General features: G+C 36.0%; 5 protein-coding genes, 1 long non-coding RNA gene and 1 other non-coding gene across 45 annotated transcripts; 4 read left to right on the forward strand and 3 right to left on the reverse strand.

Moving 5' to 3' along the window:
• Positions 1–60,595: 60,595 nt before the first annotated feature.
• Positions 60,596–73,915, reverse strand: UCHL1 (ubiquitin C-terminal hydrolase L1). 2 transcript variants are annotated; one of them, XM_074229544.1, is made up of 9 exons: positions 73,763–73,908; positions 73,609–73,620; positions 72,901–73,029; positions 68,985–69,135; positions 66,086–66,171; positions 65,949–65,996; positions 65,249–65,315; positions 64,849–64,907; positions 60,596–61,077 (listed from the first exon to the last, which is right to left on the reverse strand). In XM_074229544.1, the coding sequence occupies exons 1-9, from the start codon at positions 73,793–73,795 to the stop codon at positions 60,991–60,993; spliced, it is 672 nt and encodes a 223-aa protein (XP_074085645.1). In that variant the 5' UTR covers positions 73,796–73,908; the 3' UTR covers positions 60,596–60,990. The 2 variants fall into 2 exon arrangements, with proteins under 2 accessions (XP_074085645.1, XP_074085644.1); XM_074229543.1 differs by having other exon boundaries at positions 72,901–73,620; positions 73,763–73,915.
• Positions 73,916–74,058: 143 nt separating this feature from the next.
• On the forward strand, positions 74,059–136,376 carry LOC141517980 (uncharacterized). Of its 2 annotated transcripts, none has more exons than XR_012477039.1 (4): positions 74,059–74,236; positions 111,179–111,323; positions 117,087–117,239; positions 133,442–136,376. It is a non-coding gene; the product is annotated as an uncharacterized LOC141517980 (long non-coding RNA). The 2 variants fall into 2 exon arrangements; XR_012477040.1 differs by lacking the exon at positions 74,059–74,236 and adding an exon at positions 85,868–85,960.
• A 9,371-nt stretch (positions 136,377–145,747) lies between these two features.
• On the forward strand, positions 145,748–565,426 carry APBB2 (amyloid beta precursor protein binding family B member 2). 16 transcript variants are annotated; one of them, XM_074229546.1, is made up of 18 exons: positions 145,748–145,995; positions 174,795–174,979; positions 221,940–222,059; positions 260,075–260,188; positions 303,258–303,375; positions 349,056–349,874; positions 415,912–416,120; positions 420,962–421,024; positions 421,446–421,531; positions 421,632–421,692; positions 462,636–462,782; positions 473,345–473,472; positions 547,085–547,199; positions 550,594–550,681; positions 552,022–552,105; positions 552,949–553,064; positions 556,378–556,557; positions 559,697–565,400. In XM_074229546.1, exons 5-18 carry the CDS (start codon positions 303,330–303,332, stop codon positions 559,862–559,864), a joined length of 2,310 nt encoding a protein of 769 aa, XP_074085647.1. In that variant the 5' UTR covers positions 145,748–145,995; positions 174,795–174,979; positions 221,940–222,059; positions 260,075–260,188; positions 303,258–303,329; the 3' UTR covers positions 559,865–565,400. The 16 variants fall into 16 exon arrangements, with proteins under 16 accessions (XP_074085647.1, XP_074085648.1, XP_074085646.1 ...); XM_074229547.1 differs by lacking the exon at positions 174,795–174,979 and having other exon boundaries at positions 221,940–222,063; XM_074229545.1 differs by lacking the exon at positions 174,795–174,979.
• On the reverse strand, positions 530,049–789,030 carry NSUN7 (NOP2/Sun RNA methyltransferase family member 7). 7 transcript variants are annotated; one of them, XM_074229565.1, is made up of 16 exons: positions 788,834–789,030; positions 676,786–676,958; positions 675,420–675,825; positions 652,885–652,943; positions 652,307–652,437; positions 638,607–638,759; positions 637,880–638,063; positions 636,261–636,471; positions 613,800–613,943; positions 610,702–610,803; positions 602,280–602,400; positions 571,381–571,504; positions 566,894–568,566; positions 559,670–561,638; positions 558,118–558,271; positions 555,805–556,513 (listed from the first exon to the last, which is right to left on the reverse strand). In XM_074229565.1, the coding sequence occupies exons 3-13, from the start codon at positions 675,736–675,738 to the stop codon at positions 567,946–567,948; spliced, it is 2,169 nt and encodes a 722-aa protein (XP_074085666.1). In that variant the 5' UTR covers positions 675,739–675,825; positions 676,786–676,958; positions 788,834–789,030; the 3' UTR covers positions 555,805–556,513; positions 558,118–558,271; positions 559,670–561,638; positions 566,894–567,945. The 7 variants fall into 7 exon arrangements, with proteins under 7 accessions (XP_074085669.1, XP_074085666.1, XP_074085664.1 ...); XM_074229563.1 differs by having other exon boundaries at positions 676,786–676,978; XM_074229566.1 differs by lacking the exons at positions 676,786–676,958; positions 788,834–789,030 and adding an exon at positions 676,501–676,622.
• Positions 789,031–844,193: 55,163 nt separating this feature from the next.
• On the forward strand, positions 844,194–1,000,721 carry RBM47 (RNA binding motif protein 47). Of its 16 annotated transcripts, none has more exons than XM_074229570.1 (7): positions 845,941–846,035; positions 901,989–902,105; positions 911,775–911,867; positions 986,029–987,185; positions 988,249–988,455; positions 992,679–992,878; positions 996,471–1,000,721. In XM_074229570.1, exons 4-7 carry the CDS (start codon positions 986,060–986,062, stop codon positions 996,708–996,710), a joined length of 1,773 nt encoding a protein of 590 aa, XP_074085671.1. In that variant the 5' UTR covers positions 845,941–846,035; positions 901,989–902,105; positions 911,775–911,867; positions 986,029–986,059; the 3' UTR covers positions 996,711–1,000,721. The 16 variants fall into 16 exon arrangements, with proteins under 16 accessions (XP_074085675.1, XP_074085671.1, XP_074085678.1 ...); XM_074229577.1 differs by lacking the exon at positions 901,989–902,105 and adding an exon at positions 942,647–942,770; XM_074229576.1 differs by lacking the exon at positions 901,989–902,105 and adding an exon at positions 957,173–957,361.
• LOC141519734 (U6 spliceosomal RNA) lies at positions 935,418–935,523 on the forward strand. Its single transcript, XR_012477385.1, has one exon. It is a non-coding gene; the product is annotated as a U6 spliceosomal RNA (small nuclear RNA).
• A 71,252-nt stretch (positions 1,000,722–1,071,973) lies between the features above and the next one.
• CHRNA9 (cholinergic receptor nicotinic alpha 9 subunit) lies at positions 1,071,974–1,078,298 on the reverse strand. The gene is made up of 5 exons (XM_074227478.1): positions 1,078,184–1,078,298; positions 1,077,679–1,077,824; positions 1,076,330–1,076,484; positions 1,073,825–1,074,357; positions 1,071,974–1,073,278 (listed from the first exon to the last, which is right to left on the reverse strand). The coding sequence occupies exons 1-5, from the start codon at positions 1,078,245–1,078,247 to the stop codon at positions 1,072,734–1,072,736; spliced, it is 1,443 nt and encodes a 480-aa protein (XP_074083579.1). The 5' UTR covers positions 1,078,248–1,078,298; the 3' UTR covers positions 1,071,974–1,072,733.
• Positions 1,078,299–1,084,922: the final 6,624 nt, after the last annotated feature.

The raw sequence follows: 1,084,922 nt of genomic DNA on the forward strand, positions 1-1,084,922 counted from the left end.
AGATGCAGAGGGCCATGAACTAAGGCAAAGGTCTCAAGTAGGAGGGAAGTTATGAACAATATTGTGGATGGATGCTCAGGATGATCTGGCAACTGAGTGGGCTTGGAAAGGGAAGGAAAAGGGAAGAAATGAGATCAAGATTTTAAACTTGATTGATTGGAAGGCCAGTAGTGCCCCTGACAGAAACAGAGAAGGTAGGAAGAGGGGAGGAAAGAAAATTTAGTTCTGTTTTAGAACAGTTGAGTCTGAAATGCATGTGGGTCAACCAAGTAGATGGCCAGCAGGTACTCAGTGATCTGAAATAGAACTCAGGAGACAGACCTGGAGTAGATGTGTAGATGTGGGAGTCATTTATAAAGAGATAATCATTTAATCCATGTGAACTGGTAAAAATAGAGAAAAGTAAAGAGAAAGAAGCCTGAAAAACAGATCCCCAGGGTACAGGAAAATCCAAGGAGGAAAGAAAGTTAAGCCACCTGTCTTCACTAGTCAACAACATTAAATACTTAAGTGAGATCTAAAGTAAAGGTCTATGAATTTAACAATTAAGAATAATGAAAACCTTGCAATTTTGGCTGTGAAAAGGAGATGTGATACAGGACAAAGGTTTGAAAGAATGGAAAATCAAATAAAGGAAGATTTTTCTTGGATTTTTTTTCCTAAAGATGGGCTGGGGAGCTGAACATGTTTGTAGGCCCTTGGGAAAGAGACAGTAACTAATGTCAAGTTAAAGATTAGAAAAGGAGAAAAAAATGGAGATAGACAGGAGAGGATCAAAGATGGTTCAGACAAAAAGAAGGGTTACTTTTTTCCTTAGAGACTAGAATAAGTGAGGTATGAATGAAAGAGAGATGGTGTTGCAGATTTGAGAATTATGTAGAATGACCTCATGACAGCTAACCACCATTTTCTTGGAGAAGTACAAGACTAAGTCTTCCCCTGAGAGAAAGGAGAAAGTTGGTATATAGGCTGATTTAAAGAAAAAAAGATTGATAGGTATAGTTGTGCAGAATGCTAGTCATGAAATAAAAGAATGGACATGTAGGAGTGAAGGTCCATTTAAGCAAGGTTTTTTTTTTTTAATGAGGCCTTTGATTTCATCATTGTAAGTAAAACAGATCATTAGTTTCCATGCAAATTATAGTATTAGAGAACTGCTTGGGGCACTGATGTATTATGTAATTTGCCCTGCTCATGAAGCCAGTATGTGTCAGACATAAAGCTTGAACCCAAAGCTTTCTGCTTCTCTGTGCCCTTCTCAGCCCTTACTCTCAGTGAGATAGAATATTGATTGGTTCTTGTCCTTCCTTACCAAAGAAGATCAAATGGCATCAGTATGTTAGAGGCAAGTTACCATGTATCCAATAGTGGCTGATCAGACCAATTTGAGCTTGGAATCCTCTATCACAGGTTGGGCAAATAGTCCATGTAAAAACATGTAAACACCCCAGGTGAAAGTGAGACTGGAGACTTAGCACACTTCCTCAGTCAAATCCAAATTCAAGTGCTTGTCATGATATCACCTCCCTGATGTTGTGGTCTTCTTTGAAAATGAAGGACAAACATTATTGAAATGGTGGAGGCCAGAGATGCAGAGGGCCATGAACTAAGGCAAAGGTCTCAAGTAGATAGGAGGGAAGTTATGAACAATATTGTGGATAGATGCTCAGGATGTTCTGGCAACTGAGTGGGCTTGGAAAGAGAAGGAAAAGGGAAGAAATGAGATCAAGATTTTAAACTTGAGTGATTGGAGGTATTCTAAACTTACACATTTCACATTTCCTTTAGTTGCTTTCACTCTGCCTTACTCATAGAGCAGCCTGGTGGGGGTGGGGGGGCATGTTATGCTGGGTGATCCTCTGCAAGTGTTTCCCATGCTGCATAATCATTTTCAAAGTTCTGAAGAGAAACCTTCAGAGTATCCCTGTATCACTTCTTCTGACTCGCCCTGTGAGTGCTTGCCCTATGTGAATTCTCCATAAAATAATCTTTTGGACAATTGTATGTTTGCATTCCAACAGCATGGAAGCTCATTGTAGTTGTGCTCTCTGTAGTAACATTTGAATCTTGGCAGAGAAAGGACCTCAGGGTCTGGTATCTTCTCCTGCCAGCTGATCTTTAGAATCTTCCTAAGACAATTTAAATGGAAGCAATTCAGTTTCCTGGCATGACCCTGGTAGACTGATGAAGATGTCATTAAGGTCAGCTACTGCACTGCCAGTAAATTCTTCCACTTAAAAAAAGCTACAAGCCAAGATCAAAGTGGAGGAAGTGTTGGTGCATGATTGTCTGTTTGCAGATGATTGTGCATTCGGTACAGCCTCTGAAGCTGAGAAACAAAGTATGGATTGGTTCTCTACTGCTTGTTCTAATTTTGGTCTAACAACATAAAGAAAACACAGGTACTCTATCTATGGGCAGCACACCCTCAGTATTGGTTATAGTGAGTGGAGAAGTTTTGAATACTATGAAGAAGATCACTTATATTGACAGTTTTCTTTCCAGGGAGGTACACTGATAATGAGGTTGACACATACATTGCCAGAGCTAGCTCAGTATTTGGGAGGCTCCCAAGGAAAATGTAGAAGAGAAGTGTTAGACTGACTTCCAAAATGAAAGTCTATAGAGTTCTGCTGACTTCATTACAGTATAGAAAATATATATATATATATATATATATTTGTATAATTGGAATACTTCCCTTTTGCAGAATTCAGTAGTATATTAATAAAGCAAGAAACAGAAATAGTGGGGGGTAATCTGGGGCCAGGAATAGGAATTGTAAAACTCTAGCCAGATCTAGCCTCCTGTTTGACTTTTCCATTTTTTTTTCCTTTTGAAGGCAATCAAGGTTCAATGATTTGTCCAGGGTCCTACTGACTCCAGGTCATTGCACTAGCTGTCCTTTGACATTTCTTTAATGAAATGTAGCCTAGAAAGTTTCCTTGTGTTAATCCTGCAAAAGACTATTTGTCTACTGTCTGAGGACCAGCCCAGCTTAGATGCCAGAAGGTCATCAGGAGGTTAGTCAAGGACATGCCAAGTGGAACAAGTCACAAACAGCATCTCTTAAGTTATGCTAATACTATCACCTGGAGCAGTAGGGCTATCCTTGAAGTAGATAACTAGTTCATATTTGGAAATTTAGAACCACAAGACTTTTTAACCAACAACTTTAGAAAACTACCTAGATGAGCAATAAGTTAGGCTCCCAAAGAGTCACTTTCCAAAATCTGTAATGATAATACTGGGGTAGACTGCAAGCTTAGCATCATTATTATCACCTTCAGGAGGTATTTATTGTCTATGGAGATAACATGGATAGACCCAGACACTTACTGGGTGACTCTAGTTGAAGCACTTAATCTCTCAGGCTCAGTTTCCTCATCTGTAAAAAGGGAACCATAATAATAAACCCTGCCTCATAGGAGGAGCAAATAAGTTAATATATCAAGTACTTAGTAATTCTTAAAGTGTGAACATATTAACTCTTGTTTTTCTATTATTATTAAAGAATTAAAAATTTAAATTTTAAAAATAATTTTAAAAAGAACCTACCTTATTGAATACCCCACTCTGTTGGGAAAGTGAAAAATACAAAATATGACATGTGGTCTTTAAATTCCATGAACTTAACATTTAATTAAGGCAATAAAACAAGGACAAATAACTCTTAATTGGCCATATGCTAAGTGCAAAATGAATGGTCCATAATGATAATGGCTCTTCCTATTTAAGTTTGACAAACTCTTTCCTCAGAATGGCCTTGAGGCAGTTCATGCTTGTATTAATGTTTCCATTTCACAGCCTTAGGAGCTAGATAGATCAACTAATTTCCTCAAGGTTGAACAGAGCTGAACACCCACATCTCCTATTTTCAAGTTTTATATACATATATATATATATGAAACACCTGACCCATTTCAAACGTAACAGCAAGTGATGCAAGGTAATGAGATCCCCCTGGACAATGTCTTATGATAGTTCTTGGCATGTATAGGTATCTATATAATATGAATATATGTGTGTTATATATAAGTATATGTATGTAAATATAGATGTTTATATATATATATATACATATATTAGTCAGGCTGGATAGATGTTATGCCATTGACATTAGGAGATCAGTCATTTTCAGCTATTGAAAATGTAAACTTAGAGTCCCGAGGACCTGGGTCAGATCTTGACTTTAAATTTTCTAGTGGTATGGTAGTGAACAAGTCTCTAAGCCTATCTATAAATGAAGGTAGTTATAGCTATAGAACTTACTTCATAGAGTTTCCAGAAAATTTTTGAATGCCATGTAATAATTTAGTAGATGATTTAATGTAAGCAAACTTCTTATTTCAAATTTCATTATTTCATTATTTATTTATTTAGACTCTGCTATTTTTGTTGGAAGAGGTAGTCAATTAAGAAGGTTTGAGATTCAATTTTGACTCCCATGGAAATGCTGCTTACCCAGGAGACTAAAAATTACTTTAATTTTAATTCAGACCTTAATAAATACCAAATAGAATGATTATTTGTGTGTACATAATAAAACAAAAAAAAAAAGAAGATTATATAGGAAACTGCAGGTCTCTATTACAAGGTATAATAAGATTATCTTATAGTTTTTAAAACTCTTTCTTTCTTTTTCTTTCTTTTTTTGGTTTTTGCAAGGCAATAGGATTAAGTGACTTGCCCAAGGTCACACAGCTAGGTGATTATTAAATGTCTATGATTGAATTTGAACTCAGATCCCCCTGCTTCCAGGACCAGTGCTCTATCCACTGTGCCATCTAGTTACCTTACCCTTTCCTTTCTCCTTTTCTTTTTCAGTTTTATACATTTTATTCAGAGGTAAGTTGGTACTATTAGAGTTATAGTCAGCCATAATGTCAAGAAGTCCCGATTCAAGTCCAGATTGACATATTCCTGCTGTGAGACCATGAAGAAGACCTCTGATTCTCAGTGCCCCAATGTGAGAAGGGGTGGGAGGAGGTGGGGAAATCTCTATCTGAGGAGTTCTCTAACTGCTATAATCACAGATTCAGACCAATAACAATAATTCAGAGATTTAAAAATATTATTTTAGAATGAGGATTACCATTCAACCTGCTTAAACTAAAATTAATGAAAACTTAAACAGATCTGGAAGAAAAGATGGGATTGTGCAAGTACTTTCTTGTTCATCTTTGCTGATAAAGGACTAGACATTATCTCTGCTTCCCTGTTCCCATGGAAACATTGCTAATTTTTTACTGCCATCTGCCTGTTGAGCTACTAGAGTTTCTTTAAGCAAAGCCATGTAGTGATCTATTGGGAGAATAAGGTTTATTTAGAGTCTCAATAAGATCTCAAGAGGGAGAGATTGAAAACAGATTTAATTGGAGCTCTTTGTTTTGAATTTCTTGAACTATAGGAAGCTTTGTTAAATATTGCATTTGCTTTGTTATTAATTTTTTTTAAATTTTATTTAGTATTTTATTTTTCCTGGTGATATTACAAACTGTTAAAACTAAAAGACTCAAAATGTTATTTATAACAGTTCATATTACATGACTCTCAAATTCGCAAAGTTTTATCATAACTTTAAAATCATAAAATTGTCCAAATTTCTATGAACTACTTGAAATGCTTAATATTTTAAATTAGAATTTTTCTCCTGAAGAATAATACAAATATTCAAGGAGGGGAAAGTCTGCCTTGTAATAATATTTTATGTTAGTAAATTCTTCCATACATATTATTAATAGTATTAATATTAATACTATTCTTTTGTATTCTCTAACATAAATTATTACATGCCCAAAGCAAGTAGTTATTTTCAAGGCTAGAATACAGGGATGGTTGGTTTTTTCTTCTGAACCCGATAATGTGTGTATTTGATTGTCCTCATTAATTTAATGTTATTCAGTTCAGTTCAACAATTTGCCCTACTTGTGGTGATTTCAAATTCTTGCTCAATAACTTTGCATTCTAATAGAAAAATACATTTGAAACAATTAGAGAATAAAACAAGACAATATATGTTTATGTACTCCATGGCCAAATACCCCAAATTATGAACTTAGTCACATGGGGTTCAATCTTAGTGTACCCCCAAAATTCAATTTTCTCCCTTCTAGTTTTTTCTCTGAGAAACTTGGAATATAACTCATGTTTAAGTCTCTTCATATATAAGGGGGAAAGTGTTCAATTCTAGCATATTCCCTTAAATAAGAAAGCATATCTCATATATATATTTAGGTTTTTGCTAAACAGTGGGGTTAAGTGGCTTGCCCAAGGCCACACAGCTAGGTAATTCTTAAGTGTCTGAGATCGGATTTGAACCCAGGTACTCCTGACTCCAGGGCCAGTGCTCTATCCATTGTGCCACCTAGCTGCCCCAACTATATTAGCAAATAAATAAGACAATCTTTGTTCGATCCCACAAGGCAACAAACCTGATTCATAGTAATCAATTCTCCTCCTCTTTCCCTTCCAAAAAGTCCTATCTTTTTCTCAGGGACCTATATAGACTTACAGCTTCAGATTATTATTATTATTATTATTACCTTGAGGTCTGGACACTTTCTGGAAGGAAACTAACATGGGATTAGCAGACAGAAACTTTCTCACATTCCAGTGAGTCCTGCTTTTCCCCCTGAGACCTATACAAGTTTCCAGCCTTATAGTACTACCATAAGGAAACTCTCGGAAGGGAAATAAGCTTCAGTTTGCTAAAGAAGTATCCCCCTTCCCTGACTTCCATCATCAAAATAACTCATTCTTATAGAGGAGGGCAATATGTAGGTTTTTATTTCTGCATGTCATGACTCTCTTCCTTGTTACTCTTACGTCTTGAAGGCTAGACCCTCAATCCTCAATCTAGGAACATTTGACTCTTCATGGACTTCAGGAATACCTTTAGTCATCTAATTCTTTTATCTACTTCTATCATATTTCAAGCTGAGAAGTTACCCCATTGTCTTTCCACATCTAGGCTCAGGAATTAAGGATTTAGGAATTAGTTCCTGTCCTCTATCCAAAAAACTGAATCTTGTTACTCATCTTCTCTAGAGCCTTGTAGCTGGTAAATCCTATCACTGCCCCTTGCTTCCCACCTTCCTGGTTCTCTATGTGTGAGCACATCAATCTTAATATTCCTCTGGCTATGCTACTCCAAGATAATGGTGATTAGTGGTTTCCAGGTTATAGCAGAAGCAAGAGGAGCCTCTCATAGGTTTAAAAGTCTCCTCTCAGTTATGCCATGTTATTTTTAACGTCCTTGACTTTCAACTGAAGACTCACTTATCCCTATTAAGCAATTCAAAGTAGTGGTTCTAATCAATCAATCAATAAAAAATAATCACAATATAATGTAATATTATAATAAAATCAATAACAATCCACAATAGTTTGAGTCAATCAAATCAGCCCTCTTTTACAATGAAAGTCAATAACTATTTTTCCATGAAATATGAATAAACAGACAAATACTCAAAACTGAAGAGAAGTCCTCAGCCTTCTCAAAGAATTATCAATGGATTTGTCTGTACTTTCCCTGCAAAAATACAAAATCTCAAAGGCTTACTTCCTGTGTAATCTTTTAAATCTCTCTCCTTCCCAAAAAACTCCAGTGTGATATAGAGTTATATATTTATCTCTCTGCCTTGTGATATATGGAGAACTGCTCTGGAAGACAAAAAGACCTGAGTTCAAGAACTCTCTCTCTGTCTGTATGATCTTGGGGAAGTACTATTGGCCTACATAAAAGAAGTCCACCTGCATTAGGATTTTCATCCTATATCATTGAACTAGCAGGTTTTTAATCCTATCGCAGTCCTCAGTTAAAAAAAAAATCTCTCTAAGGTGCTTTCAGGCAAAATATAGAGAACTTTCTAAGGACCTGGAAGACTTCTTAGAGTTCAGTATTTCATTCTTTCCTAAAGATTTTGCCAGGGCCTTACAGTCCCTCAAAGAGTCTGTATAATAATGTCCATAGTACAGTTCTCAGAGGCTCCCAAAAATAAGCAATCTTTCTGAGGGTCCAGACTTCTTATGAATGGGTAGCCCTAGCAATTACACTCATTTCCATTAAATGACAACTGTATAAAGGTTTCTCTAGGCTCTCACCTGTCTGAACTCACTTTCCTGAAATCATTTTACATTGATCAAGATACCCTTGTCAAGAAAGAACCAGTCTTTTGGCATAGGCAATAAACGCATTAGAAATTCATGAAAGACCAAGCCATGTCAGGGGAGTCAAAGATTTGATGGAGGAGATGAAACTTGTTTGTGGGTGTTGTTGTTACTATCCTTCATTCTTAAAGAAGATCATGATATCAGGGAGGTGAAGTCATGACAAACCCATGAATAGGATTTAAGTGAGGAGTACTAGTGTACTAAGTCACTAATCTAACTTTCTCTACCACAGTCAAATGGGTCTAGTGGCCAAATATGATGGCCAGGATGACTGGAAATAGCCCTGGATGTTGAGCATTTAGGGTTAAGTGACTTACTCAAGTCACACAGCTAGTAAGTGTCAAGTGTGTGAGGTCAAATTTGAACTCAGGTCTATCTCCAGGGCTAGTGTTCTATCCACTTCACCACTTAAATGCCCCAAACATATACAACATACAAAAAAATACGCATGCATACACACACACACACACACACACACACACAAATAAAAGGTACTTTAGGGAAAGAAACTTGTCATGTACATTTTTTTGTCCTTTTATTTTGAATATTTTAATGAATCTGGAATCTCATCATTGTGAGAATTACAATTGTTTAGCTCAGTGTCTAATGCATAGTATATGCTTAATAAATGGGGGTCCTCATTGGGCAGTCCTTCCTTCTCAATATTGCTGCTTTTGGGTTATGCCTTGCTCTTGCTATTTCACCATCATCACTGATAACATTATGTTCCAGATATTAAGCATTGATGATACAAAAAGAGAAAAAAAATAGGAACTTACAGTCTAATGGGGAGACAATGCACAAATATATACTAAGCAAGCTATATGCAATATAAATAGGAAAAATTAAGAGAAGGAAGGCACTAGAACAAAGAGGAATTCCAGAAGTCTTCCAGTAAAAGATGTGATTTTAGTTGGAACATAATTTGTTCCTTGTTACTGGTTCCATACTATATCTGTGTGTGTGTGTGTTTTCCTTTTTTTAAAAAAAATTGTTTTCCAATTATATACAACAATAGTTTCTACCTATCATTTTTGTAAGGTTTTGAATTTTACAATTCTCCCCCCACCCTCCCTTCCCTCTCCCCATCCCCCCACAGAAGGCAGTCTGATAATCTTTACATTGTTTGCATGCTATACACATACTATATCTTTTTGAAGGAACTCTTTAAGATACTTCAATGCAATTCCTACATGATAATAAGCTGTACCTATTCATAATCATCTTGTTCTGTAGGTGATGCACAATTTTATCTCTTTGGGCACGGGCATTCTATTATTTGAAACTACTCAGGAAATAAATTGAACATGATTTTTTTTATTTAACATGAATTGCTTTCTCTGGATAAATATAAGATTTCATTTCCTTACAATTATATAATAATCTATGGTATGGAATTTACTGTCAATACTACCAGATTTTATATATTTCCTTGAACTAATATGAACTGATACAAAGTGAAATGAGCAAAATCAGTAGAACAGTGGACACAGTAACAACAATATTGTAACAATAACTGTAAAAGACTCAGATACTCTGGTCAATTCAAAGATCCATGACAATTCCAAAATACTTATGATGAAAAATGCTATCCACCTCCAGACAGAGAATCGATGGTCTAAGAGGGCAGATTGAAGCATGTATTTTTCACTTTTAAAAGTTTTTCTTGCTTTTTTTTGCAACATGACTAACATGGAAGCATGTTGTGCATGACTTCACATGTATAATTGATATTATATTGCTTTCCTGCTCAAAGAGTAAGGGGAGAAGCAAAAAGGAGAGAGTATTTAGAACTCAAAACTTTCAAAGATAAATATGTATTGCTATTTGGATCAACTAGGTTGCAAGCACTCTTCTCAGTAGCTCAGTCCTGAAAGAACTATTCAGAAAAAAAAAATAACAAAACTATGGCATCTCAATACAAAGGAAAGCATACTGTGCTCACCTTTTTAAATTTCTTTTATGTTTTTTATTTCTTATGTGTTTTTCCCCATTAATTTCCAGTTCCTTTCACACCATGAAATATGGAAATATGTCGAACACGATTATACATGTATTATTTATGCCAGACTATTGGCTGCCATGGGGAAAGGGAAGGGAAGGGGTAAAAATTGTGGAACTCATAAGCTTGCAAATGGATGAATGTTGAAAACTACCTTTGCACGTAATTGGGAAAAATATATAAAATAAAAAACATTTTATACAAAATGTGTGAAAACAAAAATTAAATTAAATGTATAAAAACAAAATTGGAAAAAATATACAAAATAAAAATATATTTGTAAAAACAAACAAATGTGTAAAAACAAATATACTTCCTTGACATCCCTTTGTATTGGTAACTTTTTGAGACTTCTCTCTCCAACTAAATTTTAAGTTCCTTTAGGGAAGCTTAAATTATCCCACTTCTTGGTTGTCCTCTAGTCCTCAAAGTACTTAGTATAGTGCTTGCACATAGTAGGTTTTCAATAAATATTGAAATATCATTTAATGTTAACCCTTATCACCATCCTCTAATCATTATGATTTTTCATGAAATTAAACCTTTCCATTCATGGTCCTCAGTTTTCTCATCTGTGAAATAGAATTATATGATGAAGTTGAACATGCTCTGAGACCAATCAACAATTCATCAGCAGTCATTCAATAGACAATGACTCATATGAGGATAATGGTCCTAGGAAAATGGAAAAAACAAAGGAAGATGAGCCAAGATGTTTGTCATACTCATAGAGATAAAAGTTTTGATGATTTTGGTTAGACTATAAATGACTTCTAAGGTCCTTTATTACTTAAAACTTGATCACATGTGCATATATAGGGATAGGGAGATATATACAGATATATATCCTCCAAAATAATTCCTTTGTTCACATACTACTACTATTGCACACATATCAGAAAACAAACCAAAAAAACCTCTTTATATAGACAACTTTCATATTTCATAAGTTTGAGTGATATTATGGGCAAAAATAGAGAAAAGAAGTACATTTGTGTATCTGACAAGTCTTAAATGACTACAATTTAATAGTTTTTCCAAGGACAGTAATGAAAATCTTGAATATTTAAGTTTTTGTTGAATAAAATAGTAATTTTACCTTGAACTATCACTTTTGGTTTAAAAAAAGGGGGGGAACTAATGGAGAAGAAAATGGCAAACTACAGTATCTTTGCCAAGAAAACCACAAATGGTGCAATGAGTCAATATGATTGAAACAACTAAACAGTAATGATGGTGCAAAATGTATATACTATTAGATGCAATTGTTTTGCCATGAAATCATAGATTCAGAGATGAAAGGGACATCAAAAGTCAACTGGTCTTACTCCTTTATTATATAGATGAGAAAACTGAAGACTACAGAGTTGAAATGACCTGTCTCTTGTCACACAATTTAAAAAAGATAGGATTTGGACTCCTATGGATCCTTTGACTTCAACTTCAGTATTCTATCCATTAACAGTTGGTTTTACTCAACTATCTTGCCCAAATAAGCTCCAAGGACCCTTGATCACAAGTTCCACTCTATCGGAGAGCTAGATATCTGAACAAGTCAACATCTCCTAAGGTTCTAAGGATGCCCCTAAGGGATCACAGGTGTCTTTCTCTAAGGTTACAAGGTTTAAACCCCCCATCCAAGTGTGTTCTCCCCATATCATCTCCAATTATAGTTGGTATCTCCTTCATAATTGTCCCTCATTATTTAGCATCTAAATATCATTTAATCAATTGGTAGCCATTAGCTTATAAAAAAAGGATATTTGCTAAGAAAATGTTTAAAAAACCAATAGAGGGGCGGCTAGGTGATGCAGTGGATAAAGCACCGGCCCTGGAGTCAGGAGTACCTGGGTTCAAGTCCGGTCTCAGACACTTAGTGATTACCTAGCTGTGTGGCCTTGGGCAAGCCACTTAACCCCATTTGCCTTGCAAAAACCTAAAAAAAATAAAAAAACAAAAAACCAATAGAACAAACATTAAGCAGCAATGCCTGGTCGGGTATTCTATGTCTATCTACCTTGGTCCCTGAGGAAAGTGGGATCAAGCGTAACATAGTTGCTACAAAGCATTTGTCCCATCGAGTTTACTTGTAAATGACACATAGTTGATTGAGAAAGTTAGTCCATAAAATGGAATCCCAATTACCAGTGAAATTCATTTATAGACTAGGTGTCTTAGGTCACTCCTAGGGTGTGTTCCAGCTGCAAGTTCTAATATGGACTCTCATTCCTGGACTTTTTGAGATTTCATAAGATCATAGCCTAGTCTGTTCAATCTTCAAAACTCTTTCACCTAAGACAAAAAAAAAAACAAAAACAACAGGGACAGAAGTAATGGTGTTGTTTCATGTCAACCTGAATGGGAAAGAAGGCTAATGGTATTAAGTATCCTCACCTGGTGGTTTTCAGCAGTCTCTGCCACTTCACTTAAATGCAGATAGGAAAACAGGCCAAGTCATCTGAATAGGACTTTTTTAGGATATTCACAATTCCTGCTCAGAAGTCAATCAAAAAAGCTCCTCTTCTTCACTTGGTAAAACTACTTGAACTAATGCTTGCTCAGCTCAAAGTCTATGCAAGAATTGCATCACTGAGAAGACACTGTATTTGCTCACAAGGGCTAGGGTTTCCTGGCTGTTCCCCTCTCTTAAAACTGTTTTTTGCTATAAGGAAATGCTTACTTATAAGGGGTAATAGATGGGGTAAGGAGGGAAAAGGAATAGGTTCAGAGATATCAGTGATTTGAAAGCTAAAGGTAATAATAAAACTTCAAAATTGTTTAAAATGTATGTTAAAATGCCTGTAGAATATGGCATAAAGCAGAGAATAAACTGTGTTCAACCTCTGTAATCCTTCTTTACTATGGTTATTTAAAAGTGTTGCCATTGTTCATCTGATTCATTCAAGAATATAACCCAGGTTGTATTCAGGTATGTATTATTTGACTACAAAATCTACATTATTTGATTTGGTCATTCAATAAGACTTTAGAAATTAAACTAATATTATAATTTAAAGTTAACCAAACATTAACACATCCCTAAGCAAGGAAAAATGAAAGATAACCTTATTCTTGAAAATTGTACCCCACAAGGCTTGGGCCAGCAGCCAAATAGAGATAACACAAAGACTGCATCTGTAGACTTAAAAATCATCTCTAGCTTATCAAAATCAATACAGCTCAACCCATGTAGTTAAAGTCAGATCAAAATCAAACAAGATCTATTTTAAAAGTAGCAAGTTAATTTTGTGCAGTTGCTTATAACACAAAATTGTTAGTTTTTTTTATCATTGACCTGAGAATATTTATTATTATTAATTTTTTTCGATTAACCAACATCTATTTTTTCCTTCTCACCCTTCCAAAAGAAAAAAAATCTAAACAAAATTCATGTAACATTGTATGTAGTCAAACACAATGAATTTCCACATGTTCAAAAGGTACATCTATTTCATTATGCATCCTAAGTCATGGGAAGCAGACTTCATAATCAGTCATCTTAAGTTCTTTCATATCCTGATTCCTTTTCCTCAATCAAATGGAAATTGGGTGAAGACATCCTTCCCAAATCTCCCCTTTTCCAAATTTAATCAGGACCTGGATGTTAAACTTATCAAATAATCCCAGTATGACAGCACTTTAAAAAAGTATTCCATGGATAGTAAACATACATGGTACTTTATACATTTAAGATTTGAACTTAAAACAAGAATTTTGGCACCATAACTAAAAAACTACAATAGAAAAATTGATCCACAGCATAGTTATGAGATGACCATAATTTCAAACTTTCCAAAACCTCAGTACTAACAGAGACACATGACTGGTACTATGGGAAATCCTGCCTATTAGCTGAAACAGCTGGGTGGAGTTAGAGGTCTATACCACCCTAGATGCCCTTGGGGGAAAAGATAGTTGAATTAGACTGTTGAAATAGAACAGGAAAGCAACTTCTGTGGATTCCTGTGCCAGGAAACAGAGCTCCATGCCAAGACTCATATTACAGTGCCAAGACACTAGTCATATGAAGTTCCAATTTTGTGTCTGATTCACTGCTATTAAAGGAACAATAGGGTAGCTAGTATGTTGTTCTGGATAATTTTAACATCTAAAATATATAATGTTTTTACAGAAATCCTTGAGTAAGGACCTTTGTCTACTTTTCATATCAAATGACAGATCCAAAGTTTCCACTAAGAAATCCCTATAACTCAGTTATTCCAAGTCTCAAAGGCCATTCAGAAAATTCCCAAGAACTTAAGAGGTGCCACATTGGATTAGATCAATTATATGGAACCTGCTATTTTGTCTCTGAAGTTGGCACCAAGAAATAATTTGTAGAGAGGCATAATTGTTCTTGAAAATACCAACATGGAAAGGTTAGGAATACAACCCTAAGTTTTTCTAATTTCCATTAATAACTGGATCAATCACTCACAAATCAATCAATTAATTAATTAATTTTTAATAAAAAGAAAGATTTTATTTATTTTGAATTTTACAATTTTCCTCTTAATCTTGCTCCCCCACCCCCACCCCCCACAGAAGGCAGTCTGTTAGTCTTTACATTGTTTCCATGGTATACATTGATTTAAGTTGAATGTGATGAGAGAGAAATCATATCCTTAAAGAAGAAAAATAAAGTATAAGAGCAAAATTACATAATAAGATAATGTTGTTGTTGTTGTTTTAAATTAAAGGTAACAGTCTTTAGTCTTTGTTCAAACTCCACAATTCTTTCTCTGGATACAGATGGTATTCTCCATTGCAGATATCTCAAAATTGTGCCTGATTGTTGCACTGATGGAATGAGCAAGTCTATTAAGGTTGATCATCACCCCCATGTTGCTGTTAGGGTATAGTGTTCTTCTGATTCTGCTCATCTCACTCAGCATCAGTTCATGCAAATCCTTCCAGGCTTCCCTTAATTCCCATTCCTCCTGGTCTATAATAGAACAATAGTCACAAATTAATATAAACCATTTTTGAGTTTATTTGTATTTGTGGCCCATTTCCTTTTTTCATACAATGTTTCATATTTTTGCTAGTCACTCTATAATTATCCTGCATCACTGAATCAACCACTTAGTCCTGATAGTGTCCCAAATGAACAACAGAGAAATTGGGCAGTTTTAATCCTTTCTTTCACTACCCTACTTGCTCAATTAAAATACAATAATGCTATCAGTGCAGGATATATATATCCTGACACTTTGCTCATATCTAGAAAGTGTGTAGCTGGAGGTAAAAATCACACAGAAGCTACTGGGATGTGAGACAGGGCAAGGGTTGGCTTCAGGAAGACCCATAAAGTAGGTGGAATCTGAGGGAAGGGTTTTGGGCTTTGTCTCAGTTATATTTCAAGTGTACTGATAGAAACAAATGCATTTAACACTTTGTTAGCAAGAATAATTAGTTAAATAGCTCAGAAACTTTTTCACCCCAGGTCACAGACTCTATGAGCTTCTTCCCAGCCCTTCCTACAGGCAATATCCCTCCATCTTCATGTGGTTTACTTTATGCTTTTTTTACAGCTTTGACTTCAGACAAAGCAGACTGCAGTTCCCAGGCCCTTTTATTGATTTCCAGGGTGCTTCCACTTCTTTGGAACACAATAATGTGGACGAGGTCATATATGGCCCCAACCTAGAAAGCACCTTCTTTTGTTGTTGTTCAGTCATTTCAGTCTGATTCTTTGTGACCTTATTTAGGGTTTTCTTGGCCAAGATATTAGAGTGGTGTGCCATTCCCTTCTCCAGCACATGAGGAACCTGAAGTGAACAGGGCTTAAGGATCTTGCTGGGATCGTACAACTAGTAAGTATCTGAGGTCAAATTTGAACTCAGGTCTTTTTTACTCTCCACTGTGTCACCTAGCTGCCCCTGCACCTTCTTCGTCCCCAGGTGATAACTGAATTATAGCATCCCCAGAAATGTGGGTCTCTCCTCAACCAAACCAGGATCACCACCAAGAAACCTCTATTTGAGCCACTGTGGCTACCTCCTTTTCTTTCTCCTTTTGCTAAACCAGTGCTTGAGAAACATAACTCTCTTCACAGTCAGGACAACCCTGCTAAAAGAAGTTCATGGGTTTCCACCCTCCCAGAAGATTCATTAAGTAAAGTATCTCTACAGCCAACTGAGTCAGGCAAGCTAATAACTGGATTTCTAGAAGATGATTAATGTACAGACTCTTTTGTCATTAATCTATATGTTTGCAAATCTAATATCTGTATTAAATATGTTATGGATTTTTTTGAGAAAAAAACTAGCTTCTGTGTATACTCATAACTGCTAACAGGTAATCGATCCATCCACAGTCAGATATCTATTGTCCTCATTCCCAAAGCTTTTTTTAGTTGCTTTGTTCAAAGTCCTTTCCTTCGGTTGCTTTGAAGACTAGGACTGTATTGAGGGAATTATTCATCATGTCTTCAGCTTTCATCTCAGCAGGATACACTTCTACCTCAAGCTCTGTGTGTATGTGTGTGTGTGTGTGTGTGTGTGTGTGTGTGTGTGTGTGTTCCTGAAACTCTTGATTCACTGAAATCAATATCTAAGCCTTACATTAAAAATGATGATGTCCCCAAGGTTTGAAAGCCTGTTTTCTTCACATTTTTAAAAAGGCTGTTTTACATGGTAAAGGAGGTCACAAGATAAAGAATACTATTCACCAAAGACAGAATTTTCAGGGGGTGATGTTGAGATGTTTAATGCTAAAGGGAGGTCAAATGGTTTGCAGATTTTTTTTCTAGACATAATTTAAATAGCTTCCAAAAAGAAAGTAGATGTCCCCAGAGTAACTCATATGGATTTAACCTACTATAAAATTTGAACTAGAGATATTGTCTCTGGAACTACTAGTCTCTCCTTTCTGTGCTTTTCCTACCTTTCAGTAATATTTATTTCTCTTCCTTTCAGTGGATTCCTATGCTCTCCTTTACCCTCAACCCATTCTGGATCTAATTGATCCATTCACAATTGAAATTGCAGATCTATGCCAAATTCACAGATACATAATACACATATATATTCATAGCAATGTGTAAGTATATATGTTTATGCTTTTATATATATATATATATATATACATGCATGCATAAATATATTTTACTGATCAGGTAAGGCTGGTCACTAACAGAAAGGCAGCTGTGGGACACAGAGACATTGCCAGGATAAGTTCAAGATGAAAGCATTCTTCTAATTATTTTCCTTAGTTCTCAGCCCATCACTCTGTCATTTTTTTCACACTAACCTTTAAGGCTAAATAGAAAAAGAAAAGGGCAGATATAATGCCTGCTCATATCATCGGTTTTCTCAGACTCAGGCAGGGATGCCAGATTTGTAGATAGCATTTGAGTATGGAAGTGCCAGATTGGGCATCAGGCTTGCTATGACTAATGTTTTCAATGCCATAGCAACAAGCATCCTTATCTCCAATGATAAACTGAAACTATTTCCTAAGGAATGGAAGAATATATGTGTATGTGGTGGAGGCTGGCAGCTGAAGCTGTTCCCAGGATTTCTGTTTTCCTTGGTCAAAACTCCATAAATGCTTTCTTCTTTCATCTTTTTGCTGTTGTTTTTGTTAAAATGTGTCATATATGATGGGAAAGAGTCAGTGCTTGCACTAGAGATCCCTCTGCCTGAGTCTTATTCCTCAAGAAGTTTGGGGGTACCTCTAAAAGAAAATACTAATGAAAGAGAATGCATCAAGTAGAGGGGTGACCTCAATCCATAACTATCCAAATGTCTTTTGAATATCAGTGAGCTGGCTTTTATTCCCTCTTCAATTTGCTGTCACTAGGTCATTAACTGTTCCCAAGATTTACCTTGATTGAAATTGAGAAGAAAGACAGCATTGGTTGATCACTACAGATCAAGACATCCAGAAGTAATATCTTAATCTCCCCCATTTTTTACTTCTTTCCTTTTATTTGACTTTGTGCTATGAGAAAAACTTAACACATCTTTTCATTTCCCTTACTACCTTCTTCTAAATTCCCCCTCACCACTACTTTTTTGATAACATACCCTAATCATGGCTACCATTCCTATTTGCTTGGCTATCAACATGTCTGGTAAGATGGCTTAGTGGAGTAGTGAGGAAAGAGAAGGCAGGGTCTTCAGAGAAAATTGAGTCTAACACTTTTATTTTACAGTTGAGGGAACTGAGGTCCAGAGGAATTAAGTTATTTATTCAAAGTCACATATGTAGTAAATGTAAGAGTCAGGGTTTGAATTCAGACTTTTTGATTTCAGAACCAATGCTCTTTACATAATATTAAAACTGATAGTGAATGGTTGGAGAAGCTGCAAGACATGGTGGATATGGAGTTGGCCTTAAAACCAGGAAGATCTCTGTTCAAATTCCTCCTCTGATGTGTTCTGGCTATAGGATCCTATGCAAATTGCTTGAACTCAATATTCTAGGAAACTTTCTAAAACTTTTAAATTTCATTGATAGGGGATGGCTAGCTGGCACAGTGGATAGAGCACCAGTCCTGGAGTCAGGAGTACCTGAGTTCAAATTTAGCCTCAGACACTTTCAAATTACCTAGCTGTGTGGCCTTGGGCAAGAACTTAACCCCACTGCCTTGCAAAAACAAAAAAAAAATTGCATTGATAGGAGTTTTCTTATGCAAGAGTTCTCTATGCCAATGAAATCCAAAATCTAATCCTTTTAGATTGTTCCATTTAATAATCCAGAGGGGGGAACTGGAAAATAATTGTCTCCAAAATGATTTCTTTCTAGTAGGACAGAGTCCATGGTCTTACTAATTGGGAAAGGACAAAGTGGACTCAGCCATGGCAATTCCAACACATTCATACAAGACAGGGTTAGGGAAGGCAAGTATCTTCCATTAAAGACTAAAGCTTTGGAAAGACAATTTAATTCATACAAATGGCCAGCGCCTTTAACACATTCATTTTAGCTTGATCAAATATTGACAATTCAATATGAATTTCTTCCTTTCCTGAAACACTTCCCTATTCTGTCTCAGACTCTTGAATTTTGGTACTGCATAACTCAGTGCCAGAACCATCTGCCCTTATAGTTTATGATCACTCAGATCCAATTCAAATTCTGCTTCTTTCCCCAGAAAGAAAATAGCCTTTGCCTACCTGAGCTTTACCTAATCAATGGTATATTCTAGTCTTTCCAAGATCACAATTGGATTCAATGAATAAGCACTTCAGTCAACTTCATTATTTTCCTCATTCCTCTCCCACTGAAGCCTGGACTTTGCCTAGAACCTTGGATCCTCATAGGTGAACTTTTCACGTTGTCTTGTGTTGGAAACCATTGTGTATGGGAGAATTGTGAATTATCTTCATCTGGTGTCCTTGAACACCAGAGTCTTGCCTTGCTACGCGCCGAGGGAGTGGGAATGGATTCGAGAATGGAAAGGTATTTAGGCACTGGTGTTTGAGTGAATAAATGGAGCACTTGGAGATCTTGATGGAGTACTTGTCTCCTGCTCCTTCCAATGCTCACCTGGGGAAGATTGAGGGATTCCAGAACTGGGACTCAACATATGACATCCAACAGAGACTAAACATATGGCACCCGTAAAGGGACATAAAGGCTGTGTTATCTGAGTAAAGTCCAGAATAAGGACATAGCAGATACAAGCAAGAGAACCAGGCCACATCCCAGGGCAGAGGACTCTGGAAAAAGTAACAGGTTGATTTGTTACCTAGGGGGGCTGATTTTAAACAAAGAGGAACCAGCAATAGTGAGAAAACAATTAAGTATTTAACACTGAGGAGTCAGCAGGAAATAGAGTCTCTGAGGCAGTGCCATAGGGGATGAAGCCTCTAGTGCCATGAATGGGATGCAGAGGACCTGCTTTGATGCTCCTTTTGGCCCTGGTTGCCAACCTGATTGAGCCATGTGAGTTCCAAACCCCTAAACCTTCTCTTCATTACTGAAGACCTTGACGCAGAGCCTGACCCCCAAGACAAATACTGAGAGTTTTTTCACTTTTCAGCTTACGGTCCAGCACAGCTTGTTACTCAGGCAGCAGAAGGCTGTGAATGGAACGCTAGCTGTGCTTCCTCTGTGGAAAGCGAAGGTGTCACCTGCTGTTGGACAGTTTGTAATGGTGTCCACTACTGTTTACAAAATGCAACAACTCCAGATTGTACTGTCAACATTTTAAGTAATTTCAAATGTTTTCTCTCATTCTCTGCTGTTCCCACCCTCTGCAGAGGGAGGGGGGAGGGGGAAGGGAAGTCTTCCTTGCTGGAACTTTGAAACTCAAGCCAATGTCTTAAAAAACTTATTTTAGAAATCAAGGGACCCCCATGCCTTCTTCCTGGTTTGGGGAGGGGGGGGTTGGGCAATGACTATATTTTCAATAGGTTATTGATTGGGATAGCTTGGTGGTTCAATTAGTTAAGAAAAAGATGATTTTCTTCTGGGATTGGGAAATTTGGATTTTGTCTTATGAAGTCTGTGCCTATGGCTTATATTTCTATTGACTGGTCTTGATTGGTTATGTGTGTATGTGTGTATTTGATCATCAATAGGGCATTTTTACATCTCTCCAACTGACCTGGAGACATGGGAAAATGTTTCTGTATTTTGAGATTTTGGTACTGGCCAGGGTATCCAACAATCTCACTTTGATAAGTTTGAAATATAAAAGAGTTGTTTTCACTTTCTAATTTATCTAATTGTATGACCTTGTCAAGTCACTTAACCTCATTGCCTTGCAAAAAAATTGAGACAAAAGTAGAATTTGATATTTGTTGACTGATTTAATTTATATGAATAATTTCTTCTATTCTTCACTTTATGTTGCTTGAGTTTTTAATAAGATTAGAGTTATTTAGAAACATGACTCTTAATCGAATTAAATAATTTAGTAAGTTAAAAAAAAGAGTTGTTTTCAGTGTTAAGAGTATGTTAGTGTCTAAACTGAAATAGTTGAGTAAAGTTGAATGTGACTTCTTTTGGTTTGAATTTTGAATTTGATTGCTTTGAAAGGGTTTTTTTTTGTTGGCAAAAGAAAAGACTTTGTAATCTTTGTAAGTTGGGGATAAAATGTATTTCAAGGAATTTGGGAATATTGGTTTTTACTATTGTTTAATTGACCTTTGTTTGTACTATTTTTGAACTTTTGTTTACCACTTATGTGGCATTCATTATGTAATTTTGTTTCAAAAACAAGAAAGGGTATATGTTAGGGACTGTTGTGTGTGGGAGCGCTATAAACTATCTTTACCTGGTGTCCTTGAGCACCAGAGTCTTATCTTGCTAAGTGCCACTGGAGTGGGGTGGATTAGGGTCTGTGAAGGATATTTAAGTACTTGTATTCTGGTGAATAAATGGAGCACTTGGAGATCTTGATGGAGACTTGTCTCCTTTGTCATCCTTTGTCATCCTTGTCTCCTGCCCCTCCAATGTTTGCCTGGGGAAGATTGAGGGAGTCCAGAAGTGGGACTCTACAGTCTTGTCTGAAACCAGGACTCTGGGTCACAATTCAAGTCATATTGTTATTGATGTACAATTCACCTGTCCCTTCCCTTCTTTCTGGCTTCTCTTTAGAAGTTTTCATCTCCTATTAGAATGTTAGTATATTGAGAGCAAAGACTGACATCACCAACACTTGGCTTTTTCTTTTATCCATTCATTCTTGCATTCATTCATTTAGTGAGCACATATCATTGTGGTGCACCACTCTTACCCATATGATTTGTACAGTTTTATGGTGGGGAAGTATGAAATATGACAGAAGAGAACAGTTAAAGTTTATACTGTGAACTGCTAACTATAAATACAATAGTTCAGAAGAGGGGACAAGAGAAATAAAAGCCTCTAAGAGCGTGGTCCCTCTCATACTTTGTTACATGATTCTACCCTAACATGATTTGAGATAACACAAATCTTGAACAATTAACAAAATGTTTTAATATAAAGTTTGGAAATAATAACTACTCAATTCTTCCTGGACCACTCCTCTTAAGAACTAAAAAGGCTTGCTTCCCACACATCCCCATCAATCCCATCAATATCTTAACCTTCAATGAAAAAAAGAATACTTAAGCCCTCAGGTGGGTCCTGGTGCCAATTACTTCAGGCAATGACCTCATAAACACAAGAATTAATCATATTTATTCCCAAGTTTGGTTAGTATTCTTAATCCATTTACCTAAGAAAGATCTTAGGTTTTATTCTACCTATTTTCCTAAAGTGAAAAAGCTCAGAAAGGTTTCTAGGTTGAGGAAATATTATTTCTTAATATTTCTTGTAGAACTAAAAAATTTAATTTTTAAATGGGTTTTGACACTCATTGATCAATGAAAGCAAGGAAATAGCCAGAGAAACTATACCTTCTGGTGTCACATAAATAAAAAGTTGTATAGAATTAATTAAAAATCAGGAATAATCCCAGAAAACAGATAAGAAATTATGCCAGAAGGGGCGACTAGGTGCACAGTGGATAGGGCACTGGCCTTGGAGGCAGGAGTACCTGAGTTCAAATCCGGCCTCAGACACTTAATAATTACCCAGCTATGTGGCCTTGGGCAAGTCACTTAACCCTATTGCCTTGGGGAAAAAAAAGAAATTATGCCAGAAAAGTGGGGGTCTACTATGGCAGAATATTGACTATATTATCATATGTATTTATTTCATTCGATGTTAATCTTTAACTTTTTTTGTTTTTTATAAGAGTATTCAAATCTAAAGGAGAGGGAAGAATTATATTTATAAAAGTGATCAAGATGTGTAAACAAAAAGCTAAACAAGCAAACCAAACCTTGATTATTTGGTCCTTGTGATCTTTTAGTTTCTTTTGTTAGAAAAGAGAGGGGACTGGGGTTTAAATGCAAACCAAAACTTACTATCTTTAATTTTTAAAAGTTTCATGTCTTCTGTTCTTTTTTTCTAATTGTTTTTCTTCCATTTGATTTTGCTTCTTTCACAACATGATTAATATGGACCTATATTTAGCATAATTTATAAATGTACAGCTTATATTAGATTACTGTCTGTCAAGGGGAGGGGGTGGGAAGGGAGGGAGGAAAATGTAAAACTCAAAACCTTGCAAAAAAAATGATTGGTGAGAAAATAGTGAAAATGAAACCATGATCATGAATTGAATCTTTATGAGAATTTGTTCCAGAACATGGCCAGAAACTAAATGCCTTGATTAATCTGATTTGTCATAAATTTTGCCATTAGCAAGCAGGAGAAAGTATGGATGAGTCTGTACAGCCAATATCACAATAAGAAAAAAAGCTCTGACAGCATCTTCATGGCCTGAGTCAAATTCCTTTGTTTCCTCAATTGTAAAATGAGAAAATTGGACTCTCAACTATATGGACAACTCAACTATAATACATCAAAGAAGCATCAAAATCATCATGTCTATACATGATAATGAAGATAGCAAATCAAATAATTCACCTGAACCCATTCAATGAATATTTATTGAGGTCTTCTAAAACAAAGCTCTGTACTGCATACTGGGGATATTAAAACAACAACTGCCCCTTCTAGGCAGCTAGGTGATTTGGTGGATAGAGCACCAGTTCTGGAATTAGGAGGATCTGAGTTCAAATTTGAACTCATACTAGCTGTATGACCCTGTGAAAGTCATGAACTCAATTGCCTCCAAAAGGAAAAAAAAGAAAAAAGAAAGTAGTTCCTGGTCACAAGAAATTTAAACAAACTCTCCTGAGAAATACAACAGGTGAACTAAATAAAAATAAAATCAGAAAAGGTTACATCCCTTGAAAGAAGTTGAAGATTCGATAAGTTGAGGGAATGCTTTGGAGATATGGAAAAAGGTAGGCACTAATGTCAGGAGGGGAGATGGCATTCCCCTTTAATTCAAATGATATTAACTAAGCATCTACTACGTCAGGGGCTATGAACTTTGGAGAACAGCTGCTACAATTTGGTTGAAATTGTATGTGAAGGGAAATAATTAGAAATAAGACTGAAAAGATGGGCTATAGCCAACTTGTGGTGGGTTTCAAATGCCAGGTAAAGAATTTAGATTTTACTCTACAGACAAAAAGGAACCATTTCAGTTTACTAGCAACAATAGGAAATATAGAGACGTAAACTATTTGAGTATTTTCAGGACAGTGGAAGTCCTTCTACAAATGTACTTTTATGCAAGATTACCATTTTTGATTAATAAGCTGCCCCTTTTCAACTATACAATGGGGAAAAATAGAGAAAACCAAGGAAAAACTGCATCCAATATTGATAAATTTTAATAACAGCACTCAAATATGTATAGGATTTTAAGGGTTGCCAGGTATTTTCCTCATAATACCCCTATATCTATTTATTTAGTCCAAACCTTGGAATAGAGAGAGCTCAGGAAGAAGAAACTCCCTTGTCCAAGGAAAACCAGCAGTTTAGGGTTTTAGAAGGTAGCCTGTGGTAGCATTAAACTGTTAAAGGACTCACCCACACTCTAGATCACTTTAAGTGAATGGTGGAACTTAAAGCCAAGACCTCTTAACACCAGATATCATACTTTAGCTATTAAGGGGCTCATCTATTCATTAGGAGTGTCATTCTAAAGTTCTGCCTTCCTGATTTCCTGGTCCTCATCAAGAATGAAGGATAAACAACAAGGGCAGTTGGATGATGCAGGGGATAGAGTCCTGGCCTAGGAGTTAGGAGGACTGGGGTTCAAATCCAGCCTCAGATACTTGATGCTTACTAGCTGTGTGACCTTGGGCAAGTCATTCAGCCCTGATTGCCTCTCCTCCAGGGTCATCTCCAGGTGACCTGATTCATATCTGTCCACTGCACCCAGATGGCTCTGGGAGAGAAAGTCAGGCTGATGATTTAGAGTAGCACCCCCTCACTCAAATCCAATTCATCTACTTGTGGCATCACTGCCCTGATGTCATGGTCTTCTTTGAGAAAAGGACAAACATCATATAGAAAAACCAACATTTTACAGATGGAGAAATGAGTTTCATAGATCTAAAACTTATCCCTAGCAGATGAAAATGAATTGCTCTCCTCTATCAAAGTTGTAGAAGTAACTGATACTTAGATGCTAAAAGACTCTAGGACTGAATCTATGCCTTTTAGGGAATGATTGATGTTTGTCCTTCATTTTTGAAGAAGACTATGACATTAGAGAAGTGATGCCAAGGCAAGTAAGTAATTTGGATTTGAGTGAGGGGTTCTATGTTAAGTCACCAACCTCACTTTCTCCTCCAGAGTCATCTAGGTCCAGTGGCCAGATATGAAATCAGGAAGACTTAAGATGTTTTTTAGGTAGAAGTGTGATGGGAACCTAGGATGTCTTTAAATTACAAAACAAGCCACTGGGGAGCGCTGCTCAAAGTATGTCATGCCCTTCCACGTATATTTAAGTTTAGATAGCTTAAAGACCTCAGACAAGGGGGGCTGATTCTCTGGCACTCTAACTGCCTATTGGTATTCTAAGAATTTGAGGGTCTCTAATCTTTGAGTCTCTTAAATGATTTAAATGATGTTTCCAGGATTTTTTCCTTTTCAAATCAAACTGAGATGAAATTTGATTTGATGGAGAAGTTATTATATATATATATATATATATATATATATATATATATATATATATATATATACATATTCTTTTCTATCAAAAAGATGACAAATTCACAATCGTAAACTTTTCTGGGCTATTCTCTCCAAAGCTTTTCACTTGTGACAAAGAAAATCCAAGGTGAGGCAGCCGTGGTGATTTCAGTGAAAAATCAGACCTAGATCTCCTTATGCCCTGGCATTTTTGGAAGTGATGGGTGTTTTAAGTATTATATAGCAGATACATGAACTTGCTTGTTTAGTTATGTTGTAGACCTAGGGCTTCAACATTCTCCCCTCCCCCACAATCAAAATTAAATTGCTGCAGACCCTGGGGATGGGGAGGGAAGGGCAGTCAAGATGGAACTGGTGAAACAGAAGTGACCCCAGCACAAGCTTGCTTTGAAAATGAGCATTTCTGTAGAATGCTGACTCAGGTGCTCTGTCAGAAACATGCAGGCAGGCACACAATGGCCTGCCTCTGCATTAACTAGGTCACAGACTGTAATTCTAGTGGGCACTAACATTTTCAACTGATTTTTTTCTTCCTGTGAACAAAGAACTGTGTTCCATTCAACCTGATCATATTATGGGGTTGTGAAATTTTCTTCAGGGTATAGCTGTAGTTTTAGGTCCAAAGGGATGCTAAATGATAGAAGTTCACTTGAAAGAGCCACACAAGGACATAATCTATTCAAATTTGAAGAATAAGGCAGAAACTACATTTTGGATCTATAGATGGGAGGAGAGTTTATAATTCAGCTAGGAAAGGAGAGAATAGCAGAAGATAAAATGAACAATTCTGATTATATACAATTTTCAAAGTTTTTGTTCCAAGAAGTATATGCAGATTTTTTGGTATGAATAAATCATAATGCTATAAAATGGCTCTTTCCTTTGCAAAAAAGAGAAATTCACAGAATCTAGGAGTTCAAAATCAGCATAAAGATTATAATGCCATGCTTAATGAATATTTGTTATAAAGTAAGATATTTGTAATTTTCATTTCTTTCTCTCTCTCTCTCTCTCTCCCTCTCTCACGCACACACACACAGACACTACTATTCTTTGTGTTGGCTCACTCACTCCAACTTACCTTTACCCTAGTAGGTCTAAATTCCCAGAAACAGACAATATTATTTCAGGGCAGCTAGGTGGCTCTATAATTCATAGAATGTCAGACCCAGAATCAGGAAGATTCCTAAGTGCAAAAACTAGCTTCAGACTTTACTAGCTATGTGACCTTGGACAAGTCATTTAACTATGTTTGCCTCAGTTTTCTCATCTGTAAAATGAGTTGGAGAAGGAAATGGCAAACCACTCTAGTACCTTTGCCAAGAAAATCTCAATTAGGGTTGGGAAAAGTCAGGCACCATTGAAAACAACTGAACAGCAATATCATTATTACTTTCCTTTAGCTTCTCTCTTAGAAGATATGAAGAGACAGTTTTCAGAGGAATAAAAATAATATACCCATCATTTGTTCAGTATTTTCCCAAAGGATGGATACTTGTTAGTTTCATTTTTTTGCCGTTATCAAAAGAATTGCTATTGATATTTTTGTCCACATAAATCCTTTTTTTTTCTTTAATTGATCTCTTTGGGATATAAGCCTAGTAGTATCACTATGCCAATAACCTAACACAATATAATAACTTCTCCGTCAAAGTTCCTGGGTTTTCCAGAATGACCAGATTAATTCATAGTTCCACCAACAGTGTAGTAATTTGCCTATTTTCCCTCAGGGTCAATATTTATTATTTTGCTTTTTTTTTTTTGTAAACTTTGTCAATCTGATGATTATGAGGTAAAACTTCAGGGTTATTTCAGTTTGAATTTTTCTAATTATTAGTGACTTGAGTATTTTTCATATGACTAATGATAGCTTAGATTTCTGCTGTTGAAAACTGTTCCAGTTCTTTGACTATTTGTTAGTTACAAAATTACTCTCATTCTTATAAATTTGAATCAGTTTCTTATATATCTTACAGACAAGATTTTTTTCGGAGGAACTTGTAAAATTGATTTTTTTTAGTTAGGCTAGATGGACTGTGAGATGCCTTCCTTAGAGATCCTATAACTTTGTAAGAAATGATGTTTAATTGGTAGATACTTTGAAAAATCAATGAATTCCAGATTTCTTTCCTCAATTCATATAGAATGTAATTTCCTAGGAGCTTCCATGAACGAAACATTCACTACCTAACAACCAACACTTTAGTGAGAAACATTTTCATATCTATCAAGAACATTTTAGATGATATTCATAATTCATCATCAAGGTCATTCTTGAAGTTTTTTCTAGATTAGCACGTCCTCTCAGCATCTTCACTTAGTAAGCAGAGCTTCTAACAACCCAGAGTCATCTCCATGCCAAAATAAGGTATGAGAGAAGAACTTCTGGTGGAGGAATCTGTCAATTTATTTATTTAATTTTGTTTTTATGACCTATCATCTGTGTAGGGAGAGTCTGGAGATAGGGGTAAATAAGCCTCACAACATAATATAGCTTCAAATCTTCCATAGCACAGTCTAAATGTTTTCAGGATTTTGGTCCCATGGGTCTATTATGTTATAGGATGGGAACATGTGTGGTGGTAAAGGAATCAAAATCAAGAGGCCTGTCTGGAGACCAGGTAAGTATAATTGCTGATAAAGAGTCAGTGAAACCTAAAGAGTAAGCAGAATTGAGGTTCTAAGGTAAAACTGAAGGCCAACAAAAACTGGATTCTAGAAACATCAAAGGAACAGAACTCAGTTTGAGTGATGAATTTATACAATTGCCTTGCTCAATGATAGAAGGGCACCTGGGAAATTTTAAACTAGTCCCTTCCTCTTCTCTACTTTTCAGACCTTGTTCTGCCAGATGAATTGCAGCTGTGAATAACTCCTGCATACTATTACCATATCCTGAATGGGTGGCAGTTATGTTAGGGTGGTGGTGGACTTCAAATAAATTGTAAATTCCTCAAAGACAGGGACCACACCAAAGATTTCCATATGCCTAATGCAATCTTCATAAAAATGATAATTCCTTTTGTATGAAGAATTGATTTAGGATAAATTAGGAGCATTTGTAATAATAATAACTTATGTTTGTATAGTCTTGTACATAGTTGTCACATTTTAAATTTGTTTTGATTATAGTACTTAATTTTTGTGAAGCAATTTTATATAAATTATCTAATTTTCTCTTCACAGAAGCTTATGAAGTAGGTAGAAAAGACTTTACAATGAGGAAATTGAGGTCTAGATTAAATGACTTGCTTAAAATCACAAAATTAGTACCAGCTATACAAATTCATTGCTGTGAACCACAGGGAAATGCTCTGGGGCTCTGAGACACAAGTACTTGCAGGAGGTTAACTGACAGGCAGACTCAGGTAATAGAACTATTATCCTGCAGAACCAACACAAATCAGAAATACAGTCACATGGCAAGATAAAAGTGGCCAGGGAGTTGGTACAACTCAAATTATGTTCTATTTAGCTGCTGGTTTTGTTCAAGGTGGGTAGCTTGAGCTCATATTTACCTGCATTTAGGATCCCTCTACTGCTGCTGAACTGCAGTAACCAAACGTGCTGAGAGTAGCTATTGAAGAGCAAGGATTCTATGTCATAGGTGCTCAAACAGGTCAAAAGACCTTTTGTGGAAATTGAATTCCCTTCTGATCAACTCACTTAATACTATAACTAGGAAGACATATCCTATCCTTGTAAGGCAATAGGAAATTTGTGGAAGTGGATATAGAGATTCAGGAACAAAAGAAGGGAGTAAAAAAAATAGGTTTTACACTTAAGGAATGGATGATTTAATTTTGGTATATTAGTGTTATACAGTATGATAAATGATAAATATTAAGGATACAAAAATATGGAAAGACTTCCAGGAGCTGATATAGAGTGAAAAAAGTAGACTCAGAATAACATATTAAATAATTGACTATGATTATGTGGGGGGGGGAATAACCAAAACTGGAAAAAATAAAGGAAAAAAGAGAATTTAGAAATAAATAATACATCTTTATTATAATTATGTGCAAGTATTACATATGTATATGCTATACATATATACATGTATATACATACATGCACACATAAACACATACATGGATACATAATTGGAAAGGGTCTTGCTATACTTTCTCCTGCCTAATCTCTGGTCTTTGGATGGAAGAGGAGTACTGCAATGAGGTTTCCCATTTGAACATCCTACCATGTGCCTTTCATCTCGTACTTCATTTGTCTCTAACTCAAATGTTAGCCTTCTTTGGGAATGATGAAAATTCTCAGACTTGGTCATATCCTACACATCCTGGTGTTTCAGAACACCTGTAGGTCATCATTCAAATCCTATTTTCCACCTTCCACCAACCAATTCCTTATTCTCAACTCCCTTAAACTTTCTCTCCCTTCCCTTCCAAAGTCCCAACTAAACAATATTCACCCCTTTCACTATGCCTCTTGGAACCTCAGCAACAATCTTCCCTTCATCTCAAACTTTTCCCTTTCCCACTCTTTCTGTCTACTAGCTACTACTGAAACCTGACTCCCCCTGATGACATAGCTTTCCTGGCAACTCTTTCCAGTACTGGCTGCATCTTCATTCATTCCCTTCAGCTTCCTGGTTGAGGTAAAAGAATTGTAATATTCCTTGCTTCCCATTACTACTTTCAGATTCTCCCCCTACTTCCCTCATTCAATAACCTTTCCTCCTTAGAGATTCATACAACCCATATCAACCACCCAATCAAAATCTTGGTAGCTGTTGTTTATATACTTCCAAGTCACTTTTATTCCTTTCTCAATGAATTCAGAATATAGCTCACAATTTTTCTCTCCTCTTCTATATTGTTCTTCTCTTTTAAATCCTGATTCCCTCTTATATGACCAATAATTGCTCTTTGCTGAGCCTCAATCTTAGATCACCATTTGAGGCCTTCACCCCAATACTCATTCTGCTGAATGAAGTTGGAGAAAATCATGCAACTGTTATAATTAGGTCTACTATAAATTTATGTTGCACAACCTCAAATGAGCCCTCACTACTGCTAGGTAATACTTCTATATCTATCCCACTCTCCACAGCAGCTATTTCAAACCTTTTCATCCCCTTCCAAACCTTTCATAGATTTCCTTACCTGACCATTTCTGTTGAGAACCTTGGCCGTTAAAGAAAAAAAATCAAGGCTCTTCACCATGAGCTCCCTCTTCTCCCAAATTCCTCATCTTATATCACCCAATTTTCTTCTGCCACGTTCTCCTCCATCAGCCCTGTCTCACATGAAAAAGTGACATTGTTCCTGTGTATTGACTGCTGACTACAATTGCTCTCAGAGCAATCCATTTTAATCAATCCATTTTATTCCTACAGCCTCATTTTTCTAATTGACTGCTTTTAGATGTTCTGTGAGACAGTGCTTTTCCTAGTCTTTTGTTATTTTCATTCGTTCTTTCATAGAACAAACAATAGTTAAGCATCTAATGTGTGCAGAGCATGTTATACATTGGGGGAAATGCAAAGTTTAAATAATATATGGTCACTATCTTTTTGGAAACACTGTGGTGTTTTGTAAGTAAGCTTGAATCCTGAATGAAGTTGTATGAATTTTTTTTTTTGGTTCTGTGTTGATCAAAGTACTAGAGAGGAGCATGTAGAACATATATGAACAATAATGGTCATTAACATTGCAGATAATTAATAATAAAATCTTTCTTGAGTTGAGGCCTATTCCATGTGTTATCTGTTATTCTTTAACAATTTTCTTAAAATAATGATGAAAGTAAAATGCTTTAAGTGTGATTTTCTCATTTAGAAAAACAAGGGGTTCGGGGGCGGAGCCAAGATGGCGACAAGAAGGGATCGAGTCTTAGGAGCTCTCTGATAAAAACTCATAAACTAAGGACTCTAACTAAACTTTCGAGAGACAGAACCCACCAAGGGACCCAGTGAGGCAGTTCTCCTACTCAAGGTAACCTGGAAAAGAGCAGAAAGGCTCTGCTCCCCGGGGCCGGAGGGGCGGCCTGCAAGAGGGGTTGGCCCGCCAGAGCCAAGGAACTTCAGCCTCCGGGAGGCAGCCCCAGGGCGCTGGGGGCCACAGCTCACAGCAGCAGGGGAGTCTCCTGGGCTGCACCCCGGGGAGCACCTGCGCGGAGTGGGGGAGCAGCGGGGGACCCCTGCTGGGGCGAGCACTTGGAGCCCAGCCCTCAGGGCACACAGCCAGCAGCCTGGTCTTTCAGCAGCCTAGACCTGGAAACAGAAGCAGGTGGAGCCGGTAAGCAGGAGCCCCCAGGGCATGAGCCCATTGAGCTGAGGGAGGGGAGTGAAGAGAGACTGCAGAGCTCTGTCCTCTGCCTCTGGAAAAGGACTCTGGAGCTCTGACCACATTCAGATCCTGATTGCAGTCTAGGCCCCCCCCCCCACCTCAGCCCCATGGCAGAGGGGTATGCATATGGTCATTCACAGAGCAGGAGGGAGGACAGAGCCTCACACACTGAGACCCTCGTGGGAGTGTCCCAAAAGCTCAGGAACTTAGGCTGGGAAAATGAACAAACAAAGAAACAAGAGGAAGACCATAGAGAAATATTTTGCAAAAGAGCCCAAGAAGGATCAAAATACTCAGTCTGAATATGAGGAAGCACAAGCTCCTGCATCTAAAGACTCCAAGAAAAAAACAGAAATTGAGCTCAGGCTATGACAGAGCTCAAAAAAGACTGTGAAAATCAAATGAGGGAGTTGGAAGAAAAACTGGGAAAAGAAAGGAGAGAGATGCAGGAAAGACGTGAAAATGAAGTCAGCAGCTTAGTCAAGGAAATCCAAAAAAATGCTGAAGAAAATAGCATGCTAAAAACCAGCTTAGGTCAAATGGATAAAACAGTTCAAAAAGTTATTGAGGAGAACAATGCTTTAAAAAGCAAAATTGGCCAGATGGAAAAAGAGATAAGAAAACTCTCTGAGGAGAATAAATCCTTCAGACAAAGAATAGAATTCAGGGAGATTGATGAATTTACTAGAAATCAGGAATCAATACTTCAAAACCAAAAAAATGAAAAATAAGAAGAAAATGTGAAATATCTCATTGAAAAAAACAACTGATATGGAAAACAGACTTAGGAAGGATAATTTGAAAATTATTGGAATACCTGAAAGTCATGATCAGGAAAAGAGCCTTGACATCATTTTCAAAGAATTACTACAGGAAAATTGCCCTGATATTCTAGAAGCAGAGGGCAAAATAGAAATGGAGAGAATCTACCAATCCCCTAGAGAAAGAGATCCCAAAAAGGCAACCTCCAGGAGTATTATAAGCCAAGTTCCAGAACTCCCAAGTCAAAGAGAAAATATTACAAGCAGCCAGAAGGACACAGTTCAAATATCGTGGAGCGGCAGTCAGGATCACTCAGGACTTAGCAGCAGCTACATTGGAAGCTCGTAGGGCTTGGAATACAATATACCGGAAGGCAAAAGAGCTTAGAATGCAGCCAAGAATGAACTACCCAGCAAGGCTGAATGTCCTCTTCCAGGGAAAAAGATGGACTTTCAATGAACCAGGGGAATTTCAAAAGGTTCCTTATGGAATGGCCAGAGCTGAACAGAAGGTTTGATCTTCAGATACAGGACTCAGGTGAAGCATGGAGATTGGAGGAGAGGGGGGAAATATGAGGGACTTAATGAGGATGAACTGCATGGATAGAAAAATGATACTGATAATATTCATATGAACCATCTCAGATAATAGAGCAGGTAGAGGGAACTTTTATAGTTGAAGCACAGGAGAAAGCTGAATTCGAAGAAAAAATATGGTGTAAAAATGGAGTCAATAAGAAAAAAAAAGGGTAATGGATTGGGAGAAAGAAAAAGGAGAGGGGGAATAGTCCAAAATATTTCACATAATAAGATTTGTTTTATTACAATGAGCTATTGCAATGATATGGAAGGGGGGAGGCAAGGGGGAATGAGGGAAGCTTTGCTCTCATCAGAGATGGCTAGGAGAGGAAACAGCAAATATACTCAATGGGGTATAGACATCTGGAGTAAGAAGGAGGGGAGAGCAGGGGGGAAGGGGTAGGGATGTGAATAAAGGAGGAGAGGATGGACCATGGGGGGACAGTGGTCAGATATAACACATTTTCTTTTTTTACTTCTTGCAAGGGGCTGGGATTGGATGGCCTGCCCAGGACCATAGGGCCAGGTGGATGCTGGGCCTAAGGGGTGGTATGGGGGCTCAGGGCTTCTTGGCCCCAGGACCAGGGATCTGTCTGCTGCACCACTCAGGGACCCTACAGCAGAGTCAGAGTGAAAGGAGAGAGAAAATATAGTACATGGTAGTGGAGAAATAAGAAAGGAGGGAGTTGTGATCAGCAATGGCAACGGTGGAAAAAATATGGAAGTAACTTTTGCGATGGACTTATCACAAGGAATGTGATCCACCCGCGACAGAGTTGATGGTGTTGGAACAAAGACTGAAACACATTTTTTGTTATTATTATTTGGGGGAGGGTGCAGTGCAAGTGGGGCTGGGTGGTCTGCTTGGGGCCACATAGCAGGGTGATCATTGGGTGTCTGGGGCCGGATTCGGACCCAGGTGCTCCTGGCTCAAGGGCCAATGCTCTGTCTGCCACCCAGCCACCCCTACTATTATTACTATTTTATTTTATTTTGGGTCTTTTTTTCCCCTTCTTTTTGGTTTTTGCAGGGCAGTGGGGATCAGGTGGCTTGCATGTCACATGGCTGGGTGATTATTGGGTTTACGAGGCTGGATAGAGACTCGGGTGCTCATGGCTCCAGGGCTGTTGCTTCGTCCATTGCGCCACCTGGCCATACCTACAATTATTACTATTATTTTTTAATTTTAATTTCCCCCCCCTCTACTTTTTTGCCCAAGCAAATCTATCTATATTCATGGGGGGAGGGGTATTTAGTTTACTTGTAAACAAGTATATTTTATTAATGTAAAGAAAAACATTTGTACAAAATGAGAATAAAAAATAAATTAAAAAAAAAAGAAAAGAAAAACAAGGGCAGTTTCCAGAGGGAAATTGCTCAGTTGATAGCATTTCTGGGCAGGATGGAGGTCTAAGACATTCAAAAGGCAACAGGTCGTGTGCAGATGTCTGGGCTCTTCAGCATACATACAAATGTGAAGCCAAAGCCAGTTACAAATGTTATTTTGCAAGTTCCACTCACACAGAAATTATTTCTATCACCTACTGTAATGCTGAGTAAAATATTCTTCATTTCAATCTCAGAAACTGCTGAACTTTGGCAGATATTTAAGTCAGAGTTAAATAAATTTTTGTGATTTCATGCCTGCTTCCTGTTTATGTTTCCATAAGCAATAGAGATTAATAACAAAAAGTTCGAGCTAAGCTTACATTGTTACTCGTACCAACTGCAGGCTGATGAATGAGGACATTTTAGTAGAATATAAAGTTTCCTGAGGGCAGGAACTATTTAATTTTTGAGTATCTCAATGTCATACACAGAATAGAAACTTAATAAGTACTTGGTGATTAGTTGATGAACCTTGTGTGAAAGAGATTTACCATTTATTTAATCATTTAAATTCTGTTAAGACAATCTAACCATCCCCTGTCTGTCTCCTATTTGTAGTTCCTATGAAAAGGGAGAATAAAGAATCACTTATCCATGACTATAAAAGCATTTAGGTTGATTTATGACTTTGGGAGTAGAAACCAGACTCGGGACTATGGAAACTTATAATGGGATTTGAAAGGCACCAGAAAAGTCCTATAGACTTTTCTATAAACTCTTCATACATATTTCTATAAAATGAAGACCTTGGTTAAAATGTAAATATCTAACCTTGGAGAACATAAACCATTATCATGGTTTATTATTATTATTATTATTATTATTATTATTATTATTATGGGCAGGTACGTAGGAGAGTGGATAGAGTACCACACTTGGAGTCAGTAAGATTCTTCTTCCAGAGTTCAAAACTGGTCTTGAGATACTTAGTGGTTGTGTGACCAAGAGCAAGTCACTTAACTCTGTTTGCCTTAGCTTCCTCATCAGTCAAATGAGCTGGAGAAGGAAATAATCAACCACTCCAATTTTCCCCAGAAAAGTCCAAATGGGGTCACGAAGAATCAACAAACTAAAAAAAAATTGAACAATATTAATTTCTCAGTTTTAGAAAAGAACATAGAGCCCTGAGAGAATGGGACACAGAAAAGGCATGTTTTTTGAGGGGTTTGTGGGATCTGGGATGCCCAGAGAATGGAACATAAATGTGGTTGAATGGAAGGGGGCACTCTTTGGGAGGAATTAGAATGAATTGACATCACTCATGAAGGTGGAGGGGCTAGCTTTGGTAATGAGTAATGCTACCTCTTCACATGAGAAAAGAATTAAGAAGGAGATAATGACAAAAGCATTTGGGTGATATGAGATGAGGAAATAGTGAAAGACTTTGATAATTTTCTGTAAAATAAGAGACAAGGTTCTGAGCTGAGAGAGAGAGAGGGAAAGCCCAGGGTGGGGTCTGAGGAGAGATGAATTGTATAAATTGCTTTTCTGCTTGTTGACTTAAGCTCATATAAGTTTTTGAGGTCTCTCTGAAATCCTTTTTCTTCATTTCTTATAGCACACTAGTATTATATTCCATGCAATGTAATTTTTTTCACCCATTATCAAATTGATGACAACCCCTTAGTTTCTAGTTTTTTGAAGCTCTTTGTGTGGCAAAAAATCGAAATTGAGGAAATGTTTATCAATTGGGAAATGACTGAGCAAGATGTGGTAAATGAATGTAATGGAGCACTATGGGTACTATAAGAAATGACAAGCAGGTAGACTTCACAAAAGCCTGGACTTACATGAACTGATACTGAGGAAAGTGAGCAGAATTTAGAGTAACTCTAACTGTAATTGTGCAATGATCAACTAGAATACTCTGGTCTTCTCAGCTATGCAATGATCTGAAGCAATTCTAAAAGATTCATTATAGAAAATGCTATCCACATCCAGAGGAAAAACCTAGAGTTTGAATGCAGATCTGAAGCATAATTTTTTCACTTTTTAAAATTTTTTTTCTATTTTCTCCTTTTGATCTGTTTCTTCTTTCACAACATTTCTAATGTGGAAATTTGTTTTACATGATTGTACATATATAACATATCAGACTGCATGCAATCTTAGGGAAAGGGGAGGGAAGGGTGAAGGGAGAAAAATTTGGAACTAAAATATTTCCAAAAATGAACATTAGAATTGTATTTTCATGAAATTGGAAAAAATAAAATGATATTTAATAAATAAATGAAAATAAAGGTTACTATAAAACAATCCAGGGGAGAAAATGAGGAAAACAGTGAATTTACTTTCAAATCCTTGTTTCCTTTGGGCAAATCTGTTAACCTTGCTAGGTTTTAGTATCTTCGTTCAAAAAAAATGAAATGTTGTATTCACATAATTTCCAAGACCATTCTTGCTCTAATAACTCAGGTTTCAATTATTTCTTTAAAATGACTATTTCCTATTGGAATGAACTATTGCATGTAAAAAAGTGACTTTTTTTAACAGTGGGATCAGAACCATTTTTTTTCTAGTTTTAAGAGCTACAAGTAATTTGGAGCTATTTTTCCTTTCTTCTATTTATAATGGCAATTTTATGATATACAGAAATATTGCAGAAAATCTGTATTTTCTGATGAAAAAATATCATCAGAATTGGATACTCCCTCTACTGGTAGAGAGCATTATCTAGCCAAGTCTTCCCTTTCAAAGGATTCAACTAAGTTTTTCATCTGGTTTAATTTTTTTTAAATGTTTATCTTTTTTATATCTTGAGAATACCAGTACAAAATTATACAATGATATTACTGAAATTTTTTTTCAAGACCTAATATAACTCTGGCAATTAAGTTCAAAGAAAATGAATTTGCCTTTATTTTATGTGAACAAGAATTTGAAAGCAGGATTTACTTGAACAGTATCTGGATATCTTAATCATTTTATCTCTATTGTTATTTTATATATACATATATGTATATATAATTACATACCAGAAGAGGGGACATGTGTTTGCTTTAATTCTGATGTATGACTTGTATTTATTGATACTGATTTTTTTCCCATTTCTGACAGGATATAAATCAGTCATTTTTAATTCTGGTTTCTAAAATTAGTTATAAAAAATGAGTTGTTTTCATAAGGTGAATAAAACTAATAAAATCAATCTAATCTCTGAAAATCTATTACCAATATAAAACTAATATTAAAGTCTACTTGTTCTTAGTAATTACCAAAAGTTTCCCAATGCTGCCACCTACAGACTATCATAAGTATAGATTTTTTAAGTAAATTCTAGTAAGAAATTTTAGGTAAGTTGTTAAAAAACATTTCAATCCGAACTTTGACGACACCTATCCAACTGTAGTAAGCAATTCGATTATTTGGATATCTAAATATTAAAAAAAAACAAATAGCAGACCACAGTCTCCTGGATATAAGCTCAGCATTCTCAGCTTTCAAAGAAAGGATAGCCTAAAATTGTAAACTTGAAATAGATCCTGGAAGGAAGGAATACTCTAAAGAACAAAATTCTGCAAAAACAATTACCCAAAGCAATAAATTATATCAATATCATTTTTTTACTCTTTTCATTTTATTTTTCTCCAATTACATGTAAATGCAGTTTTTAGCTTTTTGTTTTTTACTTTTGAGTTCTAAATTCTCTTTTATCCTCCCTAACAGGTGAAGTAAATTGATATAGACTATACATATGCACCTATGCAAAACATATTTCCATATCAGTCATGTTATTAAAGAAAGCATAAACCAAAAAAAACCCCAACAAAAAAATAAAACAAAAAATAGTATGCCTTGATCTGCATTCAGACTTAAATTCTTTCTCGGGAAGTGGATAGCATTTTTCATCCTAATGTCCTTCAGAATTTTCTGGGATTGGGGATGGCTAGGTGGCGCAGTGGATAGAGCACCAGCCCTGGAGTCAGGAGTACCTGAGTTCAAATCTGGCCTCAGACACATAATAATGACCTAGCTGTGTGGCCTTGAGCAAGCCACTTAACCCCATTGCCTTGCAAAAACTGAGGAAAAAAATAGCTAAGTCATTCATAGCTGATCATGGTACTATATTGCTGTTACTGTGTACAATGTTCTTATGGTTCTTCTCACTTCTCACTTCACTTGGCATCAGTTGCTATAAGTTTTTCCATATTTTTCTGAAAGTATCCTTTCTTGTCATTTCTTATAACTCAGTAATATTCCATTACAATCATATATCACAACTTCTTCAGTCATTCCCCAGTTGATAGGCATCCATTCCCTCAATTTCCAATTTTAGCCACAACAAAAAGAACTGCTAGAAATATTTTGTGTACAGTGAAAGAGTATACACAGTTTTATAGCCTTTTGAGCATAGTTACAAATTGCCCACCAGAATGATTGGATCAGTTCATAACTCCACAAGAGTGCTTTAGTATTCTATTTTTTCTTTTGTATTTTTTCCTAGTATTTTATTTTATTAGACAATCTGAGGTATGAGGTAATACATTTTACATTTCTCTAATCAATAGAGATTTTAGAGATTTGTTTCCTATGATTATAGATAGCTTTCATTTCTTAGATGAAAACTACTTATTCATCTACTTTGACTATTTATCAATTGGGGAATGACTTGTATTCTTTCATTTTTTTCAGTTTTTGTAAGGCCAGAGGGTTAAGTGACTTGCCCAAGGTCACACAACTAGGTCATTATTAAGTGTATGAGGTCAAATTTGAACTCAGGTCCTTCTGACTCTAGGGGCAGTGCTCTATTCACTGTGCCACCTAGCTGCCCTGATAATGACTTGTATTCTTACAAATCTGACTCAGTTCTCAGTATATTTGAGAACTTTATCAGAGAAACTTGCTGTAATTTTTTTTTACAGTCATGATTACTCTCCATCCTATTTTCCTATTTATTTCTTTCCATCCCATTTTCCCATTTATTGTATCTCAATCTCTCTTGGTTTCTATTTCTGTCTCTCTTCTTAAAAGTTTTATTTCTAACTATCTATGTTCCCTTCTATCAACACCCCCCCCCCCATTCTTTTATTCCCTTCCCCTTCTACTTTCCTGTAGGGCAAGAAAGATTTGTGCTATTGTTATTATCTTAACATTTTAATTTTTTTCCAATTACATATAGAGATAGTTTACAACATTCAATTTTATAAAATTTTCTGCTTGCCTTTCTTCACCTCCCCCAGTTCTTTCCCAAGACAACAAGCAATCTAATACAGATTATATATGCATACTCCTGTTAAACATATTTACATATTAGTCATGCTGTGAAAGAAGAATCAGAACAAAAAGGAAAACCATGAGAAAGAAAAAACAAAAAAAAAATTTTTTAAGTGAAAATAGTATGCTTTGATCTGCATTCAGATTTCATAGTTCTTTCTCTGGATGGGGTTTGGCATTTTCTAACATGAGACTTTTAGAATTGTCTTGGCTCTCTGTATTGCTGAGAAGAGTTAAGTCCATCATACTTGATTATCATACAATGTTGCTGTTGGTATGTACTCTCCTGGTTATATTGACTTCTGGACCAGTTTATATAAGTTGATAAGATAGATTTTTTAAAATACCCAAATGTTATTCTTTCTTTGAATCAAGTCCTATGAGAATAAGGTTCAATTGCTCCTTACCTTCTCCTTTATCTTCCCCTCTACTGTAAGTATTCTGAGCCAGTATAAATGTATAGTGAATGGAGATGGAATGTCATCTTTAAGGAATAGCAAGAAGGCTAGTTTGACTCAATTGTGGAATGTATGAAGGGAAGTAATACATAATAAGTGAAATATGTATTTCAGTCAGTTTGGGAAGGAGCTAGATTTCATTAATCAGGGAATGATATGATCAGATCTATGTTTTAGTAATAAATTTGTCAGTAGTGTGAAGTGATTGAAAATACTTGAAGAAGGGAGATCATTTTGCAATAGTTTAGGGAAGAGGGGAAAAATATAAACTAGAGTGGTGACCTTATGAGAAGAGATAGGGAATAGATGCTAAAAATGTCATGAAGGTAGAATAAGCAAGACTTGGCAACTGATTATATGTAGAGTGAGGAAGAATGAGGAGTCAAGAATGATTATAAGATTATGAACCTGAATGAATGGAAGGATGGTATTGCTCTGGATAGAAATAAAGGAGTTTGGAAGAGGAATATGCTTTTGGAAAAAGATAATGAATTTTGCTTTGGACTTGTAAAGTTTGAGAAGCCCACCAAATATCTCATTTAAAATTATAATAAGAAATTGTTTATATGGGAGCTCAGGAGAGACATCAGTCCGAAATGTGTTTAGTGAAGAGAATGAAACATTAGATGAAGAACATGTTAAAACTATCAATAAGAAATCAAAATAGGATTTAACATTTAGTACCATTAATGGAAAGGAGGATGGCAAAAAAAAAGTTGAAAATGATGGCTGAGGATTAAGAAAGAAAACAAAAGTTTATATAATACAAAGCATATATGTATATATCATTAATATTACTTCAAGAAGATAGTTGGGAAGTACAATGTAATATTACATGATATGAAACAGAATAGCTCTTAATAGAAAGGAAATTACTGAATACCAATGTGGAAGTCATTTCCAAATCATCTGTCTACTATTTACATTAAAAAAAATCAATTTGTAAGAGTGAAGATGAAAATCAACACGTAATGAATTAGGAGAAAGGAAAAAATGAGGAAAAACAAATGATATAGAATTAAAATAACTATATAACAAATTTAAATATAATGGGAACTAGGGGTGGCTAGGTGGCACAGTGGATAGGGCAATAGTCCTGGAGTCAGGAGTATCTGAGTTCAAATCCGGCCTCAGACATTTAATAATTACCTAGCTGTGTGGCCTTGGGCAAGCCACTTAACCTCATTTGCCTTGCAAAAACCTAAAAATAAAATATAATGGGAACTGGATAAAGGAACAAAGACAATCACCTTTCACTAAGGAAATTTAACTAATGTAAATCATTACCTTACAATAAGAAAACAAAAAATAAATAAAAATAAGAATCTAGAAACCAACATCCAGCAAAAACTTGATCTCCTTACTAGATTTATGGAGATAACAGACAAGGACAAACTGTAATTTGGCATGTAAACTAATTTGTAAAATCTTATGAAGGAGAATGATAGATTATAAACAGTATAACCTCATAAAACCATAGAAAGTTTGTCAAGAATCTCAATTAAAGGCCAAGATGGAGACAAGAGCGATCGTGTCTTGGGTGCTCTCTCATAAATCTTCAAAACCAAGGACTTTAACTAAATTTTCAAGAGACAGAACCCACAGAGGGACCCAGTGAGGCAGTTCTCCTACTCAAGGTAACCTGGAAAAGAGAAGAAAGGCTCTGCTCCCTGGGTCGGAGGGGTGGCCCGCCAGAGGGGTGGCCCACCAGAGCAAAAGAAATGCAGCCTCCCGGAGGCAGCCCCAGGGCACTGGGAGCCTTGCTCACAGCAGTAGGGGAGTTTCCTGAGTTATGCCCTGGGGAGCACTGGGCACCAATTGGGGGAACAGCAGGGGGACCTCTGCCAGAGAGAGCACGTGAAGTCCAGCCCTCAGAGCACACGCCGAGCAGCATGGCCACTACATTCCAGATCCAAGAAACAGAAGTCAGCAGAGCTGGTAAGCAGGAGTCCCCCAGGGCATGAGCCCATTGAACCTAGGGAGGGGAGTGAAGAGAGAGACTGTCAAGCTCTGTCCTCTGTCCCTGGAACAGGACTCTGGAGCTCTGACCACATTCAGATCCTGATTGCAGTCTAGTCCATAGAACAGCAGGGGCCCCCTCCACCTCAGCCCTGTAGCAGAGTGGGGCGCATATGGTCATTCACAGACCAGGAGGGAGGACAGAGCCTGACACACTGAGACCCTTGTGGGAGTGTCCCAAAAGCTCAGGAAGCACCCCCAAAACGGGCTTAGGCTGGGAAAATGAGCAAGCAGAGAAACAAGAGGAACACCATTGAGAAATACATTATCTATGATCCCAAGAAGGATCAATATACTCAATCTGAAGATGAGGAAACACAAGCTCCTGCATCTAAAGACTCCAAGAAAAACAGAAACTGGGCTCAGGCTATGATAGAGCTCAAAAAAGACTTTGAAAATCAAATGAGGGAGTTGGAAGAAAAACTGGGAAAAGAAAGGAGAGAGATGCAGGAAAAACATGAAAATGAAGTCATCAGCTTAGTCAAGGAAATCCAAAAAAATGCTGAAGAAAATAGAATGCTAAAAACCAGCTTAGGTCAAATGGATAAAACAGTTCAAAATGTTATTGAGGAGAAGAATGCTTTATAAAGCAAAACTGGCCAGATGGAAAAAGAGATAAGAAAACCCTCTGAGGAAAACAAGTCCTTCAGACAAATAGAACTCAGGGAGACTGATGAATTTACAAGAAATCAGGACTCAATACTTCAAAACCAAAAAAATGAAAAATTAGAAGAAAATGTGAAATATCTCATTGAAAAAACAACTGATATGGAAAACAGACTTAGGAAGGATAATTTAAAAATTATTGGAATACCTGAAAGTCATGATCAGGAAAAGAGCCTTGACATCATTTTCAAAGAATTACTACAGGAAAATTGCCCTGATATTCTAGAAGCAGAGGGCAAAATAGAAATGGAGAGAATCTACCGGTCCCTCAGAGAAAGAGATCCCAAAAAACCAACCCCTAGGAATATTATAGCCAAGTTCCAGAACTCCCAAATCAAAGAGAAAATATTACAAGCAGCCAGAAGGACACAATTCAAATATCATGGAGCTGCAGTCAGGATCACACAGGACTTAGCAGCAACTACATTAAAAGCTCATAGGGCTTGGAATATAATATACTGGAAGGCAAAAGAGCTTAGAATGCAACCGAGAATCAACTACCCAGCAAAACTGAATGTCCTCTTCCAGGGAAAAAGATGGACTTTCAATGGACCAGGGGAATTTCAAATGTTCCTGTTGGAATGGCCAGAGCTGAACAGAAGGTTTGATCTTCAGATACAGGACTCAGATGAAGCATAGAGATCAGAGGAGAAGGGGAAAATATGAGGGACTTAATGATGATGAACTGCATGTATTCCTGCATAGAAAAATGACACTGATAGTATTCATATGAACCTTCTCAATTAACAGAGCAGGTAGAAGGAGCTTTTATAGTTGAAGCACAGGAGAAAGCTGAATTTGAAAATGAAATATGGTGTAAAAATGGAGTCAATAGGAAAAGGGGAAATGTAATGGGAGAAAGAAAAAGGAGAGGGGCAATAGGCCAAGATATTTCATGTAATAAGATTTTTCTTTATTACAATGAGCTATTGCAGTGATATGGAAGGGGGGGAGGCAAGGGGGAATGAGGGAATCTTCGCTCTCAGTAGAGGTGCCTAGGAGAGGAAACAGCATATATACTCAATGGGGTATAGGCATCTGGAATAAGAAGGAGGTGGGAACAGGGGGTATGGGGGGGATGTGAGTGATCGAGGAGAGAATGGACCATGTGGGGTGAGTGGTAAGATATAACACATTGTTTTTTTACTTCTTGCAAGGGTCTGGGATTGAATGGCCTGTCCTGGACCATAGGGCCAGGTGGATGCTGGGCCTAAGGGGTGGAAGGGGGACTCCGGGCCTCTTGGACCCAGGACCAGGGATCTGTCTGCTGCTCCACTCAGCGACCCTACAGCAGAGTCAGAGTGAAAGGAGAGAGAAAATATAGTACATGGTAGTGGAGAAATACAAAAGGAGGGAGTTGCGATCAGCAATGGCAATGGTGGAAAAATATGAAAGTAACTTTTGTGATGGACTTATCATAAGGAATGTGATCCACCTGTGACAGAGTTGTTGGTGTTGGAACAAAGACTCAAGCACATTTTTTATTATTATTATTTTTTGGGGGGTGCAGGGCAAATGGGGCTGGGTGGCCTACCTGGGGCCACATAGCAGGGTGATCATTGGGTGTCTGAGGCTGGATTGGGACCTGGGTGCTCCTGGCTCAAGGGCCAATACTCTGCCACCCAGCCACCCCTATTTTATTTTATTTTAGGTCTTTTTTTCTCTTTTTTTTTTGGTTTTTGCAGGGCAGTGGGGTTGGGGTGGCTTGCATGTCACACGGCTGGATGATTGTTGGGTATGTGGGGCCGGATATGGGCTCAGGTGCTCCTGGCTCCAGGGCTGGTACTCCATCCATTGCACCACCTGGCCATACCTACAATTATTACTATTATTTTTTTTAATTTTAATTTTTCTCTCTCCACTTTATTGCTCAAGTGAGTCTATATTTTTTGGGGGGAGGGGGTATTTTGTTTACTCTTAAACAAGAATATTTTATTAATGTATAAAAAACATTATTTGTACAAATGAGAATAAATAAATATTAAACATTAAAAAAAAGAAAAGAAAGAAAAGAAAAAATCTCAATCCATATCATCCTGGAAACATTTAAGAATAAAAAATGAATGATAATGATCTGTCAAGGTGGCTTTAGCAAATTTTTTTAAAATCAATTTTATTTGTTAAATTCTCTCCTTTCTTCCACCCCTCCTCTAACACTGAGAAGATAAGAAATATAATAGACATTATACAGATCATGTTTTTGAATTAACTATGTCCTGAAAAACAAAAATATACACAAGAAATAGAGATAAAATATGCTTCAATTTGCACTGAGTCCAAGCAATTTTTTTTATATTAATGAAAATGAAATCACTACATTTGAACTCTAGCATCACAACCCCCCAGCATGTTGCATGAATAATTAGGAATGATATTTTAAGAAAACCCAAAGTTAGAATAGCAGCTATATTAACCTGTTAAGTTCCTTTTAGACTAGCTTCTCACGAAGTGTTAGGTTCCTGCCGGCTAGCTTATCCTTACCCAGGCCAGTGTTGGAGGGGTGGGAGACAAGGGAAACAAGGATGACAAGTTCTCCAGGATCTCCAAGATCTCCAAGATCTCCCTTTATTAAACCAAATAGAAGTGGTTAAATATCCTCCTCAGTCCCTGGTCCACTCCCACTCCCATGGCACTCTACAGTCAACCAGTAAAACAAGGCTCTGGTACTAGAGGACATCAGGTGATGAAGCTTTACACACAGCAGTCCCTTACATATCCCCTTTTTCTTTTGTTTTTGAAGCAAAATTCCTTAATTCAATTACATAATGGATACCACATAAGTTGTAAACAAAAGTTCAAAAATAGTATAAACAAATGTCAATTAAACAATAGTAAAAACAACTAAGCATAAAAGTCAATTAACATGAACTATTAAATTTTACAAAATAATATTTCCATCATTATATGATGCATGAATACACAGATTTATCCCAGAAAGGGGTCATAATTTGCAATATTTCCCTTACCATTACTGTGTTATTATAGATGAGACAGATTACAAACTTTGTTCTTTTGCCAACCAAAAAAAACCCTTTAAAAGCAATCAAATTCAAAACCTAAACTAAAAGGAGTAACATTTAACTCAGGTAACTGTAACTAGATCTGAATCACACACAGACACAGACACACACACACACACACACACACACACACACACACACACATACACACGAGTTAGGCACTAACACAAACACAGAAACAACTCTCTTGTATCACATTTACCAAGCTGAGATTGATACCCTGGCCAGTATCAGATCTCAGAATATAGAAATGTTTTCCTACCTCTCCAGGCCAGTAGAGAGATGTAAAATGTCCTATTGATGTTTAAATACATATGTACATATAACATACCAAAATATTAGCCATAAGAACAGGCTTCATTCAAAAGATGAAATCTGAATTTCCCAGTCCCAGAAAAAAAATCTTCTTCCCCTTTTTTCTTAATTAATTGACCATGAAGCTTCCCAATCAATAGCCTATTACCCACCCCCCCCAAACCAGGAAGAAGGCATGAGGGTCCCTTGATTTCTAAGATAAGTTTTTGGGGGAGTCTTGCCCTTCTGAGACATAGGTTTGGGTTTCAAAGTTCTAAAAAGGAAGATTTCCCTTCTCCCTTCCCCATTCCCTCTGCAGAGGGTGGTAGTGGCAGAGAATGAGAGAGAGAGAGAGAGCATTTGAAATTACTTGAGTTGTTAACAACAATACAGTTTGAAGTTGTTGCGTTTTCTGAACAGTAGCCAACACCATTACAAACTGTCCAATAGCATGTGACATTTTTGCTCTCAACACAGAAAGTGCAGTTAATGTGTGTTTCACAGCTTTCTGGTGCTGGAGCAAGAGTTATGGTGTTCTTGGTTTTATGCTGGAGAGTGAAATTTGTTGTGGCTTCTGGAGTGGAATTTGTCATAGGTGTCAGGGTCGGCCATCAGGGTCTGCGGCACTGCAGAGAAGTCCTCTAAAGTTGATCATAGGTTTAGGGGTTTGGGTCGTGCTTAGCACAGCCAGGCACAGAGCAGCGGCCAAAAGGAACATTAAGCAGGTCCTCCGCATCCTGTTCATGGCACTGGTATGGACTGCTACTGAGGGAAAAAGCTCCATCCCCAGCACTGCCTCAGAGATTCCACTTCCCACTGACTCCTCAAAGTTACTTTTGCTGGCTTCCTTAATGCTGTATACTTATTTGTTTCTTCTTACTTTCCTTTTCCTTCACACCTCCTTGTTCCAACTTAAAATAAGACCCTGGTAACAATCAATCTATTACTTCTTCCAAAGTCTTCTGCTGGGATGTTGCTTGTAACTGTTGATCCTTATCCAGGACTTCACTCAGATAGCTCTGCCTTTGTGTCCCTGTTAGGGCACCATTTGTTATGTTCCTGTTAGACTAGCTGCTCAGGATGTGTTAGGTTCCTGCCGGCTAGTCTATCCTTACCCAGGCAAACATTGAGGGGGCAGGAGACAAGGATGACAAGTTCTCCAGGATTTCCAAGATCTCCATTTATTAAACCAAATATAAGTGCTTAAATATCCTCCCCAGTCTTTGGTCCACTCTTACTCCCATAGCATTCTACAGTCAACCAGTAAAATAAGTCTCTGGTGCTCAAGGACACCAGGTGATGAAAGTTTACAGTACTCACACACACAACAATCCTTTACATTAGCCCAAGGATGAACAGTTTTGAGGGTTCAGAGGAATCAAGAATGCAATGCAAGAAAACTGAAAGAAAGGAATAATATCAAAAACTTGGAAAAGACTTAAACAGTTGGAAAAATGTCCTGAGCATTATTTTTGTATCCCTCCCCTCCAAATCAACTAAGGAACTCATATAGCTACTTTCATTTTTCTTTTTTTTTCTTTAATTTGATTTATTTACAGCAATGGGGTTAAGTGACTTGCCTAAGGTCACACAGCTATACTTTCCTTTTTCAATACAATCATTTTTTTAGTTTTTTTTGCAAGGCAAATGGGGTTAAATGGCTTGCCCAAGGTCACACAGCTAGGTAATTATTAAGTGTCTGAGACCGGATTTGAACCCAGGTACTCCTGACTCCAGGGCTGGTGCTTTATCTACTATGCCACCTAGAGGCCCTACAATCATTTTTTAGAAAGATTTTATTTATTTTGAGTTTTACAATTTTTCCCCCATTCTTGCTTTCCTCCCCCCACCCCCCACAGAAGGCATTCTGTTAGTCTTTACATTGTTTCCATGGTATACATTGATGTCAGTTGAATGTGATGAGAGAGAAATCATATCCTTAAGGAAGAAAAATAAAGTATAAGAGATAGCAAAATTACATAATAAGATAACAGGTTTTTTTCCCCTAAATTGAAGAAATAGTCTTTGGTTTTTGTTCAAACTCCACAATATTTTTCTCTGGATACAGATGGTATTCTCCATTGCAGATAGTCCAAAATTGTCCCTGGTTGTTGTACTGATGGCATAAGCAAGTGTATCAAGGCTGATCATCAACCCCATGTTGCTGTTAGCGTATAGAATGTTTTTCTGCTCATCTCACTCAGCATCAGTTCATGCAAATCCTTCTAGGCTACCCTGAATTCCCATGCCTCCTGGTTTCTAACAGAACAATAGTGTTCCATGATATACATATACCACAGTTTGTTAAGCCATTCCCCAATTGAAGGACATTCATTTAATTTCCAATTCTTTGCCACCACAAACTGGGCTGCTATGAATATTTTGGTACAAGTAATGTATTTATTTACCATTTTTCATAATCTCTTCAGGGTATAGACCCAGTAGTGGTATTGTTGGGTCAAAGGGTATGCACATTTTTGTTGCCCTTTGGGTGTAATTCCAAATTGTTCTCCAGAAGATAAAATCTTTCAGAAAACAGTCTTACATGCTCATTAAAACCATGATTGATGAAAGGATGAGGAAACAAACAACCTTTCTTTTTTTTTTCATAAGGGTGAGAAAGAGTGATTCTAACATTATTGAGAGATGATGATAGCATACGTCCCTCTTCTTTTTCTTTTTCCTGAAATTTGATGGCTATGATTTTCTCTTTAGCTGAGTAACATGTCTCAATCTTGTTGAAGTGTTTCTTCATGAGAATGGTAGCCAACACATCACACAAGGGCCTGTTTATGTAGAAATTACTGTCCAAGGAGGTATAATAATTTTGATAATAACTTTCACCCTAATCTTGACCTGGATATGATTCATGTTGGCTCCAGGACAGAAAATCAGGAAACCTTTCACAAATTCTAAAGCTAAACTATGTTTTTGCAGTTACACAATTGAGAGAAAGGTACAAAATTACACTCTTGTTTTTGATAATTAAAGACTGAAAATGTGTAATTGATAATTATTTTTATTCTCTCCTGGGAAATTGAGACTTAAATCAGGAAAAATATAAAATCAGTCAGTAAGCATTTATTTTGTTCATTATGTCTAAGGCATTGTGTTAAACACTGGGAGTTACATAGAAAGGCAAAAAACATTGTCTCAGCCCTCAAGAAGTTCATATTCTAATGATGGAGAAAGTACTCAAACTATTTATCTACAAGATAGATACAAAATAAATGGAAAGCCATCTCATTAGCAATGAGCAATTAGTATCTTATTAGTAATAAAGCATCCCTCCTAGTTTCTAATAGAACAATAGTGTTCCATGACATACATATACCACAGTTTGCTAAGCCATTCCCCAATTGAAGGGCATTTACTTGATTTCCAATTCTTATTTATTTGTTTATTTATTTTTGCAAGGCAAATGGGGTTAAATGGCTTGTCCAAGACCACACAGCTAGGTTATTATTAAGTGTCTGAGGCCGGATTTGAACTCAGGTACTCCTGACTCCAGGGCCAGTGCTCTATCCACTGCACCACCTACCCATTCCTTGATTTCCAATTCTTTACCACCACAAACAGGGCTGCTATGAATATTTTGGAACTTTATTTAAGGAACTCCAAAATCAGCATTTCATATTTCTTCTTGGCTCTGCAAAGTCCAAATTATTTCTTCCAGTTGCATATCTTTTGGTAAGTCAAACCAGGTATTGAACTCCTCTGGTTACCAGTAAAGGAATGCAGGTATCAACTGCAAACAAGGACCCAGGATTTGCCAGTTTCCTCAGATTGATAAAGAGGCCCCTAGGCTGGAAAATCCATTTCAGGATCAATGCTCTCTCATTTAGGGCAAGCTGCTAAGGTTCTGAAATACAGTCACAGGTTCATGCAAATAGAATGTGTTCTTTAGCTCCCATGTTCTCATAGTGTGGAGCCAGGGTCGGAAGAAGGGCAACCCCTTCCTTCAAACCCAATGGAACAGGTTCAAATAGTCATTTATTCAATCAATAAACATTTAGTTCCTACTATGTGTCACTGTGCTAAGAACTGGAGAGACAAAGAAAGGTTCTCAATGGTAGAAACAAGCTATAACGAAATATGTATAGATGAGATACATAACGGATAAAATGAAAATAATAAATAGAAGGACAGACTGTAATTAGGAAGGATCAGGAAAAGATTTCCCATAAAAGGTGGAACTTCAACTCATGATGGAAAATGCTAGCTTCATCCAGAGAAAGAGATAGAGTCTGAATGCAGATCCAAACATACTAGTTTCACTTTCTTTGAGTATGTACAGGTTTTCCTTTTGTTCAGATTCTTCTTTCACAAGACTAATGTATTGGGAACTATGCCCAAAGAGCAATAAAACTGATCATACCCTTTGACCTAGCAATACCAATATGAGGTCTATAACCAAAAGAAATCATAAAAAATGGGAAAATAGGAAAGTCTCACATGTTCAAAAATATTTATAGCAGCCCTTTCTCTGGTGGCAAAGATTTGGAGAGAATATCCACCAAATGGGGCATGACTGAACAAGTTATGGTATATGAATGTTATGGAGTATTATTGTTCTATAAGAAACCATGAATGGTCAGACTTTAATAATAATGTTTGTCCTTCCTTTTAGAGGAAGACCACAACATCAGGGAGATGATGTCATGCCAAGCACATGTATTGGATTTAAGTGAGGGGTTGCTGTGCTAAGTCACCAGTCTCACTTTCTTCTCCAGAACCATCTGGATCCAGTGGCAGAAAGGCAATCAGGGTTAAGTGACTTGCCCAAAGTCACAACTAGTTTGAGTCAAATAGCTGAGGTGGGTTTTGAATTCCTGTCCTTCTGATTCCAAGTCCAGTGCATTATCTACTGCATCACCTTAACTGCCCTAACTTTGGAGAAAAATGGAATTACATGAATTGAAGCTAAGGGAAGGGAGCAGAACCAAGAGAACACTGTACACATTAATAACAATGTTGTGAGTTGATCAACTATGATGGAGGCAGCACCTCTCAGTAGTTCAGAGATCAAGACAATCTTGAGAGACCTGTTATGGACAGTACCATCCATATCTAGGGTGGGGGGGAGCACAAAAAAACCACACACAATCTGAATAGATACTATGCTCACTTTTTAAAAAACTTCTCATGTTTTCCCTTCATATCCCATGGTTTTCTTTCTTTTCCCTTAGTTCTAATTCCTCTTACCAAAAAAAATGACTAATATGTAAATGTGCTAAACACCAAAGTACATATTCTACTTTTACTAGACTGCTTGCCTTGGAAGGGAGGGAGATGAGAAGGGAGGGTGGTAGAAAAAAATGTGTAATTTATAAATATGCAAGTGGATGAATGTTTAAAAACTTCTTTAACAGTAACTGGAAAAATAAAATAAAATATCAATTAAATAAAAAACAAAAAACCATGACTAATATAGGAAAATATTTTACATAATTCCATATATATATATATGTATATATATATATAACTCTGCTTACTGTTTTGGGAAGGAAGGATGCTGAAAAGGGAAAGGGGGGGCAAAATTTAGAACTAAAAATCTTATATAAATGAATATTGAAAATTGTCTTTACATCTAATTGGAGAAAATAAAATTACTTACTTTAACAAAAGGTAGAACTTTAGCTGAAATTTTAAGGAAGCCAGGAAAACCAGGGTAGTGATGAAGAAGGAGAAATTCCAGACAAAGCAGACCATCAGTGAAAATGCCTGGAATTGGAAGATGGAGTATCTTGTTTGAACACCAAGGGGCCAATGTCTCTGGATTAGGGAAAAAAGACTGGAATCAAAAGGGTGGGGTAGGCTATAAATTGCTTTGAATTCTGAAAAGAGGATTTTTATCTGATCCTAGAGGTGATAAAGAGCCACTGGAATTTATTGAATAGGAGAGTGATATGGTAAGATCTGCACTTTAACTTTGACAGCTGAGTGGAGGAAGGATTGGCATATAGAAAGACTTGTGACTGGCAAACCAATCAACAGGTGATTGCAATAGCCTAAGCCTAAGGGGATAAGGATCTGCACCAGGATGTTGGTATTGTTGAAGCAGAGAAGGGAGCAATATAGGAAAGGTATTATAAAAGGTAATATCAACAGGACTTGGAAAAAGAGGGTGAGGAGTCAAGAATGATACTTAGATTGTAACCACCTGGGGGTTGGGTGTATTATGTTCAGTAGTTATAAATTATAGAGGGAGTAGTTTCAAGTCTGAAAGAAGAAGAAAATGATTTCAGCTTTGAACATGTTGAGTTTGAGACACCCAAAGGAAAAACAGTTCAAGATATCTAATAGGCAGATGGAGATGCAAAACTGAATGTCTACAAAAAAGTAAGGACTGTATAATTAGACGAGTTATTAGCATAGAGATGATAACTGAATCCATGGGAGTTTCAGAGATCAACAGTCTTAAATGGTTAACAGGGAGAAGAGAACTCCGAAGAGAGCCCTCTGGGACACCCTTGGTTAGCAGAAATGACCTGAATGAGGAGACAGCAAAGGAGACAGAGAACAAGTGGTCAGATAGGGAGAATCAGGAGGGAGAGAGAGAGAGAGAAGGGTCATGCAAATCTAAAGAGTAGTAGGGAGAGGAAGGTAATTGTCAACTGCTAAAGAGTGATTTAAAAATGAGGATTAAGACCATCTCCTTATGAGAGGACATAAGATTTGGTAATTAAGAGATCATTAGTAATTTTCATCAGTTGCATGATGATGTTGGTAACCAGGTTGTAGAGAGTTAAGAAAGTGAGAGCAAAGGAAATGGAGGAATTGTAAATAGCTTTTCTGTCATGATCTGTAGCCTGGAAGAGAAGAGATTGGCCAAAGATCAATCCACTGAGTTAGTTGATCTGTGATCATCCCCAAAGGACCTGAGGATATTTAGTGCTGGTTAGAAATAGGCAAGGTCATTCTATATTTGCTTCATAACCTGTTATACCATTTTAAAAGTTTTCCTTCAACAAAGTAACAAAGTACCCTAGCTAAGTTAAAACCTAAGATTCCTTGAAGGATAACTTTGTTCAATTATCTTTTTTATAGTTATATCAAATAAGGCATGAATCAAGAAGGTATATGTTTCCTTAAAAGTATTTGTCATTGTCACTGAACTTATCCAGTGGTAAGAGGAATTCCTTATAAATTGAGGGCCTGGATCTCCAGTTTGTAGATGACATTTTTTGATTGTTGAGTGCATCAAGCATCAGAACATAATAGAGCCTTCTCAATGAGATCTACAGTCATTTAAAAGATATTAACCTAATTGTCAACAAAAAAAGATGAGCAAGTAGTTATATAACTCAGACTTTGTAGTTAGATATATAAATCATGGAGTTGATTCATCACTATGTATACACATATTCATATACATCATCAATACATATAAACATATACACGTTTATATACACACACATGCACACACACACGTGTGTGTGTGTGTCTGTGTGTGTTTTCTAGGGAACACATGGGACCAAAGTTCAACAGGAGGTATAGCACACTAATACACTAGTTTTTAATAATTACATTGGGGGCAGAGTCAAGTTGGCAGTGTGAAGGCAGCATTTCCTGAGAACTCCTTCCCCCCAAACTCCAAAAGCTGTCAAATTATGACTCTAGCTAAAATTTAGAGGGGCAGAACCCACAGAAAGACTGAGTAATACATTTTCCCAGTCCAAGATAACTTAGAAGTTGTGTGGGAAAGGTGTGTTTCACCAGGACCAGGAGTTTAAAAAAGTCCCAGTTGCAGCACAGCCCAGGAACAGCTTGAAGGGGTGTTGAGAGAATTCAGCTACATCAGAATGAGTGTGGAGTGAGGACCACTGGCCACAGAACCTGCAGTGAGAATTGGGAGAAAGCAGCCTGCACCTCCAGAGCACAGCTCACAGATAGTAAGGGGGTCTGAGGAGACTGCAGAAATTTCTCTGCTCTCCCTGGGGGCAGGACTCTACTGTTTGCCCACATTCAGATCCAGGTTGCAGTTTGGGCTTCCATACAAAGATAGCTGAGCAGGGTACCTCCCTATAGCTCCAGGGCAGAGGGGAGTGCTGTGGTCATCTACATATCAAAGCATAGGCAAGAAAGCATAATACCTTGGAGGAAAAAGGTCCCAGTGGGGTGTCCCCCCCCCCCCCCCCGAAAAAAAACAAAACCCAAAGCCTTGGAAGTGCTGTAAATTAGTCTTGGGCTGAGGAAATGAGTAAACAACAGAAAAATAAAAATCTGACCATAGTAAATTACTTTAGTCCCATGGAAGATCAAAACACATACTCAGATGGAGCTTCCATATCCAAAGCCTCCAAGAGAAATAGAAAATGGGCTCAGACTATGGATGAGCTCAAAAATGACTTTGAAAAGCAATTAAGGGAGGTGGAGGAAAAATTGGGAGGAGAAATTAAAGTGATGCAGAAAAATCATGAAAATCAAATCAAAAGCTTGGTGAAAGATATACAAAAAAACACTGAAGAAAATAATATGTTAAAAACCAGTTTAGGCCTAATGCAGAAAGCAAAACAAAAGGCAAATGAGGAGAAGAATGCCTTAAAAAGCAGAATTGGTCTGCTGGAAAAGGAGATAAAAAAGCTCTCTGAAGAAAATAACTCCTTCAAATGCAAAATGAAACTAAAGGAAGCTGATGACTTTGCAAGAAATCAGGAAGAAATAAAACTCTTCCAAAAAAGCCAAAAATTAGAAGAAAATGTGAAATAGCTCAATGAAAAAACAATCAACCTTGAAAACAGATTCAGAAGAAATAATTTAAAAATTATGGGGCTAGCTGAAAGTCATGACCAGGAAAAGAGCCTAGAATTCATTTTTCAAGAAATAATACAGCAAAATTTCCCTGAGATTCTAAAAGCAGAGGGTAAAATAGAAATTGAGGCAATTCACCCATCACCTCCTAAAAGAGATCCCAAAAGGAAAAACTTACAGGAATATTATAACCAAATTCCCAAACTCCCAAATCAAAGAGGACATTCTAAAAGCTGCCAAAAACAAATAATTCAATTACAGAGGCTCCATAGTCAGGATTACATAGGATCTGGCAGCATCTACATTAAAGGCTCGTAGGGATTGGAATATGATATTCTGGAAGGCAAAAGATCTTGGTTTAAAACTAAGAATCAACTACCCAGCAAAACTGAACATCCTATTTCAGGGAAAAGATGGACTTTCAATGAAACAGGGGACTTTCAAACTTTCCTTTTGAAATAACCAGAGCTGAACAGAAAGTTTGATCTCCAAGTACAGGACTCTGATGAACCATAGAGGGGGTGGAAGAGAAGGACTAACTATGAAGAACTTAATGATATTGAACTGTTTGTATTCCTGCATGGGAAGAAGATATTGATAACTCATATGAACCTTCTCATTTATAAGAGCTGTTAGAAGGAACACATATAGACAGGGCACAGGAAGGAGCAGAATATAATGGCATAATATAATAAAAAGATGGAGTCAGTGGGTAATAAAGAAAAGTACTGGGAGGAAGGTAAAGGAGATGAAGAAGAAGCTTAGAAATTTCACATAAGAGGCAAGAAAAAGCTTTTTCAATGGAGTGGAATGGGAAGGCAAGGGGGAATGAGTGAGCCTTCATTCTCATCAGAAATGACTCAGAGAGGAAATAACATACACACTTAATAGGGTATAGAAATCTATCTTACTCTAGAGAAAAATGAGAAGAAAGGGATGAGATAAGGGGGAAGGGGGGGATAGGTGATAGAAGAGAGGGAAGATTGTGGGAGAGAGTACTCAGATACAACACACTTTTGGACAGGGTCAGGATGAAAGGAGAGAGAGAATAGAATAAATGGGGAGGACTAGAGTGGAGGGAAAGAAAGCTAGTAATAGCAACTGTGGGAAAATATTGAAGCAACTTTTCTGGTGGACTTATGATAAAGAAAGCAACTGACCCCAGAGACAGAGCCATTGGAATCTGAACACAGACTGAAGTACATTTTTTCTCTCTCTCACTATTCTAGAGGTTTCTTATCTTCTTGGGGAGGGGAGTTTATGTTTACTCATAAAAAATTATTGTAGTAAAATTAAAGGCAAGATTCATTTCATTCACAAAAAAATGATTTTGGATAAAAAAGAAATAAAAATAACTTTACCTCCAAAAAAAATTACACTGTATTTCCAACAACCTCAAGATTATTCATAGGTGATGTTATATGATCACAGTATATTACCAATGAAGAATTAGGCACAAGAAGTACCAAGAGAGAGATGTAAGACTAGAAAAGATGGTGGACTGGCTGTTTATGTGAAGTCGGGAAACTATAGATAGACAATTTGTGCCCTCTATTAATACTTACCCAGTATCAAAAGTTCTAGAAGATGATCTCCAGATTGTTGAGTGGACCTCTTGTGGAAAAACTGTGAGAGGACATGAACATTGTAGGGCATGGATAGGCATCAATGAACTGTAATCTGCATTACTGGTTAAATAATCTCTATTTGTCATAGAATCATTGAAGTATCAATACATGAATTTCCAGAATCTGTTAATTGGTCTCATCATTCTTAAAGGAAATTTGGAATTATCCTAATGTGTAAAGTGATCAGCAGGTCTTACAACTAGTACAGATAAGAAATCTTATTATTAGGCATATATCCTAAAAAGGTAAAGAACAGAAAGGCCCCATTTTCACCAAAATATTCATAGTAGCATTTATATATTAGGAAAGAAATAAAAACTAGAGAGGGTACCCAAGGAGTGGGCAATGGATAAATATTGTGCTGCACTAATGAAATGGAATTTTACTGTGACAAAAAAAAAACCTCATATGAATTAAGAGAAGCATAAAAAGCTGAAGTAGAGAGTGAAGTAAAAAGAACCAAGAAACTATATGACTATAATAATGTAAATGAAAAGAACACTAAAAACCAAAACACATATGTCATTGTGGTGATCGATATTCACCCTAGGGAAGTAATGTCATGTCCTTCATTCTTGAAGAAGAGCATGACATCAGGGAGGTGATGACATGTCAAGCACATGAATTGGATTGGAGTGAGGAGCTTGCTGTGCCAAGTCAGCAGCCTCACTTACTCTTCTAGAGTCATCTGGGTCCCAGTGGCCAGATATGAATCAAGACAACTGGAAATGACTCTGGATATGAGGCAATCAGGGTTAAGTGACTCACCCAAGGTCACACAGCTAGTTAGTGTCAAGTATCTGAGGTTGGATTTTAACTTCAGTCTTCCCAACTCCAAGGCCAGTGCCCCCTAGAGAAGCATTAAGGAGTTGGACCTCCCTCCTTATCTTGGAGAAGTGTGAGATACAATGCCAGACATGGTTTCCGTGTCAGTGGTTTAATGTAAACTGTTTTATTTCAAGGGAAAGTGTTAAAGGGGTGTGGGATGGTACAATGGAGTTAATTAGTATATCTAAAGTATTTAAAAAGAATAAAAATAAATCATTGTTTAAAGAGCAGGTCTGCATTGTTTTCCTTGGGTTTCTCATTACACATTTAGCTTTATCTTTCAGACATGCTATTCATTAGGAATTACAAGTGAGAAAGGAATATCAATATGGAATAGTAGTAATTTTTGATTAATTAGCTGAGTGGTTCACTTTCTCAGGAAATTGGATTTATTTCTCTAGTGCATATATTGCTTACAATCAGTTTAGGGAAACAGTATTGGTGAAAGTAAAAGATCTAATAGTGTAGAGATTGTCTCAATTCAGCTGTTTTTCAACAGTGTCCTTGAACAAGCAGCACAAAACTAGAACACCTTTCTCAAATGGAAAAACTAGATCATAGGGCAAACTAAATGCTAGACCCAGTTCTATAACTGAGTCTTCCTCCTAAACTTAGAACATAATGTTAATATCAATATATTTTGATAATAAACTCATCATTTTTTCTAAACTGCTGCTTTTCCTAATTTTATTTTGTCTTTCACACCACTATTCATTCTACCTATTTCCACTGTTTAGAACTCTGGATTAATGATTGATTCTTCCCTTTCCCTTTATACAACAGTGAAGATGATGATTACTCTCAATACAGAAAAGACTTGGAGTCAGGAAGACTTGACTTCCTTTACTAGCTATGTAATCTTGGGGAAGTCAAACTGTTTCAGTTTCTTCACCTATTAAAAAAGAAATATTCTAGTTCCTACTTCCTAGAGTAATTATGAGAATGAGATATTTACCACATATTTGATAAATCTTAATGTGCCAAATAAATGTTACCATTATCTACTATACCTATCATTTTAACATATTGTTAATATTCTACAATCTTTCTGTGACTTGTCCCCTATAGTCCTTTCCATTTCCACTGATAGCTCCCTACCACACATTTGGATTGTTGAAATAGTTCCTTAATCTTCCCAACCCCCCTCATCTCCAATTCATCCTGTTACTTCAGGAATAATATAATATTTTTATGTCACATTAAGTTTTGCAAAACATTTTAAACCCATTTTTAATTTTGAATCTTACAACTGTCAACTACTGAAGGTTATTACCTCCATTTTACAAATCAGTTCTACAGGAACTTGACAATCTAGGAGTTGGAAATTAAATTGTGCAGAACAGGGGTGGCTAGGTGGTGCAGTGGATAAAGCACCGGCCCCGGAGTCAGGAGTACCTGGGTTCAAATCCGGCCTCAGACACTTAATAATTACATAGCTGTGTGGCCTTGGACAAGCCACTTAACCCCACTTACCTTGCAAAAAAACCAAAAAACAAAAACCAAAAAAACCAAAAAAAATTGTGCAGAACAGCTAGGGACTAATCAGCAAGAATGTATTAAACACAGTCCAAGTGCCAGACACCAGGACAGGGACAAAGATTAGCTGGTTATAATGGTAGAATCAGACAAGGGGACAAGGAATCCTAAGGTTGTCACTAGTGAAATAGTTACCCCTAGGCTCAAGGTTACATGTAAATATAAGGGAAAACAATAGAGAGGTAGCATGAGAACCCCAGACAAAAATAATACTGGTTAGGTAGTCATGGACAGTGGCTTTTATGTTTAGCTCATTTAGATGAACAATGCCACAAGATAAGATCCCAAGTGTGATTGCCTACATATGGATTGAAGTGGGTGAAAAAATGGATCACCGGAATTGAAGAATGATGTGAGTAGAGTCATGAACACAATGATGGGAATCAGGATAAGATAGATCCTAAATTACTAAAATCAAATAGGTAATTGGGAAAGTCACTTGAAGGTAGAATGGGGATAAAGTGTCATAAACTTAAAAAGTACTTCAAAATCAAAACAATACTGAGCCACCCCTCAAACTATCTCAAGGTATAAGAAATCCTAAATTCTTCTCCTTGCTGTTATCAGGAATGGATCCCAGCAAGGAAAATCAGATTTCAGTTCATAGGACATATAGGAGTGCTAGTTGAAAAGTTTTAGAATGCATAGGAGCTGGTTAATATGTGAAAAGGTATTAAATGAGCATGGGGGAATAAGTGAATTCCAAGCTGAAAACTGAGTGAAAGTAGAGTCATTTAGAATCATCTCTCTCCACTATTTTCATAGATCACAGAAAAGGTTTTAGGAGGAACATTCATAAATTGTCTAGTCTAGACCCCCTTTCATGAATGAGATAATTGAGACCCAAGGAAATCAAGTGACTTGCCTATGGGCACTGAATTTACGTGTCAGCAATGTGTTTTTTTTAAACTTCAAACTAAGATGGGCAATTTTTTCATCCCAACTAGGAACTGCTCTGTTGACAATTCAGTCCAATCATGCCCAGAGGAAAAATAAAATGCTTAAAACAAAGGCGACTGACTTCAATGGAGAAATCCTTAGGTGTATAGAATTAATGTAAACTGAACAAAATTGGCAGCGTAACACAAAAGCTATAACTTATACCTAGTTTTGAATCTTAACATCTATTAACTTATCAAAAAAAAGACCCTAATTCTCAGTGTAGTCTATTCTATTATTTTTGTGTTTTTTGTTGTTGTTGTTGTTTTAGGTTTTTTGCAAGGCAATGGGGTTTAAGTGGCTTGCCCAAAGCCACACAGCTAGGTAATTAAGTGTCTGAGGCCGGATTTGAACCCAGGTACTCCTGACTCCAGGGCCGGTGCTTTATCCACTGCACCACCTAGCCGCCCCTATTCTATTAGTTTTAAAGGGAATTACCAGACTTATTTTTTTTTAATCAGCAGAAAACTTTTATTCTTTTATATTGGATACATGTAAACCACAACTGGGGGCTTAAGTTACAGGCACAAGTTAAACTAGCTATAGAAAGCAATGGATATTCCTCAGGGCACAAGACATCACAATATTGAGCCCAGGGAAGAGGGAGGGGGAAATGGGAAATCCTTCAGACATATGTTGTGTCTTAAAGAGTTCCTATCAAACTTTGCTCAAAAACTTAAAAGTTAAGCTCTGACATTACTTGGGTGTGGTTGGGGCAGGAGCAATTCTGCAGAACCAGAAAGATACAACAGCTGTGTCATAAGTATTGAAGCATCTTTGACTGCACTTTGAGGCATGTGCTTTAAAGCTAAGGAAAGAAATGAGTTAAATCCTTCCCATGAAGACATTAGGCATTCTTGCAGAGAGCCACAGCAGAAAAACGAACTTCTCCTTCCTCACGTTCTGTGAACTGTCTACAAATCTCAGCAGCCCCCTGCAACAAACAAGTTCAGAGTTAAGATTCAGTAGCAGATAAATCATCAAAACAGTATCCTGCAGTATCACTGGAAGAAAACAAAAATTAATAGAATCTAATGCCTCAAGCTTTTTATCAATTGAAAGCTTGCCTTGCTTTCCAATAAATCTTACACTTGAATTCAAAGTAAGAGGGTGAGACCATACAACATATTAAGTTTATTTAAGAAGACTTATACCACTTGGTAAGAGTAAAAGGTCCCTGCCCTTTCCCTTCCTCCATATTTACACCTTCACCTATATTTATAATTTCTAAACTTTTTTTAAGTGTTCCTATGGAGAAATGAAGAAAGAGTAGGAGCATCTCCACTTTTCAGTTTTGTTTTTAACCCAGCTGTAAATGGCAAAACTAGTCTCTCTCTAGAGAAATTCTAATGCCTACAAGACAAGTGGCTACATACACTAAGCTTCCCAGTTGTCTACATCAAGACTTCTGCAATTTTATCAAATTATAAGTTTTCTAATTTTAGAAGTTTAGAGTTTTAGAGCTAGCTATTAACGAGAGAATGAAACCCTGTTATTCAAAAGATGAGCAAACTGAAGCCTAGAAAGGTTGTGTCATTCATTCAATTAAGCACCTGGGTAACTGATATGCTATACATTATAGAGAATATAAAGATCAACATGACAAGGACCCTCTTCCTCAAGGACCTTATCTAGTAGGAGAAATAAGCATACAAAACTCTGTAATACAAATCAAGGGACAATATGCTGAGTAATTTAGAAGAAAAAGTTATTTAGGGATATTAAGGTAGAGGTGGTAGTTAGGCTGCACCTGGAAATATGTACTGATGGGACTTCATAAAGTAGAAATATTAAGAAAGGATTAAGATATTAGTCCATTTTTATTATTTCTTCACTGTGTCATAATTTAGTTAAGTGTCATCAGGGAAAACTTACTACTTACTCCCTAACCAATCTGGATGTGTGCTGATCAATTATTCTGGTTGAAGTCACCATACTTGGAATCAGGAAGACCTGAGTTTGATTCCTGCCTCAGACATATACTAGCCATATGACTTTGGATAAATCTCAGTTTCCTCATCTGTAAAATGGGATAACAATAATAATATCCACCTTACAGGTTGTTGTGATTAGATAAGATATTCAAAGTAATATGCAAACCTTAAGCTCTATATAAATGCTATTATTATTAATTTTTAAGTAATCAGATATAGTAAAATATATTTAAAACTTTATGAATTGATTTAAACTCATTTCAAGATGTATATATATATATATATGTATAAAGATATGTCAGAATCATTACTTTGAAATTACAGTCATAAATAAGACATTACAGATTTAAGAAAACATACATTAGCAATATCATCTTGTGTTCTACCTACAAGTAGGTGGCAGGAAAATAAATGTATCTATTGTTGGAGAATTCTATTATAAGTTACTTCTTATATAAAGTCTTATATAAAGTTAAAATCTCCCCTCCACTGCTTGACCTTTTCTCCAATCCAAAATTCTTTTACTTCTCTCCTCTGGTGTGATCTTTACCACATGAAAGTCTATCAGCTGTTTGAAACCTCATTATTCCACCTTTTCTGTACCTTCATTTTCTCATCTCTTAAAATGAGGTATTGGACTAACCTATAAGGTCTCTTTTCAGCTCTAAAACTATAATAAAAATATGCAGGCTGTTATTAGCATCAAAATGTTTAGGTGACAAGATTCATTATTTTTGGTTTGGTCACAGCACTAATGTCCTAGGTATTCCATTTTACAGAGTCAATTTATAATTTATTATATTTCAGTGATTAAATCCCACCTTTACTCCCCACATTTCCTGGTTTGTTTTAACTCTGACAACTAAATTCTTCCTAGCAAATAATGGATATTTCAGCATCTAATCTCTTTAAGATCTTTTATGGAATCCCCTTATGCTGTATTTTTTTGAGCTAATAATGTAGAGGGATACTCACTGTATAAGTAAATTTATATAAAATAACTGACTTTTAATCAAGTAAGCAGCTTCCTAATAAGCCAATACACAAGTATTCTAAAATTTGGATTAATGAATTGTATTGGGTAATGAATCAGTACATAACTTGTTAAATAAACTTTCAACTGATTATAGAACTATTTCCTGATTAGGATGAAAATTTTTACCAAGAAAAAACTATTTTTCTTCAACTCTAAATGAGTCATTTTTATAATAGACATTCCATAAAATTCAACAGATGGGGTCTTTAAATAAAATTTCTCCCATTTCATAAAATTGTACATGATGGTTCAGTTGAAGTATAGTTAGAGATTTGTTAATAAAAAGTCTACCATATAAAAAGAAATCTGAACATGCCTTTCTAGCACTGGGCTGCTAGTTCATAAATCATAACATTTCAGAATAGGAGATAATCTGAATATCCACCCTAGTACAAATGATGAAAGTTTGTTACTTTTAATATCTGCTCTGATCACAAAGTATGAGGACTTGATACTAAATATTTTTAGTTAGGACAGAATGAATGGGTTGAAGAACAGAAAAAGGATATTTTTAATCTGCTTCTATTTTCTAATTAAAAGTGAAACATTAGTGGATTGTATAACAAAGAATATGCCTGTCCAACTAGGTAGAACAACTGAAAGTCATAAGTCTGGAGATAGAAGGAACTGAGTTCACATCTTACTTCAGACACTTACTAGCTATATGACCCTGTTAACCCTGTTTGCCTCATCTGTAAAATGAACTGGAGAAGAAAATGCAAACCATATTTGCTAAGAAAATCCCAAATGTAATCCCAAAGTCAGATATGACTAATTGATCAAACAATAACATATCAAAAAAAAAGTATTCTTGGGGTGGCTAGGTGGTAGCAGCACTGGCCCTGGAGTCAGGAGTACCTGAGTTCAAATCTGGCCTCAGACACTTAATAATTACCTAGCTGTGTGGCCTTGGGCAAACCACTTAACCCATTGCCTTGCAAAAACTAAAAAGTATTCTTATCCAGAAATATTAGAAATAGACTGTGATATTATTTTTAAAGTGTATTTTTAATTTTAAGGTTTTACTTTGAGATTTATTCCAATTGGTTTATTTCTTTTAGTATTTGTTAAGAATATAATAAAATTCAGATTCCAACAGATTAAAATAGTCTCAGTGATTGGGAAGAGTTAATGTTCTCCTATGTCACCTATAAATGTAGTACTTAAGGTTGTGATATATTTATAAATTTCAACATATTGGAAGATACTATAATCCTCTAAAATCTGTGCCCTAAATTGTAAACTTTGCAAAACCTGTTATCTTTAAATGGTCCCTTTAATCCTCCAGGAAAAAAGGTCATTAGTTTTCATGCCTACATTACCTTAAAGGTTGTGGATCTAGTACTAGAAATTATTAACCATTTGATTAAGTACTCATATTTTATAGCCAAATAATGCCATAGTCTCACCACATGGTATGGTTTAGTCTGGATAGTGGTAGATTTACTTTAAGACTTCTATAAATGAATAATCTTAGTCTCAAAGATCAAGTATACTACCCAAAAGGTAGAAGGAAGAGAAGGAAGTGAAACTCACCACTCACAAGTAATTAAGAAATGACTATAGGATAAAAAAATTCAATATATAACTTCTTAAAAAGATTTGACATCAAATAAATGTTTTTCTAGATTGCTACCCTAAGGTGATTCCCTAATCCATAGAATATTATTCTCTTTTCCATCTGTTGAAGGGGAAAACCCCCTAATTTTGGAGTTTGAGATAACTTAGGTCATACCTTCAGTACTGAGTCATCTGAAGTAGACCCATGGTTTATAGGAAATGGCATTCGTCCATCTAGAAGAAAAAAACCCAGCAAAGTGAATTTGTAATACATACTAACATATTGACTACTGTGATCATTACTTAGTTTTATAGTTGCCTGGCATCACTGAAATGCTACCATCTGCATCAGTAGAAGGAGCTAACTATACCATTAAATATACAGGTATATAATCCTCTTTAAAAAAAACTATTATTCTTGGCTTCACCAGTATTAATCAAAGCACTAATAACATACTAATAATAGATCTAAATCAGTCTTAACACACACACACACAAAGCTTCATTTCAGTGTCAGTTTACATCAACATTTGGTCCTGAATTTTTTTTTAAATCTATTCTAATATAAGACATACCAAGTTCATAAAGATGGCCATCCACATTATTGAAAAGAATGAAATGGAAGTTCACTTCATCATTTACCTAAAGAAGTAACAGATAAAAATGTGAATTTCACAATTTAGGCTTAAGTAAGCCTGATTTTTAACCAGTAGATTTTCTATATCACCAAACAGAATTCTGCTCAGAACTGCAAATATTTTAGAAATTTTAATACCACCAATATTGAAAGATTTTGTTTGTTTTTGGAAAAGGACTGTTAGTAAGAGAGGTGTTCTTCTGCCAAGAAAAATTCTAGGAAGGACTGGATTGAATTTTAACTGATGTTTTCAAGCTATACAGAGTTCTAATCCCTTTGTAAAAAAAAAAGTATTTCCTTTATACTATGATTAAATGCTTTAGTTCAGGGACAGCATAGCTGGATACCACATTAGGGTTGACAGTCAGGAGAATAAATGCTAAGTAAATCATTCTATGATGTAAACAGTGAATTGCTTCTATGAGGAACTGTATTACTTATCACCCAGACTTTGAATGAAAGCTATTCTCATAAAGAAAAATGAGAATTTTTTTCTGGTAGACTTTTTTCTTCTATTAGCTGGCCTTGGCTGAGTTTTAAAACTGTCTAGGAAACCTGTAAAAATGTTTTTGAACACTGATTCTCATGAACTAGAGCCTAGATAGCTTAGAAATCTTGATTTGAAGATCTGAGTTTACCCGACATTGGCCTTCCTGTGCAACAGCATCATGGGCTGCCTGAATAGCCTGAAGAAAAAAAAAAAAAAGGAAAAATTCTATTAGCTCAGCAAATAATCAAAATGTATGTGCACAAGTTGCTGTTTAATTTCCCCTACCTCATTTTTTTCAAAGTACTTTGCTCTGTCCTCAGGAGACAGCTTTGCTGTTTCAGATATGAATTGTTTCAGAACCGACCCATCATCTAGAAACAAACAGCCAAGGATACACATTAGTACTTAGTAAGAGACTAGAAGTGTGCCAGTTTTAATAGAAGATGAACTTAACATGGTGGCAAGAGGCTTGAAAATATTAATTAACAATATACTGACTCTGAGTCAAGGACTGAAGAGTCTAGCAAGGAACCAAATCATTATTAAGATAAAGTGGACTAGATTTTCTTCACTGCCACTAATAGTTACCACAGAGTAAGGCTAAAATGCTACATTCACTGACAAGACTGCTTAATGTCTTCCCCAGTCCTAAAACTTATTTGGTTGCAACAGACTGACTCTGCCAAGTGGAGGAGGCAAATCTTGCTACTTCCAAATATCCTCCTTTTGTTCAGTCTTGTGTAATTCATTTTCTCTACCACTATGGGCCAACAGTCTCAGTAACTTCATTTGATCGACCTAGAACCTCAGAATTGGAAGGAACCCTGAAGAAATGTCTTCTAAAGGGCTCATTCTCAAAGATCCCGGTCTCAACATGAGCAGCTTCAAGGAAAAAGGAACTACCTGAAGGTAGCCCATAATTTCCAGGTATCTCAAAAGCTACCTGTTGGGAAAAAGAGCATACGCAGAGCCAGAAGTTAAAGAAAATATTAAACCTAAAGGACTTATTCTAGAAGATAAGTAGTGTGCAACTATAGCTTTTTATTATGTCAATAAGCATTTATAAAATACTTTTTTCTGAGTGAGATTCTGTGATAAAAACTGGGGATACAAAGAAAGATAACATCATCAATTAAGAGTTTATACATATAATCAGGGAGACAATATGCAAAAAAACTACATATGAATAAAGTAAACTGAAGAGTCATCAAGATGTGAAATTCTAGCATTAAGATGGGGGGGAGGGTCAGGAAAGGTTTCTTGTGGAATGTAGAATTTGAAGGAAGTGAAGGAGCCAGGTGGTAGAGGTGAGAGAGTTTTGTATAATGAATAGCAGTGTCATTGCATCACAGGGCAGGGAGTAAAGTGTAAGAAGACTGAAAAGGTAGGAGGGATCAGTTTACAAAGAGCTTTAAAAGCATAACAGAGGGATTTTATAGTTTATCCTGGTAGCATTAGGTATGGAGTTTATTGAATAGAGGGTGACAGTCAGATCTTTTTAGAGGATCAATTTGCAGGTTAAGTGAAAGACAGACTGAAGAAGGGAGAAACTTGTGGCAGAGGCGCCAATCAGCAGGCAACTGAAATAGTTGAGTAATGGGCCTGTGCCACAATGGTGACAGGATTAGAGGAGAGGAAAGGGTGTAGATGAGATAGTCCATAAAAGTAAAATTGGTATGACTTGACAAACGACTATATATTCAGGGGCTTGCCAATTAAGACAATAACACCTAAATTGGAAGCCTGTATGAGTTGGATGACAGTGTTGCCCTTGAGAGTAAAAATGAAAGTGGAGAGGACCATAATGAGTTGATTTTTGAACAAATAATACCTTATAAGCACTAAGAGAGCTCTGGGATCAAAGTATTCACTTGCAAGATGAATCACTTATACCAGTGTTTCAGTGAAATTATGAACATGAAATAGCTAGTCTTGGTTATTTTCATCAGTGTCAGTTTATCGCTACATGCATAGTAACCCAAAATAAAGGAATACTGGCTTTTATATTTGCATTCTCAATTCATAGCATTGTTCCCATGTATAGAGGATTAATACTTGATAAATGACTTGACAAATTTTGTCCAAAAGTACATTTAGACCTTCCATTATGAAATTTGAATTCCCTTACATTAGTTTTGAATCTCCAACTGCAGCAAGCTCCTCAAGATTTAAGGACTGTATCCCCAGTCCAAGACAGTATGGGAACAACATTAGGCATGTATGAAGCATCTTATAAATACTTGGCTATGCTCACCTCTTTAAAACTTTCAAAATTTGGATCGAAAATAGCTTGGAAAACCCTCATTGGAGAACAAGGGCTTGTGTTCCCATATGTATTGGGCTTACTTTAATATCATTTAGTTTACAGCTTCTGTGTTGCTTGTTTCCATTAAATCCCACAAGAGGAGTTAGTCTATTGATATACTACTACATTAGCTCACTCTGCTTTTATTTTATTTTCTCTATTTCCTCAACTAGTTACTATGGTTACTAGCAACCAAAACAGTTTTACTAGATAGTAGAAAATATCTCTCCTGCCCACTTCAATCTTTTTTTTTTTGTTAGGCAGTGGGGTTAAGTGGCTTGGCCAAGGCAACACAGCTAGGTAACTATTAAGTGTCTGAGGCCACCACTTCAATCTTTTAACATGCTCTTCAATCTTAGCTAGGGCATTTATAGTACCTTTCACCATTCCTTGGTTGTCCCCTGCCCTGAACTCTTCACTATAGACCAAGAAAATGCCAAATCATGCCTTCAATAAAGGCAAGGTCTTTTAGAAAGGAGTTACAAATTCTCATTTACATGTTATGCCAAGGCTAGAGGACACTAATTACCAAAATTATATACTGGAATCAAATTCCCTTTAGAGAGGTCACAGATAGGTTACCAAGTTAGATCTTCCTAAATGAACTCTGGCAGTTCATAACAAGGTTTCTGGTCAATATTTTTTAAATATATACTTAAAATACAAATAAAATATGCTTGTGACCTTTGTATCAAAGATTTTTAGCCATTTTTTTACTATGGACAATCTAGTAGAACTTGTGTTTTTGCATGTATAAAATAAAATATAGCAAATCAATTTTATTTAAATTGTTATTAACATTTTAAAAAAGCATGGATGCTAGGCTAAGGAGCCCTGTTCTAGATGAAGCAAGAATATTTGAGGGGGAATCACACTTACCAAAGTTCAATTTGTCTTGATTATTAGCAACAGCATGTATGAGACCAATGGTGCCACAGGAGTTGCCTACAGTCTGCTTCATGAAGTACACCTTAGGACTAACTTCTTGTCCCTTCAGCTCTTCAATCTGTTTTTTCCTGAAGTTCTCATGCTATAAACATGAAGATCAACATCTGTTCTTTGTGCACAACATTTCAAAGTGAAATCACAGGTAATGACAGATGGTCTTCAAACTTAAAACTGGAAATTTACCTAATTACTTAGTTGTAAAGACTGGATAGGATCATGGAAATGGATTGTCTCAAGGTAATACCAGCATCAGCCCTTCCCCTAACCCAGGTTTGACAGCATTACTCAGGGCCCCACCCTGATGCTGCAGTGCACCAGCTGCATTAGACACAAGACCAAGGTTTTGTCTAGACACCACTGCCACCTTTGGCCTAGAATATTAGCTACATCATGAACTCAAGAGTAAGGAGTTTGGCTATAATTCCTAAAGATATATTACTTTACAGTTATAATCCTAAGCACATCTATATTTCCATTTAAAATACATTTTAAATATTTCCATTTGTTATAAGGTTATCAATTTAGGCAAACAAATAGGTAAAAAATATTTCTATTAGGAGCAGTTGATTCTAAGGAGACAATATCATTTATGATAGTCCATGAATATTTGTAATTTTTACATTAAAATCTTTAAGATTTTTTTCCTTTCTGTATCCATATCATTTATTTGGTTTTACCCTGTGACCATATGAATTCAGATTTATACAGTTTTGAGGGCTCTTTTGGGGGGAGTAGTAGAATGGAAAGAGAAGAAATTTAATCCACCTCCATGTAGAACTCTAAAGTGAAGAACATCTGCTTATATTTAAATACTGCTTTTAATTCTTTATCAGTAGACTTGAGATTTTGTTTCTGTCTGATCTGTGACTCCTTTGGTTTGGGTTACTCCCGGTGAAAAGGTGCTTCTTTACAGTCTTAACAGAGATTTATGGAGACATGAAGAAGGTGACTTCCCTAGGCTCAGACACCTAGTATGTGACAGAGAACCTGGGTCTTCCTGACTCAGTGGTCAGGTCAGATCTCTATCACTATGCCATATACACAGTGAAAGCTATTAACATAAATACTGACTTTTGTATATATGCATACATACAACTATATATATATATGTTTTATATATATAATATATATTTTATATATATATAAAACTAAATTAAGAAATAATGGTTATATTCACATCACAATGAATTTTCCAAGAACATAACATCCTTCCAATATTTCTATTGGCGTTTTACAATTTGTATCAAAAACACAATCCTATTTTTTAATCCTGTTTTTTTTTAAATGTAAAAGAAATGTGAGATTTTGTTGTAGAAGTACAAGCTACTCCTGCAAATTAACCAAATTAACATTTGTTGGTCTGATTCTTGGCTTAATTACATGATTAGAAATTGACTTTACTGAGTTTCACATGGCAAGCTAACTTTCTAAGCAATAGATTTAGTTTTAAAAACCCTCATGGATAACCTGGAAGTCAAGGATATACTATTTAATATCTTGTCACTGATTCGCATGAAATCCAAATAATTTTAGAAGAGTTTGGATAACACTATCCTATCTTTGCTTACTGAAGTCTTGCAGTAAACAATATTGCTTAAAGACCATATTATAGTGGTGTATTCATTTTCCAAGTTGATATCAAAGGACATGCATCATAAACTCCCACTAAAGTAATTCATCTTGGTCTAAAAACTAAGTCTCTATCAAATCTCATTACATAATTATTATTTTTAGAGCTTAGCAGAACCTTCGAGTTCAAATTTGACCTCAATGTAGAGAAGGCCTACTCATTTAAGATCACTTAGTGGTAGATCCAAGGCTAGAAAACAGGTATGATCCCTATTTGAACATTCTCTTTTTTTCTGAAAAGGTGGATTTGAAAGTTAGCTTTTGTATTGTTTAAAAGTTTTTGAGTATCAGATGAGTTTATGCCTTTGAAGAGAAAATATAGATCAATGTACCCCTAAAGTTTACCTCTGAAGTACTTATCAAAAAACATGAGTCATTCAGTATCATTGATCTAAGGACTAAAAGCTATACCACCATTTTGAATGGCCAAGTTACATTGCTGTATTTTTAAAATCAATTCAGAAACGAGCGTGAGAATTGCATTTTTATTTGGCAACCTCCTTTCTGCTTATGTTCAGCATCTGTCAAGAAATATTATTTTATCTTACCCCCCCAAATTCTCCAAAAGGCTATCTTATCTTCACAATGTATCAATAATAGCAATTTTGTATTGCTGCCTAAAGAACAAAATTAGAAACATCATTTTATGTAACCTTCTCAGACAGTTGATACAGCAAGTTTGGTGACCTTGAGTTTTCAAGTTTGCTTGCTATCAAGCTAAAAAGTTTCTGAATGTGGGCCCCACATTTGAGGGTTTCCTCAAGGATCACCACCAAGAGGCTTATAACCAGAACGTTGACCACCAAATAACAAATTGGGAGTCATAGCAATCCCAAAAGTAATGGTTCAATTGTTCTTATGGATTATTCATACTAATAAAAATTATGGATCCTTAAGAGTTTCATCTACTCATATATATCAGTTGATCCATTATGGTGAGAGAAGGCAGGGGAGTGCTACATTTTCATGTAAACTAGCTTATCCTATTATTTTTGGTTTTATTGTGAAATATTTTATTCCATTATCTGTACTTATAGTAAGGTATCTGAAACATGATAAACTTCACTGCTTACTGAGAGAGCATATTTTCCTAAGCTTTGAAAAGTATTATTCTAAAAATGTCCTTTCAGTCTAAACTGCCAAGTGACAAGTTTATTTGGGAAAGTAGGCAAAGTCATCATCAAGGCTTCACCAAAGAGGCAGCAATATAATTTCAGACCCAAAGGTAAAGTTGAGAGCTTAAATTAGAAGCTCAGGTCTTGAACTAAGAGTGTTTACCCCTTTGGTAGTCTAGTAAAGCCTGTGGACCCCTTCTCAAAATATTTTTGAAATCCATAAAATACACAGAGTTACAAAGGAAACCAATTATAGTGAAATACTAGTATAAAATACTTCTCTAAAAGATATTCATAGATCTCAGGTTAAAAAACTGCTGATTTAGACTGAGTTTGAGAATCTGCATTACAATTCACCTACACTATTTTGCTAAATGATGACCTTCCATTTTGTACAAAGAGAAGGCAGTTTCATTCACAGAGCCATTAACAGAATAGTTATACGAGGATTGAAATTCTCTTTATTGATTGAACCACTGGCATAAAAGATGGTTCCCCTTCCATCTTTAAGAATGTTACAAAAATCAGAGAGAGACCTGAGAAATGTTAGAAGTAAGCTTTAAGACAAATGCCAGTCCAAGAAGATGAGGGGAGGGGAAAGAAAGGGGTAAAACTACTTTTGAATAAGTTTTTTTTCTCAATTTCTGAGTGGATGATGCATTTCCAAGGCAGAATTTTAGAAACTGGTAAGGGAAGGCTTTGAGCTAGTCCAACCTTTTTATATTATATCGGAGGAAACTGAGGCCCAAAGAGTAGGCCCAGCATCTTCTCTCATTCTTGATAAGCAAGAGCTCTTGATTAGCAACTAAAAATAGCTATTCATTCTATGAAGTTTGGCTGCACCCCCTTAAGCATGGTTAGGTATGTTCGTTCGAAAGGATGGCAAGGCCAGGCTCCTCCTACCCGAGTCCCCCTCCTTCATTTCATCGCCCTCCCTCCCCCCAGGGCACACCCTTTGTTTTCTCCATCCTCAGAATGCCAGCTTCTGCTCATTTAAGTTTCAAAAATAGATGATATTCTTTCCTCTAGCTAAGACCCCCGCCCCCCAACATTTCTCAAGAAAAAGCATCTATTGTAGGTCATTCAAATCCCTGATTTCCTACCTGGGCAGTGAGGGGAAACAGCAGCAGCAGGGCACAGGCTGGGGATGGCACGGAGTTCAAAGAGTCCTCTTCCAGCCCCAAGACATCCACGAATTGCCAGTCACCCCCGACCCCGAGGCGGGCCAGCACCTGTGGGAGACGAGACCAGAAACCAGCCCCACCGCCCGGGCCTGCGTAAGGGCTGGAGTGGAGCCAGGAGTCAAGGGCTCCCTCTCCCCGCCTCACTCGGGCACTGCCCTTCTCCACCCACCGCTGCCAACCCCCCAAGTCCAGGCGGAGAGGAGGGCCCCGCCCTTCTCCACTCTCGGGGCGCAGTGACACAGCACAAAGATCCGAGCTTCCCACACGTGTCCGGCTCCAAGCTGTTGCATCCCAAGCGGACTGGAATGTTCTGGACTGCATCTTGGGGGGCGGGGGTGGGGGGAGTGTATCCGCCAGCCTCCTGCGGCGTACTCCCCCACCAACCCCTCCGCCCCATCAGGCTACCCCCCCCCCCATCCTAGGCCTTGGCATCGCAGTTACCAGCTGGGGTCACCGGGGGTCTGGCAGGATGGGGAGGGGGGAGCAGAGGAGGACGCCCCCCATCGCCCACCTCCGGAACGGATTGGGTGGGGCAGATTGCGGCTGTTCTGAAAACATCGTCAGAGCCGGGTACCGCTAGATGGAGGAGAAGGAGGAGGGAGAATCCTAACGGGAGCCATCACTCACTTTGTTCAGCATCTGAAACGCACAAGAAAGGAGAATGGCAACGGGGAGGGATGGAGGGAGGGATGGCAGAGACAGACAGCCGGCCGGCCGCCCCGCCCCGGCACCCCCGGAGCCCCGGGCCCCCAGACCGCGCAGCTCTGCACCTGCCGCTCACCTCGGGGTTGATCTCCATCGGCTTCAGCTGCATCTTCGCTCGTTCCGGCCCGAGGCTCGAGCGCAAGGGAAGCGCACAGACAAACAGCCAAGTGCGAACGAGCTAGCCAGCGGACCCGCCCGGCTGCGCCTCCTTATATCCCGCTGGTCGGACTCATTGTGGCCGATCGCGGAGGGGGGAGCGGGCAGCCTTCCTTGTGGGACAGAGCCGCACAGCGAACGCCGGCATCGCGCACCCCCCTCTCCCTCCAGCCCAGTGGTACAGGCGGCCCCCCAAAACCGTGCCGCGTCCGTTTCCACTGGTGAGATAATGGAAAGCTGATGAGCACCCTCGGGGTGCTTAGGTGGTATGGGTGTGTGTCTTTCCTCCCCTGATCTTTGAGAAAAACATGATTTAGTCCATTTGCCATCATCCCCAATACGAGGATGAACGGTCACATGCCCCGATGCTTCCAGTCAGGTTCAAAGTCAACAGGTATTTAATTTTTTTTTTTAAGGAAGGTGGCCAGGGAAGGTAGGTGGCGCAGTGGGTAGAACACTGGGCCTTGGAGTCAAGAACACTTGGGTTCAAATCCAACCTCAGACACTTATCAGCTGTTTGCCCTTGCTCGAGTCAATTAATCTCTCTTTGCTTCAGTTCCCTCAACTGTAAAATGGAAATAATACCAGCACCTGCCTCTCAGGATTGATGTGAGCTTTCTAATGGCACATTTGTGAAGCACTTGGCACAAAACAGGGAACTATATAAACACTATTGTTATTATGTTTTCTTCCCCCATCATCTCCATTGTAAAGCCATCTCTCCTACTCCTACTCTATGTTAAAGAAGAGCCTCCTAACCTAGGCTTAAAAATGTTCCCAATTTCCTTAAAAAAACAACTCATAATTGTATATATATATATATATATATATGCATACATACATACATACACACATATACATATATATATATATATATATATATACCTCAAAGATAAAGTGTAGATCTCTTCTTATTGAAACTGGATTGTTCATCTCCTGTATTTCCTGAGTAAACTGATAATATTTTAATCCCTCAATTCTGTTTTTGAAGAACAAATGAGAAGTACATTTCTGACTTAGCATTTAAATGTCAACTAAGCCAAAGGATCTCAAAGTGCTTCCTGTAAATGTCATTTGGGGATGAATATTAATAGGCTGATTTTACATGTGAAGCAGGAGAGCAGGAAGATGCTGAAATATCTACCCTGTGGTCTTCATGATTTTAAAAAGCTCTTAGTGATGCTGGTTGGGGGAGAAGACCTTAGAGCCTGTGATTCTCCACTCCCTTTGCGATCCCCTGGGTTGAAGAGTATTCTAGGAAAAAGAGAATATCATAAGCAAAAGTGGAGAGAATGGGAAAGTCATAGTGGTTTCTAGTTTACAACAGATCCATTTGAACAGAGCAGTATATTTAGGGAAGGGAATAATGGGAAATGAGATGGGAAAGGTGCATTTGGGAAAGATCATGAAGGGTCTAAAATGTCTAAAGTCTGTAATATTTTATCCTGTAGAAAGTTGGGAAACCCTGAAGGTTTCTGAGCAGAGAGTAATTTGATCACAATAGTGTTTCAGGAAAATTAATTTGATAGTGTACAAAATGTGTTATAGGGAGAATAAAATAGATCAGAAAAAGGTAGGATGCAGTTGAAATTGTCCAGCTGAGGTAATAAGAACCTGTGTTAGGACAATCAAAATGGAAATGGAAAAGGACAGATTCAAGAGACATTATGAAAAAAGAATCAATAGAATTTGATGGCTGGTTGAATTCTGGGAGTGAGGGTGACAGAGTAGTAAAAGATGATTAAGTTTTTTTGAGTCTGAGTCCCTAGAGCAATAGTGAAATCATTGACAGAAAATGGGAGGGAAGTCCATAGTTTTTATCATCTGTGCATTTTTTTTTTTACTACAAGAATTCCTTAAGGTTAAATCCTTTAAGGTTAAAGTTTTCTAAAGATCCAGTCTTAAATTTTAGTTCATAAGTTTTTTCAGAACAGAAATTCATTTGTACTCAATTTATAATTCTCTATGAATCTAGTTTACAGATGAGAAATGTGATGGTAAGGTGAAGGAAGAAACAGAATCAGCAGATATAAGGTGATCCCTAAAGCTAGCAGATATAATGCTCTGGATAACTAACAAAAAGAAGACCCTAGTAACTCATCACAGCTAAATTCTGTACCTCTAGGCCAATAATTAATGTAGAATTATGTTGACTTCAGATACAGCATTTTCCTTGATACACTTCTCAGTCCTATCAAATAAAGCAATATATGCAAAAATACTTTGAAAAGTATAAAAATGCTATACAAGTATGAGAAGTATTACTTTCTAGATGGTAACACTATGGTGTACTTTATGCAAATTGTTTGATTTGGAAGTTGTAGTCTTTTTTTAATTCATTGAATCCAGGGTGGTAGTATGCTATAGTGAAAAGATATTGTATCTGTAGTCAAAAGGCCTAGATTTCAATTACAGTTCTATTATTTTATTATTTGTGACCTCTGAGTAATCCATTTAACACTATTTGCTTTCCTCTTTTCCTTTATTAGTTTCTTCCTCATCTACAAAAAAGAACAGGTTGTTGGAGTAGATGAAAGCTAAATTCTTTTCTAACTTTAGTACTGTAAATTTTCCCCAAATAAAGAAATTAGGAAATGTTAATTTTCACTTTCTACTATCTAGGAACATGCTAGGCAAAGACAGAGGCTCAATGACTCTTCTTTATTTAGTTTATTTACTTTTTTAAAGATAGTTTTCAAAATTCATCCATTTATAAATTTATGAGTTCTGCATTTTTCTGCCACTCCACTCTCCCTATGGCAGTAAACTATTTGATAAATAGTCTATTAAATGTTAAATTGAATTTAACATAAGTTCATTGACTCTTTCAGGAAGCTCCCTAGATAGAAATTGGCAATACCCTCTGAATTCCCACCCAACAGAAGCCAACCCTTGGTTGCTACTGAAATGTTCTACCCATGCAAATGGGTTTAAAACCTTGCCCTATACAACTGACAATTATTTTTGCCCTCTTGGTATATTTTTTTGCAAGGTAATGAGGTTAAAGTGATTTGTCCAAGATCACACAGCTAGGTAATTATTAAGTGTCTGAGGTCATATTTGAACTCAGGTCCTCCTGACTCCAGGGTGGGTGCTCCATCCACTGCAATATCTAGCTGCCCTCAATTGTTGCCTTCTTAAAGCCATTAATGTTCCACTAGTCTGCCTTCATGAATGTTATCTATGTAGTAGGTATTTATGTGAATGAATAACCAGGGTAAAGTCTTTCACTGCTATTTGTGAGTTTTGTGAACTATGTATTGAGTGGGGTTCATCCAATTGTTTGACGTCTCCAAAAAGGAAAAGAATCTTTCTGATAGTTTGGAATATCACCATAGCATTTATATAAACCCTTTAAGGTTTACAAAATACATTGATGATGATGAGGATGATCATCTTCATCATCCCAAACACTTTACAAATATCTCGTTTTTCTTTACAACAATCCTAGGTGCTATTATTATCCTGCTTTTACAGATGAGGAAGCTGAGGCAGACAAAATGATTTGTGTCACACAATTAGAAATCCAAAACTAGAGTGGGGTTGGAAGGCCTATATGAATAAAGATGTGGGAGGATCATAGAGGATGAGGCACCAGACATTGACAAATGATAAATTCTCTCACATAATCTCCCTTGGAGACAATGTGGGTGCTAGAGTGCTAAACTGGCTCCTTCCTTAGTCAACTGTGGCTGTTCTGCCATTGACCTGGATACAGTAGACTAATGGACATCAAGTCTTGAAAAACTGTAGAACTCTAAATAAATTAGGAGCACTTAATCATTAGGAACCAGTCTGGTTAGTGAAATGGGAACTATATTGAGAAACAGAAAACTTGGATCACATCCCATTTCTGCTACTTATATAACTTCGTATCCTTTTGCAAATCACTTTATCTAGCTCAGTTTCTTCAATAGTAAAATGGGGAATTTGACTTGATCTCGGAGGTCCCTTCCAACTCTGGCATTCTGAGACTATTATCCTTTAAGAAGACCAAGTCATACAATACTAACCTAGTTTTTTTTTAAATAATGTAATAAACCGGTAAATCAAAGGAATATGGCAGACCAGGTATCTTAATTTCTGGTATTTTTGTCCACTGTGACTTAAAGAGAGTTCTTTCCTCTGAAAGTAATTATACTGGCAACAGCAGGAAGGAGGAAAATTAGGGAAAACTCATAGTTAAAACTGATGTCTTAAGGTCAGGCATAAAAATTATGTGTACATCCATGAAACTTACTAAAATGACCTCAGACTTCATGCAGAACTAGAACCTCTCCCAGTTTCTTAAGTTTCTGCTTATCTTAGAACAATCTATTCATTCTTTCTCCCAAATACTATAATCTGGAACCAAATCACATTTCTCATCTGGTCCCTGTAGTCTATCTCAAGCTCCTTTGCATAGCAATCCATTTCTTGAATCATTTGCCTTGCCTTGACTTTACTATGATTCCGGCCTTCCTTGAGTAGAAATCTCTTAAGTTGTGACCTCTTGTTTCTTGTTCAAGAAGAGTCACATGGGGGATTTCCTAATTCCAATACATGATAACAGGAAATACTCAGCCTTACCAGAGGTGATACCAGGACAAACATTATATCCAAGATATCTTTGCATTCAAGATGAAGAATTGATGATAATTCAGTTGGGTGAATCTGTTAGAGTACTAATGGATTGATCATAGATGTGAAAGCACAAGAGGCCTTTCTTTATGTCTTCCCTCTAATTCCCTTGCTGGTGCCTACCTTCTTGTGTGTGTGTGTGTGTGTGTGTGTGTGTGTGTGTGTGTGTGTGTGTGTGTATAGATATATACTTATGAGTTCATTCTTCAGAAAAGCCTAGAAAGATTTATTTTAACTGATGCTGAGTGAAGTAAGTAGAATCAGGAGAATATTGTACACACTAGCAGTAACATTTTGTGATAATCAACTATGAAGCACATAGCTCTGCTCAGTAGTACAGTGACCAAAGACAGTTCTAAAAGACTTGTGATGGAAAATACATCACATCCAGAGAAAGAACTATGGAGTCTGAATGTAGATCAAAGCAAACTATTTTCAATTTAAAATTTGTTTTGTGTTTTATGTGGTTTTTACCTCCTTTTTTTCTGATTCTTCTTTCACATCATGACTAATATGGAGATATTTAATATGGTTGTATATGTATAACCTATATTAGATTACTCACTGTCAAAGGGAGAGAGGAAAGCAGAGAGGGAGAAAAATCTTACAAAATCTTACAAAAATGAGTATTGTAATTGGGGGGAAAATCATATTAAAAAAATATCAGGGGGCGGCTAGGTGGAGTAGTGGATAAAGCACTGGCCTTGGAGTCAGGAGTACCTGGGTTCAAGTCTGGTCTCAGACACTTAATAATTACCTAGCTGTGTGGCCTTGGGAAAGCCACTTAACCCCATTTGCCTTGCAAAAACCTAAAAGAAAAAAAATATCAGCTCTTTGAAGACAGAGACTGTTTTCTAAAAAATGTCTTTGTATCCCCAGCACTTAGCACTGTGGTTATCACATAATAAGCAAGAAATAAATACTTATTGGTTGATTGACTTTAGTTTGATTATATAGTCATAAGACTTTAGATCTAAAGGGGGTTTCCAAGAGACCCCACTTTAGTTCACCCATGATTTTCCAGAGGAGGAAACTGAAGCCCAGAAATATACAGTGACCTTATCCAAAGTCATAGAATTAATAAGAGACCCAATTAGGTCTTCCAATGCCAAATCCAAGACTTTTTCTCCTGTACAATATCAATCTATGGGAAGTCTTTAGTAGCATGCCACAGTGAACATAAGAGAAAAGGAAGCAGTGATTGCAAAAAACTGCATGGTTTTGTCAACTCTGTGTCATGCCAGATTAAATTTATTTTCTTTTTCTCTAAAATATTTCTGAATATAATTTACCTAGATTTTAATAAAATATCAGACTAATGCTCCTATAGTCTTATGAATAGGATAGAGAAACACAAGTGGATTTTGTTTGTTGTTAAGTCATTTCACTATTCATGACCTCATTTGGGATTTTCTTGGCAGAGATACTGGAGTGGCTTGCCATTTCTTTCTCCAGCTCCTTTCACAAGTGAGGAAACTGAGGAAAACAGGGCTAAGAGACTTGCCCAGAGTCACCTAGCTAATAAGTGTTTGAGATTATATTGAATTTATGAAGATGAATTTTCCTGATTCCAAGCCAGTGCTCTATCCACTGTACCACTTAGCCCCCAGTGGATTTGGAGTTCTTCAAATGATTTGATTCAAAGTTTAGTTATCAATTGCTTAATATCACCACAAGAACTGTCCTATTAAGGAGCATAGGGATTGATGCTTACCCCATTAATGACTTAAAGTCTTGGATGATAAGCTTATCAAATTTGCAGATGACATGAACTAGGTAGGGGCTACTTAGATGTTGAATAACCGAACCAGGATTCAAAAAGGTCTTGCTATGCTAGAGTATCTGGCCAAATATGATAAAGTGAAATGTAATAGAGATTGAGGTAAAATCTTATATTCAACAATAAACCATAAATATAAGATGAGGGAATATGCCAAAACATCAGTTCATCAGGAAAAAAAGACAATGGGATGAGGATGCTCCATGGTATCAGTTGTGATTAGCAGCCCAGAAAGTTAATTGAATCTTTGGCTACATTAGAAAAAAAGGCTGGTTGTATGTTAGTCTCTCCATACTTGATCCTGGACAGGCCCTGTCTGTACCTTCATCCCCAGCCAAGATGGCAGCATGAGAACAGCCTTTCCCTAGAAGCTCTCTCAAAAACATTCCAAAAACCTTAAAATTATGGCTCTAACTAAATTTTGGAGAGACAGAACCCATAGAAAGATCCAGGGAATCAGTTCTCCAACCCATGTCTGCAATGGAGAATACCATCTGTATCCAGAGAAAGAACTGTGGAGTTTGAACAAAGACCAAGGACTATTACCCTTAATTTAGGGAAAAAAAAAAAAAAAACCTGATATCTTATTGTCTGATCTTGCTATTTCTAATACTTTATGTTTATTCCTTAAGGATATGATTTGATTTCTCTCTTATCACATTCAATTTGGATTAGTGTATACCATGGAAACAATGTAAAGAATGGCAAATTGCCTTCTGTGGTGGGGGGGAGAAGTGAGATTAGGGGAAAAATTGTAAAACTCAAAAAAAAATAAAATCTTTATAATTCAGTTCTCCAGCCCAAGGTAATCTGAAAAATCGCTGGAAAGCTCTGTTGGGGGGGGGGGGTTGGAAAGGAGCTCTAGTCTTCTGGGAACAGCCTGCTGGGTGCCTAGATGTCTGGGTCAAGGGGAGCACCGGCTCCCAGCAGCAGAAGCAGTTATCTGAGCTGGCAACCCAGGGAACGCCAAGCACAACTTGGAAGATCAGCAGGAAAACCTCTGCCAGAGTGAGTGGGAGTCATTGGGACCCTTAGTGCAGCTGTGGCCACCAGCATGACTGTGGCCTTCAGCGCAGCACAAATCCCAGGAAACAGAAGCAGGCGCATAGAGCCGCCCAGTCGTGGCTCCCAAAGGGTTTGAGAGAAAGGGTACGGGGGAAGGGAGGTGGGGAGGTAAGGGATATAGGAGAGAGTAGTCAGATATAATACATTTCCTTTTTTTCTTTTTCTTTTTTTCTTTTTGCAAGGTGTGGGGATTGGATGGCCTTTCCAGGACCATGGGGATGGGTGGGTGGGTGCTGGGTCTCTGGAGTGGTCTGTTGGTTTGGGACCTCTTGACCCCAGGGCTGGTACTCTGTCCTCTGTGCCACTCAGCTGTCCCACAGCACACTTTTGATGAGGGACAGAGTGAAAGGAGAGAGAGAAAATATAATAATTGGTAGTGGGGAAAAATGGATGAAGGGAATTAAAATCAGCAACATCAACTGAAGAAGTAACTTCTCTGATGGACTTATGATAAAGAATTCGATCCACCACAGAGACAGAACTGATGGTATCAGAACACAAACTAAAGCACATTTTTTCCCCTCTTTCACTTTATTTCTTATGAGATTTTTTTATTTTTTGTGTGAGGAGGGGGGATTATGTTTACTCTTACAAGACTATTTTAGTAATGTATAAATAAATGAAAATGTAAATTAAAAAATCAAAAAAAGAAATCATCCCAGTTTATGTTTCAAAAATTTAGATTTGAGTCTAAATATTTTTAAAATGCAATCATACTCTTGTACAAAGGAATTTCATGATTTACAACTTCTCCCTTGATGAGAATTAGGGATATCTTTCACAGTTTGTTTCTTCATAGCTTGCCAAAATGAAGTCTCAGATCTGAGTTTCTGGGAGATCCTGCCTATTTCAGTGTCTGGATCAGATAAATTCTAATCACAATATAGCAGTGGCTGATTTTCCCTCTCTAACAATGCTATTCAGAATCAATATTGCACCACAGTGACTGTTCCAGTCTGTATGTCCATTGCTGATGTTGCAGAAATGTTGCCCAATGGGGGCTATTCCTGGGGAGGAAGCCCACAATTACCAGCTGAGGCCATCAAAATCTTAGCCATTGACTCAATCTGGCAGATCTTTAAATAGCCAGCAGGAAAGAGGTTTCACTCAAGGCATTTAATAGTCCTGCTATAGCTTTAAAGCAAGCAAGATGGATGCTTGTTAGAGATAGACATTAACTAAGAGTCTATTGCTTTGTGAGAAATACAACATGCAAAAATTTTCTTTAAACATTAAATATGCTATAGGGAAGTGATCTCCAATGAAATCTTCTGAATCCTGAAATTTAGCAAAGCAATTAATAGAATAGTTAGCATGGGAGTTCTTAAGCAGAGATTATTTAAGGCAATTTATGCACTTGGTTTGGGGAAAAAATTACACTTTTATTTTCACTAAACTTTAACTGAAATTTATCATTTCATAAGTGAATTTAATTTAAAAATTTTATTTTGAGAAAAAAATCCATAGACTTCATCACAGAAGTCTGTGGCAGAAACAAATTATGAACTCCTGACTTAGAGGGAGTCCCCATACAGAAATCCTCTTCCACTCTCTCACCTTCAAAATCTACGAGGGGACTCTGGATTTAGCAAAAACCCTTGGGTTTGATAGTGTCTATCAAATTGGGACAACTTGTGGTGTAAAGGAGTGGGTCTAGCTAAATATGACAAGGCCAATCCCTAGTATTTGAGGGACCTGAAGGTAAACAGGACAAGGTGTCTTGGGTCCTTTCAAGTGGCCAGTTATTAATGACTGGACTTTTGACTTGCAGTTCTAGGAAGATTTCTTGATGTATCAAAAGCAGGTATTGAAGGTGGCTTCTCCATGTCTCCCAACTAAACTTGCTGTATAGGCAATATTGATTGTTGATTGATTTCTTTCCCATTTAAAACTATTTATTTTTGTATCAGTCAAATAGATATAGCTTTGAAGTAAAAAAGGTTCACTGTGGCCTAAACTGCCTATGTGACTGAGGACAAATAATTTAATTGCTATCTTGATGCCCTTGGAAATTTTGTTTTTTCTTTTTCTTTTAATTTAAATTTTATTTACTTTTCCCAATTACATGCAAATATAGTTTTTAACAACATTCATCCATTTGCAAGTGTATGAGTTCCACATTTTTCTATGACCCTCCCATCTCTTCCCTCTTCCCTATGGTGGTGAACAATCTGGTAAAAGTTGTACATGTGGGGGTGGCTAGGTGGCGCAGTGGATAAAGTACTGGCCCTTGAGTCAGGAGTACCTGGATTCAAATCTGGTCTCAGACACTTAATAATTACCTAGCTGTGTGGCCTTGGGCAAGCCACTTAGCCCCATTTGCCTTGCAAAAACCTAAAAAAAATATTATTTCATATTAGTCATGTTGTGAAAGAGCAATTAGAACTAAGAAGGGGGAAAAAACCATGAGAAAGAAAAGAAAAGATAAAAAAAAAGGCTTTAAAAAAGTAAACATTGCTTTGCTCTGCATTCAGAATTTACAGTTGTTTTTTTTCTGAATGTGGATTGCATTTTCTTTAGCAGGTTTTTCAGCAATGTCTTTGATCACTGAACTCCTAAAATGAGCTGCACCATCACAGTTGGTCATCTCACAATGTTGTAGTTAATGTGTAAAGTGTTGTCTTGTTCTGCTTATTCCTGGGAAGTTTTCTGAGAATATTTTTCACAGTGAAAGTTCTCTACATTATTGAAACTCTTGTTTCAGACTTTTTTTGATTCTTATAGGCATATGTAGATACCAACAGATTAGAGATTTGTTGAAGGATCACTAACTTCCTTTTTTTCTTTATTATTTTCTTTTATATTTTCAATTATATGCAAAGGTAGTTTTCAACATTCGTTCATTTGCAAGTTTATGAACCACCTTCCCTTCCTTTCCCCTCCCCATGCAGTGAACAATCTAGTAAAAGTTGTACATGTACCAATATGTTTAACATTTTCCCATATTAGTCATATTGTGAAAGAATTAGAGAACTAAGGAGAAAAATCATGAAAAAAGGAAGAAAAGACATGAAAATTTAAAAAAGTGAACATAGCATGCCTTGCTTTGCATTCAAATTCCATAGTTTTTCTTTGGATGTTGATGGCATGTTTCACACCAGGTTTCTGCTGAGAGGAGCTGCCCATCATAATTGATCATCTCACGATGTTGCTGTTAATGTATATACAATGTGCTCATTTCACTCAGCATCAGTTCATGAAAATCTTTCCATGTTTCTCTAAGGTCTGACTGCTCATGATTTCTTACAGAACAATAGTACTTCATAATATTCATATACCATAACTTGTTCAGTCTTTCCCCAATTGATGGACATCTCAATTTCCATTTCTTTACCATTCGTAAGAGCTGCTATAAAAATTTTTGAACATGTGAGTTTTTCCCTCTTTTTTTGGTGCTCTCTTTGGGATATAGACATAGTAGTGGTATTGCTGGATCCAATAGGAATTTTACTGAACTTTGAACATAGTTCCAAGTTGCTTTTCCAGAGAGGTTGGATCAGTTCACAACTCCATCAACAATGCATTTGTGTCCTAGTTTTCCCAAATATTCACCAGCATTAATTATTTCCCTTTTTTTCATATTAGCCAAACTGATGAGTGTGAGGTAGTACCTCAGAGTTGTTTTGCATTTCTCTAATAAATAATAATTTGGTGAGTTTTTTCATATGATTATAAATAGCTTTAATTGCTTCATCTGAAAACTGCCTATTCATATTATTTGATCATTTATCAATTGGAGAATGATTTGTAATCTTATAAATTTGTTTGCATTCTATATATATATTGGGAATGAGTCCTTTATCAGAAAATTGTTCCTCAGGTTTCTGAATTCCTTCTTTTTTTAAAAACTTTTTTTCCTCTGAATTCCTTCTAATTTTGACTACATTTGTTATATTTGTGCAAAACCTTTTTAATTTAATATAGTCAAAGTCATCCATTTTGCAATTTATAGTGTTCTCTATCTCTTGTTTGGGCAAAATTTCTCCCCTCTCCATAAATCTGAAAGATAGTATTTTTTTAATTCTCCTAATTGGTCTATGTTATTTTCCTTTATGTCTAAATCCTGAGCCCAAATTGACCTTATTTTAGTGGATCAATAACTTCTCACTGATTTCTGTTTTTGTGAACAGTACCAAGTATTATGGATGATGTTTCCTTGGAAGCAATGGATCTGCCTGTAATGTTCACATAAAGCTGGCGACCAAGATTTTCCTGTAACTTTATATCAGGGGTAATGCATTTTGCTTTTTTCAAGCAGTTAAAGTAGTTGCTGATTACAATAAGTAATTCCATCTATTCTTCTGTCTGGATTTTAAAAATAGGTTTCATATTATGTGTTCATACTTTACAGGGATATTGAAGGATTAATGAAACAATGTTTATCAGGTGTTCTGAAGTTTTTGAATTAGAGAAGCTTTCTATAGATAAAAAGCAGTATTATCTTTAAGTATAGTGTATTTTGTTTAGTATATAATAACTAAAGAGCAGGGATAGAATGATAATAACTTAAAACATTATTATTAGATCATGTCATTCATGCCTTTCCTTTTAGAATTGTGGAATCAGAACAAGAGAGGTAGAATGATTTGCCTAAGGTCACCCAGGGAGTAAATAGAAGAGGAGGGATGTGAACCCAGACTCTCTGATGCCAGCGTGAGTCCTCTGTCCATTACCCCACTGCCTTTCATTTCAAATGTCTAAAAACATGATAATCACTAGATTGTATTTATTCACAGGACTCCACAAAATGCAGTTTTTTGAACTTATAAAGCCTAAGAAGAAAGATGGCTTGGGAAGGGTTAGTTACTTTAGCCTTCTTTTCTTATAGAATGTGGCCAGCAACAGGGTAGAGCTGGCCAGGAATCAATCAGCCAGCATTAGGAAGCTCCAGTAAATAGCATTTGGGAGTTAAGTTGGGCAAGAGGAAGAGGGAGAGTCTATTATCAAAGATCTAGGATGACAAAGACTTGGATTTGGATTCAAATTTGGATTCAAATCCAAAAAGAAGAAAAAGCAAGTCAGCTATTCTAGGTCTACACAGGTGGATGGAGTCCAGAATTTAGTAAATTTTAGTTTAAAAGAGCAGTACTGGATCAGTGCATTATTGTTATAATGCCTTCTGGCCATGGGTGGTCCACCCTCTGCAGAGTCACTGTTAGGATTACTCTCAGCTCAGCTGGGATATTTGAAGAACTACTAGCTGGTTAAAGAAAGATAAAACAAATTGAGATTTTTGTGGAGATGGGCCAATTTGAGGGTTGTTGAAATTAAAAGCAGTAATTCTAATTTCACACATTACTTTTTTAAATAAAAATTTTTATTAATATCTTTTGATTTACACAATGTTACACAATGGCTCCTTTCCTGCTTTCTCTTCCCTAAAATGAAGAATAAGGGGCGGGGGGGAAATCAAGCAAAACTAAGGTCTTAAAAAAGGATAAGGGGGCGGCTAGATGGCATAGTGGATAAAGCACCAGCTCTGGAGTCAGGAGTACCTGGGTTCAAATCCGGTCTCAGACACTTAATAATTACTTAGCTGTGTGGCCTTGGGCAAGCCACTTAACCCTGTTTGCCTTGCAAAAACCTTAAAAAAAAAAAGGATAAGTAATGGTCCACACCCATAATCTACCACCTGTGCAAAAAGGAAGACTATTCCTTCTCATAATTCTTCTTCAGGGTCAAATTTTTTCATTATAATTTTATCTCATTTGATTTTGATTGTGTTCTGCTTATTCTTGTTTTAAGTTATTGGTTCTACAATACTTTTATCAGTTCATGTGTCATCTCATGCTTCTCTGTATTTATTATACTTTTGTTTCTTATGGCATGGTAATATTACAATACACTCATGGCACACCTGCTCAACCATTTCCCAATTGTTAGACATCTAAATTATTTGCAGCTCTTCACACAAAAATTATTGTTGTTATTAATGGAGTTTTGAACTTGCTTCAACTATTCCGGAGAATAATTTGGAATTACTCCCAAAAGGCTATAAAACTATACATCCTACTGTGCATAGCACTACTAGGTCTACATCTCAAAGAGACCAAAGAAAAGGGAAAAGAACCTATTTGTTTTGGGGAGTTTTTTGGTTTTTGCAAGGCAGTGGAGTTAAGTGACTTGCCCAAAGTCACAAAGCTAGGTAATTAGTAAGAGTCTGAGGTCAGATTTGAACTCAGGTCCTCCTGACTCTAAGGCCAATGCTCTATCTACTGCACCACCTATCTGCACCCAAAAGAACCTATTTGTATAGAAATATTCATAGCAGCTCTTTGTGTGGTGGCAAAGAATTGAGAGACAGACTATCCATTGGGGAATGGCAAAGCAAGCAGTGGCTTATGATTGTGTTGGAGTTGGTTCTTGTCCTTCCTTATTAAAGAAGACTAAAACTACCTCACCATGTTTGAGACCAATTACAGTGAATCCAACTGTGGCTGATCTGACCAGTATGAGTTTGGAATGCTCTGCTATAGGTCATACACAAATAGTCCATGTGAACACCTGGGGTGGGTACTCCAAACTTAGGTATATCATGTTTTCTTTGAGTTGCTTCAATTCTGCCTTCCTCATAGAGTGCAGTACCCTCACTGATGAGGACATGCCATGCTCAACAGTCCTTTGCCAGAGTCTCCCATGTACAATCAATTCTAAAGTTCTTCGATGAGATCTTGCAGGGTGTCTCAGTATTGCTTCTTCTGACCCCCTTATGAGTGCTTGCCCTGTGTAAGTTTTCCATAAAATAGTTTTCTTGGCAAGTGTACATCTGGTATTCTAGCAATGTGTTCAGCCCATCATAGATGCACTCTCTGTACTAATGTTGGAATGCTAGGTAGGCAGTTTAACTTGAGAAAAGACCATAGTATCTGGTATCTTCTCCTGCCAGATGATCTTAAGAATCTTTCTAAGAAAATTTAAATGGAAGCGATTCAGTTTCTAGACATGGCACTGGTAGACTGTTCAGGTTTCACAGGTGTATAGTAATGAGATCAGCACAACGATTCTATGGACCTTCTGTTTGGTAGTCAGTCTAATACCTCTTATCTCCCACACTTTCTTTTGGAGTCTCCCAAATACTGAGCTAGCTCTGACAATGTGTGTGTTAGCTTCAATTCCAATGTGTACCTCCTTGGAAAAGACACTGCCAAGGGAAGCAAACTTGTCCACAGATTCAAAACATCTCCATTTGCTGTAATCAATGGTTCCACATATGGATGGTATGATTCTGGCTGATGGAACGCCTGTTTTCTTGGTTGTTAATTGTTAGACCAAAATTAGCATAAACAGCAGAGAATGGATCTATATTTTGCTGCATCTCAGTTTCAGAAGCTGCATTGAGTGCACAATCATCTGCAAACAGAAGATCATATACCAATAAATACTCCCTTTACTTTGGTTGGCTTATAGTCTTTTCAAGTTGAAGAATTTGCCATCATTTTAGTAGCTGACCTAGAAGCTATGTTCATCTTCAGTGAAGGCATTTGATAACATGGCCGAAAACATCATGCTAAAAAAATCATCGTCCACCATCCAGAACCTGGGCAAGCATGCCGTCATGAGATTGACATACAATACTGATGGAATACTATTATGTTGGAGAAAATGATGAGCAGAGTAAATAAAGAACTGGCCTTGGAGTCAAGAGGACTTGAGTTCAAATCCAGTCTCATAGACTTAATAATCACCTAGCTGTGTGACCTTGGGCAAGCCACTTAACCCCATTGCCTTGCAAAACAAGACAAAACAACAACAACAACAACAACAACAACAAAAGAAATGATGAACAGAATGGTTTCAGCAAAACCTGGGAAAACTTAAATGAAGGGCTGGACTTCACTCTGCTCACTCTGGCAGAGGTCCCCCACTGTTCCCCCAATTTGTGCCCAGTGCTCCCCTGGGGCGTAGGTCAGGAAACTCCCTTGCTGCTGTGAGCTGTGGCTCCCAGCGCCCTGGGGCTGCCTCCGGGAGGCTGAAGTTCTTTGGCTCTGGCGGGCCACCCCTCTGGCAGGACACCCCTCCAACCCCGGGAGCAGAGCCTTTCTGCTCTTTTCCAGGTTACCTTGAGTAGGAGAACTGCCTCACTGAGTCCCTCTGTGGGTTCTGTCTCTCAAAAATTTAGTTAGAGTCCTTCGTTTCAAAGATTTATAAGAGAGCGCCTAAGACACCATCTCTTCTTGTCGCCATCTTGGCTCCACCCCTCCACTTTTGCAGTATTTCTAATATGGACACATGCCTTGCATGACTTCATATGTACAATTGGTATCATATTGCTTGCCTTCTCAAGGGGTATGGGAAAGGTGGTAAGCAGGGAGATAATTTGGAATTGAATTTTAAAAAATGAATGTTAAAATTTTTTAGAAATGTAATAAATGTAAATAAATAATTTGGTGTATATATGGGGCCTTTCTTTTTATCCTTGGCCCTATAGCCTACCTTTTTCTTGTTACATGTATATCATTAACTTATGTAATAATAAGACTTCAATATTAGCTCACAGGTGAACAAAATATAAGAGAGAGAGACTGAGATCTTCTTGAAGAAATTAAGCAAACATTTTCATTAGTCCCTGACCATTATTATTAAGATCTTTTCATTTGCATATATTTTTGATGTTGTGACATGTGTGAATCATGTCAATATTGTAAGAACAATTAAAATTATATACAAACAAAATGCCAATGAAAAGACATATGATGGGTATAAACTTACTATCACAATTAACCAGGGAGACTTCCATGCACAGCTAGAGCTTACATAGACCTGGAAATGCAGAGTTAAAACATATTGAAGGTTTATATGGTCATATTAGAGGTTAATGATATTTTTCAAGTGAAAGGTGTTTATTAATTTTAAAACTTGGGATATGCTCTCCTAAATTAATGTACTTGTTTACATTCTGGTCATTATTTAAGTTAGAAAAGGAAGGAGGGGTGTTTTAATTAGGAAAACAGATTCTCAAATATTGGCCTTGGTTGACATACCAAAAATAGTAACAATATACTTAATTTTCTCTTTTTTTTGTTAATGCTTGCTTAAGCAGACTTACTAGTAGAATATGGCACTCTTTAATATTGCTCCAACACTGTGTAAGGCTCTTCCCAAAAAAGTACTTTTTCATGGATATACAAAATTACTTGAAAGATATAGGAGATTAGCCGATTTTTATTTCTTTAAACTAAGCAATAAAATTTTGATCAAAACTATAATCTGTTTAATTTATACAATTCTACCTTCTGACTCAATTTCTTTGAATTTTATTTTAGCTGTCTTTTAATTACTGGGACAGTTATATAGCATAGTGGATAGAGTCTACATCTTTTTTTTTTTAGGTTTTTGCAAGGCAAATGGGGTTAAGTGGCTTGCCCAAGGCCACACCGCTAGGTAATTATTAAGTGTCTGAGACTGGATTTGAACCCAGGTACTCCTGACTCCAGGGCTGGTGCTTTATCCACTACGCCACCTAGCCGCCCCTGAGTCTACATCTTTTGTAAGTACAACTGCAGCCTCATCACTTACGAGCTATATGACCCTGGGTAAGTCATTATACCCTGATTGCCTAAGTTTCCTCATCTGTAAAATGAGCTGAAGAAGGAAATGGCAAACCACTTCAGTATCTTTGCCAAGAAAATCCCAAATGGGGTCATAAAGAGTTGAAAATGTCTGAACAGGGGCGGCTAGGTGGCGCAGTGGATAGAGAATGGGCCCTAGAGTCAGGAGTACCTGAGTTCAAATCCAGCCTCAGACACTTAATAATTACCTAGCGGTGTGGCCTTGGGCAGTCACTTAACCCCATTACCTAGCAAAAAAACCTAAAAAAAACCCCCCAAATGCCTGAACAGTAACAACTTTTATTTCCCATGTAAAATAATCATCTTTTTAAAAACTTATTTAAGGCAATGGGGTTAAGTGACTTGGCTGAAATCACACAGCTAGGTAATAAGTGTCTGAGGCCAAATTTGAACTCAGGTCCTCTTGACTCCAGGGTCGGTGCTCTATTCACTGTACCACCTAGCTGCCCCCTAAAATAATCTTTAAAAGAGAATATGGGTGGGGCAGCTAAGTGATGTGTAGTAGATACAGCTCTGGCTGGAGTCAGGAGGACCTGAGTTCAGATCAGACCTCAGACATTTACTAGCTATATGACCCTGAGTAAGTTATTTAACCCCAACTGTGGGAAGAGGAAGGTAGGGGGCTGGGTGGGGAAGAGAGCCAAAGGGAAAGAGAGAGAATACAAGTTATTGTTGCTTTCTTTCTTCTTTTGGAGACAAATTCCTTTTTGAAAGGTGAGAAACAATACCTCCTCTTCTGTGTCACTAATATATTACAACTGCTACTCTATAGGTATCCAGACTATTTAAGAAGAAAGTTAGATGCTTGCTGTTAGAGAACTGAATTCCTGGCTTCTGATGAATTATACTTAAGTATATTGATGAGGAAAAATCTTGCAGTAACTCCTTTCTCTACTTTAAAATTTTTTTTGGGTGCATTTTGATTTTTCAATCTCAACAGTTTCACAATATATTCCTCTTTAGCAACTTGTCTCTGGCAATAGACCACATCGAACAGTGTAGGCAACAGTGAATACATTATAACATTGCATATAGGGAGATCTATTGTCTTTCATTTTTCTATTGAGAAAATGGAATTGTGTTTGATATCTATTCCCCAGGGTCCATAATAGTGATTGCAATTCATCTGACTTCAGTGGTTTGTTAGTGTTATTTTCTTTTACATTGTTATAGTCAGTATATATTATCTTGATTCTGCTTATGTCATTTACTTCAGTTCATCCAAGTTTTCCTATTTTTCTCTGAAGTCTTCATATTCTTTATTTCCTTTGGCTGGATAATTTTCCATTATGTTCATATATTCCAGTATGAATGGCCATTCCCATTAATGTAAATATACTTTTCCCTTTCAGTTTTTTTTACTTGAACAATGAAGTGAATATTTTGGTATATGTGAGATCTTTCTTCATTTGACATCTTTGGAATATATAACCAGTACTCACCTTTTTTTTCTCATGAATATATTTATTGTGTTTACACAAAACCTTTCCTTCTAAGTGTTCAAATATAACTTTAAACTAAAGTCTTTTTCTTCAGTATTTACTTGGAGGGCCTCTGACCTTAGCTGTGCACAATTAGTTAACCAATGAAAATTAAAATTCTCTAATCACTAGGAAGGAGTATATAAGAATATACAGGAAACCACTGACTATATTATCATGCAGGATATAACACAACATGAGGAGGAGGCAGGAAGGGGAGATAAATGGAATGTTAATGTGTGCATTAATTGATGCAAAAGACATTTTATAAAACTGAAAAATAAAAAAGGAAATCATTTTTAGAGTCTGATTTCTTATGTCTCATTCAGGATTTATGTCTAGCAAGTCAGCAGACAAGGGAAACACTAAACATTGTACAGAATAACTAAATTGAATGAGACAAGCCTGCTGTAATCTATTGCCAGTGAAGTTGTTAGTAATTGATTCTAGGAAGGGTTCCCCTCCACCCTTTTCTTAAGGCATTTACTTGGTGGTTCAATTTCTTTTTAGGTCCAAAGAATTATAGACACAGAACTGAGCTTTTTTCTTCTGAAAAAAAAATAAAGTTTTAAGCTGAAACTTTCTGAATTTTTAATTCTTGTAAAATATGGTCTATTAAGCTTTACAATACTTTCAAGTTCATCTTTTAATTTTTTCCTTGCCACTTCTAGTTATGCCATATTCTATTTAAGAAAGAATTTTTCCAGGTGGTAGAAAAGTTTTCTGATTATTATGCCTTATTGAAAATTAGATAAAATTAAAAGGGTAAAAAAATAAAAAATGAATACAAGAGATTATAACTTGAATCATCCAAGGTTTCAGACCAGCATCCTTTAATTCAAAGAATATTTTCCTCTGTGGATGGAGTTTCAGGTTCTATTTTTCTTTATTAAATATTTTTCTTTCTTTCTTTATTTTCCCTACTACATGCAATGGTAGTTTTCAACAATCAATTTTTGCAAGGTTTTGAGTTTTCCATGGCTCTGTATTTCTTTCACATATGTTTGTGTTTATATTAACCACATCTGGGATTCTATTCATGGAAGGAACTCCTGGTATGGAAACTCCCACCACAAATGCAGATCAGTAACTAGTTGGCAGTTTCTGGTGACATGTCCAAGTTTTCTTTTTAATATATCCCTTCTATGTTACTTTCCAACCTTGAATATCAAAACAATATAATCCAATTCAAGGACCATTTTAGACAGTATATGCAGCATTTTAGATTCAAAGATAATCATTTCAGTGCCCAGCAGAGAAAAGAATGCTTCATCAACAGCCCTCCATACTGACCATTATATTAATCCTTAATATATTTCCCTTTATCTATGATCAATACATTGATCAACCAGGATTCCAGAGAACTCAGAACAAAACAGGCTCCCCACTCCTAGATATACATTTGATGTACTTAGTGTGCATATTAAGACAAAGATTAGAGCTAGAATAGGCAATGCAGAAATTTCCTTTTCTTGTCTATGTAAATTTGCTGTAAGAGTTTGGTTGTTCTTTTTAAATTGGATAAGAGGAATATTGGTGATCATAAGTGAAAGGGAGTAAAGATACATTTTTTAAAAGAAAAAATAAGGTTAATTTTTAAAACTTATATTGTCTCTTAGTATTGTTGTAGTTAATTCTTATTCATTATAGCTTTTCCATCATATTCATGAGGCACAATTTGGTTTTATTTCTTTCATTTTTATTAAAGTTCATTTAAATTTTTATTTTAGTTATGAATTTAACAATCATCATATACAAAGAACAAAAAATGTATATGAAACTCTGAACTTCTGCTCTATAGTTTGGATTTTTTAAAGTTTATATTAAATTTAAATTTACCAAAGCAGTAATAAAATTGCTCTCATTTGTGTCTACTTGTGAATTTTTTTGTTTTCTTTTATGTATTTCTAGGCTTCCTTCCCTTTGTTGATGCATGTTTGTTTCTTCTGTTTTGCAGCCCTTTTACTTCTCATCTACTTATCTTACAACAGAATAAATTTCCCTTCTAACAAGAAAGCAAAATGAAGAAAAGCAGATTTAGACATTGGCCATTCTGAAAATTTCTTTCTTTCTTTCTTTCTTTCTTTTTCTTTCTTTCTTTCTTTCTTTCTTTCTTTCTTTCTTTCTTTCTTTCTTTCTTTCTTTCTTTCTTTCTTTCTTTCTTTCTTTCTTTCTTCCTTCCTTCCTTTCTCTTTCTTTCTTTCTTTCTTTCTTTCTTTCTTTCTTTCTTTCTTTCTTTCTTTCTTTCTTTCTTTCTTTCTTATATACCAAAATATTCGAAGCATTGTGTTTTGTAGCGTCCAAAAAAACTTCAAAACAAAATGATGAAATGCCCTGTTGCTAGAGCTGTGAATTGTTTCAACCTTATTAGAAATTTTGAAATTATACCCAAAAGTCCTTAAACTGTACCTACCCTTTGATCCAATAATATTACTACCAGGTACATGTTCCAAAATCAAAGAGGGAAAGCATCTGTCCATACACAAAATTTATTTTCTAACAAATAACTAGAAACATAATGGGTAAACAGAAATTGGGGAAAAGTTTTATGGTATATGAATGTAATAAAAACTTTCTGTGCCATCAGAAATGATGAATACAAAAGATTTAGAGAAACTTGGGAAAAATTATCCTAAATTGGCAAAAAGTGAAATAAACAGAACAGGAAGAACAATTTGAACTTACAACAATAAAAAGGAAAATTACTTCAGAAGACTTTTGTATTCTGATTAATGTGGTTATCACCAGTCATAAATTCCAACATCTGATGATTTGGCAGAGCAATGATGACTCACAGTTGCACAATGAGACAAATATTTTTAGACATGGCCAATGTCTAGATCCATTTTTCTTAAGTATACTTACTTGTTAGAAAATTACCTATTTTCATATGGAGATAATAGTTTATGATAGTTAATGTCTCCATGTTACCAGAAAAAAGCTACAAATTTGGAATGCTTGTGAATTAAGTTCATTCTTTAAGGAGAAGACATATAAGATCAAAATGATGATGTCTTCACAAGAATAAAATGTGCTGGGGCAGCTCAGTGGTACAGTGGATAGACCACCAGCCCTGGAGTCAGGAAGACCTGAGTTCAAATACAGCCTTCAGACACTTAATAATTACCCAGCTGTATGACTTAGGCCAAGTCACTTAACCCCATTGCCTTGCAAAAACAAACAAAAAAAAAAGAATAAAGTGTGTTACAAGCATTTCTTTTTATTCAGCATAAATAGCCCAAATGAGAAGGGAATTTTGAAGCCAGCAAAATGCTAGAAATGCAGAATTCTTGGACATTGAATTCCCTTCCCCCCCCAATTATATGTAAAGATTGTTTTCAACGATAATTTATTATTATATTTTGAATTTCACATTATTCTCCCTCCCTTCACTGCCCTTTGCCCTGACAGAATGCAATCTAATATAGGTTATACATGTATACATGCTAAATATATATCCATATTAACCCTGTTGTAAAAGAAAAATCAACTCAAAAAGGAAAAGAAAAAAATATGAGAGGGGGAAAAACATAAAACATAAAACAAAATTTAAAAACAAAAGAATAAAGTGTGCAAGAAACAACTGCCATTGTTAGGTTAGTTTCTTTAACTAACAAGATTTTAATCAGAACATTAAGCCACTGAGATACTCTAGTCATTCCAAGGATGACTTAAACTGAAGTCAGAGTAATATAACCCTTTCTCAATCCACACTGATTCATCAATAAATTGATATATTTAGAAATTTCATCCCGTTGTGTCACAGATCATTAAAAAATAGGCTATTGACTCAAAGTCTGTCCTCTTTTTTTGGACATACTGTCCACAAAGGATTTGTGGTATGTGGAATGGGGAGATTTATCTACATATCTTCATCATTTAGTTTTTCATTCAAACATCTGTTAATAGGTAACATTCTAATTTCCTGCCAATTGTGTCTCTTAAACAGTGTCCTAAAGTCTTAGTGCATTCTTAAGCTATTTATGCTATTAAAGTTTAAAACTTTGCTAAGACAATTGGGATAATTAATAATGTACATATAGGTCAATATTTATTTACATTTAGCTCAGTCCCCAGATTATTCATTGAGCATGGATATGTGTTTTTTTGTACCATTCATTTGATTCTTAGCATATTCCATATTAGTTTGTGCATTTGTGTCTATAAATTACTTTCTCATTTGGATTGTAAGCTTTTTGAGGAAGGAGTCAAGTTTATGTTTCTATATATCTCTTCCGCTTTGACAGAGCAGGCACTCAAATATCTGTTGATTTAATAATGCATGTTTCTTTTCTCCTTGTGAGATTTACCATCACTTACGTCTTATTTTTCTTTTTCTTAAAGAATGAAGTTAATTTACAACTTACTCCATAATTATAGTTTTTTCTGCAAACATGGAGATGTTCATTGGTTCTAGCTATTGTCATCATGTGAAAGTAAGTTGAGGTATACGAGAAATTTTTAGAAAGCTACCTATCTAATATACCATTAGTGAAGATCTGAATTAGTTCAGCTGTCCTGGAAAGCAGTTTGGAAACAAGGGAAAAAAAACTGTTCCCACCTTTTGATACAATGATCCCTCTTCTAGCTCAATGACAGACAGAAAGGTCCTGCATGTGCCCAAATGCTCTCAGCAAAACTTTTTATAATAACCCCAAAATGGAAACAAAGTGTATACTCATTGATTAGAAAATGACTGAAGCAACTGTGGTATTGAATATAATGGAAGTCCATTGATTGCACCCTAAGAAATAATGTTTGTGAAAACTTCAAATAAACATGAGAAAGCATCAAGGAAACATCTGAAAGCACAAGGTACATGATGACTGCAATAACAAAAATGAAAATAACACTCCAAGGCAACTGAATTAAGCCTGTATTGTTTTGTTAGACTTAAGTATTTTTAGTTATTGCAAGGAGAGTTTCATGGAGTATAGGGGGATCATGTTAGGAAATTACTTGTGTAACAAAATGAAATAAAAGGCATCAATTACAAAGGAATATAAGTAAAATAATTGAGGTAGTCTGGGTTAGCTGAACTAGAATAAGCTTTGTTTATATATCTTGGTAGGCTAATTTCCTTAAGTATCTATTTTTGTTGGGTAATTTACAAGCTTAGATAGTTGTTAAATTAGTAATATAGTAGTAATTGTACATAGATTCAATATTTTGTATTTGGGGAATATTTCATCATCCCTAATTTATTTTTTGTTTTTTTAGACTTTTCAAGGCAATGGAGTTAAGTGGCTCGCCCAAGGCCACATGGCTAGGTAATAAGTGTCTGAGGTCGGATTTGAACCCAGGTACTCAAGACTCCAAGGCCGGTGCTCTATCCACTGTGCCACCTAGCCCCCCCCCCCCGATTTATTCTTAAGCATATATGCTTAGAAGTTCACCTTTAAAAAGATAGAACTGATTTCTCACTCAAGTGAAATAGCATGGATCATCTTGTAAAATATAGACTTTTTGTGACTACAATTCATTTTTGTAGGCTTCATCAAATTTGCTTTGCATTCTGCATATATGACAAAATCAATACTAAAACAAAATGAGATGAAATAAACCTCTGTACGTAACTAAGGAGTTTTCCTAGTGTCATCAATATATCATGGAGTAAAACCTAAAAGATGACAATGCTCACAAGCCATTTGTACTTCACCAACTTTTTAACTTTTACTAGCTACTTTGAGGCTTGATGAAATTACTTGATGATGCTTAAAATATTTGTATTCAAGAGAAATCCCATATATATGATATCTCTCTAATCATAGCATAAACTTACTTTCAAGGGAAAATGTGCCTGAAATAGACCTGTGTCTCACAGCTAGACATCTTTGAAGCAGCAAGTTAAATGTCAAGGTTACCACATTAATATGTGAGTATGAACTGGAAAATAACTAGAACTTGCAAAATAAGTAACTCCACCATTAGTGCTTTGAGACTAAAGCTGCTTGCTCCCTCAGTGTCATTTTTAATATTAGACAAAGGAAAACCAAGGCAGGTAAATATACTTCTTTTTTTTTGTAAGGTAGTGTGGTTAAGTGACTTGCCCAAGGTCACACAGCTAAGAAAGTATTAAGTGTCTGAGGCCGAATTTGAACTCCGGTTTTCCTGACTCCAGGGCCGGGCTCTATCCACTGCTTCACCTATCTGCCTCACACTAAATATATCTCTGAAAAAGGTGATCAATTCCATTCCATGATGTGTTCATTTCATATGCCCAAAGGAAGTTAGAAATATAAATTCACAGAACACTTTGTCATCTTGCTTTGTTATGCTCATGAGAAGCATGAACAAAAGACCACTGTGCAGATAATTGTAGCTTATGTGCCAACATCTTCCATCTGAAGATAGAAAAGTAGAGAATTTTTATTTCTAACTTGCCAAGATTCATCACTCTAAATCAACTAATATCTTAATGTCTTGTGAATTTAATATGAAGGTTAACAAAGAAGAGGACAGAAAGAAAATAAGGTGAGAAATGAAATTCACAATTTTTAAAATCATCTTTGTAGCTGTAGAGAAAATTACTACAATGAGGAAGCTTTTCCTGTCAATGCAACCCATGTGTACTGGTAACAAGTTTTCAATTTGTCATCTTAAGGGAATTACCTGGCAACAGAGATATTACACGATTTTTCTCAGTAGTCACAGAGCTAGTATATATCCTAGGTAGTATCCAAACCCAGATCTTCCTGGATATATGATCAGCTCTGTATCCACTATGTCATATTACTTACAAAATGCCAATGGTCAAAGATTTAAAGATTACTTGAATAACTCATAGCCATGTAACAAAAATAGGAACTCTTGCATGAAATGCTACTGAACAATGAAAACAGAACAGAGAGAATATGCAAGATGATACAATAATCATAAGGCATATCTCTTGATGAGAAGTAGTGACTACAAGTACACAATGAATGCATTGGTGTCAGGTATGGCCAATGTATCACTTTCTTTTGCTTAACTGGTCTTCCTTGTTATAAAAGAGAATTCTATTTCAGGAGGAAGAAGGGTGAATACTGGGAAATGACAGTGCTTTTTTAAAAAAAGCACAAATATTTTTAAAGGTAAGAGGATATCAATAACTATTGATCCATATGTCTACTTTCTCATCTATATAAAACCTTTATGGAAAAGGTTCATGAAATCATGTTGCCTGCAATCTAGCTCTTCCGTTCATCTCATTCATTGCCTTCCATCTGAAAATTTGACTACCTCATAGAGCTATCTTAGACTATGATAAATGCAATTTGACTATATTTCCTGGAATCAGGTCTCCATCTCTTGGCTACCTTCTCTAAAGAATATTCCCTCAATCATACCATTCCACCCTTTTCCAGGTTCTCTTTCTATATTATACTTAGCATGAAAATGTGAGCACCTTATGTTATTAGAAACCAGGAAGGATTTGCATGAACTGATGCTGAGTGAGATGAGAAGAATCTGAAGACCACTGTACACCCTAACAGCAACATTGATCATGGGTTGATGATCAATCTTAATGGACTTGCTCATTTCATCAGTGGTATCAGGGACAATTTGGGGGTACCTGCAATGGAGAATACCATCTGTATTCAGAGAAAGAATTGTGGAGTTTGAACAAAAACCAAAACCTATTACCTCTAATTTTTTTAAAAATTTAATCTTATTATGTAATTTTGCTCTCTTATACTTTTTTTCCTTAAGGATATGATTTCTCTCTCAACACATTCAATTTGGATCAATGTATAGCTTGGAAACAATGTAAAGACTATCAGAATGCCTTCTGTGAGGGGTGGGGGGAGAAATACTAATTGTAAAATTCAATAATAAATAAATTTTTAAAAATTTTTTAAAATGTGAGCACCTTGAGGGCATCACCTATAATACTTTCTTGTATTTGTATTCACAATTCTCAGCACAGTGCCCAGCAAATAGTAATCTCTTAATAACTGTTTTATCATTCACTTATCAAGGATATCATTGATCAGAGTAAGAGGAAGTAACAGGAACATTCACATACATTTTTCTAAAATAAATCTCACTTACACATTCATACAGCTAATTGAAGGTTATATTTTTCCTTCATTCTTGAAGAAGGCCATAACATCAGGGAGGTGGTGCCATGACATGCAAGTTAATTGGATTTAAGTGGGGTTGGTCTAGGCAAAGTCATAGCCTCAGTTTCTCCTCTGGAGCCATCTGGGTCCAGTAGCAAAATATAGCTTGTTATGCCCGGAAATGGTCCTGGATATAGTGAAAGGCCCAACAGGAACACCCTCACATAGATTTTTCTATAATGGGGCCCCACTTTCACAGTAACACAACTGACTGAAAGGTAAAGAGACTATAACATCTAATTGTATTTACTATTTGTGGCTAGAAAAAAATTATTTGACTGGGTAGAACTAAAACTCAACCTTGTGATTCTTTTCAAAATATCTGCCAATAAATGTTAAGATCATAGTTCTCTTCCTGAGAGATATGTCCATAAAGATCAATAATCATCTTCCAAATATTAGCCTGACAAGAGACATATGATATGAAACATACTTTTCCAAAGTTGATAATAGTATCGTGGAGGACAAAGCCTGTAAAGTCCAAATAGAAGAGTGTTTCCTTATAGATGTTGAAGTTCTTCAGATACTGCTTTTTTGAGGATAATGTGGTGTTTATAGCACCAAGTCTCAGGACACTATTGTAACTCATTAGGGAGATTCACAATCATTCAAAAGAGATTGGGCTAGTATAGGAAGTATCAAAAGAAAAGGCCTGTTTATTGTTCAGATGAGAACATAAAATGGACAAGTCCTTGAGTGAGCCTGTCTTGGGTAGATGCTATAATTGGACAATTGTAGGTAGCTCAAAGACCAAGGACGAAATAGAGAATAGCATTAGTAATTCTTAGTGTATTGCTATTGATGAGTTGCACGAGAAATTGCAGGAAAGACATTACAGAAGTAATACATTGTGGGATATTAGAAAGTCCACTGTTTTGGAAGAAGAGGACCCAAGTTTGAATACTAATTTAGCTGCTTATTGTCTGTATGAAGTTCTAGAAGTCATTTACCCTATCCTTAAAACAAGGGGTTTGAAAGACATGAACTCTAAAGTCTCTTCATTTCTAATCCTGTGATTGAAGCAAGTCCCCATGTAGGTCTAAAAAAGAGGTGGTCCAGCCATAGAATAAGAGTGATAGAAAAGTAGATGAATAGCCTCATTGTAGCAATGGTATTTATAACATATTAAAGAATTATTGTAAAATCTCTACTGTTAGAGATATATATGGATAATTTGTAGGAGGATTTTCCTGACTTTCCTCAGTTGCTAGTCACCTGCCAAAAAAATTTGAATTTATTTGACACATTTCTAGCATTTACTTACTTGTATGTTGTATGTCTTGCCCCACCTACTCCTCCCCCTTCTAATAAATTAGAAACTCTCTGAGGCAGGAGAACAATCTACATTTATGGAAGGAATATAATATAGATTAATGAGATCACTGATCCATTGAATAGAAATACTTTTAAGTTGTTTTGGATTACACTCATATTTCTATGGTATTTCCATATTTTTAGGATCCATGAGTTCATCATTGTGGCTGATCCAAATCACAGACTGCCTTAGCAAATGGTCTTTATAAGTTATTGTAACAAAAAACAAAACAAAACAAAGTCCCTTCATATCCCCTGGTTGCTAATCCTCTAGGGGAAGAGCATTTCCTAATTTGCCTAATATGAGCTTCAGACTACATCATCAGGCTTAATTTGAAATTTGCAGCTTTGTGGGTCCTGCCAGAGATTGTTCTCCATTGACATAATGTTCAGAACCCCAAGATCACTTCCTAACCACAATAAGGCAAAAGAGTACTCAAACAAGCAAGCAGCAAGCATTTATTAAACACTTCTATGTATCAGGCTAAGTATTAGGATATAAAGCCAAAGGTTGATTCCAGAGAAGATCTGTGGAAATGCATCTCCATTCCCTCTTTGCAAAAGTGGAGGACTGGGGGGCAACTAGGTGGCGCAGTGGATAGAGCACTGGCCCTGGAGTCAGGAGTACCTGAATTCAAATCCAGCCTCAGACACTTAATAATTACTTAGCTGTGTGGCCTTGGGCAAGCCACTTAACCCCATTGCCTTGCAAAAACCTAAAAAAAAAAGTGGAGAACTGTGGGGAACTATTATAGAATGTTGTATACATTGTTAGATGTGTTTGATGTGCTGTTTAGTTTTTCTGAATTTCTTTTATTTCTCTTAAAATCTTGTCATAAGATGTCTCTCACTGGTGGGGGTTGAGATATTCAGAAAAAAGTATTATAAAAATTAAAGATGTCAATAAAATTAAGACAAAAAAAGAAAAGAATATTGCTATTTTAGAATCTTCTTGTAATGAAAATTAAATTATTTTCATGTTGGTCATTCTTCATATGAAGTTTTCCTTCATCATTTCTTTTCTCCATTGTATTAACCACTTACTTTATTATTTCCCCTCATTAATTTGTCTTTGTACAATATTGTATTACATACGTACAAAATTTTTGAGGAACTCACATTGTATTGATATATTTAATGACTATTAAAGGTTCTTAAGGTTACCATGAATGTTGCTTAGGTGATGAAGATGACTGATATAGTTTAATTGACTATCATTCAATTTTATTTTATTCTCAGTTTTTCCTTCTAGAGTATTAATCTCCTGATGAGACTAATTTAATGGGTATTTTACAATTCAGTGTTTTGATTTTAATTTTTTTTTGGGGGGGAGTGAGGGTTTGTCCTTTCTGGTCATCACTGGCAATTTCCTCTATTTGGTTAACCAAAAGTGAAGGTCCTCAGAATTACGCTGTCTCAGGTAATTACAGTACTTAAAACGGTTTCAGTACCAGGGAAAGCTCCTAGCTAGCACACAACCTCACAGACAATAAATTTAAGTAGAGTTGACAAATACCAGTTGCAGCTAATGAAAGCAAATAAAAACATGTTCTCAATGTTAAGATTTCTTGTTTCAATAGTTTTGCGGTGGTATTTGTTTTTGTTTTTTACAATGATCCAGGGCAATGGGTAGAAAATGGGTATTTTGCATGACAATACCAAGCAAAGGAAAGTTGAAAATCTTCAGCTTAATATCACTGGCAGGGATCCCCCATGACCCTAGAGCACATTTTGGATGTTGACAGTGAACTCCCAAAACTATCAGTTTTGTTTTTTTCCTTCCTGCTTTTCTGACATTTCCTGCTAGTTGAAGTATTACCATTGTCATTTGCTGTAACAGATGTGTTATGATTTATAATTCTATCAGTCAGTGCTATAAAATTTCTTTGTGTCAATAATGGCTCTTTTAAGTTATTTCTGAAAAAAAATCACTTGTGTTGAGAAGCATTTTAGAAGTTTGTTAGGGCAAAATTTCACTATTGAAAATGTGTTGAGGGGCAGCTAGGTGGCAGATAAAGCACCGGCCCTGAAGTCAGAAGTACCTGGGTTCAAATCTGATCTCAGACACTTAATAATGACCTAGCTGTGTGGCCTTGGGCAAGCCACTTAACCCCATTGCCTAGCAAAAACAAACAAAAAAATGTGTTGACATTGCTTTTATTTCTAACTTTATTTCTTATGTTTAAAAATAAATTTTCACAATTGTGAAACATTTGACCACCTTTTTCTTAAATTGCTCAGTCAACCAATTTTTCTTAGGAACTCACTAGCTGCCTAGTTCAACTCAAAAAAAAGTTTCTGTTCTCTCTCTCTCTCTCTCTCTCTCTCTCTCTCTCTCTCTCTCCTCTCTCTTTATTTCTCCCCCTCCCTTTCTTGTTAATATAAATTTTTCCTACAATATATGGCAGAAACTAGGCATAGACCAATATCTCATACCCCAAACTAAGATAAGGTTGAAATGGATACAAGATTAAGACATAAGCCCATTATCACTAAGTCCATTAATATTCAATAGGGTATTAGAAATGCTAGTAGTAATAATAAGAGAAGAAAAAAGAAATTGAAGCAAGCAGAATTGGCACTGAGGAAGCAAAACTTTCACTCTTTGCAGATGATAAGATGGTATAGCTAGAGAACCCAAGAAAATCATCTAAAAACTCCTTGAAACAATTAACAAATTCAGCAAAGTAGCAGGATATAAAATAAACTCACATAAATCATCAGCATTTCTGCATATGAGCAACAAGGCCCAAGAACAAGATACAGAAAGAGAAATTCCATTCAAAACTATAGACAAACCCAGGAAACTGTATGAACACAATTATAAAGCTCTCCTCAACCAAATAAAGTCAGATCTAAATAATTGGAAAAATATCAAATGCTCATGGTTCTGAGCTAATATAATAAAAATGACAATTCTACCCAAATTAAATTGCTTATTTAGTGCTAAACCAATCAAACTACTAAATAACTACATTGCCGGACTAGAAAAAAGTAGTAATAAAATTTATCTGGAGCAACAAAAGGGCAAGAATAGCAAGAGAACTGATGAAAAAATGTAACAGAATGTGGCCTAGCTTTACCAGATCTAAAACTATACTATAAAGCAGCAGTCATCAAAACTGCCTAGTACTGGTTAAGGAATAGAGTAATAGAGCAGTGGATTAGGAGAGGTTCAAAAGAAACTGCAGTTAAATGACTTCAGCAATCTACTATTTGACAAACCCAAAGACATCAATCAGTCTCTGCAATAAGAACTCACTATGTGACAAAAATTGTAGGGAAAACTGGAAAATGGTACGGCAAAAATTAGACATAGATCCACTTCTCACACCTTATACCAAAATAAGGTCAAAATGGGTACAGAATTTAGACATAAAGAACAATACCATAGATAAATTGATGGACCAAAAAATACTCTATCTGATCTGTGAAAAAGGGATAAATTTATGACCAAACAAGAATTAGAGCACATTATAAACTGCAAAATGAATAATTTTCACTAAAAAGGTTTTGCACTAATAAAATAATGCTGCCAAAATTAGAAAAAAAACAGAAAGCTGGGAAACAATCTTTACAACAAGTAGGTCTGATAAAGGTCTCATTTCTAAAATATATAGAGAATTGCATCAAATTTATAAGATCACAAGTCATTCCCCAATTGATAAATAGTCAAAGGGTATGAACAGACAGGTTTCAAATGAAGAAATTAAAAGCTGTATATAATCATATGAAAAAAATGTTCCAAATCACTATTGATTAGAGAAATGCAAATTAAAACAACAAGTTGATATCATCTCACACCTATTAGATTAGCCCAGATGAGAAAAAGGGAAGATGATCAATACTGGAGTGGTTGTGGGAGGATTGGGACATTGATGCATTATTGGTGGAATTGTGAATGGATGCAACCTTTTTGGAGAGCAATATGGAACTATGTCCAAAGAGCAATAAAATTGTTCATACCCTTTGACTCAGTAATTCCAATTCTAGGACTGTATTCAGAAGAGAATTGTGAAAAATGGGGAAAATCCTATATCTTCCAAAATATTCATAGAATACCCATCAATTGGGGAATGGCAAAACGAGTTATGGTACGTGAATAGCAATGGAATATTATTGTTCTATAAGAAACCATAACTGGTCAGAATTTAGAGATGCATGAATGAGTTACAGGATCTGATGCTGAGCAAAGAGAGTAGAACCAAGAGAACAAGGTTCAACAACATTATGAGATGAACAACCTTGATGGAAGCAACTCCTCTAGACAGTCCAGAGAGCTAGGATAACTATCTGACTGGTTGTGGACTATATCATCCCCAATCAGATGAAGAAAAAACAAAAACAAAACATGCTGGGGGAAAAAAAGTCCTTCTGAATCTGATGAACACTTTGTAAAAATTATTTCTTTCCCTCAATTCTAATTCCTCATGCCAACAATTACTAATTCGTAAATATGTTTAACAAAATTTGTATGTAAAATGCTAACCTAACTGTTCCCTGTTAAGGGGAGGGGGGTGGGAAGGGAAGGTGTAGTGAATGGATGAAAACAAATAAATTAATTTTTAAAAAAGACATATAGGGTGATAACATAAACCAGTTAGAAGAGCAAGCAATCCTTTACCTTTCAGATCTATGGAGAGAAGGAGAATTTATGACCAAAGAAGTGAGAGGGAACATTATGAATGAACATTATGTAAAATGGATGATTTTGATCACATTAAATTTATGAGCTTTTGCACAAATAAAGCCAATGCAAGCAAGATTAGAAGGAATGCAGAAATCTGAGAAACAGTTTTCCCAGCTAATGTTTGAAAAAGTGTTCTTGATTTAAGTGTTCTAAAATACATAGAAAAAAGAATCAGATTTATAAAACTACAAGTCATTCCCCAAATGATAAATGGTCAAAGGATATAAACAGGAAGTTTTCAGATGAAGAAATTAAAGATCCTCAGTCATGAAAAAATGCAGCAAAACATTATTGATTACAGAAATGAAAATTAAAACAATCTGAAGTGCCACCTCACACCTGGTATATTGTCTGAAATGACAAAAAAGGAAACTGATCAGTATTGGAGGGGATTGGTAAAACTGGGACACTAATGCACTATTGATGCTGTGAACTGATCCAACCATCCTGGAGAGCAACTTGGAATTATGGCCAAAGGGCAATAAAACTGTGCATACCCTTACATTCAGCAATACCATCACTAGGTCTATATCACAAAGAGATCATAAAGAAGGGGAAAAGACCCACATTCAAAATTATAACAGCTCTTTTTTGTAGTGTCAAAGAATTGGACATTGAGGTGATACTCATCAGTTGGGGAATTGCTGAATAAGTTTTGAATATGAATGTTATAGAAGACAGAATGGATGAAATCATGGGTGAATAAACTTTAGAAAAGCCTGAAAGACTTCCATGAACTGATGCTGAGTGAAATGAGCAGAACCAGAAGAACATTGTATACATTATCAGCAACATTGCAAGATGATCAACTATGATGGATGCAACTCCTTTCAGCAATTCAGTGATCAAGAAGAATCCTGAGTTCTGTTATGTAAAATGCTCATCCACATCCAGAGGAAAAAACTCAGGATTCTAAATGCAAAATAAAGCATACTATACTGACTTTTTAAAACTTTTTATGTTTTTTCTATTCCCCCATAGTTCTAATTCTTCTTTTACAATATGACTAATATGGAAATATGTTAAATATGATTGTACATGTGCAACCTTTATCAGATTATTCACTGCCAGGGGAAGGGGGAAGGGAAGGGGAGGGAAGGGGATGTGATAGAAAAATGTCTAACTTAAAAGTCTGCAAAAGAATGAATGTTGAAAACTATCTTTGCATGTAATTAGAGAAAAATAAAATAAAATGAAAAAAAATTTTCCCATATTTATATATCTCTGTATATAAAACATTTACCAAGTAGTCATCTGACCTCTCCTTTCAGATCTCCAAGGAGGGAAAGAATTCAATAACCCTGAGCTAGCTCACTCAACTTTGGGACAATTCGTGTTTCCTGACATTAAGCTGAAATTTGCCTCTTTGTAACTTTTAATTCTTGCTCCTACTTTTGCATTTGGAGTCAGACAGAAAAAGATCTAATCCTTGGCCAACATGATTACCCTTTAAATACTTAAAAAACAACCATGTCATCCCTTATGAGTCTTCTCTTCTCTAGGCTAAGCCATACTAACTGTTATGTCTTTAATGTACCAATTTTTCTTTCAGAAAATATTCAAACTATTGTTGAATAAATGGAAGGATGGTTTTGTTTCTTACTATCTCTCTATACTTATGATATTCTAATGTAAGCATTATTTTTTAAAAACGGTATTACATTGATTATATTGGACTTCAAGTTTATATCTTCATCTCACATAATACCATCTGTTATTATAACTTCAAATCATCAATGGTATTTTAAAAATTCAAATTCAATTAATTTCTATGAAATAGATTCTTGCTCAGACTCCCAGGTTGACACCATTGGTCAATTATGTTTATTATTTATACAATACTTTTCTTACAATTCATAAAATAATTCAAATGTTATTGTCTCTCTTTTATAGATTGTCCCAGAGAGCTATAGTGACTTGTATGCCTCTAGTCTCATAATTGCATGTGATCTATTTAATCTGCTGAGTCATTAACAAAATTATTGAATAGTATGGGGCCCAGATATGACTACTGAAAGATTCCACATGTAATACATGTTAAATAAATATTTCTTAAATGATTGATTGAATTGAATTTATGTATGCCTCCTTGCTTGGTATAGAACCATTGTTGACACAATTTTGAGCATAACACTCTAACTAGTTGCATAGCCACTTAATGATTATGTGGTCTGTACTAAATTTTCCCAATTTATTATGTCATTCATTATAGAAAAGAAAATCTTTCTTAAATCAATCTGCAATACTTTTATTTACCTATTATGTATAAGATTTATTACATTATAGATCTCAATCTGTTTTGTTGGGGTTTTGGGGGGGTTTTTTGGTTCTTTTTTTAGGTTTTTGCAAGGCAAACGGGGTTAAGTGGCTTGCCAAAGACCACACAACTAGGTAATTATTGTCTGATACCAGATTTGAACCCAGGTACTCCTGACTCCAGGACTGGTGCTTTTATCTACTACGCCACCTAGCTGCCCCTTAGATCTTAATCTGTTAGGGCTTTGTGTCATACATTAATAAATTAATTTTAGTGCTACTCTATAAACCAGTCTTTTGTCTACCAACCTTGGTGCTTAGCTTATTGCCTTGCATGTTGTACTTTGCATGTAGTTGGTGTTTGACAAGTTTTTGTTAATTTTTATTTCATTAATTACAATAAATATTATTGTATAATATAATAACATATTATGACAAATTATAGTGCATAATTATTTTACTTTAAGAATTTATGAGTTAATTCCATGATTCCTTCCCTTCCAAGACTTAATATCAGGTTATTTTTCTTCTATTTATAGCATGGAATGTTACTAATTAAATGTCTACATTTCACCAATATCATAATAGCTGACATTTGTATAACACCTTAAGATTTCACAAAACACTTTGCAAACATATTTCACTTGATCTTCATAATAAATCATTATTAAAATCCCCAGTTCATTCATGTTTAAAAATTAAATTTCCTTTTTTTTCAGTTAACTAAAATCCTCATCTCTGTCCCACCTACCCTCAACTAAAAATAACAAAAGACCTTGTAACAAATAAGTCATGTAAAAACAAACTCATATTGACCTCTCATATGAATGAATCCTTTCAGATGTTTGCTGTACTTGGCACTAGTTAGCCAGTCCTAAATTATTACCTTTGGAGATTACAATCTAAGACACAAAACAGGAACATTGATAGAGAATTTAAAAGAATTGGGAAAAAAAGAGGTCAGAGCCAAGATGGCACGGTGAAAGCAGGCATACCCAGAAACTTGTTCCCCTACAAACTCTAAAAGCCATTAAATTATGACTCTAGTCAAAATTTAGAGGAGTAGAAGCCATAGAAAGACCAAATATCATTTCACAGTTCAAGACAACTTAGAAGTAGTCCAGCACAAACAGGTCAGGTGTCTAGATCCCTGGGGAGGCCTGGGTCCATGTTGGGGGTGGGGCAGTTTCCAGAACTCCTGGCCCAGGCATCACCGGGAACAGCTTGAAGGGGTGGTAAGTGAACTCTACTGCACCAGAATGAGTGTGGAGCAGGCCAGCCTCAGAGCAGCCTTGTGGTGAGAACCTGCAGTGGGAATCAGGGAAGCTAGCCTTCACTTTCAGAGTACAGACCACAGATGGTAAGGGGGTAGGAGTAGACTGCAGAGGTCTCTCTGCTCTCCCTAGGGCAGGACTCAGCTGTTGACCCACACCCAAATCCAGAAGGCAGGTGGGTTCCCACACCACCAAAGCTGAGCAGGGACCCTCCTCACAGTTCCAGGACAGAAGGGAAGGCCTGTGGTCATCCCCATCCCAGATCACAGGCAAGAGAGCAGTCAAAGCCTCTGATAAGACCTTGGAGGAATTAAGATCCTGTGGAGTGGATTATCCTCCAAACCCTCCAAAGCCTAGGAAGTGCAAGAAATGAAGAATCTGACCATAGAAAAATAAAACTGATCCCATGGAAGATTCAGAAGATGACAAAATCAAAGCTTCTGTACCCAAAACCTCCTAGAGAAAAAGAAAATGAGCTCAGGCTGTGGATGAGCTCAAAAAAGATGTTGAAAAGCAATTAAGAGGGATAAAGGAAAAATTGGGAGGAGAAATGAGAACTATGCAGATAAATCATGAAAACCAAATCATCAGCTTGGTGAAAGAAATACAAAAAATACTGGAGAAAATATGTTAAAAACCAGTTTAGGTCAAATGGAAAAAGCAACACAAAAGGCAAAGGAGGAGAAGAATGTCTTAACAAACAGAATTGGCCCCCTGGAAAAGGAGATTTAAAAAAACTCTATGAAGAAACTAACTCCTTCAAATGCTGAATGGAACCAAAGGAAGCTGATGACTGAGAGAAATCAGGAAGAAATAAAACTATTCCAAAAAAACCCAAATTTAGAAGAAAATGTGAAATATCTCATTGGAAAAAAATTATAGAATACCTAGACAAGTTGACAAACAATGAAAAATGTTTTATAAAATATTTGCATTATGTAAAAATGTTTCTAGTGAGTCTAATTTTTCCTTGGCTCACCAGAGTGGAAATCAGACTTTCTAATAGGGAGAAGTGGTGTCCATTCCCCTTCCTCAAAACAGTGGTCCTAAACTTGATCTCATATCCATGTGTATCTCCCTGAAAGGGAGTATGACTGGGGTTGCAAGTTATGAATTACTTCCTCCCTCTATCCCACCCCTGAACCTTTTGCAAAGTATTCACTGTATTTTTTTTCCATACAGATCTTCCTTGTGCTGACTTACCCAGGCACATGAGCCTGGATGCTATAGACCTGGATTTGGGGGGAAATTCTGGAAGGAAGAGAAAGGAGACTTTCTAAAACTATCTGGTCCTGCCTAAGAAAGGGAGATCAAAGGAACAGATTAGGTATGTAGTACACATTAGCAAATGAATATAGTAAAATTGCATTTGATAGATATAAAGATTTAACTTTTTGAAAAAAGAATTCTTTGGTAAAAATTATTGGTAATGTTGGAAAGTAGCCTGGTAGAAATTGGGCATAGACCAATGTCTTTCACCACTTACTAAGATAAAATCGCAATAGATACCTGGTCTAGATATAAAGGGAGATAGCACAAGAAACATGGAATTAGACTTATCAGACTTATGGATAGGAGAACAATTTATGAATAAGCAAGGAAAAAGTATTGTAAGGTATAAAAATGGATGATTTTGATTACATTAAAAGGGTTTTGAACAAATAAAACCAATGTAGCCAAGATTAGAAGGAAAGCAGAAAACTGGGGGGAAATTTATAGATAGTTTTTCAGATAAAAGTCTCATATCTCAAATATATAAAGAACCTTGTCAAATCTATAAGAATATGAGTCATTCCTCAAATGTAAAATGGTCAAAGGATATGAACAGGCAGTTTTACCAATGAAAAATAAAAATTTTATATAGTATTATGAAAAAATGTTCTAAATCACTATTGATTAAAAAAAGCAAAGTAGGGGGCAGCTAGGTGGGTCAGTGGATAGAGCACCAGCCCTGGAGTCAGGAGTATCTAAGTTCAAATCCAGCCTAAGACACTTAATAATTATCTAGCTGTGTGGACTTGGGCAAGTCACTTAACCCCATTGTCTTACAAAAAAAAGCAAAGTAAAACAACTCACACATATCAGATTGGCTAAAATGATAAAAGGAAAGAGTTAAATATTGCAGGAGATGTGGAAAAATTGGAACACTAATTCACTTGTCGGTAGAACTATAAACTGATCCTACTATTTTAGAAAACAATCTGGAATTAGGTCCAAAGAGTTATAAATCTTTGTGAACCTTTTTGCCCTTCAATTTACCCTATATTAGGTTTGTTTCCCAAGGTATTTAGGGAAAAAGGAAAATAAGTGTTCTAAAATATTTATATCTTTATGATGGCAAAGAACTGGAAATTGAGGGAATGTCCTTCAATTGGGCAATGGCTAAATCTGTTATTTTTTCTGGGTCTTCAAAAAAAGTATTATTTTTTTAAGTTTTTTTACTGTTGAAACAATTTTTGAGGCCTAGAGATATTGAAAGGAACAATGAAAAAATAAGAAAAATTTCATTTCAAATAGGTTTTGTTAAATGGACTACAGTGAAAATGTCTTTACTGTTGTAAACATCTTAATTTCAAATCTGCACTGATGTATTTACTGGACACGTAATATAGGAATGATCAATTTCTGTTAAAATGTGGAACAAATCTACAGTTAGGCAAATTTTTATATTTATTGTAGATGCTGACTAGTAATTTAATATCAGAGGTTAAATTTTCAATACATTCAGATAAACTGATTGATTTGAGAAAAACATGGAAAGACAACATGAAATCATAAAAAAGTGAAATGAGCAGAACCAAGAGAATTTTGTATATAATAACAGAAATTTTTTCATAAGAACAACTAAAATGATTAATTTATTTTGAGTATCATAAATACTCAAATCAATGACAGAGGACTCACAGAGGAAGATATGATCCAACTCCAGAGGGAAAAAACCTGATAAATAGAAGTATTTATGGAATGGTTTTACTAATTTATGCATATTTGTGTCTAATGATAACTTTGTCTAGGATAGAATGGGGAGGGAGGGAAAAATGAAAAGTACATAACAGAACAAAATAAAATTTAGAAGGGAGCACAGAAAAGCAGGGTAACTTTGAAAATGATGAATAACTTTTATTACCTAGTTTTTTAAAGAAAACTGAAATGGAATTTAATCCTCTTTATATGTTGTGCTGTGTACATGGAAATGTTTGTGTGTGTGCTTTTAAGTTCAAACTAAATTTTAAAAAAAGTTTTTAGTGACTTGCCAAAGATCACACAGCTAGGTAATTGTTATGTGTCTAAGATTTGAATTCAGGTCCTCCTAACTTCAGGGCCTGTGCTCTATCCACTGTGCCACTAGCTGCCCCTAAATAAAAACTTTAAAAAAATAAATGGGGTAATATGCTTTTTTAAACTCAATGGATGAAGCTGGCTTATTTTGTATAAACAATGATACACAAGTACACTTTTTATGAAGAGCTAAACAAAAAAAAAATGAAATTCAGATAAACCTGGAAGTACAGATGAAAATGAGGCAAGCCATTACTTCAGTACCTATAAGGCAAGGGTTTTTTCTTTTTTACCCTCAAAGTTCTTTGCATATCAGTTGATAAACATTTACTAAGCAGACACTCTGCTAAATTCTGGGAAGAGAACATGCTTAGCCCCGAGGAGCTTGCAGTGGCTAGGTTTGATTCAATCAATTTCCCTGCCTTTTTTTGCTTTTCTGATCCAGAGTCCAATCACATGTTCTCATCCTTTCTTTGTTCTTTGTTCTTTCTTTGTTCACTAGGATTATCACTCCCTTAATTTACCTTCCCTCTTATTCCTTTCTTCGATTGCCTTTTCCTCTAGTTTTGCACTTAAGTGTTTCTGTATGACTTGCATATTTCCCAGGACTGTTATAAAGATGATATCAGATAATATCTGTGTAAACTGTGTTGTTAATATTACTATTAAGGGAAAGGAAGGGAGTAATCGTTTACATAATACATAGTATATGTCAGACCCTGTGCAGAGCATTTATAAATATCTATCACTCAGTCAACAAGCTTTTTAAAGCACCTCCTAATGTGCCAGACACAGATATGAACTCTACAAATACAAAGAAAGGCAATATTAAAGGAATTCACATTGTAATGAGAAGGCAACATGCAGATAACTGTAAGCATACTGGATACATGTAGTCTCTATGGAAGAAAAATTTAGAGAGTAACTCCAGAGAAGTGTTGAGAAAATGTATCTGTCTCCCTTCTTTACAGAAGCAGGCAACCATGAGGATGTAATTTTACAAGTTATTGATATATCATGTGATTTTGCTGAACTACTTTTTTTCTCTTTTAAGATTGTTGTTACAAGAGATGTTACTAGAGTAGGAAAGGGAAGAAGAATATATTTAGAAATGAAAGTGGCACTAAAAATAAAATATATCAATAAAAACAAGATTAAAAAGCAATAGGTCTTTTTTCATTAAAAGTTTTTTTCCAATTATCAAGCATTGATTTTTTCTTCTTTCCACTACACTCTGCTGAAAAAGAAACAAATCTTGTAGCAAATATACATAGTTGTTCAAACAAAACGAATACATGTAATAAATATTCATTTTATTGATCAGAGTTTTTAAGGCTACCAAGATTGTTCTCCTTGTTCTACTCTCAATGTTCTTTTATTTTGATAAATTTGACTCACAAAAGGAGAGACACCAGGGAAGATAGAGACCCAGCACAATGAGGAAAGAGAATTTTAAGGGAAAAGATATTGCTCAGAGTCAGTTCCCAGAGCCCTCCCTAAGTTTTCAGTCAATCACAACAGCAAGGGAGTTATCTTTGTTCCTTCAGTGATAATCTGACAAGATCTCCCTTACTTCTGCTAGCTAACTAACCAAATTATACTCATTTTCACATTAAGGCATGCCAATAATTCAGATTAAGATCATGGACTTTGTTGGGATGATGGGTTCAATCTTAGGCTAGTCTGGTTGATTTTCTATCCCTTTTGTCACTGATAGGTTTCTGCCAGACATTGGTAGGGAGCGCCCAACTGCAAGTGAATATACATATGGGTTATGAAAATTTAGAGAAAATGGCAGGATGTGTGCAGTAGTAGAAGGAGTCCAGTATCTGAAGCAGAGACAGCCTACCACAAATGAATCTTGCAGGTCCCAAGGTGGCCCTAACAATTTTATCATAAAATGATAAGAGAGATTCACTCCCCCCCCCCCAAATGACTCCTCTAACTTAGAGGTTGTTGACTTTAGTAGACCAGCATACTACTAACTTTCTTTATCCCTGTGAAATTTTTTTCTCTTTAAAACATAAGATCCTGGCCAGCTAGGTGGCTCAGTGGATAGAACACTGGCCCCAGAGTCAGAAGGACTTGAGTTCAAATGTGACCTCGGACACTTAATGATTGCCTTGCTGTGTGACCTTGAGCAAGTCACTTAACCCCAGTGCCTTGTTAAAAAAACAAAATATAAGATCCTGGAGGTAAAAATTTGCATGATATTTGCTGATCCCATTTTCCCTATATAGCTATTTGGGGAATCTGACATTTACTCCTGTATTTCAATGTAATATTTAATCCAAAATATCTTGGCAGTGCTCAAACAATTTGTGATTTATCATGTTTACTAATGCATAGAAATTGATTTTTAATTTTTATAGCATATATCAGTTAGAAATATTACTTGCAAAGTCATCGGTTTGGAAACTATTTCCAAGAGAAGGTATTCATAGCTCATTTGGCCAAAATATAGACAGAAAATTCATTTTCTACAGGAAACCAATTTGTCTTCCAAGAATAGCATTTCAGAGAATCAAAGAAATTAGAGGTGGAAGAAATCAATTAGAGCTAATCTACTACCTTGTCAGAAAGGGATTGCTTTCTGTGGAATATTTTCTAGTTTTTTGTCCACTTTAATTTTAAATGTCTCAGGGGATGTAGTTCATGTTACATCCCATTGAAGTCTCTCTTTTAATTTAATTAACCTCTTCTGAATTCTTTTTTTGTCACACTGAGCCTTCATTCTGTCTTATATCTGTACCATTACTTTTAATCAGGCTCTCTTTTCATACTAAATAATTCTTTTTTCTGACTGCTGTACTTAGACTCTGAGGTATTTTTAAAGAAGTTAGCTTTTACATAATGAAGCTATATATGTTCAATTCTTATAATAACATCTTACATCATTCCTTCATCCCATCCTTGTACTTTAATACTATGGGTAAATATTTGATTAAAAAAAACCTTTAAAGGAGCATGAATATAAGCAACTAAAAGCACCTAGTATCTATTTTCATTTGAAGTAATTAATAATATTTCATCACAATCATGTACCACAGCTTGTTTAGCCATTCTTCAATTGATGGGCAGGATGATATTTAGAAAAATATTTAGATATTTAGAAAAATCTGAAAAGACTTTCATGAAGTGATGCAAAACAAAACAAAGTGAATAGAACCAGGAGAACACTGTACACATTAACAACTATATTGTACAATGAATGACTGTGAATGACTTGGCTATCCTCAACAATGCAATGATCTAATACAATCCAGAAAGACTAATGATGAATTATACTACCTTGATCTTGTTTGAATACAGACTGAAGCATGCTATGTTTTACTTTCTTTCATTTATTCATTCTTTTTCTTACTTGTGCCTTCCTGTACAAAATGACTAATATGGAAATGGCTGCATGATTGCACCATGTGTAGCATATTGATTACTATCTCAGGGAGGGGGAAGGGCAGGAATGAAGAGAGGGATAGAATTTGGAATTCAAAACTTGGAAAAATATTTTTAAAATAATTTTAACACATAATTGGGGAAAATATATCAAAATTTTAATGAAGTAATTAATATTGGTGTGATCAGGGCAATTTCCTAGTCACTCTCTAATGCTGATAATCAGGATTCTATTTCCCTATACTATATCATCATTCACTTTTCCTTTTGTATGATTACATTTTCTTTGAATTTTATTCTTGAGATTTAAAATTTTTATGCATTATTTCACAAAGTTGTTTCTAGATTTATCTATATCCTTCAGACTTGTTAGACTTCACTGAAACATTATATTCTATTTTTTTTTCTAATCCAGACTTGTGATTTTACTTGTGTGGAAAAGTCTCATTGAGGAAAACTTCTCTCTTAGGGTAGAACAGCAATTGTCCTTGAACTGTCCAAGAACATTGCTTGGAAGCACCATAAGATGAAGTTACTGGTCCAGCAACACATAGCTACAAGATATCAGGTATATGACTTGAACTCAATCCTCATACCAAGACCAGTCCTTTATCCACTCTTCCATACTTGTTAGATTCATGACCCACAGTTTATTTTCTCATTTCCCTATTATTGGACATTTAGGATATTTCAAATTATTTTTCATTACATATGGTACTTCTTTTAAAGGCTTTGAATATGGGACAGGTAGGTAGTGCAGTAGAAAGAGCACCAGTCCTGGAGTCAGGAAGACCTGGTTCAAATCCGGCCTCAGACACTTAATAATTACCTAGATGTATGACCTTGGACAAGTCACTTAACCTACTGCCTTGCCCCCCAAAAAGTATTTATAAGATAATATATTTTCAAATAATATTTTCAGAGTATATTCTGAACACTGGAATATTTTGATTAATGTATATGAGCATTTTTGTAACTTTTATTGTATTTTTTCCAGATTTCTCTCTGTTCAGATTCTGGAACTTCGCAATTTCACTAGTAATGAATGACTATAACTTTTCTTCCACCATCCTACCAGAATTTACTTTAGTTTCTTTTAATCATTTTTGCCACTTTGATGAGTATGAAGTACCTCAAAGCTGTTTTAATTTGCATTTATTTAAATATTAGTAAAGTTGAAACTTTTGATGTGATTACTTAAAACTTGTGTTATTTGTAAAGTGCTTAATGCAGTGCTTTCCCTTCTCTTCTTATGCATTGACTGTTTACCCCATTATAAAAAGGGAGTTATCTCAGAATTATACTTTTTCTTATATCATTGATGTGAAACAAGAGAAAGGCACTAACCCAAGACACATGGTTTCCATCTCCTCCAAAAGGATACCTGTCTTCTGACTTCACATGCAGAGTGGGTCAAATCTGAGCAGGAATTTGGCTTCTAAAAAGACAGGTCAGACTCTCATTGTTAATAAGTAAGTATTTATTAAATGCCTATATGCAAGGGCATTATATACTGGGAATAAAAAGAAAGACAGAAGACAGTCACTATTCTCTAGAAACACAGTCTAATGGAGAAAACAATACCAAAATGATTATGTACAAACAAGATATAAAGAGGATAAATTGAGATAATCAAAATAAGGAAGACAGAATTAATGGGGATCATGAAAGACCTCTTATAAAAGAGGGGGATTGTGACTAGGACTTGAAGGAAGCCAGGCACAGTTGATGAAAGAGAAAATTTCTACCAAGGAAAATATCTGGAGTCTAGAAATTGAGTGGGATATGTGGTGGGGAGTAATATGTTGGAAAACTGGAAAGGTAAAGGAGGATCAAGTTGTAAAGACTTTTTTTTTAGGTTTTTTGCAAGGCAAATGGAGTTAAGTGGCTTGCTCATGATCATACAGCTATGTAATTATTAAGTGTCTGAGGCCGGATTTGAACCCAGGTACTCCTGACTCCAGGACCGGTGCTTTATCCACTGTGCCACCTAGCCACCTCTGTAAAAGCTTTTAAATATCAAATGAAAGATTTTATAATTGATCTTTTTGTCATTGTGCTCCAAAACTGGGCACATATTGTTCTTTTTAATTAAAGATTTTATTTATTTTGAATTTTACAGTTTTTCCCCCAAATCTCACTTCCCTCTCCCCATCCCCCACAGAAAGCAATTTGTCAGCCTTTACATTGTTTCCATGTTGTACAGTGATCCAAATTGAGTGTGATGTGAGAGAAATCATATCCTTAAAGAAGAACCATAAAGTATAAGAGATAACAAGATCTGACAATAAGATATCTGTTTTTCTTTTCTAAATTAAAGGGAACAGTCCTTGAACTTTGTTCAAACTCCACGGTTCTTTATCTGGATATAGATGGTATTCTCCACTGCAGACAGCCCCAAATTGTCTCTGATTGTTGCACTGATGGAATAAGTGAGTCCATCAAGGTTGATCATCACCCCCATGTTGCTGTTAGGGTATACAGTGTTTTTCCTAGTTCTGCTCATCTCACTCAGCATCAGTTCATGCAAATCCCTCCAGGCTTCCCTGAATTCTTGTCCCTCCTGGTTTCTAATAGAACAATAGTGTTCCATGACATACATATACCACAGTTTGCTAAGCCATTCCCCAATTGAAGGACATTTACTTGATTTCCAATTCTTTGCCACCACAAACAGGACTGTTATGAATATTTTTGTACAAGTGATGTTTTTACCCTTTTTCATCATCTCTTCAGGGTATAGACCCTGAAATAGTGGTATTGCTGGATCAAAGGGTATACACATTTTTGTTGCCCTTTGGGCATAGTTACAAATTTCTCTCCAGAAAGGTTGGATGAGTTCACAGCTTCACCAACAGTATAATAGTGTCCCAGATTTCCCACAACCCTTCCAACAATGATCATTATCCTTACTGGTCATTTTGGCCAATCTGAGAGGTGTGATGTGGTACCTCAGAGAAGCTTTAATTTGCATTTCTCTAATAAGTAATGATTTAGAGGAATTTTTCATATGACTATGGATTGCTTTGATCTTCTCAGCTGTAAATTGCCTTTGCATATCCTTTGACCATTACTCAACTGGGGAATGACTTTTTTTTAAATATGACTCAGTTCTCTGTATATTTTAGAAATGAATCCTTTGTCAGAAACATTAGTTGTAAAGCTTGTTTCCCGGTTTACTACATTTCTTTTGATCTTGGTTGCAGTGGTTTTATCTGTGCAAAAGCTTTTTAATTTAATGTAATCAAAATTATCTAGGTTGTTTTTCGTGATGTTCTCCATCTCTTCCTTAGTCATAAACTGTTCCCCTTTCCATAGATATGACAGGTAAACTAGTCCTTGATCTTCTAATTTGCTTATAGTATTGTTTTTTATGTCTAAATCCTGTATCCATTTGGATCTTATGTTGGAATAGGGTGTGAGGTGTTGGTCTAATCTAAGTTTCTTCCATACTAACTTCCAATTTTCCCAGCAGTTTTTATCAAAGAGTTTTTATCCCAATAGCTGGACTCTTTGAGTTCATCAAACAGCATATTTCTAAAATTGTTTCCTGCTATTGCACCTAGTCTGTTCCACTGATCCACCACTCTATTTCTTAGTCAATACCAGACGGTTTTGATGACTGATGCTTTATAATATAATTTTAATTGGATAGGGCTAAGCCCCTTTCTTTTGCACTTTTTTCATTAAATCTCTGGAAATTCTTGACTTTTTATTTCTTCATATGAATTTACTTACAACTTTTTCTAACTCATTAAAGTAAGTTTTTGGAATTTTGATTGGTAGGGCACTAAACAGGTAGTTTAGTTTTGGTAGAATTATCATTTTTATTATATTAGCTCTACCTATCCATGAGCAGTTGATGTTTACCCAGTTATTTAACTGATTTAATTTGTGAGAGAAGTGTTTTATAATTATTTTCAAAAAGTTTCTGAGTCTGCCTTGGCAAATAGACTCCCAGGTATTTTATATTGTCTGAGGTTACTTTGAATGGGATTTCTCTTTCTAGCTCTTCCTGCTGTATCTTGCTAGTCATATATAAAAAAGTTGAGGATTTATGAGGGTTTATTTTATATCCTGCAACTTTGCTAAAATTGATAATTGTTTGCTGGGCACATATTGTTGAACTGAATTATAGTTAGTTTCAGATTCCTTGGATTTTCAGTCAGGAAGCTGAAATAGTTCTGTCTCTAATTATATTCTAATTATAAGTCCATAAAGCAACTCTTTCCACAGATTTTTGTGAAGTGTCCCACTCTCCACTCTTGGCAGAGGTAGAAAAGTAAGACCAACATTTTCACTAATGAACCAAGACTTCAAAGTAACATATATATTAGTGAAATTGAAATTAATTCACTCCCATATTCTTGAGCATTATAGTGGATGAAGAATATCTAGGAATAAACTAAAAATTATAAAATAAAATTTATCACATTCTCCTTCTTGGCACTTCCTTCATTTTACCCAGAGTTGTTACCACAGATTCTAGTGTTTTATGAAACAAGTCATACCTTGTTAAATAAATAATATTTACCAGAAAAAAAACCATTTTTTGTTTTTGTGTTTTTGCAGGCAGGGTTGGGAGATGGCACTAATATTTGGAAGGAAGAATGGTCTCTTGCATGTCTATGATAGTAGAGAGGGTGGGAAATTTGACTTGAGTCAGTCAATATGTTCCAATGCCAAGTAAGCATTGGAAAATTCAAAAAGAGGCAAGAATCCCTTTCCTCAAGAAACTTACAATTCAGTGTGCAAAGAAGGTCATTTTGTTTGGAATACCTAGTATGGAGAGTGAATAAAGCACAATCATACTGGAAAGGAAGCTTAGTCAGACTGGGAAGAGCTTTAAGTGACTGAGGAATTTGTAAAATAATTTACTCATCTCAAAAACCTTATACCCTTATCATCTACAAATCTGATTTTGGTTCCCTCAGATTTTTGACTAAAGAATAATTCCTTAATCTGCCTTAAACATTCCGTGTCCTAAAGTATTCTTCCCTTAACTGGTTTCAAAATTTGCTTTCATGAAAAGCTCGGAGATCAATGTATAACATGGAACCAATGTAAAGACTAACAGAATGCCTTCTGTGGGGGGTGGGGGGAGGGAAGCAAGAATGAAGAAAAATCTGTAAAACTCAAAATAAAATCTTTCTTTAAAACTCATAGATTTCGGGGTAGCTAGGTGGCATAGTGGATAGAGCACTGGTCCTAGAGTCAGGAGTACCTGAGTTCAAATCTGCCCTCAGAAGGCGGCTAGGTGGCGTAGCAGATAAAGCACTGGCCCTGGAGTCAGGAGTACCTGGGTTCAAATCTGGTCTCAGACACTTAATAATTACCTAGCTGTGTGGCTTTGGGCAAGCCACTTAACCCTGTTTGCCTTGCAAAAACCTAAAAACAAATAAATTTGCAAATTTGGCCTCAGACACTTAATAATTATCTAGCTGTGTGACCTTGGACAAGTCACTTAACCCCATTGCCTTGCAAAAAAAACACTAAAAAAAATCTAAGATTTAACTCAAGTTGTAAATGACTGATAACTTCTTTTTAGAATTTACCTCTCTCCCTTTTCTTTTAGCAAAGGCAATGAAGTGGTTTGCCATTTCCTTCTCCAGCTCATCATGAGGCAAACAGGGTTAGTGACCTGCCCAGAGTCATAGAATTAATAAGAGTCTTAAGCCTGATTTGAATTCAGGAAGATGAGTCTTCCTGACACTAGGTCTGACATTTTATTTACTGTACTACCTTGCTGCCCTTACAAGAGGGAAACATGCTTTACCATTAGTTTTATCAACTCATAATTTTTCAATATAAATTAAAGTTCATCAGTCTTTCAAAGTTGTTTTCCTTGATATTATCATGATCATCATAGAAATTGTATTAAATGAGTTCTACTCATTTAAGTCTGAGTCAATTCATATAAATCTTCTTTATTTCTTCTGGAAAAAAATTATTTATTAGATTCACATTCTACAAATTGTTCAGTCATTCTCCAATGACTGAGCACCCACTTAGTTTCTAGTTCTTTGCTATATCAAAAATGCTACCCTAAATATTTTGGAACATATGGATCCTTCCTTTCTGTCCTTGATCTGTTTAGAATATATGTATAATAGGAGAAGATGGTGGAATAAGACAGAAATACTGAGCTCTCCAAAATTCTCCCACATACAAGGCAAAAGTTCATCTTAAAATGAATCTTGAGGCACTGAAATAATTAAATGTGGAGCATAAAGCATTTGTCCTTGTAAGACAAGAGAGATCTGACCTCCCAGGTTGGAGGTTTGACTCAATCAGAGTGCAATCACCTCTAGGCAAATTCTGCAGAATCAATAACCAACAAGCCCTGGGGGCAACTCATACTCAGTGGTTAGCGTCAATCTCAGGAACTTTCACCTTATGATCAATATGGAGGTGGGAAAGCTGAACAGGGGAGAACTGAAGGACCCTCTGCTACTATAGATGTCAGACTAGCTGTACTGATTAGAAGTTCCTGGCTGTGGATGAGAAAGGAGCACATACTTGGTAAGTGCAGTAGCAGAGAAATAGTAACTCTGCTAGCTGTGGGCACTCTATGTGGATTCTTGCAGGAGAGTAGGGTCCCTGCTTTTGATTCTAGAGTGGAAGGGTGAGCTGAAGTTTACAGCCACAAGAAGAACTGCAGAGAAGAAAAGTATTTGTGATGAGAGCATGTGTGTCCTAGCCATGACAAAAGAGTGGAAAGGAGTAGGTGAGAAGACAGGCAGGCCCCCAGATAAAACTCAGATAATGACAGTATGCAAAACTTGAAAACATCATTCTCTACCTGCTTAAAAAAATGAATAAACAAAGAATAAAGAACCTGATCACAGCTATCTACTATGAGAATAGAAAAGATCTATGGCCATACTTAAAGGAGAGTGAAGTTAAAAAAACTGCTCCTATTTCTTTTTAAACTTTAACAAAAGAATATTTTACTTAAAAATATAGTATGAACAAAATGCAAAAGTTTCCACCAATACTTCAAAGTCATAATTCGTTTTTTTGCATTAGTCATTTCTTTGGTTTATTTATTTCATATTATTACAATAATCTTGTTGTGAGGGTAAACATAACCGCCCCCCCCAAAAAGATGAGAAAACTCTAGAATAGTAAGAGAGAGACAAAAAGTGTACTTCAGTCTGTGTTCAGATTCCAATTGTTCTGTCTATGGGATGAGTTTCCTTTTTTTTTTTATCATAAGTCCACCAGAGAAGTTGCTTCAATATTTTTCCCACAGTTGCTATTACTAACTGTATTTCCCTCCACTCTATTCCTCCCCATTTTCATTCAATTCTCTCTCTCTCTCTCTCTCTCTCTCCTTTCATCCAATCCCTGTTCAGAAGTGTATTGTATCTGGTAACATCTCCCATGATCTTCCCTCTCTTCTATCACCTACTCCTCATTCCCCCTTATCTCATCCCTTTCCTCTCATTTTTCTCTAGGTAAGATAGATTTCTAAACCCTATTAAATGTGTATGTTATTTCCTCACTGAGCCATTTCTGATGAGAATGAAGGTTTACTCATTTCCCCTCACTTTCCCATGTTCCACTCCATTGTAAAAGCTTTTTCCTTGACTCTTATGTGAAATATCTTATCCCCTTCTTCCTCTCCTTTCTCTTTCTCCCAGTACATTCCTTTATCTCCCATTGACTCCATCTTTTTATTATATTATACCATTAGATTCAGCTCCTTCCTGTGCCTTGTTTATATATGCTCCTTCTAACTTCTCCTATAAATGACAAATGAGTTATTAGTATTGTCTTCCCATTCAGGAATGCAAACAGTACAACATCATTAAGTTCTTCATAATTAGTCCTTCTCATCTATCCTCTCTATGGTTCCCCTGAGTCCTGTACTTGGAAATCAAACTTTCTGTTCAACTCTAGTTGCTTCAATAAGAAAGTTTGAAAGTCCCCTGTTTCATTGAAAGTCCATCTTTTCCCTTGAAAGAGAATGTTCAGTTTTGCTGGTGATGACTGGTGATCCTGGTTGTGACTTTCAGGTAGCCCAATAATTTTTAAATTATCTTATCTGGATCTGTTTTTGAGGTCATTTGCTTTTTTTCCAATGAGATAGTTCACATTTTATTCTAATTTGGGATTCTTTTTTTGGTACAGTTTTAGTTCTTCCTGATTTCTTGCATAGTCATTGGCTTCCTTTAGTTTCATTCTGCATTTGAAGGAGTTATTTTCTTCAAAAAGATTTTTAATCTCCTTTTCCAGTAGGCCAAGTCTGCTTTTTAAAGGCATTCTTCTCCTCATTTGCCTTTTGTGTTGCTTTTTTTTTCCAACTGGTTTTTAACATTTTCTTCAGTAATTTTTTGTATTTCTTTCGCTAAGCTGTTGATTTGGTTTTCATGATTTATCTGCATCACTCTCATTTCTCCTCCCAATTTTTCCTCCACCTCCCTTAAATGCTTTTTTGTTAGGTTTTTTTGCAAAGCAAATGGGGTTAAGTGGCTTGCCCAAGGCCACACAGCTAGGTAATTATTAAGTGTCTGAGACCGGATTTGAACCCAGGTACTCCTGACTCCAGGGCCAATGCTTTATCCACTGCACCACCTAACTGCCTCTCTTAAATGCTTTTCAAAGTCTTTTTTTTTTTTGAGCTCATCCATAGTCTGAGCCTATTTTCTATTTCTTTTGGAGGTTTTGGATATAGAAGCCTCAACTTTGACATTTTCTGAGTATGTATTTTGGTCCTCCATGGGACCAAAGTAATTTTCTATGGTCAGATTCTTCTTTTTCTTTTGTTTGCTCAGGTCCTCAGTTTATGACTGATTTACCACACTTCCAAGGCTTTTTTGGGGGGGTTGGGGAATAATCCACAGGGACCTTAATTCCTCCAAGGTCTTATGAGAGACTCTGACTGCTTTTTTGCCTGTGCTCTGGGATGTGGATGACCACAGACTCTCCTCTCTGTCCTGGAGCTGTGAGGAGGATCCCTGCTCCACTATGGTGGTATGAGAGTCCAAACTGCAACCTGGATCTGAGGGCAAACAGCAGAGTACTGCTCCAGGGAGAGTGGAGAGACTTCTGCAGTCTCCCAGACCCCCTTACCATCTGTGGGCTGAGAGCTCTATAAGTTCTGGGAAGCTCCACTGATTTCCGCTGTAGGTTCTCACCATAGGGTTGCTCTGAGACTGGCTCTCCACTCTGGTGTGACAGAGTTGTCTCACCACCCCTTCCAGCTGTACCCAGTGATCCCTGGCCCACGAGGTCTAGAAACCACCCCCCTCTACCACAAACCCTGGCACCTAGCCCAGCTGCACTGTGCTGCAGCTGCGCTGTGACTACACTGTGGTTGGGGCTCTTTCCAACCCCTGGTCCTGGTGAAACAGACCTTTCCTGTGGACTTCTAAGTTGTCTTGAACTAGGAAATTGTATCACCCAATCTTTCTGTGGGTTCTACCCCTCTAAATTTTGGCTAGAGTCAAAATTTGACAGCTTTTGAAGTATTTTGGGGGAACAAATTTCTGGGAATTCCTGCCTTCATGCTGCCATCTTGTTTCCACAAAAATTGTTCCTATTTAAAAGAAAAATATAAAAATGGTTATAAGTCCTAAAAGAGTACTTAGAAAAGCATGAAAAGGACTTTAAAAATCAAAGGATTAAAGAAAATTAGAAAATTGACCAATTGGAGAAAGGGATTAAAAAACTTAAGGGAAAAAATAAACTCCTTAAAATCAGAATTGAGCAAGGGAAAGCTAATAACATTATCTGACACCAAGAAATAATGAAACAAAGTCAAAAGAATGAAAAGAAGACAATGTGAAACATCTCATTAGAAAAATGACTGATATGGAGAACAGATCAAGAAGAGACAATATAAAAATTGTTGGACTACCTGAAAGTTATGAGTTTTTTTTAAAAAAGAGTCTAGATACTCTATGCAAGAAATGAAATATTTTATATTTCCATAAAAGGAAGTACTCAGTAAAATACAAAGAAGGTAGCTTCTCCATATAACCACATCCTGATTGAAAAATACCTAGTGAACAAATGGATGTGTAAGTCAAAAAGATAAATGTAGAAATAGGGGTAACTTAGGATTGCTTTAGTTCATAACTTTGTACATGCTTAATAACTTTATACATATAAACTTCTCTATCCCAGAAGAAGCTTAAGGTTCATTATCATAATATGTGATATAGGTGGAGGCATGTCCAGGATGGGGTGATATATTAAAAAGTAATATATAAGAGGTGCACCAGGAAATTGGGAATTACATAATTCCCAGCCAATGAGGACCTAAGGGAAGGAACAGGCATTTCAGGGGTAGAGATCACTTGGTTTTTGCTTCTGTGCATGTATGTCTTTGATGATGCACACCCTTCCTGAAGGAATGTATTAAATATTTAGGTTATTTCATCCACCCTAGAGTCTTTTTTCTTACAGCTATTACAAGAAATTATTAAGAAAAATTACCCTGATGTTCTGGTTTAAAATAGAAATAGAAAAAAATCTACTGATCACTGCCTGAAAGAGATTCCAAGATGAAAACTCATAGGAATGTATTATAGCCAAGTTTTAAAACTCCCAAGTCTTATATTTAAAACAAATACTACAGGCAACTGCAACAATAAAAACAATTTAAATACTGTAGAGCTACAGCCAGGATAACACAAGATCGAGCAGCTTCTACATTAAAAGACCAAAGGACTTGGAACATTATCTTTTGAAGAGCTAAGTTGCAAGCTAGGGATTGCAATCATGAATAACTTACCCAGAAAAGTTGAATATAATCCTGATTTTTTTTTTTAAAAAAGGACATTTAATGACTGGGAAGACTTTCAGGTATTGTGACAAAAAAGACTAAGATTCAATGGAAAATTTGACACATGAGATCTGGGCAAAACATAAAGTAACATTTAAGAGAGACTCATTAAGGTCAAACTGCTTACTACTAATATGGGAAAACATTATCTGTTCTCTTAAGAATGTTATCATTAGGGGGCGGCTAGGTGGCATAGTGAATAAAGCACCGGCCTTGGATTAAGGAGTACCTGAGTTCAATTCTGGCCTCAGACACTTAATAATTACCTAGCTGTGTGGCCTTGGGCAAGACACTTAACCCCATTTGCCTTGCAAAAACCTAAAAACAAAAAGAATGTTATCATTACTTGGATAGTTTGAAAGAGCCTGCATAGATAGAAGATGGGGTTGAGATGAATATAATAGAATTAGTCTTAAAAAATAAAATTGGATAGGGAGAGGTAAAAAATGGAGCAATTTTTTCATACAAACCAAATGTAAATGGAAGAACTGTTAAAGTAGAAACTACTACTACTACTACTACTACTAGAGAACTGGTAGTGCTAGAACCTTATTCTCATTGAAATTGAATTAAAGACTAAATAAAAATCTAGAAGGGTATAATACTCTTCTAATTTTATAAAGAAAAATGAGTAAGGGGCAGCTAGGTGGTACAGTGGGAGCTGAAGTCAGGAAGACCTGATTTCAAATTTGATCTCAGTCACTTAATAATTACTTAGCTGTGTGACCTTGGGCAAGTTACTTAATTCCCCCATTGCCTTGCAAAAAACAAAAAAGAAAGAAAGAAAGAAAGAAAGAAAGAAAGAAAGAAAGAAAGAAAGAAAGAAAGACAGACAGAAAGAAGGAAGAGAGAAAGAAAGAAAGAAAGAAAGAAAGAAAGAAAGAAGAAAGAAAGGAAGGAAGGAAGGAAGAAAGAGAGAAAGAAATAGAAGAGTAAAGACACAGGATAAGGGAGGGTTTTTTTTAACAAGGGTTTTTAGATCAAGAAGTGGAGGGATGGACTGAGAGAGTAAGGGAGGAATTTTTCAAAAGATGTGGATTAGAGAGGTAGCAATTAGCAGTAAATCAAACCTATGAGGAGGGTTAGGAGAATGAACAATGATGAAAAATAGGATGGAGGGAAATGCACATCTGGTAATTATAACTTTGAATGTGAATGGAATGAACTCATTGATAAATTGGAAATGTATAGCAGGATGGATTAAAAATCCATTATTAATGAGTTCATCCCATTCACATTCAAAATTATAATGTGAGGACCTGAGTTCAAATTTGACCTCAGAAACATAATATTTATTTAGGTATGACCTTGCATAAGTCACTTAGCCCTGTTGCCTTGCAAAAATTAAAAAAATAAATTTAGCAATTTAAGTAAAATGGAAAAATATCAACAAAAATATAAATTGCCTAGATTTAGAGAAGAGAAAATAGAATATCCAAATAAACCCATTTTAGAAAAAAAGAAATTGAACAGGCCATAAATGAGCTTCCTAAGAAAAATAGCATCAGGGCTAGATGGATTTACAAGTGAATTCTACCATTTAAAAATCAATTAATTCCAATATTAAAAAAAATTATTTGGGAAAATAGGTAAAGAAGGAATCCTATCAAACTCTTTTTATAAAACAAATATAATATTTATATTCAAACTAGGAAGAGCAAAAACAGAGAAAGAAAATTATGGATCAGTTTCATTAATGAATATAGTTGCAAAAATAATAAATAAAATACTAGCTAGAAGACCACAGCAATATATTGTGAAGTTGGGGGCGGCTAGGTGGCATAGTGGATAAAGCACTGGCCCTGGAGTCAGGAGTACCTGGGTTCAAATCCAGTCTCAGACACTTAATAATTACCTAGCTGTATGGCCTTGGGCAAGCCACTTAACCCTGTTTGCCTTGCAAAAACCTAAAGAATATATATATATTGTGAAGTTTATATATTTTGACCAAGTAGAATTTATACAAGAAATGCAGGAATGGTTTAGCATAAGGAAAACTATTAATATAATTAGCTATATCAATAATAAAGGTCACAAAAATTATAATTAGATCAATAGTTGCAGAAAAAATTTTTGATAAAATATAACACATTCCAATTATTAAAAAAAAACTTGAAAGAATAGGCAGGTATAAATGGATTTTCCTTAAAATGATAAGAAGCAACTACCTAAAACCTTCAGTAAGCATTACTTGTAATAGGGATAAGCTTGAAGCCTTCCCAATAATATAAGAAATGAAACATAGATTCCCATTGTCATTAATATTATTACCCAATATTGTTTTAGAAATGCTAGCAATACAACTATTTCTTCTTTCACAATATGACTAATATGGAAATAGATTTTATATGATTGCACAGTTGACAAATGGTCAGAGGATATGAACAGGCAGTTTTTTTGCTGGAAAATAAATTCTACATATAGTAATATGGAAAAAATGCTTTAAATCACTATTGATTAGAGAAATGTAAATTAAAACATCTTTGAGATATTACCCTTATCAGATTGGAAAAATAATAAAAGGGAAAAGGGACAAATGTTGAATAGTATGTGGGGAAATTAGGACACTAATTTACTATTGGTGGAACTGAGAACTGATCCAACTATTTCAGAGAGCAACCTGAAATTATGTACAAAGAATTATGAAACTGTTGGTACTCTTAAAGGGATTAAAGAAAAAGGAAAAGAACAGAAATAGATATACACACACAGACAAAAAGCAAAAGTGCTTATTAACACTCCTATTATTCAATAATAGAAATACTAACTATAGGAATAATAGAGGGGGAAAAAAGAGGGGAGGAAAACAGAATAGAAAAATAGAAAAAAAATTCACATATTCATTAGCATTCTGTCTTTAAGACCTACAAAATCCAAGAGGAAAATCTTGAAAGAGAAATGTTCATTCAAAATAAGTAGAGAAGTATAAACTATTTAAGAATGTAACTATCAAGATTCACCTAGGAAAATATGACTATAACTCTAAAACATGCTGTACATAGACATAAATAATAAGAAAAACATTAACTGCTCCTGTGTAGGGTAAACCAATATAATAAAAATCAAAATTTTACTTAAATTACCTATTCAATACTGTAACAATTAAACTTCCAAAGGAATATTTTATGGAAACAGAGAAAATAAAATTCATATAGAGGAACAAATGGTCAAGAATTTAAAAAGTAATAATCTAATATTAGCAGTATTAGATCTCAAGATATTCTGCAAAGCAGTAATCAAAATGATTTGATACTAGTTAAAGAAGAAATTTATCAGTGGAACAGATTAGGTATACAATATACAGAATCATTAATCCTGTCACTTGGGGACTTAAAAATATTCTGCCAATAGGAAATCTCACTATTTGACAAAAATTGCTTAGAAAAATGGAAAGCAGGGGCGGCTAGGTGGCGCAGTGAATAGAGCACTGGCCTTGGAGTCAGGAGTACCTGGGTTCAAATCTGGTCTCAAACGCTTAATAATTACCTAGCTGTGTGGCCTTGGGCAAGCCACTTAACCCCATTTGCCTTGGAAAAAAACCTAAAAAAAAATGGAAAGCAGTATGACAGAAACTGGGTTTAGATCAATCCCTCATACTATACACCAAAATAAACTTTATTTTTCTCCTTTTATTTTTTAATTATTTTAATACATATTTATGGAATAAAACAAGAATTTCCATAGCATACAATAGAAAGGATGACTGCATGAACCTGTAATTCTCTTTTGTACAACTTGCTATTTCTTTCAAATTATCAAATTTCAAAAATTATCATTAAAAATTCATTCTTTTCCCTCCTTTTTTCCACCTGCCCCCATCTCACATTAGAGATAATTATGATTAGACATAAATAGATATATATGCACACAGATGAAAAATTATTTTATACATACTTCTATTTCTTTCTTCTGTCCTTTTTAGTTAATTTGGGTATTTATAATAGTCAAAATAACTTATTCACTCAAAGTCATTCTTAAAATATTGCTGCTGTTTCTGTATACAACATTGTTTTGGTTCTGCTCATTTCACTCTTCATTATTTCAAGCAAAATTTTCTATATTTTTCTAAGATCATTGAACTCATCATTTTTTATAGCACAGTAGTATTCCATCATAACTGTATAGCACAATTTGTTCAGCCACTCCCCAACTGATGGACATTCCAGCAATTTCTAATTCTTTGCTACCACCAAGAGACCTCCTGTAAACATTTAGAATATTTAGGTTCTTTTCCTTTTTTCCCCAATCATCTTTGGAAAAAAGACCTAGCAATGGTATTACTGGCTCAAAAGATACAGTAGTTTAATAAATTCTTTGGGCATATTTCTGGATTGCTCTTCAAAATGATGGATCAGTTCACAATTTCACCAATAATGAATTAATGTTCAAATTTTTCTACATTTCCTCCATCATTTGTTGTTTTTTTCCCCATCAGTCATTTTAGCCAATCTGGTAAGTATCTTAAGGAAGTTTTAATTTTCATTTCTCTAATTGATAACAATTTAGAGTATTTTTCATATGTCTTCAATGGAAGAAATAAGCTTTAAATGGATAGATGACCCAGGGGTCACATCATAAACCAATTAGAAAAGCAAGGAAGGAACTATCTTTCAGATTTATGGATGGGATAATCTACAATTTAAAAGTTTTTGCACAAGCAAACCTAATGTAACAATTAGAAGTGAAATAGGGAACTGGGGAGGAAACTTTGCAGCCATTTTTCTTGATAAATGTCTCACATCCAGGATATATAAACAACTGATTCAAATTTCTAAGATCAAGAGCCAGTTCCCCACCGATAAAGGGTCAACAGATATGAATAAGCAGATTTTAAAAAGAGGTCCAAGCTATCAACAACAGATATTCCAAATCATTAATAGAGAAATGAAAACTAAAGTAACTTTAAAGTTCCATCTCATACCCATCAGATTGACAAAAATGATAAAAGAGGAAAATGAAAAATATGGAAGGAATTGAAGGAAAACAACTACCCTAGTATATCTTTGTATTCACAACTGTGAATTGTTTCAGTCATTCTGGAAAAATAATTGAACTCTGTCCCTAAATATTATTGAACTGTGCATATTCTTAGCCCACTACTAAACCTGTACTCTAAAGAAATAAATTTAATAATATGCTCTTTGTGTACAAAAAATTTATAAAAACTCTTTTTCATAGTAGCCCAAAATTAAATCCATGAGGAACCCATTTATTGGGAAATAGTTAAATAAATTGTGGTATATGAATGCAATGCAATATTATTATGCCATAATAAATTATGAAATGAATAATTTCATAGAAACTGGGATGACCTCTACGAATTGATGCAGAGTGAAGTAAAGGGAACTAGGAAATGATTTATATAATGCTGACATCACAAAGAAAAAGTGCCTTAAAAGACTTCAGAAATTTGAGCTAGTCAATGATAGAACAGAGAACTCAAAGAATAAAGATTTAACATTTCACTTAACCTCCTAATAGAAAATTGATGACCTTAAAATGAAGAAAAGACATATCATTATGAACATGACCAATGTGGAAATTTATTTTCCTGGACTATGACCTATGTATTCAATACTTTACTTTTTATTTTAAAATTTTTGTTCTATGAGAAAGGTTATTGTTAGGACAGCTTCATGAAAGAAAAAGGCAAAATATTTTTATGATATGTGTGTGACATTTATTTCAACATAATTTATTTCTTTGCAATGGGAAGGGGGGGAAAAAAGGAAATACAAGCCCTCCTGGTGCCTTGAATAAATACTATGCAGGTGGCTGTCTTTTTCAACTATTCATAAACTCAGTCCTAAGCTTTGGGAATAGAAATCTGGGTTGAAACATTCTGTAGGAATCTAAAGCTATTTTTCTTTGCCATAGATGTTAGTAGGTGTTTTGGTGAGATGTGACCCCCTTAGGCAAAAACAGACTTCACAAAATCTTGACATCTTGACATATGATTTGTTTTCTTTTTATAGGACTCACTCAAGTCTTTTCTTGAATCTCAAGACCATTCATAGTGGATATCCAGAAGATTTTTCTTTTTCACCCTGGAAGATGTTGGGGAGGACAAAGGGGTTTTCATGAGATGAAAAGAAGGGCTTATCTTAAGAATAAGGTGGATATTAGGTAAAGTTATCTCCAAAGCAAGGTAATGATTCCAAATGAAACAAACACCACATGGCTAAGATAAGAGCAAGAGCTGAACAGTTCCCTTAAGTTTATAAGCATTATTTTTCCTCCTAAGGCAATGGGGTTAAGTGACTTGTCCAAGATCACACAGCTAAGTAATAATTAAGTGTCTGAGGTCAGGTTTGAACTCAGATCCTCCTGACTCCAGGACCAGTGCTCTATCTAGCATCTAGCTGCCCCTATAAGCTTTATTTTTTTTTTTTTACCAGACTAAGGTGATCTTAAGATAAAAATTCTAGGTCCTGTAATGAAACTGTGCTTTATTTTCTGTAAACTTGTTATATTTTTATCTCTTTTCCTTAATTGGTTGTAAAATGATTTTTGAAAATTTTTGTTTCTGAGCAGCTAATCTAATTTGTCACTTCTTTAAAAGAATGTTACAAAGTTAATAGATCAGGAAATGTATATCCAGATTTCATCTTGGCATTTGACACTTGCAGTTTGCTTTTTGGCAAGGTGGATAGATTTGGATGATATATAATGTAGTTGGGAGGATTTAGAAATGGTTAAGTGTTGATTGAAGGATTGAGATCTCTAGTACATAGAACTCTGTGATTGTTTAAAAAAAATTCAACATGGCACAGCTAGGTGGCACAGAAGATAGAGCACCAGCCCTGGAGTCAGGAGGACCTGCCTTGCAAAAAAAAAAAAAATCCAACATTTTATTTAATGAAGATTTCTTAACTTTTTTTTTTGTGTCACGGATGCTTTTAGCAGTCTGATGAACCCTGTGAACCTCAAAATAATATTTTTAAATATACAAATGAAAATGCAAAGGAAATCAATTCTATTGAAACAGCTGCAAAAATATTTTTTAAAAAGCTAAATTCGTGGACCCCAGATTAAGAACCCCTGATTTAAATGAAGACAAATGTCAAGTTTATCAAATTTGTAAATGACACAAACCTGGAGGACATTTGTGATGTACTGAATAATTGATAGAATTGGGAACCAAAAAGATCTCACTAGACTAGTACAGTGCCCTGAAGCTAAATGGATAAAATTTAGATAGGAACTGGATTAATGATGTCATTGATATTTGTTATTTTGTTCAGTCATGTCCATTGTTTTATGACTCCATTTTGGGTTTTTTGGGAAAATACTGGAATGGTTTGCCATTTCCTCCTCCTGCTTATTGTACAACTGTGGAACTAAGACAAATAGGCATAAGTGACTTAACCAGGGTCACTTGCTAATAAGTGTCTGAGACTAGATTTGAACTAAGGAAGATGAGTCTTCCTGATACCACACCCAAGGTTCTAACCACTGGAACATCCAACTGCTCAACACAATACATAACCAAGTGTTTTGTGTATTGTTCAGTCATGTCTAACTCTTTGTGACCTCATTTTAGGGTTTCCTTGGCAAAAATATTGGGTTGGTGTGACATTTCTTTCTCCAGTTCATGAGGAAACGAGGTAAATAGGGTTAAGTGACTTGCCAAGGGTTACATAGTTTATAAGTGTCTGAGGATGGATTTCAATTCATGAGGATATCTTCCTGACTCCCTGCTTCCTGAGCCACCCAGCTGTCCAATTTCATTCATATAGAGAACCTTCAAATAAGAAAATTCCCTCTGTCAATGTAGGATGGTACATTGTATTCTTAGAATTGCCTGGAATATAAAGCTAAAATATGTGAGACACAACTTTAATCCACATCTTCCTATCTCTAAGGGCAGCTCTCCACTATACCCTACTGCCTCTTATGATAAAAAAAAAAAAGATTGAAATGTCACAGGGAAAGGAGCGGCTAGGTGGTGCAGTGGATAAAGCACCGGCCCTGGAGTCAGGAGTACCTGGGTTCAAATCCGGTCTCAGACACTTAGTAATTACCTAGCTATGTGGCCTTGGGCAAGCCACTTAACCCCATTTTCCTTGCAAAAACCTAAAAAAAAGAAAGGGAAAAAAAAAAGAAATGTCATAGGGATAAATGTAAAGTCTTGCTTTAAGGGTTTAAAAATGATCAATTTTACTTCTACAAGTTGGGAGAAGACAATTTAGAGAACAGTTGTATGGAAAACATCTGGGGATTCTAAAGTACTTAAAACGCAATAAGAGTCAACAGTTTGGCATGGCAGCTAAAACTAACAATAACCCATGAATATGATTTCAGGTAGAATCGAGATGCAAGTATTCATAACAGAAGATCACAATAGTCTCTGTACTCTGCCCTCATCAGAACTTAATGTTTAGTTCTATACATTATATCTTAGGAAGGAAATTGAGAAATTGAAGTACACCCATGGAAAATCAGAATAATGAGCTTAAAGAATAGGGGAAAGGGGAATGATTAACTTGGAGATAAGACAAAGCAGACATCATCACTTCAAAGTTGTAGAAAGCTATCTTGTAGAAATGAAATTAAAATTGTTTTACTTCATCTTCAGGTTCAGATTTGGATTCTGTGTAAGAAAGAATTTTATAACAGATAAAGTGTCCGAGAGTGGAATGGGATGTCTTAGACAGGTAGATGATAAATGATAGATAAATTAGAGCATTTACTTTTTTTCCAGACTTTGTGCTAAGTACTGGGGATACAAAATTTTGAAATCCTTGATAACCCTTGTCTTCAAGGAACCTTTTTTTTTAATTATAGAAAATATCACATCAAAGGGAACTGGAAAGAGACAGGAGAGACACACCTTTAGTAGCACGATGATTAGATGGCATAGAAGACTGGTTCTTGGCAGAAAAATAATGAAAGTTCAGTCTTCAGAGATGGGAGAATAAGGAATAAAGTCTCATTTTATGTGTATATATTATCATGCATATTATATATATATATATATATATATATATATATATATATTTCTCTAGCATGGTTAAATACCCTCTAAGCTATCATACAATTCTCAATTTCATATGATTTCAGAAAAGTATATAAAATATATCTATATTTATTTGTATATGATATATATATATATTATTTAATCTGTGTGTGTTTGTGTGTAAATTTTGATCCAGACCTGTAGTGGGTAACTTAAAATGTCCTCCTTCTGGAGAAGGAAATGATGAACCACTCCAGTATCTTTGCCCAGAAAACCCCTTGAACAATATTGATCTTCTTTGGTCCATGGAGGGAGGAAGAGTTGGACATGACTGAATGACCGAGCAACAAATATATTCATAAGAGACAATGAGATGAACTATGAGTTTAGAAAATTTAGGTCTCTATTTCTGACACATAGCAGAGCACTGAGAGGAAGACATTTAAAATTACCTGTCACAAGTCTGATCCAAAGTTTACATACCATACACACACTCCTGTACTCCCCATACCAATGTGTAAATATGCACATGTATGTGATGTATAATGACATGTATTTGTTTTATATATGCGTATATGTGCACACTGACATGCTTGTGAAAACATATGGGATTGAAAGTAGGATTATACTTGATTATACTTGATTATACAAGTCCAGCCCCTTGTTTTACAAATGAGGAAAACCAAATCATATCAGTAGTAAGAAAGGGCTAGGACATTCAAGGATAAGTGATTTTTATCTAATCCAGTGGTGCTCCTTCCTTTTACAATACAGTCTTCATGCTTTTATACAGTCTTGATTCTTCAAAGATCTTCTTCAAGTTTTTAAATTTCTATTTAGTTCTTCAAAAATTCATGGATTCATTGGTGTGGCCATTCTTCTCATCAGTGAAGAACCTGTCGGCTCCACTGTTTGCTAGAGAGTCTCCTTTGGTTGACCTCCAGGTGGCGCAGTGGATACAGGGCTGGTCCTGGAGTTTGAATGTGACTTCAGACACTAGTGCTGTGACCCTGGGCAAGTCACTAGATCCTATTTGCTTCAGTTACAGATGAGGATCTGTAAAATGAGCTGGAGAAGGAAACGGTAAAACACCCAGTGCCCTGCTGATGGTATCATAACTAGGATTTGTCAGAAGTGGGACACATACCTAGATTTTCTAAATATCAACCTCACTGCTCTTCTGGATATATTTGTTACTTAGTCATGCCCAGGTCTTTCTCACTCGATGGACCATAGCAGGTCAATATAGGGTTTTCCTTGGCAAAGATACTGGAGTAGTTTGTCATTTCCTTCTTCAGAAGGACATTTTAAGTTACTCATTACAGGTCTGGACCAAGAAAACCCTAAATAGGGGTTACAAAAATTGGACATGACTGAACTGCAAGACCTTCAATTGCCAAGGCAGAAAAAATGAAATTCCAGTAATAAACCAGGCTAACAATCCTTTGAGCTTGGTAAATCCTGCACAGAGTTGGGGTCATATCATTGCTGCACTTAGGCAGAAGAAAAGATATCTTATCAGAAAGCTTTCTCATTAATTATTCACTGGGGAGGGCACATGGGATAATTGAAGCAGTGTTGGACTTGGGACTCTTCAGCGTTAGGAACTAGTCTTTAATACTTAACTAGATGTATGACCCTGGACAAGTCACTTAAGTTCTTTGACACCCCATTTTCTTATCAATAAAATGTGGATAATACTAGCATCTACTTCTCTATGTTGTATCAAATGAGAAAATGTACACAAAAGCACTTTGGAAATTTTAAAGCTGTATGTAAATATTAGTTATTAAAATTTTAGTATTTCATTTTTGTGGATAATTTTGTTAATAAGAAATAGGCTGATACTGAACTAAGCCATAATTTTCTTATATTTATTTATTCAGTTTTTCTACTTTATAGAATTCTAAGCTGAGAAGATTCTGTACCACATGATCTGGTGGAGAAAAAAATGAAGCTTTCAAAAAAATCTAATTCTTTATACAGAAAGATTTTCTCTGATGGTTCACAGTTCTCCTAAATCCCAAAGTGGTTTAAAATGAAACTTGAAATATTAAGTGTTTGGGGATTTTATATTCAGTTTTAAAATTCTTCATGTTAAGAGAGATAGACTTAAAAAGATCAGAGTTCAAATGCAACCTTAGAGTCCAATTAGTCACTACACCTCCCAGACTCAACTGTCTCATCTTTAACATGAAGGTTAAGAGGGGGCAGATAAGTGGCAGAGTGGATAGAGCATGCACCCAGGTTCAAATGTGACCTCAGATGCTTAATAATTCCCTAGCTATATGACCTTGGAACAGTCTCGTAGCCTCATTGCCTTGCAAAAACAAAAACAAAATGAAGGCTAAGAGATTAAATGATTTGTCCAATACCACACTGCTAGTCCTTTGTAGACCTTAAAGAAGTACACCCCTATTATTATTCTTATGACTCATTTCATTTATTAGAATATAGCATTGTGGAAAAAGTAGAGGCCCCTTCAAGAATGAAAGAAAGGCATTATACATGTCATATGTTAAAAAAAAAAGTTAGGCACTACCTTGATCCGAAACCTGAACTCTGAATTTCATCTTCTTTTCTGCTATCATTCACTAATTCCCAATAAAGGGCTATTAGGAATTGGATGATAAGTGGACTTTAGTGTATGATAGTGATCAAAAGACTATTCTTTAATGGACCAGGAATAGATAGGGGAAAGGTACTATCTATTACTTCGTACAACTGATGAAGCAAAGAGAGCTCGACTATTTATCAGCCATAAATGATGGGGTGCGGATGGGGAGAAGCTAGAAGACGGGGTGGGTGGGGACATTGAACTAGATCAAGGTGCTGAGAGTGAACACATAAATGCCCTAGAATTAAGCGGACTTCGTCTGGATGAAACCGTTATTGTTATGAATCTGTATCAATGAAAAGGAAAGAGAATAGGGGCTTTGGAGGGAAAGAAAGAAGGAAGGAAAGACTGGGCGGGGGAGCAGGCAGGAGATGTGTGTGTGTGTGTGTGTGTGTGTGTGTGTGTGTGTGTGTGTGTGTGTCGGTCTCTCCCTCCTCCCACTCTCTGTCCTTCACACACCTTGGGGACAGATCCTTAAGGGGTTCCTCTGAGCTGCGGTCACTAGGTGACAGCCCCCTCGCTCCTGGTGGGCAGAGGCTCCGGGGCGGGCCTCGGCATGGGAGGCTGGACCTGCCCTCTCCCCACAGTCCCTGCAAAACTTGCAGCGCACACAGGACTCGCCTCCCTCCCGGCCGGCCCGGCCCGGCCCGGCCCAGCCCGGCCCAGCCCAGCCCGCTCTCGGCCTGGCCCCGTTTTGGGGTGGCTGGGAGCAGGGGGCAGCCTCGCAGGAGGAGGGGGTGGCGAGAATCAGGAATTGTTTCCTGGGGTACACGTAACAATGTGGGAAAGCGTTTCCGGAAGGCGGATTGCATCAGGTGTAGAAGCCCAGGCTTCCTCGGCTCCACCAAACCTGGGCTGCCTCCGGAGCATGCCCAGTGCGCCGGGCCGGAGCTGGGCGGACCTCGCCGGGACAGCTCCACTTCAGGTTTTAGCGGTGGTCCGGGAGGAAGCGGGCGGCCCGGAGAGGGGCGAGCATCTCGCAGCCGCCGGGCATTCCGGAGCCCAGGAGTCGAGGACCTTGGAGACCTCCTAGCCCTGCCCACTGGCTTCTCAGCAGCGCCAACCGCTTCATCCCGGCTTCCCCCGGCCGGCTGGCGGCAGAGCCACGAGGAGGCCAGGGTCTCGGGCGTCCCAGCCCCGGGCCGTGGGCACGGCCGCCGCTCCGAAGCTGGAAGTCTTGGCATGCGAGAAGGGGCAGCCTGGGAGCCCCGGGCATCAGGAGCGCCGCGCTGGCCAGCCAGGCTTGGGACCCACACTGCTTCAGGTGTTTTGTGAGAGGACGGCAGTCTGATGCGGTTCTCTAAGGAAGCACCCCTTGCATGCCTACGAGAAAGAAGTGGATAATTTCCATGATAAATAATAGATATAATATGTTATAATATATAGCGACGTTTCTATAATTAATAAAAATCATAATCAATATGATTAAAATGAATAAATAATAAACCATAAGAATAAATGCCCAATAGAATAATAAATATAATGATTAAAAATAAATAATAGGGGCGGGTAGGTGGCGCAATGGATAAAGCACCGGCCCTGGAGTCAGGAGTACCTGGGTTCAAATCCGGTCTCAGACACTTAATAATGACCTAGCTGTGTGGCCTTGGGCAAGCCACTTAACCCCATTTGCCTTGCAAAAACCTAAAAAATAAATAAACAAACAAATAAATAAAAACTATAAGAAATAAATGCCCAATATAATAATAAATATCATGATTAAAAATAATAAACTATAAGAAATAAATGCCCAATATAATAATAAATATCGTGATTAAAAATAATAAACTATAAGAAATAAATGCCCAAGGGCAGCTGGGAGGCTCAGTGGAGAGAGCTCTGAAGGAGTTCAAGTCCAGCCTTAGACACTTGAAATTTCCTAGTTGTGTGACCTTGGGCAAGTCATTTAAACCTATTGCCCCCCCCCCATAAACACACACACACCAGAGGGTCTATGAAAAGTCATTAAGAATATTCAAAAATGATTTTTTTAAAAAGGGGGCAACTAGGTGGTCTCAGCATATAAAATACTGGCCCTGGAATCAGGAGGACCTGAGTTCAAAAGTGGCCTCACATGTGATACTGTGTGACTGTGGACAAGTCACTTAACCTCACAAAAACAAAAACAAAATCAAATTCCCCTCTCATAGTGGAAAAGGAATAGTAGAAATAAAGATATTTGCAAGCAGGTAAGAAGTTTCCAGTAAGCATATGTGCCCCTTCATCATAGCTGGTGGAGGAAGAAATAAAACATCCAGGTACTTACATTTATTCAGATGCTTGGGGAGGGGAGGGGAAATTGGGCTCTCTTCACAAGGAAGCCTCTTGAATTGATGCAAATCAGTATTTACTCAGAAAATTATGGTCTCTCTACTGAGAAGTTTAATAGCTTGACCAAAGTCACCATATAACCTCTATGCTCAGAACAGGATTTGAACCCAGGTGTTGCTGGATGTGGAGGCAAATTGGTGGCAGGAATGAATAATCCTGCCATAGATATGTACTAACTTTACAACCATGAGCAAGTCATGTTATTTCTCTGCACCTCAGCTTCTTCATCTGAAAAATGAGACAGGTTAGACACAATTTCCAGCTCTTAACTTCTTTGAGGGTCCTCCATCCTCTATTATATGCTGCTTAGAACTTAGAACTTCAATTGGTTTTCACTTTGCCTCACCATCCAGCAACTCATGTTCTTACTTTTAAATGTTTAATTGATTGCCATTTCTCCTTTGCTTTTTTTTAAATACCACTATCAGTTGCTAATGATTCCCACTACCAGTCTCACTAGGATTAGTGGACACCTCCCTTGAAACAAAAGCATTTAAATAAAATAAATCAACACACTGTCCTTGTCTATTAGTCCACTATCTCTGTCAAGAATTGGAAGGCTTGTGTTTCCAACAGCTGTCTAAAGTCAGAACTGAACAGCAGCCAGGTGGTGCAGTGGACAGACTGCCAGAAAGACTCATCTTCCAGAGTTCAAGTCCAGCTTCAGACACTAGATATGTGATCCTAGGCAAGTCACTCAGCCCAGTTTATCTTCATTTCCTCATCTGTAAAATGAGCTGGAGTAAGAAATAACCATTCCAGTATCTCTCTGCCAAAAAAAAGAAACCCATGTGAGTTGGAGAAGTCAAACATGACTGAAAAATTACTGAACAGCACCAAATTGATCAGTGTTCTGGAGGCTTTCAATTTTTTTTTTGTAATTGTACAGTAATTCTTTTTTATTGTCGTTGTTGTTGCAAGGCAATGGGTTTAAGTGACTTGCCCAAAGTCATATAGATAGGTAATTATTAAGTGTTTGAAACTGGATTTGAACTCAGATCCTTCTGACTCCAGGACCAATGCTCTATCCACTGCTCAGCCTAGCTGTCCCAATTGTCCCAAGGTGAATGGAGCATTTGTTTTTTGAAATGTCTATACTTATTTCTAAGAGGCATGTTGGAAGGCTACCATAGATATAAAGAGAATTGTAATAAATACTGTTGTTGAGAGGCATGCTGCCCTCTAACAAAATATCTTAAGAGCATTGGAAATCACAATGGTATAGTTGGGGGGTGGGGGGAGGAAAACAAGCCCAAGTCTGATTTTAGAGTCTAAAGATGTATTTGAGTTCTAGTTCTGACGTTAACTCAGCAAATGGCTTTGAATCTCAATTTCTTCATCTGTGAAATAGAATCTTAATGCCTATGTGATTTATTTCTTTGAGTTGTTCTGAGGGAAAGGCCTCATAAACCTCAATATGCAATATAACAATTAATAGCTAGCAACTATTTAGTAGGTTGTTTGCAAAGAGCTGTATATGTTATTTAACTTTATCCTTATCACAACCCAGTGAGATAGATGTTTCAATTATCCCCTGAGGCTTAGAGCTTAGATGATTTGCTAAGTGTTTGAGGGAGCTTTTGAACTCAAGATTTCCATATTCCAAGCTTAACATTCTACCCACCCTGCCATCTACTCCAAAACTGATGAACATCTTAATTTCTATTGGTGTTTATTTAAAAAACCTGGCTTGTACTGCCACAGTGCCTGGTACATAGTAGTCCTTCAAGGATTTTTGAATATAATTAGTTCTGTATTTGTCTGACACCCTGGATAGAGTGTTGGACCTGGAGTCAGCAAGACCTAAGTTCAAATCCTACCTGAGACATTTACTAGTCATGGAACTCTGGGCAAGTGACTTACTCCTTCAGCTTCATTTCCCTTATCTGTAAAATGGAAATAATAATAATAATAGCAACTACTTCCAAGGGTTTCTGTAAGCATAAAATAAGATATTTGTCCAGTTTTTTAGTCTTATACAAATGTTAGATATTATTGTTAAGAACAAATGTATTGTGAACAGATCAAACCATTCTGGAGAGCAATATGGAGCTATGCCCAAAGGGCAGTAAAACTGTTCATACTAGGGGCGGCTAGGTGGCGCAGTGGATAAAGCACCGGCTCTGGAGTCAGGAGTACCTGCGTTCAAATCTGGTCTCAAACACTTAATAATTGCCTAGCTGTGTGGCCTTGGGCAAGCCACTTAACCCCATTTGCCTTGCAAAAACCTAAAAAAAAAAAACCCAAAACTGTTCATACTCTTTGATCCAGGTCTATATCCAGAAGAAATTATAAAAAATGAGAAAAGTCTTATATGTTCCAAAATATTTGTAGCAGCTCTTTTTGTAGTGTCAAAGAATTGGAAATTGAGGGGATGCCATCAATTGGGGAATGGTTAAACAAGTTATGGTACATGAATACTTTGGAATATTATTGTTTTATAAGAAACCATAAATGATTGGACTCTAGAGAAGCATGGAATGACTTACAGAATCTGATGCTGAGCAAAGGGAGCAGAACCAAGAGAACAATGTACACATTAACAACATTATGAGATGATCAACTTTAATGGAAACAGCTTCCCTCAGCAGTTCAGAGAGCTTGGCCAACCATATTGTACAGGCTATTGACAATGTTATCTCCATCCAGAGGAAGAAAAGCAAACAAAAAAGAAAAATCAATCCTTCCGAATCTTATGAACACTTTATAAAAATTATCTCTTATGTATCTCTTTCCCTTAATCCTAATTCCTCATACCCCAAATGACCAATATTAAACATGTTTATCCAAAATATATATGTACAACGCTAGCTTAACTGTTCTTCACTGAGGGGAGGGGAGTGGGAAGGGAGGGTAGAAGGAAATTTTGTAGCTTAAAAATGTACCTGTATATATGGATGAAAATAAATAATTTCTTATAAAGATTTTATTTATTTTTGAGTTTTATAAGAAATTATTTATTTTCATCCATATATACAGGTACACTCGATGTTACTCCCCCCCCACAGAAAGTAATTTGTCAGTCTTTACATTGTTTCCATGGTATACATTGATCCAAACTGAATGTGATAAGAGAGAAATCATATCTTTAAGGAAGAAACATAAAGTATAAGAGATAGCAAGAAAAGTATAAGAGATAGCAAGATAAATAATTTTTTTAAAAAAAGAACTAATATATCTTTGAAGTCTTGCATATTTTAAAACTTCTACCTTATATTTCAAAACTGAGAAAATTTAGATAACAAGAGGAAAAAATGAGTTTGAATATGGACATCCATATTTTGTCTTTATTCTTCTGATAGTCTTTTTCTAAATGATTGGCTGCAGAAGGAGAAAGAAAATAAGAAGAGGTAGGGGAGGTTGGAAGATAAGAAGGAAAATGTATGTTCACTAAGAATTGAGTGGAGACAGTGGGGAAGAAAATAGGGATAGTCAGATGAACCCTCTGGGAATGATTTCTCTCAGAAAGTATGGACATGGGGCGGCTGGGTGGCACAGTGGATAAAGCACCGGCCCTGGAGTCAGGAGTACCTGGGTTCAAATCCGGTCTCAGACACTTCATAATTACCTAGCTGTGTGGCCTTGGGCAAGCCACTTAACCTCATTTGCCTTGCAAAAAAAAACCTTAAAGAAAAAGTATAGACATAAAGCAGAGAAGATTGATGACAATTAAAAGGTAACAAAAATGTTTTGTTTCCCCGGCCATTCTGGACAACAAATAGGAAAGGACATGTATGTTGCATGTCCAAACACACGTAGTATATTTATCAGATTGTTTATTTGTTTACATGTACATAAACCACATATGTTGTGTGCACATATACTCACATAAATAATACATTTAGCAAATGTCTTTCCAAAGAGACGGACATTGACAATGAGGTTGACACCCTATTTGGGAGGCTCCAAAAGAATAGATACGTACATAAATCATGTATTTACCCGATATGTTTACACATATTTAACAAATATGTTTTTATATATAAGAACATACACTATATATATAAATATAAATATATATGTATATACATACATATATACATACATATATGTCTCTCTCTCTCTCTCTCTCTCTCTCTCTCTCTATATATATATATATATACACACACACACACACATATATATACAGGGAGAAAGGGAGAGAGAAAAGCTGGTGCCCGGACCGTGCCCCGAGTCTGCGACCTTCCCGGGCCGCCGGGCCGGAGGACGCCCCGCTAGCCCGGGGAGCTGCCCAGCAGCCGGGAATGGATGCCAGGCGCTGCCAGTCCCCGACACTCTTCTCCAGGGCCTTCCCAGCCCTCCCGGCCCCTCCCTCTTCCTGCTCTCTGCCTCCGCCTTTCTCCAGCTCTATCCCAGCTCTGTCCGGCTCCCTCTATCCTCCCCTTTCCCAGCAACCGCCAAATCCTGGAGAAGTGGAATTTCGGGCCCGCATCCCCCTAAATGTGACTCCGGGAGCGGAACCGGGCATGCTCAGTCGGCAGAGCCCGTTTTTGGTCGCAAGTAGGAAGCTTTGGCGCTGCACCCCGCAGCTGATGTTGGTGCTTCTGGTTCGGGGGACCGGCTGGAGAGAGTAGCCACCGACGGGGTGCAGGAGCCCGAGGCTGCCGCGCATGCCGAGCCGGGTGAGCCCCACTTTCTTCTTCTCTCCCTTCCCCTGCTTTCTCTGCTCCCCCAGGATCCTCCCTCCCTTTCCCTGAGTAGGGGGTTGAGGAAAGAGTGAGTGCTGGGGGGGGGGGGAGCCCCAGGAAAGCCGCCTGTACGTCTGCGCTCACGCCCGGAGGGGCTGGGGGCTACTCCTGGGCTCGGGCCCCGCTGCCCCCGGGAAGGCGCCGCCGCAGTCACAGCTGCAGCAGCTGCCGCCGCATCTGCAGCGGGGCTCCCCACGCCGGCCACGGAGTTGGGGAGCTCCAGGTCCCCGGCTCCGCGCAGCCTTCCCTCCGCCGCCACTGCAGAGCCTGGGGGCGCGGGGTGGACACACGCACATCCCCACCTACCGCTCCAGGGTTCAGATCCCTGGGGTTCCCGGCCGCCTCCCCACCCGTTTTCTTCTTCAAAGCCTGGGCTTTGCGGAGAGATGGGGCGGTGGGGTGGTGGTAGGGTGGGGGAGCAGGGCTGGGCAGGGAATGCTTCGGGAGGTGGGGGCTGGGGAATAGAAAAGTGATGGGGAGCGGGAGACTGAAAGAGCGCAGCCCTGCCCCCCGGTGCCCCCCGTTCCCTCTCCAGCCCGGGGCCTCCGCCGTGCGCCTGGCTGCCAGCCCTCTCCGCGCGCGCGGCGGCAGCGCTGTCCTTGCCCAGAGTTGGCCGGCGGGGCCCCGGTGGGAGCTGCGGCTGGGTACCCACAGCCCTGACCCGGGGCGATCCAAAGGCTGTGGGGGAAAGTTCATCCTCCCCCCCCCGGAGGCGTTGAAAACCAGAAAATGGCCGAGAGAAAGAGATCGGGTTAGGTGAAGCCTCTACCTGAGGCTGGAATTACCTTGTGATCCCAGCCGGGGAAGATGGGGGTGGAGGTAGAAGTCTAGATTTGACATTTGGGTGATCAAATCCAGCCGGTGAAGGGAGGGTGGAGGGCCCGCCCCTGACAATACCAGGGAGCCCTGATGCCGGTGGAAAGCGAGGCAAGAGCTTGGACTTCAATCTTATTTTAATGATTTTGATTGGGGCTGGAAGGGGGGGGGGGTATCGTTCAAAGTTGTGGCAGCTTGACAGTCAAGTGTGAAATCATATTAGAGCCGGGACTGCTACAAATATTTTTGGCTTGTTGGTAGCGTTGGTAAAAATATCAAAAATGAAGTATGTGTGTGTGTGTGGGGGGGGAGGGGGGCATAGATAGAGGGAGTTCTGAGAAGGGAATAGTGAATTAGGCACCAAACAGAATTTTGTTTGAGAGAAAGATCCTAGCTGTGATGATACATTTCTTGGAGATGCATTAGGTCAGCCACCAGAAGCATTACCCCCCAAAATGATGCCAGAAGTGTCACTTCCCAGAAATGGGGCAACTGTTCATGCCAGCTGGCATTGGTTTGTAGCCACTTCCTTTTTCATATGCACTGGTTTTAAAATCGACACTGTTTGCTGCTGTATTTGGGATTTCTGCCTTCTTTAATATTCTTGATAATTGGTCATCTTACTTTACTTGCTTCCCCAAAATGCCTTGGATGCCATGCTACTTGAGTCAAGATGTATGGTGTGGCCAACCTTTCAGGAATGGAATATTTTTAAACCCGATTCTGGAGCTCTTCATGATTTGGGCTTTTCAGTACTGCTGAGTTTTAGGCTGTAATTCCATAGCAGTGGAGCAATTTATCAGTTGTTGATCAACCATGAATGATTAGAAGACAGGAAAAGGTACAGTTTTTCTATTAGGTGAAACTTGGCAAAAAATAGAAAAAATGAGAGAAATCAGGTGTTGGGGAAACTCTGAGGAAACACAGGTGGCAGTAGAATACAAAGGTCTTTGAATATTCAGCCAGAACTTCATAGAGAATTAGGAGATTTGACTTTTCTTCCTCCATCATTATTGTCATTATTATTGTTTTTATTTATTTGCATTGTAACCCTGAAAAAAAGTCAATTCATCTCTTCATAATTTGAGGATGATACTGCTGAAGAGACATACCTTAAAATAGTATTTGCTTTTGCTTTTGAAAAAAGTCTCAAAGTGGATCTCTTTTTCCAAAAGAAACAATCACTTTCAGTATGTTTATAATTTAACAAATAATTCTTTTTGTATCCCTCATTGTCCCCAGAAAAAAGAATACAGTTGTTGCCAACTGGATGGATGGTGCAACAAACAGAATGCTGAACTTAAAAGGAAAGAAGACCTGATTTCAAATTCAGTCCCAGATTTTTTCCTAGCTGTGGGACCCTGAACAAGTCACTTAAATTCTTTGGATCTCTGTTTCTTCAACTGAAATAAGAGGGGTTTGGACATGATGGGCCGTAAACCCATTTCAATCTCAATAGTGTCCCTGTTGGATTTTAGGATTTAGAGCTGTAAGGAAAGTAATGATCCTTAGTATGTTCTAATGTCTAAGCCCCCCTTTTTACAGACTCCACATTGTGAAATGATTTATGCAAAATAATATTGTTAGCAAATGGCAGATACAGACAGGATTCAAATTGGGGCCCTTCTGAGTCCTGGTATCAAGAGCAAAACCTTGTTGAACCTTAAACTAAATTAAAATAATTCCAACCTTGATCCTACAGAGTTGTCTAAGAAAGGCTTAGTACTTTTTGATACAGAATCCTTCAAGACAGACTACATAGATAAAAACCAAATCTACTGAACAGTATACCTTTTATTCATAGCAGCTTATGTATATGGAATTATTTCTCCCAAATATATATAATATATATATTTATTTATATAATCAAATTTGACATTTTAACCTTTTTCTTGCCCTGAGAGCAATATTGCTGAAAGCCTAGCTGTCTTATGGTAGTGTTGAATTGATTACATTGATTGTGGATTATATAAAAAGATTGAATTTTTAAAAATGTGAACCCATTTAAATTGTTTTTCCATAATGACATTGTACACTCGCTATAACATTGTTTTTAGGACCTTAGGAAAAACTAAAAGAAAATATTCTTTCAGGGTCTGTTATATAAGAAGGTATGCCATGTGGCTATAAAGTAGTAACTACTTAAAAACCAAACATTCCACAGATTTCTCATTAAGAGATGTTATAATTCAAAGTAGTCACTTTGGGAGTCTATGCTTATTCCATTGCTAAAAACACTTTTTGGAGCTCATTTAGAATTGTGTATAATTTCACAAGAAACAAGAAAAATCAGTCTCATTAGTTTGTCTAACTTTTAAAAAAATTGCTATCATCTGGTATAATCATTTTTTGATCTTATTTTTTAAAAAAAAGACTTCCTTTTAGATGTCTTTTGACTGCCCCCCACCATGACCCACTCTCAAAGGACAAGGATTTGCTATTCCTGAGGATGTTCAGAAAAATGTGCCTTGGGTCCCCAAAGCAAATCTCAGAGAAGAATTAGATCCACAAGTGTTCTGAACAATGGTAGTATTGGGATGAAGGTAAAGATGATACTTAAACAGGGATGTTCTCTATTTAGAGTGTGTGTTTAAATAAGTTATTCTATTATTGTCACATCAAGGATATGTGAAACTATTCTAAACAGATTTTATTGTCATTCAACAAGAGTTTTTTCCTCTCCTTTTAAACAATTTGGTTTGATTTCCTTTGTTTAGTATTAAATTTGAAGCGTCAGGTCTTCAAAAGGATTTGAATACTTTGGGGAGAAAAGGCTACATTTCAGACAAGGAAAACTACTTTGTTTTCAATTGCTCAGCAACGCTATTGTACTATAAATGAGAAAGGGTATTTAAAGTAAATTCAGATGATTTCTTCAAATATTGGTCTTGTTGTTAGTTTATAAGATTTTTGAGGGTAAGAGCAAAATCATTTTAATCTTCCTATTAGTCCTTTGTATGGAATAGGTGAGAATGACTTGGTTGGATTAAATTGAATTCTGGGTGTTCTGCATTTTATTGTATGTTGATAGAGATTTCATTTGAAATCAGAGGGAATAAATTCAGATCAGGAATCTATCATTTACTACTGATATGCCATAGGACAAGCCTCTTATTCTTTCTAGGCCAAACACCAGAGGAGTTAGAATAGCTAATCTTTAAGGTTTTTTCCCACATCTCTAAATCTTTCTAGAAGTGGGTGGAAAGGAAGCAAAACTAAGAGCTCCGATATTGTAGATTAGAGCTATTTTTAGAGCAAATGAAGATATATTCCAGACTTCCACATTGGAATATAAATTCTTTGATTCAGAGACTTAGAACTGCAAGGGACTTTAGAAATCATCTAGCCTAAGTCACATAATTTAAAGATGAGGAAACTGAGACCCAATGAAATTAAGAAATTTGTCACACTGGTTATAAGTGACAGAGCTTGAATTTGAATATAATTTCTCTGATTCCTCTTTTCCATGAAACCTCTTCCCTGTCCTTGTCTACCTTGGTAAATACCCTCCTCATGATTAGTAGCATACATACATACATACATAATACATACATACATACATACATTTATCTACCTTTTTGATCCTCTATCTAATTAGTTATTTTTGCAGAGTGGCATTAAGAAAATTAACTTTTAGTGTGTTGAAATGATCAGATTTGGGTTAGATTTCACTGGATGAATGAATATTTTCTTTGGGTTTTTCTGAAGATCACAGTAAAAGAGGCAGTTAATGGCCATTGGAGATGTTGCTAATAGAGGAAAAGGAAATTCTACTGAGAATGCAGAGGAGTTTGTATGTAGGTTGTTTTAGAACATGGGAAACTTTAAAAAGCTCTATTTCTTCCTTTCTTTTCTTTCCTTTCTCCACCATGACTGGAAATGCAATTATTAGTTTCTGAAGTGCCATTATTAGTATCATTTCACATGAATTTGTTCCCCCCGTTTGTGTAGGGCTTCTTCCCCCAAAGACTCTGTTTGACTGTGTTCAGCTGCTGCAGTGGTAGGAGTGTTGCAGGTCATGGGAATTTGCCTACTCATCATTAGCAGGCAGAGGGATGCCCTTTTTTTTTTTTGGAGGAGAGGAGGAAAACTATGATGAAGGGGCAGAGAAAAGGAAAAGAATCCTGCTTAATACTTTTAGAGTACTTTGCTTTCAAGAAGTGCATACTCTTTTACCTCATTAACCTTCAATGAGGCAGGCTAATGGCAAGAGTTCTCATCTCCATCTAAAATATACAGATAGTAAAGTATTATTTTGGGCTTCTGGCAGGGCCTAGAACCTAGGGAACCTGGTCCCTGCAAGGAAGAGTCTTTACAGACATGAAAATGTGCTGGGAAATGTGAAGAGGGTCAAACCTTCAAGAGAGAAATTGGCTGCAAAAAAAATGAGAATTAGTTGGGAGTGTATCTCTTACTGCTGGCTAACACTATCAGAGCTTCATCTAGAATTTCCAATTAGAACCACCCCCAAACTTGCTCCTTATCCCCATTTCTGTTGAAGGTATCATCTCTCCTGTCACCCAGATTTACAACTTCAAAGTCATTTCTCACTCTTCTCTCCCTACATCCAAAGGACTGGAATAAGTGCTCATTGAACCCATCTCTGCCGATCCTACCACTACAATTGGTTTTTAACTTCCATCTCCCTTCTCTAATTACATTATTATTACTTTAGTTCAAGTTAAGAACTCTCAATATCCTTCTACAGAAGCCCCTTAGCTAGAGACTGATGGAGATTTTGGGGGTCAAAAAAACCACAAAATAGTTACAACCCTCAATGTGCTTACTTTCTGAGGAGTGGCAAGTGAGGAATAAAATTATGGGCTAGCAAATAAATACAAAGTGTATAAAATATATGACTGGAGTAATGATTAAAATTCTGGATTGGCAGATCAGGAGGATCTGAGTTCAAATCATAGCTCAGAAACTTCCTTAGCTGTTTGATCTTGGGGAAGTTATTTAACCAATCACATCTATAAATGAGGGAGTTGGACTAGATGAGCTCTAGGGGTGGCTTTGAATCTGTAATTCTTATATGAGGTAGTTTTCTAGGGAGAGGATGCTAATAAATGGGAGCATCATGAAAGGTGGAGGTCTTAGACGTTGGAGGTGATATCTCAGCTGTGCTCAGAAGGAACCTAAGTTTTTGTGAGGTGGCCTGAGGTGAGAATACATCTAAAACCTATGTATTATGTGTGCAAAAGCCTATAAGCTGAAGATGAAATGTCTTGAATCAGGAAGCTACAAGTAATCCAGTTTTAACTGGAACAGAGAAAATGGAAAAGGGAAGAAAAAGAACTAAGACTGGAAAAGTCTGTTGGGAACCAGAATGGGAAGGACTGTCAACAGGCATGCCCTGTCTACTCTATCCTGGGAAACAACAGCTAAAAAAAAAATTTTCCCTTGACCCATTCATCCTTGCTAGCTATTGTTCTGTCTCTTCCCTTTTATGATTAGATTCTCTATTTTCTTTCATTTTTTTTAACTGTTCGCTTTCTGGTTTCAATCCTCATCATTCAACTGAAATTCTCTAAATTTACTAATCTTCTCTTTTTTTTAATGTTCTCTTATAATTGTCAAATTAAATGTCCTTTTCTCATATCTTTTCACTTCTCTTTAGCCTTAAACCTTGTTGATCATCCTCTTCAATTTGATACTCATTTCTCTCTAGGTTTTTGTGACACAGTTATCTCCTGGTCCTCCCTGTCTGACTGCTCCTTCTCTGTCTCCTTTGTTTGATTTCCACCTAGGTCATGCTTACTAATCTTGGATATTTCCCTAAGTCTTTGTCCTGGGCTTTCTTCTCTTTTTCTTCTGTCATTTCCCTTGATGATCTCATCAACTCTCAGGGATTCAAAAATCATTTGTATACCAATGGAATTTCTCAGTTCTACTTAACTAGTCTTAACTTTTCTCCCAGTCTCAATCTTGAATGTTCAACTGCCTAAGAAATATATTTAACTGGATGTCTTCTAGTCATTTTAAACTCAACATATCCAAAACTAAGCCTCCCCTCTTATCTCTCCTTTCTCCCTCTTCCTAATTCCTATTACCATTGATACTTCTATTCTGAGTGCCATCCTGGATCCTCTTACTCCCCATATGTAATTGGTTGTCAAATTTTATCATTTCCATCTTCATAAAATCTGTCTCTGGTATATGTTGTACCTTCTCTCCTTTGATACTGCTCCAGTAGACAGGCTTCTTGTTGGTTTGTTTGTTTTGCTTTTCTTGGTAATTCCTTGGTACTCAGTTCCTAGTTCCTAGTTCATATTGCACTTGTGGCTCCAAAAACTGTAGCATGAGTAATAGTGTACCACACTCGAGTAAAACTCTCCCAACACGTGGGTTAACCAGGTTGAGGGTAACCCATAGGGCTAAATCTGTTAAGGAGTTGGGGAATTGTCTATCCAAACACATGAAGACTCCCTTTCCTCATCACCTTCCTGGAATGGGTGGATGAAAACAGTTTCTTTATGGCCATGAAGGTGGCTAATGCAGGTGCAGCAGAGCATTTAGAACTTGGTCAGACATTAAAAGCATCACTGCATCCTGAGCTATCACCAGTTATCTTGATTTTTATCTTGCCACTTGATTTCTGTGACTGGAAGAGACAAATGAGACTGACAACTTCGAAACTCACGGCATCACCCATCATTCTCTATTTTACTGCATCATGATATCTTTGGTCCTCTTTGAAAACAAAGAACCACCACCAACACCATCAGCACACATAGTAGGTGCTTAAAAATATTAGATGACTGACTGAGTTATCAGGAGGACTTGAATTCAAATTCTACCTCAGAAACTTCCTTTCCTATTTGACCTTGGGCAAGTCCATTTAACCACTGGACCTCAGGGCCTGAGTACTAAACTGAGAAATTTGGTTTTTGAATGTAGGGGCATGGGAGGCTAGGTTAGATCAGTTGTAGGAAAAGCTAGTCTCTTGATTTTTTTTTAGATTAGAGATTGTAAGGAAATGACAACCATGGAACATTGAGCAGCAAATTTATTTAGTCATAGTAGGGAAAAGTTATTCATCAGTAATTTTCAATATGAATCCAGAGTTGATTCAGTATAGTACCATTTTCTGGGTCTGATCCAAAGCCTCAGGTCTCATTATCATGGCTTTTTTTTTTAATTTTCTGGCAACTGAGAAAACCAAAGCCTTCAGCTTTCCTTCCCTGGGCCAATCCATGCCCAAGGACAATTTCAGTACTTTTAAGGAAAAAGAGTTAGCCCAGCCTATGAGTGAGAGGACTCTCCACAGTTATCTCCTATTTCATTTGTATTTTAAGAACCTGAAAACTGTGTAGAGGATAGATGGGAGAATTTAGACTCTCATCTATTACATGGATTATTTTTACTAGTTTACTGCTTCCTTTTCCACCTCTAATCTTTCTCTTCTTCAGTTCATCCTTCACACATCTACTAAACTAATCTCTCACTGTTTTGACCAGGGCTAAATATAAATAGTCTGTTCAAAAAGTAAAGCAAGTCACTGTTGCTTCTGAGAAAAAATAAAAGACCCTTAATTCTGGCATTTTAAAAACCTCTGACATTTACCAGAGGTGTGATCCTGACAAGTCACTGAAACTCTGTTACCTTTAATTTCCTCATCTGTAAAATGGAAATAGCACCTACCTCTTAGAGTTATTGAGAGAATCAGGTGAAATAAAAATTGTAAAGTGCTTATCATTATGCCTACCACATAGTATTATATAAATATTAGCAGCTTCTTTTTTCTTCTTCTTCTTTCTTCTCCTCTTCTTCTTCCCTTCTTCCTCCTCCTCCTCCCTTTTCTACTACTACTACTACTACTACTACTACTACTACTACTACTTCTTTCTTCTTGCTTCTGCTTCTGCTGCTTCTTTTTCTTCCTCCTCGTCTTCCTCATCATCATTTTATGTTTAACACATTTGTGGAGCTGAATTGTTTTGTAAAATTCTGCATTTTTAGCATACCAGACTGTCACTCAGGTTTTGAAGCATAATACTACCAGTGATTTTTCCCTGAGGAATGCTAAGACTGAGGTGATTCATTTGTTCAGGAGGCCTTTCTCAGTTGCTCAGTTATACAATGCTTTCTCTAGAGACAAAGACAAGAATGAAATATTCCCTGTTCTCAAGGATCTGATATTCTGTTTAGAGGAAACAAATTCGCAAATAAATAAATAAAAAGTTCATAAAAGTAATTTTGGGATAGAGGTAAAAGAAAATCAAGATAGGTCTCCTGTGGTTGGTTGCACTTGAATTGAGTTCAGGAACCAGAAGAAATTCTAAAAGTCAGAGGTGAAGAGAGATTACATTTTCAATTCTGAACCAAGATTTGGAGATGGGAGATGGAACATTGTCTATAGGAAATAAGCTAGGGATTATCCATTCAAAATAAAGGCAAAGGTTTCGGGGAGATAAAATGAGGAATCTTACACTTTGGAACTAGTGGGGTGAAAGTAGAGAAGAATAAAAGAAAGTAGAGAAGAAGAGAAGAAGTTCCTGTGGCAAGAGAACTTTTAGACCTCAGAATCTTCTGTTTTTCTGTCAATTAGTAGTCATCTCTCGGTGTACATGACTATAAACTGGCACTTGTGAGTTTGACTGGCTAGACTTTGTATGTCTTTAAAGGTATCTACAAATTGGAAGATTATTGGAATGGATTCATTTGAAGAGGTAGTAGGTATATTTAGGATTGAAAGTAGAATTTGTTTTAGCATGGAACTAATTTTTTAAGTGCTATGGAAACAAGAGAACACTGATGTGTAGAGTAAGATGAACAGGCTGGCCAAAGGAAAACTCGGAACATCTTCTGTATGAAGAATGGGAAGCAATTGAAATGTGAATAAGAACTTTACTAGAGTCAAGGTTTGCAGAATGATAGAATCTGGCCTTTGTTTCATTGGAGGCAGTCATTGGCTATTTTGTTTTGCTCAGGACATCCCTGAGACAAGAATTTTGGGTTTGTGATTGTAGGAATTGATCAGGAAGCCAAAGCAAGTAAACTGAATAGTGCATGGTATTAGGTAAAATATCAAACCCAGACTTTGACTGATCAAGGAAAACTAATTGAATCACCTGAGGATATGTCACGGATCTGTTATTGTTTTATGTTGTGACTTTTGTTTTTTTCAGGTCAAAAGTAGCAAAAAAAAAGCTGCTATTAGACTTAAAAACAGCAACACATAAGTTAATGGTATGGAAACATTGTTTATTATTGATTGAGAAAGTGCAAAACACACTTTTTTGGAGCCTAAAAAGGTGTATATTGAAATCTAGGCTCTACTATTTATTTTCTACTTCTCTGGGGTCAGTGATTTTTCTTTTGTAAAATCACCCGGCGGATTAGATGATTTTGATGCTGCTTCAGATGCTTTTTAAAGAATTGGCTGAGTCTGCTCACATTCTCCCTAAGAAGCCACCCAACTAGTCAGTCCACCCTGAGATTTTGAGGAAAAAGTTCATGAAATAGAAACTAACAAGTCAACAATGAGATTGATCATCATTCCTAATCTCCCTTAATTCGGCAACTAGGTAGCAGCAGTTGTTAGAGCACCCAACCTGAAGTCAGGAAGATTTACCTAGCTGTGTGAACCTGGGGAAGTCACATAACCTCATTTCCCTCAATTCCTCATCTGTAAAATGAGCTGGAGAAGGAATATTCAGTCTCTTTGCCATGAAAACCCTAAATGGAGTCACAGAGAATTGAACCCAATTGAGCCACAAACACACTTGACCTGGGATTTAGGAGTTTCAAAGACTACAGCGGCTTCCAAATCTCATAGACTTTGAATGTTTCACTTAGATCTTATCAAGAAGAAAATCACATTTTGCTGAATGACTTTTAAAAAATTAATTTTTTGGTTTTTTTTTTCAAGGAAAGGCTCACTAGGTTGTGGAAGGGGATGGATAGATTTGCTCTAGCATTTGCTATCTTGTTGACTTGGGCAAGTCATTTGCCTTCTCTGTCTTAATTTCCTCATCTATAAATTTAAAGGCTTGAAAGATCAGGAGTTCTTAACATTGGATCCATGGAGGTGTTTGTGGTTAGGTTTTTAGGGGGCTGTTAAGTTGGTTAAGGAAAAAATACATCTTCATTTTCACTAACCTAATTGAAACTCATCTTTCCTTTTGATTATTAATTTAAAAACAAACAAAATATTATTCTGAGAAGGGATATGCTTCCCCAGACCCATGACATTAAAAAAAATACTTGTACTATAATCATTTCAGAGGTCCTTTCTAACTTTAAATATATCCATCCTATGAAATTAATAACTCTCAAACCCAGTGTTGTAGCCCTTAGATTAAGGTCAACTTTATTCTAAATCATAGAAGTTTACTTTCTCCTTGGTACTGCACATTCATGTTCTACTCTCCTCTGTGATTCAAAGACATGAAAAAAAAGTAACTGCTCCAGGGTGGAAGTTCTCAGCTGCTCCCTGGGAGTTTGAGAGAAGGGAGCAAGTTGTGGGAAAGCTTCAGGGCTTCAGCTGGAGGAACCTCTGGAACACAGGAAGAGGAACTTCAGGAAAGCACCTGGGCTTCTGCCTATCTGATGGATGACCGGGGGAAATGGCCTGGTCAGGCTTGTTCATCTCTTTGTGCCTTTATAGATAATTCTTTTAGATCTTTTTGCAGAACATTATTGACATTAATTTCAATTTCTTCCCAAAGTTGAGAACTAATGTCCTATGGCGTAGATAATTCTTTTAGAACCTTTTGTAGAGCACTATTGACATTAATTTCAAACTCTTTCCAAGGTTGAGTCATGTCCTTCATTTTTTGGCCTGACTCCTGGATCCTAAACAAATTTATTTAGCTTTGCTCTAATTAATTATACTCCAGAGTCACAGAATATAGTGTCGTAAGGGACCTTGTTATTTTTTTAAGTATATAAAATAGTTTTTATAATTTAATTGGTATGATACAAAATAAATAAATTAATTTAGTAGAGTTGTTTTATTATATTAACTCTTCTTACCCTTGAGCAATTGATATTTTTCCAGTTGTTTAGTTCTGACTTTATTTCTGTGAAAAGTGTTTTGTAATTTTTTTCATATAGTCAGAAAGGGACTTTGAAGGGAAGTGCTGTCCCTTGGAGGAAGAACTTGGTTCTAATCCTGTCTCTAATATTGATGAACTGTGTGATCATAACTCCTCTGAGTATCAGCTTCCTCATCTGTAAAATAAAGAGATTGGGTTAGATGGCCTCAAAGATTTGCTTCAATTTTAAGTGTATGATTTTATAATCCTGTGAGGAACATCTAATCCAGTGACCTGGCTTTATATAGGAGTCAGCTAAGATGCACAGAAGTATTCATCATGCAATTATGTTGTAATTGTTTTTATGAGTTTTAGAAAAGCTGAGTCAAATATGAGTTTGACTTCTTTTAGGTGAAAGAAATTTAGATCATAAATGCTCTTGCTTCTCCCCCCCCCCTAAATTTTCTATATTACTTTTCACTTAATTAAAAATTGCTCTTGTATATATCATACAATGGGAATAGTCCTGGAATTGAAGTCAGTGGACTAGAATTCTTTCATTTTCTGACTTTTTCCTATAGAAAGTCACATCACCTGGGCCTCAGTTTCCTTAACTGTAAAATGAGAGTATCCTCTAAGGATACTTGTGATCAACTAGAACTCAGTTGAAACAGGATGGAGATTAATTTCTTGAAACAGTTAGTGATACCTCTTTCTTTCAAAAAACCTTTCTTGGAGTGAACTCTGAGTGCAGATTGAAGTTTTTTGTTTTACTCTGTTTTTCTTTCTTTTGTAACATGGCTAATATGGAAATATGTTTTCCATGATTTTACATGTATAATAGATATCATATTGCTTGCTTTCTCAATGGATAGGAGAGAAGTGTGAGGGAGAAAGAGAATTTGGAATTCAAAATTTAAAAAAAATGAATGTTAAAAATTTTTAGAAATGTAATTGGGAAATATTTAATGAATTAACTAAAAATATATTTGCAAAAAATAAACTTGCCTTGATTTCTTGTTTCCTTTAGGTCCAGTCATTGGGTAATTATTTAATTTTTAATTTTTAAAATTAATTTAAAATATTTTTTACCATTTTATTGTACTATTTTAATATTTCAAAAATATTTTTAACATCTCATATTTACTTCTCTGTGAATATTTAGACACTTCTCCTCTTTGAAATGTGAGCTCCTTTAGGATATGGACTATCTCATTTAAATATTTGTAATGCCCATAAATTGAAAACAGTAATAATTCTAATAACAATAATAGTCAAGTCTAATAACAATAATAGTTAACATTTACATACCATTTACATATTTTTAAAACCCTTTACCTGTATTATCTCTTTTAATTCTTATAACAACCCTATGGAGTGGGTGCTATTATTATCCTAATTATACAGATGGTGAAATTGAAACTGAGAGTTAAGTGATTTGCCTAAGATTATATAGTAGTGTCTGAGGTGGGATTTGAACTTTCAACTTTCTGTAAGTCCATTGCCCTGTTCATGATGCCACATAGCTGCCTAATGTAATAGTTGCTTACTAGGTACAAGTTGATGATAATAACTTACAGTAAGGCTGTTGGAGACTTAGCTGTCAGGGATTCAATGTGGCAGAAAGACTCTGATTTGAATCCTGATTTTGTCACTTAGTACCTGTATGACCTTGGTCAAATAAATTAATCTCACTGGGTTGACCTTTATGGATGCAAAGGATTGATTCCAGCACTAATGCATTTGACATTGAACTGATGATCATGGCCTCTGAGATTTGGAAAGGATGGAGTCCAGCAAGGGATCTTGGTCAGCAATGCCTGAAAGGAATCATCCTCACTCTTAACATGTTTGAAAAGTAATTAGTTAACTGCCTCTCCTTGAAGATTTACAATGACTTCCAACTTTAGGACAAACTGTCATACTTTTGGAGTTTTTTTTCTTTATGTCAAACTTAAATATGCCCCTTGGCAACTTCCAACCAATGTTCCTGGTTCTTTGGGAGATGCTCTCTTGGGTATTAGATGAATATTTCTTCAGAAATAGAACAGACCCTGAAATGGTCCTCATTCCCCCTTTTCAAACAAACCTTATATTGTGTTTTAACCAGCATTAAAATAACCATTTGAATGCAAGGGTTCTGCCTAAGTTTAGTTTAAAGTGAAGGGTTCCTACCTATCACTGTGGAAAAGTTTGAGAACCACAGTAAGGATTTGCTATTAAAAGGGGATATTTTCTAGTTTGATTAAATGGCTTTGCTTGCTGCAAGAGATGTTATTTGCTTAAATCAGGAAGGAAGAATGTTTTAAATCTGTGGTTTATTTTGTATCTGTTCAGATTTAAAATAAGAAATATAAATAAAATGCATGAAACTATAAAAACAGGCAGTGTAATCTTTAGAAATGGTTTACAAAAAAATCATTAAGAAAAAATTCTCAGGGGTGGCTAGGTGGTGCAGTGGATAGAGTACCGGCCTTGGAGTCAGGAGTACCTGGGTTCAAATCAGACCTCAGACACTTAATAATTACCTAGCTGTGTGGCCTTGGGCAAGTCACTTAACCCTATTGCCTTGAAAAATCTAAAAAAAAAAATTCTCAGTTCTGAAGTTTGAGCTGCTTATTGTTATTATTTCCCTTTTAGAATTTTGCTTTAAGCATGGTTCCAATTACTGAGAAGTCTCAGTTTCTTCATCTCTAAAATGGGTATAAAATGATATACAGACTTCCATAAATCAGCACATCACAAGCAATGAACAAATGTTTGTTGAATTAAATTAATTAAATTGCAAATTGCCATATAAATGAAGTAATAATATTGTAAAGTAACAACAAAAAATAATTTTTTTAAATACAGAAAAAATCATTAAAGCAGGTTAAAATTGGCACTTAACTGAATACAGATTGCTGATTAAGCAAAATAAATAATAAACATATTGAACCAACATGGTCTTGTTTGTAAATCTGGTAAACCACCTGTATCTTTAAGCAATCAATTTAAAGACCATTTTGGTTTGAAGGTATTTGTCTTCAAATTATTCAGTGACATCAGTCTATGTTTTGAACCAACATCCTGCTCAATTATAGTCTTTAAAAAATGCTTGAAAGCCATCATGGACTTTCATGAATAGTATTATTGGCTGGAATGCAGGAGATGTTAGTTAAAAGAATGGTCTGCATCTTCTGAGTGCTCTGAGGTTAAGAATGGTTTACATGACTTGGAATCTTCCAGCTGGTCCTTTCTTAACTGGAGAGCCAAGTGTGATCAATGGAGTAACACAGAACTTGGGGAAGATCATAGGTTATTGGGTGTTTTTGGAAGACTTAGTGAAAAAAAATTACTCTGCCACTTAACAGATAAGGAGATTAAACTCAAATATTTAAATCCTACAAATTACTTTTTTTTCTTTTAATAGGATGAAAACTTGTTAATTAAAAAATGGGCAACTTAGATGGGACATTGATAGCCTCTTGATACTAAAGGAACAAGAGGGAGACTTGAATGCTTTGGGCAGGTTTTTCTTTGGAAGATTTATGGGTAAATATGAACTATTTAATAAGATGAGAAGGAATAGAGGGATGTGATCTGCCCTAGATGGGGATGGGGAGGAAGAATACCCATTTCAGTGAGATCAAAGAGTGTTAAATTAATGGAGAGGAAGTCCCCTATAAATATCTGGAAGTATAAACATTATATATAATCAATAAATATGTGGATCAAACTGAATTTGCCAGCTTTCTATGTTGTTGGGATAGCATTTGAATGTTGCTATATATAGTTTTGAATTATATTTCTTTGAGAACTTCAAAGAACATTTTATGTTTTTTCTTTTTTTAATATTCATCTTCATAGTCTCTTTGCAGTTGGTAATAATGTATTTCCTTATGTAATTTCCCTCCCATGAACTTTGTTGAGGAAGTAAATTGTATTTTGTATTCTCCCTTTACACACACACACACACACACACACACACACACACACACACACACACACACACACACACACACACACACACACAAACACACACACACACACACATACACAGAACCTACACTATCTTTTAGAGATGCTGAGCCTGAAGGACTGTGCTTATAGGAAATGGAAGCTCTGAATTCCCCAGGATATTAATATTTTTATTCCAGCCACCCAGTGGGTAGTTTGCAGAACAAAGGAATATATATACAGTGTCCCAGAAGTCTTAGTTCAATTTAAAGCTTAAAATTTTTTTAGCTTTTATTGTTTAAAAACTGTACTAAGATTTCTAGAATATTCTATTCTTATAGAGACTAGGTCTGCTACTGTCAGGACATCCCTGGCTTGTTTTAGTTTTAAAATATTGGTTGAAAAATGAGGGTGGAGGAAATTATGTGGCTAAATATAACATCTTCTGTGTATAGATGGGAAAATTAGGAGATATTTATGGAATGTTGTGGTTGACCTGGGACTGGAATTTTGATTTGACATCCAAGTCAGGTTTTTCTGTAAGATTTTACAGCTAATATGTGTTCAGGTCCTGCAGCTAAGAGACTCCTTTTCTCCTAGCATTAATATTTGTTATTGGAGAAGAGTGAAAGGAAAGGATAGCAATTTGACCTTTTTTTTTTAAAACAGCTTCTCATTTGCCTTGTGGATAATTCATTTCATTAAACATATTGACTACCACATGCAAGTTACTTATGTTTGGCTCTGGGATACAACACCAATGGGGGAAAAAAAAGGGAAACAGTTTCCTTTTTTAGGATGCCTATATTTTGTTGGAGTAATATGCCGTTATGTATAATAAATAGTCATTTCCCATTGGAGAAGGTGCTGACACCTTGGAGGAATCAATAAACCACTTAGCATTTTTTGAGTATTTTTAGTGAGTTTGGTATTCTAAACACTGGGGATATAACAAGCAAACAAAAATAACAAATCATTCCTCACTCCCCCATAAGGACTTTACATTCTTAATGGAGGACATCCATGTGTATATACATACAGAGACAGATACATCCTCAATAGAGACAAAATAGATGGACTATATTTCTTGCCTTCTCAATGGGTATAGGAGGGGTGGAGGGAGGGACAGAATTTGAATGAATTTAAAATGAAAATTAAAAATAAAAAACATAAATAAAGTACATACCAGGTAACTAGGTAACATTTGAACTGCATCTTGTAAAAAAAAAAAACTAAAGATGTGAAAAGGTGAATGTGAGTGGAAAGAACATTCCAGGCATAAGGGACAGTGAATGTCAAGGGATAGGAGATGTTTTGGGCTGAATTCAGGAATAAGGAAGTCAGTATGATTGGACTATAGAGTTCACAGAGAGGAGTCTTGTGCAAAAAAAGAAAGAAAATGTAGTGAGGGGTCAGGGTGGTAAGATATTTTAATGCCAAAGAACTTTATATTTGATACTAGAGGTAATAGGGAGCTGTTGGAATATATTGAGTGGGAGGGAAACCACTTTGGGGATGTCTACTGGGATGTTATTTCAGCATTCCAACTATAGTTATAGTGATAATTCCTCTTTTAGCGGAGAGATGGGAATGTCCATGATATATGTTGTGGAGATGGATTTGGTAGAGGGTTGACTATGTAGGATGATTGAGAGTGAGAAATTAAAAATGACACCAAGATTACTGATACTTCAAACTAAATGCTTCAAACTCAGCATATCCAATGCACTTTGTGATATAGGACTGGTTAGGTAGGTCCCTGTGGAGTCATTTGCATAGAGATGAGAATTGAATCCACAGGAACTGATAACATCATCAAATGAGAGAGAATATATAGGAAGAAAAGAGAAAGCAAACAATAGAGATTTGGGATAAATCCAGTTAGTAAGTGTGATGAGGATAAAAATCCAGCAAAGGAATTGAAGGAACCTCAGACAACTAGGAGGAGAATTAGGAGAGAGCAATGGCACAAACACTTAAAAACTGCCCTGAAGAATGTGCTCAACAATGTCAAAGGCTACAGAGAACTCCAGAAGAATGTTGTTAACTTTCAAGAGAGCAGTTTCATTTGAATGTTGAGCTCAAAAACTGGGCTGCAGAAGAGACTGAGAATAAAGTGAGACACTGAGTGATGGCTGTTTGAGGTTTGAGAGTTGTGAGATGATAACCAGGAATAGTTCGAATGAGAATTTTTTAAAGGATGGAAGAAATATTGTTGGCAAAAGGGAAAAGACTGTTTTATAGGGTTGAGACCAAAGATTGTAGAGAACTGGAGATTATAGTGGGGGGGAAGAAATAAATACTTATTTAGCATCCACTCAAGCACTTTATAAATATATGATTTAAAGCATCCCTTTGAGGTTGATGCCATAATTATCTCCATTTTACAATTGAAGAAACAGGTTAAGTGACTTGCCCAAGGTCACACAGCTAGTAATTGTCTGAGGTTGAATTTGAACTCAGGTCTTTCTAACTCCAGGCCCAGCACTCTATCCATTGTGTGACCAAACTGATATGGACTATCTGCTAGAGAAGACAAGAGGAGTTGTACTTTGTAAGAAGGGTTTCTTCAGAGAATGGAGTCAACAAGATAGTAGGAGAATGGAGTTGAGAAGGGGAAATGGTTTCAATCTTTTTGGTGAAGTATGAGGCAAAATACTCAACTGTAGGTTGTGGAAAGGAGGTGTATGGTAGGCTTCAGGAGAGAAGTTTGGTGCTTCTGTGGTGAGTCAGAGAGGAATAGAATAATTGTATTGCTCTGAGATACCAGTTGAACTTAGACATTTTTTTCAGGAGCCCAGGTAGCATAGTTTCATGATTTTCTCCAGCTCCATTTAGCAACAGTAGGAGAAAAAGATGTAGATGGTGAGAATAATCCAGGATCTGACAAGGGATAAGAGTTGAAAGGACAAGGAAGCAAGGGATTCACAAGTTAGAGGATAGTGTAGAGACAAATGGTTTACTAAGGGACCAATATTTGAAAGTGAGGATGTGTAGCCAGAGCATCAATGATACTTTCCTGAAAAGTATGAAGAGGTATTGGGATTAGAGGTGAGAGTGTGAATGAAAAATGTTTTAGGAGCAGCATGTTATAGGGAGAAATAGGTTGCTATAATATTTTAATGAAATAAAGGAATTTCAGGGTTCCGGAAAATGGAATTGTAAGTTATAGGTGATGGCTATGACCATTCTTGTGTATTGCTTGCATGTGAATTGGATATAGAGTTTGATTTTTGTTTTGTTACTGGTCTCCAAAGAAGCACTATGTTATATAGTCTTTGATGGAATGTCAACATGTCAGTCACTGTACTCTCAAGTCAATGCAGTAGTTGGGTTGAGTTGTAGATTAGTAAAGGGTTAATGTCCCTCTTGGGATAAGGAAGCAAAGTCTCCAAAACCTAGAGAGCATCCAGGAGGAAAATGTGGTCAACAGTGTCAAAGGGGAGACTTCAAGACGATGATTGAGGAAAGACTTTATTAAATTTGGCAATTAAGAAGAGATCAATAGTAACTTTGAAGAGGGGCTGATGAATGATGAAGTCAGAAGCCAAGTTGCAGAGAATGTAGAAGAGCCAGAGAACAGTTAAGATTTCAAATATCTAGGTCAATTGCCAAGTTTTGTCATTTCTACATCCTCATCTTTTGCATCTGTTCTTTTGTACCAAATTATATAGTCACTACATCAGTTCAAACCTTATGACTGGGGCAGCTAGGTGGCACAGTGGATAGAGGACCGGCCCTGGAGTCTGGAGTACCTGGGCTCAAATCTGGTCTCAGACACTTAATAATTACCTAGCTGTGTGGCCTTGGGCAAGCCACTTAACTCCAGTTGCCTGGCAAAAACCTAAAAAAAAACACCTTATGACCTCTCACCTGCACTTTTAAAGTATCCTTCTCATTGGTCTCCTTGACTCATTTTCCTCTTTTCAACTCATCCTCTTCAAAACTGTCAAAGCAGTTTTTCCTTTCCACCCAATCAAGCTGCTAATGCTTTCCTCCAGAAATTACCATGTGTCTTCTCTGTACATTCTTATACGTACATTTTCCCTATAGGATTTAAGGTCTCTGGTCTCAGAAATGATTTTCCTTTCACTGCTGTATCCTCCTGATCTGGAATAGTGTCTGCTTTGTTGATTGTTTAATTGAAAAGGGGTCATAAGGGTAAGGTATAGAGCTGAAGGAATTTTATAATCCATCTAGTTTCAATCCCCTCATTATACAGAAAAGGAAACAGATCCAGAAAAGTCAAGTGAATTCTCCAAGTCAACATGGAATTTGAATACATGCCCTTTCTCTGTGAAATGCTGTGAGATCCAAGATTTATAATTTATAAACTAATCTGTTTTATAAAATATGTTGATGACTGTTGTGTAATTTTATGCTTTATCTTGTGCTTTTAAAAAAAACTTATTTTGAGAAAGGATCCATAGCTTTCCCCATATGACCAAAGAATTTCATGACACAAAAAGGTAAGGACTCTTGGTTTAGATAGGAAATGGTGTGGTTCCAGTTGTCTTAAATGCATCATATTGCCAGTCAGTTATTACTAGAAGGGACTGGGGAAGCAGATTAGTAACTGTGGTTCCACAAACGGACTGGCTGGGGAGGGAACTACTTTGCTTCACTTTTAAGTCCTTGCTGACAAATATCAACCCTTAGGCTGTTTGTTAGTCATCTTGTATTTAAGAATGAGGCTTTGGATACTCCCTTCTGCAGATAAAGGAACTAAAGTAATTAGGTGATTGACTCCCAATGTTGAGGCATCATCGACACTGTCTGAAGCTGGAAGCTCTAACCTCATGTGTCACCTCTGGCAACTGACTTTTCTTTTGTATTTAGCTTTGCTCAAGGAAGCTTGGGAAATAGAAAGGGAGAAAATCTCAGGGAAATAGTCTCTTAAATTTTTTTTTGTATTTGGGAAGTGACTATTAGTGGAATCTTATAAGTGAATCATGCTGAACTGTACTTTGTTGAACAGGATGAGTAATAGCTTCTTTTTTGTGAAGGGTAGTTTAATAGATTTAGAGTTGGAAGGGACCTGAGGCAATCTAATTCAATGACATATTACAGGACAGGTGAGGAAACTGAGGTCCTTGGAAGCTAAGTGACTTGAAGCTAGGTGTTGAAGGAAAACCTGAGTTCAAATACTTATTTTTTTAGTTTTTTTTTTTTTTTGCCAGGCAAATGGGGTTAAGTGGCTTGCCCAAGGCCACACAGCTAGGTAATTATTAAGTGAGACCCGATTTGAACTCGAGTACTCCTGACTCCAGGGCTGGTGCTTTTTCCACTGCCCCACCTAGCCGCCCCTTCAAATACTCTTTCAGATTCTTACTGGCTGTGTGATCCTGCTCGAGTCACTTAATGTCTGCCTAACTTGATTTGGACCCTGATTGACTCAGAATGTACATAATGAATGTAAATATGGATCGGTTCTCTTCTGAGCTGAAACCCTGAGGATTTGTTTTGGACTAGATTCTTTTTGCCCCATTTCTTTCTTAATTAGCCTAGATCTCTGAATGGATGTTGCCTCAGTCACAATGAGGAACTGGGAAAGATCTCACCTAAAAAGGCCAAGACTTCCTACTGCATCCAAGGTCATCTACAGTTGCCCTAATCTATATCTGACCACTGGACCCAGATGGCTATGAAGGAGGAAGTGAAGCTCCCACTCACCCACTCACTTGCATGTTTTGGCATCACATCCTTAATATGGTCTTATTTGAAAAGGAAGGACCAACCTGAGGTACCTACCTGTTCTCTGAATCTGAAAGGTTTGAATTATCTGATTATTTGCAGTACATTTTTGTATTAGTTATTGTTGGACCTGTCCCCCCCCCCAAATGTATTCTATTTGCTTTCTTTCTAAAGGCAGCTTCTCTGATACCTTTTGTCCCTGTGCCCCTTGTGAAGCAAGTCTTAACCACCAAGTGCTCCCCTAGGTGATTCATGCTCAGTTCTTCCTAACACTCCTCCCTCCCCCCAATAATATTTCTAGACACTTCAATCAGGTACTGGCTTGAACTTTGGATATTCTTAGCTCTTATTAGTTAGCTAACTAATCATAGGTATTTCTTCAATTTTATTGTATTCTGTAGTTACATTTTCTCAGTGGTGCCAGTTGAAATTTCTGTCCTTTAAAGAAAAAAAAACCAAGTACTGGTTGTTCATAGGTTCCACTTCTGGTTTAATCAAGGTTTTATAGTACTCAGGTGGCTGATTGCTAGTTCTTTGACATCCTCAGGTTAAGTGGTTCTGCACAAATAACTTCAACTGGGGAATGTGGCCTCATACAGGGGACCAAGGGCAAAATTTCTAGCGCTAATGAAAAAGGATGCTTGGTTAACTTTGCTTTTACAACTTAAACAAATGAACACAAAATCTACCATTACAGAGTCATTAAATTTTTACATTTGACTTGCCTGTCCCACAGGCTCATGAATCTCAGATTATGAAGCAATTTGTTATTACTGCTGTGCTTTTACTGCCACAAGAAAGGACCAGTGCAATCACAAGTGAACAAAATTTGGATTTTCCCCAGTAAATCTACAATCTTGTATTAATAAGAAATGAATAATAACATTTCTTTTCTAATCAGAGGAGAGAGAAGGGACTTTTTGAAAACTGTAACTTTTAGTTCAGTGTATGCTGAAAACTATATAGCTATTCTGTCATTAGACTTCAATATCAACAGGGTGCAGCTTGAACTCTCCTCTCTTCTCCTTTATGCCTGTCAAGAAAACTTGATTTTTTAATAGACCTGGCTTCAACTGCCAGCTGCCACCAGCCATGAGACATTAAATAGAATATACCAAAGTTAATTTCACTGTTCAACTGAGCAGCCAAGAAGTGGTGATGAATTTAGTCATCTTTTCTGTTTATTGTTAGATGTCCTTATCCGGGATCCTATTATATCCAATTCAGCATTTGATAAATAGGGTGATTAAGACGAATTCCTAGAGTTGCTAATGGTTCTATTGAGGGAGCAAATGAGAAAGATTTTATGTTAATGTGGAAAATTTCAAATTGCTAATAACTTAGAAATCTTTTACAAAGGCCAATATTGGAGTTATGACTGCTTATGGTGCCTTTGTGATTGGGAAGGATTTATGGACAGTTATAAGGAATAATTTATAAATTACCTTGAAGCATATTTTAAGCATAAATTGCTATGTATATGTCAAATAGCCTGTGTAGAGAAGACCACATTGTTTTGGATGGAAGTACTGGAGGTATTTTGTGACTTCCAAAAGAAAAATAGGTAAGAATAGGAGAATTGTAAATTGAAAGATTACATAGAGTTATAGGGGCCATCACTCCAATCCCCCCCTAAACTGCCTTTCCATCATTTACTGAGAAACTGAGTGAGGTTGTGATCTCTTATCTATGATTTCATAGCTAATGAATCACGATTTGAATTCTGAGCTTCCTGACTTTTTGATTCTATTTTACCTTTCTTACCAGATTAAAAAAAATAATCATCTTTTGTAATTCTTATGAAATGTCCCTAAAAATTGGGGGGGGGGGCAGTTAGGTGTTGCAGTGGATAGAGCATTGGCCCTGGAGTTAGGAACTGTGTTTAAATCTGACCTCAGACACTTAATAATTACCTAGCTGTGTGACCTTGAGCTAGTCACTTAACCCCATCGCCTTTCAAAAAGACCCCCCAAATATGAGTTTAGACCTGTTGGACCTGATCCCAGAGTTTGTCCTAATCAGGAACAAATCTTATCAGAGTTTTTGCCTTCAGAAAGAGTTAAACAGAATTAAGTAAGAAAGCACATTATTGATATTTCTCTAAATTGAGAATTACACAGTGTCAGAGTCTAGCTAGAAAGCCAGACCCCCACCTCAGTGGAGGCCTACACTGGGCTTTAAATAGCTTTGATTATCAGAAGGCAGGATGTGAAACATTGCCTCCAGTTTGTCTAATGAAAGAAGGTTATTGGGGGGGGGGGGGGTTAGGTGGCATAGTGGATAAAGCACCGGAAAAAAAAAGAAGGGTATGGCTCCCACTACCCAGGATGGGACAGGGTTCCCCTGTGGGGTGGAAACTCAGGATGGGGAGACAAACAGTCAAACATTAGATATTCCAGTAAAACGGAATTCCTTATCAGCTGTCCTAAGGACCTTCAAAGAAATGGAGAAAGTTGTGAGGGTTCTTGATGGGATTAATAAGGAAAGCCTTTGCTCTGTTTACAATTAAGGGAGTTTTCTTTAAGCATTATTTTTAGTTGATCTGATTAAAGGTGACTGCTCCCAACTCTGCTCTTAAAGACTTAGAAAAATAATTTATGTATATGTAGGAATGTGTATATATATATATATATATATATATATATATATATATATATATATGTTAAAAGGGCAAGATTCACTATTTATATTATCAACTCCCCTCCCAAGTTAACTTTCTTGCATAAAGTATCCAATAAACATTTGTTTTAATGACTGAGCAATATACAACTTAAATGGCATGGGTGTCTCAGAGTTATGGCTCTATCAATACAGTTATTCTTATTTTGTAGATAGCAAAAAAGGTGAAGGAAAGGGCTCCCTTTTATAACCCTGAAAAAGTCACCCAACCCCTCTCAGGACCCTGGATACTTATATAAGTTCTTATATAAGTAGAAGGAATCCTATGCCATTGAACTCAGGTACCTATTCTCTTTTGGGAAGTCATTTTCATACCCGGTACACAAACTGGTGTTCTCTGACTCTAAATCTAACTGAAACAGCAGATCTTAATCTAATTTGGGTAATTGCATTTTATCTTTTTTTTTTTTTGGTACATTTGGTTGGATAAAGTATTTCAATGAAAAATTGTTTGGTATTTTCAGTAGATGCTGCATCTTACCCTGGGGCAGAGGTTGAGAGAGGAATTTGAGTTTAAGGAATAAGAGATATGATTCCTATATGTAGTTTGTCCATGATAAATACTTCATATTAGCTTGGTTATACAGGAAGAAAACTGCATGAAAATTATTTATTCCAGTACCGGGGTATCCCTGTTAAATTAAATAAGGAAAAACATCCCTCTTGCTAAAATCTTCTTTACTATCCAAAGCCTGCATTTTATTGCAAAATAAAATTCTATGTCAAGCTTTTCTCTATTCTGATTTAATATCTTTCTGTTGGCTTCCATAGTGTATTTTCCGGTAAATAGCTCTGAAAAAAACTAGTGAAGGAAGGGACAGATGGAAAACTACCAGGATAGTTTATAATACAAAGCATTAATAGCAAGATAAGTGATAAAATGTAAACATTTTCTCTTTGCCTCATGATACTTTTTTCCAAAGAAGCCAAAAATACATATATTGACATTTGTAGTTACCATGATTCACTTTCGATTGAATTTTTAAAAAAAGACAAATTTGTGGTCACTTTGTTCTTTATATCAGTGACTGAGACCCAAGGCTTGGGCTTAGAATAGCATATGATTTCCTGTTGGGGATATGATGGAACTATCTGTTTTTGGAACTTGAAGTTGTTGAGAGTGTATATAGTGTATCAGAAGCAGCTAATTTGGTTCTTCTAGAACTACTTAGGGAGCAAACTCCATTAAGCTTATATATGCACAGTCTGAGCAATCAGTTTCAGGGATAATACACTAATAATAATAATCGTTCCTTGGGGAAAAAAACTCATAATCCCAGCTTCAGGGCACAGGGTAAGACCTGGCTTCAAAAGTGGGCAAAATGGTAGCTGCTATTTTTAGTTCTCTTTTTATGTGATTTTTCTGCAGTTTGCTCATTGCTACTCCTGGATGGTTTTTACCTATTTTAATTAATGTTCTCTTGTTGTGCTTGGGCCCTGAGGCTGCCTTGGTGAAAGGTGTAATTTCAGAAACCCAATAAATAAAATAGCTCTGGTGTGGGAAAACCCCATTAATCACATTTATAGTTACAAAATATTCAGGTACATCCATGTAAAACATTCCTGGGCAGTGAATTATACAGAAAACATTTTGAATCCTTGCTTTTTAGTAGTTCAACTGGCTCTTGTCACACAAGGACTAGTACTGTAATGCATCCACAAAATGTTTCTTTTGGCAGAAAAATGTTTTCTGTTTAGTATAAATTATGTGGAGGAGTCAAGAAGGAGAATGTGTGTGTGTGTGTGTGTGTGTGTGTGTGTATTTGTATACACACATATATCTATATTTATAGATATATGTATATGTGTATGTGTGTATATCTGTCCAGTCTTTTTTTTTTTTTCAGTGTTGCCTGACTCTTTGTGAACCTATTTGGGCAAAGATACTGGAATAGTTTGCTTTTTCCTTTTTCAGCTCATTGTACAGATTAGGAAACTGAAGGAAAGGGAGTTAAGTGACTTGCCCAGGGTCACACAGCAAATAAATGTCTAATGCCTGAGTCTGACTAGCCTAATATCCACTGATTCACTGAACTGCTTATGTATGTATGTGCATATACATACATTTTCTCTCTCTTCTCTCTCTCTCTCTCTCTCTCTCTCTCTCTCTCTCTCACACACACACACACACACACACACACAAATGGATATTATTTAATTGTAATAGGGTAAGAAAGAGAGCTTGACCTAGATACTAGGAAGACTTGGGTTCAAGTCCTAGCTCTAGGCAACTTTAAGGCTTTCTGTAGTTCAAAGGATGCTTTGGTGGCAGGAATTTGTTCACCCAGAAATTCTCAATTGCATTGAAATCACAGATCTGATTACTTTCTATCCTCATTTCTACATCTGAATCTATCCTTAGCTTTCCAATAGGAGGTAAGTTCTTGAAAGGCAGTGATTCTTTCCATCTTTGTCTTTGTATCTTCAGTGCCTAGTATAGATAGCTTCAATAAATACTGTTTGAATTGAAGGAAATGGTTTTTGCAGAATAAAGTTGTTAACATTTCTGCTAATTTGTGAATTAAATTATTTGGAGGATAAACTTAAATCCACCTGTTTCTTGACTCCCCTGTTACAATCTTAGTTTTCTGTGTGCTATATTAAAAAAATTGATTATTTTTAACTGTTTATTTAGTTGAATTGTTTGGAGCCTGGAATTCTACATTTCTTGAGATAGCTTAAGTCAGAATATGGCCTAGTGCACTTGCCATTATAATTTTAAATTCTGAAAGAAGATCCTCTGTGAAGAAAGAAGAGATAAAAATTTTGATTACAATATAAAATGAATTAAGTCAGTGAAGTGGAAAGATGTAGGCAATTTCAGATGATCAGCCTGGCAAATGCATGCTTTGTTTTCCTTTTAATTGGAAATCAGGGAGGATACCTCTAAAAAAAAAAAATAGAAAACAGAGACTTTTTTGGGGGGGGATCCTTTTATAATTCTTTTTTTAAAAAACAATAAAATGTTTCCCTATTTCCATAAACTTATTCTGATCATTAATTCAATTACTGATCATTTGCTAATTTCATTCTTGAATATAGTTTTTTCATCTGTAAGAAAGTCGGTAAGTAAATCAAGATAGTTTTAGAATTTCCCCTCTCAGGAGCATGCATATTCTGCCAAAGTATTTTTTCTTTGCCATAACTTTTCATTCATTTAGTCACTAAGCATTTCTTGAGTGTTTTTGGTGATAGGGATGCAGTAGAGATTTGAAGTCTAAGGGCTTGGGTTTGAAACCTGTCTCTGCCTTTTTTGTTGTTTGACTTTGGACAAGTCATTTAGCATCATAACTTTAAGGTTCACGTGTGATCTAAGAGGTCACCTAGTTTATCCCTTTCATTTTATGGATGAAGAATCTGAAAAGTTAAGGGAATTTTGTCCTAGGTCAAACAGCTAGTAATTATCCAAGATGGGATTAGAACTCAGGTCTTCCTAATTCTGTTCTAGTACATAACCTCAAAGGTAGCCTCACTGTTTTTCTGTAAAATGAGATGACCTCTAAGGCCTTTTCCAGCTCTAAATCTGTCAACCCATAGATTCCCCATCTGTGTAATTTTTCTAATAGTGCCTTGTGCTGAATAATAGTTGTACAAAATGGCAAAGGAGACTTTGAAGGCTTGGTAAGAGCCTTAGAAGAGATGTAAACGTAATTGGTTGCCATTTACTGAAAGGAAAAAGTAGCATGCTAAGTGATGTTTACACCTAAATTGTGCTGGGGCCTTTAAGATGGAAACTGCTGACAATAAAAATAGGCCTGGTGGCCCTTCAAGGTTCACCTCTGGGACTGGGGAGGAGAGAACATGAATCTTGGCAGCCATAGCAACATGAAATGATTTACTTGGATAATTGCTCACTCTTCTTTGCTCAGTTTAAAATGCCAATAAAAAGGGGGGAGGGGAGTGGAGGAGACTGTAGTAAAGACATATGTATTCTCTGTTTTCAAGAACTTTACATATAACAGAAAAGTATATGTGGTAATTGCTTACTATGATTTGAGATAATTGAGGAAAATACACTGTGAAATGGTGAAAAGTTTGTATTTTATAAGACTTTTAAAACGAAACTCTGATTTTCTAAGTCCATATAGGGTGTTGCAAAAAGTCTTTATACAGTTTCTAGCTTTAATAGCTTAAAACTTCTTAAAGGGGTTTGGAGATACCTTGAATAAAACTCAGAAATTAACACAGTTTTACTAACAATGGGCTTTTCGTAGCTATTTTAAAAAATAGAAGCAAAAGGCCTGACATTGAACAACTTGTTTCTGCTATTATACTGGGCTTTTTTTCATATGTACAGTAAAAAGAAATGTAACCTTAACAAAAAATATCATTAATCTTAAAGTTGGGAAAGTAGAAAGTCGTTATAATATCTACAGTTATCCAAAAAACTTTTCATTGAAATATTAGATTATATTTATAGAGAGAATTTAGAATTACAACTCATAGAACTCAAGGAGGATTAGTGCCATTTTCCAATTAAGGACACTGTGCTTCAGAAAGTCTCTCTATATATTCCTTTTCCTCTCCCATCCTTTATGTGTTGAGTGACAGGACTTGAACCCAGGATTTTTAATTTGAAATTTCATGATAGAAATGAGGGGTTTTTTTTTTGTTTTTTCATAGTAAACAACCTGGAAATTTACAGAGGGAACATGGAGCCTTCCTCCCTTAGCCTGGATTCAGTGTTAGATTTCAGTTCTTCCAGTCTATAAGAAAAATTCAAAAAAGTAGTTATTCTCCTTGTTCACCATTTACAAGTGTGCTCCTACAACTTCAAGTTCAATTTCCTTATTCACAACTTCAGGAATGTAAGTATTTACAAATAAGGAAACTGAATAACCTCCAAAGTCAGGACTTGAACCTACATCTTTAACTATGAGCTGCTCTGGTGCTCCTTCTACTCTATGCTTCGCTTTGAACAGTAGGAGTGTCTGCCTGCCTTTCTTGGCCCTTTCTTCTCTGTTCTTTCATCAAAGCAGGGGGCAAGGTGTGTGTGTGTGTGTGTGTGTGTGTGTGTGTGTGTGTGTGTGTGTGTGTGTGTGTGTACCACACAAGCAAAATTTTAGTGTACCATATTTAGTGTACCACATAAAATAAGAAATAAAAAAACCTCTTTTTTTTTTTTTTCAAAAAATGTATACTAATTCTGGTTTCTAAGCCTTATGGTAGAATGGAAATCTGTCTGGACCTGACATCAGAAGGTAAAGGACCTAGTATAGGTTGTACCCCTTGACAGCTAGAGAAGACCCTTCTCATGGAACCTTTGCTTGCTCTTGTTCTTCTTATAATGGAAAGAGCTCTTGACTGGGTGTTCTAGTCCTAAGGTCCAAGTCCTACCTTGGACACTAAATTGAGAAAATGTGGGCAAGTTGCTTTTTAGCTGTTTTCCTGTTTGTAAATAGGAGATGATAATGCTTGCACTAATAAGCATGAATTGTCATTATGGCCTTTTATAAAAAAGTCAAACCTTTGGGGGAAATATATTCTTTTAGGACAGAGATGTCAGACAAGTTGATTTCTCTCCTCCCAGATTAAAATGTTAATTTGTGGTTTTTCTAAGTCAATATTCTGCTTGTTGTCATCTGTATGTATGCTTTGGGACTTAGAGGCCTTCCTCTTCGCTTTCTATTTGTGTTTGATACTACTCTTTTAAGACAGAAAGATAGACACATACTCTCTGTCTGTCTCTCTGTTTCTCTCTCTCTCTCTCTCTCTCTCTCTCTCTCCCTCCCTTGGAGTAGTAGCCTGCTCCAGTCTGCTGGTCTTGCTTCCAGTCAGCCCTCCCAGCCATCATCCTGGTAAGCAGCTACTGTGGAGAGAATGTTAGCTATTCCCTCCAACTGCCAACCAACTACCACCCATAGGACAAGAAATCCAGCCTAGTTCAAGAATGAAATTCCCTGAAAAAGAGAAAAAAAGTATATTCCAAGGGAATTATTCTACCACCGACCCTGATGGAGACATCTCAGAACCTGAACTGGAGAATATTGGGAATAACAACACTTCTGGCCCAGTGCTGACTGCCACTGTCTTGTGAAGAAACTGCCTGGCATTTGTTCCTTCAGGTGCTACAACTACAGTTACTGAACCCAGAAAAGAAATTCTTGTCACCAAAGCCTTGGGCACTGTCAAATGGTTCAACATCAGAAACTGCTAAGATTTGACTGGTGAGAATGATATTAAAGAAGAGGCATTGCCATTTGGCTTGTTGCTGCAGCCTGAGTATCATGGGACCTTTCCATCTCGTAGCTAAAATTCTCCTGTGTGCATTAGAATATGAAATCCTTGAATGTAGTAACTCTCTTCATTGTTGATTTGTAGCCCAAGTACTTACTTCAATACTTTGTAGGGAGAAAACAAGTAACAGATGCTTTTTTATTCATTTATTTATTCATTCATCATCTCAGGTAGATGAAAATTGAGACTTTTTAAAAGTCTAGAGGAGATTGTTATAGAAGGAGATTCTCCAACTTCCCTGGGAATCCATCTCAATATTTAGTAACCCATATATAACCGAGTTCAGAGATGGACAACTTGAATAATTCCTTAAGAATTCCATTAAGGGGGTGGCTAGGTGGCGCAGTGAATAAAGCGCCGGCCCTGGAGTCAGGAGTACTTGGGTTCAAATCCGGTCTCAGACACTTAATAATTACCTAGCCATGTGGCCTTGGGCAAGCCACTTAACCCCATTGCCTTGCAAAAAAACCTAAAAAAAAAAGAATTCCATTAAATCCTCTAGCATGTTAGTTTCATCCTTAGCATGAAATTATCAGAAAACATACCAGAGAACACTGTTTACAGTGACTATAATAACATTAAGAAAAAGCCAAACTGAATTGTTTGTAATACCCAATCCTGGTTCTGGAAAGCAGATAATAAAATGATCCTTCTTCCTCTGAATTGAGGTCATAGGTACCTTAGAAGTAGAGTAAAAAAAAAAATCTATATCTATATCTATATCTATTCTACAGAATAGATATAGATATATGCTGTCATTGTCAGAGATTACTTCATTAGTGATTTTTGACTAATTTTTCTTTGTTTTGATGGACGATTGATTTCATAGGTGCATGTAAGAATATCAAATGATAAGGTATATGGAGATTACATGGAATATATATCAGGGGAGGAAGTACCCTCTTGAATGAGATCTCATGTCTACTGAAGAAAAGCAATAATAGCTGACCACAGTGCTAATGACATAGGATTTTTGGCCTCTGTTTTTGAGGGTCATTGAAATTATGACTTCTCAAGTTTTAAGGTTCTGCCCAGAAATATGGTGTTATGTTTTTGGAACTTGGAACTTTTATTTCTTTTTGTTTTTCCTGAGATTGACCTGATGGGCAAAGAATGGTCAAAGATAATTTAAGAAGCTGTGCTCTGGGCATGGCTAGTTATTGAGAAATAGGGACATTTTTTTAAAAGTATTCACATTCTAAGTGAGATGTGCCCCAGGGTTCACTCCAGTTTTGAAAACATTGTCTCTTCTGGGTTGTAGAGAGTCTGGAGGTAACTGAGTGGAATATTGTGTTCAGGTCTGAGCACTAGATTTTAGTAAGCGAAGGGTTAAATTGAAAATTGTCCACCAACATGGTTGAAACTATAGAAAGAAATCATGTCATATGAAAATCAGTTAAAAGAACTGAGACTGTTTAGCCTGGAGAAGAGAATGGGAGTTCTGGGAGTGAGGAGACATGACAGATGTCATCAAGTATTTGAAGGCTATTATATGGAAGAGGGAATAATTTATTTTGCTTGCTCTATGAGGACAGAACTAGGAGCAATGAGTAAATATTGCAAAGAGGAAAATTTAGGCTTACTCTCAAGAAATGCTCCCCAGTAATTAGAGTTGTATATAAGTGAATTGTGAAGCCTGAGCAGGTAATAAATTCCCTCTGTCCTGAGTTTTCAGTAATAACAATAATATAAACATTTATATAACACTTTAAGGTTTGTAAAGCTCTTTATAGTTATCTGATTTCATTCTCACAACTACCCTTGGAGGAGATAATATTATTTTTTCTATTTTCAGAGGAAGAAATTGAGGTGAACCAAGGTTTGCCCAGGGTTCCATAGTTTGTGTGTGTGTGTGTGTGTGTGTGTGTGTGTGTGTGTGTGTGTGTGTGTCTGAGATTGTATTTAAACTCAGGGCTTCCTGTCTTTAGGTTTGCCACCTGAATCCATCTTCATGTTTGTGATCACTAGTTATATTTTTTTATATGTGCCCTAACTAAGGTTATCAAGGTAACTTTGTTGAAATGAATTTAACTTAAATCATTAGAAGATAGAATCCTATAAGAAAAATTTTATGTTCTCCATAAAATGTATCTTTTTAGCAATAGACTCAAGTTAATTATTTTTTTCAAGGAAAAAAAAAGGACTCCAGCACATATGAAATTGAAATAAGAACAATAGATGTGGAAACTTGATTCCTCTGAATTACTATCATAAGCTCATGATTCCAAAATCCATCAATAATCCTTGTGAAATATGGCATCAATTAAGCTTTGGTATAATAAATGTAATACAGAATTACTGCAGTATTATTATTCCCTGAAGATGAAACAAGGAAAACTTTAAAACAAGTTAAAATAAATTCAATAAATATTTGAACACACATTGCTTTTATTTAAAATTTCCAATAACAGATTTATTCCCAATTCCCACCTCCCCAAAAGAGTTTCAGAGTCTTAATTCTGATCTCCATAGGACCACAGACTATGAGAGTCAGGAAGGACCTCAGAGGCCATCTGGTACCTATAAAAATAATAATGAATAAAAAATCCTTTCTACAACTTAGGTAATAAATCCAGTCTTTGCTTAGGTAGCTAAATGTTGGTGTAGTGGAAAGAACATGGACCTGGAGTCAAGACGACCAGTTCAAATCCAGCCTCAGTTACTTACCTTGGAAAAGACACTTGATTTCTATCTCCTCAGTTTCCGTCTCTGTTACAATGAAGATAATAATAGCATCTACTTCCCAGGACTGTTGTGAGGATCAAATGAGATATTTGTAAAGCACTTTGCAAACTTGAAAGTGCCACATAAATAATTACTACTATTATTAATAGCATCATCATTATTAATAAAGAACAGATAATACCAGACTAACCTCATTTCCTTTTTTATAGGATTATTAGACCTACTAGACAAGGAAATTGCTAGGTGGAGTTTATTGAAATTTTAGCAGAGAATTTGATAGTTTCTCATATTTCTGTAGATAGAAGAAATGTAATCAAGTGACACCTAGGTAAGAGTGAACTTCTTTGTTTTCCAAATCTGTCAACGTTAATTCATGGATCCAGGACTTTAAAGATTTTTTTTTTAACCTCTTCTTCTTACCTACTTTGATGGTTTTTACCAGTCCTGTATGTAAGCAACTCTCTCACTTGGTGACCATTCTACTTTGCCTTTCCATATATAAGAAGACTAGTCTGTAAATGGTAGTAGTTGTTGACACCAAATGGCAAGCCTTTGGGACCTGGTGTAGAACTTGTCAGAGCTTGGTCTTCACAGGTGCCTTCCAAAATTCAAGTCATGCACTAATACATCATTGTTGGAGCAGTGAACTCATCCAACCTTTCTGGAGAGCAATTTGGAATTACACCCAAAGGGCAACAAAAATGTGCATACCCTTTGATCCAGCAATATCACTGCTGGGTCTGTACCCAAGAGGTTATGAAAAAGCATAAAAACATCACTTGTACAAAAATGTTCATAGCTACCCTGTTTGTCGTGGCAAAGAATTGGAAATTAAGTGAATGTCCTTCAATTAGGGAATGGCTTAACAAACTGTGGGATATGTACGCAATGGAACACTATTGTTCTCTTAGAAACCAGGAGGGCAGGGGGGAGGCTAGGTGGTGAAGTGGATAGAGCATCAGCCCTGGAGTCAGGAGTACCTGAGTTCAAATCCAACCTCAGACACTTAATAATTATCTAGCTGTTTGGCCTTGGGCAAGCCACTTAACCCCATTGCCTGACAAAAACCTAAAAAATAAAAAAAATAAAAAAGAAACCAGGAGGGATGGGAATTCAGGGAAGCCTGGAAGGATTTGCATGAACTGATGCTGAGTGAGATGAGCAGAACCAGAAGAACATTGTACACCCTAATAGCAACATGGGAGTGATGATAAACTTTAATGGACTTGCTCATTCCATCAGTGCAACAATCAGGCACAATATTGAGGTATCTGCGATGGAGAATACCATCTATATCCAGAGAAAGAATTGTGGAGTTTGAACAAAGACCAAAAACTATTACCTTTAATTTAAAAAAAATGGTTATCTTATTATGTAATTTTGCTATCTCTTATACTTTATTTTTCTTCCTTAAGGATATGAGTTCTCTCTCATCACATTCAACTTAGATAAATGTGTACCATGGAAACAATGTAAAGACTAGCAGACTGCCTTCTGGGGAGGGGGAGGGAAGCAAGAATAGGGGAAAAATTGTAAAATTCAAAATAAACACAGTCTTTCTCTTAAAAAAGAATTCAAGTCCTGGTAAGACATTGTTTCTGGAAAAGTAAATCAAAAACCTTAGATAATATGAAAAGGGTTTTTGCCTGCATCAAACACAGAAGGATGTGAGAGAATCCTATCCTGCTACTTTTTCCCAGTCCAGACAGGACAAGGCAGTTGCCACCAGTGATTCCAAGTGGGATAAGTTAAGTTCAATAATGCTATTAATATCTCCTATCAGAGTCATGTTTTAAAATAGGCTTTTGCCTAGAATAATAAACATAAATGTGAATTACTTTTATTTAGCCTTTTAAGGTTTGGAAATCACTTTATAGGAACGACTGTTAACTGAAAAGTCACCTGTTATGGAGAAAAGAGTGTTAGGAAGGCCTGTGTTTGAAACTTGCTTATCATCCTATGTAACCAAAGACTTAAGCTTTTTTTTTTTAATAACTCTTTAAGCTCTTGCAGTCTCTTGTTTCCTTATTGGTAAAATGAGTATAGCAAGGCCCACAATACTTATGGCACAGGATTGTTGTGAAGTTTAAATGAGATACTGTATGTAAAGTGTTTTCGCAGGCCTTGAAATTATGCTATACAGATGTCAGTTATTATTATTGTGAATATCATTACTTGGAATGCTTTTTCCAGGAGCAAATGCATTTAGATTTCTCTGCAGCAGATTTATAAGGGAATTTTTAGACTGTGACCCATCTATAAGTTGCTATCTCAATTTTTTGTTTTCAAGACAAGTCAGATTTTATCGGTGGTCTATTGATTTTTACGTTCCTCTCTTTCTTCTTTGAGTTATCTTAGCCACCACAGAAGGATGATGTTTTTACTGCAATTTTCTGCTCTGTGTAAATGGAAGTAAATATTCTTTTCTTAAAGTAGGAATATTAACATTGTTCTTCTCTCCCAGAAATTTTCCAAAGCCTATATGTAGGTCCCTGCTCTAGTTCAAAAATAAGTACTTGTTTAGTAGTCATGTTTGACTCTTTGTGACCTCATTTAGTATTTTCTTGGCAAAGATATTAGAGTGGTTTCTTCTCTATGAGCAGAGTTAAGTGTCTTGCCCAGGGTCATACAACTCATGTGTCTGAGGCTGGATTTGAAATTGGGAAGATGAGCCTTCCTGACTCTAAACCCTGTACTTGATCCACTGTTCCACTTAGCTGTTAATATAGTGACAGAAAATTATTAATGCCCAATGGTATTTGCCACTTCCCAATGATCCTAGAAATGTCAGAATTTCGGTAATGTCTTTACATTCCTACTCAAGATATTTATCTTTAATTGGGTTGAGCTGAACCACACCCCAGGTTCCCCCATCCAGAGATTTTAACCTTTTAAAGGAATCTAACTCGAGCTGGATCTCACTTTATAATGTCCTTGCTCTTATGAATCATTGGGATTCATAGAATGAAGGGAAAAATAAGAGGTTTTTCCTTGCTCATATTGCTGAGGGCAGTTGGAATCTCATGATCAGACCTTGCTATCTCATAATACTATCGCCTCCTTTTCCCCCTCCTAAAAGTATATAGAACTTTTCATGATCATGATCTCCTGCTTGGGAGATCCACTGTGCTTTGCACTCATGGGACATCCCTGTGGGTGGCAGGTTTGCTACCTTGAATTATCTCACTAAAAGATATTTTATTCCTCAACTCATGGCTTTGATTTCTCTCAGAGCTTGATAATAGTATTATACAAAAATTGAGAAACTGATTTATTTATTCAGAAATAGTAAGCCATTTTTGCTTGCATTGAATGGTAAAAGGTACTCATAGTAGTTATGAAATATTTGACCTATTTCTTTAATTACACTTAAGAGGATTTTGTTTTTCTTTGGCTCAACTTAGGTTTTTTAAAAGTGAAGAACTAAGTCTTCATAGGATCATAGACTTAGATCTGAAAGGAGCTTTAGGGAATCATCCCTGCTTAGTGAATAGGGAGAGCTTTAGACTTGGTGCCAGTTCCTCTGTAAGAATGCCTTAGGTTCTTCCTAACCTGTGTGACCCTGGAAAGTCTTCTCCTTTGGACCTTAGTTTTCTTATTTATAAAAAGAAGCAGTTGGACTTGATTGACTTGAGAATCCCTTCCAGTTGTAGTCCATTCATGCAGAGGAGAACTGTGAGTGACTTACCATCAGGAAGCAAGTGAAGAAATCAAGATTCTAGGACAAGGTAGGGAAAGGGAAGGGTCTTTTCACTGTTCCTCACTCCCCTTCTTTATGTTTTATATGATAGCATGTGATAGCAATTGCACCTCTCAGAATTGCTTCTCTCAGTGAGATGCATTGTTTAGTCATTCTCCTTCTAACATATCATTATTTGGTTCTTTGAGAATAATTTCTTTTTCAGAGGGTTTAATTTCTTAGGGTAAGTGCTATAAATGGGCAAGTGATGAAGGTTTTCATTTATGGTGGAATTTGGTTCTAATATGTTAAGGATCTTCATAAGAAGTGACTTTGCACAAGTCACTGATTCATGACATATTGAGAGTAAAATTAAATCATGTCATCATAATTAAGTTGTTTCTATGTGCTAGGTATTGTGGCAGAAACAAGTATAGTTTGGTCCTAGCTCCTCAGGACTAAACTAGTTAGAAGAATAATTGAGTTTAAAAAATTTTTTAAATAAATGTGTTTTATTTTTTTAATATTTTAAATGTAAAAATTTATTGTAAACATAAAAGTTTAAAATAGTATTTATAATGTATATATGACATGTTGCATATAAAATATATATGTATATATTTAAATATTTCAAAATATAGTTATTTAAAACATTTCTATTTTAAAATATTAATTTTAATCAAAATTTAATAAAATAAAAATTAATATAAATTTGTATATTTTTTATTTTTTGTTTCACCAGAATTTCTCTTACCCCCCCCCTTTCTCTATTCTAGAGAAATTTGCCCTTATGGCAAAATTTAAAAAAAAATAAAACCTTTCCATAATAGTCTTGTTGTGAAGTAGGATCAAAAATGAAAGTGAAAAACCACAAGAAAAAAAAGTGGAAATTATATGCTTTGATCTGCATTCAAACTTCATAGTTCTTTCTTTGGATGTGAAAAGCATAAATAATATCCTTAAAGGAAAAAATAAAGTTAGAAGAAGAGAAAAAAACAGTCATTATTCAATATGTAAAAAAAAAATTCTGAAAATATTTGCAAGTGGTCCACACCAATGGATGTACCCCCACTTCTGCAGAGGAGTATTATAACTAGAATTAAAATCTGCGTGTTCATAATCGCTCAAGATTGAAATAGTCATTCAAATTTACTAGAAAGGTATGTTACTAGGTAGTAGCTGATTGTTAAGTGAGTCTTGAAGCTATTGAACCATAATGAAGCTCTTTTACTATGGAGGAAGAATTTAGTTGATCCTTGAAGGAAGGGAGATTGAATATGGAATGTATTTATTAAATATTTAAATTAGGGGAGGAGCACCAGGAAGAGGAGAATGTTAGAACTACTTAAGAAACAACACTAAGTGGCGCAGCTAGGTGGCACAGTGGATAGAGTCCTGGCTTTGGAGTCAGAAGGACCTGAGCTCATATCCAGCCTCAGACACTTAATAATTACCTAGCTGTGTGACCTTGGGCAAGTCACTTAATCCCATTGCCTCAAATAAATAAAATAGAAAAAAATAAATTGGGAAAAAACCCAACAATACTGAAGATGGAAAGCCCTGTGAAGACCTTGAATTAACCTAATTTGATCAATAGAGTTCCAAGGGCATAGAATAATTAAGTGACTTAACCAGAATTATACTACTTAGTTTCTATGTTTTTGCTCCAATATTCTTTCTATTCCATTGTCTGTCACCAAATAGAAGAATGGATCAGTTTCTGCCTTATGACTTCATAGTCTTTGATATGATTATACATTCATTCTATTTTACTACAAAACTGTAGATATCAGAGTGCAAAAAGAGTCATTTGGGTATCATGTAGTGCAATGCCGTCATTTTACAAATGAGGAACCTGAGACTTCCAGAGAAGAAGTGATTTGCCCAATGACATATATAAATTACCAGCATCATAATTCATACCCTCTGAATTCAAATTTGGTGTTTTTTCCATTATATCATGTCCCAATTAGTGCAGGTTGGTGGCCTCCTCAAACCTGGAGTTAGAAAAACCCGAGTTCAAATCCAATCTCAGATACTTAGTAGCTGTGTGACCTTGGGCAAATCATTTAATTCTACTTGCCATAGTTTCTTCATCTGTGAAATGAGTTAGAGAAGGAAATAGAGATCAATCTAATATCTTTGCCAAGAAAACCCCAAATAGCGTCACTAAGAGTTGAGTATGACTTAAAGGAATGAACAACAGTATGCTCTGATTCATGCAATTGACATAAAAAGTATATTTTGACCAAACTAGTAAGTTCTGATTCTTTGAAGTTATATGCTCTCTCTAAAATTTGTGTTGAGAAATTACAATGTAAATATTTGCTAATATCTTTCAAATTGGATCCTTGACAGTTTTTGCCTTTTTAAAAAAACTAATCAGACATTCTTCATTAAACTGAGTCTACCTGTAGTTGAACTCTTTAAGTACAAGTTACTGACTTAAGTCAATAAACTGGCGAAATCTGAATTGATCTAAATACTTGTCTTTTCTGTGATTTGCTTTAGTTTCATAATCACTGAAAATGAGCCAGAGATAATATTTTGAAATATTGCATACTGATTTTTGTGACCTGCCTGTGTGTGTGTGTGTGTGTGTGTGTGTGTGTGCGCGCGCACAGAGCCAGAAGAACATTGTATACCATAACAGCAACATGGGGTTGATCATAGTCTTAATGGACTTACTCATTTCATCAGTGCAATAAAATACATACATACATATATATATATATATATATATATATATATATATGTATATACACACATGCATGCATGCATGGCTAAGTATATATATTTTCTTCCTGTTCCCTGAACCTTTCTTTCCTTCCTCCCCCAGTTGTGAACTGTTGGCTCTGGTGGTTCAGCTAATTTCTCCATTATAGTAGCCAAGTCTGCCTTCTGAATTGAGCAATTTGTTCTGATCTGCTTAGGACTGTTGACTGCTGAGAAAATCTGTACATAAAACTCAGAATTAAAAACAACAACATGTAAGACAATGACAAAGGCAGCAAGGTATTTATTTTCCTCTTATAATTACTAAGTTAAATGCTATCAGCAGCTATATTATTCATGATTTGTTCCTTAAGGGTTTCAATTAAACAGACCTTTTTATTGGAAATTGTGTTTTCTAATTCCTAAATAATTTTAACCATGTACAAAATACATTTTCATTTTATTGATTGTTTGAGCATTGGTTTTAGAGTTAAGCTTGACTAATAACTATTTATGACCTCTACATGACTTTGGACAGATCTTTTAACATTTTTAACCTGTAAAATGGAGCAAGATAATAATACACAGTTATTAGTGAATGAAGAATAAGATGATTAATGTATTTAACATATTTGTATATGTTAAAAGTATTCTTTGAATATCAGCTATGATATTATTATTATTATTATTATTATTATTATTATTATTATTATTATTGTGGGAATTAGACTACTTTCTTTAAGTCTGTACCAACATAGGTAGGAATTGTCAAACTGTAAAGGTATCTAGTCCTTATGAAAGAATGTGTCCTAAAATGTGTACCCTTTGATCCAGCAATATCACTACTGGGTCTATACTCTGAAGATTATGAAAAAGGGTAAAAACATCACTTGTACAAAAATATTCATAGCAGCTTTGTGGTGGCAAACAGTTGGGGAAAGGCTGAACACATTGTGGTATATGTACATTATGGAACACTATTGTTTTATTAGAAACCAGGAGGGAAGGGGGTTCAGAAAAGCCTGGAAGAATTTGTATGCACTGATGCTGAGCAAATTGAGCAGAACCAGAAGAACATTGTACACCATAACAGCAACATGGGGTTGATGATAAGTCTTAATGGACTTGCTCATTTCATCAGTATAATAATCAAGGACAATTTGGGGGTATCTGTGATAGAGAGTACCATCTGTATCCAGAGATGTGGAGTTTGAACAAAGACCAAAGACTATTACCTTTAAGTTAGGGAAAAAACCCATTATCTCATTATGTAATTTATTTTTTTTTCCCTTAAGGATATGATTTCTCTCTTAACATAATGTTTAGCATGGAAACAATGTAAAGACTAACAGACTGGGGGTGGGGGAAGGGAATCGAGATTAGGGGAAAAATTGTAAAATTCAAAAATAAATAAGTTTAAAAATAAGAAAGAAAGAATGTGTCTTGAGAAGTAGCTTAATTTGATGAAGCTCATCATTAGAAAATGGCTAGAGGGCAATTGATTTCTGTATACTAAGTCATGCTATATTGTGGCCAATATTACCATATTATTCAGAGCAGGGTTCTGTAATATCTATAATCTGTCACATTTAGCCTCCTCCAAGGGCCATAAGAGTTTCTCTGATTTCACCTTCAGCATTTCCTAAACTTGTCTCCTTTTTTCTCCTTTTTTAATGATTTCTTATTCATCCAAGCTGCTATTTCCATGTTTTCTTCTCCTGAAAATCTTAATTTTGAAGCTTCGTCCCTGTTGTATTTTTTTCTGAGGTTCAAAATTCTGCTTATTAATTTAATTTAGATCTGAAGAAGTCTTTGATTTTAGCTTTCTTTTAAGTTCAAGTCTGGTTTTAGCCAGCTCATTTATTATATTTTTAAAACAAAATTTTGAGATATTTATTGTAAACTAGGCTTTCCTCAAGTTTTCACCCTTTCCTACCCAATCCCTTCCAGTTTCCTTGATGTCATTACATTGTAAAATGTTCTTGTAAAATGATGGACTTTTTAGGTGAGTAAAAACTCTAGACTTTAGTTGGAAGATTTAAATTCAAATTCTGATGCTAGTTATGACCCCTAGATAAATGTCTTCAATCCCTCTCTGAAAAACTGAGTTTCTCTCTAATTAGATTGTTATGAGGATGTCATCATATGCTATGTTGAATATAAAGGTCTTTTGTAAGTATAATAGCCCATATGATCTTTGGCAATTTTGTCTCAATAGCTAAATATTTTAGTTATTGTGATTTTTTTTTGGGGGGGGGGGAGTGAGAAGCAAAAAGCAACATTGAGATCTTGTTGGGACTAGGGATAACCTATTGATTCTCGAAAATACCTTGACTGAAATCACTGAATTTAATTAGATACTCAAAAATAACGTATTTGATTTTCTGTTGTGTTTCCCTTTTCCACGGTATTTGCAATTTAACATTCTTTATTATTTCTAAATGAACTTATTTGGTGAGGAGGAATCAGAAGCCTTGGATTTGAATCCCTTTATTATTCATGAAACCTTAGAAAAGGCACTTAACCTGGGAGATCTCATTTTCCTCCAAAAAAAAAAAAAAGGTTTTGCATTAAATAACCTAAAAGTCTAATCCAGCAGTAAGTCTAGGGTCCAGTGTTCTAGGTCAGTCAGGAAGAATCCTTTGAAGAAATGTCTTTCAACTTGGAATCGCTTGTTCTGCTGTTTATTTCAGATGAAGAATTCAGGGATATTTCAGAGTCTTATCCCTACATAACTTTGTCCTTGTGTTTTTTGGTTGTTGGTTTTGATATTATATCTTGTTTGAAGTATGATTTATATTGGAAATCTAGTTCAGCACAGTAAAAGTTTCTTTCTAACCCCCACAGATAGCTGTCCTGGTACTAGTATGGGCTGGTGAGGGGAATAGATAAATATTGGATTGTCTGAGGAGTTGGTGAATTCTTTCTCCCAGAAGGGTCCAACAAGGACTAAGCTATGTTGTAGATATGGATTGGGCTACCTTTCCTCAGAGGTGACTTCTAACAATCAGGTTCTATTGTGATGATAATAATCTTAGCAGGGCAGCCAGGTATTGCAGTGGATAGAGCACTGACCTTGCATTCCGGGGGATGGGAGTTTGTATCATACCGCAGACACTTGACATTGGGCAAGTCACTTAACCCTGACTGCCTCACATTCAGGGCCATCTCTGGGCTGATCCATATCTAGCTACTGGACCCAGATGACTCTGGAGGAGAAAGTGAGGCCATGGCATCACTTCCCTGTTGGTGTAGTCTTCTTTGAAAATGAGGGACATGCATTATTTATCATAACTATCATCTAGTTAGCACGTTCAGGTTTTTTGTTTTTTTATGTGCTTTTCATATGTAATCATATTCAATCCTCACAATACCCCTGAGAAGTAGATGCTATTATTCCCATATTACAAAAGAGGAAACTTAGGCTGAGAGAGGTAAAGTGGTTTGCCCAGGGTCACGCAGGTAGAAATGAGTGAGACCAGATTTCACTTAAACTTTGCCTGATTCTAAGTTCAAAGCTTTATCATGTGTCCCAACCAATTATCTGATAAAATAAAAGTCCCTGCCCCTAAAGAACTTTTTAGTTCTTTTGCTTTTTCTCAACTGGATGCACATTGCACATCCAAAAAGGTCCCAGTGACCACAGTGCATCATGATTGAATATGAAATCTTTGAAGTACTTTTATACTCTTGAGAAAGGCATGCAGTCTGAACTGAATTGGGAGTAGTTATTATTATAATCTTTTTTAGGGATGTCTGCAGTCAGGAATTTGGGTCTGCTTGTACTAATATGAATTCCACCAAGAATTGTCAGTTATTTCTAGTATCCTGGAACAGTATTTAGATAGCATGTCTATCCAGTGGACCAATAATATTATGAGACTGCATGTTTTATACACAGAAAAATATCATCAACTTTTGATGATCAGTGCTAAATAGTTGTAATATTGGGGCAGGTAGGTGGCATAGTAGATAGAGTACTGGCCTTGGAGTCATGGGGACCTGAGTTCAAATCCAGCCTGAGACATTTAATAATTATCTAGCTGTGTGACTTGGGCAAGTCATTTAACACCATTGCCTTGTAAAAAAAAATAAAAAAAAAGAGTTTGAATATTGATGCATAGAATCTAACATTAGAGATGAAAGAAAAATCAATTCTATTGGCCTTGTGAAGTGCATTATGTCGATTTTTATGCTGTTCTGATTTTTCTTAATAATTGTTTTGTTGACCTTGAGTATCAAATTCTTCTACTTAAGTTCTATTGTAATACCTCATCATGGTTTGGAGGTGACCTGGAATTTTGGAAGAATATACCCCTAGAACACAAGCATTGGCAGGTTCTCCCAAACTCATCAAGGTTCAAATATGGCCCCTATAATATACAGGCTTTGTGGCTTTTTTTAGAGAATCAGTAGAGTTGAGGTCACTTTATAATTTGGTGAATTACTTTTAACAAATTAGGGAAGAGGAATATCTCCTCTTTTAAAATTGGGGAATTTTTGGAAAAAAAAATGAATTTTTTTTGTTTTACTAGGTGTCAAACTCAGATTTTCTGCTAAATCAAATTTCTCACAAAATATTAATCATACTAAAACTGTTTACTTAATGTGATCCTTGAATTAATTTTCCAGTAAAAATCATCACTTGTTTAATTTCTAAGTAGTCTCCCAACTGGTGTTGTGCTTCTTTTATTAGCCTCTATACATTTAAACTTAGGCTTAGATATAGTTTGCATTTCTTAAGAATGGAACATAGCTTAAGACATAGCAATGACTTGTCCCTAGTCAGAAATGGCTTATATCTAATAGGAGCTACTAAGAATGTGATGCTTAGAAATTTTCTTGGAGATAAATTCCAAAAGGGGTCACCAATAAAATTCATGGCCTTACATATCTATGTACAAAGATATAAATATATAGTTAATAAAAAAGATGAATTTGTCAGAGCTCAACAAGCAATAGCCAGTCCATTCCACCCCATAATTTTATATGATTTGGGAACTTAAGAATGATTTTTTAAAATAATTTTCAGTATAATTTTGTTTAAAATACATTTTTAACACAACTTTATTTAAAAAGATTAAAGTTATTCTTGGCCAATGGACTATATAAAAACTGATGGCTGGCCAGATTTGGTATATAGTCTGTAGTTTGCTCTCTTCAGGTAGTGGAATTTGGTGGGACTAGATCTATAACTCTGGAAAGTTATATTTTATTTTAAAAAATACAGAATAAAAGGACAAGCAAAGGGAGCTGCATTATTCATTAAAATAGGCTCATGAGAAAATCCAGGAAACAGGAAATAAGGGGGAAAGCACTTGGATTTAGATGAATGGAAATATAAAAAGAAGTGGTATTGTCATTGGATTACAGCAAAGACTACCTGGCTACAGAGAGGAAACATCTAATTTTGGAAAAAAAATGTCATAAAGCTATCATAGCCATAGGAATGGGGAATTTCTGTTATCTGGACATAGATGTTAGAGCTGTCTGTGCCTCTGTTTCTCATTTTTCTTCTGTCTTTTTACGTTTGACCCTTTGTCTCTGATTTCTTGACTTCCCTTAATGTTTCTTCATTCAAAAAGTATAAGAATTCATGAGACAAATTTCTATTCTGTATCTGACTCTTACAAGGAAGAACAAATTTCTATGATGAAAATGAAGAAGGGTTAGGTAGTATCCCAAAGACTAAAATTCTACAGAAGAATTCAAGGAACATTCAGGAATAAAATATTGAAGACATAGAATAACAATTCTAACATGGGAGAACAATCCTAAAGATCCCAGTGTCACACATTAATTTCATCAACCAAGTTGATTTTAGTTTATAAGCATTTGACATGCTTATAAATGAAAGTGAGGACAAGTAACAGAATGAATTCTTAGGCTTCCTTAAATTCTGTAACTATAGTGTTGAGGACTAAAGTTCAGAATGAGCTGAAGATGGCAAAGAAAAAATAAAGTACAGCAAAAATCTTTTAAATAACACTAAAAATAATAATGGCAAACATATAATCATCTAAGACTTACAAAATCATCTCATGTTTAGCTGTACTGGGGAAAAGAGGATCAAAGTTGTGACTTGGGGTGGGTGATCACCCTCAAACAGAGAGGAAGTAATTTTTCTGCTATGGAAAATGTTCCTAGGACTGGAAAGTGTAGAATAATAATGATGATGATGATAGCTTATAACATTTGCAATGTGTGAGGCATGAAGCTAAGCCATTTACAAATGATAACTCATTTTAGTCTCACAGCAACCCTGGGAGGTAGTTACCAGTATTATTATTTTAAAAATGGTAGTAAAATGCTCTGCATACCTTAAGGCTTTCTACAAGTTACTATTCTTTGTTCAGACCCTCCTTGGATTATATTTATCTAAATCTTTAGATACCCAGTATGGAATGCCCCATTTTGAGAGGGCTTGGACAGGCTGCAAGGTATCCACAGCAGGGCCACTATAGGATGGTTAAAGAATTTGAGATCTTGCTGTTGGAGGGTAACATAAAGGAGATGGACATATTTAGCCTGGAAAAGAGAAGATCTAGAGGTTATTAAGTATTTGAAAGGCTGATCTATGAAACAAGGATTAATGTTATTCTGTTCACTGTTAGGATGGTAGGATGTTCAGTGGATATAGGTTGCAAAGGGACAAATTCATGCTTAACAATAACCTGTACCCAAAAAAAGCCAATGGACTGCCTATTCAGACAAATTTTTGGTGACCACTTGCCAAGTATATTATTGAGGGAATTCACTCTGGGGCATAGATCAGATTAGATGGCATCTGGGGTTCCTTCCAATGTTGGGATTATTATTTTATGAAATACTTGGAAACAAATGAAGAGGAAATCATGTTGTGTAAGACCTATGTTCAAATTCTAATGCAATCATCTGACCTCTCTGGCTTCAGTTTTGTTATCTGTAAAATGTAGGTATTTGATTAAATTACCTTTAAAATCTGTTTTAACTCTTAAAACAGTCATCCATTAAACTGTAAATTCCTTGGGGGCAGGGACTGTTTTTTGTTGTACTCCCCAAATTTAGCTCAATGTATGGCCATAGTAAGTAGGTGCTTAACATATGCTTAATGGTTGGTTGATTGAGCCAGTGATCCTTAATTTACATCTGAATTTAGCCATTATAATTGACCATTATTTGAAAAATGTTTAAAAAATATTTTCTGATGATGGCCTAGATGAGCTTTCAGCTCTAACACTTAATTGAAGGATAGCCATCGATAGAGTTTTGAGGTCTTTAAGTTTGTAGTATTATTAGAATTCCTTTATAGCTGTGTGCAATACTTGTTATTACTTTAAAAAAGTCAGTAATGGATTTTTCTATGAGTGGCATTAGAAAAGAAAATAGTGTTTGGCCTGGGGTGACCAATTGGAAGGATTGCAGAAATGCTAGTACAAAAAAAAAATCAAAGCTTAAAGAATGCTGCCAAGACTTGTTCTACTTATGTGCTACCTTTTCTCCATCAGAACGATCATATCTGCAAAAAAACATACCATTAAGGGCAAGAATACATGATTAATATACATTTTATTAAGATGGGTCAATAGTTTTTACTCCTAAATGTTGCTCATCTTGCAATATAATCTTGCTATCCTCGTGGCTTATCTTCATAATTTTTTTAACCTCTACTGTGAAGTCAAAATTCATATTCTACTCCAATAATATTCTTGCCATCTGCCCCATTTTGTCTCCTCCAAGACTCATTATCAAATGTAGACTGACATTTCTACCAAAAAGGGTGGGACAATCAGTCCCCTATGTCTCTTCTTACCATGCCTGTGACTTCTCAAAGCACAACCTACTTCCCTCCATACATTTCCTGATTTTGCTTTTATATTCCTATCCATGGTACTTAATGCAGAACTTCATCTGTAGGAAGTGATGTCTAATAAATGCTTTTCTTTATAGTTTCTCCTAGGTGAAGCACTAAAAACATTCAGTTGTTTTAATTGCAATGCCATCCTGTCAAAGGATTAGACTATAGGAAATGCCAAGTGTGGGATTAATGGATGAAAGATTGAACCCTGTTAAAAACTGCTCTTTTAAAATAAATCTTATTTCTTTTTGAGCTCTGATTTGCCTTTCTTTTCCACCTTGTCTTTTGGAAAAGAGCAGCTTCCTTTTTTTTTTAAAGTAACACATTAAAGAATGATTTTTGGGAAATGAAATCACTAACTACCATGCAACATTTCCTTGAAGATAATTGTAATCAAAATAGGCTGCAGTTAAGCCTGGTGGAACAAATGTCCTGTTTGCATGCTTTCATTGTTTAAAGGAAGGAAATCCTTCAAGGTTACAAGTTTAAGTGCAGAGCTGTGAAATACCTCTCTCTCTCTGATTGTACTTGTTTTTTCTATAATTTTTTCTCATCTAAACTTTATATGTGGTTTGATGGTAATGTTTGGAACCTCATCCAATCCCATTTCTTTGTAGAGAATTTTTTATTGGGATTTTATTCCCTTTTGCTATAGGCTCAGTTTCAAATGTGCTTCTTCCCCCCCCCCCCCCTTCTCCCTTCAGGAATCCAAGATTCTGAGGATCTTGATTCAGATATCAGCTTTGTCACTTGCTTATTTATATGGCCTTTGTCAAGTCACTTTGCTACTTTTGACCTGGGTTTGCTCTACAAAAATAAGTGCAATTAGATCATATAATGGATAGAGTGTCAGGCCTGAATTCACTGATGACTCCTTTTCCTGAGTTCAAATTTGGCCTCAGACACTTACTAGCTATGTGACCCTGTCACTTAACCCTCTTTGTCTCAGGTTGCTTATCTGTAAAGTGAACTAGGGAGGGAAATAGCAAATCACTCCAGTAGCTGCTGAGAAGCAGTCAGACATAACCGAAAAAATGCCTGAACAATAAAAATCAAGTCATTGGACTTGATATTCTCTAAATGTACTTCCAGTTCTACATCTGTGATCCTAAACTGCAATTCTAAAATCCTGCCTTCTCCATTAAGCCTTCCCAGTTAATGATTGTTCTTGTCTCTAAGTTCTTGAGAACCTATAATGTCTTTTTAAAAATTATTATTCATTTTCTATGTTGTGTTTGACTCCTCTTAAGTCCATTTGGAATTTTCTAGGCAAAATTACAGAAGTGGTTTGTCATTGCCTTCTCTGGCTTCTTTTAAAGGTGAGAAAACCAAGGCAAACAGGGTTAAATGACTTATCCAGGGTCACTCAGCTAGTAACTATTGAAGTCAGATTAAAATTCAGTATTCAAGGGTATGGAGATTTCCTATCTCCATACCCTGTCCTCTAACCACTGGAGCACCTAACTGCCTTTTTATAATATATAAGCTAATATCTCTTGAGTTGAACATCCCTGGTTTTTTCATTGTACTACCTTCAAAGCACAACTCAAGTGATACCTCTCACCCAAATCCTTTCCTCCTCTGATATTAGTTGTCCCAAATGCTTGATTTTTATGTTGTGTTATATCATATAGGCTTTAAATTTATTAATCTTTATTCCAGTTGGGTAAAATGTTCTGATAGGCAGTGATTATTTTTCATCTTTCTAGGTTTTAGGCTCTCACTATACATGCTAGCTGCTTAATAAAGGTATGCTTAATTGTATTTAAATGTGTTAATTTGGAGACAAGGCAAAATTTGTTAGACTCACAGATTTAGGCAAAAGTGCTGAAGGTCAAACTCATTTTTTAGAGCAGAAAACCAATATCCACAGAAGGTTTAGTTAAGTGATAGAGCCAGAATTCAAATCCCGGTTCTCTGACTCCAAGACCAGAGGTCTTCCTAAGCAGCTTATGCAGTAGGGACTCTGGAGCATTTGAAGATCTCTGCTTCTAACCCCTTCACTTTGGGAGACTCCATTCACTCTTTGCCTAGTACTGAGAAATTGAGTACATATTTGCTGTTTCTCCAACTTCAACATTTGGTCTTCCATCTCCTTCCCTCTATGCTGGCTGTCTTTTGTGATTTAAATCACAAATGTGCTCTCTCCTTCCCTCCACAAGTACTCCTAGATTCCTACTACATCCTAGGTGCTGTGATTAATACTGAGGAAACAAAAAAAAGGCATCTGGGAATCTGGTTTCCTTTAAGATTCAACTCAAAGATTTCCTTCTTTAGGGGAACTTTTCTACCCCAGCCAAGCTCCTATGGGATACCTTGAATCTCTGCTTTGTATGTGTCTGTATATACATTTATTTGTGCACTTTTTTTTTGGTTAAGTTTTTTTAAAGGCAGGGATTATGCTTTATTTTTGTATCCCCCCAACCCCTAATACAATGATAGATACATAGTAAGCACCTAATATAGATTTGTGGATTGATTGATTTTATCCTACAGGTAAGAGAAACTGACAAACAAGAGATATGCTAATTCAAAGTAAAGTACTCCCTGGGAAAATTGATGTTCACCTCCAATGCTTCTGAGTATATTCTCTCCCAGAATCATGTCAGAGCCAGAAGTGAGTTTAGAAATTATTTAACCCAGTTCTTACACTGTGTGCATGAAAAATCTGAATCTCTGAGAAGTTAACTCATTTGCCCAAGGTCATACAGCAGGCAGAGGAAAATAAGATTCACATTTGCATCTCCTCACTCCACATCCATTTGCTTTTTCGATTATACTACATTCATCTCAGGGTCATTTGTGATTTGTTAGAATTTAATTTTTAAAAATTTTCCCAGGGATCATATATCTATTTCTTCTCTGTTTTCAAAGGTGTAAGTTATTTATTTCCTTTGACGGTGACTTCTTGATTTCCTTTTTTTCAGCATTTATTACAAATTTGCTTCAGATCAGTGATCTCCAAAGCGGAGAAATGGTTTACTGGATGTAGGAAGAAAGTTATTTTTATGTATATGTAAATATATGAGTGTATTCTCACATTTTTGTTTAAAGAAAGACATTTTATTAACAGTACTCAATAAATCCATGTGTCAGAAGATCACATGTCTTGGATGGCTGTCAGTGACTGCCTCAGTTACTTTCTTACTTCTAGGTTATTGAAGCATCCAGTTTATGCATGCCTGACCAAGTGGAATTACATATTATATTTTCTAATATTAACTAGACTAACTCCCGCAAATAGACATGGGTCTTAAAAAGATTAACTCATAGACAATGTGAATTAAAGTTAATATTAATAATGGGAAAATGACCAAACTAACTTCCATTTCTAGCCCAAACTCATTATCACCTGGATCACTAGTCAAAAGCATTTTTCATCTAATCAGTTCTAACAACAAGCTGGGCAAAACCCCCTTGAAATTATCAAGATTATTAGTTAATTGGGTTTATATCTGCTATCATTAGCAGTGAATCTTTCTCTGTGGTGCCTTGAGATATTAGCTAATAATAGTTTAAAATTACCATGATTAATTTTGTAGTTTTTGAAAAACTAAGCTTTTGCTGTCAAAAACTGTCTGATTTAAAAAAAGTTTCTATGCTGAGAAAATATGAAAACATTGTCTCTAATAAAAAATGCTTATCTACACACTTAGAAAACTTGAAAAAAAATTTTCTAACCTGTCAAATGGATTTTAAAAATTAATTTAACAATTTTAAGAAGCAAAAATCTTCTCATGTTTGTGTGTCATAGATAACTAATGCATATTTTTTACAAAGAAAGTCAATTATTTAATATAATTATTATTATTAATATTAAGTCAATTATAGTATTTACAGTTATCAGAATATTTGAAAAATAAAACAAATTCATGGACCTCTGTTTCAAAAGCCTTGCTTTATAATATCAACAGATTGAGCTCAAGGATGATGGAAATTTACCAGCTGAATTTTACTCCAAAACTTTTGGAGCATTAGGCAATAGAATTGGAAAAAAGCATAATGATTTAGTACCTGTTACTACTGATATATTTCTTTTTTGACTCAACATATCTCTATGAGTTCTTTATTTTCACTAATGATGGCTAATGATGGCTATTTTTATTTTTAGTGTTAATGTGGTAGTAGTAGCAATTTGAGTAGCAGTCAGAATTTATATAGTACTTTAAGATAATAAAATGCCCTAGATACATTATCTCATTTTGTCCTCAGAAGAAGGTATTATTATATCTCTAGTTCATAGATGAGGTTATAGGCTGATTACCCAGAGTCATGGCCTATTTGTCTGAGGTGGAATAAGTCTGGCATTCTATACTTTCCATCAAACCGAATTTCAGAATAAGTAGCTTAGAACCAGACATTCAAATAATTGTATGCACAGTGGTATAGGAGGTAAAAAATTGCAAAAATAATGAAGCGTATTAAATTACATTTCTAGGAACAGAAAAAATCCCAGATTTTTTTCTGGTTCACTCTCCAGGGTTCCCAATATTATTATTGAAAATAGTATTTCTATTGGGAGAAAAAAATGTTTTTTGAACTAAAGCAATAAATTTTTATAATTTATTACTAAATATATCTTTATTGGGTATAGCATGCTAAAAACAAATTTATTGATGAGGTACATAGTAAACAACCTCCCCTCAAAAAAACTTTTAGAGACCACTGCTCTAGAAATGTATTGCTTTACTGGGAAAAAATTGATGATGCAGTTATAGACAAATGTAAAAGTGCATAATTTGGTGTAAAACAAAGATGTTTGCCTTCAATGCTATGAATGTTCCTCTGAATTTAATGCATGAAGTGGCAGTTGAATAAGACCCATTTAAAATTAATCTTAATGAATCAATCAACAAACAACTTAGATAAATTACTAACATAAGTTACTATACTTCCATAATTTATCAAATTACTTTGCTAAACTAAGGAATTGAGATTGGGGCTGTAGATATACAGAAAAGGGCAAAAACAGTTTCTCAAAGAGCTTGCTCATAACCTAACAGAGAGATAATATACAAATAAAAACCCATGTACAAAGTGCATAGAGAGTAATGGAAAATTATATCAGAGAAGAGAGCAGTAGCAACTGGGGGAGGGTGGGTGAGTGGGGAAAGAGTTTCTTTATCAGATGGGATTCAACTGAATCTTGAAGGAAGCCAGGAAAACTGACTGCTGGAGGTAAGGAGGAGTATTTCAGGTGTGGAGAAGAGTTAGAAGAAAGACACAGAGATGAGAGCTGGATGAAGAATAGCAGGTGGTTGGAGTAGCTGGTTGTGGGATATGTTGAGGAGAGTAAAGGAGAATAGCTGAGAGGCAGGAAAAGGCTTTAAAGGATAAACAGAGGACTTTACTGATGCCTTGATATGATGAAATAACTTTCAAGATTCAACTGAAATTTTGTAAAATGGTTTTTAATGAAATTTGGAAATTTGGAAAAATAAACCAGAAAACAAATAAACTTAAAACCCATCTGAATTAAAGCCTAGTTGGAAATTTAAAGAAAAAAACAAAACAAACAAAACCTTGGATCATCTCCCCTATCCCCATGTTCCCAATTCCTTTATTTCCTCCTACATGGCTGAACTGTTATGACCCAGGTGAGTTATTTTACCTCACTTCTTTATCTTTGACCTTAGTTTCCATAAATGAAGTGGTTAAACAATGTTCTTAATGTGGGGTTCATTAACTTATCTTTTAAAATAATCATTTGAAAACTATTTCAATATAATCTATTTTATTTGTAATCCTATTTGTTAATTCATCTAAAACTTTCTAAGAGAACCATAGGTTTCATCAGATTACCAATGTGGGGATCCATGATAAAAATGAAAATCTGAATGATCTCTTAATATCTTTCCAGTTCTAGTCCTAAGCTTTATCTCTCTGGTTGCCTTGGAAAACCAGCATTTTAAAGCTTAAAAAACTCCAACACCCTGGACTCTGGTATCGTTTAAAGATATTCTGAAGTTAAAAGAGTAGAGGGGAAAAAAGAGAAGAGAGGAATTAGTGATTGCTCTGAGTTACTGTTGAATTCATCAAACCAAGATTTTACTGTTGTTTGCCATGATGTATATTAATGGATATTAAAACCAGTCTGATGGCAAATGCTAAGAAGAAAATGTATCTTTTTTAGGTGTGTAAACTATACAACATTTAAAATATATATGGCATTAAAGTTAAATGAGGCTCTAGGTAGATCTTTCCAAGTCTAAGGCCAGCACTCCTTTCATTATACCTCATTACAGAGCCAGAGAGTTCCAGAAATTATTTTTTTCTTTTATTCTCCTCATCCTTACATCAGAAAGCCCAATTAAAAAAATATGCTTGATGTAGGTTTTATATGGAAATTTATCAGAACAAAGTGTTTTAGGTTAATATAATTATTCTATTTTTTCATGTAATATTTTAAAAAACAGGAAAAATATCTTTCATTTTTGCCTTTATTCACTGCATATTTTATTTTGATATTTATCCTAATAAGTTTGTTTATTTTAAAATTTCTCCCCATGTAACCTCACTTTGAAGATTAGGGCACATAAAAGGCTACATATCATATATGTTTAAAGTTATTTCCAGGTTGAAGGGCACCAGTAACTGGGGTGGGGGAGGATCAGGATAGATATCCTGAAAGAGATGAATCTGAAGAATTTGAAATTCTCTTCATTGACATTGAGAGAGGAATGATTTCAGGCCTGGGAGAAGTATGTATAGAAGTCAGAAGCCAGAATATGGAATGTCCTTAGAGGCTAGACCAACTTTTGTTGAATCATAGAACTCATCAATGAGAGTGATGTTCAATTAATCCAGGAAAGGGAGGAAGCCAGACAGTGAAAGGTTTTAAATGTCAGAGTTGTGCATTTCTTTCCAGAAGCAAAGAGAACTTCTAAGGTGAGGAGTGACATGGTCGGAGCAGGTCATTGGTGACTGAGGGCAGGTTGGATTGAAAAGGGGAGAGCTACACTTGGAGGCAGGAGAACTAATGAGGCTATTGCAATAGTTCAAGTGAGTGATTATGAAGACTTGATGATGGTAACTGTGTGGCTAGAGAGGAATGAACAGCTTTAAATACAGATATAAATATTGTAGAGTTTGAATCCATAAGAACTGGTGACTGATTGAAGATCAGGAAAAGGAACTATGGAAGATTGCTTTGAGATTGTGAAACTTTGATTGGAAACATAGTGGATTTCTCCACATTAATAGGATAGTTAAGAAGAAGGGAGATTTGAGGAGGACAGATGGGTTTGATTTATTAAAGCTCATCAGATCGATCAACAAATGCTCATTAAGTGCCAATCATTTGTCAGTCACTAACTATTGTTAGGTATTTGAGATAAAAAGACCAAAATGAAACTGTCCCTGCCCTCAAGGAGCTTATATTCTCTAAGAATGCCTCTGCAACCTCTGTAAAATGTCCAAATAAGCAGGGGTAATGTAGAACTGGGGTTCCATAGAAAGAATGGGGCTTGATATCTAGCTCTGGGAATCTGCACTGATATGATAACTGAACCCATGGGAGATGGGTTCATTAAGAGAGGGCATGAGGGGAAAGGAAAGAAGAGGGCCCAGGAAGGAACTCTGGGGATGATGTCATAGTCTAATCTTGCTCTCTGGGCCATCTTACTCATTGTCTAGGCAAGCCACACCTGCTAAATTATTTCACTACTGCTCTAACTTAACAGCCTCTAGGCTTAATCATTTTTCATTTTATGGCTTGTTGACTGAACCACCCTGTTTTTATTGAAGCTTCCCCAGGGCATCAAGCATTCTAGCTATTGTCTCAACCTGGCCCACAGTAATCATCTTTTTTTTTTTTCTAGTCTAGTCTTCTTTCCCCTGTATATTGTGATTTCTTTGTATTTGCTTTCATTTATCCAATTATTCGCTTTTTATTGAGCTAGAAATAGATTTACAGATGGTCCTTAAATCTGTAGATTATCTGTACCCTTTGTTTTTCAGAAAACCCTGCTAAGTCTTCCCACCTTGAGACCCATTTTAATGCTTTTTAAACCTTTCCTTGGGGAGGTAATAAAATGTGGAAGAAAACTCACAGGATTTGGACTCAAAAGCCATGTGGCTGTGTGAAAGCCTTATAAAGTCTCTGAGGCTCAGCTTCATCTCTAAAACAAAAATAATGATGCTTCCACCTCACTGAATTGTTGCAGGAATTATGTGACTTTCTATCTATAAGGTATCCTATAAATTGTAAGGCAGGCTCTTATTAATGAGAGATGTATTAGAATAGAGGCAAAGTCAGGGACTGAATCAGTCAGAATGTTAGTTTGGATGACAACATTCTACAATTATATTAAAATGGAAAGCCTTTGCATTATTTGTGGATATCAGACATTTCATTTCCCCAGGAAGAGAGAAGTGACTTTAGCAAAACTCTGAAAGACTTGAGTATCTTGAACCTCTCCTGCTCTCCTATCAGTGGTTCATACCTTAGTGTGAATTTAATTAAGGTTTTGTGTTTTTCAGGTACTTTTATATTGTTAACTTTAATTATGGAACAAAGACTTTCATTAACAGAATTTCAGGCTTAGCTGCCTGTACCTTCTGAAGGTTGTTTAGAGTTGACTATCAGAGGTAGTTCTAGGTATATTTCTTGGACTCCTTTCACACACTTAAGTCAAAACATAATCATAATTACATAGGATGGAAAAAGGATTTAGTATTGAAAGGGATCTTAACTAGAAATCTTTCAGTCTAATTACCTCCTTTAAAAAAAACAAACATGGAAACAGGAAGCCCAGAGAAGTTGTAAACTTTTTTTAAGGTCACCAGTAATTGTCCCAATTTGAGCTTTTTTATATATTGGGAAATGTCAGCTAGATGGTTCAGTGGATAGAGTGCCAGGAGATCATCTTCCTGAGATCAGACACTACTGAGACTACTGGACAAGTCACTTAACCTTATTTGCCTCAATGGCCTCATTTGTAAAATGAGCTGGAGAAGGAAATGGTAGATTGTGGTGGCTGGAATTGAACCCACAATATCTCCAAGCTTATACATGTTTTAACTGTGTTATTGATAACCAAAGTCAAGCTCCAAGAAACATCCTATGATGGCCTGGCTGTGACTTGAGCCTAGCCAGTGTTTTGGACTATAAGGTCAGTGCTTTGTCCACTATTTCACAATGCTTATAGTTTACTTTATCGTGTAATCTGAGAAGACAAATTTACAGAAGGCATCTGACTCCTATTTGACCAAGCCTTGTTTTGAGATGGTAGTGGAAGGTTTTAATGCCTGTGCATTAATAGGGAGAAGGGGAGGTGTGGAAGGGTCATGGGCAATTCAAAAACTGCAGATGCCACCCTCCCCAGTTTCTACCCTATGTCCAAATGCTAGAATCAGCATTGCACTAGGACGTTATGCTACTAATGAGTGATTTCCTTCTGATTCAGTTTTAAAAAAAACCATAACTGCTAATGGGAAATAGTCTCCAGATGAAAAGAACAAAAAAGATTTTTTTAAAAAAGATGGAATAGGTGAATGATACGTAGGGGTATATAATATAATCTAAAGAGGATAATCTAAATTCATTCTGTATATTATTTTCATGAATGAGCCTTCCCCCCCCTCTTTTCAAGTAGAAATTATTTAATGGATTTAAATTCAATATGTATAATAACCCTCTGGTTAATATCCCTCCTCTTTGGATTATAATTTTTTTGAGAGCCAGATTTATGCTTTTTTTTTCTTAAAAAAATCTTTGTTAGGTCAATGACTTGCCTATAGCTTGCATTTAATAAATGGCAAATGAAAGTGAACCAGTGTTTGGTCTTTTTTCAGTTTCCTAAAGGATCTAGAGCGGCCACCAAGTTGAGAAAAGAAAAATATATATAATCTGAAGGTCCATGATGGGAATCCCTTAATTACAAGATTCTCTCAGCTTTTGCCACTCTGTGGTTAGAGAGGTTTCTAGCTTAGAACAGGGGTGGTTAACCTCTGGTTCATGGCTTCTTAAGGCATTCACCAGGAGATGACTATCCATTTATGCTTATAGTGGTGACCATTCATAGAAACTAAAGGCTTGAGCAATACCTTGAGATTGGAGATCATATTGATGATTCTTGGAAAACCAAATTAGAAGCTCTTGAGAGTAGAAACCATTTGTGATTGTGTGACTATCCCCATTGCCTGCACAGAGGAAGCACCAAACAAATGCTTATTGAGTTATTGAATTAAATCAGACTACAGTAACAAAAGGATATGGGAGTATCTAAGAGTCATTCAGAAATCAACAATACTGTAACCCCCCCCACCCCCACAATGGCTCTGGTTATTAAAACCATATCCTGGAAATAAACTTCCTCTTGGCAAGGACTGTTCTTTGTTTGACACATTTCATTTGTTTTCCTGTGCCAAGTACATTTTTGCAATGCTACAAATTAGAATAAAAGCAGATTTTTGGTGGAAACTGGGTAGAACAATATTTTATTTTGCATTTGATGTATATGGAAGCTAGTCTTTGTTAGAGCAGAAAGAATAGAGTGCATCGAAGGATTTCTTCAGCTCCTCAAGATAATGCTCAAGTACCAAGAAACTGGGATTTAATGGATAACTTTTTTTTTAACTAGCCTTGTGCTTTCACTGTAATAGGGAGTTCCCAGTAAGAAAACCCCCTTTTACTAATATAGATCAGCACTTTACCAGCTACCATCAATTCAAGTTGCTAGAGGTATTTCAAGGTTAAATGATTTATCCAGAATCACATAACCAGTATATGTCAGAAGCTGCTCTTGAATCCAAGGTCAGTTCTATCTCCACTGAGTGTGAAATGCTTCATCTCTAATGAATGATTATTTACTTGTCATATGAAGATCTCTAACTCCATTGCTACAGGATGCATAGAATGATGGGTGCTTTGGTCCAAGGAAGCAAATTGTTATTATTCCTATTAACCAGAGATGGAATCATTTGATAGTAGCAAATTATGTTATTAATTCCCTAAAGTGAAAATTTACCTGAAGTCTAAATAGGAATCCTGTATAGTATCACTGTACAGCTAATAGGAGCATGAAGTTTCAATTTAATTGTACTTAGAAAAAAATTGATTGACTTATACATTAAAAAAGTTACTGATTATGTTGTATAGTGGAAAGATTAAACAATCAATCAGGAAACATTTATTCTGAGCCAGACAATCAACAATTTTGCCCTCAAGGATCTTATAATCTGGGGGGAAGAGAAAGACACATAAAAGAATGTAGGAAAGGGGAGGTAGAGTGGTTATGTTTCCTGGAGTTGAGACTAGGCAGAGAAGCAAAGTGAAAGTGATCTAATTGAAAATACAGTTTCTGTCCTTTATGAAGGAAGGCAATGGGAGAATTTTGTTACTCCATCCTCTACCATCTACCCCCACCCCAGTGAGAGGAAAGAGGAGGCTGAGGAGGATAGTGTCAGTCAAGACTTGAGTAGATGGCATGGAGTTGAGTTTGTGGAGTTGAAACCAAGCTGGGCAGCAGATGGAGTGAAGAATATTCCTTTTTTAAAAATTAATTTATTTTGAATTTTACAATTGTCCCCCAATCTTGCTTCCTTCTCCCCACCCTCCACAGAAGGTAGTCTGTTAGTTTATTCATTGTTTCCATGGTATGCAGTGATCAAAGTTGATTGTGATCCTTAGGGAAGAAAAATAAAGTATAAGAGAGAGCAAAATTACAAATAATATAATGGTTTTTTTAAATTAAAGGTAATAGTCTTTGGTCTTTGTTCAAACTCCACAATTCTTTCTCAGGATACAGATGGTATTCTCCTACCCAGATACACCAAAATTGTGCCTGATTGTTACACTGATAGAATGAGCAAGTCCATTAAGTTTGATCATCACCCCCATTTGACTGTTAGGGTATACAATGTTCTTCTGGTTCTGCTCATCTCACTTAGCTTCAGTTCATGCAAGTTCTTCCAGGCTTCCCTGAATTCCCATCTCTCCTGGTTTCTAATAGAACAATAGTATTCCATCACATGCATAAGCCATTCCCCAATTGATGGGCATTCACTCAATTTCCAATTCTTTGCCACCACAAACAGGGCTACTATGAATATTTTTGTACAAGTGATGTTTTTACCCTGTTTCATATTCTCTTCTGGGTATAGACTCAGTAGTGGTGTTGCTGAATCAAAGGGTATGCACATTTTTGTTGCCCTTTGGGCATCATTCTAAATTGCTTTCCATAAAGGTTGGATGAGTTCACTGCTCCACCAACAATGTATTAGTGTCCCACATTTCCTACACCCCTCCCAACATTGATCACTGTTCTTTCTGGTGATATTGGCCAGTGTGAGAGGTATGAGATGGTACCTCAGAGATGCTTTAATTTGCATTTTTCTAATAAGTAGTGATTTAGAGAAGTTTTTCATGTGACTGTGGATTGCTTTGATTTCCTCATCTGTAAATCACCTTTGCATATCCTTTGATCATTTGTCAATTGGGGAATGGTGTGTTTTTTTTAAAAAATTTGACTCAGTTCTCTATATTTTAGAAATGAGTCCTTTGTGAGAAATGCTAGTTGTAAAAATTGTTTCCCAATTTACATTTCTTTTGTTCATGGTTACAGTGGTTTTGTCTGTGCAAAAGCTTTCTAATTTAATGTAATCAAAACTATATAGTTTATTTTTAATGATGTTCTCCATCTCTTCCTTGGTCATAAACTGCTTCCCTTTCCATAAATCTGACAGGTAAACTATTCCTTGATCTCCTAGTTTGCTTATAAGATTGTTTTTTTATGTCTGGATCCTGTATCCATTTTGATCTTATCTTGGTATAGGGTGTGAGGTATTGTCTAATCCAAGTTTCTGTCATGCTACCTTTCAATTTTCCCAACAGTTTTTATTGAAGAGAGAGTTTTTATCCCCATAGCTGGACTATTTGTGTTTATCAAAAAGCAGATTACTATAATTTTTTTCCTCTATTGCACCCAGTCTATTCCATTGGTCCACCACTCTATTTTTTAGCCAGTACCAGACAGTTTTGATGACTGATGCTTTATAATATACTTTTAGATCTGGTAGGGCTGTCACCTTCTTTTGCACTTTTTTCCCCATTAAATCCCTGGAGATTCTCGACTTTTTATTTCTCCATATGAATTTACTTATAATTTTTTCTAACTCATTAAAATAACTTTTTGGAATTTTGATTAGTAGTGCACTAAAGAAGTAGTTTATTTTAGTAGAATTGTCATTTTTATTATATTTTCTCGACCTATCCATGAGCAGTTGATATTTTTCCAGTTATTTAAATCTGATTTTATTTGTGTGAGAAGTATTTTGTAATTGTTTTTAAAAAGTTTCTGAGTCTGTCTTGGCAGGTAGACTCCCAAGTATTTTATATTGTCTGAAGTTACTTTGAATAGGATTTCTCTTTCTAGCTCTTTTTTTTAAGGTTTTTGTGAGGCAAGCAGGGTTAAGTGGCTTGCCCAAGGCCACACAGCTAGGTAATTATTTAATGTCTGAGACCGGATTTGAACCCAGGTACTCCTGACTCCAGGGCCAGTGTTTTATCCACTACGCCACCTAGCCGCCCCCTCTTTCTAGCTCTTTCAAGAATATTCTTTAACATTTTTTTTAATCTAATTTCTGAAGGTCACATGTTTTGATGTGCTCCAATTGGTGCAATTTCTACTTGGACTCCCCTTCCTTTTTTTTTAAACTTTAATTACAGATTGCCAAACTCTTGAATAGAAAAGTTAGACTGAAGAAAAGTATTGTCTTTCTAATTTGGTCAGGGTTCATTCTCCGGTATAGCCTTTATTTGTAATACCTCTTTTAGATATGAAATATATGGCATATAAATCACAAATAAGGATAATCAATTTTTGTACTCTCTTTTGCACAGTAATACTCTTTGACACAAGTATAGTCTTTGAGAGAGAGAGAGAGAGAGAGAGAGAGTGCATGTGTGTGTGTGTGTGTGTGTGTGTGTGTATGAGAGAGACAGAGAGATAGACAGAGAAAGAGAGGTGGGGGGGAGAGTTAGAGAAATTCATGATCCTTGGGACAATTCATTGCTAAACTAGGCAAATCCCCTCAAAATAGAAATATGAACTCGATAATCATTAGAACCTATAGGACTTGCTGTTCTGTAGAACCCAAGATCATCTCCATCTTGTGATGAGTTATTAGAAGAGAACTGATCTGGAGGAAAAAATTTGCTATCTTTTTTGATCAGTCAACATTGATTAATACATTGTACTAGGCCCTGGGAATATGAAGACAAAAGTTAAATTATTCTTTTTTTTTATCAAGGAGCTTATATTCTAATAGGTTCTTAGTAAATACATGTTTATTGATTTTGATTTAGTCCAGTTTCTGCAGAATAAGAGTATCTGATGCTTAATCAGAGAAGAGATAAGTGGGATATGGTACAATGGAATTATAATGGAAAATCAGTTATTGAACTATGCTAAGCAAGAGAATACTTGTTCTAAAGGAGCTCAGATTTTAATACAAAGGGGAAAATGTATATATATATATGTATATATATACACATATATATATATACATATATATGTGTGTATAGCTGCAGGGCAGATCATCTTTGACCTTTTGGAAAGCAGTTATGGGACTAAGGATCGAAGTAGAATGAGGATTCTGGGTTACCTCAGAGAGGAATAAGGAATGGAAATGGTAGTCAGTAGTCTCCAGATCCATAGGTGCCTTATGGGGATTGGGCAGTGGAGACTCTGGGAGAAAGGCTCTCTGAGACCTAGCCCTGTTGGCCTCAGGTTCCCAGATTGTTCATAGGCACCTGCAGGTCCTTGTTCAGGTTGAGGAGATGGTCCCTGCCTCTCCAAAGTGGCAACTTATGGTGATCTCTGAAAGCCTGTGACAGGGAGGGGAAAGTTCCAAGAAAGGAGAAAATGGAAGGTACTTGGTGAATCAGTAATTCTTTGTTCTACTTCTGGTTCTATTACTTGAGTGGTCATTTATTTGACTTTGGACAAATTTAATCTTTTTAGGTTACATTTGCCTCATCTATCACATGAAATGGTTTGACTAAATAATGCCTTATATTCCTTCCAGCTTTAAAGTGCTATGAGGTACAACTTTAAAAAAAAACATTTCATGGACTTCCTGTATTTTTACATAATAAGAGTCAGAGAATGAAATAGGCACTGCAGGTTAAAGAAATATAATTATAGCATTTGCTCTTGTCATAGTTTGTCTTCCTATGTGTGGATGGCCATGTGGACTTCATTTCAGTCATCTAAGAACTACTCTAATAGTTCATATTTTATTCAGTATGTAATAACAATTCAGAAATTATTTAATAGCTAAACCAGAATCTATTGAATAAGCTACTGGAAGAATTTGTAGAAATATTGCTTTTTAAATTCTTTCTCAGACAATAAAAACAATTCTTTAAAAATCCAAAAGCAATATGAGACATACAGACTGAAACAGTAGTTTGATTGAGTGGCTGGGTTTGGAGCACCTTCTGCATCCTGTTCCCAATTGGCAATAATTCTTAATGGACCAGATCTCACAAGGTTCAACTTCTCCCTGGGTAAAAATTAAGAATTTGTGAAGGAGCATTTACTTTGTGAGGCCACCTTTTAGTGATTAAAATCACCCTGGTGACCTGATAGTACACCTCCCAAAGTGCTTACTTTACTATCAGGGAGTGTCTTGACATCTGGACCAACACTCCTTTTGCTGTTAGTGAGCAATTTCCACAATCAGCCCCAAACTGGGGAGGGGTGCACCATCAGGTTCTAGACTTGAATTGAAAAACTTCAGCAGCTTATAATGAGTTACAAAGATGACCACTTATTTGGCTTCTTTAGTTTATGTAGCAAAAAAGAAGATATCCAGCCAGTCAGATTATTTCTGCTGGCTAATGTACTCCAGTTTAGAGAAGTGAGACTAGAATCCTTATGCTTTTTAAAAAATAAACTGATTGTGGTCTTCAGGATTGTTAGTCATTTGGGTCACTTCTACTTTAATCATTTCCTCCTTGCTACTCATTTGACATTCTGAATAAAGGACATCTTGGTCTTTTCTTAGTCTGTAATTTTCTAATTTCCAGTGTCCATAAGGAGGAAGACTGGAAGCTGGGGGTTGGGGTTAGGGACAGGCTAAATGCCATATTTACCCATTTTCACATGCTCATGCATACACAGTCTATTGACTTGCTGACAGTGAGGGTGAATAGCCAAGCTTTTTGAATTTTTCTTTAAGGGATTTTTAAAAATAAACATTATGGAGGCATTCATTTTGACTTGATAAAAGAAAACTTGGTTTTGGTTTCCTAAAATTAAAAAAAGTCTGTTTTTCAAACTTTAAAAAAATGCATGTGTTCAGGAAATGCTTCTAATGTAATTGATATTCCCCTTGTTAAAACTGTGTTATTATTGGATGCTTTCCAGCATGTGTTCTTTTCCTTATTTTTAAGAAAGTATTCCACTCTCTGCCAGAATATACACAAATATAATCCATTCAAACCCAGAGCAAGGACTTAAAATAAAAACAACCTTAACTGCAGTTTTTCATCATACACAATATAAAATGTACAATTGCCTTTTCTTGAAAATTACGGTCTGCCTGTGAATGAAAATAGAAACTAAAACGTGAAGCAATTTTTTAGAAATAAGAATTTGAGTTTAATTCCTTTATTATTTAAGTAAAATAAGTATGTTTAAATGGTTTGATGGAGATAGATGAACTCATGGAGATAGATTAAGTTTTATCAATAAAATAGAATTTTAGAACTAAAAATGACTTTTGAGGTCATATGGACCAGATTTATAGTCAAAAAACACAGGTTCAAAACTGACTGCCTCTTAGTACTCATGTAATCTTAAGGGAGCTATCTGACATTCCATGTTTTCCTCTGTAACACAAGAGAGAGTTGGATTAAAGGGTCTTTGAGGTCCTTTCCAAAAAACTAAATCTCATTTCTTTAGGATCCTCTGTGATTGAGCCTGACTTCATTTTAAAGATTCAAAAATAGGGTGGTACTGCAACTAATCAATCAGCCATTTATCCAAAGTTAACCCAGCTTGCCTAAGATCAAGACACGTCTTCTGACACACTCCTATTTCATTGCTTTCTTCTGAACCCTGTTTAAGTCGAAATACTTTTGAAGTCATAATCATTGAAGAGTGACTTATTAGTAAGAAGTAATTTTTTTTTCTCTTTGCTCCAATTCCTTAGAAATTATGTTACAGTTGCAATCAGCACAGCAGTTTTAAATCGCTGGTTCTCAAACCTTTTTTTGTATAATGGACTCTTATGACAGTTGAATAAAGCCTTATCCTACCATAGTTTGTTGACTATCTGACTAGTTGACAGAAATGCTAAATTTCAAGTTAATGAAAAGAAAGGTGCAATTTTTTTTTAATCTAACCTCACAAATCTCTTGAAAACTCTCCATAAACTCCCTTGGATCCCAGGTTAAAAACTGCTCTAAATCATTGGTAGCTTTAAAGTCCTTTCTCATTTTAATCATATATCAATCAACACTACTACTCTTATCAAGAGCAATGCAGTAGGACCTAATACAAAAATGCCCTGGAGTTTTGGAAGTTGCTGTGGACCTTATTCAACTGTATGGTCTTGGGCAAAGCCTACATTTCATTGTCCTCATCTTTAATATGAAAGTTTGGACTCAATAATCTCAAAATCACCTCCATATTTAAAGTTTATGGTCCTATTAAGAGGGGTGATTACCAGAACATACATAAAGATATTTTTAAAAAAGATTTAGGTTTTATTGATGCTTCTTTTTGTTTCTGTGCACAAGTCACTTAACCCCATTGCCTTGCAAAAACAAAAAAAAGAGAAGTGTTTTGTTTTCTCTAATATAGATACATTGCAGCAAAAATAGTTGGAACTTCCATTACTTTTATAGTGACAAACAAAACCAGTGAAGCTGTTAGTTTTAGATATTTTTGAAACAATTTCCAGTTATATCTTTTGACCATGTTTCAAATAATTAAGAACTTGTCAATTAAGAACAAGTATTTTTTAAATATGTGCTCAGCATTGTTAATACAAATACCAGTAGAAAGAAAGTCTGATCTAGAGAAATTTATGGTCTTAGAAGACAGTTCAAGAAAGTACAAAGTGGGTGGCCATGGTGGGGGGAGGGGGTTTGGGAGTGAAACCTGGAGATGAGCCATCCAACCAGAGAGAGAGGCTAAAGGGGCATTGGGTACTTTTGGAGGGCAAATTCCAGGACTGGAATGAGGCTTCAAGATGAAGAACTAGGGCAGAGGAGAAGAAGGTTGTAAAACAGCAGGTTGGTCTTTAAATTACAACAGTTTTGGCCATTTATTCCATTTAGAGGTTCAGGCTTCAAAATTCCCAATAATTATTTCAGAAAATCCTTCTGTCAGTGTTAATTTGACTATGACTCTATGATTTTGGATTCACCATTCAGACTTCTTAAGCCCATGAAAGTCAGCCCATACAACCATGAAAGTGGTTATGATGGCACATTTTGGCATTTGGACAGTAATAAAAAGAGCCAGATGCCGAGGACCTTCAAAGGATGACAAGGTTTTAATTAACTTTGGCATTCTTTTTTTTTTCCCAACAAAGATGTTCAAATTAAAGACAAAACAAAGAACAACTCCAGTCCCCAAAAGGAAAGAATAATTAGATAATTCATAAATCTACATTCTGTTTGAACTTTCTACTGGGAAAGATAATCATTTGGTAGCTTCAGTGAAATTTTGTATGTGGATATACATATATATATATATATCTCAGTGGATCAATATGAACCAAACTTAAATTTCTTTTAGTTAATTCAAACATATTATCACTTACAAATTAATGACTTAATGACTTACTATGGCAAAGTTCTCCATAACCAGGATCCAGACTAGGTTTTTTTAGCTACTTTCACCTTCTTTTCCTCATGGGTGATCTGTGGCTGGAGGGTCTCTTCTCCATTCCAGTCCATCCTCCATTCGACTTCCACTCAATTACAAAGTTATTTTCCTAAAACTCAGGTGTGACTATATTACTCCTCTGCTAAAAAAACCAAACCAAAACAAAAAACTTCACCTACTCCCTGTCACTTCCAGGATTAAATCTAAAATCATTGCTTGGCATTCAAATATCACCTCAGTCACTTGCCACTTACTAGCTGTGTGACTTTAGGTAATTCTGATTGTCTCACATCTAGGGTCATCTCCAGTAATCTTGATTCATATCTGACCACTGGATCAAGGTGGTTCTGGTGGTTAATTATACCTCCTAAAACACTCCCTCTCCTTTTATCCAGGATCACTGGACTTCTTGATTATCCTTGTACTAGATGATATCTCTTGGCTCTGGACCTTCTCACTGCTTGTCCACTAAACCTGGAATGTTCTCTCTTCATCTTCACTGCCTGGCTTTCTTGGACTCTTTCAAGTCCCAGCTAAAATCCTATCTTCTACTGAAAGACTTTCCCAATCTAGATTCCAGTGCCTGCCTTCTCTTGATTATTTCCTAATTATCCTGACTATAACTTGCTTGTACATATTAAATTGTGAGCTCCTTGAGGTCACTTACCTGGAACTTAATAGATGTCGAATAAATGCTTACTGATTGATTGCCTTCATATACTCCATATTTGGCTAGTCTATTCAGTTTCCTAAATTTATCCTGTGCTTTTTCCCAAACCATTTCCACATTCTTGGAATGTTCTTTACCTTTTCTTCTCTTATTCTGCCTATTAAAATGCTTCCCATTCTTTAAGATGCAGCTCAGGGACTGCCTCTTTCATGATATTTTTCCTTTATCTTTCCTTGCTGGAAATAATTATTCTCTTGGAGGATACCTCAGAACATTCTGTACTTTAATATACACTTAACGTTCTAATTTATTTAATACCATTTCTATACTAGCAATAAAATAATATAATAGTATAGCCCTTTTACTTTGCTGAAACATTTTCCTTACAACCTTGAGAAAAAGATAATATAATTTTTATTTTTCCACCATTTTATAGAAGAGTAACCGAGACTCTGAAAGGTTAAAGCATTGTACTCTGCATACAGGAGCAATTAATAATTGCTTATTGGACAGTCAGTAACATCTTGAGGGCAGAAATCAAGTTTTTATCATTTTTTCTCAGAAGCCTTTGTATTATGCTTTTTCCTAGTAGACAAGTAATAACTGTTGAACTGAATTGAAGGTAATAAGCAAAAAGTTATTATAAACCTAATTAGTGCCTGCCCAAAGATATTAAGCTGAATAAGAACAAAAAAACACATCATCTGAGAGACAATCTGGTCCAACCCATACTTGAATCATAGTCACCTACCTTAAAAATCATGAGAGGGAACCCAGTGCTTTTGAAATAGCCATTTATTTCGCTTTTAGATGGCTCTGATTTTTAGGAAGTTTTCCTTTACATCTGTTCTAAATTTATTTCCTTGTAATTTCCACCACTGAACCTAGTTCTGTCATTTAAGACTTAGCAAAATCAAATCTAATGCTCCTTCCATTTTATGGTTCTTTAGATACTTGAAATTTTTCATGCTTTTCCTTTCTTCTACTTCCCAAGTTCTTTATAGGCTCAATATGCTCCATTTCTTAACTGGATTCTCCCTCAGATGACATATGACATGGTTTCAAGGCCCACTGCCATCTCATTTATCTTTCTCTGTAACCCTTCCTACTTATCAATGTTCTACCTCAAAGTGTTTTAGATGGTGGTGCGGATAGAGCACCATCTCTGTAGTCAAAAGGACCTGAGTTCAAATTCAGCATCAGGCACTTATTACTTATTTAGCTATGTGACTTGCACAAGTCACTTAATCCCATTGCCTTGCAAAAACAAAAAAAAAAAAGAGAAAAGTGTTTTGTTTTCTCTAATATAGATACATTGCAGCAAAAATAGTTGGAACTTCCATTACAGATCTTATTCTGTGTGTCTCATTATGGAAGGAAGATAAAGCTTAGCAACATCAGTTAAACAGCATTTGTTGTTCATTCATCTTTCAGCCATGTTTCATTTCATGACTCCATTCCATTAGGGCTTTTCTTGGCAAAAAATTTAGGGGTAATTTGCCATTTCCTTCTCTGGTTCATTTTTACAGATGAGGAAACTGAGACAAACAGGTCATTGTGCTAAGAGATTTACAAATATTATCTCATTGATCCTCACAATGATCCTGGGAGGTAGGGACTATTAATCATCTATATTTTTCAGTTGAAGAAACTAAGATAGAAGCACACAGCTAGAAATGCCTTAAGGTCTGATTTGAACTCAGATCTTCTTGATTCCTGACCCAGTACCCTACAAATTGCACTATCTGCAGTGTCTTGAGGAAGTAGTTTTTCCTTGGTTTTGATGGAATGTAAGCCCTGGCAGTTTCTAACAAGTTTCAAGTGCTGGTCTACTAACAGACCATGTCTGTCATCAGATAACTACAGCCAAGTTCTGAGATACTCATCACTTGAAGGCTGGCCACCAAGTAAAGAATTTTTTGGCCACAGCAATTTCTGAAGACTGTCTTCCAAGACACAGAGAGTTTATGATCTTTACTGGAGGCAAAATACCTATACATATAAAATCTCAGATCCTTAAAATCTTGAAGTAATAGCTAGAGCAGAATTCCTGGAGGTCCTTTTTACAAAGGATTTTCCCCCCTCCCTTTTATAGCATATGCACCTCCAGATGGCAAAGGGCTATTACTACTATCATTGTCAGTCCTCTCATAAAATGTGGTCACAGCATCATGAGATGTGGACTTTTTTGCATAAACAGGCTTACAATTGATACCATTGTTACTCATGCTATTCTCCACTCCACAGTGGGAGAAAGATGAAGTTGTTCAGGGGCTTGGAGACATTTCAAGTTGAGCAGGCACAGTGACCCCCTTTCACTTAGGGATGGCTGGTTTGTCACAGTCATCTCTTTTTTGCTTTAAAGCATCGGAATTTCTCTTCTTTCCTGCTGTTTACATCTTTTCTGGTGAAATTGTGTGACTCTGGTTGGGATTCTGACTAGGTGATACTGTCCTGAGGACAGATGAGCAGGGGAGGTTGACAGAGAGACAATCAGAAAGAACAGGAACCACCAAACTCTGGGGCAAGCACCTGTTTGGGGACTCTCTTTTGAAACTAAATGAAAGGGAAATGTTAGTTTCAGCAATAAGAGAAGAAAAAGAAATCAAAGGAATTAGAAAAGGGAAAGAAGAGACAAAATTCTCACTCTTTGCAGACCACATGATGGTATACCTAGAGAATCCCCCCAAAATCATCTAAAAACTACTAGAAATAATTAGCAATTTTATCAAGGTCACAGGATATAAAATAAACTCTCATAAATCCTCAACATTTCTATATATGATTAGCAAGATGCAGCAAAAAGAGCTTAAAAGAGAAATCCCATTCAAAGTAACTTCAGACAATATAAAATACTTGGGAATCTACTTGCCAAGGCAGACTCAGAAACTTTTTGAAAACCATTATAAAACACTTCTCACACATATAAAATCAGATTTAAATAACTGGGCAAATATCAACTGCTCATGGACAGGCTGAGCAAATATAATAAAAATGGCAATTCTACCAAAATTAAACTACTTGTTTAGCATACTACCAGTCAAATTTCCAAAAAATTGCTTTAATGGGTTAGAAAAAATTGTAAGTAAATTCATATGGAGAAATAAAAAGTCAAGAATCTCCAGGGATTTAATGGGGGGGGGGGAAGTGCAAAAGGTGACAGCCCTACCAGATCTAAAATTATATTATAAAACATCAGTCATCAAAACTATCTGGTATTGGCTAAGAAATAGAGTGGTGGATCAGTGGAATAGACTAGGTACAGGGAATGATTATAATAATCTGCTGTTTGGTAAACCCAAAGAAGTCCAGCTATTGGGATAAAAACTCTCTCTTCATAAAAACTGTTGGGAAAATTGGAATTTAGTATGGCAGAAACTTGGATTAGACAATACCAAGATAAGATCAAAATGGATACAGAATCTAGACATAAAAAACAATCTTATAAACAAACTAGGAGATCAAGGAATAGTTTACCTGTCAGATTTATGGAAAGGGAAGTGGTTTATGACCAAGGAAGAGATGGAGAATATCATTAAAATAAACTAGATAATTTTGATTACATTAAATTAAAAAGCTTTTGCACAGACTAAAACACTGTAACCAAGATAAAAAAGAAATGTAGTAATTTGGGAAACAATTTTTACAACTAGTATTTCTGACAAAGGACTCATTTCTAAAATATATAGAGAATTGAGTCAAATTTTTTAAAAAACAAGCCATTCCCCGACTGACAAATGGTTAAAGGATATGCAAAGGCAATTTACAGAGGAAGAAATCATGGGGGCAGCTAGGTGGTACAGTGGATAGAGCACCGGCCCTTGAGTCAGCCCATTTGCCTTGAAAAAACCTAAAAAAAAAAATGAAAAGGGATCCATAGTCTTATGAAAATTGCTCTAAATCACTACTTATTTTTTTTAGTTTTTTTTTTGCAAGGCAGTGGGGTTAATTGGCTTGCTGAAAGCCACACAGCTAGGTAATTATTAAGTGTCTGAGACTGGATTTGAACCCAGGTACTCCTGACTCCAGGGCTGGTACTCTATCCATTGTGCCACTTAGCTGCCCCCCTCTAAATCACTACTTATTAGAGAAATGCAAATTAAAGCATCTCTGAGGTACCATCTCATACCTCTCAGACCGGCCAATATCACCAGAAAGGATAGTGAACAATGTTGGAAGGGATGTGGGAAATCTGGGACACCAATACATTATTGGTGGAGCTGTGAATTCATCCAACCTTTCTGGAAAGCAATTTGGAATTATACCCAAAAGGCAAAAAAAAAAATATGCATGCCCTTTGATTCAGCAATACCACTACTGGATCTATACTCTGACGAGATTATGAAAAAAGATAAAAACATCACTTGTACAAAAATATTCATAGTAGCCCTGTTTGTGGTGGCAAAGAATTGGAAATTGAGTGAATGTCCATCAATTGGGGAATGGCTTAATAAACTGTGGTATATATATGTGATGGAACACTATTGTTCTATTAGAAACCAGGAAGGATGGGAATTGTGGAAAGTCTGGAGGAATTTGCATGAACTGATTCTGAGTGAGATGAGCAGAACCAGAAGAACATTGTACACCCTAACTGCAACATGGGGGTGATGATCAACCTTAATGGACTTGCTCATACCAACAGGGCAGCAATCAGACACAATTTTGGGGTATCTGGTGTCAGAGAATGCCATCTGTATCCTGTGAAAGAATTGTGGAGTTTGAATAAAGACCAAAGACTATTACATTTATTTTTTTAAAAAGTTATCTTATTATGTAATTTTGCTTTATCTCATACCTTATATTTCTTCCTTAAGGATTTGATTTCTCTCTCATCACATTGAACTTAGATCAATGCATACCACGAAAACAATGTAAAAACTAGCTGACTACTACCTTCTGTGGGAATGGGGGGAGAGAAGCAAAATTAGGGCAAAATTATAAAATTCAAAATAAATATAATGTTTCTAAAAAAATAAAAAGAAACTAAATGAAAGGGGCAGCTAGGTGGCAAGTAGATAGGTACCATCCCTAGAGTCAGGAGGACTTGAGTTCAAATGTGGCCTCAGATACTTAATAATTACCTAGCTTTGTGACCTTGGACAAGTCACTTTACCATTGCCTTGTAAAAAAAAAACTAAAAAATAAATGATTGCAGCTACCAAAAAGGGAAGCCTAGGATACCTTTGGTGTGATGGGCTTTCCATTCAAGAATTCAAGATGCTCAATGCTGAGCTTCTACAAGGTAAGCCTTGTGGCTGAGGAGTCAAGTGCTTTTGGAAGACAAAACAAGCCTTGTGATCGGGCTGTCCTTTCTAGTTGTCTCCAAATAGGTTTTATGGACAGAGAAGAAAAACAACCCTGGGGGTAATGAGGGTGTTAACATAAGTCCAAATAAAGTCCCTGCAGGAGACTTAATGGTAACCAGAGTTCAGTTCCACAGGTATTTATTTGCTGAGCTAATCTGTGTAGCAGGAGGGAATGGGAGGGCTGAATTCTAGTTCTAGTTCTTAAACCCCTCACATTTCATCTCACTTCTTTCTGTAGTCAAAGAGTAGACTAGATCTCTAAGGTTTTTTCCCTAGCTCTCAAATGCCATAATTTTTATTGTGTTTGATGCCTAGGCATTGTCAGAAAGTAAAGAATTTTGGGGAGTCTAACTGGAAAGACAAATTAAGTAGTTGTTTATTTGTCTTTCAATCATGTGCAGTTCTTCATGTTCCCATTGGGGTTTTCTTGACGAAAATGTTGGAATAGTTTTCCATTTCCTTCTCTGGCTCATTTTACAAATGAGGAAACTCAGGTAAGCTGGGGTGGATGACTTGCCCAGGGTCATACATAAGTGTCTGACATTGGATTTGAACTCAGGAAGATGAATCTTCCTATACTCTGTGCATTCTGCCACCTCGCCTTAATTATCAGTATCAGATAATAAATGATTAAGTACTAAAATGAATATAGAGAAAGGAAAAAAAAGATACAGAATTGCAAGAAGACAAGACACCTGAAAACTTCTTCCTAAACCTCTCTTCAACACTGGGGGTTGTTATTCCTTGTTGGGGATTAGATACCTTGTCCAGGTAAAGTACAGGGCTTCTGTTAGATTGAATAGATTTGAACTCTTAGCATCTAGAACTTCTTTTTAAATTTTTTTTTTTATTTTTTAAGAACTTCTTAATAGATAAGGAGTAAAAAATACAAATACAAAATACAAAAACATTTTTTTTTATTGTTAGAAAGGAGGAAGGTCCTGAACCTGTTATTTCATTGTTATAGGGAACTCTCCGATAAGGAAGCTTACTGAGGTGAACCTCTTCTCTCCAACTCAGTCTTAGAGCTTAAATGACTTATTCTAGATCACATAATTAGTACATGTCAGAGACAGAACTGGGCCTGGAGTCAGGAAGATCTGAGTTAAAATTTAATCTCTGTTAGCTGTATAACTGTGGTCAAGTCACATCATCTCTGTCTAGCTCAATTTCCCTAACTAAAAATGGAGATTAATAATAACACCTACTTCCCCAGGGTGGTTGTAAGGCTCAAATGAGATCTAAAGTGCTTAGCATGATGCCTTTATGCAGGTACTTAACAAATCCTTCCTTCCCTCCCTCCTTTTCTTCCTGAGGTCATGAATAGGTTTGGGAATTGTGGGGGAACCTTATTGGGGGAAAATGACATCTTATTTTCTCTAATCTTTAAATGGAGTTTAGTATTTCTTTTAGTCATTTAAGAAACAATCTATGAAGAGATCCATTGTCTTCATCACACTGCAAAAAAATTGAGACTCAAAGGAATCAAATGATTTATATAAAATCACCTAGCAAGTAAAGGTTGGATCAAGCCAGCCTGTGAGAGATGGATGGTCTTAATACCAGACGTTTGCCGTGTCCATTCTTCGGTGCTAATAGTAAGCTTGACATGGTTATATCTGGGTCTATTTTGAGATATCAAAACCCTGAGAGCTTTGTGAACTTAGTGTCTGAAAATAACATCATTTATTTCATTTAGTTTGTTCTAAATGGTCTTACAATATGCAGTGTATAGTTTATTAAATGAAGGCTTCAAGCTAGTTAGTCCCTATTGTGCACTGATGGCTTTAATAAAATGTGAAAATGAGAATGGCTGCCCATTAGCCTTTTTTATTGTTGTTTTAATTTTTGGGTAGCTAGCTTCAGCCTTCTGTGTCAAGAACAACCTTTTGAAGGATCAGAGAATGTACTTGTTTTACCTCTGTATTTTCCTTGGTATCTCTAGGACTCACCATGGTGCATAGAACATGCTAAAGGAATCATTATAATAAAAAAACTAACTGTAGAGATATTCTTTGTCTGACTTATAAAATTCAGTTACCTAAAAAACCATACTTGCTGATATAATGGAATCATATGCAGACATTTACCAGAAAATGGATGAGTCTGTAGCACCCTCCCATATTTACGCTGCTCTTCCTTTTCTTCTCTTTTGATCTTTGTCCTCATCCCTGCCTTTTGCTCTCCTTACTGTTCTCTTTGTCCTCTTTCCCCCTTGTGCTGTCTCCTACTCTGATGCTCTTTCTCTCTCAATGTATATATGAGGTTTTCTGGAATAGTAGAAACAGTACTGCCCCCTTGTTCTGGAAGAACTTTGTAGTCAAATCCTTGCCATTGACATGTACTGACTCAATGACATGTCTCAATGGTTGTAGACCTCTCTGTAAGACTTTCTAAGATTTTCTTTTTCTTTTTCTCTTTTTTTTTTGCAAGCCAATAGAATTAAGTGACTTAACCAAGGTCACACAGCTAGGTAATTAAGTGTCTGAGGCTGAATTTGAACTCAGAACATCCTGACTCCAGGATCAGTGTTCTATCCACTGCATTGCCCATCTGACCCAACTTTGGAAGATTTTGATCTGCATTGCTGGAGGGAGTTCCTTATATCAATGCACTTAATGAGGGCCAGTCTCATGTCCTTTCCTCCCTTCTCCCCCTCACTGTTTAAACCCTTACTATATACAAAGCACTGTCTTAATTACTGGAAATCTAAGCCAAAAAAAGAAATAATTCTTGCTTTTAGAGTACTTATATTTTACTGGACGGCACATTCTTTAGGAAAACTAAAGCACAGAACATGCCCTCTGGTATCTAAACAAGCTGAAAACTGACAAGTCTCAGCAAAATCTTGCTGATGAGTAGATGAGAACCCAGGACTGTCCAATACCCCGCAATGCCACTGTATAGTAGAGGTTTCTTCCTCTCCCTATTCACATCTCCCTGCCACCCAACTTTTTTTTGCAAGGCAATGGAGATAAGTGAGTTGCTTAAGGTCACATAGCTAGGTAATTATTATTAAGCATCTGAGGCCGTGTTTGAACTCAGGTTCACCTGACTCTAGGGCTGATGCACTATCCACTGCTGTGCCACCTGGCTGCCCACCTGCCACCAAGCTTTGACAGAGGGCCAACTTCAGTTGATGCATGCAACATATATATATATATATATATATATATATATATATATATATGTATCCTACCATATTCACCATTTCTTAGCTCCAAGTCTCATGAAAAATTTTTGATGATCATTGTTCTATATTTTTTCATGGAGTCCTTTGAAGTTGTGACATATATTTTCATATATGAGATGCTATCTGAATTTTATTTTGTATTTGAAACACATGGAACAAGTTGATTTTCAGCCCGCGTTCCTGTGGGTGATGATCCTCGCTTGCCATGTCCAAAGAATTCAGAACAAACTCTTTGCCAAAGCATTCTTGTGGTTTTTCCATGGGGCAGATCTGTGTGTTCATGAATTTTTCATTGTAGCTGCTGTTTTCCATGGCTAATTAAAACATCTGGCTTAAATTTTCTGGGAACATAGAATTCTCTTCAATAGTGTAAGTAATGACCTCAGCCCCTTCCTCAAGAATAGGCCAGAATATAGGCTTTCTGGATACTTTTTTTTTGCAGGCAGTTGCTGTTATTTCTTATTCACTTACATTTTATTGAAAATAATTTTTGATTGCTGAACCACATTTATGTATTCCATGTATATATTTTCCTGTTGTCCTTACTGTCCTTACTTATGAATTTATGTGATTGATTCTAGCCTTTCATCCTCAGGTCAGAGCTATGGGCGAGCTGCTTCTATTTGAAGGCCAGCGTGCTGTGGTTGGACCTGCCTAGCTGCGGAACAGAAAGAAAGGCTGAATGGGAAGTTCATAGGAGAAAGCTACTGAGAAAGTATGTGAGTGAAGGAGACCTAAATAACGAGCAGTTCTATATATCTAGACAAAATAGATTGTTCTAAGTATAGAAAAGTTAATTTTTTCATAACTGCTAAGAGATTCTTTTCCCCTTCCCATCTCCTCACCCTCTCCCTCCCTCCCTCCCTCCATCCCTCCCTCCCTCCCTTCCTTCCTTCCTTCATTCCTTGCACTTGTACAAACTGCAATATACTTCCTCTGAGTTCAATTCTCATAATAGACTACATTCTAATATGATGTCTAGTGGGGGGGGGATAAGTTTCCATAATAGCCAAAGACAGCATTCTTGTCTTTGCCTAGGAAAAAATCCAATAATTCAGCTCATAAATTTCAACCAAAGCTGAAATGCCACTAGAACTTTTCTTTGTCTTGTTTTTACATTGTGAAGGGAGGCAAGAATAAGAGGCAAGAGTGCCCATGGAGGCAGGAGAGAGATGTCCCTGACACTGTTGAGTGATACTTGACCCTGCTTCCTTAGGTTTGCTTAGGAAGATTTTTTTTCCCCCCTTCTTGTTCTATCAAAAACAGTGTTGACATTTTCAGGGAGAATTGTTTTTTCCTGGAGCATTTGAGATAGGCAGAAGAAAGACTCTATAGTCACAGAAGTGTGAGCCCACAAATGTAGCACTGCCTTGGACTGGGGGAAAGAATCATTTGAGGAACCAACTTTACAAGGCTACCTCCTGTAGCAGTGACTGGACCTGCAATGGTGCTGTGATTATTCTTATAGCTGTGGCTGCTGATCCTGCTAAGGATTTTGTAATTTTGCAGCTTCCATGGTTTTCTCAGGCAAAGGACAGGTCTTGGTTCCTTAACATGGTGTGGAAAGGTCATCTGAGTTTACACAGCTGAACTTCACACATGGCTAGCCTCACCTTCAGTTCACAGCCTCTGGTTTTTTTAGACACTTTTCAACTGTGGGATCAGGGCTTTTAAGTTTAATAAGCCTGTGTTAGCTTTTGTTTCCTCTTACTGCCTGGTAGTCGTAATTATGGGATGTTTAAAGTGATAGAAATGATCAGTACATTGGAATAACCTAGTTTTTTGGTATTTGGAGGTTTAAGGCTCATCAGGGAAGTAGCACAACTGACTATGAAGTTATCATTGGCTTGGGAATATAGAGTCGTCCCCCCCCCCCCACAAAAAAAAGTCATTTATGCAAAGAGGGAAACAAAGTGGCTTCCACTCTGAAGGGCAGGTTCTGAATGTCCTTCTCTAAGGCTTTTCAATAAATTCTTATTTGACTAGAATAAATGGTTATGATATTTCATGAACATGACAGAGTAGATAACTTTAGAAACTTTTTTAAAATAGTGGTTTATTTTTATGTCTTGTTATCATTATTAATTGATGCCTTTTATTTTTACAACTTAGTTGTTTGAGGATATTACCCCATTATATACATACATGCAATTGAGCTTTCTCTTGTAACAAACAAAGCAGTGAAGCAAAAGCAGTGATAAAGTTAATATGTCTGGTGTAAACAGCATTCAAACCTGGTGGGCCCCATCTCTCTGCTAAGCGGGGGGGGGGGGGGGGGGGGGGGGGAGGGGAGGTGTGTTTAATGTAGAAAAAAAATGTTCAAGGTTCATTCTTTTTTTTTTTTTTTTTTTGCAAGGCAAATGGGGTTAAGTGGCTTGCCCAAGGCCACACAGCTAGGTAATTATTAAGTGTCTGAGGCTGGATTTGAACTCAGGTACTCCTGATTCCAGGGCTGGTGCTCTCAAGGTTCATTCTAGACTTACCTACTTAATCTTATGATGATTCTAAAATTTATATTTTTAGAAATGATGTTGCAAAGCATGATTATTCTTAAGGTTCCAAGACAACTTTTTATTTTGGAGCTTTTTTCCTTTTCTTCTTTTTTATATTTTATTTTTCCAATTACATGTAAAGACAGTTTTTCAACGTTCATTTTTTTGAGAGATTTTGAGTTTCACATTTTTCTGCCTCCCTCCCTCTTCCCCATGACAGCAAATAATCTGATATAGGTTATATATACCTATACCTATATCATTTATATCTATGTCTATATCTATGTCTATGTCTATGTATATGTATACACACACACACACAAAATCATGTTTATCATACTATACCACTAGACTGTCCCCTCCTATGTACTTAATTTTGAGCATGCCATCTCTTAGACATTTGGGTGGATTTTGTCTTTATCTGTCACTAGTACATAGTAGGGACTTCATTAACATTGTTTCTTGGACTGAATTGAATCCAATTGTTTAAATCTTTATAAAGACATAGGATGAGCAGGACTTACTACCTCTTCAGAGACTCAAACTTGTAGCATTTCAATTCTGAAAATGTTTCACAAATGTTGGAAAGGGGTAAGGTAATGTTTGCCAAAAGATTGACTTAAAGAGTGTTTCTGTAGCAGCAGCAGATAAATTATAATCCCTTCAGTTGACAAGAATTTACATTTTGGTGCAGTTATGTAGTACAGTGGATGGAGCACCGGCCCCGGAGTCAGGAAGACCTGAATTCAAATATGGCCTCAGACACTTGTCACTTACATTTGATCTTGTCCAAGTCACATAACCCTGATTGCCTTGTATCCAGGTCCATCTCTAGTTGTTCTGATCCATATCTAGTCACTGGACCTAGATGGCCCTAGAGGAGAAAGTGAGGCTGGTGACTTAGCACAGCACCCCCTCAATCAAATCCAGTTCATGTACTTGTCATGGCATCACCTCCCTGATGTCATGGTTGTCTTAGAGAACAAAGGACAAGAACCAATCATTTTCCGTATTAGTCATGTTGTGTAAAAAGGGTCAGAACAAATGGAAAATAATGATAAGAAAGAAAAAAATGAGACAAAAGTTAAAAAATGAAAATAGTATGCTTTGGTCTGCATTCAGACTCTATAATTTTTTCCTCTGACTAAGGATGGCATTTTCCATCACAAGTCTTGTAGAATTGTCCTTGGTCACTGAAGTACTGAGAGGAGCGAAATCATAGTTGATCATCACACAATGCTGTTGCTAATGAGTACAATGTGTTCCTGTTTCTTCTCAGTTAACTCAGCATTAGTTCATGCAAATCTTTCCAGGTTCTTCAGAAACTCACCTTTAGGTTTTAGGATTTTTTAAGAACAAAGTATTCCATCACATTCACAATTTGTTGAAGTTTTTTTTCCTTGTGATAATAGCACTAAAGCCTGTATATTTTCCCCCAGTTTTCACATGGAACTGGAATTTTTTTAAAAATGACTATACAATGGATGAATATTTAAATAGAAATTTCCCATTTTCTCTTAACTCTGATCTTAAAAATAAAATAAAACAAATCATTGAAGGTATCCTTAATATAAATTGCCTAGTAGCAAAAAAAATCGAGTTCTAAAGCAGAATTTAGTTATTTTGAAAATAAATCTTGTGGACATTGATCATTTATATTTTTTTTTGGTAATTGACAAATTTACCAAATTGGACTTAGATTTTTATTATTGTTTATAATTTGGGTAAATACTGGATAGATTTTATTCTCAATAAATGTTCTAATGTTCTTTGACACAAAAACCCATCTCTTAGATGGCAGTAATTTCCCATTGATACTAAAAGGCTGCACATCATAGAACAGCACAAACTACTACAATATGTAGCTTGAAGGACATCAGAAAGATTCATGTTGAGTGTGAGCAGGCTGCTGCATGTTGCTAGATATATATTTAGAGCTAGAAGAGGCATCAGAGAGACCATCAGGGATGCGTGTAAGCAGAAAAGGAGGTGGACTGGTTGAGAATCAGATAATAGATAAGCAGGAGTGGTATATTGATATGCTGAAATTTTCAAAGAATGAGAAGCAAGACTGCACAGGCAGGATTACTATGTGGATCTCCTATGGAGGATTTATAGGAAGTCATGGATAAGAATCAAGCACTGTATGAAAGTGAGTATGGAAAGATCATTCCTAATGGCAGGGAAATCCTGAATCTACCAGAATATTTCAAAGCTATGTCTAGTGGTTAGACAGACATGCTACTATGCTGTGCACTAGTCTGAAACAGTAATAGCGATATAAGTTCTTAGGCTGACTGCAAATCAGAGATAGAATCTCAGATTATAGGTATTAAAAATCCAAAGATAATATGCATTGTGAAGACAGGCTTCTTTGTAACAAATCAGAGTTTTCAACTACATCTGTAGACACAGATAATAATTATCCACTTTAGCATTCTTGAAACCTTAGCAAGTGGGGACATCTGTGCAGCTTTCTCTTGTTCTTGGTGTTAAAGCAAACTTTGTATGCCTTTCTCATAACCTCTCATTTTGTGGATTCCTCTAATAATTGTGTTTACAGTTAATAAAAGGGTCTGTTTCCACAAACAGCTTAAGTCTGACATCATTTGTACATTCATTAAGTATTTGCTACTTTCTAGGCACTGTACTGGATGCTGGGAGTACAGAGATAAAATCCTCAAGGATCTTATATTTTGCTGAGGGAAATGCACACACACACACACATATATGTATATATATATATATATGTATATATATATATATATATACACACACACACAAAATTATATACAGAATCATTTTGGGTGTGGGGGAGATTTATTTCCTAAGAAGATACTTGAATGTAATTTTGAAGCTAGTGATTCTAAGAGTGAGAAGAGGAGGAGGGAGTTTATTCAAGGCATTAGGTCTGGAATATCCTGCCTAAATATTGAGAGGTGAAATGTTCTATAAGTGGGAATATCAATTTGGCTAGAATGTTAAGTAGAGACTGGGAGACCTTTGAACTAGTCAAAATGAGAAGTATTGAAGACGACCTCTGGTACAAGTTATGTACGTGTTGAACAAAGGGAAATATTTGAAACATTTTGTAGTATGACTTTGCAAATAATTGGATATTGAGGGTAAAGAAGTGTGAGTTGAGCATGACTTCAAAGTTTCTACCCTAAGTTCCCGAAAATATGGTGGATTTTTTAAAAGAAATGGGAAAGTTGGGAAGAAGGGTTTGGGAAAGGGAGGAATAGAAAAATTTCTTTTTTGGGATTAGGAATCATAGATCTAGAACTAGAAGGGACCTCAAAGGTCTATCTAGTTTGTCCTCCTACCCTCTACCCTTTATTTTATAGATACAGTCCAGGTAGGCTTGACTAAAATCATACAGGTTACCACATAGATAATCAAAGATAGCATTTGAACTCAGATCTTCTCACTCTAAATTCAATGCTTATTTCTACTCTAGCCAGTTGTTTTGGATGAATATGGGACATCTATTAGAGACCAGTGGGCTTTTATTGGCATGAGACACAAGTTTAGGAGAGAGATTGGTGTTAGATATCTAGATTTTAGAATCATCTACATAGAATTAAACCCCTGAAAGCTAATACGCATCAGAGTAAATAGATGAGAGAAGAAGATCCTGAAAAATTTTCTTTAAACATAAATTTTTTGACCATTTAGGTATTTTATTTTGTTTATTTTTAAATATTTAAGAAAGTTTTGCTTTTTTCCAATTATGTATAAACCAATTTTTAGTATTTGTTTTTTAAAATTTTGAGTTCCAAATTTTTTTCCTCTCAACTCTGCCCTTCCACCTCCCTGAGAGAGTAAACAATTTGATACTGGCTATACATGTGCTGTCATTTAAAATATATTTCCACATTAGTCATACTATGAAAGTGTAGATCTCAAGTCAGGAAGACATTTTCCAGAGTTCAACTGTGGCCTCAGACCCTGGGCAAATCACTCAACTGTTTGCCTCACTTTCCTTATTTGTAAAATGAACTTGAGAAGCAAATGGCAAACCATTCTAACATCTTTGCCAAGAAAATCCCAAGTATAATCACAAAGAGTTGGACATGATTGAAAAAAAGACTGATTGAAAAAAAGACTGAATGAAAATACAGACTTAACTCCCCAAAAGTAAAACAAAAATGATATGATTTTATTTTCATTCAAATTCCAGTAATACTTTGTCTAGAGGTGGATAACATTTGTACATCATAAGTCCTTCAGGAACTGATGTAGATCATTATATTGTTGAGAATTGCTAAATCATTCATAGTTGATCATCATACAGTTTTGCTGTTTTTGTATACTCTCTTCTGGTTCTGCTCATTTCACTTTGTATCAGTTCATGTAATTCTTTCTAGGTTTTTTTTTCCTGAAACCATCCCTTCATTTTTTGTGCACAATATTACTCCTCACAGTCATATATCACAATCAGCCATCCCCCAAATGATGAATAACCCCTCAATTTCCAACTTTTTGTCACTACCAAAAGAGCTGCTATAAATATTTTTGTGCATTTGGGTACTTTAAAAAAAATCTCTTTGAGATTCAGACCTTGTCATGGTATTACTGGGGTCATGTAACCACAGAGACTCCAGAAGTTAATTGGAAAATTAAGAGTAAGAAAACAATATGAAAGAATAAATTTTTGTTTTATCAGTTATTTGGTACATCTTATGTACAATGTGCATTGTGAAGAGGGATATGCATATTTATATATATGGATATATGGATATGGATATATAGACTGAAAATACATTCTTGTAGGCAAACTCATATGTATATATTATATAAATGCATATATATATGTGTGTGTGTGTATGTATAGATGTAAATAGGATTTAAACTTCATGTTCTTTGTAATAAAAAATTCAAAATCTCAACCATATTGAAATAGTAATTAAATCTAGTCTGCTCATAAAAATCTTTAAATATATCACCTATAGATAAATTGCATAAAGTGAGAAATAGATCTCTTACTGATAATATATGTGTATATTTCTTCCTTAGAATTAATTTTTTATTATGACTTTTTTAATTGCCTATTTTCTAAGTCTTCAAAAGAGAAGCTCCAATAGGGTCTAGACCTACATCAAATGGGCAATAAACCTATGAATGTCAAAGCTAAACTGCTGGTGGAGGTGTAGTATTTACTGCCAATATAATTGTTTCAGTAGCAGACAAAGTATGAATAGGTATCACAGAGTTTATTTTAACATTATGATATAATAGCTGCTCTTCTCTGCAAAGCTCCAGTTTTCCTTTTCTATCCAGGAAACTCAGAATTTTGGTCCCTCCTATTTCAATCATGGACCATATAAATATTTTTGTTTTGTTCTGTCATATTTGCAACAATGAGAACCTATCAAAAGACAGGAAATCAGTATTTGTTCTTTTGAAGGTTCACAACTAGTATGTAAAAACAGTTGAGTAAAGGTTTTTGAGGAAATAGATGTCTGGAGGCTAATAAACTGCTTTTCTTCAAACCCTTTCCTCCTTTCTCACTCCCTTAAGAATTATTTGGTTATAGGTTTCCCAAAAATCAAGGGAATTTAAAGATCATTTAGTTTATCCCTTCCAGTTTACAGATTTGTAAATCATATTACAGAGAGGTTAAATTACTTGCTTAGTATCACATAGATAGCAATGATGGAGGTGTGATTCAGACCCTAGGTCCTCAGACTCCTAATCTTACCACTATGTTAAAGGGTTGTGATCTAGAAGGATTCAAAGATTGGTAAGAATAGTAGGGAGGGTATTGGAGGTAGAGGAACTTGCTGATCAAAGAAATAAAAGCAAGAACAAATTCTCTTGGAAACTCAATGCAAATTGCTTCATTTCAAACCATGGGCCCAGTTAGGGGAATGATGCTAAAGGAAGTTAGGTACATGGAATAACTGGTAGGTGCAAGGTTGTTAATACTAGTCTATGAAAGTTAATTTGTTGTGGTAAGTAATAGGGAGCCAATGGAGTCTCTTTAACCGAGGGAGTGATCTAGTGAAAATGATGTTGGAAGAGCAGTTCTGTGTTTTATGGATAAGAGTTGTAAGAGACTAAAGATCAAAAGATCATAAAGTGTCTTTTGTAGTAATCTAAATTATGGGAGTTGGAGAACTAGATTTAGATGGTGGCTATGGGATTGAAGGGGAAAGGCCAAGCTAAGGAATGCCATGGAAAAAGAATCAGAAAGTAGGACTAGTCCTGGGGAATGATGTTGGTGAAATGTGTTGCTTGAGCCTTCACAACATGACTTTTCTATGAAAACTTTCTGTGAGAAGCAGCAACCTCAGACTATTACGGGGATCAACTTCCACTTAAATGTGATGTCACTGGTTGGCTTCTCTTGCATATCAGTTTGTCACAAATCTTTGCTGATGATAGCTAGTCTATCATCTTTCTGCCAAGTCACATTGTAATAAGTACCTGTCTATGGTGATTTCCCAGAGAAATTACCTATGAATTCATTGTGGAGTGGACACTGGAAAAATCAAATCACATTCTCTAAGTCTTTCCATATTACTAGATCTGTTGCCCCAGAGCCAAAAACAGCAGAAAGGAGTATCTTTAATCTCTGTAATTCTCCATTTAACCAAAATAGACTTGATTTTTATTATGAAGAATAGATTTCCTGATTTATAAGGTCCCTTCTCTTTCTAAATCTATCATCTCAAGTTCCCTGCCTTAATTATAACATATCCACAAAATACTAAAAAGAAATCATAAATTTGTTTAAATCAGAATTTTCCCAGCATGGTTTTAAATTTTTTTTTGAAAAAACCCACACCCTGACATTTGGATCACACTTTAAGGTTTGGGATGTCCTTTACATACATGATCTTCCTTGACCGTCACAATATTCCAAGTAAAATTTTGTCTTTTTTTTTCCAGATGAGGGGACTGAAGCTTAGAAAGGTGATATCATTTGCCCATCTCATATAGAACTAATCTTCCAGAGAGATGGAGTTCAGGTCTCTCCTGTTTCTAAGCAGTCTTTCCATCATATCATGCCACTTCTGTCAGAGTTCAGCATCTGGGCGGAGCTTCATCATTCTCATGGAAATGTTATTTAATTTGAAAGGGAGGCAGATTATATAGCAAGATAAAATGACAAGTGTTGAGAGCAAATGAATGGAGAGAGACTATTTTCAGGTTCTTTTCTAATCTCTTGCCAATTATTTCTTTTTACCTTGAGAATTTTTCATGATAGCATGTACAGAATGCAAACTTGCCTTTGATGTAGCTATGTTATCCACTGGAACAACTGATAAAGCCTAAAAAACAAAACCCCTGCAGTCATAAGTTTAGAGGCATGTCACCCAGCTAACAACTGATGTCCCCTACTTGTCTGGATTAAAATCAAGTTTTCACAATTTGTAGTTTTTTCTATCTTTATCTGTTAGGTCAGAACATGCTTAGCCTCCTTTTTCTCATTTCTGCCTCTGACATCCTAGAGGGTTTAATTCTTGTGTTTTCTGCCCCTTCTTTTTAATCTTCTTATTTGAACTTGAATTGCCATAAGGCAGGTTCACTGCCAATTTTTCCTAGGTTTAAATGTAACTGTGAAAACTGAAACATTTGTTACCTGGGTATTCTTTTTGTTCCTACTATGTTCTCATAGTGTTAGAAACATTGAAATACTCATGTAGAGCTAATTGGATATATTTTTTCCTCTTAAATTTTTTTTTAATCTTTAACAGATCAAAAGCTGACATCCTGTGTCTTCCCCAGGAATATATACATTGGTTTTGTTTTGTTTTTTTAGTACTACTTCTTTTAAATCTGAGTGACCAACAAAAATAAAGGTTATTTGAGAAATATATACCAGGAAGATATAACCCAGTTTTTTGCTTTGAGAATTGAAATAAAAGTGACTTAAAATATTTGTTTGAATAGAGTTATGTCTAAAGATATCTGAATTCAGAAGATACAACTATTAAGTAAGGGTCGCAGTGAAATTTGTGATAAGTATAGGCTCCTCTGCAATTATAGGTAAATTCATTTAGAACAAAAAACAACTCAGTAGCTAATAGCAATGCCAGAAATAAAAAGAAACAATAGAGAGAATCTTTACCATTTACTTTCTTCAGGAGAAATTATATTAGTTATAGTTTATGTTTATTAAAAAGTTCCCTGGCAAACATATTATGTTTGAAATATTACATGTTTTACTTCCTAACCTTTTTACTCATGCTTTGGCACCTATTAAATTGTCTGATTTCATTTATGATCTCAAAGACATCATAGTTGAGTGACATACAGTCAAATAGTCTTTATTTGAATGTAATTACAGACATATTAACAAACCATGTCCACCTTTGTCCTTTTCATGTTCTGTAATAAAACATTAAGATTTATGATGTCCCAAATATGATCTGTATTCACACAGGGCAGCTGTTCAGAATTTGTCTAATTTTCAGCTGTCAAATGATTTTCAGCATCTATTCAAATGAGGATCAATGCTTTATTAATGAGCAAAAGTACACTATTAAATTATGTTGACCAAAAAAAGAAAACTATCAAAAAATAGCCCTTTATGTAGAAAACATCCAAGCCAGGAGCTTATGAGAAATTAGTATAAACACCAGTCAGTCTAATTTAAGTACCTAAACTATTTTCAATTAGTTTACTCTTTACTTGTTTAGGAATCAAACTTATTTTTATCTTTCATGTGATTGATATTCCTTTCACAAAGTTCTATTCTGTAGCTCATAGTGGCCTAAAGATGACCCTGGGTTGTCAAAAAGTGACCCAACTGGTTGACCAGTTCTACAAACTGGACAGGTTTTGAATTGGGGCACAAGGATATCTGTTGTTAAGGAATCAATCTACCTACCTAAGTTCAGAGAAATTCTTCAGTCTTAAATATAATGAATTTTTCAACTTTGATATCTAGATGCAGCATAATGCCTGACCCATAATAGTTGTTTGATAAAAGCTTAGTTAATTGACTGACTCATGAGAACTACAGTCTATGTCAGTGGAAGAGATTCCCACCTTGACAAAATCACAGATCCCTGAATGATTGGGAAGGTGTCTGATAAACAGTTAAGGTCATTCGAGAATATCATTTTAAATTTTTTTCTGCTTCATTTGGTTTTTATGAGAATCACATGAGAACATGTTTGCCGAGTCTTTTTCACTCTCATAAAACTAGCTCCATGAGCATTATCTCTGCCCATCCCGACTACTCCCTTCCCTGGAGATTCATTTTTCTTGATGAAGGAAACAGAATCCATTTACTCCCTCAACAATATTTTATAATTATCTCATGTTTCCACTTTTTAAAGGTTTTTGAATTTCTTTTTACGTCTCCTTTACTCCATCTGCCTTTCATACTTTTCAATTGTCCTATGATAATTGTAAAGTTTTTAAAAAAGATTTAGAAGCATGAAACTTTTAGCATTGAAAGGAAATTGGAGATAATCTAGTTGTCTGGTTCTCAAGATAAGAAAGCTGGGAAATGAAATGATATGCTCATGGTTATATAATTAGAGAGTTTCAACTTAGTACAACCTATACCTGAACTAGAACTTCCCCCTACAACATAGCCAACAAATGATCATCTTTTTTTGGATGGGAACCTACCATCTAAGGTAGCTCTTTTGAGTTGGGGATAATTGTCAGGAAAAATTTCACTAAAACTGAATCTCTGCAGCTTCTATACTTTGTCCTAATTCTGCCCACTATGGCCAAATAAAATTTCTGTATTCCTCTTTCACATGAGCAGCTTTCAAATACTTGAAGACAGCTCCTAATCTTATTCCCCTAAAACTTCTTTTCTCCAAACCAAACATCTTAATTTCATTAGTTCATTTCCATATAGTCTGATTTCAGGCCTTTGGCCATCCTGTTTGCCCTCTACTGACAAATCCTTTATTTATGTCTTTCTTAAAATGTGATGCTTGGAATGGAATCAAGCACTATAGGTTTGTAGTCTGAGCAGGACAAAGTACAAAGGGACCATCCCTGCCCTGATATTAAAACCTATACCTTTCTGAATGTAACCTTAATATTTTTGATCACCTTTCCCTAGTGTTCAGATATTGTAAATATCTTAACACTAAAATAAGCAGAGGGAGGCTGATGGTTAGTCCAAGTCTCTCTCTTAGAGGAGAAGTCTGTGGATTTCCAAGGTGGCAAAAATTATCAGCACTTTGGGGACCTTGTCCCTTTCACACATGGAGCAAGTTTTCAGATGTAGGGTTCTTTAAGTCTTGACATCTTTTAAAACTAAGAATTAAAATTTTATATATAAATATATATGTATATATGTGTGTGTGTGCGTGTGTGTGTCAGGAGTAAATGAAAGCATTAATCTATTAGATGTAAAGTAACATATTAAACTATTATATTGATTAATGGTAAAAAAAATCCATTTATACTCAACCATCTAAAAGAAGGAATGAGGGTGTATCCTTCTGTTTAGTTTCTTGACTGTTTGCTTAGCAAACCACATAACTGAAAATGGCCATAAAAATTCCCAGAAGGTGATCACTAATCAGGGAAGTTGTTTGCTAAGAAAGACCTGCTTAGACTTGAAATAATAGCTGTAGGTACTAGAAGAAAATTCCATATGGCCTTTCAGTAACTTTAAAATTCTGTATATTAATTTTGTTTTTTTTCTAATAAAAATTCATGAGAGCAGAGATTCCAGAGGAGATGGAAACCTTTTTAATATCCTCCAGAGCAGTATCCATTTAACTCTTCAGCTCTTGGAAAACTTAATATGAAATTAATGTTTCAGTTTTTCCCTTCTCAGTTTTAAATATTTTAGATTTGGTAAATTGTCAATCCATAACAATCTTTTGAAGGGAGGGGAAGGGGGAGGAGGAAAGATTATTTAATTAGAATAAAAGCATAGGGACTTCAGTTATCATGAAATGTATCTTTTATTTGTTCTGAATATGAAAAAAAGAATTCATTTTCTTTTCTCTTTTTTCCTAAATGTTCAAGCAAGATGGCACAAAATGTACAGATCACTTTCTTTAGGAAACATCTGCAGTTTTTAATTAATCTTAATAAAATTGCTGTTAATAGCTCTTCAGAGGTGAAGAGTATGAAAGCCTTTCAGACTTTTTCAAGGCCTTTTGTTTAGACAGATGTTAACCAAGTGAAATTTTTAAAAAAGTAACTCTTTCAATTTATCTACCATACTTAATACCCTGTTTTACCTTTTTTCCCCCCATGGGAGTTATCCAAATTTCTGTCTCTTCAAAACTTGAATAATACCAAACTTTTTTTACTCCCAGATTTCAAGGTTTTTTGATAATGTAGATGGACTGGAATCCTTAAGGGAATCTGATTTGTCAGTTTTCTAAACTCAATATATAATATATAGGCTGTATCTATGTCCACTCCCTGACATATTTTAATTAAATATAAGAATATTGATTTATCTTGTATGGGAGAGATACTGTGCTTGCTATATGTATGCCTGATAAAAATAATAATTCTAAAGAAACTTATTAATAGTTAGCATTTATAGAATGCTTAAATATTCACAAAGTATATGTTCTTTCATTTGAGCCTGGAAGGAAGGTGCTATTACTATCACCATTTTACAGATAAGGAAACTGAAGCAAAGAGGATTTAAGTCACTTGCCTAGAGTCACTCAGCTCATGCAGGTTTGAGACAAAATTCAAACCAGATCTTCTTGATTCCAAATCAGTGCCACCCAGCTGCCTCAACTGCTTGATGACTAGGTAAGCTTAATAGTTAGTATAGTCCTATCATTTTGTACTCTTCTGTGAGATACGCCTTTCTGTAATTCAACTGGAGACATATTTATTGGATGGGGTCATTCCTTTACTTGATTCTCTGGATAGGATTAAAGGATTATAAATGCCAAAATGAATGATATAAATTTTCATAGAAGGGGAAGTCAGTATGAGTTAGAGTAGCACCATCAGATTTCAGAGTTGGAACAGTCCCTAGGGCTCATTTAATAGAAGAACAAGCTTAGATATTGAATGGATGTATATGACCTTCCAAAGGCAATACATCTAGCAATTAGCAGAATTGGGATTGTATCCCAATATTCTTAATATCATTGTGTTCTTCTTCTTCTTCTTCTTCTTCTTCTTCTTCTTCTTCCTCTTCCTCTTCTTTCTTCTTTTCTTCTCTTCTACTTTAAAAAACTGGACCTTTAGAATAGGTAGGATATTAAAAAAAGGATGCAATCCTAGGTAGAATAAAAGGCATGAACAAAGGTAGGGAGGTAGGAATACATATGGAAGTTTTTTGGAGAGTAAGGAGATCATCCTAGTTGAAGTAGAGTTTCATCACTCTGGAAATGGTATGTGAAACCAGGCTATGAATCCTTAAGTCTAAGATTTTGAACTTTTCTTACAAATTGGAATGTCACAAAAAGATTTAGAGTAAAGGAATCATGTGATAAAGTACTGTGTTAGGAAGTTTGTTAGCCTTAGATTACCATAGTGATCAGGGAGGAGAAACTGAGGACTGAATGTGAGGAAATTAATCCCAGTAATACATGCAGGTAAAGTACCAGGGACCTGGATATGGGGTATTGTCATTTGGAAAGCCAGAGCTGTGAAAGAGCTAAGCCTGGGCCTTAGACCTTGTTGATCTTGGTTGGTTTCCCAGAAATTCCATCACCTCTTTGGAATTGTTTCAGGGGGCTTTGCCATTGGCCCACTTTTCCACTTTCCAAACCTCGCTGATTGCTAAATCTCAGATTGAGGTGATCTGCTTGGTGCTCCAGTCTGCTTCACTTGCTGGGCTCAGACATCTGACAAACCTGATCTTTAATTACCTTTCTCCCATCTGCTGCCACCGCTATAATCAAATATCTGATTCAAGTATCTTTTACCTGTTTCTTTCTTCTTCCTGCTGCTACACACTCCAGACCACAGGAATCAATTTAGTAAGGTTTATTAACAAAAGGAAAGACTTTAGGAAAAAAATATAAGGATAAGATAATTGGAAATGCTTGTAAAAGGAAGCTTAAAGTATGAAACTAGGTCTTACTTATTATTAACGTTTTTTTAGAAACAGTATCCTGGTTGTTGGTTTATGATCCTTTCTATTGCCTATTTTCTTGGTTCCCTCCCAAGAGAAGGATTTAACCAACCCAGATGCTGTATGCTTTGATTATTTATCCTATCTGTAATTCCTGGCTAATTTAGCCATTTGGGAAGATTTCTTTAGGAATGCAATGATGGATGTAGCCATCAGACCCAAATTCCAATGAATCAGTCTCTGTCTTCCTTTATCCAAAATGGGGAATAAAATAGAAGTATGACATATAATTAAACGTTTCAGGATTACCTTAATCTGAAAGTATCCAAAGACAAAGCTACTGGTCAAAATGGTTATCTATGTATCCAAGGTAAAAATAAGATTTAATGATGAATTAAAGATCAAGTGAAAAAAAGTAATATAAAATGATTTCAAAGTATGGGGCCTGAATTTTTAGAAAAATGATGATACTGTCAGAAATATGGAATTTGGGCAAGATTTTGTCCTAGATCCTTTTTTTCCCCTTTTACTTTCTCTTAGTGATTTCGTGTACTCCAGTATCAAGAGATATGGATTATGACTAATTTTTTTTCCCCAGTGTAATGTGAATCAAAGTAATTTGAAGCAGTGGATTGCCTTGGTGGTGGTTCTAGGAAGTTTTTCCAGTTTCCCTTTCAATATCCTTTCCTCTTTTCCATCTTCTATACTGGGGTAGCTATATGACACAATAGGTAAAACACTGTCCCAGAAGCCAGGAGGACCTGATTCAAATCTGGCCCCATTCACTTGACAGTTACTAACTGTGTGACCTTGGGTAAGACACTTAACCCTGACTGCCTCACATTCAGGGTCATCTTCAGTTGTCCTGATCCATGCCATTTGACCAGATGATTCTGGAGGAGAAAGTGAGGCTTTTAGTCCAGCACCCCCTCACTCATATCCATTAACTTGAATATCATGGCATCACTTCCCTGATGTCATGGTTTTCTTTGAGACTGAAGGACAAAAAACATCTGCATTAGATCTTCTTTTAGAGAAGTACTGGCTACATTTGAATTCTGTTATCACAGAATCACAGAATTTCAGAATGGGAAGGACCTCAAAGATCTTTTAGGTCAGATCCTGCCTAAACAAGAATCCTTTTAAAAATATACCTGACAAGCATTCATTTGGATTTCTGGAAAGACTTGTTTGGTGAAGGGGGACCCAGATTAAATCATGAGAGACATTATGGTATAGTGGACAGAAGGCTGAATTTGGAATCTAAAGGATATAAATTCAAATTCTACTTAAAGCAATCAATACATGTGTGACCATGGACCATCTCATTTTTCTGGACCTCAGTTTCTTCCACAATAAAAATGAGGGGATTGTATTCAGTAACTTCCAAGGCCCCTTCCAGCTTCAGACTGTGATGCTATAATTTCTAAAGATTTATAACTATGAAGGTATGTTGCACATGAGCCAACACAGGGGTTTGTTTTCCTGACAAAATTAGAATTTGTCTATAAGAGTGTCCCCAGTTCCTCCTGTTTAGATTAACAAAACATCATATAGAAAACAGTTCTTGTTTTTTTTATTTTAAAAAAACTGTCAGAAAAACCATAAAGACTTGTAAAACTTATACTCTAGCCAAGGCAGAATAAAAACAATTCTTCCCTCTGGTGAACTGAATCTATTCCAGGGATCTTTAGAGTTACCAACACAAAGTACTCTCCTAGGGTTTGCTCCTCCACTGTAGGAAAGTCTTTAGGCCTTTCTCAATCACTCAAAGCCTTCTCCTCCTGATGAGACCCTTCTCTACAAAGGCTTCATGACTCAAAACTCACAGAACCTCAGAGAAGAGGCCACAGTAGTCATCTAAGAATCTCTTCCATACCACACACTACAAGTGGCTCTCCTATCTTTGCTTGTAGGTTCATTTAACTTAATGTTCTTTGGCTCACTCTTTGATTTCTCTATCATTCAGTCAGTAATTTCACATTTTTAGTAACTTAAGTTCTGTCTTCCATCAGCCAGTTTTATGTTCCTCAAAAAATAGCATTCAGGTGTGTGTGTGGTAGTGAGTTTTCAAAGCATTTCAATCCAAGAAGAGTTCTTCTTCCAATTTTCTACTATTGTAAATTACTGTTTCATAAGTGAAGCAAGAGTAAATAGCATAGTTGAACAGGTTGGAAGCTTCTGCCTCAAATTAGAAGCTCAAATATTTTGGCTGATTTTGGGGGCGCCTTTTGAAGCAAATTTGATGGTTCCTAGGAACCATCAAATTAAATAGTTCTCATTCCAAGCCTAGTATAATAGGGTATATTTGAAAAGCCTAGAAAGACAGTTGTGTTCGTAGTAAAAATATGGCACTTCATAGTAAAGCACTGTATTAGAATGAACTTTGTCATAGGGTCAAAAGATTGGTAATTCCATCTTCTCTGAAGGGTTAAGGTGGCATGAAATATTTTGACTGAAGATGGAGGATAAATCTGAGATGAGAAAGTGCTGAGTGGGACATGCAAAGCAATATTGAAAGCATAAGGAAAGGGGAGGGAGGGGGTTCTGAAGGGTGGTGACATCCATTCCAAATAAACTTTGTTTATAGCTGACTTGCCTTGTTTAGCTAATACGGTGGCTCTCAGTCTGATAGTTCTACAACACCCTACAGATGGATGGGATAGGACATATTTTCTGTTGCAATGAGACAGTCCACCTTGGAAATTGCTGCAGTTATGATTTGTAGTCAGGAATATATTCTTTCAAGGAGGCAGTTAGATCAAGGTGGCTATTTAGATCATTGAAAGATTTGCTGCATTCATTAAAATTGGAGCAGAAGTTTTTTTTAAGCTGAATCAGCCTGTGTGTAAGAGAGAGAGGGAGGGAGGGAGGGAGAGAGAGAGAGAGAGAGAGAGAGAGAGAGAGAGAGAGAGAGAGAGAGAGAGAGAGAGAGAGAGAACATTTTCTACCATGCGGTCTGTGGCAGATGATGGAATTTGTGGGTTTTCTATAAAACTTGTCACTACATTGGCAGCAACAGCTATTCCAGTTAAAAAAGCTCTGTAGTAAGGGTTTTAGAGGGACTATTTATCTTTACTTATTTCATGTTAAAATATGAAAGTCAAATCAGTTATCATTAAAAAGCACATATACTTTAAGAGAGTATCCTTACTCTAACAGAGAGTAAATCTTTTGAGCTTTTTTTTTTTGCCTTTTTTTGTCCTGTGTCCTCAAATGTTATTTACCTTCAAAGATTTCTCTCTTCTATCGTCACCAGATATAATCTGCAGAGTTCTGTTATCATGAAAAAGGGGCATATTCTGCTGCTGTGGAAGCTTATAAGAAGTTTTTGTGCATATGTGTTTTTTTTTCACTTTCCTAACTGACTAATAATGTACCGATCAAACTCAAAAAATGTTCTGGATCACAAAAGTGTGTGGCTGCTTCCCAAACCAATTCCCAATTGAAAACATGTGTTTTACTTAAAGCAGTTTAATAGGATGCATTCTGTATAAACATATTGTATATTACTTGAAAATATGATATTTTTCCAGACATTTAAAATATAATAGAATGAAATTACACAGAATGATAGAAAAATCAGAAATATTCAGAAAACTCTTGTCTTTATTAACAAGTGAAGTTTATCAAAAGTGTTCCATCAGGAAAAGAAATGCTTTCCTCCCTTCCCCTTATATGTATTATTATAATAATGACAATATTTAGATGGCTCTTTACAAATATTATGTCTTTTGATCCTCACAACTTCCCCTGAGAGGTAGGTACTCTTGCTATTCCCATTTTACAGATAAGGAAACTGAGACAAACAGAAGTGAAGTGATTTGCCCAGGAGCATGCAGCTAGTAAATATCTGAGACTGGATTTGAACTCAGTGATGATTCCATATCTTATTCACTGAGTCAGTTCCTCTTCCTCTAGCATTTCATTTCAATATTCATTCTTTTGTAAGCTTTTGAGTTCAGTATTTTTCTGCCTCCCTCCTTTCCCTCCCCCCTCCCCATGACAGTGAGTAACCTGATAGAGGTTATATATGTACAATTGTGGCATTTAATTTCAAATATTTAAAATATATATTACTCCATGTTAAGCCTCCTCAGAAATCTTTAATGATTCCCTATTACTTATAGGATAAAATACAGAATTCTCAGACTGACATTTAAAACCTTTGTGATCTAGCTCCTTTTGTAGTTGCTGTGTTGTTGAGTTGTTTTAGTAATGTCTTATTCTTCATGATCCTATTTGGAATTTTCTGCATAGTTACTGTAGTGGTTTGCCATTTCCTTCTCCAGTTCATTTTATAGATGAGGAAACTGAGGCAAACAGGGTAAAGGAACTTGTCTAGGGTCACATAGTTACTAAGTGTTTAAGGCCAATTTTGAACTCAGGTAGATTAAAGCCCAGTGCTTTAATCATTGCACTTTCTTGTTGCCTAGTCTTTTTTGTGTTTACCTCTTTGTATCAATCCTCAGTGCTGGTGTTTAATAATTGTTTCATTGTTTGTTGACTTGAGAAGAGAGGATTGTATCATTCAACAGTGGTTAAGTATTTCCCATTTCAATTGTTCATTTTTTAACTTACATATTCATAAAAAATAATAATTCACTAATTTCTCTTTACCAATCTCCTGAAAAAATTAAAAGACTGGTTCACCTGTTGAATAAATTATTCTCACTTGTACAAAACTCACTTTAATTCTTTGAAGAAACAGAAGTGTCATTCAGTAAATTGCTCTCCACTCTGATGTTCTTGGAAGGTTTATTCTTCTTGCTGACATGAAAAGTTTATTCCCAGAGGATAATTCATTCCCTATAGAATTGAGTCTTTTTGTTTAAGGACTTGAAGGGATAAATCAGTTTATTAAATATTTGATCTTTTTGATGTTTGACTTTTCCTTTGCTTTAGATTGCTTTAGTCACCAAGACTCAAAAGTTCAGCCTGACCTTTGAGTCTTTCTTTCAGAAATATTTTTCCTAGGTTATTTTGAAGAAAATTGAGAGAAGTGGGGGGAGAGGGGAGAGAGAGAGAGAATGTGTATATGGGTGTAGGGGGAGGAAGAGTTAAAAACAACAACATAAAACTATACTAATGTTGAAGTTTGCTTTTCTGGTCCAAATTTCTACAATGTGGCTAAAATCAGGTCTACTTATAGAAACATTGTGTGTGTGTGTGTGTGTGTGTGTGTGTGTGTGTGTGTGTGTGTATAAATATGTATATATGCATATATATATCTACACATCCATCCTTTTCTATAGCTATATCATAGCTCTTTCTCCATAGATATGCATTTAGATACATATAGATGTATATCTAGATATGTATAAACGTATATCTGCAGATATAGCCCATATATTAAATTGAAGCCTATCTATTTGAGAAGCAAGATGAATAAGGGCCCTTTATCTGCCTGGTTTTCTAAACATGTGGAGGCCTGGTGAAAAATAGAACTTTATTTATATTTTTAATAATCTGTTTAACTTGAAAGTATTTAATACAAGTTTAAAGTTATTTATTTACTTGAAGGTCAAAAAATGTCACTTAAAAAAAGATTCCCATATTTTTTTCCCCCAAAACTATAAACAGCTTGCTGCTTAGAGTCTGAATATATAGGTGATTCAGGGTATATTCCTTTTTTTCCCTAGGATACAGATCTCACAACATGTGAATACTAACTCTTTAAGTAAAATTGGAGCAGTTTTCTACTTGTGTTCCTTAAGTTTATTTGTAAACCACTTGATTGGAACTAAAATACAATTTGCCATAGAAAATATTTTGGGTTTTTTTTGGCAAGGCAATGGGGTTAAGTGACTTGTCCAAGGTCACCAGTTTTAATTCTTTGGAGACAGAGAAGTATTTCATAATAAGTTACTTCTTTCAACATTCTTGATGTTTTCATAATAGTTGTTTTCTTCATGTGTGAGTTTGCTTGGGGATTCTTAATCTATTGATTCTTAACCAGAAAAGATTATTTATTTTTGGTATCTAAGCATTTTTTCTGTCCCAGGATTAGCTTGAGATAATATTTTTATTTTACAGTACCAATCTGGAAAGTGCTAAGTAATCATCAAAATTGTTTTTATGCTTAATTGCATATTAAATCTAAAATAAAACTAATTTGGAATATCTTCTTAAATTATAACATGGCCAAGGAGATTATTTTTGCTTTTATGTTAGAGGTTTTCCATCTTTGCACCTTTTATGTTAGTGACTTGTATTAAATAGGAATAAAAGAAAAAGTGGTATAATTTAGATGGAATGAATCATCAGCCATATAAATGTTTTTATTACATACTCAGGCATTTATGGCACTCAGTCTATAAGGAATAACCTGTCCTTAAGGACTATAAATTGAAAGATAATTAGTAGCTTGTGATTTAAAAATATTTTATTTTGTAGAGCAGGCAATCAACAATGTCTTTGAATTCCTAATGTCCTAACAAGACAATGTAGTTTAGTTAGAAAGGTAACTAAATTTAGTGTTAGAGGACCAGGGTTCAAATCTCACCTCTTTCATGGACAATTTGTGGAACCTTCTAGGCTAAGCCACTAAACATCTCTCAACCTCAGTTTCCTTATTCATGAAAATAAGGGATGGAGAGGTACCATCTCATGCTGATTAGATAAGTTAACATGGCAGAGAAAAAAATGGCAAATGCTAGAAGGGATGTGGAAAAATAGTCGTATACTGTTGCTGGAGTTATGAACTGATCTACCCACAATTGGAACTATGCCCAAAGGGCTATAAATCTATATATTCTTTTACCAAACAAATATTACTCACCACTTGGTCTGTATCCCAAAAAAGATCAAAGAAAAGGGGGAAAGGACCTATTTATCCAAAAATATTTATAGCAGGTTTTTTTTAGTAGTGCAAAGAATTGATGAGGGAATGCTCATCATTTGGGGAATGACTGAACAATTTGTGATTTATGATTGTGATGGAATGCTATCATGTTCTAAGAAATGATAGATTTCAGAAAAATCTAGGAAGATATATATGAGTTGATGCAAATTGAAGTGATCAGAACCAGAGAATATTGTATACAGTAATAGCAATAGTATAATGGTAATCTACATAAAAGACTTAGCCACTCTGATGAATACAGAACAATGACAGTGCCAAAAGTTTTCTGTTGAAAATTGCTTTCAACCTCTAGGGGAGAGACTGACGGATTCTGAATTCAGACTGAAGTGTATTTTTTGATTACTGTTTTTTACTGTTTGATTACTGGACTAATATGGAAATATGTTTTTTATGACTTCATATGTATAATGAGGATAATTTTTCTTGTCTTCTTACTTGGTGGGGAGGGGAAGAATAAAGGATAGGGGACAATTTGGAACTCAAAATAAAAATGTTAAATTAGAAAATATAAATGGGATTTTGGATCTCAAAACTAACTTAAATAGATGTTTAATTAGTTGAAGGCTAGAAGAACTTTTGTAATATGTCAAAGTGTGACAGAATATTTGTTTTGGATGTTTAGAATTTATGATTTTTTAATGTAAAAATGCAATTGTAATGAAAAAATAATCTAAATCAGGTTCTAAATAACCTAGTGTTGTAATAGAATTATATTTGAAAAGGTTAAAATTAGTGACTTAGTATAAATATATATACATAAATATGTATTAGTGCTTTTAATATTTCTTGTTTTTTAGTTACTTACTGACCTCTATTCCATATTTAAAATTTTATTTTTTCATCCATTCATGTTTACATTATTTGGTTACTATTAAATTATAATCTATTTTTCCAAGAATTAAAATCCAAAAATAAGAGCATTGGAGAAGATGGCCTCTGAGGTTTCTCCAAATTAAATCTATGAACCTATTATCTCTTGTAATTTGGAGTTGATATGTTTACCTAAGGAAATAAATAATTAATTTTGTGGTTATTCTTATAGACCCTGGAAATCAAATTAATACTTGGCTCAGACTTAAGTTCTAATTTCACAGGGATCTTTCTTCATAGGACTAGTTCCATTCAGTCAAAACAAGTAAGAAAAACTAATAAAGTCCCCTTTCTTGTATATAAGAATAGTTATCAAATCAGAACTCATATTTACATAAGCTATCCCCAAAGTCTTAGTGCAATTTTAAGCTTTAATAATGAACAATAAACCTTAATGGCATAAAACTGCACTATAACTTTTGATATGCGCCCTATAGGCTTTTTAAATTTTGCATATCACTTGATCTCATTAGATATATTGACCACATATTGCTAGAGAATAGAGATCCCTATGCACCCAACTCAGTCTGAAACATGTTTATAAAGTGGATCTACATTGAAGGTACCAGGATTGACTTTTAAAGGACAGCTTGAAAACTTCACCCTCTGAATATTATTCTTCGATAACCTTGAAAAGTGATTAAGTAATAAGGTGATTGTTCAGAGTTCCTTATTTTGGAATCAAATTTCCAAGAGAATCTGGTTGGGAAGGTGTAGACAAATGGATGTTCTTAGTGTTCTATTATTCCGGCAGCTCATTGGTGGATTTAAGTTTAACTTAGATCAGATCTGACCTCTAGTCCTGCTGCTTCATTTTTCTCAGTCCATCCTGAGGTGATTAGCCTTTCCACCATACTGATTCATTAGACTGGAATACTGATAACTTGGGAGGATGTAACTTTTCTATGACCATTTGCAGCTTTGGGAGAGTCAGCATGCTGTAGTAGATAGAGTTTTGGGTCTTGAGTCTGGAAGACCCAGCTTGAAATTCTTCCTCAGATACTTGGCATTATGATCCTGGCTTGCCAGTCGCTTGAACTCTCTAGGCTTCAGTTTTCTCATTTGTAATAATGAGAACCCCCCTCCCCCATAAGGGGATGAATTTGAAATCTCTTACTCTAAACTTCTGAGCCTTTGTTGGTATTCTAGGGCCTGCCCTTAGTGAGATTGAGGTTTTAATTGCAGGCATGGAATACAAATAAAGGAAATTAAAGGAAATTTGAGGGCACAATATTTGTTGTTGGCTACAGTAGAGCCCTTTGGAATAAGCTCTCTTCCATTACAGAATCTTCCTTTTGAGTGACTGGACATCCTATTAGATAATTTCATTATCCTTTGAACAGTACTGAAGAAACCCAGCATCTTTGAATGTGCCTTTATTTTAAATTTCATATTTGTCTACCTTTTTAAATGCCATTTCTTGAACACTAGATTAACAATTGCCATTTGTTATGTTGTTTCAAGATTTTTAAAAGAACTCTGGATGACCTGAGTTTAAATATTGCCTCAGACATTTATAGATTGTCCTAAGTCACTTAACTTTCCTAAGCCTCAGTTTCCTTATCTTGAAAATGGGGATAATAACATCTGTATCACCTGGTTATTATGAGAATCAAATGAAATAGCAAATGTAAAGAATTTTGCAATTCTCAAAGTGTTTTATAATAATAAGAATACCTACAACTCTTATCTCATTTGAGCTTAATGACAAGAGGTAGGCACAATATTATTATTATCTTTTTATTTATTTATTTAAGGCAATGGGGGTTAAGTGACTTGCCCAAGGTCACACAGATAGGCAATTATTAAGTGTCTGAGTCAGGTCTTCCTGACTCCAGGGCCAGTGCTCTATCCACTGTGCCACCTAGCTGCCCCAACAATATTATTATCTTGATTTTACAGATGAGGAAACTCAGACATGTTATTTACTTGGGATATGTTGTGACTGTGTGTGTGTTTGTGTGTGTGTGTGTGTGTGTGTGTGTGTGTTTATGTATGTATGAGAGAGAGAGGGAGGAGGAGGAGGGGGGAAGAGGAGGAAGAGGAGGGGAGGGGGAGGAGGAGAAGAAGAAAAGGAAGAGAGGAAGAAGGAAGGAAGGAAAGGGGAAGGGGGAGAGAGAGAAAGGCAGACTTTGGGCAGAATTTGTAATACCTTTGACTCTCAATTTTCTTGTCCATAAAATGAGAATAATAATATTGAGTGTCCCGAAAGGTACAGTGCTAATTTTAAGCTTTCCTTATTTCACTAGTACCCTATATAGACACTAATTAACTTCACAGAATTCTTAAGAAAATAATTTGTAAATCTTAAAGAACTATATAAATTGTCAGTTACTGATTTTCTTTTTAGAAGTGGGGGGGGGGAGGCAATTCCCTCCACTGATGTAGCTGTGTCTGCTTTGCAGTTTAGGGTCTTAGACAATTTTCTAGGATGCTGAGAGATGAAGTTGTCCAGGCTTGTCTAGTATCCCACAGCCAGCATGTGTCCAAGTCAGAACCTGGACCCAGATCTTTCTAACTTAGGAGTCAACCCCCTGCAGCCTCTCAAGGTCTTTATTGTTGCTGTTGCTACATAGCACATTTTACCTCTGTTAATACTTCTTTGTCTGCTTCATTTATAGAGTATATCTTATAGCGGGCTACTTCTGCACCTGGCCAATCTTGCCCATTTTAAATTTTGAATTTTGATTCTACTTTGCTACAGGTTCAGTAGGTGACACTGTGTGTGTGTGTGTGTGTGTGTGTGTGTGTGTGTGTGTGTGTGTGTGTGTGTGTGTTTAGGCAGGCAGTCCTGTGGGTATTGATGGACCCTGGAATCAAGGAGACTTGAGTTCAGATTTTACTTTACATAATTACTAGCTGTGTGACTTTGGATAGGTCATTTAACCTCCATTTGCCTCAGTTTCCTCATGTGTGAAAATGGAGATAATAGAACTAACCTCCCAGGCTTGTGGTGAAGATTAAATGATATAACATTTGTAAAGTGCTTTGTAAACCTTGAAGCTCAGTATAAATGCCAGTAATGTTGTTGTTATTATTTATATTATTATTTAACCTTAAGAATCAGTTTAGGAATTATATGAGGACAGACTTGCCTCAGAGAAGCATTTAGGCTTGGTTTCCTTTGTTCTAAATGGTGCTTTCCACCTTGATCTTCCATTTTCCCCAGAACTGACTCAAAGTGACTTTTGGCACTTTCCAAAGCAATCAAACACTCTTTCAGAGGACAAAGATTTGCCACAGCTTGGGAGGTTCAAAAGAATGTTCCCCAGCCTCTAAAGGCAATGTCAAGAGGGTTGCTAAGTATTTGAACAGTGGCAACATTCTTGGAATAAATGCCCCTTTAGTTTCTTAAGGACTCCACTTTGAAGGCAGGGGCAAACATTTAGAGATATAAGTTTTAGTGTTTGTTTAAAAAAATCATTCACATGACTTTATGATCACACCTCATGTCAACTTGCAGATACCTTTAAATAAGTATGTGGAGAAATTTAATGCTCTTTGTTTTCTTTTTTTAGTTCAGGTGGCTTAGATTGAACATTCCCAAGTCACCTGGTATTATTTGCATTCTGGACTGCACTACATAAATGAGAGAGTTTCTGCCATTCAGAATTTATAGTCCATCATAGATCAGATAAACTTATATATATATGTATGTATACTACTTGTATTGAAAGAGTTAAGAACTAGGCTAACTTTCCTCCCTAGCCAAGGAAGATTTTATAGAGAAGGTAGATCTTATACTTTCCTGAAGAATTTCTAGAACTTAAAGATTTGTCGCTATGATTTTATTCCTGAGCTTTCTGATCGCTTCTGCCACAATTATCCATATAATCCTAGTTTTAGGAAACACCTAAAAGATCATACAAAGGAATATATTACCATAAGCATATATATTTTAAATTAACTTTATTTCTTTAAATGAACAAAAAATACTTTTTTTCTTTCTAACCTCCCTTCTCTCATTGAGAAATAAAGAAAAACAAAGCCCTCGATCATTAAGTATTATTCAAGCAAAGCAAATTCCTACATTGACCATGTCCAAAAAAATGTGCATTATTCTATACTCTGAATGCATCCCCTTCAGGAAGTAGAAAGCTTGTCTCATCAAGTATTTTCTGCAATAGTGATTGGTCATTTCATTGATCAGAGTACTTAGAGCTAGAGCTTTCCAGGTTGTCTTTATAGAGACAAATGGTTCTGTTCACTTCAATCTGTATAAGTCATGCAAGTTTTCCCATGTTTCTCTGAAATTGTTCCCTTCATCATTCCATTAGATTCATATCAGTTCATATTATTTTTATTTTTATTTTTTTTAGGTTTTTGCAAGGCAAATGGGGTTAAGTGGCTTGCCCAAGGCCACACAGCTAGGTCATTATTAAGTGTCTGAGACCGGATTTGAACCCAGGTACTCCTGACTCCAAGGCCGGTGCTTTATCCAGTACGCCACCTAGCCACCCCGATCAGTTCATATTATTTCGTTATTCTCAGAGGAGAGGTGGGTGATTATGGAAGAAAGTTCTGCATGTATAGTCATATGTGATCATTTTCTTTTATAGATCTTAATTAACTGGGAAACTTGACATAGTGGATGGAATGCTAGATTTGAAATCAGAAAGACCTGGATTCTGTAACCCTAGGCTACTCACTTTTCCTTGCTTAGTCTCTGTTGGTTCATTGGTAAAATGATGATAATAATATCACTTATCTTTTTTAATAATGATAGCACTTATCCTAAGTTGTTGGGGTGATCATATGTTAAGCTTGCAGAACTTAAAGTACTTTATAAATGTTAGATATTAGATTTTTTTTTTTGGTCACAGTGGTAATTCTCTGATAGTGGCATTCAGAAATGACTGTGGTATAAAGAAATAATTTATCAATAAAATTCTTTTTAAAAGCTGAATACCTTTATTTATCTCAAGAGTAGGTTTGTGGATGATTTATTTTTTATATGGATTTTACACACTTTGAGGATAGAACACATATCTGTGATTCCTTTTGTATCTTTTTCCTAATACCCTGTTCATTGTTCAACAAAGGCCCTCAAACGCTATTAATGGACTAAATAGGATCATGGTGAAAGCATCTTCTTTCAGCAGAGTCTATTTTATTATTTACAAGTTTGTACAAATTCTACCATTAGGAAACTGAAATAATAGATTTTTGGCAAAAGCAAGGACTTTAGAGGCCTTCTAGATATTCATAAAAAAATTGGTTATCCTATATCTGTATCAATCTTCTATTTTGCTCTATTATTTAATAAGTCCTAGATCATTTTGGTGTTATTTGAAGTTGTTACAAATCTCCTCATATTTAATTAACCTGAAAAATCATCTAATATTTCCAATGGAATAATTATATAAATAGGAGTGCAATTACTATTCAAACACCAGAGCTTTTGGCAGTTATACTGAAGACCAAACAACAGCTTTACATTTATATAACTTTAAAATGAGATATGATCTAGGGATCCCAAGGGTCAGTTCTCTAGCTGGGTCCAGAATCCTGCATTATTCATCATCACTCTTTCTGCTTTAATGTGTATGGACTTATCAAATGTAGGGTACTTTCCATTATTGGACTGCAGTAGAAAAGATGAATGTGACCTGAATACTTATTTCCCAGTGACTTCTTCTGCCAAAAATTCATCCAGATGTAACCTAATGTCATAGAATCACAAGACTTTGGACCAAAGGGAATCCTACTTGATTGTTTCACTTTGCCTCATTTTACAAATGATGAAATGGAGACCCAAAGAGATGAGGTGCCATTCAGTTTACAATTCTATGGAAGAAGTTACACTGTTAATGAATGTTTCCCTTGCAAATATACATCCCTTAATTACCTTTCCCTAATTAACTTTCTTTAATATGTTTTAGTGAGGTAAATCCTCAAAGGATTATTTTTCCTTACCTCATTGCCAAGTGCATAGTAAAGCCTGCTTTTTTATTTCTCATGTTGGACCAGCTCTTGGCCAATTAGATCTCTGGTTACTTTGCAAAGTAGGAGAAGAAATTTGTCACTGCTAGAGTTTTGGCACCGTTCTTCTGACCCACTTGGACTGAGACTCTCATTATATCCTTGCCATTTTTCCTCTGCCAACAATTCTTTTGGTATTCCATTTAAAGAACCTGAGAGAGAGGGTTTCTGGGTTGTGTGTGATTATCATTTTCTTGTGAAGGATTTTGACTTCTTTTAATTGAGTATAAATAATAAAGGGGTAGCTGGGTGATACAATGACTAGAGTGCTGATCTAGAGTCAGGAAAACTCATCTTTGTGAGTTCAAATCTGACTTCAGATACTTAATAGCTATGTGTCTCTGTTGCCTCAGTTTCCTCAACTGTAAAATAACCTGAAGAAGAAAATAGCAAACCTCTATAGTCTCTTTGCCAAGAGAACCCCAAAATGAGATCACAATTGAAATGACAGAACAAGAGCAAAAATAAATAATAAATGATGTTTTGTATTACATTTTAAAATTTGCAGAATTATTCATATATGAATGATTTCATTTGATCCTCAAAACTACCTATGATGAAAGTATGGTTAGTATTGATATCCCCATTTTACAAATAGATTTAAAGTGATTTAAGTGACTTATCCAAGGCCATACAGTTAATAGATACTAAGAGGTGCAAACCCAGGACTGCCCTGCCTCAAAGTTTATTACTCTTTGCATTATATTGTAATGCTGCTGAATTCTGCCAGAATATTCTTTCCCTGGTTTTGAGTCTCATCATTATCTTCATGGATATTCATTAAGAAGAAAGTAATATTATTTCTAAAATTTTGTGTCCCAAACTAAACCACAACACTTGAGATGTGCTCACACCAAAAGGCAAGGACACAGTGGTGTTATTATCTTCCTTGTGGTTCTAGATATTCTACTGCCTGGGATCATACTTTGACTGCCACAGCAATCTAGATTCATGTAAGAATTACATTATGTCTTTTTTTCCAAAGAAACTGATATCCAATTATACTATCTCCATCTTATAATTGTGCAGTTCACTTTTGTATCTAGATATAGAAATTTATAAATTATCCCTATTAAATTGAATTTCATTTGAATTGGTCTACTTTTATTGCTAAGGGAAATTTCCTTATCTGTGCTTTCCCTTTCCCAGTGAAGATACAGCTCCATCCCCTATTCCTATCCTTGATTTGGCCCATTATTTCAACCTCTTGAGAGAATTAGGATTCCTGAACCATTTATCTGATACATTAGCTAGCCTTCTCAACTAACTGATTAGGAAAAAAAGATCAGTTACTATTAAAAAATGTTGAGTAGAGCTAGATCAAGGACAGAGATTCCTGTGGCACTCTTCTAGTGACCTCTTTCCACTGATGTTAACTTCCCTTCTTTGGCTGTTCATCTAATACATATCTCATAGGACAGAGAGACGGTTCATCTTCTAATTGCTTAATCCTGTGGTCCCCTTTGTCCTTCACATCTGGTACTGACCATAGTCTGCCTGATGTTATCATTACTTATATGCTTACCTTAGCCTTTCTTCTATGTTTGGGATATCATAGTTTAGGAAGGACATTGAGAAACTGTAGGGCATATAGGGAAAGTCAAATAAAATGGTGAATGTATTGGAATCCATGCTATATATGGACTGTTTGAAGAAAATCAAAAACTTGGAGAAAATGAGAGTCAGAGGAAAGCTGTTCTAAAATGTTTGTCATGTAGAAAAAGTAGTAGATTTTTTCTGTTTGGCCCCAGAAGGAAAACATGGAACACTGGGGTAGAAATTATATAATGGAAAATTTAGTTTTTTTCAGGAAAAAGCTTCCTGGGGATTAGAGATCTCCAGAAGTGGACTGGTCTGCTTTAGGATGTGATGGGTTGGTGTGTCATTGGAGGACTTGAAACACAAGATGAATAACACCTTACTGGATATATTTGTGGTGGGATTTTTATGAGAAAGGGATATATAGGTTGGATTAGATGGTCTATATGCTTAGATGGTCTATGGTTTTGTTGGCTGATACAGAAATGCTGATGATTTATTTGGGTTTATATTATGTCTTTCAACTTTATTAAAGTTGTTAATTGTTTCAACTAATTTTTAGTTGATTCTTTAGGTTTCTCTAAGCATATCATAATATTATCTTCAAAGAGTGAAGTTTTGTTTCCCCATTGTCTATTCTTATTCCTTCAAATTCTTTTTCTTGTTTTATTGCTATGGTTAGCATTTTTATTATAGTATTGAATAATAGTGGTGATAATGGACATCCTTATTTTACCTCTGATATTATTGGGAAGTTTATCCCCATTATAGATGTGACTTACTCATGGTTTTTGACAGATATTGTTCATCATTTCAAAAAAGACTGAAATAGAAGATTTTTACTAAGGGTTTTAGTAGGCAGAATATATATGTCAATATTTATATGTCATGTCCTCCCATTTTCTTGTCAGATCTATGTTGATAATGCGTCTAGTGTCCAGGTAACTGTGACAATTTACTGCATTTTAAAAGATAACATTCTCTGTATGAGAAGCAGTGTAACCAATAGCACCCTGGGCTTTGGATCAGGAGGATGTGGGTTAGAATGCTATCTCAAAATTGGCTAAGTGACCATGCATAGGTCACTTAACTTCCTGAATTTCATCTATCTATTTATTAATTTATGAAAAAATTGAATACAGGATGAAGAGACATGTTGGAATAGCATTCCTGGAGATTGTAACCACATGGCTGGCTCCTATGTCTTCTGAATTATTCTGCTACTTGGGACCTTTCCTTGTTATTGAAAGCTCTCTATAGCAATGACATTGCTTAATTTTCCTTCTTTGTACAGATACCTTGCTAAATTACCTGTTTCTATCATTTGTGCCACTGATAACAGTTTAACTATAATTGGAGGGGGGAAAAGGGGAATCAATATGGAGCATAAAAGCCATGCTTTATGACACAGAGCCCTTTACTAATTTTTAAAGGACATGTTCAGATGGGTCTTTAATCTTCCTAGATATTGTCTCAAGAATTATTTTTATTTGAATTCAGAACAGGATTTTGGAATAAATAGAAGTTTCATTTCAGATATTGGAATTTGAACAAATTAAGATGAAAATTTCTTTGGGTTATGACCTCTTTCAGTTTTCTGAATAAGTAAACATGTCACATTATAAATTGTGTGTTTAAATGTTGCTGTATTTGGGCATTTGCTCCTTGACTGAAAGGCATTAAAAATGTCAGAACTTTTTTTCAGGATCTGAGAATAATTTGCTTTGCCAATTCTTTTTCTTTTTAAAATTTTATTTATTAAAGTAGAAATTGTTGATTTAGTCAATGATTTTTTTGTCTTTTTAAAATCAAAGTATGATTCTCCCTCTCCTCTATTTTTTTGTGATATTTTTGAACTAGGGGCTTATATGATACTTTCTTTAGTTTTTCATTGACAATCTAGATATTTTCTTCAATTAGTCAATAAGAATATATTAAATTTCTACCACTTCACTCTTTGAAGATAATATTATGATATGCTTAGAGAAACCTAAAGAATCAACTAAAAATTAGTTGAAACAATTAACAACTTTAATAAAGTTGAAAGACATAATATAAACCCAAATAAAGTAGTGAATCACTAACAAACAAAAACAGAAAGTCCTTAGTCTCAAGGATTTTACATTCTGAAGGAAATGGTTTTTAAACATGAATTAAACTGTACTTTTATTGTTTGCTTGTTTTTTTGGTTAGAAAAAAATAAGAACTACTTACCTACCCCCCCCCCCCCCCAATTAGGCATCTTCAAGGCATTAGGTTCTTGCTTAGAGTTAGAGGAGATTCTGGATATATGGTAACCTCCTGGTAGACTCACAGACTTAGAGCTAGAAGGACTAGAGTTGATTGTGGTTCATCCAATGGAACTCTTCCCTGTACATAAGGAAATTGAGGCCCAAGGAGGAGAAGTAAATTGTCCAAGGTCACAGAGATGTAAATGACAGAGCCAAGGTCAAAACCCAGGTCATCTGGTTCCAAATACTAATGATCGCACTATACAATTTCCCACTTTAATGTCAGAAACTATGGTATCCAGTGGTAAATTGCAGAGATGGGCAGCTTTTCAGAAGTGGGAGACTATTGCCTTTCCCTTTTCTTTTGGGGGAAAAGATGATCTCCATCTCATAATTTATTATTATTATTATTATTATTATTATTATTATTATTATTATTATTATTATTATTATTATTATTAGTTTACAGATAAATAGAGGAGCCAAGATTTGACCTGGTTTGAATCTTGGCTTTGTCGTTGAGTGCCTCTGTGACCTTGGGCAAGTTTATTACCTTTATCTCTTACTTGAGACTTGAGTTTCTTCAAATCTAAAATGAGAAGCTTGAACTAGAAGCATTTTAAGTTTCCTTTCACCCCCTACACTTTTGTTCACATTTGCTTGGTGCCCTCAACACTACATTTGATTTGACAACCACTTTTGGTGATGTCAGTATTATTATTATTGCATTCATTTTATATATGAGGAAGCCCGAGTTGAGAGAAGTTATACTTGCCCAGAGTCCCCAAGTCCATCATGGTACTGCTGAATTGTAATCCCTTATTACAGGAGTGTATGCATCTACTCACTCTTTGTATATTTCTTTTTATCAATGGGTTACTATGGACTAGGAATTCATCATTATGTGGCCAGTCTTTTGGTAATGAACTCTTTGGCATTTAATGAGACTTTTCCTTGAAAAGCAGACATTGTCTGGGACCTGGGCCACACTTGGTTTTTTCAATTTGGTTTGTGCTCTGCTGACATAGCAAGGTTTTTAACTCCTTTAAAATTTTTCTTCCTTTCATTTTACTTATTAGAGATTTGAATGGATAAATTCAACTCTCCTTTAAAAAGATAAATTATTTGGGAAGAAGACTGTCAGTCTTACATGACTTCATGTCCATTCATTTAGTTGTTTTTCTGCTGTTAGTTAGACTAGATTATAATTAAATTATCATATTAAAATTTTAAAATTTAGATGGACTAAAGGACTGGGAATTCTGTTTAAAGAAGGAACTAGGGAGGTGTATGACTTTGGGTACCCAGAAAGTAGCATAAGGGTATTGGCTTTTTTTCAGGGAAAGCAGGAGCTATGAAAGGGGGATAGAAAGGAAGGATGTTGGACTTGAAATTTTGCTTAGGGTTGTCATTCTGAGGAACTTGTAAAAATCTCCTCTGTACTTGCTTTGGTAAATAACAGTGCTTATTTGCTGGCCATGTTGAGATAATTTATTCCTTTTGAAATATAACTACTACTAGAGAGGTGTTTTAAGGAACAAAACTTCATCACTGGAATTCTTCAAATAGGTATTATAATAGTATATATCTCCCAGGATTATTATGGAGATCAAAGGAGATGATAATTATAAAGTACAGGTACAAAGTAAACATTATGGAAGTGTTAGCTACTATTATTACTGGCCCAATGAACCTAGGTAAATCTCTTTCCTTTTACTTGCCTCATCTACAAAATGGGCATGATAATAGCACTTATTTCTCAGAGTTCTTGTGAGGAACAAATGAGAAAATAACATTCAAAGGGATCTTATTGTGGTCTTCTATTTTAAACTTTTCAATGCTTAGTTCTTTAAAAAAAATCACAGTAGTTTCCAAATATAAATTAATCAATAAGCATTTTTATTATGTTTCAGGCACATTATAAGACTCATTCCCTCTCCTAGTCAGTGTGACTTATAACAAAAAAGAAAAAAGCACTAAACAAAACCAAGAGGCATATTTTACTGTATCCAACAGCATATAACCATTCCATATCCATAGTTCCCCCACCTCACCACAGAAAGAGAGGGGTATTTATTTTCACATCTTTTCTTAGTGGGCTTACTTGTGTAAGGTTCAATTTTATTCTTATTATTTGTTTGTGGTAGTTGTGTATATATATATATATATATATATTCATATACATATTTCTGGTTTTCCTTACTTAACTCTGAATCAGTTCATAAAAGTCTTCCTGTGTTTTTCTGAATTTTCTCATAGTTTGCATTTCTTGTACCTTAAGAAATTCCATTGTGTTCATGTACAACAGTGTAGTCAGCCATTCTTTTAATCACTGAGTAATTTTGTTTCTGTTCTTTGCTACAGCATACCAAAAAAAGCTCCTATGAATATTTTGATATATGAGATATTTCTATCTTTACCTCCTCAGACTCTATGTTTAGTAGTAAGATCATTTAGTAACTTTTTTCCTTTTTACTTAATTACAGAATATTAAGGAAACTCAAATTCCAGAATAACTAGGGGCCCTGATCAAAAACACATTTAGTAGATGTCAGATTCAGGATTAGAATCTGGGATCTTTGACTCCAAAACCTAGTACTTTGTCTTAATGTATCACCGTCTGTTGGATCAGTCTTTAAAATGTATTTAACTTGATTTTTGAGGTTTGGCCATAATTGCATATCTTTTTATTAACTTGGTCACACTATTTAGCCATCTATTAAAATGTTTATTATAAAAATATTGAAAAGATGCAACAGAATAGCTTTTTTATTTTTGAAGCAATTTAGGCAGAGATTTAAAAAGCACAAATGTCAAGACTGTGAGTCATTGTCTAAAGCAAGAGTTCTTAAACTGATGTCCAAGGACAGATTCCAGGGCGTCTGTGAACTTAGATGGGAAATACGTGGTATCTTTATTTAGATATAGTTGATTTCCTCTGTAATCCCATATGTTTTATGTGTTTAAAAACATTGTTCTCAGGGATATCTAGAAAGAAATTTTCATTAACTTAATGTTGATCTTGTCCAAAAGAAGTTTTACCACCTTATTTGCTCAGAATTTCATTTCTTTAATATTTTACAATAGGTGAAACATTACTATTTAATAATAAAATCCAAGTGCCATTAATTCAAAATTTTAGCACAATGGAAAGAATACTAGACAATATCTCAGGACCTTCATTCAAATCCAAACTCTGCTACTTTATGACCTGTATGAGGAAGTTACCTCAAATTTGAAGTGTATTTTCTTAAGTATAAAATGGATCAGATGATGTTTGGCATTTGGGTGCCTTGATGTTTAAAAAAAGATTTTGAAATAGAGACACATAGACCCGAGTTACAGTTCTGCCAGAGACACTTGACTATATGACTCTAGGTAAATCACTTAACCTTTTTCAGCCTCAATTTCCTCATTGTAAAATGGAGATTATCATAGCACTTATTTCCCTGATTATTTTTGAGTATCAAAGTCAATTTAGTAAACATTTATGATATACTATTTGCAGTGTTAAGTATTGGGGATACCAAAAAAAGACAAAAGATAGTCTCTGCCCACAAGGAGTTTACAATCCATTCAGGGAAACAACATACAAGCAAATATATACAATGCAACCTATAAACAGGATAAATAGAATATAATTTTAAAAAGAGAGACTAGGATTAAAGGTGTTAGAGAAGGCTTCCTGAGGAAGGTGGCCTTAAAGCTGCTGCTTCCACAATTGCTACTATTGCCACTGATACTACTGCTGCTACTGCCTGCTCCTTATGTACCTTCCCATCCACAGTCCCTTCTAGTTCCAGGATGCTGTGTTTTATTGTGTATAAATTACGTATGCCCATCATGTGGGGATATGGAGAAAAAAATGACATCTTCCCTGCCTTTAAGGAGCTGATGTTCTACTGTTATATATATAACATATATATACATATATATGTATATATGTATATATATACACAAAATAGAATGTGAAAAGTGAGACAGGAAAATGAAGGGGAAAGTAGATGAGGTGGAGGGGTAGAGAAGTAGGTAGAGAGGGAGAGCAGTATCTGAGCTATGATTAATTTGTTCCATATTGTCCTTTTGTTCCATAGCTTGGCATTGGAAAGGATCTTAGAGGCCAAACTTCTCATTCTATAGATGAGGAAACTGAGTTGAAGTAATGATTATTTACCTTCATAACTTCTCCATCATATACTGAATTTTTTTAAAGTAATCAAAATGTATCTCTTTTAAGTATTAACCCTTTTCTTTAGCTACTTTAAATAACCAATCAATAAATATTTGTTGTGTCCATTATATGCCAGGTACTATTTTCAAAACATTTGTTGTGTTAATTATTTTATTATTAATAATTAATGAATATTTAATTATGCACATTAATATAATTTATCTGTTTCAGAATGATTCAAGGTCATCATTCTTTCTGTTCATTTGTCATTTATTAATTGGCTACTGTATATACAACATTTTGCTAAAGTTGATGAGAAAATGAGGAAGATGTTTTCATTTCCTGCAAGTGCTCACAACTCTGATTATAATTCTCAACTTTTTACTTCTTAAAAAAAAGGGACAAAGCTGGTGTGTAAATAACTCCAATAAATAAGAAAAAAAAGTATGGAATAATTCTAAGTATTGGTCCTGAGGATCATTAACAATGACATTGTACTTTTATATTCACATGCCCTCAGGGAGTGTTAAAAGCATATAGAACTTTTTATCATTTCCTAAATGGCCTTGTAGTTCTCTCTGTTATTTAATAGTTGTTTTATTTTCTTCAATGTAAGCAAATCATATGTCTTTCTTAAAAGTAGCATCTTCTCTCCTGATTTGAAGTGTCTTATCTGCTGTAGGCTAGGAAAATGGATAACCACACTTGTTAGAATTATAACTAAAATAAGTGTGATTTTGCTTCAAGTCAGTTTCTGAGAGGTTCTTTGGTATGAGGATTTATTTTTTAGTTTTTTTTAGGTTTTTTTTTTTTTTTGCAAGGCAATGTAGTTAAGTGGTTTGCCCAAGGCCACACAGCTAGGTAATTATTAAGTGTCTGAGACCGGATTTGAACCCAGGTACTCCTGACTCCAGGGCTGGTGCTCTATACACTGCGTCACTTAGTTGCCCCTGGTGTGTGGATTTTAATATGAATTTTTACTTCTCAGAATCCTTTTCTTGCACTCTTTGATGCAATAGCAGATTTTGAATTGTTGAGATTGCTTGATAAATAATTTTGAACAGATAAATGTTTCCATATTGTGTTTTTGGTTTGTCTTCATTATTTCTAAAAGAAACTATAATTTTTAAAAAAGGGAAATAATATTGTTACATATATAGATTGTATAATAAATGTTTATTCCTTATTTCCATCCACAACTGTATATGTTTTTGTGAAATGAGCTAATCTTTGGGAGATAGGACTGTCACATTCAATTTCAGAACCCTTCATCTTTAAGCTACAATTAGAAACCTAGATCTCTCCATCTCATTTCTTTATTTTTTGACCTATGAGTGTACATTTTAACCATAGAAAGTTTCCAAGAAGTTTGTACCTGGCCTTTGATACCTGATTCAGGCAACAGTGCAAACTACTGTTCAGATTTGAACAGGTTTTATTGGCCTGTTTTTAGGATTAGGTGTCTTGTTACCTAAAGATACTTCTATTTCATTTGTCTTGGAATATTATGAATAATATCATGAATGGCTTATTTGGACTTTTGTTTCAGACTTTGGGGGTTTTAATTTTTCTTCCTATTCTATTTCCAGACTTCTTTTGGTCTGTCTGACCTATTTGAGTGAATGCTATTAATTGACAACATCTTGGAGGGACAAAAGGAACTTTTTTTACCATCTGTACTTTGTACCAAAGACCTGGAAAAAGTAAGTTATTTTCTAACTACCCTTTCTTTATTTTTTCTTCAAAGTTTAGGGTGAGCATTGTATCTATGACATCTGTAGCTAAATCGACTCCTAGGGTGGTACTTTTTGCCCACTCTGTGATTTTTCAAAGTCAAGAGGGGAAATTGGTGAATTTGTTCTATAAAGAACCTCCAAGAAATTGGATAACCTTTTACAGCAGGCCATTTCTGCTGGTTTCACACATTGAGCTCTTCGGGTTGTGATCAAACCTTTATCTAGGTTGAAATGGATGGATTATACATCCCAGGAAGCTAGCATCCTGTGGTGCAAGATAGAACAGAAACTAAGCCACTTTTCTCAGGATTCAGGTTGCCCCATGTTTCAGGTAGGCTCTCCCTTTTGATTTTGTAAGAAAAATGTAGCAGTTGCAATTGACTCTGATTAATTGAGAAAGAACAAAAGTAGGATGTTGAACTGAATTGCAGATTCACAGATTAATCAAAAGGTTAATCCTGTGGGGAAATTGATGAGCCATTCAGACTCATGGTTTTTGCATCATATTTCTGTAAGTTAATACATACATGTTGTTTGCTCTCCTGAAAAAAAGATGCTTTACCCACAGAAGGTTCAGTTCCATCAATTAAATGTTTTGATACAGTGGAATGAACATGAAAGAAAAAATTATAAGATAACTTATGTAATTTGAAAGTCTTAATTTGCACAGTTTATGACTGAAACATTGCCAAATGCTAGGGAAAATGTGAAAGATCATTTCTGACATTTCCCAATGAATCAGCTATGAAGAATCTATGTTCTTTCCAGTATAAAAATAATTGATAATTAGCTAAATTATATACCAGCTCCCTTGTGTTTTAAGAGTGTGCCCCTCATTTCAACTACAGTTTCTCAGATCCCAAAGTTTCCTCATAGGACACTTATTTTCTGTTTTTTTTTCAGTTTGGAAATTCCTTTTGCAGGATCCCTAATAGACTGTCATCCAGGTTTTTTGCGGGTTTTTTTAGTGAATTAATTGATTAATTTTTCCAATTACATGCAAAGATAATTTTCAAGGGGCAGCTAGGTGGCACAGTGGATAAAACATTGACCCTGGAGTCAGAAGTACCTGGGTTCAAATCCGGTCTCAGACACTTAATAATTACCTAGGTGTGTGGCCTTGGGCAAGCCACTTAACCCCATTTGCCTTGCAAAAAAAAAACAACTAAAAAAAAAGATAGTTTTCAGTATTCATCCATCTGCAAACTTTTGAGTTCCACATTTTTCTACCACCCTCCCTTCCCACTTCCTCCCCATGGCAGTGAACAATCTGGGATAAATTGTACTTGTTCAATCATGTCATCCAGACTTTTCTTGAATACCTTTAATGACAAGAGCGCCCCTCCTTGTGAAGCATACCATTTCATTTTGGGGGCAGCTATGATTGTGCAATGACAATATGGTGAAATAACTTTTTAAAACTTATACCCCTGGGCTAAAGAAATTGAGCCAGGGGCCCTGAATAGAAGGTTGAATCAGTTTTTATACATTTTTATAAAATTATTTTTGTTATAATTATAAAGAATGAAATGTTTTTAATGCTGAAATGTCTTTGAAGATAAAAATACATCTGTATGTAATAAATGCAAATGAAAGCATAAATGAACTTAGATTTATATTGCCAGGCATTTTGGAATATATTACTCTGAAAGAGATTCACAGGTAGTCAAATTTTCTCTAAGCAGTACTAAAACTCTTAAAATTTGTCCATTTCTTCCATGTCTAAGAGCGATGGGTTTTTTTTTTTTTGAGCGATGGTTTTTTAACTGGAAAACAATACCATTGAAAACAAATACTTTGGAAATCTTCACTAAGTATTTGATCTTTTTCATAATCAGTAGCATTGTCAAATAGTACCACCAAAGTAGCAAGAACCCAAAGTACTGTCAAAGGAATTTTAAAAAAATGTTCCAGGAATGTCTTAGAGATATGATGATTGTGTAGTTTTAAAAAAATGCAATAAAGAAAAACTTGTGTAAATTATTGTTCTGTCTTTGATGCATGCTTGAACCGGAAATAAATTGATAGATATTTCTCCTCATCTTTCCCACAATAAAAATGTGTGTGGGAAATGTGTTGCTCTCAAACTCTAAAGAATACCTTATGCTTTGGAGTGTGTGTTCTGCCTGTATAACTGTAATTCACTTCATCTCTCTGAAGTTCAGTGCCCTCAACTGTAATATAGAAGGTTTGGACTAGATTGCCCCTGAGGACCTTTCCAACTTTAGATCCATGTAACTTTCTAGCCTTTGGCATCATTGGTGCTTAATTAGTGCTTTTTCAATCATTCATTCTTTATGTGGCTAAATTATCTTTCTTATTCCTTTTTTGTTTGCCTTTCTTTGGTATGGGGCTGAAGTAGGATATTAAAGAATCTCATAAAATTGTAAATTCACTGACAAAAATGATATGTCTTTAATTTACTGTCCTCAGGAAAAATATTGTCCATTGTTAAATTATTAACTATATTAAATTAAATTTTTGTATTAAATAACCTTTTTGTCTGATGATTAGACAATTATTGTTCTGCTGTGAAATCTAGCCCTTCTCAATTCCTCCACCTTTTAAAAAAAAACCCTCTGAACAGGTATGAAAATGCTTGATTTTTGTTGACAAATGGAGCCTTAGTAAGCAATATATCATGGAAAGGTCTGTGAAAGAAGTGCTCTCCTCTCATCTAAGGAGCTGTTTACTTGCCAGTTCACAAAGGGTAACAATGGCCTTTTCTGAAATTTGTGTTTGGTGGCCCAGTATTTTCAAAAGTAATCAGTCATCTGATCTTTCTTCCCTGTTTGTTTTTGCTTCAGAGGAAAAATAAACCCTCTGTAACTTGGACCCCAAAAAATATGCTTTCACATATTTGAATAATACTTCTTCCCATGTTTCTCTTCCACTTCTCCCAAGAAATACCTTTAAATTTTTTCTTACATACACACAAATAGGGTTATTTGAGGTGATTCAATTACTCAACAAGCATTTATTGGAAAAGGGGGAAAGGGGAAGGGAATAAGCTTTACTACAATAACCACTATGGACCAGGCCCTATGCAAAGTGTTTTTATAAGATATTATTTCATTCCATCCTCACAACATCCATGAGAGATAGATGTTATTATTAGCCTCATTTTTCAGTTGAGGAAATTGGGTAAACAAGGTAACCCAACTAATAAGTATCTGAGCTCATTTTTGAATTCATTATTTTCTGACCCCAGACCCTGAACCCACCGGCTACCTCAGTGTCTATTAAGCATTAAGTAAGCTCTGGGTCTACAAAGAAGGGTAAAAATACAGTTCTGGCCTTCAAGGAGCTCATATTATCATGAGGAAAATTTCATGAAAATAATGTCGGGTGTTCATTCCTCTGCATTTGGCAGAGGAGCTATTTATTATTTGGAGATGGGCTACTTTTTATTATATCCCTATTCTTTTCTTTACACTAGTAGTGATTTTCCTGTTAGGGAGATCTAGGAATAGAACATTTTACAGAAATACATGAAATGGTTGTTTATATTTTTTAAATGTGTGTACATGTCTCCCCCTCTTAAAATGAAAACTCCATGAGGGCAAGAGCTGTTTTATTTAATGGGAAGTGTTTATTAAATACTTGCTTATTCATTTCTATAATGTAGATACCACTCAGGATGTGATGTTCTAAGTTAATAGAGGCAGTTAGATGACTCAGTAGACAGAGCACCTGAATAGTAGTAGTAGTAGTAGTAGTAGTAGTAGTAGTAGTAGTAGTAGTAGTAGTAGTAGTAGTCATCTCAGACACCTACTAGGTGTATGACCTGGGACAAGTCATTTAACTTCTGTTTGCCTTAATCCACTGGAGAAAGAAATGACAAACCATTCTAGTATCTTTGCCAAGAAAATCCCATGGAAAGGATGATTCATCTAGTCACAAAGAGTTGGATATGACTAAACAACTAGATTAGTAGAGATTGCAACCCACATATGACCCAAAGGTGACTTGCCTAGAGCCTTGCTTAGAGCCTCACACCTAATAAATGTCAGATGTAGGATCTGAACCTAAATCTTTCTGACTCTAAATTCAGGACTCTTTGTCTAGTCTTCAATGTATGCATAGACTTCATGCAATGTTCCATTTCCAATGTGCTTTACTATCTGAAAAGAAGAGTCAAATGGAAGTCATCTTCTTCATCTCCTGCAATATCATAGTCATCAAAAAGGGCATGACCAGCAGACTCTGCAGTATTGGACACATGTATATCATTAGAAATGTTCATTGGCTGTCAAAGATTACTTCGTATATAAGGCCTTTTGTTTTGTTTTGTTTAGCTCCTTTATTCTATTCCAAGAGTACTGATGACACATTCTTCCCACTGAATAAATCTTGTCCTCAACTGCCTGCCTATTCTGTACTATTAGGATGATGTGTATTTCTAATATGAGCAATTGGACTTTCTTCATTGATCTACCAAGAAATTGTATCAGTAGAATGGTATCTAAAAAATGAGCCATTGGGAGATGTCTTCTTATGTTTTACTGGTGAAGCAAATTTTAATCCAAATTATTCTGAAGATAAGAGATGTTTTCTAGACCGTTCCATAGTGTTCTGTTTTGAAAGTAGCATGATCTTTGAAGAGCAGCTTCATGATAGAACAACTGGTATCTGGAAGAAAGCCCTGCCTTTGACACATAATTGTATATAGGTAAGCAGTTTAATCCCATGTGTCTAGGCAATTCCTTGAGACTTTAAGGTATAGAAGAATTTTTTATCTATATCAATGCTGGGAATTTCCATAAAAGAGAGTTTTTTGGAGTATGGAATATTGGATTAAGGAATAGAAGTTACAAAATTAAAATCATAAAATATTTGTAGCATCTGCCCCACCAGAGTAGAAAGCTCCAATGAGGCAATAAATAAAAATACTTTGAAAACCTTAAAGTGCCAATCATTATTTTGGGGTTCTATTATTTTTCTTGTTTTATATGCAGTTTATGTGTGTGGTAAAGTTTTTGTTACTTATTTGTATTAATTTAATTGTTAATGCCACAAATAAAACATTTTAACTTATTAACAAAATCCATTGATTTTTCTCTTTTTGTTAGAATACATTTGATTATTTTCAACTCAAATTTGCTAAGCTACTATGTTCCTTGAAAGTCTTGCTTCTACACAGTTTATGATATTCTTCATAATACAGATCTATTGTAAACCAGGATAACACAACTGGTTCTCTGAAACATAAATTTCATGTAATACATCATATTTATCTATATCTTCTTCCCATGTACATTTAATTAAAAGTCTTTAAAATTGCAGAAAATATGACTACTTGAAAATATTATCCTCTATCATTTGTTTGTTTTATGATAAAATACCTGTTATATATTCACTATAAGGTGCTCTCTACTTAAGTTAAAAAAAATGATCAAATATATAAGCCATGGATAAAAAGGACTAGACAGAATTTCAGGTGAAGAAGGGTTAAAGAGGGATTTCAGCTGACTATAAGCTCAATATGAGTCATTAGCATTATGTATCAGATATGTTCAGTGTTCTGTCCACTATGTCTTATTGCCTCTTCTTTATATTGTCATGTAAATTCTGTCTGGGTCTGCAGTTTCCCCCCTTTTGTTAAATGAAAGGAGTTAGACTAGATGGGAATCTCATTTTTTTTTTTAATTCTGAAATGACATGACTGTGTGATACACACAAAATTTAAATGGACTTTATAAATGGCTCATTGATTTTAGAGAGATTGTCAGATTGATTAGCTTCAGGAAATTCCTAGTTGTCACATTGAGTAGCTGAAAATAAAGTTAAAATTAACTTCTTGCTGACAATTTTTTAGAGATAGAAGGCTTTATTTTGCTGACTAATTACTGAGCCATAATATAACTGCTTATAAGATGTGTGCTGTGTCATTCCCCTTTCCCCAAAATCAAAAATAGCTCTTGGAATCGAGGTCCATCTGTGCTTCTTGAATCTTCCCCCATTCAGGCTTGGAAAGATGCAAAGTAAATGTTTCCCAATTTAGATGCTGAAATTGTCAAGCAGATCACTATGTTTACAATATCAATAATAATAATAATAATAACTAACAATATATGCATTTGTGTATTTATGCTACATGAAGAATGATAATTTAAATGGATACAAAGTTGGATTTAGAATTCAGAAAACTTGAATTCAAATTGTGCTGCAAACACTTACTGTCTGGGGGTCCCAAGTCACTTAGTCACATAAATTCTCCTAGCCTAAATTTCCTTATCTGTAAAATGGGCTTGATAATAGTATCTACTCCCTAGGGCTATGGTGGGCATCAAATAAGATAACTTTTGCAAAGGTCATCAAAGTATATTAAAGCCTTGAATAAATGATACTGAGCTGACTGAGGAAAGAGCATGGGTTGGTGCCGGGATTGGCTTAGGAGGTGCTAGTTAGGATAGAGGATTAGGGAAGGGGCTTTTCTGCCTCAGAAACAACTCTCTTGCAGAGAAAAAGAAACAGGAGGTGTCTTGGGGAAAAAAATTTCTTGTTAAAGAATTGTTCCAGGTGGTGGGTATTAGGGAGAAGCCACTTCAGGAATGAGTGAAGGGAGAACAGATGAATGCAGAGCCTGGAGATCAGGGTTTATTAGGATCACAGATTTAGAGGGGGAAGAAAATCCAGATGTTAGCTCATCCCAGACCCATGTTTTACAAGTGATGAAATAAGGTTTTAACTTGACCCAGAGTCACAAAGGTGCAGGAATTGAACTGGCATTGTTTGATGACACATAGTAGGTACTTAATCATTGTTTATCAATTGCTTCCAAATTTAGCATTCTGTCTAATAGATGAAAATGTCATTAACTGCAGGCTTCCTCTGGCTGCCTCTCTCCTATATAGGAGTCCTATATATGGACTCGACCTATAGGGTTTTTTTTATTAATGCAGTTTATTTTAATGAACCTGTTTCATCAGATTTTGATTGTAAGCATCTGGAAGCCAGTCATTTCCCAATGAATCTGCCTGTTTGAAGGATGAGGTATCAGCACCCACTCCATGCAAATGAATTCCTTACTGGCCATTTGGCAATGAGCTTTTCCAAATAATCATCTATCATTCCATCCTGATCAAGGATAGAGGAGGCTATTGTGAACTCTATTAGATATGAATATTCAAGAGGTTTTATTTTGAGAGTGAGTTGATGGGAAATAGGCTTCTTCACCTTTGGTCCATCTTTTGTAAACTTTCAGTAGTATTGATTTGCAAGCCTAGGGTGTACTGAGCAAATCTGAAATCGTACTTCCCTTTGTTTGATTTGAACAAATATACAAAAAAAACCCCCCAGACATTTACCTAATTTTTTTTTACTATACCATTATGTTCTCTGATCACCAGACTTTGAGAGTCAACCTTCCTCATAATCTAGAGCAAGACAGAAGTCCAACTGAATATTGATACTTGCCATATTTGGACAGGAGCCCCTACTTGAGACTATTACAGCAATTATATGTGAGAGACAAAGATGAGGAACCCTGATCATGAGGATGAATGCAAATATACTTCTTAGCACATGTCCTTTAGGGATATTCTAATGTGGAATATTAGGTAGCATGCAGATTGAGGCTCAGCAGACCTATATTCAGTTTCTGGACTCACCATTTATTTGCCACATATGATTGACTTACTATCACCTACCTTACAGGCTTGTAGATGGTTATTAAATTAACACTTGGTTCTTTCTGTAGAGGAGTTGATACTTGGGATTTGATCAGTGTTGGAGAGCTTCCAATATACAGATCCCCTTTGTCCATTAAGGTGAATAATTTCTTCATAAATCTAGGTCTTCTGTAGTATGGGATGAAGTGGAGGTAAAAAGTTGGAAGTTGAGTAAATTTTCTGGGGGACATCTTTCTAGATGGTTCTAGGAATTCAACCCTGAACTGTCCTGCTGTTCACTATAACAGTGGTATCAAATTCAGAAATGAAATGACTGATTCATACATAAGGATCCTTGGGAATTAGGGAATGAATATAAGTATAGATAAAACTGCATTTTGATTTAGTTTTAAATGTAATGTTATTCAGATTTTATTGTATTTTTTTGGTTTAATATTTCCCAAATACATTTTAATTGTGTTGAGAATGGTTGTGTATTGGGAATACTGTAAATTATTATCACCTGATGCCTTTGAACATCACAACCTTGTTTGTAAGTACTGTGGGAGTGGATTAGAGACTGGAATGTGCTTAAATAAGCACTTTTATTCTGGTAAATAAATGGAGCAATACCTGGAGATCTTGATGGAATACTTGTCTCCTTTGTAATCCTTGTCTCCCGACCCTCCACTTGCCTGGAGAAGATTGAGGGAGTCCAGGAAGTGGGACTCTACAAATCTGGTTTAAGTATCAATTGGAAGGGCTCCACTTGGCATCTCTGTACTGTCATGCTATACAGCCTCTCATTAGATGAGGCAGCATATCTAGTCCTGTAGCATTATTATAATTCTATAATCATTCATTTTCACATAAAGTTTTAAAATTTTCCAAGTATTTTTCTTATTCATAAAGTAAGAGAAAATCTTTGTGGTCATGTAATCTAGTCCAGTTTCCCCACTGGGATGCTCATCAAGATTAAAGAATTCCCTCATTGTCATCTAGTTAACAAATTCTAGAGCTAGGATACAAGTCCAGGTCCTCTCCATCTAGATGCAGGGCTCTTTCTACTCCTATTTTAGAGATGACAAAACAGAAGTTTTGGGAGGGAAAGTGACTTAGTCTCATATAGCTTGGAATTATCAATAGGGACTCAGTCCTAAGAGCCCAAACCAGAGAGTGCTGCTTTAGCTTACTTAACTGGAAAGGACATCTTTTAATCAATCATTAGATTAAGCAATAAACATTAAACACTACCTTTATGCTAAGGACTAGGAATACAAAAAAAAAAAAAAAGAGGAAAAAGATGGTCCCTGACCTTAAAGAGTTTGCAGTCTGTTGGAGGAGATAAGCATGATCAAGCTACAATATACAGGATATATCTAAGATAAATAGGAAGTAATAAACAGAAAAGGAATTAAGAGGGGTTCGGGATTCCTGTAGGAGGTGAGATTTTAGTAGGGACTTAAAGGGGGTCGGGGAGGTCATACATGTTGAAGGAGAAAGTAACCACAGTTTTATGATATTAATTCAGATTCTCCATGAATTCTTTCCTCACACTAGTGTTAATGACTATGAAAGAGAGAGAGAGAGAGAGAGAGAGAGAGGTTGCCAATTTGATGAGTTACCATGCCCATGACAGATGATTTAGACATAAGGTCCTTGAATTAGCATACTGCTTAATTCTAGTTGTATTAATTGGTGCCAGACTCTATGTTATCTTCTTTTGGATCAAATTGCTTAGAGATGTTTGCTTGAGACCTTGAAGTTGACCAGGTAGTTACTTTCAAATTCTGTGTTTCAATCTTGCCTCTTGCATGGCTGACAATGGGCTGCATATATCCAGGGGATCCAAAATTAGAAGGAAACAGATCTTTTCCTCAAGGAACTTTCATTCCCTCAGAAGGAGACAAAATAGAAATGGGTATACAAAGAATCATATCAAGGGAATTTGGGGGAGAAGAGGGACCTAGCAACTGGTGTTGGGAGGAGAGCTCATTAGAAGGACTTCAAGTAGAAGGTGGTGAGCTAAGTTTTGGAAGAAACCAAGAGGTGGAGGTAAGATTAGAACCTGTGCCTAGGAATAGGGGTAGAGGAGTACATTCTAGGCTGGGGTACAGAATTAGCACTTACAAATTGTCCAAGATAAGACAACTTTTAGTGGAGATATGAATTGTCCAATGATTCTGGAAAGCATTGCTAGCCATGGAGATGTAGGAGGGGAGAGAAATTTTAATTATCTGGAAATGAAGGTGACATATCACACTAAATTCAAATTATAAAACAATTGAAAGATAAGCTGGATCTTATTTTTGAGATTGATACTGGAGATGCTCTAGTCTTGAAGGAACTAAAAGTTGGAATTGAGCACAGAAATCTCATTAAATGGAGGACTAGAATGATATATGGCCATACTCTGTGGATCAATGAAGATGTTCAAGTTCCTTTGAAATCAGTTTACCAGCTTTTATAGATCTTTTAAGGAAGTTTTTATTTTGCTTTTTTAATCTATATACTTACTCAGAAGTGGAAGTGATTTTTTTTTAATGGAAAGTATTATTCAAGAGCATCATTACTTTTAGTCTCTGAAATACTCTGGGGTGTTGCAGCACAGCAGTGTTAGCTGTCTGTGAGAACTGGAAGTTTCCCTAGGGCTTGATTTCCTAACTTACATTTGCTGCTGTGGCTGGAAAAAAAGAACAATATGAATAAGTACTGCATAGAAAGCATTGGTTCAGGTAGATTAGTGACTCCTATTTCCATTTCTGCATAGCCTCCCTAGATCTAGGTGGTGGAAGGAAAAGACCGTCACTTAGAAATATTTGTATTTTGCTGGGGCCAACAAGAAATAGGAATGACTCTTCTAGGCTGTTATTATTCAGTGAATTACCAGCTTTTGTCTGTCACAAGTTATTTATTTTTCACTTAAATTTTAAAACAAAACCATTTTGCTTTTTTCTCCTGGAAGGTGTTGTGTTCTAAGTTGTTAGCAAAGAATCAACAAATAAAATATTTTTCTGACCAACTGTTTTTATCATGGTGAATCTGGATGTGGGGTCCACTTGCTTATTGGGGAAAATTGGATCTATATTTTCCTGACAGTAGAAGAATAGGAACAAAACAGTTAAACTATCTTTTTTTAGGTTTTTACAAGGCAATGGAGTTAAGTGGCTTGCCCAAGGCCACACAGCTAGGTACTTATTAAGTGTCTACAGTCGGATTTGAACTCAGGTACTCCTGACTCTAGGGCCAGTGCTCTACCCACTGGAACACCTAGCTGCCCTAAACCATTTTTTTAAATTAATTTTTATTAAAGATATTATTTGAGTTTTACAATTTTCCCCCCAATCTTACTTCCCTCTCCCCACCCCCCACCCCCCACCCCCATGGAAAGCAATCTGTCAGTCTTTACTTTGCTAAACCATTTTCTTGATTCTTGACAGTGAGTTTCTTTTTATGCATCCTTTATGGAAGGATAATTCAGTTTGTTTTAAATTAGCATTACTTTAGTGATTTCATGTATCACCCCAGGGGTAATAAAACACATTCCTTAGGGCATATACATGAATTTTAATGCAAATATCAAACTCATTCTTTTAATGTTATTGTCTTTATGAAATGGACATCCAAATCCTATTGGCCAATGAAACCATCCAGCAAATATTTGTAGAATGAATGAGTGAATAAATCAATGAACAAATGAAGATCAGTCAAAATATTTCAGACATTTTATTTTGGTCTAGAACTACCAAATGGTAAACTGCTCAAATGAAAAAGTCTAGTATTTTCTTCTTTACAAGAACTCTGTGATCTCTTCCAGTGACATGTCTAGAGCCATAAACTTAGCTAACTTTTTGAGAAATTTTTCAGGTCCTTCAATTTATAATTCATTCTCATGGTTGGAAAAACTAAAGGAGAAAGTAAACTCTGGTTTCAGGAATTGAGATTTTGATGGTTTCAAAGACTATTCCTAACTTTTACACTATTCGATTTAGAAAAGATTTCTATATAAGAACATCTGCTATACTTTCTCCTCCTTTGCTGATGCCCACAAGAGATATCCTCCATCTGTTGCCTTTCTTGTCTCACAATTAAGATCTGTAACTACTGCCATCCTATGACTGCCAATTTGACCTAAGCTAGTTTTTCTTTTTTCTTGGGGGAGTTAATGAATTTAAAAATCTCCCCCTTCAAGGAAACCCATAAAAGTTTGCAGCTGGTTGGGGAAATTACTTTATGTGGATAGAATTCTTGATAATCTTTTTGCAGGTTTCCTGGCTTGGTGGAGTTGGGTAATTTTCATATGGCCAAAGAGGATCGACATCAAGGATAATGGGAACACTGAATTGGTTGCTTGAGTTGTATTTCACTTGGATATAATATTCTACTCCCATGTTCATCAATGGTAGAATGATAGCTTGTGTTGACTTGCAGAAACCAAGGTACAAGCCAGCTGTGGGCTGCTATTGATAAGTAGGGGCACCTAGACTAAGTATAAATGTGAACAAAAGTTCCAAATTCTGCCTTATCTTTTCTCTTTTTTTTTTCTCCTTGAAAGCTTTCCTGACTGTTTCCTGAAGTCTCAGTAAATCTCTGAAACTTCTGGACTTGACAGCATTTCTTGTCTATTGTACCATTAATTTGACACTTACCATATACCTCTCTTTTAGCTTTTTGTGATTTTTCTGTCATAATCCCAGATGGAATGACTGGTTCTTAAGCACAAGAACCATGTCTCTGGCTTTTTTGTTTTGTTTTGTTTTGAATATAGCTCTTCCTTTTCAATTTCTAGTGCCTAGGAAAATTGCTTGAAATTATAATACTTGATATTTCCACATTTATTAAGCACAGTCATGCACACTCTTTCATTTAACCCTCACAACAGCCTTGCAAGGTATGTTCAACAGTTATTGTTGTTTCCATTTCACAGGTGAGAAAGCAAAGCGCTTGTGATTTGCTCATGGCCTGGTAAGAGAGACAGAATTTGTTTTCTGGCAATTTTTGACAAGTCTCTTAAGTAATAACCCTATCTCTCTGTCTATTTTATTTGAGACAACGTGGTGAAGTGAGCTGGGGCTCCCAGACTCTGACTACCTATTGTCATTTACTGGCAATGTGGTCAGAGACATAGCACTTAACCTGTCTGAGTCTCAGTTTTTTCCACTGAAAAATGGTGACGATGATACCTATAGCACCTAACCCACAGAGTTGTTAGAAAGTGCACATGAGATAATGTTTATGAACCATTTTACAAACTGTAATATGTTTTATAATCTCATTTATCATTGTCACTATTATTATTGTAGCAGGCTGCTTCTCATGCAATATATTGTTTCTCATACTCAATAGTCACTCATTAAATACTTTGAAACCTATTAACTGAGCACACACAGAAATATATTGTACCTGGGGTGGCTAGGTGGCGCAGTGGATAAAGCACTGGCCCTGGAATCAGGAGTACCTGGGTTCAAATCTTGTCTCAGACACTTAATAATTACCTAGCTGTGTGGCCTTGGGCAAGCCACTTAACCCCATTGCCTTACAAATATATATATATCCTTGAGATGCTTGCAATTAAAAAAAAAGTGTTGATGGAACAATCAATATAAAATGTATATTACTTGGAAGTAGAATAGGAGAAGAGAGAAACAATAAAGTAGAAATGAATTTTGGTGGTATGGGGGAAGAAAGTGAAAAAAAGTAAAGAGAGGTCTAGAGAGTTGGTTGTTCTGTTCTGTTTAATCATTCAGCCAGCATTTAAGAGCCTATGGAACTGTTCTTCTGTTAATCTATATGATTCAGGTAATTCACAATTTTATTTGTCTGACTTGGACACTAGAATGAGTTTTGTTTTTTCTTGAGAGATTTCCCTTCTTTCATCTAATAATTTGCCGTTTGCTACTTGGTTTCTTTATTTGTAAAGTGAAAGAGTTGTTTAAAATAATTTCTAAGGTTCCTTGTACCTCTGAGTCTTATGATATCAACAAATGCTTATTATTTTGAGAATGAAAATAAAATTATGTATTTTGAAGGCTTTGTATTAAGGGATTTCTTTAACTATATTTTGATACAGTGTAATTATTTTGTCACGTATAAGTAGTAGTCTTATAATTTGATATGGAATTGGTACTATATACTGTTACATATATATATATATATATATATATATATATATATATGGTATGATATGAGGCATCATAGTATAAAGGTTAAAGGATTGTCCTTGGAGTCTGGAATCCATGAATTCCAGTTTCACTTTGGATACCTCAAGGTTATGAAAGGTGGGGAGAGAAGAGACAGTGACAGAATAAGAAGAATGTTGGATAGAAAAGATCAAGGAGAACTAAAAGGGAGTTTTAAGAAAGACAATAGGGCAGAAAAGGATGGCTATCTGTCCCCTGGATAAGAATTTTGAGTTCTCAGGAATCTAAGCAACTTTCCAAGACTATAAATAACAGAGAAAGTAGAGTCCTGAAATGGTAAAGGAACTTTTATCACTGGGAGCTCCAAATACCAATGTCTGTCCCTTATAGGACTATATTCCCAGACTGATATCTTCTGTAACAAAATGGCATCATTAGTTTTTTGTTTGTTTTTTAGTTTTTGCAAGTCAATGGGGTTAAGTGCTGAAAGCCACATAGTTAGGTAATTATTTAGTGTCTGAGGCCAAATTTGAACTCAGATACTCCTGTACTATGCTACCTAGCTGGCCCCATTAGTTTTTAATCCAGATTCAATTAATCCAGATACAATTTTTAGGTTCTTTTCACTGGCGTTTGACAATGTTATATCTTTATTTTACCAAACATCCTGATTATGCTAATAAATAATTTAATAATTATAATTATAATTAAATTATTTATATATATATAATTTAATTATTATTGCCACAGAAACTATCTATTAGTCTGTTGTACATCTTGCAATAAATAGAAAGAAGGGGAAATGCTCACTAGCTCTTTGGAAAGTCAGATAAGTAAGGCTTTATTTATTTGTTTCAGCAAGATAAACTTTGTTAATCACAGGTGATAGCCTATATAGTGGTGACTTAGAATGGGTAATCATAGATAAATGTGATAATGTGCATGTTTATAGCATCCAACAGCTTTCAAAATATTCATAACATCATCAGTAATTTTGATCTAAAATATCAATGTTTCTATGGCAATTGCAATTTAATTCAGGTGCATTTCCATTTAATCTGTAAGTAGAGAGAGGAAATACATTATTTTTTAAAAGAATAAATTTTTATCATAAATAGAAAGAAGTGGCTTGGGGAGAATTTATGAAAGGTAAAATTTGGTATTTTTTTTTGCTTAATTATTTCACTCAAGTCTAACTGTTCAGGACTCCAATTAAAGTTTTCTTGGCAAAGATACTATGATAGTTTTCCATTTCTTTCTTCAGCTCATTTTACAGATGGGGAAACTGAGGCAAACGGGGTTAAGTGATTTGTCCAGGGTCACACAGGGCACAGGGTCACACAGCTAGTAAATATCTGAGGCTAGATTTAGATTCAGGAACATGAGTTTTCCAGACTTCAACCCAGCATTCTATCCAGGCCATCTAGCTGCCCTTTCTCCTCTTAAATTGATCTTAACTTTATTAAATAGAATTAATTTTCTAAAAGACATTCTTGGTGATTCTTAAGTTAAAGGAAAGATTCATACAGGGCCTTTATTTTTGATTCATGGTAGAAAAGATATTATTAGAACAAGTTTTACTGCCTTTTTTACATATATTAATTTAAAAGATGATCTAAGCCATTATTTTTCAAATATGTATAATTTATTGAATTGTTAGTATTCAGACATGATTGTAATGACAATGTGTTAGGCAGAATGAAGGAAGCATTTTGTTTTATTTTTCAGTTTTTATTGCTACATTTTGCTTTTTTAATCATCTTCATTTCTGAATATATCCTTTTTTCCCTTGTCCAGTAAAACATTCCCTGTAACAAAGAATAAAGAGAGGGATTGAAAAAGCAGTTCAGCAAAGGAAAGTAAAACATGAATCAATTCTGATCATGTAGATGTTGTTGTAGTTTTTGTATTTATATTTCTTTGCTGATACAAGTCTATCCTATTTTTATGAATTCTTTTTTTAAGGTTTTTGTAAGGCAAATGGGGTTAAGTGGCTTGCCCAAGGCCATACAGCTAGGTAATTATTAAGTGTCTGAGGTCAGATTTGAACTCAGGTACTACTGACTCCAGGGTTGGTGCCCTATCCACTGTGCCACCTAGCCACCCCTGAATTCTTAATATTCATCTTTTTTGTATAGTGTAGTATAGTTCCATTACCTTCATATGCTGCAATTTGCTTTGGAAAGGATCTACAAGACATTTTTGTCTTTTTTTGCCTGATTGTCTTTCTTAAAACTCCCTTTTAGTTCTCCTTGACTTTTTATCTAACATTCCTTTTATTCTGTCACTGTCTCTTCTCTCCCCACCTTTCATAACCTTGATGTTAACTGAATGTTTTCTCTATTGTGACTCTCCTTCTCCTCCACCTTCACCTTTGCTGAGTCACTGTAGTGAACTATCCTTGTCACATGGCTTGAGAAGGAAAAATATATCATATAGAAGAATCCATTACCCTTAGTGACCCCAGTGCTATTTGAAGTCTGCCATTTCCTTTTTCTGCCAAAGTGAGTATTTTTTACACAAATATTTTATGTCTCCCTCCTTGGGTAATCTTTGTTCCAGATTCATTTATCTCTTAGATGAAGCTGAAATTAATAACATGAGCAGGTTAGCAGATACTAAAAAAATGAAATGATTATTACGTTGAATGTTAGATTTTGATTTAATACCCTTGTAGAATCCAGTTGTAAAAGATCTTCCAGGCAAGTATTTCACTGTTCAATATAAAACATAATTTTGGATTGCATAGGTGAGAAAAGAAAAAGGATGAAACTGAAGAAATGTTGGCTGGAGACTATAATAATATGATAATATCTGGGCAATTACTGTCAGTAATATCCCCATCCAAACAAATTCACACTGAAAATATGTCTTTTTAGGTAGTTTGCTTCTTATGAACAAAACTGTCAAGCTGTCCAATTATATGCCACTTTCGCATGGACTTTCTAGGTTCTATAATTGCAGCTTGGCAATGGAAAATAGATTTTCCACTTGGATGTGTAAAAGAATGTTTAAAGAATCAGCATTTTATGATAATTTTAGAGAGAATTACTTTAACTTTTCTGTTTTCCATCACTGCTTTTCAGTGTTGTTTTAATTGTTCCCATAAAGTTAAAGCAATCTTGTGTTATTGTTTTTTCTGTCCCAGTGAATAATTTCTCACAAATTCTTCAGTACTAAAGTGATTGCCTAATATTGGGGATGAGATCAAGCAGTTTTAAAAATAATTGAAACAACAGAAAACCTCAAAGGGTTTTAAAGGAATAGCTTGAAACCCTGAATGTTTAATTGAAGATCTAGTCTTTGTGTTGAGGTTTAATTTTATTTATTTTTAACTTTGGCTTTCTTTGTTTTCCTGTGTGACAGTTAAAGCTATTGATTATTGAATTGTCAGTTAAAGGATCACTTAATTAGACTTGAAGAAGTTGGGAAACAGTATGGATATTCAGAATCTATAAGGCATCTTCCACTTTATGTGAAATATAGGTACTCAAATTGAGAATTTAGGTGATCTCTCAGATTATCTTTGAGCTCCTGGAAGTTAGGGATATTTTTTGCTTGTCTGTATGTTCTAGTAATTAGTACAGTGACTAGTACATAGTAGGCAGCTAATAAGTGCTTTTTGTTGACTGGATTTACAGCTCTAGATTATATTATGTAAAATCAAGCTTACTTATTTTCCAATGATCCATGTCACTAAATCTCTCCTTTATTTGTGATAACTCTTTACTGAACATATTTGTTCAAGCTGTCTTGCCACATGTCAAAGCCTAGGCAATAGGGATTCAGCATAGAGTGTTAAATATATATTCTCTTTTGTGTAAGAAAACCTTCAATGTCCAGGAGCTCCATGAACATCATCTGTAAGTAGGAACATTTGAAGAATCTCATTGTAGGAAGAGAATCTAAATGCATAGTCTGATTTCTCACTGTGAAGGAGAGATGGGCCAATGTTTTCTTTTTTCTTTTCTTTTTTAAAATTGCATTTCATCCTGTTCTTCTCTTCATCCTACCCTCACATTGGAAAAAAAAAAGAAAGAAAAATAACTCTTTTTACAAGTATACATAGTTGAACAAAACAAATTTCCCCACTGGTCACATCAAAAGCATGTATGTCTCATGGTGCATCTTGAGTTGATCACTTCTCTATCTGGAAGTATATATATATATTGATTCATCCTCAGTTTTCTGAAATCATGGCTGAATCATTGCATTGATCTGAGTTCCCACGACTTTCACAGTTGTTTGTCTTTACAGTGTTCTTCTGCTTGTTGAAATTGTTGTCCTAGTTCAGTTTGCTTCACTCTGCATCAGTCCATGGAAGTCTCCCTGGAATTCTCTAAAACAGTCCTTTGTCATTATATTCCTCTAGACTAATTCATCCAATCATTCCTCAATTGATAGGCATCTTCTTAAGTTTTTTGCTTCTATTAACAAATGGTAGGTCTTATAAATATTTTTGTACTTTGTAAACCCTTTTCCTATTTCTGTGATGCGTTTGGGCCTCAGTCCTAATAATTAACTCTAGTTTATCAAAAATCTATTACCAAAGCACAAGCTTTAACTGATGCTGTCAAAATGGAAAGGATCCGGAATGTGAACAGAGTAATAAAAAAATCTCTTATCTGAGAATGGGCCTGGATAGACTTTCAGAGGCTCATTATAGGGAGGCTGGACTTCCTAAAGGTAGATAGTTATTTGCCTGTTGTCTCCCAGTGTGAATTCCTGGAGAGCAGAAGCTGCCTTTTACTTTTCATTTCTCCATAGATGCCCGATAGATATTTATTGACTGACTGTGAAGGTGTGGTGAGTTCCTCTTCTTAATAAGTCTTCATCAAAGACTACCACTTGTCTGATGTGTTGGAGCTAAGATTTTACCAGGAGGTTTCTAAAGGATCTTAGTTAGTGAACTATTGGAGCTTCCCCAGAGGTAAGACATGGATGGGAAGGAGAAAGCAGCCTGAATGAAAGAGGCAGAATGAGGTAAGAAAGCATGATGGATGTGAAGCCATGGAGCTTGGATCTTGGCTCTGCCACTTGCTGTCTGAAGAGGAAGATGGACTAGGTGACCTCTTAGATCCCTCCCAACTCTTAAATCTGTATTTAGTTATTTGGCCATCTCAGTATGCGAAATTGCTTAATACAAGCAACTTTGTTTTTTAAAATGAATTCTGCAATAAAGGGAGCAGAGAGTGATAAAAATCACATAGTTCTAAAAGAGTCTAGAAATGTTAATTTACCAGTTCTTACTTGATATTTGCTTGAGGATATCACCTGTTTCAGAGTCTTAAGACAGGAATACCTGTGAACTTTCCTGCTTTATATCCAGTGGGGACAGACCTGGAGAGTTTTTGTTGTTCAGTTGTTTCAGTTGCATCAAATCTTTATGACCCCATTTGATATACTGGGGTGGTTTGTCATTTCCTTCTCCTGTTCATTTTATGGAACAGGAAACTGAGGCATCCATGATTAAGTAACTTGCTCGGGATCACATTTCTAAAACTGAATTTGAACTGATCTTCCTATACGAAGTCCTGGGCTCTATTCAATGCCCAGTTATTGTCTGAGGCTGGATTCCAACTCATGTCTTTCTAATTCCAAACCAGGGCTCTATCCATTGCACCACCTTGCTACTCTTACCTGAAGAGACTCATTCTTTAACATATTTATTAGAAAAGCACATATAGATCTGGCTTATAAGTCCTTGGAATTTTCTTTCATTTTTTTGCATTTCTATCACCTAAGTTGCCTTATTGCACCTTTCTAGTTCTATGAAGATTAAATTGCCTGTTTTCTTTGACACATATGGCAGCATTGCTATATGGGGAATCAGAATCCTATTGTGATCTCCAGATGAAACATAGCAGGGTGCGGGGGTGGGGATGGGGCAATCCTGAGATTGGTTGAGATAAATTTATCTCAGCTTTTCAAAACATAGTGTGATAACAATATAATTCACTTGTACAACTCGGAAATGAAATGCTTGTTTTAACAGCTCTTTGATTTTCATGAGGACCAGTAGAACAAAGGCGAATCTGGGAGTTTGTGGGATAGAGAAAACTTGGGTAGTGGATAGAATTTGAAATGGTGTTGACATCTCCAAATTGATGAATTTCTTTCAAGTGATTTATATTCTTTCAAGAAAGCTAAGAAGACTGGGTGATTGATCTCTCAGTTAGACTTTATGAAATAACCCTATCAGACAAGTAGATGATCTGCTTCCTCTTTGTGTTTGTAGGCATTTCTGATACTGGACACATTAGAAATGTTTTTAAATTGCAGCTTAAAAAAATTATCTGTTCTTTTGCCTTGAAAATCTATGCCCATTGCCTGTGATAGTAGGGTCCAGTTTAGAGATTTGATTCTGATTTACATTCTTACTCTGCTTCACTCTTGTCTGGAAAGACTATCCATATCCATGTTCCAGCCAACACTATCTATCTTAGCTACCATCATATTTCCTAAATGTGTGTGGATTTCCAGAAATATGTGCAGATAAATTACCCATGGCTCAGCCTTCTCAAACCTAAAATCTAATTGCTGTCATACATAGAATTGATTGATGCATCTTCCTACAGTAGTGGTATTTTCCTTCATTTGTGTGCAAACTTTTAGATGACTTTGGTTTCTGTTCTAGTCTGATTTTACATTACCTCTACCCTCCCTCAATTACACATTCTACATTCCAGTGGGAATACATATTCTATACCCTATACCCTTCTACTTTCAGTGAAATCACAATTTCATTTCCTACCATTTCTGTAGAAATCAGTTTCCATGTCTGAATTTCATTCCTTTCTCATGCCTACCTTTCAGAATCCTTATTTTTCTTTAATTCTCAACCTAGATGCCATTCCCTCTGTGAGATCTTCCCTGATTCCCTCAGTTAATAGCAATAATAGTTTTTATTATAATAAAAATGGAGAAGCCATCCAGATTTATTTATGAAGACACAGGGTCTTATGATTACAGTTCAATATTAGGTCATCAGAACCAGAAATTAATAGAAAGGTCATTACTCAGAAAGTTTGGACCTGCTGAAATTGATAGAAATTTTATAGTGTTTATGCTGTCTTCTGTAAAAAAGTTAGCATCTTTTAGATACCTAACAAGACACAGTTAGAATGAAATTTTAGAAATTATTATCATTCATGGACTGACAGATGTCAAACCCTCCACATTATCAATATAAGACTCAAACTCTTTATGAAAACTCAATTACTTTATGAAATTGGAGCATCATCACAGACTAAACTGTTGCCCCAAAATGCTGGATAGAATACCAAATCACAAAAATATAAGAACAGTTCTAAGTGAATATTCATACCCTACAAACTACATGGAACAAATAGCTTTTAAAATATAAATTTCTAACAGAGGAAACCAAAAATCATATGGGAAAAGAATGAGTTATATATCATTCTTATTATCCTTTATGCTACTGGAATTATATGTTTTCAATGAACCCATAGAATATGAACTTACATCCTAATACTTTTATTCAACTACAAAAAAAGTTTATTTTTATCTATCCTTAAAATAGTCCAGAGAACATTAAACACAAAAGTAGCTTGTTCCTGGTTTGCTTCAGTAGGAACTTTGTTGGAAAGATGAGTCAAGTTAATTAGAACAATAATAATCACTGACTTGTGTATAATTATTTTTTAATTAATTTATTTATTTTCCAATTACATGCAAAGGTAGTTTTCAACATTCAGCCTTTTTCAAGCTTTTGTATTCCACATTTTTCTATCACCCTCCCTTCCCTCCTCCCTCCCCATGGTAGCAAACAATCTGATATAGGTTGTACATGTATAATCATGTTTAACATACTTCCATATTAGTCATGTTGTGAAAGAAGAATGAGAATTAAATTGGGGGGGAAACCATGAGAAAAGAAGAAAAACCATAAAAAAAACTTTAAAAAAGTGAATGTATGTAGTATGTTTTGCTCTGCATTCAGAATTGTAGTTTTTTTCCTTGGTGTGGATGACATTTTCCTTAACACATTGCTGAGGATTATCCTTGATTAATGAACTGTTGGGAAGAGTTGCATTCATCATAGCTGATCATCTCACAATATTGCTGTTAATGTGTACAGTATTCTCCTGGTTCTGTTCCATGTTTATCATTCTTAAGGAATACAAAGCCTTATTGCTCTCTTCCGTCCTTCAGCTATCTTGTATTTATTGAGCTGTATATGATATAGCACTTTAGTAGACAGTAAGTTTTTTGAGAGTAGGGTCTATTTCATTTTGTGTCCTTATTTTGCTTTATTATACTTTGCATATAAAACATACCTAATAAATGGTGTTTCTGTTGTTTTTTTCACCCTCACTTGTAGTTTGGTACTAGAGACTTTTGAAATTTTTTCTTTCTTTTCTTGTTTTAATTATATTTCTATACCCTTCCCATTTATCTGTTCCTAAGTTACAAAATCTAAATATACATAGTTTGCAACCAGGTTGAGTTATGGGTTAGTTATATACAGCCCATTTTCCACATAGAAATAGTGTTTTATAAGATGTGTTTGGTCTTGCAGATATCTGGGGATAGGATTTGCCCAAGGTCACTCTGCTTTAAAAGGCAACCAGGTAGTTCAGGGAATAGAATGATAGACTTGGAATAAGGAAGACCTGAGTTCAAATGTGGCCTCAAATATTTTCTAGCTCTATGATGCTGCACAAGTCACTTAAACTCTATTTGCCTTAATCTTCTGAAGAAGAGCATAGCAAACCTCTCAGCCCTGGAGCCACGAGCACCAGAGTCCATATCTTCAGTATCTTTGCCAAGAAAACCTATCGAGGGTATGGTGAGAAAGGGTCAGACGTGACTAAGCAACTACAACACTGCTGCTAAATGTTAAATCTGGGATTCAGACTTGGGTCCTCTGAAGTCAAATTGATTTTTTTCTTCTGTCTCATGTAGCACTTTAAGCCTTTTTGACTAATTATGGAAAGAAAGATTAGAGAGTTTTAACATGGGGAGATTTTTAGACAGACAGAAAAGTTAAAGAGATTTAACATGAGGAGATATTTAGCCAGGCTTTCCATGATGTTACAGTATAGAGACCCATTCTTGGGTCTAGGTAACCATGGGAGTGTCATTGAATTTTTTGGTTAACCTCAGTTCCCTCATCTAAAAATGGATGTAAAGATGCTTCCTTCCTCTTCAGGTATTTTAAGATTTTCAAAATTCTATATAAATCATGCTGCTGCTTCTAGTCTCTTAAATGTACTTTGGGGTGGCAGGATGTGAAGGGAAGGTGACCACTTAAATGTACTGACATCACTGCTCCTCTCTTTGAAAAGAAAGTGCCTTAGGGCTATTCTGGTCTTGGCCCCTGAAGACCCGATGGGAGGAGATTTCCAAGGGTCTTCAAGAGCTAGAAGCTGCTATGATTGCTCCATTTGTCTGAGCTCTGACCCTGTTCATAGTTGACTTTTTATTTTCTACTTCCTCAGTGTGATATCCTGCTGACCTCCTGGGCTATCTCTCTTTGCTTCAGCTGGCCCTTAACTCTTCATTTCCCAGATGCACATTGACAGGATGCAACTGGTGCTCACCATGCTGTTCCCTTCCTGGTTCTAAATAAAAACAGACCTTAGAACCTCAAAAAAGACTTCTCAATAGTCTCTCAAGCTTCTACTTTTTCCTGTTAAAGCTGCTATTTAGTTAATCCACTAATCTTCTTTGTTGAAAGGTTAGAGTTATAACTCCCACAATCACATTTACAGTTAACCAAGCATTTTTAAGGTTGCTTTCTGAAAATAAACATCTCCTTAATTCAAAAGAATGACAATAAGCATGAGAAATTTATCTATATATTTATATTTATATAAGAATTATTTTTCTGGGTCTTTCAAAGCAGAGTTGGTGAATTGAGGTCACCTTTCATATAGATACTAAAGCTTCCTTGTTATCAAATCGATTAAGCAATTGAAAACGATGATTTGAGAAAACCTTAATTGTATACAGAACAAAGACTTGCTTTCTTAATCCCATCAAGATAGCCCCCCTCCCCAACTATCTCCATTGCTTTAGGATAGGACACTCTGATATCCTGGCTTCTCCACCAAGTTGCACTTGCCCACCCTGGGTGGGGGGGGGGGGCTTACCCCTCATTGATTGCACAAGTTGAAGGTGATATGTCCTGCCTTCTGGCAGTCAAAATTATATAAAGCACACCATAGGGCTCCATTTTAAGGGGGGGGGTCTAGCTTTCCATCTAGACTCACTCTTCTTTTGCACATAGAGAAATATCAATATATGTGGATGTAAAATTTATTCTGTTTTGCTCTTAAGGTCAAAATTCTGGTAACATTTGTACTTGATTAGAACAAACTCTTGGTTTAACATTGTCCCTGATTAGGACAAGCTCTGGGAAGGTTAACATTTATTTTCACCAAGCCAAAACTCCTTTTTGGGGATACGTTCAAATGTTATAGGCTGTAGTTCTTTTAACGAGAAAGAATTAGAAATGAGAGGTTGGAATGAAAAGAAACTGAAAGTAGAAGGGATGTCTGTGGGTTAAGATCTTAATTTAACTTAACTTAAATTTAACTTAATTTAACTTAACTGCTATTTCAAGCAGTTAAGGCACGTGAATATTGTGGTACTTCATGCTTTGGAAGGCACTTCCTTCTCATTCTGCTTTACCTTGGTTTTCTTCATGGTTCTGTTTAAGTGCCCGCTTCTACCTCATCTTCCCTGATTCCTTCCCTATTTCCCCCTCCAGCTACCCCTACCCATAGCAAAATTTTGTGGTATTTCAATCACTCCACTGTGTCCAGGACCCCATTTGCAGTTTTCTTGGGAAATGACACTGGAGTAGTTTGCCATTTCCTTCTCCAGTTCATTTCACAGAAAAGGAAACTAAAGCAAACAAGGCTGAGTGACTTGCTTAGGGCTGAGTGACTGGCTTAGTGACTGGCTGAGGCCAGATTTAAACTCAGGTCTTTCTGACTCCAAGCCTGACACTTGATCCACCTTTTATTTGTTATGTATATATGGGTATGTATTGTTATATATGGTTCTTCCCTAAAAAAGTTAGCTTCTTGACTTTTGTATTTGACCCTCTGGCATCTAGCATAGAACCTATCATCTCCTTAATAAATGAGTATTGAATAACTGGGATATGGATTTTATGTTTATTTTATATTTATTAAAATATATTTCTAATTATATTAGAAAACAGGTTGTTTTAAAGCATGTAAGAAAGTAAATGAGAGGCATTGTGGTATGCATAATGAATAGAAAACTGATCCCAGAGTCATTAAGACCTGTGTTCAGGTCCCTTTTCTAGTCTGTATTGCCTAATTCACAAAAACATTTTCTCTTCTTCCATCTTCCTCCTCTTCTGAAAAAAAAAAATAACTTTTTTTTCTTTTAAATTTATTTTTTATTCTCATTTTGTACAAATTTTTTTTACATTAATAAAATATTCTTGTTTACAAGTAAACAAAATACCCCTCCTCCCCCATGAATATAGATAGACTTGCTTGGGCAAAAAGTAAAGGGGAGAGAAAAAAATTAAAATAAAAGAAATAATAGTTATAATTGTAGGTATGGCCAGGTGGCGCAATGGACGAAGCACCAGCCCTGGAGCCACGAGCACCGGAGTCCATATCCAGCCTTGTAAACCCAACAATCACCCAGCCGTGTGACATGCAAGTCACCCTATCCCCACTGCCCTGCAAAAACCAGAAAAAAGAAATTAAAAAAAAGACCCAAAATAAAATAAAATAGTAATAATAATAGTAGGGGTGGCTGGGTGGCAGACAGAGCATTGGCACTTGAGCCAGGAGCACCTGGGTCCAAATCCAGCCCCAGACACCCAAAGATCACCCCTCTATGTAGCCCCCAGGCAGGCCATCCAGCCCCACTTGCCCTGCACCCTCCCCCAAATAATAATAACAAAAAATGTGCTTGAATCTTTGTTCCAACACCAACAACTCTGTCATGGGTGGATCTCATTCTTTATGATAAATCCATCACAAAAGTTATTTCCATATTTTTCCACCTTTTCCATTGCTGATTGCAACTCCCTCCTTTCTTATTTCTCCACTACCATGTACTTCTATTTTCTCTCTCCTTTCACTCTGACTCTGCTGTAGGGTTGCTGAGTGGCGCAGCAGACAGATCCCTGGTCCTGGGGCCAAGAAGCCCTGAGCCCCCATACCACCCCTTAGGCCCAGAATCCACCTGGCCTTGTGGTCCTGGGCAGGCCTTCCAATCCCAGCCCCTTGCAAGAAGTAAGAAAGAAAATGTGTTATATCTGGCCACTCTCCCCCACCCATGGTCCATCCTCTCCTCCTTTATTCACATCCCCACCCCTTCCCCCTGCTCCCCCTCCTTCTTACTCCAGATGCCTATACCCCATTGAGTATATATGCTGTTTCCTCTCCTAGCCATCTCTGATGAGAGCAAAGGTTCCCTCATTCCCCCTTGCCTCCCCTCTTCCATATCATTGCAATAGCTCATTGTAATAAAAAAAATCTTATGTGAAATATCTTGGATTATTCCCCCTCTCCTTCTTCTTTTTCCCATTCCATTTCCCTTTTTTCTATTGACTCCATTTTTACACCATATTTTATCTTCAAATTCAGCTTTCTCCTGTGCTTCAACTATAAAAGCTCTCTCTACCTGCTCTATTAAGTGAGAAGGTTCATATGAGTATTATCAGTGTCATTTTTCTATGCAGGAATGCATGCAGTTCATCCTCATTAAGTCCCTCATATTTCCCCCCTTTCCTCCAATCTCCATGCTTCACCTGAGTCCTGTATCTGAAGATCAAACCTTCTGTTCAGCTCTGGCCATTCCAAAAGGAACCTTTGAAATTCCCCTGGTTCATTGAAAGTCCATCTTTTTCCCTGGAAGAGGACATTCAGTTTTGCTGGGTAGTTCATTCTTGGCTGCATTCTAAGTTCTTTTGCCTTCCGGTATATATTGTATTACAAGCCTTATGAGCTTCCAATGTAGTTGCTGCTAAGTCCTGTGTGATCCTGACTGCAGCTCCACAATATTTGAACTGTGTCCTTCTGGCTGCTTGTAATATTTTCTCTTTGACTTGGATGTTCTGGAACTTGGCTATAATATTCCTAGGAGTTGGTTTTTTTGGGATCTCTTTCTCTGGGGAATCGGTGGATTCTCTCCATTTCTATTTTGCCCTCTGCTTCTAGAATATCAGGGCAATTTTCCTGTAGTAATTCTTTGAAAATGATGTCAAGGCTCTTTTCCTGATCATGATTTTCAGGTATTCCAATAATTTTTAAATTATCTTTCCTAAGTCTGTTTTCCATATCAGTTGTTTTTTCAATGAGATATTTCATATTTTCTTCTAATTTTTCATTTTTTTTGTTTTGAAGTATTGATTCCTGATTTCTGTTAAATTCATTAATCTCCCTGAATTCTGTTCTTTGTCTGAAGGATTTGTTCTCCTCAGAGAGTTTTCTTATCTCTTTTTCTATCTGGCCAATTTTGCTTTTTAAAGCATTCTTCTCCTCAATAACTTTTTGAACTGTTTTATCCATTTGACCTAAGCTGGTTTTTAGCATGCTATTTTCTTCACCATTTTTTTGGATTTTCTTGACTAAGCTGCTGACTTCATTTTCATGTTTTTCCTGCATCTCTCTCCTTTCTTTTCCTATTTTTTCTTCCAACTCCCTCATTTGATTTTCAAAGTCTTTTTTGAGCTCTGTCATAGCCTGAGCCCAATTTCTGTTTTTCTTGGAGTCTTTAGATGCAGGAGCTTGTGTTTCCTCATCTTCAGACTGAGTATTTTGGTCCTTCTTGGGCTCATTTGCAAAATATTTCTCAATAGTCTTCTTTTTGTTTCTCTGCTTGCTCATTTTCCCAGCCTGGGCCTGGTTTGGGGTGCTTCTTGAGCTTTTGGGACACTCCCACAAGGGTCTCAGTGTGTGAGGCTCTGTCCTCCCTCCTGGTCTGTGAATGACCATAAGCGCCCCCACCTCTGCCACGGGGCTGAGGTGGGGGGCCCTGCTGTTCTATGGGGGGGCCTAGACTGCGATCAGGATCTGAATGTGGTCAGAGCCCCACAGTCCTGTTCCAGAGGCCAAAACATAACTTTTGAAACAAGTAATATATTATTAGGCTAAATAAATTCCAAAAATATATGCTTTAATCTATACCCTGACTCTGTCATCTTCCAGTCACGAAGTATAGTTCATCATGAATCCTTGGGAATTGATGTTGATTGGAAAGAGCTACAGCTGCAGCACCAGGTGACCTGGGTCTGTGGCAGAGGGGGCGATTTCCAGACCTCTTGGCCCAGGGATCACCGAGTACAGCTGGAAGGGGTGGTGAGAGAACTCTGCCACACCAGAGTGGAGAGCCAGCTTCAGAGCAGCCCTGTGGTGAGAACCTGCAGTGGCAATCAGTGGAGCCACCCAGCACTTCCAGAGCTCTCAGCCCACAGATGGTAAGGGAGTTGGGGAAGACCACAGAGGTCTGTCTCTGCTGTTTTCCCACACTCAGTTCCAGGTTGAAGTCTGGGTCCCCATACTACCATAACCTAGCAGGGACCATCCTCATAGCTCCAGGGCAGAGGGGAAGTCCTGTGATCATCCACATACCAGAGTACAGGCAAGACTGCAGTCAGAGATGGACTTGCTCATTCCAGTAGTGCAACAACCAGGGACAATTTGGGGCTGTTTGCAATGGAGAATAACATCTGTATCCACAGAAAGAATTGTGGAGTTTGAACAAAGTCCAAGGACTATTTTCTTTAATTGAGGGGAAAAAAACCTGATATCTTATTGTCTGATCTTGTTATCTCTTATACTTTATGTTTCTTCCTTAAGGATATGATTGATTTCTCTCTCATCACACTCAATTTGGATCAATTTATACTATGGAAACAATATAAAGACTGACAAATTGCTTTCTGTGGGGGGTGGGGGCAGGGAAGTAAGATTAGGGGAAATATTGTAAAACTCAAATTAAATAAAATCTTTAATAAAAAATAAAAAAAGAAGATCCTCTCATTAGACCTTGGAGAAATTAAGGTCCCTGTGGATTGTCCCCCAAACCCCCCGAAAGCCTTGGAAATGCAGTAAATCAGTCATAGACTGAGAAAATGAGCAAACAAAAGAAAAAGAAGAATCTGACCATAGAAAATTACTTTGGTCCCATGGAGGGCCAAAATACATACCCAGAGGATGACAAACATGAAGCTTCTGTATTCAAAACCTTCAGGAGAAATAGAAAATGGGCTTAGGCTATGGATGAGCTCAAAAAAAACTTTGAAAAGCAATTAAGTGAGGTAGTGGAAAAATTGGGAGGAGAAATGAGAGCAAAGTAGATAAATCATGAAAACCAAGTCAACAGCTTGGTGAAAGAAATACAAAACAATACTGAAGAAAATGTTAAAAACCTGTTTAGGCCAAATGGAAAAAGCAACCCAAAAGGCAAATGAGGAGAAGAATGCCTTAAAAAAGCAGAATTGGCCAGCTGGAAAAGGAGATAAAAAAAAAAGGCCTCTGAAGAAAATAACTCTTTCAAATGCAGAATGGAACTAAAAGAAGCCAATGACTTTGTGAGAAATCAGGAAGAAATAAAACTATACCAAAAAACCCCCCAAATTAGAACAAAATATAAAATATCTCACTGGAAAAACAATTGACCTTGAAAACTGATTCAGGACAGATAATCTGAAAATTATTGGGATACCTGAAAGTCACAACCAGGGAAAAAAAGAGCCTAGACTTCATTTTTCAAGAAATAATACAGCAAAATTGCCCTGAGATCCTAGAAGCAGAGGGTAAAATAGAAACTGAGGGAATTCACCCACCACCTCCTAAAAGAGATCCCCCCCAAAATACTTCCAGGAATATTATAAGCAAATTCCAAAACTCCCAAGTCAAAGAGAAACTACTAAAAGCTGCCAGAAATAAACAATTCAACTACCATGTGTCTGTAGTCAGGATTACACAGGATCTGGCAGCATCTACATTAAGGACTTGTAGGGCTTGGAATATGATATTCCAGAAGGCAAAAGATCTTGGTTTACAACTGAGAATCAACTACTCAGCAAAACTGAACATCCTGAACATTGAAAGATGTACCTTTAATGAAACAGGGGACTTTCAAATTTTCTTATTGAAACAACCAGAACTGAACAGAAAGTTGATCTCCAAGTACTGGACTCAGGTGAACCACAGAGAGGGCAGACAAGGACTAATTATGAGGTACTTAATGATGTTGAACTGTTTGTATTTCTGCATGGGAAGAAGATACTGATAATTTACATGAACTTTCTCATTTATAAGAGCTGTTAGAAGGAGCATATATAGACAAGGCACAGAAAGGAGCTAAATATAATAATATAATATAGTAAAAAGATGGAGCCAAAGGATGATAAAGGAAAGTTCTGGGAGGAAGAGAAAGGAGAGGAAGAAAGGACTAAAATATTTCACATAAGAGTCAAGAAAAAGCTTTTACAATGGAGTGGAATGGGGTAAAGCTGGGAAAAATAAGTGAGCCTTCATTCTCATCAGAAACAGCTCAGAGAGGAAATAACATGCACACTTAATAGGGTGAGGAAATCTATCTTACCCTAGAGAAAAATGAGAGGCAAGGGATGGGATAAGGAGAATGGGGGGAGGGAAAGGGGGAGTATGTGATAGAAGAGAGAGAAGATCATGGGAGAGGGTACTCAGATACAGCACACTTCTGAACAGGAACAGAATGAAAGGGGGAGAGAGAGAGAGAGAGACAGAGAGAGAGAGAGAGACAGAGAGAGAGAGAGACAGAGAGAGAGAGAGAGGAAGAAGAAGAAGAGAGGAGGAGGAGGAGGAGGAATAGAGTGGAGTTACAGCTAGTAATGACAACTGTGGGAGAAATATTGAAGCAACTTCTCTGGTGGATTTATGATAAAGAAGGCAACTCATCCCAGAGACAAGAGCTGTTGGAATATGAATTGAACACAGACTGAAGTATGCTTTTTTTCTCTCTCTCACTATTCTTGAGGTTTCTAATCTTTCCAGGAGGGAGGAAGGTTTATGTTTACTCTCACAACAAGATTATTGTAGTGATAGAAAATAAATAAACAACCCCCCCCAAATTGTTCTGCTTCTGCTCACTTTATACTACCTCAATTCAGAAATGTCTTCCCAGGTTTCTTTGAGATCATCCCCTTCAATTTTTATAGTACAATAGTATTACATTACATCTATGCACCATACTTTGTTAGCCATTCTCTAATTGATGGGCATCCCATTAGCTTCCATTTCTTTAGTACCACAAAACCAACTGCTATAAATATTTTTGTATATTCTTTTTCCACTTCATTTGACTTCCTTGTAATAATGTTATCACTTTTATTCTTATGTTGCAATTGTTTCACAATCATTTGGAGTAGAGGAGATGTCATTCTGGAAATTACTAAGAAAAATAGGACAGGAAGATTGCCCTTAGTACCACTTTGTGGCTAGTCAAATACAGATTAGGGTTTTTGTTTGATTTTGCACTTAAGAAGAAAAAAGGGTTTTTGTATCATGCTTTCTCACACTTTTAAGTCTATCTAAGTGGTCTAGGGTTCACTTACTTTAAATTGTGTTTTAAAGGATTTTTGTTTTGAAGAAGTTATTTCATATTTTGTAACCCCATGTATGATTATGGTATTCGATTATAAACTTGCTCAAGTTCATCCTAGCAAAGTTGATTGGCCAGAATAAAGAATCACCATTGGGGTAAACTATTAGCCAAAAGTAAAGGTTCTCAACTTTTCTTCCCTTCCCTGACCCTACTCATATTACTAGTTACAGCCCTTGCTGTATGTTATACACTTTGTTAGATCTTGGAGATACAAAACTAAAGGTGTAACAGTCCCAGCAGCACTCAAAGAACTGCTTATCTGTGACAAAGTTTATTACTATGCTTTTTCCTATACCATAATTCTGTTTCTCAAGGATTTCATCACTCTGGTTATACTGTGCTCTTACCCAATGCACACCTAAATAGTCCCCCAACTCCTTAAGTGCTTAGCTTCATTGAGAGTTTCTATAGTTTAATAATTCTTTGCCATGGGGTCAGCAGGTAATTAACTTCTCCAAACTTAATTATATAGATATCTATCAGGGTCAAAAATAGTTGATGGAGGGAACCATGAGGACCCCTAGAACAATTGTACGGGAAGAGGGATAGTCCAACCTCTGAAAATCTAGTCAGTGACCTTAAGGAGTTTGAGAATAAAAGTGGTCCTGGAAGACCCTAAAGATGGTGACCCAAGTAGAGGACCAGGAGGTGTGGAAAAGAAGGAAACCCCTTAGATGGCTACAACCTGGGACAAATCCCCTGTGATCTACTTAGAGTTCTTCAGTTTCTTGCTAGACTTGTATTTAAATCATTTCTAGATAATGAAGGAAGAATTGATAGAACAAAGATGGCTTCTATTATTTCATCATTATACCTTTTGATATGCTGTTGACAAATGGTAACTGATTAAATTTTTTCTCCAGTGATCATATCTCTTTTAATTTTAAATGGATTTTAATGAAATTTCTTATATGTAGTAGATATAGAAACAGATAGATAGATGATAGATGCTACAATAATAATGAAGATCCTTTATTCTGATTTTCCAATACTCTGGAAAAATCTACTTTTCTTTTAAAGTACTCTATATCCTGTATTTGTAAATCAATGTTTAACATCTCTGAAATCATCTAAAAAAATAGCATTTCTTCCTTTAAAGTTATTCAGGCCTTGTACTTTTTTGTGCTTAGAAAATGAGAATATTTCTGATTTGTGACAAACTAAAGCCAGAAATTCAGTCAATAGTGAGAGAATTGTTGTTATTGTTTGACCTTCGTTCTTGAAGAAGACCATGACATCAGGGATGTGATGCCATGTCATGTAAGTGAATTGAATCTAAGTGAGGGGCACTATGCTTTACTTTTTCCTCTGGAGCCATCTGGGTCCAATGATCACATAGATCTATTGTAGATAATAGGAGATGACTTTGCATGCAGTGGGAAGCCTTGGCCTTTTAAAACTAAAGTCTTTAAGAGGTCTAAGTTTGACCTAGTGATTCAGTGATTAAGGCAGGTAAGAAAAAGATGAAGTTAAGAATGGCCTTTTTAACTTAGTCATTGGGGGAAAAAACTGCTTGTCTTTAAACTCCAGTTTAATTACTGTGGCTGGAAGGATCATCCCCTCTAATGAAGAAGATACATTCTTTCCCTTGAGGTTTCCACAGTCTAATAGATCAAATTTTTCTAATCACAGTTTGGAAGGGTGGGGGGGAGAGAGAGAGAGAGAGACAGAGAGAGACAGAGAGACAGAGAGACAGAGAGAGACAGAGAGACAGAGAGACAGAGAAAGAAAGAGAACTTTTAATAAGGCTTGAAAGGGCAAACTTCTTTTTTTCTTTCATCCTTTGGAAATTTCTTTCTAATCCTATTTAATACTTTTTTTTTGAAATGATTAACCTATGATTTCCCTCCCCTTCCCACTTCCCAAGATCACATAAGAGAGGGCAATAAAAACATCCCCCAAAGTAAACAAAACAAAAAAACTCAAGAGGAAAAGTGGATGGAATATGCTGTTTGGATTAGATCATCAAATTGATTTCATCTTGACCCTGAAACATATTAGTTGGTTTAGCAAACTAGACTTGCAGTAAATTCTCTCAGAACATTTAACCGATCTCTAATGCTTTCCTTTTCTTAAATCTGTACAAGGAAGCTCACACTTACATTAGCTACCTAGCAGGACTGTTATAAATTAAAGTGTTCTACAATTTTTAGGAATTGTTTTTTTCTCTGTCCTACTATAAAGGTCTGTGATTGTGGGAGAGATACATATGTATATAATACAAACTATTGTTCTAATAAGACATTAAAATTTTGAGTGAAATTTAAGATTATTTATCTGGAAACTATGCCACAGTCTTTTTTTTTTAATTGAGTCATTTGCTTTTTTTCATTCTTGCCATACCTTTGGCAGAGATTAACAGTCTTTTTTTTTTTTTGGTGATCCAACCAGTTTTTTCTCCTCAGGTTATTTTTTCTTTTTTGTTTGTTCCTCCATCCACCCCCTCTTCTGACTTGATTTTTGGAAGTTTATGCTCAAGGAAAAATGTGAGATTTTATTAATTTAAGGGGGAAAATTATGAGTGAATCTTTTAAAAAATAAAGCACTATACAGTTGAGTGATTATTTTTCTGACTTCCTTTGAGAACATTGGTGTGTAGTTCATCTGAATGTGGTTGGCTTGAACTTTTCTAGGACAAATAGGTGGTTCCTTGGTCAAGAAAACAGTCTTTGACACTTTTCTATTGTCCATTTCATCAATTCAAACAACCCAACCAGCAAAATAATCTTTTTAGCTTTTTGTTCTTCTTTGCTCCAACAAGGTTAAATTGAATAAAAAAGTCCCTGACCAATCATTAACCTTTGTCAATGTCATATGCTTTTCTTGCCAGCTATAGCTCATTCTGAACTGTTTTTATAACTTTGTCACACTTTTGTCTTCATATTCCATTGCCTTCTTTGTAGGTGACTTCCTTCCTCTGAAGGATGAAATTATTAGTTAGGCAAGCCAGAAAATTATTGATTGCCCTGTCTTAGACAAAGGCCTTGAGGAGATGTCAAGATAATTAGTTTCCCATAGCTAGTCTATCATGTCTCCATGCTTGACGAGTGGTTTCTTTCCCAATCTTCTCATCAATGAGTATTTTCATTTTTTTCTGTCCAGGTGGCCTTATAGTATAGTCAATGACAGTATTGTTTTTGTTTTAAAAGTTCAACAAATCTTCATCTTAATACTTTTTGTCATGTTTCTCTTTAATTCATATATTTCTGTGCATAAATATATTTTAATGTAAATATAATATATAATTGTATAGCTTAAAATATATACTATAATATAGTTATATGATTATTAAATGTGTATTATAGAATGCTATTTATTTTATGTCATATAACATAGAACACATATCATATGCTTGGACACATGGACATATGTATGTAAATATTATCTCCACCCACACTTTGGTTATAGTGAATAAAAAATATCCTCAATATCTTATGAATTCCCAAAGGGTCAAATTTGCCTTCTTTCATCAAATTATCTAATTCATTTTGCTATACTCACATTTTGAATCTTTGCATAAGTATCTCATGCTATAGCTTTTATTGATGGCTTTCCATGGACTGCTTCCTGGATTTCAGAATCACTGGGATAGGGAAAATATGATATGAGAACATACTAAGAAATGCATCTTAGAAGGGTATTAGTGGTTGGAGAAAGGGTGGATGAGGGAGCTGAGTGATTATAGATTTCTCATGGAGTCTACCCTTGAAATCCAACCCCAGCTCAAGGGTCCTGTGAGTTCTAGCTTGCCTATCTCACAGGAGGCAAGAACTGGTGAAGTTATGACCTGGGGGAGTTCAGTGAGAAGGCAGTAGATGGCAGTGAAAGATGAGCCGGGTCAGGGATGGCTTCCATAGCTCTGAAGAAGGTTCTGGGGTAAAGACCTAGAGAGAGAGAGAGAGAGAGAGAGAGAGGGGAATGGCTGGCATGAGGCTGACTCAAGGCTTTGGGTGAAGACAGATTCTAGAGGCAGGTGGTCTGAAAGAGTTGAAGCAGAACTTGCTGGGAAGACCCTGAGACAACAGAACCCCAGAGTCTGGTGGCAGGGACCTGAGATTGTGAGAATCAAATGTAAAGTGTTTTGCAAATCTAAAGAGGTATATAAATGATAACTACCATTGTTATTAAAATTATTATTTAACTTGATGAACTTTGGTGACTTATTTAACTGATGGCAAATTTGAAAAAAATATCTGACTTATGGAAAATATCTATTATTCACTTGAAGTAGCCAAGGAGAGGAGAAAGAATGTGGTTGAGCAGAATTAGAAAAGAGGATTAAAGAGGGCAGAAGAAAAAGGTTACAGAAAATGAGGAAAGAGAAATTGAAGATGGAAGTGAGGAAGAATGGAGAGAGAAAAGCCTTGATTAAAATTTTTTTTTTTTTTAGGAAAACTGTATAGGGAAATTTGTAAAGTCTGGCTTTTGATTTAAGAGGTTTCCTGAAGACAGTGTCTCAAATTTGAGCTGCTTGAGTTGGAAGATTTTGTATATGAAAAAGAAAAAGTCTTCAAAAATATTTGAAAGCAAAATTCTTCAGTCTGGGGTGAGCAGTGTGTCTGACAGACAAAAAGCAGAGGATCCAAATGACCTCTCCAGCCCCAAGTAAGTTTACATTTTCCCCAGAGCAGTGGAGAAAGTTTTCTCATTCTAGACACATTCTCCACATAGCTCTGTTTTGTCTCTTGACCTACTTGCTTAGTTAAAGAGTATCAGTTATTTGACAGCAAAGAAATTATCACTGTCTACAGGTCTGCTGTCCAGGTGGATTCTTTATTTCTGTAAATGGAAAAAATCCCACAAAAAAACCTAGGGATTTTTTTTTTTAGAAATGCTACTCATTTGACCTTCCTTTTACTTTTCCCCCCTCCTTTTATTTTAAAATTAAATTTTGTAGATTAATTGCCAGACTTTTTAGTGTCTGTGTTAGATATTTCCAGACTTCTACCTCTACTGTGCAGTTGTCTTTTGTTGCTGGGGAATAGTATCTAGTAACGGCAAGAAAGAAGGGAGGAAAATGGCTTTCTTTGGTTAAAATAGGTAGTTAAATGGCATAGTGAAAAGAGCAACAGCCATGGAATCAGTCCAGAAGTGGGCAGGAACCACTTGATTTTTATTTTTTTTTTTTGCAAGGCAAATGGGGTTAAGTGGTTTGCCCAAGGCCACACAGCTAGGTAATTATTAAGTGTCTGAGACCGGATTTGCACCCAGGTACTCCTGACTCCAGGGCCGGTGCTTTATCCACTACGCCACCCAGCTACCCCTGAACCACTGATTCTTACATGTCATACACACCTTTAGTTTGTGACCCTAGGAAGTCTTTTAGCCATCTTTTGCTTCACTTCTCTCATAAGTAGAATGGGGATAGTAATAGTGCTTACCTCCCAGGGAAGATGTGAAGATAAAATGAAATATTATTTTAAAAGGTATTATATTAAGGCTATATTAAGGCTAGTGTTGTTGATGTTGTTATCTCAAAGCCAATGTACCAAGGTTCATGTTGGAATTCTTTGGATGGGCTTTCATTCAGTATGTGTTTGTTTATGTTTACTTTTCCCCCATATAAAGTCCTAAGAAATTTTTATTGTCGGGTTTCTAAGCCCTTCAGAAGAGAGGAACAGATGGATGAAGAGATAGAGATAGAGAGGCAGATCCAGAGATACACAGACAGATAGAGACAGAGAAAGAGACAGAGACATATATAGAGAGATTTTTTTTTTTTTACTATGGTTTGCTTTTGGTTTTGGTTCTCTCCTCTAAGAAGAATTTATTTGTTTTACTCCTTTCATTCATTGTCATCCTTTCTTGTCCCTTCTAAAATTTTATTCTCTGATTTTGGGTCAGTCAGTATCCTTATTTGTTCCTTTTAAAATCATTTTTTGTGTTCCTTCTGAAGTATTGGGTTCAAGTTCCTTTTTTAAAAAGCAAATTTGTTTTATTGTCTAAATAGATCTAGCCCCATTGTTGCTCTTTTCTGTTGTGCTTTTTTTTTTCCATTTTTGCATGGCAATGAGGTTAAGTGACTTGCCTGAGGTCACATAGCTAGGTAATTATTAAGTGTCTGAGGTCAAATTTGAACTGGGTCTGAACTCAGGTTCCTCCTAACTCCAGGGTCAGTGCAGTGCTCTATCCACTGTGCCATCTAGCTACCTCTGTTGTGCTTAATTCTTAGAAGTATTCATGAGGGAAGTAAGATAGATTAGACAATACCCCCATCATATTAGGGGGCTCAATTCTCTGGTCCCTTGTCTTGCTCATTATCATTCTGAGAAGCTTATCTTGATCTTGTCCTTCACCTTGCACTCACCCCCTTTCAATTGTTAGTGTCTTCTCAGAAATTTCTTTTTGTGTGTTTTAAAAAACAATTTTGCACAGATGTGTTGTTGCCCTGGTAGAATGTAACATTTTTGAAGACTGGGATTTTTTTACATTTTGAATTTCTAACCCCATTGCTTAAGACAGTGGTGAATAAGATACGTTTATTGATTGATCGTTGTCATATATTACTAACATCTCTCATCACCAATAAATCATTAATAATTAGATTTTTCCTTTCTTCCTTCAATCTTTGCCCTTAATTAAAATAAAACATCTTGGAAGAAAGTTCTTAGTTCATTTTCCTTCTGACCATTTCTTAAACAGGGGAGGAATAAACCCTTATCTCTCAAGGAAAAGCCTGAAGAATCATATTCTCCTAAAGGTTTGAGATAGTCATGATTTTACTGTATTATCATATTATGGGAGATATGCAGGATTGCTATTTTGTAAATTAGATGATTATTATTTTAAATGTTGTTCAGTTGTATCTGACACTTTTTAACTTCATTTTGGGTTTTTCTTGGCAAAGATATGGAGTGGTTTGCTATTTCCTTCTCCAACTTATTTTACACATGAGGATCCAGGCAAACAGGATTAAATTACTTGCCTAGGGTCACAACAGCTAATAAGTATCAGAGACCAGATTTGAACTCAGGAAGGATCTGATTCCAGGCCCTGAACTCCATCCACTTCACCAACTAGCTGTTGCATTTTAAATGTAACAGAATAGATTTTTGGTGGGTGACTTTAACTTTTTATTTATTTTTAAGAAATCCAAAGTAATTAAAGGGTAATCTTTTTACCTATTTACTGATGTGCTTGGAAGTAAGGTTCCATTTTGTAATAGCAGTAATGAATCTAAGAGTAATAAATGTTAGAATGAGAGATGCTCTGGAGAAGGTGACTGTAAAGACTCTTAAAAAAGAAACTTGTAGATCTGAGAGGGCTGTTGGTGTCTGATGTTTATATGATGAGGCTCCTTCTCCCTTTTACTGAGTTCAGCATACTGAGGATTCTTGGAAGAGGTGTTAATACATTTGTTAAGGATGATTGTCATTATAAACCATTTCTGTTCTTGAATATATTACTCCCAGCCCCATAAATACAGTGATAAAAACTTGCAAAGTAAACACTTCAAGGCCTCATAAATACATTCCCTTGTTGCTTACCTAAGGTGTGTGTACCCTGTTTATCTTGATCTCTTCAGAGACATGGTCCAGGAACAGAATCATGTACTACTTCATTCACTTCCTGAAATGATTTCTTTCTACTTTGAGGTACTGTGTAGATGAAATGGACAAAACATCCTCCTTTCTGTTGTTCTTTTTTAGTTTTACAGAGATTTTATGAAAATTTTCACTATTTTCTTTTTACATTGAAAAAAATTACATTAAGTCACCAAGGATATAAACCTTTCTCATCAACATTTCTGTCCAGTAATTTCTTGACATCCTTATGCTGCATAGACTACGTGGTATGTGCTAAATGAAATGTTACACCTGATAAAATCTGCCTAGAAATTTATATCCTAGGGTAAGAGATCTTAGTAATGGAGTCCCACATGAATTAGGGCATTATTGGCCATATCAGCAGTTATTCTACTTATATCAAACTAATTACATGGTTTTTTAAAAGTAAATTAGTTAGGGGCAGCTAGGTGGTGCAATGGCCCTGGAGTCAGGAGGACCTGAGTTCAAATCCAACCTCAGACACTTAATAATTACTTAGCTGTGTGGCCTTGGGTAAGCCACTTAACTCCATTGCCTTGCAAAAAACTTTTAAAAAAGTTTATTAGTATGGTCTTTGAGTTGTGTTCTAAAATGACTTGGAAAGTTGGAAAATAATCTTTCTAATATGTTCTGCATCATCCATAACATTAGGTTTCTTTGTTGCATGATTTTTGTCTGTACAAAGAAGCTAATGAGGAAACTTTCTCAGTCAGTGGAAATTTGCAGTTTGTCACATATCAGTTAAAATCTTAGGCTGTTGTTTGAAGGCCTGAGAAGTTAATTAATTGAATGTTCCTAGAGCTCAGAGCTAGTATGCAACAAAGGTTGGGCTTTAATTTTTCTTTCTAACCCCAAATTCAGCCCTCTAACCCCTCACTATGCCTTGCTGTCTCCTGGTCAATTAACTCTTTTTGCTCAAGGCCACACAGCTAGGTAATTATTAAGTGTCTGAGACTGGATTTGAACTCAGGTCCTCCTGACTCCAGGGCTGGTGCTCTATCCCCTGCACCAACTAGCCGCCCTCAATTAACTCTTTTAAGAAAAATTTCTTTGCTTTGTTCCCTTCTTTAATTCTCTTACCTTCTCTGTTCCAAAATTTTATTTTCTGATTTCTGGTCTGTCCCTTCTTATACCATCCCCAGTTCTTTATAGAAAAAATGAACAATGATAACAAACATCCTCCTTTTGGTTGTTCTTAGGCTTCTTTACATGGGCTAGCTAGGTGTAATGGATAGAGTTCTGATCCTGGAGTCAGGATGACATCTTCCTGAATTCAAATCCAGTTGCAGACACTAGCTATGTGACCTCAGGCAACTCATTTAACCCTGTTTGCCTTAGTTTTCCTTATCTATAAAATGAGCTGGAAAAGGAAATGGCAAACCATTCCAGTATTTCTGCTAAGAAAACCCCAAATGAGCCATGAAGAGTTGGACATGACTGAAAAATGCCTGAACAACAAACCCTTCCTTCCTTGAAACTTCCTGAAATTTCCATTCATTTTTGCCTTTCAACACTCTAGATATTACTCTTAGGTCAGTATTGAGCTTTTTTCTTCTTCCTTCTATTACATATTCTTGCTTCTACATCTCTCTGTATGTATCTTTTAAAATTTAAGTGGCTCAATGAGTTTCCTGTGCATCCACATTATGCTCTCTGGATAGCTCCCTCCTATCTTTTTCAGAATCCTTTTTTTTTTGTATCTTCAGACTTTTTTGCTTGACAGCTTTCCCTATATCCTGAGCCAACCTTCTGTGGAATTTAGCCCCTTAGATCCTACTTTTTCTTTCCTTCAATTCTTTGAAATCTGATCTTCTATCTGCAAGTAAATGAAAGGATTTTTTTAAGACAATAGGCAAATTTTCCATCTTTCTGCAAATATTTTGAATTCAAATAGATGGAAATATCAATTTGATTTAAGGAAGAACTTTTAAAAACTATTCTGACTGCTTTGTTTCCTTAATAACAGAGCTGCATTGAATAGGATTTTTTGTGACAAGAAGCACAGTACTGTTAGACTCTGTTGTCTTGGAAAGAAGAAAGAAAAAATAACTGCTGAATTTGTTTTTCTATGTTTAGAAGTCACATCCATTTATTTCTCTATTTAAATAGAACTTCAAGACTTCTTCATCAACAAAGAAATCATTTGTGATCCATCTGCTTAAATGTTTTCTGTCTCTTGGAAACGTGTGAGTTTGGTTCATTTTGGAGCACATTGGGAGGTTAACAAGTCACCAACTCTTTCCCTACCCACCATGCAGGAGGGGGAAGTCATTTTTCAATGCTTGTTTCCTGTGTAAGCAGTCAACTTCTCAGTCTATACTCTTCTGGTTCACTTCATGAAAGAAGGATCCATTAGAGAATCCTATCAGTCTTGAAATAACTGCAGAATCTGGAGTTGCTATTGGTTTTAGATGGGAGTGAGTGAGCTAGAGCATGACAGAAGTTGAAAGACCTCACACTAATAACCAGGGATACCTGGGAAAAAAAATCTCATAATTATTTTTTAATATAGAGAAACACCAATGTCCTGTGTTTTTTAACCTTATTTTTGTTAATATCTTTTATTATGTTATCTTCATTTTTGAATTCCTTTCCCTTTCCTACCCACCAAACTGTCCCTTGTAACAAAAAGTAAGAAAAAAAAGAAAAGACTAAATCTGCTACCACGCCAACTATTTGATATAATTTGCTGTACTCCACACCTTTTGTCCCTCTATCTCTACAAAGGAGGGAAGAAAGTGCATTAAAAAAAACAGAACAAAACAAAAAAAAATTGAGGCAAAGCTTGGTCACTAAAATTATACAATGTTCAGTTTTGTTTTCTGTGATTCTTTCCCTTCCTTTAGGTTGTAATCATTGTGTGTTATTTTCTAGATTCTATTTGCCTTATTCTGCAGCAATTCATATAAGTATTCCCATGCATCTCTGAATGCTTCCTATTTGTTTTTTCTCAGTTGGAAAATACTCCATCTCATTACTGTATCACAGTTTGTTCACCCATTTGGCTAGAGAAGTCCTATCATTTTGACATAGATTGTGTACTTATGAGCAAGTTACCTATTTTTGACTTCCTTTTAGAGTGTCACCTAAGACTCGAAGAGGGTGTTTTCACAGTCATACATTTCACAGTCTTGAGTCAGAGTTGGATTTTGAACTCAGTTCTTCCTAACTACAAGTTCAGCAATCTGTTCTGAAAACGACATTGCTTATGTTTGATATACTCAGAGAAAAAACATTGTTGATAAGTTGTTCATCTCAGTGGTAGTTGCTGTTTTCTCTATCTCTCCTGCTCCTTTCCCACTCCTTTCCCACTCCCCACCTCCCCACCATCTTGCTTTGGTCTTATGATGCTATATCCCCACATGTTCTATTCCCAACTGTCATTGTCTTATAGAAAGGCTTTTCCCACCAGAATATCTTAAGTCTAAAAGAGGAATTACAGTTTTTATGAGCTAGAATGGGACTGGTTTTTTTGAATTTGTGCTAAAGTTTTGAGGGATTTTTTGTCATTCTACATCCAAAATTTAACCAAAAGAAGAAGTTAGGATTTTTGCCTTTATAATATCCAGAATATTTGGTATTCTCTTCTGCAACAGACCTTATTTCATCCTTCTCTTTTTAGATTTGTTTATTTATGTCATTAATTTGAAAGGGCAGCTTTGGTCAGCCACCCATGCTACACAGGTTTTTTTCCTCCCCCTTTCTTTAAGAAACCATTTGGGTTTTTACAAGCCTGTCAGATTATTGGCATTGTTGTTGTATGTAAGCTCTGGGTTGATGCCATCTTTGGGCTTTAAGGAAAAAAGAGAAAATGGGAGTAAAGTAAGGAGGCTAGGTTTACCTGTTCTGTCTGTATCATCTAATAGAAACACTGAAGAAGTCTGTTTACGGACATAATGTGTCCAGCATAATTCTTTATAGCAGCCACATATTAATTATAAACATTTGTTGCCTGGCTTGCCTGTAGCTATAGAGAGGCTTCATCTCTGCTGATGTGACTGAATAATTTATAAACATGGTTATGGTGAAATTTGTGGTGGTCATTAGCATTTTAATGAAAAAAATTCTGTCATTATCCTAAATCTTTTTTTTTCCTACTTTCCCCCTCCCCCCTTTCTAGCTAAACGTCCCCAGTCTTTCCTAAGTATTTGGAAAACGCTGACAATTCCGAGTAATGTGCTGACTGGCCACTATGGGCAGGCGATACCCAGGGGCTCACTGTCATCCCAGCAGTTCATGTACGTATCTTTCATTTTTATTCGAAATTTTGAGTATACTGAATTCAACTACTTGCATAGTGAGCTCTAAAGGCTGTAAATGCTAAATAAGAGTTCTTAGATTGTAGGCAATGACTTATCCTGGGGCACCTTTTAATTTTTAAAATTATTTTTGGATGGAAAAATGCTGTCTAAATTGAGGTGGTATATTTAATTGTTCCTTTAAGATTAGATATGTGTATTAGAAATCACTTCTTTTCTTAAACATCCATATATGTATAGTGAAATCTTTTAATGAGATTTTTAGGTTCGCAACAAAGAATACTCCTTTCAGAGAGAGGCAATATAATGAGCTTCATTTCAGAATGTTCTCTGTTTATAAGGACATTTCATGAGGTTTATTTCACCCCTTATGATTCATAAAATCAGAGGAGAGAGGTCATTCAGTCTCACATCTGAACTCTAGGCAGAATGGTGTTTAAACCTCCCCAGGGAAAGAGCTTTTGACTTACTCCTTACATTTTCCAAACAAAGAGATTCTGCAATCTAGTGTACTTGGATGAGGAAATAGAGTAATTCATAGTATTCACACTCAAGATGACTTAGAATCATTCCTGGTGCAGATTAAACCTTTGGCATAGATGCCAATGGTCATAGCTGCCCATCTCTATGTATCCCTACTTCTTTCCTACATTCTGGTCTTTTGTTACCATGTGCCTCTTGGATAGAATTGCTCTTTTCTCCAAAGCCTTCCTTTCTCTCAAACTTCTCTATTTCTGTCTAGGGCCTCACCATCCCTCCAGTTACCCATGTTCAAAACCTGGATTCACTGATCACATTCACCTCATGCCTAGACTACTATAACAGCCTGCTAGTTGGTCTCCCTGCCTCAAATCTCTCACCTTTTTAATCTGCCTTCCACATAATTGCCCAAGTAATACTTCTGTACTATACATGCTAAAGCATCAAGTCATTACCCTGATCAAAAATTTCCAGTGTCTCTCTGTTATCTCCAGAAGCAAATACAACTTGTGTTTGACATTTGGGTTCCCTCATGCCTTGACTTCAGTCTGCACTTTTCATGCTTGCTATATATCATAGTCTTTCATGTACTCCCTGGTTCTGCCAATCTGATCTTCTCTCTGTTCCTCCCATACAATATTTTCATGCTTTTCAACAAGCTGTCCTCCATATTAGGATACACCCCCTGCCACCTCTACCTTTTAATGTGTGTGTGTATATACATGCATGCACACATACATACTACATATATGTGTATGTATATATATAATTTCTTTCAAAGATCAGCTTAAAGACACCCATATGAATCCTTCATTAGTATTCTCCACTCTATCAAGGGGTAGTGCCTTCTCCTTCATATAGTATAAACTTTTATCTATACATGATAAAATGAAAACTCCTTAGGGCAGGAAGCATTTCATTTTTTTAATTGTTATTTTATTTTGCTAATTACATGTTTTGAAAGTTTTTCAGCATTCATCCACATGCATATGCATATTTGTAAGTTACATAGTTTCCTTCCACCCTCCCTTCCCACTTCCCTCCCCTCGGTGGTGAACAGTCCAGCTAATTATTGTACATGCACATTTGTGTTTAACATGTTTAGTCATTTTCAGTATGAGGAATTGGGGTTAAGGGAAAAGATAGAAAACTATGAGATAGGAAAGAAAGACATAAGAGCAATTTTTAAAAAGTGAATGTAGTGCTCATTTGGATTCTGTAAGGGTTTTTGTTTTGTTTTCTTTTGTTCTGTTTTGTTTTTCTTCCCTGGATGGGGATAGCATTTCTCATATTCGGTCTCCTAGGGTTGTCCTAGCTCTCTGAACTGTTGAGAGGAGCTACTCCATCAAGGTTGTTCATCTCACATTGTTGTTGTCAATGTGTACAATGTTCTCTTGGTTCTGCTTCCTTTGATCAGCATTCGTTCCATGCTTCTCTAGGGTTCAACCATTCAAACCATTTCATTTTTGTTTTCATATCCCTAGTGCCTATTACAGACTAGCCATTTGAAAAATTCTTGTTTATTGATTGCTCAACAAAAAGCCTTTTTATCCTTCTTTATGGATTCTTTCTCTTCCCACTATTCACAAAGAAAAATCACTTCCTTGGTCAGTGAACCAGCACTTAATGCTTTATGGTTAGCAACTCATTTGATGTATATTTGTTCCTCAAAATAATCCTGTGAGATTAATGTTGCCACTGCCCCAATTTTGCATTTTTTTAAACCATTGCCCTTATTTTATGAATGATAAATTGAAGCTGATAGAGTTTAACAGATTTGTCCAGAGTCTCCCAGTTAGTCAGCATCTGAGATAGGATTTGAACTCTGGTCTTCCTGATAACAAAGCCAACACTTCATCCACTGTGCCATTTAATCTTGGTCCCATTATCCAGGCCTGCATTTCTTTGTGTACTTTTGGCTCTGAACCCTGGCCTCTAATTTTTTTTCCAAAGCTTAGAGGTTGTGGTATATAAATGGACTCAGAATCTCAAGAGTTGGAGAGCTCTTTACCAAACATGAATCTCCTCTATAGAATCCCTGACATGTTCATTCAGCTTTTGTTAAATAGCTGGGTAACATTTCTAAAGCTTTGTAAAGTTTGCAAAGCAATTCACAGATATTATCCCCATTAGTCCTCATAGAAACTCTGAACTATGTGTTGTTAGTATCATTGCCACCATACCAATGAAGAACTTTAATCCTAGAGAAACTGAGGGACTTGCTCAAGATTACAAAGCTAGCAGTGACTGAGACAGGATTTGAACTTAGATCTTCCTAATTCTAAATCCATCCTCCTACCCATTGGATCACGTAGTTAACTCCAGCCCTGCTAGTAGCATCCATATCCATCACAGTGGGGAATCCAGACTTCATAGATCTAAAGCTGGAAGGGATCTGAGAGGTACTCTGATTCAACCTCCTCATTTTACATATGAGGAAACTGAGTCTTAGGAAGGTTTATTTGAATGTAAATTCTCTGTCTCCAGAACTGGTATTCTTTCCACTGCATCATACAATTTTCTGCTTTCTAGCCCCTGCTATCCAACTGGGGATACCTCTAATTATCAGGATTTTTTTTTTTGGAGATGAAAGCTGCTTACCTCTTTACTAGTAGTAGTATTCACCAACTGGGCAAGCTGGACAAAACATGTCCCATTAGATAAACTTTCATGTACTTGAAGATATCCATCATGTTTCTGTGATTCTTCTCTTGCTTTTCAGATGTATTCTTTATCTGAGGATCTATCAAAAAGGGGGTAGTTTGTCATCTTTCTCTTTGTAGGGATGGCTTATTCATGACTTTTCTTTCCTTTGTGTAGGGAATTCCCAATGGCAAAACTCAATTTTTAATCTTAGAAAGTTGCCTGGGGACACTGGAAGATTGGGTGACTTGCTATGGTCCCATAGCAAATAAAAGTCTTAGGTGGGTGGGATTAGATCCCAAGGTTTCCTGATTAGAGACCAGCTTTTTGTCTACCACACTAGACTGCTTCTTATTCTTTGTTTATAAAAAGAGGATTCTAGCATGAATAAATGAATAAGAAATAAATGAAAATTATGACTCTGAGCAGACTATGGGTCAACTCTTATTTAAATACTTGTGCATTTTCTACTTTTTAGATCATCTGTAGCAAGTTTAAGAAATTTTAGTTTTTTTCCCCCCTCTCTTCTTTTACTCATTATCAACTGGTATGTGCTTAGGGAAAGGCAAGTTAATTTTTATGTTAGCCCAAAGCAAAACATATATAGGAGGGAAAAAAATCTCAATTTCTCAGGGGGAAAAAAAAATTACAATGTACTCCAAATTTGAATTTAAAAAGACTTCCCTTTTACCTTCATTTCACTTTACACACTCCATTTATCTGCAACATTGAAAATAATTAAAGCTAGAATGCATTAAGCTTTTGGTCTACTCTGAACTATAGATCTTTCAAATTATGACCTAGTTTTTATATTTGTGGAGATTTTCTTATACTTATGAATAATATCTTTTATGAACCATCATAGTGAGAATGGTTAGTAAGAAAATTCCTTTCACTTTATCAGTTTCCATAATTCCCCCTCCCCTTTTTATCTCTCCTGCTGTTCCTATTTAATTTGTTAGTTAACATTTATTTCAAGACCTATTATCTTATCATTGTTCATTCATTTCAGTCATGTCCAACTCTTTGTGACCCCGATTGGGGTTTTCTTGGCAGAGATACTGGAGTGGTTTGCCACTTCCTTCTCCTGTTCACTTTACAACTGGGGAAACTACAGTAAACAGGATTAAGTGACTTGTCCAAGATCACATAGCTAATTCATGTCTGGGCTGAACTTTTTCAGAACATCAGAGAGCATAATACATTTTAGAATAATTTCTATAAATATTAAAGTTTTTTTAAAGTTTTGGGTATGTAGAGAAGGAAGTTTCAGTCACTCAGAAAATAAGTTTCTGCATAAATGATATATTGGCCTATGTCTCTGACTACCAGAAGGCTTTAATGGCAATTTACTTGATACAGAAAAAGAGTTGGAAGGAAATCTTCTCTTTCATTTAAGTTATCTCTTACCAAAGACTCTTATTACCAAATATGTCTTCTTCTCTAACATTGTAGGCCAATATCATGCCTGGCATTGTATAAAATGTGATTTGATTTAGCCATTGCCCAGTGGGCTTACAAGTTTATGTAAGTTTAATGACCTCTCTGTAAAGTGTGCCACTTCTGCTTTCAGCTGTTGAAAATGAGGAAGTTGTTGTCTTTTCCCCATGATGAGTAAAGGATGTTGTTTTGGATGCTGGAGTGACTGTATTATCAGTTTGGTAAAATTATTTTTACCCTGAGGTAGAAGGTAGAAGTGCTTTGGAGTCATTGGGTACCTTTATCTGACTCTATCAGTCTTCTTGAATTTCTGTTGATCCCTTAAGACATGGAACGAAGGCAATAACTCTGTATGTGTTGTGTGTGTGTGTGTGTGTGTGTGTGTGTGTGTGTGTGTGTGACAAAGAGATTGGCCTTTTTGTGAGCTGATTTGTTTAGAGGAGCAATTTTAAGTATTGTTTGCTTATTGAAATGTAGAATTATGCTAGTAGTAAGAAAGAGCTACAGCTACTCACTTCTGCTTTTCCCTAAGACAAGAAGGGTGAGATGATCTAAGATCCTTAGCTAATATGGTCTAAACTCACTTGTCAATGCAGTATTAACCTCTTCTCTGTGAAAGGAAAATAGTAACTTATTCATCTTTGTCATTTTTTATATCTATCAGTCTAAGGAACTTCTGGTATAGAAAACACCTTTCAAGATCAACAACTCATCTATAACTTATTACAGCTATATCGTATATGACTTGGGAACACTCCAGAGTGCTCACTCAGGAGATAGATTAAAATATATCTGGGAAATATACAACAAAATAAATAAAATGCAATAAAATATAAATAATATAATATTTTAAAGCTAAGTCAATATATGCCCTTCAGGGTTCTTTATGTATGGATTTGTGGTCTCTGTTTTTATGACTTTGGCTCCACTGACTTAGCAGCTAAAATGGAATTCTCCAGGAACTCACAACTAGCAAGTGTTAGATAGAAGATCTGAACCTAAAACTCAACTAACTGCTAAGTCCTACTCTCTGTCTGCTTGGCAAGGAGTTAATAACTTTTTTTTTTTGGTGTCATGGATCTCTTCTCAAAATAATACTTTTTTTGTTTGTTTGATTTTTATTTGAATAGTGCTTTTAAATAATTGAGCCACAGTGAATAGAGCCCTGACCTTGGAGTCAGGACAGGAATTCTAATTTCATCTCAGACACTTGACTCTGTTGCTAGCTGTGTGATCTTGGGTAAGTTACCTGGCATCCAAGACCATCTCTGGTCATCCTGATTCATGTCTGGCCACTGGACCCAGATGGCTCTGAAGGAGAAAGTGAGGCTGGTGACTTAGCACAGCATCCCTTCACTCAAATCCAGTTCATTTTCTTGTGAAGACATCACTTCCCTGATGTCATGGTCTTTTTCAAGAAGGAAGAGCAAACATTATTAATTGTATTTTTAAAATGCTGTAATTTTTGTACCTGTCCGAAGTCTTATGCTTCAGTATAAGAACTTCTAGACCATGTTACCTAGCTGGTCTCATATATTCTAGAACCCTATCAGTAGTGCATCAGGATGTTGGTAGAGGGGTTGTCTAAGTTCTTGCCCTCAAAGAGTTTAAATTCTAATAGGGGAAGACAATAAGGAATGTTGGAATTTGGAGAGAATGGGAGAAAAGGGGCAACATGACAAGTGAGGAGATGGAGGTGGCATCTGGGCAGCCAAGGCAAGAATAAGGTAAAGAATGACTGGTGTCCCTCTCAAATTGGTTACTAAGGTAAAAAGTCAGAGGAAGTTCCTAGGTTGGAGGTTGCCTAGGTGGCAATTTGGCCATTGAGGAGGAAATAATTTTGGAGAGAACTGAGGCAAGAGAAAAGAAAAATATGGTCTTTCTAAAATAGAATGTCATTGAGAGGATGCTATCATTGGGTAGACTTGACTTCTAAAGTTACTTGTCTTTTTTACTTTGTGTTGTTTTGTTTAAACCTGAACAATGGCAAAAGTGATTGAAAGTCCAATATATCTATATAGTTGAAAAGACATCTTTGGTCTAAATACAGAAGTCTTTTAGGGAGTATTAAGGTAGCAGTGGGCACTAAGGGACCCAAAACTATAAAGTAGATCTTTGACTTCGAAATCTGTTTCAAGCAAAAGAATAGGTAGGATATAGATACAGTCAGCCAAGGTTGTATCAGATATTCCAGGTTAAACTGGAGAACAGAGGTATGGTTCAGAGGCTATAGAGGTAGGCAAAGGACATTTTTTCAGAGATTCAGAAAGTGCAGAACAAACATGATAAAGGCAGGCAGCCCAGGAACTGGTGTTCAAAGGTCTTGCCTGAGCTGTAGACATTGAGAGAAATCCAATTTTAGCACATGGGTTGAGGTCCAGCTCCCTAAAGAGAAGCAGAAATGGAGTTGAGGTATTGGCAGAGGCCAAGCTAGACAGGAAGAAACATGCAGGAGATGGAATTCAAACCAGGAGACTCAATACTGGCTGCATCTTGGGATCTGGAATAGGCAGGCAATTCCAAACAATAGCACAACCAGGATATGACTGCTTTATCTCAGTGCAGAGGCGGTCTGCCTCCTGTCTTGGCTTTCAACAGCTTTCCTAATGAGGGAGCAGGCAAGTTGTTCCTTAGAAAGGGGTAGGCTTCTATAGAACAAGTTCTTAATTTGGGGTCTGTAAAGTGGGGAGAGCATACATTTTGATAACTATTTCAATATAGTTTGCTTCATTTATGATTCTGAGTAGGACTTAGGCAGATTGTCAGAGGGTTTGAGGGGTCCATGACACACACAAAAAAGGAAGAACCTCATTAGGGATTCTCTAATTGTGGTAGAAGGTCATCTGGAAAGTGACTATAAATAAATGAACAAAGGAAATACAAGAATGGAGTAAACAAAGAGGGGAGGTTGCTGTGAGTCATAACAATCAGAATGACCTTCATGACTGAATATGATCAACAATCTGTGTTTGACTTATGATGGTTTGTTTGACCTCTATTGGTTATAGCGTAGAATCAAACTCTTCTGAAAACTCAGATTGTTGAGTCATTTCCCCAAGGAACAGTGGAAGGGGGAAATTGTTTATTGAAAGCAGTCAAGATACCAGAACCTTCTAGTTCAAATGATTAGATTGATGGAGGAAACTAAAAATGGTTGTGAAGTGGACTTGAAGTTAGGATACTTCTATTCTAGCCTTTAATTAGTGGGGTTACCTTAGATAAGTGACTGAATCCATCTGGGCTTCAAATTTTTTCTTGTCTTAGAAGCCAGGATAGACTTTTCATGTTATTTGAAGAAAATTAGAGATTCCAAGAGGAAGAAATAAGGTGAAAGTGTGTTCACAGGAACAAGTTGTGGAGCATCCAGGCCTCTATGATTGAATAGTTCAGTGTAAGATAGGAGACGGAAAGAGTCAAAAGATTGGAAAAGTAGAAAAAGGTCAGGTTGTAAAGAGATTTTAAACATCTGAGGATTTTATATTTAATCCTAGAGATAGATAATTGGGAACCACTAGAGTTGACATAACTAAACTTAAACAAAAATCACTTTGCAAATCACTTGGTATATTGTGTGGTATTTTCTTAGGACCATATCCTCTAAGCCAAGGGATTCTAATCATGTATATAACGATTCCATCAAGAAAATAATTGCAATGGCTAGGAATATTTTTGGTTAATTAAAAAGTAAAGCCTTCAAACTATATAACAGAAATTATTATTTCACAGGGGAAATTTCTCAATTTGGAAATAGGTTTAATTTCTCATCTATTTTGCTCTAAAATTTCTTATTGTCTGTGCTTTATTTCAAAGGGTATTTGATATCTTCTATTCCTCTTGGAGAGAAACCATCATGGGTTCTGTCAAAATACCTCAGTTAAAAGGATGTTCTCATTTTTTTAAAAGAATGTTCTTTAATTAAAATTCAGTTATGAAATCCTACCCTGGGTCTTCTTAGTGTTCTGATCTTAAAGGTCTATGCTTCATCTCTTAGGCTGACTACTCATCTATCATTCCCCTGGTGAGTAATATTACTAAGAATCTGGTAACAGAGAATGAGAAATAAAGAATTTGTCCAGAGGAGGAGCACATTCTAGCCCCCTTAGATAGTGATGGGAGTGTCATCTAGTTTTACCATTGAATCTTTAAATGATTCAAAGGTGAGGAAATTTCCCATTTAAATCAAATGTATTTGAAGGTATTACTGACTCAGTTTCTTAATAGAATTTGGAAAAATTTAAAACTTGTGACCTGGAGCTTTTTAATTACCAAAATAACCATCCTATTTATCCTTGGAGAGGTCTAGAGCATCCTTATCTTGAACCATCTCATTCTGAGAGGGATATGTTTTACTGGGGATATTGTTGGATTTGGTGTCAGAAATACTGTTTCCTCATCTGTAAAAATAGAAATAATTATCCTTAGAAGACTTACATCTCACAGGAATATTGTGAGACTCAAATGAAATTATCTATGTAAAATGCTTCCAAGTCTTTAAAGTGCTAGATGAAAATGTTTTTATTATTCTGCTTCCTTGGCAGATATAGTTGCCCACTTAAAGGCATCTAGATGGTCCTTTGGATTGAGTGTTGGACCTGGTGTCGGGAAGATCTGAGTTCAAAGGTAGCCTCGTAAGCAACCTAGCAATGAGAACTTGGACACATCACTTAAACTCTGTCAGTAAAAAGGAGATAATAGTGAGAACTCCCTCCTAGGGTTGTTGTGAAGATCAAATAAGATAATATTTGTAAAGCACTTAGCACAATTCCTAGGACTTTGCAGGTGTTTAATAAATGCTTGTTTCCCTTCCCCATTTCTAGGAACAAATGTGATCTGCAATTGAACTCTTCCTTTGAGGGCATCCATCCATAATTTTTCATGTTTCATATTCATGGCATCTTTGTCTAGAATAGTAATAAAGATCATTTTGATTTTTCCTTTTTATAAAAGGTAAATTTAAACTTCATTTTCCAAAAGTAATTAACCTCTTATAGTTTAGCCTTTGACTATTTTTCCTTTTTTCTTGTCCTGAAACAGTGTTTAGCTTGCATCTTTTGTAGAGGAGAAATAAAGAAAATGCCCTTTCTAATTTCTCATCCCTCAATAGTACCTTCTCTTCTAAATTTACTAGTTTACATTTGCTCTGCTTTTATCTTGTACATACCTATTTATGAACATGTTGTCTCTTCAATTAGAATGCAAGCTTCCCAAAGACAGGCACTATTTTTACTTTTTTTTTTTTTAAATCTCCAGGGATGGCCATGTGCCTTGCATGCATCAAGAGCTGAGTAAATGATTAATGATTGGTTCCCTTCTTTGGTTTATTGATACTCTTCTTGTAGAAAAGCTTCTTTCTTGTTGTTTTAGCATAATTCCTTTAATAAGATAGAAGAAAAGGGAATAAAAGAATGCCATATGAAATTTCTTGAGCAGTAGGAATTTTTTAATTTAAAAAATTTAATATAAAATTTAATAACCATCGACAAAGACAAATAATGAAATAAACATACACAATAAGCAATCAAAATTATTTTAAACCCCTTGGTGTTTTGCGGAGTAGAACCAAATAAATTAACAGACAACAAACAAACAAGAAATTCATTTGCTCTGTGCTTTCCAAGTCAATCTGTGTAGTTTTTACTCAATGTGTCTAAACACTAGGGATCTGTAGCTTGGGAAAGAATCCTGCTTGACTCCTGGCTGTTGCATAAATAAAATTTAGTAAGTTCTGTCCTCTGGGTACCTTAAAAAAATTTCTCTGCTCTTTGGTCAAATCATCTTTTGCTTATGGGAAGAGATAGGAGCCAGTAAACCTCATTTCCCACCATTTTCTCACATGACCATGAAAGAAAATGAGCTCCAAAGATACAAGTTTTTGGATTCAGAACTTCTCATTGTGCACCTTGGTTTTGAGACTTTGAGGAAATTCCTTCCCCTTCTTGGGCCTCAGTTTATTCATATGTAAAATGAAGGAATTGAAGAAGGCAGCATGACACTGAATTTAGGAGACCCCACTTTTTACACTTAATACTTATATGACTTTTGGGCTCTTATTTCTTCCTCTGTAGAGGAAAGGAGTTGGCACGATGATCTCTGATGTCCCTTCAAACTCATGTTTTTGATCCTCGATCCTCTGTCTCAACTCATCTTCAAGAGTCCTTCTAGCTCTCAGTGTTGTGATTCTATAATCCCAGTTTTTTTTTTATTCTCTATTATGAGATCCTTGAGATAGTAGAGGAAGTTAAAGATTGGTCTGTGAACCATAAAAGAACTTTTTAATTTTATTTTTTTTATAATTTTTTTTTTAGGTTTTTGCAAGGCAAATGGGTTTAAGTGGCTTGCCCAAGGCCACACAGCTAGGTAATTATTAAGTGTCTGAGACCGGATTTGAACCCAGGTACTCCTGACTCCAAGGCTGGTGCTTTATCCACTATGCCACCTAGCCACCCCTAGAACTTTTTAATTTTCAAAGGAATTTCTTTGTATAGGAAGATGTACTTAGCAGAATTTGAAGTAAGGAAAATGTATTTTTCCCCAAGAAATTGGCCAGAACAATTTTTGTAAAAGGTGTAGCAGGAAAAGGAAAGTAGAAAAAGACCATTAAGGGGAGGTTAAAAAAAAGGTGAAATTTTGTGGCTTAGGTTTGTTTTTTAATGTTTAAAAAATCATTTTCCCTCCTCAAAACCCCAGCCCCTCCTTTGTAAACAATAAATACAATTTGGTAAAAAAAATTGGCTTATTTACCATGTTTGACACACCCCTCTTCTGTTTATATGCCTTTTCCCCATAATCATTCCTGACCCCTTGCTAGTAAAGGAAATGCCTTCCAGAAAATGGAGCTAGGTGGCATCTGAATTTGTGTTGGGGCTCCATTTACCATCCTGAAAGGAGGTAGGAGTATTTCTTCACAAGTCCTCTGTAATCTATGATGACCATTTACTTTTTTGTGACCTTTTCATTTATATCCATTGTATAACATTCTTGTGCTCTCTTTTCTTCCTTTTGTTTCAGTTCTTTCAAATCTTCCCGTGCTTCTCTGAATCCTTCATCTGTATAACTTTTTTTCTGTCCAGTACTGATGTTAGAAAGTGTTTTTGAAGAACACTGGGCTTGGAATCAAGAAGACCCTACTTTGAATACTGCCTGTTATATTTATCAGCCATATGACTCTGGGCAAGTCATTTAACATCTTTCCACTTCAGTTTCCTCCTCTGTAAATATAGAATAATAGCAACCACTTCACAAGGCTGATATGAACCTCAAATGAAGCATTGCCTATAAAGTACCTTGCAAATCTTAAAAGGCTATTTATGTTATTATTATTCTTTTACATTGAGATATTCTGCAATTTGTTCAATCATTCTATCTTCAGTGGACAGACACTTTGTTTCTTGCTAATAGCAAGACTGCTGGGTTAAATATAATCAAGTTTATAGGTTTTCTTACTCACTTCTGAATTTTTGTCCAGAATGGTAAACAATTGCACAGTTCCATCATCTGTATATTCATGTGCCAGTATTCCTTCAATGTCTCCTCCATTGCCTATTTCTACTTTTTATTATCTTTATCAATTTGATGGGTGTCTGCCTTAATTTTTCATTTCTCTTATTAGTAGTTTGGAGCATTTTTACATATGTTTGTTTATTGCTTCATTTCTTCATTTGAAAACTATTCTTATTCTTTATTCACTTGTTTACTGGAGAATGTGCCTTGCTTTTGGAAAATTGACCAGACCAACTTGTCTTACCAGGTATTCTGGAAGTTTTCTCATTTTTGTAGATCTGAAAATCAAAGCAGTCCTCAGGGATATGAACTTTTGGTGAACTGAAATAAATTCATTAAAATACTGCAAAATGAGAACAGCAAAATCTTGAGAGGAATGACTTTGCATAAATAGAAGTATGAGTGAGGTTTATGAGTTATTCTTCCCCATCAACTCCCCCTCCAATGCCCCTTCCTCCCAAGTCTTGGAAACAGATATAGGCAATCTATAAAGTATATTTGCTTGCATGGCAAATCTATATTCTATATAATCAGTCAGAGAATGTTGGCATGTTGAAGGGATTATCTCCTCTTGAGTCTCTCCCCCCCACCACAATGTGCACAAGAATGCTTTAATCTAGGACAAATCTTTGTCTCCCCTTAATGATTTTGTTTGTGTGTTAAAACTGCCCTTCTCCTAGGTTTCACTAATGATATAGTAAATGACCCAAATTGCATACTATTAATCTGGAATCCCAGTGGAAATCAAGACAGTTTTTTTCACAAGCCAGATAGATGGTCATGGGTTGAAACTCTTATTTTCATTCTCTGCCAGCCAGTAGCAAGGTTTACTACTTATGAAGGGTTTCCTTTTCCCCCCACTGAGGACCAGGCATTCAAAGTACATATAGTAGAAGTCAGTGAGCAAGCAGTTGTTGAGGACCAGTTTCATACAAAGCACCGTGCAAAGGGATGTAGGAGTCTAAAATATGGTTCCTATACATAGATAACACAGAGGCTTCCTATTGGTGGAGATGAGCAGTTAGGTGGTCTAATGGATAGAGCACTGGCCTTGGATTCAGAAGAATGGGAGTTCAAATCTGATTTCAGATACTTGCCACTTGCTAACTGTGTGACCTTGGCAAATCATTTCACTCCAGTTACCCCATATCCAGGGCCATCTCAAGTCAACCTGATTCATATCTGGCCACTGAACCTAGATGTCTCTGGAGGAGAAAGTGAGGCTGGTGACTTAGCACAGCACCCCCTTACTCAAATCCAATTCACATGCTTGTCTTAGCATCACTTCCTTGATGTCATGGTCTTCTTTGAAAAGAACTAAACAACAGTGAACATTGAGATATTATATAATTAGACATTATATAATTATTATAAGAAAATAGGAAAGAAATAGGTAGATATAGAGTTCTGTGTAGCTTATTTGAGGAGAGGGAGGATATGATTGGGGAAGTGTGGATATAGGCATAGTTACAATGAGGAAGAAAGTTTTATGGAGGCAACATGAATGTGAGATTTGAGACTTGTTGTGGAGAATGGAAATACATTATGATAAGAGGCTGACTCCAGAGCCACACACTGCTGAGTGGAGAATAAAAGCTTGAATATTGGTGTATTATTAATCTTGGGGGAAAATGTCAAGAGACAGTAGATTTACTAAGTTAAATGAGGGGATAGGGTACCATATATCTGGCCAGAAATAATTTGCTGGTCCAAATGGTCCAAATAGATATGGTCTAGACTGTATCCTGTGTTAGAATAGCCTTTAGTTTTCCCCTAGGAAATGAGGAAAGAAGGAAGATCAGTTTGGAAGTTGAGAAACAAGGAAATATCTTTCCTTTCTGTCTTGTGTTGTCCATACTGGTGTTAGAAGGACCCAAATCTTACCTCAGGCAAAGCCACCAAGCTCTTCTCTGCCTCTCTGGGCTGTGTGTCAAGGGTCTTAAGCAATAGGGTTCATCTCCTGATGTCTAGTCATATTGCCAGTTTATACTTGGGCCAGGAGAAGAAAGTCGATAGTTGATGCTTTTAAAATGTAATCATGGGGATAGAAGTTTCAGCCTTTATAATAAAACAACCTAAGTTAATTGATGCAGGGAACTGATATTAGGTTGAAAAGACAGTGTACATCATAATCCAAGTTACTGTGATAGAATTTTAGAGCCTAGATATAAAAGTGGTGATAATCTTCATTCTCTGCAATGTTTGACACTTTAATGCACATTTTTATCTGATATCACTTCCTAAAGTATATACAAACAGCTTCTTGGAAGTTCCAATATAACCTGTAAAAGAATATCTAACTTGGACCAAACAATTTTCATAAATGAAGGTGATAAGTTGTGAACTTGAAGTTTAATACTTAGAATAAATGAAATCGTTGGGGGAAAGTGCTGATGAACCATACTTCATGGACAGTATCTTCATTATAGCCATTTTATGGTAGCTTTAGTCAGTTTACTGATGAAATAACATTGTATTTATTTACAGCTTCATGGGGAAGCCAGAACATTACTGGTGAGAAATAACGTAAATAACCTGGAATCTTGAAAACTTAAAATTAGAAAGGACTTTTTTCAATTTGAAGATAGAAGTAATACTAAATTTTATGATTCCAAATTTCTTATGGATAAATTCTAAGCAAGTAATTTTGGAAAACTTTGGGAGTTGGAAAGGGGCTTTAGGTATCATCTGATGCAGCTGTGTCATTTATACGATTAAGAAAATTGATGGTTGCAGGAAGAATGAATAATGACCTGCTCAAAGTCACATAGATATTAAGTGACAGAGCTGGCATTTGAACCAAATATGACTTCATATCCAGCCTTCTTTCTGCTATGCTATCCTGTCTCCTGGAGAGGTAGGTAACTTGTTATGTAGGTTAGAGCTCAGAATGAGGATTCAGAAATAGATAAGAAATTTTAATGTCTATCTACTGAACTTGCTCTGTCTTTTCATGATCAATAAATGACCTGTGCTACAGAAACATAATGTTTGGTTATAAAGGAAGTCATACTTCAGAAAAAATGTTAGGAGTGAGGGATATATTAGGGAAGGGGGTGGTGATGGAGTATTGACCCTAGACATCAGTGGAATTGAGTTGGACTTGGCTAGGGGATGTTTAATGGTGAGTTAGACAATGATAGAGGAATAATCACTTCTTTGAAAACATGACTTCCCCCCAAAACTCAATGAAAGATATGGTGGAAGGAGCTTCAGTATAAGTAAAGGTTTTGAGGAGGATATACACTGGAAGTATTCATGATCAGTTTAGTTTCTCAAAATCATATATATTTAAGGGGAGTAATAGGATGGGACCATATTTGGGAGAAATTTGGATCAAATTTGGTAGTCAGTGAGGAATTATTGTTCCACTTAACCATAAGTATATTGTATGGGGATGATTAAAATTGCATTTTAGGAAATTTAATCTGTCAGTAATGTAAAGCTATATTAGAGTAGAGAGCAATGGAGACATGGAGACCAGAAAGTAATTGCAATATTCTATGCATGAAAAACTTAGTTCCAGATCTTGGTGGCAAAGAGAATAGGAAAAGGCGGGGGGGGGGGGGGGAGAAGGATGGATGAGAAAGACATTTTGAAGAAAACTAGTTAGGAGATGATAAATTGACTGTCAATACAATTAACATTAAATAATATGACTATCTTACCCTCAATTAGTTAATGAATGCTTGTGACACCTGGTGGCTCAGTGGATCAAGCCCTGGACCTGGATTCTTAGGAAGACCTAAGTTCAAGTTCAACCTTACTGTGTGATCCTCTTAACCTCTTAACTTAACCACTTAACCTCTGATTGTCTGACAGAGGATTAGAAATGGCAAACCACTATAGTATATTTGCCAAGAAAACCCCATGGACAATTGGTTCACCTTGTCACAAAGAGCCAGGCATTACTGATTGACTGAAAATAGCAACAATAAATGTTTGTTCATTTAATTTGATATGGAGCAATAGGATTTAGAGTGAGAAGAGTAAAAAACAATCTTGAATTTTTGTATACTGGATGTATGGGAAGTCCCAATGAAGGACTGAATTGATGAGTTCATCCCTGGTGGAGAGAACTAAATATACTTTTTACCTTGTGACTTACTCCTTTAATTCAATTGAACTGTTTGTCATTTTCATCATGAACTGATATGTAGGAAAGAATTAATGGAGAAGAGATTAGGATAGAGAATTAGGGAAAAAGTTCTTTACCTTTTTTTGGTGCTCTGGGCCTCTTTGGCAGTCTGTGAAGCATAGAGATACTTTCTTAGAGTATTTTTTTTAAAAAAAATTATAGTAGAAAGAAATGTTAAATTTCTACTAGCGTTCATAGAAAATGAAGGTATATATATATATTTTTTCTATCTGAATTCATGGACCCCTTGAAATCTATCCGAGCCTACCTTGGGTTCCTGGTTAAGATGTGATTTTTAGCTTTAGGAAAAATTAGCCTTTGCTCCCTGATATTGCACTTTTGTCTCTTCTTCTCCCCCCCCCCCCAATCTCTTCCTCCTACATTTGGGAAAGTAGATTTTAGACCTAACATGGGCCAGGCAATTTACTTTTCCTTGTTAAAAATGCATAATGTTTTCAAAGAAAGTCTCAGTTTAATCCTTAATTCCAGAGGATGTCATCTTTGAGACAATTATATCACTGACATAATATCAGATGGTTATCCTTTTCCTGTGTGAACTTTCTGCAGAATGGGGAGCTACTCTGTACCTGCTAATTAAGGGAAGAAACTGAGATGCAAAGGAAGAGAGCAATTATTCTTATTTTATTTTATTTTATTTTTAGGTTTTTGCAAGGCAAATGGGGTTAAATGGCTTGCCCAAGGCCACACACTAGGTCATTAAGTGTCTGAGGTCAAATTTGAACTCAGGTACTCCTGACTCCTGGGCCAGTGCTCTATCCACTGCGCCACCTATCCACTCTGCCACCTAGCCACCCCTGAGAAATTATTCTAAGACAAAGTAAATCCTGAAAAAACATATCCAAGAGAGAAGAAAACATGACTGTGACTTGCATTTTCCTAACAATTCCATAAAATAGATAGACTAGTTAAATTTCTGTTCCCTTATAATATTTCTTTTTACAACAAATCAGCTTCAGGAATAGCCATAAGCTAATATATGTAGTTTTCTCCTAAGTGTTGGGTTTTTTTTTGTTTGGTTTTTTTGCTTTAGCTTTGCTTTAGAATGCTTTCACCAAAGCATTCTATTGATTTGGACCTTCAACAAACAATTATTAAGAGTCCAAATCATCTTCTGGAGTTCAAATCTGGCCTCAGATACTTAACTCTGTTTACCTCAATTGTCTTATCTGTAAAATGGACTGGAAAAGAAATTGATAAACCACTACTGTATCTTTGCCAAGAAAATTACAAATGGAGTTGCAAAGAGTCAGACATGATTGAAAAATAACTGAGCAGCAAAAAATATACAGAACTCTGGGTCAGCTGCTGCGTGAGAATGGGGAGGTCAAAAAAGAGATCTAGTACATGACCTGTGCCTTAAAATGTTTTTATCTTTTCATTGAATTTATACAAAAGCAAAATTAGAATATCTCCCGGAGAAGAAGAATAAAACTGGACAACCATAAATGCTAGAGGAATACAGGTGCCAGAAAAATCATTAGCAGGGTCAGAGTTCTCATCTAGCCTTTGCAGTTAGGTCATTTTTGAATTGGATTTTAATGGAAACCTTGAATCACTGGGAAAAGGAAAAGGTCCAAGGCAGGGGAATAGAGTATTACAAAAGGGACAAAGTAAAAGCAAGCATTTATTGTACATATGATAGAAGGGAAGCAAGAAGATGAGAACCTGTCACAGATTCTGCATCTCCTGCATTGCTTGATTAATGGTAATAATAAATAATGATGAATAATAATTTATATTTCTATGTTATTCTTAGATGTTTAAAGACTTTTCTCACATAAACTCTAAGAGGGAAGATGTGCTTTATTACTCTCCCTAGCTTGAAGATAAAGAAATCGAGACTCAGAAAGGTTTTTGGCTGATAGATCAAAGGAATGCTATAGAGATAGTTTAGCAGGTTTTTATCAAAATTTCCCATGCTATTCTTATGAATAATAATAATAGCTAAAAATAATAACAGTATGAAATTCTTTAGGTATGCAAAGCTCTTTACAAATATCATTTTATTCTCACAACAACCTTTGAGGGAAGGTGCTCTTAAGGAAGCTGAAGCTGAGACAAACTGGTGAGGGGACTTGCCTAGGGTAACACAGATAGCAAGAGTCTGAGGCCAGATTTGAAAAAGATAGAGAGATATGTAGTAGATAATAGTGGTCAAGTGGATTTGGAACTAGTTAAGTTCATCGTTAATAGTTATTGCCAGCTTAAAATGTTCCTAGGATCATAGATCTTGAAAAGATTAAAGAGGTCATCCAGCTCAATCCTCTCATTTTACAGAAGTAACAAAGGTCTTGAGATGTCAAGTGACTAAACCTAGGCAGGCAGGTGGACAGGCAATGGACAACAGATAACAAATATATATTAAACACAAGATGATGATGATGATGATGATGATGTTCTTCATTTTTAAAGATCATGTCATCAAAGAGGTGTTGCTGTGAATTGGATTGAGTGAGGGGGTGATATGCTAAGTCACCAAACCTCACTTTCTCCTCCAGAGTCATCTGGTTTCAGTGGCCAGATGTCAATCAGGATGATTGGAGATGATCCTGGATGCAAGGCAATCAGGGTTAAGTGACTTGCCCAAGGTCACATAGCTAATAAGTGTCATATGTCTGAGGCCACATTTGAACTCAGGTCCTTCTGACTCCAGGGCTGGTGCTCTATCCACTGCCCCATCTAGCTGCTCTTATTGCGTTCTAGACTGTGTGTGAGCCCTGGGGAGTACAAAAAGAAGGAAAAATCACTCCTGCCTTCAAGAATCTTATATTCTAATAGGGAAGACATCTCATAATTAGGAGTTAAAGAAGAGGGGTGAGAATGGATGGGGAAGGAGAGAAATCACCAAAGAGAAGTTCCAGGATGGGAAAACCCAGGCACTGAGGATATTTCCAGGCTGTGATAGTTGAGACATGGTAAAGTCTGGAGAGTTAAAAGGATTACTGGGAGGGGAATGAAGCATGCTTGTCCTGGGTTGAGATTTTCAGGTAAAAAGTAGAAGAACCTGAGTTTACATTCAGACCTTCTGACTCCAAGGTAGATATTCCTCTCTATACAGATTGCTGGGAGAATGCCTTCATGATCTGTGCTTGGACCTGGACTGTTTAAAGTCTTCATCAGTGACTTCAGTAGACCCATCTGGTGCTTATCAAATTTGCAGATAAAACAAAGTCAGCTAATAGCATTGGATGGCAGTCAGGATCCAAAAAAGTTTTGACAAGCTTTCATAATGGGTTGAATCCAATAAGAAGATACTTAACAGAGGGGGAAATTGAAAATCTTATTCTGGTGTTAAATGAAAAACCAGCCTTACAAGTACAAGATAAAGGAGGCATAGTAACCAAGATGCATTTGTGTGTGTTTGTTTGTGTGTGTGTGTATGTGTGTTTATTTTAAAACATGCCACTGTGCTTTGCTCTGATCAGAACAGCTTAGATTGTCATGTTCAGTTTTGACTGGTACATTTTAGAAAGGACATTGATAAATGGGCAATGTTCAGAGGAGATGGATCAGGTTTGCAGAGGACCTTGAGGTCATACAACATGGGAATCCAATGAAAAACCCAACAGGTTCAGTGTATCTGAAAAAAGCCTTTAAGAATACCTGGTTGCTTTTTCAAGTATTTGAAAGTGACTTATGGAAGGCTTTTTTCTTAAAAAAAAAAACTTTTCGAAATGAAAAGTTTTCTAGCAATTAGAATTCTCCATAATTGAAATGAACTGCTTGGGGAAGTAGTGGGTTCCCCTTCATTAGAGGTCATCAGGCCAAAGTGAGATGACCAATTACTTGCTATGCCTGGGCGGGGGGGGGGGGGGGGTTCTCAGGTATAAGTTAGAATAGTGGACCTTGAGATTGTTTCCAATTTAGTGCCCATGATCCCAATGCTCATGAGGGTAAGAATTAAATTTATTGTTATTGTTTAAAAAATTCTAAACTTAAGAAACACCAATTAAAATGCACGCTGTCACAAACAAAATAGGACAGAAAAAGAGGATTATATGTGGAAACTGCAAAGTACAGTTATGTTCAGTTTGCATTTTCTTTTCAGAATAAAGTTCTACATGTAACTTTCAACTTTCCTTCTCTTCTGAGCATTCTAAAAATTTTGTTTCTTATTTAATTTAAAAAAATTTTTTAAATTTGAGATCCAACTTCTGTCCTTTCCTCTTCCCCATTCCACTGAGAAGGCAAGCAATATGATATTGATTATATGTGTGAAATTATGCAAAACATTTCCATGTTATCCATGCTGCAAAAAAAAGAGAAAAAATGATTTATTTCAATATGCACTTTATCAGTGCACTCAAAGTAGATAGCACTTTTCATTATCAGTCTTCTGAACTATCTTGGATCAGTGTCTTGGCCAGAGTAGCTAAGTCTTTCACAGCTAATATTACAGTATTGCTGTTACTATGTATAGTGACCTGTTGGTTACTTCATTATGTATCAATCAGTTCACATAAGTCTTCCCAGGTTTTTCTGAAACCATTCCCATTGTCATTTATTATAGAATAATAATATCACATTACATTCATATGCCACAACTTGTTCAGTCATTCCTTAATTGATGAGCATTGCCTCAATTTCCAATTCTTTGCTACCACCAAAAAAACTGCCATAAACATTTTTATATAAATAGACTCTTCCATTTTCTTTGATTTCTTTGATCCCTGGGTTGAAGAGTATACATAGTTTTCTTCTGAGCATTTTCAAAAAAGGTTTCAATGACTCCCTTTTCTTTCTTTCTTCCTTTCTTCCTTCCTTCCTTCCTTTCTCTCTCTCTCTCTCTCTCTCTCTCTCTCTCTCTCTCTCTCTCTCTCTCTCTCTCTCTCTTTCTTTCTTATTTCTCTTTTTGGCAACCCTAGAGTCATTCCCTTCCCTTCCACCCACCCCTTTGGAAAAATAAAACCCATATAATAAATTTGCAAAGACAAAACTTTAGTCATTTTGAAAAATCACATGCAAATAGTATTAGTATATCAAAAATGCTAATATTTTAGTGGTTCATTTCCTCTAGTTGAGAGCTTCTCATAGATATTTTTGTTAGTCTGATTAAGCTTGTTGATCCTTTATCAGTATATGTAGAGGATTTCAGAAGAAATCACTTATACCAAAATTATTCTCTCATATATATATGTACATATATATATATATATACATATGTATATATATATATATATATATATATATAAATTCATGGACACCAAGTTATGAACCTCTGCTTTAGTTCACATGTTAAATTGTTGCTCTTTGTACAAATGTCACATGAATAGTGCCATTTGTTCATTCACATATATATGTGAATGTATATATTTATGCACACACATACGTGTGTGTGTGTGTGTGTGTGTGTGTGTGTGTGTGTGTGTGTGTATAAAAGCAGTATGATACTAGAATCTTGAACAACGGATAATGCTCAAATATTTTAAATGCTAAACTTTGGAAAGCCCTGAGTTTTGATCCACTCGAGTGATTTTCCTTTGTACCTGCTCAGCATTGTTCTTTTTTAAATGCTGAGACCAAGCAGGTAAGAGTGTTGGAAATATTGGGGTTTTTTTCTCTAATTTTGTGCCCCAGAAGGTCAAAAGAAGTATCTTTAAAAACTCATATGTAACTAATTTAGGCTTAAAAATCAGCTTTCCAAATTCCTTTCTTTAAAGAATCATTAACCAGGGAATTCATGTTGAAGTGAAGCTTCCTAAATCCTGTAGGTGTCTTTCCCAGGTTTTTTTCCCCCACTCTATGAGATCCGCTCATGAATGTCCCAATGTGGTAGAAACCTCCCAGGATCTTTGGAAAAATCTTCAAATACCAGTCATTGTCATATTACAATGAAGCTCTAAAGTATAAAATATTAGCTTTTGAATTAATAATCTTCCATTAAACATAGTGTACTAAATATATATAAATCATTTTATTGGCTGCTGAGACATGCATAAAGCCTAAATAAGACATTTTCCTTGCCCTCAAGGAACTTTTACTTTGGTAATGACATAAGATACAAACCCAGATAGCTATAATATAAAATATTGGAAGAAGTCATTATTTACAAAGTAAAGCAACTATAGAAGATTATTAATAAGAAAATAAAGAGGATAGGCTTCAACATATAGGTAGAAATTCAACAGGTAAAGAAGGGAGGAAGAATTGTATAAGTATAGAATTTAGGAAGGCATAGAAAAAGAACAGGATATTGAAAGTAATGGTCGTGCCATTATTAGGACCTGAAATACCAGATGGAGTATGATCCCTGTTTGATCTATAATCTGTTGTTGTTGTTTTAGTCATTTCACTTGTGTATGACTCTTTGTGACTCTTTTTGAGGTTTTCTTGACAAAGATATTCCCCAGCTCATTTTGCAGATGAGGAAACTGAGGCAAACAGTGTTAATTGACTTGGCCAGGTTACCTAGCTAGCAAGTATCTGAAACTGAATTTGAATTCAGTTCTTCCTGACTCTGAGTCTAGAGCTCCATCCACTGCACCATCTAGATACCCCCAGCTAGTAAAGATTTTTTGAGTAGAGAATTAATATGACCATAACAATCTCATAAGATTAAGGATTTAAAGTTTTCAGACACATTGAAGAACACATCTTCCAGACTTCTATTTATTGATCAAGAAAGGGAAAGGTTAGGTGACACTGAGATCATAGAGGTAGTAAAGAACAGAATCAGGACTGGAATTTAGATGCAGAAATACAAATCTTGTGGTTTTCTACAATATCACATTGACTCTAATCATGTATTTGCTACATATATGTTTTTCACATAGGTTTATCTCCATTTATTATTACAGCAACCCTATTAGGTAAGGAAGTACTATCTGATATAGATAAGATGCCACAATTAATAAATGCTTGAATATAGACAACCTCTCAAGTCTTCGAACCATCAGTCTATTGTTCCTTCCCCTATTCCAGATGGCAGTCCTGCCTTTATTTTTATGTATCATGATTCTTTCAAGGAACTTAAATGTTTATACTAGTATGTCACACAGAAATAGGCCATAACTCTACATAACAGTAAGAAGATCACCTATAATCACCTCTTTACAACATCTTCCACTCCACTTTTCCCCCCCTCCCTACTACTCTAATCTAATGTGCTCGGTCACTTAGAACATTAGGAGATAGAATGACCTAAATGCTGTTTCCCTTTAAGATATGAAATATTGGAATACCTGCTCTGATAATGAACTGTGGTTGCTGTTGAACTATAATAAAAAGAGTAACATTACTTCTTATCAGATAATGACCTACTGAAATTCAATTATTTAGTATTCTTTGTTTTAGAACAGTATTCTTCCTTCTCATTCTGGTATAGAAGACATATATACACACATATATACACACACATATGTGTGTGTATCTCCTCTATACTACAATGTGTGTGTTTGTGTGTATGTATGTGTGTGTGTGTGTGTGTGTGTGTGTGTGTGTAGTCCACAAAACAATGCCAAAGCAATACAAATTCAGGGGGCTGCTAGGTGGTGTAGTGGATAAAGCACCAGCCCTGGAGTCAGGAGTACCTGGGTTCAAATCCGGTGTCAGACACTTAATAATTACCTAGCTGTGTGGCCTTGGGCAAGCCACTTAACCCCGTTTGCCTTGCCAAAAAAACCTAAAAAAATGCAAATTCAGGAAGATATTAGAGGGGTACAAAGACCTCATTATTGCCCAATGAAGGACTGTCTATGTAGTCTGGTGATGTATGAACTTAGCTAAATTTGGAAAGTTTTAGCACCAAATTGGCTTGGGAGATGAATTTTTTGACTTCTGACAAGAGCATCTGATCAGTTAGTGAAAAAAGTAAACCATACCAAGAAAGTATAGATCTTTTGAGTGCTGAAATATGAAAGATGAAATTATGCAAAAAAGAATTTATAAAATATGATTTTTTCCATTACATTAAAACTATGTAACAACAAACTAAATAAGATTTATCATTGTTATTGGTTAACAGTAACTTGTGCTAAAGTGCCCAGGAAATAATAAAATAATTGTGCTTTGAACAAATACTTTTTGGCCAGAGGGTTTCCTTTGATACTTAAATGAAAACAGTATTTTATTATTAAATGACATTTAATAATTACATGTTTGATGTTTGCTAAATAATAAAGGTGATACAAATGGAAAAGTTTGTGAAGAATAGAATTGATTATAGAATTAACAAATGCCTGTAATAATTAAGGAGTTCTAGTCTATCACTGAATGATGCAGCAAAAATTATAGAAAATAAAACAAATTAAGTAATTGTATAGAGAACTTGATTTAATAACTTTGAGGAGGTTTTATTTCCTTTAAGGATATTTTAAAATTCAGAAATTAATACTTTGCTGTGACATGCTTCTTGGTGACAATACTTATTACATGCCCAGTAACATAATAGGCTCTTAATAAATATTTACTTTTTTGTTTGTTTGTTTTTTCTTTAGGTTTTTGCTAGGCAATGGGGTTAAGTGGCTTGCCCAAGGCCACACAGCTAGGTAATTATTAAGTGTCTGAGACCAGAATTGAACCCAGGTACTCCTGACTCCAGGGCCGGTGCTTTATCTACTGCGCCACCTAGCCACCCCAATATTTACTTATTAATCAATTTGATTTGTCCTAAAAAACAGATGTGCGAATAAATGGCCAACCATTTGGTTCTTGGGTTGTGTCACAATTCTGTGGAATGGTATGATTCTTAATGAATATTTAGCTGCAAAATATTCCATCAACATCAAATTACTTTGTATTTAATTCCTTCATTAGTAACTCAATTACATGATTTTTCAAGAAAAATAGAATAATAATAATAATAACCTACATTTACAAAACCATTTGTGGAAGGCAAAATCACAGATTGTTTGTCTCATCTCATCACAGTTTTGTGACATTTACTGGTGTTACCACCCCATATTACATATGAAAATACAGAAACAATGAGAAGTTAACTTGCCCAAGGTAATAGAAGTTACAAATGACAGAAGTAGAATTTGAACCCAGGACTTATAGATATCAATTTTAATCTCCTATTCACTATGCCATATAGCAAAGGGATAGCCAAAGATGAAAAATGACAAAGTTAGAAGATACAGTAGAGTCTTCCCATGAAGAATTCCTTTAATATCATTCCCATAAGTTGGCATGCTGCCTACTTTTAAAAATTCTATTTCTATCCTTACTAGTCTCATGGAAACATCATTTAAAAAATGTTTCTTTCCACTAGTAACCCAAATGACAAATACTTTTTCTGGTTTTTATTCATTTAAAAGTTTTCACTATGAGAGATTACTGCTATCCAAAACACCAAAACAAAACAAAAAATATTCCAGGCCCTCTAGGAACTCTCATACATTAAAATAGAGGTAGCTCACTATGAACATAATGAACAATCTTGATCATATCCTTGAGTTGCATTGTGGATAAAATAAAGAGACTTCAGTATGGCTGAATTGTATTATTCTCCTTTGTTCTTTCCTCAAGTACTAATTACTCTTAAATCCTCTCATTTGATCAATCTTTTGAAGAAAGGCAAGAAAGAAATTTATGATGTTATTTCTGATATTTCAGATGGGGAAATGAGAGAAGTTGATCAAGGTCACAAAATCATTTCATAGCAGAACTAGGGAAGAACTCAAACCTCCCATATCTGACCTTCCCTTTCAAATACTCTTTCCATGGGGCTATGTTAATCCCTCACCTCCCACCCTGTTTCATTAGTAGAACCTGCCAGATTGGTTCATCTTGCCCAGGAAGCAATTGCCCTCACAATGGCTCTCTTTTTTGATTTAGATGTTGTCAAATGACCTGTGTCAGTTTTATGGGGAAACCGGAAATTCCTTTTTCAGAAACTCCTACAGTCTGGTTCAGATTAAATCATTTTCCGTGGTCAATTTAGCAGATCCTCGCTCTTTAGTTTCCTTTAATTATCTTGTTAAGAAACTAGAGAAGACCATCTGCTTTATGAGGCAGTTCATTTCTTATGTTTTCTCTAATAGATATATAAGAGGCTCTGTTAAGCAAATTAAGGCTTCATCTTTCTTGTTTGTGGCCATTTTAGTTGGAGTTGTGGAATGGCTGCTATCAACATTTTTTTGTCATGCTGTGGTTTCCAATAAAACGTAAAGAAGGTGTTCTATTTCCTTCATGAATTGTACTTATGGTGAACCCTTTTCAAGTAGTTGCGATCTATCTGGTAGTGGTGAGTGAGTGGTGGTGAGTGGTAGTGGTGAGTATAACTAGATAATATTGTACCCAAGGCTAGACTATAAAATGGTACATTTCCCCCTCTCCTAAAAATGCACTTTTGCATCAAACTTCCTTCGTGTGTCAGGGACCTAGTGTCCTTGTTATAAATGTATGTTTCACCAACATAAGGGACCAGACCTATTCTCATGCAACATATTTTTCTAAGTGAAAACTTTATTGGACTAATTCTTGGTTTATTTAGGGCCCAGATTTCTTGTATTCAAATGCATTTTATAAACATCTTCTCCAGAGAATGGGAGCAGTAGAGAAGGAAGATATAAGAAGAGACTTCTCAATAACATAAGATAATATTTATCAAGTATTTACTTGGGTACTGGTGATGAGACATAAGATATGGTCCCTGTCTTTAAGAAGCTTACAGTTTAATTGGTAAGACAAGCAGTAGCTTTAAAAAGATGAATGATAGCAAAGGGTAAAGTATCTGCTAAGTGAGGAATAAAAAATATTAACAGTAAGTGTATTAGCCATTGGAATAGAAAGAATTGTAACCAGATACTTGATAGAATGGAATGGGACTCCATAAAGGGTAAAGACTTCACTCTAGGACAGTGGAGAGAGCCTTACAAAGGGAGGGAACAAAGAGAATAAATAAGGAGGTATTCTAGAGACTCATGAAATGGTAATAGCTTATATACATATATTTATGGAAATGTATGTGTACATATATACATATCCATAGATATGTCTAATATATGTAAAGAGATATAGTTATATGCATATATATATATGTATATTTTAACCCAAGGACTATGTGTATGTGTGTGTATGTATATACATATATATATATATATATATATATATATATATATATATATATATATATATATCCATCCATCCTTAGGATTTAAAGAAGCACAATTGATAGCAACTTTGTGGAAAAAGAACATATTTTTGGAATCAGAAGATCTGGCTTCAAATTCTGCCTCTGACATTTACTAGCTATGTGAACCTAGGCTAATTATTAACTTTTTTTTTGATTGTCATCTCATGATATATACATATATATATATGTATGTATGTATGTATGTATAACTTACAGATTGTTGTGAGGTTCAAATGAGATAATGTGTGTATATATATAGTCTTGCCAGGTTTAAAATGCTTGTAAATGTCTTATTTACATAATGTCATTGCATTTAATAATAAAAAAACACAACTGTTAAATAGGGTGGTGATTTTGCATTTTACAGAGATTGAGAATAAATTCTTCAGGATTGTGGGCTGGTGTTTAAATCTCCTTCTCCTTCTTCCTCCGACTCCAGTCGGAGAAGTATAAAATACTATTGTCAGGAGAGAGAGGGACCAGATTGTGGAGTCTTTTAAAGACCAAAGAAACTTATTTCTCAAGGCAATGGGAAGTCATTGAAAATTTTTGAAGCAAATCTACCCATTGAGGAGTACATTGTACCAAGGAATATTTTAGGAATAGTTATCTGGAAGGGACATATAGGTTGAGTCGGTACAAAGATAGTGAGACAAATTGGGATCCTGTTCAAAAGCCTCTATGCTTGAGAGACTGTGGCCCTGAATTAGACTGGCAGCAATAGAAATGAAAACTTGATTTGGAGAAAAGCAAGGAGTCAATGTTAATTTCAGTTTTTAAAGAATTTTGATTGTTCAGGAGGTTTAATGAAATTTTTGAGTGGCCAGATCTGTCTGGCACATTTCAGTCATTTTTTAGTTACATCCAACTCTTTGTGACCCCACTTGGCAATTTCTTGGCAAAGATATAGAGTGCTTTGAAATTTCCTTTTCTAGCTCATTTTATAGATGAGCAAACAGAGATAAATGACTTGCCCTGGGTCCCCAGCTAGTAAATGTCTGAGCCATGAACTGAACCCAGGTCCTCTGTTCTCCAGGCCAGACACTATCCACTGTGCTACCTAGATGCCTGTGCTGGTACATATGGTAATAAAAACTTATTTTCTGGTTAAATGGAGAAGTCTTCTGCTTTTCTATGAGACCAGCCTTTCTTTTACCCTAATCAGGAGTAGGGAGTTCCTTTTCTTGCCTAAGAATGTGTGCTTTTTTCCCCTTTGTTTTGTTTTGATCTAAATGTCCTCATGTTTTCACATGAATGCCCTCATCTCTAACCAGATTGGAAGTTTATTTAGCTCTAATAGCATCATCACGGGGAATATCAGCAATATGGATTTTCATTAATAAGCCTTATGAGAGCCTGGCTGGAAGGAGAATAGTTGTTGCCAGACTGTTTGCACTAAAATGGTTTTATGTTTTGCTTTAAAATCACAACTGGATTTTTAATGTAATATAGTTGTGGTCAGTCATTAGTTCTTTGTCTCTGTGCTCAACATTGAGTATTATTTTTAAGGGGAAAAACATGTGGATGCAAGTGTGACTTAGGTGTGACCGAAAAACTGATTTAGAATTACATTCATGTTCCACATAATGAAGAAAATGGGAGAATGTTTTGATTAGGAGATGCAATTTGTGAATTTGTATGTTTCCAATGAACAGTCCTTAGATTCAGTTGAAAAAATAAGGATTGTATGAATTATTGTATAATATTAAAGCCCTCTCCAAACCTATTTTAGATTATATAACATGCTCATTCATTAAGAAGCAAAAAATGTGGGATAGCCAAATGTATCTCACTTTGTGCCTCTTTTTCTGAATACATTGCCATATACACATAAGACAACAGGACAGATACTGTCCTTGAATTAAAATGGGCTTGTGGAACAAGTAGTGGAAAGCACAAGAAAATGAAATTTTATTTTCATCTTATTTTTAATGAAAGGGTAGAGAATTTGTCAATTAACTCAGTTTCCTTTGAGAATTATTTATTTTAAAGAGTCATCAGAATCTTAGTATGCTAACCTTCTAAAACTTCTCATAAAAACACACTCATTTGTATGCTCCTTTTTAAATACTTGTTTCTACCTCTCTGTTTCCTGGACTTAATTAGAAATGAACTGATAACAGGGACCACTGAAAAGTGAACTTTTTAAAATGACTAAATTGCTTTAAGCATCCATAAAAGGATATAGAACAAGTGAGGAGGCAGGCCCAGAAATCATCACAGGAGAGCAATCCATTGCTGTTTGCTGTTTCTAAGCAGTTTGGAATAAGTCTGTCCTTTTAATTATATCAGAGCAATGAGCCTTACCCTCAGTGTATGAAAATATAATTAAAAATATATTGTGGGTCAATAGACCAGATTGTCAGGCTGTTATCTGAATTGTAAAGTAGGAAACAATGCTCATTAAAAAATTGCCAATTTAGAAAGGCATAGTCTAGATTTTAGAACCATAATCTTTCCAGGTGTGTAGATTTTAGATTTGAATATATTTGAAGAACGTTGCCCAATTTTTTTATTCTGTTACAGTTACTGTGGTAAATGACATCTTTGTTGCTAATTCTTGATGGGGAGGAGGGAGAGATGAAGATAGTTTTTCCCTACTTTCTTGTTCTCTCAAATGAAAAAAAATACAATTTTGCAAACTCTTAGGTTTAGGATTTTGTTTTATCTTAAGATAAAAAATTTGAGACATTTTTTAAAAATAAAAATGCTGTTACACAATATGACTTGTTTATGTGGTTTGGAAAAAATGTGATAAGCAGGTTTTGGGGGTTCTATTTAATATGGCTGAAAAAGTTTTATTTAGAATGCCTAACTTCTTTTGGAAAGGTTTTTTTAATGAGATACTTTTTTTTTCCTTTCATGTTTTTGGTTATTGGGTTTTTAATTTCTTGAATGATCCCTCTTTTCAGATTTCAAATTATAACCTATTTCCTGATCCATTGCTGGCGCCCAGTGATCCATGTCAGAAGTACTTCCAGGTCAGACACCCTTTCACGTGTTTCAATGCAGAGAAGCATTTGCCTCTTTAAAATTTATTATCTGACCTCTTTTGTTTCAGCCTTATACTTGTGATTTGAAAACAGTTTTTTTTTCTTTTGGACTGTGGCCTTTCTCTTGTAAAATTACCTAAAATACTAATTTATTTTCTTGATTTCTAAAACCTAACAGAAGCAAATGTACAAAAAATAGAAGCGCTTGTAATAAATTATACAGAAATAAAAAAGTAAAAAAATCATAAAACAACTTAAGCTGAATAAAACAGAACATGTTAAATGATTTCAGAGTTTATTAAATGTGTGAGGCTATGAGCCATAGAGGTTAGTGTAAGTTAGCTTTGATTTTCTTTAAATTAGCTCTAATAATTATGTGTATTCTGTTGCCTTCAGTCACAACTTGAGGTGCTAAGGAGATGCTGGTAGGAAAACCTTTTTTCTTACTGGTGTATTTTTCATTTAATTCTTTTGGCAATTCTTTGAATTCTACAGTACATCTTGTTTGTTAGATTCTTGGAAAGGACAATGTGGATAGATTTTAAAATTAGAATTAAATTTTAACTGTCGCTACTATTGAATAAAAATAATTTCTGATTAAAAATTTAAAGAGCTATGGTGTAGCACTGATGATGGTAACCTGAGTAGTATAGATTGGTTCCTTTCCTTCAAGAGTAGAGGAATAGGGGACAGCTATGTGGCGAAGTGAATAGAGCACCGGCCCTGGAGTCAGGAGTACCTGACTCCAGTACCTCAAATCCAGCCTCAGACACTTAATAATTATCTAGCTGTGTGGCCTTGGGCAAATCACTTAACCCCATTGCCTTGCAAAAAAATCTAAAAAAAGAAAAAAAGAGTAGAGGAATATACTATTCAACAAGTTTAAATCCTCAGGTGGGTGAGTTTATAATATCAAAGATGCTTAACAGGAATATTTGTTGATTTTAAACTACTGCATTGGGACTGACTGATTTTCAAAGTAGGCCAGTTTCACTCTCCATCATAATAATATAAATATCACATTTTTATTAAGGAAGTCAAAGACTAGATAAATAATAAGCCTCCTATCAAGGTACTTAAATACAAGTAACACAGTCTTTTCTTTTTATAACTGGGGAAGAGAAAAGACATGAAATGATATACCCAAGATCACAGTCCCAGAGGGAGAAGTGTCACAGATGATTCTGCTGAGATGATTAGATCATAGTGTTTCATTGTTGGAACAATAAACAAACATTTTACATATTGAACACTTGGGTATTGTGTATTTCAAAATAGAGATTCTTTAAATTTCAAGAATAATTTTGTGAATCTTTTTAAAAAATGTTAAAGGATTATATTGGAGCAATTGTGCCCCTAGTAGAATCAAATGTATCTAAGAACAGATATAAGACTAAAACAAACTTTATGATACAGACTTATTTTTGAATAATCTGAAATGATGAAACACATTCTTTCCTAGCATCCAGTGAGACCAGCTGGAGATTATTGTTGATGGTTTCTGGTTCTATAAATTTAATGTATTCATTTCATTTAAGTCTCTCACTCATTGAATCCCCTGGTAGTTGTACAAAAGATATTAGAAACAATTATCTGGTGCTATTTTCCTAGATTCTGTTCTTTCACCAGTAATTAGACAATGCAATTCTGTTTTAAAATTGCGTATCTCATTTGTCAGTGTTCCTTTGAAAATAAGAGCCAGATCATTATTACCATGGAATTATTCCTTCTACATTTCTTGTTAACATGAAAATTTGAACAGACTATGAGAGGATATTCTTCAGTCTCCAGCCTGGCAGATCTTCAAAAATAGACTAAGTATCCATCTGTCTTGGATGGTTTAAGTGTAGACCTACTTGGAGGTAGGAAGGCCAAACCTCTTGAAAATCTTTTTGACTGTTCAATTTTTTTTATTACTTATCTCCCTAAATGGGAGACTACCATTACTTGCATTAGAAGGCAGGCAAGCATGTAGGGTTCATGCATGTCTGGTCACCTTGTATGTTTTGTGCCATTTCTATGCTAACTATATCAAGTATTTCTTACTACATCACTTTTTGTGTTACTATGGCAATGAAGACAGAAGAGTATTATTAGCATGTGGACAAAACTCATTACATACTGTCTTAGCTTTGCTATTCTGATTCATACTTAGAAAGAATGGCCTTGTATATATTATGGTATGTTTCAAATTTTTTAAAAAGAGGGAAAAACTTTTAAACACAATTATCAGTATCATCATGTGTATTTCTTAAAAAGGATTTTTTCTGTACTACAAAAAGATACCACTTTTTTACTCAAGGATGCAGTTATACTTTAGGTCAAATTATAGGATTTATAGACTTTCCTCATTAAAATATAAATGTTATTATTTTCCCACCTAATGCCAGCATTATAACAATTCTTCCTTTGTATTTCATAGGTTTTTATATAGATGCAAAATGCTATCATTTAAAAACATATAGTTTGTGAGGTCAATTTTTCAAGAATTTTTCACTTCATTATGATTAAGAGGAAAGTTTTTGAGTATTGCTGTGAGTAGAGAATTCAAAAATCTTTGTGATGTGTCTCTCTGAAAGTGACTCAGTTTACCTTGGATAATAGTCCTATAGTTCCTTCATGGTCCCATACTTAAAAACTTTCTACTTCTAATTCAATTGGCATATCCCTCAGGGACTTAAGGTCACCCCTACACCATTATGTGGCCCTAGAATAGGACTTTCATGAAAATAGAAACAATATTAGATCATAGATTGGGAGCTATGGGGGAAACCTTAGAGGTTATCCATCTAACCCTTTCATGTACAATTGAGGAAAATGAGGCTCAAATATGTTAAGATGTGTCCAGAATTGTATGACTCATATCTGAGGCCAAATTGGAACTCAAGTCTTCCTAATGTCAAGTCTAATGTTATATCCATTAGATTAAGTAGAAACTCTTTAATTATGGGAATATGACTGTTTTGGATGTTCACCATATTTACCAGGTTTCTTTTCTAGTAAGAGTAACAGAATTTGCTGTTTATTATGGTTCCAGTTGATGATGATAATAAAGTTCCAGGACTGTCATATAATTTAGAAATAACATAATGATAAAAAAAGAAAAATCTGATTTTTTTTTCTGCATAGCAGCTGAAGTTATAATTCTTTAGCCAAGAGAGGAAGACTCTGCTAGGTCTCCCTTTCCTATATGAGGTAACCCTAAGTCATGGAGGAGTAGGAATAATGAGTAAGACAGAAATTTTCCCTAGCATTCTCATATTTGTAGGCATGTTAACTGTAAATGACTGAGTTTTTTTATATAAATAATAACACTAGGTCATTAAATGTGTTTCTCCTTTTTTATTATTATAGACATCCTAGGAGACTATCTATTCATTCCAATAATAATGCAATCTTTTCAACAATATCTTTAGGAATTTCTCATTTGGAAATTGCCTGTGGACCTAATTTGAACCACAAAATCAATTATTCAGAAAAATAAGCATTAAGCATTTACTGTTCCCTAGAACCTGGTGATGTAAAGAAGATGCAAAACAGTCTCAAGGAGTTTAACTAAGAAAATTAGTCTAACTTCCTTTGGTCTATAAGCCTAGTAGGAATGTTGCTGGGTCAGAGGGTATGTACAGTTTAGTAACTTTTTTGGCAAAGTTTTCTAGAATGACTATTAATAGTACATAAATGTTCCTCTTTCCTTCCTCATCTCATTCTTATCCTTTTTTGTGGAAGTTTAACAATTTGATTCTTTCTTTCTTGGAAGTAAAATAGGTTGATCAAGTAAAAAAAAGTTTTATATACATTCTTCATTTTTACTAAAAAGTTAATTCCCCAACTTTATTAACCCCTTTATTGCAGGCCTTATTCAGATTGCTGTTTTGGGGGTTCCCCCCCCAAAAAAAATCAAGTCCATTTCAATATTGAGGAATGGCAAAAGACAATTATTGAAAGATCTGATGGGATTTCCAAAGGAGTTGTGGATATATTTTAACCACTAGGAACATTATTTGTGTGTTCAGTCTACCAAGAATATTATTTTGAAGTGGGAGTACCATCCATTTATATATTTTGTCATGATAAAAGAAGACAACAACATAAAATAACATTAGAGATACAACTCTTATATGGTCCGCATAAGAAATCTGGTAACCATAGGAAGTGAAAAGGAGGTATGCTGCATCAGGATGCTGAAATCACTTACATCATTTCATTCTGAGAAGGGTCAAAGGATGGAAGGAATGTTGTACTTCCTCCTGACCATAGAAATTTTTTAAATTTAAATTCCATCTTGTCTTTGGTCTATGACCAAAACTCTTGCTGTAATCATTTTCTTTTTTTTTCCATAATTTTCATCAATATTGGTATTACCATTTCCCAATATATGTTTCTTCTCTTCTCAAACTCTCAGAGAACTATCTCTTATACCAAAGAATAAAAAAGGAGAAGGAAAAATAGTCTAGTTAAAATTAAGCCTGATACTGTATGTCACGTTCCACTTCCATAGTCCCCTACTACTGCAAAGAAGGGAGGGAATCATAGTCTCATTTCTTTTTTATTTTGTTTTGTAGGTTTTTGCAAGGCAAAGGGGGTTAAGTGGCTTGCCCAAGGCCACACAGTTAGGTAATTATTAAGTTTCTGAGACCAGATTTGAACCCAGGTACTCCTGACTCCAAGGCCAGTGCTTTATCCACTACGCCACCTAGCTGCCCCATCATATTCTCATTTCTTTAGGGCTAAGTTTGGTCATAATAATTCTAGCACTCATTTTCAATTATTTAATAGTTCTTTCTTTCTGTTTACATTGTTGTAGTCATTGTATACGTTGTTTTTCTGATTCTGATTACTTTACTTGGGATCAGTGTATATCTTTCCACATTTCTTTGTGTTCATCATCTTCAAATATATATATTTCTTTTTTGTTTGTCTTTTTGGAAGCAATCCAGGGTGACTTGCCTAGGTGTTCAACACAACTAGTAAGGCTGAATTTGAAACTCAGGTTTTCCTGACTCCAAGGATAGGTTACCAATTATCCCTGTCATCCTTTCTTAAAGCACAATAATAATACATTAAATTCAGAAATAAATGCATTAAATAAATAATACATTAAATACACACAATTTATTTAGACATTTGAGAGACATTTACCTTCTTTTTTTAGGTTTTTTTTAACTTCAAAAATGCTTTGAGAATTTTCTACTGTTTAAAATTATATAGTGGTTTTAGACTATTTTTCAAATGGGGAGGGTGTGATCACTTGGCATTTATTTTCCTGAGTGATTTCAGGAAACCAGACTCATTTCACCTCTCCTTCCTAAGAGGAAAAACTTCAATTCACTTTACTTCCTTAAAACTCTAAGAGCTAATTCCAAACTCACCATTCCCAAGACTTCATTCAACAATAAGGTTCTTAACTTTTTTTTAAAGGGAAAGTCAAATTACTTAGCAAAAATAAAGAAAATGTTAAGATTACTAAATAGGTGGGGCTCTGCAAAAAGACCAATTCAACCTTTAAGTACATCAACCTAAATGCTTGTTGTAGGTCTTGGTGCTAGTGGAGTACACCTAATGAGTTATTTTTTCAGTTCTAATGAAAAGTGAGGAACAGTAAGAAAGGGAAATTGAGAGGGATTTTGTGATGTTGATGATTTATGTAAAAGAGAGATCCAAGCTACTGGTCAAACTGGCTTATGTTTCAATATACCAGAGAAGTCAGTATATGAAAAATTGGTTGGAAAATATTATAGGTACCCATGATATTAGAAAATCTTGGCTAATTTAGTGGTATTCAATGTGATTTTTCCTTTTTTTTATTCAAAAGTTTGCTTATTATATGATTTCAACTTTCTTTTACTCTTGTTCCATATTCCTCATTTTCTCTTTTTATTGGATTTAGAGTTAAATCTGACTTAAGAGATCTTTTAAAATTGTAAAATAATTTATATGATCAGACCACTATTTTTACAACTGAGTCTAACAACTCTACTCATATAGCCAGGGATCCAAATCTATTACATTATAAGTGCCTGGAAGCTAAAGGGAAGATGAGAAAAGTCACAGGTTGCTAGGCTACTGATGCTCCCTTGTCTAGCTTAGAGAGGCAAATGAGCATAAGCCAGTGCTAATTACCAACCAATTAAAAAGTTTAAAGGCCATATACAAAACAGGGAAGCAAAGGCAGATAGTTTATGAATAATACAAAAACTTGATATATTCTTCTCAGAATTTTTTGGAATGCTCAAGCTTAAAAATCAACCAAAGCTTATGAAAAATGTTGTGAACTAAAAAAAAAAAGTATTGCTGCTGTTTGTTGTTGATGTTATTTATGTTGGTGAAATGACTAAGATTAAAGAATGAATGAGACTGTTGCTCAAATAGCTGATGGATCACATATACTGAAAAGAAGGTAAAACTCTTCAGCTCTTACTTTCACCCTTCACCCCCCCCCCCCCAGTATTCTCTGTCAGGGAGAGTTGTCTTTGGTCCTGAAAGGGGATAATTAAAAAAAATAATTAATAGAGAGTAGAGACATTAGATGAAAAGGGTGGTGAGAGTACAAGAAAACAGAAGCACTATATTCCAGAATTTTGAAAGAGGACACAACTGGTTAAATTACTGTCTGGGATCTTTTATCAGAGAATTAAAGGAGTACTCTAGAAATGGAGGAAAGGGTGAAGACTTTTTAGAAAACTTTTGGATCCCCTTAGAACAAGGGGAGTTCTGCATCACTAAAGACTCAACTACAATTCCTGTAACTTTTAGAATTTGTTAACAATAGAACAGTTATAGAATATCTTGAACACAAAAGACCCAATGTGACTGTTAAAAAACAGATCTTTTCTTGACAGCGTGACTAGGTTGTTTTCAAGGATATTATGGCAGATAGTTTTCTGGGATTTTAGCAAGATGTGTGACAAAGACGTTTTATGCAATTTTATGAAAAAAGATTGAAAGATATTGTCTCAACAGCACTAAAGTTGAATGGATTTGTAATTGTTTGAATAATAGTCATGAAAGAATAATCATGGCTGTGATCCTTTAAGTCCATCTCTTGTGGAGTGCCCCAGTTAATTTTTCCATGGAAAAAACACATTGATGGTATACTTATCAAATTTGCCAAGAATACAAATTTTGACACATGTTATGGGAAATTCAGGTTCAAAAAACAGCTTGACAGAGGTAATAAGATGAAATTTAATAAGTCTAACTATAAAGTCTTGCATTTGGTTTAAAAAAAAAAAACAAAATCACAAGCACAAGATGGGCATAGTATAACCAGATGGCAGTTCATCTTTAAAAGAGCTGGAGATTTAATGAACATGCAAGCACCATATGATTCAGTAGTATGACACAGCAACCAAAAATAGCTAACATGATCTTAGATTGCATAGTATCCAGGACTAAAGAGCTAGAAGTGCCAGTGTATACTTTACACATGGAGTATTAGCCGAGTTCTGGATGTCACATTTGAGGAAGGAGGTTGAGGCAGAGTAGAGTGTCTAGCAGAGGGCAACTAGGAAGGTGAAGTGCCTTGGAATCATTTTAGATAAGAATCCATGAGAAGGAATTGGGGGTTTTGTTTGTCTTGTTATACTATAGCAGAATTGAACTTAATCTGCTTGGCTCCATAGGAGGAATGGGAGGAAATTTAGAGATAGGTTTAGACTTAATGAAAGGGAAAACTTCCTAATAATTAGTTTTATTAGAGTGGAATGGAGTGCTTCATAAGGTTGTGGGGGTCCTTTTCTTTCCACTACATGGGCACTACCCTGCTTCAACCCTCTCTTCTTCTCTGGTAGACTCTTTTGGTAGCTTACTAATAGGTTTCCCTGCCCAAATTGTCTTTCAACACCAATCTCACTCAATTAGCAAGCACTTATTAAGTGCCTAAGTGCCCAACATTTTGCTTTTATATATTCCATAAATTCCATTTTATATTCTAAGCTTTTAGTTTTTGATCACAGCTTTCAAGTAATCCAATAATTTTAAAATTATCAATTCAAGTACCAAAATGTCTTCCTTAACCAAAGGTCAACTCTTGTTATTCTCCTTTTAACTCTTGTGGCTCTTAATTACCTCCCTTTATAAAAAAAAATTATTTAAGGCAGTGGGATAAAGAGTGAATTACCCAAGGCCACATAGCTGGGCAATTATTAAGTGTCTGAGATCAGATTTAAACTCAGGTCCTCCTGACTCCAGGGCTTTTGCTCTATCCACTACACCACCTAGCTGTCCCTCTTAATTACTTCCTTAATAAAATATGAAATATGTAGTCTTCTCTCCTATAGTCTGTTCCCTTCTAACCTTTCCAGGCTTCTTACATTTTATATCCCTCCACACATATTCTGTGCTCCAGCTTCTCCAGTCTACTTTCTATTCTTCACTCACAATATTACATCTCCCCTCTCCAGACCTGTGTTCTAATTGTGCTCCATGCCTGTAATATCCTCCTTCTTCACTTCCATTTAAGTTTCCGTGGCATTCTTCAAAGGACAATTTGTCCAAACAGAAGTATACACAAAACAAATGCAAAATAAAGATGTGGTACTTTAGGGAATGAGGACTAAGTGAATCAGACTGGACTTTATGGGCAGTATTGTATTTCATAATGAATCTTTGCCCCACAGGGGCAAAGGTGAGGGAGGGGAATGTGTTTCAGGTGTGGAGAATGCTGTGGAACTGGGGATTTAAAACAGTTCCTCTCTTTCTTATTGAATGGTGTAGATCCAGCAACCAGGAGGCTGAGATGGTCCTAAATGATAAAAGCCTTATCTTTTCAAAAGGTGACACAGGGTGGGATTAAAAAAATGGGATGACTAAAATCATGAGAAATAGGTGATAAAGATAAAACATAATGTTAGCATTTACTTCTGTTTCAGATAAGAGAAAAGAAAACCTATTAATGTCATGTTATGATAATTCCTCTCATTTTAGGATCTCATTTTTGTGTTAACAGCTAATAAATGTTGCCCAGGTTTCATTTGATTTCAAATGATACTGAAAAAAAGCAAATCCAGGGCAACTCGGATTTCCTATTTTTATACTTATCTATCACAGTAGTAGTGATCAGGATTTTCAGTACCATTCTTTTTTTTTTATAAGTTATCAAATGGAAGTTTTTTTAGAATTTTAGGACAAGGACTAAGTGAAGAAATTTGATTCCACAGTTTTATAAATATGTTTCATTTTGGGAACAATTTTGTATTCATTTAAGATTGAGATATAGGTAGGGGCAGCTAGGTGGCTCAGTGGATAGAGCACTGGCCCTGGCATCAGGAGTACCTCAGTTCAAATCCAGCCTTAGACACTTAATAACTGCGTAGCTCTGTGACCTTGGGCAAGTCACTTAACCCCATTGCCTTAAATAAATTAAAAAAAGAGTTATAGGTAAATAAGTCTCCATCAAATTTTTTTAAAATACTTCTTTTCAGAGCAGCTAGGTGGCACGTGGATAGAGCACTGGCCCTGGAATCAGGAGTGCCTGAGTTCAAATTTGGCCTCAGATACTTAATAATTACCTAGCTGTGTGGCCTTGGGCAAGCCAATTAACCCCATTGCCTTACGAAAACTTTTTCTTTTTTCTTTTTTTTTTTTTTTTTTGCAAGGCTATAGGGTTAAGTGGCTTGCCCAAGGCCACACAGCTAGGTAATTATTAAGTGTCTGAGGCCGGATACTCCTGGCTCCAGGGCCGGTGTTCTATCCACTGTCACCTAGCCACCCAGATGCTAGTAATTTTCTATTCAGTTCTTGGCTACTCTTCAAGAATGCTTGAAAGTCCTCTATTTCATTAAATTTCCACTCTCCTTCCCAACCCCACCTTTAAGGATTATACTCTGTTTTTCTGAGTGGTTTATTCTTGGTTGTAATTGCAATTCTTTTGCCTTCTGAAATATCATATTTTGAGCCCCACCAACTCCTTTCATACAGTAGCTACTAAATTTTGAATGATCTTAACTATGGTTCAATGGCATTTGAATGTTTGTGGGGTTTTTTCCCCCTGAAACTTGCAATATTTACTCTTTGACCTGGGAGACCTGGAATATGTTATATTCCTGAGAGTTTTCATTTTGGAATTTTATTTTAGAGTAGTGATCAGTGAATTCTTGCAGTTTCTGTTTTAACCTTTGATTCAAGGATAGTGGAGTAGTTTTCCTTGATAATTTCTTGAAACAATGATGTTTAAGCTTTTATTTTTTTGATTATAGCTTTCAAGTAATCCAATAATTTTAAAATTATCTCTCCTTGATGTATTTTCCAAATTAGTTGTTTTTCCCACTGAGATGTTTTACTTTTTAAATTTTTTCATTCTGTTGATTTAAGAAATTATTTTCTTCAGTGAGCTTTTGTACATCTTCTTCCATTTGACCAATTAATGGTTTTTGAGTTATTTTCTTTAGTACCTTTTGTGCCTTTTACCAAACTGTTAACTGTCTTTTGATAATTTTCTTTCTTTGACTTATTTTTCCCTCTACCTCTTTATTTTCTTTCTAAAATATTTTTAACTCTTCCTGAATTATTGCTAGGTGAAAGTCTAATTCATTTTATTTTGAGACTTTGCATCTGTTTTTTACTTCATTGCTTTTTCTGAGTTTGAGTCTTGATCTTCCCTGCAACCATAGTAGCTTTTTATCATCAGATTCTTATTTTGTTCTTTGCACATTTTCTCACTGTTTCTTGATTTTGAACTTTTATGTTAAAACTGAATTCTGTGGAGTGCTGTCTCAAGATGCAAGCTTTTGGGGTCATCGAGGTGGCACAGTGGATAGAGTACTGACCCTGGAGTCAGGAGGACCTGAGTTCAAATGTGGCCTCAGACACTTAAGAATTACCTGTGTGACCTTGGGCAAGTCACTTAACCCATTGCCTTATTAAAAAAAATATGTAGGCTTTTTTTCACATTGATGTTTTCAGAGCTAATTCTAGTGGTTGGAAGATTACAATGTTTCCAGTGTCATATGATCTGAGGAGAGGTATGGTCACTACTTTTCTGGTCTTTTACTCTGGTTCTTACTCAAAAAGGGCCCTTGATCCCTTCTATTTGCAGTCAGTGCAACTCCTCAGGGTCCCTTGGACCTGGAAGGAATAATGTTCTTCAGGGTCCCTGAAGCCTTGTGGTCAAAAGTGATCCTGCTTTTCCAGGTTTTTCTCCCTTTTAAATGAAAGTGATCTTCTCTACCCTTGAACTATGACCCAAAAGTTAGTATAGACAGTGGATTTACCAAACAGCATCTGGTCCTATGTCCAGGACTACCACAGAAGTCCCTGTAATCTCTTTCTGACCAATTGCCAGATTCCCTTGCCATCTCTGACTTGACAGCTCATATAGCTGCTGTGGCTACTTTTGTTGACCCCACCTAATTTCACCACTGATGTTTCATCCAAGTGGACTCAGGGCTAGCCTCCACCCCTGTTTCACAGATCTCTCATTCCAATCTTCAGCTCCTAGGTTGTCTGCCACTCCCAATCTGAGGCATTATTTTAAAGTTGTTCAAAGAAGTTTGAGTGCTTTCTATATTTTTTTCCATTTAAGCCCCCCCCCTTCCCTGGAAATCGCTGATATGTGTTTTTAAAACACTGGCTATATTCTGAAATTTTCCCATTGTTTTTTTTCTGTAGGAATTGAGCTATCTCTTTAGTGGTACTTGGTAAAATGGTGGAATTCTTAAGATTCTCAACTATAGCAGTCATATAATTCATACTTGCCTTTGTTGCAGAGAGTCCCTATTCTTAAGAAGCTAACCTTTTACTGCAGGAGGGGTGGGTTTGGGGAGAAGAGGGAGAGGGAAGACAGAACTAGAGTATACTCCCTTTACCAATTCAGGTCAATGTCTTCTCTACAAATTATATATGCCCTTAAGTAATTGCGTGGAGAACTTAGAAGTAAAGTAGGTTGGCACAGCCAGTAGGTTTGAAAGGTGGAACTCCAATCCAAGTCTTCCTAGGTTTGAGACCAGTATCTATTCATGTTACTTCTTCAGATTCCTAATTGAACTGTATTTTTCATTGTCATTTTCAAATGTGGCAGCCAGAACTCAATGTAAGCTTCTATATATACACAATAAATACAAGGTATTTCTTGGGCAGGAGTAACATTAGTTAGAAGAGGCAGTACTTAGTAGCCATAGTTCATTTAGAGGGATCTTGATGGTACATGGATATGGCATTGAGGCTGTTGTCAGGAAGACAAACTCAAATCCTGCCTTAGACATTTATTAGCTGTGTGACCCTGGGCAAGTTATTTTTAACCTTTGCCTGCCACACTTTCCTCAACACTAAAATAGGGATTTTAATAACACTCACCTCACAGGGTAGTTATAATATTCAAATGGTAGAATATTTGTAAAGCACTTAGTAGATTCCAGCACATAGAGGCTGGTGATTTTATATATATATATATATATATATATATATATATATATATATATATATATATATATATATATATATATGTATATATATATATATATGTATATATATATATATATACATATATATATATATATACATATATATATATATATATATATATCATATGTTTGTTTCCTTTCTCTTCTCTTTAACCTTTCAGTGTATTCCCAGGGTTTGGCATGGTGCCTAGCACACAGTAGTCACTTAATACATATTTACTGACTCATTGACTGTATGAGAGCCATGCATGTGTTCTTGTTTCCCAACTTAATGTCCTTAACTTGCCTGTTCAGATAGTGACTGGAGGTAGTCTAGTTTATTAATGTCCTTCTTAAAATGTGACACACAGAAGTGAACATAATACTGCAGATATTTCCTGATCTTTTTTTCCCACTTTTCTGCCTTGTTTCTGAATACTGTATCTTTTTTTACAATTATATTCTTATAGTTTTATAATATACTATATATTATTAATATTTAACACCAATTAATGACTTAGCAGCAACCATAACACATTGTCTACTCATTCTAGCCTTAACTTCATCTAATAACTCAAGCCTTTTCATGACTGTCTCTCCAGTCTTTCACTTGAGTGATTCTTTTGAATCTAAACACTGTACCTTATAGTTTTCTTTATCAAATTTTACTTTGTTACAGCATTGTACGTTTCTTCACCTGATCATGGGGGATGTCATGACTAAATTTGCCTTACTTCTTAATTCAGGATCTTTTGAATAGATATAAGTTCAGAAACTACTGTATTGGGCACTGCAATTTATTAAGTATCCCAAACCAAATTGTGTATACTTTGATTGTGAAAAGGACTCATATAGAGATTTTTTTTTCAGTTAGGTAACAGAATGGTTCACAACCAAGAGAAATTTTAGGAATATGATAAAGGCTGTTTAAGTTGCTAACAACTTGGGTATCAAAGAGGATATCAATTATCACCAGCATATAAAAGACATTTTAAAAAATTCTTGTACATTGTATAAAATCAAGGATTTGGAAATAATATCCTTTAGGAAAACTTCTTACATTGTGATTACATTTTTGTTTGTTTTGTTTTTTTGTTTTTGCATGACAGTGGAGTTAAGTAATTTGTCCAGTCATCCAGCTAGATAATTATTGTGTCCGAGGTCCTCTTGACTCCAGGCCTGGTGTTCTATCCACTGTCATCTAGCTGCTCCACTTCTGTAATTATTAATGAAGTAAGCCAAAACTTCTTCCTGATAACAATTAGATAGAAGACAATCCTTGGAGTCATTCGTATTGCCTTATTTTGATTAAGATTTCTCAGAGATTAAACAAAACTTTAGTAATATCCAGATATGGTAAATTCAAGTAGCTAGAGATCAAGATAGATCTTTTAAGAAATAACCTGTGGTGGGAATTGTGTTTTGCTTGATTACACATATTATAAGGAGTTTCTCTTTTTCTTTTTTGCTTCAAAGTAAGGGAAAATATAAGGGAAAGAAAACAGATTTTTCATTGAGAAAAAATTATCTTTTTTTTGAAAAAGAGTCTCTGAAGCAATCACTAACTGTGGCATTATAACAATAGTAGAGCCTAAATACTTTTTACTCTGAAGGTCCATGCATTTCAATAAAACCTTAAAATCCACTGGATTAAATTAAAGATAGATGTTCTTTGGAATGGAGTCCTAGCTTGAGTACAAGTAAAAGCCTTCCTCAGAATGGTAGTACAAAAACAAAATTGCATCTTGCCTACAAGGGAAAATTCCATCCACACTTTTTCATGCCTTTCTGCCTTTGTTTTGCCTAAGGAAAGGAAAGAGTAGTTCAGTTTCTCATAGGTATTTTAGGAATGCTGAGGCTTCATTCTGTTTCTAATTTCCAGTTAGTGGGAATAATCTAAAAAAGGATCCACAATGGATAGAATAAGAATAAAGAAAAAAGTAATTGCCAACAGACAGCAGAAAGCTTAGTACTTAGTAATTCTTCAATAACCTATTTTATTCTCTTCTATTCTTATAAAACATATGGAATAAATCACATAAATAGTGAGCCATGTTTGAGAGAAATGCAGCTGTCAAGTTGTTTCTTAAGAGTTCTGAGAGGGCATATGATGCCAGCAAACAGCTGAGTCTGTATTTCATTTCAGGAGTATATTCAAATTCTGTTTGGAGATCTAACAAATCATCCATAGCCAAGGGCATACTACATGGTAGGAGTGGGTGTGTGTGTGTGGGGGGGGTGTTTTGTGTGTACACGTGTGTGTGTGTGTGTGTGTGTGTGTGTGTGTGTGTGTGTGTGTGTGTGTATGTGTGTGGAGGTGTTTACCCCCCAGAAAATTTTAGTAGTTACTTCAAAATAGATAGGAATGTAAATATGATCAGAAGTATATAAATAAAAACATTAAAGGAGCACACACCTAAGCCAAGAACTCTGTGAGACATTTTATTCTCACTCATTCATAAGGTCCTTCCTAAGCAGAGTTGAGAAAATGACTTTGGCTATATCATTGAGTAATGACCTCTCAGGCTAATTAAGGAATGGGAATCCCAGAAGATTTCTTACCAATTTTCTTATACCCTGAAGCAACAAAAGAAAGGGGGAACTATAAGGTTTTTTTTAAAGGTGTGGTACAATTTTCAAGATTACAAAAAAAGAGGGATTTTATTGTCTTGAGGAGATACTTAGATAAAATATCAGTATTTGGTTCTTGACTGAAAGAACAATGTGATTAGAAGAAATAGCTCTTGTCATATATAAAATCTTGAAGTCCTGATCTCTTTATTTCTTTGTGTAAATTGAATTTATGAAGAATTTATCTAATTTAGATCTATTTGAAGTAAGAATGATAGGAAAGAAGGAGAACTGCTATACATAATAAAGATATATTTTCTATTATGAGTTAATATATGGAAACATCTGTTTACTCTATGTGCTAAGTAGCCTAAACATGACCCTAATGGATATTCATTCTCCTCTTTCTTTGCTAGTTGACTCCAGTGCAGACACCTTGGCAGTGTTTATGGCCAGCAGCAACACAACAGACGTTGTGAATAGAAACAGCCCTGCCACACCACCAAACACCCTTAATCTTCGCTCCTCCCATAACGAACTATTGAATGCTGAAATAAAACACACCGAAACCAAGAACAGCACACCTCCCAAATGCAGGAAAAAATATGCACTAACTAATATTCAGACAGCAATGGGCCTCTCCGATCCTGCTGCACAACCCCTCCTGGGAAACAGCTCTGCCAACATCAAGCTGGTGAAGAATGGTGAGAACCAGCTCCGGAAAGCAGCCGAACAACAAGGGCCTCAGGATCCAAACAAAAATGTCTCTCCCACTTCAGTCATCAACATAACTTCTGAGAAGTTAGAGGGTAAAGAGCCAAATCCCCAGGATTCCTCAGGCTGTGAAATACTACCATCCCGGCCCAGAAGAACCAAGAGCTTCCTAAATTACTATGCAGACCTGGAAACCTCAGCCCGGGAATTAGAACAGAACCTGGGGAACAGCCATGTGGTGATGGAAGAGAAATCCAGTGGAAGCCAAGACCAGGCCTCTACTGTGATTGGAAATGGTGAGGTGCTGCCACGGAAACCAAATAAGCACCAGTCAAGTCCAGAGGATGGTCAAGTAGCCACTGTATCATCCAGCCCTGAGACCAAGAAGGACCATCCTAAAACAGGGGCTAAGACTGATTGTGCTCTCCACCGGATTCAGAACCTAGCTCCAAGTGACGAAGAATCCAGCTGGACCACATTATCCCAGGACAGTGCTTCACCTAGCTCCCCAGATGAAACAGGTACTGACTGCAGGGAGGAGGGAAGAATGTCGAGTAAAATATTACCTTTTAATTCTTGTGCCCCAGACTAATAGAGAAACTGACTTCTTGGGTTTACTCAGCTGAAATTGGATGAAATGGTTTTTTGTGTTAAAAACAATACCTTAGGCTCATATTATTTTCATTCTAGTATCACTTTTTTTGGTATATTTGTGAAAAAACAGGTCCTTGTATTTTTGTATTGGGAATGATTTGAATGGGACCTTGGCTGAAGTTTACCTTAGTGCTGCCTATGAAAGAAGTGGTGTGCTACATATTTTAATAAAGCACATAGAATCATGAGGGGAATCTTTATGAGAACAGATTATTGTAAAACTTTTGAGAAAATTTCATTTATATATAAATACACTCTTCTGTCATTTTCAAACCATTTTATTCCTTAAGAACTCCTTTAGGGATAGTTCTTCTAGTCATTATTAGATTTACAGTATATAGTTTAAAGTAATGTGGTTTCACTTAGATTTAATAATTTACACTTCAAAATTAATTTTAAGTGATTCTTCCCAGTATTTAGTTTAGAATAATGAGAGTTTTACTGTTTGTGAGTAAGGTGGCAAAACGGTATATAAAAGGAAAATTGTTAGCCCAGATGTGAGCCTTCTTTAGCTTCTTTTCCTTCTAAAAACTGATCATAGACTCTAGCAATTCAGAGGAGACTCAGATGGACGGCTAAGGGGATGCATTTTTAAAAATCTTTTCTTACTTTATTCTTTTTAAAAATTTTATTTAGTATTTTATTTTCCCCCAAGTACATATAAAAGTAATTTCTTATATTCACTTTTAAAATTTTGAGTTCCAAACTCTCTCCTGGACTCCTTTTCCACCTTCACTCCCCTCATGGAGAAGTCAAGCAATTTGATATATGTTATACATGTGTAGTCATGAAAAAGATTCCCAAATTAGTCATATTGTGAAAGAAAACATAGACCAAAAAAAAAACCCACAAGAAAAATAAAGTAAAAATGTATGCTTCAATCTGTATTCAGACTCCATCAGTTCATTCTCTGGGGATGGATAGAATTTTTCATTATAAATCCTTCAGAGTTGTCTTGGATGATTATATTCCTGAGTATAACTTAAGTCAATTACAGTGATCATCTTCCAATATTGCTTTTACTTTGGATATAGTACATTTCACTTTGCATCAGCTCATGTAAGTCTTTCCAGGTTTTAATGAGAGAATCATGCTCATCACTTTTCATAGCAGAGTAATATTCCATCATAATCACATAGTACAGTGTATTCAGCCTTTTGGGGACTTTTATGAACTCTTGATGAATAGAACAGATCTGAATAGAAAAGTTTGACTTTCAAATACAAGACTCAATAGAAGCATAAAAATGTAAAAAGTCAAGGAAAATCATAAGAAATTTTAATGAGGTTAAACTGCTTACATTTCTACATGGGAAGATGATACTTGTAATTCATAAGAACTTTCTTATTATTAGGGTGGTTAGAAATCAATGTGAGTTGAATATAAAGTGATATTCAAAAAAATAAAATTATGGGATGAGTAGGAATCTACTGGGAGACAGGAAAAGGTAAAATGGAGTAAATTATCTCACACAAAAGAGTATCCCCTTAATTTCTAATTCTTTACTACCAAAAAAAAAGAGCTGCTATAAATACTTTTGTACTTAGAGGTTCTTTTCCTTTGCATTTTTTATCCCTTTTGGGATACAGTACAGGACTTGTTAGGTTAAAAGGTGTGTATGGTTTTATAGCCCTTTAGGCATGGTTCCAAATTCTTCTACAGAATGGTTGAATCAGTTTCCAACTCCAGCAACAATGCATTAATTAAAATTATCCAATCTAATAGGTATAAGATATTACCTCAGAATTGTTTTAATTTGTATTTCTCCAATCAGTAGTGAGTCAGAGCATTTTTCATATGGTTGTAGATAACTTAGATCACTTCATCTGAAAATGGTTCATAGCTTTTGATCATTTATCTTTTGGGTAATGGTTCTTATTTTTATCATTTGACTCAGTTTTCTATATATTTGAAAAATGAGATCTTTCTCAGAGAAACTTGCTTCAATTCTTTTTTCACAGTTACTATTGATAACTGTATTTCCTTCATGCCTATTTCCCCCCTTTTCTATTTCCTCTCCTTTAATCCTGTTCCTCTTCAAAAATTTGCTTCTGAATATTGTCTGCCCTTTCTTTTATCACACTCTCCCCCTCCCCCCATTTCTCTTAACCTCTTCCCCTCCTACTTTCCTGTATGGTAAGATAGATTTCTATACTCAATTGAGTATACTGTTTTCTCTCTGAGCCAATTCTGATAAGAGTAAATTTCATTCGGTTCCCTTTATCTTCTTTCTCTTCCTTCTACTGTAAAAACTCTTTCTTGCCTCTTTTGTGCGAGTTAACTTACTCCATTTTACCTTTTTCTTTCTCCCAGTACATTCCTTCTCATCCCATAATTTTAATTTTTAGGATATCATTTTATATTCAACTCCCATTGATTTCTAACCACCCTAATAATAAGAAAGTTCTTATGAATTACAAGTTATCATCTTCCCATGTTAGGAATGGAAGCAATTTAACCTTATTAATTCCCTTATGATTTTCCTTGCCTTTTTACATTTTTATGCTTTTATGAGTCCTGTATTTGAAAGTCAAATTTTTCTATTCGGATCTGTTCTTTTCATCAAGAGTTTATTAAAGTTCTCTATTTCATTGAATATCTATTCTTTCCCCCAAAGAATTATGCTCAGTTTTTCTGGGTAACTGATTCTTCTTGTAATCCTAGCTCCTTTACCCCCGGGAATATCTAAACTTTTTTTATCCTTTAATTTATAAGCTGCTAAATCTTGGTTATCCTGACCGTGGCTCCATGATACTGTTTTGCTTCTTTTTGACTGCTTGCAATATTTATTCTCCTTGATCTGTGAGCTTTGGAATTTGACTGTTAAAATCCTAGGAGTTTTCATTTTGGGATCTCTTTCAGGAGGTAGTGGAGTCTTTCTATTTCTATTTTATCTCTAGTTTTATAATATGAGAGCAGGTTTCCTTGCCATTTTCTTTTTAAATTTTTTTAAATTTATTATTCAAACTACGTTCAAAAATAGCTTTCAACATTCTTTTATGATAAGATTTTGAGTTCCACATTTTTCTCCCTCCTTTTTCTCCTCTCTCCCCTGGACAGCAAGTACATTTTTGTGTTTGTCATATTGTGAAAGAAGAATCTCAGAAAAGCAGGAGAGGGAAAAAATATAAAGCAAAAAATAAAATTTTTGAAAATTGAAAATAGTATGCTTTGGTCTGCATTCAGACTCCATAGTTCTTTCTCTAATGTGGATGATATTTTCTATCACAGGTCCTTTAGAATTGTCTTTGATCATTCTATTGCTAAGAAGAGCTAAGTCTGTTATAGTTTATTATCATATAGTGTTGCTGTTAATGTGTGCAATGTTCTCCTGGTTCTGCTCACTTCACTCAGCATCTTTGATAATTTCTTTAAAAATGATAACTAGGCTCTTTTTTTTAAAATCATGGCTTTCATATAGTCCAGTAATTTTTAAATTAACTCTCTTGGGCCTATTTGAGATGTTTTCATTATCTTCCAATTTTTTGTTTTATTCTTTTGGTTTTGTTTCATTGTTTCTTGGCTTCTCATAAAGTCTCTTCCTTCCATTTGCTCATTTCTAATTTTTAGGGAATTATTTTCTTCAATGGCCTTCTGTATCTCCTTTTCCATTTGGTCAGTTTTACCTTTAAAGGGTTTTTTTCCCAGTGAATTTTTGTGCCTCTTTTTCCATTTGGGCAATTCTGGTTTTTTTTAAATTTTATTTATTTAAGGCAAAGGGATTAAGTGACTTGCCCAAGGTCAAATAGCTGGGTAAGTATTAAGTGTCTGAGGCTATATTTGAACTCAGGTCCCCCTGACTCCAAGATTGATGCTTTATCCACTGTGCCACCTAGCTGCCCCTTCTTTGATAATTTCTTTGTGTCTCCTTTACTAAGCTGTTGACTTTTTTCATGATTTTCTTGTATCACTGTTATTTCTCTTCCCAATTTTTCTTCTACATGTCTTACTTGATTTTAAAAATTCTTTTTGACTTCTTCCATTAACTGAGACCAGTTCTTTTTTTTCTGGAAGCTTTGGGTGTAGGATCACTGATTTTCTTCTTCTGAATGTCCTTGTCACCATAGTAACTTTCTATGGTAAGATTTTTTTTTCTCTTGTTTTCTCATTTTCCGAATCTATTACTTGATTTTTTTTTTTACTCTTTGTTCAAGTAGGGCTCTGTTTTTCAAGCTGTCTCTACCTTCAGGATTTTTGTGCCACTCTTTTCAGAGATACTTCTAGGGATCTATAAGTTTCACTTCTTCAAAGTGGTATGATCTAATGAAAAGTGTGCTTACTACTACTCTTCTGGCTTGTGCTTTGGTCTGTAAGGTACCACAGCAATGTTTTCTACCCTGGAACTGTGAGGAGGGTCTTGGCTGTCCTGCAGCAGCAAGCTCAGTTGTGCTAATGCTCCTCCTCATCCTGGCAATGCAACCTAGGACTAAGACCTGGATCCAAGTATGGGGAAAGCAACAAAATCTTACCTTAGTGTTAGCAAAGAGACCTTTGTCATCTCCTTTTGACTCATTAATTGACCCCCTTACTGTTTGTGGGTTGAGTGCTCTGAATGCTGCTGGCACCCAAGGTTGGTTCCTGGTATGCTGGGGCTGGGTCTGTGTACTGGAGGATGTTTCATTCTCACCCAGGTGCAGCAGACCTTTCTTGCTGCCCTTCTAAATTATCTTTGACTAGAAAATTATTTCACTCTGTCCTTTTGTGGCTTCTACTATTCCAGTAATTCTTTTATTCCATTATTTAAAATTTTTGGATGGGTTTGGGGGAGAACTCAGGTGAATCACTGCTTTTTCTCTGCCATCTTGGTTAAAGGGTACATTTAAAATATCAGTTAATAGGTGGGAGGTGCTGGTGTTTTTTTTTTTTAACATAAATCATTGTTAATAAATTTTTGTTGTTGTTATTCAGTCAATTATTCATATCTAACTATTCATGACCCAAGGACCAATTATCCATGTAGTTTTCTTGGCAAAGACAATAGAAATGGTTTTGCCCTTTCCTTCTCCAGTGTAACCTTTTGTTAGGCAATCAGAGGTTAAAGAAGTTGCCCAGGGTTACATAGGTAGGAAGTGTTGAGACTGGATTTGAACTTAGGCAGATGCCCTATCCTCAGTATAATTTAGCTACTCATTTTTTTTTTTAATGTATGATTTTGGTTTATTTATTTTATATTACAATAATTTGTTATGATTAAGCATAAACCCCTTCCCCCCCCCCCAAGAAGATGAGAAACCTCAAGAATACTGAGAGAGAGAGAAAGAATGTACTTTAGTCTGTATTCAGATTCCAATGGCTCTGTCTCTGGGGTTAGTTGCCTTCTTTATCATAATAAGTCCACCAGAGAAGTTACTTCAATATTTTTCCCACAGTTGCTATTACTAGCTGTATTTCCCTCCACTCTATTCCTCCCCACTCTCATTTATCCTATTCTCTCTCTCTCTCTCTCTCTCTCTCTCTCTCTCTCTCTCTCTCTCCCCTTTCATCCTGGCCCTGTCCAAAAATGTGTTGTATCTGAGTCTCCCACAATCTTCCCTCTCCTATCACCTATTTTCCCCCCCTTCCTTCCCCCATCCCCCCTTATCCCATCCCTTTCTTCTCATTTTTCTCTAGGGTAAGATAGATTTCTATAGCTTATTAAGTGTGTATGTTATTTCCTCTCTGAGCCATTTCTGATGAGAATAAAGGCTCACTCATTCCCCCTTGCCTTCCCCTGTTCCGTTGAAAAAGCTTTTCTTGACTCTTATTTGAAATTTCTTAGCTCCTTCTTCCTTGCCTTTGCCTTCTTCCCAGTACTTTCCGTTATCACCCATTGACTCCTTTTCACTGTATTATACCATTATATTCTGCTCCTTCCTTTGCCCTGTCTATATATGCTCCTTCTAACAGCTCTTATAGATGAGAAAGTTCATATGAGTTATCAATATCTTCTTTCCATGCAGGAATACAAACAGTTCAATATCATTAAGTTCCTCATAGTTAGACCTTCTCGTCCACCCCCTCTATGGTTCATCAGAGTCCTGTACTTGGAGATTAAACTTTCTGTTCAGCTCTGGTTGTTTCAGTAGTAAAGTTTGAAAGTCCCCTGTTTCATTGAAAGTCCATCTTTTCCCCTGAAAGAGGATGTTCAGTTTTGCTGGGTAGTTGATTCTCAGGTGTAAACCAAGATCTTTTGCCTTCCAGAATATCATATTCCAATCCTTATGAGCCATTAATGTAGATGCTGCCAGATCCTGTGTAATCCTGACTATGGAGCCTTGGTGGTTGAATTGTTTGTTTCTGGTAGCTTTTAGACTGTTCTCTTTGATTTGGGAGTTTTGGGATTTGGCTATAATATTCCTGGAAGGTTTTCTTTTGGGATCTCTTTCAGGAAGTGATGGGTGAATTCCCTCAATTTCTATTTTACCCTCTGCTTTTAGTATCTCAGGGCAATTTTGCTGTATTATTTCTTGAAAAATGAATTCTAGGCTCTTTTCCTGGTCATGACTTTCAGCTAGCCCCATAATTTTTAAATTATTTCTTCTGGATCTGTTTTCAAGGTCAGTTGTTTTTCCAATGAGAGATATTTCATATTTTCTTCTAATTTTTGGCTTTTTTTGGAAGAGTTTTATTTCTTCCTGATTTCTTGCAAAGTCATCAGATTCCTTTAGTTCCATTCTGCATTTGAAGGAGTTATTTTCTTCAGAGAGCTTTTTTAATCTCCTTTTCCAGCTGACCAGTTCTGCTTTTTAAGACATTCTTCTCATTTGCCTTTTGTTTTGCTTTTTCCATTAGGCCTAAACTGGTTTTTAATGTATTATTTTCTTCAGTATTTTTTTGTATTTCTTTCACCAAGCTGTTGATTTTGTTTTCATGATTTTTCTGCATCGCTTTCATTTCTCCTCCCAATTTTTCCTCCAACTCCCTTAATTGCTTTTCAGAGTCTTTTTTGAGCTCATCCATAGTCTGAACCCATTTTCTATTTCTCTTGGAGGTTTTGGATATGGAAGCTTCGATTTTGTCATCATCTGAGAATGTGTTTTAATCTGCCATGGGACTAAAGTAATTTTCTATGGTCAGAGTCTTCTTTTTCTGTGGTTTACTCATTTCCTCAGCCCAAGACTAATTTACAGTACTTCCAAGACATTGGGGGTTTTTTGGGGGACACCCCACCAAGACCTTTATTCCTCCAAGGTCTTATGCTCTCTTGCCTGTGCTTTGATATGTAGATGACCATAGGTACTCTCCTCTGTCCTGGAGCTCTGAGGAGGAGCCCTGTTATCTTAATATGAAAGGCCAGAGTACAACCTGGATCTGAGTGTGGGAAACAGCAGAGTCCTGACCCAGGGAGAGCAGAGATATTTCTGCAATCTCCCCTGACCCCCTTACTGTGCTCTGGAAGTGCAGGCTGGTTCCCCCCATTCTCGCTGCAGTTTCTGTGGCCAGTGGTCCTCACTCAACACTCATTCTGGTGCAGCAGAGTTCTGTCACTGCCCCTTCTAGCTGTTCCCAGTGATATCTGGGCTGGGCTAGGTTGGACTGGGCTGACTGGGCTTCATGGCCCTGCGCTGAGGCAGGGGCTTTTTTCTAACCCCCATTCCTGGTGAAACAGACCTTTCCAGCAGAGCTTCTGAGTTATCTTGGACTGGGAAAATGTATCACTCAGTCTTTCTGTGGGTTCTGCCCCTCTAAATTTTGGCTAGAGTTATAATTTGATGGCTTTTGGAGTTATTTAGGGAAAGAATTCCCAGGAAATGTTATTTTCACTCACCATCTTGGCTCCACCCCCCCCCTTAGTTACTCATGCTTAATGAATAATGCTTTTAGAGTATTGTATATTATATGAACGAGAGTATTTGTCTGCTTTTCAAGAATCATTTTTACATTGATTTTTGGTGGTCTAACATAGAACAGATGTTGTGTGCCCTAGGCTTATCCATTCCAAGTTACAAAGCTCTTTCTAATAATATAAAGTTGAGGACATAGCAGGGGAGATTGGTTATTTTCTCTTCTAGCTTTTTCATAACTTTTTTTTAACTCATCATGCCTTTAATGAATTACATTTTTCTGTATATATGTTTTAGGTAGTTTTTAATTGGATCATACAGGGAAGGCTGAATAGAAGATGTAAATAGGAGGCACTATGATGCAGAGGAAGTGAAATCACTGGATTGGCAACCATGAGTCTTAGCTTCTAATCTTGGGTTTATCTTTAACAACATTTAATTTTCTTATTTCCCATTAGTCCATCTGTCAAATGAGGGAAAGATTTGGACTGGATGGTCTTAGATTTCTTTTCTTCAATCTAGTACGATATTATTGTGTGGTAGATAGAGAACTGGTCTTGGAGTTTCTTTTTTTTCTTTTTTTTTAAGTTTTTTGCAAGGGAATGGGACTAAGGGACTTGCCCAAGGTCACACAGTTAGGTCATTATTAAGTGTCTGAGGCCGGATTTGAAATCAGGTGCTCCTCACTCCACTGTGCCACCTAGCTACCCCTCGGTCTTAGAGTTTCTTAAAAGTTATGACCAAAGGAATGCAATGACTAGGGGGCTCTAGAGGGATGCTGGTTCTGATATTTCAAGGTTCTTTTGTTTTCTAATTTTGTCCCAACTTTTCCTTTAGCATAACTTTATAAGCACTAGTTATTATTAGGAAAGTGTAATATATAATACCTCTCAGTTGTCATAGGGAGAAATGTCTAAAGTTATCAAGGCAAAATGCTTTTTATTTTACTTGAGTCAACTGACTATCTTTACCTAAGGTGGGAAATGAAAAGTGTATCACATTGATTATACAAGAGAATTGCTTCCCATTCTCACTGGATAAAGGGCTTGTAAATGTCATATAATAGAATACATGAGTATATCAATGGAAATTGAACTTCTATTAGAAATGAAGTCAATGTATCTGAACACAGACTGAAGTATACTTTTTTTGATGTTTATCTTTGGGAGAGGGAGGATTATGTTTACTTTTACAACATGACTATTGTAGTAATATGGAAATAAATATATAAATTTAAAATGAGAACAAAAATAAGAAATGAAATAAAGATGAAGAAAAACTTAGAATTTTCTAAATGGAGCTGGAGCCATCAAATTCATCTCCAAATGACCAGGAGATGATGAGCCTTTCTATACTTAGGTAGGCAGGTCCTCAAAAGGAATGCATTGATTTTTGCCTGAAGTGGAAACCTTTCTAGCTTAGCCAAATTGATTGGTGCTTCTGCCTTTGCCTTGTCTTCCAGAACATGTCACTTTCATGCTACAATGAGACCCAGAGTTGGTTTTAGGTTATTGAGAGATTAGCAGGAACCCTTCCCTTGACTCTATCTTGAGTGTACCCTCTGGCAATTTATGGGAGGGCAGCAATATCAGATAGGCAGACACTTATGTTATATATAATCATTGGGGATGATAATGTTCTTATTGATAAGATCATTAATTGATTAGAATATTGCAGTTTTCTGGATTACAATTAGAAAATTAATGCTGTCACACCTAATTTAATAGGATCATTGTTCAAGAGCTCAAAGAGACCTTAGAGGTCATCTGGTCCAAGCCCTGACTTTACAAATGAGAAAGCTGAGGTCCAGGTTGGTTGAGTGATTTGTCTAAGGTCTTAGTTACTGCCATTTAGTATTTGAACTTGGGTTTTTAGTTTTCAGGCACAATACCCTTTTCCTCTGTACCACACTTTAGTAAGCTGGTAACAGTTTAAAATGTATTCAGAATGAATTCTTTTATATTAAGTACATGTGACTCCAACTTAAATTAATTGAGTGAAAGGGCAGTTTGATTTTCATTTATTTTAGATGGAATACAGAACATTTTAAAGAATGCTATTTTGTTTAAGTATGAAACATTCAGTGACTCAGACTAAGTATTGCCTAATGAAGTGTTAGTGGATTTTGTTAAATGAATAGAGTAATTTGTAATTATTAATTGTATGCAAATGAACTTGTGAAATTCTTAAAACAGTTTGTTCCCTGAAGTAATTGAAATCTTATCTTTATTGATTATTCTGTCAAGTATGTAGAAAAATGACAACATAGAGCTTAGGTAGCCACAACCTTAGCTGAAGCAGGACAGTCAGTACTCAGGTATGAACCAAGAGAGCTTCAACTTTTCCATTCATCCACATTAGAGTATCAGTGGAAGTAGAGACCTATGTTATTTAGGCTCTGGATCAGTTGCCAGTGTTCATGGTTCCCCAAGTAGCTGTATTTACCACAAAAGCATTGTTGTTGTTGGTGATTGTAAGAGACTGACCAATTTGGGTACTATTTGCAGACTCAAGATTACCTTAGTGATCTCATCATGTTTCTCCAATAGGAATGAATAAGTAAAAAGAACCCACCAAGAGTTGTGGGGCTTTTTGGGTGCCTCCTACTTTGCAACATAAACTGACAACTTCACAAGGAATCACTCTACTGTAGTGAATTCTATTCTTTTTAATTACATGACCATCATGCACCTATTCTGAGCTACGCACTGTTGTTACTGAAGAAGAGTGACCCTACCTAACTAATAGAGCATATATACAAAGACAGAAGTCACTCTATGGAACAGGAAGAGGATGAGTTAATCCTGGGCATAGGACCCTTTGAACATTTGAGGAGAGAGATAATTTTGAACTTTGGGGGAATAGAGGGCAGTGGTTTATGAAGTAATAGCCTCCAGCATTGAAATAAAGAAAGATACCCCAGGGGACTCTTCCTGTTTGCCACTATAAGTAATGGCAAAGAGGCAGTTAGTGCAATGGTTAGAACATTGACCTTGGAGTCAGGAGGATAGGAGTCAGACATTTGACACTCACTAGTTGTGTGACCTTGGACAAATCACTTAACCCTTCACATCCAGGATCATCTTTAGTCATCCTGATTTGTTTCGGTCCACTGGACCCCATGGCTCCAGAAAAGAAGGTGAGGCTGGTGACTTAGCGCAGTGCCCTCTCACTCAAATCCGATTCACCATTTATCTATCTTTCTAGTCTTAGGCTTCCATACAAGTTAAGTTGTAAACTAGACTCTATTTCCTAGAGGCAGGCCCCATGCTTAAAAGAGCATGGGACTTGGAATAAGAAGACCTGGGTTCCAGGCTCAGCTCTATGATTTGGTGGCAAAGTGGAACTTGGAAGCATGGAACTCAGATTTAGGAAGACCTGCCCTCAAATATTGCTCACTTAGTAGCTATGTAACAGTCACTTAGCTTCTCTGTGACTCAGTTTCTTTATCTGTAAAATGGAGAAAGTAATAGAACCTCCTCCACAGGGTGTTGGGGCAGCCACATCCACCATGAATAGAATGAGAGGCTTGGAGTCAGGAAGACCTGAGTTCAAATTCTGCCTCAAACTCTTACTAGCTGTGTGACCCTGATCAAGTCATTTAACTATACTTGTTTCAGTTCACCATCGGTTAAATGAGTAGATTAGGATGGCAAACTACTCTAGTACCTCTGCCAAGAAACTCCAAGATGGGATTGGGAAGTGTGGACCTAACTGAAATGATTCATTTCCCAAGATAACATTTTGTATCAAAGTAGTTAACATAAGAAAAGAACTCTGTAAACCTAAAAGTTAGCTATTGTTAGCTTTGAGATCCTTAGGCATTTTTATTTTTTTTAATTTTGTTTAAGGCAACAGGGTTAAGTGACTTGCCCAAGGTCATACAGCTGGGTAATTATTAAATGTCTGAGGCTGGATTTGAACTCAGGTCCTCCTGACTTTAGAGTCAGTACTCTATCCACTGCACCATCTAGCTGCCCCCCCCTTTTAGGCTTAAAAAAATTCCTTTTCCTTTATCTCAGCTTTTGGGTAAAATTGGTTTCTGCTTATATACCCTGCAAAATTCATTTTAATCTTCAGAGAGCTGTTGTAGAATCATTTGCCTTCATGCCATCACAGAGGATAGTTCCTTGACATGACAGAAGGACTTGAAGAAGACAGATGTGACAGTTCCTTAAAATAGCTCCTGCACACTGTGTACTTCTGTAATACAAGACAGGATATTTTCTCAAATGAATTTTTATACCTTAAGGGTTGGATATATAGTGTGTTGCTTTTAAAAATGGCACCCTATGAGTCTACAGGGGTGGTATTATTTTGCTGAATTAATATTAGCTTTTGGAGAATTCCAGAGATGTATATCATAAGCAGTCACTAGAGAGTAATAAATGTTTTAAAATACAGAAAAAAGCAAACCTTTGTGTTTTTTTTATTAAAGAAATCTGTTTCTAGTTCTTTTTCCATGACAGGGATTAAACCATTGAACAACAGAAAGGGATAGAAACTTGACTTCCTTATCAAAGTATTTTTGGTATATTTAGAATAAGTAAATTTAGATACATGTATTGAATTTGGCACTTATTAAGCTCCTGCTGTGTGCAAGATTAAAGTAATTTAGTACATGCTCCCAAGTTGTTCCCAGTGATCCTGGGTGGTTCATTGAGAAGCAAGTCCAGGCTCATAAGTGACAAGGACATGTCACTTTTGTTATTTTTTTAATCAAGAAGAACAACGTAAGAATCACCAAGTAATCTAATGCTGCCAATGAAAATGGTTTTTAGTTTGCTCTAATTCAGAATTTAAAAGGGACATTGCAGGTAATGACTGTCTGGATCAAACATTTTAAGAGGAAATATATTTTTTGAGATCATAGAAAATAATATATCAGCTATCAACTTTCAGAGCTGCTCCTGGTACAATTATCTTTTTAAATATTGAAGACTTTCATTATCAACTGCTTACTGCTTCTCATTATCTTGACAAAAAAAGCTTGTGTAGGACATGTTGCTTGAATTAAGCATATGTAAGTAGTAAGTGTAAAATCCAAAAAAGATCCAGGGCTGTCAGACAATTGCCAAATTAAGCTTATGTACAGATATCTGTTCTGTATCACAACTTTCCCAGTTACAGTTTCAATATAGTGTTGGTCAGTACAAGAAATTAAATGAGAAATTTTGAGGAGTTTTATGAAAACTGCAGATGACACAGAAAAAAATCAGAAACTAAGAAATGCATAAAATATATATTAGAATTATATAATATCAACATTTTGTCTTTTAATACCATAATAATTCAGACTTCTTTTCTGATACAGAGGGAGGACCAAAAGTTTTTATGTGGATTTTCCATATCTCAGGGGTGCTGTACCCTTAACTCCTATGATGTAGAAGGAATAATTCTATGGGGTTTCCCAAAAAAAGGTTTTTTAAGCTTTAAAAGCTTAGAACTTCCTTATGCCTAAGCAGAGTCCCAACCTCAACCATGCATTGCCCTACCTCATGGACTGGCGACAACACTTCAACAATTTTCTCAGTACAATTACCACCATTTTGAATGATGTCACAACAAAGACCCATATAAAAGACCTATATTAAATGAGATATGATCCCATAACTGATCCCATCATGCAAAGAAGTCCCCACTTTAACAAAAGCAATGAATATATCATAGAGTTTACCAGTTGAGGTTATCAAGTAGGGTCAGAGAGATGTTTACATACCTTCATGGGCTCCCATCCCTTCTTCCCTCATGCCCCCCCCATGAAAAAAAGAAAACACACTGATTACTTTGAGAAGTATGTACATTTTTATAAGAGAAAATGTGCAAAGACTGACTGAAGCAAGTATTGTGGGAGCTGTTAGGCTTCTAGCTGGCATTCCACTGTTTATTAAATGTTTCTCTCCTCCACAAAATTATCTTCCAGCCAAACTGTCCTGTTTAATGTTCCTTGTACATAATATTATATCTTCTGGCTTTGCATTTTTGCCTGGAATGTGCTCCTTCCTTACCTGTCTATCTCTTAGAGTCACAAAGTTTCTCTGAGGCTTAGCTCAATTACAGTCATCTCTTAAGTCAAGTATTTTCTGATTCTTCCCTGATGCTGGATCCTCTATTCCTGTCCTCTCCATTACTTCAAATTTATTTTATATATGTTTTCTTTTTCTTTTTTCTTTTTCTTTTCTTTTTCTTTTTTCTTTTTTTCTTTTTATTTTATTATAGCTGGGGAAAAGGGTAGGGGGAGGAAGATGTCATGTTTCCCCTGATAGAATTCAGTCTTATGGGCAGGGATTAATTTTTGTTTTTGCATATGCAATATTTATCACAGTAGTAATTAACCTCTTTGTAGACTGAACCTTTTAGGTTTGTTCACCACCTCTGAATATCACAGTATACCTATTAACAATTAATAATGATTATTATTATTCCTATGATTCAAATGAGGAAATTCATACTCAGAGAGTAACATGACTTATCAATAGTTGCATTGTCCAAGGTTGAGTTGAAACTAAGGTCTTCTTGATCCCCAGTCTAAAACTCTTTTATATAAAGGTTTTGTTTTTCTTTACTGGCAAGATGGCTGCTAAATTCTTTTTTTGCATGTAGGTCATCTTCCAATATGGACTTCTACAACTGTAGTGAAATGTCAATTATCCATTCATTCATTCAATCTTTTTTTTTTGAGTCTGTGACTATCTTGCTGAGCCTGGATTTGCATATCACAGACCTAATTCTATGCCTCTTTGGCATGGAAGCTTTAATCTGAATCATTTTCCCCCAATTTGAATCAATTTGACCCTTTTTAGTCAGCCTAGTGTGTAGGCTTATCCTATTGTTTCAGACTTAGTGTAGAGTCTTACTGTAGCTTAGAACCGCTGAATATCAGCATTACACCAGCTTCAGCCTCCCTGGGAAAGGGAACTTCAGTCCTAAACCACCATGTCCAGGCATTCATTCACATTTTAAAAAACAATATGTTCAAACCACTGAAGTAGGAGCTAGAAGGCATATTATTAATTAGATATGATCCCTGCTTTCAAAGAACTTGTAGCATAGTTAAAAAATAAGACATATACATGACTAAATAGAACATATGACAATTTATGATAACTGCAATGAATGGAGAAATCACATCTGCTTAGAGTGATAAGAGAAGACTTCATGAAGAAAGTAACATTTGAAGCAAGTCTTGAAGTTTGCATAAAATTTCAATAGGGAACAATACAGTGGGAAGGTATGAGCAAAGGAAAGAAGGTAGAGAGATTGGGTCGTGGGGAATTATCTAGTCTTGCTGAGGTATAGTTATGTCCCTGATGAAGGACATAATTCTCTTCTTTCAGTCCCCATGGGAAGAGTAGCAACATTGTTGAATATGGAGAGGAATAATGGTTTAGGGTATCTGTGGAATTCTTTTACTCCTAGTAGTCTAAGTGAAGCTCAGTTATTTAAACTCTACCAATTAAGAAAAAGAAAGACTATTATCTAAGACCTTTTAACTATTTTTCCATCTGTAACATAACTTAAGGAACAATATAAAAAGTGAGGGATTTGTAACTTTTATATATCATTTCTGTCCTTGACCATATACATAACCAGAATTCATAAATTTCAAGTCTGCTTACATGTGAATTAATCTGTTTTCTTCCAGAAGTTCATATATTGACTTTTTCTTCTTTTCAGAATTGTAAAATAGAAGTTTAATTTTTAAAAGATTTAACTAGAAGGAAGAAATTATTTGACTATTAAAAGTAATATATTATTCATTCCCTATGAGCATTCATGTTTCATTTATGATACTTTAGTTTTCATTAGTTTTATTCATGAATATGACTTCATCAGAGAATATCAAAGATGCTATTTTACTTGCTTTTGAAAGGAACAGTCTTTAATTTTTTTCCTCTTAAATAAAATTTGGAGAATAAAAGTACCTCTTCTTAAAAAGCTCCTTGTCTTTAGGCCAAAATGTTGTACAGGGTTGTGACAGGAGGGGCTGAGGGAAGAGTTAGATAGGGCAGCTCTGTTTTCTTATTTGCTCAATCAGTGCAAGATTGCTATTTATACAATTTTACTTGGAACAGATTTTTAACCCTGAGTGTTTTTATGTACCAAGGAACATTCTGACCAGTTTAGGTTGCAAATGTTTCATGATGGGGACAGACATCCCAATCCTTATTCTGTTGTTGCTTCCTTGTATTTAAAGGCGACGTATCGGTGGAAAACTTACTTGATTTTGTGTTTCTTAATATTCTTGTAAAAATGCCAAAAGGAAAAGGTCAAGAAATGACTCTTCCTTTTTCAGGTGGCCATAGAAATGAATTTTATTTATTTGTTTGTTTGTTTATTTATTTATTTATTTATTTATTTATTTTTTTATTTTTTTATTTCTGTTTTTTGCAAGACAAATGGGGTTAAGTGGCTTGCCCAAGGCCACACACCTAGGTAATTATTAAGTGTCTGAGACCAGATTTGAACCCAGGTACTCCTGACTCCAAGGCCAGTCCTTTATCCACTGTTGCACCTAGTCGTCCCTAAAATGAATTTATTTTTAACTTACAAAACATATTTAGAATATTTCATGTTTCTCTCAAGTTATAAATCATAATAAAAATGAAAACTTGCTGTCCCTATTCCTGAAGCTATTGTAGGTATGACTGAGGATACTTGCATCTACATCCTTCTTTCAATCTGGTTCAAAATCAAAAAGTTTTACATTTCTAGAGTACTCTAGTAGACCTCAAATATTTTAGAATTATCATGTGGTCAAAGAGGTTGACATATTTTGCTTGACTCCAGAGGGAAAAACAAGTACTAAGGGAAGTTATATTTTCTACTCAATAAAGAAATACAGGACTTTCCTTCAAAAAAAATGGAATATGTTGCCTTCTGGAATGATTGGGGCAGGAATGGTTTGTTTTGGATGCTATGCTTGGGACCTCAAGGGTCTCTGAGAAGTGTTGGCTTATTTTGAGATTCCATGAATTTAGCTTATGAGCTCCATAATACTGACAGCTCCATTTACACAGGGTCTGTCTTTGTATCTCAAATGCATTGTGGGCCTCTGTTAGGGCCAAGAACATTGCTGAACCAAACACTGTATCTCTCCCAGTGCCTATCACAATTCTCCAGCTGAGACAGATGTTTTAAAAGGGCTTGATGAACTGAACTGATAAATTAAAATTTCCCCCTCTTCTCTTCCTCTCTCTTTTGTAATAGGGCTGACTTTTCATTGAATAGAGGCTTTTGGTTTTGCTATCCTTCCTTTATGAACGCTTTTAAGTTGGTAGCCCAAAATAATCAGAACTGTAGTTCTCTAGGTAAAAAACTTGTGTGAGGCATGCAGTTTCTGCTTGTGAAAAAAATAAGCTTTTATGATTCTGAATCTTTGCAGGGACAATGTTGTCATATGTGTATTGGAATATGCCACCTTGTTAATAGTACTAGTGACTCTAAAAGAAAAATCAGCACAAAATCTGTAAAACAGGCTGAGCTGAACGTTGAAGTACAAATATCATTATTTAGAAAGGTAACTTGCCCACAGACATTCCATCATTCTATGATTGTGTGTGTGTATGTGCACACACACAGAGACAGAAACAGAGAGAGACAGAGAGAGGGGGAGATGGAGAGGGAGAGAAGACAGGTGGGGGGAGAGGAAGAGAAGAGTAGGGAGATGAAGAAGGGAGGGAGAAGAGGGAGAAAAAGTTAAGAGAAGTAGAGAGTAAGTGAAAGAGAAAGGAGGAAAGGAGGGAGGGAAAGGGAGAAGAGAATTTTAATATTCATCTGAAATCAGCAGAAAATAACAGCTTCCATAAGGATGAGAGCATGAGAAGTCAGTTTCTTGATATGGCGCAGGGGTAGAGAACGTCAGACCCATGGACCATTTTGGTAGGCAGGACTTGAAATTCACTAAATCTAAGAGTTTTTTAAGGGGTGAAATAATTAAATATTTGACCAAATCTAGCCCCCCAATGATGTTATAAATATTCAAATGGCCCTAAGAAGAAAAGATTTCCCACCATTTGTATAGGGTAAAACAAAAGGAAATGCCATTGTTTCCTATTTGCCTGTGCTAGACTGACTAAGCCATTAATTCTCTGATCATATCAGCAAAGTCAATCCAATATAACTTTTTTTTTAGATTTTTTTCAAGGCAATGGGGTTAAGTGACTTGCCCCAGGCCACATGGCCAGGTAGTTATTAAGTGTCTGAGGTTGGATTTGAACCCAGGTACTCCTGACTCCAAGGCCGTTACTCTATCCACTGCACCACCTAGCCACCCCTTCAGTATAACTTTTAACCATACTCTACATACTTACATACTTATACACTCTTACATACTCTATTTTTTAGAAAAAAATCTGTAATGGCAATATATAAGATACAAATAGATAAACAGAATAAATACTACCCAGGTACTTAGGTTGAAAGACTTATTGATTGCTCCTGGATTGTTTCTTCTATTCCTCACTATAGATTTCAGAGGACAGCCCCTCATAAAGTTCTGGGATTATTTAATTGTTCAATTGTTGGTGCTTAAACCTGATTAGAAGGTAAATCTGTAGCTTGTGTTCTCCTTCTACCTACATTTTTTGTAGATCACCCTTGTGTCTAAGATAGACTTCCTACTTCAAAGAATATCAGCATCACAAGCCTCCACTGGTTTCAGGTTCTCTAGTGTGGTCTCAAAGCCTTTGACCATCTGTCCTCTTTGAAGCATACAGTGAACGTGACCATTTGAGCTCCCATAGCTTATGTTACATAGTATGCAATAAATAAGCAAATAAATTCACAGGGATCCACATGTTATCACCATATCTAAAACTGGGCTGAAATATGGATTGAAATAGAATCATATTCTCCACTGTATATGATACTGTATGGTTGCCATTGGGAGAGGTAGAGAAAAGAGAGAACATCCTTGGTGGCAGCTGTGCTTGAAGCTGACCCTTCTTCCTGCCCACTCCTCAACCCCATTCTAACAAAGTTGTTTTATTAATTTATCTTTTTTTTTTCCCCTTAACATTTCTTCCCTGACAGCCTTTGTACTGTTGGCATTGTATAGCTGTTAAGGTCAGGTGTCATCCTTTCTCCCCTCTCATCTCCTTATTCCTTGATGGAAGAATCTGGAGGGAATCCACTGGCCTCTTTCCCTCCAGAGATTTCCTACAATAATTTCCACTGCATTTCTACTACTTTTGGACTTGCAAAGCCCTTTACAAAATGATCTCATTGATCCTCACAACACCCATGAAAAGCAGGTACAATTATTACTCCCTTTTACAGATGAGGAAATAGAAGCAAAGAGTGACTTATTCAAGGGTCACAGTGCTAATAAATACTTGAGGTTGGATTCGAACTTGTCTTCCTGATTCAAAGTCTTGTACTTGTAGCCACTGTACACCTAACTGCCTCTATTCATATATTCAGTTTCTCATGGCAAATTGGCTGATTAGAAGAGTTTAGTTTGGAATATTTTACTGTTGGATTCCATTCTGGGTTCAAGGCAGGGTAGGGGGAAATCACTGTGTGCAGAATATGTCTCCTTGAGTAGATATAGTTGTCATTTATTAAGACTGGTTCATGATGCTGAGTGAGATGAGCAGAAACAGAAAAACATTGTACACCCTAAAAGCAACATGGGAGTGATGATCAACCTTGAAGGACTTGCTCATTCCATTAGTGCAACAATCAGGGACAATTTGGGGCTATCTTCAATGGAGAATACCATCTATATCCTGAAAAAAGAATTGTGGAGTTTAAACAAAGACCAAAGACTATTACCTTCAATTGGGGGGGGGTTATCTTATTATGTAATTTTGCTATCTCTTATACTTTATTTTTCTTCCTTAAGGATATAATTTCTCTCTCATCACATTCAACTTAGATTAATGTATACCATGGAAACAATGTAAAGACTAACAAACTGCCTTCTGTGGAGGGTGGGGGGAGAGAAGTAAGATCAGGGGAAAAATTATAAAACTGAAAATAAATAAAACTTTTATTTAAAAAAAGAGACTGGTTCAAAGAGCAGGAGAAGATCTATCCTAAAATCAACTAAGAACTAACCAGAGGTAGAAAAGTCAAAAGAAGATACATCTCATCAAGACCCTCCCTCTATCCATGCAGGAAGGTCAGTTGAGTACAATTGGTTTCTTAGATAGTCTAGAACACTGGGGGGGGGGGTAGGAAGATTAGGTAGCTCCCCAGGGTCTCACAACTGATATGTATCGAAGGCAAGGCATGCAATAAGGTCTTCCTTCTCTAAGACCAGCTCTCCACTATATCATATTGCCTTTCCTCAGCACTAATAATTAATACTGTCCAGATATAGACAGAGCTGTCTTGTTATGAATGTCACTAGGGGCCTTGAAATAGTCTGGAAATTATTGGAAATGAACACAATCTCTGCAAAACTAAAGATATTTTAAAACTGTCTTTCATGGCAGGATTGATTAAGCTATAGGAAAACTTAAAAAACAATTCAAATTAATCAAGCAGAACAGCAATCATTTTAAAAAAGTTTTCATGAAAGATTTTCATTGAGGTAGACAGCAAGATTCTGAAATGGGTTCTTACCTTTTTGTACCCAGGAACATGCAGTATGTCATAGCTTATCTATTTTAAAAAAAACTATCTAAAAAGTCTTATAAAATTTCATGTTTGGGTATAGCTAATTTATCTTAAATATCACTAAAACATTTCTCAAGTTGCTCTTTTAATATATAAAACGCATTACTAGAGAGTTCAGAGAGAAATTATTCACCTGTCATACCAATTCAAACTAGATCCTCTTTTCAAATGCAGCAACATAGTGATACCCCAGAGCAATATAGTTTAGAATGTAGACTTAATGATCTCTCCATCAATGCATGCTGATTAGAGCAGGTCATTAAAAAGAGCCAGTATCACAGGTGTGTTACCAGACTCCTGACAGGGGAAGAGAGAAATGTGAGAATTCAAATATAAGATATGCTGGGTCATTGTTTCCCAACTATGTTATGTAGAGCTTATTTCCTCTTCTTCTTCCTCATCCTGTTGTATGACCAGATCGGCAGATCCATCCTCTACAATCTTCACATAAGATTTTTCTTGTCCCTTTAGTCATTTTGACTTTTTTATCTTCATCTAAAAGGGACACGAGTGGTTGTTCAGCTTCCAAATCATTGGGGATGTCATACAATGCCAGCTTCTGCAAAACACTTACTGCATAATCTCTAGCTCCTTCTCCATTTAGATCCAGGTCACTTGCATTTTTAGGAGATTTAATGACTGATGAATTGTTCAAAAATGGCTATTAGATGGTCCTCATCTACTGAATCTTTCCCCACAGGTGTCAGAAAGTTAAGACCATTCTCCTGCATGGACAACCAATCATTGTTGAGAGCATTAACAGACTAGGAAACTAGTGAAAGTCTAAGCAATTTTATAGAAAGATTTTATTTATTTTGAATTTTAAATTTTTTCCCCTAAATCTTGCTTCCTTCCCCCCACCCCTCACAGAAGGAAGTCTGTTAGTCTTTTCATTGTTTCCATGGTATACAAGCAATTTTTTAAAAATGCATTTTTTTTCACTTAATCTTATACAACTATTGACAAGAAAGAAGTCCCTTGGGTCTACTTTCATGAATACATAGTGACTAGTCAGTATCCATTCAGTAAGCAGTGTTTCTAAAATATTTTGAAAATATTTTTTGATCTCAAGAAAACCAGGTATAAAATTCCTTGTAATCTAGCTTTTACTGTTTACTAAATATATCCTTGTCTTATGATGCAAACAAAATAAGCACAAATTTCCAATTAGTATTGAACAAGTTAATAAGTGTTATTATTTATGAGAACAATAAGTCACTGTGAAGTGTACAATATTGGTGTTTCCTTAGCCTAGACATGAGTGTAGTCTCTACATTAAAATCAGCCTAATCTTTGTGAATATGTTTTTCTAATTGATAATTTCTATTAAATTAGCCTCCCCCTTTAGCTTTTCTATATTTTCAGAGTAAAGGGAGTAATAAGGTTTAGGTTTTTGTTAGTATTTATTTGCTTTTTGATCATATGTACCAACAGCCAAGGACTCTTGAATAGTTTTCTTCTTTTCTTCCCTATGATGGGGTGGGAGAAATGTGAAAGAGATGGTCTACTTATATTAAGACCTTGTCACTAGGAATGTTCTCGGTAGCACTTTAATTGTGGGCAGTTCTAAAAAAATTAGGAAGACTCATCTTCTTGAATTTAAATCTTACCTCAGACTTTACTAGATGATCCTGGGCAAATCTTGACCCTGTTTGCCTCAGTTTCCTTATCCATAAAGTGAGTTGGAGAAAGAAATGACAAACCGCTCCAGTGTCTTTACCAAGAAAACCCCAAATGAGATCATAAAGAAACATGACTAAAACAATTAGATGACAACACAAAACTTTTGATTAAATATCACTCATTTGTGGCTAAAACCTGTACTTCTAATTTTTTGGTCACTGAGGTCAAAATGACCCAAATTCTGTTGAAAATAGAGCATGCTGAAATGCAAGTTTAGAAATGATGGTGGTGGTTTGGAATGAATTAAATCATTAGTCATTTTCTTGTCTTTATGCCGATTTGGACACACTTAAATCTTCTGAACAATTCCTGAGTGATGATCCTTTTGGTCTAGATTCCAGAGCAATGATGAGATTTCCACTTAAAAGTCTTCATAAATATTGCTAAGTTTTCTCAAAGTATGTGGAGTTCAGAATAATAGAATTTTGCAAATTCCAAAGATGTGTTTTTATTTGCTCCTAGGTTAAAATTGTGGCCGTGGCATGAATTGTTTGAAGTATCCTCCCTTCCCTGAGAATCATTTGTGGTATAATGGAAGAATATTGAACTTGGAATCAAGGGTTGAGTCCAAATTGGTTCTGCCACTCAATACTTGTGGGACCTTGAACAAATCACTTAGAGCCTCAGGTTCCTCTTCTGTAAATTGAGGAATTAGAATTGGATGTCCCTGGAAGGTGTTTTCCTGCTCTAGAACTTTGATCCTCTGATCCATCTTAGTTCTGCTCTGTATTAATAGTTTTTTTTGCTTTCAGACAACTCTGACTATCGTTGTGGTTAGGCTGTCTCCAATGCCAGGCAATCACAGTGGTGAAGGGTTTGAATACTGGCATACAGGGAGCAATTGAATAACAGAGGATGGTTACCCAGGACAAGAAAAGTGATTTAAAATTTGTTTTCAGCTATTTGAAGGGATACTATGAAGAGGAGAGTTGTGTTGTTCTAGAGAGCAGAAGAAAATGATAAAGGGACTGATACCATTTTACAAGGGGAAGAATTTTTGTAATGATGGAAAGGTCTGCTTCAGAAAGGGGTCAGTTCCCCAGGGTTATTCAAGCAGGAGCCAGATGGACACACATCAGGGATGTTTGGGAGGAGATTTTATTCTATGACTAACTCATATTGGAGAACAGTTTACAGTTTACAAGGCACTTTTGCTTGCAATTCTGAAAATTGTAAAGTAACAGAGAGTAGCAGGAATAGTAAGAGGAATAAGAGGAAAGGAGGAATGGGAGGAGGCACTGAGAGTACAGACTGCTTTCTACATTTCATAGAAAATTTCAGTAAAGTTCCAAGACCACATCAGAAGGAGGAGGGGAAAGAATTAAAAGAGAGGAGGAGGAGGAGGAGGAGGGTAAGAGAGTAGTAATAGTAATAGGAGAAAGAGGAAGAAGAGCAAGAAGAGAAAGAGAAAGATCAGTGATGGGGGAGGAAGAGGAGGAAGGTAGCAGGAGTAGTTAGAGAATAGAAATGAGAGGAGGAGGAAAAGTTGGCTAATTAGTCGATTGATGTTTGTCCTTCATTCTTTAAGAAGACCATGACAATCAAGGAGGTAATGCCATGACATACAAGTGAATTGAAATAGAAAGAAGAATAGTGCGAGAGGAATAATAGTAATAATAATAATAATAAGAGAAGGGGGAATAGAGAGGGAGAGAGGGAAAGAGGAGAACTAAGAGGAAATTAATGGAAGTACTAGTAGGCATTGTAGAACAGGAAAAGGAGGAAGAAGAAAGATACAGATAGAATGGAGAGGAGGAGGAGCATAGTAGACATACTAAGAGTAGTAGCAGGAGAGGAGCAATTGAAATAGTAATATTAAGCCTTCCTGAAGTTAATCATACATCCCAATACTTAGATTTTTTCTACTATAAAAAAGAAGTAATTTTATTCATATAGGCAAATTATTTGTAAACTTTAAGTGTCAGATACTAACTTGTCCTAGGACTGTTTCTGATTCTGTTGAACAAGAGAAAATGGAGATATAAATGATAGCAAAATAATTGTCATTTATATGGTGCTTTAAAGTTTGCAAAGCATTTGACAGATTATTTCTCTTGAGACTCACAGTAGCTTTGGAATAGCTATTAAAGGTATTTTTTATCCCATGTTATCAGTGAGCAAACTGTGACTTGGGTAGAATTTGAATCTAGATCTTCCTTTCTCCAAGTCTAGTGCTTTACATGCCAGGCAGGTGACTGGACTGAAGCTCAAGGCTCTTGTCCCCCATTTATCTGTGAAACTAGACAAATTTGCTTTTGTGTCTTTGTAGGTATCATGCAAATTTTATAATGATGATGATGGTTACTCACATTTATATAATGTGCTTATTATGTTCCCAGTGTTGTAAAAGACTTACAATTAATTCTTTTGATGACTTTTTCATATTTATCTATGCTGTTAAATATATATATATACATAATGTATATATATATATATGTGTGTCTGTGTGTGTGTGTGTTTGTATCATTGTGTCCCATTCTTATCTCTTGTACCCAAAGTGCTCAAACTTTTATTTTCACTTTGCCTGTTCACTCTCTGAGAATGGTACACTCTGATCATAGCAACTTGCTAGTAACCTTAATATTTGGTGGACCTAAAAAGAGAGAGGTTCTGGACAAATGATCTGGGTATTATTTAAGTGGAAGTTAAAAGAATTTGGAGTATGTTGAATCTCAGCATGGCCACACACCTCAGGATTGTAGGAATGTTGCTGGAAGCAATCTTAGAGAACCATATATCCAGTATTCTCATTTGCACATGAGAAAACAGAGACCCAGAGTAATTAAATTAAATGATTTGCCCAATATTTCATATGGAGATAGCAAAACCATGATGTGAACTGTGGTCAGCTGGTATCAAATTCAGGGCCTCTTTGTGTTTTTATCACATTGTTCTCATTCTCTTAGGGCCATGTTTCCCCATCTGCAAACTTGAATGTATTTGAGCTTCATACTTGTTTTAGACTCATTGACCATTCATAGAATGCACTTTCTTGACATCTTTTCCTTGTAAAATCCTCTCTTCTTTCAAAGTTTAGCTAGGGAAACCTTCCTTGTGTTTTTCCTACTAAAATTATTCAGTTCTTAAGTTTTGGGAGGTATTCCCTAAGTCCTATCACTCCCTGCCTCACACTCCCAGAATACCCTCCCAATACCATGAAAGGCAAGAATTGATATCATTAAATTTTTTTTGGTAGAATAGTGCCTTTATTTCACTCATATCTAACTCTTTGTGACTCCATTTAGGGTTTTCTTGGCAAAGATACTGGATCAGTTTGCCATTTCCTTCTCCAGCTCATTTTATAATTGAGAAAAGTGAGACTAACAAAGTTAAGTGACTTGCCTAGAGTCATACTGTTAGTAAGTATCTGAGGTCAGATTTGCACTCTTATATTTCTTACTCTAGGCCTGTCTCTAGGAACTAGCTTGGAATGCATGGTTTTAAAGAGCTTTTGATGGAGCTGGCTTCTGGGGAGTCATCAGAGAAGTTCAGAACAAATTCTCTAGAATGTTATGACAAGATAAAAGTCTCCTACAGATGTGAGGGTTCTAAGAGGAGTCCAGAGTCATGATCTTAGGGTATAAACAGATGTGGCACATCTAGGGATCTTCATCAGTGTCCCTGTGGTGTTACTTTGGTTTAGAATGGATTAGGATTAAGTTTCAGATTGGAAAACATCTGAAACTCTGGAATTTGGAGAAACTCAAAATGCTTTTTATAAACTCCTCTTTCTCTAATATTCAAGGTAAATGGGGGGAAAATGAAACAACTGATGTGTTTCACTGATTTCCACTAAGCTCATCTTGGCATGGGTTTTGTTTTTTAAATAAAAGCTAAGCACTGGTAGGAGCCAGTTTTTTTTTCTCAATAAGCCACAAATTCCAGATCCAAAAATATTATTTTTGCTTACAGTAAATGCAACCTTTCTCTAGGAGAAGGTTCTGCTCCCTGCCACAAATTTAAATTTATTCTGGTGACCAGCAGCAAAAAACACAAATAACAAAACTAAAGAAGGCAATATGGCATAGTGGATAAAGGTCAGCTTTGGAACCAGGAAGATCAGTGGTCAAATCCAGCCTCCACCAAATCTCTGCTCTCATGATATCGCTCTTTGATATCTATCAGTCTTCTCTCCTTTCAGCAGTCTTTTTTTCAGTTCCTCATTACCTCCCATCTGGACTATTGCAATAGACTTCTAATTTGATCATTCCCTTTACTTTGTCTTCTGCATGGCAAAGTGATTTTCATGAATATGTCTTTGTATCTGTCTCTGTCTATCTCTCTTTTCTTCTCTTCTCTTCTCTTCTCTTCTCTTCTCTTCTCTTCTCTTCTCTTCTCTTCTCTTCTCTTCTCTTCTCTTCTCTTCTCTTCTCTTCTCTTCTCTTCTCTTCTCTTCTCTTCTCTTCTCTCTCTCTCTCTCTCTCTCTCTCTCTCTCTCTCTCTCTCTCTCTCTCTCTCTCTCTCTCTCCCTGCAAACCCCAGTGCTTTCCTCTGACTTTGACTCAACTGTGAATCTTTTTATTTGGCATTTAAAGCTCTTCACAACCTTATATCTTTCCAACTTTCCAGTCTTCTTACACCTTATTCCTCTCCACTGACTCTGAGGTCCAGCCATGAACACCATTCACCTCATTCACCATGTTCTGCCTTCTACCTCCCTATCTCTGAATCAACTGTTCACCCTGCCTAGAATTCACTTCTTCCTCACCTCCATCTCCATTAGAGTGTAAGCTCCTTCGGGGTAAGGACTGTTTTTTATAATGAGCAACACATAGTGAGTGCTTAATAAGTACCCTATGGACTGACACATTCAGTCATGTGTCTTCATGTCATATCACTTCTTAATGAAGCCAAGTACCCCCCAGAACTGTCATCTCTAGACATACTGCATCCTTGGAGAATTTTCACTCCAATGAAATTACTCATCCAGGAAAACAAAACAAACAACTGTATATGGCTTTTTGGCAAATAACTTAGTAAGTTCTTTCACTCTCTAGAAAGTAAAATGAGATACAAAGATATGTTCTGAAATAGCATTTCTTGATTTAAAAAGTGAGTTTAGTAAATAATCACAATCAATAGAGGAAATTGATAATAAAGAAGAAAACAACAAGAAATTGATACTTATCCCTCATACCCTTCCTTAACTCTAAAAATGTATGTCCAGAGACATAAAATACTTCTGACCTGCTTAAAGAAGAAAATGAGGTGAGTTATATCAGGTTTCCAATTTTCATTCCCATCAGAGAGCATATAAATATTTATGACTATGAAATGAGAGGCACCTTTGTCCAGTCGATAGAAAGTCAGCCTTAGAATCTGGAAGACCATGGTGTCTCTGGCATATATTGACTGTGTGAAGAGCTCCAAGAAGATATTTCAGATTATAAATTATGGAACAATATATGCATCCATCAATTAATGCTACAGATTTCTAATCCAGTATGGTGGGCTGAACCAAATCTTTTAAGGGTCAACAAATAATAAGTACAATGATATTGTATAAGTTCCTGATCTTTCAGTTAACATAACTGTAAAGGTGTGGTCTGCCTTCTGTGACCTTATCAGGGATGCCCATGGGTTGGAAACTAGTGAGACACTAGGTCATCTTATTTTTTGAAAATAATATGAATAATATAAAATAATATTTGAAGATAATTTGATTACAATATGAAAATAATATTTTTCCAAACCTTTGGCATCATCTCTTTCAGCTAACTTGAGAACTAACCCTCAACACCCTCAAAACCTTTAACACAGAAGTCTTCCATTTAAATATGGATGGGAAAATATCATGACCAAAATTATATTCAAAAATATCCACTAAATGAATGGATGCTCTTATTGATGGGACAAAACATGGAAGGTTTGGGTTGGGATTGGATAGATAACTGTGGCAACTTTCTCTTTCCACACCCAACTCTAGTAAAATGCCAGCTAGCCTCTGAGTCATTTGGCATCTGTCCCAACTTCCTACTGCTTTGATCTAATAGAGAGGCTAGTTGACCATCTGTTAGGGTTATTGAAATGATTCTGCATGGTGAGGACTATCAGAGTAAAATACTTCTACCATGCCCTCCAACTCCAAGACTTTATGGTTGTATACAATTGTGGGAGAAAGACATTTCAATTTCAAGATGGCATTTATCTGAACAAATTCATAACAGGAGATGTGTCTGTGTGTGTGTGTGTACATACTCATACATACTGTAACATATGTACAAAAATACATTGGAATTTGAATAATTTATACTGCAAAGGTAAGTCTGATGGAGCTTGAGTGATTTTAGTAATATTATACACTTCACCAAATTGTTGGGAGAAAAGTGTTTTTCATAACCGAAGTGCCTAAGTGGGAGTTGTTATCACCGATGATGATATCCTGAGAAAGTATAAAAGACATATAGCTATAAAACAAAACAAGATAAGAGTTATTATCTATAATAGATATAGGGACTAAGTACTCTGAGTCACTTGTTAGAAGTGGTAGGTTGTGACCTTATAGGAAGTCTCCTGACCTGCAGAGTCAAATCAGTCACACCCTGATTGTGTTTGCTCATTTTATTATGGAAAATGTACTCTCACTTAATTAAAAACAATGTTTTGAGGATTTGCTCTGAAGATTAAAATGTCAACTCCCCCCAAAATCAACAAAACCTAATCAACTATTAACTGAACTTTCATGTGAAATTCTTGGTCAGAAATAAGCTGGACAGCTAAAAGAAAGGGGAGAAGCACCTTCCTTCCTATTTTCCAGCCTCAAACTTAGTTATTAGGAAAGTCCTGCCTTGGGTATTTCCTGCCATTTTTTTTAAAGCAAGCTATTTCTTCTCTTAGGAACTCTGACTATGAATTGGGAACATCTTCACTTGACCATTTTTAGCCAATCTTTTAAAACAGATTTTCTGATAACCTATTATTCTTGGATAGGAGATACAACTTGGCTGTCAGCATCTACAGAGAGCATGCCCATTGCCTGCCAGGGTTTCCATAGCAGTGAGATAAGGAAACTCAGATGAGGAGCAGTCACAGTATAGTTTCCATATACAACCTCGATGAAATGCTTTCTTTTTCTTTAAATCTGAGCTCTGCTTCAGTTTTTAACATGTTCCAAAAGCTAAGTTATGGCATATAGTTAACATCTCCAGCTAATGTATGGATTTCTTAATCACAATAATTTATTGGTCAGATGTTAATTTAATTTTACCCCTACTCTGTACAAAAAGAAAAATCTGTTTCCTGGGTCATTTTGGCTGACATGATTTTTGGCTTTGCTTTAAATTATTGATTACAGTTAAAGGGGAGGGACTTTATGATGAGAACAGCACTCTCAATAATAGCCTTTCACTAAATCAATGTCTCTTATTGCTGCAGTACCCCTTTGGGGAGTTGAAGGTTAGTTAGTAGTCCCAAGAAGAATTTTGCCTTAATAAACTGCATCTTTGTAATAATATTTTCAGACTGTTCCACCCCCTTGATGCTCCTTCTTCACCCCTTCCATGTTTGTGCAAATTGTTAGAAACAAGACAAATTTCTTTAAATATTTTCTTTTTCCTTTGGTTGGAGAGAGGGAGGGAAGGAGTTGGGTTGGTTAAATCAAGATGTGATTGATACCTACCAGGTCCAGATCTTGTCTCTTGAATGGATTTGATCAAAACATGCACCATTGTCTTGCAAAGAGGAATCGGCTCAATAGAGAATGCACTCACAATTTCAATACTATTACCCACTGCTTGTTTTTAGCTTCTTGGGATGGGCAAATCATTTGTATGACCAACATGTGGAGCATCAGCTATGCAGTAGTGCACAAGCAGATGTGTCTGTGTGTGTAGGAGGTTGCTACTTTCTCCCCACAAAATTCATTTCCAGTTAAGCTAATTAAGTAAATGCTTGTTTACAAATGAGGCTATTTGCCTTGCTTTGATTGGGAAACTGATTTGGAGGCACTGTAGAGAAGAACAAGAAACCTCCGGGAAATGTATCTGAAAAACTCAAGAGGATGCTGGTAGCAGATCGGCCAAGAGTGGAGTGTTCAGAAGCAGCTAGAAGTTGTAAGTAATCCCTAATTGCATATTTTCTTTGGATTAGTGTACTCATTGTCTGCTGTGTCTTTGTGGCCTTTCAGACTTGTGAGTTGTTGTAGCCTTACTGGTAGAATCACAAAGACAATAATAAGCAATTTCTTAGAGGTTGAGGACTTTGAAATTTAGCTTGGCTACAAAGAGGCATCATGCTGTTAGATAGTAAGATGATGGTGGCTGAACTTTGAAACCCGTGATCCCTGAGGCTTAAAGGTTTTCATAAGGAACTAAAATTCATTAGAGAGCTCCTGTTTTCTACTTTAAATGTCCCAAATTTCTCCTCTGGAAAAAATTAGTAAGCCATTCAAGTAGAAAGGAAGTCTTTGCTCTAGATCATAAAAACCAACAAGTTCATTCCAGCCAAATCTTGGAGTTCAAGGTAAAGTAACTTTGTAATATAATGAAATAGAAACTGGATTTGAAAAGTTAGTCTGAGCACTGACAGAGCTTCTGACTCAGAGTTTGATGGATGCTTGGAAACATGCTTGGAAACTCAACTTGCCAGAAATAACCCATGTCCTTTTTTGTCTAGCCTTACTTCAAATTAATTACTTTTGCTATATTATTTTCTTGGTTTAATTCTTAAAAATTTAATGTAGTGAAATTGGGGTGGCATGAAAAAGATTGCTTCTATTCTGGTGTATCTAAAAAGAATACTTTTAATAGAAATTGGATTTACTCCACTTTTGCCTTCCCAAATTTATAGTTTGTAGATCAGTCTATATGTATGTTGATCATGACATGCAATGTTACTAAAATGGATTTTATAGGATTAGGAAATCAATATTAACTTGAAATGATCTGATGCAGACCTAACTAATCCAGTATTTTTACACTATACTGTCTTCAACCTGTCTGATACTTGCATCTTATTGTACTGAATATAACCTCCTAAAGAAATCAATTTTCCATGAAAAATACTCCTACTGCAGAAATGTGAATTAATCAAATTGAGCTCAACCAATTCAATTCAATAAGAACTTTAAATTTTTTTATTTTAATATGACTGATTTCTGAATGTATGTCTCTCTTCCTCCTCTCCTACCCAGTAAATTCTCTTTTATAATTAAGATTTTAAAAGATATAGGGGAAAAAATTAGCAAAACTAGCCAACAAATCAACTAAGTTTGGTAGTATAAGCAGTTGTTTTACAGTCACCCATCTTTGCAAGAGAGAAAGACTCATTTTTGTCTTCTCTTGGGTATGGTTTGATCCTTATAATTTTCCCTTCTTTCCATTTACAACTTTATAGTCATTGTCAGATTCATTTTCTTAGTTCTTCTGATTTCAGTCTGTATCAGTTCATGGCTTTCTGTTTCTTTGTTTTCTTCATATACAGCTTTTCTTACAATGTAATAGCTTCCCATTATATTCATGGACTTCAATTTGTGTAGTGATTCTCCATATGGTGATCATTAACTTTATTTCTAATTCTTTGCTACCAGAAAAAGAACTGATAAGAATATTTTGGTGTTTATGACACCTTTTTTTTTCTTTGATCGGTGCTTAACGGTAGAATCTTTGGATCAAAGAACTTGGGCATTTTAGTCACTCAGCATAATTTCAAATTGTTTTCCATAATGATCAGACCACTTCACAGTTTTGTCAATTTTATATTAGTCATTAAACAAGCATTTTTTATGTGTCAGGCTATCCTAAATGCTTGATATACAAAAAGAGGCAGAAGGGTAGCCTTTGTCCTTATGGTGCTTACATTCTATTGGAAGATGAGAATAAGCAAAAAAGTGTACATGGAAGATAATCTCAGAGGGGAAAGTACTATTGGAAAAGTTCCATGCAAAAAAAAAAAAGGGATTTGAGATGTTTTGAATTAAGTCAGGAAGTGGAAATGAAGAAGAGATTTTCAGGCTTGGGAGAAAGGTAGTGGAAAAGCCCAGAGTCAGGAACAATTTTTCATGTGTCAGGAAGAGCAGGAAGGTCATATTGCTTCACCTTAGAGCATTTGAGGGGAGTGAAGTGCCTAAAGACAAGCAGAGGCCAGCATCATTAGACCTTGGTATTTGTGGAAAGGAATAAGGTGTAAGAAGATTGGCATGGTAGCAAGGGCCCAGGGTGGTGAAGGGCTTTAAAAACCAAAAAGAGGATTGTATCTTTAATTCTGTAGATAATAGAGAGTCAGTGGAGTCATTGAGTAGAGAGAGGACTTGGTCAGATCTGTGCACAAAATGGGGAAGATTAGAATTTCCATTGTACTTCTACAGTGTAAGAAGAACTTTGGAAACATTTAATCTCTATACAAATGATGAGGGTAGTTTTGGGGGTTTTTTTTAGTTTAGTTTTTTCCTTCAAGGCAATGGGGGTTAAGTGGTTTGCATAAGGCCCCACAGCTAGGTAATTATTAAGTGTCTGTGGCCAAATTTGAACTCAGGCACTCCTGACTCCAGGGCTGGTGCTCTATCCACTGTGCCACATAGCCACCCCTGAGGGCAGTTTTAATAGCAAAGCTACCCCCAATATCTATTGTACCTTCTGTATGTGACCACCTACTTTCTACAAATTGGGGAAGAAACCAAGATTAGTACTCACAGAACAGTTGACAGAAGCTGTTCTGGAACCCTTGCTCTTGACCTTGGAGAGGAGGAAGAGGCAGCTTCATTATAGTGTGCCATGATTGTGGGCTGAAATGAAATGAATCTGCTCATTCTTTTTTTTTTTTAACCTGAATGTGTTTGTTTTGGATTTTCCTTGTTAAGATGCTATCATTCCATTTCCACCAACTGTATTGATCTTTCTATGTGTGTTTAGTTTTTATCTATTCTGTTAAACTACTGAAGCTGCTAGAGATCCAATCAATCCTGAGGAAACACTAACTGGCTGTTGTGTTATTTTTGGCATGGGAAGAGGAAATTTCAAATGACTATCAGCAGCCCTGTAAATAGAGGAGCTGCTGAAAAGTAGCCAAAAGTCAGCATACTTTTGAACAACAATGATGTGAATTGAATTGAGTTCTTTACATTCCATCTTGTATATCATTTGTTTGCTTGTAGAAAGGTTTTAAAAGGATATATTGCATTAATATATCACTTAAAATGGTTTTTTGGTATATGAAACCACAAATCTATTATGCAGTTATATAATTTTCATTTTATGATTCTCACCTGAAAAATCAGTTCCTATTTAATATGTCAAATTATCAGGATTAACTTCTGGTTAGCCACAAGTTCAATAGGAACCGACGATATTATGTGGAAGTTTATAAAAAAACAAATTCAAACCTATCAATATTTGAGGTTATGTTAATAGAAAGGTAGCATCCCAGTCATAAGATCTAATCATTCTACTATTCCCTGTACTAGAGTATACCAAGTAGGGTATTAGAAAAGTATAGAAACCATGTTAGTTACTCCTTTCAGTTCTAGGAGTCAATAGTAATATCTTATACTTATAAATAATACACTTAGGTTTTAAATTAAATTAAATATTTTTCCAATTACATGTACAATATGAATTTATTTGTAAAGTTTTGAGTTCCACATTTTTCTACCTCCCTCCCTTACTTTCTCTCATGATAGCAAATAATATGATATAGGTTATACGTGTGCCATCATGTTTAACATTTTTCCATATTAATCGTGTTGTGAAAGAAAAATCAGGAAAAACATGAGGAAGAAAAAGCATAAAACCAATTTTAAAAATTGAAAATAGTATACTTTTGTCTGAATTCAGCTTTCAGGTTTTCTTTGGATGTGGATGGCATTTTCCATCAGAAATATAATGTATCTTTTAATTTAAATCCAGGTTTCTCAGCCTGGTACTGAAATCTGGTTTTCACATAAAATTGTGCCCCACTCCTTTCCCAGCTAATACTACTAATAAAAAATAATAGTAATGGCGGTGCACCCCTTTCCTTGATAATCATCATATAATCATAAATACTATCAATGACAATGGTGTTGATGATGAGGATGACAATGGTAATAATAAAATAGCTGGAATTTATATACCTCTACTATGTGTTAGGCGTTGTATCATTTGATTTTTCACAGCAATCCTGAGACTGTTGAAATCCTTTTTTTTTTTTATACAGTTGAGGAAAATGAGGCAAAGAGAGTTAAGGAGTTCACACAAAGTCATACAGCTAATTAGCATCTGAGTTGGGATTTGGACTCAGGTTTTCCTGACTCCAGGTCCAGTGCTCTGTCCACTGAACCACTGCAAGCTGACCCAAGCTTTGGCAGTTGTCACTGATGTAAGGCCTTCACATATCATTACTTTTTCTCATTTGAACCTCTCCTAGAAATCCCAAGGTAGGTAGAATAGGAATGATGGGGAAACAGAACTGATGTATCCCTGATTATGCAGGTAGTAATTTTTGGGGCCAGGGCTTGGAACAGTCTTCTGACTCTGAAAGCAGTATTTTCTATCAGTTCATATGTTCTCTCCAATTAACCAACAAGAATTCATCCATTGCCTACAATGTGCTAAAGGTTACTAAGGCAAAGAACGAATACTGGGGTATCTGTATATGCTCTCTCTCTCTGTAATCATTACAAAACAGTTAACTTAGAAGATGGTTTAGTCAGGGTGGGCACTAGGAGTGGACTGCCCTTAGAAACGGCTTGTTGCAAAAGAAGGTGGGGAAGTGGACATAAGAAGGGGGGATCATTTCAAGCCTGGGTAGAGGCTAGCACTGGGGTAAATAGATGGGAATTGAAGAGTCTTGTGTAAGTCCGGTTTGGTTGCATCACAGAGCCAAGCAAGTATGATAGGGCAGAGATGTCCATCAAGGGCAGAAAGATAGCCTGTGCCAGTTATGTAGGACTTCAAAAAACTAAACAGAGGAACTTATATTGGATCCTTGAGGTAATAGGGAGCTAGTAGAATTAATTAAATAGGGGAATCTGGTCACATTGCCAATTAAGGAAAATTGCTTTGGCAGCAAGGTGGGGGGTGGCCTGGAGTAGTCAGAGACTTGAGAAAGAAAACCAATTAGGAGACTGCTGCAATAGTGTATGTGATGATATGGGCCTTAGCTTTGTGAGTTGAAAGATAGGGTTAGATGTGAGAGATGTTTTTTTTATTCCCAGTGCTTAGCAAAGCACCTGGAATATGGGCACTTAATGAATATTTATTGAAGGATTATGAGAGAATTGGTAGAAATATACCACCTCTTTCCTTATACTTCCTCACTCCTAAAGGGTGAATTAGGTGAGGAGTGAATGAACACAGTTGGAACCTCTCCCCCCATAAAATGGCCATCTGGACTAACAAATCCCCAATCTGGAATCAGGGGAGCAGGTTTCTCCAAAGGAAGGACCAGAGTGCTGAGGGATCTGGAAACTATGTTTTGAGGAATAGCTGAAAGTTTAGGGATGTTTACTTTAACTTAGAGAAGACTGATGAGATGTGCTTTCAGTTGGGATTAAGTATTTGAAAAGTGGAAGAACCAAAGCATAGAGTCTATTTGGGGAGAGGTGAGTTGTTTTCCGGGTCAGGGGAGCAGGAGTAGTAGGGAAGAAGCAGGAAGCTCTGGGTGCATCGCATATCTATCTCTCTACTCAGGTGTGAGACCATGAGCGCGTTACTTAATTCTTTTAGACCTCAGTTTCTCCATCTGTAAAATGGAATTATTCTGCTTGAGGAAGCTATTTTGCAAGATTGCTGTAAGCACCAAATGAGATAATATAGAAAGCATTTTGCAAACTTTTAATTTTTATATAAATATTAAATTTAGCAAAGATTAACTAGGAAAGTCATGTTTCTATTATGGACTGTTTTCTTTCTTTTTTAATTAAAGATTTTATTTATTTTGAGTTTTACAATTAATTGTTCGCCCAATCTCACTTCCCTCCCCCACCCCACCCCCACAGAAAGCAATTTGTCAGTCTTTACATTGTTTACATGTTGTACATTGATCCAAATTGAGTGTGATAAAAGAGAAATTACATCCTTAAGGAAGAAACATAAAGTATAAGAGATAACAAGATCAGACAATAAGATAGCAGGTCCCCCCCCCCCAAAAAATTAAAGGGAATAGTCCTTGAACTTTGTTCAAACTCCACGGTTCTTTATCTGGATACAGATGTTATTCTCCACTGCAGAGAGCCCCAAATTGTCCCTGATTGTTGCACTGATGGAATAAGTGAGTCCATCAAGGTTGATCATCACCCCCATGTTGCTGTTAGGGTGTACAGTGTTTTTCTGGTTCTGTTTATCTCACTCAGCATCAGTTCATGACTGCTCTGTTTTCCACAGTTGATAGAATTCTTATTCATTAGTACAGTAGAATATAAATTCTTTGATGATTTCATTTTTGCCTTGTTAATCCCAGTGGCTGGCATATAACAAGGACTTGTTGTCAGCTAGCTTGGCAAAATCACAGTCTCTTGTTCTGATTTTCATTTGCAAATAAGAGGTTGGATAGATGATCTCTATGACCCTCCTCTAGTTCGAAAATTTTATTCTTTTATGAAATCTTGGGCACAGATTGATGAAGTCATAGAAGAGACAAGGAGTTGAAAATAATCTTTGAGAGAGAATATAATAATTTAGAATAGTGAATTTAGCTCATTTTTTTTGCCCTTTTTTGATACCTCCCTTCTCAGTTAATTGCTTTACATTTCATCTCTTGTACCAGTGAAGAACAATGATATTGAAGATCAATATGATATTTATTTGAATTAATGATCAACATTTTAATATTCAAACTGATCCTCACAGGATGAATTATTCAGAAGAGAGAGAATTATATTATACTTCTCTGTTTCAGGTTCCTGGGTCTTGTTGAAATTGTAGCAGAGGAACCAGAAAATTGGAAGTGACTTCAGAAGTCATTTTAAAAAACTGATAATTTTTTTTTCATTACCTACATTTTCCAGTTTAACCCTCCATTCCCATCATTCCTTAAATAATAAGGAAGATGAACAACCACAAAACAGTTCAACAAAATTAACCAGCACACGTACCAGGTCCAGCATTATAGGAAGTCTTCTGAATCCATGGTGACCCCTCATTTTTTCTTTTTTTTTTCATGGTCCTTTTAATTTTTCATATTCATTGTTTCTTATAGCACAATAATTTATTTTATAGTTCAGTAATCCACATTGTTAAGTTCAGTGAGTTACAATTATTAGCTATTCTCCAATTGCAGGATCTATATTATTTCCAGATTTTTTGTTTTTGTTGCTATCAAAAATAATGCCATGAATATTTTGGTGAATTTAAGATATTTTCCTTTATTAGTAACCCCAGAATTTCTGGACAAAAATAATAAATGTTTCAGTCACTTTCTTAGATGTAATTGATTTTTAAATTTAAATGTAGGACTTCATATTTATAACTTGTAGTTTATCTTATTCATTTTTGACTTGCTATTTTATTTTAGCCTCTTTACTATACTTTTGATTCTTATCAATCAGCTTATTAATTATTCCCTTTCCATGTTTTTATTATTTGGTGATGTAGTAGGCATTGTTCTATATAAGGTTTTTTTTTTGCAAGACAAATGGGGTTAAGTGACTTGCCCAAGGTCACACAGCTAGGCAATTATCAAGGGTTTCTGAGATTGGAGTTGAACTCAGGTCCTCCAGACTCCAGGACCAGCGCTCTATCCACACTACATCACCTAGCTGCCTCTACAAGTTTTAATTTTAGTCATTTATAAAAAAGTTAATCTGGACAGGTCAAAAGCTGCTATCTGTGCCAGTGCACTAGAAGGACCCTTTCAGATTCCCCAACTGACCATTGTTTAGCTATGAATCTGCCTGGGGCTGTGGGCATGCTACTTTTATCCACCACATCCAGGAGGCTATCATAAAAGGCTATTTTCCCCTGAGAAAGTATTCAATCTGTTACAATTGTACCTCTCAATACTATTGTATGCTCAAGTCATAAAAGTCTCAGGTTTGTTGAAATATTTGAAATGGAGAATTTCTTTCTAAAATGAAAATGCATGCCATCTAGTGGAAAGATCAGAAGAGAATCAGCTGACTGGACAAGTTATTAGCCCATATGAAACAAAAGTACTGATGTTATTTTTTTAATCTTAGTTATTATATATCATATTAGCCACTTCACAGAAAACTTAAATAATGATATTATTTACCATCATTTCTTCACTTACTTTCATTTATTTTCATTTACCTTTATTCAAATGAAGTTACCTTCATTTCAGAATTATTATTAGCTTTACTATACAGTTCTTTTTAAAGTTTTTTTACTATACAGTTCTTAAATTCTTTCCTTCAATAATGTTTTTTCAATATGTTTTGAGATTATTTTTGAAAAAAATTTCATTTGCCTGTATTTATTTTTTTCCTGCATTTAAGAGAGGACAAATAATACCTATTTTATAATGCAAACAAAATGATCTTAAATTATTCAACTTTAAGTTGATGATTTTGCAAAATTCAGTATTACTGACTTACCTTCCTTTCTGTCTTCTTCCTCTTCCTTTCTTCCTTCTTTCTTTTCTTTTTTCCTTCCCTTTTCCTACCCTTTTTCTCTATCCCTCTCCCTTTTTTCCTTCTTTGTCCCTCCCTCCCTTCCTTCTCCCCCTTCTCTTTTTCTTCTTTCCTCCTTTCTCCCTCCCTTACTCCAACACCTTTCTCTTTTTCCCTCTTTCCCTTCCTTTCTTTGTTTCTCCCTCCTACTGAATTTAGAGGGAGATGGAGGGCAGGACCATCCTCACAAAGGTCAGACTTAGGGATAGCTAAGTGGTTCAATGAATAGAACACTGGCTCTAGAATCAAGGGGACCTGAGTTCAAATTTGACCTCAGACACTTGCCACTTAGTAGTTGTGTGATTTTTTTTTTTTAAGGTTTTTGCAAGACAATTGAGGTTAAGTGGCTTCCCCAAGGCCACACGGGACGGGATTTGAACTCAGGTACTCCTGACTCCAGGGTCTGTGTTCTATCCACCTAGCCAACCCTAGTTGTATGATCTTAAGCAAGTCACTTAACCCCATTGTCTCTCCATCCTCCCCCAAAAAGAATTAAAAAATGAAAAAATGTACTAATTCCCAAAGAAAAAAGAGTATTTGGGACTCCAGACCATTGCTATTATGTTTGCCAATGGAACACTGCTGTCTGACCCTGTAGCATATCGCTTCTCTCTACCTCCTCCTTCCATCACCACCCCATACCTCCTTTTAAAATCTTAGTATTGTATCTTTTCTGATCTAGACACTGTTTAGTGACTCTAACTTATCATATAATGTTTCTGGCAGACATTCCTTGTCCCCAGCCATTAATGTTTCAGCTTTTACTATTGAGAATTCTCAGACTGGCTAGGTAGCAGTTTGTCTGAAAAAGATATGGGTGTATTAGTAAATTGGATGTTCTATGTAAGTCAGCAATGTGTACAGCAGCCAACAAAAAGCAAATCCATCCTTGGCTGTATGAGGGACTCCAGAAATAAGAAGATGATGGTCCCACTGTTCTCTGTCCTAGATGGGCATTATCTCTAGAGCAGAAGTTCTTAATCTTGTCTGTGTCATCAACCCCTTTAGTATTCAGGTGAAACATATTGACCTTTTCTCAGAAAAATGTTTTTAAATGCTTAAAATCGAAACCATAAGATTATAAAAGAAGTTAATTATAGTGAAATATAGTTATCAAAGTATTTCAAAGGTAAAAAAAATTGTGAGACCTAGATTAAGAACTTCGGTTCTGGAATATGATGTTCAAGTTCATACCCTCTACTTTTTATATAATAGGGGTTAAGAGCTCTGTACCAGATTCCACATCAGCAAAGCAGATGTGGAACCCAGAGGGAGAGGGGCAGTTAGACCAACATGACAAAGATGAAGGGCAGCTCCTGGTATCCCGCCTCTCTCCTTGGCCATTGTACACATTTGTTTAGTGTCACTGAAGAATGACGGACAACAGTAGGAGAAAGTCTGTCCCTTCTACTTGTGTTCTCTGACCTAAGGCAGCCTCAGCATGATTGAGAAGCTGCTGTTAAGGCAATTTGCTGGAAGGTGTCCCTTTTGATCACAGGAGCCCATCTGTCCTGTGCTATATGTATTTTGTAGAATATGTGTATCCCTGAATAGTTGTGTATGTATAGATACATCTGAATATGTGTGTATATATATATATGTATATTAGAGGAGTTTATTATCTTAAAGAAATCTTATGGTGAAAACTGTTATGATACAATCTAGTCTTTCCCTAATTTATTCCTTTTATAACTGAATTTTTTCAGATTGTGTGTATGTATGTGTATGTTTTAGCAGAACAAAGCCATTTGCAATTTTTAGTGAATGATAGAGGAACTTGGTAGGAGAGTTTTCCCCCTCATTTATTTTGATTATTCTAGGGCTAAATAAGCAAAAAGAAAAGATATTGAAGTTCAAACACGGATAAAATAAAAAATATTGAAGGATTATTTATCATGCATCATTTCTGAGTTGAAGTATTTTGTTTGAATCTATACCAATTCAAATCCAAAAAAAAGTAATCCCCAAAAAAAGCAATAATATGATAGGGTTTATTTTTTTCTATGATTAAAACATTGCATGATATTAAATTAATGATGTTAACTTTTCCATAAGGGGCCATCTACTAAGTATCATAGATGCTGGTTTGATCACTTTTATGGAAAGTGATAGCAAATAGCAGCTTTAATTATAATTTTCAGTAGTGTCGATAGGATATTTTTTGTTTTATTATACTCCTAGAGGAAGCTTGTTCCAGTTTGGGATTAAGATGTGTTTTCTGGTCTGTAAACATTTGTGCCATGATGATTTTTTCCTTTTTTCTTTTTTGCTTCTTAATATGAGAAATTGAATAAGTGGAGTATGCTAATTGGCACCCTTGAATGTGCCAGATACTTTCTGAACTTCTTTAAAAGAAAGAAAAATACATTACTAGTAGGACAGTCTTAACAATGAAAAAAAATCTAGATGGGAGGGAGTTAGAGAATAACTGGTGGTTTTCTGAGTATAGGTGTAGATTTTTAGGGTGAGTTTCCTCTCTTATTTTTATTTGATTTTTATACTTCCTATGGTGAAGAGAATTGAGTGGGAGTAGCTACCCACTGTTGCACTCTGAGCAAGCTCATTTCTCCTTGAAACCCTTCCTGCATTAAATAACTCTATTCATGACCTTGAATGAGGAGATTTTACTTTGTATGCTGTTGATTCCTTTTCATTAGCATCTTTCTAAAAAGTTCTCTAAGTTTGTCATCCTATTTAACTGAGAATATAAATGTAATGGGCTCTAGTAGAAGTTTGGAATTTTGTAAAGTAAAGCAACGAATGGGCAAATTAGGTAGACAAAGAAATGTATAGTTTTACAGTAAAGTAAACAATGGAAAAAGTTGATTTGTCTCAATAGAAGATGCATTGAGTAAATCAGAAAGAATTTTACAAATAGGTGTAGACTTTGCCATGTCAAGAGGGGATATACTGCCACATATTGCACAGGAAAAAGAGGCTTCCATAATGTGTGTGAGATGGTGCTGCCATGGTAGGTTGGTGAAGAGTGAGAGGTGGAATTGAGGATAAAAAAATAAGATGAAAATTTAGGCTAATCTAGCATTTCTCATCTCAGTCCACACCAAGATTATATGTTATATTGAGGGATTTGGGCAGAGAGATCATTTGAGAATTTATTAATCATGATATAAAAGAAATTAGAAAACCATATATGAACATTTGCCTAAATTCTCATCTTCTATAAGACTGTTTTTTAGTTCTTGTATATAGCATCTTTTCAAGAATTTACAAATAGAACTGAAAAGGACCAGAATTTAGATAACCATATTTTAATTATTTAGTGAAAGGCAGCCAGACATAGAATAGAATGCCAAACTCAATGGTCAGGATGATCTGGGTTCAAATGCCACTGAAGAAATAGCCTAGTTCAGGTATGCTTAGATAGAGCTTTTCAGGAGTTCCTAACATAGATGAAATTATACATCTGTGGAAGAGTAATGTTTAAAATAAATTACTGCATTGACAAAAATAATTCAAGGAAATATGATGAACTTTTTGCCTTTTTGTACTGACATGTGGATTCCAAGCATATGTGATACTAATTGTCATTTAAAAATTCTTATGGGGTGCCTAGGTGGTGCAGTGCATAGAGCACCGGCCTTGGAGTCAGGAGTACCTGGGTTCAAATCCAACCTCAGGCACTTAATAATTATCTAGCCATGTGGCCTTGGGCAAGCCACTTAACCCCATTGCCTTGAAAAATCTATAAAAAAAATTCTTATTAAGTGTCTTCTTGTATATGTGTAGATACTTAGTAGGTTCTTCATCAGTGGAAATCTTCAAGCAAAGGCTACATGATTGCAGTGAGCCTCTTTCCCAAGGAGTTGGAGAAAATGGCCTCTGAAGTAATTTCCAACTTAAATATTTATTTTCATTTATAGAAAGCATTTATAGATTCAAAGAAGCTAAGCTTTAAGGAATTTCCATATGTTTGTGATAAAAGGTGGTGATGATACTTGCTGTTTTTGATTGGCCTAAGTCCTTTTTTCTTCAAGAGATTGTTAGAAGATGAATTTGATGACCTTGATTTAAACATATTTCCCATAACATTTCAAACTTGGGTGATGTGTTCTGCATCTTGATTAAGTCTCCTCTTCCTTTAAACATGCCTGTGATTTTTTTAAAGAGATATTGTAACGAAGATCATCAGGTTGTCATGACAACAGTTGCATACTGTGAGGAAAAACTCTTTAAAATGACCAGCTTCTGGCCTCTTATCATTGATGTGTAATGATACTGAAATTAAGCAAGACTACCTAATTTGCAAATATTATCTTGAAGTCTGTTTTTTAATAACTGTCATTTCTGGGTTATATACCATCTCTGGGAAAATTATACAAATTCCTGGCTATATGCAGCTCAGGACTATATTACTAGGTGATTATTAATTGGCAGGGGGGAGGGTAAACTAGAGTGTAAATCAATAAAAACTCTTCATCTTGGAATGCCTTTGGGTTAATTCTTAGTACAATTAAGACTACTATGAAGAAGGTGTGGCTACAGTGTCTTGGACTGGGACATTCAACAGAAAAAAAAAAAGTTAAGATTAAAAGAAATATTTAATGTCAATTGTAGGTGAATTCTCTCCAGTTCTTTTTGGGGTTTTCTCCTAAAATGTATAACTGAGAGAAGGAAGGATCACTGATTTTTAACCATGAACCCTCATTTATAAAAATCTCTATGATTCAGTGATATTTATTCCTTCTGTCCACACCAAGAAAAATCCCAGCCAGAAAAGTAAATGACCTTCTAGCAAACCCTGCATTAAATTTTTAGGAGAAATTACTAGATAAGAGTTTTTGTATAGGGATATATTAGAAATAATGACTTTGGATTTTTCCTATTGACAATTTCCTAATCAGCTTTCCCCATTTTTCTTTGTATAGTTCATGCTCCAAAGACTAAATGTACTAATGTAGAAAAAGAGTTAGGAATAGTAGAAGTAATATGTGTTTGTCATCACCTTCCTTATGTTTCCTGCTTTTAATTCCCTGTTGAGAAACAGGATTATCAGTTCTCTTTCTCATTCAGGTCAAAGCACTTTCTGACAAGGATCACAATGAATATTTCTGCCCCAACGTTTCATATCTGATTCAGCTACCAAAGTTTCTTTTTTATTATTGTGAACTTGACAAATGTTAACAAATCATTCCTTTTAAAAAGAATGGGAAAAAGAGGATTGTATAGGACACCATCTTCTAATTCTTTTTGTTTTGTGTCTGGCTAGCTGGAGAACTCTCATATCTTATAATGACCAAGACAAAAGATGACTGGGGAACTGGGGAAACTGGATAACTCTTCAAGTATCCAGGAGATTGTCAGTCTATAGTAATGGTGGGAATTGTGGAGATCAATGACCTTCATGGCAAGAAAATCTAAGTAGTGTTGTCCCAAAGTGAAATGAACAACTTCACAAAATGATGAGTTCTCCTACCTTGGAGAGGTCTCCAAGTAGAGAAAAACTACTTGTCTACTGTGTGTTCCAGTAGAGATTTCTTTTTTTGAAAGGATTTGAAACAGAGTCAAATAGTGCACTAAGGGGATAGAGAGAATATTAGATCTGGAGTTTTATGAGACCTGGATTCAAATCTAGTCACCTATACTTACTAGTTGTGTGTGTGTGATTCCAGATAAATTATGTAACCTCCATCTGCTTCAGTTTCCTTCTCTATATGAGGCTATTCATAGTATCTACCTTCTAAAATTGTTGTCAGACTTCAATGAGATAATATTTGTAAAGTGCTTTTTAGCAGATAAGTATAAAAGCATTTAAAATGCTTTTTTCTTCTCTGGCTAGTCCATTGCAGCTCTCAGATTTTTGATTTTATAATATTGTGTTCAGTGCTCTAAAGGACATTATATTTTAATCTCAACTACAATGCAAATTTTAGTAGAATATTTCCCATCATTGGGTTTCAAGGACTGAATAGTAAACTCTAAAGAGTTATGACACACAGTAGTCTATCAATTTATCAGCCCTGTCCTCAGTCTGGGATGTCATTTCCAACAATGGAACCATTCAATAATAAATTTTCTCAAAAAATCAAACAAGCAACAAATTGGAGGTCCAAACTGAAGTTTCAAATGGATTTACTGATTATATTGATTGATGCTAAAGTAGAATAAGTTAAGAATAGTTATCATAATGTTAAAAAAATTATGTGATCCTATAATAGAAATGTTTCCCATCATTTTAAAGGATTTTGGAAAATTTCTCAAAATATAATTAGTTTCACTTTAAAAAAAACAGAAACATCTACCAGTCATCAACTTCAAGAAATAGTCTGGATATGAAGGTGTTCAGAAATCAGAATAGCAGAAAGAGAATTAAACAACTCAAAAAGAAATAAGATATCACTGGTATTTCTACACCCAATTTGTTTCCAAACTTCTTTGTCATTTTACCTCATTTTCATATTTTTCAGTTAAGTTTGATTTAAATTAAGTTTGATTTCCACAAGGAAATCAAGTTAATTAAGAAAAGGAAATCAAATTAAGAGAGAGGGGAAAACTTAAGTGTCTTCCCTTGGAAAGCTATTGATAGAGACCCTAAACATTCCCTTCCCTTTCCCCCAACCCTTTTGTGAATCTCCAAGCATTTCAGGATGTTATATTTCTGAGCTACTGCTATACTTGGTGCTTTTATAATTGAAGAATAAATGTAGATTAAAAAAAACTATTTATACTACACATCATTTTTTGTTTCTTTTCACCACTTTTAGTTATGAAGAATAAAACTTTTAATATATCTAATTATGCCTGTTACTCATTTCTAAGAGGTATTTCTTAGTTTAGTCTATATGAATAATTCTAAGGTTCTAATTTCCAAATTTCCAACAGTTTACAGATGACCAATTGAAGACTTTCATTTATTGAATGATCAAGATGCAGGTTTGATATGGCATATGGAATTTGATGGGTCCTGGTTCAGTAGTCTCAGAATCTAATATTTCTAAATAAAACATAAAATTAAAACAATAACAATGAAAATCTTCCCCTCTAAGAATTAGGTTTGAAAAAATTGTGAAATATTCAATTTTATCTAAAAATTTTAATTACATTTTTCCTTTTCCCATTGGATAAAATAACAATATGATTTAATGGGTAACCTTGTAGTCAGTCAATAAATTATGAGTTCAAGCCCTTGCTTTGTGATGGTGGACAAATCACTGAACCTCTAGGGCCTCAAGCAACTTTCTTAAAGGGTTTAAATTGAAGATAGACTGCTAGTCACTTAACCCTCTTTGTATGTTTCAAATGTCTTTTAAAATTATTTTATTTCTTTTATTTAAGGAAATAATCAAGGGCATTGTGGAAGGGAAGACTAATAATAAACCTAAATTGAAGTCTGCTGTATTCCTCCTAAAAATAGAAAATCATGTAAGTCCTTGATTTCAAATAGAAAAAAAAATTTTAATGAAAAATAGCTACCAACAAATTTTGTGAAGACTTGACATAGCTTTTGGAATCACAAAGGATAACATGGAACTCTGCCATCATAGAGCTTATGTTCCACTAAAATAGAATCCACAGTTCAATAGTTAACTATCAAACAGTATTTTGACTTGGTATTCCAAGTCCTTTAAAAGGTGGTGTCACATAACTTTTCTAATCTTTTTTCTTACTATTCCCTTCCATATATTGAACACTCCAGGCAACCTGAACTACATAATTGTTTCTTGAACATATTTTTCATTTTTTCGCCTTCCATATTTTTGCTCATACCCATGCCTGGTATGTCTTCCTTCCTTCATCATCACCTATGGAATTCCTAACCTTTCTTTAAAACTCCACTCAAATATGACCTCCCTTATGTAGCTGTAAGGGACAGTACTATATAATGATTGGGGAACTGGACTTGGAGTCAGAGGTCTGGTTCCAGATCGTGCTTCAGAAATAGCACTTTCCCAAACCCTTCTAGCTCCAAATCTATGACCTGGTTGGTGCTCCTTCTCTGATGTTTTTTATAGTCTTACTCTTCTGACCTCATATAGCATTTGAGTTTTTTTCTTTTTTAATTTTTATGTAACCTGAGCAGATGAAGTCTTTAAATACCTCACTCTTTGCTTTACAAATAGCACCATCCTCTTTAGATAATTCTGGGCTTTGCATCTCTCTTTCCCTCCTGATAAATAAGCACTCTTCTTACTTTTTATAGTCATAATAAAGCTTAGATATTCCTATAGATGTGCAGTAGTTAAGTGTAGTCCTTTTCCTTCCCTTCTTAAATCTACCTTTGCTACAAAGTATGGATAACAGTACATATTTATATATAATTTTTTGCCATTTTTTCCCAGAGTTTGAATGAATGTCCTCTTTTTTTCCCAGATTTCATTAATACTATTATTTAAGGTCATATATGTTTTTCAAATTCTGCTTTCTTCATTTAGCATCTCTTTACATGCTTTTCCATATATCTTAATAACATTCAGAGTTGTCCTTTCTTATGGTTGAATATTATGCTGATATGACACAGTTTGTTCAGCCTTTCCTCAACTGTTAGGCATATGAGATTTTAAATTATTTTGCCACTTTGAATAAAGTTGCTATAAAGATTTTTATACAGATAATATTTTGCTAATAGGAAAAATAAACTTTAAGATGCTGTCATACCTGGGTTCTAATCCAGTCTCAGACACTTAATAATTACCTAGCTGTGAGGCCTTGGGTAAGCCACTTAACCCCATTTGCCTTGAAAAAAACCTAAAAAAAGATGCTGTCATAGTTCTACAATAATTAGATCAAACAATTTTAAATCTATTGAATATCTATTGAATTTCTTTCCAAAGAAATTATACCAATTCCCAATGCTACTAATACTCTACCCTTATCTTTTTTGTTTCTCACAGCACTATCAGTGTTTAATTTGATCATCTTTAACTAGCTTACTAAATATTTTTCATCTGAATATTCCAAATAGATTATAAATCAAACCACCTTATCCATAACTGCCAAATTTATGGTTTATAGAAAAGTTGGAATAACTAGTTAGAATAGTGCCTATTCTATAATCTTTGGTCTTGTGCCCATTGCTGTGAGGGAAAAATTATATTCATGACCCTGAAAAAAATAATGGAAAAGAAAATTGGTTCCATGTAGTCCACCATGAATTCTGTCCACCCTGAAAGAATCTAGCAGCAGTTGTATTTGTTCTCATCTAAATGTATAGGAGTGAAAGATTCATGCTGTGGTTGCATTTTGCTTGTTCCCCTCCTGTCTCTCTGTAAAATAATAAAAAAAAACCAGGGAGTGAATAGTAGGCTGACTACAGAATTGTTGAGTGGACACATTTTACTTTTTATAGTATAGTGCAGGTTTGGCTCTAATTCATCTCTGTCTTAACTTGGACTTTGATAGAATGTTGTCAGTTGAAGATTGGGTATTGAGATGCTTTAACTTGAATGAAAATTTGATTCATAAATTTGCTAATCATCTTGTCAAATCCAGCATCAAAATTATAGTACATGATATTGAATGGAATTTATTGCTATATCTTATTAGCTGTAGAAGCTGACAGTTGGAGGAGCTCTTACAGACCTTTATCTTATTGTTTTATACAGACTTTATTATGAGCCATGCTTGAAAAATACAAAATTATTTGTTTAGTGACACCTCATCCTAAGAAAATACTTCATCCTTAATCTCTGCAGTTATGTCTTGGAGTGTTTTTATAGTTAGAAAAATAGCACTTTAACAATTATTAGAGTCAATCGATTTGGTCAGCAGTAAAAATGGCCGAATCTTGCTGATGCCTTCTTTACAGTGTGTAGTACAGTGATAGCGAAAGTGGTCTACCTGGATCAGAAGAACCAAGAGAGGGAATTTAGTGAAGATTATTAATCAAACAAACAAGCCTCCATGTTACATGTAGGACCTGGAAGCAGCAGAATTTAGATTTTTCTATAATCTGAATCTTTTCCCTATTTCCATCTCAGTCCTATGTGTTAAAATGACTTCATATGTCCTATCATCATCCCCTTCAGCCTTGAGTATCTAGCCTGGCATTCAGGTGCTGCTTCTTCTCTTGAGGTCGAACATTCTCAGAGAAGCAGCTTTTTGTAGACTTGACCAAGCAATTAGAAATGAGAGAGACAGAGATAGGCATCTTTCTCTATGGTACCTTACAGAAAATATAAATGGGTTCATTAGATTTTTAGAGTTAAGATAGATACATATGCCTGTCCAAATACTATTTTTTTTTGCTTTAAACCAACATCCAAGTGCAGACTTTCCTCAGAGTAATTGGGAATTCGCTTTTCCTATTACCTATTATTCTCTTTTTTAAAGAATTATTTATTTAAGGCAATGAGGTTAAGTGACTTGTCCAAAGTCACATAGCTAGGTAATTATTAAATGTCTGAGGCTAGATTTGGACTCAGGTACTCCTGACTCCAGGGCCAGTGCTATGTCCACTGTATCACCTAACTGCCCCTTACCTAGTGTTCTTTAAGAACATATTATGCCTCAGATCAGCCCTATGAAATGGGAGACCAAATTGGAAGTGAAATTACAGTTACCTTGTATTATTTTTCTTGTCGTTTGACGCATGACCCAAAATCTAATTCTCAAGATATAAATATATCACTATCCTAAACAGCATAATAAATTCCATTAGCTTCCTCCAGGATAAGTTAAAAATACTGTTGGGCTTATAACCCATTTTATACTATTCCAATCTTTTTACAGCTTCCTCCTCTCCTCACATTTGATTGTCTGCCCTCCTTTCTGTTCCTTGCCACAGTACTTCCTCTCTTTACTCAGTCTTATCACTGGTTATACCTTATTCCTGGAACTCTCTTCCTCATCATTTTTCCTTTCTGGCTTCTTTAAGTTACCAGCTAAAACCATTTCTTCTATAGGAAGGCTTTCTGATCATCTTATTATTTGTTTGCTTTTTGTTTTATCAAGGAAATATGGTTAGGTGACTTGCCTAAGGTCGCACAGCTAAGCAATTATTAAATGTCTGAGGTTAGATTTGAATTCAGATCTTCCTGACTCTAGGGCCAGTGCTCTATCTACTGTACCATTTAGCTGCCTTCTTATCATTCTTGCACTAGTTCTTGTTTCTCTAAGACAAAGGAGAGCTAAAATCTGGCTCTGGACCTCCAGTCATTGGCGTTGGAACAAGGTGACTTCAGATCCACTTGTGGAGATTTGTACTAGATCCCTTTCTCCTGCCTCTGTTGGCTTCTGGATGGGGTAATAGAGTTTGGGCTGGTTTCCATGGTGCTAATTCCCTCAGGATCTACTATATTTGCCTACATGAGCATTGGCTTCCCTTATTTGAGTTCCTCTGCTAAGTCTTTCTTCCTTTCCTCTTTTTTTTATGAAGTTTAGTACTTAGAGGGAGAAATTTGCTTTCTGAGGGATTTTTTTATATTTATCATTGGTCTTTCTGGGCCTAGTTTAAGATATCTGCTGTGTTTTGGTGGAGTGAACTGGATTTCTCTACAACATTTTAGATTTATATTTACAACATAACCATTTTAATTGTAACCACCTGAGGAATAGTGAAGTAGAGAAGAAATTGAGAACAGAACATTGCAATTTAAAGTTGGAGATAAGAATTCTGGAGATAAGAATAGGGAACAGATGATGACTTCATGGTGTCTCACTTTCAACATTTTAGAAAGTTTTTAAAACTATTCTCCTAATACTCAATTTATCTCCTTTCTTAGAAACCCCTTCCAAAAAGTGTTAATGTGTTCAATATTCTTTTTGATAAATTTCACTTGGCAGATTCATTATTGCTGGAAAAAGTATTCACAGCAAATCCCCTACTAATGATAGGTCACTAATGTTATTTTTGTGTTTGAAATAAACTGTGGATCTTTATTGTTCATCAATCAAAGAAAAATAAGATTTCTCTACTTTGAATTTTTTGATTGGTTCAACAAATATTGATCAAGTTCTAACAACATGTAATGCATTCTGCTAAATGCTATGGAGCATATAAAGTTGAGTAAGATATGTTCCTTATCCTCTACAAATAATGCTATATAGCTTTCTTCTCTTTTCCTATAGTGGATCACTTTACATTTGCATATCATTTTGTGAACATTGACCAAAACAAAAATAGATTACAGACCATTGTATAAAAATGTGTTGAATAATGCAGCACATTTAGTAGATAGTTTAACTCATATAGGACCTATTCCATTTAATTGTTAAATGTTTTCACATAAAACATGCAGAAGCCATTTGAATGAAACCATTCCCACAAATTAGTTTGTTCAAATGGTATAATGTATGTAAAACACTTTGTAACCATATAATACTACATGAATGTGAACTCTTTTTATATAATACTTCGTTTTGAAAATAAGTGACAATTCTTTCTAATCAGTTTTGCTGACATCCAGAAAATTACTCTTTTGATTAACTTATTATGAGCATCTCAAACCATGAGATAAATAGAGCCCTTTTAAGGAAATTTTTTTGTTGCTGTTAATAACATTTCATCAATATTTTGGTCACATAAATTTACTGGAAGTTTCATTTCAATTTACAAAATGAAAAGATACTGAAGTGGGAAAAGGAACCAAAAAAATGTCTTTTAGTGATTTTTGTGTAGCATTTATTTGTGTGTTTTGGGGAAGAAGAAAAGGATGAAGAAGGAAAAGGAGAAGAAGAAAAAGGAGATGGAAAAGAACAAAGAAGAAAAAAGAAAAGATCATCAGTTGATTTGGGATAAAGATATTTAAAAGAATAAAACAGATATAATTGTTGAATACCATGGGATCTGAAGCACATTTAACTTTCTAGCTGATAGATACTTCAAAGAATTTTAATTGAAAGTTAAATAGCTTCAAGTAAACTCATTTTAACAGCATGTAATATAAACCTACCTTTTTTTAAAAAAAAAAGAAAACAAAAATGTTTAGGAAGCATCAACATCAAAAATGGCATTAGAATTTTGTCACAAATGTTCACATGGTGTAACAGTAAAAAAGTCTCTTTCAACAAAACATTTTACTTTTCACTGGCAAGACAGCTGAAAAGGCTCAAACTTTGCCAATAAGTATGAAGAGGTTTAAAGTCTATTTTTAACTAGTTTTCCCAGCATCTTACAAAGTGCTCTCTGTTTTCCTCAGCACAGAGTTGAGTACCTGAGACAGTTCTGATCATTCTCTTGGGATAGGTTTCCTTGTTGCTTTAATAATCTTCCTACAGAAACTGTAATATTATATAAATGTGTGTGTGTGTGTGTGTGTGTGTGTGTGTGTGTGTGTGTGTGTGTGTGTGTAAGTATCAACTTTAGTGACTTTTCCTTAAAGGGCTATAGATAGGGTCAAGGAAAAGATCCCTTCTGAAATTTCAGCAATCTACCATCTCTTCAATTGAATTTCCCATAATTTTATAGACAGTTCTCTTGGTTTCATGATCCAATCATGGAGCTGTCATCTTAATGAGCTAAAGCTAAGCTATAAAATAGATATGAAAAGTGACATTTTTGAGGATATGCTAATAACATGTCCTGACTGAGGAATGGAAGAACAATATGGGATAGTGGAAAGAATTTGCAGTCAGAAGACCTAGCTTCAGATCCCACCTTTGCTACTTCCTACCTCTGTGTTCTAGGACAGATCATTTTTCCTCTTTGGAAATCCTCATTTGTAAAGTAGGACATTGGCCTAATTGGGCCCCTTTAGATCTACATATTGTAAAATAAATTATATATAAGCGAACTATTCTTTGTAAGAAGAGAAGACTCATTGTTCAGACTGGGGTGGAATTGGAGAGGTAATAAACAAGGCCATATATTTGGAAAACATTAAAAAAAGAATCAGTAGCTCTTTAAAAATTATAAGCATGGAAAATATGTAAATAAGAATACAGTAGGAAGAAATAGTGGAAGAAGAGAAGGAGGAACCAGCAGATCAGGAAAAGAAATTTGTGAAATTTACATTTTAATAAGTTAGACAACCAGGTTATTCAAGCACTTGCCATTTGATACTGTAAGGATGATAGCATTTATAATGATTCTTCCATCATATCTGAGAAGACAATTCTTTGTAACCTGTTGAGTCCCATTTCTGGACTCCTTCAATCTTACCCAGGTGAGCATTGGAGGGGCAGGAGATAAGGATGACAAAGGAGACAAGTATTCCATCAAGATCTCCAAGTGCTCCGAGTTCTCTGTTTATTTTACCAAAACACCAGTGCCTAAATACATTTTTAGTCTCTAATCCACTTCCACTCCTGTGGCACTTAGTAAGATAACACTGGTATTCAAGGACACCAGGTGAAGATAATTCACAATGCTCCAATACACAATGGTTCCCAACATATCCCCCTTCTTGTTTTTAAAACAAAATTATTGCATAACAAATTGATCAATTTAACAAAAACCAATACTCCCAAATTCCTTGAAATATATTTTCCCCCAACTTACAAAGATTTCAAGGTCTTTCTTTTGCCAACCAAAAACCTTTCAAAGTAATAAAATTCAAAACCCAAACTAAAAGGAGTAATATTTAACTTTACCTAACTATTTCAGAGTTTAGACACTAACATAAACACAGAAAACAATCCTTTTTTATTTCCAAGTTATCAAAGTGAGATTGTTGGATACCCTGGCCAGCACCAAAATCTCAGAATATAGAAACATTCTCCCACCTCTCTAGGCCAGTAGAGAGATGTAAAATGCCCTATAGATGGTCAAATACACACATATACACATACACACATAACCAGTCAAGACTGATCAACAGAAATATAAGCCATAGGCACAGACTTCATAAGACAAAATCCAAGTTTCCCCAATCCCAGAAAAAAATCTTCCCCTTTTTTCTTAACTAATTGAACCAGGAAGCTTCCCATCAACAACCTATTGAAAAACATAGTCAATGCCCACCCCCCCAAACCAGGAAGAAAGCATGGGGGTCCCTTCTAAAATAAGTTTTTTGAGACATGGGTTTGAGTTTCGAAGTTCCAACAAGGAAAATTTCCTTTCTCCCTCTCCCTTCCCCCTGCAGAGGGTGGTTATGGCAGAGAATGAGAGAGAGCATTTGAAATTACTTAAGAAGGGGTGGCTAGGTGGCGTAGTGGATAAAGCACCGGCCTTGGAGTCAGGAGTACCTGGGTTCAAATCCGGTCTCAGACACTTAATAATTACCTAGCTGTGTGGCTTTGGGCAAGCCACTTAACCCCATTTGCCTTGCAAAAAACCTTAAAAAAAAAAGAAAAAAAAGAAATTACTTAAGATGTTGGCAGTACAATCTGGAGTTGTTGCACCCCATGAACAAAATTCAGCACCGTTACAACCTGTCCAATAGCATGGGATACCTTCACTCTCAACACAGAAAGCGCAGCTGGTTTTCCATTCACAGCCTTCTGCTGATCAAGCAACAGCCAAGTTGTGCCCAGCTCTAGGCTGAAAAGTGAAACTAGCTGTATTTGTCATGGGCATCATGGTCTACATCAGGGTCTTCAGGTCTCTATAGTTGCCCATAGGTTTAGGGGTTTGGACTGCCCTTAAGGCCCATAGTGAAATCAGTGACCAGCAGCCATGGCCAAAAGGAGCAGCAAGCAGGTCCTCTGCATCCTCTTCATGGAGCTGGTATAGACTCCTACTGAGCAAAAAGCTTGATCCCCTGGGGCACTGCTTTGGAGACTCTACTTCCAGCTCACTCCTCTGTGTTAAATACTTAATTGTTTTCTCACTTTTGCTGATTCCTCTTTGCCCCCTAAGTAACAAATCAACCTATTACTTTCTCCAGAGTCCTCTTCTCTGGGATGTCTCCTGGTTCTCTTGCTTGTATCCACTACGTCCTTCTTCTGGACTTTACTCAGATAAAACAGCTTTTATGTCCCTTTACGGGTGCCATATGTTTAGTCCCTGTTGGATGCCAAATGTTGAGTCCCAGTTCTGGACTCCTTCAATTTTCCCCAGGCAAGCATTGGAGGGGCTGGAGATACGGATGACAAAGGAGACAAGTACTCCATCAAGATCTCCAAGTGCTGTTTATTTACCAAAACACCAGTACCTAAATACCTTTCCAGTCTCTAATCCACTCCCGAGGCACTTAGTAAGATAAGACTCTGGGGTTCAAGGACACCAGATGAAGATAATTCATAATGCTCCCATACAGTTCCCAACAGTAAACCTTTGAGAGAGCAGGAACAAAATGTGACCTGGAAGCCTGATTAGTACAAGTTGCTTTTTCTTGGACCTCACGATTTTCCAGAAAGCAATTGTTGATCATGGTATATTTCCTAGGCTATTGAAGGCAGGGGTCATCCCTTACTAATCTTGGCATTCCTCACAATGCATAGCATAGACAGAGCCTTATACATAGTCAATTTTCAATATATTCTTATTTAATCAATGATTGCATGCTGCTTTGAAGAGACCACAGGACATTTGAGTTTATGCTGCAGGCATTGTTACAGCCAGAATCTCACACCATGCGTTACTTAGTTCCTATGGCCTTCACTGCTGAGTAGAAAATGACAACTGCTTTTCAATGTGAATTGGTTTTTCTGCTGACCCTTTGACATGAATGCAATGGAATTCATGTCCACCAGAACCCCTTCTTTAGCCCTGTTGCATCTTCTGGCAGCCTATCCTTTGAGTGGCTACCCCAGGGCCATACTAGTAGCACACCCCTGCCTTTGGGGTGATTAGAGAGGGCAAGACAAATGTTCTTTTTGTTCTGTGGACCTTCACAGATGTGTTTCTGTTTTAAGGCCAAGTATTGCTTTTGGCTCAAGAATGCTACAGCACAAGGGAGACTTTGTTATGCTCCCAGTGGTGCTATTTATATACTCTGACTTCCTAAACACTGCTTCCTGCACCCTCCAAAAAGAATCACAAAAACAACGAAATGCTTCTGAATCCTCTCCGAATAAATGTATGGATTTCAAAACTTTAGGATTAACATGGAAAATAATGCCTACCAATGTTTTCTCCATTACATCTAAGGCTTTAGATGGGTCATAACTTTGATCCCTTCAGGGAATGGGGAAGTTATGATCTATATTAGAGTACATCTCCTAAATTTGCTTACCACTCTCAATTCATTCTCCAAGGGCTTGTTTTTTGATCTTGGCATTTAACACATTTTCCTAAAGGAGAAAAGTCTGGAAAAGACTCCAAACCAGAGATAATATTTATTTCTTAGTATTTTCAGTTGCTTAACATTTTATTGAAAAAACTGAAGCCATTTGCCTCTTCTCCCTTCCTCCATATTCTCAGCTATCCTTCAGTATATATATTAAACCCTGTCTCACTTGAAGAGTTGATCCTTTTCTTTGCCAAAGAAAACCCCTCTACATGAGGAATTTCCCCATTGGTTTACCCTTGATCTCATTCTATACCATCTTCTCTAGCAGATTTCTATCTCTATCAGCTCCTCTGTTTCATTATTTTTCAATTATTCCCTCTCTACCCACTGCTTCCCTTGATGTTTTAAGAACACACTCAAGTCTCCTCATTTTCAACTCCTGTCTCTTCCACAAAAAAACCTCTCAATCCATCCATCCCTAAGCAATATGGATTCCAATTTCATCACTTAATTGAAGCTGCTTATTTCAAAGTTACTGAAGATCTCTTTAAAAATATATATTATTTATTTAATTGTTAATATTCATTCAAAACTTTTTTTAATTTCTCAAATTCTCTCTTCTTCCAGCCCTCTCCTAACAACTGAGAAGGCAAGCAACATGTGAAATCATGGGAAACATTTTCCTATGTTAACACTTTGAAAAAAAGAAAAAAGACAAGAAAAATAAAATTTTATGCTTCTATGTGCACTTTAGAGTTCATCAGTTTTTTGAAAATGGTCACCATTTTTCATCATAAGCTCTTTGGCATTATTTTGGAAACAATGATCTCTTAATTGCCAAATCTAATAGCCTGTCCTCAATGCTGATCTTTCTTGCCCAGCTCTCTTCAGCCTTTAATACTCTTTGGTCATCTTTCTCCTTGATATATCTTCTCTGTAGCTTGTCAGGTTATGGCTGTCTTCTGGTTGTCCTGCCTATCTGACTGTTCTTTCTTGATCTTCTTTGTATGATCTGTATCCAGGTCACGTCTCCAACATAGGTGTCCCCAGGCTTCTGTCTTGGGCTCTTTTCTTTTGCCTCTATATTCTTTTGCTTAGTGATCTATCAACTACTATGGATTCATTTTGTAGATAATTCCTTCCCCAAATTTTATCCAGTCTTAACCTCTCTCTTGACATTCAGTTTTACAACTCCACTGCCTATTGGACATCTCAAAGTGGATATCCTATAGATCTTAAATTCAGTATGTCCAAAATCAACCCATTATTCTCTCGCCCTGCTCCAAACACTCTTCACCTTGCTAATTTCCCTCTTTCATTGAGAGCACCAAATATCCTAAGGTTTGCAATCTAGATGCCATTCTTTCCACCTCATCCTCCACCCCACATACAGTCTATATTGCTAAGTCCTATCCATTCTGCCTTTAAACCATCTTGTATATATGCTATCCTCTGACACTTCCACTGTTCTAATACAGTCCCTAATTGCCTCATGATTGGACAGTTAGATTTCTGGTTGGGTTCCCTACCTGAAGTCATTCTGTTCCAGTTCATGCTCCACTGAGTTATCAAATAGATCTTCCTAAAGCACATTACCCTTCAGTAAACTTTACTTACTCCCTATTATTTCCAGTATTAAGCATAAAAATACACTGATTGATTTTTAGAACTGTCAAACCTGCCCTTTGCTAACTTTCTGGGCAATTTACAACTCACTCCCCTCTTTGCAACCCAAGACCTTGACTCCCATCACCTACACCATGCTCATATCCCATGCCTGGAATGCTCTGTCTCTTCACCTCTGCCTCTGGCTTCCCTGGCCACCTTCCTCAAGAAACTTTTTTGGGATCTCCCTAATCTGAATGCCTTCCCTCTCAATTTACTTCTACTTAGTATGTCTTTATTTTATGTATACATTGTTTGCATGTTGCTTCATCCCATTAGATTGTGAACCTATTGAAGACAGCAACTCTTTTTGCTTTTCTTCTAAACCCTAGAGATTAACAGTGCTGACCCCATAGTAGGCACTTAATACAATTTGACTTTACTTTGAATAAAAAATGAGATTTTTACATCCCAGGATAAGTCACTTAACCTTAAAGTTCTTTAAGTAATTCTGTAAGACTATTTGTTGTTGTTGAGAAGAATGGTGCCCTATGTTGTAGGAATATATTTACCTAAGCTGTTCCCTATATTAATGAAGTCATGGATCCAGCCCTATCCTGTCTCCTTCAATATTGAGCTTTATAATTGTAAGGACTTCCTCACAAATACCCTATCCTAATGTTATCATTCTCATTTTATAGATGAGAAAAACTGAACTTAAAGAGATTCTGACTAAGCCAAAGTTGTGTAGTAATATGTGCCAGACTCCTACTCATCTTCTGAATATGTTGTTTTCTTTTCCATACTCTAACAGGCTGCCTTCCCAATAATAATAAGAACGGCTAAGATTTATCTAGTGCTTTATGGTTTATAAGGCACTATCCTTACCAAAAAAAAAAAAAAAACACAATCCTGGTGGATAGACAATAAAATGAAAGAATAAACATTTATTGATCACCTAAGCACTGAAGATTCAAATTCAGAAGCAAATACCAGGACTGTAATCCCAAAGTAGTTCATAATTAATAAGTATTATCTTGAATGTTGAATAAATAAAGCACAGAATCCTTATTTTTTAATTATTGTAAAAGGAAAAACAGAGAATAAGGACTTTCCTGTCTTCTTAATCAGACTAGTCTAGACCTAATTCATTCTTTTTCTCCCACTATGCTCCTTTTTGAATCCTTTGAAGTAATTGATGCAACAAGATCCCAGAAAGGGTGAGTGAGGAACAGGGCCAACAAAACAGATTAAACTTGGGGGAAAAAGGAGGTGGGACAGTTCTTCTTCCAGTTAATGGAAAGGAGGATGGACAAAGAGACAGAGATATTCTGAAGTGGTAAGAAGTTTCTAGACATTTTGAAGAGGAAATGAGAAAAAATGAAAAAGTTTACACCAGTCTTCTCAATACAATAGAAGGTGAAGTTATTTCAAATTAGGGAAGCATTTCCTACATTATTGTATGTTTTTTATATTTATCATAATAAATGCTATGTGTACACATGTGTTTCTAAAACTTTGATAATTAGTACATATAAAAATCAACACAAAATTGAAAAGGATTTCTCATAGATTTTAACATAATATTTAATAACATTCTTTCAAATCTTTTATTCTGTCTATCTGTAACTATTTTTTAGCGTTATCCTTTTTGACCATATATGATATTTAAAAGTACAGAATAGATGGGTGATTTCTAATTCATATTGATCTCTGATTATTCCTCTTATTTGGAGATCTAAATTTCATTATGCAGTTGTTGGTTTTGTGGTCCTTTTCTGCTCTGAAGGAGCTTGTTTTTTAATCTGCTATTCAAACTATAATATCCAACTACCATTTAATTTGATTTAGGGCACTGTGGCCTTTTAGTCTTTTACTTAGAAATTTTTATACTTCTTTCTTTGTCCATTACTTAACTTGCCAAAGCTTTTAACTTGACCAAGAAGCTTATGAATTATCAATGCTTATACCTGGAGACCCAATGGACAAATTGAAGCAAATTAGGGATTTAGTGAGTAAAACATTCAACTTGATGTGGGACATGACCAGAAAGCTTTTCCTTTTGAGGCAAGGAGCCGAAGCCCTAGCATATACATTACACTTTTCTCTTAACACCTGGGAATATTAAAGTGAAGTCCTTGGAGACTTAACCTTGAAGCCTGTGAGGGAAATTCTTTCTGAATAATATACCAATAGAGTAAAAGAACAGCTGGGAAATACACTTCCTCTTCTCTTTGTCCAGAAAGGAGATGGTTCAAATAAAGATTGCTTATTTCCTTTCATTCATACCCCTCCATTTCTCTTCCTTTCTATGCCTTCCTCTCAAATTTTTGATCTTTTTAGTAAGAAAACTCATTATTTTGAACTCATTGGAATATTCTCTCCTTCTATAATTTAACTACTCCAATAATATGAGGAAAGTTATCAAGAGGCGTCATATTGTAGGAAAAAGTCTGGAAGAACCTGGGTTAAAATCCCACTTCTGTTATGTACTGGTTTTTAAACCTTGGGCAGATCACCCAACCTTTCTGTGCTCCTGTGAAGTCTCTCAGACTTGGTATTGAAGAGCAGGCAGTAATGGTAGAGGGAGTTATCCTGTATCCTGTGTCAATCCTGTATCAATGAATATCCTATAGCAAAAAAATAACAGATCCAGTTAAAAAATATATATATCATATTTTTTATAAAAGAAGGAAAATAAATCCAATCCTCCCCACCTCTTCAAAGTTTCTCTTTCTCTTTATCCTTCTTTTCTTTTCCCTTTAATAAAGGAAAAGGTGACTTTCCTCTTTTTTAGGGTCTGAACTGCTCTAATTTTTTTTAAAACAAAAATTTTATTGATAGTCTCTATTTTTAGATAGCCTAAATTTTTCTCTTTATCTTTATCTTCAGTCTCAGAGAACCATTCTTTTTATCAAAATTGGTTGGTGTATTTTTTAAAGAGGAAAAGGAAAATGAGGGAGAAAATCAGAAAACCAATCTTAAAAAGCTGTCAACATATGCAATTGATTTGTATTCTTAATCCCATCCCCTCCACCTTTTCTAGGATTCTGAGGTGATGTTGCCATCTTTATTTTGTAGTTCAACTTGTCTCTTTACTGCCCACTAGTATACAGGAAGTAGCAACTGTTCCATCCCTAGAACCTGAAGGGAAGAAAAAGAATAAGAAATTAGACTGAGAAGAGTAGAGGTCCATAAAAATGCTTCTATCAGAGGCAGGACAGGAAAATTTGACTTTGATATGTGACTAAAGATTATTTCAATTTCTATGTGCTGATTTTTTTTCTCATTTTAAAAGTCCCTGCTCTCTAAAAACTCATTAGTAAACTATTTAGCTTTAGACTCTCCTAAGTAAGGAAAAACCTTTTCCAACTCTTGTTAATGCTAGGAACTTATTTCTGATATTTTTCACTGTATAAATTTCTTTGGCTGTTGTGTTTGTTTGTTTCTTGTTGCCCTTAGAATGTGAATCCCTTGGTAGGAAGGATTGAGGGTGGGGTGGGGGGAAGATTATTTTCCCTTCCTCTTTGATTCTCCAGCATTTAGTATAGTATCTGGTTTATAACCAGTGCTTAATGAATAATTGCTGAACTAATTTGATTGAATATATATTTTTTAAAATCCTTTGGTTTTGTAGATAATAGGATTGGAAAGTGAGTATCAGAGAGATCTATGAGTAATAATTGATATTTGCAGTGGAGGAATAAGTATATTGTAGTATCTGCTGTGTGACACTGTGCTAAATATTTTACAAATATCTTGTTTATGTAGAGCTTTTGAAAAAATATATATTTGGGGGTGGCTAGGTGGTGTAGTGGATAAAGCACTGGCCCTGGAGTCAGGAGTACCTGGGTTCAAATCCGGTCTCAGACACTTAATAATTACCTAGCTGTGTGGCCTTGGGCAAGCCACTTAACCCTGTTTGCCTTGAAAAAACCTAATATATATATAATATATTTTTAATTAAATATTTCTGTTACATTATGAAATTTTCTAGCATTCTTTAAAAAAAAATTTGAGTTCCCAGGTTCTCTCAATAGGTCAGTGATCAAAGATAATCCCAAAAGATTTATGATGGAAAAGGCCATCCATATCCAGAGAAAAAAATTATGAAGTCTGAATGCAGAGCAAAGCATTCTCTATTGACTTTTAAAACTTCTTTTATGTTTTATCTTTTTTTCTTATGATTTTCCCTTAGTTCTAATCTTCTTTCATGATATTACTATTTAAAAATATGTCAAATATAGTTGTGCATGTATAACATATACCAGATTATTCTTTGCCATGGGGAATGGGGAGAGAAGGAAGGAAGATAGATAAATGTGGAACTCAAGAACTTATAAAAAAGATGAATATTGAAAACTATCTTTGCATGTAATTAGTAAAAATAAAATTAAATAACGTTTAAAAATGTTGAGTTTCAAATTCTCTTTTTCCTTCCCTTCCTTTACCTATCCATTGAGAAGGCAGTCAGTATGATATTGATTATATATATGAAGTCATGCAAAACATTTCCATATTAACTGTGCTGCAAAAGAAAATCCAAGAAAAAAAGTTTTTAAAAAACTATGCTTCTATTTGCATTCAGTTCATCTGTTCTCTAAAGGTGAATAGTGTTATTCATCATGAGTCCTTTGGAATTGTCTTGAATCATTGTTACATACATCTTCAGATTTGGGGACTACAAAATCACTGTTGTCTTCATTTTTTTTAAATTGATGAATGAATTAACTATTTTAGTGTGGATCTGGTCTTAAACTAATACTCTTCAAACTTGAGTCCAAGTTAAGGAAACCACACTGACCTGTTCCCCAAGTTCCTAATGATTTGTCACTCTGGGAAGGAATATCCAGCTGTAATGCATACATGCTAATTCTCCAGCTGTTTTTTACAACTGGGATAAATGAATGATTTTGGAGACTTGAGAAGCTTCAGAGGTTCTTGCAGATGACTGCATTCTGTTGTGTGTCCAGGTTGGGTAGCGGTGTTACACCTAAAGGAGGAGAGAGGCCAAACCCTAGGGTGATAAGATTTTCTGAAATTTTTTTCTGGAAGGTCTCCATTTTTCCTTCCTTCCCCCATTTGGAACACCAAGAAAACCCCCAACTGATCTAATAAACAAAAAAACCTAATGAACATAACCACATGTTTGTTTCAAGTTGTTTCTGCAAATTTTGGGTGACTTAAAATTATTTAATCTTACTTAATTTCCTGAGGAAAAAATTTCCATGATAATTTGAGACACATGGCAGTTCTGCTGTTGCCAAGTTTAAACTAGAAAACTGAATGCTGATGTCAAGTGATTGCATGAATACACATCTGTGCCCATAGTCTTGGTGAAGTTTAATCAACAGCTTTGTTTGGTTCCTTTTTTTTCTTGTTGTGCCGCGGTAATAGCTCCAGTGTTGCCTGCCCACATAATGTGATGACATTTGCACATGAAGATAAAGGAACATAAACACATTTTAATTTCAATCGCATTTTCAAATTGGCTGCAGGCTTTTGCAGCGCAGCCTGCACCTTGTGCTTGGAGGAAAGTGATTCCCTTGGTTAGTCCCATTAGCTGTTGACATTCTTCCACCTGTTTTTTTAGAGTCCCCCAGTTCCACTTCTCCTTTCCCCAATTCTACTTTTCCTTTTCTCTTCACTGTTTGGTTCGCCTAATGTTTATGAGGTGCCTAATATTTCAAGATGCAATACTAGGGGCTGAGGTGCAAAGCAAAAATATCAATAGCTCCTGTCTTCATGGAGCATGCATTCTATTGGGAAGATACAAGATGGCATCACCTTCTACAAGAAGCTTTTGCCAGTCAATCTCTATTAACTTAATTCTAGTGTCTTCCCTCCGATGATTATTTCTTATTAATCCTGAGTATAGCTTGTTTGTTCAAAGTTGCTTGTGTGTTGCCTTCTCTATTGGATTTGAGCTCCTCAAGGGCATGGAATTGTCTATTGCCTTTCTTTCTGTACCCAATACTTACTACTAAATATGTACTGACTGACTCATTTACTCTCATATATGAATACATAAACAAAAAAGTATATTTAAAATAATACAGTGTAATTTCAAGAGAGGGGAAATTGTTACTTCAGGGAATCCATAAAGTCCTTTTCCTTGGGATATCCTGAAGGGATGATAAGTGAAGGATGGAAAGAAAGAGGGCTATATCAAAGATAGGGGAACTTTTCATGCAGAAGCACCAAGGTGGGAGATAAATTATAATATAATGGGAAAAAAAAGAAGGTCAGAATGGATGGTATGAAAGGTAGGTGAAAGCCATATTATAGAAGACCTTAAATGCTAAAGTTATGATAGGTTCAGAGCTATGCTTTAAGAATGTCCATGGGTGGGGGAGAATATTTATTTGTAGACTCAGTGGAATGGAAATTGGTCTGAAAGAAGGGAGACTTATTCAGAAACCACTGCAGAAGACCTGATGAGAGGTGATGCGAGCTTGTTCTAGCTTAGAGGGGAAGGGGTTGGGCACAAGAACTGCTTAACCCAGTCACTGTACTAACCTCTTCACAAATATTAACACATTTTTTTTCTCACAACAACCTTAGGAGACAGGGGCTCTTATTATTTCAGTTTTTATAGACCAGGAAACTGAGGAAGATAAAGGCTAAATAACTTGCCCAAAAGTCACCCAGTTCAAACTGTCTGAGACCAGATTTGAAGTCTGGTGTTCTTAACCCCAGACCCAGCACTTTATCCACTGTACAACTTAGCTGAGTAAAGAGAAGGTGACAAACATGAGAGATGTTTGTGAAGTAGAATCAACTAGACTGGGTAACATTGCATTTAGGGAGTGAGGATGAGTGAAGAATCAAAAATGGATCCATGATTAGGAATATACTTGTCTGGAAGGATTATATTTCCTTCTGTATTGTTAGGCATTTAACTTACAGTGCCTTCAAAAGACCAAGAATATTCCTCATCAGCATTGAGTATGACATCTATTATATAAAATTAATCCAAATATGAATTTTTGTCTTTTTATGTTCAATTCACATATGTTAAAACAAAGGCTCAAAGTTTCTACTGGATAGTATTGTACAGGTGGAACTATTTTAAAGTAATAGAAAATATAACTTTCAGATGTAGTCAGGGCCTACAATGGCCTCAGACCAGTTTGCCAGGCTTTATTGAGGGCTTCTGGGTGTAGGGTCAGGTTTCAGGACAGAAGAAAGAGAAAAAAAAAATTCTTTCCCTATAGGATCTTAAAGATTAATGTGAAAGATAAGATGAATACAAATAAAAGACATTTTGAAAAATCAAATAGATGGAAACAGAATCAGGATAATTCATTTGTATGCTTTAGGTAACAAGGTTTAACATATCACCTCTTGCAATTGAATAGCATGCCTGCCCTATATGTGTTACTGCCCTCTAGAGCAGGGCTTTTTAATCTTTATTTAATCAAATAACACTTTGGCAGACCTCTTCTCAGAATCTTTTTAAATACACAAAATAAATACATGAGATTACAAAGTAAACCAATTATATTGAAAAATGTAATTTTTTGAAAGTTCTTGGAAAAGAAAATTCTTGGGCCCCAAGTTAAAAACTCTTGACTCTGCACTTTGAAATTTTTTAAACACATGCAACTATATATATCACATGAAAAGAGTAGTTTTATGACCTGAAAAAAATAGTGTTTTTAGGATTGTAAGATTATAGATTTAGAGCTGGAATGGTCTTGAAGTCATCTAGCTCAGCCTTAAAGATCAGGAACTGTTTTTTTTGTCAAAGCTTGTATTCCCAGCATTAGCAGAATATCTGATGGCACTTGATAAATATTAGTTGACTAACTTACCCCCTTAATTGTTGGGTTGGGTTTTTTTTCTGATGAGGAAACAACAAAAGTGAAATGATCTGCCTAAGGTCTTCCAGGTCATGAATTGCAATGTTGGAACTCAAACCCTGGTTCTCTGATTCCAACTTCAACATTCTTTCCAAAAATATGATCATGTCCCTCATTGTGGATATTTCTCCCTAGGCTTTTGCTAACAATAGACCTGGTTCTCCACTTGAACACTTGAAAATTAATATGCAGAAGTATGTACTGAATATTGTAGCATGATTGTCAACAGTCAAAAGATCTAATTATCCTCAAGATTTAATGTCTTCATTGTGTCATTTACATTGAAAAAATAAGTAAAGACATAAATTATTTACATTTCAACTGCTTCCTACTGTATTGACATAGTTGCAGTTTTGCTTTATCAAATCCAACAAGAGCCTGATCTTAAACTCAGTAAATTATGCAAACCTCCCTTTTGGCTTTATGTCTTGCTATTCAGTGCCATGTTGAAGTGAGTATGTGTGTGTCTATGTGACTTATGCTTTTCAGATTTATTTAGTTAAAATTCTAGCTAATCAGATTCATTTTGATTGACATGTTACCTGTATTTGGAACACCATAAGCTTTTGATGGTTCCAATTATATACAAAGTGATTAGAGCATAAGACAAATGTTTCCAGATCTTAAATACCATCATTTTCTCTAACCTGACTTGTGTTCCCAGGGTTCTTTCTGTGTAGGATACCCAGTCTATAAGTTTACCAGATGTAAAGTTGGTATATAGAATTACTTCTACTGTTCCTAAAACAGATGATGTGTGTTTTTGCCTTTTAATAAAACTTTTATTTTATTTTTTTCTTCTTTCCCAGCAGACATATGGAGTGATCATTCATTTCAAACAGATCCAGATTTGCCACCTGGATGGAAAAAAATCTGTGATATTGCTGGGATCTATTACTGGCACATACCAACGGGAACAACTCAGTGGGAACGCCCTGTGTCTGTCCCAGCAGATCTTCAGGGTTCTAGAAAAGGGTCCCTTAGTTCTGTAACTCCATCTCCAACTCCAGAGAATGAGGTAAATCTTTTTAATAATTTATCCTATTGGCAATAATACATTACATCTCTTTTAATCAGTTGCTCCTATTAATAAACAGGTCATTGAGGTAAGCTTTAAAGTAAAGATAGTGATCCTTTTGGGGGGGAATGAAATTAATGTCCATTTTCCCTAGTTTTTGTTCTTAATAATTTGTAATCATATGAAACAACCTAATAAATACAATGAGTACAGTAATTATTTTCCTAGAGTATTATTCAACTCTCTTGATACAAACTACATTAAATATTATATATGCCAAATAAAGTTTTTTAGCTAGATATTTTATAATTATTATGACTCTTATCAACCTTTGGTTGATACGGATAATGGTTGGAACCAGTCAATGCAATAACACTTAAAGTTCTTCAGAAGCCTAATTTCAAAATGGTAGAACAGAAAATATTTTGTCAACAATGTTTAGTATCATAACCATTTTGTGTTCAACTTCAGTTTGATCTTTAAGAAAAAAGATAGAAAGATTTTTTAAAAATCTATAAATGATACATACATTAAAAATTACTAAGATATTACTAAGAGAGGCCATGCAGTAGAATCAATAAAGAAATGGTTTTAGAATCAAAAAAGACCTTGAGGACAAATTTCAATTAATTATTTCAAGCACCCTGGACAGCATCCAACACAGAGTAGGTGTTAAGTCAGTGCTTGCAATCACCCAGTCTTTTTACTAGTGTATAAGACTGTCATCCTTCTGAAGGTCTCCAAAAAAAAAGGGTATCTGTTAGTTTCCCTTGGCAACAAGGGAATGACATTTGTATATTAGACATTCTTTTCTTAGTACAAAGTGTATAATCTCTCAGTTGTACCCTAGGTGCTGTTATCCTCATTTTATAGAAGAGGAAACTCATGCTATTTCAAGTCAAGTGACTTACCCAGGGTCACACAGCTGATAAGACCTGATTTGAACTCAGGTATTCCTGACTCCAGGTCCAGTCTCTAGCTGCAAAGGGAAAGTGGAGGGAAATTTAATTTTAAAACAAGACACATTGGTAAAAACACTCCACTCAAAATTTCTATTTGTTTTTTAAACTTAGTGAAATACAAGGTAGAAGGATTTCTTATACTATGTTAGCTCTACATTTCACAATAAGATGGTTATTTTGAAAATGTTGATGATGATTTTTCTACTGAAAATTCAAAAAGCATTTTTGGAAGTTTATAAACTGGACATGAAATGTTTGTTGCTGAAATCTGACATACAATTTCTTCCATAAGCCATTTGTATAAAATGATTCCCTATACTTGGATCTTGAGTTTTGGAAGCAGAGAAGAAAGCAAACCACTTAAAATGTCTTTATCCTTGCTTTTTTTTAACCCTTGCCATTTACTCAATTGTTGATTTTTTTTAAACTTAAAAATGTTTTTTTTAATTTATGAAGTAGAATATTTTGAAGAGAGGGATGATCAGCTTTATGTTATTTAGGGATCAATTGTCTCCATTGTCCTCTACATCTTAACCATTGCTTGGTATTAGTTTACTGTATTATTATTATTATTATTATAGTAATTATAATGATATTCCAGCAGCCTGAAATTGTACCTCAGTGAGTTTCCAAAGTATTTCTTATCTAGGCATTAGGAAATATAAAAGCTATTGATTTTCTACCTTAGAGATGGGTGATACCTTCTGATTTAGCATATGAAATCTCAATATCGCTGTGACTTCCTAAGGACTATTGTGTCATCATTTTTAGAAGATGCATGGCCCAGATGCAAGTGGCCCAGATGGGAGTGACAATTTACTTAGAATTTTTAGAATCTTAGAGCTGGAATGATCTTAGAAAACAACTAATCTAGCTTCCTCACATTTCAGATGAGGATACTAAGCTTTGGAAAATTCTAGCAGCTTACTTAGTTGTATATATCACTTATATAGTTAGTAAAAAGGAGAGATAAGCCTAGAATGCAGGACTCCTGCCTTCTAATTCAAAGTTCATTCTACTACTCAATTAATGCTAATGGCTACCTCTCCTATTGAGAGTAAATTAAAAGGGGTGGCTAGGTGGCATAGTGGATGGAGCACCGCCCCTGGAGTCAGGAGTACCTGGGTTCAAATCCAGTCTCAGATACTTAATAATTACCTAGTGTGTGGCCTTGGGCAAGCCACTTAACCCCATTTGCCTTACAAAAACCTAAAAAAAATTAAATTAAAGGAATTGTTATTCTGTTCATTGGTCAGCTTATTACTGTTTCTCTGAATTATATTTGTATGATCTACTACCCTGTTCCATGTTTACCCAGTAAGCAATCTCAAAAGTTATCAGAGAGGAAGTAGATCAGCATGAGTGAAATGTCCCATTGAATTCTTTCTCTAGTGTGGATATTTATAACGGCTGAGCTTTATGCCATGGAGACTGTGAGCAGGGTACTTTCAAGTCTTAGCAGAGTCTTGAGCCCTAGTAGTAAGAGGAAAGAGAGAGACTTTTGAGTCATAAACATTTATCAAATCTATTTACCAGGTTAGTGCAACAACCTTTTTCTTTTTTTTTAATTCACATTCCTGAATTGTGCTAGTAGAGACTATATTTGGTTCATGGAAATCTCTTCTTAGACTCCAAAAGAAAAAAAATATTAACCTAGGGTTCCTTATAGCATTATCTGTGCCAGTAGATAGGAATCCAGTATGTGGACATACTTTACTATAGGACTGATTCTTTAGTGATTAATATTATAGAAAGATTCTGGTAAATGTCTCTATGTGTACACATGTGTAAATATATGCGTATGTATGTATATATAAATATGGAGGAGGCCCTTATATGCAAAGTACTATTCTAAAAGTCATAAATTATATTACTAGGTAGTTAGATGGTACAGTAGATAGAGAACTGGATTGGGAGTCAAGAAAACCTGGATTCAAATTCAGCCTCATATACTACCTAGCTAGGTGATCATAATATCTATTCCTGTTCTGGGAATCAAATAAAGTAATATTTGTAATATTTAGCACAGTGCTTAATAAATGGTTTTTTCCTTTCCCCTCCACCTTTTAGGCGAGACACTTTGAAATCATTTCTAATGTTTCACATGTTTTCCACTCTCAACCACTCTTAGAACTAAGAGCAGTTGCTCTTCAAATTCTGCCTCTGACATTGTCTGTATGTCCTTGGACAAGTCCCTTAACCTCCCTAAAATTTTTTTTTGTTTCTAAACTTTCCTTTCTCCATTCTATCTTTTTCCCTCTTGATTTTTATACTAGTCTTTGAAATGATTATTAGTAGATTCATTTTTAGGTACAGTTAATCATTTGGCATCTTCTTTCATCAATTAGCTTAAGTCACTGACATATTTTTCATATTTAAAAAGTGGATAATATTTTTAATATTTTCATAAAGAGTATTAATTTTGAAAATGTTCAGGTAATAATTAGCAAACATTTGAATGTCTGTATATCAGTAAATATTTCTTAATTAGGTTATAACATTTTAGATATTTTCTCTTTTTTTGAATTGCTTCTTCCTTTATCTCCCTTCTTTTTTAGAAAGATCAATTATAGCAAATAAATATAGTAATATTAATTTTTCCATGCTTTAAAATGGGTACATAAGCAACAATTAAAATTATTTTATTTAAAAAATGTTTGTTGAATTGAATAGCACAAATTTGATAATTTAAGATTTATGTCCCATATAATCCTGAATTTATGTTTGCTTCAGATTAAGGAACATTGCTTTTAATGGTTTAACTTTTAACACCTTTTTAAATACTTACATAACTTGTTATAGCCTTGAAAATTTATTATCATATTTATTTTTAACATGTCAAAGAAAAAAATTCCCTTTTCATTTTAATAAAACTTTATCTGAAAGACTCAATTGATTATTGAGCACCCAGTAGGGTAGATTTTATTTTTGACAAATTTAGTTCTATGTATTTTAAAAGTGTAAAAATTTAATCAAAATATCCAGAAAAGTCTTATTATTTTCTATTTTTTGTTAAGTCTTGAGGAAAACTTCTTGAGTATTTGTTCAGTTTAGTGAAAGGCAAAAACATTGGGTAGTTCTGAGATTTGGGAAGGAAGGAGTTGTTTGGATTGAAGCAGCTGTTGCAACAGTTCTCCTGACAAACCATTGCTTCTTGCTTTGTACTGTGCTCTAAGGAAATAATTTCATAGCCAAAAAATGTTTTAAATCATAAGAGCCTGTTGTATTGCATGAGGATAGTGCTTTTTATCAGCTGAAGGAAGCTGTGTGACATTATTTACAGCTATTTTTGTTGTACTGAGTTGCAGTAAGAAGTCTTGTTTGTGCTCCTTACTAATCACCTTTTCCCCTTCATTGTCTTTTTTCTTCTGTTAATGTGAAAATAAGTTGACTTCAATATTCTGTTTTTTTCTTGAATGTTACCATATTTCCTTACAGCATCTTTTAAAAGGCTCATCATTAATGCCTACCCTATTCCCCAATTAAAATTCTGTTTTATAAAGAATAAGGTTGATGGAGGCTTAGATGGTATAGCATTTATACTTGGAAACATTGATTGTGTTTGATTTTGAAATCACATTTAGAAAATATCTTCATTGTCTGTTTCTAATACATGTGAACTTCTTCCTTGTTCCAATCATTTGTTTTGGTAAGTAGTTGTAGAATCATTTTCCCTCCTGCCCCTCCTCTACCATTCTAGTTGAATTCCTCTCCAGCTGCCATTCTAGAATTGACTAACTAGTTAAAGTTATAGTTGATCTGTTCCCTAACTCATCCCGTGAATATCAATGCTAACAACAGTGTCTTGTGTTTTTTTGTTCTTTTTTTAATTTTATTTTATCAATGTGCTTCTTCCTATGTGAATAATTACATGTCTAGAAACAGCCATGGAGTGATTTTGCTGTTCTGAATGGGGGAAAGATTAATAGTGACATTTGGAAGGCAAGTATATTGTCAGATTTTAGAACATTTACTACTGTATATTTTTTCCTTTTTTTTTTTGCATGGCTGTGGCTGTATATTTTTCTTCTTCATGAATACCATTCATATCACAGGGATAGAATGATTGGGGTTCTTACTAGGGATTTTCAGCTCACAAACATATTGCCTTTGTCTGATTTTTTTCCTCTTTGAATGAAGTCAGTTGGAATTCCACAGGGTAAATGTGTTATAAGAACGAAGTGCTTGCACTGAATGACCATCTAATAGTCTGACTAGCCTCTGCATGCCTTTGCCTACCTTAGCTCAGCATATACTATATGCTTCTATGCAGGGATGATGGTTGTTCCATCTGACATTAGAGGTATTTATAATGGAAAGAGCAAGTAATTCTATAATAATAAATTCCAGCTTTTTCTCCTAGGATTTGCATGCAGCCACAGTTAATCCAGATCCCAGTTTAAAAGAGTTTGAAGGAGCAACCTTACGCTATGCATCTTTGAAACTCAGGTAGGGTAGCAGATGGTTCTACTTGAACCAAGTTTTAACTGTGACTGTAGCTAGAACTTATAGTGGTAAACCCAATGTGCTTTTTCCCACCCCTTTATAGACATGCCCCTCAAGCTGATGATGATGATTCATGTAGTATCAACAGTGACCCAGAAGCCAAGGTGAGTAGAAAAACCTACTTGCATCAGAATTTCTGTATTCTGAATTGTAGATTCCTCTTTCAACTATATTTTATAGTGGTGATGGTTTCCTATCAGCTGTATGAAGTACACACAGTTGCAATGTAGTAACTGTAGATTCTTTATATTCCAAAGTTCCTTCCTAAAATGTGACTGTTTCTTTTCAATATACCTTTCATGTCTATGTTCTTCTTGCATGACCACATTGGGAATGGCAGCATCTCACTAGGCAGTGCGGATTCATAGAACTTTCAAAGGCCAACTAGGTCAGTACCTCTCCAGCTTGCAGTCCCAGGAGTCATTCATGTTTTCCTTGATGGGGTCCTAAGCTTGTGAGAAGGAAGCTTTAAGGAATGGTCTTGTCTGCCTCTGAAAAGTGCCTTTTGAGCACCAAAGTTGTCTGGGGTTGTTCAGTCATGTCCCTCTCTTTGTGACCCCATTTGGGGTTTTCTTGGTAAAGATACTGGAGTAGTTTGTCATTTCTTTCTCCAAATCATTTTATAGATGAGGAAACTGAGGCAAACAGGTTCATGTAACTTGCCCAGGGTCCTAGAGTTGGGAAGTGTCTAAGGCTGGGTTTGAGCTCATGAAGATGAGTCTTCCCTGACGACAGGGCCAGTCCTCTCCCCCACTACACCATCCTGCTGCCTGTTGAGCATTACTAGTCTTACTCAATGGAGCCAGCAAAACTAGTCCATCTTCCTAAAACCCTTAAACATCCATCATGTCTTCTCTAAGTTCTGCAGACTAACCTTCCTTAGTTTCTTCAACTGCTCCTCACGATTGAAACCCAATTTGGTTATATGGCTTATCACTATCCTTACGAGAACAGGTGCTTAGACTGGAGAACAATATTCCAGATTGGAGTCTGATTGTAGCAGAGTATCTTGGCTATTACTGCCTGTGTTATCATAATGCTTCTTAATGTTCCTTTTGATTACATTTATTTTTTTAGGCTGTCTTATCATGCTATTAACTCCTGATGAGTTAGAATGTTCACTAAAATAAATTTTATTCAGAAGAGCAGTCCTTTAACCACTCCCGCTCCACCACCAATGCTTACAAGTATTCATCCCGCTGCTTTAGTGGGATTTCCATAATAGAAGAATTAAAAAATGATTGTCCTAATAACCTTTTAAAAACTTTTTTTAGCTTGACTAATTATCTTACTTTCTTAATGAAGAAGGCAAGAAGGGCCTTCTGACAAATGTAGATGAGTACTCTTTGAGTCAGAGAATGGGATCTTTTTGAGGGGATTGGAGTTGATTATACTCATGAGATTTTAAAATAGCTATCATCTTTTCTTTTCCCATCCCTCCTATTATATCTTCTTTCTTCCTTTCCATAAGGAAGGACAAATGGATTAAATGCCTACAGGCTGCTTTGCAAATATTATTTCATATGATCCTCACAACTTGGATGACAGTTGCTATTATTATCTTTTTATTTACTATTATTATTATCTTCATTTTATAGTTGAGGACATGGAGGCTTACTTACAGCTAATAAGTGTCTGAGGAAGGATTTGAGGTTAAATGTGACTCCATGCCACTGGGCTGCCATGTGGTTGCCTCTTAAGTTAAAGACAACTGGCCTAGATTTCAGATGAGAATGCTGCCAATATATAGATTATCTTACACACACACACACACACACACACACACCTCAATTCCTGCATCAATAGCATCTTCATGTACAAAGAAGCTGAAAGCAATAGATTGAGTGGAGAACACTGGGATGTGTATTACCCTTTCTTATCCCCTTTAGATTACTGATTTAAATCAGAATTTATTGTTCTTCCTGGGATTCTGGTAAGAAAAATATGAGCACAATCTCTCCTGTTGACCACAATGAAATTTCTAGCAGAGCTAAGGGAGCTACTCCTCTAAGACTGGTGGTACTCAGAATAAGTCCTTGCACTTCTACAAACATGCTAGACTTTAAAAGAGAAAACTGATGGCAAGGAAGCTATGCATAATCCATAAAGGGTCTGGGTGAATCATTTGTTTTGCTACCAGGTGTTTTACAAGGACCATCAGCTAAAGCTGCAAGAGGAAGGACTTGCAGCAGAATCTATCTGTGCCAGAGAAATCAGTTTAAAAAAAATGCAAAAATAACAATGGGCAAGCATGAGGGATTCTAGGAGTTAGAGGGGTAACAGGACCAGGAGGAGCAATGGAAATATCATCTAAGCTCTGTGCAGTTGGGATGTACCATCTTGCTATCCTTAGCCATTTGAGAACTAACTTAGTTTTAGCAAACTAATGAAATGAGGAATAGAATCTTACATAAAATCATTTGCGTTTAACAGATTAGAACCAAACAAATTAGTAGCAAAGATGTGTTTGTGAAATGTGATTGCTTTGTTCCTTTTTTTTACTTTGTTTTCTTTTGTGTTGCTGTTGTCATCAAATATATTTATGGTTCTGATGTTCTTGATTAACATCAATTCACATGATTTTTAACAGTTCTTTATGTTTATGATTTTCCCCCAAAGCACCATAATATTTTTCCTTATTAATATGCTATTCTTTATACAGTCATTCTCCTGCCATGGAACACAGGCATCAATAATGATTTTACTGAGTGCCTTTCTGTAGGCTAAGTACAGTGCCAGGAGCTGGAGAGGTGATAATGTTTGTTCTTCATTCTTGAAGAAGACCATGATATCAGGGAGGTGATGCCATGACAAGCACATGAATTGGATTTGAGTGAGGGGATGCTCTGCCTAGTCACCAGTTTCACTTTCTCCTCTAGAGCCATCTGGGTCCAGTGACCAGATATGAATTAGATGACCTTGCAGATGCCCCTGGATGGATGCAAGGCAATCAGGGTGAAGTGACTTACCTAAGGCCACACAACTGGAGAGAAAAAGATGAACAATTGTGTATCCCTGCCCTGAAGGACTTTTCCTTACTCTAAAGCTGATAAAGTAGACTGAAATTACTCTAATGAGATTAACTTTATGGCCACAAATCACTTTGGCTCTCATTGATTGGCCAGCACTAGGTCCCAGACCACTTCCCAGTTGGTTATTGTTTGGGTCCTGATTAGCTCTAAGTGAATATAATTAGCAATTGTTTATATTTGGACTAGAAATTCTGAGGATCTTCCCTACTGAGGTTGATTTTTTTTTAACCTTTCTTTGCCTCATTTCTTTCTTACCCACCTTAATCACTGAATGTGTATTGCCCCAGTCAAGCAGACTTGTTAAAGACCCTAGCTAAAAAAGGCCAAGGTGTATACAGAGCTATCTCCAGTCATCCTGATCCATATCTGGCCATTGGACCCAGCTGGCTCCAGAGCAGAAAGGGAAGCTGGTGAGGTTAAGCAGCTCTTCCTCCCTTAAATCTAATTCACTAACATGTCATGGCATCAGATCCCCTGTTGTCATGGTCCTCTTCAAGAATGAAGGACAAAAACGAAGTGGAGATTAACTAGAAAATAGTAGTGACAGAGTTGACTGAGGAATAGGAAAATCATTTCTAGTTCAAGAAATCAGGGAATGGCTTCCTGGGGCAGGTGGGAACCTGCTCTGGATCCTGAAGGAACAAACTCGACAGTCAAGGAGGCTCCTCTTCATTCACCAGTTGGTAGTATAGAGAGTGATGGGCCTAAAGCTAGAAAGATCTGAATTCAAATTTATCCTTAGACACTTAATAGCCATATGACTAGACAAGTCCCTTAAACCTTTGAAAAATAGTACCTGCTTCCAGGAGACATACTCAGAAAACTATACGTTAACATGTTCTATTAGATTTTTATTTATTTTGTTAAATACTTTCCAATTACATTTTCATCTGCCTTATTAGCCCTTGGAAGGAGTGTTTTGAGAAGCTTGTTTGATACCTCTGCCCTAAACCAATTTCTGCTTGGGATCAAGAAGAGTTCGAATCTAGACTCAGATACTTTCTTGCTTTGTGATCCTGGGCAAGTCACATAATCCTGATTCCCCGCATCCAGGGTGATCTCCAGTGTTGATGGCTCTGGAGGAGAAAGTGAGGCTGGTGACTTAGCACAGCTGTCCCCTCACTCAAATCCAATAAACTTGCTTGTCATGGCATCACCTCCCTGAGGATATGGTCCTCTTCCAGAACAAAGAACAAATATCACCAAGTCAATCCCATGAAATTTCTGGGAATCTGATCACTATGAGCAAGGCCTAAAGACTGAAGATTAGATATTTCTTCACTATACCTTTCCTATTGGCAGTGCCCTACACCCAAGTCCTTGTTGCCTTTACCTGCCTGATTCTGATAGCAGGTCCCACCTGGTCTCATTATTCGCCCTTCTTTCTCCTTAAATTGGCTTCAACCCCACTCTCTATACCCAATTAGTCAAATCATCCAACATTTCTTAAATATTGACTAGGTGTTGAATATAGGATATACAAAGAAAGGGAAAACTGACAGTTCATAGAGGATACTGAAGATCCATTCCAGGAGGATCTGAAAGGAAACCTCAGCTCTAAGCCACCATCCCATAAATAACTCTTGGACATTCCCTCCTCACTTCCTTTGTTTATGCACTTTCTCTTGCTGGAATGTCCTCTTCAGCTTGCCTTGTAGATGTTTGATTATGGATTCAGAGTTAAGGAAGCTTCAGGGTCATTTAATCCAAAGATATCAAACTCATATAGAAGTGGAGACCACTATACTATAGCTAAGCATCCTCAAGAGACTATATATGGATTTAGAAAAAAACACATGTTTATGTTTCTTTTTAAAATTAGTGCAGGGGGCGGCTAGGTGGCTCAGTGGATCGAACACTGGCCTTGGAGTCAGGAGGACCTGAGTTCAAATACAGCCTCAGACACTTAATAATTACCTAGCTGTGTGGCCTTGGGCAAGCCACTTAACCCCATTGCCTTGCAAAAACTAACTTAATTAATTAATAAAATAAAATTAGTGCATTTCTACATTCAGTTCAGATCAGAACCACATCTGGTTCGGACCACATTTGTGGACCATGAACCATACACAGGATATCTGGTCTAGTCCCTCTTCCTAATTTTACAGTGGAGGAAACTGAGGCCTAAAGAGATTAAGTGATTTCTCAGAGGTTACAAAAGTTATATGTTTAGGATTTAAATCCATGTCTTCTGAATCCAAATGGATCATGCTTCCCCTTTTACACAAAAACAGGTCAGTCTTACACCCCCCCCACTGCCTTGCCCTCTCAGCTCCTCACTTGAATCTGATTTTTTTTGTGTGTCTGTTGACCTTTTTTTCCTATGCTTTCTAAATGTGCCCAACCCAAAATGTAAAACAACTTGTCTTTTGCCTTCCAAAAGAAAACCATTTTTAAAATTTCATTTGAATGACCCAAATAAATCTGTGTGGGCAGGGACTGTGTCATTTCCTAATTTAGTCCTGTATGGTATACATTTTGAACAAGGATTAATCTTTTGCTACACCTAGCACAGCCTGGGTTGGTGTCTGATGAGTGTGAGTATTGTTAAAAATAACAGTCACTGTTAGGAAAATAGCTACGTTAAACCTGTGAAAACCTATATGCTTAAAAATATTAGATATGTAACCCCAAGGATTTTCCTCTTAATTTTGTTGTGTCAACCAACAGCTTGGCAGAACTCTGCCTGTAGTAGGCTCCTAATAAATGTTTGTTGAATTGAATAGATTTTATTCAGAAATTGATTGATACAGTTGAAATTTCACATTTTCTGTCAAGGAAATAGCCTGCCACCTTGTGGACAATTTTGAAAATTATATTCAAAAAGAAATGTATTAGAGGTGTGTTATTTTTATTTTATCTAGAGGAATAGGAGAGACCACACTTGTGATTCAATTGACTGGGAATTCCTTTCACCTATGCTGATTTGTATGTCACTCATGTGTAGCTTATAGTTTGGGAGAATTGCATAAGAGATTAAGAGACTTTTTCATAGGTTTTTAGCTTGTATTTTTCAGAATCAGAACTTGGACTCAGGTCTTTCTGACTCCAAGGTTTACCTTCTCTCCTACTACATCCTTTTATATCTGTCTCTCTCTCTCTCTCTCTCTCTCTCTCTCTCTCTCTCTCCCTCTCTCTCTCTCCTTAATGTTGTAATAAATTTTATTTGAAAATTTTGAAGAGAAGCTGGAAGGATGTAACAAAACAAAACCAAATTAAAAAACCATACAGAAACTGAATGGACTTTTACTTTTGCTTTAATTTTTATTTTAAGGCAATGGGGTCAAGTGACTTGCCCAGAGTCATATAGCTAGGCAAGTATTAAGTGTCTGAGGTTGGATTTGAATTCAGGTCCTCCTGACTCCAGACTAGTGCTCTATCTAGTACACCACCTAGCTGCCCCCTACATTTATTTTTTAAAACTTTCTCTTATCTTTTTCTTTCCTGTTTTGTGGTCTTCTTTCTTTTCTCTTAATCCTAATTCCTCATACAGGAAATAACTAATCTGTAAACTTGTTAAACACAAAAAATGTATGTACAATATTCACCAAACTGCTGCTGAGGGAAGGGGGTGGGTGGGAAGGGAGAGTGGAAGGAAATTATGTCACTTAAAATATGCATATGCATATGCATATGGATGAATGTTGAAAAACTTTCATATCATGTAGTTGGAAAAATAAAATATCAATTGGGGAAAATAAAGAAGGAATGTTATAAGAAATAAATCAGGCATGACCTGTCTTAGATTCCTTGCTATCTTGGGGAGGAGAGGAAAGGAGGAAGAAAAATTTTTTAAAATAATGTTGAAAATTATCTATACATGTAATTGCAAAAAAATACTATTAAAAACAAGTAAACAAAAAGAAATATACTAGATAGATAGGAAATCTAAAGTCTCTCTTTTGCTGAGAGGTTGAGAAATTGCAGCATTATGATGTTGGGAACAAGAATACTAAAATTTGAGTTAAAAGATCTAGGTTTGAGATTCTGGCTCTTGACAGTTGCAAGCTATGTGACTTATGTAAAGTTGTTTGAGTCTCAATTTCCTCATCTGTAAAATGGGGACAATAAAATCTGCCCAACCATCTTCAAAGGATTCTTAGTGTGAGATGAGATAATGACTAAAAATGTTTTATAAACTTTAAAATCCCATAGAAATATCAGGAATCTTTATTCTTATTAGTAGTAACCTGATCCCTTATACTAGGTACATCAACCTAAAGCTATTCATGAAAACATTTCTTGGTGAATCTTTAAGAGTGAACAATAACATCTAATAGTCCACTTTCAGCACTAGATTTTGAAGAAGTCCCAGAGAGTATGTTAAGTATTTGAAAGTCTCCACGGTGAGCAATGTTCAAATCACAGGCTAGTGGGAGGTGATATGGGTCAGCATTAGAATGCCTACAGAGGTTAACTATAAAGGATATCTAGTCCATTGTCTCTTCCAAATAATTGACCCAAACCCCCTGTGAAAGTCACTTAATCTCTCTAGGCCTCAGTTTCCTCATCTATAAGATGAAGGGGTTAAACTCCATGGTCTTTAAGGTCCTTCCAGCTCTAAATCTATGAACCTCTAGCCCTATGTCTAAATTGAGACAGTCCTTCATTCAGAACCCAAGGCTGACACTCAAAGTTGTCTGGATGTCTGATAACGTCAATTCAAAGTCTGTCACTCTGCCATTGTTCACAGGTGGCCTTGGACTAAAGGTTCCATTGCATGCATAGTACTCTTTTTTGTCAATGAATGTAGTTTACATTTAAAGGAGTACAGTGGTTAGTGTCCAGGCTTGGAGTCAGGAGGGCTGATCTTCCTAAGTTCAAATCTGACCTCATTACTTAGTAGTTCTATGACCCTGGGTCAGTCACTTCACCTTGTTTACCTCAGTTTTCTATTCTATAAAATGAGCTAGAGAAGGAAATGGCAAACCAATCGAGTATCTTTGCCAAGAAAACCCCAAAAGAGGTCACAAAGAGTCGGACACAACTGAAAAATGATTCAACAACAAAAAGATGGAGGTTCATGAGAAATGAATCTTGGCAACCTGCTACAGTCTACATTGAAAGAGGGTCTCAATTCTAAAGGACTTGTGATAGCATATAATCATCCACAATCAGAGAAAGAACTAGGGAGTATGAATACAGATGAAAGCTACTATTTTTCCATTTTTTATAATTTGTTTTATAATTTTTGTTCTGATTCTTCTTTCACAACATGACTAATATTGAAATATGTTCAGCATAGTTATACATGTATAGCCTACATCAGATTATACACTATCAAGGGAAAGGGGGGAGAGAGGGAGAAAAATGTGAAATTCAAAATCTTTCAAAAAATGAATGTTGAAAGCTATCTTTGCATGTAGTTGAAAAAATAAATGAATAATTTTATATTAAAAAAAAAGAAGAAGAAGGTGCAGCTAGGTGACATAGTGGATAGAGCACCAGCTCTGGAGTCAGGAGAACTTGAATTCAAATCTGATCTCTGACACTTAATACTTATTTATCTGTATGACTTAGGGCAAATCACTTAACCCCATTGCCTTGCCCACAGAAAAAGAAGAAGAAGAACAGTCTCTTCCCAGTCTTTTCCAAAGCAGTTGAGTTATTATTTGCCAAAATAAATGTAACTTCTTCTAGCAAAGGGTTGTGTTTGTGTATGTGAAATGAGCCAGAACAGCAAAGGGTACTAGTATTCTAGATAAGTGGAGGAGTTAAAGAGGGAAAGGGAGTCCTGGTCCAAGCAGTAAATCTATGCTCTTGTAGTTACTATTTATTTTGATCTGGGTATTATAAGTATTTGCTTGTTTATGTTGAGGTAGGAGACACTGACTAGCCTTAAAATCAGGAAAACCATGAGTTCAGTTCTCACTTCTGACACAGACCCTTGTGACCTAGTCTTGTCACAATTTCTTTGGGCCCCAGACAACTTTGAAAGACTATAAGTAGCACAGTGGATTCTATGATAGACATCTAGTCAGCATCTATATGTCAGAGCAAAGAAGGGAAGAAGGGAGGAAGAAAGGAAGGAGAGGGAAAAGGGAAAGGAAAGGGAGAAAGGAAGGTTTTCTTTAAAAAAGCTTTTAAAAAAGACAACTCTATTCCATATAAAATGTGATATCTGTATTCAATATGCTAAACAATAGATTTATATTGATCATATCGTAAGAGAAGAATCGAATTCAAATGGAAGAACATATTAGAGAGAAAAAATGATACAATACATAATACAACTTTTAAAAATTGAAGATTATTAGCTTTGTTCTTCATTTAAATTCCACAGTTCCTTCTCTGGATATGGATGGTATTTTCTATCACAAGTCTTTTAAAAATATCTTTGATTATTTTACAGCAGAAATGAATAAGTCCATCATGGTTGATCATCATCCCATGTTGTTGTTAAGGTGTATTAATGTTCTTCTGATTCTGCTCATTTCATTCGGCACCAATCCATGCAAATCTTTCCAGGCTTTTCTGAAATCCCATCCTTCATGATTTCTTATAGAACAATAGTGTTCCATCACATAGATGTTCCACAATTTGTTCAGTCATTCCTACACAACTTTTCAGGAAGACATTTCTTATATAAAATAAGATATACATTCATTAGTATCATAAGTATCTTAATGTGGATGCTATAATAATGCATCACTTTAAAATAATTATCAAGAGCACCCTTGTTAATCATTTCTGTTAAAGGAAGAGGGGAAAAAACCCTCAGCTCTGTGACCTCAGTGGGAGGCAGTGATTATTGTTAACAACAGTTCCTTAAGGGACTGTGAGACTATGAGAGCTCAATTAATTTACCAAAGTTAACACTGCAAGCCTTGGCAGAAAGAGACTTATAACCTCAATGCTTCGGTTCTAGGCTAGAATTTGCTTCACTATACCAAACTGTATCAAACTGTACCCTGTTTCCTGGTTGATATAAAACTCAGCACATGGCCGGGCTTTCAGATGCCAACTTTGCCATTTAGCGCTGATTATAGTTTTGACCTTTCCAAAGCTGTTGTCACCCTGTGGTCAGTACCCTGGTGGAGTCTATGCTATTGTGGATGCGGAGCTGCCTCCTTTATTAACTTCTGTTTCCTGCCCTAGATATTTATCTCAATGAGCTGAGGACAAAAGTGGGTGATTCTTGGAGAGCATCTCTCTAAGACACTGATGTGCTTAGCAGAGTACCAATCATATAGTAAATAGGTGTCTAATAAATGCTCTAAAACTGACTGACTGATGCACTGGTTGTCACTTTAGTAGCCGTATCCTGTGGTAGGCAGATGCCTTAGATGGTTAATTAGGGAAATCCCCAAATTCTCTCTTCCTCCAAAGAAATGTGCCACAGGAAATAGTAGAGACAGTGAGTTGGCAACCAATGGTAACAGCAGTGGTGAGAGTCTGTGGCAGCAGGTGCGTGAAAAGGACACAGTTTGATATTGGCAGCAAGAGCAGCTCAGATTATAGGTAAAAAAGAAGCACCATCACTAGGGTACATCATCTTCCCATATAAGATGAAAGCAGAGTAGACTCCAGGAACAGATGGGAGAGGCAATATAGACTGAGTCTCTAACACTGACCTGGTCATCTGGTGTCAGCTTGGACCAGGAACCTGTCATTGGGTCAAACTCAAAGTTGCATTAATACTTGACAAAAAAAATTTATGTGTGTGTGTGGACATACATATATGTGCATACACACAGTGGCATAGGGGAAAAAGTTCAAAGAAACTAGGCAAGCTAGGGTTTATTATTTTCTGAGCAGCCTCAGAGCTCAACAGGTATTTATAAATTATCTATTATGTGCCAATAATTGTGAATACAAAAGCAAAAAATGAAAGTGTCTGCGTTTTACTAGAATGTTGGTACCCATGGCCATGATAGAGAGTGGTATTGATGCATGTCTTTGTGTTTTTAGTCATTCAACCATCCTAGATTGAGTGATGTTTGTTGTATGAGAGAAAGAATGGGGCAGTGAGATGGCCCAGTGGACAAGTGACTTAAAAATCTCTTTGCCTCAGTTTTCCCCATATGTAAAATTGTATTAATACTAATTAATACTACCTACTCCCAAAGATTGTTGTGAAGATTAAATGGGATATTTGAAATGTGGTTTGTAAATCTTAAAGCACTGTATTCATATTCATGCTAGCTGTTATAAATTAGACATAAAAAAAAATTCCTTCTCCTTGGAAAGCTTGCAACCTAATTCATGAGATTTTATATATATATATATGAAACAGTAATAGGAAAAAATAATCATATAGGACAGATTCAGATAAAACTCACTAATAGATCAGAGGAGAAAGAGATTACTCCCTCCTTGAGGGATTTCAGGGAAAATCTCACTGAAAAAGGTCATACCTAAGCTAGACCTTGAAGTGAGATTATAGCAGGTCTTGGTAGAAATTGGGGAACATTTCAGACATAGCTGACTCAGTAGTGGGAAATGGAGGAACAAGTTCAGAGAACAATAAATGGACCTCTTCAGAGGAGCCTAGTGTATTTAAATGGTATTAGAATGAAATAAGACTAGAAAAGTAGACCTAGCCATCTCATAGGGATCTTTTCATTTGTCTAACTAAGGAGTTTAGAATTTTTTTTAGTAGACAGTGAGAAAGCTATCAGAGCTTTAACTCTTTAACTGATAAAAGAAACTGAGTGGGGAATGATTTACTCTTAGAAGTTTATGCTAAATAAAGTGACTTTGGGGGAAGGTAGAAAAAAAGAAAGAAATTGAGGAAGAGTTAAATCATCCCCTAATTAGCATTTGGTTTCTGGATAGGGCTTATATTCTTTTCTTATTGTAGTGGAGAAGGTGAAAAGAATTAATAAATTTTATTATAATACACTGCTTGATTTTCATTTTTTGTGCTATTATTTTAATAGTTAGTTGGAAGAAATTGTTAGAATTTGGGCCCTGGCACTCACTGTCCAGTGAAGAATTGCCATTTATAAAGATTAACTATCAGAATCATCTCCTGAGCTAGCTACATCAATACAGTGCTGACTTCTCAAATTCTATTTCTGAGTAATGTATTATTGTGTCTATTAATTTATACTCAGTTATTTCTGTTACTTCCCATCATCATGCAATTTGAAAATAAATGAACTTCAAATAATGGAATGTTAAGAGTTGAAGGGAAACTTTAAGATCATTTCTTCCAATTGTGTCATTTGACGTAAAAGAACACTGAACCCAGAGGAAGTGAAATACTTTGCCCAATGTCACATAGTCACATACCAGTGACTAACTGTCCTTCCCACTCCTGTGTTCTTTCAGTTATGACATCATGTTCCCAGACTAAAACTTGTTCTAGGTATTTTTCTAAATTTCCATTTCAATTATGCTCCTATCCTTATACCTCTCCTCATATCCCTTGAATCAACTATTTCACAAAAATTTGCTGCCCATTCATTCATTGGTCATAAATTTAGTGGTAATATGTATTATCTAAATATCACTTTAATGTTGAAATAATAAATGCTCAGCAGAGTAGTCCCAGTTTTGGACAAATTTCTGTACAGTCTGAGAAATGAAGTATTTAAAAAGTGTTTATTGATGAGGTTGATGCTTTCTCTGTCTTCTCCTTCTGAAGAAGTTAATCATTATATTGATTTTGGTTGGCTTTTAAATAACTGTGTAAAGATGTTGAATGCATGTATTATGAGATAGCAGTCAGCACCAGGATCTCTCAAAGGACCTTCTCCAGGACTCTGAATGGGATCATTGATCATTGAATTTCGAGGTAGACAAGCTCTTAGACATCTTGAAAATCAGCCACCCCATTTTACAATGAAGAAGTTTAAGGAACTTTCCCTGAATTATATTAGTAGGAAATAAGAAAGCTAGTATCAAACCCAACTCTTTTAAACTCTGAATCTCTTGCCCCCAGATAGGGGATAGCTTATACTTTTCCTGCCTCTAACTCTCTAGACTGTGAAGTCTAGCTAGTTTTTTAGCATCACATCATTATTGGCCTGGTGAGGTTTTTTTTTTTTTTTTTGGCCATTTTAGAGACTGTGGTAGAGAAGAGGAAGAGTCAAAGAGCTGGAGAAAAGTTAGAAGTGCCCTTTACCCCCAAACTTTTCCTCATCCACACAAATGGTCTGTCTCAGTTTTTGGAGAACATGGATGGAAAAATTGATTCAGCCTATGGTTTAGTTGGCTTTTTCTTTGGAGAGGTGGTGCAGCTGTGCCCTCCTGCCTTTTCCAGAGTGGAATTTTAAATTATTTTCATTTGGGTAATGTAAGGTAGCCCAGCTGGTAGTTCCATGGGTGCCACAATCAAATTTGCATAAATGAATAAGCAGCTCTTCAACACTACAGTCACTGGTAGAAGAAATGTATTCCCTAATTCCTTTAATAATTTAGCACATGTGACAGTTTGGATTTACTGATTTGTAGAGCTTGGGTTTTATAGGTATTCCTTGCCTCCCTTAAATGGAGATCTATTCCAGACAAGGACTCACCCCGGCTTATAAGCAGAGGAGAAAAGTTAAATAATCTCTTCCCTTCACTCTTCCTAAAGATGAAAGTTGGATAGTGTAGCCAGATTCATAAGTTTATCTAGCAAGGGAAAGGTGAGAGGTACCATGTTTTTATCCTCTTCCATTTATTAATAAATGGTTTTGTTATTTCTTTTGTTCAGCTTGCCTTATAAAAGTCCTTCCCATCTTCTTTTGTACAGAAACCACTCTTGGCTTGGAGCCAAGAGGGTGAAGGAACCACAAGAGCTTTAGAGAAGTTATTAGACTGAATTAATAAAAATCAAGAATTCTTTAGAATATTATCTGAGTTCTCTGGTTCCAAAAAAATAAACAATGTTTGCTTTAACAACTACTTTTAAAATGTTGTCAAGACTTACTCCACTTAATGTTTTGAGCCTTAATCATCTCCATGTTACCACAGAAAAATTAAAGAACAATAATTAGCATTAATGTTGCACTTTAAAGTTTCCCCAGAATCTTGGGTTTACATAAGTCATTTGATCCTCACAACAAGCCTATGAGGTGTGAGGTATAATTTATTTTGCAGAGAGGGAGGCTGAGGTTGAGAGAAGTGGTTTGCTTGGGGTACCACGGCTACTAAGTGTCTGAATCAAGATTTGGAACAGCACCCCTATATAACACCAAAGTGAATAAGAAAGTTTCTCTCAGTTACAAAGAACAATAGACTCCGAGATCCCAGTTAAATAACCTGAAATGTTACACCTTAGAGGAATAGTATAAAAGAGGAAGGGACATTAGGGTTCTGCAGTGTTAATTAAGTTAGTCCATGTCTGGACTGGGCACTGTGTAATCACTTTTCTTATGAGCAATGTATAGTTGTGGGAAAATGAACACCAAGTTTATGGGAAAGGGGAAATCTTTCATTATGACTGTTCCTGTGATACTTTTGAGTTAACCAAAAAAGAAAAAATTTCTCTCAGATGTGTCCTTTCTCCTCTCTTTATATACTTCATAAACATGAGATTTAAATAAAAATAGGAAAGTTAGAAAGAGAAAGCTTAGGAGGGGAAAAGATGACTTCTGATTTGGATATATTTTATACATTGGACTGGAAAATCTGACCCAACATCGAGTTGGAGAAATCCACCTGGCATTTGGAAATGGCAAGAATAAAATCTAGTGAAGGCGTAGGGGATTTGCAATTGCTATCTGAAAATCATCCGCTTAGAAATGATGGTTGGTTCCATAAGAAATAGTGAATAAGATACTCTCAGTAAAACCTGTAAAGACTTAACAAGAGCAAATACAATGGGAAATGTGTTGTACAAAGTAACAGCAATATTTTAATATGATCAGCTGTGAATAACTTACCTTTTCTCAGCAATGCTGTACCCCAAGACAACTCTGAAGAACTTATTATAAAGAAAACTATCTATCCCAAAGACAGACAGTGTCTGAATACAGATTGAAGCATACTTTTTTTAACTTTATTTTTCTTGAGGTTTCTTTTTTTGTGGGGGGGGGAGAGTATGTTTACTTTTACATCATGAACATTATGGTAGCATTTTATGTGTCTACATATTTTTAACCTATATCAAATAACTTGCAGGTGGGGTAGGAAGAAGGGAGAGAATTTGGAACGCAAAATTTTAAAAATGAATGTTAAAACAGGTTTTTATGTGTAACATAACTCAAAGTTTTAAAAATGTTTTTATATGTATATATAAAACATGCTTTTATATGCAATGTAACTCAAAGTTTTAAAAATGAATGTTAAAACATGTTTTATATGTAATTTTATTACATAATTTATTATTTTAGATGTATAAAAATAAGGTGAAAATGAAAAGCAAAGAAATGATGAATCAGTGAGCGTAGATTAAACTGAAATTTATGGAAAGAGAAAAGATGAAAACAAAGTCTAGATTCTTATGAAAAGACAAAGTTGAGGAGGTAGAGGAGGAAGAATAGCATGCACAAAGAATTCTCCCCCAAAAGGAGAATGCCAGAAGAATTATGTCATGATCAAAATGTTTAAAGATAGAAGGGGTGGACTGCTCAATTAAATTTTGCAAGATATTGAGGAAGATGAGGACTGAAAAAAATTTAGAAAGCATTGGTCACATTTAGTATTTAGGGAATGATAAATGGTAAAAGAAAGATGAATGAATAGGTTCTGTGGAATTAGAGACAAGTAAGTTGGACTGAGTAGTTGTATATTATTAGAAAAGAGAATGTTTGATGACTTAAAGGTGCTAAAAGCATAGAAGGATTTTCCAAAGTTTTTTTTCCAAAATAGGGAGACTTGAATATTTTTGCAGTCAGAACAGAGTCAATAGAAAGAGAATCCGAAAAATCAGAGTTTCTTAATTGTTTTTGTGTCATGAACTCCTCTGACTGGTGAAGCTTCTTTCTCAGAATAATGATTTTAAATCCATAAAATAGCAGTATTATAAAAGAAGTCAGCTCTAGTGAAATATAATTAAGCTTTTAAAATATTTTTAAAGCTTTTGAAAAAAAAGTTTTGCCAATCCTAGGTTAACAATCTTTGTTGTTGATGAAAAAGGGACTTCTCGTACCTCAAGTTCAGAGAGGAGAGAAGGTCATAAGGTTCAAAGGAAAGAACTATCCATGGAAAGGTAGATTGCTTATTCCTCTGAGAGAAGAAGAAAGCCAATGAGTGGTGCTTTCAAGATTCTGTGCTGGGACAACTAGGTGATGCAGTGGATAGAGCACCAGCCCCTGGAGTCAGGAGTATGTGAGTTCAAATCTGGTCTCAGACATAATAATTACCTAGCTGTGTGGCCTTGGGCAAGCTACTTAACCCCATTGCCTTGCAAAAACTAAAAAAAAAAAAACAAAACTAAAAAAAGAGATTTTGTGTTGAGAGAAGAGAGGAGGGGAAACTCTTAGGTAATGACTTCAATATTTTTAACCAAGTAGGAATTGAGGTCTTTTGGGAAGGTTGTTAGGAGTAAAATCAGAGAGAAACCTCATATGAAAAAGACTGGAAAGAGTTGCTGTTTGAATTCATTATATGACTACTAGCAATTAATACAAAGGATATCTACAAAGCAGTGAGATTCTTATAAAGACTGCCTTGATAAATCTGAGGTTTAGTCCATTGGTATGATTTGGTGACTTACTCCAATAATGTTCAGGAGCCCAGAAAGAGAAAAGCAAGGGTAAAGTAAGCAATCATTTTTACTCAAAACTAGAGGGTGGAAAAGAGTGGTATCAAGAAAGACTGAAGGGATAAGAGAATAGTAGTAGTAGTAGTAGTAGTAGTAGTAGTAGTAGTAGTAGTAGTAGTAGTAGTAGCAGCAGCAGCAGTTCATATTTCTATAACATTTTTCACAATTTCAAAGCACTTTCATTGCAAAATCACTGTGAGATAAAGTAGGACAAGTATTCTACCCATTTTACAGTTTAGTGCAGCGGTGATTTGTTCAGAGACCAACAACTAGTAGGTGGCAGACTCAAACTTGGCAAGGCATCCTGCTAACAAGGTCGTCCCTCTCTCTAATAGACAGTGCTTCCTCTGAGGCTGAAGGCACGAGAACATCTAGTTGAAATGACTGACCATGAATTCTGTTCTGGACAAAGAAAGAAATGAAGTCAGAATTTGATGGACTGGAAGAAAAAAAGAGGAATAGGGAAGAATCATCCTTGATTTAAGGGACTGGAAATGATAATGAGCAAAAAGTTCAGATTCAGTTGCAATAAGGCAACTGTGATAAGAGAGAAATAGAGGTGGGGGCATTTTTAGTAAGAAAGATAAGATCCAAAGTGTCTTTGGTGATAGAAGTAGAATGGAGATGAAGGTTCCTGATGTTGTCAAGCCAGAATCCTGAATTATACGGGAGTTGAAGTCCTAGAGGATGAAGATGAAGGTATGGGGTAGAAGACCTGGAGCCAGGTACTGTATAATTTGGAGAAGGTGGAGTGAAGGGTGAGTGGGGAGTGGTCTGCAGTGGTGCAGAGGCAGGTCTGGAAGTGATCTTCAGGAATAAGGAATAGCTTCATCCTTTCACTTAGCCCCTCCCCCCTGCCCAGAATTGAGAAGTTTGGAAGAAGAAGCTGCCCCCCAGATTTAAGGGACTGAAAGATGATGCTATCCAGGGAATGTCAGCACAGGTAAGCAGTTGGAAAGAGGTGGGAGAAGAGTTCACTGTTGGGAGAATGCAAGAAGGAAAGGGGCTAGTATAGCAGTAGAGGGATAGAGGGATCCTGGGAGTAGTTAAGCTGAGCTGGAGGAGGGGAAAGATTTGTGTTTGTGCTAACAGTGTCTAAGAGGGATCAGGGAGTCCAGCATCTTCCAAGGCAGATTATTTAGGAAGAATCTAATATGTGTAGCATACTCTATCAGTTGCTGGCAATACAACAAAGACAAAAGAGTCTGTGTCCTCAAGGAATTTTCATTCTATTGGTCAAACATAATGCATAAATAGAAAAGTATAGTATAGTACTTTGTAATTATAGGGCAGGGGTCAGAAGAGTAACTTGTAGAACAAACCCAATTCAGAATTGATTTTAAATAGAATGATGAGGGGAAATTCCATGTCAAATTAAAAGAAGGGAGGATATACGTGAGGAAAGAAGTTTCTGCATTTAAAAAAAAAGCCTTGGGTGTTGGAGTTTTATTCACTGCAGAGTGGCATACTAGCCCTGGAGTCAGGAGAACCTGAGTTCAAATTTGACCATAGACACTTACTAGCTGTGTGACCCTAGGCTGATGACTTAGCACTTGTACACCCCCACCCCAACTCAAATCCAATTCATATGCATGTCTTGGGACAACCTCCCTGATATCATGGTCTTCTACTAGAATAAAGGACAAATAAAAAAAAAATTTTTAAATTTTAAAAATTTAAAAAATTTAAAAGAATAAAGGACAAACAATATTTATTAAAGGGCACTTTTGGTTTGAGCGATTGGGCTTATTTTCCTTGGAAAAACAATATAAGAAAATACTTATTAGAACTGATCCAAAAGTGGAATTGTTTGCTTTGGGACTTCTGACTTAGAAGTAATGAGTGGCCACTCAAGTTTATTAAATAGGGAAGATTCATGGTCAGATCTCAACTTAAAGAAATCCTTTTGATTGTGGTAGGAAGGATAAATTGGAATGGTCAGAGATATGAGGCAAAGGGGAACAATTAGAGGGCATTGTCATGGTTTAGATAACATTAGAGCACGAACTTAAGGTGGTAGCTGTGTAAAAAGTGAAAGGGTCCTGGATATGAGTGATGTGGAAATAGAAATTTTAAGATTTGGTAACTATTTGATATGTGAGGTGATGGAGCTAAAGGATAGAGCCTATAATGTGAAGAATCAATGGAGCAGGAAATCAATTAGTAGGGCATTATGAATAATTTAGATAAGAAATTGCATATTTCTGAATGTTGCCTAATCGTAATTGAACTGAATTTCTGAATGACATTTTTTTTCTCCAGAGAAATAAATGTGAATTTCCTTTTGCCATGAAGGAAAATTTCTCCTTTACATCTTCAGAAATGCACAAAAAAGCTATTATGTTATTAGAATTACTTTGAATAGGAATATTAAAGGATATTTCCAATAATGGAAGGTTTTCCTTCTCCCAGCATGCCAACTTCCCAGAGTGGGATTTGAAAATACCTCAATTTTGATATAAAGACCCTTTTTCATAATTTTTATTACTCTTAGGTCATGTCAAAAGTATTGATTGAAATCTGTATTGGTCATGTAGACTATCCAAGTGCAGGAATTGTGTTCATCCCTACAGCCATCAGTCTTTGTGGCTCTCAGGGAATGGTGAGGACCAGCTAAAGTAGTTGTAGCAGAATTGGTGGACTGCCATTAGTAACATTAAGGCACTTTCACCACTTAAGAGGTGGATTGTTGATAAATAATGCAACATCTAGAAAGCTTTCTTTTTCCCCAAAAAAATCCTTTTTTATTATTGAAAAGTGAGCAATGATCCTGAAACATGTATTTAGGAATTCCAAAGTGGCACAAAAACATCTTTTGGCTTAACATGAAGTCCACTAAGTACTCCAGGAAGACTCCAGATTTTATTGAAAAACTTAAAGAAAAGTATGAAGTTGTGTCAATCCAAAAATAAGCAGTGGGCCAGAATGCAATAATACCAAATTAACTGCCATGATAATGGTGTCTTAATGTATTTCTCTTCCTAATAACTCTAATAAAAGTATAAAAACTGTTGTGTTTGGTCAGCATAGTCTCTCATCAGTCTGTTAATAGATGCGTATAGACTTCAGGCAGAAAACTCTGTATTTGCATCAGGTAGATGCAAATATTTTTAGCCTACATATGGTGAGTTGTGAAATGCCATGTTTATCCACAAGAGGAAGACTATATTAGAAACCTAATTTTCAAAATGGGACTCTCAGATCTCAAGCACATTTGAGAATTTCACAATAGAAATGGAATAGTTTGAAATAAAGACATTGTGAATCTCTCTAGAACAGGAACTCTAAAGGTCATCTAGTCCCCTCCCGCTTAGAATGGATTTAGGCTTAGGCAATAGCTGACTCACCTGCTCTGAAAGTTTTCCTGGTAGAATTGAACAATTGCATGCTTCTCTCTCTTCACTGTAAAAATGTTAAAAACTAGGGAAAGGAGAGGCTGCTGTTTGCAAATAAATGGGATATAAAAATTTGAGATAAAATTTAACTTTAAAAAGAAAAGAATGAAAACTCTACAAGTATTGAGATTTCTATAATCTCCTTTGACTATAGGTTACAGTATCTTATTATAGTAGAAAGAGCACACCAGCTTTGCAGTCAGGAGAAGTAGGTTCAAATCCTGTCTTAAGTCCTACCCTCTATGAATATACCCCTTTAGACCTTGGTTTTCTCATAGATTTTCTCATATATAAAATGAGATGTGTAGGTTAAGGATTCCAAGATCTCTTCCAGCAACCAATCTAACTCTGCTCTGTTTAATTGTTCCCTCAGTGAAGTTCTAACTTTTGTCAAATTAAGCTCTCAGTATCTAAAATCTGCTTTCCTTTTGTTGGATTCTCTGGACAAACAGTCTCTGCCTCTTTAATAAACTCTTTTATCCACTAACATTATTTTTGGTTCCTCTTCTAGTACCTTCTTCATTTTCTATACCAAAGCTCCTTTAAAAAATTAATCTGTCAGGAAACAATAATAATCCCCATCATTTATACAGTGCTTTTTTTTTAGGTTTTTGCAAGGCAATGGGGTTAAGTGCCTTATCCAAGGCCACACAGCTAGGTAATTATTAAGTGTCTGAGGTTGGATTTGAATTCAGGTACTCCTGACTCCAGGGCTGGTGCACTATCCACTGCACCACCTAGCCACCCCCTATACAATGCTTTTTAGGATTGCCAAGCACTTTTTGTATGTTCTCTCAATCCTCACCACAGTCCTATGAGGTGGGTGCTATTAGGAGATCCATTTTATAAATGAGGAAACAGAGACAGAGAGGATTGAGTTGAGGTTGAGATGAGGGAGTGGGCTAAAGTATTCTCATTTAAAATAAGACCACCTTACATTGATGAAACTCTTTTAGTTAATACTATACCAAACACTGAAGCCAGAATGTGGAAATAGTAGTTGAAGAAATTGTCATTCACATTCAGAGTCTGACTCTCAGAGTTACCAGAGGTCCATCAGGTTCAGAGAGTCTTAACATTTCTTGTCACCTTGTGACAGTCCCTTTTCAGTGATAGCTTTTCTTTAATGTGTAAATTAAAATACATAGAATTGAAAATAAATCAGTTCTATTAAAATGGTTTTGACATAAAAAAGTTCATAAACCTCAAGTTAAGAATGTTTGATCTAGAGAGAATGTAAGCTCTTTATGGGCAGGGGCTGACTCACCTTCATGTGCTTAGCAGTGACTGGTATGAGGTGCTTGTTGATTGATTTAGTCTATCTGTCTCATACCTCCCCAAATGGGGTTACAGAAGAATTGGATATGACTGAACAGCAATAACCCCTCTGTCATAATTTCATCAGATTGCATGAGTTCTGATTAGGCAATATATATATATATATATATATATATATATATATATATATATATATATATATATATCTTTATCCTGAATGAATTTTTGAGAAATAACCAGAATAGAGTAGTTTAAATAGGCATGCTTCACAAATAGAACTTTACACTAATGATGTTGCAAATATCCTGTTCTTGAACCATTCTCAAGAGAATGCCATATTTATTTGGACTATTATTAGATTGTCTTATGGCATGATTTTAAGCCATTGCTATCTCATAAACTACTATAGGGCCGCAGATTGAAAGCACTTCTGCAATAATGATAACCAGTGTGCAGAAGTTCTTAAACTGGAGGCTGTGAACTTGAGTATTTTTAAAAAGATAATTTGATAACTGTATTTCAATATGTTGGTTGCCTTTGTAGTCCTATGTATTATCTATTCTAAAATATTATTCTGAGGAGTCCTACCAGACAATGAAAGGAGATGAATATATATACATCCATACATACATTAAGAACCCATGCTTTAGAATGTGAAGATCTTTTTAACCCTTAATGAAAGTTGCTTAAGGATTTTGTGGTTTTAAGTGAAAGACCACAACATAAAACCACAAAATGTTAGAGCAGGAAGGAACTTTAAGGATCATCCAGACCAACACTTTCATTTTACAGATAAGAAAACAGACTTAAGAAGGTTCTAGAGATTGCCATGACTTGCAAAGTTTACTCTACTAGAGTATACCATGAAGTGACTTTGTTTTAACTTCTTATAATTAATTTTTATCAATATCTTTTGTTTATAATATAACCTGAATATATAGCCTCCCTCCTCTCTTACTCAGTGAATCATAATCCAGGAGCAAATTTTATTTTCTGTATTATTTTTTCCAATTACATGTAAGGGTAGTTTTCAGCATTCATCAATTTGCAAGTTTCTGAATTCAACATTTTTCTACCACCCTCCCTTCCCTGCCCCCTCTCCATGGCAGTGAATAATTTGGTAAAAGTTGTATATGTACAATCATGTTTAGTCATGTAAAAGAGGAATTAGAAATAAGGGGGAGGAGGACCATTAAAAAGAAAGAAAAAAACATAAAAGAAGTTTTAAAAAGTGAATATAGTATGTTTTCAGATTCCAAATTTTTCTTCTGGATGTAGATGGCATTTTCCATTACAGGTCTCAGGATTGTCCTTGATCCTAAAGCAGATTATTTTAAAGGCAGGGGGGCAAGGGAGGAATTCAGCAAAAAAATGACCTATATAAAGCAGGTGAACCTGACAGCAAATGCAGTTTGTTGACTGAGTAAAAAATGGACACTGATGTGATGTATTTTTTCATATTCTGTAGGACAATGCTTGCCATATCAACTTTAAATGCTTTTATGTTCTATAAATAAACCCATTCTTAAAAAGAAATTATGTTTAAAAATTAAACCAGGGGCAGCTAGGTGGTGCAGTGGGTAGAGCACTAGCCCTGGAGTCAGGAGTACCTGAGTTCAAATCCAGCCTCAGACACTTAATAATTACCTAGCTGTGTGGCCTTGGGCAAGCCACTTAACCCCATTTGCCTTGCAAAAATCCTAAAAAAGGGAAAAAAATTCTCTTTTTTTGCAATTCATACTGACTCCCAAATCTAACCAAGCTCCAGAAATAGAGAATTCCAATCCATAGTGCTCGCCTCCTTTTTTTTTTTTCAGACTATTTGGATCAGTTCGTTTCTGAATGACTTTAAAGCCAGGCAAACAATGAAAATTGACCAAGAGAAGACCTAGATAAGACAGCCAATTGTCATAAAGACCATTTTTTTTCAGTGGAATCATGGGTGAATTCACATATCTTCTGAGACCTATTTTTATCCATTATAATAGTTGAGTTTATATAGTACTTTAAGATTTGCAAAAAAACTGGGCAAATATTTTCTCATGTCTATACTTGGAAGTAGGTGCTATTATCTCCATTTTACAAATGAGGAAACTCTTGCTGGGAGGGGTAGAGTGACTGGTCCTGGTACATGAATCTAGGGAGTGTCTTAAATTAGGTCTTCCTGATCTTAGTCATTGCACCACCCAACTTTCTCATTAATAGATGAAAAATGTGAATCTGAAAAGGGGTCTTAGGACCAGCAATAATAATAATGTTAACAAGAACTTACATGAGCATAGTTTACAGTTATATTATTTATTTTACCTGAGATATTCACTTGCCCCTACTCTGTAAGGTAGAGGTATTAGTTTCAAAGGTTTTCCTTAAAGCCAAGAAGATAGAAATATTTTCAAGTAGTCTCTTTAGTTGATTTAGTAACACCCTCAATTAGAATCCTCCTCCTGTTGCTGACTCACTGATGATGCCTATTTTGCTTTAAATTTCTCATCAATAGGCACAGTAATGCAAGCAGGCTTCCTGTGTGGTAAAAAAAAAAAAACTAATAAAATGAATATGAAGTATTATTCAAAATGCTATTTAAATGCTAAATTAGAACCCTAGGCTCGACTCTGAGATGAACAGAAGAACTATCTGCTTAAGAATAAATTACTCATGATATTGAGTTGAATTAACTCCTCCATGAGTTAGAGAGGCTTGCTCTAAATCAAACTTTAACAATGTCATTTCTCTGCCATTTAGGCAGAATGAGGGCACGGTGGGTGGGTTTGAAAATACTGTTAGTGGTAAAACTTCATCTAATGGTGCCCAACGACTGCTATTGTCCAGAGCTGAGGAGAAAATGGAAGAGAGTAACTAGGAATAGAAAAATGAGCAAAGAAAGCAAATTTTTAATTATACATTATCATTTGGATAGTAACTCATAATTGTGTGTGCTGAAGTTAAAGTGTGCAGGTGCCCCTAAGATTGACACTATCCTAGGGGAAAGCACTATATCCACAGTTGGTGACCCTTCATGTCCATGGAACCATCCTCAGACTATAAAGTGAGATCCAGGTGACTGCTTAGTAGCTTTTCCCTTTGTCCTAGGTCCTTTCCAGCTTTTGGATATTCCTTGGCAGCTCATTTAGATTTTCTTGGAACTTTCATGGGTATCCTTTCACAGGATCCTCCCAATCCTCAGAGACCATCCTTTATAAAAGAAACTTTAAAAATCAGAGGTAGAAGGTGGGAGAGGAGGCAGTTTGGCAAAACTAGCCAACAAATTGACTGGATCTGTTATTGTAAACATCTTTAGTTGTATACCTCTGCAGTGAAGGAAGGAAGATACAGGTTTGTTGTTTTTATTAATTCTTTTCTGGGATTTTATCATTTTAAATTTATAATTATATCATATTTATATTCATTTGATCATATTATAACTTTATCATTTTTTGTGGCATTTGGTTTCCCTTTTTCCCCATTTTTGCTGATACCCCTGCATTTTACATGAGGACACTGAGTCTCATAAATTTTAGTGACTTACCATATATGGTCATATGGAATAAGTAAGGGACAGTGCCAGAATTGAAGCCCTTCTCTCACCTTTTCAAAAACCATCATATTTTTAGCTTTACCCCAAATCATGTGGTTAATTTCTACTACTAAGTTTTATCACTTAGTCTAACCTTCATTGGGGATAATAGAAGAGAGAAGCAAAATAAGTTTTTTCCCATGTAATTTTAATGTAAAACTTTAACATTTGCAAAGTTGTTTTTGCAATAACTTCATGAGGTAGATAATAAAAAGTAGTATTGTCCCAATCTTACAGGTAAAGAAACTATGCCTGATAATTAGTGACCTGACCTTGTTCAAACATATGTTGCTGGGGAAGTGTACTATGGATGATTCATCCAGAAGGAAGTAATGGATAATGCTTTCCTGATAACATATTGAAAAGCTGCCTTGGAGGACTTCTACTATTTTGTAGCCATCTGCTTGCAAGTTTTAACCTACTCAAAGCAGAGAATATGATCATTTATTTTTCTTGCCTAACAGTTTCATCTCTGAAGGAAATAGGAATGGGATGAGAGAAAGTATTACTCAGAATTTAATTAGGATGAGCAAATTGCAACTTGTTGGTAAAAGAAAAAGATGGTAACCTTGGAAGAAAATAACCTTATAAACAGAAAGGGATCAAACAGAAGAACCATGGACTTAGCTCTGTAAACTAGAATTTGAGAGGATATTTTTAAATGTTCAAAGAAACCTGATAAACATGATTTCATGGTTTAGCACTCTTAAAAAGGAAAGTGGTTAAGAAGGAATGGGCATCACTCAGAATTTTATTTCTGATTTCAATGTAAAAACTCTCAAGTGACACCTTCCCTGTATAGGGTCTTCTTCGATCAGTTCACATTATACATGGACATATCCAAAAGGTGAAATGAAGGGGAATATAAGCAAGAATAAATAGAAAACCATTGTAGGGATTATGAAATCAGTGCTGGGGAGCCCAGAATGAGCTGAGGCTTGTTAGAAAGTTAAGGATAATCAAAAGGATGCCTCATGCTTTCTTCAAAACAAAAGAAATATGGAGAAAGACAGGACATGGAGTGGATGATGTACAAACAGCACAGAGAGAAAGCAAGACTAGTTAATCCCATTTTCCTTTCACCTTTTTTTTTTTTTGGTTTTGCAAGGCATTGGGGTTAAGTGACTTGCCCAGGCAATTAATTAAGTGTCAGAGGCTGGATTTGAATTCAGATCCTCCTGACTCCAGGACCAGTGTTCTATCCACTGTGCCATCTAACTGTCCCTTCACCTTTTTTTAATAGAGGTTATTGTCAAACCAATAAGAGCACCCCCAAAAATGTGGTTAAAGGCAGAAGCATCTGGGTGGTGCTAGTCTTGGAATCAGGAAGACCTGAGTTCAAATCCCTTTTTCTACCTTAATTTCCTCAACTGTAAAATGGAAATCATAATAGAACTTTTTCTTTTGAGGTTGTTGTGAAGATCAAATGAGTTATAAAATTCATAGCAGCACATAAAATGCTATATAAATAGTAGCTCTTGTTAGAGATACTTGAAATGAAGAAACCACTTCAAATGAGCATGGGTCTTCAAGCCTGGATGAAAGGCAGGTGCTAAAAGAGCTTCCTCATGATGTCTATGGGTTTTTGGGGGGATGGGATTTCTAATAAAGATTGTTAGATTAGAGACAAATCTTTATTTATCTCAATGAGATATTTCGCAGAGCTGTATACCTCCTAGACTGTATAAAAGTTGGATGAATTTGTAGTTAATGTTAAAAAAATGTTGGGTATTGAATTGATGTAATCCTTGGAGATGGGCTTTAGAAGCATAGACTTTGTCCTTAGCCTCATTCTGTTGTTTAACATCTTTTAAAGTGCCCTAGCTGAGGGTATCAACTGTAAAAGATTGAGTTTGCATATCTAAAACAGAGGAGATAGAAAAGGAGAGCTGATATTTTGGATGACAGAATTAGAATATGAAAAGTTCCAAATGAACTAGAACCATCAGGAAATTCTAACCAAATGAAATGTTAGAGGAATAATATAAAAGCCTCCTTTGAGATTCAAAAAAGTTAACTTTACAAATATAAGAGGAGGAAAATGTGGCTTTACAGTTTATAGGAAAAAAACTGAGGGATAAATAGTTTCATTCCCTGGTGTTATCTAATTTTATCATTGGTTAAATGAGAGTGGTGGACTAAGCAATCAACAAGCATTTGCCATGTGTCTGCCATGTGCCAAGCATTGCATCTAGTGCTAAAAATATAAAAACAAAAAAAAAAATTCTTGCCCTCAAGGAGCTTACATACTTTCAGGGAAAACAATTAAGTATACAAACAAATAAATACAAGACGTATACAAAGTGCAAATCTTGAGTAACTTTTTTCAGGGTGTTGGGGATGTGGAGGTACCATATAACTTCTGAAGTCCTGTCTAAACACAGTATCTATGACTTGGATCCTAACTGATGGCCATCTTAGTCTGAATTAGCAGGGTGAGACAGCTATCAGGAAGTTGACTTTAGATACTTGAGAGGAAAGTATAGAATACTCACTAAAAGAGACAAAAACATACACTCTTTACTCTCTTCTGGACAGACCACAGTTGAGATGATGGTGTTCATTCTGAAGCACTTCATTTTTTATCGATTTGTTTTTATAGCACCTTAATTCTGAATTTACCTCTGTCCAACCATATACACTAAGAATTAAAAATAAATCTTAAACAACAGTTCAATAAAATTAACTTATCTATCAGCTGAATTATAGTTTTCCTCACCCATAGTCTCTCTCCTTTCCTATGAAGAGAAAGAAGTACATTCTTATCTTTGGGGCTAAACTTGGTTATTATATTTACAGAGTATAATGATTGCTTTTTTTGATGTCCTTTCCATTTTATTTTGTTCTGGTCATTGTATATATTTTTAACCTAGTTTCACTTCCTCCACTAAGTATCAGTTCACAGAAATCTTGTGTTTCTTTGATTCCTCATATTTCTTGTTTCTTTTCATGCAATTCATATTCCCTTAAATGTTTGCCAAAATTCCCCAATCATGAACATGCACTTTAGTTCCACTTTTTAAAAACTAAAAGTACTTCTGTGGTGTGTGTGTGTGTGTGTGTCTGCATGTGTGTGTGTGTGTGTATACATGTTTAGGGTCTTTCCTTATGTCTTTTGACCTCCTTTCAGTATTTAACCAGTATGGAAACACACTGAGTAAAAGGATATAGACAGGGCAGTGAAATTTTTCATACAATGACAAATTGTTTTCCTAAAAAAAAAGAACAAAGAAATTGTTTGCCTTAAAAAAAAGTTTTCCTAAATAGTTTATATTAGAAATATAACTGTATTAGTATAGACATCACATTTTAGGAAAAGCATCAACAGACAGGAGCTAATCCAGAAGAGGATTGTTTAGAATGAACAAAGGGATAGGAAACCATATTGTATAAGGGTCATTAGAAGGAACTGGGGATGTTTAACCTGATGAAGTAATAGTCTCCAAGTAATTTTTTTCTCCAAATATTTTTGATAGAATTTTTTTCAATTATAAGTTTATCAGCATTCATCCACTTGCATATTTTTACACAGTTTTCCTCCAACCTCCCTTCCCATCCCCCTCCCCTCAGAGGCAGTCTAGTAAACATTGTATACATACATTTGGGTCTACCATGTTTACATTTTAGTCATTTTGTGTATAATCTCCAAATTATTTTAAGGGGTGTTGTTTGATCAAGGGATTAGAATTTTTTTGTAGGATTCTACATGGCATAACTAGGATCAATTAATGAAAGTTTCATAAAGGTAAATACTACCTATTAAGATGAACTTTCTAGGGATGGCTAGGTAGTGCAGTGGATAGAGCACCAACCCTGGCGTCAGGAGTACCTGAGTTCAAATCTGGCCTCAGACACTTAAGAATTACCTAGCCATTCGGCCTTGGGCAAGCCACTTAACCCTACTTGTCTTTCAAAAAAAAAAAAGATGAACTTTCTAACATTTGGGCATTTCTAAAAATGCAGTTTCACTTGGAAGTTGGAAGTATGTCCCTTTGCTGGCCATTTTCAAGAAGAGGTGAAAGATACTGTGGGAGATATTATAGGGAAAAATCCTCTACCTGGTAGGAGGATGGACAAATCAGATAACCTCTACATTTCTCCCCAACTTCAAGGATTTAAAATGTATGAATTATTAAAATGTAATCAATGCACAATTAAAATGCACAATTTATGTGTGTGTGTGTGTGTGTGTATATATATATATATATTTGTCTTGATGATAATGATGATGGCAATGTTTGTCTTTCATTCTAAAAAAGAGCATGACATCAGGGAGGTGGTGTCATGACAAGTACATAAACTGAATTTGAGTGAGGAGGTGTATTAAGTCACCAGTCTTACTTTCTCCTTTGGAGCCATCTGAGTCCAGTGGCCAGATATGATTGAGAATGACTGAATGTGGCCCTGGATGTGTGGGGGATTAAGCACCAGACCTGGAGTCAGGAGGGCTTGAGTTCAAAACTGATATCAGACTCATATGACCTTGAGGCAAGTCACTTAACCCTGATTTCTTCATATCCAGGGAGATTGCATATATTACATATGGATTACATATTATATATATATATGTATTTATAGAGAGAAATATGTTTATATATATATATATATGTATGTATGTATATTCCTTGACTTTAAAAAGTTTTCCTCAAGATACCTTTCTAAACATTTAATTTATTGCCAGGAAAGAGAGAGTATGGTTAGAGAGAGAGAGCTGCCAGATTTAGTCCTCTCTCTGCCTAGCTTGTGACCATACACAAATATCCATCTTGAGCAAGATGTCTGACAAAGATGCTTCTAGTTCTCAAAGCCTTTCTTTCTTTCTTTCTTTGATTGAGTTATTGAGGAAATGCAGCCATAGTGCTTGATTTCAAAACAGTGGTCTATATAGAATCTCTCTTGAAGATGAAATAATATTTAGGTAAAGCATTTTCCAGACCCTAAAACACTACTTAATGTTCACTGTAATGATTCTTACTTGATTATTTTAATGCTGTCATCCAAAGATCTCAAATTTAAATGGAAGAGGAGAAGGAGGAGAAGAAGAAAAGAAAGAGAAAAGTTTTAAAATTTCATAAAGCAGAAGTAGAAGTAGAACATTCCCAAGCTTTGGCACAAGGAATCCAGGGGCCTCTTTGACCTCCACCCAGTCTTATGGGATCAGAGGGATGGAGGAAAACAAAGGGCTATTCTGGAAACTGAAAATTTCATTTTGTGTTTTCTTGCATAACTCTCTCAGTAAGGGATAATAAATGAGTTTACAGTTACCCAAAATGAAAACAGGAAGCTAATGAGTCCCCAAAGAGAGTTCAGTATTGTATTTGGCCAGAGGACCACCTCACTTTCCAGTATCTTGGGCTGCTCTGGTTCAAACCCAAGTTTTAGAAATTGGTAACATGGTCAGTACTAAGTAGTATTCCATCCTTTTCATATAGTACAGGGATCCACTGAGTATCTTAAGAGAGAAATGCCATAAATTTGGAATATTCTTCTCAGTACAAGAGTAACCTGGGAAAAAAGAATAGCAGACTTTTGAAGACTTGACATTTCCATTTGGTGATGAACTTGACTTTTGACTCCCTGAAGACCTTCTTATGAAACTAGACCAGGGTCATAATAGTTCATGTCAGAGAAAGAAATGAAGGCATTTGCCTGCTTTATAATGATTCTGGATTTTCTTTTCCTTTCCTTCTGTTAGACAAATCTTTGATTTCCTCTAATTGATGGAAGATTGAAGAATTTCTGTATGGGAATATGCTAAAATAGTTGATTATTAGGCTATTTACTTATAATGAATAAATTTAACAGCTATCCATCAACAAACCTTTGTGAAGTTCTTGCTCACTATGTGTCAGGCACTACGTGGAGAATGCAAAGACAAAATGAAATAGTCCCTGTCCTAAATATTTTTGATTGATAATCAAATTCCTGTACATAGAATCAACTAGGTAGCTCTGTGGATAGTCATGAAGACCTGAATTCACTTATTGGCTGTGTGATTCTGAATAGGTCACTTCACCTCTGACTGTCTCAGTTTCTTGAAGGATCAAATGAGAAAACTGACATGAAAAACTAACCAGAAGAAAAATGAGCCCCACTCATCACTCTCCCTTTGATCACAGCACATAGGACAAAGAGAGAGGCTAGGGAACTGCCCTCTTCATTCCATGTCTCTACTTGCTACATAGGAGAGGATTGATTTTTATCAATGAGCTACTAAACTGAGTGGAAATGTTTTCATTCTTTCCTGGAAAAACTGATAAATACTATGTTGGGACTTACTGCAAAGTTAGAAAGTTCCCCTTTTTCTTTATTCAGCAGCATTAACTAATTTCTACTTATAAGTTTGAGTGCTGAAGGATAAAGGCTATACAACTCAAAACTCAGGAAAGTATATTTTAATTGGGCAGCTAAGTGGCACACTGGCTCAAGTGCTGGGTCTGGAGTCATAAAGACTCATCTTTCTATGTTCAAATGTGGCCTAAGATACATAATAGTTGCATGACCCTGGGCATGTCACTTCTCTGCCTCAATTTCCTCATCTGTAAAATGATCTGGAAAAGGAAATGGCAAACCACTCCAAGTATCTTTGCCAAGAAAACTCCAAATGGGGTCATGAAGAGTCAGATACAATTGAACAAAAAAATATATATTTTAATTAATTGTATAAAATAGCCATCTTTGGGGTCAGGTTCTGGCTCTGTCACTTCCTACCCATAAGTAACATTTTCTTCTGGACCTCAGTTTCCTCATCTATAAAATGAAAGAACTATACAGGATGATCTGAGAGATCAACTCATAGCTCTTGATTTGTGGGCCTTGATCCTTTGTTTTCATATTATATCTACAGACAATTATATTCCTCTTAAAACTAAGGATTTGCATAGAATTTGGTCTTTTCCTGTCGTTTTCTCATCTGATCCTTCCAGTATTCTGGGTTTTTTGTTTTGTCTTTGCACTGTCCGCACCTTGGATGTGAATAGACAGCAAGTAATGAATATTATGGTAGGGTAGGTACTATTAACCCCATTTTGTCAATGAAGTGACTGGAACTCACACTCATTAACTTGTGGTTAATACCCAGTTGCAAAGGAGTGCACTTGAAACATAGTCTTCTGATGTGAAGTCCAGTACTCTTCCTAATGAATCCTTAACAGATAAAATAAATTCTATATTTTTTTTGCTTTTTTAAAATTAAAATCTTCTCCTATGTGGTAAAATGATCATTGTGCAGTTTACACTTGATCATTGGTAGGGAAAAAGCATAACTACATGGCCCTAATGGGAACAGACATAATCTTACTGCCAAACCAGGGTCCCTCCTGCAGGGCCCTGTACCTAATCTTCAGCATGGCTGCCCATTATGTTATAGGCATTTTGAGGGAAAACAGCATGAACAGATGTACAGTAGCCCATTCAGGTCAATGTAGTCAGTCATGCTGCCTTTGGTTTCTTAGGAATGGGGGGGGGTGTTTCTTACTACCAAAGTCATTAGCATAGTAAATAATTAATCAGGTATATTCTTCTACTTCAGCCTGATTTGAGAATTAGGTCAACCTCAGTTTGCGATTCCCTATGGACTACTAGGTCCTTCCAAGTATGCTAGAGTTTAGATAAAAAGCTGATGAATCTATCAAATCCAATAAATTATATGCCTACCTCATAGAGCTTTGTGTGCATTAATAGTGATCTATTATATGTCTCTCTCTCTCTCCATATATATATGGAGAGAGAGAGAGACAGAGACAGAGACACTTCCTAAAACCCCATAAATATCCCATATCACTCCAGACAATCTCTTCATCTCAAACTTTGAATTGCCATAAATTGCCAGCCATAAACTCTTGTGAAACACTTTTCAAAAAGTAACTTGTCAAAAATGTCTTCATGATGTCTTATGGTTTGATCTGGTTACCTCTGAGAATTCTGTTCTCTTTAAGGATATGATTTCTCGCTCATCACACCCAATTTGGATCGAGGTACAACATGGAAACAGTAAAGACTGATGGAGTGCTATCTGTGGGGTGGAGGTGGGGGGAGGGAAGCAAGATTGGGGGAAAACTGTAAAACTCAAATAATATCTTTAATAAAAATTTAAAAAGAAAGAAAAAAATGTCTTCATGAGATATCTGCTTTAGCAATTGTCTCAGACTCCAGGCACTAGACTCAAAGCATCCCATCCTTCAGTTAAAAATGTTTCTTCTGTTAAAGCACAAATTCTTGACCATATATTGCAAACTTTGACTCTGCTTTCTAGTCTTCCTTGTATAGATATCTTCTGTTATTTAGGAATAATCTCAGAGTTTAGTATAAGGGTAAGAAGTTCAATCTAAAATGCTAATCCCAGTATTTTTTTTAAAAAATCGGCAAAATGAGAACCAGGAATATTAAAATTATAGTATCTCATTTTTACAATGCAATCCTTGACTTGATTTTATATAGTATGAATCATATATAACATATGTATAATTTTATATAGCATAATATAGCAGATATTTATATAGTTCCTACTAGGTGGTACAATGCATAAATTTCCCTACCTGGAGTCAGAAAGACTCATCTTCCTGAGTTCAGATATGGCCTCAGATATTTCCTAGCTGTGTGATCTGGGCAAATCACTTAAATTTGTTCGCCTCAGTTTCCTTATTTGTAAAATAAGGAAAAAGAGAAGGAAATGATAAAATGATAAAAACCAGTCAGGTTCCTTCGACAAAGAAAACCCCAAATGAGGTAAGGAGAAGAGTTAGACCACCACTCAACCACCACAACAAAAATTTAAATAGTTCCTGTGTGGCAGGCACTATGCTGAATACTTTACAGCATCTGATTTGACCCTTACAGCAATCCTGGAAGGATGCTATTATTATGCCTATTTTACAGTTGAAGAAATTGAGACCAAGATTAAATAACTGGACCAAGATCACATAGCTAATATCTGAATCTGGATTCAAACTCATGTCTTCCTGACTCAAGGTTTGTTATTCTATCCACTGTGCTGTCTGGTTAGCTGTACACTAAGGCCACCTAGCTGACTTTATAATCTTCTTAAGCCTTCTTCAAGTTTATAATGAAAAACTCTTCATTTAGCATTTAAAGCCCTTCACAGTTTGAGAACTTCGCATTCTAGACCGATTTCACATTCCTCCCTCTCAGTCCAGAGGCATCCAAACTGGTCTTGCTTTGTGTCACTTCCTCACCCCTGCTTCTGTTCCCTGTGTCTGTCCAGAATTATTTCTCTTCTTCTCCTCTCTTGAAATCTCTAGCTGTCTTGAAGGCTTAGCTTCAATGTCAGAGGCTCCTGGAGCACTTGTTTGATCTGTCTCCCCAGGTGTCAACTCTCACCCACCACACCTCTTCCCCTTGAGTATTTTGTATAGTTTTCATTTTTGCTTTTCTGGGTACATCTATTTTTTCTCTCCCTGCTACTGCCTTCTAGGTTTTTCTCTTTGTAACCCTGATACCTGAAACATAACACGCAACAATAGCAACTACAATAGTAACAACAACAATAATAATAATTAGTGTTTCTATAGCTTTGAGGCTTTTGATGCATTTTCCATATGTTATCTCATTTGTTAGCTACCCTTGGAGGCAGGCATATAATAAATGTTTGTAGAATTGTGTTAAATTAAAGGAAGTAAAGCCTAAACTTAATCATAATGGTTATTGTATTGCATAGTACTTAGAAATAGCTTCCTCTAATGACTTTAATTAGTGTTACTTTTACAGACCCAAACTAGATTTTAGCCTTTCCTCTTCATATGTTCTCAATCTAGGTAATTATAATCAGTTTTCCCTGAAACCCAGACCATTAAACTATCATCATCATCATGATCACCACATACAAACACCATTTTTACTCTTGGAAACACTTTCTATCCTTCACCTGGAGCTCATGCTGAGGTTTCCCTTCACCTGTCTATAATGTCCTGTTTTTACTTAGACCGTTTCTCTGCTATTCTTCTGCTCTTGCACACAGTTAGACATTTAAGGGATCAGTCCTTGAATATCTGCCCCCCACACAAGGCTTTTCCATGCTCCCAATGTGGGAAGGTTTGAAGCAAACAGAAGCACCAGGACATGAGACTGTAATTTGTTTGCTTTGAGTTCAAAAATAAATTTATTCCCTGCAATATAGGAGTAAGCCCCAGGCCGGGGTCTCTGAATCGCTGGTTTCTGGAAGTCTTGGAGCAGGGAAGTTAGGATTAGGGGAAAGATGCTCAGGAAGACAGCCCAAAGATATTTTGCCCCTCTGCTTCCCAAATACTAGTGCCTAAAAAGGGCTCACATGATTTCAGAACAAAGAGAGTTCCTTACTTGTTGTTATTACCAAAAATTCTTTTAATTTTTTTTTTTTTAGTTTTTGCAAGGCAGTGAGGTTAAGTGGCCTGCCCAAGGCCACACTGCTAGGTAATTATTAAGTGTCTGAGGTCAAATTTGAATTCAGGTACTCCTGATTCCAGGGCCGGTGCTCTATCCACTGCGCCACCTAGCCACCCCTTAACTTTTTAAGGTTTTTCATTCCTAAATTAGAAATAAAAAGTTTAAAATGAAAACTTATCAGATTTAAATCAGTGACATAAGTTTTATAGAATTTAATGATATCAATCTGATTTTTTAACAGAAGTTAGGGATTACAAATCTGGAAGGCAATGGCTCTCTGGAGGGATTCAGCTACTGAGGGTCCAAAGGGGACAGTATACCCTGAAATGCTGTCTTAGTAATTTTTCCCTGGGTCAGCCCCAATTGTTTTCATCTTTGCTTGGATAAACAAGCTGTGAGCCTTTGTGTGTTGACAGTTACCTTGATGTAAGATTTGGGAAGTGATAGGAGGGGGAGGAGAAAGAAAACTTCTTGATACCTCAGTCTCCTCATATATCAAATAAAAATAATAATACCCTATTTACCTCATAGAAATATGTGAAGATCATGGATGTTTATTATCATCTCTGTTAAGTAAACCATGGACTTGAGTGTGGACTTTCTTTAACCCAACCACCCACTCATCCAATTTGGCCATAATAGACTGTTACCTCCAATCTTTCTGAAGCATCAGGGAAGCCACCTGGCCCCCAGATCCTGAGATCCTCCTTAGGACAGACCTACATAGTTCTAAGATTCTCTGATTTAAGTTAGTGTGCTGATTCCTTAGCAGAGTACCCATCTTCAGGAGCTCATAACTTCATTTGACCATGTATTTTGAGATGTTCCTGCATTAACACAGGAGGGCAGCACTAAACAATGCATCTTTCCTTTCTTGAGTTCAATTTTCTGTAATGAGAAATGGTAAGGTGTAATCTCTTCCTTTTTATTTGAAAGGTGGTGATGAGGTTTTTCAGATCACTTGGAAAGTCTTAAACAATAGCCCAGGCAAAAGAAATTGTTCGTACCATGTCCTTTGGGTGTGTTTATATCAATTAAAAAGAGAAAGACTGTCTTGTCCCTTGTGGCCCTTCTGTAGGGACATTCAGACAATTTGAAAAAATTTGTTTTCTGGATTGAGATATGATTTCAAGACAAAAATTCAAGTTCATTTTTGAAGTCATAGCAGCTTCTCAGAACAATTAGAGAGCATCACAGATGTGGAAAGCTAGAGGGAACATAGACATATGCATTCCAATGCCTTCATTTTACAAATAAGAACAGTTAAGGAATTTTCTCAAAGTGAACCTTAAAGTGCTTTATAAATAATGACTATTATTATGAATGAGAAGTAGAGTCAAACTTTCAAGTCAGGTTCTTTACCTTTCAATCCTAGACTCTCTTCATATTCTCTTGTCATAATATGGTGATTTCATCTTATATATATTGCATCTTTTGAGAATATACTTCTTGTCCAGGAAGAAAATGATTCTGATTCCAAAATGAGGTTTTTTCTGATAAAAACTAATGAAATCTATTCAGGGTAGGGCAGAGAATGAGAAACCAATGTGCTTTTTTCATTTTCTTTATTGATCAATTCTTTTAATCAGAGCTAGGATTAGGAGTAAGCAGCAGTATAGGACATGAGCAGGTAGTGGCAAACAGCAATGCCCAAAGGCACTTTTTCATATTCCGTTTCATAGATCCATAATTTTTAATGCCAAAAAAATTCTGTTGTCCATGGCAAATAGTTTTAAGAAGACAAATCAACTCTAGTGTTCCCTAAGGCTCTGGAATGTAGACAAACATTATCCCACATAAATCATTCAATGAAGAAGGATCTATCTAGTCTATCCTGTACTGAGCAAAGTTTCCATTGAGTTCATAAAGCTTTATGGAGAATGGCTGATTATCCCTTTCAACATTTGATAAGACATTTATCACAATATATTCATCTTCTTTTCTTTATCCTTCCCATTTCGGAGATGCAAATTGCCTTCATATTAAAGTGTTGCTGGAGAAACTTGTGTCACCAGTAAAGATTGAGAGCTGTTGAAAGAGAAGGAATTCACTACTATCCCTGAATTTGAAATAACTCAGGTTTTATTTCATAAGCTTGCAAAGCTTAAAGATTATGCTATTAAGTGGCATGAGAAAGGGCAAATAACTAAGTTTAGATGAGGTTGCCTGAGAGTAATGAAGGAAAGAAAGAAGCCTAAGCTGGGAGCACATGGTTCTAGCTTAGAGAAAAAGAGCGTGTTGATCCTGGAAGGGGAAGGAAAGAAAGAGAGCTTCTTTTCCTGGGCCCCACATTTTAATGCATTTCCATAGTGGGTTGGATATGTGTGGCACTTGGGGAATGGTTTATCTCCAAGTACTCTCTAATACACATGCCAAAAGGAGCAGCCCTCCAAGGAGGGGCAAAGACAGCACTCATTGCACATGGGCAGCACAAGGATGTACCAGTCCTTCCTGTCCCAAAGTGAATGACCTTTAAGTCCAACACATTATTTCTTGTGGAGGATGATTGTCACACCTGTGACATCAAGCTTGGCCAAGGAGTAAAAGTCAAAAAGAAGTGTTTTACAAGATTTGAACACTGCATAAGATTGAAAAATTTGTTTCCAATTACATTTCCTATGTCCATAATTCCTTGCATCAATAATATGGAAGACTATTGAGAGTCCTTTGGTATAGTGATATTGTGGAATAGTGACTTGTCTTCTAAAAGCTCATAATTTGAGGCCACAGATAGACAAAATTATGAAAATCCCCATCATCCAAAAAAGGAAGTTGACCTGTTACATGCACCAAGAGTGAGGAAAAACTGGACAGTTCAGGTGTTCCACAACATAAACCTTCTGGGCCTCTCTGTTACACATCTAAAAATGTAAGAATTGGACCAGGTGTCCTCTAAAGCCTCATCTAGCTCCAAATCTGTAATCCTGTGATCTCCTTCAATATTCACAGCAACTGCTATCATTATTATTGTTATTAATATTATCCACAGTTGACAAATGGGGAAACGGAGATCCAGAGAGGTTGAGTTTGTTGCCAGTGGCCACATGACTAATAAATGTAAGAGCTAATATTTAAACTCAGATCCTACTTACTTAAAAAGCCCAATGCTTATTCAAATTATCTCATTATCAAGAGAGGTTGTACATGTAAAGCACTTTGCAAATTACTGTTGTTGTTGAATCATGTCCAGTTATTCTTTGTGATCCCATTTGGGATTTTCTTGGCAAAGATTCTAGAGTGGTTCACCATTTCTTTTGAAACTTCAGCTGCTATATGTCACATCAAACTCAAATAGAAACAGGCCACTAAACAACACATAAGATTCCCCAGTAGGTACTTGACTTGGAAAACCATATGTGTGTGTGTATGTATACATTTATTTTATTTATTTTGAATTTCACAATTTTCCCCTAATCTTGCTTCCCTCCCCACCCCACCCCACAGAAGGCAGTCTGTCTTTACATTGTAGAAAACTATACAGTATCTGTGTTCCTTTGTATTTTTATTTATTTTGTTAGATATTCCTCAATAACATTTTAATCTGGTGCCTGCAATGGGCATGTAGCCACATGTTTGTCACTTTATACTACTCCATATTGTCTCTATAATTTGGAAATCTGTAGCAACACACCTGGGAAGGGTTGATGGGGGGCTTGGATAAGGTCAGCATATTTGGAGGAAATTTTCTCCTTGATAAGACCATAGATCTCAGGCCTGATTTTAACTGAGATTTAAGATGATGTCCTGGGCTTACCATAGAATCAATCTCAAGACTATAATTCCTTAGAAATGAGGTCTCATATTTTACATATAAGTGCCAGATAAAGGAAATGACTTAATATTATCTTTGAGTTACTTTTTCTTTTCTATTGAAATAGTTTGGGGGAATTATCTGGAGTACATTAAATCAATATAAATCGAAAGGAGTTCAAGGTAGCGTTGAAATAGTAGGTGAGAAAGGAATTTAGAATATGGAAATATGTCAGAAAATTGAAGGTAGTCAAGATATGGAAAGATGAAAATTATTCTATTCTAAAAGTAGAATTTAAATTCTATTATGGGCACATGTTTTATCACTTTGTTAAGATATGTATCGTGTGAATACATGATATATCTAAAAATACACATATGTAGTAATTTAGCAGATATTCTAGGTTATATTATTCAGTTTGGCAAGAAGAAAGGTTTTAAAGTAAACAGGCCTATAAAAATAACTTGGACTGGTCATAACCAAATGGTTACTGTACTGTAGTTAATCCTTTTTCACAAATAGATTTTAACTCATATAAACAAAAGCAAAAGTCATCCTAGGAGTAGGCAAGGATATTTGGAATGGACCAAAGTGGTGAAAGATACATGGGGAAACAGGATAAACCTGGATGGAAGGGCAAGTAATTAAGGATACAATTAGAAAAATTATTAACCTTCAGTCTCTAGAAAAGAGCAGGAAGGGAGTCATGGTCCCCAAGATGCTGTCCGCTGAACTTAATACAGAGAGGTCACACCAAAGCTCTCCTCGGTCCTCCTCTATGAGTATGGGATTATCTGGGTCTTTTGTCTTCACATACTGGTAATAGCTTTACATGCATTCTGGGCCAGCAATGAGCTAAACCAGGGCTGTTGTTTTTTTAGTGTGGGGCAGGATGCCACTCAGATAAGCCAACTTAATTTTTCCTTTTCTGATGTCACAGTTGTGGAGACATGCCAGAGATGAGACTTCACTGTAGAAGTTTCTGACAAAAAAATTCTAAGATGAATGATTCCAGAATTGGAGTGTTCCAGAAAAGGCAAAGAACAAGGTATCAGGCAGTATAGGACAGGGTTTCTCTAAAGCAGAGACATCTGGCACGTGTGAAACTCATGGATATCATAATACCAAGGAATTTTCGAATTCTTAGGGTATGGATAGATAAATTATATAATAGAACCCTGTAAATAATCAAAACAGGGGGGTATTTTGTGGTTATCAGATTTTTTTCCTTTTAATTTCTTGGTAAAAGGTATCATATCTGTTTAAGGAACATACAGTAATGGCAGTTTCTGTCAAATAAGTTCTCTGATTGGTTAAACAATCTGCTTTCTAATGTGATGATTAATATATTGTTTGTTTTTGTGAAGTTATATCTCCATTTGGTATTCTTAGAAGTTCGTAAGAGTTCACTGAATTTCTTTCACTTGCTTAATAAAATTCATTTTGCTAAACTTTTAGAAAATGAGATTTGTTATACTCTAGATCTGAACTAGTAGGCAAGGTGTTCTAATTTCCACAGCTTGAAGACAGAATATTTTAAAATGTAGTTGCTATGATCTTAGTTTAAAAGTATATCTGTGCAGGGGCATCTAGGTGGCGTAGTGGATAAAGCACTGGCCCTGGAGTCAGGAGTTCCTGGGTCCAAATCCAGTCTCAGACACTTAATAATTACCTAGCTGTGTGGCCTTGGGCAAGCCACTTAACCCCATTTGCCTTGCAAAAAAAAAGCATATCTGTGCAGAAGGAGCAGTTTGTGAATTTTCTATACTGAAACCCTTCAATCTCCCTCTTTCTCACTGGTTGGTATGGTGCCATTCTAGGAAATATTTTGCCTACATGGTTTAAAAAAATCCTAAAGCTTAATTTGATAGGATTTCCATTATTACATATAAAGTAGATGGACATAAATGGACAAATATTAATTTGTTGATTGAAGTTTTGAGTTTTGTCCATATGTTGACATGCATTTAATTCTTTGTTGTCTTCTCTGTCTTCCAGTGCTTCGCTGTCCGCTCTCTAGGATGGGTAGAAATGGCAGAAGAGGACCTTGCTCCTGGAAAGAGTAGTGTGGCTGTGAATAACTGCATCAGACAACTTTCGTACTGCAAAAATGACATCCGAGACACAGTTGGCATTTGGGGAGAGGTAAGATCCCTTCAAAGAAGTTTCTAAAGCCTTCCTTGTAACCCTAGGCTTCTAGAAGACAGAATAATAATGCTGCAGGCTTAGATAACATCTCCAGGGATTTTCAAAGCATTTCTCACATAAACTTTTTTTTAATTTTACAATTTTTCCCCTAATATCGCTTCCCTCCCCCCCCACCCCCCACAGAGGGCAGTCTGATAGTCTTTATATTGTTTCATGCTATACATTGATCAAAATTGAATGTGTCAAAAGAGAAATCATATCCTTAAAGAAAAATAAAATATAAGAGATAGTAAAATTATATAATTAGATAACTTTTTTTAAAAAGTTAAAAGTAATCATCTTTGGTCTTTGTTTAAACTCCACAATTCTTTCTTTGGATACAGATGGTATTCTCCATCACAGATCCTCTAAAATTGTCCCTGATTGTTGCACTGATGAAATAAGTAGGTCCATTAAGATTGATCATCAACCCCATCATATAAACATTTTATAGGAAATCTTTGAAAGATCTTGTTTCCAGTGCTTACCTTCAGTAATTAGTTCATGTCTATATATTAGCTATGTCTATATATTTTGTCTGCTCTCTCATATTCAGGGCTCACTCAAAGTGAGGGTTAATGGTTCCATAGTTCCTGGACATTTAAAAGCCTCCTCCTTTTATATAATACCTTTCATTATCTTATTCAGGAATCTAGGAGCACAGTAAATACAACCCTGGGTACATGTCAGGAAGAACTGGGTTCAAATCCAACGACATAAATTTACTAGCTCTATGGTCATGAGCAAATAATTTAATCTCTGTCTGGGTTGCCTCAATAGAATGGGAATAACAATAGCCCCCACTTCCCTGGGCTGTTGAGGGGATCAAATGAAATAATATTTGTAAAGTACTCAGCCCAGTGCTTGACTCTATATGAATATTTATTCCCTTTGCCCTTCCTTTCCTGTCCTTTTTCAGAATTTGCCTCAGTTTTCTTTCTTGAATTCAACTCCCTCAGAAATCACATTTTAAATCCCTTCTTGGTACAGTTTTAGAAAGGAGATTAACAGGTGGCATAATCTTAAAGTTTTATGAAGTCACATAAAATGGAAAAAAAAAAAAGACAAGCTCCCTTCCCTTCCCCTGCCCTTCTCCTCATGTTGCTTTGCAAAGTCTAGAAAGACTTTTTTGGAGGGCCATAGATAAGGTAGTCTACTAGCCTTGTCCATGGTGCTAACAGTCAAGAAACTCCATTTCTACTGGGATTATATAAAAACAGGCATGCCCTTTAAAGTATCATCCCCAAATTCAGATATAAGTTTTCATCTTGAAATATAATCTTTTGTATGAATATATCCAGTGCAGTCTAGACTGCAGATGATTTTTAACAAGCAATGTGGACTTTAAATACTTTGGGAAAACTCCATATTCTCAAGATCTGTGGCATAGAGAGGGAGGATAGAATTGGGGGGTTATATTTAGGAAATATAATTTTGTTGACATGCTGAGTAAAAACTTTGAATGTCATAACCACATATCTCTCCTATGGGATTCCTTGCTATTCTCTATATGAATTCAATACCAAAACATATTTGCTTTTTATTGATCAAATATGTACAGTTAAAAATATCAGCCTCATGACTATATTCAGGATTATAGAATTAAATGGGCACTGGATCAGATCTCAGTAGAAATGGAGAGCATTTTGTTCATACTAGAATTGTAAATTGCTATCTCCATAATGCCTCACACAGAACTATATTTTCATAGAATGTATGTTCAATTAATATTTACCTTTATCTAAAATAGTGCTGTGATTTATATTGTTAAGATGGATTTACCCCCCTTGTGGATGAAGCCCCTGTTTTCAACAAACATTTGGTTACTGGAGATTGAAGCTCTTAATTTAATTGTTTGTGTCCTTCATTGCCACCTGCAAAAGGGCTAACTGTATTGACTCTGGAAATATCAGCCCATCTTTGAGCTGCTCCTACCCAGTTAATTCCATTTCCCTGCCTATTCTCTCTAGCAGCTATGTCAATCTTTTAAGGTCCTGAGTCTCCAATCTTGCCTCTGCCCCCTCATTTTCAGCCTGTGGCTTTGTCTCACACGTTGCTGTAAACAAACACAATGAATATTTATTAAGCACCACCTCTATACAAGTCACCATGGCTAGTACTGGCAATTCACAAATGAAAACTGGCACAACCTATGCCCAGGAAGAACTTAGAATAACATGAAGGGAGGGAGAAAATGTAACATTTACACAAATAAGTGTGATGCAAGATAAAATGTAATTAGAGTTATCCACACAAAACTCTCAAGATTAAGGAGAATTTACTTTAGCTGGAGGAAACAGGGAAGACTTACTGGAGAAAGAAACACCTTAGCTGAATTTTAGAGGAGAATGATTTCAAATGGCAGAGATGAGGAGATAGGGCTCTGTCTTTGCACATCATTCTTAATACTTGGAATCAAGAAATCAAGTTCCATCTCAACACTTACTCACCGCCAGATCATAGGCAAGATGTTTAACCTCTCTGTGTCTCATTTTCCTTATATCTAAACTGGAGATGATAATATGTGCACCATTGATATGTTGGGGTTGTTTTGAGGAAAACTGTTTGATGATCTTGTTGAACTATTTAGTGATGAGAACAGTAATAATAATCAATAGCAGCTAATGTTTAGATAACATTTTAAGGTTTGCAAAGCATTTTACATATATTATAGGTGCTATCATTTTTGTTATTATCATTTTTATTTGACTAGTAGTTATTACTCATTATTAAGCCTTCCTTCCTCTATTCTCCCACTTCTCATCCCTAATGTTTTTCTTGCATCATCGGCCTTTCTCCACTGACTCCCTTACTCTTTGCTTATAAACATTTCTAGAACACCAACATTCTGAGCAAAAACCTTTTCCTTGGCCTTGTGGTCATCTTCTATGTTCCCTTTACCTCATTGATTTTGACCACATTCCATGGGCTTTTCTCAGTTGTCATCCTCCTTAACCTCTCTATAGAATTTTGCACTATTAATTAGGCAACTGTACAGTACATTGTATAGAATGTTGGACTTGGTGTAAGGAAGACCTTACTTCAGATCCACTAGTCCTGTGACCCTTGGGCAAATCAATTAATGACTCTCAATCTCCTCATTTGTGAAATGGTGATGATGCTACTTCCTATTTCCCAGGGTGGTTGTGAGGATCAGATGAGACAATGGATGCAAAAATATTTTGGAAATCTTAAACACTCTGCAGAATATCCTAAAAGTCTCAGTACAGTTTTAAGCTTTAATAACCTAATAGCTATTTTTTTTCCAAAACTAAAAACTGAAATAAAACTTTTAGAATGCTGGATATAAATATCTATTACTATTGTTATTATTAATCACTTTGTCTTGTAACTCCCCTCCTTGATACTGTACTCTCCTCTTTCTCCTTCAACCTCTATAAATCATTCTTTTTCTGTCTTTCTCAAATTTTTCTTCTTCAGCTTGCTTTCAGCTATGAAAATTACCCAAGGTTCTCCCTTGGCTCACTTTGATTTTTTTCTCTCTAAAATACCCATAGTGATGCAACTTCCTCTTGAGGTTACAATAATCATCTCTCTAAAGGTGATTCCTAAATCTATGTCCCTACCCCTATCTCTTCTCCCAAGTTATTCAGGTCTATATTTCTAAATGTTGAGCATCCGCTTATGGATATCCACCATCAAAGCAAGTTCAGCATGTTTTCATAACCTAAAATCTGTTGCTGCCTTTGAGTTCCCTATTTCTGTTAATGGAAAAACTGCTTTCCCAATTACCCAGACTTGAAATTTCATATCCATTTTAAATTCTTTCTCCCTCTATTCCCAATTAGTTGTCAACTTCTGTCAATTCTACCTAGAATAAATGTCTCTTGAGTTTGTGCTTTTCTTTCTGTTTCCATGGTCACCCCATCTCTTTCTACCTCTGAACTGAACTATTGAAATAACCTCTTAACTAATTTTCTACCTCCATCTTTCCCCATACTAGTTCATCATTCCCACCCACTGCTGCCAGAACTATATTCTCCAAGCACATTGTTTCCCATTTAAAAGCTATGCAAATCTATATTTTCTTGAATAGAGTTCAGTTTGCTCACTGAAGATCTTCCATCATTAGAGTCCATTATATATAGGAGTTTCTTTTCAGATGTGTCAAGTTTGAGATGGTGTGTCAGGACATTGCAGTGGAAAGATCAGCTGTCAGCAATAGGCGATTCATAGAACAAACTATTAGTATTCAAAACATTTCAGGGCAATTATTGAAAATACTCAAGACAAAACAATGATTTTTTTATGCACTTTCAAGAATCTATATTCAAACATTTGATAGACTAATTACAAGTATTCCTAAAGATTTTTATTATTCCCTAGCTAAAATAAAAACTTGTTTAAAAGAAATATGCAGGGCAGCTAGGTGGTGTGGCGAATAGAGCACCAGCCCTGGAGTCAGGAGTACCTGAGTTCAAATGCGGCCTCAGACACTTAATAATTACCTAGCTGTGTGGCCTTGGGCAAGCCACTTAACTCCATTGCCTAGCAAAAACCTATAAAAAACAAAAAAAGCAAAAAAAAAAAAAAAGAAATCTGCATTTCAATATTACCACTAATTCAGAGGAGGCTTTGTTTTGCTGTGTTAAAATTAATAAAAGTTTACTATTTTTTTTAGCTTTAGTTCTGGATTGTCCTCAAAATAATATCTTCTGAGCCTCTCTCATCTTCTAATAAAGAAGCATGTAGATGTGTAAGTCAAATAGATTCCTCAGTGAAGTCTATTTTCCCGATTTTAAAGAAAAAATGACTGTAGGTGTTTAGGAATTATTGTCTGCAGTGCTCCTGGATAATGTACAGGTTCTTATGCCCAAAGGGCAACAAAAATATGCATACCTTTTGATCCAGGAATACCATTAATGGGTCTATACCCTGAAGAGATGATGAAAAAAGGGTAAAAACATCACTTGTACAAAAATATTCATAGCAGCCCTGTTTGTGGTGGCAAAGAATTGGAAATCAAGTAAATTCAATTGGGAAATGGCTTAGCAAACTGTGGTATATGTATGTCTTGGAACACTATTGTTCCATTAGAAACCAGGAGGGATGGGAATTCAGGGAAGCCTGGAGGGATTTGCACAAACTGATGCTGAGTGAGATGAGCAGAACCAGAAAAACACTGTACATCCTAACAGCAACATGGGGACAATGATCAAACTTGATGGACTTGCTCATTCCATCGGTGCAACAATCAGGGACAATTTGGGCCTGTCTGCAATGGAGAATACCATCTGTATCTAGAGAAAGAATTATAGAGTTTGAACAAAGACCAAGGACTATTACCTTTAATTTAGGGGAGGAAACCTGATATCTTATTGTCTGATCTTGCTATCTCTTATACTTCATGTTTCTTCCTCAAGGATATGATTTCTCTCTCCACACTCAATTTGGATCAATGTACAACATGGAAACAATGTAAAGACTCACAAATTGCCTTCTGTGGGGGGTGGGGGAGGGAAGTAAGATTAAGGAAAACATTGTAAACTCAAAATAAATAATGTCTTTTAAAAAAAGATGATGTACAGTTTCTTATATGATGCTGATGCTAACAATAAAAAAATTAAGTGATCATTTAATTTTTGTAATTGTGATCAGTAAAAGAAACTAGGCTACAGAAGTTGCTATTCTCATAATCTTACCATCATCCACAAGCATTCTTCTCCCATGTTCATGAACTCTGAAGCTCATTTATCTGATTGATTATAACCTTCTCTCATCTTGAGTTTTTATCTCCTTAACTCTTTTCTTTGTCCTCACCATGATTTCCAGTTTCTCTGTCCTTTTGTCCTTCCCCAGTCGTAATTGCATTGGTTATATATGTTCTTGCTCTTTATGTCTCCCTTGGTAAGCCAGTTCCACTCTACACTATTCTTGAGTCCCTTACCTCCCTTGTCCCGTCATTAATCATACTTTATCAATGAAAGTGATGGACTCATTTTTCTCCTCCTCTTTCCAACTTCCCTCTGATTGTTAAAGACACCATCATCTCCCAGTTACCTAGGCTTATAACCTTAACATCATTCTCAAAAACCTTCTTCCCCTTTATTCTCTCCACATAGCTAGCTTGTTACCAAGTCAAGTGTTATATGCTACCTTCACACACACACACACACACACACACACACACACACACACACACACACACACATGCACACACCTTTTCTCTATACTCACAGTCACTCTGATCTTATCACATACCACTATTGTGCAGTCCCCTTCTAGAAGGTCTTGCTACTGCAAGCAATACAATCCCTCCTCAACTACCAAGGTATAGGCATAACCAGGTCATTTCTCTACACATTAAATTTTAGTGGTTCCCTATTATGTCCAGAATCCAATACAAATTGTTGGCATTTAGAGCCCTTTTCAATTTGGTCCTTTCCTACCTTACCAGTCTCCTTATACTTTTTTTTAGTTTTTTCAAGGCAATGGGGTTAAGTGACTTGCCCAAGGCCACACAGCTAGGTAATAATTAGGTTTCATGAAGCCCCATTTGAACTCAGGTAGTCCTGACTCCAGAGCCAGTGCTCTATCCACTGTACCACCTAGCTGCTCCCAGTCTCCTTATACTTTAATCCAATAACTCTGGGTTTTCTTGCTTTACCTTGAATTCAGTACTCTTCCCTTATTGTGTCTTTTCACTGGTTGCCTTTCATGTCTCTATTACTTTCTCTCCTGACATCTGAATATTTTTTTTACATTACCACAATAGTCATGTTGTAAAAGTATACATATTTCTCCTCACAAAGAGAAACCTCAAGAAAAATAAAGTAAGAGGGGAAAAAAGTGCTTTAGTCTGTATTTAGACACCATCAGCTCTTTCTTTGACATAACTCCATCAGAGAAATTGCTTCAATATTTTTTTCTGACAGTTGCTATTGCTGGCTGTATTTCTCTCCATCCTATTTCTCTCCTCCCCCATTTACTCTATTCTCTCCTTTCACTCTGTCCCTTAAAGTATTGCATCTGACTATCCTTTCCCATGATCTTGCCTCTTTCTCCTATCACCTGCAACCTCCTCTCCCCAGTCCCCTTTCTCCCATCCCTTTCCTTTCCTATTTTCCTCTAGAAATATAGATTTCTATACACAATTGAATGTATATGTTATTTCCTCTCTGATATGCTTCCAATGAGAGTGAAGGCTCTATCACTCCCCTCACCTTCCACTCCATTAAATAATGAAAATAACTTACTCCATTCTACATCTCCTTTTCCTATCTCCCAATACATACCTTCCACACCCATTGGCTCCAACTTTTTAATATATTATGCCTTCAAATTCAATTCCCTTCTGTGCCTTGTCTATATATGCTCCTTCTCACTGCCCTAATAAATGATAATGTTCATAGAGGCTATCAGTATCATCTTCCCATACAGAAATATAAGCAGTTCAGCATCATTAATTCTCTCATAATTTTCCCTTTCCATCCACCATCTTTATGCTTTACCTGTCCTGTACTTGACAATCAAACTTTCTCTTTAGTTCTGGTCATTTCTTCAGGGATTTGAAAGTCCCCTATTTCATTGAATGTTCATCTTTTCCCCTGAAAGAGTATGTGTAGTTTTGTTCAGTAGTTGATTCTTGGTTGTAATCCAAGCTCCTCTGTCTTCTGTAATATCATTTCTAAGCCCAACTAGCCCTTAATATAGAAACTGCTAAATCTTGTGTTATCCTGACTGTAGCTCCATGATATTTAAATTATTTCTTTCTGATTGCTTGTAATATTTTCTGGCAATTTTCATTTTAGGAGATGATCACTGAATTCTTTAAGTTTCTATTTTACCTTCTGCTTCTAGGATATCAGGGCAATTTTCCTGGAGAATTTCTTGAAAAATAAAATCTAGCATCTTTTTTTTTTTTTGGTCATGATTTTCAGATAGTCCATTGATTTTTAAATTATATTTCCTGGATCTATTTTCTAGGTCATTTGTTTTTCCAATAAGATATTTGACATTTTCTTCTGGTTTTTCATTCTTTTGGTTTTGTTTTATTTTTTTCCTTGATTTCTCACAAAGTCATACACTTCACTTAGCTCCATTCTACATTTGAATGAATTATTTTCTTCAGAGAGCTTTTTTATCTCCTTTTCCATCTGGCCAAGTCAGCTTTTTAAGCTATTCCTCTCTTCATTGACCTTTTAGACTGCTTTTTTCCATTTGACCCAAATTGGTTTCTAAGATATTCTTTTTTGTAATTCCATAACCAAGTTGCTGACTTGGTTTTCATGATTTTTCTGCATAACTCTCATTTCATTTTCCAATTTTTCCTTTATCTCCCTTATTTGATTTTCAAAATCCTTTTTGATATCTTCCATAGTCTGAGACCAATTCATATTTTTCTTGGAGACTTTGGGTACAGAAGCTTTGACCTTGTTGTCTTCTGAGTGTGTAATTTGATCCTCCAAAGGAACAAAGTAATTATCTCTGGTCAGATTCTTTTTCTTCTGTTGTTTGTTTATTTCCCAGCCTCTGACTTGATTTTAACTCTTTATTAAGATAGGGCTTTTCTTCCAGGGTTGAGGATGCACTGTCCAAAGCATTTGAGAGTTTTGTAGCTGTTTTCAGGGACACACACTTCCCCCTCCCCAAGATTTAATTCTTTCAAGTTCTTGAGAGGCTCTGACTGCCCTCCTGTCCTCTGCTCTGGTCTGTGGAAGACCACAAGTACTCCCCTCTGTTCTGGAGCCATGAAGAGAGTCTCTGTTTTACTATGGTAGTAAAGCTCCCTTTCCTGAAACTGGGACCCTCAGATTGTAATCTGGATCTGAAAATGGGTAAAAAAAAAAGCACAGAGTCCTGCCTTAGGGATAGATAGCAAAAAGATTCTGCAATCTCCCCTGGACCCCCTTACCCTCAATGGACTGAGAGGTCTGGAAACCACCACAGCTGCCATGGACGCAGATGTCTGGTGGTCTGTCCCTGAATGGCTGAAGCCAGCATGGCCCTTTCTAACCCTGGAGTAACAGACTTTCCCCTGGATCTTCCAAGTTGTCTTGGGCTGGAAAATTGTTTTACTCAGTCTTTCTGTGGGTTCTACCACCCTCAAAATTGGTTGAGTCATTATTTGAAGGCATTTGGAGTGGTTTGGGGAGAGCTTGTGAGAGTTCCTGCCATCTTGGCTTCCCTGACCTTGCTCCCTTCAAAACTCAGCTCAGATTCTACCTTCTACAGGAGGCTGATTGTATCCATCTCCTGATTCATTCTGACTGAAGGGCTTTCCTTCTCTGAATGTCTTACAGAATTTTGTAAACTGCTATGTCAGTATAAGCTATTCTTAATGGTGCAAACTTGCATATTTACATCCTTCTTGTTTTTTTTTTAGTTCCAATGAGGCAGGAGCCTTCTTGTGTGTTTCTTTTGGCACCAAACAACTATTCTTTGCAATCATTTAACAAAGAAGCAGTTGAATCAAAGGCATATCATCCAAAATAGATTTCTAATTTTGTGCAATTGCAAAAGCCTTGAAGTTTTGAGTCAGAGGACCTGCATTCAATCATTAACTCTGCAGCTTAGCTATCCATGCGACCTTGGGCCATTAAGTCACTTCAATTCAGTTTCCTCAGTTTCCATGGGGTTGAACTAGATATCCTCCTAAGGTCTCTTGTAAGTCTACATCTCTGATTCTAGGTCCCACTCTTAACCCCCCTTACCTTATACATCCAGTTACTTGCCCAGTCATGTCTTATATTTTCTTTTCTCTATTGTTTCACTAATATAGTATAAATACTCATTGCCCCCACCTAAATGCTCTAGCCTTCCAATTGATCTTCCTTCCCTCTTTCTTCCATGTTTAATACATTCTTCAAAATTTGTTGTGTTCTTGTTCTCCCTCTGCTTTAAGCCCTTCAGACCCTCTGTTACCTACTGAAAAATCAATTAAATTCATACTCGATGTTTGAAGTCCTAAAATCTATTAACATTGGATTTGAAGCTCTCCCTAATCTGCCCTCTACCCAGACTTTTTTCATACAATTCTTCTCATCGCACAGTACCCTGAAGCTAGGTGGTACACTTGATGTTCCTGTTTGTGAGCCATATTTTCCCACATCTTTGGCTTTTCTAATCCTGTTCCCTTTGTCTCAAATGTTTTTAATTTTCCCTCTGCTTTTTTGAATTCCAAGCCAAGTTTTAAAGCCAAGCACAAATGCCAACTCTGCCAGAAAGACTTCATCATTCCAATTGGATATCAACTGTGCCTATTATGTGTTATCTTGTAATAAAATTGTAGGTGTCATATAATTTAATTTCAATGGGGTCAGGGACTGTTATTTATTTAATTAACAGTATTATTTAAACTATCAATTCCAGCACATAGCTCAGCACTCTGTCCACACCAGGTCCTTCATAAATGTTTATTTAATTAACTTAATCTTGCTCAACTATTTTCTGCAGAATATAGAAAATAACTTTGCTTATCCTCCTTTCCTCAAAAAAAAAAAAGATCAAGTTATCCAAGAAGCATAAAGTTTATACCTTGTTTTCTTGTTGAATTTTAGGGGAAAGATATGTATCTCATTCTGGAGAACAATATGCTAAATCTGGTTGACCCCATGGATCGGACTGTCCTTCATTCTCAACCTATTGTGAGCATCCGTGTGTGGGGTGTGGGCCGAGACAATGGCCGGTGAGTTAAGTAAAATCTTCCTTTATATTTCGTCTAACCTCTGATTTATGCCAGGCATCACTGTACTTAGTGCCCTTGGTTTGGGTTTTTTAAAAAAAATAATAAATTTTGTCCCTAGTTATTTCTACATTCACAAATGAAATTTGGCAGTATTATAAGTTTAGAATCTTTTAAAATGAAAAGCACATTCAAATATATATATATATGTAAGTATATGTATGTATGCACATGTTATAATATAGTGTGTGTGTATATATGTATGAATTCATGTCTGTATGTATACATACATACCTGCATACTTATTTCCCTACTTGATGATTCTTTTAAACTTTTCACTTCCCAGGTCAAAACCTATTCAGTCTTCCATGTTTCTGTTCTGAAAATTCTCCTGTTCTCTAGATCCACAATTTGTGGTTCAGTACCTACCCAGACTTTCTCAGAACACTCTCTTTCCCCTGCCTTCCCTTTTCTTCAGTTCTTGCTTTATTCCCTATTGTTATTGCAATCCAATGAGGGGGCTTGAAAATAGGAGTTTGTGTCATATAGTTATAGTTCTTGTATCTGTAAATTATGTTTATTAAGAATGTGGTAGAGATTAAATGAATGTTTGAATTAAAAAATTTACATGCTATCAATTTCTGCTCCAAGACCTTCATGTTCTAAATACATCTAAATTCTAGTGTATATATTTCTGAACAAAGTCTACTGTAGTCTATTTTCCAGCTAGAATATGTTTACTTATCTATCCATGATTTGGGAATGGATTTTCCTGGTTATTACTTTTTTAGTGTTCTAGCTAACTGTCCATATATACTCTTTATATGAGATACCAATCATCAAAGAATTAACATACAATTAAATACACATAATACAAAAAGTAATAAATTTACTTTGCATATTGATTTAGAAAGCGCTTCCCGATTTCACAGTACCTCAGAGTTGCTGGTCTCAAAATCACTGTGGTGTAGATGTGAATGATACATGTCCATTACTGGTGCAAAACAGGGTGTTTCTTATGTATAGACAAAGGACAAAGGCACTTATCATTAGCTGGTTCAGTCATCTTACACGGTGCTAATCCTAGTTCCTTACTGTTCTGGCCAGTACTAGGCATTGGCAAGAATAGATCTCTTGGGTTGGGGAGGTGATTTGGCAGAATGCCAAATTATAATCCTGAAGAAGGCATGGTGAAGAATGAGAAATGTGATCTAGAGGAGAGGGCTGGAATGTGTTCCCTGCCTGCTAATTAGGGAAATTTTCTTGGAGGGCTGATTGCTTCTTTGAACTCTTATGTATGACCTGGGAACCCAGACAGTGATGTTAGGCTCTTTAGAAAGAGTAAGTTGATTCAGTAGCATGTACTTGCCCAACAGAACCATACTATTAGACTTGAGTATGTGAAGTGAATTTAATAATTTTATGAGGGGCTAGCTTGTTTTCAGTATTTTTCAACCCTAACTTTACTGAAATACTTTACTTTCAATTACTCTATCCTCTCACACTTGAACTGGCTACTTCTCAGGAAGAAGCTCAGAAGGCAGGATCTGGGAAACAGAGAGAGGAAGGAACTTAGGAATAGGCAGAAGACCCGGGGAAGGAGTAAGTGGTAATAGTGGTTGTTTTTAATGATTGTAGATTTAAAGACTTTGATTACTGGTAAAATTTGCTGTGAGATAGTGATTGGATAAAAGTATTTTAGATCATCATTTTAACTTTTCACTTTTGTTGGATCTTCTGGGCTTCAGACAACAGTGTTAAATTCTAGGGGATCTTGAAAGAACATAGTGCAACATACAGATTGATGAATTTATAAAGTTCTTGTTAACAGAGAGAAATTTATCAGCACTATGATTTGGGGTGTGTGTGTATGTGTGTGTGTACATATATATATGCATGTATGTGCATGCACATATGTGTGTGTTTCATATCAATATAGAGAAGACCATGTTCTTTTCAAATTAGTTGTGAGTTGATGCATGGAGGTAATAATTAAAAAGCATGCTTTCAATCGACTATCAAAGGAAGAGGCTTTGCTAGCTTCAGAGGCACATACCTGTATTTTTCAACAATTGAAATTTTCTAATTTATTGTAAAGCAGGTAGAGGTCTTAAAGTGGCAGTGGTGTAAAATAAGCCCCCCTGGCTCACTCTAGGGCTTTGGACAAAAACTTCTGATGGTGAAGTAGCATGAATGTGAATATAAGGATAGTTCAGAGAGTCTACAATTCTATGGCTTGGTAGTGATTTAATAATCTACAAGTCCCATCTACAGATGAATGAATTCAACCTTCTCTGCAATGACATACTCCTTAGTCCCACCCAGTCCTTACAAATAAGTATACTGGTTGCAGTGGGTTATTCTTGGATGGTGAAATCTAGAATATCCAGGGTTGTGTTAGGTTGTGCTAGGACCAGCTTGAACTCTGAGCCAACAGACAAATTTTCAGGATGAAAAATCAGTAAAGGCTGCAAATCATGACAATTTATTATTTGGTTGAGTGTCCAGACTCAAGACAGTGATAGTAAAAATGTTAATAACCCCAGATTAAATTTAAAAGTGTATCATGTATGATTTTTTTTGATGGTTGGTTGTGAAACATTTGCCAGCATGCTGCTACCAATAACTCTTTCCACACCAACCATCAGAATAGGTCATTTAAATATTGGCAGGGCTGTTACTGATCTGCCTTTAGAAGCAATGAATTAAGAAGTAGGAGGGGGAAAACAAGTTCTCCCCTGAGCTTAGGACTCCCTGGAAGAATGTATCTGAAATTACTGTGTTTTTACTTTCTCTGCTTCCAATTTTTATTTTTCTTTTAAGAGCAAATGCAATTTGAAATGCTGGAAAGGAAAATGGGTTTTTAACTTTGCATGAATAAAACATAAAAGTGTTTCATTTTGCTGGAGCAAATGAGCCTCGTTTCCCATTTTCTTTAGTAGCTTTCCTTGCTGAGCAAATGGAATATCTTTGGGGATTTCTTCATATAGTTAAAGGGAATAGTAAAAGTCTACTGTACCCATGACTTGAAGGACAGAAAATCTTATTTCAAAATTCAGAACAGTTCACTTAATAGCTTAGTTTCAAAATTAGCAAAGAAAATTTAAGCATGGCAATTACTTTTTTTCCCCCCCTCCTCCAAGGGAGTCATATAATCTTCATGGAAATGTGGTGAGTTCAGTATTCCCACATCTGGGAATTCAGTAATTTTAGTGATATTTAATTGTGAATGACATGAAAAGAGCAACTAATGTTGCTTTTGGTGGAGTTTTTACATCTGGGTTCCTATTAATTTGGATAATAAATCCTGGGAAGTGGTCATGTTATTTAAATATATACTACATATTTATATTGGGTTGGACTCAATTACCATATTTTACATAAATAAAACTGCACACAGTAGAAATTTGAATGCATGGATCCTTGTGATAAAATTCATTATTCATATCAGTTAGGACTTAACTGTTGCTTGTTCGCTTGAAAAATAAGCTAAGGTCTATAAAAGTCCATTCCTAAATTGGAAGAATAGTCATAACTATGACTGAAATTATGAAACAGGTGGCCCTAGTGTGGTTGAATGAAACACAAGAGTTTTATCCACATGTAAGCTCTAAATTTTTTTTAAAAATTTAATTTTTCAGGGCAGCTAGGTGGCGTAGTGGATAAAGCACCATCCCTGAAGTCAGGAGGACCTGAGTTCAAATCCCACCTCAGACACTTAATAATTACCTAACTGTGTGACCTTGGGCAGGTCACTTAACCCCACTACCTTGAACAAAAACAAAAAAAATTTTTATTTTTTCCCATTTCATTCCTATTTCATGGAAAGCATGATTGAAAATACCAGGTTCTCATCCCTTTCTATCCCTACCCTCCTCTGCAGTGAAAAGTAATCTTAGGTACAGGAAAGATTCCTGAGACAGTCGGAACCTTGAGTTCACTTCTGGCATCATGCTTTTTCTGTGACTTCATGAGAAGATAGAAGCTTTACCTCCCTGCCTGACCCTTGGTTTTCTTGTCCTTAAAATGAGAAGAAGAATACTTGTATGACCTAATTTCTATAACTGTTGTTTCAAATGAGGTAATGGTTAGAAAGCACTTAGTTTGTTCAGGGTATTATTTTCTTGTTAATAAAGTCAATTCTTGATACCAATTTATCAACTGATGCTCTCAGGGGAACCACTACTCAGAAGTAAGAAATTGAGGTAGTATTGGACTTTAGTGAATTCTTATTTACTGAAAGCCTTTGCCACCCAGAACCTGAACAAGAGGACTGACATCTCAAAAGAGAGTGACCGATTTTAGAGGACCAAGATCAGTTCCAGGCCTGGCCAAGTACTTTGCAATCATTCTGACTTCCATTATCTACACTATATCTAAAAAGAGAGATGGGAAAGCACCTGTGGTTATGAGGGGAACTATCCTCCAAAATGAAGTATATCATTTATATATGACAATTCCTTCAGTGGCTATATGTAGCTTGGACATCTAGTTTAACTTCATGTGAATATCTCATCAGATTAGTAGTAAAAGAATGTAGAGTGTAAAATATGATGATGTAGGCTTTTATACATAAATATCATTGTAGAATTATAAAATCTAAAAGGAATATAAAGAAAAAAGTTTATTAAAAAATTGAGACTTAGGGGCGGCTAGAAGCACCGGCCCTGGAGTCAGGAGTACCTGAGTTCAAATCTGGCCTCAGACACTTAATAATTACCTAGCTGTGTGGCCTTGGGCAAGCCACTTAACCCAATTACCTTGCAAAATCCCGCCCCCAAAATTGAGACTTACTATCTTTTTAAACTTAGCACTATTGGCCTATGTAAGAAAATGAAAGCTATTTGAAATTATATAAGCAATCCTGTTAGAACAGTAAAAGCTTAACCATTAATTCATTAATTCATCCCTATCTAGGAACAAAAATTTTTCTAAGTAAACTAATAATATTTACATAATTAATGCCTTGGAGAGAACGAGAACCTTTAATCTACATAAAGAAATAAATTGTATTTACTTGAGAATGTTAATTGTTTACATGTAATCAAAGTCTGTAATTTTTGCATTTCCTTTACTAAAATAAGACTAGCCAGAGAAGCCTTTAAAATATGTAGTTACTGGCCATCTGAGTTCCCTTGATTACTGGTCTGGGATCTACAGTAGCACATGTGCAGTCCATCAAGGAGCCTGGTCAATTTTACAAATACAACATATTCAGTATTCCTGAATCTTCCAGCTTGTCTTATTTTATCCTTAGGAATAAAAATGGAGTTGGAAACCTTTACAAATACACTAGCAAATCCCAGACACCTTTGAAAACAGCAACCATGAGTAAGCAATATGCACAAAGAAAGTGGTAAAATGAACTCTTCTGTCATGGTAATTGCTTCTGTTTATGTCTGGTACAAAGGACCTGTTCTGATCTAACCATGATTTAGCTGATTAATTAGAATATAATGTTATATATAAAGCATAGGTCTCATATCCATTCTTTCCTCTTCCCTGCCTATCATTTGACCCTCTGTTCAGTCAACTATATAATTGGATGGGCATGAATAATTGAAGAGACGGACAGATTTTCATAGTAAGATGCATAAAATAGTGATAACAAATATGTAGGTGACTTTAATGTATAAGCCCTGCTTACTGCTATAACTTTAAAAGGACAGTTCATAGAAGATCACAATCAAATCCAGGCAACTTGCCAACTGCCTTTGCCACCATGGGGATATTCTCCCTCTCCACTGATGGCTCTTCAACTCTTGGTCTGGGTACAGAAATTAAATCTACTATTACTACTAGAAAGAACCTGTCATGAGGATGTGAATGTTCTGTGGTTTCATTCATAATTCTTGTGATTTCCCAAACCCAAATCCCTTTCCCCCCCAGCTACCCCCATCAGTGTTCTCTTCCCATATTAAAATGGAAGTTCCTTGAGTACCTGGGAGAAAGTAGACCCTTAAATGCTTTTTCAATATTTTCATTCATCCTTGCAAATCTATAAAGTCTTCATGAAGGCTTTAACTAAGTACTTTAACTAAGCACTTTAAACTTTAACTCAACTTTTATGTTGAGTTCAGATGAGCAGGATAAGAACCTCCTTCCCTGGTCTCCATTGATTCAGTTAAAGTTTATTGAGCGCAGTGGTGTTCCTAGCTTGCAAATGGAGAGGATATGGAGAAACAAAACTCAGTCCCTGCCTTTGTGGGTCTCCATGGTTTAGAGGATGGAGTAAGCAGTAGAATCATTTCAGTTATACTGCAAAGTAGTATATGGTAATGTACCAAGAGTAAGCTATATTAAAAACAAGTGATTCAGAGAAAGATGGCCACAATCTAAAGTATTTCATTTTTCTTCTTCTTGTCCTTTAAAAAAAATTTCCCCACTTATTTTTTAGGGTACCAGCATTGTTAAGTGGTTAAACTGAGTACATCTCTTAGTCTATCAATTATACTTCCAGAGCTAGGGAGGATTGCTGACTGCTAATGTCAAATTTCTTAACTTTTAAGAGCTCCCTTCTATCATTTCTCCTTAATATTGACTAAATATTGCACTGAACAAGAGAGAAACAGGCTATCTGCGATGAAGAACACCATCTGTATCCAGAGAAAGAATTGTGGAATTTGAACAAAGACCAAAGACATTTAATTTAAAAAAAAAACACATTGTCTTATGTAATTTTGCTATCTCTTACACTTTATTTTTCTTCCTTAAGGATATGATTTCTATCTTATCCCATTCATCTTAGATTAATATATACCATGGAAGCAATGTAAAGACTAGGGGCAGCTAGGTGGTGTAGTGGATAAAGCACCAGCCCTGGAGTCAGGAGTACCTGGGTTCAAATCCAGTCTCAGACACTTAATAATTACCTAGCTGTGTGGCCTTGGGCAAGCCACTTAAACCCGTTTGCCTTGCAAAAACATAAAAAAACAAAACAAACAAACAAACAAAAAACAATGTAAAGACTAACAGACTGCCTTCTGTGGGGGGTGGGGGGAGGGAAGCAAGATTGGGGGAAAATTGTAAAATTCAAAGTAAATAAAATCTTTCCTTTATTAAAAAAAGAGAAAAACAGGAATAAGGATTTTCATCAAGAACAAGAAGGCAGTCATAGTAAAAGTGTTCCTCTAGTCTCCTGGCTATATCAGGAACTGAGGAAGGGTCTCCAGCATTCCAAATGACCCCACCATGTTAAAATTTTAGGACAGTGTTGATGAGAGCTATACAGCATAGGTAGACATGGACAGGGTGCGATGTGTATAATTGATGTAATTGATATTTGAGTAATAGATAGGAGGAGGAAGGAAAAAGGGAAGTAGGAAATGAAAGAGGGAAGAGAAGGAATTGGTTGTTTTATGAGCCAGAGTTCATTAAAGACAAATTTCTAATTTGTCTAATTGACTCAGGTCCTGCTCACAACTCATTCCTATAACTGACTGAGACTACCAGACTCTTTCCCCAGAGTTCTACACTTTTCAAGGTACACATATAGGATTTACATTTCCATTTTAAGGAACCAAGTTCAGACAAATCATTGAAGGAATAGAAATCAGAAACCACCGATATGACCCTGTTTCTTTGACTTTTTATTAGTATGACTTTTGTAAAATATAACCCAGTCATGTTTCATCACGATATAATCTTGGATAAGACAAGGTAACCATTTTTAAACAATCAATAGCACCAATGAAATTTTAATGCCGTCTTTTTTTTTTAACGTTTTCAGTCATTTTCCTTAGCCCCTCCCTGGAGGTCCATTGTCTTCATTGTTTCTTTGCTTGTGAACTAACTTTATATATTGATAATCCTATGCTGTCAAGGATCAAGGGGTGGCAGTAGGGGAGTCTTGAATAATGATGATAGGATGATAAATGTTTTTGGATTGAGCAAATCTGAAAGTCATTACAATTTTTGCATTGCTAGTTTTTGAGCTATATTTTCCTTAGGGTAATTTGGTCTAAGTTTGAAAGATAGAAGGTTTCTTAATGGTACCTGACCAGATGATTCTTTAAGCCACATGGTAATGAAAGATTGATGAAATACTGAGATCTGCTGATGAAAGTTTAATCTTTAGATATGTCTGCTAGTTCACCTCATGCAAAAAAAAAAGTCTTCTGAGAGATAGCAATAATTCTCTCCATACGCTACACTATTATCTTGACCTCTAGAGTTAATTTCTTTTTAATGCACTTTTGTGATAAGCAAAGTCTTCAAAATTTACTTGACCATTTTGCTGACTTAAACTATGGTTATATTTTATATCTTTAAAAGTGACTTTCTTGTCTCCTATTAATCATGCTATGATGCTCCCAATTACTTTTTTTTGCATGGAATAACCTTTAAAGGATGACATTATAAGTGATTGTCCAATGAAATGTCCCATAGGAAGAGTGTGGAACTTTTTAAACAGTGATTGTAGCTGCTTGGTGGCTGCCTGTTTAGGAAACTCTTCAAATAGTATTTCCATTAAGTTGATTTCCATACCAGTATTTTGGGCTCTTTCTTATTGTCTTCCCCAGTTAGAATGTAAGATCCTTGGGCAGGGTTCTTTGTTTGTATTTGTATCCTTAGCACTTGAGTTGCCTGCCTGACTGATAATAAGCACCTCAGAAATTATTGTTACCTTCCTCCCTGCTTCCCTCTCTCCCTCCTTTCCTTCCTCCCTATTTCCTCAGGGAGTTTTTCTGAACAGCCTACAATGTAAAACCAGGCTGGTGTTGCAATCTCAATGACAAAAAAGGGTATATGATTATGATGAAATACTATTGTGCTATAAGAAATGATGAACTAGATATTTTCAGAAAAATCTAGAAAGACATAAACTGATGCAAAGTAAAATGAATAGGATCAGGAGAAAATTGTACACAGTAACAGCAATGCAATAAGATGATCAACTGTGAATAACTTAGCTATCCTCAGCAATATAATGATCCAAGACAACTCTGAAGGACTTTGATGAAAAATGCTATCTATCTATCCCCAGAGAAAGAACTGATGGAATGTGGACTGGAATATACCTTTTTTAACTTTATGCTTCTTAGGCTTTTATTTTTATCTATGTTTTCTTTTACAACATTACTCCTATAGAGATATGTTTTACATGATTCTACCTGTATAACCTTTATCAAAATGCCCACTTTCCCAATAAGAGGGGTTAGAGAGAGAAAGGGAGAGAATTTGGAAATCCATTTAAAAAATGAATGTTGAAAATTGTTTTTGCATGTAATCAGAGGAAAATAAAATATTAATTTAAAAAATGGAATAATAAAACTTTTACAAAAAAGTGAGTGGGAGGGTAGATACTTTGAGTATTGAAATACAACCAAAGCATTTCTTACCAGAGTGTGTGTGTGTGTGTGTGTGTGTGTGTGTGTGTGTGTGTGTGTGTTAAGTGGAAAGTGTTTTATTTGGTCAAATCCACTAAGAGATATCTGGCTATTCAGTATAGTCAGTGATTAGGGATGTAGTTATACCCTTAGCCATCCAAAACATCTACAAACACTAGCATATAACACACACACACACACACACACACACACACACACACACACAATCTGTACCCACAATGATTTTTTTTTAAAAAAAGGAATAAAGTCCCCAAGAAACTTTGATTTTTCTTCTTAACTTTTAAATAAAACCACCTTTTGTGTGGTTGCCATGAATTTGGAACTTGAAATACTTATTTTTTTAACCAAAAAAGCATAATGATTAAGAGGAAAAAAATTCATGCTCAGAATTTGATTCACGCTTACTCTGCCTCTGATGTGGGCAAGGATACAAAGACTCTGTGGCTGGTGTCCATCTGGCAGGCAATAATCAGGATGTGTGAGAACTAGGTGGAGATGGGAGGCATTTCCTACTGAGATCAATATTTTCAATATTGATTCTTTCTCTTTCCCTTTGGTCTCTTTTCTTTTTTTTTTTGTCTCTTTTCTTAAAGAAGAAGGTAATAGATTAATGTTTTCCACCCTATCTCCTAATGGCACAAAGCCTTTGGATTCAGCTGTAGCTAGAAATACACAATTTTTTGCATTTCTTGATTTAACTTCAACTAGGATTCACTGTCTTGTCGGCTGTTCTTCCCCAGTCCTCTCCCCTAGGTGGGCTCAGGATGAAGTGAAAAATTAGAATGGCAGAAAAGATTGTAAGTCTGTAACCTGTCCCCCTCCCAAATAAAAACTAAACCATTAACAGAAGGAAGAAGATGGCGGGAAGAGAATTTATATATGCTTAGGCAGTTCAGAATCAGACATATGTTCCAAGTATCAATAAGTAAACAAATAGTTATTTTTAAGTGGAAACATTGAATCCCCTAAATCTCACCAAGAGTAATTTAGGATATAAATAAAGGAAGGAAGAGTGGGTGCGAGACTAGGCTGCATTAAAGTACATGCTATGAAAATGAAGTGAAGAAAAGGAAAAAAAAACAGAAAATCTTGATTTAGTCAGACAATTTACATCCAAAGCACTATGAGGGTGGAGGGGAAGAAAGCTCAATGTTTCCAGAGATTAAAGTATACCAAAAGAAGGAAAGGGAAAAGGAAGAGGTTCAAATCATTCTGAGAGAGCAGCCTAACCTTCTGGCAAGATTGAAATGATAAATCAATCTCAGAAGAATCAAAAATATTACCCACAACACTTGTGAGTCATGTGACCCAAACCAGATTATAATGTTACAACAAAACATACACAAAATTACATTTTAAAACTAAGTCAGTATGTGACCCACAGGAATCCTTGTGCATGGACTAGTAACCCCATTTCTTTTTCTTTTCTTTTTTTTCTATTAATATTTTTTGGCATTTTTTCCTTAAAATTTTGAGTTCTGAATTTTTCCACCTTTCCCCCACTCATCAAAAAGGCAAACAATATGATATCCATTATACGTGTGAAATCATGCAAAACATATTTCCATATTAGTCACGTCAATAAAAAAGCCAAGAAACATAAAGAGAGAAAATTACTTCCATTTGCACTCAGAGTTCATCAGTTCTTTCTCTGGAGATGGATAACACTTTTCATCATGAATCCTTTGGAAGTGTCTTGGATCATTTTATTTATCAGAAAAGCTAAGTCTTTCACAGTTGATAACTATTACAATATTTCTGTTACTATGTATCATGATCTCTTAGTTCTGCTCACTTTACTTTCTATAACTTCATAAAACTTCTTTCTTTGTTTTTCTGAAACCAACCCCCTTGTCATTTCTTATAGCACAATAATAGTATTCCACCATAGTCACATGATATGTCTTACTCAGTTATTTCTCAGTTGAATGCCCATTCTCTCGATTTCCAATTTTTTTCCACCACAAAAAGAATTGCTATAAATACTTTTTAAAAATATGGATCCTTTTTCTTTTTCTTTGATCTCTTTGGAGTACAGATTTTGTAGAGGTCTTGCTGGGTCAACAAGTATGCCCACTTTTGTACCCCTTTAAGCATGGTTCAGAATTGTTCTCCAGAATAGTTGTACCAGTTCAGAACTCTTAGCAAGAATTTATTACCTATGTTCCCTCATTTCCTTCAGCATTTATCATTTCTAATAGCTTTGAGATGGGTATATCAGAGTGGTTTTAATTTGTGTTTATTGAATCAGTAGTGATTTAGAGCATTTTTATATGTGTAGATAATTTTAATTTCTTTTTCTGAAAACTGGCTGTTTATATCCACGACCATTTATTGGTAGGATAATGGTTCTTATTTTTTACAAGTTTGACTTGGTTCCTTGAGGGATAAATATGTTTGAGAACTAAGGCCTTTATCAAGGATATTTGGTAGAATTTTTTTGATATTATTACATTGTTTGTGGTCCATTTAGGAAAATGATGTTTCTTTATTATTTCTTTTAATTATCTATTTTTGCTTTTGCTTTATTTATGTTCATGATTGCTTCCCTTGCCTTTTTTATTTTGCTTCAGCTAAAGCTTAATAGATTGTGTTGCAATTCCTTATTTTAAATCACTGTGTATGTCTTTCCGTTTCATGTGTATCTCTTGTAAAAACATACTGTTAGATTCTAGTTTCTAATTGATTCTTCTATCTACTTCTGCTTTATGGGTGACTTCATCCCTTTCATTTTAAAATTAGTAACTGTGTATTTCCCTCTATTCTATTTTTATTCAATTTATCCTTCTCTCAGGGGCATCTAGATGGTGCAGTGGATAGAGCACAGGCCCTGAGTCAGGAGTACCTGAGTTCATATCTGGCTTCAGACACTTCAGACACACCTAGCTGTGTGATCTTGGGCAAGTCAATTAACCCCATTGCCTTGCAAAAAAAAGTCAAAAAAATTTATCCTTCTCTCTTTTTATTCTGTCTCTCCTCCAGAGTCTTATTCTAACTCTGAAATACTTTCCTTAATCTTCCCTTCTTTTTTTATGCCCCGCCCCCTTTTCCCTGTTTCCTGTTGTCTGTTGGGTAAAATAGTTTTTGATATCCCATAGATTGTGTGTTTATATTCTTCCCTCTTTCTGATGATAGTGAGGTTCAAACATTTAGCTGTCTCCGCATTTTATGTGAGCTAATTTCCTCTCTAATTTCCTCCTGTTTCTCCTTTCTCCCTTCCAGCACAGCCCTTGATTTTTTTTAAATCATTCTAAAATAACTGGCTCACTTTCATGCTGTCTGTCCAGGTAGACTCCTTCTAATTGCCCTAATAATGATATAGTTAGTAGAAATTACATGTATCTTCATCCCATATAGGAATGTAAACAATCTTAACTTTTTTGAGTTTCTTATGATTTTTCTTTCATTGTTCCTTTTTTGGTAATTCTTTTGGGTCTTCTGTTTGAATGTAAAATTTTTCTATTCAACTGTGGTCTTCCTTTGGAAATGCTCTATTTCATTAAATATCCTCTTTTTTCTCTCTGAAGGATTATACTGCATTTTGCTGGGTAAATTATTCTTGATTGCAATCCTAGTTTCTTTGCCTCCTGGAAAATCATATTCTAAGCCCTTTGATTCTTCAATGTAGAAGCTACTAAATCTTGTGATCCTGACTGTGGCTCTGTGGTTCCATAATATTTGAATTCTTTTCAGTTGCCTGGAATATTTTCTCCTTGACCTGGTACCTCTGGGATTTGACTATGATATTTCTGGGATTTTTAATTTTGGGATCTCTTTAAGGAGGTGGTTGGTGGGTTCTTTCAATTTCTATTGTGACTTCAGGACATAAGAAATCAGACTAATTTTCCTTTTTAATATTTCTTCAAATATTATATCTAGTCTCTTTTTCTGATCTTGGCTTTCAGACAGTCTAAAAACTCTTAAATTATCTCTCACCAAACTATTCTCCAGGTTAGTTGTTTTCCCAGAGAGATATTTCACATTTTCTTTTATTTATTTATTTATTTATTTATTCTTTTTATTTTATTTTATTGTTTCTTGATATCTCGTGGATTCATTAGCTACCACTTGTTCCATTCTAATTTTTAATAAATTATTTTCTTCAGAGTTGTACCTCCTTTTCCATTCCACCAATCATGCTTCTTGGCCAGTTCTATTTTTTAAGAAGTTTTTTTCCTTCATTCTTTTCTTTCTTTCTTCTGCTTCTTTTACCATTAAGCTGATTCTGTTTCTTAGAGTGTTATCTCAGTATTTTCTGCATCTCTTTTACCAAATTTTTATTTTTCTTATCATATTTTCCTTGCATCTCTCATTTCTTTTCCCATTTTTCCTCTACCACTCATCTTTCTTTTTTAAAAATCTCTTCTAAGAATTCCTGTTGGGTTTGTGTCCAATTCACTTTTTTTCCCTGAAGCTTGCTTAGTTCTTTTCACTGCTGTTTTCTTCTTAGTTTGTGTCTTAGTCTTTCCTGCTGCCAGAATACTTTTTTATTTATTTTAAATTTTTTATTATTTGCTCATTTTTTCAGCCTGTTTCTTGACTTTGAACTTTAGGTTAAAGTTGGATCTACTCACCTGGGAGTGGTGAGGCATGGTCCCGAGCTTCAAACTTTTTTGTGCTGCTGTTTTCAGACCTAGGTCTGGGAATCCACAAGTTTTAAGGTGCTTCTAAGGTGGTGTGATGCATGGAAAGCTGTGGTCAGTGTTTTCGTGGTTTATTCTTTAGTCTTCCCAGAAAGGGCCTGTGTTCCCTAAGGTTCTGGAATTATGAATAGGAACTCTGCTCTCCTGCAGATGCAAACTCCTCTTTGCTTTAGGACTGTGTCCCAGGACCCTAATCCCTTGTGACTGAACACAAGAGCTTTTCTTCAACCTGAAACTACCAACCACCCAGATATGCATATAGGCAATGCAGCAAGGTCCTCCACCCAGAATCAAAATCTGCAAAGGGTCTCCTATACTCTCAATCTGACCAGTTTTCTGACTCTATACCATCTCTGATAAGAAATCTTGATAATTTTGAACTTCTGTTCCTGCTCTTGAAGCTATCTCCAAGGTCTACAGCTAGTGCTGCTGCTACATGTGCTCCAGACTGGCCAATATGTTGCATCCCCAGACCCCTCCTGCCAGCCTACTAAGTTATCTTAGTCTTGAGAAAATGTCTCTCCTTGAACTTTGGTTGACTCTGCAGCCCCAGAATTCATTTTAAAGTTGTTTGGAAGGGAATGTTGGGAGAGTTCAACTGGGTTGCTGCCTTTAATCTACCATCTTGGCTTAGTTCTCTCCCCTATCCCTACCTCCAAGTGGCCCCCATTTTTATTTGAATTTAACATCATTTGCCCATCAATTTGGGAATGATCAAGCAAATTGTGGTATATGAATATGATGAAACACTATTATTCTATAAGAAATCATGAGGGATGGTTAAGAATAGCCTGTAAAAACTTGTATGAACTGATACTGAGTGGAGTGAGCAGAACCAGAAGAATGTTTTAACAAATGTTCTTCTAATGGCAACAATGACCAACTATGATGGACTTGCTCTTCTCAGCAGTACAGTAATCAAAGACAGTTCTAAAAGACTAGTGATGGAAAATACCATCTATATCCGGACAAGGAACTATGGAGTTCAAATGCGGACCAAAGCTTACTATCTTCAATTTTTAAAAGTTGTCCTATGTATTATGGTTTTTTCTCTCCACTTTTTTTCCCATTTTGATTTGATTCTTCTTCACAACATGATTAATATGGACCCATGTTTAGCATGGTTATAACCTAAATTAGATTGCTTTCCATTAGGCAGAGTGGGGAGGGAGAGAGGGAGAAAAATGTGAATCTCAAAACCTTGCATAAAAAAGTATGTTGAAAACTAACATTACATGTATTTGGAAAAATAAATAACAGAACTGCTCTGAACTATAGCCAGAAACCATGCTAGAAAATGCATTATTTTCATATATAACATGAACCTCCATGATTCATCATCTTTAAATCTGCATTGAGTTGTTCATTGTAGTAGCAGCTATGGATTACCCAGAGCCAAAGTACTGTTTCTCTTACATAATTCCCAATTTTTACTCGTGGCACTAGTCCCCCTCATTTGTTAGATTAAGAGACAGCAGGTGAAGCTCAAGTTTTTACTGTCTCTGAATGTCCTGTCTTGTCTGACTTATGTATCTGACTTACTATCTGAAAAAGAAGAGGACCAGGTATGTTCTTTTCAGTCTCTATTTTTGCAAGATATCACAAATGGAAGGTTCTTAGAACAGTAACCCTGTATAATTATCAGCTAATTGGGGCTCAGTGTAGACTGGAAATAGCTTCTCTTGGTAAATCAAACTAGACATTTGGATGAGCATTCTTAATCATGGCTTCATTACCACCAACCAAACTCAGAGCAAAAAGATGCTTCCACCATGGTTCATCTTAAGGGGGTAATTGTTTGGGTGGCATTTGTCTCTCTACTCCCCTAATCTCTTCCATCTATTAATCTTTAAAGGAGAGATCTCAGATACAAATGTGTAGGAAATGAAGCAAGTAAAGGAGGTGCTTTCAACTATCATTCAATGAAATGGAATGTTTCTACATTGAACCTCATACTAACCTGGTACACTGAAGCTTGTAACACAGTGTGAGGGGAAGAAAAAGTTTGGTTTTGAAATTAGGAGACCTAGAGTGCAGTCACACCACTGACTATTACTGCTTTTGTCCATCAGGTATTTATTAACCTCCTTCTGTATGCCAGTCACTGTGTTAAATAATGATACAAAGACAAAAACAAAACAAAAAAAACAATCTCTGCTCTCAAGGAGTTTATAATCCAGTAGAGGAGATCCAGGCTAATAATGCCTTCACTTCTCTGTTCCTCTGTTGCTTCTTCTGTAAAAGGGTGTGTGTGTGTGTGTGTGTCTGTGTGTGTGTGTCTGTGTGTGTGTGTCTGTGTGTGTGTGTGTGAAGTCCCTATTTCCCAGGGTTGTCATGGTAAAAGTCCTTTGGAAACCTTAAGTTTGCTGTGATTATGTGAGATATTATTATACATTATATATTCAAGGGAGATAGTCTACATGGAGAAATGCAAATGTTCAGTTCTAGAACAGGCAAATTAAATCAAACTAAAAGATAAAACATAAGTGAAATAATGAAAAAGTCTGCAGTTAGACTTTTTCATTGGTCGATAAGATACTTTGCCTTCCGCCAGAGTAATGCCAAAAGAATGTCTTTCTTCAAAATGTGGGAGTTTCTGGAAGAGTATCACAAGAACCTGCAGTAGGAGAAGCAGAGGAGAGGAGGCAGAGTTGTACCTCACCTCAGTTTGCACAATCCCTCATAAACTAGGTTGAACTCATACAACACGTACATTACCTCTATTAGGCTCATACAGTGCAAATTCTGACTCTGATTCTGTTCGTGCCTCCCCAGTCATGGATCCTACCACATGTCACTGGAGAATCATTTGAAATACAAATAATCTCAATGAGTTAATTTGAACTAACCAGCCAGAGAGTTTCAGGAGCACTACGTCAGGAATCCAAGTTCAAATAACACTGCAAAAGAAACAGTATATGATACCCCAAAGGTGCTGACCCAATTAAATTGCCTTCTACCATCAAAGATCTAAAGAGAACAAGCAGTGATTATAAAAGACTTCAGACCTAATGGAAAGTGTGGCATTTTATAATATATTTTTGCAACAAGCATGGTGGCCTAGAATCAGTTGACTATGGCATTTTCCTATCTTTAAGAATTCTGATTTATGCCTACGTGACTTGAAAGCTTCAGAATTATTGTCTGTTTTAGTGACATAAAGAAGCTGTAAAAAGATATTAAGAAAGATAAAAAAAACTGGTACCTTTTGTTAAAAACTCATAAAGACAAGGGCTAAAAATAAAAAAGCATTTAAATGTCATTTTACACTATAGTGTAGCAAAAAATTATAGTGTTCCTCAAAGGATATAATGTTTTTTGAGTTTTCAAATCTGAGATTGTCATTAGCAAGACCATTATTAATCATTCACTTAGGACCAAGAGCCTTGCACTCAAAGCAGACAATACCCAGAAGTTATGTTAATCAGGCCAAGGAGAACAGGGAGAACTACACTGTCTGAAAGAAAAGGGAACCACCTCACAACTCCTTCACTTTGTTTTCTGAGGACCAACTTCCCTAAGGTTGAACATGGAGTCACTTATAACCAGGCCGCATCTTGGTGATGAATTCTTTGGCCAGATCATAGGGCGGCATCAAGGAAGGAATGCTACCCTTAGAGTTGAGAAGACTTGGATTCAGGCCCCACTTGTGATTGAAGGCTTTACTGGACAACCTTGCTCAAGACAAAGAAACTCTGAACCTCAGGCAACTGGTGAGATTGTGATGTGCATCAACTGAGGAAGTTGGGGAGGGGGAAGATTTCGTTTACTATCCAGAAAATCACAAGTCCTTGATGAAGTGACATGGAACAGTAATAATAGCAATAATAGTCCTTTGATTTTATTTTGTAGTTTCTAAAGTATTTTATATAGTTTAACCTATTTAATTCTCACAACCACTCAGTGGAGGTAAAATGGTCTAACGGAAAGAGAACTGATTGGACTTTGCTTTTAATTCTTCCTTTAGTGTTTACTACCTGTGTGTCCTGAGATAACTGGTTTTACCTTCCTGAGCTTTCATTGGTTTCATCATCTCTAAAATGAGAGTACTTGATAGTTCAGTGGACTCAGGTCCCTTCCAGCTTTAAATCTATTGTCCTATGAAATAGTTTGTACAGATATTAATCCCATTTTAGAGATGAGGAAACTAAGATGCAGATTAAGTAAATTGGTCAAGAAAACTGAATTATTATATGGAAAATTGAATGTTGGTCCTTTGGAGCCAACCTGGTTGGCAAAGTTGATTCTCCTCCTTTGTTTGTCCCTCCCTGCCTTTTAATTTTATTTTGTGCTATATTTCCTGACAGTTTATCTCAATATGGACCATTCTTTAAAGTCTCACTCCCATCTTCTCCACAAATCTGTCACTGACCATTCTAACCCTCAGTGATCTCTCCCTTCTCTGGCCATCTCTGATGCTTACAGACAATGCCATCTTTCTGTCATCAATTTCCCTTTCTTTCTATTTGACTTCTCACAAAGATGTGATATGAGACTTGCCCCTTCCCTCACTCCCTACTAAAACTGGAATAGGCTTGAGGCCAAGGTTCCCATTTTGTGGGAGAGGAAGCATAATCACATATTCATAAAGACTGAATGACTTATCCAGAGCCACACAGCAGAGAAATAATCTTAAATGAGATTTGAGTCCAGTCTTTTTCCTGAATTTCAAGAGAATCTGAAACTACAGAATTTCACAGTTGGAAGTTGTTTTATTTCAGAATCAATCTAATGAGTTGGGAAGTTTTTTCTTAAAGCAAGCTTACATTTATTTCTATATTTTCAAACCATTGCTCCTAGATTTGCCCACTTGAGATCAAGCAAGACAACTGTTACTTTCATGTAACAAGCCTTTCAAATACTTGAACACAGTTATCCTTTTCCCTTAGAGGGAATCTTCTCTAGGCTAACTCCCTTGATCTTTCCATTAATTCAAACAATATCAACCTGAAAGATTTTACTTCCCTTCTCTGGATGCCCTCCAATTTATCAGTAAGCTTCCTAAAATTTGGTAGTCGGAACTTAAAAGCTATTTATTTTATTCTGGTCTTACAATAGCACCATCCTCAACTTATTTCTGGAAATTATCTCTCAATGCACCCTGAGACCACAGTGACATTTTTGGATACATTGCTGATTTATATTTAGCTTGCAAAATATGAAAATTCCAAGATCTGTCTATCTGCTTGTGCCTCCCCATTTTGTTCCTGTGAAGTGGATTTTTTTCAATCCAGGTTTAAAATATTTATCCCTATTGTATTTTATCTTATTAAATTCAGCCCAGTATTCTTCTCTGTGAGAAAATTTTGGATCTTGAGTCCTTTACCCAGAGTATTAGTACCATTTTTTTTGTCATACAAAAGCTTGTTAAGGATACTATCTATACATTTATCCAGATCATTAATAGCAATGTAGAGCAGCACAGATCCTGGAGGAACTCCACTTTAGACCTTCCTCCAAGATGACATTGAACTGTTAAAGGGTACTTTTGGATTCATCCAGTTATGAACCTAACTAATGGTACCATGTCACACATCCCCACCCCTACACGATAAAAGAATCGAACCTAAAATCCTGTTTGGCAGTTAGAGCCTTTCATCATCTGTTCACCACCCCCCCTCAACCTCTCTAGGCTTCTTATACATTACACTCCCAACTGCCATTTCCTTTTTAATGACATTGGTCGTCTTGATATCTCTCAATCAAGACACTGCCATATTCCAACTTTGGTCATTTTCACTTGACTGTTCCCTAAACTAAAATCCCACTATCTATAAGAGACTTTTTCCTAAATTCTAGTGCCTTCCCTCTGTTGATTATTTCCAATTTATCATATATATATATATATATGACTTCTTTGTATTATTTGGCATTTCTCCCTCTTTAGATTTTGAGCTCCTTGAGAGAAAGTACTGTCTTCTAACATTTTTTGAATCTTTCATACTTAATATAGTGTCTGGCACATCATAGACTCTGAATAACTTTGTTTATTGACTGACTACCATTTCTGTAATTGAAAATGTGGGAACTTTTGTCAAATGCTTAGGTAAAATTAAGGTAAACATCTATGACTTTTCTCTTGATTTGACATTTAACAACCCTGACTAGAAGGGAAATAACATTACTCTGACATGATCTGTTTTGCTGAAACAGCGGGGGTCATGATTTCTTCACTAATTATTTAATCCTTGATACTTTCTAGAATTTTACTATGATTTGAATCAAAACTCATTGGCTTTTAGATGTAATGCTCCTTTCTTTTCCCTTTTTTTTTGAAAATCAGGTCATTTGCCCTTTCTTCATTTCTTTCATGTTTTTCCCATGTTCCATGACTTTTTAAATATCACTGATAATGGCCCAGTAATAATAGTCATTTTGATTCTTCTCTCACAACATGATCAATATGAATCTATATCTAGCAGGATGGTTGTTTCCTGTGGGGGGGGGATAAAATGTAAAACTCAAAACCTTGCAAAAAATGATTGGTAGAAATTGCCATTGCATGTAGATGGAAAAACAAATAAAATATAAAATATTCATAAACCAGAAAAAAATCATATCTATGATCTCTACACTCAACATCAGCCCCTAGAAATGAATTCTATTGGGATTCAGATTCATTCTCCCTGTGGTCTTCCATGAAATGGAATGATTCTTAAACTCTTTGGTTTTTGTGGGTTTTCCATCTCAAAAGTAGTTATTGAGCATGTTAGTGCTCAATAAATAATCGAATATATATATAGTTATAATAAAGGATTCTGCCTCTGGCAGAGAAGCAATACCACATATGGAAACCAAGGGATTATCAAAGTAAAGCCTATTATCCCAAGAATTGGAATAGATTCATACTCACTCATTAACTGTCTAAAGGCCCAGGGAGCTATTGTTTGGCAACAATTCAGAAAGCAGTTCATCTAGAGTGATGCCAGGAATTCTAGGAAATGTAACCATAGATTTTTTTTAAAATAAATTTAGCTCAACCTAGGACTTTCCCAGTAAGATTGCATTAGATTCATCTATTATAATAATCATTGTAAGAAAAAGCATTGTGAGAACTAAAGAAATGGTCTCAAAATCCTGGAAAGAGCCTCTTAGGTTTCTGCCCTCAGGGTCTAGGAGCACTTGTTCTACATAAAGTAGTCTTTTGCTCATTGAACATTTGTTGAATGGATGAATGAATAAATCATCATTTCAGTAGGAAAAAAATTATAGTTTCTATGTGCTACTCCTTTGTATGACTGTACCTCAGGGTTCTGTCCTCCAAACTCCCTCTTCTTTTTCTCTTGATGGTTTCATTTATTCTCTTTTAAAAAAAATTTCAGGCAGTGGGGTTAAGAGTGACTTGCCAAGGTCATACAGTTAGGCAATTAAGTGTCTGAGGTTGGATTTGAACTCAGGTCCTCCTGACTATAGGGCTGGTGCTCTATCCACTGTGCCACCTAGCTGGCCCCTGTTTTCTTTCATTCTCATGGCATCATGAGCATCTCCATACAGACAATTATCAGACTTACCTATCATCTCTATCCCGAACCTAAGGGTCAGATCATCAGTTACCTCTTGGGCATCTCTAAATGAATGATCTAGAGACATCTCCAAGTCAGTGTATTTAATACAAAATTTGTTATCTTTCCCCCCAGTCTCAACCTGGCATCTTCCTAACTTCTATATTTCTCTTGAATGCCCCATCCTTCCACTCAAAGTTCACAACCCCAAAGGCCATCTTTCCTTTCCTTTATCTATCCTTTATTCCCTTTCCCTTTCATCCATCCCCTTAACTATTTATCTCTTATACACAGCCACCACTCTGATGCCTTAAGCCCTTGTCTCCTTTCTCCTCAAGGATTACAATGACTTTCTCATTTGTGTCCCTAACTCAGGTGTTTTTCCTCTCCCAAACATTCTTCACACAACCACCAGAAGAACATAATCTGACCAGGTTGCTCTTCTCAAGAAGTCCCAGCAGTTCCATCTTACTCTAGGATGAATTACAAAAGTTTCTGTTTTTGGCTTTGTTGTGCCATACTATTCTTCAGGAACATTTCAGCTAAGCTGACTTGCTTTCCATTCTTGATATTCGACATTTCATCACCTATTTCCTGGTCTTTGAACAGACTGTCTCTCCATTCCTGAATGCTCCTTCATCTTCAGCCCCAGTCTATAGAAGACTTAAAACTTCCTTCTGAGCTCAACTCAAGTGCTGGCCTCTCATTGCTAGTGCCCTACCCCACAAAATTACCCTATAGGTTTTCTGTATGTTGCTTTTCAAATTCATTATTTATTTAATATTTTATTTCCCCAGTTACATGTAAAAAACAATTTTTAACATTCTTAAAACTTTAAGTTCCAAATTCTCTCTCTTCCTCCTCCTCTCAATGAGAAAGCAAGTAACTTGATAGGGATTAGAAATATGTAACATTTTCATAATAGTCTCAATCTTATTTTTATTTATATGTTGTTTCTTTAATAAAAACATAAAACAGTGCCAGGATCATGGTAGACACTGATGAAATGAGCTTCTTTCCATACAGTGTACCAGTTTTAAGGAAATGATTGACTCACATATTTATGGACCTTATTTTGAGATCTTCTAGGAACCAGTGTCAGCTCCTATCAGTGACATATCAAGTTATTCAGAAAAACAGAGAATATTCTTGTTTGTATGTAAACAGTATGATTTCCATGTGCCATAGTACATTTTCTATCAATAGGCTTATAGGGCTAACAGCAATGTATCCTCACATTTCGAGGGCTGTTGCCTGAGAGAAAAAGGCAATTACTGCTCTTTTGTGCTCAGTGAAGCTTGTCTTGTGACAGGCAAGCAAACCCTTGCTTGAACTCAAGTCTCCTGGGCTCTAGCCCCATGCCACTTTTAGCATCTCAATTTAAGAAATAAAATATTATTTGAGTGGTTAATTGATAAAGGACCACTGGCAGTCATCAGCTCTGTTTCATAATCATATTACTGGATGTACCTGTAATGTTTGTACTCATCTGGAAAACAGATAGTTCACTTCTATGAAGAGTGATAAATCCTACCTAGCTAATCCTTCTAAATCAAAGATGCTTAATCTCTTTGGGGTCATGTACCCCTTTGACAGCTTGGAGAGGCCTGTAGATCCCCTGTCAGAATAGTGTTTCTTAAATACATAAAATCCAGTATGTTGGATTTCAAAAGAAATAGATGATATTGAACTCAAGTTATCAAATATTAAAATTCATCAAAACCAATTCACAAACCCCAGGATAAGAACCCTTATTCTAAAACTAATTTGCTAAGAAAATCCATGAACCATGGATAGACTTGTGAATCTGTATTTTTTCAATAAAGTCTCTTTTTACAATATCACAATATGGAATGTAAATTCAGAATATATATAAGTAAGGAATAATTATTAAAGGCTGAAAAATTACCTTAAACTTTATTTTAGTAATACTACCTTTCAGAAGAGTCCTACAATAGTTTTGAATCATTAGTCTCCCTCTGTAAGAGTTTTTAGTATCTTTCACTTGTAGATTTATTATCACATTGCATTGTGGAGAGATCTGTTAGTATCCTTTTGTATTTTTAATATCTAATGTTCAAAATGCAATGAGTTCTTGTGTCTATGAAAGGAAGAAAAAATTTCCAAAGCATCCAGCTGGATTGGTATGGTTCACGCGCATTAACAGCTTTCCCTTTGGAAGCTGTCAGTTGCCAGACTCTCCTTTCTTCCCAAACAGATGTCCACATTTCTCTGGCTCCTCCTGTCCCACCCCTTCTGCTATTATTTTATTGCCTTATGACCTCTTTAAGCATCTCGTGCTTGGTCTGTTATTCCTTATCTTTAAAATCTGACTTTGACCTACCTTTGTTGCTTGATTCCTCACTTCCCACCTTCAATCTCCATGGACTATATGCCAAAGTAATCTAATTGCCATGCCTAGAAAACACCCAGAATTTTCCCATATTGCACTCCTGTTCACAAACACTTTCCTGTCCCCATATCTAACTGACTATCCTAGTCAACTCCCTTGTTTTCTTTTTAAATTAATTTTGTTTCTTTAAAATAACAAGCATTTTTTTATTTCCCTTCCATCTCCCCTCACTAAAAAGAAAGCTTTGTCTGAAGCACCAGTTCAAAATGCCCCCTCTTCCAGTGAAACCTTCTCTTTTATCCCTCCCCCCAAATCCAAACAAACCCTGGGAACAATCTGCACCCTATCTGTTTTAACACAGTTTTCCATTTTTTTCTCTGCACATAGATTCTAAATCTAATTTGTAGTCTCTTTATCTGTGTATGGTGTTTAATAGTCCTTCCCAGATTATAGGTCCCTTAAGATTAAGGGCTTGGTCTATTTATCTATCTCTCTACCAATGCATACCATGATGCTTTGTACATATAGGTGCTTAATAAATAGTAGTTGGGGTTGTTGAATGCCCCCCCCAGAGAAAATAAATGTCTTTTTGGAGAAACCTAATCTATAAGCATTTATTAAACATCTGCTGTGTGCCAGTCACTATGCCAAGCATTGGGAATTACAAATATAAGCAAAAAAGAAAGAAAATCCCTGCCCTCAAGGAACTCACATTCTAAGGAGGGAAAATAGCTTGTAGAAGGGGGCTAAAATGGAAGGGAGTTGGAGCTATTATCCCTGGAACATTGTAGAGAAAGTCTAGGTGAGTTAGGCATGTAACCTGGAGTGCAGAGAACAAAGTGGGTCTGGACCTCTTTCTTCTAGGAGGAACCAGTCAATCAGAGAGAAAAGTCACTAGCATGGGAGTTATATCCAAGGTGTGAAATTCAGAGTGGAGCAAACTTCTAGGATAAACAGATTTTCCAGGGCATTGGAGAGAAAGTTTGGGAGTCAGGAGAGCAATCTGAAGAAGAATGAGGCAAATAGGAAGTGCCATGCTGAACATGAATCTAGTCCAAACTTAGACCCTTGTTAGCTGTGTGATCTTTGACAACTTATTTAATCTCTATCTGCCTCAGTTTCCTCATTTGTAAAATGGAGATAAAAGAACAGCTATCTTACAAGTTACTGTGGAGATCAACTGTGATGATTCCTTTTGAAGTCCTTTCCATACTTTAGAGCACTCCATAAATAACAGCTTTTTTTGTCATTCCTAAAATAAGTACAGTAAAGAAAATAATACTACGCCATTACTTCCATCCTTTTCTACCTCTACAATCTAAGAATTTAGCTATGACTCCTTTTCATTTTTTTCTCCTTAGTGGCAATTTCAGGAGTCTCAATGTATGCTAATTAAAGAACACTTCAAGGGAGTACTGAGAGATGGGGGATGTTAAAACAAACAATAACAACAAAAAGCAACAGTACAGTAAATTTTGAGAGCTGTGATACTGGGGAGTGCGTCCAGACAGAACATGATTGAATTATTTTGATTAAATGCTTCAGTGAAAAGAAGACAAAGTTACTGTAACTAGACAAAGCACTTGATCACTTCGGCCTTCAGTTTCTTCATCTGTAAAATGGGGATAGTATTATACTGTCTACCTCACTTAGCTGCTTCCAGGAAAGAGTTTTGTAAGCCCCCAAATGCAATATAAATCTGTTATGCTTAAGAATAAGAATACATTTAATAATTGGTTCAATCTAGGATCTGGGCAATTCATTATTTTAAAATTGGTCAAACCAGTAGTGTTTTTGATCTAATAGTCTTGTAGAGAAGTTCACATCCACACCAAGTAGTTAAGAATAATATGACTTGTAAGATGAATTTTTTCATTCCAAACAGAGCATCTGGTTTCCTAGATGTGTAATTAAATAGCAAGAATGTTCATTGGATTTGGTTCTCTATAGATTTTAAAACTCCAAGAGTTTACCAGACATGTGTCTGGATTACTCACTGCCTGTCGTGGCACCACATAAATACTTGTGTTCAATGTTCATGTTGTACTAGTAATAGTTGCCTGGACCTTTAGAGCCTGATATATGTATGGATGGTTGGAGATAGTTTGTTTTGCTTGGGTTCTCCCAGTTGCTGACTACTGGGGCACAGTCAACAAAACAGAATTATTTATCACCTTAAGAGAACAGACTGCTTCCATTTGTATCATTTTAAATTAATTATTGTTCTTTAAGGATGCAGTAAAATCTCGTTAATTAAGATGCCACTAATTTGGAGTCTGTGATCATTTCAGATAAGAAACTAAACTGTGCTCCTTAGCAAGATCTAGGGATGAGGAAAGTTTTCTAAGCAGATCCATAGCGTGAACTAGGCTAAGTAGGGGGAAGAGAAATGTCTAAATTATTCAAGAGAATTCATCTTAAAGGCTTTCAAATATTTCAGAAGCATTCCCTTGTGCAATCACTGTGAATTTTCCTTTCCTCCCACATCCCTCCCTTAAACACTTTCTCATGTTTTGTTCTTCCCTATGGAATATTCCCTGTCCTCTTTACTTAACAAATTCCTATCTATCCTTTGGAGCCCACACAAATGTCACCTTTTCCATGAAGTCTCCCCTGATTTCTCTTTCCTTCCCTTCTGGCCTCAAATAGCATTTGGTTCTGAACTTCAAATATTATCATGTAATATGAGGCATTGAAACTCTTTTATTTTGCCCCCTTGCTGTACTATAAGTTTTATGAGAGGAAGGGAGATGTCTTTTTTTTATAAATAAACAATTGTTTTAGCTTAGTTTTCTATTAATTCTAGCCACTTCTTGGCATCAAACTTAATGAAAAAAAAAAGAGCAAGAACATAAGCTCTGTACCTCACAAGTCCTCAAAAAATTCTTGTCAAATGAATGAACAAAATATTTATTAAAATAACCCTTCTAAGTAGCTCTGATATTCATTGAATGCTTAGTATGTGCATAATTCTCTATTAGGAGCAGGTGTGTTTCTGTCTGTCTGTCTGTCTTTGTAAATCTTATTCCTTTCCCAAAGGGAGGGTAATACTCAAGGTCTAGGATGATAGCATATCAGCTCACAAGCCATCTTCTGATCTTTTTGCTCTCTGAATGACCTTGGGGCTCTCTGCTCTACCATTCATGAATCTTATTTCTGAATTTAAAGTCTTGGCCTATTCAAGTGTGGTAAGACAGTAAGTAGCCCCTGGCAATGGGCAAATCCCAAGCACATGGCTTTGTCCCCATAGCACTGGGCTTTTGTTTATAAGAAGTAGACTGAGGTTGGGAAACCTGGGTTCTCTTCCTGTCTCTAATACTATTTAGGTCAATATAAATTGCATGAGATAAGTACCTTAACTCCTCCATTACTCAGTACTCTGCTCACAATGGGTATTCTGTAAATTTAGTAAAATTTTTTAATTGAATTAGAGGGAAGGAGAAGGGATCATTTCTTTTACCTTTTTAGGCTTCAGTTTCTTCACCTATTAAAATAGGAATCATCTCTGCATTCTTCTGGTGTCAGAATTATCCAGCGAAAACTATTAAGTATTCAGAAAGACTATTACTACTGTGCTTTTTATTTCCCAAAGCTCTAAGACTGTCTGCATTTCGAATTACTATCTCCTAAGATTTTTCTAAAGTCTTTAAATATATGTTTTCATTTAATTAATGAGGAATAAATTGATGAAATTATATCATAGCTTTATACTGCTAATTAACAAAGCAGGTCTGAAATTGTATGTATAGTGACTCTGCTCTTTTTTGTCATTTGTGTATTAACTCAAGTGAAAATTTCTTAAATTACTGAAATAGAAGAGCTGTTAGGTTGGTACAGTGGATAGAACACCAGGAGTCAGGAGGACTTGAATTCAAATCTGAATCTAATTACCTAACTGTGTGACCCTGGGCAAGGCACTTAACCCCATTACCTTGCAAAAACCAAAGGAGAAAAAAAATGCTAAGATAGGGTTCTCTTTCAACTAACAACCTCATTATAAAGCTCTCTCAGAAAAATTCCTTGAATTGAATGAGTATCTGCCCCAGTTGCCATGTGAATGGAATTCATAGACTTAGAGCCAGAAGGGTCCTCAGATTTCATCTAGTCCAACTTCCTTTTCTTAAATACGAGGAAAAACTAAGGGTCAGAGAAGTCAAAGGTCCTGGCTAAAGTCACACAGGAAAGATGGGATTCAAAGCAAATTTAGGGAAATATTTTGACAAATCAGCCCCTATGTTGTCATTGTAGCTTTCAGAGAAACTGTAGGAGATTTGATTATCTTCGCTAAGTTCATTCAACCAAGCATTGAATATATACTCTGAAGTCAGCTTTTATTAGGAAAAATTGAAGTATATATATATTTGGTGTCCTTTATTTTCCAAAACAAAAAAATTGAGCAGTGTTGGATAGATCACCTGGAATGAACTTATGGGAGGACCAGGACAAGAGAAGAGAGAGTTGAATAAGCATGGTCAAGTTGTGTTCTAAGGTTGCTATAGCAAACAATCATATGTCTGAAATTCCAGATCCAATTGGTATTTCAGCACTTTAAAAGGGGACGGGGGGGGGGGGGGGAGAGTGGGGAGAAAGAGAGAGAGAGAGAGAGAGAGAGAGAGAGAGAGAGAGAGAGAGGAGAGTGAGTGTGTATGTGTGTAGATATAGATAAAATACCTATCTATCCATTTGGCAAGGTGTTGTTAAAAGCACATTGACTTTTCTGGAAAGCATGGAGATCCAAAATATATGCCTTTTCTATATGAGCAGTTCCCTTCTTTTTAAGGGACTTTGCAAACCTATTTGATCATAAGACCATTAGGGAAAGGCTATGGTAAATCTTATTTATCTTCTTATCACATCTCCATTGCTTTAATAGGAAACCCAATGAATGTTTGTTGCATTGAACCTATTATAGAAATAGTGTGTAGTACATTAAAAAAAACACAAAACTTGAGAATGACAAAATAGAAGGGAAAGCATATAATATAAACTAATAGTGAAGTCATTCAAGGAGGACCTTATGGAAAAGTGTGCCCTGGTGTCTGGAATTTACTAAATGATTAGTGATAAATTTAGAAATAGAAACCCATCTCATACTTCCCCCTTCAATGAATTTTCTACCTGAATTTACCACAGTATTTTCCTTTTTTTTAAATAATATTTTATTTTTTTAGGGGGCAGCTAGGTGGTGCAGTGGATAGAGCACCAGCCCTAGAGTCAGGAAGATCTGAGTTCAGATCTAACCTCAGATACTTTATAATTATCTGGCTGTGTGACCTTGAGCAATTCACTTAACCCCATTGCCTTAAATAAAGTTTTTAAAAAATTTTTATCTTTTCCAGTTACATGTGAGAACAATTTTAAGTTCAATTAAACAACTTTGAGTTCTAAATTCTTTCCCTCTTTCCCTCTCCTCCCCTTCACTGAGATTTCAAGTAAAATAGTGTTCGTGGTTTTACATTCAGACTCCATCACTTCATTCTCTAAAGGTGGATACATTTTTCATCATGAGTTCTTTGGAATTTCCTTGAATCATTGTATTGGTGAAAATAGCCAAGCCATTCACAGTTGATCATTGTACAGTATTGCCGCTACTGTGTACAATGTTGTTCTGCTTCTTGCAAACTTCATTTTGCATAAGTTCAAGTAAGTCTAGTTTTTCTGAAATCTTCCTCCTCATTTTGTATAGCATAATAATATGCCATAACATTCATATATCACAACTTGTTCAGCCATTCCCCACTTGATGAGAATCCCCTCAATTTCCAATTTTTTGCCACCATAAAAAGAACTGCTATGAATATTTCTGTCCATTTGGCACTTTTGAAAATAGGACTTCAGAGGGGCACTGTCTCATACATCTAGAAGTTTAAAGTCTCATGTAAAGACACAATAGATCTGTTCAAGCACTAAGAAATAACTCCATTATAAAGATAAAAGATGTCAATAAAATTCTATTTTTTAAAAGAAATTTGGGGGAGATGGCCAGCTGGGTGGTGCAGTGGATAGAGTACAGGCCCTGGAGTCAGGAGGACCTAAGTTCAAATGTGGCCTCTATCACTTAATAATTACTTAGCTGGTTTTTGCAAGGCAAAGGCTACTGTCTTACCACACTTGAATAGGCCAAGACTTTAAATTCAGCAATAAGATTCATGAATGGTAGAGCAGAGAGCCCCAAGGTCATTCAGAGAGCAAAAAGATCAGAAGATGGCTTGTGAGCTAATATGCTATCATCCTAGACCTTGAGTATTACCCTCCCTTTGGGAAAGGAATAAGATTTACAAAGAAGACAAGCACACACACACACACACACACACACACACACACACAATCCTAATAAAGAATTATGTACATACTAAGCATTCAATGAATATTAGAGCTACTTAGAATGGTTATTTTAATAAATTATTTTGTTCATTCATTTGATAAGCAAGTCACTTAACCCTACTGCCTTGCAAAAAAAAAACAAAAAACAAAAAGAAATTTGGAACCAGTGAATTGTAATAAAAGCCTTGGCTTTTGGAGTCAGAAAGATACAAATTCAAATTCTACCCTAGAGACTTCCTAACAGTATGACTTGAGATAGTTGGTTAACCTAAGTCTGCCTCAGCCTCCTCATCTGTCAAATGGGGGTAATAATAGCAGTTATGGGAAGTTATTGGAAGGATAAAATGAGATAGCAAGTAGAGAACTTTACAAATCTCTTGACTACTATATAAATGATAGCTGTGATTGGCTATTATTGACTTTTGTTTCGCCTAAAGAAGGTTTAGAGATGGTAACCCTTTTGCTTTACTATTTTTCTATGGTAGTTGAAAAAAAACCTGGATTTTGATGAACATTGATATGTACAGAAGTGGGGGACTATGAGATGGAGCACTGCACACATTGTTAGACTCAGATGCTTTGACTCTTAAATCAACATATTCTGCATCTTCTGTGTTAAAAGGTAGTAGAACACATAACACTTTTTAAAAAGACTTGTGACCATTCTCTACTCAACTCTTTCATGACACCTGCTCTGATCCTATGGATCATATGAAGTCCCATCAAGCTATTTGGAATCCTCTTAGCTGCTGAAGTTTCTACAAATATTAATCCAAAATGACAGTGGCTCCAAACTAATAGTTCAAAGTCTGATGTGAAGACAAAGTAGATCCCAATAAATATCGAGAGCATTTCCCCCCACCCCAATTTTTGTGATGAAATATCCTGATGAGCCTTAAGATTCAGCATTACAAAGGAAAAGCTGAGACTCCCCCATTATCATATCTCTTTGTGTATTTGTTTTTTCTTCCAATTTGGTTTAAGTCAATAAAGGATTTAAGGAAGATAAGGAGTAAAACCCCATATCTTGTCTCTCTTATCACCGACAATGAAAAACCCCTAGAAAACCTCTTAGAATGGGACAGCTTGATGCTGCAGGGGATAGAGCACTGGTCCTGGAGTCAGGTGGAACAAAGATCAAATTCAGTCTCAAACATTTAATAATTGCTTAACTATATGACCTTGGGCAAGTCACTTAACCCCATTGCCTTGCAAAAATAGCCCAAACAACAATTAAAAAATCCTCTTGGATACTTAGAGGCTAAATTTGTAAGGCACTGAGAAAAATCTGGATTCTAGAAATAAATGTTACTCCTTAATTTAATTGAGGGGGGGCAAGGGAAATATGGTTAGAACTGTGCTTCAAGAATGTCACTTTGGCAGAGGAGTCAGAGATAACCCAAAGGGTACAGAGATGAGAGGAAGGAAGACTTGCCAGCAGGCTGTTGCCATAGTGCAGGTTTGAAGTGATGAGGGCCAATGTTGGAGGGAAGAAGGGGATGCATGTGAAAAAATTGTGAGCATAGACTTGACAGGACTTAGTGGCAGATTGGACAGGGAAGCTGTGATTGAGGGGTAGAGGATGACACTTAGGTTACAAGGCAACTCAGAGTTATGGAGAAGTTATAGAGAAGAGGGAGAGGCTTGGGAGGAAAGAGCTAGTTTGTATATAGCACATCCAGCTCAAGATGTCTTCTAAGTAGTTGGTCTTCATAGGATCGAGATGGAGGTGAACAAAGAGATTACGAGTGGATAAACAGATCTGTTCTACCCCATCCCTATCCTGAAACTGCTCTCTCAAAAGTTCCTGGCATAGTGACCCTGACTCAGGGTCAGGAGCCTAGGTGGCAATTCTGTAGGACTTGCTGGCCATTTACTGGCTCTCTAACCTTGGGCAACCAAGGTGAGCTGATATGCTCACCTCTCTGAGGAGAGTCTCTTTACATGTAAAATGGGTATTCTAATAACTGCATCTGTCTCCCAGGGCTGTGGAGGATTCTGATCTAGTAATGTCTATAAAACACTTTGAAAACCTTAAAGTGCTACATAATTGTAAGCTACTACAGTTATTATAATCATCTTCTTTTTAAAACTCTCTAGCTCTTGAAAGTATTGTCCATCTCCTTTTCCTGGACACTCTCTCCCCCTTTGCTCTGTCCTGCTTTTCCCATGTGTCTGTGCAGGACACGATGAAATAACTCACCTGTCCCAGCCAACTCTGAATGGTCCTGACTTCATTTGGGAAGGTATCTTTTATGCCTTTGTGTGATTGTCTCTTTCCATGTCTCCATCTTAGCAAATTGGTGATTTACATTAGTGAAGACAGGATGAACATTGACATGTACAGAACTGGGGGACTGTGAGATGGAGCACTGCACACATTGTTAGACTGAGATGCTTTGACTCTTAAATCAACATATTCTGCATCTTCTGTGTTAAAAGGTAGTAGAACATGTAACACTTTTTAGAAAGACATGACCGTTCTCTGCTCAACTCTTTCATGGCACCTGCTCTGATCCTCTAGGGAAAGCACTATGGATTTAGCACTACAGATTTTCATTTGCAGAAACAAGAAAAGGTACATTGAATCAATGGTTCCTGGGTGTCTGCTTTGGGCAGAACTGTGGACTAGGGGTTTCTTCTGGGAACTTGCAGGATAAGTCAGTCCACCAACATGACCAGCTCTCATACATAAGAAAAAGTAGATTTGGAGTTGGAGAACTAAGTGCTAGGCATGTGACTGAGACCATTAATAGGAAATCATGAATGTTGAAATAATCATCTGGACTCTGATTGTAGTGAAAAGCTTGATGGAAAATTTGCTTTGACGTGAAGATGGAGAAAATAATCATAGGATCCTTGTTCTTGAGTTGAAAAGGACCTTGGGATTATGGTCCAATGTCTTCCTTTTACAGATGAGCTAGCTATAATCAATAGTAGTAAAGTGACTTCCCAGGTAATGGGAGACAGAATTGGAATTCAGCTCTTCTGATCACAATCTTTTGCACTTCCAATTGTCTCCAGCTATATCAGGTTAATAACCATTATCGTTGTTTATTGTATTGAAAGGTGTTTTTGAGGTTGCATTTTATATCCTGTCTCATTCATATTTGTATATTCAGTATATATCACAGTGTTTGGTTCTGTAATGAGCTAGCAATGTGAACATTATTTTGTTAAGGCACTGTGACTTCCTTGCTTAATGTTTATACCCATCTAATCAAACAAATTGAAATTGGATTGTATCTGTTGTACATGCATAAGGAAACATAATGTAGCTGTTATTTTCCAGTTAAAATGCAGGTCTGGATTAGACAGAATTGATTTTTCTAAGCTATTTGGGGACATTGTAGGCTGATTGAATTTTCACTTAGGTTTTCACAGAGGAGAGGGAAAAGAATTTATTTATTTATTTCTTGCGGATATCATTCTATAGAAATAATTCACCCTTAGTTGTCTTCAGATACCTTTCTATTGAGTTTTTATTTGTTCATTGGTTCATAATTTACTTGGAATCATCACAAACCTGAAATCAGTTGTCAATTTAGTGGGAAAGAGCACAGAAGAGGGGTAATAATTAAAATCCTATCATAATATAGACTGTTTCTACAATGAAGACACCCCTGAAGCTGTATCAAGCAAGAATAATATTTATTATATAATTGAATTTTTCAGATAGCCGGGGGGTTATTCTTTCAAGTGTCATTACTCTCATTAGAGGTCTTTCTAAAATGTTTTACATGTCCTACTACCTTTTTAGCCAGAAGATACTGGGTATATTGCTTTGGGTGTCAAATCATCTGAGTCTAAGAATATATCCAGTGCTCCATCCCAGAGTCCCCCACTTCTGTACATATCAATGTTCGCCCTGTCTTCACTAATGTAGATCACAACCTCTCCACATTTTTGGTAGAGTCTCTTCTTGAGTCTAATTGATTAAAACATTCTTCCTCCAGGGTGGATGAGTCTCCCTGAATTTGTTAAGGCAAATACTTAGACAACAGACACACAGTCTGTCACTGGGTCTATTCTTTTTTTTTTTAATTATAAAGATTTTATTTATTTTGAGCTTTACAATTTTTCCCCTTATCTTACTTCCCTCCCCCCACCCCCCACAGAAGGCAATTTGCAGTCTTTACATTGTTTCCATGGTATACATTGATCTAAATTGAATGTGATGAGAGAGAAATCATATCCTTAAGGAAGAAACAAAGTATAAAAGATAGCAAGACAATATCAGGTTTTTTTCCCTAAATTAAAGGTAATAGGCCTTGGTCTTTGTTCAAACTCCACAGTTCTTTCTCTGGATATAGATGGTATTCTCCATTGCAAATAGCCCCAAATTGTCCCTGATTGTTGCACTGATGGAATGAGCAAATCCATCAAGGTTGATCATCACCCCCATGTTGCTGTTAGAGTGTACAATATTTTTCTGGTTCTGCTCATCTCACTCAGCATCAGTTCATGTAAATCCCTCCAGTCCCTGAATTTGCATCCCTCCTGGTTTCTAATAGAACAATAGTGTTCCATGATGTACATATACCACAGTTTGCAAAGCCATTCCCCAATTGAAGGACATTAACTTGATTTCCAATTCTTTGCCACAACAAACAGGGCTGCTATGAATATTTTTGTATAAGTGATGTTTTTACCCTTTTTCATCATCTCTTCAGGGTATAGACCACTGGGTCTATTCTTGAAGCTTTTCCACTTTGACATAGGATAAGCTAGAGCTTGAACATCACTGGCACCATCTTTGAGATCCTCTGGTCATTTCTTGGCTGTGAGAAGATGCTGGAGGGGCTAACTTCTGTTGGCTTGAAGATAATTGAATTTTTCCTTGATTTTTTTAACAATTGGGCTGTATCAAATGATGACTTGTAAGCCATTGAGGTATGCAGATCTATTTGACCCTGCAATGAGGGCTCCTTTCCCTGAAATTACTGTACTTTTAGTTGGTGCTTTTTATAGTTTTCGCCTCACTGACAGCTGTCACTATTCACTGCTGTCAATGTGCCTGCCTCTGTCAGCCCCATTTCCCTTCTAATCTACATTTTCTAAATCTGATTTATCCTGAAAAAGTAGATAACCAAGTTCATTAGTTCTTCTTTTCATTTTTGAGTGTGATTTAACACAATTATATATATTAATCTCTTTTTACATTGCTTTAATTTCTGAAACTATTTCTCCCCATTTTTCCTAAGAAACTATCCCTTCTGACAAAGATTTAAGCAAAAGAAAAGGAATCAGTTTAGCAAAACTATCACCAGTTCAGCCAGTGTTTCCCCATGCTCCCCATTCTGAGGTTCCCAATCTCCGAAAATAAGGGAAGGGGGAAAGGATGTGCATTTCTTTGATTTTTTCCAACTCTTCTCCAGTATCAAGGTCTTTGGTCATTCTAATTACACAGAGTTCAGTCCTTTTTAAAAAAAAATTTGCAAGGCAGTAAGGGTTAAATGACTTGACCAAGGTCACACAGCTCAGTAAGTATTAAGTATCTGAGGTTGGATTTGAATTTGGGTCCGCCTGACTCTAGGACCAATGCTCTATCCACTGTGCCACTGAGCTGCCCCCAGTCAGTTCCTTTTTTTGACATTTGGTAATCATTATATAGATTATTTTCCTGATTCCACTTTCTTTACTATGTATGAGTTTCTTTTAATTCCATATATTTCTGAATTTTTTCTACTTATCTTTTCCTCCATTGGACCATAGTCCCAAGATTAGAAGTGATTGACTGTCTTCACAAAACTGATGCCTTCAAATTGTGATGCTAGAGAAGGTTTTTGAGAGTCCCTTGGACAACAAGGAGATTAAATTCTACTTTCTTCACTCTGTATCAGTTTCTTTTGATTCCATATATCTCAGAATTTTTCCTCCTTATCTTTTCCTACTGTGATACTCCTTTACATTCAGTGGATATTGACTTTATTTCTAATTCTCTACAGACTCAAAAAGGACTGTGATGAATAGTTGGCATGTGGGATCTTTTTGACTTTGGTTTCATTGGAATAAAAGCTCAAACAGTGGGATCTCTCAACCCGAGAGAATGGATATTTTAGTAACTTTTAGCATAATTCCAAGTTGCTTCCTAGGAGCATTCAAATCAGTTCAAACTTAATTAATAATGTATCAATTGTACTTGCCTGTCATTTTATAACCTCTCTATTATTGGCTTTTTCCATTTTTTGTTATTGCCAATTGGTGGGTAGGAAGTAAAACCTAAGAGTTGTTCTGATTTCCATTTTCCTTATTTTTAGTCATTTAGGACAAAATTTGGTACAGTTGCTAATAGTTTGCAGTTCTTTTGAAAATTATTCATATGTTGGTTCTAACTTTAGAAAAAATTCCAATAAGTTGAGTAACTTATCCCATCAGTGAAGTTTGTGATTTTGATACATAGACATTGAGACATCTGCTTTGTCTACTGAGAACATTTTTCATTACTTCTGTGCTTGGGATATATACAGAAATCCCATAAATTGACAATATTTATTCCTTTCTAAAAAGCAAAGATCACAAAATACTCATCACATTCTTTGAACTTCCTATTTGGCAAAATGTGCAGGGGTTGGTTTGGATCACATTTATTTAAGGTTCATTCCAGCTTTAAATATATATATAATCCTATGATAGGTAGTACTGCTGTTGTTAGCCCATTTTGCAGATAGGAGAGCAAGGTTAAGGAAAGCTAACTGATTTAGCTGGCCAGAATTCCGCAGCTAATGAGGGCTAGAATGGAAGTCTCAGGTACAGCCAGATTGTCTGACTAAAGGGTCTATATTATGGTGAATGGAACATGGAACAACTGATTGTTTTAAGATTGGAAAAAAATAACAGCTGTATATCATCACCGTATTTATTTAAATTATATACAGAGTACATTGTGCAAGGCTGAATGAATCAAAAGTTGGAATTAAGGTTGTTGGGAGAAATACCAACAATTTATCTCAGATCTGAAGATGATACCACTTTGTTGGCAGAAAGTGAAGAGAAATTAAGAATTCTCTTTATGATGAAAGAGAAGAGTGTAAAATCTGACTTGAAGTTTAACATCAAAAAAAAACTAAGATCTTGGCAACTGGTCCCATCACTTCCTGGCAAATAGAGGGAGAAGAAATAGAAGCAATGTCAGATTTTATATTCTTGGGCTCAAAGATCACTGCAGATGATAACTGAAATTAAAAGATGCTTACTCCTTGGAAGGAAAGCTATGGCAAATCTGGTCAGCATACTAAAAAAGCAGAGAGCTCATCATCTTGCCAACAAAAGTTCATATAGTCAAAGTTATGGTTTTTCTAGTAGCAATGTGTAGCTGTGAGAGTTGGACTATAAGGAAAGTTGAGCACCACAAAATTGATGCCTTCAAATTGTGGTGCTAGAGAAGACTTTTGAGAGTCCCTTGGACAACACGGAGATTAAATCAGTCAAAACTTAAAGGGAATTAATTCAGGCTATTCATTGGAAGGTGAAATAACTTTAAATACTTTGACCTCATAATGTGAATACAAGTCTCATTGAAAAAGACCCTAATGTTGGGAAACATTGAAGGTAGAAGGGAAAGGGGATGACAAGATGATATGTGTAGATAGTATCATGGAAACAATGAATATGAACTTATGTAGGTTTGAGAGATAACAGAGGATGGAAGAACCTGGTGTGCTATATAGTCAATGAGGTCACAAAGTATTGGACACCATTGAACAGCAACAACAAGATCAAATCATGTTCCTCTTAGCAAAAACAATTGCCCATGCAAAAGCTAAAAATAGCACCATTATAAAGTGGGAATTAATCACCTTACAATACAAGAATTTAAAATGGAGTTTTATTATGCCTTCCATATGCTCCTGGTGGATAAAACTTGGCAGACGTTCCTATTAGCAGAAGTCCTTCACTAACGTTCTCTTCTGATATTTCATCATTGCATGCAGGTCAACCTAGGTCATGAAGCTTAAATTAGTGGAGGCAGATCCTTCTCAGTTCAAGATGATTTAGACATATCTCTCATCTGAGGTAAAGAGCTGAACTATTTTTAGAGGCCATGATGATTTTTTTTGAGGAGGGAAAAACTCTACTCAGTTATAGAAGGGTTATTTTTTCCAAAATAATAATAATGGCTGCCATTTATGTATCATTTAAAATATTTAAAAACTATTCTATATATTTTGTTTGGTCCTTACAACAGGCCTCTGAGGTTGGTTGTTTAGGTGTCTTTATCTCCATAAGAGGAAATTGAGATTTAGTTAAGTGTCTCACCCAGGATCACACATCCAATCTGCTCCACCTATTGTCATAGAGAGGTACTCATCAGGTTTAAATTATAGATCCTTGGGGGCGGAGCCAAGATGGCGACAAGAAGGGATCAAGTCTTAGGAGCTCTCTGATAAAATTCATCAGCTAAGGACTCTAACTAAACTTTTGAGAGACAGAACCCACAAAGGGACCCAGTGAGGCAGTTCTACTACTCAAGGTAACCAGGAAAAGAGCAGAAAGGCTCTGCTCCCCGGGATTGGAGAAGCGGCCCGCCAGAGGGGTGGCCCGCCAGAGCCAAAGACCCTCAGCCTCCAGGAGGCAGCCACAGGGCGCTGGGGGTCTCAGCTCACAGCAGCGGGGGAGTCTCCTGAGCTGCACCCCGAGGAACACTGGGCACAAAGTGGGGGAACAGCAGGGGACCTCTGCCAGAGCAAGCACATGGAGCCCAGCCCTCAGGGCACACAGCAAGCAGCATCTTCTTTCCCCAGCCCTGATCCAGGAAACAGAAGCAGGCAGAGCTGGTAAGCAGGAGCCCCCAGGGCATGAGCCCATTGAGCTGAGGGAGGGGAATGAAGAGAGCCTGCCTAGCTCTGTCCCCTGCCCCTGAAACAGGACTCTGGGGCTCTGACCACATTCAGATCCTGACCACAGTCTAGGCCCCCCCACAGAACAGCAGCCCCCCCCCCATCAGCCCCTTGGCAGAGGGAGGCACTTATGGTCATTCACAGACCAGGAGGGAGGACAGAATCTCACACACTGAGACCCTTGTAGGAGTGTCCCAAAAGCTCAAGAAACACCCCAAACCAGGCCCAGGCTGGGAAAATGAGCAAGCAGAGAAACAAAAAGAAGACTATTGAGAAATATTTTGCAAATGAGCCCAAGAAGGACCAAAATACTCAGTCTGAAGATGAGGAAGCACAAGCTCCTACATCTAAAGACTCCAAGAAAAACAGAAACTGGGCTCAGGCTATGATAGAGCTCAAAAAAGACTTTGAAAATCAAATGAGGGAGTTGGAAGAAAAACTGGGAAAAGAAAGCAGAGAGATGCAGGAAAAACATGAAAATTAAGTCAGCAGCTTAGTCAAGGAAATACAAAAAAATGCTGAAGAAAATAGCATGCTAAAAACCAGCTTAGGTCAAATGGATAGAACAGTTCAAAAAGTCATTGAGGAGAAGAATGCTTTAAAAAGCAAAATTGGCCAGATGGAAAAAGAGATAAGAAAACTCTCTGAGGAGAACAAATCCTTCAGACAAAGAATAGAATTCAGGGAGATTGATGAATTTAACAGAAATCAGGAATCAATACTTCAAAACCAAAAAGATGAAAAATTAGAAGAAAATGTGAAATATCTCATTGAAAAAAACAACTGATATGGAAAACAGACTTAAGAAAGATAATTTAAAAATTATTAGAATACCTGAAAGTCATGATCAGGAAAAGAGCCTTGACATCATTTTCAAAGAATTACTACAGGAAAATTGCCCTGATATTCTAGAAGCAGAGGGCAAAATAGAAATGGAGAGAATCCACCGATCCCCCCGAGAAAGAGATCCCAAAAAACCAACCCCCAGGAATATTATAGCCAAGTTCCAGAACTCCCAAGTCAAAGAGAAAATATTACAAGCAGCCAAAAGGACACAGTTCAAATATCGTGGAGCTGCAGTCAGGATCACACAGGACTTAGCAGCAGCTACATTGGAAGCTCATAGGGCTTGGAATACAACATACTGGAAGGCAAAAGAGCTTAGAATGCAGCCAAGAATGAACTACCCAGCAAGGCTGAATATCCTCTTCCAGGGAAAAAGATGGACTTTCAATGAACCAGGGGAATTTCAAAGGTTCCTTTTGGAATGGCCAGAACTGAACAGAAGGTTTGATCTTCAGATACAGGACTCAGGTGAAGCATGGAGATTGGAGGAGAGGGGGAAAATATGAGGGACTTAATGAGGATGAACTGCATGCATTCCTGCATAGAAAAATGACACTGATAATACTCATATGAACCTTCTCAGTTAATAGAGCAGGTAGAGAGAGCTTTTGTAGTTGAAGCACAGGAGAAAGCTGAATTCGAAGATAAAATATGGTGTAAAAATGGAGTCAATAGAAAAAAAGGGAAATGGAATGGGAGAAAGAAAAAGGAGAGGGGGAATAGTCCAAGATATTTCACATAAGATTTTTTTTATTACAATGAGCTATTGCAATGATATGGAAGGGGGGAGGCAAGGGGGAATGAGGGAAACTTTGCTCTCATCAGAGATGGCTAGGAGAGGAAACAGCAAATATACTCAATGGGGTATAGACATCTGGAGTAAGAAGGAGGTGGGAGCAGGGGGAAGGGATGGGGATGTGAATAAAGGAGGAGAGGATGGACCATGGGGGGAGAGTGGCCAGATATAACACATTTTCTTTCTTACTTCTTGCAAGGGGCTGGGAATTGAAGGCCTGCCCAGGACCATAGGGCCAGGTGGATGCTGGGCCTAAGGGGTGGTATGGGGGCTCAGGGCTTCTTGGCCCCAGGACCAGGGATCTGTCTGCTGTGCCACTAAGTGACCCTACAGTAGAGTCAGTGTGAAAGGAGAGAGAAAATAGAGTACATGGTAGTGGAGAAATAAGAAAGGAGCGAGTTGCGATCAGCAATGGCAAGGGTGGAAAAATATGGAAATAACTTTTGTGATAGACTTATAAAGAATGAGATCCACCCATGACAGAGTTGTTGGTGTTGGAACAAAGACTCAAGCACATTTTTTTATTATGATTATTTGGGGGAGGGTGCAGGGCAAGTGGGGCTGGATGGCCTGCCTGGGGCCACATAGCAGGGTGATCTTTGGGTGTCTGGGGCCGAATTTGGACCCAGGTGCTCCTGGCTCAAGGGCCAATGCTCTGTCTGCCACCCAGCCACCCCTACTATTATTACTATTTTATTTTATTTTGGCTCTTTTTTTCTTTCTTTTTTTTTGGTTTTGGCAGGGCAGTGGGAAACGGGTGGCTTGCATGTCACACGGCTGGGTGATTGTTAGGTTTACAAGGCTGGATTTGGACTTGGGTGCTCGTGGCTCCAAGGCTGTTGCTTTGTCCATTGTGCCACCTGGCCATACCTACAATTATTACTATTATTATTTTTTTATTTTAATTTTTTTCTCTCCCCTTTACTTTTTTCGCCCAAACAAGTCTATCTATATTCATGGGAGAGGAGGGGTATTTTGTTTACTTTTAAACAAGAACATTTTATTAATGTAAAAAAAACATTTGTACAAAATGAGAATAAAAAAATTAAATAAAAATAAATAAATAAATTATAGATCCTTGAAATATGAATGCATCCTTCTGGTTATTTAATCTACTACTTCTTGTTCTCATTACTGTTCTTTTTTTAAACAAGAAAAAGCAAGATTCAAATCCAGCTTTGCTAGTCATTCACAATGGTTCTGTTGGCCTGTAGAAGTTCCCTAGGATTTAGAAGTGGATGACTGAATCACTAATTCCTGCACAGAAACAAATGAAGAGAGGGGAAAAAAAAGATTAAGCAAGGGGAAAAGTTCACAAAGAATGAAGTCAGCATATAAGAAGAGGAGCCCTGGGATTTTCTTTTCAGCCCTCCTTCTGGTCGTGTCTAAGCATTTTTAAATGTTCTCACTTGGCCAACTTAGCACTATTTTGTCATCACTGACACTAGAGGGGGACAGCTCAGCAGCAGCATACTGATGAGGGAGAGATGATGGGGAGGGTTGCACTTTAACTCTGGCATTGACTCTACTGAAAACAAAGAATGCCTTCTTTGAAAAATGGGCTTGGCAGACAAGTACAAGAGGTGAACTCCAGACAGAATCCTTTATTTGAAAAATCCCACTTCCTCGTGATCCTGAATTTGCTCATTATTAGAATCTAGTTCTTGGAATTTATTAAATCAAAATTCATGTTCTGATTGTTTAGTAAAAAGACTAAAAGTAATGGGTTCTAGCTCCTTCTGTTGAAATGAAAATTGTATAATTCTATCCCCACAAGCACAACTTTCCAAAAGAGAATATATTGTATTTTTTTTTGATATGGCTAGAAGGAACTTTTCGAGTCCCACAGAATTAAAAAGGGAATGGCCAGTACTGTAGACTGTCACAGGAATTATCCACTACTTCATTGTTTTTCTGAACTCTGTAGTCTTTCTTCCTTTCCTCCTTCCCAGAGTCATGAAAGAGCCAGAGTTTTCTTTTCATCCGGCTGAATAAGTATTGCTGATGAAAATCTGCCTTGGTTGGCTCCTGTCTGCACCCAATCAGCATGCCCCCTCCATAGACTGAGTGGGGAGGGCGGGAGTCCCCTGAGGAGGAAGGAGAGCTGGAGCTGACATGGTTTTGTTTAACTTGATATAAAATGAATGAGGCGCTGTTGTCTGGGGGGATTCATAAGGGGTCATCCGAGTCCCTGGAGCGGCAGAGAAGCATGAGTAGTTGGCATCATCACCTGGTAGTGAGCGCTGCTCGCGTCCGAGTGACCGGAGAATAGGATTGTGCAGAACTGTGGGGGTTAGACTGGCAGATCTAACGGGCTTGCCTTTCTGTTTCCATCTTTGCTGCAATTAAAAGGTAAGTCAGAGCAAAGAAGAGGCAGCCCATCACTTCCGCATGGGAATTGTCTTTGTCTATCAGTATTTGGCAAGGCAGAGAAAATGACTTGAAAGAACTGATAACTCCTATGGAACTAAGGGAGTCCCTTGTGTGACAAAGGGAATCCTGGGCTTTTACCTCTCGAAGGCTGATCCTCCACTACCAGGCAGTCCTAGCAGAATTTTGTGTGTGTCTGTGTTTGTGTCTGTGTGTGTGTATATGTATCAGCTCACAATACTACTTTTTTAAAGCAGAACAAGAAGGGAAAAGTACTTAAAATCTTCACCAGAGCATTGATAATAGAAGAATTCATCTTTATTTCTAATTCTCCAGCTCCCTAGGAAGCTGTGGTTACTGGTTTTATCGATGATTGAATCAAAATGGGCATTTCAAAGGGTCTCGGTGTCGTTTCTTATGATTTATTGGTATCCTTCGCATTTGGGCAAATAGATACATAGATGTAAATCTATTCAAGATGATTGCTCAGGATTAATGTATCTGTGAAGCATTTGAGGTCAGGAAAAGAAATATATTACTTTGGTAATTCATTCTTTGACTTTGTAATCCTTTTTTTGGTTATGTAATAATAATAATAATAAATGATGTTTCATACAGAAAGCTGTGTATAGAAACAACAAAAAAATCCAAATTGATTCAATATAGTAATAGTGTGACTGCCAAGAGAAAAAAAAATTCCAAAGTGCCAAGAAAGAGCAAGTTTATAGTGTTGCTTGTATTTTCAGTGTACGTGAACCAGTTTGGTTCTTTTTATTGAAACAGAAACTTCAGCTTCAAACATTGTTTAAACACTAGATCAGGTTCCCAGGGGATCTGCCTTTTTTCCATCATCTGTGTGTCCCTCTACTGATAATTACAACCTGGTGCACATATTGATTCACTAATTGATGTATCGCTGTGAATCCTCATTACTGAACTGGATGAGAGAAGGCAGAAAAAGAAGCAGGCAGTCCCATTAATCTTTTCTTTTCTTTTTATAACTGCAGCTGCATGCTTGGGTTTGATTTGTAACATGAATGGCTGGCTTCTGTCTGCTTCCCTTATTCTTGTACTCCTTTCTGTTTTCTTGGTGCTAGAATATTAAGCAGTTTTGATTTCATATAATAAAAGCAGTTCATAAGTTTTACTAGGGTCCATTTAGTTGCTACTTTTAGTTGAAAGGAATTAAAGAGCTCTTCAGGCAATTCCAAAAAATTTATTTGGAAAATTGTTGTAAATTACTGTAAATAGCATTAATGCATTCTTTGGAATCATAAGCAATGAAGCTTTTGTTGTCAAAATGATTTGTATCAAGAGATTAAATGAAGTGTTTCACAAAGAAATGGTCGAATCATGTCATTTGCTGGTTGTCTTTGGTGAGCTTACTATACTGTGTATCTTAGCTCCTGTGACTGGTCAGAGATAGTAACCAAATCTTGTTAGCAACCAGAATATCTGATCCTTAAGACTCAAGATTAGTCACTTGTACCAGAATCTCAACTATTGAATTTGCTTGCTATTCCAACAATCTCTAGTTGTCAGGATTTGAAAAGATTCCAGAGATCTCAGTCAATATCTGGGAAGGACCTCCAATATACAGGTGCCAACAATCATCCACCTTCCACTTAAAGACAATAAATGATAAGGATCATTCAAGCAATGGGTTGCTCCATTGTGGGGTAATTCAAAAAGATGTTATTCCTTCCATCAGGCTAAAGTTGATTTCTTCATGTCTCACCCATTGTGCCCAGTTCTGGTCCCTTGGGCCAGGGTAAAGCAGAAGATAACACTCTTTTCTGTGACAGCCCTTCAGACAAATACTTGAAGACTGCTATCCTGTATACTCTTATCTTCTTTTCTTCACTAGGTTAAAATGTCCCCAAAGGTTGTTTGTTTGGGTCTTTTTGGTAGGGGAAGGGCAGGATGCTGATTATGACTCTTGTGCTACCCATGCCCAAGACAGAAACCTGTTACAATATGCCTACTTTAAAGATCTCTCATTTGCTGTATAAACAAAAACTATTGTCTATACAACCCTTTACATTCCTGGACTATTCTCATCATCAGGAATTTTTCTTTAACCTCCAGCTGTTTGACTTAATGCAGTTCCCACTCACTGTTCTTAGTTCTACCCGGAGAGTCAACAGAATAAGCTTAACCTCTTCTTCAAGTTATTGAAGCTATCTATCATGTCCCTCCCCTTATCATCCCTTTCTTTTGGAGTTAAATATCCCATATTCCTTCAAGTATGTTTCCTATAGCATTAGAGTATAGTGGACAAAGCTCTGCCTTTAATCAGAGGACTGAGATGGAACCCAAAGCCCATCTCCAATGCAAACTTCTCTGGTCTAAAGTGCCTCATGTAAAATAAGAGGTTGGACTAGTTAGTCTCTGGAGGTCCTTCCAATTGCAGGATCTCATTGTCTCTAGGTTCTTCATGATTCCTTAGCTTTTTATGAACACTCTCCAGCTTATCAGTGCCTTGCCCAGAAGTTGCTTCTCCAGACTATGATCTGATTATCGTAGAATTCTTCCCTGCTACATCCCAGGCTTTTTTCCAAGAAATCATACCTCTCTGTAACACAAGGCTACACTTGCCTTTTATTGCATCCTTTGGACAGATAGGGAGTTGATTGCCTCCTTCAACCCCCAGGTCTTTTTCAGATGAGCTGCTATTCAGCCCTGCCTCCCTCACCAAATATTTATAAATAATGTTTCTTGTGTGCAATGATATTTTCCCCAAAGTCTTGGAATTTCCTTCTTACCTTTAGTGTTTTTCTAACCTGCATATATCTTGTTTGGACATAGCTGAAGGGCATGTCATCTCCTCCATTAGACAGGCAGCTCCCTGAAAGTAGGGATTAGTTTTTGCCTTTATTCATATTTCCAGGGCTTAACACAATCTCCAGCACTCAGGAGGTAACTGAGAAATGCTAGTTGACTGACTGGAATCCAAAACAATACAAACTTCTAGATATAATCTGATCAGAACAGAAAACAGAGCAAGCATGATGTCTTTGGTCCTGTGCAATATGCTTTTATTGTTCAGTTGTTGATTCATGTCCGACTCTTTGTGACCATGTATGAAGTTTTCTTGGTACAGATATTAGAATGGTTTGCCATTTCCTTCTCCATTGGATTAAGGCAAACAGAGTTTAAGTGATTTGTACAAGGTCACACAGTTAGTGGGTGTCTGAGGCCAGATTTGAACTTCCTGACTCCAATTGTATCCACTAAGCCAATCACTTGCTTTTATTACTGTAGACTAAAATGTCATTAGAATTTGTCTGCCATGTCAAAAAGTTGCTCCTGCAATGCTGTAAAACTAACACTTTTTTCTCTTAAATAGGTTTTTAAAAAATATTTTTAATATGCTATTCCAATCCTGTACTCTGGCAATTCATTTATTTGAAACTAAGTTTAGGACATTCCATTTAATTTCTTTACTCTGTCTCCTGATTGAAGAGGGTACTGGGTCTGGCATCAGAAAGATCAGAGTTCAAATGTGACCTCAGAAACTTAAGAGCTGTGTGGCCCTGGGCAAATCATTTAATCCAAGCCTGTATAAAATTAAAAGAAGGATGGCCAACCACTGCAGTATCTTTGCCAAGAAAATTTTATCAAAAGTTGATTCATGGAATCAGGAAGAATTAGACACGATTGAAGGACTGAATACTGTGAGACAACATGCAAACAGCTATGTACCATCGAGATATGTACTGGATAAATTGGGGATAGTCTCAGAAAACAAGGCTCAAAGATTAAGAGGTTAAGTGATCTATCCATGGTCACACAGCCAAAGGCAAAGACAGGTCTTGAACCAGGTCTTCCTGACTCCAGGCAGGATCTCTATCCACTATGGCAATACCTCTCAAAACTGCATTCTGAGAGACTTGAAACTAGGATCCCCTGTCTCTTAGAATCAGACCTCTACAAGTGGAGGGGGCCTTGGAGATCATCTAGCTTCTTGTTTTGTAAACAAGTGCATAGAGATTGTGATATGCCAGAGGTTACATAGGGAGAGAAGGTATTAATTCTCCTGTCTCTCCATCCCAGGAGCTCTGCCAGGATATTCATAGTCTCTGTTAGTACTGTTGTCCAAAGTGGGTTTTGAATTTCTACTGTTTTTAGGCTTGCTGGTTCTATCTTTTTAAAAAACTTTTGTTGGTTTCTATTTAAATGAGAACACCTTTGGTGTCATGATGGTTCCCCCCCACCCAGCCAGTGAGCTCTCTCCTTCTCTGTTGCTGATTATCCAGTCTGAACCTCTCTCTCTCTCTCTCTCTCTCTCTCTCTCTCTCTCTGTCTCTCTCTCTCTGTCTCTCTCTCTCTCTCTCCCTCTCCCACTCTCTCTCTCTCCCTCTCCCCCCTTTACTGGTACCTTGTGGTCATTTCATAGCACATTAACATGTTTGTGGCAGAGAAGGATGACAAGTACTAAAACTTCCTTATGCTTCTTACTAGGATTTCTGAAAAAGCTTCGGTGGAGGAAACTCTTCTTTAAAATAGGGTTACATTTTAATTCTCCTTATTTTGTTTAATCAAGAGATAACTGTTCCATTTTCATCATTTCAACTTTTTTTTTAACCTTTGTCCAGGGTGCAGCTAGGTGGCACAGTGGATAGAGCACTGGCCCTGGAGTCAGGAGTACCTGCGTTCAAATCCAGCCTTAGACACTTAATAATTGCCTAGTTGTGTGGCCTTGGGGCAAGTCACTTAACCCTATTGCCTTGCAAAAACCAAAACAAATGAATAAATGAATGAATCAAAAACAATTCTAAAAAAAAACAAACCTTTGTCCAGAGTATTTAAAAGTCAAATCTGTATTATACACAGAAACCCATGTTTCTAACACTAGCAAATAATAAGAATATTATTTATATAGTTATAGTCTTTTATGGTTTTCTAAGTTCTTTTCAAACATTTTATTTGATCCTTGCAAAATATCCTGGAAATCCTTGCAAAATACCCTATTATTTTCATTATCATTATTGTCATTGTTGTTCTGGGAGGAGTTATTACTATTCCCAATTACAGATGAGAAAACTGAGGCAAACAGATCAAATAACTTGTCCAGAGTCACACAGTAAGTATCTGAGGATGAGTTCAAACTCAGGTCTTCCTGACTCCTGATTCAGCACTCCTTTTTCCATATGTGTGTGTGTGTATATATACACACACACACACACACACACACACATATACATACAGAGAGAGAACTATCAATATAAATGTAGACTTTTCAGTTCATCAATTTTAAGCAGTTTACAGTGAGATGGATAAAACTGATGAGAAAATACAACTTAGCTATTTGGAGATAGAAAAAAGATAGATACATACATACACATATACACACATTCATAGATGGACAGGTAGGCAGACAGAATAAATCATGAAATAGTTCATTTTCCATTTTTGAGATCTAAATTATACCATCTAACTCTGCTATCTTAGAATATTCATATGTTCATGGAATATTTCTATTCCCTGTCCCCCATTGTTTATACATACAAATATATATATGTAATTTTTTCAGTATTTTCTTCATATAGTAAATACAAAAAAAATATAAACAAGGGTAGAGTAGGAGAACAAAGGTTTTCAGCAGTAGAATTCTTAATGGAATTCTGTTGCACAGTGAATTTTTTACCTGAGTGTTTCCTGTTCTTATTTAGAAAGAACTTTATATATTTTCAATTCCAAACTGATGTTTATACATTTGACCATTCTTCTAGCTTGTTGAGGTTATTTTGAAATCCTATTGATTCAGCGTAGTGTCATATAGAGAATGGATGAGGGTTTTCTCCAGTGTCATATAGAGAATGAATATTTTCTCTATTCCATAGTCATCACAATTTATGTAGTCATGTTTCATTTTTTACCAAAGCACTTTGTGCTTTTATCTTTGAATCTTCACAACAATATTGGGCAGGAAACAGTAAATTCAGTCCCCATATTTCTTAGCTGGTATAGACATGAGGGAACATTAAGAGGAGTTGACTTGCCTGAGGGTCACATGGTCACCATTAGGGGACCAAGACCCAAGACCTAGATCTCCTGGTTCAAATTATGATACTCTTTCTACTACATCTCATGGCTTCTTCACTATCGGAGGGTTAGAAAAGGGAAAATGTATCGTTATATAAAATTACTCTAATGTATTTCAAAATCATGTCTTTGGAAATTTCTTTTTAAGTTATTTTCCATTAAGCATCACTGGCCCCTAGGATGCAGTGGAAATTGTGAAATGTGGTACTATGACAGTCAGTGTTAAAAGCTGAGGTTATATGCCAACTTATTCTTTGATTTAATCATAAAGAAATGCCCTTAGATCAGTGTATAGCATGGAAACAATGTAAAGAGATCAGACTGCCTTCTGTGGGGGTGGAGGGGAGAAGCGAGATTAGGGGGAAAATCATAAAATTCATAAACAAACAAATTAATAAATTAATAAATAAATGAGAAATGCACTTAATACCTCTGCAAATAGTTCTGGGAGTCATTTTGTAAAAAATTACTCATTTGGGGGGGCAATTTTAAATTTACCCCATTTTCCTCATATCTATAAAAGATAAAAAAGTGTTTTAGTGTTTAGTGTGTCTTCTTTCATAATTCAGATGTGCTTTTTTCTTTCTTTCTTTCTTGTCCAAGGTCACACAGTTAAGTAATCATTAAGTGTCTGAGGTCAGATTTGAACTCAGATCCTCCTGATTCCAGGGCCGGAGCTTTATCACTAGAAGTGCATCTTTCTGTAGCTTCTTTAGACTTCTGAGCTTCAAAAGCTTCAAAGCTTTAGATTTTAAGGAACTCTAGTCTTGAAACTTGAGTGTTGAGCACTTGAAAATGTTATGTTGAACATATTGTGGTGTTTATTTTCCTTTCTTAAAAAGACCCATCATTGTAGCCCATTAAAAGTTGTGTAACTGATGTCATAAAGAGATGAGGAGGAAATGAGAAGATGATCACACTTGCCAGTCTTTCCAAGTTATCTAAGAATATTCACGTATATACAGGGATGAATAAATTATGATGGCTTAGATAACTGCAGAGAATAAGGGCAGCCACAAGACATTTGTGCCCTCAATTAACCTGACTGTCATTTCCAAGTTTGCATCTCTTTGCACGGTTACCTGAAAATGCTCCATTTCTAGATGTCTAAATTTTCTTCTTTCTTATGTTGCTGGGTTTTGAAATGGATTTTAAGATATGTGGTTTGTGGTTTCCCAATTCAACCAAATCCTACTTTAGGTAGTTAACATCTAAATTCTCTACTGTGGCCTGATAAGCCAGCTCTCAACTCCTAGTAAACTCGAGAAATCGGACCTGGGAGCTCCAAAAGTACCTGAGAGACTTGAGAGGAAAAAGAGTCTGAAGTATTTGAATTTTTAAGATCTTTAAAAGATGAAAGGACTTCTGTTTGGAAAACTTTTGCAGACCTGAAGGACTTTGGGGACTGGCTTTAGTTCTACCTGTTAGGACATCCAATGAAGACTTATCAATAATAAATGAAACTGAATTGTTTTGTTTTGGTTTTGGTTAAAGTAGACTTATAAGAAGTAAGTCACCTGGGTTTGGCTGCAATAGAAGACCTTCAGCTAAGTTCACTTTCTTTAAGCTATCCAGTGATTTTCTAGAAAAACCTGGAAAGATTCTCATAAATTGAACTCCCAAGAATCTTACTTATTGGGCTCAAATCTGACTTGAGATTCCCTTCTACTGAACTGTCCTTTCCATTCTTTCAGCATTTTCATTTTCTTTTCTTTAAGGTGGTATAGGAGGAGAGTGCCTGGCAATGTCCTTCTAGACATGATAGCAATTTTTTAACCCTGTGTTTTTGGTGCATGTGTTACAATGAGTCTTTTTTTTTTTATTGTATAATCTTTCCATTCAGGCAGATGCATTCAGTTATCCTAAGCAGTAAGCAAAAAGTTGATTTCTCTTAGATGGAGGTCAAGACTATCTCAGAAGTCAAGTGTGTTATTGATCTGCATACTGAAGGAATTTATAGAGCATTTTCTTGGGGAGAGGAGTTGTTTTTCACTTTGATAAATCTTTTTTAAAAGACATCAACTTTAAACCCAAGAAAAGTTAATATTGTTTACCATGAAGATGATTGGGAAGTATAGATTTGCACTGCTTCAAATAGACTCTTGAGAGATTAATAATGTTTACTGAGGCTCAGCTGCTGTCCAGAGAAGGGAAATATGTTCAACTAGTAGTGTTTCAGATCACATGATAACTGAAAATCATTTTTTAAATGCTATAGCAAATCCTTAATGAAGTTGGAGAAAAGAGCCAACACTCTTAATTCTCTAGAATTGACAATGCTTTAAAGTTTCTGTTATCATAATCAAATAGAAGAGGTGAAAGTCCCCTTTGTTTTCTCATACTAGCATTTAAATGTAGTTTTTCACTCAGGAAGGTTGTTTAGGCAAACTGATGGCTTGCTCCAGCTCCTAAAGATGTCTAATTTACTACCAAACAGGAAAAATAGGCAGTAAAGGATGTGCAACAACACATGGGGAATGGAGCCAGACATGTTGGTGAGCTGAGCAGAGTGAGGCAAGGCTCTCTTCTCTTGGTATCTGAAGTCTCATTCTAAGCCCCTGAGCTGAGCAGTGGCAGTGGTTCCACATGTCCATTCTGCTTTCACTTGGAGGGTGGCTTTTTTTAAGGTGTTTTTTGGTTTATTCTTTAGTGTAAGTGGTGGGAGATCACAGAGTGGTGGGATACCACAGAGTGCTGGGCTGCAAGGCATGAGCAGAGAAAGAGTACAGTACTGTACAGTAAAGTTATTACAGGTGGGACATTTTGGAATGTGAATTTCTTACAGAATTCTTTATATAGGGTAGCTAGGTGGCGCAGTGGATAGAGCGCCGGCCCTGGAGTCAGGAGTACCTGAGTTCAAATCCGGTCTCAGACACTTAATAATTACCTAGCTGTGTAACCTTGGGCAAGCCACTTAACCCCATTGCCTTGCAAAAACCAAAAAAAAAATCTTTACATAAAGTTGAATTTATATAATACATAAAGCAAGAACTGTCTGTATAAACTTACTCAATGTTGTGATTTTTTTACATCTGTGCTTTCAGGAAGCCTACTCTCCCACAGTTTCACAAATAGAGCCTTTTTTTTAAAGCCAATTTTGCTTCCTTTTCCTTGATTGGAAGTTTACACAGGCCTCTTGAGAATTAAATAAGAAATGTGTTTTCTTTCTTCTCTAATAGCCAGAACAGCAGCTTTCTAATTTGGCATAATTGAAAGCCGAAACCTCTGTAAATTCCATTCCTTTCAAAGACATTCTAGTTCCTGGTAGCTTTGTAATACCCTTCTCTCCCTCCTAACAAACTATGTTCTGTCCTGACTTCTCAGAAACCTCTGTGACAAAGTCCTCCGGGTAGAGATGTATCTTTAGTTTCTCATTAGTTTTTCTTTTAAACTTATAATTTTGTTTGAACAATATGTACTGACTCATTTCCTGCCACAATCAAAAGACAGCACAAGGACTATAGAGAAGAGTGCTTGTAAAACTGTAAGGTGATGTATTAAGAGTTCTGTCCTCTACTCCTCACTCTGCATCATGTTTTATTACTTCCTTTAAGCACCAAACGCAATTTGTAACTATCCCTTCCAAACTCTTTCTAGAAATTATATTTCTATAGGAAAGCTCTAGGAAAAGGAACAGTTTATAATAGATATCCTCCACTTTTTTCTGGTCATGAACCCTTTTAGTATTCTGGTGAAAGTGTATAAAATAAAATGCAAAGGATTACAAAGGAAACCAATTCTATGTACAGTTCTTAGTCCAGTTATCACAATATTTTTTTGAAGTTCACAAATCCCAAGTTAATCCCAGATTTTGTGTTTGTCCTGGTAGAATGTTCGATGGCTGTCATTTACATCTTCATCATTGCTATTAGAAAGCACTTTTAAAGCATATGGGTGATGCTGGACCATGCTCTGCCCATGTGTAGACTTAATCTGCTTGGATCTCCAAAAAATAGAACTAAAAGTAATGGATTTAAGTTGCAAAGAGGCTATTTGGGGATTTATAATTGGGAAAAATTCCCAACCAATTTGAGTTCTCCAAAAGTGGAATGGACTTCCTTTGGTAGACAGTGGGATCTGGGTCACTAGAAGTGTAATCAGACAAAGGTAGATCTGAGTCCTTGTTGGGAGATTTGTAAGGGTATGGTAACAAAAGGAAATTCTTGTTCAGGTCTAGAAGTCTGAGGTTTCCCTGAACTTTGATAAAAAGTGACAATACAGAAGTTAGCCATGGCCAGGGTTAACTCTCTGAGAAATTATTGGTAAAGAAATCTACTGAAGATGGCGACAAGAAGGGATCAAGTCTTAGGAGCTCTCTGATAAAATTCATCAGCTAAGGACTCTAACTAAACTTTGAGAAACAGAACCCATAAAGGGACCCAGTGAGGCAGTTCTTCTACTCAAGGTAACAGGGAAAAGAGCAGAAAGGCTCTGCTCCCTGGAGTTGGAGGGGCGGCCCACCAGAGGAGTGGCCCGCCAGAGCCAAAGAACCTCAGCCTCCAGGAGGCAGCCCCAGGGCACTGGGAGTCTCAGCTCACAGCAGTGGGGGACTCTCCTGAGCTGCACCCCAAGGAGCACTGGACACAAAGTGGGGGAACAGCGGGGGACCTCTGCCAGAGCAAGCACGTGGAGCCCAGCCCTCAGGGCACACAGCAAGCAGCATCTTCTTTCCCCAGTGATCCAGGAAACAGAAGCAGGCAGAGCTGGTAAGCATGAGCCCCCAGGGCATGAGCCCATTGAGCTGAGGGAGGGGAGTGAAGAGAGAGAGACTGCAGAGTTCTGTCCTCTGCCCCTGAAACAGGACTCTGGGGCTCTGACCACATTCAGATCCTGACCACAGTCTAGGCCCCCCCCATAGAACAGCAGCCCCCCCCAACTCAGCCCCTTGGCAGAGGGGGGCGCTTATGGTCATTCACAGACCAGGAGGGAGGACAGAACCTCACACACTGAGACCCTTGTAGGAGTGTCCCAAAAGCTCAAGAAACACCCCAAACCAGGCCCAGGCTGGGAAAATGAGCAAGCAGAGAAACAAAAAAGAAGACTATTGAGAAATATTTTGCAAATGAGCCCAAGAAGGACCAAAATACTCAGTCTGAAGATGAGGAAGCACAAGCTCCTACATCTAAAGACTCCAAGAAAAACAGAAATTGGGCTCAGGCTATGATAGAGCTCAAAAAAGACTTTGAAAATCAAATGAGGGAGTTGGAAGAAAAACTGGGAAAAGAAAGGAGAGAGATGAAGGAAAAACATGAAAATGAAGTCAGCAGCTTAGTCAAGGAAATCCAAAAAAAATGCTGAAGAAAATAGCATGCTAAAAACCAGCTTAGGTCAAATGGATAAAACAGTTCAAAAAAGTCATTGAGGAGAAGAATGCTTTAAAAAGCAAAATTGGCCAGATGGAAAAAGAGATAAGAAAACTCTCTGAGGAGAACAAATCCTTCAGACAAAGAATAGAATTCAGGGAGGTTGATGAATTTAACAGAAATCAGGAATCAATACTTCAAAACCCAAAAAATGAAAAATTAGAAGAAAATGTGAAATATCTCATTGAAAAAGCAACTGGTATGGAAAACAGACTTAGGAAAGATAATTTAAAAATTATTGGAATACCTGAAAGTCATGATCAGGAAAAGAGCCTTGACATCATTTTCAAAGAATTACTACAGGAAAATTGCCCTGATATTCTAGAAGCAGAGGGCAAAATAGAAATGGAGAGAATCCACCGATCCCCCAGAGAAAGAGATCCCAAAAAACCAACCCCCAGGAATATTATAGCCAAGTTCCAGAACTCCCAAGTCAAAGAGAAAATATTACAAGCAGCCAGAGGACACAGTTCAAATATCGTGGAGCTGCAGTCAGGATCACACAGGACTTAGCAGCAGCTACATTGGAAGCTCATAGGGCTTGGAAGACAATATACCGGAAGGCAAGAGAGCTTAGAATGCAGCCAAGAATGAACTACCCAGCAAGGCTGAATGTCCTCTTCCAGGGAAAAAGATGGACTTTCAATGAACCAGGGGAATTTCAAAGGTTCCTTTTGGAATGGCCAGAGCTGAACAGAAGGTTTGATCTTCAGATACAGGACTCAGGTGAAGCATGGAGATTGAAGGAGAGGGGGGGAAATATGAGGGACTTAATGAGGATGAACTGCATGCATTCCTGCATAGAAAAATGACACTGATAATACTCATATCAACCTTCTCAGTTAATAGAGCAGGTAGAGAGAGCTTTTGTAGTTGAAGCACAGGAGAAAGCTGAATTTGAAGATAAAATATGGTGTAAAAATGGAGTCAATAGAAAAAAAGGGAAATGGAATGGGAGAAAGAAAAAGGAGAGGGGGAATAGTCCAAGATATTTCACATAAGATTTTTTTTTATTACAATGAGCTATTGCAATGATATGGAAGAGGGGAGGCAAGGGGGAATGAGGGAAGCTTTGCTCTCATCAGAGATGGCTAGGAGAGGAAACAGCAAATATACTCAATGGGGTATAGACATCTGGAGTAAGAAGGAGGGGGGGAGCAGGGGGAAGGGGTGGGGATGTGAATAAAGGAGGAGAGGATGGACCATGGGGGGAGAGTGGCCAGATATAACACATTTTCTTTCTTACTTCTTGCAAGGGGCTGGGAATGGAAGGCCTGCCCAGGACCACAGGGCCAGGTGGATTCTGGGCCTAAGGGGTGGTATGGGGGCTCAGGGCTTCTTGGCCCCAGGACCAGGGATCTGTCTGCTGTGCCATTCAGCGACCCTACAGCAGAGTCATAGTGAAAGGAGAGAGAAAATAGAGTACATGGTAGTGGAGAAATAAGAAAGGAGGGAGTTGTGATCAGCAATGGCAAAGGTGGAAAAATATGGAAATAACTTTTGTGATGGACTTATCATAAAGAATGAGATCCACCCATGACAGAGTTGTTGGTGTTGGAACAAAGACTCAAGCACATTTTTTTATTATGATTATTTGGGGGAGGGTGCAGGGTAAGTGGGCTGGATGGCCTGCCTGGGGCCACATAGCAGGGTGATCTTTGGGTGTCTGGGGCCGAATTTGGACCCAGGTGCTCCTGGCTCAAGGGCCAATGCTCTGTCTGCCACCCAGCCACCCCTACTATTATTACTATTTCATTTTATTTTGGGTCTTTTTTTCTTTCTTTTTTTTTGGGGGGGGGGTTTGCAGGGCAGTGGGGAACGGGTGGCTTGCATGTCACACGGCTGGGTGATTGTTGGGTTTACGAGGCTGGATATGGACTCGGGTGCTCATGGCTCCAGGGCTGGTGCTTCATCCATTGTGCCACCTGGCCATACCTACAATTATTACTATTATTATTTTTTTATTTTAATTTTTTCTCTCCCCTTTAGTTTTTTCGCCCAAACAAGTCTATCTATATTCATGGGGGAGGAGGGGTATTTTGTTTACTTGTAAACAAGAATATTTTATTAATGCAAAAAAAATTTGTACAAAATGAGAATAAAAAAGAAATTTAAAGGAAAAAAAAGAAATTTGAAAAAAAAAAAAAGAAAGAAAGAAATCTACTGAAATCCAGACAAACATCTACATGCATGAAGATGAAGTAAGCCAGTACAACAAAGAGTTGTACAAACACAGAGATCAAGTTTTTACCTACATACTGCCAGTAGTGGAAAACATTTCTGATCCATAGCAGATACTTAAGAGCTTGGAGATTGATGGAGTGGAAGAATAAGGCATCTGCTTTGTCTGTTTCCAGTTGACTGATGAAGGTCATTGTCATTCTGATGTTTTCAGGAAGATTTTCCTATTAATTTGGATGTAAAATAATAAATGCCAAGTTGCATTTCTCTTCCTTCAGACAAGGTTTTTTTAATATCCCACGTCCCAAGCACCTTTCCCGAACATACTGGTGAGGCTGTCAGTCTAACATTTCATCAGTTTCTTTAATTTTTCATGCTGGATTCTTATGTAGCAAAGGAAAAATAAGAATATGTTTAGTTCTAATTTAACTTTCTTTAGTCTCTAATAACTTTATTTAGTCTCAGTATTTGCACAGAATAAGTTTCGATAGAGGAATTTCTCTGGTACATATACAAGGGGGACTGATTTTGCAAGACAGTTGTGATCTTGATGGCTTTGAATGATATTTTTCAATATCACTTGGAAAAATCTTTATTAATGAGAAATTGTCTCTGGGACATGAAAGACAAGGTCTGCTTTCAGGAAAAGAGGTTGCTATATTATATCAATAAATTAGTACTCTATTTAATTTAGAATACTCTTCAATATTTACTACTTTCCCCATAAAGTGAAATATTGAAGATGTTTTTCCCAGTGTAAGCAAAAGAATCCATATCAGTCATAAAGTCCAAAAAGGATAGTGACCTATCAGAATCATCTTGAATGGAGATTAATACCTTTCTACTTCCTTTGACTGCTTTGATGAGAGAGTCCTAGGTGGAGAGAGCATAGGATTTAGTTATTGGACTTGGGTTCAAATCCTCATTCTGCCTCTGTGACCTTGGGGAAGTCAACATCACTTCTGGACTGTAGTTTTCCTCATTTGTAAAGTAAGTTTGTTGGATCAGATGATTTCTGAAGTTGCTTCCAACTCACAAACTGTGAGCCTAGAATTTATTGTCAGTCGTCTGGTGTTAAGAGTAAGAGCTGAAAAAAAAAAACCAAAATACATTTTTTCAGCATAATAGATTGTCTTTGCTTTTGTTAGTTTTAAGGAATTTCTTTGTGTACTTTGAAAGAATTTCATCAAAGAAACAAAAGATTGCCAAAGTAATGTTACTCAAGGCTTTGTATGTGGGGAATCAGACCATTAAGAAGTCATGGTGGGTCAGCTAGCAAACTGGGAGAGTGAGCACTGACTAGATTCTCAAACTTTTTATTCTTTGGGTTTCAAAGTACTGAGGAACCTCTCTAAGAACTCTTGTGTCTTATCTATAGATATTTACTGTATCAGAAGTTAAAATGCCTTAGTGAAAATAGCTTTGATCTTGCAATCTCCCTCTAAAGGAGGTCTTGGACACTTTGAAAACTATTTTCACTTTAACAGATGAGGAAAATGAGGAACAGGTGCTTCAAATGACTGATCCAAAATCTTTCTGCTAATTAGGGACAGAGCTAAGACTAGAACCTGTTCTATCCCAGTACTTAATCTATGACCCTAGATGAAGAAACAGTGAGTCTCTCCCCAGAATTCCCCAAGAAGGTGACCATCTTGTTGGGGAAGAACATTCACGCTGTGGAGAGACTATTACTTGGGAAGAGTCAGAACAACACACGGGACTTATGAGATTTAGTGCTACCCACTACAAAAGTGCCATCAGAGGACTATTTATAGCCCAGCTAACCCCAGGACCTCCCACAGCTCTTGGGGAGAGGTGACAGCTGTTGGACAGTGTTCTTTCAGATGCTCTTCTACACCACTGCTTCTGCCCTATCACCATCTGTTCAGCTCTAGCCATGCTGATGGCAGAGAGACGGAGAAGAGGCCCTAAGTCCCTGGGCAGCCTCATTAGAGGAGAAGGTACTATAGTAGATAAGGCACTGGACTTGAAATCAGAAAGACCTATATCCAGAGCCAGCTGGGTGACCTTGTACAAGTCACTTAACTTCTCTGAGTTTTAGTTTGCTCATCTGCAAAATACTGAGGCTGGACTGGGTAGCCTCAAAGGTATCCTACCAGCTCTTAAGCCATGATTCTCTAAAATAACATCTTTCATTGCATGCCTAGAGAAATGCCCTGGGAAGCTCTCTTCTGCTTATTGGAAGAAAGGAATCTGTAATAAATTAGTCATTAAGTTAATAGGACCAGACAGTTTGGTGAGTTAGTGAAGTAGGTGGATGTAACCTCTCTCATTTTTATAGGGTTTTTAAAAGACTGTCCTCTTAACAGTCATGATAGATATTTAATAGTATAAATATATATGCCTCTAGTGAAGAAACTGAAGCAGAGAGCAATCAGTTGACTTGCCCATGATCCTACAATTAGCTATCAGAGCCACAATACATGCTCTTATATTCTAAACTCTTTTTTTTTAACCTTCTTCTACGTGTTTTGTCCCCTAGAGGCAAAGAGACGATGAGCTCACCAGCAAACCTCATTGAGCAGAGATTTCAGTGCCATGGACCCCTTTGGTAATCTGATGAAGCTTGTGTATCTCTTCTTAATATCATATTTTCAGTTGCAGAAAATCAAATACAGAGGATTACCAAGGAAACCAATTTTTTGAAATCTCTTTTGCAAAATCATTTTTTAAAGCTCACAGATATCAAGTTCAAACAAACAAACAAACAAACAAAACCAACCACCAAAGAAAAGAACAACTCATTCAGAAATCTGGCCCAGTTCTTTTTGTAGGATTGAAACCTTCATTTAAGGATGTTCTGTAGAACCAGGAGTATGATGAGCTAATATGTACATCCACTATGTTTAGATCTTAGTGATCTTGCATGGTAGCTACTAGTGCATGCACTCGTTGAAAGAAAAGTTTGGCGCCGTTTTCTTATGTTTTAATGGTATATGCCCATCCTCTTAGTTGATCTCTGTATAATGCATTTATATAATATACTTTAGATGTCCTGTGGTAGACCTTGTTTTAGTGGCTGACAAGATCAGAATAAAATTGTCTCTATTGCAGGTTGGTGGGTTAAAATCATCTTCCCAGAGTTCAGGGTTAACTGTGTCTTTGATGTTGTCCTGGAAATGAAAGTCAAGATTTGGGTGGAGTCAGGGAAAGCCACTGCCCCAGCTCCATAATTGTTCTTTCTTTCTCTCAGTCTTTACTTCTTCCTACTTCTTTGCTTAACCTCCTATTTGCCATTTTCTCCCACCTTTTCTAACTTCTTTCTAATTCTCTTTCCTTTCTATTTCTTCATGACTAACACCCCATTCTGAGAATTTTACTATGGATCCTTTCTTTACTTGTGCAAATGGACAATTCGGCAACAAAGAGAATAAAAGATACACAATTGAAATTGCTGTGTTTAATTTTTGAAATGGTAATAAAATCAAGTTGGGCATAGCTTGGTGATATGGTGGGTATAGATGTGAGCCTGGAGTTAGGAAGGCCTGAATAGAAATCCAACTTTCATTGTATGACCTTAGACAAGTTACTTAACCTCTGTTTGCCTCAGTTTTTTTTTCACATAAAATGGGAATAGTAATATTACCTAACTCCTGGGATTACTATAGAAATCAAATGAGAAAATATCTGTAGAATAGTGGGCACTATATTAATGTTAGTTATTATTATTATTATTATTATTATTATTATTACTTTTATTAGCAAAAAAGGTAACCTTTCATCTCACAAGTTGCTTAAAATATCAGGTGTCCTTTTTTGAGGGAAAGGGGAATAAGAATGAAGATTTGTATTTAGCATGTGAATGTTTACTGCAAGACTTTCCCTGTATTTGTCCATGATATTTTAAGCTGAATTACTTGCCCATGATGGTATGCTGCCTCGTAAATTGAGCTGTCTCTCTTGGCTTCATTGTACACTACCCAAAATACACACTTAGGTGTGATTGAGTTCAGCTGAAATAACTACTGGAAAGGAGTATGATTGCAGTAATTAGGTGGGTGAAAAAGACTTTTTCATTGTATGCCAAAATCCTGCCCTCCCTGGGAATGTGAATGCTAACATGCTGTTTTTGCTCTGTTCCTTCATGCTGTCCTGGATTCAGAGAGAGGTAAATGATATTCTTTTTTATTTTCCATCCTCGGTGTTTATTTGTCTGGCAATGCTCACTTGCTTTCTCCATAAAGTCACACCATGGTCACAATCATCTTTGTCTCCTAAAAGCAGGACATTGTTGGTTTTCCTCCCATGCTGTCTTTGTATGTGTCCCATTGTCAACCAGTATATGGAAAAATAAATGCTTCAGGGGATCTTCTGTCTCCATAGTATTTTAGCCGATTTGGCAGTGTTGAACAGAATGATTAAGTATGTAGAGGAACTTGCTAATTCATGCTAATGACTAGGAGAATCCAATTAATATGTTAGTGAACAAACATGGTAGAAATGCTTAGGCAGTGCACTGTCATGTAGCAAAATCTTTCTTGCTAGAAATCTTATGGTTAATACTTCAGACAGAAAGTAAATCCTCTGAGATTATAATTTAAAGTGAGGCAGTCTTGGCCAAGGACTCTTGCTACTTATCCCTTTGTTAACCTAAGAGTTCAGATAAGATAGTCTAAAGCAAGGTATTTGAAAATCTTTCTCCCTGATCCTCCTTCCCCTTTTCCTCTCCCCTTCCCCCTTTCTCTTTCCCCTCCTTTGCTCTTCCTCCTCCCCTATTCTTTCCCTTCCAACTTCCCTCCTTCCCTCATTTCTCCATCTTTCTCTTCTTTTCCCCTCTAATTTTCTCCCTTTTCCCATTTCTTCTATGAAAAGTTTAGTTTTCTTTAAAACCAGAGCCATTAAGGCACTGATATGTTTTCTTGCAAGTGAGTATTTCATTTGGCATTGCATATTAGCCAGCCCCTTGGGCTGTGTTGTTCATTAGCTTCTTTGGTACCATTTAGAATCCAGAGAAATTGATAAATTACTGTAAACTCCATGCCATGGGCCCAGGACCAAATCTGGCCACCTGGTTTTGTACGTTCAGAAAGCAAAGAATGTTTTTTGCATTTTTAAATAGAATAAAAATTTATTTACAAATTTAAGGCCCATCTTAACCCACATCAAAAATAGTAGTTTACTGATTCCTGGTAAGACTATTCCAGATTTATTGAAAAATAGGATCTCTCTCTCTCTCTCTCTCTCTCTCTCTCTCTCTCTCTCTCTCTTTCTCTCTATTTCTCTTTCTGTCCCCATCTCTCTGTTTCCATCTGTCTGTCTCTCTGTGTCTATCTGTGACTGTCTCTGTTTCTCTTTCTGTGTGTGCCTCTATCTCTCTATGTATCTCTGTGTTTCTGTCTCCATCTTTCTCTGTCTCTCCTTGTGGATGGGGAGAGAAATGGGAATGATCAGGTTTATTTTTAAGTTTAGTTGTAATCTTCAAGGTTATTTTCTTTCCTCTAATTTGTAATATATCACACTTTAGATCCCACATAAGAGATTTTGCAATGAAACTGAGCTACTCATACAGTAACTATCCTAGAATGATGGAATTTCCCTGATATTATGCTGTGCTTCTATCATCTTTCTGCCAGTATCCTTTGCTTTGAATTTTAAAGCTCTATAGTTCTGATAGGACTGAAAGGAAAAGGCATAAACTTGTGTACAGTTTCTGGAAAGGAAGGGAGTTTGAAAACTTGACCATTTTTTAATCAGTTCTTGGTGGAGCTCTATCCTGAAGAGGCGAGAGAGTGGTTCTTTGGCAATTATCACAATTATCTTAATATCATGTCCTTCCTTTCAGGAGCAGAGGTTTCTTAAGTCAGAGATGACAACCTCAGCTCAGACTTGGTAGTCAGGCTAGCTAGTGTACAATTCACTTAGCTTTAATTGTTCTAATTAGGACAGAGTTGGCATTAAATCACCATGTTCTCTCTTTCCTCCCACCTGAGCCTCCTTGAGTATTTCCAGGTGGTAGGATCTTTAATCTTCCATTTACATATTTCAGACACTGAAAATGCTTCAATGGAAATTTACTTAGCTTAATGTATATTCACCAAGGTGACCCCACAGGGTCCCATCTTACTCTGTAAAGCTGTGATCCCTTTTCTGGGCTTGCAGACAAGAAAACACAATTGTGAAACCTTAGAACAGAAAACTGAACTTTGAGAATTGTTGTAGTGTACATTTAGCATATATTCTGTGGGATAAGATTTTTAAAAACAAGAAAACAAAGACACTCTTATGTGTTTGAAGAAGGTGGGAGCCAAATGTTGGAGAATAAAATCTCCACCCCTGCTGTTGGTGGAAAATTTTACAAACAAAGAGGAGGAGGAGCAAGCAGAACACTCTTAGGGAAAAGATGAAAATTGCTTACTCCAGTAGCATTCACTGCATTCATGATAAAAAAAAACTGCTCTCTGAGGTGAATATTCATTTCTCATAAGCATTACTGCCTATATGGGCCCATTACTACCTAGCTTTGGTGCTGCATCTGCATGTATAATCCATACATAGTTTTTGCCCTTAAGAAGTTAACTTCATTTTTATTCCTATTTCTGAAATAAAGCATTCTAGAGAGATCATTACATTCTCCTTTATTATGACTTCTTCCCCATCCCCCTTATATATTTTGCTGGCATCTTATTAAGTGATAGGGAGATGGGAAAGGGTAGAGTTGTGGGACACATTAGAAATGCAATGATTACATTGCATCCCTAAATTTTTCCCATTTCTCTAAATCAAATATTGCTTCTCAACAGTGCTGAAGTCCTTTAGTCTTTAGACTAATTAGGTACAATTGGTCACATGAAAGACTTGTGCCCAAGTTTTTTTGTTCTAAGTCCCTCTTTAGATCACATCATGGGGCCAACTATAAGTAAAATTGCCACTGTGGCACAAGATTGACAGTTCTAAAGAGGTCAACGCATATCTAAATTGAACTTAACTATTATAAAACCTGTGATTTAGTATTAAAAATGCCCTAGTTTTTAGTCAGTATGCTTTTTTTATCAAGTGCCTCCTATGTTGCAGACATTGTGTTATATGGCTGAAGAATAAAGAGGAAAAATGAAACATTACTGCCCTCAATTCTACCACTTTTTAAAAAGATCATCCTTTGATTAACTACTTTCCTCCTCCTTGCTGCCTTTCTATTCCTAACAGGCACAATGACTAGATGCTGGACCCAGAATAAGGAAAATCTGAATTCCAATCTTGCCTCCCTTACTAAGCTCCATGACCTTAGGCAATTCATTCAATATCTATTTGTCTCAGTTTTCTCATAATTAAAACAAGAATATTCTAACAGTATCTACTTCTCAGGGCGTTATGAAAATCAAATGAGATAAGATTTGTAAAGCAGAGGATATGGTACACAATTGGTGCTTAATAAATGCTTGTTTTCTTTCTTCTATTTCTTTTCATCCATACCACTTCCAGCTCATTTCCTCTTTATCATGTAATCTAAAAGCTGAAGACTAATGGTTACATGGTGCTTTTTTTCCTCATTACTCTGCCTATGTCCTCTCATACAGAATTACATCTTTGCTTTCAAGTCAAGTCACCAAGTATTTCTTAAATGCCTAATGTGATGTTAAAAAAAATTTTGAGAGATCAAGTTTCTGGGTAAATTTAAATCCATCATTTTAACAACATCTAGAAAGCAGTCCACAAAAACAGTCATTGTTGGTTATGAATATCATGAACTTTTGATATTTATAAAGTCTTTTGAAAAAGGAATGAAAGTCAATTCTGATTAGTCAACAAGAGAAGGAATATTATTACAAAATGTAATTACAAAATATACCCATTAGTCTAAACTTAGAAATTTCTTTTATTTGCTCTGGGTAAATATTTAAGAGAGATATCCCACACAGGTTGATTTCTGGATGAGGAAGGAGAAAAGGGGGAAACCTTGATCCTGATTGAATAATTTTGTTAAATATGAGAGAAATATTCAATTATTACATTACTATGTGTTACACACTGTGTTAAACTGGGGACGATGAGAGAGACAAAGACAATTCCTGCTTTCAAGGAGTTCATAGTTTAATGGGGTAGACAACATGCAAACTACCATGTACAAACAAGATGATATATGGACTAAATTGGAAATAATCAATAGAGGGAAGGCACTAGAATTATGAAGGATCAGGAAAGGTATCTTGTAGAAGGTAAGATTTTAGTTGATTAGTCTCTGGATAGTATGTAGGAGGGGACCGTGTGTAAGAATACCAGAAAGGCAGAAGGGGACCAGGTTGTAAAGAATGATGAATGCCAAACAGAGAATTTTCTATTTGATTCTAGAGATGATAGACAACTCTTGCAATATATTGAGGTCAGGCCTGCACTTAAGGAAGATAAATTTGATAGCTGAATGGAGGATGGGCTGAAATAGGGGACAGACTTGAAACATGAAGAACATCCAGCAGGCTAATATAATAGTTCTAGTCCTTCATTCTCTACTCTTTTATCATATTTTGCTTGATGATCTCATGAACATCCAGCAGGCTAATATAATAGTTCTAGACCTTCATTCTCTACTCTTTTATCATATTTTGCTTGATGGTCTCACTGACTCCTATGGATTCAATCATCATCTCTACTAGCATGAGATGATAAGAGATCACACCAGAATGATAAAAGCATCAGAGGAGAGAAGAAGGCATGTTAAGGTTACAAAAAATGTTATAAAGGCCAAAATCAAGAAAACTTAACAATGCATTAGATAAGGAAGTGAGAAAAAGTGAAGAGTTGAGAATGATATCAAGGTTTTCAGCCTAGGTGATTAGGAGGATGGTGGTACCCTTGATAATAAAAGGGAAATTCAGAAGAAAAGAGAGTTTGAGAAGAAAGACAAAAAAGTTCAGTTTTAGGCATTTTGATTTTAAGAGATGTGAAACTAAAGTTTTAGGAGAGAGATTGGAGCTTGATAAGTAGATCTGAGCATAGAGATGATGATTGAATCTAAAAGAGGTGCTGATGAGGCCACCATACCAAATAATATAAGACACAAAGAAGACCTAGGATAGAGCCCTGAGGTATACCCAATATTAGTGGATTTGACTAAATGAAAATCCAGCAAAGACCACCAAAGAGCAGGAACAATCTCACAGGTTAAGGGAGCAGCAGGTTAGAGTATGTCATGGAAATCTAGAGAAAGGAAAATGTTAAGGATAAAAGAGTAGTTGGCAGTGTCAGAGGCTGCAGAGAGATCAAGAAAGATGAGCATTAAGAAAAACTCCATTAGATTTTGCAATTAGATCATTGGTAACTTTAGAGAGAACAGTTTTGGTTGAATGGTGAGCTCAGAAGCCAAATTGTAGAGAAAAAAAGTCTTAAGAAAGGGTGAGAGGAAAGAAAATGAAAGCATTGATTATAGATGACCTCAAGGAGATAAAGCACACAAGGGAAGAGATATGGACAGTAGCTAATAGAGATGGATAGATTAAATAAAGGGGTTTTTTGAGGATAGGGAAAATGTGGACCTGTTTATAGACAATAGCAGAGCAGTCAGCAGAAAGTCAGAGAGTAAATTTAAGAAAGATTTGGGATAATAGAGGAAGTGATTTTAAAAATCACTTCCTCTATGGAAATTTTCCTACTTTATTGCTATCTATTGCTGAATGTTTTCTTGCTATTCCATACACATGCCATTCTTATTAACACTAATCTTTTCTGTACTTATATGTTCACTTATATACTGAAGGCTTTTTTTAAAAAGTCTTTTGTTCTTTCATTTCATTTCTCTTTTCCTTGTCTATGGTGTGAATTCCATAAGGTAGAGATTAATATGCTCTATTGCTTTTTAAATTGCATCCCCTCATATCTATTTCAGATTAATACTGCATTTAAGCAAATAGTAGACCTCAGCCAAGGTTGAAAGAGGAATCAGAACCATGGGGAATGAGGACAAGTTCCTTGAATTGACCTTTGAAAATGTCATTTTTTTTTTAATAAAACACTTCATCCAATCTTGGTCCCTACCTTCTATAAAAACCAATTGCAGCACTTCACCAGTGAAGTAAAGGATTTAATTACTTTCAAAATATCTGAAGAATCTACCCCCATCCCTTAAATTAGGACATTTTTATAAGACTGAAATGATGTTTGAATCATTTTCTGCTGTGCTATTGGGGAAACTTGGCTTTAGGCAATAGCACCATGGACAGCAGAGTCATTCCTGAGGAGAAGATTGTGATAGGCAAGGAAGATACTCAAGGAAATGTTTATTCTTTTAGCAGTTTATTTGGGGAAGAAAAGTAAAATACAGAATAACTGAAGTGATTTTAAAAGCTATGAGGATGGAAACGATACCCTCTAAAATGTCCTTAAAAAACAATAGATTAGAATTTTGGAGTAAGTAGAGTTTATTTACAATTCATTTGCTCATTTCCTGTGCAGATGCCAACTTTTTTGAGAGTATTAAATTCCTTTTATGGAAATTAATTATGTTGAATTATATTATTATAATAGATTATTACACTGGATTAAAATGATCTCTAAGATCTCATCCAGTTCAAATACTCTATATATGGAAATGGACCAAAGAAATACATAGATTAATGTTTGTTTTTATTACATACCCATATCCATTCCAGTATTCTTTGAAAAACTTTGAAAGGCTTTATCTTGAACCTTGGTCATGAGACAGTTAGAGAACAAAGGCAGAAAAGACCCTTTTAAGCTTACAAGTTAAATGTGCATACAAAATTTCAGAATGCTATTCACTGATGACAAAGTAACACTTTGAGAAATATTTACAGTTTGTGAGTCAAATAGATATGATTTCTATGAGACTAAAGACCCTTGGTTATAAGTTTGCATCAAAAGATTTCATCTGTCAAGAAAAAGTTATATGACCTGTAATGCTGTCCATGAACAGAACAAAAAGATCTCCTTTGGGAGAAGAATTTGAGGGAAAACCATGAGCATAGTCCCAAGATGAGGAGGGATAGATGTATAGTTAGACAAATGAACCAAATCAACTTTAGATATTGCTTAATGAACTGAAATAGAAAGTTTCAGTTGTCAAAACCCCCTTTACTGTTTATGAAGAAAATACACTAAATTTTCATTGGTTTTTAGGGAACAGATGAATGAGAGCCTACACTATGGAGACCATAAAAAGGAAGCCATAGAGGTTTCATTGCCTCTTTTTATATAGTTGTTGCTCTAGTCATAGAGTCTCTCAAAGTAAAACTGAAGAGTGGCCCTTGGCATATTAATCCACTGTTGCTAGAGATGTGAATTGATCTAACCATTCTAGAAAGCAATTTGGAATCAGGCCTCAAAAGTTACTAATTGCTGAATATTTTTTGACCCCAGGAATACCACCACCTGACTTTTCCCCTCAAAAGAGATTAAAAAATATGTACAAAAACATTTACAGTAACTCTTTTTTGTGGTGTCAAAGAACTGGAAACTAAGGGGGAAGCCTATTCTTTGGGGAGAAATGGGTTGAGAAATGTGGCTTATGAATGGAATGGAATACTTTTGTTCAGTAAGAAATGATAATAAGAAGCTGTTTCAGAGAAACTTGAGATGCCTTGTATAAACCATTGCAGAGTGAAATAAGGAGGGTCCAGGAGAACACAATAACCACAATAATATAAAAAATGAACAGTTTTTAAAAACCTAACTGAACACCATGACTAGCTGTAATCAAAGAATAGATGATAAAAGATGCTATCTACCACCTTACAGAGTTGAGAGTCTCAATAACCAGAATAAGACATACATTTATGGAGACAACCAATACAGGAATTTATTTTGGTTCACTATATATACTTGCTTTAAAAAAGCTTTGAGCTTTTTCCTGCTTATACTACATGATTGAGTGACCACTGGGCATTGAGAAATCAGTTTTAATTGTTTATTTTTAAGGGACTTTAAAGGAAATAATAAATTCCTCTTAAATGTTTTTCTGAAATCTTTTAATAATCTACTGATTTAATCACAAATTAATATAATTTAAATCTGTCCTTCTAGTTTAATCTATTACTAAATGTGCTTGCTATTTAATGATAGAGAACAAAAGTCTAGAGCTAAAGAATAAATTTTGTACAAAGGTAAATGGTAAAAATTTAGGCCTTATTTTAAGAAATTCAGTTGAGAGTTTTTTGGATTCTATTCTGAATAATAATTGATTGGGATCAGCCATATGTTTTCACACTCTAGGAGGAAGCTAGTCAATTAGTCTAAATTTTGAAAATTCACACTTGTGACCTAACTGTCTAGCTTTCTGCAAATCCACATATTCTGGGTTTGCAACTATTTTAGGTAGTAGTTCAGTTTTCTGTTTAGTTGAAATTAATAGACACATGCAAATGTTTTAACCTTCAGGATGACAGAAAATGAAAACCAGTTTTCTTGAGGAAAGGAGTTAGGGGGCAGCTAGGTGGCTCAGTGGATAAAGCACCGGCCCTGGAGTCAGGAGGACCTGGGTTCAAATCCGGTGTCAATCACTTAATAATTGTCTAGCTGTGTGGCCTTGGGTAAGCCACTTAACCCCATTTACCTTGCAAAAACCTTAAAAAAAAAAAAAGGAGTTAAATTCCCTGAGATATATGAGCTCCCTCACTATTTTTAAGCCAATGGATCTGTTTTAGCCTTCTCAGTATATTTTCCTTTCACCTAGGAGGGAATATAGAAAATTGAGACTGAAATTTTGTCATACTCTCCCAAATTGAAGCATGTGACTGCTGATTTTTTTTCTTTTGGGAAGGGGCAAATTCCAGATGGTTATATTTTAAACATTAATCATGTTTCCCTGAGGAAGAGAAAAATTAAGATTAGTAAAAGAAATGACTCCAAAGGGATGCCATATGTAAGAATGAAGGGCATAAGAGCTGTGATAGCTTTGATCTATCACTTATTGAACAGATACTGTTCCAGGAAATTTTATCCTCAGTTGTATAACTTTGCTATTATTGCATTTGTAAGCTTGCCAGCAATAATGGTGAGGAAAATGAAATGGAAATCTTGTATCTTTTCTGCTTCTCCATGTTTCATATATGAGGTTTGTTAGAAATTGAATATCCTTCTATAGAATAACAGTATCAAAAGCAGGCATGGATCAGGGGCAGGATCAGCTTTGAATTCCCACCTAGCACAATGCTTTGCATGTACTAATTTTATAGTTGTCTAGTAAATACTTGTTAAATCATTAAAATATAGCAAAATTTTTTCAAATTCAATCTCTTCCAACCCAGGTCTCTTTTAATGAAAGATTTCTGCTAAAATCATAAGAATAATTAGCAAAAGGAGATATAGCATGTCATATAGAAGACTGGGCTAGTGGAATGAATATGAAATGAATTCAGATCTTGATCTGATTCATACTAGCCTCATGACCATTCACAAATCATTCAACCTTTCAGTATTCTCACTCATTGTTGAAGAAGAGTTGAGATAGGAGTTTTCACATTGGAAGCTCTCAGTACCAATGAAATTAGCAAGAATTATTTGTATTACAAATATTTAAATTTCTAAGTTCTTAAAAATAGTTTATTCAATTAAGTAAATAAAACATGCCCCCTGCCCCGGGCAGTTAGTCTTCTTAAACATCATTTTCTTAAAAAATAATTTGTTGGGGCTAGGTGGCACAGTAGATAGAGCACCGGCCCTGGAGTCAGGAGGACCTGAGTTCAGATTTGACCTCAGACACTTAATTACCTAGCTGTGTGACCTTGGACAAGCCACTTAGCCCCATTGCCTTAAATAAAAGAAAAATTTGTAAAGTCTCATAAGATTACAAAAGAAATCAATTCCACTAAAATGCAGTCATCAAAACATTTTCTTTAAAAAAAGTTCATAGAAGTCAGGTTAAAAATTGCTTGGTTGGATAGTGAAAGAAGCCTTGATTGGTGGTGAAAGACATGGGTTTATAATACCTTTGGTTCTCCCACTAACCAACTTTAAGACCTTGAGGGGCAGCTAGATGGCACAAGACATAAAGCTCTGACTCTGAAGTCAAGAGGACCTAAGTTCAAATCCAGTGTCAGATGCTTACTAGCTGTGTGACTTTGGGCAAGTCCCTTAATCCTGATGGTTTCACATGCAGAGCCATCTCCAGTGGTCCTGATTCATATCTTGTCACTAGACCTAGATGACTCCAAAGGAGAAAGTGAGGCTGGTGACCTAGCACAGTATCCCCCCCCCCACTTAAATACAATTCATGTGTTTGTCGTGGCATCAGCTCCCTGATTTCATGGTCTTCTTCAAAAATGAAGGACAAACATCATTATCATATGATCTTGGGCAATTCATCTAACCTAGTCCTGGGCCTTAGACTCCTAAATAGACCAGGTCATTTGTGAGATGGGTCTCCCCAATCCCCCACCCTTCCTATGCCCATATACTTTAACATTCTGTGATTTCTGTAATCCTCTGAATGTTCATTATCTCCAGGAAAATCTCAAGAAGTCTAGATCAGAGGAGAGCATTAGGAACTGCTCTTTGGTTGTGATAGTGCTAGAAGCTGCTATTTAGCTAATCAATAATAATAAGTATTTATTGAGGATCTATCATGTGTTGAGGTTAATATTAAATGTTCTGAGGAGAAAGACATACAGTAGATGGTTACCACCCTCAAAAAGTTTATAATTTACTTGGAGAATTATGTAATTTTAGAACAAGAAAGGATCTATTGTAAAGTCATAGATCATCTGGTTCAGTTTCCTTATTTTACACATAAAAAAATTGGAGTCCAAAGGAATTTCATAATTCATTCACCCAGCTAGTTAGTAGCCAAGACTTTTGATTCTCAGTCTGAAATTATTTATTTCTTTATCACTATCTCCTAGAGAAGGTTAACATAGAGCAAGCAATGGAAAACAGAATATAATTGACAAATTGTGCTGCAAATATTTTAATATTATGGAAGCTCATAGGTAAGAGAAATGATTGAGGGTTGGAATTGTCATGGCTTTAAAGAATAAATGGGGGGGGGGGAGGCTAGGTGGCGCAGTGGATAGAGCACCGGCCCTCAAGTCAGGAGTACCTGAGTTCAAATACAGCCTCAGGCAATTAATAATTACCTAGCTGTGTGGGCTTGGACAAGCCACTTAACCCCATTGCCTTGCTAAAACTAAAAAAAAAAAAAAAAAAAAAAAACACGAATGAATGGACTGGATTTACAAAGGAACAGCATGAGCAGGGATGGATAACTTTTTTTAAAAAGAGCAACCCAGTCTATTTCTGAGAAACAGAGTGGTGATGGTGCAGATTGTGGAGGCGTTTAGATGCTAAGCATAGCTTAGACAGTGACTATGTGACCCTGTTTGTCTCAGCTCCTTCAACTATAAATGGAATTGTTGTGGAGGAACAAATCAGAGAATATTTAGAATGTACTAATTAATTAGCACATTATACAGCACATATAAGTACTATATAATCATTTTCTAGGAAACCATTAGAAGATCTTACATTCTGGAAGGTCAGAGAGTAATGGAGCTTATTGGGGGGGGGGGGGGGGGGGAATAAGAACTGAACTTACTAGTACAAAGAAAAGGACTTTGGAGCTGTTGAAAAAACTTGAGATTCTCTTTAGAGTTAGTCTTACCAAAGCAGAATAGGTACAACTGACTGAGGTTTACATTTAAAGGAGGTTGGCCCAAGTCCTTTGAAAAACTTGGAAAAGTAACAAAAATTTTGCCCGCATTTATTCACAGCTTTCAAAATGCCACCTCCCTGACCCCTTGAACATGCCACACTCTGTCATGTTCCAAGGATGGTTTAGCTCTGAAATACATGTACCTTTTTATCAATGAGACTCGTGTCCATGGTCCAAATCATGACCAACTTAATAGCAATGGCAAACTTCAGATCCTCATAAAGAGCCCTTTTCCTTTAATATTATAGCTATGATAATTTTCATTTTTAATTTTTGGTTCATTTCTAATTTTGGATCGCAAAAAAGATCAACAGGTTATTTTCTTTTAATAGAATTAAGTTTTATTCAGATTGTGACTATGACCTAGTATAATGACATATTCAAAGGAATCACTCTGCTATAGAGCATATGAAGTTTAAGAAAACTAACTGCCCAAGGCAGGGGGCTTGTTTTATTTGCTTAATTGAATAAACTATTTTTAAGAACTTAGATTTAGATGAGGTTGTATAAAGGTAGCCATTCTATAGGTGAGATTTGCATAAAAGTGGCTATTCTGTAGATGACATTTGCATAAAGCAAATGTTTTAGCTTTTAGTTTCTGTAAAAAGATAGTATTAAACTATGATCTTTTAATTGCTAGTCTGAAGAGTGTATAGTAGAAATTAAATTGTATGATTTTCTCCTGCCACTGAAATGGCCTGGTTGGCATTGCCTTAATCAGTAAAGCAGATGCTAAAACATAGCTTCAGCCTCCTTCTCATCAGAACATCTGAGTCAAGCACACACAGTCTAAGGCAGCCTCATTTGCTGGGAGATCTTTTCAGCAAGAGGAGTATTTGTCAAACTGCAGTCCCCTGGGAGACTTGTGGGGGGGTTGTTCTCTGTCCCTGTTGTATGCTGTGATTTCCAGTCGGCATCCTAGAACAACTGGACATCTCCCTTCTCCATTTCTGCTGAGTTTTAAGCCCTGATCATTGTTGTTTTGTTTCATCCACACTGGCTTGTCTGTCTCATCACTCATGCAAATTCATGTGCAAGTCTGTTTCTTCTGTTTAATGATCCTATCTTTGCCTACATTAAGTAGATGCCTGTTTTTAATTTCAATCTTCATTTATTCCCAGTCGTTAGTGGTTGTAAGTTCAGTGGCTTTGCTGTGCAGGAAGGTGCCATAATTTGATTCTTAAATCTCCTTTCTAATGGGATTCCTCAGACTGTCCCTCTGCTTCAAGGAGCCAGTTAAAAAATGCTATTTTTTCTAACCAATACATACATTCTGTTCACTAATGACTCAGACGTGCTGGGCGCTTGCTCCATTAACCCATAAAGTTGGCATCATTGGTAAAGAATTACAGTCTAATCTATCAATAAATTTTGTTTGTGCAGAGATTTTGCTTATGTAGCAAGAGATAAGGACACAAGAATTTTGAAATGTCACGTATTTCGATGTGACACGCCAGCAAAGGCCATAGCCACAAGTCTTCACGAAATCTGTTCTAAGGTAAGTTTATATCAATTAATTCACCACATCACCAATCCAACAAATATTTTTGAAGTATCTGCTGTGTACAGCATCAAGTGTCATTGAGACAAAGGTGAAATTTTAAATTTTAAATTTCTTACTGCTATCAAGGAGCTTGCACTCTACTAGTAGACCATATAGGCACTATCCTTCAAGATTTGCACCAAGCCACAGAAAGGACATAAGGAAAAAAGTGGCTGGAGGAGGTTCCTCAGATTGATCCAATCAGTCCAAATCCCTGGAGAGTCCCTCCTGCCCCCATCTGCCTCCATAGTGTCCCTAGAAGCTGAGTAGGTCTCAACTAGTCCCCCTTTTCTGTCCCTAGAAATGTCCTTTACAGCCTCCCTTATAGGTAGTCCTCCCACCTCTCCTTGAGAAGTCCCAATTTGGTAAGCTAGCCAGTAGGATAGATGAGCAACTCTCATCATTATGCTCCCCATTATAGAAATTAAACTAAAATCTGCTCCTTGCACCTTATGCCCATTATTCTGTAGCTTCAAAGTATCTAGCCTTTTTGATATGAGATGTCATAAGTTCCCCTCAAATCTTTTCCAACAGATTGAACCTCCCCAATTCCTTCATCCCTCTCAAATGTGATCTGGTTTCAAGTTTCCTTATAAGCCTGTGCACTTATCACTAGACATACTCCAGCCTATCAATGACCCTCTTAAAGTGTGGTACCTAGAACTGACACCACATCTAGTCTGAGCAATGCGGTGGACAGCAGGACAAAGAGAAGAATGTCTTAACAGCTTGACTCATTCTCCTGTTTTAGAAGTTGTGTCACACCAGTGGTTTATATTCTGTTCATGGCCAACTATTATGCCCAAGTTTTTTTCATGAATTCATTTCATGCCAAGTTTCCCTTCTCTTCTCCTGGATGATCTCTAAGGCTGGTACCATTAACTTAGATTAGGCCTAGAGAAGACAAGGGCATTTTAGGCATAAGTTGGTAAAATAATTTTAATCCAAAGATTCTTTGGATCAGTAGGATGTGGGAGTAATAGCACTGCTCAGATCCGTGCTTATAGGCAATGTCCTGTTGGCAAATACTTTAATGAGGTTTTCTTTAGGTAAGATTTGCATAAAGGTGGCCATTCTGTAGATGAGGTTGTATAAAGGTAGCCATTCTATAGGTGAGATTTGCAAAAAGGTGGCTATTCTATAGATGACATTTGCATAAAGGTGGCCATTCTATAAGTGAGGCTGCATAAAGGTGGCCATTCTACAGGTGATGCTGTAGATCATTAGTCATATGAACTATTTATTCTCTCTCTCAGTAAATGCCCCTTTTTGAACAGTATCAACCATTTCCAAGGACACAGTATTCCATGGTCCAGTTACGGAAAGGGCCATGGACTACTGTGCCCTTGGCCTCATTGTTAATGCTCTAACCACCTGAGCTAAATGGTCCCAGACACCTAAAGCAATAGAAACAGAGGGGGGGAAGTTCATGGAATTTAAGCTTAGAAAATTAATTAGAATAACCCAGCTAGTTGCTGTTCTAGGCTAATTCACCTTAATAAATGTGGCACTTTTCAAGGAAGCACTAGATGCATTCTGGCTTTGGGTTATTCCCATGCTTTGGAAAAGACTAGGAAGAGAATCTCTCTTTCCTTGTTGAAGACAAATGGTTAACTTCTCAGGTGTCTGCAACTGCCTACAGAGAAAAGGAATATCTGTGACAAGAGCTTGAAGCCCATCACGTCTGTCCCTTCAATAATAGTGACAGGATATTTTGTATTTTTTCAAAACAACTGTCTTACATGACTGAACACTCCTCCTTAATTTATTAGACTGGGATTTGGGTTACCCTACCTGAATGGGAGGAGACAGATGACTTTCAAGGTCTGTTATAACTCTAGGACTGGGCAGCTAGGTGGCTCAGTGGATAGAGCATTGGCCCTGGAATCAGGAGGACCTGAGTTCAAATCCAGCCTCAGACACTTAATAATTACCTAGCTGTGTGGCCTTGGGAAAGTCACTTAACCCTATTGCCTTACCAAAAAAAAAAAAAAGGAATCTCTCTATAACTCTAGGACTCTGATTTTTCTGGCAAAGCTAAAGCTCCCTCCACAGAGGCACCACATCTCCCAGGGCCAGTGTTTTTCCCTACAAGTACTATATCTATCCCAATTTGGTCCATCTTCTAGATTCTGTGCAAACAACAGCTGATAAACTGTAGATAATGCCAGCCAGTGGTAATGGAAGCTGGGCTGCAATCTTGCTTTCTTCTGTCTCCATTCCTTCTGCCTGCTGGGACCAATATGTTGCATCTTTTGAAGCAAATCCCAGGAATTAGATGTAATAGGAGATAAGGAGAGTTGCACCTGAAGGATAAGATGTTCTGGCAACACTGCCACCTGCTTGTTGCAGGCCTTGGAAGAAATTCACTCACCTTCTAACTTTCAACCACAAGACAGTGACTGGTACGGATCAACTGTGAGGCATCTTTCAAAGTAGCTTAGATGACAAAATACTGAAAGCCTACATTGACTTTCTTTTTGACTTTATTTCCATTCAGCTACAGATAATTTAACTCCAACTCTTAGACAGGGGAGTGCCAAGACTCAAAATCTCTTCCCTCAGTACTTATGAGTCATATCCTACAAGAAATCTTTCCTGAATTGTTAAACAACAGTTTATATTCAAGATCTTCTCCTCAAAATTGACACATGTATGCTTAATTTGTTTTTATATTATCATCCCTCTCCTCCCATGTAATGTAATATAATTAATACAAGGGACCGGCCTCCTTCTTTATCCCTTTAGAACCTATTACATTGTCTTACATGTAGTAAATGCTTAATAAATTCTTTTTTAATTGAATTAGAATATAAAGCAAGAAATACTAATAACTATCCAGAAAAAGAAGGTATTTTGTTTGGAAATTATTGATGAATGTAATAGCTTGACAAACTTGATCAGTTTGAACATCAGCCTTTTTGATATATGAAGGACTCCAAGTAACCCAGAAATTAGCAATGACATTCATGAAGACAAGTGTTTAGTAGTCCCAGCTGGCACTAACCTGAGTTTGATGACCAACCCACCCGTAACACAGATAATTGGTTCAGGCTACTGCTCATATTAATCATCATTTGAAGGTAGGCTGAGGGGATACAGCTTTGAAAGAATTAGGAAACGGTTATCCATGAAAAATAATCATTTGCACTTTGTCTCTGGGGATGATGGGTACAAATCTCCACCAAAATGAATAGCAAAGTTGGACTCTCAAAAATAAGCAGTAGAGAAGAGCTTTATTAAATTAAAAATGAAATGGAATACACTAATGGGATGACCCAGATGGTTCAAGGAAGTACACATAAAGCCTGATATGGAAACCCAGCTATATTTTTGCTCTTGTCTTCAGATTATGGCTGAACGAAAGAATGCCAAAGCTGTTGCCTGCAGCTCATTACAGGAAAGAACTAATGGGAATCTTGATGTTCCTTTGCAAGGTAGGTTAGCAGACCTGGGTACTTATTCTCATTAATAATCCTCTCTTTGGCCCCAGACACTAGAATTGTGACCCTGGGCAGGTCACTTAACCCAATTTGCCTGTTTCCTCAACTGTAAAATGATCTGAAGAAATACCAATCACTCCACTGAAACAATTGAACAACAAAGCCCAAAGCCTCCCCATTACTTCTAGGATCAAATATAAAGCTTTTTATAGTCTGACCTCATTCTACCTTTATGACTTTATTTCACATTATTCCCCTTTATATATTCTATTGTCCAGCCAAACCATCCTTTCTGATAGCATACATCATCCCATTTTGGGACCTCTAGGAAGTTTGACATCCATATCTATCACCTTTTGGGGGGGAGGAGGGGTGTCTCTATTTCAGAACTTCAGAATTAAATTCCTTTCCTTTTCTGCATAAATCTTTTCCTGGTTCTCCCCAGTTTCTATTACCTTCCCCAGCAAAGTTCTTATATCTGCTTTATGTGTGTGCTATCTTTGTGTGTCTTGCATTTAGCTATGTATGTATATATTATCTTTGATAAAATGAAAACTACTCTGAAGGTAAGGACTGTTTGTGTATTTGTATCTCCTGTGCCTGGTACATAGTCCTTAAATTAAATGTTTGTTGATTCTTCCAACTACGAAGTCTGGTGTTTCTTTGTAATATTTCATTTCCCCTTTAAATTCAACTCAACATTCATTGAATACCTACTATGAGGCACTCAAAATCTGTGTGCCCCAGAGTACATAGTTTAAAATTCTTTGTATCAGTGGGATTGGGCTTGGAATTATTTTTTTGCTGGATGAGTAGTAAAGAATGTTGATTTTCTTGCCTTATGAATCATGTATTATTTCACGGAAGGCAGCCTGCATAAAGAGGGGAAGAAGTTGTGGGCTGATAAATTTTTGTAAGTTTAGTTAGTTATTTCATGTATAAGATTCTGCTTTTCATGATTAAATAGCCTCTAGGCCCAAATATAACCTAGACAGCGAGCTAGCAGACAATAGCACTTTTAACAGTGTAGAGTAAAATAAGCAGCTTTAAATGCTGCCCCATCTGGGAAGACCAATTTAAAAAGTTATGACTTATACTGCCCCAAAGGCAGATTTGAGAGAATATAAGAATTATATATAAGAATTATCTCTACACTTAGACAACAAGCAACCAGAAAGCAATTTGTTTTGGTTTTGCTTTGTTTTGGGGTTGGGTTTTTTTGGGCAGTTATTTGGCATAAAAAGTAAGAGAGCTTCAAAGAAATTTTTATTTAAATTTTACTGTGTTGATTTGTAAGTGCTGATAAAGAGCCATTATTTTTTGTTCCCATGTAGTAGATTTTCCAACACCAAAGACTGAGCTGGTACAGAAGTTCCATGTGCAGTACTTGGGCATGTTACCTGTAGATAAACCAGTAGGTATGTAATACCATTATTGTCTGTTTCTCTTCTCTTTATGGGAGTATTTATGGAGGTGTTGGTTGAGGGAAGAGGTACAGTGTTAATATGGCTTCCAGCCTATTTAGAAAGGATTAACATATTTTCTATTGTTCTCTTTTCCTTTTTTGCTAATTCTTCGATTTTCTTCCACTATATCACATTTTTCCTTAGTCATTTTTGTACATAGCCAAATCTTATGCACACCCAGTTTTCTTTCTTTTTACCTCTCTTCCCCCTAGCCCTAACCTTCATTAATTAGGTCACAGATTATCTGAAAACCTTGTCATTTTTGAAATGGACAAAATATAGGAGACCCCTTGGTCTGTTTTTTTACATGTCATATCTATAAGTGTAACGTTAAATGAATGAATAAGGGTGAAAGATCCCTATCAATAAGTATTTTTTTTCTGTGTCCCTTTCGTCTGAGTAATGTGCTAAGGTGCAAGACTTGTTTGTATATTTGGAACCAAATGAATATGGAAAGAGTAGATAATTTATATATGTATATATATATATATGATAACTATAGTTCAATTATTTCCAATTTATGTGCCTTCTTGGTGGTAGAAACCAGTCTTTTATCTCTGATAGAGACCAGGTAAGAGAGGACATTAATATCTTTCAAGGAAGCAATCATAATATCCTTATTCTTGGAAAATTGCTAAGCAGCAGCTTTGCATAGCTTTCCCTCCCAGATGCTTGACATGATTGGGCTGGTTTCTTCAGTCAGTGGACTTGCCTGAGTATTCCTCTACAGACTATGTTTGACAAACATGGAGCTTTTTATAGTTGGTTATTCCCCGATGCTATTTTCCTCCATAGGTATGGATACCCTGAATAGTGCCATAGAAAGTCTTATGAACTCTTCGGACAAAGAAGATTGGCTGCCAGTTACCATGAATGTTGCTGATGCCACGGTGACTGTCATCAGCGAAAAGGTAAGGAAGAATACATGAGCTCAATATTTCTGATTCACAACAATATTTAAGATTCAAAAGTATTTAAAGCAAAGAGAATTTTAACACCTGTTCTTTGAATACATGTATTGATTGGAAAAGGAGACAGACAGGTCATATAGTGAGAGTGGGAGATAGATAACATATCAATAGCCTAAGTATTATAATGAGGAAGACCTGTGTAGAGCCTGTTGGGCAGATCTTCTGTGGAGGATATGAACACGGACACAGGCACAATGGCAGTACAAAATGAAAAGGCATAAATCAACTGTGATTTGCATTGGTGGAGGAGATAACCACAAACCAAAATTTCATGATTCATATGATCATGAATGTATTGAAGTAATGTATTGAAGTATAAAACATATATATATATATATATATATATATATATGTATATATAAAATCATTCTAGGCAACTGGTTAGGTGCCAAAATTTCAGCTAAATTCTAAAATGTTTCTTTACCACATTTTCCAGACCTTTATCAATACAAAATGTTATACTCTGCATATCTGATTCTGTCCTTTAGATCTGATTATACATTTAAATACTTAGTTCATGTGTCAGATCTGTTTTTTGCAGAGAATCATTACTTTGGTTTCTACTTTTTATAGACTCAATCATCTAACTAGAGTTTAGTATAATCTTTTCCCAAGAAAGGTATCCTATCTACTAGGGTCACAAATGATCATATAGACTCTACTTCCAGTTCTCCAATAGTAGAAAACCTCCCAAGCCAACCTGTTCCATCTGTGGATATCTCCAATTGTTAGCTGTTTTTCTTTATAGTGGGCTGAAAATTCTTTATAACGTCTATCCATCTACCTAAGTGACTTAAAAGACAATCTTTCAAATACTTGAAGACTGATATACTCCACCTAAGACTTCACTTCTCCAGGTTAAATAAAGCTTAAGTCTTTCAGACAATCCTCACATGGTGTAATATGCAAGTCTTTAACCACCTTGGCTGCCTGTCTTTGGACCTGCTTTGTCTTCTTAATGTCCTCCCCAGAAGATGATGCCCAGAACTAGACATGAGATTACAGATAACATACCAGGTCTCTAACTACTTTTCTTCTACACCCTCTAATATCAGAAATACAATCTAAATCTCATTAACTTTTCTGGATGCTTCATTCTATTTCTTGCCTATGATTCACTGACACTTTTAGATCTTTTTCAGATTTACTGTTTTCTAGCTATAGCTTCTCCGTCCTGCATATTTAATTTATTAGTTTGAGCACACCCTTTCACATTGTGCTAATTGTTTTGAGTCCCAGTTTTGTCATCAAATTTGATATACTTTGAGGCAAAAGCATGATATGCTTGGATTCATCTAAATCACTAATTAAATGCTCAACAGAACTCAATCAAAGTCAGAATCTCCTACTTACGTAAGAGATTTTACCCAGATTCATCTCAATCCAGTAATCCTCATTCTTGCCTTCTATCAATCACCTACTATATTACCATCTGGTCCATCTCTCTCCATTTTATTCCCAAGGATATCACAATTGTCATATTTTTATCCAGTTATATTTTCATAGCATTTCCTTATATCTAGGTAATACTATCTACAAAAAGAAATTTGAATGAAATGAATTTAGTTTCATCAATCTCTCAGGCTTGAATTATCTATGCTAGCTATCTCTCCCATTCCCCCCGGACTTCTCGAAGATCACTGACATCTTGGAGTTCAAGACCAATTTTGATAGTGTTTAAATTTAATTTTTTTCAACTTATTAGAATTTATTTTTACTCCTCCTACCCAACCCCTCCCCCACATTGGGAAACTGGGGGAGTAGGGAGAACCCTGCAACAAAATACACAGTCAAAACAAATTTCTATATCAGTCATGCTTGAGAAAAATTGTCTGATACTGCGTCTTGAATACATCTTGATTAGCACACTTCAATCATCATCCTACTCTCACCTGAGTTAGTGAGTCTTTCAAAATTGTTTGACAGAGTCCTTTCCCTATCTACTTTTGAATACTTTTATGTTTATAGCCTTGGGACAACAATTTGGTCTCTCCTGGAGGAGCAGTGATAGTGTTAATACTTGCGGACTAGGGTAGAGGTGCTGGAGTAGTAAAAAATGTGGAGGGTCCCAAGGATCCCTGGAATTCTGGTATCTATTATGCCTTGCACCTCTCCCAGTAGATTCTTCTGCCTTCAGATTTTATTGTTCTTCCCAACCTTTCATCAACCCATAACATATTCTTATTTAGAGATCTGCTTTAATAAAGAAAAATATAAGCTGGCATTATATTTTGGTTTTGTCATATTGGGGGGTGTTTCTGTTTTAGTTAAAGTGTAGCTCAATTTAAAGCTTTGAGATTTATTTTTCTTCTTAAAATTTTGATTGTCCAACTGCTCTCAAGTTTCCACAGAATTTGGCATTTGATTAGTTAGTTATGGTAGCTGTTGTTGAGGCACTTTGATCTTTGAAAGTAGATCACTTAAATTTTGCCCTCAGTGAACATTGACTTTTTTGGAGAAACAAGACTTACTTGGACCTGTGAAATAGGTAATAAAATTCATTGTCAAATATAAAACTAAATACTACTTAAAATGGTGATCATAATTACCGTGAGAAAGATGAATTCTTCTCAGGCCTGATATAAAAATGGGATCAACTGGTTCTATTAAGGTCATGTGGCAGATGTGTTAAGACTACTGGATAGTCTACCAGGCAATATGCCTCTTCTAAAACAATCCCTACTTTCAAGAAGTTTCCATTGTAACATTTTAATACTCTTAATCACAGTAATCTCAACTGAGTTTGGAATTACTGGTTAAGTGGTGGTATTGGTTAAAATAGTGGGTTCGTGCTTGCCAATTCTCCATGACTCTTGATAATGAGGAGGGGATAAATGAAATCTAGATAATCAAAACACACTTTACTCAGTAGCTTCCTTTTTTTGCCCTTGGAATATTTAAGTATTAAATTGATCATTTTTCATTGAGTCATTTTTCATTGAGTTGCTAATAAATTACCAAACAGTCCAAAGAGGGGTAGGGGGAGAAGAGAGGACTTAGATAACCCACATACTGGCCAAGTATACATTTAAGTTATATGTTGATAGTTGTTATACCTTTGATCATTGTAGGCAAATTAATACTTTGTTTTTGAGTCCTTGTTTTTTTTAATAGACTTTTTTTTCCAAGTTGAATTTGTCAATGTTTTTCATACTGTTGAATTCATTTCACTGTGCTTTGTTGAAAGACCTTCCTGAAAGGTCAGCCACCTGAAGCAGATCACAAGCATTTGCTGAGTCGTTGTTTCTTGTAGAATGAAGAGGAAATTCTGGTGGAGTGCCGCGTACGATTCTTATCTTTCATGGGAGTCGGCAAGGACATTCATACTTTTGCCTTCATCATGGACACGGGGAATCAGCGTTTTGAGTGCCATGTCTTCTGGTGCGAACCTAATGCAGGCAATGTATCAGAAGCAGTACAGGCTGCATGCATGGTGAGTAACCCAGAACTGGGAGCTATCCAGTGTTTTTCTGTTCTTTAATCTCTTCCCCTTCTGAACAATTTTCCCCAAAAGCTAAAAAATTATCTCCAAATCCTCATCTCAAAAGTAATGCTACATAAAGGCAAAACTGTTCCCTTGCTATCATACTGTCCTCAATGTGAACTTATATCACATAAATACAAGTAAAATGTATAGTATCACTTGAAAGAGGGAATTCTGATTAAAGCTATATACGATCCAGTGGCATTATAAAAAGCATTTATGCCTTTATACCTGTAACAATCCTAAACTTTTTTGGTTGATTTTACTTCTGCTTCCATCATACCTCTCAAAAAGGATGATTTAAACAAAGAGCATAATTTGCAGGTTTAAATTTTACTGCCGTTACTTTCAGTGTTAAAATTACTGTTGCTGTTTCTAATTAATAACATACAGTTGAGGCAGCCTGGTGGTAGAGAAGCAAAAGGCGTGAATGATCAGCTAAATAACTAACTTGTATTTAACTATATATATATATATATATATATATAGGAAACTACCTCAGTCATGAATATAAAGTTTTTTTATTAAAGCTTACATTTAGTTTACTAAAATGTTTAATTTTCTATATCTTAAGAATAATTGCACATCTTTTCTCCCTTTATTTCTTTATCTCTTTCTCCCTTCCTTCCTTCCTCGCCATTTGGCATTTCTGACAGAGATTTTTGGTTTTAGCCCATGATTTAAGGGAGCAACAATTGCATATTAATTGAATATATTACATTATATGATGTAAAACCACTAAGACATTTCTCATCCCGACTGGGCAGATTTTTCAGTTCTTCACTTTAGATGAGTGCTTTCTTGGGGTTACTTAGTTCGTTCCAAAAGTCAATCTGTGTAATCAATTGGTGGGGATACAGTTAGTGTCTAAAATTTAAGTAGAAGTAAATTCAAGTGCAAACCTGGAAATATGACCCACTTTCCTCTATTTCAGTTTTCCTCTATTTGATCAGGTTCCACTTGAGGTGAGCTGCTTCTTACTCCAAACAAGTAATTGACTTCAAGAATGAATTTGGGGGCAGCTAGGTGGTGCAGTCAGGGGGACCTGAGTACAAATCTGGCCCCAGACACTTAATAATTACCTAGCTGTGTGGCCTTGGGCAAGTCACTTAACCCCACTGCCTTGCAAAAAAAAAACCCTAAAAATAAAAAAATATATAAAAGAATGAATTTGGGAAAGGGTAAAGAGGAACCCTTGTGAGGAATCAAACTGGTCAGGCAAATGAAAGTCAAGAGCAAATTAGAAAGCACAAGGATAAGTGGGGATCACTCAGCTGGATGCTGACTATATTGAAATATGAATGAGCTAAGAAGAATCAAACAGAGAATACTTTAGGCATAAGATTAAATGTTGTCACCCTGGATTCCATGTAATACTCAGGGAAGTTAAATTCTTAACTTCATTGTTGAGTTTAGCAATTTACTTTCTTAAGATTACCAAATCCAAATTTTCCCTCATCTAGAAGCAAAGAAGTTTTGTTTTTATAAAGATTATTTATGGTCACTTACTTGACAGTGTCATTGTATTAATTCACCAACTGTAGCTACTGAGAATTAGCCCAGTGAAAGCCTTCTAGAAAGGTTTATCCACAAACAAATTGAGGGCAATTTTCCTCCTTTTTCTGCTACTTTCACCCCAGCATCTCCAAGCCCGTCATTTTTCCTATTGATGCAAATGAGAGACCATATAGCTGAATGTTCATCTCAGCATTTACAGCAATAGATATCAGAATAAGAGCTTCTGGAAATTTATTTGTGGACTTAGTCTTTGAAGCAGCTTTATCATGTTTATTTCTGAATACATGCCTACCTTTTTCTCTTGCCCAGTGACTCACCCTTATTGACAAAAATTAAAAAGAGTTAAAAACAACAGCTTAGCAAAACAGTTGACACATCAACCATATGTGACAATATATGCAATATTCCTTACCCGTAATCCTACCCACCTCTGAAAATAAGGAAAGTGACCTTAATTTAAAACTGACATTGTATTATTTTATGGGTGTTCAGGCCTTGGTAGAATTTGGGTAGTGGAAGAACTTACTGAAATTCATCAACTGTATATTCATTTTTGTTCTTCCTGGGGCATTGGACATGTTCTGATTCCAGAACATGCAGAATGCATATAAACTCTTTGATTCCAGAATCATTTTAGGATTATAACATGATAAATTTAGAGAATCTAATTCAAATTTCTTGACTAACAGATGATGAAACTAAGTCTCAGATTTCAAGTGACTTGCTTTGAGTTAGCCAGGGAAACAGTGAGTCAACAGAGATTCAAATCCAAGCTATCTGCCAACAATCCATAGGCATCTCTCCAATACCTTGACTCTTTAAACTATTGGTTTTTTCTTTTTTTTCCTTTTTTAACCAATTGAGCCACTTTATTAGTATAGGAAACTCATGAAATTCCCTCTTATCCATCCAAATCAGTTCCTACTATACAATTTAAATCTCAGAGATTTGCCTAAAGAGTATGTTTGAGAAGCAAGTCTTGAACTCAGGTTTCTCAGATTCTGAAATACTATATTATGATATCATGATATGATATTTGGTTATATGTTATATATCCAACTTAAATTATATTCATTATAATTTAATTATATAATGATATTAACATGCCTAACACCTTGCAAAGTATTTTTCAGTGATTACCTCAGTTGAGCATCATAATAATCTGAGATAGACAAAACTGGTGATAGACTAGGCTGGGGTGGGGGGACCTGAGCTTTTCATTAAATCTGAAGAAAATAGCTGTGCAAAATTGTTCCTTGCTAGACTACACCCCATTCCTTGTTAAAGAAGACCTATTGTAGCATATATATATATATGTATATATATATATATATATATATATGTATACATATATATATGTATGTATGTTTTATATGTAGTAGTAATGTAAAATCTCTAGTCTACAATTCTGGGAATGGCAAAAATTATGAATGGGTCACTAGATTTATTTTTAAGAGCTGTCTTAATATTTGAGGTTCAGTTATTTATAGTGCATTTAAAATATAGCAAGGAGATGAAGAAAAGAAATGTCTACATTACTAACCATCATAGAATATTTTTTTCCTTGCAGTTACGGTATCAGAAGTGCTTGGTTGCCCGACCTCCTTCACAGAAAGTTCGGCCACCGCCTCCTCCAGCAGACTCAGTGACCAGAAGAGTCACAACCAACGTAAAACGAGGCGTCTTATCTCTCATTGACACTTTGAAACAGAAACGTCCTGTTACTGAAACACCATAACTGCACACATTAAAGGATTCTCTTCTACTTACCTGAAGATCTAGTAGCTGTATACACTACAAAAAAATGAACTATTTTGCCTTCCATTCAATTGCTGATGCTTTGTCTTCAGAAAATAAATCCTTAACAATGTTAGACAAGCATGTTCTCTCTTCCTTGCCACCATCATGTGATATGAAAAGAAGCATGAATAATTTTGTTGCTGTCAGTGAGTTATACCATGATTGGTGGAAGGTCTGGGATTGTAAATATTCTTAACAGGACCTAAATTCACATATACCAGAGAAGAAGACGGCCACACCCCTCCTAGTAAAGGAAAGGCTTAGTCCTTGAAGTGAAGGATGCCTGAGGTCATTGTTTCACTGTCTTTTTTAGCAGGATTTGTCACAAGCAACTTTTAAGTCCTTCAGCACTTTGCCCTATTTGCAACACTGGAGTAGATTCTACATGATAGTTAGCATTGAATTCCTATAGGATAGAATTACAAGGTTTTTTGTTTGGTTTTTGTTTCTTACAAAATAACATCTGTTTGTTGATGGTGGTCTAGAAACCACCTGACAGCTTTGTTTGACATGCTTTTGAACCATGGTCACCCTTTCTATGTCTACTACTGTTTATGAATTATGATGTTGGAGGGGAGGGGTAAATCGTTTGAAAACAGCCAAATTGCATCATTTTGAGAAATCAAAAAAAAAAATCAGCCTTTCATTTCAGAAAAGTACTTCTATAGAATGATTTTCAAACTAACTCTAAAAAAATGAGAACAGTAAAATGAAAGTGTGATGTATTTTGGGTGGGACATATTCCAATACTCTGCCTTATATTGAACAATGCAACTAGAGAATGCTAGCTATTTGCTGTAACTCAGTATAGTCATTCTCTATGTAAACACCATTAAAATGAAATCCACCTATATACCTTTGATCCTTAGAGTTTGATCTTGATCTCTATTATGCAAATTATAAATGAAGGAATGCCATTCACACAATGTTATTCACATACATTTACATTTCACCACTTGGGGTGAAATCATATCTGCATTAGCCACCTTTAGCTAGTATTATGTTGACCTTCTATACATAGCTCAATCTAGTTGACTACATTTTGCTTAGAAATCTCTGCATTTGTCTCTCATATTTTTTTCATAGTAACAACATATGATTACATACCAGTAACAATCTATAAAATTTATGCATTGAAGAGCAGGATATATAGATTTCTATGCCACCAATAGGTTATTTTTCCTCCTTTTAGTCTCTTTCAGTTGTTTGAACTATTTTTTAAAAATTTCAAATCAGAACAAAAAATTCCTAGGTATGATAGAACATAGTCCGTCCCGATATTTTCTGTCTTATTTGTTCCTATCTAAACATGTGACTTAACTGAAAAGACAGAAAAACCTGGACTTATTGATGACTGAATATATTGGTCATCTGTGTTCAGTTTGAAGATCAAATTGAATTTTTTTCTCTTCTAATTATAGCAGTATATTAATCCTTTACATTTATAACATGCCTAAGTATTTTTGCAAAGTATTGCAAAGTATTTTTCAGTGATTACCTCAGTTGAGCATCATAATAATCTTGTGAGATAGACAAGCTAGTGATAGATTGTGGGGGGGGAACCTCTGAATTCCAGATAAATTGTGACTTGCCTGAGGTCAAGTTAGTGAGAGAGCCTAGACGCCAACCCAGGTCTTCCTGACTCTTATTTCAGTGTCCTTTCTACTCTACCAGGCTGTGTCCACACCAGTCATAAGAGTCCTTTCAAAAGCCTGAGGTCAAATGCAAAAAAAAAAAAAAAAAAATAACAAAAAAATGGAAAGATTCATTTTCAGGTAATTCTGGAATTCTTATAAATAACCAGGGGGAAAATGTCTGGATGATACTGAGCATAGTTACATAAAAGAATTTATTGTAGAGAGTCTGTCTCCCACCCCCACAAAAAAAACAAGTCTACAGTTGAAACAGGAGCTTCAAGAATTTCCCTACTCCTGAGGAAACATCTTAGGGTATATAGATGCTTCTATCTATACAGTTTACTTAAATCTATGTGATTTGTCAGTATTAAAGTTAGTAGGACTTCATTCTGCTATTTAACCACATTCTGTTTAATTTTTAAGGCAATTGGTGGTTGGTCTCCTAATGTCGGGCATTAATGTAACTGGAAATAAGAACATTTTCTTCCAAATCCCTACTAATGGAACCTACTGAGTCCCAGATCACTAATGGAGTAGTTAACACTTAATAATTCTTACCCCTACTGTAACCACCATCTGCAATGGTCAGTATATCTAGAAGTAAATTCTAGATTATAAAAACCCTGACTCCCCTTTTAAGAAGTTCCTGTTCAAAATTCCATCCAGATTTCCATTATATTGACATTCCAACTTGGTGAATTCCAAGGCAAAATGATATCTAGTATGAAACTTTTTTAAATCAAATAAGCCACTTTCATTTAGAAAAAATTCTGTCAGAACTTTGACTTCATTTCTCTTTATTTTTCAAGGTATTTGTTGTCAGGATCAAGAACACTGAGCTAGCTTTGAGCAACAAACTGATTTATATATATGTATGTGTGTGTGTATATATATATATATATACACATATATATATATGCAATTATAGGAAGCATTAAGACAAATAGACATTACATTGAAAACATTTGCAGATATTTTTCTTTTAAAATAGCTTTGCATATTTACCTAAATGCTAATTAATTTTATAAAACTGATTATTTTAAACAGTATGTTCAGACACTTTCTGCCATGGCCAAAAAGTACGTATGAAGTATATGTATGTATGCTTGTGTGTGTGTGTGTGTGTGTGTGTGTGTGTGTGTGTGTGTGTATGTATGAACGAGAGAGAGAGAGGGAGAATGCCAATGTTTTATCCAATGTTGTAGTGACACTTCAGTTATCTATGCATTCTTTCTATCTAGTGATTCTGTAAGCAGGCAGCCATGTGCACTATGCCTTGTATGTCTTGTGTCATTTTTGAATTAACCTGTTAAATACAGCTTAAAATATTTTTATTTTATTTATTCTATTTTTACTGAAATATACTGCATTATTATGTTAATGTATTATCTTGACTGGACATTATTTCACAATGTATCCAGTTCTAAGTAATCTCGTGTATCATAGGTTACCTAAAAGGTGGTTTTGTAATGATTTGTAGTCATATTTTTATTGGAGTATGTAGAAGAAATGGCAAAATGTGTAAAGTTCATTTCTTTTTATTTTTTAAAAAGCAATTAGAAAGATAGATGCAGACATACCACCTCATAATATGCTCCTTGAGAACAAGGAAAATGTAGCCAATACCGTCTATAGCTTAAGCTTTTACTTTGCAGACTGAAACACTAAGTTGTACTTTTTAGTGTCCTTTAAAATACTTGCTGTTTCACTTATGATTGTATACATGTCCCTTTTTTCCCCCACCTTGATATAAGACCATCTACACCTAATTAGAATGCTATTTTAAAATGCATGATGGGTTATTAATCCCACTTCCATTAAAATGAGTTCTTAGATGATAAACTGTGGACACAGCATCCTAGAGCTTAAAAAAGCAAAACTACTCTTCTCTGTTTTGAAAATGGAAAGTTGTAAGACTATCTTGCACTAAAATTAGCTACAAATCCTAATTCTTTCTTCCTTTTCCTATGTAGCAAACAAAATATTTCTTATGCCCTTTTAGGAGATCTTTATTTCCAAAGCTATTAGTTAAACTTTTATATTAAAAAACATTATTAACTGTTGTGTTCAACAAGCTTAGTTATCTTAATACATGACTCAAATATGTGCTTTACACTTAGCAAAAGGAAGTTGGAGTTTCAGGGAAGATGGACACTTGCTCATGGTTTATCATGTTAAAGAGCTCACTTCTAATCAAAGCAGCTTATTCCAAAAAGAAAATTTTGCTTTCCTTTATTTTTTTCTTTTGCTGTTGACCACTTTTACACATTTAAATGTAATTTGTTGTGAGAATAAACTTAGCTGCATAAAATGTTTGACTCATTTATGTGAAATAACTTGGGGGGATAGAAACTTAAACACATTTAGTTCATGTTAGCTGTTACTGTTTTATTTAAAAATCTCCTTTTCCAAAATCTAACTGCTTTTAAAACATAGAATTAGAAATCTAAGATGTCTGCTATTAACCTTTTTTCCATATTATAGAAGAAGACTCTAATTAGTTCTTGCATTTTTCCCAGATAAAAATGGTATATTAATGACATTTAAATTCTGAATAAAATGCCAATGTGATACATATTTAGCAGCAAGAAGGGAAAGATATTGTTTGAGAAGAGATCTGAAAGAATCTGGTATCCAAGTTCTTATTGTCTTTGATGCATTCTGTAGCTCATGAAACTCATAATTAGGGCATCCTTTCTTATTCTCTCTTATCTTGGCCTCTATGACAACATTTTTCTGAACCTGTAGCTTTCCCCTTCTCAGTCTTTGCTGGTTCATCTTTTTCTTTCCAACCTGAAATGTAAGTATCCATAAAAGGATCTCATCTATACACTATCTCTCCAGGCAATATCTTTAGGTAGATGTCTACCAAATCTAGAAAACCAATCCTGATTTCTCTATTGAGCTCCAGTTATGTATTTTAAGCAAATTGCTGAACATCTCTTTGCTAATGGCTGCAGTTTTCTCCCAGACTTAAAGCTGTCATCTTTGATTCTTCTCTATCCCTCAGTCCCTATATTTCACCTTCACAGTAGTTCTCACAACAGACCTCTTCTTTCCACTTACTAATTACTAAATTACTAATCCTAAATTCCAAAAATGCCCCTTAACTGGCTTAGTCTCTCTTTGATCCATACTTCATACAGTTGCCAAAATAATCTGTTTAATACCCAAGATTGATCATGCCGCAACCCTACTCAAAAACCTCTAATGGTTTCCTGTTGCCCATCTGATAAAATACAAATTGGAAGACTAGCTATATCCCTCCAGGTCCCCATTTGCTGAAATTTTCACCTTTGTATTTCAAGCTTCTAGCGCAGTTAGTAAAGGATAAATAAAAAGCTTGCTAAAAACATTATTGAACGGGTCTCTATAAAGACGTTTTTAGTTAACATAATTTGGTTGAGAATGAAAAGGAAGTATTATCTTTCACTTACCATGAGAACCTGAAATCCAGAACTAGCAGTCTTTTCTATATGCTAAACTCAAAAGTTATTTTAGAAAAAAAAGAAACTATCGGGTTTCTTACTGTAAAACAAAAGAACTGAAGGACTAGAAAAATCAAGAAAATAATTTGTCCTCATGCCTTTTGATACTTCTGGGTCCTTCTAAGCTACAAATAATCATTCCACAAAATGTCCTCTGAAAACCTTCTGATTGCTAATGCAGCATGTCATGTCAAATTTGATGTTAAGATTACTTTTTTCTCAAGAAAATTCAAGGAAAAATGTATTTTTCTTTCCCCCCACGAAGAAATAACTGGCCATTAAAATGTTTTCACATTTAGTATTTCAAATAGTATTGGGGGCAGCTAGGTGGTGCAGTGGATAGAGCACAGGCCCTGGAGTCAGGAGTACCCAAGTTCAAATCTGGCCTCAAACACTTAATTACTTAGCTGTGTGGCCTTGGGCAAGTCACTTAACCCATTTGCCTCACAAAAAATAAATACATGAATGAATACATGAATAAATATATAGATAGATAAATAAATAAATAAATGAAAAGAGAGAGAGAGAGAGAGAGAGAGTATGGAAGATCCATGTTATTAACCAGAAAAGAAATAAAATAGTGTTGGTTCAGTGACCACCTATAGATAATCTAATGTAATATACCCAGATTACAGGTGATGTCACCATGAACAGGACAGGTCTCATAAAAGACCAGGGGACCTCATATACATTGACTGAAGATAGTAATGCATTGATACCCTCATAACCTGACATCATAATCTAAGAGCTGACACAAACATATGTGACCCCTTTCTAGAACAGCAAGACTCAATGTGTCAACATCTAAGCCTCTGCCTGGCTTAACCTCCAGTCTGAATATACTACTTAATGGTATTTTCTTTCATTATGAAAAAGTGTATAAATGTTTAATCATTAAAGCCCTATCACGTTTTTATTAAAAAATTTACCATTAAAAAGAAGCTTTCAGACTTAATTGGGCAACTTTAATTCAGAATGTTCATATTATGCTAAATGTAAAGAGAAAAGTTTGAAATAATTCAGTGCAATGATTTATTATATTTAAAATGCTAAAAGTGTTAACAACCACAAAAATCAGAGGCCACAGAGGTTTGGAAAAAGCACTCTAAATTCCTTCATAATGTTGGAAGAAATCTATTTTTTTCAATCAAAGGAAGCATACAAAGACTTAGAACTACTTCTAGTGGAAAATGGTATACTGCAGCCATGGGAAATAATAGACCTGTTGATGCCAAGATGAAATAATTTGTAACACAAACAGGATCATGGAAGCATTGAGAATTCTAAACCAGTTATAGATCAGAGAGGGGAATGGATACATATGATGATTAAAAAATCATCACATTAAACTGTGGCTCATGATTTACACATTAATAAGAGAAATAGAACATTGCTGTACTTCTTAACATTTTTTAAAAATCATAATTAGTACATAAGTGCTCTTCATTTGAAGATTCCAAATAACATACTATTTTCCTGTGTTAAAAAATAGGAGCCCTTTTATTCCTTTTTTATTAACATTAATCTATGAAACAATATAAATTTCCAACTAAAATAGAAAACAATTTATTAGTTAAAATGAAAATCACAATTCCTTTTTCAAATATATAGTTAAAATTTCATTTTAACATAGTAACATGCTACAACAATTATGCCATCTAAAGGTATTTTAAAATTCTAAAGTATATAACTATCTGAATTAAATATTTAGAAATGAGTAATTTATACAACACTGTTCAACACTACTGAACTTTGGTGTAGAACATCATTAATTCAGACTTTATGAAATTGGTTTTTGAACAGTATAAAAAAAACACTAAAGTTGTAACTTGTTCTACTTACTGTCAAACAATTTCTGTTGCCATGATGAAAAAAGTCGGTAGACCCAGAAATGACAAACTAATTCTTAGTAGGCAGTTGATAATACTTGGAAGATGAACTGACATTTAATTAACAAAATGCTAGTATATTAGCAGATTGTGCAACAGAAATGATTTGCCAAAGTTTGATTATTGTTTTCAATTTGAAATGACTTATAACTTTTCACATTTCACCTGATCTTTAAGTGGAACTAGAATTTTTTAGGGATTTCTTCAACCACTGGTGTTACTTGGATCCAATGCTTTTACATCTTCTTAGAACTGATAATATTCAGGAGTAAAGTTGCTTTCAAAGTCACTATTTTAAAAAGCATTTGATTTAAATGTTCAAAAGACAACTGCCCATTTTACCCTGCTCAGGACCCTGGAAAGTCCACCTTATGAGAGATTATTTTTCAAGTGTAAAAGAACATCTGTTCTATACAACCAATGTGGGGTCATTGGAACCTCCTCTTTTTTCTTGCTTGTAATCAATCTCAGTAACAGTACAAAGCATTCTCCCTAACTTTTGAATATTAAAAGTTTAACTTAAAGGTCAAATTGGACACTCTGTCTTATAATGTTATCTGAGAGGATCAGCATCTTTTCTGTACTATGCTCTTTTAACAGTCTTTGTTAAAGTTAAGTTCTTAAATAAACCTGGTGGATAAGATTAAAAAAAAATAATTACCTTCAGGTAAGACACTACTACTTCAAGTTTCTTTTAAAACTCTCATGCCCTATTGACCAAGTAACAGAAGCAATGTCTTAACAACTGAGAGTGAATCTACAACCCTTGCCTTCTAAATAGATAAAATACCAAGCTATCCAGTTTGGTGAACTCTGCTTAATTTCCTGGACCACATTATTGTCACTTATCTTAATTCTCTGAATGAAGTGTCCCATTTAGATTCACAGTAAAGGCTCAATGACCTAAAGGATGAATATCTATGCTAGGATATTTAACCTTTAGAGAAGGGCCAAATTTGGTAGAAAAATACTGCCCTTTGACCCCAGAAAAATAACAGATGATGATCAAAGCCATGGTTGAGGATGCCTCACTGCAGTGGAAGGTAAGTTTTCTTTAGGTTTTTCCACTTTTTTGGATGTTGAAGGTGCAGTTAATCCACCAGCCTTGCCTCCAATCCAACGGTAATAGAACTGCCCTGGAATCTGGCTTTTGTTGGTTTGGGAACCAGTGTATGACGTCATTACTGGAGGCAAAACAATCTCCACAGGTTTCAGAGCAACCATCTTGTCTTCAGGACGCGGTCTGACTGTGCTTATTGGTCTCTCTGATGCCTTGGACGTAGAAGGCAGGCTCTTCATAAGTGGAGGCACCAAAGTGGGGGGCATCTTGCCAGTTTTTTTCTGTGGTAGAACTTGATTTACATTTTTCTGTGGAAAAGACACTTTGGATACTACTGTCTCTGGGCAATTAATATTTGGTTTTAATTCTTTGTTCAGGAACTCCGCAATTTTTATTTGTGAACTCATGCTTTCATTAATAGTTGTTGTTTTTATCAATGATGTTTTGGATTTCTTTTTCTTCTTCTCCCTTTTAGCTGTTTTGGCTAACTCAATACCATCTAGCAATCCCTTTGCTGCAGCACGTGCCAAAACGTCTTTGACAGACACTGTCTCAGATGGGTCCCGCTGAAATTTTTAAAAAAGTGTTCTATTAAATGATGCACCTCTGATTTTTTAAATGTTGTATTTCAGCAGAAATTTTAAAAAATGGTATCTTTATTATATTATATGGTCAACAATAAGAGATGAGTGGTAATTAAACAATTCCACTCATTCACAGCCCATGCCTTAAAGTATACTCTTTATCAAGTGACTTACACTCTGTTTTCCATTTCCCAATCTGCGAACTAGACAAATAGAAAAACACAATCTTCACATTTAGTGATGTACTACAGAATGACAGATAGTAAGTGCTTTAAGATCATTAATGAAGGAACATATAGAGGCAATGTAGTATTCATCTTTCTCTGTTGGTGTTTTACTGTCTATAAATATACTGACTCTCTCCATTGAGCTATGAAGTTTACCAAATGTTTATTAAGTATCTTGATTGCACTGGGAGGGTAGAATATATTTTGTTTTATTAGAAAGCAACTGGGTCATATACAAGACATAACCAATTAAGGAAGGCAGTGTAGAAAGAGAATCTGAGAATGAGAACATATAGCCAAATTCAATCTTAACTCCATCTCTAAGCCTAGGTATCTTCATCTGTTAAATGGAAGTAATATTCATTCTAGCTATCTTGTGGGAGGATATTAAGACATTTTTATAAAATTTTAGCTATGAAGGGTATTGTTATTATAAGGGACTCAAATCATAATTTAACATTTTTAATCATTTTTATTTTATGGAAAGTCTAGTAGTGAGGATAAAAGATACACAAGAATGACTGACCACATAAGCTGAATAATTTTCATGAAGGAAATTACTTTTGAAAGTAAGGAAAAATGGACACTGAAGCTAAACATGGTTGAGTACAACAATGAAAAGGCAAAACAAAAAACCCAATACAGAACCTAAAGCTAAAAGAAACTTGAGAAGAGAATCATTAGATTATACTATGAGAATAAGAACATGGTAAGTTCATTGCAGTCTATGCTAGGAGCCAACCAAAAACCAGCAAGGTGCTATTCTAGATGACAGAGTTACAAAATAAATGTCACTGTTCTAACATCTTAACTGAGATCTTGGGACACAACACATACACACAAGTCAATAATAAAATAAATTGTGCCCCACAAGTCTAAAGACAGTCTTAACTTTCAATAGTTTAAAATTCCCTAAGATTTTTGGTACACATTATATATGCAAACAATTTTCATGAGGGAGAAGAAGGAAGAAGAAAGACCTTAAGAAAGCAATCAAGTCTTAGAAAGTGTAGGTCAGGGAAGAAATGCATTTTAGATATGTAATGGAAGCAGATTTGTAACTGGTAAATTTATTCTTCAAAACACAAATAACTCTTCAAAACAATAACTCAGGTGCTATGCTTCTCTGCTAGTAATAAAAAAAACTGCAGTAATTTCATTTCCTACTTTTTTTCTTAAAAGTTGAGACTAGTGAAAAGTAAACTTGGCAAATGTCTTTGGCCCTAAAGTGTAAGGACTTCCCCAGTTATTTGAATCCATATTGGATATAAATACATCATTTAAAGCACAGTAAAAAAAGGGGGGGCACCATCCTTGCCATAAAGGCATTTAAAACCCTAAAAGACTGAGATATGAAAATACTAGCCAACATAAATTAAGTGTAGTTAAGTACAGGAATGATAAAAATTCATCCTAGCTGATGTAGAAGTATCTTTGTTAGTATTTCCAGGAGAGGACTGAATTGTCAGAATGTCATAGAGGAAAGTATGTCTGAATTCTACTTAGTAATATATCATTAACACTAATGCCCAGTTCCAATGTCTTATTAGCCAGTCATTTAGAAACTCTAAAAGAGAGTGATAATTAAAATCTTATATAGGGGTATTTGCTTACAACTTCATTTTATTAAAGATGAACAGCAAAATTCAGTTCAACATATTCATATTCAGTTCAATTATTGTGTATGAGACACTATACTTTGCAAGAGACCTGAAAGGTAATAGGCAGTGTGAGACAATAGAAAAAACACTGATCTTATGACTTGATTTCTACTACCTGGTGACTTTGATCAAATCATGAACTCCCTGGGACTCATCTATAAATCTATAATAGTTTCCTGATCTATAAAGATGGGTTAGTCTTCTAGGTTAGTTATGCTAAGAATAAAACGCAACTTCTACCCTTAGGAGTGATAATCTAACAAATCAATGTCATGTACTCAAATAGAATATAAGTTCTAGAGTGGAAAGTGAATGAATTTTATAAATTATTATATGAATCTTAAGCATTTGGGAGCTCTTCCGAGTGGAGGGATTAAAAAATAGTTTTCGGCGATGGCTTGGTTGGCGCAGTAAATAGAGCACTGACCCTAGAGTCAGGAATACCTGAGTTCAAATCTGACCTCAGACACTTAATAATTACCTAGCTGTGTGGCCTTGGGCAACCCACTTAACCCCATTGCCTTGCAAAAAAAAAAACCCTAAAAAAATAATTTTAATGGATGAGATGGAATTTGAGCTGACTCAAGGATAGATAGAAAATGGCAATGGCATTAATTCTAAATAGCAGTCCAAGCTTTAGCAAAGGTATGAAAGTATAGGACATTTACTGGGAACAATGACATAGACCAATAGGTCTAGGGTCAAATTTACTGAGAATTATAAAAGAAAACTATTACTGATAATTGACTACACTCAAAGGAAGAACTGGCCCTCTATTAGAAGATCAAGGGAGGAAAAGGATATGAATGGGAGTCAACAAATTCAAGTATAAATGACTATGAAAGCAGAATTCAGTTACTGAGGAAAACTTCTACAAAGTGTGGGATTGGGGTCATTTTTAGACTTACCTCTCTTGTTAGGACAGCAAGGAAACAACCATTGGTAATTTCAGATGGTTCTACTTTGAAAAATTTGTCATTAGATGAACGGATTTCTTTTACAGAACATAGTGGAAGTACAGGAGGACTGAGCCTGCAGTAGATATTAACAAAAATAATCCATAGTCAGAACATCTTGAAATTTGAAGTGAAAATGAATATGATGCCAATAATAGTAATAAGTCATTTTAAGATTTACAAAGCACTTTTTTGCACCTATTCAGAAAGGGAAGTATCATAAATATTTTTGGCAGATGAGAAATCACAAGCTATCGTCATTTGCTGCTGTTTTTTTTAAAAATTAATGCCTTTAAATGAAACTTGTGTTTTTCATATTTATTATTTTCTTAACATAAAAATGAATCATTTGGGAATACTAAGTACTTTGGTACATGTCTTTTAATAAATCAAAGCAAATAATCTTTTGATTAAATCAAAATTTTGGTGCTAATACTTTTAGATGTTAAGTTCTGAGAATCAAAGCAAATTTCCAACATGTGTTGGTGTTTTTCATTTTAATTTCCAGTTGTAGTCCCACCTTCTTCCATAAAGTTTCCACCATGTACAGCTTATGTTCTCCTCTAGCTTTTTCTCCTATTAGCTTCCATTTTGTTCCTATTACAATACAATGGGAACAGCAATGTCCTTTCATCAGGGCAGGAGTTAAGGAAACTTTATTTCTAGCCTCAACTCTGCCATTAACTAGCTGGGATAAGACCGCAACCACAGCTAACTTTGCATAACTCATTTTTTTTGTTTACTTATGCAGAATTTTATTTTCCCCTGGTTACATTTAAAAACAAAATTTAACATTTGTTCTTAAAACTTTTGAGTTCCAAATTCTCTCCCTTCATCCCACCCATTGAGAAAATAAACAATTTGATAAAGATTATAAATGCAAAATCATGTAAAACATTTCCATATTAGTCATGTTATGAAAGAAAAGATGCTCCCCTCCCCCCAAAAAAGAAGCCTCAAGAAAAAATAAAGGTAAAAGGAAAACAAGTATGCTTCAAACTGAATTGAGACACCATCAGATCTTTCTCTGGAGATGTATAGCATTCTTCATTATATGTACTTCAAAGTTGTCTTGGGGCACAGTATTGCCAAGAAAAGGTAAGTCATTCACAGCTGAACATTCTACAATATTACTGTTATATATGTTGTATATGATACATTTCACTTTGCATTGGCTCATGTTAAGGCCAGGTTTTTCTGAGAAGATCCAGCCTATCCATCCTAAGAACAAAATAGCATTCCATCATAATCACATACCACAATTTCTTCAGTTATCTCTCAATTGATGGGCATCCCCTCAATTTCCAATTCCTTGCCACCAGAAAAGAGCTGCTATAAATATCCTTCTACATATAGGTCCTTTTCTTTTTGTTTTTCATCTCTTTTGGAATACAGCCCTAGTAGAGAAATTGCTAAATCAAAGAATAGTTATGGTTTTTTAGCTCATTGGGTATGGTTCCAAGTTACTCTACAAAATGGCTGAATCAGTTCACAACTCCAGCACAATCCTCATCTCCAGTGCATTAATGTCTCATTTTCCCTACATTCCCTGAAATATCTAAAATATATAAAGTAGTACCTCAGAATTATTTTAATTTACGTTTCTCCAATCTATAGTGAGTTGAAACATTTTGAAAAATATGGCTATAGATAGAATTGATAACCTCATCTGAAAACTGTTCATATCTTTTGATCATTTATCACTTGTAACTTTTCATCATTAAGGGGATTAGAGGTTTGTAGCTCTAAAATTCTATGTTCATTTTTTCATGTAGGTATTTCTGTGGGAACAGAGAGGGACAATCTTATGCTATATTTTTATCAAAGGACTGTGTTAGTCATAAAGAAGCCATGCTTAATAGAATAAAATTATATTTAACACAAAGTCAAGAAAATAAAGATGTTTTAATATGGTAAGAATTTAGTTTACCCACTGATTAGGACTTCATATTCCTCTTTATCTTGAATTTTATCCTTCCTCCAATTAACTGATATGACTTTTCCCTCAGATTTCCCTTGACTTTACATCTCTACTCAGTTTTGACTCTATCAATCACTTAAATCTGCTACTACCATTCTTCTCCTGAAACTGCCTAAACCTGATAAAATATGAAATTGTTCTGAGTATGCTACAAATTTATGCTATCTAACCTCAACTATGTCCCATAGCAATTTTATTCACCCCTTGATATTACCACATAGGATGGGTTTCAATATTTTTTTCTTCAAGCCCTCCAAATTCAAGTTCCCTCATTCTCAGCAGATGACCTTGCCTTCCACATTATTGATAAGATAGAGGTCATTCATCTTGTATTTCATCAGAGAGTTACTCCTCTAACCCAATCAATGTCCCCACTCCCTTCAGTCCCACATAAGGAGGTGGTCTTTTTCTTTACCAGTCCTATCTCTATATTATACTCATGGCCCCATCTCTTCCCTGACCTTGTTCCATCACTTATCTCCTCTTTTTCTTGTATTTCCTTAATTTTCCCTTCACTATCTGCAACTTCCATTTAACCTAAAAACATATTTAGTTAATCTCTTATCCAAAAAAAAAAGTTTCTACCCTTGATCATGCTATGCTCCTCAAGCTATTTTCTTATCTTATTCCTCCTTACTGTTGAAATTTCATGAAATAATAGCTCTTTTTGTAGTAGCAAAGAATTAGAAACTGAGGGGATGCCCATCAATTTAGGAATGGCTGAACCAAGTTAAGGTATATGGGATATTATTGTTCTATAAGAAACCAAAAATGGATGGACTCTAGGGAAGCATGGAATGAATTACAGGAACTGATGCTGAGTGAAGGGAGAAGAACCAAGAGAACATTGTATACATTATGTGTGTACAATGTGATTTGATCAACCTTGATGGATGCAGTTCCTCTCAATAGTTCAGAGAACTAGGACAACTCTAGGAGACCAACTATGGACCATACTATCCCCATTCAGAGGAAGAAAAACAAAACAAAACAAAATCAAAATAATCCTCAGAATCTGAATGAACACTATATTCACTTTTAAAAAAAAATTTCTCTTATGTATTTCTTTCCTATCTTATGGTTTTCTTTCTTTTCTTTTTTAATCTTAATTCCTCATACTGAAAATAACTAATAAGCATGTTAAACACAAATGTGTATGTCCAATATGCACCAGACCATTCATTGCTGATGGGAGGGTGGAAGGAAATTATGTAACTTAAAAATATTTATATTCATGTGAATGAAGGTTGGAAAACTTTCATAACATGTAACTGGAAAAATAAAATAAAATATCAATAAAAAATAAATTACATAAAAAAGAAGGGTCTATACTTGCTGCCACTACTTTCTCTCTAAACTTAATATTTTATAATCAAGCTTCCAACTCTCATCATTTTACTGAAGTGGCAATCTCAAGACTACTAATGAATTCCTTTTCACAAAATAAGTTTTGTCTGTTCTCATCTTTGATTTCTCTGTGGCTTTTAACTCTGAACCATTCCTTATTTCTTGATATACTCTCCACTAGTGATTTCTTTAAAGGAATCACTCTTTTGTACCATTCTGCTACAACTCTGACAGGTTTTCTCTTCTTCTTACTCCTTTCATCAAATATATATCACTTATGCAACTTGATTTTCTCCTCTTTCTTGATGATCTCTTCTACTTCCTATCATTTCCTAACCTCTTCTTAGAGTTCAAGTCATATATTCCAACTTCCTGATGTTATCACTAATTGTATATCCCAGTGACACTTCAAAATGAACATATACAAAAATTTAAATCATCTTCCTCCCAAAACCTTTCATTTCTCAATTTCTCTTTCTGTGAATTATAATACCATCCTTTTCATATCTCTGATATCATTTTTTACTCTTTCATTTCCCTCATCACAACCATCTCATTAATAAGTCTTCTCTATTTTTTTCCATTCAGTTTCTTATTCATTCTTTCCATTTTTCCATTTCAGTAAGTTAAGATGCTAATTTGTCTGCTCTCTAATCCAACCTTCACATATCCATTAAGTAAGTGCTACAAAATACTACCAACTGGGGCGGCTAGGTGGAACAGTGGATAGAGCACCGGCCCTGGAATCAGGAGTACATGAGTTCAAATCCGGCCTCAGACACTTAATAATTACCTAGCTGTGTGGCCTTGGGCAATCCATTTAATACGATTTGCCTTACAAAAAAAAATATATAGTTTCCTTGTCTAATAATCCTGTAACATAAGTAATCAGACTTCCAGGGGTTTCATGGACTTCCTATAACAAAATACTATCAACTGAATCATAGTACTCTTCTGCTCAAAAGCCTCTAGTCATTCCTCATTGTCTACCAAATACATTATAAAATTGTGATTGCATCCTTAGAGAGCTCTAACCTACATTGATGCTTTCACTTTTTCACTTCATATTATTCTACAACATCCTGGTCAAAGTGAACTACTCCCCCCCCCCCCATTTTTAGTATCCTTTTCCATATCTATGACTAATTTGGAATGGATTCCCATTCTCCACCCCCACCCTGTCTAATACTGTGGAGGTTTTTACATTTCCTTTAGTCTCAACTTAGAAACCACCATATCTACGCCCAAAAGGGCAACAAAAATTTGCAATACCCAGCAATACCCTGGATCTAAGAGGTTATGAAAAAGGGTAAAAACATCACTTGTACAAAAATATTCATAGCAGCCCTGTTTGTGGTGACAAAGAATTGGAAATTAAGTGAATGACCTTCATTTGGGGAATGGTATATGCATGTGATAGAACACTATTGTGCTATTAGAAACCAGGAGGGATGGGAATTCAGGGAAGCCTGGAAGGATTTGCATGAACTGATGCTGAGCAAGATGAGAAAATCAGAAGAACATTGTACATCCTAACAGCAACATGGGGGTGATAATGAACCTTAATGGACTTGCTCATTCCATCAGTGCAACGATCAGGCACAATTTTGGGCTGTCTGCAGTGGAGAATACCATCTGTATCCAGAGAAAGAATTGTGGAGTTTGAACAAAGACCAAAGACTATTACCTTTAATTTTAAAAAAAACATATCCATGAAGCTCCACTCCTCACCCAGAAAAATAGTGTTGTCTCCTTCAAATTTCTTTTATCTTTTGCCTTGCCTAGACATCTTCTTTACCCTTTCAGTAATAGTTTTTTGAGTGCATGTCTTTCTCCATTCCCCTCCCTGTTCTTCTCAGTCCCATTAGATTATAAATTCCTTAAAGGTAAGGTCTATGTAATCTTTTTAATACCATTCCCTGCATGATGACTTACACAAAGAGGATGTTTGACAAAAACTTATTGAATTAAGTTAGTCAGGACTTCCAGGGCAGAGTCAAGACGGCAGTGAAAAGCTAGCATATTCCCTGGAGCTTTTCCCAACACAACACTAAATGAAGTCTCTGCACAGACATTAAAGCTATAGGTCCCACCAAAGGAAAAAAACAGACAAGATCCAAAGACGTTTACAACAATATATCTCATATTATATGTTTCTTCCTTAAGGATATGATTTCTCTCTCATCACATTCAACCTAGACCAATGCATACTATGGGAATGATGTAAAGACTAACAAGCTGCCTTCTGTGGGGGGGGGGGTTGGAGGGAGGGGAGGGAAGCAAATTTGGGGGGGGGGTTGTAAAGCTCAAAATAAAACCTTTCTAAAATTAAAAAAAATAGATATCATGGAGGTCCTTCAGTGAAGATATATCTCTTCAGAGGAAAAGGGGAAGAAAAGCCCAGCTAGGCAGGAGAGCAGGAAAGCCAGGGAGGCTTTTAGCCACAGTGCAGTCCAGTTCAAATAACTTGACAACAGCATAGTTCCCTAAAGCTAAATACCAAGCCAGCAGGGAACATTCCAATCCCAAACAAAGTCTGAACACTAGGGCAAAAGACAGAACTGGATTGGACACAAACCAACTGCATAGTCAGAACCTGGACATAAAGGAGGAAACGAATCTCTGCAAAGGCAATGCCTGGTCTGCATAGACAACATCTTGGTCAACAATAAGCCAGGGATCATACCCCAGTCCCAGCATAAAAACTTTGGGTTTATACTCCCAATATCTCAGAATTAGAGCTCAGTCAATCAAGATGAGCAAGAAAAGCTAAAAGAGCAATCACAATAGAAAGCTACTATGCAGATAAAGATGATGCCACCTAAGAAGAAGAAAACAGTGAAAAAATACCTACAAGGGAGTCTTAAAAGAGTCTATGAACTGGACTCAAATCCAAAAGCTCATCAAAGAGCTTAAAAAAGAATTTAAAAACCAAAGAAGAAAAGAGGAAGAAAAATGGAAAAAAGAAATGAGTCATTTAGGAAAATTATGAAAAATTGACCAAAGAAATCAACTCCTTTAAGAAGTAAAAATAATCAACTGGAAAAAGAATGCAACTCAGTAAAAAATAAAATTAACCAATTGAAAAAGGAAGCACAAAAGCTAACTGAAGAAAATAAAACCCTAAAAATTATAAATGGGCAAATGGAAACCAATGAATCTACAAGACTATACAAGCTTCCATCAAAGTAAAAAGGCTGAAAAATATTGAAAACATGAAGTACCTTTCAGGAAAAGCAAACAACCTGGAAAATAGATCCAGAAGAGATAGTTTATGAATGATTGAACTACCAGAAAGCCTAGATCAAAAAAAAAAGAACCTGGAAAACTTTTTTAAGGAAATTATCATGGAAAACTGTCTAAATCTGCTAGAACAAGAAGACAAAATAGCCATTGAAATAATACACAGAACTTCAGAATGAGGCCCCAAGTTAAAAATTCCATGGACTGTCATAGCCAAATTCCAGAATTCTTAAATAAAGGAGAAAATACTGTAAGTGGCAAAAAGAAGCAATTTAAATACAAAGGAAACACAATCAGACTTACTTGGGCTTTATCAGCTTCAACAGTGAAGGACTGGAGGACTTAGAATACCATACATCAGAGGGCAAAGAACATTGGATTACAACAAGAATTTACTATGCAAAATTCGGCATATTTTATCAGGGGAAAAGATGGATGTTCAACAAAGTTGAGGACTTCCAAAATATCCTGATAAAAAAGACCAGAACTGAACAGAGAATTCAATCTCCAAATACAAGACTCCAGAGATCCAAATACAAGACTCCAGAAATGCATAAAAAGATAAAAAAAATAAACCAAATGCTAGTCAAGAACATCAAATTGTGTACAGCCCTATAAGAAAAGATATAACACTTGTAACTCTTGAGAATTGTATTTCTTTTAAAATAATTAAAAGGTTGAATATAATTAAAGAGATTAGATTTTTAGAGAATAGGGATATGGTTGTTCTTTCCATTGAAGAGAACCAAGATGACAACATTTTGAGACAAAAAACTCAGATGAAAAACTGGGATTTTTAAAACTTATGTGTCTCAGTTTCCTTTGACCTACTTTAATTCTGCTTTGCTCATAAAGCTTCAAACTTTCTCTTATGAGGGCATCCTATGCTGGATGATCAGGAGCTAATGTCTCCCATAACATTTGAGCATTCTTAAGAGAGTCCTTCAAAATGTCCCAATATTTAGAGCACCTAGAGACTCTATAGTTAATTAAATCAGAAGTGACTTTAGGGGCAGAGGGTGGGAACCTATTTCAAAGGGTTGGACTTAATCTATATTTCAATTAGCAAGGGTTTAAGTACCATGTTTGGGGAGCTGAAAGGAGGGAGTATAAAAGAGAGTATGCTTGGGGGAGGGGGCTTCACATAATGCCTTGGCTCATAAGGATTGTGTGTCCTTGGAGGGTACTTGAAAAGGGGTAAGATATAAAATGATTATAATTTAATGTGATTAATGACTCTTGAAAAGTGTATTTCTAATGAGATGGAAGAGGGGAGGGTAGTTAGTGACCATGAGGCAATGCTGTTATCAAACAATCAATCAATCAATCAGATTGTACTTAGATTGATAGTACTTTGAGCTTATCAAGCAATCAATCAATCTTTTAATTATGGTACTTTGATTGAAGGTACTTGATAGATATTACTTCTCTCAATAAATAACACCAGGGAAGGGGAACAAAGATCTATTATAATAGAGGTAAAGAAGGTAGGATGTGAACACTGAGTAAATTCTATTCAATAGATTTGACCCAGAGAGGGAATAAGATACATTCCCACTTGAGTTGAAAAAATCTATGCTACTCTACAAGGAAGTGAGGGGGATGGGGAAAAGGAAGAAGGTACTGATAGAAGGGAAGACAAAGGTAAAAATGAAAATGAACTGAAAGTTAAAAATGTAAAAAAAAAGTTAAAGGGGAAAGGGAGTAAAACTTTGGTGAGGAAGAATAAGAGGAAAGGAAAGAGAAAAATATAAATATTGAAAGAGACCATGGAAGGAAATACTGAAATAGTAATTTAACTGTAAATGTAAATGAAATGAATGGAATGGAATAAACAGAAGTGGATAGCAGAATGAATTAAAAACAGAATCCTACAATATGTTGTTTATGAGAGACATATTTGAAGCAGAGAGATACACACAAAGTAAAGGTAAAAAGACTGGAGTAAAATAGTATTATGCTTCAGTTGAAGTAAAAAAAATCAAGGTTAGTGATCCTAATCTCAGATAAAGCAAAAGCAGAAATTGATCTCATTAAAAAGGAATAAGGAAGGAAACTGCAACTTCTTAAAAAGCACCAAGGCAATGAAGCTATATCATTATTAAATATGTACACAACTAATGCTATTGTATCCAAATAGAGGAAAAGCCAAGTGAATTACAAGGAGACATAGACAGCAAAACCTTAATAATGGGGGAATTCAGCCTCCCTCTCTCAGAACTAGATAAATCTAACTACAAAATACACAAAAAAAGGGTGGCTAGGTGGCACAGTGGATAAAGCACTGGCTCTGGAGTCAGGAGTACCTGGGTTCAAATCCGGTCTCGGACACTTAATAATGACCTAGCTGTGTGGCCTTGGGTAAGCCACTTAACCTCACTGCCTAGCAAAACCTTAAAAAAATACACAAAAAGGAAACTAAGAAGGTGAACAAAATCTTAGAAAACTTAGATATAAAGCACCTCTAGAGAAAACTTAATGGGAATAAATATCTTTTCTCGGTAATACATAGCACTTATATTGAAACTGATCATGTTAGGGCATAAATAAGACAGAAATAATAAATGCATAGTTTTCAGATCATAATGCAATAAAAAATTACATATAATAAAGGGTTACAAAAGATAAACCAAAAATTAATTTGAAACTAAATAACTTAATTTTAAAGAACAAGTGGATCAAACAACAAATCATAGAAATAATAACTACATCCAAGAAAATTATAACATAACAATGAGACATTGTCCCAAAATTTATGGGATGCAGCCAAGGCAGTTTTTAGGGGAAATTGTATAGCTCTAAATGCTTATTTAAATAAAATAGAGGAAAAGGGAGATCAATGAATTGGGTACGCAACTTAAAAAACTAGAAAAAGAACAAATTAAAGTTCCCCAATTGAATACCAAATAAGAAATTCAGCAAATCAAGGGAGAGATGAATAAAAACTTAAAGCAAGAAAACTATTTACCTAATAAATATAAGTAAGAGTTGGTTTTACTAAAAAAAAAAAAAAAAAACAATAAAATAGATAAACCTTTGATCAATCTGCTTAAAAAAAAAAGAAGAAAACCAAATTTCCAGTATCAAAAATGAAAAGGGTGGGCAGCTAGGTGGTGCAGTGGATAAAGCACCGGCCCTGGAGTCAGGAGTACCTGGGTTCAAATCCGGTCTCAGACACTAAAATAATTACCTAGCTGTGTGGCCTTGAGCAAGCCACTTAACCCAGTTTGCCTTGCAAAAACCTAAAAAAAAAAAAAATGAAAAGGGTGAAATAACCACCAATGAAGAACAAATTAAAGAGATAACTTGGAGCTTTTTTACTGAACTGTATGCCAATGAATTTGATAACCTAAGTGAAATGGATATTTTCAAAAATACAAACTGACAGATTAGCATAAGAGGAAATAAAATACTTAAATAATCCAATTTCAGGGGGAAAAAAAAGAAATTGAAGAAACCATCAGTAAACTCCCTAAGCAAAAATCTCCAGGTCCAGATGGATTTTCAGGTGAATTCAACCAAATATTTAAGGAACAATTAATCCATTTTCTACCTAAACTATTTTAAAAAATAGGAGGAGTTATGCCAAATTCCTTTTATGACACCAACAGGGTGCTGCTACCTAAAACAGGAAGAACCAAAACAAAAAAGGAAAATTATACATCAAGCTTCCTAATGAACACTATTGATGCAAAAATCTTAAATAAAATTTGAGTAAAGAGATTACAGCAAGCTATTACTAGGATAATGCACCATGATCAAGTAGTATTTATACCAGATAGGCAGAGATGGTTCAATATTAGGAAAACACTCAATATCATTGAACATATCAATAACTAAACCAACAGAAATCATATGATTATTTCAATAGATGCTGAAAAAGTCTTTGATAAGACTATTCCTATTCCTATTAAAAACATTAGAAAGTATGGGAATAAATTGAGTTTTCCTTAAAATAATAAGCAGTATCTATCTAAAATCATCAATAAATATTATATATAATGGGGATAAACTAGGAGCATTTCCAGATTGGAAATGAGAGATTGGAGTGAAACAAGGATGCCCATTATCACCATTACTATTCAATAGAATAGTTAGAAATTAGAAATGTTGGCTTGAGCAATAAGAGAAGAAATTGAAGGAATCAGAATTGGCAACGAGAAAGCAAGTTTTCACTCTTTGCAGATGATATGATGATATACTTAGAGAATCCAAGAAAATCATCTAAAAAAACTACTTGAAGCACTTAACAAATTCAGCAAAGTAGCAGGATATAAAATAAAGACACATAAATCATCAACATTTCTCTATATGAACAACAAAACCCAAGAGCAAGAGATAGAAAGAGAAATTACATTTAAAGTAACTATTAATTACTTGGGAATCTATCTCCCCAGGCAAACCCAGGAACTATATGAAAACAATTACAAAGCACTTGTCATACAAATAATGTCAGATCTAAGCAATTGGAAAAATGTCAATTGTTCATGTTTAGGTATAGCTAATATAATAAAAATGACAATTCTACCTAAATTAAATTACTTATTCAGTGCTTCCAAATAACTATTTTGCCAAGCTAGGAAAAATAGTAAAAAAAAAAATTCATCTGGAACAACAAAAATATCAAGGGAAATGAAAAAAAAAATAAAGGAAGGTGACCTAGCTCTACCAGATCTAAAACTATACTATAAAGCAGGAGTCATCAAAACTACCTGTTCTGGTTAAGAAATAAGAGTAATGGATCAATGAATTAGGGTAGGTTCAAAAGAAATGGTAGTAAATCACTACAATGATCTTCTGTTTCACAAACCCAAAGACATTAGCTTTTAGGATAAGAACTCACTATTTGACAAAAATTATTGGGAAAATTGGAAAATAGTATGGCAAAAATTAGGTGTAGTCTCACACCCTATACTAAATAAGACTGAAATGGATCCAGGATTTAGACAAAGTACAACACTATATACCAATTAACAGATCAAGATTTGCTCTATTAGTCAGACCTATGAAAAGGGGAGAATTCCATGACCAAGCAGGAAATATAGTAAAACAAATTGCTAAATGGATAATTTTGACTAGATTAAATTAAAAAGTTTTTGCACTAATAAAACTGAAGCTGCCAAAATTAGAAGGAAAACAGAAAGCTGGGAAACAATTCTCACAGGGGGTTCTGAAAAAGATTTCATTTCTAAAACATAGAGAACTGTATCAAATTTATAAGGTTACAAGACGTCTATTCTCCATTTGATAAATGGTCAAAGGATATGAACAATTTTCAAATGAAGACATTAAAGTTATACATAATCATATGAAAAAAATGTTTCAAATCATTACTGATTAGAGAAATGCAAATTAAAACAAATATAAGTTATCACCTCACACCTATCAAATTAGCTAAGATGATAAAAAGGAAAAACAATCAATGTTGGAGAGGTTGTGGGAAGATTGGGACATTAATGCATCGTTGGTGGAGTTATGAACTGATCCAAATATTCTGGAGAGCAATATGGAACTATGCCCAAAGAGCAACAAAACTGATTTGGACCCTTTGACACAACAATTCCAATACTAGGCTTATATCCAGAAGAAATTATACCTAATGGAAACAGTCCCACATGTTCCAAAATATTCATAGTAGTTCTATTTTTAGTGGCAAAGAATTGGCAAAAGGAGGGAATGTCCATCAAGTGGGGAATTACTGAACAAAATAAAGTACATGAATGTTATAAAATACTATTGTTCTACAAAAAACCATAAATGATCTAACTTTAAAGAAGCATGGAATGGATTACAGGAACTGATGCTGAGAAAAGGGAGAAGAACCAAGTGAACATTGTACACATTAACAACAATATTGTAATTTGATCAACCTTGATGGATGCAGCTCCTCTCAGCAGTTCAGAGATTAGGACAACCCTAGGAAACCAACTATGGAGAATGCTGTCCAGGGGAAGAAAAACAAAACAAAAGCAAAAACATCCTACAGTATCTCAATGAACATTCTTTTTTTAAAAATTCTCGGGGCGTCCAGGTGGCACAGTGGATAGAGCACCGGCCCTGGAGTCAGGAGTACCTGAATTCAAATCCAGCCTCAGACACTTAATAATTACCTAGCTATGTGACCTTAGGCAAACCACTTAACCCCATTGCCTTGCCAAAACCTAAAAATAATAAAATGAAATGAAATGAAATTTCTTTCATGTATTTTTTCCCTACCTCATGATTTTCTCTTTTTTCCCTTAATCCTAATTCCACATACTGAAAATGACTAATCTGTAAACAAGTCAAACACAAATGTGTTTGTACCATATTCACCTGATTATTTGCCACTAAGGGGAGGAGGGGGTGGGAAAGGAGGTTGGAAAGCAATTATATAACTTAAAAATAAGCATATACATGTGGATAATTGCTAAAAATTGGGAAAAATTAAAATTAAATTAAAATATCAATTTAAAAAAAGAGAGAGATACCAGATTTCCAGTCAAGATGGTGGAAAGAAGACAGGCACTGTGCTAAGGTCTCCTGATCTTCCCTCATATATATAAAATTTGAAACAAACCTCTTAACATAAATTGAAGTGACAAAACCCAGAAAAAAGAAGCTAGGAGAAGGACATCTTCCAGCAAGGTCTGTCTTGGGGGATCATGGGTAAGCCAGGGACAGAGAGCAGAGAGGGGCTGCAGGGTGAGACTAGGACTAATCTAAGATCAGCTGCAGAGGTATTGACTGTGGTAGCCCCAGCCCAAGAGCCAAATGGGGTGCAGAGGCTTTGGCTATGGGACTGATGGTCTGGGATTCTCTGGCAGGGCTGGAGGGAGAGTTCCAGTGTTGAGAGTTGCAGACATAGATGAGCTGGGCTCCTCTGGAATAGAGGACCTCAGACTCCATACTTTCACTCCAGCAGAGTCCTCTTCCCAGAACAAAAAAGAGTAATAGCCCCCCCACATGTCCCTACTCCCAGATTTAGGCCTGGGCAGCAGAACTCCTTCAGCTGAATAGGGAGAGTAATAGCCCACATTGTTCAAGGATAAAAGTATCCAGCAGCCCACCCAAACCCCTCCAGGCCAAGGGAAAGGACCTCAAATCAGGGCCACAGACACTCCAGAGAAAGCAATCAGTACCCCGTACTGGCCAGCCCACTTGGAGTTATCAAACTCAGTGAATAAAGCCTCTAGGACCCCCTACTGGTCAACCCACTTGAAGTTATTAAACTCAGTGAGTAAAGCCTCTAGGGATCTCCACACCAAACTTCTGTAATCCAGTCCCTCCCCCAAAACATGATCTCAGGAAAATGAAGAAAAGCCAGCAGAAAGAAAGAGGGGGGGTGTCCATAGAAAATTACCTGGAAGGTAAAGACCCTTACTCAGAGAGATCTAGAACCTCTGAGGAGAACATGATTTGCTCTCCAGCACAGAAAGACTTCCTAGAAGAAATCAGGAAGGAGTTTAAAAATCAATTGGAAAATTCGGGAGAGAAAATTAACACCTTGCAACAAGAAAGCAAATTCTTGGAAAATATAATTGGACAAAAGCAAAAAGAAAATCATTCTCTCAAAACCTCAATTGGCCAAATGGAAGACTCTTTCAAAAATGAAATTGACCAATTAGAAAAGGAGTTTCAAAAGGTAAATGAAGAAAATTCTTCTCTAAAAAATGAATGGAATCTGTGGAAACTAATGACTTCATTAGACAACAAGAATCTGTTAAACAAAAACAAAAAAGTCAAAAAAATAGAAGAAAATGTAAAATACTTCATCATCAAGCCACTGACCTTAAGAACAGAGTGAGGAGAGATGACCTAAGAATCATTGGGCTTCCTGAAAATATTGAAGAGAAAAAAAGCCTGGATTTAATATTACAGGATTTAGTGATGGAAAATTGCCTTGCCATCATGGAACCAGAGGGTAAAATAGTTATTGAAAGAAGATATTGCTACTCTCTGGAAAGGGATGCAAAATGAAAATGCCAAGGAATATTGTGCCCAAATTCCAGAATTATCAGATAAAACAGAAAATCCTGTAAGCAACCAGAAAAAACAATTTGGATACCTAGGAGCCACAATAAGGATTACACAGGACCTGACTGCATCAACATTAAAGGATCAAAAGACCTGGAATGTGATGTTCTGAAAAGCAAGGGAGCTTGGAATGCAGCCTAGGATTCACCATCTAGCAAACTGAGCTTTCTCTTCCAGGGGAAAAGATGGACATTTAATGAAAAAGGAGAATTTCAACTTCTCCTGATGAAAAAAAAAACAGCTTAGTAAAAAGTTTGGACTTCAAACAAGAACAAGAGATCCAAGGTACACATGAAAAGATACATATAAAGTAAAGGTAAAAGGTTGGAGCAAAATATATTTTGCTTCAGCTAAAGTGAAAAAAGCAGGGGTAGCAATCCTTATCTCAGAAAAAGCAGCTGCAAAAATAGATCTCATTAAAAGAGATAAGGTAAGAAACTATATCCTTCTAAAAGGTACCATCGACAATAAAGTAATTTTAATACTAAATATGTACGCACCAAATAGTATAGCATCCAAATTCTCAGAGAAGTTGAAGGAGTTACAGGAAGACATAGACAGCAAAACTCTACTTGTGGGAGACCTCAACCTCATGCTCTCAGATTTAGATAAATCTAACCATAAAATAAACAAGAAGGAAGCTAAAGAGGTAAATAGAATGTTAGAAAACCTAGACATGATAGACCTATGGAGGAAAATGACAGGGGACAGAAAGGAATATCCTTTTTTTCTGCAGTCCATGGCACTTACACAAAAATTGACCATGTACTAGGGAATAAAAACCTAATAATCATTTGCATAAAGGTAGAAATAGTGAATACATTTTCCTCATGTCACAGTGCAATAAAAATCGCATGCAGTATTGGGCCAAGGAGATATATATTCAAAACTAATTGAAAAGTAAATAACCTCATTTTAAAGAATCAAAAAAAATTATAGAAATAATTAATAATTTCAAAATTATAAAAAGAATTAATTATTTCATCCTAGATAATGACAATAAGGAAACAACATACCAAAACTTATGGGATTCACTCAAAGCAGCTGTCAGGGGATATATTATATTTTTAAATGCTTATATGAATAAATTAGAGAAAGAAGAAATCAATGAACTAAACATGCAACTAAAAAAATTAGAGAAAGAACAAAGTAAAAACCCCTGATTAAATACCAAATTAGAAATTCTAAAAATTAAAGGAGAAATTAATAAAAATGAAAGCAAGAAAACTATTGAACTAAGAAATAAAGCCGAGAGTTGCTTTTATGAAAAAAAACCCAATAAAAGTAATGAACCCCTCATCAATTTGATTTAAAAAAAAAGAAAACCAAATTGCTAGCATCATAAATGAAAAAGGTAAACTCACCACGAATGAGGGGGAAATTAAAGTAATAATTCAGAATTATTTTGCTCAACTCTATGCCAATAAATTTGATAATCTAAGTTAAATAGATGAATATTTACAAAAATATAAGTTGCCCACGTTAAATGAAGAAGAGATTAAATACCTAAACAATCCTATCTCAGAAAAAGAAATGCAACAAGCCATTATTGAACCTCCTAAGAAAAAATCTCCAGGGCCAGATGGATTCACAAGTGAATTCTATCAAACATTTAAGGAACAATTGGTTCCAATTCTGTACAAACTCTTTGGAAAAATAGGTGAAGACAGAACTCTGCCTAACTCTTTCTATGACACCAATATGGGGCTGATACCTAAAACAGGAAACCTAAAGAGAGAAAGAAAATTACAAATCTATCTTCCTGATGAATATAGATGCAAAAATCTTAAATAAAATCTAAGCAAACGATTATAAGTTATCATTACAATAATACATTATGATCAAGCAAGATTTATCTCAGGAATGAAGGATTGGTTCAATATTAGGAAAGCTGTTAGTGTAATTAATTATATCAATAACAAACCTACCAGAAATCATATGATTATATCAATAGATGCTGAAAAAGCTTTTGACAAAATATAGCACCCATTCCCACTAAAAATGCTAGAAAGCGTAAGAATAAGTGGATCGTTCCTTAGAATAACAAGCAGTATCTATCTGAAATCTTCAACAAGCATTATCTGAAATGGGGATAAGCTAGAGGCATTACCAATAAGGTCAGGGGTGAAACAGGGATGCTTATTATCACAACTACTATTCAATATTGTTTTAGAAATGTTAGCTTCAGGGGGCAGAGCCAAGATGGTGACATGAAGGGATCGAGTCTTAGGAGCTCTCTGATAAAAACTCATAAACTAAGGACTCTAACTAAACTTTCGAGAGACAGAAGCCACAAAGGGACCCAGTGAGGCAGTTCTCCTACTCAAGGTAACCTGGAAAAGAGCAGAAAGGCTCTGCTCCCTGGGGTCAGGGTCAGAGGGGCAGCCTGCCTGAGGGGTGGCCCCCCAGAGTGAAAGAACTTCAGCCTCCCTAAGGCAGCCCCAAGGTGCTGGGAGCGGCTCACAACAGCGGGGGAGTCCCCTGAGTTGCACTCCGGGGAGCACCAAGCACAAAGTGGGGGAACAGCAGGGGACCTCTGCCAGAGCGAGCACTTGGAGCCCAGCCCTCAGGGCACACAGCAAGCAGCTTGGTCTTTCCCCAGCCCTGATCCAGGAAACATAAGCAAGTGGAGCTGGTAAGCAGGAGCCCCCAGGATATGAGCCATTGAGCTGAGGGAGGGGAGTGAAGAGAGACTGCAGAGCTCTGTCCTCTGCCCCTGGAACAGGACTCTGGGGCTCTGACCACATTCAGATCCTGATTGCAGTCTAGGCCCCTCAATAGAACAGCAGCGGCACCCCCACCTCAGGCCCATGGCAGAGGGGGGTGCATATGGTCATTCACAGACCAGGAGGGAGGACAGAGCCTCACACACTGAGACCCTTGTGGTAGTGTCCCAAAAGCTCAGGTAGCACCCCAAAAAAGAAGCTTAGGCTGGGAAAATGAGCAAGCTGAGAAAAAAGAGGAACACCATTGGGAAATATGAGCCTAAGAAGGATCAAAATACTCAGGCTGAAGATGAGGAAGCACAAGCTCCTACATCTAAAGACTCCAAGAAAAACAGAAATTGGGTTCAGGCTATGACAGAGCTCAAAAAAGACTTTGAAAATCAAATGAGGGAGTTGGAAGAAAAACTGGGAAAAGAAAGGAGAGAGATGCAGGAAAAACCTGAAAATGAAGTCAGCAGCTTAGTCAAGGAAATCCAAAAAAATGGTGAAGAAAATAGCATGCTAAAAACCAGCTTAGGTCAAATGGATAGAACAGTTCAAAAAGTTATTGAGGAGAAGAATGCTTTAAAAAGCAAAATTGGCCAGATGGAAAAAGAGATAAGAAAACTCTCTGAGGAGAACAAATCCTTCAGACAAAGAATAGAATTCAGGGAGGTTGATGAATTTAACAGAAATCAGGAATCAATACTTCAAAACCCAAAAAATGAAAAATTAGAAGAAAATGTGAAATATCTCATTGAAAAAGCAACTGATATGGAAAACAGACTTAGGAAAGATAATTTAAAAATTATTGGAATACCTGAAAGTTATGATCAGGAAAAGAGCCTTGACATCATTTTCAAAGAATTACTACAGGAAAATTGCCCTGATGTTCTAGAAGCAGAGGTCAAAATAGAAATGGAGATAATCCACCGATCCCCCAGAGAAAGAGATCCCAAAAAACCAACCCCCAGGAATATTATAGCCAAGTTCCAGAACTCCCAAGTCAAAGAGAAAATATTACAAGCAGCCAGAAGGACACAGTTCAAATATCATGGAGCTGCAGTCAGGATCACTCAGGACTTAGCAGCAACTACATTGGAAGCTTGTAGGGCTTGGAATACAATATACTGGAAGGCAAAAGAGCTTACAGTGCAGCCAAGAATGAACTACCCAGCAAGGCTGAATGTCCTCTTTCAGGGAAAAAAGATGGACTTTCAATGAACCAGGGGAATTTCAAAGGTTCCTTTTGGAATGGCCAGAGCTGAACAGAAGGTTTGATCTTCAGATACAGGACTCAGGTGAAGCATGGAGATTGGAGGAGAGGGGAAATATGAGGGACTTAATGAGGATGAACTGCATGTATAGAAAAATGATACTGATAATATTCATATGAACCTTCTCAGTTAATAGAGCAGGTAGAGGGAGCTTTTATAGTTGAAGCACAGGAGAAAGCTTAATTTGAAGATAAAATATGGTGTAAAAATGGAGTCAATAGAAAAAAATGGAAATGGAATAGGAGAAAGAAAAAGGAGAGGGGGAATAGTCCAAGATATTTCATATAATAAGATTTTTTTTTATTACAATGAGCTATTGCAATGATATGGAAGGGGGGAAGCAAGGGGGAATGAGGGAACCTTTGCTCTCATCAGAGATGGCTAGGAGAGGAAACAGCATATATACTCAATGGGGTATAGACATCTGGAGTAAGAAGGAGGGGGGAGCAGGGGGAAGGGGTGGAGATGTGAATAAAGGAGGAGAGGATGGACCATGGGGGGAGAGTGACGAGATATAACACATTTTCTTTCTTACTTCTTGCAAGTGGCTGGGAATGGAAGGCCTGCCCAGGACCACAGGGCCAGGTGGATTCTGGGCCTAAGGGGTGGTATGGGGGCTCAGGGCTTCTTGGCCCCAGGACCAGGGATCTGTCAGCTGTGCCACTCAGCTACCCTACAGCAGAGTCATAGTGAAAGGAGAGAGAAAACATAGTACATGGTAGTGGAGAAATAAGAAAGGAGGGAGTTGCGATCAGCAATGGCAACGTTGGAAAAATATGGAAGTAACTTTTGTTATGGACTTATCATAAAGAATGTGATCCACCCATGACAGAGTTGTTGGTGTTGGAACAAAGACTGAAGCACATTTTTTGTTATTATTTGGGGGAGGGTGCAAGTGGGGCTGGGTGGCCTGCCTGGGGTCACATAGCAGGGTGATCTTTGGGTGTCTGGGGCTGGATTTGGACCCAGGTGTTCCTGGCTCAAGGGCCAATGCTCTGTCTGCCACCAAGCCACCCATACTATTATTACTTTTTTATTTTATTTTGGATCTTTTTTCTTTTTTTTGGTTTTTGCAGGGCAGTGGAGATCAGGTGGCTTGCATGTTACATGGCTGGGTGATTGTTGGGTCCACGGGGCTGGATGTGGGCTTGGGTGCTCGTGGCTCCAGGGCTGGTGCTTCGTCCATTGTGCCACCTGGCTATACCTACAATTATTACTATTTTTTTTTATTTTAATTTTTTTTCTCTCCCCTTTACTTTTTTCGCCCAAGCAAGTCTGTCTATATTATTGGGGGGGGGGGGGGTTGTTTACTTGTAAACAAGAATATTTTATTAATGTAAAAAAAATTTGTACAAAATGAGAATAAAAAATAAATTAAAAAAAAAGAAATGTTAGCTTCAGCCATACGAGAAGAAAAAGAAATTGAAAGAATTAGAATTGGGAAGGAAGAGACAAAACTCTCACTCTTTGCAGATGACATGATGGTGTAGCTAGAGAATCCCAAGAAATCATCTAAAAAACTACTAGAAATAATTAGCATCTTTAACAGAGTTGCAGGATATAAAATAAACCCTCATAAATCCTCAACATTTCTGTATATGACTAGCAAGATGCAGCAGAAAGAGTTAGAAAGAGAAATCCCATTCAAAGTAACTTCAAATAACATAAAATACTTGGGAGTCTACCTGTTTGAAAACAATTGCAAAACACTTCTCACACAAATAAAATCAGACTTAAATAACTGGGCAAATATTAACTGTTCATGGACAGGCCAAAGTAATATAATAAAAATGACAATTCTACCTAAATTAAACTACTTATTTAGTGCCCAGCCAGCCAAAATTCCAAAAAATTACTTTAATGGGCTAGAAAAAATTGCAAGTAAATTCATATGAAGAAGAAAAAGTCAAGGATTTCCAGGGATTTAATGAAAAAAGGTACAGAAGAAGGTGGCTTAGCCTTACCAGATCTAACATTATATTACAAAGCATCAGTCATCAAAACTGTCTACTATTGGCTAAGAAATAGAATGGTAGATCAGTGGAACAGACTAGGTGCAATAGCAGGAAATGATTATAGTAATCTGCTGTTTGATAAACCCAAAGAGTCCAGCTATTGGAGTAAAAACTCTCTATTCAATAAAAACTGTTGGGAAAATTGGAAGTTTGTATGGTAGAAACTTGTTATTAAACCAACACCTCACACCTTATACCAAGAGAAGATCAAAATGGATACAGGATCTAGACATAAAAAAACAATATTATAAGCAAACTAGGAGATCAGGGAATAGTTTGCCTGTCAGATCTATGGAAAGAGAAGAAGTTTATGACCAAGGAAGAGATGAAGAATATCATTAAAAACAAACTAGACAATTTTGTTTACATTAAATCAAAAAGCTTTTGCACAGACAAAACCACTGTAACCAAGATCAAAAGAAATGTAGTTAATTGGGAAACAGTTTTTACAACTAGTAATTCTGACAAAGGACTCATTTCTAAAATATACAGAGAACTGGGTCAAATTTAAAAAAAAAAATTCCCCAATTGAGAAATGGTCAAAGGATGTGCAAAGGCAATTTACAGATGAGGAAATTAAAGTGATCCATAGTCATATGAAAAATTGCTCTAAATCACTAATTATTAGAGAAATGCAAATTAAAGCATCTCTGAGGTACCACCTCACAACTCTCAGACTGGCCAATATGACCAGAAAGAATAATAATGAATGAAAGCAACCTTCTCTACAAGAATCCCTTCAACAAACCCCAACAAAGTGGGGATCTGAAAAATCCTTCAAAAGAAGATAATTCTTTCAGGAGTAAATTTTGTCATTTGTGTTGACTTGTGTGTACTGTGTTGACATGAGATAACCTTCTTGTTGGAGAAAGACAACTGATGGAACAGTGACTAAAGTGGTAGACCCAGAATCAGGAAGACTTGAAATGTATAGCTGGCTTTAGACACTAGCTATGTGACCTGAGCAAGTGACTTAACCTTTGTTTGCCTCATTTTTTTTTTCATTTATAACATAGGGACAATATGAGCACCCAATCTACAGAATTGTCATGAGGATCAAATGAGATATTTGTAAAAACTAAGAAAAGGAGCTGGGACATAATAGACACTAGAGAACTGCTTATTTCTTTCATCCTGATTAGCACCCTCATTATAATCCTTAGGTGTTCGTGTGCTTCTCTCTAGTTTACAAAAATGCTTGTAATATGTAGGATTCAAAAGCATAGGACAGAATTCTGCCTTATAATTAGGCAACTAAAAGTGTTAAGCCTAGTCCATGTTCATTGGCTCAATTATTTAATTATGTAAATATTAATAATTGAAAGATTGTACTATATGTTTTATATACTGAAAGGAAAATATCAGTTTATTACTTTTATCAATTTAATACTTTTGAATCACATGTCATCATAATTACAATTATATTAGGCCTACATCTAAACATATCAGATAGCATAATATATAAACTAATACAATAAAAGTTTCTATAACAAAAAGGTTTTCAACTCCAAGTTTTATTTTGAACAATAATGAATAAAATTTAATGCTACTAGAACCAAGGAAGTTGGATTGCCTAGAGTTAAACACTGGACTTTTAATAATTAGCATATAGTTCTTGAACCTGGTCCCTATAACTTGTACCCAAAGCCCAGATGTATCTAAATATAATACTTACTAATCTGTTGGTCTATGAATTACTTCTTTATTGTATCTTACCTGGAAAAAATGCTGATGAACTTAGAAAGCATACAAACAGAGCTTGTTTTTTCACTAAAATTCATTTTTGAAAATCAAGTAATTCAGGGAAAAAAATCTAAATTTATCGAAACTATTACCTTTGTTTATTAACTGTATTTTGTTTCTAGATGCTTACACATTTCCAGAATGAACTAAAGTTGATGATCAGTTTGGAGTTACTAACACAGATTGATGAGCAGATAAACAAGTAAACCTAGGGACCAATATGCAGATCAACAAAAAATGAAGGGATAAAAATCAAAGATTACCTGCATTACACTAACTTGTAATAATTGAAAATAGTGGGGAATGGAGGCTGGCATTTAATAAATGTTGAAAGATAGGAAAAAATACAGAGTATGGGAAAAGGGTTAAAATTAAAAATGAATATTCTAGTTTATTTAAAAACACTATAGTTAAAATTATATCACTTCTAATCTGTTGTATTTCAACTGAATTCTGGGATGCTCACATCATCCAAGTGTACAGAAATAATATTTGACTAAAACATAAATCCTCTATTACAGACCCTGAGGCTGGTAATATGAATAAATCAAAGGAAATGCCAAACACAATGAAGAAATACGTCTGAGAAATGATCAAAAGAATAATTCAGAGGATAATAACAGAAAAAAATGCCATTTTAAGAATAAGAGTACTAGAGAGAAATGAAATGATAAATAAAATGGAATAGCTAGGGGAAGAAGAAAATCAAGGAAAACTTTCCTAAGAACCAAATGGGCCTGAAAATTAGAATAGTGTAAACATAAAATGACTCAATGAGAAAACAATAAATAGTATAACAAAATCAAAAGTTTAAAAAAACAGAAAAATATATAAGCTATATACTATCAAACTAACCTATAAAACTGGTCAAGATAAGATAACTTAAGAATCATTGCATTAATCATGAAAAAAAGAAACCAAAACACCTTGAATACAGTATTTCAAGAAATCATAACTTAAAACTACCCAGATTTCTTAGATCCATAGAAAAAAAAAGCAAAAACAGAAAGAAACCATTGGTTACTTCCTGAAATCCCAAAATAAAAGCTCCTATGAACTTCATAGCAAAAATCCAGATTTATAGGATCAAAGAAAAACTACTGCAAACAACAAAAAAGAAAGCATTCAAAAACCAAGGAGTCAGAGTTAGGACAGTTGGCAATTGTCACTTAAAAGGAGAGAAGAGTTTATAATAAATATTTCAAAAAACAAAGGTAAAGGTTCACAACAAAAAATAACCTAAATGACCTAAGAAAACAAAGTATAATAATATGGGTGAAAAGGAACCTTAAAAGATTTAACATTTTCAATCTTTCAACCTTTTAGATTTTCAATCATTCATGATGAAAAAGTCAGTGGGTAATCTGAAATGGAAACAAAGGAGTCGAGAAAAACATAAAAAGTTACCCATAATCATTTAAATGGAAAAGATTATATGGCAATATACACACTAATTCTCTGGATTCTAAAATTTTCAAGGGTCATAAAGATAAATAAGACAGCGGATGTGAAGGTGATTTTGGTCTATTTTGATGGTCATAGAATAAGAGAGAAAAGGGAGGGATAGGGAAGTATACAGAGAGGAAAAAGAGGGAAATCACTATTTCACATAATAGAAATGCAAAAGATGAAAAGTATTCAAATAAAGAGAAAAGAGAGAATGAGCATCTCATAAACCTCATTTTCATCTGAATTGAACAAAGGAAGATGGAACATAAAGAACACATGCAGATTATGGTACAGGCAAACATTAAACTCATGAAGAGCTATTTAAAGGAAAGGCAAACATAAGCAAAATAGACCCCACATCAGAGAAGGAGTATAAAGGAGGAATTAAAAGTAAAGCATTGCTGGGAGCAAAGTTAAAAAAAGAAAAGAAAAGAAAGGGGGTAAGTAGAAGATCTCTAGTTATTGATAGTAAGTTGGGCAAACTCCCTCTTTTCTTTTTAACTACCTTTTTAACTTTTAAGAAGAACCTGGGAGCAAAAAAGAGAGGGAAAGGTACAAAAAGAGAGAACAAAATACACAATTAACAATCATAATTATGAATGTAAATGGGATGAACTTAATTATATCAGAAAAGTATAGGAGAATGAAGTAGAAAACAAAGTACAACAGTATATTGGGCTAAAAGAAATACACTTGAAACAAAGATTCACAGAGTAAGGGACGATGGCAGTATCTATTATTCTTCAGCTGAAATTTTAAAAACAAAAAAAGATAATGCAAACCAGATAAAGCTATAGTAAATGTAGACATGATAAAAAGAAAAGTCAGAAAACCATTATTTTCATGGCATCATAGATAACTATTACTTCTTCTTCTTCTTCTTCTTCTTCTTCTTCTTATTATTATTATTATTATTATTATTATATATGTGCAATGAATAACATAGCATTTAAATACCAAGTGGCTAAATTGAATTGAATTGAATTGAAGAAATGGATACCAAGACTATAACAGTGGGGAATCCTTGTCAGAACTAGATAAGTCTAACTAAAATACAAACAAAAAAAAAAGTTAAGGACCAGAATGGAATTCAGAATTCAGACTTGAACAAGAAAAAAATTGACTTCATTATCAGTATCTTTAAAAAAAACTGCTTGTATTTTGAGGCATAAAAACCACCCCCCAAAACAAATAACTGTTCATAAAGCAATAGATTATTTTTGATAAAGAGTTTTTGAAGAAAAAATAAAAATTGGAGTAGAAATAATTAAATTCTACAGAAATTATAAGTCAAAGAAAAATAATAGGAAAAATAAATAGAAAATTTCATCAAAGAAAGTGATGCTAATGAGACAACATATCAAAATGATTTAGCTACACCAAATCAGTCCTTTGGGGGAAAATTCATATCTCTAAATGCTTCCATCAACAAAAAAATGATAAAGAACAAATAAATTAATTGGGCACACAACTGAAAAAATTGAGAACAATAAATCAATTACCTGCCAATTAAACAACAAAGACCATATTTTAGAGATTAAAGAAATTCTATTAATCAAGATTAATAAAACAGAGCAAAAAAAACCATCCAACTGAATTGCTAAATGAAATTAGGAGCCTTTAAAAAAAATTTGAATAGAAACAATAGACAATTAGATAATGTCATTTTAAAAAACAATAATAAAACTATTTTGTTTCCAAAATTAGACAAACTGTTTGCAAAAATAAGAAAAGTGACCTTTCCAATCTCTGTGATACAAATATGGCTTTGATCCCTAAACTAGAGAAAGACACAGAGAATAAAAAACACCACAGAACAATATCTCTGAATTCATGAATATTTGGCAAAATTTTGGTAAAATAATAGCAGATAGACTACAATAACAAATTTGAGGTATTATATACTATGACCCAGTTGGATTTATAGGAGGAATACAGGGCTGGTTGAATGTGAGGAAGTCTATCTGTCTATCAATATGTGTATGGGTGTGTATATGTAAATGTAAATCTGTGTACCACATAATATACTAAAGATTACTTGAAAGATTCTGAAAAGTTTTTTTTAACAAATTCCACCTATTTCTAAAAAAAAATTAGAAAGCAAAGGGAAAAGCTGACTTTTCCTTAAGATGGTAAATAGTTTGTGTGTATGTGTGTGTGTGTGTGTGTGTATAGACATAAAATAAAGAGCAAGTTTATATGTAATAAAGAAAAAACAAGAGATATTTCTGATAAGATCAGAGATTAAGTAGGAATACACATTAATGAACACAATTATTTAACATAGTACCAAGAAATGCTAAGTACTGCAATAAACCAAGAAAGAGAAATTGAGGGAATAGATATGTCAAAGAGGAGGAAAATTAATTTTCTTCAAGTAAGGAGAATTCTAAAGAGTTATTGAAAAATTAAAAGAAACAAATTCAAAAAAGTTGTACTACATAAAATAAATTTACATAAATTGTCAGCATCTCTATTTATTACCCAAAAAATTCAAAACCCAATAAGAAGAAATAGAAAAAATAATTTCAAAATTAATACAAGTTATATAAAATATTTACTAAACACATCCAATAACTATAGGAATGCAACTATAAAGCATACTTTAGAGAAATAAAGATAGAGCTAAATAACTGGAGAAATACTAATTGCCAAGGAGTAGTAGTACCAAAATAATAAAAATGACAGTGCCTAAATCAATTTGCTTATTATTCAAACTACAAAGGATTTGATTTATAGAACTAGAATCATAAATTTCATCTGGATAAACAAAAGGTCAAGAATCTCAAGGAAAATAATGCAAAGAAGGTGGTAAAGAAGGTGACAAGTACCAGATTTCAAACTATAAGGCAGAAATCTTCAAAATAATTTGTTAATGGTTAAAAAATATGGTTAAGTATTCAATTTTGATCAATGTATGGCATGGAAACAACATAAAGACTATCAGACTGCCTTCTGTAGGGGGTGGGGGGAAGGAAGCGAGATTGGAAGAAAAATTGTAAAATTCAAAAAACAATAAAAATTATGGTTAAATTAGTGGAAAAGGTTAGGCATATACAACAGCGAGAGAGAAAAAGGAATATAGTAACATGTTCAACAAACTCAACCCAGGTTACTATATCTATTTGACAAAAACTGGTGGGGAAAACTGGAAAGCAATCTGTCAGAAATTAGACTAGCATCATATGCCAAATAAACACCAAATGAATATATCATACAAATATAATAAGTGAAATAAAAAACTAACTAGAGGAACAAGAGGGTAAGGGAAATGGGGCAAAATCCATATAGCATTCCTAAGTGCCGGACACTGTACTAAGTACTTCACTAATATTTCATTTGACCCTCGAAGCAAACTTGCAACATTGGTGCTATTCTTCTCATTTCACAGTGACACATTTGAGGTCTTTGGGTTTACTTGATCCTTTTCTTCTATCCTATGTCTGAGCTGTTCTATTGATTGACCCTTCTGTTTTAACCAAATGATTCCTTTACTAACCTGAAATCTGGTACTTTAGGGCATCTTCCTTACCACTTTTTAAAGTTATTTTTCTTGAGATTCTTGACCTTTTGTCTTTCTAAATGAATTTTATTATAAATTATATCTATAAATTAAATCTTTTTTAATTTAGTATGGCACCAAATAAACAAACTGATTTATACACTATTATATTCATAGATATGTATATATGTAAAATGATATGAATACCCATATTCAAAATATATAAATAGATGGATATGTGGAACTGATTCAAATTTCTAAGAATAAGTTAATAATTGTTCATAATTAGAATAATTAATGTCATCAAAGATATGAATGGACAGTTTTCAAAAGAAGAAACAAGCAATTAACAATATCAAAAATTGCCCCTAAATCATTACAAATTAAAGAAAATATCCATCACATGTCCACTAAGCTTGGCAAAGGTGACAAATGTTGTACAGGCAATGGAAAACCAGGGCAGAAAAGGGAAGACTGACTATGGGGTAGGCTCTATGCCAAAAACTTTGCAAATATCCTCACATAAACTATGAGGGAGGTGCTCTTCATATTCCTACATTATAGCTGAGGAAATAAAATGATGAAATGTGCTTTATAGAAAGCATATTGTGGAAAAGGTGGAGTCAAGATGATGAAGAGACAGTCCGCATCTTTGCCTGACATACCTAACATACCTCCTCCACAACAACCTAGGAAGTGTGTCACACATCATTCTGATTGAGAAAGGCAAGAAAAGAAATCACACAAAATCATTTTTCCAGCCCAGGCAACTTCGGAAACAGAAAGATATGTGGACACTGAGGGGGGGTGTATGTCCTGGAGGCAATGGTGAACAATATTCTAGCAGCCAGGACTAATAATGAAAAGGAAGAATTCAAAGAACTATGAAAAAAACCCACATGAAATAAATACTATGCATGTTGACCATAGCATAAACCAATGGGATACTTTTCCTGTATATAGGGACAAATCTCTCCTTTTATTGTTATGAGTATATGTATGTTCTCTTTGGCCCATTTGTTGTGTTGCATAGCAACAATGCTCATCATGACTATATCATCTCTCTAGGTACTAAGTCTTATTTTATATTTCTAATAAAAAAATTGGTTTCTCAGCCTCCATCTAACAGTTATAAATCTGAATGTTTCTCTGTGTGTAAAAATGTCAATCTGCCATGTCAAGACCTGTTTCCTACATCTCCTATTTGTTTCAATACTACCTGATCAGTTCAGTGATAGCACTACTAAAATCCTTTGCCTGGCTCACCAAATCACAAGATAAGAGATATCTTGGATGAGGAGAGAGAGCAATCCTATGGTTGCTTGTAAACAAACATTCCCTCTCTAGATTAAGTGGGATTCTTCTTAACAAGAATTTGAAGCAAATATTTAACTTGGGAGAGGATCATAATGTAGAACTGTCATCTATATGAAATCACATTGGTTGCTTAATTCAGTTTTATGATTCTTTGTCCTTTCTGTATAAAATGCTCCCCAAAAATCTTTAATGATACCATCCACTCATGGGTTCGGTAACACACTAGAGAATAAAACTTCACGGATAAAACTAATTTTTTGTCATTTCATTTTTAGCCTAAAGAAAATTATGTTTAACAATACCAGTTTTCTAGAAATCCCAAACTGGTGTATGGTTTAGACCAAGTCTCTGAGGCCAAATAAACCAGTACCATTTCTTGATAATAAAGATCTGGTATCCCAGACATGTAGAGAACTGATTCAAACATATAAGAGTAAAATTCATACCCAAATTAATAAATAGTCCAAGGGAATAAATCTGAGCTTCAAAAATCATATGAATAAAGTGCCACCATTGTAAATAGTAGAAGAAATGCAAATTCAATCAATTTTGCTGCTCCTACCTGTCATATTGACAGAAGGAATGAAAAGGAGAATCCCTGGGGTAGCTAGGTAGCACAGTGGATAGAGCAGCCCTGGAGTCAGGAGTACCTGAGTTCAAATTCGGCCTCAGATACTTAATAATTACCTAGCTCTGTGGCCTTGGGCAAGCCACTAAACCCCCATTTGCCTTGAAGAAAGGAAGAAAAGAAGGAAAGAAGGAAGGAAGGAAGGAAGGAAGGAAGGAAGGAAGGAAGGAAGGAAGGAAGGAAGGAAGGAAGGAAGGAAGGAAGGAAACAAAGAAACAAAGAAACAAAGAAAGAAACAAAGAAAGAAAGGAAAATCCCAATTGTTGGAGGAGCTGTGGGAGGCCAGGAATACAAATGAATTATTGAGGGAGCTGTGCATCTTTCTGACCATTCCAGAAAGTATTTAGAATGATTCTGCTAAAGTTGCTAACTGTGCGTGCATTTTAACCCTGACAACAGATCATACACTCCAACTATCAGGAAAACAGAGGACATACATGTGCAGACACATTGACAGCAGCTGAACTTTTTTATAGCAAAGAACAGGAAACTAAAGAGGCACTCATTAGTCAGGAAGGAGAAAGGCACATTATAGCATGTGAAAGTAATGGAATATGATTGTTCTACAAGAAGTATCCAAGGGAATGAATTCAAAGAGACCTGGGAAAACTAGTGCCAACTGGTGCAAAGGAAAGTGAGCAGTTCCAGGAGAATAATGCATACAGATTCAACTTTATAAATTAAAACAAGACAAGGCTTTGAAGGATTAAATATCCCTGAAATGATGACCAGAGACAGTTCCAAAAGATTGATGAGGGCACAGGTTACCCCAGTCCTCACAGCCAAGGTAACAGACCAGAGAGATATATAGAGAGACCTATGTTGTGGGACAGAGCCAATATGGAGATTTTCTTTCCTTAACTTTGCTTTTTGTTACTGGAAAGGTGTTTTAAAAAGGAGGTATAGGCAGAGGAGATTTATTGGGAAGGGACCTGGGAATAGACATTCCAAAAATAACAAAAGGAGGAAGATCAGATCATTGAAGCAAAATTTCAAGACAGAGAAGAGAACAAAACTTAATTTGGAGGGAGAGCGTCATGCAGGACAATTCTGAAACTAAAATGTATGTTTTATTATATGCTTTAAAATCCATGGTTTCAGGGCAGCTAGGCAGTGGAGTAGATAGAACACCAGCCCTGGAGTCAGGAGTACCTGAGTTCAAATCCAGTCTCAGACACTAAACAATTACCTCGCTGTGTGACCTTGGGCAAGTCACTTAACCCCATCACCTTACAAAAACAAAAAAGAAAAAGAAAAAAAGTAAGAATCAATTATTAAATTTTCAATGTGAGGATTCACACCTTGGAAATGAACAAATATAACATCAAATCTTGATTTATTGCTTTATTAAATATCTAGGCTTTAAAGAGTGATGGAGCAAAATGTTAATAATACAGATTAAATTTATGTCCATTGTACGTAAGAATTGGTTGTTACACATTTACCAACACATGCTCCCAAGGAGGTTTTAAGAGAATGAGTTATAAAAGATATACTATTAAGTCATGTTGAGGTCTAAGAGAAGGTTTTGAGTTTTCTCTGATACAATTTGCTACAAAAATCTGATTTTACTTTATGAAGATATTTAGTCACTTAGATATATTAGGAGAATCCTTTTCTTTCCTTACCTATAAGGCTGTACTTTATTATTCCTTTCAATGCCAAATTGCAGTGCTTTTTTAACAACAACTTCATTTTCTTCTGGATAAACTGAACATGTGCAGTAAACAATTGCTTGTGCTTTGTTAACTGTATTTAAGGGGAAAACATAGTCACTGTTCAGATTAATCCTATACAAATCCAGTACAATTCAAAATATCTTCATTTTCTTTTTAGAAAATTTTCTTTAGTATCCTTTGTATATAAAGATAATTGTTGGCAAATTTAATTCAGCAAGTATATTTTAAAAGGGCAACTAGGTGGTACAGTGGATACAGCACTGGCCTTGGAGACAGGATGACTAGCTAGCTGTGTGTGACCCTGGGCAAGTCACTTAATACTGATTGCCTCGCATCCAGGACCATCTCCAGTCATCCTGCTTCATATCTGGTCACCAGACCCAGATGGCTCTGAAGGAGAAAGTGAAGCTCTTGACTTAGTGCAGCACTCTCGCACTCAAATCCAAGTCACATACTAGTCATGGCATCAGCTCCCTGATGTTCTTTGAGATTGAAGGACAAAAAATATTATTATTATTAAATATAACCAATCAACAAATATTTATTAAATTCACTGCTGTGTGTTAGGTACTATGACAGGAGCAGGGACTGAAAAATAAAAACATACACAGGCTTATACAATTTATATAGACTCTTGCATTATAACAATTAATTAATCATGGTTGAAAAGTATTTATTGTTCTAAATTCTTAACTCTATGAGGTCTCTGTATCTCAGTTCCAGAGACTTGTTTTGGAGTACAACTTTTTTTTCCCTCCAGGAATTCTTTAAGCTTCTCTTGTTTTTTAAAATATCCTTTAAAATAATTTAAGTTTGCTGTAAAAATGAGTGAAGGGGAAAAAGGTCTTTGTTCTTAAATTTTATGTGCTATTTAAATTTTAAGGATCTTTGAGGAAAAAATCTTGTAAATCCCTAAGGGATTTTTATTAAAAATCAAGCAAAAGATATATTTGTCCAATACATATCTTTGGGAACAAAAAGTCAATAGTAAAATAACCCCGACACTCAATGACTTTATAAGTAAAACACTTTCCTTCTGGAAGATGATTAATTTTTTTTCTTTTTCAGAGTTTTGAAGTCTGATGAATGATGTACAAATGTATTTCTCTTTTTTCAAGAATTATCGCTTGGTGTTTCTTTTTTTAATGGTTCTGATAAATTTTGTCATGTTTCCATGACAATTTCCAAAAATACAACAGATTCTTTTTTACACAATTTCTGGGACTCCACTAATTCTAAGATTTCTTTTCTACCAAATTCATCACTTTAAATCTTCCCAATCTTTTTCATTTCAATTTAAGTTACTTGGAACTTTTTTCAACTATAAGCTATTCTTTAGTGTCCACTATATCATTTTTGGTTGTGTCTGCTAGTATTTTCAGATTCCCCTTGCTTTTTTAATAATGTACTTTGCAATATTCATAGCAACCCTGTTTGTGGTAGCAAAGAATTGGAAACTGAGTGAATGTCCATCAATTGGGGAATGGCTTAACAAACTGTGTCATATGTATGTCATTGAACACTACTATTCTATTAGAAACCAGGAAGGAATTCAGGGAAGCCTGGAAGGATTTGCATTAGCTGATGCTGAGCGAGATGAGCAGAACCAGAAAAATACTGTATACCCTAACAGCAACATGGGGGTGATGATCAACCTTGATGGACTTGCTCATTCCATCAGTGCAACAATCAGGCACAATTTGGGGGTATCTGATGGAGAATACCATCTGTATCCAGAGAAAGAATTGTGGAGTTTGAACAAAAACCAAAACTACTACCTTTAGGTTTTTTTTAAGCTATCTTATTATATAAATTTTCTATCTCTTATACTTTATTTTTCTTCCTTAAGAACATGATTTCTGTCTCATCACATTCAACTTAGATCAATGTATACCATGAAAATAATGTAAAGACTAAGGGAAGCAAGATTAAGGGGAAAATTGTAAAATTTAAAATAAATAATTTTTTAAATGCACTTCTGTCAGAATTTCACAAAATTTTAGCTACATTACTTTTTGTTGAATTTTATCCAAGCATATATACATATGTATATATATATATGCATTTAATTCTATTTTTAGTTTTTATGATTTTATCGAGATGATTTCAATTCTTCTTTCAGTTCCTTTGGTGTGTCTTTTTCAAGTTATTCATTTCTTATAGGGTTGAGTTTCTTTATTTTTTTCCTAATCGCTTCAATGTGCCTTTCTTCTGTTGTTTTTGCCTTCTTCTATTTCAGAATATACAATTTTTTGAGGTTCATATCCCTTGACTTTTTACATAAATCTTCTACTATCTTTTATTTAATATGAAACAAAATGCCAAAGGCATACTAAGCATATGTCCATTAAAAATAAAGAGATCAACTTTCCTTTCTAAAAGTATATCAAAAGTATTGACTTTAGAAATCAATTAGTAATTTCTGGAATATTTCAATAAGATAATATATTTGGCAAATATTCTCCATTCCCAATGACAAGTTTCTTCTACCTTTGGAGTGCATATAGCATCATGGAGACTGAAAATTCTTGCTCTATAATTATTTTTGTGACAAAGCTCTTCTTGGGTTTGTTATTCTTTTATTGAGTTTCATTTCCTTGTAAGAATTTCTAGCAATTCTGTTTTGGATAATTCTATTGTTATTTTTGAGGAAGATCATAAAGAGACAGGCACACTTACAGGTGCTTAACCCATCATCTTCCCTAAAGTCCTTCACATATTTTCTATATGACTATTCAGGATTAGGAAGTTGTCTGACACAATAGAACATTTAAGGCTACCTGGATCACAGGAGAATCAAAATCAATTCATTAGCATCAACCAAGATACCTAAAGACAAACCTCTGAATATAAATTAAAAAATTACTATATCACATGAAGTATTTGATCATTAAAATAGGATTACTAAAAGTCCTCTGAAGCCAACAGAATCTTAATGGGCTCTGAGAAATCCCTGGAAATACTAAAGCAGAGGATATAGGGCTAAAGTTTATAAATTCATAATGAATTGTTGCCATTGTTCAGTCATTCAGTCATGTCCACATCTTCATGAACCCACAGACCATAGCACACTAGGCCTTCTACCCTCTATTTCCCAAAGTCTGTCCAAGTCCCTACTTTTTTTTGTTTCTATGACACTATCTATCCATCTCATCCTCCATCACTCCCTTTTCCTTTTGTCTCCTATTTTTCCCAGCATCAGTCTTTTCTAATGTGTCCTGTCTTCTCATTATGAGGCTTAAGTTTTCTATTACTGATCTTCTTTCTGTCCAAGAGACTCCTAAGTCTTTCTTAGAACAATTTGAAAATTTGATTTGAATTGCTCAGTTTTCATTAGTTCATCTCTCCCAACTATTGGAAAAACCTTAATTTTGACTTTATTGATCTTTTTCAAGAAGATACTGCTTTTTTTTTAGTCAATACTATCCAGATTTGTCATAGTTTTCCTTCCAAAGAACAAGCATCTTTTTAATTTCACAGCTGCAGCTACTGTCTGCAGTGATCTTTGAGCCCAAGAATAGAAAATGTGACACTGCTTCCATTTCTTTTCTCTCTATTTTCCAGGAAGTAATAAAAGGAGTTGACAAGATCTTAGTTTGTTTTTATTTAAATGAAGTCAGCTTTTTACTCTCTTCTTTCACTCTCATCAAGAGGCTTCTAAATTATTCTTCACTTTCCACCATCAGAGTGGCAAATCTGAAGTTGCTGATAATCCTCCTGACAATATTAATTCTGGCTTTAAATAATCCAGCCTGGCCTTTCATGTGAGCTTTTCTACATGTAAATAACACAATATATAACTTTGTCTTACTTCTTTTCCAACCTTAAATCAATCACTTGTTCCATGTTTGGGTCTACCTATTTCTTCTTGACCTGCAATGAAAGAATGTGAAAAACCAGCCTGTTCTTCTTCTAATTCTTGGTTCACCTATTGATGAAGTTTAGATTGCAGAATCCTAAGCATACCCTTGATGGCAAATTAAATGAGTGCAAATGTTTGGTAATTTGAATATTCTTTGACATTGCCATTCTTTAGCTATGGAATGTAAACTGATCTTTTCCAATCCAATGTCCTATGAGCTTTCCAAATTTGCTGGCATAGTGAGAACAGTACTTTGATAGGATTATCTTTATGACTGCCTGATTATGTAGAACTTCTCCATTTTTGCCTTTGAGGTATCTAATTTCAATTATGATAATCTGGTGATATCCAGATGATATCCAGAGTTAACCAGTGAGTTGTCTTGACAAAACTCTGTGGTTTCTATCCTGCTTCATTTTGTACTTCATTTTGGATTTTACACTCTTGATTATTATTCCAATTGTGTTTTGATTTTTTGATACTTTTAGCATTCCAATCCCATATGATGAATGTGTCATCTTTTTTGGTGTTATTTCTAGAAGATGCTGCAGGGTTTCAGAGAACTAATCAACTTTGGCCTCTTCAGCATCAGTGGTACACTGTCCAGCCATTACTATAATATAGAACAGTTTGCTTTGGATTTGAACAGATATCATTCTGTCACTTTTGAAATTATACCCTAGTACTGCTTTTCCTTGCCCTTTTATTGACTAGGAAGGGCTATTCCATTTCTTTGAAGGGATTCTTGCCCATAGTTGTATATAATGATAACCTGAATTAAATTCTGCCATTCTCATCCAATTGAGTTCCCAGATAAATAAGATGCTGATGTTTAGATTTTTCATCTCCTATTTGGTCACAGTAATTACATTCCAGTTTACTATGCAAAACCAGTCTTTGAAACATTGGACTTTCATCACCAGAAAATCTATAGCTGTTTCCTTTTCATTGTGACTCAACTGCATCATTAATATTGAAACTACGTGTTATTGTTCTCCATTCTTCCCCAGTAGTATGTTGGATACTTTCCAACCTGAGGAGTTCATCTTAAAATGTCATATATTTTATCATTTCAATTCAGTTCATGGGATTTTCTTGGCCAAAGATACTGGAGTGGTTTGTCATTTCCTTCTCACTCAATGAATCACCCTATGTTAAAACTCTCTACTATGACCTGTTAATCTTGGGTTACCCTATACAATATAACTCATAGTTTAATTAAGCTAAGCAAGTCCCTTTGCCTCAACAAGGCAGTGATAAGGGGAAGAAGAATATATAATGAATAAAAAGGGTTAAGAAGCATATCTCTATCTTAACCACATTTTTAGGAATTAGGCAAGACAGAGTTCAATTTAAAAATCTTAACTAGAGGGACAGGTAAGTGGCATAGTGGATAGAGCTCCAGTCCTGAAGTCAAGAGGACTTGAGTTCAAATCAAGACTCAAGCCTTTGCTAGCTGATTGACCCTGAGCAAATCACTTAACCCTGACTGCCTTAAAAAAACTCTCAACTAAAACACTACCATTCCCAGCTATAACACTTTAATCCAAAATATAATATTTATTTGTCAATCCACTTTAAGATTCAATTCAAGTCCACCTCTTCAATACAGTCTTCATTGGTAACTTCAGCTCCCTTCATTCAGCTCCAAAAATACTACACCACAATTTATGGCACTTATATATTCCATGCCTTTGTTCCTGTTTCATATAATGAAGATGTATCATTTCCCCAAATATATTACAAATAAATTTCAGAATTATGTCTCATAGTTATACATGTATAACATAGGTTATAATCTAATATAGATTAGATTGCTTTCTTTCAGGGGAAGGGAGGGAGAAAAAATGTGAAACTCAAAACCTTATCCAAAAAATGATTGTTGAAAACTATCTTTGCATGTAGATGGAAAATTAAGTCAATGAAATATTATTTTAAAAAGAACTATGTGTTTCTTTTTTTCTATTCTCCAAAGTACTAGGAACATAAGAAATACTCAATAAATGCTTGTTGAACTGTACATCATGTTTTCTTCTGACTAGCAGGTTATTACAAGCTACTGATGGACTTTTTTATTGGTATTTGCATAATAATCTGACAACCACTATTGCTTAATAGCACTGAAAACAAAAAGCATGCAAATTAAATAGCTTAAGCAATTTACTCCTGAAAATAAGAGCCATCCCCTGTGACTCAAGGCCATAAGCAGCCAGACCATCCACACAGTTTCAAATCTTAGGCCACTGTCTTAGCAATAATCCAGCTATTTCCTCAAGATCCCTTAAGAGATTCAAAAATCTCTTAAAAGCAATATACTAAATTTGTGATTGACCATTAAATTAACTTCACTGATTTAAAGCTAATTTAGAAAGCTTTATACTGCTTAATATATAACTGTGTTGTTTATGATTGATTAAATATAATGATTGGGCCATTTATTAAAATTGGAAATTGGACCCTTTATTAGAAACAACACCCCCATTATAATATTGCTTCTATAGAATATGAGATTCAAGGATGTCAAACTGTAATAGGGTTAGATTGCAGTGGCAAGTCAGCATATGATATGGGTCAGCATATCACTTTAAAGACTCTTTGTGCATAATTGGTGAGGTTAGACATAAATTATAATTGCTAAATTCAGTTTTAAAAAACCATCATTAGAACATTGAACAACTGAAGATTGCATAATTCTTCAAAGACATCAGTCCTAATATTCTTCAAATATGGAAAAGTTTAGTCAAGTATAGGATAAAGGGATTGGGACCGTTACTGTGATTTCACTAGTGAGGAAATTCCTTCTGCTAATGCAAGTCAATCAGTAATGCCAAGCAGTGGTGTCAGAACTCACATAGAAGTAGAGTTCAGTCCCTACACACTGACTTAGTAAACCACAAATTAACATTGTTTACTTTGTATAATATTTTTATTTATTTTGTGAAACACTCCCCCAAAAAACATTTTAATCTTGTTCAGGATGCACTTTGACCTAGAACTAAGAGGTTGAGTAACAGCCAGGGTCATACAGTGTCAGAGGTAGCATTTGAACCCAGGACTGATTTCAAGAAAACTCTCTAAGCACTATAGATACTGTTTCTCTGATTAGTAATATGTTGTAAATATTTAATTGGTCTACTAAATCTAGTGAATATTTAACATTTTGTTATATATTTTAAATCTTAAGTTACTCTTTCTCCCTACCTACCTACTCTTTGATAAAAGAAAGTTAAATGGAAACAAATGGGAGCAAATGTATAATCATCTAAGTTTCATTCAAATCTAGAATTTAATAATTGGATTAGGAAGTTAAATTCAAAACCTAAAAATCTAAAAATAAAATGATTTGCTGAAAGATGATAGAGTTAGCACTTTTTTACTGCTCACCAAAAACAAAATAACATTGTATTTATATGGAGATCACTCTCTTATAGCAGCCTCAATCCTATTAAAGACAGCCCTAAACTTAGGAGACAAAAACAAGGGATATTGTCTAAATTTCCCTATACTAAACTATATATTTTATTCCTTAGGCTCACACTTAGGATGTTGATGTACTATTTAATATGACCATTTTAGCACACTTGTTTATTTTACAAAACTGAGATTTCCAGAATATTTGAAGCAGCAAACTTGAGAGAAATGTTTTTTAGAAATAGGCATAAAACCTGCAGAAGAAGCAACAGCTTATAACAAACAGAATAGTTATTGCTATATGGTACAAAACTTGGAAATCCTTAGTCATCAAAAGGATATAAATTTCTTTTAAGTATCCTATGTTTAAAAAGGTAGATTTTATGTATACAAAAATGTATAAATATTTGTATATGTATATATATGTAATTACATTTTAAAATATTTTAATCAAAATAAATATAAAATTTAGTAGAGATAAGTCCAAAAATTAGGAAAATTCATTTATGTAGAATGTCTAGATGGGTATGGATAAATGAAATATTAGGTATAAGGTAATGAAATGATGATGATCTTTGTTCTTCATTTTCTTTTGGGGGGGGTAGGTTTTTGCAAGGCAAATGGGGTTAAGTGGCTTGCCCAAGGCCACACACTAGGTAATTATTAAGTGTTTGAGACCGTATTTGAACGTAGGTACTCCTGACTCCAGGGCTGGTGCTCTATCCACTGCCTCACCTAGCCACCCCCTGTTCTTCGTTTTCAAAGGAGACAGTGACTGTCGGGGAGGTGATGGTGTAATGAGAACATGAATTAGATTTGAGTAAGAGGATGCTGTGCTGAAGTCAACAGCTTCATTTTTTCCTTCAGAGCCATCTAGATACAATGGCCAGATATGAATCAGGATGATTGGAGATAGCAATAAGGGATTAAGTGACTTGCCCAAGGTCACACAGTAGGTGTCTATGACTGAATTTGAACTCAGATTCTCCTGACTTCAGGGATGGGGGCTCCACCCACTGCATCATCTAGTTGCCATTAATGTATTGAGTGAGCTATATATTTAGGAGTAGAACAATATTGAGATGAAAGCTAACTTACATTGCATAGCATGTTTTAGTTGTTCAAATTGCTGTTCAGCAAGAACATTAAGTTTATCTTCTGCAATAACACCTTTAGAGTGATCTTTAAGCAAATCTGCATCTAAATAAGAAAAGGAAACATTACATTTAATATATTTAAGATGTTATCAGCATTTAATTATAATTATTAATATAATTATTATTTAATAATATCAATAGTTAATATAATAATATAATTTAACATAACATTTTTCAGGTAGAATATGTATCCAAAGTTATAGCTCTTTTAATTCCCCAGTAAGTAATTTTTTTCCTTTAAGATTCTAAGAAATTACCCTAGGCAAACAATGTAAAAACAATTAATACATACATAGCATTTTGTGGTTTAAAGAATACTTCACATCCCTTTTTTTGTTGGATTCCTCGCAACAATTATATCATTGTCTCTATGTCATAGATGATAAGTCTGAAACTCAGAGAGGTGAAATGTCCTGCTCTAGGTCTCCTGGGTCTAACCTAGGCAGCCTCTTCAAACATGGAACACCATTCACAACTTGCCAACTCCCTGGAGGCATGCTAACTTTCTCTATATTTCTTTCAATATCCAGACATAAAGGAAAGTATACTGAAGATGGAAGCAAGGGGACTAGCTCTGATACTACAGGGGTGACTTCAGTGGAGGGATTCAAATAAATTAACCAGTTCTCTGCTCTAATGACTGTTTTAAATACATAAAAAAGATATATTAAAAGGTGGTTTAATATTACATGCATTTAAAACTCAAATAAGATCAATAAAAGAGGTAACAAATCTAGATTATGTTATATTATTCACACAAAAAAAGTGTATTCTTATGGAGCAAAAGCAGCCATGTGACCACAGCTGCCAATGCTGGAACATATGCAGAACCAAAAACTCATTCTACCTACTCTAACCCTACTTCCACTAATCCTACTTCTACTTCCATGGCTTCCCAAAAAGGTGACAAAATAACCCTTGAAATCTCTCTTTCTATTGGTTTATTGCATCCCAGTTTCCCATTGGTTTCAACATTCAGGAAACATCAGTGCACTCATCATATCTCAGGGAATTTTAGGTATAACACAAAGCAGAAATAAATGACAGTTTTTAACCCCCTGATTGTTTGGCACTTTTTCTCTTTACCTTATATGTTTGTTCACTGGAGTAACAAAAACAAGGGAATTAAAATGTAGTATTTCATCAAAGGTATAATGAGCTTTAAGAAATGAATAAATAAATATTACACACATAGTTCTGTCAATTTTTTTTTCACCTATGGATGGAATGACCATTAGCGTGGTGCTTAAAAAATGCTGTTACACAGATGAACATTAAAAAAAGAGTACGGAATGTAAATTTGTGATTTTCACTTTGGGTGACTGCCCAGGTGCCCCAATTTCAAGTGCCATTTTTAACAACTGGTTTGCCACATTCAACATAAAATTAGGTATCCATTCTGCTGAATCCCACCACTAGATGACCTTGAGTATTTAATCAATGATCATTTTTTCCTTCACAAATCTTAATTTTTCATCTATACTGCTTCTTACCCACATTACAACCCCACCTATTAACAAAGGATCAAACATTTTCCTTTATAGCATCTTCAATTTCAGTCTTAAATAATATAAAATTTTTATCAATGGATGTCTTAAAGTAATTAAAACCTATTTCTCCCCCCCCCATATGCATGTAAAGCTAATAGATCTATAGGATTATTAGGAAAATTCTGGTATTAATTATTTTAAACCCTATTCATCTCTTAGATGCTAAGTCATTTTTCAGTTTTGCCCAATTCTTTGTGACTCCAAGTCCAGTGTTCTATCCACAACACCACTTAACTGGCCTATATTTCTAGCCATATATTTCTCTGATAATATATTTTATACTACATACCATCACTGATCTTTCAGTGATTTGTTTCTTTAATTTTTTGGGACTGTTCATACCCCACAGCTATATAGTATCTAAGTTAAATGTGCTAGTAGGCCAGGTCTGTGAGCTTTCCACTCCATGGAATTATCATATGAATTATAGACATTTTTAATACATCTTCTTGGTTTTTTTCTGAGTGGATAATCAAGCCAAATTATTTTGAGTGATTATAGATCTCATTTAGGAGGCTCTGCAGTGTTTTGGGGTTTGATGAAGTTAACACAATATCATTAGCAAATATGGACAAATGAACAACCTCATCTCTCTAGCCCAGGGAATTCATCTTTCATTTAGATTCCTCTTAATCTTCTTTATGACAATGTCAAATATATTAATCTTCTCCAATATATATCTGACTTAATAATCACTGGGTTATCTAACAAAGGTGTTAGTTAATGTTAATATATCTATCAAGGAATCTTGTAAGATCTTAACATACATGAGAGATATTTGACTAATAGAAACTCTTGAAGATAACATCTTGCTCCACACCAAATTATTTTTTTTTATAGTCAAAACAAACACATACACTTTTCAGTCAATTTTGTGATATGAAAATATGGTCTGCTGCAGAATACCTTTTCAAAAGTCTGCAATATTCCTTTCTCATACTTTAAGGATTCCACTAACAAGTATAGCTTATAAACTCACAGAAATATTTTAAGAATATAGGAAAGTATTTATACCAGTTAATACTTACTTGTAATGACTGATTTCTTTTCTTAATGTTTGGTGCCCATCCCCTTATTTAAGTATCTTGAGAATTAACCACTCCAAACCCTTTTAAAACAATTGGTGCATTATTCACATCATTTCTACTTCCTTATGTAGTACATTAAGAATTGTAATAATTGTTAGTATAACAAAGTAGTGATTCCTGTGGATCTCTGATATAGAGTTTGTAATTATGATCTAATAGATCTTTTCCACTTTTTCCCATTTGCTGTCTTTTTTTTCCCAGTCATCTTTAAATTCTAGCAAACTTTCAATAAACTTGCTTCTTGTCATCACTTCTAATTATCTTATGAGATTATAAATTGCTTATAACTTTCTCTCACTTATCTCCCATAAAATACAAGGGGAAAGTAGGGGGAAGTATTGGAAAGAGAAAAACATTTATTAAATGCCTATCATGAACATATGCTAAAAAAAAAAAATTACCTTCATTCTCATTTAAAATAAATTCTATTGGATTGCTAACACCCAGTCCAGAGCAACGAGGCAGCAGAAGAATAACTTTAACTTTCTGTAACCTGTGGTCTTTTGCTTCAATATCAGTAAAATTTTCATGTAGCAGCTCAATGTCTGATAGAAATAGAAAACATAAGAAAAATGGTTATAAAAGTGTTGCAAAAATGCTAATTATCATCACTATTATTCAATATTGTAGCAGTAGCAACAAAAGAAAAGAAATTAAAGGAATTAGACTTTTCAATGAGGAAACAAAATTATCACTCCTTGCAGATGATATAATTGTATACGTAGAGAATTCACTAAAAACTAGTTGAAATAGCAAAGTTGCAGGATATAAAATAAACCCATATAAATCATCGACATTTCAATATATTAATAACAATATCTATAGTAAGAAATAAAGAAACTCCATTTAAAATAATTGTAGCCAATATAAAATACTTGGGAGTCTACCTGTCAAGACAAATCCAGGTACTACTTGAACAAAATTACAAAACACTTTTCACACAAATAAAGTCACATCTAAACCAATTTAAAATATATATCATCATGCCCAACTTCTATACCCTGAAAAACCAAGATAAGGTCGAAATAGGTACATGATTTAGACATAAAGGGCGATACCATAAGTCAATAAAGAGAACAAGGAATAGTTTATCTACCAGATCTATGGAGAGCAGATGAGTTTATGATCAAACAAGAAATAGAGAATATTATAAAATGCAAAATGGATAATTTAATTATATTATATTAAAAATTATTATATTATATTGTATATATTAATTATATTATATTATTTATATTAAAAACCAAAGCAGCCAAGATTAGAAGGAAAGCAGAAAGCTGAGGAAAATATTTTATATCTAGTATCTCTGATAAAAGCTCTACTTCTCAAAAAATAAAGAACTTAGTCAAGGCAGTTTTCAGGTGAAGAAATCAAATCTGTCTATAGTCATATGAAATATACTCTAAATCACTATTAGAGAAATGCAAATAACTCTGAGATACCTCTGTACACCCTATAACTATCAAATTGGTTTATAACAGAAAAGGAAAATGATAACTATTTGAGGGGATATGAGAAATTTGGAACACTAAAGTACTATTGGTAGAGTTGTGAATTAATCCAGCCATTCTGTAGAGCAATTTGGAATTCTGCTGGATCTTTGATGCAGCTTTACCACTATTACACCTGTATCCCAAAGAGATTTTTAAAAATGGGAGGAGAGTTTTTATTTCTACAAAAAATATTTTTATAGCAGTTCTTTTTGTGGTGGTAAAGAATTGGAATTTGAGGGGAAGTTCAACAATTAGGGAATGACTAAACAAGTTATGGTATGAGATTATAATGAAATACCATTGCATTATAAGATATAGTAAGACAATTTCATTAAAACTTGAAAAGACTTACATGAACTGTTGCAAAGTGAAAGAAGCAGAAACTGTGATATTTCATTATACACAGTTAACAGCAATATTATATGCAATAATCAACTGTGAATGAGTTAGCTAATCTTAACAATGCAATGATCCAAGATAATATCAAAGTACTCACTATGAAAATGCTATCCACTTTCAGAAAAGAAGAATTAATGGAGTCTGAATGCAAATTAAAGCATACTATTTTTCATTTTTTTCTGGTTCATTTTTAAGTCTGCATCTTCTTTCATAACATAAAATAGAAATGTTTTGCAATGTTGCACATATATAACTTAAATCAACTTACTATCCCAGGGAGGGGTTAGAAAAGAAAGAGAATTTGGAACTCACAATTTTTAAAAAAATGAATGAATGTTAAAAATTGTTTATGTATGTAATTTGGAAAAAATATGATAAAATTCAGTTATGTCCATTTAACTCCTAGTTTTTGTATTCCACCCACTAAAGCCTCATTTTAACATTGTTAAATAACTAAAAATTAGTTGTATGTCATCATTATCAACACAAACATATATGTTTACATATATCTGTGTATGTATGTATGCATGTATGTATGTATTTTAGGACATCTACCATTGTGCTAGGTACAGGGATACAAAGCTGTCTTGCAGGCAAGAAGAAAAAAATTCATGTTTAAAAAGATATATAATACCAGAATGTAGCATGTGCTAAATGAGAGGTATTAGACATTACAAGAGTTCAAAGGAAGAGATCATAGTAATTTGGGACAGTTGATGAAGAGTCCACAGATATGAAACTCAACCTGAATCTATAAGGAAAAAAACAAGACTTAAGTTCAAATCAATTTTAAAAAATTAATTTGTTTAGTAATTTATTTTTCCCAGGTTATTTTTCCCAGGTTCCCAATTTTTAACAGTTGTTTTTAAAACTTTGAGTTCCAAATTTTCTTCCTTCCTCCTGCCTCCACCCCCCCCAATTGAGAAAGCAAACAATTTGATATGTTATAAATAGGTAGTCAGGCAAAACATTTCCATAATAGTCATGCTATGGAAAAAAAAAGCATAGACCCTCCCCCCCCCCAAAAAAAAAAGGAAACCTCAAGAAAAGTAAAGTTAAAAAAAAATATGCTTCAATCTGTATTCAAACAACATCAGCTCTTTCTCTTAGGATAGATAGCATTCTTCATCTCAAGTCCTACAATTATCTTGGGTATGCTGAGAAAAATTAAGTCATTCACAGCTGACCATCCTTTAATGTTACTGTCACTTTTTTACAAACATTTTTAACTCTATGATATGAAAGGCATAGAGATAGAAGAAATAAAAAGACATAGCAAGCAGAAATGTTATCTGAATTAACTTGAAAACACATGTAGTAGTAGTCCCTCAATAAATATTTGTAAAATGAATGAAAGTTATATATGGGAGAAGAACAGAGATGTTTGGCTATAGTTTCAAGTAGAGGATAAAAAACTAGAGATAGATCAGGGATGTGTAGATTTAACTTAAACTTTTATGAAAACATTTGAGCGGGAAATGATTATGATGCTGAGAATTCTGAATGTAGAAAGTTTAATTTTAATGCTTTTAAATTCTAGGAATCTTGTTAAGGGTGTGGAAGGTTCTTTGCTCTTGAGATGTAAATTGACTCCTATTTTTTCATTGTATTTTTTTCTTCTCATTTCCAACCCCACTCTCAGTCTTCAACTATCAGCCTGGTTTAGGTCACATAAGAAGGGGGTAAAGTGATCTCTGTAGTAAAGTGACTGGATTTGAACTTTAATAATGCATTCAATTTTTATAAAGGAATTTTAATTGCTGATTAGTCATTTTAAAATATATGTGTGTGTGTGTGTGTGTGTGTGTGTGTGTGTGTGTTCCTCAAGATATACTAATTCATTCTTTTGATCAACATATAGCATGAAAACAATGTAAAGACTATCAGATTCCTTCTGTAGGGGGTGAGGGGAGGGAAGTGAGATTAGAGGAAAATTGTAAAATTCAAAATATACATATACAGAGAGATTATAATTGATTCTAAAATTATTTTTGACTGGTCTTATTTGGTACAATTCAAAAATTAATATAATAAATATTTTTAGGTATGTCTGTATGCCTATATTTAAAACTCAATAGGTCATTTTCATACCTCTCCACTGGTCTGGAGAGATGGGAAAGTGTTTCTATATTTGAGATTTGGCAAGACTGGCCAGAGCCTTCAGAAAAATCTCACTTTGGTAAATGTATAACTTTTGTTCAAAAAAGGAATTGTACCTGTGTCTCTGTGTTTTTGTCTGTGTCTAAAACTCCTCTGTGTGTGTGTGTGTGTGTGTGTGTGTGTAATTCAGATCTGAAATAGTCCTGATTGTTACCTGAGTTAAATGTTACTCCTTTTATTTTGAGTTTTGGATTAAACTGCTTTAAAAGGGCTAATTTAAAATTAAGTAATTAATAAGATTTGAGCCAACCTCCTTACCAGAGAATTTCAGTATCATGTGACCTCAATGAGAAATTGCAAAGACCATATTTTCCTTTTAAATTAGGTTTAAACTAGAAAATAAACAGCACAATTTGAGTTTGCATTTGAAAGTGTATAAGTTTCAAATTTGGTGATACCTTTGTGAAAATCATATATGAACTAAGTTTTTGTTAGCCTAATATTGATTGATAGCTGTGTTCAACCTATGTTAATTAACTGAGACTTTAAGTATTCTCTTAGGTTTAGAAAAATGTAGTTAATTGTCACTTATTGTTTTATTTGTCCTGGAAATAAATGCTAATTTTTTTTTTCATTCCTCCTGCCCTCAAGATGCTCTAAAAAGGGTGCTGGGAGGAAAGGGTGCTGTAAGGAAAAGTCCCTACAATGTGGTTAAAAAGTAAAATGTCAAATTGAAGAATAATTTAATCTCCTCTTAATTTCAAGCTATTTAGAGATTCTGTAAAAAATTTGAGAATTTACATGTGTTTTGAAGAAGAAAAATATAATTGGGATTAATTGTATGTGAAGAAACTTGGGAATCTATGATAATTATATTATCAGGGAGATCTATGGATTTCTTTTAGGAAAGAAAATACTGTACAAAAATCTGTAATTTGATTTGTTTTGATGGCAAATTAATATTGGCAATACATAGTCAACAATCTCACAAGGCCCTTTTGATGGTAAAAGAAGAAAGTCTATAATTTTTGTCTCTCATCACATCTTTATGGAAGGGAATATATAAAAATTGTATGATTGAAAGTAAAATCTACTTAACATCTATTATTTAAAAATAAGAAAATGCATTGTCTAATCTGATATTCTTTAAATTGGAATTAATACTTCTGAACTGTACATTTCTGATCAGAAATTAGTCTCTTAACCTTTAATAGTCATAAAATGTCTATTTGCTATGTAAGGCCTATCTCCTACAATGTTGACTTGACCTGTGTCAAAACTACTTGATCATCTTAATGATGGCACCAGTGAATTCCACATCTGATAACAAAACTCAAGAAACATTTTGGGTAAGGAAAGAGAGGATTCTATCGTTATTTGTAAACATTTACTCTCCAGTCTAAGTATCAATAGGAATTTTAAGCAAATATTCCAAGTTTTGAAAGAACCATATTGTAAAACTGTGTCATCTATGTGAAATATCATTAGTTACTAGTTCAGTTTTTATTATTCTTCATTCTTTCTGTATAAAATGCCCTAAAATTTTGTCAGGGTTGGCATTTGTAAGTATGCCATGTATCCATGGGTTATTGATAAGATCCTAGAGGATAAAATTTCATTTGTAACCTTGTTATTCCACTTGTAGCCTAAGAAAATTATTGTTAATATTTATCAATTTAAGGGGCGGCTAGGTGGCATAGTGGATAAAGCACTGGCCTTGGAGTCAAGAGTACCTGGGTTCAAATCCGGTCTCAGACACTTAATAATTACCTAGCTGTGTGGCCCTGGGCAAGCCACTTAACCCCGTTTGCCTTGCAAAAATCTAAAAAAAGAAAAAAAAATATGTATCAATTTGAAACTTTGTAACATTTCCTAGTATCCAATGGTATAAATAAGAGTTAAATGGAGTTTGAAAAATTATCATAAAATTGAATTCTTGGAAATTCTCCTTTTCCTTTTTCACTGTTTGTTTTTGTTCTAAGGGAATGAGATGTTAGCATCAAAATCTTATGCTTAATGTAAGTTAGTAATTATATGTTTTAATTTTAAAGAACTCAAAAAATTGCAGATTTCTTCCCTCATGTAAATTGCAGTCAGAGGAACAGGAAAATGAAAAGTTTGTCCTGATTGTGGGATTTTTTTTTTTGCTGATGTGGGGGGGGGGGGCTGGGGGGGGTCTGTAAGTCAAATATGAAAAAAAAATCTTAATCAGTTATGTGATATGCTTTTGTAGATTAATAATTATTTGGTTATCCCTTATGAACATATAAACTATTTGAATATAGTATTGAAGCCTGGAACCTGATTATTTTGTAAGGGTAATGAAAGGGAAATTATCAAAACCTAGGCACTATTAGGATTCCAAATATTATTAAATAATGCATAATATAATAATGTGTTAATTGACTTGAATCTCTAGTTATTCTTAACTATTGTTTTATTACATTGAAATTAATAATACATGTTGGAAATTTAAAGTCACCTAAGATGTTCTAATGTTCACTGTTCACTATTTATGTAAATTGGGATTATTGTGGATATATATATAACTGTGGTTGTTTGCTTTGAGGAAAAAGCACCTATGTAATATGAGAAGATAGAACAATAGTGATAATTTGAGATTTCTTTGTGGAAATCTCTAGCTAATTTTTATGTGATAAGTCTGGAGATGATGGGCAATCTCCTAGTCAAAGATGTTCAGTTATTTTAAAGATAGTTAATAACTAAATGGGTTTATTGCAAAAAAAGTTATTGTATTTTTACATTTCAAATTCTGCTTGTTGTATTTCATTTACAACACTGCCCTTAGTTACATGAGCAACAATTGAATTATAATTTTTTTCCATGGATCTCTTATATCAAATTACAGCCTGGCACACTCTTAACTCATCCTTAGTCTGCAAGTCACCTGAAGCTCTGGTTATAGGTAATTGTTATATTACAATATATTGAGAATTGATCTGAATGACATTAGGTATGTTAAGGTATGTTGAAATAGAAAAACCACAATATGCCATTGAAGCTATTAAACCTGTGAGGTTTGATTTTAATACTGCAGATGGAGTGAGTGGTCTCTGAGAGAACAATCTCAGCCTCAAGAGTGAGAGGATTTTCTTAAAAGAAGCACTTAACTGGCAGATCAGGAACCTGACTTATTGGAAAGGATTGTCTGGAACCTCTGCCTGTAAAGGACATCAGATACATAAGGGAGCATGTCTTCATGTCCCTCTCAGCTCATTAATAGCAGATTGCCATAATCATGCCAGGTGCACTATAATTAAGTATGATTGAGAACTATTGGAGTGTTATTTTCTAAATCTTTAATAACTGAAAAGACTAAATAGTCTCTGCAAATCGGTGTTTTGTTTGTTTGCTTGGGGTTTTTTTGTTTTGTTTTTTAGTTTTTGCAAGGCAATAGGGTTAAGTGGCTTGCCCAAGGCCACACAGCTAGATAATTATTAAGTGTCTGAGGCCAAATTTGAACTCAGGTACTCCTGACTCCAGGGCCGGTGCTCTATCCCCCGCACCTCCTAGCCACCCCTCATTCTGTTTTTTAACATAGCATGTGCCTCTTTATCACAAGTTTCCTTAAGGAAAAAGAAATACCAGGATAATGCCTATTGATCTATTTTTTAACCTGCTTTAAAGGAGAGATTCATACTTCAACTAGAATTTTTGCTCATTCTAAATATGGCTAAAGTCAAGATAGAAAATTTTGTTGTAAATTACCTATTGGATATGTGCAGTTTTAAAATGCATACTCAGTACGTTTTTTAAATCTATTCCTGAGCTTTTGGTTACAACTTAATGTGGCATCCATTAATGAATTTCTGGAATATTGGAACCCATGCTCTTATGAAAAGTATTCTGATACTGGCTTAGGATCATAAAGCATAATTCTTGCTCCCTCGAGTTTTTTCCTAATTAGTGGGCCTCTGTTAAATAGCATTCTCTGTTAAAATATCTCTCTCTGGTTTTGCCTGCTCAAATATTTTTCCTGAATTTCATTTCTCTAAGTTACCAATTGTACATCTCCAATAGCAGTCTCTGCAGGATGCCAGTCAGCTGTGCTAGTCCTGATAGGCAATATCCTCTGGACCCTGCCTCAATGTAGTTCTTGCGGCAATGCATTCATCTCCAAATGAAAGGCCCAAAAAAATCTGGGTCCCAAATAATTTGAGGGGGAAATGATGCAGAGAATTATGAATACAGAAGGTTTAATTTTTAATGCTGTTAAAAAATCTGCGAATCTTGTTAAGGGTGTGGAAGGTTCTTTGCTCTTGAGATGTAAATTGCACCTATTGTTTCATTGTTATAATGTAAAACTTTTTTCCTTCATTCTCAGTCCCAACCCCCTAACTATCCATCTAGTTTGGGTCACATAAAAGGGATTTTCCCTTTTGCCCTTAGTACCCAGAGAAGGGGCAAGAATAGTAAAAACTGGACTGGACCTCACTGGAGATCAGTCCTCACTCTCTCTCTCTGGCCCAGTCTCCTCTCCCTGACTGTCTTGCTTCTCTATCTTGCCTCTCCCTCTGTTTCTGTCTACCAAGCAACCATGCCTAGACTTTTGCTATTCACCTTATCCTAAAGTATTTTTTGATCCTTTGAGAGGAAAAGTTTTTTTAACCTGTTTACTTTGCTATATTTCATAACAAAATCCAGAGCAGTTTTAAATTTCCAGAGAGCACATGAATTCATTCATCTTTCAGTTGCCTTCAATTCCTATGCTTATCTGGTTATTGCAAATCCCATCAACAACAATAGCAGTCTTCAGGTGTATGAAGGACTATCATGTGGATATTAGATTTGTTCTGTTTGGCTCTAAAAAGTAAAGGTAGGGGAAATATGTGAATGTTTCAGAAAGGTAAATGGGAAGTAATATATGCAAAAAAGATTTGAGTAATATGAAAGTAGAATGAACTTTTTTAGGAGGTAATGGAACAAGCAAAGTATCAACTATACTATAAAATTTTTTTTTGGAGGGATTGAACTGAACTAGACAGCAATTGAATCTTTTCCAACTCTGAATTTCTGGGTTTTTTTTTAATATTTAGAATGATATATTTTCCTAATTAGATACAAAACAATTAACATTCTTTTTTTTAATACTGAGTTCCAAATTTTCTCTCTCCATCCCTCTCTGAACCATTCCCTGAGAGAGTAAGAATTTTTGATATAGGTTATGAACATGCAACCATGCAAAACATATTTCCATTTTAGTCATATTGTAAAATTCAATTTTTTTAAAACATGAGAAAAATAGATTGAAAAATAATATGCTCAATCTGCTTTCAGTCTCCAGCAGATATTTCTTTAGAGGTGGATGGTATTTTTCATCATGATTCTTTTGGAATTGTCTATCAGATCATTGAATTGCTGAGAATAGTGAAGTCACTGACATTTGATTATTTTACCATATTGCTGTTATTATATATAGTTCTCCTATTTCTACTCCCTTCATATTGCATCAGTTCAGGTAAGTCTTTCCAAGTTTTTATGAAATCATCTTGCTTATCATTTCTTATAATCATAAAGCATAATTTGTTCAGTCATTCCCCAATATCTTGATAAGCTTCTTGTAATTATACCATCATGCCGTATATCACTGGAAAATAGGGATAATTTTGTTTCTTAGGCATTTTTTCCTTGAATTTTTTTTTGTTTTACTGTGATAACTAGTATTTCTAGAATTGATTCAAATAATAATGAAGGGGGAGAATATCCTTCCTTTATTCTCATTTGTTTTAGAATTTTTTTTACTGTTTCTGTATTACAATTAAAGTCAAAATTTGATTTTAGGTGAATATTTTTTAACATGTTAAAGAAAGCATCCTTACATGCCTAACCTTATTAGGGTTTTTAACATGAGACCATAACATAAAGGTTCTCTCTCTCTCTCTCTCTCTCTCTCTCTCGCTCTCTCTCTCTCACTCTCTCTCTCCATATATATATATATATATATATACACATATATACATATATATGTATATAATCAGGTGGTTTTATTATTTTTGTCATTTGAGTGATTAATGATGCTATTTTCTTAATGTTGAACTATCCCTATGTTGTAAATATTAATCCATATTAATTAATAGCAAAATATTTCCAGGATATGTTGCTATATAGTGTCCTAGCAAATTTATTTTTCAATTTTGCAACAATATTAAAGACTACACTTAGGGGGTATGCCAGAACCAGTTAAGAAGCCACCTTATAAGAGTCAGTGGTTAAATTTCTAGTACAAGCAATTACATCTTGAAAATCAGCATGTCTTAAAAAAAAAATCAGTATATGCCACAGAGAGCACATGAATTAATATTAGCAGCTTGATCTATTGATTTGCCAATTATCAAAAAGAGGGGTTGTCAAACTCCAGCCCACAGATCAAATCCAACCATCATGCCTTTTTTCTGTATGTCTTTGGGCAAAGACTGATTTTCACCTTATAATTAAAATTACCAAAAAAAAAAAACCCATTCCTGGCTCATGGACCATGCAAAACATGCAGGTCAACCTGCAAGGCTCCAAAGTAAGATCCATAATTACAAAAATATTTGGCATAACTACTATCCAAACAGGAAAAATCAAGTAGATGAAAAATGTTGCTTTTTATAAACAAGGTTTTTTAGGCTTGCCTCAAGATGGTTGATCCCTTCCCTTCCCTTCCCTTCCCTTCCCTTCCCTTCCCTTCCCTTCCCTTCCCTTCCCTTCCCTTCCCTTCCCTTCCCTTCCCTTCCCTTGCCTGCCCTGCCCTGCCCTGCCCCTCCCTTCCCTAACTTTTTTTGAATAGATAAGAGAAGCCATTCTTTGCCTCATTTCTTATCTAGCCTTAATCACTGAATAAGTGTTGCTTCAGACAAATTGAGACCTGGGAAAGACTTTAACTTAAAAAGATCAAGGCTTCACACTGCATCCAGGATCATTTCTAGTCATCCTAATAAAGATTTTGCCACTGGACTCCAATGGTTCTGCAGGAGAAAGTGATAACTTTGTATAGTCCTGCCTCACTTAAATCCAATTCACTTGCAAGTCATGACATCTCCTTCCTAATATCAAGGTTCTTTTCAAAAACAAAAAAACAATAACAATCACTTATAGCAATGCTACCCAAAAAAGATCAAAGAAAGAGGAAAAGGATCCATATGAACAAAAAATTTGAGGTACTTTTTTTTTTTTAGGTTTTTGGAAGGCAAATGGGGTTAAAGTGGCTTGCCCAAGGCCACACAGCTAGGTAATTATTAAGTGTCTGAGGGCAAATTTGAACTCAGGTCCTCCTGACTCCAGGGCCAGTACTCTATGCTCTATCCACTGCGCCACCTAGCCACCCCGGAGGTACTTTGTTGGTACAAAAACTGGAAACCTATGGAATACCCACCTATTGGAGGATGGATAAACAAATATAATGGAATATTACTATATCATAAGAAATGATGACTGGAAAATTTCAGAGGAAACTGGGAAGATCTCTATGAACTCTATGCATCCAACAAAACTAAGTATAATCTTACAAAGAGAAAAATGGACATCTGAGTAAAGACATTAGAACTAGGGGAAAAAAAACTTATAATAACATAAAGAAAACCAGTTGAAGGACTAGAAACTCTAGCCAGAGCAATGATAAACAACAATTCCAGAGAACCAAAGATGAAGTAAACAACCCACCTGCTGCCTGTGTGATGGACTTAAAATATAGAAGGAGATGTACATTTTTGGACACAATAAAGGAATTTGTTTTGTGTTACTATGTATTTTTGTTATGAAGGTTTTCTTTTTCAATTAGCTAGGGAGAAGTGAGAGAGAAAAAGAAAATAAATGCTTATTAACTGGAAAATAAAGAGAAAAATTGGTAGGAGTATTTGAGATGGAAAATAGATGCTTGTTAATGAAAAATAAAATATAATAAAAGTTGTAAAAATTTAATCAGGCAGAAACCAATGGCTTCATGGGAAAACAAGAAGCACTAGAATACTGGGTAAAAAAAGTACAAAAATTAAAGTAAATGCTAGAAAAAAAATTACTGATCTATTAATGTCAAGAAGGGATTATCTAAAAATCATGGGGTTACTAGAAAATCTTGAAAATAAAAAAGCCTAAATACTGGATTTTAATAAGTCAGTAATGAAAATTGCCTGGTCCTCTTAAAGTAAATTCAAGTGAAAATAAAATGAATTCTCCACTTTCTTTCTGAACCGACAAAATGAAACCTCCTAAGAATATCACAATCAAAACAGAAATCTTCCAATGAAAGAAAAATATTACTATCAGCCAAGAAAAAAAAATCAAGTATTAAGATGTCACAGGCAAAATCATACAAGTAACTCATAGCTACCACTATAGAAGAGTTTTGGATATGTTATTTTATTTTGGTTTTTGCAAGGCAAACGGGGTTAAGTGGCTTGCCCAAGGCCACACAGCTAGGTAATTATTAAGTGACTGAGACCAGATTTGAACCCAGGTACTCCTGACTCCGGGGCCAGTGCTTTATCCACTACGCCACCTAGCTGCCCCAGATATGTTATTTTAGAAGTCAAATAAGACGTTTTTGCAACCAAGAAAAATGTACTTAGCAAAACTAAGTGTAATCTTACAAAGGGAAAAACTAATATCTAATGAAATAGAGAATTCCCAAGCATTTATGATAAAATACCAGCCATTATTTTGAAAAATAGAGTAAAAAAAAATCAAAAGGGAAATTGGAAACAAATTTAGACCAATCTGACCTTTGTCAAGTTTTTCAGGTGAACAAATGGAAGAGACTATAAGATAATTATGTTTGCATTATAATAAGGAGAGAAAAAAACAAGTGTCTCTTCATTAGGCACATAAACAAGGGTGGGAGCAGTTTAGTTACATTTTGATGATCAAAGAGAAAAAAAAAGGAAGAAAAAAAGAATATGTCAAGAAAAGGACCATTTATTTCTTCCCTGGCATGGTAAATACTATCTGCCTAAAATTAAGAACCAACATTACATGTAATGGAGATTAAGCTTTTTCAGAAAGTTAAAACAAGGACATCTATGATCACTCCTTTGATTTGACAATACAATTACAGAAATGTAATATAATAACATAGCAATTAGATAATCTTTTTCCTAGATCCTTTTTCCTCCCTTGGTTTCTACAACATAACTCATTCCTACTATCTACCTGAATGTTTCTCCTTTTATACTCTCATATATAAGACCTCATCTGCATCTGATTTTATTTCTTACAGAGGATCCCCAAATGTATGTATGTAGATCATCACTGATTTCCCTTCTGAATGTTAGCACTCCATCTCCACCACTGACATAAAAAAGAACTGATTATGTTTTTTGCCTAAATAGAAATGTCTTTTTATTTCTCTTTCATTTCTGACTATACATATATGTGTATGTGTTTGTGTGTATGTGTATTCATTTATTTATTTTTATTTCTATTCAGGACATTGTCTTCTTTACTTTCCACGTTCAATCACTTGCCCAAACCTATTGATTTTATTTCTATAACACATTTCTTTATGTTATTTTCCCCCGGTGCTTCTATGACCATTGTTCCTATTTCAGGTTCTGAAACCTCTCTGCTAGCTTATTATATTAACTTTCTTATTGGTCTCTCTGCCTATAGTTACTATCCTATCTAATACTGCTAGACATGCCAAACTAATTTTCTTAAGACTGATCAAGTCTCTCTCAGTTTAGCTCCAACTAACACTTTCAGTCTAATTTTATATTCATAAAATGTAGATTCTAGCCAAAGTGCATTATTAGCTATTCCCCAAACAAAATAGTCTATATTCTATCTCTTTATATTCATATAATCTGTGCCCTAAGCTCATAACATACTTCTCCTTCATTTCTAACTTTTCATTTAGAGCTTTGTTTCTTTCTTGGATTAACACACATTTTAATTTTTCCATGATTCCACCCAGTTTCTTTTGTTCTCTTCTTCCTCAAATTACTTTGTATCATACATCAAGTCTACCTTAGCAATGAAGTCACTGTTGACTGACTTAGTTTGGAGAGTTTTGTAGTTTTTATAGACTTTTCTTTCTCTTTTATCTACTAAAAAAGATGTTTGTACATAACCTGCATTTATCTTCATGGTGATCCTGACACTAAGTCTTTTTTTTTGCAAGGCAGCGGGGTCAAGTGACTTATTAAAGTGTCTGAGGTGGGATTTGAACTTGGGTCCTCCTGACTCCAGGGCTGTTGCTCTACCTAGTTGCCCCCAACACTGTCTTAAAAATGAAAGCTCAGTAGAACTTAAAACTCTTTGATGACATGAAGTACTTTGGTTTTGTATCATCAGAACCTAGTATAATTCCATGATTGTAGTGGGTATATAATAAATATTTGTTGAGTTGAACAGTATGTAGAGTAAAATCATGTGTCCTCTATACCTTTTAGTCAATCTTATGACTGATATGTTCACCTGAAGAAAAGTATTCATAAAAGCCTTCGTATTCTCTTATATTCTCCCCAAGAATTCCCATTGCTAACCAGTCATTTCATGTCAAAAAATAATTTTCTTTTTCTATTGTATATTCTGCACCTTCTCTCATTCACAACAATCCCCAAAAGAATGTGTGTGCTTATGCACATGTGATATTTAGGTAATCCAAAAGCCTTCTGCTCTCCTATTTCTTAGAGCTGAACTATACTTCCAACATTTTTTGTCATCTTTCCCTAAAGACTACGTTGGCAATGAAGTCACTGTCAACTGACTTAGTTTGGGGATGTTTGTAGTTTTTTATAGACTTTCTCTGCCTCTCTTATTAACTACAAAAGTTTCTACATAAGCTGCAATTATCTTTTTTTTTAGGTTTTGCAAGGCAAACGGGGTTAAGTGGCTTGCCTAAGGCCACACAGCTAGGTAATTATTAAGTGTCTGAGACCGGATTTGAACCCAGGCACTCCTGACTCCAAGGCCGGTGCTTTATCCACTACGGCACCTAGCTGCCCCCTTTTTTTTAGGTTTTTGCAAGGCAAATGGGGTTAAGTGGCTTGCCCAAGGCCACACAGCTAGGTAATTTGCAATTATCTTCATGGTGGTCCTGACACTGTCTTAAAGATGAAAGTTGATCTGATCATTTCTCTAGAAATAATGCTTTTTATTGCCTTAGGTATATGATGTAACCAACAACTGCCAACTCTTGCATTTGCCTCTCCTAGGAGAACCTGTAAGTCACTTTTCCTTTTAGTTGCCCCTCTTCTTTATGTCTTCGTTTCATTTATATCAAGAATTTAATGTTGTGATGGTTCAGCCATTCTGTTAATGTATCAACTCACTGGTCAAAGACCTTCCATTGAGAGATCATAAGTATTATGATTCTTAGCAACTTTTGCTTTCTTTTCTAATACTCTGCAATTGTCACTGAAGTAGTACAGGAGGCCTCCAAAGCATTGAAAGACATATTGTATTTTTTCCTTTTCCAGGGATTCCATAACCAAAGAACTTGTAGTCGAATGGTTATTTTTTTTTTTAGGTTTTTGCAAGGCAATGTAGTACAGGAGGCCTCCAAAGCATTGAAAGACATATTGTATTTTTTCCTTTTCCAGGGATTCCATAACCAAAGAACTTGTAGTCGAATGGTTATTTTTTTTTTTAGGTTTTTGCAAGGCAATGGGGCTAAGTGGCTTACCGAAGGCCACACAGCTAGGTAATTATTAAGCGTCTGAAGCCGGATTTGAACTCAGGTACTCCTGATTCCAGGGCCGATGTTCTATCTGCTGTGACACCTAGCCGCCCCAGTTATTAACACACTATAAACATTTCATTACTGATCCTTGAACAATAAATAACAATTCTGTCACTCTCATGTGAATTTTATTGTTGGGTAAAATGTGACAGTATTCACATTCTCAAAGGCACAGCCTTTCAGAATTGCAGGGTTCACAATCCTTGATGCACTTAAATATTATAGAAGAGCTAAATGGAATATATACATAAGGATGCTAGAGAAAGAACTAAGCAATGTAAACAAAAGGACTACTCAGAGGAGATATATGACAATAAAGCTAATGGCATGGAGGATAAGAAAGGAATTTTAAAGAGGAAGTGAGCAAAAGTACCAAATACTGTAGAAAGGTCATGAGTGAGATGTGAAAATGACACTGTTTTTGGCAGACAGGCCATTTGTAACTTTTGAGACTGTATTATGATTACAGTTATTAAGACATGTACTTCAAGAACAGGATATGGAATATATTATATAGATGGCAAACCTGTAGTATATAAAAGTTAGTATATGTAGGGGAAGATTGCTCTTCCTTCACCTAATCCATAAAGATTCAGAAAATGCAACAAATTAGGTTCTGATCAGGAAATCCAAGAAAAAAAAATCACAGTGACTGACTCTTCCAACATAGGTTGGAATAGGAGAAAAGATAGAAAGGTCCAAGGACATTGGTGATGGAGCTCAACCAGGAACAGCTCTGAAAAGCATTCCAGCATATGGGATAAGTGAAGACTTGCCATCAACAATGCACTAGGGCAAGAAGAGGTTGCAGCTCTGGTACAGGAGGAAAAGATTTTTCTCTAGGAGCAGGAAAAGGTATCAACTGGCAGTTCTGTCAATACCTATCTAGTGCAGGGTCAGCAACACACTGTGGACAGAGAAAGGGGTCTGTACCAAGGTTTGACCTTCCAAGGTAAAGAGTGGCAAAGAGCAGTAGACTGTGTACTAAATGAAGAGCAAGGACAGAGCACCTGTGATGCCCTGGACCTAATGTCTTAAGGCAAAGTCCAAAGTCAAAAAAGTAAAGCTGAAGGAATAAGCAAACAAATAGACAAATAAAGAAAAAGAACCCCCAACAAAAAGGACAGGAATACTTGAGAAACAAATTAAGGGGGAAAATTTACTTTAATACATTTAACAAGCAAAACCTGAAAGAAAAACACACTTAGGCACAGCTGAAATTCCAGAAAAATTTAAGATCTTAAAAATGATTTTATAAATAAAATGAGAAGACTAGAGGAAATTTTAAGGGTAAAAGAAATGAGAGCTATGGAAAATATTAGAAAAAGAAGTAACAACTTAGCACAAAACATACAAAATCTTACCCATGCATAGTTCTTAAAAATTAGAATGGAATGGCAGAGCCAAGATAAGATGGCCGAATAGAGGCAGCAACTTAGCCCAACTATCACAATCAACTTTAATGGAATACAACACCCATTCCTATAATAACACTAGAAAACACAAAAGGAATATTAAGTAGTATCCATCTAAAATTATCACTAATAGGGGCGGCTAGGTGGCACAGCGGATAGAGTACTGGCCTTGGAGTCAGGAGTACCTGAGTTCAAATCCGGCCTCAGACACTTAATAATTACCTAGCCGTATGGCCTTGGGCAAGCCACTTAACCCCATTGCCTTGCAAAATCTAAAAAAAAATAAAAAATAAAAATAAAATTATCACTAATGGAAAATGCCATCCACAGTTAGAGAAAAAACTATGGACTCTGAATGCAAACCAAAGCATAATATATTCACTTTTTTAAACTTTTAGGTTTTTTCTTTCTTTGTCATGACTTTTATCCTTTAGCCTAATACTTCTTTCACAATATAACTATTATGGAAATAGATTAAACACAACTGTATATGTACAACCTATATCAGATTACTCACTGCCATAGGGAAGGGCGACGGAGGGGAAGGTGGTAGAAAAATGTGAAACTCAAAAGCTTATAAACAGATAAATGTTGAAAACTATCTTTGCATTTAATTGGAAAAAATAACATTAAAATTATCAGTAATCATTATTGATATGTTAGAAGCCTTCACAATAAAATTGCTGGTTAAGCAAGGATGATGCCACAACTATACAATATTGAACTAAAAATTTTAGCCATACAAAAAATATAAGAATAAGAAATATTAGATTTAAGAATAGGCAACAAGGAAACAAAACAATTGCTCTTTGCAAATGATATGAAGGTGTATTTAGAGAATCTGAGAGAATCAATTAAAAACTACTTGAAACAATAAATTTAGCAGTTTTTGGACATAAAATAAATCACATTAACATTTCTAACATTTCTAACAGGCTAGGTCAGAGCAGATTCCAGCATCAGGTAGTTGGGAAATCATGTCTTTTATAGGATGAGTGCTATAGGAAAGCAAGGTGCTCTAGTTTCCATGGAGGGCTAAGAGTCATTTGGAGTTTTCATGGGAGTTAAGATTCATTTTCTCAGTCAAGTTTCCTTTCTTCTGGAAATAATACCTAACCAAGCTCAACTGGGCAAGAGTAAAACCCAGGTCTGCAATCCAACAAGATAATTTTTAAATTATTGGTCTATCTGAAAGCCATGATCAAAAAAAAAAAAAAAGCCTGGACAATATTTCAGGAAATTAAATTATCAGGGAAAACTAAAAATAATTCTTGAAGAATCCATTAATAATCTCCTGAAAGAGATCTCATAATGAAAACTCCAAGGAATATTGTAACCAAATTTCGGAATTATCAGCTAAAGGAGAAAATACTACAAGCAACCAAAAAAGAAACAATTAAAATAACAAGAACTCATATATAGGATTACACAGGACTTACTTAGCAACTTCAACAGTAAAGAATTGAAGGTTTGTAGAGCACCAGCCCTGGAGTCAGGAGTACCTGAGTTCAAATCTGACCTCAGACACTGAATAATTATCTAGCTGTGTGGTCTTGGGCAAGCCACTTAACCCCATTGCCTTGCAAAAGAAACTAAAAAAAAAAAAAAAAGAAGAAGAATTGAAGGTTTGAGTCAGCTAGGTGGTACAGTGGATAGAGCACCGGCCCTAGAGTCAGGAAGACCTGATTTCAAATGCAGCCTCAAGACACTTAATAATTACCTAGCTGTGTGACTTTGGGTAAGTCACTTAATCCCCACTGCCTTGCAAAAAAAAGAATTGGAGGTTCTAGAAAATGATTTTCTGGAAGGCAAAGGAGCTGAATTACAACCAAGAATCAACTACCTTGTAAACTTCAGGATATTCTTTCAGAGGCAAAAATGGACATTCAAGTAAATAAAGGACTTTCAAATTTACTTTATGAAAAAGACTGAACAGAAAATTTGATCTTCATATATAAGACTCAAGAAATGTGTAAAAAAAGTATATGAAAAGAAAAGAAATGTTAGGCAATAAGATCATAACTGTTTATATCCCTATGCGGAAAGATAATACTAGTAACTAGTGAGAATTGTAGTTCTATTAGGATAGTAGAAAGGAGTATACTCAGAAAGAGACTATGGATATAAGCTGATTATGTTGTGATGATAATTTTAAAAAATTAAGACATAAAAAAGAATTATATTGAGAGAAGAGGGGGGAGGCAGAAGAGGGTAAATCACATCACATGAAGAGGAACAAAGGACTATTATGGTAGGGATGGTATGAGCATTGATCAAATCTTTCAACAAATTTTCTCAAAGAAGAAATAACATACACTCCCAATTGGATTTAGAAATTTATCTTAGCCTACAGGAAAGAAGTAGGGAAAATGGGAAAGAAACAAGGAGAGGCTGATAGAAGGGAAGATATAGGAGGGTAAAGAGGAAAGAAAAAGGGAGAGACTGATGGAAGAACAGCAGATTAAGGTAGGTAGTGGTCTAAAGCAAAATGCTGGTGAGGAGGGATAGGATGAAAGGAGAGAAAAATAGGATGGAAGGAAATATAGAGTAAGTATTTATAACTGTGAATGTGAATGGAATGAACTCTCCCATAAAGCAGAAGCAGATAGTAGAATGAATTAAAAACCAGCATCCTATAACATGTTGTTTACAAAAAACACCCTTGAGACAGAGAGATACACAGAGTAAAGGTAAAAGACAAGCAAAATATATCATACTTCAGCTGAAGTTTAAAAAAAGCAGGTTCAGCAATCCTGATCTCAGACAAATCAAAAGCATAAATAGACCTAATTAAAAAGAGATACAGAAGGAAACTATATCTTGCTAAAAGGCATCATAGAAAAATGAAGTAATATTAATACTAAATTTCTATATAGGGACAGCTAGGTGACACAGTGGATAGAGAGCACTAACCCTGGAGTCAGGAGGACCTGAGTTTAAATCTGGTCTCAGACACTTAATAATCACCTAACTGTGTGACCTTGGGCAAGTCACTTAACCCTACTGCCTTGCAAAAGAAGAAACAAACAAAAAACCTGACAAACCAAAAAAAACCTACTATATATATATATATATATATATACACAAAGTGACATAGTATTCAAATACTTAAGAGGAGAAGTTAGTAATTTATAGGAAGAAATAGACAGTAAAACTCTACTACTTGGGGACTTCAACCTCCCTCTCAGAATCAGATAAATCAGATAAAGGAGGTGAACAGAATCTTAGAAAAATTAGAGCAATTTCCCTAATGAATATTGATGCAAAAATTTTAAATTAAATATTAGCAAAGAGATTATAGCAAGTTAGTACTAGGCTCATGCTATGATCAAATGGGATTTAAATTAGGAAACCAGGACTAATTCAACATTAGGAATGCAATCAGCATAATTAACCTTATCAATAACAAAACTAACAGAAATCATATGATTACATTAATAAATGCTAAAAAAGCTTTTGCCATAGTACAGCACTTATTCCTATTAAATATACTAGAAAGCATAGAAATAAATGAAATTCCATTTATAAATTCCTTAAAATGAGAAGTAGAATATCTTTCTAAAATCATTAGCAAACATCAGTAGAAGTTAGAAGTCTTCTCAGTAAGATCAGGGGTGAAAAAAAGGATGCCATTATCACCACTATTGTTCAATATTGTTAGAAATGTTAGATTTAACAATAAAAGAAGAAAAAGAAATTAAAGGAATTAGAATAGGTCATGAGTATCACTTTTTGCAGGTAATACAATGGTATTCTTAAAAGAATCCTAGAGAATCCACTAAAATCTACTTGAGAAAATTAACAACTTTAGCGATGTTACAGGATATAAAATAAAACCACATAAATCATCAGTATTTCTATGTATTACCATCCAAAGTGCAATAGCAACAGACAGAAAGAGAAATTTCATTCAAAATAACTGAAGATAACATAAAATATTTGGAAGTCTATCTGCCAAGACAAACCCAGATATTGTAGGAATGTAACTACAAAACATTTTTCACACAAAATCAAACTTAACTGGAAAAATATTGGTTGCTCATGGGTAGGTCAAGCTAATATAATAAAAATTACAATTTTACATAAATTAATCTATTTACTTAGTATCATACAAACAAGTTTTCAGCTTTATAAAGCTAAAAAAATTGTAAAATTTATAACAAAAGATCAAGAATATCAAGGGAATTAATGAAAAAATTACAGAGGAAGGTGGCCTAGCCATACCAGAAATAAAACTATATTATAAAGCAGCTATCAGAAATATTTGGTACTGTCTAAGAAATCTTGTGGTGAACATTGGAATAGATCAGGTTCACTATACATAGTACTAAATCACTATATTAATTAGTATATAGTGTTTGGTAAACTCAAAGAATCCAGGCCTCAGGGCTAAGAACATCTAACTGACAGAAAAATGACAGGAAAACTGAAAAATGGTATGGCACAGCTAGTCATAAAACATCATTTCACACCCTATCCAAAGAAAAGGTCAAAATGTGTGCATGATTTAAACATAAATCAATCAGAAGAGCAAGGAATCTTTTATCTTTCAGATCTATGTAGAGGAGAATTTATGAGCAAAGAAGAGAGAGAGAGAACATTATTAAATACAAAGTGGACAATTTTGATTACATTGAAATGAAAAGTTTTTGTATAAAGAAAACCCATGTGAGCAAGATTAAAAGGAAAGCAGAAAGCTGAGAAACAATATTTCTGATAAAGACCTCATTTCCAAAATATGTATAAAAACTGAGTCCAATTTATAAGAATACAAGTCATTCCCCAATTGATAAATGATCAAAGAATATGAACAGGCAGTTTTCAGATGAAGAAATTAAAATTATCTTAGTCATACAAAAAAATGTTCTAAGTCACTATTAATTAGACAAATGTAAATAAAAACAAATATGAAGTGCCACTTCATACCACATCAGATTGGCAATTATGACAGAAAAGACAAATGTCAAATGTTGCAGGGGATGTAGGAAAACTTGGGCACTAATTTTGGTGGAGCTGTGAACTTATCTAATCATTCTGGAGAGTAATTTGGAGCTATGCCCAAAGGATGATAAAACTGTGTGTACACTTTGCTCCAGTAATATCACCATTAGGTCACTAGATCACAAAGACAGCACAAAAAAAGGGGGAAAAAATCCCATATGCATAAGAATATTCATAGCAGATCTTTGTGGAGGCAAAGAATTGAAAATTGAAAGAATGCCCATCAATTTGGGGAATGATTGACTGATCCTGAGTGAAGGAAGCAGAACCAGGAGAACATTATCCACCTCATCAGCAACGATGTGTTATGATCAACTATGAGAGACTTAGCTCTTCTCAGGAATACAGCAATCAAAAACAGTTCTAAAAGACCTGAGATGAAAAAAGCCATATCTGGAAAAAAGAACTATGGAATTTCAATGCAGATCAAAGCACATTGTTTACACTTTTTAAATTTATTTTTTGGTTTTTCCTTCTCACGGTTTTTTTTTTCTTTTTGTTCTGATTCTTCTTTCACAGCAAGATTAATATGGTATATTATGTGAGACACAACTGTACATACATAACCTATTTCAGATTACTTGCTATTCTAGGGTTAAGAGAGAGAAGACTTTACAAAAATGGATGTTTAATATTATCTTTACATATCATTGAAAAAAGAAAGAAAGAAAGAATAAAGAAAAATAAGGTTACATTAAAACAAATTCTTCGTCAATTCTAAAATGTAAAAGAATACTATACTCCAAACAGAAATTAATTTTTGACACATACTTTTACATCCCATATTTGTGAAAAGAGTCTTCAGGTCAGATTCCTTAGTTTGTGATCTTACTCCACATACAAATATTTTTGAGGTACTCTGATTTGTCAGTGTTGACATATGAGCAACGGTGTACCAGGAACCCATGTTAACCAGTAAGACATCATCATCCATATTCAGCAAAGTCCTTACAGAATGAACAGCAAGACTTCGAGATTTATCCTATATGGGAATAAATAATATTATCAGAAATCACAAAAGACTGATTCAGATTTTTTACCTAATTTGTTCTATATTAGTGGAAATATTCTAAACTTTTAAAATATCTTAATTTTTACTTGACTAAAGGAGTTTGAATAGTGAACAAATTTTTTAATAACTTAATCTAAAATAAGTCTATTGTACTTTGTCTTTCACATATTAAAATTAGACAAAAGAGGTAGTACCTGGATTAATATATTATAGAAACATTAACTTATTACCATTGACACAGAAAGTGCCCAGGAGCCCATACCCAGGTCACTATTGTAATCATTGCTGTCAGAGCTCAGGAATGTTCAAGGTTTAAGAAACATGGAGCAAGTGGATTTAGGGCTCAGAAATCAGGATACCTAGAAATGCCATTACTATATTTCAGGTACAACTATAGGTTAAATAGGCTAGCCTGGGAATTTAATGAGTGAGTAGGTACAGTACCTTGGCACATGGTAGATACTTAATAAATACTTGATTAACTTATTATCCATCATTTATAATATTGTTTACACAGGAAAACTATATTTAAATTTCAAAATACTGACTTACAAATGATCTTTTGGAACTCAAACCATTTGTAAGTTGGGGATAGAAATAGAGATAGGGATATGGTCAAAACCTCTAATTCTATCATTATAAGCAATTTTCAGATGATAAAAACAATATAGGTCAGCATCTTCTCTGCAACTTGTAGTTTTAGAGATTTGAGAGGCTAAGTTACTTTTCCTGGTCCCAAAGTTTTCTGTCAGAGAGGGTAAATCCAGGTCTTGTTGGCTCTAAGGCAGGCTTTCTAAGTGCTGTGCTATGTTGCCTCACTTAATTGCTGCTTAGTCTTTTGATAATGAAATATTAATCCAAATGTTAAAGTTAAGAAAAATTTCAGGAGTTTTACTACTGAATTCAGTTTTTAAATTTACTACAGAATTTGATACTCAGATAAGTCATAAATGGTATTTAAGCTTTGGTACTTTTATGAGAAAGCTGTGATCTTAGAAATTCAATGATCACTGAGGAAAAATTTCCCAATTATCCCAGATGAGATAAACCCATTCCCAGATGCCAATAGCACAGAAATAAGTTATGGGGGTAAAAAAATGGAAAGCTATCTCTATGCCTGCTGCTTCACAAGGAATTAAGGTTTGATAAGTTCTGAGGGTGCCAGGTTAAATTATATTGAAGTTGAAATTAGAGAAAGTTGCAAATTCTCCTAATGATCCCTAAGAAGTATGAATAGAAAGTAAGCAGTCCACATTTAATATTTTGATGGGATGTGATGATGGGAGGATGTGCCAGTGAGGAGGTTGTCTGGGGGGAAAAAAAGGCAACACTATCAATTTTTTTTAGAAAGACCCTTTAAAAACAAATGTTAGCTCACCTGAAACAAAAGTTTATAATCTGTGCAAAGGTCTATATTAAGAAGTTCACTTTTAAGATGAGATGGGAAAATTAAGACATCACTGCAATGTTGATCCAAACAAAAAGATTTACACTCAAAGTCAAGTGCAGATTTGACTTTAGTGTATCCTTCTTCCTTCAAATCATCACAGATACCTTCAGGGCTGTTGATATAATATTTAGTTATTTATTTTGATCATAAGTACAATGTATGAAATTAACTATAAATTTAATATGCTATTCTATTAACATGGAAAACAGTCAATATCACCCAAGAAAAATAATCTGAATGATGTAAAAATTATTTGTATAAGTATCTAATGCACCTTTGCAGGGTTAACCTGCAGGAGCATGCTTTAGGTTAAAAAAAAAAGATTTATATAACTTTCTTAATTTGGATTTAAGATCTCAAATTAAACCTGGAATCAAGATTAAAAACACAAATTAAGAGTTACATTTATAGAAATATTCTTCTACAGTAAAAATTATATCAAATTTATACTTAATTTACTTTTAAAGTTTCACCGTGAAAAAAGAGTTGAGGGTAGGGTATTGGCTAGATCTTTGATTTTATTGGTATAGGCAACTCCCTGATGAGGAAACTCACTCTACCAATAGAGGCCAACATTTTCTCTGAAACTTAACTCTTAAGAGGAGGAGAGGTTAAATGACTTGCATGTAAGGAAAGTATATATTTGAAATCTTACCTGATTTTACAAGTATTTACCCAAGCATAAAGTGGCAAAGTAGAAGCTCTTTGTTCCTGCTGTCTAACAGTTTCTGGTAGAATGTGGTAAATTGAAAGAGCATCATGTTTAATTCGACATCTTGCTAGTGCTGCAGCCAATTTTGTTTTAAAACTAAAAATGCAAAATCGACTTTTTACTGAAAAGTGCATTTAAGATATAGGGCTACCAGTATCCCACTAAAAATGTTAATAAATTTTAGTAAATTCCTCTTCAATCTCACTTCATGTTTTAAAATAAATTTAATAAAATTTACCAAATTTTGAAGTGGAAATCTAATAATCTACTTACTTTCCTCTCCCCTCTCACAGTTATCTCTTTGTCTAATGTCTTTCTGCTTATCTCTCTAGGTCTCTATTTCAGTATTAATTGCTTGGATAGGCTTCAACATTACAGTCTTAAGGCATAATAATTTTCAGGAACCTGGTTCTGGCCCTCCCCTCTTCTAAGTTCTCACATCTAACAATGCCTGCAGACAAAGAAACAAAAAAGTTCAAGCAGTATCCTGAAAAATCAATGATTTTTATTGATTTCTCAAACCCAAATAGAGTATTTATTTTACAAAAGCCCAAATTATGATCATACAACCTAGGCTATTTATTCCTAAAATAATGGAATGTTGTCCAGGGAAAAATACACAGTATGCAATATAAATTACACAACACCCTTATATAATCGATGGTGATGATGAGGTTTGTCTTTTGTTATCAAAGAAGATCATGACATCAAGGAGGTGATGCCACAACAAGCACATGAACTGGATTTGAGTGAGGGGGGGTGCTGAGTTAAGTCACCAGCCTCACTTTCTCCTCCAGAGCCATCTGGGTCTAGTAGCCAGATATGAATCAGGATGACTGGAGATGGCCCTGCATGTGAGGCAATCCAGTATAAGTGACTTGTCCAAGGTCACACAACTAGTTAAGTGTCAAGTGTCTGAGGCTGGATTTGAACTCCAATCCTCCTGACTCCAAGGTCGGTGCTCCTATCCACTGTGCCACCTAGATACCCTATATAATTGAAATACAGTTTAGAAGCCTAACAAAGATAGCCTTGAAGATAGAAGGGAAATTATAAAACTATAGGGGAATAGGCTACCTCAGGGTGTTCCTCAGAAAGGGGCTACAATGGAGTTGATGCCAAACATAATATCGACCAAAGTTCTTCAAGGATGGAGAGTAAGTGATAAGATGGCCAATAAGGAAGCTTTAAATTAATGCTGAAGGTTTTTATTTTTATCAATTTTTTTTGTCAATTTTATCAATTGTTTGTCTCAGGGGCAGCTAGGTGGTTCAGTGGATAGAGCACCGGCCCTGGAGTCAAGAGTACCTGAGTTCAAATCCGGCCTCAGACACTTGATGATTACCTAGCTGTGTGGCCTTGGGCAAGTCACTTAACCCCATTTGCCTGGCAAAAAAACCTAAAAAAAAAACACTTCAATTGTTTGTCTCAATTCCTTTTTTCTTCCATCAATTGCCTCCGTAAATTACTAGTTCACTGGTTGTTTGGTTGGATATTTGGTTGATTGATTGGTTGCTGTCCATTTTTGAAAAGGACTAAAATGACATCCCCATGCTAGAGTCAAGTTGCATTGTGTCTGATTGTGGCTGATCATATCAATATGAACTCAGAATGCCACCACAGGTTGGGCACAAATCCAGGTGAACATTTGGGATGGGTTCTCTAAACTTGCGCATCTCATATTTCCTTTGAACTACTTTCCGTCTACTTTGCTCACAGAATACAGCATTCTCTCTGATGAGGACACACCATACTGAGCCATCCGTTCCAGTGTCTCTCATGTTGCTAAATCAAGTCCAAAGTTCTCAAGAGAGAGCCTGAGACTATCCTTATATTGCATTTTCTGACTCCTCTGTCAGTGCTTGCCCTAAGTGAGTTCTCCATAAAATAGTCTTTTTGGCAAAAGTACAGTTGCTATTACTACTTAGGTTCAATATACCATTAAAAATAGCCAACCCCCCCATCCTAAAGCATGAATTCCCTCCCGGCCAAAACCCCAAGATCTAAGGCTACCATCTCTGAAAAAAGCTCTGACCACAACAAAATTAGATTGTTTTTGTACATATATCTAAGACTTATATAATATTATTCAGCAACTGATGCTAGGTAGGTATGTATCTATGTTGTAATTTAAAGATTTTTGCTCAGTATTTCTTGTATTTTTACATCAAGAGCTCCTCCTGCTGGGCAAAGAGCATATATAATTTTTAATGTTTCTAAGTGTTTAGCAAGTACTGTTGTTCAAGTGACCCAAGGTGGTAGGTCCTGAAGAAAAACAATCACCGCTAGTCCCAGGAAATGACAAGGAAAAAAACCCTATAATCACCTTTTCCAGTTTTTTATTCGGGTAATATTTTTTCTTCTTTCTGAAAAATTTTACAAGTATAGATTTTATACTTTTAAACAATGGTGAATAAAATATGTAGGAAAAGGTGTTCGTACATTGCTTCAAGGCCTAAAGTCCATTTCTTAGTCATGTGAGCTCATAATAATTCTCTTCAAGCAGGTACAGAGCAAACTAGTGCAACACAAAATAATTTAAACAATACCCTTTGGTCTAAGGGTTAATCCCTGGCTCAGCCCTTTTACTAAAAATATGTCCTTAGTTTGCCTGGTTAAAAGACTGAACAAGTGACTCTAAGGTGTCTTTCTGTTCTTGTGTCAACTTACTTAAATTTAGTATATGAAACTATGTTTAAGAATGTATTGAGGGGCAGCTAGGTGGCTCAGTGGATGGAGCACCGGCCCCGGAGTCAGGAGGACCCAAGTTCAAATCTGACCTCAGACACTTAATAATTACCTAGCTGTGTGGCCTTGGGCAAGCCGCTTAACCCCATTTGCCTTGCAAAAACCTAAAAAAAATGTATTGAGAACTATTTTATAAGCTACATATCAGGGAGAGAAATTATTCAATCAATAAAAGGCACTGTAACCATCAGAGAGCAAGACACTCTTTCCCCCACATCCCCAAGACAAATACAGAGAGAAGAGGGAACAGCATCAAGGAGCATGACCTTTTGAAGACCAGAGGAGAACTGGACCAGAAACAGGACCCCCCTCCAGAACTAGCTGCAACATTTATCCAGCAGAAGCAGCATACCCAAGAGGAAGACTCTGAAAAGAGAAAGGCTTCTAACCCAGCAGCACTCACAGCTGTCACCTATATGTGGTGTCTCATTACCTCTGCCCTCGGAGTCCAGTCCTCTCTTCCAAGAACACTGGATTTGGAGAAGAATTGTACCTTGGGTATTTGAGAGGAAGGCAACCTTTATAGCTACTATTTTTTACTCTGCCATTGTAGTAAATGCCGTCCTAAAGAATTTATTGTGCCTACTGGCTGACTTTCAATAGGAAGCACTGGAGTGGAAGCTAGTGGGTTACAGTAGTAGGAGTAGCTGCCCATAGAGTATGCTATAACCTGAGGTGGCAGTCACCCTCTAGGGACCCAAAAAGTTGGAAGAGGAGGTCAGAGGGGTTGCTCCATATATAAATCTTATATTTTAAAATGTGTTTTTAGTGAGCAGGATCCCAAATTGAACACAAAGAAGAGATTAGACAGAATCACACTCAGAAAAAAACCAAAGGACATCACAAAATTTCATCTCTTGGGCTCTAGTATTCTGCCTGTGATTCTAAATGACTACGAACAAGGAATATTATGATCCAAGAATCAATTGAAACAGAAAGGTATATGATAGATGTTATCTAGGAAGCAGCATAATACTAATGATGACTAATACTTAAGAAATAAATAAATGACTTCCAAGACATATTATTTAGAAAGAAAATGGGTGGAGCAGCTAGGTGGCACAGTGGATAGAGCACTGTCCCTGGAGTCAGGAGGACCTGAGATCAAATTTGGCTTCAGACACTTAATAATTACCTAGCTGGGTGACCTTGGCAAGTTACTTAACCCCAATGCCTTCCTTAAAAAAAAAAAAAATAAAATAAAATAAAAAGGAAATGGGCTAGCTCAATAGTTCTGGTAAAAGGTTAAACCTGAGCACTACTTGATATCCACAAAATAATGAAAGAATGAGCAAACTAACTCCATCACAGAGGTACATCCTCAATGGAAAATTTAAAGAAAATGTAGAACCAAATGGAATAAAAGGAAATGAGAGAAACTGGCTACAATGTGCACCCATGGGTACATGGAATACTCATCTCAATGAGATTCCAATTCCATCAAAATTTTTAAATTCTAATATATAGCTTTAATAATGAGGAAAGCCTGCAGGACTTTTCAAACATACTTTGTAATATTCAAACATACTTTAACAACGAGGAAAAGTCTGCTCAGATTTAAAGATAACTCCATTATTAAATTTCCATAAACTATAATGTGTTTATATGTAATTGAGATACTAAACATTTTAAAATTTTTCCCCTCAACTTGTGAGACCACCTTATATAGAAAGATTTTTTAGTTATTTTGAGAAAAAAAATCTAATATGATCAAATAATATATATATATTTCCAAATTCCACTAGAATAAACAAGCATATCCTCATACAAAAAGTAATATAATACAAATATTAAAAAACTTTCCTAAATAGGACTATAACTGTTGTACAAGCATGAGTTGATATGGGCTTGCTCTAGAATAGTGGCTGTGCCAGAGGAGAGGAGTCATGCTCTAGAGAGATTATATACAAAACTCACAGATCTTGGCAATAAATTGAATTTTAGAAGGTGGAAAATTTGAGAGATACAATTAGTTAACACTAAGTAGTCAAACTCAGTAGCTTCCAAGGGTTTTTCTAGATCTAAATCAAAGACTCGGTGATGCTCTTAAAGTGTTCATGTTAGACAATTTTCTAAGGAAGAAAATCAAACTACATATAGTCCCATATGAGAAAATGCTCCAAATCACTAAGAATTAGTAAATTCTATCTCATATCTATTTGATTAGCAAATGTTGGAGGGATTTTGGGAAAACATTCACATTAACTCACTATTGGGAGAGCTATGATTGGTCTTGTCATCCTAGAAAATAATTTCTATCTATGCCAAAAAAGTTACTAAACTGTATGTATGTAGCAACATCACAATTAGCTCCATATCCTCAAAGAGAAAGAAAGAAAGAAGAAAAGAATACATATGCATGAAATTTTTTTATAGCATTTTTCTTAATAGTGACAAAGAACTGGAAACCAATTACAGATGGAGGCATCAACTGTGTAAACAAATATGGTATACAAATATAACTGAACATTATCATAGAAAATGATGAAAAGCATAATTTCAGAGTAATCTGGGAATATACATATTATATGTGTGTGTGTGTGTGTGTGAATTGATGTAGAATCAAGTAAACATAAAACTAGGAGAACAATTTGTTTAGTAACAGCACTATAAAGATGAAGATCTTTGAAAGAGTCAAAAATGACCAATCACAATTTCAGAGGAATATTCTACTCACCTCCTGAGAGGTGAAAAAATATGTAAAATTAGATTTATTTTTGGACATAGTCAATTATTTTGGACATAGTTGATTCAAGAGTTTGTTTTGCTTAACTTTGGATGTTTTAAATTTAAGAGTTTTGTTTTCCTTTTTTTTCCCATTAGAAGGAATGTAGGAGGGGATGTAGGAGGGAGTAAAGATATTTATTTTTATTAATTGAAAGAAATTAAATGTTTAAAAAAGTGTTCTTACTCCTACTGTTTCTATACCATCAGCATTATCACTAAAGTTTTCTTGATAGTATTCTCAAGCTACCAAGTTATTGTCAAGTTCTATATATAAATAAAAACCCTCAATAACTTAAATCATTGAAAAGATGACAGTCTTTAAAAAACAATAATCAAATGAATCTTCAAAACGTTCTTTTGCAAAACCATTTTTCAATAACTGACAAGCCAATAGGTAAGCAGTCTTCAGATTATTAAGAATATGAAGCCATTCACCTAACCAAGCAGTAATTGAACAAAAACTCTTTTGGAATCATAGATAATGCAATCTGTACAAGGGCAATCAATAAAATACTATTTCTGGACATCTGAATGGTGATTTCTTTGAAATTTGCCAAAAAATCAAAGACATTCTTTAAGGGAATAATAATTGAAAATGTTAAGATACCCAGAAGTCCAAAGAGGTCTGTATCAGAGACATGTTTATTGAATGAAAATGCATAACACCTTGAATATTCTAAGATCAATTTTTTTCAGTAACACTATGGTAACAATGAAAAGTTTTTGACATTTAGCCCTTACCAAATAACCTAGAGAAAATCAAACTATGTTTTGAGAATAACTAGAAAGAGTAAGAAAGCCAATGGCCCTGAATCCTAGAATATTTGGAGGGGAATTAAAAGTAAGAAGACTGGAAAGGTATTAAGTAGCCAGGTTGTAAAAGACTTTAAAAAAGAACATTTTATATTTGATTCTGGAATAACTGGGAGTCACTAGAGTTTACTGAAGAAGAATGGGGGAAACACATCTATGTGTCTATTTTATTTTTATTTTTATATTTTATATATATATATATATATTTTTATATTCATTATATATATATTTATATTTTTATATTCATTTTAAAGCATGAATAAATAATATTTTAAAACTGAATATGTCCTCGGGCAAGCCACTTAACCCCATTGCCTTGTAAAAAAAAAAAAACAACTAAAAAAACTGAATATGCCAATCATTTTTGTGAGTAAACCTAGATATATAGTGTTATAGGACCAGCATTTTCCTCACCCCAGCTTCCCTGCATGGCTTCCTCCCAATACGCAGCCACTTCTTTTCCTCCCTGATGAAGATTCCTCCCCTATACAACTTCCTTCTTCCTCAGCTTTCCTAGGGTCTTCCCTGGTACAGTTTTCTCCTCCTCCACCAAACCTGATTGCCTGCTGTAATAACAGGCTCTAGATTTCTGGCCAGAAAAGGCTCAAGTCATGTAGACTAGGACTTCTCAAGACTTGGTGGGTGCCCAAGACCATGAGGCTACAAAAACTGAAGATAAGTACCACTGTATCCTTCCTATATATCCTTGCTAGAGGCAATGGAAAACTCCTTTGTTAAATGAGCAAACTCGAGAATGCCTCATTTCATTCCAAAATTAAACTTAAACTAGGAAGGTTCTGGCTGTAGAGTTGTGTGCATACAAGATTTGGCTTTAGGGATTAGATGACCTCATGGTCCAAAACTTGGTTCAGTAGGGGGAAGGTGGGGTGATTCCACTGGAGGGTCAGTGGGTGATCCAATAGTCAGATATCTTAGATTGGTGTGTATGTGTGAGGAATCCTTTCAGAGGGACAGAGAACAGGTTCCTATTGATCAAGATCAATTGGCCTAGTAGATAAAGGAAGGGTAAAATTCAATGTTCCCTGGATATTATTGCCCATTCTACAATTGCCCATTCTGGATATTATTGCCCATTCTACAATTGCCCATTATGCCAGTATTACAGGGATGAAAGTAAATTGGTCAAGAATCAAGCAACCACGAGAGGCAAAGTTCTTAGCTCTTTTCAAGGAGTTGGAGACATAGTCCCCAGCAGAAATCCGTGGACTTGGGGAGAGACGTGGTCTCTGAACCAGAAGGAGCATTATATCTGGTTGAAATCAAGAGTAATAAGATAAGAGAACTATAGTTGTAGTAAGGAAACCTCAATGTAGTGGAGTTACCTGAAAATAGCCACCTGTACCAGAAGAGCCCCAGGCTTACCCTAAAATGAGATTTCCTCCACTAGAAGAACAGGGGTTGAGTCTACTTTTACTACAAAGAAACATGTGAGATTAGCGAAAAATTCAAACAACTTAAGGAGTCAGAGGAAGTAAGAGTCCTGAGTCTAATCAAGTCAGTACAGGGATTCTTTATGCTGCCAACTTTCAGAGACTTGGGGAGCTTTCTGACAACTTACTTCAAAAGTCAATTTAATCTATTACAGTCTTTGGCCTTTTTAAGCTGTTGATATAGGGAGTAACCCATAAACATGAAGGCTCATTTCTTCCAGTTCATGGGAATCTGCAAGGGGGGAATGAAATTCCTAAAGGAAATAAGTTCAATAGACTGGGTTTATACAACTCCTCCAAGGCCAACAACAGCCCATGATCAGCCTGCCTCCAGGCCATGCACTCTATCCATCCACTCATCCAAGGGGACATGAAGTTGGAGTTGTCCAATTTTGGTAAAATAGCTTGGAGCTCAAAACATACAGATTTTATACAGACATATATGAATGTAGCTGTATACATATATACATTTATACCCAAACATATGTGTATTTATGAAGATTTGGATAGGTATGTGTGTATGTATGTATATGTATACACACACACACACACAAACAAATAAGATAGCTAGATAAACAGACAGACAAGTATACAATGAGATACACACACATACACATAAATAAAAAAGTAGGTATAAAACACTCCCCCTGAGTCTTGCATTCCTTAGGTTTGTTATTAGGATTCACACAATCAGTTGACAACCATGATTGTTTACAATGTGCCAGGAAAGGGCAGGTAGGTGGCACAGGGGTTAAAGTAGGAGACCTCATCTTCCTAAGTTCAAATCTGCCCTCAGAGACTACTGTATGACCCTGGACAAATCATTTAAGTCTGGTTTGCCTCGGTTTTCCCATCTGTAAAGTGAGAGAAGGAAATGGCAAACCACTTCAGAATCTTTGCCAAGAAAACCTCAAATGGAATCACAGAGCCAGATACAACTGAAACAACTGAACAATCAACAGAATGAAAGCAAACTTTAGCTATAGATCTTCCTCTACAGACCACCATATGAGCCTGGGCAGATCAGCTAGTGAAATTTGAGTAGGAGAATGGAATGCCAGTGGTCATTCAGGCTAATATAGCTGTAGGTTTGAAGAAGTGTTCTGAGGAAACTTAATATCTTCTATTTTAAAAAACTGACTTAAGTATTATGTCATTTTTTTCTTTCTGATTTTTTTAGTTGGATTTGATTCTTCTTTCAAAGAAAGATTAATATGGATCTACATTTAGCATGGATATAAATGTAGAGGCTATATTAGAGTGTTTTCTGTCAGGGGGAGGAGGGAGCAAAAGGAGGAAGAGAGAAAAATGTAAAACTCAAATGACTGTTGAAAATGATGATTGAGGGGCGGCTAGGTGGTATAGTGGATAAAACACCGACCTTGAAGTCAGGAGTACATGGGTTCAAATCTGGTCTCAGACACTTAATAATTACCTAGCTGTGTGACCTTGGGCAAGCCACTTAACCCCACTTGCCTTGCAAAAAAAACCTAAAATACAAAAAAAAAAATGATGATTGAAAATGGTCGCTGAAAACTACCATTGCATGTAGTTGGAAAAAAATAAACAAAACATTTTTTAAGTGTCCTGAAGGTAATTGGCAAAGACTCAAATTCTGACATCTCCCAGAAAAAGCTTTGAATGTGACTTTTGAAGCAGTGATTAAGAAAAGTAATTTGTCAGTCCCCTATGGGCTACTAATGAATTGTACCCCAAAATCCTGGGTGATAATGAACCTCTAGCTCCTCCCAAGTATAAAGTATCCCCTAATGCTCCCACCCTGCTTGGAAGCTCTATAGCACTATCTCTCTATTCAGATTTCAGGGACTTTGGGGATGAAGCCTTGAGCCAAGGCTAAGATTTTCCTAAGATACAGATCCTAGCTGCAGAATCACAAGGAGACCAAAGGCCACATGCTCAAGTTGTGATGACCTGGAAAGGAGGGGATACCAAGTGTTAAATACTGGCAGCCAGGTTACTATAATTTCAAAGCTCAGACCTTTGAGGATGGGGATATATTGGTGGAATGCTAATCAGAAGAGTGGAAATCCCTTGGTCTGGTCATAGTTGTAGAGACTATGTGGGGGAGGATGCTATGTTAGGGAAGCTTGAAGTTTCAGGAAGGGAAAAAACCTGCTGGTTCTATCACATATCACCTTTTAGTGGCAAAGTCCTAAAGATCTTCTAAAGGACTTTCCATCACTCAAATGCTTATATGACCTTCACTGGACAGTTCTTCAAGCATAGATTTTTATCAAAGAAGAAAAATGCAAAACAAAACAAAAATAAAAATGAGGACCAAGTCAGTAAACAGGCACAGGAGAGGGGGGGGGGGAGAGAGAGAGAGAGACAGAGACAGAGACAGAGACAGAGAGACAGACAGAGAAACAGAGAGACAGAGAGATAAATCGAGAAAGAAAGGAGATGAGAGAGAGAGGGAGAAAAAGAGGGAGGAAGGAAGGAAAGAAGTATAAGACCCTGAGTTTCGAAACCTATGAACTTTTGCCTAAATTCCTCTCCTAAGTTTCTGCCTGGTCATCTATCAGACCATGCAACGGGGGAACCTCTCCGAGGACCTGCATTCAATGATAGCACGCCACACTATCTCAAGACAACCAGTAGATGCTTGGAACTCCCCTACTGAACAATATATATATAAGGACTCTCCTCACTTTACTCGGGGTTCCAGGATCCTAGCCCTGTCCTAATGGAACCCTAGCTCGAGCTAGTTTAATAAACCCTTGCTATTGCATCTCCATTGTGTAGAGTGTCTCTGTTCAGAGATTGGGGATTTTTCTCAGACTCTAACAGAAGGAAGGAAGGAAGGAAGGAATGAAGGAAGGAAGGAAGGAAGGAAGGAAGGAAGGAAGAAGAAAGAAAGAAAGAAAGAAAGAAAGAAAGAAAGAAAGAAAGAAAGAAAGAAAGAAAGAAAGAAAGAAAGAAAGAAAACTAAAAACTTAAAAATAAAAATAAGACATGGAGGAAAAGCAAAAAGTCAAAAAATTTAAAAACTAATACGTAGAAGTAAAGACATCATGGGGAGGAAAATGCTGATTCTATCCCAATATGGCAAAAAAAAAAGATACAAATTATGTTAAGAAAAATGATTCAGTAGTAAAGAAGTAGAGAGGCCAAAGACTTGTAGATGACACAAAAGGCTCATAACTATCCATCCTGAATCAGTTGTATTTATAGTCATACCACTGTCTGATTAGATAAAAATTAATAAAAAGATAAAATATAGAAGAAAATTAGAAGAAAATATGAAGAGTATCATTAAAAAATCCAATCTGATCTATTTATTTTTAATTCTGAAAGTTAAAGAACAGATTCAGGGTATTGTCACTAAATAAAATAACTGAACACATAAGTTTACATATCAATGACCATACATATCAATGACCATAATTAGGAGATCTGAAAAGTTTAAAAATCACCCTAGTCATCAGATAGTTAACTTATTTGTCAAATAGAAAAACATGGCAGACAAGAATAGGACTAGTTTGAAACATAGAAGGATAAGGACATGTGATTTCAATAGTCTAAATATACCTTAATAAGGAACATTCTCTATCAGTACAATTGAGCATTTTCTCTGTACTCTGTACAGCCTAAAGAAGTGCCTAGATCACTGAAGAGGTAAATGATTTGTCCAGATCATCCACCATTCTATGTCAGAGGCAAGGTTTGACCAAGGTCTTTCCAATTACTCTGGCAAGCTGTCTCTTTTATCTACCTTTTTATAAAATCTTGCTAAAAAGTCTGGTAGAACAAAGTTCTTTGAGCACCAAGACCATGTTTGCTTTTTTTTGTGGGCCCATAGCACTCAGTGAGACATGGTATGTACTTAATGAATGCTTGTTGATTCTGAGTAGTTTCACTTCAAAATAGCAAAAAATGAAGGGGGGAAAAATAGTTTAAAGAAAACGTGGTAAGAAATTCAACTAAACAAAGTTCTAAGGCACTTAAGGATCAATTTAATAGGAGAAAAGAAATGAAACTAAGATGTACAAAGATTTTATAATATTCTTTCATTGTTGCATACACCAAAACCATCACTTTTAGACTGTTAACATCACAGCTCTAGAAAAGCCTCTAGAAAAGATTCAAAGGGCATTGAAAAGAAGAAAATGGAACAATTTCAATTATACATAAAGGAGGGTCATGTTAAAAGCAGCATGATGTTTAGAAAATTAAGGGATCAGATCTGAAGAGGGGAAGTTTCTAAAGGTATAGAAAAAAGTCTCAGGCCTTATTAAAAAATAATAATAATGATATATGACCTGGAGAGAATTAATAAATACCAACCTATATGCCAAATTTTCCATCTATATAAAATTTTTATGAGAAGACTCTACACATTGGCATTGAGGGCATTCTTGTGAATGATATAAGAAGGCAATAGCTTTCATCAGTGATATTTCACAACAGATCACACTTTTACAATCACACAACTCACTAAAAGAAATAGATAACAAGATCCTACAATAATGTTTGACAAATATAAAAAAGCACTTGTTTTGCCAGAACAAAAAAACACATTAGTCTCTTTCTTTCCTTTCAAAAATTAACTTCCATACAAGTGACAAGATTCCTTGCAAGATATAACTATTTTGGAATGTAAAAAACACTCAAGGGGCAGCTAGGTGGCGCAGTGGATAGAGCACTGGCCCTGGAGTCAGGAGGACCTGAGTTCATATGTGACTTCAGACACTTCATAATTGCCTAGCTGTGTGACCTTGAGCAAGTCACTTAATCCCACTGCCTTGCAAAACCAAAAAAAAAAAAACCCACTCAAAATATGTTGGATCACTCATAGCAGATGTTTGAAAAAATCTTCAAGTTTTTGATATATTTTAATTTCCAACAGAATCTTCACTCTTTTACCATATTGAAAATACATCTGACATGAAAACATCAGTAGCCTAAAAAAGGTGATATTCCAAATATCATTTTGAAATTATATAAAAATTTTCATGAAGGAAAAAATACTAGCCCTACAATCAACCATTAGAATATCTCAGATATCTTTGTTTTATTTATCAAAGAAAATATTTGAGCCACTTGAAATTTAGCAGTTGAATTATAGTCATTTCATAGATATTCTGACATTTTTTCATATATCTGTATTTTGCCTTAAGGAAAACTGATTAAAATCTTAAACTGGTCATTGTGATTTTCTTTGATTCTCACTGATGGCATACTTTACTGTTTTTAGGAAGGAGAATATGAACAGAATGATTAACTATTGAATTACATTAATGTTTATAAGAAATAATTGGCTCAAACTATGGTATAATCTAAATCTTAATGAATACTTAAATATAGCTGTGATTTTCCTTGATTCATTTGGATTTTTTCAATAGAGAAAGAATCTGAACATATGAATACATGTATAAATGTGTTTTAATTTACTCATAACAGACTAGGAAATTCATCCAATTTTTCATGCTTTCTAATAAAAACAAATTTAGAAATTTTTTCATTATGTATACAAAGATCTGCCTTCCAAACTTTTAAAATCTGCTCAGTTTTAAAATAGTTTTCTAATGAAGTTGTTTCAAGGAAATTTTTGAAAGAAAACCCAGTAAACTGCTCAAGTTACACATCACTCAGTAATATCCTCTACAGATTTTTGATACCTGTCTATAAAGAACATCATGTATTCTCTCCTGCAATGAAAATATGAGCTTTAATAGGGTGACTAGGTGGCACAGTGGAGGGAGCACTGGCCCTGGAGTGAGGAGTACCTGAGTTCAAATCTGGCCTCAGACACTTAATAATTACCTAGCTGTGTGGCCTTGGGCAAGCAACTTAACCCCATTGCCTTGCAAAAACCTAAACAAAACAAAAAAAATATGAACTTTAAAGAATTTTGTTCTTCCTTATAATTGTTGATGATACCTGTTAAGAAGATACTCGACTTCTTGAACTTCTGAAATTGACTGTTCCTCATCTGAAATGAGTCGACTTTGAAATTTTCTGTCTTGGAAGTCATACAGCATCACAACAACAAGGCTGCTCAAAGCATCTGGCTACCAAATGAAATACACACAAAGAAAATAAAGTTCACAGTGACGTAAAAGAGCAAGATTTTCTACTTTTTGGTAATAATGGGTTTATTTAGAATTAAAAAACTGGATATTATTTTAATAGTGTTTGTACTTTCCAAGAAGAAATAACCTACTATAAATTAATCTTTTCATATAAAGAGTGATTATAACCATGTATGTGTTCAACAGGCATGAGCAAGGAGTCAATCTTAGAAGTAAAAAAAAATTCTTAGCATATTTCCCAAAGTCTCACCCACTTTTTTTTATTTTTAACAATTTCTCTAGTATTAAGCAATCAATCATTCATGGTGATAGAGGAACACTTAACTGTTTGGAAGTAAGGAGTATCTCTCCTCACACCCATCCACCCACAGTGAAACCTCAGAAAGTACAAAGATATCCCAAATTATATAAAAATTGTCTACTTACAATTGTCACATTTGGATAGAAACAGCTGTCTATTAATATACTTTCCAAAATATCTTGATCTAAAGGACAAAGAAATATTAGTCTTTGATATGAATATTGCTGAAACAAAAAAGTTAAGCCCATAATGATAATCATGCATTTCAAGTAATCTCATTAAAAGCATTTATTATTGACATTTTCTTTCAAAAATTACTCCATTTCTCCATAAAGAGTTAGGAACACAGAAATAAAATTAAAATTTTATTATTCTTTGAATAGAGTAAATCATTTAAACTAAAGTATACGTGATGAGCCAATACATCCTCGAGTAATTTAGAAATATTTTGACCCTCAGTTTCTCCATCTTTAAAATAAGTATATAATATCTGTATTACCCATCTCATAAAGTTTTTGTAATAAAACTTTTGTAAACCATAAAATCACTTCTAAGGTTCTAATTATTTAGCAATCTATCATGAAGTCCAATTATTTCAGTAGAAAGCAAAAAAACTAAATTGCTAAAATATATTATAAACTCTCAATTATACTTTAAAAGAAATTTATCCAAAATCTACTGTACTAGATCCATCTATTCAATTTCTACTCTAAAATAGTTATGTCTACATGAATAGGGGGAAGCTTCAGAAAAGAGATTGTTTCTGATTCTGCCTGAGTCTTGATATATTCTTATCTGACCAATCTCCCTTGGCTCTACTTCTGGGGCCCCATTTCACCCAGAGTGAATGGGTGTGATGGGAGATACTTCTTACCTATAAAGAGCCAAATGGTAATTCCCCTGACCACATGCCAGGAGAGAAAGACAAAATAACTCTTGAATATTTTATCCAACAAAACTTAGTATAATTAGCAAAGAAATAGAAGGAAAAGAAAAAAAAGACTACCAGGACTAGGCTTTCATGAAGAGCCTTTCCAGATCTCTTGTAATTACACTGTATTTGGTCTTCCAGAACAATCCCTCCCAATTTTCATAACTGGTTTACAGCTGATCCCTTAAAGAGCATATTACCATATAATAATTCCTGGAACACAGTGCTGCTCATTCCTTTATATCACCTCAGGTGTTCTTACTTTCCCCTCCCTTTTGTTGACATAGACTGCTAAATCATCTAAAACATTATGGACAGAAGCTGGAAGCTAAGGTTCTTGGGAATTTTTTCCTATTTCTATTCCTGCCCTCCCTGACCTCATCACAAAGATGCACTGTTGACAACTCTCACTAAATGCTACAGTGCAGAACCAACAAATGTATTCAAGTCAGAGAGTGGTTTTGGCTAAGAGTGGATAAACTAGATAACTTCACAGACTATCCAGATTTTCATATTTGATAACAAGTTTTATAATCTGAAAGAGTAAATGCCATACTACATAGGCATTCTTGAAGTCCTGATTTCAATTAAATTTGATCATGTATATCTTTTAACCCTAATAACTTTGATAATAATCTCAGGAAACATATGATTAGAATCAAGAAAAATTACAATAGGATTTTTAGAAGAGCAACCACTTAGTAAATGGCATTTGTTTTCTTGAAGTCTTTCTAGGAGGCATTCTAATGTAATGCAAAATGCAGTAGATTTGATAACCCCGTTTCTAGACAGCACAGTTTGGTGGTCAGTCTAATACCTCTTCTCTTCCATTCTTTCAGAGACTCCCAAATACTGAGCTGCTCTGGAAATGCATGTGTTGATGAGTACCTCCTTGAGTGAACTTGTCCACAATACTCAAAACTTCTCCATTTTCTGTACTGAGGTTTCACATATGGATGGTGTGGTGCTGACTGATGGAGCACCTGGGTTTTCTTGGTGTTAATTATTAGGACAAAATTATCACAAGCAGCAGAGAATCGATCCATACTTTGTTGCATCTCAGCTTCAGAGGCTGCATTGAGTACACAGTCATCTGCATACAGATTATGCACCAACACGCTTCCACTTTAGTCTTGGCTTATAGTCTTTTCAAATCAAACACTTTGCCATCAGTGTGTCAGTTGACCTTGAGGTCATGTTCATGCTCAGTGAAGGTTTTTGGGGAAAAAAAAGGATAGCAATGGTAGTGTTGTACTTAAATTATGTAAATTCTGACAAGGAGCTAGAGGGAATGAGTAAAACTTTTGTTATGGTATTCTATGTGTTTTGTGGTATTCTTTAGTCATTTGGTCATATCTCTTTGTGATCCCTACACCAGATCCTCCTGTCCTCCACTATCACCTAAAATCTGTTCAAGTTCATTGTTTCCATGATACTATCTATCCATCCCCTTTTCCTTTAGTTGCAATTGTTCCCAACATCAGGGTCCTCTCCAATGAGTTCCATCTTCTTGTTCTGTGGAAGAGTAAGTTTTCAGCTTCAATATTTGACCTTCTAGTGAATAGTCTAAGTTAATTTCTGTAAGTATTGCCTGATTTGAACTCCTTGCTGTCGAAGGGACTCTCAAAAGTCTTCAGCACTGCAATTCTAAAGCACTGATTCTCCCAGCTTTCCTTATAGTCCAACTCTCATAACCATACATTACTAATGGACAAACCATAGCTTTGACCATATAAACCTTTGTCAGCAAGTTGATATCTCTGCTTTTTAGTATGCTGAACAGATTTTCCATAGCTTTTCTTCCAAAGAGCAAATATCTTTTAATTTTCATGATTGGAATTGCTCTCTGCAGGGATCTTTTAGCCTAAGGATGTAAAAAAAAAAATCTGATGATGTTTCTAATTCTTTTCCTTCTAAATAGTTTGTCTGGAACTCAGTCACTTTTAAGTCTTATTACTAGCAATACTTCCTAAGGCCCACTTGACTTCATTCTTGAAGATATCTGGTTTTATCTATATCAGTAACCACACCATCATGGTTATCAATGATGTTAAGATCTCTCAGATATAGTTCTTCTGTGTGTTTTTGCCACCTCTTCCTAATCTCTTCTGCTTCTGTTAAATCCTTACCATTTTTTGTCTTTATGAATTTAAAATAAACAATTTAGATGGAAAGATACTAAACAAATTTGATTGCTTGAAATGACAGTGTTTCTTAAAGTTTTATTACTTCAAACACCAACACTTGATAAAAGTGTGAAAATGTCATTTTTAAATTAAAAGATGAGATTTACTTATGTGGAAATACACTATTGTGAATAAGCAGGAAAGCAGAAAAATATTTCATTGATAAAAAAAAGAAAAAAGAAAAGTCTGGAAAGACTTGCATGAACTGATGCTGAGTGAAATGAGCAGGACCAGAAGAACATTGTACACATTAATAGCAACATTGTGTAATGAATAATTATGATGGATTTGCTCTTCTCAGCAATACAACGATCAAAGACAATTCTAAAGGACTTGTGATGGCAGTACCATCTACATTCAGAGAATGGATTATAAAGCCTGACCAAATGTTTAGAATAAAGCTTGCTATTTTCAATTTTTAAAATGTATTCTGCTTTTTCTCATTTTTCTTTTGTTCTGATTTTCTTTTGTTTTTTCTTTGTTCTGATTCTTCTGTCACATGATTTGTATACATGTATAGCCTATATTAAATAATTCTTTGTCAAGGAGAGACTGGAGGCAAGGGTAGTAAGAAAGAAAAATGTGGAACTCAAAATCTTATTTAAAAAATGATTGTTGAAAACTATATAGTTAGAAAAATAAATTATTTTTTTAAAAAGAGAAAAGAAACAGACCATAGAAGGACTCCTATATGACAATTGAAAGACAAGTAAACTCCTAAATTGTTTTCTCTACCAAGGAAAATTATTTTCAGACCAGGAAGGATAGAACAAAAATCACTATTAAGGGAAACATAAGAGACTACTTATTGGATAAAAAGCTCAATATGAATTAACAATGTTGCATGGAAGCAGTACAGTACCAAAATTGAAAGAGTTAACAGTCCTGGTTAAACCACAAAATACTATGATCATATTATCTTTATTTTTTTCTTGAGGTTTTTTGTCTATGTGCTATTTTTGTTTTCTATGACTGCACATGGGTCAGGGGAGGGAAGATAGGAGAAAATTTGAAACTCAAGACCATCAAAATTGTTTTTACATGTAATTGGAAAAATAAAATATTAAAGATAGAAAATAAAAGAATTAAACCAAAGGGGAAAATAAAATACTATGATCAATATGTATGCCATAATTAAAGTTAGTATGATAACCAGGATAGTGAAAGGGCTTGAAACTATAATCAATACAGGGATGGTTAAAGACATAGCAATGATGAACCTGGAAGAGATTTATGACATTGTTTCAAATACTAATAGCTGGAATTTGTATAAGGCTTTTAGAGTTAGAAAGTACTTGATAGAGACACTTCCAGGGCAGAGCTAAGATGATGGCATAAAGCCAACATGCTCCTGGAAATTTTTCCCTACCAAAAATAAATAAAGCCTATCCCCTGATATTCACACTACAGATCCCACCAAGAAAAAGAGAAGATTCAAAGAAGTTTTCAACTGTAGACATCATAGAAGAACTTCAACGAAGATCTGTCTCTTGGGGGAACAAGGGAAAGTAAAATACAGGAGGTGGGAGAGTGGGAAAACTAGTAGGAGGCTTTTAGCCATAGTGCAATCCAGGTCTTGACAGCTTAACAATTGCAGAGGTCCCAGTAGCTAGATAGCAAGCCAGCAAGGAGAATCCCAACACCAAACAAAGACAGAACCCTGAAAATACCAGGGTAAAAGACAGAACTGGGTCAGGAACAAACCACTGTTAAGTGAGAGCCTGGACATAAAAGAGGGGGAAAAAAACCTCTGTAAAGGCAGGGCTTGTACTGCATAGGCAACATCTTGGTCAACAACAAGCCAGGGATCAGATCCCAGTCCCAGAAAAAAAAAAAAAAAAAAAGCTTGGCTCTATACGCCCTATACCCCAGGAGCAGAACTAAAACAACAAAGATGAACAAAAAAGTTAAAAGAGTGCTCACTATAGAAAACTATTTTACAGACAAAGATGACAGCAATGCCATGTCTAAAGAAGAAAGCAGTGCAAAATCACTCACGGGGAAGTAACAAAACAAGTCTATAAACTGGTCTCAAATATAAAAGCTCATTGAAGAGCGTAAAAAAGAATTTAAGAACCAAAGAAGAAAGGAAGAAGAAAAATGGAAAAAAAAGAAATGAAAGTCATGCAAGAAAATTGTGAAAAATTGACCAAAGAAATCAACTCTGTTAAAAGTAAAAATAAACAACTAGAAAAGGAAACACAGAAGCTAACTGAAGAAAATAAAACCCTAAAAATAATATTTTGAACAAACAGAAAAAAACAATAAATCTACAAGACTACAGGATTCCATCAAACAAAATAAAAAGGCTGAAAAAATTGAAAATGAATGACCTGGAAAATAGATCCAGAAGAGACAATCTATGAAACATCTGACTACCAGAAAACCTGGACCAAAAAAAGAACCTGGAAAACGTCATGCAGGAAATTATAAGGGAAAATTGTCCAAATCTATTAGAACAAGATCACAATATAATGACTGAAAGAATCCACAGAACTCCTCCAAAAAGAGACCCCAGGATAAAACTTCAAGGGCAGTAATAGCCAAATTCCAGAACCCTCAAATAAAGAAGAGAATATTGCAAGCAGCAAAAAGAAAACAATTCAAATACAATGAGAACACAATCAGACTCACAGGACCTAGCAACCTCAACACTGAAGGATCAGAAGAACTGGAATAGCATATTTCAGAGAGCAAAGGACCTAGGACTACAAACTAGAATGTATTACCCTATAAAATTCAGCATATACTATTGGGAAAAGATGGACGTTCAGTGAAATTGAATTGTATAAAAAAATGTAAATGAAAAGGGGAAGAGGAAGGGAAATAAAACAAATGTTGGTCAAGACCATCAAATTGAACACAACTCTAAAAGGGAAAATATAATACTTCCAGTTCTTTAGAACTTTACATCTCTTAGGATAATGAAAGGGTAGAATACAATTGAAGAGAATGAGCCTAAAGGATACAGGTATTATTGAGTCTTATCTCTCCACTTTAGAAGTCCAAGATGATATCACTAAAACCCTGTAGAAAAACAGGGTTTTTAACTTTAAATTTAAGTGTCTCATTATCCTTTGACCCATTTTAATTCTGCTGTTCTGACAAAGTTTATCGCCTTGTCTAATGAGGGCATTTTAAACTGTGGGGCCCTGAGTCAGTGTCTCTGTCAGTGTCTCAATTATTTGTAAGGGTCTCAGGTGAGACCTCTAGAGCCTCCCAGTGCTTAGAGCCCTTTAAGATTCTTGCAGTTAGGGGCGGCTAGGTGGCTAGTGAATAAAGCAGTCAGGAGTACCTGGGTTCAAATCCAGTGTCAGACACTTGATAATTACCTGTGTGGCCTTGGGCAAGCCACTTAACCCCATTTGCCTTGCAAAAATATAAAAAAACAAAAACAAAAAAAGATTCTTGCAGTTAATTAGATCAGGGTTTGACTTAACTGGAGCTTCACTTAACAAGTTGTTAAGTACCCTTGGGGGTGGAGGGTTGTAAAGTGGGAGGGAGAATAGGCCTTGCTTCATTTAAAAAGATGTTGTTAAATACCCTGCTTGCGGAGGGGAGGAGGTAAAGTAGGTCTTATTTCACATACAAGAGGTTATGTATGGGGGGGGGGGGGGGATAGACAAAATGTGAAAGAAAATTGACCTTACTTCACTTAAGGAGTGGTTATGTACCCTGATGGGGGGTGGGGGGAGTAATGTGTGAGAGAAATAGGCCTGGAGGAGGGATACAAATAGTTCAAAAAATGATATGGCTTTGGGAACTGGAGGGAGGAGCCAAGATGGCAACAAGAGAGGATCATGTCTTAGGTGCTCTCTCATAAAACTTCTAAACTAAAGACTCTAACTAATTTTTCGAGAGACAGAACCCACAAAGGGACCCAGTGAGGCAGTTCTCCTACTCAAGGTAACCTGGAAAAGAGCAGAAAGGCTCTGCTCCCCAGGGTCGGAGGGGCGGCCCGCCAGAGTGAAAGAACTTCAGCCTCCCAGAGGCAGCCTCAGCTCACAGCAGCGGGGGGAGTCTCCTGAGCTGCACCGGGGAGCACCGGCACAAAGCGGGGGAACAGCGGGGGACCTCTGCCAGAGAGAGCCCATGAAGCCCAGCCCTCAGGGCACACAGCCAGCAGCATGGTCCCAGTAGTCCAGATCCAGGAAATAGAAGCAGGTGGAGCCGGTAAGCAGGAGCCCCCAGGGCATGAGCACATTGAACTGAGGGAGGGGAGTGAAGAGAGACTGCCAAGCTCTGTCCTCTGCCCCTGCAAGAGGACTCTGGGGCTCTGACCACATTCAGATCCTGATCCCAGTCTAGGCCCCCCAATAGAACAGCAGCCCCCCACATATGGTCATTCACAGACCAGGAGGGAGGACAGAGCTTCACACACTGAGACCCTTGTGGGAGTGTCCCAAAAGCTCAGGTAGCACCCCAAAAACAAGCTTAGGCTGGGAAAATGAGCAAGCTGAGAAAAAAGAGGAACACCATTGAGAAATATGAGCCCAAGAACGATCAAAATACTCATGCTGAAGATGAGGAAGCACAAGCTCCTACATCTAAAGACTCCAAGAAAAACAGAAATTGGGCTCAGGGTATGACAGAGCTCAAAAAAGACTTTGAAAATCAAATGAGGGAGTTAGAAGAAAAATTGGGAAAAGAAATGAGAGAGATACAGGAAAAACATGAAAATGAAGTCAGCAGCTTAGTCAAGGAAATCCAAAAAAATACTGAAGAAAATAGCATGCTAAAAACCAGCTTAGGTAAAATGGATAAAACAGTTCAAAAATTGAGGAGAAAAATGCTTTAAAAAGCAGAATTGGCCAGATGGAAAAAGAGATAAGAAAGCTCTCTGAGGAAAACAAATCCTTCAGACAAAGAATAGAACTCAGGGAGATTGCTGAATTTATGAGAAATCTTCAAAACCAAAAAAGAATGAAAAATTAGAGGAAAATGTGAAACATCTCATTGGAAAAAAAAAACAACTGATATGGAAAACAGATTTAGGAAAGATAACTTAAAAATTATTGGAATACCTGAAAGTCATGATAAGGAAATTTTCATTTTCAAAGAATTACTACAGGAAAATTGCCCTGATATTCTAGAAGCCAAGGGCAAAATAGAAATGGAGAGAATCCACCGATCGCCCCAAGAGAGAGATCGCAAAAAACCAACCTCCAGGAATATTATAGCCAAGTTCCAGAACTCCCAAGTCAAAGAGAAAATATTATAAGCAGACAGAAGGACACAATTCAAATACCATGGAGCTGCAATCAGGATCTCACAGGACTTAGCAGCCACTACATTAAAAGCTCGTAGGGCTTGGAATATAAATATACCGGAAGGCAAAAGAGCTTAAAATGCAACCAAGAATCAACTATCCAGCAAAACTTAATGTCCTCTTCCAGGGAAAAAGATGGACTTTCAATGAACCAGGGGGATTTCAAATGTTCCTGTTAGAATGGCCAGAGCTGAACAGAAGGTTTGATCTTCCAATACAGGACTCAGGTGAAGCATAGAGATTGGAGGAGAAGGGGAAAATATGAGGGACTTAATGATGATGAATTGCATGTATTCCTGCATAGAAAAATGAAACTGATAATACTCATATGAACCTTCTCAGTTAATAGAGCAGGTAGGAGGAGCTTTTATAGATGAAGCACAGGAGAAAGCTGAATTTGAAGATAAAATATGGTATAAAAATGGAGTCAATAGAAAAAAAGGGAAATGTAATGGGAGAAAGAAAAAGGAGAGGGGGATTAGGCCAAGATATTTCATATAATAAGATTTTTCTTTATTACAATGAGCTATTGCAATGATATGGAAGGGGGGGAAGGCAAGGGGGAATGAGGGAATCTTCGCTCTCATCAGAGGTGGTTAGGAGAGGAAACAGCATATATACTCAATGGGGTATAGACATCTGGAGTAAGAAGGAGAGAAGAGGGACGGGGGGGGGGGGGGGGGGGGTGATGTGAATGATGGAGAAGAGGATTGGGCCATGGGGGGAGAGTGGTCAGATATAACACATTTTCTTTTTTACTTCTTGCAAGGGGCTGGGATTGGAAGGCCTGCCTAAGACCATAGGGCCAGGTGGATTCTGGGCCTAAGGGATTGTAGGGGGGCTCGGGGCCTCTTGGCCCCAGGACCAGGGATCTGTCTGCTGCCCACTCACATACCCTACAGCAGAGTCAGAGTGAAAGGAGAGAAAATATAGTACATGGTAGTGGAGAAATAAGAAATAAGAAAGGAGGGAGTTGTGATCAGCAATGGCACCGGTGGAAAAATATGGAAGTAACTTTTGTGATGGACTTATCATAAAGAATGTGATCCAAGGGGCAGCTAGGTGGCGTAGTGAATAAATCACTGGCCTTGGAGTGAGGAGTACCTGAGTTCAAATCTGACCTCAGACACTTAAAAATTACCTAGCTGTGTGGCCTTGGGCAAGCCACTTAACCCCATTTGCCTTGCAAAAACCTAAAAAAAAAAAAATGTGATCCACCCGTGACAGAGTTAGTGGTGTTGGAACACAGACTGAAGCACATTTATTATTATAATTATTTTGAGGGGGGTGCAGGGCAAATGGGGCTGGATGGCCTGATCATTGGGTGTCTGAAGTCGGATTAGGACCCAGGTGCTCCTGGCTCAAGGGCCCATGCTCTGTCTGCCACCCAGCTGCCCCTACTATAATTACTATTTTATTTTACTTTATTTTAGGTCTTTTTTTCCCTTTTTTTATGGTTTTTGCAGGGCAGTGAGGTTGGGGTGGCTTGCATGTCACACAGCTGGGTGATTGTTGGGTGTACAGGGCCAGATATGGGCTTGGCTGCTCCTGGCTCCAGGGCTGGTGCTCCGTCCACTGCGCTACCTGGCCATACCTACAATTATTACTATTATTTTTTTTATTTTAATTTTTTTCTCTCCCCTTTACTTTATCACTCAAGTGAGTCTATATTTTTTGGGGGGATGGGGTATTTTGTTTCCTTTTAAACAAGAATATTTTATTAATGTATAAAAAACATTATTTGTACAAAAAGAATAAAAAAATATTAAATTAAAAAGAAATGATATGGCTTTGAATGATATTTTGGTTCATGAGGATTGTGTGTACTAGAAAGAAACTTGAAAAGTGGATAAGGTAAAGATGAATATAATTATAATTTGATGCAATTTGAGTCAATGCTGCTTATCAAGCGAACAATCTGTGAGGATACCTTGATAACAAGATGAGCTTATCAAGCAATCAAATAATCAAACTGTACTTGATGATATCTGATTAATAGTATTAGAGCAATAAATAATACCAAGGGAAGAGGCACAAAGATTTATAATTTTAGAGGGAAAGAAGGGAGAATGTGAATGCTGAGTTAATTCTATTCAATAGATTTGGCCCAGAGAGGAAATAAGATACATTCCCACTTGGGTTTAAAACTCTAACCTAATCTACAGGGAAGGGGAGGATTGGTAAAGGAAAAGATAAGGGAAGAAGGGACTGATAAAAGGGAAGGCAAAAGTTTAAGTGAAAATTAACTGAAAGCTGAATTTTTAAAAGAATAGTCAATGGGAAAAGGTAGCAAAATCTTGGTAAGGAAGAATAAGAGAAAAGGAAAGAGAAAATAATAAAGTAAGATAGCATGGAAGGAAATATAGAGTTGGTAATCTTAACTGTAAATGTGAATGGGATGAACTGTCCCATAAAAAAGGAAATGGATAGCAGTATGGATTAAAAACCAGAATCCTATAAATATGTTGTTTACAAGAAATACATTTGAAGCAGAGAGATACACACACAGTAAAGATTATACGTTGGAGCAAAATATATTATGCCTCAACAGAAGTAAAAAAAATCTGGGGTAGCACTCCTAATCTCAAATAAAGAAAAGGCAAAAAATCAATCTCATTAAAAGGAATAAGGAAGGAAATTACATCTTAAAAGGTACCATTGATAATGAAGCTATATCATTACTAAACATGTATGCACTTAGTGGTATAGCAACCAAATTCCTAGAGGAAAAGGCGAGTGAATTACAAGGAGACATAGACAGCAAAACTTTAATAATGGGAAACCTCAATCTCCCTCTCTCAGAACTAGATAAATCTAACAACAAAATAAACAAGAAGAAAGTTAAGGTCAATGAATTTTGGAAAACTTAGATATGATAGACCTCTGGAGAAAACTTAATGAGGATAGAAAAGAATAAACCTTTTTTCTTGGCAGTACATTGCATCTACACTAAAATTGACCATGTACTAGGGCATAAAAACCTTATAATCAAATGCAAAAAGACAAAAATAATAAATACATACTTTTCAGACCATGAGACAATAAATATTACATGTAATAAGGGGCCATGGAAAAATAAACCAAGAACTAATTGGAAATTAAATAACTTTATCTTAAATAAAGGGTGGATCAAACAGCAAATAATAGAAATAATCAATAATTCTATTCTAGAAAATGATAATGAGACATCATATCAAAATTTATGGGGGTGCAGTCAAGGCAGTTTTGAGGGGAAACTTTGTATCTCTAAATTCCTATATGAATAAAATAAAGAGATCAATGAATTGGGTATGCAACTAAAAGAACTAGAATAGAGAAAATTAAAGATCCCCAATTAAATACCAAATTAGAAATTCTGAAAATCAAGGGAGAGATTAATAAAATGGAAAACAAGAAAACCATCAATCCCATAAATAAAACTAAGAGTTGGTTCTATGAAAAAGGTAATAACATAGACAAACATTTCTTTAAAAAAAAAAAGAAAGAAGATAACCAAATAACCAGTATCAAAAGTAAAAAGGGTAAACTAACCACCAATGAGAAGGAAATTAAAGAGATAATTTGGAGTTACTTTGCTGAACTGTATGCTAATAAATTGGATAACCCAAGTGAAATGGATGAATATTTACAAAAATATAAACTGCCCCAATTAACAGAAGAGAAAATAAAATTAATAATCCCATTTCAGAAAAAGAAATTTAAGAAACAATCAATAAACTCTCTAAGAGGGGTATCTAGGTGGTGTAATGGATAGAGCAGCAGCCCTGGAATCAGGAGGATCTGAGTTCAAATCTAGCCTCAGACACTTAATAATTGTCTATCTGTGTGACCTTGGGCAAGTCATTTAACCTCATTGCCTTACATAAAAAAAAAGACTTTAAAATAATAAACAAATAAATTTACCAAACATTTAAGGAACAATTAATTCCTCTTCTACATAAGCTATTTTAAAAAATAGGAGAGGAAGGAGTTCTGCCAAGCTCCTATTATGACACCACCATGGTACTGATAACCTAAACCAGGAAGAACCAAAGCAGACAAAGAAAATTATAGACCAATCTCCCTAATGAATATTGATACAAAAATCTTAAATAAAAGTTTAACAATGAAACTATAAAGCAAGTTATTACTAGGATAATATACCATCATTAGGAAGGAGTTATACCAGGTAGGCAGGGATGGTTCAACATGAGGAAAACACTCAACATAAACACATCTCATAATTATCTCAATAGTTGCTGAAAAAGCCTTTGATAAAATACAACATCCATCCTATTAAAAACACTAGAAAGTTTAGAAATAAATGGAGTTTTCCCTAAAATAATAAATAGTATCTATCTAAAAACTTCAAGGGGCAGCTAGGTGGCACAGTGGATAGAGCACCAGCCCTGGAGTCAGGAGGACCTGAGTTCAAATCTGGCCTCAGACACTTAAAAATTACCTAGCTGTGTGGCCTTGGGCAAGCCACTTAACCCCATTGCCTTATAAAAAAATAAAAGCTTCAAAAAATATTAAATGTAATGGGAATAAATTTGGAGCATTTCCAATAAAATCAGGGGTGAAACAAGGATGCCCATTATCACCATTACTATGCAACATGGTATTAGAAATGCTAGCAGCAGCAATAAGAGAAGAAAAAGAAATTGAAGGAATCATAATTGGCAATGAGGAAGCAAAACTTTCACTCTTTGCAGATGATATGATGTTATACCTAGAAAATGTAAGAAAATAATCTTAAAAACTCCATGAAACAGTTAACAAATTCAGCAAAGTAGTAGCATATAAAATAAACCCACATATATCATCAGCATTTCTATATATGTGAACAACAAATCCCAAGAACAAGAGATAGAAAGAGAAATTCCATTTAAAATGTCTACAGGGACTGCTAGGTGGTGCAGTGGATAGAGTACCCGCCCTGGAGTCAGGAGTACCTGAGTTCAAATCTGGCCTCAGACACTTAATAATTACCTAGCTGTGTGGCCTTGGGCAAGACACTTAACCCCATTGCCTTGGGAAAAAAATAATAAAATAAAACTAATAAAACTAATAAAAAATAAAATAAAATGACTATAAACAACATTAAATACTTGGGAATCTACCTCCCAAGACAAACCCAGAAACTATATTAACACAATTATAAAGCACTTCTCACCCAAATAAAGTCAGATCTAAATAACTGGGAAAATGTCAAATGCTCATGGTTAGGTCAAGCTAATATAATAAAAATGACAATTTTACCAAAATTAAATTACTTATTCAGTGCCTTACCAATCAAAATACCAAATAACTACCTTACTGAGCTAGAAAAAGTAGTAACAAAATTCATCTGGAGCAACAAAAGGGCAAGAATAACAAGGGAACTGATGGGGGAAAAAATGTAAACAAAGGTGGCCTAGATCTACCAGATCTAAATGTATGCTAATAAAGCAGCAGTCATCAAAACTGCCTGGTACTGGTTAAGAAATAGAGTAATGGAGCAGTGGATTAGGACAGGTACAAAAGAAGTAGCAGTAAATGACTACAGCAATCTACTATTTGGCAAACCCAAAGACATCACCTTCTGGGAATAAAAATTCACTATTTGACAAAAATTGTTGGGAAAACTGGAAAATAGTATGCAAAAACATCTCACACCTTATACCACAATAAGGTCAAAATTGGTACAGGATTTAGACTTAAAGAATAATACCATAGATAAAGTAATAGACCAAGAAATACTCTATCAGATCTATGGAAAGAGGATAAATTTATGACCAAACAAGAATTAGAGCACATTATAAACTGCAAAATGTATGATTTTGACTATATTAAACTAAAATGTTTTGTACTAATAAAATCAATGCTGCCAAAATAAAAAGGAAAGCAAAAAGCTGGGAAACAATAGTCCCAACTAGGAGTTCCAATAAAGGTCTCATTTCTAAAATATATAAAGAATTGCATCAGATTTATAAGGTCACAAGTCTTTCCCCAATTGATAAATGGTCAAATGATATGAACAGACAGTTTTCAAATCAAGAAATTAAAGCTGTATATAATCATATGAAAAGATGCTCCAAATCATTATAGAAATGCAAATTAAACCAACCATGAAGTATCATCACACACCTATCAGTTTGGCCAAAGAGAGAAAAAGGGATGATGATCAATGTGGGAGAGGTTGTGGGAGGAGTGAGACATTGATGCATTGATGCATGGATCCAACCATTCAGAAGAGCAATATGGAACTATGCCCAGAGATCAATAAAATTGTTCATTCATCCAGCAATTCCAATTCTAGGACTATATCCATAAGAAATTATTTAAAAAATGGGGAAAGTCCTACATGTTTGAAAATATTCATAGCGGCTCTTTTTGTAGTGGCAAAGGATTGGAAATTGAGAGGATGCCCATCAGTTGGGGGAATGTATGGTACATGAATACTATGGAATATTATTGTTCTATAAGAAGCCATAAATGGTCGGACTCTAGAGAAGCTTGGAATGATTTAGGGGATCTGATGCTGAGTGAAGGGAGTAGAGCCAAAAGAACAATGTACACATCAACAACATTATGAGATGAACAACCTTAATGGAAGTAACTCCTCTCAGCAGTCCAGAGAGCTGGGACAACTGTATTATCCCCAACCAGAGGAAGAAAAACAAAACAAAAGAAAACACACAGGAAAAAAACCACACCTATCAAATCTAATGAATACTTTATAAAAATGATCTCTTATGTATCTCTTTCCCTTAATCCTAATTCCTCACACTGAAAATTACTAATCTGTAAACATATTCATCAAAATATGTATGTACAATGCTAACCTGTTTGCCGCTAAGGGAAGAGAGGGTGGATGAAATTTTATAACTTAAAAATATAAATGCAAATATAAAAATATACATGTGCCTTTCAATGAAAATAATTTTTTTAAAAGACTCAATACAAATTCTCATTTGATCCTCAACTCAAATTGGAAATTGGTTTACATACACACACACACACACACACACACAAACACATTCATATTTGCCATTTTACAGATAAGAAAACTATACTCAGAGAAGTTTAATAACTTGCCCATAATCAGATAGATAATAAATATCAAAAATAATCAAATCTACCTCCTTTTGAATTCACATTATAATGTTATATTTTATACATACACATATTCCTGCTTGCTTTAGGTCAGATATTTTGAAGTAATATTAAAGTGAAAGAAGAATCAGACTTGTTTTGCCTCGCTGCAAAAGGAAATACTGGAACTGATAGCTGGATGTTATGGAAGAACAGATGTCTAATCAAAGGGGTGAGGGGCAAGAAACTTTCTTAAAAACAGTTAGAGCTGTCCAAAATATTGAATCAGTTGTCTTGAGTAGAGGTCTTTAAGGAGTCAAAATAACCTCTTGTAGAGGATATTGTATATAATTAGTAGTCATACTTTGAATACTGAAATACTTTGAAATTCAAATTCTACTGCTTTGAATAATGACTGGTCAAAAATCTCTAATTGAGGTAGCTTCAAAATTCTAATATCCTATTAAACTTGGCCCCAGAACTCTTTTCTGAATTGGTCTAGTAATTCATAATTAATTAATTACCAATAATCAATCCTCATCAATCTTGCAATCTTTGACATGGTCAACCATATTCTTATATTTGGTAACTCTCTTCTCCCTACATTTTCATTATTGTTCTCTTATGGTTTTCCTGGTGAACTCACCCTCTTGGTTTCTTTTGCTGGATCTTCATCCAGGTGATGCCCACTGACCATGATGGTATATCCAACAATCTCTGCTGAGTGTCCTCTTCTCCTTCTATTCTTTTTCATTTAATGATCTCACCAATTCCTGTAGATTCAATTACCATCTCTGTGCAAATAATTTTCAGATCTCCTACCCAACCTTAACTTCTCACCTGATCTCCAGTCTTGCAACTCCAATTGCCTACTGGACAACTAGAATTGGATACTCTATAGACATCTTACATGTTCAAAACTGAGCTTACTATCTCCCTCAACCAAATTCTTGTTGATGCCTAACTTCTTTATTATTGTTAGGGGTATCACCTTCCTCTCAGTCACCAGGCTCATAAACTAGGTGTTATCCCCTATTCCTCTCCCAAGAAATCCAGGTACTCTCCAGACTCCAAAGGATGTCTCAAAATGCAAATCCTTTTCCTTAACCTTCACTACCTTCTCCATGTCTGTGCTCTCACACATAGCAAAGGAACAGACCCTTCAGAATCCAGGTGAGCCTCCATGGTTGTGAAGTCATCTTCAAAGATGATGCTACTCATCATCAGTACATGAAATGTGCACACTCTCATAGAAAACACAAAATTCAATAGTTGAAAAAAAACAGTTTTTGTTGCGAGAGAATTCAGCAGGTATCCTATCCAAATAGCAGTCCTGGGTGAAATAAGGCTGGTAAATGAAGGTCAGCTTATTGAATTCATAGTTGGATACACAATTTTCTGGAATGGCCACACAATGATGGGGAGCACAGTGAAGCTAGAGTAGGTTTTGCAATCAAAACTAATTTAGTCAATAAACTCGTATGCCCATCAAAGAGTGAACAATAGACTCATGACAATGCAATTGCCACTTGCAAGAAAACGCCATGGTCACCAAAATCCATATCTGGGTTCCCAACATAATGAACTCTGATGAAACCAAAGAAAAATTTTATGAAAACCTGGAGACCCTTATCATCAATGTATCAAAAAAAGATAAACTTATAATTCTGAGTGACTTTAATGCTAGAGTAGGCTCAGACTGCCAGACATGGCAGGGAAATCTTGGAGGGAATTAAGTTGGATACAGCAACAGCAATGGTCAACTACTACTGAAGACTTGCACATCTCATGACATTCTCATCACAAACACTGTTTTCCATTTACCTAAACTTCCTGGATGTACTCTCATTGCAAACATTAGCAACTATTAGACTATGTGATCATAAGAGAAGAGACAGATGGGATGTGAGAGTGATAAAGGCAATGTGTGGTGCAGAGTGCTGGACTGATCCCAGACTAATCCTCTTCAAGCTAAATATTCACAGTCAACTGAAGCATCAGCCCCAAGACAAAATAAGTACCATAAAAGTTCATGACAAGAAATTAAGAGTGCTTCTCTGAGTGGGGACAGTTTGTTGTTAACTTGGAGGCAAACTTGGGCCAACAGACAACTGGCAACAGTGGAGCAGAAAAGGAGGGGACAACTTTCAGAGATTTGGTATACAGCACTGCAATTTGCTCATCTGGGACAGAACACAAATGTCAAGACTAGCTTGATGAAAATGATGGGGAAATATATAAGCTACTACATGAAAAACAAGAACTCCACAGTGTTTATCAGCAGTTTATCAGTTTATTCATTTCTAGGAAGGTAGCATTTAATTCCATCAAAAGTAAAGTATAGGGGCGGCTAGGTGGTGTAGTGGATAAAGCACTGGCCCTGGAGTCAGGAGTACCTGGGTTCAAATCCAGTCTCAGACACTTAATTACCTAGCTGTGTGGCCTTGGGCAAGCCACTTAACCCCGTCTGCCTTGCAAAAAAACCTAAAAAAAAAAGCCTAAGTGAAGCTTAGAGAGATGCAAGATTCTTGATTCAGTAAGAAGGCAGATGAAATTCAGTTTTATGTGGAAACAATCCAAAGTGATTTCATGATGCACTAAGGTTCTTTATGGGCCAAAGACAAATGGTGCATCTCAGTGCTGATAGAGTCAAATTGCTTAGTGATAGGGATATGATCCTAGAGAGATGGACTGAACAGTTCCACATACTGATAGAAGCCATTGTCCATTTTATGTCCAGTTGAAGTCAATCCATCTCTAGCTGAAGTTCCAACTGAAGAGATTTTGAATGCCATTAGGCTTCTTTCATGTGGCAAAGCACCTGGTGCTGATTCTGTCATGCTGAGATTTACAAGGTGGAGAGTCCATTTCTCACATAAAAGTTGACTAAAAATGTAAAGGTTATATGGCATGAGGAAGTTTACACTATCCAGCTCTATAAAGGTAGAAGGAATAGATTCTGTGACAATTACATGAGTGTTTCTCTCTTAAGTCATTGCTGTCAAGATTCTTGCCACAGAGTCCTAATCCTTCATCTGGAAGACAGTCACCTCCCTGTAAGTCAGGCTTCAGAAAGGCTCTACAAACAGTCAATATGGTGTTTGCTACCTAACAATTACAGGAAAAATGCCAGGAGCAGAACAGAGGTCTGTATAAAACATTTGTAGATGTGATCAATTTTTTTTTATTTTTTCAATCACATGCAAAGATAGTTTTTAACATTCATCTCTTTTGCAAGCTTTACATTTTTCAACCACCCTCCCTTCCCTCCCCAATCCCCAGGGCAGCGAGCAATCTGATATAGGTAGTACATGTACAATTGTGTTTAATATATTTCAGTTTTAGTCATGTTGTTATAGAAGAATTAGAACTAAGGTGGGGGGGGGGGCATAAGGAAGAAAAAACATAAGAAGTTTTAAAAAGTCAACATAGTATGTTTTGCTTTGCATTCAGGCTCCATAGTTTTTCTCTGGATGTGGATGGTATTTTCTATAACAGTTCTCTCAGGTTTATCTTTGATCACTGAACTGTCAGAGGTGGTGATTCCATCATAGCTGATCATCTCCCAATGTTGCTGTTAATGTTACAATGTTCTAGGAGAACAATTTCTACAGGGCCAGCAACCTTGTACCAAAAAACCACCTTGAAAAGCTTAAAACTGATCAAGGCAATGATCTACTATGTCTGCAGAAAAACCTATGATGAAGCAAGTTCCTCACCTCCTGACTCTTGAGGTGATGGGTAAAAAATGTGGGGAAAAAATATTTTTAACATGGATTCTTCTTACTTGATTATGCTTTTTATGTTGGATAGGCTTTTATTTTCCTCTTGATTTTTATTTGGAGGAAGGATGGTAGGGAGAGGAAGGATTAGCAACAGTGATTATAAAAAAAAGAGGTCCATTATAATATTTTGTAAAATGTAAAGTTGAAAAAAAAGCACAAACAAGCAGAATAGTTTTGAAAATAACATGTATAATTTATTATATACTTTTTGAAAAGTAAACAATATGAAATAGACTCACAGTTTCACACAGAATGTTCTTTTGTATCCTGTTGCCCTCTTTTTTTAGTGTTTAAGTTCAGAATAAATTAAAGCCAAAATCTGCTTCTCTTTAATTTCCTGCCATTTCTCCCAGCTCTTCCATCTAAGGCCAGAATTGCCTAATAGTTCTAAACTTATCTAATAATTCCATATGACAGCCCTTCAAAGACATGGAGATAGTTATGATGTTCTCCCACCCTAAGCCTCATCTTCTTTAAAGATGCGCAGTTTTTTCATCTACTCCTCTATTAATATCATTATATCCAAACGTCTTCACACTCTTGTTTGCCTTCCTTATTACTCAATTTATTAATTTCCTTCCTAAAATATGGCAGAACCCAGAAGTGAACACAACACTCCAGATAGATGTGGTCTAAATAGAGCAGAATATCTATTCCTAGAAACTGCTTTTCAATTGAGCCTAAGATAATATTAGCTTTCCTGGTTGCCACATCATACCCTTGGCTCATGCTGAGCTTACAACCTATTAAAAACAAATGATGTCTAACCAAGCTTTGTCCACCACCCATTTTAAAATTTAGTTTTCTGAATCCATGATTCACATTTATCCCTATGACCTATGGTCCAGCATATCTCTGCTTTTAAAAGGAACAGGTTCAATTTTGGGGACTTCTTACACAAATAACTAGAGTTTTTAACCCTGATAATAATAATAATAATTTTGCCTTTTGACTTGGTATCAACAGAAAGGGAAAAATTATTAGATCATATGCAAGCTCACTAAAATGAAATATGTTAAACATGACTGTATATGTGCATCTTTTATCAAATCGCTGGCTGCCACGGAGAGGGGGCAGGGAAGAGAGAATGGCAGAAAAATGTAGAACTCAAAAGCTTACAGAAGATGAATGTTGAAAGCTATCTTTGCATATAATTGTAAAAATAAAATAAAAGAGGATCACATGTAAGCATCCAGGCTAATAAAATAGTCTATTACACGGGCTTTATTTAACCCATCAAAAAAACTGCAAAGACATAATCAAATCCACAACACAACAACTCTCCTTCCTCTCTAGGGGTCTACACTTCTCATAGGTTCCCAAAGACTGCCCATATTTGAGGTTGTCACTCTCTTAATAATTACACATTGTTACTAGACAGTTAATATCCTTTCCTGGACCTCCACATGCTACATAAATCACAGCACTAGTCAAGAATAAGATCTAGATATGTTGTTCTAAATCATGGCTAGCCCTTATTCCTCAGATCCAGGACTTTAAAAAATGGTAGTAATCATCACGGTTTTAAGGTTCACAAAGCACTTAACATAGATTGCTTAATCTGATTCTCATAATAGCCCTCTGAAGCAGGTTCTATTATTATCCCCATTTTACATTAGAGGAAAAAGACTGAACGATAACTTACCCAGGGCCACCCAGCTAGAAAATTTCTGAGGTCCAACACCATATCAACCATACAGTCCTAGTTGCCTCACACTTCCATCACTCTGTCACTGCCTTTGTGCCATTCCTGAGGCTAGGTGAATAGTTCCTCCAAATCATCCCTACAGAATCCTCCACCAAGGAACTGAGTCCAAGTTTTCAAATAGTTCCTCAGTCACTCCATCTAAGTTCCCACTCCCCTTTTTCAGTTTTTCAACTCTACACCTCTTTTAAAATTCCACATCCAAAGATATTGACTTTCTCATGAGTTATATTAATTATCTTGATAATTATGTCACTGCCCTACAACTTCTGATCTGTAAACCTTTGCAAAAAATTTCCATGTGGTGTTAAAGATACTATCCAGGATAAGATCTGTTCACACCTTAGCAAAGAGTCATTAAGATTCAGAGTTTCCCTGTCAAGTGAGATTCAAGACTATCTTACCATAATGTTGAGCAGATTCTCCACATACCCAATAAATTTCATTGTAGACTTGGTTAATGTTGAATAATTTTTTTAACCTGTCACCCAACCTGTTCAACATTCTTAAGTGTCACCTGCAAATGTTATAGGGCATAGGATCAAGGAAGGATCCCTGTGGCACTGAACCAGAGATAAATCTAACTACTATAAATCATTCCACATCTTGTCCACAAATAAACATTGAGGAAAACTAAAATGGAGAAAAAGAGTTATGGAAGATTTAAGAAGAAAGAGATAAGCTTTAGATATATGATAGGAAATAAAAACTAATGGCAAGTTTGCTTGCTAAAATAAATGCCTTAACATTTTTCCTATGAAAATTTTATCAAAATTTCATTTATTCAAATTTGTGTTTCATTGTCTCTGTAGACAACTAAAACTATTTGTTCATGCTTGAATAACCAATACGATTAACATAGTTTTAAGATTAAGGAAATAGAACCATCAATGTCTTCAAAAATATTCAGAGTAATAATAATATATAATATGACTGATTTTCTAAAAAATAAACATAGCAGATCTGAGGATCCTTCAATAATTAGTTTTTAATTTATTCCAACAATATTATCATTGCTCAAAATATTTTTGGAATATCAATTTGCAAGTCTCAAAAACCAATTTTACTACCTTTGTAATCATATTTCCCCTCTTAATACAAGCCAACCAGACCTGCCTGGTTCTAGAAATTTAGCATTCTGGAAATCAAATTCACAATTGAAGAATAAACATTTGAATACATTGATATTTTAAAAGAATACTTTCTAAGACCATTCCACAAAAAAAAGGATGTTACCCAAAAAAATGCAGTATTATATGAATAGATGGCAGATATATGTATAGGAATCTATGTACACACACATACATATATATCTATCTTTTGTTTACATTTTGAGCTTTCTCAGAAGGGGAAAACTTTCATTGGGATAGGTGAATTACTTAATTTTAATTTTTAGTCTACTTTATAGCTAAACCATGTATTAGACTGCCTAGCATTAGAAATTCACAAATAGGATTAGGAATAATACAAAAATGCAGGTTAATGGGAGAAATACACTCCAGGCAAGTAAACAATATTTTAAAAAACAAACTTATTTCACAAGAAAGCTATCCTCCCTGTCAAATGGTCCCCTATTTCTAGTTTCAGTGGAACAGCCAAGAATTCTCTTCAAAACTTGCAAACTGACCCAGGAGCAAGCTTTGAAATTCAAAGAATAAAATGTACGCCCCCTAAAATCCTAAAATTATCTATTTTTCTCCACCACCTTAAAATCCTGTTTCTACTTACATTTTAGAGCACTGAAAGCTAGTTCATAGGACAATCGCTGGGAATTTTCATCTTCAAAATCCGGCAAGGTCAGCACTGGTTCACTGCCATACCTGATCAAGACTTTGTCGGGTGCCTTCTCAATTTTAATGCCCTGAAAAATATTCGCTGCCTTTATATAAACAGTGTCCTGATAGCCATTTTTTTCCGTTAAACATAACACATTTTTGTCTTTGCATATCAGGTCCTCCGAATTTGTCAGGGAAGTTAGTTTGGATATTGATAATTCATTTGGAATTTCTTCTGTGGAAAACTCCAGTTCGTTTGTAGAGCTGATCATACTTCCCAGTGATTTTAGCACTAAAGCAAGCTGGAATCATAAATCATGAATCACTGGATTCTGTTCCTGGCATCCTAATGATGGTCTCTGTGGGTTGCGGGGGGAGGAAAGGGATTTGGATCAGTCAATTAAAACGCTCATTCGGGGACCCTCGCAGTCCAGATTTAGGGGTTCTTTCAGAAAGGGGCCTTTTCTCGACTATATGGGGAAAGGGGCTGGAAGTGGGGGGCAGTTATTAAAAGGGGGAAGGGGGCGGGTAACCCAATTCTTCTTCTCCCCGCTCCCGCCACTGCCAGGAGGCATAAGGGAGGGATAAAAGCGCAGGGGTGAAAGCCCAGCCTGCATAGGGCCCCCCATTCTTCTCCTCCCTCCGCCCCCAAAGCCAGTCCAAGCTGCAGCGGACACCGGAGAGGGATGCCCAGAAAGGCGAGCGAACGTCCCCGGCGGGGTGCCAACCTTACCCAAAGCGGGAAGGTGATGGCGCTTCCCTAGCCAAGGGGAGGATGGTGTTGCCCCCAAGGTGGGGTGAGGCAGCTGCCAGCCTTGGGGGAGGGTCTTACGGTATCTCCACCACGGGTCACAGTGACTAGGGCGGCTCCCCCGCCTCAATAGCCTCGGGGCGCGTAAGCCCCCTCCCCACTGCACACGGCCCTGCCCTCCCTGCCCCTGCCCCTCGGACCCGGGAAGGCCGTTTCATTCAAATGCAGAAGGGACCACCGCCCGCTGTCCCCGCCGGGTGCCATCCCCCCAGACTCTAAAGACCTGGTCCCAGATGCCGCTTTCTCCGCGTCTCGCCCAGGAGAAGGAGCCGGGGGTGAGGGGATGCGGCCGCCCTCTCCCAGAGAATCCCCCTTGCCCAAGGAAATCGTCCCGTCTAGTGCCTCCATCTCCATAGTAACGGTGAAACGGCTGGGCTCTGCCCGGGCACCGTCTGCCGGCTCTCCCGGCCTCTGCCCCCTCTCTCGTCTTTCCCCTTTGCCATCCTTCTCCTTCCCCGCATCCTTCTCCATCCCTCCTTCCCGCCCCCCGTTCCCCGACGGGAGATACCTCCAGACGCTTCCAGACGAAGGAGAAAAGGTTAGATCCGAGATAACGATCCAAAATAAACTTGTGAATCCTTCTTTCCCAGGCTCGGTCATCAATCTTACCCACTTTGCGGTCCCGAGATGTTTTAAGAATCCGACAACACCGAGGCCAGAGCAGGGTTTCAGGAAATATTTCTGGAACAAATGAGCATTAACTGTTAAAAAAAAAAAAAAAAAAAAGCACAAAGTGAAGCGTGGATTTTAAAAATCATCTCTTTGTCACTGCAATAATAAATAATAAGCATGGAAACAAAGTAAAGACCGAAAAATTGCTTGGGGGGGGGGGGGGGGGAGTAAGATGGGGAAAACTGTAAAACTCAAATAAAATCTCTAATAATAATAACAACAACAATAATAATAATCAATAAATAGGTACGGGGCAGCTAGGTGGCACAATGGATAGACCACCAGCCCTTGGAGTAAGGAGGACCTGAGTTCAGATTCGATCCCAGACACTTGATAACTTAGCTGTGTGACCTTGGGCAAGTCACTTCACCCCATTGCCTTGCAAATATTACTATATATATATATACACATATTAATACTACTATATATAATAATAATAATATAATAATAATAATAATAAACAGGTACCCCAAAGCCCGCACTGTAACGACACTTTCCAATGTCTCTATGGGTAGTCCATCAGTTGCCTTTTCTTCTCTGTAACATCATTTGAAGCTGAGCCCTTAAGTAAGATCCTCATCACTTCTTACTTGCTCCTACTTGCAACACCAATTTCATCTCATCCAACTGCAAAGCTGCCAGAGTCAATTGTACATCTCACCATGATACTCCCCTACTCCATTCCAGTAGCTCCCTTTTGCATTTGTTTGACTTTTTAAAGCCCCCCACAATCTATTATTACTCTATCTTTGCAGTACATTATAAAGTAATTTCTATGTGCACTCTACAGTCCAGCCACATTGTCTTTCCTGTGTCCCATCACATCTTCATTGCCCCCTCTCACTTTGCATTCAGTATCACATGAAACCCTTCTAAATGCACCTCAAGTCCCACAAAGCCCTTCCAGTTCCCACAACCCAAGTACAAGAGTGATTCCTCCTTAACTGTCTGTCCTGGATCTACCTGTGCATAGATATATGCATATACATACATACATACATACATACATACATACATACATATATATATATATAAAATGTGTGTGTATCACTATATAAATTTTTTTCATACAGAAAACTCTGAGGGCAATGATTCTTTAATGTGTTTGTCTCTGTATTCCCAGTGCCTAATTGATTATCTGGGGTAGCTAGGTGGTACAGTAGATGGAGTGCTGGGCCTGAAATCAGGAAGACTCACTTCTTTGAGTTCAAATCTGGCCTCAGTCATTTAAAAGCTACGTGACCAAGGACAAGTCACTTAATTCTGTTTGCCTTCGTTTCCTCACTTACAAAATGAACTGAAGAAGGAAAAGGCAAAGCACTCCATTATCTTTGCCAAGAAAACCCCAAATGGGATCATGAAAAGTTGGACAGGAATGAATAACAATAAATTCATTATCTGGAATATAAAAGAGATCAATAAATGTTTGTTTGACTCACTTATCACTGCAGATGTATAAATACATAGAAGTTTATAAGATTAAGACAAGCTAGTACTTTGTCCTCCAGTAATTCTCTCATTTTGGGGAAGTTCAAGTGATACTCAAAGGTGAAAATGAAATCAATCTCTTAGCTCAAGAAACTACTGGAATCATATTAGTTAAATGTTTTCTAAATACAAGGATGGTACTGTAGGCATTTAAGAGGATGATACATTTCTCTGTATAGTTTTTAATATTTGAAGAATTTTACTATTCCCAAAAGCTATAAAGCTATAAATAACCTTTGACCCAGCAATACTACTACTAGGTGTGTATCCTAAAGCTATTAAAAAGCAAAAAAAAAAAGATATATGCATGAGTATAAACCTAGTTAAACACAAAGCAGTGGGAAGGATTTGGAAAGTGAAGAGATACCCATAATTTGAGAAACAGAATTTGATTAGGTTTGTGATAGATTATTATTATGTCATAATAAATGATGAGTAAGATGCTTTCAGAAAAACCTGGAAAGACTTACATGAACTGATGCAAAATGAAGTGAGCAATACCAGGAGATCAGTGTATATAATAACAATACTGTATGATCAGTTGTGAATGACTTAGCTAATTTCAGCAATGCAATGAACTTTTTTCTGGATTTCTTTTGATCTTTGTTTTTCTTTCACAAGCTAACTAACATGGGCAAATGTTTTGCATGACACATGTATAGCCTATATTTACCTTCTCAATGAGGAGGGATGGAGAAAGAGAATTTAGAGCTCAAAATTTTTTTAAAATGTCAAAAATTGTTTTTACAAGTAATTGGGGAAAATAAATGTTAAATTAAAATTTATAGTTAAATTTGCAGGTATATATAAGGGGCAGGTAGGTGGCACGGTGGAGAGAACACTGGTCTTGGATTCAGGGGACCTGAGTTAAAATCTGACCTCAAGCATTTAATAATTACCTAGCTATGTGATCTTGGGCAAATCACTTAACCCCATTGACTTGAAAAAATTAAAAAAGTAACAAAAAGTATATACATATATAAATGTGTGTGCATCTATATATGTACATATGTGTATATATATGAATGTAGTATTATAAGCTCTTGATTAAAAATCAAGAATTAAAAGAATCAAAACTCATACAAATGTGTTCCCGTGCTGAATGATTATATAAACTAAACTTTGAAAACCAAATAAGTAAAGTTGGGATGTTTTTCTAAATTAATATGTAAGTTAATGACTTTTGATTTATAATCTCCAAGTTACATGTTCAAATGTTGAAAATTAACCCTTTCTCTCTCACCACAGGTCAATTTTACTAATTTTGATGGCCTCTAGATCAATGAATTTTGGTGGCAGGAATCATAAGGAATCTATTATACTGACTTTAATGCCAGTTGGAATATGTTACGTGATATTTTAAGTCTAGCCTAATTTCCTCTGAGTCTCATCTGTGTAGCCATGAAAATGTGCAAGATTTTGTGCTGAAAAACAAAAGAAAAAAATGTAAAATTAATATGAAAAAAATAGTTTAAAAAATAACATCTTTTGTCTTCGCTACTAAGGTTTATTGTAAAATATGTTCTTTCAAGTCAGGATTAAAATTTAAGGAGATATAGTCAACTACAAAGAAAATATGCTGTTATTTATTTTTTTTAAATGAAAGGGGGTTGGGAAGATGTAGGAGGTGGCAAATACCTGTCATCCCTATTACTAGGGAAATTGAGACTGATGGAGAATTTGAGTTTGGGAGCTTTTAAGTTGTGATAGGCTTTTTTTGAATCCAGAGTCATCTCCAGTTGGCCTGATTCATATCTGGCCACTGTGGACCAATGATGACTCCAGAGGAGAAAATGAGACTGATGACTTAGCAGAGCCCCCCTCACTTAAATTCAATTCATTTGATTGTTATGATGGCATGGTCCTCTTCAAGAGCAAAGGCCCAAAACAATAACAACAATAGGCTTAAAGCATATTAGGGTGTCTGTGAGTCCTGAGGTCACCAACAGAATTAAGGAGGAGCAAACAAAGCAGATCTGAGACAGAGCAGGTCAAAGATTCAGTTAATCAGTTGTGGATTAGTGGCTGCTGTACTTCTAGACTGAGTGAGATCTAGAGACCTAGTCCATAAACAAATAAGCAAATAATTCATATATACATACTTGTGTGTATGTATACATATAAGCATACACCACAGATTTCACAAAAAAAGGGTCCCTAGTAATTTGGCAATTATTCATTCTGGCTATCAAAAAAAGTCTAGAGAAGGGGAAAAGGGAACAAGTATCTATTAAGAACCCATTATGTGCCAGACACTATGCTAAATGATTTACAAATAACTCATTTGTTCCTCACAACAACATGGGAAGCAGTATCCATTATTAGCTTTATACCATGATTGAGGAAATTTAAGGTAGAGATTCATTAACTTCCCTAGGACCATATAACTAGAAAATATCTAGGGCTGAATTTGAACTCAGATCTTCCTGACTCAAGGCCCAGTGCTTTATCTATCTGCTCAATGCAAAGTAGGTTTGTTTAATGTTTTATTTGCTCAATCTTTCTGCAAATTTAATCCAATCTTCCAGTTTTAGACTAAGATAAAATAGCCAAATTTACTCCATCTTCTAAAACTTTTAGAATGAAGAAGTTATATGGCTAATGGATTAATTTTTCATGACTCTAATTTTCCTAATTTTTAGATATGTTAACTTTGTTTATAGTAGGAAGATAAAATTTATTTTTGTAGTCTTTTAACTTCCATTCAAATAAACTAGAATTAAGTTTCATGTTGTTTAGCAGCCTACTCTATAACGTTATGGAGACAGTATTCTATTCAGAATACTCATTTTACACTGTTATGCAACTGGATTATTGAATAAATAAGAGGTAAAGCAACAATAGATGAGATTAAGTACGTCAGTAGTCGTATTAAATTCCAGTGTATTGGTCAAATATAGAGTGGAGTACATTAGTGAATATTTGTAACTCTAAGATTCCAAGTTGCAGAGAATGGAATAGTTAGCATTTTGTAGCAGGATTTTCCTCACTGGAGAGTTTCCTATTATGGTAAAATCCCAGGTCTGGTTGCCATCTTTTTTCTTTTTTTCTTTCCAGATGAAAGACACAAATATTAATGTGTTGGACTATTCCTGAATTACTATGATCCTAGGTGCATGGAAACATGAGAATTCATAGCCGTTTAACCCCACCCCTGGACATAAACTTCTCTCTCCAAGGATCTCCTAATTGCAATTGTGCGATTTGATGGGCTTTTCTCGGACCTCATTTTTTTTAACCTATCTGTAGCACTTGTCACAGTTCTTGGATACTCAGTATTCCTGACTTTTCCCAAGTTCTGTTTCTCCTACCTGTCTGACCACTTTTATTCTTTGTTAGATTATCATCTATATCTTGCTCTCTAAAAGTGTGTGGATAGTGAAATAATAGGTCAGTTAGTAACTCCTTTAGGATCTGATCCCTGGAAGTTCAATGAGATAATTAATTGTTCAGCTTTGTTTGGTTTTTTGATGTTGTTCCTATATATTAGGGTAGTCATTGTGTATATTGTTCCTTGGATCTGCTTTCTCTGCTCTGCATGGATCTACGTAAGCCTTCATATTTCTCTGAATTCTTCATCCTTTTGGTAATTTTATTCTGGACAATAATACTGAAGACTGCTAGATGGCATAGTAAATAAGTCCAAGACTTGAAATCATGAGCTCAAATCATGAAATCAAATCTAGTCTCATATACTTTGTCTCTGGACAACTCAATTTATCTTAGTCCCCTTATCTGTGAAGTGAGTAAAATAATGTAATGATAAAAATAATAGCTCTTCCTCTTGGGGTTTTCATATCAAATGAAATCATTTATATGAAGTACTTTGCAAACTTTGAAATTCTATAGAAATAATTATTACAATTATATTCCATTTTTTACACACATCAAAATTTGTTCAGCCGTTTCCCAATTGATAAATATAATTCTTGATTCTAGACTTTTTGCTACCAAATAACTGCTACAATGAATGTTACATATGTGTGTGAATATACACATATATATAGATATATATCTGCCTCTTTTCAATTTTCTTTCACATTGTTCCTGCATCCATCTATATCCCAGACCAAAGTTCCCTGCTTGTTCTTCTCATGTAATTTAATCTCCATCCTCCTTACACTTTTGTTCTTCAGCCTGTCATGATCTTTTACACTTTTGCCTCTTGGAATCTCTAGCTTCTTTCAAAGCTTAGCTCAGGATTGATCTCCTTTTATGGTTCTCCTCCCCAGTTGTAATTCAGTTTACTTTATCTATTATACATTGTATTGATTTTTCTGTTTATATGTTCTGTCTCTTTAGATCCTTGTGAAATTCTGGATCTCCTTACTAGTAGAATGTCAGTTCTTTCCAAAGACTATTACCTTTAATTTAAAAAAAAAAAAACACGTTATATTATTATGTAATTTTGCTATCTTATACTTTATTTTTCTTCCTTAAGGATATGAATTCTCTCTCATCACATTCAACTTAGATCAATGTATACCATGGAAACGATGTAAAGACTAACAGATTGCCTTCCATGTGGGGTAGGGGAAGAGAAACAAGATTGGGGGAGAAATTGTAGAATTCAAAATAAATAAAATATTTCTTTTATTTTAAAAAAAGAATGTCAGGCCTGCTTATCCAAAGTGCTTTGTATAGAGTTCCACAGGAATCTATTGGTACTATTTCTTTAAATAGTTTAATCAATGACCTAGATGATTTGAATGCCAGGTTTTCAGATGACAAGAAGGTAGAAGGAAGGAAAGCTCATGGGTAGCTTGGTGGCAAAGTGGATGGAGTGAGTACTGGATTTGACATCAAGTCAACCTTACTTGAAATCTGACTCAGACAGCCTCAACTGGTAAAATGGGGTTAATTTTAGCACCTATCTCCCAGTGTTGCTAAGAGGATCAAATGAGATGTACTTAGCTCAGTGCTTGACCTGGACCAGGCCACCAAGGAAGCCAAGTTTCTTTCTTTTTTAATGTATTAGATGACAAAATTAGGATGCTTTTTAAAAGTAAATTGAATATAAACCCACAAAATAAAATTTTTGAATTGTATTTTCTTATTCTAACTTTTACGGATTGCAGGTATAAGGGTAGGGTTATGTCCCACATCAATTGAACACAGAAAACCCAGGTTTCTCAAGTGAATCAATCACTTCCACCTCAGGTAATATAACTCATAAGGTACTATATACCCTGATACTTTTGTCATGTAGGAATGCTCCTTTGAACTCCAAACACTTTTTAAAGGTTCATTTATTCTATTGTCTCTGAGATAAATAAATGTTTCATTTGCTTTACTCTTCACATACTTTACAATTCAGTCAAATTGCAATACCATTCCCTGATTTTGATATTTCATTTCTCATCTCTGAACAATGATATCTGGAATGTGCTCTCACCTCAACCCCACTTGTCAAACTCTATCTTTGAGATTTAGATCAGGTATCCTTAATCTCTTAATCCTCAAATTCCCTGGTAGTCATTCATGCCCAAGCAATAAACTAATTGAAGACAGGGATAGGTTCCTTTTTGTCTTTGTATTCCCTAGTATCAATACAGGGAATCAATACAGTAATCAATAGAGGGAGCAGTGAGAAGAAAAACAGACTCCCAGCAAGGAAGATTTGGATTCAAGTTCCTCTTACAACTTCTTAGTATCATAAGAAACTCTCTAAGACTTTTTAGTCACAGAGACCCTATTGGTAGAAATATGAATCACCTAACAGATCTATGTATCAATGAAATCGTAGGTTCAGTATCCCAACCTAATGCTATGATTTGTATAATGGCAGATATTTAATAAATATTGTATTATGACAGTTAATACTTTTATATATGATCATTTTGATGACATGGAATTGGACAGTAGCACTCCAAAAAGCTCAAAGATCAAGGATTCTTATGTGAAGAATTTACGACTAGTCTTGGAAGTATAAGAACTCAGGTTCTTTTTATTTCACAAACCTGCAAATTTTATCGTCAATTAAAGTTCAAGGAGTTTCACAGATTAAACGTTTTCTGGAGAGACAGCCAGTTACTTAAGGACAGACTGAAAAGCAATAGGTGAGAATGCCTGAGGGAAAGAGAAAAAGAACCATAAGCAATGACTAAGTTTAGATTCAAGTGAGTGAGTATGACCTGGAGGGGAATCTGAGCCAAACTTTTATAGTCTTGCCTACTTGCTGTGCAGAAAAGAGTCAGGGAAAAGTGGATTAAAGGGAGATCCCATACCCTCTCCGTGACTGGGGTCAGGTATCCACTTTGGAAGACTAAGAAACAGGAAGCTGGAGGAGGGAGTTGAAGGATGAACTAAAGTTGTAATTATTTTGGTGAATTTGCATTTAACAATGAAATTACATTGAACAATTGGAGGGACTTTGCATCTAACTGGGTTTTTATGAAAGCCCTCAGAAAATATCAGACAGGCACAATTAATATTTTCTTAATATTAAAAAGCTAGATAGATATTTCTCCTTCAACAATTCAACTAAATCTGGAGCATTTCTATAATACTCTCAACCAATCACCAAATCTTTAACTCATGAGAAACCTTGTAAAGTGCCTGTGACACTTCTCTAACCTCTCAATCTCGTACTCCTGGAAGCAAAAAAGCAAGGTAGTCTATAAATTTGTTCTTCATGAAACCATACTGACTCTTAATGTTCATTTCCCTTTCTAATTCCCCCTAAACTACCCATATTCATTCTGAAATGCTGCCTGCAATCAATATCAGGTTGATTGGCAAATTATATAAATATTCACCTTTCCCCTTTTTTTGGAAACTAGAATAACATTTGCCCATCTATAATTCTACAGCATTTTCTCCAACAACTTTTCCATGTCCATCAATAACAGACAAGCCATCAAATATGCAAATTATTTATGTGCTTTGGAATGTCTGGTCTGGTCCAGGTGATTTCAATTAATTGAAGATAAATAGATTTTTTTTTACCTTGCCCTCACTTCAGCTTCAATTCCCTACCAACCATATTTATTCTGACCTTTTCTGTCTGAATATTATGATTCTTGGTGTGAAAAATAGAGACAAAACAGCTGACTAGTTATACTTAATCTTTATCACAAAGCCCTAGTACATCAGCATTGTTTTAAAAAGAAAACCCTCTAGGTTGAACTCAAATAGAAACTGGGGCCACTAAATCATTCTTAGGGATCCCTGCAGACCACATATTGACTTTGGAAGCCACATAATGACATATTTGATTTTTAAAAATTATCTCTAATAAGAATCCTCCTTGTGTGATTCCTAGACTTTGAAATGAACTCTTCCATAGTTTACTGAAGACATATCTTGACTTTCGTTCTTGCTGTCATCATTCATCTTGTTATAAACTATTGAATATCATTCAATACAACAGGAATGCCTTTTTTCAAGAGAGAAGAATTCAAGGAAGACTTAAACATAGACTTTGGGGAAAATATTTAACTCAGTACAATAAATATGTAAATTTGTCCCAACTCTCCTAATTCTTTGCTACTATTAGTCATTTCTTTTTTTTTAGGTTTTTTTTTTTTTTGCAAGGCAAATGGGGTTAAGTGGCTTGCCCAAGGCCACACAGCTAGGTAATTATTAAGTGTCGGATTTGAACCCAGGTACTCCTGACTCCAGGGGCAGTGCTTTATCCACTGTGTTACCTAGCCGCCCCTACTATCAGTCATTTCTAATCAATCATTGTATAAGCAATTTGCTCCTATAAACTGAAAACATAACTTTAAAGCAATAACACTAAAGACAAACAGTTTAACATTTCTGAGTCATATGTTAAGAAAATTTAAAACACATGAATTTTCTATACATTAGCTAAATAGTATTTTCTAATCCATAATAAAGATTCTTAGAATTAAATTTGCTATAGATATGTATAGAACTATGGATATTTAATGTAGTTTACAATAACTCTCTTTGTCTTTGTATTTAAATTAGGACTGATGTACCCAGCAAAGCTGAGTCTTCTCTTCCAGGGGGAAAAGATAGACATTTAATGAAATGGAAGACTTCCAACATTTTCTGATAAAAATACCAGAGCTTAGTAGAAAATTTGGACATCAAACAGGAGGCTCAAGAGACACACGAAAAGGTAAAAGAAGGGGGGGGGGGGGGTAAAGGAAAAAAACTACTATCCAATTAGTTGAAATTGGCTATATACCCACTTGGGAGAAAGGTTCTCATAACTCTTGAGAATTGTAACTCTATTAGAATATATCTAGCCAGAAGTGATGGACACTCATGACTTTTCTGTGATTCAGATAGAATTTGAAAAACAACACCTCCTTAAAAAGGGGGGACAGCAAGGAGACAGGAAGAGGGAGGAGATTGAATGGGGATAAATCTCATTACACTAAGAGGTACAAAAGACCTATTGTAATATAGGGGAAGAAGGGAGAAGCTGAGAACCACCTGAATCTTCCTCTCATCAGACTTGGCTTAAAGTTAATTTACACAAACACTCAGTTAAGTTAAGAAACTTATCTTACCTTTCAAGTATTATAAGGGGGAAGGGGGGAAAGGGGGAGGGAGGAGATAGGGAGGGGAAGAAAAAGGGGAACTAACAAAAGGAAGGGGAGGGGAAAGGGAAATGGGAAAGAAAGGGGAGGGGGGTGACATAGGAGGGCAAATACACTGAAGGTGGCGGTATCCAGAAGCAAAATACTGGGGAATATGGATAAAGGGGAAAAGGAGGAAAATACAAACAGGGAAGATAGCATAGAGGGCAATAAAGATGTAGTAATTGTAACTTTGAATGTGAATGGGATGGTAAGCAAATAGAAGGATATAATTTCTCTCTCATCACATTCAATTTAGATCAGTGTATACCATGGAAACATTGTAAAGACTAACAGACTGCCTGGGGGGGGGGGGGATTGGGAAGGAAGATTGGGGGAAAATTTTTAAAACTCAAAATAAATAAAAGCTTAAAAAAATAAAAAATAAATTAGGACTGATGCTATTTGTCATTCTATCACATTTTTAGGGCATTTAGAAATTCTTTACTGAAAGGTTTTACAAATTTAAATTCAAAAGGTATAATTTCTATTTGTTCGAATGGGTAAGAAGTGACTTCTGTCTTTTGATTACACGTTTTAAATAAAATGTTCAATTTTCCTAACATATGTGAGCCCTAAAACCATAACAACCTTAAAATATAGGATTAAAACAAAATTGACAGAAAGTGTAGATTAGACATGAAACTTTATTTTCTGGGATTTACCATCTTAACCTTAAAGTAGAGGCCATTTCATGAAAATGACCTCATCTTCAACTAGGAAAGAGTTGATTTTTATACAAAACTAGAGAATAGGAAAAATAATTAATTTCCTTTTTGACCTAACCAGGAAAATTGCACAATATCTCTGCCCAAAACTGCTCCTCAGAAACTACCAACCTTGGGGTGGCTAGGTGGCACAGTGGATAAAGCACCGGCCCTGGAGTCAGGAGTACCTGGGTTCAAATCTGCCTCAGACACTTAATAATTATCTAGCTGTGTGGCCTTGGGCAAGCCACTTAATCCCATTGCCTTGCAAAAAACCTAAAAACCAAACCAAAAAAAAAAACCCCTACCATCCTTGTATAATGCTATCTGATCTCTTGTTGTTTCTTCCTGAAAGGACAAGCTTCCCAGCATCCTGATCATTGTCCTCCAGAATTTATAATTAACATAGAAGACATACTCAGGAGTCTTAATTTCTTACTTATTGATCCATAAAGATTGAGTACTCTCTAAAGAAATCAATCTTTTACCAAGATATGTACTTTTGAGAAATTATTATGCTCAATATATTTTAAAAGACTCATTTGTATGGAAAGAAAATGGTTTCATGCTTCAAGAATGTAATATTTTGCTGCTATAGTCCTTTTCCATTTAATACAGGTTATTGGTTCCATGCTAGGTGCCATAGTGGATAGAGCACTGGCATTGGATTCAGGAGGACAGGAGTTCGAATCTGACCTCAGACACTTAATCACTTACTAGCTGTGTGGCCTTGGTCAGGTCACTTAACCCTGATTTCCTTTGCATTCAGGGCCATCTCCAGTTGTCCTGATTCATATCTGGCCCCTGAACCCAGATGATTCCAGAGGAGAAAGTGAGACTGGTGAATTAGCACAGCACCCCCTCACTCAAATCTAATTCACAAACTTGTCATGGCATCAACTCTCTGGTGTCATGGTCTTCTTCGAAAATGGGCAAACATTACAGATTACTTACAAAAATTTCATCACTTTGTAGCCAGCTTAATTATGAGTCTTTCCAACTTTAGCCAGGCTAGTCCTCAGACAATTGTATATCATCAATACCATATGAAAAACAAATAAAATACAAAATAATAGATTCTATTCCACTAAATAATATTAGGTTACTTAGGAGTTGGAAAGGGAAATCTTAATTTGTGTTCATTGTTCCCATCTGTAAAATTATTTAGAAGCTATTATCTCACTATACAAAGCATAAGCAGATAATTAATAGAATTAAGTCATCACATCTTATTTCCCTGTGGCTGTGTCTATACATGTTTTAATGAAGTTAAGAAGCATTATTGCATTAATTTGATCAGTATTAAATATCCACTTGTATAATTCAGACTCCACAGTGATTCTTTTTTGGTCTGCCATTATCCAGATTGATTTTAAATTATAATCAAATCAAATAGATTAATGCCAAATCTTTACTTTATTGTGAGCAGGCTTGTTGGTCAGAATAGTCCTGATAAAATATTTCAGGATATCTCTAGGAGTCTTGATTCATATCTCAAGAAATTTATTTTAATTTTTAACTCAAAAGGGAAGTAAGACTATTTACTAAGAATAGTACAGACCTTTTTAAGTGAATAAACAAACTCTAGCTTTTCAGGTACAAACATGCCCAGAGCATTGTTCTATGGACCTAGCTAACAAGTTTATTACTATAAATAAAGCCCAGGTGTTCCCCAGGACTATTTGTGCCCAACCTAAGGTTGAGCATTCTGAGCCCAGATTGGTCTAATCAGCCTCAGTGGGACACACTGTAACTCATCTCTAACACAGTGATGTCACTTTGATCTTCTTCAATAACAAAGGATAACAACCAGCCAACCATAAATAAATGAACTACTGAGAATAATGGCAATTTTTAATCATCAGTTTGTAGCAGGAAAAAAAACGCTGTATTTGAGCAGAAACACATAAAATTCTAGATTTTCAAACAATCAACAAGCAATTTACTTCCATTTTTATTTCTAAGGTGCAATATCATTGTAAATATTTACTTATATGAGAGTAAAGAAAACAATTAACAATAAACTAATTAGATTATTCCAAGAAAATAATTAACAATAAATTAATTAGATTATTCCAGCCATTCTGCAAGTTTCAAAAATGTTTTATATCTTTTGTAATGAGTACACTATTAAAATAATATATTCCATATGAGTATTGGAGCTTTTACACCTAATTTTTTGAGGTAAAGAATAGTAACTATTAAAAATAGTCTTGTTACCATATTCTTATATTCTGCCTAGGCAATTTTACAATAGTAGCTGACTGGATCAGCAATGAAGAAAGGCAGTTTTCAGAAGTCTGTATCATAAAATAGAAATGATGAAACCATAAAATATTTTTTTTCACTAACAATACTTATCAGCCAAAACAGTCTTGCCTCTTACTGGGTTAAATTATTTCAGCACTGGCCAAGACAAGAATTGGGAAAATTAAAATGTCTCTCAACATTTTCTCTTGGATGTCATCACTAAACACAAGCATAAGTAAATTGACCTTTATGGAGAGGGATTGACACCAGAGGATAGTACAAATGGTAAAAGAGGCAAATTTGGGGAAAAAAAGAAAAACAACTTAATAATTAGAACTATACAAAATGAATGAGAATGGCCTGAGGAAAATTATGGATTCTCTTTCTAGAGATCTCCAGACAACTTAACTGATGATAATGTAAAAAAGATTCTTATATTCAAGTATGAGTTGGACTATACTGAGGTCCCTTCGAATTTAAAAATTCAAAGATTTTCTGACAGTAATTCCAGTCTTGGAATTGTCTGTGTGTGTGTGTGTGTGTGTGTGTGTGTGTGTGTGTATGCCTGTGTCTGTGTCTGTGTGTGTGGAGAGAGAACAGATAGATGTGGCTTTTCCCTATGTGCTAACCCTGGAACTATTGCCGGAGTGGCAAGGAACTTCACCCTAGCTCTCATATAAGAGTTCCCTGAAAAAGCATGGCTATCTCCTCCTCCCTGACTATTGCCACTATCAATCCACTTTTTTTATTTTTTATCTTTTATTTTTTTATTTTCATCCATTTGTACATGCCTATTTCCAAGTTACAAAATTTCCCTCCATGGGGCAGCTAGGTGGTGCAGTGGATAGAGCATTGGTCCTGTTGTCAGGAGTAGCTGAGTTCAAATCCAGTCTCAGACACTTAATAATTACCTAGCTGTGTGGCCTTGGGCAAGCCACTTAACCCCATTGCCTTGCAAAAACTAAAAAAAAAAAAAAATTCCCTCCACCCTTCCTTCCCACCCCCCTTTCCTCAGTAGGGTTATCAGGTTAGCATTTTACATGCATATTTTGTTAAACATATTTACAAATTAGTAATTTTTAGCATGAGGTATTAGGATTAAGGGAAAGAGATTCGTAAGAGGTAATTTTTATAAAGTGTCCATCAGACTCAATAAGCATTTTTTTTCTTTGTGTTTTGTTTTGGTTTTCTTCCTCTGGTTGGGGATAATAGAGATCATTAACAGTCTAATACAGTTGTCTTGGCTCTCTGGACTGTCCAGAGGAGTTGCTTCCATCAAGGTTGTTTGTCTCATGATGCTGTTGATGTGTACATTGTTCTCTTGGCTCTACTGCCTTCACTTAGCATCGGACCCTGTAAATCATTCCATGCTTCTCTAGAGTCTGGCCATCTATCATTTCTTATAGAACAATAATATTCTATAAGATTCATGTTTAGCCATTCCTCAATTGATGGGCATTCATTCCCTCAATTTCCAATTCTTTGCCACTACAAAAAGAGGTGCTACGAATATTTTTGAATAGGTAGGACTTTTCCTATTTTTTACAATTTCTTCTGGATATACTCCTAGAATTGGAATTGCTGGGTCAATGGGTATGAACAGTTTTATGGCTCATTGGGCATAGTTCCATATTGCTCTCCAGAAAGGTTGGATCTGTTCACAACTCCACCAGCAATGTATCAATGTCCCAATCATCCCACAACCTCTCCAACATTGATTATCTTCCCTTTTTCTCATCTGGGCTAATCCAATAGCTGTGAGATGATACTTCATTGTTGTTTTAATTTGCATTTCTCTAAACAATAGTGAGTTGGAGCATTTTTTCATTTGATTATATGTAGCTTTAATTTCTTCATTTGAAAACTGTCTATACATATCCTTTGACCATTTATCAATTAGGGAATGACTTATAGCCTTATAAATTTGATGCAATTCTCTATAATATTTTAGAAATGAGACCTTTATCAGAATTCCTAGTTGTAAAGATTGTTTCCCAGCTTTCTGCTTTCCTTCTAATTTTGACAGCATAGATTTTATTAGTGCAAAAACTTTTAAATTTAATATAGTCAAAATCATTCATTTTGCAGTTTATAATGTACTCTTCATGTTTGGTCATAAATTTGTCTCCTTCCCATAGATCTGATAGAATATTTTTTGGTCTATTAATTTATCTTTATAATTTATGCTCTTTATGTCTAAATCCTGTACCTATTTTGACCTTGCTCTGGTATAGTGTGTGAGATGTGGATCTATGTCTAGTTTTTGCCATATTTTTTCAGTTTTCCCAACAATTTTTATCAAATAGTGAGTTCTTATTCCAGAGGCTGATGTCTATGGGTTTATCAAATGGAAGATTGTTGTAGTCATTTACTTCAGTTTCTTTTGAAACTATCCTAATCCACTGATCCATTACTCTTATTTCTTACCCAGTTCCAGGCAGTTTTGATGACTGCTGCTTTATAATATAGTTTTAGATCTGGTAGAGTATCAATCCACTTTTGAAGGAGCCTATAGGATACCATAGATACGTCATCCATAAAGTTTATAATCTACCAAAATTTAAATATTGCACAAAAATAGGGAGAAAAGAAATACTAGGTTTTGGGAAAGGGAAATCTCCTTTCCACTTGACATATGAGAAATTAATTAGAAATTATAAATAAGTTAATTAAATATCAGAAATTTATAAAAATAAACAAAAGCTAAATTTGCATTTAGATAACCAAAGTCCCCCCAAATTTTGTAGTTTTACAAACAATAATCGACTGTTCTTTTCTAAAATAGTTTTAGGGAGCCATCTGCTGGTAAATTCATGACGAATCAGTGTTAATTTCAATTTCAATTTGAGAGAAACTTATTTATTCAGATTCTACACAAAGGCCATCCTTGCTATCTATTTAGGACAAGATTCTCTAAATTATGTCTCACAGGCTTTGATTGACTCAAAAAAAAAAAAAGACTTTTCCCAAACCCATTTCCTCCAAATATGAAAGAACTGAATGGTTTATGTAAACTATGAAAATATGAATATACAGGAATTAACAGACTGTAACAGCAGCTATAGATAGCAAGAGCAATCTCAACAAGTCTTCTGTGTGATTTTCTCCTTCTTACTATCTTTTTTCTCTGACTTTTCATTTCAATAGTATCAACACACATACGCATGCACTCACATGCACATATTCTTAGTGAATTCCTTTCCTTCTACAAATTTTCAGCAATGTGGTCTCAAGTGGCATATTTGGAATGTTGTTCTAAGATTGTATCAAAAATCTATTTTCAAGAATACTATCTAATTTTTTGTTTTAGTTCAAAAAGACATTAATCCGATTGCTCAGTCAAATAAGTGTACACTGTCTGGGCTAAAGACCCCAGTGGGCAGCTTCTGCTCTCATGGGCTCTGCCAGAGTAGAATTCGCAAACCAGACATGTTTCTCAATCCATCTATGAACTCAATTATCCTTGACAAATAATTTTTTTTCAATTAAATAGCAAAAACAGTAGTAATAAAACTTTCCTATCCATAAACGTGGAGTACACTCTCCCACAAATACAACAATGATCATGAAAGAATAGCCTCTCACTTTGAGGGCAGAAGTAGTGAGTCACACATGGGACAAAAACAATGCGCAATTTCTAGTCCTGCAGGTCCCTGAGGTTCTATGTCCCTTTTCCCCAAGTCATAGTATCTCTCTTGAATGGACCAATCCACTGGCTTACATGGATAGCTATAGATTATATGCCTCTGAACCTGCACCTTTCTCTTTTAGAAAGAGTAGAAACCCTCAGGGAAGTTAAGTGATACAGTGGATAGAGCTCCAAGCCTGGAGTCAGAAAGACCTGAATTCAAATCCAACCTCAGACATTTACTGCTCCAGTCAAGTCACTTGATTTCGTTTGCCTCAGTTTCCGCATCTGAGGAAGAAGGAATTGACAAATCACTCTGATATCTTTGCCAAAAAACCCTCAAGTGAGATCATGAAGAGTCAGTCAAAACTCAACAACAGAAACTATAGATCCAGGATGTCTGTTTAGTTTTATTTTAATGCTCTCCCACCTCCAACCTTCCCCCAGGACTTTGGCACCAAGACTTATCACCTCTAAACAGTCATTTCAAACAGAGGACTTGGGTTTGTTTGTCAAGATACCACACCCTAACTTATAAATACTACTTGTTCAATACATTTCCCAAATTTCATCTCTGTAGCACAGACCACAGCCAGGCAAGGACCATTTGCCCAATAATCATTAAAAGGTTCTAGGGTTCAGTGTTTAACTATAAATTTAACTATAAATTTCTTCCTATTAATCAATATTCCTTAAGAATAAGCAATTAGGAGGGCAGCTAGGTGGCACAGTGGATAGAGCACTGGCCGTGGAGTCCGGAGGACCTAAGTTCCAACCTCAGACTCTTAATAAATGCCTAGCTATGTGGGCAAATCACTTAACCCCCATTGTCTTAAATAAACAAAAAGTTTTAAAAAATAAGCAGCTAGAAAAAAAGTTAGAGACTGGGATCAAATTTTTGTGTCTGATAATCCAATCACACATGAAAGGAGCTCTTACACCTTTACCAGTGTAAACTCCATAAGGGGATAGGGACCAGGGTTGGGAGGAAGGAATAGAAAGATTTGAATGATCTGAAAAGTGTCTCATCCTAGCTACGAATTGAATTCTTAGTGGTACTCTCCTGCATCTCATTGTCACTATACTTTCTCCTTTTGACTTGCAAATTTTCTAAAGGGCTTGCCCTACCTATTGGCTCCTAGAGTTTACAAACTTGTGTAAGTCTTGGTAGAAACTGAGTTCAAATGTGTGACTGAAATGACAAAATCCTGATCCTTAAAGTTCCTTATATGGAAAACAATGGGGGAGGGAAGGGATTCATGTCTATGGTCTCTGAAACCCCTTCTAGTCCCAGATCTATGATCTTATAGACTCTATGATCTCCCTGCCCCAATCACCTTTTTTGGGTTCTCATCTACCCTCCCATCATTCACCGGATTGGTGTCGGACTTACAGAATCACCTGAGTTCACTGAGGTTAAGGTTACTAGTCCCGAAGATCCTTCAGGATGTTTTTTTTAGCCTTTCCCCTCCCTTTTCCTGCAAAGAAAGGAAAGACGGCTGCTCCCTCACCCTCTCCACTATCCCTGAGGCCTTTGGGAAACTCCTAGATGTAAAAACTGAGGCAGCTTTGGTAGCATCTTTGAGATCCTAGACGTTTTTACCTTGCCCAGGGTGCTTCTCTCTCCACCCAGCTCCTCTCCACACTATAGAAGTGATCTGCACCTGTTCAGCCTGGGGGCTATTTGGGAAAAGGGGACAGGAGAGTCTATTTTTGACCCTGCAAAAACATCAGAAAGTTTTCCTGACAAGCTTAATTTAGCCTCTTTCCAACTGCATCAATTGCTCATTGTTCTTCCCTCAGAGAGTTCAATTATCTCTATATGCCTACTTTCACTATATATGTATATGTTCACTTTTACATATATCTGTGTGTATGCAACCTGGCATACTTTTAAGTATATACACATCTATATCTATCTAGCTCTAATCTCTTGTGAGCTCCAAACTGATTATCATTGCCTTCCAAAGTTGGACAATATAGTAGGAGTGCTAAAATATATGCTCACAGATAATGACAATATAAATTAGAATGTTGTAAGTGGACATATAGGTATATGGACATATGGGCAACTAGATAGATAGAATTCAGCTTCTGGAGATAGGAAGACTCATCTTCCTTAGTTCAAATCTAGCTTCAGATAATTACTGGCTCTGTAATTCTGGGCAAGACACAACCCTCATTTCTAAAATACATAGGTAAACTGATTCGAATTTATAAGAATACAAGTCACTCCCAATTGATACATAGTCAAAGGATATGAATAGGCAATTCTCAGACAAAGAAATCAAAGTTATCTACAGTCATATGAAAAATTGCTCTAGGTCATTATTGATTAGAGAAATAAAAATGAAAATATCTCTGAGGTATCACTTCATACCTCTCAGATTAGCCAATATGACTAGAAAGGAAAATAATGCGTGAAGGGATGTGGGAAAACTGGGACCCTAATACATTGTTGGTGAAGTTGTGAACTGATCCAAACTTTCCGGAGAGCAATTTGGAATTATGTCCAAAGGGCAATAAAAATGTTCATATCCTTTGATACAGCAATACCACTACTAGGTCTGTATCCTGAATAGATCATTATAATGGGTAAAAATCCCACTACAAAAAATATTCACAGCAACTCTGTGGTGGCAAAGAACTGGAAACTGAGAGGATGCCCATCAATTGGGGAATAACAGAATAAATTTGCAAGAGACTGTTGTAACATTGTATGGAAGTACTAGTCTGAGGGAGTAAACACCTGCTTGATTGGCTGATTAAAGAGTTGGGGGGCAACCAGGGCCAAGGAGAGGTATTTAAGCACTTGTTTTCTGTGAAATAAAGGGAGAACTTGCCATCTTTGTCTCTCAGCTCTTCAGTGCTCGCCTGAATGAAATAATAGGTAAGGAATAAAGTATAATTTAGCCAGCAGGGACTCATATGGCACTCAAGCGTGGGGCACAAAGGCATGAAATAAGCATGTTTGGGACCATCTGATCGGAGTCCAGGAGAAAGACCAAGCAGAACCACACATCAAAGTACTGAGACTTTGAGCTGTCATACAAGCAAGTAAAAAGCTTCCAGGCAACATCCCAGAGCTGAAGACTTAAGAGAAGGTAACAGGGTAATTGTTATCATGGGGCAGATATTAAGGATATTTAAAAGGGAGTGGGAGCAAGAAAATATGGAGGAAACAAAGTACCGAGGGAAAATAAATAAATAAATGAATGAATGAATGAATGATTGAATAAATAAATAGATAGATAAATAGATAAATAAATAAATGGATGAATACATAAATAGATAAATAAATATTATCAAGAAAGGCCTAGGATTAGTCCTACAGCACCATCAAGTAGAGAAAATTCAGCATTACAAAAAGCCATTGAAAGGTGGGGCAGCTAGATGGCATAGTGGATAGAGCACTGACCCTGGAGTCAGGAGTGCTTGAGTTCAAATCTGACCTCAGATACTTAATAATTACCTAGCTGTGTGGCCTTGGGCAAGCTACTTAACCCCATTTGCCTTGCAAAAACCTAAAAAAATTTTTTTTAAAGCTGAGGGTGAGAGTTTGGGAGACTTAGGAGCTAAATTTCAGTCATATCCTGTTATTGAGGAGCAAGATCTTTTTAATCCAGGAAACCTTGGGTGAAGACATGAGCCAGTAGATATAAAGGCAGTCAGAGATTTAGAGATGACAGTGGGTGAATATGGGGCAAGATCACCCTTTGTCCAGTTACAATTGGATATTCTTGTATACTCCATATTAACACCTAATGATAGGAAGCAGATAGTTAGGGTATGTTTATCCCCTGGACAATCTGTCTTTTGGATGATGGAATTTGCAGAACAGTGCTTTTAGGCATGCACAAGGTCCCAATGCCGCCACATATTATGAACAATTAAGTGCCACAAGTCGCAACAATGCAAACCAAATAAATTATGGGTTAGAAAAATGAAAGAATCGCTACCTGTGTAAAGAATGCTTGGGGATGTATTCCAATACAAAATGAAAAGAAAGAACCATTTACACTTATCCAACAAAGAAATGATGAGGCTTTTGAAGATTTCTTTGTCCAATTGCAGGAGACAGTAGGAAGAACCTAGGAGATGTAGCAGGAATAGACATATTAATAAAAATAATTAGCATGGGCTAATGCAAATGCTGATTGTCAGAAAGCAATGAGTGGCTTAAGAAGGGATGCCACCATTGATTCAAAGATGTGACAAGAGTAGGGTCTCAGGTGTATCATGCAGAATTGATGAGAGAAGCATTTACTTATATGCACATGGGAAATAAAGAGAACTGGCCTTGCTTTGCTTGTGGAAAACCTGAACATTCAAAGAAAGATTGCTGGAGTGCCCTAAGAGATCAACCCAGAAAGATCAGGGCACATTGTCCTAAAAACTTCATGCCCAAAGTGTAAAAAGGCAGGACACTGGGCATCAGAATGTAGACAAGGAAATTTAAAACGGGGAAAGGGGCCCTCTCCCAGTGGGCCCTCACAAAAAATCCTGGGGTATGACAGTTCAGGAGCAGCAGGGGATGGAATGGAAAAACCAGTATGCAGCTTTGGCAACAAATCAACCCATACAAAAATATTGATGGTTAAAAGTGCTGGCAAATTTAGGGAACCTCCACATGCTTCTTCTAAAGTGCCTATTCATCCTTTACGATTAATGGATAAGGAATGTACAATCATTTTGGCTCCACCAAATCCAGAATTTACTCACATCATACCCGTAGTAAGGCATGTGAGTGGGGAAATTTTCTCTATTGCAATAATGAATGCTAATGATGATGATGATAGTTACATAAATGAGAACCAATGTATAGCTCAATTACTTGTTTTTTCCAGGATCTTGTATAAATTGTAAGAAAAAAGCTGATAAAGGGGCCAAAACTGAGAAATAATAATGAAACCATGTTCACTCCTACAATTTCTTCAGAAAAAAACTCTTTGTGTTATCCAAGTAGCGGGAATTGCTTTTCTAGGTTTGATTGACACTGGGGCAGGTCAGACTGTGTTCCCCATACAGAACTGGCCACAAGCTGTCTATACTAACCTAGTAGGCATTGGAGGTCGACAGGAAACAGAAATTTCTTGTCAACCCTTGAAATGGAGAAAAGAAGATAAAGCAGGGACTATCACTTCTTTCATAGTTGAAGGACTCTATAATATTATGGGGAAGAGATATATTGGGTCAATTAGGGGCAAAAATTAGCACAGATATTTTGACTGGGACTGCTGTTGAGTTGGAAAGGATTAATGTACTGATTGTTAAATTAGAATGGAAAAATCTGCAACCTATTTGGGTGGAACAGTGGTCCCTTATAGAAGAAAAGATTTTAGCCTTAAAAGATTAAAGAACAATTAGAACAAGGGCATGTGGGAAAGAGTCACAGTCCTTGGAACTCCCCTGTGTTTGCTATAAAAAAGAAATCAGGGAAATGAAGGATGTTAACAGATTCACAAAAAATCAATGAGGCTATGAAAGACATGGGTGCTTTACAACCGGGATTTACTTTTAACATGATTCCCAAAGAGCAACCATTGTGGGTGATTAACATTAAAGTTGTTTCTGTTCTATTCCCATTCACCCACAAGACTATGAGAAATTTGCCTTTTCCATTCCCAACACAAACTTTGGAGTTCCTCATGATAGGTATCATTGGAAAGTGTTGCCACAAGGAATGAAAAATAGTCCAATTATATGTCAATATTTTGTACATGGAGCATTAAAGGGGGTTATGAATAAATATAAAGATGCGTATTTTTTACATTATATGGATGACACCTTGGCATCTCATGAAAATAGTGAAGTATTGAAAGAGATGTTACTAGATACCGTAGCTGATCTTAAGGAACATGGGTAGCTCCACACAAAATACAAAAACCACTCTCCTTTTCAATTTTTTAGGTTTCCAGGTAGATTCCACCACCATAAAAATCAAGCCTCCTGCATTGAATATAGACAAAGTATAGACATTAAATGATGTTCAGAAGTTGATAGGTGATATATAGTGGATACAACCTCGGGTCAGGATTTCTAATGATCTTATGAAACCACTGTATGAAATGCTGAGAGGAGAAAAGAATTTGTTATCAAGGAGGGAATGGACTGCAGAGGCAAAGTCTAGCATTCAGGCCATTAGGCAATTATCCAACATTATCCAAAACAGTATAAGAGTACATCATTTGCAGGACCTTGAGATAACTATTTTGGACACTATAGAGTGTCCTATTGGGATTATACATCAGGGACAAGGCATTGTGGAATGGGTATATTTAGATGTGCAGGGAAATAATGTGTTCATTACATGCAAATGCTTGTACTTTTGATTAAAAAGGCTATAAATAGAATGATAGGGTTATTTGGAAAAGAACCTTCAAAGATTTACATTCCATTAAGGATGGAAATGATAGATGACAGTATTAAACACTTGGAAAAAATGACAGATTTTGGTGAATATGTCAATAACATCTAAATCACCATTAATGCTTAGTTAGTTTTTCCTCTTCATGGCCTTGAATTGTGGCGCGGATAGTGATAAAGGAGCCTGTAGATGATATGAATGTCTTTACAGATGCAACAAGAAATAACAGAGCTTCCCTTTATATTCCAGATAGAAATAGAAGGAATCTATTTATTACTCCATTTCATTCCATCCAACAAAATGAACTTTATGCAGTAGTACAAGCTGTGACAATTAATGAACCCATCAGTATTATCACAGATAGTAAATATGTTTGGGGTGTACTACAGCATTTAGAAACTTCCCAAATTAAGGACACCAATACCCAGAGTATTATTCATTTATTTTGGGAATTGTAACTTTTGCTTAGAAGACACATTTGTCCTCTATTTTGCTTACATATTAGATCTCATACTGATGCTCCAGGTACTATAGCTAAAGGAAATGCTATTGCTGATGCTATATTAACCTTTCCTATATTTGAAGCTATGAAGGCTCATGATAAATGACATCTGTCAGCGTGATCATTATGAGGTTTGTATGAGATTACCAAAGAGAAAGCTAGGAAAATTGTGCTACAATGTACTCATTGTGTGCCTTTTCTCCCCAAAACATCAAGGGATTCTATGAATCCAAAGGGGATAGGTCCAAATTCTCTTTTGCAGATGGATGTCACTCATGTATCTGAGTTTGGCAGACTAAAATATTTTCATGTCTGCCTTGATACCTATTCAAGTTTTGTCTGGACAACTTCACAAATCGGGGAGGCTTTTAAACATGTGAGAACTCATTTATTGAGTTATTTTTCTCTTGGTGGACTTCGAAAGACTTTGAAGACTGATAATGGTCCAGCCTATCTGACTCAATTGTTTAAAAACTTTTGTGCATAATTTGCTATCACACATATTACAGGAATTCCTTGCAATCCACAGGGGCAAGGGATGGTTGAAAGAATGAACCAGATGATTAAAATGGTGCTTCAAAAACAAAAAGGGGGAATATATGATAAGCCCACCAATAAATTGAATTACGCAATTTAAACCATAAACTTTTTGAAATTTGATTCCAATTGACTTACTCCAGCTATGAAATTTTGGGAAACTGAATGATGCAAACACAATATGTGGGTACTTCAAGAGGATCGGTATGAATACACTATGCAAGACAAAGTAATGTGGAAAAATAGGGAAGGAAGGTAGAAAGGACCCAACCAGGTAAAAATCCGAGGGCCAGGATATATTTGTATTTCCACAGGAAATGGAAAAATCTGGATTCCTGAAAAGAATGTCCTCATTATCACTAAAGGAGAGAATCGACATCAGGAGGAAGAAGAATATCTCTGTAATAGAGTAGTTAACTTTGAATTTTGTGAAGTTGCTTATGAATGCATTCAAGTTTTTTTTGATTGACTATTTCAAAAATCTTAAGAGGTTCCTCAATATATCCTGATTGATTCCAAAAGTTATTTTTCTTGATTGGTCAAAATATAAATATATGTGTGTGTATGTATGTACATATGTATGTCATCATCTATAGGACATTTTACATCTCTCTACTGGCCTGTAGAGGTAGGAAAATGTTTCTCTATTCTGAGATCTGGTACTGGCCTGGGTAAATTTGAAATCTGACACGAGTTGTGTCTGTGTCTAAACTACTGTGTGTGTGTGTGTGTGTGTGTGTGTGTGTGTGTGTGTGTGTGTGTAATTCAGATCTGATGTAGTTACAGTTACCTGAGTTAATATTGCTCCTTTTGGTTTGGGTTTTGAATTTAATTCCTTAAAAGGATTCAATTTAAAATTAAATAATTAATGAAGTTGGGATAGGAACCTATCAGCTTATAATAACTAAATGGGTCCTGTCTTTAGCTTATGTGAGCAACAAACTGAATTATGATTTTTTTCCCTGGATCTCTTAATACCAAGTTACAGCCTGGCACACTCTTGGTTCTCCTTAGTGCTCAAGCCACCTGAAGCTCTGGTTATATCATTGCTCTATTACAACATGTTGATCTGCCTGACATCAGGTATGATAGAAAGACAACATGCCAATGAAGCCATTTAGCCCTATGGGGTTTGATGTTTGGACCTTTGAAAGAATGATCCTAGTCTCAACAAGGGTAGGATTCTTTTAAAGGTTCCCTCACCTGGCCCATTGAAGCTCTGTAATAGCATAGTGCCACAATCATTTCAGGAGCATCATAATTAGTGAACCAATGGATCAGGATAATGCCTGTTGGCATATTTTATGGCTTTAAAGGAGAGATCCATTCTTCTAATAGAATTTCTGTTCATTTTGTTGCAAATTACTTTTTGGCTGTTTTAAAATGCTTTTTTTCAGACAAGATCACAAAGTATAATTCTTGCCCCTTATAGACCTTCTAGTTTTTTTCTAATTATTGGACCTTTGTTAAATAACCTCTGTTACAATGTCTCTGGTTTTTGCTTACTCAATTTTTCCCTTGAGTTTTGCTTCTCTTAGCTGTATAGCTCCAAGACCAGCTTCTGCAGAATGCCAACCAGCTAGGCCAGTCATTCATTCCCTGGACCCTGCCTCGATGACACCCTCGCTGTAATACTCTAAATGGACTCTGAAAGACCCAGAAGAATCTGATCCTGAATAATTGGAAGGGGAAGAATTCACCTCAAAAAATGAAAAAGGAAGGGGCAGCTAGGTGGCGCAGTGGACAGAGCACTGGCCCTGGAGTCAGGAGTTCCTGAGTTCAAATTTGACCTCAGATACTTAATAATTTACCTAGCCGTGTGGCCTTGGGCAAGCCACTTAACCCCGTTTGCCTTGCAAAAACTGGGGCGGCTAGGTGGCACAGTGGATAAAGCACTGGCCTTGGAGTCAGAAGTACCTGGGTTCAAATCCGGTCTCAGACACTTAATAATTACCTAGCCGTGTGGCCTTGGGCAAGCCGCTTAACCCCGTTTGCCTCGCAAAAACCTAAAAAAAAATGAAAAAGGGGGATTTGTAAGAGACTGATGCAACATTGTATGGGAGTACTAGCCTAGGAGAGTAAACACCTGCTTGATTGGCTACTTACTCTAAAGAGTTGGGGGGAAACCAGGGACAAGGAGGGGTATTTAAGCACTTGTTTTCTGTGAAATAAAGGGAGAACTTGCCATCTTTGTGTCTCAGCTCTTCAGTGTTCTCCTGAATGAAATAATAGGTAAGGAATAAAGTATAATTTAGCCATCAGGCACCTAACACAAATTATGCTATATGAATGTGATGAAACATTATTGTTCTATTAGAAACCAGGAGGGATGGGATTTTAGAAAAAACCTAGAAATACTTACATGAATTGATGCTGAGCAAGATGAGCAGAATCAAAAGAACATTATGTTACACATTCACAACAACATGGGATGATGATCAACCATGATGGATGTGTTCTTTTCAGCAGTACAATAATCAAAGACAATTTTAAAAGACTTATGATTGAAAATACAATCCACATTCAGAGAAGGAATTGTGGAATTTAAATGAAAACCAAAGCTTGTCTTCCATCTTTTTTTTTTTTTTGCAAGGCAAACGGGGTTAAGCGGCTTGCCCAAGGCCACACGGCTAGGTAATTATTAAGTGTCTGAGACCGGATTTGAACCCAGGTACTCCTGACTCCAAGGCCGGTGCTTTATCCACTGTGCCACCTAGCTGCCCCCTTATCTTCCATCTTTAATAGTTTTCTTATGCATTATGTCATTTTTTTCTCTCTAATGTTTTCTTTCTTGCATTTGGATCTGATTCTTCTTTCATAACGTGTTCAATATCAATCTATGTTTAGCATGGTTATAAATATAGAACATATATCAGATTGCTTTCTATCAGGGGGAGGGGGGAACTGAAGGAAGGGAGGGAGGGAGAAAAACTACAGAATTCAAAACCACCAATTGGAGGGGCAGCTAGATGGCACAATGGATAGAGCACCAGCCCTGGGAATCAGGAGGCCTTGAGTTCAAATGTGGTCTCAGACATTTAATAATTACTTAGCCGTGTGACTTTGAGCAAGTCATTTAACCCCACTGCCTTAAATAAATACAATTTTTTTAAATTATTTTAAATTATTGGTAAAAAATTGAGTTCCAAATTCTCACCTTTGGTTACCTCCCTGCTGAATAAGAAGGCAAACAATTTTATGAGCTTTATACATGAATGATCATGCAAAATATATTTCCATATTAGTCATCTTGTGAAAGAAAACACAGACCAAAAAAAAAAACCCCAAGAAAAATGAACTTCTAAAAAGTATGCTTGGATGCATTTAGACGTCATCAGTTCTTTCTCTGGAGGTGAATAGCATTTCACATCATCATAAATCCTTTAGAAGCTCCTTGTATTGCTGAAATGTTGAGAATAGCTAAGGCATTTACAGTTGATCATTGTACAATATTGTATGTGTACAATGTTCTCCTGGTTCCACACACTTCACTTTGCATTAGTTCATATAAATCTTTCCAGGTTTTTCTGAAAGAATACTGCTTGTCATTTCTTGTGGCACAATAGCATTCCATCACAATCCTATTCCACAACTTGTTCAGCCATTCCCCAATGATGGGCATCTCCTTTCCAATTCTTTACCACCACAAAAAAAACTGTTATAAATGTTTTTATACATATAAGTTCTTTTCTTCTTTTTAAAAAAATCTCTTTGGGGGAGGCTAGGTGGCGCAGTGGATAAAGCACCGGTCCTGGAGTCAGGAGTACCTGGGTTCAAATCTGGGCTCAGACACTTAATAATGACCTAGCCGTGTGGCCTTGGGCAAGCCACTTAACCCTGTTTGCCTTGCAAAAAAAAAACTCTTTGGGGGGCGGCTAGGTGGCACAGTGGATAGAGCATTGGCCTTGGAGTCAGGAGTACCTGAGTTCAAATCCGGCCTCAGACACTTAATAATTACCTAGCCGTGTGACCTTGGACAAGCCTTGAATGCCAATGCCAATCCCAATGCCTTGAAAAATCTAAAAAAAAAAAATCTCTTTAGGTTAGAGACCTAGTTAGTAAATAATTGCCAGGTAAAAAGACTACCTTTTTTGTTTTTAACACTGGTGTTAACCTAACTCTTATTTTTTTCATATCCCTTATCTAATGGCCAAGTCCTATTAGTTCTACCTCCACATACTCTCACAACCATCCCCGCCTTCTCTTCATTCTAATAGCTTCCACTTTATCTTTTTTTTTTATTTTGCAAGGCAGTGGGGTTAAGTGACTTGCCAAAGGTCACACAACTAGGTAATTATTAAGTGTCTGAGGCCGGATTTGAGCTCAGGTTGTCCTGACTCCAGGGCCGGTGCTCTATCCGCTGTGCCACCTAGCTGCTCTGCCACTTTACCTTTTTACCTTTCACATGGCAATGATCTTATTTATTACAGAGCTGAATAGATGGTTCTCCTAAAGCACAGACCTATCACTTCAAAAAAACATCAGTGACTCTCTACTAAAAGGGATAAATTATAATACGTTAGGAGGTTTCTCACTGATCTATAGAGCAGTTATTCCTGCCTTCTAGATTCCTTCTAGATATGATGGATTGCAGCTTCTCAGGTTTCTGATCCCATCAGGTGGAATCCTACTATACATTATCAAAATCACAGACTCAGAACTGGAAGGCATCTCAGAAGTTATCTAGTAAAACACAATCTACTACAAAACGTTCTTGATCAGTTAGGAACTCCAGGAACTGGAACTGACTTCCATCCTAGGCAATCCATCCCTTGTTGGAAATTATAGACCAAGTCAAAAACTCTCTTGGTGATTTTTACCCATTGTTCTGAGTTCTTCCTTCTGGAGTTAAGGAGCAAAGGCTTCCTAAACAGATATTTAAAAGCTCCAACCTGCCTTTCCAGCCCAGTTTCCTTACATTCCATGTTCCAGTTAAAGTCAACCACAAGTTGTTTCCTGAACTCAACAATTCATCTTCATCTTTAATTATTTGCATAAGTCATCCCCACCTCACCAATTCACTGTCCTGGAATGCATTGACTCCCCTTCCCTCTCGTAATCCATATCACACTTTAAAGCCCAACCCAGATTCCTTCCTCCCCTGTGTTTTTTTCCCTTCTCTTCCTCTCCAAATTCCTTTGCATTTATTTATCTATGTATATCCCTATGTATTTATCCCTCATTAGAACAGAGAGTGCCTGAAAAGGAAGATAGGAATAAAGTTGGAAAGACCCTCTCAGAGGGCAAGTATTGAAGGTTTTATCTTTGCATTCCCAAACACATAATTCATACATTTATCAAAGCAAATTTTCTTAAATATGCCTTACATTGGCTTAAATCTTTTAGAAAATAGAATGGAAGGAAGGAAGGAAATAAACTTTTATAAATTGCCTACCATGTGCCAGCTACAAATATTATTTCCTTTAATTCTCTTGACAACACTAAGAAAGTGGTGCTATTGTTACCACCATTTTATAGTTGAGGAAACTGAGACAAATAGAGGTTAAGTAACTTACCCAGGTTTACATTGCTAGTGTCTGAGGCTGAATTTGAACTCGTCTTCCTTACTATAATCTCAGTGTGCCATCTAAGTAGGAGACAGAAGTATATGATATTGTTCCTACCCTCCAATGTCCTTAAAAAGGAGTTCAACCAATGAAACAATATATGTAAAATAATTAGGAAAAATAGATATGAATTTTTGTCATAATGTAATGAAAAATATTTTACAGCAAAAAGCTAATTAGCTGAAAGAACAAATTTCAAACCACTCTAGTGTCAGTAATGTTATCTGGGGTAGAAATAGAACTTAGAAAAATGTATTCCAAAATATAAATTCCTTTCCCACTTATCTCTGGCATAGGAATCTGTCACTCGTTCTACTGATGAGGTAGAATGAAACTTGTTAGCTCTCTCAATCAGCTAGAAGAATCTCCACTACACAGAATCTAACATTCTCAGAGTCAGAAGAGACCATAGAAGTCAACTAGATCAAACCCATATCTATTTATCTCTGTGATTTGACTAATTTTTTTCTTCAGTTATTTGAATGTTCTACTTTTTTGATTATATAAAGTACTGCTATTGATTTGTTATCTATAATAATTTTTTCATAAGGCTTTTCTCTGATTTAAAAATTCTTTATCTTCCTTTCAACATTCAGAAAAGGGGACTCCTTTTCTGAAGGCCTTTGCTATATTCTCTCATTATATTCATTTTTCTGTGAATTTATTGAATACTCCTGGAGTTCTCACACTGGCAACCTGTTATTTCAGGTTTGATGCTGGGACAATATGAGTTGGATAGTTAAAAAAAAGGAGATTGATTTAGCCATAACAGTAAGGATCTGCAACAAGGTTACAGTGGCATTTAGTTTCTATGGATACTATCCTCCTTGTCTCCATATGAAAATTCATCTGGCCAACAAGGCAGGAGGTGGTTATTCATGTGGTCTTCAGATATCCATTAAATTGGAGGGACCTCGGTTTGGCATGGGTGGGACCTTTTATGCCTCTAGGTCAGTACTTAAAGAAACCAAGTCAGCACAACCAGAATTCACAAGGGAACTGTCAAAAAAGACATAATTTGAACATTACCCTTCCCCTGGGCCAATCAAATTCTGGTTTTGTCACCTTTTCCTAACTCATGTTGGAGAATGAGAGGGAAGAGGGAGTAGCCTTTAACACTCCTAGTATAACATGTTTATAATTAGGGCAAACTTTTTTGATTACTTAGCTCTCATTCAGAAAGCTTTAGAATATTCCAGAAGCTTATTGCAATAAGTTCTATATTAAATAGAATCACTGGAAGACATCATTAAGTATAGTAAATACTATTGACAAGCATCTTGGTAAGCATATGGCTCCCTGTTTTAGGCTTCATTTAACATAGATGGTAAGGAAATCATTAAAAGAAACATGTTGCATCTTTTAAGAAGTATAATATTCTCATGATCATGTGAGACATCTTGTTGAGAGAAAGCTATTAAGATGGTTCACTCTACCAAATCAAATGCTTTTTGATAATCACCAAAGTCAACAGAATCTTACATATTCTCCAACTTTTGTTTACACTTGATGGAGCTGTAAATTGTTCCAACAATTTTGGGGAAGAAAAGATTGGAACTATACATGCAACTGTTCTTATCCTTTGATCAAGTCATCCTGTTGCTCGGCACATAACTCCAGAAGGTCAGTGATTGAAAACAATTTCTATATATAATAAAATGTTCATAGCAGCACTTTTTGTAGTAGCAAAAGTGACAAAGTGGATATCTATTAACTGAGGATTGGTTGGATAAATTATACCATATAAATGGGGTGGAATAGTCTTGCATTCTAAGAAACAACAAATATGAAGATATTAACACTTTGGAAGATTGATATGGAATAAAGTGAAGAAAACAAAATCAATAATGTTAAACAAAAATCACATGTGATTTTTACATTATCACAATAAGGTATAAAAAAAAAAACACAGCACACTTCAAACAGTAAAAACTGATGAATTTAAAGAATAACTTAAGCCCTAGAGAACAAGAAATGTCTTCCTCTTCTCCAAAAGAAAGATCATATTACAAGAGTCAGAATATGTAATATCCTGTCATATTTCGGGGGGCTTGATTTAAAATGTTTTTCTCTGTTAGAAAAAGAATTCTTATTCTAGGGAAAATTGCCATTATCAAAACATCATCAAATGATTTCTCTCTTATCACATTCAATTTGGATCAATGTATATCATGGAAACAATGTAAAGACTGGCAAATTGCTTTCTGTGGGGGTTGGGAGGAGGGAAGTAGGATTAGGGGAAAAATTGCAAAACTCAAAATAAATAAAATCTTTTAAAAAACCATCAAAAAATTACCAAGAAACATCAATTTGCATCCCCAAACATCATCCTTCTTCTCTGGACTTAGAGGGTATTCAGAGTGAGATGAATAGTCTTTGTCCACTTAGGGCTACAGAACCTCATTGATGTCTACCTTTGGGCTCCTAAGAGAAAAGAGAGGGATTCGATGCTATAAAGCATTATTTCAATCCCCTCCTCTCTTTTTGATATTGCATGTCAGCCATTTCAAAGTGTTCACTCTAGTGATGTTCAAGAGATTGGCTTTTCAGATTTAGATTACTAATTATTGAGAATATTCCTTTCTTTCCAACTTTTTTTTTAAAGAAATACTGCTTGATTCAATCTCTATGAAGGAATTCTCTAATTTTATATTAATGAAAATTCATATTTTGTGAAACTTGCTCATTTATGCTTCCCAATTATCTAAGAATCTTGGCAATAATAAGCCTAATACGCTTTATTATACTAGGAATGAGCCCTGCTAATTAAAGAAAGTTCTGAATCACATACACAGCAATTGAAGTTTTAACCATTCCTGAGGAGAATTTTATGTTTTCTTGCAAAAGAGAGAACTTAAAAGTACCATACAGAAAAGTAAAATCACTACAGAGGGAACCAGCTATTTCAAATACAGAAACCCATTGTTGGACACATTAGCATGATCTTCTTTCCTGTTCTTCTCTGCTGGAAACCTGTTCCTGTCCTGGTTCTCCAATGTGGAGTGCAGGTTATACTGTTGTCACATGCTTGTAAAGTGAAACGATGGGGTAGTCATGATAAATAGATGCTTTTGGCATGGCTCAGCTTCAAGGAACTATATACTTTATTATCAAGAAAAACTACGAAGTTAATGGACTCAAGGAGAATGCCTCTATATTCCACCCATTGCTTCTTCATGTGAAGAAAACAGTTATAATTGTCCTTTTCCCTGAAGAATAATCCAGGTCTGTTGAAATTCTTCTTGTTTAATCCAAATATTGCAGAAAGAATAAATGCAGACTTAAACAAATGATACTTATCATTATAATTATTTTGTAGAGATTTTAGATTTGTAGAGATTTTGGATAGAGATTTTAGATTATTTCCTGCCTTTGTTCATACGACTAGTGGATTGAGGACTGAGATGTTATTACTAAATTGATGGCAGTAAATATATTCATAAAGTGAGTCATGAAAATTACACTCTTAGGGCACTTAGGTGGCGTGGTGGATAGAACACCAACCCTGGAGTCAGGAGGACCTGAATTCAAATCCGGCCCCAGACCCTTAAGCGAGACCTTGCACAAGTCACCTAATCTCATTGTCTTGCAAAAACCAATAAAATAAAATAAAATAAAAAACCGGCCCTCTTCCATTCTCTAATTCTCTAAGATAGAAGCCTAACTATATAAAACATTACCAGTGGGATAGTTAATGAAATTTTAAAACTTTCAAGTATATAACTATGGTCAACAAGAAGAGACTGTGGAATAGACAGTAGTTCAGTTTCTGTTAGGAAATTACAGAGGCTATTAAAATATTCATTGTAATATAATCTGTTACTTGGTATATGATTACCTTCCTTTAACCACTGAATTATAAAATTACAGCCTACTTTTTACATTTATGGTCAACATGTAAAAAATTCATTTTTTGACTAGATTAGCACTGTGCTGTGATTCTCTGAAAATCTGATTGATATTGAATATGGTTTTTATGATTTTTCAGTCAATTCGAATATTTATTAAACACCTATGACTTGAAAGTCACTGATCTGTACTTCTTTGCTCAGCATTTATAACTATAAAAGGAGGCAGCTAGGTGGTCAGTGGATAGAGCACTGAAGCTAGAGTCAGGAGGATCTGAGTTCAAATTCAGATTCAAATACTTAATACTTATTTAGCTACGTGACCCTGGGCAAGACACTTAACCCCCACCCCCCATTGCCTTGCTTCTAGATTCTCCCCATTACATATATTCTTGTAGATGATTTTAAATAGATACTGTTATCATTTAAGGAACACTCTAATGTTTTTAATAGGAATGAATGATGTGTTTTGTCAAAAGTTTTTTCAACATCTTTTGAAATAATCATATAATTTCAGTTATATGATTGATCATATAATTATACTGATATGATCAATTATGCAGATAATTTTCCTAATATTGAACTAACCCTGCATTCCTGGTATAAATCCTACTTCTTCATACTGTACTATTCTAGTGATAACTTGCTGTAATTGCTTTGCTAATATTTTAATTAAAATTTTTGTATGCAAATTTATTAGGGAAATTGGTCTATAATTTTCTCTGTTTTCACTCTTCCTGGTTTAGGTATCAGCACCAAATTGGTGTCATAGAAGGATCTAGCAGAACTTCTTCACCTATTTTTTCAAATAGTTTATAAAAAATTGGAACTAATTGTTCCTTGAATGTTTGGTAGAATTTGTATGTGAATCCATCTGGCCCTGGAAATTTTTGCTTAGGGGGCTCATTGATGGCTTGTTCAATTTCTTTTTTTGAGATGGGGATTATTTAAATAACAACAGTTTTTCTTTCTTTCTTTCTTTCTTTCTTTCTTTCTTTCTTTCTTTCTTTCTTTCTTTCTTTCTTTCTTTCTTTCTTTCTTTCTTTTTTTTTGACTTTTGCAAGGCAATAGGGTTAAGTACTTGCCCAAGGCCACACAGCTAGGCAATTATTGTCTGAGATCATATCTGAACTCAGATCCTCCTGACTCCAGGACCAGTACTCTATTCACTGTGCCACAAAAATGAGAGTGTTTAACTTTGCTTTTTCAATGTCTGTCCCTCAGACTTAGTTTTCTCTTCCTCATTCTCCTGGTTTCTCTGGCTTCCTTCAAGTATCAGTTAAAATTTTACGTTTTACAACAAGCCTTTCCCCTGGGATTATCTCCAGTTTATCTTATATATAGCTTGACTGTCCATAGTTTTCTACATATTGTCTCTACTTTTAGGGGATCTGACTTTTGGGCCCAGAGGATAAAGCACCAGACCTAGAGTCAGATAGATCAGAGTTCAAATCCAGCCTCAGACACTTCCAGGTATCCTTGTACAAGTCATTTAACCCTATTTGTCTCAAGTTTCCTCCACTGTAAAATGAGCTGGAGAAGGAAATGGCAAAGTGCTCCAGTATTTTTACCAAGAAAAGTCACAAAGAATCAGACATGATTGAAATGACTGAACAACAACAATCTGCCATTAAATTGTGAGCTTCTTGAGAGTAGGGCTTTTTTGCCTTTCTTTTTATCCCAAGAACTTAGTACCTGGCAATAAATGCTTGTTGACTTAGAATCCTTGAATTTGGTTTCTTTATGTCTTGATAACTATTTCAATATAATTTATTTTATATATTTAAAAATATTATTCTGAGGTGAAGCCATAGCTTTCACCAGAATTTCAAAAAAGTCCATGATTCAAAAGGGTTTAGGTACCTTTGTTTTAAAGTTCATCAAAATCTCCCTCCAAAATCTGTCATAGTGCACAAGAACATTAGATGAGGGAGACAAAACCAAGACTTGGGGACAGTCAATGAATAAGCATGGTTAAGAGCCCTCATTTTGGGGATTCTAAATCCATACCACCTAGATGTGGAGACAACTCAGAGTTGACCCTGTTTAGGTCTTTCCAATGCCAATCCTTCATTTTTTTAGGGCATACCCCTAAAAAGGAGAAATTGGTATCATCAGATATAGAGTCACTTTTCAACCATTTTCAAAATCTAATCTTGACATCCAAAGTAAAGCCTAAAAGCTTCAGAGGAAGGACACATAAATAAGTGAATTGACAGAATTACTAAATAGGGCATACCAAGGAAATTCTTTTGGCAACAAATAATGTGTTTACAAAATTTTAAAGAATATCTTTAATGGCTTTTTTGAGCCTTTGGCTGCCTCATTTTCTTGTGTTTCATTATCCCTTATGTGTTTATTTCTTTTTTTTGGTGGAAAGAGTTCTAAATGTCAATTGTCAAGTTGCTTGTGATCTTTCTCAGGGACAGCTGTCCACTCCCTCCATGGCTCCCAATGAGATGAGGGGCAGTAGTCCCAACACACTGGCCTCCTCCTGGCACCATAGTAGCCATCAAACACAGACCACAAGATGTAGACATTGTTGGAAGTAGCTTCTTGAATTGCTGTGGTCAAAAAAAAAAAAGGAACAAAAGGAAGAGAAAAGAAGGAAGAAGAAAAGGAAGAGGAAAGAGATGGAAGGAAAAGGAAAGAAGAAAGAAAAAAGAGAGAAAGACAGTGAAGGAAAAGAGAATGGAAGAAAGGGAGGATGGAAGAAAGGGAGGATGGAAGGAAGGAAGAAAAGAAGGAAAGACGAGAGGGAGGGAGGAAGGGGAGAGGAAGAGAGGGAGAGAGTGAAAGAGGGAGGGAAAGGAGGAAGAGAGAGAGAGAGGGGAAGGGAAGAAAGGAGAGAGGGAGGGAGGGGGGAGGGAGGGGAGGAGGGAAAGAAGAGGGAAGGATGGAAAGAAGGAAGGAAGGAAGAAAGGAGGGAAGGAAGGAAGGGCTGGAGAGGAAGAAAGGGACAAAAAGAAGGAAAGAAAGAAAGGAAAAAGGGGAGGGAGAAGGAAGACAGGGGAAAAAAAACAAGAAAGGAAGAGATGGAGAGAATGATTTGCCCCTGTCAGAACAGAAAGAAGCATTGGTAGCTGCATGGAAAATATCAGTCTGACCACCATGGGCTCTTACTTACTCCATATGGAAGAAATGATCAAAGACAGGTTTCTATAACCCTTCTTTCCATTCTCAGTCACAAGCAAGTGCAGTAATGGAAGGCAAAAGTAGTAGTTTCTCCCTGGAAATTCTAAGAAATGGGCAGGAGGTATGACCAAACTACTCTGATGCTTTCTTTTCCAATTTCTGTACAAATTTCATCACAATATTGAACATTCACCTAAGAGGTCATTGTAAATCCTACTACAAATAGGGTCTAGATCCTACTGAAGATAAAATGAATAGATGATGAAATGATTATTAGGCCAGCCTTAAGTAAATATAACAGATGCTTCAGTTTACCAAACAGTGTTCTATAGGCTTCAAAGGGTCAATGTAATTTCCTAAGAGACCTTTTGATATAACATTCCAATAAAGTATATTAAACACATTATTTGTTCCCAGAACACTGCTTTTGGTATACTTTTTAATCTGAAATTGGTCACTGGATAAAGATGATTAGTGAATGAACAAAGCCTTAAAAAGCAATTGCAAAAAAGTAGTTCTGTTAGTAATATTAAAATTTGGTTTAAACTCTTAAGGAACCACCATTTTAATTTCCAAAGTTCATTAGTTTTTATAAATTATATACATATATACATATAAATAATCTCTCAAATATTCTAATGAATCTATCAGAAGATTATATTGTGTGGAGATAGCTAGGTGGCACAGAGGATAGAGCACTGGCCCTGGGGTCAGGAGGGCCTGAGTTCAAATTTGGCCTCAGACATTTAATTCTTGCTTAGCTGTGCGACCTTGAGCAAGTTGCTTAACCCCATTGCCTTGCAAAAATTTTTTTTTTAATTTTTAAAAAGATTATATTGTGAAACACTGTGGCATGGTGGATAGAGGGCGGTCTCTTTGTCATAAAGACCTGGGTCAAATCCAGCCATTTGACACTTATCAGCTATGTGAGTAAAGGCAAATCATAAACCTCTTAGAGGCCCAGGCAACTATCAGAGATTATATATTATACAACAAATGCTGATTTTTCATTAACAGGAGTGTCCTCAAATGAGTTCCTTATACCAATGAAATTTTCAGGTCTGGCCCAAACAAGAACAAAGATTTCATTGTGAGAGACAATGTTTTATAATGGATAGAGTTCCTAGTCTCAGAATTAAGAGAAATGAAGTTTGGGGTGCCAATCTTAACATAAGTCATTTACTAGCTGCTTGACTTCCCTGAGTCTCTGTTTCCTCATCTACAACATTTGTACATACCCTATAGGGTCATTGTGAGAATTAAATACAATAATGAATATTAACATGCTCTGGAATCCTTAAAACATTAAATGTCATCTATTATTTTGCATATTTGGGAACTACATTTTCCAAAATTATATTTCCATAAGATTAGTACATGCAATATGATGCCAATGTTTAATTTGTATATTCCAAAAAATGAAGAATTATTTTCTTAAAGATTTTAAAATGTGGTTTTCCTAGTTACTGAACTGATGATACATGCAGGCATGTATATATATGTGATTCATCATAATTAGTTCAAGGTTCAAAAATTTTAATTAATTTTAATCTAATATCCTATGATTTAGTTGGGTAAGATGACAGTCTAAGCATTGGTCTGCAATTATCTATATTCCTTGGAGTCTCAATTTCAAATCCCATTCATATTAACTCACCTCTCCTTCGTAGGAGGAAATTCAGGTGAATATCATGCAGTTTCAAGGAGGGAAATTTTTTAATGATGTTTTTGTTCCATAAAGGTGTAAAAACTATGCTATAAAAATATGATTTTACTCTGGGAATATTAATTAAGTTAACTTTGAAGTAAGGGCAAATGACAGCACAGGTTTATTTTTGCTGTTCACTGAAACAATCTGCTATTTGTGACAAGAAGGCATTTTCCCCATCCGTGTCATATTCTTCCCATAAGTATGTACACTATTAATCTAACTTTGGTAGACAAAACTGACAAAAGGGTGAAGGGATGCCTGTAATCTAGAAGAGGGCTTCAGACCAAACATGTTGCCTGTATTTTGATCTTTCTCAATAACATTGATTTTTTTTGCAACCATTTTTACATCCATTATAAAATATGAATTCCAAAGAAAATAATAGTGGTATTAACAATAAAGACTAGATTTCATGTAGCTCTTTAAGGTTTGCAAAGTACTTTATTCCTTTGATACTCTCAAAATCTCTAGGAAGTAGATGATATTCACAGATAAACTGATGGTGAGAGAGGTTAAAATTCAGGATTCAGATTCAAGTCTTCCTAACTATAGTGGTCTTTCCTCTATATAATCTGCTGAGATTGGCCAACAGAGACTCTAATTGACTAAAAAAAGTCCCATGCTAATTATATATAAGAATAAAATATAATTATATTTAATATATTAATAAAACTATTTTATGTTCAATGCATACAGTTATATATAATGACTCTCATACTTGTGTCTTGAACTGAGGATTTCTGAGCTTCTCAAACTCCAAATATATACTTTTGCTACTTGACAATATTCTATCTTTCCTGGTCTCCAAGTTCCAGATAAAAGTCCACCTTCTACAAGCATCCTTTTCTAATTCCCCTCAATGCTATTGCATTTCCTGCTGTATTTAACTTTTTTGATAGGCTTAATAATTATTAAGCACCTACTACAGGTCAGGCACCAGGCTAAGACCTGGGAATACAAAGAAGTAAAAGAAAGACAGCCTCTGACCTCCATGAGTTTACAATTCAATGGGAGAAGACTATGTTGATTATCGCAGTTTTATCCCATTGTCTCCCCATACTGAGATCTCTTCCTTTAGACTGTATGCTCCTTGAGATAAGGGACAGTCTTTTGACTTTCTTTGAATCCCTAGTGCTTAGCACACTTTGTATAGTAGGTTCTTAATAAATATTTGTTTGTTCATTTATTTATTTGTTGGCTATGCAGAGTTGCATCTTTCCAAATGAATACGTTGTAATCTGGGAATTTGGGGGTGGGGTTACAACTTCATTTTATTATGATAAATCACATATTTTAAAATAGTTATCCTTTAATTTTGTTGTTTGGTCTTTTCCTATTCTTCAAGACCCCATTTGAGATTTTCTTGGTAGATATTGGAGTGATTTGACAATTTCTTTTCCAACTCATTTAAACGGAGGCAAAAAGACTGAAGTGTCTTTCCTGGGGGCACACAGCTAGCAGTGTCAGAGGACGTTTTTAAAATCAGGAAGATGAATCTTCTTATTTCCATACCCCATACTATCCACTGCACCAGGTATACTCTTTAATGACAAAAATGGTAAATTCTACATATCTTATTTACCAAAAATACAATTTAAAAAATATTTCTAACCACATTTTCTCTTTTCAAATAAATAAGATCTCATGTTAAAACTTTACAAATTCATTATTTTACTGATAAACAAAAATCAGATGCATTTTTTTTTTGCTTTTACAAGGCAATGGGTTAAGTGACTTGTCCAAGGTCACACAGGTAATTATTAAGTGTCTGAGGTGGAATTTAAACTCAGGTCCTCCTGACTCCAGGTCAGTACTCCACCTAGCTAGCCCTAAGGTCCTCCTTTGATGTAAGTGGTGATAGAGGGAGAGACAAAGGTTTGTAGCCTCTCATCCAAGGGATTCTTCCTGGGAGCTTGTCTGGGAAGGCTTTCAATTCTACTTTGTGAACTGCCTTGCTATTTTATGGAATGACCCATAGACAATGACCAAGTTTCTTTAGCAGATGCATATACACCTCCTTCAGTAAGATTTTATTTCAAATGACTGTCAGAAATATTTCAAACCTGGTCTACTCTTCTGGATTAGTTCTTACTGAATTAAGGTAATTACTTTAAGTTCTGTGACTGATTAGCAGAAATATCTAGGCCTCTGATTTACTGAGTGAATTGAGAAATCTCAGGGACTTAGTTTGTACACAAGCACTTATTAAACAAGTCCTTATTATCTGTGCTAAGAGCTGTACATACAAGCAAACAAAAAACAGTATCAGTCCCGGTCCTTAAGGAATCCACATTCTAATGGAATATAGAAAACCATGTACTTACAAGATGTATATTTTGTGTAAATGGAGAGTAATAGTAATACAGCTCACTGATGTTTTACTTTGCTGAAATATGAATATTATAATAGTGATTTTTAAATAAATCTTTAAGAATCTGAGAAAGGGCAAATTTAGGGGGTTTTAGGGGGATTTTTTTTCCTATATCAATAAAAACTCCCTGTAAAGATTTTAAATTCATCTGTAGCAGTATTTGGATTTCCCATTCTCTTTCCTTTTTTCCTCTTCCTTCGTCTCATCTCTCCTCTTTTTCTTCCATGCTTGGAGACCAGAACAAATTTTTTAAGCCAAGCCAAAAACTCTCTTGGGAACACTCCTAGTTGAATCCGGGCTTTTTAAGTAGTTTATCTGTTGGTATGAGGGATTTGCATTGATCTGTGAATATTGTTTCATCCTTTTGCAATCAATGCAACTTATCTGAAAGGCTATTGATTAAGGTTTGAGAATTCAGTTTCTCAGCTACTAGTCAAACTATTTAACTTATAAGGGAATTGAACTGGAGATATAGTCTTTAAATAGTCCTTAGATATAGTTCTTAAATTCACCTACTAAACTTAAGTTTCGGATGAATGTGAATTCAAAGAAAATCATTATCAAAAAGTGAAACTTGCCTTTCCCCTTCTATCCCTCCCAAGAAAAATGAGTTCATTGCAGCCTTTGTGAACCAAAACCTACCTAGAGGTCCAGTACAATCCTGGATTTTCTGAGATCCAGAAAGTTCTTAGATCATAAAGGTTTCCTCAATTGACTCCTATGGTACCTTAGGCATTCTCTGAAGCAGATGAGGCATTCTATTTAGGGTTTTATCTATTCCTTGCCCTCTCTGGACCTAGTTGGACTGGTAGGCTAAAACTAGATGATTTGGACTAGATGAAACCCAACTGGTACTAGATCAATTAGTTTTGCTACCTACATCTGATATGACCTTGGGGAATGGAAGAAAGAGGAGAATGAAGGAGAGGATAAAACAGTGTTCACTAGATAACCCAGTTCATACATTCCACTTCATTTCCTCAGTTTTAAAGTGACATATACCATGTTCTTTATTTTAAATTCCAGTATGTTGACCTTTTCAAATAATTTAGGATTTGAGTTAAACACATCCTCTTAATCATTCTGGTATCACTCTTCAAACCGACCAGCAGAGGGAGATGGAGGAAAAGTTAGAATTGTATTAGAAGCTCCAAAACGTACCTGTTGGGTAGCTAAAATGTCCCCTGTCCCATCCTTCCTGCTAAAGTTTTACCCTTGTATACTACATTCACCTGCCTTTCTTTTGCCATTTATATGTGTTCTTGGTCAAAAATTAATAATTGGAGTCCAAGATAGGAATGCCACCGAAAGTTCACCCATGGCTAATATTATGGGATACTAAAAATTGGGTGGATCTTCCTGTGATTATGACATTCAAAAAGTACTGCTGCAACAGGAGGAAGTCCTAGGAGTTTTTAATGTTGTCAGCATCCAGCTGGCCTAAAGATGGCCTTAAATAAGGGTAGGTGAACTTTAGGAAGAACAATAGGCTACCATCCATTGAGCTGGAGGGCTTAAAGGAAGTTTTTTCAAGTCTCAAGGAGCTTATGGAGATTTGGAGGAGACCAGCTAGTGATCTAGAACAAGATTTTCTGCAACAGTTGATGGGGGCTTCAAATTAAAATTAAAAAGTTTAGTTTAATGCTTTGGAGTAGTCAAAGCCTGCTAGCTATAAGCAGGTATCTATCTCCTGCTTTTCTGTGTGGACTTCAAAAATGGAAAAACCAGTGTAATCTGTCTTTCATTACAAAAGTATCAAGGCAGATAAAGCTCCAGCCTCAATTCTGAGGGTTTATCTGTCATAGTTAATTCTCTTTACCTCACACTACTTAAAATTGGCAAAAAATTATTTTAAAAAATAGAATCAATTGATCTCAAAGAGACTGGGAAGATAGATGCATTCATAAACTATTGAAAGGGATTTGTGAGGTGGTCTAATTGTTCTGGAAAACAGTTTGGAATTGTGTGAAAAATAAAATCACTAAACTGTTCTTATGCTTTTGCTCCTAGATGTCTCTATTAAGTATGTGTGTGTGTATATACAAGTGCATATTGTGTATTGATCTATAAAGTTATATAAATGGGGTGTTTGCATACACATTTATGTGCGCATGTATGCACACATATTTGTGTGTATATACACACACACTGAAGACATAAGTATCAGAAAGAAAGATCCTATTTAGAAGCACCACTTTTGTGGAAGACAAAAAAAGAGAAAATTAAATGATTATTCATCCATCAGTAAATGACGAAAACGAATTGACATATATGAAGAAATGGTGACTATAAGGAATTCAGAGAAAAATGGGAAGATCTGTACAAAATGAAAGAGCAAACTAAGCATAACTAAGAGAACAATTTATACAGTGACTAACAGCAGACAAAAACTGATGAATGGTCATGAATAATCTTAGCCCTAGAAAGCTAATAATGAAACATACCTCCTTCCTCTATTTGCTATCAGATATGGTGAATGTTCTGGTTGATTCTTATTAATTTTGTGTGTGTGTGATTATTGTTTTGTTACAAGGAAGGATTCAACTGCGGCACATAAGGGGGATGACCATATGATAAATACAAAAGGCAATAACACAACATTTAAAAATATTTTCTTATGGTTGTGTTGCAGCCTTATAGAATTTAACAACTTTTAACAATCCTTCTTCAGATAAAAGATATTTATTACAAAGCAAAAAAAAAAAGAGAGAGAGATAGAAATTGGAATTCAATCCCAGGTCTTGTAGAAAGGAACAAAATTATGGGGCAGCACTGTGGAATGAGCATGGGACCTAACTTCAAATGTAGTCTCAGATGTTTAATACTTAGCTGTGTGACCTTGGACAATTCACTTAACCCTATTACCTTGCAAGAACAAAACCAGAAAGGAACAAAACTCAGAACACTAATAGGTGAATTCCTTATTAAGTAAATAGAATAAGAGAGATTTGATAAAGACAATTAACTGCAACTCATCGCAGCATCATTCCCACTTGTCTCCAGTGTCCATAGATAGAGTCTGCAACTACTTAGCTATAGTCCTGGTGGCTTTTACTGACTTGGAGATAAGATATTGCAGGTTACCCATTCTCTGCTTATCTCAGATAATTATTCCTTTCTTTATCATTGTCTTGTCATTGTCCACTGCCTCTGGTTCATCCCCTCAAGTCTCTATGAACCCGGATTCCTTCTTACTCTCCTCAAACCAGCAATGATTACCCAAGCACGAGGTATCAAAGGAAAGTGAGTCGGTGCCCTTCTCCTAACAGCTCTTATTCTAGGTAAAACATAGGGTACCATGGAGAAGTAAGCCTTTTCCCTCTTGGGTATAACCACTATGTATAACACTAAAATTATCAATTCTTAATTGGACTAAGGATCAGCAATCTTTCATTAATGCCTTTAAATCCCATTCCCTCCACTAACTTCTAGCAGCTTGTACTTTTAATTTCCTCTCTCTCTCTAATTTTCCACCTCTCTATAACAACTACCTGCTTTCAAACATACCCAGATCTCTTCCGTCCTTTAAAAAAAATACTTAGAAAAAAATTTAAAAATTAAAAAAAACACTTGACTATTTTCAAAAGCTGGCTTCTCCCTTTCACATCAGGAAAAGCAATTTATACTCGTGGCTTCCAATTTCTCTCCTCCCACTCACTTCTCAAATCCTTACAAACTGGTTGCTGACTCTACAATTCCACCCAAACTGTTTTCCATTGTCAGCAATGATCTCTTTATTGCAAAAGGCAACTTTTTCTTTTAATCTTTATCCTCCCTCACCTTCCTGTAGCACTTGACATTGTTAACTCTCCCTTCTGGTCACTCCCTTCTCGAATTTTCATGACACTGCTGTGCCATGGTTTTCTTCCTGCTTTTTTTGACCAATCTTCTTAGTCCTTTCTTAGTACTAGATTATCACTGATGATGGTGTAGTAATAATATACTAAGCCTTTCCTCCAAGAAAGTTAGGCTAATTTTTTTTCCCCTGAAAGACCACTACCTGGATGTTCCATAAATATTTCAAATTAAGCATGTCAAAAACAAAATTTACCATCTTTCCCCTAGATTTTCCCCACCTCTCATTCAAGAGTCATTTCTATCACTAGTAACATCATTCATTTTTTTAATTATCGAGGAGGCATCCTCATAGTTTCCCTCTCACTCACACCACCCACATCAAATCAATCACCAGCTCTTATTGATTCTATGTCCTCACCATTTCTCCTATGCATTCCCTTCCCTCTACACATACCACAAACACTTTGGCTTAAGCCCTCACCACTTCTTATCCAGATGATTGCAATAGCTTCCTAATTGGTCTCTCTGCATCCTTTCTCACCCCTCTCCAATCCATTCCATTTGCAGTTGCCAAAAATATATTCCTAAAGTTACAAGTCTCATCATATTATTCCCCCTCACATTACTGATTTCCTCACTGTTTTTCAGATAAAATTAATTCTCTTGTATTTAGTTTTAATGCCCTTCACAATCTGACTCTCATCTATCTTTCCGTACCACTTCTATACTCAAACAAAACTATCTTCATATTGTTCCCCATATATGACATTTTTTTCATCTGCCACTTAGTCTCCCACCTTCTTCGAGATTAGCTCAAAGATTACTTCCTTCAAGAGGTTCTTGTTGATTCCTTCAATTATTAAGTGTTCCCAAATCCCTGTGGATTTCGTAGAGAAGCTGTAGTTACCTTATGGAAAGGAAAGTGTGCATGAAAACAGCAGGAGAGGAGGTGAGTAGCACCCAGTAGAATACACTTCCCTTGAGGGCAGGGACCCTGTCTCTTTTTTCTTTGTATCCCCAGGACCTAGAGCATTGCATGGGACATGGCTGGTGCTTCCTAAGTACTTTTTCACTGATAGCTAATTCTTGTTATGATGCAGCTGTGAGCGTAGATACTGTCTGTCAGTAGGGGTAAGGCTAGGAGCATTACAAAGTGTTAACTTCACTGCCCAGAAGATTCCCAAGATGTAAATAGATGATAAAAGAAGAGGAACAGAGTAGACTCACTTCCTCCCCAATTGTTTTCATGCACACTTTCCTTTCCATAAACTGAACACTGTATATCCTAAGCTGTCTAACATGCAGGAGAGATCATATTAGTTTAAAATTCAAGAAACCCAGATAGAGGTTTTGATTCTGGCTCTAACTAGATGTGTGACGTGAGTAAATCACTTCAGCTTTCTGGGTCTCAATTTTCTCATCTGTATAATCAAGACGCGGACCAAAAATCTTTTAAGGTTCTAGCCCTGACCCTCTATGACTCCATGACAATGCATGCCACAAGACCCAAACTCCTGGACTGTTCCAAGAATCATTCGAATTCCTTTATTGAGGTTCTCTCACAGTAATTTAATAATAACAGCTGAGGAAATGTCTTTCCTTAATTTGCTTCAATTAGATCAATATTTATTTATTTTCCATGTTTTAAAATTATTTATCTCTCTTCTAATAAGATTTTTGCATTTTTCTCTTAGATACTATGATGTTTTGTGATTAGTTGAAAATTTACTGAGAAACTTGTCATAATCAGATATTTTGGATATTCAAGGGTCAACCAAAATTTGAATGTTTTGTTATATTCTGCTTGTTGCCTGGTTCCTCCTTTTTCACATAGACGAGTTCCTTGCTTGTAACACCTGCTGAGAAGAGGTATATTGTAATAGAATGCTGAGGCGGATGTCAGAAAGTCTGGCCTCTAATTCCAGCTGTGCCACTAATTAGTTGCATGTCCTCTCTGAGCTTTAATATCTATATTTGAAAAATGAGATAGTTGTACTAGATGACCTCAATGTGCTAAATTCCTAAGATGTTTAAAAAAACCAGTTCCTGATATCTAGGAGCTCACAATCTGATAGCAGAACTCAGAGTCCTAAAACAGATCTCATCACCCCACACTGATCTTTGACTCCCTCACGTTTATTTGTTCCAACCCCATGTCCCTATGTCCCTAATTTCCTTTTTTAAAACTGGACTTAAAATTTTACCCTGCAGATTCTAAAAAAGATTAAAAAAATTTTTTTTAAATGTTAAAAGTTAGCTTTTTATGGAGTTATTTCCAGACAAATTGGCAAACTATACATCTACTTTGTTGTGAATAACTAAAAATACTTTGTGTTTTTCTTTTATATTTCTCAAGCCATTGATTGTATAAATTCAACAAATCTATTTTACTTCTTTTTATTAGTTTTGTGGTACAGTGAATAAAGTACTGACCTTAGAGTTAGTATGAATTGTGTTCATGTCTTGATTGGGATTGTCTTGATATGTGACCACTGACAAATCACTTATCCAAGATGAGTCCCAGCATCCTCATGTAAAATACATATAATATAATCTGTTGTATCTGACTCACAGAGATATTGTGAAATTCAAATGACAAAATGCATATAAAATCCTTTGCAAATTTTGGAATTATATATAAATATGTCATTTGTTCAATAGAACATTTGAATTTTTATGTGTTTTTTAGATGAGCATTAAGTACAAATTTCTGTTTTTCCATAATACTTCTGATGACTGCTAATCACTTAACATCAGATTAGTTTTTACAAAAGGATATTTACTACCAAAGCTATATCGAGAGCAAATATACAAACATTTTCCCCTTTCTAACACCTTGGGGACATATTTTTCCCCTATTACCACCTCCATCTCTAGGGAAATAAACTCACAATTTATCTCAGTTCCTACATAGTGTTGACCCCACTAAGTTCATATCCAGATGCAGCATGATTGCTAGATGAGTCTGTGTACTAGCAGACTGGGATCCCAAAGTTTAACCCCAAAGGTCACTCCTAGCCAATACAGGCTATATACCCTTCAGACCTCACTTATTGATGCTGTTTTGGATTTACATACAAACTCCGGGAAGGTTCAATGTCAAAGAGCCCTCTGGATCTTTTGAGCAGTTCATAGGCTCTACCCCTTTCATTGATTGCAATCTTCCACAAGAATACTGAGGTAAAAAAAGCTGGAGCTAAAGCTGGCAGATCTTTTTGAATATTTCTACCTCCAGAGTTTCCTCTTAAATACATGGTTAGCCCACAAGAATCACTTACAGAATGTCTTCATATGCTCTACATTCTGTCTCTCCCAAGGTACTTTCTTTACACATCATCATGATTCTCCTGGAAATATTTTCCTAATATCCTCTGCATGAAAAGAGACCATCTTCTCCCCAGTATCCTTCATTAGGAGATATCACCTGAAGCACCCTAAGGATGCATCAGATTGATATCACAGAAATAGAAGAAAAAAGACCTTCATGAAAAACCATCATGATAGCAAATAAACACACACATATATATGTATATGTACATACATATACATTTATATATGTGACTGACTGAGTGAATAATCTATCTTTCTAATCATAAGCATTCTTTTGGACATTCTATATGATTGGAACACAGCCTTCAAAGAATCAAAGTTTTGTGTGAACTGGAAAGTAATGAAAATATGCTTCACGCTTTAAGTAAGTTATAACATTTTTCTATTAATGACCTATGTTCAACATATGGGGGAAGGAGGGGTTTGAGGTTGGGGAGTGGAGTAGAAATAGCAATAGCAAGGGACAGCTACATGGCACAGTGGATAGAGCACCAGCCCTGGAGTCAGGAGTACCTGAGTTCAAATCCAGCCTCAGACACTTAATAATTACTTAACTGTGTGGCCTTGGGCAAGTTACTTAGCCCCATTGCCTTGCAAAAAACAAAAACAAAGTACTAGACATGCACAGATTGTAACGATTGCAATGTGCACTGCAAATCTCATTACATCATCTTTTCTTGGAAATTCACCCTTCTTCTGAGTTTTTCAGTTTCCATTGGAAGTATCATCTTTCTTCTGTTTTCCCAGATTGTCCATCTCTCCCTTAGTCTTGACTCCTCAACTCAGCTGAAACTGCTGTCTTGAAAGTTGTCAATGATCTATGAATTGTGAAATCTGATGGCCTTCTCTCTATCATCATCCTTCAGGATTTCATGAAGCATTTGACACATCGATAACTGTTCTCATGGGATTCTCTCCTCTCTCTCTGCATTCTTACCTTATATTTAACTACCTTTTTAATTTGTATTTATTATATAAACCATATGTGTATTTATATGTACTTGTTATCTCTCAAGTTAGAATGTGAGGTCCTTTGAGAAGAAATTGTTTTATTCGTTTTTTAGGTTAACAAGCACATTTATTGATATTTTGGACTTCATCAACATGCATGAAGGGGGGTGTCTAGCAAGAGAGCCAGGACTCTTCCCCTTGCTTCATTCTTTATACTGTATCTATAATGCTTGGCACAGGACCTGATACTCAGTAAATACTTATAAATTGTTGGTCTGTTGCTGAAAACAATATAATAATAGCAGCATTTCTATAGTGCTTTAAAATTTATAAAAAAGACTTTACAATTACCTCTTTTGATCCTCAAATAACCCTCAGAGGTTCTATTATTTACTATCCACATTTTGCAGAAGAATCTTAAACAAATAGGTTTAAGTGACTTATCTAGGGTTACACAGAGATTAAGTATCTGAGATGAGATTACTCTCATATCTATGCAGTTAGGGAAAAACTTGGAAACAGGATTTTTTAGAAGTACTTAATTCTTTCAAATGATAATTACAGTGGGTTTTGAGCCCAGTTGTTAATACAAAACTTCAACACCTTCTGATTTATAAGAATAATTGATTGACTTCATGGCATATGGAAGTTTACAGATGAATTTCAACCAAAAAACCCTTTGCATAATTGTTGAATAAAAGAAGTAAACACAGTCAATGATGCAATGATTGAGTTTCAAACTCCATAGCTTTGTGAGCTCTCTCTCTCTCTCTCTCTCTCTCTCTCTCTCTCTCTCTCTCTCTCTCTCTCTCCCTCTCTCTTGCCACTGGCACTGTATAGTAACCTGATTTCAAATAAGAATGAATAAGAATGATGAATGGTAACTACTTCCTTATTAATTAGTAGAAGTTTGTTTTGTACTTATTTCATTGAAGGTATTACTTTCTATGGCTTACCACTTAAAAGTCACTGATTTTTACCACTTAAAAGTCAGTGATTCAGAATGGTAACAATAGTGAAAATCTGATTAATGCCATTATTATTGTTAATATCAATCTCCTTTAACTTCAGTATTTGATGTAAATTATAGATATACATACAAATTATCATGCATTATTAGTTATTTTGCCTTAATAAGGTTTGGAATTTTTCTGTTTCAAAAATCTTCTACTTGGAAAATAATCTATTTTTGCATCCAAGAAAAATGTTTAAAATATATAGACCCATTTCTGAAAGTGAATCAAAGCCAAATCTTGATGAAAAATTTTATATTTATGTAATATTATTAGCTCTGGAGAATTGAGCAATTTTAGGGTAGTCTTTGTACCTTGGTAAATAATCTTTGAATCATCTTTCTACCTTAAGGCAGAATGAGAGTTTAACTATCCGGTGAAATGATAGTTTCTCCTACTTATAGAGTTCCCTAGAGAAGTCACAATCTTTAATAATCTCTTAATTAAAATACACAATATCTCTTACTCTTGGGAAGTTCCTCCTGAGGGCACTGAGAACACAGACTCACTAAAATACCATTGGTATATATATATGAATTGTTCTCAACAGAAATCCAATCCTTTTGTAAAACAGTTGTAGTTATGCAAGTTAAGTCACTAACTGTCCATGCCCTTTAACCCAGTAACCCTACTTCTGAACATATATCTCAAGGAGTCCAAAGTTAAAAAGAATAGCTTCATTTCAATCAATCAGACATTTATTAAGTATTTCTATTTGTGCTTAGTTCTAAACCTACAAAATAAAAATCAAACAGTCCTCTAATGGGGGAGAATAAATATCCACATATGAATACATATAAGATATATACAAAATTAATACAAGGTGGTTTTTGAATGGTGTACACTAGAACTTAGGAGAAAAGGAGAGGGTAGGGTACAGTTAGGATTCATTTTGAAAGAGGAGCCTGAGCTGAGTCTTGAAATGTACCAGGGATTTCAAGAGATGGAGTTGGGGAGGGAGCACATTTCCAGGCAAAAACAGAGATGGGAGGGGTGGCTAGGTGGCGCAGTGGATAAAGCACCGGTCCTGGAGTCAGGAGTACCTGGGTTCTTAACTCCATTTGCCTTGCAAAAACCTAAAAAACAAACAAACAAAAAAACCACAGAGATGGATGTTGAAGGTGTGTGTGTGTGTGTGTGTGTGTGTGTGTGTGTGTGTGTGACAGACAAAGAAAAACCAATTTGGTTGGGCTTTATATAAAGAGTGTTGAATAGGAAGGTATTATGAGAAAAAGAGAAGGCTGGAAAATTGAAAATTTGAAGGGCCAGTGATGTTGGATCATAGAGTGTGAGAAAGTAAGTAGAGTATGGGAAGACCGGAGAGGTCAGAAAGGGTTGGGTTGGGGGTGAAAAGATCTAAATTTCAGAAAGTTTATAAATTGTTCCTAGAGACATTGGTAGTTTTTAAGCGGAGGATGAATATGCAAAGTCTGAGGCAAGGAGGTCAAGCAGGAGGCTATATGTAATATTTCAGGTGAGAGGTGATAAAGGTTTGAATCAGGTTACTGACTGTGCGAGTGGAGTGGAAGGGATATGGTGAGAAAGGTGGAGGTCAGACTAGATTCAGACTGATGTTGTGCTTCAGGTTTTCAGAACTGGAATGAAATGAGACCCTTTTAGATGATCTAACAATTCATAAAAGAAGAGATGTATTTTTTTCCTTTTTTGGTTTTAGATTCTCTCTCTCTCTCTCTCTCTCTCTCTCTCTCTCTCTCTCTCTCTCTCTCTCTCTCTCTCTCAGTAGTAGCATAGGAAATATTCTTAGCAAGGATATTGCACTGATTCAGGTGAGTGCGACTTCCCTGCCTCTGTATCTTGGTCACACTGGCAATCTGATCCAGACTGAAAGAGAGAATTCTCTCTGACTCCTTTATAGACAGGGTGATTTTCTATTTAGGCCTATTAGATACCAAGGGTGGATTTAAAATCCTTTAAGGAAAAACTAGCCTAGCTTTCATGGCAGGTATTACTCCTATCACATGTTATGAAAGTAGAAACTAGATCTGGCAAATCATGAGACATGTGAGTGAGTGAGAACATGAAGGGGAAGATGATACCAAGGTCACAAACCTGGTTGACTGGATAGATGATAGTGTTCTTGTTGTAACATTTACAACAGGGGTGGTTGAGTTCAGAATCCTGGTGGAACTAGGGAACTACCTCAACCGCTACTCCCCCCAAAATAACAAAGAAACTATGGAGCAGATCTTAGTTTATTTTGTCCCTAGATAAATTGATCTGGGAACTCTTTGAACAAAGAGTGTAAATGAATTAGCTTTAATATTCTGACAAGGAGCTCCTAAACCCAAGAGAACTTTCTAGCTCATTGCTTTCAACTTCACTGACATTAGGCTTTACCTTCTTGTGAAATGCTTTTTAACTACTTTTACCTGGGAATATTTAAGTATGTTTTTATTAAATGGATGCTGTATCCTTTGCCCCAGCTATGGACCCCTAACTCATATGGAGGGAAAAAACAGGAATCTGCAGAAGCCAGAGCTAGCTGGTGACTTTTCAGTGAAATAATTTGCACCCCAGAAATCAACAAACAATGCAAGTGACTTAAGAAAATGATGGAGAAAATGTTAATATATTGAAGTTCAAACTTAAAAGTGGGTCATGCATACATTCCCACCCCTTGAGAGTATTTTAAACATTTATCAGCGCACCACTGGATATATAAGTATGGATATGGATATGGATATGAGTGTGTGTATGTGTATATACACATGTGCATATACTATGCAACAAAAAATGTGCAGACCCTTTGATCCAGCTATACTACTAACTGGATCTATACCCTGAAGAGATAATGAAAAAGGGTAAAAACATCACTTGTATAAAAATATTCATAGCAGCCCTGTTTGTGTTGGCAAAAGAATTGGAAATTGAGTGAATGTCCATCAATTGGGGAATGGCTTAACAAACTGTGGTCTATGTATGTCATGGAACACCATTGTTCTATTAGTAACCAGGAGAAATGGGAATTCAGGGAAGCCTGGAAGGATTTGCATGAACTGATGCTGAGTGAAATAAGCAGAACCAGAAGAACACTGTACACCCTAAACAGCAACATGGGAGTGATGATCAACCTTAATGGACTTGCTCATACCAACAGGGCAACAATCAGGCACAATTTGGGGGTATCTACATCAGAGAATGCCATCTGTATCCTGAAAAAGAATTGTGGAGTTTGAACAAAGACCAAGGACTATTACTGTTAATTTAAAAACAATGTTGTCTTACTGTGTAATTCTGCTATATCTCATACTATATGTTTTTTCCTTAAAAAAATGATTGCTCTTTTATCACATTCAACTTAGATCAATGCATACTATGGGAATGATGTAAAAACTAGCAAACTGCCTTTTCTGGGGAGTGGGGGGAGGGAAGCAAGACTGGGGGAAAATTGTAAAACTCAAAATAAATAAAACCTTCCTAAAATTAAAAAAATAAATGAACTATGAGTTCCTGAACATAGTAAACACTTAATAAATGCTTATTGATTTGATTTTTTAAAAAGACTGTCAGTTTAACACTTATGACTAAAGATAAAGTGAGAAAAAAGGATCAGAAAATTTATTGAGAGATTGAGGGCAGTTGGATGGCACAGTGGATAGAGCACCAGGCCTGGAGTTCAAATTTGTCCTCGGACACTTAATAATTGCCTAGCTGTGTGACCTTGGGCAAGTCACTTAACCCATTGCCTTAATAAAAAAATTTTTGAAAGGGAGAGACCAAGCAATTTAACTGTCAAAAAAGAAGACTCTGAAGATATATTTCCTGAAAGAACTGAGTTTAATTCTTATTTTGCAAAGAAATAATGTGAAGAGAATTCTTGATATGAGACTTTAAATAGAATCTTAAGGAAGTTGAAGTGTTAGATTAAGGTCTGTACTATTTTGGAAACTGTTATTTAAATTTGTATGAGAACTGGAAATTGAGAGTTTTCCCATCAGTGGGAGAATGACCGAACAAGTTGTGATATATGATATTAATGGAATATTACTGTGTTATAAGAAACGATGATAAGTAGATTGATTTCAGAAAAACCTGGAAAGACTTATATGAATTGATGCAAAGGGAAGTGAGGAGATTCAGGAGAAAAGTGTACACAGTAATAGTAATATTATGTGATGATCAACTGTGCATGACTTAATTATTCTCAGCAATATAATGATCCAAGACAATTCCAAAGAAAAGAGGATTATGACTGATTGTCTCTCAAGTCTGATACCTTGGAATGATTTTTCCAATCATCTAGGAAGCTCTCTATTCCATCCCTGCATTCTTGTTTTAGGACATGCTAGAGGCAGCCTTTCCCAGCATCCCCAAAGTCTTCTGGAAGGTAGAGACAAATGACTTGATCAAAGTCCTTCTCTCCAACAACTTACATGGATAGAACATGGCTCAGCAATGTCATGCCTCAAGTATCATGAGGTAGGACTCTCACCTAGTCATGACAATTTAAAAACTAACATTTACTTAACTAAGTACATAGATTCGTGCTTTAATATAGTGCTTTAAGGTCTGCAAAGAGTATATCATATATATTTGTATATATGTATAATCTCCTTTAATTTTCCCAAACCTGGGAGGTAGACAGAGGTTAAGAAGGTGAAGTTATGTGCCCAGGGTCACAGCATTGGAATTTCTATCTTCCCAACAACAAGTTAAACATTCTTTCCCTGATGAGACATCTCAATCCCTACCTTTCAAATCTGGATTTGAAAATGCACTGCTTGGAGGACAGGAAGCTAGAAGTGGTGAGAATAACTGGGACAATGTTAAGGACCTTTTGAGAACTAACTTAGTTTAAACCTGTGCCAGCAGTATGGCCATAGGCGATCACTTAAAATCCAGAGGTCTTTGACTGGTATTCTCCAAACTTTAACAGTTTACTTATTTGTCATTTGTCCTTTATGTTCAAACAGGAACAATGACATCATGGAGTGATGTCTTGATTCATGATTGAATCAGATTAAGTGAGGCAGAGCTGAGCAAAATCATTAGCCTCACTCTCTCTCCTTTTAGGCCTTAAAATCCAATGACAAGGATAAAAGTCAAAATTTTTTTTTTGGGGGGGGGATTCAGTGTATGATCTTGGCTTCTTCAATGTCTCACCAATCTCTATTATTATGCTTACTTATAAATTATATGAACCTGCTACTGTACTAGTTACATTATAAAACATAAAAATGTCAACATTAAAAAAAGATAAATATGAAATAACAATCTAAAATAATTTATTTTATTGCTGGTGAAAAGGCCTTCAACTAAAATATTAATTTCAAAAATCTTTAATTACTGATATTGGAGGTATATTCTATGTTCTGAGTGATTTGATATACCATATTGAATTCTTAGAATTTCTAATATGTTACACATTGATTATTTTAAAATTCTAGGAACTTTATCTAAATTCTTAATAATTCACAAAATAAGCCACTATTTTTCCAAATTCTTTATTAAACTATAACAATCATTAATGTTATTACAATAACTATTATAAACCTAATTTGAAAAATTCTTCCCTCTAAAAGAGGGGCAGATTGATGGCTACCATCAAGTCGACAGGCATGCTAATTCAGGTTGTGTAAAATGACATGTTTTGTTATGAAACATTAGATTAAATGGATGGATGGTTTGGGTATAGCTCAGAATATTTTAAATTTAGTACTTTTTTCTGTTTATGTTTTTAAACTGTCATAAACAATTATTGTTTTGTTGTTCTGACATCACTTGTGTCTGATTCTTCCTGATCCCTTTTCACATTTTCTTGGCAAAGATACAGAATGCTTAGCCATTTCCTTCGCTAGCTCATTTTACAGATGAGGAAATTGAAACAAATCATCTTCATTGACTTGCCCAGGGTCACACAACTAGAAAATGTCTAAGGTCAAATCTGAACTCAGGTCTTCTGGACTATAGGCCTGGTGATCTATCTAACCATGTTTCAGGGAGGGAGGAAGAAGAGAGTGGAAGGGGAAAGACTTGACAATCTACTTCTCTATGGCTTCAACTTGCCATTCCTGTGACTCTGAAGACCAAACTCCCCTTATCTGTGCTATCTTCTATTAAAATCTTAGCCCTCATAAATAAGCACTATCTCATTTTTGTATTATAGCCCTAAGATCTAACATAGAACCTGGCAATAGAAACTCTTAATGAATGATCTTTCTCTTTTTTCTCTTTCCTTCTTCCTTTCTTCTCTCTCTCTCTCTCTATCTCTCTCTCTCTCTCTCTCTCTCTCTCTCTCTCTCTCTCTCTCTCTCTCTCTCTCTCTCTCTCCCCCCCCACCCTCTATATCTCTACCTCCTTTTTCTCTCCCTTCTTTTTTTCTTTCTCCTTTGTTAATTTTCTTCTTTTCTTCCTTCCATTTTTCCTTTCTTTGTTTTTAAACCAAGGTATATATGATAGTTGATATTGAAGAAAAAAAGATTTTACTCTGTTAGATCTCAATATTGTGGTCAGGAGACAGGTAAAAACAACAGAAATAGCCTCTGTTAATGGGCACAAGTAAAAAAGTTAAGCCTCAGTGAAGTAAGCAGCACATCTACCACCTCCCATTTCAGTTATCCAGTTCGACCAATTAATGTGATCTTACCAATGAAAAGGTCATTATGTTGTTCAGTACTCAGTTCAGAAATCTGGTACTTCTTGGGTTTTTTTATGTTTATATAGAGTAAGTAAAAACAAGGTACCTTTTGGTGCCACACGTTCCCTAGAATTCCGAACCGTTTAAAAAAAAAAAGAGGGCATCTGATGTATTTTTTAATGAAGGCTGCCCATCTGCTTATAGCATTTTCAGAATCAGTGCCGATATTTAGATAGTGAATATTTAGAAGAGGCCTTAAAAGCAGGAACTCTGATATTAGCCCTCACTCTTGTACTACCTTAATCAATCATATTCTCAGATAAATCTCTTAGTGTCTCTGTGTTTTGATTTTCTCCTTGGTAAAATGAGTTCTTCATGCATTTTACTGGGAGATTGTGGAGATAAATGAGATTATTTTGGGAAAGTGCTTAGAGTTTTCTGGAAAGAAGACATTACATAAATTCAAGGCACTGCAGTGATAGTCATTACTGTGAAGTAACATACTTAATTGGCATCCTAATTATTCAATTTGCTTTGTAAGTACTTTATATTTTTTAAGAGTTTCATAATATGGGGCAGCTAGGTGGTGTAGTAGATAAAGCACCAGCCTTGGAGTCAGGAGTAGCTGGGTTCAAATCTGGTCTCAGACACCTAATAATTACCTAGCTGTGTGGCCTTGGGCAAGCCACTTAACCCTGTTTGCCTTGCAAAAAAAAAAAACTAAAAAAAAAAGTTTCATAATATGAACAAATTCTATAATCAGTGTTTTTATGCCCATTTTTCAGATTGGGAAATTAGTATAAATGATTCTGAGTATAAAATAACATATAGGACAGTATACTATAGCTACAGTATAGGATCATCTACATAGACTATTTTGATTTATACATAGTTCAATTTAATTCAATAAGTATTTATTAAGTGCCTACAGACACTGTGCTAGGACTGTTAGAGAACTATAATTATGAATTTTTCTCACCATCTCCAGTGGTACATTTGAGATTTAAAACAAGTATCCTTTATTTAGACTTCATGAAGTCTCAATAGTAAAAAATAAATAAATAAATAAATTTTGATTTGCTCCTGATAACTGAATATTTTACCTCTCCGATGTTTATACCCATCAGTGTTGATGTAGTTGGATACACTGGTGGCACAAAAGAGTACCAGGTCTGGACTCAGGAATATGAATCTGTCCTCAGGTACTTACTAGTTGTGTGAACCTGGACAAGTCACTTAATCCTATTGGCCTCAGTTTCCTCATCTTTATATTGAACTAGAGAAAGAAATGGCAAACCACCACAGAATCTTTGATGAGAAAATGCCAGAGTCAGACATGGCTAAACAACCATAACAAAAGTTCATACATTATTTATATAGTAGTGCCCTCTATCATATCTCAGTTCTTAACAGGAGAAAAATTTGCTTTAATTTGGTTATTGTAAAAAGACTGGAGCAGTAATGAAAAATATTATGACCACCTTTATGAAGACTCTTCAATAGTCCTGGGTCATATTTCTAACAAGCCTCTTTTTTCAAATAATTTAAATACTACATTTATGGAATTCCACTTTTTAAATTTCTTTTATGAGAAGCTCAACTAAAATGATTATTAAGTTGAAGAATGAGAAATGATTTTTTGTTGTTTGACCACTTATTGGCTCTTTCCTCTTTTATATAAGTAAAATGACATTATAATACTTGTCTTAGGAATAAAGGAAAAATAAATTTCTTAAGTATAAATTATTGGTTGAAATTAAATCTGCATATAATAATGACATCTCAAATAATGCTTTAAAAGATTATAAAATATCTTGTAAAAATAATCTTATTTATTAGTACTGCTTCCTAATCACTACTTATATCTTTATTTGCTTATCTATGAATTTATATAAAAATTATTTCTGCTTTTATTTACTTATCTATGAACTCATAATTAAGTTATATTACTCTTATATTTATTTATCTATGAACTTATAGATAGGTTATAGTCTCTTTGAATTTATTCATCTATGAACTTATAATTAAGTTATATTTACTTATTTATGAACTTATAGATGTTATATTCCTCTTAATTTACTGATGTATGAACTTATAGAAAAAATTATGTTCCCTTCATATTTACTTATCTATAAACTTATAATCATCTTGTATTTACTTACCTATGGACTTAGAGATAAGTTATATTCAACCAAGTGGAATATAAGCTTCTTGAGAGCAGGGACTATCTCATCTTTGCATTAGTATTCCCAGGGCTTAGTAAAAAGCCTTAAACTTTATATTGTTTTTGTTATTGTTCAGACCTATAATTTAATGTGCTGAAAACTGCATTCATTCTCTACCAAAGAAGATACAGCAACTATTAAGCTATTTGTAGTCTTAGAAAGTTGCCTTGGGTACTGAAGGGTTAATCAACCTGCCTAGAGTCACAGAACCAGAATGTGTGTCAGTCAAAAAGTATTTATCAAACACCTTCTGTGTATAATACTGTATTAAGCATTGGACACACAAAGAGAGACAAAAGACAGTCCCTGCCCCAAAGTGGTTCAAAATCTAATAGGGGAGAAACAAATGTGTATACATAAGCTAGGAAATATAAATCAGAGGGGAGGCACAAGAATTAAGAAAAGTTGGGAGAGGCTTTCTGTAAAAGATGTGCTTTCAGTTGGGATTTGAAAGAAGCCAAGGGAAACTAGGAGGTGACAAGGAGGAGGGAAAGGATTCCAGGCATGGGTAGCAACAACAGAGAAAAATGTTTGGAGCCAAGATTTAGAGCATCTTGTTTGTGGAACCCCTTGAAAGCTAGATCACTAGACTAACTAGAAAGGTGGAAATGGGGCTAGGTTATATATAATAAGCTTAAAATACTAGACTGAAAATATTATATTTGGTTCAGGTAGCTATAGGGAACCACTGGTTTATTGAATAGAGAAGATGCCACTTAGGGAAATCACTTTAACAAATGAATAGAGTATAGATTGACTTGGGAGAGACTTGAGCAGGCAACCCCCCCACCCCACCAAGAGACTGTTACAATAATCCAAGCAAGAGTACAAGTATGTGAGAAATGGGGTTTAAACCAGGTCTTTTTGACCTTCTATTTACCCCTCCATACCAACTGGCATATCAGTTGCTTTTCAGTCATGGCTGACTGTGACCCTCTTTTGGGGTTTTCTCGCAAAGACTTTTGAGTGGTTTGCCATAAGGAAACTGAGGCAAACAGGCTTAAGTGACTTGCCCAGAGTCACCCAGTTAGTAAGTGTCTGAGACTGGATTTGAACTCAGGAAAATGAGCATTCCTGACTCCAGGCCTGGCACTCTATCCACTATGCCATCCAGCTGCCTCCTCCTGGCACATAGAAGAAACTTAATCATGGTTATCAACTGATTGAATCCTTACAACAAACATGAGGAATCTGAGACTCAGGTGAGGTGCTTTATACAGTCTCATAATGTCTGTGTGTGTGTGTGTGTGTGTGTGTGTGTGTGTATTTGAGCCCAAGACCTCCTGATTCCAGGGCCAGTATATCCACTATACCACGCCACATCATCCAGTGATGCAATGCATATAAAAATGCCTCAAGCAAACAACCTAGGAAAAACCAAAAATCCAGTACCATTACCTGGTAGAGATAGGATTGAAGTTAAAGATTTTATTGACTGTATGACTTCAAGCAAGTCACTTAACCCCACTGCTTCGCAAAAAACAAAAACAAAATTTAAAAAAAAAGAACCAACAAAGAATCAGTTAACATGAGAGGTCTAATGACATAGATAAAAGAATATCTCTTAAATCAACAGTAAGATTCCCAAAGGAAAAAAATTTTTTAAAGATTCCCAAAGAATAAATCCGAAAGAGGTAAAATGTTCATTGAATGTGACATGATAAACCAATAACTAAATTTACATTTAACCATTTATTTTACTTAAAAACATAACTGATCATAATGGACATGATCTAGAAAAGACCTTCTAGTAGAATATCCTATAATTGAGTAGTCATTATTATTGATACTATTCTTAATATTCTGGTGGAATTTTGGTTTACTAATAAGAAATGCTCTCCAAACAAATGGGTTGATGCCAGGGTGGGGGGAGTTGAAGTTTCCTTCTGCTGATAAGCAATGAAGCTGGAGAAAAAAATTAGATTAGACTTGGAAAAAAAAACCGACATTAAAGAGACTGGGTTGAAACCTGTTTAGGGAAACTGGTTGGAAAGCAATTTGGAAAATATGAGGAAATCTTTGCCAACTTAAGAAGTCTGTGAAACACAGACTAGATTCTCAGCAACTGGATCTCTCCACCTGAAGCCTGGACTGGACATTCCCAGGTCTGACAAGGTGACCTGTCAAAATTCCTTTTTCCTTTATTGACCAGGATTCTGTGAAGTCTGGATGGGTACTACGTGTTCCACAGATTGTGGCAAACATTGTTTCTGGACTTCCTGGTGCAAGTACCAAGAACTAACATGTGTCCCTTCCCCCACATCCTGTAGCTCTACCACCTGTTTCAGACAATAGAAATTCTTACCTGTAAAACCTGCTATTTCCTTCTCCCTTTGTTCACCTGTATATATTGCCTTAGAATTTTCTGAGTGCTTTCTTCTATTTAGGAGGGGTGGGGGAAGGACTATATCTCCACATGCCTCAGTATGGATATATTTATGTGATGCAATAGATAGAATACTGCATTTGGAGTTAGGAAGACCTGAATTCATATTCTGCTTCCTTAGAAGTTCTATGTCCCTAGACAAGACATTGAATCTCGCTCAGCCTCAGTTTCCTCATTATTAAAATGGAAATAATAACACCTATAATATTGAGCAGCTAGGTGGTACAGTGAATAGACTACCATACCTAGAGTCAGGAGGACTTATCTTCATGACTTCAAATCAGGCCTCCGACATCTATTAGCTGTATGACCCTAAGAAAGTTACTTACCACTTTTTTGTCTTAGTTTTCTCACTAATAAAGTGAACTGGAGAAGGAAATGGAAAACCACTCCAGTGTCTTTGCTAAGAAAACCCCAAATAAGGTCCAAAGAGTCAGACACAACTGAAGTGACTGAACAGTATCGCATGATGGGGTTATTGTGACGATCAAATGAGATACCATGTAAACCTTTGTAAACCTTCAAGTTCTATATAGATGATAGCTATTATTTATTTTTTAAAGAAAAACTAAGGCATGGGTCAAACAAGTATCACAATGTTCCCTTTACAAAGAAGACGGAAACTCAGATCGATAAAGTCTCGTGAACACAAGAACACAAAGCAAGTTAGTGGCAGAACTGTGATCCAGGTTCAATAGTCTTTTCAGTCTCCCACATTCCTTTTCCTCTACCAGAACATTGAGCCTGGAGAGTGTTACAGATGAGGATGGAATGTGTAGGAGCCATAGGATCATTGATTCAAAGCCAAAAGAGATCTTGGAAGCCTATGCGTATGACGCCTGGAGCATGGAATGTGTAGGAGCCATAGGATCATTGATTCAAAGCCTGAAGAGATTTTGGTAGTCAATGAATACATCTGCATGTTTCAGATGAGAAAAGGGAGGCACAGAGAAATTAAATAACTTGCCCAAAGTCACAAAGCTCCTATCTATCTGTGGTGGGATTTGAACTCAAAATGCCACTCTGCCCACTGGTCTACCTAGGTTCTGGACTGGAAAACACACTCAGTAAAGGAATATAATCATACTGAGGCAATGTAAGCACACTGACCTATTTGACTATATTATCACTGTTTTTGGAGTTCCCTTTAGTAAAAATGGGTGCAAAAATGAGTTGTCACAAGCTACTTGTGAGATTCTGGGCATCTTTAAAGAGTGTACATAGGGTAGATGTGGATAATAAATAAATTCCTGCTCTTTTAGGACTTTCTCCTTATAGGACATTTCTGGGTTTGGGAAACCTCACCAATGAAGATGGTAAACCATCTCTGACTCTCTAGGAAGTTACCAAGTAGCAAACAGAGGTTAAGCGACATGTTCAGGGTAAGACAGCTAGATAGTATCAGACACAGGACTTAGGTCCATTTATTTCTGATTTCAAGTCCAGAATTTTATCCAATCTTCTATGTTGCCTCTAACAATAATGAGAATAACAACCTAGTTATATGTAAATAGATATATAGCTATCTATACATAATAATATAATTGATAGTTATTTATCTATATACATATATATAAAAACTTGTTTCTAGTTTATAAAATGCTTTCCTCAAAACAACCTTGTAGGTAGTAGAGTATTGTGATCTCCATTCTAAGACAAAGAAACAGATTTGGAGAGTTAAAGTGACTGTGACTGGGATCATAAAAATAACAAAGGTTTACATACATTTTCAAACCCTATTATGAATTCTGCTAAACGATCTGTAGCACTGATGTAGCACAAAAATTATTCTGTTTTGTTTTTAAAAAATGACATATTCTTTACCATCTGTATCCAGAGAAATAATTGTGGAGTTTGAACAAAGACCAAGGACTATTACCTTTAATTTAGGGAAAAAAAACTGTTATCTTATTATGTAATCTTGCTATCTCTTATACTTTATTTTTCTTCCTTAAGGATATGATTTCTCTCTCATCACACTCAATTTGGATCAATGTAAAACATGGAAACAATGTAAAGATTGGTAAATTGCCTTCTGTGGGGAGTGGGGAGAGGGAAGTAAGATTAGGGGGGACATTGTAAAACACAATATAAATAAAATCTTTAAAATGAAAAAATATATTACCTATTCTTAACAAAATTCCCCTCTGGCAATAATATCCTTTCCTTAAGAATTAGTCATATAGGAGAGGCTAGGTGGCGCAGTGGATAGAGCACTGACCTTGGAGTCAGGAGTACCTGGGTTCAAATCTGGCCTCAGACACTTAATAATTCCCTAGCTGTGTGGCCTTGGGCAAGCCACTTAACCCCACTGCCTTGAAAAATCTGAAAAAAAAAAAGAATTAGTCATATAAATCAGCTAGATGGTATACCAGTCCTAGAGTTAAAAGGACCTTATTTCATATCCAGTCTCATACACTTATTCACTATGTTTACCTGGGCAAGTCACTTAATCCTGATTGCCTCCAAAAAAATTTATTCCGTTTTTCTACAGAATTTAATAAAAAATTGAAAAAAAAGATTTGAAATTCAAAATATTTTTTTAAAAAAATAAATATTAAAATTTACATATTATCAAGGGAAAATAAAATATTAAATAGATAATAAAAAGAAAAATACTGCAAGTATTTAGTGGAAATATATGAGAAGAGTTATGTACATATGGAAAAAGGAATGGGGATAGGGTCATCAGATGAACCTTGCTCTTAACTGAGCCAAACAAAGAGGGTTGAACTTATGCATGCACATATACACACATTGGTATAGAATACATCAAACTTAACAGGAAAACAAGTTGAGATAAAGAGAGAAAGATAAGAAGAAGGATAGAATTGGGTAGTCAAATAAACTCTTGGTTCCTGAAGAAAAGATTAAAAAGGGAAGAAGAAAACAAAAAAACTAGATATATGGAAGGTCTTAGATAATGGATAATAAATAATAGGAGAATGGGTGAATAAATTGTGATATACCAATGTGCCATTAAAACAAGAACAGAACAATTTATGCATGGACAAAAAATTATAAAGAAAGATTTTAATTTCCCTTGTATTCCAATTCTTCTTTCACAATATGACAAATAGGAAAATATGTTAAAAAATAGTTATACATGTATAACCTATAACAACCTATGTCAAGAGGAGTGGAGGAAGAAAAGGAAAGAGAGAGAAAAATGTAGAACTCAAAATCTTACCAAAAAAATGAATGTTGATAACTATTTTATTTAGTTGGAATGATAAATAACTTTATAAAAAAAATTTTAAAAACCTTAAAAAGTCTAATCAACTGTGTTTTCAGAGGAGTCATGTTAAAGCAAAACTCCTGACAGAGAGGTGATGGACCACAAGGTTCAGAAAGGAACATTTATTTTTGGACACCACTGCTGTATGGATTTCTTTTGCTTGTTCATTCCCATTTCTTTTTTGGGGGGGTTATTTATTTTATATTATTTCAATAATCTTGTTGTGAGAGTAAACATTAAACTCCCTTCCTCCAAAAAAAGATTAGAAACCTCAAAAATAGTGAGAGAGAAAATAGAAGTATCCTTCAGTCTGTATGCAGATTCCAACAGCTCTGTCTCTAGGAAGAGATGCCTTCTTTATCCTAAGTCCACCAGAGAAGGTGCTTCATTATTTTTCCAAGAGTTGCTCTTACTAGCTGTATGCCCCTCCACTCTATTCCTCCTCACTCTCATTTATTCTATTCTCTCTCTCTCTCATTTCGTCTTGTCCCTGCTCAGAAGTGTGTTGTATCTGAGTACCCTCTCCCATGATCTTCCCTCTCTTTCATCATCTATTCCCCCTGTTTCTTCCCCCCATTCCCCTTATCCCAACCCTTTCCTCTCATTTTTCTCTAGGGTAAGATAGATTTTTATACCCTATTAAGTGTCTATGTTACTTCCTCTCTGAGCCATTTCTGATGAGAATGAAGGCTCATTCATTCCCCTTCACCTTCCCCCTTCCACTCCATTGTAAAAGCTTTTTCTTGATTTTTTATGTGAAATATCTTAGCCCTTTCTTCCTCTCCTTTCTCTTCTTCCCAGTACTTTCCGTTATCACCTATTGACTCCATCGTTTTATTATACCATTATATTCAGCTCCTTCCTGTGCCCTGTTCCTTCTAACTGCTCTTATAAATGAGAAAGTTCATATGAATTATCAGTGACTTCTTGCCATACAAGAATACAAACAGTTCAACATCATTAAGTTCCTCATAGCTAGTCCTTGTTGTCCACCCTCTCTATGGTTCACCTGAGTCCTGTACTTGGAGATCAAACTTTCTATTCAGCTCTGGTTATTTCAATAGGAAAGTCTGAAAGTCCCCTGTTTCACTGGAATTCCATCTTTTCCCCAAAACCAAGATAAGATCGAAATGGATACAGGATTTAGACATGAAAGACAATATTATAAGCAAACTAAGAGATCAAGGAATAGTTTACCTGTCAGATCTATGCAAAAGGAAGCAGTTTCTGACCAAGGAAGAGATGGAGAACATCATTAAAAACAAACCAGATAATTTTGCTCACATTAAATTAAAAAGCTTTTGCACAGACAAAACCAAGATCAAAAGAAATTTAGTAAATTTGGAAACAATTTTTACAACTAGTATTTCTGACAAAGGACTCATTTCTAAAATATACAGAGAACTGAGTCAAATTTTTTAAGACAAGCCATTCCCCAGTTGACAAATGGACAAAGGACAAATTACAAAAGTAATTAATTTACAGATGAGGAAATCAAATCAATCCATAGTCATATGAAAAATTGCTCTAAATCATTAATTGTTAGAGAAATGCAAATTCAAGCATCTCTGAGGTACCACCTCACACCTCTCAAACTGGCCAATATGACCAGAAAGGACAATGATAGATGTTGGAAGGGATGTGGGAAATCTGGGATACTAATGCATTGTTGGTGGAGCTGTGAACTCATCCAACCTTTCTGCAGAGTAATTTGGAATAACACCCAAAGGTCAACAAAAATGTGCATACCCTTTGATCCAGCAATACCACTACTGGATCTATATCCTAAAGAAATTATGAAAAAAGGTTTAAAAAAACATCACTTGTACACAAATATTCATAGCAGCCCTGTTTGTGCTGGCAAAGAATTGGAAAATGAGTGAATGTCCATCAATTGGGGAATGGCTGAACAAACCATGGTATATATATGTGATGGAACACTATTGTTCTATTAGCAACCAGGAGGAATGGGAATTCAGGGAAGCCTGGAGGTATTTGCATGAACTGATGCTGAGTGAGATGAGCAGAACCAGAAGAACATTTTACACCCTAACAGCAACATGGGGGTGATGATCAACCTTGAAGGACTTGCTCATTCCATCAGCGCAACAATCAGGCACACTTTTAGGATATCTGTGATAGAGAATACCATCTGTATCCAGAGAAAGAATTGTGGAGTTTGAACAAAGACCAAAGATTGTCATCTTTAATTAAAAAAAAAAAAACAGGAGCGGCTAGGTGGCACACTGAGTAGAGCACTGGCCCTGGAATCAGGAGTACCTGAGTTCAAATCTGGCCTTGGACACTTAATAATTACCTAGCTGTGTGGCCTTGGGCAAGCCACTTGACCCCATTGCCCTGCAATAAAAAAAATCTCATAGTCTTATGTAATTTTATTATCTCTTATACTTTTTTTTTCCTTAAGGATATGATTTTTCTCTCATCACATTCAATTTAGATCAATGGATACCATGGAAATAATGTAAAGACTAAAAGATTGCCTTCTGTGAGAGGTGCGGGGAGGGAAGTGAGATTAGGGGGAAAATTTTAAAATTCAAAAATAAATGAAAAAATTCAAAATTTTTTTTAAAAGTTCATCTTTTCCCCTGAAAGAGGATGTTCAGTTTTGCTGTGTAGTTTATTCTCAGGTGTAAACCAAGATCTTTTGTCTTCCGAAATACCATATTCCAAGCCCTCTGAGCCCTTAATGCAGATGCTGCAAGATCCTGTGTAATCCTGACTATAGAGCCATGGTAGTTGAATTGCTGGTTTCTGGCAGCTTTTAGTATTTTTTTTGACTTGGGAGTTTTGGAATTTAGCTATAATATTCCTGGGAGTTTTTCTTTTGGGATCTCTTTCAGGAGGTGATCAGTGAATCCCTCAATTTCTATCTTACCCTCTGCTTCTAAGATCTCAGGAGAATTTTGCTATATTATTTCTTAAAAAATGAAGTCTAGGCCCTTCTCCTGATTGTGACTTTCAAGTAGTCCAATAATTTTTAATTATCTCTTCTGGATCTGTTGTTTTTCCAATGAGATATTTCACATTTTCTTCTAATTTTTGTTTTTTTTTTTTGGCATAGTTTTATTTCCTTCTGATATCTCACAGAGTCATTGGCTTCCTTTAGTTCCACACTGCAAGAGTTATTTTCTTCAGAGAGCTTTTTTTATCTTCTTTTACAGCTGACCAGTTCTGCTTTTTAAGCCTTTCTTCTCCTCATTTGCCTTTTGTGCTGCTTTTTGCATTTGACCTAAACCTTTTTTGGTATTTCTTTCACTAAGTTGCTGACTTGGTTTTCTTGATTTATCTGCATCACTTTCATTTCCCCTCCTAATTTTTCCTCTGCCTCCCTTAATTGCTTTTCAAAGTCTTTTTTTGAGCTCAACCATAGCCTGAGCCCATTTTCAATTTCTCTTGGAGGCTTTGGGTACAGAAACTTTGATTCTGTCATCATCTGAGTATGTATTTTGATCCTTCATGGGACCAAAGTAATTTTCTATGATTAGATTTCTTCTTTTTCTGTTGTTTGCTCATTCCTCAGTCTATGACTGATTTACTGCACTTCCAAAGATTTTTTTTTGGGGGGGGGTTGAGAACAACCCACAGGGGACCTTAATTCCTCCAAGATCTTATGAGAGGCTCTGACTTCTCTCTTGCCTGTGCTCTGATATGTGGATGACCACAGATCCTCCCCTCTTCCCTGGTGCTGTAGAGGGTCCCTGCTTGGTGATGATAGTGTGGGTAAGCAGCTAAGTCTTGCCCCAGGGAGAGAAGAGAGACTTCTGCAGTCTCCCCCAACCCCCTTACCATCTGTGGGCTGTACTCTGGAAGTGCTGGGTGGCTTCCCCAATTCCCACTGCAGGTTCTTACTGCAGGGCTGTTTTGAGGCTGGCATTTGCTCACTCTGGTGTGGCAAAGTTTTCTCACCACCCCTTCTGGCTGTCCCCAGTGATCCCTGGGTCAAGAGATCTGGAAACCACACCTTCTTCCATGTTCTCAGGCCCCCCTAGGGTCTCAGGCACCCTTCCTGACTATGCTGAAGCTCTTTCCAACTCTCTGGTCCCAGTGAAACAGATCTTTCCAGTGGAACTTCTAAATTGTCTTGGACTGGGAAATTGTATCACTCAGTCTTTCTGTGGATACTGCCCCTCTAAATATTGGCTACAGTCATAATTTGACAGCTCTTGGAGTTTGGGGGAGAACAAGTTTCTGGGAATTCCTGCCTTCACACCACCATCTTGGCTCTGCCTCTCATTCCCATTTCTTACAAGACCTTATTTTTCTTATTTTTCTTTCTTTCTCTGTTTTTGAGGTAATGAGACAATTGTAAGAAAGAGAAGAAACTAGCGATAGTGATGCCAAAAAGAAGTCAATTATTGAAACATTCTTTTAAATGCATAGAAGAGAGGGGCAGCTAGGTGATGTAGTGGATAAAGCACTGGCCCTGGAGTCAGGAGTACCTGGGTTCAAATCCGGTCTCAGACACTTAAAAATTACCTAGCTGTGTGGCCTTGGGTAAGCCACTTAACCCCATCTGCCTTGCAAAAACCTAAAAAAAAAAACAAAACCCTAAATGCATAAAAGAGAACAGAAGGGAATTCAACAAGGAGTACAGACAAGAACAGTTTTATAAATAAAATGGGGAATTCATTTTATACTATATCTCTATTTTTGGAAATAATGGGTGACTTACTCAAGGTCTCACACACACAGTAACTGAGACCAAATATGAACTCAGGTCCTCCCAACTCTAGGATCAATGCTCTATTGACTGCCACATAGCTGCCTTACACAAACACACACACACACACACACACACAATCACACCATATCACACCACACATATACACATTTATATGAATAGGAATATGTCTTAAAACAAGTGATATGAAATGAAGATTTATGCTTTCATTGTTGTCAAAGTGGATAAACACTAGATCTGAAGTCAGAAAGACCTGAATTCAAATCTAATCTCAGATACTTCTTAGCTGTGAGACCATGGGCAAGTTAATCTGTCTCAGTTTCCCCATCTGCAAAATAAGAATAAAAAGAGCACCTACTTCCCAAGACTGTTTTAAGGATAAAATATTTGTCAAATGTTTTGCAAATTTTAAAATGCTATATAAACACTAGCTATTATCATTACTGAGCTCTGTAGAGTATATGGAATTTTTTTTTTTGGTGTTTAAATTCACAACAAAAAACCTTAAAAGAAAATAATGTTGCTTGAAAAGCTTGAAACTAGTACTTAAGATTTAAAATTTCCAATAAATAAGTTAAGGATGGATCTAATCAATAGCCTCATTTCTGAGAAAATGAAGGGTTGGTACTTGATTTCTCAAGTAAAAACCCTGTCACAAATAAATAAAATAATGTATAGCTATGATTCTGAAAGAAAAAAATATGAATTTGTATCAAGCAGTTCATTCTAAGAATTAATTAGAAAAACCTATGCTGCTGCAACAGAATTATCACAAGATACTTGTGGTATACTCAGATGTTCTCCAGAACTGCTTTATAGAACTTCCAGATTCTCTGGACTCCAGAATCCTTTTCTTCCTCTTTAGACCATATCTTTACTCATAAATCCCTCTTAGCGGAAGGTAGACAAGAAAATAAAGGATAGTATATCATTTATTCATTATATTACCTAGGATTAGCTATTTGGTGGAGGTAAAGGTTTAAACTACTGATTAAATAAAAATGAGATCAACTTTTGGATTTCAATGATCTGTGCTGTCTCACTACTATGGATAATACAATGTTTTTATACTATGATATTCTTTGATCATCTGCTTTGGCATGTACTCAAGAATTTTAAGTAGATGTACTATAATGAATTGTCATGATGATTTGTATTTATGAGATACTGAATGTTAAGTTACAATCTTCGTATTACTTAGTCTGATCTTATTTCTTGGTCCCTGATATCAGAATGGGCACCTGGTTTCCAGCTACTTATTGTGTTTGTGTACATCTCTTTTTCCAGTGTAAATCTGCCAATTATCACAGTTACCTCCTTCTCCTCCATCTCATTTTCCCTTTTCCCATGAATAGAGGACATTAGTTTAGAATCCAAGTCTTAAAATTCTCACCATTAATACATCCTTCAGTTAGTAGATTGTACTGGCCTTCATGAGAGTTTTAAGTGTTTAATAAATGATTTTCATGGAACAGAATATCAACATTATATAAATCGCAGTAATCAGCCTTTGACAGATTCCTGCAAAATGTTTGTGTAACTTCCTCAAATGAACTGAGACATCTTACAAAGAATCATTGTCAGTGTCTCAGAGAGGGGGGAAAAAAGAAGATAACAATCTCTATGATTTCTCCATTCTAGTATTGCATGTCCTTGGAAGAGGCCCAGATTTCTAAAAGACCTCAAAATGTCAGCCAGAACATATTGAATCCATAGAAGAGGCAATGATTAAATGTCCTTTTCTTTATCAAGATAAGCTGTTGGTTGTTATTTCTAATTGTGTACACACTGACTTTGGATATTTCTTTTTTTTTTTTTAAATGCATTGAAGAAATCACTATGGACCAAACAAAGCAAGGGACTGAAATATAAAAGGAAACCCGTCACTCCTTTCAAAGAACTTGTCTTCTAAAAAGGATAGACAATACAATTAGGTGAATGATGTTTTGCTTTGAGAAGTCACAGGCATGGTGAGTGGAATGATTGAGAAGTTTATTAATCTCTTTCCAGTGGAAAGAGGTTGTCATCTTTCATTCTTGAAAAGGAGTAAAACTATTTTGGAGTCTTACAGTGTGTCCTTGCAGTGTGACTTATCAGACCAATCCATATAAACTTGGAATGCTTTACCACAGGTAGATTCTCTAAACTTGTGCATCTCCTATTTCTTTCTTTTTTTTTTTTTTTTTTTTAGGTTTTTGCAAGGCAAATGGGGTTAAGTGGCTTGCCCAAGGCCACACAGCTAGGTAATTATTAAGTGTCTGAGACCGGATTTGAACCCAGGTACTCCTGACTCCAGAGCCAGTGCTTTATCCACTGTGCCACCTAGCCGCCCCCATCTCTTATTTCTTTTGAGTTACTTTGCTCATAGAGCAAAACCCTGTTGGGTAGTCCTGAGTCTGTGTCTGCCATGTTGCATAAGCAATTCCAGAATTCTTAAGAGAGACTTTGAGAATAGCCTTGTATCGGTTTTTCTGCCCTTCCTCTCCCCTCTTCCCCAACCACCCACCCCTTGAGTCTTTGTCCTGTATGAGTTAGTAGCAATGGCAGTGTTGCTTTGATTATACTCCCAGATCCAGATACTTCCCAACTAACTGGGGAGTAGTAGAAATGAAGAGGAAAGGAAGTGGTAGAGGAGACCAGGACAAATGATAAAAATGTGGCCAGGTTGGAATTGGAAAGATAACTGAGGCTGTCTGGGCATAGTAAGCTGTTTAGAGCATTCACCAGTCAGGACAGTATGGGTCAAAGTTCCAGAACCAAGAAGTTCAGATATCCTAGGGAATATTCTCTGAACCAGGGGATACAGGAGGTAGATGCAGAAGGTCCAGTGATCTGGAGGGTGGAAAGTAGGCAGGACAAATAGTAAGCAGAAATCTGTAGTGTTTTTCTGTGTCTCCAGACACAGTTCTAAAATAGCTAAATGCCTCTAGAAAGTTCTAAAATAGCTAAATTCAATGGCATTTTGGTGGGGAAAATAGCATTCTTAAAATACTTTGTCATAAAGGAAATTGTTCAAATTCACATTGACATTCAGTTCTATTTAAGAGAATAAAATAAAGATGAAGGAATTGAGAGCAAATCTATTGCATATTCCCTAGGCTGAGCAGTCCCCAAGTTTATTATAAGGTGCTTTGAGTCCCCAATAAAAATGACTTGGCTTTGTTGTCTGTTCAAGAGCACACAATTATTGATAAGAGTCTCCAATGACCAAAGATAATTTCTGTTTAAAGGTAACTCATCTGTATAATTAGGTGATTAGACAAGGAAATCTCTATGTCCCTTCCAGCTGGAACATTTTCTGAGATTTTCTGTGCCTGTTCCTAAAGCTTCTCACTGGGACACTCCCCAGGATGTTACTCTTCCAACAGCATGCTGCAAACTTGGGAATTCTCCAGATTCAATCCAGAGTTTCAAGAAATGCAGCTTTCAGAACCCTCTCTCTGAATATAATCCTGTTTGGGAAAGAACTGTTCAGGGAGTTCTGCACCTGTTCTGCTGATAATATTGGCAATAACAGAGCTATCATTGCTAGATATCCTAAGGCAGGATGACGTTTATTTGTAAAACTTTGATTTTTGGCAGTCTAACTGCTCCTGCTTTCTGCCACAAAGTCTTTCTTTTCCAGGATCTGCCAGTGGGCATTGGCTGACTGCCCCTTCTCCCATATTGACTTCACTCATTGAAATCCTGTTGCCTGTCATTTGACTTGGAAAAAGAGTTCAGTTTCATGAATAATATATTAAGGCTTTTACACACTAACTTGTTTCAGCTTCATCACAACATTGTAAGGTGGAAATAAAGGAGAGCATAGGTATTATTATCCTCATTTTACAGATAATGAATCTAAGATCCAGTGACTTGCCCATAAGTGTCAGAGGAGACATTGGACTCACAGATTTAGTACCAAAAGGAGCATTTACAGGTAGGTCATTTGGTTCACTACTACCCAGGTCCCAACTCCAAATTCAACGTGCTTTCCATGGCAATACTAATCCAGGTTTCTCCACTCTGCAAGTTCAGTGTTCTCTCTACTATGCCACATTGCCCCCAATTAGCACAAGGATTAAAAAAAAATCCCAAGAATAAAATATAATGCGTTTCATTTCATACAATCTCACTGTGTAGGAGCTGAGATTCTAAAGAGATGAAGATCTGCATGTGCAGCAGGAGGAGCTAGTTTTGTTTCAAAGTCACATTTTGTACTCCACTGTTTCACTCATGCATGTAGAATGATTCATGGATAGAGAACGGTTGGAAAGAATCATTGGCTCCAGAACCAGCAAAATTGTACTTGGGTCATCAAAGACAAGTAATAGCCTATCTCAGCCTCAAAAACACCCAAGGAAAACAAAAATGTTTGTTTCTTCTCAGATCTTAGAAGATACATTAGGTAATGACGTATATCCAGTCAACATCCTATCATGAAGAATTAAATGTTGTCATTGGAAGAAATCCAGTTCAGTGGCTCCAATCCAGATAAGGCAATACAATGGAAAGAAAGAACTGGGTTTGAAGCTTAACTCTGATATTTACTCTCTGTTTGACCTTGGAAATGTTCTTTACCTTGCTGAGCCTCAATTTTTCATCTCTAAAGTTAAGGGAGTTGGACTAGAGGACCTTCATGGTGTCTTCCAGTTTGAAATCGATCCTTTAGTCTGGCCCAAAGAGATTGTGATTCACTTGAAATCATGAAACTACTTAATGGCCTAGTTCAGTCCCCAAAACCCATGTCTCCTGACTACTGACTTAGTTCAATCTGACACAGTTCTTTCATCCCATGCTTACATAATGTCAGCTTCACATTTTGAAAGGCCTTCAAGTGTACAAATGGTCAAGGTTTGGGAAGTTTTTGTACTTTGGAAGAAAAATAAGAAAAAAGAGAATCAGAGAATTACAAAACTTCAGAACAGGATGAATCTTTGGTGGCTGTTAGTCTAAACAATGTTTCAATAAGAATCCCCAGTCCTCTCTCCATCATTCCTAATAAGCTTTAAAGAAGAAGACACAAAGAGTGTCATATGAAGTCAACAAGTTTCAACAAAACAAGTTGGTTTTTTTTTTTTTAATGAAGGCAATTAAGTTCTCTCTTACTGAATGAGGGTAGGCTTAGAAAGGAGGGGTGTAGGTGTGGGCATGCGTATCACTCTATCTTCCTACCTAGATAACATGTTAGTTGAGGACAGGTACTATCATCTCCATTTTAAGCTATTCATTTCTCTTTTGTATTTCTTCCCTGCAGTGTTCCTACTGCTCTATTGTATTGTGAAAAGATTTTTGACCCAAATATCTTAGAGTTGTCTGCCAAAGGGCCTGGGTACCATGAAAAATAAAGTGATAGAAAACCTGAGCCAGGTTCCAAAACTACTTTTTTTCTCTCTTTTCAAAATATGATATTTTGTCTTTTTTAAATAACTGTTTTTATTGATAGTTGTTTCTTTCTTACATCAGTATCACTTCTGTATGACTTCCCTTTTCCTTGCTTAATAGAAGCCTCCCTGCTAACAAGGTACAACTAAACAAAATAAGCCAAGTTTAACAAAGTCATTTTAAAGTTCTGATCTACTGCCTCTCCATTGGGAAGAAGGAGATCTACTCCATCATCAGCCCTTAGGAACTGATTGATCACTGCACAATTCTGTTGCTTTTCCATGTTGTTCCCTTTACATGATTCCGGAGGACTGATGAGGATTGATGCTGCCTACCTTCTGACAGAGATAATGAATTCAGGATGCAGAAGGAGAAATACATTTTTGGATATGGGAAATGTGGGAATTTATTTTGTTTGATGATGCATTTTTTTTCAGTTTCTTTTTCTTTTAAATTAAGAAGAGAGATGATGGGAAAAGAAAACAAATTCTTGTTAATTGAAAAAAATTAAAATAAAAAAAATCATTAAATTGATCTTTCTCTTGGTTCAACCCACTTCATTCTTTTTTTTTTTTTTTAGGTTTTTGCAAGGCAAACGGGGTTAAGTGGCTTGCCCAAGGCCACACAGCTAGGTATTATTAAGTGTCTGGGATTTGAACCCAGATACTCCTGACTTCAGGGCCCATGCTTTATCCACTACGCCACCTAGCTGCCCCAACCCACTTCATTCTGCATCAGTTTCTATAAGTTTTCCTATTTTTCTCTGAACCCTCATAATCAGGATTTTTTATGAAACAGTAATATTCAATAATTAAAGTTTTTAAGGGAGGTTACTTACTGGAAATGCATGTCAATTAGGCACTGAGAGGATCTCTATACATCTTGGATCCTATCTTGGCTTATCAATTTGAACCCTGTTTTTTTTTTTTGCAAGGCAATGGGGTTATGTGATCAGCTCAAGGTCATACAGCTAGGTAATTATCAAGTGTCTGAGGTTGGATTTGAACTCAGGACTTCCTGACTCCAGGGCCTGTGTTCTATCCACTGCACCACCTAGCTGCCCCCTTAACCCTGTTTTACTTTTGGGAATGTAGGTAATTCAGAGAACAGATATTGGAAGGAAGAGATTTGAGGCAATAGGAGAGATTTGGGGTAATATAAAGGACATTAGGAAAAACTTTCTTCATCTACTCAAGATTATCTTGCCTCCCAAAATTCTTACATTTTAATCACTCATGGAAATTTAAGATTGCTCCTATTGTTCTGTCCTCAGGGTGATGAAGAGGAAGGGACCCAATATCCTCCCATGATCATCCTTCTTATCCACTCAAAAAATAGTTTAAAGAATTTTTCAAGGATGATTGAGCTGACTATCTGATAGGATAAATTTGTATGTGTTTCTGCATAGGTTTGATTGCTAACATGCAAGAGGGTAATCCCTACTCTTCATTTCATAATGGAGAAAGTAGGTTGTGATAAAGCTGAGGAGCGTCAGAATCTGGCTTTTCTTCCATACACTGGCATTGTCCTGGCATGGGCCACACCCCGCAAGGGGACACAGCTGTGATATTCCACCTAGGAAGAAGGCGGGGATTCATAGACAACCACATTAAAGCAAGCATAGGCAATAGTTGTGTCTCCCAACAATTAAAGAACAGAATAGAGTGGGACAGGGTAGATAGCATAAGAGTAGTATAAAATGAAAATAGGATATAATAGAATTAGAAGAAATCTTATGCAGGCCATCTAAACAATCCTTTAATTTTCCAGATCTAAAATAATTTGATCAAGGTCATGAGACCATCTAGCCAAATAGTAGTAAACCAGGACTGGAAATCAGGCATCTTGAATTCTTGATAGAAAGTACAGATGGTTATATGTGCATAGCGTATACATTATGGCAGGGGAGAGAAGGGAGGAAGGGAGAAATCTTGCGAAAAAAGTTTGTTGAAAACCATTACATGTAGTTGGAAAAATGAATTTAAAAAAATCTTAAGAAAAATTTTAAAAAAAGAAAATATAGCATAAACTAAAGAAAAACATTCAAAAGAAAGATGAAAAGAGATTAAATTCTTCCCATCCCACGTCAAAGAAAAAGTGTTTTTGACATGCTCTTCTGGACACAGAGGATGTGCAGTTTTTCCTCCTTAGATACATTATATACTTTCATCACATCAGTGTTTTTTTATCTATTCATTATAAACTCCCTTAGCAATAGTGGAAATTGCAGTCACCTCTCACCCTATGCTTCCTCACACCATGCAATTCTTATGATGGATGTCTTTTCTTAAATCTATCATAGAACAGCTGAACAACTCTCTGGAAGCCTTTAGCTTATTCTTTTAAAATTTTATGGAAGCTTATAGCTTCCATTCTTACTTCATGCCTTCTTCTCACATTACATACATCCCAGAGTATCCTGGATGAAACTCATAACATGCTACAGCCTATTTTTGTCAAAGACCCATATTTCCATTTGTAAATTAGTTTCAGTGAAAAGAATTTGATTTTAGGTATTCAGGAGTGTGGCTGTAGCCTTGGCCATCATTGGGATAGCATAGGATCATAGAAGCCAGTCTCCAGATGTTGAGATACTCAAAGTAGGCACAAAAAGTGGGGTGACAAAGGAATATATTGAAATGGATGGGGAGTGATATGAAGAGTTAAATACCACGTACCTTCTTTGTAATTTTGCCCAGAGTATATTCTTTCTATGAATAGAGTTGACAAGAAAAGCCCATCCACAGACTGACCTTCAGTGAAGAAAAATGAGGGTTTGACTGTGGAATGGATAAGAAATGAAGAGCAAAAAGTAGATAGGGTTGGTGGGGGCTGAACATCTCCAGAAATGACCGGAAATATGAGAAGTGGTTCTTTCACCTTAGAGTTCTTTATATGAAAATGATGCCAGAGACAGGATGAAGTTTAACCTTTTCTAAGGTTACCACTTTCTAGTAGATGTCAAAGAGTTCAAAGAAAACATAAATAGCCCTCCATGGCCCAAGAAGCTTCAGGGGAAGGCCAAAGGAATGAGATGCTTTTCAAGAACAAAATTTTAACAACACAAACACAAACAATTTCAATGGGGCTGGGGAAAGGTAGGGATGAGAGATAGCCAAGGAAATTGATATGACTGAGCAGGAAATTTACTGAGATTTTGGTTTTTATTTTAAAATTGATTTTTATCAATATCTTTTGTTTTTACAAAGCTAGGATTTCCTCCTGTATTTTATGTTTCTCCCCTCCCAAAGATCCCTTTTAAGAAACAATTTTTTAAAAGAAGAGAAAATAATTCAATAAAACTGATCAGTACATCAAAAAAAAAAATGACTTTATAGGAACTACACACCCAAGCACCCTGACCCCTGCAAAGGAACAAGAGGAGGTTTTCCTATCAAATTTTTTATTTGAGAAATAAATTACTGGTTCTTTATTATTTTACAACATTCACCACTTCATCTCTGAAAGTGACAGTGTGCAAAAGGAAGGAAAGGTAACCAAGATTTGTCATCTGTATCCAGAAAAACAGCTGATATGTTTATGAAGGGAAAAAAAAAAAGAACGTTATGTGATAGTTTTTTTATATATTTGAAGGGAATAGGAAGTTGTATATAACAGATTTGCAGCTTCATGTGCAAGTATCTTCCCCCTTCTCATTTTATTATGTTATGGAAATGCTTGTTTTATTTCTTAAGTTCGAAAATAAATAAATAAATAAAATTTTTTAAAATTCTATTTTACCTCCTAGTTCTAGGATATCTAGGGTTCTAGGGCAGTTTTCCTTGATCATTTCTTGAAATGTGATGTCTATATATGTTTACATTTATTTATACATATACAGATGCAGTATACATGTATACATACATATATATGCATATAAATATATGAACAAATGACAAATTAAGAGCTTATTATGTACTATACTGTGCAAAACACTCGGATTACAAATAGGATTTCTAGGTCCCTTTTTTGGTCATGGCTTTCAGTATTTCCCCTCATTCTATTTTTCAGGTCAATTGTTTTTGCCATGAGATATCTTACAATTTCTTCCATGTTTTTTACCCTTTTGACTTTGTTTAATAATACTTGTCTCATGGAGTCTTTAACTTCTTTAGATCTACTCAAATTTTGTTGCTTAGGCAAGTTTGGTATATCTGTTCCAAGCTAGTAATTCCCTTTCCATTTCTTTATTTCAAAACTTTTATTTCTTTTCCAGTAACCCAAATATTCTCATTCCATTTATAAAAAAATATTTTTCAACTTAAAAAAATTCTTGCTTCATCTGTTCTAGGAATTCTAGCTGAGTCTGTACCCAAGTTGTATTTATTTTGAGTTATCAATTATAGCTTTTTGTTTGTATCTTATAGCTTTATGTTTGTATCTTGAGTATCCCTGCCACCACCATAGCTTGTGTATGAGTTCTTCTATTGTTTACTCATTCTCCCAACTTATGTCCTGACTTTGGATTTGATAGGCTTTGAGGAGCTTCGGGAGGGAACTGGCCCTATTGCTGCTTTTTTTGAAGTACTGAATGTTATTATTCCAGGATCTTAGGATTAGGCTGGAGACCTACAAACTTTCAATACTCCTGAAATGATCTGATCCAAGCAAGCTAAATGCTGGCACCCCATCCCCCCCCATCCCCAGGTCTGAGCTCTGTAAGTTTTATTTTCCTAGTATATATATTTTTTAATTTTAATTAATTTTTTTACTACATGCAAAGATAGTTTTTAACATTCATTTTTTTGATAAGACTTTTGAATTCTGGGGCAGCTAGGTGGTACACTGGATGGAGCACCGGCCCTGGAGTCTGGAGTACCTGAGTTCAAATCCAGCCTCAGACATTTAATAATTACCTAGCTGTGCAGCCTTGGGCAAGCCACTTAACCCCATTTGCCTTGCAAAAAAATAAAAGTTAATGGACCTAAATTGCTTGACTTCTCAATTTTAGTGGAGGGGAGAGGGGAGAGAAGGGAAAAGAGGGAGGGAATTTGGAAATAAAAATTTGAAAAAAAATATGTTAAAATTGGTTTAACATGTCAGTGGATAAAAATAACGTATTTAAAAAAAAAAAAGAGAATGGATCCTAGGTTAAAGTTCCCTATTGTAAACCAACCTCATTTTCTATTTGACAAATTAAACTGGTAGATAAGGAGAAAGCCATGGACATAATATTTCTGGAATTCAGTAAGGCATCTGAAAAGTATTTTATAATATTTTAGGGGACAAGATGGAACTATGGACTGGATAATGGTATACAGTTAGGTAAAATTTTAGAATGATCTTCTTAAAGATTATGATGACAATCTGGGTGTGTGTCTCCAATGGAGTATCACAGGAGTTTCTAGTCTTGATTCTTTTCTGGTAAGCATTTTTAGCAGTGTTTTGGATAAAGACCTTTATGACTTACATATCAAATGTTTAGATTATATAAAAACTGAGAAGGATAACAAATATCTTGGCAGCATGAGGCTATAAAAATAATTCAGAGAAATAGAATACTGGAATGAGTCTACTGGGATTAAATTTAATAGGGATAAATGTAAAGCCCTATTACTGAACTCAAAATTCAACTACATAGATATAGATAAGTTAAGAGAGATATGACTCAGCAGAAGTTCAGGTAAAAAAGGACCACAAGCAGTTGGTGAACAAGATCAATATGAGTCAAGAATGTAACATGGTTAGATCAAAACAATAACAACAACAACACAAATTCAATTTTAGGAAACATGAATAGAAACAGAATAAGACTGATCTGAAAGAAGACACATGACTTAGTGGATATTCGTGTTTTCTTAACTCTCTTTTTCTGGGTAATATTTGTAATTTCCTGCCCTTGTTGCTGAGTATATAAACCTACATTGAGCTACAACTCGCTTACATATTGAATTTATATTGATGACATAATTATGCCACATAGCTCCTATGCATTTCAACTCGTTTTGGAGTTTTGGACAGAGGGTTCACATTTAGAGTGATGACAGTTAGCTAAATGTTTACAGATAACTAACATTATCAGCATCCTGAAGAAGTCTAAAACTTCCAAACCAGATTAAAATATAATCGAGAAATGTTTAACAAATAAGCAAAAATACAATATTTAAAAAAGGAAAGCTTGATCTTTCTATTTTCTGACATGGACAAACAACGGAAATAGGTTCATATCTAGGCATCATATTTTACAGTCAAATATACATTCATAAGTAGAATGGAAGTTGCTTGAGAATTAGGACTATTTTATTTTTGTCTTTTTATCTATAGTGCCTGTTATAATTCTCTGACACAAAATAGGTATTTAATAAATTTTTATTGAATTTTAAGATGTTGACAAGATGAGTCCAGAACAAGGAAAACAAGATAGTGAGGTACTATACTATAGGAAAATAAATTAAGACACTAAGGATGTTTTGGTTGAAGAAGACAGACTATGTCTTTGAGTATTGGAAAGGTTATTATGGAGAAGAGACTTTCATCTTATTTTGAAAATTCAGAATACAGTCCTGTCAATTAACAAATGAGATCAACTATAGTGAATGCAATTATTCTTAGTAGTTCAGTGATCAAAAAAATCTTTGAGAGACCTGTGATGAAAAATGCCATCCACATTCAGAGAAAAAACTTTGGAATCTGAGTGCAGAGCATACTCTCTTTACTTTTTAAAACTTCTTTCAAGTTGTTTCTTTCTCTTGGATTTTCTACTCCTTGGCTCTAATCCTTCTTTTAAAACATGACTGATATGAAAATACGTTAAAAACGATTGTACATGTACAACCTATAAAAGATTGTTTGCTGCCATGAGGAGGAGGGAACAAAGGGAGAGTGGTAGAAAAAAAGTGGAACTCAAAAACTTGCAAAAGGATGAACGTGGAAAACAATCTTCGCATGTAATTTGAAAAAAAAATAAAAACTTGGTTGATCTGAAAAAAAAATGTTAGAACCTGAAGGCAATACTAGGAGAAGTGGGGAAAAGTTGACAAGAGGAGAGTATTGTCTTGATTTAAAAAGTTACTTATCAATTAGAAGTATCTAAAATGGAAATAGGTTACCTTGAGAAGCAATGAATTCCTCAATCTCTTGCAGTCTTCAAGCAGAAGGGACACAAACCTTCACTAGGACTGCTAATAGAGTGATTTATGTTTCAGGCAGGAGTTGGAGTAAAGAATTTTGGTGGTCTGGTCCTATTCTGTTCTGAGGCTTCTTCTTTTGTAAAATGAGTCTAATGATATCCTTCCTAAACTTCCTTATGATAGTTAAATAGAATAGAAGTGAATAAAATAGAACTTGGAGTCAGGAGGAGAGGGCCTGAAGTCAAATATGAGCTCAGACACTACTTATGTGACCCTGGGCAAGTTATTTATGCCTGTTTCCCTCAGTTTCCTCATCTGTAAAATGAACTGGAGAAGGAAATGGCAAACCACTCTAGTATCTTTATAAAAAAAAAAAAAACAAATGTAGTCACAAAGAATTGGACATGACTGAGAGGACTAAACAACAACAGAACTTTCTCACAGGTCTGTTATGAGAAGAAAAAATCATAAATATGAAATGACTGTGAAAAATTCTAAAGCATTAAATGAATATGAGATATTAGTATTAACTGTTCTTCTTTCTAGTTTAGAATCTCCATCCAAACATTTGACAATTCTATTTATACTTTCTTTGGCCTTAGATCAGGAAATTTACTTTTCCATGTTTCTAAATGACTTATTCATTTTCCCTCTAAAAAAAATCATGCTTTCCAATCTTTGCTGTAGAAGGAAAAAGACAAAATTTGTCAATTATTTGTTCAATATATACATAGAACAAATAATTGACAAATTTCATAGAGATAGAGATAGAGATAGAGAAAGAGATAGAGATAGAGATAGAGATGATATAGATATATGTATATATCCATTGTCAACAACACATGAGCCTATGACATTGGGGACTTTTTTTTGGCTTAGTATAGTGTCTGGGTCACAGAAGGCACTTGATAAATGTTTGTTAATTGAACATTTGCAATTCTGGAAGAAAAAAAATTTTCTCAACATAAAGAATTTTAGTTTTGTAGAAGAAAACTTAAAAATATCTTAAACCTATAGGCATATGGAATCTGTCAGTTGTCCCCAAGCAAACCTTAAAACCTCCAAAAAATTTTTAGTCACAAGATCATAGATATAGAACAGCAAAAGACCTCAAAAGTCATCTGGTCCAACTGCCTTATTTCACAGAGGAGGAAAATGAGACCCTAGGAGCTCAATGGACATCTTCATGGATACCAGGGAAGCATTAGAGGCAGGATTTGAATTCAAATCATTCAAACTCAAACCCACTATACCATACTAATTTTTTGTCCTCATTAACAGATATTGACATATCAACTGCAATTAGTTGGTTGTTTGGTTCTTGTTCTTTGTTATAGAAAAAGACCAAAGTGACATCACTATGTTATAAATGAGTTACAGGGTGTCCCAACTGTGGCTGACCAGACCAATATGGGTTTGGAATACTCTACCACAAGTCAGGAACAAATTGTCTATTTGAAGACCTGGGGTGCTTACTCTAAACTTACATATCCCATATTTCTTTTGAGCTGCTTCAATTTTGCCATGCTCATACAACACAACACCTTCTTTGATGAGGACACACCATGCTGGACTGTCCTGGGCCAGTGTCTCCTATGTTGTACAATCGATTCCAAGGTTCTTTTTTTTATTCCAAAGTTCTTGAGACCTTCAGGGTATCCTTGTATCATTTCTTCTGACAACCCACTCCCCCCATAAACACATGTTCTGAATGAGTTCTCCACAAAATAATCTTTTTTTGGAAAGAATATGTCTGGCATTCTAACAATATGCTCAATCCACAGTAGTTGCATTTTATGTAGTAATGTTGGAATGTTTGACAGTTTAGCTCAAGAAAGGACCTCAGAGTCTCGTGTCTTCTCCTGCCAGGGATCTTCAAAATCTTCCTGAGAGAATTTAATTGGAAATGATTCAGTTTCCTGGCATGGAACTGGCCGACTGTCCAGGTTGCACAGGCATACAGCAATGAGGTCAGCACAACAGCTCTGCAGACCTCCAGTTTGGTAGTCAGTCTATAATACATGTTCTTTACCACATTTTCTTTCAGAGCTCCCAAATACTAAATTAACTCTGGCAATGTATGTGTCACCCCATCATCAATGTGTACCTCCCTGGAAAGGACACTGTCAAGGTAAGTGAACTTGTCCACAGTATTCAAAACTTCTCCTTTTGCTGTAATAAATGGTTCCACATATGGGTTATGTGGTGCTGGTTGATGATGCAACTGTATTTTCTTGGTGTTAATTGTTAGGTCAAAATTAGCACAAGCAGCAGAGAATTGTTGCGTCTCAGCTTCAGTGGCTGCATTGAGTGCAAAATAATCTACAAATAGAAGATCATGCACCAACACTCCCTCCACTTTGATCTTGGCTTGTAGCCTTTTCAAGTTGAAGAATTTAGTTTACTTTTCCATGTCCAGCCTCTGTGAAAGTATAGCACACAACCTTGTTTCACTCCATTAGTGAGGGGAAATCTCGAGAGCATCATCCACTATCCTGAATTATTTGCAACTAACAAATTGACATACAATACTGACTACAAGTCTCTGGCCAAGCAAATTTTGATATAATTTTCCATAAGCCCACATTTCTGACTATCAAAGGCCTTGATCAGACCTACAAATATTGTATACAAACCTCTGTTCTGATCCAGGCAGTAGTCAGGCAGCAAACACCATATCAACTGTTCCTTGACCCTTTCTAGCTCTCAGGGAAGTGACCAACATCCAGATGAAGGATCAACCTATTGAGAAGGTCTCTGGCAAAAATCTTACCAGCAATGACTGAAAGAGAAACAGCCCTATGATTGTCACAGGACAATCTATTCCCTCTATCTTTTTTTTTTAGGTTTTCTTTTTCCTGCAAGGCAATGGGGTTAAGTGGCTTGCCCAAGGCCACACGGCTAGGTAATTATTAAGTGTCTGAGGTCAGATTTGAACCCAGGTACTTCTGACTCCAGCGCCGGTACTTTATCCGCTGTGCCACCTAGCCGCCCCTATTCCCTCTATCTTAATAGAGATGGACAATGGAGATATCCTTGAATTCGTGGGGAGTAACCTCTTCATGCCATATAACCTGTAAAATTTCAGTTGCTTTTTTATGAGCAATGAACCCCTCACCTTGTAAATCTCAACTGAAATAGAATCAGCACAAGGTGTTTTGCCATTTGAAAGAAATCTAATGGCATTCAAAACCTCTTCTTCAGTTGGAGCTTCAGTTACAAATGGATTGACTTCAACTTGAGGTAAATTGTCAATGACTTCTTCACTGATTGATGCTGGTTTGTTAAGAACAGTATGGAAGTATTCAACCCATCTCTCTAGGATCCTGTCCCTATCAGGATGATATGGTTCCATCAGCACAGAATAGTTGAGATGCACCATGTCTCTGGCCCATAAATAGCCTTCAGGACATCATAAAAGCACTTTGGATTGTTACTATCTGCATAAAACTAAATTTCTTCCACCTTCTCACTGAACCAAGAATCCTGTATCTCTCCAAGCTTCACATGTACTTTGATTTAGGTGGAATTAAATACTACCTTCTTAGAAATCAATGAACTATCCTGTTGATAAATCTTGTGGGATTCTAGTTTTTCATTTCGTAACTTTGGTATTTCCCCATCATTTTCATCAGACTAATCTTGATGTTTGTGAGTGTTCTGATTCATATGTGCAACTGCAGGGCTGTACACCAGATCTCTGAGCACTACCCACTTCCCTTCTACTCCATTGTTTCCAACTGTGTGTTGGCTCAACTTTCCCCTCCGAGTTAGCAACAAACTGTTCCTGCTCAGTGAAGAACTCTAATATCTTATGAATTTTTCTAGTAGTCACTTTGCCTTGGGGTTACCCCTTTGGTTGAATGTGAATATTTAGTTAGGAGAGAATGAGTCTGTGATCAGTACAGCACTCTGTGCCACACATTGCCTTCATCACTCTCACACCTTGTCTTTCTCTTCTTACAATCACATAGTCTATCAGTGCCTATGCTTGCTCTGAGGGTGCATCCAAAAGTTTTATTGCATTTAAATAAAAAAGAACACAGTGTTTGTGATGAGGTCATGAGTTGCACAAGTCTTCAGTAGTAACCCTGTTGCTGTTGTTTCCAACTCCATTCCTCCCAAATACTATCTGCCATGTCTGAGCCTACTCTAGCATTAAAGTCACCCGAAATTATAAGCTTACCCGCTTTTGGTACATTGATGATAAGGCTCTCCAGGTCTTTCCTAAAATTTTTCCTTGACTTCATCAGGGCTCATCATGGTGGGAGCACAGTCACTGATGATGGTGGCATGGTGTTGTCCTTCAAGTGGCAATTTCATTGTCATAAGCCTGTCATTCATTTCTTTTGGTGGGTATTCAGGCTTGTTGACTAGATTAGTTTTGATTGCAAAACCTACCTCCAATTTCACAGCATTACCCTTTACTATAGACATTCCAGAAAAATATGTATCCAGTTCTGACCTCAATAAACTGGTCTTCATTTGCCTGTCTTGTTTTACTCAGGGCTGCTATTTGGATATGATACCTGAGTTCTCTTGCAACAAGATTTGTTCATTTTTCAGGTCTATTGGATCTTGTGTTGTCTATGAGTGTGCTGCACATTCCATGCACCAATGGAGAGTGAAATCTTTGAAGAAGTTTTTTGACTTTTTTTGTATTTTTGAACACAGGATAAGATTACCAACTGCTATGTTATTCAGATCAGAGTTGGGTAAACAGTCAATTTTTAGGACACTTTTTCTAGCCCTTTCCTCATACCAGGAGGTGAGCAGTTTGAACCTTAAAAGACTGCTCAGGGCAGCAAGGTAGCATGATGGATAGAGCAGCAGCAGTCCTGGAGTCAGAAGGACCTGAGTTCAAATCCAACCTCAGACACTTAATAATTACCCAGCTGTGTGACCTTGCCTTAAATAAATTTAAAAAAAATTTTTTTAAAGACTGCTCAGATACCCAGGAATCTGCTGAATCCCACTGCTGCTTCCAATGAGGAAATGACCCTAAAACCTGGGCTACTTGTGGACAGGGATGTTGACTACAGCTCTCAGTTTATCCATACCTGCTGATTTGTCATTGCCTGTCACCATGGACTTTGAGATAGGAATGGTAAAGTGGTATGAATGATGTCTTTTGATTCATTGTGTAAATTGGATTTAAGTGAGGCAGAGATGCTTCTTCCAAAGTCATCACTGTCCAGTGGCAAGACAGAGTCAAGATAATTGGTAATGACTCTAGATGCAGTGGATGACCTTGGTGTCTACAATGTATAACCAAGCTCTAAGCATTCCACAGTGCCTGCTTCAACTGCCTTCATGCCCATTGGACTAATTGTTCTCATGAGCCCATTCCAACAGTGAAAGACTTCACATACTTGGGCAGATACTCCACTAACTCAGTGATGGGTTAGACCCCCCCCCAATTACCTTCAACCTGGTTTAGTTCTTCTGCTGAAATGATTTACTAGGGTGAGCCATTTTATTTTTGTCCTTTTTTTTTTTTTTTTGGTTTTTGCAAGGCAATGGGGTTAAGTGGCTTGCCCAAGGCCACACAGCTAGGTAATTATTAAATGTCTGAGGCCAGATTTGAACTCAGGTACTCCTGACTCCAGGGTCGGTGCTCTATCCACTGTGCCACCTAGCCTCCCTGTCCTTCATTTTCAAAGAAGACCACAACATCAGGGAGGTGATGTCATGACTGGCTCAAGAATTGGATTTGAGTGAAGGGATGCTGTGCTAAGTCACCAGCTTCACTTTCTCCTCCAGAACCATCTGAGTCCAATGGCCAGATATGAATCAGGATGACAGGAGATGATGCTGGATGTGAGGTAATCAGGGTTAAGAGATTTGCCCAAGGTCACCCAGTGAAATGGCAAGTGCCTGAGGCCAGATTGGAGCTCCCATCCTCATGAATCCAAGGCCGGTGCTCTAGCCACCTTAATTGCCCTAGGGTGAGCCATAGGTCTGAGCTAGGTGGCTCAGGAGGACATCAAAGGTGGAAAGCAGCCCTGAAAAGAACTCGGCAGACTTCACAGCAGAGGTACTAGTCTTCCTTGAACACACCCTGCACCCCAACTGCAATTACCTTTCATGGTGAGAAGTTATTGTTTGACGAGTTGTTTTTCAGGATTGTCTGATTCTTCACTACCCCATTTGTGGTTTTCTTGGCAAAGATACTGAAGAGGAGTTTCATTTCCTTCTCCAGCTCATTTTACAAATGAGGAAATGGAGACAAGTTTAAGTAACTTAAGTGACAGCTAGTAAGTGTCTGAGGCCAGATTTGAACTCAGGAAGATGAATCTTCCTAATTCTAGGTCTGTACAACCCAATGTGTCACCTAGCAGCCAGCGATGTACTGGTTTATGTTTATTGCATGCACTACAATATGAGAGGACCAAGAGTCCCTATGTGGGATTAATGTTTTGTCTTTTGACCCACAATGAAGTCAACACCACTAGTTCCTTTATATGCCTCTCCAAAGAAATTCTGTGAGTCATCTTTCCATTTTATCTACAGCTTCTTTATGTCTTTCATTTTTAATCATATTGATAGATGTCAACATGGTTATAGTTCATATACTATGTCAACTAGTGGTTTGGATACTATATCAGTTGTTTCTTTTCTAATTGCTTTAGCTAGCATTCTAATATAAATTTGAAAAAGAGTAGTGATATGGGCAACTTTGCTTTATTCCTCATCTTATGGGGAAGGTTTCTAGTTTGTCCTTATTACTGATAATGTTTGTTCTTAGTTTTAGATAGTTATTTATTATTTTATGGAATGCTGAAATTATTTCTACATTTCTAGCCTTGCTTTTTTTTAGTAGCCTTTCTTAATAGGAATGGGTGTTATATAGTTTGTCAAAAGTTTTTATGCATCTATGAGATAATCATAATTTTTGTTGGTTTCATTATTGAGATGATCAATTATATTGATAAGTTTTCTTCATATTGAACCCTTGCATTTCTGGTATAATTTCCCACCTGATCATGACATATAATCTTTGAGATATATTGCTGAAATCTCCTTGTTGATACTTTAAATTTTTCCATCAATACTCATTAGAGAAGTAGGTCTATAGTTCCCTCTGTTTTTGCTCCTTCTGGTTTAGTTGTATGCAGCATATTTGTGCCATAAAAGAAATTTGATGGAATTCCTTCTTTGCCAATGTTTTCAAATAATTTTTATGGTATTGGAATTAATTGTCCTTTAAATGTTCTGTAGAATTCATTTGTGAATCCATCTAGTCTTGGTGATTTTTTTTTAAGGAGTTCATTGATAGCTTGTTCAATTTCTTTTTCTAAGATAGGTCTATTTAAGTATTCTATTATCTCTTTGTTAACCTGGGAAACAAAAATTTTTGCAAATTTTCATCCATTTCATTGAGATTGTCAGATTTATTGGCATATAATTGGACAAAATTGTTCCTAATAATTGTTTTGATTTCTTCTTCATTGGTGGTAAATTCATCTTTTTAATTTTTGATACCAGTAACTTGGTTTTAATCTTTTTTAAAAAACTAAATTAGTCAATGGTTTATGTGTTTTATTGATTTCCCCCCATGAAACTGGCTCCTAGTTTTATTAGTTCACTGGTTTTCTCACTTCCAGTTTTATTGTCCGTTTTGATTTTTATGTTTTCCAATTTAGTGTTTACTTGGAGACTTTAAATTTGTTCTATTTGTAGGTTTTTTAAATTGCAATGCTTAATTCATTATATGCTCTTCCTCTATTTTGCTGATATAACCAATTGAATTTTTGTCAATGAACTACTTTGACCACATCCTATATATTTTGTTATGTCCTCTCATTGTTTTTTACTCTCTCTAATGAAATTGTTTCTGTGATTTGTTTTTTGGTGCACTCATTCTTTAGGGTTAGATTATTTAGTTTCCAGTTAAATTTTAATCTGTATTTCCATGGTTCTATATTGAAGGTAATTTTTATATCATTATGATCTGAAAAAGATGCATTTAGTATTTGTTTTATGAATTTGGTTATCAGGTTTTTATGCGCTACATGGTCAATTGTTGAGTAAGTGCCATGTACCTCTAAGAAAAAGGCATATTCTTTTCTATTTACTATTCTATTTTTTCCAGAGGTCTATCATATCTAAATTTTCTAAAATTCTGTTCTCCTTAACTTCTTTCTTATTTGTTTTACAGTGAGATTTATCTAGTTTTGAGAGGGGAAAGTTGAAGTACCCCACTGTATAGTTTTACTATCTATTTACACCTATAGCTCATTTAACTTTTCCTTTAAGAATTTAGTGCTATACCATTTCGTCCATATATATTTAGTATTAATAGTACTTCATCATCTATGGTGCCATTTAGCAATATGTAATTTTCCTGCTTGTCTCTTTTAATTAGATATATTTTTGCTTTGTTTAAAAATCATGATTTTTATTTTTACTTCATTTAGGACATAATAGCTTCTGTTCCAGACCCTTACCTTTATTCTGTTTGTATCTTTCTTTTTCAAGTGCTTCTAGTAAACAGTATATCATCTGGTTTTTAGTCCATTCTACTATCTATTTCTGTTTTATGGGTCAGTTCGATCCATTCATATTCACAATTATGATTACTAACGATGTATTTCCCTCCATCCTGTGTCTCTTCCCAATTTCTCACTTTCTCTTTCTTCCTCCTTCCTCTCTACCTCTTCTTTTATCCAGTCCCTCTTCCAAAGTCTATTTTTCTTCTGACTACCACCTCCTCAAATTCACCTTCCTTTCTATTAACATCATTTCTCCTCTTATCTCCCTCTCTTCTATTTCCTTGTAGGGCAAGTTAGGTTTCTATGCCCAACTGAATGCAAATGTTATTCCCTGTTTGAGTCAATTCTGATGAGAATAAAGTTCAGTTGTTACTCACCACCTCCTACCATCTTTGCCTTCATTGCAATAGTTTTTCCTTTTATGACTCTTTATATGAGATAATTTATTCTATTATCCCTCTCCCTTTCCCCTTTTCCTAGTGTATCCCTTTTTATTCCTTACGGTTTTTTTTAAATCATCCCACCATAGTCATCATATTTGTACTCTCTAAGTACACTTCTAACTGTTCTAATAATAACATTCTTAGGTGTTACAAGTATCATTTGACCATGTAGGAATATAAGCAATATAACCTTATTGAGTCCCTTATGATTTCTCTTTTTTATCTTTTTATACTTATATTGAGTCCTATATTTCAAATTCAGATTTTCTACTTAGCTCTGCTCCTTTCATCAGGAGTCCTCTATTTCACTGAATATCCATTTTCCCCTCTGAAGAATGATACCGATTTGCTAGGTAGATTTTGGCCCCTAAGCCCTCTGTTATTTTTAATATAAAAACTACTAAATCTAGTGTTTCCTGAATGTGGCTCTATGATATTTTAGTTGTTTTTTTATGGCTGCTTGCAATGTTTTCTCCTTGACCTGGGAGCTCTGAAATTTGGCTCTAATATGCCTGGGAGTTTTCAATTTGGGATCTCTTGCAAGAAATAATCAATGGATCCTTTCAATTTCTATTTTACCCTCTGGTTTCTTGAAATATAATGTCTAGGTTCTATCTTTGATCATGACTTTCAGATAGGCCAATAATTCTTTTTTGTTTGTTTTTAGTGGGACAATAGAGTTAAGTAATCCAATAATTCTTAAATTATCTCTCCTCAATATTTTTTCCAGATTAGTTGTCTTTCCAATGAAGTATTTAAATTTTTCTTCTATTTTTTTCATTCTTCTAAATTTGTTTTATTGTTTCTTGATATCTTATGGAGTCATTAGCTTTCACCTGCCCAACTCTAATTTTTAATTAATTTTTTTCTTCATTGAGCACACTCCTTTTTCATTTAACCAATTCTACTTTTTTTCTTTTCTTCAATTAATTTTTGTCCCTCTTTTAACATTTGGTCAATTCTATTTTTAAGGTGTTTTCTTCTTCAATATTTTTACTTGGTCATATTTACCAAGCTGTTAATTCTCTCTTCATACTTTTCTTGCATCACCCCAATTTTCCCAAATTTTTTCCTCTGCCTCTCATTTGATTTTAAAAATCCTTTCTGAGTTCTTCCAGTAATTCTTTTTTTTTTTTTTACCTAGGACCAAGTCACATTTTTCTTTGAAGGTTTGCATGTAACTTTTTTGACTTTATTGTTTCTTCTGAATTTGTGTCCTTGGAGTCAGGACAGGAGTTTGAATTCAGCCTCAAATACTTTTAGCTGTGTGTCTTGGTCAAGTTACTTAACCCTAATTGCCTTGCCTCACATTCAGGGTCATCTCTAGTAGTACTGATTCACATCTGACCACTGGACCCAGATGACTCTAGAGGAGAAAATGAGGCTGGTGACTTAGCACAGCACCCTCTCACTCAAATCCAATTTCATGGGCTTGTCATGGCATCACCTCCCTGATGTTGTGGTTTTCTTTGAAAAATGAAAGACAAGGGGCGGCTAGGTGGTGCAGTGGATAAAGCACCGACCCTGAAGTCAGGAGTACCTGGGTTCAAATCCAGTCTCAGACACTTAATAATTAACTAGCTGTGTGGCCTTGCACAAGCCACTTAACCCATTTGCCTTTCAAAAACCTAAAAAACAAAAAAATGAAGGACAAGCATTATTATTGATTGCTTTCTATGATTAGGTCCTTTTTTTGTTGTTTGCTCATTTTCCTAGCCTATTTCTTGACTTATAACTTTGTTAAAGTTGGGCCACTGTCCCAAGATTCTAGCCTTTCTTGTCACTTTTTCAGAGCTAGCTCTGGAGATGTCAATAGGTTTCTAGTTCTTCCAAGGTGGTATATCTAAGTGCAAGTTTGATCACTGCTCTCCTGTTCTGTGATATGGTCTGTGAATAACCACAAGTAATTTTCTATACCCTGTACCCCTATGACCACAAGCAACGGTGAACTGGTATATCTCTCAATTCTAGAACTGAAACCTGGATGTGCATATGAGTACTGTGACAGAATCCTTAACCTTTTCCAGCAAAGGGTCCTCTGTAAACTTTTTCTGACCAGACTCCCTTTCTGTTTGTGTGTTGAAAGGTCCTGAAACTGCTGCTACCACTTAAAAATGTTCCCATGGTGTATAGCTAGAATACTGCACGGGGCTCTAGCTCCATCCACCATCCTTCTGAGATCAGTTGTTCCTACTGACCTCTTCAGCTGTCTTAAACTAGAAAATTGTGTCACACCAACCATTTTGGGTTCTGGTACTCTAGAATTCTATTTGAGGTGCTATTTTCATTTGGAGGGAGAGTTCAGGCAAATCACTGTCTTTAATCTTCCATTTTGACCCCTCCCCTAAGTTTGTGTTTTAAAATAATATTTGGTTGCTAATGTCTTTAAAATTATATGTTTAGAGGTGGCTAGGTGGCGCAATGGATAAAGCACCGGCCCTAGAGTCAGGAGTACCTGGGTTCAAATCCAATCTCAGACACTTAATAATTACCTAGCCATGTGGCCTTGAACAAGCCACTTAACTCCATTTGCCTTGCAAAAAAACCTAAAAATAAAATTATATGTTTATTGTATGTTTCTTTAGTTGGGTAAATAAAAATGTCTTTTTAAATTGAGTAATAAATGTTAGTCTCAAAATTAATTAACTAATTAGACTCTCTAGCCCCTGGGTAGTGGAAATATGAAATAAAAGTTAATGAAATGTGTTGTGAAAATTTAGTACTAAATCTGTAATATTGTGTCCCTGAAAGCTTTAAACATTTTAATCTTTTGGGAATATTTATTTAGATATTTGAGAACCATTTTTCATTTTTCCTACTTTTCTTTGTACATCTGAGTTTGGGGGCACAACATTCACTATGTAATGAACACACCAGGACTTGAGCAGTTACTCACATTATTAACCAGTCACTTTGCTTTAGTCAGAAGTTTTCAGTGAGCAAAAATTTTTATTAAGTACATTCCAGATCAGCTTATGGAATAAAACAAGCCATTCACAACTGTCCTTAACAGAGAACCATATTTAAAAGGTCTAATTTTGCTCTGTAATTAAGGCTTGCCCATGTTCAACACTCCTTGCTGACTAAAAATAAGCTGAAAAAAAATTGTTGGAACTAGACCAGTGGAATGTTGTGAGAAGAAAGAATTAGATCTATAAGTGAAAATGAATAGAGTTGCCCAAGTTCTCAGATCAACTTTTTAAATTTTTGATGATGCATGAAAAAATGTCTTGGAAATGGATTGAAAGAAGGATCTGAGTCTTCTCTTATTCTTCACCTTCCTCCTCCTCCTTTTCCTTCTACCTGGAAGACTCAGCTTTCATTACATTTGTACAGGACACCTGCTATCATCATCACCACTATTGTGTAACTTAACCTTGAAAATGAGCAAGACAAGAAATTAAAGCCTGACCTAAAATAAATTAGAATATAAGGAAATTAAATTTGAAATGTGACTTCATTTGTGCTTTAATAATTCATATTTTCTGTACAGAATCAGATACACAACCTATCATTTTTGACACCCTGAGCTGGTGGATTTTTTTAGATTAATAAAAACAGATCACTCACTCATTCATTCATTCATCTGCCTCTCTCTCTGTTTATTTGCAGCTCTCTACTAGTTTGATGTAACCTAATAGCAAAATCTCTACAGAAAAGAAAAATAAAATCTCATGTACTGCCTATTCAGAGATTTATAATGATCAAATGAATCGTTTGTGTGTGTGTGTGTGTGTGTGTGTGTGTGTGTGTGTGTGTGTGTGTATGTGTGTGTGTGTGTGTGTGTGGACTGAGGGAAGAGGTGGCATGTGGGGAACAAATTCAGACTCCAATGCTGATAAATAGCAAGAAAAGGAATGTTGAAACCTGAGCATACATCAACTTGCACACACCTGTATATGGCAGAGTTCAAGACACCTTGAGCAAGTTGAAATCTGAGTTCAGTTAGGAAATGCCTCTACAAGTTTGCTGTGTTACAAAAAAATCAAATAAAACATAGGCTAATCAAGAGATAAGTGGAACTTCAGAATTAGGGAAGACATGAGTTAGCTGTTACAAACTTCTCAGGAACCCTCTTGTCCCATGTGATTTGTCTGCAAAAGCATGCCATATAATGGTAAACACTGTGAGCCTAGAGAAATGATTGCATTCTAGAATATTTTCTCTTACAAACTAAAGACATTTCCTTCAAATCCTCCCTGATTGCCAAAAATTGGAATTTAAAATTCCTTGTCAGAAAATACTATGGGAAGTGCAAAGTTAGAAATCATCAGAATCATTTCTATATGACAAGAATGGAAAACACCTATGAAATCATGTGGCCCAGCATTGCCAAGGCAACACTCAAAGTTCTAAAATCTAGGAACTTTTAAGGAGTGAAGTAATTAAATTTTTGACCAAATATAGCAGGCTAATTTTTAAGTTGATAATTTTGTATGGTTCTAGAATGATGTCATAAATATCCAAATGGTCCAAAAGGTCCCCAACCTCTACTATTCAATATTCACTATATGAACATACTCTTATCATAGGATCTGCACAACTAAGTTATTTATGTATATAAAAAAGTCACAGGGGAAGCTAGGTGGTGCAGTGGATAGAGTACCAGTCCCAGAGTCAGGAGGACCTGAATTCCATTCCAGCCTCCTTTAATAGCTGTGTGACCTTGGACAAGTCACTCAACCCCATTGCCTTGCAAAAACAAACAAACAAACAAAAAGTCACATTTGTGGTAGTTTATAGCAAGTACTTTGAGAAGTTTTGGGGTGAAGTTACCACAGAGAGCAGTATAGTTGTTTAATTTGCATTTTTCTATAAACTATGTTCTCTCTTCTTTCCCTGTCCCAAGATTCTGAACTCAGGAAGACTGGGTCCAAGTTTAACACCAAAAAAGCATAAAACTTGGGAAATCTAGAAGACCAGGTATCTGAACTCTTGAAATGGGATATACTCATGAGATAAACGCCAAGGCTTCCTTTTCTTGGATTTGGGGCTCATGTTAGCTAGGAAATCAAAATTTCCCCTCTACACAAAAGATTTAGGGTTAAGGAGCCTTGTTCATGAATTCACCTGTTGGGCCATGTGAATAAGTTCCTTCTCCTTCTGCCATGTACTTCAACAGGAACTATCATGGGACTATGAAAATTCATCAGTCTACAGTTCTTGACCTATGATCAAACATATGTTTGGCCCTCATGATGATGATTCCTAGAAGGGGAAGGAAAATCTGTCTCCCAACACTAAAAATCTAAAATAGAGAAGATCAAGGAGGTTTGTTACCTCACTTTATAGGCCAGTAGAGAAAAAAAGCTGGACCAAAAAAGAGTCCATCTTCCCAGAGTCCTAGCCAGTCATCCTGAGATAACTCAGATCCATGGAACAAAATCAAGAATCATCCTTTGTGCTTCCAAAAAGCTGACAAATGGGCAAGACCACATTTCCCATAGGGTGATACTCATCAGTTTCCCTAAAGGTTCACACACACACACACACACACACACACACACACACACAAACACCCTGCAAGTTCATCAAGGAACTGTGAAGTTCATTGAGCTTATCAGGAAATTCCCCTGATCTGCCACTCTTATACTTTAATAGAAGGAATTTGAATATTTGATTATAGTGACAATAGACATCCCACTTTTCCATGACGCCAAATCATTGATATCCAGAATGATTCTTCAGTATACCACTTGCCCAAAATCATAAAAGTTAGCTAATGTCTGAGACCAGATTTGAGCTCAGGAAAATTAATCTTCCTCACTCCATGCCTATGCTACCCACCCACTGTGCCACCCCATCCATTCTGTTTAATTCACTATGCATCAGCTCATATTATCTTATCCTCTGAAAAATGCTCTTTTATCATTTCTAATGGGACAATAATATTCCCTTACATTCACATACCACAAGACTTTGCAAACCCTGTAGAACCATTCTCCAATTAATAGGCATTCCTTAGCTTTTAGTTCTATTCTTTTTTTCCTCTTTTCAATCTCCCCCTTTAAATCAGAAAGTTTATTTTTCATGTGTTTGTTGAAGTTTGCTAAATTCAAAATGAAAAATATTTCTTTGAGACAAGAAATTACATCAATTTAAATATAAAATGACCAAATTTAAATATAAAATGGTTGCAACTGCAAAATGCAGGTGGCTGTGATCTGTTTACACACACACATATGGACTTTTTCCATTCAGACCATTTCACTAGATCGTACTATGGTTGCCATGCCCTTAATTTCAACTCTGTTGTGAAGACAGAGATAAAGGATGCCAGGCGACAGGTCAGTAATTTCTAACTAGAACTTGAATAGTTACGGAAAATAAATGGCCACATGGAACTGAAAGTTTTGTTGAGCATATTGATCTAGCCTCAATTTGAAGAAATTTAAGAGCTTCTCCATCTTCTTCTTCCTACTGTTAGTACTCAGTCACCATGATGAAGATGAAAATTTCTGAAATCACTGGCCACCATTTCATTCAAGATGACTGAAGTACAGAAAAGAATTCCAGGCTTCTATAAGTTCTCTACACAATCCCACTACATGCTAGGCAGTAGTAGTCACCAGCTTTCCTAGAAAGTGTTAGGAGTAATTTGATAATCTTCTCTTCCTTTTACAGTGGGTGAGAAGTTAAAGTAAGAAAAGTTAATGAACTACATGATTCTCTTCCTTCAGAAGGGTAAAAGTGTAATGGAGAGATCAGAATACCAATTTTTCAACTCTGAGGGAGTGATGGGGAGTATGAGAATAGAAGAGATGTACAGGGAAGAGAAAAGATGATTTGTTTGAGCTGGAGGTATTGGTATACATTGGTATGCTTGTCATTTTTAAGTAAATATTTCTTGGGTTTTACTTCTTATTCTAAAGATATATAGATACTTATACTAAGTAGAAAACTGAAAATTAATTTGGAACTGCCTTTGTAGTCAATTTATGAGCCATATGGACATATCAACCTCACTATATCATAAAAGCAACAAACTTTCTTGTTCAAGGTGTTTTTATGAACAAAGAGGAAGGATAACTTAACCTCATTGCCTTGCAAAACTCTAAATAAAAAAAAGAAGAGGAAGGAAAGAGTAAAGGCTTCACCTTTTGGGTACTTGATGTGGCATGCCTCAGGTGGTTACCAAGTTTTTAGTCACAGGTATTTACCATTATAAAAAAAAATATTTGATTGTGATGTAGTATTCCATCTTCTGTGTCTAGAATGGACTTCCTTTCTCTTAAAAATTAAAAACAATTTGCAAATTTATTGATTTGTTAACATGCCTAGATCTAAGAGGAAATGTGGAATTTCCAGGGAGACAAAGGCAATGAGACCAGGGACAGGATTTAGAACCTGGGAGTAATAGATAAAGCAGGTCCCATTACACATAAAAGATCTTCAACAATTTCATAAAAAGATAAAGTCGTCCAGACTTTGAGTAAAATTATCCAAAAGAGAGGTGTTTGGGCAAAGAATCCCCTTTGAAAAGCTTGATTTTCATAGAGTCCAGGAAAATATATGAAATTTGATCTCGGATTCTGTGACCAGAATTTTCAGTATGTCAAAGCAGGAGCACCAAAGAGATTGCAGGTAACTAAACCCAGTTTTCAAATTAGACATAATAAAATTTGGGCCTTAATAGCATCCTAATCTCAGAAGTCAACAGTTTAGTAAAACCAAGAATTAAAAGCTTCATTGATATTTTGAATGTGTATGTAAATATATGGAAGATTCTTCTAAATGGACAAAATTACCTAATTCAAGGACTCATTCAGCAGTACTTTAATTTTTTAGTTTCTTTTCTAGAAGATGTCATCTCTGTGAGAAATAATAAATAATAATAAATAAAATGTCAAAAGAATGGCTTTTATTACCACAAAAGTAATTATTATTTTTTTTAGGTTTTTTTGGCAAGGCAATGGGGTTAAGTGGCTTGCCCAAGACCACACAGCTAGGTAATTATTAAGTTGTCTGAGGCCGGATTTGAACTCGGGTACTCCTAACTCCAGGGTTGGTGCTCTGTCCACTGCGCCACCTAGTCACCCCTACAGAAGTGATTATTAAGAAGCAATAAATTCAGAAAAAAAGAAGAACTCTTAAGTCTTTTCTCTTACTACTAGTCATACATGATTTCTATCTTAATGTTCAAGGAGTGCCACTTTCTTGTAGAATTTCTTCCTTATTAACCATAAGGGTAATATTGATTTCATCCCCAAGGTTAGGTAATAGAGTCTACCCTTCCCTGTTTAAAAGGGTAGCCCTTATAAGAGGTCAAATAGTATTTATAGTTACAGAGAACTTATGTCACAGATTTTAAATAGATACATATCTCTTAACCTTGCCACCATAAATTCCCTCAAATTTTTTTAGGATAAGTAATAATATGTGATAGGCTACATAAACATATCCCATGCAAATATTCAATAGACATTTCTAAAGATATAGAGATGTAGAAAATATAATCCCCATTCTCCAAGTACTTACACCAAATAGCAGGGAATACATATGAACATAAGTACCAAAGAAGATTGAGATTAGTGCAAAGTGTTAAGAGAAATTTAAAGAAAGATAATTTCTCCATGGAGAGTTCCGGGAAAGCATCAGGGAGCCTATTGCACTTGAATTAAAGAGGGACTTTGACAGAGTTAGAGGAAACTAGGTGGTGCTAGTACTAGCCCTGGAGTCAGGATAGACCTGAGTTCAAATGTGACCTCAGATACTTATTAGCTGTGTGACCTTGAACAAGTTCATCATTTAATGTTTGCCTCAAAAAAAAAAAAGGTGGTAAAGTTCATTCTAGGCACAAAAGATCAAAAAAGCAAACAGGGATTCCCACACCATGATCAAATAATTTCTATCATTACGACAAATACCTGTGACTAAAAACTTTCTGAGGCATGCCACATCAAACACTCAAAAGGTGAAGCCTTCAGGGAGCTCTAGCCTTCTTCCTTTTGTCCAGGAAAACACTTTGAACTAGAGAATCTTTCACTTTTATGATATAATGGGACTGATATATTCATTTGGATTCATAAATTGATTGCAAAGATAGTTCCAAAAGGGAGTTATTAAAATGATTTCAATAATGGCAGCACAGATGAAACTACTGTGTCATCTCCTGTAGTGTCTACTTTGAAGGAAGGTTTTCACTTGGATCTCTAAGGTACGTTTGTATGACCGTTTGGTTAAATCACGCCACGATGGCTAGATGGCACAGTGTATAGAGCACTGACCAGCAGAGTCAGTGGAGTCAATCAAATTCAGCTTCAGACACTGATCCTGGGCAAGTCATTTAACCCTGTTGCCTCAGTTTCCTCAAATATAAAATGAAGTGAAGAGGGAAATAGCAAATCAGTCCAGTATCTCTGATAAGAAAACCCCAAATGGGATCACAAAGAGCCATATACAATTGAAACTACTGAATAACAACAATGTCAAATCAAGGACAAAGATGGACAGAGAAGAAAAGTAATCCCTGACCATAGCAACCACACTGGCTAGTGGCACTGAAAAACCCTTTTACTCTTTCTCTTGATATTGCTCACTTGTACACCAGATAGTGGCAGTTAGGAGGCCAGGTTAGAGAAAGCAGCTACAACACACTGATCCTCCTTCCTTTAAAAGTGCTGACTATGGGGGCAGCTAGGTGGTGCAGTGGATAGAGCACCGGCCCTGGAGTCAGGAGTACCTGGCTTCAAATCCGGTCTCAGACACTTAATAATTCCCTAGCTGTGTGGCCTTGGGCAAGCCACTTAACCCCATTGCCTTGCAAAAATCTAAAAAGAAAAAGTGCTGACTATGAAGATCAAAGACTAGTTTACCTGTCAGATCTATGGAAAGGGGAGCAGTTTATGACTAAGGAAGAGTTGGAGAACATCACCAAAAACCAACTAGATGATTTCGATTACATTAAATTAAAAAGCTTTTGCACAGATAAAACCAATGTAACCAAGATCAAAAGAAATGTAGTAAATTGGGAAACAATCTTGACAACTAATGATTTTGACAAACGACTCATTTCTAAAATATACAGAGAACTGAGTCATATTTTTAAAACAAAAAGCCATTCCCCAGTTGACAAATGGTCAAAGGATATGCAAAGGCAATTTACAGATGAGATCAAAGCAATCCATAGTCATATGAAAAATTGCTCTAAATCATAAATTATTAGAGAAATGCAAATTAAAGCTTCTCTGAGGTACCACCTCACACCTCTCAGACTGGCCAATATGACCAGAAAGGATAATGATCATTGTTGGAAGGGTTGTGGGAAATCCACTGTTGGTGGAGCTGTGAACTCATCCAACCCTTCTGGAGAGAAATTCGGAACTACGCCCAAAGGGCAACAAAAATGAGCATACCCTTTGATCCAGCAATACCACTACTGGGTCTATACACTGAAGAGATGATGAAAAAGGGTACAAATATCACTTGTACAAAAATATTTATAGCATCCCTGTTTGTGGTGGCAAAGAATTGGAAATCAAGTAAATGTCCTTCAATTGGGGAATGGCTTAGCAAACTGTGGTATATGTATGTCATGGATCACTATTGTTCTATTAGAAACCAGGAGGGACAGGAATTCAGGGAAGCCTGGAGGGATTTGCATGAACTGATGCTGAGTGAGATGAGCAGAACCAGAAAAACACTGTACACCCTAACAGAGATATGTGGGTGATGATCAACCTTGATGGACTCGATCATTCCATCAGTGCAACAACCAGGGACAATTTGTCTGCAAAGGACAGTATCATCTGTATCCACATAAAGAGCTGTGGAGCTTGAACAAAGTTCAAGGACTATTCCCTTTAATTTAGAAAAAAAACAGAAATCTTATTGTTGGATCTTGTTATTTCTTAGATTTTTTGTCTCTTCCTTAAGGATATGATTTCTCTCTCAACATACTCAATTTGGATCAAGGTACAACAGGGAAACAAAGTAAAGACAGACAGATTGCTTTCAGTGGGGGGGATGGGGGGAGGGAAGTAAGATTGGGGTAAAATTGTAAAACTCAAATAATGTCTTTAATAAAAATAAATTTTAAAAAAGTGATGACTATGGAAGGATTTTCATGAACTGATGTTGAGCAAGATGAGGAGGAGCAGAAGAATATTGTATACTCTGACAGCAACATAAGGATGATGATCAACCTTAATGGACTTGCTCGTTCCATCAGTGCAACAATCAGGCACAATTTGAGGGTTTCTGCGATGAAGAATACCATCTATATCCAGAGAAAGAATTGTGAAGTTTAAATAAAGACCAAAGACTATTTATTGCCTTTTATTTTTTTTTTTTAGGTTTTTGCAAGGCAAATGGGGTTAAGTGGCTTGCCCAAGGCCACACAGCTAGGTAATTATTAAGTGTCTGAGACTGGATTTGAACTCAGGTACTCCTGACTCCAGGGCCAGTGCTTTATCCACTATGCCACCTAGCTGCCCTATTGCCTTTTATTTTTAAAAGTTATCTTATTATGTAATTTTACTATCTCTTATACTTTATTTTTCTTCCTTAAGGATATGATTTCTCTCTCATCACATTTAACTAAGATCAATGTATAGCATGGAAAAAATGTAAAGACTAACAAACTGCCGTCTGTGGGGGTGGGGGGAGGAAAGCAAGATTAGGGGGGAATTTGTAAAATTCAAAATAAATAAAATCTTTCTAAATTAAAAAAAAAAGTCCTGGCTAATAATAATACCATGCATGGAATCATGAGAACCCAGGAAAATTGAACCTCCTCCTGGGGTTCTGGTCCTGCTGTTCTTCTTGCTGCTAATTCCAGAAGACATTTGCAGCTGATGGGCATGGCAACACCTTTAGGCTCTAGGAAAGCAGAAGAAGCAGTTGGTTATTAAGGAACCAGGAATAAGTTAGTAGGAAACTGAGAAGAATTAGTGGTTTGGGAAGATAGATTTGGGTCCAGGATCAAATTTCCCACCACAGTGGCTGGAGTAGAGATAGGATAGGGATGGGTGTGCTTATTGTTCTGAGTCAATACTTAAGCTTAGAAGTAGTGGAGCAACTAGATGGTGCTGTGGATAGAGCACTGGTTTTGAAATCAGGAGCATCAGAGTTCAAATCCAGCCCTAGACATTTACTAGCTGTGTGATCTTGGGCAAGTCACTTAGCCCTGACTGTCTCACATTCAGGGTCATCTCCAGTTGTCCTGAATCATATGTGGTCATTGGACCCAGATGACTCTAGAGGAGAAAGTGAGGCTGGTGACTTAACTGGGGCCCCCCCTTCACTCAAATCCAATTCATCTGCTTCACATGGCAATACTTCCCTGATGTCATGGTCTTCTTTGGTAATGAAATACAACATTACATATGAAGTCGTGAGACAAAATTTGGGCTAACTGTGGAGCCAAAAATAGCTGAATCACTCTTAGGAGAATAATTCATATAGGGTATGAATTAGATTGAACAGTCTCTTTGGAAAGTCTAGGTAAACCTAAGAAAGTCATAAATTCCCCTATAAAGTTTGACTCTTTTAATACAGTGTTTTTTTTATTTTTTTTCCTCCCTGGCATAGATAGAAAACTCAATTGGGCCAGGTATTATTTCTGTGCCAGAGAGTCCTTAGAGTCCCAAAGGATGAGGGAATCTTGACATTTTGCAATAGTTTAAATCCCTCTAACAAAATAATTAGATTACAAGAAAATCTAGTGTTTACACAGCATTTAATTTTTGCAAAGCACTTTGTGAATATCATCTCATTTTACCTTTATAACTAATTTTGGAGGTACAGATATGGAAACTGTGACAAACAGATTAAATGACTTACCCAGGGTCACACAGCTAGTATGTCTGGGGTGGAATTTAAATTCAGGGTTTCTTGACTTTAGATCTAGTCCTCTATAAATTTTACTACTTAACTGTCAAGAGTTTATTGAACTACAATCTTTCTCAGGAGGTGAAAATTTTGTGTAGTGTAGAAGAAAGAGCCCTGTTGGATAGGTTTCTGTGAAATTGGAAACTTGATAACATGAAGGCAAAGAGAACCTGGGAAACAAGGAAAAGGAAACCAAGAGTTCAGAAAGAGAGAGATGGAAAGATGCCAAAGATAAACATTGCCTGACTTGCAGTTTTGCCTATGGCACGGGTAGCAGTGGCTTTGTCAATGTATATCATCACCATTCTCTACCTTTGGCATATATATGCAGAGTTAAGGTTTCCCATGCTTTAGTTAAGATATCCAGGTCTTTTTGGAAGGCTTCCTGCTGCACCTCCCTTAACTCAGACTCCCTAAGTTTGAGCAAGTTCAGTTCAGTTTCTACAGGTTAACCCAATGTCTCCCTAAGCAAACCCTACCCTTCTGGTATTAGGAAAAGGAAGAGAAAAAGGAATTAGGAAAAAGAAGAAAAATGCGGGTTTCTCCAGTCTACTCCTTTACCTTGGATACACTTTTCACAGATGAACAGTTACCTCTCATGAAGAATACCTCATCTAGATTTTGATAGGCAGTCACATAGACAACCTGGAGAGTTGTCCTTCAGGACTTGATCTTGGATAGACTCTACAGACAGATAATGAACTAGAATCAAAGAGGTTAAAAAGAATGAGCTAAAGAGTAGTTGACAAATTATGTAGTACTTTAAATGAAAGGTTTTCTCTTGAAGCAAAGGCATATCAGTTTTAGTATTCTTCTTCTGAAGACAGATGGAGAACTCAAAGTGGGCATGAGTCATTTGCAGAACATTAAATATCAAGAAATATGCAGGAAAAGAAGCATAAAAGATACACACGCACACATATAATATATATAATGATAGTAAACATATATAATGCAGATAAAGTTGTAGACCTTTCAAAGAAAAAAGGGAAATTCCTCAGATTTCCTACTCCTTGAACAATTCTCTGATAATGTTAAGGGGTTTGGTTGATATATGCTTTGTGGCATTTAAAATATTAAATGTGTGTATTGTAGGAAGCCACATTCCTTTATATTTTCCTAATTGAATGAATGTATGATAAATCATTTATTAAGGATTTATAATGGCTAAGCACAAAAAACAAAAACAGGAAGGAATTTATACTCTTCAAGAGGAGACTAAACATCTAGGGGAAAGTGACCAGGATTATTTTGATTTCAATATTCCAATTCAGTTTGAGGTTCTGGATTCTAAGGAATGAAGAAAAGTGGCAGTCTCTTATTTGCCACGTCTCATTTCTGGTTTTGGGGAGAATGGGGAAAAGTCCTGTCTCTAGAAAATGAAGTTCATGCCTCAACCTTTACCTCTGTATATTCTCTATTCAGGAGCTGATGCTTCTGAGGAGAAAAATAGCATGACTGAGACAACAGCACAAGATGTGAGCTTGTAGAAAGAAAGGGAAATAGGCAAGTTTTACTAAGAGAAAATAAAGTAAAAAAGGGCATCAGGGAGGGTAGAAGTAGGAGAAATTCACTGACAACACAGGTGGAATAAGGCACCCCAAACTAGTAAAACCTGGGAAATTTCTTTAGTGTAGGCTTGTATAGGGTTATTGCATTAGGGTTATTATCTGGATCAATCAGGACCAGGTATTCGGGAGAAAGAGTGGAGACCTGTACCTGATAGCCCATAAGTTGAGTTTCCCAGGTGACTGTTTAGTGAGTGTTCAGTGGGGAAAGAAAGTCCTTTAGTGAGAGGAACCATAGTGGAGTAGATTAGAGTTAATAAATCATTTTATTTGTTCTGGGGGGTGTTTTTCTTTTCAGTGTGTAGGTGGACTGTAGGGTCAGGAACTTTATCTTATTGTACATAACTCAATAGTATGCTCTCAGTCAACATGCAATTATTAAGTAACAACAATGTGCCAGACACTGTGCTAAGTTATGGGAATATAAAGGCAAATTCATGGTCCCTGACAAGGGACAATCAGCTAATGGACAAGGTGACTAGAGCACTGGACCTGTAGTCTAGAAGACTTGAGTTCAAATATGACTTCAGATAACTAATAGCTGAGTGATCCTGGGCAAGTTATTTAACCTTTACAGTTTCTATTTATTGCTTCTAATACACACACATGCATACAAATAGATAGCATATACATATATGTGTGTACATGAATGGACATACACATAATTATGTGGACATGTGGTATTATATGTATAGTTATGTGTACATATATGTGTAGTGTGTGCATTTCTATGAATATGTATATATGCTCATGTTTTATATGTGTATGTGTGATTGTTGTTATGTATGTACTTTTTTTTATTCTCCTTCACTACAGCTAGTATTTGAAGACAGTTTTCAATTCTTCCCTTCTCTTGGCTAAGTAGTCAAAGTACTTTCAATCATTCCTCTTCCTATAATATATTTTCCAGTTTTTTTCATCAACAATCCACCTTTAGTGATAGTTTACCAATAGTGTCTCTTTCAAAAAATGTCATGCCCAGAAGTGAAATTGATACTCCAAATGTGATCTGATCAGGATATATTTCTAAGAAACCATGACTATTTCCTGTGGTTTTGGCACAATATTAATGAAACTTAAATGTATATTAGCTTTTTCCTAGCAGCTCTATCAGATTGTGGAATCATATTGATTCCACTGCCAACAAAAACCTTTAAATATTTTTCATACAAACTACTTTCAGAAAAGATATTTCATATGACTATAAATTGTTTTGATTTCTTCATTAGGAAATTTCCAGTTCATATCATTTGACCATTTACCAATTGGGGAATGACTCACATTCTTATAGATTTGACAATGTTCTTTATGTACTTGGAATATGAGATCTTTAACAGAGAAACTATCTATAAAAATTTCCCCTCTGATTTTTTACTTTTCCTCTGATCTTATCCATATTACACCTAACTTTGCTCTCCATCTATCAAACAAGGTATTCCCCACTTTGTATTAGGGTAATTGTGTTGTGTTTTTTTTTAATTCATGTATAGGACTTAAGAATTAACCTTGTTAAATTTAATCTTTCTGGTTTCAATCCTGCATTCCATCCTGTTGAGGTCATTAGTTTTTGTTTCTGTCATCAATCATCATAGTGATTTCTTCTAGTGTTGTGTCATCTCTAAATGTAAAAGGCATGTCCTTTGTGTCTTAGTCTAAGGAATGAAAGAAAATGTCAAGCAATCCTAGTGACTGTTAGTATGATAAAGAAATACAAAACTAAGTAGCTGTGGTGGTGAAGGCAGAAGGGTGAAGACAAGGTTCACATTCTTACCAAAGTACAGGGGCTTATTTCACTTGAGATTATTTTTGCTGCTGTATCAGACTGTTGTTTGAAAAACAACCGTTTTTGAATAGTTGTTAAAACTATTGTTTGAAGGTATTTTCTGTTAAAACTGAGAGGTTTAACAGGTAAGGGGGTACACAATGGAAAATTTAAGTGTGTACATATAAATACCTACAGTTTTCCCCCTTTATTTGTGTTATGTATGTTCCACTGGTGTAGTGACATACTGGGAAGGTAGCTGGTGGAGCACCTATGATGTAACTTTTCTCATAAGTGTATTGTCCTCAACTCTGGTTTGAGATCCTAGAGCGAAGACCAATGAAATAATATATGAAGACATCAATCCGATTCAACCTTCCTTAAAATATCTAAGGAAGAGTTCTAGTGTTTCTCCCCAGTCCCAAGGGCAGTTCTTGATCTGGGGTCTATGAACTTGTTTTTTAAAAAAACACTTTTTTTTATATAACTATTTCAAAGGAATTGGTTCCCTGTGTAATCCTACATATCTTATTTTATGCATTTAAAAATACTATTCTGAGAAGGAATCCATAAAGTTTGCCAGACTTCCAAAGATGTCTATAACACACACAGATAAAGTTAAGAATCCATGTACTAGAGTCATGTCTGAAAGATCTGAAATATATAGTATTATGGACTTCAATGTGGCAACTGAGCCCACAATACTCCCAAGTGTGCCATGGACCAGATTAAAACAGGAAACATTTAACAATATAAAATAAAATAAAATAAAATGCAATGATACTTTTTTTTAGATTTTTTTTTTTGCAAGACAATGGGGTTAAGTGGCTTGCTCAAGGCCACACAGCTAGGTAATTATTAAGTGCTTGAGGTCGGATTTGAACTCAGGTCCTCCTGACTCCAGGGCCGGTGCTCTATCCACTTCATCACCTAGCCACCCCTACAATGATACATTTTGACAAAGATAAATTAATCATCATCCTTTAAGTAGGATTGTTTAGCCAGATGTAAATCCACCTAACAGTATTATCATTGTACCTCAGTTTCCTGACCTCTAAAAATGAGATAATGTTTTCATTGCTTAGTTTACAGGGGAACTGTAAGGAGAGAATGTTTTGTAAAGTTTAAAGCTCTACAGAAATACTATTCATTATAATAATAATGATTATTATTATCATACAGTCCACTTTGCCATCATCCTTTTATGCATAAAAAAATTATGAAAAAATTGTATCTAGTCCTTTGCTGAGACATCAGCTGCAGTCCTCTGAGCTACTAACCTAATAATCCTATCTCCAAAGAAGCAAATGAGTTTAAGTTTGAACTCCTATATTCTTTTCTTGTTGTCTACAAATGGGATTTTGTCAGAGATTAATATCAATCTGAGTAACTTGTAGATTTCAGAATATAGTGAAAAATGGGAATTTCTCTCATTTTCTATGATTTCTTCACAGTTATTGACACTGGGCCCTGAAATGACTTCTGAAGTTTCCCTTGGTTCTTTGGCATAAAATTGGATCTAATCTTGGAAACTTGAATTTTTGCAAAATAACTAGGAATTCCCAAATAACTCCTCACCTGTCTTGAGTTAAAATTCGCTTTATGTTGTATGTTATACTTCTCATTAAAATATTAACTTGGGGGGGGCAGCTAGGTGGCGCAGTGGCTAGAGCACAGGCCCTGCAGTCAGGACTACCTGAGTTCAAATCCAACCTCAGACACTTAATAATTACCTAGCTGTGTGGCCTTGGGCAACCACTTAACCCCATTTGCCTTGCAAAAACTAAAAAAAAAAAAAAAAAAAAAAAAAATCCTGGGGGCAGCTAGGTGGCACAGTGGATAGAGCACTGACCCTAAAGTCAGGACCACCTGAGTTCAAATCCAGCCTCAGACATTTAATAATTGCCTAGTTGTGTGACCTTGGGTAACTCACTTAACCCCATTGCCTTAAATTTAAAAAGTCCTTTTTGTTCTAAATTTTTCACCAAGGTGTCCTCACAAGACTCCATATAATCTGAATTTTAACCTTCCTGACATCATTCCTAGTGGTTTTTGTTCATCCTTGGTCATATGACCCACTTTCTCACTTCTTACAGATTTTTAGAATATGGTCTCATAAGAATGCAAACTGATTTTTTTTAGCTTTTCCCTTGCCCTTTTCTTACTCTTTGGAATTTTTTGCTCTAATTTAAATCTCACTAAGTTCAAAAAGAAATGGGTTTTTTTCATTTCTTTGATCTTTTAAAGATTTTATTTATTTTGAGTTTTACAATTTTTCCCCTAATCTTACTCCCCCCCCCGCAGAAGGTAATTTTGTCAATCTTTACATTGTTTCCATGCTGTATATTGATCCAAATTGAATGTGATGAGAGAGAAATCATATCCTTAAGGAAGAAACAAGAAGTAGATTTTAATCTGGGTTTATAACCTTCTCTCCATAATGCAGAGGCAAAATAAATATACATAGCACTTATTTTCCTTGAATATAAAATCACTTTGTCTATGTTGTAACTTGGCCAATGGGATAATATCGCCAATGATGAAATTTGTTTTTTACTGGTTATGCTAAAAACTTAATAAAATAAAACATTTTTACTAGCTAAAGGTGAGGGCAATTGACAATGTCCCTTTTGAACTGTGGGAACATGCTATCTCTCAGCCATTAAAATCTTGGTCCTGTGAACCATCTTATTTCTGGAATGATTCTTAAAAATGAATGGCTATATGGGGCGGCTAGGTGGCACAGTGGATAAAGCACCGGCTTGGAGTCAGGAGTACCTGGGTTCAAATCTGATCTCAGACACTTAATAATTACCTAGCTGTGTGGCCTTGGGCAAGCCACTTAACCCCATGTGCCTTGCAAAAACCTTAAAAAAAATGAATGGCTATTGATTGATCAGGGGATTGTAAGGACATACTTATCTGGAGAATGCTATGTTCTATTGAATGAAGATTCTCAGTTTGACTATAGAGCTCTTCCTGGCATTATTGGGAGCTGAGGAATATAAAAGCCTCTATTATATCTATCAAGGGTTATGTCTTGAATCAGACCCCAAAGTTATTGTTCAAAAACTGTTATGTGTTTTACAATTTTTCATATCTGGAAAAATACATTAGGTCCTTCTTCATGCATATCTTAATCTTTGGTGAACTTTGGACTTTTGGTGGAAAAACATTTGTTCTTGGGAGGAATAGGCAAGTTTGGTAGAGTAGGAGCTAGAATCAGGAAGCCCTGAATTCACTTTATGTTGTATGTTATACTTTTTCTCATTAAAATATTAACTAGGGACAGCTAGGTGTGCAGTGGATAGTTCACCAGCCCCAGAGACAGAAGACACTTACTAGCTATGTGAACCTGAGGAAGTCAGTAATTTCTGTCTCCCTCAGTATCTTCATCTGTAAAATACAAATATTAATAACACCCACCTCCCAGGGTTATTATGAGGATCGAATAAGATAATATTTGTAAAGAGATTTGCAAAACTTTTAAATGCTAGCTCTTATTATGATAATTGTTGCTATTAGAACTTTTGAGTATTATTCCCTTTTTTATCCACAAAGATTTCTCAAAAAGCTCCCATAGGCTAGTTTCATTGACAGGAAAGATAAAGCAGCCAGATTTAATTTATGGATCAACTTTTCATATCAGGCATCTCAACATCTTCTAATACATTCCCTCTATCTATGTTGCCTTGGTGGAGTTGGTGACTTACTATCCTCATGAATCTCCAAGTCCTCTCTAATCTATTATTCTTGAGCTCATACAATGTTCACTGTTTATCTACCATATTATCATCAAGACTTAGGGCACAACATATAAACAATTACTTTCACAATTAGATATTTTAGATGACACTACAGAGTCAAATTACTTTAAAGTTCATGCTGAAGGGCTCCATATATATATATATATATATATATATATATATATATATATATATATATATATATATATATGTATATGTATATGTATATGTCACAAAGAAGATAGGAATTCCAGTATTATTTTTGTCATTCATTAGCATCTCAGATGGGACAGTGGCAAAAATATTAAAATCATTTGTTTCATTAAAATTCCCAGATTAACTTTTCCATTCCCAACTTGCTTGAAGATCAAACTAAACTTTGTAGTTTGTATTTAGTAATAATCACATCTGAAAATTGTGTAGAATTTTTCTCTACTAAAAAATAGATCTCTCTTGTCTTTCTTCTCTTCTTCCTTCTTCATTTGTTTCTTGCTTTTTAGTCTCACAAGGTGATCAAAATAATGCTAATCCTCAGACTATTCCTTCCCCTTTCAAAAGATTTAGACTTAGATGAAGTAGGACAAGTGCATAGAATCCTGCACCTCATTCTACCTCTGATGTCTGGATTAAAAGTAGAAGGGAAAAAATCATGTTAATTAAATGATATAAGAGGTGGGAAAATGACAACTTTCACAATAGTATTTGATAAAGAAGTGGAAAAATCAATGAGAGAAAAAGCAGGAGTTCAATCTAGGTAAATATAGAGTAATAACATTTGTTTAGTGTATGTCTAAAGATTTGTAAAGTGCATTACATGTTATCTTATTTGTTCCTTTTAACACTCCTGAGAATTGATGCTATTATGATTTCCATTTTGGAAATGGAGAAATTGAGGCTAACATATTGATGACTTGTCTAAAGTCATGATGTTAATAATTGTCTGAATTAGGATTTGAGTCCATATTTTTCTTGACTCTGAATCTACTGCACAATGATTACACCATGTTGCCTAGAGTACATTCAACTATTCTCATACACTCAGCTATATACCACTCAATACCAGATATAGCCTTTTGTTCTTGAAAGCGTAACATTTATTGATAATCTTTTTATTTGCAGCTCCTGAAAAAATAGAAGAAAATATGAAATACCTCTCAGGAAAAATGGCTGACCTGGAAATTAGATTCAGAAAAAGATAATTTACAATTTATTGGTCTATGAAAAGCCTCAATCAGATAAAGAGCCCAGACAATATTTTTCAGTCAACTATCATGGAAAACTGTTCTAATTTTCTAGAACAAGAAAGTAAAATAATCCTTGAAAGAATCTATCATTCACCCCAAAAAGAGATCTCAAAATAAAAACTCCAAATTTCAGAATTATCAGCTAAAGGAGGCTACAAGCAGTCAAAAAGAAGCAATTTAAATGCCAGAGACCCACAGTCAGGAATACATAACTTCTGAAAAACTACTTCAGAATTCTGATTTAATTTCTATGCCAACCCATAATATATCAAAACTGTGATGGGGAAAGTCACAGTAATGTGGAAGGGATAACAGCAGTATTAAGAGCAGTTAGGAAGAAACCCAGACTGGTACCTTAAGGATTCAGAGATTATCTTGACCATCTCACACCTGAATAGTAATCTTCTCTGTGTTATCCCTAACAAGACTATCCAGCCTCTCCACTTACCTATATAGCTACAGCAGTCCCAAGGTAGTCCATTATACTTGTGGCAGTTGTTTGAACAAAAGTCTTTATATCAAGCCCAGAACTTTTTTGTAAAAAAGACCTTTTTGGTGTCATTTGCCTTCATCACTGGTCTCAACTTGTTCTAAGTTTTATGATTCTGACACTATATCTGCACCTCCTTCCCACACCAGTTGTTTCCTGGCCCAACACAGCACAAATGGTAACCAGGCCCCACCCTAGTAACAATGTTCTAAACAACCAGGAGCAATGAAGTGTCAAGAAATTATGTGAAAATTACTCTAATCATTCAGGGTCATAGTAAACATATTGTACGGTCTTTTCTCTTTTGCATCATCCCTTTCTACCCTTATTCCTCTTATACACTGACTCAGACAATGATAAATCAAGTTTTTGCTTGTTTTTTAGAAATTAACATGAAACCGTTGCCAGAAAACTAGCTTGGGTTTCTGGGATTAACCTGAACTGTGGGAATTTCCCCCCTGCCAATTAGAAATACAGACAGAGAGATAGATTGATGGATAAAGTTGTATATTTATATAACATTATGCATGAATGGTAATCATGTATGTCATATGTATATTCTCTGGAAACCATATTAACTGGAATCTTTTTTTGTTATACAAGCCCCTGGAGATTGACTTACACAAACCAGTATAGCTGAATGGATTTAAACAGATTAACATTCTAACAGCTAGAGGTGGTTAACTGAAACAAAATTAAATTCCATGGTGCTCATTAACAAAATGGGGGGAAAAATGCCTTATCTATACCATGGCTTTTCAAATATTAAAATGCATTTTTAAAATGTCAATTTTTAAAAGGAGGAAAATCTCAGAATAGAATGACTTCACTTTTAAAATGAAATTTATTATAAGGTAAATCACTATCAGCAAAAATAATCAAATAAATATGGAAAAATAAGGACCATCGTACATAATGTACCACACATCTAAACAAAGTCAAAACAGGGAAAAAAAAATTTGCTCTATTTTCTCTTCAATCTGTCTGAAGTTTTTTATTTGTCTTTGTTATATATACATATATGTGTATATATATACATATGTATATATACATATGTATATAGATATAGATATAGATATGTATATATATATATATATATATATATCTGGGATCACTATTCTTAGCTCCTACTCCACTTGATGTTCCAGAGTCCCAGAACCAGAACATGACTGATTACTTCTCCCAGGTTTCTAATACTATTGCTCATAAAACTCCATATCCAGTCTAATCTGATAACTAGTAGCATCTAGTATGTGATAAACTGGAGATTCAAATAATAGTAATAATAAAAAAACTATCAATCCCTGCCCTCAAGGAGCTTACAATCAAATGGAGGAAGATAATACATAAAAGGAGGTGGAAAAGACTGTGGGAAGTGATGTCAATCAAGACTTGAAGTAGCAAGGTCATTTGATTAGATTAGAAGCAATTCATTTATAATATTGTATTTATGATATCAACCAATCAATATCATTTAATGAGCCAATATCAATTGGCTCTCACAAAGGAAAGATTCCTGGCAAGATTGTTGCTAATTAGAAGAGGACCATTGACATCAGAGGGTGATGTCTTCTGAATAAATTCAATTTAAGTGAAGTAAAGTTGTGAAAACTTCAGCTTCATTCTTCCAGAGTCATCAAAGTCCAGTGGTAAGATAAAAGTCAAAAGGACTGGAAACAGCCTGGGATTCAGTGTCCTTGGCTTCTTTCATGTCCGACCATGCCCAAAGTATTGCACAGCATCTGATTCAGGAACCTTCATGGCCATTGGAATAAATTATTCTCATCTACTCATTCTTCTAAGGCTATCTTTACATACTTATAATAGACATCTTATTAATTCACTGATGGGTTTGTTAGCTTGATTACCCTCAATCTGATTTAGCCTGTTTTCCTAGATGATTTAGTGGACTTTGGTCACTGCTCTTGTTACAGCTTTTTGCAGCTATGGATAAGAGTTGAGTGCCAGTTGGATACCAAAAGTAAATGAGTAGTCCTGAAAAGGCCTGACAAGCCCTTACACCAGAGGTGCTAGTCCTCCCTGAACATACCCTACACACTGAGAAGGCATGGGAAGACCGAAGGAAGTATAGCAAAATCATCCCCCTAAAATATACTCTCCCCAAAGTACCAATGGTCCAGGGGAAGATGATCTCAAACTTAGGGTGCACATGTGGCAGAAGGGTAACTTACAGTTCCTGCTTCCACAGCAATCCTTTTCTCTCTTCCTAGAGTCTTTATAATATTCCCTCCAGTTACAGTCTTTTGCTGGGTTCTACTAGACAGCATCTTTATAAAGTCCCGAAGCTGTCTTGGTGTACTCAGGTAAATTGTGTGTTCTCCAGCTACCTCTATTGGAATACTACTACTTCAGATCTTCCAATCCTACAAAGGTTACAAGATTTTCCATTGGTTAAGGGGAGGGAAATACAAAGGGGTGGTTAACAGAGGTTTTCTCAGGAGCAACTAGTTGGCATAGTGGATAAAGTACCGGCCCTGGAGTCAGGAGTACCTGGGTTCAAATCCGGTCTCAGACACTTAATAATTACCTAGCTGTGTGGCCTTGGGCAAGCCACTTAACCCAGTTTGCCTTGCAAAAAACCTAAAAAAAAAACAGAGGTTTTCTCTTCTTCACTTCTATACCCACCCCCCCAGGCATTCCCTCTCAAGGGTTTAGAGAGACAATACTCTAGGATTTATATTATAAATGGTTTGGTTTGCAAACCTCATCCATGGCTCAGGTTTCTAAACTGACAAAATCACATCTAATGGGTTGTTATTGTTTGTCCTTCATTCTTGAAGAAGACTATGACATAAGAGAGATGATGCTCTTCTTACACACACATAGATTGGATTTGAGCAAAGGGTCTGGTGCCAAGTGACCACTCTCACTTTCTCCTCTGGAGTAATCTGCATCTGGTGGCCAGTAAAAAGCACTTAATAGGGACAAAAACCAGAGATCATCTGGATCTTCAAGCAGGACAGATATTATTATCTCCACTTTATAGATGAGGCAACTGAGCCCAGAGAGATATAATTACCTTGTCAAATTTCATGAAACTAATAATCCGCAAAGTTTGGGAGCAAGAAGAGGGAGACTAGAATCTCAATCTCTTTCCTATCAGCTTTTGAAAGCTATATAGAACACTATGCTCCTTCTTTGTTTCTAGCCTGACACTTTCTTATTGTGGGACTGGCAAAAATCATTTTCATAATATATTTCTATGTTCAAGAATTAAAATGGAAATAATATTAAATTTCTAATTAGTACTTGTAAGACACTTGGAAAATAGATATCATTCAGGTCAAAGATGTCTCTCTAAGTAACTAAATGTTACTTGAAAGTCAAATATGTGCTCAGAAATCTTTACCACAATAAAAATACCTTGAAAGCACAAAGAAGAGATGAGATATAGACATGCTTATTTCTACCATGAAAAAGAATTTTAAGTAGAGTAATTATGAGGGAGTATCTTCTATGATTGTTTTTTACCCTTGAAGAATTATCTCCTTTTAACTGTGCACTGCTATAAACTTTTTTGGAGATCAACATAATAAGAATAGCAAAACATATTATACACAGTAATTCCGTGGTTCCAACTTGAGTGTCATGAAAAAGAAAAGAGGGACTATACTGTATAATAATGGTGATAATAACCTAACATAGACAAGCTCAAGTGGCTAGAATTATACAACAGAAACTCTCTAACTCTGATAAACTGAAGGATGCCTAATTAATATTAGACAAAACACAAAGCTCTTTGCTCATATATCCTCACCTTTATAAAGAGGGAATCGAAATAAGTGGTATTGAAGATTCCTTTTTCTATGAGTCCCCTGCTAGCATTTCATTCTATAGTGATTCCTATTGAGAGAAATGCATACAAAACCTTTTGCAAATTAAAGTGCTTTGTAAATGTAAGCTTTTATTATAGCCATTTTAAATCAAAAGAAAAGTCACATAGTAGTTCTCACACACAGCAAAACAATTTACATTCTTACTGTGACTGTGCATGGATAAGTGTCTTACCTCAGTTACCTTTTTTAAAAATTCTTTTAAAATTTTATATATTTGAGGGGCGGCTAGGTTGCATGGTGGATAAAGCACCAGCCTTGGAGTCAGGAGGACCTGGGTTCAAATCCAGTCTCAGACACTTAATAATTACCTAGCTGTGTGGCCTTGGGCAAGCCACTTTAACCCCATTTGCCTTGCAAAAACCTAAAAAAAAAAAAATTTATATATTTGAGACAAAGGGGTTGAGTGACTTGCTCAAGATCACATGGTCAGGCAATTATTTAGTGTCTTTGAACTCAGGTCCTCCTGACTTCAGGGGTGGTGCTCTATCTACTGTGCCACCTAGCTGCCCCTCAGTTTCCCTTTAATAACTTTTTCTTTTTAATATTTTTTTCAGTAAATTTAAAGCACTTTATAAAGGTGAGTTTTCTTACAAAACACATTTTAAAATTTCAACAATATCCAATTTAGACTAGACATCATCCATGCCCCCATGAAGTTCACATACAGACATGACTTATATTCAAATAACAAAATACAATTAATTGTATGAAAAAAATATTAGAAGGTACAAAAGAAGGTATAATGTATTTATGAATAAAGATGTTTAAAATAAAATTCTAGTCTAAAATTGGAATATACCTCTGGAAGGAAACACTTTATTCAAAACAGAATAGGTTTAAAAGGAGGGAGAGCATGAATAAATATTGGAATAATGAGTGGATATATTTCTTAGGTGAGTATATACAGAAACCAGATTGGGGAAACAGAGAAGAGATCATTTGGATAAAGATTCTGGAGTCACCAACCATGATCTGAAGATGATCAGGGTCACATTATGCTACCTAACTCCCACAGAGGAGTGATGGAAAAGTGGTTCTGAATGAAACATATTTTTGGACATGGCAAATATGTACATATATTAATAATAAATTACCAATTAGTAAACATTTGTTGAGTGCCTTTTATATATAGGCTTTTGGCTAGACACTAAAGGTACAAAGATGAAAATCTTCTCAAGAAGCTTACATTCTATTGAAAGGATATTTATTTCTGCATGTGTTAAATGTACACATAAATATATACAGAATAAATAATTATAAATAAATGTACAAAATTAAATACAAAATAAGAATTAGTTTAAATTGACAAGCAAAGTTAAGAAAAGTTCTTTAAAATTATGTTGAGGGAAAAAGATACAAGGAAGAGAGCATTATTAGGGTGGCTGAGATAATAAAGAAAAGAAGAAATTTCTGACAAACTTATCCTACCAAAGAGAATGATTTTTGCATTGGAAATGAAATAACAAAAATGACTAATATGAAATTGATATTTAAAGTAAATGGTTCCTTGGAGAGATAGCTGCTCTTGATGAGTTCAGATTACATTGCTTATATATGTACTTTGTACCAGGGTCCTGAAAGAACTGTGAGATGTAATTTCTGAACCAGTATCAGTGATTTTTGATAGGCATAGAGAAAAGAAATGACTGAGAAATATAAATATTATTTAGTTTTTTAACAAAACGGAAGAAAATAGAGCATGCAAACTATTGCCCATTGAATTCCATTCCTAGAAAAGTTCTAGAATGTGTTGTTTGCATAATCATTAGTGAACATCTAAAGAAAAAAAAGGAGCCAATATATCTCATCAAGAATTGGTCCTGGAAACCTAAAAAAAAAAAAAAAAAGAATTGGTCCTGGGAGGAGCGGCTAGGTGGCCCAGTGGATAGAGCGCCGGCCCTGGAGTTAGAAGTACCTGAGTTCAAATCCGACCTCAGATGCTTAATAATTACCTAGCTGTGTGGCCTTGAGCAAGCCACTTAATACCATTTGCCTTGCAAAAAAAAAAACTAAAAAAATCCTAAAAAAAATTTTTTTAAACTCAAAATAAATAAAATCTTTTTCAAAATAAATGAATGAATGAATGAATGAATGAATAAATAGGTGAATGGGTAAATAAATAAATAAGATTAAAAAAAAAGAATTGGTCCTACCAGACTATCCTTGGTTCCCTTTTTATTTAGACCCAGATCAAGTGAATAACATAAATATAACTTACAAAGATTTTAGCAAAATATTTGAAAAAATTTCTCAAATTATCTTTAGATACGATGGAAAAATGTAGGCTAGCTGACAGTATGATGAGTTGGATTAGAAATTAGTTGAATGAACTCAAAGAATAATCATTGAAGACTTGATATCTGGAAGAAAATATCCAGTGCAGTACCTCCCAGACATCTGTCTGGCACTGTATTAGTGAATATTTTTAATCAATGACTTGGATAAAGGTTTATATAGCATATTTATCAAATATGAAGACAAAGCAGAGAAGGAAGGATAGCTGATCCTATGGATGTCAGTAAGGATCCAAAAAAAATCTTGATGGATCTAGAACAATGCACCAAATTTAATGAGATGAAATTTAACAAGAATAAATAAAAAGTCTTATGCCTGGACTAAAAATAGCAATTATACATGTATGGGGAGGGGGTCCCTTTGGAAGGTTATTAAACCAGCATCTGAAGGACATTTCTGATAAAGAGATTGGATTAACATCTCCTCAGTCTTTGTCAGATCCCACCCAACTGAGAAAGTTTATTGTGTTCTCCTCAGGCTTGGGTTGTGGGATAGTTATGTTTGCCCAAGACTGGGGGTGGTCTGGAATAACAGACATAATCAAAGTCAGGTTCCCGGTCCCTCATTAGAATAGGACCATCCTTCATTATAATATTCATTTTCTCATTAATTATTAACCAATAGAACTGATTGCCATCTGTTAGGAACACCAACTCTTTCAAGGGCATATAAGAATCAATAAGCCCCCATGATCTTTTTTTGGTTCACAAGAGATGACTAAATGACCATGCTTTTTATTAATTATTTGCTAGTCATGATTTATAAAATGATTAATTATCAAAAAATTGTGTGTCTCAAACTTTTTATCTGTCACACTTGCTAGAACTAGCAAGAATGAAAATTTAGGCTTTATGTAATGTCATAAGGAATGGGAAAGTGAAGAATGAGGGAAAGTCTTCTAGGAACAGCTTTTTCTTGTGAAAAAAGGTACTTTCTCCTTAGAAGTTCAGCAAAGAAGTCAAAACACACTGAGTCACAGGATGCTGAGATACAAGTATAGCTGAAAACTACTTGAGTCAGCTATTTCCAATTACTCCCTATAATTGATGATGATGTTTATCCTTCATTCTTGAAGAAGACCATGACATCAGCAAGTTGATGCCATGCCAACCAGGTAAATTAGATATGAATGAGGAAGTGCTGTGCTAAGTCACCAACCTCACTTTCTGTACCAGAGTCATCCGTATCCAATGGCCATAGATGGATCAGGATGACTGAAGATGGCAGTTAGGTTAAGTGACTTGCCCAAGGTCACATGGTTAGTGTCAAGTGTCTGAGGCCAGATTTGAACACAGGTCATCCTGACTCCAGGACTAGTGCTCTATCTACTCTAGTACCTAACTGCCCAATATATACTACTCCCTATAGTTATTTATTGGGATTTGGCCTAATAAAGAAAGCTTAGGAAAATGACTGATGATGATACATTTAAAAAGTCAGAGAAATTCTATTTTGGCACAGGGTGAATTAAATTCATTATGCTATGAAAAAGTCACAGATCTAGGACTGTCTCTTCACCAGTAGTAGTCTTGAGATTCCCTCTTTCTATATCCTTGTCTGTATCTTGTGTCAATATTTTAAGATTTTCTTCCATAGTTGATAATATGTATTTGTCCTAGAGGAAAAAAGAAATCCCAGTTTGAGAATCAATTCTATTTTATCTGTCCATCATCCAAAGTGAATTTGAGTCTAAGTTGTCCTGACACAGAAATTATCCCTCAAACCAATCTACCAGATTGCATGTTGTTTAATGAAGTCATATTTTTATTTTAAAAAAATAACTAGATCACCTATTAAATGTCCTAGTCATCCAATAATAGTATTTGGGAAAAGTTTAATTAGTGAACATTACAAGAACCTCTGTGCTCCTGATATCTAGTGCTTAAATTTCAAACTGACTTTTTTGGTTGTTGCTGTGTTTTTGTTTCATGGTTTTTTTTGCAAGGCAGTGGGGTTAAGTGACTTGTCCAAGGTCACACAGCTAGGTAATCATTAAGTGTCTGAGGTTGGATTTGAACTCAGGTCCTCTTGACTCTAGGGCCACTGCTCTATCCATTGTGCCACCTAGCTGCCCCCTAAACCCATTTTTTGGGAGACAACAAGAGGTAATGTTAGGGAATTTGGATTTGTCCTCTAGACCTTATCTAGTATGGAATGAAATATGAATAAAAATGAAGGAGCAAATACAGTACAGGATAAACAGAACAGAGGAATTTCAATGAGAGACATAATTCAGACTTAATGATTAACTGTGGATATAGGGGATAAAGGGGAAGGAAGATGTTTCTAAAGCCTGGGTAAGCAAGATGGATGCATGAATATAAACAAACTTTGGGAAGATATTTAAGTTGAGGTGACAGAACATCTAAGAGTAAAGATATTGGAAGGAATTAGAATTCAAATGAGATATATGGACTGATTTGTAGTCACCATAGAGTTTGTTTTTCTTGCAAGCAAGAAGAAAAAAACTCTGAACTTAGCATATACAGTTAAGAAGAGTGATCAAGGGGTGGCTTGGTGGCGCAGTGGATAAAGCACCCACCTTAGAGTCAGGAGTACCTGGGTTCAAATCCAGTCTCAGACACTTAATGATTACCTAGCTGTGTGGCCTTGGGCAAGCCACTTAACCCCATTTGCCTTGCCAAAACCTAAAAAAAAAAAAAGAGTGATCAGTAAAGACATTGATAAAGGAGTCAATATGATAAGCAAAAACTCCAAGAAAGCATGTAATTTAAGAGAAAAAGAAGTTCCAAGAAAGAGATCAGATCTTGATCAAGAGGGTCAGAAGCTGTTGTTTATCCTTTGTTCTTGAAGGAGATCATGACATCAGGGAGGTGATATCACTTGAATTAGATTTGAGAGAGGGAGGCTATGCTCACTTTCTCCTCCTGAGCCATCTGGGTCCAGTGGTTGAAGTTATACAGAAGTTGAATAGAATGAGGATCATTGGGAAAAAATGAGTAGATTTAGCAAAAAGCAGTGTGGTAGAGAACTCTTGCTTTCTCTTATTTTGTTGCTGTTTGTTCCTTTCAGTTCTGTCCAACTCTTTGTGAGCCAATTTGGAGCTTTCTCAGCAAAGGCACTAAAATTATTTGCTATTTCCTTCTCCAGATCATTTTATACCTGAGGCAACTCTAATCAACTGAGGCAAATTGGATTAAGTGACTTGCTCAGGGTCTTGCAGCTAAATGTGTAAGGCAAATTTGAACTCACATCTTTCTGACTCCATTTCCAGTAGCATTCTCTGCACTGAACTGTCTAATTGTAGTTTCCTATTCCACATTACTTTTCACATTGGTTTGATGGCTAAAGGGAAATAAACCTTTGGAGAAAAAAGAGATTATAGAGGCAATCAAGGAAGGGACTCTTAAATTTTGTTGCTAGACACATAAAAAATTGTCACTGATCAATTTGAAAATCATGGACAATCCTTTTTCTGAAATGACTTCATAAGCATTTGTCTTTGATGTTTGCATTTTCAGCTATCCACCCTCCCCAAAGTCTAGGTTTGTATGGTATAACTGGTCTAAACTGTACCAGAATATTTCATCGTCCTAGAATACTGGGCAGATTTTTTCATAATGTCAGTCCTTTGCTACTCTCTACTCTCAGTTTGGAAATATATAAAAGGTGAAAGTGATCTCTCACAGGTGGTTGGGCAAAATTTTAATTGTCTTTCCAATTGTCTACCTATGCCTGAAAAGGCATAATGGTATATACAAAGAAAAGCTCTCAATTGGAAATTAGAAGTCTAAGAAAATGTTTAGGAGAGCCTCCCAATTTCATCATTTAATCATACTCATCCAAGAAAATAACTTTGAATGAAAGACCATCATGATTTACTATAGCCTAGGAATAGTACTCATTGTTTTACTACAGGTAGACTTTCTATCATTTTTCTGTGTTAATTTTATTTAGATAAAAAAATGTAACTTAAGTGCTTAGAAGTTTTTGCCTAACTGGTATTCTACAATCTAGTCCCCTGCTATCTTCTCAATTCTATCTCATTTGCCTGCTCTGTACATACACAACCTAATAGGAATATCCTTCCCAAAATGGTATTGGTCTCTCTTCTGCCTTCTGCCATCATGCCAGCTAGACCTTATGGTGAGAATGTTCTATCTCCTGATCAACACTATTTGGTAGGTCAGGCCTGAATAAGATCAGTTTAGTTCTTCAGTTTTGAAAATAGATTAAAATAAAATATATAAATAAACAGTTAATCAAAAGAGGTTTACTTAGCTGTAGCTTGGAAAAGAGGACACTCAAAAAGAATACAATAATGGTTCAAGCAGATGAAAACTACCAAATCCTTATGTCCAGTCATGGGACCTTCATTAAATCTGAAGGGTACTCACTGACCCTTCATGTCTGAACTTTTATTTCTTTGGTGACCAGGAAACTGCATCAATGACTTAAGACTTCTTTCCCCAAACCAATCAAGTTTATTGGAGAGGTTCCCTATCTTTTAAGAGGAAAAAAAAGTTATGTATGGAAGATATTGTTCCTAACATTGAAAATAATCTTCTGCCTCTGACCTCAAAGAATACTTTAACTCATTAATTTGTTTATGAATTATTGTATTTATCTATATGTGTGTAATCCCTCTTCTAGATCATTAAGTCCATGAAAAGAGAGGCACATCTTAACTTTACATTTCTCCCAAGATCTCCCATAGTGCTCTATACACAATAGATGTTTTAAATAAAAGTTTAGCAGAGGTTTCCAGTAAAGCTTGAAACATTTTTCATCCTACTGGCTTTGACATGATTGCAAAATGCTGACATTATGTTGTAGATCATGGACTCAAGAGAATTGATTCCATATCTTTGAGTCAGGTTTGAAAAGGAAGAAACACATTTTTTGAGATGAAAATAAGGTTCCAGATATTCTTTGGGACTGACTCTGGGTGGGGAGGAGTGAAGAGAGATAGACAGACATTGGAATCTGCAGACATATAGAGGAAGCAAATTCTTCAACATGTCCCTGATTTTTCTCTAGAGACTTTGGAGAAAGAATGTCCCCTGGATAAGATCTGGGTGTCTTTCTCTTTTGGTTTGAGATGAGATTTTATCTCAGTCCTCATTCACTCATGTGTATTTTTCTGGTGTATTCAAAACATAACGAAGTCTCTAGTTTCTGCTTGTCATTTTGCTTGGATAAGTGAGTTTAACTAGTTATTTGCTATTTGTGGTGGTATTTTGTGTAACCAGTGTTTGGTGAGAAGCCCAGTCTGACCCTTCAAGGCAATAATCACAATCTCTTTTGGAAAAGAATGGATGGGGCGGAGCCAAGATGGCCACATGAAAGGATGCAGTCTTAGGAGCTCTCTGATAAAACTCATAAACTAAGGACTCTAATTAAACTTTTGAGAGACAGAACCCACAAAGGGACCCAGTGAGACAGGTCTCCTACTCAAGGTAACCTGGAAAAGAGCAGAAAGGCTCTGCTCCCCGGGGTCAGAGGGGCAGCCCGCCGGAGGGGTGGCCCGCCAGAGCCAAAGAACTTCAGCCTCCCAGAGGCAGCCCCAGGGTTCTGGGAGCAGCAGCTCACAGCAGTGGGGGAGTCTCCTGAGCTGCACCCCGGGGAGCACCGGCACAAAGTGGGGGAACAGCGGGGGTGAGGGGGGGGACCTCTGTCAGAGGGAGCATGTGGAGCCCAGCCCTCGGGGCACACAGCCAGCATCTTGGTCTTTCAGCAGCCTAGACCCTGAAACAGAAGCAGGTGGAGCCAGTAAGCAGGAGCCCCCAGGGCATGAGCCCACTGAGCTGAGGGAGGGGGAGTGAAGAGAGAGAGACTGCCGAGCTCTGTCCTCTGCCCCTGGAACAGGACTCTGGGGCTCTGACCACATTCAGATCCTGATCGCAGTCTAGGCCCCCCCATACAACAACAGGGCCCCCCCCCACCTGAGCCCCGTGGCAGAGGGACGCGCTTATGGTCATTCACAGACCAGGAGGGAGGACAGAGCCACACACACTGAGACCCTTGTGGGAGTGTCCCAAAAGCTCAGGCTTAGGCTGGGAAAATGAACAAGCAAAGAAATAAGAGGAAGACCATTGAGAAATATTTTGCAAATGAGCCCAAGAAGGATCAAAATACTCAGTCTGAAGATGACGAAGCACAAGCTCCTGCATCTAAAGACTCCAAGAAAAAACAGAAATTGGGCTCAGGCTATGACAGAGCTCAAAAAAGACTTTGAAAATCAAATGAAGGAGTTGGAAGAAAAACTGGGAAAAGAAAGGAGAGAGATGCAGGAAAAACATGAAAATGAAGTCAGCAGCTTAGTCAAGGAAATCCAAAAAAATGCTGAAGAAAATAGCATGCTAAAAACCAGCTTAGGTCAAATGGATAAAACAGTTCAAAAAGTTATTGAGGAGAAGAATGATTTAAAAAGCAAAATTGGCCAGATGGAAAAAAGAGATAAGAAAACTCTCTGAGGAGAATAAATCCTTCAGACAAAGAATAGAATTCAGGGAGATTGATGAATTTAACAGAAATCAGGAATCAATACTACAAAACCAAAAAAATGAAAAATTAGAAGAAAATGTGAAATATCTCATTGAAAAAACAACTGATATGGAAAACAGACTTAGGAAAGATAATTTGAAAATTATTGGAATACCTGAAAGTCATGATCAGGAAAAGAGCCTTGACATCATTTTCAAAGAATTACTGCAGGAAAATTGCTCTGATATTCTAGAAGCAGAGGGCAAAACAGAAATGGAGAGAATCCACCAATCCCCCCGAGAAAGAGATCCCAAAAAACCAACTCCTAGGAATATTGTAGCCAAGTTCCAGAACTCCCAAGTCAAAGAGAAAATATTACAAGCAGCCAGAAGGACACAGTTCAAATATCGTGGAGCTGCAGTCAGGATCACACAGGACTTAGCAGCAACTACAGTGGAAGCTCCTAGGGCTTGGAATACAATATACCAGAAGGCAAAAGAGCTTAGAATGCAGCCAAGAATGAACTACCCAGCAAGGCTGAATGTCCTCTTCCAGGGAATAAAATGGACTTTCAATGAACCAGGGGAATTTCAAAGGTTCCTTTTGGAATGGCCAGAGCTGAACAGAAGGTTTGATCTTCAGATACAGGACGCAGGTGAAGCATGGAGATTGGAGGAGAAGGGGAAAATATGAGGGACTTGATGATGAACTGCATGTATTCCAGCATAGAAAAATAATGCTGATAATACTCATATGAACCTTCTCAGCTAATAGAGCAGGTAGAGGGAGCTTTTATAGTTGAAGCACAGGAGAAAGCTGAATTCGAAGATAAAATATGGTGTAAAAATGGAGTCAATAGGTAAAAAAGGGAAGTGGAATGGGAGAGGGAAAAAGGAGAGGGGAAAATAGTCCAAGATATTTCACGTAATAAGATTTTTTTTATTACAATGAGCTATTGCAATGATATGGAAGGGGGGAGGCAAGGGGGAATGAGGGAACCTTTGCTCTAATCAGAGATGGCTAGGAGAGGAAACAGCATATATACTCAATGGGGTATAGACAACTGGAGTGAGAAGGAGCGGGGAGCAGCAGGGGGAAGGGGTAGGGATGTAAAGAAAGGAGCAGAGGATGGGCCATGGGAGGAGAGTGGTCAGATATAACACATTCTCTTTTTTACTTCTTGCAAGGGGCTGGGATTGGATGGCCTGCCCAGGACCATAGGGCTTGGTGGATGCTGGGCCTAAGGGGTGGTAGGGGGTGCTCAGGGCTTCTTGGCCCCAGGACCAGAGATCTGTCTGCTGAGCCACTCAGCGACCCTACAGCAGAGTCAGAGTGAAAGGAGAGAGAAAATAGAGTACATGGTAGTGGAGAAATAAGAAAGGAGGGAGTTGCGATCAGCAATGGCAACATTGGAGAAATATGGAAGCAACTTTTGTGATGGACTTATCATAAAGAATGTGATCCACCCACGACAGAGCTGATTGTGTTGGAACGAAGACTGAAGCAAATTTTTTGTTATTATTATTTGGGGGAGGGTGCAGGGCAAGTGGGGCTGGGTGGCCTGCCTGGGGCCACATAGCAGGGTGATCTTTGGGTGTCTGGGGCCGGATTCGGACCCAGGTGCTCCTGGCTCAAGGGCCAATGCTCTGTCTGCCACCCAGCCACCCCTACTATTATTACTATTTTATTTTATTTTGGGTCTTTTTTTTTCTTTTTTTTTTGGTTTTTGCAGGGCAGTGGGGATTGGGTGGCTTGCATGTCACATGGCTGGGTGACTATTGGGTTTACGAGACTGGATATGGACTCAAGTGCTTGTGGTTCCAGGGCTGGTGCTTCATCCATTGTGCCACCTGGCCATACCTACAATTATTACTATTATTTTTTTTTAATTTTAATTTTTTTTCTCTCCCCTTTACTTTTTCAACTAAGCAAGTCTATCTATATTCATGGTGGGAGGGGTATTTTGTTTACTTGTAAACAAGTATATTTTATTTATTAATGTAAAAAAAAATTGTACAAAATGAGAATAAAAAATAAATTAAAAAAAAAAGAATGGATAAAATTCCAGAAACATCTACAATGATATTATGATACCCCTTATAAACAATTCATGTGGCATACATGAATTTTACATGTACACACATAATCTTACAAAATTATTTCAAGATGAAATTTTTACCTTTAGAATGTAATCTTAATAAATACTTATGTGGAAAGATAGCCTCTTGCATAACATGTCAAGTGTTTTTCTGCTAAGTAAGGAAAGAGGGGTAGGAAAAACAGTGTTCTAGATTTGCCATTATCTTTTGTATTGCAAACTAGTAGATTAGACAGTTGCTGCCTACTACTGCTTCTCCTGAGGCCCTATAGTCCCTGCTCTTTCCACCAACTTCTTTTTTTTTTTTTTTTTAGGTTTTTGCAAGGCAAATGGGGTTAAGTGGCTTTCCCAAGGCCACACAGCTAGGTAATTATTAAGTGTCTGAGACTGGATTTGAACTCAGGTACTCCTGATTCCAGGGCTGGTGCTTTATCCACTACGCCACCTAGCAGCCCCTCACCAACTTCTTTTTAAAATATCATTTGTAAAAGTTGACAGGGTTGATATTTGTCCCCCAGTAAATTCTGGTGGCAATTAATATTTTCTTCCTGTTAGAATAGAAGCTATTTGAGGGTAAGGACTGTTTTCTTTTTGTAATTTTTATCCTCATCTCCTATCATAGTGTCTGACACATTATAGATGCTTAATAAATGAATTGATTGATTTCTGAGATCTTGCATTGATTTGTGAAATTAGTTCAGAACAGACTCAGTCTTTAGATGATTTTTCAATGTGCATAGCCAAATAACATTTAATAAATAGTACAGTGGACAGAATGCCAGACTTGGAATCAGGAAGACTCATTTCCTGAGTTCAAATCTGGTCTTGAACACTTACTAGCTGTGTCAAGACTCTTAACCCTGTTTGCCTCAGTTTCCTCATCTGTAGAAGGGAATGATAATTAACTGGAGAAGGAAATAGCAAACCACATCTTTGCCAAGATAACCTTATATGGGGTCACAAAGAGTTAGACATGACTAAAATGACTGAACAATAGCCAAATAGCACATTTGTTAGAAAAATTTTTCAGTAAAAAGTTTCATTATTTCATATATTTTTTCTTCCCTTATATATATAGTATATATAACTGATTCTCTCCTTCTTTCCTATAATAGAACAAATTGGAAGAAATTGAAAAGAGTTATAATATTTGCAGCTCTTGTATCTATTACCTAGAGAGACTATTTAGTGTAGAAGCAAACATAGCTGACAGTCAGTTGGGAAGACTTAGAATTCAGTAATATCTTGGACACTTCTTAAATCAATAAATCTCTGAATTCTTCTCTTAGCTTCTTCATCCATAAAAACAAGTGCAGTGATAACTAAAGAATTCACCTGACAAGATTAATATAAGAATCAAATGACAGGTGCTACAATGGATAGAGCATTAGTCCTGGAGTAGGGAGGAACTGAGTTCAAATTTGACCTTAGACACTTGATATTTATGTAGTTATGTGACCTTGGACATGTCATTTAACCCTATTGCCTTGCCAAAAAAAAAAGAATCAAATGACATAAGTGTTATATGTGCTTTACTAGCCTTAAGATTAATTATATAATTGTCAGTTATTAACATTACTTAGTCTATCTAGCTATTTGTCAAAATTTCCAAAACATAATAAGTTTTGTCTCTGATAGCCTCTGGGCACTCCTCTGATTTCTTCTCTTTGTATATTTGTAGAAGTAACCTTAGAGAATCATTTTGTCCAACCCCTTCATTTCACAGGTGAGAATACTGAGTTTCTAATGGTGTCTTGCCCAGTTAGCAGAGCTGAACCTAGAATTCAGGTCTCCTGATTCTGAATAGTGCATATATAACTGACATTTTTATAAACCAAAAGTACTTAACAGACAGTTTTCATAGCACAAAGAAATGAGTTCATATGATCATTTCTAGTATCAAGATTTACACAACTATGGTCCTTGAGCTGTAATAGTCATAAGACTAGATGTGAATCTCCTCCTGATTTTTATTGTTCTTATCTTAGAGTGGTAATAAGAGGCTTTCTCATGACAAACCTAAGGCTTCCTGCTTCTGGAAATGTTGAAATGCTGTTGTTGTCATTCCCAGGGTATTTCAATATTTCCTCTTTTGACTCTGACCAATATTAGGAACTATGAAAATTCAAATCCTATACAAGCATTTTTTAAAAGTTTCACATATTTTACCAAACCCTGATTTGAAAGTTATTCAAATGTCAAATGTCACTTTAAACCAAAATGACTGTAATATCCATTAATCTCTGTCTTAAAATCATTGAGGTTGCATAGTAGACAGAGTAGCAGGCCTGGAGGCAGGGAGGCCTCAGTTCGAAAATAGCTTCAGGCCTTGGGGCTAGACACATAACTTCGATCTGCCTCAGTTTCCTCAACTGTAAAATAGAATAAAAATCACCCCTGTTTCACAGAGTTGTTATAAGAATCAGATGAGATAATACTTGTAAAAGTATCATGTCTAGTGGCATATATTAGGTATTAGATAAAAAATTTTTCTCTTCCTTTCTCTCTTCCCTTTTCATGACCACAATATGCATAATTAATTCTCTTCTTCATAAAGGCATAAAGAGACTAGGAAAAAGGAAAAGAGAATAACATCTGGACTCAGAATTGAGATAATGCCTGATTATTCTAAGTTTGTTACTGGAACAAATTATTAACAGTATTTTGGAGCAGATCAGGGTAGAAGAATAGCACTATTACTGAGAAACTGGTTACAGAATCATGGAATCTCCTATTGAAAGAGACCATAGAGGTCATCTTGTCAAAACAGGGCCTGAATAGCAAACCTAGTTTGGTTAGTCTTTGGAGGTGTCAGTGGATCTCTGACCTTCATGCTATTCTAAAGACTGCTTAGAATGCTCTCCCTTTTCAACTTTGCCCTTTGGAATTGAAATGTCCATTTAAGGTGACATCTCCCCTAAGAGGCCTTTCTAGATTTATCATGTTGGTGTATTGTTGTTCAGTTGTTTTTCAGTCACATCTAACTCTTCTCTGGAAACCCTTTTTGCAGTTTTCTTACCAAAGATACTGGGTGGTTTGCTATTTCTTTCTCCAGGTCATTTTGCAAATGAGGAAAATGAGGCAAAGTTGCCCAGGGTCACTCAGGAAGATTAATGTTCCATAACACCACTATTCCTCTTTCCCAACAAAAATAGTTTTTATAAAATTAATATTTGCTTATCTATTTATATGCTGTATCCCTAAAGTAGAATGTATGCTCCCTGAGGACAGGAACTTTTTCTTTTTGGTTTTCATATCCCCAGTGCCTCATATAATGGCACATAGGAAGGACTTGATAAACGTTGGTTGAATTGAATCGACAAAGGGTACAGCTATATCTCAGTTTTGAGGTATACCAGTCTATCTAATACTTAGCTTCACACAGTCTTAACAAACAGAATTTGTTGGGAAGTAGGAAATATTAGCAGAGGATCCTACCACTTGCTGTATAGTATTCAGTGATTCCCCTGGAACAAGGGCTCAACTAGGCTCCCTTCAAGGGAGCCCCACTACTTGTATTACTTTTTCTCTCATCATCCAGAGGCAAAGGACACAATTAAATAGAACATCAAGGTTTACTATAGCACAGGGCAGCTAGGTGGCACAGTGGATAGAGCACCGGCCCTGGAGTCAGGAGTACCTGAGTTCAAATCCTACCTCAGACACTTAATAATTACCTAGCTGTGTGGCCTTGGGCAAGCCACTTAACTCTATTTGCTTTGCAAAAAAAAAAAAAGATTTACTATAGAACTTTTCCCTTCCCCTGAAAAGCTAAGGTATACTCTCCTACAAATCTTTACTTCTTCAGTAATATTTAGTGAGTAATTCAGTGAGTAATAAATAATTTAGTGAGTGTTATGCATATGAATCACTTGTGAGGAACCCACCACCAATGGGAAGATTCAAGGAGGACCTTGTCTTCTGATACCCTTGAGTCTGCTCATCTGGACCTGGGTAACTGCTCTGATTTATTAATGGTGATTGTGATCCAGGTAGTCTCTAGTTCATTTGTTTCTCTGCTTATATGGGCTTCTCTGCAGGGTGTATCACTTTATCAACTCTGTTGTTATCAGCTAAATAGGATTCTGGCAGCTAATGGACTTTCTAGGAAATGCTTTCCACTACTGTTTTCTGGCCACATCTCTTCAGGGCCACCCAAGCTATCAACCTCATCTTCAGTGAGTTGGGCCTGTCCCTGATAAGGCTAGGCTTACAACTCCTTAGTCATAGCTCCTTTACCCAGCTAAAAGCAGGTAGAATGCTCCAGGGCTAAGATTAGGTTCCCCCCCCACCCCTTACTTCTGGGGAGAGAGCAAAGTATTCTGTTATAGATAATTATCTAACAGAGGGTGGGATAGTATTTTTGGTACTTTCTGTCTTATTTGCAATGAATTTTAGTCAAAACAAAAAGTTTTGAAAGAAGAAAAGTCAGTGTCCTCCACCCACATTCCTGTATTCCTTATACACATCTGTCAGCAGTACCTTGGTTCAGTATTTTGGCCAATAAAAAAACCTCAGTCCTCCTACACTGTCCCTCCATGAAAATTTTCCATCACCCAAGTACACATAGACATACATCATAAGTGACTTAGATGAACAGCTAATCAAATTTATGTCATTCATCCTAGAATTACACACAGTGCATGTGACAGATATAATAATACATAGCATAAAATCTAGAGTATTTGTTAAACTAAGGTCATGAAACATATGTATGACTAAGTTGTATTGTGTGACAAGGAGCATAAATCACACATATATGCACATGTATGTGGAGATGCATGACACCTATTTGCAGCATTAGCACTTGCATGATAACATGTCATGAAAGAATATATAGCAAACATGGTTCATTATAGCATATGCTCCATTTACATATACAGCATATATTAACCTGTCCTATGACAATCAGTATTTAGTTCCATGAATAACCAATTTCCCCCATTTCTTTTATAGCATTATATGACTTTGACCACTAGTCTAATGGATCATAGGATCACAATCCTGAAAAACCCCAGAAGTCATCTAGTCTAACCACCTCATTTTAAAGATAAGGAAATTTGGGTACAGAGAGCTTAAGTTATTTATTCAAAGTCACATAGCTTCAGGGTTGATATTTGAAACTGGATCCTATAACTCCAAAACTAGTACTCTTTCAGTTTCCTTCCTAGGATATGTATTTCTACTGTGATCTATTGAGATCATTGATACTTCAGTTTGCTTTATGTGATATGTGATCTTAAAGGTAGAACCTGGGACAGCTCCCATTCCTGTGGACCACCCAGAATAGTTATTCTACATTCAAGGAAGCTCATAAGTCTCTACTAAGGTAATTGTTTTCCTAGTCAGTCAGAGAATGCAATTAGTTTAAAACAAAAGTTATTTAATTAAATTGCTCACAAAATTTGTTAGAGAACCTTCCCCTATAAAGTTAAGGTATACTCTCCCACAAATCTACACATCTTCAGTAGTGAAAGTGAGCACTCATGAGGATCACATTTGAGGAATCCTCCAAGAGGGGAATGAGGTAATTCACCCCTCTACCACTACAATGTTGTTAATGCTTTCTGGTGCCACTGGTTCTGCTTTTTTTGTTTTGTTTTTGTTTTTTGCAAGGCAGTGGGGTTAAGTGGCTTGCCCAAGGTCACACAGCTAGTTAATTATTAAATATCTGAAGTTGGATTTGAACTCAGGTCCTCCTGACTCCAGGGTGGGTGCTCTATCCACTGTGCCACCTAGCTATGCCTTCTGGACCTGTTTCTTGCTGGGGGGGGGGGGGGGGAAGAGGTGTTCATTGGTCTTATAATTACTTCAGTCCCAGTAGTCTCTTACTAACATGTTACTCTGCTGGTATGAACTTCTCTGTTGCATGGGTCACTTGGCTGGACCCTGCTGGTATCAACTGAATAAGTGCTGGAAGCTGTTGGACAACCTCATCTTTACCTACCTATAGTCCTAATCCTGAGCTTTAGGTTAGCCCAGGCTGACTGTTTTGCTTTCCATAATCTCTTTGAGTTTATACTGTTACTAAGTTTCTATGATTTCATACAAATAAAACAATCAATGGTAAATTAGTCCTTTTTTAAATTGATATTTTATTTTATTTTCCAATTACATGTTATGAAAGTTTTCCAACATTCATTCACATGCATATTTATAAATTACATAATTTCCTTCCTTACATAATTCCTCTTTCCACCACCCTTCCCTTAGTGGCAAACAGTCTAGTGAACATTTTAACATATACATCTGTGTTTAAAAATGTTCATATTAGTTATTTTCTATGGAATAGGAAGGAAAAATATAAGAGAATTTTTAAAAAGTGAACATAGTGTTAATTCAAATTCTGTAGGATTTTTTAAAATTTTGTTTTGTTTTGTTTTATTTTCTTCATCTGGATGTGGATAGTATTCTCCATAACAGTTTTCCCAGGGTTGCCCTAACTCTCTGAATTGATGAAAGGAGTTACATTCATCAAGGATGATCAACTCACAATGTTATTGTTAATATGTAGAATGCTATCTTGCTTCTGCTCCCTTCACTCAGCATCAGTTCCTGTAATTCTTTTTTAAAAATTTTATTAAGGCAATGGGTTAAGTGACTTGCCCAAGGTCACAAAGCTAAGGCATTACTAAGTGTAGGTCCTCCTGATTCCAGGGCCCCTGCTCTATCCACTGTACCACCTAGCTGCCCCTGAAATCATTTATTTATTTGTTTGTTTGTTTGTTTGTTTGTTTATTTCTCCAGATTCTGACTATTCATGGTTTCTTATAGCACAATAGTACTCCATAACTTGTTCAACCTTTTCTCAATTGATGGGTATTTCTTCAATTTCCAATTCTATCAAAATTAGTCTTAATCAAAAGTCTCAACCTTTTCCATTTTTAAAAGTAAATATACCAGAACATTCATTCAGCAGCACTCAAATTCTTTCCCCTGTCATTTCACTCAGCATCCAGTCCGGTGAGTATCTTGCAATAGATTTGGCAATTAAGAAATATTCACAGTATTTAATTTAATTTTTTGGAACTGAATATACTCTGCAATTCCTACAAGGTATAGGAAGTTTCTGCCTCATTTTCTTCTTTGGAAACTATCTTGCAGAAATATTGTAATTATCAAAGGAAACTGGATTTCCCCTCTTGCCAAGTTCCTCTTTAATGGAGCAAGGCTGTCAGATTCCCTGGATTTGCCTAATTCTAGTTGCTACTCTTGGTTTTGCACCGGAGAAAGAGCCCAGTGACAAAGCAACAGATGCTTTATCCTACTTGAATTCAATCTTTGTAGACCTTTGTAGAAATCCCCCTGTGAAATATCCACTTAATATCCTGATGGCAAACAAAGGAAAAAACAAAACCTCTCACGTGCTAAAACCATTTCAAAAACTTTCAGTTTTTGATGATTTCAACAATGCATACATGAGCACAGTGGTGGAATGAACAGGATCTTATCCTAAAGATGTCAGGTAACTGTGTAAATGTATTAGGAAAATAGGGGTAACAAGGGGGTCTGCCAGATCAAATTTTCATAGTCATGAATAAAAACATGACTAATTTTTATGACTCATCTTTAAATTTTTTTCAAGAATGGAAATTCTACAACTTTCCAGCATCTAATTAACTTAATATCTTCACTAATTTACTTTTTTTCTTCATTTTTTCATTTAAAAAAAATTTTGCTGATATATTTTTTGTTTGAATCAGCTTGATTTCCAATATGTTCTCCATCTTTCACCCATTTAGAGAAGCTTCCCTTATAATTAGGATTGGAAATTTTAAAAAAGAAGTAAAGAATTTTAGGAAGAGAAAAAATTAAACAATCAATCAAGGAATGTTTCATATCCACAGACCTCCTTTTCTTCAAAGAAAGAAAATACATTCTCCTACCTCATTTCTGAGTTCAAGCTTGATCAGCAGCATTATTATTATTACAGTGTTCAATTTGTGTTCTTACTCTATTTTCTAACTATTTTGCTTTCAAAATTGTGGATCTTGCTTTCTTGGTTTGGCATATTGTACTTTGCCTCATTTCACATTAATTTATTTTTTTGTTTATTTTTGATTGATATTTTATTTTATTTTTCTAATTACATGTTACGAAAGTTTTTCAGCTTTCACCTTACTTGTATATTTTATGTTACATATTTTTAACTACCTTCCCTTTCCACTCCTCTCCCATCAGCGGTGACAATCTAGTAAAAGTTGTACATATTCATTTGTGTTTAACATGTTTGTATACTAGTCATTTATGTATGAGGAGTTAGGACTAAGGGAAAAGAAAGAAAACCATGGAATAGGAAGGAAAGCTATAAGAAAAGTTTCATAAAAAAAACTTCACATTTAAGTCAATTTAAAGGAAGAAAATACATCTGAGAAGTCAGTTCCTGACCTTTGGAGTTAGAAAAGGAAAAAAAAGAACTATGGACTATTGTCTTACTCTGAAGAAAAGTCTCTGCCTTCACTCCATTGGTTGCTATGATTATCTACTGGCATATTGGATTTAGAAGATGCAATCTAGGTGCTGGTTTGCTTCCAACCTTCAGGTTTTGCCTCCAGAGGACACCAGAAGGCAGCATCATGTCAGTGGAGCTGAAAACCTTCCAAGCCACAAGCTATAAATTCACTGAGAGGTACAAAGGAGGGATTAAATTGGAGTCTACATATAGAAAGTCTAACCAAGCATGAGCTTGGAAGATAAATAAGGGCTGGTTTGTTTTTAGGGTAGTCCAGAATCTTGTTTGAGAGACCAATGGAAAGTTGATAAAGGAGAAACTGGTCAAAGGTTTACTCACTCAAACAGAAAAAGTAAAAATCTAGTCTCTAGAGAAAAAATTTCACTTAAAAAGTCCAGAGATCCAAGTCAAAAGACAAACTATAAACATTTATTAAGCAAACTACAGAGTCAGACTCTATGCTAATCAGTGAGGTTGCAAAAAAGAGACAAAAGACAAGACACTCCAGCCCTCAAGGAGTTTACCATCCAACATGCAAACAAATAAATACAAAGCAAGAAATAAAGAGGATAAACAAAAGAAAAATAGCCAGGGAAAAGTTGAGAGGTTGGAAGAGGCTTCCTCTAGAAAGCAGGTTTTAAATTGGGACTAAAAGGAAGTTAGGGAAACCAGTAACAGAGTAGAGGGAGAAGAGCCTTCCTGGCATAGGTGACAGCCAAAGAAAATGCCTAGAGCCAAGAGATAGAATGTCTTGCTCATAGAATATCCAGGAAGGCAAAGCACTAGATCAAAGAGTACATGGCAGGGAGTATGCCATAAGAAGACAGGAAAGATAAATGTCTTTATAAAGGGTTTTGAATTCCAATTATGGGCTTGTATTTGAACCCGGAGGCAAAAGGGAGCCACTGGAATCTATTGTCTAGAGGATATCATGGTTGGACCTGTGCTTTGGGAAAATCACTTTGACAACTAAATGAAACCTGAGGCAGGCAGACCCACAAACAGGCAGTTTCAATAGTCTAGATATGAGATGATGAAGACCTATACTACTGTGATAACATTGTCAGAAGAGAGATTTATTCAAGAGATGTTGCAAAGACAAAATCAGCAGACATCAGCAACAATTTGAATATGATGGAAGTGGGAGATAGGGAGTAGTCAAGGCTAACTCCTACTACAACTTGAGAAACTGGGAGGGTAGTATGGTTCTAATAGAAAAAATAGGCAAGGAAAGAATTGGGGGAAAAAATAATTGTGTTCTGTTTTGGACATGTAGAGTTTAAGATATCTACTGGGCATCCAGTTTAAGATGTCTGAAAGACAGATTGAGATGTCAGATTTGAGATCAGCAAAGATGTTGGGACAGGATAAATAGATTTGGAAATCCTTAGCATAAAGATGGCAAGTAAATCCATAGCAGATGATGAGATCACCAAGTAAAGAAGTATAAAGGGAGAAGAGAAGAAAGCTCAGGATAGAACCTGGAGGGACACCTATGGTTACAGGTTATCTGAATAAGGATCCAACAAAGGGAACTGAGAAAGAGCAACCATAAGTAGGAGGAAAACCAGGAGATAGTGACATCTCAAAAACCTAGAGAGAAGAGACTAACAAGATGATGACCAGTAATGTCAAAGACTGCAGAGAGGGAGGCCAAGGAGAATGAGGACTGAGACAAGGTCATTGAATTTGGCAACTAAAAGATCATTGGTAACTTTGGAGGGAGCACTTTTAGTGGAATAAGGTTAGAAACAGGATTTTTAAGAGGTTACAAGAGGGGTGGCTAGGTGGCAAAGTAGATAGAGCACCTGCCCTGGAGTCGAGAGTAGCTGAGTTCAAATCCAACCTCAGACACTTAATGATTACCTAACTGTGTGGCCTTGGACAAGCCACTTAACCCCATTTGCCTTGCAAAATCCTAAAAAAAAAAAAAAAAAAAAAGAGGTTAGGAGAGTGAGAGAAAAGAAAGAGGCACCTATTGCAGAAATCCTTATTTAATATTTTGGCTACAAAGAATAGACAAGATCTGGAAGAATAGTTGGTGGAGTTAGAAAGATCAGGTAAAGGGTTTTTTTTTTTTCAGAATGAGGGTTTTATAGGCATATCTGTAGGCAGTAGGGAAAGAGTGGAATTGATTGATATTTGAGAAGGGCTGGCCAAGATAACAAAGACTACTTCATAATGTGAAATGGGTTAAGGAGATAGTGACAGAAGGCCTCTGAGTGATAGGAGATGAAGAAGGAGGGAGAAGAGGGAGTTCAAAGTAAATGACCAACAATTTTTTGGTGTTAACTGACTTGCCCCAGGTCACACAGCTAATAAGTATCAAGGCTCTGAAACCAATTTGAACTCAAGGCCTTCCCACTCTAGGTTCAGTGCTCTATCCTTTGCACCATCCGGTTACCCCAAGACCTCAACTTTTTCAGCAAAAATATGAGACAAGGATATCAGTTGAGAGGATATGAGGAGGGGGAGTCATGGGCGGGATGAAAAGGTTTAGAAGAACTTCCATGGGAGTAAGTTGATAAGGGAGGTATAGAAAGATTGACTGGTATCAGTGAAGTAATATGAGCATGAACCAGAGAGGGCTGGACTCAATTTAGCAATACCATATCAAATTCTTTGTTTGATGAGCCTTGTGTAATAAGTTCTCCACTCATTCTAAAAATTTGGTTAGCTTCTGATTCTACTTTGGCTTGTAGATAGCATTCCTAAAATGTGGCACTCAAAAATGGAATACAACATTCCACATGTGTTCTGATCAGAGTAGAATTCAGCATGGCTACCATCTCTTAAATTCTGTTTCTATGCAACTTAAAATTGCATTAACTTTTTTGGTTTCCAAGTACTGAATTAGATTGAGTTTTCAGTTTATTAGGTGATATGCTCATTAATCATAGGTGTCCCCCAGAACTCTATCTTGGGTCATTTTCTCTTCTACATTAGCTAACTTGATCTCATTGGTTCTCATGGGTTCAATTATTATTTCAATACAAATGATCTCCAGACATATGCAAATAATATGTATTGTATATGCAAACATGTATGCATAAATATACACATACTGTTTTTTTATACATATACTACTTTGTATTTGTTTTTGTAAGGCAATAGGGTTAAGTGACTTGCCCAAGGTCACACAACTAGAAAATTATTAAGTGTCTAAGGCCGTATTTGAACTCAGATCTTCCCTGAATCTAGGGTCGGTGTTCTATCCACTGTGCCACCTAGCTGCCCCAACATATACTGTTAACAGAATTTTACTGAGTGGGTCTCTAACCTGATACACACACACACACACACACACACACATATATGTATATACTATAAACAGAATTTTACTGAGCAGGTCTCTAATCTGGGAATAGAAACAAAACAGGTCAGAGTCAGACTACCAGTAATCAAAGAGCAGTTTAACTAATTAGTTTGAGAGTAGGAAATGCAAGAATTCTCCAGATGATTCCAAGAACTCCTATCTTATTTCAGTGAAGTCAGAGATTATATATGTTAATTGCATCATTCACAGTTGATCATTGTACAATATTGTACAATGTAATATTTTTCTTTTTTTGCAAGGCATTGGGGTTAAGTGGCTTGCCCAAGGCCACACAGCTAGGTAATTATTAAGTGTCTGAGGTCAAATTTGAACCCAGGTACTCCTGACTCCAAGGCTGGTGCTTTATCCACTGCGCCACCTAGCTGCCCTGTACAATGTAATATTGCTGTTACTGTGTATAATGTTCTCATGGTTCTGTTCCCTTCATTTTACATCAGTTCATATAAGACTTTCCAGTTTTTGCTGAAACCACCTTCCTTGTAATTTCTTATAGCGGCAATAATATTCCATAATGTTCGTATACCATAATTTGTTCAGTCATTCCCCAATATTGGGCATCACTTCAATTTCCAATTCTTTGCCACCACAAAAAAAAAACCTGCTATAAATATTTTTATGCATAAAGATCCTTTTCCTTTTTTAAAAAAAAATCTCTTTGGCATACAGATCTAATAGAATATGGGTCAAAAATATATGCACCATTGGGGCAGTTAGGTGGCAAAGTGGATAAAACACCGGCCTTGGAGTCAGGAGTACCTGGGTTCAAATCCGGTCTCAGACACTTAATAATTACCTAGCTGTGTGGCCTTGGGCAAGCCACTTAACCCCGTTTGCCTTGCAAAAACCTAAAAAACAAAACAAAACAAAATATATGCACTGGGTGGAAGGGTATACAGTTTTATAGCCCTTTGGACATAATTCCAAACTGTTCTACAGAATGGTTTACAACTTCACCAACAGGCATTGGTGTACTAATTTTCCCACACCCCTTCCAATATTTGCCATTTTTTTTCTAATAGTCAATCTCATAGTTGTGAGGTAGTACCTCAGAATTGTATTAGTTTGCATTTCCATAATCAATAGCAATTTAGAGAATTCCTTTTTTACTATAAATAGCTTTGATTTCTTCATTTGAAAAATTGTTCATATCTTTTGATCATTTATCAATTAGGGAATGACTCATATGCTTATAAATGTGACTCAGTTCTCTATATATTTGAGAAATGAGGTCTTTATCAGAGTAATTTGGTAATAAAATTTCTCCCAGTTTTCTGATTTTCTTTTAATCTTGGCTGCATTGGTTTTGTTTATGTAAAACCTTTTTAATTTATTATAATCAAAATTATCTTTTTTTACATCCCATAAAGTTAATCTATATTTCTTTTGGTCATAAATTCTTCCCTTATCCACAGATCTGACAGATAAACTCTTCCATGCTCTCTAAATTTGCTTATGGTATCACCTTTTATGTCTAAATCATATACTCATTTTGACTTATCTTGGTATATAGAATAGGATGTTGGTCAACTGTCCTGTTTTCCCAATAGTTTTTTCCAAATACTTGGTTCTTATTCCAAAAACTTGGATTTTGGTATTTATCAAATACTAGATAACTATGATCTTTCACAATTAGATATTGTATACCTACTCTATGCCACTGATCCACCACTGTATTTCTCAGTCACTGTCACATAGTCTTGATGATTATAACTTTGTAAATACAGTTTGAGATCTGGTACTGGTAGACCCCTTTAGTTCATTTTATTTTTTTAGGTTTTTGCAAGGCAAACGGGGTTAAGTGGCTTGCCCAAGGCCACACAGCTAGGTAATTATTAAGTGTCTGAGACCAGATTTGAATCCAAGTATTCCTGACTCTAGGGCCGGTGCTTTATCCACTACACCACCTAGCTGCCCCAGTTCATTTTTTTCATTGATTTCCTTGATATTCTTGATCTTTTGCTCTTCTAGATGAATTTCATTTCTATTTTTCTGACTACAAAAATTTTTGTTAATTTTATTAGTAAGGCATTGAGTAAGTAAATTATTTTATGAAGAATTCTCATTTTTATTAAATTGTCTTAAACTACCCATGAGCAACTGTTTAGATCTGACTATATGTGTGAAAAGAGTTTAGAATTGAATTAATTTAGTTCCTGGCTTTGTCTTGACAGGAAGAGTTTCAAGTATTTTATATTTTCTAAAGTTATCTTAAATAGAATTTCTCTATCTCTTGCTGCTGCACTTTATTGGTAATATATAGATATGTTGATGATTTATTTGAGTTTGTTTAATACCTTAAATAGAATTGTTAATTATTTCAGCTAGATTTTTAGTTGATTGTCTAGAATTCTCCAAATATAGTATCATAAAACCTACAAAGTAATAATTTTGTTTCCTTGTTGCTTATTCTAATTTATTTAATTTCTTTTTCCTCTCTAATTGCTATTACTAGCATTTTTTTGTTGGTTGGATATACAATAATAGTGATGATAATAGGCATCCTTGCTTCACCTTGATCTTATTGGGAAAACTTCTACCTTATCCTCATTTCCAATAATGCTTACTGATAGATTTGGATAGATACTATTTATCATTTCAAGAAAATTTCCATTTATTCCTGTGCTTTCCAGTATACTTAATAGAAATGAGTACTGCATTTTATCAGAAGCTTTTTCTGCATCTATTGAGATACTTATATGATTCTTGTTGGTTTTGTTATTGATGTGACCAATTATAATGATAGTTTTCCTAATATTGAACTAATCTTTAATTCGTAGTAGAAATCCTGTCTTATCACATAGTATGAGCTTTGTGATATATTGCTGTAATCTTCCTGTAAAGAAATTATTTAAAATTTTGGTATTTAGTGTATTATCAAAATGAAACTATCTTTTGGCCTTTGATATGTTTTGACTTATAACATATGTCTTCTCTCCAATTCTATCTTTGTAGCCACTTTAGAAATAGACAAAAATAAAAGTATATTATAGATTGGCAGGCAACTAGGTGATGTAATGATGGATAGAGTGTTGGACTTGGAATCAGGATGATTCATGTTGCTAAGTTCAAATCTGGCCTCAGACATTAGCTGGATGACCCTGGCAAGTCAATTAACCCTGTTTGCTTCAGTTTCTTATCTATAAAATGAACCAAAGATGGAAATGGCAAACCATTTCAGTATCTTTGCCAAGAAAACCCCAAATGGAGTCACAAAGATTTGACATGTCCAGTAGTGAAAAACCAACTCAACAAAACAAAGTTTAGTGGAACCATGAGTAGAAATAAGGAAGGGTGAAAGGATTCCTTAAATTGAAGGTCTTTTTGTAATTGTATGATTTATCTTTGAAGTTTCCCTCATATTTAATTCACTTTCCTGTGCACTCAGTACCAATTTTGTTTTTCTTTATGTAGCAACTCTTCTATGGTGCATCATGGAAACTTGGAATTTGGACTGGGCTTTTACAGAAGAATGAAGATCCCTTACCCCTTTGACCTCGTGAGTGGTTTTCCAACCACACTAAATTCTCTGGATATAAAGAACTTTCCAAGAATAAAATGAACTTCAATTCTTCACAAAATAGACCATTTTCAAAAAAATCATGAAGAAAATTTCTAAGTTAATTAAGATCAATCTCTATCAAAATTTGATTGTAAATATCTTCTTAAATGTTTCTTGGATTTTTTTTTGTTAGAGATAATAGTAGTAAGTGGTGGGGAGGGGGTGTCATACCAGATGAACTGGGAAGTTTTTTAGCCCGACTTAAAAAAATGTTTAGGCTTCTGCAATATTTCCCCTCTTACCTCCATTCCTAAAACTCTACTAGTCTCAAAGGAAACTTTGGTTCCAAATCACCCACTTTATTTGGTTTTGAAAAAATATATATTTTTGCTTACACTTAAATATGAAATATGAGTTCTATTATCTCCACTAGAAAGAGGAATCAAGGATATAGGCAATTTGCTAATTATTTAATTACTGATCACCCATAATAATTCAGCTGAATAGAAAAGGCAACATTCCACAAATATATCTTCCACATCAGATGAAAAATGCCTGTATGGAAAGGTGGCTTAACCCTAGAGGTGAATCAGCGGAATAGACTAGGTGCAATAGCAGGAAATGATTATAGTAATCTGCTGTTTGATAAACCCAGAGTCCAGCTATGGGGATAAAAACTCTCTCATTGATAAAAAAAACTATTGGGAAAATTGGAAGTTAGTATGGAAGAAACTTGGATTAGACTGACACTTCACACCCTATACTAAGATAAAATCAAAATGGATACAAGATTTAGACATAAAAAACAATATTATAAGCAAACTAGGAGATCAAGGAATAGTTTACCTGTCAGATCTATGGAAAGGGATATAGTTTATGACCAAGGAAGAGATGGAGAACATCATTAGAAACAAACTAGACAATTTTGATTATATTAAATTAAAAAGCTTTTGCATAAATGAAAACCACTGTAACCAAGTTCAAAAGAAATGTAGTAAATTGGGAAACAATTTTTACAACTAGTATTTCTGACAAAAGACTCATTTCTAAAATATACAGAGAACTGAGTCAAATTTTCAGGGGGAAAAAAAGCCATTGCCCAATTAACAAATGGTCAAAGGATATGCAAAGACAATTTACAGATGAGGAAATCAAAGTGATCCATAGTCATATGAAAAATTGCTCTAAATCACTACTTATTAGAGAAATGCAAATTAAAGCATCTCTGAGGTATCACCTCACATCTCTCAGACTGGCCAGTATGACCAGGAAAAAACAATGATCAATGTTGGAAGGGATGTGGGAAATCTTGGACACTAATACAATGTTGGTGGAGCTGTGAACTCATCCAACCTTTCTGGAGAGCAGTCTGGAGCTAATGCCCAAAGGGCAACAAAAATGTGCATACCCTTTGATCCAACAATACCACCACTGGGTCTATACCCTGAAGAGATTATGAAAAAGGGCAGAAGTATCACTTGTGCAAAAATATTCATAGCAGCCCTGTTGTGGTAGCAAAGAATTGGAAATTAAGTGAATGCCCTTCAACTCGGGAATAGCTTAACAAATTGCGGTATATGTGTGTTATGGAACACTATTGTTCTATTAGAAACCAGGAGGGACGGGAATTCAGGGAAGCCTGGAGGGATTTGCATGAACTGATGCTGAGCGAGATGAGCAGAACCAAAAGACCATTGTACACTCTAACAGCAACATGGGGGTGATGTTCAACCTTGATGGACTTGATCATTCCATCAGGGCAACAATAAAGCACAATTTTGGGCTGTCTGCAATGAACACCATCTGTATCCAGAGAAAGAATTGTGGAGTTTGTACAAAGACTAAAGACTATTACCTTTAAGTTAAAAAAAAAAAAATTATCTTATTATGCAATTTTGCTATCTCTTACAATTTATTTTTCTTCTTTAAGGTTAAGATATCTCTCTCATCACATTCAACTTAGATCAGTGTATACCATGGAAACGATGTAAAGACTAACAGACTGCCTTCTGTGGAGTGTGGGGTGTGGGGGGGAAGGAAACGAGATAAGGGGAAAAATTGTAAAATTCAAAGAAAAATCTTTCTTTTAAAAAAAAATGCTTGTATGGAGTATATATTAAAGGTAATATTTTTCCCTTTGTTGAGTTTTGGCTTTTAGTGATGTGTTTTTGATAAAGATAACTAAGTTCAGAAAACCATTTAGCCCTCCTTACAATACCTTTCCATTTATGTTCTCCTTAAAATGCATTTATATTCCATGAAGTGTGACATTCAAGTCTAAACTGGATATTCATAATAATTAGTTATCAGGTAAGCCTATTGTCTGTTCTCAAGGAACATTTCTGATAATGAAAGCTTATATTTCTATAGTGCTTTACAATTGTTTGCTTACAACAACCCTGTGAGATAGTTAACAGCTTTCATTTAAATAGTGCTTCAGTGGGGCAGCTAGGTGGCTCAGTAGATAAAGCACTGGCCCTAGAGTCAGGAGTACCCGGGTTCAAATCCGACCTCAGATACTAATAATTATCTAGCCGTGTGGCCTTGGGCAAGCCACTTAACCCCATTGCCTTGCAAAAAACCTAAAAAAACCCAAACAAAATAAATAGTGCTTCAGCTTGTGCTACAGATCAATACTTATTATGAACAGTAATTACTCTCTTTTAAAGAACCTGAAGTTGCTATAAATGCAAAGTACTTTATAAAGTGCTTTTTATATGCAACATCTCATTTGATCCTGACACCAATCCTATGAGACCATTTTACAGATGAGGAAACTAAGACAAGATTACAGTTATTGTTAGAGATAGAGTTTGAACCCAAGTTTTGCAGCCTCAAATTTTAACAATCTGTATATGTCTCGTTGTAGGTGATAATGATATTATTATCTCTGTTTGACAGATTAATAAAACAAACAGAGGGATAAATTAAAACTTTTTATTATCAGAAATATTCCTTGAGAACAGAGAATAGGTTTACCTGATAACTAATTATTATGAATATCCAGTTTAGACTTGAATGTCACACTTCATGGAATATAAATGCATTTTTTTAGGTTTGTTTTTTTTTTTGCAAGGCAAATGGTGTTAAGTGGCTTGCCCAAGGCCACACGGCTAGGTAATTATTAAGTGTCTGAGACCAGATTTGAACCCGGGTACTCCTGACTCCAGGGCTGTTGCTTTATCCACTGCACCACCTAGCCGCCCGGACATAAATGTATTTTAAGGAGAACTTAAATGGAAAGGTATTATAAGAAGGGTTAAATGGTTTTCTGTATTAAAAACACAATACTGGGGTGGCTAGGTGGATAAAGCACCGGCCCTGGAATCAGGAGTACCTGGGTTCAAATAAAGTCTCAGACACTTAATAATTACCTAGCCATGTGGCCTTGGGCAAACCACTTAACCCCATTGCCTTGAAAAATCTAAAAAAAACAACACATCACTAAAAGCTAAAACTCAACAACTTCATCAGTCCTACAGTCTTGTAGGAGTAAGGGCTATATTTAAAACCTGGGTCTTCTTATTTTAAATCCTATGACTTTCAGCTACACCGCTTTTCTTTTATTAAGTTAGTAACTATGGGCAGTTAACCATCTGTAATTAGGTTTCCAAGTGACAGGGGAGCTTTAACTCATAGTTAAATGGTACTTTCCCACCAAGATCATTGAAGAATGAATGGGGAGGAAAAGGAATGTTACTGTACTTTAATTCTGGCTACCTTCTGGAGAAGGGGTGAGGAAGTTTTTCCTCTGCCAAGAACCATTTGGACACTGATAACAATATTCGAGGGCTATATAGCTTGCTATATTTGTTCAAACATTTAATTAATTCACCCCTTAAAAAACTCCTAGAATTATTGAATTTTAGGTCTCTCCTGCAGTTACCAGTACCAGCACTAGTACAAATGATTTTGCAGACCTCATAGGTATGGCCTGTGAGCCAGACATTTCCAGGTCAGTTCTAGAGTGTGTTGTTTCGATGTAAAAATAAATACAAAATAGGTATGGGGCAATTTTTTTTTTGTCAGGGGAGGTCTTATATTGGAGGAAGTGGTCAGGAAAGTCTTCATATAGAAGGATATACTTGTATAGTATTTAAGGAAACATTGCATTCTGAAAGGTAGAGATGGATGAGAAAAGGTTATATCTGAGTCCCAGTTAGCTCAAATAATGAATCTAAATTAATGGGTAGCATTATTAGAATTCTTACTGCATATTTCCATGTACTGAAAAACTATTTCTATAACCATAATTCTGAATAATGCAAATCTAAATATATGTGACCACTTCCTTCCAATTCAAATGAATTAGGATCTTGATTATCTTCTTGGAACAGTTTCCAGCATAAGTAGAGGAACAAGAGATGGGCTATTACCTGTAAATAACAGCAGGCAAGATAGTTTGACCACACAAAAGAGTACTAAAGTGTAGTAATGTATTATAAGATTGGAAAAGGAAGATGGGGTCAGCTTGGGTGGGCTTTAAAGACCAAACAGAGGAACTTATTTTCCATCCTAGAAACAATTCAGAGTCATTGGAGTTTAGTAAGTAAAGAAACAATATACGTAGACCTGGACTTTTGGAAAATCGCTTTGGCAGTTATATGAAAGATGTTTTGGAGTTGGGTGAGACTTGAATGGTGGACACTAATTAGAAGTCCAAGCAAAAGAAGATGAGATCTTGGTAATAAGGAGAAGGTAACAGGAAGGTATAAAGGACATGTTGTGGTTATAGAAATAAGAAGGTGTAGCAATTGATTAGATGGGTGAGGTTTGGGAATAGAGTCCCAGTATCTTCACTGGGAGCCAAGGACAGACTAGATAGAGGATCAAAGTTCTTTGAAAAAAAAACAATCAAAATATTACACCATCTCTAGAGAGAAAATCTTAAGAATTCCAGTAAAATAAATTCCAGAAGCTATGTTATCCATTTGGAGGATATTGAGCCAACTCTCATTTAGACCTGTGGTAGTAGTTCTAGAAATTTCATATAGTACCATAGATTGGGAGTTCCTTTCCATAAGATAGCAATTAGGGGAGGCTAGGTGGCACAGTGGATAAAGCACCGGCCCTGGAGTCAGGAGTACCTGGGTTCAAATCCAGTCTCAGACACTTAGTAATTACCTAGCTGTGTGGCCTTGGACAAGCCACTTAACCCCATTTGCCTTGCAAAAAAAAACTGAAAAAAAAAAGATAGTGATTAAACCCATGGTGGCTAATGAGGACGTTCAGCGAGAAAGTGTGGAGAAAGGATATCAAATAAGTGTCTGCTTCACCCAGATACCGGTTACATAACCATGTCAACATCACTTCAGTGTTTGCCTGTATTTCCACAATTGCAAAATAGGGATCATAACAGCACCTACCTCACAAGGTTCTGGTGAGGATCAAATAATTGTAGAGCACTTAGAACAGTCTGGCAAATACTAGACCCAATATACATTTTATTCCCTTCCCTTTCCCTCACTACCACTTCTACCCAATTTTTCCTGTTTCTACCCCCTGGGACCAAGTAGTATACCAACCCTAGGAATACTCTGAGAAAACCCCACCCTAAATACCCCCAATTCCTTCATGGTATCATTGCATAGCATGGTTTTGAGTCCAAACACTACTTTGGATGAGTTCCAATGTGTTCAGAAACAAACACAACACTCCAGAAACTGTCTGACTAGGACAGAGGACAATAGACAATAATTTGTTATTCTTTGTCGTTATAACCCAGTACCTAACATAGTAGGAGTTTAATTAGTTTTTGTTGATTAAATTGACTGTAACCTCATGAATCTAGACAGTGTCTTATGCAGCCTAATAGAATAGAGAGACAGTTTGGAGTGATGAACAGAAGACTAGCCTCAAAGTTCGGAAAATTAGTGCCCATGACACATACTGATTGGGTCACAAATCACTTCAAATTCTTGGTTCCTCAGGCAACCCTCTAAGATGAAAAGTTGTGAAACGATTGTAGATCTGCATTAGCACAGGGAATTTCCTTACTTGTTTCTTTGGTTACCATATCACATTGTGCAATAGCATTCAATGGAAGGTACATTTCCTGACCACAGGAGTTTCTTCATTTTTTTCTTTTGTCTTTCTATCACTGCTATCTAATACAGTGACTGATACAGAATAGGACTTTATTAAGTTCTTATTGAATTGAATTGAATTGTTGATTTCTTGAGTTTGCATTTTACTAAGACCTCTTATTCTTCTTCCTATGGCCCATGCATCTGGCATCCTGGGCTGGTTTAGTTGAATTTTTGAAACTAAGTATAAGCTTGTATATTTATTTCAATTAAATTTCATCTTATTTCATTCCATGTATTCTATGAATTAGGAAATACAAGTTTATTATCCCTAATAGTAGTAATGATAATCTTCATTTTTACTATTGCTATGTCTGCTATTTTGCATTTCTATAATATTTTAACTTTCTACAAGGCACTTACTTTCCTTACAACAACCTTATGAAGTAGGGAAAAGGTTGTTTTTGTTTGGGGATTTTTTTTGATTGGGTGGAAAGTATCTGGACCTGAGATTCCACTGCTGTTGGAAATTCCCATTGTAGAGTCTGTCTTCACCAATGTAGATCATACCTTAGAGTGTTGTATAGGAAAACTAACTTAATAAGTGCTTGCCTAAGCCATGCAAGTGATATATCATGATGATGAAGTTTGTCCTTCATTCTTGAAGCAAAGTGATGCCATAATAAACAAGAGAATTGAATTTAAGTGAGGGGGTGCTGTGCGGTCACCAGCTTTACTTTCTCCTCTGGAGTCATCTGGGACCAATGACCAGATATAAATTAGAATGACTAGAGGTGGCCTGGAATATGAGGCCCAAGGTCATACAGCTAATAAAGGCCTAGTGACTGATGTCACATTTGAACTCAGGTCCTCCTGACTCCAGGGATGAGGGCTATATTCATTATATTCATCACTTATTTTCTTCTCAGACTCACTTCTGACCTTTAAAATGAGAAAAACTATAGCATCTATCTTACAGGCTCATTAAGAAGGTCAAATGAAATTTGCATTTTACTTACATTTGCATTAAGACTTACAAGTCCTAAACCTTACCCTGCAGAGATCTGCACTCTAACAAGGAATACCACAATTAAACTATATGTTTATTTGTTTATTATATTTTTTATCCATATGCACATGTATATTTTTAAATTACAAAATTTCCTTCCATCCTCCCTTCCCACCTCCCTCTCCTCAGTGGTGAACAGTAAGGTTGGCATTGTACATACATATTTTTGATAAACATCTTTGTAGATTATTCCTTTTTGGTATGAGGAATTAGAATTAAGGTAAAGAAATACACGAGATAATTTTTATGAAGTGTTCATCAAATTCTGAAATTTTTTTTGTTTTGTTTTGTTTTGTTTTTCTTCCTCTGGATGGGGATAGCATTGTCTATAGCTGGGCTAAAATGGTTGTTCTAGGTCTCTGAACTGCTCAGAGGTGCTGCTTCCATCAAGGCTGATGATCTTACAATGTTGTTGTTAATATATACATTGTTCTCTTGGTTCTACTCCCTTTGCTCAGCATCAGATGCTATAAGTCATTCCATGCCTCTAGAATCTGACCATATATGGTTTCTTATAGAACAATAACATTCCATAGTATTCGTGTATCATAACTTTTCTAGACACTTCCAATTCTTTCCCACTACAAAAAGAGCTGCTATAAACATTTTAGAACATGTAGGACTTTTCTCATTTTTGATAATTTCTTCTGGATATGGACTAGAATTGGAATTGCTGGGTCAATGGATATGAACAGTTTTATTGCTTTTTGAGCATAGTTCCATATTGCTCTCTAGAATGGTTGCATTTATTCACAACTCCACCAGCAATGCATCAATGTTCCAATCCTCCCACAACCTCTCCAACATTGATTATCTTCCCCTTTTTCTCATCTGGGCTAATTTAATAGGTGTGAGAGGATAGCTCTTTGTTGTTTTAATTTGCATTTCTCTAAACAATAGTGATTTGGAGCATTTTTAAAGATGATTACATATAGCTTTAATTTCTTCATTTGAAAACTATCTGTTCATATCCTTTGACCATTTATCAATTGTGGAATGACTTGTGTGACCTTATAAATTTGATGCAATCCTCTATATATTTTAGAAGTGAGACCTTTATCAGACCTCCTAGTTGTAAAGATTGTTTCCCAGCTTTCTGCTTTCCTTTTAATATTGGCAGCATTGATTTTATTAATGCAAAAACTTTTTAATTTAACATAGTCTAAAAATCATTCATTTTGCAGTTTATAATGTACTTTAATTCATGTTTGGTCATAAATTTGTCCCCTTTCCATAGATCTGATAGATAGAATATTTTTTTGTCTATTAATTTATCTCTATGTCTAAATCCTGTACTCATTTTTGACCTTATTATGGTATAGGGTGTGAGATGTGGATCTATGCCTAGTTTTTGCCATTCTATTTTCCAGTTTTCCCAACAATTTTTGTCAAATAGTGACTTCTTACCCCAGAGGCTGATTTCTTTGGGTTTGTCAAATAGTGGATTGCTGTAGCCATTAGTGCAGTATTTTTTGAACCTATCCTAATCCACTGATCCATTACTCTAGTTCTTAACCAGTACCAAGCAGTTTTAATGTGCAGCTTTATAGTATAGTTTTAGATCTGGTAGAGCTTGGCCATCTTCCTTTACTTTTTTTTATCAGTTCCCTTGCTATTCTTGACCTTTTGCTGCTCCAGATGAATTTTGTTACTATTTTTTCTAACGTGGAAAAGTAGTTACTTGGTAGTTTGATTGGTATGGCACTGAATAAGTAATTTAATTTGGGTAGAATTGTCATTTTGATTATATTAGCTCAACCTAACCATGAACAATTGACATTTTTACAATCATTTAGATCTGACTTTATTTGGGGGAGAAGTGCTTTATAATTGTGTTCATACAGTTTCTGGGTTTGTCTTGGGAGGTAGATTCCCAAGTATTTAATGTTGTCTGTAGTTATTTTAAATGGAATTTTTCTTTCTGTCTCTTGCTCTTAGGCTTTATTGTTCATATCACAATTAAATTTTAAATCATGATACTAAATATAAGCCCAAAAAAAATTCAAAAAAGGGAGATGACACTATAAGCCGACATAGAAGAAAGCATCATGAAGAAGGTAGTTTGGCCTTCAAAAATGAAAAGAATTTGAGTAAATTAGGGAAAGTATTCAAAAGCTAGAAGATGAACATAAACAACAATGTCAAACTGAATATTATCATTAGAACCTTTAAAGGAAATAAATAGGCATGACTGACTAGAATGAGGGGAAGGGTAAAGATAATGGAAATAAACTTAGAAAGGAAGAACCCAGATTATGATATTTATCATTTGAAACAGACCATATTAAGGCAGGCATACGACTTCTTAGAGTCAGTGGAATAAAGATAACATGTTCTGAAAGTATAATCAGCTGACATGCCCTGTATATTGGTTCCATGGAAATATGATGTTAAGTAAAATAATGTTGGAAGGAGGAATCAGTTTCATAGACTTCATATTTATATGTATATATACACATACATACCAACATATGTATGTACCCAGATATGAATCAGGATGACTGGAGATGGCTCTGGATGTGGGATAAACAGGGTTAAGTGACTTGTCATCCCAAAGCTAGTTAGCATAAAATTTGAACTCAGATCTTCTTATTCCAGCACTGGTGTTCTCTATTCACTGAACCACCTAGATGCACCTACCTTGCTCTCCTTAATTTTGATAGATAGATGTAGATATGTGTAAATTTAATTTGACAACCATTAACAAAGATCATACTCTGTGTGTAGTACTATGCTGGTTATAAAAGAATATATAAAACTTAGCTAAGACAAAACTTAGATAAGTCCTTGTCTTCATGGATAATTAGTAAAGTAATTAGACTTGAAGGATTAGAAACAAGAGTGGTAATGTTTAGTTTCATTCATCAATCTTTTATTTATACATTTCCACATTAGTCATGTGAAAGAAGAAACAAAAAAAATTGAATTGTTGATTGATTGAGCTTGTGTTTTACTACAACCGCTTGTTCTTTTTCCTATGACCCATGCATCTGTCATCCTGTGCTTGTTTAGTTGAATTTTTGAAACTATGTATAGAACTGTATAGTTATTCTAATCAAACTTCATCTTATTACATTCAGCCTGTTCTTTGAATTACAAGCGACAAGTCCAAGGTTCCATAACTAGTTAGTATCAAGTTTGAATTTAGGTCCTCCTGACTCTAGAGCTTGTGATCTATTCACTGCACCACTCTAGGTGCCCCTAATGTATCATAAGAAGGATGCCTTCTTAACTTTAAACCAATTGATAGGGGACAGGACATAGAATCAAGAAATCAAGGATTTTAAATCCTATCTTAGTTACTTGCTTAATATGTGTGTGTATGTATTTATATATGTATGTATGTATATATAATTCAGCACATAAATATACATACAAATATATAATGAGCAATTAGTTGCACAATATTACCAAATATTTTCACAACATCATAGTAGGCTTTAATAATAGCTGGCATTTGTATAATGCTTTAAAATTTGCAGTGTTTTGCGAATACTATGTCATTTGATCTCCCCAACAATCTGGGGAAGAAAGGGTTATATCTCCCATTTTACCTATTAGGAAACTGAGATAGGCAGAGGCTAAAGGACCTGATCAGGATCTACCAGCTAGTGTCAAGGGCAGATCTGAATTCTAGTGTAGTACCTAGCTACCTTGTTGTACTTTGTTTTAATAGATGTAGATATGTGTAAATTCAATTTGACAACATTTACAAAGCCACTGTGCTGGTTATAATAGACTATACAAAGCTTAGATATGACACAATCCTTGTCTTCATGGACAGTGTAGTAAAAATAACTACAGTTTGAAGGGTTAGAAACAAGAATAATAATGCTCAGTTTCATTCAGCAATATTTTATTTATTTATTTGAAAAATACATTTCCACATACCACAGTCATGTTTTGAAAGAAACAGAAAAAAAGGAAAAAACAATGGAAAAAAACAAAGAAAGTGAAAATAATCTGCTTTGATCTGCATTCAGACTCCATGGTTCTTTCTCTGGGAGTGGATGGCATTTTCCTCAAGAGTCTTCTGGAATTGTCTTGGATCATTGTATTGCTGAGAAGAGTTAAGTCAAATCAACAAAGTTTTATTAAGTTTATCTTATGTGCACTGTGTTGGTAATGAGGATAAAAAAGATTTTTGAAAGCAACACTATTTCTATCCATAAGATATGAACAAGTTAAAGGTAGGGGTTTAAGGGATGGAAATATATGCCTAAATAAGTATGATACAAGAAGAATGTATTAAGGGCAAAGGAAAGTTCCATATGAGCTGTGAACTCATCCAACCCTTCTGGGGGGCTATTTGGAACTATGCCCAAAGGGCAACAAAAATGTGCATACCCTTTGACCCAGCAATACCACTACTGGGTCTATACCCTGAAGAGATCATGAAAAAGGGTAAAAACATTACTTGTACAAAAATATTTATAGCATCCCTGTTTGTGGTGGCAAAGAACTGGAAATCAAGTAAATTTCCTTCAATTGGGGAATGGCTTAGCAAACTGTGGTAGATGTATGTCATGGAGCACTATTGTTCTATTAGAAATCAGGAGGGATGGGATTTCAGGGAAGCCTGGAGGGATTTGCATGAACTGATGCTGAGTGAGATGAGCAGAACCAGAAAAACATTGTATACCCTAACAGCAATGTGGGAGTGATGTTCAACCTTGAAGGACTCGCTCATCCTATCAGTGCAATAATCGGGAGCAATTTTGGGCATTCTGCAAAGGAGAGTGCCATCTGTATCCAGATAAGGAGCTGTGGAGTTTGAACAAAGTTCAAGGACTATTCCCTTTAATTTAGAAAGTTCCATATGGGTTGCTCTAGGAAAATTTGAGAGTGAAATTATCTTCAGTTGAGGGAAATAAGGAGGCCTCATGGAGGAGGTGGCTCCTGAATGAAGCCATGAAAGAAGAGAAGAATTTCAACACTGAGAGATAAGAAGGGAATGCATCTCAGGCTTGGGGGAACAGAATGCATGAATTCAAATGAAGTGGAGGAGTGTAGATGAGATCAGAGAACACCTGTTAGGCCAGTTTGGTTGGGAAATAGAGTACATGGAGAGGAGTGATTTGAAATAAGCATAAAGTAGATTAGATTCTTTTTTGCAAAGTGTCTTGAATGCCCAGCCAAGGAGATTGTCCTTCTTTTCTATAGTTGATAGATGACCTCTGAAGGGTTTTCTGAATCTTGCTAGTACACTTACTCTAGAACCTGTCCTCAGTGCCTAAGGTCTCCTCATCCTGGAATATTCCTCCTTAGTTCCAGACCCCTTTTCTCGCTGGTGAGTACCTTCCACAACTTGCATTTTGGGAAGGTGTCCACTCCTACCCCATCCCAGCATCAGGAGTTTCCTTGCCCTGAAAAATATGGTGAAATATCTCTTGACAAGACCAACCCCTCTATTCCCATTGGTGAGTTCCTTCAAGGATCCTCCATTTTGTGGAAGGATACAGACCAGCCTGAATTATCATTCTCCTCCTGGCTCTATTCCTGATTTTCTCTATTTCAAATTCATATTCTTTTCCTCTCCTCCCTCAATCCTTTTCAGCTTCTTTTTGTGTGCAGTTCTTCCCCTTTAAAATATAAGCCATTGGGGGTAGCTAGGCTGGATAGAGCACTGGCCCTGGAGTCAGGAGGACCTGAGCTCAAATCCAACCTCAGACCCTTGATAATTACCTAGATGTGTAACAGAAGTCACTTAACCCTATTGCCTTGCAACCCCCGACCCCAAATATAAGCTAGTAGATGGTAGGAACTATCTTTTTGTTTATTTTTGTATCTCTCCCTCCCCATCTAGCAAAAATTCTACTACACATTGAGAATTTAATGAATGCTTCCTTCCTTGCCTTGCCTTTTTTTGAGCAAGGGATTGACATTGTCAGACTTGTTCATTAGGAAGATTATTTGGACATCTATCATAAAGATGTACCATCTCAACATGCAACTCCTGTGATAAGTATATGCAAAAAAATCACTATGAAGATAATTAAAACTTACGTGTCAATCTATTGTAGAAGATGAAGACATAGAAAAACTCTATATAGAAAATGTTAAATCCTTTCAAATCACTTTCAAATTGAAAAACATCTTAATACTAGGTGACTTCAAAGTAAAGATGGGCAAAGAAAAATAGACTACAGTGTGACTGGGTAAACAATCATCAGCTCTCAAGTCAGACAACCTGAGTTTGAATCCATCTCCTATGATACTTAACTGTCTGAATGACCTTGGGCACCTGGGCCACCTTTTTTTATCCATAAAGTAAGAGAGTTAAACTAGATCTAGATCTCAGAGGCTTTTTCAATGTTTAGATCTATGTTTCTCTGATTCTGTTTGAATGGAATTCAGGTCTTAGAAATCAAAGAAGGTAAAGATTTAAATTGTGCAGAAGATTTTATATCATGAAAGACAACATAGTAAAACATCAGACAGCATCCTAGACACTCAAAACAAGTAACTGACTTTAACCCAAAAGACAACTGGTTATTAATGAGAGAGTCATTTCCAAATCAACTGTCCAGAGAGTCAGATCATTGACTGGTTCAAAGAAAGGCCAAAATCACTATCAAATGTAAAAACATTGTGAATAATGGTAACAGCTTCAACTATCCTATTCTAAGAAGGCTATACCAAGATATGAGAAATGTTAAAAGGTTAAAGATACTAATCTGGGTTATCACCATTCCTTGTAAGAGTTTAACTGAGGTGAGACAGTCACCCCCATGGGGAGGCTTAAAGAGCCCATCAACTGCCTTAGCAGCAAATACCTGATATTCTTGCCAAGCAAAATGAGATGACAGTTAATGATAACAGATTTTGAATACAAACTAATTTGTAAAGTACTCCAGAGAATGGTGGAAAGTTTACAAGCTTTACTGCCTAAACAGCAAAAACAGTACAAAGCAAAGTGGACAGATTACTTCACATGAGACTCAAATTGACTATCTCATTCCATGAATGTTCATACACAAAAATAGCAAGAGAATAATCAATAAAAAAAATAGAATGAATTTGTCAATGGTTTTCTATTGTGTTTATTTTAGTCCAGACCTATCCATAATTTCATTAGTGGAGAGAAGTCTTGGAAAGGAAACACACTAGTAATGCAGACTGGCAATTATTCTACAGCATTGAATTTTAGAGAACTGTCTGCGTCACTGAGAAATAAAGTGGCTTCCCCTGAACCCATACATTATTGAACCCATATCTTCCAAACTCCAAGGCATGCTCTCTATTCACCTTTTAACATTGCTTCTCATCAGTGGAACATAGATAACAAGATTCTGATGTGATTATTATTTTTTGATAACCTACATAACACACACTCACATACACACAAGAATCTGAGCAACTGGAAGAAATTTTATCTTTAAAGGTTTTTCTCCAACAAGGAGTCTCTCGTGCATCTATTAATATCATACAAGATTCCTTGATAAATGCAATCCCAGAGGTAACTTTATTCAGTGATCTTTTGATTATTAATGTGAAATGAGGCATGAAATAGAAAGATGGATGCATGAAAAATATTTTTTCCTTCTGTTATGGAGAATAACCTGTGCAAGGTTCAAATAGAAAGGAGTCTATAAATGGAAGTCTTTTACTTCTGAATGTGGATAACATGAAGCTGATTACACTGAGCTGCAGGTCATTAGGGATCTTCCTCAGATCCATAGTCATTGAATCATAAATTGAGAGCCAGAATAGACCTTTGAAATAATCTAGTACAATCCCTTTCATTTTACAGATAATAACTGAGTCCCAGAGAAATTAAATAATACCAAGATTTGAACCCAGGTTCTTTGACTACCAAATTCATTGTTTCTTCTACTGAACTACTTTCCTTTACAATTATTCAAAAAAGATCAGGCTAACAATCCATATAGAAATAAATGGAAATGGATGAAAAAATTGGTCTGTGTCTTTAGATCATGTTATAGAATGTAATATAGTTCTTTTTTTTTTTAGGTTTTTGCAAGACAAATGGGGGTTAAATGGCTTAGCAGAATATATTTCTAATAATATTAAGTTAGTAATAGAACAGGCACTCTATATATGATTTGATCTTATTTATGCTGGTTGACATTTTTATTAATCAATAGATAATGAATAGGTAATAGCTCTCAGAACAAAGTAGAAGAAGAGAGTGAATTGGATTACATTTGGGAAACTTTGCAGTGCTTTTAATAATCCTAAACTGGAAGACATTTATTTTCTCCCCCCTTTTTAGTTTTTTTACAAGTTAATGGGTTTAAGTGACTTGCCCAAGGTCACCAAGCTGGGTAATTATTAAGTGGCTGAGTCCGCATTTGAACTCAGGTCCTCCTGACTCCAGGGCCACCTAGCTGCACCACCTAAGCTGCCCCTGAAAAATAGAATTCTTAATAGTAACTTCAAAGTTCTGAAAGATTATAAGTATTCCTAGAGAGAGGATAGCAATGTATTGCCACCTGGTATACAATTTAGACTCAGTCGAGTTTACCATGAAGCCAGGAGAGAAAAGTCAAAGAACATTAATGTTTGTTAAGAAGAGAAAGTGGGAGAAGAGTAGAGCCAGATCTCAGCTCTCTTTATATGGAAGGAAAGAAAAGAGAATGTCAACCTCATCATTACTTCTGCTGTCAGAGAACATGCTCCTAGAAGCACACCTCCTTGTCTTTTCCTCAGTCCTCCCCTACGAGAGCTAGAGACAACATCTCTTCTGCATTCCAGACTCTGCCAGATAGGTCAGTGGAGGTGTTTCTCCTTTTCAAAGGAGGAAGTAAGTTTTCAGCTCTCTCTTCAATGCCTCATCATGACTCATTAGAGACTATTTTCCAGGCTGAAGCAGAGCAGAGGAAGGAGCCAGTATTATGCCCTGCCATGTTAAATAGCTAGAAGGAGTCAGGTGATAATTACAGTATTGGCAAGGTTGGCTGAGCAGGCATGTTTCCAACACCTGTTGGTGGGTGGATGATACCAGTCATCATGCTCACAACATCATAGCTAAGCAGGAAGGCATCTAATAATATAGAAGGTCTGTGATCTTCATTAATGCAGGGAATACCCACTTTGATGAAATCACAAATCTTCCTAAGTGGTGAATTGTAGAGGGAGGAAAGATGGATTGGAGAAGGTAGAGAATAGATTCCAAAAAATGAGTTGGATTATTTATGGTAGTCTAGGCAAGAGGTTGATGAGGGTCTGAAATAAGTCTGTATTGAATTGAACATATCTATCTTTGTTCCTAAACCCTAAGAACCAGCATGGCTTTATTAAGAACAAGTCAAGCCAGATTAACTTCATTTCTTTTTTTTGACAGGGTTACTAGACTAGTAGATCCAGTAAATAGCACAAACACAGTATATCTGGATTTTAGTAAAGCTTTAGACAAAGTCTCTTATGTTATTCCTGTGAACAAGATGGAGAGATGTGGATTAAATGGGAACAAAATGACTCAATTCAGAAGTGATTTAATAACAAGACCCAAAGTGTATTTAATAAGGGATTGATGTTTATTTGAAAGGAGGTCTTTAGTGGAATAACCTTAGGATTTGATCTTATTTATGCTAGTTGACATTTTTATTAATCAATTAATTGCTTGAATCAAGGTGGGGGGAAGGCATGTTTATCAAATTTGAAGATTTCAGGGGCAGCTAGGTGGCACAGTGGATAGAGCACTGGCCCTGAAGTCAGGATGACCTGAGTTCAAATGTGACTCAGTCACAATAATTACCTGTGTGACTTTGGGCAAGTCACTTAACCCCACTGCCTTACAAAAAAGCAAAAACAAAAACAAAATTTAAAGATTTCAGAAAGCTGGGGGGAGGGGGAAGAGAAGTGATAAAATGGATGACATTCAGGATCCCTAATATTTATTAATTTAGGTAATGGACCTAAATCAAAGAAAATAGAAAGCAATAGTGATAAATATTAAATGCCACTTTTGGTTTCAAAAATTACAGAAGTATAAGATGTGGAAGGCATAATTAGGTAAATATTCATGTGAAAAAGTTTTAGTGAATTACAAGCTCAACTGTGTGACATGGCAACCAACATTTTTTTTAATTGTTATCTTCTCCGCTATACTTTCCATTATGTTGATCCTTAACCTCTCTCAAAAAGGAAGAAAGAAAAAAATTTGCATCTTATCAAACTACATCTTATCAAAAAAAGTCAGACATTATATTCAGTGTTCCACATTCACATTCCCCACCCCATTTTGCATTCCTTTCTTCTTATATGCCTTCTTTGGAACTGAGATTGGTCACTTTAAATTCAAAGCATTCATTCTGGATTGTTTTCTTGTTGTCCTTTATAATTACATTGTTGTGATTGTGAATATTGTTTTCTGGTTTTATTGAATTTGTTTTACATCTGTTTATATGTTTTTTCTTGTTTTTGGAATCTGTCATGTTCATGCTTTCTTAGAACACAATAATTGTTCGTTATATTTATGTACCAGTTTGTTTAGCCATTGCCCAATCAATGAGCAACTTGTTTCCAGTTCTTTATTATTAACAAAAAATGCCACTACAAATATTTTGTTGTTTTTTATTATTATTATCACTGGCTTCTTTGGAGCATTTGTCTAGCACTAGAATCTCTAGGTCAAAAGGTAGGAACTTTTTAGTGATTTTATTTCCATAATTCTAAATATGTTTCCAGAATAAATAAATCATCTCACAACTCTACTGCAAATATTGTTAGTTTGCTCATCTTTCTAAAACTTTTCCAACAATGACTATTTGTAAAATTTTGAAATATTTCTTTCCTGTAATCATCAACTGTTTTTTCTGAATTGCTCTTTGACTTATTTCTAATTTTGGATTTCATTCTGAAATCTTCATGTAGATCTATGTATGCTTCCATTTGCTTCCTAAATGGATTAATATTTCAAATATGTTGTAGACCATAAAAAAAATATTTAGTACTTCTTTCTTTTGCTTTTGCACTTATTCTGTACCTTAAGACTTTTTTTGTGAAAGTGCTATGCAATGCTGAAAAAATATATAATATATATAAAATATTATAAATATTTTAGCCACATACCCAATTTAAAATCTACTTGTCTAGATTATTTTCAGATTTTAAAAAATTAACAAAATTTCAATCTTTTTTCTTTCAATAAATACATAAAGATACAAACACACATGCTCACACATATTTTCACGTTACCCAAAACTTATAAAGAATTAATTTCACTTTATTGCCAGAGTCTGAAATTTTTTTAGCTTTAGTATATATTTTATATTTGCTTATCTGTGTTCATGTTATTTTTCCCAGTGAACTTTAAGTTTCTTGATGACAGGGACCATTTTCTTTTCACACACTTATGTCCTAGTGCCTACCTAGTATAATCAATAGTACCTGATTAAACTTTAATAAATGCTTTTTGAATGAATTAACTTAGTATTCAATTTTGAAATTTTTCACATTGCAAATGAACAATTCGCTATGACTTATACAGGCAAAACTGAAAAATAAAAGTAGAGATTCAAACAAAATGCTAAATTAACCTGGGTTTGATCCAATCTCATTGAAAATATCAGAAGAACTGTGATGTTAAAAAGTCAGAAAGTAAAAAAAAAATTTCCCATTTCAGAGTTCATTATTGATTACTATATCATAAAAGTGATAAAATTTGTATATATTTAAATATTGCTTCTTTATATAAAAGTGGCAAGCACTACATTTAAATTCAATCAAATATTTTTAATTATTTAAGATTTGCTATCCCCCTTCCCTACCCTCAGTAAAAGTCTAGAAAACTGTATCTGAGAAAATTTGGGGAAGAGAAATTTTGCATGAGGGAGGGTTGGGTAAGATACCAAAGAAGGTTTATTAAAAGAGTCATTTGATATGTTTTAATGAAGGTGATTACAAATATTAGTTGCACAGCAATTTGCTACCAATAACTAACAAGGAAATCTATAACTGTCAAAGAACTATAGAACAAGTCAGTCATTCAGTCAATAAACATTTAATACATGCCATATATATATGTGTATATACATATATATATATATATATATATATATATATATATATATATATATATGACACTGTGCTAAAGGATGGGGCCACCACCAAGTAAGGCAAAAAATAGTTCCTGACCCTGAGAAACTCACCATAAGCAACTATGCACAAACAAGTTACATTCTGTATAAATAGGAAATAATCAACAGAAGAAGACACTAGAATTAGAAGTTGGGAAAGGTTTCCTGTAGAAAGTAGGATTTTAGCTGGAACTTGAAAGAAGTCAAGAAGCAGAGATGAGGAGGAAGAGCATGCTAGCCATGGAGGACAGTCATAGAAAATGGTTGGAGGTGACAGATGGAGTGTCTTATTTGTAGTACAGAAAGTAGGCCATTGTCACTGGCATGGGCTTTGTGTGTGTGTGTGTGTGTGTGTGTGTGTGTGTGTGTGTGTGTGTGTATATGGCAGGGTAAGGTGTAAAGAAAATTCCAAAACACTGAGAGACTTAAGTTATGAGGTGCTTTGAATGTCAAATAGAGGATGTTTTACTTAATACTGGAGGTAATAGAGAGCTACTGGAATTTGAGAAGGACAAGGACATAGATGGATCTCTCTGCTTTAGAAAAATCACTTTGTATGATTTCTCTCTCATCACATTCAATTTGGATCAATGTATACCATGGAAACAATGTAAAGACTGGCAAATTGCCTTTTCTGGGGGGTGGGGGCAGGTAAGTCTAGGGGGAAAATTATAAAATTCAAAATAAATAAAATCTTAAAAAAGAAAAAATCACTTTGGCAGTGAAACTTTTGTGTTCCAAAAACCTAAAGAGAAGAGAGCACCAAAGAGAAGAGGATGATTGACAGTGTCAGAAACTGCAGAGAGGTCAAGAAGAATTACAATTGAGACAAGACTGTTGGATTTGACAATTTAGATATCTTTGGTAATTTTTGAATTGAGTGATGAAGTGGGAAACCAGATTGTAAGTGGTTAAGAAAAGAGTGAAAGGAGAGAAAACAGAAGTATCTATTATAGGCCAGTCTTCTCAAGGAATTTAGCCACAAAAGGTAGGGAAGGGATAGCAGGGAGGAACGAAAAGATCAAGCCAATTGTCTTGAATCAAATTTGAATTGAATATATATATATATGTATATATATTTATATATATGTATATATAATATATACATATATATGTGTTGTGTGTGTATATGTATGTATGAAATGACAAGTGCCCCAATGCTTTGTCTTTTTTAATTTCTCCACACTTTCTTTCTTAGATCATCACCTCTGCTCTAGATATACTTTTCTCTCTTCTTAAACTCAAGTGCTTGATGAAACCAGGTCACCTTTATTCAGTCCTTTACTCAGGTAAAGGACTTGTCCTCTCACTAATCATAGTTAAGCAATTCTAATTTATTCCCCATCATCTGCCTCTTTGATTCTACTTGTTGTGAACAGAACTGGAGGAAAACATGAAATTGTGCTAACTAGGGTCACCACAGATTATGTTGGGGAAATTCAACTGGACCTTTCCTATAGGAAAGTAAGTAATAATTTCATTCATCTCATTCCACTCACCACAGCAATGATTTCAAAATTTTTCTTCCCTTCTCAAACCTCCTTTGCCACTACCTCCTTTGTCACCTATCACTCTCTCTGCAATAAACCTCACTTCATACTTTATGGGGGGGGGGGGGAAATGAGGCCATTAGCCATGAACTCCCTCTTATCCCCTCCTGTCGTATATCCCACTTACATTTTCTGTTCATCATCTCTTCCATTCTAGTCTCTGACAATAAGGTGGTCCTCATCATCTCTCCCCCACAGCATTACAACAATCCTTAAATTAGTCTCCCTGCCTCAAGTCTGACACTTTATTCCTGTCCTGCAGGCAGCAGCCAAAGTGATTTTCCTAAAATACAGATCACCATTTTCTACTTAAACCCCTTACTACTTCATCATCAAGCAAACTCTTCCATTTACATTTAAAGTCATTCAAAATCTGGTCCCAAACTACTTTTTCAGCCTTATTACATATTTCCTCCCTTTAGCATATACTTTGTTTCAAACAAATTGGCATTCTAGCTATTCCTCTTGAATAGTACTCCATCCTATCTTTCTGATTTTGAAATGACTGCCTCCTTATGCCTGGAATTCACTTCCTCCTCACATTTGCCTCTTAGACTCCTGATTTCTTTCAAAACTAACCTTAAAAGGTTTCTACATGAAGTTTTTCCTTATTTCCTTTGACCCCATAATTTAGATTCTATTTTGAATATCCCCCAGGAGTCTTGAGATCATGGATGGAAAGAACTTCAAGGACCTTAAAATGTGTTATATAAATGCCAGTTATCATTATCATCACCTTCATGATCACATTCATCAACCTTATTGTTCTAGAGACTTCCACTAGTCTTACACATCACTTCTTCTGAGTTTAAACAATATTTAGAGAGCAATACAGAGAGGTGAAGATATTAGTAAATGTATCACTTTAAGCTACCTCTTCTCCCTTCTTCATCTTCTATCACTGGGATGTCTCCTGACAACAGTTTCCCTTTTATCTCAGTCTTCTACAATCATCCTTACCAAAGTTAACCTCTTTTACCTCTTCAAGTGTTCCCTTCTCACCCCAACAATCTGCCCCATCTGATATTCCCATTCTATCACTTAGCTTAAATTGCTTCCTCTCTCCTGGCTCATTCCCTACTACCTACAAGCACACCCATGTCTTTCCTTCATCTTGAAAAACAACAACAAAAATTTCTCACTTGGTCCTTCTATCCCTGCAAACTATTATTCTATTTATCTTCTTTTTTTTTTGGAATTAAACTATTTGGAAAGCCTTCTAACTAGCTGTTCCAATTTTCTCTTCTCTCATTCTTTTCTTAACGTTTTACTATCCAGCTTCCAATCTGATTATTTTACTAAAGCTGCTCTCTCCAAAGTTGTCAGTGATCCCTTCAACTTCTTTGCTGGATCCTCATTCAAATCATCCCCTATAACCAAAAATGTCCATCAGAGTTCTGTACTGGGTCCTATTCTCTTCTCTCTCTATACTACTTCATCAGCTCTCGTGGATTTAATTGCTATATCTGTGATGATGACTCTTACCTATCCTGTTTCAAGTCTCTGCTGACCTCAAATCTGGCATCTCCAGCTGCCTTTCAGCTACCTTGAACTGGATGTTGAGGAGGCATCTTAAAACTCAACATGTCCAAAACATGTCTCAATACCTTTCCTCTTAAATCTTGCCTCTACCTCTACTGTACTTTCCCTGTTACTACAAAAAGTATCACCATTCTTCTACTTCCGCAGGATTACGATCTATGTGTCATTTTGGACTCCTCATATGTCTTCTCTCGCCCTCATATCCAAGTTGTTGCCAAGACCAATTGATTCCACCTTTGCAACATCTCCTGAATATGACTCCTTCTCTACTCTGCCACTGCCACTTTCTAGGTAGGCTCCCAGCGCTTCACTACTGGATTATTGCAATAGGCTGCTGGTAGATCTGTGTGTCTCATGTCTCTATTCTGTTCTCTATTTAGCCACTAAAGAGATTTTCCTAAAACGCAGGTCTGAACATGTCACCCCTACACAGTAGACTCCAGTGGCTCCTTATTGCCTCCAGGATCAAATAAATATAAACCCTTAGTCACAGCCATTCATAGTCTATTCCTCCTTTACCTTTCCAGTCTTCTTATACTTCCCGCCATATTCTCTTTGATCCACTGTTCCTTCATATAAGACACTCCACCTCTTCACTCTGGGCATTTTCTTTGGCTGTTCTCTCCACAACTCTGCCTGCTGATTTTTGGGGATTCATTTTTAGTCCTAACTAAAATTCTGCCTTCCCTAGGAAGCTAATTCTAATGCCTTCCCTGTAGACACTTATTGATTGATTATAGGTTACATTCACTTACTTTTAAGTTTAATTTGCATTATTTACACTTTTCAAAGGTCTAGACAATCAACAGAACAAGTCAAATTCTGATTTGTAGACAGTATTTCTGAAGTATAAATTGTCATACTGAAAATTTAGCAAAGGCCTTAGAGCTGGTTCCAGTACAGTCCTTTCTATTATACCCATCTTCTCTGCATCCCCACTCCCCCAATATCCCTGAGATCAGGGACTTTTTCATTTCAGTCTTTGTATCTCACAGTGCATAGAACATAGTAAGCGCTTAATAAATTCTTATTTATTGATTTATTTTTTCCTCTCTTTTTTTAGTCTTCCCAAAAGATATGTGAATTTAAAGTAAGATGCTTAATGTTCTTTTATTTTTAATTTTTATAGAATATTTTAATTTATTTTTCCAACTACATGCAATGGTAGTTTTCAACAATCTTTTTTTTTGCAAAGTTTTGAGTTTCACATTTTTCTCCCTCCCTCCCCTCCCCCATACACTTATAATAGATTAATCGTGTTGCCAAAGAAGAATCACATTGAAATGGGAAAAAGACATGGGAGGGAAAAAAATACATAAGACAACTTTGAAAAATTGAAGAAAGTAAGTTTTAGTCTACATTTAAATTTAATAGTTCCTGCTCTGAATACGGATAGTATTTTCCATCACAATTCTTTTAGAATTATCTTTGATTACAGTACTACTGAAATGAACAAGTCTATCACAGTTGATCATCAACCAATGTTGCTGTTTGTGTTCTGTTCACTTCCTTAGAATTCTTTTAAATATTTTTTTTAGTTTTTTTTTTTTTGCAAGGCAAATTGGGTTAAATGGCTTGCCCAAGGCCACACAGCTAGGTGATTATTAAGTGTCTGAGGTCACATTTGAACTCAGGTACTCCTGACTCTAGGGCCCGTGCTCTATTCACTGCACCACCTAGCTGCTCCGAGTTCTTTTAAATCTTAAGGTTTGTGTGTGGGGGGTCAGTCAACTGGGTTTTCCTTATGACCACATACAAACTCTTTGTAACTGATAAAGTGTCAGATTAAATCATTAGTACAGCAAATCCACCACAAGAAATTATTATGTACCTACTATGTACTCAGGTAGTATGGTAGGTGGAGGGGATACAAATACAAAGAGTGAAAAAAATTCCTAATGCCAAGCAGCTTACATTAGATGGAGGAAAATATAAAAGGAAACTAGTTCAGTGCCTTTATTTTACAGATGAGGACTATGAGAGGGTAAATACCCAAGGTCATACAGGTAGTTGCCAGAAGCAAGACATGAGAAGACTAAAATACTGGATTTAGAGTGATGGGACTTCAGTTTAAATCCCTTCTATAGTGTTGACAACCTGAATGACAATGGGCAAGTCAATCTATCTTTGATCCATTGACACTGACCTCCCAGCAGTTCATTCAGTAAACTCGGCTCTCCATCCTAGGCTCCTGGCATTTTTACCAGTTGTACCCCAAGCCTGGAATGCTCTCCGTCCCTATCTTGCCTTCAAGCTTCCTTCCTTCAAGTTTCATCTAAAATCTCACCTATCCAAAGCCTTTTCTAATCCCTCTTAATTTTAGTGCATTCCTCTGTTGAATATTTCTAATTGAGCCTAGACAGAGTTTATACATATTTCTTTGCTAAAGTCTCCGATTTTAGATTGAGAGCTCCTAGAGAGCCGGATCTGCCTTTGACCTTTCTTTGTACCTCTGGGACTTTGCATAGAAGTAGCTGTGTAGTAAATGTTTATTGGCTGCCAGACTGACTGTTCCCCTCAGGGTCTCAGTTTCTTCTTTTGTAAAACAAGGGGAATGGTGCTAGATGATTTCCTAGGCCCCTTCTAGGTTTAAAGCTGTGATCTTATTATCATCTTTATCTCAAAATTCCTAGTCTTGAGATCTTTTCATTATTCCAACTTTCCCCCAACAAATTATTGAAATTATCTTTTACTAAAGGATAATTCACCCCTTCCCATCTTAAATAAAAAAAAATACAACTCTAATTCTTTCAGTTGCATGATTACAAAGTAGTCAGAAATCAGGATTCGTTTTTTAGGGTTCTGATATTGCCTGTTTCCTCTTTCTACTAGTCAGGTCACAAGTACCAAAAAAAAAAGCCCTGTAGGTTAATCCTATTGACAATAAACAGGCTTAATGGTTTTTTAAGCACATCAGACTCCTTACCCTTTGAATAAACAGGTAATGTAAAAGGGCCGACCTTATTTATAGTCTGGTTTCATTGTTTCTTTTGGGTGGTGGTGATGGGGGTGGGGTGGGAGCAAAAGTCAGACTAGAGCAGAAATAAAAGAGAGAAAGGTGGAGAGGATTTGGCTCTTGTGTTTTTGATGACTTTTTTGTTCCCTGTCTAGAAACCAGAAGTAATTTTAGGTTAGATTTAGTTAAAAAGTAAAACTCCACGTCGTCGGTAAGTCTCACTAATGCTTTGATAGGGGATTAGTAAAGGTCATCCAAGACATGCTATGCCTCAGGTAAGTCAAAGTTTTGTTTTTCTGCTAGAATGGGAATTAAAATTATTTATTTTCTAAGGGACTGGGAGTGTTTGGGGAGAGAGAGACTTACTGTTGGATTTGATCTCTGGATTGTTTAGTAGTTGGTTCCTTATTCCTCAAGTATGCTTCTAGTTTTGCTTCTCAGAAGAGACAGAGACAGAAGCAATCAGACAGAGAGGTGAAGAGACCAAACAGAGAGACTGAGAGATTGGACAAAATGTTAGCAGGTGAGACAGGTGCTTTTGTAAGCAGTACCAGTTATTTCCATTAAAAAAAATTTTTTTTTCTGTACATAGGCTTCAATTATTCCTATTTTGATAGGTGTTTGATTCTTAAAGGGTGATGGGTGGGGAGAGTAAGGAGTTCATCAGGGTCAAGCTTGCTAAGCAGACTTTGCAAAATTCCTCCACTTTCTTTCTCCTTCGGATCCAGCTTTTCCATCCGAGCCGGTTTATTTATTTATTAAAGCAGGACAACCTTCAGCAAAGGTATCCGCGCTCCTAAAACAACCGGAATGCTGTCCTGGCCTTCAGCCAGCAGCGGCTCAGTGAGCAGGATAAAATTTCAGTTCAGATTTACGGGAAGTGGCTGGTGTTAGGGAGTAAAAATCTGGTTTGGTGAGTTTAAGGGAAGGGAGTATACTAGAGACAACCTTGCTACTGTGAAGCGAGAGAAAAAGGGGGGGTGGAGTGGGGCCAGGGAGAGAGAGAGAGAGAGAGCAACAGATATAGACAGAATAAGATAGAATAAGAGAAAAGCAGAGAGAGAAACAGATATAGACAGAGATAGAATAAGAGAAAAGCAGAGAAACAGATATATAGACAGAATAAGAGAAAAGCAGAGAGAAACAGATATAGACAGAGATAGAATAAGAGAGAAACAGAAATAGATATAGACAGAATAAGAGAAAAGCAGAGAGAGAAACAGATATAGACAGAGATAGAATAAGAGAAAAGCAGAGAAACAGATATAGACAGAGATAGAATAAGAGAGAAACAGAAATAGATATAGACAGAATAAGAGAAAAGCAGAGAGAGAGAAACAGATATAGACAGAGATAGAATAAGAGAAAAGCAGAGAGATAATCAGAGACAGAGAAACAGATATAGACAGAGATAGAATAAGAGAAAAGCAGAGAGATAATCAGAGACAGAGAAACAGATATAGACAGAATAAGAGAAAAGGAGAGAGAGAGATGGGGCAGTGAGCATTTCCTTCTCCCCCTTCACCAGCCGGGCTGCCCAGTGGCGGGATGGGCAGGAGGGAAGCCGGCCCCTGAGGGTGGCAGAGTGGGCTTTCCCCCAGGTTTGGGGAGCGGAGCTCCAGCAGAATAAGCCCAGACCGTGGGGCCGGGCCCGGGAGAAGCTAAGGGGCTGCATGACCCGAGCCTGCTCCAAGCCGACTCTCTTTCTCCAGGCTTTGGGCATTCCGAGGGACTCCAAAAACTTGCGCACTGGCTAAGCCCGGGGAGCTAATCCTGAAAAAGATCTGTAGCTTTAAGCGGGCGCTGGAGGAGTAGCCTGACACTCCTTATTTTGATTTTACATTAGAAAAAAAGAGTGAGAGGGAGAGGGAGGGAGGGAGGGAGGGAGGGAGGATGCCGCAGTAGGTTACTTCCCAGTCGCGTATGTTGCTCCCTTGCTGTGAATGCAGCTAACTTCTGAAGTGATTGGCTTCCCACCCTCCACACAGGTAGGTGGGTGATTTTTTTTTTGTTCTGGATTTGGGGGGAGGGGGAGATTATTTTGCTTTCTTTAATCTTTGTGTTCTGGAGTTTTCTTTTCTCTTCACCCCCCCCCCCCCAGTCCTTCCCCTTTGGTTCCTGGTTCCCCTATATCTCCCCTCCCCATGTTGTTCGGCTCTTGGGTGGAAGGAAACTCTCAGGAAAGCTTTGAAAAGCGTCAGTCGCTTCCAAGTCCTGGACACTTTGCAAAGAAACCACTTCTCCCGTGATGAGAAATTGTTTCCAAGGAAAGAAATCCAGTTTTTTTTTTTTCATGCGTGAAAAGGGCTTGATTGGATCTGTCAAGAGGCACAGGTGAATAAAATGAGCTAATTAAAGCGAGATTGTGGCGACAGGCTGAACCCTACTTTAGGCTTCAATGTTTGCCAGTTCCGATTCAGACCGTCCCCTCTGAGGTCATCTTAGTTACAAGTTAGATGCCTTATTTTTTTTTATCAATAGTTCCACAGAAAGCCTTTGGTGACTGGGCAAACATACAAAAATTATAAATGAACTGATGGCTGACAGGTCAATGAAAAGAAATGGAAGTGAAGTTTTTGGGGTTTTTTTTTAAGAGAACTGATTTTTCTGTGTTTTATTCCGGACACCCCTTCTGAGAGGGTTTAGAATATGACCTTGCTTCTAGGACATTAGCAATTGGGTAGGAAGGTATTGTCCTCAAGAAGCACATTACCAATGCGAAATAAAAATGCAGCCACATTTTTTTATGAATTTTTTTTATGAATCACTGTTTTCTTGAAGAATAACTTAGAGCGACAATGTATTCTTTTAAAAGCCAAACTCACATGATTTCTAAGGAAGGAGGGGAGCTTTTCACTAGTGGGCACAAGTATGTTGAAATAGCTACAATCCAGACCACAAATACCAGTGTGCTGGCAATTGTAAGCACTTTGGAGAATTGCAGGTGCCAGATCAGAAAGGTGAAAGGTCACGGTTTGGTATCAAGCTGAGCCTGGCATAAGGAAAAAAAAACTTAAGGCAACTTAGTCTAACAAAAAAGGGAAAATATGATCGTAGTTTTTGGTAGTTTATCTTAAAACAATCCAGTTTTGAATTATTAACAAAGTTCACAATGCAAGAGATAAGCGAGGCAAACAAAACTGGAGGCTTATAAAGGGGAAGGAGGAGGAGGAGGAGGAGGGAGGGTAGAGCATTTTCTTTAGTTTTTCCTTATTTAGTGAACTTTCTTTCATCTCTTTTACATACACTCCATCTGCCTGTGTGATTTTACTGAATATCTTTATAGGTGAAACAGCCACCCCAACAAGTCTTGATTTCATTGCTAGAATTTAAAAATGAAGATCAGTTACCATAAAAATAAACTACTTACAATTATAACTACATTCTACTGCTGTTACAGTTTTGTGCCTCCCTAAACTATTTCTGGACCTTTTGTGGTGGAGGGACTCTCTTGAATTAAGATTTTTTTTAAAGGTTACATGAATATATTTTAATAATCAGAGAAGTGTTAGTTTTTTATTATTTCCCTGAATATTGATTGTATAATTGTATGTTGGATAGATACTTAAATATCACTTTGCCTAGAACATTTTTTTTAAAAAAGGGCTTTTGGAGAAAGCACTTTTAAAATCAGTGTCTTTATCATTAGATCCTATTGGTTGAATTCTGTGGTGACTAGCTTGTAATACTGTATTGAAAGAATGAGAGTAGTCAAGGAACGTGTATAACTTGTAAATTTCAGTCCCATTTTGCTCTCTAAAGCTAATGGTATGTGTTTTTTATGGTATTGGTATTTTTTGGTATATTTAATGGTATGAACACAAATTGAATGGGTTTATGAGGGGGAGATTCTTTTTGTATAAAGTCTAGGTTGACTTTTAGGGACTTTTAATGACAAAATTTTAGTGGGCTTTTAATGACAAACAATTAAGGTGTGAGTATACCGTTGAATTTACTTTCCTACTAGTGGTTAAATTTGCTTGTCAAATTTGCTATAACTATTTTAAAAGAGAAATGGTGAAACCGCACATAGTTTCCACCCAAGGTTTTTCAGTCTCTCATCTCTCTTCTCAGGTTAGATTAAGTTTTCCCCCAACTTCAACCCAAACTCACTTGAAACTGTAATACTTGTTAGGAGAACATAGGAAGTTTGGGGAATCTCTCTCTTTTAATAATATTCAATTTTTGAATAATGTAGAAACCAGGGAAGCTTTGTTTGCCCTGGATTCAAGATTTCTATTACTAAAACTTTGCCCAACTTGACTATCAAAATTATCTTCAAATAAAAATTTCACTGGAAAATTGTTAATATTGGTGTGATGAGAAGTTTCATTTTCAATAGAAATAGCAGTATCTCCTTTACATTGATTCCTAATTTAATAATACTTGGGGTTGTTAACTGACATAGTCAATGATTTAAGAAAAAGATTTCAGTAATATTCAAATAATGATGACTTGGGTTACAAAGATAGTGTGGGGAGTGTGCTTTTGAATTTTTCCGAGTGAATATCATAGAACTTGTTTTATTGTCACCTTAAAAATTGTTTCAAACAGAACTTTGAATTTCAGGGGAGTAAGCAAATAAGCCATAACAACTTTTTATTTTTGCTCTTAAAAACCCTCCTGATATTGTTTCAGTTCACTTGATTTTTGCCAGGATTTGGTTCCATCAAGGTTGCAGGTTAGCCATTTCTCTTTATCTTAGAATCTGTAGGAAAAAGCAGAATTAGGGAACTTTACTTCTAAGGTGTAGTTAACCAGAAAGTTTGAGGATGAGGCTTCTCTTCCAATGGAAGTAGTGTAGGGTAGCTATGATATAACCAACATAGAAACAGGTGGTTCCAAACAGGTTAGAAATCTGAGGTGTACAACTTCCTTGTAGCTCAAGTAGAGATTATAAATACTTTCCTGTTTTTGGAGAGGATTGATATAAAAACAATTTAATTCAAAGTTTAGCTTCCTTTTGTAATTCAAATTCTCCAGTGCTCTGCTTGGGACATTAGAATGAATTGAAGATGTTATCTCCTGTTCTATCAGAAATAAACTGATTACTAAAGGCCTCAACCATTCTAATCCCCTCCTTTCCCTTTCTTTTAGTTTCCCTGTGTGTCTGTGTGTGTGTGTGTGTGTGTGTGTGTGTGTGTGTTTGTATGTGTATGTGTAAGAGAGACAGAGACAGAGAGAATAACCTTATCTAGCTAGGAGTATGTATATTATGAAACTGAATTACTATCTGTTATGTGTTTTGTATAATTTATTTACATATGTATAAAAAACAAGTTCTGTATTGTTTTTAATAATCCTGAAAGACTGTCTGGGAGGCAACTGAGCTAAAATAAAAAGAACACTAGCTTTAGATCTAGGTGCCTGTCTTTGACAAGAGCTGATTTTAACCTCCCAGACCTCAGTTATCTCAGCTATCAAGTGATGGATAAGGAAACTTGTACCAACCACACAGGGTTACTTATTTATATAAAGATCAAATGGGATCGGGAAGTATACTAAGTGCTGGAGATACAAAAAAGGCAAAAAAAATACAGTCCTTGGTCTCAAAGAGCTTACAATCTAATGGGTGATACAACATGCAAACAGTTAAAAAGCAGCCTAATATACAGGATAAATAGGAGATAATTAACTGAAGGGAGACTAGGGAATTAAGAAGAAATGAGAGAAGATTTCTGTTGGGATTTTTCATTGGATCTTAAAGGAAACCAGAATGGGAAGGAAAAGTATTCCCAGCATGAAGTACATTCATAGAAAATACCTGGAACTGAGAGCTGGAGTGTCATTCCTAGAACAGCCAGGAGGCCAATACCACTTATTTAGAAAGATAACTTTAGATTCTTTATGTCTGTTTATTAGTATTTTCATATATAAGTGTAAAACAAAATGCAGTTACAGTAGCTGCTCTTTTGATGAAAATATATATAAGACCTAAAAATATTTACTTTTCAGCTCTAAGAGTAAATTGGAACTTTCAGCTTCCCAAGCTTGATTCTCTAAAAGAAATCTGTTTAAAAAGTTAAAGGAAGAAAGATCTATTATTCCCAAGAATTCTCTTAATTTTGCAAATTGACTTAATCTAGAGTAAAGCCTGGAAAGGGACCTGAGAATCAGTTCTCTCATGACACAAATACAAAAACTGAGATCCAGAGAGGATCAGTGGACATTTGGTTCTATTATGTTGGGGAGAGTTGGGAAAGAGAGGGAGTGAAGATGTGTCCTTTATAATTATAAATTAGACTAATATAAAATTTTATTTATCTTTTGCATATTTGGAGAAGGGTTTCAGCCATGTTTAGTGGCAGAAGAATGTCAGGTGGGGAGTAAAAAATCATTCTAGGTAATGATAGTAACTCATTTTGATAATGCTTTCAGACTGGACCCCTGTTTCTTCATCTCAGTTTTTTGAAAGTTTGCTACAATGAAGGGAATCTGTTTTCAACTTGACTCTGCTACTTATTTGTGTGACCTTAGAACTCAGTTCCCTCTGTCTCCATCTCCTCCCATGATTTTTGGATGACTTATTGATCCCAAACAACTCTTTTTTTTCTTTTTTTAAGTTTTTTGCAAGGCAAACGGGGTTAAGTGGCTTGCCCAGGGCCACACACCTAGGTAATTATTAAGTGTTTGAGACTGGATTTGAACCCAGGTACTCCTGATTCCAGGGCCGGTGCTTTATCCACTGTACCACCTAGCTGCCCCCAATCCCAAACAGCTCTAAATCTGCTTGCTAGGTACTATTTTGTCCATTTGGAAGAAAGATTTTCATAAGTAATCAAACTGCAAATTTCCCATGGTCAGATTGTGTCAAGAGCCAGGATTAGAGCCAGTCTGGTCCAACTATCTTTTCAATACACTACACTATCTCCACTGGGATAACCAAATTATATGCACCAATTGCATGCCAGTAGGCATATAAATGCATGCAAAAGTATTGTGAAAGAGAAAATTGGAATAGTTTGCACTTATGGGTCTAGGACCCTCTAAAAATGTACCTAAAAAGGTACATTCTCAGAGTCCTAAGAATTATATACAATGTTTTATCTAGCACTTCCATGGGGGAAAAAGTTTTGTCTAAAAACAAAATGAACTTCTCAGTGGCTTTAAAATAATTTGATGCACAATTTTCAATCTTATGTTACAATTTGAATTCCCAGGTAAGGTTTTTGTGCCTCTAAAATGGTAATGACAACTGCTACTTATCATTGACAAGACAATTTAAAGGATATTTCGTTTTATTATTGTATTTAAAAAAATAACATGGTTCTGGGTACACCAAGCTCCTGCCAAGATTAGGCACATCTTCTCAGTAGCCTTCTTAAGACAATGTAGGCTTTGTTAGCTATGACTGGGAGGGTTTGGTGACACAGAAAACTCAATGGAGTACAACAACTTATTATTAACTGAAAACTCAATGGCCTGATGTTTTTTACATTTTATCTGCTAAAATCCATGATTGAATTCTTTCTCAACACAGATGACCTTATTATTTTAGAATATAACTTTCACACTGAAGAATGCAGTGCTTGCAGATTCACCTTTGATCCCAGTTAGGTGGTTAAAGACAAAAGCAGCAGTATGCTACTACTGAAGACTCAATTCTGCTATCCTTGACCAAAGCCTTAAGTTTGTGGGAGTTTGGCCTGATGACAAGGAGCAGAATTTGGTTTTATAGGGAGAAAAAGTCAAACATTGACTATGTTAGAAATGAAGAATATGGAGATGATGCTGAATGTATCAACTGAATCCAAAATACTGATAATGTTCAAAGTTTTGACTGCTTTATTATTTGGGATTTTATCATGTACTCCAGGGTAAAGGGCTCAATTCACTTGGGCCTAACCTGATGGTAGAAGCACAGGATTCTTATACAAATCTTGACTGATTAAATGATCTTTATCACTGAAGGAGTCAACCGTTATTTTTATAAAATTACTTTGACTTTGTTTCTAGGTATCAGAAAAAAACTTACACTGATATAAAACTGAAAATGACTTTAGAAGTCTTTTAGAAGAAGAAGAAAAAGACTTTAGAGTCTTTTCTATTTTACCTCTCAAAGAGAAAATCTTAGCTTGCATTTTTCAGTTTTCTTCAGTAGAAAGAGTACTGGGGCTGTGAGTTAAGAGATTCTAGGTTCAAATCCTAGCTCTGTTTGTGTGACTCTGGCAAGGTAACTTAAGCACAATTGTATATAAGCTGTCAAATACCTGCAAATATCCAGACCAAATAGTAGATAACATTTATACAGAAAAGCCACAACCCTTTCACATACTTATCTTAAAAAAAAACTAAGCCTCAAACCCAGATATTATAGATTTCTTATTTTTTCCCCAATTACATATCAAGAAAATTTAACATTCATTTTTACAAGGTTTTGAATTCAAACTTTTCCCTCCTTTCTTTCCCTCCCCTCTTCTGAAAATGATAGGCAGTACTATATATTTCTATCAAAGAGAGATGATTCTTACTACTTTAATTATAGGATTCCTCTCCCACCTTCTTGCCCCCCTTTTTCAGTAAATTTATCAAAGAAGAAATGTTATAAGGATAATGCTGTATCCTAGGAGAAGTTACAGACGGGGTCAGTTTTAAAGCAGAATTTATGAATTTGTGTTAAGGGTATTTAAAGAGCTGTGATCTTTTTCTCATTTTACTTTAAACACATATAATTAGCATCCTTTTTCTTCCTCAAGCAGGTAGAGATTCAGGATACCTAGTAGGTGGATGAGGATGAAGATGAGGATGAGAATGAGGATGATGGGGGTAAGAGGAGAGATTTATTAATAGATAGGGAGGTGAGAAAGAAATAGTTTGGAGAGGAAAGAATCAAGTAAATACATTAGAAATTTATGAACATGGTGTTTACAGCACCATTTTACTTTGGGATTTGGTTTATTTTTCATAGGACAAAGTTGGGAGGAGAGATAGTGAAAAAGATGGGGCAAATAAATCCTCTTTGAGGTACAAAGAAAATGCAGTAAGTTTGGTTTGGGAGTTCTTAAACTTTTGAGTTTCATGACCCATATATACACTTAAATTGAGAACTCCATAGATCTTTTGTTTTATGTACATTATATATATATCAATGTCTACCATATTAGAAATTAAAATGGACAATTTAAACAATATTTATTAACTCACTTTAAAAGATAATAAACCTATTCATTACTTGGTAACATGACACTTAATGGGAAAAAACTTCTAAAACCTACTCTGCATTCAATCTGTTACATATGTGGTTTTAGTTGAAATATATGAAGAAAATTTGGTCCCACAGTTATATAGTTGGAAAAAGAATATTTTAATAGGCAAATTATTTCTTAGTCTTATTATAAAGATATTTTTAAACTAAAGAACCCACTGAGAATCTTGAGCTCTAGAGGTCCACAGACCTCACTTTGGGAACTGCTGGTTTAGCCCTTCTTATTTAAATGTAAACCACAGTCTGACTTAATTTTTACAAAGAATATCACTTTGGACTAGTTTTGAGGACTTCATGATATTCCTTAAGGTATATTTATGTTTTTCAAAGAGTAAACAAAAGCTGCTGGCTCAAATAAGATGGAGCATTAGAATTTGTTTCTTTTATCTTGCAAATGTTCCTTATTAAAAGTCAGACATTGATTCCCTAAGAGTGGAAATAACTCTTATGGGTGTGAAGCATAGCAATGCTACTTATCCTAGAGTGCTACTTATAAGTAGCCACCATTTGGGATTGCTTCTACCAGTGATCTGGGATTGTCTCTAACCCTTTGAAATCACCAATAGCACCCCTTAGCTATTCCTTGATAGCAGAGGACTTCTCAGGATACTTCCTTGAAAAAGCTTAGTCCATCCCTTGGAATTTCATCGTTTGACATTCATTTGAAGGAAGTAGTTCTTGTAAAAGTCAACCTTCTCCTTAGGCCCTTGATCCTGTGTTCTACTATCTTTAAGAGCTGATGTCCTCCAATTAAAAAACAAAATGAAAGAAAACAAACCTTATCTATCTATCTGTTTAAACATGCATCTATTTTTTGCCCCTTCATTTCCATTCCACAGGGAGAAAAGGAAAAGCAAAAACTAAACATTTGTAACTTATATGCCTAGTCAGGTGAAACAAATTCATGCGTTGGCCATATCTAAATATTGCATCACATTCTGTATTTTAAGACCATCACTCTATCAGAGCATGCTTCTTCATTGGTCCTCTGGAATCATTGTTGGTCTTTGCCTTGAACAAACTTCTACAATGTTAAGTCTATAAATTATTTTCCTGTTTCTGCTCCCTTCACTCTTCATCAGTACTTAACGTCTTACCAAGTTTCTGTAAAAGTCCTTTTTGTACTTTCTTACTGTATTCTGCACTTTTCAATCTCTTTCAATCTCTGTTCAGTTACTCAAACAATATTGCTATTACATTGTATGGCTTTCTCTTGGTTTGACTCATTATACTCTTCATTATTTCATTCGAGTTTTTCCATGCTTTCAAACAACAACCAATGTATTATTCTTACAAGTAGTATTCCATTCTCCAATTGATGATCATCCCCTCAATTTCCAGACCTTTGTCACCACAAAAAGAATTGCTGTAAATATTTAGAACATACAGGCTCTTTTCCTTTTTCCCCCTGATCACCTTGGGAAAATAAAACTAAAAGTGGTATTGCTAAGTCAAAGATAAACAATTTTATAACTCTTTGGGCATAATTCCTGTTTGCTCTCAAATGGCTGGATTGGTTCACAGTTTCATCAATAATATATTAGTGTCCCAATGTTTCCACTTGCCTTCCAATAGTCATCATTTTCCCTTCTATCTTTTTCAGCCAATCTCAAAGATTTTAATTTACATTTCTCTATTCAGTGACTTAGAGTATTTCTTCATATGACTATATATAGCTTTGATTTCTTCATTGAAAAAGTGCCTGTTTATATCCTTTGACCACTTATCAGTTGGAGAATGACACACATTCTTAGATATGTGACAAAATTATCTATATATTTGAGATATGAGATCTGACTACATTAGTTTTATTCTTACAAAATCTTTTAAATTTAATATGGTCAAAACTATTTTATATCTCAGTGCTCTCTATATCATATTCATAAATCCTTCTAGCTATAAATCTAATATGGACTTATCCATGTTCTTCTAATTTATTTATGATATCTCTTTGTCTATCTCTATATCTCCTACATCCATTTTGACCACATCTTGATAAATGGTGTAAGATTTTGGCCTAAACTTAGTGTCTGTCATACTGCTTTCCAGTTTTCCCTACAATTTTTACCAAATAATGAATTCTTATCTCCAAAGTTTAAATGTTTACATTTGTCACATAGAAGATTATTGTGATTATTTGCTGCTGTGTATTGTATGTTTTCTGTTTCACTGATCCACAGTTCTATTTCTTAGCCACTTAGCCACTACAGCTGGTTTTAATAATTGCCACCTTATAATACTGGACCTCTTTCCTCTGTTTTTTAAAATTAATTCCTTTGATATCCTTCATCTTGTATTCTTCTAAATGAATTTTGCTATAATTGTACTATTCTATCCCTTTTATAGCTAAATTCCTCAATTTCCTCACACTATTCTCATAAAGTTGACTCCACAGTTACCATTGATAGATATGATTGTGAAAGCCAATGTTCTTTTCTCAGTCTTTAATCCTTCTTGACCTCTATAGAGCAGATAACATCAGTGAATATTCTGTATTAGGTACCTTCTAATCCCTGAGTTTTCATGAATTTAGCCCACTGGGAAAATCCATTCTTAACTCATAACCTGTGAACCTACTGCCCTTTCACTTTTACCACCTGTAAAATGAATGCCTAGAAACAATCATGAATAAACTTCCTTTTGATTATCTTGGCAATTTAGGAGGTTAAAAACCCAGCATTCAACTTCCAAGACAAATTTGTATTCTCCCGTTCCCGTCCTATTTTGACTCTTCCTCAGTTTCTTTTGCAGGATCCTTCTGCTTTGTGTCCTATCTTTTGGTGATTTCAGCTACCATATCTAAGCATATGATTCTTAGGTCTTTATATTCTGTCTCAGTCTCTTGAAATCATCACCAACAGTCTATTGGATGTCTCCAATTGGATGACTTGTAGTAAACTCAAATTCAGTATGTCTAAAATAAAAAACTCATTATTTCCCCTAAAATTGCCTTTAATTCTCTTAGTTCTTAGGTTAGTGCTATCTTTTAAATCACTCATGCTCTCCTTTTCTTCCACTAATATATTCATTCAGTTGCCAGGTCTTAATTTTCCCTCCATATTATCTCATACATCTTTCCTCCTCTCCACTCATTAAACTACCTCTCTAGTTTAGCTTCTTATCATCATCATTGCCTGATTAGAGTACCTGCCTCAAGTCTTTCCCATTTCTAATTCATCTTCCAACTTGTTATTCTTCAATTCTTTTTTTTTTTTTAGTTTTTTTTTTGCAAGGCAGTGGGATTAAGTGGCTTGCCCAAGACCACACAGCTAGGTCATTATTAAGTGTCTGAGGTTGGATTTGAACTCAGGTACTCCTGACTCCAAGGCTAGTGCTCTATCCACTGCGCCACCTAGCCGCCCCCTATTCTTCAATTCTTAAAGCAAAGGTCTGATCATGTCACTTCCCTGCTCTAGAGGCATCACTGGCTTCTCTCTTCTCTTTTAATGCTCAAATAACCATTCTTCCATTTCTTACTTAAAACATTTCACACTCTGACCTCAATCTGCCCTCCCACCTTAGACTATAAAGGCCAGCCTAGCTAGCTTTCTTGTTCTTTTTTCACACATCACATTCCATCTTTGGTTCTGTTCCTTTCCCCCTGCATGGAATATACTCCCTTCTCATCTCTATCTTGTAATGATTTCCATTTTCCTTCAAAGCTCAACTCGGGTGTTCTTGTCTCCTATAGAAAATTATAGAAATCTCCCCAGAAGATTCTCTAATTCATATTTCATTTCTTATATACACGTTCCTCCCTCCATAGAATGTAAGCTCCTTGAGGGCAGGGACTTTTCATTTTTGTCTTTCTATTCCCTAGTGCCTAGCATTCTACCTATTATCTAATATGCATTGAATAAGTATTTGTGGAATTGAGTTAAATGACTTCTGACGGGAAGGGAGAATACAGATTTGTCTTGGAAGTTGAATGCTGGGTTTTCAACCTCCTAAATTTCCAAGATAATTAAAAGGAAGTTTATTCATGATTGTTTCTAGGCATTCATTTTACAGGTGGTAAAAGTGAAAGGGCAGTAGGTTCACAGGTTATGAGTTAAGAATGGATTTTCCCAGTGGGCTAAATTCATGAATATAGTTCTAAGCATGAAAGTGTCAGTGGTAGTAGCAGGGAGTTTCAGCAGATTGTGAAGTGAGTACCTTATTTTTTTCCCTCAATACCAGCCCTGTGATTTCATAGACATAAGGAACTCTCTGCGAAAAACTTCATTTACAAGTACAGATTAACATCTCAGAAATTTATATAATTAAGAGTTTTGCCTAGAGCCTTGAAGTTTAGAACCTTGCCCATGGTCAAACAGTAATTTATGTTGAGATGGGACTTGAAGCCAGGACTTCCTGGTTCCAAACTGTTCCAAACTCTACCTCGACTTAAACTATGCCGAGTCTTGGTCTGTACATGTATATAGAAGGGGCTTAATAAATGTTGATTGAATTGAATTGACCTGAATTATATGAGTGTAAAGACTATATAGATATGTGTATATGTTTATGTTCCATTTATATAATGTAATAGTTATAATCTTAAAGTTTTCCAATTTTAACTTTACAGTAAAACATTTATGCCTACAGATAGGAATGTCACCTGATAACATTATGCCCTTTAGATAATTATGACTGCATATTCACCCACATTTGGATATGTGTATTTGTGCAGTTGAAGTTGAACAATTTTTTTTCTGATGGGCAAACAACTGGAGGTATTCCTTTCAGAAAACTTAAATCCGGCTTTTATGTTGCTTGTGGTTTCACTTTTTTTTTTTTCAATTTGCCCCATGGTTCTTGATGGAGGTTAAATGACTAATAAGACATCATGCTATGCTGGAAAATAGATGTTGTAATCGTTTCAGTATTTTCCTGTTTCTAAATCAAAGCTTCATCTTTGAAAAATATTGATTGAAATCCTACAACACTCCATTTTGAATTGGGCCTGTATATTGCATGCCCTAAAGATGATTAAACTTTAGTAACTTATGTTATTTTTTTATGACTTTTCTCTGTTATAATTCAATTAGAATTAATAATTGTCATGAAAGGAACTGTCAAGGCAAGTTTGTTGTTTCATTAGTATCTTCTTCTAAGCTTTGAGGATTTGCCAAATGCCAACTGTGTTGCTGTAGAAATTACTGAAATTTCCCTCCATTACATAGTTAATTTGTCTTGGTTTGTAATGAAGTACAATTGCTGGTTTTATGGTATCTAAATATTTAGTATTTCCCTCAAACTGTGATATATATTTTCTTAACCTTTCCTGAATTGCAGAATAATAGTTCAATTCATCATGCTTACATTCTAAACCTGGACTCCCTTCCCAATTTGGAATTTGTTCCCCCTAGTTTTCTAGGGTTTTAGAAGTGGTGACCCTTTATGAGTACCACCAGTTTCTTTAGCAGTATTGGTTCAGAATTGACTGTAACTTAGCTAATGTAACATTTGGTGAAACTATTCTCAAAAAATGAGTAAGAAAAAAAAAATGAGTAAGGATCCCATAAAGCTCAAGAAGTAAATACTATTCATAAAAATTTCTGCTTCTAGCTGAGGATACTTGCATATGGTCGTGGTGGCATGCAGGGCAACTAGGTTTGAAGTCAGTTGTTTGTCTCACCTTCATCTGTAAAATGAACTAGAGAAGGAAATGGCAAATCATTCCAGTATCTTTGCCAAGAAAACTCCAAGTCAGGTCATGAAGAGTCAGACATGATAGAAAAAAATACATGTATAGAGAAAGTCATTTATCATCTTGATGCCACAGCCTGATTTTTGGTTAACTTTTGAGGCAGAATTATTTAGCTTTTTAGTAACTCCTAAAAAAGATAGCTATCAACCCAATTGGGAGTCAACTGACTGCTTTGTCATTGTCCTTAGAGTTCACTGAAGAGCTCACTGAAGAACTTAGAGCTGAGGGGCGGATAGGTGGTGCAATGGATAGCACGCCGGTCCTGGAGTCAGGAGGACCTGAGTTCAAATCTGGACTCAGGCACTTAATAATTACCTAGCTGTGTGGCCTTGGGCAAGACACTTTAACCCCGTTTGCCTTGCAAAAAAACCTAAAAAAAAAACCCCCAAAAAAACTTTAGAGCTGAAAATGAGTGCTAGTCCAACCTCTCCAGCTACTCCCTCCATCCAGAGAAGTGACAAATCAGTGGCAGAACTAGGATATGAATTCAAATCCTATTTACTCACTCCACGTATTCCTTTCACCAAGTAACTAAGAGCTTTCAGCATGGCTGGAAGCAATTACTAACACGTAGGCAACTTGTTGGACCTCACTGTGGTAGTGTTTATAACATTCTATTATACATACTGTCAGTCGTTTGGGACAACTAGTCAATGCAGTGGATAGAGCACTGACCCTGGAGTCAGGAAGATCCAAGTTCAAATCCAACCTCAAATAGGGTCCAGCTGTATGACCTTGAGCAAGTCTCTTTAATTGCCTTAAATTGAAAATATGTGTTAGATATTATTGTGATACCACTCAGTGTTGTAACACTGAATTAAGCAGAATTGTTTTATCTGGTTTACTAGGATTGACTGTATATATTCTTTTCCTTTTTTTTTTTGCAAGGCAAATGGGATTTATGTATAATTTTCTTTCTTTTTAAAAATCATTAGAGAACTGTAGTAGGCAGTTCAGAAAACTCAGATTTGATTCCTGCCTCTGGCACAGATTAGTTATGTCTTCATAGCAAGTCACTTAACTTTGCAAAGCTTATTTCCCAGTCTATTAAACTGGTGATAATGAAATCTGCAGGATCCATATTATGGGATAGTTTCAAGGAGGTAAGAAGATAGTGTGCGGCCAAACACTGCAAATTTTACAAGTTTCAGATAAATGTCAGCCCTTTTGCATCAAGAAAACCTTGTGAAATGCATAAAATTTACTAACTGAATTGGGTACAATGTGAAAAAGGAAATTTCACACAAAAGAAATCAGTTCATATTAGATCAAGAAAAAACTTGCTGTTGTGTTGTTGCATACTCCATTTCATTTTTGTAAGGTTCTATGTTGCACAAGTGTGATTGATTGCTGAAGATAAGCATTTCACATTTCAGGGTTTTTTTGCAAATGTGCATCTAGGTATATATATATATATATATCATAAAAGTCCTTAGTGTGTGTGTGTGTGTGTGTATATATATATATATGAGCTGTTACACTATAAAATGGAAAATAATGTAAGTACCTATAAAAGTACTCAGCTAGAATGATCTAAAGTAGCATTTCAAAAGTTAATGTTTGTGTAATGAAAAACTTGATTTCCCAATATCACATCTGTATCTAAATAAGAATTGAATATATGTAATATTATCTCTGAATGTCTATACTTTAAGTGTGTCTTTACTTAAAATATACACTTTGAAAGTCTCATTTGTGGTAGTATCAAATTTGCTTTAAACTTGTCACTTCCAAAGTCTTCCAAGCCTGGCCACTGAATCAAGATGTATTACAAAGGAGTCAAGAGGATTTGAGTTCAAATGCAGCCAATAGCTCAGATCACTAGCTATGACCCTGGGGGCACTCAGTCTCTCAAAAGGGAAAAAATAAAGATGTCATTAAAGGGTTAGAAAAAATTTCCACCAACATATTAAAACCCCACCAGCCCCCATCTTGCAAGTTAGCCTAATGGGGACTTTCCCTCCAAAGTATAATTTAAATTTATCTTCTTAAAAATTAGGTACAGTCACCTTTCTGTGCTGATACTTCAAAACAATTGGAAGCATGGTTTTACATTTGGCAAGGGGGCAGGATGAACTTTGAATAGACAAAATGGAAACATTTAGCTCTAAAGAAGTGATTTTCAATGAATGTGGGTAAAGAAGGTAGTTTAACAGAAAAATAGTTTATAAATATAATAAGGTAAGTATCCAACTCCAGATTTTTTTTTATGGATATGTTTAGGCCTACTGAACCTAAAAAGTATAAAGAAATTGTTTATTTTGGCTGATTTTGCATGTAAAGTTTGTTTCCTGAAGGATTTGTGGGCCCTGAAGACTTCAAAATTAGCTTCCAATTTTAGTATATTATTTGACTACATAATTTTGGAAGAATCGACGTACTTTCCTAGGTGTCTCTATGATGAAGTGACTGAACTTTCTTTTGAATTTATAGTTATCCTCATTGAATTCTTAAGGTGAAATAGTAAATATTTCAGACCTTGTTTTCAGTGGAAAAGAGCTCTGAGTCAGGATCTGTTTGGCAGTGATGCTGTAAACATAACCCTGAACTCTAGTAATGACAGTCGGCTTTAGACCTTGGTTTCTTCATCTGCAAAAAAAAAAAAAGTGGCTTCGGGGCCCTTCTTCTAACTAAGTTCCTTAATATTGGAATATATTTGTATACTAAGGACACTGAAATTTAGTTAATATCCATGTACTACTTAGAATTTGTTCTTCGTTGTAAAAAATGGCTAGAATGCCAATCGTAGGAAGGGAATATTAATTTATGTGGTTTATAAGTAATTCCATTTTCCACTATGAGGATCTCAAACTTGGTCTTTTCTCTGGTTTCTGAGAGATATATTGAAATCTAGAGAAGTGGCTAATCTCCAAGCCACCAAGACTGGTTCAAGCAGTGGGACCCAGGGCCAGTCCCTGACTAATGAAATCCCAGATCTAGTTTCCATCCTCCCTTGATAACACACTCCCCCAGCAGAGTAGAGAATGTATTGAGTCCTAAGTCTAGAAAGAATCGGGGAGTCTTAAGCTAACAATACCTCACTCGAAATCCTGCCTCTGGCATTTAAGAGTTTTTGTGACTGGGCAAGTCACCTGACCTCTATGGCACTTGGTTTTCCCATAATTAAAATGAGAGGTAATAACTTCTCAGATCCCATTCAATTCTGCATCTGTGCTCCAATAACTATACTTTCTTACCTTTTTTGGGGTGGCAGTTGTGTGTGTGTGTGTGTGTGTGTGTGTGTGTGTGTGTGTGTGTAAAATGTAGTTGGTTGAGATTTGGGGTTTTTTTGCCTCCATTTTCACATGATCCTATTCATTTTTCATCAATGGACAAGTTAGATGGTATGGGTAGAGTGTAGAGTATCAACCCTGAAGTCAGGAGAATCTAAGTTCAAATATGACCTCAGACACTTAACAGCTGTATGATCTTGGGTAAGTCATTTAACTCTAATTGCCTGACAAATATATCAAGTCATTGAACGATGGTTGCTCTGGCAACTGAGTGTCCATAAGACGCCCATCGGCTGAAAAAGTAAGGTGTACCATAAGACCAGTCAATTTGTTAAGTACTAATGTTTACTATGCAAAACACTGAAAAGGGTACACCAAGATAAAATGAAAACCTGTAGCTTCAAAAAGCTGGCCTTTTAAGGGAGCAGGAAAAGAGAAGATAAAACATTGATGGTTCATTTCAGAAGGGAATATTAGCTCTCATAGCATGTGGTATCTGAGCTGAGTTTTAAAGGAAGCTAAGGAGTCTTTAACAGGTAGGAAGGAAGGAATTTTTCTTGTAACAAGTTAATAGTCATTACAGGAATCAAACTCATCCTTGAATATAATCATAGAATAATTTATATCAGATTAGGATAATAATTCATCTAACCCACTAGATGTCAAAGGATATTTTATGGAAAACAAAGTCATTTTTTTTAAGACCTGAACCTTGGAGGTCATTGAATCTATGCCTTCATTTTCAGATGAGAAAACTGATTCCCTGGGAGATTAAATGGTTAGATGATTTGCTTGGCCTTATATAGCAAGTAAGCATCGGAGACAAAAGATTTAAACGGCAAATCTTGCTGACTCCCAAGTGCAGAGACCCAATCACTGCACCTTCCAGCAACCACCATAGTTTTCTTATACCAGTTTAGAAGGTAGGTAAGTTAGGCATTTTATTTTCCTGTCTATTACAAAGCACTTAGTGAATTTATCAAAATCTTAATTGGAATTATATATACTTTTGTCCTTTTGAGTAAAGAGCTTCTTAGTTATACTACCTACAGTACAAACTAGTTGAACTCTTTTGTTAGTTCTGAAATTTCTTTGAAAATCCAAATGTTAGTCTTTTACCTTTACAGTTTTAAAATTTTGAGCCTAATTTTGTCTCAGTATCTTGTTATACTGTATTTTAAGTTTAAAAACATTATCTTAATATAAAGCACTTTCATATACCAAATCATTTTAATTGCCCTTCTAATCTTTTGTTCAGTGATATTTTGGGGGGAAATTTCTGTGGCAAAAATGTTCTTCCATATCCCATGATGCCTTAGACTTGTCAAGAAATCCAGGATTCTCTTGGCATTTATATTCTCTCCACTGGTGCAGATGACAGTGTCTTCACACCTTAATGGACAATTCATGTCCTCTGGCTGTGACTATGGTTATAAAAGTTCTTCACTTAATCACCAGCATTCTGGTGATGAGCATCTCTGACCTCAGCAAGATTGGTCCTGGATGACAGTTAGGTTTCATACCTGGGAAAACTCATTTTGGATGGACCTGCCAATGCTTGTACTTATAAATGAAAAGTTAAAAACCATCAATAAAAACAAGTAGATATAAAAGGAGTGGAAACTTACAAAAACTCAACATTTAAATAAATAGAATTGAATAATTAATAAAACGACAAACAAGGAAAATATCTTAATGTTCAGTGCCTCTTTCCCTTTCTATTAAAATTCAGCTCTTTCTGAGTTTTCTTTTTTTATCTAAAACAGTAGGCTCATGTCTACACCAAAATAATACATTAATGGATCCTTAGTATACATACACACAGAGATTATACTAGGACTTTCCCTAAGTAGAATGGTATTTTTTTTGGTAATCAAAGAAAGGGAATGTTTTCTTTTGTATTCCTAAGACCTAGCAGAGTGCTTATTAAGATGTTTATGGGGGCAGCTAGGTAATACAGGATTACCAGTCCTGGAGTCAGGAGGACCTGAGTTCAAATTTGGCCTTAGACACTTAATAGTTGCTAGCTGTGTGACCTTGGGCAAGTTACTTAACCCCATTGCCTTAAATAAATAAAAAAAAATTTAAATATACTTAATAATATTAATAGCAACATTAACTAGAATGTGTGTACATTCACATTATAGAGGTTTATTTGCTTAGCTAATACATGTACACAGGATGCAAAAGGAAACTTCAGTCTACCCTGTTTGAATGATCACAAAATCAGACTTTGGGAGGTCCTAATTTATATGGCTGAGATAGTAGGTGGCACATGGATAGAAAGTCAAAAACTGTTGGACCTCAGATAATTACTGTGTGACCTTGGGCAAGTCACTTAAACTTTTTTGTTTCAGTTTCATTATTTGTAAAATGAGCTGGAGAAAGAAGAGACAAACCACTTAAGTATCTTTACCAAGAAAATCCCAAATGGGTTCATAGAGAATTGGACATGACTGAAAGGACTGAAAAATAACAACAAATTTATATGGCACAGTTAATTTGGTCATTTAGTCATCATAGAACATGCCCTTACCAAAACCCCAGGCAGAAATTTGAGTCTTTAGATGTTACACTGCTTTACCAACACATGGCTTGACAAAGAGGTGATTTTCAGAGTTAGAATAATTAGTGTTCCAAGAACCTCCGAAGTTGAGAGTTTGCATGCTTGCTTGACATGAGCTAGTCTATTTGACTGGAGGAAAAACATCTGAGTCTCTAACTAAGCTCGTTTCCATTTGAGTAGCAAAAGAATGGGCTTTCATATTTTATAGACTCAAACAACCAGTGTTCAAATTTTATCTCAGACACTGAGCAAATCACTTAACTGTTGCCTGCATAAAACTGAAGAAGAAAATGGTAAACCATTAAACCACAGTGAACAGTATTAAAATGCTACAAGACAAAACTTGGGAAGATGAGGTCTTCAAGTTGAAAGGGCAGTGGTCTTTGGGGACACAACAGAACCACTACATTAATTCTATACTAGGGTTTGGTCATTGAGTAAAAGGCATGACTTTCCTTATCAGCCTTTATTATTCCTTTGAGCTAGGGTGTGGATCTATTGTGATAAGCCAATCTGCTTTTCCTACTTTGATTACATCCAGGAATGAATAAAGACTAATCCTCCTCTCTCTAGACCAGAAGTTGTGGTACCCCTCTGCTCTTGGGAGAGTTAGTACTACTGGGGCAAAGATCTTGTAGATCTGGGTCTGAATACTGCTTCAGAATCTTACTAAGTGCACATCCTAGACAAGTTATTAGTTTTAACTGTCTGTAAAGCCCAAGATAAGAATTGTACAGGGTTATTGCAAAGGTCAAATGAGTGTAAAGCCTTTGCAAACCTTAAAACAACTAATGTGCAAAAATCAGCAGTTATTACTGTTGTTACTATTGTTAGTGTATCCATGAAAATAATGAAATGCCAATTACTGAAGAAATGATTCAGTTTTGATAAAAATCATTCATTGAGACTAATGACATGGTTAATATGCTATCCATCTCCTTCCTATTCCCCATGTCCTTAGTTTTTATATAACTAATTACCTCTCGAGGAATTACTGTATGTTTTGTTCATTTGGTAGCAAGGGACCTTTTAACCTTCCAATATTAGTGAGCAGATATTGGCAACATGAGAAGATTTGGGAATAAATGAATAAAAGTTAACAGATATAGCAATTGTTATTATTATATAAAATTATATTCTCATAAAAATAAATTAGTTTCATTACAATGTTTTTTGCTCTTTGTTAATAAAAAAAGGAAATTATTTAAATCTGCCAGGTAAATGTAAGTTTTTCTTGACTAATGGTTAAAAAATTAGAGTTGATTTGGGCCTAAGTGAGAATTAGATGAGGACAATTTAATTATGCTATATAATCGTGAAATAATAATTATTAATACAAAGGTTGAGCAAAAAAGTGATTTCTTTTTGCCACTCCTGACTCAGTCTGAAGATCTCTCTTTGGCTAAAGAAGTAAAATTAATGGAAAACAGAGGTAAGTCAGTCAACTCATCAATTTATTAACTATCTACTCTACCTTATGCTAAACTAAGTTTGAGAATGCAAAGAAAGTCAGTGAACATCACTTGTTCTCCTGGAGTTAGTAGTTTCATCCCTATGAGAAGGAATGCTTGTTTTTTCAATTTAAAATCTTGGCCTCTATTTTTTTGAGTGACTTTGGTGTTACAGTTGGTTTGAAGAGTATCACGTATAAATGACGAACTCCTGTGATGTAAAGTTTTTGGATGGGTGCATATGGATCATGAGAGTCTTTGATTTGAAAGGAAATGTTAAGGTCATCTAGAACCAGTTAGCCTCCTGCTGAATTTTATGCTTTAATTTCTTAGAGGGATAGTCCTTAGTTCTTCGGCTTCACCTTGAATACTTGACAGCTCGATTTGTGATGTCTTGAGCCAACATTACTTTCCTGTAACTTCTCATTTGATTCTAGAGCTGCCATCTGGAGCAACACAGAATAAACCCACCACCTTCCTTCATGTGATAGCCCTTAAGATGGTTGAAAACAAGTCATGTTCTCGTAGTCATCACTTCCCAGTGATACAAAGCATGAACTTGTGACATCTTTCTTGAGCTAAAGAGGTTTCAAGTAATCAGAATTTGAAAGTTGACTGCTGAATGTCATTTTATCCATCTTTGTGTGTGTGTGTGTGTGTGTGTCCTTTAAAAGTACCATATGAGGATATACACAATTATCCACCTACTTTACTCTATTAAATTCTTCTTAAAATGAGTCATTGAGTTATACAACATAGCACTAATTATTTAATGATATTCTTAATGATGATGATAATGAGCATATTAGTGTTACAGTCCTTTAAATACAGACACTACTTGTTAGATTGACAGCTGCAGAAGAGTAGTCCCTATTATAATTTTATAGCTTAAAGGATGCTTTGAGGAGAATGAGAGAGTAGGAGAGATTTGAGAAATACAAATGTGGGATTCCCCACAAAAGGCCCCAATACCCCAGAAATAATTACTGGATATATTTCATTTTTTTAATTTCTTTTTCCATTGTGCTTGTTATTTTCATGTTTGCTAGTCCATTTGCATTCACCTCTCTTTGCTTTACAAAACAAAAACATGATTTTTGGAGAAAGAACAAAAAGAACAATTACCATAAAACAATCAGAAATTATGCTATAAAATTTTTGAAAAACCCTCAGTTCCAAAGAAGAGTTGAAATTTCCCTACCATACACATATACACACTTTCTGACACCCCCCCCCCCCCCCCCCCCCCCCCCCCAGTCCTTGGTTATAGATAGAAGATCTGTGGGTGGGAAACATTAACTATATTGTTAGTTTTGTGTGTATTAATTGGTTTTGCTGCTTTTTTTTTCTTTAATCTGCTATGGAATGAATCCCTGGGAGAGGAAAGGAGGATATGGAAAGGCAATTTAGGTAATATAAAAGCAAGATAACAATATAAATGTATCTTTAAAAACCCAAAATATAATCTTATAGATTACATATGAATAATTATGTTAAATATAATTCCAAATTGGTCATGTTCTGAAAGAATCTGAACAAAAAGGGGAAAACCATGAGGGGAAAAAATAAAACATTATTAAGTGTCTAAGGGTAGATTTGAACTCATGTCCTCTTGACTCCAAGGTTGGTGCTCTATCCACTGCCACCACCTAGTCACCCCTCTTCACGATTTTCTGAAGGCTGTCTGCTTATGATTTCTTATATCACATTCCCCAATTAATGGACATCCCCTCAATTTCCAATTCTTTGCCACTCCAAAAAGAACTGCTATAAATATTTCTGAACATGTGGGGTTTTTCCCATCTTGTGGATATAGGCCTAGTAATGGTATTGCTGGGTCAAAGGGTATGTGATTAATTTTATTGCTTTTTGGGCATAGTTACACAGTGCTCTTCAGAATGGTTGGCTCAGTTCACAACTCCACCAACAATGCATTAGTGTCCCAACTTTCCCACATCTTCAACACTGATATTTCCCCCTTTTTATTATATTATCAATCTGATAGGTATAAGTTATTATCTCAGAGTTTTAATTTGTATTTCCCTAACCATTAAGGATTTAGACCACTTTTTATAAGTCTGTAGCATGACTATATATATATATATATATATATATATATATATATATATATATATATGTATATGTATATGTATATATATCCCTTAGTTGCATTGGTTTTATTTATGCAAAATCTTTTAAATTTTAATTATTTATCCATTTTGCATTTTATAATGTTCTTTATCTCTGCTTAAGTTATAAACTCCTCCCCTTTCATAGATCTGACAGATAAACTATTCCTTGTTCTCATTCAAAATATAATTTTTAATTCTTAGTATTTTTGTCAATTATAAATCTTCTGTATGTACTGAACTTTCTTGTAGTTGAGTTGTTTTTATCCACTTTAGTTCAAAGGAGTTAACTGAAATTATTTTTAATCCTTTTATCCTTATCACACCACTCTGCTCTGCAGTAATACACTAAAGAATTTCCAGAAAGCAAAGTCTGGGGACTTAGTATAACTACTGTTTTTACAAAAGAAAAAGAAAAAAGAGCCCACATTGTGCAGAGTTCATGTTAACTTGGTCACAGTTAATAGAGGATTACTGGTAAATCAAGAGACTGATAAAGCCTCTAACACACAAGAATCTAGAAATGTTTTAGGTCAGTGATGTCAAACTCAGAAACTGGAGACCCTTAATCTGTACATCTAAGGATCCCTATTGACAACGTTGATTTATTTTTATTTGTTAATCATTTTCCAATTCTATTACTATTTGATTTGGGCAGCTCTCAGCAGTGTGTCCCTGGCTCCATGCAGTTGCTTCTTTTTTTTAATACGTATGCTTTAGGTGATAGATATTAATCCTTTTTTTCCCTCCTCAGATTTCCTTTTTTCATAGTTAATGAAATCATTGAACACTTTGGAACAAATTATTCCTATATTTTTAAATATAGAGGCTTTTCTTGACAAACTTTTGGTAATATTAGCTATTTACTGTAAATTTTGATGTAGAACTAAGCCTGCAAAAAATGAATATAAACATTTAGTTAGGGTTTTTCTTTTCACTCCGAAATTGAACAAAAAAGTCAAGCAAATTGAAAGCTCTTTAAGACTTGTCTTTCCCTTTTTCTGTACCCTCAGGAGAACTGCTGACTTAGGGAAATCTTACTTTACTTTCAACTTTATTTTCTCTAATTTTCTCTTTGCTTGCTCCCTCTTTTTTTTAGGTTTTTTTGTAAGGCAAATGGGGTTAAGTGGCTTGCCCAAGGCCACACAGCTAGGGAATTATTAACTGTCTGAGACCAGATTTGAACCCAGGTACTCCTGACTCCAGGGCCGGTGCTTTATCCACTACACCACCTAGCCACCCCCCTTGCTCCCTCTTAACCTTCCTTTAGAAAACTTCAAATATCTTGAAATTAAACTTAAACTTTCTTTGTTCCCCTTTCCTTACAGGATTTTGAACCAACAAACTTATACACCTTCCAGTCTTTGATTTTGCTTACACATAGGGTGAATTTATCTTTGAAATCAGTATAGATCAGTATATATTTTATATCAGTATACATCTGCATCCATCCACACTTTACACCCATTCTTCAAAGCCAAAATAGGTCTCTTATACATTTTCTTTTCAATTTTTCTCCACGTCCCAATGGGATATCTTATTTTATCTTATTTATGAATTTCATTTTAGGTGTTTAGATGTAGCATAGACATAGAACTGATGAGTTTTTGTTTAAATTATTCATATTTTAGAATGAATCAATATCTTTGCCCAAAGAAGTGAATGGAGTTTGCAAGCTTCGTTTTTCTTTACTTCCAAAATATAGACACTGCATCTTTTAGGAGATGAGATGTTAAGAGTTTTTTCCCCTTGCCATATCAAAGGTCAATTATATAATTTGGTCTTCTGGATATATATATATATATATATATATATATATATATATATATATATATATATATATATTTGTGCTTTTCAATAACTTTATGATTGGGTGATAATTAGCAATAATTAGGTGATAATTAGCAAGATGTGTGCTTCAGAGAGGTAAGATGATGTGGTGAGGAAGAGTTTTGAACTTGGAATCAGGGAACTTTAGTTACGCTACCTTATCATGAGCTTTATGATCATTGGTCAGATTACAATTTCTCACTTTTCCTTATTTGTATTATGTGGGCAGTGCTTCTACTTATTTCATAAAGTTGTTATAAAAGTTTGGTCTAATGAAAAGTTTTTAGGAGTGGAGGTGACAGGTTTATTTAAATCAGGATAAAGCTACTGAAGTGGTTTATTTTCTTCCTTGGCTCAGTCTACAGATGAGGAAACTAGGGCAAAACTAATTAAGTAGTTAACTAGTATTTCAAGCTTGATTTGAACTCTGTTCCTTCTGACTTCAGGCTCTGAGCTCTATTTACCATCCACTTAGCTATCCCAATAAAAATTGAAAAAAAAATAAACATTCTTTTCAAAGATGCTTTGGCATTACTGAGAAGGGATTTGATTTGATTTTGGCTCACAAAGGTTGTGAATAGTTGAACTGAAGTTAGGATAAATTATAATTTTTACAATTTCTCTTTTTGAATTTGACTTAAAAGATTTATTCAAATATATATGCATTTTATGCATTTTAATGATTATTTCATTCTGCTTGTGCACATATATGATAGTAATAACACCTAGCACTCTTAAGAATTGCAAAGCTCTTTACAAATATTATCTTATTTAGCCTCATAGTGACATTGGAAGGTAGGAGCTATTATTGTTCTTATAAAGTTCCATAAATGAGAGAATACTGACTGGGTGGAATACTTTCTTTTACCCAGAATATTGTGATTCAAAATATTTTTAAAAATTATTTTTAATTAAAGATTTTATTTATTTTGAGTTTTACAATTTTCCTCCCAATCTTACTTCCCTCCCCCCCCAGAAAGCAATTTCTCAGTCTTTACATTGTTTTCCATGTTGTACATTGATCCAATTCAAAATATTTTTGAACACCCTAGTTATAAACAAATGTCTCTTGATTTTCAATTCAACCCTCTGATTGGATGGCATTATAGAGCACCTTTCATAAAGGATGAGTCCGAATGGCATTTTACACTTCATGCCAGTGTCACGTCCACATTAATCTGATACATCAGTGGGAAAGCTGAAATAGATATGGAACATGCTGTTTTCGGAACTACAGAGAATGAGTCAAATGGAGAGGCATTATGCAACTGCCCTCACCACCGTTATCATCTTCCAATCAAGATAAATATTACTGACTATAGCAGAACATGCTGACTTTTCATCCTCTTCCATTATGTAATAATGTCCAAAAAAGGAGGTTTTCTGGCAGAAGTTTTGAATTTCACATTTTGAATTATATAAAATTTGGATTTTCAAAAGAATACTTTTAAGGGTTGAGGAAAGCTCTCATTGTTTCACTTCAGCCCGGAGCTATATATCCAATGAAACTCCTTGGGTCTCAGGCCAGATACTGTTTAATGTGTTTATTCATGAAGTATACTCACTGGATAACTACTATTTAATGTTCTCAAAGATTATGCCAACAGAGTACAAGCTCTGGCAAGTCTTACCAGGCTGGAAAATCTTTGATTTGGGTTATGTCTATCTTCTGAAGACCAGCTAACTAAATTCAAGAGACTCCTCATCAGATTGACCTCAGGGTAATGGATTTTTTGGTCCTTGAGGTATTGGGATCTGCATTCTCTGAGGACTTGGCCACATCCATAAAAATCACAGATTTTTGAAGTATAGAAACATGAGGTATACTTCTTAAGTTTGCCAGATAATGCCAAGTTTGCTAGATCTTTGGTAAACCTAATTTAGATTTAAAATATACCCCCAAAATTTGTATCAAAGGAGGAAGTCAATAAAAGTGGGAAGTTCACTAATATTGGAGTTCTTCACTTTTTTTGGTGTCATAATCCCCTTTGTCAATATGAAATTGATGTTTCCCTTCTCAAAATGGCTTTAAATTTCCAAAAGAAAGTAATTATTGGAACAGTTAATAAATTTAAAAAAAGTTTAAAGACCCCAAGTTATAAACCCTTGAATTAGCAGAATATAAACAAATGTAAATTTAGAGGTTCTAATAGAATACAAGCTAAGTATGAGTCAGCAATGTAAGATTAAGAAGTATGCTTAGCTCTAGACTTTTATCCACTCTTCATAGAAGAGAGTGGTAATTGAGTTGGATCTTAAAAAGATCACTACCACTACCCCTCATGTTCACCATCCTTCTCTGAAAACAGAAAATTTCATTACATTCTATTTCCATTATGGCATTTGCTTTATGATTCTCCCTTTCCTCAATAATAATAACTTGGTCACTGAACATTTGGGAGGAAATTTCGAGGATCCAATTTAGTAGTATTTATGGAATATGAAAGATTTTTCTCCTTTCCTCCTTGTCTAGTCAGTCAATAAATATTTATTAAAGACCTATTATGTGTGCAACTAAGTAGGTTGTTGTCCCTAGAAGTCAGAAAGGACCCGAGTTCAAATCCAGCCTAAAACATCTATTTGCCCCAGTTTCCTTATCTATAGAATGAGATAATAATTGTCAAATATTTAATACCTACCAACACTGCATAAATACTAATTATTAATATTATCACTATCATTATTCTAGGCACTGTGATAAAGTGCTGAGGATACAAAGAAAAGTCACCATTATAATTGGCTTAGGGTTATGATATCTTAAATTACGCAAGTTGTCCCAAGAAATAATGTAGGTGAGAGATTGGAAGTTAAATTTAGGCTTGTCTGATAAATGCTTTGCATCTCCTATCTGGCTGAAGAAAGTATGAATCCTTTCTTAGGAAGTCTGTTGACCAACCCTTTTTTGATTATCTGATTTTCCTTCCAGCCACACCCCCCCAGTTGAGCATTGAGCCTTGTGGCCATGGCCTATTTACCTGAGGCCTGACCTCGGCCTTTCTTGGCAATTCCCTTTCTTGGCTGTACCCCTTTCTCTTTAGACTCGCTGGTTTTTAGATAAGGGTCTGAAACTACTTCCCACTTAAACAGATGTTGCCGTGCATAGGTAGTAGGAAAAATACTGGCCAGTATCCCCTTTGTAATTTTACATATTTGTGCTCTATGGGCATAGAGTATATGAAATCCACAGAAGAGATGGCAAATGTAGATAGGGATTATTTTGGCTAGACTGTGTTTTAAAGCTTCATGATGTAGAAAAAAATAATAGGGACTTAGATTTAGACCTGGGAGGGAGGTTCAAAGAGATGAAGGTTGTTGCTGAAGGTCACCTAGGGTTGAAGTAATAGGTAAAGCCCAAATCTTCTGATAGGTCCAGTGCTCTTCTCATTATCGTATACTATTTCTGCTCCTAATTGCTTTTTCCTGTCTTAAGCAAGTTCCTATTGTTCTCTAGACCCCACTTTCTCTGGGTCTCAATTTCCTCATCCAAGCTACTTTTCACATCCCCCAAATGAAAAGAGCAAAAAAAGATGGAATTTCTCACAATAGACTACCAGGCAGGGAAGGGGAATGTTGAGACTGAGAAGATAGGCCTCCATTTTAGAGTTCAGCCTCTCCTTTCTTTCTGTCCAATCCAGGCCATTTTACTAACCATCTATATTAGTCTGTTCAAATGAATATTTATGGATCAGCTCTATGAGATAACTCATTTAAAATGTACACATCAAAAATTTCTCATTCTCCAATTGCCTCTTAGACTTCTAGCACTGAATGTCTCAGGCATCTTTTAAAAAAAATTTGATGTTTTATTTTTCCCAATTACATGTAAAACAATTTTTAAAAGTTTTGACCTCCAAATTCTCATGAGCATCTTTTTTTTATATAATTTTCTTTAAGACAATGGGGTTACCTTATTTGCCTAAGGTCACACAACTAGGCAGTTATTAAGGGTCTGAAGCTGGATTTGAACTAAGGTCCTTGATTCCATCCACTGGGCCACCTAGCTGCTCCTCAAATTCTCATAACCAGAGTTCACTATCTCAGCCCACCCCCAAAATTTAGCTTTCCTTCAATTATCCAGACTCACAACCCAGTCATTATCCTCAATTCCTTCCTCACACTTACACCACATATATCCAATGGAGTAGAGGTGCTACTTCCTATCTGAATTGTCTAAGTGGTGTCTCTTCCCCAACTCCAATCCCTTGATCATTCAATGACCAAGGTGATTTTTCTAAAATGTAGGACTCTTATCACCTTTTGCGCAATAATTCTAGTAGCTCCTATTAACCCTAGAATCAATTGTATAAACTTCCTGTTGGTTCCTGTTGGACACTTAGAACCCTCATACTGTCATCCCTTTCAGTCCTGGTTCACTTTCCTCTCTTTTTGTGGTCTATGGTGTTCTTACACATGATAAGCCATCTTCATGCCTGGGATGTTCTGCCCCTCTCTTCTGGCCCTTGATTTCCTTTGTTGCCTTCAAGACTCCCTTCAAATAATACCATTTCTGCAGGAAGACTTTCCCAGTAACCTTAGCCGCCCTCTATTTTAGTGGCTGTCTTTATCAAATACCTCCCCACTGTCTCTCAAAGTCTTGAATGTACCTAGTTACTTATATATCTCCTCCAGTAGAATTTGTGTTCCTTGAGGGCAAGGCTTTTGTCTTTCTTTGCTTCTCTAGAAGTTAGCATAGTGCCTTTGGGCATTTTTGTCAGTCCCAAGACTTTTGGGGGTTTCTTGTCAAATAAATTGGAGGGTTTTTTCCCCATTTCCTTCTCCAGCTTATTTTACTGATGGGGAACCTAAATAAAAGATGGTTAAATCACCATACATCTAATAGGTGTCTGAGGCCAGATTTCAGTCTTTCTGATTCCAAATCCATTTCTCTTAACCACTAGATTACCTGGTCTATAGAATCTCTATCTCTAAATAAATGCTGATTGACCTAACTTGAAGATCCATACATTAAATTACTAAATCCTTTTTTTATGTTTGTAAAACTCTTAAGCTCATAGGGCTTTAAGATACAAAGGAAGCAGCAGTGTAAGTAACTCTGGATTTATAATCAAATACCAGTTCTGGGTTTTTGAATGAATTATTTCTCTTCTTTGGGACCTCCATTTCCTCATTCTTCAACATAGGAGCAGAATTTTGGACCTGTGGTCTTTCTTAAAATCCTGAATCCCTTCCTCTATCTTCCAACATTAATATCAGGGGAAGTCAGATAAAGGAACAGGTAATCACAAATTGGTGGCCTGAGGAGTCTGAGCAGGGGAGGGAGGATGGTTATGGTGGAGTATTTTGTAGACTAATCTTTTTTTAGTGTGACCTGAGGCCGGTCACACTACTTCCTCCCATTAAGGTTGCTTCCCTGAAATCTGCATTGGGGGAAAAAAAACCCAATCATAGTAATATCCTATTTTTATAGCACAGTTTCAATTGATGGCCATAACTTTTGAGTATCTTGGCCTAAAGCTCTATAAAAGTAGCTAGGTGGTTTCCTCACCTGTAAAATGAGCTGGAGAAGGAAATGATTTTCAAGAAAACTCTAAATGGCATCATGAAGAATCAGTCATGATTGAAAAATGAATGAACAACAACAAAAAACTGGTAACCTTTTTTTTAAATAGAGGGGCAGCTATGTAGTGCAATGGATAGAGCACTGGCCTGGAGCCAGTAGGACCTGTGTTCAAATCCAACTTCAGCCGCTTAATAATTACCTAGCTGTGTGACCTTGGGCTAGTCACTTAACCCCATTGCCTTACAACCCCCCCTAAAAGATTCATAAATAATTATATAAATACTTGTTGAAAATTCCCTAAATTCAAAGCATTTTGTTAAAAACACTTAAAAAAAAACCCCCAAGCATTTGTATTAAGTGCCTCCTTTACCTGTTACTGTGTTTTACAAATAGTATCTCATTTGATCCTCACAACCTTGGGAGGTGAATTCTGCTATTCCCATTTTTTTGTTCATTTAATTTATATTATTACAATAATCTTGTAAGAGTAAACATACCCCCCTCCCCCCAAGAAGATGAGAAACCTCAAGAATAGTGAGAGAGGAAAAAGTGTTCAGATTCCATCTGCTCTGTCTCTGGGATGAGTTGCCTTTTTTTTTTTTTTTTTTTTTGCAAGGCAGTGGGGTTAAGTGGCTTGCCCAAGGCCCCACAGCTAGGTAATTATTAAGTGTCTGAGGCCGGATTTGAACTCAGGGACTCCTGACTCCAGGGCTGTTGCTCATGTACTGCACCACCTAGCCACCCCCCAAAGAGCCATTTCTAAAACAATTGAAAATTTTAAAAAGAGAACAATTCAACAAAACCAGTCAGCATAAGAAAAAAAATCATAGATTGTGCAAAACTCTTAATCTTGTAGAAGAGTGGAAAAGACATTTTCTAATATTTATTTGCTCATTCAGTCATTCACTTATTCAATTTTTGGGGAGAGATTGACTGATTTCTCTTTGTGTTTTACCTTGCAGGGAGTCAATTCCTTAGGAAAAGCTTACCACTATAAATTATTTATTCTTTCCCTTTACTGTAGAGTATTATTTTTGACCTCTTCATTTCTTTTGTTTCAAGTAGTACTTGTGGAAAATCCATTTTATCCTAAGATCCTCTTAGATTGTTCATATATATATATATATATATATATTATATATACATTTTTTTTACTTATAGAGCACTATAAGCTCCATGGTGGCAAGGAATCTTTTTTTTGAAGCCAAACTTAATGAAGACCAGCAAAGAATATATATTTATATAAAAAGTCCTTGACATTGACACTTTTTTTTTTCCAAGGCAGTGGGGTTAAGTGGCTTGCCCAGGGCCACACAGCTAGGTAATTATTAAGCATTTGAGGCCGGATTTGAACTCAGGTACACCTGACTCCAGGGCCGGTGCTCTGTCCACTGAACCACCTAGCTGCCCCATGAGTTGCCTTCTTTATCACAAGTCCACCAAAGAAGTTGCTTCCTATTTTTCCCACAATTGCTCTTATTAGCTGTATTTCCCTCCACATTATTCTATTCTCTCTCTCCTTTAATCCTGTCCCTGTTCAAAAGTGTGTTGTATCTGACTACCCTCTCCCACGATCTTCCCTGTCTTCTCTCCCATGATCTTCCCTCTCTTCTATCACCTTTTCCTCCTTTCCCTCCTCCCGTTCCCTCTTATCCAAACCCTTTCTTCTCATATTTCTCTAGGATAAAAGATTTCTGTACCTTATTGTGTAATAATGTTATTTTCTCTCTGAACCATTCCCCTTGCCTCCCCACTTTCCACTCATTTGTAAAAACTTTTCCTTGACTCTGACGTGAAATATCTTATCCCTTTCTTCCTCTCCTTTCTCTTCCTCCCAGTACTTTCTTTTATTACTCATTTATTATTCATCTTTTTACTATATCATACCATTATATTCAGCTCCTTCCTGTGCCCTGCTCCTTCTAACTGCTATTATAAATGAGAAAGTTCATATGAGTTATCAGTATCTTCTTCCCATGTAGGAATACGAACAGTTCAACATCATTAAGTTCCTTATAGTTAGTCCTTCTTGTCCACCCTCTCTATGGTTCACCTGAGTTCTACTGTACTTGAAGATCAAGCTTTCTGTTCAGCTCTGGTTGTTTCAATAGGAAAGTTTGAAAGTCCCTTGTTTCATTGAAAGTCCATCTTTTCCCCCCGAAAGAGGATGTTCAGTTTTGCTGGGTAGTTGATTCTTAGTTGCAAACCAAGATCTTTTGCCTTCTGGGTAATCACATTTCAAGCCCTATGAGCCCTTAATGTAGATGCTTCCAGATCCTGTGGAATCCTGACTATAGAGCCACAGTAGTTGAATTGTTTATTTCTGTCAGCCTTTTAGTATTCTCTCTTTGACTTGAGAGTTTGTATTCCTGGAAGTTTTTCTTTTGGAAACTCTTTCAGGAGGTGATTGGTGAATTCCCTCAAATTCTATTTTACCCTCTGCTTCTAGGATATCAGGTCAATTTTGCTGTATTATTTCATGAAAAATGAAGTCTAGGCTCTTTTCCTGGTCATGACTTTCAGGTAACCCAATAATTTTAAAATTATCTCTCTTGGATCTGTTTTTGAGGTCAATTGCTTTTCCAATGAGATTTCACATTTTCTTCTATTTTTTTTCTGGGGGGGGATAGTTTATTTCTTCCTATTTCTCGCAAAGCCATCAGCTTCCTTTAGTCCCATTCTGCATTTGAAGGAGTTATTTTCTTCAGAGTGCCTTTTTAAAATCTCCTTTTCCAGCTGGCCAATTCTGCTTTTAAAGGCATTCTTCTCATTTGCTTTTGTGTTGCTTTTTCCATTTGGCTAAGCTGGTTTTTAAACATGTTATTTTCTTCAGTGTTTTTTTTTGCATTTCTTTCCCCAAGCTGCTGATTTGGTTTTCATGATTTATCTGCATCACTCTCATTTCTCCTCCCAATTTTTCCTCTACCTCCCTTAATTATTTTTCAGCCTTTTTTGAGCTCATCTATAGCCTGAGTCCATTTTCTATTTCTCTTGGAGGTTTTTGATACAGGAGCTTCGATTTTGTCATCTTCTCAATCTTCCATGGGACCAAAGTAATTTTCTATGGTCATGGTCTTTTTCTTTTGTTTGCTCATTTCCTCAACCCATGACTTACTTACTGCACTTCCAAGTGGCGTTTTGGGGACAATCCATGGGGACCTTAATTACTCCAATGAGAGGCTCTGACTACTTTGTTGCTTGTGCTTTGATACGTGGATGACCACAGGCCCTCCCCTCTGTCCTGGTGCTGTGAGGAGAGTCCCTGCTTGACTATGGTGGTATGGGAGCCCAAACTGCCCCAGGGAGAGCAGAGAGACCTCTGCAGCCTCTCCCGACCCCCTTACTCTTTGTGGGCTGTGCTCTTAGGGTACTCGGAATCAGGCTGCCTTCCCCAAATCCCACTGCAGGTTCTAATAGGGAGAGAAAATAAAATGACCTAATTTCTGCCCAATAGAACATAGTGTAGTAGAAATGGATCTGTGATTTCATTTGAATAAGAAATCTCAGAGGAGGAAACCCACCAACCTACCAATGTAGGTCAACTAAAGTAACTAGACCTATGTAGATAGTTGCTCATGGGGAGTCTCTCCCAGTGAAGAGCTATACCTGCTCTCCCATTTTTAGTCTTAAAGAGTTTCTTGGGTCAGGAAGAGAAGTGACTTCCCCTCAGGCTATAGGAGCAGAGGTGAAATTTGAATCCAGAACTATCTGATTCTAAGGTCTCTTTCAGGGGCTTCTCAATAGAGAAACTAAGTCATTCAGTCACTTAATCAGTAAACTTTTATCAAGCACTTAACTATGTCAGACACTATGCTAAGTGATGGGAATATGAAGAAAAGTAAGAGATGGTTTCTGTTCTCTAAGAGCTCACAGTCTAATGGAGTTAGATAGATGATAATAATTATAATAATAGCTAATATTTATACAGCAGCTTACAAAATTCTCTCCATTGTTACAGAACTTTCTCTGGAAACGTGAGAGGTTCAAATTTTGGTATTTGATTTGGACTTTGGTTTTTCAACATAGGAAACTGTTCAAATGGAAATTCCCAATGCTGAACTATAATTGATATGACCTAGTAATAAAAGGGAGTTACCCCATGGCAGTCACACAACCAGAGAGTGTGTGTGTGTGTGTGTGTGTTTGTTTTTGTTTGTTTGTGAGAGACAGAGTCATAGATTCTGAGAAGAAGCCATAGAGCGGGGAGAGAGAGAGAGAGAGAGAGAGAGAGAGAGAGTTAAGACTTCTGAATCCTGGTCTTCCTAAATGGAAGACCAAATACTGACTGCCCTGCTTTTCACTCTGCCCCTCCATACTCTTTGTTAAATTCAATTATGTTCTTAGATTACAAATTTGTAATCTCCATTTTAAAGAGGTGGAAATCTAGACTTTCCTCCAAATAATAATATGAATTTCCCCAAATCCCAGAACTACTAAATATCTAAGTAGCATAAACCATCATTCACATTTTCAAAAATTATCATTACTTAGAGAGTATGAAATTAGAAAGTGAGTAAGTGTGGTTGCTACAGAAGAACACTGGTTTGGAGTTCAAATCACAGCTCTGTTACTTATTAGAAGACACTGTAAAGGTTGGAAAGTAAATACATGGTGAAGAAGTGGAAGCATGAAGTGTTTAAGAATGTAGCAGAGGGGTGGCTAGGTGGTGCAGTGGATAGAGCACCGGCCCGGAGTACCCAAGTTCAAATCCCGCCTTAGACACTTGATAATTACTTAGCTGTGTGGCCTTGGGCAAGCCACTTAAACCCCATTTGCTTTGCAAAAACTCTAAAAAAAAAAAGAATGTAGCAGAGAAGGATTAATAGGATTGAGATAACAGGATTTAGTCAGAGAATGTTGTAGGTATAACCAAAGGATCCAGTAGTGGAGAGGAATGAGTAAATAAAAAGAAGCCACTAGATGATGGGTGGAACATGGAGAATAGAGTGGATGGCTCAAGCTAAGGGCTAGTCAGGGAAAGAGAGGGACTCTTCTCAGAAACAGTTGGGAAAGAGGAGATCCGTAAAGATGTAGAAAAAGAAATGTAGGGGTAATGAGAGGCAGACTTAAGAAATTTTCTTATGTGACATTAGAATCTTTCAGTAAATTAGGAAGTGAAGTTTCCTTCAGAGGGAGGGGATTTTGAGGAGCCTGAAAAGGGACTTGAAAGTGAAATTTGGACATTTAAGGATAAACAAAAGGACCCCAACTTTAGATGCAAGAGCAGAAATTTAATGTAAGCCTTCCAAGACCATCCCAGCACATGTTCATTTCTCTCAATTCTCCACACTCAGGGCTATACTATATTTACATCTTTGTCATCAATAACAACATTTATACAGCATTAGTATGTGCCAGACATTCAGCAATTGTTATCTTATTTGATCCTCTTTTACCTTGCAGTATATGTTATATCTTCATTTTACAGATGAAGAAACTGAGGCAAACAGGGTTAGATGACATGCCCCAGGTCACATAGCTATTAAGTGAACTTAGCTCTTTCTTAATTTCAAATCTAAGTACTTTATTCATTGACCCACCTAACTGTACCTATTTATAACATTTTATTATCTATTTTCTCATCTTAATAAATTTTACCTATTTTCTTTTTTTTTTAAGCTTTATTTATTTAAGGCCATGGGATTAAGTGACTTGTCCAAAGTCATACAGCAAGTATCTGAGACTAGATCTGAACTCAGTTCCTCCTGACCCCAGGGCTGGTGTTCTCCTTGCCTCTCATCTGTTTACCATACTTCCCCATGTATAAGACACTTCCATGTATAAGATATACCTTAATTTTGGGGTCTGAAATTAAAAAAAAAATCACATAAAGTTATTGAACTCAAGTTTTATTCATCATCAAATTCAAGGACCTTCTCATAACTTTCAGACATCTTTTGGGTAAGTTTGGTACATGTACACATAGTCCTTTCTGGTTCATGAACCTGAAGCACCAATTGTGTGCTCCTTTGAAACTAGTCACTTCTTTTGCATCAGCAATTTTTCCTGCCTCATCTTTATGGACATTCAATCCATCTTTTTCAATTCCCTCTCTTACTCAGGCCATTTTGCTGCCTTGCCTCTCAGGGCTTTTCCTATTGTGACATTTTCTGGAGGATTTCTTCTTCCTGTGGGCAGTCTAGGATTGTTTTCTCAGACCAAACTGATGTTCAGCAGACCGATTTCCATTCATTTTTGCAAACTGGATCACTTTTGTCTTGAATTCAGCCCTGAACCATTTCTAGGCAGAATGTGGCAAAATAGAACCTAATATACTGGTAACAAATGCAAAACAATGAACACAAAGATAAACACCAAAAAACTGGGAAATGCAAGTGAAAAATTCTACAATCCACTGTATTATGTGCTTCCAATTTTTAGCCTCAAATTTTTCAAAAAAGGGCGCATTTTATATATGGGGAAATATGTAGCAAAAGCTTTTGTTAGCTTGGGACCATCTTGTTAATATTTATTCTTCATTCTCAAAGAAGACCATGATATGGGGGGTGGTGGTGAATGAATTGGATTTGAATGAGGAAGTGCTATGCTAAATCACTTTCTCCTCCAGAGTCATCTGGGTCCAGTGGCCAGATATGAATTAGGATGACCAGAGATGACTCTGGATGCAAAGTAATTGGGATTAATACAGCTAGTCACACAACTGCAAGGATTGTGTCTGGGGTCAGGACTGGTCTATTCCAGAGCTGGTGGTCTATCCACCACACCATCTAGCCGCCCAATATATACTACTCCCTATAATTACATGTTCAAGACACAGCAAGGAAGATGATAGTGTAGACAGAAAGTAAGGAAGATGATAATGTTGATAGAGTTCAGTGATCTCAAAGCATTTTCTTCCCCTGGGTCAGGATCTCTCCCAGCTGTATCCAAGAATGTGAAGCAATGCCTGCTCTGTCCTTGCTTAGAATTGATGACCTTAAGCTGTTCTGAGTAGGTATGAGCTCCTGATAACTGTTGTTGTGTAAACTTTTCATGGTCTCTGTTAATCATATTAGGAAAACATTTGTTATTTGACCATGTGTTGAAACCACCTAAGTTTTATGAGGTTGCTTGTTTTGTTTTGATTTTGATTGAAAACTACAAAAGCTGAAACAGACTGGGTTTTCCTGTGGAAACATAAGCACATGGGGCCAGATAAGGAGAATCTAGTTGCCTAATGTTGTATATGTGGTTATATGTTATATGTTGATTAAAAAAAATCAAAATTCCTTTTTGAAATCTAATGGAAGTTTAAATTATGTATTTGTGGTATTTTTAGTTATTTTTGCTACAATCTTGTAATGCTGTATAAAGCATAATCATTAGTCAATCATTTTAGTCAAAATAGTGTAACTTTTGTTGTCTTTATCAGTTATGAAAAAAAGAAAACCATGGGATTTAGTTAAATGAAAAGTATATTATTTTTATTTAGCAGATTATTTTCATTCTGCCCAAACTTCATCTCAACTCCCAACTGGTTAGCAAATTTTCTAAATGAACAGCAACATCTCTGTTTCTTAGTTGACTAACTGGGAAACACCTAATCCTCTTAACTTCCTTGCTTTTGCAAACAAAAGGTTTGTTGGAATAAAATCTTTTAATTAGATCAATCACATGATGGAAGAAGTATTTATTTTTAATGATCCCAGAAAAACTTGTTAGAGACATCAAAGCTGTTTATCCCAGCAGTGTCATTTTGAAGTCCATTTTTGATACTTTTCAATGAAAGATTGTAGAGAGAACTAGGTCCTTTGACTGACGACCTACTCATTTTTCATCAAACTAGATAATTTATTAGCTAGACCACTATTCATATTTCCTGTCTTGTTTATCCTCCCCTTTTTTGATATGAAAAGTAACTCAATTCATCTGACTTGTTTCTGGATTACTTTGTATAGTTAAGATCAGATATTTTTATTGGATGATATCAATTCCAAAAATGATCAGTCTAAGTGAAAATTTGGATAGGAGGATGATTATGTATTTAAGTGAATTACATGCCTGCATGAATCAACAAAGACATAATAAATGAAACAGGAGAAAAATTCTGTATAATCTCTGGTCTTTCTTAACAAGCAAACACAAAGTTTCTTCTTGTTTTTCTTGGGATTTCTCATTGAAGAGCATTTTGAAAATTTAAGCTACCTAACTGGTTAAGCAAGATTTTCAGTAGTAATCAATAAATTGGAAGAACTACTTAAAGATGGTTATTGAAAAAATAGGTATTATGCTCATCTTTCAGATTCTGAGTATAGGCAGAATAATGTTTTGTTTTTAAAAAAATTGGGTACAAAGTCCTGTTTAGAGGAATTTCCATTCATTCATTTAGTGTAGTTTTATTTGCTCCTTAACTGAGTAAGTAGTAAAATATCTATGATGTTCCAGCACTATTTTTGGTACTCTGGAAAGATTGGGGAAACAACAAAAACACTTTCTCTACCCTTGATTGATTTATAATTGTATGGAGTAGACTTTTTCTTTTTAGGTTTTTGCTAGGCAAATGGAATTAAGTGGTTTGCCCAAGGCCATGCAGCTAGGCAATTTATTAAGATTTGAACTCAGGTACTCCTGATTCCAGGGCCAGTGCTCTCTTCACTGCTCCACCTAGCTGCCACAGTAGACTTTTTTTTTTTTTTAGGTTTTTGCTAGACAATGGGGTTAAGTGGCTTGCCCAAGGCCACACAGCTAGGTGGTACTCCTGATTCCAGGGCCGATTCTCTATCCACTGTGCCACCTAGCCGCCCTACAGTAGACTCTTAATAACACATATAAAATAATATATTGTCTATAACTGAGAAAGTGATCAAGATCAAAATGGTGACTTGTAATAATCCTTGTAATTTAAAGATTTTATTTGAGTTTGAGTTTTACAATTTTTCTCCCAATCTTCCCTCCCCTCCATGGAAAGCAATCTGTCAGTCTTTATTTGGTTTCCATGTTGTACACTGATACAAATTGAGTGTGATGAGAGAAAAATCACATCCTTAAGGAAGAAAAAAAAGTATAAGAGATAACGAGATCAGACAATAAGATATGTTTTTTTCCCCTAAACTAAAGGGAATAGTCCTTGAAATTTGTTCAAACTCCACAGCTCTTTCTCTGGATACACATGGTATTCTTCATTGCAGACAGCCCAAAATTGTCCCTGGTTGTTGCACTGATGGAACGAGCAAGTCCATCAAGGTTGAATATCACCCCCATGTTGCTGTTAGGGTGCACAATGTTCTTCTGGTTCTGTTCATCTCACTCAGCATCAGTTTGTGCAGATCTTTCCAGGCTTCCCTGAATTCCCATCCCTCCTGGTTTCTAATAGAACAGTAGTGTTGTTCCATGACATACATATGCCACAGTTTGTTAAGCCATTCTGCAACTGAAGGACATTTACTTGATTTCCAATTCTATGCCACCACAAACAGGGCTGCTATGAATATTTTTGTACAAGTGATGTTTTTATATTTACCCTTTTTTCATCATCTCTTCAGGGTATAGACCCTTTAGTGGTATTGCTGGATCAAAAGGTATGCTCATTTTTGTTGCCCTTTGGGCATAGTTCCAGATTTTTCCAGAAAGGTTGGATGAGTTCATAGCTCCACCAACAATGTCATAGTGTCCCAGATTTCCCACAACCCTTCCAACAATGATCATTATCCTTTCTGGTCATATTAGCCAGTCTGAGAGGTGTGTGAGGTGGTACCTCAGAGAAGCTTTGATTTACATTTCTTAATTTTTCATATGGCTATGGAATAATCCTTGTAATTTAACTAAAAGAAATGGAAAAGCAAAATGAGTATCAACAAAATTTGTCTTCACAGTACTGGATTATATATCCTAATAGTATTTAATGAATGTTTGTTAAGTTAATTGAGTTTGCATCATTTTCTTGTCCATGGTGGATTAATTGAAGACTTCTTATGTAGACTCAGATTCCAGAATAATATAAATTGGTGTTCTTGCAACATTTCACTCCTAGATTTTCTATTTGGGCACATTCAACTACTGTCTTCTAGTCAGCCTTCCTTTAGACCTTCCACCTCCCTTGAACTGTTTTACTTAACTATAGTATTTGAGGTTATTATTCTAAGGTTATTTGCAGAAGTACTTATGTATATAAAACACTAATGTTAGGGAGTTAGATGAAATGAGCTTATATGGGTCAGAAAACAAAACATTAAAGGATAAGTAAGCTAGTTCAACTGCTCTGTCAAGAGGACAAGGGACCATATCTTCTATAGCTTTGCATCTCCCTTGTGTTCTGAGTAGTTCATTGCCTATTTATTCATTGAATGAATGAATATGATATTCCCTAACCCATGCTGTTTTTTAATTTTGTTATACAAATGTATCAAGTAGAACTTCAAAGTTAGATGACTTCCTCCAAAGTTAGGTGACTTTCCTAAACAGGTAAACTGAATCTCATGATTCCATAGCCAGGCAAAGGCATTTCTACGGATTGCCAAACTTCTGCTACACTTTCCTCCTGATCCCCCAAAAAAGGTTCAGGGAACTCTTACAAATTAGGTGTTCATATACCCTATTAGAGATAACAAATCCTTAGGTACAATATTTGCATTTTCCATATGTGTGTAAAATATGTCCATCTATCTGGTCTGCTTTTCATCCATTTGCATATGGAACAATAGTAACTAATAATAAAAATACATAATAAGATAAACTAATAATGTAGTTAGAATAGATAGTGAACAAAATAGAGACTCTGGATTTAGAATCAGATTGCAGAAGAAAAGATGCTAATAAAATGAGATTAAGAAATCTGGAAGAATTATGTCTGTAGTTCTTATCCTTTCTTTTATTCAGTTCTAGCAAAGTTGTGCTGTCCCATCCACGCAAATTGTAATTTTTTTTACTAAAAGGAAGAAAAATTGCAGCACATCATAAGACTTGGAATAAAGAGGAAATTCGGGGTGTTTGCTTTCTTATTTGGCCACATTCCTACTTCTTTTTAGTCATAAATTTTATTCCACTTTTTTTTTAACATGGAGAAATGCTTAAGGGAGGCGAACACTTGAAGCAAAACAGCAAAGACATGAATGAGAAAGAAGGAAATTTATTTATTTTATTTTTCAGAGAAATGATGGCTTAATCTGGCCAGCTGTTAAAATGGCCACTTCAGCTGTTTCCATAGAACTAAACATTCTACTTGTTTTAGAGCTAAGTACTTAGCGGGTCATCTCAAAATCAGTTTACTAGCTGAGCTCTGACCAGACCCAATTCCCATTGCAGCAGGCTGCCTTGCATAACTCTTATCTCTAGTTTTTCACTGGATGCTGAAGATCTGTTTAGTTCACTATGAATGTATTCTTCAGAATAACTGTTAGATTCTACAATTTCAGGCATTCCTACGATTTTAGGAAGTTCCTATCTCTGATCTTACTTGTAGGTCATCAAGCATTCCTATCCTGTAGATAGAAAACAGCAAGGACAAAGATTGTGATTAGTATCTTAGTCAGAACTGAAACTGGTTGTATTAAATGAAGCATAATTCAATGGTCCTGCTTTCTTGGGATCAGAGTTTGAGGAAGTGAATACATAAGGAAAAGGAGGATTGTGCTGTGCTAATAGGTGAGCTTAGGCAACACTTGGCTGTTTTAGCATTTAGACCTGGAAATAACCCACCCAGTATATACTGAACAGGATGAAAGGTAAGGGGACTTATCTTTTTCTCAGGGGTTTTTAGCAGAGATCACTTTCTCCTCCTGAAGTCAAAACTTCTTATCCTTTTATTGTGGGTCAGGGCTCCCTTTTAGCTTTCTGGTGAAACCTAAGGGACATCTTCTCAGAGTATTGTTTTTATGTGCAAAAATGAAAATACATTATATTGGAAAGGAAGTTCATTTAACTGAAATGCAATTTTCAACTTTTTTTTTTAAAAAACAAGTTTATGGGTCTGGTTTAAGAACCTCTGCTTTAATTGGTTTGTTTATGCTTTTGTAACTAGTGGAAATTTCATGGCTTTATTGAATTACAGATTTAAAGCTGAAAGACCTTGGAGATCATTGAATCCAACACTTTCCTTCTACACTTGAAGAAACTGATTTTGGATTTGACCTTTGATCTGCCTGAATTCACATCCAAAACTCTAAAATACCACCTGACTAGTGGTTTTATTTTTTTTAACTTAAAAAAGTAATGAGAGTATAGGGAAAAGGTATATTAAATCCCCTAAACATATGCATTCTTTTGCTCCCACTACAGGAAGAGGAAAGCAGGTGTTTCTATGAACTCAGTTTGAATGTGTTAAGGCAGATTTCTATTATTCAGCATTTATTAAACACCTAATGCATATAGTACACTATTATCTAGGAAAAGGATTAGAAGACCATAGACTCAGTCAAGACTACTAAATGAAGACTTCTAGGACTCTGTACCAGGTATTTTTAGATGATCTCATCAACTCTCTTGAGTCTTAACTATCATCTTAAGATGGATAACTCTAAGATCTCCATTTCTAGCCTTTATTTTTACACTGGAGATGGCCCTGGATGCAAGACTGGCAGAGTTAAATGATTTGCCCTAGGTCTCACAGCTAACAAGTGTCAAGTCAAATTTGAATTCAGGTCCTTCTGACTCCAGGACTGGTGCTTTATCTGATGTATAACTTAGCTGTCCATCATCATCATCATCATCATCATCATCATGATGTAGATAATTCTAACACCTCCATTTCTAACCTTCATTTTTTTCTTAAGCTCTCAGCAGACATCACCAATTACTTATTGAACATTTTCAGCTATATACCTCATAGACATCTTAACCTCAACATGTTCCAAACAGAAATGATCAGTGACTGTCACCCCAGCCCCATTCCTAACTTCCCTGTTTCTGTTGAGGACACCAGACACATCTCCAGTTTCTGACTTCCCTCGTTTCTTCCTTCTAGTCCCATGTAAACTTTCCACCTTTTTTAGGAAGCCTTGCTCAAAACCTCTTAATAACAATTTTCTTCCTTTTGATAATTATTTCCTATTTACCCTATAATTTTTTATGCATAATTGTTTGCTTGTTGTCTCTTCCATTAGATTGTGATCCACTTGAGGGCAAGGATTGCTTTTTTTTTTAATTTTAAATTTTGTCAAATGTTTATTGGGTAAATGGAGAAGACAGGCAAGGGACCAGGTTTAATCCTTCTTGGCAGCAACCTTCCTCTAAGGATTGCCTTTTGCTTCTCTCTGCATCTCCAGTAGTACCTGGCAGTATGTAGTAGTTGGTTAATGAATACTTGTTGTTTGGCTAACTGACTGGATCACAACTTTGAGCTTATCCTTGTCTTCATCTCATTCTTTCTCTTTCTCATGCTCACCCTTACCTCCCATATTCAGTCCATCCTTCCAGTTCCGTCTTTCCCATCCATTCCTTTTTCCTGCCTTTGCCCGAACTATTTTTTTTGGTATTTTTTTTTGCAAGGAAGTGGGGTTAAATGACTTGGCCAAGGTCACACAGCTAGGTAATTATTAAGTGTCTGAAGTTGGATTTGAACTCAGGTCCTCCTGACTCCACTGCACCACCTAACTGCCCTCCTGAACTATTAAAGTAACTTTCCAGTTTGCTTCCTTATCACCAGCTCCTTCCAATTTATTGTCCACATTATTGATAAATCAGTAATCCTAACCACAGGTTATGCTACTCATAAACTCATGGATGGTTAATGACTATCTTTTGCTTAGATAAATATAAGTTTCTATATATGGCATTGTCTAACTAGGTGAATTTATCATTATTTTCCATTCCCATCCTCTCTTTTATAGTCACACGTGTCTACTTGCTAATCTTTTCAAGTGACAGTTCCATCTCCTATCTTGGTGCCTTTGTGGAGTTGTCCTCCATGCTCTCTAGAATATTCCCTTTGCATCTTCATCTTCATTTAAAATTCATCTAACTCAAGTGCCATCACTTTGAGGAATCCTCTCTCTACTTATCCCCTCCTAAGTTGTTAATGCTTCTTTTCCCCAACCCTCCCATACTTGTAAGGAGAATATAAACTCCTTGAAGGTAGAGATTGTGATTTAAAAAAAAAAATTCTAGGACAACACATTATCAAGACCATAGCGGACATTTAATAAAAGCCTTTTTAGTTAAGTTGGAACATTAACTTATGGAGGCAACACTGGGATGTACCTGAGAAACCACCTTGGATCTTGGGTTCCTACCTCATTTAACTTCAATTCCCCTGTGGTATTATCTCCCTTATGACTTGGTCCTCTTAGAGAATGAAGGACAAACAACAACAATGGTATTCATTATGTACAGGCAGGGATAAGGACTGGCAGCAAAAGCAATCTTGACCACCTGTTCTTGCAACTGTAGAGAGATCCTGCATACTAAGAAATGTTTCCTCCAGGAACACAAGGGTCTCAAGGGCCAGATTGCCTGGAGGCATGTGGAATGGAATGTAAGAGGAATTGGGATGGAGTGGGGGTGGATACTTCTTTTCTTATCAGAATGAAATTTTTAGGGTCAAATGATCTTGCTCTTGTTAGGGAGTTGGAGTTTCTATTTCTCCCCATACCATCAGAACAACCCCAGTAGCAGCAGAGTTTTGAGTGCTTTTAAGATTTGCAAAATTCATTATATTCATTCTCTGATTTGAAACCTCAAGGTGATTGCTATAAATTAGATTGAGATGATTTGGGAATAAAAGTCATATGACCAAATTCTTTGGCCATCATCATCTTTGGCGGTGGTTGTGAACACCCAGAGGTGCCAAACTCTGAAACCCAGAGTGGAATAAAGGAGTTGCAAGAGAAGATGCACTGTCAACTTGATCAGAGGTTAACTAATTTGGGGGCAATCTTGATTTCGTGACATACATTGCAATTTACAATAAAAAGTTTTAACAGTCAGTCAGTGGAACTTTGTCAATTATATCTTTGTGCCTGGGATCACATTAGCAAATGGCACACGGGCCATTTTTCAGAAAACCTGTCAATTGATCCTTTTTATGATCTCTTAAAGAAACTCATTTCCAAGGAGTAATCATAAATAAAATGGAAATAGCTCCCCTGTATTGTTCTCTTAGCAATGTAACTGTACTTTGCTTTTCAAAGCTGTCTTCTTTTTTTTACAAAATTATTTTAATATTTTTCAATTATCTTTTTTCTTCTTCCTTTTTCAACACTGGGGGGAAAAAGTAAAGCAAAGCAAAACTCTTAAAACAAACATAGTCAAGCAAAAAATAGATTCCTGCATGTAACTACATGACATACCAAAAATGTGTATGTCTTTCTGCATCTTTAGTCTATCCCTTATCTTTCAGGGAATGGCTAGCTCCTCAAATTATGTTTGACTATTTCCTTCATCAGAGTTCTTAAGACTTTAAACATGGTTCATTTTTATAATATTCTTGTTATAAATTATTCATCTTCTGCTTCTTACAACATCAGTTTATATAAGTCTCTGAAATCATCCCTTTCATCATTTTTACCTTTGGGGGGCATAGGCTTACTTTGGGTTATTCCTGGGTTAAAAGATGGACATAATTGAAAAATTTGGGGGATATAGTTCCAATTAACTTTACATAATTGCTGCAGCAATTCACATTTCTACTAACTATATCAATGTTCACACTTTTAGCCTAAAAGCAGAAATTTATTTGTCATCACATATGTTTTATTAAGCATCTATCAGCTCATGGTGACACTGGGTCACACTAGAGGAGTTTTAGAATTTCTCATTTTCTGAGAATTTTATCATAAAAATATAATGCTGATCTATGGAATATCATGTGATAATAACAACTTTGTATAAGATTGTACATTTTCTAAAGCACTCTTTCCATGTTCTTATGAAAAAGGTAACGCAAGTAAATGTCCCCTTTTGAAGGCTGAGGAAACAAAGGCACAGAGAAAATGAATTATTCAAGGTTATGCTTGTGTTTATATAATGTGGGGCTTCTATTGGACTGAATCACAAATTTAGTGTCTTTTTATTTCAGTGGGGGGGGGAGAGTAATGTGCCTAAATATGGCAATAAGTTTTCTTGTCTTTGTTAAAATATTTTTAATCAACCCCATTCATATACTCTGGGGGGAATGGAGGATGACTTCCTTGTTATTTGTCGTTGGTTCTCAAAGAGGACCAATGACAGGATGTCATCATGGCAGTCACCATCCTTACCTTCACCTCTAAAGTCAGCATTACCCAAAGACAAGACATAAAGTCAAGTCTACTGATGATGGCCCAGGATGACTTATCTAGTTTGTCAAAAAAGGCCTACTCAGTTTATTTGATGCCTTCTTTTACTCCCTTTCCCTTGACCTGATGAGAGCTAATAAATATACTCGGTTGCCTAATACATAATTTTCTAAATTGACAGCCATATAATACTTATGGTCTTGTTATATAATGAAAGTATCCATAACTTCTGATCAAGGGACATAAGAATATTTTTGAGATGAGGAGTAAGAGAGGAAAGGATGGTGGAGAAATTTTGTACTAAATAGGGGGTGGAGATCAATTATGAAAGAAATAAGATGTTGATTTTTTTTTTGCAAGGCAAATAGGGTTAAGTGGCTTGCCCAAGGCCACACAGCTAGGTAATTAAGTGTCTGAGACCGGATTTGAACCCAGGTACTCCTGACTCCAGGGCCCGTGCTCTATCCACTGCGCCAACCTAGCCGCCCAAGATGTTGATTTCTTAAGAGAATCTATGGGTACTTGATGGAGCTGCAACAATGAGTTATGAGACTGGGCTTGTGGTCTGAAGAAATCTCCCTTTAAGTTTCTATAGTAACACTAAGAAACTCAACAAACTAAGGGCTCACCTTTAGCCTCCTGCATAATAATAATCTCATTGTTCATATAGTTTGATTTGTTTCTCAAGAGTCTTTTCTCTTTTCCTCCATGATACTGTCACCTACCCTTTCCCAGCATGAGAACATTTTCATGGAATTCATGAAGAGGATAAGGTTCCAATAATTCCCTAATATGCCATTTCTTTCCTAAATATAGGGCTTATTGTTATTTTTTTCTTATATTTCACATGTGTATTTTAGGTTAAAGTTCACAAAGTGTTTTTGGACAGTTATCTCATTTGATACTCACATCAGCCCTGCGAGATACTTGGTTAATAACCTCACCCCACCCCCTTTAAAGATGAGAAAAATAAGGCTTAGGAGAGATTCAGCCAACTTTTAAGCCCAGGTCTCCCTTTCAAGTATCATTTCCCAGCTTCCATCATCAGTACACATAATGTTGCTATATTGCTTTCTGTTGAAGCAAGGACTTACTATTAGTGGAAGGGTCCCCCACCTTTTATTAGTAGAGTACTAAATAGAGAAAGAAAGCTAGATTCGCAATGGGCCCTAAAAGGCCCCTTTCCTCAAAAGAGCTCCCTTACATTTTACCAATTCTCAATTTATTTGATTTTTTTTTTAAATCTTTGCAACTTGAAGAAGTTTTGGATGGGATTTTGTGGGGAGGGATAGAAAGGTAATTTTGGAACATTTAGAAATAAGGAAGGGGGATGGGGGGGATGAAGAAGGGGAGAATAAAGTTAGGCTTTGAACTGCCAAAGAAGGTGAGAAGGCACTGTAGGAAGAAAAAATTGCCTATTATGCAATTTGCCTAGGGCTCTGATGGTTCTTACACTTTCTGGGCCAGTTACCTGCTAAAGAGGATCTCTGTGTTACCTTTGCTATTTTCCACCCACACCTAGAATGCCTTTTCCCCTCTTCTTATTCAATATATATATATATACAGTATGTTCTTTGCCTCCTTCCAGGTCTACTTTATGAGTCTCCTTGATGAATATTTCACTGTCAATTTTCCTTTGTTTTAAATCCCTTTGGTATTTATATATTTTTTAACAATTGTTCAGTGAATGCATTTTTCTAATAGTTTGGCATTAGACTGTGACACAATAATCTGATCAATGGAAAAAACTCCGATTAGAGTCTTCTAACATTCCTCTCCATAGGTACCTTGTTCCCAGGAATCTTGTTTTTCTTTTAATCTCACAGTGTGAAGCTCTGATAGTAGAGAGGACTTGCTTTTTTTTTTATACCTACTAAGCATAAGAAAAAAAAGGAACAATTTGGGAGTTTATGGATATTCAAACATCATATGAACTATTTGTTGCGTATCTAAGGTTACAAAGATAATAGCAATGTAGTAAGGATCTATTGTTTTTTCTTCCAGCTCTGCATAGCATTTCTCTCTAATAAAGAAATGATCAAGAAGCAGGCATGGGATGGAGGAACAGAGAAACTGAGTGCTAGTCAATTAACCTCTGGATAATTGAGAATTAACTCAAACTGAGTTCTATCAGAAGTGTTTTATGACTGTAGGTTTTTCGTTCAGTGGACCCACTTCAGTGGAAATGGGTGGAGAACCATTGATTTGTGCAAGAAAATCGTCCATAGTATGTGAAATTACTTCTCTGAAGCACCTGTAACCTTGAGATATTTGAGACGGTCATAACTTAGGATTTCCATGCTTGGGCAACCTTAAATCTCTTATTTGGGTTTTGATAATGTTTTCTCTTGCATTTTCCAAAGATCAGATTGAGATGCTCTAAAGTTGTTATGCAGGTGAAATTAATGAATCCCAGTGATCCTGGACAAGTTGAGAAATCCCTAATAATTTCAAAAATTCAGAGTGGTTGGGTTAAGTGGCTTGCCCAAGGCCACACAGCTAGGTAATTATTAAGTGTCTGAGTCCGGATTTGAACCCAGGTACTCCTGACTCCAAGGCCTGTGCTTTATCCACTGCGCCACCTAGCTGCCCCTCAATAATTACATTCTTAACATTCACAGATCTTTTTATTAATTTAATGCATATCTAAATTAATTAGTAAGTAATTACCAATTTCCTACTATGTTCTAGTTATGTTCTAAACCCTAGAGATACAGGAACAAACAAACCAAAAAAAAAACCCTACCCTTTATAGTCCCTGCCCTTAAGGAGTTTTGGGGAAACTGAGGCTGTGTATATCTGATAGGTCTTGTATTATCTAGCTGTCTCCCTCAAAAGATTGGGAGTTCCCTGAGGGGTGGGGTCTGTTTTTACTTTTTTTGTGCATTTCCCTAGCACTTAAGCTTGCCCTCCATACAAAAAGTATCTAATAAATGCTCATTGTCTACCAATTGTTCAGATTCCTTACTTGGTGGACTATAAAAGGTCAATGTTGCTCATGGAGTTTTCTTGGCAAAAATAATTAAAAGTGGTTTGCTTTTCCATTTCCAGTGGTTTAAGGCAAGTTGAAGTTAAGTGACTGCCCAGGGTCACACAGTAAGTGTCTAAGTTCAGACACCAGGGCCTCTTGTCTGACTAGACATGTAAGGAAAAACAAAATATATGCATAATATATAAATAATGTTTTATTTTTCCACAGTTGTATTTAGACTTTAAAAATATTTTTATGTTAAAATTTCTAAATAATATTTTCTTTTTTAAAAAATTAAGATTTTGTTTTTTTAACTATATGCAATGGTGGTTTTTACCAGTCATTGTTTTTGCATGTTTTTCATTTTGCAGTTTTTCTCCCTCCTCCCTTCCCCTCCCCCATAGATGGCAATCTGATATCAGCTCCACATTTATAACCATTAACATTTACTTATTTATTTATTTTTTTGGCAAGGCAATGGGGTTAAGTGGCTTGCCCAAGGCCACACAGCTAGGTAAATATTGTGTCCAAGATAAGATTTGAACCCAAGGTACTCCTGACTCCAAGGCCAGTGCCTTATCCACTACTCCACCTAGCTGCCCCCTAACATTTATTTTTTAAGAAAAATTTGATTTCCAAAATTTCTCTCTTCCTTACATTTTTCCCTCCCTGAAGCAATAAGCAATTTGATATGCATTACACAGTCACATAAAATATTACTATATATTATTCATGTTGTATAAGAAGAACCAGATCCAAAAGGAAAAACAAATAAGCAAACAATACAGAAAGCGAAAAATAATATGCTTCAATTGCATTCAGACCCTTTCTCTGGAGATGGGAAGCATTTTTCAACTTGAGTCTTTTGGAATTGTCTTAAATCACTGTCTTGCTGAGAAGAGCTAAGTCATTCATTCTTGATTGTCTTAGTGTTGGTTTTACTTTGTACAATTTTCTCTTGGTTCTGCGCATTTCACTTTGCATAAGTTTGCGTGTACTTACTGGGTTTTTCTGAAATCTGCCTGCTCATCTTATAACAGTAATTATATTTCAATATAATTATATGCCATAGTTCATTTAGTCATTCCACAGTGGATCGACATCTCCTAAGTTTCCAATTCTTTGCCACTGCAAAAAGAGTCCGGCTCATTTTACAAATAAGGAAACTGAAGCCAATGGAATTAAGTGATTTGTCCAGGGTCACACAACTAATTAATCTCTTGAGGCCAGATTTGAACTTTTTTTGAAGTCTTCCTGACTTCCAGCCCAACACTCCATCCATTGTCCTAGCTGCCTTACCAGGTATGGCCTCCAACCTATAAAAAGGCATGGAGATGAGAACTAGAATGTCATGAATGAGGAAAAGCTAACAGGCTAGTTTTTCTGGATTATAAAAAGTCAGAAGGGTATAATGCATAAGAAAACCCATTGGAGCTAGATTTTGAGGGGCAGATAAAGATAAAATCCGATAATGCTGTATTTTTTCCTAGAGGCAATAGGGAGCCAATGTAGATTTTTAGAGAAGGAGTGTCTTGTATTTTAGAAATTTCACTTTGTTCACTGTGGGGCAGTTGGAATAGTTCGAGGAAAGATTTGAACTGGAGGAAAACAGTTAAGAGACAATTGAAATAGCTTTGCCCAAATTGGGAAGTGGGGGAGGAGGAAATGGTTTGTTTTTGAAGTAAGTTTTAAAAAAAACCCAAAATATTTATCATGGGCATTCATTGGAAGAAATATTGAATTGCTGCTTTCAAAAATTAGGTTAATCATTAAAAGTCAAATTGGACTGTGATGGAATTTATATTTTGTGCTTCCCACATGAATTTATAAAAATCAAGGAGTAAGGAAGAATTTCATTTTACTTGATTTAAATGAAGGACTTTAGCTAGCTCCCCACAAATTATCCTTTTGTATAGCCCAAGAGTCTTCTTAATTTGGGTAGAGATTGTAGACTGGTAGAAGGGATACTTTTTTTTTCTTCATTGAATCATTTATTTAATGAAGTAAAACTAACATTTCCATAACATACTATTTAAAAAAAGATTACACATGCAACTGCAAATCTATTACATATTGTTCCTTTTAAATTATATACTAAAGTTATGTAAACAATAGTGTTCCATAACATACAGAAAACCCCAGAACTTTGCCAAATTGAGAATTGTTTTGCCAGAGAATTGGCCATCATTTTCAGTAGTATCAGAATAATAAATACAGATAATTTTTTTAAAATTCAATTTTCACCGGACTATAATCTTCTTGAGGCCATGACTAGTTTTTTGCCAACATCAGAAGTTGCATTCCATAGTCAGAACTAGAATTCTCATTTTAAAAAACCTCAATCTTTCATTAGACCATGAGCTTCTGGAGAACTACTTCTGTTTTTTGCCTTCTTTTGTGTCCCTGCTGCTTAAAGTGAAATGACTGGCATATAGTAGGGTCTTAGTAAATGCTTAATAAATGTTTGAGAAGTGCCTAGGTACTGTGGTAAATAAGCAAAGAATTGCAAAAGACTGTCCCTGCCCTCAAGGAGCTCACAATCTAATGGGAAAGAAAATAAGCCCATAAGCATGTACAGACAGTCTACAAACAGGCTAAATGGGAAATTATTTCCAGAGGGAAGGCACTCAAATTCTTTGGAGTTGGGAAAGACATCCTGAAATTTCAGTTGGGACTTGAAGGAAACTTGAAAGGAGATGAGGAGAGGGAGAATTCCAGGCATGGAAGCCTTCCAGAGAAGATGCCTGGAGCCAATAGATGGAGTGACTTGTTCCTACAACAACAAGCAGTCGGTGGTGTCTTGATTATCCTCTTCAATCTCTGCTCTCTGTCTGTCTTTCTCTCTCTCTCTCTTTTTTTTATCATTTTCCATGTTCAATTAAAATTCCAAATGTTCATCTTTAGATTGCTCTATCTGACCTTGTTCTGCACTCAGAGACTGGTCTTTGAAACATAAAAGGTCCAGAGAAATGTCATATTCTAGTACTAGAATGTACAGAAACCCATGGATCGCTTTGATTTCCTCATTTTATGTGGATTTGGATGAACAGGAAGACAAACCACTATGTTCCTTGATGTTCCTAATGTGGCTTCAGGCTTTGATCTAATTTCCCAACACTAGTGCTCAGAGGCAATGTGATGGTTCCTAAGTAAACACTCTTTAAAATTAAGAAAAATCCTTTCTCCAAATTTTATATTTATGACCCAGCTTTAGCCCTGTACCTGGGACATAGTATGTAAATGCTTTAAAACTGCTTTTGTAGTTATTAATCTGCATTGGTCCAGTTCCTTATACACTGATGAAATTGCACTATGTCTCCCCCCCTCTCCCTCCATGAAAAATGTAGTTTAAAATATGTATTTTCCATTAGCAGCTTAAATGCTTGTCATTTTGAATGCTAAGGCATCTTTTTTTTTAATGCTTTTTTTCCCCCTCACAAGGTTAAGTGGTTTACCCAAGGCCACACAGCTAGGTAATTATTAAGTGACTGAGGCCGGATTTGAATTCAGGTACTCCTGACTCCAGGGCCGATGCTTTCTATCCACTGCACCGCCTAGCCACACCGAATGCTAAGTCATCTTGAATAGATCACTCAAACTTTTTATAATATAAATATTTTATTTGTTTTCCAATTATATGCAATTGTAGTTTCTACCTATCATTTTTGGGTAAGGTTTTGAATTTTACATATTTCCCCTCCAGAGAAGGCAATCTGATAATCTTTACATTGTTTCCCTGCTATGAATTGATCAAAATTGAATGTGTTGAGGAAAAATCATATCCTTGAGGCAAAAATAAAATATTAGAGATAGCAAAATTATGTAAGACAACTTTTTTTTTTAATTGAAGGTAATAGTGTTTGGTCTTTGTTTAAACTCCACAGTTCTTTCTCTGGCTACAGATGACATTCTTCATCAGAGATACCCTAAAATTGTCCCTGATTATTGCACTGATGGAATAAGCAAGTCCATCAAGGTTGAACATCAACCCCATGTTAGGGTGTACAGTGTTTTTCTGGTTCTGCTCATCTCACTCAGCATCAGTTCATGCAAATCCTTCCAGGCTTCTCTTAATTCCCATCCCTCCTGGTTCCTAAGAGAACAATAGTTTTCCATAACATACATATACCACAGTTTGTTCAGCCATTCCCGAGTTGATGGACATTCACTTGATTTCTATTTCTTTGCCACCACAAACAGAGCTGCTATGAATACTTTTGTATAAGTGATGCTTTTACCTTTTTTCATGATCTCTTCAGGGTATAGACTCAGTAGTGGTATTGCTGGATCAAAGTATATGTACATTTTTATTGCCCTTTGGGCATAATTCCAAATTCCTCTCCAGAAAGGTTGGATGACTTCACATCTCCACCAACAGTGCATTAGTATCCCAGATTTCCCACATCCCTTTCTTTTTCTTTCTTTTTTTTTTTTAAGGATTTTGCAAGGCAATGGGGTTAAGTGGCTTGCCCAAGGCCACACCACTAGGTAAATTATTAAGTGTCTGAGACTGGATTTGAACTCAGGTACTCCTGACTCCAGGGCTGGTGTTCTATCCAACTGCTCCACCCAGCCCTTTCGACATTGATTATTGTCCTTTCTGGTCATTATTGGCCAATCTGAGAGGTGTGAAGTGGTACCTCAGAGATGCTTTAATTTGCATTTCTCTAATCAGTAATGATTTGGAGCAATTTTTCATATGATCATGGATTGCTTTGATTTCCTCATCTGTAGATTGCCTTTGCATATCCTTTGACCATTTGTCAGTTGGGGAATGGCTTGTTTTTTTTCTTTTTTTAATACATTTGACTTGTTTCTCTATTTTAGAAATGAGTCCTTTGTCAGAAATATTAGTTGTAAAAAATTGTTTCCCAACTGACTACATTTCTTTTGATCTTGGTTACTGTGGTTTTGTTTGTGCAAGAGCTTATTAATTTGATGTAATCAAAATTACCTAATTTGCTTTTAACATTGTTATCCATCTCTTTCTTGGTCATAAACTGCTTCCCTTTCCAAGGATCTTGACAGGTAAACTATTCCTTGATCTACTTTGCTTATAATATATTTCATTTCTAAGTCCTGCATCCATTTTGATTGATCATTCAAACTTTTAAGATTTTCTTAGTTTTTTCCTTCCTGCCCTATGAAGATAATAAGATGGAGAGTGACAATAAATGTTGTTTGATAATAATAGAACTCCTTTATGATCATGGCTAAAAGGGGTAGAATCAGGCATTGTATAAAACCATATTATTTCATGCTTTTACATCATATAGTTATGATGCAAGGGACATAATTTTTTGACAATTATTCATAGAAATATTTTTATGGCAGTGAGGTATAAGTGGATATTTAGGAATATGAGTTCAAATATATTGACTCTGTACTATGTGTAAGAAGTTATAAAACATAGTGGACCTCAAGGACCTCAGTATCCATTTGAGGAGACAAAATAATAGATCAGTGATTTAGATAATGACTAATTGTCCTCAAAATAATCTCTGTAGGAATTTATTGTAGAGAGATTGTTTTGTGATCCTCCACAATAGTATTGACTATTAGTTCCCTACTGTGAAATGCAAGACTCTTCAAATAATCTTAGAGCTAATTTAATCTGCTTCCTTTTATGTGACTTTGGTGGAGTCACTTCACCTGTGAATCTCAGTTTTTCTTATTTGCAATCTGATCCTTAAAGTCCCTTCCTGATGACACTCCTTTGATTCATCCAGTGATCGTAGGAAACCCTTTCTGCACAATTTCTGTCAAGTGGTCATTACCTTCAGTGATGGAGAACTCATTCTCTTTGAAGGCAGGCCATTCTACTTTGAACCATTTTCATTTTGGAAGTTTCTTTGTCAAAATGAGTCTTTCTGCCCTCTCAGACCAAGCAAAAATAAATATAATCCCTTTTCCATTAGACAGTGTTTTAGATACTTGAAGACCACCCTCAATAATCCTCATATTTTTATTAACTCATGACTGCAGTAAAATAAAAACTTAAACATTTTATGTAGAAAGTAAAAATGAAAACAGAAACATACTTTTCTCAATGTTCTCTGCTGTGGACAGTACGCAGTTATCCATTTTTAGTCTCATCTCCCTAGGATACATTCACCTGCTCTCCCAGACCCTTTATGATATCATCAGAAAGAATATGTAAAAGTCTGAGTTGCATCTTTAACACAACTGCCTTAAATTTTAATGGTATTTTAGTCAGGAAATTGACTTTAAACAAATGTTTTTTTTATCCAGTACTTTATATTCCTTCTCTCTTAAGGGGCTTACAGAATTGATGAGTCTCAATTGGTCTGAACTAGAAAAAGGCTAGGGAGGTCCACTCCAGTCCAGTGCTGCTTCTTGGTCAACTCAAGTGTGAGGCAGTAGTCATGCATGAGGGCATAGGGCAGAAGAGCTGTTCATTCATACGAATCCCTTTTCATGTTGGCTCTTGAGTTTTAATGCAGTCTGGGCCATTAGGAGCAAAAGCCCGGAAAGAAACAAACAAATAAGGTTATATAAGCATGTTTTTAAACATGTTCATGTGACCTCTTTTGAGTGTCCTCTTAGTGCTTCTCAAGAAGTTAGTTAAGTGGGAACTAGCAGTAAATAGTTCTTTGCATAATCCCTTTGAAAAAGGAATCCATTTTAAACAGGGTCAGGTGAGTTTTGGAAGACTATACCTAAATTTTTTTCTGACTTTATATTCAAGGGAAGAGTCTCAGCTTTTGCTGCTGTAATAAAAACTTAGTGAACTTCATCTTACCTCTCATCCTCTTGGGAAAGCTAATCTGAGCGGGGCAAAATTTGTTAAGTAGGTACTCCTTACCTTTGTTTCCAGCTCTACCTTTTTAAACTGCCTTGTCTGTTTTTTTAGGTTGATATCATTTATTAATAGGGCCATCTGCTTCAGATCTACCCTTCCCCTATCCCTAACCTCATTAGGGGTCTGTTCTCCCCAAACTCTAAATTTCTCCCCCAAGTCCAAAATTTACCTGTTCTAAAATCTCATAGCCTCAGGGTCATATTTATTTTCTGTGGCTAACTAATATGATAAATTTATCATTTCATGGATGCTAATTAATTCATGAATTACCACTCCCTAGTAATATATTTGCATTTTAACTGGAAAATGGAGAATCAGTCACTCTTGTAGTCTATTTTTGAGCAGCAGGCTTTTTCTTGTCTTTCCATTCAGTATACTGGACTCCAATCTGACCTCTGCTGTCTTCAGTGACTTTGCAAGAATTTGTTTTGATTTGATTGTTCTCTGATGAATCCCCATCAGATCATCCCTAGAATAGAAGACTGCCAGGTAAATTTTTGTATATACATACATACATACATACATACACACGTGCAAATGTGCATGCATATAAGACCCAACTTTTAGGGGAAAAAGGAGTAGGATCTACTCATTAAGTGGCCTGAGAAATGGGGACAAAAAATAATTGAAGGAAGAGATTTTTTTCTGGGTTTTTCTTTTCTTTCCCTTAATCACAGATTTCCTAATAAACTATTTACCTTGTTCCCTCATTAGATTCCAAGGATCTAAAAGTCAAAGCTATGTATTTTTCCATCTTTGTATATTCCCCAGGTCTTATGTTATTGGCCTTTTTGTACAGGAAAATGGGATGTGCATGGGGACAAGGGATGTAGTGATTTAATTTTTGTGGAGAACTGTTATAACTATGCCTTTTAATAATAAAAAGACACAAATCTTTTTAGAGGTGGAAAGGACTTTAAAGATCATTTTAGTTCATTGTTTTCAAAGTGTGGATCCCTGGAGGTCTCTCCCTCCAACCCCCCCCTCCACCTCCCCATACCCATTCAAGGCATCCTTGAGGTCAAAATATTTTCTTTATCGTTATCTTCACAAATGTTAATTCCTAATGTGGGAAATATTAATATAATCCCCATAAACAAAAACTCTGGGTGTTTCGGTAATTTTTAAGAGTATAAAGGGGTACAAAAAAAGTTTCAGAGCTGCTGATCTATTTAAATCCCTTTACTTTAGCAGAAAAGAAACTTAATCCTAGAATAGTTAAGTGATTTGTCCAAGGTACAAATAATAGCCTACTAATCTGGTCTTCTGGCTTCCACTCTCTCTTTCCTTCTAAAATCCATACTTTACATACCTGCCAAAGAAACTTTCTTAATACATATGTTTTATCATAGCATTCCCCTCTTTAAAAATAGTCTTGTACCTGAATAACTCAGTCTTCCATTTAAATTGTATTCTGTGATCTGATTTTAGCCTTCAGTATCATTCTTGCCTTATGAATATTAATTTAAGGTCCTTGATCCTCCCAAATTTACTGAATAACTTGTTTTGATTCCTCAACTTCTATGAAGGTCATCACCATCCTTGAATTTGAATGTATACATATTATTTCCTTGAGGGCAGGGACTGTTGGATTTTGTGAATATAGAATATATATTTATAATTGTAGATTGATCTAATTGGGACCTGAATTCAAATCTGGCCTCAGAAATTTATGAGTTTTGGGGTCCTGAGCAAGTCACTTAACTTTTATTTGCTTTAATCTATTGGGGATGGAAATGGCAAAACATTTCATTACCTTTCATTCCATGGCATTCTTTGATCCACAGATTCACAAAGATTCAGGTTTGACTGAATAACAACAAAATGTGAATTCTGTTATTCAGGAAGATATATTTCTTCCAAGTGTTCTGTGGAAATTCTGTCCTATTTTTTATTTCTTTAAAACTCCATCAGGCATTTAAATTCTTGTTTTTCTTATGAATGTTGAAAATGACCATAAAAAAGTATAATTGGGACTTTCTGGGTTTTTTTGTGCTGACATATACTTAAGTTTTGAGATTGAGGCAACCATGGCTTTTATATTACGAGGAAAGAGGAAGTACATTTAAAAAGCAAAAATGTTAGAAATGGAATAAAAAGTATCTCATGATTGACAATTTTGAGTCTCATTTTATGATGATTATTTTCTCATTCACTTAAGATTCTGCCTGTAGTCTTTGTTTAGCAGAGAGTAATTTGAAACAAAGAAAACACAAGTAGAAAAAATCTACAAACCTCTAGTAAGTTAGTTGTCTTTGAAAATATTTGTAGGTAGTGTAGGATTGCTACAAAAATAGCCTCAGAATATACCCATGAAATCCACGAGAGGGCAGCTTTTCAGTGGATATGGGGAAAATGTGGTGTTCTTTAGAATAGGTTGAGGGGTAACACAAAGTAAAGATGCCTCTATTTCCAAAAATATGGTTTTTTTATTAGAAATATTCATATCTCTATCCAACTTTGTATGGTAGGTTAATGTGCACTTACCAAGTTCATTTTTAAGAGTGACAGTTTTCTGAAAATAAGTTTTCTAATAATTTATCCTTCCATGGATCTTTTTTTTCTATTTATCTTCCCCATTTTATTAAAATATAAATCATCATTTAAGTCAATGTGAGGAAATTGTGCTGGATTTGGATTCAGATTCAGCTTTCTATTTACAACCTGAGTGGTGTTGAGCATATCAACCCCGAGGAAGAGGGTGCTGTTTGTTGTTATCTCCCTTTTACAGTGGAGGAAACTGCGGTAGATGGAATGACTTGCTCAAAGTCATAAAGCTGAGCATCTCATGCTAAATTTTAATTTAAGTCTTCCTGACTCCAAGGTGTAGTCCCTGTCCTGGCTATCACCTGACTACCCTTAAAAGTTTTTACTTATTACCAGATATTTGTTGTTTTTACTTATTACTGTGTGTTGAGCTGTTTCAGTTGGGTCTGACTCTTTGTGACAGATTCTTGGCCAAGATCCTGGAGTGATTTGCCATTTCCTTTTCTAGCTCATGAAGAAACTGAGGCAAATAGGATTAAGTGACTTGCCTAAGGATTTGCTCAGAACAAAAGATGAACATACTCGATAAGAAGAAATACACCAAGCTTTATAGGATACTTATGTTACCCTTAAAAATAAAAATAGTTAAAAAATGGAGAAGATAGCAAATGTTTTTCCAGATGTTGTTTAGGTAGAATCCAGTATTACTTAGTCAGTTTAACCAACTCTCATTTGATTTTTTTCTATTTATAGTAATATGACATGCAGAATTGGACTTTTTTTATAAAAGGGTATTCTGATCATACTAATGACTAAAGCCTTTTGTGTTCAGGTGATAGAAAGTGTTATGTAAATGATTGTTATGTTGAAAGAATCTTTTCTGAATTGTTATTTCTGAGACAGTTGTGCTTTAGTCAGATTACTCCTCTTTTGAGCCCTCCCAGATCACAATTATACAACTTTCCTTATAAACTGTGAACAGTATTATTGTCTAACATACTTTTGTATGACTTCAGAATCAGCTTAGTACAATCCTTAGCCCCATTTTATAATATACTCTTCAGTATTTTTCTGTGCTAAACTGCAACCCATTCTCTTAACTTTTCTTTATTTGTGCCTTCGTACTTCTAGGCCTGGCATGCCGCAGTCCCCACCCCAGTCTGTTTAATTTCCACCCATTCTTTTAAGGCCAAGTTAAATCCTACCGTCTTCAGGAAGTCTACCCTGATTTTCCAGTTGATAGTACTTTGCATCCCTCAGATTTCATAAAGTACTTTCTAATTCTATTATTGTACTATTAAATTCTTTTTGTTATTTTGTACATGGTAGACATTTGTGTATCTTATACAAATATTGTGTGCCTCTTCTAAGACTATAAGTTGTGCAGGGCTTAAGAATTTGTCTTGTCTAAATTCTTATGTCACCCTTGATACTTCGTATGGTAGAAGGACCTTATAAATGTTCTGTTAAGATTGAAACTGTAATGCACCATTAAGGTTTTAGAACCCTTTCTAGGCTCCCTCTCTGGTCATCTTTACATCTTACTCCTCTCCACAAAATCTGAATCAGTGGCTTTGGTCACCTTGCACTTTCTCTGACCAAGTACCCCCCAATGCTTGACTCTTCATTTTCTCTTACTTTCCTTCTCTTCCTCTTCTGCATCCGAGTTTCCTTCAAATTTCAACTAAAATATTGTCAGCAAGAATCTTTTCTGGATCCCCACCACCACCACCACTGCCACTTACTAGTCCACTTCCCTCTGTGTTTATCTCAAATTATCTTGTTTGTTCAAAATTGGTTATATGTAGTTTTCTCTTTTGGAATATGAACTCCTTGAGAACAGATCCTGATTTTATCCTTTTCGGATTCTCACTGCTTAGCGGAGTATCTGCCACATCTTATTTGACTTTGTAGGCAAGGGTTCTTAACTTGGGTTCCATGAACTCGATGGCTTTTTTTAATGCTTTGATAACTATTTCATAGCTATCAGTTATATTGATTACAGTGAGGGGGGCTGTTACAGAATTTTAGCTCTTACCAAGAGCCTATTGACATTAATATTGTGCTTTTTTTATATATTCAAGCATAGAAATTCAAAATGCACTCTCTTTACTGTCCTCCCTCCTTGTTGCCCCTGAACAGGTTTTTCTCTTGATTCAATTTACTAGTCTAACTGATCAAGCATGAAACACAGTTTTGAGATAATTTCCATTTCCTCAATAAATAGAGTTGCCTCAGTACAAATGAAAGTTTTACTTTGGGAGCTAAAAAGTGAATCTTTTATTCTTGAATAAACAGTTGATGAACTGTTCTGACTTCAGTGCCTCTGGTAACTTTTCTGTGCCTCAATTTCCTTATTTGAAAATAGCAATAAACTCCTTTTTATATAACATTTTACCCACTGCTTTGTGAGGTAGCTAGGGCAAATTAATTTTAAAACTTGCCTTAACCATTAATATTGACCTTGTCCCCAACTAAACCTGTTGCTCAATCTGCTGACCAATACGGAGAGAGCTTCATTTAAAATAAGAGGAATCCCTATTTGGCTTACTTATACCCTATTTAACCTCAGGCAAGTCTCAACTTCCTGGCCTCAGTATCCTGTTTTAAAAGAAAAGGTTTACTTAGGGGTGGGCATTAAGGTTGGACTAGATGATTTCTAAGATTCTTTCTAGCTTTTAATTTTCTTTCCAAAGTAACATGATGGACTGGTTTGAACCTCTGCTCGCCTAATGGTGAGGTGCCAAAAGAAGTAAGGCCCCTAGGGATCTTTGCTTATGGAACTCAAAGTCCCCTGGTATCTTCCTGGGTATGTGTATATATGTATATGTGTGTGTGTGTGTGTGTGTGTGTGTGTGTGTGTTTGTTACCCAATATTAAATGATATTGCTGTGGTACTGTGATATCAGCTACTGGTTCAGGAAAGATAAATCATGTCAGTTTAGGGAAAACTGAAAACAATTAGAGCACTTTGCTAACCAAGATAGGAAAAGCTGAAGACAGTTTAAAAAAATACCTGTCCAAACACCTGATGGCTTCTTTGGTAACTTTGATCTTGGGGTGATAAATTTGTGTTGCTTAAAATAACACATTTCCATAAAATGCCTTTAATGAAAGGCTGAAAAAAATTTAGGTGCTTTTTGATTGGGAAATATCTACTACTTTCTTCCAAAAAGAAATCTCCAAATGGTAAAATGCCTTTGACAGGTGACTGGTGGACATTACAGAGCGAAATTTTATTGTGACACAGCACCTCTTCCATTTGCTGTAAGCAAACAGCCAAGACCTTTATTGCCCTTGAAATTTGTACTCGTGACAGGGTGGAGGAAGAGGAGGAGGGAGTAAAATGCCAAGTTTCTGTGGGTCACAGTTCCTTCAAGCACTGTATGTTAATCAAAAACTCAACCTTGGTTAATTATGCAAGAATATTGGGAGAACTTTGGAACAGATGAATGCCGCAGAATGGCCCCAGAAATTGGCAGTGCTTCTTTCTATGTGTAACAATATCCTTATTTCCCACCTGGATGTAGGCTCTAAGTTGTCTTGGGCTGCAGGGAATTATGGGAGAGGATCATCAATAGTTTTTGTCTCCCAGGTCTCTTTTTCTATCATGCAGTTTTTATCTATGGCATCATTAATCATTGTTAACTTATCACTACCATTTTATTCAGGCATGGATAGTTTAGAATTTACAAGACTTGCTGAAAATTTTAAAGATTGTCAAGTTCTTATTACTTATAATCTTATTGATTTGAAAATAAAACTGAGTATTTGCTAAGAATTTCCCCAGAAGATCAAGTTCCGTATGTTTGAATGGGAAGAGAAGTTAGTCTTTAATATGCTTAAAAGCATATTACCACGTTTCCTAAGATGTCTTTGAAGGCTGTTTTTGAGAACTGCCTTGAAGGTCATAGTGAAGAAGTATAAGATAATAAGACGGGGGCATAGGGTGGAAGGAAGTCTAAAATGAATATATATAATGCTTTCTTTCCTTGAGATATTTTTTTTTGTTGTTTTTTTTTTAGATTTTTGCAAGGCAATGGGGTTAAGTGGCTTGCCCAAGGCCACAAGGCTAGGTAATTATTAAGTGTCTGAGACTGGATTTGAACCCGGGTACTCCTGACTCCAGGGCGGGTGCTTTATCCACTGCACCACCTAGCCATCCCGAGATTTTTTTTTAATGAATGTTTCTTAGCTTGCATGAAAAGAGTGGATTTACAGAATTAGCAAATGGAGGTGACCTATTTTGTCTATGGCTATCCACACCGGCCACTGGAAATTGTTTCAGTTCCTATACTGAGGTTAAATCTCCTTTCATGGAACTAGCCAAAAAAAGTGTAGTGATAATAATGAAATATTGTAATTTTATATCCTCATGCTTCCCCTCCGCTTAGTGGTCATTAATTACTTAGCCTTTGATACACTGGCTCTGGGTCAATGTTATTATCTTTTCCATTTCACAGTTCAGGTAACAAAGGTTTGAGTGAAACAGCACATCAATGAGTTTTTGGCTCTCAAACTTAGTTGTAGTAGATCAAAACCAGGCTCATCATCAGAAAAGGATCAAATAAAATAATTCCCAGATTGTGAGCAGTTGACAACATAGTGCCCATATTCCAGTCAACTCTATTAGTAGCAGTCGCTGCAGAGATATATATGGTATTCTGTTTTTCTAGAATTACATTCATTGCTAGTAACTTGAGGGCTTTGTTTTTAATTCAGCCAGCCAGAGCATCCTATACATCTTTGATTAAACACAGATACTCCAGAAGCAATCCATAAAAAGAACTTTGCACACACGCACGCGTGTGTGTGTGTGTCTGTCTGTGTCTGTGACTGTATGTGTGCCTCTGTCTGTATGTGAATAGGGACTGGACTCTGATGAATTCAAGAGATAAAATAAAGAACATACCAACAGGTGTTTAAGTCATTGACATTTTTCTTTGAGAAAATTCCCTTCTCTGCATCCTAGCAGTTTTATCTATGAGGATAGATCTTAGACTTGAATTAGATACTTTTTTAAACATGATTTATATTTTTAAAATTTATTTATGTGTTGTGGGTTTTTTTTTGTTATTTTATAAGGCAATGGGGTTAAATGACTTGCCCAAGGTCACACAAATAAGTAATTATTAAGTATCTGAGGTCCGATTTGAACTCAGTCCTCCTGACTCTAGGGCCAGTGCTCTTATCCACTGCTTCATCTAGCTGCTCTGAGTTTGTTTTTAAACATTTTTTTTTGTTTAATTATGGGATAAAATAAGCATTTCCATTGAAATGCTGATTCTGCTACACTACATGCTTGACCCTTAAGACAAGGACAGGGAACATCCGACTCGCGGGTCTTAGAAGGTCAGGAAAATCTTGGCAACTGTAGGCAGGATTCAAAATTCAATAGATCTAGGAGCTTTTTAAATGCTTATGCAAAAAATCTTGTTGATCTTATAAACTGGTTTTGCTTATGTAGTAGCCCATAGAAGCTCTGAGGATCGCTACTCTCAGCAATGGGTATTGGGTCCCAAAACAAGGCTACATTTATAACTTCAGGGTTCTGAAACCTTTGAGGAGTGAGGGTTAAGCTTTTTTTTTTTTGGCAAGGCAGTGCAGTTAAGTGACTTCCCCAAGGTCACACAGCTAGGTAAATATTAAGTGTCTAAGGCTGTATTTGTTTTTGAACTCAGGTCCTCCTGACTCCAGGGCCAGTGCTCTATGCTCCATCTAACTGCCACTCCCGCCCCCCGGAAAGTTTAGTCTTTAATGTCAATGACTTAAACACCTGTTGCTATGTTCTTTATTTTATCACTTGAATTCATTTTTCATTTAGTTTAAGTAGCTTTTAAGGGGTATTCCATAAGGTGGTAAATTGATATAAAAACATAACCCCCAAATTTTGTGATAACCTCCCAGAATTTGCAAATTCCAAGAGAAAATGGGTTCAAACTTAAGAGATCACATGGCAACTTTGTGAAATCATGAACCCATGAACGTCCAGTCTGTTTTTAGTGCTCAATGCTGACATTTCTGGGCATTTTATTACTTACTTTAAATGGATGGAATGATTTGATTCCCAATCACTTAAATATCATTGTATAGTTGTGCTTCTGGCCACAAAAATAATAAAAAAAATTTTTTGAATTTCATTTCTTTGGCAGTCTGTAAATGAATGCAGTTTCAAATCTTGTAAGTTTGGTTTTTACCAGATAGAGACTTAAACAAAATGAAGTTGATATATTTTTCCTGTTGCAAGTCATTCTGGTCTACAAGAGTAATATACAAATTTATCAAAGAATACTGAGGCCTTTAATATTAAGAGAAAATGTATAGGTGAAAACTGAATTAGTGAAATCTTGATTAGTTATTTTGGAGCCTTCTAAATGATTCAAACTGGCATTCAAACATGATGATCTAAAATCAGTGTACAGTCTAAGGGAAGAGCCTGGATAGTCTGGCAAGAATTTTAGAAATTACACCATTCCATATAAAATCAAAGAAAGGCATTATCAACTTAAAACAAAATCCTGAGATCTTGAGTCAAGTCTGTATACTCTTACTATAGAATATTAATATTATCTAGTGGAAATGGAGATTAACATACTTCTTTTTATCTGCTCCATATGTTCTGTGCTCAGAGTCATGAGGATCTGAGCTCAAATGTGACCTCAGACATTTAATAATTACCTGTGTGACCTTGGACAATTCATTTAACCCCACTGCCTTGCCAAAACTTTAACTTGTCCCAAAATTTTGCCACTACAGGTCTACTCAAAGAGTTGGAATCTTTTTATCATTTTGAATGACAATCTTAAGGTGACCAATGGAGCACTCTAGCTGGCCTCCTATAATTCATTGTTTACTTCATTTTTTTCTAATTACATGCAAAAATAATTTTTAACATTCATCCTTTTGCAAAGCTTTTAAAGGGTCACATTTTTCCACCACCATCCCTTTCCCTCTCCCTTCCTCATGACAGCAAACAATATCATATAGGTGCTATATGTATGATCATTTTTAGCATATTTCCATATTAGTTATGTTCTGAAAGAATTAGAATTAAGTGGGGGGAGCCATGAGAAAGGGAGAAACAAGATGAAAGAATAAAAAGTGAGTGTAATTTATTTTGCTCTGCAGTAAAACTATAATTTTTCTTTGGAAGTCTCTCAGGTCTATCCTTGATCACTGACCTGCTAAGAGGAGCTGCATTTATCATAGTTGATCCTCTCACAATGCTGCTGTTAAATGTGTACAATGTTCTCCTGGTTCTGCTCATTTCATTCAGCAATAGTTTATTCAAGTCTTTCTAGACTTTTCTAATGTCTACCATTGCCTTCTTTGTGATGGTCACCTTTAATTCTTTGCAAGCTGCCATATCTTAATACTATTTAAGTGTTTATATTGGGTGGGGGGATGGACCTTTGCTGTTTTTGGAAGTTTGGAGTCAGTAAAAGTAATCAACTTCCTGAAAGCAATCCAGCCTACCTACCTCCTCTTTTTTCAACTCTAGGCCCATCTCATTATTCAATCTGTACTGATAGACATACTGCTGGAAAAGTTATAGGGGTTCATTCAGGGTTGAAATCTAGGTACATGACATTCTTTGAGGGATTGAAGATCTCTATCATGAGATCTATGCAATGCAAAATTTGATGCAATCAACATATTATCCCCTAACAGGAACAATTGGTGGACCCCATTATTTACCGAGACTCCCTGCTTTGACCTTCACTCTGCATTGGATCTCTTCCATCTTAGAGGCAAATACTTTTGGTAAGTATACATCTCCCTGAATTATATCTCATCTGATATTTATTATCAGAGGGTCATTGAAAGGAGTTATTTTTATCTTAAATCCTCTAAAGAGTTTTGAATGTTCTTGATAAAGGGAGGAGAGAGATCTTGTAAAATATCTGGTTGGTAAAGAGATGCTCATTTGAGAGCGTGATTGAATAGTAATCAACAAGCAATAAGTACAATAAAACTTATGTTCGGGTTGGCTAGATGGCGCAGTGGATAAAGCACTGGCCCTGGAGTCAGGAGTACCTGGGTTCAAATCCAGTCTCAGACACTTAAAAATTACCTAGCTGTGTGGCCTTGGGCAGGCCACTTAACCCCATTTGCCTTGCAAAAACCTTAAAAAAAAAACCCAAACTCTTATGTTCTCTGCATCTTGCAAGTCTGTTAAGTGTCTATTCACCTGGATCAGAAATACATACAAATTTCAAATTTCTCTATATAACTTTGTATGATGTCTATTACATAAAGATTAATCTTAAAATTAGGATTTTAAGTTAGTGCAAATCTAGTTCTGTTAACAAAGTGTCCCCACCCCTTTTCTCTACTTTCTATATTTATATTAATTAAATATCATTTGTGAGAGGAGGTAGCGGTGTGTTTGGGTAGTAAGTTGGTATAGTACTTATTTCCCTTCCCCAAGACCACTGTGGAAACAAATTTGATATGTAAATTAATAGCAATTAGGAGGAGAACTCCACTTGTCATCTGACAATGCATCCAGCTGTTGGGACCTCAGGTTATTGGGTGCTTCCATTCCCCAGTAGAATATTAGCTACTTGCAAGCAAATAATGGGTCCTTAATAAACTCTTAAATTGAATAAAACTGAACCTTAATATATTGTACAATTATTTCTATGCCATAGAAAATATCCTATAGGCCAAGCTGAATTGCTTTTGTTCAGCTGTAATCATTACAAATAAGTTTACAAGTGAGAAAGAGGGATTTTTTTTGTCACTTGTTGAAGCTGTCCCAAATTTTGCCTCAGTCAAAACTGATTGAATTCCAAAATTGTACTGAATTATAGTGTTAACACTTACTGTAAGCTATATATCCATTTATGGATTATTTTGGGGTATGTTTCTAGATTTGTTTTAAACCTGAGTTTTGCTAAACTTTTTTTTAACAGTTTTGTAGAATACTGTAGATTTTTTTTTTAGTTTTTTTGCAAAGCATTGGGGTTAAGTGACTTTACCATAGTCAGACAGCTAAGTAATTATTAAGTGTCTGAGGCTGGATTTGAACTCAGATCCTTCTAATTCTAGGGCCAATGCTCTATCCACTGCACCACCCACTGCCCCCAATACTGTAAATTATTGAACAATTGTGCTATTATGTTCGTTTACATCTATATGTTGTGTATATAATCAAGTTCATTGATCAACTTCTCTATTTTTAGCTTTTATCAAATAATTTTGATGATTCCTACTTTGTAGTACAGTGTTCCCTTCCAACTATGCTATAATTTACTAACATTAGCCTTCTTACTGTCTCTCCTGTAGGATGCTTCATATGCTTTTTCACTAGGTGTCCCCTAGCCCTAGAATGCTCTTCCTCTTTTTCTACCCCCTAGATTCTTTGGCTTTCTTCATGATTCTTCTCAAATGGCACCTTCATCAGGAAAACTTTTCCTTCTCCCTTCCCCCCATTTGATCATATTTTCTCTCTGTGATGACTTTCATGTACATAATATAAAGTTTATATCTACACAATTACTTAAATGTTGTTTTCTCCTTATTAGCTGTGAGCTCCCTGAGGCCAGGATTATTGGTTATTTTTTTTCTCCTTTGTACCCTCAACACTTAGCATAATGAATGTTATACAATAAGTGCTTAGTAAAGTTTTGTTAATAAGAATTTCTTTGTTTCAGTGTGACCCCTGAGGGCACTTGTATTTTGCAAAACCAGGGAATAAAATGGGCATCAGCAAGCAATAATTGGGACTTGAGTTTTCTTGAGACTCCCTTAGTTGATTTTATATTTTCTTCCAAATCAAATACTGTCATAAGCTAATGTCAGTGGTAGTTAAAACTGGGGCCAGTCTTCAGGATACAAAGTCATTAAAACTTCCATGAGTATGGAAAGGACAGTCCCATTGTACTCTGCCCTTGTCAGATCACATCTGGGTTATTATGTGCAATTTCTAGGAAGGACACCGAGGAGATGGCAAATGTCCAAGGAAGGGCAATCAGGCCTTGCCATCTGAAGATTTATTGAAGAAAAGAATTGGGCTAGGAGGATACATGATGACTGGCTTTTTCTGTCTGAGAGACTGTCATATGGAAGAGAGGATGAATAGATTTGTTGCATTTGACCACAGAAGACGAGATGGAACAATGGTTAGAATGTACAGGGGCAATGCTAAGAAGGTTTGAGGTCAAAGAACAAACAACTAAAACAAAAGTCAACCCCCCCCCAAATAAATAAATGGATGAATGAATGACTATTTGTTTACTTTTGCTCTCAAGGACCTTATATTTTATTGGGTTAGCAGTACTTATATACATTATTAGACTGGTACAAGATGAATTCAAATAAATACAAGAAATATCTTTTGTTGGGGGAGGGAAATGAAGGAACAATAGCTGGAGGAGATCATGAAAAGGAATAGCGTGTTAGTCATTTTGAAGGAAGCTAGAGATTCTAAAAGTATAAGTAATTCGTAGAGGTGATAAGGAAGTATTGGTATGGGGAATGACCTGGGCAAAGTCTTAGAGATGGGAGATGTAAGGTTGTACTTGAGAAGATCATTTTGGCTGGAAAGATAAACTGGACCCAAATTTGAAGGAATTTAAATGCCAAAATTTTTGATTGTTTAATAATTCCTAGAGGCAAGAGGAAACTACAGAAAATTTTGTGATTTGTTAGATTAAGTTTTTCTCTGCAGTTGAGAAATTGGTACTTTTTGGTTAAGAGGTTGCCGAGTGGTCATGATGCTGAGCAAACTAGGGGCCACCCAGAGCAGGCTAGTAGATCTGTTGATGCTTGGCCATTGCAGCTTACTCTGAAATCCTGACCCAGCTGTTGGAAGAGCAAACTGCTTTCTGAAAAGGCAACCTAGGGCTAATAAATTGTAGTTCAGAAGGACAGAATTCCATGGTTTTTGTACTTAAGTGGATGGTGAAATAACTAAAAGGCACATAGCCTCCTGTTGCTAACAGACAGGAAGTTACCTGTTTGCTTCAACTTCCTGGCTGATTTCTTCCATTCTTTTTGTGTTTGATGTTATCACTGAAGAAATATTTATTAATTTCAATGGAAAATTTTGTTGAGATTTTTGTTACTGACCGAACAGATGCTTCCTAACAAATTGGCCCAAAGTAGACTTGCAGAAAACCATTAAGCAAAAACACCAATAGATGCCCAAGACATAGTGCTTTATACTTCCATCATCATCATCCCTGTAGATCCTGTGCAGACTAGGGAAATATGTTTGAGATCCTGAAAACAGGGAAATTCAAAGAATAATTTTTGTACTGTTGCTAAAGCAGGCAGGGATGAGAGATTTTTGCCTGTCTCATAGGGATCATGGACAGAGCTGAGTTGGAAGGGACCTGGCTCCTACCCACCCTTCTCATTTAACTGATAAAGACACTGAAGTCCAGAGAACTTAATTGGCTTGCATTGGTTAGGCAGGAAGTCAGAGCTTAAAAGCAGCCTGACTGAGCTGAATTGTATTCATTTCCAGATCTAAACCTGTTCTCTGAGTTTCTTTTGTTATATATAAGCTTACTGAGGCCAAGGACAATTTGATATACTTCTAGCTTCTCTACTTTAACCCCATGATCCTCAGAAAGGAATAGATGTTTCATAGCAGCACCAGAGAGTAGATTCCTCCCTTGCCCACAAAGGTAACTGAAATGATTTATGATATTATTCCGAGGACTTGTAGTCAGGGTGGTTTACACTTATTGCATTTCCTAACAATTTTGTGAGTTTGTTAATGGTCTGGACTGGAATCAGGAAGATTAGAGTTCAAATTCAACCTTATTACCTGTGTGACTGGGGAAATCAAAACACTTAATCCGCCTCAGTTTCCACAGCTATAAAGTGAGCTGGAGAAGGAAATGGCAAACCACTCTAGCATCTTTGCCAAGAAACCCATAGAGGGTCACAAAGAGTTGGATAAGACTGAAATGAAGGAACAACAACGAATCATATTATAAAAAGCCTAGGGTGTTCTCTTGGTTTATTTGTTTACCCCACTCTTTACTCAGGCTGGGCAAGTCTGGGGTTCCCATAGAGGGACCACTGCCATGAATTCATCTCTCTGTTTTGTAGTCCTAGTTGGTAATGTTTTGGTTGGAGGGAGTAGTAGCTCCAGAGTCCTCATTGGTGTGCTTCCCATTTTCACAAAATATACACAGTGTCACTATTAACTCTTAAACATAAAACATTTACTTATTAAGGCAAAAACAGGTTTAACTGTAGCAATTATGTATCAGAAGGCAAAAAAGCAGGAGTAATAAAAAAAAATCATAATTCCCTCATAAACCTAGGTCACACTCTGACCAGTGCATACAGTGTTAATGGGGGGAAAGTTGCACACATCAATAGAAACTAGAATCTGTCTGTTCAGAGACACTAACAGCTTTGAACTTTAGTTTTTGCATCCTGGGTCCCTTCAGGAACAAGTTATGCCCTTGAAGCCATTTTACTGGTAGCTCTTGCCATTTGGGTCCTTACTGCTCATTTGCTGGGCAAAATCACTCATCTTTTGCCTTTGAACCACTGAAGTAGTGACGAGTGCTTTTTTGCTTATTGCCAATTTTTTCGGATCTGCAAATAATTAGCAACAGCGTTCTTTTCATTAGAAAGCACTCCTGTTGAAATACATGCACAACTTATTCCCTGTGGCCCCACTACTTCAATTCAAACATGGAAGGACATAGGTAGGTATACTCCAGGTCACCCCGTCCAATATGCTTCCAGACTTGCTCCAGACTTTTCCCAGTCAATCATCAAAACAATGCCTGATCTTCCAAATCACTACTGAAAGATCAGCTGGTTAAGCTAGGGGCTTTCTATGTCTTCTGAGCTCCTCTCACTCTCCTATTCTTTCTTACCTTATTCCCTTTCTCAAAACTTCTCCTACTGGCTTCTTATCCCTTGCCCTTCTGGCTTCTGAGCACCTGAGCCTGTTGGTGGTCTTTTCTTTACCTTCTGTTATAAACTCAAATTCATCTGCCTCTCAGTTATGGACTTAACAGCCATTTTATGATCTCTTTCTAGTCCCCAAATGGATATTTGATTTGTAATTATGTCAGTTATAAAGTTCAAAACTTCAGTCAACTGTAAATAAATTGATTGACCACAGTGTCTACTGCCATCATTCCCTTAGTCATTATTCTACTTTTTTTTTTTGGCAAGGCAATGGGGTTAAGTGACTTACCCAAGATCATCCAGCTAGGTAATAATACTTACCTAGTGTCAAATTTGAACTCAGATCCTCCTGACTCCAGGGCTGGTGCTCTATCCGCTGTGCCACCTAGTTGCCTCCATTGTTCTACTTTCAAACAAAACCTCTCAGTACAATCATCTCAGTGGTAGTTCTCATCTAGCACACATAGCCTCTTCTTACCATTTTGTTAAAAGGCCTTTACTAGTGGATTTTATCCAATTTCATGCTCATTTTCTACCCTTTACATCAACCAAATTGTTAACAATAAAAAGGGATAGTTTCTTTGTATGTATGAATCTACTTATCCTATCTCTCCATCTTTGGTCTTTCTATTTATCTCTGTCACTGTCTGTTTATATTTTATCTACCCGTCTTTCTATTTTTGTCTATCTCTCTGTTGATCTATCGATATCTATCTTTCTGTCTATTTATCTGTCTATTACTGTCCACCTGACTTTCTACTTGTCTTTCTGTCTTTCTTCTATGATTCTATCTTTATCTAGATGAGGAACCTGAACCAAGGGAGATTAAATAGACTGGCCCATTGTCACAAATCACTTAACTTCTCTGAGTTTTGTTTTTTAATCTAAAAAAATGAGGAAATTGGACTAGATGACCACTAATAGCCCCAGTTCTGTGACTTGACATTATTTTCCTCATCATTTCCCACCCAGTTGCATTTAGTAACTTCTTATGTGTCCTGGAGCTTCATCCTGCAAGATCACATCAGTACCCTCTGCTGCAGGTACCTTTTTGATTGGAGGGTGGAGCACAGAGATCTACCAAGTCCTCCTTCCAGGGAAGATGGCCAGGTCACTCATCTCTTCATTTCCCTCTCAACTGCGTGCCTTTGGTTTAATTCATCATGCCCCTTATGCTGGATACTTTCCCCTACCCCTCTACTTTTCAGCTTCCTTTTGTGCATTGCACCTGAGAGCAGGGATTGTCTTGTTAAATGGTCTCTCTTAATACCTAGCCCAATGCTCTCAGGTGAACAGCCACTTAATAAACAATAAACATTTGTTTGTTGACTGACTGGTTGGTCTGTAGAATATATAAATTATATTTAGATAACTCACTTCACAGGTTTTTTTTGTGAGGAAAGTGCTTTGAAAACTATGGTATGCTTTGGAAAGGTGACCTATGGGTCACACAACTCCTAAATGGCAGGACTGGCAGGAATTGGGTATGAGAAGACCTTGAGCTCAACTCAGAGTTCTTGGCAGTGCACTAGGATGATGCTGTAATAGAATAGACCCTTCTGTTTTTTTTTAATTAGATTAAATATTGGTTTAGAGAAGAAAGAAAAGCTCTTTTCCTTTTTTTCCATGGCTTGGGTAATAAAATCTTGAACTAAAGGAATTTGAACTTAAAGAAAGGATATTTCATTCAGCTGATAGAGCCATGGGAAATTCCTATACATTCCCAATCATAAATAACATATCAAAAATATTAGCAGTGAATTTTTTGTTATTAATGATAAATATGAGCTGTTTTCTTAGACCCTAGACTATAAAATCATAGAATATCCATGAGAGAGACTGCTCAAAGTCTAAATGCTGATAAACACCCTGATGCTGTACTTAGACCTTTAGTGCTCATTACTAATTTAATAGTTTCTTTTTTCTTTTTTTTTTTTTTTTTGGTTTTTGCAAGGCAGTGCAGTTAAGTGACTTGCCCAAGGTCACACAGCTAGGTAATTATTTATTTTCTGAGTCTGGATTTGAACTCAGGTCCTCCTGACTCCAAGGCCGGTGCTCTATCCACTGTGCCACCTAGCTGCCCCACCATTACTGATTTATTAGCAGAGCACATGATCTACAGATGAGAGAGAGGAAGAAAGAGAAAGAAAAGAGGGGAGAGAGAGAGACATTAAGAAGCAGAATCAGAAATTAGGTAACTATGGTGAAATGCAGGTCCCCAAAAGAAAGCTCACCATTATCATGCAAGATTTGTGAGGGATATAGCACAGTGTAGTCAAAATAATTATCAGTCAACTCAATCTGATCTGACCTTTAATTCTTTAATTAACACTTTTCCTGGGCAGCTAGGTGGCACAGTGGATAGAGCACCGGCCCTGGAGTCAGGAGGACCTGAGTTCAAATTCGGCCTCAGACACTTAATAATTACTAGCTGTGTGACCTTGGGCAAGCTGCTTAATCCCATTCTCTTGCAAACAAAAACCAAAATTAATACTTTGCCTGCTTCTAAGAGAGAAAGCTACACCTGATTTGCTATCACTGACACCACCTCTTGACTCTTGGAGAGTAATTGGACTGTCTACTCCCCTTATCCATTTGGGTTGTCTACTCTCTTCAGCCATTTGGCTATAGTTTCTTAGGAAAAAGACTTCAGAGTTAGAGGAATGTTTCCTTCATTGTATATGCTAATGGAGACTTTCAGAGAGCTGACTCATTTTGTACCCTCTCCTTAAAAAATTAAATAAAAATATTTTTGTTACAGTATTCAACTCCTGGGCTTCTGATAATTGTGTTTCTGTCACAATTCTTATAAGGCCATATTACTCTTTTTTTTTTTAAATTACCCTTTATTTCTCCTTGCTTCCATTTTTCTATGTCTTTTAAAAAATCTGATTTATCAGTTTCTGTGCATCTATACTGGTCTCTAAATTCTCATTCCTCTTCCATTGAATTATTTCTGTTTTATGTATTCCTAATTAATTTCTTAGGAATGAAATTCCTGGGCCAACTTTCTCTGTAAAATATTAAACCATTGGATTTTACATGTCCTTTCTCTGAATCTTCTTAAAATTGCTTCTAAAATATATGGTGCATTACAGATGGGAATTGACTTTTCCTTTCCTTTATTATGAACTCTATGGTAGAGTGGTCACTTGCCCCCAAAGTTCTGGCATTTCTTCCTCAGCAACTAGTTCCTCGTTGGTCAGAACGCAATCCAGAATAGCAGTTCCTCTTGCTGCTTCCTCTAATTTTTAAAGAATGAAATTTCCATTTAGGCAAATTACAGATTTGTCTGATGTTTGCTTTTGGCAAGAGGAGAGTCCAGTAGATATTCCAGTAGTAGTGGCATGAATTCTTTCTTCCAGGTATTATTACATCTATAATGGTTTTACTTTTGTTTTTAGTTCCTTTTGAATTTCACACATGTGTTCTTTACCATATTTCTCTCCTCCTGTTCAGCCTTTCCTTTTGAGTAAGGTATACTTTTCCAAAGCAAAATTTCAAAACATTCCATTGTTTCAGATATACTCAAGTCAAATTGATGTCCTTGCATTGGGATCTCTAACTGCCTCTTGCTGTTATTAATAACTATATATTTGTAGATAGATGTCTGAGATCATGGATTTTAGGGCTGGCTTTATTCTTGATGTTGCCTTCTGTGAATTACTGGTTCTTTCTTCTGCTGTTCCACTTCTGTTATATCTATGGGAGTGTTTATCAGATCCATATGGACAATTTTCTCATTCCCCTTTCTTTTTCAGTGAAAGACTTTTTAATTATATTGGCAATATCTAGGCAAATGTAGTTTTGCAGCCTCTTGTTGGATACACTCCATCCTTTGTTAGGCACCTATCATTCTTGTATTTTAAACTGTGATCCAGAAATTCAAATCCCACTCTGGAGACTATCTTTAATTAGCTTTTCACTTTTAATATTACCGTTTTTCTTTTGGAAGTCTGTAAGTGACCAATAGAGATGAAAATACTATGTGGGTTAATCGAATCTACTTACCTGTATGTGAAAGGGAAGATCAGCTCTTCTCATTTGATCTCATTCACCATAAACTTCGCTTTTCCATATGCTAAATCCTCTGGCCTCATTTGGGGAGAGGAGCAAGAAAGAGGCAACACCAAAGAACAGAAAATGAATTTCAGTTATTTAATGAAGTTACAGCACCTTTCCTCTATCTCAAGATACTCTCAAACTAAACACAAATCCCATAGGGAGGGGATGAATCTCACCAAAAGGAATTTTCTCCTCTGCTGATTAATTGCTACAGCTATGAGCTCTGTAGAAAACTGTAAAAGAGATTCTTGGGTAGAATTCATAGCCTTCACTAGACAAATGAAGTACATCCCAGGAACAGGACCCCAACTAGTTCAGCTTCAAGGGCACTGGAAGTTCAAACAAGGACTGTCCTGTAGCTAGAGTTGGGGGAGGGGAAAAATGAGGGACAGAGTCAGAAAGTCTAATATGGGAGAGCTAGAGAACGAAAATGGAAATCAGAGCAAAAACTTCAAAATGCAGAAGAATCATAGCAAGAATTAGGATGTGGTCTCTATTTCAGCCAAAAAAGATTTCTGTGATCAGAGAGGGCACACCCTAGTCTTAAAGACACTTCTTACATTCAGGTGCCACCCCCATTCAATAACTGTTAATCCTCTACTAATCCTCTGCACCTGTGCCTATGGTGAGGCCCAGATAATGATGTTTCCTGGACTAATGTCATTTTGTAATAACATTGTTAATACATTCCAGCCAAATCTTTGTGAAATCACACTAAAATATCATTCAGCCCATCCCCCCATTTGAAATATTGTCTTTTTTCACCTTCCATAACATAATTTTTTTCTAATGCGTTTTTATTAAATTAATTATGTTGAGTGAGGTATGACTATATAGCCTGAATATGAGCCCCTCCTGGTTAATTCTCATACTTACTTACTGCTTCTCCTTTCCCCACCCCAACTCCCTATGCAACCTGGACTGACTCCAAACCTTGTGAATTTACTATGGTCTGTGATTCCTACAGAGAAACAGGAAAGGGTAGTAGATATATACCAACGTTGCATTGTTTGTATGTTGTATAAGTCTTCTATTTGTGTTTAGTTTGAGAGTATCTTGAGGAAGGAAATAAGGAAAGAAAATAGTTTTAGCAGGGTTTTACAGTTAATGAAAAACATTATTAATTATAGTAGATTTAGTAGTCTCTTATTTGCCACTTTTAAAAAGTAGATGATATTTATATTGTCCAATAAATTAAGCACAGAGTTGTAGAGAAAGAAGTCTTTAATATGATTGGGACTAGCATTTTGTTTTCAAAACCCCTTAAATCAGTTCCGTAAATAATATTTATTAAGCACATACTGTGTGCATAGCATTGTGTTAGGTACTAGAAGATATTACAAATATCAATAAATCATAACTTCATAGATTTAGACAGATTCTTAACCAAATGGCTGTGAATCTAGTTAAATTATTTAAAGAGCTATATATCAAGGTAAGTTTTTCTTTTTGATCTTAGAATTTTATGCATCTAAAAACATTTTTTTTGTAAACATCCATATGTTCCACCAAAATCAAAAAGGTATCAACAACCAAAAAAAGGTTAAGAACTTGACTTAGAGGTAAAAAAGACCTTAAACAGCATCTAAATCAACCTTCTTACTTGACCATTGAAGAAACTGAGACTCAGAATGGTTGAGTATTGGACATAAATTACTCTTGTTGTTAAGTCACTTTCCAGTTGGGTCTGTAACCCCATTTAGGGTATTGGTTTTTTTTTGGCAAAGCTACTGGAGTGATTTCCTTCTCTAGCTCATTTTACAGATGATGATGTTGATGGTGGTTGTCCCTAGTTCTCAGAGAAGACCATGACATCAGGGAAGTGATGCTATGACAAGCTTATGCATAAGATTTGAGGGAAGGGGGAGCTGTGCTAAGTCACCAGCCTTACGTTCTCCAGTAGAGCCATCTGGGTCCAATGACCGGATACGAATCAGGATGCCTGGACAAGAGGAAATCACAGTTAAAGTAACTTGTCCAAAGACACCTTTCCAAATGAAGAAACTAAGGAAAACTAAGAGTCAGTGATTTGCGCAGGGTCATACAGCTAACTAGCTGAGGCTGGATTGAACTCAGGAAGGTGAGTGTTCCTGACTACAGTCTACTGTCAGCATCTTGGACCTTAGATTACAGAGGTAGTAAGTTTCCAAGCCAGGATTTAATACCTGGATTTTCCAACTCTAAATCTGACCCTATTTGTATTGCAACAGATTACCTCAGTATGGAAGTAGATTGGGATTTTATTGCTACTTAGTGAATATGCTCTATCTGATACCGTGGAACTTAAATCACAATACCAATAGGTGTGATATAAAGCCAAATATGGATACATAAGAAATGTAAAAACAGGTATCAGATGAGAAAGATCATTTTAGACAAAAGTGATAAGGGAAACTATCACGAAAGAAGTGATATTTGAGCTACATCTTGAAAGATAAAAATCAATTTCAAAATACTTATAGTGTATAAACATGAGAAGGTACATCCTTGCCCTAGAAACCTAACCTCTTAATAGTTTTGCTGTAATATGTAAATACTAATGACATACTAGGTGTTGTATACAGAGCACAAGTAGGCATTGTATTCAATCCTAACCACCAGAATGAGACCAAAGAGACCATAAAGACAGGCTCATGATATTTGTTTGGATTTTTCCCCTTATGTTGAAATCTGTTGGAAAACAGTGGATTGGATAGTTTGGTCTAATTTTCCTCAAAGGAAGAGCTTTTTAAAAGTGGAGTCTGCAAACATATTTGAAAATGTCTTGCACCTCGGAGATATCTGATAACTATTGAATGAATGAATGTTGAATATGGAGAGATTATTAATTTAGTGATAAAATGAACTAGAGGCCCTTTTACTTCTTCTCATGGTATGTGGAAGCAATTTTATAAAAAATCTGGGATCTCCAAGTTCAATGGTGAGCACACAAGTTGTGCTAAGTCTTACCAGGATGGAAAGAGAATGGGATGGATTGTACATAAACATTTACTCTTTCAAAAAAACAAGCCAGATCTCCTATCCTTAGCTTTTTTTCTGACCATTCTTTTCTTCCTCCATCTCAATTATTAGCATTTACTTCATCTTAAATCCATGGTATTATTTACATATTTTATATTTTAATATTTGTATAAATATTGGAAACAAATATACATACATACATACACATATAGCATTAATATAAAAGATGATCAAATTCCATAAAAACCAGTGAAATCCAGTGATTCCTTCCACCTCTAGGATCAAATATAAAATACTCTGGCATTGAAAGAACTTAAGAAGCTGAACTGTTTCCACTCCTACCCCCCAATAATCTAGTCTTTTATATTACTCATCCCCACATACTCTATGGTTCAGGAATACTATTCCCCTAGTTGTTCCTTGAACAAAACACTTTCTCTGTGCACTCTGAACATTTTCACTGGCTGCCCCCCATCTCAACTGATTTCATTGACTTCTTTCAAGTCCTAGCTAAAATTCAACTTCTTTTTTTAAGGCAATGGGGTTAAGTGGCTTGCCCAAGGCCACACAACTAGGTAATTAATATTAAGTGTCTGAGACCGGATTTGAACTCGGGTACTCCTGACTCCAGGACCAGTGCTCTATCCACTGTGCCACTTAGCCGCCCCTAAAATTCAACATTTTACAGCAGGGATGGGGAACCTTTTTTCTGCAATGGATATTTATAACATAATTCATGGGTTGAACAAAATTACCAACTTGAAAATTAGCCTGCTATATTTGGTCAAACATTTAATTAATTTTAATTAATTCACCCCTGAAAAGTTCCTAGATTTAGTGAATTTCTAGTCCTGTCAGTGGTTGCCTTGGCAACTCCAGTTTAAATGATTTCACAGGCCTTATATGGGCCATGGACTGGACTTTCCTCATGCTTGTTCTACAGGAAACCTTTGCTTTGATGCTAATGCTTTCCCTTGGTTGATTATCCTCAGTTTATCCTGTCTACATCTTCTTTGTACATGGTGGTTTGCCTATTGTATCCCACATTGTGTGGAACTGTGAACTTCCCATGCAGAAATTGCCATTTGCCTTTCTTTGCATCTCCATTACTTACCACAGAGTCTGGAACTGCATTACAATTCAGCGTAGGCTAAACAGTCTTTTATGGGCTTGTCTCTATGGGAAAATTTAGTTTCAAGTTCCAAACAATCGCTTTATAAGCAAGCTTTCACCATACGCTATCTTGGATTGGGTTTGCTTTAATAAAGTGGGACATCCCCAGGTTATTCTGGGGACCAATATAATCATGAGGAAATGTGAAAGGAGAGTGTGTGTGTGTGTGTGTGTGTGTGTGTGTGTGTGTGTATGAAAAGAGTGAAAGAAGTCATCTTGAAAATAAGAAGAAATTAAATAGTGGTGATGGTAGTAGAGAAAAATTAAAGATCAACATGAAGGTTTGAATGAGTCTGCTAAATAGAGAGGTATGAGTGGGAGATGAATAATGGAGAAGGAATATTTATAGGGTATTAACTTTAAAAAGTACAGAAATTAGTGAAATTTACATATTATACCTACCGTGAAACATAGAAATATAAAGACCTCCCCCCCAAAATCTAGTGAGTTCTTTTCTATCTCTTGAAGTATCTTCCGTAAGGCATTTCACTTCTTGACTCAGTCTTCTCTTGTCTAGAATGGGAAGGAGAATGTCTTCCCTCATAGTGTTCTTTATAAGAATGAAATAGGTTTGAAGAACCTTTTGAAAACTATAAAGCAATATAAAAGAAGTAGTTTCCTTGTTGTCACAAATTCGAGAGGGAGAGCCAGTCACTTTAGAGAGAAGCAGAAAAGAGATAAGGTCAAAAGGAAGCCAGAGGTGGTAAAGGCAAGGCAAAAAGAAAATGACTGACTGGGGGGGGAAAGTGTGTGTTGTGGGGGGGGGGGGGAAGCTTTCTCATCCTACTCTTTTTTTTAGGTTTTTGCAAGGCAAATGAGGTTAAGTGTCTTGCCCAAGGCTACACAGCTAGATGATTATTAAATGTCTGAGACCAGATTTGAACCCAGGTACTCCTGACTCCAGGGCCGGTGCTTTATCCACTGCACCACCTAGCTGCCCCCCATCCTACCCTTTAGAGACAGAGATGTTAAGTCATTTACTGTGACCACCCCAAGTTGGTGGTAAGTCCTAGAGAATCTGAATGTCCCAATTCAGAGAGGGCAGAAAGGAAACTTGGCTTTTGTACTTGTACTTTTACCTTTGTTCTACTTACTAAGATAAAGTAAAGTAAGGAAAAGGGAAATAGAAGACACATTCTACCATAGGTAAAGATATAGCAGGGTGGCTAGGTGATGCAGGGTTAGAGTATCTGGCCTGGATTCAGGAAGCTCTGAGTTCAAATCCAAGTTCAGGCAGTGACTAGTGTGAAACTAGACAAGTCACTTCACTTTATTTGCCTGTGTTTTCTCACTTGTAAAATTGGAGAAGGAAATGACAAGCCAGTGGAAATTATATGCATTTTATCACAAAGTATTAAAGATTTGATATGTTCTTATGGGTACACGTGGGGTCCTGGAGAAACATTTATTTTTCTATTTTGCCAGTGTGTATATTTGTTCATGCTTAAGCAGAGGGCAGTGGGACAGTTTCATTCCACTTCTTTTCAAGAGGACCTGAACCATCTTGCCACCTTTGAATGGATAGACAGATTCAATATACTTACTTTTCTATCTTTGAAATGACAATGCAACCCCCCCCTTCCACCTGCTATCAGGGGGAACTAAATCTACCTTGCCTCTATCAGTACTTGTTAATATTTAGTACTATCCAGTTGTAGTTTCTCTAAATTCATACAGAATTTCCTTGGAGCATCCTTGCCGCTATTTCATTAATAACACTGGTAGTACTTGACGTTGTGGAACCTACAGCACTCCAGCACCAGCCATTTTCAGTTCTCCTCCATTTGTAATTGTTAACTTGAATGGAATGCAACACTTCTGGTTTGGAAAAAGTTGGCTTTGAGCTGTGGCTAACTAAACGGATACTGAAAAGGGCAAAGACTTATTGTTCCTTACTGGAGATGATAGTTTATCAGAATGTGGGTTGCTGAATTTAGGGTTTTTGTTTCTGTTTTTTTAGTTTTTTACCCCCATAATTTGGGTTTAACGCTTACTCGTAAAATGTCTGTATCAAAAGCAGAGCCTCAGGTTTGCAGCTGTCTGGCCTTGCTTCTGTGGACAGATTTATTTGTAAACACTGTGCTTTATTAACTCTTCCCTTTCACAATTTTTTTTTCAGTTTAGACTTGCCCAGGCTTGCTTGGGGATTAGAACAATGAGAACTTTATAATCATCTTTTTCATTAAAAATTGAACATTTCTAATGTTTGGATGTATTTTTATTTACTTTTTCCCCTTCTTTGAGTCCTTTTAAGGGGGAAGTATGGAATAGGACCCTTCATTTACATTACTGTACATCACATGGATATCTTTGTGACCATTATATTGTGTTCTCTCAATGGTGTTTGCACTGAGGGTGGGACACAAGGTTGTTTAGTGCCTCGTAAAACATTTACCAAAAGCAGTGAGCCATGGTTCTGAAGGGCATTCCGTTGCCAGAGTGTAGGAGGAGAGTACAAGACGGGGAAAGCAGAACAGCAGGTATTTGGCAGGTACTGACTTTTACTTTATTATTTATCACATTTAAAATTTGAGATTATGTGTGACTTTTATTCATTTTGGGGACTGATGAAGGGACAATAGTGGGGGGTAGTATATTTTTCTGTGCGCTGTATTTTTCCAAAGACTTATTTATAAAAGTCAGTTTTAATTTATTTTCAGTTTTGCTGGAGAAAAGCAACACGGAGACGTATAGTTGAGACTTACGGAGACTTGTGGTTGAGGTTTTACAATGATTTGAGCTAGGTTTTTACTTTAATGAAGAATTTAGAACAAACTGCCAAGTTTCTAGGAGGTTCTGGTAAGATACTGCTTTGTATTTGGGTTATGATTAGTGAGTGACCTGTTCTTTTAAAAAGTTTCACTGAATAGTAAATTTCAAAATGCCTTTTTAGTGCCTTTAAGAACATTCTTTTCATTATGCTAAATTCAAACAATATGCTTAGGCTAAAAGAATTCATTTAATCTGCATTATTATTTAAGGTACAGAGGGTAAGAATGATTTTAAAGATGCCAGATTTTGTGATTGCAGGAACCAATACAGCAAATACTCTATTATAACATGAATGAAATTATTATATTTATAAGTTAAATTATAATTATTATTAACATGTTGATATTATTAATAAGAAAAATGGCAAATTATAAAGATAAGAGATAAATGATTCATATTAAGCTTAGACATATGGTAAGGTGCAGTCTGTCTTAGTCAAGTGCACATTTATTTTTATTTTTTTTTATTTTGTTAGAAGTGGAATGCCTATAGCTCTGAATGTGTCATTCATAAAATGTGTTTGGCCCAGGAGGAAAGGACTTGAAATACAGAGTTCAGCCCCTTGCTAGATCAGGTCAAAGTTCAAGGAAGTGCTTTTCAATATGATATGCAGGTTTTGATTACTCACTCTAGCCACATGGTAGTTACATAGCACAGGCAATAAAGTTGAGCAACTCAAAGAACATTTAATTTAAGTATGTGATTTGGACACAATTTGGCCAGATGACCTTGGCAATGGCCAGATTGAAGGGTCTTTCTCTCCTTTCTCAAGGCAAGGCTAAAATGACTTTCCCTTATGCTTCAAGTCCTATAGCCTTAACACTGCTTTTAAAACTCCAAAAGGTATAGAGGTGGGGGATAGATCCTGAATCTTTCTTCCACAAAAACTCTGTAACTAATGTGTACATCGGCAAATAATGTTAATCTAATGACCTCCCTTCTTCTGCCAAGGGACATTCATTTCACCAGAGAAGAGCTGAACTGTTTTTTTTCCTTTTTTACCATTGCATCAGAAAACATGGATCATTTAGTGGCAAGGTTGCAGGTCCCCAAGAGTCATTTTATGCTCTAGTCATTAAAACTTGATATAAATTAGTTTATTCATCTAATTTCAGTTTCATCCCTTAAAGTAAGAGTTCTAATTCTCTGTATGTCATGGATCTCTTTGGGAATCTGATGAAACCTAGCCTAAACTGCATCTCAGAATAATACTTCTAAATGCATAAATTAAAATACATAAGATTACAAAGGAAGTTAGTTCTGTTGAAATAAAGCAATCAAAATTTTTTTAAAGAAGTCTGTAATTCCCAGGTTAAGAACCCCTGCAAAGAAAGGATTAATTTCATAGATGTGTCACTTTGATCATTTAATGAGTGCTAAGCCCTCAAGCTTCTAAGAAACCATTTCTCTATAAAAATGAAAGGGATAATTACAGTCAGTAATGTTTTTCAAAAAAAAAAACCCAGTAAGATAAACTTTATGTGATTGACTTAATTTAGGTGAGTTAATAAAACTTAAAATCTTAAATGTTATTGAACCACAGAGGTTTTGATTGGCAAAAAGTTGAAAATCAAGTTCTAGGAATTAACAAGTGTGGCTTTGTCTTGTTTATGTCTAGGGAACTCAATTTCATAGTTAATGATTATGATAGAAAGGAACTTGGAATCCAGTAAATGGACATGGACAAGATGGTTTCCAGGCATTTCTATTCTCCTTATGTTACTTTGTAACTCTGTAAATTGGGTTTATTTTCCTATAATTTTCAGAGATTTCTCTTTGACTTTTTGTCAGAATTTTCCAGATCAAATTTGGAAAGTATTTAGTGTTTTAAATTTTACTTTTATTTTAAATAAAAATATATGATGCAAAACAATGCACTGCTCTGGTTTATGTGGTCCCAGATCACACACTGAGGTGATCATATAGGAAAGATGGAGATCATATAGGGAAGTACTGATAATTAAAAAGAACAGGCTTATCCTTTCATTGTACAGGTAAGAAGATCAAAATTTAGGGACGTTGAAACCTTGTTCAAGAACATACAATAAGGAGCCAAAATTGGATCTTTTACCTCCAGATCCACCAGTCTGCCTATCATGGCTCCCAAGTCTAGTGATGTAGTATAAAGCCTTCATTTAAATATGGCTTCAGATTAGAAATGTGTAAATGATTCTTGATGAGACCAAAGTTCAAACGCCACCTTAGCTAACAACTTAGCTAACCTAGAGTAAATCAGTTTTAGCCTTTAAGTTGCAGTGTATTCATCAGTAAAATAAGAAAATAGGACCAAGATGACTCAGATTTGAAATTGTTCTGATTTTGCCTAGAATAATTTCAGAGAAGATGGCTAGTCATGATTTGATATATGTTGTCCTTTAAGCATCTACCCCCACCCCCAAATGCCTATTAGGTATTTTTAAATAAATCTAATAGTGTGATTTTATTAGTGTAAGAATTTTTTAGTGAGTTGATTATACCCTCTATCAATGCAGATCAACAGCTATTTTGTCACTTATATGTCAAGAGGGATTTTAACATTGTTCTGACACAAAGGCCAATCTTCTATCTAGAGTCACACTTCTTTTCACATAAAAGGTATAGCTAAGTGTTTCTGTGAGTACAACACTTGCTAAACTATGTGATTCTGGGCAAATCACTTAACACTGATTGCCTCATATCCAGGGCTATGTCCACTCATTGTGTTTCCTATCTGACCACTAGACCCAGATGGTTCTGGGGGAGTTTCTCACTCATTCAGTTCATGAGCTTGTCATGACATCATCTCCCTAATGTCATGGTCTTCTTTGAGAATGAAGGACAAACAACAGCTTAATAAATTTAACTTATCTGAGTGATAACTGAATTCATGAAAAGTAGCTCATTTATGGGTCCTGAGCTAGCCAGCGCATAAAGAAAAATTCATAGAAAATCTCTGAGAAGCCAATATATGTCATTGTTCATTCATTCAATAATAGTCAACAAATATTCATTAGGTGCTTCCTATATGTTTTGTTCTGGCATTGTGGGAAACATCAATACAAAAAAACCAAATAGTCCTTGTTTGCAAGGAGGTTTTTAATAATAAAGCAAATATTTCTTAATCATAAGAAACATAACTTCTGCCCTTTCTCATTGACTCTTATTTTACACAGAAATGTAGCAAGTTTGGCTTTTGGTTTACCTAGTGCACAACAAATTAGAAATAGCACTTAATGGTAGCAAGAAGTAATAACAGAAGGGAAAAGGCAGAAAAAGTATAAGAAGTTAACCTAAGGAGTCAAAAAACACAGAAGATAAGGTCCATTTAGTATATGGATTACACCTTGAGTACAGCCCAAAGATATTATTATATTATACTTGTAATTCACTATAGTACAATAAATGGCTTTCATAATGACCCTATATCATCGCCATAAGATTATATTCGCTTTAAGAAGGCGTGGAATTGGGGTGACTAGGTGGTGTCAGTGGGTAGAGCATAGGCCCTGGAATCAGGAATACCTGAGTTCAAATCTGTCCTCAGACACTTAATAATTACCTAGCTGTGTGGCCTTGGGCAAGCCACTTAACCCCATTGTCTTGCAAAAACTTGAAAAAAAAGAATGCATGGAATTGCACAAATATTTCTATATAAAATGAATATAAATGAGAGTGAGAAACAGTAGTTTAGGAAAACTCCCATCAATGAGATATAAAAGTTGTTAAATTATTTTCTTTATTCTCTTTTTTTCTCTTTCTCTCCCTCTTTAAAAAAAAGATTTAAAAACTGTCAAAACGGAAGTACTTTGAGGTATATAAATTGATACATTGATGAAATTGCAGAAAGTTTTTCTAAATGTGATTTCTCCATAAAATTAAAATGGTCTCCAAAAAAGGTGATTGACTTTTTATTATTTAGAGCATGGGTGTCTAACCTTTTAACTCTGCTGGGTCGCATCACCCATCAAAAATTTGTCAAGGGCCACATATTATCAATCAGTTTAATAATAAAATGTAATAATAATATATTTGAGGACCACAAGTTGGACACAACTGATAGGTTGTACTTAAACACTGAAGAAATTATTGTAGTGAATCAATTCCTTTTCTTAAAGAGTTATATTCTTACAATGTTTTCCCCCCAAATTTTTATCTTTAATTTTGAATGATTTCTATTTGTAGACACTTATTCTTTTCTCTTTAATCTTTCATGTTTTTCTTAAGCTCATGTTTTGCTACCTATTCACCAAGAAATGCCCAATCACCATAAAGTTGAGTAAATTTCAAGAACAATTTGCCTTAAAAAACATGTGTATGAGACTAGGGGTGGAAATAATATGACAGCATGCTGCAATAAGTTTTTTAAATGTTAAACTATTAAAATGGTGACTAGAATGAGGTTTTTTTTAAAATGTGTATTATATTAAAATTTTAGGCTATTCATCATCTTTTCTCATTTGATGTTAGCCACAGGTGAACCAATTGCAATAACTAACATTTTTTTTTCCTCCAAGAAAGCACATATACATAATTGTAGGATGAGAATTGGATATTTTCAACTATTGCTAGAAAGATCAAGTGACAATGCAGTATTCTTCAAAGACCAAATTGTTCCCAAGGTTAGAATCAGGCCCCTTTTATATAGGCTCATGAAAGCTAATAGGGTATTTAAAAGGTATTTAAAAATCTTGTGTTTGTGCCATGCTTTTTATTCTCTCAAATATTTGCTTGGTGTCTTTCTTTATGAAAGCACCACCTAGAACACATATAGTTCTGACAATCATATAGATGTTTGGGACAAGGATCTGGGCCACTTTCTTGTTAACATAAATTTTCTACTAGATCTTAATGGTATGACTCTTTCAGCTTTTATCAGCCTCAGTCATCCTTGTATTAGACACCAGAAGTTATTTTCATGATCTGGAATAGAAGAATTTCATGTTTATATGCCTCAAAGTTCTGGCTAATTCTCTAGAATTAAAGGAAACCACCCCAAAACAGTCGTTTGACAGAAGTCACACCTATTGGAGTGTCTAATCATGCTTCTGATGAGAGTATTTTCCTCCCTAGATCTAAAGGGAAAGATGTACATACCAAGGAAGGAAAGACTAAGAGAGGGACTCAAGTTGCTCTGCAAGTACGGTCCCTACATACATAGCATATGCTCTTCCAATATGTTTTAGGTACAAACATAGGTGATAGGACAAGAAAAGGGGGCACATTCCATTGGACTCACCGTGAAGGCACTTCAAAGCAGATCATGGGAATGTCCATGAGCTTACCTTCTTGGAATGTTGGATTGAGAATTAAAGGACTTGAGTTTGAGTCTTTTATGTAGCCTCAAACAACTCATATTCCTCATTTGTAAAGTTAGAATGTTGGACACTGTGACCTTAAAAAGTACTTCCCAGAAATCTGTTGATCTTTCTCATGATGACTTATAGTCACTTCATTGTCTTCTAGGAAATGCCATTGAGGCAGCTCTTTTATGCTTCTTCTATCTGGTCTCTAAAGCCATACCAACCTACTTCCCTTCCTTTCTGCACCCACTCCAGAAGTTTTTCTTCTGTCTCCAACAACGCAAGTACTCATGTCTCATGCAGTTGAGATCCTTTTGGGTGGAACATCAAAAGACAGAACAGGGGACTGATTACTTAAACAGTTCTGTTCTTTGGCTAATAATTGAATCATCCCCCCATATTTCTTTAAAGTGCCTTGCCAACTATTTTTTTTCACTTAATCCTCACTGTTACACTGTGGGGCAGGCCATGGAGAAATAAGGAACATGTAGCATTTTAGTGTTAGAGATGAGACTGTAGAGATGACTGTAAAGTCATGTAGTCCATCCCCCACATTTTACAAATGAGGAAACTGAACTTCAGAGAAGGTGAAGTAATTTTTGCCCACAGTCACGAGTTAGTTAGTGTTGGATCTGGGACGAAAAACTGGCCTCCTGACTCCTGATCTGGTTCTTCTCCATTATTCCACAATGTCACCCTGCTGAAAGTGGGGCCAGTTTACTTCATGGAAGAGCCACTGTCGCTGCAAAAATCCCCAGACAACCAGAAGTGAATCTCTTTTCTCAGGTAAGAGAGAGAACAGAATTATTTCAGTCTTGGAGAGAATCACTTTGTATGTGTGTGTGTCAGTGTCTGTCTTGCATTGTCTTTATCTCCGTCTCTTTTTTTCTCTCTCTCCCTTCCTCTCCTCTTCTCCAACCCCACTCCTCTCTCTCTCTCTCTCTTTCCCCATCTCTCTTTCTCTTTTACCTTCTTTCTCCCTCTCTCCCTCCCTCCTTTCCTTCTGAACAGAATTCCCTGGAAGGAAGTTTGCCCACGTAACAGGAACTGGGCAGTCTCTGAACTCTTGCTTAATAACAGATTCAATAAATTCAACAGTGCCATGTATGCTTTTTTTTTTTAAAGGATTGTGAAACCTCAGAATTTAACCTAGCCATTGTTTAAGCAAGTCCGATCTCCTTGTCAGTCACAAATGCAACCTTTGGCTCCATTTTAAAATATGAAACAAAGACTTTTGTTCTAAAAGGTGATCGAAGTTTTTTAACTTTCAGCTTTAGCTTTCAGACAAATCCATTTTTCATTCTTGAATCACAATCATAAGGTGTATTTTAGATCCATCCCTACTGGCTTTATCTAAATCTAATAGCAGAGAATAAATTAAAGGATCGAAAACATTTAACATTCCTGTTAAACATTTAAATGCTTGATGAATTGAATATTTTTTTCTTTGCTATTCATGCCTGAGGACTTGAAAAAAGTTACAATACTAAATGGTAAAATTAAATAAATTAAATGACATTTTCATCCTGTTTAGAAAAAAAATCTTCATTTGTAAAGCTTGAAGCTGTATAATAGGAAATGGACAAATAAAGATTAATCAAACTTTGGGAGGGTTTGATATCTTTGGAGGTCTTATTGAAAGACATGGACAAAAATCATTCAGGAAAAGAAAGCATTTTGAGAGATTTTGAACATATTGGTTTAGGGAGTAACCATTTTCTTCATCTGTAAAAGTGGGATGATGATATACCTATATTACAAGGTTGTTTTGTTGGATCCATTGAGATACCATATAAAGTGCTTAGCAAACCTTAAAATACTGTATCAAGTACTAGATATTGTTGTTATTATTATTTTATGAATTCCCTGTATTTTTGTTTGTAGATTACAATTTTAAAAATGATTAAATTGTTCTTGTGTATTGAGATTCAAATAAGTTTGAAGTAGTGTAGTGTGGTGGAAAGAAGGCTGAGCTGGGAGACCAGGGACTTGCCTAAATCCCAGCTTTGCCATTAATTTAGCTGCATGAACTCAGCAAATTGATTAACCTTTAAGTGCCCTTTCTCATCTGTGACATGAATATCATCGGCCTCTGTTTCCTAAAGATTTCTTGCAAAAACCAGATGGGAGAAAAGGTTTTGAAAAGTAAAAATTAAATATATTGATAATCTATTTCTGCTTCGGCAGCACTTGTACTGTAATTTAATTGATACAGAGATTGCTTAGCTTGGCCCTTGAACAAGGATGACATGCAAATTTCTGAAATGTTCCCTGTCTTTGGATTGTCTGATATATCTTCTCATATGTCTTATTTTCTCTGGTTTCTGTTTTGCTTTTGACTTTGTTAAATGAACTTCTTTGCTAAGAAAAAGGTATAAATCTATTCTGTAGGGGTGGGGAATCTTTTTTCTAAAAAGGGCCACTGGTATATTTATAATATCATTTGCAGACTATATTGGTCATATTTGATTAATTCATCCCTAAAAGCTCCTAGAAATATTGAATTTTGAATCCTGCCTCTGATTGCCTTAGCAGCCCAGATCAATATGACCCTCCAGCCGGAGGGTCCCCATCCCTGTTATAAATTATACAGCCAGATAATCATATAGAACAAACACTGGATCACTGGATCTGGAGTCAGGAAGAACTGAACTCAGTTCAAATGCAACTTCAGATACTAATTAGCTGTGTGAGCATAGGTAAGTCATTTGACCTCTCTCTCTCTCTCTCTCTCTCTCTGCCTTAGTTTCCTCATCTGTAAAATGAGGACTCTCTGCCTCATAAAATTGTTATGAGGAGACTTAAGATATTTGTAAAGCCTTTTGTCATTCCTAAACAAAAGAGACAGTAGCTGTTCTTCCTAACAGATATTTTACAAATGTTTCCTTTCTAAGGTACAGATTAAAGACTGAAGTTGTATGCGATGTGGCCAAATTAAGTTCATATAAATGATAAAGGATATAATTCCCCAGCATCATCCCCAGGACAGTTTAAATAGGAAGAAAGTAATCATTTTGAATAAATTATAAAATACAAAACTTGAATAGTGTAATCCTGAGGTATAGAACAAAATAATAGAAAATTTTGAAAATAGAAGTAAATAAAATAAAAAATAATAGAAGTAAAAATCATGAAGTTTAAATATTTCCTAGTATACAAGAAGAGCTTGCAAATTCCAGTCTGATATCTATATATATATATATATATATATATATATATATATATATATATATATATATATCTTGCCATTTCATCCTTCACCATAAAAATCACTTTATTAATATAAATTGTTGGCATGCTTAAATTCTTTTACAGAAATGAGATTTGCAGCTAGCTTAAAATTCTATCTGCTGATCCAGCAATGAAAAGATCATATAATGTCCATTGTAAGGGATAGAAAATACAAGTGACAGGGAGATACATATATAGTCTTTCAAAGCATTCTTGTTAAATTACTTTTTTAATCTCCTAAGCATCTGCAGAATTCCCAAGAGTCCTCATGGTTTGTGTTGCTCAAACCCAGAAATTCACTCTTTCATCTTTCTCTCAAGATGCTAGGTGGCGTAGTGGATAAAGCACCGGCCCTGGAGTCAGGAGTACCTGGGTTCAAATCTGGTCTCAGACACTTAATAATTACCTAGCTGTGTGGCCTTGGGCAAGCCACTTAACCCCATTTGCCTTACAAAAAAAAAACCTAATAAAAAAAGGCAGGTATCAAGATCATAAACAGCCCTTACTCTGGAGTCAAAGCAAGTTAATTCTTTTGTTGTTGTCTTTGCAGAACAATGGGGTTTAAGTGACTTGTCCAAGGCCACAAGAAAATTTATTTCTTATCTCTTCCCTTTAGTTAATTGTAATCCATATTATATGGCACATTAAGTTTTTTTTCTTTACTTTCCTCACACCAACACTGGGAGGAAGGAAATACAAGTATTATTATCCTCAGTTTATAGATTAAGGAAACTAAATCCTTCAAAGGGTAAAAAGCTAGTTAGTCTCAGCCAAATTCCAGTAAAGGTTTTTTGACTTTATTCTTACCACCGTTCCTTGTGATCTTTGGCCATAGGCACCTGCAATGGACTGCTGGTGCCAACTTGAATTTATGCAGATCCAAAGTGTTATAAATGGCTCATGAATACTTGGTCTGGAGCGATTAAAATGGTCTTTTATACATACATCCTTGCAAAGAAGAACCACTCCAAATCCCAGAAATGCTAAATTTTACTGGGTACTTTGAAAAGCTAGTTCCTTACCCTTCTTGCTGATCATTGACTGGAGTCTCAATCTAATTGATACATTTGCCCCCATAGGTTTTCTCTGCTCTGTTCATTATATTAAAAAACACAAGGGAGGGAACAGTAATCACCTTGAGCATAGGCAGATGAAGACTGGAGAAGAAAGCAGACCTTAGGTTAAATTAGGTCTAGGTGGGGTAGACCTGATTTAATCTCAGGTTTTGATCAGACTGAGGCTAAATCTTTTGTCTTGCACTTACATACTGCCCATAGGCACCCATACAGGAAGACCCCAGTCTTTGTAATGTAAGCTAACAATCTCCCTTCACATTCTTGTGGGACCCAAACACCCCCATATTCCTCACACAAAACACTCCTTGGCCTTTCTGGCTGGTTTTTCTTTATATAAATGTGATTGTACCATTTAGGGGCCCACAATCTCTTGATTACCTCTATTCTGTGATTTGGGATTTTTAGCTCAGTCAAGAAAGAGGGGAGTGTGCATATGAAGCATTATTCATCAGATTTTTTTTCTTTTTTTTTTTTTTTAGTCTGACTAAAAGTCGCTTCAGATCCTAAGTTGCCCTAAGACTGTGCAGGCGTAACAAATTCAACCACATTTCCAGATTCTATGTGGTTGTTCATTTATTGACTTACACACATTCTACAACCACTGCCCACCCAGGAGAAATGAGGACTGCACCATTTTCGCTAGAGAAAGTATTTCTTGGCAGAGTTCAGAGGACTGCTTAAAGTCCACTTCTGTTTTCATGCTTGATTTGTCTTCTGTTTCACATGGGCCCAATCCCTAGACTAAAGTTCTACTCCATCTTTCCAGAGGCTACTTCAAGAAAATTTGTAGTAAGAATGTGCTGACCACATGATAATATTGTAAATTGATTAGATAATGTAACACAAGGTATAACAAACCTGGTATCAGAAGAATAGTAGGGATAACAAGTATACATGTTAAATATTCAATTTTTCTTGAAGAGGGAGCTGGGTTAGCATCTTCTTTATAGGTTCAGTACTCTGATCAAATCATGCATTTGGTGCATTGAAATATCAACAAATTGAACTGCTTGATCTGTTTTGATTCTTGTTTACATATAAAAGTTTAAGGGACCAGCAATAGGTGAGAAGACTTATATAATAATTTTTTACATCTAGTAAACTTTTTTATAGTAGTGAATACCCTCACTTTGTCATGTGAGAAACAATGGTTCAGTTCCTCAACAGGGAGCCATGCTAAGGAAACCCCATATGGTGTGCAAAGAGTGGGACACAATTTTACAACAGTAAACAAAAATTCATGAGGATTTAAAAGTCAAATGAGGTTAAGTAGTTCTTCCTATATATTCCTTATAAAATTTATTTTTTCTGGATAGGTCATTATATCTTAGATTTACAGCTTGAAGGCAGCTTAGCAGTTATCTAGTTTTGTCCTAATTTTACACTAAAGGAACCCTGACACTTTTTGAGCAGTCTAATAAGTTGTTCAGAGTTATACTGGACAGTTATTGGCAGAACCAGGATTTAAATCATGTTCCTGATTAATAATTCTTCCTTCTTCTCACTAAACCATGATGATTCTATGGAAGTGATTAAAGAACTAGAAAGTGGCCCCTTAAATTGCTGGACTTTGATCAGGGAGGTGATGCCATGACATGCAAGTGAATTGGATTGGATTTAAGTGAAATGTTACTAAACCCCAGTCTACTTTATCTACTATCTATCAATCTATTATGCCAGTGGATAAGGTATTTATTCATTTTCTCACTCTTAGTCAAGTGGTGCATCTGATACTTTCTAGATCATTATTTCCTTGGTTCTTAAGAGTTTTGTGAGATATAGGTAGTGTTATTAGCACACTTACAAGGGAAATGATTCAAGAACACACAGCGGCAGAGCTAAGACTCCAACCAAGGTGTGGTAATACACTAAAAATCCAAGCAAACTTCACACAAATTTGCCTTGACCCAACACTTTCACCTTAGACTAAAATCATTAATACAAGCCAGCTCCACCATAAAGCTAAATGGAATATTGACTGAGGAACTATTTGAAATATAGTTAACTCCTTGATAACATTGTTATACCTAACACTGCCTTTTGGACATTTCAAACTGGATACCACTTTTTTTTTTTTGTTTGTTTGTTTTTTGTTTTTTTAGATTTTTCAAGCAATGGGGTTAAGTGGCTTGCCCAAGGCCACATGGCTAGGTAATTATTAAGTGTCTGAGGTTGTATTTGAACCCAGGTACTACTGACTCCAAGGCCGGTGCTCTATCTACTGAGCCACCTAGCCACCCCCTGGATACCACTTGTTTGATAGGCATCTGGACCAGTTGGCATCTGAAACTTATTCTGACCAAACTGCACATCTGAAACTCACCCATTTTGCAGACAGACAGATAGGTTTGCATTCTTGGAAACATCTTCAACTTCTTACTCTCCCTTACCCCACAGTATATAATTTGTCTTTGTTTTATAGTTGCATCAGTCATGACCCCATTTGGGGTTTTCTTGGTAGGGATACTGGGATGATTTGCCATTTTCCTTGTCTAAGTCTTGCCAATTATAGTATCTTTTACATCTGTTTAAAGACCATGTCACCTTCTGCCTGGCTGTTTGAAGTCTCTCAACTCTCCAATCCATTCTTCTCATAGCTATCAAAGTGATTTCCTGAGAGTAACTTTTTATTTAAATTAATGTCTTCAAGATTTAAAACAATTTTTTTTTTATTTATTTAAGGCAGTGGGGTTGAGTAACTTGCCCAAGATCACACAACCAGTCAATTATTAAGTGTATGAGTCCGTGTTTGAACTCAGGTCCTCCCAACTCCACGGTCAGTGCTCAACTCTAACTGCCCCTGTGGGTAACTTGAAAGTGTGTCTACCTGTTTATTGACTCCTGCTCAATAAAATCCATCAACTGCCTTATGGATCAAATACAAAGTCTTCTTTTTGACATTTAAATTCCTTTATATCCTAGTTCAATCTACCATTCCGGCTTTTTTTATACACTTAATACTGTACACTTTCTCTTCTCTAGGTGACTGATAGCATTCTTGCTGAACCACAGGTAGTGGCAGTGGAGGGAGGACTTAAGAGAGGAAAAAAAGAAGAGGACTTAGAGAAAACCTAAGTTTAGATCCAGCCTTAGGCGTATAGTAACTGTGTGAACCTGGGCAAATCACTTACCCTCTGTTTGCCTCAATTTCCTTAACTATAAAATAGTGAAAATAGTACCTAGTTGTTATGAGAATCAAATGAGATAATGCATGTAAAAATATAACTGTGCTTCATACACAGTAAATGTGTGATTATAAATGTCTCCTTTCCCTTCCTCACCTTTCTCTGAGCCTTTGCACAAGATGTATCTCATGCTTTAGAAATATTTTTCATTTCTGCCTCTTAGAATCATTATTTGAAGTTTTCTTGGCAAAGATACTGGAATGGTTTTGCCATTTTCTTCCCCAAACTAATTTTATAAATGAGAAAATGGAGGCAGACAGGATTAAGTGACTTGTTCAGGGCCACAGTGTTTGATACCAAATTTGAATTCAGGAGTCTTCCTGATTCCAGGCCTGGTACTCTATCCACTGTGCTAGCTTACTACCTTTCTTGACTAAATTCTTCCATTTTATCCCCCCCCCCCCCCCAATGATTCCTAGTACTGGATAATTTCTAATTCTCCTTCATTCCTTTTTTTTTTAATGGTCCACTTATTCTATAGCTTTAAATTTTAAAACCATTATTTGGGACTTTACTTCACTATTTCCTAAAAACTAGGGTGCCCTTGTTAATTCTCAAGTGTGGGAATGAAGATTAGTAGAAAGTTAAACACAAATAAGTGTGGTTAATATATAACTATTAGTATTTTAAAGTACATGTTCCCAAAAATTCCTGTCAGCAAAATTCCCAATGCTTTTTCATAAATAGCATTTCACTGGCAAGTATAACCTATCCCTCTAAAGATTTAACATCTTGTCTGCTCTGATGATATCAAAGTATAGCTTCAATGAAAACAAATTACTAACAGATTATGCTTGTGTTGTTTCATTGTTTTATCTGTTCTCAAATCAATAGGTGATTTATTCATGTGGTGGTTGATGCCTTTATTAAAATAGTCAGCTAAGCCCTGGGGATAAAGAAAGGAAAATATTAGGAAATTTTTAAAAATAAAATTTTATCTTGAATAAGCAAAAAGGATAAATTTTTCAAATTACATTAATAAAATTACTTATTGACTTAAAACACTTGTTATTAAAATTGTTATGAGATTGAGAAAAATTCTTGAAAATATTAGTTGATAGAGTTGGACATTATTTTGCCTAAATTATATGTTTTAGAGTGGAGAAGACTCCACTCTTCCCCCCCCACCTTCAACCAGGAAAGATTAATTTTAACTCAAACATTTCAACAATATTTACTATACTGTGGTAAGCACTTAAGCTTAGATAATAACAAGGTCCTGTCCTTTTGGAATTTACTATGTATTAGGGAGATTAAAAAAAACAGCAGTACCATTATAATATAAAGTGTTATAAAATAAATGGGTTATAGCATGGCAAAATAGTTCTATTGGAGGTCTAGAAATGAAAAAAAAAGACTCCTGGAATAGATGATATTTAAGTGAGGCACTAAAGGATGAGGGCTAGGAGTTCAACAGATATTAAGGGATAAGGAAGAAATTCCACCCATAAGAAATATCCTAAGCAAAAAAGAGCTTATGCTTGGAATAGTGTTTTTAAGTTCCACAAAACATTTTGCTACCTCATTTGATCCTCAAAATAACCCTGTGGGGGGAAGTGATCTTTTTATTCTTATTTTAGCTGTGAGAAAACAGAGGCAGTTACATGATTTGCCCAGGGTACCATACCTGGTTATAGTCTGAAAAAGGATTTGAACTTAGACCTTTGGAACTTCATATCTAGGGCATTATGAGACACAACCACGAGGAAGAGAGAGTATATGGAGCTGAGAAAAATGAAACAAAGCTGGAAACATTGGATGATGCCAGATAGTAGAGGGCCTTGAATTCCAGGCAAAATAATTTGATTGTACCCAGATAGATAGGAAGCCCCTGAAAAGTTTAGAGTAGAGGACAACTACAAATGCTACATCTCTATGATATGATTTAATTTTTAGGTTTATTTTCTCAGAACAGGTAGCTGGAGCAGGACCCCAAGGGAATGGGAGTTTTGATGATGGTGTGGAAGAATCAATAATATTGGATTAAGGACCCCGCCTCTGCCTAAGAAGAGTGGGGAGACTTTTTCAGTTACAGTATGTTGCTATAGAAATAAATACCCTTGTTAATATTGTTTCTACTTAGCTTTGTTTTTGGTTATACTGGTTGAGGTCATGTTGAACTTCATATAGTCATCAGACTGTACTCCTAGTTCCCACCTTCCCCTACTTCCCACACTCCAAGACTCTTGACAGAAATCATGGTTTGCTGTCAAAAAGGATATAGAGACAGTAATGACAAACTGCCATTTTGACTTTTCTTGGATTAATCATCCTTTCATTCAGTGAGTCAGTCAATAAATTTTGAATGTCAGAGACACTGGAAGGATGCAAAGATGAATGAGATATCCTATTCAATGAGTCAGTCAAAATAAATTCTGAATGTCAGAGACACTGGAAGGCTGAAAAGATGAATGAGATATCCTATCTAAAGAAACTAACAATCTAATAGGGTTAACTAAGTATTTGAGATCTGATGAGAGAGAAATCAGCTGTTTTGGAAATTCAAAATCTGTTTTTCCAGAACCAATGCATAAGCTTTTTTTAGTTTTTTTGCAAGGCAGTGGGGTTAACTGACTTGCCCAAGGCCACCCAGCTAGGTAATTATTTAGTGTCTGAGGCCACATTTGAACTCAGGTACTCTAACAGTCAGAATGCATTGTACCTGTTAACACATTTTGAAATTCCTAATTTAACATAAGATCATAACTTGTTTTCCAGGAATCACTCCCCCATTTAGTAAAAGTAGAAATGTCTTTAGAAGGGGAAGAGTGATCATCTTTGCATATGATGTAAGCAGATGCAGAAAAGTGAACATATCTGGATGTATATGAAAATCCATATAATTTATTACTACTATTTTTACTTCTGATGAAGTCCATTACCAATTTTAATTTAATTTAAGCTTTCTTAAATTGCCCCTATATGTAGATATATTTCTATCTACACTTACATAGACACATTACACAAATGTATATACAGACAAACTTGAAAAGCTCTAATTCTAGGACCACAGTTATTAGATAGTTGGAGTCAAAGACCCTGGGTTAAAACCATTTTCTGACATTTCCTGGCTTAGAGGAAAAAATGATGGACAGATGTACAGACAGACAGAATATTTAGTTAAGTGTTTACTATAATCCTTTATAGGCACTCTAATAAGTACCAGGACTGGGCATACAAATCTAAGCTAGCAAGACAGTCCTTGTCCTCAAGGAGCTTATATATATATATATATATATATATATAAAATTTTTTTTTTTTGCAAGGCAAATGGGGTTAAGTGGCTTGCCCAAGGCCACACAGCTAGGTAATTATTAAGACCGGATTTGAACCCAGGTACTCCTGACTCCAAGGCTGGTGCTTTATCCACTGCCCACCTAGCCGCCCCAGGGAGCTTATATTCTTATGAGGGAAGACCCACATATGTTGTTGTTTATCCTTTGTTCCTGAAAAGGACCAATGATTCAGGAAAGTGATGTATTGACTTATAAGTAAATTGGATTTAAGTGCAAAATCATTGCTCCTCCAAAGTCCCTGGAGTCCAATAGCAAAAAAAAAAAAAAAAAAGAATGTTGTTTAGCCCGATTTCAGTGGGAGACAATGACCTCTAAGTAAAATTCTTTCTCAAATCTCAATTTGTCTGAAGCACCCAATTTAGTAACGCAAGTCTAGGTAAAAATTGAAGACAACAGTTGACCTAATATGCCTTTATAAAAGAATCCAGGAAGACACATAAATAGGAATATTAGAAAAATTGAGAAGGCACTCAAGAAGGGGCTTGACAACAAGACTACAGGAAGTATCCTAGAGACAGACCTGAAAGAGATAAGATGGAAGCTCATCTCTGAGAGCCTAGGGAGCTAGGGATGAAGTTCAGGAATCATTAATGTGTCCACTAACATTATGTATACTGTAAAACATAGTTTAGGTAGAAGGAACTGTCTTTGATTTGAAGAAGACAGGTTAAAATAATAAAAAGGATGGGCAGCTAGGTGGCATAGTGGATAAAGCACCAGCCTTGGAGTCAGGAGTACCTGGGTTCAAATCCGGTCTCAGAAACTTAATAATTACCTAGCTGTGTGGCCTTGGGCAAGCCACTTAACCTCATTTGCCTTGCCAAAAAAAAATAACCCTAAAAAAAATAATAAAAAGACAATATAATTCAGAAGAATATGGGAGTAACACTAGATTGTTTTTCACCTTGATCTGCGCTTTCCAGATTTCTATATTAATAATTTATAAATATCATGTATAATATTATATATATAAAATTTGTATAATGCAAATTGGAATTTTCTAAATTTTTTTGAACAACTGATTTTAGTGTATCTCCAATAGATATACTAAAAATATGTTTTCTCTACAATTAGTTATAATCAGTGGGATCTCAAAATTTAAGAATGGTTTTAGAAAATCACAATAAGTGAATTCATGTATGTATATATACAGAATATTAGTGAGACCTCAGAAGAGTTGCAAATAAACAATGAGAAGATATGGATGGCTTGCCTTCTGGGTCATGGGCAAGATGATCTTTATTGATAGATGCCAAGTATAAATAGTTTTATAGCTTTGGGGCAGATTCCAAAGGGAGTGCTCTAGGCTATGGCAAACAGAATAAAAGGACTGGGGTGGGGGGTGCAGCTGTGGTAAGGAAACACAGTTGGGGTGGGGATGTCTTTTGGTGCTTCCTTGGATTTTTCAAAGCACCTTATGTGAGAACAAATTGGTAAACTAGAATTAAGAGGATGGACTTCTGATGTGGCTGCCCTAGAGGACATAGACTATTTCTTTATTTGGACCACAAGTGGCCTGAGGACAGATGCAGTGGGTGGGAAAAAGTAGTTTGACTGGATGTCTTTCTAGCCCATATTGCAGTTTGTGGGTTAAAGATCATAAAATTTAGAAATGGAAGGGGAAGACCAAAGAGATCAACTCTTCTAGTGAGATAATTGACTCTAGAAAGGTAATGATTTATCATTATCTTATGAGATTGAAGGAGCAAAGCTGGGACTTTTTCTATGATGCTGTTTATAATAATAACCGCTCAGTGGTTAAGTGATTCCATTTAACTCATCTATCTTCTGCTTTGGGAAAGAGGTATTGTATTGGCGTTGATGGCTTAATCTCATGCCCTGGCAAGGCAAGGGTGGAGCAAATGTGAGTCTTATGTTTTCAACAGGAAGAAGTAAGGTTTGGGGGGTAGTAGCATTAAAGTTCAGAACCTAGATTCAGTCTTTCTATGAAGATGGAAGGCAGATTTGCCTGTTTAGGACATAGGGGAAGTACTTGATGGTTATCAAATACCCAAGTGAGTTTCCTTACTGTCACACACTAGGCATTACTTCTGGTTCAGATGATATTGGGAAGATAAAGAAGGTCCCCTAACTTAGCCCTCTCCAGGCTCTCTAGCCTTGTTCACTTGTCTGATTTCTGGTTCTGAAAAACCCTCATTTTCCACAGAATTCCCCTTGTATCATGATTCCTGGGCCCCAAATGTTCAATAACACTGTGTACTTTGTACCATTGTGGACTTTTCGTGATCATAAAAATTGCTGGGTTTTTTGACTACTCAGCTATTGGAGTTTCATAATTCCAGTTAGATTGTCCTAAGAATGAGTTTCTCACTTGACACGATTGAGAAACTACTGAATTGGAGTTCTAAGAAGTGTATTTTAAAATCTTTTTTATTGCAAAATTAACTAAAAGGAATAAAGAAGATCAGATAAGGCTAATGCTTTACAATCACAAATTTAGAACTGGAAGAGAGAGAGTAAGGTTAAGCCACACAACTGGTCAATATTCATGGTAGGGTTTGAATCCAGATTTTCCTTCATTTGAACCCAGCATTCTCCACTGTGCCCCCCCAGCTGCCTAATTGTACTTTGTTTATTGGATGACAAAATTAGTTAACCCTTTCTCAGCAATGATAAAGACTTCAATAATAATTATATAGCTATTAGAGCAAAGGCATTGTAGTATAAAATGCACTTGAATTCAAATTCTGACTGATTGTTTTTACCTATGTGATCTTGGGAAAGTTATATTACTTAATAAAACTTAAGTGTTGAACCTAAGATTTTTTTTCCCTTCTCTTAAGTACTCACTTCCAAGATAGTGAGTGCAAATTTTCTTAGCTTCTCGGAAACCAGAATAATTGTAGTATGATTAATATATTGCATTTAAAAAAAAACGCATTCCCAGTCCAAAGAAGTTAAACAAAAGGTAGAACTGATATCCAGCCTCTCTTTAATGAATTAACAAATGAAAAATGTACATCTAGTACCAAGTTGCTTAGGGGGTCACCTTCACCTCTTTCCTCTTGATTGTTGTGCCTTTTGGAGCACTGCTTTGTTTTGGTTAGTGATTTGGGGCATTCTGTGAGTTTTTCTAGGTGGGGTGATTGGGATATTTGGGGTGGAAATGGTAATAGTTGCTGTTAATTAGTTACCAAAAAGTCACCTGATATATAGCTTATCTAGGGCTGAGCTCTCTACCTACCTTCTCAACTTCAGAGTCCACAATCTAGTACTTTCAGTATTGAAATCAACAGATAGAGCTTTCAAAAACCAGAGAAAGCAAAATATTTATGGAACAAACTCATTCATCCTCAAGAAACAAGAAGGACCCCATTACATATGGGACTTCATTTAGATTGACAGCTATCTTTGTTATATAGAACTCTTCTTTGTAGTGCCATTCTATTTGGTGTGATTTTACTTTTTTTTAAAAGTACTAAACTGAAGTTTTTGTTGCTATTGTTAAGTCATTCAGTTATGTCAGAATGTGTAATTCCATGGACTTTTGTCTTGGCAAATATACTGGAGTGGTTTGCCATTTCTTTCAATATATCCCTTTTTTACAGATGAGGAACTGATACAAATAGGGATTATTTGCACAGTCACACAGTAAGTATCTTGAGAGACCAGATTTGAACTCTGGTCTTTCTGATCCAGCCCCAGTGCTATTTCCACTGCACTACCTAGCTGCTGCCCCAAAATATAACTGAGTAAGAGCTCAATATCTTGGCATCATGGATACTCAGAGTGGCAAGAGATCCAACCCTAATGAAAGAATCCATCCCCTCTCACCTCCACCATCCTTGACAGATAATCATCCAGATTTTTGTTTGTAGCCCCAAAGAGAGATACTGTTTCCTAAGGTAGTGCATTCAAGCTCTAATTATTAGAAATTTTTCCCTTATATCAAGCTCAAATCTCCCTTGTACAAGTTCTCCCTGTAGTTTTGACCTCTAGGATAAAACAGACCAAGTTTAATCTCTCTCCTTCACAAGAAAATCTTTTAAAGGCTTAAAAACAGCAATCACTTTCCCCCTAAATTTTCCATTGTTTAGGTTAAATATCTCTTTCATTTAATCCATTTTTTTCCAAAACATAATTTTGAAACCACCTCTTCACTCAATAGGCACTGCCAGAGACTGTGTTAAAATGCTGGGAATACAAAGAAAAGCTGCCCCCCCCAAAAAAAAAATCTCTGCCCTCAAGTAATGCCCAAATGGAAGTTGCAAACAAGTGTTTACAGAGTAGATATATATAAGAAACGGACGAAAGGTTCTACCATTAAGGGAGATCAGAAAGACTAGACTTTTTTTGTAAATGGTGAGATTTGAAGGAAGCCAGGAAAGCCGGGAGCTGAAAATGAGAGATAGGGAAATGTCTGGAGGTGGTAGATGGAAGTATGTTTTGTGACGGGACAACAAGGGAGGCCAAAGGCACCAGCACAGTTAATTGATTGATAAATAGATAGATATAGATAGATAGATAGATAGATAGATAGATAGATAGATAGATCACCAGGAGGATTGGATTCCATTCCTCACTCTGTGCCTATACAACCTCACTGAGTCTCATCTTCTTATCTATAAATGAGGAGTTTGAACTAAATTTACTCTGGTTTCATCTAATTCTACAATTCTGATCCTTTTCTTTTCTGGATGTTTTCTAGATTAGTAATAGCTTTCTTCAAAGGGTTATCATGTTTCTCATTCTGGCTTTTCTCAGTCTTATAGTTTTAGATTTGGAAGGGCCCATCTACTCCAATCATCTCATTTTTACAGTTGAGGATATAAGTCCAGGGAGTTTATTACATGCCTAAGAGAGAGTAAGCATCAGAGGGTGTGATTTGAACCAGAGGTGCAGACAGATGGCAATTTTCTTGCAACCGTCCCAACTGTTATATTAGATTAAAATATTGTTGAAAAATATTTAACAGTGTTTAGCACAATGTCTGATGGGTGCTTAATAAATGTTTGTTAACGATTGACTTACAAAACAATAATACAGTAGAACATAACTAATGTTATGGTTTTCTAAGTCAATATGTAGCCCTTAGGAAGGTTTAATGGCCCACCATTTTGATTTGAATTTGACACCATTGATCTGAATCCTGATCCTCCAACTCCAGGATCAGCTATACCATGTTGCCTCCTCTGTACTACTCTGCCTCCTAAATGTAGGCTAGGATCACAGTAAGATTTGGGGATGACATAATACACTGTTCACACATGCAGGGTGTTAAATTTAATAGTTTAAAATCATATTAAGACTCTGGATCACCCTAGATAAAGTTTGCTATTCTAAAACTCCCAGATCTTTTATCAGGTAAACTACTTTCTTGTCATTCCCCCCTCCCTTTTTTTTTCTGAAGTTGATTTTTTTTTTAACCCGTGTAATATACTTTATGATTATAGATATAGAGGGAGGGATAGATGGGTGATGCAGTAGATGGGGCATTAACCCTGGAGTCAGGAACATCTGTGTTCAAATGAAGACTCAGACACTTGCTAATTGTTTGACTATGGACAAGTCATTTAACCCTAATTTCCTCAAAAAAAAAAACAACTTAAAAGACATAAAGGGAACTGACAGTTCTGATCCTGGGACTGTTCAGCTTCCCCCAGGTTCATAAAAAATGTAAAAAAAGCATTACACATATATGGTCCTCAAGTGAGGAAACTGAGGCTCAGTTTGGATAACTGATTTGCCCAAGATCATTCAGGTAGTAAACATTAGAGCAAAGATTTGAACCCAAATTCAGTTTTCTTTCTTCTCTGTCACAGCTGCCTCCCATAAGAGTCATGGAGAATTAGGAACATTATATTTGTCGTCATTAAATTTCATTTTATTAGTTTCAAATCAACATAATAGCCAGTTGATGTTTTGGAGATCTTCAAGTCATTCACTATGTTAGCTACTTTCTGCTGTCCTTGGCAGATTTGATAGCATGCTGAAATAAAAGTCTATATTTGTGGACTACTTCTGATCCACTCATTCAGCTGGGATCCTCTCAATTGTAATTGTCTCAAATAAGAAATGAGGTCCATCTGACATGGTTGCTTCTTGGGGAAGCCATGCTTTCTTTTCTAAATGTCTACCAACAATTCCTATATAGAGAGTTTTGACAGATATCAAAGTCAAACTCACTGGTCTGTGTACCCTCCATTCTCCTAACTCCACTCCTGCCTCCACACACATTTCCTTTTTGAAAATCAGGACCAATATTTGTCCTCCACATTTCTAGCAGTTTTCCCCTGGTCTTGGCTAACAGAGATGCTTGATATTGTCCCACTGTTAATGTCACATTTTCCTACTCTCTCCAAAACAAAAGTGAGAAAATGATGCTAAGAGATTTAGATCAGCTTTTGGAAAGTGTGCTTCTGAACATCCAGTCACATCTCTTACATGAGATTTTTACTGTGATCACTCCAGCCCGTTCTTTCTTCACTACTACTGCCAATGTACATCTTTGATCTTTTATTATATATCCATGTGTTTCATGTATGTAAATGTATCTTATTTGCCCTCAAATAATAAAAGATCTTTTTCCTTTTTTAATAGCAGAGGCCTGCTGTATTATTGTGTATTATTATAATTACATAATAATTATTATAATAACTGACATCCATATAGTTCGAAGAACAATAAAGCAGATCCTTTTTTAAAAAAAGTTTGTTAGTGATCTCTGTGAGGTCCCTTCTTGCTCTAGGATCAGAGAATTTTTGAAAATAGGTTACTTAAACTGAACTTTCCCCTTGCGATCTTTTAATTGCTTAGTCTTTAAACCTTTTATACCTAGATAACAATAATTATGACAATTGCATAATAACTATGATAATTCTGTAATGTTAACAAATATTTTACATATCAAATATATTATGTAATTATATAAAATTTATAATTATTACATATTCATATATAATAATACACATTATCTAAGTATGATATTATATGTAATTTTTTATTTTTGCCCAACAGTTCTATTAAGTAAATAACATAAATACAATGTCCCTGTTTTTCAGATGAGGGAATTCTGGTTTGGAGAAATAATGTCACTCTCCTGAATTAGTTATGTCTTGCTAATATCAGGGTCAGGACTTAAGCTCCCTCTGTCCTTGTACCCTTATCGCAGGGTGCTCTCTTAGCCCAAGATTCATGCCTCTCAGTAAAGTTGAGCTGGGAACTTAATATCTCACACCTATAATCCTTTCTTCCATCCACTCACCTCCTATTCCCCCATTAGAGAGGAGGTGAATTTTCTCCTCTTGTCAGCAGCAAGTTCATTATAATTTCACAGCATTCCCTTTTCCTTTCTTTTGTTCTTTCCAGTTTCATTGTTGTAGTCCAGTTAAGGACTATTTTCCAGGTTAGACTCACTTAACCATTTCAGTTCAGATTTTCCACATACTTCCCTAGTCTTACTGTGAGATATGATTACAATTCAAATCTTCTCTGTTTTGTCTATGCCAAACTGTTTCCGTTTCCATTCAGACCTTTTGCTAATATCGCTACTAAGAAGATTAAGATTTTACCTTCTTTCCTTGTTTCTCAGATATTTTCTTTCAAGTGTAAGGTGTGGAAAAAATGAAACAGTGAAACTAGCAATATGTTTGTTTCTCTACTCATAAAGAAAGCAAATATGGAATCCTCAAAGAAATGAATTTTCTGGGCTGACCAGAAAATAAGACCTGAGGGGGAAAATAATCTTTTTAATATCTTAAGATGCCACTTTTTAGAATGGGGAGAAAAAAATCAAATAAATGACCAGGCAGAGATAAAACAACGAATACCAAAAGCACAGATTTATTCAGACCCCTTAATCACTTATACTACTTCTGGTTTCTTTCAGAGATGATATTGTCCAATCCCAAAAAACCTTCCATGACCCAGAAATCCTTTTCAGGAGATGTCTCTTGTCCATCCTCAACTTATACAAACTGCTCTTTCTGTTTTCTCTCCCCTGCCCCGACTTTCTTACTAACAGCCCTGTTTATCTTTCCTACAAAGATTGTTTTTGTAATCATTTGTAATCATTGAAATCCTATATTGCTCACAAAAAATTAATTACAAATCTAATATGCAGTGACCCCAAAGACACTGAATTCCAGCAGCTACCTTCATTTTAGCACCTCCTTTTGCTTCTCATCTTTCACATTTTCAGCTAAAGGATACTGCCAAAATGTCTGTCCTAAACCCTTTCCCCTTGCCTATGAACTGTTTCTTGATAGTTAACATCCATCCCCATGACTTCAATTATTACCTGTTTATAGTTTTTATAGTTTTTCCCTAAAAAAAGTCATAGGAACCATCTTAGATATAAATAATTCTTTCAAGAGACTAATCATCCAACTGTTAAAGTAGCTTCCTAGTTTCCTAAGGCATGGATAAGTCCATGGTTAAGGCTTGATCAAGCCATTCCCTTGCTTGATGGTATCCCTAATGTGGAAATTGTAAACCATTTTTTTTTTTTTGGTAATGAACTTCTTTGGTAGTCCAATAAAGTCAATGGACACTTTCTTGGAGTAATATTTTTATGTGCCCAAGATTGTAAAGTAAACCAATCATTAAAAAATAGTTGTAAAAATATATATGAAAAAAAGTTCATGACCCCTGCTCTAATCATGTATGGGGGGAAGAATTTAATCATCTTATCCTGGCCTACTTCAGTCTGGCTCCCATTTGCCTTTTCATCTTTATTTCCAACTATTCTCTTTTCTGAATACTTAGGTTCCAGCCAAATTGGATTACTACAAACCCAATATTCTTGTCTCTTTTCCTCATTTAGGAAGCATTCTTTTCACTTTTGCCCCTTTGTCTGCCTAGCTCAGGTGACTCTGACTCTTCCTCTTATTAATATTCTCCCTATTTTCAGGTTTCATTATATCATTTAATGTATTTATATTGTAAGTCTTAAGACAATTGTTGGTTGTACCTTTGGTGCTTCTTGCAATGATTATAACTGTGTTTACAAGGACAGCATGATTTAGAGAATGTAGGTTCCAAACTCTTTCTTCTTTCACCTAACTGTGAGAATGGTAGTGGTAGTGGTGGTAGGAAGGAAAAAACCAGATATCTAATAACCTTCATTCTCCACTTTGTATTTGTAGAGAACCTCCACAATAATAACCTCCATCTTCATTTGAATCAGTATTGTTGGATTTAAAAGCTTCTGATAGACAAGGACTGCTCAGCAGAGTATATCCAAATTTGGGGTGGGATTGAAGATTGTGGTTAGGAAAAGAGAATAGGAGTAGGGTGGAAAGGAGAGGTAACAGAGATCCTACAATAATTTAGCATAGATTTAAATTTTCCTTTTTAAGGAACCTAGAAAATGGTTTCATGGTTTATTTTCACTGAAAATGTCATTCAACAGTATTTTCTACTAACTTCTCTTGTAAAATTCTATGAATACCCAATTCCTGGTAAATAAGGTGGTTGCAACCTTCTTACTTATTTTCCTACAGACTTTTTTTTTAACAGAAAATACTTCTTTTTAAAAGTAGTTACTGATAATATTTTTGTATCACCCACATGTCCTATGCTAATTCTTCCTCTACTCTCTTAGAGAGACTTCCCTTAAAATAATTTCTAAAAAGAAAGGGAAAAAGTTCAGGAAAACTAATCAATGTATCAAAATAATCTGATATTCTATGCAGTGTTACATACCTTTAGTTCCCAGCTTTTGTGAATCAGTGTCAGGGAAGTGTTTTCTCATATCCTTTCTTTGGGACCAAACTTGGTTGTGATTATGTTGTTGTTTTTTGCTCTTTCTATATTGAGGTCATTGTATATATTATTTTCTAATTTGTTTCATCAATTTATCAAAGATTTTCTCTTCCTGTTTGTTTTGTGGTTGCTGTTAGTCATGTTCTACTCTTTGTGTCTCTTTGGAGTTTTCTTGATGGAAATACTGAAGTAGTTTGCCATTTCCTTCTCCAACTCATTTTATAGAGAAAGAAACTGAGGCAAACAGTTAAGTGTCTTCCCTAAGGTCATTGTATGAGATTGGATTTGAACTCAGGTCTTCCTGACTCCCAGGCCTGTTACTATGCAACCTAGCTAATTATTTGTCTTATTCATCATTTCCTACCAAGGAGTAATATCCTTTTATATTCATGTTCCAGAATTTTTTAACCATTCCTCTTTGTTCCCATTCTTTGCTGCCATGAAGGTTCCACTTTAAATAAAAAAATGCTTTTTGTATAATTTCTAAAATGAATCTTCTTGAATAGCGCAAGTCTTTGAAAATTTGGTAGAGTTATATCTTCTAAGAAATTTATCCTAAATATTCTGTTTTATTTTTAAGAAAACTATGCTGTCTGATTAAATGGTAGCTGGTCAAAATATAAATGAACAGGTTTCACATAACACTTTTGAACTTTTTAGTAGTATGTCATGCTATGACAGTACTAATTGATAGATAATGGTATCTTTTGATATCATTAAACATGTAGCTTAAAAGGGCACAGTGGATAGAGCGCCAGCCCTGGAGTCAGGAGAACCTGAGTTCAGATCTGGCTTCAGACACTTAATAATTACCCAGCTGTGTGGCCCTGGGCAAATCACTTAACCCCCATTGCCTTGCAAAAACCAAAAAAAAAAAAAAAAGAATGTAGCTTAAGAATGTATACATATGATTTCAGTCTCTATTTGGACCTATGAAGGGAAGATACTTAATCTGTTCTAATTTGTTGAGCAAGATCAGAGTAAGAGAGGAGGATAATAACCAGATAAGATATGCGGTGCGGTTGTGATCTATTGATTATTATTATTTGCCCCATTTGGTGAATGAGAGCTGGAAGAATAGGAATATTTAACAGTTAGTACCCTCAGAGTCATTAAGTCATCTTAATATTGAAACTTTCTATATTCTTCAGGAGATAGCCTTTTAGGGAGAAATCATATCCACTCCACCAATGCTTGCTTTCTTTCTCCATCCTTTTCCTTTGAGTTCACGGTCCATGCTCTGAATCCCAGATTTGTCTCCTAACTTCACTCAAACCTGTCGCATGTGCTATTAACCCTTCTTCTCTAAGCTTCTGCTTTTGTGTCTTTCCTTCCCTTCCCTTCCCTCCCTGAGCCACAGATTTGCCTTCTCTGTTTGCATATGATGATTCTTTCTCCCTGAGTAATAAGGGATTATATAAAGAAAAGGGATCTTGCCAGATTTACTTCACTGGGGAATGAAAGTGAAGTTCATCACCTGAGGACTAGGTGAAGTCCTTTTCCCAGGTCGAGAGGTTAAAAAAATAAAAAGATGGGTTTTACTTAATGGTGCTAAGGGGAAAAGAGGAACTGAATTTTTTTAACTAAAAAAGAAAGGAAGATTCTAGTTTTCTTTTCAATGATGAAAGATGACTGAATTCATTGTTTAGATTACTGTCTATCATATCTCACTTTTTTAAGTGTGATGTAGTATCTTATTTAGAAATTATTCATATCTGTAGTTTTATGCTGTTATCCACTTAATAATATAAATGGCCTTCAAATCTTCCTATTATTGGGCATTCTTTTAGTTTTTCTTGGGAAATATAAAGTAAGTGTTATCAATATATTCAGCATCTATTATATTCACAGTAATGATATAAAGATAAAGAAAACTTGAATTTTACTCCTTCAGAGCTTAAAATCTAGTAGAAGGATGAGCACATATCTGTATGTTATCATGTAGAAAATACATGAAGTTCAAACAAGTGAATACTCATTGGTTCTTAAAATATATTGTCAACTATACTGCCAGCATTTTGAATTTGAATACTCCAGAAATTCCTTGAGATTCTTATTTTAATTTGAAATGTTGTGCTCTTCTTGTTTTGTCTTTTATTTTTGAAGAGGACCAATTCAACAATGATACCTTGAGAGAATAGATAATTAAATGACACTTTCTTCCTCAGCAGGGAAGTGGAGGACTATTAAGGATGAATATTGTGAACTTCATCACAACAGCTGTTACTGTATCCAGTTCTTAGGTCTTTTTAGGTAAACTATTTTGGTGGGGAGGGTGATGTATCCCTTCCCCAAATACTTATTCAGATTTTCTCCCTTTATCTTCCTGGTCTTTCTTTCTACTCTCAACTTTTATTTATTCAGAACTGGTTGAGGTTGCCTGGTTTCATTAAAGTGGTTATAAGTCAGAAGACTACTAAAAAAACTGTAACTACTTATTTTGTGTGTGTGTGTGTGTGTGTGTGTGTGTGAGAGAGAGAGAGAGAGAGAGAGAGAGAGAGAGAGAGAGAGAGAGAAGACTTGGAAACTACTATTCTGTACCTTTATTTCATGGTGTTTATTTTACCCCATGTTCAGAAGGACTTAGGTCCCAGACATTTGACATAACATTCTGGAGCATGTTCTTTATTACCTTTTCCTCTCTGCCTCTTTTCTACAATTCAATTGTCCTATCCTACCAGCTGTACTAAAAAATTCAACCTAGGAAAAGAGTTCCCATGTGGTCCCTTCTCTTAACTGCTCGAAAAGGAGTATTATTTACTTTGCTTAAGTGCTTCGGGGCCTACTGCACCGTTGTTATGTACAGACTATTTTTATTGTCGTGAATCATGTTTTATTATCCCCCTGGTTTTTATTTCATCTGTTCCTGCCTTTTTTCACTCCTTTCAGGTAAGATCGGGTCTCCGAGTTTTGTAACAGAGAAATAATACTCAGAGGATTGCTTATAAGTATGATTTCTGTTACCACCTTTCTGCCAATCTTGCAAAACTTACCAGTTTGACTGTTAGTACTGATTATAAGTAAAACGCAGTATTCCAAAGTTGTCTACATCAGCACGAGAAAAATAGTTTGTTGAAAATAGAACAATTCTGGGTAAAATCTGTGCTTCCCTTATCTTATCTGTCCTAGTAACACAAGTTATTTACACCCCTCCTGTGCAAGGATGGTGGTGTTTGTATATGATTCATTCCCTTTTGGGTAGTTCTAGAGAGTGAATGAAATAGTTTAGTTAAATTCCCTTCCCTGTGAAAAAGTCAAAGGCCTTGACTCCCTTTTTCTTCCTTCCAGATTTAATTTGGTTCTCCCAAAACCCATTAGTTACAGTTGGTTTTCTATTAATTTCCAAATTGCTGATGAGAGTTCTGAAGTTGGCAGTATTTAACATCCCCTTTTCTTTTTGTCCCACCCATTCAGACTCATTCCAGGTGCCCTGAGCAAATTGCTTCCAAGGAATTTAAATGGCCAAAGCTCACTGACCAATAAAGAGATGTGTGCAACGTTTAACAGAGGTACACAGCTCTTGTGATTAAGAGGAAGGAAGGTTACTTAAGCTAAGGTGTTGTTCCTGTTAACCTGTTGTGCACAGGTCTGGAGACTAGAAAGGTAGGGAAACCCTTATTTATTTTAAGAAGGCTGGGAGAAGGAATATGTTTTGTTTCACTATTAGATCTAGTTTAGTGAATCAATTAATTAGCATTAGTTTTCAGTGAATGAAATTAAAATACTTGGAGAGGAAATAATTCACTGGTTTCTGCTTCAGTATAAATTTACTTTAAATTTTGTAAAGGGGTGTGCCTAATAACAATTGTAAGAAAGCCTAGTCAACCTAAATCTTAGCTACCTTTTTACCTGGGAGGAGGGGGGCAGGGAGGGAAGTCCTTCAAAATGTAAAGAACATTTTCCATACCTGGTTACTGTTTTAAGACAATAGACTGTCAAAGAAATTTGCTTAGTACTTCCATTTAAGTTTTCCAAATGTCATTTGATAATTAGACCTAGGAGAACTAATCTATGATTCCAATACTTTTAATATTTAAAAATAAACAAATATAATTATTTAAATCCTCTAATAATGTTATAAAAGTTCATAGCAAAGGCCATTATAATGCATTTTCTCCAAAAGTGACTGTTCAATAAGCATCTAGAATGTACCAGACATTAGGCGTACAGAGATAAAAATTAACCAGGTCAGGCCTCTGAGAGCTTATTTATTTTATTTTATGTATTATTTATATTAACATAGTATGTTTTACTTTTTGAGGGTACATAAAAATTAAAGCAATAATTATATATGTTAATTTATTTTTGCTTCATGTGCTATAATAATGACAGCATGAAGAAACCAGAAGAAAAAAATCAGTATTAGTTTCTGTTCAGAAAGTTGTTTAACAACTTATGGAAATAAAATACGATAGAGAAATTTCAACTTGAGAATAAGATTATTGGCTATATTATTCTAAGTCTAATGTTCAGTATTGAGAAATATATTTCAGGCAAAAATAATGTAGCTTCTTTCCCATAATTTAATTCATTTCCTCCCCCTCACCTCATTTACAACTTAATATGGCTCTGTACTTTATAACAGAGATTAGATAAAGGACTGAAGAAAAATATATCAAAGGTGGGGCAGTTTTAAAACAAAAAAAAAAGATGTTCAGTTGTTAACTCTTTATTTTGTCCTAGAATTTATCATTTGATGTGCACTCTTTCCTGTCACATGTAATAAAACAAATGTGGGCTAAAGCAGATTTCCAAGGACTCCATATGTTGTCCCCATTATATTTTAGTAAAGTATGATGTTTTAATAAAATTTTAAAGAATAAGAATCAAAAGTACAATATGGAACAGTTTAGAACTCCTTGACATCTGATTTATCCTATATTCTCCTGTGTAAAATTTTTATATCATGAGTTCACGATAATTATTTGTTAAAAGACTATCCTTATGGACTTCCTTATAAGCCTCCTTTACTGGTTAATCATTGGGAAAGGAAGGTGGTTATTCACAACATTAACCCATGAAAGGTGAGCAATTGCTGACCACATCTCCTCCTAATACTAGTGGATGCTATTTCTCAATTCTAAGCTGAGGCTCAAAGGTTTATGCAGACTTGAGAGATCAGAGGTCAAACACAAATTGCTGTACTTTGCAGCCAGATTCTGCCGATATGACAGAATTTCACAGTTATGATGATAGCTTCTTTCTCTTTTTTGCACACAAGCCAGGCGGGGTGGTTAACATCATGATTTGTACAAGTCAGCCATTGGTACCTGAGTTTAATAAGTAACTAGCTGGTGCCTTAAGTTTCAGCGTGCAAGGTGCATTTTCTAGAAAGGGTCAAATGTCAACTCACAAAGGAAAAAAATAATAGCTCATAATCACTATCAATGATTTCCAATACAGTAGATGAGGGGCTTCGATTTTGTTTATTTGCTTGCTTTAAAAATCACCTTAATGATTAGTGGCAGCTTTATGTTCACTTGATATACTCCTCAAATATAAACCATTTGTATATTAACAAGAAGCATTTGTTGGGTACATTTTGTCACCCACGTTGACCATTAATGATAGAAGATCAGTGACTGAGATAGAAAGCAAAATGTCCTATCCTTTGTTGGTTAAACCTTTCTTGAGGCTTCTGTCCATTCATGAAAACACATCATATAGTAATTCACAACAGACCGAAAAGCAAGGCAGTATGATGAATGGTTTAGATTCTAAAAAGAGAAATGCCTAGTTTTTGTTTTGAGGTTTTGAGGAGTGGGGAGATTCCTGTATTATACCTCCTTAATTTTGCTACTTCCACCTGCCCCCAACAACACACATATTAAAAAAAAAAATGTTAATAGCCTCTTTCCCAGTACATGTCAGGATTCCTAAATGTAGACAGTTGAACAGAGAGCTTTGGTGATACTCTTTGATAAATCTTTTCTATTTTTTAAAAACCACCCAGTCTCAGATCTAACCTTAACATTATCTTATCCTTATGCCCTGACTAATTGAAGTGCCAGATAGTGTCTTTTGGGTTCAGAATAGAGACTTTCAGGGTGGGGAAAGTGGACAATGGCAAAGAACTTTAAATTAAGTTGGAGTTACTTTTTATGGGAAATAATATGGTCAATATTTGTTGGATGAATGAATAAATATTTTCTGTGAATCCATAATGTCACTTTCATTCTACTAAAGCTTTAAACCTCAATATTAGCTTTGACTTTTACCCCTCCTTTACCATTCATGATTCATTTGGTTTTCATGGTCTATTAATTCAGCTCAAACTTTTTTCTCATGGATTTCCACTTGTCTTTCACATAAATAATACAGTAGTCTCTTAATTTGACTCCCCTACAAAAATCTTCGTTTTGTATCACTTGTAAATCAATTTTCCATGTGGAGAGCTAATCATATCATTGGGCTGCCTCCAAACCTACAAAAAGTTCATTGCCTTCCAAATGCAGTTCATAATCCTTATTCTGGAAATCAGTACCTTCTATAATTTGACTTCAATCTACCTTTAAATGATTGAATGACTTCCTCCCATTCTTGTTAATATCTTACCTAAATGGCCAAGTACAGTCCCCGGGGAAGTTATTTGTTTTTTCTGGGACTTCATCTCAAAGAGATGAATTTGGACAAGATCTCCAATTTCTAATGAGCCTATTATAAAATTTTTCTTGATTAAAATTTGTATCGTATTTCCCCTATTTATTAATGATATGATAAGGCAATCTCTTGATAAGCAACATATAAATCTTTTTTTATTAAATATTTTATTTGAGTTTTACAATTTTTCCCCCCAATCTTACTTCCCTCCCCTCAACACCCCCCCCCCAGAAAGCAATTTATCAGTCTTTACATTGTTTCCATGTTGTACATTGATCCAAATTGAATGTGATAAAAGAGAAATAAATAATATCCTTAAGGAAGAAACATAAAATATAAGTGATAGCAAGATCAGACAATAAGATATCAGGTGTGGTTTTTTTTTTTCTAAATTAAAGGTAATAGTCCTTGGTCTTTGTTCAAACTCCACAGTTCTTTCTCTGGATACAGATGGTATTCCTGATCACAGATAGCCCAAATTGTCCCTGATAGTTGCACTGATGGAATGAGCAAGTCCATCAAGGTTGATCATCACCCCCATGCAACATTTAAATCTTTACCAGTTCTCTTTCTTTTTTAGTCCTTAGAGAGTATTTTATTTTTTCCAGTTACTATCAGTTGATTCAGTTCATCAAATTGGCACATTCATAGTAGAATCGGTTTCTCGTGTGCTTATTTCTTCAATGCTCATTCTAGATAGATAGTACACTTTGAAATGCCAGTAACATTGAACACATTCCAGTGGAGTATTGCTAAGGCTCTTTTCATATAAGCCATGGATGTAGATGGGACCTTTTCAGAGGAATCATGTATTTTAACTGTGGCTGTGTTATTTATTTCAGGGTGGATTTAAAGACAAGTCCCACTTCAATTATGCAGACTGCTAATCTAAAGTTGTCTGTTCTGAAGTGCACTTTTGGAAGTTTGCTTGGCTGAAAAGATGATTATTAAATAGAGATTGAACTTTTGGTGATTCTTATGAACTTAGACACAGCTAAATTACCTGCTGCTTTAGAAGGATGGATGACAGTTTTGACCATTTTATATGACCTATTCTAGGTCAGGAATGTGATCCTATTCCTGGACTTTAAAAAAAAAATAGATGGTTTGCTACTGCTGCATATTTTATCTTGTCATTTATTGATGGATTGGGGATGGCATGAACAGAAATGTACTCACCACAAACTGTCTTGTCTTGTCTGTTAAGATCCCTTCTATAAAATGAAAGTAATAAGAACTATTAGTTCATTCTGAGACTCCAAGTCGGATTTTTACCAAAAAGTCTTTTATTTTATAAAGCATAGTTCCAGGCTTTATTTCACCATATACATTAGAGGCAGTAGATTCACCTAGGCTCATATACCTAGATAGTCTTGAAATCATAAACAGCTTGGGCAAGCCACTTAACCCCATTCCCTTGCCAAAAAAAGAAAAAGAAATCATAAACAGGATAAGAGAAGATGGTACCATTAGAAGATGGTAGGAGAAGCATCTAGACTAGGAGGGAAATCAAGTTGTTTAGTTCTGTTATAGTTCTGTTTTTGTTTATATCCATCTATATATCCCTGTTTCCACAAGGATCATAAAATTGATCTCCACATTGGAAGAGGGATCAAAGATAATCTAATCCAACCTAATCACAAAATTCTTCTACAATTTTTAGCTAAGTGATAATTAATGGTATATTGATTCCATTGATAAGTCATCTAACCTTAACTTCAAGACCTCAAGTGAGGAGAAGGTGGTCTGTCCACTTTGAGGTGATCCTTATTATGTTTTTTCTTACATGGAACCCAAATCTGTCTCTCTAAAACTTTTACTCATTGTTCCTAGTTCTTTCTTTAGGAACCAAGCAAATTAAGAATTTTTTCATCCTGACAGTCCTTCAAAAATCTGAAGAGAGCTGCAATGTTATCCTTGGTTTTTCTCTAGGCTGAATGTTATTTAAATCTGGTCATTGTCATGGCCTCCAGACCCTTCTCTTTTCTGATTGCTTTCTAAAAACTCCCAGAATTGATTCCAATACCCCAGGTTATTTTGACCAGAGTGCACAGTGCAACAAAACCATCACATTCTTTATTGTGGATAATCCAACCATCTAATTACATCTTCAAAAAATATTAGCATTTGTGGTCGTGGGGGTCTCATTGATGACTCAAATATTACTAAAGTGTGAATTTGTTAAAGCCCTCTATCTTTATCAGACAAAACACTTATTTATATTTACATCTTAGAAAATTCAGCTTCTTTTTGACTGTTAAGATCTTTTTGGAACTTACCAAGGTGTTATGTACAAACTTCCTCTCTTTTTCTGTCCTATGCAAAACTGATATGTTTGCCATATATGTCTGGAAATCAAGTCACTGATAAAAATAATAAAGACTACAAGACCCAAGACAGTTGTTTGTGTCTTTCTAGTAAAGAGGGCCATTTATATTGAGCCATGGACAACTACTCTTTCCAATAATTTTGCCAGTTCTTTGCCACTTCTCAGTATTTATGTCTTGACAACCACTGTGGTTTTAGGGACATGATTGAAGCTTGGGCAAATTATCTATTGGTTTTGCTAAGTCATTTTCAGTTATATCTGATTGTTTTTGACCCCATTTGCTGCTTTCTTTTTGAAGATCTTGAAGTTGTTTTCCATTTCCTTCTCCAGCTCTTTTGACAGATGAGGAAACTGCAGCAAGCAGGGTTAAGTAACTCTCAGTCACACAGTTAGCAAGTGTCTGAGCTCAGATTGTACTCAGGAAGATGTATTCCTTTCTTTATTTTTTCCCTGATCTATCAGTTTAGTAACCATATCAAATACTTTTAGGCACTTTATTTTTGTCTTGAAGAACCCATGATGATTCTCAGTAATTACCACTTCCTTTTCATAACTGTATTGAGAAATTAGCCAGTCCAAAGTCACAGTTTCATGTGACTTAAAAACCTGAAAAGTTAGATGACTTGCCACAGTACTAATTAACCAGGGCTTGGATTAAATCTTTGGTTCTCTGACACACTATTCATTAGATTTTTCTCCCTAAATTGTACCTTCTTACAAACTCTTCCTTTGCTAATCATTTTAGAATTTTTCCCAATAGTAGCAGTCAAACTCACTGGTATATAGTTTACATTCTTCTCATTTTTTGAAAACCATAACAATTATCCTTCTCCATTCCTGTGGCACTTCTCCTGTTTTCCATATTTTTTGAAAGTCTGACAGTGGCTCAGGAAATATTTACCAATTCTATCAATATACTCCAATATTATGTATTGGAGTTGAAATAAGGAATAAACCTTAATGGCTTCAAATGTTGTTGTTTGTTGTTCAAGTCATTGCCCTATTTTTTGTGACCCTTTTGGGGTTTTTTTGTTTGTTTGTTTTTAGGAATGGGGTTAAGTGGCTTGCCTAAGGCCACACAGCTAGGTAATTAAGTTTCTGAGACCGGATTTGAACCCAGGTACTCCTGACTCCAAGGCCGGTGCTTTATCCACTATGCCACCTAGCCGCCCTGGGGGTTTTCTTGGCAAAGATACTGGAGGGATTTGCCATTTCCTTCTCTAACTCTAACTTTAGATGAGGAAAGAATCAGGGTTAAGTGACTTGCCCAAGGTCACTCATCTAGTAATTGTCTGAAGCCAAATTTGAACTCAAAAAATAATCTTCCTGACTCCAGACTTGGCACTCTATCCACTTTGTCACTTAGATGCTTGACCTCTATACAAACACATAAAATATGTAATACAAAGTAAAATAGAGATCCTTATCCAGGAAGACAAATAGGACCTTGGAAGTCACTGAGACTTAGTGGGGAGTATCCATGTCTGGAATATGGGTCTGGAAAGGCATTAAAAAAAGACAAATAGGTAAAAAGACATGTGGAACAGCATTGTATATTAAGAAGATTTATTTACTGTAGGGAAAAAAATCTAGAAATCATTGCATGGTGAAGGGAAGGAAAAAACATTAGTCATGAGATTACATAGTAGCCAACCAAACAGGGAAGAAAATGATGAAACAAGTCACTCCAAACCTGTCTCAAAGTCATGGAGAATGTTATCTGCACAGCTGTTGGGGGTAACATCTCTTTTCTGTCCCATGGTATCTATTTTAATGGGCATATATAAACAGTTTTCTCCTGTCCTGTCCCTAATACAAGGAATGGGTTACTACTATGTCTTATTTGTTATCTAGAGGCCATCATATTTCAGATTAATAGCTGATTTTGTTGTCTGTTTTAGATGAAGATATCTTTGAATATACATAGGAAAACAAGACTGAAACTGAAAAGTCTCATTGTAGCATTACTTGAATACAGAGCCTTAGATCTTTTTTGTTTTTGTGTTTGTTTTTTTTTAAATTAAGTGTCTGAAACTCTTTTTCCCCTTAGGGCTAGCCCAGATTTTTCTATGGTCTGATATACCAGTGTTTTGCATTATTGCCAATCAAGAGTTTTGAGACCTACTCGACAGAGAACACTTTTTTTTTTATGTGTTTATGTGACTGACTTCAAAAGTCATTATAACTTGTGGTTCAAGTAATAATTCATTTCTCAAATTTGAACTAATTTTCCCCTGGCAAATATATATATATCAATAGGGAAAGTTTTTAGATCCCTGGCACACTGTTTTGAGGATATATTTAAAGGGTACCAAATGCTTTAGTAATTATAATTTAGAAACCAGGAATATTCACTGTTTTCTAAACTAAAATTGCTGTGTGATTCATGAATTTTAACTGATTAAAAAAAAGAGGTAAATACTGATGCTATATTTTGGGAGAAATTTTGGGAGGTGTTGGGTATGTGGAGGGGAAATATTGGGTCTTTTGCATTTTAGGGCACATGAGTCCAGTCATAGTTTTTGTCATTAAGTAGATTATGACCTTGATTGCCTGGAGAATCAACATTCAAACCCAGATTTTCTAGCTCTAAATTCAGTCTTCATTCCTCCTATACTTTACTGTTACCTCACTAGGGAAATTACATAAATCATAAACCCAGGGAATGATCAGAGAGTTATGAGGTTCAATAGAAACCACTTCTAGGAGGAATTTTGAAATGATGGTCTTCTCCTTAGTATTTCCCCTTGAAGCTTCCATTTCTATCTAAATATCTACTTCTAAAATCTAGGGTTCTTGTTGCCTCTCTATCCCAAGTAAGCTGTGTGACTTAAAGCAAGTCACTTAGCTTCACAACCTCAATTTCCAGATTTATGAAGTGTTGAGAATACGCATCCTGTCCATTCATAGGAGGGTATGTATTCTTACCTGCTGATCTTAACCCATGTCACTCCCATCACTTTACCACAAGGTCTACCTAGAGTCTTTTTTCTCCTGATATTACAGAGATGACCCTGAACCATTTGTTCTGTTGACCATTTATTTCCTTGCCTCCTTCTTGTGACAACATTCTTTTCTCTTGGCTATAACTTTTCCTTGGGACATCTTCATAGTTCCTTATTTCCTTTTCTATGTTGCAACCTGTCTATACAAAATACTCCTCTCTACTTAAACTATTGATTTATTCATATATCACATTTGTTTACAATTCTGTAGTGACTATTGAATTCCATTTCTCATAGTCTTATGAGAAGTCTAGTAAAATACTGTATTAGTATTTAAAACTTGAGTCTTTGTTTTAGGGGGGAGTCTTGAGTCTTTTAGGATACTAATCTAAAGGCATTCCAGTTTGCTCTCTGAGTGTAAATTGTGTATTTGTACTGTCTAACTCAAATCATGATGGACAAGAACTAAAGATTTCATAAAATAGGTGATAAGACACTCTTGGTCCATTTGTAGACAGACCAAACTCTTTTGGATGGTTACAGGTCTAACTTGTCTGTTTTGCCTGTCTTTATTCTCTTTGTGCAATTCTACCATTTGCCTAAACATACTGTGGTAGTTATTGGTAAAAAAAAAAAAAGGCCAGGGTGAGGGGAATTAAATAAGCATTTATATAATACCTATGAAATAACAGGTACTGAACTAAGCACTACTAAAATTACCTTATTTGATCTAATTTCATTTGCAAATAGTCTGTTATTTACATCTATATAGATATTTTTTCTTTTTCTCCTGCTTGCTGTCATCATTCCATCATTATTCTTAACTGCCTTTACGATAATATTTGTGTGGTTGGGCATCCCTCACTAAGGTTTCTTTATATTGAGTTTATCATCTCTCTTTTACTGTTTATGCTCTTCTGCCATTTTTCTCATTTAAAATTTTACAAAAAAATTTCTATTCTAACCCAGTGTAACCTTTGGCTGTCATCTTTTAAGTCTCATGTTAATTGATTAATGTGCCAATTGGGTTGTTATCTGTATTATGCTGTTTGACTGATGTCATTAAAACTGGTATGAGATTATCATAATTAGGATTACTGTGCTTTTTTTAACCACTATTCAGTTTTCATTAACAGTACATATTTGAGTAAGATAAGATTGAGTCAATTGTCTGCCCTTTTTTTAGTTTTTCATGTTTGTGCTAATAATTTGGTAGTGTGACTGTAAGTAGAACATTGATTTGTGAGTGACTCTCACATCTGTAAGAAATAATTTATTTCTTTTTAATCTATAAGACAGCTAGATAGTACAGTGGATAGAATACCAGAATACTGGAATCATGAAGATCAGAAGAACAAATCCTACCTCATATACTTTCTAGCTGTGTGACCCTGGTCAAGTCGCTTTAACTCTGCTTCCTTATCTGTGAAATGAAGTTAATAATAACAACCAACTTGAAAGGTTGTTGTGAGGATCCAATGAGTTAATAATTGTAAAGAATCTGGCATAGAGTATATGATATAGTAAGAACTTTATTAATGCTAGTTATTATGAATCAGTTTGATTTTTTTTTTGTTATGTTACTCAGTGTCTCCTACATCTAGAACCTTCTGATTCTTTTCTAGGATAAGGTATTCCTAAGTCTATATGTCTTTGTGACCTCTGATTTCTTATATTGGAAATGAATGATTCAGAAATAAGATAAGAAATAAACTAGAAATTATGGATCAAGAATATTTCTCCCCAAATCCATTGATTCTTTCCTTAACTTTCAATTCACTGAATGTTAATATGCATTTTGGTTTAATTTATTGAGATGTTTTTAAGTGACAGTTTTTTCATACTGTCCTTTTGGAAGTATTTAATATGAAAACTACAAAATGAGATCATTAAATTCAAATTATCTGTAAAAAATTTTTCTTGTTGCCTTTGGCCAAAGGATAAAACCAACTCTACCAATTTCTTATTTGCTTCTCTAAAGATGAATCATTCTTCCTTTTAGCTTCAACTTCCTTCTCATTTTGTTCATATCGAGAATGTAAAGATTGATACGACAGACGACAGCTCCTCCAATAGTATGTCTATTAATCATTGGATTTAGATAAAAATCTCACATTTAGAATGCCAATAGCCCAGCTTATAAATGGTCTAATGATTGTGTAGTTCTTAGCTCTCTCTTTATTCTATCAGATCAATGCAGAAACAGAAGGGGTTAGAAAAGTCCTGAGGCTCTTTTTTTATGTTTATATTTCTATTTAATGCCTTACCATTACCAAGTGCTTAGCCACCTGCTTAATAAATCTCTTTGTATTTACCATGGTTGGTTCTTGGAACGTAGACATAGTTAGCTTCTGAGACCAAATTTAAAAAGTTAACAACATGGTAGTACCTACAAGAATCCAAAGTTACCGCAATGCCATATTAAGTTTTTTTTTTCCTTTAGTTTTGCAAGGTAATGGGGTTAAGTGACTTCCCCAAGGTCACAAGCTAGGTAATTATTAAGTGTCTGAGGCCAGATTTGTACTCAGTTTCTCCTGACTTCAGGGTGGGTGTCTATCCACTGAGCCACCTAGCTGACCCCCCATATTAAGTTTTGAAGAAGGACTTTGTAAAGTGAGAGTTTTGTTGATCTTTGAAAAATTCCCAAAGACTCAAGCCAAAGACTAGTTGAAACTTTTTTGCCTCTTTTAAAAAATACTTAAAAGGGGTGGCTAGGTGGTGTAGTGGATAAAGCACCGGCCTTGGAGTCAGGAGTACCTGGGTTCAAATCCGGTCTCAGACACTTAATAATTACCTAGCTGTGTGGCCTTGGGCAAACCACTTAACCCCATTTGCCTTGTAAAAACCTAAAAAAAAAAAATTCTTAGAATCTGAGCTCCAAATTTATTTGTCGATCAATATATTTTCTGTAGTTATCAAGACTTATCTGACTTCTTGATCTTTTGATCACCTGTGTCCTTATTTTATATCAGCAATATGAAAAGAAAAATATATATAAACCAAATTGTCTACTTCTAAACATTTCTTTTCTAATTATCTTTTCCAACTTTCACCCCTACCTCCGAGGAAGGCAATGATTATTTTTTCAGTTTTATTTCTCAGTTGTCTCCTCGTCTTGTAGCCCAACCAGTAATTCTGATCTCATCTTCATAGTGTGAAGCCTTAGATAAGGAAGCCAACTTATTAAGCAGGTGGTTTCCTGACTGACACGCAAGCAAAAGAGGAAGAGACAGTGGGAACCAATAGCTCCTGTAGCCAGGAGACAGAGCTGACCTAGCTCCAGGAAGCTTTTGATGTAAACATACCTAATGAAAACACCTAACAGAAAAAAGAGTGGCAGATAAATTTTTAGGCTATATTCAGAAGGTGGTTTTATTTATGGCTTAAGATATTTTTCAAAGGTGAGAACAATCAACTTTTTTGTTTTGTTTTTTTTTTGTTAGCCATATTGAAATTTAGCTACATCATGAGAAATTTGTCTGTAATAAAATGAGCATGTATTTTCACCTAAAACCATTTTGTAAAAGTAATCCCCGTTGGACAAGAGAGAACCAGCCTAACCACAACTCTGGACAAATTTTCCTTCTAAGATGGAAGTGCTAGTTTTTTTTTAGTGTAGATTGTATTCTCATCATAAAAACTTAAACTTCCACTTTTCAGTTGCAAAACTGTGGATATTAAGAATGGTTATCATCCACCAGCCTTTCTAAACTGAAATTGCTTCCAAAACTCTTCTTATCTATCTTCTTGCTTGTAAATGGCCTGAGTCCTGTTTGTTATTAGTAACAAGGTCTAAACAAATACTATTGCCTGCCAGTTGTGGGATTCCCCAGATTAACTAGATTCTCATTTAGTCATTAAAATGACTGGTCATTTCCCTTGGTCATTTGACTGTAAATCTTGTGTTCAACCAGAGGTGGTAGTCTTAATCTGGGACAAATTAGAAGTCTGAAATCAAAAAAGCTAGAGTGTATGTGTGTGTGTGTGTGGGGGGGTGTTCTAAGTATGTTGAATTTGATGGAATTAATTCTAAGTAAGATGAATTGAGATGGCAGAGCAAGAAGGTAAGATCGCTTAATTGAATTTGAGGCCAACTACATGACTTCTTGGAAAAGTTCTTTGAAAAGTTTGTATAGGTTTTTTTTTTCCAGAAATAGGAGATAGTATGGAGTAGTGAATAAAACACTGGATTTAGAGTAATAAAGACCTGGGTTCAATACTTGAAGGAATTCTAATGCATTATAAACTACATCAGACATTATCCTACCTGTGTGACCTTAGACAAATCATTTAACTTTTCCAGGCCTCAACCCCTTTATTGGAGGTTGGACTCAGTAGGTGTAAATTTCCAACCCTAAATCCATAATCTTATTCTTAATTTTTAACCTTATGGTACGTCATTGTTGCTTTTATTTCATTGTTGTAGGGAACTCCCAAGTGAAGGGACTTTCTCTATTCACTTAGATGTGTAACAGTAGATCATTGTCAGAGATTGAATTGTATGTGCCTTTCACCTCTGTATTGGAGGAAAAAAAAATAAAAATTCATTAAAAAGTCTGCAACAGACACTAATAAGTTCTTAGTTTTAGGGTATCCATTTCTATGGTATCTGGACACTAAAAACAGGGATATTACATGAAATGGATGCATAAAAGATGGGAAAGGATTAGGCGTAATCAAGAAAAGAGGGGTAAAGGGAAGAAATAGGAGAGAAAGTAAAAGCTAAGGATCCAACTTTTCAACTGAGTCCTATCAAAGCTCTTTTAAAAGTCCCACTTGCTGGAATGATTATTTCCTAATCATATTCTAGTTTCTCCTAGTCATTAGAACTTGGAAAAATCATTTCATTTTACTGATCTTCAGTTTTATCAACTGCAAAATCGAAATAATGCTTGTATTACCTAATGCTGTAAAGCAGTACTATCATTTCCATTTACGTACAATAATAATAGCTAATGTTTACATAACATAATGTATATATAAGATACTGAACTGAGAAGAAAATTTTCTTTGTGACTTTTATTAGTTTTCTTGTGAAACACTTTGTTTTATGCTTAATGAGTTCAATTTACAATATACTACTCATTTTCCCCCTAGTATATTTCAAGTATCGTTTAGAAGTTAATGGGAAATACTTGCTTTTAAAAAACACCTAATGTGACTTCATGTTAAAGCATTTTTTTCTGGTTACCAAGCCCTTGGAAGTTTCTACTTTTTTTTTAGAAAGGTTTTATTTATTTTGAGTTTTACAATTTTTCCCCTATTCTTGCTTCCCTTCCCCCCATCCTGGACAGAAGGTAGTCTATTAGTCTTTACATGGTTTCCATGATATGTGATGAGAGAGAAATCATCTCCTTAAGGAAGAAAAATGAAGTATGAGAGATAGCAAAATTACATAATAAAATGACTTTGGTCTTTGTTCAAACTCCACAATTCTTTTTCTGGATACAGATGGTATTCTTCGTTGCAGATATCCCATTATTGTCCCTGATTGTTGCACTGATGGAATGAGCAAGTCCATTAAGGTTGATCACTCCCATGTTGCTGTTAGGGTATACAGTGTTTTTCTGGTTCTGCTCATCTCACTCAGCATCAGTTCATGCAAATCTTTAGGCTTCCCTGAATTCCCATCCCTCCTAGTTTCTAATATGACAATAGTGTTCCATGGCATACATCCACCACAATTTGTTCAGCCATTCCCCAATTGATAAACATTCACTCAATTTTCAATTCTTTGCCACCACAAACAGGGCTGCTATGAATATTTTTTATACAAGTGATGTTTTTACCCTTTTTCAAGATCTCTTCAGGGAATAGACCCAGCAGTGGTATTGCTGGATCAAAGGGTATGCACATTTTTGTTGCCCTTTGGGCATAATTTGAAATTGCTCTCCAGAAAGGTCCACCAACAATGTATTAGTTTTTCCCATATTTCTCAAATCCCTTCCAACATTGATCAATGTTCTTTCTGGTCATATTGGCCAGTTGGAGAGGTGTGAGGTGGTACCTCAGAGATGCTTTAATTTGCATTTCTCTAATAAATAATGATGTAAATCAATTTTTCCTGTGGCTATGGATCTCTTTGATTTCCTCATCTTTAAATTGCCTTTGCATATCCTTTGACCATTTGTCATTTGGGGAATGGCTTGTTCTTTTGAAAATTTGACTCAGTTCTCTGTATATTTTAGAAATGAGTCCTTTGTCAGAAATATTAGTTGTAAAAATTGTTTCCCAATTTACTACATTTCTTTTGATCTTGGTTACAGTGGTTTTGTCTGTGCAAAAGCTTTTTAATTTAATGTGATCGAAATTATCAAAATTGTTTTTTTTTGCAGGAACACACTATTTATTAGGTCAATAATTCATTTTTAGCAATACAATTACAGAATATCACAATGCTGGTTACAAACATACTCAATATGGTTTGATGGTTACAAATAATGTTGGGCACTACAAGTCTGCGAAGTATGATACGAAAGGTTATTCTTGACACAACAAAGAATTGTCTTCAAAATCTAGTAATGACCTAGATATGTCTATATAAATTACTGTGTCGAAATTGTTTTTAATGATGTTCTCCATCTCTTCCTGGTCATAAACTGCTTCCATTTCCATAGATCTGACAGGTAAACTACTCATTGATCTTCTAGTTTCCTTATAATATTATTTTTTATGTCTAAATCCTGTATCCATTTTGATTTTATATTGGTATAGGGTGTGAGATGTTGGTCTAATCCAAGTTTCTTCCATACTAGAAAGTTTCTAGTTCTAATACTTACTATCTTTGGAAAAGATCTGCTTTATAGTGAATATAATATTCCTCAAACTCAGTGGCAATGAAGAAGCTCATAGAACGCATCAAGCCCATTATTTTGTAGTAAATAATGTATATCACAGATCTTTGCTCCAGACCTTACATTATCATCACCTCTACAAAATATCCATGTTCTGTCTCAATCCTGGATACCTGGCATATATTATTTGGTGTCTGCTGTTGTACCCAGATTTTCGCATAAAGGATTAAATGTGTGTTTCAAGACCTCCCAACTTCCTCCATTTTTATTGTGTTACTGAAAGGATTCATTCTTTTCACTCACTATGTAGTACAAGTTCAGGAGTCTCTATGAAAAGGATAAAAATCAATAAAAGAAAAATATAACAGAAAAATGGTGGGGTGTTTGTTTTTGTTATTTTTGGTATCAAGTTAAATGTTACACATGAAACTAAGCTGCCTTCAAACCGTCTCCTAGTGTTTTCATTTCCTTTTTATTTTCTCACTAAAAATATCCTGTAAGTAAACATTGTTAAACATGGCTGTAACATTTTAAAATGTCTCTACTTTTAAAATGCCCTCACACCAACTTAGGCACCAATACAAGGATATAATGGATGTGTTTCCTTTTGGAGTAATCATCTAATATTTGGCATGAGACACTTTTTTTTAAAAAGTAAATATGATACATGGTTATACATGTAAACCTATATAAGATTGCTTTCTGTTAAGGTGGGAGGACGGAAGGGAGAGAGGAAGAAAAATATAAAACTCAAAACCTAGCAAAAAATACTGTTGAAAATTACCATTGCATGTAATTTAAAAAATTAAAATATTAAAAATAAATAAATTTTAAGAGCTAGATATGATACAAAGAAAACTTATTAAACAAGGTCTGGTTTTCTGTATGGTGGCAGATGTACTTTCTTAGTCATCACTGAATTAAGTGGTAGAATAAACCTAATAATCTTAACAAAATGGGAAGGTCAGACCTAAAATGGAAGCTAATGTATCATTTGTAATTCAAGGCCTTTGATTTCACAGCAAGGTCTGTGGCTTTCTATTTCATAAGTGAATATGTGATCCTCTTTACATGATAATATTGCAAAATATGTTTGGCATATAATATGAAATTAATCTATGCTGTTAGTTAACATTTTGAGATCATTATGCATGTGACTTGAAATTCATATAATTAACAAGTTTATTCCTAAAAAAGAGCTTGATAATTTCGAAGGTGTTGTGTGGTGGAAAGGGCATTGGGTTTGGAATAGGAAGACCAGGTTTCAAGTCTTCTCTTTGCTACTTAGCTAAGACTAAAATCAAGTCTGTCTGCTTTGGCTGTCCTTCATAGCCATATCTTTTGAATGTTGTTTTCATCTAAGTATTTGTCTTTTTTCTCTCAATAAATATTCTGTGTTGCTCTAAAAGAAGCAGAATGAAACTAACATTAGATTTCACAATACAGAAAACAGAAAAAAATTTTGTGTGAAGATTTTTTTTTGAAATTGTACAAAATTATATTAACTTTAATCATTAATAATAAAAAGCACCACACTTCTACTGTCTATTCAAAATCAAAACTTCTATTAAATCCCAAGAGGAAGGAATTTGCATACAACCATGCCAACGTGTATTTATGGCTTGTGTCAATACATATTTCAACAGAAACTTTGGCTTTAGGAAAGTCACAGACATTTAAAACGATGGTTTTAATTGTCTAAAGTACACAGTAGGGCAAGTGTGTATTAATTAAATATACATTATACCAGTGATGGTGTCAACTTGGAAGGTTATTTCTACTGTTGATAGCAATAAAGTAGTTTATATATGTTAGACAATGAAAGAAAAAACATTCACCATGGTTTATATAAACAATATACATTTTAGGACAGTAGTCCTAAAGAAAAACAAGCATTTACACTATACATATATTGTACTGAATCCAAAAATAAAATAAAAGTCAATCATACAATAAACTACAAAGAAAGGATCCACTCCAATGGAGTGTACAGCAGGGATACTGACTCAAGTTGTTTTTTTAAAGGGATAGAGAATTGTTTTTTAAAAAAAGAAACTTTCCTTGGAAGTGGAGAAAGTCTTTCATTTGTTCCTGTAACTAGCAAATGCCATTCATCAAATCAAAAATGATAAAAAGGAACTTCAGACACGTATCTATTTGAGCTAGCTGACTTGTGTACGTTCCAGTTTAAAAAGAGAGGAAAGGAAAAAGGAAGATTCTATCCTATTACACAAGTCCCAGTGAGGCAAGGTCAACTTGACTTCTAGTTCTTTGCTTGTGAATGTGTAGGTTATTTGTATGAGACAAATTACTATAATAGATCAATGGAATTAAAATTCTTCAATTTCTACAGCATCCCTATCTTTAAAATGGATATAATAGCTTAAGATGTAGTACCAAACAGCATGTAATATCGACGATGAAGGACTAGATGGTGGTGATGATGTATTAAAGTTGTTGTTCTTGTCGTTACTGGATTTGAGAGGTGCCTTAAATATCTCTTATTCCCATGCACTTCTAGAATGAAAGAAAATATATCCCTTTCTCCCTTCCATCCTGCCCCACCAATTATTTAGCAATAAGTTAGCATAGAGCAAGGGTCCTTTGTTGTTTTTGTTGGTTGTTCAGTTGTTTTCAGTGATATTCAACTCTCCAGTTGGGGTTTTCTTGGCAGAGATTCTAGAGTAGTATGCTATTTCTTTTTCCAGCTCATTTGACAGATGAAGAAACCAAGACAAACAGGATTAAATGACTTGACAAGTGTCACATTAGCTAGTAGGTGTCTGAGGCAGGATTTGAATTCATATCTTCCTGACTCTAGGTCTGGCATTCTTATTTACTTTGCCTCCTAATGGCCCTTAAAGTCCTTTAACTTAATTTTAAAAAATATTTTGCTAAGTATATTTCTTAGGAACTGCTTTCCTTTGTAATCTTATGTATTTTATTTTATGCCTTGTTTTTTTTTTAGAAAAAAAACTTTGGTCATTTCTCTTAGTTTTGGAGTCTTCATCCCTTTTATAAGCCAGCAGTCATCTCCATTTGCCTTATTATTATCATTATTATTTATTTATTTGTCTGTTTGTTTGTTTATTTTTTTAGGTTTTTGCCAGGCAATGGAGTTAGGTGGCTTGCCCAAGGCCACATAGCTAAGTAATTATTAAGTGTCTAGGCTGGATTTGAACTCAGGTACTCCTGACTCCAGGGCCAGTGCTCTATCCACTGTATCACCTAGCTGCCCCTATCCATCTACCTTATTTAACAAGTATCATTCAAGAATTATATACATAGTAAAAAAAAATCAGTTAAAATATCTGGGTTGAAATTCATCCAGTTCTGTTATTTTCTATCTGTGAAATGCATAATTTAACTTCTTTAGCCTTCAAGTTCTTTGTAAGATGAAGGAATTAAATCTCTAAGAATGCTTTTCCAAAAAAAAAAAGGATGTCTTATCCAGTTCTGAATTTTATGATTTATAAATATTGTTATTGCTGGTTTCTGTGGGGGGGACTATTGCTAGAATTATTGATAGTCAAACTCATCCTTTCAGATAGTGGTAGAGTCAGAACCTGTGAAACTTAAGTAAATTTTCTTTGCCATTAGTAGGTGTAAAAATATGATTGAAAAAAGTACACATAACCTTTGCACTCTCAATTATTATTGTTATCATCTTCCTCCTGGTTAGGGATCTTTAGAAAATTTTTAGAGGCTCAGACACTCAATAACTGGGAGTTAGATAGACCTCAGTTTTCATCAGTTAAATGATTAATGATATTTGTACTAATTGAGGAATGATGAAAAATAAGCTTTTAGTTGTTTGCTCCCTTTGAGCTGAGGTGTCCCCTAGTTTGTGAAGAAAAGACAGTGTCAAGTGATAATCAAGTTCCAAACACAACATACAATGACTTCAACAATAACCTAAGGTTACATTGATTACAAAGAGGCATGATTTACAGAGGGTCATATATTAACTTCTGACTGGCATATACAGATAGCATGACCATTATTAGCAGAGTCATCTTGGAATGTGAGAATAACAAAGGCTAGATTATTAAGGAGCCGAATATCTAGCTATGAATTATTCTGTCCTTGTTTTCTTTGGTCCTTTCCACTTACCTACTAGAAACAGTCAATTTTAAAAAATGAACAAAGTTGAAGCTCATTCTATTTTATTCTTTGTTCCTTAGAATTTATTGAATATTAATTCTTCAGGAATCCATGATTTTTCTCTCTGTCCTTCCCCAATGCATAGTATCATCCTGTGTCTTAAAAAACTGTTTCCCATAGATGACATTTCCTGCCTACTTGACTTATTTCAGGTGGTCTTCTATGTCTCTAATGTATTATTCCTCACTTCTGCATCTTAGAATTCCTACAAATCAGAGCTTGCTTCCACTTCCTACTTACTCTGTATAAATTTCTGTATGTATGTATGGAGACAGTGTGGTATACTGGAGTCAAAAAAATCTGGATTCAAATCCTGCCAACAAAAGATACTGGATGCATGACCTATCTTATGTCTAAGTATAGGTAAATAGTATTACCAGACTTATTCTGTTATCCTGAGGATCCATTAAGATCATTTTATTCAAAGTACTTTGTAATCTTTAGGGCTATATATCAATGTGAACCATTGTTATTACCCCCCGAAAATTGAAAATATCTTGTTAGTTGGAGAGACAGACAGACCTTCCAAGCTGTGCCTAAATTAGTTTGCATATTTAGAATCTGTAGGGAAGGTATCAAAACAAAGGCCATCATTTCCAGATATGTGTTTAAAAAATTAATAAAACACAGGAAATTTGAGTTACTTGATTTCACAGTTGTTTATCAAAAATTGGAACCGGTTAAATGTATGACACATTCTGCATAGGTCAGACAATTTAAGGGCCATTTTGTATTGAATTATTGTTATCAAATTATGACTGCCAAAAGATAGGAGTTTAAAAAACAACAAATCAGCTAAAATATTGTCTTTTAGAGGGCCCAGACTGATATCCTTATGAAAAAGAAGGAAACTTTTAACCACCTCTGGGAAAAGTTGATTTGGGTTTCAGAGGTCACTCCAGTGTCCTCTATCCTCTAGGGGAGATACTTTTTTTTAAAAAAGAGAATTAAACTACCAACATGAGGTTTGAACCAGGTTTTTACACAGAAAAGAAAGACCTTTTAGTGAACTGTTTTAATCTTAAACTCTGCATTTTAATCCTTCTTTGCCTCCATTTTGAACTGTGCAACTTTTACATTTTGAAACCCTAATGCAATAAAAATGACCCAGTGCCAAAGGCCTGCCTATTTATGGGAGTGTTCGCTTAGATGTTTATTCTAATGGGTGGTGTCAGCTTGGCACAGGGCAATAAGATAAATGGGCAAGGTTAGGTCTGCAGGGGTTGTTTTTTTGCTACTTTTATCAGCTTGTGGCAATATTCTGGCTTCATAAAATAGTTCCGTATATGACACTCATTATTCTCAGTTTCATATAATTACATGGTTGTAGGTGAACTTAGAGATGCAGTCCTAATTGGTTAGGAATGAAGAAGTGGGTCTCTCAATACCTTCTCACTCTTCCTACAAGCTAGCAAATTGAACTGAATATTGGCATATATATAGATGCGCGCGCATGCTGCCTGTGTGTGTGTGTGAGGGAGAGAGGGAAAGGGAGAGAGAGAGAGAGAGAGAGAGAGAGAGAGAGAGAGAGAGAGAGAGAGTCTTAAAGACTAAAGGTATCAGAAAGACTCTTGACATGCCTTGGTGTTGACACAGAATGTCAAAACAGAGTTCTCGTTCTTTAAAAAAAATTGCTTCTTAACAACTTATGTGACACATAGCACTAGGAAGAATAGAAACCAGTCTAGTTGAGGCCAATGTGTCTAGGTTAATATATCCCCATGGGCATTTATCAGTCAAATAACAAATAAGGAACTTTCCTTGAGAAATTTAGATTTTTCCAAGAAATAAAAGCTAGGAACTATGTAGTAATGGAACATTTGAATAATACCTGAATAGACAGCTGCCCTGTCTCCCAACAGCATCAAGAAAGGCAAATGTTAGGCATTTTTTCCAATGTTACCTATGTCCTTTTGAGATGTCATAATACTGTTGTTTTTAATCAAAAACTATATTATGTCAGGCAGCTGGGTGGCACTGTGGATAGATCCAGCCTGGAGTCAGGAGGACCTGACTTCAAATTTGGCCTGAGACACTTAATAATTGAAAGTCATTTAACCTCATTGCCTTAAATAAATTTTTTTAAAAAACAAATTATAAAGTAGTTTGAACTGGAAAGCTATTTAGACTCTTAAGTTATGGAGATAAGTTCAGTCAGTTCAATTCAGCAAGCATTTTTATTTTTTTTCTTTTAAAGATTTTATTTATTTTGAGTTTTACAATTTCCCCCCCTAATCTTACTTCCCTCCCCCCATCCCCCACAGAACACAATTTGCCAGTCTTTACATTGTTTCCATGGTATACACTGATTCAAATTGAATGTGATGAGAGAGAAATCATATCCTTAAGGAAGAAAAATAAAGTATAAAAGATAGCAAGATTACCTAATAAGATATCAGGGTTTTTTTTCTAAATTAAAGGTCCTCAGTCTTTGTTCAAACTCCACAACTCTTTATCTGGATAGAAATGGTATTCTCTATCACAGATAGCCCCAAATTGTCCCTGATTGTTGTACTGATCCATCAAAATTGAGTGTAAATTAAGGTAAAATAGTTTCTATCGGTGATTTTTCGAAATAAAATTTCATTGTCATCTTTGCTTCTACCTATATTATCCAAAGTAATCCTTTATCTTTTCCCTACCAAAGAAGAATTCTATAAAGAAGGCAAAAACCAAATAGACAAAACTTACCAGTATATCTAAAACTCATATCTTCTCATGTACTTTTTAATATTCATAATTAAAATATATTAATCTATTACATTTGTGTCTATAACTTGCTTAGCTATTCCTCATTTAATAGTCTACTTTGTTTCCAGGTTGGGGTTTTTTTGCTATCTCTTAAAATATTGTTATAAATATTTTCTTGTATATAAAAGTCTTTCCTTTCTGTCATGGATCCCCATTGGGTTTATGCCTAACAGTGGAATCATAAGGTGAAAAAGTATGGACATTTTGGTTACTTTCTTTACATAATTCCAAATTATTTATCAGAATAATTTGACCAGTTCATAGCTTCATCATTCCAACAATAACCATCTCATCTTTCACCTTTGCCAATATTTTTTCATTTTATTATTAGTTATTTGGATATTTTTAATATCATTTTTTAAATAGTATCATTTGTTTAAGAACTATTTGTTTATAATCTTTGAACACTTGTTGGGGAATGTTTTTGGTGTGTTTGTGTGTATAACAAAGACAGATGAACAGAGAGAATGAGTGTATATTCATTTAGTGGTTAGCATCTAACACAGTATCTGACATAGTAGGTGTTTAATAAATGTTTATTGATTGGTTGATAGATAAATCTTAATATCAGATTTACCAGAATTAGCTATTTAATAGGAAAGTTGATTCTAATTTGTATAGATATTTTTCTAAGACTGGTTGCTATGTCAGAAAGCATGTATGCTAATATAGAAATCTACAGGGTGCCATCATTCTTATATTCACTTCATCAAATATTTATTAAGTCCCTACTCTGTGCACACTAGGGGAGATATAGGTTTGAATGAACTGGGAGAAATATTAATCTCCAAGAGAATTCAGAAGATTTCCAGGGATTTGTACATACAGTAAAGATCAAATAAATAATTGTGCATTTTTTAAAACTATAGAGAATGAAACCATCCCCTTTCTCAAGTCTACATTCTCCCCCCCGCCCCTTTTTTAAGGTTTTTGCAAGGCAATGGGGTTAAGTGGCTTGCCCAAGGTCACACAGCTAGGTAAAGTGTCTGAGGTCGGATTTGAACTCAGGTACTCCTGACTCCAGGGCCGGTACTCTATCCACTGCGCCACCTAGTCGCCCTTTTTTTTCCCTTTTAAATATTTTATTTATTTTGAGTTTTACAATTTTTCCCCCTAATCTTGCTCCCTCCTCCTACAGAAGGCAATTTACCAGTCTTTATATTGTTTCCATGGTATACATTGATCCAAATTATGTTGAGAGAGAAGTCATATCCTTAAAGAAGAAAAATAAAGTATAAGAGATAGCAGGATCAGACAATTAAGATATCGTTTGTTTTTTTCCTAAATTAAAGGTAATAGTCTTTGGTCTTTGTTCAAACTCTGGATACAGGTGGTATTCTCCATTGCAGATAGCCCCAAATTGTCCCTGATTGTTGCACTGATGGAAAGAGCAAGTCCATCAAAGTTTTTTAGGTTTTTGCAAGGCAAATAGGGTTAAGTGGCTTGCCCAAGGCCACACAGCTAGGTAATTATTAAGTGTCTGAGGCTGGATCTGAACCCAGGTGCTCCTGACTCCAGGGCCGGTGCTTTATCCACTAAGCCACATAGCTGCCCCAAGTCCATCAAAGTTGATCATCACCCCCATGTTGCTGTTAGGGTGTACAGTGTTTTTCTGGTTCTGCTCATCTCGCTCAGCCTCAGTTCATGCAAATCCCTCCAGGCTTCCCTGAATTCAGATCCAAGGAGTTTACATTCTAATTGAGGGAAGTGATTTTTCAGTCATTTCAGTCATGTTTAGCTTCTTCTTTAACCTTCAAACTTTCCCAGCAGTTAGGTCTTCCAAACCATTCTTTAAAGCAAACATCACTCCACCCCTCCACCCCCCAGGAAGCTTTTCCTGACCTTACCCCTTAACTTTCTTTTTTTTTTAAGGTGTTTTTTTTTTTGCAAGGCAAACGGGGTTAAGTGGTTTGCCCAAGCCCACACAGCTAGGTAATTATTAAGTGACTGGATTTGAACCCAGGTACTCCTGACTCCAGTGCCAGTGCTTTATCCACTACGTCACCTAGCCGCCCCTACCCCTTAACTTCACATAACACTTGGTTTCATGCTTTCTTGATAAACTTTTAAGAATTGTATGAATTATTGTTCTGTATGTCTTATTCCTCTATTAGTCTGCTTTTCACCTGTAACATCCCATGTTCTGGTCTCCTGGTCTATGTACTTGTACACTGCCCATCTGTCCTGTGAAGCTCCTTCCTACCACCCATGTTCAAGCACCATCTCCGACAAGAAAGCCTTTCCTGATTCACTAATGGTCTCCCTCTATCCCTCATATCAGTTTTTTTTAATATTCTGAAAATTATGTAAATTCACCAGATGGCTCAGCAGACAGAACCCTGGGCTTTGAGTCAGGAAGACCTGAGTTCAAATGTAGCTTTAGACACTTCTTAGCTGTGTGGGAAAGTCACTTAATTTCAGATTTCCTGACAAGAGGGTTAGATGGATAGTTGTGGAAATGGCAAACTTGGAGAGATAGTAGGGGATGGAAAAATAGGCTTTATGGGGTCATGAAGTGTCAGATATAACTGAGTAACAATATGAACTGATAGGTGAAGAATGAGAGGGGAAGGAATGAAGGCAGATGTATGGGACTTCATAAATGATTTAGTTCAAATATTAGTTAAGTATATACTAGATACAAGTCACCATGGAAATAAATGTTTATTGAATTGATTTAAACTAATTTAGATGAGGAAGAGGGAAGATTTAAAGATAGCCCTAAAGGCTTCAAACTTGGGAAACTGAGTAAAATGCTCCTAGTGTTGACAGAATTAGTGAAGCTAAAAGGAAGGAGGAGCATGTTTACCTTGTACATTGGGTACAGATAAGACTAACTGACTGTTCTAAATCTCAAAGTCTGTGGCACACAGTTAATTACATTGTGCAATGTTAGAGTATTTATCCAAAATTTTTTCACCAACTGTGCCAGGTCCAAGATTAGAGGGCTATCTTGCATAAGTGTTTTAGGATCCTGACACCTCTACAGGTTTTATTCCATGTAGAAAAACATGTTCTTTCCTTTTTTCCTCTCCCTTCCAAAAAACCCCATTTATTTCAAAATGTGGGTATCATCCTGCATTGTTTTCCAGCTGTCGTGTCTTTGTTCCTCTTTTTGAGGATAAGGAGTTACATCTCCTGATCTTGTCGTGAGCACTTACTGGACAACAGTACAGTGTGTACTGTTGTGGTAAAGAGTACATTGGTATAAAGAATGGATGTTTTCCCTCTACAAAGCTTTGCAAACGGAACTTACTCTTGCTCAGTCATTTTCAGTCATGTCCTACTTTTCATGACCCCATTTAGGGTTTTCTTGGAGGGGATCCTGGAGTGGTTTGCTATTTTCTTCTTTAGTTCATTTTTACAGATAAGTAAACTGAGGCAAACAGGGTCACACAGCTGATAAATGTCTGAGGTCAGAATTGAACTTAAGATGTTGATGAGTCTGCCTAGCACTTTATCCACTATGCCACCTACTTTCCCTGCTCTAGGATTACAGATAATTTTAAATGGGTCTTGAGTTTTCATTTTTCTAGTTCTTTCTGGAGATATACGGGACTGTGAAGGAAAAAAAATATTGTGAATTTAACATTTTTTTTTAATATTGAAGACATTTTGTCCATCAAATCCAAAATTCTAGGAAAGAGGGCAGGTGAATGTAACTATCTAAAGATTATGAAGGATAAAACAAATGAAAAGGAATGGTGTATTTCTTCATATGACCTTCATGGCTAATTTGTGTATTTATTCAAAATGACTTATTCATTTCATGTTCTTGAATTGTTCTTACACAACATACTCTTGGTTTGCTCATTTTGCTCTTCATTATTTCGTATGAATCTCTCCATATTTTCTTAAGATCATTGAGCTCATTTGTTATAGCACAGTGGTATTCTATTATAAGCATATATCACTTATTTGCCCATCCCTCAATTATTTTTAAAATATTCCATATAATTATTACATATCACTACATTAGCTTTTTGTTAAATTTTCAAATATGGTCTCTTTTGCACTTGAGACAGGACACTAGACTAGAGTAAGAACTGGGTTCAAATTCAACCTTGGGCACTTATTAACTATGTGATCCTAGGCAAGGCATTTAAACTCTCTGGTTCTGATCTATAAAGAAAGGAGATAAACCTATAGTACTTCATAGTGCTGTATAAAGCACAAATGAAGAAATGTATATAAAATACTTTGCAAAGTTTTAAATGCTTTCTAATTTTATTTAATGATAGTTTTTAAAATTCTTATTTTTGAGGCATCATTGGTATTCAAATTCAACTACTCCATCAAGTCTCTGAACAAGGTGGCTTAATGTTTCTCTTTGGGAGATTGGAGGGATGACATTAAAGGAATCAATCATTTGTCTAGAATAATATCCTCACATGTGATCCTGAGAACATACATGCTACCAGGATACCTATTTTCAGCTTGTATCTCTTAATACTACTCTGTCTATTTAATGTGATATATTTAATACAATAACTATATAGAAAGATGAGGCTCTTTTCTAGGATGGTGTCCCTCTTGTGATGTCCTGACTTTATGGGATCTTAATTTTATTATTTGTTTTTTTAAGCACTGAAGATGTTCATATATTTAATTTTATGTTTTTGGCACTTTTTTATATTGCTGTTGTTTTTCAATACCAACCATAGACGCAAACCTTATGCCACAGCCATTATAAGAAAGAAGTACAGCAAAACAATAGAAGCCAACACATTTCTTTTTTTTTTCTCATTTTATTATTTCATTTTTTCCAATTACATGTGAAGTTAGTTTTCAACATTCTGGCTTTTTCTAACTTTTGAGTTTCATAATTTTCTGCTACTTTCCCTACCCTCTTCCTTCCCCAAGACGGCAAGCAATCTGATACAGGTTGTATGTGTTCAGGCACCAATATATTTCTTGGTGGATAGCATATGTCCCATTCCATCTCTCTACCTAGAGGAAAGCTAGATTATCATCAGGTTTCTAGAATAAGATTGGCCATTGCATTGAGGGCTAGTATATTTCAATATGGTTTTCTTTTAAATTACTTAGTTCTTTGTGTTCATTCTCTTATTTCTGCTTTCATCAACTATACATTATTTCATACAGATCTTCCCAAGTCTCTTTGAATTTTCATACTTTCTGGGCATCATCAAATCCCATTACTTTTATAAAACCACAATGTATCCAACCATTGCTCAAGTCAATTGGTATCCACTTTCGTTTCCAGCTTTTTCTACCACAAAAAAAAAGCTGTTATAAATATTTCTGACCTTGACTTCCTTTAAGCTCCCAAAGAGTGGGATTACTGGGTCAAGTTAATATACATTTATTGCATATTTACTAAGCCAGGCACTGTGCTAGCAGCACTAAAGAAACAAATAAAAGACAGTTCCTTCACTTAAGATCTAATGAGGTCTTCTCTTAGTCTAATGAGCACAATATCCACAAACAAGCTATATGCAGAATAAATTGGAAATATTCGCAGGAGGGAAGGCACTAGAACTGAGGGAGATTGGGAAGAACTTTTTGTAGAAGTCAGAATTTTTGCTGGGACTTGAAGAAAGTCTTTGGAGCCAGGAGACAGAGATGAGGAAGGAAAATATTCCAGGCATTAGAGACAGCCAGGGAAAGTAATTGGGAAGTGGAAGTGTCTTGTATTGAGAAACCATAAGGAGTCCAGGGTCACAGAATCAAAGAGTTGATTGAGAGGCAGAGTTGCTGTGTAAGGGGTAAGAATAATGGAAATGTTGATCAGGGAGGGAGCAAGTTATGAAAGGGCTTTGAATGCCACAAAGAGAAGTTTAATTTGATAAATGTAAAGGCAAACCTCAAGACTATTTTAATTTGTATTTCTATTATTACTGTTGTGCAGCATCTTTTCACATAATAATTTATTATTTGTATTTTTTCCATCTGAAAAAATATTTGCTTTCATCATTTGACCACTTCTTGGTAATGGTATTTCTTTTTATCTTACAATGAATGTTGTTTTTTCCAAAGAAATATCAGGATATGGTCTTTTTTTTTTTCTTTTTGCAAGACAATGGGGTTAAGTGTGACTTGCCCCAGGCCACACAACTAGGTAATTATTAAGTGTCTGAGGTCAGATTTGAACTCCTGACTCCAGTGCCGGTGCTCTATCCACTGCGCCACCTAGCTGCCCAGGATATGGTCTTTAAGAAAAATAATCCAAGTGGCAATACCTTGTTTGTTGCTATAATTGGGTTTTTGCCTTTGCATGAAGAATATTTCCATTTTGACCCTGGGCAAATCAATAAACATATCAATCTACCAGGTAACTCTTATAACATAAGTTCCAGAGAAGATGCCAGTCCACATTGATAGTGGAAGTTCTGGGAGCTCCCTATACATCAAGGAAATACTGGATCTGGTCACAATTTAGGGGAAGAAATCAATATTTAGAATATTGGTTCTGTTTCAGAATCATTATTTTTTTTGTTATTTCAGTTAAATACTATATTAAAATAAAGTTTCTCTTTTTTCTACATAATAATTTGGTTGTTTGAAACTGTTATATTTACAAAGGAACTCAATGGTTGACTTTTGTTTTTTCATATTAATTCTGGTTTTTAGTTAGAATTATAATACATAGGAATCTTAAAGACATAAGATTGCAGTCCTGGCCTTGTGTAATGCAGAATAATCACATTTATTTTTCTCCTTTAGATTTCCTTAAGTTTTGAATGATTTCGACATAATGACAGCAGAGGATTCTACTACAACAATGAACAACGATTCTACCAACATGTCAGCGGCCAAAGTCCCTGAAGGTATAGCTGGGGCACCTAATGAGGCTGCCCTCCTGGCTCTCATGGAGCGTACAGGTTATAGCATGATACAGGAGAACGGGCAACGCAAATATGGTGGACCTCCCCCAGGTTGGGAAGGACTGCACCCCCCACGTGGCTGTGAAGTCTTCGTCGGTAAAATCCCTCGAGATGTGTATGAAGATGAGCTGGTACCAGTATTTGAGTCAGTTGGACGTATCTATGAGATGCGGTTGATGATGGACTTTGATGGGAAAAACCGTGGCTATGCTTTTGTTATGTACACTCACAAGCATGAAGCCAAGCGTGCTGTGAGGGAATTGAACAATTATGAGATCAGACCAGGTCGACTTCTTGGAGTCTGTTGCAGTGTGGATAACTGCCGACTATTCATCGGTGGCATCCCCAAGATGAAAAAAAGAGAGGAGATACTGGAAGAGATCTCTAAAGTGACTGAAGGGGTGCTAGATGTTATTGTATATGCAAGTGCAGCAGACAAGATGAAGAATAGGGGGTTTGCATTTGTAGAATATGAGAGCCATAGGGCAGCTGCTATGGCCAGGAGAAAGCTCATGCCTGGAAGAATCCAACTGTGGGGACACCAGATTGCAGTGGACTGGGCAGAGCCTGAAATAGATGTGGATGAAGATGTCATGGAAACCGTTAAGATCCTATATGTGAGAAATTTGATGATTGAAACAACTGAGGAGACAATTAAAAAGAGCTTTGGCCAGTTTAATCCCGGTTGTGTAGAACGAGTTAAAAAGATCCGCGATTATGCATTTGTGCACTTTACCAGCCGGGAAGATGCCGTGCATGCTATGAACAGCCTCAATGGCACTGAACTTGAAGGCTCGTGTCTTGAAGTTACTCTGGCTAAGCCAGTGGACAAAGAGCAATACACACGCTATCAGAAGGCAGCCAAAGGAAATGGACCAACAGAAGTAGCACCTCAACAGCCTAACTATGTTTACTCGTGTGATCCCTATACGTTGGCCTACTATAGCTATCCCTACAATGCTTTGATTGGACCCAACCGAGATTATTTTGTGAAAGGTAAGTTAACTCTTTGGGGCATTTTTATAAATTTATTATTCTAGGCATCATTGATCATCACTTGCTAGCCCATCCATTGTATATAATGGCATGCAGGGAATGCTTTTTTAAAAGTTACTAGTTTTTATAGACTATCTTTTTTCAAAATTTAAAGATATCCACCTTAGTAGCCATTACAAAATATAGACCTTAATACTGCCTGCATACAAAGCAAAATCATGAAATGATCTTAAGAGAACTGAAAGGGACCTCAAAGGAAACTGAGCTTAACCCCTTCATTTTATAGATCAAAGAATTGAGACCCAGAGAGGTTAAATGATTTGCCCAAAATTATACAGGTGATAGGCATCTGAGGTATATTCTGAATCCATATCCTCTGACACCAGAGCAAGTCTTGTTCCTTTCTGCCATTTGTTTTGTTCATGATACTTCATTAAATGCTTTGCCATGCATCATTTAAATTGATTCTCAAAATACAACTGTATAGACTAGGTAATCCAGGTATTATTATCTCACTTAATGGATGGGGAAACTGAGGCTCACCAATACTAAATGATTTTTTCAATATCAGATGGCTAGTTAGTGGACCCAGGATTTTAACCCAGACTGAAATCACATTTCTTCTTCTATCTCACATTTGCCATTCACTCTGGCCAAAGATTTTGGTGCCCAGATTTCTCCATTTGGTAAGATGAAGTTGTGACACTAGTGATTTTAATGAGAATTAATGATGTAAATGTCATACTGACAGGGTATGTTCTATTAACCATTCATATAGAGAGATGGTGTCCCAAAGGTCTTAGGGCAGTTTTAAACTTCTGCACTAAGTCTGTTTTCACTTTTCCCATTAATTGATGAATTTCCTTAAACAGTAATTTTACTCAGGATTAGGAGGTCTCTTTGGGCATCTGTAATTGAATTAAGAAGGTTTTAGCATGGACAAGTTTGACTTTTTGTAAACAGTCAAATATCAGGGTCCTTGGAGTCTTCAGATTTGTTAAACTCGGCCTCCTGGCACTGTAACTTGTGATTATTCATCCCAGTTTTGTGTTGTTTCTATAAGCAGGGAGCATAAGGGGCCGAGGGCGAGGTGCAGCTGGCAACAGAGCCCCAGGCCCTAGGGGATCTTACCTCGGGGGATACTCTGCAGGCCGTGGCATATATAGCCGATATCATGAAGGGAAAGGAAAGCAGCAAGAAAAAGGATATGAGCTTGTACAGAATTTGGAATTATCTGCTGTCAATCCAGTTGCTATTAAACCCGGTACAGGTCAGTATAAATCTGAGGAATGGGCCATGACCATTCAGCCAAAGCCCCAGACCTCTCTTTAAACTGAACTTATTCTTTCTTTAGGCTCAAATAACATACAAATATGTGTCTTCATCTTTTTGGGAATCTTAGAAATAGTAATACAGGTGGATACCCAGGATCTTTTGTGTTTCTCAACACTAGTGTAATCTTAGGTGCTCACAATGATTAGACCTTTTGTCTTCTCTGGAGAGAGACTAAACAAAGTTGAGAGGACTGCATTCAAATTCAGTCCAAGGGGAAGCTAGGTGGTGCAGTGGATAAAGCACCAGCCCTGGAGTCAAGAGTACCTGGGTTCAAATCCAGCCTCAGATACTTAATTACTTAGCTGTGTGGCCTTGGGCAAGCCACTTAACCCCATTGCCTTGCAAAAACCTAAAAAAAAAAAATTCAGTCCAAGGGAAGTTCATCTCTCCACTTATACCTTGAATTCTATTAGAAGAATTAATAGAGAGGGTAGATCCTCTTACTTGACAGTAGTTGAGGCTGCTACCCCTCCTTTGTATATGGTGATCTTAATGAAGAAGAACTAGAAATGCCATGGAAGTGCTAAATGAGACATTGCAATTTCTGAATCAGTTTCTAATTAATGAGTGTTAGTCTTGGTTACAATCATCAGCTCCTCTTAGTCCAGTCAAATAGTGAGGGTGCAGGTAAAGTGAAGCCAAGACGGGGCAGAAAAAACAACTGAGTCTCCCCAAAAACCTCTCCAAATAGCTTTAAATAATGCCATAAAGCATTTCCTGAAGTGACAGATACCAAAAAAAGGATGGGGGTGGGGGGGTGAAATAATGTTCTAGTCAAAGACAACTTAGAAGATAACCAGGAAAATTCTGTCTTACATCGGTGAGAGTGGAGCAGAATCCGTTGTAGACTCAACCCCAGCAAATGATCAAAAGGAGATTGCAGAGGTCTCCTTGCCATCACTGGGCTCAGAACTCAGTTGTTTAGTCCATACTCAAATTTGGGTAGCAATCTGAGTGAGCAGAAGTACTGGCTCACTCCAGCTTGCAGACACAGTGGAGCAAGGACCCTCATCACAGTTCCAAGGCAGAAAAAAGGGCTTTACTCACAGACCAGAGCACAGACTAAGAGTAGTAAATGCACCTTTCCTTAAATCATGTCACCTTAGAAAAACTGAAAACTTGGAGGTTCCTAGAAATACTTCTGGAAAAAAAGCTACACAAAACCCCAGAAGTTTGGGACAGAAGAGCCTCCACCCTGGAAGCATAACCCTACTTTAACAAGATAAAAAATTCAAAATGAGTAATGAGCAAACAGAAAAAAATTCTGACTATATAGAAAGTTTCCATAGTGACAAGATCAAAACACAACACTCAGAAGATAACCAAGTCAAAGCTTCCAAGAAAAATATAAATTGACTTCAAGTCCTGGAAGAGCTCAAAAAAATTTTTTTGTAAATCAAATAGGAAAGGTAGAGGAAAAATTGGAAAGAAAAATTATTTAACAGTGTGGTAAAGGAGACATAAAAAGAACTGAAGGAAATAGCACCTTAAAAAAAATATCCTTTGCCAAATAGTGAAAAAGAGGTGCGAATGCCTAGAAAAACAATATTGGGAGGTAGAGCCAGCATGGTAGAGTAAAAGCAGGTACTTACTTGAACTCTCCCCTAGATCCTTCAAATATCTTTAAATAATGACTCTGGGGTGGCTAGGTGGCACAGTAGATAGAGCACTGGCCCTGGAGTCAGGAGTTACCTGAGTTCAAATCTGGCCTCAGACACTTAACAGTTACCTAGCTGTGTGGCTTTGGGCAAGTCACTTAACCCCATTGCCCGGCAAAAATTAAAAAAAAAATCTTGAAAAACGATTCAATCACTTGGTAAAGGAGATACAAAAACATACTGAAGAAAATAATACCTTAAAAACACACTAAGCCAAATGGTAAAAGAAGTACAAAAATCCAGTTAGAAGAATGCCTTAAAAGAAACATTATTGACACAAAAATTGACTAAAGGAAAAAATTCTTTAAAATGTAGAATTGGTCAAATCAAAAAGAAATACAAAAAAAACACTAAAGAAAATGATTTCTTAAAAATTAGAATTGAGCAAAGGGAAGCTAATGACTATGAGAAGTCAAGAAAAAATAAAAAACAAAGCTAAAAGAACAAAAAAAATAGACAGTGAGAATCATCTCTATAGAAAAAAAAACCTGACCTGGAAAATACATCCTGGAGAGATAATTTAATTATTATCAAATTACCAGAAAGCCATAATCAAAGAAAGAACCTAGATACCATCTTTCAAGAAATTATCATTTTTTATTATTAGGGCAAATATATACTCTTTTTAGAGAGAGAGAGAGTGTGTGTGTGTGTGTGTGTTGACCAAGGTCTCAGGGGTGAGTTGAACATGAAGAGGTAATATATAAAAAAATAATAAAATTAAGAAGTGAAAGGGGAATGTACTAGGAGAAACATAAAGGGAGAAGTAGAATAGGGCAAATTATTCTGCATAAAAAAAGGCAAGAAAAAGTCAGAAGCAAAAGGTGAAAGGAAAGGAGAGAGAGAGAGAATAGAATAAATAGGGGAGCAGGAGGAATAGAATACAGGTGGGGGGAGATGAAGCAGATATCTCTGACAAAGGCCTCATTTCTCAAATGTAGAGAGAATGCAATCAGATTTGTAAAATAAGCCATTCCCTATTTGATAAATGATTAAAAGATGAACAATTTTTAGATGAAGTAACTGAAATTATCTATAATTATATGAAAAAAAGTTCTAACTCATTATTGATTGGAGAAATGCAAATTAAAATAAAGTAACAAAGAGTTATCCATTGCCTCCATTTGATTGCATACTTGCCCCACAAAGAGTAGACTAGAGAGTGCAAGTATTTATCACAAAAAGGTGGTAACATTGACTAGCTACACTTTTCATACCCTAATTCTCCCCTGGGTCAAAGTTTTATAAACTTTACCCAAATATGAAAGAAACAATTAGTTCTTTGCATTTTGGTCATATTCTTCACCCATAGGAAAAGAAAGTATTTGGGGGTTTTTTTAGAGCCTCTTTTTTAAAAAAAATTTATTTTCCAGCTCCATGCAGACATGGCTTTCAGCATTCATTTTTCTGGGTGTTCAATTCTTTTTCTCCATTTCCTTTCCTCCCTCCCTTTGACAATGAATAATCTGATGTAAGTTATACATATATATTAAACATATTTCCATATTAGTCATATTGTGAAAGAAGAATAAGAACAGAAAGAAAAAACAAATTTTAAGAAAATTGAAAAGTGTGCTTTGATCTGCATTCAGACTCCATGTTTTCTTCTCTGTATGAGGATATTTTCCATATCATGTTCTCCATCTAAATGCTACTCACGTTATGAACAAATGTTGATAATATTTGAATTCACCTTTTCATCTTAGGATTCTCTTGTCTCTCTTGTGGTCAGGAAACTTATCCTAGTTTCAAAGGTTCAATCTTCTTCCTGGGAATGAGATTCCTATTTATAATTAACAAAAATGTTGATGGGAGAAAGAGAAAATACTCTTGATGCTGTACATACAGTCTTTATATACAATTGGATAAAATAATGTTCAGAGGTTTGCAGGAGACATTGCAATGAGCTGATAACCAGTATATCCTCAAATAAACCATTTAAATCCTGAGTATGCTTGATTTTTTTGCATTTTAAAAGGTTTGTTCCCTTATATCCCCCCACCCCCGACTTGTTCCTCTATTTTGGAAAGGATGGCAACCACCCATTTCACACAGGATTTTTCTTTTCTCCATTCTTAAGATTGAACACCCCCATTAGGAGTCCAAAAATGCTAAAGATAAGCAGAATTACCTAATAATAGATTAGGTAGTTAATTATACTAACATCTAAACTGGGGAAAGACTTGGTTATCTGGTAAAAGGAGAATGTTTTTAATGGCATAGCGTGACATAGAAAGCATAACTTGGTCTCTTTGTTGATGTCATTTCTGCCTGAAAATTCTTTAGTTCACAATAATATAAATGGTTGTTTAGACTTTTAAAACAGACTCCTTCCCGCCACTCCCCATCCCTGCCACCATCCATTATAGAAGTAAAGGAATCTTACAGATCATTTTTCAGCTAGTGGAAACATCTTGTTGGTTTATTTGATTTTACTCCATAGAGAATGTATCTTAATCTTAATCAGCTTGATTTTCCCCCATCCCTGATCCTATTTTAGTGGCCATTCCTGCTATTGGGGCCCAGTATTCCATGTTTCAGGCAGCCCCTGCTCCCAAGATGCTGGAAGATGGCAAAATCCACACAATGGAACATATGATCAACCCCATAGCAGTGCAACCAGACCCAGCCAGTGCTGCTGCTGCTGCCGCCGCCGCCGCTGCTATCATGCCTGCTGTTTCAACCCCTCCACCTTTTCAGGTGAGTTTCTTATGTTGTGGAAATTTATGTGATATTTTCTTCCAGCTATTTTTGCATTGATAGATATTGAGTTCTTTATATGCCTAGAATTCTGTGATGCATAATAGGATGAGATAAGCCAAGTTAATTTTAAACCCAGGTTTCTACAGTTAGGAAGCTGTCACTTATTATAATCTTCATTTTACAGTTAAAGAAACTAAAACAGATATAAAATTTTAAGTGATTTATCACCATCATATAATTAACAAGTGTCTGAGACTAGATTTGAATTCAAGTTTTCATGAATCTAGGCATAACTAACTGCTCCTCCTAGAAATCCACCAGGAATTGTGGGTCTGTGGTCCAGAAACTGCTCACAAATTGAGATCTCTTTCCTTTGTCCTTGGGGGTAAACAATGATGTAATCTCCTGAGGGAGGACCATATCTTTTTTAATTCTCTTTTATTTAACCATCTTTAGTGAGGTTTCATTCTTTTCTTGGTATCCTTACTTTTTTATTTCAGACCTGAGGCATAGTCACTTTAATGTAGGTATATTCATAATGTAATACCTATCTATACTTTTTTCATGTTTTGACCATGAAAATTCTTCAGTAGCCCCATGCCAAAACAGGAATTTTGTGTAAATGAGGGAAGAGGGGGCGGCTAGGTGGCATAGTGGATAAAGCACCGGCCCTGGAGTCAGGAGTACCTGGGTTCAAATCCGGTCTCAGACACTTAATCATTACCTAGCTGTGTGGCCTTGGGCAAGCCACTTAACCCCATTTGCCCTGCAAAAATCCTAAAAAAAATAAAATAAAATAAAATAAATGAGGGAAGAGAAGTGGGGAGAAAAGGAGTGTATGAAAAGATAGAGCATGCATTCAGTAATTCAACAAATATTGGACTTGGTATTCAACATGAAGGGTTAATAGATGGATCTTAGTTCAATGGCTAGATCACTAACTTGATGACTTTGGATAATGAAAAATGAGAACAATGATGAGAAAGGTAAAGTGATTGGGTTCACACAACTCATTAGTGACCTAGCTAGAACTAGAAGGCAGGTCTCTGTAGACTTTTGGTCCAGAATCTTAAATTGTTTGTTTTTTTTTCCCCTAAGAATAAACAGGAGAAAGAGGCACCTGGTGGTACTTTGAGTTTAAGATATGAAATCTAACCTTACATACTAGCTGGGAGACCCTAGACAAATTACATGTGCTCTTTGTCTCAGTTTCTTAAATTCAAATGGAGATAATCATAATATCTACTTCCAGAGTTGTCTTGGAGATCAAATGAGATAATACCTGTGCAGGGTTTTTCCAAGAGAGGCAATGTTTGTTGGCAAAGTCTGAAAACTGGAAGCAGAGCCAGGAGGTAAATAAGAATGGCCAAGCCCAATTACATCCACAAAATGAGGCCTTAGAAGGAGCTCTCCAGTCAGAGAAGGGGGCTTGCATGAAGTGAGGGAATGTTCCAGGGTGAACAGGCAGAGGTAACAAAGTCTAGAATCAGAAATACCCTTGGGAAGGATAAGGTATTGTAGATTAATAAGTAGTTAAATGAGCAGATTTAGTTTTTCCTGTTTTACTAAAATCTTTCCTTTAGAGGGATTGCTAAAAAAAAAATGGTTTAACCTTACAAGTGTAGGTAGATCATTCCAGACTAGTTGCAGTTCTTTTTTTTTCTAAGGGCAAACTAACTTTTGGCTATTATCCCTTACCTTACTTTGACAGTTAACAAGTCACTCATCAGTCTATCAAGAAACATTTATTGAAGATTTACTATATATCAGGCACTGTTCCAAATGGTGAGGGTACAAAAAAGAAACAAAAGACAGTCTTGCCCTCTTATGATCTAATGGGGGGAGGGGGAAGGAGGAATCAATATAAAAACAAATATATACATAGCAAATTATAGACTAAATTACTAAGAAATAATTAACAGAGGGAAGACATTGAAATTAAGAGGACTTAGAGAAGGTTTCCTGTAGAAGGTTTCCACCTTTAGTTGAGACTTAAAGAAAACAAGGAGACCTGGTTTAGAGCAGGGGAGGGGGAGAGTGTTGTAGTCATAGGAAGCATCCAAAGAGAATGCCAAGAGATGGAGTGTCTTGCTAGTAGAATAGCCAGGAGGCCATTCAATCTGGAAGCCTGTGCTAGGGAGTATAGGGTGTAAGAAGACTGGAAAGGTAAGAGGAGACTAAATTATGAAGGGTTTAAAATGCCCAATGGACCATTTGTATTTTATCCTGGAAGCCCTGGAATTTATCAAGTTATCAGTTAAACTATGAGATCCTGTCTGTTTGTTAAGTGTTGATTCTTTGGACTATAGAATTTAAAACTGGAAGGGATCCTGTAGATTACAGTGGGCAGTGGGTCCTCATACTTATCATTGACCATTGTCATGTCTCATTGTAAAATGTCTCTGAAAGAGTGTTAGAAATACTATATTTATTGAGTATACCTTCACTGAGAGTATACAAATGACTTCCACTTATGAAGAGGAAGAGAACGGTAAGGGTTTGTAACTATCTTCTAATGTACAATTAATTCTTTAACAGTACATAATTCAATATATGTATTTTTAAGAAATCATCAAACTGCAAAATCATGCAATTAAAAAACCATGGGGCTTATGAAGACAAAGGGTTTAGGGGCACAATACTCAAGAACTTCATCAGTGATATATTTTTAAAAAGGTAGGATCCAAATTAAAATGGTAATATAATTTTATATATGTTAATTGGTGAAGAAATATATCTAAATACTAGAGTCAATAGTAGCAATTTCCACAGCCTCAGACAGCTGTTTGTCTTGCTGGCAAAACTCTTGGTCATAGGACCATGGTCAGAGGTCAAGAAGAATGCTTGGGTACAGACCAGTCATTTTTTTGACCACAGCTCCTACTTCACCAGTAAATATACCTCAAATATGAAAGTTTACTTTGAAAAGGACCCAAAGTTTGCTTTTGAAAATGGCTGTCAGAAGGGTTGAGGTATTTGAAGCAGCAGATTTCTTCAGATTTTAGATGGAATTATACATGAATAAACATGATTCATGTTATGATCAAATTGTTCCCTGATATATCCAACCTGTTTAATCAAATTTGTATTTTTCAAGATAAAAATTGCAGTGGAATGCTCATTTTCAAAGTTGTTGCAAATGTATATAGTTTTGGTTTACCATGAAATGAAACCATTTTATGCCAGTGTTATGTTTATCTTTATACAGAGATATAGACACACATAAAATATTTTACTGTAGTCCTTTGTGATCTGTTTTAAAAGACTTTAAAATTATAAATGTAAAATATTGGTTCCTTCCATTTATAGAATGCATCAGCTTTAGGACACATCCCCGATCTCCTCATTTATTTTCAGCCTATTTTTCAGGGTGAGTCTTTTCAGAAGATAGTCAAGCACACAGAAGGGAAATGACCTGCCCAGGGTAGTGTAGGTAGCAACTTAAGAGAAAGAAGGAAAATTCAAAGCCAGATTTGTGATGGGAAATCCACTGCTCTATTCACTTCGGTTCTCTTTCTAATACCAATTTCACGGACCTGTTCACAATGTATATTAACATCACGATCTTTTTCTTCCCCCCATTCCTTAGGGCCGCCCAATAACTCCAGTATACACAGTGGCTCCAAACGTCCAGAGAATTCCTGCAGCCGGGATCTACGGTGCCAGTTATGTTCCATTTGCTGCTCCTGCCACAGCCACACTAGCCACACTACAGAAGAATGCTGCAGCTGCAGCTGCAGTTTATGGAGGTTATGCTGGCTACATACCTCAACCATTCCCTACTGCGACAATTCAGGTTCCCATACATGATGTCTACCAGACATACTGAGATTGATGGGGGATGTCATGAAAACAAACAAAACCACTGAAGGAACACTTTACTATTTATGAAGAAAGTACTAATCACCAAGAGCATCCCTGAACTTTAGTAAATATATGTAAAACCCTGAAAGTGAAGAATGGTATCGAATATTAATGTTGAAATATTTTATACTCATGAAGTCACTAGTTTTTGTGACTTTCAAAGTGAATGCGCCTACATTTCTCAGAGAGTTCAATTTGTGATGCTTTGATACGATCCTCTACTCACATGTATACAATAGTATGTTTATAAAGGTTTTTTTTAGCAATTATATTTTCAGTATGAAGGTTATTTTCTTAACTTCTGCACTCCAGAGATGTTTATTTTGTAGTGCCTTTAATAAATATATTGACTATATATATATATTAATATTAAGAACATCCATGCAGCTAGGTAATATTTTGAAAAGATTTATTCAATATTTAAAGATACAAAAAAGTAATGCTTTAAAACAAACACACACACACACACACACACACACACACACAAAAACAAACACACATATACACCCCTGAGTACCTTATTTAAAAATAATCCTGGAAAGTGCAATTTTAAGATGAGTGAAGCCACTGTGTTTTTTGCTGGCCATTGGAATGATGGAGCCATCTAGGATACGTTCTCTTTTTGATAAAAAAAAAAATCGAATCACTCAAACTGTCCTTCATCAAGGAGGAAGTGGCCTCAGATTTCTGAGATATTTCTTAGATTTCTGCCTCTCCTATCTACTGTGCTCTTCCTCATTTTTTTCATTTACCTTTATCCTCCAAAACTGGATGAAATGGACATTTGGTGAGTGAGTTAGAAAACAAAGAAATTGTTGGGTACTGTACTCAACTACTTTTTGCTAGTATCTTTTTTTCTGTGCTTTGGTGTATGTGCTAAAGCAGGTCTTTCCAGAGCTTGCAAGAGAGTGCCACTATCTAATTTGTTCATCACCCAGGCCAAAATAGAATTTCCTTTCCAATTTTCTTGAATCTTATTTGTTTTTTAAATTTAAGATTGTAGTGACAGAGAATGTGCATCTTAATTGTAGACAGGATCCAAAAGTTCTTGCCAGCCGGAGACTCATGCTTTATCTACTTGTAGTCTTGTGATCATGTTTCACTGCTAAATTTCTGCTGTAGTTGGGGAGTATTAGGACAAACTATGCTTATAAAAACATGGATTTCCTCCATTCACTGTGCACAAGTAACTTCCACTTAGGTGAATACAGGAGAGCACATCCAAGAGGAGGAGAAACCTGTAGGAGTCTTAAAAGTTTGTAAATATCTTCTACTTAGATATTTTAAAAGTCGTTTTATGTTGCAAAAACTATATGGTGTGTTTTATCAAAAAAGAAACCATTTTATTTCAATATTATTAATAAGGTTGTTGGTTTTTTGTTGTTGTTTTTGTTGCTGTTAGGAAGTAATTATATTATTGCAGTGTTTTGTGGCCTGTTTAAAGGCTTTTATTTAGCAGACTGAATGTAAAATACAGTAAAATGTTGATTCTTACCCACTTTATGAACTGCATCGACTTTGATTAGGAAACTTAAGAAAGTTAGGTGTGCAATAGGTAAAGAATATGCAGTTATGTTTTGGATCCATTAAATCTTCCACACAAGGAATTTTTGCTTGTGGCAATATGAAATTCATGTGTGTGGACAGAAAGCAGGATCACTCCCTTAGAAAATATTTTAGATTTTATTTTAAAATATATAAATTAAAAGATTCCCAAATGCCTATTTTCTCATCTTCTGATGGGAAGGGTTTTTTTTTATATATAAACAATATTTATTTAACTATTCTATAAAATTATTGAATGCCAGGTGAAGCTTTATTCATTCTCAACATTCTTTTCCATGATTTTTAAAAGAACACTTAGAGAATAGAGCAATTGTGCAATGTTCTAAAAACATATTTAGAAACCTGAATCCAAACCCTAGCCTATTAGAATACTGTATGGAGATTTCATTTGGGCCAGATCTTTATCCTGTAAAAAAGTGGAAGAAATATTCTCTCTCGATGACAGTAGTGGAAGATTCCTATGGAGTTTTTTTTTAATAGAATGAGACTGAGACCTTGTTCTTACTGTATTTTACATATGCCTGTAAATTAAGTGCAAAAAAAAAAAAGAAGAAAAGATATCTTGGCAAATACCAAACTACCTTAAAGCTGATGTTGGTAATATAGCCAGTTAGATATCAGTGAGCCTCCAATTTCTGGTCTATCTGTACCTGTTGTTTCAAAACCATTTCATGTACACTACTGAGGTAAGTTTAGAACTTGAAATGTGAAGTTTTTGGGGTTTTTTTGTGTTTTGTTTTTTTTTGTTGTTGTTGTTTTTGTCTTTAGGTTAAGAACAAACTAGTCCAAAATGTTTAGTATCACCTATTTTTGAATGTGGGAGTAGTTTAGTTATTATCTTTACTTTCTTTGTATTTTGGAAAGCTTTTAACTTTATTTAGTTCTTGCTCCTTTTATAGTGCATTCTTAGGATGTAGTTAATAAAGCATTCTTTAAAGTAACTTTTGCTACTTCATTTCAAATTCTGGGTTCAATCTTAATAACCAGTGATTTATTTACACACTTCCAAACACTTTTCACAAAATTAAGAAAATACATGCATGAATAGTGATTCAAAAAATTCTCTATTGCCAATTTGGGAGATAAAAGTGGAAATTTAACCTCATGTGGGATTAATTGGAGTTGCTGTGTTTAGCTAAATTATGAGTTATCTACATCCTACTTGATATCTCTTCAGATTCAATTTAACAATAGATTCAAGGAGTGGTCTGAAGTGATTAATGTTTGCAGAGCATTGCCCTAGGCTAGGAAGAAAGTTTAGATAAATAGACCATTTTGGGCAGCTGAGTGGCACAGTGGATAGAGTACTGGACCTGGGGTCAGGAGGACCTGAGTTCAAATCTGCCCTCAGACACGTAATAATAGCCTAGCTGTGTGATCTTGGGTAAGTCACTTAACCCCATGACTTAAATAAATAAATAATATCCCCTTTCTAGAAGGGGATAAGAAAGTAGACTCAAAGTCATAAATAATCATTGCATATATGATATGTTTGGGGTGCAAAACAAAGTAATGAGACCTGATAGGAAAGATGTTTCCAACAGAAGCATTCAGGGAAAGCTTCAGGAGAGATGTGGCATTTGAGTTGGGTTTTAAAGGATTTGAAGGGATTAAATGGGATATTAAAAGGGTCATTCCAGTTGTGAGGAAATGACTGAAAGCAGAAAGGTGGAATAGGAAGGCAAGGCAAAGATATAATTTGACTAGAATGTAAAAGTAAATAGAAGAGGCAGCTAGGTGGCACAGCAGATAGAGCACCAGCCCTGGAGTTCAGGAGTACCCGAGTTCAAATCCGGCCTCAGACACTTAAATAATTACCTAGCTGTGTGGCCTTGGGCAAGCTACTTAACCTCCATTGTCTTGCAAAAACCTAAAAAAAAAAGCGAATAGAGGGGATTGAAGACCGGGTTCTGTCAAATTGTGGTCAGTCTTGAATACCTGTTAAAGGAAAAAAGGATTAAGTGACTAAATCTGCATTAGAATGATAATTCTGGCAGGGCTATATAGGATTATCTATAAGTGAAAAGATCAATATGGAGTTTTTCATTATTCTATATGAAGTAATGCAGTTATTTATTAGGGTAGTAATAGTGGGGTGTGGAGGGAACAGGTTTTTTTTAGGTTTTTGCCAGGCAAATAGGGGTTAAGTGGCTTGCCCAAGACCACACAGCTAGGTAATTATTAAGTGTCTGAGACCGGATTTGAACTCGGGTACTCCTGACTGTGCTACCTAACCTCCCAGGAGGGATAGATATTGTAGTTAGAATCTAATTAATCATCTCTTAAAGGTTTGAGACACTGACCTTTGAAAGAGGAGGAAGATTACTTTCAGAATTTGGCTTTTACTTCTGTCCCCCATTCTACAAGAGCTTCCTCCCCACAAAAAAAAAAAAAAAATTATGAGTAGAAACTAGAACCTATTATATCTTTGGTCAAGTGTAATCAGTACTATAAATGGATCACAGCCCTTGAAATCAAAGCCCCTCTGGTTCTCTGTTCACTGGGCATGTTCTATGGGGAAAGGGAAAAAGTTAATCCTTGCCCTTTTCCATGGAAACTGCCTTTAGGAGTAAAGGTTTAATTAGCAAGATATTGTCTACAAATTGTAAACACGAATAAATTTTTTAAAGAAATATTTTATTTATTTTGAGTTTTACAATTTTTCCCCCAGTCTTGCTTCCCTCCCTACCCCCACAGAAGGCAGTCTGTTAGTCTTTACATTGTTTCCATGGTATACATTGATCCAAATTGAATGTGATGAGAGAGAAATCATATCCTTAAGGAAAAAACATAAAGTATAAGAGATAGCAAAATTACATAATAAGATAATGTGTTTTTTTTTCCTAAATTATAGGCAATAGTCTTTGGTCTTTGTTCAAATTCCACAATTCTTTCTCTGGATACAGATGGTATTCTCCATTGCAGATACCCCAGAATTGTTCCTGATTATTGCACTGATGGAATGAGCAAGTCCATTAAGGATGATCATCACCCCCATGTTGCTGTTAGGGTGTACAATATTCTTCCAGTTCTGCTTATCTAGCTCAGCAGCAGTTCATGCAAATCCTTCCAGGCTTCCCTGGATTCCCATCCCTCCTGATTTCTAATAGAAGAGTGTTCCATGACATACATATGCCAGTTTGTTAAGCCATTCACCAAATGAAGGACATTGACTTAATTTCCAACTCTTTGCCACCATAAACAGGGCTGCTATGAATATTTTTGTACAAGTGATGTTTTTATCCTTTTCCATAATCTCTTCAGGTATAGATCCAATAGTAGTATTGCTGTATCAAAGGGTATGCACATTTTTGTTGCTCTTTGGGCATAATTCCAAATTGCTCTGAAAATGGGTGAATTTTTTTTTAATTTAATTATTCAGGGGGTGGCTAGGTGGTGCAGTGAATAGAGCACCAGCCCTGGAGTCAGGAGTACCTGAGTTCAAATCCAGCCTCAGATAATTAATAATTACCTAGCTGTGTGGCCTTGGGCAAGCCACTTAACCCCATTTGTCTTGCAAAAAAAATTAATTATCCAGAAAATAAATTATGTGTTCTAATTGATTTTGTCAGTAGAAAATTAGCCTTTCTGATGTTAATCTTTGCTGGGACCTATCAATCTAGCAGTTGTACTAATTTTGATCTGCTTCTTTTCACTAAATATAATCCATCTATTACCAGTAGAACATTCCCAAGATTCTCCAGCACTAGACATCCTTTGCAAGAGAAGTATTCTCACTCTCTAGAGTAGTCCAGGCTCTCTTCTGTTCTTTGGTTTTGTTGTTTGTCCTTCATTCTTGAATAAGACCATGACATCAGGGAGGTGATACCATGACAAGCACATGAATTGGATTTGAGTGAGGAGGGGCTGTGCTAAGTCACCAACCTCACTCTCTGCTTCAGAGTCATCTGAGTCCAGCAGACAGATATGAATCAGGACAACTAGAGATGACCCTGAACATGAGGCAATCAGGGTTAAAACAAAGTCACATAGCTAGTAAGTATCAGAAGCCAGATTTAAACTCAGGTCCTGGACTTCAGGACTGGCACTCTACTCACTGCACCATCTAGCTTCATGCTCTCCTCAAGTGCCCAGTGAATCCCCCAATTGACCTACCAGACTCTTAGACCAACAGATTTAAAAAAAAAATAAAAATAGTAAACAAACATGCAAAATAGGGGAAGAAATCAAAGTTATTTTGTAAAGGATTGGAGGATATACTTTTCCTTTAAATTATATTACCTTTTTGTTGCAATTTTGTGGGCTTATCTAGGGATTATTGTAGTATAAAATGATGACTAGCATTTATATAGTACTTTGTATATGTCAGGCCCTAGGCAAATATTACCTCATTTAATCCTTATAACAATCCTGGGAAGGTGGTGGTATTATTATTCTCATTTTACAGTTGGGGAAACTTGAGGCAGCTAGCTTAAGTGACTTGTCCTGGTTCACATCCTAGCTCCAGATCCTGCATTCTATCTAGCAGCTTCTGAATAGGCTAAAGATTGTGCCTTTGACCACAAGTTGATATTTGTATTTTTAATCTAGTAGTGCCTTCAGCAAGTATAGGTGGAGCTGGACATGTATAAACTAGACAAATTTTTAAACCAATTAAGAACAGGACTGACAACAAGCTAGCCTCCTCCCCATCAATCTGGAAAACTCTTTGCACTCATTTCCAGTTTACATATATACTGTAGGAGGGGAGAGTAATGATTTGGGGTAAAGGTTATATTTATCCAGTATCTTCTTCAAAGAAGAACAATGAGTAAACAACTCTGATAAGATATTTCTTGATCAGCAATGTGTTGTTGCTGGATTTTTGAATATTTTAATGGCTGCAGAAGACCTGAACTTTTACTCCTTCCACTTTCTTCCTTTCACACATTTTTCCATCAATATAGGACAGGGTCTGTTGACTTGTTCTCATAATAGCGATTCAGCTCCATTTCTTCACGGCACAATCAAGTAAATATTTCCACATTAGATATGTTATTAAAGAAGAAACAAATCAAAAGGGAAAAGTCACTAAAAATAATAAATAGTATACTTCAATCAGCATTCACATGCTATTTTCTCTGGATGTGGATAGCATTTTCCATTATGAGTCTTTTGGACTTGACTTAGAACATTATTTTGGTGAGAAGAACTAAGTGAATCACAGTTGAATATCACACAGTGCTGCTGATAATTGTACAAAGTTTTCCTGGTTATTGAAGATGGCTTTAGAATTTCAACTAGCTTATATGAAGCCCCACTTTCTATAACCTTAGCCCCATCTGATGTTTTTTTTTTAAAACCAGACCAAACCAAAACCCAATAGGTCAAAAGGAAATTAATGAAAAGAAGGTAAAATAAACTACTAGCCCTACCTCCATTTGCTTTCCATCCCATGGTAAAGATTCTTCAGCATTTTCCAAGAAAACTTGCTGGATTAAGAAAAGTTTGATGTTACTGGCATAATTTTTCTTCTAGTCTGGATACTGATAGAAATGAATTCTGAAAAGTTGTGAAAATTGAATTTGGGTAAATTGACTCCTGTTTTAAATGCATTAAGAAGATACTTTTTGAGGTGGCACAGTGGATAGAGCACCGACCCTGGAGTCAGGAGGACCTGAGTTCAAATCTGGCCTCAGACACTTAATAATTACCTAGCTGTGTGACCTTGGGCAAGCCACTGAACCCCATTTGCCTTGAAAAAACAAAAAAAGAAGATACTTTTATTTTGAATTTTGGTTTATGCAAGGCAATGGGGTTCAGTGGCTTGCCCAAGGTCACACAGCTAGGTAATTATTAAATGTCTGAGGCCGGATTTGAACTCAGGTCCTCCTGACTCCAGGGCCGGTGTTCTATCCACTGTGCCACCTAGCCGCCCCAGAAGATTCCTTTTTGATAGAATCATGAAGGAAGTACTGTAATCAGGTGAAATACCACAATATGTTGATAAATGAATCCTCTGAGAACTAAGCATCTTTATAACACTATGGCAAAGTAATGTTTTATAGGCATACTTTAAAAGAAAAATATCAGAAATCAAGGAAAACTTTGGTTTTTATTATGCTTTGCTCAACTAAGCTGAATTATTTTCTTCACACATGTGATAGTCCTAATTACTCCAGCTCCTCAGCTGCACTATACCAAGATGCCCATATATATGGGAACTTTTGTTATACTCTATCATCTGTTGGCGTTGGGTGAGCACTTGCCAACCAGTCTAGTACATTGAGATACTAGAGACCAGCTGATGGCCTTCATGAGCTCCTCTACAGCACTGGCAAGATGGGTAAGCTCTTGTACTGCAAACAGTTCCTTGGGTTGTTCAACAGGCACCTCAAGATCCCTGGGGACAGGATCTCTATCAATTGCTCTTGATAAGAATGCTGCCAACATAGGCTAAAATTGCTCCACCATGACCTCTACTCAGCATTTCCTCTAGAGGATCTTGCCCCATTTAGCATGCCTCTGATTAAAACAACTGATCTTTCCTGTCCAGCCAATCATGACTCTCATATAGTTGATTAATAAAATTAAGATTTTTGAAGATTAAAAACAATCAGGGCTGAATGAAACTCCAACTTCTGTTTAACTGAGGGATAATAACTGGATAGAATATAAGCAAAATGATAGTCTCTTTTTTCGTTATTTTCTCTCCTCAAAAGTAACCCTCTGCATTTTTAGAAGCTCTCTAAATACAGTCCACACCTTCTAAAATGTAATCCCCTAATATAAGATGAATGAGATGGAGTTATGGTTGTAGTTTGAATAGTAGGTAATAGTAAAAACCACTGTTGGGTAAACTACTATTCAAACTACAACCCTAGCCCCATCTGATGTTTTTTTTTAAACCCAACCAACCTAGAAGACAATAACAAATAAAGAAAATGAGAACAAGATATAATAGCCTACCCTCTACCCTTAAAGGGACACATTGCCAAACATGTATAGCCAAACCAATTTATGTCTCTAGTACCATATTCCTCCTAGAACACACTTTGCTCTCTAAATCTATCACTTGCTGCTTCTCTGAAGAACTATGGAAATGGCTGCTGAGATCAACCAGATTGGTTTCTTCTCTTCACTATCTACTGTTTCTCCTTTGAATTGCTGCTAGTTCTCAATGGAATTGTATTTCTCTACAGGGACACATTGATAGTTCTCTTGTGTATTTAAGTATGGTCTATTGGCTCAGGACTAGTTCATCTCTTTTGTGGGTGCAACTCTCAGGTACACCCAGTCAGCACAGCAAGAATCTTTTAAATCATTTTTGTCTTTTTAACTATCAGTACAAGTTGCTCCCAGGTAGTCCTGGTACTGAGATTTGGGTAAATTTCTTTCAAATCCCACCATGCCTCTTTAAGTTAATTCTATGGTCATACAGATTTTCCCTAAGAGATCCATTTGGGAAGATTCAAGGAAATAGAATGACTGTCTTTGTCTTAGATATCTGCAATTGCAATTAAATCTCCCTACTGGCCTACCAATTAAAATATTAATAGTCTCTTTAAATCTTTAAATTGGGAAAAATTATGAGTAGTCTCTTTTAATCACTCCTGATGCTGATGCATGAGAATGTTTTTTTATATACCACAAACGTTCCTCATTTGGCATAAAACATAGTAGCAGATAACCATTATAACCATTCTGACTGTACAGTTCTTATACAAATAACTAATTCACAACCTTCACATTAAGATTGCATTCCATAGGTCAGATGGAAGTTATGTGGATACATAATTGGCAAATATGTTAATTTATATTGGTCCTAGTAATTTATATTGGTCATACAAATACCAGTTGGGCATGATGCCAATTGCATCAAACTTTGGAATATTGTGGATTGTAGGCCAAATATAAAGGTTACATGCCATCTGTAGTACTAACAAGTGAGAGCAAAGACAAAAACATGCAATATGCATTTAATATGTTGAGTTTACATACCAATATACATTGCATGCATACTTCTAAGGACCACCATTTGAGTACATGTGTAACTTCTTCCATTACTCCTATAGCATTAGAAATCAACCAAGTGAGTAACTAGACAGTTGTATTTCTGAAAGTCAGGAATATTTCCGGATGAATAGGACCTTAAGTTTCTAGTGAAGTCAGATTCCATAAGTGTCCTTCATTCCTTTGGGACCCCCTCAGCTAAAGTTATCTACCAGAAAAGAAGCAAACTCTGGATTCATCCTTGTTGGGGTTCAAGTTAGTTTTACCTACTTATCTCAAGACTGTACCATCACACAATTTCTACTTCATTTGAATCCATATCCTCTCCATATGAGACATTGTCTTGTTTCAAGATTTCATCTATGACCAGAGAAATGCCTTTGAGCCCATTTTTCTAACTCAACAAACATTTATTATTGAAAAAAATGACTGTACCAAGCCATAGTACCTGCCCTCAAGGAACTTATAATTTCTTTTTTTAAAATTCTGTTTAAGGCAATGGGATTAAAGTGATTTGCCTAAGGTCATACAGCTAAGCAATTATTAAGTGTCTGAGTTGGATTTGAACTCAGGTCCTCCTGACTTCAGGACCCATGCTCTATGTACTGCAACTTCTAGCTGTTCCTCCCCCCACTTTTATTTTCTAGGGGGAAGTAGCCCAAAAAGAAACAAGAATGGAGGGTGGGAGGCAATGGAACTACCTAAGAAACATGATCTAGAAGCCCAAAGTAGAACTTGGGTAAGTGAGAAATGAAGAGATGATCAGTTGAAATTTGGGTAGAAACTGCTTCACCCTCCAATCTGAAAGGTCCAAGGGGCAGAGGGGACTAATGAGTACCATGACTGATTGGATCTTTCAGGACGATGAGGTTCCCTTTGGCACAATGGAGAATTCAGTCCCAGGAATGTGTTTGTCTCTCTAAAAGCTCTTGTCCTCTGTTCAAAGCTGTCCTTTTTATTTCACTGATGGGCAATCAATGGTTGTAATGTATTGTCTTTACAGGAATCTGACAATTCTCCAAAGCTATTTTTCCACTAGTAAGATGTTCAGTCTTTCAACAACTTGGTATATGGTAGCTAACTCTCCATTAGTCAGCTATCTTTTCTCCTCCTTCCAAGATTTCTTAGCAGGACATTCCCCCTCCCCCCCATCTCTGATACCTACCTGACAACAAAACTGAACATGATGCTCCTCCAAATTTATTAGAACTTAGGGAATAATTCAACAGTAGGCTTCACTCTCTCAGCAGGGATTCATCCTCATTGTGAGTCTCCTCTTCACATTTTTCTAAGACTCTGAAACATAACAATAGCTACTCATAATTTGCCCCCAAACAATAGTAAAATGATATAATGTGGCATTATTCTGGATACAAGAAATACCCTATGCTGACTTCACTGAATGAAATGTTCCAGACCTGCTTGAATACAAAAGTTTAAAGTTCTAGATTCTTGATTCCTCCTAAAACTAGAATTTCTTTGAGGAACTTGTTCCTTCTACTCCCTTCCAGCCCTCAATCTCAATTTGGTCAAAAAGGTTTTAAACATGAAAGCAATGCAGAAAGAACTTACAATTTGGCAAATATATGACTTTTTTAATTTTGATCTCTAGTGCATCTGTGCATACCAGGTAGGATGAGGATGGTCTTTCACTACCAACAGGAAATTGGGTATGTTTTTCCTATTTTCATCCAGAGGTAAAAGTCTACACATAAAACTTCCAGAGACATAGGAAGTAATAATTCACAAGCAGACTACTGATAGTACTTTCCTCTGAAAAACTAAATAGTGCATTCCCTGAAGACTTGAGTTCAAATTTGTCCACAGATACTAGTTCTATGGGACAAATCACTTAATCTCTGTCTGACATATAGTAGGCATTACATATATGCTTATTTGTTTCCCTTTTTCTGCTCTGAACACACTAAGTATATATTGTGCACTTCCTATAACCTGCTGCCAATTTGATCCAAACGTTTTAAGTTCTCAGATTTGTCATTGGGTTTAAATGCCTATACCAAGTCATCTATAAGTATTCCTTAAATTCTTTTGAGTTGTATTTCCAAAGAAGACTGAACTCTCCTTGGCTGTGAAATTATTGAAAAGTCTTGACTCATGTTTGTCCTGAAGAGAAAGCTCTAGGGAGCAACCACTTGGGGAACTACTTCAGCAATAATCTACAACCATCATTTCCCTGCCCTTGTGTGAGATACACCATGACACAAATCTTCAAAATTTGACCCAATATCTTACATTCTTCCCTGTGAGTGAAAGAGATGAATCTAGTTTCTGAGAGTATGAGCAATAATTACCAGCAACCTTTTCCCTCACTAAGCCCATCCTTCTCCACTCCCAATATGAGCAAACAAAGCCACCTATCTCAGAAAGTTACAGTAATGAGCAAAAGAGAGATTCAAAGGAAAACAAAATAAATACGGCAACAATTCCAAGACCATTCCTGCAAAAGGCACAGGGTTTCATCCAATTTCATTTGCCATTCTCCTGAACTAGCTTTGGTTTCATATGACTAGTAATTTAGACTACCTTGGTACTTAATATGACCTTTCACCAACTTTTTTTTAACCTACCCTTATGTCTTGGCTTGGGCAATTTTGTTTTTCAAAACTCTTCATTAATGATTAACTTGCCATAAGGTTTAAATGGGCCTTAGTTATTCTGAGAATCTCAGCCTAAGAAGTGCCACCAAGGCTGATTGTTTGAGTTGACCTTGCTGAGATGGATTTGGGTCAAACCAAGCTGAGTTCACAGGGGCCATGACAACCTGGAGTCTTGCAAGTTAACTTTCTTTTGGATTTTAACTTTCTGTTGGACTTTCTTTCTTCCTTTACCCCTAATTCCTTTATACCAGAGGAGACTAAAGGTGAAGTAGAATCCTCAAAAGTTTAAATATTTTCTTGATTTGAAATATCAATGAGAGGGGAAAAAAAATTCCTTAACCATCCATTTGAGCAATCCCTTAAACATAAGTCCAAATGTGAGAGGGCAGGCTCAGGTTACTTCCTACAATTCTCCAGGACTGTTTTCAGAGAGAAATCTTATTTGGCATTTTCACGCTCCTCATTCTTATAAACATGTACCTGTCTAGGAAAGGACAAATCTCCAGTGACAAAACTTCAAGATTCCTCTGGTTTTATATCAGGACAAAAGTATAAGCTGGGTCGAAGTTTTCATCAGCAAAATGGCAAAAGTTCCCTTGTCTCCAGTGGTTTTATATATATACATACATGCAAACAAACCTCTACAGGTTCCCTATCTTCCCCTCCCCTAATACTTAATGTCCTCAAGTGCTTTCCATAGAAACTTCATCTCAGGAAACCATCCGTTCAATATTCACACTTAGTTATGGAGATTATTAAGAGTCTGGTGTGCTGCTACCTCTTGAACATTTGCATTAGAAACAAGGGACAAATTTCATTTGTAGCCCACACCAAGAAAAAGACCTGTTGAATTTCTGCTATCAGGAGCCTTCTGAAGTCAGTTTGGGGAGGAACAGGAGGATCTATGCTTTGGAACTTCTAACACAAAGTCTATCAGATAGGCAGTTGGTCTCTCAGAGAGGAAGCACAAATGGTGGAAACTGGTTTAGAGCTCTCCCGTGTGAAGGACTGGTATCTACAGGTGATAAATAGATTTCAATCTGCCTGTTTGAAACTTCTGCTGTAGAGGATGGAAAGTTTTCTTGATAGAGTCACTTTTTCAGTTAATCATGCAGCTATATTCTGTGGTATTTTTTTCAATAAGGTAAATGAATAATAAGAAACAAAATTGTTGTTTCTCCAGCTACAAGATAACATGTCTTCCTGTCCCTAAAGTGGTATGAATAAGTTTTTGTCAAAGTGTCATTGATGATATCAGATCTGTTTCTATTTTGATCAGGGTTCATTTGGGTAAAGTTTAGAAAACTGGAAGGTACACTAAGATACAATTGATAGCTGAAAGGGAGCAGAAAAAAATGGTTTAATAGAATGTTGGTATTGGAGTCATGAAGACCTGAGTTGAAATCCTAGCTTTGCCATTTACTACCTTTATGACTTTGATCACATCAATTAGCCTCTCTGGTCTCAGTTCCCTCCTTTCTCTCTTTTTTAAAATTTTGTTTTATTTTTCAACACTCTTCCTTTTGTAAGTTTTTGAGTTCCACATTTTTTTTTACCACCCTCCTTTACCTCCCCCTTCCTGTGACAGCAAATAACCTCTTTTAGGGTTATACATTATGATCAAATTTAATATTTCCCTTTTAGTTATGTTGTGAAAGAATTAGAACTAAAACGGGGAGGCTGGAATCATGAGAAAGAAAAAGAAAACTTTAATAAAAAATTTCCTTATTTCTCATCTGGTTGGATTAGACACCACAGGAGGTCAGTTCTAATTTTATGATCTTAAGAAATGTTCCCAGATGCTCCCCTACCCTCTTTTGTATTATGCCCGACTTTGCCTATCTTGTTCCTGTACCTGTGGGCAAGCCCCACTTGGCCATTGTTTGGGTCCTGATTGGTGAAGACTGAATGCAAATAGCAATTGTTTCTGTTTTGGTCAGTCTTTGTTTCATTTCTTGCTAGATCTTTCTAGACTAACTCACTGAATGGGCCTTGCCTCAATCAAACTGAGACCTTTAAAGACCTTAACTTAAAAAGACCAAAGTCTTCCATTGCATCCTAATCCATCTCTATTCATCCTGATCTCTATATCTTGGACCCTGGACCCATATTACTCCACAGGAGAAAGTAAGGTTGGTGACTTTGCACAACCCTCCCTCATTTAAATCCAATTCACTTGCATGTCATGGTGCTCTTTGAGAACAAAGGACAAACAACAACAAAAACCTTGTACCTGTGCCTACCTGAAAGGCAATTTAAGAGGATATACTTCAAAAAATATTAATTTGAATGGAACTGATGAAATTAATTCAACTGGCTTTGATTGAATTCAATTCTTTGGCAAATTACAAATTCAGTTCTTTGGCAAAATACAAATACATTTTGTATTTGAGAAAATAAACCATCTCTCCTCCTCATACCATATGCCACAAGTGACACAAGAGAAGTAATTTTCAGTTCTTTTTTCCTTTGTGAAAGTCATATTCTTCAACTAAAAGAATGCTTCAAGTCATCATTACTTGAGCAAAAAGAGCAAAAGTGTAGTTATGCAAGTTTCATCTTGAAAATATACAAAAAAAGGTACCAGTAGCCTATTAATGACAATGTGAAGAGAAATGATATTTCTTCTCTTTTTAATTGATTATGCTTAAAACAGAGTAAATTTGTTCAAGGATATCGAAATAAGGCTCAGAATCTGAATAAGGAATTTTATAACATGTATTGCTAAATACAATTTTCTGAAAATATATTCTGGATCCTTTCATTTATTCAGTTGGTCAAAAATATTTATCACAAACATTCTCTGCTCAAGTTTTACTTCTCTGAAAATAAATACTAATATTCAATATTTAAGGCAAGAAATGAGGCCGTCAATAAGCTAGGTCTTCATTGCTTCAAAACTGCTTTAAAAATCACTATATTCTTAAAAAAATATAGCACACTAAGGGATTTTTAAAACAACATCATATAGGGCAGCCTGAAATCTAGAATCTATTTGTACCCCTTCCAAATTTAGCTAATTCAAGATTTGGACTAATAAGGGAGAGTTTATTGTAGGGGACCTGGAATCAGTAATATGTTAAAATAATGTCTCAGACATTTATTAGCTATGTATTCCTGGAAAAATTGCTTAATCTTAGTTTCCTCATCTGTGAAATGGTAATAGTGTTGCCACCAACCTCCTAGGATTGATATGAGGATAAAATAATATTTGTAAAGCTGTTTTCAAACCTTTTGTTTGATTAGTTGTTTTTAGTTTTGTCTGACTCTTTGTGACACCTTTTGGGGTTTTCTTCAACAAAGATGCTGAAGTGGTTTGCCATTTCCTTCTTCAGCTCATTTTACAGATGAGGCAAACAGGGTTAAGTAATTTACTGAACTAGTAGGTGTGTGAGGTCAGATTTGAAGTCAGGTCTTCCTGACTCCAGGCTTGGTATTCTATTCACTTGTATCACCTAGCTCTTCCAAATGTTCTTGGGTGGGAAAACACCAAGTACATATTTTTTTACTTTGTAGATTGCAACAACCAGAGAAGAGTGACTTCGTTCACTTTTCAGCTGTGCTGGATCCCAACTAGGTATAGTGAAAAATTCATCATTTGGGAGACTATTGAAGAGAGCCTTCTTAGGTAATGATGATGTTTGTCCTTCATTCTTGAAGAAGATTGGGACATCAGGGAAGTAATGGCATAACAAACAAATAAATTGGATTTGAGTGACAGAGTGCTGTGTTAAGTCACCAGCTTCACTTTCTCCTTTGGAGCCTCCTAGTGGCTAGAAGTGAAGGAAGACTGGAGATGGCCCTGGGTGCAAGGCAATAAAGGTTAAGTGACTTGTCCAAGGTCACACAGCTAGTAAGTGTCAAGTGTCTGAGATCAGATTTGACCTTAGGTCCTTACTCCGGGGCTGGTGCTCTATCTACTGTACCACCTAGGTGAACAACAGAAAATGGTACATAGAACTATTAATACTTTGGACCTTGTATGACATAGTCCCTGTGACTTCAATTATAGTAGCAAAAACCCATTTTGACCCAAATCCATAATACCTTGTGGTTAAATTTAGTTAAAAGTTGACATAGAATAGCTTCTAAGGTAAGTTCTTAGTGGCCTACATGAATTAGGGACAGTTAGGTGGTACAGTAAATAGAGCAACTAGCTTGGAGTCAAGAAAATCCGAATTCAAATTCAACCTCATACACTTAGTCACTGGATGAACCTAGGCAAGTCACTTAATCCCTCAAGAAAACCCTATGGTTTACAAATTTGTATGGAAAATGCTGATGCAAAATTTTAGATATTATTAGATATTATTAGATATTATCCCACTAGCAATCCAGGAATAATTCTTGGAGTTTTTGAGTAATATTGCGAATGAAGGAATAAATGAAAATATTTAAGAGCTTTTGAAATGCCAAGCACTGTGATAAGTATTATGGCTACAGTTACAACCAGTCAACCTCTAAAATATTTAAAATAACTAGATAGTATAAGGAAAAAATATTGCTGTGATGGAAAAAATGATGAACTGGTGGATTTAGGAAAAAACAAAACAAAATTGGCCAATCTCTTCCAAGTGTCTGCTTTAGGCTTGCCTTATTGGATTGCATCAACCTGTCAGCCTAGCTATTTGTTTGAGGCATGATGGTAAGGCATGTATGTAAGCCATTCATACAACATTTATTTAAACTCTATTATGTGTAAAGCTGTTCTGAGTGCTGAGAAGTACAAAACAGTCCCTATCCTTGAGGAATTAACATTCTCCTAGATGATGTAAAGAAAAATGTAAATGTTAAAAAGGAAAAAGCTAAGTACAAGATAAGGAGGTGGGAAAGGAGACTAACAACAGGAGATTAGGACAAATTTTCTTAAGGAGGTATTAACTTGAACTGATCCTGGAAGAAAGCTAATAATTCTAAGATTTAGAGGTGAGATAGGAGTGTGTTTCTGACTCATGAGACAACTTGTGCAAAGACAAGAAGGTGAGAAATGGGGCATCAAGTTTGAAGAACAAGCTAATAGTGCAACTTGGCTAGACTAGAGTATAAGAAAGGTAGTAATATGAAATAAGTCTGGAATGATATGCTAAAATCAAGTGTCAGAGCAGAATATTTTATATTAGAAGTTATGTTTGGCCTTTGTTTTAGAAAAGAATCAGTAGTAGGGCGGCTAGGTGGCGTAGTGGATAAAGCACCGGCCTTGGAGTCAGAAGTATCTGGGTTCAAATCCGTCTTAGACACTTAAAAATTACCTAGCTGTGTGGCCTTGGGCAAGCCACTTAACCCCATTTGCCTTGCAAAAACCTAAAAAAAAAAAAAGAATAACATGACATCAATCACATGGGTAATTTCTTGAATTGAGTATGATGTAGATTTATATGAGAAAGAGTTGCAAAAGTCTTCAGTCTCACTCTCTCTTCCAGAATTATCAGAGTCCAGTGGAAAGACAAAAGTCAAGATAACTGGCAATGGCTTGAAATGCAGTGAATGATCTTTAATATCTGATCAAGATCACAATGTTCCTTAGAGCCTACTTCAGCTGCCTTCCTGGCCATTGGAATTTTTCTTGTCTACCCTTTCCACTAGGGGAAGTCTTCACATGCCTAGGTAGTCATTATCATAATCCACTGATGGACTTGAGGTTCATCAGTTCCCTCAACCTGGTTTAGTCCATCTGCTGAGATAGTTTTATACATTGGTATGGCCACTGTGCAAGCTACAGCTTCTTAGAGCCATAGGTAAGAGTTGGAGGAAGGTGACTACCAAAGATAGGTGAGCACCCCTGAAAAAAATTTGTCAGACCTTCACAGCAGAGATGCTAGTCCTCCCCAAACACCTCATATATTCCATAGATAGAAGTAATGGAGTGTTGAGTCCCTTTCCAGACTCACTTAACTTTTACTCAGGCAAACTTTGAAGGGGCAGGAGACAAGAGAGACAAGTTCTCCCTGTACAGCAAGATCTCCTAGATCTCCAAGTACTCTGTTTATCAAACTAAATACAGTGCTTAAATATCCTCCCCAATCCCTGGTCCACTCCCACTCCCGTGGCACTTAGCAAAATAAGGCTCTGGTATTCAAGGACACCAGGTGATGATATTTTTACAGTATTCCCACATGACAGTTCCTAACAATGGAGAGCTACTGAAGATTTTTGAACATGATAGTGATATGATTGTGACTCAGATTATTTTGTAAATTGTTTGAGGACGGATAGTTAAAGAGACTAAGTGGTCAAAAGAAAACCAATTTGGAGCCTATGATATAGCCTAGGCAGGAAGTGAGAAAGATCTGAACTAGAGTGATGGTCATATGATTGAAGATAAGAAAATATATATGCAAGATATTATGGATGAAGCATTGATGGACCTACAATTGATTGGCTATGGGTATTGAGAGAAAAAAGATAAAGTCAAGGGTAACTCTGAGCTTACAAACCTGAATAACCAGAATGATGACTATTCCTTTATCAGAAAGGGAAGTTAGGAAAAGGGAGAGGTTTAGGGGGCAATTTTGAACATACTGAGTTTGGATATTTTAGGCTAGCAGACTGGTGACTTAATTTCAGGAAAAATGAATATGGGGAGTCATTTGGTAGAGATCACTAATTGAATCCATGAGAACTCTGAGAACAGGACAGAGGAAACAGAGAAGACAAGAGAGCCTAGGATAAAATCTTAGGGGACATCATATTTTGAGGGAGGAGCACAGATGCTGATGAAGCGAAGGACACTGAGAACCAGCAATCTAGATAACAAGGAAAAATCATCATGCAAGTTAAGGGATGTGAGAGTATCTAGGGAGAGGTTAACAGCTTTTAAAATTTCAGAGAGGGTGAAAAGGATGAGGACAGGGAAAAAGTAATTAGGATTAGAAACTACAGCATGAAAGCATTGATAATTTGGGAAAAAACATTTCAGTTGAGAGGTGAGTTAGGAAAACAAAATTGCAAGGAACTGAGAAGTGATTGGAATGTGAGGCAACAGGTACTGGCAACTTTTTCTAGGAGACTGGCTGTGAAAGAAAAGAAATATAGGAGGTTAGCTTTCGGGGATAAATGAACCAGGTGAGATTTTTTTTTTGAAGATGAAAAGATCCTATATTGTTCATAAGCATCAAGAAATAAGTCAGTTGGGAAAAAAAGGGGAGGATATGGAAGACTGAAGGGAAAGACATTGATAGAAAGACAAGCTCTCTAGGGACATGGGATCAAGGGCAAAAGAAGAGGATCTTGATAAGGAAAAAAAGCTTTTCCTTAGAAATTGGGACAAAAGATGAGAGATTAGGGATGGATGTTGAGAGTGTACATGAGGGAGAAAAAGAGATATGACAGATATATTCATTTTTCTCAGTAAAATGGGAAACAAGACTCTCTGTTAAGAAGGTGAGGGAGCAATGTCAAAGCTTGAAGAGAAGTGAAATTTGTGCTAGATACCAGCAGCTATAGAGTCAATAAGGAAAGACTAAAATGATTGCTGAGTCACGAATTGATTAACTGTGGAAGGAGGGCAAGGTAAGGTAGCAATGACTGTAGGTCACAGTGAGCTAAAAGAATAGATTTAGGAGTTATGGTGCAAAAGAAGATGTAGAAGCAACAACAGGACAACAGAAGACGGCAATTTCTGAGGTCTAGAGATGGAAGTGAAACAATTATAGTTATGTTTAATTCAGGGTAACTAGGATTTTTTACCCAGAAAATGACTGATAGTTGCCCAGAGACAGTAGTTCAGGGTCTGGATGTGGCCCAATGACATAGAAGACAATGTGACTGTGGACAGAGAAAGAGAGCCTATCCATTGCCTTTCCTCTTCTGTCCCTTGGTCCTTTCAATGTTTGGAGACAGATAGCATGAATTAGTGAACTAGCAATTGAATAAAAACTTGTGAGTGGAGTACCAGAAGCCCATCAATGACATGACCAGCTATCTCAATACCTTTTTAAATAAATAGGTGCTTAATAAATCTTCATTAAACTGGGAATTTCCACATTTGCTTAGAGATGACTTGGAACTGAAGAGCAGCAATTTACATTTAAACTGCACTCACCACAGCCTAGGAGGTTAGTAGTTTGTCCACTATTAGCCCCTTTTTACAGAAGAAGAAACTTATACTCAGACTTACCCTAAGTCACATAACTACTAGGTGCTAGAGTTGAGACTCAAACCCAAGTCCCTTCATTCAAAAATCCAAGGTTCTTTATTGTCTATCACACTGATAAAAAGGCTAGGTAAGTGAGGGCCAGTGCCAGTCCTCTAGAGGGGTATTTTAGACTAGTCGGACTTCTTAAGTTTTTGCCTGTCATGGGCCCCTTTTGCAGTAAAACTTTTGAAAAAACCTCATAATCATGTTATTAAATGCATAAAATAGCTTATAGATGATTAAAAATAAAACCAATTATTTGAAGTACAGTTATCAAAATATTAAAAGAAAAACAACCAAATTCCAAGACTCCTGCTTTAGAGGACAAGTCTGTTTGGCTGTTTGGATCAGATGGCACAGGTTGCCTGAGATGGTTCATTCCATGGTCCTGAAGAATGATGGTAGAACTGAAGACATTTAACTGATAAGTATAGATGAGTAAACTCATGCTCTACTGGGAAATTCATAGCCTGCCAGTAGCATTTGATAATTAAGTTAATTAGTAAATGTTTATTGATGGACTTTATATTCCTTTCCAACTTCCTGCAGTCTAATGTTTCATATGTCTGCATGTTATTCTTTTTCCTTGCCAATAAGTTGCTTTAGAGGACGCTTGTGATTTGGAGTGTATAACTAAGGATGACAGAGGGGAAAAGGGAGTAGGTGATGGAGCCATGGGAATATGAATATGGCGATATGGTAGCAGCAACTAAAGAAGAAGAACAAATAACTAGAAATTAGGATTTGTTAGATTATTGAACCAAGGGAGGCTAGAAGCTCAATGAACAGAAAGGTCAGAAACTGGGTAAGCTGAACCAATATCATAAGATAAATTGAGTTTTGATTACAATAAAGAAATCACCCTTGAGCCAAGAGGGCAGTTTTCTAATGGGATCTAATTTCTCCATGAGCTAGGAGTTCTCTATAGGCCCTTGGTTTAGGGGAATGATAAGGAAAGAAGGGGAAAAAAGAGAAAGAAGAGGAGGAGGAGGAGGAGGAGGAGGAGGAGAGAGATGAATAAGGAAAAAGATCTGACCAAGTTTAGAGTTGGAAGTAGACATAGATCCTCAGTCTGTTACAGGAGAGAAAGGAATGAATTCATTAGTGATAGGTAACTTAGCACTAGACTTGAATCAAGAGACTTATTGGCTTCAACTTCCAGTTTTTACACTTGCTAGGTTTTTTGTCTGATCGTGGACAACAATTACCTTTCTTAGTCTGAGTTTCTTCATCTATTAAATGAAAGCTATAATGCTTGCTATTCTTATTTTTCAAAAATAGAATGGGCTAGGAAGAGAGGGTAAAATAAATCTGTGATTTCACTGATACTGGAAACAATTTCTCTTCCTTTATATCTTTAAACAAGGATTCTTAACCTGGAGTTGGTGAATTAAAAAAATATTTTTGATAACCATAGATATTCAATATTAATATAATCAATATAACTGGTTTCCTTGCTAATCCTATGTATTTTATTTTATTCATATAAAACCATTATTCTGATAAAGGGTCCATAGGCTTCATCAAACAGCCACAGGCAAGTCACAAAAAGAGTTAATAATAAAAAAGTCATATTTAGTGTTAAGAGATAAAATGATTTGGTCAGAATCTCATGGAGAGTCTTTGTTAGAAGTAGGATTTGCATTCATTTATTTCCCTCTCTCTGTCTGGCATTTGGAGTTAAGTGACTTGTACAGGGTCATAAAGCTAGAGACTGAATTTGAACTCAGGTCCTCCTCATATCAGGGCTTGTATTTTATCTTCTATCCACTGCACCATCTAACTGCCCTGGTCTTCCCTTAGCACCTATTTTACCAAAATGCTCTTTGGTTGTGAGGGAACCACTTTGTAAATGAGAATTCTTAATATTTCAGTTTTTAAATTTTGGTGCTGAATGAGCACCTGAATGAGTTTTTAAGTTATAAAGTTTTTTTTTATTTTAAGCTATAAAATAATATAAAGTACTGTTTGTTGGGGGGGGGTTCTTTAAAGTTATAAACTTTGCTAGACTCTTCCTCATTCTAATTTTCCACATTTGTATTTTTATAGTGAAGATCCAAACTGTAATCTCTCATGGGGTTACAAAGGGAAAATCCTGGTTCTGAAAATTCCCTGGATAACTCTTTAATGATAATTGATGATAATGCTTGTTCTTCGTTCTTGACATCAGGGAGATATGACAAGCAGGTGAATTGGATTTGAGTGCAGGGGCTGTGCTAATTCACCCAGTCTCACTTTCTCCTCCATAACCGTCTGGGTCCAGTAGCCAGATATGAATTCGGATGACTGGAGTTGGCCCTGAATTTGAGGCAACAGAGTTAAATGACTTGCCCAAGGTCATACAGTAAGTGTGATATGTCTGGGGTTAGATTTGAACTTAGGTCCTCCTGACTCCAGGGCTGGTGCTCTATCTACTGCACCTTTCTAAAGTCAACCACAAGGCTAAATGCTTCTTCCCAAGATGGCAAAATGTCTTACTACTCTGTGAGGTTTCTTTTTACAAGTGGGTTGGATAGACAAGAGCAAGCATAATGAGGTAGAATTGGCGGGGGGAGGTGAACACTGGATTGGGGATTTGGGGTACAAATCCTAACTCTGCTTCTTAATCTCCATGTGACCTTGGGCAACTGGCTTAACCTCTCTTGGACTCAGTTTCCTTATCTCTAAAATGACTGGGTTGGGCAAGTTGACCTGTGAGGCCCTTCCCTGCTCTAAATCTATCTGATCCTTCTTTGCATGGCTTTTAAAAAAGGAGATAAACTTGCAATCTTTTCCCCAGCTGGGGGTAAACTAAATGGCCTTTTGTGGTTCTTTCCAGGCTCAACTTTCTAATGAGAAAAAAATAGAAAGTTTTTGAAAAACTAAAAATGAAAACCCACTTAGAACTGCTAGTCATACCCATGGAAGTGATAAAAAAAAAAAAAAAGCAGTTGATCATAGATTTAAAGGAGGGGTGGGGGAGGCAGATTTAATGAAATGTCCCCCCAAAGTGTTTTTAATAGAGGAACAAATAAGCAGGAGTTATAGGTCTTTAAAGACCTTCCCTTCTGGCTTGACCTTTCCTACTGACTGCTCAAAAATCAAGTGGAAATTATTGTGAAAAATTACTGAACCTATTTAGTGTGGCAGAGCCCCAGAGCCATAGAACTATTGGACTTTCAGCCCTCCAACCAGACTTGGATATGATCTAATTTCCCCTTGGGAGCCTATGGAAGGAAGATCGCCCTCGGGATTAAAGTCAGAGATAAACATGCTGAAGATCCAGGTTAAAACAAATTGCACTCAATAGGAGTAAGAAGGACATGACATCCCTCTGGACACAGGTGAGTATAAAGAAAGTAAGCCCAGGTAAAATCCCCAAAACAGTCATTGTTTGACTACTCTTTCCAAGTTATGTGACTTCTTCCTTTGGGAGCCATAGAGGCCTCTTAACAACTTAATATTCCTAATAAAGATCATAGCTGACAGTTTACTAAGCCTTTTCACATATATTATGTCATTTGACCATCTCAACAGTGCTTGGAAGGAAGTATGACAATCATTAGGTAAGGTTTCCCTGAAGACTTAATTCAAATATCACACTCCCCCTCTTTTTTTTTTAATTCTTGATTTTTTTCAGGGTATCTTTCCTGGTCTCTATCCTTTCCTCTCCCTTTCCATCTTCTTCACCTCTATACCTCACTTCCTTTCTTCTGAGTTTAACTTCCATTTTGTACATACATAATTATTTGCATGTTGTCTTCCCCATTAGAATGTGAGTCTTTTTGAGGATAGGGGTAATAATTTTCATGGTAATTGTATTTCTTAAATGCTTCTTGACCTACCAGCTGGCATTGTCCATATTGTAGCTGAAGAAACTAAGACTCCTGGAAAGTAAAGGCTTAAGTGGATCCTTTATTATGTCCCAAATTAACTTTGTAAGTTTTATTTGGTTAGAAACAATAAGCTCCATACTATGTTGGTTACTTCATCACACCTTTAAAAAATGAATAGAAAAACTGACTGGTAGGGGTGCAAAATTTGTAAGTATTTGCTGCAGTAACAACTTTTTCAGAGGACTGGGTTCTCTCTATTCAACTACAATGCTTACATATATTCCCTTAGAAGAAATATTTGTTTAATTATCATTGATCATGCCATTCAAACTCATTCAAACTCACCAAGAATCAATGTCCAGAGCTGCTTACTCCTCTCTTTGGTATCATCCATTCAGGAAAGATTGACATAGTTACATAGGAGCCTATAAATAAACAAAATAGGATATGGGATGGGACCTGGGAGTTCATGGCCAAGGGAACTTCCTGCATGAAGATATGCTTTCCACTTATGCAAATCAACACCAGTTCAGTTACTTATATTTTTAAAGACTTGTTCAGTGTACTATGAGTTTAATTAACTTGCCCAGGGTCTCACAGTCAAAATGTGGCAGAGATGACAAGGCTGCCTGTTTGTTCTCTATCCTGATGGCATGAGACCTCTAATAGATGACACAGGAAGATGTCTTGACACTGTTCTTAAAGGGAGAGAGCTTTTGAAGCAGGAAGGCTGTTGAGCTGCTTCTCTAAAAGGATTATTAACCCAATGGAGAGCCATCTCCAGTTGTCCTGATCTATGTCTGGCCACTGGTCCCAAGTAGCTCCAGAGGAAACAGAGCTTGGTGACTTTTCACCCCTAATTAATTGCAATTCACTTGGCATCCCCCACTGATATCATGGTCTTCTTCTAGAACAAAAGTCAAACATCATCAATCATTATTTATCCAACCTTCCAAAGCAAGTATGCATTTGACAAAGGATTTGGACCTATCCCAAATAGGATATCTGCTTTGTAGCATGACTCTGAAGATCAAATGACATTTTATATGAGAAAGGGCTTCATAGCCAATAATGCCATATAAAAATGTAAGTGATTATTGTCATCAGTGAGGGAGGATCATATTTAGATAGATGGTTAGTCAGAATATAATGATGACTTTGGTCCTACTTTATATATATATATATAAAGTAGGACCAAAGTCATCATTATATATATATATGTGTGTATATATATACACACATATATATAAAATATATATACTATATATATGTATATTATACATACATATATATATATATATATATATATATATATATATATATATACTATATATTTAATGCCTATTTTATATGGCATTAAGGCAATCAGGGTTAAAGGACTTGCCCAGAGTCAAACAGCTAGTAAGTGGCTGAGGTCAAATTTGAATTCAGGTTTAACCTCTTTTGACAAGCAACTCAAAGATCTCCCTGCCCCCAAACACCTTCCTCTTTTATTTGAATACTCCATTTCTCTGCTCCAGAACTTCTTGGTGGCTATTCCCAGACCTGAAGTGTTCTCCCTCCTCCACTCAGACTATTGATGACTTTTGTTTACTTTAAGTTCCAACTAAAATCCCACCTCCTATGGGAAGCCTTCCCTCATCCCCTCTAAATTCCATTATCTTCCTTCTGTTTATTATTTCTTATTTATTCTGTATATATAGTTTGCTTTCTATTTATTTGTTTGCATGTTTGCCCCTCCCCCATTAGACTATAAGCTCCTTGAGGGAGCTTATAGTTTTTGTATCCCCAGTCCTAGCTTATTACTATTGTAGTTACTTAGTAACTTTATTGAAATGAATTATGATGTCTTCTTTCCATCTTGAATTCCCCTCTTTTAACCTAAAGCAAACTCCAAATTGTTCCTGTCAATCTGCAAATGTTCCAGCAAAGGAAATGGGCCAGATGGAAGGCCTACTACTTGTGTGACTTTGAAGAAGTCACTTAAACTAGTTTTTTCATCTATACAATGAGGAATTTAGAATAGATGATCAATCTCTATTGGTTATATGGTCAAAAGACAGTCCCTGCCCTTAAAAAGTTTGCAATCTAATAATTAGATGATCTCTAAGTCTCCTTTAAACTTCTGTGATCATTATGTCTTAGGGGCTTCTATATCCTTTCTAGTTTATAACATTCTGTGGGTTTGCCATTAATCCAATTAACCATCTCTAAGTCACTTCAGAAGGCAAGGAGTTGACATCTGGATCTTATTAAAAAAAAAAAGAACAACACAAAGCCATTGCCTTTGCACACAGACTTGCCACTAACTACCCTTGTGACCTTGAGCAGTAATTTTGTATCAACTTGAACCTCAGTTTTGTCCTATGTAGAATGATGATCTCTGAGGTCCCTTCCAGTTATAATGGTTTAGAATGCTGAGAAAAGAGATACAGGACAGGTAAATTTTTATTTATGATGAGGAGGAGAACATGGAAACAAACAGACTAACATTTCTATGGCACATTAAGATTTGCAAATGTTCTCTCTCCATATATTATTTCATTTAAAGAGCACATCAACCCATAAAGTAGATATGATCTCATTTTTCATATATAAATGAATGTATTTTTCCAATTAAATGCAAGGATAATTTTTAACATTCATTTTTCTGTTAGGTTTTTAAGTTCCACATTTTTCTCCCTCCCTCCCTTCCCTTCTCCCCTTGACAATGAGTAATCTGATATAGGTTATACATATATAACATATTTCTATGTTAGTCATATTGTGAAAAAGGAATCAGAACAAAAGGGGAAAAACCCATGAGAGGGAAAAAAAACAAGAAGCATTAAACAACTTTTTTTAAAATAGAAAATAGTCAGCTTTGGTTTCATTCAGACTCCATAGTTCCTTCTCTTGATGTGAATGGTATTTTCCATCACAAGTCTTTTAGAATTGTCTTTGATCATTGAACTGTTGAGAAGAGCTGCATCCATCTTAATTGATCATCTCACAATGTTGGTGTTAAAGTGTACAATGTTCTTTTGGTTCTGCTCACTTCACCTAGCTTCAGTTCATGTAAGTCTTTCCAGGTCTTTCTGAAATCTGCCTATTTGTGATTTCTTAAAGAACAATATTTCTGTTTTATGGATAAGGAAATGCAGGCAGGCAGGCAGTGCTTAGTTGACCTGTCCAGCTTCTGAGGATCTCTCTGAGGCAGGCTCTCTCCAACACTGTATTCATTGGTGGTGAATAGGTGTTGCAAAATGATTTTTTGCAACTATAGTTGAAGTCACAGAGTCATACCAGGTCCAAAGTATTAATAGTTCTATGTATCATTACCTGTTATTCACCTAATAATGGTGCACCACTCTCACCGGCTGAGTGCCCTTGGACAAGTCATTTAACCCTGATTGCCTCACATCCAGAGCCATCTCCTGCCATCCTGGTTCATATCCGACCACTGGACCCAGCTGACTCCAGAGGCAAAGGTGAAGTTAGTGTCTTAGCATAAAACCCCCTCACTCAAATCCAATTCACATGCTTGCCAAGGTATCACCTCCCCTGATGTCACGGTCTTCAAGAACGAAAGACAAACATCTTTATCAATTTTCATTAAGGAACTATACAGGGAACCTTCAGAGCATGAAGGACAAACATCATTCACTATGCCATTAGAATGAGTTGGAATGATTAGGGTGGGGGTTACCCAGAAGTTCCTGATCCTGGAGGTGGCAATGGTGTGGGGCAGGGAGGGGTGTTGCTAAGTGGTAGCCTGAGAGCTTCCTCCAGAAGGGGCAGGGAAAGGGTGGAGAGGATGAGATATCTGATTGCTTTGCAGTAATCTTAAGGACAAATCCCAAGACATAGTTAACAGGAAGTTAATGGCCAGCTGTTGGCACCCAGTCCTACTTCAACTCGTTTTTCCACATTTTGTAAGCCACTGTGGTCATGCTAATCAGAGAACCCCATGGAAAGATGAGCTGATAGGTCTAATCCTTCCTCCGAGGGGTGGGAATGGAAAGGGGCAGGGAAGGTATAAGAAAAGGGGATGCATGCGTGTGTGTGTGTGTGTGTGTGTGTGCGTGTGTGTGTGTGTGCGCACATGAGTGTGTGTGTGTGAATTTGTGTGTGTGTAAATTTGGAAAGGCCAAACCAGTGAATAGAACTGAGCTTTTCCCTAAACTCTGGCAGTGCATGGAAGGGCTTTAGGATCAGACAGTTGACTTTTGTTGCTGTAACCATCTGATAAGGACCTTTGAAAACTAAGAGATGTCATTTGTTCCCTTCCCTGGAGCCAGGCACAGGTCCCAAGAGGAGAACTGCAGAGACTGGGAGTTCCTGGGGCCAGCTGGAGTCTCCGGGGTGCCTCTCCCAGCAGCCCAGTTTTGGAAGAAGGCACCCACCCCAGCTCTCTAGGGGCTTAACCTAAGTGTGGTGTAAGCGCCTGTCCTTGAAATGATGCCTAGGGGAGGGAGAGATTTCATCTCTGCCAAAGGTCAAGGAACACATTGCCTCATCTGCTCGGGATCCCAAGGTCCTGGGGCCATCTCCCCAGGTTTGCACCCTAAACAAAGAAGGTGCTTGTGAGGGAGACGGGAATTGTGTGCAAACAGCTTCCAGCTAGGGTCCAAGTGGGTAGCTCCACCAGCTCGTGGGCAGTTAACCCTCAGATAGAGAAGCCTGACAGTTTTTGCTGGGTAGGAGGAGCTGCTAGAGAATCTTGACTTCCATTGACTCCCTGTAGGATCATATACAATCTGTTGAACACTGAAGACTCACATCTACCTTCCCTTCAGCCTACCTTGCTAGGCTTATTTCCCATTACTCCCCTTCCCAGGCTCTGGAAACCAGCCAAACAAGCCTACTTGTTCTTTCTCAAACAAATCATTGTATTTCCTACACCGTATTTTTACCCAGACTGTCCCAGACATCTTTCCATGCCAGCCTTTCCTTCTCAGAAAGCCTGGCTTTCTTCATACCTCAACCTGGGTAGCATGCCCTTTAGGAGATCTTTTCTTGATTCCCTCCAGTTGCTAGGTCTCCCATTTCTAAATGGTTTGTACTTTGTGTGGAGCCAGCTAGGTGGCATAGTCTCTGACTTCAAATTGGACCTCAGACACCGGCTAGCTGTGTGACCATGGGTAAGTCACTTAACCCTGTTTTGCCTCAGTTTCCCCATCTACGGGGTAAGGGGAGAATGGCAAAACCACTGTAGTAGCTTTGCCAAACAAAGCCCAAATGGAGTCACAAAGAATCAGGCACAACTGAGCAAGAAACATTTACTTTATGTATTTATCTTGCATGGAATCATTTGCATATATATGTTATTTCCCTGATAGAATGTAAACTTCTGGAGGGCAGGAACTATTGAATTTTTGTGTTCTTAACTTAACTAGTTGCCAGGCACATAATAGTCATTTAATAAATATGTATCAGCTGGGGTGGCTAGGTGGCATAGTGGATAAAGCACCAGCCCTGGAGTCAGGAGTACCTGGGTTCAAATCCGGTCTCAGACACTTAATAATGACCTAGCTGTGTGGCCTTGGGCAAGCCGCTTAATCCCATTTGCCTTCCAAAAACCTAAAAAGAAAAATAAATATGTATCAGCTGATTAATAATGGATGGATTGGTAGAAGGAGGAACAAGAAGACCCCCCTAAATATTTTCTTCTTTTAAAAAAATACAGGGGCGGCTAGGTGGCGCAGTGGATAGAGCACTGGCCTTGGAGTCAGGAGTACCTGAGTTCAAATCCAGCCTCAGACACTTAATAATTACCTAGCTGTGTGGCCTTAGGCAAGCCACTTAACCCCATTGCCTTGAAAAATCTAAAAAAAAATACATTTTGGGGGCAAATAATTTAACCCCATATACCTTGCAAAAAATAAAAATTTAAAAAATTTAAAAATGCATTCCTTTTTAATCATGAACTTATATAATAATGTAAGCAATCCACTATACAAGGAAGAACAGAAAAGAAAATTGTGTATAAAAGTGAATTTGTTATTTTAGCTACCTTTTAGAAAATATTTAAAAATCTACTCAGATTGTCTTTGGAAAGTTCTCTACTATGGTATTTTAAAATATTTCTTTGTCATTCTTTTTCTTTCTTTAGTTTCATTTCTTTTCTCTTTTTTACATCACTATTACTGCCTCCCCTCTCCCATTGAGGCAGCTCTTATGAGCTTGCTAAATTTTTAGTGTGACCTGGAAAGCTATAAATTACAAAGCAGGGATTGATTTCTTTTATTATTACTATTATTATTATTATTATTATTATTATTATTATTATTATTTAGGCTTGAGAAGGTGAAGAAGAAAATGCTTTAAAAAAAAGGAAAAGAAAAGGAAAAATGTTAATCATAAAAATTAATCTTAAAAATGGACATTTCCCCTCTATTTTCCCCAGTCTATTGTTAAATATTTACAATGCTTGTAACAATTAAATAGTTAATCAAAATAAAATTACACACCCTCACATTTTCATTAAGCCTTCCCTCCCACTTACAATGACTCAGACCCTGGGCTTAGGCTGAGTACCCTAGGAAAGGCTGAGTACCCTAGGAAAGGAAGACCTAGCTTAGTGGTAAGAGTATAGGATTCAGAATCCAAAGACCTCTATTTTAGTTCAAGCTCCGTTTTATTTGCCAGTGTGACCTTAGGCAAGTCACTAAATATCTTTGAGCCTCAATTGCATAATCAGTAAACCAGGAGATAATACTGCTAGCACCACCAACCTAACCTGAGGTTGTGAGGACAATATTTAGTAAAGTTTAAAGGGCTTAGTCTTGTGACAGATAAGACCAGGCCCAGTCCTGTGGTATGGTAAGGGTGGAGTTTGCTTCAGGCTTTGTCCCAGGGATTTGGGTGGGGTGGGGTGGGTCTGATTTAAGAAAGGTAATTCGGTATCTTAGTAAAAATAGCCCTGAATTCCAGTGCCCAAACTTCTGAGTTCAAAGCCAGTCTCACTTATCTGTGATATCTGGCCCTCAGTTTCTTCAACTATACTTTTCAGTCATTTTAGTCACGTCTCACTTCTTGTGATGTCCCTTGGATTTTTCTCAGCAAAAATACTAGAGTGGTTTGCAATTTCCTTCCCCAATTCATTTGACAGATAAGGAAAACAGACAAACAGAATTAAGTGACTTTCCCTCCATCATTCAATAGTAAAAGTATTAGAGGTTAAATTTGAACTCAGGTCTTCCTAACTCCAGGACTAGCGCTCTAATCCACCGAACCACCTAATTTCATTTGTAAAAGGAGGCAATTGGAGTAGATTTCACCCTTTCAGTTTATAATCCTATTATAAGAGGTGACTGAGGCTAAAGAATCTATCCTTCTTTGCTTGGCACAACCTTAGAACATATCTCAGCACAACAGGACCACAGAAAGAAAAGGAAACTCAGGAACTGTGGGTTATGTTAATTTTTCACATTAATCTCAGATTCTTATTTTCCCACGGTCTGATTTCTTTTGGGCTTTGCCCAGTTTCCATGACTTTGGCCCACCTGACTGCCAGAGTCTGTCCTGAGTCTATTCAACGATTGGGAAGCATGGGACGGACGGTCAATCAGTCCTGGCTCTGCAGAGGTCCAGTCATTCCATCCTCACCATCACTGTCCAGCTGAAGTTTTCTGCTCAATATCAAGCTTCCTGAGTTTTCTCCCTACAAAACTTACGACATAGATATTTTATGAGAAACTTTAGGATCATGTGTTACTTTTTATGTCATTTTTGGCTTACTAAAGCCCTTCAGTCAAGTTTTTCCCCCCTTGGGCTTAAGGATCCGACAAGGAAATGTGGCGCAAAACTTAGTGTTGTCCCTATCTTCACCCCCCTCCGCCCCCTGCCCCTATCATCTTTAATTCACTTCATTAATTCACATCAACAAATATTTACTGAGCATTTATTTTGAATTGTGGGAGGTTAGGATAGGATTGGAGTAGAAGAGGTGAGGAGATGGCGCAAAGGTAAGTATGACTAGGTGGCTTACTGGAAAGAGTGCTGACCCTCCAGTTAGAAAGACCTGGGGTTAAATTTATCTTCAGATACTTCCTAGCTGTATGACCCTGACAAAATCACTACAAGTGTGAATAATGATAGCTTCTATCTTGAAAGGTTGTTGTAAAGGAACAAATGAGATAATATTTGTAAAATTCTTTACAAACCCTAAAGTCCTATAAAATGTTATTCTTATATAAAAGATAATAAAGCATTATGAATTGTAAAATTTAATACTGAGACTTTAGAGCTTATCCATTCCAAAAAATTCATTTTGCCCATGTGAAAAATGAGACCCAGGAGTAAAATGATGTGGCCTGTGTTATCCAAGTAGTAAGAGGCAGTTTAGCCAGGACGATCTCGGGTCAAGACCTACCTCTGACCTGGCTGCCCCTCCCATTGGCTATTAGGGAATACTAATTACATATTCCATTCAGAAAGGGTCATTACAACCACACATAGCCCAAACCATTGCTAACCATAGTACCTGTCCTGGCCCAGACATTCATAACAACTGCCCAGTGGAGGCATTATCACCATAAAGATACTAGAATGATTTGCCATTTTTCTTCTCCAGTTCATTTTATAGATGAGGAAACTGAGTCAAACAGTTTTAAGTGACTTGCCCAGGGTCAATCAGCTAGTAAGAGTCTGAGGCTGGTTTTGAATTTTGGGAAACAAATCTTCCTGACTCCAGGCCCAGCGCTCTAGCCACTGCTCTACCTAGTGCAAGGGTAGGGAATCTTCTCTTCTGGCAAGGGTCATTTAAATATTTATGATATTATGGACCAAACAAAATTATCAACTTAAAAATCCTAACCCTAAAAAGCTCCTAGATTTATTGATCCTCAAGTCTCACTTGCTACCAATGATCTTGATAATTATTTATTATCTTGATAATGATTCCCACCCCTGATCTAGCTCTCAGTAGGAGATGAGCAGAATTAGGATTCTACCCTTAGTTCTTCCCAGTTTTCTTCCTGCCTGTAGCAATGAAATGGAGTCAGGAGGATCCGAGTTCAAAAGTGACCTCAGACAATTGACACATACTAGAAGTCAAATCGCTTAACTCTGATGGCCTTTCATCCAGGACCATCTCCTGTTGTTCTGATTCCTATCTAGCCGATGGATCCAGATGGCTCTGGAGGTGAAACTGAGACTGATGTCATGTCTTCAAAAACAAAGGACAGACAACAGCAATGAGATGAGTATCTTGATAAGAATTACACAAAGAAAAATATAGTGAGGTAGAGACAGTATTCTGTGTGAGTAAAGAGCAAAGTGTCCATATGGGTACACTTGGGTTAGAGGATGATGAAACACTCTGTACTGGTGGGGAGGAGAATGGGTCAGATAATCAGATTTTGGTGAGCATAGATGTGGGATAAGGGTATTCCAGGGTGAAGGGGAAAAACATGGGCAAAGATTCCTCCAATTCAGAGTAGCCCAGGGTGTGTTCAGTTTGGCTGGAACAGGGTGTATGAATTGAGGGAATGGGGAGATAAGTCTGGTTAGATTAATTGAAAGCCAGATCAGGAAGACCTTGAGTAGCAGATTGAGGATTAGGGACCGCTGTAGTGGGGAGTACATAGGGTTTACCAGTTTGTTAGTGGTTTCACCTAATCTCTGATCCTCAGGGTTTGGGTTTTTTTAATCTGTAACATGAGGATCATATGATCTGTTCAAATGAGAAAAGGAAGGCCAAAAAACTCAAAGCAAATCTTAAATACTATAGTCGATGTCAGCTCTCACTTTGGACATTCTAAGGAAAGCACTAAAGAAAGACATTATTATTAAGTTTATTATTTATTCTGCAAGCAATAGAGAATTTTTAACCTTCTAATGGGACAGAATCAGGTCCATGTTCTAGGATGGACAGTCAAATAGAGGGATGCAGATGGTTTGGAGGCAGACAAGACTTGAGACTAAAAATCAGTCAGGGAGCTAGTTAATCACCTACAAAATCTTATCACTCCTTGGTGCCCTATCAAAAGTCTTTGAGGTTTAAAATACAGGACAGAAAGTCTCTCATATATTATGTGCCAAGGATTTTTATAAATATTATCTCATTTGATCCTCACCACAATCCTGGGAGGTAGGTTTTATCCACATTTTACAGAATAGAAAATTGAGGCAAATAGAAGTGAAGTGATTTACCCAAAGCCACATATCTATTTAATGTCTGAGACTAGATATAAATTCAGGTTTTCCTGCCTCCAGGTCCAGTCCCCTAGGATAAACATCTTCAATTCTTTGAACTAATCCTCACAAGACAAGACCCTCAGGTCCTTCACCATTTTGAGTACCCATCTCTGACTATTCTTCTGGATATTAATGTCTGTCTTAAACTATGGCCTTTATGTAGAATGGAATGCAATATTCCAGATGGAGTCTGACCAGGGGACAAATCCCCAGGGCTACCATTTACTAGTCTTTGGAGAAGTGATTTTTCCTTTCCAAGCCCCAGTTTCTTCATTCATAAAATGGCAATAATTACACTTATAACCAGACTCAGAAGATTTGGTGGAAGAAGAGTGCTTTTTAAAAGGAAAAGCACTTTGATTATTATCAACCACCTTTCCCCTTTCTTTGATGATGGGGTCTTGGAGCTCTTATTTTTGTTGATTTTCTGTACTGCGGTCTGCCTGCCACTGTCTTTGAGCTCTGGATGGGAGAATGAATATAGAAAAACAATTCTTCATTTAGGTTGACTGGAGCCTCCGTTGCATACTTTCATTAAATCACTTTTCCAATGATGTAAATGAGGGGATGGAGGTAGAAAAGTGAGACCTAGAAAAGAGCAAGAAGCATGCCCATGTTAATAGGAATCAAGAAACTAGAAGGCTATTAGGCAATACCAATTACATATTCCATTCAGATAGGATAATTACAACCAAACATAGCCAAACCATTGCTGACCATAGTACTTGTCCTGGCCCAGACGTTCATAACAACTGCCCAATGGAGGCATTATCACCATAAAGGCTTTGTAAGGTCCTAGCACCATTTAGGAATAGCTGGTCCCCAGGGAAAAGCACCCATTTACTTATGTTTTCAAATGGTCATAAGAATTTTTTAAGTTACATTAGTACCACATTCTAGACTAAGACCTTCCTAGCCCCCAATTCAATCCCAACATTAAAAAAGCTACTAAAAGGGAGGGTTTTACAACCAGCATATTTTGAGTTAGTGGTGGTTTTAGAGTCAGAGGAATTGTGTTGTAATCTTTAATTTGCTACTTGAGCAAGTGTGACCTTGAGCAAGTCCTTGCATCTTCATTAATTCAACAAGAACACTGGACTAGATCAGGACTCAACTCAGATTTGTGAATTTTTTTTTTGCAAGGCAAATGGGGTTAAGTGGCTTGCCCAAGGCCACACAGCTAGGTAATTATTAAGTGTCTGAGACCGGATTTGAACCCAGGTACTCCTGATTCCAAGGCCAGTGCTTTATCCACTACGCCACCTAGCTGCCCCTTGAATTTGTTTTTAAAAATATTTTGGTAAGTACTTATTGATATAATTTGTTTCCTTTGTAATTCTGTATATTTTAAAAAAAATTTTTTTCAGTTTTTTGTTTACAAGGCAATGGAGTTAAGTGACTTGCCTGAGGTCACACAGCTAGGTAATTATTAAGTGTCTGAGGCTGAATTTGAACTCAGGTACTACTGACTCCAAGGCCGGTGTTCTATCTACTGCACCACCTAGGCACCCCTCAATTCTGTATATTTTTTAAAAATTAATATTCTAAAAAGGAATTCATAGGTTTCATTGGACATCTAAAAGGGTGGTCCATGACCATAAAAAAAAATTGGACTAGATTTTTCCTAATTCTAAATTCCAGGTCTCTATCTTATGAATCTATGAAAACAGTCCCTCTACCCCAAGGATTTGAAGAACAAATTGTGTTCCTAGGCTTTTAAAGATTTGCCCCAGGTTAGGTGGCAATGATTCAACCAAGATGGTGCCTCTTGTTCAATGCTTTATGTATAATTTCTCTGATTGTCCATAGTGTTTTCTATACAGATTGGTGGTTGTACTCATTAAACATGACTGTATGGAGCAGTACCTTTTACAAATCACCACATTCTATAACCTTAACTATGTTTCATCTTCTACAGCCATGAATTCTTGGTATCACAACGTGATGGCAGTTCCTTTCCAGTCATCTTACACATCACTCCCCTTCCTGCATTCTGGGTCCAATCATACTAACCTACTTGGATTTCCTCATGTACTCTTCTATTTTCTTTGTATCTGCAGAACATAGCACAGTACCTGATACATACTTATCCACTGCGCCACCTAGCCACCCCCAATTCTGTATGCTTTTTAAAAATTAATATTCTTAAAAGAGATTCATAGGTTTCACTGGACATCTAAAAGGGTGGTCTGTGACCATAAAAAAAAGAGATTTGGACTAGATTTTTCCTAATTCTAAATTTCTCATACATATTTAATAAATGTATTTTGATGGACTCTGAGTAGAAAAAGTAAACTTTCCCTGATTTATTTTCCAAAAAGTTAAATGCATTCTTTGCCTCATCAGACTTTCCTAGAGAATTTTACTGGAAACTCTCCTTTGTCTCTATCATTTCTTTTCTGGCATAATTATATGTGTATATGCAGTATCCCTTGTAGATAGAGATGTTGCTCATCAATGTATCCCCAGTTACACCTACCATAATGCTTTACTCATATTAATAAACTAAAATTAGAATCAGGAGAGTCAAGGAAAGGAATAAACATTTATTGTGAAGTGCTTTTCAAATATTATCTCATTTGATCCTCAGCTATCATCAACCCTGTGAGGTAGGGATTGTTATTCCCATTTTACAGTGAAGGAAACTGAGACAAACAGAAGCTTGCCCAGGGACCCAGAGCTAGCAAGTGTCTGAGGCGGGATTAGAATCCAGATTTTCTTTCTTTTTTTTTTCTGATTGAAATTTTATTTTATTTTTCCACTTACATGCAATGATAGTTTTTCAACATCCGTCATTTGCAAATTTGTGAGTTCTATGTTTTTCTACCACCCTCTCTTCCCTCCCCTCTCTCCATGATGGCAAACAGTTTGAATCCAGGACTTTCTGACTTCAGATGCATCACTAGTGACTAGCTAGCAGCCTAAGTCAGACCTAGTTTTGGATCCCTACCTTGCCACTTTCTGGCCACTTCACCTTGAAAAAAAGTTCATTCCCTCCAGAACTATTTCTGTAAAATGAAGGGAATTAGAAGACATGCCCTTTGAGATCATTTCTAGCTCCAAGCCTAGGAACCCCCCGTGACCTCTTCATCTAGTCCCTTCCATCTCTGTGATTTTCCATGTTTCTGGGTTGGGCAGAAAGAAGTAACCCAGGGGTACTGCTGTCTAGAGGTGCTCCCTGCAAGTTTTACAAGGCCCTGCTGGGTGGAGAGAACATTAGAAAGAACATTAGCTACTGTTATCAAGACAGATCAAAAAGAAGACAGCAAAAGCAGAATGGAAAACCCCCACAAAATGGATCATTTGGTTTCGTTGTATGCTTAACTTTTTTATTTCCTTCACCTTCTGTGTACATTCAAGAGTATAAATCCCGCCTCCAGAGCTGTGGCCCATTTTCTTAAACAGGAACCTCAGTGTAACTGGGAGCATTGGACTTACATAGCTCAAACTCTAGGGGAAGGATCAAGTTCTGATCTCTGTCCCTCTTTAGGCAGCTCTCTTGGACCTTAGAGAAGGTCAGAGTTCAGAGGCTGAGCAACTTGGTGCAATGTGTATGCTTGATGGGCATTTCGTAATCTGTTTTCTAAATATCACGGAACCCAAGAACCAGAGGCTGAATTGTAGACAAGCAAAACCACTCGAGTTGGACTTCCAGGGGCCAGAGAAAAAACTTCCCTAGAGTGAAGGACCAGAGAAAGGAAAACAAGTTCACTTCTGCCCATAGCCTAAGAACTGGGATAGGCTAAGCTGGCAACTTCTGAGTTTCAGGAGAAGAAATTCGACTCCGGAGACTGCTGCCAAAAGAAGGCCCCTGGGGTTAGAGGCCCAGTGTTAGAACAACATGGTACTGTGGTTGAGCAATGGAGGGCCATGCCAAAAAGCCCCAGTGATCAGGAATGAAGGAGGGCACCTGTCTAGCCACTGCAGCATGACTTGGAGAGGTGTGCACCTTATACAGAGGAGAAAAGGCAAGGCCACAAGGCAGCAAGCTGACATTTGTTCCACTCTATCTTTAATCCTTACACATCTTCTTAACAGACTGAGCAAGTCTCCACAGGTAGATTTCTCAGAATCTTTACTTATTTTATTTTTTTAATGTTTACTTTTTTCAATTGTCAGGCTTAAAAAAAAATTAACCTGTCATTCCCTCTACTTTTTTCTCTCTACCCCTCAAATTGCACAATTAAAAAAAAAGAAACAAAAATAAAACTCTTAAAATAAATAGCTGCAGAGTTCAACAAAACAAATTTCTAAATTAAGCAAGTCCAAAAGTGCACGTCTCTTTCTACATTTTAAATTCATCACTTAAATGTCAGGAGGTGAAGGCCATCATCCATTTCCATTCTTTTAGACTCATATTATATCGTTGCATTAATGAGCGTTCCAAAATCATTCCAAACTGTTTTTATACAGAATGTTATCCTCATTTAATATATTGCTTTCCTAGTTTTACTTACTATACCCGCTATCAGTTCATAGACATTTTCCAAGTTTCCTCTAAAATTCCTTTTCATTGTTTCTTACAGCACAATATTCCATTAATTCATATGCCACAATTTAGTCATTCCTCCAAAAGAAGACATTCCTTTTGGTTTACAGTGCCTGAGGACCACCTTCCTTAGGTTAATATGAAGTTTCCTCACCTATAAAATGATGGATTTGAATTGGATAAGAGTCTTCCAAACCTTTTGTTGGGAGGACTACTTTTTGATGTAAAAATAATTAATGTGTTAATAATTATTATATTAGTACCCCTTAAGGAAAAATACATAATGATAAAACTACTATAAATACAATAATAATTTTAAATTAATTTATATTTTATTATTATTATTTGATTTGAATATTTGAAAAAATAGTAATAAGCATATGTAATCAGCAATTGTTGTCCATGAAAGAGACAAGATGGTATGTCTAATTCCTTTTGAGATATCCGAGCCAGAAAATAAGTTCCTCCTGATCATTCCCATTACACATATATATATGAGAATTTAAAAATTATTTTCAATCTATATGTTTGTTTATTTGTGGATTAACATAAAAATTGGAGACCCCTTTAGTAGCTCCCAGGTGTCAATAACCCATTTGAGGACAATTGCTCTAAACAGATCATTTCTTTTAAGTCTGTCTAGTATCTGAATTTTTTCTTCATTGGTCATGAAAGAAAAAACATCTGCTTTAATCTGAAGTTAAATTCTACATTGCTATTTTGTAACTTTTGTTTGTTACAAAACATACAAAAAAGTTAAATGCATTCTTTGCCTCATCAAACTTTCCTAGCGAACTTTACTGGAATCTCTCCTTTGTCTCTATCCTGGTGTTGGTGTGACCCATTCCATGTTTTGTTATTTTTTATTTTCCCATTATTCTATAGGAACCTGGATGACTAAAAAAAAATTAAATCACCTATTCAATTTGTCATCTTCTGCATTAAAAGCAGAGGTAGAACCAATTTTCAAGTCAGAATCTCTTAGAAATTTATGATTTTTCCCTCCAAGACTGAGATTTTGAAAGAGAATGACAACTTTTTCATATCTTTTGTTTTGTTTTTGAAGCCTTCTGCTGAGAGTGATCTTGCCTGAAAAATTTTTGCTGATGAAAGAATTGGATGACTGGTGTCATTTAGCATTAACTTTTCTTCATAATATCGTTTCCCAAATTCTCTTCTGTTTTGAAAAGCTGAAGGGTAAAGGTGTCCCCTTGGCTGCTCTTTATGGGTAGTGAAGGCCAAATATTTCATTCTAGAGGGGCCAGTCTACTGATAATGAGTCTCTCCATACTTGGCTAGACTAGATCCTCAGAAATTTAACTTGCTTGATCATGCTTCACATGAGATTTAAGGGCTTTACAGCTTGGTAAAACTTGAAAGAGTCTGCTCTTTCTTGGCATCACCTTCAAGAAACCAAGGTTACCTTCATATGACAGCAGAGTCTTGGCTTATAGGATGGGCAGGAATGGAAAGCTTTTAATATATATCCTTGGTGAAGTCCATTAAATAGAACTGTATGTTTTCCATTTTTATTGCTTTTGTTTGACCTCCTTGCAATTCTGGCTTCCTGACTGGTGGGAATCCAAAGACATCAAAGAATAATCTAACAATCAAATAATCAACAAATATTTATTGATAGACACAAAGTTAGGTGCTAGGGATACAAAGTCAAAAATAAAATATTCTATGCCATCAAGAACCTTAAATGTTATCGGGGAAATGCATATAAGTATATGTATGTATGTATACATGTATACATACATGTCTGTATAAATACAAAGTAATCACAAGGAAATTTTTGGTGGAGGAAGAACTGGCAGCTGAGGGGATCTAGACCAAGACTCATGTTGGAAATGGTGCTTGAGTTAAGTTTTGAAGGAACCTAGAGACTGGAAGGAGTGAAGGTTAAAAAGTGCATTTTGGGCACCAGGTTCAGCCCATGTAAAGGTACAGCCATTGAACTGCCTTATGTGAAGAAGAGCAAGAAGACTGGCAAGACTGTGGAGAGTGCCAGCTATTCAATAATAATTTATTGGGGCGGCTAGGTGGTGCAGTGGATAAAGCACTGGCCCTGGAGTCAGGAGTACGTGGGTTCAAATACGGTCTCAGACTCTTAATAATTACCTAGCTGTGTGGCCTTGGGCAAGCCACTTAACCCCATTGCCTTGCAAAAACCTAAAAAAAAAAGTCAATAATAATTTATTAAACATGTTCTATGTACTAACCACTGTACTAAGCACTAAAAACAATACCTGTCTTCAAGGAACTCACATTATAAGTGAGATAACATGTGAAACCTATATACATACAAGAAATATAGGGGCACCTAGGTAGTGCAGTGGCTAAAGCACTGGTCCTAGGGTCAGGAGGACCTGAGTTCAAATCCACCCTCAGACACTTAATAATTACCTAGCTGTGTGACCTTTCGGAAAGTCACTTAACCTTATTGCCTTAAAAAAAAACCCTTGAAAAATATAGAGTAAATAGAAGGTAATTTTTGAGAGGAAGGTATTAGCAAGTGTGGGCAGTTAAGCAGGGGAGTGGAGACAGACTATTTGGCTTGGAAATAAGGAGGACTCATCTTCCTGAGTTCAAATCTAACCTCAGACACTAGCTGTGTGACTCTGGGCAAGTCATTTTAACCTTTTTGCCTCAGTTTCCTTGTCTGTAAAATGAACTGGAGAAGAAAATAGCAAACCAACCTAGTGTCTTTGCCAAGAAAATTCCAAATGGGTTGATGAAGAGATGGACATAACTAAAAATTACTGAATAATAATAGTTGAGCAACCAATAATAATTGAATCAAGAGTTAATGTGAACCTAAAACCAGGGTTATATGACTGGATGAGTGGAGAGATGGAATCAGAGATTCAGGGATATGTACAACATTGTGAAATGAAAAATCTGAGGAACTTGGAATCTCATTTATTTGTAACTGCTAACCAGATTTTCTTCATCACCAAATTTTATTTGGACAGTAGATGTAAGATTTTGCACTAGCTTGAATAGGTAGGGTGAGAAATGAGGAAGACACAAAGTCTGAGAGTCTGAGTGGAAAGATGGTGAGGTCATTGAGAGAGAGGTAGCATACAAAAAGAGCTAGTATATAGGTTTTTATCAGGATATTTGACAAAAATAAAAAACCAAACCAAATTAGATATGTGCAGCTCAAAATGTGAGAGCAAAAGATTGCCAAGAGATAAGATGATGTCATTATAATAGTAGGGGAAGAAAGGCTGCCACCATATTGGTGGTCTCTCCTCCTCTGACAATTTTATGGGAAAATCTATATAAGAATTATATGGGATGGATGTACCTACCTGTATCAGTGGAGGATCTCACATTTAGATGTGAGATCATACATCCATTTGAGTATTTGCATATCTTTGCTGACTTAAGGACTGAATTCTATTGCTTTTGTGCTCTTGAAGGACAACAGCTGTTGGCATACTCCAAATTCATACCTTGTTGACCTTTAACATGTTATTTTATCTTCTCACAATGAAGGCAGCAATTTGATAATTATTATTTCTCATTTTTAAAAAATTTGTTTATTTATTTAAGGCAATGGGGTTAAGTGACTTGTCCAAGGTCACCTAGGCAGCCAATTATTAAGTTTCTGAGGCCAGATTCGAACTCAAGTCCTCCTGACTCCAGGGCCAGTGCTCTATCCATCCCAGAGAATTATTATTTTTCAATCAATGAAACAGACTCATAGAGTTTAGCTGATCTGGGTTACAGTAGTTTCTTTTTTTTTTATTAAAAATTTAGTGTTATTTTATTTTATTTTTTCCAATTACATGCAAATATAGTTTTCAATATTCATCTTTTTATAAACTTTTGAGTTCCACATTTTCTTACAGCCCTTTCTTCCCTTCTCTCCTCCCATGACATTGAATGATATAGATTATGCATGTACAATCATGTTTAACATTTTTCCATAGTAATTACTTAATTGCCAGATCTCTTGGTCTTTTTTCAGTCCTAATCCTTCTCGATGGATCTAATGCATTTGATATCATTAGTAACTCTTCTCCTGGATATTCTCAGGTCTCTGGATTTTTGTGACACTCTCTTCTGGTTTTCCTCCTCCCCATCTGACTGCTCCTTCTCATTCTTCTTTTTTGGTTCATCAGAATGACTGGAGATCAGGAAGACTGGTGACTTTGCACAGTGTTGCCTCATAATAACCAAATCACTTACAAGAATAAACAACAAATGTACAAGCAATCTGGTTCATCATCTGTCTCATATCCCCATTCATGGATATTTGCTGAAGTTCTGACTTGGCTATCTTGTCTTCCTCTTCTACACTAAATCTCTCTCTACTCCAGTGCATCTTCCATTTATACTGCAAACTGGAACTTCAAGAGATAAAAGTTTGATTATAGAATCCCCTTAATTCATTTAACTCCAGTATCTCCCAGCTATCTCCTATAAAATCTTCTTTGACTTTTAAGGTCTTTCATCACATGCACTTCCCACTTTTCCTGCCTTCTTACGTTTTATTCCCCTCCAATTATTTTTGCAAGACTGTGAAACTGGTCTCTTTGCTTCTTATCCCAGACATTCCATCTCCTGACTGCATTTTCTCTGGCACTTTTTACTCCATGTGTTGAATTCACTTTTTCCTCATCTCTTTCTCTTGGCTTTCCTGACTTCCTTCAGTTCCTACTTAAAATTCTACTTTATACAAGAAGCCTTTTTCCTACTCAATGCTCATGCTTTACTTCTATTAGTTATCTCCAGTTTATCAGATATATACATCTATATTTATAGCTATAGCTATATAGTTTCTACATGCTTATTTGTATGTTATCTCCCCCATTACTGTGAGCTCCTCATGAACAGAAACGGGATTGAACTGGATTGTTTTGTTTTGGTTTTGAGGGAAAGGTTGTTCTTTTTTTTTTTTTATCCATAATAGACATTTAATAACGGTTGGGCTTGGAGTCAGGAAGACTCATCTCCCTGAGTTCAAAAATAGCCTGGGACACTTACTAATTGTGTGATCCTGGAAAGTCCCTTAACATTGTTTACCTCAGTTTCCTCATCTATAAAATAAGATGGAGAAAGGAATGGTAAACCACTCCAATTTATCAAGCTAATCCCAAAATGGGATCATGAAGAGTCAGATATGACTCAGAGATGAAAAATCACTGAACTGAACTGTTAACTTGATTTATTGATTTTAATTATCATCTCTACTCAATGTCTCATATCTATATAACTGGCCCCAGTATCTATGCAAAACTTTAGTCCCACATCACCAATTCACTATTGGACATTTCAAACTAGTTTGAAAAAAAGCCTTTTTTTTTTTAAGATATGGTTTTTTAAATTTGTTTTTTTAAAAGAAAGATTTTATTTATTTTGAGTTTTATAATTCCCCCCATTCTTGGTTCCCTCCCCCCCCACCCCCTACAGAAGGCATTCTGTTACTGTTTACATTGGTTCCATGTTATACATTGATCTCAGTTGAATGTGATGACAGAGAAATCATATCCTTAAGGAAGAAATATAAAGTATGAGATAGTAAAATTACATTATAATATAATGCTTTTTTTTTCTAATTTGACAGTAATAACCTTTGGTCTTTGTTCAAAGTCCATAATTCTTTTTTTCTGGATACAGATGGTGTTCTCCATTGCACATAGCTCAGAATTGTTGCACTGAAGGAATGAGCGAGCCCATCAGGGATGATCATCACCCCCATGTTACTGTTAGGATGTACAGTATTTTTCTGGTTCTGCTCATCTCACTCAGCATCAGTTCATGCAAATCCTTCCAGGCTTCCCTGAATTCCCATCCCTCCTGGTTTCTAATGGAACAATAGTATTCCATGACATACATATACCACAGCTTGTTAAGCCATTCCTCAATTGAAGGACATTCACTTAATTTCCAATTTTTTGCCACCAAAAACAGGGCTGCTATAAATATTTTTGTACAAGTGATTTTTTTTTTAGGTTTTTTGCAAGGCAAATGGGGTTAAGTGGCTTGCCCAAGGCCACACAGCTAGGTAATTATTAAGTGGCTGAGACCTGATTTAAACCCAGGTACTCCTGACTCCAAGGCTGGTGCTTTATCCACTATGCCACCTAGCCACCCCTACAAGTGATGTTTTTACCCTTTTTTATCATCTCTTCAGGGTATAGACCCAGTAGTGGTATTGCTGGGTCAAAGGGTATGCACATTTTTGTTGCCCTTTGAGCATAATGCAGAGCCTTCTTAAGTGTATTATTTCTAAAATTGAATTCATTGCCTTCTTTCCAACATTTCTATTTGTCAAAGGCACCATAATCCTATCAGATGCTCAGGCTTGTAACTTTTGGTATTGTCATCAACTGTCCCACACCCCAGACATAAAATCAGTTGCCAAATCTTTGCATTGACCATTTCACCCACCAAGGATACACTCTCCTCTTACCTCTATCTTAGAATACTTCTTCCCTTAAGAAGTCATCTGCTCAAAACTCTTTCTGATCCTCTAAACACCTAGTGCCCTTCATTCCAAACTGTTTTATATTTATATATTTGTTATTATATGTTGTTATAAATATTTATAGTTATATATTTGTTAGCTTTGTAGCTATTCTGTATATTTATTTTTTGTATTCTTGTTGTCTCCCCTATTAGACTATAAGTTCATTGCAAATAGGAATCATTTCATTGTTGGTACTTATATCCTAATACAATGGTAAATGGTAGGTATTAAATATTTGTTGGTTGGTTGATTGACTGATTTACCAATGATCATTTAGCTAGTAAATTGCAGAGCTAGAATATGAATCTTGATCTTCTAACTTCAAATTCAAAATGGGAACTCTTAAAAACATTTTTTTTTTTTGTCTTGGATCCCTTTGGCAGTCTGATGAAGTCTGTGTACTCCTTTCATAATAATATTTTCAATACATAAAATAAAATCTATAGAATTACAAAGGCAACTAATAATGTTAAATATCAAATTATGTTTTTAAAAAGTTTGCAGACTCCAGATTAAGAACACCTGCCTTAAGGGGAGGCTAGAAACTCACTTCTTTCTATAGAAAACAAATCAATGTCGAGAATATAGGTTGTATTGGTTCTAATTGGTTCCATCTCAGAGAACCTGTAGAAGTAGCTCATATTTGGGTTTTGTTTTGGGGATTTTTTGGTAATTTCTTCACTGTAGGCACTCTTTTCTTTAACCCAGATCCCAACCTACCCTCACTTTCCTTTTTTTTTTAAGTTTTGTTTGTTTTGTTTTTTTTTCAGTGAAAATGGGGCTAAGTGGCTTTCCCAAGGCCACACGGCTAGGTAATTATTAAGTGTCTGAGATCAGATTTGAACCCAGGTACTACTGACTCCAGGGCCAGTGCTCTATTCACTGCGCCACCTAGCCGCCCTCTACCCTCATTTTCTATCCTGTACAATTCCTACCTGTGGTTTTCATGAATGCCCCATAAAGATAATGCAATTCTCAGGAGACTTCCCTTTGAAGGTCCCAGTATGTCACCAAAACTGTCTTTCTGGTATCTTTCATTTTTTATATATAATGATTTAGAAAGAGCTTTACATTCATTATTATTTGATCTTCATATTGCCTCATTTTATCTCATATTCTGTCATTAAATTCATGACCAATCAGTTCCTTTCCTAGCCATATGTACACTTGATAAATTTTTTAAAATTCCCATGTGAAAGTTGATTTTTGATATTAACTACTGATCCCTAACCTGCCCTCTAGCCCCTTTTCATGACAGCAAGATTAGAGTCTTGGAACAGTACTGGTTCCTCAAGTTCTGGTAAATATATTTTTTCTTCCTCAAGGTTCAAGTCTTAATTCTAAGCTGTTGAAATGGAAACAGGCAATCTAAGGTCCAATTCATCACAGAGGAAAGGGGGAGATGGGAAAGGAGAAATAGAAAGGAAGATAGAAAGAGAGAGAAAGCAGGGGTGGCTAGGTGGCGCAGTGGATAAAGCACTGGCCCTGGAGTCAGGAGTACCTGGGTTCAAATCTGGTCTCAGACACTTAATAATTACCTAGCCATGTGGCCTTCGGCAAAGCACTTAACCTCGTTTGCCTTACAAAAAAAACCAAAAAAAGAGAGAGAGAGAGAAAGGAGGGAAGGGGAGAAGAAAAGAGAAGGGAGGGGAAGAGAGAGGAGAAAAAAACCAAAAAAAGAGAGAGAGAGAGAAAGGAGGGAAGGGGAGAAGAAAAGAGAAGGGAGGGGAAGAGAGAGGAGAAGGGGAAGGGGAAAGAGAAAGCAACAAAGGAAAGAGAGGAGGAAGGGAAAGAAAAAGAGGAGAGGGTATGAGAGACTGAGATTCAGTAGAAAGATCTCAGTGTTGTTAGGCAGCTGGTTTATTTTCTGCTTTTCTACTTTCTGTTCCCACATAGTTCCTCCTCTCTCACTAATAAGGGAGAGCTGTCAGTGGTTAATCTAACAATCCAGATGTTGAACATTTGGAGTTATGTTCCCACATCCATTTCTGCTCATTAACCACAGGCAAGCTATTTAACTTCCTTTTGCTTCTGTTCCACCACTGTCAAATGCGCGTGACACAGCTGCAATCTTTGAAGACTCTTGGGTGGTGTCAAGCCCATGCTTTCCACTTGGAATGTAGGAAGAAGTCTGTTTTCCTTAGTCAGGTTATATTGAATTAAAGACATTGGGCATAATATAAATGCCCTAAAAGAGTAATCTTAGATCGGTGGCACAGTAATATAGAGCACCAGACCTGGAGTCAAGGAAGATCTTTGTTCAAATCCAATTTGTGGATCCCTGGACCAGTCACTTAATGCCTATTTGCCTCAGTTCCTTATCTGTAAAATGGAGAAGGAACACGCTGGAGAAGGAACTAGTAAACCACTTCAGGATCTTTGCCGAGATAATCCCATGGGATCACAAAAAAGTCAAGACACAACTGAAAGACTGAACAAAGAGCTGTTACTGAATGGGGCAAGTCCCTTTCATCATTCTAAACCTCTGCTTCCTCATTCAGTGGTAGCTGTTGGCACAGTAGATGGAAGAGCTGGGGACAGAATCAAGAAGGCCTAAGTTCAAATCCAGCTTTGGACAATTTCTGTGTGACTACAAACAAGTCCCTAACTTCTGTTTCCTCAGCTGTAAAATGAAGATAATCATGGCACCTCCAGCCCAGAGTGGTCATAAGGATCAAATGAGATAATATTTGTAAAAGTGCTTAGCATAGTGTCTGGCACATTAAAAGGTACTTAATAAATGCTTGCTTGCTTGATTCCTTCCTTCCTTGTAAAATACCCCTGTCACTACTACCTTTCTTATCCAAACAACACAAAACACAACCCCATTACCTGTCTCCAACAAAACCTCCCCTGTCCTAACTTCTCTCTTTTTTTTTGAAGGTTCTACCCTGCTTTGGTCATTTACCTTTTCAAATTCAGTCAACCTTGACTTTTTACTCTCTTACCTTCCATAATGAATTATTTGCCAAAACTAGTAGATGTGATCTCCACAACCTCTCTAGCATCAATTCCCTTCTTCCTTCTCCCAAGGTCACTGCCTCTGTTTAGATCCTCATTACCTCTTGCCTGGACTATTATAATAACCTATTCATTCTTTTCATTGCTTCTGTTTGCTCTTACTAGTCTATCCCCCACAGTGATATTCCTAAAATTCATCACCCGTCTCTAGAAGCTACAGTGGCTCTAATTACCTAGGAGGTCAAATATAAACTTTTTTTTTGTATCGTTGAAAGACTTTCACAAGCTGTATCCAACCTCTCTTCCCACACTTATTCCACACATTTCTCTCTTTTTCATCTTCTAGATTAACAGGACTAGCAGCCAGTACCCTGTAAAAATTAATCTCTTGCTCCTTTGCAGAGGATACTGCTCATGCATAGAATATTCTTGTTCCCCTCTCTTCATTTCCTTTAAATGTTGGGGGACCACCTCCTTTTTCACAAGGTCTTCCCTGAGCTCCTCAGATTGTTAGTACCATCTCCACGCCATCTCACCTCCACATTATGTAAAATTTTTATATATTTTGTGTTTACTCTGTGATTATTTATCTGTATACATATCATGTCCTTCAGTAGAATGTCAGAATCCTGAAAACAAAGTTGGTTCCATTTTTATCTGTACATTCCCAGCATATCACACAGTGTAAGATATGTGATAGACACTTCATAAAGACTGGTTGAATTAAATTGTGTGCAAAGTATTTTGTAAACCTTGAGGTACTATAGAAACCTGAGTAGTAGTTATTCTTATCATCATACCACTATTAATGAGGAAAGTATTCACTCTCCTCCCTGTCAATCATTCTTTCACTGAGTCAGTGTCTACAAAACCTAGTTAACTCTTCAAGAAAAGGGAACTGAACAGGGGAGTCTGGAGAACCCGAATCAGGAAGGTGATGTCCCTATAACTTGGCTCTGCTACAACAAGCTAAGATAGGAAACAATGCAGTCCTTTTTTTCCTGGTTCACCCTCTAAGAGAAATACAGTATATAACTTTATGTACCTTGGAGGAAGTTATACAAACTGAAGCCAAAACTCATAGCAAGATCAACAAAGGAGGAGTAGACACCTAGGGACAAAAGGAACTTCATGTAACTGGGTGCCCACCATTCCTAGTAGGTTGAGTCTCTTGGTTTTTTTATCTGAGGAAGAAAAAAAAAAAAGGAGAAAAGAAGGAATTTTTAAAAACGATAAATTGTACATGAGTTACTCTGCGTGCCAAAAATGACTTCAGCCTGGCCCTACAGAAGGAAAGAGAAAATAAGAGCATGAAATTTGAAAAGAGATTAAGATTTCCCCCATTCATTCAAAACTGCTCTTCTGCCCCTCATCCAAGGTCTTTTTTTAAAAAATTACCATTAATGGGGTGGCTAGATGGTGCAGTGAATAGAGCACCGCTCCTGGAGTCAGGAGTACCTGAGTTCAAATCCAACCTCAGACACTTAATAATTACCTAGCTGTGTGGCCTTGGGCAAATTACTTAATCCCATTTACATTGCAAAAAAAACCTTAAAAAAATAATAAAATAAAAATTACCATTAAGTCTTGATTTGTCATTTCTCATCAGATAAAAAAATGATCCTAGTAAAAATGATCTTAGATCATTCCATCTTTTAAAATAATAATCATTGCTGGCATTTAAATAGTGCTCTAAAGTTTTCTCTTTACATGTTATCTCATTTAGTCTTCACAACTACCCTGTGACCTAGGTGCCATTGTTACACGCATTTTACAGATAAAGAAATTGAGGATGTGAGAGGTCAAATGATTTGACAGGAGTCAAATCCTGGGAAAAGAAAGTATCTAAGGCAAAATTCTAACTCAGGTCTTTCCCGACTTTTAGTAGATATATGCAAATCCATTCTATGATGGGGGCACTAATGCATTATTCATGCGTCTATTCCCATTGAGTTTCTGTTAGTGTTTCATTTCTATAACATTCCTATAGATTTTTGCATTTTCTAGAATGATATTTGCCTCAAAGAGTTTTTGCAGTAAAGTTACATCACATTGAGGGAATACTATTTTATTCTGTTTATTCATAGCCAACACAATACCTACAAGGAAAATGATACACTTTTTTTTAGGGTTTTTTTTGGCCAGTAAGTGAGGTTAAATGACTTGTCCAAAGTCGCACAGTTAGGTAATTATTAAGTGTCTGAGGCCGGATTTGAACTCAGGTACTCCTGACTCCATGACTGGTACTCTATCCACTGTGTCACCTAGCTGCCCCAATGATACACTTTTTTAGTTCTTTTTTCTATTTACAGAGAAAATGTTTTCTTTCCATAATTTCTTAACTCTTCTGTTGACACCTCCAGTTTGAGCCATCCCTTATGATTAAAAATCAATTAAGAAAAAATAATTCAATACAGAGACTAGATCTGCCAATGTATAAGCTCTTCTGTCCTAGTGTCCCCCACCACTGTCATGAGAGATTTCATTATCTCTTTTCTAAGATCTTTACTGGTTTCTCCATTACTCAGAGTTCAACTTCCTTCTTGTATTCTTTCCATTTCTATTTATGGAAGCGACTAATATATCACTCCTCCCCTTACTCTTTTGCTTGGTCTTTTAGAAATATTAAGTAAACATTTAAACATTTAAGCTCTAAAGCCCGATCACTTTTTTAAAAATCAAAGAAATTTTCAACAAGTTTTTTAAATGAATAATTAATTAGGTGAAATTAGATAGCACAGTGGCCAGAGCACAGAGCCTAGAGACAGAGAACCCAAGTTCGAATCCAGCATCAGATACTTGACAACTACTAGTTGTGTAACCCAGGGCAAGTCACTTGATCTACTGCCTCTCAAAAAGTATTAATAATTAAATAATTATTAATTTCTACCTCTTAATAACTCCCATTAAGCAAATATTTGATGATTACCAAATTCATATTTACATTTATATTCCAGTAAAACAAATTTCCACATTAATCCTGTTTGAAAATGTATGTCTCTGACTATGTCAGGAGGTGAGTGGTGCATTTTATCATTATTATTCTTATCTTCATTATTTTGGACTCATAGTTCAGAATCCTAAAGTCTTTTAAAGTTGTTTTTCTTTATAATGTCATCATTGTATGCATTATTCTCATTCTGCTTACTTTGCCTCACTTCAGAAAAAGTTCTTTATAGTCTGTAATTGTCCATTCTTTCATTTCTTCTGGCATAATAATATCTGATTACATTCATTTACCACAATTTCTCAAAAGACAGACACAACCTTACTTTCTAAATTTTGTGTACTCCAAAATGAGGGTATAAATTGTGATTTTAGTATAAACTTTTTTGTACTTTATACATTATAAATATTTATACTGTGAGGTAATTAATATTATGTGTATAATTACCTTGTACATTATAATTATTTTTGTATTTATAGATCATTTTCTTTTATCCTTGATTCCTTTGGAATAGAAATCTAGTAACTGCTATATCTGGGTCAAAGGTTATTTGTATTTTAAGTTCTCTACTTTCACTATTACACATTTCTAATCTTAAAATAGTCCAAAGTTTAGTGTCTCCTTGCAGAAAAGCACTATCAACCCAAGAGAACGTTATTCTCCCAAATCCAAATTTCTACATTGACTTCACCCTTACTTGGTGATTGAGAAAAACATCAATGACTCAAGTCCTACATGAATAAGTTGAAGGAATTGAAGATATTTAGAAATAAAAGATATAGAGAGGACAAGATAATTATATTTGAAGGGCTTTCACAAAGAAGAGGAATGAGATTAGTTCTATATGACATCAGAGGACAGAAAGTGTAGAAGTTGCAGAAAACAAAATGTTTACCCCATGTGAAGAAATATTCTTAATCGTTAGAGCTACTTAGAGACCATGGGGTGGTACAGTAGATGGAGTGCTGGTCCTGGAATCAGAAAAACTCACCTTCCTGAATTCAAAACTGGCCTCAGACATTAGCTAGCTGTGTGATCCTGGGCAAGTCACTTAACTGTTTCTCTCAGGTTTCTCATTTCTAAAATGAGTAGAGAAGGAAATGGCAAAGCACTCCAGGATCCTTGCCAAGAAAACCCCAAATGAGATCACCAAGAATTGAACATGACTGAAATGACTGAACAGTAAACCTCAACAAGATCAATTTGGAAAAAGACTATATCAGGAGAAGAATTTTTGTTAAAGTATGATTGGATCAGATAGATGGCCTCTGAGATGCCTTATCCTAATTTATCTTTCCTAATTTTAATGCATAGAGGAAGCAACATGAAACAGTACTAAGAGCAAATAGAACTAAGCATGCTCATAAATGGGCTTTTACATTTACAGTCTGAAAATATCAGAAGAGGTGACTAGGAAGAGAGACCCTGGGATACCAGCCTGCTATGAGACGGGGCCCCCAGGACATAGTCCCAGATGGAATGAAGATCCAGGAATCCATTGCTGCTGATATGAGAGAGGATTGGACTGTGGGAGGAGATTACCTGGTGTATAGGTATTGGGGTGAGGCAGTATGTCATCTGATAGCTTCCTATTTTTATTGTACATGTTAACTAATTAGCTGTGGAACTGTGTGTGTTCATCTTGGAGAAGATTTGGGGGAGGAATAAAACAATTTCATTGTTCCAGTCATAAACAACTTTTCAAGACCCCATTTGAGGTTTTCTTAACAAAGATACTGTAGTAGCTTGCCATTTCCTTCTCTAATTATTTTACAGATAAGGGAACTGAGGCAAAAAAGATTTAAATAACTTACCTAGCATCACATAGCTAGTGAGTGTGTCTGAGGTCAAATTTGAACTCAGGTCTTCCTGACTCAAGGTCCCACATTCTATCCACTGTGCCACCTACCTGCCCCAATAAAATACTAGTCCTTGACTGTTTTAAGGGCTGCTACGTGGAAGATGAATTAAACTTGTTTCTAGTTAGCCTAAGGGTATAGAAATAAGAGCACTGGGTTTAATGATGAAAAGACAAATAGAAAGATAATTTTCTAAAACCATCAAGTTCTCCCAAATTAGATTAGGTTACTTCAAGGGGTAGAACATTCTTCTTGCCTCCAGGTCTTTAAGCAAAGTTGGCTGACTGATGATTAGGAATGTTGTGGTGGCTGTGGTTGGAACTATATTACTGCCTTCTAATGATGATGATGTTTGTCCTTTGTTCTCAAAGAAGACCACAACCCAGGGAGGTGATGTCCGTGACATTCATGTCAATTGGATTTGAGTGAGGGGGTGCTATACAAAGTCACCAGCCTAATTTCCCCTGAGGCCATCTGGGTCTGGTGGCCAGATATGAATCAGGACAACTGGAGATGGCCCTGGATGTGAGACAGTTACAGTGTCTGAGGTTAAATTTGAACTCAGGTTCTTCTGACATCAGGGCTGGTGCTCTTTCCACGGCTGTCATCTAGCGACTCCAAGCTGCCTTCTAAGCATTGCGAGTCTGTGATTGTAAGGTATCTTTGAGATCTTGGGCAAGATCTCTCTGTTCTCTGGGCTTTGATTCCCTCATTGGAACAAAGCTGGGGTTGGACTAAAGCCCCTTCTAAAGTAAACATCCTAATGATGACATTAATGCTGACAGCTAGGGGACAAGGTGGATAGATCACCAGCCCAAAGTCAGGAGGACCTGAGTTCAAATTTGATCTCTTACTAGCTGTGTGACCCTGGACGAGTAACTTACCTCTTTAATTGAAGTAAAAAAGGAAATGACAAACCTCTCCAATATCTTTACCAAGAGAGCCCCAAAGGGGGTTATAAAGAATCAGAAACACTGAAAATTTTCAACTAGTTGTTGAAACAACTAGTTGTTTTTAGTTAAAGCAGAATTAAAGTTTACAAAGCACTTTATATCCATCATTTCATTCGATCCTCAATATAACCCTGTGAGGGAGGTGTTCCTATTGTCCCCATTTCACAGATGAAGAAATTAAGGATCAGTGAAATTAAGTAACTAGCCCAAGGCAAACCCCTAGTAAGTGTCTGAGGTAGAGGTGGTCCAGACTCTGCTGGTTCTTGGAATCTTTCTTTTCTTTCCAAGTTCAATTCATCTTCCATGTCCTATATGGAGGCCATTCCTGTTCTCTTCCCCCCCCCCCCCATATGGCCAATTATCCCATGCCTTTAAATGCACCTTATATTTGCCAAGTTTATATTTTGAATCTACTGATGTATTCACTGTACTTAGCACAGTACCTGCTCTCTCAGAGAAGGAGCTTAAGAAATATTTGTTGACTTAAATGTCTACATGCTATTTTTCCTGATAGATCTCAAGGACAGGGACTGGTTTATTTTTTTTTTTTGTTTTGTTTTGTTTTTGTGCCTTAGAAAAGATAATGGTTGGGAAATATTAAACACTTTATAAATACTTGTTGATGGATTGATAAGCAAAATTCCTTTGTCAAGATTGCCCCACAGATCTTGAATGATTTCATTTTGGAGGCGACAGAAATCACTTACCTTTTCCCATATTCTTTTCTGTTTTGTTTTGTTTTTCTTTTCCTTCCTCTGGATGTGGATAGCATTGTCCATAACAGGTCTCTTCAGGTTGTCCTAGATCTCTGAAATGCTGAGAGGAGCTGCATCCATCAAGGTTGATCTTTGCTCAGCAAACCTGTAATTCATTCCATGCTTCTTTGGAGTCTGACCATTCAGGGTTGTTTTTTTTTTAATAGAATAATAATATTCTATAACTTTCATATACCATAATGGGCTCAGCCATTCCCAACTGATGGGCATCCCCTCGATTTCCAATTCTTTGCCACTACAAAAAGAGCTGCTATGAATATTTTAGAAGTGAGTGAGGCAAAAAGATTTAAAGTGTGAGCAAAAGGAGTGAGCAAAAAATATACAAGTAAGTTGATAGTATTGGGGGAATTGACCCTTTAAGAACTATGTTCCCTATAACTACTTAAGGCTCATTGAAAATCTGGAGATATTCCACAAGAGGAGAAGGGAAAGGATAATTATTTATATACTGACTATGTTCCAGGGACTTTGCTAGGCTCTTTTACAAATATTGCCTCATTTGATTCTATCACCTGGGAATTTATTCCCTAGGTCCTATCTCTGTTGACTTCAGCTCTCCAGAAACCCCATCTTGACCAAGAAGAGGAGGAAGACCACCTACAAAATAGTTAGCTTTTATATAATTCTTTAAGGTTTACAAAAACAATTTGCATATATTATTTCATTTGATCCTCACAATAGCCCTAGGAGGTAGGTACTATCATTATTCATATTTTATAGATAGGGAAACTGAGGTTGAGAGACATTAAGTTACAAGCTCAAAGTCAAACAGTTTAAAAGCATTTGAGGCAGGATTCAAACAGTCTGGCAAGACAATTATACTAAGTGATATACAAGGCCCCTCAGTTCTGTTATTCAATGTATTTTTGACTCTCATGGTCTTTTCTTTCTATAATTAAAGATGTAAAAGCATTCTGAATTGTCTGAGTCAAGAGAAGAGGTCAATAGACCTTTCAATCCCTACTTTATCATCCATCCTTGATGTGGCTTTATGGCATTGTGAAGAGAGAGTATGCCCATAAGTCAGTAAGACCTGTATCCAAATCATACAGTTGACAAATACTGGCTATATGACTCTTAGTTGTTCTTCAGTCATTTCAGTCATATCCAATTCTTCATAATTCCTTTGGGGACTTTCTTTGTAAAGATACTGAAACTGTTTACCATTTTTTTTCTCCAGCTTATTTTACAGATGAGGAAACTAAAGCAAACAGGGTTAAGAGATTTGTCCAGAGTCTCACAGCAAATAAATATCTGAACTCAGATTTGAACTCATTTTTCTGAGTCTTTCTGACTCCAGGGTCAACACTTAGCTACTCTTCTATATGACTCTAGACAAATAATTTAGTTTTCAGTGCCTTCAGATAACTCTCTCAGCTTTACAGAGTGTCTAACCATTGTTTTACAAATGAAGAAAATGAAGAAGGCCCAGAGAGAGGTTGAGTGATTTAATTAAGATCATACGGTTGATACAGGATAGTATGGCAAAAATTAGGCATAGACCAACATCTCACACCCTAAACCAAGATAAGGTCAAAATGAGTACAGGATTTAGACATAAAACATAATAATTTTTTTCCATTGTTATTTTATTTTATTTTTCCAATTACATGTTATGAGAGTTTTTCAACATTCATTGACATACATATGTATATTTTTAAAATTACATAATTTTCTTCCACCCTCCCTTCCCACCCCCCTCTACTCAGTGGCAAGCAGTTAAGTAAATACTGTACATACACATTTGTGTTTAACATAGAAATAAAAAGTAATATTATAAGCCAATTAGAAGTACAAGGAATAGCTTACCTGTCAGATCTATGGAAAGGGGAGCAGTTTATGACCAAAGAAGAGATAGAAAACATTATAAAAAACAAACTTTAATTTTGATTATGTTAAATTAAAAAGTTTTATACAAAGAAGACCACTGCAACCAAGATTAAAAGGAATATTGTAAGTTGGGAAACAACTTTTACAATTAGTGTTTCTGAAAAAGGACTCATTTCTAAAATTATAGAGAACTGAGTCAAATTTATAAAAAAAAACCCAAATCATTCTCCAATAGATAAATGGTTAAAGAATATGGAAAAGTAAAGAAATCAAAAGTATCTATAGTCAGCTCTAAATGATTATTGATTAGGAAAATGCAAATTCAAACATCTTGAGGTGACATCTTATACCTCTGATCAATGCAAACTGATCTAGCCTTTCGAGAGAGCAATTTGAAATTATACCCAAAGGGAAATAAAAATGTACATATGCTTTGATCCAGCAATACCTCTCCTGGGTCTGTATCCTAAAGAGATCATAAAAATGGGGGGAAATCCCACATGTACAAAAATATTCATAGCAGCTCTTTTTTGTAGTGGCAAAGAATTGGAAATTGAGGGGATATTCTTCAATTGGGGAAAGGCTGAACAAATTGTAACATATATATGTATATACATATATACATATATATACATATACATATATATGTATATATACATATATATATGATGGAACTTTATTGTTATATAGGAAATCATGAGAGACGGGATTTCAGAAAAGCTTAGAAATACTTGCATGAACTGATGCTTAGTGAAGTGTGCAGAACCAGAAGAATATTATATACGCTACCAACATGGGGTAATGATCAATCATGATGGACTTGTTCATTTCAGCAGTACAATAATCAAAACAATTAAAAAAAGACTTGTAATGGAAAATACCATCCATATCCAAACAAGGAATTGTGGAGTTTAAATGAAGACTAAAGTTTATTATCTTCAATTTTTAAAAGCTGTCTTATGTATTATGTCACTTTTTTCTCTCTAATGTTTTCTTTCTTCATTTGGATCTGACCCTTCTCTCACAACATTATCAATATGGATCTATGTTTAGCATGGCTAGAAATATAGAGCCTATATCAGATTGCTTTCTGGTCAGGAAGAGGAGGGAGGGAAGGGTGGGAAGGAGAAAAATGTAAAACTCAAAATGATTGCAAAAAACTGTATTGGTTAAAAACTATCATTGCATGTAGTTGGAAAAACAAATAAAAAATTTAATTTTAAAAAATCATATAGTTGAGATACATTCATTCATTTTTGCTGAAATTAAAAATGTGTAGGATCTTTTTGGAGAGCAATCTGGCAATACAGTAAAAGTCACAAAAACAATCATACTTTTTGGTAGAACGATTCTTCTATTAAGACTATGATCTGAAACTGTTATGAAAAAGGAAAAAAAGAACTTTCTGTTCAAAGTTCCAAAGGAAGATAGAGAGGGAGGAGGAGGAGGAGGAGGAGGCGGAGAAAGAGGAGGAATAGGAAGAGTAGAAGGAGAAGAAGGAAAAAAGAGAAGAAAGAAGATTAGGACAAGTGCAGCATAGATTCACTTCTTTTTGGAGAGGAGGAACCTATTCACTAGACTTTCCTTATACCAATGAAACAACAGGTTAGTATTTCTTCTGCCCTCTCCAAATAAAAAATTTACTTTAACCAAAGATGGGACTCTATCCCCACTGTCAACTGTAAAATGTCAGCCACTTTGGTCTCTATCAATACCCAAGGAGGAAATATATAATTTTCTTTTAAAGGATTGGAACAAGGACTGTGTGCTCAGTCACGGAAGGTGGAGTTTCAATTACTCCTTTGTTCAAGGTCACTGTGGGGGTGCTGCTCAACTCCCAGGAGTGGCAGGGGTGGAGCCATTCATTAAATGTCACAAGTATTTCCTAGGAGGGACAAAATTTAGTCACATGTGTGTCCAAGATGGATTGAATATTTATTTCTCTCCACCCAAAGAAGAATTCCTTAAGGTGGGGTTACCATTTTACTCAGATGACACCTAGAATCAAGGCAGGGGCAACCAGTAAGACTTTCTATCTCCCCAGATAGATCCCTGACTTCTAGCTGCAGAAATAGGCTATGGAAATAAAGATCCTAAGCCTGAAGCAGGGACCATTTTGAGGAGACAAGGAGGGGGCATTCCATAGGCTAGAGAGCCCAGATACCGCTTCCAGTCACCTCTGCAATCTGAAATAACAAGGTTAATAGAGCTGGAGACATGACCTGGAAAGTTAGAAACCTGTAGTTCTGCAGGACTAATAGAGAAAAGAACACCAGTGCATTAACCCAGAAAAACTATATATCTTCCTTCCATGTTATTTTGATCAATTTGCAACCCCCAGTATTTATTTTGGCATTTTCTTCCATTTTCTCTCAATTCCATCAGCTTTCCCAGCTTAGCTAGGTGGGCAGCCCTGTTTCCTTAATTGTGTGAGCATTGGAGAGTAAAACATAGCAAGGATGACTTACAGTTTAAGAGGAAAGAGGCACATAGCCAAGGAATAAATTAGATAGATAGAATAAATTAGACTCAAGGAAACCAACACTAATGGCAGAGGATCACAGAGGGCTAATACAGGAAGTATTCCAGTCTAAGAGATGGGGTTTTTTTTTGAGAAGTCAGGTCAACAATAATCTACTTTAGAGGCAGCTGGGGAAGGTAAGGGGTCCCAGTGGATAGAAAAAATGAACCTGGAGTCAGACAAATATAATCTCAGACATATACCAGTTATGTGACCTTGAGCAAGTTACTTAACTTCAGTCTGCCTCAGTTTCCTTAACTGTAAAACGGCCTCTACCTCTCAGGATGGTTGTGTGGATCAAATGAGATAATATTTGTAAAAACCAAGTGACTAGGACATAGCAGGCTTTTAATAAATGTCTTAATAAATTTCCTTCCCCTTATTAAGTGCTAATACTGATATGGGCTCTACTTGGGGATCAAAGAAAGACAAAAGGAAATCCTTCCTTCCAAGGAGCTCGTACTCTAATGGGGAAGTCAACAAGAAAACAATTATATATGAACAAGATGGAGACAAGTAGGTTGTAAAGAGGGAAGGAACGAAGATGAAGAATAACTGGAATGTCTTCTTGCAGCAGGTGAGAATTAAACTGACACTTGAAGGAGGTATCATGGGGAATACCAGTGAAAGTGCCCCAAGTCCGAAAATGGAGTGAGCCTCACATGTGCTTCCTCCAAGGAGTGAGAGTTCCTAGTTTGCCAGATGGACGACAAAAGGAAAGATGGGTCGGCGATGGAATTCAAATTAATACAAAAAATGTATTAAATATCTACTCCCAGGAGCAGCTAGGGGCTCAGTGGATAGAGCACCAGTCCTGGAGTCAGGAGGATCTTAGTTCAAATCCAGCCTCGGACATTTAATACTTAGCTGTGTGATCTTGGGCGAATCACTTAACCCCATTGCCTTGCAAAAATAAAATAAAATCTACTTCTTGTGATACATGGAGATATATTTATAAATAAAGTCAGGGCTTTTCCTTCCCCTTAGAAAATTACAACTAGATAACAACAGCTATACACAGAGGAGATAAGAAATTAATACAAGTGACAGTAGTACAAATCAGAATACTGTATGTAGGTCCAAAAGATGGATCAAAAGTGCTATCATCATTTGTTCATCCCAGGACAAGATTTCTTCAGGCAAAAGGATCAAGGAAGAAATCATGGAAAATGAAGCACAAGAGCTGGCCTGAAATTCTAACTCCTTTTTTATAGGGCTTTACTCATGCAAATCCATGTACTATTTGTTTCATTTTATAAACAAGGAAATAGAGTGAGGTTCAGAGAGGTACCTTGATTTGCCATTGGTCATACAGCTAGTAACTATCAAAACTGAAACAAAACTCAAAGAATCATAGCTTTATAGAATGGGAGAATCCCTTTAGAGGCCAGATAAGTCATTGCTATACAAATGAAGAAACTCAGGCCCCGAAAGAAGTTGAGATACATTGAGATACATTCATTCATTTTCAGTGTAATTACAAATGTGTAGAAGCTTTTTGGGGGGCAATTTGGCAGTTCAAATAATCATATTTTTTGGCATAATAATATAGTTAAGACTATAACTATGAAAAAGGAAAAAAGCTTTCTGATCAAAGTTTCAAAGGATGATAAAGGAGTGGAAAAAGGAGGAGAAAGAGGAGGAGAAGAAAGAGGAAGAGGAAGAAGAATAGAAGAAGAATAGAAGGAGGAGAAGAAGAAAGAAGAAGAAAGAAGAAGAAGAAGAAGAAGAAAAGTTGAGGCTATGATAAAAAAGTAAATAAGAATGAATGGGCAAATCCTGATGGAGATTTTGGGAGAAAGATTGAATCAGGGTTATGATACTTCATGCACTGAAATGATTAGATTTAAGTAAAATTAGTTACTATATGAGTTTAGTTGCTTTTCAAGACCTTCAAAGTAAAGTTTCTAATGAATCATTTAATTTTTTCAACATTCCCTAAACAAATAAATAAGTATCAAAGTTAAGACTATTTTAAAATCCTGATTACAGATCAAGGACTCTTCTCTACACCCTTTTGCTTTCCTTCTTTTGGTTTTTGCAAGGCAATAGGGTTAAGTGTTTTGCCCAAGGTCACATAACTAGGTAATTATCAAGTGTCTGAGGTCAAATTTGAACTCAGGTCCTCCTGACTCCAGGGTCAGTGCTCTATCCACTGTGCCACCTAGCTGCCTCCTGCCCCTTTGCTTTCACAAGTGAGTAAAAAAAAATCAGGAAGACATTCAGGGAAATGGTACCTCAGGCAGAAAGGATGAACAAAGATATTGAAACAAGAAAAGGGAAAGTCAAATATATAATCCATTTTGGCCATAGTATATTTTATACAAATAGGAGTGTCAAATTAGACTGGAAAGGGAGGTTGGAACCAGATGAAGGTCTTTGTATGCCAGTCTATGGAGTTTGAACTTTAGTCACTGAATGACTGAGATAAAATCAAAGATTTTTAAACAGAGACAAGATGAGATCAGACCAGCTTTAATTAGGAAGATAAATCTGGAAGCAATGTTCACCAATCAGGGACACCAGTTAAGAGGTTATTGCAAAGTTCCAAGTCTCTGCTGTTCAAAAGATCTTCTTAACCTAACACCACCCATCTTTTGAGTCCTCTTATATTTCATACCTCTCCCCTCCCCTCCCCCCTAAATAGTCTTCCATCTAATGAAATCAGTCTTCTTTCTGTTTCATGGAAAAGACATTCCCTCTCTTGGCTCTGACTTTTTTTTCTGGCTGTTCCCTATTCCTGGAATGCTCTCCTTTACCTCCACCTACTTGTCTTCTCTGGTTTTTCTTCATGTTCCAAATAAAATCAGAAAGCCTTTCCCAATCCCTCTTAATTCTAGTGCCTTCTTTCTGTTTACTATTTCCAATTTATCCTTTATATAAGTGTCTATATGTATGCATTTGTATATAGTTGTTCACTTAATCTCTGCCCTCCCCTCACATCAGCCTTCTCCCCCATCAAATTGGCTGTGGGTTCCTTAAAGAAAGGGGCTATCTTTTTGCCTTTCTTTGTATCTTCAGTGCATAGCACAGTTCCTGATACATGATTAGCACTTAAAATGCTTATCAACTGAATAAAGAAGTAATCTGGACTAACTGTTGGCAGTGGGGATGACAAAGGGAAGGGAGGGTTTCTAGAGATATTGAGAGGCAGAATTCCAAAGACTTTAAAACTAAGTATGGAAGATTAGGGAAGAGAAGGAAGTCAAAGGTGACTCCAGGATTTTGAAAATGGCAACTAAGAGAAGGGTGGTACCTTTAACATCAAATCTTAGCTCTAGAACTGGAAGAGACTTTAGAGATAATCTAGACCAGGGGTTCTTAATCTTTTTGGTATTACAGGCCCCTTTGGAAGTCTGGTGAAGCCTAGAACCTTCCCAGAGTAATGTTTTAAAGCAAATTATATAAGATTTAAAAAAAATTTTTTTTTTAGGTTTTTGTAAGGCAAACAAGGTTAAGTGGCTTGCCCAAGGCCACACAGCTAGGTAATTCAAATTATATAAGATTACAAAGAAAAGCAATTGCATTGAAATGCAGTTATTAAAATATTTTTTAAAAACCTCATAGACTTCCTCTGTGAACCTTTGAGTTTAAATGACCTGAGCAAGATTGTCCAAGTAAAGCTTGAACTCAGGTCCCATGGTTCTATTTAGATGCTCCAAGATCAGTGATCTTTCCATTGTATACACCATCTCCTATTTCAACAAAATTGGAAACAAGACAATGGAAAAACTAGTAAAGACCAAAAACACTAATCCTATATTTTCCCTTACTTTATCCTCGTTTCCCTCATTTGGTCAACAGAGAGGTGCTAAGTAGCATGAAAGGCACTGAGTCTGGTTAGCACTTTAAACTCCTCATTGATTTCTGGTTTCACTGGAATGAGAATCCCTTCCACCAACCAGATGATAACTTCTTGAAATTCTAGTAAACCATCATCATAAACTGTGGTGGCCTCTCCTAGATAAGTGCTTGCTCAATAGTTAATTATCAAGATCCAAATTCAAAACCATTCCAGTTTAAGTGGTTCTTCCAAAGCAGGTATATAGAAAGGTATAGATGCAAAGAGTTCAGGACCCTTCCATGTCTTGAGGAGTTTTTGAAGAACTTTTGTGAAGGGCATTGGGGGAAATGAAATGGAAGTGAAAACGCAGTCCTTTCCAGGAATTTAAAGTAGACATAATAAGGTTAAGTAGAAAGAAGATTAGATTTCAAATCAGAGGACCTGATCTTGGCCTCTGGGACTTTGGGCAAGTAAATCATTTAATCTCTCAGTTTCCTCATCTAAAAAAATGAAGAAGTTGGCCCAAATGGTCACTGAGGTCCCTTCCAGATCTAGATCTATGATTTATGGTCCTAGGTAGCCATTGCTCTTCCTTCCTACTGACAAACTGGGATTATTTTTAAAAATTTCTACTGCTAGCACCAGCCCTGGAGTCAGGAGGACCTGAGTTCAAATATGACCTCAGATACTTAATAACTACCCAGTTGTGTGACCTTGGGCTAGTCACTCAATCCCATTGCTTTTCAAAAAAAAATTTTTTTTCTAATTTCTATTGCCAAACTATGAAAAACAAAGACCAAGTTATGGGCTACAAACCATGGACTTCAAGATCAAGTCTGACTGATGAAAAGGAGATGGTTTTGAGCTATTTATATGATCTCATTCTGGATAGGACAAAAAGAGGAAGGGCTGTGGTAAACATTGATTGTCATATGACATTTCATTATATACTCATACTTGTGGGGGGAAATAGAAAGCAAAGAAAATTGCTATCCTAATCTTGCATGTTGTATAAACTGGAACTGTAAGTGAAAAGACAACTAAAAAATCTTCCCAGAAACAAAAACATTGGTAATGCCTCCCTCCCTCCTTTCCTCCTCCTCCCCTCTCTTTCTTCTTTCCCTTCTTCTCTCTCTTTCCTCCTTCCTCCCCCTTTCCTTCCTTTTTTTCTTTCTTTTTACCTATCTTTCCTCCTTCTTCCCACTGTCCCTTTCTCTCTCCTCCCTTCTTTCTTTCCTTCCTTCCTTTCTTTTTTTAATAATGAAAAATTGGAAACTACTTTTATATTCAAAGAATGACAAGAAATAGGGTTAAAAAAATACAAATGACACAGAGAAGGTAACAAGATTAGAATATATGTATTGACTATGATTAGTTTTTTTAAAAAAAACTATCTGTGGGGCAACTGGGCAGTGCAGTGGTTAGAGTACCAGCCCTGGCATCAGGAGAACCTGAGTTCAAATTTGACCTCTGACATTTTTACTTAGCTTTGTGACCTTGGGCAAGTCACTTAACCCCATTGCCTTTCAAAAACCAAAAAAAGAAAAAAATAAAGAATATCAGTAATAAAGTTCTGTAAAACAAACAAGAATTAGGTAAAAAGAGGACAAAGAATAAGTGATTTTTGTTTCTTTAAAAACATTTATATTACATATATACACACATACATTATAAAAAAATGTATGATAGACTGGATGTCAGGAAAACCTAGGCTGAAATTATGCCTCTAACCCTTTTTTGCTATGTGATCCTGGCCAATTCATTTAACTTCCCTTGGATAATCTTTAGGGTCCTTGGATAATCTCTAGGTTCCCTTCCTCAGGGTCTCAGTTTCCTCCTCTTAATGATACCTGAATTCCCTAACTTAAGGGTTTTTGTGAAGCTCAAATAAAGTAAAGTTTACACCTGTGTGATTCCAGACAAGGTAGTTAACCTCTTTACACCCCAGGTAATTCCCAAGGACATATGTAGTAAACCAATATTGATTGTAATTTGCTATAATGAAGAAATTTCCTATGCTGAGCGTGACCTGTGTTGACAAAAATCACAGTTCCTTCATTTGAACATCAGTATATAAATTATTACAGTTTTATTCTCTCTTTTGATAATTGGTTGACTGGTTTATATTTTTGAGAGTGTAGATAAATTCATAATATATGAAAATATTTTTTGTGGGGGGAAAAAACTATTTTGGAAAGAGAAAGATTCCTGAAAAATTCATGACCTCAAAAGGTTTTAAGCTGCTTGAGGTCTTCTACTTTTTACAACTCCATCCTGGGAAAATAAGTATTTGCTGATTGATTAAAGGATTAGATTACAAGGAACATGGAATGTTAGAAATAGCAAAGATTTTAGAGGTTATCTAGATCAGAATCTTCTTTTTTACAAATGGGAAAACTGAGGTCCATGGAGGCTATATCTTACTGTTTGATCATAAGTTGATAGCTCTATCCTTTGCCAATTATCGTCATTCTGGTACAATCTATACTCAATTAGATTATTTGGCCTTTCACATACACATCCCCCTTCCCCCAAACAGTTGGGTCTCATAACTCACTTAGACCCCTCAGATCTCCTGCCTGGTATTTCATGTCTGTAATCCAAAGAAAGTCACTCAATGGGAAGAAAATTAAGTTTTTATCAGGTTTCTGTTTTCTAGACAGAGTTCAGATTTACAGCTCAATCTTTTGTTGTTCAAAATGGAACACTAAATAGTTATGCTAAAAACATTGGGTCCTGGCCTAGTTATTGATAAGCTTGTCCAAGTTTACTTCCCTCATCTAGATTCCAGCTTCCACATCAAAACGATAGGATTGGACTGGTCCCTTTCACCTCTATATTTCAATTCTAGTAAGAGACTTATAGGCTCACTCCTAGTTAGACCCAGAACTTTCCAAAAAAGAGACTTCTCTGATGTTTCTGACCTTGCTTAAGGCAAAGGGGAAGAACACAGAGCATCTAAGACCTCTAGTGGTACAGTGACAAATTACTGGCTTCAGAAAACTCATTTGGAAAGTCCATTCATAGATATTCATAGACATTTAATGAATATTTTTAGAGATATTTGGGGGCCTTAGAAATCATCCAGTTCAGGTCCCTCATTTTCCAGATGAGGAAACTGAGTCCCAAGTGGAGGTAAGTTATTTGTCCAAGTTAATGGTATTTATTCATTAGATTATTCATTGAATATCTACGATGTTCAAAGTGCTTTGCTAAGTAAACATTGCCTAACAGTTCTGGTAAGCAGAGTTTGCCCCTTAAACAAAGTACAAGTAAAGGGGGAAGTCACATACATGGCAGGATTTCAGGAAAACAACAAGGACTTATCTGGCTAAGCATTCTCTCTCTCTCTCTCTCTCTCTCTCTCCCCTCTTTTCTCCTCCTCCTCCTCTTCTTCTCTTCTTTTTCTTCTTCTTCTTCTTCTTCTTCTTCTTCTTCCCCCCTCTTTCTCATTCTCTTTCTCTCTCTCTGTCTCTCATTTTCTCTTTCTCTTTTTCTCTCTTTGTCTCTGTCTCTCTTCTCTTTGTTTTTCTGTCTGTCTCTCTTGTGCCCTTTCATGATAGATTCCAATCATTCAAGTTACTCTTTGGGGTTAGGGAATTGTTTCCAGAAGGTCCTTTTTAAAATGGAAAAATGTTACAGGAATATTTTTGTATTAATCGATATCATAATTGTGATAACAGGGGATCATAATCACTCTGCATCTTTGCTCCTCTATAAAATGAAAGTTTTGAGCTGCATGATCTCTGAGACATCTTGATGATTCTATATGATTTCTGAAGGTAGCAGGGTGGCACAGTGGATAGAGTACCTGTCTTAGAGTCAGGGGTACCTGAGTTCAAATTTGACCTCAGACTCTTACTAGCTGTATGACCCAGGGCAAGTAACTTAACCCTGTTTGCCTCAGTTTCTTCAACTATGAATTGAGCTGGAGAAGGAAATGGAAAATCTCTCCAGTATCTTTGCCAAGAAAATCCCAACTGGGATCATGAAGAACCAAACATAATTGAAACAATTCAGCAATAACAACAATAATAATCCTTGAGACCTCTTCCACCTTGATGATTATGGATGATCTCTTAGGTATCTTTTACCTTGATGATTCTATATTACTTGATGACTCAGATTCTCACTCTATACTAAGTATAGAGACTATTAAGATAGATCTTATTTTTTTTAACTTTAATCAAATTTTATTTCCGATACCAACCAAATTCTCTCCTTCCTCTGCTCCCTCCCGCCCCCCCCCCCCCATCCTGGATTTATTCATTTGTACCATATTATTCCCTAACCAAAAGGCCAATCTAGAATTAGGTCAAATTTGAACTTAGGTCCTCCTAACTCTGGCATTTAAATGTCTACTATATGCAAGATATAAAGATTTCATGACTCAGAATTCCTGGCTTCAAAGAGCTTGCAACCTAAAGACAGGAAAGATGAAACATGTATACAATTATAAAACAAAGCAGAAGGAGAGAAGGATTACTTCTAGAGGAAGAGACTCAGGAAGGATGTAGGATCTTAATGGACCTTGAAGGAAAAGAGAGAAAAGGATCAGAGGAAGCAAAGACAGGCCTTCCAAAAAAAAAAAAAAAAAAACAGGATACAAATGGGGAAGAGATTTCACAATCAGGTCACCAGTGTGTGTGTATGGTGGAATAGAATGTAAGTTCCTTTAAAGTGAGGCTATTTAACTTTTGTCTCCCCCCCAATCCCCAAGATAGAAGACATTTAATAAATGTTCCTTTATTGATCAATGAACTGATATACAATTATACCCACCCTAATAATCATAGATTCAAATAACATACAACCCCATGAACATAATGGGGGCCAGAGTAATCACTTTGACATCATCAACATCAACTCTCACATCATCATTATTATCACCACCTCTACCACCATCATCATCATTATGATTACTTAGCCCTAACAACAATCCTGTGAGATAGACACAGCATATTATTATTTTCATCTCATGAATAAGAAAACCTTGAGAGGTTAAGTGATTTGGTTAGACTAATATTTGGTTAGACAATATTTGAGTTCAGATTTGAATCCAGGCCTCTCTGTCCCCAGGTTCACCTGGAATACTCTGTCTCAGGATGTTCAGAATCATATGACTTGGCCGAAGCAGTACCTCAGCATACAACTGGTGGCTTCTTCCACACAGGACAGATTCATCTCAACTGCCCCTTTCACCAAACACATTGTCCAGGAGGCTCCACAATTAGCTCCGTAGAGTGGTATGGTTAGGGCGGCTGGGATGGACACTGTCCAGTGGGATGTAATGGAAGAAGTTCAATAGCCTAACTGGTCTCCCTGCCCCTAGGTTCTTCCCTTTCTCACTCCTCCCAGATAAGGCTCCCAGATTAATCTTCCTAAAAATAACTTTCATCCTTGCCCTCCCATGCTTTACTGCCTTCAGTGGTGCCACACTATCTACAGGACAAAATCCAAATTCCTGCTTAGGCTGGCATACATTCATTCTAGGTCCTCATACCCTTTTCTACCCCATTTCCAGTCATTCTCTGACAGAGTCATCTGCTCTGGTGCCAAATGGACCTGGTGCTTGTTCCTTGAATGGGCCAAGGCTCTTTTCTTCTTCTCTGTTTCTGATCCTGCTGTTTCCTCTCTTTAGGAATGCCCTGTTCCTTCCCACATTTCTTTCTTTTTGATTCTTATTTATTTAAGACAATGGGCTTTAAGTGACTTGCCCAGTCATTAGGCAATCATTAAGTATCTGATGTCGGATTTGAACTCAGGTTCTCCGGACTTCAGGGTCAGTGCTTTATCCACCCACATTTCTTTTTTTTTTTAAGTTTTTTTTTTTGTAAGGCAAACAGGTTTAAGTGGCTTGCCCAAGGCCACACAGCTAGGTCATTATTAAGTGTCTGAGACTGGATTTGAACCCTGGTACTCCTGACTCCAGGGCCGGCGCTCTATCCACTACGCCACCTAGCTGCCCCTCCACCCACATTTCTTTCTAATTCTTCCTTCCTACAAGATATTTTTTGTTAAAGGCTTTCCTCATCCTGTGAAGCCTTCTCGGACCTCTCCAGTTCACACTGGTTTCTTCTGACCCTGATCTCCTACAACACTGACCAGGTCACTGATCTGATACTTCAGTTAGGTGACACAGTGGAGGGAGTGTTGGGCTTGGAAGCGGAAAGCCCTGAATTCAAACCCAATCTTGGAATCTTTCTAATTTTGTGTCCTCAGTAAGTCACTTAACCTCTATCTGCCAGAAAGGGAAGGGAAAGGGGAAAAACCTTTATGTATCCTGTACTATGTGCTAAACACTTAAATATTATCTCATTATTGTTGTTATTGTCTTCATTTTTCAGTTGAGGAAACTGAGGCAGACAGACATTAAGGGACTTGCCTAAGTTCATATAACTAGTGAGTGTCTCAGCTTGAATTTGAATTCAGGTTTTCCTGACCCTGAGTTCTATTCTTTTATCCTTAGATGTCTCAAAGCTACTGTACTAGTGGAGTTCATAACAGTTACTTGAAAGAACTAATGTTAAAAGAAAGGATAAGATAGGGTATAATTATAATAGGGAGAATAAGTTGAAAATGCGCTGTTAGCTCCAATATCTTAGCCACACTGCTACCCAAAATTCAATTCTTCTGGAGTTACAGCAACAATACACATTGTCTCCTTTCCCCAGTAGGGCAACCAATTCAAACCAGCTTCCAGTCCTAGTTCTGGTCCGGACTAGCCTTGTGCATTTAAAATGCTGAAGTCTAAATCACCACAAGCAAATTCCTCCACCACTTCCTCTCGAACTTAAGAATTTTCAAAAATTACAGCAATAACTCATTTCCATAGTTTAACATTTGCAAAAATGTACTCCTTACAAAAGCATGCTTAGAGGTATAGGTAGATAGTGTGACTACTAAAATTTCCATTTTACAAGTGAAGATTGAATTTCAGCGATGTAAAGCATCTAAGGTCATGAATCCAGTAAGCAAGAGCCCAGGACTCAAACCTCGCTGGGCCTTGAACCTGAGGTCACACTGTCTCTGAGAGTGTTACCCGAAATGGGCAGCTCTTCTGGTCTCCACCACAGGAGCTTATTGGGAAACCCCACCCACAAACACAAGACCAAGGAAGGGCAGCAACAAGAACAGAAAGGGCCAAGTCCCGCACCTACTGTTTGACTTTTTTGAATTTCCTGTCTCACTAGTTGATTTTGTTTCATTTCTTTGTAAAAAGGTTGTGATGAATGATACCTGAGTCATCATTAATACATAGAAAAGGATTCTCTGCGTCTTTCATTTCAACTTCAAGAACTTGTATTTCTAGTTAGACTGTAGCATAAGATGAGCAATTCAGAATACTTAAGGAAAAGATCATTTACCAGAAGCAAGGAAACTCATCCCTCAGGCCTTCAGCTCCATTTAACCAGGAATGGGGTGGATTCCTTTTGAACCTCATAGTCCCTCAGTAGAAAAATATGACTCTTTGCCTTGTTGCTTATTTTGGAGGTGAAGGGTGGGAGCAGAAGGAAACGTGACTAGGTCCTTGCTTCAGTGGCTTTAATTTTCTGACCCCATCCACCCTCTTTCTGAGCAGGTCTGAGCAGCTCCTGATGAGGCCTCTCCCTCCTTTTCTGAGTTTCTGTCTTTGTACTTATTATCTGCCTTGTAGCATAGACAAACAGACAGAGATTAGAAGAGATATGGATAGATGTGTACATATATTCATAAATATCTCTGTCTATCTATCTAAAATATATTGGGGTGGTCAGGGAGGACTAGCACCTCTGATGTGAGGACTTGCTGGTTCCTTTTTGGGGCCACTCATCCTCCTTTGGTATCCATCTTCACCCAATTCTTACCTATGGCTCCAAGAAGTCATAGCGTGCACAGTGGCCACATCCCAGGAAAAACCATCTAAGCAGATGGAATCAGTCAGGTTGAGGGTAACTGATAGTCCTCGAACTTATTGGTAAGTTAGGAGACTTTCTACCTGAAGCATATGAAGACTTCTTCTATTGGAATAGGTGGATGAGAACAATTTGTTCCTCTGGCCATGGCATCCAAGACACTTGTGTCATCCACTGCAACCTGGACCATCACCAGTTATCCTGACCTGTCTTGACATGGGATCCCAATGATTCTAGAGAAGAGAGTGAGGCTGATGATTTCAAGCAACTTTGCCTCCCTTAAATTCAATTCATTCAAGAGTCAAGACATCCCCCCCCATGATGTCACTGGTCCCCTTTAAAATAAAAAACATCAATTATGTGTGTAGATGTGTATAAACACACACCTACATGTAGATTTGGGAAGGCAGCTAGGTGGCAGTGCATAGACAGTGTGCTGAACCTGGAGTTAGGAAGACCTGCATTCAAATCTGATCTCAGATACATGTATGACCCTGGGCAAGTCACTTAACCTTTATTTGCCTTAAAACACTGGAGAAGAAAATGTCAAACCACTCCTGTACCTTTATCAAGAAAATCACATAGAAAGCATCACAGCAGTGACATAGTTCAAAGGATCTTGAAGAGCTGGACATGACTGAAAAAAAAAATATATATATATTTGCATATACATTTCTTTTCTAGTAGACTATAAGCTCTATGAGGGCAGGGATGTGTTTAATAAAATGAGAATAAATATAAATACATATATATGAATAAGCATATATGTATATAACATGCATGTGAATCTATATTTCTTTGCAAAGCATAAATATAAAACCATTTTTTTCATTTTTTTGTGTTTTTTAGCATCTAGCAGAGAGTCGTACCTACAGAACAACAGTAGAACTTCAATCTAAATATTTTTAAATTCTAATTCTCTTAATTTTCTCTTTCTCTTGCCTCTCTTTTCCCTTCATAGGAGAAGATCTAGTCTTCCAAGGCTGGGATTGTTTTCTTTTTTGCCTTTATAGTCAACACCCACTTATGAAGTATTTGCACAGTCCCAGGTACTGTGATAAGGGCTGGACTTATGAAGAAATGCAAAGACACAGCCCTATCTGCCTTCATGAGACACACATTCTAATAAGAGAGAGACAACATTCCAATTACTATGGCCACAGATAAGAGCTATGTAATGTAAAGAGAAGGTCACCTCAAAGGGAAGGTACTAAGGGTGAGGAGGCTGGGGAGGGAATGCCAGGAAAGACTGCCTACAGAAGCGGAGATTTGAGCTGAGTCTTGAAGGAAGCCCCAGAAAGTCCGAATAGACAGGGTGTCTGTCCTGAAAGTCTTGGTAGTTTCACGTTTAATTGGCTTCACTCAGACTTTCAGGACACCCTACAGAGTTGACATTTAATGAGTATTTATGGGATTGAACTGAATATTGATCCAGTATTGAAGTTGGTGCTGAGGAAATTTGGGCCATTCCATAAAAATACAGAGCCAACGGGGTGGCTAGGTGACGCAATGGATAGAGCACCAGCCCTGGAGTCAGGAGGACCTGAGTTCAAATCCGGCCTCAGACTCTTAATAATTACCTAGCTGTGTGGCCTTGGGCAAGCCACTTAACCCCATTTGCCTTGCAAAAACCTAAAAAAAAATACAGAGCCAGCACAGATATACAGTACATAGCCTTTCTGACCCATCTTCTTGAGTTCAAATATGGCCTCAGAGTCTTACTAGCTATAAGATAGTTAACCTTGCTTGCCTCAGTTTCCCCACCTGTAAAATGATCCGGAGAAGGAAATGGCAAACCACTTTGATATCTTTGCCTAGAAAATCCGAAATAGGGTCCCAAAGCATCAGACATCCCTGAACAATAACAAAATGGGCCTTGGTTTCCTTTTCTCTAAAATGAGGGAGTTAAATTTGGTAATCTCTTTAAGACCTTTTCAATTCTATATACCCTGACCTGTGGATTCTAGAACCGAACCAGCACCTTTTTTGTTGTTGTTGATATTTTATTTTATTTTTCCAATTACATGTTGAAAGTTTTTCAATATTCATCCACTTGCATATTTGTGTTACACATTTTTCTATCAACCTCCCTTCCCAACCCTCTTCCCTCAGTGGTGAACAATCTGGTAAAAGTTGTACATGTAAATTTATGTTTATCATGTTGACATATTAGTCATTTTGTGTATGAGGAATTAGGACCAATAGAAAAAGGAAAAAAACCATGAGATAGGAAGGAAAAACAAAAAAGGAACATAGTATTCGTTTGGATTCTGTGTGGTTTTTTCCTCCTCTAGATGTGGATGGCGTTGTCCATAGTGGGTCTCCCAGCGTTGTCCTAGATCTCTACACTGCTGAGAGGAGCTGCATTGATCGGAGTTGATCAACTCACAATCACAAGAGGGATCTTTTGAGTATTAGCAGCTCCCCAGGTGACTGGAGTGTAGGTGCTGGTCACACCTAGTGGACCAGATGAAGGAGGATGGGCAGCTTATTCCAAAGGGCAAAGAACACTCTGGATTCCTGCCTTTGTCTTCCTAATAGATGATCTTGGGACTCAGTCCCAGAGCAGGGGGGGGGGGCAGAAGAATCTCAATCACTTTATACTTTATGACTTTACATTATATATGAAGGTCCAGATACACTTACAGCTTTAATTACTCCACACAAAACCAGTCATTAAGTATTCAATAGATCATTTATTTGATGATGTAAACCCTCTTTCTGGGGCTGAATTTCCTGGAAGATGGTGACATCGACTAGCTATATTTTGACCCTGGACGGTTCTCAGTTTCCCTTCTATCCAGGCAGAGTTTATTAGTTGAAACAATTAGAAAAACAAGGGCTATCACATGAACTTTAGCTTAGAATTCATCTTGGCAGGGCCAAGATTCTGTGCAGTGTTGGAGATCATTGTTTCAGGTCCCCAGGGACCCAGCCAAGGTAATTAATTCATTTCTTTGGGCTTGGGTCCCAAGTAGGTCAGCTACTAACTTTTCTCTCCTATGAATGAAGTAATCAGTCTGTGTAATACTGAAACCAGAAGGCTTTTTATCTCACAACCTTCAGTGTCACAGAGGGGGAGCAGGGAGGCGAATGGAAATATTACTTAACATTTGGACCCCCAAGCATACTTCTCAGCCTATGCAAAGGCTTTCAAACTGTTTTCCCCAGAACTCAACAATTCCCCAGATACCCACTAGATTCTTTGCTGCATTTTGCCAGTGGGGGGAGGGTAGAGGTGGTGGAACCAGTGATTCAGTCCTGTTTTTGTGCGTGTGAAAGGGCCAAATTCAAATTTGATTTAATTCAATAAGGATTTCTAATGCTTATCCATTGAATAGAGAACTTTGTTGGGCATTGAGAATGTCGGTGGCACAGTGGATAGAGTACTGGCCTTGGAGTCAGGAGGACAGGAGTTCGAATCCAACCTCCAACACTTGGCTCTTATTAACTGTGTGACCTTGGGCAAGTCACTTAACTCAGATTGCCTCCCATCCAGGGCCATCTCTAGTCGTCCTAATTCATATCTGGCCACTGCACCCAGATAGCTCCAGAAGAGAAAGTGAGGCTGGTGACTTAGCACAGTGGCCCCCTCACTCAAATTTGATTCATGTGCTTGTCATGGCATCATCTCCTTGATGTTGTGGTCTTCAAAAATGAAGGACAAAAAAAATGAAGAAAAATGAACTATATCCCTTTGCCCCTTTAGAACTTCCAATTTAATAGGTTTCTGGGAGGATATTATTTCTGACTCTTTTCCCTTCAAGGAATAGAATAATAAAAATTTTTTAAAAGAAAGAAAAGAAAAGCAAGACCTGGAGTCAGGAGAAACCAGCTTCTGATCTCAGCTTAGACTCTTCTAAATTTTGTGATCGGGGCAAGTTATTTGAGCATCTTGAGTTTCAGTTTTCCCATCTGTAAGATGAGGATAATTCTGTCCTGCCTACTTGGTTATGAGAAAAACACTGTAAATCTGACAGTGATAGTCAGGGTGTCCCAAAGAAGTGCAGCACTTTAAGATTTTTGGGGACACCTTGAATAATTCATATTTTATCTCCAGATTTCACCATCAACTATACCCTAGTGTAGCATATTTGTTCTTAAATACAATAAGACTCAATACCAGTACTAGGTGAAAAATGACTTGCATTTGTTTTATGGGGATTCTGAGAAGCAAATAAAAAACAGTAATTTTACTACAGAGCACCTAGGTAGTACAGTGAATAAAGCACTAGTCCTAGAGTCGGGAAGACAAGTTCAATCGACACTTACTTTGTTGGATGACCCTAGCCAAGTTGCCTAACCCTTTTGCCTTAGTTTTCTCATCTGTAAAAGGAGCTGCAGAAGGAAATGCAAACTATTCCACTGTCTTTGCCAAGAAAACCGCAAATGGGGTCATGAAGAGTCAGACACAACTGGATGATAGCAAACAACCAAAATTTTATTACAACCCTTATGACTTGCTTGTAGATAGATAGATAGTATTATTGACTTTTATAAGACAGCCTGCCTACTAAGTCAAATAACATAAATTTATGCTTTTTGAGCAGATGTGATGGGATGAGCATTATTTAAACTATACAAAAGAAGAGCAAAAAAAAAAACCCTTTTATTTGCTAACAAGTGTTAGAAATGCCATTAACAGAGAAAAAAATTTATAATTAGAATTGAAGTTTAAGATCTTGTTTTCTTCTTATCTAAAATGGCACTGGTATATGTTAGGCCTTGTTTGAGAGGTGTGTGTGTGTGTGTGTGTGTGTGTGTGTGTGTGTGTGTATGTGTGTGATATGTAGGTGCTTTAAATAATATCAATCCCTTAATTACATGATAGAGAAAAATCTTAATATCTCACTTATGAATGTTTTAATTCTGAAAGAGTCATGAAATTATTCATTTAGAGTAGGGAGGAACTTTAGCTGTTATGAAGTCTAATTCCTTCCAATTACAAATGAGGATGCTAAGACCCAAAGAGGGGGCCTTAGGATGTATTTAAGGTCATGCAATAAATGACAGAGCCTGGGGCTTTGAGCCTAAATCTTAAGACTCCCATTCTGGTGTACTACTGCCTCCTCTAAGTTCCTCCACCTCTACAATTTACAAATGAGGAAACTGAGTCCCAAAGAGGTGAATGACATGCCCTACATAATAAGTAGCATAGTCAAGATTCAAAATCATGTTCTTTGACTCCCAGATACAATAATCTTTTTTACCTTAAAGATTATGCTTTAGCTATAATCAAAATACTCATAGCAAACACCATGATGAAAAAAATCCACATGAAGAATCTGTCAATCACTTTTGCTACCTTCTTCCATTCGATTCCTTTTGCATTATTCGTCCGGTGATCTTTGAGGCACTTAGCAATGTATTCAATATTCCTTGTTAGGGTTGTATAACGGGCACAATAATTGTCTGACTCTTTGGGATTGTCACCCTGGGTTCCCAGGTCATTATTTAAAAGTCTATTGATTTCCTTCTTTTGGGCAATGTTATTTTCTCTGTTTCTGGGTCCATTCTGATGAAGCTCTGGGAGTTTGTCATAGTTTTTCTGGCGATGGTCTCGCGCTTTACTATGGCGTGGGCTGGTGCAACTTTCCCCAACATCATAAACAAATAAGATCTTAGACATGTATTTCAAGATGACTACCCTTGCCCACTGGGGTACTGGTTTGGCTTCAGCACCACAGAAGTGGATATTCATCACCATGATGGTCAATGCAGTGGATGCTGTTATCAAGGCCATTGTTGCTATGTAGTATTTACCTTGGATTTAAAAATATATATATATATATGTATTAAAAACCACTTTTCTTTTTCTTCTACCCTAGTCCTACCTTCCCAAGTCACAACCTTTGTTCACTCTGGTTTTAAAGAATAGAAACAATTCTCTATGATCAGACATCAAAATCCTTGACTCCAATTTAAATCCACTATCCATGTTGATAACTTAACAACTTATAAAATAAAGGGATTGAATTTGATGATTTTTAAATTATTCTAACAATCTATGATTATTGCTAATAGCAATAATTGTTAATAGCAAATCAAATCAATTATGCAGTAATTTGGAATTGACAGATTCAACTCCAAAAGAATTTATTAAACATCTACTATATTAAAAACAATGGGAATACAGTGACAATTTATTAGTCATCTAATAAGTGCCCTGCATCATCATCATCATCATCATCATCATCATCATCATCATCATCATCATCATCATCATCATCATCATCAAACTATGGCTCATTGCTTTTAAGCTCATACATCATTAGTTTTCTTCTTATAACCACTATTACTGCTACTCACCTATCAGAGGTACATTCTCAGAAGGAGGCATAATTTCTGCAACCATTAATTGAAATACAGTCATGGCCAAGAGGACAGTGACTCCCAGGGACACTTTTTCCCCAGAAGCTGCTGGAAGGTAAAAACTCAAAGGGGCCAAAAAAGATATCAATACACATGGAATCAGCAAATTAACGATATAGAAAGATGACTTCCTTTTCAGAATAAGTGTAAAGGTTATGTCTGGGTAAGGCTCGGAGCAGCACCCATAAGTGATCACATTCTTCACTGCAGGCATTCCATGGATTTCCCACTCCACATCTTCAATGAAATCAGAGAGGTCTCCACTATCCAATGCATTAAATATATCCACTTGATTACCATTATAGGTCCAGGAACCAAAGGTTAGGTTGCACTGCTGATCATCAAAAGGGAAATAAGATACATCAACTACACAGGAACTCTTGGTTATAGCTGGGGAATCCCAAGTAATAAGCCCATCATATCTGAGGACCACATTTGTATTCACTGGCTCTGAAGATTCATCATCGGCTCTAAGGCAGAAGTAGAAAAATAAAAGTTGTTAACTAGAATGTAGTACAATTCATCATCTCATTTCCCTCCCAATTTTTTCCACTCCTCCATAGTAGCTATCTTTTTACTTTCTATATCAAAGTCTAGACTATTCTATTAGGTACTTGGGCTTCAAGGTGGCAGGTAGGCACAGTAGGTAGAGTACTGGGCTTGGAGTCAGGAAGATCTGAGTTCAAATTTTACCTCAGGTACTATGACCCTGGGCAAGTTTATTAACTTCTGTCTGCCTTAACCCACTATAAAAGGAAATAGCAAGCCATTTTAGGATCTTTGCCTAGAAAATCCATTGTATAACATTGGCATGCTACGGTCATGAAAAGTTGGACCCAAGAGGTTGCTGTTATTATTATACAAAGATGGGAGGAGTATCAAGGTTGAGAGACAGTTTGACTACATGGTAGAGTTAGTGAAGAGTGGTATGAAGACTGGAAATGAAGCTGTACTGGAGGGATATTAAATGCCAGGCAGACAAGTGTATATTTTATCCTAGAGGCAATGGGAACAATTGAATGTTTTTGAGTAAGGTCAGACTGGTACCTTAGAAAGATTATTTTAATCGTGGTGTGTTCCGTGGAGGATGGATTGAGAGGAAATACATTGGAAACAGGGTGGCTAATAGTATACTTTTAGATAATACAGGACAATGCCAGATTGGTAGTCATGTGAATAGAGAGAAGTGGACAGAAGGAGATATGTTTTGGAAATAGAATCAATATTGGTAATTGGGTCAGTATATACAGCAGAGTCAGGCCCTGGGCTAAGTGCTTTACAAATATTCTCATATGATCCTCACAAAAATCCTGAGGGCTAGATGCTGGTGTTACTTTATTTTATAGAGGAGGAAACCAAGGCAAATAGAAGTTAGGTAACTTGTCTGAGATCACCCAGTTAGTAAGGGCCTGAAGTCAAATCAAGGATGACTCCAAAGTTGCATATCCTGGGTGACTGGGGAGGGGGAAGGGGATTGATGATGATGTTCTTCAATAGGAATAGGGAAGATTAAAAGAGGGCCAGGTAGAGGGAGGAAGGAAAATAATCATATTTTCACCATACATGAGGCAGATGAAAAGTCAAATGATTTCCTTATTATCACCTAGTTTCCACCAGTCTCAAAGATAGAGAATAGTAACATGACTGTTTCTTCCTTTCTTGTCCCTATAGGCAGCTAAAGTGGTAATACCAGACCCAGAATCTGGCAGACCCGATTTCAAATTCTGCCTCATACTTCCCAACTGTGTGACTCTCAGCAAGTCGCTTAACCCTGCTCAGCCTCTAAAATGGCAGCAAATAATGACACCTATTTCACAGTATGCTCATGAGGATAATGTGAGATGATATTTAATAAATAAATATAATATGGTATAAATATATTTATATTACATACTTAATTTACAAATATATTTAATAGGAAGAATAAAGCACTTTGCAAATCTTCAATTGCTATATAAATGCTATTATTAGTGTCACACATTCTGAGATTGTTCCTATTACATTAGAATTAGGGGCAAAAATAGTATCTAATAGCTATGAATACACTCAAAGTTCCCACAAACACAGATACTCTGGAAATCTAAGCCAAAAGAGAGACAAGATGCAAAAATGTATTAAATATTTCATTAGATTAGTTGTTCAATTCCAACACAACAAAGGTTTCATTTCATGCTTGTCTGGAACATCACTTCTTCTTCATACTTAGATTCAAATAAATCACTGGTTGAAATACATGCCAATAGGGGTGGCTAGGTGGCCCAGTGGATAAAGCACCGGCCCTGGAGTCAGGAGTACCTGGGTTCAAATCCGGTCTCAGACACTTAATAATTACCTAGCTGTGTGGCCTTGGGCAAGCCACTTAACCCCGTTTGCCTAACAAAAACCTATAAAAAAAAATACATGCCAAATATCTGAAGATATTAGTTTTTGATTCAAACTTACTTGTTATATAGAACAATATCTGGTCTCCATACTAAGTCACTGGGGATTCTGATAGTGTCTAGTCCATCATACTGGTCTCTATCCCACTTGAGATATGCATCGTACCAGATTTGGCGAATCCATAGATAGGCTGTCAATATTTGGTTTCTCTCATCCTGAAAGAGGATTCGAGATGTAGCTATTTCTAGACAACAACATCTCAACCAGATGTATCTTATCTCTAGAACACAAGGTCCACTTCTGCTTTACACCATTTCAAGGGTTTAATGTTACATGCTCATATAACAGCTTCCAAAAATTCTTTCCCTAACTTAACTGATTAGTTCATCTGTTAAAATTGTACTTATTTTGGGAAAATGTTCAGGTCCTATTTGATGAACAGATCAAATTTCTCAAGAAAACATACAAGGAGGGAGGAATAGCAGAAAGAGTAAAAAGAGAGAAACAAGAGAGAGAGAGAGAGGGAAGGAAAGAGAAGAATGGAAAAGAGGGAGAGAGAGAAGAGAAAGAGAAGAAAAAGATCAAAGAGAGAAAGAGGAGAGGAGAGAGGAGCAGAGAAGGGGAGGAAGGGGGAAAGAGAGGCAGTGAGGAGGGAGAAAGAGATGAGAGACAGAGACAACAGAGACATACACACACAGAGAAAGGGATAGAGAGGTTGTACATAGCCATAATGCAGAGAAGGAACATAAAGTCTCATAACTACATATACTCTCAAAGGTAGAATAAGATTTAATATCTTTTACACACACACTTTTACACACTTCTTTTTTAATTTAATTTTTTCCAAGTACATATAAAGATGGTTTCCAACATTCATTTTTCATAAGATTTTGAGTTCCACATTTTCTCTCTCCCTCCCTTCCTTCCCTCATGACACATGTGCAATCATGTTTAACATATTTCCTTATTAGTCACCTTATGAAAGAAGAATCAGAACAAAAGAGAAAAAACATAAAACAAATTTTAAAAAGTGAAAATAATATCTTCTTTAAGAGTCCATAGCAATTTCTCTGGATGACACACATGTATCTTATTTCTATCTTCTTTCTCTAAGCAGATTTTAAAAGTTTTAAAGAAATTTTTATTTTGCTCATTCTCTTACCAGACTTCAGAACAAGATGAGGGATATTTTCCTTATTTTACATATGAGGAAATATCAGTGAAAGGAACATTTTTGAGGAGTGAAGCCCTCTCTCTCCCTTATCTTGCCCACCTCCCATTCTGCCTCACACAAAATACCTCCTACTCCTATTTCCTCTTCCTACTCTTGCTAAGAAGCTGTTTCTATTGAAAATAAGGTTACCGTCCTAAACAGCATCTCTGATGGACATGATCTTATTGTTACTCACCATATCTTTAATTTGAGAGAGTGTAATCTGCAGAGTGACATTCAGTACTTTGTCTGTATCTTCCACTGGTCTCAAAGCATTAGAGTAATCTTCAAAAAGGTCATTAAAAAGTTTTTGAGCATATTTTCCTTCTGCTGCCTCTATGACTGCATTAAAAAAAATTGGTACTGAGTCAATATTCAAGGCATAGTCTATCTCAGAGCAGAATGGGCTTTCAGTATGTGATGATGTCTATGAGCTCCTCTTCCCCACCTCTCCACCATCCCAGCCCCCATTCAGGCTTGCCCCAGACTTTCTCCAGAAAACAGTTAGATTGACAAGCACCCTTTGGAAGCATTACCATTTATCCATCCCTTTCTGCAACGACTGCCCGTTAGGGGTGTGCTTGCCCACAGTCCTTACATAGTTCCCCCCATTCCCACAGATTCAGCTGCTGGGGCTGATCACTCAGTCCCAGATATACCAAGCCATGGGGATGTATAACCACTACCACCTGTCCTCTCACCTCTCAGTCTTGAAGCTGTCCACAATATCCAGCAAAAGGAAAAGCAGGAATGGGACCAGGCCATTCTTTTCTTGGGACTCCTTGAAATTGAGCCAGAGGCAGAGGCGATTTTCACTTTCTTTGCCTTGAGAAATTATAAGACTTAGATGGAAAATTTCTAATAAGTCATTAGTCAACTCTGGCCCCAGTGTCAGGCTTTTCTTTCTTGGGAGCAACCACCACCACCACCTCAGCAGATGAGAAATCTCTTACAGTATTGCCCACTAAACTCAAGCAGACATCCTATGCACCTCCCTCCTTCACCCGTCCTGCCCCAGTCTCATGGCCAGCTCCTCACCACAGGTAACCTGAACCCAGCCTATTCTACTCCACTTGATGAATGAAGCCCGAGCTGATGTCTGGAGTTTGGGGGACTCAAGCCCAGGATTATAATGTCACAGTGAAGAAGGGAACTCCAGATGATGCTCTGTTACTTCACCAGAATCACACATCTGAAAGGGTTTTGGTGGTGGTGGTGGGGGGATAAGGGGAATAATAGCAGAAATTACCTGCCTTTTCCTTCCCCGCCATTAAAACATCTTTATGTCTGAAGATAGAATAAGATTCAGTATCTTTTACACACACAAATACATACATCTTTTTAAATTTAATTTTTTCCAATTACATGTAAAGATACTTTTCTACATTCATTTTTGGCTTTATATCATGGGAATTTATTCAGACTCTCAGGAAACTATTAGAGTTAACCCCTAAATGAGAGACCCCACCTCTAATATGCTGATATTGGATGAATAAGAAATTTGCCAAAATTCTTATATCAGCTGAACAAGATAAAGTGAGGATGAAAGATTTTATCCAAATCAGAATGGGAAAGAAAAAAAAAGGATTAATTCCATAGTTGAAACATTAGATTATTTTCTTTCTTTCAATCTTTCAACAGAGATTGATGTCCTATTCTTTTAGCCTGTCAGTTTAAAACTTCTGGGTTCTAGGATCCAGTTCTTAACTTTGAAATTCCAGAAATATATATGTATATATATATATATTACCTCCTTGACCCGTGCTTAGCTGACTGGCCCAGGGAATCTGACTCAGAAACCAAATAAACTCGCAAGAACTTTATGTATAAAAATAATAATTAATATTTGTCAAGTGCATTAAGATTTACAAAGCAATTAAAAGTTTTATCTCAGTTGGTCCCCACAATAGCCCTGAAATATAGGAATTGATGCTATTTCCATTTTTATAGATAAGTGCCAGGGTCACATGGTAAAGTAAATGTCTGTGGTAGATTTGAATTCAGGACTTACTGATTCCATGCCCTTTCTAGCACCTTGATGCCTCTAATATAACAATGATATTGATGTTGCTGCTGCATCTTCATCTTCATTTCAACATCTTCAATTCAACAAAATTTATGAAGCACCTACGATGTACCATTCACCTACAATGTACCATTTTGGCAATGCAAAGACCAAAACAAAACCAAACTAGTACCTGCCCTCAAGAAGCTTATGGTCTACTATCTTGTGTGTGGGATTCAGTGCTTTATCAGCTGCAATTTCACACACATACCAAAACACAATTCCTTTTGTTAATCTAATAAATACAACTTTTTTTCCCTTCCTTCCTTCCTTCCTCCTTCCCTCATACCTTTTCTCCCTCCCTCCCTCCTTCTTTTTCTCCCTCCTCTTTCTTTTCTTTCATTTTCTCTTTCTCTCATGTCTTTCTTTCTTTCTTTCTTTCTTTCTTTCTTTCTTTCTTTCTTTCTTTCTTTCTTTCTTTCTTTCTTTCTGGACATGTCCAGAATGTTGTCATCCATATCTGGCCACTGGACACAGATGGCTCTGGGGACTGCACAACCCTCCCTCACTTAAATCCAATACACTTGCATGCCTTGACTCCACCTCCCTGATGTCATAGACTTCTTAGAGAAAAAAAGAACAAACAATAAAGATAACAACAGTGTGAAAATCAGTTGCCAATTAGAACAAGAGCTCAAAGCTGCACAGTTCTTCCCAACATTAAAACCTATCTGGAAAACACAAGAGAAGTTTATTCCACCATAGAGAAACGGAGCAATGAAAGATGAATGTTCCCATTTTCTTCAAGCTGAGAGTATTAATATGATATTAATTTCCTCATTGCCATCTAACTGGCCTGGCTATTATTTTTAAAGACATTTCCCAGGATGCCTATCAGTTGAAAAATTACTGAACAAATTGTATTGTGTGATCATGACATATTGGCATCCTGCTATAAGAAATGATGAGCAGGACATTCTCAAAAAAAATTGGAAAGAACTGACATATGTTGATGAATAGTGAAATGTTCTGTGTACAAAGTAATGGTAGAATGGTCATTTGTGAACGATTTAGCTTTTTTTACCAATACTGTAACCAAAGACAACTCTGAAGGTCTTATGAAGAATATTATCCATCCTCAGAGAAAGAGCTAATGGTATTTGAGTACAGATTGAACAGATTTTTTTTTTACTTTATTTTTCTTGGGATCCCTTTTTTTGTGGGGGGGTCTGTTTTCTTACACAACATGATTATTATAGAAATTTTTTTCATAACTATACATGCCTTTCTTCATATCCCCATTGTAGTGTTTGGCATATAGTCAGTGCTTAATAAATAAATGCTTGTTGGATAACTGAACCTCTTCAAAAAATCTCATATTCAATTCTATAACATTTCTTATTTGTTATGTGCAAAGCATTATTAGGAGTTTGTGATATAAAATTAAAACAATTTATTTATTTTATTTTTTTATTAAAGATTTTATTTGAGTTTTACAATTTTTCTCCCAATCTTACTTCCCTCCCCCTCACCCCCCACAGAAAGCAATCTATTAATCTTTATTTTGTTTCCATGTTGTACATTGATCCAAATTGAGTGTGGTGAGAGAGAAATCATATCATTAAGGAAGAGATGAGAAGTCTAAGAGGTAACAAGATTAGACAAAAAGATGTCTGTTTTTTTTCCCTAAATTAAAGGGAAAAGTCCTTGAACTTTGTTCAAACTCCATGGCTCTTTGTCTGGATACAGATGGCACTCTCCTTTGCAGACAGCCCAAAATTGCTCCCGATTGTTGCACTGATGGAATGAGTGAGTTCTTCAAGGTTGAATATCACTTCCATGTTGCTGTTAGGATGTACAGTGTTTTTCTGGTTCTGCTCATCTCACTCAGCATCAGTTCATGCAAATCCCTCCAGGCTTCCCTGAATTCCCATCCCTCCTGGTTTCTAATAGAACAATCGTATCCATGACATACATATGTCATAGTTTGCTGAGCCATTCCCCAATTGAAGGACATCTACTTGATTTCCAATTCTTTACCAGCACAAACAATGCTGCTATGAATATTTTTGTACAAGTGATGTTTTTACCCTTTTTCATCATCTCTTCAGGGTATAGACCTAGTAGTGGTATTGCTATATCAAAGGGTATGATCATTTTTGTTACCCTTTGGGCATAATTCCAAATTTCTCTCCAGAAGGGTTGGATGAGTTTACAATTCCACCAACAGTGTAATAGTGTCCCAGATTTCCCACAACCCTTCCAACAATGATCATTATCCTTTCTGGTCATATTGGCCAGTCTGAGAGGTGTGAGGTACTTCAGAGAAGCTTTAATTTGCATTTCTCTAATAATTAATGATTTAGAGCAATTTTTCATATGGCTATGGATTGCTTTGATCTCCTCATCTGTAAATTGCCTTTGCATATCCTTTGACCATTTGTCAATTGGGGAATGGCTTTTTGTTTTAAAAATATGACTCAGTTCTCTGCATATTTTAGAAATGAGTCCTTTGTCAGAATTATTAGCTGTAAAGATTGTTTCCCAATTTACTACATTTCTTTTGATCTTGGGTACAATGGTTTTATCTGTACAAAAGCCTTTTAATTTAAATTTAATATAATTGAAATCATCTAGTTTGTTAAAACAATTTTAAATCCCTGACTTCAAGAAGGTTATAGTCTCCTGTATACAGACAAGTATAATACAAGGTTATTTGAAGGGGAGATTATTGACAGTTGGAGGCAGGGACTGAAGGGTGATCAAGAGAACCCCAGAGAGGAGATTCTACCTGAACTGAACTTTGAAGCAAGATGAGAATTTGGAGAGGCAAAGGAAAGACTGTATTTATTGGAATGCTTTTAATAGTTCTGAAAAGTGGTCTATTGCATTGGGGGAAAAAAATCATTTACCAGAGGATCACGTGTTCTATTCTCAGCTATTTTGGAATTTAATTAGCCAAAATATTTCATTCTCAGAATATGCCAGTTTTTACTAAAATTTTCAATTACTATTAAAAACCTGAATAGTTCAGTTCAGTTCAGCATAGAATTAAACCTGGTTGAGTCAGGAAGTTTGTGGTTCGAATCCCAGCAGCACTGTAATGGGGCCCCAGGCATAGAAGTTCTGATAGTATCATTCAGCATATGACATGATTGTATCATTTTGGGGAAACCACAGAACATTAAGGACAGAAAAACAAACCAAAAATTCTAGTGAATTGTGTTTCTAGAAAGCACACTAATTCATTCAGTGGTTACAAATACACACAAACACACATATGCTGTCTTCTTTTCTCAAAACACAATTTAGTTAATTTATTAGAGTTCTGAGAGTGAGCCTTTCATCCTTTACAGTCTAGTTTAAAATATTTTATTAACACTGACAAAAATAGAGATGAGAATGGTTATTAATAGCCAATGGAGAAATTCCAGGAGAAAAAGAATCACATTTCAGAGACTTCAGGATACTCTTAACTACCTGTCAAGTATGGATGACACAAACCTGATTCATAAGATATCTAAGAACCTTACGCCTAAAATTTCACCTGGTCATAGAGGTTAAGAAAGAGAAATCATAGGATTATAGATTAAAGTTGACAAAAATGATCAAAGATGGGAATAGTCAAATTTGAAGGGATTTGGGGGGAACAGCATACTTGCACATTGCTGGTGGAGCTGGGAGTTAGTATAACCATTTTTGAAAAGCAATTTGGAATTACACAAATAAAGTAAATAAAATGTCCACTTGTTCTTCATTTGTATCAGAATCCTCATGACCCCCCTGGAGGGTTTTCTTTTTTTTTATTTATTTTTATTAAAGATATTATTTGAGTTTTACAATTTCCCCCCCAATCTTGCTCCCCCCCCCCCCGCCCACGGAAAGCACTCTGTCAGTCTTTATTATGTTTCCATGTTGTACCTTGATCCAAATTGGGTGTAATGAGAGAGAAATCATATCCTTAAAGAAGAGATGAGACGTCTAAGAGGTAACAAAACCAGACAATAAGATATCTGTTTTTTCCTAAATTAAAGAGAATAGTTCTTGAACTTTGTTCAAACTCCACAGTTCCTTATCTGGATACAGATGGCACTCTCCTTTGCAGACAGCCCAAAATTGCTCCCAATTGTTGCACTGATGGAATGAGTGAGTTCTTCAAGGTTGAACATCACTTCCATGTTGCTGTTAGGATGTACAGTGTTTTTCTGGTTCTGCTCATCTCACTCAGCATCAGTTCATGCAAATCCCTCCAGGCTTCCCTGAAATCCCATCCTTCCTGGTTTCTAATAGAACAATACTGTTCCATGACATACATATACCACAGTTTGCTAAGCCATTCCCCAATTGAAGGACATTTACTTGATTTCCAATTCTTTGCCACCACAAACAGGGTTGCTATAAATATTTTTGTACAAGTAATGTTTTTACCCTTTTTCCTCATCTCTTCAGGGTATATACTCAGTAGTGGTATTGCTGGGTCAAAGGGTATGCCCATTTTTGTTGCCCTTTGGGCATAGTTTCAAGTAGCTCTCCAGAAGGATTGGATGAGTTCACAGCTCCACCAACAGTGTAATAGTGTCCCAGATTTCCCACAACCCTTCCAACAATGATCATTATCCTTCCTGGTCATATTGGCCAATCTGAGAGGTGTGAGGTGGTACTTCAGAGAAGCTTTAATTTGCATTTCTCTAATAATTAATGATTTAGAGCATTTTTTCATATGGCTATGGATTGCTTTGATCTCCTCATCTGTAAATTGCCTTTGCATATCCTTTGACCATTTGTCAATTGGGGAATGGCTTTTTGTTTTAAAAATATGACTCAGTTCTCTGCATATTTTAGAAATGAGTCCTTTGTCAGAATCATTAGTTGTAAAGATTGTTTCCCAATTTACTATATTTCTTTTGATCTTGGTTACATTGGTTTTATCTGTGCAAAAGCTTTTTCATTTAATGTAATCGAAATCATCTAATTGGTTTTTGGTGATGTTCTCCAACTCTTCCTTAGTCATAAACTGCTCTCCTTTCCATAGATCTGACAGGTAAACTAGTCCTTGATCTTCTAATTTGCTTATAGTATTGTTTTTTATGTCTAAGTCCTGTAACCATTTGGATCTTATCTTGGGAAAGGGTGTGAGGTGTTGGTCTAATCTAAGTTTCTTCCATACTAACTTCCAATTAACCCAGCAGTTTTTATCAAAGAAGGAGTTTTTATCCCAATGGCTGGACTCTGGGTTTATCAAACAGCAGATTACTATAATCATCTCCTGCTTTTACACCTAGTCTATTCCACTGGTCCACCACTCTATTTCTTAGCCAATACCAAACAGTTTTTTTTTAAGATTTTTCAAGGCAATGGGGTTAAGTGGCTTGCCCAAGGCCACACGGCTAGGTAATTATTAAGTGTCTGAGACCGGATTTGAACCCAGGTACTCC

The sequence above is a fragment of the Macrotis lagotis genome, chromosome 3 (genome assembly GCF_037893015.1).
Source record: "Macrotis lagotis isolate mMagLag1 chromosome 3, bilby.v1.9.chrom.fasta, whole genome shotgun sequence".
Taxonomy (NCBI): Eukaryota; Metazoa; Chordata; class Mammalia; order Peramelemorphia; family Peramelidae; genus Macrotis; species Macrotis lagotis.

What these genes read in the sequence shown, in the direction of transcription:
- APBB2 (XM_074229546.1), top strand. Translation starts at nt 303,330, where the DNA reads ATGGGCAGGCGATACCCAGGGGCTCACTGTCATCCCAGCAGTTCAT. An exon ending in TATGCATCTTTGAAACTCAG is followed by an intron (nt 421,532 to 421,631) that starts GTAGGGTAGCAG and finishes ACCCCTTTATAG; the next exon opens with ACATGCCCCTCAAGCTGATG. An exon ending in GTGGGCCGAGACAATGGCCG is followed by an intron (nt 473,473 to 547,084) that starts GTGAGTTAAGTA and finishes TTGTTTGTGCAG; the next exon opens with AGATTTTGCTTATGTAGCAA.
- RBM47 (XM_074229574.1), top strand. Translation starts at nt 986,060, where the DNA reads ATGACAGCAGAGGATTCTACTACAACAATGAACAACGATTCTACCAAC. An exon ending in CCGAGATTATTTTGTGAAAG is followed by an intron (nt 987,186 to 988,248) that starts GTAAGTTAACTC and finishes TGTTTCTATAAG; the next exon opens with CAGGGAGCATAAGGGGCCGA. An exon ending in TGCTATTAAACCCGGTACAG is followed by an intron (nt 988,456 to 992,678) that starts GTCAGTATAAAT and finishes ATCCTATTTTAG; the next exon opens with TGGCCATTCCTGCTATTGGG.
- CHRNA9 (XM_074227478.1), bottom strand. Translation starts at nt 1,078,247, where the DNA reads ATGGCCTGGTCCCATTCCTGCTTTTCCTTTTGCTGGATATTGTGGACA. An exon ending in GACAGCTTCAAGACTGAGAG is followed by an intron (nt 1,077,825 to 1,078,183) that starts GTGAGAGGACAG and finishes TTTTTAATGCAG; the next exon opens with TCATAGAGGCAGCAGAAGGA. An exon ending in TCTCTCAAATTAAAGATATG is followed by an intron (nt 1,076,485 to 1,077,678) that starts GTGAGTAACAAT and finishes ATCCTCTTTCAG; the next exon opens with GATGAGAGAAACCAAATATT.
- UCHL1 (XM_074229543.1), bottom strand. Translation starts at nt 73,302, where the DNA reads ATGCAGTCCAGAACATTCCAGTCCGCTTGGGATGCAACAGCTTGGAGC. An exon ending in TGTTTCCCCTCACTGCCCAG is followed by an intron (nt 69,136 to 72,900) that starts GTAGGAAATCAG and finishes TCATGTTTATAG; the next exon opens with CATGAGAACTTCAGGAAAAA. An exon ending in CAGATGACTCAGTACTGAAG is followed by an intron (nt 61,078 to 64,848) that starts GTATGACCTAAG and finishes TGTTTGTTGCAG; the next exon opens with GGGGCTGCTGAGATTTGTAG.
- NSUN7 (XM_074229565.1), bottom strand. Translation starts at nt 675,738, where the DNA reads ATGATCAGCTCTACAAACGAACTGGAGTTTTCCACAGAAGAAATTCCA. An exon ending in AGCTTTCAGTGCTCTAAAAT is followed by an intron (nt 652,944 to 675,419) that starts GTAAGTAGAAAC and finishes TTTGTCCTTTAG; the next exon opens with ATCAAGATATTTTGGAAAGT. An exon ending in TCTATCCAAATGTGACAATT is followed by an intron (nt 652,438 to 652,884) that starts GTAAGTAGACAA and finishes TTCATTTGGTAG; the next exon opens with CCAGATGCTTTGAGCAGCCT.